Source organism: Monomorium pharaonis, chromosome 9 (assembly GCF_013373865.1).
Source record: "Monomorium pharaonis isolate MP-MQ-018 chromosome 9, ASM1337386v2, whole genome shotgun sequence".
NCBI classification, from domain to species: domain Eukaryota; kingdom Metazoa; phylum Arthropoda; class Insecta; order Hymenoptera; family Formicidae; genus Monomorium; species Monomorium pharaonis.
Window position 1 is genome coordinate 6573319 of NC_050475.1, and position 1079393 is coordinate 7652711.

The 1079393-nt window shown below is 36.1% G+C and overlaps 70 protein-coding genes, 7 long non-coding RNA genes and 1 other non-coding gene across 126 annotated transcripts; 19 read left to right on the forward strand and 59 right to left on the reverse strand.

The window, feature by feature from the left end:
- The first annotated feature begins 213 nt into the window (after positions 1-213).
- Positions 214-569401, forward strand: LOC105830687 (agrin). Of its 4 annotated transcripts, XM_036292157.1 has the most exons (27): positions 214-1345; positions 39845-39880; positions 83804-83836; positions 411873-412079; positions 522091-522327; positions 531255-531470; positions 532348-532589; positions 533908-534094; positions 538651-538745; positions 543626-543755; positions 544430-544663; positions 545303-545599; positions 545822-545971; positions 547042-547302; positions 548661-548807; positions 549057-549293; positions 556006-556200; positions 556841-557014; positions 557368-557707; positions 557996-558223; positions 558587-559221; positions 559488-559899; positions 560113-560366; positions 560669-560765; positions 560956-561063; positions 561644-561821; positions 562280-569401. In XM_036292157.1, the coding sequence occupies exons 1-27, from the start codon at positions 757-759 to the stop codon at positions 562535-562537; spliced, it is 6177 nt and encodes a 2058-aa protein (XP_036148050.1). In that variant the 5' UTR covers positions 214-756; the 3' UTR covers positions 562538-569401. The 4 variants fall into 4 exon arrangements, with proteins under 4 accessions (XP_036148050.1, XP_036148052.1, XP_036148051.1 ...); XM_036292159.1 differs by lacking the exons at positions 214-1345; positions 39845-39880; positions 83804-83836; positions 411873-412079 and adding exons at positions 485086-486423; positions 516534-516860; XM_036292158.1 differs by lacking the exons at positions 214-1345; positions 39845-39880; positions 83804-83836; positions 411873-412079 and adding exons at positions 485086-486423; positions 516554-516860.
- On the forward strand, positions 25222-35736 carry LOC118647379. Its single transcript, XR_004964660.1, has 2 exons — positions 25222-27254; positions 32473-35736. It is a non-coding gene; the product is annotated as an uncharacterized LOC118647379 (long non-coding RNA).
- On the reverse strand, positions 140596-147037 carry LOC114254672. 2 transcript variants are annotated; one of them, XM_036292174.1, is made up of 2 exons: positions 143720-147037; positions 140596-143564 (listed from the first exon to the last, which is right to left on the reverse strand). In XM_036292174.1, exon 1 carries the CDS (start codon positions 147002-147004, stop codon positions 145877-145879), a length of 1128 nt encoding a protein of 375 aa, XP_036148067.1. In that variant the 5' UTR covers positions 147005-147037; the 3' UTR covers positions 140596-143564; positions 143720-145876. The 2 variants fall into 2 exon arrangements, with proteins under 2 accessions (XP_036148067.1, XP_036148068.1); XM_036292175.1 differs by having other exon boundaries at positions 140596-143102; positions 143478-147037.
- On the reverse strand, positions 152241-154302 carry LOC105834686 (putative gustatory receptor 28b). The gene is made up of 2 exons (XM_028191456.2): positions 152856-154302; positions 152241-152719 (listed from the first exon to the last, which is right to left on the reverse strand). The coding sequence occupies exons 1-2, from the start codon at positions 153903-153905 to the stop codon at positions 152588-152590; spliced, it is 1182 nt and encodes a 393-aa protein (XP_028047257.1). The 5' UTR covers positions 153906-154302; the 3' UTR covers positions 152241-152587.
- On the reverse strand, positions 157534-159536 carry LOC105834685. Its single transcript, XM_028191453.2, has 2 exons — positions 158474-159536; positions 157534-158331 (listed from the first exon to the last, which is right to left on the reverse strand). The coding sequence occupies exons 1-2, from the start codon at positions 159503-159505 to the stop codon at positions 158206-158208; spliced, it is 1158 nt and encodes a 385-aa protein (XP_028047254.2). The 5' UTR covers positions 159506-159536; the 3' UTR covers positions 157534-158205.
- On the reverse strand, positions 159828-162523 carry LOC105834684 (putative gustatory receptor 28a). Its single transcript, XM_012677357.3, has 3 exons — positions 161445-162523; positions 161228-161314; positions 159828-161141 (listed from the first exon to the last, which is right to left on the reverse strand). Exons 1-3 carry the CDS (start codon positions 162492-162494, stop codon positions 161016-161018), a joined length of 1263 nt encoding a protein of 420 aa, XP_012532811.1. The 5' UTR covers positions 162495-162523; the 3' UTR covers positions 159828-161015.
- Positions 162129-164732, reverse strand: LOC114254671. Its single transcript, XM_036292182.1, has one exon. It carries the CDS (start codon positions 164712-164714, stop codon positions 163698-163700), a length of 1017 nt encoding a protein of 338 aa, XP_036148075.1. The 5' UTR covers positions 164715-164732; the 3' UTR covers positions 162129-163697.
- LOC118647367 lies at positions 165064-167348 on the forward strand. Its single transcript, XM_036292162.1, has 2 exons — positions 165064-166851; positions 167216-167348. The coding sequence occupies exons 1-2, from the start codon at positions 165101-165103 to the stop codon at positions 167217-167219; spliced, it is 1755 nt and encodes a 584-aa protein (XP_036148055.1). The 5' UTR covers positions 165064-165100; the 3' UTR covers positions 167220-167348.
- LOC105834688 lies at positions 168671-172926 on the reverse strand. Its single transcript, XM_036292161.1, has 6 exons — positions 172811-172926; positions 171699-172711; positions 171486-171572; positions 169330-170430; positions 169107-169193; positions 168671-169020 (listed from the first exon to the last, which is right to left on the reverse strand). Exons 2-6 carry the CDS (start codon positions 172689-172691, stop codon positions 168934-168936), a joined length of 2355 nt encoding a protein of 784 aa, XP_036148054.1. The 5' UTR covers positions 172692-172711; positions 172811-172926; the 3' UTR covers positions 168671-168933.
- Positions 176453-180667, reverse strand: LOC105827834 (putative gustatory receptor 28b). The gene is made up of 2 exons (XM_028188868.2): positions 178146-180667; positions 176453-178017 (listed from the first exon to the last, which is right to left on the reverse strand). Exons 1-2 carry the CDS (start codon positions 179172-179174, stop codon positions 177919-177921), a joined length of 1128 nt encoding a protein of 375 aa, XP_028044669.2. The 5' UTR covers positions 179175-180667; the 3' UTR covers positions 176453-177918.
- On the reverse strand, positions 180722-184718 carry LOC105834681. The gene is made up of 2 exons (XM_028191545.2): positions 182801-184718; positions 180722-182541 (listed from the first exon to the last, which is right to left on the reverse strand). The coding sequence occupies exons 1-2, from the start codon at positions 183758-183760 to the stop codon at positions 182380-182382; spliced, it is 1122 nt and encodes a 373-aa protein (XP_028047346.1). The 5' UTR covers positions 183761-184718; the 3' UTR covers positions 180722-182379.
- On the reverse strand, positions 185857-187313 carry LOC114253738 (gustatory receptor 23a). Of its 2 annotated transcripts, XM_028191544.2 has the most exons (4): positions 186748-187313; positions 186285-186657; positions 186048-186134; positions 185857-185984 (listed from the first exon to the last, which is right to left on the reverse strand). In XM_028191544.2, the coding sequence occupies exons 1-4, from the start codon at positions 187290-187292 to the stop codon at positions 185880-185882; spliced, it is 1110 nt and encodes a 369-aa protein (XP_028047345.2). In that variant the 5' UTR covers positions 187293-187313; the 3' UTR covers positions 185857-185879. The 2 variants fall into 2 exon arrangements, with proteins under 2 accessions (XP_028047345.2, XP_028047344.2); XM_028191543.2 differs by having other exon boundaries at positions 186285-187313.
- Positions 188163-193704, reverse strand: LOC105834680. Its single transcript, XM_036292173.1, has one exon. The coding sequence runs from the start codon at positions 193103-193105 to the stop codon at positions 191951-191953; it is 1155 nt and encodes a 384-aa protein (XP_036148066.1). The 5' UTR covers positions 193106-193704; the 3' UTR covers positions 188163-191950.
- LOC105834677 (putative gustatory receptor 28a) lies at positions 196231-198860 on the reverse strand. The gene is made up of 3 exons (XM_012677351.3): positions 196726-198860; positions 196441-196527; positions 196231-196370 (listed from the first exon to the last, which is right to left on the reverse strand). Exons 1-3 carry the CDS (start codon positions 197725-197727, stop codon positions 196269-196271), a joined length of 1191 nt encoding a protein of 396 aa, XP_012532805.3. The 5' UTR covers positions 197728-198860; the 3' UTR covers positions 196231-196268.
- LOC105836034 (putative gustatory receptor 28b) lies at positions 199347-204214 on the reverse strand. Of its 2 annotated transcripts, XM_012679794.3 has the most exons (3): positions 200280-204214; positions 199683-199769; positions 199501-199618 (listed from the first exon to the last, which is right to left on the reverse strand). In XM_012679794.3, the coding sequence occupies exons 1-3, from the start codon at positions 201276-201278 to the stop codon at positions 199514-199516; spliced, it is 1191 nt and encodes a 396-aa protein (XP_012535248.3). In that variant the 5' UTR covers positions 201279-204214; the 3' UTR covers positions 199501-199513. The 2 variants fall into 2 exon arrangements, with proteins under 2 accessions (XP_028047455.2, XP_012535248.3); XM_028191654.2 differs by having other exon boundaries at positions 199347-199769.
- On the reverse strand, positions 204291-209301 carry LOC118647370 (putative gustatory receptor 28b). Its single transcript, XM_036292168.1, has 2 exons — positions 205127-209301; positions 204291-204633 (listed from the first exon to the last, which is right to left on the reverse strand). Exons 1-2 carry the CDS (start codon positions 206132-206134, stop codon positions 204370-204372), a joined length of 1272 nt encoding a protein of 423 aa, XP_036148061.1. The 5' UTR covers positions 206135-209301; the 3' UTR covers positions 204291-204369.
- On the reverse strand, positions 209421-213422 carry LOC105836018. 2 transcript variants are annotated; one of them, XM_012679770.3, is made up of 3 exons: positions 212320-213422; positions 211736-211822; positions 209421-211672 (listed from the first exon to the last, which is right to left on the reverse strand). In XM_012679770.3, the coding sequence occupies exons 1-3, from the start codon at positions 213310-213312 to the stop codon at positions 211568-211570; spliced, it is 1185 nt and encodes a 394-aa protein (XP_012535224.3). In that variant the 5' UTR covers positions 213313-213422; the 3' UTR covers positions 209421-211567. The 2 variants fall into 2 exon arrangements, with proteins under 2 accessions (XP_012535224.3, XP_036148062.1); XM_036292169.1 differs by having other exon boundaries at positions 209421-211822; positions 212320-213420.
- On the reverse strand, positions 218582-220052 carry LOC105836010. 2 transcript variants are annotated; one of them, XM_012679756.3, is made up of 3 exons: positions 219023-220052; positions 218765-218851; positions 218582-218700 (listed from the first exon to the last, which is right to left on the reverse strand). In XM_012679756.3, the coding sequence occupies exons 1-3, from the start codon at positions 220019-220021 to the stop codon at positions 218596-218598; spliced, it is 1191 nt and encodes a 396-aa protein (XP_012535210.3). In that variant the 5' UTR covers positions 220022-220052; the 3' UTR covers positions 218582-218595. The 2 variants fall into 2 exon arrangements, with proteins under 2 accessions (XP_012535210.3, XP_028047454.2); XM_028191653.2 differs by having other exon boundaries at positions 218595-218851.
- On the reverse strand, positions 252579-253695 carry LOC105832291. The gene has a single exon (XM_028191183.2). It carries the CDS (start codon positions 253667-253669, stop codon positions 252605-252607), a length of 1065 nt encoding a protein of 354 aa, XP_028046984.1. The 5' UTR covers positions 253670-253695; the 3' UTR covers positions 252579-252604.
- On the reverse strand, positions 259993-261889 carry LOC105832280. Its single transcript, XM_028191184.1, has 2 exons — positions 260375-261889; positions 259993-260199 (listed from the first exon to the last, which is right to left on the reverse strand). Exons 1-2 carry the CDS (start codon positions 261401-261403, stop codon positions 260032-260034), a joined length of 1197 nt encoding a protein of 398 aa, XP_028046985.1. The 5' UTR covers positions 261404-261889; the 3' UTR covers positions 259993-260031.
- LOC114254596 lies at positions 262407-264264 on the reverse strand. The gene has a single exon (XM_028191177.2). The coding sequence runs from the start codon at positions 263721-263723 to the stop codon at positions 262692-262694; it is 1032 nt and encodes a 343-aa protein (XP_028046978.2). The 5' UTR covers positions 263724-264264; the 3' UTR covers positions 262407-262691.
- On the reverse strand, positions 264420-266312 carry LOC118647377. The gene has a single exon (XM_036292181.1). It carries the CDS (start codon positions 265706-265708, stop codon positions 264680-264682), a length of 1029 nt encoding a protein of 342 aa, XP_036148074.1. The 5' UTR covers positions 265709-266312; the 3' UTR covers positions 264420-264679.
- Positions 266400-270473, reverse strand: LOC105830571. Its single transcript, XM_028191181.2, has one exon. It carries the CDS (start codon positions 267841-267843, stop codon positions 266821-266823), a length of 1023 nt encoding a protein of 340 aa, XP_028046982.2. The 5' UTR covers positions 267844-270473; the 3' UTR covers positions 266400-266820.
- On the reverse strand, positions 268640-273471 carry LOC105830573. 2 transcript variants are annotated; one of them, XR_004964658.1, is made up of 4 exons: positions 271754-273471; positions 271524-271610; positions 269251-271455; positions 268640-269191 (listed from the first exon to the last, which is right to left on the reverse strand). XR_004964658.1 is itself a non-coding variant. In XM_028191178.2 (3 exons), exons 1-3 carry the CDS (start codon positions 272774-272776, stop codon positions 271360-271362), a joined length of 1206 nt encoding a protein of 401 aa, XP_028046979.1. In that variant the 5' UTR covers positions 272777-273471; the 3' UTR covers positions 268640-271359. The 2 variants fall into 2 exon arrangements, 1 of the variants encoding a protein (XP_028046979.1); XM_028191178.2 differs by having other exon boundaries at positions 268640-271455.
- Positions 276068-281675, reverse strand: LOC105830575 (putative gustatory receptor 28a). The gene is made up of 3 exons (XM_028191185.2): positions 279870-281675; positions 279621-279707; positions 276068-279552 (listed from the first exon to the last, which is right to left on the reverse strand). The coding sequence occupies exons 1-3, from the start codon at positions 280932-280934 to the stop codon at positions 279454-279456; spliced, it is 1251 nt and encodes a 416-aa protein (XP_028046986.1). The 5' UTR covers positions 280935-281675; the 3' UTR covers positions 276068-279453.
- On the reverse strand, positions 284442-287223 carry LOC118647375. The gene is made up of 2 exons (XM_036292179.1): positions 284752-287223; positions 284442-284649 (listed from the first exon to the last, which is right to left on the reverse strand). Exon 1 carries the CDS (start codon positions 286154-286156, stop codon positions 285083-285085), a length of 1074 nt encoding a protein of 357 aa, XP_036148072.1. The 5' UTR covers positions 286157-287223; the 3' UTR covers positions 284442-284649; positions 284752-285082.
- On the reverse strand, positions 295337-296906 carry LOC118647369. Its single transcript, XM_036292167.1, has 3 exons — positions 295779-296906; positions 295550-295636; positions 295337-295468 (listed from the first exon to the last, which is right to left on the reverse strand). The coding sequence occupies exons 1-3, from the start codon at positions 296871-296873 to the stop codon at positions 295367-295369; spliced, it is 1284 nt and encodes a 427-aa protein (XP_036148060.1). The 5' UTR covers positions 296874-296906; the 3' UTR covers positions 295337-295366.
- On the reverse strand, positions 298055-299549 carry LOC114254854. The gene is made up of 3 exons (XM_036292171.1): positions 298489-299549; positions 298255-298341; positions 298055-298185 (listed from the first exon to the last, which is right to left on the reverse strand). Exons 1-3 carry the CDS (start codon positions 299509-299511, stop codon positions 298081-298083), a joined length of 1215 nt encoding a protein of 404 aa, XP_036148064.1. The 5' UTR covers positions 299512-299549; the 3' UTR covers positions 298055-298080.
- Positions 303194-305163, reverse strand: LOC105829730 (putative gustatory receptor 28a). Its single transcript, XM_036292170.1, has 3 exons — positions 304076-305163; positions 303632-303718; positions 303194-303567 (listed from the first exon to the last, which is right to left on the reverse strand). Exons 1-3 carry the CDS (start codon positions 305123-305125, stop codon positions 303457-303459), a joined length of 1248 nt encoding a protein of 415 aa, XP_036148063.1. The 5' UTR covers positions 305126-305163; the 3' UTR covers positions 303194-303456.
- LOC105829726 (putative gustatory receptor 28b) lies at positions 305665-308237 on the reverse strand. The gene is made up of 2 exons (XM_012668777.3): positions 305979-308237; positions 305665-305815 (listed from the first exon to the last, which is right to left on the reverse strand). Exons 1-2 carry the CDS (start codon positions 306978-306980, stop codon positions 305699-305701), a joined length of 1119 nt encoding a protein of 372 aa, XP_012524231.3. The 5' UTR covers positions 306981-308237; the 3' UTR covers positions 305665-305698.
- On the reverse strand, positions 315105-317778 carry LOC105829728 (putative gustatory receptor 28a). Its single transcript, XM_012668780.3, has 3 exons — positions 315736-317778; positions 315413-315499; positions 315105-315342 (listed from the first exon to the last, which is right to left on the reverse strand). Exons 1-3 carry the CDS (start codon positions 316786-316788, stop codon positions 315238-315240), a joined length of 1245 nt encoding a protein of 414 aa, XP_012524234.1. The 5' UTR covers positions 316789-317778; the 3' UTR covers positions 315105-315237.
- On the reverse strand, positions 318351-319942 carry LOC105829729 (putative gustatory receptor 28b). The gene is made up of 3 exons (XM_012668781.2): positions 318848-319942; positions 318563-318649; positions 318351-318491 (listed from the first exon to the last, which is right to left on the reverse strand). The coding sequence occupies exons 1-3, from the start codon at positions 319907-319909 to the stop codon at positions 318387-318389; spliced, it is 1254 nt and encodes a 417-aa protein (XP_012524235.2). The 5' UTR covers positions 319910-319942; the 3' UTR covers positions 318351-318386.
- On the reverse strand, positions 320000-323917 carry LOC105829732 (putative gustatory receptor 28b). The gene is made up of 3 exons (XM_012668783.3): positions 321487-323917; positions 321228-321314; positions 320000-321151 (listed from the first exon to the last, which is right to left on the reverse strand). Exons 1-3 carry the CDS (start codon positions 322543-322545, stop codon positions 321047-321049), a joined length of 1251 nt encoding a protein of 416 aa, XP_012524237.1. The 5' UTR covers positions 322546-323917; the 3' UTR covers positions 320000-321046.
- Positions 323951-327009, reverse strand: LOC105835780 (putative gustatory receptor 28b). Of its 2 annotated transcripts, none has more exons than XM_028192052.2 (3): positions 324441-327009; positions 324138-324224; positions 323951-324071 (listed from the first exon to the last, which is right to left on the reverse strand). In XM_028192052.2, exons 1-3 carry the CDS (start codon positions 325494-325496, stop codon positions 323967-323969), a joined length of 1248 nt encoding a protein of 415 aa, XP_028047853.2. In that variant the 5' UTR covers positions 325497-327009; the 3' UTR covers positions 323951-323966. The 2 variants fall into 2 exon arrangements, with proteins under 2 accessions (XP_028047853.2, XP_028047888.2); XM_028192087.2 differs by having other exon boundaries at positions 323951-324083.
- On the reverse strand, positions 327610-329678 carry LOC105835787. Its single transcript, XM_028191971.2, has one exon. The coding sequence runs from the start codon at positions 328695-328697 to the stop codon at positions 327618-327620; it is 1080 nt and encodes a 359-aa protein (XP_028047772.2). The 5' UTR covers positions 328698-329678; the 3' UTR covers positions 327610-327617.
- Positions 329766-331711, reverse strand: LOC114254838. Its single transcript, XM_036292178.1, has one exon. It carries the CDS (start codon positions 331247-331249, stop codon positions 330173-330175), a length of 1077 nt encoding a protein of 358 aa, XP_036148071.1. The 5' UTR covers positions 331250-331711; the 3' UTR covers positions 329766-330172.
- On the reverse strand, positions 332504-336165 carry LOC105835796. The gene has a single exon (XM_028192143.2). The coding sequence runs from the start codon at positions 334320-334322 to the stop codon at positions 333255-333257; it is 1068 nt and encodes a 355-aa protein (XP_028047944.1). The 5' UTR covers positions 334323-336165; the 3' UTR covers positions 332504-333254.
- On the reverse strand, positions 350836-352535 carry LOC105828881. The gene has a single exon (XM_036292176.1). The coding sequence runs from the start codon at positions 351954-351956 to the stop codon at positions 350877-350879; it is 1080 nt and encodes a 359-aa protein (XP_036148069.1). The 5' UTR covers positions 351957-352535; the 3' UTR covers positions 350836-350876.
- LOC114254089 (putative gustatory receptor 28a) lies at positions 352677-356224 on the reverse strand. Its single transcript, XM_036292166.1, has 2 exons — positions 354676-356224; positions 352677-354525 (listed from the first exon to the last, which is right to left on the reverse strand). Exons 1-2 carry the CDS (start codon positions 355741-355743, stop codon positions 354298-354300), a joined length of 1296 nt encoding a protein of 431 aa, XP_036148059.1. The 5' UTR covers positions 355744-356224; the 3' UTR covers positions 352677-354297.
- On the reverse strand, positions 367152-369896 carry LOC105830684. The gene has a single exon (XM_036292180.1). The coding sequence runs from the start codon at positions 369870-369872 to the stop codon at positions 368808-368810; it is 1065 nt and encodes a 354-aa protein (XP_036148073.1). The 5' UTR covers positions 369873-369896; the 3' UTR covers positions 367152-368807.
- Positions 374239-375790, reverse strand: LOC105830686 (putative gustatory receptor 28a). Its single transcript, XM_012670182.3, has 3 exons — positions 374688-375790; positions 374434-374520; positions 374239-374358 (listed from the first exon to the last, which is right to left on the reverse strand). Exons 1-3 carry the CDS (start codon positions 375765-375767, stop codon positions 374260-374262), a joined length of 1266 nt encoding a protein of 421 aa, XP_012525636.1. The 5' UTR covers positions 375768-375790; the 3' UTR covers positions 374239-374259.
- LOC105830685 lies at positions 374258-386670 on the forward strand. Of its 2 annotated transcripts, XM_028193234.2 has the most exons (4): positions 374258-379780; positions 379910-379996; positions 380058-380169; positions 385295-386670. In XM_028193234.2, the coding sequence occupies exons 1-3, from the start codon at positions 378749-378751 to the stop codon at positions 380148-380150; spliced, it is 1212 nt and encodes a 403-aa protein (XP_028049035.2). In that variant the 5' UTR covers positions 374258-378748; the 3' UTR covers positions 380151-380169; positions 385295-386670. The 2 variants fall into 2 exon arrangements, with proteins under 2 accessions (XP_028049035.2, XP_028049036.2); XM_028193235.2 differs by lacking the exon at positions 380058-380169.
- Positions 436854-441284, reverse strand: LOC105830054 (ornithine decarboxylase 2). Its single transcript, XM_028193399.2, has 7 exons — positions 439581-441284; positions 439434-439510; positions 439054-439226; positions 438613-438913; positions 438309-438551; positions 438012-438220; positions 436854-437879 (listed from the first exon to the last, which is right to left on the reverse strand). Exons 1-7 carry the CDS (start codon positions 439762-439764, stop codon positions 437846-437848), a joined length of 1221 nt encoding a protein of 406 aa, XP_028049200.1. The 5' UTR covers positions 439765-441284; the 3' UTR covers positions 436854-437845.
- On the reverse strand, positions 442170-447267 carry LOC105830052 (ornithine decarboxylase). 4 transcript variants are annotated; one of them, XM_036292164.1, is made up of 7 exons: positions 444966-447267; positions 444164-444398; positions 444009-444085; positions 443763-443935; positions 443381-443684; positions 442328-442845; positions 442170-442217 (listed from the first exon to the last, which is right to left on the reverse strand). In XM_036292164.1, the coding sequence occupies exons 2-7, from the start codon at positions 444345-444347 to the stop codon at positions 442184-442186; spliced, it is 1290 nt and encodes a 429-aa protein (XP_036148057.1). In that variant the 5' UTR covers positions 444348-444398; positions 444966-447267; the 3' UTR covers positions 442170-442183. The 4 variants fall into 4 exon arrangements, with proteins under 4 accessions (XP_036148057.1, XP_012524638.1, XP_036148058.1 ...); XM_012669184.3 differs by having other exon boundaries at positions 442328-442536; positions 442606-442845; positions 444009-444398; XM_036292165.1 differs by lacking the exon at positions 444966-447267 and having other exon boundaries at positions 442328-442536; positions 442606-442845; positions 444164-444347.
- Positions 524454-529479, forward strand: LOC118647378. Its single transcript, XR_004964659.1, has 2 exons — positions 524454-527617; positions 527717-529479. It is a non-coding gene; the product is annotated as an uncharacterized LOC118647378 (long non-coding RNA).
- A 343-nt stretch (positions 569402-569744) lies between the features above and the next one.
- LOC105830688 (actin-binding Rho-activating protein) lies at positions 569745-580118 on the reverse strand. Of its 2 annotated transcripts, none has more exons than XM_012670187.3 (4): positions 579954-580118; positions 571119-571249; positions 570681-570930; positions 569745-570506 (listed from the first exon to the last, which is right to left on the reverse strand). In XM_012670187.3, the coding sequence occupies exons 1-4, from the start codon at positions 579978-579980 to the stop codon at positions 570399-570401; spliced, it is 516 nt and encodes a 171-aa protein (XP_012525641.1). In that variant the 5' UTR covers positions 579981-580118; the 3' UTR covers positions 569745-570398. The 2 variants fall into 2 exon arrangements, with proteins under 2 accessions (XP_012525641.1, XP_012525642.1); XM_012670188.3 differs by lacking the exon at positions 579954-580118 and adding an exon at positions 572502-572722.
- Positions 578914-579041, reverse strand: LOC114255239. Its single transcript, XR_003626552.2, has one exon. It is a non-coding gene; the product is annotated as a U5 spliceosomal RNA (small nuclear RNA).
- Positions 580119-581466: 1348 nt separating the features above from the next.
- LOC105833857 (elongation factor 1-alpha) lies at positions 581467-589464 on the forward strand. 4 transcript variants are annotated; one of them, XM_028194521.2, is made up of 4 exons: positions 581467-581656; positions 585458-586303; positions 586666-587159; positions 588411-589464. In XM_028194521.2, the coding sequence occupies exons 2-4, from the start codon at positions 585481-585483 to the stop codon at positions 588477-588479; spliced, it is 1386 nt and encodes a 461-aa protein (XP_028050322.1). In that variant the 5' UTR covers positions 581467-581656; positions 585458-585480; the 3' UTR covers positions 588480-589464. The 4 variants fall into 4 exon arrangements, with proteins under 4 accessions (XP_028050322.1, XP_012531343.1, XP_012531345.1 ...); XM_012675889.3 differs by having other exon boundaries at positions 581469-581656; positions 585461-586303; XM_012675891.3 differs by lacking the exon at positions 581467-581656 and adding an exon at positions 581692-582133.
- A 1017-nt stretch (positions 589465-590481) lies between these two features.
- LOC105833853 (transcription factor cwo) lies at positions 590482-644069 on the reverse strand. 2 transcript variants are annotated; one of them, XM_012675885.3, is made up of 5 exons: positions 643948-644069; positions 614709-614838; positions 593503-593686; positions 592750-592986; positions 590494-592123 (listed from the first exon to the last, which is right to left on the reverse strand). In XM_012675885.3, the coding sequence occupies exons 1-5, from the start codon at positions 644010-644012 to the stop codon at positions 591510-591512; spliced, it is 1230 nt and encodes a 409-aa protein (XP_012531339.1). In that variant the 5' UTR covers positions 644013-644069; the 3' UTR covers positions 590494-591509. The 2 variants fall into 2 exon arrangements, with proteins under 2 accessions (XP_012531340.1, XP_012531339.1); XM_012675886.3 differs by lacking the exons at positions 614709-614838; positions 643948-644069 and adding an exon at positions 596526-597552 and having other exon boundaries at positions 590482-592123.
- Positions 618767-636605, forward strand: LOC105833854. 2 transcript variants are annotated; one of them, XR_004964735.1, is made up of 9 exons: positions 618767-625120; positions 625273-625451; positions 627782-627918; positions 627997-628129; positions 628954-629115; positions 629345-629461; positions 629545-629706; positions 629812-635026; positions 635161-636605. XR_004964735.1 is itself a non-coding variant. In XM_012675888.3 (8 exons), the coding sequence occupies exons 1-8, from the start codon at positions 624952-624954 to the stop codon at positions 630097-630099; spliced, it is 1347 nt and encodes a 448-aa protein (XP_012531342.2). In that variant the 5' UTR covers positions 618767-624951; the 3' UTR covers positions 630100-636605. The 2 variants fall into 2 exon arrangements, 1 of the variants encoding a protein (XP_012531342.2); XM_012675888.3 differs by having other exon boundaries at positions 629812-636605.
- Positions 644070-645585: 1516 nt separating the features above from the next.
- Positions 645586-659153, forward strand: LOC105833856. 2 transcript variants are annotated; one of them, XR_004964736.1, is made up of 4 exons: positions 645586-645721; positions 653892-654033; positions 654479-658900; positions 659016-659153. It is a non-coding gene; the product is annotated as an uncharacterized LOC105833856 (long non-coding RNA). The 2 variants fall into 2 exon arrangements; XR_001138839.3 differs by having other exon boundaries at positions 654479-657574; positions 658652-659153.
- A 123-nt stretch (positions 659154-659276) lies between these two features.
- On the forward strand, positions 659277-663796 carry LOC118647285. The gene is made up of 2 exons (XR_004964587.1): positions 659277-660880; positions 660946-663796. It is a non-coding gene; the product is annotated as an uncharacterized LOC118647285 (long non-coding RNA).
- Positions 663797-664255: 459 nt separating this feature from the next.
- Positions 664256-671112, reverse strand: LOC105829150 (calcium homeostasis endoplasmic reticulum protein). Of its 2 annotated transcripts, XM_012667812.3 has the most exons (8): positions 670883-671112; positions 669101-669271; positions 667775-668435; positions 667615-667686; positions 666961-667360; positions 666490-666893; positions 666041-666406; positions 664256-665368 (listed from the first exon to the last, which is right to left on the reverse strand). In XM_012667812.3, the coding sequence occupies exons 1-8, from the start codon at positions 670899-670901 to the stop codon at positions 665074-665076; spliced, it is 2388 nt and encodes a 795-aa protein (XP_012523266.1). In that variant the 5' UTR covers positions 670902-671112; the 3' UTR covers positions 664256-665073. The 2 variants fall into 2 exon arrangements, with proteins under 2 accessions (XP_012523266.1, XP_028045533.1); XM_028189732.2 differs by lacking the exon at positions 670883-671112 and having other exon boundaries at positions 667775-668373; positions 669101-669225.
- Positions 671113-673479: 2367 nt separating this feature from the next.
- LOC105829151 (eukaryotic translation initiation factor 3 subunit G) lies at positions 673480-677605 on the forward strand. 2 transcript variants are annotated; one of them, XM_012667813.3, is made up of 4 exons: positions 673480-673626; positions 675320-675390; positions 675947-676399; positions 676912-677605. In XM_012667813.3, the coding sequence occupies exons 2-4, from the start codon at positions 675369-675371 to the stop codon at positions 677322-677324; spliced, it is 888 nt and encodes a 295-aa protein (XP_012523267.1). In that variant the 5' UTR covers positions 673480-673626; positions 675320-675368; the 3' UTR covers positions 677325-677605. The 2 variants fall into 2 exon arrangements, with proteins under 2 accessions (XP_012523267.1, XP_012523268.1); XM_012667814.3 differs by lacking the exon at positions 675320-675390 and having other exon boundaries at positions 673483-673626.
- Positions 677606-678169: 564 nt separating this feature from the next.
- On the reverse strand, positions 678170-715920 carry LOC105830147. 2 transcript variants are annotated; one of them, XM_036291764.1, is made up of 5 exons: positions 715267-715920; positions 714148-715186; positions 706259-706468; positions 703496-703776; positions 678170-679275 (listed from the first exon to the last, which is right to left on the reverse strand). In XM_036291764.1, the coding sequence occupies exons 2-5, from the start codon at positions 715064-715066 to the stop codon at positions 679033-679035; spliced, it is 1653 nt and encodes a 550-aa protein (XP_036147657.1). In that variant the 5' UTR covers positions 715067-715186; positions 715267-715920; the 3' UTR covers positions 678170-679032. The 2 variants fall into 2 exon arrangements, with proteins under 2 accessions (XP_036147657.1, XP_036147656.1); XM_036291763.1 differs by having other exon boundaries at positions 714148-715920.
- Positions 715921-759785: 43865 nt separating this feature from the next.
- Positions 759786-765741, reverse strand: LOC105829131 (the record flags this gene model as incomplete). The annotated part of the gene is made up of 5 exons (XM_028193116.2): positions 759786-761729; positions 762680-762788; positions 763070-763244; positions 763619-764017; positions 764945-765741. Coding segments are annotated over 5 exons (1557 nt in total), but the record flags the coding sequence as incomplete, so codon positions are not given.
- Positions 765742-767510: 1769 nt separating this feature from the next.
- LOC114255198 lies at positions 767511-769542 on the reverse strand. The gene is made up of 2 exons (XR_004964552.1): positions 768950-769542; positions 767511-767760 (listed from the first exon to the last, which is right to left on the reverse strand). It is a non-coding gene; the product is annotated as an uncharacterized LOC114255198 (long non-coding RNA).
- Positions 769543-771264: 1722 nt separating this feature from the next.
- On the forward strand, positions 771265-775316 carry LOC105838007 (transmembrane protein 115). The gene is made up of 4 exons (XM_012683258.3): positions 771265-771814; positions 772469-772724; positions 772801-772977; positions 773079-775316. The coding sequence occupies exons 1-4, from the start codon at positions 771364-771366 to the stop codon at positions 773284-773286; spliced, it is 1092 nt and encodes a 363-aa protein (XP_012538712.1). The 5' UTR covers positions 771265-771363; the 3' UTR covers positions 773287-775316.
- On the reverse strand, positions 774640-781077 carry LOC105838005 (E3 ubiquitin-protein ligase Hakai). Its single transcript, XM_012683256.3, has 5 exons — positions 780930-781077; positions 780357-780466; positions 779302-779616; positions 778280-778468; positions 774640-777642 (listed from the first exon to the last, which is right to left on the reverse strand). Exons 2-5 carry the CDS (start codon positions 780462-780464, stop codon positions 776890-776892), a joined length of 1365 nt encoding a protein of 454 aa, XP_012538710.1. The 5' UTR covers positions 780465-780466; positions 780930-781077; the 3' UTR covers positions 774640-776889.
- LOC105838006 lies at positions 780473-782084 on the forward strand. 4 transcript variants are annotated; one of them, XM_036291767.1, is made up of 3 exons: positions 780473-780937; positions 781279-781467; positions 781665-782084. In XM_036291767.1, the coding sequence occupies exons 2-3, from the start codon at positions 781326-781328 to the stop codon at positions 781970-781972; spliced, it is 450 nt and encodes a 149-aa protein (XP_036147660.1). In that variant the 5' UTR covers positions 780473-780937; positions 781279-781325; the 3' UTR covers positions 781973-782084. The 4 variants fall into 4 exon arrangements, with proteins under 4 accessions (XP_036147660.1, XP_028048982.1, XP_036147659.1 ...); XM_028193181.2 differs by having other exon boundaries at positions 780919-781039; XM_036291766.1 differs by lacking the exon at positions 780473-780937 and adding an exon at positions 781071-781161.
- A 1191-nt stretch (positions 782085-783275) lies between these two features.
- LOC105837997 (CTL-like protein 1) lies at positions 783276-790245 on the forward strand. 2 transcript variants are annotated; one of them, XM_012683240.3, is made up of 12 exons: positions 783276-783521; positions 784315-784460; positions 784539-784930; positions 785328-785417; positions 785618-785757; positions 785872-786058; positions 786137-786268; positions 786393-786537; positions 786611-786751; positions 786830-786989; positions 787172-787393; positions 787490-790245. In XM_012683240.3, the coding sequence occupies exons 1-12, from the start codon at positions 783408-783410 to the stop codon at positions 787643-787645; spliced, it is 2025 nt and encodes a 674-aa protein (XP_012538694.2). In that variant the 5' UTR covers positions 783276-783407; the 3' UTR covers positions 787646-790245. The 2 variants fall into 2 exon arrangements, with proteins under 2 accessions (XP_012538694.2, XP_036147518.1); XM_036291625.1 differs by lacking the exon at positions 783276-783521 and having other exon boundaries at positions 784323-784460; positions 784556-784930.
- A 172-nt stretch (positions 790246-790417) lies between these two features.
- Positions 790418-793520, reverse strand: LOC105837996 (ribosome biogenesis protein BRX1 homolog). The gene is made up of 4 exons (XM_028193448.2): positions 793388-793520; positions 792119-792395; positions 790830-791185; positions 790418-790723 (listed from the first exon to the last, which is right to left on the reverse strand). Exons 1-4 carry the CDS (start codon positions 793481-793483, stop codon positions 790418-790420), a joined length of 1035 nt encoding a protein of 344 aa, XP_028049249.1. The 5' UTR covers positions 793484-793520.
- A 4655-nt stretch (positions 793521-798175) lies between these two features.
- On the reverse strand, positions 798176-801510 carry LOC105838004. Its single transcript, XM_012683254.3, has 6 exons — positions 800700-801510; positions 800047-800327; positions 799662-799836; positions 799114-799572; positions 798429-798529; positions 798176-798323 (listed from the first exon to the last, which is right to left on the reverse strand). The coding sequence occupies exons 2-5, from the start codon at positions 800288-800290 to the stop codon at positions 798451-798453; spliced, it is 957 nt and encodes a 318-aa protein (XP_012538708.2). The 5' UTR covers positions 800291-800327; positions 800700-801510; the 3' UTR covers positions 798176-798323; positions 798429-798450.
- Positions 801511-801763: 253 nt separating this feature from the next.
- On the forward strand, positions 801764-804735 carry LOC105838008 (enoyl-[acyl-carrier-protein] reductase, mitochondrial). Of its 2 annotated transcripts, XM_012683260.3 has the most exons (6): positions 802055-802189; positions 802401-802470; positions 803247-803483; positions 803562-803783; positions 803945-804175; positions 804264-804735. In XM_012683260.3, the coding sequence occupies exons 1-6, from the start codon at positions 802185-802187 to the stop codon at positions 804492-804494; spliced, it is 996 nt and encodes a 331-aa protein (XP_012538714.1). In that variant the 5' UTR covers positions 802055-802184; the 3' UTR covers positions 804495-804735. The 2 variants fall into 2 exon arrangements, with proteins under 2 accessions (XP_012538713.2, XP_012538714.1); XM_012683259.3 differs by lacking the exon at positions 802401-802470 and having other exon boundaries at positions 801764-802189.
- LOC105838009 (protein OSCP1) lies at positions 804641-807097 on the reverse strand. Its single transcript, XM_012683261.3, is given in 5 exon segments — positions 804641-805143; positions 805211-805488; positions 805564-805883; positions 806241-806375; positions 806378-807097. Coding segments are annotated over 5 exon segments (1197 nt in total). The 5' UTR covers positions 806469-807097; the 3' UTR covers positions 804641-804770.
- Positions 807098-807320: 223 nt separating this feature from the next.
- LOC105838002 (SET and MYND domain-containing protein 4) lies at positions 807321-811721 on the forward strand. Of its 5 annotated transcripts, none has more exons than XM_036291626.1 (6): positions 807321-808255; positions 808413-809552; positions 809666-809964; positions 810856-811014; positions 811079-811222; positions 811300-811721. In XM_036291626.1, the coding sequence occupies exons 2-6, from the start codon at positions 808481-808483 to the stop codon at positions 811552-811554; spliced, it is 1929 nt and encodes a 642-aa protein (XP_036147519.1). In that variant the 5' UTR covers positions 807321-808255; positions 808413-808480; the 3' UTR covers positions 811555-811721. The 5 variants fall into 5 exon arrangements, with proteins under 5 accessions (XP_036147519.1, XP_012538700.2, XP_012538701.2 ...); XM_012683246.3 differs by having other exon boundaries at positions 807321-807593; XM_012683247.3 differs by having other exon boundaries at positions 807321-807589.
- A 183-nt stretch (positions 811722-811904) lies between these two features.
- On the reverse strand, positions 811905-823925 carry LOC105838003 (protein 5NUC). 3 transcript variants are annotated; one of them, XM_028193450.2, is made up of 9 exons: positions 823843-823925; positions 816935-817286; positions 816308-816539; positions 815193-815792; positions 814020-814184; positions 813806-813910; positions 813557-813727; positions 812975-813164; positions 811905-812316 (listed from the first exon to the last, which is right to left on the reverse strand). In XM_028193450.2, exons 2-9 carry the CDS (start codon positions 817069-817071, stop codon positions 812108-812110), a joined length of 1809 nt encoding a protein of 602 aa, XP_028049251.2. In that variant the 5' UTR covers positions 817072-817286; positions 823843-823925; the 3' UTR covers positions 811905-812107. The 3 variants fall into 3 exon arrangements, with proteins under 3 accessions (XP_028049251.2, XP_028049250.2, XP_012538707.2); XM_028193449.2 differs by having other exon boundaries at positions 823760-823870; XM_012683253.3 differs by lacking the exon at positions 823843-823925 and adding an exon at positions 819345-819597.
- LOC105833424 (apyrase) lies at positions 819621-831442 on the forward strand. 4 transcript variants are annotated; one of them, XM_028193451.2, is made up of 12 exons: positions 819621-819728; positions 825900-826040; positions 826548-826773; positions 828372-828488; positions 828558-828638; positions 828807-829008; positions 829774-829879; positions 830085-830179; positions 830262-830416; positions 830496-830675; positions 830875-830966; positions 831104-831442. In XM_028193451.2, the coding sequence occupies exons 1-12, from the start codon at positions 819634-819636 to the stop codon at positions 831333-831335; spliced, it is 1722 nt and encodes a 573-aa protein (XP_028049252.1). In that variant the 5' UTR covers positions 819621-819633; the 3' UTR covers positions 831336-831442. The 4 variants fall into 4 exon arrangements, with proteins under 4 accessions (XP_028049252.1, XP_012530612.1, XP_012530610.1 ...); XM_012675158.3 differs by lacking the exon at positions 819621-819728 and adding an exon at positions 823934-824052 and having other exon boundaries at positions 825903-826040; positions 831104-831335; XM_012675156.3 differs by lacking the exon at positions 819621-819728 and adding an exon at positions 823935-824137 and having other exon boundaries at positions 831104-831335.
- Positions 831443-836929: 5487 nt separating this feature from the next.
- On the forward strand, positions 836930-857200 carry LOC105833421. The gene is made up of 3 exons (XM_012675154.3): positions 836930-837569; positions 848738-848843; positions 853101-857200. The coding sequence occupies exons 1-3, from the start codon at positions 837528-837530 to the stop codon at positions 853826-853828; spliced, it is 876 nt and encodes a 291-aa protein (XP_012530608.1). The 5' UTR covers positions 836930-837527; the 3' UTR covers positions 853829-857200.
- Positions 857201-869028: 11828 nt separating this feature from the next.
- LOC105833417 lies at positions 869029-891612 on the reverse strand. 2 transcript variants are annotated; one of them, XM_012675148.3, is made up of 8 exons: positions 890783-891610; positions 880272-880496; positions 879106-879683; positions 872593-872773; positions 871981-872115; positions 871000-871492; positions 870287-870533; positions 869029-869715 (listed from the first exon to the last, which is right to left on the reverse strand). In XM_012675148.3, the coding sequence occupies exons 2-8, from the start codon at positions 880492-880494 to the stop codon at positions 869347-869349; spliced, it is 2226 nt and encodes a 741-aa protein (XP_012530602.1). In that variant the 5' UTR covers positions 880495-880496; positions 890783-891610; the 3' UTR covers positions 869029-869346. The 2 variants fall into 2 exon arrangements, with proteins under 2 accessions (XP_012530602.1, XP_012530603.1); XM_012675149.3 differs by having other exon boundaries at positions 869505-869715; positions 870301-870533; positions 890783-891612.
- Positions 891613-891933: 321 nt separating this feature from the next.
- On the reverse strand, positions 891934-897565 carry LOC105833418 (probable C-mannosyltransferase DPY19L1). 3 transcript variants are annotated; one of them, XM_028193110.2, is made up of 9 exons: positions 897463-897565; positions 897244-897356; positions 895313-895450; positions 895161-895229; positions 894767-895090; positions 893840-894659; positions 893590-893752; positions 893351-893479; positions 891934-893287 (listed from the first exon to the last, which is right to left on the reverse strand). In XM_028193110.2, exons 1-9 carry the CDS (start codon positions 897563-897565, stop codon positions 893068-893070), a joined length of 2079 nt encoding a protein of 692 aa, XP_028048911.1. In that variant the 3' UTR covers positions 891934-893067. The 3 variants fall into 3 exon arrangements, with proteins under 3 accessions (XP_028048911.1, XP_036148198.1, XP_012530605.1); XM_036292305.1 differs by having other exon boundaries at positions 897232-897356; positions 897463-897498; XM_012675151.3 differs by lacking the exon at positions 897463-897565 and having other exon boundaries at positions 897232-897378.
- A 320-nt stretch (positions 897566-897885) lies between these two features.
- On the forward strand, positions 897886-915188 carry LOC105833416 (brefeldin A-inhibited guanine nucleotide-exchange protein 3). 2 transcript variants are annotated; one of them, XM_012675147.3, is made up of 22 exons: positions 897886-898113; positions 898522-898655; positions 899578-899712; positions 899868-900033; positions 900318-900447; positions 900546-900815; positions 901467-901700; positions 901810-902037; positions 902390-902763; positions 903083-903267; positions 903330-903492; positions 903630-903938; positions 904023-904245; positions 904326-904499; positions 904675-905083; positions 905842-906054; positions 906138-907020; positions 907131-907263; positions 909130-909358; positions 911710-911939; positions 912138-913701; positions 914049-915188. In XM_012675147.3, the coding sequence occupies exons 1-22, from the start codon at positions 898029-898031 to the stop codon at positions 914190-914192; spliced, it is 6615 nt and encodes a 2204-aa protein (XP_012530601.2). In that variant the 5' UTR covers positions 897886-898028; the 3' UTR covers positions 914193-915188. The 2 variants fall into 2 exon arrangements, with proteins under 2 accessions (XP_012530601.2, XP_012530600.2); XM_012675146.3 differs by having other exon boundaries at positions 897892-898113; positions 900531-900815.
- A 3174-nt stretch (positions 915189-918362) lies between these two features.
- On the reverse strand, positions 918363-950991 carry LOC105833419 (protein lozenge). The gene is made up of 6 exons (XM_012675152.3): positions 949854-950991; positions 948782-949012; positions 943319-943432; positions 937570-937881; positions 920204-920374; positions 918363-919766 (listed from the first exon to the last, which is right to left on the reverse strand). Exons 1-6 carry the CDS (start codon positions 950107-950109, stop codon positions 919288-919290), a joined length of 1563 nt encoding a protein of 520 aa, XP_012530606.1. The 5' UTR covers positions 950110-950991; the 3' UTR covers positions 918363-919287.
- A 7712-nt stretch (positions 950992-958703) lies between these two features.
- Positions 958704-1053991, forward strand: LOC105830001 (runt-related transcription factor 1). 7 transcript variants are annotated; one of them, XM_036292469.1, is made up of 8 exons: positions 958944-959628; positions 959695-959790; positions 1037915-1038686; positions 1038847-1039077; positions 1043405-1043530; positions 1048258-1048452; positions 1051629-1051922; positions 1052303-1053991. In XM_036292469.1, the coding sequence occupies exons 3-8, from the start codon at positions 1038374-1038376 to the stop codon at positions 1052647-1052649; spliced, it is 1506 nt and encodes a 501-aa protein (XP_036148362.1). In that variant the 5' UTR covers positions 958944-959628; positions 959695-959790; positions 1037915-1038373; the 3' UTR covers positions 1052650-1053991. The 7 variants fall into 7 exon arrangements, with proteins under 7 accessions (XP_036148363.1, XP_036148362.1, XP_012524558.1 ...); XM_036292470.1 differs by lacking the exons at positions 958944-959628; positions 959695-959790 and adding an exon at positions 958704-958867; XM_012669104.3 differs by lacking the exons at positions 958944-959628; positions 959695-959790 and adding an exon at positions 1032405-1033324.
- LOC118647457 lies at positions 967785-973082 on the reverse strand. The gene is made up of 2 exons (XR_004964730.1): positions 970909-973082; positions 967785-968082 (listed from the first exon to the last, which is right to left on the reverse strand). It is a non-coding gene; the product is annotated as an uncharacterized LOC118647457 (long non-coding RNA).
- LOC105834864 (segmentation protein Runt) lies at positions 992793-996940 on the reverse strand. The gene is made up of 4 exons (XM_012677669.3): positions 996283-996940; positions 996078-996191; positions 994383-994490; positions 992793-993967 (listed from the first exon to the last, which is right to left on the reverse strand). Exons 1-4 carry the CDS (start codon positions 996605-996607, stop codon positions 993510-993512), a joined length of 1005 nt encoding a protein of 334 aa, XP_012533123.1. The 5' UTR covers positions 996608-996940; the 3' UTR covers positions 992793-993509.
- On the reverse strand, positions 1012448-1013398 carry LOC105840421. Its single transcript, XM_012687347.2, has one exon. It carries the CDS (start codon positions 1013396-1013398, stop codon positions 1012448-1012450), a length of 951 nt encoding a protein of 316 aa, XP_012542801.2.
- Positions 1053992-1069480: 15489 nt separating the features above from the next.
- LOC114254366 lies at positions 1069481-1076176 on the reverse strand. The gene is made up of 2 exons (XR_003625731.2): positions 1072717-1076176; positions 1069481-1072648 (listed from the first exon to the last, which is right to left on the reverse strand). It is a non-coding gene; the product is annotated as an uncharacterized LOC114254366 (long non-coding RNA).
- Between the last annotated feature and the right edge of the window lie 3217 nt (positions 1076177-1079393).

Sequence of the window (1079393 nt, forward strand, 5' to 3'; positions counted from 1 at the left end):
CCAACAGCAACGGCCTCAAGCTCGACCTGACGGAGAACACGCCAGGTAGCTCGTTGTCCCGGCTGCCGAATTTGGTCGAGCATGCGGAGACCTGTCAGGCGCTGTCCGCGGGAAACCGGTGAGAATTTGAGCAGCAAACTGCCTAACGTGGTCGAGGGCTCGATGGACTATGGTAACGAGCGAAGGGTCCTCCCGTTACCTGGAGTACAAGAGATCAAGTCCTATCAGGACCCCCAGTCATCCGCCTCGGTGGCACCGGCTTACGAAGGGGCCTACCACGATCAGTCGAGGGGATACCGGAACTATGATCGTAAGGGCGGCGTCGGCTTCGATCGAGAGAACCTCGAGAGATACGATAATAGGATTTACCCGGAAGACGGGTTAAGATACGGCGCCGATCGCCGCGTGGATCAGCGCACCTACCAGGAATCAGACCTGGACGCGCCTTACGATCGAAACGACGCGCAAAAGCTTAGCAGGGCTTATCCGGATCTCCAGGATCCCAGCAGGCGGTACTCGCGCGACTTGACTGATTACGAGTATGCGTCGCGCTACGCCGAGGAGACGCTAAAACTGGAACCGAAGAAGGACCACCTTCACCATCACCATCCGGGCAAGATCTATGAGCCGGCTGCCTCCAAGGGTTACGAGTCGGGCGTGAAGACTCACGATTCCGCTTACGATCTGGGTACCTGCGCCGGACAGCAGGAGCCACCAGCCAGACAGTATGAGAGCAAGTATCACTCGGTCAGCAAGATGTATGGCACATTACCCAGGTATGAGAGCAGCAAGTCCTATGAGCCGACCTATGAGTCTAGGCCCACCTATGAGCCCAAGTACGACGAGCAGTCGTACGAGTGCGGCGCTAAGGGCTACGAGTCCAAGTACGAGCTGACGAGCTCGAAGAGCTACGAGAGGGCCAAGTATGAGAGTACCTCGACGTCCAGATACCAAGACAAGTCGTACGATCAGACCTTAAAAATCGGCGAGCTGGGCTCGTCTTCCTCCGGCGCGTATGTCAGAAAGCATCAGGATCAGGAAGAGACTGGCGCGGAGAAGATGAACGGATACAGGAAGAATAATTTTGAGGCTTACGGGGTTTATTCGGATCCCGAGGACGATCATGGTTTCCTGGCGGACAAGAAGGGGCCTCAGTATACTTACAAGGGCGTCGTGGTGAACGTTAGCGGGGAGTCCGCGGTGGTCGATCAGAAACGTTCCAAGGACAGCAGGCAGACCGAGGTAATAAGAAGTCCTTGGTGCAGGCCAACGATACTGCTGCTCCTGTTGGTACTCCTGGTCGTCATCTTCGTCTTCGTCGCTGGAATACTGTTGTACTTTAATTGTGAGTTTCCACCACTGTATTTGATGTGTCACACAATTTTTACGACAAGTCTCGCGTTTTACTTTCACGTATGCTTTTTACAAGAACGCTTGCCCCGCTTTTCGTTTAAAAATAATTCGTGTACGTTCTCTGCATGAAATGTGTATTTCAACGTAAAAATGCATTCTACATCGTAGAAACTTTACGCAATAGAAATTTCACTGTAACTTTTGGCATGCCGAATTAATCGCATGCAACAAAATTCGTCGGGGTTTTGGCGCCAACGAAACACGAGAGTTTATTCGAAAGTTGTTACGTCTAATATTTATTTATATTATACATTTTAAAACTTGTATCTTTATTATAATTTATTACGGACAATAATGTAGCTTTTCGTACAACAAATTTGCCAATTCCTTGAATTCAGTTTAAAGCTCGTTACTCTAAATTAAATTTCACGTCGTGGAATAAGAGGAAGAAGACATTATACATTCAGACATAAAACAATTGAACTTTAAGTACAACTTTCAGAAGTAGTTTCTGATATCGGTCGCTTATCGCGGTGAAAAGGTTAAACAGCAAATTTATTATTGTCTGACACGTAACACGTCGAATAATTGTGTCCGTCGATTCAAATTCAATTAAATTCACTTTCCTGACGACAACTAATTAAAAGTGATGCCTAACGAACGCTCGATAACGATTCGTGATGGAACATTCGAGAACGAAGAGAGTCGCTGCCAATAAACTTTCCGCGCTATTTCTTTTTTCGTTTACCGTCCGTTAATAAAACGTGCCATTTATCCTTGTATATAGTGCTCTATGCTCTAAACGCAATGCACTTTCTGCCGGCAACAGATACCTGAGCAAACACCTAGACGATTCTTCTTCTTCAAGAATTGGAGACGAGAGTCTTATATTTATCATCATTTCTTGAATTTCTCATATCTTCATTATCTTCGAGTTCGCTCGGTTGGAGATTACGAGGGAGTCCTTTAAAACTTAATACTTTTTTAACTCATGAATGTTTCGACGCGTTTTCTTCAATCTGTAAGATTCACGATGATAATATTAAGAATAATGTCAGGGGGACAACGCGAGGAGAAATAACTGACAACGTATACCACCATATGTGCTCGCGAAAGCTGTATTTATTTCTCTCGAGACATTCTATATTGCACCCAATGTATTTTATCGTCGCGCTACAGCGTTCGTGAGCCGACTCGGCGATAACGGCGGGTGATTTAGCTAATGAGCATCCGATACCAATTATTTACGGTCGTTCTCGCGTTTGCAATAGTAATAGCCGCAGTACGACAATAGGCGACGACCAGCACGGCAACGAAGACGACGGGGACAACAGCGAAAGACGACGGGGAACGGTGACACGTGCCGGCGATACGTTAAGCCGGAACGGTTAGTGTCTCCACGGCAGTTTTATGTGTCGAATTTGACATGCTGGGCACGTAGGGACTTGCCACTAGCGAAACTGTTCGGTCGGAATTACAATGCGACCAGCGGATGGAGGGCGGACCTGGTGGGTTTAAGGAAAATAGGTAGAAAAGAATGACGGACCGCGCCGGACAGACCAATCCGTTTTCGCTTCGTGCGCGATCGTGTTTGTTGAGGACGAATGGCAACATGGAAGATACGCGAAGTCGCATTACCCAGGGAAGCTACCAATTTTCCTGTGATCTAACGTAAAGAAAGGCTGAAGGCTCGTGTCTTAGATTTGGTTGTTTACGGGACGTACTTGTAGCGAATTTGATTCGGGATCACACTTTGTGAAGTCTTTCGTGTAAAAAAAGAAAAAAACTTTATTCCGTAACAGGAAAAAGTTACGAAAGATTGATACGAGGATTGGACGTAACGTTTTTTTACTTTACCGAGTAGCGAGTAACTAATTGAACAACAACCTCGTTGATTCACGCTCGTTGATGCACGTGCGCGTGCGGCCGCGAGTTATTAATTTCAACGGCAAGCTCGCAAATGGATCCTGTTAAAAAAATTTTGAACGGCAAATGTATGGAACGCGGTTGTTAACGTAGCATTGGACCACGGGATTCTTTCGTGTGGAAACATCCGCGAACCGGAGAAAAAAAGCGCTTAGGATATTCCGCGCTTTATGAAATATTGCGATAAATGCCGTTATGAAAACATGTGCAGAAGTACTTTTCTGCTTACGCGGTTACGGTCAAGTTCTATATCAAAACTATATCCTTCCTCGCAGATAAGCTTGTTACAGGATACAGCACGGGGGTCGTAACAGTTTATAGCCTCCGCTATGGCAGTCGGCTGCCTTGTGGTTTGCATAGATGGTTTTATTTCCAATTATTCCGGTGAATTGTAAACTTTGCGAAGTGAATATTTTTTTAATTAACATTGTACAATGGTTGCGTTTTGGCGCTCGCGACGCTTGTAATTATTTGTCCTTGTTTAATAGCTGATAAATAACAAGAATGAAATGGTGCTCACAGCGCTGGTGAGCGCCAAACCAAACGCGGCCAATGTGATATCGATTCCATGCAATATAAAACGCGTGAAATATGGATGAAATAATTATATGCAGAAGTGTTCCATGTAACTTGATCATTTATAATTTTAGATTATCTCTGTTGTTTTTAACGAAATACAAAAAATATCAGAAGGGAACTTTATTCGTTTTGAAGAGGCAAATATAAAAGCGGCATTTTTTTCATGCTTATTATTTTACGAGATTTCGAGATTATATCATTTTTTTTTAAATTGGATGGCATATTTCCATTAACATAGTAACGTAGTCCATAAAAAATAAATTCAGCCATATGTTGATTTTAAGGTTTAAAAGTGATTCTTTTATGTTGTACGTTTATGTATTCAATAATATAATTATATATTCTATATATGGCTTAATTTTTTTTTTTTCATGAACTATATTACTACATTAATGAAAATGTTATTTTATTAACGATTATTATTAATGGTCATTATTTAAAAAGTGATGAACTCAAAATACAGGAAATATTTTATATACTTTTTATTTAATAATTATATGTATGTATACTTTCAATATTATATTTTATTTAAAGTTGTAAGGTATGCTAACAATGAACAAAAAAGAAGAAACATATTTCCGAGCATATTTAATGGTCAAGGAAAAGAAATTACTGCTGGGTTAAAGTCTCTGTATGTTTTCATTTCATATAAATTTAATTTGTATAACCCGAATTTATCATGTTTTTTTGTAAAAATAATGTCATAATGCAGTAGATTAACACATGTAATATATCGATCTCGAAAAAATTATATTTTGTATGTTGAGTCTATCATTGCAGTTAATAAGTTTCGAAGTAACTTTGCCATAAAGAATTATCGCTCACCTGTTTATGGCGCGCGAATCACATGTTACATATATAGGGAAAGATCCACTACATCCTTTAACGACGTCCTAAAAGAGTGTATCATTCGCGATAGAAATTTATTTTCCTTTAACGTGTGCGCGCGTTTATTGGAAACGAAAAGAAAAACGAAGAAAACAAATGTACGAATAAGAAACAAAATAGGATAGGAAGGCAAATAGATTACTATACAAAACCAATTTCAAGTGGCGGATCCAAAAAGCAACCATAAAATAATAAATTTAAAAGAGTTCTATGTATTACATAAACTAAATTCTTTTTTTGAAATTAATTATTAATTATTAATCTAGTAAAAATTTCGTGTAAAACTGCGTTTGACAATGTTTTATTAGTGCAATTTTAAATTATTAAGTTAACTTTTCTACATAGTTTTGATATTTATTCCGCGTAAACTAAAATATTGAAATCATTATTTTCAATTACAAAATATAATATAATTAAACAACAGTAATGTACTTTAGTTTCTACTTTAAGAAGAGATTTGCAACGGTATTTTTATCTTTCGGAAGTGTTCATATAAATTTCACGTGGCAAATTCTTCGCGGGTCATTGTATCATACAAGTATAATTTTCGTTCGCCTCTCCGCGTAGTTTTCTTTATCCACCTCAGCGCTTCTTTTTCCGTTTACAAGATACCATAGCACGAGCTTCCATCGCGCTCGCGAAGAATATAAACCGTCTCGTTGCAACCGTCTCGTTCGGGCCGGGCCAAGTCATCCGCGAGTAACGAGCAACGAGTTTTCACGCACGCCTCCATTTTCGTATTTATAATCGAGCGGAAGAGCAAGTCCGCGTGCATTATGATACGGGAAAAGGGAAAACTAAGCTCGCCGCTTATCCCGCGTCAGTTTCTCTCTCCCGCGGCGGATATCGAGCGGTAATATTCGATACGGCCGCTGTGCGCGTTTTTACGCGGTTTGCGCGGGAATGGCTGTCTGAGAATAGCCGCCGTCGTTGTGTTTTATGTTACTGGACTTTTACGCCGGCGGTGTATTCTCTACCGTCGCGCGCCCATTCGTTTTCCCGTCTCTCCCAAGAAATCCATTAGCGGATATAGAGACGGAAGCAGCCTCTTTTAGCGAATGCTAGCCGAGATTTTCGCGCGACGCGCGCTCGCGTTATTGCGTTGTCGCGTGCATTTCGTTACAGTGATAACTTGTGGCGTTCCAGACAGCGGTATACACGCGGGACACGTGGGACGATGCAATAAAATTCGCGAAGCACGCGGAAACGCGCTGAAATCCCGAATGGTCGTGGTGCCCCGCACGGTTTGTAAGCAATTCGAGAGAGAGAGAGAGAGGGGGGAACGTGGGTGCGTTCTTTTTCGCAAATCATGTCGTGACTTGCCGTCGCCGTCGCGACGCAAGCCGCACTTTTTCTACCCTGTGTCGATGTCTGGCTTTCCCGCGCGCGACAGCGACAGGATCGACACGACAGTATCGACCGGTGGTGGCTCGGATCAAAGAATCGTTTTATGGGGCGTCCATTCTGTAGTCGGACGTCCTTCAGAGAAGTCGCTTTTTTTATCGATAAAAAATTTTTAATTGACGACATATACACCGCAACATTTTTGTATTGAGCGTTGAATGAATCTGGGACAACTGACGCTCCACATTGGACTTAGAAAGTATCCGTTTATTTACGTTGTGCATGCTGGAATTTCGCATGTAAAGTTAAAAATATATTAACTCTATAATAACTAATTACGGAAATTTATTATGCTGCAATTTTAAGCGTATTCATAAATTGGTCGCAAAATTCGTAGCTTACGATTACGTTCGTAAGAAATTGAGTTACAGTTTTACTGAAACCGCAATTAAAAACAGGTTATGGTGGCAATGAAACTATTATATATGATCTCTATGTAATCTGTTGTATTCTTCAATGTGTAATATATTTGTTTTGGTTTATTATTTATAATAATAACACTAGAAATGTTTCGCGAAAGCTTTCAGCTAGCCATAAGATGTACGAAAGACCGTAGATCAAGAGTAAACAGAAAATTCAATAATTTCCAAACTAATAAGAAAATTACGTTCAAATTTTTCAGAGATATTTAAACTTAACAGTACAATCCGACAAATGTCTAAATTTTTGGTAACACTTTGAAACGTGACGCGTACATTTAACGTGTTTTCCAATTGAAGTTGGAATTTAATTTTCGATTAAATTTCAGAAGTGAACTGAAAATCGGTATGCTTGATGCTTATTGATAAGACATCGCTTGATACCCGCGTATGTGCGAGGGTAGATTCAGTTGCCCGCAGACACCCAGAGTACTGGGCAGGAGTGCCGCATGTCCGCGTTTCTCTTTCTCCCCGTGTTCGTGAGTGACTGCGTTTGACAGTGGTCGACCGGGGCGTTCGAGCGGTTCGGGTTTATTTTCGGGTCAAGTTTTCGCCCGGCCGCTTCGCAATCAGCCGGCGCATTGTCCGGCGCGGACAATACAACCACGGCGACGGAATCCCGACGCGCGTAGGAATCCCAGAGTTATCGTCCGTCCGACGCGACGGACGCGGCTTGTCGGGGCGACGTGTTTTCGCAGGAATTTTCGGAAATTCAATTCGCATGCCGACGCGGTCTGTAACACCGTCTCTGCGACGATTCCGATTTCATTGAGTCCCGCGTTAAGTGGCAGACTGTAGTAACGCGGTGGCGGTTACGTAACGTCTATCCAATTGTTGCGGAGAGGCAGAGCCAGCGAAATATCAAGTAACAAACGGGACCGGGATTACTTAAATGTTTCCCGTACAAAAGACTAACCCCCCCTCCCCCCTCGTCCCCTTCTCCCCCCCCCCCAAAGTCATCGTGAAATCCGTGTCTGGTGGACGCGAATATTCCGGAACACTCTATGTGTAGCCACGAACGTGCAGTACGACGGCTTTGGCGTAGGATCGGGCTTTAGTATGTAAGGCACGTGTCCGCATCTGCCTTTATGAGAGCTTCCCGCGATTCTACCATTTCGTCCTCATTCTAGAGCAAGCTTGCCGCTCGCGGAGGACGGGCAACGGGGGTTGCGGGATTAAGGGCGTCGCCGATCATATTAAGGCCCGGAGATATCTCGCCCGTTCCTTATCCGCCGTCGTACGACCCCCATAAACCCATGGCCGGGGTTTGTTCCACATAAATTATAGAGACTGCGCCGGCTTCCGGATATATCGCCGGCGATGTGTACCATCCACGTTGATGTAAATGCCTCGGGTCCGTCAACACGCTCCTAATAAGACGGAGCAGAATTCCTCCAGGACAATCCAGTCGAATTCATTGTCGAATCGCGTCGTGTCAGTCATGATTTCGACAGTCTTGAATTGACAATTGCGAATGTGGTGTGCTTGGAAAAACTTCAACCGTCACATTTCTTCCTTTTTCTAAATTGCGCCTTTTTCCCCGGGAAAGGAGATGGTGACAAGTTGCATCTAGAAGTTTAGATGCACAAAACCGAGAGTCTGAGAAAAAACGAAAATAGTTCTGTCAACTATAACTTGATTATTTGTTACTTGCCGTATGAAGTAAATAAAAAAAGTATTATTAATGATAGTGAAATAATGACTGGACTGCATTATATAGACTTCATAGAAATATTATATGATAATTGCAATATAAATCTGAAAATCAGTGTATTTTTACTGATTTTATTGATTTTCACTGATTGCAATTTAAAGAGTAATCCTAAGTAAGAACGAAGGAACGGAAGTTGAATTTTGAAGCCGGCTCAATTTTTTCCCTTGCCTATATATCGTGTTACTATTTTTCTGTAGTTATCCGACGGATGGTTGCTACATTTTTCTCAGTTTTCGTATAATTTATTTTGTTGTTCCTATTGCAACTTTATAATGCATAGCTACGGCGCTAATTGTTCTCGAATTTCTAGTTGCTGGCGTGACTTTTTTCTCCGAGTATACCACGTCTGCGGATGCACTGTTTCAGACAACCGCGCCGGATAAATTTGGCATCCTGACGAGCGGAATGTTTAACTGGGAAGTTAACACAGTGCGCTTCTCGTTTCTTATCGCGTGCGCTTCAGCGTACGAATCAGATTGCGGTGTCTGCAATTCGCCTTCTCTCTCTCTATCTCTCTCTTTCTCTCTCCTTCCTGTTCTCTCGCCATCGCTTCTCAACATTGTTAACCCGATACATACTTCCACGTCTCGCGGCCACACGTGTAAACCACCCCTCGTTCTATCCGAGATAATCGCGTTACACGACACATTCGCATGCGGTTGCACGAACGCCCAAAGTTCCGGGGATCCCGGCGTGGCGCAGCTGTGCTTGATCGCCGCACGAAAGATAGGCGGATTCGTTTGCGGATCCATCGACTCGCTTGTTCTTCACTCGCGCCGGACAGCGAATTGTCCGGAGGTGCTTGAACGCTCTACGCCCTACGATCCTCGGCTCGCGCGTCTCGCGAAGGGTAGGTCGGGGTATCGGGAGATTGCCATCGCGCCCCCTGCGACGACAAGGGGCATGAAACGGGTGGAAAAAGGCGAAATTGGATCTTTGGGTAATAGCTAAATCGCGAACGGAGTTGCCTTGCGGCACCTTGGACGAGATTGCGGGCTACCTTTTGCGACACGAACACGGATAGGGCTGCTGCGATATTCCGTATCAATATTTGGTATCGACATCAGCATGAAAAAGGAAAAAAAGAGAAAGAACCAGCTACAGAGCGCGGCTGATATTGGAAATGGAAGTATCGATACAGTGCCAAAACTTATTAATAAGTTCGAAAGTTAACATTTTAATCGAAATTTTTTACAACTTGGGATATAGCGTTATAAACAACATTATAAAATATACATTTTCGAGGAAATAATATACGTGAGAATCTTTGGTGATATTTAATTAAAACATACCTCGCGATAACGCGGGTGTACCTTTGAAAAAAAAAAAAAAAAAAAAAATTGCTTCGATATCCTCCGCATCGCGATACGCTTTATCGCGCTTTCGGAATGACGCGCTTGTAAAATCAGCGAAATTGCGTTGCGGCTGTAAAATTCGTTAGGTTACGCGCGATAACCGTCGGAAATTACGAGGCGAAACTTGCACCCTTTTAACTGATACAAACCAAATTCACCGGCGAGATAAATTCTCAGGCTGTAAAAGCGCTGTGAGCTACGGGAGTTCGTATGCCGGAGGATTTGAAACGATTTACCATCCCGTAAAGAGCTCGCGCGTTTGTTTCATGTGCGATTTCAAATTACATTATTACGAGAGGGAGAGAGAGAGAGAGAGAGAGAGAGAGAAGGAGGGGGGGGGGGGAGGACGGGAGAATGTCGTCCACAAGAGAACGTAGCGAAATAGAAAGTTTAGCATTACGCGAAACGTCGTATTCGTCACAACGAAACATCTTGCTTCGTGTGCCGCATTAAATTACAGGAGCACCCAAGGTAGACTAAATTTTATGTGAATTATCTCTGTGTAAATTCTGCTGAGAACAACGATGACGTGAGATGTAGAAATTTTCTTCCTGCTAAATGACTTGACGTGTGTACATTGAAAATTTAAGCGAGTTATTAAATTAATTATTAAATTAACAGAAGACAATACCGTAAATTAAAAAAAAAATCGATATTATATGTGTGATAAGGGAAAAATTTTAGTTTGTCTTTATTGCATGAAATGAGACGGTCGTCGAATTCATAGGGAAAGATTGTTGAAATTGCATTGGATTCTGAATTGCACCATCTTACCTAAAAATTCAATCGCTGTAAGTACTTGTGATTTCCATGAGATTATTTGAAAACTGGTACCGACCCAATATTTTATTACGTTGGAGATATCGAGCACAGGAATTTGTTATTTACCTTAACAATGAAAATTAATATTGAAACTATTTATTTACACATATTTGGTATTTGGATTACAGAAAACTACCTCAAGATAAATGTTCTGTTTGATTGTAATGATTACGATACTATTAGAATTTAGATTAATAGAATTAAAGTTTTCTTTTCGCTTTTGATTGTAGATTAAATAAACAAAAGTTTTGCCCTAGTTTTTTAACTCGCACTACTTTTTACATAAAAGTTTACTCAGAAATTATGAAGAACATTTTTTAGTTTTTTACGTTATGATAAAATACAATAATTTTCTTTTCATATACAATTCTTTCATAATTGTGTGCATTATTGTAATTTTTAAAAAGTGTTCCGTCGAACAGGGAAATACTTAGAGAATTCGGGACAGATCCCAATTCTTCAGGTATAACGTTTCTGTCGACCCTTTTCCACAAAAAAGAATTTAGAGCGGGGGTAACGGACGGAGCGGGGGAATAGGACGAAACATGCCTATCCCTCGGTTTTCGTTGACTCACTTGTGCGACACACTTCGAAGAGTGAGGTATTCGAGTCAGTGCGAGCGTGCGATACCGAATCACGTAAGCGGGGCCCCCGGCATTCGAAATATCTCTGCACGAGAGATATTCGCGTTAGACGTAACGCGAATCCACCAACGTCTCCCATAACGAAGGCGAGACGTTTGCGTTAACCGTAACGCAGGTGGACCACCAGCGTCTCCCATAACGAGGGCGAGACGACTTGCGTTAACCGTAACGCAGGTGGACATTACGCATATACGTTGAACGCAACGTAACTCTACCAGCGTCTCCTCGACGAGAGCGAGACGCTTGCGTTAACCGTAACGCAGGTAGCCATATCCGAAACATCGCTTCATAAGTCATACAAATTAAATATTTTTCATGTAATCTATTCGTAAGGGGTTTTTATGCCTCCGGGCTTTTCCCCTTTGAGCAATAAAGGTCATCCGTCACGCTCAAATTGTGAACTCATTAATTTCTACACCCACCAAACCTAACCACGGAAGCTTCTCCATGTTGGAGCCGTTTCCGACCGTACAGTTTGGTGCCTCCTGTGAGGTCTGAATTCGCGATCGCGAGTGCATAGCAATAATTCGGCGCTTCATCATCACGCCACTTCGAAGAGCCACCCGTCGCCACACTCGTCTCCGAGGATCCCGACACCCAGCTCCACGCCAGCTGCGAGGGTCATCAAACATCTGAATCTAAGTATTCTTTAACATAATTATCAATATCATTATTGCATGTGGATCGTTGACGACATTGTTTAGCACACCATCTTATTCGACAAAAATCACGCGAGTCAATGTAGACTACGTCAATTCCCATCTGCGTGCGGAATAGGTAAGAGTGCGTTCCTAATTTCGGATATACGCGATATAAAGAACGTTAGAGATCATATCGAGCCCATGTTCGTTCTAATGTCGTCGTAAGATAAATTGAATTCTGCATAATTCATCCCAAACATCTGGTTGCAATAAATTCGTGTAACGTTTATGAAGGACACGTATGGGTAGCATTCATTTACCGGAGAGACAAGGGTTAAGACGATCGGTCACGCTTAGACAAATAAAACACGAGAATTCAAGTTCGAAGTTGCTTGAAATTGCGTTTTTCTCTTCAACAAAAAAGAGGGTTTTGAAAGGTATGTTTTTACTTTCTAAACTAGACAGTCTTGAGATGACACATGTTCTCACCCGTTTCCGGCGTGTTTAAGAAATACGATTCTAACACAAAGGAGAAATTATGACCATGTCGAATTGCCTGGCGACAGACACCTCCAATTAGGCCTTTGTTAGCTCGCGTATTGTCTACCTGAGAAGTTTTGACGCATCTCTCTCTTTTCGACCCTCGCGCGCAGGCACGTGCATGTTCGAACATGATTTATTGCAACCGGCTGCGATCCGTAACCTTTCAAGCCCTTCCACTATTTATTCTATTGGCCTACGTCAATCCACAATTTTGTCGGCCAATGGAATACATGAAAATTAGGATGTAGAGTGGGAACAGCGGTCACGACGAAAATTCGGCGACTTCTCTGGCGTTAGTCTTTCGGCTACATTTTACGTGTTCGGACGTATCGTTAGTCTTCGGCTATATTTTACGTGTTCGGACGCATCAGTAAAATCGAGCTTTTCGGCTTCTCCAGCACATTGATCGTTTCGTTTGAAGTTCTAGAGTATACAATCGTGAACGTTAAACAAGTGTGTCTCGCGAGCTCGCATTCGCGATTTCGTCTCGATTCGACAATCGGGAGTGAAGTGCGGATCCATACGACAATTATTCTTTGTGATCTCGAATCCGACGAACTATTCCGAGGGAGGAATCGACTGCCTGCCGCAAGTACATCACGTAGCATCCTATCGGCCGGGGCCTCAGGGGCCGTCGGTTTGACTCTGCTAGTTCAGATTTCCGGCGTGAGTGATTCCTCATCTCGTTACCGGACGAGATCTATTCGTGAACTATAATTACACGTGAAGTCGAACTCTTGTCTTGTCGCCCGGACGCGATTTATTTTCCGTGGACGTTTGTAATTTTATAAAGACATATCGAGTCGAACTTAAGTGTACAAATGCCAGATCGAGTAAATATGGATCGCGCACGACACATTAATTCGAAACGGTCCGCGTTGAAGGCTCAGCTAACAAGCCTTGAAAGACTAGTCGAGGGAGGTAACGTGAGTGAATCGAACTTGAAGAGACGATTGCAACGCGTAACGGACCTCCTCCACGCGTACGAGGAGTTACATCATGAGTTGGAAGCAATAGAGCCGGGCGAACACGCGAACGAGATCGACGACATTCAAAATCGATATTACGCAGTCGCAAGCGCTATAGATGATAGGACCGCGCCGGCAACGAGCACGAGCAACTTGCATATAGCTTCCACTCCCGTGGACAATAATATAAAACGCGTTAAACTTCCCGTCGCGGAATTACCCAAATTCGACGGCAACCTCGAGAAATGGTTGTCGTTCAAAAACACTTTTCTGACGATGATTGATTCGCGCGACGATATTGCCGATTTGCAGAAGTTTCTGTATTTGAAAGACTCGCTGCGCGGTTCGGCCTTAGACAAAATCTCCATCTTCGATGCAAGCGATGAAGGCTATAAGGCCGCATGGCAATTGCTTATCGAGTCGTATGAAAAGAAGCGGATTCTGATGACGAAACATCTAGACGCGATTATCGACACATTGTTTAACGCGTGCAAGAAGAATTCATCGAATGCGAACGAGTCAGTACAGAGTAAGGTCACCGCACAGGACCTGACTAAACTGGCAGACACCGTACGACAACACATCGCGACGCTTAAGTCATTAGATATCGAATCTAATCCGCACATAATCGTCCGACTAATGGAACGGGCGCTTCCACCGAACGTTCGCGCGGAGTGGGATAAAACTTTAAATTTACAAGACATCCCAACGCTCGAACAATTATACGAATTTATATCCGAAACCGTGTTCCGCGTTGACGCTCTCGAGACAGACGTCTCAGGTAACGAAAAGAACAATAAACGATCATATCCGAAAGGGGGCTCACCCGCTACTAAGACCCGCAGAGACGAAAGGGGGGCGCGCGCCTTTGTCACGGCTCCCGTCGGTAAATGCTTCGCGTGTAAAAAGGGGGCCCATCCGTTATTTCGATGCACCGAATTCGAAAAATTACCGCTGTCACGCAGATGGGAAATTGTAAAACGCACCAGGGTGTGTAAGAATTGTCTTAAATCCCACAACGGGGAGTGCAAGAGCTCGCACTGCAGGCTCTGTGACAAATATCACAACACGCGGCTCCATAACCCAGCGAACAAGGCGTCATCGTCGACGCCAGGGACTGGGAGATCCGATTCCACGGTCTCCGCATCATCAGAAAACTTGAAATCCGATTGACTAGGAATCACCGCGGTCTTTAACGCAATCTCACGCAATCCGCCATCACAACTCATGATGAGCGCGGTCGTACGAGTAAAGACATCCCGCGGCAACGTCGTACAAGGTCGAGCCTTGTTAGACACGTGCGCGACGGCACACTTTGTCACGAAAGAATTCCTTCGAACATTGAGAATACCGACATCTCCTTGCGATGTTCCAATCGGCGCGATCAACGGACTGAATACCGTGTCGAGCGGTATCGCGAAGTTCACCATTCAGTCGATACATAGTGAATTCCGCAAAACTCTTTCTTTCCTCGTGATACCGCAGATCGCCGAAAGTGTTCCGAGCGTCGCCTTCCCACGCGAAACTATTAACATTCCAACGAATCTCAGATTAGCCGACCCGCGATTTCATGTACCGCGACCAGTCGATATGATAATCGGTTCCGGCGCCACCCTGTCGCTTTTGTCGATCGGACAGATCAACTTGTCTCGAAACAATTGCGATTTGTTCCTACAAAAGACGCAACTCGGATGGGTGGTCGTTGGTGCGGCATCTCCGACCGACGGCAACGGAGTCGTCTCGTGCCAGTTGACGGAATTGACGAGTCAAATCGCTAAGTTCTGGCTCCTGGAGGATACGACCTCCACTAAATCTGAATCTACCGACTCCTTTGAATGTGAGTCGCATTATACGCAAAACACGGTACGTGACGCTTCGGGAAGATACGTCGTGCGATTACCTTTCCGACTAATGGAGAGAGATTTCGGTAACTCTCGATCTATCGCGTTACGTCGTTTTTATACGTTGCAACGAAAATTTACGAAAAATCCGGAACTTGAACAAGAATACAAGCGCGTGATGAACGAATACGTAGAACTCGGCCACATGTCGCTCATTCCTGACGAAACGGAGGGCGGCGGCGGCGGCTGTTATCTCCCTCACCACGCGGTTTGTAAGATCTCGAGTGCGACAACCAAGGTACGTGTAGTTTTCGACGCGTCGGCAAAAAGTAATAAGGGCATATCGTTAAATGACGCGCTGATGGTCGGCCCCACCATTCAAGACAAACTTTTTGAACACTTGGTACGGTTTCGAATTCATAAATATGTAATTACCGCCGATATCGAGAAGATGTACCGTCAAATCTGGGTACATCCGGACGACCGCAAATATCAAAAAATTTTCTGGTATCACGAAAATAGCATACGCTCTTTTCAATTAAACACAGTAACGTTCGGCGTGTCCTCGGCCCCGTTTCTCGCAATACGAACTATACAACGCCTCGCGGACGATGAACGGGAAGATTTTCCGATCGGGGCGGCGGTACTAAAACGAGATTTGTACGTAGACGATCTAATAACCGGGGCGGACGACTACGAAGAAATCATTCGAATTCGTGACGAAACTACGAACATCTTGCGGAAGGGTGGTTTTAACATAAGACAGTGGGCGTCGAATCATCCGCGATCCCTTCAAGGTCTAGACGAAAGGGCCGTCCAGGTAAAATTTTTAACAAACGAAGATCCAATACTAAAGACATTAGGTATTACGTGGAACGCGCAACGTGACGAATTATTGTATGTCGTAAATCCGATAAAGTCTGTGAGTCACGTCTCCAAACGACATATTTTATCAGAAATCGCGAAAATTTTCGATCCGCTCGGACTTATCGGACCAATAATACTCGCGTCCAAAATTTTAATGCAAGAATGCTGGAAGGCGAAAGTCTCATGGGACGAATCCGTGCCGAGCGCGTTACACTCGTCGTGGTCATCGTTCGCGGAACAGATCGAACTAATAGATCATTTGATAGTGCCCCGCCGTCTGATAATTGATGAACCCATCGAGATTCAAATTCACGGATTCTGCGACGCTAGTAGAGTCGGTTACGGAGCTTGCGTTTATATACGTTCTCGTGACAAGCACAATCGCATACTTGTAAGATTATGCTGCGCAAAGACACGCGTCGCCCCACTCAAAGATATCACGATTCCTCGGTTAGAACTATGCGGAGCATTAACGCTAGCGCGGCTATATAAGGAAGTGTCGAATGTTTATACCTTCCCGTCAGATAAGATCGTATTCTGGAGCGACTCCATGATCGTGTTACATTGGCTAAAAAAGTCGTCAAATCTCTTGAAAACGTTTGAAGCGAATCGCGTTGGAGAAATCCAAGAAATAACGAAAGAGTTCGAATGGCGACACGTAAGATCGGAACACAATCCGGCCGACGCGTTATCCCGAGGTCAATTACCCAAGGAATTTTTGCGAAACGAATCGTGGTTCGACGGTCCAGTATGGCTTAGACAGCCCGAAACGGCTTGGCCAATTTCCATTGAAATTCCAATTAAAGAGCTACCCGGACTAAAGAAAACATTATGTCTATTATCGCCCGTTGAATCAAACGACATTTTTTCGCGATATTCATCATATACGCGATTGATTCGTGTTATCGCGTACTGTTTACGACTGCTGCCTTCGAATAAAAACAAAGGTACGCTTACAATTCAAGAATTAACCAAAGCCGAAATTCGAATCCTAAAAATTATCCAAGGAACTCAATTCAAGGATGACATTGATCGCATATCAAAATCCGAAAGGGTAAAGGGCACGAGATTAGCGGCGCTGAATCCTATCATCGATGAATCAGGCTTGCTTCGCGTCGGCGGCAGGCTGCGAAATGCGGAGATCCCTCATTCGCAAAGACATCCGATTCTTCTACCCTCCCATAATCATGTCACGGATTTAATTATAAAGGAGACCCATAACAAAAATTTTCATTCGGGTATACAGACGACGCTGTATACCATTCGTCACCGATTCTGGCTGCTTGACGGAAAGAATCAGGTACGCCGTATCGTGAGACGATGCACGAGATGCATTCGATTCCGTGCGAATCCCGTAGAATATAGGATGGCAGATCTGCCAAAATGCCGATTTCAGGAGGCAGCGGCTTTTTATCACAGCGGGATTGATTTCTTCGGCCCTATATTCATAAAAGAAAAGAAACAGCGAAATCGTGGCCGCATCAAGGTGTACGGTTGCGTATTCGTTTGTATGTCGACGAAGGCCGTGCATATCGAAATCGTAAGCGACTTATCAACGGAAGCGTTTCTCGCGGCACTCAAAAGATTCGTAGGACGTAGAGCCATTCCCGCAAATATCTATTCAGATAACGGGACAAATTTCGTAGGCGCAAAAAATCAACTTCGCGAGTGGTACGCGCTATACGAATCCGAGGAATTTAGATCCCGAGTTAACGACTTTGCCACAAGTAAAAAAATTGCATGGCATTTTAATCCGCCCCTCTCACCTCACTTCGGAGGGATATGGGAGGCGGCAGTCAAATCCTTCAAGCACCATTTCAAAAGGGTTGCAGGAGATTTGATGTTCACCTACGAGGAACTAAACACGTTGGCCATTGAAATCGAGGCCATACTTAATTCGCGACCTTTGTGTCCAATTTCGTCAGATCCGAACGATCCACTTGCATTAACACCGGCACATCTGTTGGTAGGACGACCTATTACGATGCTGCCGGAAGATAATTATTCTCATGTTCCAGATAATAGATTATCATCTTGGCGCCTAATATCGAAGGCCCGTCAAGATTTCTGGCGGAGATGGCACGTGGAATATCTAAACGAACTGCAGAAACGGCAGAAATGGACCGGAACGAACGACGGTCTGCAAAAGGACGATATCGTCATTTTAATCGACAAAAACCAACCTTGCACGCGGTGGCAGCTGGGACGGATCGTGGAGACTCATCCAGGAGACGACGGTGTGGTCAGAGTGGCGACCATCAAAACAACTCAAGGAACATTCAAACGAAATGCGAAAACCCTTTGTCCACTCACAAGCGCAGCTCATTCATCGACGAGCGTAGATTAAGGCGTATTATACTTATGTTATTCTCGAGCGAAAACCGCACGTCCGTAACCCATTATCTATTGTAATCTCGTTAACAGAATCAAACGAATTCGATTTTCATTGTCAATTGTTGGTCACTTCTCTCCCAACGGGGGGGAGGATGTTCCGTCGAACAGGGAAATACTTAGAGAATTCGGGACAGATCCCAATTCTTCAGGTATAACGTTTCTGTCGACCCTTTTCCACAAAAAAGAATTTAGAGCGGGGGTAACGGACGGAGCGGGGGAATAGGACGAAACATGCCTATCCCTCGGTTTTCGTTGACTCACTTGTGCGACACACTTCGAAGAGTGAGGTATTCGAGTCAGTGCGAGCGTGCGATACCGAATCACGTAAGCGGGGCCCCCGGCATTCGAAATATCTCTGCACGAGAGATATTCGCGTTAGACGTAACGCGAATCCACCAACGTCTCCCATAACGAAGGCGAGACGTTTGCGTTAACCGTAACGCAGGTGGACCACCAGCGTCTCCCATAACGAGGGCGAGACGACTTGCGTTAACCGTAACGCAGGTGGACATTACGCATATACGTTGAACGCAACGTAACTCTACCAGCGTCTCCTCGACGAGAGCGAGACGCTTGCGTTAACCGTAACGCAGGTAGCCATATCCGAAACATCGCTTCATAAGTCATACAAATTAAATATTTTTCATGTAATCTATTCGTAAGGGGTTTTTATGCCTCCGGGCTTTTCCCCTTTGAGCAATAAAGGTCATCCGTCACGCTCAAATTGTGAACTCATTAATTTCTACACCCACCAAACCTAACCACGGAAGCTTCTCCATGTTGGAGCCGTTTCCGACCGTACAAAAAGTAAGACCTAAGTTGTGCGACTTTTGCTATTGTGATATAACTTTTGTTACAATGGGAAAAAGAGAATACGGAAAGTGCCAGAATCTATAAATCGTTTTCTTAAAGAGTATAGAAACTAAAAATAAGATTGAATAAAGTAGTAAGAAAATAAAACATTTCCGTAAAAATTTGTCGTATTATCAGAATGAAGTTTTACGTTAATGTTAAAAAGTTTTACGGGATGAGTTAGTGTAGACTTTGTGATATAGAACACTGTACTTTTAGCAATCTATCATATGATTTAGGAGACTCTTTCTAAATTGCACCATTTGCTCGTTTATTATTTCTTATTTAAAATTTTTATTTAATTAAAATAATTTTTTATAATCTAAAAAACTATAATGTAAGAAATTATGAAAAATTTTCGTAAGAAATGGAAAATATTGTTTTTATTATGTACTTAACATAAACTAATTAAAAATCTTCTTTGTAATTTTTAAATTATAAATCTTTATGTTGAGAGGTTTTGTAAGAAAGAGTTCATGCAAGAGAGGTACGATTTTAATAACCTTTTGTGTCTTAACTATTTCTGAACGATTGTCGCCTCGCGCGATGTTGTGTCGAGTATACTCGTGATATACACGCGAGAGTTCCCGGCGACGGCGCGGCGTTTCCTCGTCCGCGCATGCAAATCCGATTCGAAAACTTCCACGAAGAAAGAAACTAATCGAAGTATCAAGTTGATTTAAGCATGGGGGAGCGGCCGTGCCATCGAGTCCTCTCCGGAATCGAAGGCTTTAACCGAGGCAAGTTCGATCCCACGTAGATTCGTCCGAGTCTTCCGGGTACTCGCCTCGAATTAACTCTCCGTCGGGATTGTCGAACGAGCAACTTCGCGGATCCCCCTTTTCCCTTTCCCCTCTTCCTTCCTCCCCTTAGTCGCCTCGGAAATTGGTGACCGGCACAATGGCGCGCCTCTGCATTTCCGGCGTTCGTTTCTACGCCGGGAGGAGAAAGTCCCCTTTCTCTCTTTCTTTCCCTTTTCCGTTCTCTTCAGTTTTCGCTCGCGGCGATTCTGAGATTTCCGAGAGGACGAAGATGAACAGCGCGGCGCGGGCCGACCGATGTCGTGGGTGGGAAGGTCGCGCCAATCGCTCGCGATTGGGATTGTTCGCGAGTTACCGAGTTGGAGTCAAGATTAATGTTAACTTCGCCGTCGAGTTAATAAGTCCGGCACCTATAAATCCAACCAACTCCTTGTCCCCCCCTCCTCTTCACCCTCCCTCCCCTCTCCCTTTCCATCTGTCTTTCTATATCGCGTTCCCTCTCCGTGTTTCTCTCTATCTCTTCTCCTCTTTCCATGTCCTGGCTTTACCTACCCGACGCTCCATTACGGACGTTTCCTCTCCGTCCTACGGTTTCCACACCCTGTACCCTCCTCGAGCTTTCTGAAACTCGAAAACTTTCGCGGCGAGAAAAAGCATCCGCGTATCGGCGGCCTTCGGCAAGAAGCTCTCCCGCGCTTCCGAGAGTCCTTTCCAGGATCGTTCCCTGCAGGAATCCGCGCGCTTTTTGCCGCGATTACTTACGCCAAATAGTTTTCCTATTATGCTATTCTCGCGTCGGCATTTACTCGGCGCCGTGCTTTATTTGCCTTGAGAGGGCCGGGAGGGTGTCACGAAACAGCTAATATGGATTATTTCACTTCCGCTGTCTGAACTTGTAATTCGGGGCATTAGCTCCGAGGGGAAAACTATGTAGCGTCTGTATAAACGGAGCACGCGAACAGATTCGGTGATAGATGAATGTGTTAAACGCAAGAATATCTACTCGGAGAAAAAAAAAACGGCGTACTAGGTGAGGTCTCGATAGATTTTCAATAGATATTGTAACCAACGTTTTTCTATTGACTGACATGCTAATGTATTGTGTATAACTAAAAAGGCAACATGATCAGGCGTTGCTTAGAAAAAAAACTGGCTGAATTCGAGAAAATGAACGAAGAAAGGTTTCATATCCATGCAACAACGAAACATGAATATCGGAGGAGAATAAATATTTGAAATAGCATAAAAAAAGCCATTTGACGTGACGTAGAAGAGAGTGCTGTCAATTTCCTGCAAAAGATCGCTCGCTAAATTTCAAGCTCAAAGACAAATCACGCTGTGGACGTGGTTTCCTGATATTGACGGTGGCAACGTTGCGTATTTTAGTGAATACGAACACACGAATCTCGACTGAAGTTACTGATTGGATTAAACGTTGACAGATTGACCGACTTTCGACGTTTAAAATAATGTTGGCCGCATCTATTGAAAAACCCATCAAAACTCTCATATTTATTCCGTGACTCAATATAACTGTGCAGTAGCGCACCCTTTGTGAGAATTGTTGATCGTTATGTACGAGTATTGTAACCCGGGCTCTGACTCTTATGAAATAAAAAAAAAACGCACGAGATGAAGAAAGGGAAAATTTAATTTTACCGCGAAACAAGAGCGAACTTGGCTGACGGAAGCCGCGTGCGGAATAACCGGCGACACACCGGCGGTGGTCAACTTTCCGCGACTTTGCGACAAGCGGAAAGAGCCGGTCGCTAAGGACGCGGCTCCTTGAGAAGCCTTGTCGGTAGAGCTGACGTTTAATTTAATAAAACCGTCGCGGCCTTTCTTTCTCGCGCGCGATTTCGCGCGGAAAGGGTGGCGCGTTTCCGCGCCATTTCCCCTTCCCGAGGGTGCCCCGGCCGTCGGTTGCCCGACGGGATGCCGGCACGTAAAATTCCTTCGGAAAAACTGCGCCAGCCAGCCGAGGTGCACCTTGTTAAGAACGTCAAAGTTACGGTCGAGAGTTTGCCGGAACTTTGTAATTTCCAGCGCGCGCCCGCTGATTGACGCTCGCCTTCCGACGCGCGTTTTTACAAGCTTTCATCGAGCGGCGTGTGTGTGTGTGTGTGTGTGTGCGCGCGCGTGTATACGTTGGATCTTCGTAAGAAATGTCATCTGTGTCGATATACTCAGTACGGTAGATTGTATGTAGCTATGTGCAATGTTAATTAATTGATAATAAACTCTGTATAGTGTCGATTACGATTATCGAGGTCATTAGAGGGTTCCGTTATGTCGGGAGGGTGGAAGCTATATGCGCATTAAATTTGCACAATTGACATTAATTATGGTTATTATGCTACGGTGATATATATCATGGTTCGTGATTTTGCATAAACCATTCATAAATTTTTGAACAACAAAACACTGAGGATAATATAAATTTTTCTCTAGAGTTATGAGAGGCATATATTATACAATTATAAAAGCAATTGTCAAGATGTAGAATCTGAAAACTTAATTTATATAATGATAATTTTTTTATGAAAAATCAATGGGAAGTGAAAATTTTGTATCCGGACAAAAATTGGTTTCGTAATTATAGTAATTGAAATTTGTACATTAAATCATTTTCAATGTATTACAATTTTTTATTACCTTTGGATTGCATTATTAAATTTCATAACTGTTATTGAATTGGACTTCTGTTTTGTAGACTTTGTAAAATACAGATTTGTTGCGTAGAATTATTTTCAATCCGTTCGCTTAAGGCGTGTCAGCAATTGCCATGAATTAATTATTATTAATTATTCCGATATTAATTAGTATTAATGCTGCCCGTGCTGAATACATTTTGACTGGCCGTGTTCTCCGTCTCCCGATTTTTAATTATTATGATTTTGCAATGAAAATCAGACGTTGCTCCAAGAGTTTATTCTTAATACTGATGTACGCGATTATGCGACCATTAAGTTTCAGCTGCCTGCCGCCTGTCGCCGGTAGAAGTAGATCGATCACTTGCTCGCGTGACATTAATCCATTATTACAGCAGAAATTCACGACTGCTCGGATGAAGACGGTGCTATCGAGTAACGTCGAAAGAAATTAATGTTGTAAGTCGGACTATATTTTCACCATTGTCAATTACGTTCTTACATTAATATTCCGTATGCAAGCGGTATATAAAAATGTTTTTCTGCTTAACGGCGTCGTCTCTTTGCTCGCTTGATGTATCGTCCCGCTTCTCGTTTTATCGACGATTCTTCTCGTTGTGTAATTACCCGCTAACCAATTTCACGGTATCGTAAGTACAAACTTATTGTCTAACTTTGTCGTGAACGTTACCGGGACGACGATCTTTTCGTCTCGTCGAATTTCTCATCCGTTGAAATCGTCAAACTTAAGGTGGTATGATCGATAGAATCTCAACAAGAAGTGTCTTATATTATTGAAAACGTAACAATTGTTGAAATTTTAGCATTTGTATTTCGATTAATTAAGATTATTATTTGTTTAAGCTACATAAAATGAAATGTTTTCGGTAATCGTCAATAAGATTTTTACATATCGTTTATGCATATTCTTAATTTTTTGCCAATACAATGAATCGGACGTGACTGAACAAATTAAAAATTAAAAAATTGTTACGAAAATACCTCGTAATAATGTTTAAAATTATTTCTTTTACGTTGCCGATTTTTTGGTTACATTTTTTAAAAATTATTTTTAATTTATCAGCATATATGCACTGAGAAAAAAAATGCTAGATTTAAATAAATATTTCTTTGACTAGTGCTAATAACATATTTATAGAAAATCAGTAATATTTATTTCACGCAAGTAAAATTTTCTAAATTATGGAAATTGTACTAATTTATATACTATTACTTGTTTTAAATAAATATTATTGATTTTCTATAAAATATGTTATTAGCACTATTCAAAGAAATATTCATTTGAATTTAGTATTTTTTTCTCTCAGTGTACAAAAAAAAAAACTATGGAGTTAAATTGAATTTTTGCAATAGCATTGTTAAGGATGTTCTATGTAACTAGATCTACACGCTGCGAGTTACCCTATGCGAAACAGGCTCCGTCGGTACTTTCGAGCGCATCGAGCGCTTTCGCGTAACTTCGATTATCGATCGCCCGTGCAGGGGCGCTAGTTAGATTATGGCGGCGATCCCGCGATAACGGCGATCGTGTCGTACGTAACATTTAGCCGGGGTTCTTCGTGTATGAGTAGTGCTTTCGGGCGATACAACCACGGAGTAAGAGAAAAGGGTGGCGATCTTCGTGAAACAAAAGTGGTTCGGTTTTTAGACGCCTAATTGCGAGGGAATCCGCTGAAAGGATTGGATTCGAATTCATGGTCACCGTTTGTAAAGAGAGAGAGAGAGAAGGAGAGAGGAAAAGTAAGTGACTTGCATTTTTAGAAAAATGACATCTCTCTCTCTCTCTCTCTCTCTCTCTCTCTCTCTCTCTTCACAAATAGCGACCATGGATTTGAATCTACTTTTTTCAGCGGATTCCCTCGTAATTAGGAGTCTAAAAACGGGGTCACTTTTGCTATTCGCACGGACGCACGTTATGAAGACCGTCCTCTACTCTTACTCCGTGGATACAACATAATACGAACTTGAGAGGAATGCAGTTTTTCTCGGTTACGTAATCGCGAAGCAATCCTACCGCGAGTGCTACGAAGCGGGAACAAGGCCCTATGTGCAGAATACGCAACAAGCATACAAAAAGGTTTGCTTATAACTTTTATATATATTGAAACATTTTAAAAGTAACGTAACACGACGTATCAGTCATTCGATGCATCTGTCATAAGATACCATAAAACTCAAATTCGAACTTTTATTTTCTTCGAAACTCCACGGTCAGTTTAGAATTATAGTTTGAAATTTTAATATACTAATTTTGCTTTAAATAACATTCTACATAATTTTTTGACACACAGAAAAAAAAGTACTTTTAAATTGAAACTTATATATTCAAATTAAGGCGATCATTGTTTCATATAGCAACAATATATAATTCTCTTGGAAGAATTTCTTGAATTTTAAAATATATATTTTAAATTAATTATAGTTTTATTTCAATAGTGTAAGTGTTATGTTCAAGAATATAATATAATTATTTTGATAATTTTATTTTAAGAAAATTATAATCTTTAATTTGAACAGTATTTTTTATTCAACATTTTTTCCTCTTTCCATTCAAGAAAATTATTCTTAAATAATGAGAATATCATTTTCTTGGTTAAGCTATAAAAATTTTAAAATAAATCTTCATTTAAGTAAATCTTTTTGATTTAACGCAATATGATCTCATTTTCGTTTGGAACTATAGATATTGTCACAACAAGAATATTCTTTTTTTTCTGTGTAGATTGAAGCATTTTAGTTTTTTAAGATCTTGCGGTCGAACTTTTTTTGTCTTGAAGAGGGATCGCATTATGCTTGCGCGGAGATGTGTTATCGGATTTTAAATCTGTCCGGGTGGAAGTTTTGCGCGAAAACGAAGAGACATGACAATTTGTCGATATGTACGAAGAGATTTCTGAAATGGAAAACTATTGAGTTACAAAACTGTCGCGGCAATTTCTGCCGTTATACAGTCGTCTGTCACAGCGCCGTCGTGTTTTGCGCAATAAATTCTAAATTTTTTGTTTCGATCTCACCTGGACTATTCGGTGTTCGGTTCATTTGGTAATGCTTGCGAATTGACGGCTAATCCGAAAATATTGATGTTTTGTCGATAACGACTGATAACTCGAGAGGTAACACGCGTCAGTCATACGTTTACATACGTTTTATTATATATTTGTTACGAAGTAACAAATAATCCGAATAGCTCGGATGACAATGTCGATGGGATATCGCTGTGACTTTCCTTCGATTACAATGCTTATTTCCCGCCGTCGACTGACGGCTTCAGTTATTAACAGCTGACCACGGTTAACATCGTCGCCGTCAATTGTCATCGTATCCGATGGGAGTGACAGTTGACAGCTTAATGGAATTTCCGAGTAGGCCCGCAATCACGCGGCCGAATTTGCGTCTCCCTTTCAGCGTCTCCCGGCGAAGTCTTGCATTATTGCTGTATCATTATACCATTGATCCGTTACGAGATTACCCGGTCGAGCGAAAGGGCATTTTCATACGAGTCTCAAAGGAAGAAGGAAAAACGCTGATGGAGGTCCGATATTACAACGTTAAAGGCAGAAGGGCGAGGGGGGAGGAGGGGAAAGCTAATTGTCACGCACCTAACACTGAGGGGGTCACGTAAGGGTTCATTAGCCGCTTTACACAAGATTGTAATATCATCTGATAAGGGGGGTTTATTCGAAACTTTCGATGGACAAAGAAAAAGTTTTTGACCCCTCTAAACGGGGGAGTCACCCGAGGAAGCAAATAATAACGCGAGTAATAAGACGAAAGGCGAGATGACTGTTCAGTTGATAATTATATCCCGAAGCTATTCCGTGCTATCGTCGGAGTACATCGCCTTTAACTCGTTATACTCGTACATTCTCGTCGCTCTTATTTCGCGATTAAAGGAAGAAAAAATATTTTTATATCGACACGGAGACTACGTGCCCCTCCGTTCGTCAAATGATATCGCGTTATTAATCCGTTCGCGCCGATCACACGTCGGCGGTCGTCGGAATCGTTTTTCCGCATCGTGCGTGCGTGCGAGCGTGAGTGCGCGCGCGCGCTAACACACTTTCGACCACTTTGTTACGCTTTATATCACTTAACGCATCGCGGCCCTCCCGTTCGCTCTCGCACCGCATGGATTTCCACCAGGGAACGAAAAATCGACACGTCCGGTGTAAGTATATCGCACACGTGGGCGCAGTTACGAAAGACGTGAGCGCGAGACTTACCCCCCTTCCTCTCCCCCCTCCGGAAGGGAAACTTTCTTCATTTTTCGTCCGAAACCTCGATCGAGCTCGGGGAGAAGTTTCTCTTCCCTTCTCCCCCTGCCCCCTGAAATATCGCGGGAATCAATCGCCGGCGCGAGTGGCCGCGATCGCGGCCCTATTTTCCACGCTTTTCCCGGCACTCCGGAGAAAAGTAATGGGTTAGTTTAGCCAAGTCGTCAAGCGTGCTGCCGTTTACGCCCGTTGCAGTAACGTTGGGAGTGGCTTTTGATCTTCTCGGCTGAGCGAAGCGTTTTCCGCTTTAATCTTCTTAAGCTTTCCCCGCGCGCATTGAATGTAATCTAATTTGTCCTTGGCAAATAGCTTAATTAATAATCGAGAAAAGGTTGAGGTAGGAGACCCCTATTAAGTTGGACCCCCCACCATCGCAAATCAAGTTCGCACTAAGTCAAAAATTTAGTGCTATTTAGGTGCTAATTTAGTACCCTAGTCCGAATTTTGGTGCTCAAATTGTTTAGCAGGAATTTTTTTTAAAAAAGGGGGGGTGTAACTTAATGGCAAGCTGGCCCCCCCTATATCAAAAAATAAATATAGCGTGGTCGTATAAAAAAAACAACTACACAGAAAATTTAGTGCTAATTTGGTGCTCCAAAATAGCGCATAATTTTTCGCTAGAATGTCATTATTAAAAAATACTAATAAATAATTTATCCGGCAAACGCGCGCGCCGCGCTCTAAAGTCCGTTTTCCCATCAAAAAATTTGGTGCTCGCAAGATTATTATACTAAAACATTCCTCAGACATCGTACTATTAAAAAACACAAAGATCCGATTTTAGTGCTAACTGCATAATGCCGAAATTAATTTGTTTATCCCGCAAGCGCGCTCGGCGCGCTATAAAGTCCGTTTCCCCATCGTCAAAAAATTTGGTGCTCGCAAGATTATTAGACTAAAATATTCCTCAGACATCGTACTATCAAAAAACACAAAGATACAATTTTGGTGCTAACTGCATAATGCCGAAATTAATTTGTTTATCCCGCAAGCGCGCTCGGCGCGCTATAAAGTCCGTTTCCCCATCGTCAAAAAATTTGGTGCTCGCAAGATTATTAGACTAAAACATTCCTCAGACATCGTACTATTAAAAAACACAAAGATCCGATTTTAGTGCTAACTGCATAATGCCGAAATTAATTTGTTTATCCCGCAAGCGCGCTCGGCGCGCTATAAAGTCCGTTTCCCCATCGTCAAAAAATTTGGTGCTTGCCAGATTATTAGACTAAAACATTCCTCAGACATCGTACTATCAAAAAACACAAAGATCCGATTTTGGTGCTAACTGCATAATGTCAAAATTAATTTGTTTATCCCGCGAGCGCGCTCGACGCGCTCTAAAGTTCGTTCCCCCATCGTCAAAAAATTTGGTGCTCGCAAGATTATTATACTAAAACATTCCTCAGACATCGTACTATCAAAAAACACAAAGATCCGATTTTGGTGCTAACTGCATAATGTCAAAATTAATTTGACATTAGCACCAAAATCGGATCATTGTGTTTTTTGATAGTACGATGTCTGAGGAATATTTTAGTCTAATAATCTGGCGAGCACCAAATTTTTTGACGATGGGGAAACGGACTTTATAGCGCGCCGAGCGCGCTTGCGGGATAAACAAATTAATTTCGGCATTATGCAGTTAGCACTAAAATCGGATCTTTGTGTTTTTTAATAGTACGATGTCTGAGGAATGTTTTAGTATAATAATCTTGCGAGCACCAAATTTTTTGACGATGGGGAAACGGACTTTATAGCGCGCCGAGCGCGCTCGCGGGATAAACAAATTAATTTTGACATTATGCAGTTAGCACCAAAATCGGATCTTTGTGTTTTTTGATAGTACGATGTCTGAGGAATGTTTTAGTATAATAATCTTGCGAGCACCAAATTTTTTGACGATGGGGGAACGAACTTTAGAGCGCGTCGAGCGCGCTCGCGGGATAAACAAATTAATTTTGACATTATGCAGTTAGCACCAAAATCGGATCTTTGTGTTTTTTGATAGTACGATGTCTGAGGAATGTTTTAGTCTAATAATCTGGCGAGCACCAAATTTTTTGACGATGGGGAAACGGACTTTATAGCGCGCCGAGCGCGCTTGCGGGATAAACAAATTAATTTCGGCATTATGCAGTTAGCACTAAAATTGGATCTTTGTGTTTTTTAATAGTACGATGTCTGAGGAATGTTTTAGTATAATAATCTTGCGAGCACCAAATTTTTTGACGATGGGGAAACGGACTTTATAGCGCGCCGAGCGCGCTCGCGGGATAAACAAATTAATTTTGACATTATGCAGTTAGCACCAAAATCGGATCTTTGTGTTTTTTGATAGTACGATGTCTGAGGAATGTTTTAGTCTAATAATCTGGCAAGCACCAAATTTTTTGACGATGGGGAAACGGACTTTATAGCGCGCCGAGCGCGCTTGCGGGATAAACAAATTAATTTCGGCATTATGCAGTTAGCACCAAAATCGGATCTTTGTGTTTTTTGATAGTACGATGTCTGAGGAATGTTTTAGTCTAATAATCTGGCGAGCACCAAATTTTTTGACGATGGGGAAACGGACTTTATAGCGCGCCGAGCGCGCTTGCGGGATAAACAAATTAATTTCGGCATTATGCAGTTAGCACTAAAATTGGATCTTTGTGTTTTTTAATAGTACGATGTCTGAGGAATGTTTTAGTATAATAATCTTGCGAGCACCAAATTTTTTGACGATGGGGAAACGGACTTTATAGCGCGCCGAGCGCGCTCGCGGGATAAACAAATTAATTTTGACATTATGCAGTTAGCACCAAAATCGGATCTTTGTGTTTTTTGATAGTACGATGTCTGAGGAATGTTTTAGTCTAATAATCTGGCAAGCACCAAATTTTTTGACGATGGGGAAACGGACTTTATAGCGCGCCGAGCGCGCTCGCGGGATAAACAAATTAATTTTGACATTATGCAGTTAGCACCAAAATCGGATCTTTGTGTTTTTTGATAGTACGATGTCTGAGGAATGTTTTAGTCTAATAATCTTGCGAGCACCAAATTTTTTGACGATGGGGAAACGGACTTTATAGCGCGCCGAGCGCGCTTGCGGGATAAACAAATTAATTTCGGCATTATGCAGTTAGCACCAAAATCGGATCTTTGTGTTTTTTGATAGTACGATGTCTGAGGAATATTTTAGTCTAATAATCTGGCGAGCACCAAATTTTTTGACGATGGGGAAACGGACTTTATAGCGCGCCGAGCGCGCTTGCGGGATAAACAAATTAATTTCGGCATTATGCAGTTAGCACTAAAATCGGATCTTTGTGTTTTTTAATAGTACGATGTCTGAGGAATGTTTTAGTATAATAATCTTGCGAGCACCAAATTTTTTGACGATGGGGAAACGGACTTTATAGCGCGCCGAGCGCGCTCGCGGGATAAACAAATTAATTTTGACATTATGCAGTTAGCACCAAAATCGGATCTTTGTGTTTTTTGATAGTACGATGTCTGAGGAATGTTTTAGTCTAATAATCTTGCGAGCACCAAATTTTTTGACGATGGGGAAACGGACTTTATAGCGCGCCGAGCGCGCTTGCGGGATAAACAAATTAATTTCGGCATTATGCAGTTAGCACCAAAATCGGATCTTTGTGTTTTTTGATAGTACGATGTCTGAGGAATATTTTAGTCTAATAATCTGGCGAGCACCAAATTTTTTGACGATGGGGAAACGGACTTTATAGCGCGCCGAGCGCGCTTGCGGGATAAACAAATTAATTTCGGCATTATGCAGTTAGCACTAAAATCGGATCTTTGTGTTTTTTAATAGTACGATGTCTGAGGAATGTTTTAGTATAATAATCTTGCGAGCACCAAATTTTTTGACGATGGGGGAACGAACTTTAGAGCGCGTCGAGCGCGCTCGCGGGATAAACAAATTAATTTTGACATTATGCAGTTAGCACCAAAATCGGATCTTTGTGTTTTTTGATAGTACGATGTCTGAGGAATGTTTTAGTCTAATAATCTGGCGAGCACCAAATTTTTTGACGATGGGGAAACGGACTTTATAGCGCGCCGAGCGCGCTTGCGGGATAAACAAATTAATTTCGGCATTATGCAGTTAGCACTAAAATTGGATCTTTGTGTTTTTTAATAGTACGATGTCTGAGGAATGTTTTAGTATAATAATCTTGCGAGCACCAAATTTTTTGACGATGGGGAAACGGACTTTATAGCGCGCCGAGCGCGCTCGCGGGATAAACAAATTAATTTTGACATTATGCAGTTAGCACCAAAATCGGATCTTTGTGTTTTTTGATAGTACGATGTCTGAGGAATGTTTTAGTCTAATAATCTGGCAAGCACCAAATTTTTTGACGATGGGGAAACGGACTTTATAGCGCGCCGAGCGCGCTCGCGGGATAAACAAATTAATTTTGACATTATGCAGTTAGCACCAAAATCGGATCTTTGTGTTTTTTGATAGTACGATGTCTGAGGAATGTTTTAGTCTAATAATCTTGCGAGCACCAAATTTTTTGACGATGGGGAAACGGACTTTATAGCGCGCCGAGCGCGCTTGCGGGATAAACAAATTAATTTCGGCATTATGCAGTTAGCACCAAAATCGGATCTTTGTGTTTTTTGATAGTACGATGTCTGAGGAATATTTTAGTCTAATAATCTGGCGAGCACCAAATTTTTTGACGATGGGGAAACGGACTTTATAGCGCGCCGAGCGCGCTTGCGGGATAAACAAATTAATTTCGGCATTATGCAGTTAGCACCAAAATCGGATCTTTGTGTTTTTTGATAGTACGATGTCTGAGGAATATTTTAGTCTAATAATCTGGCGAGCACCAAATTTTTTGACGATGGGGAAACGGACTTTATAGCGCGCCGAGCGCGCTTGCGGGATAAACAAATTAATTTCGGCATTATGCAGTTAGCACCAAAATCGGATCTTTGTGTTTTTTGATAGTACGATGTCTGAGGAATATTTTAGTCTAATAATCTGGCGAGCACCAAATTTTTTGACGATGGGGAAACGGACTTTATAGCGCGCCGAGCGCGCTTGCGGGATAAACAAATTAATTTCGGCATTATGCAGTTAGCACTAAAATCGGATCTTTGTGTTTTTTAATAGTACGATGTCTGAGGAATGTTTTAGTATAATAATCTTGCGAGCACCAAATTTTTTGATGGGAAAACGGACTTTAGAGCGCGGCGCGCGCGTTTGCCGGATAAATTATTTATTAGTATTTTTTAATAATGACATTCTAGCGAAAAATTATGCGCTATTTTGGAGCACCAAATTAGCACTAAATTTTCTGTGTAGTTGTTTTTTTTATACGACCACGCTATATTTATTTTTTGATATGGGGGGGTCCAGCTTGCCATTAAGTTACACCCCCCCTTTTTTAAAAAAAATTCCTGCTAAACAATTTGAGCACCAAAATTCGGACTAGGGTACTAAATTAGCACCTAAATAGCACTAAATTTTTGACTTAGTGCGAACTTGATTTGCGATGGTGGGGGGTCCAACTTAATAGGGGTAGGTAGGAGAATGAATTTTCGAGTTGTATCTCTCTTGAAACGCGTTTCTCTTACGTGCGTAAACGAAAAAAGCCACCGTTGCGTCTAATTACACTGTGCATCAAAAAAAAAATTATTAGAACGAATTAAATAAATCATGAAAAAAATGAATGCATATTCATCGTTGCAAATTAGATTGTTTTAAGTGTCAAATTTATAAAACCAAAAATTTGCATCATATGCATTACTTTTTGTTGATTATACCTTAGTAAAATATTCCGGGAAACACGACGGAATCACTTTCGAGCCGCTCTGATGTGAGTCTCTCTTACTTCTTATTTTTACAATTTTTGATAAATTTTTCTCCCAAAACGAGGTGAGGGGGAATTTGAGAAATTTGGGTGATTCCATCAAGCAATAGTTCGGAAAATTTTATTGGGCATTTGCCTTGATTTCAACATTCTATATTCCGTTTCTGTGACGCTATATTTTTTACCGAAGAACTAGAAAGAGTTAAAAATTTTTAATTTCGTTTAAATGAGATTCAGATAGAGCAAAATCGATGTAGTCTGATACTTTGGGCTCCTTCATTTATCACCCTCAACCTTCAGAATTGAAATTGCGCATCAATAATTGTTTTATGTTAGCAATTAGCGCGACACGTAAGCTTTGCATTCATATATAGCAGCGCGCAAAATAACCAACTTTTGATTCTAATTGAAACTGTTTGACTTTTACATTGAAATCTCATCTGTTCCAGCAAACGCGATAAGCAGATTCGCAATCCTGTAATCCGCGCAACATCGAGCGCAAACAGTTTGATAGATTCGCAGAATATACAAACACACACGGTTGATCCACCACGGTAGATATTACCGAAGCCGATTAGACTTCCTCCGCGTTGATTTCGCACGCTGAATATCCTCTCATTCATTCTTAATAGAGTTTAATTCATATACTAGAAGTTATTAAATGATAATAGGTAAGAATTCAAGACTTATTTGATCAAATGTCACATGAAATAATTATAAGCTCAAGCAAGAATTTAGACTATAAGTAATAATACGATAAGAATTTTAAATGTATATTTTCTAAATCAAAGTCAATGTTTTAATATTGAAGGAGTAGTGCACATATCGCTGAATGATGTAGTTATGAGTATAGCACTGAAATCAGGTCATATTTATTATCGTTCAGTGAATAATACAATAATTTTGATTTAGAGAGTAATGCAAATAAAATAAAATTTTGATCTCCATGAATGAAAATCGAAATGTTTGTACTATATATTTAAAATACTTGTCACATTATTTAATTATAGCATTAAAATCTTGTTTGGCTCGTAGTCCATTATTGTTTTATGTGACAAATAACGAACACAATAGAACGAGCGAGAATAATAACGGAGAATAAAACAAGATTACGGCAGGAAATAAATTTCAAACAATACACGGGACGTGTCCGATGAACTCGTGTCGCAACTTTCGATTCTTTCCACCTTATGCCGTAGGATATTTTCAACCGGCGCGAATTTAAGATCTCACGGGAGATTTACAATGATCCCCGTAACTAAACTCCCATCAGGTGCCCTGTAGACGCGCGGTAGTTATCGACAATATCGGATATTCCGATGAAGATTCCGATGTTACATGGATAAGCTTACCGAATTGATCAGCCAACTGTGATCCAATTGATCATGGACCCACAGTGGACACGTCCAGTTCGTCCTCCATAACCGAGTGAGACCTACACACACCCGAGACCGACACGTATCCATTGATCTAGATTCGAAACACAAATTCTCAATGGAACCAAGCATTGTAATGCCGCGAATTTTCGCAACAATGTGCTCGTAGTTCGGGTGTGCGGATTTATGAAAAAAAAAAAAAAAAAAAAAAAGTTGAAAGTTTCGCGATCAACGCTGACGCTAATAGGCACGCTAATAAATAAAACTAACGTCTCGTCGCAGTGTAAACGTCACCTCGCGCGCGGCGAACGAAAATATTTTTATCCGTGTACGCAGAATGCAATTTACATTTACATCGCGCGACGCTTCACAATTTTTATGGAGCGGCATGCATTTTGCTGGTACGCGCGATAAAGCGATACTCTTGTTTACGCAAAATAAAGTGCACTTACAGAAAATACAGCGCGTTCTTATCACGAAAGTATTTCCGGAGAAAGAGAAAGAGAAAGAGGAAGAGAGAGGGAGAGAGAGAGAGAGAAACCAAGCATCCCTATTTATTATTTATCGTTGTTTATTCTGGGACAGAAATGTGTGTTTTGATCGATACACTTTTATGACGCAGTCACAACCGATTTGTTGTTCTCCGGTATAATAATATACACGCGGAAACTTGCGTTCTACGAAAGAGGAACAAATCAATATAATATGTCATTTACCTTGCTGCGTAAATATCTTAAATCTAGCGAATGTAGGCTCCTCCCAGCAATGGCGCACAACTAGTTTTAATAATGCAAACCGCGTATTCTTTGTATAACTTCAATTTACTCGAACAGCCGCATATCGCGTTATTAGAGTTACCCTTTACGAGCTTTTCTGCGGCTCGGCGTTTGGAGAAATATGACAAAGCAAGCAGACAAAATCTTGTGCTTCGTTTATAACATTACGGCTCTTATGTATTCCGTGTAATGTATCCTCTTCAGTACGTGCGCTACATAGGAACCTCGTCTGCTTGGCAGGTATGTGGCGTTCCATGTACATATACGTATACGTTCTCGGATGAGGAAACAGAAAGTCGGGAGTACTTCGCCCGGCGTTTCCCTTCCGCCGAGAATCTTGCGGGAGCGCGCGTCGCTGTCGAATGCAAAAAAAGAGGCGAATGAAGAATAGCGTCTGCGTGCACCACGCGTGAAATTGTTCCGTGATAAAATAGTCCCCTCTCCCCTCCCCCTCTCTGCCTCCTCTCTCTCTCTCTCCACCTTCGCCTCTCCTCACGTACATTCGACATTATGTTTATGAACCGCGCATAAAGTGCGCGTGATAAAGTGTACGAATTACTGGCAGTTGCGCCCAAACACGCTCAATCGTTCTAAAATGCGTGATATTACGCGCCCGTCGAATATTTATGCACCTTTAAATTTAACCGCATTTACAACGCCGCCATTTGTCGAGAATTTATCGCGCGCGTTAAGGTATTCCCGTTTCCGTTGTTTTTGGATTGTAAATGCTTCATTCCCGGTTTGGCCTCTCGTGTAACAGCAGTGCCAACGGAAGTCGAGCCACCGTTACAATGCCGCGAGACTGAAAATGTACACAAATCGCATTAAAAAAAAAACACGTTTCTTAATTTTACTCGGATATAAAAAAATAAAATATATATAGGAATTTTGATATTAACATACTATTTTTTGTATTGTATTTCTTACTCTCTAAATCGCAATCAATGGTTATTCACTGATTCGCAGTGGCATACTTATAACTGTAATAATCAGTGAACATTCACTGTGTGCTTCAATGATTTTCACTTTAGAATTAGTGTATTATCACTGAAAGATCAGTGTATTTATTTCCCTGACTGATAATCAGTGAATGATTATAAGTATATCACTGAAAGTTGATGCATTTTAACTGATTTTTTTGAGTTTTCACTGTTGTGATTTAGAGAGCAACATTTATAAACGGTGAGATAAACATAAAAAAATTAGAAAGTGCCTTTTGTGTCGAATGATTTAGAAGGCTTACAGTGGTATCGACGATTTTCCTCTCTGTGTGAAGAAATAAAAAAGAATTCTACCTCTATCAGACACACATCATACATACACACATGCATATCTACGTACGTATTTAGAAGCGTACGTAATAGAAGCAGAATTTTTTTTCAATTGCTTTATAATATGTACAACGATTTTCCATTTTTTTCCACGATAACTTGTTGGCGGGGTCTTTTATCTTTCACCGGCGTTCTCTATCCGCAATCTCCCTGTCCTGCAATTCTCCGAGGCACAAATGCACTTTGCCGAGCCCTCGAGTGCACATAAAATCGATCTATGCGATCTTGCGGATATGGTGTCGCCTTCCGTCTCTGTGAAGTTTCCACGCGTAAATCCGTACAGCCTGGTCGTTTAACGAGTTTATTCAACCGCGTTGTGTCCTATTGTTTCGATGGTTATCCGCCGCAGAGTCGATATCCGGATGGGCCTTCGTATGCCTATCCCTTTGTGGTATCCCATCGATATCTATCTTGCGTGAAATAATTTCCAAATGTCCTGCGACCGGGTTCATTGTAGAAACACAGCGTCACTCGTATATATTACAAGTATATGCGTAAGGACTACAGTTGCCAAAATTGCTCTGTTTTCTCTAAATGTACATAATCATACATAATTATATCTCATCTTTACGTTCTGTAATTACAGCCACGTCCGAATCGAATAGCGCAACGCGGAGTTTACAACCGCGAGTTTGCATCGTAATTTGAAATTGAATATGTATTCATAGATAGATTATTAATAGAAATTGGAACACAATACGTGTGGAATGTAATATTTCGCTGCGACTAATGGACGAGCAATAAAAACGACGAATACCGTGTGTACCGATGATATAATCTTACTCGCGAACGATCGTGTTTCATGCTCTCATCAGTCATCAGTCTTATGCGAGCGAGCGGCTCTTATGTTAATTGCACGTTCTTACGAATGCGCATGCAGCGCGAATGTGCGTCTCGCGAGCCAATTAGCGCCCCGAGTTTATCCCCAGTGGCGTGTGGCGACATGTGTCTCTCCGGCGGTGCGTCAAAACGTTACATCCCCCCCCCCCGCATCACCCGGCGACACCCCTCGCGCGCACCGCCCTCGTCGTACATAAACCCCCCGCTCGCCCAGAAAGGGAGAATATCGGCGCGATATCGAGCGCGCGCAAATTCTCATACAGTCGACCTGCATACATATCGATGCTTTGGCGGCGCCGCGTGGCTGGAACTGCGCCGCCAAAGCATCGGCGTTGGTTAGATAGGTGGTGCATATATCCACCAGGTACACATACGCGCGAGCGATCCTAAGCGATCGCAGTCCCGGGCGACACGCGGTGTGCCCGCGCTCTCTTCCGATTTCCGGGAATTTATGGGCCACCCGATTCCGCGCGCTTAACATGCCGATCTGTATGCGCGCATCGCACGTTGTCTCGATACACATGTTACGCCGGCTGATTTGCGACGGAAACGTTTGCGTTCCTTATACTCGCCCGCACTTGTCTTTCGTAGGTAATTCGGCGAGCAGGTTACTCTCGTCAATCGCTGTTAACTAGAGTTTCGTTGTCCGATTTCATGAGGTTCTGTGCAACCGAGCCAATTGCAAACAATTTGGCAATGATTTATCTGTAAAATAGTTTTTTCACGTCTTACGCGCAATCTTCTTCGTGCATCCGCGTTACAAATAATTTAATTATGATATACGTGTCATAAGCTTGGTAATTATGTACCGTAATTTAAATTTCAAAGGAAGAGAGAGTCGGCCGAATTTGTCAAAGAATAAGCACCTGGAATTTAATGTAGGACTGCTGTACTTTCCTCTGTTCGCGAATATGCATTTGCTTGCCGCGGAATTTTGTTTAGAGCGGCAGGGGTGATGAAAGCGAAGGATTAATATTCTACCTCGAGAAATTCCAGTTATTTTCTCCGTTACTCCCGTCCCGACAACGACACGCACAATACGTCACTGATATCGCGCTGCTCCCGGATGATGGACGTTCGCTGTTTGGCAATCCGTTTTCCGCGCATCTCTCGAATTTCATATGGAAACTTGTAATTATTTTCGATATCATAGAGGCCGCATAGAACTTCTCCATTAGAACGGCTCCGGATAGGATAATTAAAAAGTTTCGCGAGAAGCTTCCGAAGCGTTCGTTTACAAAATCGCAATGGGCTGTGTTCGAATTTTCCTCGCTCGTCGCATTTATACCTGAGTGCTGTATCGTTTTTTATTTATTGAATAAAAAAATATTATATGAATACTTTGGGAAGAATTGAAATGAAAGGAAGAGAAAGAGTTATAATAAGTATAAATAATTGAAAGTAGAACAAGCTTAGAAATGAAAAATATTCACATATATGTACTCTTTAAATTTCTTAGAGTGAAAATACTGCCACTCCAATTTTTTGAGTGATTTTTCATTCAATTTCGAGTGATTTTTCACTCTTTAAAAATGAAAATACTGCCACTGCTACTCTTTAAGAGTAAAAAATCACTCAAAATTGAGTGAAAAATTACTCAAAAAATTGGAGTGGCAGTATTTTCATTCTAAGAAATTTAGAGAGTATATTTATGTAAACACACATATATAATGTATATTTGCCACATTATGTTGTAATTTTTGTTACGAAAATCGATATTCCGGTATTATCTGTTGTCTATAAATGTAACAATGCGAGAGATAATACTATATTCCTGTCAAACGCTTCCATTCCCGGAATATCGGTGTTGCGTTTGTATCTTCCGTAAGCGCGGGCTGTATAGACGCTTTGTGCGTTTATATTTCCACGTCTCGTGGGACTCGTTATGCGACAAGAGCTGCGCGTCCTGGACAACTAGTAAGAATGGCCACTTAATTAAGGTGGACTTTAATTAAATTAAAGTCTTTAATTAAGTTGCATCAGTTAAATAGAATAAATCTTATCGCGACGTAAGCACTAATATAAATTACTTAATTTTATGTACAAAAAGACAGAAAGAGAGAGAGAGAGAGAGAGAGAGAGAGAGAGAGAGAGAGAGAGAGAGAGAGAGAGAGAGAGAGAGAGAGAGAGAGAGAGGGAGGGTGAGAGCGGCAATCTCTTTCACAGCTTGCGCGCAATGCTAATTGTGTCGTTGTAATTAGTTAGCATTTTAAACGGTTAGATAGAAAGCTTCTGTCTTTTGTTTCGTGACGAGAAGTGCGCGAGATAGAATTAATGTGCTCTTATATTTTATAAATTTACTGGCAATACAGTTTTGTTCTTCGTGCATGATCACGCAAAATATCTCATAGTTTTTTTATTGTAATGGGTTAGCGAATTAGCAGATTATTTTTTGTAGGTCACATTTTTTTCCGCGAAAACATTAAGTGTAAAGGCGGATGTTATTTGTTTGTGATAAAAAACTTTCATAGATCACGGGAATGAGAATTGTAAAAAGGTGACAAACCTTTTTGCTTTGTAATCTTTTGTCTTTACTAATTACAAGTTCTAAATTAGAATCGTAATTAATTAATGCGAGGCAGGAAATGCAGTCTAAACGTTGCGCCGCTAAAATTAGAACGGTGAAATGTTCGTGTCGTAATTGCGGTGACGGTAGAAGTGTCATAAAGATAGCGTGCTTTGTGAGTAATTGACTGCGTGTGTACATACATGTATCTCGTAACTAATTTCACTAATACTAACCCCCGTTTTCTCTTTTCAGACATGTCCTACAAGCCGCGCCATCCCATTATCGAGGGTAAGTATTTTCACTCATAATACACGTAATACTAATGGTATGCCAATCTAAATCGCGGGAAGCGCTTCCTCATTCATTCGAGGCTCGACAGCCCCGCTGCAAACGCTATGACAATATTGATTTTCCAAACGAAAGATCACAGAGACAATTCCGTACTTATCTGGTCTTTCGGGCAGTTTGCCAGCACCTCGTTAATACTGGCATTAAGCAATTACGATATGTCACATTTTAAAATCACGCAGCACCGCGCTATCCGGTGAAAATTCACGTATCGCTGAGAATTATTCGCTCCTCGAAACCGATGTCGCGTATCACGTTTATAATTACATTTGGCCTGTGCAATCTCGATTTGCGTATCGCGGAAAAATACTGCGGTACATACGCCGCGAAAAAAAAAAAGAACTGGGCGAACGCAAAATCGTTGACTTCCATTTTCCCGTCGATGATATGCGTGCGCGGGCCAGAATTCACCAATATGCTTTTACAAAATCAGGGCGAATCTCCCTGGACGAAATTGCAGATTTAGATAGGACCAGGCTTGACACACGACGTTCGGCGACGTGTTATGCCGAAGAATCACCCGACGGGAATGCGGGTCTGCGAGTGCTCTGTTGCCTTTCAAACGACCGGCGGCATGGCTCAATTACACGAAACGCGCGTACCGTGAAATTGCATTATAGCCGCCAAAACGATCACGGTAACGCACGTATATTTCGCGTCCGCGTTACCCCGCGAACGACCCTTAAAGATACATTTTTATCGCCGCACGCGGCACGCCCGCTCTCTCTTTTAACGACGTTTAATTCACCTCGTTACCCTGCGCGAGTAATTATAAAATCTCATCATCATCCGTCGGGATTCGATCGAGGGTGAGGGGGGGAGAGGCGACGAAGCGCGGCGACGGTTTTTAAGCGCGTGCTGAAAATTCCCCGGATATGAATGTCACCGCCATATTTGCTGAACGTCGCCGTAATATTCTCAGCTCTGCAGATCATACAAAAAGGGGAAAAAAAAACCGGCGAGGTTGTGAAACAAACGGAAGGCGTTTCTTTACGTGTTTTTCACCGCGAGAGCCGCTCTCGAGAGCTGTGTGCGTTTTTAGATCTCTAGAAAGGGCCCCCCTCCGGCTTTTTCGTAATTTCCGCCGGCGCTCTCGACTCTCGCTTGGGCGGAAAATTATAGAGGCACCGTCCGCAAAATGAGGACGGTATCGTGAACGAGATATCAGAATTCTCGATGGCGACTATCCGGGATTGCTTCTTCTCTTTCGCATTTCATGCGCGCGCGCGCGCGCTCTCGCACGATATACCGGGCACACACCGCGCGCATATATTTAGGTAAAACACAAGCGCAAACAATCCGTAGCAAAACGCATAACACACTGGAAAATTTCTCGCTCGCTGTTACCGCCGGCGGTGCGGCCGTTTCCCCGCGGCGACGTACGTGCATCGCATATACGCAGATATTGACGCAGGTCTACTTGGTATTTCCGAGTGGCTCGCTTCCCCCCGCGCCTTATTTTTCGTTACCGCCGAAGTAATCCCCAGTGGGAGCGCAACCCGCTCGCAGGCATCTTCAGGCACTCCAAACACGAAATTGCCCATCAGGCTCGGGGTATCGGGGTATTCCCCCTCCCTGCGAGTACTTACATTCGAATACGATGCCTCCCTCCTTCCTTTTGCCCCTCCCCCCCCCCTTGGAATCTTGTCGCGCATCTTGTCTTCACCCTCGGATCCTTGCATTTCGGACGATCCTCGTTACCGTGGTTACTCTCTCGTTACCCTGTCCTACTCCCGTTACCGCGTCTACTCTCATTACCGTCGACCGACTCTCGTCAGCGAGATCCGTGACTTCGCTTGCGCCGGAAACTGTCGCCGCTATACTTCTCTCGCTTTTCCCGCATTCTTTGATCAATCCGGAACTCGGCGGAATCTTCGAATCCTTTCTCGACAAACACGGCGTACCAAGCCTTTCGAGGGGTATAGGTAAATTTTGTCCCGTCCCGGGAACGTGCGCTTGAGCTTCTCGTCATTTACGATTACGTCGCACGCAATCGGCACTTCTCGCCCCGCGAAATGCATGTAACACACCCTCCGCGGCGAAGAAGCCGTCTAATTGATCGTTTCGATTTGAACCTATTGAGGGATTCGCTCGATTTTCCTTTCCAATTTCCCGAACACCGTGATAATTAACTCGCAGATTCAATTTCAATTAGAGCGAGGTTCACTTTACGCAATTTAAATAATCAGCTTTCACTCCTTAATTACATTCTTGCAGCTTCACATTCGTCGGGAGCTCTCTTCCTCTTCGCTTTCTTGCTCTTCTAATTAATCTATACGTCTCTCTTTTTAATGCGTTTAATATTTAAAATACTTTTTTTATATTAAAATTAAGAAATGCGGTAAATAAATAACACGAACAATATTCTTCTATATGTCTAATAAATTCCTATTCAAATGGAATTTTTTTTATCTATACTCATCGCTGTACAATAATTTCGATCAGCTTAATAAAGGTTGTCCGCAGGAACAGTGCTTGAGACAGTTTGATCTTATATCATTTGATAATTAACATCGATTTTGCTATCGTTCGCAAGACTCGGTTGAATGGACTGCCGCTAGATATGTAATGGAATTAGCCGCAATTCCGCGACAAAGATATATTCATTTGCAAACTCACGTTATTCAGAATTATCATATTCGATATTCGACTGATGGAACTATACCATCAGTGTATATGTACTGTGCGCGTCCTTGTATTTCATGAATTTTGAGGATTAAGCGTGATCTACTTGTACAGTATCTCATAAAAGATAGCTGTGTGTAGTAGAAATAAAGCGCAAATTTGGCTACTTGCTGTATGGTATTGATTATATGTCATCATATACCACGTTATGTGCCTGTGCAGTAAACACCGTGTTTATATTAATATTGAAATTGCCTGTAACTTTCACATCCTCTATGGCCGCGTTATATTGCACTCGACGCGTTTATCAGCGACGTGGCTAGTTACATAGTTCGTAACTATTAAAAAAATTTTATTTGAGCGAGATTGCTCAAAATGAATGATCTTTTGTTGTTTGACAGTCAGTTCATTATTCCTGTATTTCTCATGAATTGAAATGCGTCAATATGTAGATACAAAATAAAATATATCTTATATTTTCTCAGAAATTGTCAGGGCAACCAAAATTTCTTCAAGGATTGGAGCTTTTTAAAGAAAATAAAAATTTTACAAATTTTTATAAATTAATATTAAAATTTTGAATAATTTTTACTCTATAATTAATTTTTTAATAATTTTCAAAACTTTATACAGAATGATAAATAAATATTTATAAAAAGCATTGTTCCGAATAGAAAGCAATAGAAAATCTACTTTTTTTTAACATAAGAAATAATTTAAGATTTTGTTATTGTTTTTAACAATTTTTAGGAAAACATTTCAACGCTTTGTATACGTTATTGCATTTGCATCTCAGCATTGAAAAACCTATGTTTTAAAAATATTTTCTCGAAAGTATGCATTTTCCCAGGTACTAAACTCAAATTAACACTAAATTAATAACAATGTTTCTCGTCATATTCATTCGGTAATGGCGTGGTCGTTTGGGCAATTAATTCGATAGAGTGTATTTAATAGCTATTTCGCGAATTCTACATATTCCCTCGAATATCGAAAATACGTATATATGTAACAGAACGCAGGGGAAATACGTTACATATTACAATATATGTATGTAACGCAAAGTTCTGCGTAAACAGACGAGCGTGTTGTGTAGTTACGTATTCGCATATCGTTAGTTACATAGTTACGTGTAAATAATGCAGGAATGACTGGTCTTTTATGACTGGTTCGTTGTACTGCATAAAGGATTTGCATCCTATGCGAATAAATCTAAGGCTGCATAGAAAGACCGTTAATAGTTTAATATTAAGGGAATAATTAAAGTGCGAAAAGATTTACCCATATTTGGGAATTTATTGAAGAAAACTGCTGCATATTTTTTTACACTATTACATCTACTTGTATATAATATATTTAGTAAATATTTACAAATTTTTACGGTTACTAGTTTTTATGTTGTCTAAATTGAAAAATAAATTTTTAGGGCAAATGACACCTGTGATTTTTCACAAACTACTGACGTTATCGATTTCAATTTTCGCATGTATGTAACATCTGTGTTTATCGTATGAATTAAGTTTATAGTTATATCTATAAACATAGTATTTTTTTATTTTTAATTTAATATATTTTGTTAAAAAATTAATATTTGTTTTTTTACACGCGCCAATTTAATAATTACCTTTTTAGTTTTTGTGTATGCGATAAACAGACATGTGTAACATACGCAAAAGTGAAGTCAATAATTTCAGTATCGAAAGAAATTTCTGTCGAGAGAAATTATATCAGCCGGCTTTATAAAGTTCTTTTTTAAATAATTAATTTTTGATAATTAAAACTAATAAACATTTAACAATAAATAAATTTGTAGAAAAATTTATTGCTTTCCAAACTTGCTTTTAGATATTCATTAAAAATGTAAATGTGTAAAAGCACAGAAGACTATGTGCAGCATTTTTTTTAATTTTTAAAAATACGGAAACAATTTCAAATCTACAATCATTGTTAACAATTGACAGATTCTATATTATTACTTATATGAAACTGATTGTCGAATTGATTTTTGACTAATTTTTTTTGTGTAAATCATTTTTCTAGGCTAGAGTATCCTCTTATAAACAAAATATTTTAGTTTGATTAAAATGGATACAGTTTAATGACGCGAAACTTTGTTTATTTACTCCCGAGGACTCAGTTGGAGTCGCAGCTTCTTGTGCGCGGAAGAAACACACGTGATACAAACGCGGACGTTCACCCTTGTCTCTCCTCCGTCCCTTCCCCCCCCCCCATCCCTCCGGAATGCGTAGCAATGTCAAATATGCCGTGTGCACGTGCTTGAGAACCGCTGCCCCGTAAACCCAGTCCGCAGCGCGGGCGGATCGATATGATTCGAAACCGAAACCGCCGTGGTCTCCGCAGGGACGGAGGTGAGGACCTGATGGCTTTCATTCGCTAAAAGGCTACCGAAACGCCATTGTGCCATCTCTCGAGAGTGCAGCCGGGGAGAAGCGATACGCGGGACGGCTCTGCGTTTCGGCCGTTTCGATTTACCGTTCGGTGACGGGACGGGATGGGACGACGCCTCTGTGTACACATTCGAGCAGTGCAACGTCCAAGTGCCCCCGGTGCAAATCGATTATTTAACGGTTGAGCCCGGCGAAAACGCCGCGTATATATATAATACATATATATACACGTGCACGTACACACGTCTGCGAAAGAGCGTACGTGTAAAAAAAAAGGGGGCCCCGGGATCCGGCATAAATCGTTTGTCATCAATTATTGACGGAGCGCTTGTTTATCATATCCACTCCATCCGCAATCTCGTTAATTCATCATCAATTTCATCGACACCGTGGATACCGCGCGGCCGTATACTTTTCACAAAGAGATGATTTATCGCCATTTAACTGCAATTACACGATATGCTGAGGTACCCCGTCTATCGGCGGTAGGGGTGGACTATCGATTACTCAATTATCTGAAAGCAACCCCGCGAGGGGGTAGGGCGACCGTACCACGCGGAAAATAAGCGTGGCCGGCGGGAGGGGACGGGGAATTACCGCGCGCAGGAAGGATCGCAAGACCGCGCGCGTACGAAACTTTCGATCCGAAGGTCAATGCCGCAAGGGGGAGTGTTCTTCCGATGCTTTCACTGCTTTTCCCCGCTTTTAGCATTCCGCTTTGTTTTCCGCGGAAAACTTGGAGGCTCACTCTCCGTTGCCGAGTATTCGGCACGCGCAGCAGTCGCGGGTATGCCGCCTTTTATCGAGTACGCGGCGGCGTCTCACCTACCCATGAGAGCGGTGATAAGGTTACGCTAAGAAATTGCTTCTCGCAGGCGGATGAGAGCGAACTTTCCTTCGGCGAAAGCCGCGTCTCTCCCTCTCTGTCTCTCTTTCTCTCTCTCTCTCTCTCTCCGTCTTATCCCCTCTTACGTCTACTAAATCCAACTCGCCCTCGCCCTCTCGTACCCGTTACTCGGCGATTTCCTCTTGTTGCGCTCTTCAAACGCGCCTCTTTCCCGCCCGGCTTCACTGCGTTTTACTACGTCGATCAGCGCGAGGAGAAGAGAAGAGTCGAGGATTTACGCGAAGTCGATGGCGGGAAGGAGTTTTACGCAATCGTTACTTTGTCACGGGAGAAATAACGACCCGCGTGATACGCGGTCTTTCGGTATCGAGTAGAGGATTTTTGTATCGCTATTTACCTCGCGTTTTCAGATTTTATCAAACCTCGCTTTCTCCGGATTTTATCAGAGGAAACTGCCGATAGCGAAATGTCGAAGACTGAATCGCCCGTCTTGTTACGGTAACTGTGGGAAAATTCTGTTTTATTGGAGACTCTTTTATTGATACCGTAACGAGCATTATTACGATTATACAATTATTAGGATCATAGTGATCGCGAGGATTAAAGGATTTGCATAATAATGGATATTATATTCCATTGAAATGTTCTACTTATCCATTACCATTATCCACTATGTGGACCTAGATTCATTATTATGTAGCATAATTTTATTAGCAGATGCTAAATTAAAATTTGAGAAAAGAAATGAATTGAATTACAAAATAAAATCCGTTATAAATGAATAGATAATTCCTGTTAATTACTATTGATTACCGATAGATACGAACGGGACTATAAGATACTCTGGCGTGAAAACACACAGCAATTACAGACTCCAATTTCCAATAAACTTTCAGTATTTGCTTTGGAATTAGTATACCTTGATCAGAATTAATCCGTATGCGATGAACAAACTCGTTAAAGCGTCTCAGTTTGCTGGAGTACCCACTCTTGGAGTGCACTCGATATCGCATCCGATATGCATAACAGCCCCGCATTGCGTAATGCAATTACATGCGTAGTTATTGCCTGTAACAACACTTTGTTCTATTTATGAATCGGTAGTGGAGATGTCATTGCAGGATTAAAATCACTATTGTTTTAATGCGGCTACAATGAAATTCAATCAAGTTATTTATTCATGACTATTATTATGTTATGAATTAATAAATGCTTTTTTCAATGTTTAATTTATTTAACGTAATATTTTATTGATATCCGAATGGACTTTGCCAAATTATGAATAATAATTATAATCTTGCATGGAGCATACAAATATTTTTAAAAATTTAGAATGTATCAAAATTATTAGAAAAAATCAATTATATATTTTATATGTTTATTAAAGTAAATTTACTTTAAAATAAAATAATAGAAATTATTATCAATATTGTAATCTTTATAGGAATTCGTGTAACCACACTAAAAAAATGTTAGGTTAACTTATAAGATGCACAATCGTTTAGTAATTATATTGTTTAAAATATGTAGTTGCTATAAACAAATATAATGGTAATAACAAAATATTTGACAATAATTATAATTATTTTGTTATTTATATTTATTTTAAATTATTTTACTATAGTTTTGAATAATTTTAACTGGATTATTATAACCAAGTCTTTTCTTTAGTAAAAATTGAAAAGTTTTAGTGAGAAGCAAGTAAAAATTGAAGAATTACATTAATGTAGGGAAAGATAATATGGGCGAATAAAAATGTTAAGTTTTCAACTTAAAATATTGATTATTAACAAAATTGTTACAAAAAATGTATATCAGTCACAATAATCTTTTCCTTTATTAATCAGACTTTCTCTTTTTTTTAACGATATTTACAGCATTTTATGATATCAATCATTCGATCTAATTTTAATTTTTTCTTGAATTTATGAGAAAAATATATTATAGCAAAAGAAAATTATTTGAAAATTTGAGAAATTTTAACAATTAATTTTGTTATATTGCGCCTTTATAAGTATCTATACCTAATTGCGGCTAATTAAGATTATTTTTTCAACCAATGGTTGATGGGTCTCGTTGAATTAAGTTCTGTTTCATCTACGCAGAATTCTTTGCTGGCCGATTTTCTCTTTAGTTTATTCTGCGATAAGCGGCAGGTGCGCAGTAACATAAACATTTTATTACATTATTGTGCCGTTGTGTGTTCAAGCCGGCGAGCACGAAGCTAATTGACTTTCGCCGATAACAGTTTCCCGCAATAGTTTCTCGATACGGAGAGCTACAACAGAAACGTTCGCGGGATTCGAAGAGATTTCGTTAATTGATCGATATTTATTTAAAGGATCTCACACAGTTAAAACCGTATATGTAATAACAAAAATTTATAATACATCTACAACCAAAAAAATCACAAGAGTTAAATATGACTATAAAAAATGATTTGTTCTTTTTTTTTTATATTAACAAGTAACAAATATATAGAAGATTTTTGTTATTATTTATGTTATAAATTATTGGTCAAGTCGACAAAAAAGAGTATTTGATTCAAATAGCGCAGAAGTTTAATATAATACATCATAATATTACATCATTACAATTACATCATTACATTATAATACATCATATTTATACATTTCAAAAAAATTCTTATATAAAAATGATATTGACATTTATTAAACATTTATTAAATGATTTTGAGTTGAAGAAAGAATATATAATATTGTTAGAGTATATAGTATAGAATATATAGTATATTATAGTTAGAATATATAATAAATAGTAAGAACATATAATATATAGGATATAATATTGTACATGTTATTGTGTGATAATATTATACGAGTCTCACATATTTGACTTTTCGGTCCATTTGCAGGCAGAGTAGGATCGCCTTGATGATGCAAGTTATAAAATTAAAAAGTATTAAGGAAAGAAAAGTTTTCATCACCGTCGGTTTAACAACGTCGCTAGACTGAAGGCATTCTTATTATCTGTACGTGAATTAAAATGGTAATGAGTTAGTAATGAAACAAGAGTCTTATCAAGACTTAGAAATAACATTAGCTTGTACCTATTCTTTATTACTTTTTAATATAAACAAATACTACAAGTCATTCTAATATATATTCTCTCTCAATGTTTCGAGATACATGTATAAAAGTATGTACATTTTTTACTTTTTTGTTTCACGTCTAAAAATAAGGAAAATTCTTTTAGATTTTAATTATTACAAATAACATTAATGCATTTTAGTACATTGAAATAAATAATGTTTTCTTTCAGTTTAGTTCTTTAGTTTTTAATGCGCGCGGAAACAAATTGGATTAATTTATCGATGTTGTCAATGAAATTGGCTTAAGAAAAATAGAAAGATAGACCACACTTGCGATTTCCGGTGACGCGTGACGTTGCGAATCAAGTATATGATATGTTCTGGGCTTAGATCTATAACGAAGAGCAAAAATAATGCAACGGGCAGTCGACTGTATTTGAAAGCGCGATAATCGACGATTCCGTGTTTCTGGCTCGTTGCATCGGATATCAGTTGGTGCGAAAATGTCGGTGCGCTAGCACAGTAACTAAAAAAGGGAGGCAGGACCGCCTATAGCCATGCGCGACCGAAAATCGAAGGCATAAATTAATCAACCGGGCGAATCTCATGGATCGACGGTATCGACATTTCTCCCCATTCTTCTCTAGTTTTTTGTACATGGAGGAGGAGGGAAATAGGTTTTGTTGAGATAGACGTGAAAAGTAAGAATTGCTTACTATTACAAAATGAGACTTATAATTCATGTTTTTTTATTTACTATTAAACGTTAATATGTTTTTATTTTTTATTTTTTTAGTAATGTTTTATAATTTTAACTAACATTTTTTATTACAAATTTTGATGTTTTTTTTTTTTTATTGGGCTGAATTATATATAGTTTATCAATGTATACTATATTAATATATATTAATAATTTGTAAAATTTTAAATTTAGTATTATTGAACACTTATGAAACGTTGATATTTTTTAAATTATTAACTTTGACATTTTTGTAAATGCTATTATTATAAGTTTTATTATTATAAGTATATATAATATATAAACATTCACATTGAGTGTAGGACATATGTTTTAATTCTGGTACGCTAAGTTTTTGTGATGCTTTATTTATTTTATTTTAAGTTTGCTTTATATTGTAATATTTTCCAAAATTTTGTTTTCAGAATTAAATTTATCAATAGTATTTGATTAATAAGAAATACAGTCAACATGTACACATATCTTTAAACTATTTAATTGTAAGTTAAACTTCCAAGAGTTATGCGATGGTCACTTTGATGTCTGAACTTTGACATAACTACTTAACTCTTAACTTTGAGTATTAAGTAATTAATTTACATGTTTCAGTACATGCAATAAATAAGCGTATCGGATGAATAATTAACTCGGATATATCAATTTCTCCGGCTTAATTAACTGCTGTGTTGGTTAAATTTATAACATATGTTTATAAACTGGCTAATGAAAAGAAATCTCTAATTTATAAGTGCAGAAACTTTACTCGAAAATTAAAATATTGTTTTCTCCTGAGCATACATATAATTTATGCTTTATTTTGAAGTAAATATTGATAAATCTATGAGGATTCATTTGATTACTCGAGTTTTCGAAACATGCTTTATCGTGACGGTAACCACACACAAGGCACCGTAGTCGGTAGCTTTTACCGCGGTCGTTCGTTAAAATCGTTGCGCGTTGAATCCGTCGATAAATCCGGCCGTAACGGCGCGACCTTAAATTAGCGGATTAAAGTCGCATTAACTAAATGCCAGATTGACGCGGTTTCTCCGGTTTCTCGTGTACCTGCAGTGTACGCCGCCCCGTTACCGTCGCGTTTGTAGGTCAGTGTGTGTGTAATGTGTGTGTGGGTGTGTATGTACTCTTGGCAGGAGCCTGTAACTTCTGCAGCAGAGTGCTGTGACTGAGACATGGTACCCCCGGGATCGCCCGGCCGAGATTTACGAACCCCTGCTCTGTATCGCTACCGTTGCCGATTTATACACGCGCTGCGCTTCTCCGCCGACTTCATACGAGTCCCTCCTTTGAAAACGAACGGCAGAAACCGTCGTTCAGAAACGGTTTTTCATCCGAAAGAGGAACGAGGTAGAGCTTTGCGACGCACTTCGGCAAAACATGGCGCGCTTTACATGATCTTTTAACTCCGAGTCCCCTGTGTCCGAGCAATCAGTTTTCTTTTTCATAAAAGAGGAAGAATATACTGTGAACTGCGCTGGCCGTACTAGTATGAACTTTTGAAAGTAACTTTGGTCGATCTTTTCTTCAATGGAATTTAAAGTGAGGAATAATTACAGAATTACGTATTTAATAATGAAAGTTACAAAGTTTGGAGTAATTGTTCCTTAAAAATGCAAATAACATGAATTTGCCGAGATAATTACAATGATCTTTACTTTGAATTTTAATTTTGCTATAGAGATAAATTATAAATGTTGACAAATTTACGTTTTATTGCTTGGAATTCGGTATATATACAGGTGTCTCAAAACTTCACCGAATATCAAATACGAATTTAAAAAATGGTTTTAAAAAATATTTTAACACGATAATTCTTTCTAGTATGAAAATGTCAAGATTATAATAGTTTTTAAATTATTAGCGAGCAAAGTTCACGAATTATAAATTAGAGATTTCTTTTTATTTAAAGCTGACATTTTGCGCACTCAGGCATGGTGTTGTAACGAATGATAAAAGTGTTACTACGAACTGAGTCCTTTGAACAATGATTTTCATATGCAATAATATTTTTATTAAGAAATTATTTCTGCTTTGAAACCACTCTTTGTACATTACATACGCATAATTAATATCGGATTATATCACAAAATATCAATAGCCAATAGCAGGATATGGCATGTGTCAAAATAAATTTATAATTATGTTTACACTTTGTGTACATATATATATATATTGCAAGATGATTTTTTGCAATTTTTTTGATGTGATAATCTGTTAAGAAGTCCTGTTACTATTTCAATTCACGTACGACAATATAAAGCTAACGGAGCAGTATTAAGGCTGATACGCGCTCTGAATACATCCCATGGATTGTCACATTGAATCCTCTATGTGTCCATAATGCTGGTACTATAGCTTGCATCGACGAACTCCTTTGTGCCCGTGCGATATCGAGTTCAAGCACAACGTACTTTCTAGCAAAGAGAAATACTACGATAGCAAGTATTCGTACGCATTTGCAGGTCTTTCGACGGTCTTCGAAAGAAATAGACAGACACACACACACAGAGAGAGAGAGAGAGAGAGAGAGAGAGAGAGAGAGAGAGAGAGAAGGGGGGGGGGGATTGTAAACTGTATATAAAATAAAACTTTCATGGATTTATCACATCGCTACTCTGTATTTGTAAAGATTTATAAATACGCGAAACATTTAAAATTTAACATTCAAAAACACATATCAAGAAAATATTTATTAATATAAATTGATAAAATAGTCAGAATTATTAAATTAATTTACCGGAAAGGGCAGTGATCTCTTTAAATTTTTGTCAATGGAAAGTATGTCAAAGTATTTGATGTGTAAGAATAATCTGTAAATAATTGAAATGACTGATATGCGATTGGATCGATGTGCGATTTTCTTCTTGATTCTCGTCTCGTCCATTCGCAATATGACCAGTTCTCCTATTTATGGAAAACCAGACGGAGGGAATTATTACGGTTTTGGATTTTGAATAGCGCGTTCCGATATTGTACAGCAATATCGTTGCGAGAGTATTCCTCGAGGCGGAGCGGGATGTATCGAGTTGATTGTATGCGTTTCTAGGAGAACGGTCCTTAGGAGACGAACCAGTCGGATAACCGATTGCGGCAATAATGCGCGGCATTGTGGATCGTTCTGGTCGCGTCCCTTTCGTCGGACCTACCACGCTGCCGAGTCCAAGATACACGGCCGATTGCGAGTCAATACCAGGATGAGCGGAATCCTGATACGACCTCATATACCTGCCTATCTGACTGCACGTTCCAGCAACAATGGTGCATTACGTCCGTTTAATCGATGATAAATCACTGGCCGATATCCGTGACCGATAGCCGCCCTGCCTTTCGAAGCCAACTCTGGCGAAAAATATTTATCGGACGCAAAATGATTTATCCTATGCTTCGTTGCTGGCGGTTCGTTATTAATTTTCGATCCCATGATCTCTTTCTCTCTCTTTCTCGATAATCATATAGCCGTCAGTTTCCTGCCTCGATAACATATGATCTTTTTAAGCATCAGATACTTTCACAATCATTATATTCTAGCTTTATATCTCGTCAATTTCATATTCAGCATTTTAACGATGTACAATTTGTTTTCATAACTTATATATCTCACAACAGATGTGCGAAAGTGACCGATTTAAGAGTTGGTTTTGCGAAAACTTCGATCGCAACAAATTTATAACAAGAAAGCTATCATACAATGTGGGAATAAAAGCGCTGATCATATTCTACACAAAATAATTGTACACGATCAGAATATTCTACACAAATATGTTGTACACAAAAAAATTGCATGTGGAAAAACTGTGAACAAGAATTATCCTTGAATTAATAATTGTACACGGATATATTATGCGTAGAAAATCCGTGTACAATTTTTAATTTAAGGATAATTCTTGTGCACAGTTTTTCCACGTACAATTTTTTATGTACAATATATTTGTGTAGAATATTTTGCTCGTGTACAATTATTTTGTGTAGAATATGATCAGTGGCGGAATAAATACGACAAATTGTTCAAAGTTTTGCGCTAAAAGATAATTGACAGCAACTCCATTAAAGAATGCATTGCTGCGGCAGAGCCCAATGTCTCCGAGACACCCTGTGTACAACATACTGTCCCAAATAGCCTTCGTCGTCTCCCTCTCATCTTCCTCCACCCCTCAGAGGGAGACTCCATAAAGACTGATTTACGCGCTGGATTTATGAAGATCGTTCGGTTTTCTGGGCAGTATTTCACCGATGGCGGGTTCTTTTTTTTAACGCGCGAAACCTTCAATATCTCTATCTCTTGCTCTCTCTCTTTCTCGAATCATCGCGACCGATCACCACGTTGCCGCCGAAATCGCCGCAACGATCGATGTGCCGCGATTGCGACAACCGTTCTACAGCCATATGTTTGATGCCACGCCGGCTGTTATGTCTGATGGGTATAATTAATCGCGTAAATTCAATTGGACTTGCGTTATCGATAAAGCTGTTTCGCACGGATGAAAATCAATTGACAATTCTTCTTACGTTGACTGAAAGGAATTCCTGCGATCTGTCGCGCTTCGAAATCAAGCTGCCAGTTTTTCACGAGAAAAGAAAAAAGAGAAAAAGTAACTGCTTTATATTTTCTGTTTTTCTTTTTGCTCACTTTCAAGCATGATTTTCCGTATTACCATCACGGTCTCTTTCCACGTTTTCTTAGGAACGTGTCCTATAACAAATCCATTTTGCTCTCATTTCTTCTTTTCTCTCTCGTTCATTCTTCCTTTGTCTCCCTATTTTTCGATTACGTGGGGGTCCGTAACGATATTTTGCCGATCGATGCATCGCAGCGCGATTGTAACAATGCGCTGCTGCGACCGCACGTACGCCGGCCGTTACGTCTGATAATCGCATAATTCAAACGAGGGAGAAGCAGAAGGGGGGAGGAGGAGAGAGAGGTAGATTTTCCCGGTACGCGATAGTCGCTTTCTCGCTCGGAAAAAAAGCGTCGAAAAAACCAAATGCGATTGGATAAAGTGGATGGCGGACTGCAAATTTTCTATTGTCTCACCGGTGTCGTTGCGAACCGAGCGTTCTGCATCGGATCCCGGCGAGTGATTAGCGAAAACGTCAGCTCAGCAAGTCACCCGAATTTCAATCCGTGTAAAAATACCTAACGGTCCATTGTTCCTCCCATTGTGTTATTGGCTGTGTGAACGAAAAAGGGGAAGGAGGCGGTGAGAGAGCACTATTGAAACTGCAAAAAAAATTGTAATTTATAATTAAAAATGAACAAGAATAAATATAATTCACGATTGATCGTACAGTAAAGTTAAAACATATTCAAAATATTTAAATTTTTATAATATTAGACAAATATTATAATATGTATTCATCATTTTATATTTAATAAATCCAAATCAATTGTTTATCAATTTCAATCTTCTCTAATTTAAAAAATGGCCATATTTACTAAATTCCTTTGCTTATTCAGTACTTTATGAAATATGTAAGTAAATTGCAATAAATAATCGATATTATTATTACAGTATGGCAAATATCTAAAATATTAATATGATTGGAAATTTTCGCCGACTCTATTAAATCTGCATTGAACCAAAATTTGCTAAAAATTCTGTTACCAAATTTCACATTGTGTTCAATCTAGTTTCTCGCTCGGTCTTTGATATTTTGCGTTCCTTTTTGAATGGAATGAACGCCTCGATTTAGTCTCCGAAATTAATACGCAGAGATATCGACGTTTGAAGCGGCGTTAGTGGTGAAGGTAGACGCGGGTCAGCCCTAAGTGGAACGTATTGAGCGTTAAGTAGCAGTGGAATGCCTCGCGGTGAGGTCAGACCGACCGCATAGTGGTCGACCCATTCTCTTTCCATGGTCTTACTACGGGCTATAACTTACTTAGCACTGAATTGTTCTTCAGTGCACTCTACTCCAATGTGCCGAAAGAGACGCGACAATACAAAAAGAGGCCTAGTGTCACAACAAATTTGTTATAAATATTAAATTTATAATATCTGTACTTATAGAAGCAATAATTTTTTGTTCAGAAATTTTGTGCAACTTTGCTACGAGTAATCTTAATATTTACCATTTATCATAAAATTATTAATAAGAAATTATTTAAGTGCAACGCATTATTGCTGACATAGACGTGACTATTTACAAAATAATTTTGCAATAATTTATCTGTTTATATATCTTTATCAGTGAAATTATTTCAACATTACGTTTCAGTAAATATAATGGAAGGACAATTTTGTTAATAAAAATATATACATAACATCAATAGAATTTTTTATGTAACATGAATAATGTATTGATTACCGGACAACCGACCGAAAAAAGAAATCCACATTTCAGGTCTTTATCCTACACACTCATCATTTTATCTCGCCGATTTGGGACACGCCGCGCGCCGGTCTCTACTGGCGGAAAATATATGACGGAAATTACGTTGGATAGCTCATTTGCGGTGCGATCCATGCTTTAAAAAGCTTGCGAATGGTGGCTAGTCAAGGGGGATGAAAAGACGTAAAGAGAACCGCGATAGGGAGACAGTGACGAGGTTGGGTATCGTACTTACAGCACACATTTTACGAGGATTAGTTAAAATATTTCAAGCCTTTGCATGCGCCGATGCAGACGCGGGGAAAGCTGGAGGCACACGTCGGGATGGTGACGCGGGAAGGGAGGAGGCGCAAGAAGGGTAGCCTTTACAGAACCGTAGGATTTAACTTCGGCAAGAGAAGGGGCAGAGGTCGGACGTGGCCGGAGGTGAATGTCTGGATGCGAGCATTGGTCATGTAAAAGGGTTGCTACTGAGGTATTCGGAACGGGGGTTGAAACGAACCTCGAAAGGACTGAACCGCTGGTGGCCAGTCTGCGGAGGTAACGCGGGGGGGGGGGGGGGAGGGGGTAGTCGGGAACGCGCGGCAACGGTAAAGTTTGAAAGGGAGTGGATCGCGCGCGCCATTGGACAAAAACAGAGTGTCGCGACAGAGTGCTCAACTCGGACAAAGGAGCACCGTGGCGAATCCGGAGACAAAAGGTTAATCTTCGTTTTTTGCGGAATTTAGCACTACCCTAGGTAGTCCCTCTCGTAGCTGTAGCTTCCTCCGATTTCGCCTCTTACGCCAGGCAGGAGCACAGCTACTCGTGGAACAATGGATTTATCCCGGTTTGGCATTACGTTTGCGTTAGTTGCAGAATTGTTACCCTTTAACGCGTTATTTTCGAATGAGTGACCAAAGCAGGAATTTACAATTCGTGATTTACGTCTAAAAATATAACATGATCCAAATCACTGAATGAGAAATAATATTTGTGACTATATTGTACATTTTGTACTATTTTTACATTATGGCATTTACGTCATATTTTATATATTATTATATTGAAATTTGTAAAAAAAGTTAGAATTATTATTTAAGATAATAAATGACTGAAAGTAAGAATGATTAATTTTTTGAAAACAATGGAATAATTTTATTATATGAATATATAAATTCACATATATTTTAAGCTTTTATTAATAATTCTTCGAAAAATTCTTATATTATATTTGCGATTTTAATATTTCTGTTACGACTACTACATTCTTTGAGTATTCTGGCAAAGATATAAGAGGAATTCTACATTAATCTCGCAGGAAATTTTGCCTTAAATCTTCTTTCCTTCCACATTTTTTGCATTTGTTTCTTTTTTAAAAAAATGTTTTAAATTACCTTTTGCATCATTGTTACTTTAAAGTGGATATCTTAGATTATTATCTTTGAGAAAATCTCTGTTTTATGCATTTCAATTATATATATATTTACACCGATTTTGTTAATTTGGACGATGAAGATAACATGATACACTAAAATAGATCGAAAAGAAAACTTTACAAATCAACAACATCGGTACAATTCACTTACGAATACGGTTACGGTACAGAAAAGGTTATAATAGAGAGCGAGCAGCAGTGAGAAGCACGTATGCGCGTCCACATCGCGCACGAATTGTCTTTGATGTACCGCCTCATGAGGGAATCGAGCCGAATACGAATCGTACGCATTCTATTCGCATTCGCTTTGGCGTGTACATCTACTAAATGATAACAACGAACGTTCGTGTTCCCTGTTCATTCGGTGCTTGTTCGCTAAGTGCATTTCCAGCTTTATGGCGCAATTATAGTTACGCGCTGTTCCCACGTATCGAATGCCTTGTAAATAATAACTATTTGCCGGGCAATCTCGGTTATTTTATGAATTAATAATTTTTCAACTATTGCGAAAATACAAAAATGGTACAAGATTTTTTCACTCGGTTTAGTCCGTCTTATTTATTCTTGAGCGATGTTATACCTGATGTCAGATACTTTATTATATTACTTTACGATTACCTGCATATGTATCTATGAATTTTATTAATTTTTTAAATATAATATATTAGTGCTCTTTCTTAATTTCTTTTAATTCTGTCTTTTTAAAGAATCATGTGGAATCATGTAAAAAACATATATAAAATGTATGTCAAAGTTACTAAAAATGTCTACGACGATATATATTTAATACGTGATAGCACTTCTGTATCTTAAAAAATTTTTCCTTCATAAATTTTGGAAAAAAAAAGTTTTAAAGCTTGCCACAAGATAAGTATCTTGCATTATCACGCTTTACGCGAAGACAAAGAAATGATAAATTATTTTTTACAACAACCAGGTGTAAACCTTCGTCAGATAAGCGAGTGCTTTTAAAGTTGTAATCTATTCATCATTATAGCGTGTATACGAAGGACACAAATGCACCGTGTTTCAAACATTGCCTAAACCTGTCAGCTCTACAAGGATAGGATCGTGCAGTTGCAGATGAATTGGAATCCGTCAAAGGATAACGGAAGTGATATTAAAAAAAGTATCGTATGTACGTGGCGATGTCATGCTCGAGCTTCTTTAATTTTCATATGTAGGATTTCTTTTCAGTGCAAGTCATAGAGGGACATTTCCAAACGAGATTCTCCACCATCCGATGGTTAACTGACCACGAGAGAGAAAGAGAGAGAGAGAGAGAGAGAGAGAGAGAGAGAGAGAGAGCGTGCGCGCGCACACATTATACGCGCGGTAAGAGAATAACTTGTTTTTGTTCGCGTTTATCCCCCGGTACCTCTTGTTTGCCGCATGCATATGATGCATTATGCATGCTAGATTTTAAAGTAGACATTGCTTTGCTTTATGACGACGACACAGTGTAGCGCCGTAATCAGATAGCGCGCGTGAATACGATTAGCTCGTTCTCGACAATGGAACTGTGGCTGTAGTGACTCGGTACCTGATGGAAATTAGGCCACTTTAAGCACGAGCAAAAATATTGTTACTTCAGATCTTATTCCGGGATCTCTAATCACCGTTCAATCTGAGACTCCGCTATTGCGAAGCGCATCTGAAAAGTAGATCTATTCTCCGCGCTGCGTTCAAACATATCCTAGGTTTCCATAAATTTGACTTGTGGTTTTTGTGCACAAGCAGCCTGAAGGTTTTCCATCGTATCGAATAACAGACGTGCCGCCTCTAAGTTTAGACGAACTCGTATGATTTTATCAGAATTGCGGAAACCCGTACTTTTCCTGTACACATTGAGCGGATCGGTTGGGGAAGAATTCGTGCACTCACGGAAGAAAGGCGACGGTACAAAGGCTCCCACGTTATCGGCCATTTGCATATCAATTATCATTTAGCGGCGCGGGTAGTAGCATTTGGTCAAACTACACTAATACCGAAGTTAAGCAAGTCGGCGAAGTTGCCCGCGGCTCCTTGTGCGGCACGCGCCAGGCGCTTGCCTCCCGCTCCTACATATATTAGACTTTATAATGTTGCGCGGCAGGTCTTACGTATGTTAATGCACGTTAAGCCTGATACGGCATAGCCGCAAGTCGGCTGCATTCACCGCTGGTAATTTGCATAGATCAACGAACGTCCCTCATAGCGCCCGTCTCGCCGTGAAGCCGCGATGATACGTCGCGCTTGATCGGGCGCACAAGCGCGGGCTCTTTACAAATCTCTCCTTTTTTCTTCTTTTTTTTTTCTTTAAGATTGGATGTGACGATTTATTTAACGCGTCATACACGTGCATTGTGCTACTGGTGATACTGCCAAGAAACGCCAATTCACGCGAAACAGCTTCTGCATGGAAGTTGAATTAATCAGCGCGGCACGTTGTAGCGAGGCGCACAGACACGCGATGCATACGGTATTCCATCAATGTAACCGGCTCCCTTAATCTCCTTTGTGCAAGAAGCGTTTAGATACGGCGCGGCGCTCCGCTACGGAATATTATCAGGATTTGTCATTACGGGTTTCACGCCTTCGCGTCTCGTATTATTACTCGACGCCGAAAGAATTTTCTGTAGCACTTTGCGCTGTAGAAATTTCTCCAAGTTCTTCTTAGATTCAACGTAGATCAGGGTTTCGAATTAGAATAGATTAGAATATATAAATCTGATTCAAATAGATGTGTCGTGTGTGACAAATTAAAAATCTATTTTTATATACTTTTTCATCTTACTATTTTTATTTTTTTTTTTATCAGAATTACTCTTGTCAGAAATAATTTGTTTTGTTTGGGGGAAAATGAACTCATCTATTATATCTATAATAATATATTTATGATGTGCATGAAAAAATAAAACATTCAAAACTCAGACGATAAGAAGGGACGATCTGCTTAGATTTTCCAGGCACGCTTGTGTTTATAAAACAGTATATAACATTTCTGGCTCTTTATAGATTTTTTCCAACAGGAATCATTTTTTTTTTTTTTTAAGCAAAGATTGGGAAATTGAATTGAATTAGATTTCAAGGCAGTTTTCAATATAAGATTGTATCATTATACGTACATTAGGTAACGCCATTTATTTGTATTATCCTCGCGGAGAGAGGAAGTCGCTTTATCTTATCTCGTAGACGAGATCAAACTTCGTATCCTGATACTGGTGCGCGAGTTCGACTTACCCTTCGACGGTTCCTGATTACCATTAGCATCCGGCGGAGGGTCCGAGGTCGAAAGCTCGTTGTCTTGTAACGAGCTGTATCTCCGGTCCTAATGGGTCCAGATGTAGTTACGTCCGTGGCTGGCTTAAACTACTTCCGGACAGCTTTATCTGCCGGCTCGCCGCGACACGAAACGGCCGACCAATCGCGGTTCCTTCCACTAGGATTAGCAATGTTGTACGACGGGACGGCTGGGTTAACCCTAATTACACTCCGCGTAATCTGTTATGGTGAGCACAAATTTATTACAATTCGCGCAGAGTGCACTCCCGGCGATGAGTCTTTCCCAAAGCGCTATCGCCGTCTGCAATAATTATCGCTTATTAATATACATATTTTAATAATCTGCTTCCAGCGAGCTGTATTAACTTTAATTGCATTTCGTGTGCGAGCATTATTTGTAAAATATAAATTATCGAGCGTATATTATGCCCGATATGAAATCTAATTCCGTTGAGGTATAACGTCGACTCGTATTCGATTCGCTGCGCTTTACAGTTCTGCGTATCGCGCTTGGGGCATCTTAAGCTAATTATTGCGCATTAACCCGTTTTAATAACCAGGTTTAGTGGTTAACCCCGATTACCGTTGCTCGTAATGCGATATGGCGGATAGTATATTTTGATATTGCCGCTTCCCGATTAAATCCTTTCGTTTTACGGCTTTTCTGCAGCTCGCGTTTCGGGAAATGTTGCATCGATCGTCGTTGCTCGTCTTGAAACGCAAATTATTAATGTTGTTGAAATGTCGGGACGATCGAGCGTGGTTTTCGGCGGAAAATTCTTCGCGTCGCGATATATTAGATATGCTCGAGCTATACGCGAATGCATATATACAGTATATGTACTTATACCGCTATACATATATGTATATACTATATGCATATACATCGGAAAGACGAGGTCGGTAAGGCAGACATGCCACCGTACGGCGCGAGTTAATTAATCATGCGCGAGAAGACCAATAATCGCGGTGGAATCCGAGCTCGTCGTCAGAGGATCATCTCGTATATCCTCCAATTCTCTCCGCGCTCTCTTGATATATCTTGCAAGAAGGTTCCGCGAGGAGCAGGAGGCGGAGGCAAAGGAGGAACGGGGGAGGATTAATTAACGGAGGCGGCGGCGATATCATTGTAATTGACGTACGTTGGAACGTTGCTCCTTCGCGGCCGACCTGGCGGCTTATTTTAAATGCAACGTGAAAACCAGCTTAATTGTCCCGTTAAGGAAACGAATAAAAGAAAACGGCGGGCTCCTCGTATTTTGCTTTCATCAGGGCTTTGGATCCCTTTGAACCGTAATTATCTCGATCCGCGCCACAGTTTTCCAACGCCTTGAGCATTGCTTAACGATCGATTTATCGAGTTCAATTCGCATAAAAAAGGTTAAATAAACGATAGCAAATCGATATCGTGGTTACGTTCAACGGGAGTATTTACTTCGACGAAATTGTTGACCGTGAACGAGCCATAAAATTAATAGCCGTGAAATTATCGACACTAAAATGACTTTATATTACTTAATTCATTTATCTTGTAGTTTTGTATGTATGTATGTATGTATGTGTAGAACACACGAAATGTGAGTGTAATCGATGTGAGGCTTTTAAAGTCGTTACGCGGTATAATTCCATTTTACATTCTCTGCAGTTGTATAAATATATTTCATTCTTATGGAAAGAGAAATATGTATAAACTGAATAGTACTTTGTCGCTCAGAAATTGCGCGTAGCTGAAGAACCGAGTGCAAAGCGCAAATAATAACAGCACTGACAATAACAATATTCATAATAATAATTTCGAGTGAAGAGTCTGCAGACGCGTGATGCGCTGTCAGTAGTTTCGCACATATGCAATTTCGCACGTAACCGTGAATTTCACGACGGTAATGTATGTATGTGCGCGGGGCGCGGTGTAACCGCGCGCGAATAATGTATTCTTTAATTAACTGGAGTGCCTCCTGGCTCTTATTCAATTTATTTAGACTTACGTACAACCTTAACGATTCGCGCGGGAGATAGCGCGGGAGGATATAATTACCTCGAGTGGCGTTGCTCCTTCGCGCGACCGGTCCCACGGCTTATTTTAAACGCGACATAAAATCCGTTTTATTGCCGAGGAGATAGAGACGCCGCCCGTCTAGTTCTTTCATTTTCCCGGGAGCCCTTCGCGGCATTCGAGCGTGACGGTTTTGATCCGGCTAGACGAGATTTAGCATCTTAATGGCGGCTATCTCGTTTGTCGTCCTCGACGCTACTGCAGCCTCTAAATATTAATTAAGCTGCGAAGAGAAAAATGTGTGGATAGATAAATAAATACATATATTCGCGTATACTATGTATGTATATATACATGTATATTAATATAAAGCGATTATAAAATGCGTACAGCGGAGATTCACTGATGTTTAAAATCTCTGGCGATTTTATAGCGATTTAAAAAAAGCACCCGTTATTTATTAACACGTTTCAGAAATATTTTACGAGCTTAACGCCGTTGACATCATACATTAATCCAGGAGAGAATTAAACTGACCTCCAAAACTCACAATTTTTATACAACGTTTTACACATTTTTATATTTCAAGATTGTTTTGAAAAAGGAGAACATAATACACGAAGAAGAGAGAGATGATGAGATATTCTCATATTTTATATCGTGACACGGTGTTTTTACGCGCGAAAGAGTGAAATGTGAAATTTAAATTAATTCGCATGAATGAGAAGGTAAGAGATGCGAAAACAGAATTTAAACTTACACCGTTGTTCCGAGTACGGATAGTGAGACCTTCTCATTCAAATGCGACTGACACGCAGTGGAATCTACGAAAAAAAAAGGAATATCCGATAATGTTAAATTGGCAAACTTCTTACGGTACTTTTCTTACTCGCCAACTTTTAAATAAAATACGTCTCGATTCGCCGATCTGAAACGAGGCGGCACCCGATCGAAGGCGAGTGCATCGAGAAACGCGCCGATGGCTCTTTTCCCTTTCTCCCCTCCCCCCTTTTTTCTCATTCTCTCTCTCTCTCTCTCTCCGTTCCTTTTTTTCAAGCCGCCCCATTAGATCCCGTGCGCGGATAGAACGAATGGCGGTGATTTTCTATTGGTCGGGAAAGTAGTGACTGCGTTACTGGTCGTGCCGGTACACTCGAGACCGTTGGAGTAGGTACAAGTAACGCCCGAAGTTAGAAATTAGTAGTGTTGCCGGGCGTTTAAAAGATAAAAGCAAACTTTTCCCATTAATGCCCGCAGGGAGGAACGAGGGCGGCGAATGTGCGGGGACGGACAGGTAAGGGGAGTGAGGGTCGAGGCGGAACAGGGTGCGAGAAAGGGGTCGGAGGAAAAAGGAAGGGGGGGAGGGAGGGAGGGAGTGCAGGGACGACCGACCGCTATCCGACTCAATTGCAACCCTTCAACGTTACCGTCCCTCCCTCCCCTTCCGTTTTCTCGTTGCCTCGCACAACTCGCCGCCACACTACCATCACCGTCGTCGCATCCGCCGCCAACCCGGCGGCTCTCTGTAATTATTTAAAAACTTTTCGGCCCGCGCGCGACCTGGGGCTTCCACTTGCGCGCTCCACCACACGCGGATCAGGTATCATTGTACACGTCCGAGCGTGACGAATTATTTCGCAACTTCCGCGCGTGTAATGCGACCCCTCTGCTACGGGAATGGCCTCCCGGCCGCCCGGTGTTTTGATGCCGGGCGCAATCCCCCCGTCCTCCTCCCTTCCCTCCCCTTCCCGGGAGTCATGCAAGATGGGCGCGATTATTATTTAACGCTCCGTGTCGTTCGCCGGAATTTTAGATAATTATGGTTACGGCGTTGCAGTTTTGTTATATAATGTAGAGAGCTGGGTCACGGGATACGTAAAGGCGAAAAGTTTTTAAGAGATTTCGAGATAAGAGACTTTCTGTCTTTCGAGATAGCAGCTTTACTTTACATTTTATGTTAAATATTAATGCAGAGAGAGACAGAGAGAGAGAGAGAGAGAGAGAGAGAGAGAGAGAGAGAGATATTCGAACGTATGCACGCATAAGAGACTGAGATATTAAAAATTGCTTTATTATGAATTAAAATTTATTCTTATAATTGGCGCAAAATTTAGATATCATTTTTGTAGAGAAGTTAATTTGTGTGTGTGAGTAAACAATTAACAATTTCAGGAATATATATTACTTAGGTTGAACCATCCAAAGGTATATATCACTTAAGTTGAATTTGATCAAAAGTTTTATCCCGGATTTCTGATTTTTTTTAAAGAAAAATATCACTTAGGTTGAATTTCAATCAAAAATATTATCTTGAATTTTGTAATTTTTTTCTTTCAATGAAATATTAATGCGTAGATAATATTTTGATTTTACTTTTTTTATTTACAAATATTGATTATGAGCTGAGACATATTTCGAAGGTAAAATAATAATTTTTAAACATTGAAAATATGAAAAGAAATCGATATTTTCAAAAACGTTCTTTTACATAATAATTATCAAATTTGTAGGTCGAGAATCAGTTTGATCCCCAACGAGCGTTAATTGTCTCGGTGTCAAGTAGACCGCTTCAAAATTATTTCCGATTTGAAAGATATTCGAGAAGCGCATTTGGGTTCAACGGAACGTGAAACACAATCGCGATCGACACAATTATTAATAATCTTCGTGGCGATATGACAGCTGCTCGCTCGCTTGCCGGGGCATTGCGAAGAATTGCAGTTACACACATCCGTCCATTACGTTCCGCGATTCGTTGATCGAACACATCGGCACAATAATTCGCAACTGGAGTCGCGGTTCTCGGCAACTGCCCTGTAATGGCACTGGCCGTCGCCTTTCCTGTCGCGCCCCTCACCCTTCCGTCCACGCTTCGGCGGCGCGGGGCAGCCACCCGTGCACATCCGTTTCCGGCTATTTTTGGCAATTTCCATCCATTCACGCGGCCGAATAATACCCCGACCGGAGCGCGCGGCCATTTGAAAGGGAAATCGCGTTTTCCCTAGGAAAAAGTATTCCGCTCGCGCGCGCGCGCGCGCGCGCGCCGAAATCAGGAAAATGATGATTCCATTTCATCCCGCGCGCTGCACGCCGTGTAATTGCACTCGTAATGTCGCATATATTTCCCGCTCACGCCGAGATTACACATAAAAATTAAACGTCACGCGAAAGTTTTTTTCCCCCCTCTTCGCCGATTATTCTGGAATATATCCGTTTATTTCCGCTGTAAAGCCTCTAGATATAAGAATGCTGTTATACAGACTGTCGTAAGTCGAAATGAGAGACGTGCGCGAAGAGACCATTTGAGATGTTTAAAGAAAAAATTGTCTCTCCGTGTCTCGCGCTCGTAAATACATCCCCGCAATTTCGCTAAAGGCGAACGTACGAGTTGAAATCGCCACGAATAAATCAGACGTAAAGGGAACGGCTAGGGGAAAGCTCGTGAATGATATACAGGTTTCTATTTTACCTGAGATGTATATACATACATATATATATGTATCCGTAATGTTTTCTGTATGAGACGACTTACGGGGCGAGCGGTATTCAGTATTTTCCCATTTTCGTCGCGCATGCATTTTATACGTCGATACCGGCGAGCGACGGCGGCGGCGGCAGCGAAAGGTCGGGGTGCGACGGGGTGTATGACGGGGAGGGAGGGAGGGGGCTTACGCCGGTTTTACACGAGAACCGACACTTTCGCAGCAAGTCAAGCGGTGCGTTATATTTCTCAACACGCGGGGAGAAGGGCTGGAAAAGATAAGCGAGTGACTTGCCACTTGACTCGGCCTCCCGCCTTCTCCCCCCCCCCCCCAAGGTGCGGCGCGCGGCTTTGTGTATTCGTGGCGTTGCGAGAGCTTTTCAACATTTCGAAGTAATTATTCTTTGTGGCGGTGGATAAAGTCGTTTCTTCTCGCGGCTTCGCCGCCGTCCCGCCGTCCGTTTCCTTTCATTTCGAATTGCTTTTTCGTCGCAACTCCTGCTTACCGCGCCGGTAATATCCTCCCACGGGCGGACAAAAGTAAGGAGAAAGAGTGCCATTAAATTGTCCGACGGTATTAAAGTTATACGTTTACCTTCCGCACGGACGTACACGCGCTTTTGTATGTACACACCATTCGCCTTCGATCCCCCGGCAGTTTTCACCAGTGCCGCGTCGAAAGAAAAATTAAAGTTAATGCAAGTGCACGATCGCGACCGGAAGGAGAAATCGATAAATGTCAAGAATTAAATTTTGTTTATAATTTTTCCCATGAATAAGCATTTAAACAGAGAAAATGTAATTAGCAAAATGCATTCAATATTAGATTACAAAATAATAGGAAATCAGGATGAAGAGGAAGACGAAATTAAGTTATAAAATTGAATTCTCTGGCATTCTTTGAAATTATTTTTGGTCACGAAAAATAATGTATTAAAAAGATATTAAATGTAATTAAAGGGTTTTAGTATTTAAAAACTGAATGTTTGAAGATCACAAGTTTCTTATTTCTTAAAAATTTAATTTTTTACTCGTTTAATTTTTATGGAGTCTTTTTGGATAATATTCTAGCTTTGTAAAAAAATATTATCTCTACACGGAGATAATTTTTTCATAAAATTTACCCTCAAAATCTGGTAATTGTGGAATAATGTGTGACCTCGAGGAATTTTACTATACTGCTTAGTAAAATTTACTTAAAACATAGTAAAATCTACTATACTTTCAGTAAAATTTACTAAAAATATACTAAATTTTACTAAAAAGTGTAATAAAATTTCTCGAGATTATACATTATCCCACAATTATCAAATTTTGAGAGTAAATTTTAAGAGAAAATTTTTTCCGTGTATTAGATTTATTTTAGTATAACGTGTAGTTGTACGCGAGCTCTAAATATCGTGAACAAGTTCCTCGTTCTGTGTGATTTGATGCAGATAATTGTTTCCCTTCTTGGAATCTTCCTTAAATTTTCTCTGATCACGACTTTGATAGCAGCGAGTATCGCCCCAATTCCTGGAGGAAATGGACATAAATCGGGATTTCGGGCAGCGTGCAGATAAAATCAGGGAGAATCTTGCAACGTAATTACTTGCTGGCTCACACGCAGTGTATTCTTTTTTACTGTCTAAAGTCAGACAATACAATGCAATATACTATATTTTGTTCATCGCGAATACTAATTGTATTTTTACTTTCAAATGTTTTTAAGAGATCTCAATGAGTTAATGATAGCATATCTGTATAGGAACTGAGTATAGACCTTAAAATAATTAAGTGATATTTTTTTTACGTTTTTTGGTAGCTATTATAAATATAATAGTAACAAGAATGATTATGGTTTATAATTGTACCGAAAGAATAGTTTTGTTAAAATATTTAACTGAATGTTCATTTGAAAATAATTTTTTGTTGAATTATGAAATAATTATGTAGTACTCTTAAGTTGATTGCTACACTATTAAAATATTATTTTGCAACATTTTTAATGATTGATAGTCATTCTTTATAATTATATAACCGTTTCAAAGAATTATTTTTGGATGTGCATTTAAATTTTTAGATATTTTATATAATAAAAAATTGTTCTTTCCGTACGTAAATATACAAAATACTGCTTTTATCAATGCATTTTTCTTATCTAGTTTGTCGAAATGAGACGGTATATGAAAAAGCTCGTCTTTCCTTTCTGTTACTTTATGAAGCAATTCGTGAAATAGACACATTGTGCTACGCGTCGTGCACGCCATCGTGTAACAATACGTCGCGTTTTCTCTTATAAATCGTATTTGGGTAGTATACGGCGTAGCACACAAGCATAATTCCAGCAGATATATGTACAATCGACGAGAGGAGTAAAGCGGTTGCTACTGTAACTTATATGTAAAATTTTACATACGTGCGTATAGAAAGTTGGCAAAAAATTCTTACGGCGAATGGCTCGTAAAAGTTCCTTTACGATAAGGGCGCAAAAGCACGTTCAATATACCGATGCAAAAGAAGAAGGCGGTGGCGACGGTGGCAGCGATGGAGGAGGAAAAGGACGGGGAAGAAGAGGATGTGTGGCGGGACGGTGTGTATGCAAAGTTCAAACGTGATGGAGGATATAAGTTGCCGAACCGCGGATCTAGAAGAACTAATATATCCCAGTCAGACAGAAATAAAATTATTCGTTCGGAAGAACATTATCGATATTCTGAGAGGCAGCGAACATAAAACCGACTTTCTCTCTCTCTCTCTTTCTCAGCTGAGAAGTGGAATCGCGCGATATTCAAATGAATCAATATATTGCTTGTTTTTCTTTTCTGAAATTAATTTTGCTTTCTTCCTCTCTTTCTCCCTTTTTCTGACCATGATTCTCCATAATGTCATTTCTTTTCCCGTCATCGCAGAGCACTCAAATTCTCTCGCGTATCTATTCATCCCGGTCTCGGATATTAAAAAAATAATTTTACTCCTCTACTGTCTTCTTGATAAAGTCTACTCTGTTCCATCCGTTCCTTGTGAATTCTTGTTACATCGAACTCAATCAGAATTAGATCGATGCGTAATTTAACATAGAACTTGCCAATGTGCAATTGAAGAAGTAATTATTCTCCTCTTTCTGTGTATAACGATCTTTCTTTCGAAAGGTAAGATGATTTTTATAATAGCGAAAGTCATGTGTGTGTGTAAAGTTAGAAGAGCAACTGCCTTTTCTAAATTTTTATTTTGCATTTAAATTATATTAAAAATATGTTTTTATTTAAGCTAAAAAAAATTGACTTTCGGATTAATTATCTGGTCCGTAATGACTTATTACGTATGATTTATAATTATTCATAACAGATCTTTTGTAACAAATTGAAATCTTCAATTTTAATTATTTTCTTTTATAAAAGGAAATTTTCCTTTGTTAAGATTTCTGCTAATCTCAAGAAGTCGTATGTCAGCCATTGCGTTTCTTTTTCATGCAACGAAATTCAATTGACCGAAGGGATGTAACATTAAATAAAGAGAAAAATGTACGAACGGGGAGGTATCCAGCTGCTGATACGTCATGCTAAATTATTTCCCTCCATCCGTTCCCGAGTGACTGAAAATAGCGCGGAATGAAGGCGACATCCGTGCTCGCAGTCGGGAACAAAGGTTGTTCCGTGGATAGTCGGGCGTGCCGGCGCCTGTCTCGGCGAGAAAGACAATTTCAGGTTAGGAAGCACTTCATCACTAATGCATAAAGACGCGGGGGTGGGTTTTGGTAGCCGGGTGGCAGAAGCGAGGGCGCCTGGTGTGGGTCTTAACCAGCGGCGGCCATGTTTGTATAATATATTCGACTGCAATAATGGAGTCACTTCGGAAGTAGCATTAGCTGCTTGCACCACCACGTGCCGGCTTCGTAGATTGCAGGAACGATTGTTTGCACTCGCTAAATATAATAAAGGCAGGGGTTTTCTCAGACTTATAGCTGGCTCGCGTGTCTGTTGACCTTGTATCATCGGACGGGAAGTGACGCTGCTCATTGTAAACGCAGTTTCATTCTTCGTAGCTGCACGCAGATGCTCTCAGAAATTCCGCGAACGAGGTAATTTTACCTTGGAGTAACTTGGCTTAACTTTTGCAGACGTATTTAAATAGCTTCTTTTCTGATTCCAATGATCTCGTTGAGATACTTCAATGGTCGTAATATAAATCTTCACAAACTTTTGTATGTATAAATGTGTTTTGATTTTAAACTAAGATGCGAATAAATATAATCTTCTATGTAAGGACATATGTGCAAACGTTATATGTCTATAAAATAAATCGGTCTTAAAATGATATATTTTTTCGCCTGTTTGATTAAACGATCGAACAACCCTATTCGTACTGAAATTTTAATCGTTCTAAACACTGCCGCGAGCTTCTAAAGTCTCAAGTCCTGAACGACAAGCACAAATTTTCAAAATTCCGTCTGCTTCGCGTCGCCGTATCACGTACTCTCTTCCGGATGTATTTTTATGATGTGCTTCCGCATGCGAGCGTATAGAAGCGCGGGGCCACGAATTTACGATATGGATACTTGAATCCGCAATACAAGTTTCTTCTCTCGGTTGTGCACCTTGGCGTAATTCCGCGGGTACAACACGGTTCGCTTCCTGCGACTTTTTCAACACGTAGTAAAGCGAAACCGGACGTTCGCCCGAAGGAAGTGCATTATTCCGTCGACCTTTCCGCCATATAAAGATGCTCGTTGGGGACACAATGGCGCCGTGCCAAGCCCGTACCTCGGCGCACCATCTTTTTCACGGAGGAACTTCATTCTTGTTGTTATCTATTGACGCATACGCCCGGCGGCGAGTTATGAAAGCGCTCCTCTCGCTTTACGCCACTCATATGTTGTTTAAGATGCATCCGTACGGCGTCTCGTCGCTTCACGGCAGACAGGCTCTGTCGTGTTTCTGCATAATGCATGACTTCTCGCGTCCTTAATGATTCTTAAGTGACGACTAAGTGACGAGTCAGAGCAACGTAATTACGAAATTACTGTTACAATAGACGTTGCAATAGACGTAGAATTTACAGAGAACTAAAGTAATTTTTATATTTTATAATTTGAGTCCTTTCTATGCAAATACAAATTGTAAACGTGACTTCTTAAGAAAAAGAGGTTTAATTAAAAAGAGCAGTTTGTGGATTTATGGATGAACGTTGTACGCGAGTGGAAAATTATAGAGTTTTTTATAACGTTGGTAGAACTCGACCAAGAAGCTTCACTTTGTATCCACCGTATTCCACCGTTCACGTCTCTTTTGCTTCAATTTTTTTCCTTACCATTTTCCATCGAGCTTTTTATCAATTAATTATTAGCCTTCCCGAAGCTCGCGCCTGCTTTTCGCCCTTATTCTGCTCTCTGATCAACTTCTCTTTTTCTCACTTTTTTTCTTCTACGTGCTCTCCTGTACCTCACCTGTATTCTCGCTGCCGCTTTTCCGTTTAACGGTCTTTTGTCTAGGCAATCGGCCAGGCCGCGTTTGCTTTATTCTCCCGGATATTTGTCTTTTTTTCCCCGTCTTCCTCTTTCGCTTCGAATGTCCCTTGCCGCCCCTTTATGCCGGTCGGTCTAGTAAACGGCGAATAATCGTCGACCGATCCTTTTGTTTCGCAACGAACAATGCAGTCTTTCGCTTCTCTTTCTCCTCGACCTGCGTCCGCTTGTGTCTGACCGCAGATTGAACGTTACTACTTGATAATTTTGTCGCGAGGCTCTCTTTCTCAATCTGATCGCTTTCTCAGTCAATCTCTCGGTTTTTTTATTCCCCCTCTCCATTCTCTTTCTTCCCCCTTTCTCTTTTTCTTTCGAACTTTTCTTATATATATATTTTTCAAATGTCTTTTTGCCGAGTTAACTGCGGAGCTTAGCGTCAACGTAGACGTAAGCATCTCCGTGAAACTCTGAGATATGTCTGATCTCGTCGGTGGAGAACGTTCTACTTCTCCCATCGATTCCGCCAACTGGAAAACGATGGAACCACCCTCAGCACAGTCAGACCTCGGGACTAATTGAGCAAAAGAAGCATGACGGCAGCACTTTTCGTGCGTCGCTCCGTTACGGAATGCCGGCAATTTTTGCGTCGAATATACCGTATTTAGAAACAATCAATTACGATTAACTCGCGATACGAAGAAATGCCGAAATAAAATAAATTACGTTATTGTAAGAGAAAGGAAAGTCTGTCACGAGATTTCACGTGATAGAAACAATTGCGTCTTATTAGTGTCACGTGGATGGTCTTTTGAAATTTTTACGATTAAATTACTATCGATATTATTACGTAATTATTGGTTTCCGCTTTTCTGTGTGACAATTCATAATAATTGCGATACATTTATATTATGCATAACAAGAGAATATTTCATATAATAATTTAATCGCGTAAAATAATTACTTCAGAGAACTACGCTTTTTTAAATTGTAATAAATGCACGTTTTGCAGCTACATATCTAGAGACAGAGTGATGCTCTGTGGCATGCTATCGCGCGAGACACATTTTACATCCCGTCAATTTAATATCTTGCGTTTCTCTCTCTCTCTTTTTTCTATATATATATATATATATATATATACACAATATATAGAACGCAAAGTCGAGTGATGCGTTTTAATAAAGTGACTTTCTTATTCGCCAAGATTGCGATGCGATTGCGTTTGCCCGGTTCGTTTTGTTCCAGCGAAACAAGCGTACCGTGTATCTTTCTTGTCGATTTCAACGTGTTGAATCTTTGACCCCGTTCATATCGTATACGACGGGGTCGACGGCGAAGAATGAGAACCGCGTGTCTTATTATATTTGACCAGCGCAAATACCGGCGCTCAACCATGATCTTAATTCGGACTCCTGACGTTATACACGGCGGGCTTTATGAATATTCCCCTTCAGGACGAGAGATGCATGGCCGACGACGACGCTGTGACTCGTTCAACGAGCGAGACCGGGGTTAATTACATTTATTGAACGCAAGCAAATTCCGCGATTTGCCCAGGCTACTAAATCCGGCGAACTGCGACGGTCATTGCTCCGCAGTGGTGTTCTTACAAACAGATCTTTATTACGCTCCTGTCTGTAGTCAATTTTGTGCAGCAGATCTTGCGACTTGTTTCCCTTCTTACGACACTAAGAAACGTCAGTTTTTCATAGCGTTTTTTTTCTAAGATATATATGATACATATATGAACAGATAATATATCTGTTATTTATTATTGGATTATGATACACGAAATAAGATTAAAGCAAGAGCAACGAAACACATTTATGTGTTTATTAATACTTTTTAAAGGGCGCAAATTGAATTGGTATTAAAGTCATATCGCATATATAAATTTAACAGCTATGGCCCACCGATTTTAATCTTAAAAATCGATAATTGCGCAGATATAGATGCATCGCCATATTTCGTTTTGTAAATATCCCATTTACGAAGCCCGTTTTACGTATCGCAGGCAGCTTTATTGGATCTCGACTGAAATCGCGCTAACGAAAATTTCGCTTGCTAACTGTCCCTTCCCTCCCTTTACCTCTCATCTTTACCACGTTTGGCCTAACACATATCTAAGCGTCCATTTCGAGCAATTCTCATCTACGTCCTTATCGGTTTCCAATATCACTCCAATAATTCCCAGTTTTCCTCCCTCTAATGGCCATTTTCAGACTGGTGTGAAAGAAAAAGCGCGCCATTCCTCTCTCCTCCCGCGAGAAGCTTCGTGTCTTTACGTAGTCTCATGCACCACCACATGGTACTATAGGTCATCATTCAAGACTGATAAGATTAAAGCTCGGACGGACGAAGGAGTCATATTACCGCGAAATGGGATCGTAGTCATAGGTACTCCTGGAATTTTTCTTAAGAATGTGCCAGCAGCGAGAAAATTTTTCTTAAGAATCTTTCTGAAAAGGAAATTTCTTTCTTGCGGTGAATATTTAGTTTTTATTTCCACAGAAATTAGTTAATTCTGATTAATATTATTAAAATATATAAAAGCTTACATAAAAAAGTGTCTGAATTGCTTGAAAAATCTGTAAAGAGTAATAGATAGCGATAGACATACTTATATAATACAAATAATTTTTCGTACGAATTAGCCGAATTACTGCAATGGCGAGAATCGATTCGAAATGTTCGGGCGATGGTCAGCCATTTGACTCGAGCCCTCTGTTTCCATCCCTGTTCCTCCAACCTTTCTCTATTCCTCTTGCGCTTGCATGTTTCTGCTATGCCGTACGATGTTGTACCACATGCCTCTACGGATGTCTGCGACCGGTTGCGAGGGTTGTTTCTACCCCGAGATTAGGGGCTTTAAATCAACGGAAACGTCGGACTGCGCTGTGTCAGTGGGCGCTGTAGGGGGGAGGTGGGGGAATGATCAACAGAGACAATAATCAAGTCGCCTAACGGCTCGTAGAACCGAACAAGTCTGCGGAAATCGTGATCACTACGGTAAATACACAATTTTCTCACACAATAATGCAAGAATGTTGTAAAATATAATAAAATTTTATTATTTTTTTTTTATTCTATTAAATGTGAGTAATCTTGGAAATTATTATTTATTTTTATTTAATATATGTTTAATTTTCCAATGAGTTTATATAACGGTTTGTAATACTTTGTTAATCAAAAAATTACAATTAGAGAATTTTAATAACGAGAATATTTTATTTGTAATTGTGAGATAATATTATATTGAGAAAAAGATACATAAAAATTTATTTGCGGAATATAAATTTATTTCATTGAAATAAATCTTCATTTAAATACGGCGAAATAAAATTTTATTCCTGGCAAATACGATCAGTCAATAAGAAAAATGAAATACATTTTACAGAAATGTATATTTCGTCATCACAATTAAATTTTTTATAATTAATAAATATCGAAGAAAATGTCACATTCACTTACCAATCATCTTTCTTTCCTCGACGTAACGTCAGATTTAGGTCATCGCGAAAGTGCATAATCTGTCTGATGTATAATAGCTTAACCTTTCTTCCTATATAATATGAGAAAGAACGCGCAGAACATATACGGACGCAGAAGCGCGCTATCCACGTATGCCGAACAAATGATCAGCCATTCCCGTTTCCGGTATTCGCCATAGAGAATTATGGAAGCGTCTGGCTCGGAGCGGAGGTGAATTTTTAGTATCACGCTTGTCTTAGATATGAGAAGGCAGGAAAATAGATATTATTTAGCTAAAGTATATTGCGTAAAAAAAATGAATATTGCAGTCTATAATATATTTTGCAATAGTGAGAAGTAAGAGCACTCGAAATCTAAGTGTTCTATAAAGTGTTTTAAAATAGAACATTAAAGTGTTTTATCGGATCAAATATATGAAAATAAAACAGGATAAATGTTTATACTGTTTTATACATCGGATTAAAACATTATAATGTTTTATTGTAAAACGTTTAATACGTTTTACATAAATAATATGTTTACGTATGTTTTTAAGCATTATATACACAGAATAGAAAACACTAAAACCGTGTTAAAGTAAAACACTTATAGATAGAAATATCCATTGCTATGTGGCGTTTTCTTGTGAACAAAATGCACTTTTTGTTTAAATAAAAGGAGCTCATTGAGAGCGCGGAAAGAAGTCGGATTTCGCTATCGACATATAATATTAAACTGAAATATGTCAGTCTCTATAAAAGAAATCGAGAAAAATGAGATGAGCGGAATTATGAAAATTTTTATTCCAAGTATAAAATATTCTGGAATCAAAGGCATTTTTGCATTTTTTAAGAACACATTGTGTTTAAACACTTTAAATGCATTAAGACCACGTCAAAATAAAACACGTCAGTGTTTTTATATTTAATACGTTTCTAAACGCTTGAAAGATGACTACAAGGATTTAAACATTTTAAGCGTTTTAAAATAAAACATTTAGATTTGCAGTGAGATTACAGCTACACTAATTAAATAATTGGAACGCTAGAATTAAAGATGACTTTTCGTCTGATTTTTGTTGGAAATAGGTATCTCAAACTTGCTTATCTGTAAACTATTAATACTTGACGGTTGCAATGAATAATTCAAGTGCCAAAAAATAACGATATTTGCGGCGATCTCGAAGTTTACATAATTGATCCGTGAGCTACTTCGTTAGACACAATTTATCAAGTCACTTTGTTATATTATCACGCCTGTCACGTTTATCTGGATTTTCTTAACAAGCGTTCATTGCACGTTTCATTGCACTTGTCTCTTCGTGTATTTATTGTGCTTATCTTATCGCTTAAAAAAAAAATAGATTTTTCCATTATAATATTGATTATTAATTACATTACGAAACTTTCGGGGGAGTTTTCCTCGGAAGTGAGTTCCTCGCGCGGGATTGAGATGAAATATTCCGTCTAAAGTACACAGCGCCGCTCCGCTGATCCGATGGCTGTGAAAATTTTCTTTTCCTCGGCGCGTCGCGTCGTCGTCATCGTCGTCGGCGTCGGCGTCGGTGTTCTCTCCGCTGTAAGGATTTATAAGATCACATTAAAGGAACGGACGAAAGATTTGCATGGACAGATAGTTTTCGGCGCAGAGTCGTTTGAGCAAAGGGATGGTCTCGGCGTCGCGGGGATCGAAGGGAGAGGCCGAATGGGAAAGGAATGAGGCAGGGAATAATTTCTGGGAGGATAACATTCCTTCTATCCTCGCGTCGCGAGAGACACCCATCTGTTCTACGGTCCATATCCCACGAACGATGAGATCCCGCCATGAGAAGGATAGAGCTTTTTCTCTCCATCTACCCTTCCCTCCCCCCTCTCTCCCCCTTCTCACACTCTCCCTTTTGCTGCAATTTTTTACCTCTTTAAACGCTCTTACTATTCCGATGACATTCAAAAGCGACAATAGCACCTTCGGAATACAGTTGTGTGTATCGCTTTTCCGCACCGTTGAAGTAGTAAAGGCGAGAAAGAGGAAAGATAGGAAAAGAGGGCAGAATCGAAGTATATGCATCAAGGATCACCGAAAGCGACGGTGGGAATTCCACCGGAACTTCGGAGTTACGGGAAATGCGTCCCTGCACCGTTGAAGGTGGTTCATCTTGTTGTGTCCAATCGGAATGAACTTTTAAACGATTATTCTTACTTTAATTTTCATTTTTATTTTGAATTCATATTTGAAAATGTTTAGGGTCGGATAGATCGTAATATTACTCACGGGGAAAAAGACGAACGCTCGTTCGTGACTTAATATTCATCTCATTTACGCACGACGTTGCGATGTGCTATTTATTCTACTTCGGTAGCGTTGATGGACGGTCGCGTGCATCTAAGAAAGCCGGCTTGGTTGCAAGCCGTGATTTATCTCGATGACGAATATGATCCCACCGACAATAAAGATCTGTTGAATATACGTGCTTACCACCAATCTCGCCCTTCTCGGGAATTGTGCCGCCATAAACCTTCATCGACGACTAAATGAGTTCTAACGGGGAGAATTGCGGTTTGGGGGGTGTCGATATGTTCTCCTCGAAGGTGGCTACAGCTGTATGTTCTCGTTTATTCTGCAAGCACATAATAAGAAACTGCAAATTACAAGTATTACTTTGAAGGACTTTTCTTATGTAAAGTAATAAATGACTGGTAATTAAATGAAAGATAGAAAGATTTTTATAAGTTTTTTATTTATTTATTTGGTTTGAATAACCATGTAATTGAAATTTTTTTGAGCTTGCAATTGAATTTTTTTTTATTGAGACTAATAATATCGAAGATATAATGATATGACAAAAGTGATACAAAATCTACATAGAGATAAAAGAATACTTATATTGTATGTTAATAAATTTTTAATCTTATAATCAGTTTATAGCAAACTATTAAATTGAAAAAAGAATTTAAAAAATTAGCATTTGAAGAAAAACGTTAGTTTCTCTGTTTTAATGTCACAATCAGTTTTGTCATACATTTAATTGAACATTCTTTCTTTTATTAAAAAAAAGAAGAGAAATAGAAAAAATTTTTTTTCAAACGCCAGTATATTTTTTAATTTTATTTAATTATTTGATTTTTTAACTTATAATCTTGTTAACTTTGAAGAGATATACTATCGACGTATTTCAATAATATATGTATTAAGATTTAAAACATGAAGTATCTTGAAAAGGCATGTCGCGTAAAAAATTTCAAGTTTTACGCGAGTAAATTTTTAATATTTGGAACTGGATCACATGAGAAATTGATGTACGTGTAAAACGCAAGCACATCGTTATGCGGAAAGGAAGACGAGAATTCAAAATAGAAGAAATCTTTTTTTGAAAAAAGGATTTTCCTGTATATCTTTTACATGTTCAAGTGCCGTGCCATGTACCACCGATATGAAATGATAAACGGCTTCGTGAGGTATCTGTTTTGTTATAAACTATCGGCGGAAATGCATTAAAGATAGAAAATTCGAGAGAAGGGTATCTCGGATGTGATTTTGTATTCTCTGTCTCTGCGGACCGTGTGCCTCCTCGGTTTCTGGAGACGGATTAAAATTCAATTGAGAAAAGGTAGAATCTAAGGTTCTCTCAATCCCGGGAACACAATGGACGTCGAAGACGCTCAATGTTTTACGATGCATAGACGATATTACAGCGATTTCTTTATGCATAGTATATTCGGGCGCGTCGTTGAAGCGGGTATACGGATTTGGTTACGGGCGAATCCCAGATATTGGGTGGTGCGCGAAAATCCAAGAGCGCAAAACCTGATAAATATATCTCCCAGAGTTACGAATTGACATAAGTCTCCATTGTTTACCGTCTTGCGGGACGAGCTGAAGGAAAAATTATATCCGTGATTTGTGTGATTAAAGTTTTAAGATTAAGTTTTGGAGAAGTAGAAAGCACCGCAGAGAGATATTCGCCGGCGTAAATGACATTATTAATACATTGTTGTTTCCTGAAGACGAAATAAGTCGGCAGCTCAGTTTCTCGTAAATTACACTGAAGCACTATCTACCTTGTTGTTGCTTTAATTATATATCGCTTTAATTATATATCGCGTGCTGTGTGAAAGAAGACGTACAGAGTGCGGATTTAACGGTGGCTCCGTTAATTTTAGATAATTGCACGTTATTTAAATTCCCCGTATACATGTTATTTAAATTTCCTTTATATACAAAGGCGCTTCCTTATTCTGCAATTTGCCTGTTGTTTTATCGCAAGCACAGTACTAAGAATACCACGCACGATTCTCGTTGTGATTCTCGTTAGGTTTCTCGTCCCTGCCTTCAGCCAGCGACCACTTTTGAAATTGGCTCTCTTTTTTGTCGCTGCTGGTCTCGAGCTTCGACTTCGTCCTTCTCCCTTCTCCCTTTCCTCCGGCGGTCACCCGTTTTCTTTCGTCGCTAAAACCCGGCTTTTACTTACTGCTCGAACGAGGAATTCATCCATTCGTTCTCGAAGGGTTGGCGCCCCCCACTGTTGGAGGGACGATCGCGCTAAGTGGCAGATTCAGGCTGATCGAAAGCGGCCGAGATAAAAAGGGAGGGAAAAAAAAAACGTCCCCGGCGGAGAGGGAAGTCGAAGAGTAGACTTAAGCTTGTCGAGAGGGTTACGGCCAGGGGTGAAAAGAAAAGTACGCGGAACGCGTCGATACAAAGTGCTGTTTACGCCATCTCTCACCCTCTCTCCTTCAATCACCAGTCCCTTTACTTAATTCCGTGCCCTTCGCGCGCTACCTTTAACGTATCTCCATTTTTTATCCGCACATTTTTCAACCGCTCGCGCATTTTCTTCGCGTTTCCGAGCGGTTTTTCTTCTAGCGCGCGGCGGTTAAGTGTTGTACGAGACTCTTGATTATTTAAGGCACGCGAGACGCTTATCGCGATGAGACAAGTTATACGCGTTCACTCCTGCATAATTTTTGCGACTCTTTTATTTATAGATCGGAAGTGTGTGTAAGGAGACCCCGAGGGGAATGCGTACGACACTACTTTGCGTTTAAAGATTAACACCGGTTTTATCTTTCTTCTTTGCCTGAATGCCGGAAGATATTTTCATTTCACCCTCGCCGGACCCGTCAGCGTGAAAAATGCCGGCGGCGCTTAACCCGATTTTTTTTCCCTTCAGGCTGCGCAAGACACGGCCGTACAACAACCACCCTCCCGCAATTTGCATTTTTTCCTGTCCGTTTCGTACACGCGCCCGCGTGGCCCTCGATCTGGTTGACAAAGTGGAGAGCTGATGGGTGGATCGTCGTGCGGATAAAGGTGTCTTCGCAGTGACCCGGAAGGATCGCCGCGCGGTAAATCTCTCGCGACAAGCGAGAGATCCATTGATCCCACGATCGAACGTGGAATCCACCCTTTTGTGTTCCCGTGCGTTCGCCGCCCCCCGCCTCCCCCGGTGAGGAGGTAAATAATGTAGAAGGACTCGTCGGGACGTTAGACAACAAATAAATCAGCCCCGTCCCGGCTGCTACCGCTCCGGTAGCTGCGGATCGTCGCGGTAATCTTCGTGATGGCCGAAGCGCTCTTTGTCGGTGTCCTCCCGAGAATCGTTCCGATCGGAGACAGAGAAGCGCCGGTCATCTTTTATTTTTCCACCGGCGCTATCGATCACGCTCAAGTGGTTGCCCCGCATTACACATCCATTCTTGATAAAGGTGGATCGACACACGGATCGAGACTGATCTATCTTGATGACGATCGTAAATTTGTCAAGGGAGACGCGAGAGGGAATACACGAGACAATCCTAAGTACACAAAGATAGCTTAAATTCGAAAGGGAAAGAGAAGAAGAAGAATTTCTAAGAAAAATCGATCGGAATTTATTTGGAAGGCTAAAAGCCGGTTGTTCCAATTTCTTGGTAAACTTGCCTACCAGGTGAACGTGTGTCTATCTCTTTTTTTTTCTTTTTAAATAAATAAAGATAGGTAATAGATAATATAATACCTTGGATAAAACTTTTTAATAAATTGGAACAATCGGCCTTAAGAATTTAACCAGACAATATAGATTTCCGTTTTTACATTTTATCGTTGGGAAAATAAAACGCACAGAAAAATTTTTTATTCATCTAAAATTTAATATAAAAGCGGTTTATTAATTGATGTCTTTATTCTGTAGAAATGGTATTATAATAATCAGCTTAATGTGCTTTTTCTTTTTAATATTTCTTGATTTTTTTCCATTATAAAAAATGTTGATTACAGCTATACGTAATATTCTTAGATATGAATAAATTATATAATAATCAATAGTATACAATATGTACTTATAACAACAATATACATATAATAATAGTATGTAATAACAAAAATTTTTTAAACTGGGAGTGTAAAAATTACTCTAAGTTATAATTTACACTTAAAATATAATAAAGTAACTATTTCCGGTTAAACATTTTTTTATATTACGAGAAAGAAGTGATAGTGTCTCTCGTGCATTCTTTGGAAGTGTACATGTATTCGCTGCAGTATATTTTTGTTACTTTTTTCTCGAGCGAAATAGCGTCGTACAGGTAAATGTAATTTCTCTTTCCCCGTCCGCTATTTTTCCCGGCAGGCAACGTGAATGAACAGTAAACAGTAGCCATTCCGTCGATGACCCACGATTTCGCGTGCAAGAAAAGAACCAACCGATGGTGATACTTTCTCGAAGAAGCGGCTACAACCGGCCATGTTTCTAGATACTTCCCATCGTCATCGTCTTGTGTAGCGAATTTTCCTTCCGGATTTTCTATTCCAGTGCTGATCCGCTCGGGCATTTTTCCTTCGGAAGTGTCCATAAAGGCAGTCGCTATCAAAAAGCTCGCTACCACGGAAGAGAGTTCCGCCTTTCCTCGCATGAATAAAACAACCGGATTTAATATATATTTCGCGGTCACATGGACGCCGCGGAGCTTAGAACGACTTCCGGTACGTTTCACTGACTCGAGAGGCCGTACAGGCGGAAGTTGAGTGCCACTGCAAAGATCTACGAATCTTAGACCATACGAGCTGCTGCAGACGACGGTGCATCCCTTATCGCGACGAAGGAAAACGTCGCGAATTCCCAAGATCCATTACCATGTAAATATCACATCGAGTTGCGTCTCTCGTAATTTTACGGCCAGTCACATGCATTACGTCAGCCGTATTTTAATTTGCTGTACTTCCCCTTATGTGTTTTTTCTCTTCAATAATAATAATATTTATGACATTAATGTGTTAAAACAATCAGACCTTAGACTTTAGGTATTATATTTATCGTATAAATTTTATCGTAGAAATTTTTCAAGTCGATTGACTGTAGGATAGAAAAGTTCTCGAGAAATCTCTTCTGCATTCCAATTGATACATTTGAAAATTTGTTATACTAAGAAGAATTGCCATACGATAAATGTAATAATCTTTTAAACGCGATTTGTCGTAACATCTGTAAAAAAAGTCAAAACATCAAGACACTAATTTAAAATTTTCAAATCTTTTTTTGTTTTGAATCTTTTGCATCTCTTCAGTAAACAAGAAAGGATGAAATCTACGATTCGCTATTTTATATCTGCAGCTTTTACGACAGCAGCTATATCTATTTTGCATCTCGCGAATTGCGAATCAAAATATTCATGTATATCTCTATACGGAGAAAGAGGGAGAGAGAGAAACACGCTTGCGCAAGGCCCTTCGCCCATGTTCTTATTTTCCTAGGTCTTATTTATACTAGCTTTGAGCCTGCATTTCCGGAGGATCACATGTAACAGCAAACATTCTGTGTATTTGCAGTACTCAGTGTACTTGGATAGATTACTTACGTGTGGATTACACGCGGTTAGTTTATGCGAAATAATATGTGCGCAACACGAAGGATCGCGTGTCTGTAACTAAATTCTAACATCTCGGTCGTTGAAGCTGCGCTTAATTCCGAAGTATAACGGAAGGAAAGAGTTAAATCGGTTTAGATCGCATTAAACCGAGCATCGCCTGATGAAAAATAAATAGGGCTATTCGCGGGCCACGAGCCTTTCTTAAAACGCTATCGCGTGGATGACGTCAATCATGTTAACAACATTAATTTTTAAGTGCGAACAACTTTGGGTATCTGTTAGATATCTAAAATCTTTCTTACACAATCAGCTAAAGCAGACTGTTGCCGTAAGATTTACCTTAAAATAAGCTCCAATCAATATCTAATCTTCTACTATGTGACAAATTTGAACTCTTTTTAGATCGCACACCGAATCAAACGAGTCTCATAGACTTTTTTTGTAGCTGAAAACAAATCTGTATAATCGTTCCAATATGTCACATTTTTTAGAAAATTAGACTTAAAAGTAGCGAAAAATGGCATTTTTAGATATTTGTAGCTAAAATAACTCTACAATATGACATGACTTTTATTTGAGAATTTGTTTTCTCCGGGAAAAATCCGTAAGAAACATTTCATCTACTTTGTGATATAGTATTATTATTATACGATTTTTTATGATTTAATTTATATTATTTTTTACAAGAAATCTTATGCTATTTTTTATGCATAAGAAATTACGAGACACGGAATCGATCTGAACACGGACAGTCTGAAAAGTTTTGATCCAGTCTATTTGTATTTTTGACATTTTCATTTAACATTTTAATAGAATTTGGGATTTGCCTTTCTGATTTTGCCATAGCTTGCGTAACTCAAGATCGATATCTGTACCACGTTGTTATTTGTCGATACACGCGTACTAATAACATCTATGTTGTTTGTTTCAGGTAAGGATCTAAATTTCGCCAGTAATAACGCGGGTGAGTGTTACATCTAACAATATACAGTTATTACCGCATGCGCCAGTTCTCGATTACCAATTGTTCGCCGTGTTGACGAGAGTGCGCTAGAGTTTCCGCGCAACTACATACTCGTAATCGACATTAACGACCCGTACGCTCTGCGCTTTCGAATTTTGTGAGTTTCGTTATGTTACTGACGATACGCAGGCAGAAACAATTATTCCCGAATAATGCAGATTAACTCGGTCGTAAATTCGATTCGGTTTTACAGTTCGGTGTCATGGTGCCTCGTTATCGCTTGCAAGTTCCTATATATGCTTGCAATTTGTAAATTAATAATGACAAAAGATTGCCAGAGTTTAGTTTGGTTCTAATAATTTTCGGAAAACAATCTGCACGTACGCGCAGATTCGTCGATGTTTCCAATAGCATCGTGATCGATATTGCGAAAATTCGATATTATCTATGCTAAAAGTACCATTCACGCGAGAGGAATTGTCCTGCACGTTCGTGTAGGAATCTCTCTCTCTTCATCATTCCAAACTTGCTGCAATTTTCGACGCCGGGCGTCAAGCGCGGCAGGCAGCTCTTCTTTTCTCAACCTCGCCGTAAAGAAAATACCGATTCACCTAAATCCCGTAATTCGTAAAACCTGTAATTCGCCAAAGATTCGCCGCACTGTAAGTTGAGATTCGACGGAGGGAGAACTATTCTTCCGCAAAGCGACCGTCCGTCGATGACGAGGGGTTGGTCCTTCACGCGGGGGACGAGACGTAGGAGTCTATCTGGAATCAGAAGAAAGAAAGAGAGAGAGAGAGAGAGAGAGATCGGAGAACTCGCTGAGGGCACCGCCGAGATAAGGATGGCAAATTGCAGGCAATCTAGCTGATTAGGCTCCGGGATAGTAATCCCGGTGATCCCGATGGCGGGGCGCGCGCGGGGAGGAGGGCGTCTATACCGTTCTATTCGACTGCGACTGCCTTCGCCGTAGTTCCGGCCGAAGAAAGGGTTCGAAAATGGACTGTCGCGTGGGAGGGGGGAGGAAACGTCGAGCGAGGAACAGCGACGTCCGTTACACCCGCACCGCACGCGCCGGGAGATTAGGATTCTGCCGGGAAAACTCGGGCGGAGAGGGGGAGGGGAAGGGAGATTTCTTTTCCATGCGCCAGATCGACGATACGTGTACTCGTACGTTACCGTCGCCGCATTCTCTTCGTTCCTCCTCCTCGTCTTTCTTCTTCTCGCGACGTCTCGCTCTTCGTTCCCATCGTTGGAGCGGAAACGATAGAGCCGTGAACTTCTTTTGCGGCCGCGAAATTGCGATATTGTTGCCCCCCTCCTCCTCGCGGGAGTATTCACAGCGGACCGTCATCTTCCGCTCGTCACTCCTTCCAACATTTTCCAAACAGACGAGAGATTTCATTCGGATAGGGGAAAAAAGACGAGAGAAAAAGAAGGAGACTCGAAATATATTTTTAACGATTCCACGTTGATACGGTAATCCACGTGTGTAGCGGTAAGAGAAATCGAAACTCGCGCGCGCACTCGTCTCCAGGACGGATTTACATGGCGAAAGAACGACAGGCTGATGGAGAAGCGGGCCCACAAATAAATAAATAAATAAATATATATATATATATGAAATCCGGCGCGCGCGCACCCACGGCCGGGGATGTATTGACCGCGGCGAGCGACGTTCGCTCCGCGAGAAAAGTCGTGCGCGTGTCGTATCAATTTTGCCGGCGCCGTCGTCGCCGAGTTGCCATCCGCTTTTTGCTCGCCGGCAATGCATTTAAATTATTTATAATGGGGCTGCTTTTTCAATCTACGTCAGCGAACGGCCGTGTGGACAGGAGAAGAATGGTAGGAGGAAATATATACGGACCGCGGCGCGAATTAACGTCGTCCACTGGCCGATCGACGCTGCTTGCGACTTACGTCCGTTACCAGTGAATAAGAAACGTTAAAGTAACATTTTGAAATATTTCATGTGCATTTTTTAAAATAATATTGTGTAAATATTTCAACAGGGTTATTCGATACGCAATTCTTTTCGAAACATTGTTGAAATTTGTTTCGAAAACATTTCCAATTTATGATCAAAGTTTGTTAACACTGATGTTGTGTACGTCAAATACGATATATTTGAAAACGTGTGTTATTGAATATCATTACGAAAACATGGTATAAATAATTTTATACTTACTGCGGTTTTGTCATATAGATTAACTTTAATCTCGATTAGGTTTTGATTAATTCTTATGATTAGAAAAAGAAAATTGATTCAGAAAGTTGAATCAAGATCAAAGTTTATCTACATTGATTGAAATGAACATTAGTTGCGAGATTGCACGCGATTGACGTAAAAGTTGGCTTTACATTTATTAGCGACTGACATATTCGTCGCGTAATGTCCCCTCAGTGTACATCAATTGAAATGATGTATGTCTCGATGAAACAAAAAAGTGAAAATAGATTTAGAGATTATTCCGCAAATCACACAAAAAGCTATTATATTTTGCACGTGTAATTTCTGCGACTATTGAACTTGGCCGTTCGAGGAAAGAGACTATGTAACCCTTTATTATTATTCTTTTTTTTTTCCGATAGAATTTCATAATCCGCTTAGCGAGATAATAGAAGATATTTTAATTTCCATTTTTTCTTTTCTTCCCTCAGAGAGATTGTTATCTTTCTTTTTACTTTATTGTACACGGGTGCTAAATAAAGGAGCACTAAATTTTATTTTTAAATAACATTTTATATTTACTTGCGCGTCTCACGGAAGCCGGAGAGACTCTTATTTATTTAAAATATAAAAAACAAGATAATAACGTAAATAATCAGACCTTATATCGCAACAAAATACGTCTCGACGTATAGGAGGTGTTTTCTTCTAGTTATTACTCCCTGCAATCCAGAAAGTCAACGATAGCTCTTTTTTTCTCTTTTTCTCTCTCTCTCTCTTTCTTTCTTGTTCCCTTGCACAATGTGAAAAGAGATTATAAAATCTACGCGCGAACACGAAGGTGGTAATAGAATTTTGGAAAAAGAGAAAACCGAGCCCGGCAGGAGATGCCGCCTCAGCCATGTCCGACGTGGGATTATCGGGGTCGACAAAGGGGTTTTAAGGGGATGACGTGGGATTGGATCGCAAGAGGCGCGCCGCGAGGCTCTCGAGAGCCGCTTTGTGTCTCTGCTATAATTATTATTTGCGGGACCGTCGATCTTCAATGGCCCTGCAAAATTGCGTCCTGTAAGAAACACGTGTAAGTGCCAGGTGCTACGACTCGCAGCCTACGAGTTTAATCTAACGAGTTTCATAACTTGTGTGTACTGGTTTAGGTGTTACAGTGAATTTGAAGAAAATTACGTAGATACTTCTCAAACACGTGCATTTGTGTACGTTAGGATATTTGCAACCTTTTAATACAAATTGATAGGTGAACCAAAAATACAAATTTAACAACATAACGAAGTATAAAAATAATACCTTTGTGCTTTAATTTTATTATATTTTGCAAAACTGAAGTGCTGCATTCGTTCTTTTAGCAATTCTATTTAATTTGCTAAAAGTTCTCTAAAAACGCGAGTCCCACGCGGGACTCTTCAATTAATGCAATCAGAATTAATTAGCCGCTGCTCAATTTATTTTTTTTTTGTCGATTTCTAACGACCACCCGACCATGCGCACCGACCCCGGAAAAAAAGGCACTCGCTGGCAATTTCTCGTTTTTGGTGGTCGGTTTAATTAGAAAGCAACGGGCGTTAAAGCAAATGAACGCGTAGCAACTGTGCAGTCTTTTCCTTTTTCCGACCATTTGCAAACACGTCCTTGCACATACGCGAAATTTCACCGCAAAGCCTTTGAAAAATCAATTGCAGATGTCACGAGACGGCGACCGGTGTAGTTGACGAAGTGTTTTTTCGGTCTTTAACCACCCCACGCGTTCCCGTTTCAACTTAATTTTAAATTTTACCAACTCACGATCTCTCATGTTCACTCAAATGCCCGCCCGCGTGGTGATAAACGCTCAAGTAGTGACGGCCGCGTAGAGCCAGCCGCAGAAATATTTGCTGCGTTCGGGCACAGACGTCTTTGCTTACCCCTTGCATTTGACGTTTCTGTGTTACCGCTGATTGTGAGATACGCTTCATCCACACGTTTTCCGAAAAGTGCGAGTTAAACGAGAATTATTGCGACACGCTCGTTTCCTATCGCGTTAGCGTCCACACACGAGTATCCACGCGTATCGCAATTGTGCAAAATTACTTGACGATAAATTAAACTGAAACATGCGAGATGAAAAGAGCGTTTCGCGACATTTTGCAAAGGTGAAAAAAAAAGTAGAAAGGGGAGGAAGCGGAGAAAGGGGAGGAAAGAGAGAAACGAAAGTTGATCGTGCGCAGATAGAGCGTGTTATAGTTTGGCCGGAAGCAGGCGAGTGTGCTATTGGCTGCGTCGTATCGTGTAACACGATCGCAAAGGGTCCGTTTCCTCCCTCGCATGCCGGTGACATCGAGCGGATTTGTAGGGAATTGCGGAAAGTGCAGAGCGCGGAAAAAAAACGGCAGATAAAACACGATCCGAGCCACCTGGCGACACAGAGAAAGAGAAGGGAGAAAAGGGGGCGAAAGGGAACCGGGAAAGGGCGGAAGGGCGACGAGAACAGGGAGACGGAGAACGGTGGCGGGGGAGGGGGGAAGGGCGAGAAGGGTCGGCAACGAGCGTATCGGTCGAATTATCGAGTGGTACGGTTTTATGCAGATTCGCCAGAAACGTCGGGGCAGTTTCGGAATTAATGGCGGCCGGACAAATGTTTCGCGGTTTTTCTGCTGAATTATCGTGCCCCTGGGCGCAACGTAACGCCGCGCGCGGTTCATCCGTGTGAGTCCGCGGTGATGTGACCGTGCGTGGCCGCACGTGTACGGTACGTCGCGACAGGATACGCGTACATGCGCCCTCGGCGGAATCGGCTTCGGATAATGTATACATTACATGCACGGTCGCTACGACGCACTCGGTTACAAATGCCGGTATAATGCGACGGAATACGTCCGGTTTTTACCCAGAGCTCTCGGTGCGCCCGAAAAGTTCGCGCGCAGCACGGTACGACGTATCGGAAACTTTGAGCGACAAACGGTTGTCCATTTAATTCTGTCGATTACCGACAGTATAGCTTATTCGCGAAGGGAAAAATTGCGTAGAATCAATGAGGTTGTGTCCGACGACACAATAATGTATATTTTTTCTAGTTTTAATTTTTCTATATATATTTTTCGTACCTTTTATTTGTTCTCGTATATTTATTATTACGCTCTAAAAATTAATGATATTTTTATGAACGTTACGTAGTGAGAATTATGTAAAAAAAACGAATGATGTTAAATCCACATCCATTGTTGTCAAAATCATATTACTTTTTAAAGTATATATACACAGCAAGAGATATTTTGTATTTATGTTAAAATTTCGATTTTTGTTAAAATTTTTGTGTTGAATTTTTTACATACCTAAGTTAATATAACTTTTATAAATTGTGTTTTTTTAATACTGATTGTAAAAATTAAAGAGTAATTAGTATTGAAAAACACAATTTATGGATAAATAACACGTAAAAAAATAATATTTTAAAACATTTCAAGATAATTAAGTAAAATTACATTTTATGTTAATTTTTTTACATAATATTTATGCTACTACTTAACATTTGTCTTGTATTTAATAAACAAAAATTTGAATGGACTGTTTTGAACATCTGTTAAATTTAACACAAATTTTTTAACTCTGTACAATTTTACATATCTGATTGCATGTTTTTTACTTTTGTACGAAAAACGTTCAGGATTTATTGCATATACTTTTATAAGCTTTTATGGATGCCGAACATTTTATTTTTTTCTAGTTAGATGTTCATGCTAAGTATGCTACACGATGAAGATTATTATTTAACATACATTCTACTAAAATAACACATGGCATAATTAGAACGCTTATAATAATGTTAGCATGTTTTTTCGTCATCTTTTTATTTTTATTATTTATTAAACGTAAAGTAAGAATAAAATGACAAAAAAGTGTTTCAATATCTTTATAAGGATGTGAATACTGATTTATATATATACATATATATGTGTATATATGGATTACATATATACGATAGGTTAAAGTTTCTGACAAATTTATTGAATATTGAAGTGAGCTTCATGAAATAGTACTTGGAACAAAACCGTTTCGATAAAAAAATGATTTATTTTCAATTCAAAAATCACCAGGTCACGTTGAAAATGTAATGTTCAATTATAGCGAGAAACGGTTAAATCGGTTCACTCGAATGCAGCGCACACATATGCAGCGCGGTCCAAATAGAAACAAAATATCGCGATTAAAATATCGTGAGCATATAGCGAGCGAATTTCATCGAGAGATAACATCGTTTGCTTTCACCGATCAAGTCACTTAAATTAATTTCCGACCTCTTTTATCCTGAAACTGCGCTAGTGAATCGCGCGTATTACAGAATACACGGTGGCGTTCCAATAGCGCCAAAAATCGCCTATGTATGAGCATTACCGGTAATGTATTACTCATGTACGCAGTGGATATTTCGCGCAAAACCACCAAAGAAGATAACCACGAGAGATGCACACATGCTATCGTCCTACGCACATGAATAGATATTGATAATGGATTATGATGCTGATAATATATACATATATGTGTATATGTATATATATATATATTTATATATATATGTATGTATGTATATAGCAGGTGTCACTGTACATGCGCTTCTCTGTGTGATTGATTTTTTGATACATCATCCTCTTATTCTCGCAACAAAATTTGTCTCAAGCTATAGTGCAATTTTTTTTTCAAGCATCAACGTAGTAAACATATTTTCGTTATAATTATACTTGATTTTAAATTTAATCAACAGCTCATAGGAGAAATACTTTATTGGCATATATCCTGGAAAAATTAAAGCCGATAATCCTGCGTGATACGATCAGCTTATAACTCGGGAATTACTGTAAACCTGAATAATGTTTTTTTGATGAGACTTCAATTAATTTGCGGAACACGGTTAAAAGCATCGTACGGTGGACCGTGGTACATCTTTTAATTAAGGAACAAATCGCTTCACGATTTCCGACGTAGCCGCGAGAATATCGTAGCTGGAACTTGCCGATGTGTATGTATTTGTCAATTGGTTTGCCGCGTGCTTCGACGATTTGCAATGCGCGCTCGCGCGGTTAATCGAGATGGCTCGTTGGAACGGAACTTAATTCGCGCTAATCGCTCGAGCTCGAATTAATTCTGGTTTCCTTCTCGTGCTTCTCCTCTCTCTTCCCTCTTATTCTGCTTTAAGCGTTTAATTCAATGCGTCGCCAACAATCAAGCTCGAGTGTTCTACCGGAAGTTTCCGCATTCCTTCTATCTTAGCCATTATCTTGTCTTTTCTCTCTTCTTATATGTATATTTTTTGTCTCTCTCTCACACACACACACACACACACACACACACACTTTATTTGCATTCTATCCTTTTCTTTTTTACTTATCTTACTTCTCTATGCTCCCCGTTTCTAATTTCCTTTGCATCGCTTTGTTCCTTCTCATCGTCTTGTCGTGTAACTTTGAGTTTCGTGTTCCCGAGCGAGGGTGAAGATAAGGAGGAGGACAGATGCGGCTGCTGAGGCTACCGATGGTGGGAACGTGGTTAAACCACGTCCGGAATTACCGTCACGACTAGTCTTAGACTTCCTCTTACGCGCGTATCCTGCATCGTATACACAGATTTAACGCATACCTTGCCGAATTGTGAGGCAAGGAGCTCTGGTGTCTGATATACAATGCCTTTATTTTATTTTAGTTCGAGCAGTATATCGCGCGTTGCTTTCAAGTCGATAGTACATTGAAAAAAGAGTTTGACAATAGCTGTCAAGCATTGAATAAAATAATACCAATTAAATACTCGGTTAATAATATAAATATTTTTCCAATATTGTATAATAATATAACCAACCGTTTGGCAATACTTATTCAACATTTTGAAACGTAAAATTATTGGTTATCGTAACTAGATGTTTAATCGATATTATTTCACTTAACACATTTGCCATTATTAAATTTTGTCTTTTCTTCAGTAAAGAATCAGCGACACCACGTCGAACAATAAACGAATAATGCATCCTCACATCAAGTGGATTCGATCCTATCCGGGAAACTTTACATAGGCGCTCTGAAAACCGATTATATCGCGGTATATACCGCTGGATCTAGTATTTTCAATATTGACGTCAATTAACCGATTGAGAGGGGAAGAGAGAGAAAGAGAGAGAGAGGGGAGGGGGCGTGATTGATCGCCGTATCGCCTGGCGGCTCTCCAAGCCCAAGTCACGCATCACCTCCGATGGTCGGCGACACGCGACGCGGGAACCTTAAATGAAACCTTTTACGCGGCGTGACCGATCCCGTCACTGGCCACGTTGTCACGAGCGATCGGCGTGTACATACTCTGGATAAACGCGGCCAGATCGATGTGATCGCATCGCTACCGCGTCGCGAGACGCTCGAGTGACGCGCGTGCCGTCCCATAAGCCTTCACGCGAGCGTGTAATACCGCGGCCTACGCGGGGATCTGCTTACCACTCGACATCCGTTCCGATATTGACATCAATTATGTCCCGCCGGGGGATGGCGCGAACACGCGCGTCGGTTCGAAGCACCTCGTGCGTCGCACGGATGCGCGGTGGTTAACTTCGATGCTCCTCACGAAGATCGCAAAAGTATATAACGCGAGATCCGTTTGAACAACTTTTTATAGTCAGTTTATAGGTTGCTACGATACCGCCGACAGTCACACCGGATTTGTATAATTTCTCTCCTGCGGGTATCGCCCATCGGGATTAATCACCCCCCCGCTGTTCCTATGGAAACACCGGATCGGCATTGACGGGAATACCCGTTGACAGTTCCATACATTTTTTTTCCTCTCCTTTCCCCGACAAACGACGAGTATTTAGGGATTACGCGTTGCAATATGTTTATTTGAAGCGCGCGAGCCGCCGCCGGTAGAACTGAAAAACGCAACGATATTTATTCTGAAAAGCGGGTTATCGGCAATCGTAGATTTATACGCCCGTGCATGCGACGGACCGATAACCGTTCTTCCACTAGCTAAAAATCTCTCTCTTTTTTTCTCCTTTCCTTGTTCCTCTTAGAGTCCCTTGATGGTGCAACATTTATATAGAAAAAAAGCATTGTTCATCCTTGTGGCAAACTGTTGCCGTGTTATTTTTCATTCAGATGAATGCCAGTTGCGCCGATGAGAGTCGAAGGCTCGCGCTTGATATATTTTTCAGTCTTGGGCAATTTATAAAAGTTCACCGTGTTTTTCATGCGAGCGCTACAAATCATCATTGTCAAAATTGTATGTGTATATGTGAAATTGCGATAAATCATAATACCTGCGTGCGCGTAATGGAATAAAAATCGCAGCTGCATTGTCGTCGTTCATTTTGCTGGCCGATGACTAACGGCTGTCCAGTATTACAATTATCTCGAAGAGTAGATAGAGCGCGTATTATACGACGAAATAACGTTTTCATTCTCTATTCGGCTCGCTAATAAATTGTCAATACTGCATTGCCGGGAGATAGAGCAGTAAAAATTTTATAGAGAATTTTACAAGAGTGTGCTTATAAAAGAGACGTAAAACATAAAAAGAGATTTACAATCGCGCTCGGAGATGAAAAGATGAAGAAGACTCGGATATCTTGAAATTCATCGTTTTAAAAATTCAAGCAGGGACACGCGTCTTTGATTCTCAATAGCAGCCGGAACGGACGATGAAACGCATCGTTAGCGACGATTTTTGCTGACGACCGGAAATCCGGTTCGGCCAGTTTCACGCGGTTTATTTGAAATGATGATTACCAAGGATTCGTCAGCGCGGCGATTTTTCAAACCAGCGAGAGAAGAAAACATACGCCGCATCGACAGACGCGCGGCAGAAGTTGTCGGGGTATCGACCAGATTTAGAACTTTGTGAGACGGCGAGAGAAAGAAAGAGAGAAAGATCGATGTGTGTGCCCCCGGAAACGGGATGCCCGATCACTCCCTCCCCCTATATCCGGCGTCAATCTCAATCTTGCGAATTTTGTTCGCGTCGTGCGATAGATTCGTAACTTCTCGACTCTGCTTCTCACACAGCGATGGGATCGAACTCACTCGAAAGTATTAAGAAAATTGGAGTGTCGAATGCGCGCGACGATCGATATTATCCCGCCGATGCACTCGGGGGGGGGGGGGGAGCGTGTAACAATTTCGATTTTTCTCCATTCACGCCCTGAGATCGTGTCGTATCTGGACGGGGATGTTTGAGATTCACCGACGGACCGACGGTACACCTTCCTCCCCCTTTCCCTCCCTGCGGTTTTCTCCATCAAATCGGATTCAATCTTTCCCCGACAGAGATCAAATGTGAAAAGATTGCGAGTAAACGGCTCCCCGCAAATTTATTTATGTATACAATACATAACGAATCCGCATTGTTGACTGTGTTTCACTTCGAGTTTACGACGCGAGTCGGACGCGATGCTCGACGATCGCATTAAATAAATGGAATATCGAACGCGGCGGTCGATATTATTCCGCCGAATGTATTGGAAAGGTGTAACGATTCCAATTGACTCTGACGTCGGCATTGTCGAATCACGGGAGGAGATCCCTTCGATCTTCCAGCTTTCGAGAATCACGTGCGCTGTTTATTCGGTTCAACTTGGCTATTGATGATGGCGGATAACTATTTCTGAAATTCAATTTGGTAGAATTTATTAAGACCGAAAGACGTAAAATTAAAAATGCTAGTAATGTCTTACAACGATTTAACTGTACTGTACTTTTCTGAAAAGAATAGCGTTAACAGTATTACTTCAAAAACGTTCGAAATCAGTGATATTATCGCGATCATATCAGACATTTTCAGCAGGGAGGAAGTCGTAGTGAAAGTTTCCGCTTAATTTGCAGCAATTTGAGAAACATGAAACGAAACCCTCCGCGGGTATATTAAATTTGAGGCTCTGTTGTGTTTCTGAACCGGGTCATCGATAACTGCGAAATGGCTCGCTTCGCGAAGGAGAGAGAGAGAGAGAGAGAGGCATTTTAAACTTTCGATCTTCCAGCCAGCCAGCCAGCCAGCGCGGGGTCCGCCTCTTTCCGTAATACTACGATATCATGAGGGAGCAATTATACCGTAGCCGGGGCGATCTAGAGCGCTGCGAATTAATTGCGCTTGTCGGGTCTTTTTTATTGCCCCCGTCTCACTGTCATTTGTCCCTCATCGGACGATCTAAATAAGGGTCGCTAACATTAACCGGGCCTGATAACCGAATATCGACCACGGTTTAACGAGTTCCCGGAGAACACGCGCACCTATGACGTGTCGCCGTCGCTTTATCTACTTGCTTCAGGCAAGATCGACGATGCTCGATGTGGTAGCTACATGTGTACCGCGCCTTGTAACGCACGGTTTGAATTAAACTACCACTACCCGCGCGAGAGCCAGTAACATCTCATTCCTTGTAATGCGCACATACAGCGACGCAATTACGTGGCCCCCGCCAGTAGAATTTAAGGGCGCGTCTGTTGTTACCGCATTATTTCACACAATTCCCCTGGTGAGCGCTCACTCGCGCCCGCGATCACGTAACAGCTTGCGTAATTACGCGTATTTATATTAAACCATCGATTTATTTCGCAATATGCTATTGATTATCGCGAAGCTTAGCAATGCGGAGGGGTGCAACAAAAGAGAATTAACTGTAATCTGAATTGTAATAACGCGAAATGCGTTAAAGCTTTGTATTTCGCGATTTTAATGACATTGTGCTAGAGACATCGTCGATCGATGTGAAATAATAATAGCGGAGTCGCTTTCGGGGGAGGGGGGGGGAGGAAGGCGGAGGGTAAGCTCGACACGTTCCAGTCCTCTGGAGCTTACGCGGGATTTGTTTCACGAAACTCAGCCATCCGCATTGACGCAATCGTACACACGCGTGTCCAAAACAATTCGCTCGCTCCCTCGAGTATTTACGGCGTATCACGTCTTGGGGCGCAACGCGCCCTAGAGTTTGCTTTTGCGCACACAAGTTCCCTCCTCAGGCCTGCGGTCTTATTGCGAGCCTAGCGATACACCCGATCGTACGTTACAAACTTTACTCGTAACTAATGCCGCGCTTTGCCACACGGTTTGTTCAACAAGAGTCTAAGACCCGGAGGCCGCACCCGCCGAGAGAACAGCTCGAAATTTCAGTTCTCGTTATTAGCTTACGAACGGTACCGGTTATAAATGGCGCGTATAAGGATAATTGACGGAATCTCGTAAACGGGATGTAGTAATACCGAACTTTTGAAAGAAACTTCAGCTGTTAAATTTGTAGTGTCGAATTTTATTCATTCGTATCAAAGTTACTATTGTACCTACTCGGTATGTGCTAAAAACTAAACAATGAAATTGAGAAATTTGATTAAAATTTAATTTATAATTTACTAGATGCGTACGAGAATATGTTTACTTTTAAACTTTGCAATTTAAGCGCAGTTAATTAGATGAGATTATTCAACTTATAGGTTTTGTGTTAAAATAATAAATTTTTGCACATAAAAATTAAAAAAAAAACAAAATGTTATTAAATTTGGTTTAAATTTGATTCTTTAATATTTAATGGTGAAATATTTCAGTTTTTTCACATTTTTTAAATAGTTTTATTGCGTACAGTATACAAGCGACGCAATAATTTAATTGAACAATTTGTGTCAGAAATAAAGTTCAGAGATAAAAAGTGAAGGAAGAGAAATTGGACTATAATTATCTTACAATGCTGTAAGAAACCATTCATTTTTCAGTTAGTCGCAATTTAATAACTGTCGTAAGAAATTATTTCACAATTTTTCATCTGCAATGACTTTGTGTGACCACGTAGTTAAAAGTCGCTAACGTTTCTGCGAAGAATAAGTCGATCGCTTCTGTTCTTCCTTTGTCAGATAATTCTTCCGTAACTCTTTCGATGACGTGCGAGCTTTCTCGCGTCAGCGGGAGTTAATTGCGGGAATAAGGCGCATGACACAACGTCCCACGAACACAATCGCGTCCACGTAATCGCCGTTTTCCGAATCCAGCTCTCCCCCGCGACTTGGTTGCGCAAGCCTGCCGGTTAATTTTCCGCTAAGTAAACGCACACACAGGTCGAGCGAGACCCGGGAACAAAATCGATAGTCTATTATTCGGGCTTAAGTCGCGCGATTTATGTGTACACTCCATCTTCGTGCTTGCCTCTCGAGATTCTAGTGCGCCGCTAGGTGAACACATTTCGATCTTCCGGGTCGACACTTGGGTAAGACTCCTTCGCAAGAAGTGCCAGCGGAGATACATATCGCTGCATTACACACCGACGCGTACTAGGAGAAATTATCCTGAAATGATGAACTTGTATTTCGCTGAAATCGTATACGCACTTCCTATCACTAATTATAAGTAACGATTTCGTGTGTCTGACTATGCTTTCCAAGCGTTCGATAAGAATATTTAATACGTCGCGCAGAAATATTTAATACTTTGTTGTCTGTATCTGCCAAAATAATTTGAACATTACAAAAACTGGATTTATAATAAACTGTGATTTTTCCTTAGTTTTATGTTGCGCTAGCTTGACGTAACAAGCAATCAATATTTACAGAGTGATAATTGGAAGATTGCTGAAATAAAATAGCTATTATCTTGTGATATCAAATAATCAATGTTAAAAAGTATTTCATAATTTTTGAAAAAACGTTTCAATTATTATGCAAATTTAGGATTTATTTTTAAAATATATCACTAATGTATACAACCAACCGATTACTTTTTAATCTGATCTTAATTTTTATGAGTTTATATATGTACTTTTATATGGTAGTAAAAACGACAGGTTTTTTCTATAATATGTCAACTTATTTTATTTTCTCTTTTCTTATTAATAACAGCTATTTAAGTTTAGCAACTTCTGGATTATTATCCTATATATTATTAATATCGTATGGCGTATAAAAAACAAAGATTTTATTTGACAGTTAAAAATACTTAGAGTATACTTTTTTTAATACAAGTATACAGCTAAGATAAAATTACTAATCATAAAACATGTACGCTTCCATATTTAGTTAATAACTTAAGGATGCATGTGAAATTTGGCTTGGACCGTTTTGGAAAGCAAGCGGCTCGTGCGACAGGCATTGTTTCCGGTTAAAAGATCGGCTTCCAACTGGCGGCTGTAATGTTGTCTTGCAACACCGTCTGCTGAGAATCTGAAGATTTGATGGATAAGGCTCGAGAGCATCCGATCTTGGAACAAAGAAAAGTTTGCGTCGAGTTAGCGAGGTTATCCGACCGCGTTAACCCTTTCTCTGCTCGCCAAGCTTTCCTCGGCGGAAGGGTTGGTTGCCGCGGGAAAAGGGATCGGGCATGGGATAGCTTTTATTTCCAAGGAACCTTGTCCAACAAGCCGTCTGCCACAATGGCGCGAAAGTTTCCATTGTGTCGCGCGCACATGCACGCCTACTCGACAATCAGCGAGAAGCTTCACTTTTTGCCGGCTCGCCTTTGGTCGCCATTGTTCAATGATTGATGATACCGCAGCGACGCTTTAAGTGGAACAGAAGAAAGATTGGCGCGACGAAAGTTTAGCCGGAAATTATGTGCACGGTAGTTTAAACGCAGGCGACATTTTTCTAATAAGTCGTTGGCTTTAAAGTTAAATGTTAGCCGGACGCAGTAACCGTCAATCTTGCAGGTGAAGCTCCACTCATTTAATTCTAGTTTAAATAATCTCTAAGTACGCTATTAATCTATCTGTACCTACGTTTATATATTATTTAATTTTTTTAAATTTTACATAAAAAGAGTTATAATTTAATTATATATTAAAACATTTTTTTATTCGAATTGTCAATTTAAAAACTGTTGAAAAATAATATTAACTATTTCATTGCGACAATTTTTATTTTTAAAGAAGTATCACTATATTTTATCAGTCATATATATACGTCATCAATTAAAACATATGTTTGTAGATGTTATGGTTATTAACGCCACCAATAAAAGTGAAACTTCTCGCATATCGCGCGTCCCGGCGAGCTTTGGGGGTTGCGTTGAGCGCGTCTTCCGTTATTATCGAGCACTAAACGTTCTCAGCGGTGGCACGAATCTCGTGATCTGGGATTCGGGGGACTCGTATCGCACGCGCCGTGCTTGCGGAAGCATCCCTCATTTTCGATCCCTCACGCGCGTCCATCCTCCGCCGGCGCACATAACTCGGCGTGAATAACGGCACGATGACGCCGCCCGGCGACGAAATGACCGTGGCGGCTTGTGTGACGTAATAAAACCGCCGTTAAAACTTAACCGGTAAAATCGGCCGTCTCCTGAATACGGCGAGTCTCGTTCCCCCATTCCGTCGTCGTCACGCGGCGCTTCCCCGTTCCGGATTATTCGGTATTACGGGAATATCATCGAGGAAAGCAATCAGCTTTCGCGAGATTAGCCACTGAATGCAATGCTGCTGTGCGTTACCACGTCCTTTGTTTCGTTCACAATGTGCTTTCTCTCCCTCCCACCTCTCTCTCTCTCTCTCTCTTTTTCTCGCTTCCTACCTTTCTCTGTCTTCTTAGTTGGCGATTTTAGTAACGTTTGCGCAAAGTTTTCCTGTGCCACTTGTCGAATTACGAATCCTTTCGTTTCGTCGACTTAGCCAACGATGTCTCAACAAAATTTCGTCATAGAATAATTTTTTATTCTAACGAAATCCTCATTGAATCTCTTATTAAAGATTTTTTTTCCTCCCTAATAAGGCAGTAATACTTTTTTTCTGCACTGGCTGGGCGATTATCTATGTGAGCTCGCACTGGGGAAATTTTATCATGGAAGCTTAAGTGAAGGAGCCAGATGAGGACGGTCGGTGCAGAGCGCAATGTCGCCGGTTAAAACGAGCTGGATGGGCGTCAGCTAGAAGCAGATAACGGAATGGCACACGAGACTCGAGAGTCGGGAGGGGGCGGAAAGAGAGGGGGAAAGGGATGGGGTCGTGGTTCCGCGATTATGAAAAGTTGCCGTCATTTCAGAACGCGCGCACCGAGTCCTTCAACTTTTTTACGAGTTATCGAACTCTCAAACGTGGAACCGTGGGTCGACATAATAGGAGTCGGAGCTAGTTAGTGCTCGTTGAGAGGACTTTATTGCCTTCGACGGCGCATTTCAGCGATTATTCGACGTCTCACAATCGGCCGTTCGGTAATGCACTGTTAAAACGCACCGTCGGAATTGCGGAAACGGCGCTGGGAGGAGAGTGGAGGGGGGAGAGAGGGAATCTCTGAGAAACCGATAGTTTTTAAATTATTAATACAATCGTGGAAAATTTATATCACTTGACAAAGGATTTCACAGTTTCAGTTTCTACGGACTAACTCGTATAATAAACATCGCATTTTAGGGGTTAAGTGAGGTAAACCAATAATTAATCAGCCTTATTTTTCGCACATCGCTTATTACCTCGTGGTAACCTCACTATCTATTTCTCGGCCTGTATCCGCGACAAGGGACGTATCGACTGGTCAGCGAGTGGATTACATCCAATTAGAATCAGTCTCGACCCAGTTACCGCAGAAGAATCGTATTGACATAATACGTTTACGTCCTTGCGCACATACGTAGCTAATATACCAGCCTCCGGCCCTTGAAAGTAGGATTCAATTACGTTACCGGATGTAATAAGAATGCATATAGTGTAACTGACATATTTTAGATTATATGCGTACGGAAAACGTCGCGAGACCGCGGGGAATACCCTGGAACTTAATATTACGTCGTGATCGCGGCGAGTAATGCTAATTATATTGCTGCGCAGAGACTGGAAATTTGTTTCACGGGAAACGACGGCGAATAAAGTCTAGATAAAATTAATAAAGTGATAATTCAATGACAATTTATCATAATATTAAAAAAACAAAACTTATTAAAATGAAGTACATCTAGAAGACGTTTTGTTAAAAAAAATTTTTTTTAAGTGCTTAATCCGTAAGCACTCGCGTAAGGATTAAATTCACCCAGAGACAATTTTTAAATTCTAATTAATTATATATGTTCTTTTTAATATTGATTTTTTAAATTTATAGTGTTAAAAAATTATTATTTTACTTTTAAAACATTTCTCTTAGTTTCTAATTAGTTATGAAGAGAAATAAAAAAATAATTAAGCACAAAGAACATTATTTTGTGGCTCTGTACGTGGTACTTTGTAATATTTAATGTAAATTGTTATTTCCATTCAAACCGATTATCTGTCGTTTTTGAAATACAGTTTTAATTAATTAAAATTGGAATACGTAATATTGACCGAATGACCTTTTGTGTATCTTTGTATATTATTAACATCATTGGACCGAGTTTTTTTATATATTATTGCCTAAAAATGGAAACATTTTAAGAAGTTGCGCGTCCGTTTATTTTAAAACTATTATTAATTATATCGAGAGACCGAACGGTGCTTTTAATTGACACGATTATTGTAATTTGCGATATATTTTGGAATTATAATACAACAGACAAAATGTGTTTTGGTACGATTAGCAGATGTCATAGATACTATCGAGACGTCTGCCGCTTCGCACAGCCCGATAATCGTTTCCGCGTGAGTGCGAATTTCCCGGGGAGGGGGAGGGTTGTTCAGACACCGTTGATCCTCCCAGTTGTCTCACAGCCGCTTTGTCTCCAGCCGCGCATTTGGGCGGTATGTCAGGAACGGTAAGCAGCAGCGATAGTTTGCTTTAGTTCGCTAAGCCGGAGACATCTCAGGGACCGCGCGAACTCCGTCGTGCTCCAACTTAGTCGGCCCTAAAACCGCACGCGTATATGCGCTCGCTTTACTCGTCAGATGTTAAGTAGACGTCGCGACGTCGCGACGCCGCGGCGTCGTCATAGGTGCGTAAGTAATTCTAAAGAAACTGTTCCGCGCACTCCTACCTACCAGGAGCCTCGTAATTAGGCTCATAATCCTACAAAGAGAAATAATTACACGAAAATTCAACGTACTGAGACGGTTAAATCCGCTCAACGTAGCTGTCGTATCAGTAATTACCCGTTCGTGAGTTATTTAACGCACGTTTGGAACACGAATCGCGATATCTTTCAGATGGCGACAAAGAAATTTGTATTTTTGTAAGAAATAATCCAAGAATTAATCTTCGCCAATGCTAGTAACTTTAATGTGATTATCTTGTTGTTTCGTCGCGATATCGAGCTTAAAAGTGATCGATCCGAAAAGAAATCAACTTTGACACATAATGGCGGCAGTTAGGAAACTCAATTTTCATATTAACTTAACGAAATGTACAAATTGAAATTCTGACGGCAGTTTAACTAGATTCTACTTTTCGAATAAGCAGATACTTCACTTCTTTGTTGTTATTACAAGACTAATTATATTTCTTCTCTTTCTCGTAAAAAATTCCATCAGCATTAACCTCGTTTTTGCGATAAATTTGCATCCGCAAATCGAATAGGTGCGTATTCGGTTGCGCGATTAATCGTTCAGTCGCCTTTATTATTAGGGACTCGACGGCGTTTCCTTAATGTAACCGGCTACGAGTCGATTACCGCGATCTACTACGCGCCGCACGCCGCGTGTAATTAAGTCTCCACAAATCTCGTGGTAGCGTGCAGCGTTCAGGTGGTATCGTCGCCACCGCTGTCGGGACACCCGGTGTACTCAAGCGGGGTAATTGAATAGGGTTTTCGAGCTCCTGACCCTGGAGGAATGGCCTGCACATGGATGTATTGTTCGGGTGCAGCCACAGGAACGCCGTAGTTGTCGATATATATATCGTATACTCGCGGATAGCCAATTGTGGACTTGGCTTAATTAAGGTATTCGTGGTTATAATGAAATTCGATTGTCAGCGAGCGGTTTAAAATCTCGAATTACAACTTGAACTTCTCCCCTAGTTAAGCTGTTAAAAATTTTATGACATCGTTTACGCCATTTTGATTTTGAGAAGACAATATCAAGGGTGACGGAATTCTTTATCGTCGAATCATAAAACTTACGATTAAACGCAGTTAAATTATAATTATTTTAAAAACTGACATGTATTATGTCTTTCTGAATATTATTTTTAACTTATTTTAATTTCTAAACGGTCGCCATTTTGTCAATTTTTAGTTTTTAATATTGATTTTAATTTAGTTGGTGCATAGACTTATACAAACTAGGAAAATTTTTTGTATTTATATTTCAGATTGATTAATGACAAAAGAAATTTATTTTAGACTATCTACTATACGTCAATACTAACTGGATAGTTACAATAATAAAAATATCACGTCTTACAAAAGTAAATAAATTTCTACAAAAGACTGCATTTTAATTGATTTAATGTTTTTTCTAATTTTTTTTTAACAGACCTCTTTTCTCTCTTAATTAAAATTTCGTCGAATCCTTATAAAATACGAGCTATTAATGTTCCCTTATCGCAATGCCTGCTATATTTTCCCCATCGATCTGCAGCGCGTTCGGTGAAAGTGCGCTATTTTCTCGAGCACGATGTATGTAGCGGCTAACAGATTGTGGGTAGCTCAACGCTGATCTAAACGACCACACAGCAGGGCTACCGTACACGCGGGCTTTGGATGTCGATTTGTTTTCCGTATCTACCGCGGGGAGGCAAAACACAGCCGCGGGCCTTAATTAAGACGGACGAGCTTATGTTATCGTCGGGCCATTTACTTGAACGGGCAAAATATCGCGCTTTCAATACGCCGCCGTAGCGGCCGTGATTTATGATTATACAGTTTTTACATTATCGCGCGCGCGCGCGCGCGCATCCCCGGTTGAATTCCTCGCGAATTCACCCGGCCGTACTAACAATCGCGAACGATGCCGCTTTTAATTAAGGCCTTGTTTGGACGCGACAATGCAAATGTGCCGGGCGGGCGAAAAAATAGCGGGAGTACGAATAATCGATGGTCCGCTGTCACGGGGAAGAAGGACAGCGCCCGTAACCGCGCGAGATGTATAACCGTGACAATTCCTCAGCAACACGCTTTTATATTGCGAAATACCGTCCTGTTTCTGCTAATAAAATCGGAGTGGAAAAAATACTCGAGAAAATTGTCCGCGAGTGTGGCGAAGTATGCAAAAAAAGGCTCGACAGTGCTGCAGCTCGTGTCTCCGTAAAGATAACTAAGAGCTCTTGATGTTATGACACTTCGGGCGACGGCGCAACCCCCCCCCCTCCTCTCCCTCCGCCCGCGACGTAGAGCCGATTAAACCCTTTCAGCGCAACTCCCATTTTGACGCCGAAGGACAAGTAACGCCGGTAATGCACCGTCACTTAGGCGGGCCATCAGAGCGCCCGTCGTCGTCGTAATCGCAACATATTTCAGGCGCCGCCTTCCGCGTCCCGCCCGATACGATTGCGCATTGTTCGAGTTCGTGCGGGCGACGCTTTGAACTGACAAGTGCACAACCGCGACAATCGTCACCGACAATCGCGCCCGGCCGATGTGTGGGTAGACAGTTATGAGCGCGCCTTAATTAGGGGTAGTACCGCTTACCACACAAAGCCGTTCCGGTTCCGACGTATCCAAGCGAACGCGTTGCGCGACGATGATGCCACCAGCGGCCGGTGAATCCGTTCGACTCTCGGCGGAAGGATTGCGGAATTCGAGACTGTCCCATCCTCCGCCCCACGGCTGATTGATACTCTTCCTTCGTTGATCAACACGCGCGATCGAAGTATTGAAATATTAGTTAATTCGGTTAATGAGATTAAAACTATGTAATAATTATTTTTTTGACTATTGTTAATGTAATCAAGATTAAATTATAATAATTTGGTAGTAACGATAAATTTTCGATCATATTAACCAGGCGTTTGATTGAAATTATTTCACCAAAGTTTGGTAACCGGGGTTCATTATTCCCAGCAAACACCAGCTAACAGTTATATAACTGTAAATTATAATTTTCTACTTAACACTATAATTGTTATATAACTTATAACAGTGAAATAATATATAGCAGTTATATCGAGCAGGAAATTATAATTTACAGTTATATAATTGTCAGTTGGTGTTTGCTGGGTTGTAACCAAACTTTATTCAGAATATTTCGCGAGGGAAGAAGAAAGAGAGAGAGAGAGAGAGAAGAGAGATGTCTTTGCGGAGCAGTCTCGAGATAAATGCGCGTGTTTCTAGCGGACGTGAGGGAAATGATCGAATGAGCCACTCGGCCGATCGATAATTGCCGTGTAATAAAGGCTGACGGTAAGCGCGCCGTAAATCGGCAATAAACGATATTGAGCGCGATAAATTGGATGTTACCTTTGTAGTATCTCTTATTCGGAATGTATTGCTTTTTACCCCGTCGGCGAACGGAATAAATGTACGTATCTCGTGCGGACGTGGGACGGGCTTTCGCGCTTTCTAATACGCTTTCAAACGCGCGCGCGCTGTAACGCCCAGGCATTTCGTAATAAATGCACATATTTCGTGTGGACGTGAGAGACAGAGAGAGAGAGAGAGAGAGAGAGAAAAAGAGATAATCTATATGTCGGGAGGAGGAAGGGAGTACGAACGCACGGCAGCAACGTGCATCTTTCCAGAGGATTGCGATAGCCGACCGACTGATAAATGATTTCGAGTGCGAAGGATCGAATGTGTTATATATTGCCGAGGGGGATATATCGCCCTGTAAAGTTATATTTTATAGCGACTATAACTCGCGAATTAGCCGAGCGGTCGATAAAAAGAGATATTTCGTCGCTACTCCGTCGCTACGCACTGGAGGGGGTAGGAAGGGGGAATTATCTTCTATCAGAGAGGAAGGCTGAAATGAAGGCGATTGTGTATACCGAGAAGAGCGGAGGGTAAATTAAATGAAAACATCAAAAGTCTGTGAAAGTAGTACGGGAATTGATGAAGAATTAATGGGAAGTAGTAGAATGCAGTAGCAGAGGCGGAAATACGTTGACGAACGTCATCGTCGCTCCCCGCACCCGGTTGGCTCCTTCGCGATCCTCTCATATCACTTTATAGTCCCGAGACGCCATTAAATCGTTACTCGGAACATATCCGGGGGATTTATACCGCGCCTGAACGATCCCCCATCGGCGGGCCCGCACTCGACCGGACTCTCGTTACAATCCCACCTCCTCCCCTCCCCCTCCCTCCCCCCTATCATATACGTCCGCGCCATTTATCCCGCGTCTCTACCTGCGCGTCGCTCGCACAAAAAGCGAAGTGGCGGCGTTCAAGCTAGTCAAAAAGCTCGCGCCGGCGAACGGACGGACGGACGGACATTCTCCCTCTACCCCCTCTTGTTTTATTGTGTCGTTGCGCACGGCGCGATAAATTCTCGCGGATTTACAGTCCCGTGGAAAAGCGCGAAACGCCCGCCCGCGAATATTATTCACGGCACGCGGCCGTTATTCCGCCGTGTAACGTTGCTCGTTTGCGGTATCGTTTTCGACGAGAGAATTCAACGGCCGAAATCGAGCCATCGTCGGGGAAATCGCCGTCGATCGCCGCGGTGTTATTGCGTAATTCGTTAATATCTCCGTGTGAAGTCCGGCGGAATACGCGGAACCGACGCGGCCGTCGTTTATCGCGTTTTTTTCTTTCGTTTCCTCTTTTCAGGCTATCCGCGCGCGCGCGCGGGATAGCCGATGAGCGAATGGCGATTTCATTCTACGCGATGCGGCATTCTCCCCCGCGATGAATCGCCACGGGGAGTCCGATATGGATTGTATTGTCGTATGTCGATCAAAGGCACGTAGAATTTTTCTGCAAATCTATTTTGAATACGTCGCTTCGACGGCTGCACACGTTTTTTTAATATTACAAATAGCCGAGTGGTCACCAGCAACTGTTTCTATATATCTTTTAAATTTTATTAATATATATCCTATTTCTTATACATGAAAGATTCTGAAAATTCAAACTTTATTTTGATGATGAAATATTTAGTATTCTATAACTCAATTCCTTTGTAATAAATTCGCTCGATTCTTTTAGTGAACGAAAAATGTTAGTACTTATGGTGTTAAATTTAATCCAGCTTCTAAACTTATTTATTTATTTTTATGTCTTAGAGATTGTTCTTTTATATTCACATAACGTGTAACTAATTTGTTCGAATATTCTAATAAAATGAGATTTATTTGCATTATTATCGTAACAGATGCTCGTTGATATTATCAATATTATTAAATTTTTTATCAATTTATTGTTTCGATATTATTATATTCTGTTCAATTTAAGAATTATACTTTAAGACTGAAAGTAACGACGTATAATTTGAAGAGAAAATATATAGTATTATAAAAATTATTATTCAATCAAATCAAATTAATGTATCCTTTTGACGGAAAGATAGTTTCGCTAAAAATCACATTGTGACACAATCATGCAGAACAAAAAGTTATCACGACATCAAAATAACGTTAAAATAATTCTAAAATTCAAGATTAAAAATTACTTTTTGGTCAATTTCGATTCATTTTTGTGTCATTTTGACATTATCGCGACTTGATGTTCTACTTGATGTAATAATCTTGTGATTTCTTGAGAACTCTTGCATCGTCTACACCATTAGCGAACGTATATTAAAGATATCACGAGATAAATATTTTTCACGATGCATCGGGATAGAAAAAAATATTTGGCAACTTTCGCGCATAACCGCAGAGCGTTCGATCGCGTGAAAATTGATCGCGGGATTGATGACAGGATGACGATAGGAAAACGATGTTTTTCGTCGGACTTTGAGAAAAGTTTCTTTTGCCATTGCGAATATTCTCCGAGTAGACGATCCGCGTGTTACGAAATCTACATAGAAATGATGCGTCGATCTCGGATGCTGGGATTTGCTTGGGAGAGGCGCTTTGGTTCCCGTTCATGTAAAGTCGCGAACTTTGCGTATAAGCTCGCGTATAAAACAGTTTGAAAGAAAGAGAGAGAGAGAGAAAGAGGCGGAGAACAGGAGATTTAGTTCGCGGCGAAAATGGTCGCAGCGACGTTTCGCGATAAGCGCGTGATAAACACGACTCTCGCGTGTGCCAGCCAGCCGACGGCGTCGCGTCCCGGTGAGACGGACGGACGATTACGGGAGGACTCTGATACGCCGCCGCAATCTACTTAATAAATTATTTCAAACCTCCGCTCTTCTAAACGCGTGATTTTCACGATGTGAAAGATATACTGCGCGGCCGAAGAGAAACGCGCGCGCTGCGCATTTTTCCGTGGCGGACGCAGTCAACAGCGAAACGCGAAGAGCCGGGCACGCGGCAGTAATCTTCCCGCCGACCGATCCTTCCCCACCTCACATCGTTGCCAGCCCGGGGAGGGTGAAAAGCGGAAGGAGGGATGAAAGGCGCGGTAAGGGGCGAAGAGGCGGGACGAGGGAACGGGTTAACACCACGGGATTCCCGGAAGAATTCCGAAGTCGCGAAAATCCCGGGGACCTTCGAGGAATGCATCTCCGTCGCTACGTCGGGAACGTGACCTCACGACGTCGCCGTAGAATTTGTAACGGCAATGGTCGCCCGCCAGACGTTTCCGTTTTGCCGCTCCGCCAGCCGGCGCGAACGGCAAACATGGCTCTCCTTCGGAAAACACGCGCGCACGCGGCGACTTAGCGACGCGAGTCTCTCGGGATTTCCGAATGATTTAGCTTTGTGCCCCCTACGTCTCGCGAAATCCAAATCCGCCCCGCGTTGTCGCGCTCGCCATTTTACCGCGGATCACGCGAACTCGCTCGGTTCGTCTGGCGAATTTCAAATGGTCTCGTCTGGACCAGCGGGAAGCTGCGCGATCACGATTGTGCCCGTTTCTGATATCAAAACACAATCCGTAAATCGACTACTCACTCGGTTTCGTGATACAACGAGAGAACTTTAGATTAGTCCTGCGTAGTGAACTGCGAAAAGGGTTGTTTCATTTCCTCCCTATTTTATTTTTGCGAGCCACTTTCGCTCGTGTGTTCTTACACATTTGATTTGTCTCCCTCGTCTGTCGTTGACCTTTTTATTCGAATCGTACGATTAGCTGCCGAGGGGGCGGGGGGAACATTCGTTATTAGCTGAAAGGGTACGTTGGTATTTTCCGCATGATAATCCTGTATCTCAGGGGACATTATCCGTGTGTACCGAAAAGGGGGCGACCGAGTGCCGTACGATCCGCCTGGATCTGACGTTCGGCTAAATCGAACTTGCGGAACGCATTTGCATAGAACAAGTAGCCGCTCTACTACCTTCTCTCCTCCCGCCTCCTACTTGATTCACCGTCGTGAGGAGGTTTATAGCGTACGTACAAAGCGCAGACCAACTACTAGAATGTAATTCAGAGATACCAGCGAATTTTTGCCTCTTGAGCTTTTCAAAGGAATGAATTTCATCAAGTAGTCGCGGGGGGAGTGTATCTTTCGGAAATATATTCCATCAGTGCCTACAATCATATGATAAAACAAACGTGTAAACAGGTTAGTGTAATATTAATTGAGTATAGTACAGAAAGTTTACTGAAAAAAAGTGTGTTCGATGTTTATGATTATGGTTCTATTATAGTTACAAAGTCAGTTATAATAACTTTATGTTTATAGTTATACCAACTATGAAAAAACTTCTATAAATTATAATTATTTTAAATATTAATGTAATAAAATAGCAAGAGAGAGAGAGAGAGAGAGAGAGAGAGAGAGAGAGAGAGAGATATTAAAAATAAAATGGACATTTCTATGTAGTACATGCAATTATAATTATAATGAATATATTCTTTTACAATTTTTTCATTGTAATAATAACTTACATTTAAACAACTATAAATATATAGCATCGATAATGACTATGATTTACGAGTTAAATTATGATAATTGCAACACCGTTTTTTCTTTCATTGCATAATTTAGCGTCATATAATACACAGGGATAAAAATGTGAATAGAGTCGTAGTGCCGTTTATCACGATTTTCGTAACGCTGCGGCGTCGTAGCTCTCAATCTACGGCGCATAATTAATTGCATTTTATGGAATGCGGGAAACAGTCGTTGCATCAGATGGTCGGCGAAACTGCGTCACAGTCGGGATGACTATTCTGTTTAGTTGAAAACGAGATTCCACGGCGGATGGATAGTGGAATGATTTCTGTTAATCACAGTTGCGGTCTACTCGGCGTTGATTGTGGCAACACACGCCGCCGGCTGACCGAGCGTTGTATACGCGCGCACGTGCCTGTATATACGTATACGTCTCTCTGTTGTATTATTCTCGGATAAACTCGTCCTGAGCCATACGGTCGCGTCTTGAGAGCGAGCCAAGCGGGGCCGGCCGAGTCCGACGGAATCGCGCTCGCGCGAATCGAACTTGCAAATCGAATTTGCATGGAACAAGTAGTTACGATTCCCGGCCACGACTCCGTCGGTCCAGGCGACCGGATCCTCCCCCTCTCCATTCCCCGTCGCATTTTCGTTCCTCTCGCTCGCATCGTGCATTTCCGCTGCGCGACGTTTCGTGTTTTCCCGCTGGGACCCGTTGCGATGAGATTGCGGGGAGTTCTCTGCCAGACGCACGCATACGCACGCATGCAGTTACCGCAGAGTTCCACGATTGTACTTTCGGAATTGTTCCGCCGCCCCCTCCGCCCTACCCCTTTCTCTCTTTCTCCTCCCCGTGTTAGAGGAACACGTGATTGCGACGCGGCCGCCAAACGGCCGCGTCAACATGTGTATCCTGCGAATTATATGACGAATTGCGCTCGGACAACTCGCCGACGGGAAACTCTCGTCCCCGTGTGTCTTGGGGACGTTCGAAATTATGACTTGCCCGACGACGTAAATTGTACCGCGCTGTTATGACACTTAGATATCCCTCAATCGAGAATCCGTTGTTCCGGCATTATTTCTCACTGGTGATTTATTGCAGTGCAAAAGTACATTCAGCGTTTATGAAAACGTGTACGGTTTATCTTTTTATTAGTTTGACAGAATCCAATATCACATTTTGCTGGATATTATATTTTAATCCGAGAATAGTCACCTGGGTATTTTTTACATTGGCGGAAAAATAGAGTTCACGGCAAATTTTTTCACTGATTTAAAATGCATATCTCTTTTTCATTCGAAGATTCCGTTGTAATTTTTACAGTAGAAATAAGTGAGAAGTTATGATTCATATATTCATAATACTGATCTATTGAAATTAACTGAGGTTTAAAATTAGTGGAAAATTGTTAGAAAACACTCCAGGTACTAATTTACGTTATAAAAGCAATCTAGGATGGTAAGAGTTTAATATTAATTCGAAATAATAATATGAGTTTAAATGAAGGAGTTAAAAAGTATAACAAGCTATTGTAATATTTTCATACAATATAAAAAGTTTATATTATTTTTCCGTAAATGTTTATTTTTATTTTTGTTGAAAATTATACCTTATATAATTTTTATATTTATATAATACTAAATTTTTCGCCCGCGTTATAATATAATAAAAAATGAACTATTTTTAATGATCTTGCAAGAGCAAATATTATACATAGTATTATAAAATAGCGACTTTTTTTATAAAATGGATGTTATAATAATGGATATTATAATTATATTATATTTCGTTTGTTTTCTTACAACTATTCTTTTTGAATCTTTGTTTAATATAAAATTTCAACAAAAATCCGCAATATAAAAAATAACTTTTTTATATTTTAGAAAAATATTAATTAAATTTATATACATAAAGTAGTCCTTGGGTATTCATAAATTATAGAACGATTACTAATCTAAATTATAAAACCTGTTATAGTTAAACAGTGATTTCTAATCGCGAAAATCACTTCAGACATTTCTTGTTTACGAAAAAAGAAACGGAATGACTATTTCTGGGTTGAAGATTTAGTTTAAAAAAATGAGGACAAAATTACGTTATTTCTTATTGTCGACTGTTTTCAAATGCTAATTTTCAATAACGCAATATTCGGCGGGAAGGAATGGTCCCTCGGGAGGAGAATCCTACGTCGATAAGCGATACAAAAGACATATTTTTGCCGGATCGATAGCGCACGCGGTATGAATGATAAATGCTTATCCTCCCGGGGGACGGCGGGGACTCCTCTCAGCCGAAAAGTTTAGGGCCAATTTTATCCCCATTCGGTGCACACGGTTCCGTCACGTTTCGCACGGCGGCGTGGCCCGCCCGCGTAAAAGGGCGGCGTTAAAAATTCATTATCTCGCCCGCATGCACCGGAGCTCGGAGTCAACGAGCGCGGGCGCGAGAAATTTTTTTTCACGAGGCGGAGAATGCGCATAATTTTACAGCCGCGCCGCCGCTTGGACTCGCGCGCGCTGGTAATAAGGGATATAAGGAATGCCGCGTCGTCCCGCCACCCTCGCGGCGAGTGTTCTCCGCTTCTGATTCGCGGGAAAACGATTTAATTCGCGATGCGGAGTTTTAAACATATCACGGGCACGGGATTACCTTCGCCTCGGAAAAAGCGGATGAAGCGCGTGTACGGCCCACGGACGTCGGGGGAAAAGAAAACTTTCGCGCCACCTGGGCTTCCACCTGAACTTGCAACTGCGTCACGATTTGCGCGATTTGCGAGGAGGTAGCGGGGCAATATCGACAACAAGCGAATCAAATAAAGCTCGGTCCGGTTTTAATTTATCCCAAAATCTACTCCGTGAGTCGGTTTGATTCGCCTCGAATTCTAAAACACGCCGTTCCGATTTCCCAACGAGAGAAATTTCCTCGCGCGGGAAAGGAAAAAGGACCGAGCAAGAAAATGGTCGCGAATGTAATTAGTTGGGATTGACCCTTTGAACCTCTCACGGTGAGGCTAATGGTTTTGTCGTGCGTCGTCTCGTCGGAAAGTCATCCTACGGGAGTGAGGGTGGTCTCCCTCGGTTGGCCGAGGGAAAGACGTGGAGTGAAAAAGGCCCGGGTGGCTCGCGAGGCATCTCGCATGACGCAACTCTGCGGCTTCGGCGGGAGAAGGGCCCTCAAAGGCTCGTCTCTCTCTCTCTCTCTCTCGCTCATTCGGCGCGCGGGTTGTCCGAGATGAAGAGTGCGGTCGGCCGAGTCAGCGACGAGCTTCTTGTCTCTTCGTCGCTCAAGTGCACTTCCGGCCGCGCCTCGCGGCATGCAAATATTGACTGCCGCCCTTCCCACATCTCCCCTCGTGCGTCCATTTTCTCTCTTTTTCTTTCTCGTAGCTCGTCGGATTCTTTTCCGAGTTCTGTTCGCCCGCGCGCTTTTTTTTAGCTTTATTATTTTTGCCAGCGCTTCATGGACGACGATGTAATGACGATGGCGACGATGACGACGACGATTTCAAGGGTGAAAATCTTGAAATTGTATATCAGAAATGCAACCACGACTGCCAGTTTTGTGCGAAAAATATCATTTTCATTGGGAGAACGGTATTTAGCTGCGTTTATGTAACGCGCAATATGTTCGTTTCAGAAGGTATTTATGAAATAAATAGATTGCTTTCCGCTTTCTCTTTTCGCAGAATTTTTAATGTATTTATTTCTCTTCGAATAATCTTCGTGATATTAAATTTGAATCTTATGATATGTACGAGAAGATTTATTGTTCTTTGCGAGATAGAAATCCTCGCTGTACATCTCCCGTTGTACCTACAACTCGGCAAGTAATTATTTCTGATGCTCTTGTTTTGCTCCATATAATGGAGCATAGCTGGAATTATCGTTAATTATGGTTTTAGAGCCTACAAAGCTTTGTTAGACTTACGGATTAAATTACGTAATTTACGAAAATTAATGATTTGATTAAGAATTCTCTGTTTAATCGTTACTTAATAATGCTCTTTTCGTTAGACCGTTGGAAAGATGATTATAATGATTATATGCTTTACGATCTTTATGCATTATGTTATTAAAAAAATTGTATTCTCAATTTATGAAAAATGTTTTCCTATTTTTATAATAGTCTTTTTTAAAATACACTGTTTTCCGCCAAAGATTAAAAAATAAATTAATAAAAATTAATAGAAATTATAAACGTTGATCTTTAAAAATGCAGACTTTATTTGAGAGGCGGGGATTAGCTCTTCATCACTTTTCGTTATCCCTTCTTATCCATTATTTAAATGTTACAATGTTTAAAGCTCTTAGCACCAGACCATGCTGCATTAGCTGTGTTTAAATTCGCCAAATAAAGTGATCTGCAGAATGTCATTATTCAGAAGTTCATTAAAAAGAATATACTTTTAATTTCAAAGGATGTTATCGTCTCATTTCGAGAATGCAATTTGTTCGGTGTACTGTTAGGATGAAAAAGCTTAGAATGAAAGAACACGATAGAATGTCTACCTTTATGGGGGCATATAAATGTGAGTTTTTTGCAACATAGGGAGTTGTGTTGCAACGAGATACTACAATTTCACCGTAATAGAACGTATTTCAAGGCTCGGGCTTCTCGGGGGAAAAGCCTTCCTGGCGCTCCTAGCGAATGCACTCGGCCGCAGCGTCATCGCGGCAGGAATTTACGTCGCCGATCCGTTGAAGAGCGATCTCACCACCTGATCCGATCCTGATACGTCAACGTGTCGCGCGCGCACGAAGACAGCCCATAAACCCGGCCCACCTCTCCGACGCTTCTCGAATTCGCGTCCCCCTCGTGTCGCTACGTTAGAGCTACCTTTGTGCGAGCCACCGGAGGGACCGTGGCATGTGCCAAGGAATAAATAGAGGGTCCTGTGCCGAGAGAGCGGCACAATGGGATAGAGAGACCGCGTAACGAGGGGAAAATCGTGCGGAGGGTGGATTGGAGGATCCCTCGTCACTTGGAAGGAACGTTGTTATCGCCTCCGCGCTCTTGCTCGCGCGTGTTTCCTCGCGCAACCAGTCCTCTCCGTCAGTCCTTTGCGGCGACGACGGGGCTGAGAAAAATAACGTATAAACCGCGCGCCCGCGCGTATCCAATCTGCCAGGAAATCCGCGCGTGTACTCGCCGGGAGGAAAGCGAACGAGGAAGAAAAGACGAGATCGATGTGATGTGTGTGTGTGCGCGTCGCGTTCGCGAGGAAAGGCTTGGCACGGGGACGCAATGGAAAAACGAGCTCCTGGCGCCTCGACAACGCGCGATTCAAGTTGACCATTTCTTACCGCGTTATTATCGTCGCGAACAACTCGGAACGTTACGGCGGATCTTCCGGTTGGTACGTTCGATACGAGTTTAACGATCACTCGTTACAAAGACTAGCTGCAACGAGAGAAAGACGGGGGAGAGTACCGCGCGTGTTCTGCGAGCTTCCAGGTTTTGGTTTAAATAAACGCGAGCAGCACGGTTAACGCATGTAGTGGTAACGTAATGTGAAAATTAAGCCGAAATAATTGACATTTTCAAATGCTGCAAGGTGAGCTTGTGTAAAATTGCTGTACGGATATGACCCAGGTTGAAGACAATGTCCTGTATTAATTTCTCAAAGCCAGGTACACGAACTTCTCTCGTTATACCGGAAGGGTAAGACGCGACGTTATCTATGTCGATTAATTTCTACGGTCTCTCTACGCGTGTTTCCTTATTAAAGGCACCATTAAGCCGGCAAACAGATTTAATCAAGCCGAGCATGAGAATCGAGCGCAAAGCGGACACGCGTAAATTTCCGATGGCCGTCGCCGTCGTCGTTGTCGTTGGGCGAGTTTCGTCCGTGTTAGAACTGCCATTCCCTCGGACACGGAAGTATCGCCCGCGCGAAAGTACGGGAGCTCTTCCCGCAACAATCTTCCCGTCGTCGCGGAGGAGTACGGGGTAGGACTGTTATCTCGCCTCTTAATCCGGTCGGCAACTCTCCGCGAGAGAGCGGTCATTGTAGCGCTTTAGGGCGAGCGGTGTCGTCACCGGAAACGGCAACTTTAATGTATTCGAGAAGGGTCAAACTTCGGTTGCTACTTCGCCAACCGCGCACTCTCTGTTTCTCTGTCTCTCTTTCGCCCTTCTCTCTCTCTCTCTCTCTCTCTTTCTCTTTCCGCCTACAAAGACTTCGTGTCCCTTCATTACGTCAGCGGCCCGACCCAATTTCGCGGCGTCTGAACTTTCGTCTCCGAATCCTGAAACTTCGGCCGAGAGGAGGAAGTTTCGAGAGGAGACGAAACACTTGCAGCTCTCGAAAATAGCGAGCACTTAGACGCGTGTCTAAAGTGAAGAAGACCTCGCCGATGTCTGTCTACAATTACCTGACAAGTACGTTATTTTCTTTGTTTATTTTTATTTCTATATTATGTATATAATACATATTTTAAAATTTAATCAAAATATAACAGATTTTAAAAAAATAAATAAATATGCGCGCGCGTACACAAATAAAAAAATCTGAAAATCAAGTAAAAAGAAGCGAGCAACAAAATGAAATATTGCGAAAAATTCAATCTAGATGTAAGGGAATGAATATTAACAGCCACGGGACTCTCGTAAAAGGTATTATGTCTTTTCGTGTGCACAAAATGAAGAAAATTAAGAATTATCTGACAAGGAAATGTAATTTTTAATTTACATTTCCTTACATTTTAAATCGTAACCGAAACGTTGGTTCTTCGACTGCGCGGTATCTCGGATATAAGTTCAGACTCGGAGTGCTAACTTTTGCAGTCGTGGGTTCGCAGGTTTACAAGAGGTTCGCCTCAGGCTTGAAAGTATTATCTCGAACTTCAAAAGGATATTCGAGTTGGTAGGAAAGTACTGAAAAGTTGTGGAAAATGTAATATGTATTATTATGTCTAACAGCTTACGATACTTTTAAATCTAAGACTACTCTCAATTATTTCAAAATGATAATATTCTTAAAATAACATATAATAACATATGTATACATATCTTTAATAACTCAAAACATACTTTACTTTTTTACATAAAATTTACTCTTGACGTATTATCTGCGATACCAATGAATTTAATAGACTAGATGGCTTTTTGCGAATTGTGAAATTTGCTACCGTTTTGTTTAAAATATTCTACTGTCAAGATTAGTGGAAAATAGAGCAAATTGTGTGGTGATGTGTACACAGAATTATTTAAATTATTTTAAAAGCAATTTATGTGTCACATAACGGTAATTATAAATGATGTCTTTACATTCCGTGGCAACCGTGAAATCGAGTTAATATACATAAACATATGCACACATACAAGAGTGCGCATATCTCTGGTAAGGGAATACGAGGATAACGCGACAGCGCCTAATTCAAACGACCGCCGTGGGCGCATGTGTGTAATACCGTCCCGGAAGAGTCTAAGTGGCAAGTTCCGAGGGGCCGGGCCCTCGTGAATTTAATTTATAATTTTGCCACGAAATTTCGCGCTGGCGAGCAATAAAAAGCGCATTAGAGGATCCCGTCGCGCGACCACCCGGACTGGAAAGTGGATTACCGGTTAGGCTATGCGGCCGAGGGAAGGGGATGAGTTAATTAAAGGCCGTTCGAACTTTGGTCTTAACCCGGGACGCATCCGCGAGGATAGTTTCCCCGAGCATTATCACCTCGGTCTTAAACTTGGGACACTTAATAGCATCGTCGTAATATCATAAATGCACTTTTGCTAGCCTTTGGCAGAGACGCGCGATTTACTAAGACGCTTTGCCCTTGTGTGAACACTTAAGTGTAGATTGCCCGATTAATTGTCGTACGATTCAATTTTCGTGCTGAAGAATTTGAAATGAAGCATGACAATTAATCGAGCATTTTGAGTTTTATTCGCCACTTGAATTTTATTCGCCACGAATGTGGTGAATATAATATGAAGATGTATAATATAAAAATGAATCTAATTTTAATCTAATTTTGAATGATTACGCGAAAAGTACGTTACTATGCTAAATAGCTTTGGTACCAAAAAAGAGCTGCAGCTCTTGACTCTTAGAGAAAGTCGTAGTTGTATCATAAGGAAAGTTGCGCGCTCTTCCGGACTTCTTCCGGAAGGAAAACTCGCGCCGAGATTAAAATGTGCATCAAAGTTCAGGAGGAAGATTAAAGCACTTCCTAAACTCGACCGAGTAATTTTGTCCAATGAGCTCGCGTCGTGTAAAATTATACGAATCTTCTAATAACATCACCTTACGCCTGCAAGTCAGCATCTGAAATGCTAATTTAGCGTATAAATAATACAAGTATATATTAAAATAACATTGTATAATAAGATGATTTGTAATAATAATGGAAAGCAGATACTTCGAGATCTTAATTGATTTGAATTAAATTTAATTATTGTTTGCGACTTCATCACACACTCCTCAAGTTTGATTATTTATGCCTGTTTATATAAATCTGTGCATTCAGGAAGACAGATTTCGTGCCTATATTATAATTCTCCTTGTACTCAAAAATAGCAAATTAAAGTTTCCTTTCGTAAGATGATTAATGTCTCTCGACGATACAGCGTTCTATATATTAAAATATACGGCGAAGCCTTCCGACGACATTGAAGCTCCACCAATTAATAGCCTCTTATCCGTTCAACGACCGAGTCGTTCGCCAACGAGAACATTCTGATATTCAGTAGGGAATATCTTATAGCGATAAAAAATTCTTGCTCGTCTCTCGCTATCGTGAAACAATTCCTGAAATATAGTGTAAGACTATTGTAATGTAATACTAAACCTTTCTGAATTATTAAATTTTTTTGCATTAAATTAAATCACGACGATACGATTTGTTTTCTTTAATATCTCTCTTGATATAAAATTGAACAAATTTATTTATTTATTCCATTTATTATTTATTTTATTTTTAAATAGATTAAATATTAATTTTTTAAATTTATATTTATTATAAATTAAGTTTAAACATATTTTCTTTAATTGTTAATATAAATGTACGTAAGCCATTTACCAAGTAAATGTAAAGTGGAGGATGAAAATATATGTGCACTCGATATCACAGCTATTTTACAGAACTTTCACGGACGATGAAAGGGCATTGTTATCTTTCATGCTTTCGCGCCCGAACACGTGGTTGTAAGTGTCGCTATCTCGCTTTCTCTCGCAACACTGTAACTCCCACAAGAATCAGGGTCGTTGTAGATTACAATTACCCGAAAATGGCCCAGGCGGCGAGGAGCAAGGGTAGCGAGACTGTAGGAACTCCGTTGCAGTTACGAGCGCGCCAGCCGAGCGACCTTCCGGAAGTGGTACCAACAACGATCCGGGGTAATGGTCGGCCACCTACTAAATTCTAATAAATATCAACGGGTTTACAGGAAGCCGTAGGGTTCCTTCGCGAACATTCTAAAGTGTTATTAATCGTCGCGCGGCCTGGGAACGAAGCACTTTCGATTTTGAGAGCCGTTCCTTCTAGGGTCCGAGGAGCCTAACGCCGAAGCTAACTCGCGTCGTTAATATCGCGTTTGCCGATATGAAGAAAGAGTCAGCCCTCGACTTTTCGTCGACTACTGAATACGGCGGTTGCAGCGGCGATAAGTACCGAAATTTCTTAAACGTTTCGTTTCAGTAACTTATCATAACGTTCGCTGTACAAATACGCGAGATACTCATTTATTTAAGCTACGGCCCTTGCGTAAACATTATATCCGGAGACGACTATGCGCTGCGCTTTCTCCACTATTGAGAGTGGTCCATTTTCCTTTTAATAACCTCGGTTTTCGTGCAATAATTATAAGACTGCACTGAGATGTACAACCTTTCTCCGACCTCGCCGGGAGATCCCCTTATTACGAAAGTACGGAGCGAACACGGCGCGGCGCGCTGCGCCGGAATTACTACGAATGAAGTCCTTAATCTTAATAAACTTCAAGGCACCCGCCTTCCGCCTTCAGCCTTCGCCTCTCTTTTGCGCCCTCTGCAGTTTATCCCTTGTCAGTTGCCTTAGAATTCTCTTGCGAGAGTTCTGCGGTGATGGCGGAGCCCTAGGTACCTGAGAGGGGTAGAGCACCGCGGACACGAAACGGCGATATGAACATTCCGAGCGGGGAATATCCTCGCGCCGTTAATCTGTTCGGGACCGAGGATGAAGAAGGTGAGGCTGAGGGTAGAGCGACGTTATATTTTCCCGTCCCAGACGCGAATCTTCGGTGCGCGTGAACGCGCACGTGCACCGGTGGGCAAAATTCTTCGTCTTAATAAACGTCAACGCTCCTCTACTTCCGGTACCTGCACCCTTCGCTCCTATGTTCCAGTCGTGGGAACTTCGTAGTCGCGGAATGTCATATGCATATAGAGTTGATGCTACTAAGGAAATGCTACGTCGTTCGTAAGTGATACTTGAAATTGGGTTCCATCTGCGATTAAAGAGGAACAATTCAGTTTCAGTAAAAGGTTTAGATTGTTGAACACTTAGCAGTTATTGAAATTTTTACATGTATTTGGATTTTATAAAATTACTATCGGTTTTAACTGTTTTCTTAATAATCATTAATAAGATTTTATTGTTTATGAGTATTCTTAACTTTGTTGTTAGAAATGTCGAACGGGGCTGTACAATTAAACAGATAACCTGCGACATTTTAATGCTTATTGCGTGTTAACGCAAATTTAAATTTTATTACGTACACCTGAAATTTTATACTGGTTAAGTTTTGAATTTTAAAAAAATATGATCTTTATAATTCATTTTTTTGATAGTGCTTTTATTTTATGCATTATTATTTAAAATTATAAATAAAATAAAAAGAGCTTCTTATTCTTTAAGAATAAAGATATCTGTTTAAAAAATAATAATGTGCTTTGAAAGCAATTTGTATTTCTGCATCTTTTGTGATTGTATACTACAATAAAAGAAAACGGCAGAAGAAACGAAATTTGTTGTAAAAGAAAAGAAAAGAATACGGTTACATTATTTTGACTTCATAATTTTGAAATTGATTAAATAATTTATTCTTGAGATTCTGAAGGTGTACCTGTGAATTTAACTTCTCTCTAAGAAACTTGATTTTGAGAAAAGGCATTTTACGTACAGATTTTAATGCTTTGGTAAAACTTTTTACACTTAAATCGCGCAGTTATTTTATGGCTATACAAAAATAATTCTTATATTTTAAGGAAAGAATTTTTTTATTTTTTATTCTATTTTAGCCTCCTTGATCGCAAACAGTCTTCACTCGGATCGTTCGAGTTGAGTGAGTCAAATACTTATAACTTCATCAATTTTTCACAAAAGAACATATATTCAAGACTTAAAACTTGAAGAATATGCATAAAGAGGAAAAGTTTCGAAGTTTTACATGAAGAAAGATCCTTAATTACTTTTCGGAATAAAAAAGTGCACTGATTTCAAGTGGAAAATGTACGATGGCGAAACGTTTTTATCTCGGAAACGAGGGGAAGAAATATCGATTGTCGGTGTCGCGAAAATTTCCAAATAAAATTTACAACCGGTTGAATTGCTGTGACGCACTACCAAAACATAATTAGATGTTTCTACTACCCGGTCGACGCAGCTTTCCGCAAATACACCGCCGTTCTAATTAGTACTCTAAATGCCGGGCGCGATAACCTCCCGAGGATCGCCCCGGACGTAACAACGTTACGTGCATTCCGCGTACTCGGATATCGTGGATGCGAACTAGCTTCCGTACGTCGGCTCCTGTACTAAATATCATCCATCGCCCTCGAAGTCCTTCAAACTCCGTCACAGTATCCTCCTCCCCCCCCCTCTCTTCCTGTACCATTCCCGGACCATATCCGGAGCGCGTCCGGACGCGTAATCCAATCCGATTGCTACATGCACGCCGGGAACTCTTGACGGAGTTCTGAAGCGGCCGACAATACCCGACGTTTCATCTTTCAAGAGTCCTTACCGGTTGCCGCTGCATTAATCTCCGAAATATTCGCGGATGGAATTTGACGTTTGCGGATATACCGCGTTCCACAGGCGTCGCCGCGCCCTTTTTGAATCGGCACATGGTGTTCCCGTTTCGCGATTTAACGATTAATTGAGCGAGAAAGCGCAGCGCTTTTAGGCTTGTTTTTATAATTAACGGATTTCTCGATTTACGAAATGCTGTTTGCTATCGAATTTCCGTTTAACTTTTCGTTCTGAGCCACTTCAGAATTTATCCGCTTACGACGAGGGCTGTTTGAAACGTAAGATACTTCTCCCAACGTCCCGCAGCTCCCGTAATTATATTCCGAGATCAACACTAATTAGCGCTTAGGCTGCAAATTTCGAAACGTACATTATATTCTCAGTGGGAAGTTTCGAGGTTTAATTTGAAGTTTATTACAGCCTCACTGCATTTACGCAAAATCGGTCGTTTGCCCCCCTAACCTCCCCGCGCCGGCGGTGTGTCCGCGAATTATTATTGTGAAGACTCGCGGAATTTTTTTCCCGCCAAATCGTCTTCCGGCATTTCGGTAATATCAGATACCAAGGATACCTTGGCTCAACTTTCGAAAATTGTTGAGAAAATGTCTGCGCTCTAGTACCAGGCTCTGTGCCAGCACCAGGATGGTCACTGAGCGCCACTGTTTGCCGCCGGTGGTATGTTCCTCCTCCGCAAGGTTCTCGGGTAATACTCGGGGCCACTCGAAGGTAACTCACCATTGGACTCTCGGATTCCAGCGTTCTGGAACGTAGCTCGCGCACTGCGTCCACGTCGCTCTCCGCGCTCTCGGCATTGTTTCCAAAATTGTCGAACCACGCGGCCATGTTTAACGTTCGAATAGTAGGTCCTTGCCCCTACGAATAGACGCATTAACCAAATGACTTATATGTTTCCCGTGAATTGAGACACAAGGACTGGTAACTCTTGCATTCCTATCTGGCGTGATATCAGATATACCTATCTTATTCGGAAATTGATCTGTCCGATTATCCGAAATCAGGTTCTTGTTGAAAATAGTTACTTTTCCAACTGTGTCTAATCGCTGCATATTTAGTGTTGTGCTTATAATTTAAAATTATCTAAACAAAGCTAAAGTACAAAGCATACACAACAATTGAAGATAGAAAAACAATATTTTATTTATATTTTTATTAATAAATCTTTATCTTTAAGATAAAAATAGCGATAACATACATTATAATAATCTAGATAAAAATAAAATACAACCATTTTATTATATAAATAATTTTAAGCAAACACTGTGCATATTTGATATTAAATATGCATTGCCAAACTAATTGATGTTCATTCAATGATCGAATAACTTTTCAAGTAAATATGCAGAATGCTGTTTGCAAAATGACAGGAATGGTTGGCTCGGGGCGAAAAAAACGACGGTGACACGCCATTCAATTTCTCATCGCAGTCGAAGACATCCGCACCATCTGGACTTTGGGTCCGTGCAAAGCTGAAAGTATTATCGCCGAATAATATGCCAGGTGTTCGTCGGTTCGCGGTTTGTAATCCCAAAAGGGACAACTCATCGGGACGGCCATGCCTCTGTTCCTCTTTCTCTCGCTGTCTTTAACGTCGCTCCATCTCGCTAATCCCCAGTTCGCTTACGTTAATTGAAAACTTTGCCGCTCCGTCCCCCGAGTTGAGATATTAACATTCATCGTAGCGACGACGCGGAGCGTCGCCTAACGCTCCATCCATTAGGAATTACACCCATTCGCCCCCCCCCCCCCCGTACTCGGCCCTACATCTCCCGCCTGCGATTCCAACTCGTCATTTTGCCCGCGCTACTGCGATTGTCACGCGGCTCATCTAACACGCGTTGTAACGCGGCTCAATTTTAACCGATTTTCAGATACAGAGGGGAGTTTCGGTTCTAAAAGACGAGGACAGAATTCGCACGCGTTGCATGTTTCTTGAAACGTATCCCTCGAAACGCGGGCGCGTAATCGTTTCTGGACTATCACCTCTTTTGTTTGCGTTACGAAGCAACCGTGAGATTTAGATTCGCGGTTTCTCGCTCGCCTCGGTGATTAACCCGGCGGTGTTCGGAACCGACGTGCGAGTTTATCAACGCTCGTTAGATCGAGACGTCGGCGTGAATGTGGAACAGCGTGACGCTATGCCCTTTTCCAAACCTAGAAAAATTGGGGGGAAAAATTTTTTGAATATCCGTTACACAAAAATTAAATAAATGAACATTTTATATCTAAAAATGGGAGAAGAGTCCCGACACTTTTCAAAGTGTTTTAACTTGTACCAACTTCCTTTGCCCAGCTGGCCTAAAAGACTGTTTGTCCCTGGAGTACCTCGATAATTACATGTCAGATTCGACAGGTAGTTATAACGCGCTATGCTAAGCTCTGAACCGTGGGAACGCGCGTCAAAGCGGAAGCTTGATGCGCATCATACACAGCACCGTCTCCGTGGTTACCTCGAAAACCATGTAATATAACGAATTTTCTAAAAAAAAAATCCAACACATTACAGAAATCAATTTTCTCTGTCGTGCTAGCCAAAAATTAAGCGACAAAAATTATGGATTGTACGACGACGATTAATACCGTGCTGCTTGCAGCTAAATTGTCTTCCTTTAGAACGAGAACGCCGCAGTGACGTCGTAGTTCTGCGTGAAAATGTCGTGCCTCGTTCGTCAGTAGCGAGCTGAAATATTTGGCCGTAGTTTTCCTGCCGCGCGCACAGGAAAGCCTGTTTGCGCGAAGATATGTGTCGGCCTGGGAAAGCGGGAATGAAAAGCAGGCAATGGAAAGGGGGGTGGCTCGGAGTGACTCTGCTTAGGAAGAATTGGGGCAGGTCATTCCCCGTGCATTCTCGGGGCTCCCTCCTATTACGCCCGCAAGATTAACTTTTAAAGTGCTTTAAAGAGCAAGCTCCGACAGGCCGGGGGTTTATTACTCAATTTGGATGATGGACGAACCGAGCGGAAAAGAGAAAAAGCCGCGGGCTTAGCCGTCACGTGCGCGCGAGGCGTATTCCCGTCCCGGATAAGAATCCTCGCGGATTAAGCGGACGTTGTCTCGGCGGGAAGGGGAGAGAAGGAGATATTTAGAGAACACGGTATATTTGAAAAATATTGAAACCGATGTATAATACATATATGTTCTTCTCTTTATTATTTTCTTTTGCTAAGAACACACCGTACAGAGAAAAAATTTATTTATCTTGTTCATTGATCAAGTTTTGACAGTAAACGCTGAGTACAGAACCAGCAGTTTTACCTTTGTAGATCTTATATATACGTACGATGTGAAAACAGAATAAATTTACGTATTTATAATTAACTAGCTAAGAAATTTTTTGCATTGTAAATACTGATGAATATTTATGTAACGGAAAGGAAAGAATTCTATGTTATCTAAGAGATTGACACATATTTAATTTGTTCTTTATTGCTGTTATTACGGCGCTTGAGAATTGTAAAAGCTTTTCTGCAAAGTAAACTAAATATTTAATTGACGGAAGAAGAAAGAGAGAGAGAAAGAGAGAAAGTAATTTTATGGAATGTCAAACAGTAGCATTTCTCTTCAAGTTGTGTTACGGATTTAACAGTAATTAGTCATCCAATTAACGGAGTAGTAACGAAGTAGAAATTTATTCTGCATTCTGGTTTAGTTTCTTGACATATCCCTTGACTCTTACTAGCATAACCGTATGTATCTATGTTTAAACGCTGGAATTAAATGCACATCAAACAGTATTTCTATATTTTATACAAAATAAATTTTTAATTGAAATTTGATTTAATACATTTGTTACAAGATGCTTTTATTTTGATTATTTTTTGTCGAGCATTCTGTAAAATATGTAATATTATAATATCATCAAGTGTATGAGAGATAGAGAGACAGAAAGAGGAGAGAAAGGGAGAGAGAGAGAGAGAGAGAAATCGCGTATACAAGTGTACAGTTAATGCAGACACGACCGCGCCTGCTGCTTTAAATTAATGGAAACTACTTTCGGAGATAAATTAATATCTGCTCGGCTACGCGCTGTATTTTATGACGTAAATAACCGTCGGCGTTGGATCGGTGTCCCGTGCGACTGCCGCCGAGTAATTTATTAATTTCAAAATTTAATCTGTCGACATTTCTCATGAGTAACTCAGTCAATAACGACATTAATCTACAAGCGGCATTACAAATAAAGGAAAAACATCACGCTATATAGGCAAATCCGTAAAACGATTCTAATTTAAATATGCCTTCGGTCTTTTTCACCTACGGCTAGATTGGCCGTTATTTATTATTATTATTTGAGTAAAATTCTTTCCGAATATGAGTGTATGTGTGTGGAAATGCAATTGTGAAATTAAATGTATTTAAAGCGTCGGTAGCTTTGACAAATTTCGCTTAATAAAAATCTTTTTCTTCGCACAAATATTCGCGATATTATGGAAGGCATTTTTTTGCGCTAGCTCAAGTTTGGAAACTTAAAATAAAACGGATTTTGCATTTTATTGGCAACAAAATAATTTTTTTCTCAGCAATAAGTCCTAGTAATATTAAACAAATTTTATAATTTTAAATATAACATTATAGGACAGGAAAAATTTGAAATCAAATTTGCAATAAATCTTTAACGATTATACTTTACATTGAATACAAAATCAATAATTGTGTATTTTCTTGTAAATGAATGATTCCACTCTCGATGGAACAATTTGACATTTAAGTTGACTAGCAGCGCAACGAAATGTGGACTCGTTTGATCCACTGTTCTTTATTCGTTTCCGTCGTTCAATGAAAATGGCGGCACGATTATCGAGAAGTGTTACGGTCTGCACTCAGCAGTAATTGCCATCCATTACGGCTCGATTCATGCACAAGAGAAGCGCTCTCTCAAGTGGAATCTCTTTGTCTTTGTCCTGATGCACGGAGTGCATCTTTCCTGTCACGATACTAATTGCCAAATGCAATGTCCGGCGTCTTAATTAGCCAGCACAACTTAATTATGTCAGCATATTAGAGAAAGAGAGAGAATAATGTTCTTTATTAATTACGCGCTGCTGCATATGGTTTTTAAGATTAACGTTAAAAACTTTAAGTCTAATAAATAATTTTTACATCAAAGTAAAAGATAAAAATATTCTTGTGATGTTTTAGTTTGTACATATTGATTATGGATCAAATTTAAAACATTTTATATGAAATAAAAGCACGAGACTGGTTCACCTAAAATAATACATTGTTCAGAATTTATCTTTTTCATTAAAGAACACTTTAGATCGAATACCAAGAAATTATTTCTATAGGTCAGTATATTTCGTCAGACAGTTTTAATTAAATTAAATTTGATCAAAGTAGTACATTGTTTTACATGCTCACTTTTAATAGTCTAGTATTTGCAATTAAAAAAATCTTTTAAGTTGATTATTTTTGGCGTAGTTTGTACGATCTTTTGCGGAAATATTTCTTTATCAATAATTGCTAATTTATGTTTTGCATCGAATTGTTTACCTTTCAATTAGCATGCCAATCAGTTGGAGATAACTGACGTTTATTCTTAATCGATCAACACGAATTATAAAAGAAGACGCGCAGAATGCTTATTCTAATCGAGAGAAGAGAGGAGACGAGCAGAGAATAGAGGAGATAGCTAGGAGAGAAATGAGAGAGAGAGATGCCTAGAGAGAGAGAGAGAGAGAGAGAGAGCGAGAGAGAGAGAGAGAGAATCTTCTAATTACGTTTCCACTCAATGTCAATTAGAATATCAAAGATCTAGGTCATAACCTATCTATAGGAACGTCCCTCCTAGCAGAGGGTCCACTTTATGTCGTCCATATTCCGTATAATCTGATTTCCATGCCACTTGCTTTATAGTTCCGGTGCGTCTTCGAAAGGAAGATAAAAGTGGTCATTAAAAAAGAGGGATACGTTAGAAGTTGGAAAGGTTATAAAATAATGTAAAATATTAATGACAATAATATCTTTATTAAGTGATCTAGACTACTATAATTTAACAAGAATGTAAAGATACATGGAATAAGATATGTATATTAAATAAATATAAAAATAACATTGTTCTAGTCAATGTGTTCTAAATTGAAAAAATTTAAAGAAAAAAAATAAAATATAAAATTATAAACGTGTATTTATGCATATTTAACAAATGTGAGAGAAACGAAAAACAAAAATAAAGAGATCTAATAATCTCTCTTAATAATCCGATTACTTGATTAAAATAAAGTACAATATGCGACGGGCAGTACGAAAGAAAAAGGGAAAGAGAGGAACGTATGGTCTTATCTAACTGCGAAAAAAAAAAGCGAAATGTGGAACACATTGTCAGCAGAACGTTGTGATAAAGAAGGGAGGTAAGCTCGCGTTCGAAACGTACAGCGGGCTTGGTCGAGTAAGCGAATTTTCGTGGTCAACTCTTGAAAGGATAACCAAGGCGTAAATATCCCCGAGGGAATCGGGGGCATGAGTTAATCGATCTAAAATTTGCGGAAATTCGAAATGCAGATCGCATCGCGGGCCGACCTCGCTGAAGTATCGCCTGTTGTTCGTACGCCAGTCAGCAATTTGATATCTCGCGCGTCATTAATTACTGGGCGAGCGTCGCCTCTGAAAGGCCCCCTCGTCTTTGCCCTGGCGTAAATGCCATCAGCGTTTTCGTCGTGATTTTGTTGCCGTGTCAATGGCCGCTCGGCTTTGAGCCGAAGGTTGTTAGCAACGTAGGAACTAGATGTAATCTAATGACTGCTATATAAAGGCTATATAATAAGATTCGCCTTCTAATACCGTCTCGTCAATAACGTGCGAGAGCTGAGAAGCTATTATCTGTCATAATCCAAAGTGCCTGCTTGAATATCGTATTAGAGGTAAAGGAATTTACCGTGCGCCGCGGACCCGATCAATAATCACTTCATTCTCTCGCGTTGTAGAAATTTCAAGTCGAATGTATGCCGAGGGTAGTGCCGCAGATGAATTTAATCAGCGTCTATTATTTCCCAGGTTTTCGTTATTGATGATTTCCGTCCGCGCCAGCGTCCATCTTCCCATTAAATTTGCGATTTTCCTCCGAGCAATTCTTGCGGCGGAGATAATTTCATAAATTATTCGACTATGTCCCGCTTATGATTCGGTCGCTTTGACGTGCACCACAGTTCTAATTGGAGCAATTTCGCGCTCACAAGTTAGAGATAGCTGGTTGATCTTTGGGAAAGACAGTCGGAGTGAGGATGAAAGGGGCGGCGGGATGGGGGTGCTAAATGCAAGGGACCAAATCTAATGAGCATCACGCGACGGATGCGGAGCGTAACTTTTCGCTGCGTGAATCGATATATGGCGAATCGACTGGACAAAGCGCTTTCGGTACCTCCACAAAGGTGAAGGCCATTATCAGTTAAGCGAGTTATCAGTGCTCCGAATGCACGGACGTACGCATTGCCAGATTCCCGTTCCGCGGCACGGCGTCAGTTCCATGCCACGTTGGATTGTTAATCGCGCATTAACATTAGTCACTTGCATTTCGCCGCTGAGCTACGGCGAGCTTACGGTTCCGCTTGTGCTTCTACGCCGGAGCGGCGGAAAAAGGACTACATCAAGCGTATCCGCCGGCTTTAAAGACCGCGCGAATCGATTTTTGCGGTATGAGTTTAATGTGCCGCGACCATGATGTTACTGATGAATTCGAATTTCCTCATGAATTGGAAATCTTGTTTGAAACGAGAAAGTGAGTGGTTTCAGTGGTATATGCTCCAATCCCCTTGGAATTACTGCTATAAATAGACGCTGACCCGATTTAACACGAACCATTTATTCATTTTGTTATAAATGACCGAAATTTGTGTAGCAAAAGATTCAGTATTTTATCTATTAAAAAAAAAGTCGAGGATCAGAGATAGTTTGCTGTACGCTTGTGACATTTTCAGAACTCGTTGAGAACGTTCGCCGAGACAATTTAATCGGTGACGAAATAAAGATGAGAGCAATAAGACGCGAAATAAAGACCTGTCGCTATCGAACATCCTCGGCGAACAATGCTGCCGATCGACCTCAATTGTCGGCCAATCCGACCAATCTCCCCGTCCGGCGTCGAGGGATGGACCTGGAAATCACGTGTAATCCGAATCAAGATATCGATGATCCCGTATGAGACAAAACGGCATGGATCATCTATTCGACGAGGTTGAAAATAAGGGTTAAAGTTCTCCCCGGGGAAAACCAGATTTCCCTCATCACGTAGTCGCGATCTTTGACAACTATTCGGGAAAAAACGAAAGTATCTCTCTCGATAGGTAGAGAGCACGAATGAGAAAAGACAGCGGGGTGAAGAAGTGATCGGAAAGATTCAGAGAGCTTGAAAAGCTGCCAAGTTTACGTGAAGAGAGAAGCTATAGTCTTTTACATCTCGTCGCGACGGGAACGGTCAGCCATGCTACCAGAATGGAGGATTCTTCATCCGTATCTCACTCTTTTTATCTTAATCGTCGTGTTCTCATCTGCGCGAAGATGTTGAAGGCGTCGAAAAGATAGCCGACAAGGAGGACGGAGAATTGAGAAGGGAGAGGATAGGCGGGCAAGAGTTAGTTTGGCTCTTGTACAAGGTGCTTGGCATTCCGAGTCGGATCCGCTGAAATTTAATTTCTAGATTCGCCCTCGTCGAAACCGGCCGGCGTCTGTTGGCGCAGAAGCGCCGGGGGTGAGTCGCGCCCGGGATGGAGTCCCAGAAATGAAGCGGCCAGATTGCAAGGTACTGCAAGCGTAACGCGGCGTTCTCGACCGGCGCCAACGCGCCACGCCGCCGGCGTAAAATCACTTTTCCCGTTGCGATTGTTCAATTCATTTCGTTAATAAGGCCATTTTCACACGGGTTAGTTCTCACCGCCGGCTCCCGCTACATTAGGTTAGTTATTATCAAGCTGCCACTGGAATCTCTGGAGTGGAGTAGGAGCAATTCATCCATTCGTCGAGAGATTTTTATAGATCGCGCGATGGCACGTCTCTATGAACGACAAGAATTATTTTCAACGAAATACTTGAAGACCTTGAGGTGTGCTCTTTTTCTTTCTCTTCTCTCGATAACGGCAATAACAATCAAATACTACTAGTACATTTGCTGATGCAAGATCTAATAATTACCGAATTAATAACAATCGAGACGTAGCTAAGTTTCCAAATTCAACTTCCACGAATAGGAATAAACTTCGCAATCGAAGCCGAAACTTGCCGGCGTGAAATATGCAAGACAGCTCGCTGTACGGAACTGGCAGCGCTAATATTAACGGGCAGAACGGAATACTGCTGGGTGCTGTTTAACTATGAATGGGAAGGAGAGGGACGTCCGAGTCCCTCGACGCCTAATGTCAGGACGGGATCGTGTGCGCGGCTTGACACTAATTAGATGGACGCTCAATCGACTATGACGCCCGTCGAATGGACGTTATGAGCGCACGTCACGAAATAATAAAGCAGGAACTGCGTATTCTGTCAGTCCGGCGACGCAGGGACCGCACCGCCGAGTGCACTTCGGTAAAGTGCATCAGGAATAGCGAGCCTGCTATTGTCACATTACAATGGAGCGTAATCACCGTCGGGGGAATCCGTCACGTGATATATCGTGAGGTTGGCAAATCATCGCCATTGGCGATCGCATAATAGCGGTATCGATCTTCTTAAATGTAATGCGACGTTATCGAAGATATCATCGCCATTGATGATACTATCGCATTGTCCCTTTCTGCGAGGAGCATTAAATCCATCCGTCAGCCTTTCTCGATTCGGGATTTCATTAGGCTTACATAGGCACTTCCTGCGCCTCCGATCCGAATCCATTTCGACAACGGCAACGGCACGCGAAAATAATAAGCCGAGAATCACACGCTCCGAATCAATCCCTCGGCCCGCGTATTCGTCTCGATGCAATTGCACTCGAGCATTGTGCGACGGCGGCGGCACTCCGTCATCGGCGGCCTGCCGCTGACGTTTAATGGCCACGGTGGCGGCCCGAGGTAAAAGGGGAACGTTATGAGAGGGAAGGCACGTCCACGAGGGAGGAAGAAATCGTATGCGTGAGATACCGCGCGAAAGGAAGACGGAAAGTGTAAGTGAAGAAGGTGGGAAGTTTGTGTAAGAGGCTATAGGAAGGAGAGTAAAAAGGTAGGAGGGGCAGGGGGGAAGAAAAGTCTATTTATTATTTTACGAAAAATCCTGTCTGAGAAGCCATAACGAGGTGGAATTTACAGAGTATAGAGAAATAATTTTAAAGAATCGCCATATATACAGCAGATAGCAGATAATAATAATTAATCGTGAAATTGCAACTTAATATGTGACAATTACATTATTTCTTTTATTTAAAGTTAAAAGAGCAATTAAATATACCAAGCAAATATTATTTATTAAACAGAAGAAAAATGATTTAATTATCACGGATTAAAAGTTACCAAAGAAATGTTCTTTACAGAGAAATTTTGCATTTTTTAACATTAAAACTTGGTTCTAGATTTTACATAACTGTTTCTTTTTATTTTAATTAATTTTTATTTAATTTTATTAATAAAATCTATTTTGGAGTATATGAACATTTCCACTAAACTGACTAGAAAGAAAATTTCATGTAAAGCGTGTACATTATCACACAGATAATATAGTTATATGATTTAAAAGGGCTGCAATTAAGATAGCACGGATGCTCTTTATCCCGGTGAATTTTGCTCATCAAAGTGGCAGTGTAGGATTAATGAGTAAAGTACATAGAGGAAAAACGAAAGGATAATGACGAAAGGCCGAGCCAGAAAAGGAGACAAAGTGGATAAAGGAGACGAGGTGTGATTGGGTACACGCATATGTGTGTGTGTGTGTGTGTGTACGTGTGTGCGTGCGTACGTGTACTAGGAATCGGAAGAGCGAGAGTGGAGTACGTGTGTCAGCGGCCAACGTCAGAGGGTGAGAGTGACAGAGAGGACGAGCGGATGGGGTGTGGGGATGCGGCCCGTCGAATTCCATTCTCGCGTCGTCGCGAGAGGCGATCGAGTTCACATCGCGCCGTGCTCTCGTATGCGAGCCGCGTGACCGGATGTCACGCGCAGGAATCGCTTTCCCCGCGATTCCGGTTGTCAGGACGCGTCATCGTCCGGGTTGATGTCGGGAGGAGGTGAGGAGGGACGAATATGCGCGTCCTTGTCCATATCCGTATCGTGTTGCGAAGCCGGTTGCACACGATTGTGTTTCGACGATTGTCTCTTGTAAGAGAGAACGAGCGACAAACGGGAGGGGAAAGAGAAAGCGAGACGGGGGATCGATTGTTCCGATTACCCATGGCAACGCACTTCGTCGTCTCCGACTAATTGATCCTGTCGACTGGAGTGACGCTGTTGACAGATGGAAAATCCTTCTCTTTGTTTCACATTTGTGTAATTTAATCCACGAATGATTTAAACGAGCTAATTTTTTTCGGAATATATATACGCGGAAGCAAGAATAATTTTTGTTGTAAGTTTTTTTTTTTTAAATCTGGCTTATAATATGTTTGTGCTCTGTAGTACGCAAGATAGCACGCATACAATCGCAATTTAATTGAATTAAAACAACATATATATAATTACATAAAAACAGAAATGTTTTATAGCGCTTACAGTTAAGTATTTCAGTAGATTATTGAATATTTATGCATCATTTGGCATACATTATCTTTCTGTATGTTAATCAATTTTATAACTACCGTTTGGGTTTACTGCAACGTTCGATTTTGATCTGCGGCAGAGTTCAATGAATATTTATTTGTCCAACATTATTTAAACAAATAATTTTATTTGTATCATAACGGGAAAAGTTTCGCATATAAAAGCAGGCGTGTACAGTCGCATTTGCGAGCATTATTCATTGATATCGTAAAATTGCGATTCACGGTTCACCTTTTACCTCGCAAAATATTTAATAACTTACATTATTTGCATTAATAAGCGCTTTAAGTATACCGACAATATTTATATGAATAATATTGACAAATATTTAATTTATTGAATATACGATTAATATTTATATCGCGATTGCAACTGTCATCTGTAAACACATTTGATATCATTATCCGTACGTCCGTGCATATTGTTATTAATAATTATTATAATAATGACATTCAATTAATATTAAGGTATTAATTGTGCACGGCTGATATCTATGTCACGTTAGCTGGCTGGGTCGAGGCGCCTCGTCGCGGAGCGTCCGCGCCCCCGGGCCGCATTCACGATCATAAGTGTCATCAGTAAACGTCCCGACCATCGTATTAGCCCCCATCAGCGCCATCGATCGTTGTCAAAAGCTGAAAAAGTACCGGGGAGAAAACAAGCGATCGGGTTGAATCGCCCCCAGTGTTCGCGGCTCTCGAGTTAATCGAGGGTGTCCATCAGAGCGCCCGCGTTTTCCACTGTCGGCGACACCCGCCCGACGTCGTCGTCGTCGTGATATCTCGCAATTAACCTCCCCCTCCCCCCACCTCCGACGCATATATACATATATGGTATGTATATGTATGTACATTCACGGGAGGACCTCTCCTCTCGGTATCGATGGCGATTGACACCTGTCCAACACTTCGTTCGCAGGTAGCCACTCGGCGGACCGGGGGTTTGCGAGGGCGGCTTTTGCGCGATCGCGGCTTCGTGTTAATAACCAGGCTCCGGGAATAAATCACGCGCGCCGGCAATGACCCTCTCCAGCGTGCAGTTCTCTCGATACAAGAGATGTAGCACCGTCGACGCGACGGGTGGAAAAAAAAAGCGTTATTGACAGTGCGAGCGAGCCGGTCTATCGCGTCGAATTAGCGTTTCTGTGCATCCCCCACGGCGCAAGAACTAGATTCATATTTTTTCCATCCGCCCGCTGGCGCCGGAGATCGATCGACATAGGACAAAGAGAGAGAGAGAAAGAGAGAGAGCTCCGGGGCTGATCGAAACGCCAATTAATCTGTAATAGATTGCTCGGTACCAGCGCGACGCTGCGACAGAGGCTGCCTTTATCAAATAACCGTGTCCTGCCTCTTACATCACTGGTGGTTTACGGACAATAGATGTCTACCTGAAAGGAAAAACACGGCGGATTGAAACAATATAATTATTTCAGAGATGTATTTCGTTCAATTAATCGAAATTGTTTAATGGAAAACTGTGTGTGCTTTTACAGCCGCACGACGGCGAGATGAGAGATATATATATATAAGCCTGAGACGAAAGTAAAAAAAAAAACAAAGTAGCACAAATTAATTCTGCACAAGTAATTCCGTTGCAACATCCAGTTATCTCCGGACCGCTATCCCATTTCAATGGCATAAACGTCACTCTGAATGAAATACGAAACGCAACGGCTTGCTACGCTTTCACGGGAAAATCGCTCTCGAGGGCTAGCGTGTCCGACAGTAAAATGACTGGACTACTTAAAATACTCACCTCCGTTTATTGCCGCTGTCGGGCGAAGCGATTTGTTACTTCCTCCACTTGTAATTACTTTTACACTTCCTGAAAACCGAGTAACGAGGTAATACGGTAGCTTTGCCTTCCGCGCGCTTCCGGGAAAATCGTAGGACCCGCGTATCTTGCAGAATGCTCCGTTGCGCACATACTTTAGCTCTTAATTTCAATTATTCCTTTCTCGTATCTTTGATTAAATATCAAGCGATAAAGCATGCGACTGATGAAATCGATATAGCGATTATTAAAGCTGTCTGCATATCTGCGACGCGATGAAAAATTTTAATTAGATTTTTAATTTGTTATGAACTGATATAATGACACTCGTCGATCTTACCTATAAAGTTTTGTAATTAATGGTCTGAATAGTTTACATATGCCTCTATGAAGTATTGTGTGCTCTTCAAGCTTATCCTCATAATCTCCTTTTTCAATCTGGATAAAAACGGCTTGCAATTATTAACCAGACCTTAATTAATGAAATATTCTTGATAAATTCGCACCTGCAATAAAACATACATTAAACGTGTTTTTTTTTCTCTTTACTTTCTTTTTCATTTTGATTTGATTTGTTGTATAATAGAAGCAAGAATCTTGGAACAATTTTTAAACCAAAAAAATTATATTGCTTATAATTAAAACCTTCGAAATATAATTTGTGCTTTACGTATGAAATCTTTTTTTTACTGTAACAATAAATTTCTGAAAAAAAAAACTGATTTTTTGATCTTAAGAATTATAAGAGTCGAGAGAAATGAAGAAACCTTTGATTCTCCTGGGTGAAGCGATCGAACAGCAATAATTGCCGTCGATTTCCAACGTCGTATGCAATTTCACGCCAATGATACAATTCCGTCTTTCATGTTCGCATTGATGATTGGCACTTATACGAGTGGAACTAGAAAGGGGTAGAAAGGTGACAAGTATCAATGGTACTATATTCCTGCAGCATGTGCCTAACAATAGGTTTTTGTCCCGGTTTTCTCAATACGTCTCTATCTCGTGTGTCTTCAATGCTTGACGGATAGCCGACCATTTTGCAGTGAACTCTCTTTTTCTCTGTCCTCCTCTTTTCTCTTTCTCTCTCTCGCTTTTCCTGTATGCGCTTTCTTCTACGCGTGTTTTCTTTTTTCGTTGAGCTTCCGTCTTTTTCAATTTTTATCTCTCTCTTGGATTCGTCTCTTTCACCCCCTTTTTCTTTTGCGAATACCGGGATCCTTTATATTTTTCGCGAACTACTTTCCTTCTACTTTATTAATATCGGCATCCGCGTATATACCTCCGTGTGCATCGTGGGCAAGGGGCGGATTGAGCTATACAAACGAGTAATGGTGGTGAAAATGAAAAAAAGTTTTCGTATTTAAGGAAATAAAGGCGCATCGTTCTTTTAAGGTTTCTCATTTCTTTGTTGAACAACGGAAAATACTGCGTTTTATCCGTCATATTGTTTGAAAGAGGAAGGATATTCCTTCAACGAACGTATAACATTTTAGCGTTCAAGCGTTTGTTGCGATCTATCGCGTATATTCTCATTTTTCATCGTCGATTTGTTCCAATGTTTGATGATTGATGATAATTGAAAGTAGAACAAGATAAAACCTTCTCTCTTCATATTTTATATTGAATTTATTTAAATACCGTGTGATGCTGATAATTTTAATAAATACACTGATTTCATCATCTGTAACGTTGCGGGTATGTAATAAATGTGGGTCGTATATATCCGTACGAATTTTCCTAATATCGACGAAACAAAGTTTCAGTCGGAACTTATAGCATACTAAACATCATCTGTACGAAATTTACTGACACGCGGTCTAGTTTTAAGACACGTTAAAGCGTCATAGTTGCTGAAACGTGCCGCAGTGCTGAAAATTTTAACAGGTCGTGCGGGTGACCTACTTGGAAATAATAGGGAATCGCGAGGATCGAGGAAGAGAAGGAGGCCGCCGCCAACGACGACGACGATCAGGTGAACGCGCCTGGCAAATTGCTTAGGTAAATTTCCAATTTTCCGCCATTGGCAACGGTGACGCTCAATCTCCGCGCGCCGGCCAGAGTACACACTTCGATGTAACCGAATCGAGATTTCATAAAGTCCGTCCTGGGCGCGACGGTTAATTGCCAATTGATCTGAGGGTGTCCCAATTTTCATGATGTTGTTGATCACTCGTTATTGGCCGGTTAGGCTACCTAGAAACTATACGCCCTCGTCAACGAGCGCTAATCGAATGACGTATTTAACGGTATGTACCAACTTTAGGAGTCTCACCAATTACGAAGCCGTTCGATTACGTCGAACTAATATGCATTAAAGATCAATAGTGGCTCGACGAAAACGTTAGAAACATTAGAAACCAATCAAAAGCTAATAATTGCGCTGATTGCACTTGCACAAATCTCAATTTTCTTATTCCAAAATTATTTTTTGCAAAATAAAAAAATAATAGAGTAATACTTTATTTATGTTTACTGCAGCACATAATATCAATTCTATTTATTTATTTTATACTAATGTTTATTTTATATTATTCTTTTGACAACAGTAATCTTTATATGAGAGTCTTTAAATTAATAAGAATTTACGTAATTTTTTCAGTTTAATATTAATTTGGACGTACGCAAATAACTGCGAAATATTAATGAAGCTAAAACTCGTTAAAGAATTTTTTTGGAATAAAATAATAACGGTAAAAGAATTCTTTTTTATTTAATGGCTTTTTTTATAAAATAGAATTTTATTTAATTAATATATATATAGAGAGATTAAATTATCTATTATTTTATTTAAAAAGTAACATTTTTAGAAATAAAATGAATAGTGAATAATAACGATAAAAGTGTCTTTTTATTTAATAGGTTTTTTAATGACGTACAGTTTTATTTATTATAGTTATATATATATATATAATAATTAAATAAAGTTTCTAATACTCCATAGTTTTACTTAAAACAATAGCAATTTATTCATGCGCATTGCAATCTTTCTAATGTGTGCAATTTTCCTAACCGCGTCGTATAAATGCGTGGCGAGTAGCAACCATCCATTCGTATAGAATGCTACAGCCGATAAATCTTTTTCGCACGAAGAAATTTCATTTCTGCTGCAACTACGAGGCAACCTTTACGACCTACAATCGCGATTATATCAGCTACACGCGATATCTTCCGACGAAAGAAAGATTTACGTACCACCCACACAACATGGATTAGTTAGCAGTGATAACATTTTTTCATAAGATGAAACGTTTTAAGAGGGACAAATTTCTATTTAAAGTTAATTATGAATTAAATTAATTTATTAGTAGCGAAACAAATAAAGACTAAAAAAAATGACATCTAAATAATTAATTTACATTTAAAAGATAATTAATTTAAACTTATAATTCTAAAGTGATTATTCGTGCATGCATATAGTTTAGATTCTAAAACAGCAAGTACAGTTTTGATTAAAAATATTATTTTTCATAATTCCGTGATAATCCAGTTTTATATTTCCAAAAGCAGAGATTATTTTTCATGAGATAAATGTCGATTAAATATTTCTAAAATATTTAAGGAGAGAGAGAGAGATCATAATTTTTTTTAATTAAATTTAAGAAGCATTTTAAAAAAATGAACAATTTTATATTAAGTGTTTATAAAGCAAGAAGAAATAAAAAGAAATAAAATATTTAGTGGAGACATTCTTGTAAAGAGGTTGAAATATATGCTTTACTTCTTATTATAAAATAATAAGATTTGCATTGAAGGTTTATTTTAGTAATTGCTTTAAAAATATTAGAAGATTCTTTTGCGCGAAAAAAATATTCGAAATTGCGGAGGCGCGCTTTCACGTGACACTTTTTCAACGGCGGTATCGAAGGGCAGTATGCGTGGTACTGCATTGGGATTTCAAAGGAACCGCTTCGTTCGTTATGCAGAAAATAACGAGAATGATTCGATCAATGAAATCGTTTCTTTCACGAATGCGCCTAATTGATTGGTAACGTCCACGCTATCGTTTGCTCTTTGATTTACGACTCTCGTTGACCCCGTTTGAGAAAACCAGGAAACAAATCGTTTGAGCCTGACGTTACACCGGGAGCAATCTTCGCACGTGTAATTGTTATTCCGTAACGAATGGCAATTAATATGTCAAACTTGTGATATCTATTCAATAGATCTCGATGGAGAATTTTAATTGATTTCGATTAAAGTATAATAGAATAAGATATCTATAATGCTAATTTATTTTAATTTTTCAATTTTATTTTAAACTTTTTTTTAACATCTCTCTCTTATGTCTTTAACAGGATTTTGGTAGTCTAATTTTAGTATTTATAGCTATAACAATTAGTGATATATTTGTCTTTTAGGATAATACATTGATTGTGTGAGTGAATTCTTTTCTTAAACGGAAACATTGAAGTCATTGGTAATAGTCACTGATAATCACATGTTGTGATGAGTATAGTAAATCAATAAGATTACTTTGGTTCAGATTTAGATAGTAAAAACAATCATTCGCGTCTTGATGAATAAAAAAATCGTTACTTACGTACATGTATATGTATAATACAGATATATTTAGAATAAATACGATAAATGGAAAGTATATGAATTTATAAATAAGAAATTTATATTTAAGAAGTAATTATAATATGAAATTGCCGTCTTTAGATACAGTAATTATTCGAGCTTTAATTTTCTAAAATGATATTATGAATGTAAGAGTTATCTTAACTATAGCTCAGACTAATTAAAATATGAAAATTATCAATCTTTCTAAATTTTATGTTGATTAATTTAATTATCATGAAGCTTCCAACGTTTCTGCTTCACTGTAATAATATTTTAAATACTACACACTTACGTATTTAATCATAAAATTGTAACAGGATTTAACTAGATTTTTAAATCCAAAAAAGACAATATTTTTCTATTAAATTGAAACATGTTTATAAATGTTGGAAAATTTTTACAGCGATAACGAGCGGGGAATTAAAAATACAACCTTAATCGCGAGATAGTCGCGAGATAGAAATTCGCGGATGATAATATCCGCGCTCGTTGGGATCCCGTTTCACTATTGTCATCATTTTCCTCGACCTCGGTTTTTATCCCCCCATTTAATAACAGCTACGTCGCCTTCGTCCTCGTTGCGCGAATACCGATTCGTCGGTACCTCTCGAAGCGCACAAAAGACCTTCGCATCTGCGATGTGCGACAGAACTCGGCTTCCTGTTTTTCCGGAAAACGCCGGTTTGCATGAGAAGTGACATAAAAAATCTACTCTTAACATCCAAGCGTATAAAATTCGCATCTGGTAACCGCGGCGTTTTTTCAAATCTAAAACGCCAGTTATGAATACCCGCGCGATTTTAGTAACTACAACATAATACGTTTACCATACCGACATATACTGACAAATAATTCCTAATAAATGAGGATTCAATTATATAATATTTTCTTTTTTTCTTTTTTTATTTGAAAGTTACGAAAAATATATAAGAAATTTTTGTATCGAAAAGCGCTATGTAAAACTGTCGAACGTTGAATAATAAATCAATCAGTGAATGAATAATTCAGAAGACTGAAATAAATGATCAGAATAATTGTTAAACAATTTAACATTTGAATGGTAATTAAAAGTAATATTATTGCGATATTTGATGTTAATAGTAGCTTTCAATGCTTCCGTTTTTGCTTTTGCATAAGAATGAAATATTTCACTGTTATCATACTCGAATGTTTCAAATTCCATACGAAATCCCATTAACGTGACACGAAATGTAACTGGACAACTAACTCTTAGTTAGTGTTATAATTTTAAATGGTATTTTAATAGTCAATCCGAATCGGCTGTTTGTTATTGGCGAAAGGTGTACCGATTATGTCGCGTATTGTTTGGCAATGTTGATCAACCAAATCACTGCAACAGTCATTACGCTTGCATTTTCAGCAATCAACGATGATACATGCCGACAAAGATGAATGCCATTTCTCACTGCTATGAATCGTACATTTAATCTGAAACATTCGGTTAATAATAGTAATTATGTGCTTAAGATAAGTAATCTTTCTGGTCTAGTGTTATATATTTGTACCAGTGTCTTAAAAAAATTATTTTTTATAAATATTAAACTATTTAGTTTAATTAGACTTGTTTTAAAGGAAATTCTTTAAGCTTTAATAATTGAAAAAAAAAATACATATATGTTGTAATGCAAATACGATCAAAATATAAAATAGTAGTACATAGTAAAATTGAAAAGAGTTCTTGTAGGTCTAACAATAGAAGATTTAACATAATAGTATTACTTTTGAATAGCGATTATTTAAATACAGTTAATAATATAAATTTCTGATATTTATACTATGTATAATGTAAATGCGCGTAATTTTTGAGTCTTTCGTATTTTAATGATGAAAAAAGTAATTGATCAAAAAACGCTATTGATTAACAATTATAGATGTAAGAACAAAATGTCTCTAATAAATTATTTTGTTACAACTTAATAATATTTTATTTCTTTTGTTTTACCAGTTCAAATTTTTATATTCTGATCTCATTTTTTGTATTCAGCAAATTCCCAAACTTTTAGAAATAACTAAATAATATGTATTCTATCTAAAAAAAGAGCCGCAAAGATTAAAGTGAAAAGTAGACGCTGCAAAAACTGTTTCTTTTTTCTCGTTTGACACGCGCGTGGCTTATTCAAAAAGTCTTTTCTACAAACGCAGTCCCGCGAGTAGGTAAAGGTACAGTGTCGGGGTGCGAATTCTCGCAGGTGTAACGCGTCGTTTGATTCGTCCGATTCGCGACGGGCCGTTTCGAAGTGGAAACAGTCATAAACCCACTTGGCCGGCCGGCCGGGCCGGCGCGCCGAGGAGAAACGCTAAAGCCCGCTTGCCACTTCCCCATGAATATTAAGCGATCGGGCTGGACTTTCGTTACGACCTCCTCGTCGGCCGAGTTAACGCGGAAAATTGAGTTTGCCGCGGGTTTTCGTTCCGCTCCCAGTTCGGCTAGTATACCCTTCGTGCGGTTCACTTTCCCTGCCGCGTCGTCCATCCGGTCTAACGCCTCATGTTGCCGGGATTTAATGTCCTCGCCGTCCCGCCATTGGGACTTGTAGCGGGCGCAGTTTTTACGTTGACGGATTATTCCCGGGTTACTTGTGTCGAGTTCACTGCTATTCCGCGGTTCTGACGCGACCTCGCTCACGATCGGACGTAGACGTAGACATAAAACGTTTATTGCGTCCCGGGAGATTAATCCCTTTCGAGCACGATGTGGGGATTAATTAAATAATAACGGTACAGAGATAATAGCGAGTAACGAAAGATTGGGAAAGGCAAATTAAAAATTTAGCAGCTAGATTTGGTTAATTAAGGAAATGGAATTCTTGTAATAATAACAAGAAGAAATATAAATCATATTTGAGCTATACTGCGAATTTAAATAATTATATAACGACATGTAGTATATTTGGATTTCACATATGTCATATTTTAATTAATAATCTATGTAATAGAAATTTTGCTGAAATTATATTAAGTAATGTAACGAGATCTCCTCCGATATTAGCTAGCACTTTAATTATGACGGCGCACACGTTTCGTTTCAAGATTGCGTTACTTCATTTCACACTTGATGTCACCTGCAATGAGTATTAGGTCGGTTTGCTAATGGCTTTAGGGCTACGGGATTTGTCTATAAGAGGTAGAGCGTGAAAATTCGAGTCTAAAGGAACAGAGAGTGGTAATATGCTAAGTGACATCAGAACTATAGCGACGTGGAGTGGGCGAGTGAAAGGGTAAGATAGAGGTGAAGTTCCTTCCGTCTTCATCCCCGTCTTTTATATGAGCCTATCGCACGGCACAGATCTCTATTCAAAGAAATATCAGGGTGCTGAGTTGGCCTATCCAGCCTTTCGACCGTCGGAGCTGCTCTGCATTAAACGCGTCCGTCGGCTGTAATGAAATTCATTCGCCCTCGATATCGTATCATCGACACTCGTAATGTGGAACAATCTTGTCTTATATCACACAAATATTTTCTTATTGAACAGAGAAAGAATTTTTTTTTCCTAGCAAACTTGGTGAAATGAGCAACCATCAAATTATAATGGCTAATAAGTTTTTGATGGATAATAATATAAGAAATTTATTTTAATTTTAATATAAGAAACATTTATTTTCTATTGTCTTATTGACATATATTATTGACATATATATGCTTTTTAATGCTTTCATACATCTTTTATATCCTCATTTAACTAATTTGTATATGTAACGTTGTAAACTGTAAATTGTTTTGTAATAATTTGTTAATGGTTGATTACTCACCATAGCAAAAAGCGGCATATTTGTAGTGTAGAAACTCTTCGTGGAGAATATATTTTGGCGAGTAAGCAGTATTTATAAAGAAAACAGCTGCAACATGAGACAAAAAAATTAATATAAATGTAAAAAGTGAATAATTAACTGTATTAATAAGAAATGAACTGCCTTAAACGTACAAAACGTCGTTATATATATATCGATAACATTACATTTTTTAAGCATTATACAAATTAAATTTTTATTACCTTATTTTTAATTGGCTTGTTACTAATAAAATAATGAAACCGACACTGTCTTCGTCATGGATCATACATTATAGATTAATGATATATTTTGAAAACAGTTCAGAAGAGATTGTTGATAGTTTAAACCAAATGCATCGATCATTCACAAACGTAACAGCCATTATAAAAACTCAAATATATAGAAAATATTAAGCTTAATAATGCGTAAGCCTTTGATCCTGAATCATGCAGAGATATTACACATTATTATTAATATATAATATAATATATAATATAAAACATACATTAAATTAAAAGCAGATAATACATGACAATCATAAAAATGTAATATGGTTTAGAAATTTTGAAGAATAAAATGTTAATCTTCTGAATACTCCAAGAAAACCAAAAGGTGAAACAGGAAAAAGATAGATAAAAGATTTTTATATAAGAGATTAAAAATCCGTGACATAGAATAGTCGTCATCTTTTTCGTCTTTTTTGCTCTTTATTTGTTTTTGGAATTATGGTGAACTCAACATGACCAAAATTGTTGTGGAAAAATTACTTGAAAATTGTTGTTTCCACAACTAATTATATAAATACCACTTTAATTTTAATGTGAGCGATCGCAAATATATTTGTCATTCACTTCAGCACTTTAACATTATTGTATAGTTGTCCTCTAAATAAATGGCGTGAATTGTAACGAACAATATTTTAGCACGTTTGGATCATTTCAACACTCGCATGCGCGTCATCTACCGACACGCATATGGTAATTTTTGTAGAATTGATTGAGGTTTTGTCGCTTTCTCGAATCTTGACTAACCTGACAATTTGCAAGAACTTACTTAAGGAATCGCACATCGACGCACGGGTAACGAAAAATACATGCAACACGAGCGTAACGGTCTTAACAAAAGGTCGATTTTATGTCTTTGTTACATACAATGTATTATCTTTAAATAGTTGTACAATAGGTCGTTTTTGCAGTTTTTTGCTTTGTTACCTCCAAAATATCTGGAAAAACTTACATAGACTTTTTTGATCTATTCCTGATGAGTTTAAAGTTAGAACTGACAGTTACTGTTATAGATTATAAGACATGACTCAGGAATCGTTTGTTGGCTATGAAGTAACCATGGAGTTCTTTAAGTAGCACGTATCATCCTTGGGAAATAATGGAATATAATTGTAATTACTTTGTATATATATCATTCATTATCACATTTACACATATAAAATTAAAAGCATTGAATATGTAGTACTTGCGTAAATTACTAAGTTCTAAAAGATTTTTTTGTATAATATTAAATGTTAAATTTTGAGACATAAAAATTCAACATTTTTAAGTAATTATTTTGAGTACAAAGTTAATAAAAAGGTATTGTAATGCGTTGAGTTGTAGATATATTATGTTACTGACTATATTAATTACTATTATTTTTATATATTGACTATACATATATATAATTTAGGAGACAGTAGAATTAAATAATCTGAATAATATATTATCTAAATTAGTAGTTGTGATGCAATCTTCCAACACATTTAAATTAATAGATATATTAAGTTGTTTACAATATATTGGCATATATGTATATAATGAGTATTTATATAAAATTGTGTGTGTGTGTGTGTGTGTGTGTGTGTGTGTGTGTGTGTGTGTGTGTGTGTGTGTGTGTTTATGTGTGCGCGCACAGTGTATTTATTTAATATCGGATATCTTTTCACATAATTCCGATAAAAAACTTCTAATATGTAAAAACTTTTTTTATCAGTTATGAAATTTTGTATTAGATTTGTTATGCTGATCTTTTTTTATTGTGCAACATTTTCGGTTTTTTCATTACATGAATTTGTTGCAATCAAAAACTGTATCAAAATTAAAACATATGTAGTGATGATACCCGTTATCTGAAAAAATAAAATATATACCATAATTTAATTTTAAGATCTACATTTAAATTGATTTATATTAAGAGAAATAATTACTTACATTAGTAAGGAGAGTCGCATTTATAGGATGACCTTTTGCTGAAAATGTATTGTCGTGATGCAGTATTTGTAAGGAAAACACATACAACTGCAACGTCAGATAGGAAAAAATATGTAAAAATAAGTTTACGAAAAATAGTAATAAATTACATAGATTCAAGAAATAAATTACATAGATTCAGTTAGATTTAAAAATAGTATCAATATATGGAATATGAAAGAATAAATAAATAGAAGTAAAATTTTTTAATACCTCATTTTTTATTTTTTTATTGGTAGTGATATTAAGCACATCATGAACTGTAGTGCTAATTTTAATGGATTGATTTTTGCCGGTTTCACAGGTCCATGTTATCAATGCGAGTTTTATAAGAAAATATACAATATAAGGTACCACATAATCTCTATATTTCCGGTTAGTCCAACCGATAGATAATCCGTTTTGCCACTGCACTATATTGAAATATATTTCAAAAGTAATGTGGATGAAAATGAAGGTTATGGTTGCGAGAAGCTGCGGGCTGAAAATTATATTTAATTTTTTCACTATATCGCTTATCATTAAATGTTGCTTCTTCAGAGTCTTGAGTTTTATTAGCAAAAGAGAGTTTTTTTGCTCATGATTGACCCATTTAATTAAAGACGATTTATTGTTTATGAATAAGTTTGCTAAATCGTCATTAATTCTTTTGAAACAAGCCTTTAATACACAAACACAATTTATGTATAGCATATCCATCTGAAACATTAGCAGACAGATATATAATAAATACACCTTGAGTAAAAAATACATTGGCAGACAACAATAACAGATCAGTGTATAAACGAGTAAAAAGATGAATCCGAAAATGTCCTTAAAATGGATTAGCATAGACTGCTTCCGATACATTTCCGAAGGAAGTTGTGAAGAGATCTTTAGTATCATCTGAAGCAAACGTATTCTTGGACCACATGAAACGAACGTAAAGACCATTATGAAATTGCCGAGTATGTTGGTGCAGATTACTTCAATAATTTTGCGTTCGTTTGGGATATTATACCATTCAGAAATGTTTATTATTATTATCAGCGCACAAAAGCAAGAAACACACTTAATTATAATCGAAAGAAAGTAGCATGGCTTAGAAGTTCTGAAGCCCGAAGCGTTGACATTGTACGGGAATATCCCGAGAATTCGGCAGAAGGTGAAACAAGGATACATCAAGGATTGAAAATCCGTGGCATGGAATAGCTTCTTTCCTTTCCCGTTCTTAACTAGTTCTTGGAATTTCGATAGTGAACTGAACATGATCAGCGAAATGATCATGAATGAACTACATTAATAGTCGTCAATCACATTATCACTTGTATAAATATTCCATTTTTAGTGATCACTTGAATTTTAATGTGAACATAATTGTGAAAGCTTTTTTTTGTAAGTGTTGCTTTTACTTTTATTTCTTCGCAACGAATTTGAAAACTGACATGGAATATCTGATAAATTTAAGTATAAAACTACAAGTTACTGTTATGGATTATAAGACTTGACTCACTAGCTATTTGTTAGCATGAAATGACGATGGAGTTTTCGATGAAATATGCTATGTTCATTATACTGCAGCACTTAAATTACCATTAATATATATCTTACGAACTTAATTTTCATTAAGATGATTGTGAGTTACAAATTATATTTCAAGAAATTAAAATAATAAATTAATTGATTTTTATGTAATACTGTTCATTATAGTTCATCTAATAGTGTGTATATTTTATTAAATAGTTAATTACTTTTTGTTTAATTAATATTATATAATGAACGTAGCTATATACAGTACAAAATTATTGCAAATGAGTTACAACGAGTTACAATGAGTTACAGTGTTATTATTTATACTAGAATAATTATTTAATAATTTAAATAATTATCTAAATTAAAGTAAATTAATGTAATAGTTGACAACTTTATTAATTTTAATATTTTCTCAGGCTCTAGAGACAAAAATTATCTTAAGATAATTATTCCTTCACATTTTAAAGATAATAAAGTAAAGTACAATAATGAAAGAAGTCAATATTATTATTATACAGATATACATACGCTACAATATTTTTGTATACGTTAAAAGTACAAATACATATAGAATATTTAATGTTTACGCAGTGATGAAAAGAAAATAGCTCTAACGTTTGAAATTGAATTTTATTTACCAGTTTTATGTATATTTGTACTTTTTTATATGATTGCTTCTGTAACATTGTTTGAAGCCTTTTCCTCACAAGAATGCGTCATGATTAAGAATTGTATTAAAATTAAAAGATATGTAACGACAGTTCCTATCATCTAAAAGCAAAACTATAAGATAAATGTTGTAATTAATTTAAGACATTTAAACAATTGTGATAAATCATTGCTCACCGTTGTGATAAGCGTCGCATCGAGAGTGAGACCTTTCACGGAAAATGTATTGTCACAATGCATTATTTGTAAAGAAAACAGTTGCAACTGCAATATTAAATAAAAGAAAAATTAAATGCATTTGAAAAAAGTAAATTATATACTTACATATTTTATATATAAAAAGTTTTATTATATAGCATACAAAATATTAAAAAAGATAAATATGAATTCAATATTTGTTTACCTCACGCGCAATTTTTTTGTCGTTAGTACTATTAAGCATATCATGTACCGTAGTGCTGATCTTTACCGCTTGTTTCTTGCCAGTCTCACAGACCCATGCTATTATTGCTATTTTTATACAATATTGTATAGTGTCTATTATTACAAAAGTGTGATCAAATTTCTTAGTCCAATTAATAGACAACCCATTTTTCCATTCTATATTATAATACAGTTCAAATGTAATGCTAACGAAAGATAACAATACTGTTGCAAGGATCTGTGGACTAAAAATTATATTTAATTTTTGCACTGTATCGCTAACTATCAAATGTTGCGTCTTGAGAGCTTTGAGCTTCATTAAAAGATGGTTTCTCTGTTCATGGTTGACCCATTTGACTAACTGCGATTCATTATTTATGAATAAGTTTGTCAGATCGTCATTCATTATTTTGAAACAAACTTTTAGCACATAAACGCAATTTATGTACAGCATCTCAATCTGAAATATCAGCAAGGCGGTATACAATAACAACGCACTGATTACGATAGGAAGTTGTATTTGAATATCATTGTATAATATTTCCGCAGATAAGAAGAAGAAACCACAAATGTCCTTTGTGTGGATTAGTATAGATGGCATCTTATACATTTCTGAAGGCAGTCTTGAAGAAATTTTTATTATAGTCTGTAGCAAATGCATTCGTGGCTTGTTTAAAATAACCGTGGTAATCATTACAAAACTGCTAGTTATGAAAAAAAAGTTTGTTGCAATAATGTCTTCTTCATTGTTGGTATCGAACCATTTAGAAGAGTTCATTATATATATCATTATTAACACACCAAAGCAAAACATACACGCCACTATATTCGATAAAATGTAGCAAGGTTTGGAAATTTCGAAAGATAAATCGTTGATCTTAAATGGAAGTATTCCGAGAATGCGGCCAAGCGTAAAACAAGGATACATTAAAGAGTGAAAATCCGTAGCATGAAATAACCACCATCTCTTTTTTATATTGTTGCCCTTAATTTGTTCTTGAAATTTTGATAATAGATTGTACATGATCAAATAAGTTTTATTGGAAAAACAGTTTCAAAATTGTTAGTTCTATTATCGATGATGACATCCCACAATGTTTTACTTTTAAGAATGAACACTTTAGTTTTAACGTGAGTTTGATTGGGAAAACTTTTTTTTAAAGTCTTTACCTTAATTTTTTCATAATGAAGATAACGTGGATAATCCGCATGACTTTAAGTTTAGAACTGCAAGTTAGTTCTACGTATTGCAGAATATGACTCACACGCGAATCACTTGTTGGCATGAAGTAACCATGGAATCCCTTAATTAGCGTATTTTCTTTGTAAGACAATACATAAAATGGAATGTAATTTTATTATGACCGATTAATCTACACATTTAGATCACTTATTAGAAATATGTTTGATGAAAGCATGAAAAATCAAATACATATTATCAACAATAATTGTTATTTTTTTTTAAGATTTATTATTGTTTGTACAGTTTTACTAAGATATAAAACATTTTTTAATTACCAATTTTAAATTAAACTTTGTTCTTATTGTATAAAATGAACGTGTAATATGGAAATAGATGTTTATATTACACCTTTGCCTCTACGTATTTTTTGTAATAAAAAGGCAATAAGAGATTTAATGGTTAAAAAACAATTTCTCTTTCAAATTATATAATTTTTTTGGTTTGCTTATGCTGGTTGTGTACCATTAATTATTGTTGTTTTATCACAAGAATGCGCCATGATTAAAAATTGTATTAAAATTAAAAGATATGTAGTGACAGTACCTATCACCTAAAAGCAAAATTATAAATTAAATGTTGAAATTTAATTTAATTTAAAGATATTTAAACAAGTGTTGATAAATCATTGCTCACCTTTGTGATAAGTGTGGCATCGAGAATGAGACCTTTCGCAGAGAACGTATTGTCACAATGCATTGTTTGCAAAGAAAACAGTTGCAACTGCAATTTAAAAGAAATAAAATGAAAATATGAAATAACTTTGCGAAAAGTAAATTGTGTCATTATATTTTTTGTATATAAAATATTCTATTTTTTTGCATACAAAACATTAAAAAATAAAATCTTAATTGTTTTAGTACCTCACGTGCGATTTTCTTATCGTTAATGCTATTAAGTACTTCATGAATTGTAGTGGTAATTTTAACAGCTTGTTTTTTACCAGTCTCACAAGCCCATGCTATCAATGCTATTTTTGTAAAATAATGCACAATGTCTAATATTATGTAAAAGTGCCCAACTTTTAGTGTCCGCTTAATAGACAACTCATTTTTCCACTGTATATTGAAATACAGTTCAAAAGTAATGCTGATGAAAGATAAACCTATTGTTGCGAGGAGATGTGGACTAAAAATTATATTTAATTTCTGCACTGTATCACTAACCATCAAATGTTGCTTTTTGAGAGCGTTGAGCTTTATTAAAAGAAGATTTTTTTGTTCATGGTTGAGCCATTTGATTAAATGCGATTCATTGTTTATCAGTAAGTTTGCTAAGTCCAGATTGATTTTTTGGAAACAAATTTTTAATACACACACGCAATTTATGTACATCATATCGATATGAAACACTAAAAGAGTGACGTACAGTAACAACACATTAAGTAAAAAAGAGAATTGCAATTTATAAAAACCGTATAATATATGCACAAGTACATAAGAGCAACCAAAAATATCTTTGGTGTGGATTAGTACAGACGACAGCTGATATAATTCTGGAGGTAGTTTTGAAGAAATTTTTATTATGGTTTGTAGCAAATGTATTCGTGGCCTGTTTAAAATAAACGTGGCGAGCACTATAAAACCTTTAGTTATGTAAATAATGTTAATTCCAATAATATCACGATCATTGTCGAACAGTTTATTCATTATAAATATCGTTATTAGCGCACCAAAACTGAAAACACACATTACTATATTCGATAAAATATAGCAAGGTTTAGACATGACAAAGGATAAATCGTTAATTTTATACGGAAATGTTCCGAGAATACGACCAAAAATAAAACAGGGATACATTAAAGATTGAAAATCCGTAGCATGAAACAGCCACCATCTTTTTCCTTTTCTCCTGTCCCTAACTTGTTCTTGAAGTTTTGATAATGAATTTAACATGATCAATTAAGTTTTATGGAAGATTAACGTGAAAATTGTTAGTTCTATTATTGAGTAAGACACACAATGTTCCACTATCAAGAATGAACACTTTAGTTTTAACGTTAGTATGTATTGGAAAATTTCTTATTTAAATAGCCTTTACTTTTATTTTTTTATTATAAAGATAACATAGACAATCTGCAATGAGTTTAAGTTTAGAACTACAAGTTGACTTTACATATTGCAGGACATCAGGGTATGACTCACACACGAATCATTTGTTGGCATGAAGTAACCATGGAGTTCTTTCAATAGCTTATTACCTTTGTAAGATAATGCGAAAAATAATGAAATAAGGTAGATAAATGATTAGCAAATACTGTGATATGTATACGTGTTACATTTAATTAATTTAATTGATAGAAGTAGAATTCACAATCTCTATACATGACAACCAAAATTATAGCAGGTACAAAAATTAGTGATACATTTTGGTGGTGACATTAAAAATAAATAATTTTTTGGGGTGTGAAAAATCAAGTATATGTTATCTATATTAATTGTTAGTTTTTTAAAAGTTTATTATCGTTTCAATTTTACTAAGATGTACGACGTTTTCAAATTACCATTTTGAGATTAAAATTTGTTTTGTTTCTCAATACATACTATGTTGAAATTGTTTATTAAAAATTGTAATTAAATTATAATTTAATCTAATGTTGCTACGTTTTTATAAATAATATGTAATATAGTAAATATTTTACAATTTTGAATTTAAAATTTAATGCACTACACTTTGATGAATATAATTGTTAAGTTTTAATTTAAAATATTGATTATTAACAAAGGTATTATACAAAATATAAATGGGTTGTTACATTACACTTTCTACTTTACATAATTTTTATGATAAAAAAGAAATACAAAATTTAATGCTTAAAATTTAATTTTTTGGGGATTATGTATTTTTTATAAGATTACTTATACTGATTTAGGTTGCTTGTGTACCATTTGCTCTTTATTTTTATCACAAGAATGTGTCATAATCAAAAATTGTATTAAAATTAAAAAATGTGTAGCGACAGTACCGACCATCTGAAAGCAAAATTATAAAATATATAGTGTAATTTAATTTAAAGGTATATAAACAATTGTTGATAAATTATTGTTCACCTTTGTGATAAGCGTCGCATCGAGAGTGAGACCTTTCGCAGAAAATGTATTGTCACAATGCATTATTTGTAAAGAAAACAACTGCAACTGCAATGTTAAATAGAAGAGAAATTACAAATGCATTTGGAAAAAATAAATTATATAATTATATATTTTATATATTAGAAGTTATATAGCATATAAAATAATAAAAAGGATAAGTGTTAATTTAATAATTCTTTACCTCACGTGAAATTTTATTGTCGTCAATACTATTAAGCATATCATGAACCGTAGTGTTGATCTTTATAGCTTGTGTTTTGCCAGTTTCGCAAGCCCATGCTATCATTGCTAATTTTATACAATAATGCACAACGTCTATCATTATCCAAGTGTGATCAAACTCTTTAGTCCAATTAATATACAATCCATTTTTCCACTGTATATTGTAGTACAGTTCAAATGTAATGCTGATGAAACATAAGCCTAATGTTGCGAGGAGCTGTGGACTAAAAGTTATATTTAACTTCTGCACTGTATTACTGATCATCAAATGTTGTTTCTTTATGGTCTTAAGCTCTAACAAAAGATGGTTTCTCTGCTCATGATTGATCCATTTAACTAAATGCGATTCATCGTTGTTTACTAATAAATTTGCCAAATCGTCATTTATTTTTTTGAAACAAACTTTTAGCACGTAAACGCAATTTATGTACAGCATATCCATTTGAAACACTAGAAGATTGATGTACAATAACATCACACTATGTAAAAAAGGAATTTGCATTATATAAAGACCATATAATGTATGCATGATCAAGTAGGAGAATCCAAAAATGTCTTTGGCGTGAATCAATACAGATGACATTTGATACAATCCTGAAGATAGGTTTGAAGAAATTTTTATTATAGTTTGTAAAACGCGCATTCGTTGCTTGTTTGAGATGATCGTGGTAATTATTATAAAATTTCTAGTTATATTATAAAAGTTATTTGCAATAATATCTTCTTCATTGTTGCCGTTGTCGTACTTTTTATAAAAATTCATTATAACTATTAGTATTAACAAACCAAAACAGAAGACACACATCACTATATTTGATAGAATGTAGAAAGGTTTAGAAATGACGAAGGATAAACCGTTAATTGTATACGGAAATGTTCCGAGAATACGTCCAAAGATAAAACAGGGATACATCAAAGATGGAAAATCGGTGGCATGGAACAGCCACCATCTCTTTCTTTCCCTTTTGCTCTTAACTTGTCCTTGAAATTTTGATAACGGATTGAACATGATCAATTAAATTTTCTGGAAGAACAACTTGAAAATTATTAGTCCTATTATCGATTATGTGATATCGCACAATTATGATATTCCACTATTAAGGATGAGCACTGTAGTTATAACGTGAGTGTTGGGAAAACATTTTTTTAAATAGTTTTTACCTTAATTTTCCCACAATGAAAATAACGTGAATAGTTCGCAATGAATTTAAGTTTAGAACTGCAAGTTATGATACGTATCATAGTAACTCACGAATTATTTGTTGGCATGAAGTAACCATGGTGTTCTTCGAATAGTATATATTGCTCTTGCGGAACAGCGCATAAAATAATCAAATGTAATTTCTATAATTATTATAACTGACTAATCTGCATATTTAGATTATTTACAAGAAAAAATATTAAATTAAACTTTGTTACTCAATATATAAAATACATTAAAGTTTTATTTTTTATTGAATTATGATTATAAATATTATAATATTTGATATAAAAGTTTACATAATTTTATAAATACATGCGAATTACTTTTAATAAAGTAAAAACTTAATTTCTAGCGAGATGATTATAAACAATTGGGGGAGGGGGGATTATTGACACATATCAAGAATTAATTTCTATTTTTTCCGTACAATATTGAATATTACTGTATTACATAATATTATATACTACTAAACAATAGTATGGGTTTTGCTAAACGTTGATAACGAATGACATATACAGAACGAATGCAAAATTAACAATGATAGAGTTATTATACAATTTTTTTAAGGAAAATATATTATATACGTAACTTTCACTATTGTGCCACATTCGAAACATCCTTATAGACTCGCGTAATGTGTATATTAGTTTCACCAATGACCAAATATCTGTTATTCGATTTCGCGTAAGTGTCCGTAAAAAAAAATTTGTTATGATGGCAAATATTTAAATTGCTTGATAATGAAATAAATACTATTATGAACTATTATCGAAAAAAGACGCGCAATATCTATTATATTTGATTATAATATTTAAATCTGGTTTGTAACGTTAAATATATCGCTCAAGATGTACATTTATTACCGATTTGTATTTACTAAAGAATGCCAGACTTCAGGTTAAACTCTATTACAACTAAAAAATCTTTTATCCTTTTTAATATAAAATACGGCAATTATGCGATGTAAATAGATTCTTACTTACACATCTTTTATATGAAAAAAGAAATTATTAAATTTCACATTATATTGATAAAGTATTAATACGAATATTTATATTCTCGTATTGATTTTTTTAAATTTTGAAACAAGAAAATTGAAAGTTTTAATTATGTGACAATCTTAATGAATGTAAAGCAATATTTTATAAAAACATATTTATATTTTTGTTTAGTATATTAACCAAGTAACTATGTCAATTTATTTATTTTCAATTTTATGCTGACATATAAATTGTTGGATAATATTATGATGATAAAAAGAAAAGAAGATTTAGTGTTTAAAAATTAATTTGTTTTATGGATTATGTATTTTTTGAGTATGAGATTGTGCTGATTTAAAATTCTTGTGTAACATTGATTGCAATTTTTTCGTCACAAGAATGCGACATGACAAAAAATTGTATTAAAATTAAAAGATATGTAATAGCAGTACCTATTACCTAAAAAAAACCAGAATTATAAAGTAATGAAAGGCAGTAATTTAATTTAATTTAATGCTTTCAATTGTGGCAAATGGTTGCTCACCGTTGTGATAAGCGTCGCATCGAGAGTGAGACCTTTTGCAGAGAATATATTATAACAATGCATTGTTTGCAAAGAAAACAATTGCAACTGCAATATTAAAAAGAAAATTACAAATATATAAATCCGCTAAAAGTAAATTGTGTTGTTATATTTTGTATATAAAAATTTTTTATTAATATACGCGACATATTGGAAAATAATAAATAGAAATTAAACTTTTTTAGTACCTCAAGTGTGACTTCCTTGTCGTTAGTGCTATTAAGCACGTCATGAATTGTAGTACTGATTTTTATAGCTTGATTCTTGCCACTTTCGCAGGCCCATGCTATCAATGCTATTCTTATAAAATGATACATAGTGTTCAATATTACGTAAGTTCGTCCAACTGGCAAAGTCCAATTGATAGACAACCCATTTTTCCACTGTACATTTTGGTACAGTTCAAAAGTAATGCTGATAAAAGATAAGCTTACTGTTGCGAGGAGATGTGGACTGAAAATTACATTTAATTTCTGCACTGTATCACTGACTCTTAAATGTTGCTTTTTTAGAGCCTTGAGCTCTATTAAAAGAGGATTTCTCTGTTTATGATTGAGCCATTTAATTAAATGCGATTCATCGTTTATGAATAAGTTTGCCAAACCTTCATTAATTCTTTTAAAACACATTTTTAATATACAAATGCAATTTATGTACAACATATCCATTTGAAACACTAACAAAACGGTGTATAACAGCAATGGTCTGATCAAGAGAGAGATTTCCATTTTATGGTAACCGTACATTTCATGCACAAATAAGTAGGAGAAACCAAATATGTCTTTCGTGTGGATTAATACAGATAGCATGTGATACAATTTTGGAGGCAGTCTTGAAGAAATTTTCATTATGGCCTGTAGCAAATGCATTCGCGGCCTGTTTAAAACGAATGTAATGATCACTATGAAAGTGCCAGTTATGTGGAATAAGTTACTTGCAATATCGTTATGTTCATGTTGACCATCGAACCATTTATAAAAGTTCATCATATATATCATTGTCAGCGCACTAAAGCAAAAGACACACATCACTACACGTGATAGAATGTAAAAAGGTTTTGAAATAACAAAGGATAAACCGTTAATTCTATACGGAAATATTCCGAGAACACGGCAAAAGATAAAACAGGGATACATTAAAGATTGAAAATCCATAGCATGGTACAGCCACCATTTCTTTCTTGTTTTTCTACCGTTAACTTGTCCTTGAAATTTTACTAACGAATTGAACATGATCAGTTAAATTTTGTGGGAAAACGGCTTGAAAATTGTTAATTTAATTATCAATTAGGATGTCTTTTTAAGATGTTCCATTATCAGTAATGAGCACTTTAATTTTAACATAAACATAATTGAGAAAACTTTTTTTTGTAGCTTCGATCTTAATTTTTTTACTATGAGAATAGCAATGTACAACTCGCATTGAGTTTAAGTTTAGAACTGCGAGTTATTGCGGGACGACTTGCGAATTGTTGGCCTGAAGTAACCATGGAGTTCTTTGAATAGCGTGTTACCTTTGTGAGATAGTGTATACATTAATAGAATGTAATTTCTGTAATTATGAATGTTTAATTTGCACATCTAGATTATTAGGAAAATATTAGAACCAAACAGGAAATACAGGAAATCGACAACATGCTATCTATATTAATTATTAACTTCTTAAAAATCCATTTGTTTAATTTGGGATATGCAACATTTACAATTTAACATTTGAGATTAAACTTTTCTTTATTATTCAATATATACGCAATGAAATTTTTTAAATTAAATTATAATAGTATTATGTCTAATATAAAAGTTTATATTTTTTGTTTTATTAAAAATAATTGCATATATTTATTTTATAAACTCAATTTATAACGAAGTGATGCCTTTTTTTAAATCATAGACTAACGAAAAATTAATTTCAATTTTTGTATAATATTGAATATTATTACATATATGTATAATGTTATATACTATTAAGTAGTTGTATGCGTTTTGCTATTACAAATATTAGCAAACTTATGCTAACAAATGTACGCAAACTTTTTCAAGTATTAACGTGTATATTTTTTTCATAAAAGAAAAAAGGATAAAGAAATAAATCAGATTATAATGATTAAACGTTAATATTTATATTTTTTTAATTTTGAAACAAGAAAATGGAAAAATTAATTATGTAATAAACTTAAGGAATTTATAGCAATACTTATGAAAATTTATTTATTTTTGTTTATACTAACACGTTGTATACTAACATAAGTAACTATATCTACTAAACTTATATATTTTTAATTGATACATTTACGTACACATATAAATTATTGTATGATATTACGCATAAAAAGAAAAGATTTAGCGTTTAAAAATCAATTTGTTTTATGGATTATGTATTTTGTATTACATTGTTTATGCTGATTTAGGATGTTGTACTATTGATTGCAATTTTTTTATCACAAGAATGTGTTATGACCAAAAATTGTATCAAAATTAAAAGATATGTAGTAATAGTACCCATCACCTAAAAAGCAATATTATAAATTAGTAAATGCTGTAACTTAATTTAATACATTTAATTGTGACAAATAATTGCTCACCGTTGTGATAAGCGTTGCATCGAGAATGAGACCTTTCGCATAGAATGTATTGCAACAATGCATTGTTTGTAAAGAAAACAGCTGCAACTATAATGTTAAATAAGAAAATAAAGAAAAATTGCAAATAAATTTGAGGAAATTGAATTGTGTTTATATATTTTGTATAAAAAAATTCTGTTAGAATACGACATATTAAGAAATGTAAATAGAAATTAAATTTCTTTTATACCTCAAATGCAATTTCCTCGTCGTTAGTGATATTAAGTATGTCATGAACTGTAGTGCTAATTTTTACAGCTTCATTTTTACTAGTCTCGCAGGCCCATGCTATCAACACTATTTTTATAAAATGATACCCAACATAGAACATTGCATAAGTGTGATCAATTTTCTTAGCCCAATTGATAGACAACCCATTATTCCATTCTATTAAATTGAAGTACACTTCAAAAGTAATCTCGAAGAAAGATGCGACTATGGTTGCGAGAAGCTGTGGACTGAAAAGTATATTTAACTTCTGCACTGTATCACTAATTATCAAATGTCGTTTCTTCAAAGCCTTGAGCTCCATTAACAAAAGAGGATGGTTGATCCATTTGACTAAATATAATTTGTTTATAAATAAGTTTGTTAAATCGTCATTGATTTTCTTGAAGCAACCTTTTAATACACAAACGCAGTTTATGTACAGCATATCCATCTGAAATACTAGTAGAACGCTGTACAAAAACAACACATTGAATAAAACAGGGATTTGCACTTTTAAATAACATAATGCTTGCGCGAATAACAAGAAGAAACCAATAATGTCCTTTGTGTGGATTAGTACAGACTGTTTTTGATACAATTCTGAAGGTAGTCTTGAAGAAATTTTCATTATGGTCTGTAGCAAACACATTCGTGGACTGCTTAAAACGAATGTGACGATTATTATGAAACTGCTGGTTATGTAAAAGGCATTATTTTCAATAGCTCTGCGTACGTTATACTCATTAAACCATTGATCACTGTTTATTGTATAAAGTATCATCAATGCACTAAAGCAGAAGACACACATAATTATATTCGATAGAATGTAGTAAGGTTTAGAAATAACGAAGAATAAACCGTTAATCTTATACGGAAATGTCCCCAGAATACGGCAAATAGTGAAACAGGGATACATTAATGATTGAAAATTTGTGGCGTGGAATAGCCACCATTTTTCTATTTTTTTCCTGCCGTTAGTTTGTCGTTGAAATTTCAATAATGGACTGAACATGATCCGTTAAGTTTCATGGAAGATTTGTTTGAAAATTGTTAATCTTATTTCATTATGATCCATTAGAATACTTCGTTATTAATAATAAGCACTTTGACATAAGCATAATTGAGAAAATCTTTTTTTTTTTTTTAAGTAGTTTTTATCTTACTTTTTTCACAATGAAAATAGCATGGACATTCCGCAAGAAGTTTGACTTTAGAACTGTAAGTTGTTGCTATGTCTTGAAGAATTACTCGTGAATCATTTGTTGGCATAAAGTAACCATGGAATTCTTTGAATAGCACTTTGTCCTTGGGATAATGCATAAAATAACAGAATGTAATTTTTGCATTTATTACGATTCATTAAGCTACATATCTAGATCGCTCATTAGGAGAATCATATTTGAACAAAATAGGAAGTACATTATTGAATAAACATTATCTACATTATTAGTTTCTTAAAGACCCAGTAATATCGATTATCGAATTTGAAGCCGGATTATACAACATTTTAAAATTACATAACATTTTTAGATTAAACTTAGTTTTATTATTTGGTACATAGAGGAATGTTACAATACTGTCATGTTCTTTTGTTTTTTGTTAACATTTTCTGAATAAAAACTAAAAATGAAACTTTAAAAACAAATATAAATTGAAAAGTGTCTTCTATTAGATGGCATAGCAGTTTTACAAACAATTCTTATATTGTTTTATATTTTGTAATAATTAATGTTTCCATAACATAATCAAAATTAACGTTTGAAAAATTGGGTCCCAAAACTAGCATAGTAGGCTACCATTTTTTTTTGTTTAACGAATAATTTGTATGAAGTTAAATGCATGTTAAGATTAATGTATATAAGGATTCATATACATATAAGTTAATGTGTACAAGTAATTCTAGAAATCTTTCACTTTAATGTAAAACATTTTTGTCATTTATACAAATTGTAATTATACCTTATGCTTTTTCGCAAGACTTATATTCCGCAATGCATATATTACGTACATTTAGTTTGACGTCATGTTAAAAGTATGGCACAAAATATGAATTTAATATCATTACCGAGTGCTAATGAATGCCTGATTTTAGACAAGCCTTTATTATATAGTAGTTAGAACATTTTTCCTTTCTTCCAAAATAAAAATGTAACAATTATGTGGTAAATAGAACTTTACTAATAACTTGTATATCCCGACTTTCCACGAAGAAAGAAATATGTAAATTCGAAATTATATTGATTAAGTATTAATATTTATATTTATATTGTTTTAATTTTGAAATAAAAAATAAAACATATAATTAAATGACGAACTTAATGACGAATGAATTTAAGCAAAAATTTTATAAAAACGTATGTTTGCCGTCTTGTTGAATATAAAGAATTGTATTAATTAATTTATTTTTATCTTTGTTTGACATATAAAAGAAATAAATGAAACATTACATGATTAGATTACTCATTCATAATGATAAAAAAGAAAGAAGTTTAAATAAATTTTTATATCAGTTGTATATTTTTTTACGAGCCTGCATATGTTGATTTAAATTGCTTGTATAAGGTTGATTCAGTCTTTTCGTCACATGAGTGCGACGCGATCAAGAATTGGATCAAAATTAAAACATATGTAGCGATAGTACTTGTCATCTGAAAAACAATAAGGTTTTGAAGTAAATCTTATCATATAATATAATTTAAAGTTATTAAATTGTGGCATATAATTATTTATTTACCGTTGTAATAAGCGTTGCATCAAGATTAAGTCCTTTTGGAGAGAATATATTGTTATGGTGCATTATTTGCAAAGAAAACAACTGCAACTGCAATATTGAATAAAAAAAATTACAAATAGATTTGGGAAAAGTAAATTATGTAGTTTTATGTTACATTGTTAATTAAAAATGGTATCGGGATATAGGATATTAAAACAGATAAACAGAATTTAATTACCTCGTGTTTAATTTGCTTGTCGTCAGTGTTGTTAAGAATCTCATGAACGGTAGTGCTAATCTTTATAGCTTGATTCTTACTAGATTCGCAGGTCCATGCTATCAATGCTATTTTTATAAGATAATATGCAATATAAGGTATTCTAATGATATGATAAATTTGCTTAGTCCAACTTATAAACAATCCGTTTTCCCATTGCACCATATTGAAATATATTTCAAAAGTAATCATGATGAAAATTACGGCTATGGTCGCGAGGAGCTGCGGACTGAAAATTATATTTAGCATTTTCACAGCATTGCTAACCATCAAATGTTGCTTCTTCAGAGTTTTGAGCTCCACCAGCAAAAGTGAGTTTCTGTATTCATGGTTGATCCATCTAATTAAATTAGATTTATCGTTTATGAATAAATGTGCCAGATTGTCGTTGATTCTCTTGAAACAAGCTTTTAATATACAGGCGCAATTTATGTACAGCATATCCATCTGAAACACTAGCAGACTGATGTACAATGAATTCACCTTGACCAAGACAGAGAGTTGCATGTTGTTATAAAAGATGAATGTTTGCACGAGCAAGAAGAAAAACCCAAAAATGTCCTTGGCATGGATCAGCATAGACTGCTTCCGATAAATCTGCGAAGGAAGTCTTGAAGAGACTTTTAGTATGGTCTGAAGCAAACGCATTCGTGGACCGCTTAAAACGAACGTGACAACCATTATGATACTGCCAAACATATAGAAGGAATTAAGTTGAATAGTTTCGTGTAAATTTTGAATACTGAACCATCCAGATACGTCCATTATTATTATTATTGCGCAAAAGCAGAAAATACACATAACTATAGTTGATAGAAGGTAGGACGATTTGGAAGTCTCAAAGGATGAAGCGTTGATCTTGTACGGGAATATTCCAAGAATGCGACAAAAAATAAAACAAGGATACATCAAGGATTGAAAATCGGTAGCATGGAATAACCACCATCTCTTTCTTTCTTTCCTGTCCTTAATTTCTCGTTGGAATTTCGGTAACAAACTGAGCATGGTCATCTAAGTTTTATAGACGAGCTGCTTGAAAATTGTTATTTCATCATTAATTATACGAATCTTCTATTCTCGATAAGAGAGCATTAGTTTTAATGTAAGCATGATTAGGAAAACGTCCTTTTTAAGTGTAGCTTTTACCTTGATTTTGCTGCTACAAATAGGGAAATTAATGTAGACACTTCGCGATGAGTTTAAGTTTAAAACTGCAAGTTGCTGCTGTGAATTATAAGATATGACTTACGAACTATTTGTTACCATGAAGTAACCATGGAGCTTTGTGAAATTCCTTTGCAGTATAAGTATTAAATAATAGAATATAATTTCTTTAATCAGTATGACTCATTATGTTATACTTCTAGATCATTAGGAGAAGCATATTTGAACAGTACAGGAAATATCGAATACACCTTATATCTATATTAATTATCAAGGTTGGGAAAATTACTTTGTAGAAGTAACTAGTTTCAGTTACAATTTTTCTTTTTTAAAAAGTCACTAGTTACTGTTACTAGTTACTGATTTTTAAAAGTAATTTGTTACAATTACACTTACAGTTACTCAAAAAGTAACAAGACTCACATTTTTGTTAATAATTTTATTCTTTGATTTTATAAGACAGTGAGAGTTGACTGTTTTTTGTGATTGACCATTATTTTAGACACTATTGTACTCCGGCAACATGTTCATAGATGTGTTAATACATTACAATCTTGAATGCTCTTAATTCCATCTTGTAAATCTTGAATTATATTATTTTTTAATATTTTGTTTTTAATTTTTATAAATACATTTTTTATTATGATACTTTAAATAATACTTACAGTATCTTTTTTAATCAGATTGTTTAATGTTGATTTCAGGCTGTCCATCACAAGAATGCACCGTAATTAAGAATTGAATTAAAATTAAGAGATATGTGGTAATAATACTCATCATCTATAAAAATAAAAATTAAATTAATATTATAATTTAATTTTAAAACATTTAAATCTTAATTTATATTAACATAAATAATTGATTGCTTACGCCTGTGAGGAGTGTCGCATCCACAATAAAACCTTTTGCGGAAAACGTGTTATTGTGATGCAGTATTTGCAAAGAAAATGTTTGCAACTACAATGTCAGATTAATATTTTAAATAAGTTTGCAAATTAATTTGAAAAATAAAACTGTAAATTGGTTATATTTTGTGCATAAAAAATTATATTAATGATATAAAGAAATTAATTTTTTTATTTGTACCTCATTTTTTAGTTGCTTGTCGCTGGTGCTATTAAGAAAATCATGAATAGTTGTATTAATCTTTTTGACTTGATTTTTGCCAGTTTCGCAGGCCCACACTATTAACGTTATCGTTATAATATGATACATTATATACGACATACCAAGTATATTACGAATTTGCTTAGTGAAATTGATAGACAGCCCGTTATGCCATTGCACCATATTTATGTATAATTCGAAAGTAATTTCGATGAAAACTATGGCAAAAGTTGCAAGGAGTTGTGGACTGAAAATTATGTTTAACATTTGCACTACGTTGCTAACTAGCAGATGCTGTTTTTCAAAAGTTTTAAGTTCTGCCAATGGGTTTCTTTGTTGACCATAGATTAGTCTAGGAACATGCGACTTATCATTTATAATGAGCTCTTGTAGATTTGTCAAATTGTCATCGATTCTTTTGAAAAAAGCTTTTAATATACAAACACAATTCACATACAGCATATTCATTTGAAATATTTGTACGCTGATGTAATGTTCCATCACTTCTGTTATTAAAAACATACCGATATTTTTAGAAACGTTTTGATAGAAACTACTTTTTAACAACGCCACATTTTGGACCATTAAAAAAAGAAAACCGAATATATCTTTGATGTGTATTAACTTGGATAGTTTTTCGAATGATTTTTGAGGCAATTTTGTAGAGACTTGTAATATTTTTTGTAATAAGCGCATTCGTGGACCACTCAAAATAAATGAAACGATTACTATAAAACTTCCGAGTATAGAATAACAGTTGTCCTGAATTTTTGCAGCTGTACTATTCCTGTTTTTCGATAACATGTTAATTTCATAAATTCTTATTATTTGATAAACACAGGTGACACAGCTAATGACAGTAAATACTACATAACGCGATCTTGATGCTTCGAAGATCGCAGCGTTGATCTTGTACGGAAATATTCCAAGAATACAGCAGATGGTGAAGCAAGGGTACATAAAGGGGTTATATACACTTAGAAACTTTCAAAAAATCGATTTTTGGGTTTTTACATTTTCTTTAAGTATAACATCTTGAAAATATTCCCTGAAAGTTTCAAGTTAATCTGAATAAAATTGACGAAGTTATACGCGTTCAAAGGATGCTCCGTTCGACCGTTAGCAGGTATAGCGTAGCGCGGGATAGAGATCCTTTCACACGCGCACATGTACACTGTTCTTACTTGTGTGAATCTCTTCTAAAAACCTGTTTCTTTGTATTGTTATTTCCCCTTCTTCGTGTCCTTATGCTATAACCTTAGTATAACGGTTGGCATCGAGCTGTACGGTCGAACGTTCATATATAAAATCGTGCTTAAAACCGTATCTCCGTTTTGGAATTCACTATGGATAAATCTAAGGGTTCCAGAGAGTTACGAAAGACAGAAAATGTTCGAAAATCGAGAACAAAAAAAAGAAAACAATATTTTAATCCAAAAACTGTTGAGACCGACGAAAGTAGTTTTAGTACCTTTGCGAAAAAAATAAAGATTCAAGAAGATATTATTGTGCCACAAGATAATTCTATAGAATATAGAATTTTGAACTTTATCACTGTATTTGCTGCAATTTCAAATTTTGTTAAATGCAAAGTATGTAATGGTGATATTAAATTTCAAGCAGCAAATATGCGTGGACTTGGTTTTAATATTATAGTGATATGCGAAACGTGTGCGCCTCAATCAATTCCTTCGTGCCCTTATATTGGACGCTCATATGAAATAAACAGGCGTTTTATTTTTACTATGAGAGTGCTAGGACTTGGTCTAAAAAGTTGTCAAAAGTTTTGCGGACTAATGGACATGCCACATTTTATTTTTCAAACGTCTTATGACATTACTATAAATAATATACTCAACTGTGTTAAAGAAGTTTCCGATAAACTTTTTAAAAATGCTGTGAATGAAGAGAAAAAAGAAGCATGTAAAGAAAGAAACATAGAAGAAACGAACGAATTAACTGTATCAGGTGACGGGACTTGGAAAAAACGTGGTTTTACATCACTGTATGGAGTTTCATCGATTATCGGGTATTATAGTGGAAAAATACTTGATATTCTCGTAAAAAGTTCATATTGTAAAGCCTGCGAGTATTGGAACAAGAAACAAGATACAGATGAATACGCAGAATGGTTTGAAACACATAGTAACAACTGTTTAGCAAATCACGAAGGATCATCTGGGAAGATGGAAGTTGACGCTATCGTTGAAATGTTTAAACGTTCACAGAATAAGTATGGTGTTAAATACATTAATTATATTGGTGATGGCGACTCGAAGACTTATAATGATATTATAAAATCTAGTCCTTACGGTGATGATACTTCCATTATAAAGAAGGAATGTATAGGCCATGTACAAAAAAGAATGGGGCATCGATTACGTGAATGTAAAAAGAAAAATAAAAACCTCGGAGGAAAAAATAAACTGACTGGCAAAATGATCGATAAGTTAACAGTTTACTATGGTTTAGCGATACGACGAAATTGTGATTCAACAAATAAAATGAGAGATGCGATATGGGCCACATATTATCACTACAGTTCAACAGATGAACATCCGCAACACAGCAAATGCCCGACCGGAGTTGACTCGTGGTGCGCGTGGCAGTGCGCTTCCGCAAAGGGTGAACTTGCCTCTTTCAAACACGATTACAACGCTTTACCTAAAGATGTTTTGGATGCTATAGAACCAATATACAAGGATCTTAGTAAACAAGAATTACTAGAAAGATGCGTCGGCGGTTTTAATCAAAATAACAATGAAAGTTATAATCAACTAATATGGAAAATCAGTCCAAAAATTATACCTAGTGGATTAAAACCTATCGAACTTGCGGCATACACCTCTGCCTGCATATTTAATGAAGGTTCCAAAACATTATTGCAAATGTTTGAAGCCATGGGAGTTCACAGTGGCCCAAATGCGCATCAATATGTTATTACAGAAGATGCAAATCGAATGAGAATAGCAGACGACCGTGCGCTGCAGAGTACTCGAGAAGCAAGAATGCTTCGTCGCCAGCAGCAACTTGATATTTTGGAGGCTTCAACTTCGGGCGAAAACTTATTATATGGGCCTGGAATAGATGACTTTGTGTAAGTTAAAAAATTAATATTTTATTTAAGTGTATACTTGTCTTGAAACTTTAAATGCGTTTTTCTCAAAACCGTATTTTCAAAATCGGTGACCAAGATAACTCGAAAACTACTGCATCGATTTGTTTCAAATTTTACAGGCTTATTTTAGATATAAAAAACTAGTCCTTGAACGAAGGATTTTTTTTTCCGATGCGAAGTTTTTTTTTTATTGGCGAAAGAATGAGTGATTTTTTCATCGAAAATCGAACTTTAACTTTAAAGGTCCGCCATTTTGTTCCAAATCAATATTTTAAAAAATCCTTCGTTCAAGGACTAAATAATTTAATATATTAAATAAATATATTTGATTTTTTTATTTCAGATGATCCAAATCCGAACTACAGTGGTCACCGCAAAACCAATTTTTAAAACGGAGGTTGAGAAAAATAATAATATCTCTTTTATTTATTAATATTTTTTAATAAAAAAAATATGTAAAACTTTTAAAAATATATCCTTTTAAATGTACAAAAAGTTTTTGTTGTAAGTCTTACAGTTAAAAAAAAAAAAATTCCTAAAAATTACGTTTTTTTCGGCTTTCCAAGTGTATATAACCCCTTAAAGATTGAAAGTCTGTAGCGTGTAACAGCTGCCATCTTTTCCACATTTTGTTCTTGACTCGGCTTTGAAATTTCCACAAAGAATTGAACATGATCAACGTAATGACACTTACGAACTACACTTTAAGTTATAGACACAGTGTAATAATTATTCATTATATATATTATTGATATTTTGGCATTAATACAATGGTTTTAAATGTTCGTGTGCTGAATATAATTTTTAAAACTATTTTTACGAAGAAGAAACCAATTTTTATTCTTTATTGTTGGTTTACATCTGAGGAGTTTAAGTTTAAAACTACGAGTAGTTATTATATGAAATGACAGCTCAAGAATTATTTATTCCTGAAATAAAAATGGCGCTCTTCTTAGACTTATTAGACTTATTACCCTTGATACAGTGCAGATAATGAAATGTAACCGCTATGACATATGACACGTCTAGCATGTAGGTCATACGGATAAATTATGTGAACTATGTATAAAACGCGCGGATAAATGTTATCAGCACAGAACTTAAAACATTGTCAATAATGATTGTCCAATTGTTATAAAAGAAGAATGTACGTTATGCCACTTTGAAATTTTATATTTAATTTGTTTTCTTGACATATTATTTTATATGATAATATTTAATATTAGCCGTAACAATATTTAAATGATAATATGTAATAATATATTTTTTACTTAAGTAAGCCGCCGATAATTATTTTTTACAAAGTAAACTTTTACAAGTGACTGTTATTTCTTCAATTATTTTTTCTTTATTATATTTATTTATTCGTTAAAATATAAAATTTGTTTATGAATTATATTTATGAAAAATAAAGTTTTTAATATTATTAAACAATAAATGATAGAAAAAATAATGTGAATTGAGCTGTAATGCAAGAACAACGTTATTTTCTAAATTAGAATTAATCTAATATTTAGAATTACTTGATATTTTTTTGATTGATATAAAATTAACAAGTGTGATGTATTAATGAGAATTTTATTATGAAGTGGTTGACTCTTTTGTTCTTCATTGACAATAAGAACAAATATGGTATTAAAAGATTGGATGATAAAAATATGATTTGACAATTTACATTTTTAGTTTTCGTATTTTTGTTTAAATTTATTATTATTTTTTCCTATTTTGACTGTTATATACATATTAAATTAATGTTTTTTTTTTCAATGAGTCACATTTTTATTAATTTTATTTTTTGTCGGATTGTATCGCTATATTAATTATTTAACTTTTAAAAATGTGATAATAGCAGAGTGATTATAATTATTGCATACTAAGTTTCGTGCTAACTTACATAATCCTTTTTGTAGTTCTTTGGTTTCAAACATGTTAATCTTCATTTATCTTATTTTTTATATATACATATATGCTTATATACAAAAATTTATTATTATATTCCTTTAATTTATACTTACATCTTTTCAAATTTTACATCATCTTTTCAAATTAGATTGTTTAATGTTAAGTTCCAGTTTTTGCGTCGCAAGTATGGGCCGTTATTAAGAATTGAATTAAAATTAAGAGGTACGTGGTAATTGTACCCACCATCTAAATAAAAGTAAAAAATAAATATAGTTTAATATTAAGATATTTAAATCTCAATTTATATTAATATTAAATAATTGATTGCTTACCGCAGTGAGGAGAGTCGCATCCACAGTAAGACCTTTCGCAGAAAATGTGTTATCGCGATGCAGTATTTGTAAAGAAAACGTCTGCAACTACAACGTAAAGTAGATAATATGTTAAAATAAATTACAAATCGATTTTAGAACTGTAACTGTAAATCTGTTACATTTTATACATAAGAAATTATTTTAATAATATGGGAATTAAATTTTTTTATTATAATATTACCTCATTTTTTAGATACTTGTCATTAGCGCTATTAAGAAAATCATGAACGGTGGTGGTAATCTTTATAGCTTGATTTTTACCGGTTTCGCAAGCCCATACTATTAACATTATTTTTATACTATGATACATAATGTAAGACACAAAGAATGGTTTATGAATCTGCTCCATCAGATTAATGGACAGTCCGTTTTGCCATTGCACCGTATGCAGATATATTTCGAAAGTAATCTCGATGAAAACTATAATAAAAGTTGCGAGGAGCTGTGGTGTAAAAATTATATTTAACATTTGCACTGCGTTGCTAACCAACAGATATTGTTTTTCAAAAGTTTTAAGTTCTTCCAATATGTTTCTTTGTTGATGATAGATCAATCTAGGAAATCGCGACTTATCATTTACTATGAGATAAATCTCTCGTAGATGGATCAGATTGTCATCAATTCTTTTAAAGCAAGCTTTTAGTATACAAACACAATTCATATATAACATATCCATTGGAAATAATTGTAAGCTAATGTAATGATCCATTATTCCTAATGTTAAAAACACACTGAGATTTTGATTGACATCTTGATAGAAATGTAGAAATGATAGCAACGTTGGGCCGATTAACCAGAGAAAACCAAATATGTCTTTGGTGTGTATTAACTTGGATAGTTTATCATACGATTTCGGAGGTAATTTTGTAGAAATTTCTAATATGGTCTTTAGTAAGCGCATTCGTGGACCACTCAAAATAAACGAGACGATTAGCACGAAACTTCCAAGCATAGTATAACAGTTGTCTTGAATTTTTGCGGCTGTACTATCCCTTTTTTCTCCTAATATGTTGATTTCATAAAATCTTGCTAGTTGATAAACGCAGGTGATGCAGCTGATGATAGCCAGTACTACGTAACGCGATCTTGATGCCTCGAAACTTGAAGTGCTTATCTTGTACGGGAATATTCCAAGAATACGGCAAATGGTGAAGCAAGGATACATTAGAGATTGAAAGTCCGTAGCGTGAAACAGTTGCCATCTTTCCCACATTTTGCTCTTGACTCGTCTTTGAAAGTTCCACGACGGATTAAACATGATCAATGTAATGTCACGTGCAAACTATAATTCAAATAGATATTTGTTATATAAACAATGGTATAATAATTACTTATTAAATTATCGATACAGTTTGACATTAATAAAAATGATTAATTAAATAATTTTTTTAAATGTGAGCTTTAAGACTACCTTTTGTTCAATAAATTAATACGTATTCTTTACTAGTGGTTTATATTTGAAGAGTTTAAGCTTATAATTAGGAGTAGTTGTTGTATGAAATAATGAGACAGGAATGAGTTGTTATTCCTGAAATAAAAATGACGCTCTTCGACTTATTACTTATTACTCCTGAGAGTATAGCATATAATGTAATGAAGTATAATCGCTGTGACATACGATACATTATTCAGCAAATTACAAAAGAAATAATGTTGAGTCGAATTATAACGCAATAACTGTGTTATCTTCTAAATTAAAATTAAGCTAATTAATATTTAAATTAGAAATGCTTAGTGTATTTCTTCGATTGATATAAAATTAAAATGTACTTAATATATGAATAAGAAATTATTTTAAGGCGGTTGATTTTTTGTTAGTAAAATCATATAAAGTACTAAAAAATCGGATGTTATATTTTCTTTCACCTTCTCTCATTATTGTAATAAACTTATTTATCATCTTACCTTTTTCAACAAAAATTTAATTAAACTTTTATTGATAAATGAAACTTGAATAACAATCGTGTTGTTTGCATTTGCATTTATATAAATTATTTTAAATGCAAATGTCATTTTTTATTTAAAAAAATAATATTTCGGGAAGAGAATCCTAACAAAGTAGAAAAAACGGATGACGGAATTTTAGTTAGAAACTGTTTAATATGTGAAAACTAAAGTTTTTAATATTTACAAACGTACATTTTCTTGTTTGATTAGATACTTTCTTTTAATTAACTCATTTTTGTAACATTAATTGCAGTCTTTCCATCACAAGAATGCGAAACACCCAAGAATTGTATTAAGATTAATAGGTACGTAGTGATAGTATTTATCATCTAAAAGTAAAATAATTATACAATATATTTAATTAAGTAAAACAAATTATCATTTACTTACCGTAGTAAGAAGTGTCGCGTCTATGGGAAGAGCTTTTGCAGAAAATGTATTTTTGCGATGCAATATTTGCAAGGAAAATAGCTGCAACTACAAGACAGATAAAAGAAAGGTTACTTTTTTCATTTGAAAATTTATTTAAAAATATGCTAGATTTAATATAAAAATTAAATTGTGCATTTTTAAAGATCTACGGATTATAACTTTAAAAATTACCTCGTGTTTTATTTGCTTATTATTAGTGACATTAAGCACATCATGAACAGTGGTACTAATTCTTGTGGCTTGATTTTTGCCAGTTTCGCAAGCCCATACTATTAACGATATTCTTGTAAGATAAAACGATAAATGCGTTACAAAAAATTCTCCATTAATCTGCTTGTCGAAAATAATGGATATCCCGTCTTGCCATTGCACTATATGGAAATACAAGAAGAAAGTGATCTGTTTAAAGACTACGCATATGGTAACGAGAACCTGCAAGCTAAAGTTTATGTTCAGCATTTGTACTACATTGCTGACCATCAGATGTTGTTTCTTCAGAGCTTTGAGTTCCATCAGTAGATTTCTTTGCTCATGGTAGACGCGTCTAGAGATATCGTTCACCATAAACTTCTGCAGATTCTCTAGATTATTATTGATATCTTCGAAACAGGCCTTTAAGACACAAGCACAATTCATGTGCAGCATGTCCATCTGAAACACTATTGTGGCGATATAGAATCTTAGTGGCTCGAGTGAAGCATCAATGACCATGTCATTATTGTGAATTACCGTCACCAATAGCCACAATATAAAGAAAATTGTGATGATATCTTTTGTATGGATTAGTTTAGAGAGCTTTTGATAAGATTCTGGGGACAATTTTGAAGAAATTTCTTGTATATTCTGGAGCAAACGCATTCTTGGACCGCTTAAAACATGCCAAACAATGACTACAAATACTCCAAGTATAAAATGAAAGTTATATGTGATAATCCTGGGCACTTCAAGCTTGACTTCTCCGGAGAAATTGAGTATATAGAACATCAGCATTTCGTAAAAGCAGATAGCGCAGATAACGATAGTGAACAAAACGTATCGTGATTTTGAAGTTTCGAAAGTTGAACCCTTGATCTTGTATGGAAATACTCCGAGAATTTTGCAGATAGTGAAGTTGACATACATTAGTGATTGAAAGTCCGTGGCGTGGAATAGCCTTTTTTTCATCACTTGATTGTTTGGAGTTTCTACAATAGATAAACACGATAACAGAATTTTATTGGAAGATAACAACTTTATTTGTTAATAATAGATGTGTATATATGGTACTAATGTTCATTAATCACTTTGTCATTATTGATGCACTTTAACATTAATTCACGTGTTATCATTAAAACTGTTTTTTATAATAATGTTTTTAATTTTGTCTTTACATTACAAATATGTAAATTAACATGCAATGCGCATTATATGTTTACACCTGGCGAATTTTTAAGTACGTTGCAAAACATAGTTGTTGCACTGAGTTACGGAACACGACTCAGAAATAATTTGTTATCTACGAAGTGAAATGGCTTTCTTCGATCAACGCGCATTATCGTTATGGCGCACGCGCATATAGACTAATAAAGTAATTGTGTACGAGTCATCATTCGGTATATTAGAATTGCCACTAATATAAAAGCATGAAAGGCATCTATTAGAATCTTTACATATTAGTAGCTTCAAAATTTTTTTAAACTTTTGTTTGTAATTATTCAATACAAACAATACAAACAATTATTAAATTTATATTAATTTCACTTTGTAACAGAAATATATATCTCTAAATTAAAAAATTCTTATTATCTTATTAAATATTTACTATTTTATTGCATTGTAACCTTAAAGTGAAGACAATTAAATAGATACAATGGATACTATACTTAATTTAAGTACATTTTTAATTTATTTGTTAAGTCTCATGTGATACAAAATAATTTAATGTCGCAATAAGAAAGATATGGCTGAAAAAGTTATATAAATTAGATTATAATATAATTACATTATAATTGAATAAAAGTCGTAGAGTTATTATTAACACTAATATGTTTGATCACACTAGTTGCTATTTATTTCTATAATTTAAATATTTGTTAAGATACTTTAACAATCAAAACTTACTAAAATCTGATTTTATTATTAAATCTTTATTTTGAGATAATGAAATAATAGTATTGATGAAATAAAAGTTTAATTGAATTTATATTTATTGTATTAATAAATTATTATCATTTTATTAAATTATTACATACGTACACGTTGTCATAAACGACATTTGAAATACAATTACACATACAACGAAAATATATAAATTAAGAAATTTTTATTATTATATATTTATTATTTTCTTATGTTATAATTTTAACGTAAGTACAATAGAAAGATAGATTGTATGATATATTTGATTTAAACATATTTCTATGTATTTATTACATGATACTTAATAAGATAATAAAATCTTTAAATTTCATTGATTGCTAATAGATATTTGATACAGGGTTTTCATATACTTTTGTATATACATCGGCAAAAAAAACGAGCCACTTAATTTTTCTCAAATTCTCGAATATCTTTCAACAGTAATAACACCGCAAAAAGTTATTGGATTAAGATTAACAAAAACTGAAATTAAAGCTTAAACTTTTCTCTTAAAAATCAATAAAACTAAAATTGAGTTATAACAAACGTTTTACAAAATGGCGGACGTCAAATATAGTGTTTGAAAAATGGGAAGTTTTTTTTTAATCGTTGCATAGCTGAAGGGAATTAATTTAAAAAGTGATACTTTTTATCAATTTATTTATTGATGCATTTAATCATTTAATGTAAAGTTGTATTTGTGATATTAATTATTAAAATGTACGTAATGTGTTTTTATCTAAATTTGTCATGTATATTCAGATGTATATCTCTGCAGAAGTAGAAAAATCAAATAAGTGAATTTTAATTAGAAATTGTTTAATATGTTAACTAAAGTTTTCAATATTTACAAACGTATATTTTTTTGTTTAATTACATACTATTTTTTAATTAAATTTCTTTTGTAACATTGATTGCAATCTTTTCATCGCAAGAATGCGAAATACCCAAGAATTGTATTAAGATTAATAGGTACGTAATTATAGTATGTATCATCTAAAATTAAAGTTATAAATTATACAGTATGTTTAATTAAGTAAAATGAATTATCATTTACTTACCGCAGTAAGAAGTGTCGCGTCCACAATAAGGCTTTTCGTGGAAAAGATATTATTGCAGTGCAGTATTTGCAGAGAAAATAGTTGCAACTACAACGACAAAAAAGAAAAAAATTATTTTTTTGTAAAAATATTTATAAATTTACAAAATTTAATATAAAGATTGCAGCTAAATGTTTTTAAAGATTTACAGATTGACATTTTTTTACTTACCTCATATTTTGTTTGCTCATTCTTAGTGATGTTAAGCACATCATGAACAGTGGTACTGATTTCTGTGGCTTGATTTTTGCCAGTTTCACAAGCCCATACTATTAGTGATATTCTTGTAACATAAAATGTTAATTGCGATACAAAATAATCACTATTAATCTGCGTGTCAAAAGTAATGGATATTCCATTTTGCCATTGCACTACATGGAAATACAAGAAGAAAGTGATCTGTTTAAAGGTTATGCATATGGTAACGAGAAGCTGCAAACTAAAGTTTATGTTTAGCATTTGTACTACATTGTTGACCATCAGATGTTGTTTCTTCAGAGCCCTGAGTTCTGACAGTGAATTTCTTTGTTCATGATAGACACGTCTAGAGATATCGTTCACCATGAACTTTTGCAGATCCTCCAGTTTATTTTTGATATCTTTGAAACAGGCCTTTAAGACACAAACACAATTTATATAAAGCATATCCATTTGAAATACTATTGTGGCGATATAGAATCTTAGCGGCTCGAGTGAAGTATCAATGACCATCTCACTTTTGTAAACTACCATTATTATTAGCCACAACAAAAAAAAGATTGTGACGATGTCTTTTGCATGGATTAATTTAGAGAGCTTTTGATATGACTTTGGGGGCAATCTTGAAGAAATTTCTTGTATATTCTGGAGCAAACGCATTCTTGGACCGCTTGAAACATACAAAACAATCATTGCAAATGCTCCAAGTACAAAGTGAAAGTTGTATGAAATAATTCTAGGCACTTCAAGCTTGACTCTTCCGGAGAAGTTGAGTATATAGAACATCATCAGTTCATAAAAACAGGCAGCACAGGTAACGACAGTGAATAGAACGTATCGTAATTTTGAAGTCTCGAAAGTTGAACCCTTGATCTTGTATGGAAATACTCCGAGAATTTTGCAGATAGTAAAGTTGACGTACATCAATGATTGAAAGTCCGTGGCGTGGAATAGCCTTTTTTTTTTATTACTTGACTGCTTGGAGTTTCTACAATAAGTAAACATGATAACAGAATTTTATTGGAAAACAACAACTTTACTTGTTATTAATACATGTATATGTATAGTTCTAATGTTTATTAATCATTTTATCATTATTGATGCACTTAACATTAATACACATGTTATCGTAAACAAATTATCGTTTTTTTTGTAATAATCTCTTTAATTTCGTCTTCTCATCACAAATATGTAAATTGACATGCACTGCGATATATTTACAACTGGTAAATTTTTACGGGCATTGCAAAACATAGTTGTTGCATTGAGTTGCGGAACGCGACTCAGAAATAATTTGTTATCTATGAAGTGAAATGGCTTTCTTCGATCAGCACGTATTATCGTTATGGCGCATATAGACTAATAAAGTAATTGTCAGTGTAGGAGTCATCATTTGCTATATTAGAACTGCCAGTAATATAAAAATAGAAAGCATGAAAAGCATCTATTAGAATTTTTATATATTAATAGCTTTAAATTTTTTTTTATTTTTGTTTGTAATCTAATACAAATAATATAAACAATTATTAAATTCATACTAATTTTATTTTTGTAACAAAAATATTTATCTCTAAATTAAAAAATTATTATTATCTTACTACATATTTACTATTTTATTGCATTGTAACCTTGAAGTGAAGACAATTAAATAGGTACAATGGATACTATACTTAATTTAAGTATATTTAAAATTTATTTGTTAAGTGTCTAGTTAAGTTAATCTAATGTGATAAAAAATAATTTAATGTCGCAATAAGAAAGATATGACTGAAAAAGTTATATAAATTATATTATGACATAGTTACCTTATAATTAAGTAACAATAAAAGTCGTAGAGTTATTAAATTAACACTAATGTGTTTATTAACACAAGTTGCAATTTATTTTTATAATTTAAATTTAAATATTTGTCAAGGTACTTTAACAATCAAACACTACTAAAATCTGAATTTATTATTAAATTTTTACTTCGAGATAATGTAATAATAGTATTGATGAAATAAAAGTTTAACTGAATTTATATTTATTGTATTATTAAATTATTATCATACAGTTACGTATGTACATGTTATTATAAACGACATTTGAAATACAATTACACATACAACGGAAATATATAAATTAAGAAATTTTATTATTATATATTTATTATTTTATTATGTTATACTTTTAACGTAAGTACAATAGAAAGACAGATTGTATGATATATTTAATTTAAACACATTTCTTATTTATTTATTACATGATACTTAATAATATAATAAAATAAAATCTTAAAATTTCGTTGATTGCTAATGTATATGTGATACAAGGTTTTCATATACTTTTGTATATACACCGGCATAAAAAACAAGCCACTTAATTTTTTTCAAATTTTTTAATATCTTTCAACAGCAATAACTCCGCAAAAAGTTATTGGATTGAGATTAACCAAAGCTGAAATTAAAGCTTAAACCTTTCTCTTAAAACCAATAGAACTAAAATTGAGTTACAACAAACGTTTTACAAAATGGCGGACGTCAAATATAGTGTTTAAAAAATGGGAAATTTTTTTTAATCGTTGCATAGTTGAAGGAAATTAATTTGAAAAGTGATACTTTTTACCAATTTATTTATCAAATTTTTAACGATGCATTTAATTATTTAACGTAAAGTTGTATTTGTGATAAATTTGTCATGTATGTTTAGATGTATATCTCTGCAGAAGTAGAAAAATCAAATAAATGAATTTTAATTAGAAACTGTTTAATATGTTAACTAAAGTTTTCAATATTTACACACGTATATTTATTTGTTTAATTACATATTATTTTTTAATTAAATTTCTTTTGTAACATTGATTGCAGTCTTTTCATCGCAAGAATGCGAAATACCCAAGAATTGTATTAAGATTAATAGATACGTAATGATAGTATTTATCATCTAAAATTAAAGTTATAAATTATACAGTATGTTTAATTAAATAAAATGAATTATTATTTACTTACCGCAGTAAGAAGTGTTGCGTCCACAATAAGGCTTTTCGTAGAAAAGATATTATTGCAGTGAAGTATTTGCAGAGAAAATAGTTGCAACTACAACGACAGATAAAAGGAAAAATTATTTTTTTGTAAAAATATTAATTTATAAATTTACTAAATTTAATATAAAGATTGCAGCTAAATGTTTTTAAAGATTTACGGATTGACATTTTTTTACTTACCTCATATTTTGTTTGCTCATTGTTAGTGATGTTAAGCACATCATGAACAGTGGTACTGATTTCTGTGGCTTGATTTTTGCCAGTTTCACAGGCCCATACTATTAGTGACATTCTTGTAATATAAAACATTACCTGCGATACAAAATAATCACTATTAACCTGCGTGTCAAAAGTAAAGGATATTCCATTTTGCCATTGCACTACATGGAAATATAAGAAGAAAGTGATCTGTTTGAAGGTTATGCACATGGTAGCGAGAAGCTGCAAGCTAAAGTTTATGTTCAGCATTTGTACTACATTGCTGACCATCAAATGTTGTTTCTTCAGAGCCTTGAGTTCTGTCAGTGGATTTCTTTGTTCATGATAGACACTAGAGATATCGTTCACCATGAACTTTTGCAGATCTTCCAGATTATTTTTGATATCTTTGAAACAGGCCTTTAAGACACAAACACAATTTATATACAGCATATCCATTTGAAATACTATTATGGCGATATATAATCTTAGCGGCTCGAGTGAAGTATCAATGACCATCTCTCTTTTGTAAACTATCACCACCATTAGTGGCCACAACAAAAAAAACATTGTGACGATGTCTTTTGCATGGATTAATTTAGAAAGCTTTTGATATGACTTTGGGGGTAATTTTGAAGAAATTTCTTGCATATTCTGGAGTAAACGCATTCTTGGACCGCTTGAAACATACAAAACAATCATTGCAAATGCTCCAAGTACAAAGTGAAAGTTGTATGAAATAATTCTAGGCACTTCAAGCTTGACTCTTCCGGAGAGGTTGAGTATATAGAACATCATCAGTTCATAAAAACAGGCAGCACAGGTAACGATAGTGAATAGAACGTATTGTAATTTTGAAGTATCGAAAGTTGAACCCTTGATCTTGTATGGAAATACTCCGAGAATTTCGCAGATAGTAAAGTTGACATACATCAGTGATTGAAAGTCCGTGGCGTGGAATAGCCGTTTTTTATCACTTGACTGCTTGCAGTTTCTACAATAAGTAAACATGATAATAGAATTTTATTGGAAAACAACAACTTTACTTGTTATTAATGGATGTATATGTATAGTTCTAATGTTTGTTAATCATTTTATCATTATTGATGCACTTAACATTAATACACATGTTATCGTAAACAAATTATCGTTTTTTTGTAATAATCTCTTTAATTTCGTCTTCTCATCACAAATATGTAAATTGACATGCACTGTGATATATTTACAACTGGCAAATTTTTAAGGGCATTGCGAAACAGTTGTTGCATTGAGTTGCGAAACACGACTCAGAAATAATTTGTTATCTATGAAGTGAAATGGCTTTCTTCAATCAGCATGTATTATGGTTGAGGCGTACGCGTATATAAACTAATAAAGTAATTGTTAGCGTACGAGCCAATATTCGGTACATTAGAATTGCTAGTGATATAAAAATAGCGTAAAATATTTATTAGAATTTACATCTATTTTAGTAGTTAAAAAATATTTTTTGTTATTTAAATTGTTGTTTATAATTGTTTGATACGAACAATACAAACAATTATTATAATAAAAAATTACATAGTTACAGAACAGTATATAATACCTATGTTATCATAAACGGCTTTTGAATATTAATTACATTTTTGTAACGGAAATATGTATCTATAAATTAAGAAATTCTATTATCTTATTATGTGTATAATATTTGTTTTTTATTAAATTATAATCTTAATGTAAGTGCAGTAGAAAGTGTATGATATATTTAATAAAGTTAATATTTAAATATATTAAGTAGTGCAGCATAGCAAACTACTTTATTATTTTATATTGTCGATCTGTTTGGCTTTTCGTCCGTCTGCAAGATTTCTTAAATAATATTTCTTAGAAAAGACTTAATTTTTTCAAACTTTGTTTTTCTTAGTAAATATTTAAAAATCTTAGTTCCACTGAGGCAAAACATAAGTAAATTCAATTGACTCTTAAAATCAAAATTCAAGCTTAACTATTTTTTTTACGAAGTTTTCCCACTTACGATTATTCGCTGCACTACTTACTTGCATTCTTTGCAAAGAGTTTATTAAGTACTTCATCATTATAGATGCACTTTGATATTAATATAAGTTTTATTAAAAGTATTCCTTTTAATAAATGTAATTTCTTGATTTCGAACCTTCTACTACAAGTATGTAACTCGATATACACTAGTCGTTTATATACTTCTGACGAATTGAAAAAAACAATAGATAATTGTTGCGTCAAACAAGGCATGATGAAGAACCCCTTTTTATTCCAATAACGAAATAATGATATCTTTCATTTGTTATTTTTCTATAGAATATCAGAATATGTAAAGTATTGAAGTAATTGTGTTGACATACGGCTCATTCAACACTTATTCAGCACATTTAAACTAAAAATAATATTTTTACAAACCAGAAAATAATTGCATTATAAAAATTAAAGTATCCACTCTTTTTATCAGTATTGACATATAACAATTTTGTTTTTTAATATTTATTATTGTAAGTTTTAATATAAAACTTATATATAATTGGTCAAAAATATATTATTATTTATATTTTCCTATTTTTTAATTTCTAATTATAAATTATATAAAATTTGAAGTAATTTAGACTTTATTTTTACATAAATATATTGCAGTCTAAAATATTGCTAAATTACACTGTATTTTTTGTAAAGATGTAATTTCCATGTAAAGGTACTAATATCAGAATTGGAGTATATATAAATTAATAAAATGAATTATGTTACTATTTCAATTAGAATTAATCTAACTAATTATCTAAATTAGAACTGAATTGAAATTTCTCCTTGAATCTAAATAATTTATTCATTTGAACAAAAAATTATCTCAAGATACTCATTCTTTTAGCGATATTAAACTAAATGTATTTTACACACAATAAAAATAAAAATATGACAAAAAGTCTATTCATTATAATAATGAGTTAATGATATTATTAAAAAATATCAATTTATCAAATTATAAATAAAACGTGAATAATTAACACGTTATTTTTATTTATAAACAAACTATTTTAACTACTTAGCGGTGATACATTGTAATACATAAAATAATAAATTAAATTTAACTTATATGTAATATCTTATACAAAAGTATTGCCATTATGTGATACATGTCTAAAAAAAATTAAAATAGGAAAAATATTCAGGAAAGTGTCACATAAACTAAGTTATGATGCAAACACAACGCTACTATTTATTATTTACATTAGAATTAAGTAATAGAAGTCCGAGAGTTACTAATTAAAATATTGATAAAAGTGTTTAAAACTTACCATATATCATTATTTACAAATTATTCTTGCAACTTATAGCGTTTTTGACCGGGTTAGGTTAATCGCTCCGGGAGCGATTAATGACGTCATAAGACCAATTACAGCCATTCGTATGAAGAATGGAATAACTGATTGGCCAGTTTTAGAGAAAAAGAACCTGAGACGGGTTAATCCAGCTTTAATTGAAAACGTCATTAGATTGTACTTTAGCTACCAATAACAAAATTCATTAACAAATTTTTACTTTGATATGATATGAATAAAATAAAAATTTAATTAAATTTACATTTATAATTGTATATGCTTAAATTATTATTATGCAGTTACAAAACGACGTACTGTCATAAATAACATGTAAAATATTAATTATATACATATTTGTTATCAAAAGTATATAAATTAAAAAATTTTATTACTTTATTAAAATTTGTAATTTTACATTTTGCCTGCGATGTAAGAACAATCAAACAACTAAGATTGTATAATACATTTTATTTATACACATTAATTAATTATTTATTTATTATGTTTAATATGATATGTTTAATAAAATAAAATTTTACATTTTTATTTACATACCATTGTGATTATTAACATATATGTGCTATAAGATTTTTTACCTTTGTATGTGCGTAATATATGTGTATTTGTATGTTTCCATAAAAATAGAAAAGTTGAACGATTCTATTTACAATGCCAAAAAAGTAGTATTAAACTTATAAGAGTTAATAGAAAATTAAAAAATTGATTTACATACAATTATAGCAATATTTCTAAACGCATTTCTTTGGTTATATGTCTTCTATAATTAAATCGCTTGTGTATAATTTGTACTCGTCTTTTGTACTTCTTTTTCATCACAAGAATGCGATACAATCAAGAATTGTATTAAAATTAATAGATATGTGATAATGCTATTTGCCATCTAAAAAGCAGTTTATGTAAATAATATAAACGTTATTAATTAAGATACATATTTGATCACTCACCACAGTGAGCAATGTTGCATCCACAGTGAGACCTTTTACGGAGAATATACTTCTGCAATGAAATATTTGCAAGGAAAATAGATGCAGCTATAATGAAAAATTTATTATTATTATATGTAGACAAATATTTAGTATATTATTGAAAAGTAATAAGAGAATATTAAATTTTTGAAATTATTATTATTAAAAAATAATAAATACTAATAAACTTAAATTGATTAAATTATATATGTATGTATATGTGCGCGCGCGTTTGTATGTGTGTACATATAAAGTCGCATAATGGGCGTAATTTTATAAAAAAATTTTCATAAAAATTTTTTTTAATTACATTTTTATTTATTACCTCATTGTTGATTTGCATATTGTTGGCGTTATTAAGCATATCATGAACGGTAGTACAGATTTTTGTTGTTTGATTTTTGCAAGTTTCACAAGTCCACACTATCAATATCATATTTGTGAAGTAATACAACATAAATGATATAAAATACCCATTATAAATTTTATTTAAATTGAAGGATATTCCATCTTGCCATTGTATTAATTGGAAATATACATCGAATATGATAAACATGAAGTATGACATTACGGTACCGAGAAGTTGCGGACTGAAAATTACATTTAACATCTGTATTGCGTTACTGATCATTAGATGTTCTTTCTTTAGAGCCTTGAGTTTTATCAGCAATAATGGATATCTCTGCTTGTGACAGATCCATTTGGGGATATTATTCATCATGAGATCTCGCAGATTTTCCAGATTGTCATTGATTTCTTTAAAACAAGCTTTTAACACGCAAACACAATTTATATATAGCATATCCATCTGAAACGCTAATATAGTGATATACGTTCTGAACGGTTCATATGGAATTTTGTAAATATTATGATAAATATTTTGATGTATGGTATATATTAACCCTATCCCTAATACAAAGGAAAAACCAAAGATGTCCTTTGCATGTATTAATTTAGATAGTTTCCGATATGACTGTTGAGATAATTTCGAAGAAATATTTAATATAGTCTGGAGTAAATACATTCGTGGACCATTCAAGATATACGAGATGACTATTACGAATATTCCATATATTAAACTGAAAGTATACGAAATAATCTTGGTTTCCTCCAGCTTAAATTCAGGAAGATTGTATTCATACAATAACGTCAGCCCATAAACACAGAACACGAACAAAATAATAGTCCACAATATAAAAAGCGGTTTAGAAGTTTCGAAAGACAAAGTCTTAATCTTGTATGGAAATATTCCAATAATCTTGCTTGTGATAAAATTAGGATACATCAAGGATTCAAAATCTGTAGCATGAAACAACCTCCATTTTTTCACTCTTTCTTTGGTTTTTGAGTTAACTTTTAAATTTCTGCGACAAATTAAATGTAATTAATATATTGAAATAAGAAAATAGCAATTTAATATATTTAGTTACTACTTAGTTATATTTATTAAGTAGTGCAGCGTAGCTATTTTACAATTTTATAGTATTGAGCTGGCCGTCCATTTGTCTATTCATTTATCTACAAAATTTCTTTAAACGACTTAACTTTTTTAAACTTTATTTTTGCTATTAGGTATCCAAAGACTTAGTTTTATGAAGGCAAAATATGAATCGAATCGGCTGATTATAAAACTCAAAATTCAAGATTAACAAAAAAAATTTTTAACAATTTTGCCAATTATAATGGGTTTTTGCTACACTACTTAATTACATCTGTTGCAAAAAATTTATTCAGTACTTCATTATTATCGATGCACTTTGATGTTAATACAAATTTTATTACAAATCTTCCTTTTCCAAATATGTAGTCTTTAATTTCGAATCACTATAAGTATGTAAATCGACTTGCACTGGTCGTAGTCTGTCTGCATACTTCTGGCGAACTAATTTAGAAAATAATAGTTATTGCATCGAATAGCAAGTCATGATTAAGAGGCCATTTGTTAGCAATACAATAATGACATCTTTTATTTGTTATCTTGTTGGACATAAGAATATATAAAATAATAAAGTCATTGCTGATACATGGCCCATCATTCAGCACATTTAAATTAAAAATAATATATATGTATATAAAGTGATTGCATAAAATAAAAATTAAAACATTCTTTTGATCATAATATCGACGTGTATTTATCTTGATTTTTAATATTTATTATTATAATTTTTAGTGTGAAACTTTATAAATCTTTGATTAAAAATATATTACTGTACAAGCTATATTTTTTAAAATCTTAATTTGTAATTGTAATAATTACAAATTGTATAAAATTTAAATAAATTAGATTACTTGTACATATAAGTATATTGCACTCTAAAATATTAAATTATCTGCATCTTTTTAAATGCACTATATTGCAATAAAAGAAGTACCTAATAAACTAATATTAATAAATCGAATTGTCATGCAAAAACAATGCTATTATTTCGATTAGAACTAATTATCAAATTATCTAAATTATAATTAAATTGAATTTTTTTGTACTTTAAGAAATTAGTATGATACATTATTTCAACATGATATTATCCCAAAACGCTTGTTTTTGTAGAGACAATAAACTAAATGTACTTTAGAGACAATAGAAATAAAAAAATGTGACGGAAAGCATAAACTTGTTCATTATAATAATGAAGTAACGATATTGTGTGTATGTGGTTTTTTTGTGAAAATATAATCAATTTATATATGTATATTTGTAATAAATTATTTGAACTACTAACAATGACAAACTAAAATATATAAATTTCTAATAAATTAAGTTCTACTTGCTCATAAAATATTTTATACTGAAGTATTGTCATATTTTATTGTGCGTGCGTGCGTGCGTGCGTACGTGCGTGTGTGCGTGCGTGTGTGTGTGTGTGTGTGTACATTGCACTTGTTTTGAGAAAAATTGGCAATAAAAAGGAAATGTCTAAGACTGTCATAAACGTAGTTATGATGCAAAAAAACAGTACTATTATTTATTATACTAATAAACTATTTAAAAGCTACATATGTAACTTAGTTACAAACTTTTTGCAACTTAGATTGTCGAGACTTTAGCGATCAAAGACTGATTTTATTATTAACTTTTGTTTCAATATGATATTGATAAGATAATAATTTAATTGAATTTATATTCATAATTATGTTATTAAATTATTGTCACATAGTTACAGAATGATATATACGTAACAAACCACATTTATTGAAATATTAATTGTATACATCTTTGTACATCAGAAATATATAAATTAAGAAATTTTGTTATTTTAATATTTGCTATTTTACTTATATTTTAATTTTAACATATAAAGAATTGAATAGATAGATTGTGTATATTTAATTTAAACACATTTTTATTTATTTATTATGTCTAATATGACACATTTAACAAAATAAAATTGTATGTATCTCCTTTTTTAATTAAATTGTGTATAATGAATTGTATTTTTTTCGTCACAAGAGTGTGATATAATTAAAAATTGTATTAAAATTAATAGATATGTGATAACGATACTCGCCATCTAAAATCAAAAAATGAAATATGTAAATAATACATTATTTGAGGCACATTTTTGATTGCTTACCGTAGTAATCAGTGTCGCATCTACAGCGAAACCTTTTGCAGAGAATATATTTTTACAATGAAATATTTGTAAGGAAAATAGATGCAACTATAACAACAAAAAATATTTTTATTATTAAAAAATAATAAATACGCAAAGATGAAAAACTTAAGTATAAATTGATTAGATTTAACATGTAAAAGTCACACAGCATGTATGGGACATTTGGAACAAAACAGTTATATTTTTCTTCATTACCTCATTTTTGATTTGCACATCGTTAGTGCTGTTAAGCACATCATGAATGGTAGTGCGTATTTTTATTGCTTGATTTTTTCCAGTTTCACAAACCCACACTATCAATGTTATTCTGATAAAGTTATACAGTATTATCATTATGAAATATGTATTATAAATATTATCCAGATTGAACGTTAGTCTGCCTTGCCATTGTACTACATAGAAATACACGTGGAAGATGATCTTCTTTAAGGATAAGATTATGATAGCGAGAAGTTGCGGACTGAAAATTACATTTAGCATCTGCACTGTATCGCTAATTACTAGATATTGTTTCTTCAAACTCTTGAGTTTCTTTAGCAAGAATGGATATCTCTGCTGATGATAGAGGCTGGGGATATTATTCATTACAAGTAAATTCTTCAGATTGTTATTGATTTCTTTGAAACAGGCTTTTAAAACACAAACGCAATTTACATACAGCATATCCATTTGAAACGCAAGAAAAGTTGTGTATCCTCTCAACATCTCGAGTGGAATACCGAAAATCATATCAGAATTTTTCATATACGTTATTCCCATGCAAAGTACAAAGAAGAAACCGAAGATGTCCTTAGCATGTATTAATTTAGATATTTTTTGATAATACTGCTGGGGCAGTTTTGAAGAAATATCTGATATGGTTTGGAGTAGGCGCATTCTTGATCCACTCGAAATATATGTGGCCACTGTTATGAACAATCCGTATATAAAAGAGAAATTCAACGTAATAGTCTTGGGTACGTCAATTTTGATTCTTCCAGAAAAATTGAGTTTATATAATAATGTTAGCTGATGGACACAGACCGCGCAAAAAACGATAGTCCATAGAATATAATGCGGTTTAGAAGCCTCGAAAATTGAAATCTTAATCTTATACGGAAATATTCCAAGAATCTTGCTTAAGATAAAGTTAGGATACATTAAGGATTGAAAATCTGTTGCGTTGAATAGCCGCCATCTTCTCCCTTTTCTAGTTCTGAACATGACCTTTGAATTTCTGCGACAAATATAATTAATGAAAATAGTGAGAGAACAAAAAAATGTAGATATTATATAGATAACTTGCCTTTTAAATTTATTATGTATTTTATCATTATTGATGCACTTTGGCTTTACGATTTATTGCAAACATTTTCTTTTTAAATGTGTAGTTTTTACTTTGAATTTTTTATAAATATATGAATACTTCACATACACTTATCGTAATCTGTATATGTACTACGAATTAAATTTAAAGCTGCTAGCAGTTTATTTTAAAATAGCAGATAGTTGCTGCGATGAATAGCAAGATATGACTGAGAGGCCTTTTGTGAGAACTGCAAAGTAATTTAAATTATATCTTTTAATTATCGTTTATTATTTTCTAGGATAAAATGACATTTAGAGTAATGAAGTAATTGTTGACATACGGTTTATTATTTAGTACATTAAGTTGAAAGTAATGGAAGATATGTATAAGGAAGCATTAGGAAGTATCGATTGCATAAAATAAAAAGTCACATATTTGCTGTTTTTATTATAATTTTGACATCTGTGACTATTTTGATATTTATTGTTATAATTTTTAAAACTATTTATATATATTTTGAATTAAGAATATACTATCGATCATATTTATTTTTTAATTTTAGTTTGTAATGATCCGATAATAGATTCAATAATGTGATTTATAGTAAATAAAACTTTATTAGTTTTTAGTAGTTCTTGATACGTATATGTAAATATATAGATTAAAATTATATATTTTTTAAGAAATACTAATTGTAATAAAAGGAGTACATGAAAATGATGATCTTGGTCAAAACTTTATTTATTTCTTATACTTATTTATTTCTTATAGAGATTGTTGAGCAGATTATTTGATTTACTTAATTAGTTTTATTCTAAAAACGTAGACATTATATGCTAGTAACATTACGCGGTAAAATAAAGATTGAAAAGTGGTCTGAGCTATCTTTCTTCTTTTCTTTCTCTTTATATCTTAATGTTGGTACTTCGAGTTAAATATAAATAATGGAATGCCTTTATAGAGCAATTATCGAGAGAGAACATTTTATATTATAAACAATCTAAAAATTCTTAATTTGTTATTAATGCACATGAACATTAATGAAAGTATGATTATAAAACTTCTTTTTGAATGTAATTTTTTAATATTTACTTAACATCGCTTTTTTCAAGATAAATAAGTAAATCTTATACTGTTTTACATTTAATCAGTATAAAATTAAAACTATAATTGCAATATCGAGTAATGAGGTAACTTAAAAATCGTATGTTAATAGCCAAGTAACCATAACGTTCATTGATCATCTGCATTATACATTTGTCATTCTGAAAGTGCAAGGCATAAAGTAATATTTTATTGTTATGACATAGTAGAAATACAGCAACATTATATGCACACATAATACAGAAATTATTATTTACGCAATTATTTATGTATTAATATTGCTTAAAATCAGTTAATATAATGACTGAGTCCGTAATGCATATACATATTTTTACTCTATACTCAATGTTCAAAAATTACTTCAAAATTTAATGTTATATTTTAATATACATTATTATGTAATTTTTAATATGAAACTGTCATTACATTTTTAGTTTGTTTAAAGACAAGTTGGCATGAATATTTATTTTTTGTTACATGTGCGTCGAAAGTGCTCCCTTTTTATAACTTTTTGTGGATAAAGACGCCAATTTCAACACTTTTATATTATTGCAACGTTTTTGTCTTCTAATAGATGGCGTGAATCGTGGCAAAAAGCATTCTAGCGCGACTTTATCAGCACGTTTGATCGTTTCAGCACTCATATAAATGTTATCTTGCGACATATGCATATGATAACTTTCGTAGAATTCACTGACGCTTTCGCGAACCTAATTTTATTATATTTTAATTACGATGGAACAGAAAGCTTCTAATATTTTAAATTATATTTCTTCTTTTTTATTACACATCTTCCTAGTTAGGTTATTTTTGTAATATTGCCTGCAGTCTTTTCATCACAAGTATGTGATATAGCCATAAATTGAGCAAAGATTAATATGTATGTTGTAACGCTACCAGTCATCTAAAAATAAATAAAACAGTAAACAATAGATATTTTATTAAAGTAAATCTATTACTTACAGTAGTAAGAAGCGTCGCATCTATAGAAAAACCTTTTGTGGAAAATGTTTTTTTGCGATGCAATATTTGTAGGGAAAATAGCTGCAACTGCAATGTTAGATCGCAAAATAAAGAACTTGAATATGTAATTAATAAAGCAAATAAATTTAGTATACATAAAATTGCAAAAAATATACAAGTTAGATTACATTTTTCTTCTACCTCTTTTTTTATTCGTTTATCGCTGGTATGGTTAAGTACATCATGAACGGTGGTACCGATCTCAAATGCTTGATTCTTTCTGGATTCACAGACCCATACTATTAATATTAACTTTGAAAGTTCATATGTTACATCAATTAAAAATAACACGTCCAGAATAATGGAGAGTCCATTTTGCCATCGTATTACATGAGAATACATTTGAAAGATGATTCCAGTGAAAGTCAAGGTTGTAGTTGCAATAAGCTGCAGACTGAAGATTGCGTTTAGCATTTGTACTGCATCGCTGATTATTAAATGCTGTCTTCTTAAGATCTTAAGTTCTAATAATAAGAATTGATTTTTCTGCGTATGGTTAATTAATTTGGGGGCGTATTGTTCACTCTTTGCTACGATCTTTTGTATGTGTACCAAATTGTCGTTAATTCTTTTAAAACAAATTTTTAATACGCAAACACAATTTACGTATTGCATATCCATATGAAATCTAAGTAAGGCAATGTACATTGATACCATGGACATAATGACGGGATATTGATATTTTAAATAAAATGCCCATTCCTCTATGATTACGAAGAAAGTAATAAATACATCTTTGGCGTGAATCCATTTGGATAGTTCTTGATACGATTTTGGAGGTAGTCTCAAAGAGATCATGGCTTGTAATACGCGCATTCTTGAACCGCTTAAGATATACGTAATGATTGCTGTAAAACCACCAAATAAAAAAAAACACATATTTTCAAGACTATCAGTTATCTCTCCAAAGTTGATTGTTTTACTGATAATAATTTTATGAAGAATTAGCAGTTCGCTAATGCAGAAGACGCAGATGAGGAAGGTCGACAGAATGTAGCCCAATTTAGAAGTCTTAATGATTGAACCATTGATCTTGTACGGAAATGTTCCAAGAATTCGGCAGACGGTAAAGCAGGGATACAACAAAGACTGAAAGTCTGTGGCGTGAAATAGCTGCCATCTTTTCCACATTTTAGTATTTTTTGTTTGCTTTTGGAACGATGAGTTGAATTATCGAAGTATTATAGAGAATAGTTTAACTCACAAATGACAAGATTATTAATTACATTATCTATACACTTGAGCTTACAATGTTCTACTGGAATTGTCGTACAATTATTCAATTTACTTACTATTATTTAATTTACTTTTTGATTCACTTTTTAATAAGTACGTATCAATAAAAATCTTAATTTGCATCTATCCTGTTAATTACACCTAGCAATTTTCAATTTAAAACTACAAGCAATTGCTATGTCAAGTAGTGAAGAAGGACTGAAAGGTTCGTATGTTAGGTGTGTAAAGTAACCATGGCATTCTGCGATCCACAAATATCATTCTAAAAAAACTGCGTATAAAGTAATGATGTATAGTCTTTGTAGCATGTAGCTTATTAAATCAAACGTACAATATACAATAGCAACAATTATTATATGCTTTGTGTCTATATGTTTGTATTAGATTTTTAAAATGATTTATTCTTAAAGATTATTTCTAATTCTATATTTTATAGGAAATTTCTGATATTTTTATACTTATTGTTTCTAGAGTTTTGTTTTTATATTATATGATAATTATAATTTTTATATATTTTATACTTTCAATTTATTATAAAATATCGACGTACATTTTTTCTGTCAAAAAAACAAATTGTTCTTAATGTTTTTCAGCTTCAATTTGTATAAGTAGACTTGTGTTATAAATTGTTTTTATGTTTGTTTAAATAATAATCCAAACTTAATTTGTGAATGTAATATTGTATTGAAAATTTATATTTCTTGTTGTTTAGAAAAATAATTTTGTGCAAATTACTTTTGGTTAATTAGTCTGATCGAACTTAAGCATTTATCAAAAAGTTTTATATTAATAAAATGAAAATATAATTGCTCTTATATGTATGTATATATGTATATAAACAAATAGAAAGCATTACATAATTATATTTTAAACACAACGATAGAGAAGAGCATTTTTAAGTTAAAAAGATATTCTTTTTCTATTATATCTCTTTTAATACTCTATTCGAGTAATATTGCTTGCAATCTTTTCATCGCAAAAATGCGATATAACCATAAATTGAGCCAAGATTATTATGTACGTTGTAATGTTACCCATCATCTAAAAAAAACAAGAGTAAATAATATATATTTTATTAAAGCAAATGATCTATTACTTACTGCAGTAAGAAGTGTCGCGTCTACGGAAAGACCTTTCGTAGAAAACGTATTTTTGCGATGCAATATTTGTAAGGAAAATAGCTGCAACTGCAATTGTAAATGATAAAGCACTAGGCAATATTATTATATAAAAGTAAATTTAATATATACATATATATATATTGTATTAGTAAGAATATATAATTTTTCATAAAATATAGACAAATTAAATTAATTTTAGTTACCTCTTCTTTGATTTGTTTATCACTGGTACAATTAAGTACGTCATGAACTGTGGTACCGATCACAAATGCTTGATTCTTGTTGGATTCACAAGACCATACTATTAATGCTAACTTAAAAAATTCATATACTACAGCCGTTAAAAAGAAGACGTCATAAGTTTCATCTAGAATAATGGACAGTCCATCTTGCCATTGCAATACATGAGAATATATATGAAACGTGATTTCAGTAAAAGTCAAAGTTGTAGTGGCAAGAAGCTGTAGACTGAAGATTACATTCAGCATTTGCACTGTATCACTGACTATTAAATGCTGCTTTTTCAAGGACTTAAGTTCTATTAGTAAGAATTGATTTTTCTGTGTATGGTAGATCAATCTGGAGGCATATTGCTTATCATTTACTACGATTCTTTGCACATGCACCAAATTGTCATTAATTTTTTTGAAACAAGTTTTTAATACCCAAATACAATTCATATATTGCATATCCATATAAAATGTAAGTAGAGAAATGTATATTGAGAATATGAACATACTGACACCGGGAGATGGATTTTTTAAATAAAATAGACTTTCCTGTATGATTATAAAGAAAGTAATTAAAATATCTTTTACATGGATCCATCTGGCCAACATCTGATATGATTCGGAAGATAGTCTCAAAGAGATCATGGCTTGTAACACGCGCTTTCTTGGACCACTTAAGATGTATGTAATAATTACTGTGAAACCACCGAATACAATGAAAAAGGTACACGCAAGACGAGCGGTTACGTCTCCAAAGCTGACTGTTTTACTGATGAAAATTCCATGAAGCATTAATAATTCGCTAATGCAGAAAACGCAAATAAGAAAGGTCGACAGAATGTAGTACAGTTTAGAAGTCTCAATGGTCGAAGTGTTAATCTTATACGGAAATGCTCCGAGAATTCGACATACGATGAAGCAAGGATACATGAGAGACTGAAAGTCTGTGGCGTGAAATAGCTGCCATTTTGACATTTTATCTTTTATTTGCTTTTTGAATGATGAGCTGAACATTATTGGAGTTATGAAGAACAGTTTAAATCACAAATGACAGTCTAAATATTAATTAATAATTACATTATCTATTCACAGTATTCAATCTTGTTTCAATCTTGTTTCATTAAGTGTTTACTAGAAATACAATTATTCAATTCACTTTTCAACAATCAATGCGTATCAATGTATCAATTCCAGTGTGTATCAACTACTTAATTTCTACTTGTTCTGTTAATTTTATAACAATTTTTACTTTAAAACTGCCAGCAATTGCTACTTCAAGTGACAAGAAAGAACTGAAAGAATTAAATGTTAGTCGCAAAGTAACCATGGCACTCTTCGATCGACAAATGTTGTTCTGAAAGAAAACCGCATATAAAATAATGATATATAATTTCTGTAACATGCAGCTCATTAAATCATACGTGTACAAAAGAAACAAATATTGCATTATGCATATATAAATTTTTAATCATTTATTAATAATGACTGTTTAATTCCATATTCTATAGAAGATGTCTAGTATCTTTACATTTATTTTTTCTAAAGATATTTTATTTTCTGTTATTATATTTTATATATTTAATTGTAATTTTTATACTGTTAATTGTGTATGTGTGTGTGTGTGTGTGTACGTATAAATATCTAAATGCTTTTAAACAAATATAAAGCATCACGTAATCATATTTTAAACACAACAATAGAAAATAAAATTTTTAATAGTTGAAGAAATATTTCTGTTACGTATTTTCTAATAAGGTTATTTGGGTAATATTGCCTGTAAGTTTTTTATCACAAGAATGTGATGTAACCATAAATTGAGCTAAAATTAATACATATGTCGTAATGCTGCCCGTCATCTAAAAGCAAAAAAAGAATAAACAATAGATATATAGTTGTGAAAGCAAATGGTCTATTACGCACCGTAGTAAGAAGTGTCGCGTCTATGGCAAGACCTTTCGTAGAAAATGTATTTTTGCGATGCAATATTTGCAAGGAAAATAGATGCAGCTGCAATATCAGATGGCAAAGTAAAAAACTGGGAAACATAATTATGAAACAAAAAGATTCAATACGCATAAAATTGCGTTAGAACGGAACATTTGTCAAATAACATATAAATAAATCTGATTATATTTTTACCTCTTTTTTTATTTGTTTATCGTTAGTCTGGTTAAGTACACTATGAACGGTTATGCCGATCTGAAATGCTTGATTTTTGCTGCTTTCGTAAGCCCATACTATCAATATTAACTTTAGAAGTGAATACGCTATAGCCATTAGAAAAAATACGTCAATCTTTTCCGTAATAATGGACAATCCATCTTGCCATCGCATTATATGAGAATACGTTTCAAAGGTGATATCAGTAAAAGTCAAGGTTGTAGTTGCAAGGAGCTGTAGACTAAAGATTACGTTCAGCGTTTGCATTGTGTTACTAACTAATAAATGCTGCTTTCTCAGAGTTTTAAGTTCTATCAACAAGAATTGATTTTTTTGTGTATGGCAGATCAATCTGGGAGAATATGACTCATTATTTACTACGATCTTTTGCATGCGCAGCAAATTGTCGTCAATTCTTTTGAAACAGATTTTTAATACACAAATACAATTTACATACTGCATATCCATATGAAACACAAATAAGGAAATGTACATGGCTAACACAGCGATGAAGAGATCTTGATTTTTTGAATAAAATGCACTTTCTTGCATGAATAAATAGAAAGAACATAAGATGTCTTTCATGTGGATCCAACTGGACAGTTTCTGATACGATTTTGAAGGTAGTCTCAAAGAGATCATGGCTTGTAATACACGCATTCTTGAACCGTTTAAGATATACGTAGTGATTACCATAAAACCGCCGAGTGCAAAGAAACATGTACCTTCAAGATTACTGGTTACCTCTCCAAAGTCGATTGTTTTAATAATAATAAATTTATAAAAAATTAGCAGTTCGCTAATGCAAAAGACGCAAATAATGAAGGTTGACAAAATGTAACGTAGTCTAGAAGCTTCTATCATCGAAGCATTGATCTTGTACGGAAATGTTCCGAGAATTCGGCAAATGATGAAACAAGGACACATCAAAGACTGAAAATCTGTAGCGTGAAATATCTGCCACCTTTTCCAAAATTTAATTTTTGTTTGCCTCTGGCAAGATGACCTGACCATCATCGAAGTATATATTATGCAGAATAATTTAAGTCACAAGTGACAATTTAGAAATTATTGATTACATTCTTTAAACACTTTATAGTATTTATATAATATAATAATTCTACGATAAATTATGTAATCAGTTTTTCAACGACAAGTGCACTTTATGAGTTACAACTAAAAACTGCAAACAATTGCTACTTTAAGTAGTGAAAGAGAACTGAAAGGATAATGTGTTAGGTGTAAAGTAACCATGACATTCTTCGATCGACAAATATTAATCTGAAAAAAACCATGTATAGAAGGAGCTCATTAATACTGATATAAGTCTTTTAAAGTGACATTTTCAAAAACTAAACACTGTATTAATGTTAATTACTTAATAAGAACATGATCTGCATAGATAATTAAAAAATATAATTTTAGTTTATATTTCATTTATAGCTTTTTTCTGTATTACATCTACAAGAAACGAATTTAACTTAATATATAGTTCTAATGTATATTTTAAAATAACAGAAACTTTACAATTTTGTACAAACAAATTGAAAATAGAAACAAAAGTTTTATGGAGTATTTTTTAGTAATAAGAAAAAATAAAAATAATAATGAAAAAAAATGTCTGAAAAGTATACCTCCTGTAGCAATCAATCCTTTTTTTTGCAACGCAGAACATGTAAACATTTATAATAAATCCAAGGCAACATTTTTTCACACCAAACACAATTTATTACAAATATGTATATTATAACACAGTAAGTGTAAAAATTTGATAATTAAAGTAAATCATACATAAAATATTATTTGAATATTATTTGAAATTTTCTATCATTATAAAGTGATATAAAATTTTTTAAATATTATAATACATATGATATACATATATCAAGCATAAAATACAGAGCAGCTATAATACATTCCATTTATAATAATAGAAATTTATAATAATAGAAAAGAATATTTTTACTACGTGAAAATATTAACTTTTTTATTAATAATTTTTACATATTTCTACTTATTAAGCTATTTCATAAATACTAATAGCTTTTTTATCGCAAGAATGGGATGTAACCAAGAATTGTATTAAGATTAACAGGTATGTAGTGATGCTGCCTACCATCTAAAAAAAAAATTGTAAGAATGAACAATAACGTATTAAATAATTTTGAAATAAATAATTAGCTACTTACCGCAGTGAGAAGCATCGCATCTATAGTGAGACCTTTTGCGGCAAACACATTTTCTCGGTGCAGTATTTGCATAGAAAATAGTTCCAACTGTAACATCGTAATAAGTTAATAAATAAAATAATATGTAAATGTATGGAAAAGAGAACAATGTATGATAAATAATTTGTATACATAATTATTAATCCGACTATTTAATACATAAAATGCATTAGTATGCAAGATTTTTAAAAATGTACAAATAAAATAATAATTACAAAATATACAAATTAATTTACATTTTAATACCTCGTCTTTGATTTGCTTATCGTTGGTACTATTAAGCAAATCGTGAACTGTGATGCCAATCTTAGCAGCTTGATCTTTACCGCTATCGCAAGCCCACACTATCAACACTATTTTTATAGTATAATATACAATGCACATGATGAACACCCAATTCCATAACTCTTGTTTCTCTTTCGACATGATTAAGACTATGTAAAAGTACAGATTGAAAGTAATCTCAGCGAAACTTAAGACTATGGTAGCGACGAGCTGCAAACTGAAAATTGTATTCAGCATCTGCACTGTGTCACTAACCATCAGATGTTGCTTCTTCAAGGCTTTAAGTTTCATCAGCAAGAATGGGTTTTTTTGTTCGTGGTATGTTCGCCTGAGTAGATGCGGCTTGTCATTTATTACGAGTTCTTGCACCTTTACTAAATTGTTGTTAATTTTTTTGAAACAAATTTTTAATACACAAACACAATTTATATACAACATGTCCATTTGAAATAGCAACATGCCGGTATATGTTAAATATATTGTTGATAAGATTAAATTGAGAGGCATCATAATGCAGCATATCAATCCCATGCCGACAAGGAAAAGAAAACCGAAAATATCCTTGACGTGAATTAACTTGGACAACTTTTTATACGATTCTAATGGCAATTTTGATGAGATTTCTAATACGGTCTGCAGTAAGAGCAGTCGCGGACCCCTCAAGACATACGTGACAATCACTACAAAAGTACTGAGCACAAAAAAACTGTGACGTTCGAGAGATCTAGGTACGGTTAAGGGGTGTATTGTTCCAGAAACATCCAACTGATAAATAGTAATTATTCCGCAGATACAGAAAACGCAGAATACAATGGTCGACAGAATATAACATAATTTTGAAGCCTCAAAAGTCGAATTGTTGATTCTGTACGGAAATATTCCTAGAATACGGCAGAAGGTGAAGCAAGGATACATCAAAGATTGAAAGTCCGTAGCGTAGAAGAGCCGACATCCTTTTCGCATATTGCTTTTGGCTTGTTTCTGGAATTTTAGTGATGAAACTAAGTCTGCGATCAGAGCGAAATTTTGCGGAAGAAGAACAATTTAAATATGCACAGTCTCTAAAAATTATTTATTACCTTATCAATACACTACATTAAATTTTATGAACGTAATTCCGAAAACTCTGTTTATAACTGTTATTCCTTTTTTTTTTCGATTTATATCTGACACATTTAACTTGAAAACTGCGAGTAGCTGTTGCAAGTATAGCGAGGAATGCCTTAGAGATCATATGTTAGTCATGTAGTAACCATGGCGCTCTTCGATCTGTACTTGTCACTCGCGAAGTGAACTGCATAAAGAAATTATATTTTTTTGCGTACCGACTATACATCAATTATTGTGGACATATTCAAAACAGGAGACATTATACTATCTATATATTAGAATTAATAATTCTTAAGCATTAATGATTATCCGATTCTGTATTACATATTTTTTGTGCATACAGGATGTTTAAGAATATTCTATGTATTATCATAATTCTTATTGAAAAACAATTCAATAATTTTTAGCTGAATCAAAAGTATGTTAGCATTGGTAATTATCTTCAAACTTAATATGGATAAACTTAAATAGAGAATCATGCGAGCGTATAATTATAAATTATTCATATAAATGTATTAAAATATGATATGATGAACTCTATTATCGTTTGAGAGACACGTTATGTGCTTCGGAAAATTTAGTCACATTATCATTGATGAATGAAATTTAAATGTGTATCTTTCACTAAGATCTTGTATAGAGCTGTGTTGTCATAAAAAATATAAAAGTTTTAATTAAAAAAAAAAAATTGTTATTATTTATATTTTTTTAACAATGTCAATCATACAATACAAAAGAAATGCAAGCACTGGACAGAAGCAACACGTATTTTGAATATATCATATTTCTGATTTTATAATATTTGTATCAACTGCATTGGTTAATATAATTTTAATGTAAAAATAACTAAAATATTTGATATTTAAGATATTTTTATGAATTAAAAGCTGTATACATCTTTTTTAAGTGTTTATCGCATTATATACCACACTGATAGAAAAATATATAATATTTACGACTATAATTGCATAGTAAAATAATTATAAAGTTAGAAATGTTATTTTTATAGTAATTATTACTATAATATTGGTAATAATAACTTTAATTTATATTGTTGAATAACTATAAAATATAGTTGAGGTGCCAGTGGACCATAAATTTATAGTTGGTTTAAACTATATTATAGTTCTCATAACCATAATATTAGTTTATGTAACTTATGATATGGTTGCTATAAATCAAAATTAAAATTTTTTTACACTTTTATAAAAATTTTATACACTAGTTGTAGCATAAAATGATCATTATAAGCATTTACCATAAATATATAGTTATTATTACCAATATTATAGTAATAATTACTATAAAAATGATATTTCTAACTATAATTATTTTACTATGCAATTATAGCCGTAAATATCATATATTTTTCTATCAGTGCAGCAATACATTTAAATACATAAAATATTCAAGATATATTTAATATTTAAGTTTATACACTTTTTTTCCTCTTTCTCTCTTTTTTTCATTCTCTTATTTTTCTTGAAAATTTACTGTTAAAATTTAACTTATATACATATATGTTAGTGTTACAGCATGCACAATAAATTACATACATACATAAAACATACATATGTAAAGAACTGCTTACATACATAAGAAAGTAATTTCTTTTTTATTATCTTCTTCTTTTATGGAATTACGTTATTTGTGTGATATTGATTTTCGACTTTCCATCGCAAGAATGTGATATGATAAAAAATTGTAGTAAAATGAACATATATGTTGTTATGGTACCTATCATCTGAAAGTACGATAAAAAAATTAACAAGATGCATTTTATTAATTAAAGCAAGCAAATTACTCACTTTAGCGAAAAACGCTGCGTTCACATTAAAACCTTTGGCCGAAAAAGTATTATCGAGATGTAATATTTGCAAAGAAAAGAACTGCAACTGTAATATTAGATTGCAAAACTGTTAAATATGGATCTGAAAGATACGTATTTAAGTATACTTAAATACGTATCTTTCAGATCCATATTTAACAAATAATTTTAATGTAAAAAAATTAAATTAGCTTATTTAATAATGTATTATAAAAAAATATACAAATTAAATTTTTTTTGTTATATATACGTCGAAAATGGTTCCTTTGATGTCACTTTTTTGTAAGTAGGGTCGCCAATTTTAGCACTTTTAACATTGTTGTACGGATCTTGTCCTCTAATAAATGACGTGGATCATGGCGAAAATTATTTCAACACGACTTTTTCAGCACGTTTAATTACTTCAACATTCGTACGTCATTTCGCGACACGCATATGATAACTTGCGCAAAATTGACCGATGTTTTGTTGCTTTCGCGAACCTAATCTTGGCTAACCTGTCAAATAGCGACACTCAAGGGACCACACATTGACTCACGGATAACAAGAAATACGGTATGCAACATACTACTATTACCTCATCTTTGATTTGTTCATCTTTGGTATTGTTAAGTACGTCATGAATCGTAGTGCCGATATTTTGAGCCTGATTCTTGCCAGTCTCGCAGATCCACACAAATAGTGTCATTTTTATAATCTGATACACAATGTATGTAAAAAGTATAAAATTACCGTCTTTATTAATGACCAATCCATCATGCCATCGCAATAGATGGAAATGCAGTCCAAAAATAATTGTAATAAAAGTGTAGGTTATTGTAAGAAGAAGATGCAGACTGAAGATTACATTTAGCATTTTTACTGTTTTGCTAATTATCAGATGTTGCTCTTTCATAGTTTTAAGCTTTATTATCAGGAAGGGATTTTTCTGTTTGTAGTAAATTGTTTTAGGGACATGTAGTTTATTGTTTACTATGAGTTTCTTTATACATAAAAGATTGATGTCAATTTCCTTAAAACAAGCTTTTAATATACAAACGCAATTTACGTACAACATGTCGATCTGAAAGACGAATAGAATTTTATGTGCTGCAAATATAATGCGCAACATTTGGAGTTTCTGCACGTAAATATATGTAAAAATTATGCTTGTAAGATATAGGAAACCAAAAATGTCTTTAGTATGAATTAGTCTGGATAGTTCCTGGTACGATTGCGGAGATATTTTTACGGAAATTTTCATTATAGTCTGAAGTAAGCGCATTCGAGGACTGCTGAAGATGAACGTGACGATTATCATAGAATTAGTTAATATAATAAAGCAGTTATTCTCTAAAGACGAAGTTACGATCTCAATCTTGATCTTTGTAAAAACGTTGAATTCGTAGAGGTTTACTAGTTCAACAACACATAAAGTACTGATAATTGCAACTGATATAACATAATATAGTTTTGAAACCGCGAAGATTGAATTATTAATCTTATATGGAAATGCTCCAAGAACGCGGCATATGGTAAAGCAAGGGTACATCAATGTTTGAAAATCCGTAGCGTGGAAGAGCCATTTTTTTCCCATTTTGCTTTTAGTTTTTTGAAATTTTTATAGCGTTCTGAATGCGATTAATCAAATATTATTTATGGACGAAGAATTATTTAAATTATATATCTATTATTTTTAGAATTATTAATGTCATCAATGTACCCTTTGGATTAATATTAGTATGATTACGAAAGATTTTTAAGTTTAGGCTTTTTTTTCACTGTCAAACGCGTTAATTGAAACAATTTTTCTTTTTATCCACACCTGACAAGTTCCTGTTTAATACTGAAAGCAATTACTGCAACGAGTATAACATTACTCGATCATATGTTAGTCGTAACGTAACCATGACGTTCTTCGATCTGTCATCTATGAAACAGTGTTCAATGTAATAATGTATAATCACCTCATGTACTAACAATATATTAAATTAGCCAAAATTGCGGGCACATATTTTATATAGATTAGTGATTCTTAAAGATTAATTAACAACTTTCTAATTCAGTATTGTACATTTTTAATGTGTAACACAAAGTATTGTGCATTACGAAAACATAAAATTGAAAAGTGCACTCAGTAGGTTTAAAAATTTGTGCTAATACACCTAATACACGCTATATATTTAAAAAAATATATAAATTACACGTATAACTATATCTCATCTTTGATTTTTTATCTCTAGTATTATTGAGTAAATCATAAATGGTGGTATAGATTTCTTGAGCTTGATTTTTATCAGTTTCACAGACCTACACCAGTAATGCTATCAATAAAACGTGATATATCATAATTATAAAAAGTACTTCAAAAAGATTTTTATAGAAAACAATGTATATCTTATTTTGCCAACATACAAATAGAAGTACAGTGCAAATGTGATGTTAAAAAAGATTATTAGTAGCAAGAATTTGCAAATTAAAGATTACGTTTAGCATTTGTACTGTCACTAATCATTAAATGCTATTCCCTCAGTTTTGAATTTTGTTAGAAACAAATTGATTTTTCTGTACGTTAGGGATAAACTTAGAAACGTGGTTTTGTATTATTTATTAAGAGCTTTTGCATGTACCCTAGATTATAATTGATATTCTTGAAACAGGTTTTTAATACATAAATACAATTTACATACAGTATATTTATTTGAAACATTAGCAAAACGCTGTATAATACACTGGACACTATGATGAAGCAAATCAAATAATCAAATACATATTTTTTAGAAAAATATATACATATTCCAAAGAGGATAATGATACCTAAAATGTTTTTCATGTGGGTCAATTTGGATATGTTTTGATATCGGGGGTAATTTTGAAAAAATCATTAAAGAAGTTTGTAGCAAATGCGCATGCGCGCCGCGGTATCAATATAAAATTGCTTAACACAGATTTTTCAAGAGTTCCTAGTGAAGCTTCCCAAGTTGATTTTATAAGTTAAATTGTGAATGATTATTTCGTTAAAAATGCAACAAATGCAGATAACAATGGATGACAAGACATAGCGCGGTTTAAAAATCTCGAAAGTCGAAGCGTTGAGTTTGTATAGAAGTGGTCCAAGAATTCGGCAAAAGATGAAGCAGGGATGCATTAAAGGTTGGAAGTCCGTGGCCTGCAACAGCTATCTTTTCCACACTTTGCACTTGCTGTATCTTTGGATTTTTAACTGAACATAATTAACAGAAAGGAAGATGTTAAAAATGGGCCGATTTGACCCTCGATCGTGTAAATAAAACGAATAATGTTTTTTTTTTTATAAATTCTGATCTTTTAAATACGAAAAAAATATTGTGAAGTTTGTGAGCGTTGGGGAACACCGTGAAAATTGAACAAGAAGAAGAATGTGGTAAATTGTAGAAAGGATGATGTTTTGAGCCATTACAAAACCAATATGAGTTTTTTTTTTAAGGTTGAAGAAAAGGAAGGTAGAAGAAGGTATATTTTGTGTGCGTTTGTAAGTGAAAATGTAAGCAATTAAACTTCTGATTGTGTATATAAGTGTAAGTATGTAATTACACGTTACGCAGTACGTATATGTCATATTGACAGCTGTCAAAAAATTAATTTATTATCTCAGGGTCTTAAAAAAGGATGTCTATTAGATTTTACTAAAAGTCATCATAAAGACGTTCTTTTGGCAATGTCTTAAAAACGTCTCTTTTCAGACGTGTTTTCGATGTTTTTTTAGACATGTGTGTTGTCTGGGTAGATTTTTTGATTTATTTAACATAACTTATGTTATTTTGTACACTTGCTATGATTTTGTAAACCGTATGTGAGTATGCTTTGTCCACTTCATCTTCCCAAAATTATCTTCTTTTTTCTTTCGCTTTTTTTAATATCGTTCTGTGCCGAATCCGGAAGGAGGATGCGACAAGATATTGGTTCCATTTTTTTGTTTTTCAGTTTATTGTATTTTTATTTTTATATATTTTTATTTTTTTGGTACGTTTTATTTTTCTCTTCTTTTCACACTTTAATTAAGTAGAAAATAAAAAATAAGATTAAAAGAAAATAACTTATCTTATATACACAAATCAGAGTTCTTATTCTTCAAGTTATTTGCAGATTTTTGCAAGTACCTCCGTCCCCACACTTAATTGCTTACATTTTCCTTTACAAACACACAAAACATACCTCCTTTTAACATTTTCTTTTTAACCTTTCAAAAAAACTCATACGGATGGGTTTTGTAATGGCTCAATACATCATTCAAATTTCTACAATTTATTATATTCTTGTTCAATTTTCACGGCAATTTTCAACGTCCACAAACTGAACTTTTTTTGTATTTAGGACATCAAATTCTGTAAAAAAAACACTTTTCTTTTTACTTACACGTTTGGGGAAAAAATTGTCCCATTTTTAACATTTATTTTTATAAAAAATAATAATTCACATGTAAATCAAAATCTATTATTTAAACCTAGATATTACAAAACATATTAGAATTAATATATATGTGATTACCAGAACATTTTTTATAAATTTAATCTCGACGTACCAAGTATATTCTATTAAAATATATATATGTACATAAAATGCGCGCGCGCGTATGTGTGTGTGTGTGTGTGTGTAAATACCTGTACATGTACGTAAGAAAGTAATTTTTTTTTATTATCTATTTTCTTTCATGAAATTACAATGCTTATGTAATATTGATTTTCGACTTTCCATCGCAAGAATGTGATATGATAAAAAATTGTAGTAAAATGAACATATATGTTGTTATGGTACCTATCATCTGAAAGCAAGATAAAAAAATTAACAAGATATGTTTTATTAATTAAAGCAAGCAAGTTACTTACACTAGCGAAAAACGTTGCGTCCACGTTAAAACCTTTGGCGGAAAAGGTATTATCGAGATGCAATACTTGCAAGGAAAACAACTGCAACTGTAACATTAGATTGCAGAACTATTAAGTGTGGATATGAGGGGTATGTATTTATACTGAAATAATTTTAATGTGCAAATATTACATTAGTATATAATATAACGTATTATAAGAAAAATATACAAATTAAACTACTTTTTTGTTATATATGCGTCGAAAGTGGTTTTGTTCGTATTACTTTTTTATAAGTAAAGTCGCCAATTTCAGAATTTTAACATTTTTGCATAGTTCTTATTCTTAAATTGATAGTGTGAATTGTTACGGAAAATATTCCAGCACGACTTTTTCAGCATGTTTAGTCATTTCAAAATTTATATGCGCGCGCGTCATCTCGGGACACCCATATGATAACTCGCGCAAAATTGACCGATGTTTCGTTGCTTTCGTAAACTTAACCTAATCTTGGCCAACCTGTCAAATAGCGACACTCAATCGGATCACACATCGACGCACGGATAACAAGAAATACGGTATGCAATATTACTATTATTACCTCATCTTTGATTTGTTGATCTTTGGTATTGTTAAGTACGTCATGAATCGTAGTGCCGATATTTTGAGCCTGATTCTTGCCAGTCTCGCAGATCCACACAAATAGTGTCATTTTTATAATCTCATACACAATGGATGTAAAAAATGTAAAATAACCGTTTTTATCAATGACCACTATGCCGAACTCATCATGCCATCGCAATAGATGCAAATATAGTCCCAAAATAATTGCAATAAAAGTGAATGTTATTGTAAGAAGAAGATGCAGACTGAAGATTACATTTAGCACTTTTACTGTGTTGCTAATTATCAGATGTTGCTTTTTTATAGTTTTAAGCTTTATTATCAGGAAGGGATTTTTCTGTTTGTAGTAAATTGTTTTAGGAACATGTAGTTTATCGTTTACTATGAGTTTCTTTATGCATAAAAGATTGATGTCAATTTCCTTAAAACAAGCTTTTAATATACAGACGCAATTTACGTATAACATGTCGATCTGACAGATAAATAGAGTCTTGTATATTGCAAATATCATGTGCAACATTGCGATTCTCTGCACGTAAATATATGTCAAAAGTATGCTTGTAAGATATAGGGAACCAAAAATGTCCTTAGTATGAATTAATCTGGATAACTTCTGGTACGATTGCGGAGATATTTTTACGGAAATTTCCATTATAGTCTGAAGTAAGCGCATTCGGGGTCTGCTGAAGACGAACGTGACGATTATCATAGAAGTAGTTAATATAATAAAGCAGTTATTCTCAAAAGAAGAAGTTACGATCTCAAACTTGATCTTTGTAAAAACATTGAAATCGTAGAAGTTTTCTAGTTCAACAATACATAAAGTACTGATAATTGCAACTGATAAAATATAATATAGTTTTGAAACCGCGAAGATTGAATTATTAATCTTATATGGAAATGCTCCAAGAACGCGGCACATGGTAAAGCAAGGGTACATCAATGTTTGAAAATCCGTAGCGTGGAACAGCCATTTTTTTCCCATTTTGCCTTTGGTTTTTTGAAATTTTATAGGGATCTGAATGCAATTAATTAAATATTATGTATAGACGAAGAATTATTTAAATTATATATCTATAATTTTATAATTATTAATTATTAATGTTATGAATGCACTCTTTGGATTAATATTAGTATGATTACGAAAGATTTTAAGTTTAGGCTTATTTCTTTCACTGCCAAACGCGTTAATTCAAACAATTTTCCTTTTTATCCACACCTAACAAGTTCCAGTTTAATACTGCGAGCAATTACTGCAACAAGTGTAACATTACTCGATCGTATGTTAGTCGTAACGTAACCATGACGCTATTCGATCTGTCATCTGTGAAATACAGTGCTCAATGTAATAATGTATAATCACTTCATGTACTAACAATATATTAAATTAGCCAAAATTGCGGACACATATTTTATATATATTAGTGATTCTTAAAGATTAGTTAACAACTCTCTAATTCAGTATCGTACATTTTCAATGTGCAATACGAAGTATTGTGCATTACGAAAACATAAAATTGAAAAGTGCATTCAGTAAGTTTAAAAATTAGTGCTAATACACCTACACGTTATATATTTAAAAAAGTATATAAATTACACGTATAACTATATCTCATGTTTGATTTTTTTATTCCTAGTATTATTGAGTAGATCATAAATGGTGGTATAGATTTCTTGAGCTTGATTTTCATCCGTTTCACAGGCCTACACAAGTAATACTATCACTATAACGTGATATATCATCATTATTAAAAATACCTCAAAAAGATTCTTATAGAAAACAATGTATATTCTATGTTGCCAACGTACAACATAGAAGTACAGTGCAAATGTGATGTTGGAAAAGATTATTAGTAGCAAGAATTTACAAACTAAAGATTACGTTCAGCATTTGTAATGTCACTCATCATTAAATGCTATTGACTCAGTTTTGAGTTTTGTTAGAAACAAATTGATTTTTTTGTACGTTAGAGATAAACACGGAAACACATGGTTTTGTATTATTTATTAAGAGCTTTTGCATGTACCTTAGGTTATAATTAATATTCTTGAAACAGGTCTTTAATATATAAGTACAATTTACGTACAGCATATTTATTTGAAACATTAGCAAAACGCTGTATAATACACTGGACACTACGATGAAGCAAATCAAATAATCAAAGGCATATATTTTATAAAAATATATACATATTCGCACAAAGAGGATAATGGTACCTAAAATGTTTTTCATGTGGGTCAATTTGGATATGTTTTGATATTGGGGATAATTTCGAAGAATTTTTTAAAAGAGTCTGTAGCAAATGCGCATTCGCGCCGCGGTATCAATAAAAAACTACTGAATATATAAACATAGATTATCTCAAGAGTTCTAGTTAAGCTTCCCAAGTTGATTTTATAAGTTAAATTGTGAATGATTATTTCGTTAAAAATGGAACGAAGATAACAATGGACAAGACATAGCGCGGTTTAAAAATCTCGAAAGTTGAAGCGTTGAGTTTGTAGAAACAGTCCGAGAATTCGGCAAAAGATGAAGCAAGGATGCATTAAAAGTTGGAAGTCCGTGGCTGCAACAACTATCTTTTCCACACTTTGCACTTGTTGTATGGATTTTAACTGAACAAAATTAACAGAAAGGAAGATGTTAAAAATGGTTTTGCCTTGGAAGGTGTAAATGAAAAGAATAGTATTTTTTATAGATTTTGACTTCCTAAATACGAAAAAAATATTGAGAAGTATGTGAGCGTTCGGGAACACCGTGAAAATTGAACAAGAAAAAGAAAGTGGTAAATTGTAGAAAGGATGGTGTATTGAGCTGAGCCATTACAAAACCCATATAAGTTTTTTTTAAGGTTGAAGAGAAGGAAGGAAGAAGAAGGTATATTTTGTGTGCGTTTGTAAGTGATAATGTAAGCAATTAAACTTCTGATTGTGTATATAAGTGTAAATATATAATTACACGTTACCTAGTACGTATATGTCATATTGACAGCTGTCAGAAAATTAACCTATTATCTCAGAGTCTTAAAAAAGGATGTCTATTAGATTTTACTAAAAGTCCTGTTAAAGACGTTTTTTCAGTAACGTCTTAAAGACATCTCTTTTAAGATGTCTTCTTGATGTCTTTAAGAAATTACCAAAAGTTGTTTTAAAGACGTCTTTTTGGCAGTGTCTTAAAAACGTCTCTTTTCAGACATCTTTTCGATGTCTTTTAGACATGTGTGTTGTCTATGTAGGTTCTTTGATTTATTTAATATAACTTATGTCATTTTGTAAACTTGCTATGATTTTGTAAACCGTATGTGAGTATGCTTTGTCCATTTTATCTTCCCAAAATTATCTTCTTTTATCTTTTGCTTCTTTTAATCTCGTTCTGAGTCGAACCTGGAACGAGGATGCGACAAGATATTGGTTCCATTTTTCTTTTTCGTTTTTTAATGTTTTGTATTTTTATTTTTATATATTTTTTTTTTGTTTATTCTATTTTTCTCTTCTTTTTCACATTTTAATTAAGTAGAAAATAAAAAATAAAATTAAAAGAAAATAACATCTTGTATACACAAATCAAAAGTTCTTATTCTTCAAGTTATTTGCAGATTTTTGCAAGTTCCTCCGTTCCCACACTTAATTGCTTACATTTTCCCTTACGAACACACACAAACATACCTTTTTTTAACTTTTTTCATTTTAATCTCCTCAAAAAACTCATACAGATGGGTTTTGTAATGGCTTAATCCATCATTCAAATTTCTACAATTTACCATATTCTTGTTCAATTTTCACGTTTCCCAACGCCCTTAATTTTGTTTTGTATTTAGGAGGTCAAAATCTGTAAAAAACACTACTTTTTTTTACTTACACCTTTGGGAGCAAAAATCGGCCGATTTTTAACATCGTCCTTTATAGAAAATGATAATTCACATGTAAATCAAAATCTATTATTTAAACCTAGATATTACAAACATATTAGAATTAATATATGTGTGATTACAAGAACATTTTTTATAAATTTAATCTTGACGTTTTTTGGTCATACCAAGCATATTCCGTTAATAATATTGCGTACATAAAACGCACGCGCGCGCGCGCGTGTGTGTGTGTGTAAATACCTGTTCATATACGTAAGAAAGTCATTTTTTCTTGATTTTCTATTTTCTTTCATGGAATAACGTTACTTATGTAATATTGATTTTCGACTTTCCATCGCAAGAATGTGATATGATAAAAAATTGTAGTAAAATAAATATATATGTTGTTATGGTACCTATCATCTGAAAGCAAGATAAAAAAATTAATAAGATATGTTTTATTAATTAAAGTAAGCAAATTACTTACACTTGCGAAAAACGTTGCGTCCACGTTAAAACCTTTGGCGGAAAAGGTATTATCGAGATGCAATATTTGCAAGGAAAACAATTGCAACTGTAATATTAGATTGCAGAATTATTAAGTATGGATATGAGGGGTATGAATTTATACTAAAATAATTTTAATGTACAAATATCACATTAATATATAATATAATGTATTATAAGAGGAAATATACAAATTAAATTACTTTTTTGTCATACCAGTGCGTCAAAAGTGGTTTCGTTCGTATTACTTTTTTATAAGTAAAGTCGCCAATTTATACATTTTAACATTTTTGCATAGTTCCTATTTTTTTATTAATAGCGTGAATCGTTACGGAAAACGTTCCAGCACGACTTTTTCAGCATGTTTAATCATTTCAATATTCGCGTCATCTCGCGACACACATATCGTGACTTTCGCAGAGTTGACCGACGCGCGACGTTTCGTTACTTTTGCGACTTAATTTTAACTAACCTATACATTTGCAACTCAAGACACTCAAGAAGCCACACATTGACGGACGGGTGACAAAAAATATGGTTATATTGGCGTAACGATTTTGTTACATATTGAACTATTATTACCTCATTTTTTATTTGTTTATTTTTGGTGTTGTTAAGTACATCATGAATCGTCATGCATATATTTTGAGCTTGATTCTTGCCAGTCTCGCACATCCACACAAGTAATGCCATTTTTATAATATGATACATCATGAATGTTAAAAATATAAGATAATCATCTTTATTCATGACCAATCCATTATTTCATTGCACTATATAGAAATACAGTCCAAAAATAATTGCAATAAAAGTTTTAATTATTGTAAGAAGAAGTTGTGGACTGAAGATTACGTTTAGCATTTTTACTGTGTTGCTAATCATAAGATGTTGCTCTTTTATAGTTTTAAGTTTTATTATTAGGAATTGTTTTTTTTGTTCGTAGTAAATTGTTTTAGGGGCACGTAGTTCATCGTTTACTATGTATTTCTTTATGCATAGTAGATTGTTGTCAATTTCTTTAAAACAAGCCTTTAAAATACAAACGCAGTTTATGTACAACATATCCATTTGAGAGACTAATAGAATCTTGTATATTGCAAATATCATGTGCAATATTTCGGTTTTTTGCATGTAAGTATATATAAAAAGTATGCTTATAAGATATAGGAAACCAAAAATATCCTTAGTATGAATTAATCTGAATAGTTCCTAGTACGATTGCGGCGATATTCTTACTGATATTTCCAATATAGTCTGAAGTAAGCGCATTCGGGGACTGCTTAAGACGAACGTGATGATTATCGTAGAGCTGGTTAATATAATAAAGCAATTATTGTCTAAAGACGAAGTTACGACTTCAAACTTGATCTTTGTAAAAATATTGAAATCATAGAAGTTTACCACTTCAAGAACACATAAAGTACTGATAATTGCAGTTGATAAAATGTAATATAGTTTTGAAGCTGCGAAGATTGAATTACTGATCTTATATGGAAATGCTCCAAGAATGCGGCATATGATAAAACATGGGTACATCAACGTTTGAAAGTCCGTAGCGTGGAAGAGCCGGTTTTGTCTCATTTTGTCTTTGATTTTTTGAAATTTTTATAAGGTTATAGATCTCTGAATGCGATTATTGAAGTACCATGTATGGACGAAAAATTATTTAAATTATATAAATATTATCATGTGATTAAATTATTAATCGGTAATGTTGAGAATGCATTCTTTGATTTAATATGATTATAAAAGATTTTTAAGTTTATCTTTTTCACTGTCAAACGCGTAAATTGAAATAAACTTTTTTATCCACACCTGACAAGTTCCAGTTTAATACTGCAAGCAATTATTGCGACGAGTGTAACATTACTCGATCATATGTTAGTCATAACGTAACCATGACGCTCTTCGACTTGTCATCTATGAAATACCACTTTAAAATTTATTGTTAAAATTTATATACATGTATATTAGTGTTACAGCATGCATAAAACATATGTATATAAAGAACTGCTTTCGTAAGGAAGTAATTTTTTTCTGATTATATATCTTCTTTTATGGAATTAAGTTATTTGTGTAATATTGATTTTCGAATTTCCATCGCAAGAATGTGATATGATGAAAAATTGTAGTAAAATGAACATATATGTTGTTATGGTACCTATCATCTGAAAGCAAGATAAAAAATTAAAAAGATACGTTTTATTAATTAAAGCAAGCAAATTACTCACTCTAGCGAAAAACGCTGCGTCCACATTAAAACCTTTGGCGGAAAAGGTATTATCAAGATGCAATATTTGCAAGGAAAACAACTGCAACTGTAATATTAGATTACAAAATTGTTAAGTACAGATCTCAGAGCAGAGATACGTATTTATTCTTAAATAATTTTAATTTGTAAAAATTACATTAGTTTATAATATAATGTATTATAAGAAAAATTTACAAATTAAATTACTTTTTTGTTATATGTGCGTTCATTTCGTGTCACTTTTTTGTAAGTAAATTCGACAATTTCAGCACTAACATTATTCCACGGTGTTTTTGTTTTCTAATAGATGACATGAATCACGACGAAAAAATATTCCAGCACGACTTTATCAGCACGTTTCATCATTTCAACATTCGTACGCGCGACATGCATATAATTCTCGTAGAATTGACCGATGTTTCGTTACTTTTGTGAACCTAATTTTCGCTAACTTGTCAATTTGTGACTCAAGACACTGAAGGGATCAAATAAACGCACGGATAACAAAAAATACGATATGCAACACAGTCTTAACGGTCTTATTATATAATGTATTATTATTACCTCATCTTTTATTTGTTTATTTTTGGTATTGTTAAGTACGTCATGAATTGTAGTGCTGATATTTTGAGCCTGATTCTTGCCAGTTTCGCAGATCCACACAAGTAGTATCATTTTTGTAATATGATATACAATGGATATTACAAATATACAATCTTTATTAATTTCCAACCCATTATGCCATCGCAATAGATGGAAATACAATCCAAAAATAATTGTAATAAAAGTGAATGTTATCGTAAGAATAAGATGCAGGCTGAAGATTACATTTAGCATTTTTACTGTGTTGCTAATTATCAGATGTTGCTCTTTCATAGTTTTAAGTTTTATTATCAGGAATGGATTTTTCTGTTTATAGTAAATTGTTCTAGGAGCATGTAGGTTACCGTCTATTACAAGTTTCTTTATGCATAGAAGATTGTTGTCAATTTCCTTAAAACAATATTTTAATATACAAACGCAATTTATGTACAACATATCTATCTGAGAGACTAATAACACTTTGTGTACTGCAAATATCAAGTGCAATATTTGGATTCCGTGCGCGTTAATATATAGAGAAAGCACGCTTATAAGATATAAGAAACCGAAGATGTCCTTGGTATGAATAAATCTGGATAGTTTCTGGTACGATTGTGGAGATAGTCTTACGGAAATTTCCATTATAGTCTGGAGTAAGCGCATTCGGTAATTGCTGAAGACGAACGTGACGATTATCATGAAATTGGTTAATATAATAAAGCAGTTATCGTGTAAAGACAGAGTTACGACCTCAAACTTGATCTTTGTAAAAACGTTGACATCATAAAAGTTTTCCAATTCGAGAACATATATAGTACTGATAATTGCAATTGATAAATAATAATATAATTTTGAAGCCACGAAGATTGAATTGCTAATCTTATATGGAAATACTCCAAGAATGCGGCATATAGTAAAGCAAGGATACATTAATGTTTGAAAGTCTGTAGCGTGGAAGAGCCATTTTTTTCTCATTTTGCCTTTAATTTTTTGAAATTTGTTTGGGGTTCTGAATATGATGAAACAAATATTATGTATGAAGAGTTATTTAAATTATATAAATATTATTCTTAGAATAATTAATTATTAATGTTATGAAAGCACTATTTTGATTAATATTGAACTAACATGATTACAAAAATTTTTTAATTTGAGTTTCTTTTTTCACTGCCAAACGCGTTAATTAAAATAAACTTTTTTTATCCACACCTGACAAGTTTCAGTTTAATACTGCGAGCAATTATTGCGACGAGTGTAACATTACTCGATCGTATGTTAGTCATAACGTAACCATGACGCTCTTCGACTTGTCATCTGTGAAATATAATGCTCAATGTAATAATTACTGCATGTACTAACAGTACATTAAATTACCCAAAATTAAGGGCACATATTTTAAGTAGATTAGTAATTCTTAGAAATTTATTAATAACTTTCTTTTTTAATTCAATATTGTACATTTTCAATGTGCTTATAGAGTGTTTGTAAAATATCTATTTTTTTATCACGACATTGAAATTTAATATTCTTTGTTTATTCGTTAAGAAAAAACATACACGTTGGCAAACTTGTACATGTGTATATGTGTTACCACAAATTTTAATAAAAAAACATTTACTGCTTTTATTTAATTCAATAATAAGCAATATTGGTCTTTTTTATGTGATATATTGATAATATGTTCAATTCAAGTAATTATACCATATATTTTTCTAAATTGATTTCAGAATTCATTATAATAACAAAATGTTCTCATAAATTTATTAGAATTTTGTGATAAATTAAATTTTTTTATCAAATAACATATCAGAGTACCATTAAATTCTATTGCACATTTTAAGAAATATTGATATAATTAATGAAATATCAAAAACTTGATGTAATGTTAATGAATCAAGTTATATGATAACGTAAAAACGATACCATTACCATGATTAGAATTAATCTAATTATTTCGAGAATAAACTAATATATTTTTTAACTAATAAGATTAATAGGTATGATAAAATTAATAGGTATAATTTATTAAATAGCTGTATAGTATCTGTCCTGTTATATTTGAGGAATATAAAATAATATATCGATATATACATTATGCAAATATTATTACAATATTTACATTGCGACTACATTGCATCTTTAGGAAAATTAAACAAATTATTATTAGTAAATAAAGTTTAAATAATAAATACAGTGCAACCTGTCTTTAGAAATTAAATATTAAATCCATTTTAAGCGTAATTATGGTTTTATTCTCGAAAGCTGATATTTTCCAGACAGAAAATAAATTAAATTAATTAAAAAATAAAATTATTTATGTGTGCAATTATTAAAAGAAATTATTCAGAAATATATTTTTTATAAATAATAAGTATGTTTAAATTATAAAATATTTTATATTGTTTCTTATTCATGGATTTTTTAAGCGATAGAAATCAATTTTTCCAATTGAAATTAATGCAGTTTTTTATACTAGTCGAAATTTAGAGTTGAAAAAAACATTTTTTCTGAGATAATATTATTATTGACATTATTTATTAGGGGAGAGTTTTTTTTAAATGTTTCAATTTATTTTTAATTTGTCTTTTATTTATCCGACCAGATATAACAAGCCTGTTAGACCGCATGATCAATTTGTACCCGCGCCTTGTTTAGTAATTAACGAGGGAAACTTGCGAACCAGAAAATTCTGATTTTAATGAAACTTGGCATAAATGTAGAGGAGGTAAATACATGAATTTAGAATTTTTTTGTTGGTGCTTAAAAACGGTTTAAAAGGGTGAAACCCTTAGATAGAGACATTTTTTCTTTTTCTCGATATATTTCGTTAATCAAACGATATAAAAAAATATTTTATACAAAAGTTTTACAATATAAACACCTCTATTTAACTATATTATTTATTTAAAAAAAGAAAATTTTTTTTAAACAATTTTTTTTAGAAAATGAATAGCATAGTTAAAGTATTTATGCTGTAAAATTTTTTTATAAAACATTTTTTGATATTTTGTTTAATTTACGAGATATATTGAAAAAGGCAAAAACTCGTCAACTTTTGAACGGTGGTTTCAACCCTTTAAACTGTTTTGAACACTAACAAAAAGTTTCTAAATTTATGTATTTATTTTTTTACATTTTATGCTAAGTTTCATTAAAATCAGAATTTTGGGTTCGCGGAGGTTCCCTTGTAAGATGGTAAGTCTACTACTTAGGATGGTACATTAGTTAGAAAAATTGTTCTATATTCTTTAGTTAGTCTTTCCAAGATAGGCGTCGAGAGCGCACGATAACTTATTTGTTTATTATAAACTCGTGCGCGTATGTATTTAATTCAATATTTTTGTTCACTGTTTCAAATATATATGTATATATTATACAAGCAGTCATACAGAAGTGTCTTTTTACGTTATACAAGCCCAACAAAGCCATTTTCGTAAAACCTTTAGTTTATTTATAGTCTTTGTTTTTTTATAGTTAACTTCTTAATTATTTTAATTAGCGCACTTGGTTTTATAATTTCTTAGTTTAAATTTATATAATTGAATTACAACTTTATTCTATCTGTAATTGCTCGACTTTTATAATTATTATAAAGTATTCTATCTTATATTCTTATGTACTTTTTGAATTACTTTTATATTTTATTCAAATACAGTACTTGTAAATTAATTAAGGTAATTATCGATATACTAATTCTTGGCAATACATTTTTATTCTGAATATTCATGCAAAAAAACGTTTATTCAATCAAAGCAAGAAATTCACAAGATATTAAATTTATTTTTGTAAAGATATGCATTAACACAAGATTTTGGAATAAAAAATGTTCTGCTTTTTAAAATAATGATAACAAAACTTTTAGAAACACTTATGGTTATATAAAATTTTTGTTTTGTTTATATTTACAGAATATATTATTTGTAGCGTAGTATTGAAGTTTAAAATATTTTACACACACACACACACACACACACAACTTCTATATGAACATAAATAAATTACAATTTTTTTTCTGATAATTTTTTTCACATAATTATCACGAATTATTTAAGTATTCCTTCACAAGAATGAGATATAATTAAGAATTGCAGTTTAATTAACATATATGTGGTTATGGTACCCACCATCTAAAATATAAGTTAAAAATTAACAAGATATACGTTATTAATGAAGAAAGTGATTAATTACTTACTCTAGCAAAAAATACTGCATCTACATTAAAAACTTTAGCGGAAAATGTATTGTTGAGATGCAATGTTTGCAAGGAAAACAACTGCAACTGTATTAGATTGCAAATTATTATAACAATATTAGATTGCAAAACTATTATGATCTGGGAGATGTGTATTTATACTTAAATGAATGTAAAAATTTTATTATAACACATAATATAAGGTATTACAAAAAACATGTAAAAATTAAATTATTTTTATTACCTCATTCTTTATTTCTTCATTTTTGGTATTGTTAAGTACGTCATGAATTGTAGTGCCTATATTTCGAGCTTGATTCTTGCCAGTCTCGCAGGCCCATACAAGTAATACAATTTTTATAATATGATGCACCACAAGTGTTGAAAATATTAAATAACTGTCTTTATTGGGATTAATGACCAACCCATTATGCCATTGTACTAGATGAAAATACAGTCCAAAAATAATTGCAATAAAAGTTAATATTACTGTGAGAAGAAGTTGCAAACTGAAGATCACGTTTAGCATTTTTACTGTGTTGCTAATCATCAGATGTTGCTCTTTTACAGTTTTAAGCTTTATTATCAGAAATGGATTTTTTTGTTTGTTGTAAATTGTTTTAGGAGCACGTAGTTTATCATTTACTACGAGTTTCTTTATGCATAGAAGATTATTGTCAATTTCCTTGAAACAAGCTTTTAATATACAAACGCAATTTATGTACAACATAGTCATCTGAAAGACTAATAGACTCGAGTGTATTCCAAATATTAAGCGCAAAATTTCAAATCCATACTTGTGGATGTGTATAAAAGTTATAATGATAACACACAAGAATCCAAAAATGTCCTTGGCATGAATTAATTTGGATAGTTTGTGGTATGATTTCGGAGATATTTTTATAGATATTTCCATTATAGTCTGGAGTAAACGCATTCGGGGATTGCTTAAGACGATCGTGACGATTATTATAGAAATAATCAATATAATGTAGCAGTTAGTCTCGAAAGACAAGGTAATGACCTCAAATTTGGTCTTGGTAAAAACATTTAAATGATAGAAATTATTCAGTTCGAGCATGCATAAAACGCTGATAAGTACTGTTGATAAAATATAATACAGTTTTGAAGCCACGAAGATTGAATTATTAATTTTATATGGAAATATTCCAAGAATGCGGCATATCATAAAACAAGGATACATCAAAGTTTGAAAGTCTGTAGCGTGAAAGATCCATCCTTTTTTCATCTCGCTTTTAATTTTTGGAAATTTTTACGATATTTAGAATTATCGAAGTGCCACTTATTGACGAACATATATCGAACTTATATAATATATATTATATTAATTATATTAAAAGTTACTAATCACATTATAAACGCACACTTTAAATTAATATTAGCGTGATGGTAAAAATATTTTTGAAGTTTATATTAATTTTTTTACTGCTAAAGATTAGTTTAATTGAACTTTTTTATCCATATCTGACGAGTTCCATTTTAGTACTGCGACAAAGAGTAAAACATTACTCGATTTTATGTTAGGCGTAAAGTCATCATGGCGTTCTTCGATCTTCGTGAAATACAGCGCTTAATATATAATTAATTAATGTATAATTGCTGTTATGTACTAAGAATACAATAAATTGCTTAAAGTAAGAGATATCGATTGCAGAATCTAACGATAAATAAATTAGTAATTTTTAATAATTAATTTACAAAAATAAAAGCAATTGAATTATTAATAAATAGCATATAAACTGTAAACAGTATGAGTTGTCCTTGGAAGTGAAATATGAAATTAATTTTAAGTATCATCCGTGAAAGGTGTATTATTACAAATAATTTATATTTATAGAATATACAATATACAATGTATTTATTTTATTTTTTAAATTTGAAACATATACATTATATATGTATAGTACACATGAACTATTCTGATAATAATCTATCAAGCGTATGTTAAAAATTACATACGTACGTAACATATTTGTACATATATATAAATAACTGTTTCCATACGTGAGAAAGTAATTTTTTTTTATCTATCTTCTTTTGTGGAATTACTTCATTTGTGTAATATTGATTTTCGACTTTTCATCGCAAGAATGTGATATGATGAAAAATTGTAGTAAAATGAACATATATGTTGTTATGGTACCTATCATCTGAAAGCAAGATAAAAAAATTTACAAGAAACATTTTATTAATTAAAGCAAGGAAATTACTCACTCTAGCGAAAAACGCTGCGTCCACATTAAAACCTTTAGCGGAAAATGTATTATCGAGATGCAGTATTTGCAAGGAAAACAACTGCAACTGTAACATTAAATTGCAAAACTGTTAAGTATGGAAAATACATATTTATATTTAAATGAATTTAATGTAATAAATGAATGAAACGTATTAATATTTAATGTGTAAAAATTACATTAGCATGTAATATAATATATTAAAAGAAAAATATATAATTTAATTTATTTTTATTACCTCATTTTTTATTTGTTTATTTTTGGTATTGTTAAGTACGTCATGAATTGTAGTACCGATATTTCGAGCTTGATTCTTGCCAGTTTCGCAAGCCCACATAAGTAACGCCATTTTTGTAACATGATGCACTATGAATGTTAAATATATGAAATAACCGTCTTTATTAATGACAAACCCATTATGCCATTGCACTAAATGGAAATACAGTCCAAAAATAGTTGCACCAAAAGTTATTGTTATTGTAAGAAGAAGTTGTGGACTGAAGATCACGTTTAGCTTTTTTACTGTGTTGCTAATCATCAGATGTTGCTCTTTCATAGTTTTAAGCTTTATTATCAGGAATGGATTTTTCTGTTTGTAGTAAATTGTTTTAGGAGCATATAGTTTATCGTTTACTACGAGTTTTTTAATATATAGAAGACTGTTTTCAATTTCCTTAAAACAAGTTTTTAATATACAAACGCAGTTTATGTACAACATATTTATCTGAAAGACTAATAGAACCGAGTATATTCCAAATATTAGTTGCAATGTTTCAAATCCATATTTGTGGATGTATATAAAAATTATAATAGTAACAAACAAGAATCCAAAGATGTCTTTGGCATGAATTAATTTGGATAGTTCCTGGTACGATTGCGGAGATATTTTCACAGAGATATCCATTATAGTCTGGAGTAAACGCATTCGGGAACTGCTTAAGACGAACGTGATGATTATTATAGAAATAATCAATATAATGTAGCAGTTATTCTCCAAAGACAAGGTAATGACCTCAAACTCGGCCTTTGTAAAAACATTTAAATGATAGAAATTTTCCAGTTCGAGCATGCATAAAACGCTGATAAGTACTGTTGATAAAATGTAGTACAGTTTTGAAATCACGAAGATTGAATTATTAATTTTATATGGAAATATTCCAAGAATGCGGCATATCATAAAACAAGGATACATCAAAGTTTGAAAGTCTGTAGCGTGAAAGATCCATCCTTTTTTCATCTCGCTTTTAATTTTTGGAAATTTTTACGATATTTAGAATTATCGAAATGCCACTTATTGACGAACATATATCGAAATTATATAATATAATATTATATTATATTAAAAGTTACTAATCACATTATAAATGCACACTTTAAATTAATATTAGAGTGATTGTAAAAATATCTTTGAAGTTTATATTAATTTTTTTACTGCTAAAGGTTAGTTTAATTGAACTTTTTTATCCATATCTGACGAGTTCCATTTTAGCACTGCGACAAAGAGTAAAACATTACTCGATGTTAGGCGTAAAGTAACCATGGTGTTCTTCGATCTTCGTGGAATACAATGCTTAATGTATAATTAATTAATGTGTAATTGCTGTTATGTACTAACAATACAATAAATTGCTTAAAATAAAAGATATCTATTGCAGAATCTAATAATATATAAATTAGTAATTTTTAATAATTTATTTACAAAAATAAAAGCAATTGAATTATTGATAAATAGAATACAAATTGCTAACGGTATGAGTCGTCCTTGATAATTAAATATAAAATTTATTTTAAATTAAAATTTTTATGTATAAGTATTATTTGTGAAAGACATGTTATAAAATAATTTATATTTACAGAAAATACAACATACAATGTATTTACAACGCAACTTTGTCTTTTAAATTTGAAACATCTTATGTATGTACGTACATAAACTATTTTTTATTAATATAGATTACTTTATTTTTTTTTGATTATTTCTTACATATAACTGGATTATTTAGATAGTATAGCATTTTCATCGCAAGAATGTGATGTAATCAAAAATTGTATTAATATTAACATATATGTTGTGATGTTACCCACTATCTAAAATAAAATAAGAAAAAATTTATTAATTACTAAAAAATTAATTAATTGATTACTTACTTTTGCAAAAAGCGACGCATCTACAGTAAGACCTTTCACCGAAAATGTATTCCCGCAATGTAATGTTTGTAAAGAAAACAACTCCAACTGCAATTTGAAATCGTAAAATAATTTAATATAGGAACGAAAACGTAAAACTGGAAAATACACTAAGTAGATTTAATGTTTAAAACTTTGTGCTAATATACCTACAGGCGAATAAATATTTTTAGAAAAATATATAAATTAAATAACTACCTCATCTTTGATTTTTTTATCTCTAGTATTATTGAGTAGATCATGAATGGTGGTATAAATTTCTTGAGCCTGATTCTTCACGGTCTCACAGGCCTCCACAAGTAATGCTATCAGTATAACGTGATATATCATAGTTGTTAAAAATACGTCAAAAAGATGCTTATCAAAAACAATGTGTACCCCATCTTGCCAGCGCACAGCATAGAAGTATAGTTCAAATGTGATGTTGGAAAAGATTAAAACTATAGTAGCAAGTATTTGCAAACTAAAGACCACGTTTAGCATTTGTACTGTGTCACTAATCATTAAATGTTGTTTCATCAAAGTTTTGAGTTTTGTTAGAAAAAAATGATTTTCCTGCATGTTAGAGATAAATATGGAAACACGTGATTTTGTATAATTTACCAAGAACCTTTCCATGTGCCCTAAATTGTAATTAATATTCTTGAAACAGGCCTTTAATATATAAATACAATTTACGTACAGCATATTCATTTGAAATATCAGTAAAACGCTGTATCATGTGAATATTACGACAAAGCAATTCAAATATTCAAATACATGTGTCTTAGAAAAATATACACATATTTGTACGAAAAGGATAACGGTACCTAAAATGTCTTTCATGTGGATCAATTTGGATAACTTTTGATATGATTTTGGAGGTAATTTCGAAGAGATCTTTAATATAGTCTGTAACAAACGCATTCGTGGTTCGCTCAAAATATGCGTTATAATCATTATAAAACTGCTAAATATATAAACACAGATGGTCTCAAGAGTTCTAATTAAGCTTCCCAAGTTGATTTTATAAATTAAATCGTGAATGATTATTCCGTTAAAAATGCAACAAATGCAGATAACGATGGACGACAAGATGTAACGCAGTTTTGAAATTTCGAAAGTCGAAGCGTTGAGTTTGTATGGAAACAGTCCAAGAATTTGGCAAAAGATGAAGCAGGGATGCATTAAAGATTGGAAGTCTGTGGCATGGAATAGCCATCTTCTCAACATTTTTCACTTGTTGTATCCTTGAATTTTTTAGCAGAACATAATTTGCGGAAATTTATAGAGAATGATAACTCACTTGTAAATCAAAATCTATTACCTAGATATTACAAAACATTAGAATTAATACATATGCGATTACGAGAACATCTTTTGTAAATTTAATCTTGAAGTTCTGTTAGCCGTACCAACCGTGAACAACTGATCTTTTCTCTTTATATTTTGCACTCGATGAGTTTAATTTTAAAACTACTAGCACATATTGCCTCAAGCAAAAAGACTGAAGAAGCCATTTGTTAGTCATGAGGTAACCATAGCATTTTACGATCAGTTCGATTTATTACTTTTTAATGTATAAAAGGACAAAGCTCTTAAAAGCATTTAATGTATAATTATTGTAACATATCACTTAACAAATTAAGTAAACATACGAAAGCAAATATTATTTAAGTTTTACTTATTCTTGCCTTACTTCTTGTGATCCAAAAATGAAGGAACTTTATTAATTAATTGATCTAAATGGAGAAGTAAACTTTGTTGATTTAAAATGCAAAGTACATTAGTAAATATTAAAAGTCTTAGTAATGGAGAAAACTTTACAAAATTTGATAATAGTAATGATAACAATGATACTTTTATCTATATCTGTTATTAAATTAATATTAAACATTGTATAACAATGTACGATATATCAATATAGACAAGATATTAATAATCTATTTTTTATCTGAAATAAGCTACATTTTTATTAAATCCATTAATTTTAATATAGATATATAAAAGCTGTTTTGAAAATTATTAGTCTAAGTTGATTAAAACAATATTTTTCTTAGTTTTCACAAGTTATTACAATTTACAAACAATATACGTATATATAAGTAAAATATAGTAAAAATTTAATTAATATTAATAGAAATCTAGAAGTAGTTTGTAATTTAATACTATTGTGTTTTATCCGGAATTTGTAATAGGATCCGGTCAAGAATAAGACACCGTACATTTATTCTTAAACGTTTATTGAATCGGAGAAGAGCGTGCGTTCTCGGAGACGGATCGGCACGGACTGCCTGCGTGAGCTCTCCGGCGTGAATTTGCAAGATCCGAGTAATCGTAACATAGCCGCCACATCTTCTTAGTCCTTTCTGAAAACGCGCGCTCAATTCGAAAACGTATACTACTTAGATAATACATAACAAATACATATAAAATAAATCTGGGTTAAATGGCCATATGCGATAGACGGTCCATTGCGTACACGCTAGTTGGTAGTGTCGATTGGTCAGTTGTGAATTAGATGTACGATGAGTAAACGTATTTATTTGCGATTTACAAACACATTGTTGTCACTGTAAGCATATAAATATTTTATGTTTTTACTAACCTACAAAATTTTTCACACATCGGAAAAATATATTCCGAATATGATCTTTTTGTGGATATAACATTGTAACCGCGCTTAAATGACTGAAGGTACATATTGTATCTGCGTTCCTAACTTCAAAGTTCGTATTTTTTGCCGAGGTTTAGTTTCATGTGGTATATGAATTTGCATATAAACTTTACAGACGGCATAAAAGGTTATTTTTTTATCAGAGTTAGATGGACATCCTACCTAGTGAGGGGTGGCAAGCAGTAGACATCGAATCGACATCTTTCAGACGCGTTAAAAGTATAAAAGATATATAAAGATGTACAAAGGGGTATAAATTTGATTTTTATAAATTTATTATCATATAACTTTATTGTTATTAAATTTTAATAACTTTAATTTAAATTGAATAATTAATGTAAACTTTAATCTAATGGTTACTCTTTATTTCTATTTCGAGTAAAAAAAAATTTAATTTTGATGTAATTATTTTGTTGTACACAACATCATAAAAAATATTTATTAATTATATAAATTATATGCAAATCGTAATGTCAGAAATTAACGATTTATAGTTGAATATTCTTCTTACGGTTGAAGAATTGTCGACTGTAATTTGTTCATTTCTTACGATTTATGCAAAATGAAAAGTTTTCTTAAGAACTAAACTTTAAAGAAATAGTTGCTTTTATTAATAATCAATAAAAATATATAAAATAATAATAACATAAAGAAAAATTTTTTTGAATTAATAGGCATGTTCAACTAACTATTGACATATGACCATCTAACCTGTACACTAGGGGACAGATAGTCATTTGCAACTTTTTTTGTCGATATTAGCATTCCATGAATCATTTGTCATAAATATTATTTTGTATCTTAAATATTATATTCTACTGAGTATGCTAACACCTTGTAAATTATTTATTGCAGTAATACAGATGTGTTACTTTTTAATTTAACTTAAATTTAACTTTTTAATTTAATTTAAAAAATTATGGCCATTTTACTCAGAATTATCCTATATTTGTAAGTTTATAAAAAAACTTTATACATTTAATAAAAAAAATATTTATTTTTTTCAGTTAATATCTTATTTTATGTACATTACTGTATTACGTATTATTGATTATTGTATTATTAAATTTTCCATCGCAAGAATGTGAAGTAATCAGGAATTGTATCAATATCAATATGTATGTTGTAATACTGCCCACCATCTAAAAATGAAATTAAAAATGTGAAAATGTGTGTATGGGAGGGAAGGCATGTGCGTGTATTATTAATTAAAATAAATAATTGATTACTTACTGTTGCGAGAAACGTCGCGTCTACTGTAAGACCTTTTGTTGAAAATGAATTTTTACAATGCAGTATTTGTAAAGAAAACTGGTGTAACTGTAATGTCAGATTGCAAAATAATTAAATATTAGAACGAAAGCATAAAATTAGAAAACACATTTACATCTCAACAGAGTTAATAATATTTAAAAGAAAAATTTTGTATTAACATGCATTATATGAAAAAAAATATATATATAACTTAAATTTTAACTTTATTACCTCGCTTTTAATTTCTTTATCGCTCGTGTTGTTAAGTAAGTCGTGAATAATGGTACAAATTCTTTGGGACTGATTCTTGTTGGTCTCGCAGACCCACACAAGTGGTATTATTAGAAAACTGTTATAAAACATGACCACAAAAATTTCATCAAAAAATTTTTTATCAAAAATAAAGCGTATTCCATTTTGCCAACGTACAACATATAAATACAATTCAAAAGTGACATTAGAAAAGGCTATAACTGCAGTAGCAAGAATTTGCAAACTGAAGTGTATGTTCAGCTTTTGCGCTGTGTCGCTAATCATCAGATGCTTTTTCTTAAGAGTTTTGAGTACTATTAACAAAAATTGATCTCTTTGTACGTGATCTCTCATCGTAGAAACATATGACATTGTATCGTTTACCATAAGTCTTTGCATATGAATCAGATTGTCATTAATATACTTGAAGGAGGTTTTTAATATGTAAACACAATTTATATATAGCATATTCATGTAAAATATCCAAAGAACGAAGTACATTGAGACTATCATGACCATGGTATTTAGATAGTAAAACAATTTTGATTTACGAAAAGATATGCACATTCCTATAAGCATTAATATGACACCCAGAATGTCCTTGATGTTGATTATTCTAGACAGTTTTTGATATGACTTCAAAGGTAATTTCGAAGAAATCTTCAAAATAGCCTGTAGCAAATGCATTCGCGGTTTGCTCAAAATATGCATGACGATTATTATGAAATTGCAGGTTATATAAAAAAAGACACTTTCAACAGTCCTGTTTATACTTAGCAAGTTGATTTTAGAAAGTATTTCATAAATGCTTAATCCGTTACAAATGGTCCAAATGCAGATTATTATGGATGACAAGATATAATACCATTTTGAAGCCTCAAAATTTGAAGAACTAAGCTTATATGGAAACATTCCGAGTATTCGGCAAATGGTGAAGCAGGGATACATCAAGGATTGGAAATCCGTTGTGTAGAACAATTTCCAGCTTTTCAACATTGTTCTTAGTATATTTTTCGATTTTCGAACTGAATTTAATTAGCAAAAATTAATGAGAAAATAATCTATATTATATATATTGCTGAAATCTTATTGATACACTTTAATTATATGAGTGTATAAACTGACATAAACTCTCTCTCTCTTTATTTCTTTCTCTCTCTCTCTCTCTCTCTCTCTCTCTCTCTCTCTCTCTATCCTTTTCTTTTCTCCACGTTCTGCACTCAACCAATTTAATTTTAAAACTAAGAGCAAATGTTGCATCAAGTAAAAAATAAAGAGGTCATTTGTTAGTAGTAAAGTAACCATGGCATTCTTCGATCGGCATTTATCATTCTTTAATGCATAAAAGGATAAATGGCTTAAAAAAGTGCAAAGTATGACTGTTGTAACATTTGACTCTGCTATAAATTTTGTATGTGTATGAAATATGCACATAAAATATGAACTGAAATTTAGGAAGTATTATTTTCTTTTATTATAAACTTTATTGATTTAAAGTCCAAAATACATTAGTAAATATTGGGTGTTTTAATGACGGAGAGAGCTTTTTATATTTTAATACAAATATTAAAAATTCCATTTTTTATAAGTGTGTTATCAAACTATCAATACAAGAAGAAAATTTTATATAAAAAATTGTGAATAGTAGCCTATAAGAAGAAATTTCAGAAAATTATACCAGTGTATAAGTAATGTAAATATTATAGCAATTTGATGAAAAATGCAATAATAATTTTAATAATTTTCTTTTTGGTTTACGCTTACTGTTTACTATAATTTTTGATATAAAATTTTCTTTGTGTTGATACATTAGTATAGACAAGCCGTCAAAACATTATTTAAATAAAAACAATTTCTTTCTTAGGAAATAATTTATTACAATTTATAAACGACGTACGAGTACAAATTTATTTAATATTAACGAAACTTAAAAAAACATTGTATTTTAATACATTTATATATGTATATATTTGATTCTACATAAATATAGAAGAATTTATCTTTTTTTTATTAATATTATGTTATTGAATTATTTATGTATTATTGATTACTTTGTCACAAGAATGTAATGTTATCATAAATTGCATCAAAATCAACATGTATGTTGTGATACTGCCCATCATCTAAAATAAAAAATATAAAAGTATATATATTCTGTTAAGTATATTTATTAATTAATATAAGTAATTGATTCCTTACTGCTGCGAGGAGAGTTGCATCCACAGTGAGACCTTTTGTCGAAAATGTGTTTTTACAGTGCATTACTTGTAAAGAAAATAGATGTAACTACAATGTCAAATCGTAAAATGATTACACATCAGTGCATAAAATTAAGAATTTTAATTACACCTTATATTAAAAACCGAAATTAATTAAAAAATTGTATTAATATATACGATACATTTTGAGCAAAATATATAAATTTTGTATCTTTATTATTTACCTCATCTCTAATTTCTTTATTGGTAGTGTGATTAAGAAGGTCGTGAATGGTAGTACTGATTTTTTGGGCCTGATTCTTGCTAGTCTCGCAGGCCCACACCAGCAATATTATTAATATACCATGATGTGATATAACCATAAAAATTACAGTTAAAAATTTCTTGTCAACAATAATGCGTATTCCATTTTGCCAGCGCACAATATAGAAGTACAATTCAAAAGTAGTATTAGAAAAGATTAACACTATAGTAGCAAGAATTTGCGGACTGAAGATTACATTCAGTATTTGCATTGTGTCGCTAACCATTAGATGCCACTGTTTCATGGTTTTGAGTTTTATTAATAAAAATTGATTATTTTGTATGTGGTTGATCAATGTGGAGGCACATGATTCTATATCGTTTACCACGAGCCTTTGTGTATGCGTCAGATTGTCATTAATATTTTTGAAACAGGCTTTTAATACATAAACACAATTTACATATAGTGTATTCAGTTGAAATATCAATAGAGTGTAATAAGCTATGAGTACTATACTTAAGGGAGTTTGATGGTACAAAAATTTTGATTTAGGAAAAGATACGCCCATTTGTACAATCGTGATAATGGTACTCAACATATCTTTGATGTGAATTAATTTAGACAATTTATGATATGACTTTACGGGTAATTTTGAGGAAATCTTCAAAATAGTTTGTAACAAGCGCATTCGAGGACCGCTCAAAATATGTGTAATGATCAATACAAGATAACTAAATGTGTAAAAACAGACAATTTCAAGAATCCTGTTTATGCCTATTATTTTTATTTTAGAAATTAGATCGTGAATGATTATTCCGTTACAAATGCACAAAATGCAGATAAAGACAGATGACAGGATGTAATGCCGTTTTGAAATTTCAAAAATCGAAGAATTGAGCTTGTACGGAAATATTCCAAGAATTCGACAAAAAGTAAAGCAGGGATACATTAAAGATTGGAAGTTTGTAGCGTCAAACAGCCATCTTTTCCACATTTTGCACTTTTGCTATCTTTGAATCTTTGAACCAAACGTAAGAAATAAAAATTAATGAAATTATATTAATCTGTATTATATTCTGTTGTCGAAATGTCGTTAATACACTTTACTTTCACGAGTAAACTAATATATACTCTTATATTCTTTCTACACTCGATAAGATTAATTTTAAAACTACCAACACAAATGTTGCGCCAAGCAAAAACTGAAGAAATTATTTTATTGTTAGTCGTAAGGTAACCATGGCATTCTTCGATCGGTATTTATCATTCATTTATGCATATGAGAGGATTAATTGTGTAAAGGAATGCAAATTATGATTTGCAACATATGAGTCAGGTATAAATTAGGATGACCATGTATGAATACGAAGTACATTTTAAGAAGTATTGTATTTAGCTTTATTTGTGGTTATAATAATAAAAAAGTAAGAGGGTTTTATCAATTAAATTTGAAAAAATTAAAAATTAAAATAAACTAATAAATTCTATTAACTCGAAATGCAAAATACATTCGTAAATAAATATTAAAAATTTTAGTGATAACAAAAGTTAAACACAATTTAATAAAAATCATACTTTTATCCATATCTGTGTTACAAAACTAATATTAAATTAACATCGTAGACTGACGTTTAATACACGTCGTTTGATAAATTTTTATGAAATGGTGCATTATTTATTTGTGATGTAGTGTCTGAAAAGTTCCATTCTTCAAACTTTTCCAGATCAAGTTTCAATTAAAAGTAATGCATTGTTTACGTTTGACAATTATTTCAAGTAAACGGTTTAACAGTTACCACAAAAATAGAAAGCAACGGATTCCGATCATTGCAATGGCATAATTATACGAATTATATGAAACTTGATCTGAAAGGGTTTGAAGAGTGAAACTTTTCAAATGTCACTTTTACAAATAAATTGTGCTACTATTTTGTTAAAATTTACCCAACTTATCACATCCACGTATCATTATAGATAGAAAGACTTAAAATACTAAAAATATATTTTTTGTTATTAAGATGCTATTTAATATTCATCTGAAATAACTCTATTGTATCTGAAATAACTCTTTGTACCAATTTGCTGATACTTTTTTTAATTTTTAGGAGTAAGAAAATGTTTAGAAAATTATAATAATATATGGGATATCCAAAACAAAAATTTTTTATAATTTATAAACAATATAGATGTAAGTAAATTAAAAATTTCTATATTTACGCAACTTAGACAAATATTTTGTTTTAATACATTTATGTGAAAGATTCTTTATAAATATATGAAAAGTCATTTTTCTCAATTAACATAGTTTCTCTTACATATATTACTGAATTACTTATGTATTGTTTATTATAGACTTTTTATAGACTTTTCATCGCATGAATGTGCCGTAATCAAGAATTGTATCAGTATTAACATATACGTTGAGATGCTACCCGCCATCTGAAAATGAAATAAAAATAGCAATATATGTTCTTAAATAAAGTAAATAATTTATTACTTACTACTGTAAAAAGTCTCATATCTACAGTAAAACCTTTCACCGAATAAGTATTTTTGCAGTGCAGTATTTGTAAAGAAAACAACTTCAACTGCAATTTTAGATTGTAAAATAATTAAACAGGGTTAAAAATATAAAATTAAAAAACACATTTTAAGTAAGGTTAATGCTAAAGAAAATTTGTTTACATATATTTTTAGAATACATGGTGTAAATAAAATGACATTTATAACTACCTCATCTTTGATTTCCACGTCGCTAGTGTTATTAAGTAGGTCGTGAATGATGATACGGATCTTTTGGATATGATTTTTGCCAGTTTCACAAGTCCACACAAGCAATGTTAGCCGTGTAACATGATATGCTATAGTCAATAAAAATATGTCAAAAAGATCCTTATTAAAAACAATGCGTATTCCATCTTGCCAACGCACAGCATATCCGTACAGTTCAAAAATTATATTAGAAAAGATTAAGACAATAGCAGCAAGAATTTGCGGACTGAAGTTTGTATTGAGCATTTGCATTGTTTTACTAATAATCAGATGTTGTTTCTTCAACTCTTTGAATCTTAACAAAGAATGATTTCTATGCATGTGGCAGATCAAACTGAGCTTTATATCACTTATAAGTTTTGGCATATGCGTCAACTTGTAATTTATATTTTGGAAACACGCATTTAATACACAAACACAATTCACGTATAACATAAATATTTGAAATTCCAACAGAGTTGTATACATTCCAAATACCAGGATCAGAATATTGAAATAATTTAGTTCCATCGCTAATACTTTATAATAATATATGTTTCCTTGCACAATTAGCCAGATGAAACCGAAGATATCCTTGGCATGGATTAATTTGGATAGTTTCTGATATGAATCCGAAGGCAGTTTTGAAGATATTTCTAGAGTGGATTGTAACAAGCGCATTCGTGGACCACTCATGATATGCGTAATGACCGCTATTAGGCCGTTGAACGTAAAGAAACATACACCTTCAAGATTCTTAGTTACATCTCCAAAAGTAATTGTTTTAGAGATAGTACCGTGAATGATTATCAAGTCGAAAACACAGAAAACGCAGAGAATTATGGTTGATAGAACGTAATGCGATTTTGAAATTGTGAAGGTCGAAGCGTTGATCTTATATGGAAATATTCCACAAATGCGACATAAAATAAAGCAGGGATACATTAAGGATTGAAAGTCTGTGGCATGGAATAGTCTCCATTTGTTCTGTATTTTGTTGCTGGCATGCTTTTGAATTTTTGAACTAAACATAACTATAGTAATTCATAGGAATGTTACTATTCTTGTAATCGAGAAACTGAATATCATTAAACAATATATGTAGGATTAATAGAGATATAATTGCTTTTTTTTTGATACAATATTTTTTTCTTTCCAAGTATAATACTTTTTAAGTATAAAGTTGTCTGTTTTAAGTATAATTTTTGTGATACAAATTTCTTATATATGCACTCGACGAGTGTCAGTTCAAAACTGCCAGCAAATATGTGAAGCCAAATGTTGAAGAAACTGTTTGTTAGTCACATGTAACCATGGTGTTTTTCGATCGGCAATTCTTATTTTTTGAAGGCATGAAAAAATATGAAATTGTTTTTTTATCTCATTAAATTATAAGTACATGAAATAAGAAATTGCATATAAATTGTGTGTAATATTCACATAAATAACAAGTACTTAATCTAAAGTATTTAATAAAAATGATCTGTCCGATAAATTTAATTTTTTTTTGCTTTTCTTCGCGCGCTCTCTCTCTTTCTCTCTCTCTCTCTCTCTCTCTCCCTTCCTCTCTCCCTCCTTTTCTCCTTCTCTATCTCTATTTAAATGTATATCTATCTATCTGTCTAACTGTTTATCTATCTACCTTTATATGTTCTACTCGGTAAGATTGATTTTAAAACTACGAGCACAAGTGTTGCTAGCAAATGCTAAAAATTTGTTACTCATGAAGTAACCATGGCAATCTTCGATCAGTATTTATCATTTTTTAATGCATGCAAAAGAATAAATTGCATAAAGGAATGCAAAACATTATTGTCGTAACATATGACTCAGCTATGAATTACGAATGCCTATATGAAATATGAAGTAGATTTTAAGAAGTATCAAACTTATTCTCATTTTCTTTAATTTGATAAAAAGAAAGGGCGTTTTATCAGTTTAATTTGAAAAAAGATTCAACTTTGTTGTTTCAAGATACACATTCGTAATTCCAAAATTTAACATTTATAAATAAATATTCAACGTTTTAAAGACAATGAATGTTTTATTTAATTTTAAATTTAATAATAATAACAACAACTTTATACATATTTGTGTTATTAAACTAATATTGAACATCGGAATTCAAGCTTTCTTTTAATAAGTTAAGATTTAAATTTTATGAAACTATTATAAAATCTTTTAGCAGAAGTGCGCGCGCGCACGCACACACACACACATATATATATTTGAGAGATTTTATATAAATATATAAAAAGCCGTTTATTTTTTTTAATTAATACATTTTTTTTTTGCACACATACACACACTCAATTACTTATGTATTACTAATTACAGATTTTCCATCACAAGTATGTGAGGTAATCATGAATTGTATCAATAGTAACATATACGTCGTGATGCTACTCACCACCTAAAAATGAAATAAAAAATGAAAACGACACACACACACACACACAATGCTATTAATTAGAATAATAAAAGAAATAAAATTGATTACTTACTGTTGTGAGGAGCGTTGCATCTACAGTAAGTCCTTTCGTTAAAAATACATTTTTACAATGTAATATTTGTAACGAAAACAGGTGTAACTGCAATGTCAGATTACAATATAAGTAAATATAAGAATAAAGGGATAAAATTTAAAAAAACGCATTTACAATCAAGAAAGTTAATAATTTATTTTAATATTAAAAAAAATGTTTTATTAATACATGATAATTTGAATACGCGCACACACACACATACACACACACACACACACACACACACACACACACACACGAGACGAAATTTCAAAATTATTACCTCGTCTTTGATTTCCTTATTGCTCGTGTTGTTAAGTAAGTCGTGAATGGTGGTACGAATTTCTTGATTCTGATTTTTACTGGTTTCACAAACCCACACAAGTAGCATTATTAATAAACTGTAATGTACTATGAAAACTAAAAATACATCAAGAAGTCCTTTCTCAAAAATAAAGTGTATCCCATTTTGCCAGCGTACAACACAGAAATACAATTCAAAAGTTATATTAGAAAATGCAATAACTATAGTAGCAAGAATTTGCAGACCAAAATTTGCATTCAACATTTGTACTGTGTTGCTAATCATCAGATGATGCTTCTTGAGAGTCTTGAGTTCTATTAGCAAAAATTGATCTCTCCGTACGCGACCCAACATAGAAACACTTGATTTTGTATCTTTTACTATTAGCTTTTGCATATGATTTAAATTGTCATTAATATTCGTGAAACAGGTTTTTAATACATAAATACAGTTTACGTATAACGTATTTATATAAAATATCAACAGGGTGAAGTAGAACGAGACTATAAGGACCACGGCACTTACATGGCGAAAAAATCTTGATTTTGCTTTAAAAGAAGATATGCTTATTTCTATAAGCATGAAAATAGCACCCAAAATGTCCTTGATATAGATTATTCTGGACAGCTTTTGATATGACTTTGAAGGTAATTTCGAAGAAATCTTCAAAATAGTCTGTAGCAAGTGCATTCGCGGTCTGCTTAAAATATGCATGACGATCATTACGACATTGCAGGTTGTATAATAAAAGACACCTTCAACAGTCCTGTTTATACTTAGAAAGTTAGTTTTAGAAATTATTTCATGAATGCTCATTCCGTTACAAATGGTCCAAATGCAGATTACGACGGATGACAAGATATAATACCATTTTGAAGCTTCAAAATTTGAAGAATTAAGCTTATATGGAAGCACTCCAAGAATTCGGCAAATGGTGAAGCAAGGATACATCAAAGATTGGAAATCCGTTGCGTAAAACAAATTCCTGCTTTTCAGCATTGTGTTTATAATATATTGTTGTGTAGTATGTAAGATAGGTTTAAGAACGTGGTAAAGCTACCATTGTTAGTCGTCCCTGAGAGGCGATAGATTTTCGTTTGTTTTCGGTGCCGAACGAGCGCGTCCGTGCACGCAGTCTACCACGATCCTGCGGCCAGGAAACTTGTCCTGACGCAGCGATATCATTTTTTTTATTAAACATTCATAACCAAGTGCGTGTTTTATTTGTGCCAGCCATCCGACTATCCTATCCCTTACAACTTTCAGAAGTGGGATTAAGTTCGTTAGATCCATTAATTAATTGACTCGAGTGGCTTGGTGGCTCAGTAGCGATTTATATCCGTGTGATATTAACGAGGAAGAAGCGTGCCGAATACCGAAGATACCGAGACGCGGACAACCGTGCTAAGTAACGACAAAACCGAGAGGAGTTCGGGAAAGGTCGAGAGCAGGAACCGCAAGAGGACAAGTCTGAGGAACGGCGAAGAAAAAATCGTAATTGAGGGTCAAGGACATCGGTTACGAGGAAGACGAGCGAAGCGAAGGATATAAGTGAGACGTATTCGTCGCGTACGATTCTGCTGCGTGTGAATTCGAGTGGCTCGAGACTCGAAGGAAGAGATACGCATAAGTGTGAATTAGAAGGCTGTGCGAATAAGTTCGGCAGTACAAAAGTTCGAGAAGCATCGAAGAAATTTGGCGGCAAGGCTGCAAGTGTGTGCGTCGTAGAAGGTTAGCGACAAGAAACGGCGCGACGGTCGGTAACAACGCAGGTTTCAGCGAGTGAGTGGCGCTGATAAGAATACGGTCAATAACGCGGTCGATAATTTGATTTCGATTTTGAACGCGGTCAATAACCAGGTCGATAATTTGAGTTCCGCTGGGGCAGCAGCTACGCAGGATAAGAAGGAACAGATGTGTGATCGACGATACCGAGATGAAGGACCCGAATGTGTTCACGGTAGCGGCGTTGAAGAATAAGCTGCAGCAAATGAATTTGAGCACTGCCGGCAACAAGGCTGAGTTAATTTCGAGACTGAATCAAGCAGATCCTTCCGGTCAATGGATGGACGACATTGATACCGATGTGAGGACGACGGCAACAGATTCCGGAGAGGCGGCGCACGTAACGACAGGCCGAGATACCGAACCGGATGAGCAGATGTTTGAGCCTCAATCTGAGATACCGAGAAATAGAAACCGAGAAGCACGAGAAGCTGAGTTGGCGAGAAGAGAACGAGATTTGATGTTACGTGAATTAGAATTTATGCGACGAGAAAATGAGCATTTGCGTGCTACGTTGCAAACGACGCCAGGTAACGGTATAAATTTGATGACATCTAAGGTTAGCTTGTCAAATTTGAAAGAAATGTTACCGCCATTTGATGGAAAAAAAGGCCTTTTTCAGTGTTGGAAGGAACAGCTGATGTTAGTGAAGCAAATGTATCAGCTAGACGATAACATGACCAAATTGCTATTAGGAGCAAAATTAACAGGTGATGCAGCCGAATGGTTTCACTCAATGCCTGCACATCTTTCCATGTCAGTCGACGAATTACTGGTGCGCATGGAAGCCATGTATGATCAACGAGAAAAGAAGTTGACATTGAGGAAGGAATTCGAGGCGCGGACGTGGCAGTCAAGCGAGACGTTCGCTGATTATTTCCATAAGAAGATTATTTTGGCAAATAAGGTACCGATAAGTGAAGACGAGATAGTGGACTACTTGATAGAAGGTATCCCAGTCAAATCAATCAAGTATCATGCAATGATGCAACGGTTTCTTAACAAAGAATCTTTACTGCGAGCAATGGAAAATATTTCATTGAGCTCCGATCACAAGACTCCGCATAAAATGGAGAAGACGTCCACTAATAAACATACGGTCAAGGCGGCGAGTTCGAGCAAGAAGAACGACGGTGACGCAGAAGGAAAAGCAGATCCGAAGTGCTACAATTGTAATCAAGCAGGACACATAGCAGTCAAGTGCCCGATGCCGAAACGAGAGAAGGGAGCGTGTTTCAAGTGCTTTCAAACGGGACACAAGGCAAAGGAATGTCCCTCGAAGGAGCAGGCGAAAAGCGGAAAGAACAAGGACGAGGCCGAGGAGAAGACGGATGTCAACAGCGTGTCCAGTGGAGAAGTTGGAGATTTCCATAGGAAAGTAGACTATCAGATAAGTGACGAAGCCAATAATTGTGTAGTTAATTTAAAGCTTGACACTTTGTTAGATACGGGTAGTCCCGTCAGTTTCGCGAAAGATGATTTCATACCGCCGAGTTTAGTTATACCGGTAGCGCCGGAAGATAATAGATACCGCGGAATAAACGATAGTGCGCTAGAAGTAAAGGGACGTGTTACCGCTCAAATCACGCTTGACGATAGAGTACAGAAAAACGTATCGTTGTTAATAGTACCAGCGCGATCAATGAAAGCGTCTGTAGTAATCGGTCGAGATGTTTTGAAATTATTCTTTGAGAAGGGGGATTCGTCTGATAAAGCATTGGAAGATCAAGTGATAAAAGAAATATTAAGTATTCGCGTAAATGAACCACGTAAAGATTCGTGTGAAGCATTAAATATAAATCAAGACGTAAGCATAGAGGCGCAAAAAGCGATAAAGAAATTATTTATCGAAGAGTATGTTAAACCGAAAAGGCCAGAACAACCTGTTGTCGATGCGGAAATTAAGTTGAGACTAAAAGATGACAAACCGTTTCACTTTTCTCTTAATAGACCGTCATATGCGGAACGAAAAGAACTTCGCGTTCTACTAGATTCTTTGCTCGCGAAAGGAATTATACGGCCGAGCGAATCGGAGTACGCTTCACCTATCGTGTTAGTACGTAAGAAAACGGGAGATTTGCGATTGTGTATCGATTATCGTGAATTAAATAAAGCGTTAATAAAGGATAATTACCCGTTACCGAATATAGAAGATCTTATTGATTCATTGTGTGGCAAAAAATACTTCACGAAGCTAGATTTAAGAAACGGATTTTACCACATACGAATGTCGGAAGAATCCATTAAGTATACCGCATTTTCGACGCCTTTTGGCCAATTTGAGTTCATGTGTATGCCTTTCGGGCTAAAAGTAGCTCCGTCTCGATTTCAGAGGTACATCAATCAGGTATTATCGGAACTCATACGAGAGTTAAAAGTAGTTGTCTATATGGACGACATTTTAGTGATATCAGAGACAATAGAACAACATATCGAAATATTGCGACGAGTGTTTGGATTATTTATAGCAAACAGGCTTGAGCTTAGGATTGATAAGTGCGCTTTTCTGCAAACGAAAGTAGAATTCGTGGGTTATTTGGTTACCGAAGCGGGCATCAGTCCGACGAAGGAAGGTGTAAGATCTGTACAAAGGATACCGGTACCACGTAACATTAAAGAAGTGCATAGCTTCGTAGCATTGTGTTCGTATTTTCGTAAATTTATACCGGCTTTTTTAGTAATTGCAAAACCGTTATATGACTTGTTGCGTAAGAACGCATCTTTTGCTTTTGAAGTACGCGAATTGCAAGCCTTTGAAGAATTAAAAAATAAGTTGACACAGGCCCCTGTTCTAGCTATATATAACCCAAATAGCGAAACAGAATTACATTGTGACGCAAGTATTGCTGGTTTTGGAGCAGTATTGGCGCAACGTGGTAGTGACAAACAATTCCACCCGATATTTTTCTTTTCGAGACGAACGACAGAAGTAGAAAGCCGTTATCATAGCTTTGAGCTAGAAATGTTGGCAATTATATATGCGTTACGGCGTTTTAAGGTTTATTTAAGCGGAATTAAGTTTAAAATAGTCACGGACTGTAATGCTCTGACTTTAGCCATTAAGAAAAAGGATATATCACCGCGAATAAGTAGGTGGATATTGGAACTACTTAATTACGATTATGTTACCGAGCATAGACCGGGAACGAAGATGGGTCACGTAGACGCATTAAGTAGATTACCGAGCGAAATATTAGTCATCGAGGACAATTCGTTTGAGTTAAATCTTGCACTTAGTCAAAACCGCGATAACAAAACGCGAGAATTAAAGGAAATATTACAAAAATCCGAAGATCCTTATTTTGAATTAAGAAACGGAATTGTATTTAGAAAGGACAATGGTGAGTTACTATTTTACGTACCGAGCGTTATGGAAGCGCATGTTTTGCACAGGTATCACGACCAGATGGGCCATTTGGCAGTAGAAAAAACATTCGATAATGTAAGAAAAAGTTACTGGTTTCCGAAAATGAGGCAAAAAATTAAGGACCACATCGCGAACTGTTTGAAATGTATCGCTTTTTCACCGTTCGAAGGGAAAAAAGAAGGATATTTGCATTGTATTCCTAAGGGGGAGATGCCGTTTGAAATTTATCACATAGACCATTATGGTCCTATAGACAAGGATCGGTTAGCGAAACGATACCTTTTAGTTGTCATTGACGCCTTCACGAAATTTGTGAAATTATACCCGACTAAGACTACAGCAACGCAAGAAGTTATCAGTCATTTGTTAGTTCATTTTAGTAACTTTAGTAGACCACGTGTTATCATATCTGATAGGGGTACGGCATTTTCATCGAGTGAATTCGAATCGTTTTGTAATGATAGTAATATACAGCATGTTAGAATTGCGACTCATTCACCCAAGGCGAATGGCCAAGTAGAACGTGTTAATAGAGTATTAGGACCTATGATAAGTAAGCTCATAAATAACGACGAAAAAGTTTATTGGTACAAGATAATATCCGATATCGAATTTGCGATTAATAATACTGTGCATAAGGCTACCAACGAGACTCCAAGTAAACTCATGTTTGGCGTTGAACAGCGAGGAAAAGTTGTAGACGCTATTCGTGAATATTTAGATGTTACCGTTAATGCTACCGAAAATAACAGAGATTTAAGGCAATTGCGAGCGAGAGCGGCAGACAGAATAAAACAAAGTCAAAAGTATAATAAGGAGTACTTCGATAAAAAGCGTAAACCTGCACATAATTATAACATTGGCGATTATGTCATGATTAAGAATATAGAAACGGCCAAGGGGGCTTCCCATAAAATTATTCCTAAATTTAAGGGCCCGTATGAGGTAGCGCGAGTTCTTAAAAACAATCGATACGTTATAAAGGACATAAGTGGTCATCAGATGTCACAGAAACCTTACGAAGGTACGTGGGAGGCAGTAAATATGAGGCCTTGGATTAAAGGAGTTAACTTCGAGGGCGAAGTAGGGTCAGGAAAGGCCGAATGTAGTATGTAAGATAGGTTTAAGAACGTGGTAAAGCTACCATTGTTAGTCGTCCCTGAGAGGCGATAGATTTTCGTTTGTTTTCGGTGCCGAACGAGCGCGTCCGTGCACGCAGTCTACCACGATCCTGCGGCCAGGAAACTTGTCCTGACGCAGCGATATCATTTTTTTTATTAAACATTCATAACCAAGTGCGTGTTTTATTTGTGCCAGCCATCCGACTATCCTATCCCTTACAACTTAATCTTCGAACTGAACGTAATTAGCAAAAATTTATGAGAATATAACTATTATTATAATATATTATTATTATATATTGCTGCAATCTTTTTAGTACACTTTAATAATTATATGAGTGTGTAAATTGATATAGACCCACTCTCTCTCTTTTTTTCTCTTTTTCCACGTTCTGTATCCACTGAATTTAATTTTAAAACTAAAAGCAAATGTTGCATCAAACAAAAAATGAAGAAGCCATTTGTTAGTAGTAAAGTAACCATGGCATTCTTCGATCGGCACTTAACATTCTTTAATGCATAAAGGAAATTGCAGAAAGGAATGCGAAGTATAATTGTTGTAACATATGACTCTGCTATTAATTTTATGTATATAAAATATAAACGTGAAATATGAATCAGAAGTTAGGAAATATTATTTACTTTTATTATAAACTTTATTGATTTAAAACGCAAAATACGTTAGTAAATATTATATATTTTACTGACGGAGAAAGATTACATTTATAAGTACTTTGTCTTTGATTTTCTTATTGCTAATAATATGTAGTTGTTCGTGAATGATAGTATGGATATTTTGGACCTGACTTTTGGACCAGTTTAGTAAGTCCACACAGGCAATGTTAGCCATCATGTAATATGGTATACTATAGTCAATAAAAATATGTCAAAAAGATGTTTATTAAAAATAATGCGTATTCCATCTTGCTAATGCACACCATAGAAAATTTAATAATGATAACTACAATTTTATACGTATCTGTGTTACTAAACTAATATCGAACATCGCGTAGAATATATTTAGATTTAGAATATTATTACAGGTAAAAAATTCCAGATGCTGGTTATATAATTTTTTATAAAATAAATTTTACTTTTCTTACTGATATTTCTTTTAATTTTTTTTTATTTTTAAATGTAAAAGAAGGGAATTAAATTGTTATACGACATTTATGTAAAACAAATTATTTTTTATCGACACACGATATTTATTTTTGTGCTAGATTGCTTGATGGAAATACTCTATTTTGATTAGTGTATTTCTGAAGATGAATGAAAGTGAACCAGAACGGAGTATTTTCATTCTGCATACAATTCTGTACAAGAACAAATATCGTGTGCCGCTAGTTTCAACAATTATTGTATTACGATTTACAAACGGTAAGGATGTAAATAAGTTACATTTGTTAAAAAATTATATATTAATGCAAACTGATATAAATATTTCGTTTTATACATTTATATGTAATGTATAGACATACATAATAGATTTGATACAAAATATAAAAAGCCGTATGTTATTTTTAATTTTTTAAACATTCTTTTACAGACGCACATATATAAACACGCAATTATTTATGTATTACTAATTATAGATTTTCCATCGCAAGAATGTGAAGTAATCATGAATTGTATCAATATCAACATATACGTCATGATGCTACCCACCATCTATAAATAAAATGACAAAAATAAAAATACACACAGAAACATGTTATTAATTAGAAGAATAAAATAAATGAATTCGATTACTTACTGTCGTGAGAAGCGTTACATCTACATTGAGTCCTTTCATAGAAAATGTATTTTTACAATGCAATATTTGTAAAGAAAACAAGTGCAACTGCAATGTTAGATTGCGGAATAATTAAATAAAAGAACAAAAGCATATAATTAGAACATTTTTACAATTAATAGAATCAATATTTATTTAAATATTTAAAAGGAAAAATTTGTACTAATACACTATATATTTGACACACACACACACACACACACACACACACACACACACACACACACACACACACACACATGAAATTACAAATGTATTACCTCGTCTTTGATTTTCTTGTCGCTTGTGTTGTTAAATAAGTCGTGAATGGTAGTACAAATTTCTTGGGCTTGATTCTTGCTGGTCTCGCAAACCCACACAAGTAGTATTATTAGTAAACCATGATGAACTATGACCGCAATAAATGCGTCAAGAAGTTCCTTATCAAAAATAAAGTGTATCCCATTTTGCCAGCGTACAACATAGAAATACAGCTCAAAAGTGATATTAGTAAAAGCCAAAAGTGTAGTAGCAAGTATTTGCAGACTAAAATTTGCATTCAGCATTTGCATTGTGCCACTAACCATCAAATGCTGCTTTTCGAGAGTCTTGAGTTTTATTAGTAAAAATTGATTTTTTTGTACGTAACCCATCGTAGAAACACATAACTTTATATCTTTTACTATTAACGTTTGCATATGTTTCAAATTGTCATTAATATTTTTGTAACAGGTTTTTAATACATAAACACAATTTACGTATAATGTATTTATATAAAATATCAGAAGAACGAAGTATAATGAGACTATCATGGTCACACCACTTAGATGGCTAAAAAATTTTGATTTTGATTTATTAAAAGATATGAGTATTTCTATAAGCATGAAAATGGCACCCAGAATATCCTTGATGTAGATTATTTTGGATAGCTTTTGATATGACTTTGAAGGTAATTTCGAAGAAATCTTCAAAATAGTCTGTAGCAAGTGCATGCGCGGTCTGCTCAAAATATGCATGACGACCATTATGACATTGCAGGTTGTATAAAAAGAGACACTTTCCACAGTTCTGTTCATACTTAGAATGTTGGTTTTAGAAATTATTTCATGAATGCTCATTCCGTTACAAATGGTCCAAATGCAGATTACGATAGATGACAGAATATAATACCATTTTGAAGCTTCAAAATTTGAAGAATTTAGCTTATATGGAAGCACTCCAAGAATTCGGCAAATGGTGAAACAGGGATACATCAAAGATTGGAAATCCGTTGCGTAAAACAATTTCTTACTTTTCAGCATTGTGTTTTTAATATATCGTTGAATCTTCGAACTGAACTTAATTAGCCAAAATTTATGAGAATATAATTATTATTACAATATATTATAATATTATTATATATTGCTGCAATCTTTTTAGTACACTTTAATAATTATATGAGTGTGTAAATTGATATAGACCCACTCTCTCTCTCTTTTTCTCTTTTTCCACGTTCTGTATTCACTGAATTTAATTTTAAAACTAAAAGCAAATGTTGCATCAAACAAAAAATGAAGAAGCCATTTGTTAGTAGTAAAGTAACCATGGCATTCTTCGATCGGCACTTAACATTCTTTAATGCATAAAGGAAATTGCAGAAAGGAATGCGAAGTATAATTGTTGTAACATATGACTCTGCTATTAATTTTATGTTTATAAAATATAAACGTGAAATATGAATCAGAAGTTAGGAAATATTATTTACTTTTATTATAAACTTTATTGATTTAAATCGCAAAATACGTTAATAAATATTATATATTTTAATGACGGAGAAAGATTACATTTATAACTACTTTGTCTTTGATTTCCTTATTGCTAATAATATGTAGTAGTTCGTAAATGATAGTATGGATATTTTGGACCTGACTTTTGGACCAGTTTAGTAAGTCCACACAGGCAATGTTAGCCATCATGTAACATGGTACACTATAGTCAATAAAAATATGTTAAAAAGATAATTATTAAAAATAATGTGTATTCTATCTTATCAATGCACACCATAGCAAATTTAATAATAATAACTACAATTTTATACGTATCTGTGTTACTAAACTAATATCGAACATCGCGTAGAATATATTTAGATTTAGAATATTATTAAAGGTAAAAAATTCCAGATGCTAATAATATATTTTTTTATAAAATAAATTCTGTATTTTTTACTGATACTTCTTAATTTTTTTTTAATTTTTAAATGTAAAAGCAGAAAATTAAATTGTTATGCGACGTTTATGTAAAACAATTTTTTGTACCGACATACGATACTTATTATTATGCTAAATTGTTTGTTGGATGGAAATACTTTATTCTGATTAGTGTATTTCTGAAGATGAATGAAAGTGAACCAGAACGGAGTATTTCCAATCTGCGTACAATTCTGTACAAGAACAAATATCGTGTGCCGCTGGTATCAGCAATTATTGTATTACGATTTACAAACGGTAAGGATGTAAATAAGTTAAATTTGTTAAAAAATTATATATTAATGCAAACTGATATAAATATTTTGTTTTATACATTTATATGTAATGTATAGACATACATAATAGATTTGATACAAAATATAAAAAGCCGTATGTTATTTTTAATTTTTTAAATATTTTTTTACAGACGCACATATATGTATAAACGCGCAATTATTTATGTACTACTAATTATAGATTTTGCATCGCAAGAATGTGAAGTAATCATGAATTGTATCAATATCAACATATACGTCGTGATGCTACCCACCATCTACGAACAAAATAAAAAAAATAAAAATACACTCAAACATGTTATTAATTAGAAGAATAAAATGAATGAAGTCGATTACTTACTGTCGTGAGGAGCGTCGCATCTACATTGAGCCCTTTCATTGAAAATGTATTTTTACAATGCAATATTTGTAAAGAAAACAAGTGCAACTGCAATGTCAGATTGAAAATAATTAAATATAAGAACAAAAGCGTAAAATTGGAAGATCCTTTTACGATTAATAGAATTAATATTTATTTAAATATTTAAAAGAAAAATTTTGTATTAATACACAATATATTTGAACACACACACATACATACACACACTCACACACACATATGAAATTACAAATGTATTACCTCGCTTTTGATTTCCTTGTCGCTTGTGTTGTTAAATAAGTCGTGAATGGTGGTACAAATTTTTTGGGCCTGATTCTTGCTGGTCTCGCAGACCCACACAAGTAGCATTATTAGCAAACCATAGTGAACTATCATCACAATAAATATGTCAAGAAGTTCCTTATCAAAAATAAAGCGTATCCCATTTTGCCAGCGTACAACATAGAAATACATCTCAAAAGTGATAATAGAAAATGCAATAACTATAGTAGCAAGAATTTGCAGACTAAAATTTTTGTTTAGCATTTGCATTGTGCCACTAACTATCAAATGCTGCTTTTTGAGAATCTTGAGCTCTATTAGCAAAAATTGATTTTTCCGTACGTAACCCATCGTAGAAACACATGACTTTATATCTTTTACTATTAACGTTTGCATATGTTTCAAATTGTCATTAATATTTTTGAAACAGGTTTTTAATACATAAACACAATTTACGTATAATGTATTTATATAAAATAATAGAACGACGAAGTATAATGAGACTATCATGACCACACCACTTAGATGCCGATAAAATTTTGATTTTCCTTTATTAAAAGATACGAGTATTTCTATAAGCATGAAAATGGCACCCAGAATATCCTTGATGTAGATTATTTTGGACAGTTTTTGATATGACTTTAAAGATAATATCGAAGAAATTTTCAAAATAGTCTGTAACAGGTGCATTCGCGGTCTGCTTAAAATATGCGTGACGATCATTATGACATTGCAGATTGTATAAAAAAAGACACCTTCAATAGTCCTGTTCATACTTAGAAAGTTGATTTTGGAAATTATTTCATGAATGCTCATTCCGTTACAAATGGTCCAAATTGAGATTACGACGGATGATAAGATATAATACCATTTTGAAGCCTCAAAATTTGAAGAACTAAGCTTATACGGAAACATTCCGAGTATTCGGCAAATGGTGAAGCAGGGATACATCAAAGATTGGAAATCCGTTGCGTAAAACAATTTCTTACTTTTCAGCATTGTGTTTTTAATATATCGTTGAATCTTTGAACTGAACGTAATTAGCCAAAATTTATGAGAATATAACTATTATTACTATATATTATAATATTATTATATATTGTTGCAATCTTTTTAGTACACTTTAATAATTATATGAGTGTGTAAATTGATATAGACCCACTCTCTCTTTCTTTTTCTCTTTTTCCACGTTCTGTATCCACTGAATTTAATTTTAAAACTAAAAGCAAATGTTGCATCAAACAAAAAATGAAGAAGCCATTTGTTAGTAGTAAAGTAACCATGGCATTCTTCGATCGGCACTTAACATTCTTTAATGCATAAAGGAAATTGCAGAAAGGAATGTCAAGTATAATTGTTGTAACATATGACTCTGCTATTAATTTTATGTATATAAAATATAAACGTGAAATATGAATCAGAAGTTAGGAAATATTATTTACTTTTATTATAAACTTTATTGATTTAAATCGCAAAATACGTTAATAAATATTATATATTTTAATGACGGAGAAAGATTACATTTATAACTACTTTGTCTTTGATTTCCTTATTGCTAATAATATGTAGTAGTTCGTAAATGATAGTATGGATATTTTGGACCTGACTTTTGGACCAGTTTAGTAAGTCCACACAGGCAATGTTAGCCATCATGTAATGTGGTATACTATAGTCAATAAAAATATGTCAAAAAGATCTTTATTAAAAATAATGCGTATTCCAACTTGCCAATGCACATCATAGAAAATTTAATAATGATAACTACAATTTTATATGTAACTGTGTTACTAAACTAATATCAAACATGGCGTAGAATATATTTAGAATATTATTACAGGCAAAAAATTCCAAATGCTGGTAATATATTTTTTTATAAAATAAATTATATATTTCTTACTGATACCTCTTTTAATTTTTTTTGAATTGTTAAATGTAGAAGCAGCAAATTAAATTGTTATGCGACATTTATGTAAAACAAATTTTCTTTTACCGATACACATATATAAACGCGCAATTATTTATGTATTATTAATTATAGATTTTGCATCGCAAGAATGTGAAGTAATCACAAATTGTATCAATATCAACATATACGTTGTGATGCTACCCACCATCTACAAATAAAATAGAAAAAATAAAAATACACACACTAATATGTTATTAATTAGAAGAATAAAATGAATGAAGTCGATTACTTACTGTTGTGAGAAGCGTCGCATCTACATTGAGCCCTTTCATTGAAAATGTATTTTTACAATGCAATATTTGTAAAGAAAACAAGTGCAACTGCAATGTCAGATTGGAAATAATTAAAAATGAGAACAAAAGCGTAAAATTGGAAGACACTTTTACGATTAATAGAATTAATATTTATTTAAATATTTAAAAGAAAAATTTTGTACTGATACACAATATATTTGAACACACACACACACACACACACACACACACACACACACACACACACACACACACACACACACACACACATGAAATTACAAATGTATTACCTCGCTTTTGATTTCCTTGTCGCTTGTGTTGTTAAATAAGTCGTGAATAGTGGTACAAATTTCTTGGGCCTGATTTTTGCCGGTCTCGCAGACCCACACAAGTAGCGTTATTAGCAAACCATAATGAACTATGATCACAGTAAATGCGTCAAGAAGTTCGTTATCAAAAATAAAGCGTATTCCATTTTGCCAGCGTACAACATAGAAATACAGCTCAAAAGTAATATGAGTAAAAGTCAAAACTGTAATAGCAAGAATTTGCAGACTAAAGTTTGCATTCAGCATTTGCATTGTGCCACTAATCATCAGATGCTGCTTTTTGAGAGTCTTGAGCTCTATTAGCAAAAATTGACTTTTCCGTACGTAACCCATCGTAGAAACACATGGCTTTATATCTTTTACTATTAATGTTTGCATATGATTTAAATTGTCATTAATATTTTTGAAACAGGTTTTTAATACATAAACACAATTTACGTATAATGTATTTATATAAAATATTAGAAGGACGAAATATATTGAGACTATCATGACCACACCACTTACATGGCGAAAAACTTTTGATCTTAATTTAAAAGATACGAGTATTTCTATAAGCATGTAAATGACACCCAGAATGTCCTTGATGTTGATTATTCTAGACAGTTTTTGATATGACTTCAAAGGTAATTTCGAAGAAATCTTCAAAATAGTTTGTAGCAAGTGCATTTGCGGTCTGCTCAAAATATGCATGACGATCATTACGACATTGCTGGTTGTATAAAAAAAGATACTTTCAATAGTCCTGTTTATACCTAGCAAGTTGATTTTAAAAAGTATTTCATAAATGCTTAATCCGTTACAAATGGTCCAAATGCAGATCACGACGGATGACAAAATATAATACCATTTTGAAGCTTCAAAATTGGAAGAATTAAGCTTATATGGAAGCACTCCGAGAATTCGACAAATAGTGAAGCAGGGATACATCAAGGATTGGAAATCCGTTGCGTAGAACAATTTCAAACTTTTCAACATTTTGTATTTAGTATATTGTTCGATTTTCGAACTGAACGTAATTAGCAAAATTCATGAAAGAATAATAATTTACATTATAATATATTGCTGAAATCTTATTGATGAACTTTAGTTATATGAGTGTGTAAATTGATACAGATTTTTTCTTCCTTTTTTTCTTTTCTTCTACGTTCTGCACTCTATGAATTTAAATTTAAAACTAAAAGCGAATTTTGCATCAAACAAAAACTGAAGAAGTCATTTGTTAGTAGTAAAGTAACCATGGCATTCTTCGATCGGCATTTATCATTCTTTCATGCATATGAGAGAATTAATTGCATAAAAGGATGCAAATCATAATGTTGCAACATACGAGTCAGCTATGAATTAGGATGTGCTTAAATGAAATACGATGTAGATTTCAAGAAGTATTGGATTTAGTTTCATTTGTGCTTATTATTGTAAAAAATGAAAAGATTTATCAATTGAATCGATGAAAGACTACACTCTATTGATTAAAAATATAAAAAATACATTTGTAAATATTAAAAAGCTCAGTGATAATTAATGTTTGACATAATTTGATAATGATAATTACACTTTTATCCATATGTGTGTTATTAAACTAATATTAAACATTATAGACTGCTATTTAATATACGTGGATCGTTTGATAAGTTCGATAAATTTTTATGAAGTAAAGCCACTATATATTTGTTGATGTAATGTCTGAAAAGAACTATTCTTCAAATTTTCTTTAAAAAAAATTTCATCTGAAAGTGTTTATGTTCGATAATTATTTGAGCGAGTAGTTTAGCAGCTGCCGGAAAAATAAAATTTTTCTTTATCGAGGCAGATTTTTAAGTATGAAAACAGGAAGAAATCATACGAGGCTAAATTTAGAGATTAGGAAGGATGAGGAATCAATTTAAAGCCTAATTCGCCATATAATTTTGCCATTGCAATAATCGGAAATCGTTTTTTTTTTATTTGTGATAATTGTTAAACCACTTATTTAAAATGGTTGCCGAACATAAACATCACATCACTTTTAGATAAAACTTGATCTGGAAGATTCAAAGTGTCCAGATATCACTTTTACAAATAAATCGTACTGTTATTCTATTAAAATTTATCAAACTTAACAGATCCCCTCGTGTCATTATAGATAAAGATTTAAAATACTAATAATACGCCGAGAGAAATATTTTTGTTAAATCAACAAGACAGAAGCTACTGTAGTAAATAATTTGCTGATGTGACAGCAAATAACCGTGATACATATATATATATATATATATATATGTATATATATATATATATATATATTATATAATATATATATAATATATATATTATATATATTATACATATATACATGTATATACATATACAATATATACATATATGAAAGTTTTTTTATATATAAATATATGTATATATAAAAACATTTATTTTTTCTCAGTTAACATAGTTTCTTTTATATATATTACTGAATAACTTACGTATTATTCATTATAAATTTTTTATAAATTTTCCATCGCAAGAATGTGCCGTAATCAAGAATTGTACAAGTATTAACATATACGTTGTGATGCTACCCGCCATCTAAAAACAAATAAAAAAATAAGAACAATATATATGTTATTAAATAAAGTATATAATTTATTACTTACTATTGTAAGAAGTGTCGCATCTACAGTAAAACCTTTTACTGAAAATATATTTTTGCAATGCAGTATTTGTAAAGAAAACAACTTCAACTGCAATTTTAGATTGTATAATAATTAAACAGGATCAAAAATATAAAACTAAAAAACACATCTTAAGTATGTTTAATGTTTAAAAAAATCCCGTTTACATACATTTTTAAAATATATAAATAAAATTATATTTATAACTACCTCATCTTTGATTTCCACATCGCTAGTGTTATTAAATAGATCGTGAATGATAGTACGGATCTTTTGAATCTGATTTTTGCCAGTTTCACAAGTCCACACAAGCAATGTTAGCCGTGTAACATGATATGCTATAGTCAATAAAAATATGTCAAAAAGATCCTTATTAAAAACAATGCGTATTCCATCTTGCCAACGCACAGCATACCCGTACAGTTCAAAAATTATATTAGAAAAGATTATGACAATAGTAGCAAGAATTTGCAGACTGAAGTTTATATTCAACATTTGTACTGTTTTACTAATAATCAGATGTTGTTTTTGCAATCCGTTGATTAACAAAGATTGATTTTTATGTATGTGGAAAATCAAGCTAGACCTTATATCTTTTATATGTCTTGACATGTGCACCAACTTATAATTTATATTTTGTAAACAGGCGTTTAATACACAAACACAATTTACGTATAACATAAGTATTTGAAATTCCAACATATTTATGTACATTCCAAATATCATCATTAGAATATTGAAATAATTTAGTTCCATCATCATTACTTTATAGTAATACATGTTTACTTGTACAATTAGCCAAAGGAAACCGAATATATCTTTGACATGTATTAATTTGGATAGTTTCTGATATGAATCCGAAGGCAGTTTTGATGAAATTTCTAGAATAGATTGTAACAAGCGCATTCGTGGACCGCTCAAGATGTGTGTAACGATGGCTGTAAGGCCATTCAATAAAGAAACATACAGCTTCAAGATTTTTAGTTACATCTCCAAAAATAATTGTTTTAGAAATAGTACCGTGAATGAGTATGAAGTCGAAAATACAAAAAATGCAGATAATCATGATTGATAGAATGTAATACGGTTTGGAAGTCGTAAAAGTCGAAGCATTTATCTTATACGGACATATCCCAAGAATACGACACAAAATGAAGCAGGGATATATCAAGGATTGAAAGTCTGTGGCATGAAATAGTCTCCATCTTCCCCATATGTTGTTTCTGGTACGTCTTCGAATTTTTAAACTGAACATAATTAATAGAAATTCATAGGAATGTAAGTATTTTTGTAATCAAGAGACTTAAAAAATATATTATTAATCAATATACTTTAAAATTAAGAGATATAATTGCTTTCTTTTTATAATATAATATTTAAAGTTGGTTATATTAATTATAAACTGTGACGTGGACTTCTTGTCTTATAAACACTCGATGAGTTTCTGTTTAAAACTGCCAGCAAACACCATGTGAAAGCATCGGTAAAGTCAAATGCTGAAGAAGCTGATTGTTAGTCTTGTAGTAACCATGGTAACTTTGGATCGGCAATTTTTATTTTTTTGAAGGCATAAAAATATATAATTGTTTTTCCAACTCATAAAATTATAAGTACAGGCGTCAATAATGCCTTTCTATATGAAATAAGCCACATTCAGGGCTAGTCATATCTTTATTGTTTTATCCCTTTGGACTTTGGACCAACAGTCATGATGCACAAATAGCTTGATTTAACGTGCTTAGTTATTACTTGCCCCGAATGCGGCTTATTTCATATAAGAAAGCATTATTGACGCTTTCTGTGCATACATAAAATAAGAGGCGGCATATAAATTGTGTAATATTTACATAAATAACTCTAAAGGATTTAATAAGAATGACGGCCCGATTTATAAACGATTTTATAAACGACATACGAGTGAAATATACTACAACTTATTTATATTAATGATTTTTATTGTTAGAAAAATATTGTATTTTCATAGGTATATGTATATATTATACCTTATTACTACATATATTATATGTATATATATATATTTATCAGAAATTAATTTATTATAGTTTATAAACAGTATAAATGTGAATAAGTTAAATATGTTAAAAAATTATCTGTTAATACAAACTAAGATAAATATTCCATTTCATTACATTCATACATATATATGTATACGTACATCAGAGGTTTTATATAAAATGTATGAAGTCATTTACTTTTTTAAATTAACGTTTTTCTTTTACACATACACACACAATTACTTATGTATTACTAATTATCGATTTTCCATTCAGGAATGTGAAGTAACCGTGAATTGTATCAGTACCAACATATACATCGCGATGCTGCCCACTATCTGTAAATATAATTAAAAATAGATATTGTGCAAAGGTAAAATTATTTAGTATGAGATATCTAAAACAAAAATTTTTTTAGAAAATAATTTATTATAATTTATAAACGAAATATATGTAAATAAGTTAAAATATATATTTATGCAAACTTAGATAAATATTCCGTTTTAATAAATTTTTATGTATGTGAAAGATTCTTTATCTATATATATAAAACTATTTATTTTTTCTCAATCAACATAATTTCTTTTACTGAATTACTTATGTATTATTTATTATAGATTTTTTATAGACTTTCCATCGCAAGAATGTGCCGTAATCAAGAATTGTATTAGTATTAACATATATGTTGTAATGCTACCCGTCATCTGAAAATGAAATAAAAAATAGAAACAATATATATGTTCTTAAATAAAGTAAATAATTTATTACTTACTGCTGCAAGAAGCGTTGCATCTACAGTAAGACCTTTTATTGAAAATGTATTTTTGCAATGTAGTATTTGTAAAGAAAACAACTTTAACTGCAATTTTAAATCGTGAATAATCATAACAATTATATACAAGAACGATATACAAAAACGTAAAACTAAAAAACATACTTTAATCAATTTTATTTTTAAAAAATCTCTCTAATATGCAATACATTTGAAGGAAAATGTATTACTTTTTATGTATGTACCTCGTCTTTGATTTCTTCATTGCTAGTATTATTAAGTAAGTCATGAATGATGGTACGGATCTCTTGAGCTTGATTCTTACAAGTCTCGCAAATCCACACAAGTATTATTAACCGTACAACATTATACGTTAATGACATTGAAAATATGTCTAAAAGATGCTTATTAAAGACAATGGTTATCCCATCTTGCCAACGCACAGCATACAAGTACAGTTCAAAGGTGATATTAGCAAAGACCATGACTACAGTGGCAAGAATTTGCAAACTAAAGATTATGTTTAGCATTTGCATTATTTTGCTAGTCTTCAAATGCTGTTTCATCAAAGATTTGAGTTTTATTAATAAAGATTGATTTTTACGAGCGTGGCAAATCAAACTGGGACTTATACAATTTATGAACTTTTGCATATGCGCCAACATAGAATTTATACTTTTGAAACAGGTTTTTAACACACAAACACAATTCACGTATAACATAAGTATTTCAAATTCGAATAGAGTTATATACATTCCAAATACTATATATAGAATATAAAAATAGTTTAGTTCCGTCGCTAAAATTTTATAATAATATATGTTTCCTTGCACAATTAGCCAGATGAAAACGAAAATGTCCTTGGCATGGATTAATCTGGATAGTTTCTGATATGATTTTGAAGACAGTTTTGAAGAGATTTCTAGAGTGGATTGTAACAAACGCATTCGTGGACTGCTCAAGATATATGTGATAATCGCAATGAGACCGGTGAACGTACAATAACATACACTCTCAAGATTCTTGATTATATTTTCATATGTAACTTTCGCAGAACTAATAGCATAAATGAGTACTAAGTCGTAAATACAAAAACCGCAAATAATTATGGTTGATAGAATATAATACGGTTTTGAAATCGTGAAAGTCATAGCGTTGATCTTATATGGACATATCCCAAGAATGCGACATAAAATAAAACAGGGATACATTAAGGATTGAAAGTCCGTGGCATGAAATAGTCTGCATCTTTTCCGCATTTTGTTTTTGCCATGTTGTTGAATTTTTGAATTGAACATAATTAACAGAAATTTAGGCTGAAGAAACTGTTTTTGAAATCTAAATATTATTAATTAATGCACTGTAGGATTAACAGAAATATAATTGCATTTTTTCTGAGTATAATATTTAAATCCATTTCTTTATATCAAGTGTATAAACTGTGGTATTAATTTTTTTTATCTTACACACTCGATGAGTTTCAATTTAAAACTGCCAGCAAATATTACGTGAAGCCGAATGCTGGAAAAGCCTGCTTGTTAGTCATAAGGTAACCATGGTGTTCTTCGATCGGTGATTCTCATCAAAGACATGAAAAAAATATTTTTAAAGCTCATTATAAGTGTATATACATGTAAAATAAGATTTTGCATGTAGACTGTATAATTTCTATATAAATCAATAACTCTAAAGGATTTAATAAGAATAAATATATTATTCTAAATTTAATTTTCTCTCTTTTTCTTTTTCTGTCGCTCTCTTTTTTCTCTTGTCTGTGAAAAATTAGTTTGTAATATAGTAAAGTTTTAACTTTTGATTTAAGTAAATAAAAAAGTTTAAATTTTATTTAATTGAATGTTAACATGTACGTACAACAAGCTTTTTATGTTACTTATGTACATATACTCATATATTGTATATAAAATTTGCTGAAATTCATGAATCAAGACACTATAACAAGAAAATTCTCGAGAAATTAAGTAAAATAGTTTTTTTACAAATTTTTACTTTAAGTAAGTTACAAGGCCGTTCTAAATTGGCAATCACCTTAATATAAAGGTAGAATGTAATTGACATTACTCATCGAATTATGTATCCACTCATAAAATGGTAATATTGTGAGCAGTATCCCTGTGGATTGCTCGCTTAAAAAAATACATTTATAATGACTACCTATTTCCTAATGACTGTCAATTTTCAAAGTCCACGTTTACATTTCGCAAATAACTTACTTGATATTTCTTTCATATCACTTAATGTACTATTCTTGTATATGTGTTTCTTACATGTAGAAAATTAGAAATATTTATATATTTTCTATATATTATATATGTAATAAATTTTGTGTATTAGAATATATATGAACAATATTTAGCTTGTTAAAACAACCTTATATAATTTAAATAATCACAATTTTGTGTATATTTAGACTGGATCGATCAATATAAAACATTATTTAATATGTTATTACAGATACGGCTTAACATATTAATAATACACATTTTAACATAACTTTAGATAAATTACACTTTGTTCTGAGGTATCACTTTGTGTTAATATTTTTATTAATTTTAAAAACTTTTATTGAAGAGTAATTTAGAAAATTTTATAGTATATTTAAGCATTATATATAGGATATTTGAAGCATTATCTATTAAACAAATTAATTTATTACATTTTATATAAGTCATATATGTAAACAAAAAATATGTTAAAACTTTTTACATCTTAATACTAATGCGAATACAAAGAAAAAGATTCCATTTCACTACATGTGTGTGTTTTCTCGATATAAGTATAAGAAAAGTATTCTTTTTTATTAGTATATCTTCTTTTATACAACACCGAATTATTTATGTAAAATTGATTACAAATTTTTCATCGCAAGTATGTGATATGATTAGAAATTGTATTAAAATTAACATATATTTCGCGATGCCACCCACCATCTAAACAATAATTGAAAACGTTAATAATACATTTGTTAGTAATTAAAAAATTATATAATAATAACAACTTATTACTTACTGCTTTGAGAAGCGTCGCGTCTACAGCGAGACCTTTTACCAAAAATGTAGTTTTACGATGTTGAATTTGTAAACGAAATAATTGTAACTGCAACATTAGATCGCATTAATAATTAATTGCAGAAAAATAGTATTGATAAAATATAATTTTAATTTAATAGACTTAACGTTTCTTAAAAAATCGTATAAGCACAAATATTTTTAAAAACATTACCTCGTTTTTTATTTGCTCATCTTTTGTGTTATTAAGTACGTCCGAAATAGTATTGCCGATTTCTTGGGCTTGATTCTTGCCCGTTTCACAGACCCAAACAAGTAGCATTGTTTTTATAGTATAATGTATTACGATCGTCAAAAGTATATGAATAAATTGCTTGTTAAAACTAATTTGTATATCACCTTGCCAGTGCACTGCATAGAAGTACAATTTAAAAGTGATTTGAGAAAAGGAAATGATCACAGTAGCATAAAGTTGCAGACTGAAGATTATGTTCAGCATTTGAACAGTTTTGCTAATCGTTAGATGCTGCCTCATTAAAATTTTGAGTTTTATCAGAAATAATTGATTTCTCTGCATGTGGTTAATTAAACTGTATGGGACATATGGCTTCCTATCGTTTATCATAAATGTTTGCATATGTATTAAATCGTCATTGATTTGTTTAAAACAGGCTTTTAATATACAAATACAATTTGTATATAACATATTCACATGAAACTCTAATAGAACCGAATACATTATGAATGTCATCTTTACAATGTTCCAACAATTCATTTCAAATACTTTTACTTTAAAAAAGTATATATATCCTTGCATGATTATTACAACAGTGCCTAAGATGTCTTTTCCATGAATTAATTTGGACAAATTTTGATATGATTCCGAGGATAGTTCTGAAGAGATTTCCCAAATGGTTTGTAGTAAGCGCATTTGTGGATTGCTTAAGATGTATGTGATGATCGCTATCAAACTATTAAACGTAAAGTAACAGATAGCATCCAGATTAGAGGTTACGTCTCCAAAGGTATCTATTTTAGAAAGAATAATATTGCGAATAAGTAGCACATAGAAAAGACAATAAGCACAGATAATCACGGTCGAGAGGATGTAATGCGGTTTTGAAATCTTGAAAGCCGAAGCACGAAGGTCGAAGTTAATCTTGTACGGAAATATTCCGAGAATACGACAAAAAGTAAAGCAGGGATACATTAAGGATTGGAAGTTCATGGCGTGGAACGGCCGCCATCTTTTCTGCATTTTGGCATGTCTTTGTATCAATTATAAGTTAAATTCTCCGTTTTATATATGTACACTTGATGAGTTTCAATTTAAAACTGCCAGTAAATGCGTGAGGCACAGAAACAAAACTAAAGAAACATTTTGTTAGTGATGAAGTAACCATGGCGTTCTTGCATTGGCATTTCTCATGGGATGGATTGCATAAAAAAATGACATGAAATTGTTGTAACATACTTATTGTTGCTGACTAGATGTTGTATCTTTAGAACCGGGAGTTCCATTATCGAAAATGGATTTTTCCCTGCTCAATCAATTTAACTTTACATTATTTGCATGTGTTTTTTTAACGTTATTTCTTCTCTGAAGTATGTTTTATAGTATATTACATCTTAATTTTTAATATTCTTTTTGATAATTTACAATTAAATAAAAGTTAGATATTCTATATATCTTTTAAGTGAAAGATAAGAATAGAAGTTTTATTAAATTATAAAACAATTTGAGTAATAAAATATGTTATTTTGTAAATTTAATTGAAATTTCTAAGTCTGTATTATTTTACATTTCAAGTGCACAATGTAGAGTTAAACACATTCATTCACCGTGTGTTGTCATATGTATAATCACCAGATAGTTGCTGACTTTTTTCATTACTAGATTTTTAATGTACAAACATAGTTCATATAAAATATATCCATTTAAAATATCAACAGATTGTGTATATTTTAGACATGATATCTATTTGCAGCGCAATTAATTTTTACAACTTAATATTAATTATAGAAATGATTAACCTTTCTTTGACTATAAATCTTTTTTTACATATTTGAATTACTTGTAATAGTGTTTACAACTTTTTTATCGCAGGAATGCGATATAATCAAAAATTGTACCAAAATTAGCGTGTATGTCGTGATATTACCAAACAGCTAAAAACAAAATAAAAAATATAAATAATATTACATTTTTAAAAATTAAAACAGATAAATAATTATGTACCGATGTAAGAAGTGTCGCATCCATAGTGAGTCCTTTCACCGAAAATGTATTTTTACGATGCAAAATTTGTAAAGAAAACTGCTGCAGCTGCAAGATTAGATCATCTGTTAATTAAATGCAAAAAGGAATATATATGTAAATTTAAAACAATTTTTAACAATTATATTTTAATAAAGTTGTTTATAAAAAAATTACGTTAGGTTTTTTCCAAAAAATATTAATACAATTTACTTTATTACCTCGTATTTAATTTGTTTATCATTGGTACTGTTGAGTATGTCATGAATTGTAGTACCAATTTCTCGGGCCTGATTCTTGCTAGTTTCACAGGCCCACACAGTTATTATTAATTTTATAATGTAAAATGTTAATGATACTGTAAATATATCAAAATTTATATCATTCCAAATAAGTTTGTTATCTTGCCAATTCACCATATAGAAATATGTTTCAAAAGTAAGATTAACAAAGGCTATGCTAAAAATAGTAAGAATTTGCAAACTGAAGATTAGGTTCAGCATTTGTACTGTGTTGCTAGTTATTAGATGTTGTTTTTGCAGAATTTTCAATTTTATCAGTACAAACTCATTACTCTGCGTATAGCAAATCAATCTTGGCATGCGTGGCTTTATATCGTTTACCACGAGTCTTTGCATGTTTACCAAATTATCGTTGATCCTTTTGAAACAGGCCTTTAATATGCATACACAATTTATATGCAACATACTTATTTCATACTCTATGAGAATCTGATATAGTGTAAATACCAAAGCCGCAATAAGTGCACAGTTTACTTCAGACATAATATTTTGGTAAAAATATACACTTGCTTCTATGACCAAGAAGATAGTACCAAAAATGTCTTTGACATGGATCAGTCTGGATAATTTTTTATATGACTGCGGAGGTACTTTTGAAGAAATATCCAAAAGTGTCTGCAGCAAGCGCATTCGCGGACCGCTCAAGACATGCGTAATGATTAACAGGAAATTGGAGAACACATAGTAACCGATAAATTGAATAGTTTTGGTTATGGATCCCAAAATTATTTTATAACCATTGTAAACAATTATTAGATTATAAATTAAGCAAGCACAAATAATCACGGTTGACACAATGTAGCGTGGTTTTGAAGCCTCGAAAGTCGAATAGTTAAACTTATATGGAAATATTGCAAGAATTCGACAACAGACGAAACAGGGATACATTAAAGATTGGAAATCCGTGGCGTGACACAGCCACCATCTTTTCCACATTTTGTCTTTGGCGTGTCGTTGACTTTTGGAGTTGAACATGATTAACAGAAATTTATGGAAGAATAATAATGTACGTTATAAATATCTACTGCTCGTTATTAATCCATTTTACTATTAATATAAATGTGACTACAAGAACGTAATTTTTTCTGGATATATTCTTCTATTTTGTAACAAGTATGGAAACTGATATGAACTTCACGTATTTTATCGGCACTCATTGGGTTTAATTTTAAAACTGCAGGCGAATACTGTATCTAGCAAAAATATGACAGGAAGTTATTTGTTTGTTGTAAAGTAACCATGGCGTTCTTTAATCGAAACTGTTTACTCTTGGAATGTATTACATGAAGAAATAATGTCTAATTAATGTAAAATATGATTCAGCAATTTATGATATGTGTATATAAAATAAGAAATTGACTGCACAGTATCTGCATGAATCAGTAATTCTGAGAGATCCATTAATAACACTTATTCAATTCCGAACTTAATATTCTTTTTTTTGTCCATTTTTACGCATGCAAGATGTTCAGTTGAAAATTTAATATGTTTAATTCTTTTTCTAATCTACAAGTTGATTTTATAAATATGAAAATATTATGAATTACATTAAATTATCATGTGTATTAATAAATTGTAAGAGAAAAGTAATAAGACAATTGTTCAAATTTTGTATTTTGTATAGATTGTATAGATTGTTTTAAATATATCGACAGTTTGAACAAAGTATAAGAAATGTAATATAAGTTAAAGTTAAATAATAAAAATAGGAAAAATAAAATCGAAAAATCGATTCAAATTAGACGGGATAACTTTTCGAGATTTAACATAACACAATGTACAATATATGATTTAAATTTTATTAAACAATTGTAAATTGCATGATTATGAATATTTTTTGATTATTAAAATATATATTAAATAAAACTCTATATATTTTAAACTTGATGTATATACGTACAATTTTATATAATTAGAATAAAATTATAAAAATACTTTGTTTCTTTTATTTCGTACAATCTTTTACATATATATAATATATGTGAATGATTTATATAGTATGGATTACAAAATTTTTGTCGCAAGAATGTAACGTGATTAAAAATTGTATCAAAATTAACAAATATGTTGTGATGCTACCCACCATCTAAAAAAAGTAAAAAAAATATATATACGATATATGCTTTAGTAATTAAAAAAAATGATTGGTTACTTACTGCTGTGAGAAGCGTCATATCTATAGTGAGGCCTTTCGCTGAAAATGTATTCTTGTGATGCAGAATTTGTAAAGAAAACAGTTGTAACTACAATATCAGATCGCAAAATAATTAAATACGAGAAAAAAATATTGAAAAATTACAATTATAAATTAATTACTGATTTACAATTATAATTTAATAGATTTAATGTTAAAAAATGTGTTAACATATAGTACGTTTCAAAAAAATATATAAATATATAAAATTACAATTTTACTACCTCGTACTTCAGTTTCTTATCACTGGTGCTGTTATGTAAATCGTGAATAGTGGTACGGATTTTTTGGGCTTCATTCTTTCCGGTCTCGCAGATCCATACAAGTAGCGTTAATTTTATAATATAAAAAGTCATGGATGTTATAAGCACATCAAGAAACTGCCAATTTAAACTAATAAGTATTCCATTATTCCAGCGCACTATGTACGAATATAGTTCGAAGGTGATTTCAGTAAAAGACATAACTATAGCAGCAACAAGTTGTATGCTAAAAATTATGTTCAAAATTTGCACTGTTTTGCAAATTAGCAAATGCTGTTTTCTAAGGTCTTTAAGTTGTATTAGCACAAATTGATTTCTCTGCATATGCCACATTAATTTAGGAACGCATGGTTTTATATCGGTCTTCACAAATTTTTTAATGTACACTAGAGTGTCATTAATTTTTTTGAAACAAGCCTTTAATATACAAACACAATTTATGTATAGCATATTCATTTGAAACATCAGCAGTTCCAAGTACATTGTGACTAATTGAATTAAGATATTCTGACAAGTCAATTCAAACAGCGGTGTTTTAGAAAAGAACATGTATAATTGTACGATTTGCAAGATAGTACCAAAAACATCTTTGCCGTGAATCAATCTAGATAACTTTTGATACGATTTCGACGGTAGTCTTAAAGAGATTTCGAAAATAGTCTGTAACAAATGCGTTCGCGGACCACTGAGAACATGCGTGGTAATTTGTATAAAACCGGCGCATGTATAGAAACATAAGGCTTCAAAATTTCTGGTTTCATCTCCAAAGTCAATAGCTTTAGATATAGCAATATGGTAAATGAATGCCAGCTCTAAAATGCAACAGACACAGGTAACCACAGTTGACAGGAAATAACGCAATCTTGAATATTCAAAAGTCGAAAGGTTGATTTTGTATGGAAATAATCCGAGAATACGGCAAAAAGTGAAGCAGGGAAGCATTAAAGATTGGAAGTCCGTGGCATTGAACAGTCGCCATCTTTTCTGCATTTTGCTATCTTTAAACCGAACATTATTAATAGAAGTAACAGTCTATAACATAATTTATAACATAATCTATATTCAAAATAATATTAATAACTTAATTGTAATTTTTTATAATTGCTTTTTTCTCAATATAATAAAGTTCTTTTTTTTATAACAAATTTAGGAACTGGCATAGACTCTTTATTCTATGTGCACTCAATGAGTTTATGTTTAAAACTATAAGTAAATGCTGCGTAAAGCCGGAGAAACTATTTGTTAGTCTTGAAGTAACCATAGCATTCTTCGATCAATTCTTATTACTTGGAATAAATTGATCATTGGAAAAATGATGTGTAATTCTTATAACATATGACTTGAGAAATTTTGTGAGCCGTAAAAAAATTATTATAAAAAAATATTGCAAGCTCAACAAATATTTTACGCAATAATTAAAATTAATTTGTATAATTAATGTTATATTTATATAAAAATACATATATATATTTTTATATATATAAATTATTAATTCTTATAATAAAAAAACAATTTAACAAATATTTTTTAGTATAAAAAAGATAAATTATGTATTTAAAAATATAAAGCGACATTTTTCAGAAATATATTTATTATACATATATCTTACATTATGATGCATTTAAATAAATAAAATATTGATATATATATTAAATAAATAATATATATTTAATATTTAATATTTAATAAATAATAACTATTAAAATATTTAATTAGTATAACTATTAATATATATTATGTGCAGTTGCACGTACAAAATGAGTGTTGCTTTACACTAGTTTACAAATGTGTCTTTGTATAAAACATTGCGAAATGTTGTACGTTATTAGCCATGACAAAAAATTTTTTTATCTCTAAAAGCTTATTTTTAATAAATATACATTTTTAAATTATGGATTATGTAGCATTGATTGCTGTTTTCCTGTCGCAAGAATGCGACATACTTAAGAATTGTATCAAGATTACTAAGTATGTAGTGATATTGCTCACTATCTGAAAAAAAGAACAAAAAGTATTGGCAATAGATATTTTGTTGACTAAATCAAATAATTGATTACTTACTGCTGCAAGAAGCGTCGCGTCAATATTCATACCTTTCGCCGAGAAAATAATTTTACGGTGCAATATTTGTAAAGAAAACAGTTGTAACTGTAACCAAATAAATTAAATGTAGACATAAAAAGTAGAAATAATAAATTCAATTAATTCAGTGGATTTAATATTTAAAAATATTGTGTTAGCGTGCAGAACGTTTTGAGAAATATATACACATACAAAATTATAATTTTACTACCTCGTATTTGATTTTCTTATCATTGGTACTGTTAAATAAGTCATAAATGGTGGTACTGATCTCTTGGGCTTGATTCTTACCCGTTTCGCAAGCCCATATAAGTAGTATTATTATGACAAAGTTATATATGAGGGATGCTGATAACACATCGAGAAAGTGTTTATCCAAACTAATAAATATTCCGTTTTGCCAATGTATTACACGGAAATATAGTGCAAAAGTAATAGCAGAAAGAGTCATCACTAGAGTAGCAAGGAGTTGCAGACTGAAGATTATATTCAACTTTTGCACTGCATTACCAATTATTAGATGTCTCTTCCTAAGGTTTTTCAGTTCCATTAGCAAAAGTTGTTTTTTCTGCACACGATAAATAAACATGGGGATACATATTTTTGTATTGTTTAACTTGAGTCTTTGCATGTGCATCAGATTGTCATTAATATTTTTTAAACAGGCTTTTAATATACAGACGCAATTTATGTACAACATATTTGTCTGATAAACCAGCAGAGCAAAGTATGTTCTTACCACAGCAATTAGGAAAAAGTTTAATTGTAACTTCTGTATTTTCGAAAAATTTGTATATATTTGTACAAATTTAAGGGTAATACCCAATATATCTTTAACATGGATAAATCTTGATAGCTTTTGATATGACTCTTGAGGTACTTTCGAAGAGATCTCTAATATAGTCTGTAGTAAGCGCATTCGTGGAACACTCAAAATATTCGTGCTAATCACTATTGAACTGCAGGTAACGTAGTAAATAAGAAAGTGAAGATTTATGGTTACTTCTCCAAGGTACATTTTTGATATAATATCGTAAATAAATGACAAGTTTATAACACAGCATACGCAGATCACGACGGTTGACAAGATGTGGCGCGGTTTCGAAATCTCAAAAGTTGAAGTATTGAACTTGTACGGAAATATTCCGAAAATGCGACAACAGATGAAGCAAGGATACATTAAAGATTGAAAATCCGTGGCGTAACATAACCACCATTTTTTCTGCATTTTGATGTTTCACGTATAATTTTTCGTTGAATTTTTTGAACTAAATATAATTAGCAATTTAGTAGAGAATAATATATATCAAGATACAGTTTATGTTATCAGTAATAGACACTTTTGTAATGTGCAGATTTTTTTCTTAAAAATTTTTTTTTATGATTGTTAAATCCGTTTTTTTAACAACGCGAGTTATATATTTCTACTATCCATACTTGATGAAGTTGAACTTAAAACTGCGAGCAAATATTATATTAAGTAGATAGTAGAGAAACGAAGTTAAAAAAATCATTTGTTAGTCGTAGAGTAACAAATGGTGTTTTTCAATTCAACATCTGTCATTCTTAAGATAACGAATGCTATTCAATTGTAACATATGACAAATGTACATATGCATACAAGAATAAAGCTGATTATGCAGCATTTATTAACTATTAGAATAATTATATGAAAGATTCACTAAGATTGATTGTTTGATTCCGAATTTTATGTACTCTATATCTTCCTTTGTATATATAAAATGTATATATAGTATTTTACAATAATTTTAAGATTTGATATGTTTAATGTTAGTTTTATTTATGTATGTAAAAGTGTTTTTGTCGCAAGAATGTGACATACTCAAGAATTGTATCAAGATTACTAAGTATGTAGTGATATTGCTCACTATCTGAAAAAAAGAATAAAAAGTATTGGCAACAGATATTTTGTTGACTAAATCAAATAATTGATTACTTACTGCTGCAATAAGCGTCGCGTCAATATTCAAACCTTTCGCCGAAAAAATAATTTTACGGTGCAATATTTGTAAAGAAAACAGTCGTAACTGTAACCAAATGAATTAAATGTTATAGACAAAAAATAGAAATAAGAAATAAAACCCAATTACTTTAGTGGATTTAATATTAAAAAATATTGTGTTAACGTGCAGAACGTTTTGAGAAATATATACACATACAAAATTATAATTTTACTACCTCGTATTTGATTTTCTCATCATTGGTGCTGTTAAATAAGTCGTGAATGGTGGTACTGATCTTTTGAGCTTGATCTTTACCCGTCTCGCAGACCCACGCAAGTAGCATTGTTATGACAGTGTTATATATGAAAGCTGACAGTACATCGAGAAATTGCCTATCCAAACTAATGAATATTCCATTTTGCCAGTGTACCACACGGAAATACAGTACAAAAGTGATATTTATAAAAGTCATAACTAGAGTAGCAAGGAGTTGCAGACTAAAGACTATATTCAATTTTTGTACTGCATTACCAATCATTAGATGTCTTTTCTTAAGGTTTTTCAGTTCCATTAGCAAAAGTTGATTTCTCTGCACATGATAGATAAACATGGGCATGTATGATTTTGTATCGTTTAACATGAGTCTTTGCATGTGCATCAGTTTGTCATTATTATTTTTTAAACAGGCTTTTAATATACAGACGTAATTTATATACAACATATTTGTCTGATAAACCACTAGGACAAAGTATGTTCTTACAGCAATCACGAAAATGTTTAATGGTAACTTCCGCAGTTTCGAAAAATTCATATATAGGTGTACAAATTGAAAGATAATACCGAATATATCTTTGACGTGGATAAATCTTGATAGCTTCTGGTATGACTTTTGAGGTACTTTTGAGGAGATCTCTAATATAGTTTGTAGTAAATGCATTTGTGGAACACTCAAGATATTCATGATAAGCGGTATTAAATTGTAGATAACGTGGTAAGTAAGAAAGTGAAAGTTTAATATGGTTACTTCTCCAAGGTACATTTTTGATATAATATCGTAAATAAATGACAAGTTTATAACACAGCATACGCAGATCACGACGGTTGACAAGATGTGGCGCGATTTCGAAATCTCAAAAGTTGAAGCGTTGAACTTGTACGGAAATATTCCGAAAATGCGACAGCAGATGAAGCAAGGATACATTAAAGATTGAAAATCCGTGGCATAACATAACCACCATTTTTTCTGCATTTTTTTGTTGTTTCACGTATAAATTTTTGTTGAATTTTTGAATTAAATATAATTAGCAATTTATTGGAGGACAATATATATTAAAATACAGTTTATGTTATTAATAATATACACTTCTGTAATATGCAGATTTTATTCCAAAAATTTTTTTATATGTAATTATTAAATTCGTTTTTTCAACAACAATGCTAGTTGATATATTTCTACTATCTATACTCGATGAAGTTGGGCTTAAAACTACGAGCAAATGTTATATCAAGCAGAGAAACGAAGTTAAAGAAATCATTTATTAGTCGTGGACAATGGTGTTCTTCGATTGGCACATCTATTATTCTTAAGATAACGAGTGCTATATAATTGTAAAATATGACACAAAAGTATATGTGCATACAAGAAATAAAGCAGATCGATTATACAGTATCTACATGAATTAACTATTAGAATAACTATAAAAGATGCATTAAGATTGATTGTTTGATCGAATTTTATCTACTCTATATCTTTCTTTGTATGTACATATAAAATGTATGTACAATATTTTACAACAATTTTAAGGTTTAATATGTTTAATGTTAGTTTTATGTATGTATGTAAAAATGTTTCGGTGCGATAAAATTTAATGATAAAATATCGTGTAATAATGTTTTATTAACAATTGCAAGAAAGAACTCTTGCAATATTTAAAAATATATATTTATATAAAAATGTTTTTTTTTTTTAATTAAATATAACATTATTCTACATTGTTCATTGTTATTTTTTTGTCGCAGGAATGCGACATGACTAAGAATTGTACCAAGATTATTAGATACGTGGTAATGTTACCCACCATCTAAAAATAAAATAAAAACATACAAAATATTTTATTAAATTTAATATAAATAATTGGTTACTTACTGCTGCTAGAAGCGTTGCATCAATATTGAGACCTTTCGTCGAAAAAGTATTTTTACGATGTAGTATTTGTAAAGAAAACAAGCGTAACTGTAACATTGCAAAATAACTAAATGTAAGTACGAAAAAATTAGAAGAATGCATTTCAGAAGTTTTAATGTTTAAAAATATTGTGTTAACATGCAGAAAATTGAGAGAAAAATACATAAACAAAATGACTAATTTACTACCTCGTGTTTAATTTTCTCATCATTGGTACTGTTAAGTAAATCGTGAATGATAATACCAATCTCTTTGGCCTGATTTTTACTCGTTTCACAGGCCCATACAAGCAGTAATATTAGTATAATGTTATATGCCACAGTAGATAAAAGCAAATCAAGAAAGTTCTCATTAAATCTAATATATATCCCATCTTTCCAGTTAACTATATACATATATAACATAAAAATGATACCAAAAAAGATAATGGCTATTGTAGCTAGAAGTTGCAGACTGAAGATTTTATTGAGCATTTGAACTGCGTTGCTAACTGCTAGATGCTTCTTCTTTAGCATTTTCAGTTTTATAGGCAAAAATTGATTTCTCTGCATGTGGTAGGTAAATGATTTTCTATCGTTCATTACAAGTTTTTGCATGTGTGTCAATGTGTCATTAACACTTTTAAAACAGGCCTTTAATACGCAAACACAATTTATGTACAACATATTTGTCTGAAATACCATGAGGTTGAAATATGTTACGATCATCGCTAACAGGACGACAGAATAGGTGATTTGTGATTCCAGTATTTTAGAAAAAAATAAATATAAGTGCCAATGTTTAAATATAATACCCAATAAATCCTTAATATGGATCAATCTAGACAGCTTTTGGTACGATTTCTGGGGTATTATCACAGAAATCTCTAATATTGTCTGCAGTAAGCGCATTCGCGGTCGACTCAAGATATGCGTGATAATCACTATCAAATTGTTAAAAATATGAAAAATAAAAAAGTTAAGATTCTTGATTATTTCTTCAAGATATGTTTTGGAAATAATATTATTAACGAGTGATAAGTTTATAACGCAGCAAATGTAGATCACAATGGTTGATAGGACATAGTGCGATTTGGAAATCTCAAAAGTCGAAGCGTTGAGCTTATTCGGAAATATTCCGAGAATGCGACAATAGATAAAACAAGGATACATTAAAGAATGAAAGTTTGTTGCATGACACAACCACCATTTGTTCTGCATTTTTTTTCTTGGCGTATCGTTGACTTTTTGAACTGATTGTAATTAGCAAAATTTTATGAGAATAACATTTTATCTCAAGGTCTGCAACCTACATTATTAGTAATATACATTTATGTATTAATACATATTTTATTCTAAAAGTTTTTTTTTGTGAATACAATATTTAAGTTTACCTTTTTATAACAATTATCTGAGTTAATATGTTTTTATGTAGCATGTACACTCGATGAATTTAAGTGTGAAACTACGACTGCGTCATGAAAAGAAACGAATATGTTACTTGTTTGTCATGAAGTAACCTTGGAGTTTTTCGATCGACACTTATTACTCTTATGATTATAATAAATGCTAATTGTGACGTGACATATAATGTAATAATTTATATATGAAACAGAAAATGCAGGTTTTGCAACATTCATAATGATCAATTAATAATGTGCATTTTCTATTAAATTAAATATTATTTATATGTATTTTGTGAAACAACTTTTTGTTGTAGAAATATTTGTATATTGCATTGTATATCGTAACAATGTGTAACATAAAACAACGTTGTAAGAGTTACAATTAAATTTATATAACGTTAAATAATAGAGAAAGTATTTGAATAATTGATATAATTAAATACTGTTAAAGAAATTTCAAAATTTATTCAAAAATTAAAGGCATGCTTTTCAAAACTGTTTACAATGATTTAATGATATTTAAGTCCTGCAATTTTATTGGCTGAGAAAAACAGTAAAGTTTCGAAAATAAAGGACAATTTTGGATTAATATAAGAAGCAAATTCATCACATTTTTTAATACACATACATATATTTTTTAGCTTTTGTATAATAACTTGATGCTTAATAATAATTTTATGTTAATTTTCCAATTATTATCTGCATTGGTTTGCTTTGATTGTTAAGATTAACCGGTAAATAAATATTCGAACAAACTAACGAATAAAATTTCGAATTAATTTATTATTCAGAGGCTCATCCTGCCTTGATATGCGAACCATCCAAACAGAGTTGTGTCAGGATAATCCTACAATACATTTAAATATTATATAATTATTAATATACATACATTTGTATATACCTACAAGTTTTTGTTGTACGTTTTTAAATATGTAAAAGTGCCTTTGTACGAATATAAGATATCGTAATAAATAACATGGTTACATATTATTATCAATGGGATAAAAGGGAGTTTTATTATTTAAAAATGTATTTTTGTATATAAATATTTACCTTATTTAATTAGATTATGTAACATTAATTGTTGTTTTTTTATCACAAGAATGTGATATGTTTAAGAATTGTACTAGTATTACTAGAAACGTTGAAATATTACTTGCCATCTGAAAATAAAAAAAAAGCCAAATATTTTATTAATTAAAACAAACAATTGATTACTTACTGTTGCAAGAAGTGCTGCATCAATATTAAAACCTTTCATTGAAAAAGTATTTTTACGATGTAATATTTGTAAAGAAAACAGCTGCAACTGTAACATCGTAAAACAGAATAACGGAAAGATATTAAACACTTTTATACTTCAAGTGATTTCATATTTTAAAATATTGTGTTAGAATACAGAACATTTTGAGAAAAACATATAGATGAAATAACAACTTTATTACTTCGTATTTGATTTCCTTGTCATTGACGCTGTTGAGCAAATCGTGAATGGTGGTACGGATTCTTTGGGCCTGATTCTTACCCGTTTCGCAGGCCCACACAAGTAGCATTATTATTATTATATTACATGTTATGGATATTGAAAATACATCAAGATTCTGCATATCAAAATCAATCAATATTCCATCTTGCCAGTACACTATGTTAAAATAAAATCCAAAAGTTGTAGCAGAAGAGATGTTGACTACTGTAGCAAAGAGTTGTGGGCTGAAGATTATATTCAACATTTGGACTACGTCGCTAACCATCAAATGTTTTTCCTTTAAGACTTTTAATTGTATCAACAAAAATTGATTTTTTTTAACGTGGTAAACAAATCTGGGAATACATAATTCTTTGTCATTTACCACGAGCTTTTTTATATGTACTAGAGCGTCATTAATACTTTCAAAACAGGCCTTCAATACGCAAACACAATTTATGTATAGCATATTTATCTGAAGTATTATTAGGCTGAAGTATGTTGTGATTATCAACATAGTATAGTTAATCTGCTGACTTTTATGATAATATATATACATTTCTATAATTTTAAAAATAATACACAATGTGTCCTTAATGTGAATCAATCTTGATAGCTTTTGATATGACTTCTGATGTATTATTACAGAGATTTTTAATATTTTTTGTAACAAGTACATCCTCGGACAACTTAAGATCTGTGTGATAATCACTATGAAAGTACAAAGCATACAGTAAATCATTAAATGAATAGTCATGAACATTCCAATGTTTGATTTTGAAATTACATAATGAATGTTTATTCCATAAAAGATACAGCAAACGCAGATTACGGCGATTGCAAGGTAGTGCGATTTCGGAACTTGAGAATTTGAAACGTTGAGTTTGTACGGAAATATTCCGAGAATACGACAACAAATGAAACAAGGATACATTAAAGATTGAAAATTCGTAGCGTGGCACCACCATTTTTTCTGCATTTTTGGTGTATTTCTAGGTTTTTTGACTAAACGTAATTAATAAAAATTTATGAGAGAATAACAACATATATCATGATCTTTAACCTATAATATTAACATATGATTAAGCATTAAGAAAGATAAGATCTAAAAATTTCTTATCTAAATGAATGTAATCTTCAAGTTTATCTCTTTGTCACAAGTAAGTTTAATATGTCTTTATATTCTATCAACACTCGATGACTTTAAGTTTAAAACTGCAAAATGTTTAGGTAGAAATCTACATTTGAAGAACTTATTTGTTACCTATGAAGTAACCATGACATTTTTTGATTGGCATTTATCACTTTCGAGATGAAAATTGGTTTTAAAATGTTATTGCATTTATAAGAAATGACCGAATTAATTATACAAACATGAATTAAAATGATTAAAAAGACTTTGCAATATCTGAACAAATTAATTTACTTTTAGACATTTATTAATAGTATTAACCAGAGTAATGGATATTAATTTTTGATTAAAGCAAATATTTACTTAAATTTGATATTAAGAGAAATTTGATCGATAAAAGTATCGATTGTAAAAGTAAGGAACTTTTTTGGTTCTTAGTGTCTAGTAATAGTTTTTGTGTGAATTAATTACACGTTGCATATTTTTCGGATTTAAAACATAATTTTAAATTAAAGCTGGATACATAATATCAATAATTGAAAAGCAATTCAAATATACTGATGCTAATAAGTATCTTAGAATACCTTATTATATTTATTTATATCACATACACACACACACACACACACACACACACACACACACACAAATTATAAACTACAATAATAATAATAATAATAAAGGAAAGAATATTTTTTAAGCGTTTTTTTATCCATGTATTTTTTTAAATTTAATTATGTAACATTGATTGCCGTTTTTCTGTCACAAGAATGCGATATATGTAAGAATTGTACCAATATTACTAGGTATGTAGTAATTTTACCCACTATCTAGAATTAAAATAAAAAATGAGCAGTAAACATTTTATTAATTAAATTGAAAATAAAGAATTACTCACCGTTACAAGAAGCTCCGCATTCACATTGAGACCTTTTATCGAAAATATATTTTTGCGATGCAGTATTTGTAAAGAAAATAGATGCAACTGCAATATGAAATTACTAACAATTAATTTAAAGTAGAAATGAAAAACAATTGATAAATACTATTTAATGGATTTAATGTTTAAAATGACATAAGCGTACAAGTTATTTTTAAGTTAATATAGAGATAAATGGACATATATACCTCATTTTTTATTTGCTTATTATTTGTCCTATTAAGTAGATCATGAACGGTAGCACTAATCTCTTGGGCTTGATTCTTGCCAGTCTCACAGGTCCATACAAGTAACGTTATGATTATAATGTCATAACCAAGAGACAGTATACACACTTCAACAAGGTCGCTTTCCAAACTAATCAATATTGTTCCATTTTGCCAATGTACTGCAAAGAGATACAATGAAAAACTCATATCCAAAGTTATCATAACTATTGTAATAAGTAGTTGCAAACTGAAGATTGTGTTGAGTCTTTGCACCGTGTCGCTAACCATCAGATGTCTCTTTTTTAGAATCTTTAGTTCTATTAGCAAAAATTGATTTTTCTGTATGTAACAGATGGACAAGGCGCCACATAATTTTATATCATTTATCATATGCCTGTGCATTTGTATTAAATTGTCATTAATACTTTTGAAACAGGCTTTTAATACACAAACACAATTTACATATAACATATTTAGCTGGAATGTTAACATCGAGAGATACGACGCGAATATGATAACCAGAGAAACATAACTCGTTTGATAGACTTTTATTCTATCAATGAATGACCCTATTAGCACCGTTACGAAGATAATACCCAAGATGTCTTTAGCGTGGATTAATCTGGACAGCTTTTGATATGACTCCGAAGATAATTTTGATGAAATCTCCATTATATTTTGTAGTAAACACATTCGTGGACTGCTTAAGACGTGCGTAATAACTGTTATAAGACTATGAAACGTTGAGTACATTACGAGATCAATATTTTCTTCGTTTCCAAAGTTTAATTTAGAAGTGATAATATCATGAATGAGTATCAAGACAAAAACGCAACAAATGCAGACAATCACACTCGATATAATGTAATGCCTTTTTGAATATTCGAAGGTCGCTGCGTTGATCTTGTATGGAAATATACCAAAAATACGGCAAATGGTGAAGCATGGATACATTAAAGATTGAAATTCCGTAGCACGAAATAAGCACCATTTTTTTCGCATTTTACTCTTGATATTGTTGAATTTTCAAATTAAGCACAATTAACATAAACTTATGAATGGAAAAATAGCAATCTGTATCTTAATCTACAGCCTATTTTATTAATTATATGCACTTTAGTATTAATATAGATATGATTTCCAAATTTGTTTTATATGTAATCTTCAAGTGTAATCTTCTTTGTAACAAGTATGTAAACTGATGTGTCTCTACGTGTTATCTATTCTCAATGAATTTAAGTTTAAAACTGCGTACAATGCTGCATCATGTAGACGAAACTAAGAAAGATTATTTGTTAGTCATAAAGTAACCATGGCATTTTTCGATCGAAATTATTCTTGGGAAAATGGCAACGAAATGCTACGTAATTGTTCTAATATGTGACTCATTAAATTACATGCATGCATGAAATTAGAAACATGGAACACCACAATATTTAAGTGAATCAATTACTCCACATAAAATATTGAGCAATATTGATCAATCAATAGTGGCCATGTTCTATTATAATGTTAATTGTTATTTGAAAAGCAATAGCATCTTTATATACAAAATTCTTCTCTATCTAACGAATGCACTAACAAATTGAATAATGTGAAAGATACAAGAGCAGCAATTAGCTTTTTGAAAAATTAGGTGCAGTATCTACAAAAATAATTTGAATAAATTTACTGTGAACACTTTTGAAAAAATTTTTATAAATTTCCTAAAAATTAAATTTAAGAACGAAAAATTTTATTGAAAGTATTTTAAATAATTGCCATAAAAAGTAAAATTCGTAAAGTTTAATAATTTTTTTTTAAGTATAAATATATTTTAAGAAAGTTATACATACACATATATGTACACATATTCTTATAACGTTAAAGGAAAAAGAATACTCTGATTATATAATAATATGCTTTTGGTATTAATCATATATCTTTTTTAAATAAAATATTTGTGTATTTGTATTATTTGCTACTATTGCAACTCCATTGTAAAAATGCATGGCAATAAAGAATTATATTAAAAATAGTAGATATGTAGTTATATTAGTCAATATAAAATTAGAGTCTATTATGAAAGTAAACAGTAACATTTAATTAATTAAGATTTAAATAATCACTTACCACAACGAGAAGAGTAACATCCACAGTGAGACTTTTTGCGGAGAACGTATTTTCCTAGTCAAGTATTTGCAAAGAAAACTTTTGCAATTGCAAAATGTGAGATTATAATATATAGTTATTATAAAACAGGATTGTAAAACCATTACTAAAACTATCAGATTTTATATATAAAAAATTGCATTAATACGTGAATTAGCTTTAGATACAGAAACAAAGATTTACTTCTTTAATTATCTCATCATCTCTTTATTTTAAATATTATTGAGTAAATCGTGAATGGTAATACCAATCTTTATGGTTATGCCTTTACCGGTCTTAAAGGCTTATACAATCAATAGCATTTTTATGGTGTGAATATTAATATTGCAGACACATCATAAAGCAGATTGCTCATATTGTTTGTCAATATATAAATTTTCCAATGTGTTATGAAGTACAATGTAAATTTTAAATTGGAAAACTCATAACTACAATAATTAGAATCTGCAGAGGAAAATTCGTGTTTAGCATTTGCACTGTGTTTTTAATCTCCAAGTGTTGCTTTTTAAAACTTTAAGTTTTACTTAAAAAAATGTATTTTTATGCTTATCATAGATAGGCCTTAAAAGATGCGGCTTATCATTTATTATATGCTTCCATAAATTTTTCAGATTTTTTTTGGAACAGGCCTTTTTAAGATCGCGCGCGCGCGCATGTGTGTGTGTGTGCGCGCGTGCGCGCCCGCGCCCGCGCGCGAGCATATTGTTATAAAATAATAAAATGAAATAATGTATAACACACCTTCCGAGATGGAATTTAATGTATTACTTGCATTTATTGTAGTAGAAGAAATAAATATAGTAAATTCTATAAAAATGTATTAAAATTTGTTTAATCTTTAAATTATTTTTATTTTACTGAGAAGAATATTTGGAAAAATATATACACGTATTATTTATACAAAAAGTAAAATATTTCTAGAATATATATTACATACAACTTACAACAGAAAAAGTAATCTAATACGTATAAATCAAATGTGTTTTTATTATTGAAAAAATATGAGAACATTGAACCTATTTAACAAATACAATGTAATATTTTTAGTAATATACTTATTACATTTTAAATGGATTTAATATTTAGCATTTAAATAAATAAAATGTATGAATATATTTAAATAGAATAACAATATTTAAATAACATAACATTAACATTTACACGTACAAATTTTCCTTATATTCTTTCGCACATGTAAAAGTATTGCTGTACAAAACATTGCGCCATTATATGTTGTTCACAATAATATGAAAGTGAATTATCAATATCTATAATAAAAATACGTTTTTATATAATTATATAATTTATGTAACTACATATATTATGTAATATGATTGATTGCCGCTTTTTCGTAACAGGAATGCGTTATATGTAAGAATTGTGTCAATATTACAATGTATGTAGTGATTTTATCCACTATCTAAAATTAAAATTAAAAATGAGCTATAAACATTTTATTAATTAAATTAAAAATAAAGAATTACTCACTACTACAAGAAGCTCTGCATTCACATTGAAACCTTTTGTCGAAAATATATTTTTGCGATGCAGTATTTGTAAAGAAAATAGATGCAACTGCAATATAAAATTACTAACAATTAATTTAAAGTAGAAATGAAATAATAGAATTGATAAATACTATATAATAGATTTAATGTTTAAAATGACATTAGCATACAAATTATTTTCAAGTTAATATAGAGATAAATGGACATCTTTACCTCATTTTTTATTTGCTTATTATTCGTCCTATTAAGTAGATCATGAACGGTGGTACTAATCTTTTGGGCTTGATTTTTCCCAGTCTCACAGGTCCATACAAGTAACGTTATTATTACAATGTCATAACTAAGAGACATTATATACACGTCAAGAAGGTCGCTATCCAAACTAATAAATATTGTCCCATTTTGCCAGTGTACCATAAAGAGATGCATTGAAACGCTGATATCCAAAGTGAACTGGACTATTGTAGCAAGCAGTTGCAAACTGCAAATTGTGTTGAGTTTTTGCATCGTGTCGCTGACCATTAGATGTCTCTTCTTTAGAATTTTCAGTTCTATTAGCAAAAATTGATTTCTTTGTATGTAACAGATGGACAAGCCGGGGCCATATAGTTTTATATCATTTATCATATGTCTATGCATTTGTGTCAAATTGTCATTAATACTTTTGAAACAGGCCTTTAATACACAAACACAATTTACATATAACATATTTAGCTGGAATATTAGCATGGAGAGATACCACAAGAATACGGTCATTAGAGCAGTGTAATAACTCATTTCATATACTTTCATTTTATTAAAGTATACGCATATTAGCGCGATTATGAAGACAATACCCAAGATGTCTTTGGCGTGGATTAATTTAGACAGTTTTTGATATGACTTTGAGGATACTTTTGAAGAAATCTCCATTATAGTTTGTAGTAAACACATTCGTGGACTGCTTAAAATGTGCGTAATAACTATTATAAAACTACTAAACATTGAGTACATTATGATTTCAAGATTTGTTTCGTTTCCAAAGTTCAATTTAGAAGTAATAAAATCATGAATGAGTATCAAGACATAAACGCAATAAATGCAGACAATTACACTCGACACTATGTAATGCTTTTTTGAAGATTCAAAGGTCGCTGTGTTGATCTTGTATGGAAATATACCAAAAATACGGCAAAACGTGAAACATGGATACATTAAGGATTGGAATTCTGTAGCACGAAATAAGCACCACCTTTTTTGCATTTTACTCTCGATGTATCGTTGAATTTGTAAATTAACCACAATTAGCATAACCTTACGAAAGAATAGCAATCTGTATCTTAATTTATAGTCTATGTTACTAATTATATGCACTTTAGTATTAATATAGATATGATTTTAAAATTTTTTATTTTATATGTAATTTTTGTAATAAGTATGTAAACTAATGTGTCTATACGTGTTATCTGCACTCGATGAATTTAAGTTCAAAACTACGTACAATGCTGCATCAAGTAGACAAAATTAAAACAGGTTATTTGTTAGTCTTAAAGTAACCATGGCATTTTTCGATCGAAATTATTCTTGAGAAAATGGCAACGAAATGCTATGTAATTGTTCTAATATGTAATAATTGTTTTTATATGACTCATTAAATTATATGCATGCATATGAAATTAGAAACATAGAGCACTACAATATCTATTAGTCCACATGAGATATTTATCAATAAATCACTATTGATCAATCAATAGTGGCATTATTGTTCTATTATAATGTTAATTTTTACTTGAAAAGCAATCGCATCTTTATTATATACAAAATTTTTCTCAATCTAACGAATATACTAAGAAATTAAATTATGTGAAAGATGTAAGAGCAGCAATTAACTTTTTGAAAAGTTAAATTACCACCAAAAGAAATTGAATAATTTTACTCTTAATATTTTTGAAGAAATTTTTACAAATTTCTTAAAAATTAAGTTTAAAAAAAAACTTATTCAAAGTATTCTAAATAATTGTCATAAAAAATAAAATTCATGAAGGTTAAAAAAAATTTTTTCGAAGTATAAGTATATTTCAAGAAAGTTGTACATACATATATATGTACACATATTATTCTAACAATGTTAAAGGAAAAAGAGTACTCTAATTACTCTTAATAATATACTTTTGGTATCAATCACATACCTTTTTTAAATAAGATGTTTGTGTATTTGTGTTATTTGCTACTATTGCAACTCTATTGTAAAAATACGTGGCAATAAAAAATTATATTAAACATAGTAGATATGTAATTATATTAGTCAATATCAAATTAGAGTCTATTATGAAAGTAAACAGTAACATTTAATTAATTAAGATTTAAATAATCACTTACCACAACGGGAAGAGTAACATTCACAGTGAGACCTTTTAAAGGTCTTTTAAAGTCAGTTTAAAACTGCAAATAATTGCTGTCTGTATGTGTATGCACCAAATAACACTTGAAAAGTTTCCCGACTTAATTGTTATTCTTAAAGTAACCATGGTGAGACATCAAGTAATTATGGTGAGAACATCTTTGATTGGTAATTATTATCTTGAAAGTGTAGAATATAACGGAATGAAGCGTAATGCCATGTTTTATAACTGATTACATCAAATGTGTATACGTCTAATAGGAAATATTACATAAATCTAGCTTTCTCAAAGTAACCTTAATAATTTTTTTATTTTAAACAGTAGATTTTAATTAATTATACATATTATATTGTAATATAATATTACTATACCGCAACTTTTTAAGATCTTGTGTGTTAATTTTGTGTGTGTGTGTGTTGTTGGAATTTTTTTCTGGTCATATATTACTTAAATAAATTTCAAGAAAATTTTATTCAATTATAATACTTAATTATGGCTGTCTAAATATTTGAATGCAAATTTATCTCTAATAAAACGTCTAATTTATTTCTCATAATTGATTTAGGTTATAAAATCTAGTTTATATGATTACGTTGTAACTTATTTTTTTATTAAAGATAAGTTTGATTTTTTTAACGTAATAAAGAAATTAAACATTTATTATGAAGTATTAAATAAAATAAAATAATGTATAACACACTTTTGAGATGGGATTTAATGTATTACTTACATTTATTGTGGTAGAAGAAATAACTATAGTAATTTCCATAAAAATTGTTAGGATTTGTCCTAATGTAAATTGCATAAAAATTTGTAGGATTGTAAGGATTATTCTTTAAATTATTTTAATTTTAATGAGAAGAATATTTGGAAAAATATATACGCGTATTTTTCTATTATACAAAAAATAAAATATTTCTAGAATATTACATACAACTTACAACACAAAAAGTAATCTGATATATAGAAACCAAATGTGTTTTTAATATTGAAAAAATATGAGAATTTGAACGTATTTATTAAATACAAAGTAATATTTTTTAGAAATATATATATTACATCTTAAATGGATTTAACATTTAGCATTTAAATAAATAATATGTATGAAAATATTTAAATAGGATGACAATATTAACTCTTAAAGAGCACCTTGGGTTAAAATGACCCGAGCAAAAGTTTGTAGTGATTTCTTGACAGGATAATCTTTGAAATTAGGACTTGTGGCGCTATTTCTTATTTATTTAAATGTTTCACTTTACAATCGAGCATCGACCGTTTGGCCTAAGGCCCCAGTGTGCTACTAACAGCTGTTGAAAGTAGACGCTTAATATCGTTCGAGTCAATTTGACCCAGTGTGCCCATATCGCAATTGATTCTATTTTAAAGTGCAGGATTTCAAGATTATTATCCAGTTAAATGTCTAGGTAAAAATATCAAAAAATTAAGAAGTTATGCAATTTTAAGTGAAAAAAGAAAATTTTTTAATTTTCCATATTGCAATTTTTTCTATAATACAAAAATTGTTTTTGATATTTATAATGATTGAATTTTGTTTTTAAATTATTGTTATATGTTATTCACAATGATATAAAAGAAAATTATTGATATCCAAAAATACGTTTTTATTTGTGTAACAAGATTATGTAATATGATTGATTGCCGCTTTTTCGTCACAGGAATGCGATATATGTAAGAATTGTACCAAGATTACCAAGTACGTCGTAATATTACCTATTATCTAAAAATAAAGTAAAAAATATGTACAACAGATATTTTATTAATTAAAATAAATAACTGATTACTTACTACTGCAAGAAGCTTTGTATCCACAGTGAGACCTTTTGCCGAAAATATATTTCTGCGATGTAGTATTTGTAAAGAAAATAACTGCAACTGCAATGTTAGACCGCAAAACAATTAAAAGTAGAAATGAGAAAAACAAATAAATAGATGATAAATACAATTCTGTTACTTATTTACAAGTAGATTTAAAATCTAAGAATTCGTGTTAAAATATATAGAAGTGTTGAAACAGAGATAATATTATATATTTACCTCGTTTTTTATCTGCTCATTATTCGTACTATTAAGTAGATCATGAACGGTAGTGCTGATCTCTTGAGCTTTATTCTTGCCGGTCTCACAGGCCCACACAAGTAGCGATATTTTTATAACGTAATATGATATTGACGTTGAAAGCGCAACGAGAAAATGCGCATCAAAATTAATGAATATCCCATCATTCCAGTGTATTGCAAAGCAATACACTTCAAAAGTAATGGTACAAAATGACATGACTATTGTAGCAAGGATTTGTAAACTGAAAATTATATTCAGCTTTTGCACCGTGTTACTGATCACCAGATGCTGCTTTTTCAAAGTTTTTAGTCTATTTAGTGAAAATTGATTCCTTTGTATTTTGTAGAACAAACCGGGATCACATAATTTTGTATCACTTATTATGAGCCTCTGCATGTGTGCTAGATTGTTATTAATACTTTGAAAACATGCCTTTAATATACAAACACAATTTATATACAACATATGCATTTGAAATTGCAGTAGAGTCATGTACACTATGACTACTATGGCCACGATAAGCATATAGTTTTCAAATTTAAACATTCTATTTTTTACAAAATATATGCACATTTGCATGATTAAGAAGATAAGACCTATGATATCTTTTGTATGGATTAATATGGAGAGCTTTTGATACGATTTTGATGATAGTCTTGAAGAGATCTCCATTATAGTCTGCAGCAAACACATTCGCGGGCCGCTTAATATGTGCGTTATTATCATTATGAAACAGCAGATTGTACAGTAACCAATAATTTCAAAATTTCTTACATTTCCAAAGTTGAGTTTAGAAATGATGATACCATGCATGACGAAAAAGCCAAGAATGCAATTAACGCAAATAACCACAGTCGACATGATGTAGTACGGTTTTGAATATTCGAAGGTCGAAGTGTTGAACTTGTATGGAAATACACCAAGAATACGACAAACGGTGAAGCAAGGGTACATTAATGATTGGAAGTCCGTAGCGTGGTATAGTCGCCATTTTTTTAGCATTTTGTTTTTGATGTGTTGGTAAATTTTCGAATTGAACATGATTGATAGAAATTTGTGAAAGAAAAACAATTTATATCATGATCTCTAATTTACAGTATTAATTATATACATTTTAGTATTAATGCATATGTGATTCCAAAGTTTTTCTTCTAAGTATAATTTTCAAGTATCTTTATAATGAATATATGAACTGATATATCTCTACGCGCTACTTATACTCGATGAACTCAATTTTTTAACTGCGTGCACGCGTTGCGTCAAGTAGATAAAGCTAAAGAAACTATTTGTTAATCATGAAGTAACCATGACGCTCTTCGATCGGCATTTATTACTCTTGGGATAAATTGCAACGAATGCTGTGTAATTTTTGTAATTAATATAGGGTGTTTAAAAAAGCATTTATGTGGCAGATAATATTCACTATATGAAAAGAAAAATCGTAGCAGACGTAATTCGAAAATTCAAGTATTTCTTAATTATAAACAAATTTATATCATAAACTTAGTATCGTGACTGATTTATTTGTTTCCCTATGCAAAGTAAAAATTTACCTTAGTGTTCACCATGTTCTGAGAATGTCTTTACTTAATTTTTATATATATTTTATTAGAATTAAAACCTAATACGCAGATTGAAATTTGAAAAAATGTCAAGAATAGCAAAAGAAAATCCAGTATAAGAAAGATATTTGATAGGAGTCAATGCTTCTCTTGTTTAGAGAATGTTTTATGTTCAGTTATCAGTCTATCCATAACAAATTCTACAAGTGCAACACATAGAAGCCAATAAGTCATACAATAAATGGATTACTAAAAAATATTATGTTATATATTAAGATGTATTTTGTGCATAAGTATTATTGTTTACTTAAATATATAACGTAAACGTAACAATTAGGTTTCTAATTGAACATTAACAAATGCATAGAATAATATCATCATATAAGTTTACATATATTCAAATACAAATATAAAACAATTTTACATCGATAAAAAATAATCCGTCACGTAATATCCAAATATTCTTAATAATACACTTATTTAAATATGCATATTCTTTTAATTAGTTTACTTCTGTCATATTGTTTCTTGTCTTTTCTCTACAAGAATCAGACAAATGCACGAATTGAAATAATATTATTACATAAGTAGCGATGCTACCAACTATCTAAAAAAAAAAATTAAAAAATTAACAATGTCTGCACTATTATATGTTTATTAATAAGTTATTATAATTATTAATAAATAAAGCAATTAATTACTTACTCTAGCGATAAGCTTTGCATCCACAGTAAGACTTTTTGCACTAAATGTATTATTGCAATGAAGTACTTGCAAGGAAAACAATTGTAACTGTAACCGCAAAAGCATTAAATTTATGATGAAAAATATAATTATAAATCTGATAAGTTTGATAACGTAAAATTATTTTGATACATGAGATATATTAATTTAATTTAAAATAAATAAGAAAAAAAATTAATATAATATTACACTACCTCATCTTTGATGTGCTTATCGGTGATCTTGTTAAACATGTCATGAATGGAAGTGCTAATTTGCAAGGCTTGATTTTTGCCCATTTCGCACGTCAACGCTATTAATAGTATTTTTATAACGTAATATGTTATATAAAAAAGAAAAGGTATGTGATTTAATACACTTTCTAAAGTGTTTGTTGCCGACAAATATGGCCATGTTAATATGTAGAAATACAGAGCGAAAGTGATATTAGAGAAGATCATGACAATTGTAGCAAGAAGCTGCGTACTAAAGGTCATGTTTAGCATCTGTACTGTATCGCTGATCATCAAATGTTGTTTCTGCAAAGCTTTGAGCTCCATGACCAGGAATGAAGTTTTCTGCTTATGATAGATCAATGTTGAAACATAGGATTCATTGTTCGCAATGCGTTCTTGCATGTTTGTTAGATTATTATTGATTTCTTTAAAACATTCCTTTAATATACAAACGCAATTGATATACAACATATTCATTTGAGATATTGCTACGTGGATATACATTATATATAAAACAATTAAAAGATGAATATAATTTATATCAAAAAAAAATATTAATATGAGGCATGGTAAAAGAAAACTGATGATATCTTTAGCATGGATCACTCTAGATAATTTTTGATACGATTCCGAAGATAATCTTGAAGAAATTTTTAATATAGTCCGGAGCAAGCGTACTCGTGGTCTGTTTAGAATGAACGCAGTAGTTATTATAAAACTGCTAAACAGAACTACGCAGCTAGTCATAAGAATAGAGGGATATTTTACTATGTAAATTGTTCGCAAAAAGCAAGTTCTGCACCATATCAATACGTACAGTATGTACAATATTATCAATGTGCATGTATTACAAATGCAGATAACGACTATTGACAGAATGTAGTATGGTTTCGAAATTTCGAAAGTCGAAGTGTTGATTTTATATGGAAATATTCCAAGAATACGACAGAAAGTGAAGCAAGGATACATCAGAGTTTGAAAGTCTTTGGCGCGGAATAATCGCCATTTTTCTTTCTTCTGTTCTTGTCTACGTTTTTCTTGAAAATTCGATGATAAATTCAACATAATCAGCGATTTGTCACGAAAAACAGTATAGGTTACATCATATAGGACATTTTATAAATTACCAAATACGTTATTAATGCGTTTTGATATAAATCTGAGTTTAATCGAGGGAGAACTTTTTTAAATGTAATTTTTTTGCCACTTTCGTCTTTTCACCACTTTCGTCTTTTCACTTTACGTAAACTGATATAGAATCTTCGTCGTTGATGTATACTCGACGAATTTAATTTCGAAACTGCGAATAATTGTATCCTGTAATGAGTCAAAACTAAAAGGAGACTTTGTTAGGCATGATGTAACCATGACATCTTTTAATCGACAATTGTCATCTCTATATGAAAAAAGAGTGTGCAACTATTACGACATTTAATTCATCAGATTCTTTATGCACACATAAAACAAGAAAGACTATATTCTGCCCTATAGTACTTTTGTAGATCGCTAACTTTCAAAAAAGTATTTATAGTGATTACTTATTTCCTAATGACTATTTGTTTTCAAAGCTTATGTTTACATTTGCGTAAGATGTTTGACATTTTTATAACGATTTCGATATATTCTAGATTGTCGTATATAAATACATTTTTATATGTAACGTATGTGTATAATACTTTTTTATTTTTTTTATGTAAAAAATTATGATTACATTTATATGTTTATAGAATTTGTAATCCTTAAAACACAATAGGTCTTTGCAACTGATAGATTTTCTAGTACAACGATGTATTACAAAATAGACACATATAACATTAACAGACACAGTATACAGAATATATACATATATTTGTGCATACTGTCAAAAAATATGTAAATGAGTATCATACACAGATATACATATCAGTATCATATGTATATATATATATATATATTCTGGATACAGATATAAAATATTAATTATTATGTTCTGCGCATAATAAAAAATAATAATAACACAAAATATAAATGTTTAATAATACAATAACATAAAATATTCTATAATTACAATGCGACATTTATAAAAACACTCCAAATTTTTTTAATATCTATAAATTTATATTGCTTAATCTCTTTTAACTTTTTCTTTTAAAAATTGCTTTCCGTCATATTATTTGCCGCTTTTCCTACACAAGACGAAGACATGCGCATGAATTGAAATAGTATTAATACGTAAGTGGCAATGCAACCTATTATCTAAAAGTAGAATTTAAAAAATAAGCAAAATATATATTTTATTTATTATTAATATAATTAACAAATTATATTTAAATTAATTAAAGCGTAATAACCACTTACCCTAGTGAGAAACTTCACGTCCACATTAAAACCTTTTGCGCTAAATGTATTATTGCAATGAAGTATTTGCAAGGAAAATAGTTGTAACTGCAATTGCGAAATTTAAGAAATTAAAATATATAACTATAAATATAAATTTAGGTCTATATTTTAATTGCACTTATAAAGTTTATCATATTCTATCTTTATTGTTTATTAGACATAAAATAAAGATAGAACGATAAAATGCGCGCTAACAGCTTTAGAAGCGCGTTCTAAATACACATTTTGATAACAAAAATTATTTTGACATACGAGACACATTTAACAAATTTAAATGTTTAATTTTTTATTATACTACCTCCTCTTTGACTTGGTCATCGGTGACGCTATTAAACATATCATGAATAGAAGTGTTAATTTGCAGAGCTTCATTCTTGCCAGTCTCGCAGGCCCACACTATCAATACTATTTTTATAAAATTAAAGGTTATTGTTGAGAGTTGAAACATGTAATACAATATTCTCAATTCTATAAAAGTGTTTGTGAATAAGTTGTAATTCGGTTTCCATTCTAATATGTAGTAATATACATTGATCGTAACATCGACGAAAGTCAGGATTACTGTACCAAGAAGTTGCAAACTGTAGATCAAATTTAGCATCTGGACTGTATTGCTGATTATCAGATGTTCTTTTTTTAAGGCCTTAAGTTTTATTATCAAAAATGGATATTTATGATCATAGTAGATTAATCCAGAGCCATTTAGATTATAGTTTGTCGTAAGTTCATTCATGTTCACTAGATTGTCGTTGATTCTTTTAAAACAGGCTTTTAATACATAAACGCAATTCATGTATACCATATCCATTTGAAATATAACTAGAGTGACGTATACTACAAAGAAGCAATGCATTCCATATATCACGACACACGTTAACAAGAGCCAAATTAAATAAAAAGATCCAATGATATCCTTAGCGTGGATTAGTTTAGATAGTTTTTGATAGGATTCTTGAGGCAATCTTGAAGAAATATTTAATATAATCTGTAGCAATCGCATTTGCGGACTGCATAGAATAAATGTGACAGTCATTATGAAACAACCAAACCCAATCACGCAGTCCACTTTAAGACTCCCGGGTAAAGTTATCATATCAATTTTTTTAAAAATTGGAAAACCATAAAATACTATTAATGCGTAAATATCACAAACGCAGATAACGACAGCCAACAAAATGTAACGTGGTTTCGAAATCTCAAAGGTAGAAGCGTTGATCTTGTATGGAAATATACCGATAATATTGCAAATTGTGAAGCAAGGATACATCAAGGATAAAAAATCCTTGGCATGGAACAATCGCCATCCTTTTCTTTTTCGTTTGATTTTTGATTCTTCGTGGAAATTTGATGATAAATTGAACATGATCAATATGTTACGGAAGAAAAACAAAAAAAATTAAATCAGTAACATTTGAATTATTACGAAATTGATGAATATAATTTCGACAACTTCTTTTTTAAGTGTAGTCATTCATTGCATTTGTTTTTACACGCACAACACTGTATAGCCTACTCGTCGTCAATGTATATCCGACGAATTTAAGTATAAAACTACGAATAATTGCTATTTTCAGTAAGAGGACTAAATGGATATTTTGTTGGGTGTAATGTAACCATGGCATTATTCGACCGGCAATGTCATTTCCATATGAAAATATAATAAGTGACAATATGACTTACCAAACCATATATGTGGATATGAAAACAGTGAATGATACTCGTAATTCCTGCGATCTGTTAACTTGCAAAAATTTATATATAATAATTACGTTATTTTTATTTTTTACCTTTAAAATAATTTAAAAAACAATATTATTTTAGAAAAGATATTACATTTGTAACATTTCAAATAACGCATTCAAATAAATGAAATATTAATATTTATTTATAGTATGATTAATTTATATAATATGACTATTATATGTCCAAAGCTTCTACACCGTTAAGTATATCTAAAAACAAAAGTGGTATGCCAGTACTGATTATTTTCTTTAGTATATTATATATTTTAAGAAAGTCTTATTTAATTGTAATAATATAATATGTAACCACGTTTTAATCAAGTTATAATTAAATATTTAATTACAAACGTATCTTCAATAAAATGTCTAATTTGTTTTTGGCAATTGACACAAGTTATTAAATGTACTTTTATATTGTATTATATTGTAACTTTTTATTAAAGATAAGTTTAATTTTGTGAACATAATCAATAAAGTAGACATGGATTAATTAATTAATAAAGTATTAAATAAAATAAAACAATGTATAATATAGTTTCCGAAACGGGACTTAATATATTACTTACATTTAATGTAATAAGAGAAATAAATAGTAAATTCCGTAAATGTATAAAAATTTATATAATATTTAAATTATTTTAATTTTAATTGGAAGAATATTTGAAAAAGTATAGTAATATATACAGATATTTCTATACAAATGTAAAATATATCTAGAATACATATATATAGAATATACGTTACATATAACCAAAAAAAGTAATATGATATGTAGAAACCAAAATAAAAATATAGTAGTATTATTATTAAAGTTAATAGTTATATTAAAGTAACATAACTGTTAACATACATTTATTTGCACAGTTACAAGTTTTATCCTTGTTTTTTTCATGGATTTAATTTAGGTCACATTGTTTACCGCCTTTTCTTCACAAAAATAAGACATTTGCACAAATTGAAATAATATTATTACGTACGTGGCGATGCTGCCTACTATCTAAAAAGAAAAAAAGCAATGTATGTTTTGTTAATTATTTATTTTATTGATAAAGTATAACTATGAACAAATATATGACTAATTACTCACTCCAGCCAGAAGCTTTGCATCTACAGTAAAACTTTTCGCGCTAAATATATTATTGCAATGAAGTACTTGCAAGGAAAACAGTTGCAACTGTAATTGTAAAAACATTAAATTTATGTTTAAAAGATATAATTATAAATCTAATAAGTTTGAAAAAATTATTTTGTAAAATTATTTTGATACACGAGACATATTGATTCAATTTAAAAGAAATAAAATTTATTATGCTACCTCATTTTTTATTTGCTTATCGGTGGTGCTGTTGAACACATTGTGAATGGAAGTGTTGATTTGCAAGGCCTCATTTTTACCTGTCTCGCAGGCCCACACTATTAGTACTATTACTATAACGTAATATAATATGAGAAAGAGATAGCTTTCATATGGTACATTTTCTGAAGTGTTCGTTGTCCAGAAATGCTGCGATTCCAATATGTAGAAAATGTAGAAATATAAACAGAAAGTGATACCGGAAAAAGTCACGACAATTGTAGCAATAAGCTGTATACTGAAGATCATGTTTAGCATCTGTATTGTATCGCTGATCTCCAAGTGCTGTTTTTGCAGAGCCTTGAGTTTCATGATCAGGAATTGAGTTTTCTGTTTATGATACATTAGTGCAGAAACATGAGATTTATTATTCACAATGCGTTCTTGCATGTTTGCTAGATTGTCATTGATTTCCTTAAAACATGTCTTTAATATACAAACGCAATTCATATACAACATATTTATCTGAAATGTCAGTAGGTAGATATACATTATATATGAAAACATTAGAACGTAATTTATGTTCTTATTATTTTTATTCAATTTATATATCAATATGAGCCACAGTAAAAGAAAACTGATAATATCTTTAGCATGGACCATTCTAGATAACTTTTGATACGATTTCGAGGATAATCTTGAAGAGACTTTTAATAGAGTCTGGAGCAAGCGTATTCGCGGACCATTTAGAATTAACGTTGTGGTTATTAGAATACTGCTAAACGTAAGTATGCAGCCATTCATAAGTATTATGGGATATTTTATCACATTAAATTGTTTAATGAAGCATGTTCTGCACCATAAAAGTTCATACAACATTATCAATGTGAATGTATTACAACTAAAAGTAGCAACAATTGACAGAATGTAGTATGGTTTCGAAGTTTCGAAAGTCGAAGCGTTGATTTTATATGGAAATATTCCAAGAATGCGACAGAAAGTGAAGCAAGGATACATCAGAGTTTGAAAGTCTTTGGCGTTGAATAAACGCCATTTTTCTTTCTTCTGTTTTTGTCTTCCATGGAAATTGGATGACAAATTTAACATAATCAGCGATTTGTCGCAAAAAACAATATAGGTTACATCATATAAAACATTCTATAAATTACTAAATAATTAATTATTATTTATTTTGTTTTTATATAAGTCTGAGAATAATCGAGAAAGAACTTTCATTTTAAATGTAATTTTTTTGCCACCTTTGTCTTTTCACTTTACGTAAACTGATATAGAATCCTCATTGTATTGATGTATTCTCGACGAATTTAATTTCAAAACTGCTAATAATTGTTGTCTCTTGCAATGACTCAAAGCTAAAGGGAAACTTTGTTAGGTATGGTGTAACCATGGCATCTTTTAATCGGTAATTTTTACCTCTATGAAAGAAGACTGTGCAACTGCTACGATATTCAATTTATCAAATCCTTTATGCCTACATGAAATAGAAAAAGACGGTATCCTGCCTCATAGTACTTTAATAGATTAGCTTTCCATAAATTATTTGTAATGATTACTTATTTTTTAATGGCTGTTTGTTTTTAAAGCTATAAACAAGTAAAATATTACAATTATATTTTCGATTGAATAATAACGAATACATAGAATAAGATTTTTAAAATATTCTAAAATATCATTACACGTATATGTGCACATATATTCAAATACAATTATTAAATAACTCTGCATTGATAAAAAGTAATTTATATGTAATATTCGAGTAATTTTAATACATTTGTTTTATTAGATCAGGTGTTAGATTTTTGTTATATTATTTGCCGCTTTTTCTTCACAAAAGTAAGACATATGCACGAATTGAAATAATATTATTACGTACGTGGCGATGCTGTCTACCATCTAAAAAGAAAAAAAGGTGACAATGTATATTCTATTATTAATAAATTATAACTGTGAACAAACATATGACTAATTACTCACTTTAGTCAGAAGCTTTGTATCCAGAGTAAGACTTTTCGCGCTAAATGTATTATTGCAATAAAATACTTGCAAAGAAAACAATTGTAACTGTAATCGTAAAAACGTTAATTTTATGATTAAAAGATATAATTATAAATCTAATAAATTTGATGTAAAATTATTTTGATACTCGAGACATATTGATTCAACTTAAAAGAAATAAAATTTAATTAATATCTTATTATGATACCTCATTTTTTATTTGCTTATCGGTGATGCTGTTGAACACATCGTGAATGGAAGCGTTGATTTGCAAGGCTTCATTTTTGCCGGTCTCGCAGGCCCACACTATTAATACTATTACTATAACGTAATATAATATGAGAAAGAGAAAGCTCTTATATGACTTTTTGAAGTGTCTGTTGTCCAGAAATGCTGCGATTCCAATATGTAGAGAATGTAGAAATACAAACAGAAAGTGATACCGGAAAAAGTCACGACAATTGTAGCAACAAGCTGTATACTGAAGATCATGTTTAGCATGTGTATTGTATCGCTGATCTCCAGGTGCTGTTTTTGCAGAGCCTTGAGTTTTATAATCAGGAATAGAGTTTTCTGTTTATGATACATTAGTGCAGAAACATGAGATTCATTAATCGCAATGCATTCTTGCATGTTTGCTAGATTGTCATTGATTTCCTTAAAACATGTCTTTAATATACAAACGCAATTCATATACAACATATTTATCTGAAATGTCACTAGGTAGATATAGATTACATATGAAAAAATTAGAACGTAATTTATGTTATTTATATCCAAATTATATATCAATATGAGCCACGCGAAAACTGATAATATCTTTAGCATGGATCATTTTAGATAACTTTTGATACGATTTCAAGGGTAATCTTGAAGATATCTTCAATATAGCGTGGAGCAAGCATATTCACGGACTAATTAGAATGAACGTGGTGGTTATTAAAATACTGTTATACGTAAATATGCAACAATTCATAAGCATTGTGGGATATTTCATTACATAAAATGGTTCAATAAAGCAAGTTCTGCCCCATATGAATACATACAACGTTATTAATGTGACTGTATTACAAACATAGCGACAAATGACAGAATGTAGCACGGTTTCGAAGTTTCGAAAGTCGGATCGTTGATTTTATATGGAAATATTCCAAGAATGCAACAGAAAGTCAAGCAAGGATACATCAGAGTTTGAAAATTTTTGGCACGGAATAATCGCCATTTTTCTTTCTCTTGTTTTCTTGTGGGCTTTCCTTGGACATTTAATGATAAATTTAACATAATGAGCGATTTGTCACGAAAAGCAATGGACTACATACTATATCATAGAGAGCAGCCCATAACTTATTAAACATATTATTAATGCATTTTAATATAAATCTGATTGTATTTGAGAGAGAACTTCTTCTTTAAATGTAACTTTGTCACTTTTACCTTCTCACTTTGCATAAACTAATATAAAAATTCTCGTTGTCGATGTACACTCGAGGAATTTAGTTTTAAAACTACAAGTAAGTAGTTTTATATAGTTTTTAATTGTTTTTTCCTATAATGGATTCGAAATTAAAAGGAGGCGTTGCTAGGTATGATGTAATGTCATTTTTTAATCGACAATTGTTATTTCTATGTAAAAGAAGAATGTACAGTTGCTGTGGCATACGTTTCTTTTATGCACTCATCGGATCCTTTATGCATACATGAAACAAAAATATCTTGCATATTACTCTTGTGGATCGCTAGCTTTCAAAAAGCGATTTATAACGATTATCTATTTCCTAATGGCTATTTGTTTTCAAAGTTCACGTTTACATTTTGCATATAATGTTTAACATCGTTATTACGCAATTTTAATCTAGTATTCTTGATTGTTGTATATTAAGTGCTTATATTTCTATATATAAAATATATGTATATTTTAAATTGTTACATATGATATAATTTTTGTACTTTACGGGTACTTTAAATATAATAATAAATAATAAATGTATTAAATAGGACAATAATTAATACAATAAATATAATGTACGTATACTCCAGTTCTGACGTATTCGGAGTTTCGATCCTCGTGATGAGGACGTGTTCACGCCGTGCTGCTGTGATATTTGCGTTGTCTTTCCTGCCTTCTGAAGTAGCGCAGATTGTGATCACATTAACGCCTTCTCGAACATTGACTCGCCGTTGATTGATTATGAATTTGCTTCTTTCTCAATAATTCCGGACGTAAAATCTTGCATTTGGAGCGGACTTGGACTCGAGGAATTAGCAGATTAATTTCCAGCTGTTATCCGGCTTGAAAGGCCATAATGTTTTGTGACGTTTATTTTATTAATTTACATTAATTCTGGACAAGCCCAACACTAAATTAAAACTTATTATTGAATGCTACGTATCTTCACATTTTATTATATATATGTGTATCTTGACAATATGTTGTCTTGTCCGTGGCTTGAGGTTGACTTGTACGAAATTCTTCGCGGACTATTGCGAGCGACAATAGCGCCAATAATCGGTACTATTTAAAATCATTTGGTCGATAATCCGAATATGTACATTATATCAGTATGTTTTTTCTTGAGTACCATAACACTTATAATTTTATAAATTTATTTTATTTTTAATTTAATTAATACTCAATTGATAACACATGCAAAATAGGAATTATAAATGAGACTTATATGTTAATTGCTACAGCACACAACTCTGTTCTTCTTTATGTCTTATATTATACTATCTTCTACGAGTCCTACATAAAGAAACCATTTAGTCAAACAATGGTTTTAAGAAATTAATTTATTTTACATATTATTATATATTTCATGTATTTTGCTGTATGTATATTTGAACAAATAATACAATTATATTTCCAATGGAATAATAATGTGTACATAAAATAAGATTTCCATGGAAAAATGGTTTATATATAATTATAATATTTATGATTCCATATATGACTTAATATATTTAATTCCATATTTAATTATATATGTGTACAATACACAATCAAATATAGAGTTACAATTTATATATATTATATATATCTGATCATATATAGACAACATAATTCATATATGATTTACATGTATATGTAGTTATAACTATATAATCAAGCATTATTATATTATTAGATATAATTATATATAGACCATTTTTCATAGTTTTCTAAAATTATTATACTATATGTATACACTATATATACATACAAATACATTTAAATTCAAATACTAAATAACTCTGTGCTGATAAAAAACAATTCATTACGTAATATTTAAGTAATTTTAATATGTTTCTTTAATGAAGGTTTTTTTGTCATTGGATTGTTTTATCATATTATTTACCGCTTTACCTTCGCAAAAATAAGACATATTGACGAATTGAAATAATATTATTACGTATGTGGCGATGCTGCCTACTATCTAAAAAAAAGGTTTTATTAATTATTAACAATGTTCTATTATTTATTTATTTTATTAATAAATTATAACTATAAACAAACATATGACTCACTACTCACTCTAGCCAGAAGCTTTGCATCTACAGTAAAACCTTTCGCGCTAAATGTATGATTGCAATGAAGCACTTGCAAAGAAAACAGTTTTAACTGTAAATACGAAAACACTAAATTTATTATTAAAAGATATAATTAGAAATCTGATAAATTTGATGTAAAATTATTTTGATACGCGTGACACATTGATTCAATTTAAAAGAAATAAAATTTATTATGCTACCTCATTTTTTATTTGCTTATCGGTGGTGCTGTTGAACACATTGTGAATGGAAGTGTTGATTTGCATGGCCTCATTTTTACCTGTCTCGCAGGCCCACACTATTAGTACTATTACTATAACGTAATATAATATGAGAAAGAGAAAGCTTTCATATGGTGCACTTTTTGAAGTGTCTGTTGTCAAGAAATGCTGCGATTCCAATATGTAGAGAATGTAGAAATACAAACAGAAAGTGATACCGGAAAAAGTCACGACAATTGTAGCAATAAGCTGTATACTGAAGATCATGTTTAACATGTGTATTGTATCGCTGATCTCCAGGTGCTGTTTTTGCAGAGCCTTGAATTTTATAATCAGGAATAGATTTTTCTGTTTATGATACATTAGTGCAGAAACATGAGATTCATTATTCGCAATGCATTCTTGCATGTTGGCTAGATTGTCATTGATTTCCTTAAAACATGCCTTTAATATACAAACGCAATTCATATACAACATATTTATCTGAAATGTCACTAGGTAGATATAGATTGCATATGAAAAAATTGGAACGTAATTTATGTTATTTATATCCAAATTATATATCAATATGAGCCACGCTAAAAGAAAACTGAAAATATCTTTAGCATGGATCATTTTAGATAACTTCTGATACGATTTCGAAGGTAATCTTGAAGATATCTTCAATATAGCCTGGAGCAAGCGTATTCGCGGACCATTTAGAATGAATGTTGTGGTTATTAGAATACTGCTAAACGTAAGTAGGCAGCTATTCATAAGTATTATGGGATATTTTATCACATAAAATTGTTTAATGAAGCATGTTCTGCACCATAAAAGTTTATACAACATTATCAATGTGCATGTATTACAAATGCAGATAACGACTATTGACAGAATGTAGTATGGTTTCGAAATTTCGAAAGTCGAAGTGTTGATTTTATATGGAAATATTCCAAGAATACGACAGAAAGTGAAGCAAGGATACATCAGAGTTTGAAAGTCTTTGGCGTTGTATAAACGCCATTTTTCTTTCTTCTGTTTTTGTCTGCATTTTCCATGGAAATTGGATGACAAATTTAACATAATCAGCGATTTGTCGCGAAAAACAATATAGGTTACATCATATAGAACATTCTATCAATTACTAAATAATTAATTATTATTTATTTTATTTTTATGTAAGTCTGAGTGTAATCGAGAAAGAACTTTCATTTTAAATGTAATTTTTTTGCCACTTTTGTTTTTTCACTTTACGTAAACTGATAAAAAATCCTCATCGTATTCATGTATACTCGACGAATTTAATTTCAGAACTGCTAATAATTGTTGTCTCTTGCAATGACTCAAAGCTAAAGGGAGACTTTGTTAGGTATGGTGTAACCATGGCATTTTTTAATCGGTAATTTTCATCTCTATATGAAAGAAGACTGTGCAACTGCTACGATATTCAATTTATCTAATCCTTTATGCCTACATGAAATAGAAAAAGACGGTATCCTGCCTCATAGTACGTTAATAGATTAGCTTTCCATAAATTATTTGTAATGATTACTTATTTTCTAATGGCTGTTTGTTTTTAAAACTATAAACAAGTAAAATATTACAATTATATTTTTGATTGAATAATAACGAATACATAGAATAAGATTTTTAAAATATTCTAAAATATCATTACGCGTATATGTGCACATATATTCAAATACAATTATTAAATAACTCTGCATCGATAAAAAGTAATTTATATGTAATATTCGAGTAATTTTAATACATTTGTTTTATTAGATCAGGTGTTAGATTTTCGTTATATTATTTGCCGCTTTTTCTTCACAAAAGTAAGACATATGCACGAATTGAAATAATATTATTACGTACGTGGCGATGCTGCCTACCATCTAAAAAGAAAAAAAGGTGACAATGTATATTCTATTATTAATAAATTATAACTGTGAACAAACATATGACTAATTACTCACTTTAGTCAGAAGCTTTGTATCCAGAGTAAGACTTTTCGCGTCAAATGTATTATTGCAATGAAATACTTGCAAAGAAAACAGTTGTAACTGTAATCGTAAAAATGTTAATTTTATGATTAAAAGATATAATTATAAATCTAATAAATTCGATGTAAAATTATTTTGATACTCGAGACATATTGATTCAATTTAAAAGAAATAAAATTTAATTAATATTTTATTACGATACCTCATTTTTCATTTGCTTATCGGTGGTGCTGTTGAACACATCGTGAATGGAAGTGTTGATTTGCAAGGCTTCATTTTTGCCTGTCTCGCAGGCCCACACTATTAATACCATTACTATAACGTAATATAATATGAGAAAGAGAAAGCTCTCATATGATACACTTTTTGAAGTGTCTGTTGTCAAGAAATGCTGCGATTCCAATATGTAGAGAATGTAGAAATACAAACAGAAAGTGATACCGGAAAAAGTCACGACAATTGTAGCAACAAGCTGTATACTGAAGATCATGTTTAGCATGTGTATTGTATCGCTGATTTCCAGGTGCTGTTTTTGCAGAGCCTTGAGTTTCATGGTTAGGAATTGAGTTTTCTGTTTATGATACATTAGTGCAGAAACATGAGATTTATTATTCGCAATGCATTCTTGCATGTTGGCTAGATTGTCATTGATTTCCTTAAAACATTCCTTTAATATACAAACGCAATTCATATACAACATATTTATTTGAAATGTCACTAGGTAGATATAGATTACGTATGAAAAAATTAGAACGTAATTTATGTTATTTATATCCAAATTATATATCAATATGAGCCACGCTAAAAGAAAACTGATAATATCTTTAGCATGGATTATTTTAGATAACTTCTGATACGATTTCGAGGGTAATCTTGAAGATATCTTCAATATAGCCTGGAGCAAGCGTATTCGCGAATCATTTAGAATGAACGTAGTGGTTATTAGAATACTGCTAAACATAAATATGCAACAATTCATAAGCATTGCGGGATATTTTATTACATAAAATGGTTCAATAAAGCATGTTCTGCACCATATGAATATATACAACATTATCAATGTGAATGTATTACAAACAGAGATAGTGACAATTGACAGAATGTAGCATGGTTTTGAAATTTCGAAAGTCGTGTTATCAAAAGAAATGTTGATTTTATACGGAAATATTCCAAGAATGCGACAGAAAAAGAAGCAAGGATACATCAAAGTTTGAAAATTTTTGGCGCGGAATAATTGCCATGTTTCTTCCTTTTGTTTTTTTCTGGGTTTTCCTTGGAAATTTGATGATAAAAACATAATCAGTGATTTGTCACGAGAACCAGTAGACTACATTAGACATTACAGAGAGCAGTCTATAACTTATTAAACATATTATTAATGCATTTTGATATAAATCTGACAGTAATCGAGAAAAAACTTGTTTAAATGTAACCTTGTCACTTTTGCCTTCTTACTTTGCATAAACTGATGTAGAGTTATCGTTGTCGATGTACACTCGACGAATTTAATTTTAAAACTGCGAGTAATTGCTTTTTCCTATAATGATTCAAAACTAAAGAAAACTTTGTTAAGTGTGATGTAATAGCATCTTTCAATCGAGTTGTTATCTCTATATAAAAGTAAACAATATTCGAATAGTCATTTGTTTTTAAAGTTTACGTTTTCGCATAATGTTTAAAATTGTCATTACGCAATTTCAATCTAGTACTTTTAATTGTTGTGTATAGATATTTCTATATATAATATATATATATATATACATTTAAAAATTGTTACATGTGTATGTTATATCAATATAAATGTTTTCTTGAGTTTCTATAATTTTACAAATTAATTTTATTTTAATTAATACTCAATTGATAATACATACATTATAGATATTTGGGATTAAAGTTGTATGTTATCAACCGCTACCGCGATCCGCAGATGACTTTTTAAATATCTTTTTCATTACGCTTACTTCTTTTTCATTTCTTTTAATATAATATGTATTTTGTTTGTATAGAACTGTTATTTTTGACGTAGTTCTTTCAAAAAGAATAAATTAGTTGCAATTACACGCAAATTTTGAAAGAGAATTAGGTCTTAAAAATAAATATCTTTTTTCTATGCTTGTATAAACTATGTTGTAAATTGCAGCGCGTACCATAATCATGCATAACATTGCTTCAAAAATTTATTCTTAAACATGCGCCGATAAATTATGATAAAAGTTAATGATCAAAAAAGAACAAGATTGATTTAATTAGATCGTTGAAAGATAAATAAAATTCGATTATCGAAGAATGCTTTGAAATAAGAAAACTTTTATTCATATACTATAAATTATTAACATACATTTATCTACAAGGTTTTGTTATATCTTATTGTGTGTGTGTGTGTGTGTGTGTGTGTGTGTGTCGATCTACAAGTATAAAAAATTTTGCGTGATAATAACTCATTAACAATGATAAAAAGTTTAATTATTCAAATGTACTTTTTATGATTAATTATTATATCTTTTTTAATTAAATAGTGTAACATTGATTGCTGTCTTTTCGTCGCAAGAATGTGAAATGTTTAAGAATTGTATCAAAATTATTAAATACGTAGCAACGTTACTCACTATCTGAAAGAAAAATAAGGAATATAAGTAATATATATTATATTAGTTGACAACAAATAACTGATTACATACTGTTGCGAGAAACATCGCATCCACAGTGAAAACTTTCGCCGAAAATGTATTTTTGCGATGTAATATTTGTAAGGAAAATAGATACAACTGCAATGTCAGATTGTAAAAGAATTAATAGCAGAGATAAACAATTAAAATGTTGAATACAATTTAGTCAGTGTTTAAAATAATTGTATTATATGTGCTTTAACGTATATTACATTTTAAAAAATGTATATAAAGTTACATTTTTACCTCATTTTTTATTTGCTTATCATTGGTGCTGCTAAACAGATCGTGAATAGTGGTACCGATTTCTTGCGCCTGATTTTTACCGGTTTCACAAGCCCACGCAAGTAACATTATTTTTAAAATATTATATCCCGTGGACATTAAAAGGACATCGAGAATTTGTTTATCTAAACTAAAAAATACTCCATTTTGCCAGCGCACTATATAGAAATACAGTTCAAAAGTGATTTCAATAAAGATTATGACTACAGTAGCAAATAGTTGTAGACTGAAGACTATATTCATCGCTTGCACTGCGTCACTAATCATCAAGTGCCTCTTCTTTAGAATTTTCAGTTTTATTAAGAAAAATTGATTTCTTTGTGTGCAACAGATAAACTTGATGTATGGTTTTATATCGTTTTTTATGAGCATTTGTATGTGCATCAAATTCTCATTAATACTTTTAAAACAAGCCTTTATTATACAAACACAATTTATGTACAGCATATTTACTTGAAATTGCAACAAAGCGAAGTATATTGCGTACACTGTTACCAAGACAACCATACAATTTGTTTCAAATATTATATTTTTAGAATAATATATGGATAATTGCACAATTAATAAGATAGTACCAAAGATGTCTTTGATATGGATCAATTTAGACAACTTTTGATACGAATTTGGAGATAATTTTGAAGAGATCTCCAAAATAGTCTGTAACAATCGCATTCGTGGACCGCTCCATATGTGTGTGGTGATTGCAATAAAACCGCTGAGCGTGTGGTAATTAATAGCGCGAATATTTTTGGTTAGATCTCCAAAGTTATATTTAGAAATTATAATATCATAAATGAATACTAAGTTAAGAAACACACCAATACAGATAATCATGGTTGACAATATGTAGTACGGTTTTGAAACTATAAAGATTGAAGCATTGAGCTTGTACGGAAATATTCCGATAATATAGCAAAAGAAGAAACAGGGGTACATCAAGGATTGAAAATCCGTAGCATGGAATAGCCACCATTTTTTTCGCATTTTACTTTTGTCCGTGTTGTTGAAATGAGATCAGCAGTAATTTATAGAAAAATTAAATTATTATTAATTGACACTTTAGGCAATCTATATGTAATTACAACAATTTGTTATTTAACTTATAATCTTTTAATCTGTTTCTTAGTAACAATTATGTAACTTGATACAATTTCTCCACGTTCTACACTCGATGAGTTTAATTTTGAAACTACGAGCAAATATTGTGCTAAGTAGAAATGTATAACTGAAGAAGTCATTTGTTAGTCGTGAAATAACCATAGCAGTTTTTGATTGGCATTCACTATTATTGAAATGGATTGTATAGAGTATAGAGAAATGATGTATTATTGTTGTGACATATAACTCACTAATTTACATATGTATACATGAAATAGAAAGCATAAGAAAGCATATTGTGCAACATTTACATTATTGATCTGTCTGATTTTGAAATAAAATAATATGTATATATCACATCTTTGAATATTAGATATAAAATATTAATTACGTAATTATGTAAAGATGTTAAAAAAGTCCGATTTTTGGCCCTTTTCCGGAACCTTTAATAATAGCAAAAAATTGTTGTTTGGGTTCCACTTGAAAAAAAAAAAGCAGCTTCACATCCCAGAAGTGCAAAGAAAATGAAACTCCTAATCAGATTGTGTAACATTGTCTACTATCTTTCCACAAAAATAGGATGTGTTTAAAAATTTTATTAAGAGTAATATGTATGTAGTGATGTTACCTACTATCTGAAAAAGAATAAAACAGATTAACATTTCACAAATATTTAACAAAAACTTATGCCTGATTACTTACTGCAGCAAATGTTGCATCTATAGTAAGACCCTTTGTGGAGAATATATTTTTACGATGCATTATTTGAAGAGAAAACAACTGCAACTGTAACATTATATTGCAAAAAAATGTTTAAATAGAAGAAAGAAATATGATTATTAAATTGATAAATTAAAAAATACATTAGCACACATTGGGATACATTAGCACATTAGGATATGTTAAATAGATATACAAATTACATTTTAAATATTTTAAATACCTCGTATTTTATTTGCTTATTCTTAGTGCAGTTAAGTACATCATGAATGGTAGTGCTGATTTCTAAAGCCTGATTTTTGCCGGTCTCGCAGGCCCATATTATCAATGTCGTCTTTGTGGCAAAGAGTGCTATACTCATGACGAAGTATGCGAAATAGAATTGCTTTTCCATGATAAGTTAATACACATCTTTCTGTTGTACCATATAACAATACACGTGATCTTAATTAAACTCATTGTTGTGGTAGCTAAGAGCTGCAAATTAAAGATTATTCAGCATCTGCACTGTATCGCTGACTATTAAATGCCACTTCTTCAGGGTCTTGAGTTCTATCAGCAAAAATGGATTTCTCTGCTGGTAGATTAGATTGAAGAAATGAAGTTCATTATTCACGACGGGTAGATTTGCCAATTTGTTATTTATTCTTTTGAAACAGGCTTTTAATATACAAACACAATTTACGTACATCGTGTCTATTTGAAATAAAAAGTGGTTGAGGTAAATTATGTAAAACCTTAAAAATGAAATATAGAGACTTATTTTATTATAATATATTACAAAGAATCCAATTATTAAAAAGAAACCGATATCTTTTGTGTGGATTAGCCGGGATAGCTTTTGAAACGATTTTGAAGGTAGAATTGATGAGATGTTCAATATGGTCTGGAGCAAACGCATTTGTGGACCACTCAAAATATACGTGAAGATTGCTATAACATTGCCGAGCGCGTTATAGAAGCTACGCTCGAGAGAGGGTACAATTTTCATGTCGATTCTTCCAGAAATGTTGAGATCATACAGCATTATCAGCACGCAAGTACAACAAGCACAGATAATGACAGTCCAGAGAATAAAGAGCGGTTTGTAAATCTCGAAGTTTGAAGGATTGATCTTGTACTTGATAGTGAAACAGCGATACATCAAAGATTGAAAATCTGTGGCGTAAAACAATCGCCATGTTTTACTCTTGACTCGATTTTGAAACTTTGATGAAAGATTGAATATCATCTTCCAATTATAAAAGAAATTCTCAATCAAACCCATTTGTGTAAATCTAGACATCCAGTTTAAAAATTAATACCGTTATAAATACAGCCTAGCTATAATACAAATGTAATATGTGAGTTTCTTTTCTAAATGTTTAATTCCATCTTTCTGCAACGAATTCTTTTTGTATTATGTATTCCGTTATTTGCTTCTTAGTTGGTTTACCTGCGAGTTTAAGTTTAAAACTGTAAATAGACGCTGCGTCGAGTAGCAAGACTTAAGACTCGGGGATTATTTGTTAACCATAAAGTAACCATGACGCTCTTTGATTTCCATTCTTAGAATGCAGCGTATATTATCGTTATATAATGGAATAATATGTAATTATTGTGACATATGAGTAATAGGTGTCAACTCTTGTACGCATACACAAAAGAAGAAATTCACAGTGTCTCTATAGAGCAGTGACTTATAAAGATTAATAACGATTAATTTCAGGATAAGATGTTCTTTACATTACAGTTTTGATATTTAGTTTTATTATAACTTTCACTACAAAAAACATTTATTGTGTTGTTATTATACATCAGTCAGAGAATATTGTCGTCGATATTTATTTTATGAGCTTTATGTAGTAGACTGTAATTAAAAATTAAAAATTCTTTCCTTAAGCTTATTAAAGTGTGAAAAATTAAACTTGATTCTTTCTTACAATAATGTATACTAAAATATTAAATGCATTGGGTACTTGAAGAAATGACATTAATGTAGCACACGTGTAACAAATGTAATTTTCATACATTAGAATTAGAATGCAAGGACACATGCTATTACATTGATTAGGATTAATCTAAGTACTTATCTCGATTAAAACTGATCGATTATATTTTTCTCGATAAAATTTTTAACGGATTATAATCTATGAATCTACATGTAGGATGGATAATATTTTTTATTTTAACAATAAAAAAATGCAGAGGCAAAAAATATGAACGTTATTACGATAATTCATTGATCACATTACAATGCAATAAAATTTTATTTAATTATTGTTAATAAATAAAGCTGAAAATGTAAAGAAATATTTATACACACAAATATAAAATATATATATTATACATTCGACAGCTTTTATATTTCAAGATAGTTTAGTGTAATATATTAATAATTAATTTGGTAATATATATTAAGAATTAATAGATATTAATTTAGAAGAAAAAAATATACACGGAGAGAATTTTCTCTTAAAATTTACCCTGAAAATCTAGTAATTGTAAGATAATGTGTGATCTCGAGAAATTTTACTATACTTTTTAGTAAAATTTGCTAAAAGTATAGTGAGATTTACTATACCTTTAGTAAATTTTACTAAAAGTATAGTAAATTATACTATAAAAAATATAGTAAAATTCTTCGAGGTTACACATCATCCTACAATTACCAGATTTTGAGGGTAAATTTTAAGAGAAAATTCTCCCCGTGTATATATTACTAAATTGCTTTGAGTTGTTGCAGAATAATGCATGATATAATATTTGAGAAAGGCTTTAAAATATTAATTATAAAATTTCTAGTAAAATAAAATTCAAATTGTATTAATTTATTAATATAAATATTTAATTTAGATTGATGGGACTTTGTTGCAATATGAATTAGTTTATTGTTTATTATTTAATGAATCTAAAGCGATATTTCTAGTAAACATATTTATTGATACAAGATAATAGCATAAGCAACTTAAAGATTTTGCAATTAAATATTAATGTAATTATTTACATATACATAAGGTTTTGTTTGTATATATGTGTAACATACACATACATATAATACAACAATATAAGAATATATTTAGTATTTTGTATATAATATATTGTATGTTTTACTTGATTATGAATCTTCTTCTAATTATATATAATTTCTGTAACATTGTTTGTAATCTTTTTATTACAAACTTCTTGGGCTACTAAGAATTGTATTAAAATTAATAGATATGTAGTGATGTTACCCACTATCTGAAATTGAAATTATACAAGTAATCAGTACATATTATTTATTAAAACATAATCTCACACTCACCGCAACGAGAAGCGTTGCGTCTACTATAAGACCCTTGGCGGAGAATGTATTTTCACGATGCAGTACTTGCAAGGAAAACATCTGCAGCTGCAATAGCAGATTAAAAATCGTTAAATATTGGAAAAATATAGTTATGAATCTGATGAATAAATATTTAAATTAACATATAAATCAATCAATATTTATATTTTCTATATTATTATAATATAATATAAAAAAAATTATAATTTCTATATTATTATTAATAAAGACATTAAATTATGTGTTATTTGAGATGTGTAATAAGATGTCTTACTATTATTAAAATGTAAAGTTAAGAAACAATTATTAATCGCACTAAATTTAATATAAAAGAATTCTTATTAACACATAAGAGATATTTATCATAAGAGATATATTAAAAATGTGAAAGTTAAATTTTATTTTTTTTTTAAATTTAGCTACCTCGTCTTTGATTTGCTTATCGATGGTGTCATTAAGTATTTCATGAATAGTGATACCAATTTTCATAGCCTGATCTTTGGCTGTATCACAAGCCCACCCAATCAACATTATTTTGATACAATAATATGTTATAAATATTATCAATAACACATTATGGAAATTCTGATCTACATTGAACATTGACATTTCTTGACTTTTCCATTCCAATATATAGAAGTATAGTCGAAAAGTAATTTCAGCAAAAGTCATAACTACACTAGCGAGAACCTGTAGACTGAAAATTGCGTTTAACATTTGCACTGTGTCGCTGATCATCAGATGTTGCTTTTTCAACATCTTGAGCTCCATCAATACGAATGGATTTCTATTATGCTGCCTCAGAAAATGCGATTCATTATTCACTATGAGCTCTCGCACATTTATCAAATTATCGTTGATTTTTTTAAAACAAGCCTTTAATATGCAAACGCAATTCATGTGCAGCATATCCATTTGAAATGTTATCAGAAGTATATATAGCACTAAAAGATTACGCAAATGACAGACACCCGTTATGGAATAATAACATGTCGCTTGACCGACTAGAAAAAAGAAACCGAAAATATCTTTAGCGTGGATCAGTATAGACATCTTGAAGTATGAATCAGGGGGCAGTTTTGAAGAGATCTCCATTATGATCTGGAGCAAGTGCATCCGACGACCGTTTAAGGCATACGCAACAACCGTACTAAAACCGCCGAGTATATAAAAACAGTTACGTTCGAGAGTCTTAGGTACATTTTCGTCATGCTTGTTAATAACGTCAACCTCATATAACGTTATCAGTTCACAAATAAAGAGAATGCAAATAATAATGATCGGTAGAATATAAGATCGTTTCGGAGTTTGAAAAGTTGAAGCGTTGATCCTATATGGAAATAATCCGAGAATGCGACAAAAAGTAAAGCAGGGATACATTAGCGATTGAAAGTCCGTGGCATGGAACAGCTGCCATTTTTTCCACATTTCACACTTGGTGCGTCTTTGGAGTTTCAATAATAAATTAATCATAATCGGTGCAATTACAACACTTTATGATGTCGTATAATAAACTGAATTACACTGTTCAAAAATTAATTCTTACACTTTAGCATTGGATACATATAAGCTATATTGAGATTCTTTCTGCATGTAGCCTTCAAGTTTGTTTTATATGGACTTTTGATCTACACTTGGTGAATTTCAGTTTAAAACTGCAAGCGGTTGCTGAATTGAAATAATATTTAAAAGGTCAATTGTTAGTCATAAAGTAACCATGGTGCTCTTCGATCGGTAATTATCGCACCTTTGAGGTGTATAGAGTATTTTTTCTTCTTACAATCAGTTAATTTTCTTACAATTATTAAAAAATAGTTGCTAATAAATGTAGCATAAGATTTAAAATATAGCATATTAATTATAAACGTAATTAATTATAAAATTAAATTAAATTTCTTCTATTAGATTGCTACTTCTGTAATATTCATAGCTCTTCCATCGCAAGAATGTGATGTAACAAAGAATTGTATTAAGATTAATAAATACGTAGTGATGGTGCCTATCATCTAAAAGAAAAAATTATAAAACTGAATAATATGCATTTAATTATTTTGAAGCAAATAATTGGCCACTTACCGCAGTAAGAAGCCACGCATCTATAGTGAGACCTTTTGCGGAAAATACATTTTCTCGATGCAGTATTTGGACAGAAAATAGTTCCAACTATAACATTGTCATAAATTGACATATAAAATAATACGTGAATGTATACAGAAAAGAGCATTGGGACAATGTCAATAATTATTATACATAATTATTATTTGGCGAATGAAAGCTGTTTAATATATCAAACATATTTGAAACAATATGTAAACTTAATTAATACCTCGTCCTTGATTTGCTTATCACTGATGCTATTAAGCAAATTGTGAACTGTGATGCCAATCTTAGCAGCTTGATCTTTACCGCTGTCGCAAGCCCACACGATCAACACTATTTTTGTGCTATAATATACGATGCACATGATAAACAACAAATTCCACAACTCTTGTTTCTCTTTAGACATGATTAAGACTATGTAGAAGTACAGATTGAAAGTAATTTCGGCGAAACTTAAGACTATGGTAACGATGAGCTGCAAACTGAAAATCGTATTCAGCATCTGCACTGTATCAGTAACCATCAGATGTTGCTTCTTCAAGGTTTTAAGTTTTATCAGCAAGAATGGGTTCTTTTGCACGTGGTATGTTTGCCTGAGTAGCTGGGGCTTGTCATTTATTACGAATTCCTGCACCTTCATCAAATTGTCGTTAATTTGATTGAAACAGACTTTCAATACACAAACGCAATTCATGTACAACATGTCCAATTGCAGCAACAGTATGCCGATATATAATGTATATATTGTTGAGAAGATCAAATTGAGAGGCAACTTGATGAAGCATATCAATGTTATGATGACAAAGAAGAAAAAACTGAAAATATCTTTGACGTGAATTAACTTGGACAATTTTTTATACGACTCCTGTGGTAGTTTTGAAGAAACTTCCAATACGGTTTGCAGTAAGAGCAGTCGTGGACCCCTTAAGACATACGTGACAATCGCTACGAAACTACCGAGCGCGCAATAACTATGATACTGAAGAGATCTAGGTATTCTTATGATGGTTATTGTTATAGAAGTATCGAACTGATAAATAATAATTATTCCGTAAATGCAGAAGACGCAGATAATAATGGTCGATAAAATATAACATGATTTTGAAGCCTCAAAAGTCGAATCGTTGATTCTGTACGGGAATATTCCTAGAATGCGGCAGAAGTTGAAGCAAGGGTACATCAAAGATTGAAAATCCGTAGCGCAGAAGAGCCGACATCTTTTTCGCATATTGCTATTGGTGCGTTTCTGGAATTTTAATGATAAAACTAAGTATTATGCAGCGAATTCTTGCGAAAGAAGAATAATTTAAATATGCGTCGTCTTCGAAAATTATTTATCACTTTATCAACACTATGTTATTAAATTTTGTGAGCGTGATTACAAAAGCTTTGTTTGTAAACGTAACTCTTGTACTCAGTGATAATTGCACGTAACTTCTTTTTTCTTCGACATCTGACTGGTTTAACTTGAAAACGCACTGCGAGTAGTTCGTGCATTGAATATAACTACGAATATGTTAGGCATCATATGTTAGCCATGTAGTAACCATGGCGTTTCTCGATCTGTATTTATCACTCGCGAAATAAAGTGCAATAAAGAAATTATATTTTATTACAACGTATTGATTATACATTAAATTTTGTGAGCATTTGAAAAGAAGTATTGCGCAATATCTATTTATTAATATTAATAATTTTTTAATATTAACAATTTTTAATGATTATCTGGTTTTACATTAAAGACAGTTTTATTGCATATATACGACATTTAAAAATATTCTATGTATTATCGTAATTTTTAAGAAAAAAATATCAATACCAATGCATTTTTAACTTAATCAAAAAAATATTATTATTGGTATTATCTTTAAACGTAATATAAAGCTAATTGCGTGCGTATAATTGCAAATTATTTTTGTATTAAAATGTATTAAAATATAGTATAATATAAACTAAACTATTATTTTTTGTATAATATTATTATTTATGAATGTATTATTAAACCGTGCTATGTAGGTTCATTTTGAGAAATTTTGATATTGCAGTGGAAAATGAAAAATTAACGGAAGTAATGCTAATAGATTATTTCATAATGTGAAAGCAATGATATTATCTTGTTTAGAGTTAATTTAATTAATCTAACTAATTATCTAGATAAAAATAAAATGACATTTCTAACAAATAAAATTAATTAGTGCTCTTTATCTCAAGGACAAGGAAATATCTCAAAATAGACAAATAGTATTTCACCTTTAATAAAAAAATAGAAGATCGAAATGTGAGAATAATATCAATAATTAAAATAAGGACATTATCTTAAGGAGAATTTAATCTTATAATTATTGATAAATAAAATGTGAATGTGAATATCATCAATATTCTATATAACTTGTAAGAACAAGTGACATATAAAAGAGCACACAAAAATGATTCTAAAAAAAATAATAAAAATTTTTGTTTATTATTTATAATTTGTAATGCTATAAATGTTAATTTATGTGACATAAAAGAAAAGCAAATTGCTGTATAAAACAAATATTTTTAGTTTATATTTTTAAAAACGTAATTTTCTTAATTTTCTCACGCATAAATTAATTTATTACATTTAAATTATAAAATGACTGTTAATTATTATTTACAAAAGAAATAATTTTAGCGTTTAACTACGTATTATAACCTTAATTATACATATCCCAGATTTTCAACAAATAAAACGTAAAATATTTGTTAATTAATATTTGAAATATCGTATTACTCTTATACATACATATATTGTAATAAAAAATACATAAAAAATACATGATTCACTGTATGTTAAGAAATATAAATTAGCATCACATTTAGGTTTTTAATTCATATTAATCTTTGCAGTTATTTATGATTATTGTATGTGTATTAAATATTACTTTAATGATATGTAATTCAATTGTATTCTATACGTTTTTGCACATTTTTTAATATAGTAAAAATTGATTTTGATCCTGTGTTAGACAAATTAATATGAAGTATTATTTATGTAAAGATTTTGTAAAGACATATACTTGTATGTGTCAATAATATGTCCATTATTATTTTTAACAATTATAGAAACTATTCCAATTACAATCTTTTTGTCAAATATACATTTTCTTTTTTTGTTTACTTTAATCAATTATCTGTTTTGTTGATAGAATATTAAAAACAATTTCTAGACTTCTAGATAATTCTTTATTTTAAAGAAATGCACAATTAGAATTAAATTAATACACTAAATTTTTTTTAATGTTTAACGAGGAAAAATTTACAATTACTTATGAACTAAAGAACTATTTATTAACTATAGAAAAATATTTACAAAGATAATTTGTTGTGTTTTATCGTGTAACAACGTACAATATCAATCATCTCGAATAAAATTTTAGATATCAATTATGTATGTTTTACTCATATCAAAAGTGAGCTTTATTTTGTATTGATTTTCTGATATTTATATTAATTGCATCAGGTGTAATTGTTTTAATTTTAATGTCAAAGTAGTTTGATTATTTAAGGTGATTAATCAAAAGCTATATCTTTTTTAGAAATTTATTGTTTTTTATACCTGCAATACACCTGCAATGTAAAATATTTAAGATGTATTTAAAATTTTATGTTAGCGGTCTTTCTTTCTCTCTTTCTTTAATATTAATATTCTTTGTTAAATTTTAACTTGTGTATGTGTGTCTTGTCAGAGTACACGTAGTAAAATTACATCTGTATATGTATATATATTACATATATATACATAAATAATTACTTACAAATATAAGAAAGTAATTTCTCTTTAATTATCTACTTTTATGGAATTTTGTTATTTGTGTAATATTTAATTTAGAGTTTTTATCGCAAGAATGTGATATAATAAAGAATTGTAGTAGAATTAACGAATATGTGCTTATAGTACCCATCATCTAAAAAAGCAGAATAAAAGATTTATGATATATTTTATTAATTGAAGCAAACGATTAATTACTCACTCTAGCAAATAACACTGCGTCTATATTAAAGCCTTTGGCGGAAAATGTATTATCACGGTGCAATATTTGCAAGGAAAACAATTGCAACTGTAATGTTATAGATTGCAAAACTATTAAGTACGGAAAGTAGGAGATATAATATAATATAATGTATTAGAAGAAAAATATATAAATTAAATTACTCTTTACTACCTCAGCTTTGATTTGCTCATCTTTAGTATTGTTAAGTATATCATGAATCGTAGTGCCGATATCTCGAGCCTGATTCTTGCCAGTTTCACAGGCCCACACAAGTAGCATCATTTTTATAATCTGATACATCATGGAGGTCAAGAACATAACAGAAAAGGCTTCGTTCAAACTGAATTTAATAACTAATCCATTATCCCACTGCAGCAGTAGATGTGAGTACAGTCCACCACTAGTTGTAACAAAAGTTAATGTTATTGTAATAAGAAGTTGTAAACTGAAGGTTATGTTTAGCATTTGTACTGCGTTGCTGACTAAAAAATGTTGCTTCTTCAGAGCCTTAAGCTTCATTATTATTAGAAATGAACTTCTCTGTTTGTAGTAAATCATTCTAGGAATTTGTAATTCTTCGTTTAATACGAGTTCTTTCATGCTTGAAAGATTATTGTCAATTTCCTTAAAACAAGCCTTTAATAAACAAACACAGTTTATGTATAGCATATTCATGTGAAAGTTGAATAGAACCGAATGTATTGAAAAGGTTAAGTGCAGAATTGGGACTCCTTTGTAGCTATATGTAACAATCATCCCGATAACGTAGAGAAAACCAAAGATATCCTTGGCATGGATTAATCTGGATAGCTCTCGATACGATTGCGGAGAGAGTTTCACAGAGATTTTCATTATAGTTTGGAGTAATTGCATTCGCGAATTGCTCGAGATGAACGTGACGATTATCATAAAAATGTTTAATATAATATAGCAATTATATTCGAAAGACCATGTTGTGCCTTCAAACTCGCCCTTTGTAAAAATTTTGAAATTATAGAAGTATTCCAGTTCGAAAACGTATATAATGCTGATAATTGCAATTGATATGATATAATATGGTTTTGAAACTTCGAAGATCGAATTATTAATCTTGTATGGAAATGTTCCAAAAATGCGGCACATGATAAAACAAGGATACATCAAGGTTTGAAAGTTCGTAGCGTGAAAGAGCCATCTTTCTCTCATTTTTCTTTTGATATTATGAAATTTTTATAACGTTTTGAATACTATTAACGAAGTGATACGTGTGTACAATTTTAACCTAAAAGTTATTAATTATTTTATGAACGCACATTTTTTATTAATGTTGGCGTAATTGTAAACAATTTTTTAAGTTTAGATTTTGAGTTTATTTTTTCACCATCAAACGCGTTAATTAAAATAAACTTGGTTTTTTATCCACACTTGACAAGTTCCAATTTAATACTACGAACAATTACTGCGACAAGAGTGAGACATACTCAGTCGTATGTTAGTCATAAAGTAACCATGACAGTCTTCAACCTATCATTTATGAAACGCAGCGCTTAATGTAATAATGTATAAATATTGTCGTGTATTAATAATACATTACTCAAAATAGAAGACATCAATTACACAAAATTTAAAGTTTACAATAGATTACTTTCTTAAAAATTAGTTAATAACAACTTTCTGATTTAATATTGTATTGTCGTTGTGCATATTGCGAATGTTTGAAAAATATTTTTTTTTTCTATGACTTAGAAATATTATTAGTTTATTCTTTAAATTTATATACACATATACATCCGTATACTCACGCGTGTGCGTGCGCGCGCGCGCGCGCGCGTGTGTGTGTGTGTGTAATTTTAACTCCATTGTTACGGTTTTCTTCTTACACTGTTATAGAATCACAACGATACATTATAATAATGCAAAGGACCAAATACAAGTAAAGTCATATAATCATTTTATTATCTCAAATAATTTGATCCTTGTTAGACACAATTTTTTTCGGTTATTCTGGCAAAAAAGACATTGATTCCAATAATAGGTAGAGCATCGACGATCCGGAAGGATTATTAGAGCCCGAGAAAATAAATTAAAAATCGCGCTCCAGGATTTTAGTTTTAATTAATTTTAATTTTCTAATTTTATATATTAAATTATAACATATTATAACCAAAGATAATTTTAAATTAGTGGCGACACACTGAGAATGACTCAATAATGTGGTTTGTGTTATTTTTTTACTTCTCTGTGAATACGAAATAATGAATTACTCTCTAAATTACAATCAGTGAAGTTAGTGAAAATACACTGATTTTTAATGATAGATTTATAACTTATCCATTAGGGAAATAAATAAATACACTGAGCTTTCAATGATAATATACTAATGTTGAAATCGAAATCACTAAAAGACAGTGAATACATTAATTATTATAATTATAAGTCTATGCAAATCAATGATACCATGATTATCATTTAGAGAATAGACTGTTTTAATATGACGTTAAATCTTAAATGTTACTGTACACTATCTTTAAAATGCAAAATATGCATTTACATTGTTGAAATTTTAGTGATTTTAATAATTTTATGATTTAGTAAAAACTAAATTAAAAATTAAAAATGTAAAAATAACAAAGACAAATATTGTATATCTTGTTGATAATATATGAACTTTGACAATAAACAGAATTCTTATAAATTATACATGTCACTGTTTATAGTATATGTTAAAGTCTTATTTTAAATTCTATTACACCAAATTTTCATTAATTGCCTATATCGATGAAACGAAAGATTAATTACTTATTTATATTTTTTTTGTTGAACTAAACTTTGGTTTTGTCATCATCAAATGTCACATGATATTTTGTGTAAGAACTAAAATATTTATTTAATATTTTCATACATATACTAGTAAGTAAATTCAGAATTATACTAATTTATTTATGTTAATAGTAATATGTGTTAATTTTAATGAAATAACAGTTAAATTATTTAATGAGAATGCAAAATGACATTTTTTATACATTTATTATTCTTGAACTATATACATAAGCAAGGAATTAATAACCCATAAAAATTAGACTTATTTTTTGAACTTAATTTTATTGCATTATTTATGAATATTATATATGCATTATTTTTCTGTACACATATATATATATATATATACATATTTTTATTAATGTTAAAAAAAGAGAGTACTTTAACTATTTAATAATATACTTCTGGTATTAATCACATGCCTTTTTAATAATGTATTTATGTATTTGTGTTATTTGCTACTTTTGCAACTCCGTTGCAAAAATACGTGGCAATAAAGAATTGTATTAAAATTAATAGATATGTAGTTATGTTAGTTACTATCTAAAATTAGAGTATATTATGAAAGTAAACAATAATATTTAATTAATTAAAAAGCAAATAATCGCTTACCGCAACGAGAAGAGTAACATCCACAACGAGACCTTTTGCGGAAAATGTATTTTCATGGTGAAGTACTTGCAAAGAAAACATCTGCAGCTGCAAAATGTAGATTATAATACAGTTAAGTACAGGATTGTAAAACCATTATTGACATTATTAGATTTTATATATAAGAAATTACATTAATAAACGGATTAGCTTTAGATAAATACAGGATTAAACGTTTATTTTTTTAATTACCTCGTCTTTAATCTCTTTATCTGAAATATTGTTAAGCAGATCGTGAATGGTAATGCCAATCTTCATGGCGATATCTTTACCGGTCTCACAGGCCCATACAATTAATAGCATTTTTATAGAATAATATATCATAGCCACTATTGCAGACGCATCATAAACCAGGTCGCTCATATCGTTCGTTAACATACCAATTTTCCAATGCGTTATGAGGAAATACAATGTAAATGTAAGATTGGAAAAAGTTATAATTATGGTAGTAAGGATTTGCAGACTAAAAATCATGTTTAGCATCTGCACTGTATCGCTAATCGCCAGATGTTGTTTCTTTAAAACCTTGAGCTCCATTAGAAGAAATAAATTTTTTTGCTTATGATGATTCCGTCTCAAAACATGCGGCTCATTGTTCACGATATGCTCCCGCAGATTTATTAAGTTATCGTTAATTCTTTTAAAACAGGTTTTTAATACACAAACACAATTCATATATAACATATCCATTTGAAATATCAGCAAAATAAAGTACAGTCGAACAACTTTGTGCCAATCATCGAAATCCATCTTAGTATAATAAAATGCTGTTATCATAATTAGAAAGAGAAAGCCCAAAATGTCTTTCGTATGGATCAGTTTAGACAACTTTTTATATGAATCAAGAGGCAATTTTGAAGAGACATTCATTATCATCTGGAGCAAGTGCATTCGTGGACTGCTTAAAGTATACGTAATAATCGCAATAAAAGTAGCTAATATGTAAAAGCAGTTACGTTCAAGAGTCTTAGGTGTGTTTGGGAATTTGATTGTTCCAGTAATATTAATCTGGTAGAGTTGTACTAACTGGGCAATGCAAACAATACAAAAAATGATAGTTGATAGAATATAACGCTGTTTGGAAATCTCGAAGATGGAACCATTGATTTTGTACGGGAATACTCCGAGAATGCTGCATAAAGCGAAGCATGGATACATAACCGATTGAAAATCCGTAGCATGTAACAGCTGCCATTTCTTCCACATTTTGCACTTGGCGTATCTTCGTAATTTCAGTGATGGATTGATTATTATTGCCGTAATAGTAATACAGCCGTCTATACAACAGCTTAGATTTATTGCTGCCTAGAAATTATTAATTGTTATACTTTAACATAAACTTAAAGTTCACAAAAGATTTCTTTTAACTGCAAGTTTGTTTACAATGATATGGACTCTTCATTGATCTATAATTCTACACCCAACGAGTTTCAATTTAAAACTGCAAATGATTGCTGTTTGTATGTGTATGCATCAAATAACACTTGAGGAGTTTCCAACTCAATTGTTATTTTTAAAGTAACCATGGTGTTCTTCGATCGGTAATTATCATCTTTGAAGTGTAAAGTATAATGAAATGAAATGTAATGCTATGTTTTACAACTCATTAAATCATGTATACGTCAAATAGAAAATATTACATAAATCTAACTTTCTTAGAATAATCCTATTAATAATCTTTTGTTTTAAGTAGTAAATTTTTATTAATTATACATATTATATTGTAATATAATATTATTATACCGCAACTTTTTGAGATATTTTGTGTGTATGTGTGTGTGTGCGCGCGCATATATATAAGCAAGAAAGAATAAAACGTATTAAAGATTTATTTATATTATATAATTTAATACTATGTTATATATATACATATATACATACATATACATATATACATATGTATTATACTAAACTTGTAGTCATACACATGTATGTCTATACATATATTCTTAATGATAAAAAACAGTACTTTAACTATTTAATAATATATTTATTTATTTATTAATATACTTTTTTAAATTAGTTTGTGAGAGTAACATTACTTGCTTTCTTTTCACTACAAGAACGTGAGGCAATCAAAAATTGTATTAAGATTAGTAAATATGTAGTTATATTACCCACAATCTAAAATCAGAATTATAAAAATAAACAATATTTCTTTAATTAATTAAGAAGCTAATAATTGTTGACTTACCGCTGTAAGAAGAGTAGCATCCATAATAAGACCCTTCGCGGAGAATGCATTTTCGCGGTGCAATATTTGCAATGAAAACAACTGTAACTGCAAAACGCAAGATTATAATATAGTTAAATACTTGTAATTTTAATATGTTATAGTTATATAATAAATTAAATATAATAAATATAATAAATATAATTTTTATTATATTTAAATACTACTTGTAATTGTAAAACATTAACTTTTAAAACAACAACTAGATTTTACATATAAAAAGGTATTAATAAATAAAATATCTTTAGACAATTATATAAATAAAATTTCATTTTTTTAATTACTTCGTCCATGATTTGTTCATCCGAAGTGTTGTTAAGCAGATCGTGAACGGTAGTACCGATCTTCATGGCCTGGTCTTTACCTGTATCGCAGGCCCAAACTAGTAATATTATTTTTATAGAATAATATATCATAGTTATTATTATATATATCTCATATATTTGTCCACTTATATTTATTGTTATCATGCCAATTTTTAAATACAATATGTAGAAATATAATTGGAAAGTGAGTTCAGCAAATGTCATAACTATTGTAGCAAGAAGCTGCAAACTGAAAATGTTGTTTAACATTTGCACCGTATCGCTGATCTCCAAATGTTGCTTCTTCAAAGTCTTGAGCTCCATTAGTAGGAATGGATTTTTATTCTCGTGATAGATCCGCCTCAGGAGATGTGGTTCATCGTTCACCACGAGCTCCCGCAGATTTATTAAATTGTCATCGATTCTTTTAAAACATGCCTTTAATATACAAACACAATTCATATACAGCATATCCATATGAAACACCAAAAAATTAAGGTACGGTACAAAAGCTTTATGCCAAGTATCGAAATCCAATGTGATATAATAAAATATCGAATTTATCAATAAATAGATGAAACCGAAGGTATCTTTAGCATGAATCAGTCTAGATAACTTTCGGTATGAATTGGGAGACAGTTTCGAAGAGACATTCATTATAGTCTGAAGCAAGTGCATTCGAGAACGGCACGAAATATATGTAACAACCGCAATAAAATTACCGAGTATGTAAAAGCAGTTACGCTCGAGAGTCTTAGGTGTATTTTTGAATCTAATCGTTCCAGCAATGTCAATCTCATAGAGCACTGCAAACTCGTAAATGCAGAGAATAACAAGAATGACGGTTGATACAATGTAACGCAGTTTGGAGATCTCGAAAGTTGTACCATTGATTTTATATGGAAATAATCCGAAAATGCTGGAGAAGATGAAGGATGGATACATCAATGATTGAAAATCCGTAGCTTGAAACAATTGCCACTTATTCCACGTTCTATACTTGACGCATCCTTTGGATTTTGTTGAACTCATTATTAACGGAGTACAATGATCTGTATCACAGATTACACTCCAAAATTAAGTAATGTTTAATGCTGTAGTATTAGCCTAAGTATTATAAGACTTTTATTCTAAATATTGATTTTAAATTCTAGTAAATGTGAAATTGACTTTTCGTTGATGTGCATTCAGACAGTTTCAATTTAAAACTGCAAATGGATACTGCCTTGAAACACTAGTGTTATTTGTTAGTGGTAAGTAACCATGGTGTTCTTCGATCGACATTTATGTCTTAGTAATGTTTGTATGTACGATTAAAAACTCATTTTAATAAATTTGCAATAAAAAATTTATAGAGCTTTAACCATTATTAATAATTCTTAAAATTTAATCTGAAAAGGATGTTTAAATTAAGTGATGTTAATAAAAATATCTGCACTACTTTGAGTGCACAAAGAAATATAGTGTAATTGCTGTAACTCATTAAATTATATGTGCATATATGAAAAAAAGCATTGTTTACACAATATATACATGGTAAAAAATTTTTGTAAAATTACACTAATTTAAATGAGTAATTTTAAGACCCGTTACAATAGGCATAAATTCTTGCGTGTTTATAATTTTGTATATAAATTTTGCAATAATTCCTTAATTTGCTTTTACACTTGTGTATATATTGTAAAATTATTTACAAATTAAATTATTTTTACTTGTGCTGCAAAATTATAAACATGCAAATTTGCACCTATTATAGTAGGTTTCAAAATTACTCACTGTAATAGGTGCATGTAATTTTACACAAATTTTTTACAGTATAGATCGATATACTTCTAATAATAATTATAATCTGACTTTAAATGCAATTTTTTATTCTACGTACACGGATTCGGTATGTCCATATTTTTTACTTTTTAAGATATCTAAAATAATGGTATATCTTAATCGTTATATTAAATATACAAAAAATATAACAATTTTCTGTGTTTTTAACAAATAAAATAACTACATTATTTATATACTTCTTATATTTATATTCAATTTCTATATATAATGTTTAATATTTTTATATATATGTATAATTTCTGCACAAATGTTATTACATATAAATTTATTTTTAGAATGTTAATTGGGCTACATATGATTTAAGAAATATTAGTATTATTTTAAAAAATGTATTAATAATAAATGTAATATTATAAAAGAAACAAAGTTATAATGGAATTCCATTATATAAATTAAAATTAGTCGGTTTTTTACGTTGAATAAAATTATTGACATCTATGTCATAGGCTATAAATAAACCTAAGAAAATCAACTTTTGCATTTTAATAATGACAAAAAGATAGATTTATGACAAACACGAACTTTTTTATTGTGAAAATACATCAATCAAATTCCAAAAGTAATAAAAAGGATATATACATATAAAATTCAATACACGCTGTATAATGTATATGTATATGTATTTTCAACATTTTTTATTAATATAATAACTGCTAATTGCATATAGTATACAACAAACGTTAAAACAATGCTATTAACTGATATTATTCTACTAAAATATTTTAATAACAAATATTTTATCATTAAAATAAATATTTACTTATTCGATTATATGTCCTCTTACTTTATTGAATTATTTGTGTAACATTTGCAATTTTTCTATTGCAAAAATTTGACATGGTTAAAAATTGCACCAAGATTATTAAATAAGTGGTGATGTTGCCCACAATCTAAAATAAAATCCAAAAAATTAATAAAAATCACTTCTAATTACACATAAACGCAATATTTCACAACTTACTGCAGTAAGAAGCGTCGCATCCACAATAAGACCCTTTGCAAAAAATTTATTTTTATGATGCAAAATTTGCATGGAAAACAACTGCAACTATTAAGTCAGATTATAAATTAATTACTAACAGAATTAAAAAGATATTATCACAAATTTAATATATTTAATCTACAAAAATAAAAAAAATTATGTTACTAGTATATATTTATTAAACGTGTGTGTGTGTGTGTGTGTGTGTGTGTTTGTGTGTGTGTTTAGATTAAGTTATATTATGTGTAGATTAAGTTATATTACCTCGGCTTTGATCTCATTATTGACTGTGCTGTTAAGCACATCATGAACAGTAGTGCCAATCTGTACAGCTTGATTCTTACCGGTCTCACAAGCCCATATTATCAACGTGATTTTTATAAAGTAATATGTTATGGATATCGTCAAGTATGTGCTATAGAAATTATCAGCCATTTTGAACATGGTTGTGCCGTCGTGCCAATACAATATATGAAAATAAAGTTGGAAAGTGATTTCTCCAAAAGTTATAGTTATGGTAGCGAGAAGCTGCAAACTGAAAATCATGTTTAGCATTTGCACTGTATTACTAATTATTATATATTGCTTCTTCAAGGCCTTTAGTTTGATCAGTAAGAATGAACTCTTTTGTTTGTATATTCGGCCGAGATGATACACCTTCTCATTTTTCATCATGTGCTCCCGCATGTCTTCCAGATCATCGTTGATTTTCTTGAAACAAGCCTTTAGTACACAAACACAATTCATATACAACATATCCATCTGAAATATTAGTAGATTAATGTATAGAATGAATATCTTAATTGCAACATGGATATTCATTTTCAAATATATCGGCACTTCTACAAGAAGACAGATGGAACCTAAAAGGTCCTTGGTATGAATTAGTCTGGATAGCTTCTGATGTGACTTTGAAGGTAATTTTAAGGAAATCTTCATTATTGCTTGGAGCAAACTCATCCGCGGATCGCTCAATATGTACGTAACAATCGCTATAAAGCTACTGAGTATAAAAAACAAATCACGCTCCAGAATTCTGGGTACGCCTTTAAAATATATCTTCCAACAACTTTCACAAATATTAAATATATAGAGATTGGTCAATAAGCCAATAAAGACAATACAGACAACGACGGTCGAAAGAATATAACGTGGTTTAGAAATCTCGAAGGTCGAATCTTTGATCTTATACGGAAATGTTCCAAGGATCTGGCAAAAGGTGAAAGACGGATTCATCAACGATTCGAAATCCGTGGCTTGGAACAATCGCCATTTCTTTCGCATTTTGCTATTTCCTCGTCTTTGTAACTTCGACGAGTTGAACATAATTAATGAAATATCATGAAAGAAGAGCGTAAGAGTTATTAATCACTTTACAAATACACTGTATTTTTAAATAATATATGAGAACTTGAGTAGAATTGCAAGAATTTTATTCTTCATGTAACATTAAAATTAGTTTTTTTTACAAAAATTGTAGTCTCTTTATTGTCGATCTATGCGCACTGAATTTAAATTTAATACTGCAAAAAGTTTCCACATCAAATGGTGAAAAGTCACATGTCAAAAGTCACTTGTTACAATTGTGGAATAACTACAACGCTCTGCGAACAACATTTGTCATCATAAGGACGCACAACAAAAATAAGAATACATAACTTACATAATTGCTGTATATGTATAATGTGCACGCATAAAGCGAAAGATATTGATTGCATGTGTCCACGTGGATCAATGGACCTTTTGCAAAATTAATTAAAGATTGTTCTTTAAACTTTACAACTTTACATTTATGAATAATTTTTGTTAAAGACATGTTTGATGTCTTTATATCAGAACTCTCCAGAACTTAATTTTTTTATTCTTAAACATAAACGGATTTTATATTATTAAATAAATGAGACACATCTGTAACACGAACATGTAACTTAAGATGCAAAAGTATTAAAATGTTTTTTTTTACACAAAAGGTCATTATTGATATTTGTTTCGAAGCTTAATTTATGCAGAGTAATTATGAAATATTTTTGTGTGTTTAGTAAAGTATAATAAATTAAAATTTGTGTATAAAGAGTGTATCCACAAATATTAAAGTATCCTACGCATGTTTCTTTTTAAAACCTTATATTATTATGAAAAATACACAACAATGTGTCATGTACAATTAAATTATAACATAAGGATAATGTTATCTGAATTAGAACCGAGAAGAATTATCCTCATTCAGCTGATAAAATTTCTAGGTACAATGCTATTCATTAATTATATATATGTAATTTAATGCGTTATATAATGTATATAATTATATTTTAAACTTTTTTTGCAAATGTAACTATTACATGTGTACGTAAAACATTATTAATAATGCGCTGAAATAACATTGTGTGGTTATTCCACTAAAATATTTTAATAGAACATATTTTATCATTAAAATAAAAATTTATTCATTAGATTACATATTCATTATTGAGATATTTGTGTAGCATTTGCAAATTTATTATTGCAAAATCTTGTCATGGTTAAAAATTGTACCAAAATGATTAAGTAAGTGGTGATGTTGCCCACAATCTAAAACAAAATTGGAAGATAAGTAAAAAAAAAAAAAACACTTTTAATACATAAAGACAAATATTCGACAACTTACTGCAGTAAGAAGAGTCGCATCCACAGCAAGACCCTTTGCAGAAAATTTATTTTTATGATGCAAAATTTGCATGGAAAACAACTGCAACTATTAAGTCAGATTATAAATTAATTACTAACAGAATTAAAAAGATATAATCACAAATTTAATAGATTTAATGTACAAAAATGAAAAAAAAATTATATTAGTAGTATATATTTATTAAACGTGTGTGTGCGTGTGTTTGTGTGTGTGTAAATTAAGTTATATTTTGTATTACCTCGGCTTTGATTTCATTATTAACTGTGCTGTTAAGCACATCATGAACATTGGTGCCGATCTGCACAGCTTGATCCTTACCGGTCTCACAAGCCCACACTATTAATGTTATTTTCATAAAGTAATATATTATGGATGTCGTTAAGTATACGCTATACAGATAATCGTCCATATTGATCACAGATGTGCCGTCATGCCAAAAAAGTATATGAAAGTAGAGCTCGAAAGTGATCTCTCCAAAAGTTAAAACTATGGTAGCAAGAAGCTGCAAACTGAAAATCATGTTTAGCATCTGCACTGCGTTACTAATCATCAAATATTGCTTTCTCAAAGCCTTTAGTTCGATTAGTAAGAATAAACTCTTTTGTTTGTATGTTCGGCCAAGATGGTACACCTTATCTTCCATTATGTCCTTCCGTATGTGCTCTAGATTATCATTGATTCTCTTGAAACAAGCCTTTAGTACACAAACACAATTCATATACAACATATCCAGCTGAAATATTAGTAGGTTAATATATATTAAGAAAATCTTGAGTGCAAAAGGGATATTCATTTTTAAATATATCGGCACTTCTACAATAAGACAGATGGAAACTAAAATGTCCTTGATATGAATTATTTTAGATAGCTTTTGATATGATTCCGAAGGCAATTTCGAAGAGATTTTCATTATAGTTTGGAGCAGACGCATTCGCGGATTATTCAAAATGTATGTAGCAGTCACTATAAAAGTACTAAGTATGTAAAAAAAGTTTCGCTCAAGAATCCTGGGTACGGCTTTATAATATATCTTGCAACTACTCCCACAAATATTGAATATATAGAGATTGTTCAATAACCCAATAAAGCAAATACAGACAACGACGGTTGAAAGAATATAACGTGGTTTGGAAATCATGATGGTCGAATCTTTGATCTTATATGGAAATAATCCAAGAATCTGGCAAAAGGTGAAAGACGGATTCATCAACGATTCGAAATCCGTGGCATGGAACAATCGCCATCTTTTTCGCAGTTTATAATTGCCTTGTCTTTGTAACTTCGACCAGTTAAACATAATTTATGAAATATCATGAAAGAACAGCGTAAGAGTTATTAATCACTTTACAAATGCACTGTATTGTTAAATAAAATATCAGAACTTGAGTAGAATTGCAAAAATTTTTTTTTTACGTGACATTAAAATTTATATTAAAGATTATATTAGTCACTTTATTGTTGATCTATTCGCACTGAATTTGAATTTAATACTGCGAAAAGTTTCCGCGTGAAATGGTGAAAAGTTACACGTCAAATGTCATTTATTATAGCTGTGAGATAACTATGACGCTCTTCGAACAACATTTGTCATTAAGACGCCATTAGGACGCACAGCAAAAAAAAAAGAAATTTAACATAATTGCTGTATATGAATAATGTGCACACATAAAGCTAAAAGATATTGATTGTAGTGTGTCCACGTGGATCAATGGATTTTTCGCAAAATTAATGAAAGATTGTTTTTAAACTTTACATTTATAAATAATTTTTGTTAAAGGCATGTTTGACGTTTTTATATCAAAACTTTTTAGAACTTAATTTTTTTATTCTTACATAAACAAATTATAAATTATTAAATAAATGACACATCTGTAACATGAACATTACTCAAGATGCAAAAAAAGTATTAAAATATATTTTTTATTAATACACAAAATGTCTTTATTGATATTTGTTTCAGAGCTAATTCATACAGTGTAATTATGAAATATTTTCGTGTGTTTATTAAAGTATAATAAATTAAAATTTGTATATGAATATTGTATCCCACAAATATTAAATTATTCTACGCACATTTTTTTTTAAAACTTATGTTATTATGAAAAGTACACAATAATGTGTCATTATGTACAATTAAATTATAACATAAGGACAATACTGTTATTTGAATTTGAACCAATATCCTCATTTAGCTGATAAAATTTTTTTGCACAATTCTATTCATTAATCCCTCGATTTACGTTTTTATCATTGGTCCCATCGATACAGAATTTGTCATTCAACGATGTGTAGACTATCAAGATAGTATAAGCGCAATTTGTAACTTATCTTCTCATAGATGAGAAAAACGCAACAAAAATGAATTTTTATGTAAACTGAAGTTCAGGTTACTGATGTCATTAATGAATAATTTATATAATTATTAAATCATGTATTATCTGAACATAAAATGAAGCTAATAATAAAATAGATATACTCATACACACATACACACACGTACGCGCGCGCGCACGTGTGTGTATGTGTATTATACATAATATTTAATACATTGTATTATGTATATTATATCATCAAAATTTTTTTGTACTTGTAACTATTACATGTGTACGTAAAACATTATAATAATGCTATTAAATAATATTGCATTATTCTACTTAAATTTTTTAATAGAAAATTTTATCATTAAAATAAAAATTTATACATCTGATTACATATTCTTTATTGAGATATTTGTGTAGCATTTACAAACTCACTACTGCAAAAACTTGACATGGTTAAAAATTGCACCAAGATGATTAAATAAGTGGTGATGTTACCCACAATCTAAAACAAAATCTGGAAGATAAATAAAAATTTTTAATACATAAAAGCAAATATTCGACAACTTACTGTAGTGAGAAGCGTCGCATCCATAGTGAGACTCTTTGCAGAAAATTTATTTTCATGGTGCAAAATTTGCATAGAAAACAACTGCAACTATTAAGTCAAATTATAAATTACTTACTAACAGAATTAAAAAGATATTATCACAAATTTAATATATTTAATCTACAAAAATAAAAAAAATTATGTTACTAGTATATATTTATTAAACGTGTGTGTGTGTGTGTGTGTGTGTGTGTGTGTGTGTGTGTGTGTGTGTGTGTGTGTGTTTTTGTGTGTGTGTGTAGATTAAGTTATATTATGTATTACCTCGGCTTTGATCTCATTGTTAACTGTGCTATTAAGTACATCATGAACAGTTGTGCCGATCTGCACAGCTTGATCTTTACCGGTCTCACAGGCCCACACTATCAACGTTATTTTTATAAAATAATATGTTATGGATGTTGTTAAGTATATGGTATACAGATAATCGTCTATATTGATCATAGATGTGCCGTCATGCCAAAACAATATATGAAAGTAGAGCTCGAAAGTGATCTCTCCAAAAGTTAAAATTATGGTAGCGAGAAGCTGCAAACTGAAAATCATGTTTAGCATCTGAACTGTATTACTAATTATTATATATTGCTTCTTCAAGGCCTTTAGTTCGATCAATAAGAATGAACTCTTTTGTTTGTATATTCGGCCGAGATGATACACCTCCTCATTTTTCATCATGTGCTTCCGCATGTCCTCCAGATCATCGTTGATTCTCTTGAAACAAGCCTTTAGTACACAAACACAATTCATATACAACATATCCATCTGAAATATTAGTAGGTTAATATATAATAAGAAAATCTTCCTTGGAAAAGGGATATCCATTGTGAAATATATCGGCACTTCTACAATAAGACAGATGGAAACTAAAATGTCCTTCATATGAATTAGTTTAGATAGCTTCTGATAAGATTTCGAAGGCAATTTCGAAGAGATTTTCATTATAGTTTGGAGCAGACGCATTCGCGGACCATTCAAAATGTACGTTACAATCACTATAAAGGTACTGAGTATGTAAAAAAAGTTTCGCTCAAGAATCCTGGGTACACCTTTAAAGTATATCTTGCAACTACTCCCACAAATATTGAATATATAGAGATTGTTCAATAATCCAATAAAGCAAATACAGACAACGACGGTCGAAAGAATGTAACGTGGTTTAGAAATTTCGAAGGTCGAATCTTTGATCTTATACGGAAATAACCCAAAAATCTGGCAAAAGGTAAAAGACGGATTCATCAACGATTCGAAATCCGTGGCATGGAATAACCGCCATCTCTTCCGCAGTTTGCCTCGTTTTTGTAACTTCGACGAAGTGAACATAATTAATAAAATATTATGAAAGAACAACGCAAGAGTTATTAATCACTTTAAAAATATGTATTATTAAATAAAGTATAACTTGAGTAGAGTTGCAGAAATTTCCTTATGTGATTAAGAATTTTTTTTTTTTATAAAGATTATAATTTCTTTATGGTCGATCTATACGCACTGAATTTAAATTTAATACTGCGAAAAGTTTTCGCATCAAATGGTGAAAAGTCATTTTTCAAATGGTTACTTATTGCAGTTATGGAGCAACTATGACGCTTTTCGAACATTTGTCATCATTAGGTCGCACAACAGAAGTAAAAATTATACATGATTTCTTTATATGAATTATGTACATACATCAAGCAAAAGATATTGATTGCATAGTGTCTACGTGAATGAATGAAAGACCTCAACCTTTACGTTTTTACCATCGGTTATCCTATTCATAGGGTAAACTCGGATAAGATGGCCATAGTTTTTTTTAATACAAAGAACATACTTTTGTTTTTATTATATTTTAATAGCGTTTGGTATATTACTTCACTGAAGCTTTAAGTGTGTAAAACATTAAAGAGAAAATTCTTAATAAAAATTTTTTATAATCAAAATATTGAAACATCAACATTGGCTATCTTTCACAACTTTTAAGGAAAAGATGGGCATAGTATTATAAAACAGTTGGCTATACATTTTTTATGTACTTAACATTTTTAGAATAATAAAAAAAACTTATAATTTTACATATTTACATTTATTGGCACTTATTTAATTTTATTTTTTAACATTTTTAATATTAAATGTTCACACACACAGATTTAGGATCAATTTAACTCATTGTCACTACTAAAAAGAAACATATGATATGTCAAATTAAAATATTAGGTGCATAACTTAATTCTCGTCTTTTTTAATAAAATATATACATTAAACACTCCGAAATGTCATGGGTTATCTTGCCCAAACTGTGAAAGAAAGATAATCATAGTATTTAGTTAAAAAATAGAAAAGAAAATAAGAAATATAATTACACATTACAAGTTATATACTTTTGTTACGTGAGTAACGTTCATTACGACAGCACAACTGTAATTTATTCGATATTGTGGCAATTTCTAATGAACACGTGAAAAACTTGGCAGGCAATCAAAAGTAAAAACGTGATATGACATTCACAATATTGTTATTTTGAATAGTATACGCACATAAACTACAGTAAATATTGCTTATCTTTGAAAATAATTACCAGAACACATTATTTAACAATTATTGGAGAAATTATAGCCATTGGCCATCTTTTCCGTATGGCCATCATACTTTAACTTACCCTATAGAACAAGATAACATGTGCATTATGTAGAATTCATCTTCATAGATCAAAAGAAACACAATAGAAATGAAATTTCATGTAAACTAAAGTCCAGACATTAATGAATAATATTGCATTTAAATTAAGTATTGTCTAAAGAAAATATAAGGCCAAAAACATGTACACACATGCGCGCACACACACACATACACACACACACACACACACACACACACAAAATTTGATACATTGTTTTATGTATACATATAATTATATCATCAAAATTGTTTTGTAAATGTAATTATTACATGTATACGTAAAACATTATAATACTGTTAAATAACATTGCGTGGTTATTCCACTAAAATATTTTAAAAAATATTTTACCATTAAAATAAATATTCACTCATTGGATTATATATTTTTTTACTTTATTGAGATATTTGTGTAGCATTTGCAATTTCTCTACTGCAAAAACTTGACATGGTTAAAAATTGCACCAAGATTATTAAGTAAGTAGTGATGTTACCCACAATCTAAAACAAAATCCGGAGCATGAATAAAAAATACTTTTAATATATAAAGACAAATGTTTGACAACTTACTGCAGTGAGAAGCGTCGCATCGACAGTGAGACCCTTTACAGAGAATTTATTTTCATGATGCAAAATTTGCATAGAAAACATCTGTAACTGTAGAATTTAAAAAAATAAATATGTACCACATTAGCGGTACATTATATGTATATATATATATGTATATATATATGTATATATATATGTGTATATATATATATATATATATATATATATATAATGTACAAATTAAGTTATATTTTGTATTACCTCGCCTTTGATTTCATTATTGAATGTGATATTAAGCACATCATGAACAGTGGTGCTGATTTGCATAGCTTGATCTTTGCCAGTCTCACAAGCCCATACTATTAACGTTAGTTTTATAAAATAATATGTTATGGATATTGTCAAGAATGTGCCATAGAGATGCTTGTCCATATTGACCATAGAAGTGCCGTCGTGCCAAAACAATATATGAAAGTAGAGTTCGAAAGTAATCTCGCAAAAAGTCACACTTATAGTAGCAAGAAGGTGCAAACTAAAAACGATGTTTAGCATCTGCACTGTGTTACTTGTCGTTAGATATTGCTTTTGTAAAGCCTTTAGTTCAATCAGTAAAAATAAACTCTTTTGTTTGTATGTTTGACCAAGATGATACACCTCATCTTCCATTATGTCCTCACGCATGTGCTCCAAATTATCATTGATTCTCTTAAAACAAGCCTTTAGCACACAAACACAATTCATATACAACATATCCATTTCAAATATCAGCAGATTAATGTATATTACAAAAATCTTGATTGGAACATGAATATCCATTTTTAAATATATCAACGCTTCTACAACTAGGAAGGACGAACCTAAAATGTCCTTGGTGTGAATTAGTCTAGATAGCTTTTGATATGATTCCGAAGGCAATTTCGAAGAGATTTTCATTATAGTTTGAAGCAAACGCATTCGCGGACCATTCAAAATGTACGTTACAGTCACTATAAAGGTACTGAGTATGTAAAAAAAGTTTCTCTCAAGAATCCTAGGTACGCCTCTATAGTACAGCTCCGAGCAAATTTCACAAAAATTGACTATATAAAAAATGCTTAATAAACCAATGAAACAAATACAGATAATGGCGGTCGAAAAAATGTAACGTGGTTTGGAAATCTTGATGGTCGAATCTTTGATCTTATACGGAAATATTCCAAGGATCTGGCAAAAGATGAAAGACGGATGCATTAACGATTCGAAATCTGTAGCATGTAACAACCACCATTTTTTCTGTATTTTGGTACTGTTTCGTCCTCGTAATTTGAACGAGTTGAACATGATTAGTGGAATGTCTTGGAAGAACAGCCTAAAAATTATTAATCACTTTACAAATACACTGTATTGTTAAATGAAATATGAGAACTTGAGTAGAATTGCAAAAACTTTATTCCTTATGTGGTTTCACAATTTGTCTTTTTACAAAAATTATAGTCTTTTCATTGTCGATCTATACGGACTGAATTCAAATTTAATACTGCGAAAAGTTTCTGTGTCCAATGGTAAGAAGTTACTTATTAAATAGTCATAGTTATAGTTGTGGTGTAACCATGACACTTTTCGATCAACATTTGTTACCATTAGGATGTATAACATAAAAAGAAATTATATGTAATTGTTGTATATACATGCACGAAGCCAAAGACATTGATTGCATAGTGTCCATTATTTTTAAACTTTACATATGTATATATTTATATCAGAATTCTCCAAAATTTAATTTTGTTGGTTTTACATAAGCAAATTTTGTATTAAATTAATGACATATATGTAACACAAGCATGTAATTCATGAAAAAGTATAAAATCTATTTTTTATTCGCACAGAATTGTTACTGATAATTATTACCAAGCTTAGTTTATACAGTGTAATTATAAATTACAAACATTTCCCGTATTTATTAAAATATAATATATTAAAGTTCTAGGCGCGTTCTTGCACAAATATTGTACCATAAATATTAAATTATGTTATACACATTTTTTTTTATTATGAATACTGTTATTATTATGAAAGACATGTATAACAAGTGTGTCATTATGAGCGACTAAATTATAATGTAAGGACAATGCTATTATTTGAATTAGAAATGCAATACATTCATTTGACTGATAAAACTCTTTGGTACCTAAATATTGTCTGTAATCCAAGAGCAGTAAAAAAATATGTGTATAATTTAATGTACTGTACTATGTACATAATTATAACACCAAATTTTTTTTGTAAATGTAACTATTGCGTGTCTACATAAATTATTATAATGCTATTATAAAACTAAAATTATGTTGCTGTTCTACTAAAATGTTATAATAAAAAACATTTTATTATTAAAATAAATATTTACTCATTCAATTATATATTTTTTATTTTATTGGGTTATTTGTGTAACATTTACAATTTTTCTATTGCAAAAATTTGGTATGGTTAAAAATTGCATCAAGATTATTAAGTAAGTACTGACGTTACCCACAATCTAAAATAAAATCCAAAAATGAATGCAAATCACTTTTAATATATAAAATGTTCAATAACTTACTGCAGTGAGAAGTGTTGCATCCATAGTGAAACCCTTCGCAGAGAACTTATTTTCACGATGTAAAATTTGCATGGAAAATAATTTCAACTATAAAGTTATAAATTAATTAATAACAGAATTGAAAGATAATCACAAATTTATTAGATTTAATGTACCAAGATCACATTAGTACCATACATGTTGCACGTATTTATTATACATATTAATAAAAATGTACAAATTAAGTTATATTTTGTATTACCTCGTCTTTGATTTCATTATTGTCTGTGCTATTAAGCACATCATGAACAGTGGTGCTAATCTGCATAGCTTGATCCTTGCCGGTCTCACAAGCCCACACTATTAATGATAGTTTTATAAAATAATACGTTATGTATATCGTTAAAAATGTGCTATAGATAGACTCGTCTATATTGATCAAGACTGTGCCGTCGTTCCAATACAATATATGAAAGTAGATCCCGAAGGTGAGCTCTTCAAAAATTAAAACTATATTAGCGAGGAGCTGCAAACTGAAAATCATGTTCAGCATCTGCACTGTGTTAGTAATCGTCAAATGTTCCATTTTCAAGGTCTTTAATTCGATTAACAGGAATGAACTTCTGTGTTTATACATTCCACCGAGATGATACACCTCATCTTCCATCATGAGCTCCCGCATGTGGTTTAGATTATCGTCGAGTCTCTTAAAACAAGCGTTTAGTACACAAACACAATTTACATACAACATATCCATCTGAAACATTAGTAGATGAACATATATTGTAAGAATCTTGAATATAACATGGACATTCATGGTCAAAAATAGCGGTGCTCCCATAATTAGACAGATAGAACCTAAGATGTCCTTGGCGTGGATTAGTTTAGATAGTTTTTGATATGATTCCGAAGGCAATTTCGAGGAGATTTCCATTATGGTTTGGAGCAAACGCATTCGTGGACCGTTCAAAATGTACGTGACAACTGCTATGATACCACTGAATATGTAGAAGCAATTACGCTCAAGAATCCTCGGTACGCCTTTAAACTTCCAACAATTTATGCCACAAATGTTGATTATATAGAGAATCCATAATAAGAAAATGAAATAAACACCAGTGACAATGGTCGAAAAAATATAACGTGATTTGGAAATCGCAAAGCCTGAAGCGTTAATCGTATAGGGAAATATTCCAAGGATTCGACAAAAAGTGAAAGACGGATACATCAATGATTCGAAATTCGTGGCATGAAACAATCGCCATTTTTTCCGCATTTTGCCATAGAATCGTCTTTGTAATTTCGACAGGTTGAACATAATTAATGAAGTTTGAAAGAACAGTCTAAATATTACATTAATCACTTCACAAATGCACTTTATTTTTAAGTAAAACTTGAGCAAAATTGCGAAATCTTTATTTTTTGTTTAGCTTTAAAGTTTATTTTCTTGAAAAGAATATAAATTCTTCATTGTCGATTTATTCGCACTGAATTTAAATTCAATACTGCGAGGAATTTTTGTGCCAAATAGTGAGTAGTCACTTGGTCAAGTGATCACAGTGTTACACTTGTGGAGTAACCATGGCGCTCTTCGATCAACATTTGTCGGCATTAGGACATAGAAAAGAAATAAAAAGAAATTATAATTGCTGTATATGAATTGTGTGTGTATACAAAACAAAAAACATTGACTGCATAGTGTCTACGTGGTCAGTCGTTTTTACGCAAAATTAATTAATAAAGACTGATTGTTTTAAACTTTACATTTATATTTTGCCAAAGGAATGTTTGATGTTTTTATATTATAACTCACTCTCTCCCTCCCTCCCCGTTGTCTCCCTCTTCTCTTTCTCTCTTTCTCCGTGAGATATAATCTTATTGATTTTAAACAAATAGATAAATTTAAGTAAAGGTATTAAGTAAATGACATGTAAGATGAATATAGTATAATTCAAGATGTGAATATATTAAAATCTGTTTTCTATTTATACAAAATGTTATTATCGATGTTTATTTTCACTTAATTTATACAGTGTAATAAATAAACTACAAATAGTTTCGCGAGTTTATTAAAATATAATAAATTAATTAAAGTTTGTACGTCTGTTTGCTCGCATAAATATTGTACACATAGATGTTAAATTATACATGTTTTAAAAAAACTTAAGTTGTTATAAAAGACATGTATAACAAATGTATCAGTATAAGTGATTAGATTATAATATAAGGACAACGCTATTATTTAAATTAGAATTAATTTATACACGCATTTAATTGTATTCTTGGTATAAAATTCTTAAATAATTCAGGTACATTACAGCTACAAATTATCCTAAGTGGTCAATCTTTATTACTGCTTTATCATTATATTGCTCGCATTGTGATTTAACATTTATTGCATTATTCAAAAATGAAGCTTGAAGGATAAATGCATTTTCAAGATAGTGTTTTAAAACTTTTTTAAAATTAATATACCATTAAACATATATGTACAATTTTATATATATAGTAAAAATATTTTATGCAATTATTTATTAAAATATTTTTTGATAAGAAATAATTATTTATTTCTTTTCTTATTTTCTTTAGCCATAAAATAATTAAGTTTTATTAAAAAATAAATAAGCATTATATCTATCATTTTAATCATGTCTATTAAGTTTTTTTGTCTTGATTATAAATCAATAATCAAATCACTTTCTGCTTCGCTAGTGAGAACAACTTATCTTGTAGAACTGATACTGAACTAAATAATACGTGTTATTTGTAAACTGATTTTTTACACCTCATGTGACATAAGGTTTTAAAATTTTATACATAGATTTATGTGTACAAGTATTATTACAAGTAAAACAATTCTTCTTGCAATAATATTCTACTCATAATTTAAAAAGTGAGAATACTTAAATTTTAGTACTTTTTATATAGTATTTTTCAAGTTTGATTATGTATATCTTTACATTAACTAGATTATATGTATAAAATCGGTTACTGAGTTTTCGTTGCAAGAATTTAATATGAATACAAACTGTATCAAGATTAATAGGTACGTGATAATAAGACCCGCCATCTAAAAAAAATCACAAAACAAATTTAAGAATACCCATATTTATTCAACGAAAGCAAATGATTGATTACTCACCTTAGTGAGAAGCGAAAAGTCCACAGTAAGCCCCTTTGCGGAGAATACATTTTCACAATGCAGTAATTGTAAGGAAAATAGGTGCAACTGCAACATAGGATTGAAAAAATTGGATAATTAGATAAATATGATATAATTAGATAAACATGATATAATTAGATAAATTAAGTTATAAACTTTTCTAATCTACCTCATATTTTATTTGCTTATCGCTGGCACTGTTAAACGTGTCTTGAACTCTAATGCTGATCTCGGCAGCTTGATTCTTGCCTGTTTCGCAAGCCCATACTATCAGTACTATTTTTATAAGGCAATATGCTATTGTTGAAATGAAGTACTTGTAATAAACTTGATTTTCCTTATAGCTCATAGATCTCACTTGTATTCGCACTAAGTAAAAATATAGATTTAAAGTGATTTGAATGAAGATCTTAACTATTGTAGAGAGAAGTTGCAAACTAAAGATTATTTTCAACTTCTGTACTGTGCCGCTGAGTGCCAGATGTTGTTTTTTCAAAGCGTTGAGCTGCATCAATACAAGTGGATTTTTATGCTCGTAGTAAGTTCTCCTCAAAAAAGATGGTTCACGGTTTGTCATAAGTCTTCGCAGATTCGTCAGATTGTCGTTGATTTGCTTGAAACAAGCTTTTAGTACACAAACGCAATTCATGTATAGCATATCCATTTGGAACACCAACAGAACGATGTATAGTATAAAAATCTTGCGCAAGATGCCGAATTGCATCCTGCAGTAATATATTACAGCTTGCACGACTATTAAGAAGAATCCAAAAATATCCTTTGCATGGATCATTCTAGATAGATTCTGATATGATTCCTCGGGCAATCTCAAAGAGATCTTCATTATGGTTTGAATTAAACGCATTCGTGATTCAGTTAAAATGAATGTAACGACTGCTATGAAACCGCCGAAAATATAGAAACAGTTACGCTCAAGTGACATGGGAAAACTTTTAAATTTAACTTTGTTAGAAAAATTGTCATAGAGAATTGTCAGGTTATAAACGCATGAAACACACGTAATAACGCACGACAAAATATAGCATGGTTTAGAAATCTTGAACGTTGAATCGTCAATCTTGTATGGAAATATTCCTAGAATGCGACAAAAAGTGAAGCAGGGATACATTAGCGATTTAAAATTCGTTGCATGGAAAAGCCACCGTATTTTCCATTTTTCTCTGTCTTTGAGTTTTTGAAATTTTGATGACAAATTGAACATATTCATTGAAGTGTTATAAGAGCGTAACTATAGAAGAATAACACAGATTTATATGTATTACAATAAAAAAACTATTATTTGCACGTTATCTATGCACTTTATCGTTAATGTTTACAAGAAATCTTCATTTAACTATAACTTTTATGTTAACGTAAGGAGTGCAAGGATTGATATAAACTTCCCGTAATCTGTCCACACCTGACGAGTTTGATTTTAAAACTACTGACGATTATTGCGTCGAGTAGCGAAACAGGAATATGTCAGTCATGAGATAACCATAGTCTTTCTCTTATCACATCTGGAACACGCATAAAGTAATGATGTGTAGTTGCTGTGTCATTCAATCCACTATTCTCCATCTAGATCACGTACAAATCGAATAAGTATTATCAAGATTTACGCAATATGCCATCGTAATATAAATACATATAAATTTAAATAAATAGCAATAAAAGAGGAATAGAGAAAGAGAGAGAAAGAGAGAGAGAATATGTTATACATTAAATTAAAAACAGAAAGGCATAAACTTTTGCTTTAAACCAAATTAACAGCTCATTCTGTTAGTTTTATGTATTTGACAATTTTTTAAATGATAATGTAACTGATAAAATTAGTAAAATGTTTAAATAATTTATGTATTTAATTATTATATTATTCTTGTTATAAATTATGCTTTCTGTAAAATTTTCTTTCCATTTGCTATTTTTTACCAATACACGTATAGCTTCTGTTACTCTATCATTTTGTGAGTTTACATAAAATTTGATGTTATAAATAAATTAAAATGTTATTAATATTTTTACTTTCTGGTATTTTACTTCTTACTGTTAAATAAAACAAACTGATGTACACACAATAATTCTATAATTATTCCTTAACTGTAATATTAATTATCATACATTAGATACTTCTTATTTCGTATGCATTTTTTAATTATTATTATTTTCTTAAATCATAAATTTTCAATATAATATTTTGTAGGAGAAACATTTGTTTTTTTTACATATATATAAATCAACAAATCAATATATTTTATTGGATAAAATCAACCAGTTTTCTTTGCTTTTAGATATAAATATTATACATTTCTATATTACAGAATTTTTAAACATGAGAGAAAACATAATGTGAAATAAGGTAAAAATAATGAATTTTTAGGTTTGTCGTTGTTGATCTTTATTCTATTGTTTTTTAATTGTAACATGACAATTAAATTTGGATGATAGATTTGTGTTTAGCGATAAGAATTGATAAACTATTTACATTCATGTAAAATGTTGTACAATTATAATACAATGTAGTTAATATGTACATAAGATAACATTTTCAAATTTCTTTATACATGTATGAGTATATAAATATTTCTATAAACATAAAACATCCCAGAGAGATAAAACATACTATCTTTAATAATATTCTACTTACAATAATAAAAATTAAAATATTTAATATTTGAAATATCTTTTCTATGTTCAAACAGATATCTCTTTATCAACTAGATTTACTAGATTATATTTTAATTAATTATAATTCAATTTTTGAATGCAAGAATAAAATAGAAATTGTATCAAAACTAATAGGTACGTGGTAATGCTACCTACCATCTAAAAAACAAAATCATCAAATAAAATTAAATATATTTACATTTATATAAGAAAAAAAAGATTGATCACTCACCACAGTAAGAAATGAAGCGTCCATAGTAAAACCCTTTGCAGTGAATGTGTTTTCACGATACATTAATTGCAGAGAAAACAGCTGCAACTGCAACATATTAGATTAAAAATTGTTTGGTTTAAAATTGAAAATATTTACAAATCTAATAAATTAATCCTATCTAAAAAAGGAGATGTTAAATCGAATCGAATTTATTGTTGCCGCTTTTCCGAGATGCTGATTGGCTATCTCGCTATCTCGTTGTTAAGTGCGTCGTGACTTTCTTCACTTCGTGTCATTTCCAGCTGTCAAACTACTTCGTGTCATTTTCAGCTGTCAAACTGTCACTTTTGATAGCTGATTGAAATAATTACAAGAAATCAGGGAAAAAGAAAAAAGAGCCAAATAAAAAATATACGAGAGGAAGAGAAAGAGAGAGAGAGAGAAAGAGAGAAAGGGGGGGGGAGAAGTAAGAATCCTTTCTAAAAAAGGGCATGGCATCAATACTCGCATCTCTCGAAGTATTGTTGTCGCTTTTCCGCGATGCCGATTAAACGTGTGTCAATAGTTTTTAAAAAAGTTATGGTGTTGTAATTAATAAAAACATTTTTTTTTTAATTATTTTGCCCGGAAAACTTGAATTTTGAAAGCTGGACGTGAAGTGCTAATTGAATATCGACAGATTTATTTATTTTAGCGCAGTTTTCATATAGTTCCGGACGCGTCCAATAATTTTCTAAAGAGTTCCAGTTATATAATTAATTAAAACATTTTTTAAACAATTATTTTGTCCGAAAAACTTGACTTTTGAGGGCTAAAGGTGAGATGCTGTTTAAATATCGACAGTTCTATTTATTTTAACGGAATTCTTATATAGTTCCGGACGCGTACAATAAATTTCTAAAGAGTTCCGGTAATATAATTAATTAAAACATTTTTTAAACAATTATTTTGCCCGAAAAACTTGAATTTTTGGGCTAGACGTGAAATGCAAATCGAATATTGACAATTATGTCTATTTCAACGCAGTTTTCATATAGTTCTGTACGCGTATAATGGTTTTTTAAAGAGTTACGGCGTTATAATTAATTAAAACATTTTTTAAACAATTCTTTTGCCCGAAAAACTTGAATTTCTAAGGCTACACGTCAAGTGCTATTTGAATATTGACAGATCTATTTATTTTAACAAAATTCTCATATAGTTCGGGACGCGTACAATATGTTTCTGTAAAGTTCCGGTGATATAATTAATTAAAACATTTTTTAAACAATTATTTTGTTTGAAAAACTTGAATTTCTAAGGCTACACGACAAGTGCTAATCGAATATCGACAGATCTATTTATTTGAACGTAATTCTTATATAGTTCGGGACGCTTACAATATGTTTCTATAAAGTTCAGGTGATATAATTAATTAAAACATTTTTTAAACAATTATTTTGCCCGAAAAACTTGAATTTCTAAGGCTACACGACAAGTGCTAATCGAATATCAACAGATCTATTTATTTGAACTTAATTCTCATATAGTTCGGGAAGCGTGCAATATGTTTCTACAAAGTTCAGGTGATATAATTAATTAAAACATTTTTTAAACAATTATTTTGCCCAAAAAACTTGAATTTCTAAGGTTACACGACAAGTGCTAATCGAATATCGACAAATCTATTTATTTGAACGTAATTCTCATATAGATCGGGACGCGTACAATATGTTTCTACAAAGTTCAGGTGATATAATTCATTAAAACATTTTTTAAACAATTATTTTGCCCAAAAAACTTGAATTTCTAAGGCTACACGACAAGTGCTAATCGAATATCGACAGATCTATGTATTTTAACGTAATTCTCATATAGTTCGGGACGCTTACAATATGTTTCTATAAAGTTCAGGTGATATAATTAATTAAAACATTTTTTAAACAATTATTTTGCCCAAAAAACTTGAATTTCTAAGGCTACACGACAAGTGCTAATCGAATATCGACAGATCTATTTATTTGAACGTAATTCTCATATAGTTTGGGACGCGTACAATATGTTTCTGTAAAGTTCCGGTGATATAATTAATTAGAACATTATTTAAACAATTATTTTGCTTGAAAAACTTGAATTTCTAAGGCTACACGACAAGTGCTAATCGAATATCGACAGATCTAATTATTTTAACGTAATTCTCATATAGTTCGGGACGCGTACAATATGTTGTCTATAAAGTTCCGGTGATATAATTAATTAGAACATTTTTTAAACAATTATTTGCTTGAAAAACTTGAATTTCTAAGGCTACAACAACGACAAGTGGCTAATCGAATATCGACAAGATCTTATTATTGTAACGTAATTCTCGATAAGTTCGGGACGCGTACAATATGTTTCTGTAAGTTCCGGGGATATAATTAATGAGAACTTTTTAAACAATATTTTGCTTGAACAACTTGAATTTCTAAAGCGACACGACAAGTGCTAATCGAATATAGACAGATCTAATTATTTTAACTGTAATTCTCATATAGTTCGGAACGCTTACAATATGTTTCTATAAAAGTTTCGGTGGATATAATTAAATTAAAACATTTTTAACAATTATTTTTGCTTGAAAAACTTGAATTTCTAAGGCTACACGACAAGTGCTAATCGATATCGACAGAGTAGTTAATTGACTATTCCGCATATGGTTGGGACGCGTACAATATGTTTAATATTTGAACGTAATTCTCATATAGTTTGGGACGCGTACAATATGTTTCTGTAAAGTTCGGTGATATAACTTAATTAGAACATTATGTAAACAATTATTTGCTTGAAAACTTGAATTTCTAAGGCTACACGACAAGTTGCTAATCGAATATCGACAGATCTAATTATTTTAACGTAATTCTCATATAGTTCGGGACGCGTACAATATGTTTCTATAAAGTTCCGGTGATATAATAATTAGAACATTTTTTAAACAATTATTTTGCTTGAAAAACTTGAATTTCTAAGGCTACACGACAAGTGCTAATCGAATATCGACAGATCTTATTATTTTAACGTAATTCTCATATAGTTCGGGACGCGTACAATATGTTTCTGTAAAGTTCCGGTGATATAATTAATTAGAACATTTTTTAAACAATTATTTTGCTTGAAAAACTTGAATTTCTAAAGCTACACGACAAGTGCTAATCGAATATCGACAGATCTAATTATTTTAACGTAATTCTCATATAGTTCGGGACGCTTACAATATGTTTCTATAAAGTTCAGGTGATATAATTAATTAAAACATTTTTAAACAATTATTTTGCTTGAAAAACTTGAATTTCTAAGGCTACACGACAAGTGCTAATCGAATATCGACAGATCTATTTATTTGAACGTAATTCTCATATAGTTTGGGACGCGTACAATATGTTTCTGTAAAGTTCCGGTGATATAATTAATTAGAACATTATTTAAACAATTATTTTGCTTGAAAAACTTGAATTTCTAAGGCTACACGACAAGTGCTAATCGAATATCGACAGATCTAATTATTTTAACGTAATTCTCATATAGTTCGGGACGCGTACAATATGTTTCTGTAAAGTTCCGGTGATATAATTAATTAGAACATTTTTTAAACAATTATTTTGCCCAAAAAACTTGAATTTTTGAGGCTACACGACAAGTGCTAATCGAATATCGACAGATCTAATTATTTTAACGTAATTCTCATATAGTTCGGGACGCTTACAATATGTTTCTATAAAGTTCAGGTGATATAATTAATTAAAACATTTTTTAAACAATTATTTTGCCCAAAAAACTTGAATTTTTGAGGCTACACGACAAGTGCTAATCGAATATCGACAGATCTATGTATTTTAACGTAATTCTCATATAGTTCGGGACGCGTACAATATGTTTCTATAAAGTTCAAGTGATATAATTAATTAAAACATTTTTTAAACAATTATTTTGCTTGAAAAACTTGAATTTCTAAGGCTACACGACAAGTGCTAATCGAATATCGACAGATCTAATTATTTTAACGTAATTCTCATATAGTTCGGGACGCGTACAATATGTTTGTATAAAATTCAGGTGATATAATTAATTAGAACATTTTTTAAACAATTATTTTGCCCGAAAAACTTGAATTTCTAAGGCTACACGTCAAGTGCTATTTGAATATCGACAGATCTATTTATTTTAACGTAATTCTCATATAGTTCGGGACGCGTACAATATGTTTCTATAAAGTTCCGGTGATATAATTAATTAGAACATTTTTTAAACAATTATTTTGCTTGAAAAACTTGAATTTCTAAGGCTACACGACAAGTGCTAATCGAATATCGACAGATCTTATTATTTTAACGTAATTCTCATATAGTTCGGGACGCGTACAATATGTTTCTGTAAAGTTCCGGTGATATAATTAATTAGAACATTTTTTAAACAATTATTTTGCTTGAAAAACTTGAATTTCTAAGGCTACACGACAAGTGCTAATCGAATATCGACAGATCTAATTATTTTAACGTAATTCTCATATAGTTCGGGACGCGTACAATATGTTTCTATAAAGTTCCGGTGATATAATTAATTAGAACATTTTTTAAACAATTATTATGCTTGAAAAACTTGAATTTCTAAGGCTACACGACAAGTGCTAATTGAATATCGACAGATCTAATTATTTTAACGTAATTCTCATATAGTTCAGGACGCGTACAATATGTTTCTATAAAGTTCCGGTGATATAATTAATTAGAACATTTTTTAAACAATTATTATGCTTGAAAAACTTGAATTTCTAAGGCTACACGACAAGTGCTAATCGAATATCGACAGATCTAATTATTTTAACGTAATTTTCATATAGTTCGGGACGCGTACAATATGTTTCTATAAAGTTCCGGTGATATAATTAATTAGAACATTTTTTAAACAATTATTATGCTTGAAAAACTTGAATTTCTAAGGCTACACGACAAGTGCTAATCGAATATCGACAGATCTAATTATTTTAACGTAATTTTCATATAGTTCGGGACGCGTACAATATGTTTCTGTAAAGTTCCGGTGATATAATTAATTAGAACATTTTTTAAACAATTATTTTGCCCAAAAAACTTGAATTTTTGAGGCTACACGACAAGTGCTAATCGAATATCGACAGATATATGTATTTTAACGTAATTCTCGTATAGTTCGGGACGCGTACAATATGTTTCTATAAAGTTCAGGTGATATAATTAATTAAAACATTTTTTAAACAATTATTTTTCCCGAAAAACTTGAATTTCTAAGGCTACACGTCAAGTGCTATTTGAATATCGACAGATCTATTTATTTGAACGTAATTCTCATATAGTTCGGGACGCGTACAATATGTTTCTGTAAAGTTCCGGTGATATAATTAATTAGAACATTTTTTAAACAATTATTTTGCCCAAAAAACTTGAATTTTTGAGGCTACACGACAAGTGCTAATCGAATATCGACAGATCTAATTATTTTAACGTAATTCTCATATAGTTCGGGACGCTTACAATATGTTTCTATAAAGTTCAGGTGATATAATTAATTAAAACATTTTTTAAACAATTATTTTGCCCAAAAAACTTGAATTTTTGAGGCTACACGACAAGTGCTAATCGAATATCGACAGATCTATGTATTTTAACGTAATTCTCATATAGTTCGGGACGCGTACAATATGTTTCTATAAAGTTCAAGTGATATAATTAATTAAAACATTTTTTAAACAATTATTTTGCTTGAAAAACTTGAATTTCTAAGGCTACACGACAAGTGCTAATCGAATATCGACAGATCTAATTATTTTAACGTAATTCTCATATAGTTCGGGACGCGTACAATATGTTTGTATAAAATTCAGGTGATATAATTAATTAGAACATTTTTTAAACAATTATTTTGCCCGAAAAACTTGAATTTCTAAGGCTACACGTCAAGTGCTATTTGAATATCGACAGATCTATTTATTTTAACGTAATTCTCATATAGTTCGGGACGCGTACAATATGTTTCTATAAAGTTCCGGTGATATAATTAATTAGAACATTTTTTAAACAATTATTTTGCTTGAAAAACTTGAATTTCTAAGGCTACACGACAAGTGCTAATCGAATATCGACAGATCTTATTATTTTAACGTAATTCTCATATAGTTCGGGACGCGTACAATATGTTTCTGTAAAGTTCCGGTGATATAATTAATTAGAACATTTTTTAAACAATTATTTTGCTTGAAAAACTTGAATTTCTAAGGCTACACGACAAGTGCTAATCGAATATCGACAGATCTAATTATTTTAACGTAATTCTCATATAGTTCGGGACGCGTACAATATGTTTCTATAAAGTTCCGGTGATATAATTAATTAGAACATTTTTTAAACAATTATTATGCTTGAAAAACTTGAATTTCTAAGGCTACACGACAAGTGCTAATTGAATATCGACAGATCTAATTATTTTAACGTAATTCTCATATAGTTCAGGACGCGTACAATATGTTTCTATAAAGTTCCGGTGATATAATTAATTAGAACATTTTTTAAACAATTATTATGCTTGAAAAACTTGAATTTCTAAGGCTACACGACAAGTGCTAATCGAATATCGACAGATCTAATTATTTTAACGTAATTTTCATATAGTTCGGGACGCGTACAATATGTTTCTATAAAGTTCCGGTGATATAATTAATTAGAACATTTTTTAAACAATTATTATGCTTGAAAAACTTGAATTTCTAAGGCTACACGACAAGTGCTAATCGAATATCGACAGATCTAATTATTTTAACGTAATTTTCATATAGTTCGGGACGCGTACAATATGTTTCTGTAAAGTTCCGGTAATATAATTAATTAGAAGATTTTTTAAACAATTGTTTTGCCCAAAAAACTTGAATTTTTGAGGCTACACGACAAGTGCTAATCGAATATCGACAGATCTATGTATTTTAACGTAATTCTCATATAGTTCGGGACGCGTACAATATGTTTCTATAAAGTTCAGGTGATATAATTAATTAAAACATTTTTTAAACAATTATTTTGCCCGAAAAACTTGAATTTCTAAGGCTACACGTCAAGTGCTATTTGAATATCGACAAATCTATTTATTTGAACGTAATTCTCATATAGTTCGGGACGCGTACAATATGTTTCTGTAAAGTTCCGGTGATATAATTAATTAGAACATTTTTTAAACAATTATTATGCTTGAAAAACTTGAATTTTTGAGGCTACACGACAAGTGCTAATCGAATATCGACAGATCTAATTATTTTAACGTAATTCTCATATAGTTCGGGACGCGTACAATATGTTTGTATAAAATTCAGGTGATATAATTAATTAGAACATTTTTTAAACAATTATTTTGCCTGAAAAACTTGAACTTCTAAGGCTACACGTCAAGTGCTATTTGAATATCGACAGATCTATTTATTTTAACGTAATTCTCATATAGTTCGGGACGCGTACAATATGTTTCTGTAAAGTTCCGGTGATATAATTAATTAGAACATTTTTTAAACAATTATTTTGCTTGAAAAACTTGAATTTCTAAGGCTACACGACAAGTGCTAATCGAATATCGACAGATCTAATTATTTTAACGCAATTCTCATATAGTTCCGGACGCGTACAATAAGTTTCTAAAGAGTTCCGTTAATATAATTAATTAAAACATTTTTTAAACAATTATTTCACCCGAAAAACTTGAATTTTGAGAGCTAGACGTGAAATGCTAATCGAATATCAACAGTTCTATTTATTTAAACGCATTTTTTATATAGTTTTGGACGCGTACAATAGTTTTTTAAAAAGATACGGTGTTTTAATTAATTAAAACATTGTTTAAACAGTTATTTTTCCCGGAAAACTTGATTTTTGAGGACTAGACGTGAAATGCTAATCGAATATCGACAGTTTTATTTATTTTAACGCAGTTCTCATATAGTTTCAGACGCGTACAATAATTTTCTAAAGAGTTTTGGTAATATAATTAATTGAAACATTTTTTAAACAATTATTTTGCCCGAAAAACTTGAATTTTGAGGGCTAGACGTGAAATGCAAATCGAATATCAACAGTTCTATTTATTTTAACGTAATTCTCACATAGTTCCGGACGCGTACAATAATTTGCTATAGAATTCAGGTGATATAATTAATTAAAACATTTTTTAAACAATTATATTTTCCGGAAAACTTGAATTTTGAGGGTTGACGGGAAATGCTAATCGAATATCGAGAATTTTATTTATTTTAACACAGTTTTCCTATAGTTCCGGACGCGTACAATAATTTTCTAAAGAGTTCGCCAGAAAGTGAAAGTTTTGAAAATTGATTGAAAATTAACAGGTAACATTACATATAATATATTATAATTTTTAATTTATTTAAAGGGGATTAAGTATGGAGATAAAGTATGTAAGAGTGATATTAAGAAACATGAAAATATAATATAATCACTAATTTGTGTTTAGTGAGTGAGAGAAGGGGGAGGGAGGAGAGTGGGAGAGCGTGAGAGATAAAGAAGAGGATTAAATAAGAAAGTAAAGTGTAAGAGTAATATTGAACAATATGAAAATAATATAATTAATATCATTAATATTATAATTAATAATTTAGAGAGTGGGAGAAAGAGCGTGAGATAGAGAAGAGCATTAAATATGATAAAGTGTGTGAGAGTAATATTACAGAAGAAAAAAAAGTGCAATGTTCAATATAAAAATGCTAAGTGGCGCGCGCGAAGCGCGCGCAATGTTGTGGTCTAGTGTAGTAAAAATGACATTTGTATACACTAAAAACATAATTAGAAAAATATATAAAATAAATTAGACTATAATAATTTTTTAAATTTACCTCACGTTTGATTTGATTGTCGCTGGTACTGTTAAGCACGGTGTGAACCGTAGTATTGATTTCTGTAGCTTGATTCTTGCCGGTTTCGCAAGCCCATATTATCAATATCAATTTTACAGCATAATATATTGCAATCGTTATCAACAACAAATCATAAACGAAGTTGCTCACACCGTGCGCTAACATCCCGACAATCGAACGTGTTGTATAGAAATACAACATGAAAGTTATTTCGGAGAAAGTCATAACTGTAGTAATGACGAGATGCAGACTAAAAATCATGTTTAGCATTTGCACTGTATTACTGATCGCTAAATGCTGCCTCTTTAAAGCCTTGAGTTCCGTCAGCAAGAATATATTTTTTTGCTTGTGATAGGTTCTCTTCAAGATATATGGTTTATCGTTCGCTACTAGTTTTTGCAAATTCGTCAAAATGTCATTGATTTGCTTGAAGCAAGCTTTTAATACGCAAACGCAGTTCATGTATAGCATATCCATTTGGAACGCCATCAAGGCGATGTATAATATATTAATCTTAAGCAACAGACTAAATTTATAACTGAGAAGAATCAACGCTTGCACGAGTAATAAGAGAAGTCCAAAAATGTCCTTGATATGGATTAGTTTAGATAAATTCCGATATGATTCCGGGGACAATCTCAAAGAGAGTTCCAGTAGAGTTTGAATTAAATGCATTCGTGGTTTACATAAAATAAACATGAAGATTGCCATAAAACTACCAATTATATGGAAGCATATAACTTGAAATTTTCTAGGTAGGTGTTCATATATAATATCCTTTGAAACATAAACGTTATAGAGATTAATTAATTGGCCAATGCAAAAAACGCAAGTAATAATAGTCGATAAAACGTAGCATGGTTTGTAAATCTTGATAGTTGAAGAGTTGATCTTGTATGGAAATATTCCCAGAATACGGCAAAAAGTGAAGCAAGGATACATCAGTGACTCAAAATCCGTAGCACAGAACAGCTGCCATGTATTCCATTTTTCTTTGAATCCTTTAAACTTCGACGATTTGAACATGTTTATCGAAGTATTATAAGAACAATAATTGCAAATATAATTATAATCAAAATGATATCAATTACGTTATATGCACTTTAATGTGTTTCTACCATGAATGTGTAAACCAACCAGTAAACTTCTCACAGCCTATCTAACGACTGACGCATTTAATTTTAATACTACTAATAATTTCTGCATCATTTAGTGAAACAGGACTCAGGAATATGTTATCTTGAAATAACCATGGCTCTCCGCTTATCACCTTTGAAATAACATACATAAAATATTAATATATAGTTGTATCATAATTTTCTATCTTGCGCATCTAGATTATGTACAAAGCAAATGAACATTATCAAGATATTTCGTAATCTTTCATAAAATTTATATATAAATATATAAAACTTACAAAGTACATATTGCATTATTATAAGGTTGGAAACAAAAAGACAAATTTTCACCAATATTCATTTGAAACACCAAGAAAACAATGTATAATGTGAAAATCTTTTGTAAAACGTCATATTGTACTCTGAATAAATTGATGACTCTTACAAGATTATACAAAGAAGTCAAAAATATCTTTGACGTGAATAAATTTAGATAGATTCCGGTATAATGTTGGAGCTAATCTTAAAGAGAGCTCCAGTATAGTTTTAATTAAACGCATTTGCTTAAAATGAATGTGAAGATTGCCGCAAAACTGCTGAAAATGTTGAAACAATTTGAAATTAATGGATATATTTATGTATATACTATATCTTTTGAAACATTAATTTCATAAAAATTGATTCGCAAATACAAAAGACGTAAATAATGATAAAATATGGTTTGTGAATCTTGATGGTTGAAACATGCATCTTATATGGATTGCCCAGAAAGTGAAATAAGAATACATTAGTGATACAAAATCCGTAGCATGGAATGCCATACATTCTATTTTCTTTTACCTCTGACTTTTGGGACTTTGATGATGATTTGAATATGTTTATGAAGTATTATAAAAAAAACCAATAATCTCAATTGTAATTATAATTAAAACGATATTAATAATGTTTTCAATGGACTTTAGAATTAATGTGTTTATAATAATTTTTATTCTAATTTTTTAATGCTTCTATCACGAATGGATAAATTGACATAATCTTTGGATCTATCTAATGACTGGCGAGTTTAATTTCAATATTTCAAACAATTTTCTGCATCGTTTAGCGAAACAGGACTCAGAAATATTTTAGTCATGAAGTAATGGCTCCCTGCTTAATCGCCTTCGAAACATATATAAAGTATTAATATATAGTTAATATTAAATTACTGCGTTGTATATTCATTATCTTTTGCATCTATATTACAAAGTTTATAAATGTTATCAAGATATTTTGTAATTTTTTGTTGAATTTATATATAAATAAATAAAAATAATATTGCACTGTTATAAGTTAAAAATTAAAAAAGGTTTTTATTTTAAATAAAGTGATCAGCATTATAATGTATTTCATAAGTTTTTTATAATAAATATGGCTTGATAAAATATAATAAGTACTTTCATTTTATATATTTAATGTTGCTGTTAAACTCATTATAAGGTTTTATTTTAAATTTACTATGCTTATTAACAATAATACCTCCCAACGCAATATTTAAATGTATTCAAAATCAATAGTTATTTTAAAGATTAAGATATATTAGTCTTGATTTTGGAGTTATGTTTATATTATCCGGGTTGTTATTTGCCATAGTATTTTGTGAACCAGTACTACATATAAGCATTGTAATTGTTTAATTAAATTAATTGGTTTTTATATTTGCTTATTATTTTCTTTTAAAATACCTTCTTTTTATTCAATTTGACATCTTAATTAATTATAATACATTTAAATTCATCATAGATTTTTCACCGCAAGAATGTGATATCAACAAGAATTGTATCAAAATTAATAGGTACGTGATAATACTACCCACCATCTAAAAAACAAGATCACAAAATAAAGATGATTATATTTATGTAACAAAAACAAATAATCGATTACTTACAGCAGTGAGAAGCCTAGCATCTATAGTAAACCATTTTATAGAGAATATATTTTTACGATGCATTAATTGCAGGGAAAATAATTGCAACTGTAACGTTAGATAAAAAAATGTATCAATATAAAATTGAAGATAGTTATAAGTTCAACAATATATAAAAAATTGCATTAATATAACAGAATATAATCAAAGAAATATATAAGATATGCAAATCAAGTTATGTATTTTCTTATCTACCTCGAATTTTATTTGTTCATTGTTGGTGTTATTAAGCACGTTGTGAATTGTGGTATTGATTTCGGTAGCTTGATTCTTGCTGGTTTCGCAAGCCCATACTATCAGTACCGTTTTTATAACATAATATGCCATAATCGCTATTAAATGTAGATCATAAACGTCATCGCTGAAAATGTTTATTAACATGCCAATTTCCCAATGCATTACGTAGCAGTATAGTATGAAAGTGACTTCGATGAAAGTCATAACTATACTAGTTAGGAGTTGCAAACTAAAAATCATGTTTAGCACCAGCACTGTGTCGCTGATCATCAAGTGTTGCTTTTTCAAAGCTTTGAGTTCTATTAGCAGAAATGGATTTTTTTGTTTGTGATAAGTTCCTCTCAGAATATATGGCTCATAGTTCACAAATTTTCTCAGATTTGCTAGATTGTCGTTGATTTGCTTGAAACAAGCTTTTAATACACAAACACAATTCATGTATAACATATCCATTTGAAAAATTAATAGATCGATATATAGTGCGCAAATCTTTCGTAGAGTTTCCGATGGTGATCTGGAGAAAAGTATTGACTCTTCCACAACTATAATGAGGAATCCCAAAATGTCCTTGGTATGAATTAGTCTAGATAAATTTTGATATGATTCGGAAGGTAATCTCAAAGAGAGCTCCATTATAGTTTGAATTAAACGCATTCGTGGTTTATGTAAAATAAATGTGACAACTACTATAAAACTGCCGCAAATGTGGAAGCAATTATAATGAAGATTTGTAGGTATGCTTTCTATCAAATTACGATTATATACATTAAGGTCATAAAGAAATATTAGTTCATAAATGCAGAAACTACAAATAAAGATGATCGATAGAAAATAGTATAGTTTGTAAATCTTGATGGTTGAAGCCTTAATCTTGTATGGAAATACTCCCAGAATACGGCAAAGAGTGAAGCAAGGATACATTAGTGATTCAAAATTCGTAGCACGGAATAGTTGCCATATATTTTTTTTTATTTTACTCTTGAATCTTTGAAACTTTGGCGATGATTTGAACATGTTAACCAAAATATTAAAAAAGAACAATAATTTTTATTGTTAATTATTATCAAAGAAATATTAATAACGTCAATCGACTTTAATGTTTACGACATGTGTATTTTCTCTTCTTAGTATACTTTCTAATATTTTCACAGCAAAAGTGTAAAACGTTATAAATTTCTTCTACTGTCCACTCCTAGCGAGTTTAATTTTAAAACTACTAACAATTTTTGCATTGTATAACAAAATAAGACTCAGAAATATATTAGTCATGAAGTAAGTGGCTTTTTTCTTATCACTTCAAAACGTACATAGAATAATTTTCTGTAATTGCTATATAATTAACTATCTTACACATCTTCAATATAACAATAAGCACTATCAAGATACCTTTTATTATAAATTCATATATAATTAAATAAAAAATTATAATAAATATACATTTAATTGACATGAAGTCGGGAAAAGCAAACTTTTACTTTAAGTGAAATTAATAGTCCTTTTCTTAAATATTTGGTAATTTAGTAATTCGGTAATTTAGTAGTAAATTATATAGTAACGTTGCACTATATAGATTTTATATAGTGCAACGGTACTATTTTTTAAACAATTAAATATTTGGATTTTCCATATTTAATATATAATTCAAATACTTAATTACTTTTAAATACTTGCTTTCATTGTAAAGTCTTTTTTCAAATTTATTTGTCATTTGTTAGTAATGCATTTCCCAAACAGCACATTATCCGAGTGTATTCAAAACAGAGGTAAAAATTTTAAAGATGTTATTAACTTCATATATATTTATAAAAATCAGTAAAAAGGTCTAATATTGTGCTGTTACAAAAAAACAAAAAGACAAATTTTTATATTTAATAAAATAATCACTTTCTTAGCCATTACAATGTATTTGATTTTTGCAATACGGTTTGATTAAATACATAAGTATTTGCATTTCATATTTAATACTGCTGTGAGAGTTATTATATAAAATCTTTTTTTAGATTATTATGCTCATTAATAATCCTTCCCTCATGATGTGTAAATGTAGTTAAAATCGGTTTAAACATAAGATATCTTAAAGATTTAATGTCTTTAATCTTGATTTCAGATGTTTATGTTATCCGGGTTACTATTTGCTATAGCATTTTGCGATATATACTACATATAATATTTTAATTAAATTAATAGCTTTTTATATTTTTATTAGTTATTATTTTATTTTAAAATATTTTCATTATTTAATCAGTATCTTCATATTAAATAGATTACATCTGAATTGATAATAGTTTGCAAGAATACAACATGGACAAGAATTGCATCAAGATTACTAGATATGTAGTAATGACATCTACCATCTAAAAAAACACGATCACAAAATAAAATTAATTACTGTATATCACTAATAAAATTAATTAATATCTGTGTAACAAAAACAAATAATCGATGACTTACAGTAGCGAGAAGTGTAGCATCCACAATAATTGCTTTTGCTGAGAATATATTCTTACAATGCATTAATTGCAAGGAAAATAGTTGCAACTGTAACGTCAGATTAAAAAATTCATCAATTTAAAATTGTAAATAGTTATATGACTGATATTTTAAAAATTATATTAATATACATAATCTAAAAGATATTTATAAAATACAAATATATGTATAAGATATAAGATGAGATATACAAACTAAGTTATATATTTTAAAACTACCTCGTATTTTATTTCCTCATTCCTGCTGCTATTAAGCACGTTATGAACGGTGATGTTGATCTCTGCAGCTTGATTTTTGCCGCTCTCGCAAGTCCATACTATCATTATCAGTTTTATAGAATGATATATTATAATGATTATACAAGTCGTATCATAATTCTGATCATCAAGATTATCTGTTACCATGCCAATTTTCCAGTGTCTTAAGTAGAAGTATAGTATAAAAGTGACGTGCACGAAAGCCATAGTTATAGTAGTAAGAAGTTGCAAACTAAAAATCATGTTTAGCATCTGCACTGTATCGCTGATCACCAAATGTTGCTTCTTCAAAGCTTTGATTTCCATTAGCAGGAATAGATTTCTTTCCTTGTGATACGTTCTCCTCAGAACATATGGTTTATCATTCACTACAAATTTTTGCAGATTTGCCAGATTGTCGTTGACTTGCTTGAAACAAGCTTTTAATACACAAACACAATTCATATATAGCATGTCCATTTGAAACGTAAACAAGTTGATATATAATACGTTAATGTATATCAAAGGATAACGTGACTTGATGGCCATCATCAATACTATGCCGACTGCAATAAAGAATCCCAAAATATCTTTGACATGGATTAGTCTAGATAGATTCTGATATGATTTCAAGGGTAATCTTAAAGAAAGTTCCAGTAAAGTTTGAATTAAACGCATTCGTGACTTACTTAAAATAAATGTGACGACTACTATAAAACTGCTTAAAATGTAGAAGCAATCACTCCAAAGTTCCATGGGAGTATTATCATGTGTATTCATTTTAAGTCCACTTATGACATAACCCGCTATTAGTTCACAAATGCAGAAACTGCAAGTAAAGGCAATTGACCGAAAAGGGCCTTGTTTATAAGTTTTGATGGTTGAAGCTTTGATCTTGCATGGAAATATCCCCAGAATGCGACAAAAAGTGAAGCAAGGATACATTAGTGATTCAAAATCCGTGGCATGAAATAGCTGCCATATGTTTTCTTTTCTTTTATGTTTGACTCTTTGAAACTTCGATGATGATTTGAACATATTTACCAAAGTATTACAAGAGCACAATAATTTTTATTGTAGATTATAATAATAATTAATTTATCAATACATTTCAGTGTTAATGTATTTAAAAGATTTTTCCTTCTTAATATAATTTTTATATTTTCACAGCAAATACGTAAAATGACATAAACTTATCGTACTGTCTACTCCTGGTTTAACTTTAAAACTACTAACACAATTTTTGCATTGTACATTAAAATGAAGCTAAAGAATATGTTAGTCCACATATCATGAAATAACTACAGCTTTCTTCTTCGAAACATACATTGAATAGTTATGTGTAATTGCTGTATAATTTGCTATCTTGCGTATCACGAATATGTACAAAACGAATAAGCATTATCCGCTAAGATATCTTTTATATCTTTTATATTAGGTTCATGTATAATTAAATATAAAATTACAATTAATATGTATCTATCCAATGTGCAGTCAAGAAAAACAAACTTTTACTTTAAATTACATTAATAATTATTTTAATTAATATTTGATAAACTTTATATAGTACGACTATAGTACGACAGTACAATTATTTGAAGCAGTTATACAAAGCAATTGAATTTTTAATATTTATTGCTGTTGTGTTCATTGTCAAGTCTTTTTTTTAGATTTACTATATTTATTACACCTCACATATAACAATATTTGAGTGTATTCAAAATCGGGGTGGAAATAATTTTAAAAATATTTTTTTAATTTTTTGGTAAGACGATGGTTAACCACAAAGTGTTCGGCATTCTTCAGTCACTAAGCTATATTCTTTTTTTCTAATAGTTACAGCAATGGCCGACTAAAGTTGATAATAGGAACAAAAGTTATAAGATAGAATATCATCGTCAAACAAGGTATAGTGAATATTTCTAACTAAATGTTTAGAAATATGTAAACTTTTGACTATAATCGGATTAAAAGATTTAAAACAAAGATATCTAAAGATATCTTCATAACATCTTTAAGATGTCTTATGCTTTAGTTTTGAACGCGCATATTGTCTCGGTTGCTGCCTTAGTAATAATTCGAATCTAAGATTATATTTATTACTAATTGTAAGATCCATTGTAAATCGAACAGGTAATCTTATCTTTATCTTTATATTGTATATGCTAAAGTTAATAAATGACATGCTGCTCAGCAGTTAGTAGTAAATTAAAATTTCTTATTCAAGAAAGAATTAAATATATATATATATATATATATTATATTTTGATACATTAAAGATTAATTTTACATAGAACTTATTAATATTTGAATCTATGTACAAAGTGTCCCAAAATTAAATGCCAAAACTTCAGAAGTATGTAGAAAATTGACTAAGAAAAAAATTTTTTGGACATTTTTTGCTTTTGCTTTATTTTGGAAAAAATCATAAAAGAGAACGAAGTTTTTATTTTTTAAATATTTTTTTATTATTTATTTACATAGAATTTGTACTACAATTATAATCTCTGGTTAACAATTATTTCTCCTATAAATGTAGTGCACATATTTTTATGGAAATAAGTTGTTATTTATGAAATAACCGAAGACACTAATTGCTAAAATTTATGATACAATTATGAAACATATGTGTAATGAATTTTATACCCTTTGAAACTATAGTGTTTGGCAATATGAAAAGATAGTGTTACATATAATGCTTGGATTGCTGCAAGAAGCCAACATTCTCAACAATACTTTTTCTAAAGAAGTAACAATATAAATAAATAAATATATGGAATAGCAAATAACTGAAAAAGTAAAAGTATTTCTGTTTTTCTTTTTTTCCGATTCTCTCCAGAACGAAATAAAAACGAGGAAATTACTAAAAGACATTTTTGTAGTTTACTCCTTACCCCTTTATTTTCGAAATTTTGACATTTAACTTTGTGGCACCTTACTACATTGTGTACTAATTATAACAAAAAATAATTAAACATTTAAATATTGTTATATATATTGTTAGATTTTGTCATATTTAAAGAATCCAACATTATAATTTACATGAAATCAAATATTATGTATGTTAATTATTTTAATATTGATTAAATAACCTCTAAATAAATTATTCTAAATAAATAAAACACATCACAATTGTAACTGACTAATTAACATGTATGTGAGATTCAAATATCTGTGTCTATATTGCATGCGCGCGCGCAATATGTACATACATAATATAACACATGTATAGAATAAAGAAAAAGTATGGAAAGTAATTATGAGAATAATATCTACTCTTATAATGATACAAATAAATACATTTAATATTTAAAATATTTTTTTCTCTACTTAACATCTGTGTATTAACTAGATTATATCTGTATTTAGTATACCTTTTTCACCACAAGAGTTTGTCATGAATAAAAATTGTATCAAGATAAATAAATATCTGGTAATTCCACCCACCATCTGAAAAACAAGAACACAAAATGAAGTGAAACATAATTACATTTAACGTAACGAATAATCGCTTATTTACATCAGTAAGAAGAGTAGCATCCACAATAAGCCCTTTTGCAGAAAATACATTTTTATGATGCATTAATTGTAAGGAAAATAGCTGCAACTGCAATGTCAGGACAAAAATTGTATCAATGATAAAAGTTTATATAATTAAGAGTTTGATAACTCAATATATTAAAATTTGGATTAGTATATGTAAAACATAATCAAAAAATGTATAAGATATGCAAACTAAGTATATTTTTTAATCTACCTCGCATTTTATATGCTTATCGCTGGTGTTGTTTAGCAAGTTATGAACAGTGGTGTTGATTTCTGTGGCTTGAGTCTTGCCAGTTTCACAAGCCCATACTATCATTATCATTTTTATAGAATAATATATCATAAGTAGTAGCAAGAATAGGTCATAAATCTGATTGTTTAAATAGTTTACTAATACGTCAATTTTCCACTGTATTATATAGAAATATAATACGAAAGTGACTTCGACAAAAGTTATAGTTATAGTAGCAAGAAGTTGCAAACTAAAAATCATGTTTAGCATTTGCACTGTGTCGCTGATCATCAAATGTTGCTTTTCCAAAGCTTTGAGTTTCATTAGGAGAAATAAATTTTTTTCCTTACAATAAGTTCGCTTACGAATATATGGCTTATCGTTTACCACACATTTTCCTAGATTCGCCACATTATCGTTGATTTGTTTGAAACAAGCTTTTAATACACAAACACAATTTACGTACAGCATATCCATTTGAAACACCAATAAAACGATGTATAGTGCGAAAATCTCTTGTAAAATGTCATATTGTACTCTGAAATAAAGTATCGATTCTTCCAAAAATATGCTGAGAACTATAATGAAAAATCCAAATATATCTTTAGCATGAATTAATCTGGATAGGTCCTGATATGATTCCGGAGGTAATTTCAAAGAGAGTTCTAATATAGTTTGAATTAAACGCATTCGTGGTTTACATAAAATGAACGTAAAGATTGTTATAAAACCACCGAAAATGAAGAAGCAGTTATTTTGAAACTTCTTAGGTTCATTCAGATACATTATATTTTTAGAAACATTGATTTTATAGAGACTGATTAATTCACAAACGCAAAAGACACAAATAATGATAGTCGATAAAATATAGTATGGTTTATAAATCTTGATGGTTGAAACGTTGATCTTGTATGGAAATATTCCCAAAATACGGCAAAAAGTGAAGCAAGGATACATCAGTGATTCAAAATTCGTGGCACGGAATAATTGCCATATATTCCATTTGCTTTTTCCTTTGAATCTTTGGTATTTTGATGATTTGAACATGTTTATCGTTGCATTATAAGAGAACGGCAATCTTGGTAGTAATTATAATCAAGCAAATAGTAATTACATTATCAATACACTTCAATGTATTTACAATAATTTCTTTTTTAAGGATAATTTTTTCGTATTTCTATTGCGGATACGTAAAACCAACGTAACTTCTCGCAGTTTATCCACGACTGACGAGTTTAATTTTAATACTTCCACATTGTTTAGTGAAACAACCACTAAGAAATATGTTACTCATGAAATAACCATGGCTTTTCACTTAATCACTTTCGAAACATGTATAAAATATTAATATATAATTACTATGTTATATAATTCACTATCTTGTGCATCTAGATTATGTACAAAGCGAACAATTGTTATCAAGATATTTTTTATGAATTTATATATAAGTCAGTAAAAAGTTATAATATTGTACTGTAACAAAATTAGAAATTTTTTATTTTAATAAACAAGTTTATATTTTAAATAAAATGACTAGTTTTCTGTCATTATAATGTATTTGATATTTTTTAAAAATAGGATTTGATAAAATACATAAGTAAATACAGAAAATACTTTATTTTATTTAATATTGCTATTAGGTTATACAATCTTTTTTAGATTTACTATGCTCTTTAATAATGCATCTCTCGATTCAAACATGAGGTATCTTAAAGATTAAGGTGTCTTCAGGCTTTTAGACATTCATGTTATCGGAGTTACTATTTGCCACAGTAATTTGCGAATAAGTACTACACATTATGCTTGAATAAAATTAATTGCTTTTTATTTTATTGATTATTATTAAATATTTAAATATTTTTTTTATTTAGTTAGTATTTTTATATTAACGGGATTACATCTTAACTGATAATAGCTTGCAAGAATTCAACATGGATAAAAATTGCATCAATATTAATAGATACATGGTAATGGCACCCAACATCTAAAAAATAAGATCACAAAATTACAACAACTACGTTTATGTAACAAAAATAAAAGATCAATTACTTACAGAAGTAAGAAGCTTAGCATCTACAATAATTCCTTTCGCTGAAAATGTATTCTTACAATGCATTAATTGCAGGGCAAATAATTGCAACTGTAAAGTTAGATCGAAAAATGTATTAATTTATAAATGCAAGTACAATAGTTATAAGTCTGATAATATGATAAAAATTATACTAATATACGTAGGACGTAATCTAAAAGATATATAAGATATAAATATATAAGATATATAAGGTATACAAAGTTACTAATTTTTAATCTACCTCGTCTTTTATTTCCTTATCGTTGATGTTGTTAAGCACATTATGAACGGTGATATTAATTTCTGTAGCCTGATTTTTGCTGCTTTCGCAAGCCCATACTATCATTATTATTTTCATAGAATTATACGTTATATTAATTATCAAACCTATTTCGTAATTATGGTCGTTTAAATAGTTTACTAATACGCCGCCCATTTTCCAATATCTTATGTAGAGGTATAGTGAAAAAGTAATTTCCACGAAGATCAAAGTTATACTAGCAAGATGTTGCAAACTAAAAACCACATTTAACATTTGCACTGTATCGCTGATTACTAAATGTTGCTTCATTAAAGCTTTGACTTGCATTAGTGATAATAAATTTCTTTGCTTGTTATACATTCTTCTCAGAATATATAGCTTATTATTCACTTTTGGCAGATTCACCAGATTATCGTTGATTTGTTTAAAGCAGGCCTTTAACACACAAATACAATTTATGTATAAGCTGTCCATTTGAAGCATCAACAATCTGATATATACTGCGTAAGTAGCTTTCAAAACATTAGGATATTTAGTGACAACCATCACCCAAAGGACAGCCATAATGAAAAATCCCAAAATATCTTTGGCATGGATTAGCCTAGATTGATTTTGATATGATTCTAAAGGTAATCTTAAAGAGAGCTCCAATATATTTTGAATTAAACGCATTCGTGGCTTACTTAAAATAAATGTGACAATTACGGTAAAACTGCCACAAATATTGTAGCAAATTTCCCAAAATTCCACGGGAGTATTATTAGTTATATTTGTTTTAGTCCCACTCATGCCACAACGATAAAGCTTTATTAATCCACAAATGCAGAAAGTACAGAAAAATATGATTGATAGAAAACAATCTTGTTTATAGGTCTTGATTGTTGAACCTTTGATCTTGTATGGAAATATCCCCAAAATCCAGCAAAAAGTGAAGCAAGGATACATCAATGATTCAAAATTTGTAGCATGAAATAACTGCCATATGTTTCCTTTTCTTTTACTTTTGAATCGTTGGAACTTCGATGATGATTTGAACATGTTCATTGAAGTATTATAAAAGACAATCTTTGTTGTAAAATAAAGTCAAAGAAATATTAATTATGTCAATAAATTTCAGTGTTAATATTTTTATACTGTGTTTTCTCTTCCTATTAACTTTTATAAATATAACTTTTTGTATAGTCTACTCCTTGGTAAGTTTAATGTTAAAACTACTAATACATTGTTGCATTGGATAGCAAAATAGGACTAAGGAATATATTAGTTTATGAAGTAACTATGGTTTTTTTATTCAAAACACACGTGTACCTTGAACAATTTTATGTAATTGCAGTATAATTTTCTATCTTACATGTCGATTACGTACAAAACGGATAAGCATTATCGGATAAGATATATCTTTTATATCTTTTATATTAGGTTTATGTAATTAAGTTTAAAATTACAATAAATATGTTGTCTATAGTTGATATGCAGTCAAGAAAAAAAAAAACTTTTACTTTAATTACTATTAAAGTATCTATCAAAATAGTTATTATTTAGTTACCAAAAAAATCTAACTAAGTTACAGTAATAGATAGAGAAAAGTAACGAAACTAAGTCATTAGTTTGTAACTGTAAGTTCGTAACAACTCGTTACAAGTAACCCGTTACTTCCCAACTCTCCTATTGATGGCCATAGTATTTTGTGAACATGTACTACACATAATGTTTTAATTAAATTAATTGTTTTTTGTGTTATTGATTATTATAATATTTATAAATATTTTTTTATTATTCAATTAGTATTTTTACATTATTGAATTACATTTGAATTAATAATAATTTGCAAGAATAAGACATAGACGAAAATTGTATCAATATTAATAGATAGATGGTAATGGCATCCAACATCTAAAAATTTAAATCACAAAATTACAACACTACTTATGTAACAAAAATAAAAGATCGATTACTTACAGAAATAAGAAGCTTAGCATCTACAATAAGTCCTTTCGCTGAGAATGTATTCTTACAATGCATTAATTGCAGGGCAAATAATTGCAACTGTAAAGTTAGATCGAAAATTTTATTAATGTATAAATGCAAGTACAATAGTTGTGAGTCTGATAATATGGTAAATGTTAAATTAATATACGTAGGACGTAATCTAAAAGACATATAAGATACAAATATATAAGATGTATGAAAGGTATACAAAGTTACATATTTTTAATCTACCTCGTATTTTATTTCCTCATCGTTGATGTTGTTAAGCACATTATGAACGGTGATGTTAATTTCTGCAGCCTGATTTTTGCTGCTTTCACAAGCCCATACTATAAATATTATTGTCATAGAATTATACGTTATATTAAATATCATAACCATATTATAATTATGGTCGTTTAAATAGTTTACTAATATGTCGCCCATTTTCCAATACTTTACGTAAAAGTATAGAACAAAAGTAATCTCCACGAAGATCAAAATTATACTAGAAAGAAGTTGCAAACTAAAAACCACGTTTAACATCTGCACTGTATCGCTGATTACTAAATGTTGCTTCATCAAAGCTTTGACTTGCATTAGTGAGAATGGATTTGTTTGTTTGTGTGACATTCTTCTCAGAATATATGGCTTATTATTCACTACAAATTTTGGCAGATTCACCAGATTATCGTTGATTTGTTTAAAACAGGCTTTTAACACACAAACACAATTTATGTATAACATGTTCATTTGTAACATCAACAATCTGACATATAGTGCGTAAATAGATTTCAGAACATTAGGTGCTTTAGTGAAAATCATCAATATAATGACAGTTATAATGAAGACTCCTAAAATATCTTTGGCATGGATTAATCTAGATAGATTCTGATATGATTCCAACGGTAATCTTAAAGAGAGCTTCAATATACTTTGAATTAAACACATTCGTGGCTTACTTGAAATAAACGTGACAATTACTGTAAAACTGCCACAAATATTGAAGCAAATTTCCCAAAATTCCATGGCAGTATTATTAGTTATATTTGTTTTAGGCCCACTTATGCCACAAAGCTTTATTAGTCCACAAATGCAGAAAGTACAGAAAAATATAATTGATAGAAAACAGTTTAGTTTATAAGTCTTGATGATTGAACCTTTGATCTTGTGTGGAAATATCCCCAGAATCCGGCAAAAAGTGAAGCAAGGATACATCAATGATTCAAAATTTGTAGCATGGAATAACTGCCATATGTTTCCTTTTCTTTTACTTTTGAATCGTTGGAATTTCGATGATGATTTGAACATGTTTATTGAAGTATTATAAAAAGACAATAATCTTTGTTGTAAAATATAGTCAAAGAAATATTAATTATGTCAATCACTTCAGTGTTAATATTTTTATACTGTTTTCTCTTCCTATTAACTGTTATAAATTTAACTTCTTGTATAGGTCACTCCTTGGCAAATTTAATTTTAAAATACTAATACAATTGTTGCATTGGATAGCAAAATAGGACTAAGGAATATATTAGTTTATGAAGTAACTATGGTTTTTTTATTTAAAACACACGTGTACCTTGAACAATTTTATGTAATTGCAGTATAATTTTCTATCTTACATGTCGATTACGTACAAAACGGATAAGCATTATCGGATAAGATATATCTTTTATATCTTTCATATTAGGTTTATGTAATTAAGTTTAAAATTACAATAAATATGTATCTAGTTGATATGCAATCAAGAAAAATAAACTTTTACTTTAATAACTATTAAATTATCTATCAAAATAGTTATTAATTACAAAAAAATCTAAGTTAAGTTACAATTATAGATGGAGAAAAGCTATAAGTATAACAAAGCTAAATCATTACTTACTGTAACTGTAACTGTAACATTGTAACAACTCATTATAAGTAACTCGTTATTTCTCAACTCTGTTATTGACCATAGTATTTTGTGAACATGTATTGTACTACACATAATGTTTTAATTAAATTAATTGTTTTTTGTGTTATTATAATATTTACAAATATTTTTTTATTACTAAATTAGTATTTTTACATTATTGAATTACATTTGAATTAATAATAACTTGCAAGAATTTGACATAGACGAGAATTGTATCAATATTAATAGATACGTAGTAATGGCACCCACTATCTAAAAAACAAGATTACAAAGTAACAATAATTACAGTTACGTAACAAAAATAAGAGATCGATTACTTACAGTAGTGAGAAAGGTAGCATCTATAATAAGTCCTTTTGCTGAGAATATATTCTTACAATGCATTAATTGCAAGGAAAATAAATGTAACTGTAACGTCAGATCGAAAAATTTATCAATTTAGACATGCAAGTAGATCAAAGTCTGATAATATGTTATGAAAAATAACATCGATACACGTAGGACATAATCCAAGAGGTATATAAGATACAAATATATAACAATATAAGGTACACAAAGTCACATATTTTTAATCTACCTCATATTTTATTTCTTCATCATTGATGCTATTAAGTACGTTGTGAACCGTGACGTTGATCTCTGTAGCCTGATTTTTGCCGCTTTCGCAAGCCCATACTATCATTATCAGTTTTATAGAATAATATCCTATAATCGTTACCAAAAGCATATTATAATATTGGTCGTTGAAGTCCGATAGATTGCCAATTTTCCAATGTCTTACGTAGAAGTATAGTACAAAAGTAATTTGCACGAAAGTCAAAATTATAGTAGCATAAAGTTGCAAACTAAAAACCATGCTTAGCAAGTGCACTGTATCGCTGATCACCAAATGTTGCTTCTTGAAAGCTTTAACTTGCATTAGTGGGAATGGATTTCTTTGCTTGTAATAGGTTCTTCTCGAAATATATGGCTTATCTTTCACTACAAATTTTTGCAGGTTTGCCAGATTGTCATTGATTTGTTTAAAGCAGACTTTTAATACACAAACACAATTTATATATAACATGTCCATTTGAAACACCAACCAATTAACATATATTCTGCAAATCAATTCCAAAATGTGCGTTTTATAACGTGCCTTAATGGCACTCATCACCGTGATGACAACTAAAAAGGAGAATCCCAAAATATCTTTGGCATGGATTAGTCTAGATAAATTTTGATATGATTCCAAAGGTAATCTTAAAGAGAGCTCCATTATTCTTTGAATTAAACGTATTCGTGGCTTAATTAAAATGAATGTGATGACTACTATAAATATGCCACAAATAACGATAAAATTACTATAAACTTTTTTGGCAGTGTTATTCGTTGTATTCGTTTGAGGTGTACTCGTGCCATAAAGCATTATTAGTCCACAAATGCAGAAACTGCAGAAAAATATAATTGATAGAAAACAGTCTTGTTTATAAGTCTTGATGGTTGAAGCTTTAATCTTATGTGGAAATACTCCCAGAATGCGGCAAAAAGTGAAGCAAGGGTACATCAATGATTCAAAGTTTGTAGCATGGAACAACTGCCATATATTTCCTTTTCTTTTACTTTTGAATCGTTGGAACTTTGATGATGATTTGAACATGTTTATTGAAGTATTATAAAAAGACAATAATCTTTGTTGTAAAATAGTCAAAGAAATATTAATTATGTCAATCACTTCAGTGTTAATATTTTTATACTGTTTTCTCTTCCTATTAACGTTTATAAATATAACTTCTTATATAGTTTACTCCTTGGCAAGTTTTATTTTAAAACTTCTAATACAATTGTTGCATTGGATAGCAAAATAAGACTAAGGAATATATTAGTTTATGAAGTAACTATGGTTTTTCTGTTCAAAACACACGTGTACCTTGAACAATTTTATGTAATTGCAGTATAATTTTCTATCTTATACATGTCAATTACGTACAAAACGGATAAGCATTATCGGATAAGATATCTTTTATATCTTTCATATTAGGTTTATGTAATTAAGTTTAAAATTACAATAAATATGTTGTCTATAGTTGATATGCAGTCAAGAAAAACAAACTTTTACTTTACTTACTATTAAAGTATCTATCAAAATGATTATTATTTAATTACCAAAAAATCTAACTAAGTTACAGTAATAGATGGAGAAAAGTAACGAAACTAAGTCATTAGTTACTGTAACTGTAAGTTTGTAACAACTTGTTACAAGTAACCCGTTACTTCGCAACCCTGCTATTGATGGCCATAGTATTTTGTGAACATGTACTACACATAATGTTTTAATTAAATTAATTGGTTTTTGTGTTATTATAATATTTACAAATATTTTTTTATTACTAAATTAGTATTTTTACATTATTGAATTACATTTGAATTAATAATAACTTGCAAGAATTTGACATAGACGAGAATTGTATCAATATTAATAGATACGTAGTAATGGCACCCACTATCTAAAAAACAAGATTACAAAGTAACAATAATTACAGTTACGTAACAAAAATAAGAGATCGATTACTTACAGTAGTGAGAAATGTAGCATCTATAATAAGTCCTTTTGCTGAAAATATATTCTTACAATGCATTAGTTGCAAGGAAAATAAATGTAACTGTAACGTCAGATCGAAAAATTTATCAACTTAGATATGCAAGTAGATCAAAGTCTGATAATATGTTATGAAAAATAACATCAATACACGTAGGACATAATCCAAAAGATATATAAGATACAAATATATAAGTATATAAGATACACAAAGTTACATATTTTTAATCTACCTCATATTTTATTTCTTCATCATTGATGCTATTAAGTACGTTGTGAACCGTGACGTTGATCTCTGTAGCCTGATTTTTGCCGCTTTCGCAAGCCCATACTATCATTATCAGTTTTATAGAATAATATCCTATAATCGTTACCAAACGCATATTATAATATTGGTCGTCGAAATTCGTTACATTACCAATTTTCCAATGTCTTACGTAAAAGTATAATTCAAAAGTAATTTGCACGAAAGTCAAAATTATAGTAGCATAAAGTTGCAAACTAAAAACCATGCTTAGCATGTGCACTGTATCGCTGATCACCAAATGTTGCTTCTTGAAAGCTTTAACTTGCATTAGTGGGAATGGATTTCTTTGCTTGTAATAGGTTCTTCTCGAAATATATGGCTTATCTTTCACTACAAATTTTCGCAGGTTTTCCAGATTGTCATTGATTTGTTTAAAACAGGCTTTCAATACACAAACACAATTCATATATAACATGTCCATTTGAAACATTAACAAATTAATATATATTCTGCAAATCGATTCCAAAATGTGCCTTACATAACGTGCCTTAATGGCATTCCTCATCGTGAAGACAACTAAAAGGGAGAATCCCAAAATATCTTTGACATGAATTAGTCTAGATAGATTTTTATATGATTCCAAAGGTAATCTTAAAGAGAGCTCCATTATACTTTGAATTAAACGTATTCGCGGCTTAATTAAAATGAATGTGACGACTGCTATAAAACTGCCACAAATAAAAAAGAAATGATCATAAACTTTTTTGGCAGTGTTATTCGTTGTATTTGTTTGAGGTGTACTCGTGCCATAAAGCATTATTAGTCCACAAATGCAGAAACTGCAGAAAAATATAATTGATAGAAAACAGTCTTGTTTATAAGTCTTGATGGTTGAAGCTTTAATCTTATGTGGAAATACTCCCAGAATGCGGCAAAAAGTGAAGCAAGGGTACATCAATGATTCAAAATTTGTAGCATGGAATAACTGCCATATATTTCCTTTTCTTTCACTTTTGAATCGTTGGAATTTCGATGATGATTTGAACATGTTTATTGAAATATTATAAAAAGACAATAATCTTTGTTGTAAAATATAGTCAAAGAAATATTAATTATGTCAATCACTTCAGTGTTAATATTTTTATACTGTTTTTTTTTTCTATTAACTGTTATAAATTTAACTTTTTGTATAGTTCACTCCTTGGTAAATAAATTTAATTTTAAAATTACTAATACAATTGTTGCATTGGCTAGCAAAATAGGACTAAGGAATATATTAGTTTATGAAGTAACTATGGTTTTTCTGTTCAAAACACACGTGTATCTTAAACAATTTTATGTAATTGCAGTATAATTTACTATCCTATACATGTCGATTATGTACAAAATGGATAAGCATTATCGGATAAGATATCTTTTATATCTTTCATATTAGGTTTATGTAATTAAGTTTAAAATTACAATAAATATGTATCTAGTTGATATGCAATCAAGAAAAATAAACTTTTACTTTAATAACTATTAAATTATCTATCAAAATAGTTATTAATTACAAAAAAATCTAAGTTAAGTTACAATTATAGATGGAGAAAAGCTATAAGTATAACAAAGCTAAATCATTACTTACTGTAACTGTAACTGTAACATTGTAACAACTCATTATAAGTAACCCGTTATTTCCCAACTCTGTTATTGGCCATAGTATTTTGTGAACATGTATTGTACTACACATAATGTTTTAATTAAATTAATTGTTTTTTGTGTTATTATAATATTTACAAATATTTTTTTATTACTAAATTAGTATTTTTACATTATTGAATTACATTTGAATTAATAATAACTTGCAAGAATTTGACATAGACGAGAATTGTATCAATATTAATAGATATGTAGTAATGGCACCCACTATCTAAAAAACAAGATTACAAAGTAACAATATTTACAGTTACGTAACAAAAATAAGAGATCGATTACTTACAGTAGTGAGAAACGTAGCATCTATAATAAGTCCTTTTGCTGAGAATATATTCTTACAATGCATTAATTGCAAGGAAAATAAATGTAACTGTAACGTCAGATCGAAAAATTTATCAATTTAGACATGCAAGATCAAAGTCTGATAATATGTTATGAAAAATAACATCGATACACGTAGGACATAATCCAAGAGGTATATAAGATATAAATATATAACTATATAAGGTACACAAAGTCACATATTTTTAATCTACCTCATATTTTATTTCTTCATCATTGATGCTATTAAGCACGTTGTGAACCGTGACGTTGATCTCTGTAGCCTGATTTTTGCCGCTTTCGCAAGCCCATACTATCATTATCAGTTTTATAGAATAATATCCTATAATCGTTACCAAAAGCATATTATAATATTGGTCGTTGAAGTTCGTTACCTTGCCAATTTTCCAATATCTTACGTAGAAGTATAGTACAAAAGTAATTTGCACGAAAGTCAAAATTATAGTAGCATGAAGTTGCAAACTAAAAACCACGCTTAGCAAGTGCACTGTATCGCTGATCACCAAATGTTGCTTCTTGAAAGCTTTAACTTGCATTAGTGGGAATGGATTTCTTTGCTTGTAATAGGTTCTTCTCGAAATATATGGCTTATTTTTTACTACAAATTTTCGCAGGTTTGCCAGATTGTCATTGATTTGTTTAAAACAGGCTTTTAATACACAAACACAATTCATATATAACATGTCCATTTGAAACACCAACAAATTAATATATATTCTGCAAATCGATTCCAAAATGTGCCTTATATAACGTGCCTTAATGGCACTCATCACCGTGAAGACAACTAAAAGGGAGAATCCCAAAATATCTTTGGCATGGATTAGTCTAGATAGATTTTGATATGATTCCAAAGGTAATCTTAAAGAGAGCTCCATTATGCTTTGAATTAAACGTATTCGTGGTTTAATTGAAATAAATGTGATGACTACTATAAATGTGCCACAAATAACAATAAAATTATCATAAACTTTTTTGGCAGTGTTATTCGTTGTATTTGTTTCAGATGTACTCGTGCCATAAAGCATTATTAGTCCACAAATGCAGAAACTGCAGAAAAATATAATTGATAGAAAACAGTCTTGTTTATAGGTCTTGATGGTTGAAGCTTTAATCTTATGTGGAAATACTCCCAGAATGCGGCAAAAAGTGAAGCAAGGGTACATCAATGATTCAAAGTTTGTAGCATGGAACAACTGCCATATATTTCCTTTTCTTTTACTTTTGCATCGTTGGAATTTCGATGATGATTTGAACATGTTTGTTGAAGTATTATAAAAAGACAATAATCTTTGTTGTAAAATATAGTCAAAGAAATATTAATTATGTCAATATATTTCAGTGTTAATATTTTTATACTGTTTTCTTTTCCTACTAAATTTTATAAATATAACTTTTTGTATAGTCTACTCTTTGGCAAGTTTAATTTAAAAATTACTAATACAATTGTTGCATTGGACAGCAAAATAAGACTAAGGAATATATTAGTTTATGAAGTAACTATGGTTTTTCTGTAAAACATACGTGTACCTAAAACAATTTTATGTAATTGCAGTATAATTTACTATCCTATATATGTCGATTATGTACAAAACGGATAAGCATTATCAGATAAGATATCTTTTACCTCTTTTATAGGTTTATGTAATAAAGTTTAAAATTACAATAAATATGTATCTGGTTAATATGCATTCACAAGAAAACCAAACTTTATTTTAATTTACATTACTTTAGTATTAATAGTTGAAGCATTTATCTTATATGAAAATATTCCCAAAATATATACGGCAAAGTCATGAAATAACCACTTAATCAACTTCGAAACATATATATATATATATATATATATAATTATTGCGTTATAATTCACTATCTTGTACATCTAGATTATGTAACAAAGCGAATAAACCACGTTAACCAGATTTTTCTTATAAATTCATATATAAGTCAATGAAAAGTTATAATTTGAAAAGTTATAATATTGTGCTATAAAAGCAATATCAGAAATACAAAGATAAATTTTTAGTTTAAATGAAATGTTTAGTTTTCTGTCATTGTGATGTATTTGATATTTAAAAAAAAAAGTAGTATATAAGAGGATCTAAGAACATTCTAGAGCGACTATTGCTGGCCGTTCCTGCGGGTTAGATTGTCTTTTGTTTTTGGAGGACCGGACGAATGCGCCTGTACAGTCCATAGAAGGTTGTAACTCGACGCAGCATTTTTCTTAAACATACATAGTTACTACCAGTGTGAATGTGCTGAAAATCGAGTATCCACATCCAAACGACCCTCCTCCTTCTTACAAATATGACTTCATAAAATACATAAGTACTTTATTTTATTTAATATTGCTATTAGGTTATAAAGTTTTTTTTTTAAGAATTACTGTGCGCCTTAAGAATGCATCTCTCGGTTTAAACATAAAGTATCTTAAAGATTAAAATGTTTTTAGTCTTTTAGACGTTTATATTATCCGGGTTACTATTTGCCATAGTATTTTGTGAACATGACTACATCTAATGTTTTCATTAAATTAATTATTTTTCTATGTTATGGATTATTATTATATTTTTAAATATTTTTTCATAATTTAATTAGTATCTTTATATTAACTGGATTACATCTTAATTAATAATTGCTTGCAAGAATTTAACATGGATAAGAATTGCATTAATATTAATAGATACGTGGTAATGGCACCCACCATCTAAAAAACAAGATTACAAAGTAACAATAGTTACATTTACGTAACAAAAATAAACGATCTTGTACTTACAGTAGTGAGAAGCGTAGCATCTACAATAATTCCTTTTGCTGAAAATATATTCTTACAATGCATTAATTGCAGGGCAAATAGATGCAACTGTAATATCAGATCAAAAAATTCATGAATTTAGAATTGCAAGAAATTATAGGTCTGATAATATGTTAAAAATGACATTAATATACGTAGGACATAATCTAAAAGATATACATATAAGTACAAATGTTTAAGATATGTAAGATATATAAGGTATATACATATTTTTAATCTACCTCGTATTTTATTTCCTCATTGTTGATATTATTAAGTACGTTATGAACGGTGATGTTGATTTCCATGGCTTGATTTTTGCCGCTCTCGCAAGCCCATATTATCATTATCATTTTTACGGAATAATATATTATAAGTATTATCAAAATTAAATCATAATTCTGATCGTTTAAATTGTTTACTAACATGCCAATTTTCCAATGCCTTACGTAGAAGTATAGTACAAAAGTGATCTGCACGAAAGTCAAGATTATACTAGCAAGAAGTTGCAAACTAAAAATCACGCTTAGCATCTGCACTGTATCGCTGATCACTAAATGTTGCTTCTTCAATGCTTTGACTTCCATTAGTGGGAATGGATTTTTCTGCTTATGATACGTTCTTCTCAGAATATATGACTCATCATTCACTACAAATTCCCGTAGGTTCGCCAGATCGTCATTGATTTGTTTGAAACATGCTTTTAATACACAAACACAATTCATATACAGCATGTCCATTTGAAACATCACTAAACAGACATATAGTGTGTAAATAGATCCCAAAACATAAGGTGCCTCAATGACAAACATTAACAAAACGACAGCTAGAAGGAGAAATCCCAAAATATCTTTGGCATGGATTAATCTAGATAGATTCTGATATGATTCCAACGGTAATCTTAAAGAGAGCTTCAGTATACGTTGAATTAAACGCATTCGTGGCTTAATTAAAATGAATGTGACGACTACTATAAAATTGCTAAAAATGTTGAAGCAATTATCCCAAAGTTCCATAGGAGTGTTATTAGTTATATTCTTTACAGGTGCATTCGCGTCAAAAAGCATCATCAGTTTACAAATGCAGAAACTGCAGATAAAGATAATTGACAGAAAACAATCTTGTCTGTAAGTCTTGATGGTTGAAGCTTTGATCTTGTATGGAAATAATCCCAAAATGCGGCAAAATGTAAAGCAAGGGTACATCAGTGATTCAAAGTCTGTGGCATGGAATAGCTGCCATATGTTTCCTTTTCTATTACTTTTGAATTCTTGGAACTTTAATGATGATTTGAACATATTTATTGAAGTATTATAAAAGGACAGTAATCTTCATTGTAGATTATAAACAATGAAATATTAATTACTTCAATACACTTTAGTGTGTTAATATTTCTATAAGATTTCTTTTTCTTAGTACAATTTTTTATATTTTTACAGCGAATGTGTAAAATGATATACACTTCTTGTATTATCTACTCCTGGCGAGTTTAATTTTAAAACTACTAATACATTTTTTTTTTTTTCTAAAACATACGGGTACATAGAATAATTGTATGTAATTGCTGTATAATTTACTATCTTATACATCTCAATTATGTACAAAACAACTAACCATTATCAAATAAGATATCTTTTATTAGATTCATGTGTAATTAAGTACAAATTATAATAGATATATATTGCTAACTGATATAAAGTCAAGAAAAATAAAGTTTTTTCAAATAAAATTAATAATTATTTTAATCAATATTTGATCAACTTTGCATAGTACGACCGTATATTTATTTTTTTTTAATTAATGTAATTGAATTATCCATATTTATTACTGCTATTGCTATTGTTCTTTGTTAAGTCATTTTGCAAATTTACTATGCTCATTAGCAATGTATTTCTCATAAAACACATTGTTCAAGAGTATTTAAATTCAGGATAGAAAATATTTTTAAAATATTTATTACATTTTTTGGTACAACAACGATTAGCCACAAAGTGTTACTAGTGTTTAATAGAGTCACAAAGCTCTGCATTCTTCTTTTAATAATCTTAGCAACGGTTAAATAAAGTTTGATAATATAATAGAAAATAAAGTTTGATAATATAATAGAAAATAAAGTTGTAAAATTAGAATATCATTATCAAACGATGTACAGTGAGTATTTCATACCTGACAACGTTTGAAAATATGTAAACATTTTACAGCTTTTAATTATAATCGACGATCATGTCGATAGGATTAAAACTGTTTTAATGACATCTTCAAGATACTTGCGTTTTAAGATAGGACCACAGACTTTTGCATAATGCATAATGCAATACGCATGGAAGAAACAATCAGAATCGTCTATTTTTGTTAGATAGAAATAAAGGGTCCGATTTGTTAATTTTCTTGTGCGTTATATTTATTATGCGTTATGAAAAAAATCTGTGCAATCCTTATGTTTTAATTTTGGACATGCATGTTGCCTCTACTGCTATTTAGTTACTGTCTTAGTAAATTTTGTATATACTACATGTAATGTTTTAATTAAATTAAATGGTTTTGATTTTTATTACGTACCCTTTTTAGTTCTCAGTGAAACAAGTCGGTGCAAATATAAGACTATACTATTATATTGCGTTAATTTATTGCATTATTTATACATATGTAATTATGTATGAAAGTGATTAAAAATTAAAACTTTGTGATGTATTTAGTACGACTAAAGTGATATTTTACACACACACACAAATATGTATATATACGTACTTATAATGATAATAAAAATAATAAAATTAAAAATATTTAATATTTATTATTTTTTCTACTTGATATCTTCTTAATTAAATTTATAATATTAATTGTAGATTACTTGCTAATTTTCCACCGCAAGAATTCAACATAAACATAAATTGTATCAAGATTAATAAATAGGTGGTAATGCTGCTCATCATCTAAAAAAAAACAAAATCACTAAATAAATCTAAATATATTTACATTTATGTAACAAAAGCAAATGATCGATCACTTACAGCAGTGAGAAGTGTAGCATCTAGAATAACCCCTTTTGCGGAGAATATATTTTTACGGTGCATTAATTGCAGGGAAAATAGCCGTAACTGCAACATCGAATAATAAAATATATAATTTAGAATAGTTATATAATTAAGAATAGTTACAACTCTAATAATATATTAATAATTATATTAATATGTGTGCAAGACATTATTAGAAAAATGTGTAAACAATGTTATACATTTTATAATTTACCTCATATTTTATTTGCTTATTGCTGCAGCAATTATACACATCGAAAACGGTGGTGATTATCTCAGCACCTTGATTCTTGCCAGTTTCACAAGCCCATACTATCAATACTATTTTTGTAAAGTAAAATATTACAGATGCGATGAAGTATTCATAGTAAACTTGTCTTTCCTGATTGCTTATAAACTTTTCTTCTATTGGCATTAAGTAAAAGTACAGATTGAAAGTGATTTCAGCAAAGGTCATAACTATCGTAGAAATAAGTTGCAAACTGAAAATCATTTTCAGCATCTGTACTGCGTCGCTGATTGCTAGATGCTGTTTTTTCAGAGCCTTGAGTTCCATCATTAGAAACGGATTTTCTTGCTCGTGATAGATCCCCTTTAGAATGTATACCTCATTGTTCACAAATTTTTGCAGATCTGCCAAATTATCGTTGACTTGCTTGAAACAAGCTTTTAATATGCAAACACAATTCACGTATAGCATATCCATTTGAAACACCAGTAGAATGATGTATAATATGAATATCTTGCGCAAGATGCCAAATTTCATTTTGTAATAATATATCGATGATTGTATCACCAAAAAGAAGAATCCAAAAATGTCCTTGGTATGGATCAATTTAGACAGATTACGATATGATTCTGGGGGTAACCTCAAAGAGAGCTTCAGTATGGTCCGAATTAAATGTATTCGTTGTCCACTTAAAGCGAATGTAGCGATTGCTATGAAACCACCGATAATGTAAAAGCAGTTGCGTTCAAATGTCCTGGGCATGCTTTTGAATGCAATATTTTTAGATATATTAATGGCATACAGATTTATTAGTTCATAAGCGCAAAAACTGCAGATAAAGATAGACGATAGACAAAAACTTGGCTTGCAAATCTGAACGGTTGAAGCCTTAAATTTGTATGGAAATATACCCAGAATGCGGCAAAAAATAATACAAGGATACATCAACGATTCAAAATCTGTAGCGCGGAATAACTGCAATATTTTCAATTTTCTCTTCCTTTTAAATCTTTCGAACTTCAATGATAAATTGAACATATTTGCCGAAGCTTTATAAGAAAATATTAATTTTAATTGTAGATTATAATTAAAGAGATATTATTTATGTTACAAACACACTTTAGCATCAATATGTTTATAAGGATGTTTCTTCTACTTGTAAGTATAATTTCTTGTGTTTCTATGATAAATGTGTAAATCAACATAGACTTCTTGTAATCTGCCTACAACTGATGAATTTAATTTTAAAACTACTAATATATAGTTTTGCAACGTATAGCGAAATAGAACTCGGAAATACATTAGTCATAAAGTAACAATAGCTTTCTGCTTATCATTTTCGAAATGTGCATAAAGTAATTAAGTATAATTGCTGTTATATATAATCCATTGTATTGCACATCTTAATTATGCACAAACAAATAAATATTATCAAGATATTTTGAAATTTTTTATTAAATTTATATGTAGATAAATAAAAAGGTATAATAGAAATATACTTTTTATGCTGATATATAAAATTAGGGAAACAAAATTTTTACTTTAAATAAAATAGACAGTTTTCTTAATCAACATGGTGTATTTAATATTCTTTTTATAGTATGACTAGTAACATTGTAAAGCAATTAATTAAGTAATTTCTATATATAATATCGCTGTTAAACTCATTACAATATCGTCTTTCCGATCTGCTTATTAGCAATGCATTTGCTATTTGCTACTTTGTTGTATTTTATGAACATATGTTATATAATTAAATTAAATTAAATTAAATACTTTTTATATTTTATTACTAATTTAATTTTTATTATTAAATAATATGTATGTATATATATATATATATATATATATATATATATGTTTCTAGAATATTAATAAATATATATTTTATATATATGTATTTATGCATTGAGTAAAAGTACAGGTCAAAAATTACTTTATTGAAGGCTATAACTATAGTAGAAAAGTTGCAAACTGCAGATTTGCAGTATCTGAAAGTTAATTGCTAGATGCTACTTTTGTAGAGACTTAATCTTTATCAGTAGGAATTGATTTCTCTGCTTGTGATGATTTCCCCTTAAAAGATATGATTCAATGTTCGTCATGAGTTTTCTCAGATTCATCAGATCGTGATTAACATATAAAATAATCTAATATTTTCAATAACATACATATAATATATTTAGATTAAACTAAACTATGCAATTTGTAAGGCAAAATCATGCAAGTTTTATTTCCGCATTTGAAAATTAAATAGTTACGGGTTTTTTTTCTGTGTAAGTGAATGTTTTAATATTGTGCAATATTTAGTTTCCGAGAAATAAGGGGGTACCATTTTCTTTAAGATGTTTATTCTAATATTGACTTCTATTTTCGATATCAATTTCATATTCGATATGAGATATTTTTGTGTTAACTAGATTATATCATGACATTAATTCTAGATTTTCCTGCGCAAATATTGAACATCAATAAGAATTGTACCAAAATTAATAAATACATGGTAATGCTACCCATCATCTAAAAAAAATATTACGATAAAATAAAACTAAATATATCTATATTTACTTCAAAATCAAATGATTGGTCACTCACCGCAGTGAAAAACGTAGCATTCACAGTAAGGCCTTTTGCGGAAAATATATTTCTATAATGCATTAATTGTAGGGAAAATAACTGCAACTGTAACGTTACAAATCAAAAAGTTTTTTAATACATCAGAATTAAAAGATTCAATTATGAATTAGATAAATTAACACATTAAAAATTGCATTAATATACGTGTACATTGAACATAATTAGAAAAATATGTAAAATACGCAAACTAAATTATAATTTTTAAAATCTACCTCGTATTTTATTTGCTTATCGCTGGCACTATTAAGCACTTCATGAACGGTAGTAATGATCTCTGCGGCTTGATTCTTGCCAGTTTCACAACTCCATACCATCAACAATACTTTTGTAAAGTAATATATTATAACTGCGATAAGATACCCGTAATAAAATTCTATTTTTTGAACATTTATACCCACTTGTATCTGCATTAAGTAATAGTAAAGGTTAAAAATAATTTGAGTGAAGGTGATAATCATGGTAGAAAAAAGTTGCAAATTGAAAACTATTTTCAGCATTTGCACTGTGTCACTAATTATCATATGTTGCTTTTTCACAGCATTGAGCTTTATCAATAGAAGTAGGTTTCTCTGATGAGTTTCTTTCAGAACATATGGCTCACGTTTTGCCATGATTTTTTGCAGATTCGCTAGATTGTCGTTAATTTGCTTAAAACAAGCTTTTAATACGCAAACACAATTCATGTATAGCATATCCACTTCAAACACTAACAGAGATATGTATATTGCAAAAATCTGGCGCAAGATGCCAAATTGCACCTTAGGAAAATACATCCATCCTTGCATGATTAGAAAGAAGAATCCAAAAATATCTTTTGCATGGATTAGTCTAGATAGATTTTGATATGATTTCGGTGGCAGTATCAAAGAGAGCTGCAGTATAGTTTGAAGTAAACGCATTCGTGGTCCACTCTGTATGAATGTGACAATTGTTATGAAACCGCCGAAAATGTAGAAGCAGTTACGTTCGAGTTTCCTGGGTATGTTTTTAAATAAAATGTTATCAGTAACATTAATATCATAGAGAATTAGTACTTCGAAAACGCAAAAGGCACAAATAATAATGGTCGAAAGGATATAACAGAATTTGCATGTCTTGATAATTGAAGCGTTGATTTTGTACGGATGTATTCCCAAAAAGCGAGAAAAAGTGAAGCAAGGATACATCAGTGATTCAAAATCTGTGGCACGAAAAAGCTGCCATATTTTCTCTTTTCTTATACCTTTGATTTCTTTAAACGTCGATGACGAATTGAACATATTTGCCGAAGTGGTATAAGAAACAATAATCATATATAATTGCAAATTATTATTAAAGGAATTTTAATATTATTAATGTGATTAATATCAATACTAATATTTTCCAGTGTTTATAACAATTTTTTTCAGTTATAATTCTTTTGATTTCTACAGCGAATAAATTGATAAACTTCTCGCAATCTATCAATATTCGACAAGTTTACTTTGAAAACTAGTACAACTGACTCGTAAAACTAATATTTAAAAACTATTAAACAGTTACATCTCTTACAGCATAACAAGAGTCAGGAATATGTAAATTATTTAAAATAACTATAGGTTTTTATTATCATCTTCGGAACACGCAAAAAATTATCATGAAATTACTTAAAATAGTAGTTTCATGTCCATAATTTTACTATCTAAAATCTAGATTATACATACGAAACAAATTACCATTATCAAGATTTCACAACTTTAATTAGAATAAAAAGTTACAAGTTTAGATTATAACAAAGATTATAAGCACAATGCGCTGTTGTAATGTTAGAAACGTAAAGACAAACTTTTAATTTAAATAAAATGAATAATTTCTTTATCACTATAATGTATTTAATAAATTTATTTATATTATGATTTGAGCATTTAAGTAATTATATTTTGTGTATTTAATATTGCTGTTAGATTTATTAAAAGATCTCCTTTTCTGCTATATGCTCACTGACAATTTTTATCGACAGTTGCTGCCTCATGATATTTTTTGAACATATGTGATAGTTATGTTTTTAGCAGTATTAATATTGTAATCCTTAATTTCTGAAAAATAAAGGTGCTTCTTTTAAGTTTACTTCAATATTAGCAATTTCTTTATTCGATATCAGATATCTGTTCATTAACTATTCTATCATGACGTTAGTTCTAAATTTTCCTTCACAAGAATTGAACATAAATAGGAATTGTACCAAAAGTAATAAGTACGTAGTAATACCACCCACCTAAAAACTTAATACGACAAAGTAAAACTAAATATATCTACTTACAAAAACAAATAATTAGTTACTTACCGCAGTAAGAAAGGTAGCAGCCAATAAGTCCTTTTGCGGAAAACATATCTTTACCATGCATTAATTACAGGGAAAATAGCTGCAAACCCATACTATCAACAATATTTTTACAATGTAATATATTACAAATGCAATATGAAATTCATAATAAGCTTCCATTTTTTGTCACCCACTTGTATGTGCATTAAGAAATAATGTTAAAAGTAATTTAAGTGAAGGTAAAAGTTATTGTAGAAAGAAGTTGCAAAGTGAAGATTATTTTCAGCATCTGTACTGCGTCACTGATTATCATATGTTGCTTTTTTAGAGCTTTGAGCTTTATTAATATAATAATGATGAGTTCTCTTCAAATGATATGGTTCACGGTCCGCTACGAATTTTCGCAGATTCACCAGATTATCGTTGATTTGCTTGAAACAGGCTTTTAATACACAAACACAATTCACGTATAAAGACGCCAAATAGGTTAGAGACAAAATACATCGACCCTTGCACGATCAGAAAGAAAAATCCAAAAATATAGATAGATTCTGATAAATATAGTTAAAAGAAAAATATAGATAAAGAGATCTTTCAAGTTTCCTGGGTATGTTTTTAAATGTTTTCAGTTACATTAATGTTATAGAGAAATGGTAGTTCGAAAACGCAAGAAATACAAATAATAATGGTTAATACGATATAACATGTTTGCATGTCATGATAGTTGTAGCGTTGATTTTGTATGGATGTATTCCCAAAAACCGAAAAAAAAGTAAAGCAAGAATATATAGGCGATTCAAAATCCATGGCACAGAAGATGCCATATATTCTCTTTTCTTTTATCTTTGATTCTTTGAAATTTTGATAACGATTCGAATATGTTCGTCAAAATATTATGAGAACAATAATCTGAATTTTAAAATTATATAATCAGGTAGACGTGAATTAAAAATGTTATTAATATACTTTAGCAATGTATTGACAAAAATTTGTCTTCTTAAGTGCAATTTTTTATGTTTTCACGGTGAATGCAAGTTAACGTTAATTTCTCGCAATCTGTCTATAGTTGATAAATTTAATTTTTAAAATATTAACATTTATTGCGTTGTGAAATAAGACTTACAACTTTGTTAGGTGTAAAGTAACTAACTACGACTTTTCTCTTATTACCTCTAGAATATCCAAGAAGTAAAGCAAGAAGATATATAATTTTCATATCTATAGTTTTACTTCGATCATCTACGAAACAAATAAATATTATCAAGATCTTTGCACTATTTAAATTCGTATGTACATATAGGTAAATAAAAAATTATAATAGATATTGCGCTATTGTTATAAAGTTAAAGACAAAAAAGAAATTTTTCTTTAAATAAAATAAACAAGCTTTTAATTAATTTTGTAAAAATCTTTCATAACGTAACTGATAAAAAACGACTTGATAGTAATTAAGTAATTGCATTTTTGCTATTTAGTGTTGCTATTGACTTTACTTGTTAAAGTAACATTTACTTCCAAACTGCTGTAATTAAGTAATTAATTTAAGAATTTTTATAATAAAAATTACGACAGAGTGGTAATAAAGATAAGAGATATATTTAAAATAAAAAGATAAGAGATAGATTTTCCAAACATATAATTGAAGGAAAAAGGAAACATTAATATTACTTGGGGAATTACTCGTCCACATGAATGTTGTCGATATTATCTCTTTCATGTTTGCGTACATAATTTGATGGGTTGTCAGAACAATTACACATCATTATTTTACACATTACGTTATTGTATCCCAGAGGTATAGTTGTCGATCGAAGAGCGCCATGGTTACTTGACTCCTAACAAAGTGTCTTTTAAGACTTATTTCTTTCAAGACGGCACTTGTCTCCAGTTTGAAAATTAAATTTGCTGGGTAAGAATAACACTAGTCATCCAATTTACGTCTGCAACTGACAAGAGATTGTGAGGTGTTTATATTTTCAAAACATTTTGATCATGTTCGATTTCTCAAAATACCAAGAAGTCGAATTGAAAAGATGGAGGCCTTTTAAAGCCACGGACTTTCAATCCTTGATGTATCCCTGCTTCATCTGTTCTCACATTCTTGGAATATTCCCATACAAGATCAATGCTTCAACCTTCGAAATGTCCAAATTGCGCTATATTCTGTCAACCGTTGTTATTTGTGTTGTCTGCGCTTGTGGTCTTATGGTGTTCAGTGATATAAATATTTCTGGAGAGACCGATTTTAATCATATGTCCATGACTTTTGAGAATACTTGTTTCTATATACTCCACAGTTTTATAATAATTATCACATGCATCTTAAGCGGTCCACGAATGCGTTTACTCCAGACTATAATGGATGTCTCTTCAAAACTGCCTTTGGATACATATAAGAAACTGTCAAAACTAATTCACGCGAAAGACATCTTCGGTTTTTTCTTTCATCTCGTAATATTGATGTTATTTTACAACAAGTTTATATTTAATCTTGTCGAGGAGTTATACACAATATACGTTAGCTTAGTGGTATTTCAAATGGATATGCTATACTTGAATTGTGTTTGTATATTAACAGCTTGTTTCAAAAATATCAACAACAATCTAGTGAATCTTCAGGAGGCCGTGGTGAAGGATGTGCCGCATCTATTCAGTCAGACATATCAAAGAAATCTGTTTTTATTAATGGAAATCAAAATTCTGAAAAAACAACACCTAATAATTAGTGACACAGTGCAGATGTTGAATTTGGCATTCAGTATGCAGCTCTTCGCTACTATGGTCATAACTTTTTTCGAAATAACTTTCACTTTGTATTTTTACATATCGGAGTGGCCAGACTTCATAAAAGGCCTGAAAGATTTTCAGAATTGGTCTTTCTTGTTGTATGTAATAATATATCAAATTCTAAAAATATTTCTAATAGTGTGGGCCTGCGAGATCGGCAAAAATCGAGCTCTTGAAATTGGTACTAATATTCACGTTGTGTCTAATAGTATTAATGATGAAAAAGTGAAAAACGAGGTAATGCTACTCTATATATTTTTATATTTTCAGAATATTAATGCGACTTGTTTTATATATATTGAATTTTAAAGTAATTATTTGACTTTATATCTAAGTCAGTAGGTTCTGTATTATCTAACATTGCAGCTGCAGCTATTTTCTTTGCAAATATTGCATTGCAAAAATATATTTTCAACAAAAGGTTTTAATATAAATGCGACCCTTGTCACTACGGTGAGTAGAATTGATTGCTTTTATTAATTAAATTTATATTACTTTGTGGTTTTGTTTTTAGATCATAGGTAACATTACTACGTATGTCTTGATTTTAATACAGTTTCTGTTGATGTTCAATGACTGCAATGGAAAGTCTACAAACTATACATAAATAAATTAATTAAAGAAAGGTACAATCAAACAATAAATTATTTTCAGATAAATTTTTTTCTTACAACTTGTCTGTAAAATATTTAATATTATGCAGAATATTTAGTCTAAAAAACTAAGTATTTAATTCACAATACCAATTTAATGCGCTTTGCAACGAGTCTCTTTTTGTCTGACATTATATGACTTTATAATATGTTTCAAGATAATTTGCACATAATAAAAGTGTATCAGAAAATATAATCTAATAAGATAAAACACATTGTTAATATTAGATAAATATTAATTGCTGTACACATTCAATTAATGAATATATGAAATACATATAACGCATAAAAAAATTTTCCCTTATTTTAATTGAAGATGCTGATATGAAATAATTTATCGTTTTTATTGTGCATCTGTAGCATAAGAAACAAAAAATCCAGAAACGTGTAAATGTATCATTTACATTTGAATTTATGTGCGTTTGTTTTCATGAAGAATTCTTAAATAGTTATTTTTATTGATATTATAAAATTAAATTTAGAAATTTGCTTCTTTGTTCTGCTTCTCGTCTTCTATGAGTCTTTTATTGTCATACTAGAACATTACAGGCGCGCGCTGCGCGCGCGCTATTTGACTTTTCACTTTAAAAATAATAATAATTGCAATTTGATTTTCTCTATCTTTCATTTACATTAATCAAACGTCTTCTGCAATTTTAAATAAAAAAATTTAAAGTTTAATTATACATACATACATACCTACATACCTACCTACATACATACATACCAACATACATACCTACTTGCATACTTACTGCTATCTAGCTACCTAGATACCTAGCTACATATTTATCTAGTTACGTTCGCTCGTTTGCTCCCTTCCTTGCACCCTTTTTCACTCACTCACTCACACACTCAGTCACTCACTGGCTCACTCCTCGCTCACTCGCTCACTCCTCGCTCACTCTTCGCTCACTCGCCAGCTCGCTCACGCGCTCAGTCCTCGTTCACTCCTCGCTCACTCCTCGCTCACTTGCCAGTTCGCTCACTCACTCACTCCTCGCTCACTCCTCGCTCACTCCCGGCTCACTCCCGGCTTACTCCCGGTTCACTCCCGGCTCACTCCCGGCTCACTCCCGGCTCACTCCCGGCTCACTCCCGACTCACTCCCGGCTCACTCCCGACTCACTCCCGGCTCACTCCCGGCTCACTCCCGGCTTACTCCCGGTTCACTCGCGGCTCACTCCTCGCTCACTCCTCGCTCACTCACTCGCTCACTCACTCGCTCACTCCTGGTTCACTCCTGGCTCACTCCTGGTTCACTCCTGGCTCACTCCCGGCTGACTCCCGGCTCACTCCCGGCTCACTCTTCGCTCACTCACTCGCTCACTCACTCGCTCACTCCTGGCTCACTCCCGGCTCACTCCTCGCTCACTCCTCGCTCACTCCCGGCTCACTCTTCGCTCACTCCCGGCTTACTCCCGGTTCACTCCCGGCTCACTCCCGGCTCACTCCCGGCTCACTCCTCGCTCACTCCTCGCTCACTCCTCGCTCACTCACTCGCTCACTCCTGGTTCACTCCTGGCTCACTCCCGGCTCACTCCCGGCTCACTCCCGGCTCACTCCTTGCTCACTCCCGGCTCACTCCTCGCTCACTCCCGGCTCACTCTTCGCTCACTCACTCGCTCACTCCTGGTTCACTCCCGGCTCACTCCTGGCTCACTCCCGGCTCACTCCCGGCTCACTCCCGGCTCACTCCTTGCTCACTCCCGGCTCACTCCCGGCTCACTCCCGGCTCACTCTTCGCTCACTCACTCGCTCACTTCTGGTTTACTCCTGGCTCACTCCTGGCTCACTCCCCGCTTACTCCCGGTTCACTCCCGGCTCACTCCTGGCTCACTCGTGGCTCACTCCCGGCTTACTCCCGGTTCACTCCCGGCTCACTCCCGGCTCACTCTCGACTCACTCCCGGCTCACTCCCGGCTTACTCCCGGTTCATTCCCGGCTCACTCCCGGTTCACTCCCGGCTCACTCCTCGCTCACTCCTCGCTCACTCACTCGCTCACTCCCGGCTCACTCCCGGCTCACTCCCGGCTCACTCCTCGCTCACTCACTCGCTCACTCCTGGTTCACTCCTCGCTCACTCCCGGCTCACTCCTCGCTCACTCCTCGCTCACTCACTCGCTCACTCACTCGCTCACTTCCGGCTCACTCCCGGCTCACTCCCGGCTCACTCCCGGCTCACTCCTCGCTCACTCACTCGCTCACTCCCGGCTCATTCCTCGCTCACTCCTGACTCACTCCCGGCTCACTCCCGGCTCACTCCTTGCTCACTCCCGGCTCACTCCTCGCTCACTCCCGGCTCACTCTTCGCTCACTCACTCGCTCACTCCTGGTTCACTCCTGGCTCACTCCTGGCTCACTCCCGGCTCACTCCTGGTTCACTCCCGGCTCACTCCTCGCTCACTCCCGGCTCATTCTTCGCTCACTCACTCGCTCACTCCTGGTTCACTCCTGGCTCACTCCTGGCTCACTCCCGGCTTACTCCCGGCTCACTCCCGGCTCACTCCTCGCTTACTCCCGGCTCACTCCTCGCTCACTCCCGGCTCACTCTTCGCTCACTCACTCGCTCACTCCTGGTTCACTCCTGGCTCACTCCTGGCTCACTCCCGGCTCACTCCTGGCTCACTCCTGGCTCACTCTTGGCTCACTCCCGGCTCACTCCCGGCTCACTCCTCGCTCACTCCCGGCTTAGTCCCGGCTCACTCCTGGCTCACTCTTCGCTCACTCCTCGCTCACTCCCGGCTCACTTCCGGCTCACTCCTGGCTCACTCCTCGCTCACTTCCGGCTTACTCCCGGCTCACTCACTTATTTACTCACTCACGCACGCACCCCATCCAAGTCGCTAACCCATGTGCACACTGCAAACGAAGTAAAGTTCACATGTGTTTGCAGGTTTTCAATACAATGTCTGGTAACGGAATTAACACTTACTCATTTTACAAGTACACCCATAAAAAAAGTAAACAAAGACATTGCTTCGCTGTGGTCACACACAAACGCACACACACACACATTTAAATTTTTGTCTACAAATTATGGATTTCCTTACCGACATTTAAAAAAATTTTTTTTGAGTCGCCAAAAATCCTTGCATATGTTTTTTTTCACTAAATGAAATTTCCAAAATTTGAACTAAATTGGAGATTGGTCCGTTTCAGAAGCTAAATTATTTGTACATATTTTTATGTCTGAGTTTGTCAGGTATTTAAAAAATTATGATAAACATTTATAAAAATATATAAAATAAATATTTATACCATTATTATCAAAGAATATAAAAAATATTTCAAGTTTATATACCATTAGACACCACAGACGCGTGCTTCGCGCGCGCTACTTAACTTTTTATTTTTTACCTTTTAAAAATAAATTACAACAATAAATGTATAGATAATATTTATACAAATTTGACAGCTGTCAAAATTCAATTGCAATGACAGCTACTCTTGCAACACGAAGTAAGCGCAGCGAGAGAACCAATTGGCATCGCGGAAAAGCGACAACAATGATGTTCGAGAAATGCGAGCAATCGACTTTACATGCCTTTTTTTAGATAGGATTTGAATCATTTAAAAATATATTCTGAAATACACTGCATATTCACTACATATTCACTGTATATTCATTGCATTAGGAATAATTGACTAGCAATAGGTTCACTATTCATTTTTTTCGTAGCTATCTGTTTCTTTTTTCTTGATTTTTTACTTTCTTTTTTTAAATGCTCGCTTGATCGAAATGTAGTACGAATGCGAATGACATTTTCTTTTTTCTTTTTCCTTGTCTTTATTTTGTTTAGTTCAACAAAGACAAATTGAATACATATCTGTCGATATGTATTCCATATTATCTTTTTAAAATGATATATGTATAATATGCATAAATCGAGAAACGTATGACGTATACAAAAATGTATTCTTTTATTCAATACAAAAAATTGTAAGAATAAAAACAATTCAAAATTGTTTTACAGAAAGGTGAACATTATTTTTACAGAACATTAAAGTATTTTTCATTGCATATAAACATTGGCTATGATCTCTTTCGTATCTTCTTCGATGTCATTTTAATCTCATGAATCGTGTATCAGCGAATAGGGAAAATGATTGATTAAATCGATTAAATAAAATTTCATGTATAAATAGCTTAGTCTTACTTCATATGTGACGAGAAATGTCAACTACTTTTCGCATTTGAGAAATTTTAGGAGAGCGATAAATCTTTTATTTCGAATTTGTCATGACAGACGCACGTGCGCACGCGCGCGCGCAGCACACACACACACACACACACACACACATATTTGTATTCTTAATACTATACTCGGTTCGAGTAGTTTATATAAGGACGTCACTCACAAATTTTGAGGGTTCCATGTATATTTTGTACTTCCAAATGGACGCTCGTAAACACCGCAGTGTGTCACTCTTCATGTGCGCTCGTATAACAGAAAAATAACACTGTGTATAAAAGCCGAAGTCCTTTCCTGCAAAAGCAACGAAAGATAGTGATTCTCTCTGTGATACGAAATGAGATGAAATAATCCTAAGGCGCATTACACATACATACATTTGATATCGTGAAGAATTTTTATTTCGCATTCTTGTGATTTTTTATTATGAGAATTTTGTCATGATCATCCATATCTTGGCTTTTTTCCTTATTATTTAATTTGGATTTCAATTTCTAAATTACAATCAGTGAAAATACACTGGTTTTCAGTGATATACTTATAACTTGCCATTCAGTGAAATAAATACACTGATCTTTCAGTGATTATACACTAATTTTGAAATAAACTTACTAAAAGACAATAGATGTATACCACTGCAAATTAGTACACTAATTGCAATTTAGAGAGTAAAAAAGGAAAATAAGCGCGACTTTTTAGTCATTTAGATTGTTATTTCCAAAATTCAACACAAAATATACAAAATGAATGTCGTGAATTCTATAACCACACATTCTAGTTCATAATCGCCTTTTTTTCTCTATGTACTTTAATATTTTTATCTGACGCAATATGATAGGAATGCTTTAAGGGGAAAAAACAAAGAGAGCTTAATGATTTACTTGCGTTTTCTGTATTTTTAGGGACGATGCAATATTTTTGACCGGTACGACGTGATTTGCATGACGTAGCAAGCGTCACAAGCGTATTAAGAAGTTGCAACTCGAGATATTGGCGTGTTATTGGGGGCGACAACACGGAGGAGCCGTTTATTCTGCATTTAGAAATAAAAGAGGGAAAAAGAAAGAGAGAACCGGGCGCTCGCGTAACGCGAAAGTAACGTTGAATATAAAAGCGGCAGTGATCTTGCCAGAAGATATATACACGAATGGAGGACGAAGATTTCGCGTGACTGGCAGCCGAGAGAAAAGCAGGTAGGAGGGAAGTTCTGGGCGGAACGCGCGGCATCCCTTCGTGTCTTCTCAGTCGAAACGTCCTACGTGACGTCCTCGTTAAAATATAATCGCCAGCGCCGTCGTGTCTATAGAACTACAGGTCGCACCGATTTCGCGCGACAGGTCGATTCGGAACGGAATGAAACCTGCTCCTCGAGTTACACAGCTGAACGGATGGGCGCCATTCGGATTTAGCATTGTAACGCGAGACGGAGAATACGCTCGAGTTTTAGTATTGTAATAGTCGAGGCCATTAGATTCGGGACTTAAGAATGGGCGTCCTGTCAGTTTATTTCCGTCATAAACCGAAGTATCGGTATTTTTACAACAAAGTATTTATTAGTAGAATAAACCGCGCTATAAACTTGATATCCGGTTCTCAGTAAACCCAACTCATTTTCAATAAATGTAACAACGTGATATTGAAAAGTGGAGGAAAAAGGAAGAAAAGGGTGAACGGGATAGTAGAGGATAAAATCTTTTTTGTATAATTAACTCCGATTAGACCTTAACAAAAAATTTTATTAAAGCCTTACAAAAAGTTAAAGGTTAATTTAATTTTTGCCAATATAAAACCGTCTTCGTATTTGTAGAAGAGTCTACAATTGAAGTGCAAGTGACTTCTGATGCAATGTTTGTTAAACAGTAGAAGATTATATGCTGGAATATATACCACTTTGATTTTGGATAGTATTTCTTAAATAAAAGCTAAGACACAAAACTTCAGAAATATAAATGTAAACGAAAAAGTGTATTTCATCAGATAATACAGCCGTTTTTATAATACTGTTTTATGTCTTTTCATAGTTTTACTGTTTTTGCGATATTTTTCCCTAACAATATTAATTATAGCAATAATGAAATCAAGCGCTTCAAGAATTTCAGGCGAATTCGATGTAAGAAAAAATGTCTGTACAATATTGCGACGAAGAAATAAGGTAAAAACAGAAGCAGGAAAAAGAAGGCGAAGGAAAAGGGACACCCATAAATATAGTTTAGACAGACGGACAGATAGAGTTGAGTCTGCAGTATTTCTAAATGTAGAGATAGGTAAAACAAAAAAATAATTTGAAAAATGTACAGGCACTGACATTGCACTACTAAAGGCCGTTGCACGTACATTTCTGTAATTGTACCGTAAGAATCTGAGCAATCCGATTGGTTAACTCGGTCGATTACGGCTGATTTGAGCAATATGATTGGCCGAAATCTTACGGTTACGATTTCGGAAATGTACGTGTAAAGCCCAGTCTACAATGAGTCGTTGGTCGTAAGAAATTTAACCAATTATGTTCTTCTCTAAGATCAACTGTGATTGGTTAGATTTCTTACGACCAACGACTAACGACTTATTGTAGACCGGGCCTAATGGTTTTAAATGGATGCAAAGTATAACAATTGTTTCCTTGCACACACTGTAAACAAAATATTCAATTGATTAAATTGTTTATTTATTCAAACTGTGAAATTATACATAAATGTAAATGTATATAAAATATTGTAACCGAGAATTCCGATTGGTTAATTTGGCTCCGAACAGTCGCATAGAATTCAGGATTCAGGCGGCGAGTGTGATTGAGTGAGAAGACAAGCGGTATTAAATTTCACGTTATTTTATGTATAGATCAAAGTGCGGTCCCGTAAACTAGTTATTTATGGTGTCCCTAAGATAGTATGTAAGTACGTACCAGCCAGAATGTCCCTCGGAGTCCAGCGCGGCGATCAACCACACACACACGCACACACACGAAGTGTGTGAAGTGGTGACGGGGAGAAGCGAAAAAATTTCGGAACACTGCGCTACCATCATTACCGACGGCTACTTGCGACGCGCACGCACTTTTACGATCTCTCACGCAACACGCATCCAGGCAGAAATGGTGTCTCTCGGCTTAAAGATTGGGGATCGCGTCGGTGTTGCATCCTTCACCAGGATGGACTTTGTCGCCCGCTCGAGAAAGATAGAGCTATGAAGAGTGAGAAGACGCGATACCGATATTCGCCGGCGTCCAATGTGTCTGTTTCACTCGATACTAAAGTTTTGTTTTTTATTCCTGCACTGCAGTACTAGTGCAATAGGTTAGAATGAGAAAAAAATATATTTGCCTTATTCTAACTTATCGCAGCAGTGCAGGAATAAAAAACAAACCTTAAATGACGTCTCGCTCGTGCGGCGTTTGGTAAAAAGATGCAACACCGGCGCGATCCTCAATTTTTACGCGCCGAGGGACGCCATTTCTTACGCGAGAGACATCGTACAAGTGTGCGCGCGCGCGCGCGCATCGCAAATATGTAGCTGTCGGTAATGTCGGTAACGCAGTGTTCGGTATCGCTAATGCGGAACGGCCTTAAGGCCCGGCGCTAGTGGCGCTGCGGTCTGCGATGCGCGGCGTCGCTCGCGCGGTGCGGTTGGTTGGCGACTTCCGGTTTCCCGGACGCGGTTAACGTCGTATTATTCGCGTTAACGTCGATTATCCCGGGCGATCCGCATCCCCGCGGATGGATGATCGTGTGCGGTACGTCGGCTTCCCGTCAAGCCGATACGCGGGCCGGGAATCGAGTGTGTTGTGTCGCTGTGTTCGGTGCACGGCACGAGATCGCGCGGGAAAGGTTTAGACGCTCGGTACGCGCACCAAATAGGCCTGGCTCGTTACACCAGGAGGAAGGACCAGCCCGGTATACGCCGAGATATGTGACTCCACGGTGGAAAACTCCTATATCCTCGAGTCGATGGCGAGGGGGAGCAAAGATGCGGAGCGGGGGCCACACGAGGTAGGACAGGAGAATAATAACCTCGGCAAGCAATGTTTACGTTCAGAAAACACGAGTTAATCAGTGAGCGGCCGGTGATTATTGGCCCTCACTGTTAGATCTCTAAATTTAGGCCAATTATGTTAGGGAATTGCTAATTGTTGCGTAACGATTGTGTTTTTCTGAACGTAACCGTTGTACATCTGAAACGCGCGAACGGCTCGTTGCAATGTGAACACAAAAACGTACTCTTGCGTATTTTGCGGGAGAAAAGAGAACAGACGCGGTGTCCTCTTTTCGATCTTCCGGTGTGCTTTAGTTATTCCAGATTTTGCCTCATCTATCTGCACTGTCTATCGGGGGGGGGGGGGGGGATCATTTATCACCACATTACAAGCTAGAACAGAAAAATTGGCTTTCGCGTAAAGAGATATATAAAGGAGAGCGAGAGAAAGGGAGACAGATCGAAAATTGTGGAGGAGCGATGGCGGTCGCGCGAAAAGAGAGAAATGGGCGAAAAAAGCTCATTTCTGCGGGGGGTTTATCGGTCGGTGACGTCCCCCTCTCCCCCACCTCCACCGCTATATTGCGAAGGGAAGCATATGTTCCGGCCAGTCTGTCCCCCTTCTTTGCACCAATGTGGACGCGGACGTTTTCCCATTCTCCCGTTTCCGACACCGGTTGTAACGGCTGCGTTTTATAAAGTACGTGACTCCTCGGCGAAGATGTGCATTCGCGTCTCCCATTCCCTATTCCCCTCCCCCTCCCCCCTTCGATCCATTTTCTCTCGAGCTATTGTCTTTGCGCCATCCGCGCCTCTCTCGTATCCCGATCGCGATCGCGATGCGTTTCAATTCCCGCTCGATGTCGCGCGGTTTCGCGCGGTTTCGCGCGGTGTTTGGAAAATTCGTTCACTTTGCCCCTCGACAACGTAGAACGCACGGATAACCACCAATAAATAAATAGATTAAGTTGGGAGGGAGCAGTAATATTTGCGGAGACAGTCCGTGCGCTGTCTCTCTCTCTCTCTTTCTCTGTTCGTAGCTTAAAAAAATCTGTGTTGTTCGCAGTACATTACGCGCGAATGTACGTAGATGCGTCTCCCGATCAAAGGAGATTTCCACGGGTTTAACTGATTTCGCCGGGAGCTGCAAAGTAGCGGCGCGATTAATCTTTGAGAGGCGCAAAATTGATTCGCGTCCCGACAACTCTGCCGCTTAATAATCCGGCAGAGCCGCAAATCGGATTCGGAAGGGCTTATTGCGGTCGTAATAATAAGTAAGGGAAAGGATCTACCGCGCTACCTTTTATGCCGCGATGTTTTACCGTGACTCCGAAGAAAGATGAGCCAAGATAAGATTATAGAACGGATAAATGAAGGTAGATGAAGACGCGCAATTTAAAAGAGTAGTGACTAATTCGCGGAGCAGATAGAAAAAGGTAAAGCCGGGCGGCAAGAAAAATGAAATGGATAAGAACAAGATAAGGAGAACCGTTGTGAAATAAGAACAGAGATAAAGAAGGAATAGTAGCCGAAAAATTAAAGGGTCTCTTCTTTTGTTATACCACGTGCAAAATCCGTAAAGGATTTCAGAATAAACGATTCGCAAATTAAACACAAAATAATATATGTATTCCGATCCCGTAGAAAATTGTTATCTGTATAAAGAGAATTTTCTCATAAATTTATCCGGACAATTGTGGGACAATATTGTATTTCGAAGAATTTTACGTGATTTTCTCTGATTTATTAATATCTACTACATACATTTTAAGCTTATCACCATACACTGAAAAAAAACATACGAAATTGAAATAAATATTTCGTAAAAAAAATATATAATATTTATTTCAAATAAGATAATGTTTTCTATAATTTAGAAAGTGTATCATACATTTTCTAAATTATAGAAAATATTATCTTATTTGAAATAAATATTATTTATTTTTTACAAAACTGCTGTATGGTACTATTTCAAAAAATATTTATTTCAATTTGATAAATTTTTTTTTTTCAGTGTACCTGGTAAAATTTATAGCGAATTTTGCAGTGAAGTATAACGAAAAATTTTGCCTGTACTGGCATATCTATGATAAACGTTGTAAATAAGCCGAGGCTGGATTAACCTCTTTACTTTTTGCATTACAAGATTGGAAACGCATCACGGGGTCAACATCGGTTAAACGTCTCGCGAGAGCGAGCGGGTTCGTCGGGAACGGCCGCATTCACTGGGACTTGTCCTCATGTAATTTCCAAGATGTTGTTCAATAAAACAGCTCGATGTCTCGTTGGCAAAGAGCATCCGACAGGCCGACCGACCGACCAATCGACCGACCGAATGTGAGTCTCGTGCTTTTAACGTTATTGGAGAGCCGCGTGAATTTTCCCGAACGTTGGATATGTTCTCGGAATTGCGGTGTGAAAGAGAACCGATTTTTGGTATAATGGCAAAGCTCAGGAATATTTTATTAATTCCGGGGGGAAGGAGGGAAGAAAGAAAGTTGTATTCGTCCTCTCATTTTTCATTGTATATATACGAGTTACTTTTATTCGAGCAGGAAACGATGTGGGCCGCACCAACCATTAGCCTGGACGCGAGCTTTTTGTTGCTCACCGTCGCGACAGAACGGATAATGGATACTTAAACGCCCTGTTACGCACCCTCCGACGACCGAGCACCCCTCTTGGATCCTTTTCGTGCTTAGCAATCCCAAATGAGGGTGGTAGCAATAGTATTCGTCCCGTCTTCGTGATCCTACACGCATCGCGAAAGTCGACGACGAGGAAAGGAATTAGAGGGGAAAAAAGAAAAATGTCAAAACCGCACTAACAGAAAAAAGTGGTTGCAATTATCATAATTTAACTGTATTTTACAATTATTTTTCATCAACTATATATTTACAGTTATTTTAACCATACGAGTTATAATTATTAGGTATGTTTACTATAATTATAATTGCATTTACATATCTTGATATATCTTACTATATTGATATTTGATATTGCCATAATTTATACTAAATTTTGTTAATAAGATTTTTTATTGTTACAGCAGTATAATATTACAGCAATAATAACTACAAAAAAAATTAAAAAATGGAACTTCTAATCATAATTATTTTATTAGGCAATTACGGTCACAAATATAAAACACTTTTTCTCATCTTTTATAGTATTCTGTTTTATTCGGTATATTATTGTATAAATAGTGCCATAATAATTAACTTCAAATTTCAACCTTAAATTTTGTGTTGGATTTAGTGCCGATTGTAATCTTGCTTTTTATCTCGATCAACGATTTACAGTGGCAACGACGTAAAATGTATAACGCAGAGAAAAAGCGTTTGCTAGCGTGATAAAGAAACGTTTCAATTAGCAATAACGCGTGGTTGTGTGTATGTTCGTTATATCATATCGACGGATTTTTATGACAGATCGTAGTGCTCGTTAAATTGCTCTTTTGTAGCACGTTTTATTTAGCAGAGCACGTAAGCTGTAAAGAATCGGCTTTATGGCTTTTTATAGGGGCAACCTTTATTCTCAGTTGCTCACGCTTATTTGAATTTATAGGGATAAAATTAGGATGACTTACCTGTGAATTACATACATGCATACGGTATTATTTAAAGAAAATTTTTCTTGTAAGATAATTTCAAGAAGTGCTACTATTTACTCGAAATTGATTTCTGCGATATTAAAAAACCAGTTGATTTTTATTTATCAAAGAAACAGAAAATATTTTTAAAAATAATTAATTATATATACACGCGACAGTTTTCAATTAAAAATTAATAAGTGAATTAAGTAAAAAACGATTACGCGCTGTAACATCTGCGGTTTGAAACATTTACATAATTTACATTAATGCAAAATTTATAGACGAATAAACGATAATTCACGTCGCACATGAAACATTAATTGGTAGCGTGCGGTGTACACGAATAATCTTTAAATAATCTCGAGTTTGTTGCTATTCCGAGCGCGACGTATAACAGTATTCTTAAAATCGATATTGTCGGATCGTATAACGTTTGACATTCGGAATATTTGCGGATATAGGGCCACAGTGGGAAGAGAACCGGATGCAATTAGAAATGTGACGATCGACGGCGAGCGAAATAAATATATCATCGTCGAAACGAACACGTGCCGTGCCGCGCAGTTGGGGGCTGAAATAGAAATCTCCATCCCCCGTGCGCGCGCGCGCGCGCACGCCGGCAGTTTATCCTATCCATTTTCGTGAAATTTTGCTGGCAGAATATACGAATTATAAGTTAGACTTCGTTAAAATTTCACGGTATGTCAGACTCGTGGCCCGCTTACAATACAACCAGAACGCGAAGGAGAGAGGAAGTCGCGCGCGCCACCGAGTGTACGAGTCTTCCCTGAAAAATAGATAAGATTCAGAACAGGTCACGGACCATCGTCGCTCCTCGCAAGAGTCTTCTTTTCCCTCGAGAACACGTAAACGCGCTCTCTAAATGCAAGCTGAAGTAGCTGCGACTTCGATCGCAACTGTCCCTCTAATGCGATTTTCGAATCGGTGAAGTATTGTAAATTGCACTTAAAACTTCTCGCAAGTGTTTTGCTACATTTGCATTTGTTCGCAATTTTTTTGCATAAATGCCATGAAATATAAACAGTTTTCTTTTAGTTTCCAGTATTTTTATTATAAATTTCTTATTTCTGATATAAAAAAAAATATCACTTTATTGGAACGAATAATGTACACACAATAAAAATAAAACAATACATCGAATAAATCAAGGAATAAATATTCTTGTTTTAAGAATATCTTATTTTCAAAATATTAAAAATTGAAACGAAAATATATAGTATTAAATAGATATAATTTGATTACATAAAGAAATTTTGTATAGTCTCCTTATAAAAAGAAGATATTCTTATTAATCAATAATTATTATTATGAAAGGAAAAAATCAGACAGAAAATAACAATGCATCTTCAAGTCTAGAATTAAAATATTTTTTATATTATTATTATTACAACAATCATATAAGTTTATCGTCGTTTTTATATAAGTAAGAAATTGTATTCAATGATTGTTAAATGGAATATATTAATTTTAATTTGATACTAGTTTGATACTAAATTTGATACTATTTTTTTATATAGAGAAATCTTATAATAAAAAAAGATTAACCTAATAATTACGCATGCAATACATGTATAATTAGTAAATAATATCTCATTATGTGGCAGTATATCTATTATTAATAAAGCAAATAATTGTTAATTTGATATTGTGATACAATTTTATAACATAAAGCTGGACGTGAATTATATGAAAGGAACAAGAAAATTGGGAAAGGAAATAACATTCTAACGCTGTACGTGGCAATATCAATTTATAAACATTAATGTGAAAAACAAAATATAGAAAGAAATTGAAAAATGTGTGAGCAACGGAGACGGGTAAAGAGATATGGGGAAGGAATCATAATAGAAAGGCAGAAATCATACAATGTACGTGCAGTAGGTTACCCTGATGGTACCCGATGGGGTGAGACACAATAGGGTCCGTACGTAATAAAGCACTTGGTTTTTGGTTCGGCCATGGCTTCAGAGGTGAGCGAAGGTGAACGGGACGCTTAATTACCCCGGCAAATTAAGTGGAAACAGCCTGATTAGTGGTCCCTGTCTAGCTACTGATGGTATTCCCGGATTCACAAGTGGCATTTCCCGTCCTTCCACGTGTGCACGATCCTTTATAAATTCTGCGGCTGCGAGAGAAGCGGCGGGGAAGGAAGATAGCGAGAGAACAGAAGAGCGAGAGAGAGAGGGGGGGGGGGACGGGGAAGAAGAGGGAAACAGAGGGTGAGCACTACAGCCGTACAATTTCGTGACTGATGCACTCCTCTCGCGTATATATCGCGATATGAATTCCAGCTCGATGCCTCGGCTCAATTTCGGCGAATCTTCTGTGCGAACGCGCGTGTGCGCGGCCGTGCGTTTTGTTTGATCGTTTGATGTTTCGCGGTGACTGCCACGTGTCAATTAATAGCTCTCGCAATCAGGTAATGGAAGTTATTTAAGCAATTAACAAAGTCGAGCGCACACTCTCGACGTTTATGGTACTCAGATAGAATAGTATATTTTTAATCTGCACGGAGAGAATTTTCTCTTAAAAATTACCCGGAAAATCGTGGTAATTGTGAGACAACGTAAACCTTGAAGAATTTACCATATTTTTAACAAAATTTACTGAAATTTAGTAAAATTTGAATAAAATTGGGCAAAGTTTTAATAAATTTTGTTAGAAGTATAGTAAAATTTACAAAATTTTATCAAAAGTATAGTAAAATTCTTCAAGATTTACGTTGTCCCACAATTACCACGATTTTCAGGATAATTTTTAAAAGAAAATTCTTTCTGTGTGGAGTTACTTGTTACGGCGTCGAGCCTCCAGCTTCGCGCGTTTCAAAGTTATTATTAAGGAACACAAAAATATTCTGTATTCTAACGGCGAAGAAGTTATTCATTGTTTTAGGTAACACGTTGCTTCTATTGATCTCCATCAGTTATTTTTAATACACTTTTGTAAAGGACTCGCATAACACACCTATTATACAATTAGTTAATCTACGATGAGATGACTAGAAAACCTCCACAAATTAGCGAAGTTGTTACACATTAGCGTGCCGCATTAATATTCTACGGTTCGTTAATGCCGTTGTGTCGATTATTACCGAGTTAGGTATCCAATTGGATGTTCCAGAATAGCGTAATTACAGTAACCCGTCGGCTGTCAGCTATTACATAATCCGCGGATGGGCATCCTAGACAAGCTAATTAATTAGGCGTCTCGCGTCCGGATTATAATTCTCAGCGGGCTGCTGGTTATGGGTCCGACCACGCGTTGACATTGACTACTTTTCTTGCCGCGCGTCGGCCGAACATGCACGATATCGTTGATCCATCGCCTAATACCGAGCTGTATCGACATATCAATGTACAAGCCGCCTCAAAATTAATGACATAACAAACTAGCGTCCTTTACTCAATTTGTCAAGTGACCGTTTGCTAATAAATATTCAAATATAAGTAATACGAAGACCAAGAAATTAAGGAGTAAGACGAAATGTAATAGATTTAACAAAAAGTCGGAAATTGAAAGCGATATATACGCTTATAAAAGTCCTATAACACCTGTCAAAGGTTGATTTAAATTATTCTGATGGCAGCGAATAATATTAACGATAGCACTGACGCGCGAAATAGTTGCACTCCTAATGCGGAAGAGACGAGCTTCCATTCGCGAGCAGTGCAGCCAAATTAAGTACGCAACTACTCTCGCGGGAGTCCCATTTCCTTAGGATGGATCAAAGCAAGAGGGGCTTGAAATATCGAAATAAATTGCTCCTTTTCTTCCGTAAGGTGCGCGCATCGTGCCGCGGAAACATTTTTCTCGTCGGAAATAAAGCGAGTCGAAAGTTCACGGTGTTGTGACGTTTCTTGTTTCCCGGGGAAATCTTGGGGCCATGATTGGAAAGCTTTCATCGTTCTTGTTTCTTACCGCTTTTTGTACGGCTTCTCTTATTATACCATTGCGTGCATTTCAAATACGACGAGCAACGACATAATCTTCTTCCGGGAAATAATCCACTTCAAGGTACTCTAAACTTTTGAATAATGTGTAGAGGAAATAATTTTGTATCATGCTTTCTGCTATTTCGATTGATTATATATATTTACTCAAATATTTTCATATATAATTCTTAATTTATTAGCTCAAGTTATAAAGTAAGTTCTTTATTTGATACCGCAGTAATAATAAGTTTAATAGAACATGAAAAATGTTTTTATATATTTTTCTTTATAATCATAGACATTAAAAATAAGAAAAGCATTATTTTTTGGATCTTGGTGCTTAATAATATTTTTATATTATTAAATACATTTTTTAGTTCTATAAACTGCATTCACATAATTGTTGGACCTAAAACGCAATTATAAACTAAAACTGGACTATCTTAAATTAATTTCATCGTCAAATTTAATAATGATACTACAAATATCTGTAAAATTATACCGTAAGGATCTTATTGCGAAAAATATAGCTGCAGCCAAGGATGGTATTTTCAAAATACTTACAGCACCATTATTAAATTTGATGATCAAATTAATTTAAGATATTTCTAGTTTCAATTTATGATTATATTTTGAGTCCAACAATCATATCGTCGCGTAGTTAATAAATCTGGAAAATATATTTAATAATTGGTAATGAAAATATTATTAATATTCGACCAAAAGAGTAGCTTTTTTTTTATTTCTTGTTGTATTTACGTATTAATCTAATATTTAATTACATATAAATTAGTCTTCCCCCTTCTTTAATTTTCACTTTACTTTAAATTGTTTAAAAAAGAATCGCTGGTAGAATTCACGGTGCGCGATTCGAAATGGCGAAACGGCAATGCAATGGGCAATTTGAGGGCGAGAAAAGTCGCCCGACAATTAACCGTAAAGCCGCGTACGCGGAATTAGCATTATAATTGCAGGGGATGGAGAGGTTGCGGTTAAATCGCTCGCACCCTCCACGCTAGCGAGCCGCCACCATGTCGCGCCGCCATCGTAAAACGCAGCCTGACGTACATACGCGACGACCGATCGACCTGAGCCGACCTACCCTAACCTACGAAGGCTTGACCTAACCACCGGCGCTTCGGGAGTGTGAGAAGCTCGATGACCGAACGGATGGCCGATGCTTTGGGGGCTTCCACGTGTCGATTCTCGCGGGCTCGTGATTTTTGCACGATTCATCAGCTTAACCGCCCGGCGCCGTTTCTACTCTTCCCCATTCTCTTCTGAAACGCGTTAAAGCTTTAAGCCCGCTCATCAGTGGCGAACGTGGCATTTAAACCCGCTCAATCTAGTGCTAGTTTCAACGTCGTGGGCGAAGTGTTACCTTATTTGTCTCTCGACACACTGTCAAAATCTGGCAGCCAGCGAAATTGTCTAGCCACACAAAACGTACGGCATTTGTCGCTATTTAATGCGACAATTATATTTTCTGACAAGCACATTGTGCAAATAATGACGTCATATAAATTGAGCTTAGATGATGAGTTCTCATCGCAACAGTCGGAATAACATTTCAAAAAAGTAGTCAAAAGTTAAACAAATCCAAGTTTGAAATATAAATATTTGACAATTATTTTTAAACGTTTTCAATTTTTTATTTAAAATTTTATTATGATAAATGTGCAGTATTTTATATTGCAATATTTTTAGTATAATTCAGGAATAAAATAAGCTTTTTTGTATTTTTATGAATTAATTATATTTCTAAATGTTTTATGCACAATACAGTTAAAATATATTTTAATTATTGACAGTTATTAATATTTCATGAAAATTTAATTACTTTCATATTTATTTTTGTAAATATTGTATACCTACATAATTGCAGACTTTTATGCAAGATTTTGTCATATAACTTAATAAATGTTCTAATAGAGTTGTTTATTCTTACTTAATTTTGATTAATCTTGATTGAGAAACTTACTATATTTTCGTTGCTAAATGTATCATTATATCATTTCTTGTATTATAAATATATATTATTAAACTTCTTCCCGCTCATAACATTGCGACAGTCAGAAACAATAAGAGCTAATCAGGAATAAGGTATTCCTTAATGATACAACCTGACTTGAGAACCGATCGAATTGGTAATTAGTCGCGCCGTCAAGTTCCTATAATGTTCCTTCCGTATCGCGTTATACCGGATTGGACCGAGGTGTCGTCGTCGTATCATGACGTGTCACATGGTTAGCGACAGCCGGGTCAAACTAGACAACCTGGTGCACGTAGATTAGCGTCGTAACATCACCGTTGCCGACTAATCCAATAGATTTGTATGTATATCCGATGCGCTCGCATAAAGGAGAGAGAGGGGGGGGAGAGAGAGAGAGAAAAATCTATTATCTATTATTAGATACAAAATCATTTTCTCGAGTTTTTTGTTATATTGATGTTAAATTTGTCAAAGAATTAATAGTTACTGGCAACTAACATTTATTTTACATTTGATTAATTGCAAGTTTGTAAGATAACAGATTATTTATATTATAGTTAAATAATATATATATATAGTTAAATAATTCTCTTAACATGCTTTTCTGCTCTCGTTCCCACCGCTCTTTCTTTTTGCCGCTTTAAAGTACACATTGTGTGAAAAAAAGGGAAGTAGCGAAGGAACGCTGACGTTCAGATTTCTGATACGACTACCCTCTTCTTGCCGCGCTATCGTTAAATCTTTCCTACCGTTTGAAATCCTCATTTATTCCCGTCAGCCATGTCGGCCATAAAACAAAAGATTTGTACTGCTACTCATAACACTGACATTAAACTCCGCCCAGTCGTGAATCGATATAACTTTATGATAGCCTGGACGAGAGGGTAATACCGTAGCATAAAATCACGTTCTTAGAAAGTAGCTAATCTGTTCATCGGTTCATACATTTTTAGCGAGCAAAATAAATTTATCGAGTCGTTAAACAGTTTCCTTTATTCCAACGTTGTTTCGTACTCTCCTTATTGGCGATAAAGGGAATTATTACAACTGACGATTTACAAGTTTCTGAATTTCAAGCCGAGAGCAGAAATCTCATTCAGTTCTGTCAGAATCTGCTTTGTCCGCTTTATTATCGAATTTATTGGCATTTTTTGAAAGGCTGAAATTTTTTTCAATACTCGTGTTATACCGAAGAATGTCACATTTAAATGAAAAAATACGAAACGCTGCAGGAATTTCGGAATGATACGAGTGAAAAAGTCGGCTAACAAATTTCGGCATCTCCTCTCTCAGTGGTGGAATTTTTCTCTCATCGAGCATTACTTGATCGAGCTCTTTGACATGGAAAGGAGAACGGTAGGGGTCGAAAAGATGCTGAAATTAGGATCTAGGTTAGCGTGGGGTTCCCGGCCGTGGGTGTTCCTGGCATCGGATCGAAGGGGCCGAGAAAAGTCAGAAGGGATAATTAGTTGGTAAGCTTTTTTTTTTGTCGGGGAAGAAATAAAATACGCGGACTCTTTTCGCGCGTGATCGCTTATTTACCGCAGCGAACCCTTCGTGACTGTATATATATTCAGACAACTTCAGTGTTCGACTGCCGTTAATTGGGTTATATTCTCCTTTCATCCCCACTCCCGCGACCGCATCGCAGGTACCCACTACCTACCCATTTCCCGTTCGGGGTTGAGTGAGTTGACCGCGTAATTATATCTTCTTCACTTCGAATCACGGGGAGGATGACCGGTCTGGATGAATCGATTGCGTCAACAAAGGAGAGGCTAGAAATCATATAGCCCGTGTTTTGCGACATGGCTGACTTGCTGAACACTTTCTTTTTTAGAAGCTAATTCTAATCCTTTTTAAAAAAATGATCTTAATTTTATGTAATGGGAAACGTATTGGGGAAAGTGATTATTCTTTGTAACTAGGATTTATATCACCGTCAGCGTTTTTATTTCTCTGAGCTATAATTTACAACGCACAAGACAATACGACAAAAGTTATAAATTCGCACGCTTGCGATTTGTGTACATTTAATAATCCATGAATTTATAGGTTTCTGTAAATATAATAAATTAAAATACAACATTTTGTTTCGTATAAATGTTTACATGTAATTCAATATCTATTTTCTATTTAGAAAGAAATGGAAACGTTAGGAAAAGTTTTTGTGAATGAAGCGAAGTCAACCTCGCGTGAAATGTGATTAAATTAAGCAAAGCAAATGAATAGGGCAAGTGTGTATTTAATTAACTTATCATAACTTGGCGTTATTTAATAATAATGACAATTGTTGTTGCATTATCGACAGTTGAAATGAACAGCGTGCAGAGTGGACTAATTAGTGGCGTATACATAAATTATTTCGGCAATTATCAATTAATCGTTTGCATATAATGATGACAATTAATTAATTATTAATGATAGCAGATGGCTCGTTTCGTGGTAATTAAACGCTACGATACCTCTCGTTGCATTTATTTACTTACGTACTTGTTTATTCCGTGCTATTCTGTGTTTCCATTAATTTATGTAAATCGCAATTGAGTATCCTTCGCTGATAAGTTCTCGATAAATAACGAAACAGAAAGAAGCCATTATCTCATTTTACCGCTTATAAGTTTTCGACGGTGTACTTCATTCATATTCAAGCGATATTTTCTCCGTCTCCTTTATTGGGTGCTCTATTTACGGGGAAAAATATCGAAAAACATAGAGAAATTTACTTTGCGCGTAATTATCAAAATATAGGTGGAAGCATAGTTTCGGCAAAAGAATTTATAATTAAATTTCACGACACTAACATTAATTAAATGGAAAATGCCGACACTTTTACGCAGGCACGCGAACTATTCTTGTAGTTTTAATTTAGAAATATAACTGTAGACCTTTTTTTTATTAAAGGCGCGTACGGCAAAGTTATCCAAAAGGACTTATAAACAATTTCGCTTTACAATATGATATGGGATTTTATGTAATTGCAGATTGTAACATAAACATCCATCTGCTATGTTTTTCATATTATGCACATAATGCGCGACGCACGCGTTAATTCATTAATGTAACGCATTAATCTTATAATTACTGTAATTACATGATTACTATAATTACATTTACTTGCAATCAGGAAGTTCATGATTGCGTATCTGGCTTTTCGACGATCAAATAATAATTCCCGAACATATATAACAAACCGGAGATTGAAGAGAAGTATAATATTCTCTATGAATTTAACTGTCGTTCATTTAATTAAAAAATTTTTTTCTTCCATCAATATACCGATGGAATTCATATCGATCGTCCATTTGAAATTTATCCGGCGTGTTATGTATTATAGATACGCATTTTCCACGAATCCTCGTTCTCTTAAAAAGCTTACGTAAAATCCTCGGGTTACATCACGGAGGAAGGAAGCGGCCAATTAAAAGGCTGATTATACGAAGTACCCGTAGGTGCTTTGGCACTATCGGTTCTTTCCGGCAGCTTCCAATTTCGTAACATCGACCGCCTAGCATCGCACGGCTCACCTGACGCGTCCCGATATATCCCGCGTCACGACGTCAAAATGTAATTTACAGCCGACCCTTTGCAGGCCGCGGAGATAGCCCCGGCCCTTCCGTCCGTCTCCGCTTGCGCCGCTCCGTTTGACAACGCGCGCCCCGCGAGAAGTCGGACACGAAATCGATAGACTCTCGCGTATTTATATCCCCCCCCTCCTCCCTCCCCTCTAGCTCTTCCCTCACCCCTCGATAACACGCCAGCGTGACTGACCGCCCGGGCTTTTCACAGAGCCCTCCCGAGCTTTTTGTTGCTCCGACACCGCTGGGGCGACTTGTTGACGGATTACACGCGAAAGGTATTAATAACGTTCGTCTCTTCCCAGAGGATTTCACTTCTCCCTTCTACGTCCCCTCCCCCCTTCCCTCCCTGCGAACTCGTTTCGCATACGAAAGTCGCGTAGGAAAAGGGCCGCTTTTCTTTCCTCGGCAATGCCGACGGTTGCCGTCCGCGTCTCGCTTCCTTTTCCCTTCATTTCTCCTCCCGTCGATTTTCCGTCGAAAAATCCGAGATTTCGAATCCGGACGGGTGGCGAGTCATCGTTTAAAATGAAACCGTTCCGAGAGAAATTCGCCGTATTATTCGATACAGCCCTCCTCGCTTTACACGCGGCACGGCTTTCAATATTTCGCGGCGGATATTTTATTGCGCATCGATGGCGCTGGATATTTGTTGGATATATTAAATGCGTCATCTGCGTGTGTATATGCGGGACGTCTCGAGAGTATCGGAAAGGAACGAGCGGCAGTTCTCTCGACGTTGGGATAGAGGGAAAGTCGTTACCGCTCTCTAAATTATTAACAGGAATGAACGGGGAAATTCCGGTGAGATTCGCGATTGATTTGCGATTGTTGACAACGGCTGCGTAGCGTAAGCGCTTTTATTCAATTGCGATTGTTATCGAGTGACAATCGAGAGCGGAAATCCCTGCTTAAAGGGTGCCTCGAAAAGTGTTCCTCGACCCCGCCGCTATCTCTTCGCGCCTTATCGCGATTTCCGGGCAGGAGAACACGTACTTAACCACACAGTTAAAGCGATTGTAAACGGCCGTGTTTCGGGCTGGCCGTATCGTATAGATAATGGCTAAAGTTAAGGGGCGTCGATTGTCGAACGATCTCATTTCCGCGAATATCTCCAGCCCATCGCAATTCTACATGCTGTTTCGGCGTTAGGGGAACCGACGTCGATCAACTTGTAGATTGTGAAGAATCTTATTGAGAGAAAAAAAGTATTAATAATTTAAAAAAAAAATCGAATTTTACACTTTTAAGCTACTTAAATATTTAAATTGTTTTTGTCGGATTTAACGAATTGTGAATCTAATTAAGAAATTATGGTAATTAATTTTTTAACGTTACTGCGCTTTTTATTACGCAATATTCCTTTTTATTAAGTTATCTTATTTGAGTTACCAAAAAAAAAAAACATTAAATTGTTTTAACCGCTTTAAAGTTTATTTGATGAGATTAATTTTCTCTTACAGCTTGACGCGAATAGCCGATTGAATTGCCGAATGACTGTTAGATTTTAGATACACAAACTCGCGAAATAACTTTTCGCATGAACTGCTGTCGCGCGCCACACACAAAAGCGCGCAGGATAATGAGCAAATAATTATTGCCCTTTCATTACTCACCGCGCTTTTATTTCAGTAACGTGTCCGCGATTATGATGAAACTCGCAATTCCGGACGAATAAAGTTTACTGACAAATTCCAAGCGGACGAATTACTATCGCGAGCGAAATTCACGGGTTTTATCCCGCCTGCCACAATCTGGACAACATAACGCTACGTTTGATACAACGACATTATTGTAAATAACACGTCACAATAAATGCCACAATTGCTCGCAGCTCGTAGCCATGAATTATGCGCGATTGTACGACGATACAGAATTAAAGGAAGTGTATTATTATCGTTACGCCAATAGAATGCGCAGCGTTTGGCGCACAATGGCGTAATGTGTATGGTATAACATATATAAATGAGCAGCATATAATAGTGGATGATTATTGAGATAACATTACGAAGATTCATAATCTAACGAAAGGTTTTTATTTTACTGAGAAATATTATCATAATTAATAAAATGTTACTTTTAAAACAAACTGCTCTAATTATATTTCCTCTATTTTGTTCTTAAAAAATCGAAAAAAATTTCTTGTGGATAATTTCAAAATAATAAATCGCTAGCATCAATGACGGACGTCATTGATTCAATGTTTTGAATTTACTTTGAATGTAATTGAACAGGAAACTCTTAAAAATCGCAAAAAATAATTATATTTCGAAATCTTTCAAAATTATGAAAACCACGAAGTGTTTAATTATTTCGAAAGATTATTATTCTTTTAAAAGGATTGGAATTAGAGTTTATAAACAATATGTTATATATTTTAATTTATTTATATTTTAATATATATATATATTTTTTTATATACGTTAAGGTCTTTAAATATATTCTTTTACATTACATGACATATAAAATTGTGTTCTGAATTCTAACGTGAAATATACTTTCTAACGTGGACTTGGAAGAAGATTTTCTAAACTAAAACGATTCAAGACTTTCTCAAATATTTTTCCAAGACTTTTAAGATTTTTAAGAGTTCAATTTCAAATAATAATCGAAAAAATTTAAAGCATTTCTTCTATACTTAAAATAATGTGCTCGTCACTATACGATGCAGAGAAGCGTCGAAATTCACATCTGAGGTTTTTGCCTCCGGCAGGTCAGAGCCGACCAACGTAAATAACCACGATGACAATGTACGCCGCGATTCATCGCATAGATTAGAACGGAATCGGGCACACACCAGCTCGGCTGGAAATTGCGACGCGAGGAGCGGTCTTAAAGTGACGCGCGCCCAAGCTGTTGACCCTTACCACTGCAAATCCTACACCGGGCTGGCGCTTACTACGGGCAAACTACTTAACGCATGGACCTGTTTGCCGTAACGCGACGGGGATGCTGTTTCGCGCTCCTACTGTTATAAACTGCGTGAAATACGACGCGCGCCGGGTACGATTGCGGGATCGGTGTACGAGGCAAGAAAAGAGCTAATCGCGTTTTCGAGATATCTACGGCCAAAAGAAACCAGATCTTGCGGTGGTCGAGTGAAAATATGGAGCTGCAAAAAAAAGCATGAAAGAAGAAAGTACGCTGTAGGCTCAAGACTTACATTCTAGGAAGATTCTAAATTTTAATAGGGTTTAATATGCAGACTCTTTCCTCTCTCGTCAGTGTTTACGTTATATTTAACGGATTTCTTTTTATTTGAATTTAAACTAACCCTTTAAAATGAATTCTTTACAAAACTGGCAACTCGAACAATTTTCTGCTAATATTGCAAATTGGATTGGCGTTATTAAAAACCTAAAAGTAATAGCGAAAATAGAAATTACGAGTCGTAAGGAAGTAGCCTAGAACACTAGAAGGAAAAAAAAATATATGCAATAATTTTCTTTAAGAACAGAAATAATTTTTCTAGATTAGAATATCACGCCGCGGATTAATGTATCATAAAAATATTTAAAAAGCTAAGCATTTCCATTCCGTGATACAGAAATGGGATATATCTGGTGAACTACAATACGTCCCATTCCGTTACTCACTACAAATGCGGCTTGAAGCAATGTCGTGCCTCACACGGAGCTCATCCTCGCGCGTGTATTTAAGACTTCGCGTCTCGGCGTGACGAGAGCGAATTCACAGACTGATCGCGGTTAATTAATCGTATCGCGAGCGCGCTGATCAGATTCGTGAAATTAATCGTGGCGGCGATCTGATATAACACGACGCCGATAAGCCGAGCGTCGACCCGGGGTCTCGCGTCTCGACGATAACGGGGGGAGAATCCCTCCCTTTACTTACCCGCGGTTCGTATTGTTACCACCGGCCCGGAGAACGCGGGCGCGAACAGCGCGGTTAATTAATTATACCGACGATCCGATCGCGCGCGGTAAACGAAGCGAGACATTAATCATAGGTCGCGGCCGGACGTCGCAATGTGTTCATATCGCTAGGGCGCGCGAGGGTGGGGAGGGGAGACAGGCATTTCGCGGCGCATTCGCGGAAAAGAGTTTGTATTCGCGCCGCGCAATTAAGGTCTTCCCTCTCTCCCCTCCCCTGCCCTCTTCGCTTACCCCCGATCCGTCTTCGTCGTTCCTGTGGAACTGGCACAGCCGGGATTAATTACTCGCAACTGGCATTTTATCCCAGAGGCGACGTGACGCGCGCGCTGACTTTCTTCTCACGGTCTCCTTCCCTTCCCATCATTTCGCATTAATTGACTAGAAAAACAAAGACGTCTCGTTTGCGTTGTCACGCGGAACGAACGTACGGCGTTGATACGTTGCTTGCGGAAGCGTACCGGCAATATTAATGTATATTGCAAAATCGAATAATTTAGAAATTGAAGATGTTATTAATACGTAACGCAGAATGAAGTTTTAAGGATTTAAACATTTATACGTTCAAATTGTTTATACTTCGGATTTTAATATAATCCAAGTATTTGAATTAATAAACAATTTTAAATTGAAGATTTATTTATATACCATTATCTTTTTCTCGTTTAAGAATTTTGAAGCCAAAGATTATATTTCGGTTTTATTCTTTTCGTTATTGCGCTGCTGAATAATTTATACATCGTTTTAATATGGGGCTTTAAATGATATAATTTGATAAATTGAAAATATCAAGATTATAACATGTGAATATTCAAGTTTGCGATATAAATATTTAACTGAGAAGAATTTAAGTAACTGTCGAAATTGTATAGTATTGTGTATATTATGAATATTATATTTTTGCGTGCGAAATAATCCAAATATCTGTCGTATGATTGTTTATACTTACCGGCTTTTATAATGATCTAAATATCTTTATTTTTCATTTATTCAATACATTATTCACGCGATAACAGGATACGAGCTTTTATATCTCGAAATGATGAAATTTAAAGTAGTAATTATTGTAGACAACATTAATTCTGTCTGTCGGTTTGCAGATAATAATTGAAAAGTCATACAAATTGACGTGCATAGAAATTTTTCTTTATCTTTCATTTTTATCGGACGATGACGGTATTTAAAATTCATACTTGAGACCGTGCGGTCGGGTCAAACTAATCCACATTATACTCGTGGCTTTACGACGTGGCACACTGCAAAACACATCCGCTCTAAATTCCGCGAAACTATAATGGAAAAAAATGACTTTTTTTCCACTTTAGATAAGTGTGAAATTAAAACGGAATTATATATGCAGGACATTGTCTTTAATGTCCTTCATAAATAGAACGGACTAATGTCCGCCCTAACGGCTGCCCTCCCCTCAGTTGCAATAAACATCTCTATTGCTAACCGTTGGTGCCAACACGGGCACTGATCGACGAGGCAACCACCGCGGCAAATGCACGGCATGCGACCGCGACGAATTTGAGTTGTCTCCCGCGGATGACAACGCAAACGTGTGCTTCTTTTCTCACACGCTCATGTAAAGGCGAATAATGCCCGCAAGAGGAGCACACACCCGCGTCACCATCCTCGGGAAGCAACCCAAATTCGCAATCACATGCCGCATACCCACCGCGACGGCCACCGCGCCGATCGACACCCACAACTAGCACCAACAATTAGCAACAAAAACACTCATCACAACTGCGAAGAGAACGGCCGTCAAAGCAGACAAGCTAACAGACTGTTGTAACAGTGAACGACAAAGCTATCGCTACCGCTCGCGCCATATTGCGTTGCCAGCATAGTTTTGTTTATTTCGTCCGCTTTAATATACATGACGGACCACATCCTTTATAATGTCCGGACCACATCCTTTATAATGTCCGGTTTAACGTCTATTCTATAATAATTATTTTCAGTCCTATTTATATAAAAGACATTGTCATACATAGATAAAATGTCACATTAAGAATTGCGCCAGTCACGCTTAAGTAAAATGGACACGTAAGAAATCCGTTCTAATATTGTATATTCCGTTATAAAATATACATGTCCTTTATATATAAAGAGGATATGCTTTGCAGTGCACGTTTTTTATTTACAAAATTTATACGTACGGTTTTACTACGGATGTCTTTCCGAATGATTGAATTTCCAATGAAGCAATACGATAAATTGCGTGATGGACACGACAGTTTTTCGTGTTATGACTAACGACAAATTGTCACTCGATGAATCACACACAGATCTACGTGCAGATTACATGCAATGCATGGTGACTTTGAAACGTTCAAAATATTCAGAAACGTTGCAAAAAGAATCGATTTTCACATTGTGAAAAGAATCAGAATTAAAATGTATAAATAAACTTATCTTCCATGATTTTTTACATATTTATTTTATTTGAGAAATAATATTATAAGAAAGAAAGCAGTTTTTTTATAATTCTGATAATTATTTAATTTTTCATGTTCAACATTAAGTTAAATCGTTGTTTTAAAATAGATCAAAAATTAACTTTAAAGTTTTATTATTTATTTATATTTATTTTCTGTTTAAATTTCTCCGCAAATGGCGTTCACTAAAAACCGTAATTATCCATGCTGTGGTAAAGCAAACATTGATTGCTGATCGTTTCTCGCACTGTGGATAAATTTGTTGGGAAATTCTGCTTTAACATGGGCTGTTCGCCGAGCGATAAACAGGCCGACCTAACAATCGCACAATAAACTTTATTGACATACATTTTGATAAGGAAAGAAAAAAATGCAGCTATCCACGACGATTTTATGTATGTAATTAAGACAAAATTGATTTATAATATAAAATAGTATAGTAAAGTATTCCACACAACTTAAATAATATATATTTCTCTTAAAAAGATATTATGGTCAAGTCAAATATCTAAAATATTTTTAAATATTTATTTATTTATAATCTCTTAAACAATAAATTAAGAAATAGATTAGTTTCTTAAGCGCCTGCTAAAGCAATTACTGAAATAATTAGGAAAACCATTTATTTTGTTGTATGTCTCATAATTAAATATACAAATTTCTCTTTTAACGTAGTTGTGAAATGTTTGCAATGTTTGCATGTTCGAAAATGAAATTTGCGCCATTCCGCACCGGAAATTCATGAAATCCGGGACTCGCGATGCAAACGGACCGGAAGATATTTTTATTGAAAATTCGTGCGAGGCTAACCCGTTCAAGTCGCGGATAGCGAGCCTGTCACATTTTCCACATTGCGGGAAAATAACCGTGTCCTGTGTCATATCCGGACCCGCGCCCTCTCGGTTTTGTTTATAGTGCCCCAGCCCTCGGAGCGAGAGATCGTATAAATGGCATTGTCGCCGACCGCGAAAAATCACGCCGACGCAACGGTGAAACGGCACGGCTCGCTGTAAACAATAGTCGACGGAAGCGGCGGCGCAATCGGACCGGATATAATTTCGTTCGAAACGCATCAAGAGTCAGTCGCGTTGCACGGCGCCGACTGCGAAACGCGCACCGGTCCGTTCGCAACAAGCAATTGTAAAAATGCGAAGTCAGTAAAGTTGAAAATTCTGCCCCGCGATGTATCCATTAAAAGCAACCCCGTGGATTCGTTCCCCGTTAAACGGTAGAGAAAGTAACCATTCACTATTTTCTTGTGATAATAATTTATCGATTTATTTTGTAAACATCTTTGACGTAATAAATAAAAGTGAGAGAGAATATGTTATTTTTAAATATAAGATTTTAAAGATAAACTTAATAGCAAGAATTTAATTAGACGCCTATTTTTTAATTTTTCGTACGACACTATATATTCTCGAGATTTTTTTATTTGACAAAAGAACAATATTGAAGATCAGAGTGATTATTACAAAAAATTAGCAAACATAGTAAAATTATAGTGTTCTATTATTATGATTAAATAATTAAAATTTCAACATTATTCTTTTATTATAGTTTACAAGTTACTTAATTTTTTATTCATTGCGATTTAAATTAAATTTTTTTTGTATTCTAATAAAACATTTTTGAACTCATGTTTGACAACATTTTGAAAATATATTTATTTTGGAAATTTAGTTAAAAATTGAAATTAATTTTTATTAATCTCTGAAGTAAAATTTTGAAAATAACGTCTGTTATTTAATATTATATTATATTTACATCATCCGTAACTACATATTTTTACTACATCTTTTATGCTCTATCCTGTTTTATCTAATCCATAAATAAGAATTGAAACTTTATTACGATCAACTACATTTTATTAATTTTCAGCGTTAAATATTTTTCTGTCTCGATTAAGAATTTATATTATAAATCTCAATTCTTATTAAGATAAGTGAAGTGTTTGAAGGAAAAGAATTCGAAAATCTATTCGAGAAGAGAACGAGCAGAAAAGATACGTACGTTACAGCTCGAGGGTTGAAATGCTCTTCCGAGGAACGTTTCGAAGGGCGTTCTCTCCCGGGCGAAGGTGTGCAAATAGAAAAAGCAGCCCTAATGAGCGACGATTTCCCACGGGGAAACTCGCGGGTCGTCCGTCGGTGATTTTCGCGCAGAACCGGAAGCGGTTCCCGCGTCCATTTTAAAACGGCGGCAAGAAGGATCGGGTCGGATCGACTGCGAAAAACGGGCTCTTTATCGCTTTCTTTCGGCCGTGGCACATGGACGACGTCGTTCGGCGACCGTTTCACGCTGGATGGCTGAAAAATGGAGGAGTACGGCGGCGAAAGACGCGCGGAAGAAAGCCGTCTCCTGCCCGTTCCCGCGCGCGGCCATCGTGAAGAGGAAACTATCGAACCGGGGGAGGGGGGGGGGCGAGTTTGGCGATTTTTTTTCGCCCGGGATCAACTTGTCTTCTCGTATTAATGACTGCGCTGCACGGATTATCCGTGCGGCTCCATCTTTCTTCGAGCGAACTTTTCTTTGTAAAAATTAATTGCGCTTACACGAGTCGTCGGAGGGACGCGGTTCCGGAGGAGGGCGCGGCTGCAAAAGAAAGATAAGCGTCAAAACGAGCCGAACGACGAGCTAAACTGAATTTAATGCAACGCGCCTCTTCCTTCGGCGCGCACGCGCGCGTTTTTCCTCTTTAAAACGACGCGCGTTATGTATTATTGATAAAATAATGATTGAACGTCGTTATACATATATATCAACGCGTCACCTTTGGCAGAGGGGCGCGGTAAAAAATCACGGGGAGGACGAGACCTCTTCAAGAGACTCAAAGGAGGAGGAGGAGGCGGAGGAAATTTATTCATTCCCGCGGGACCTGCGGCTGCTAATTATTTTTGCCGAGTAATTCCGCCGTAATTGGCGGTTTCCCCATCGGACGGTACGTTCGTGACGGCTCTGCTGGGAGACAAAATTCCAACTTTTGTTGCGTGTCAGGGCAAAGAGCCGACCGCTCGCGCAATGCTCGGAACTCGTTCGGGTAATAGACACAGTTCTACTGTACGTTCCGTACGTGCGATCGCGATAAACAGGAATCGCCCGGCCGTACAACACTTTCTACACACGCGTCAACTGGGATTTTATCCCCCTCGTTCGCAGTCGTTTCTCGCAGATCGGCCGCGGGTTTTCCACTTCCTTCGTAGCTTGTTCGTGGATGACGGAAGGAGGTCGGTACTTCAACGGAATTAATAATTAATTAACAACGCGGCGTAATACGACGTGACGGTATCAACCCGTCGCGTCGCCTGCAGTTTATTCAAGGGGCGTCTTTGTGACCGGAGGTTGTTGTCTATTGTTAACTTTCAACCGCGAAACGAGGTCCATTTAATGGCGGGACTCCGAGGGACCAAGGGTGCGAATCATTTTTAACCGGGAATGAAAAGTAGATTGATTACCATAATAGCGTCGTTTAACGCCCTCACCGAGGCTTTTGTGACGAAAGAGGATTTTAATTTTTTTTTTTGGCAAAATTTGGCATCGTAATTTGTAACGGAAGGATTATCTCGAAGGTATTGTTATACGTTTTAAAAGTAACTTTTACACCTTTAACCATATTTACGTCTTGACTGACAACATCTTAAAAATAATATCGAATTAATATCAAGATAGTGAATATGAAATAATATGGGATATTTTAGTTAGCAAAATGTCTGACGATCTGCTATCACTTATTAATTTTCAATCTAAATATCTTGACAATTAAGCTCTGAAACTAAATTTCCACTTAACTCTAGCACACTACTTCTTAACCGTCGAACTCTCTGTCAACTGTCTTATCTGAAAATTAATCTAAAACAATTGTTCTCAAACATGTATTACCAGCGGTAGAAACAGTTCGCTGATAGTAAGAACAACAATGGAATAAAATATTAGCGTAATACAGAGTTCGAGAACGGTTGGTCGTCGATTGAGCTGGCTTTGAAACGCTTTTAAGCAACGCCGGACGTGCCCGGCGAGTTGAGAATTAAAACGGCATGCTTTCTCCCTTTCAGAACCCTGCGAGAAGACCTATTGCGCCTGGGGCGCGACGTGCGTCGTCGAGAACGGCAAGGCTCTGTGTCAATGCCCCGCGGATTGTCCCTTGACTCCCAATCCCGTCTGCGGCTCCGACGACATGACCTACACGACCTATTGTCACCTGCAGCAGACCAACTGCCAAAACAGGAGGAACGTCAGGGTGAAGCATCAGGGCGCGTGCGGTGAGTGCTTTATTATTATTCTATCCCTACAGCGCGTGCGTGCCCGTGTCTGGAAAAATGATATCGCTTTGAAGATGCGAAAGGGCTATCAAATATACAGATTCCGTCTACGTAATTTTTCCCTCTTATATTCTTTTTCACAATTCTACGTCAAATTTTGCTGAACGATTAATATTGAACCACTTCAAAAATAAAACAGATTTTAGTATAATCTTTTTTAAAATTTAATTATAAGAAATTATATTAAAACATTTTTAAACTGAAATTAATATAACGTAATTTTCTAGAATATTTAAAGTGAAAATTTAATTCAATAACATATCTTCTTTATCGATCTTTTAAAATAAGAAATTCTACCTCTCTTTCTCGTATTGTCGCTCAACTTTTATTCTGCATTATTTATTCGGCGTTCGTACATTACGGTTATCTTATCTTGCTACTTTTTAGCGATGATATTATATTCGCAGCAAAAATATAAAATGTGAAATTTGTTTGCGCTATCCTATCTAACCACAATGATAATATTTTTCTCGATTTTTTCGAGCGTCTTGGCATTATTATTCACTTCGATATTGCTTGCGACGAGAACGAAAGCAGCTTTTGACGCGTGACGTTCGATATGCACGACAATCGAAAGGGATTCCCAGGGATATAAACGAAGTTATTTTAAATTTGACACATGTCGTTCCTCGTAAAAATTCAATTCTATCGATTGGTTATCCGTACTTTTTTTGCAGAATTGTTATTCGTATTCCACTCCAAGTGAAATAATAATTTCTCGATGATTGATAGCGCTAATAAATTTTAGCGTTAACGTGAAAGGAAATCCGATTAAATATTCAACGTTATCGGTTTCTTCGCCGAGCGACGGGCGAGATCCTTGACGGAACGAAGCGAAAGGAGTATAGCGAGGGAAGATTAACATTGTCGATTTCGCGTCACGCGATAAGCTCTAGAAATGAGCTCGCTTATCGCGAGCACCATTACGCGTTGCATTACTCATCCAGAGTTAAGCGGTGACAAAGCCAAGCCGAAACTTTCTAGTCTCCGAACCACCGTCACCGGATCCATAGGTCGCCGTGGGCCCGGCAGCCTTTTAAACTTTAATTCGCCCAACATGCTCGCCCAAGTGCTTCCCGATCCTCGGAGATCCTTCTCCTAGTATCCGGCAAAATATCTCGGAAGAGCGCGACGTAGTCGGCAAAAAAATCAGTCGGAAAGCCAGCGAAAGAGAGAGAGAGAGACGCGCACACGCACATGCAATACACACGCACGCATACACACACACACACACACAGAGGCACACGTGTCAGTGAAAGCCGCAGGAGACAGGATACCTCGTATAATACCTCGAAACGTACTTTATCACTCGCCTCTCTCTTTTTGCCCGTCCATCCCGCGGGATCCCGGGGAGCCGCCATGAATTAACCAGCATCCGATCCGATACGCGATTTTTGCTCGAAGTCCTGCGCGGCTCCGCGCGCTGATTCTCGAGACGATCTTTTATTCAGGACGGAGGCTGCACACGGCGCGCGCCCGACGGATATACGTTGTACATATCCGTCTCCGGTATATCGCGGGCGCTCCTTCCTGAGCGTCAACGCGGCCAGAGAAACACACACGAGCGATACGCAAATGGAATGCTTTACTCCTCCACGGGGGATGGGGGGGGGGCGGGAGGGGTACGTTATATCGCGGCAAACATGTGCCATGGAAATTACGGCGATAACGCGCGAGACCGCGCGTCTCTCCGCCGGCGCCGAATGCAAATTCTTCCAGCGCGCGGGCGAGAGCGAGTAGAGCGAGGCGCGTAATACGATCCCGCGGGACGCGCGCGGCTGCATCATCCTCCGGGGCTGCTGCTGCTGCTGTCGCTTTGATCTCCGAATTCGTCGTCAAGAGCCGCTCGTCATCGGCTGCGGTCCGATGAAGCGCTAAACTCTCGATTATCATATATCGATCGGTCGTCTCGGACGTCTGAGAGACGCGTTCGATCGACGAGCGGCGCGTGTAATACGGCGAGAGGATTACGCGGCGCCGAGAACGGAGAGCTTGGGGAAACGGATGTCCGGATAATTTTTTTTTTTTTTTTTTTTTTTTTTTTAGAGCCACAATTTCTCAAACTTTATGATGTTGATTAATGTCCCGCGTCGCTCCGACACAGCGACGTGAATCCCCTTTGAGAACGTCATACAAAGGCCCCATTTTCCGCGTCATTGTCTTCGTCCTGGCGGACGGGACGGGCGCGCCGCTTGCACCGCCGCTTCAAGTTTCTCTCGCGCAGGAGGTGATTCAGCCGTTTCGTGAGTTCTACTTAACGTCCTCGCGCAGCCTTACACGGGACTTACCCCCTCCTCCCCCCCTCACTCCTCTCATTTTGCTCCAATTAATCGCGCCCACGTTTGAAAGACCGGACAATGCGCGGACGCGCGCAAGGTCATGAAAGCTCAAGTGCTCATCCGGCGTCAAAAGGACTTCGCGAAGCTGCAAGGTCGTGAAACCTTCCTTCCGTCCGAGTGGCGCACAATGCGGGGGCTTTTCCCCCTTCCCCTTACCCTCCACCTAACGTTGAACGTCTTAAGATTCCACTTCGTTACTCCGAAGTTCCTCCGAAATGTGCAGACGTGTACACACCACGAAGTCGAATCGCTAAGTTCGACGGAATGGTGATCTGGACGGTTCTTTACATTTAAAATTAAATCCGGAATTAGATTTCCCCTTTTTTTTCTGTCGCGATCTTCTGAAACATTTTTGTCACGAATACAAAAGAATTTAAAAATAATTGGAACTTTATTGGTACTTGTAATTCAAAGACATTCCATCTTTTTTTTTGTAAACGATTACTTGAGTTCTCTTACACCCCAGTTTAAAGTAATTGTTATTAATTACATTATTGCAAGTTATAGTACATATTATTATTAACTACATTATTGTATATTACAGTATATTATTGATTGTGGCCTATAATTTATTAATATTGAAGAACATTACGTAGAGATAGATTTAGTGAACATTATTTGAAAAAAATGAAAGAAGATAATGGTGAAAGCACATTAAGCAGTTTATTATATGATAGTCTTTCGCTAATAAAATGCTTTTATGCTAGATGGGGTTTTGTCTGCAATGGATTGTATATTTAAAATTTGTAAAAAATTATTAGAAAGAAACGAAATATATAATATAATATTCAACATTTTCAACTATTTGAAATAAGACTAATTGTAAATCATATCATATATTATTTAAAAAATATAAAAATGTTATTAAAAACGTTTTATTTTTACTATATTTATTATATATGTTTATTAAATATATTATACACACACACACAAATGTAAAAATTATATGGAGTATTTTGTTCAATGAAAATAAAAATAACTATTTGTAGGAACATGATATAAACTTTTTGTATTGCATAAAGATATTGTAGCTTGTAATATTTTTTTAACTCAAACCTCATTTAAACTTATTATGTTGAATTTATAATACAAATCTATCTTGAATTTTCATATTAAACGATTACTTTATGCAGAGTAATGAAAGGTACATATAGATTTTAGAACAGTAAAAAATTGCGTAAACTTTGGACGATGGAGCGTAAAAAGCACTTTACATGATTGTTCTCGAGTTAAAATAATCATTGGAGCGGGTTAAATTAAGCCATGAAACGCTCAAAATTATCATATTTATTACATTATGTTCTTTTAATATCACTATTATATGATATTTTTAATCAGGATAAATCTTTAGATCTCCGCATGATATTCCGGTCTTCATTAATATTAAAACGGCGTTTGCCCTAAATTTAAAATATGAGGGTGAATTTTTCTTACGAGCGACCCACATCAGCTAACTATTATTTCGTCGGATGAATACACTTGTGATCACGCGATACAGTAGAGTAGTAGACAATCCGCAAAGCATCCGGAAACAAATGAGGAAAGAGAAGAACGGATGATGACGTAATGATGATGGTATAAACAGCCGCGCGTGCAAGGAAGGAGAACAGAGATTTCGTCTCAAAAATAAGGCAAAAATAAAATCGCGAGGCGATAGTCTACCATCTCTCGTGGATCCACGTTAACGCACGTATTCTTCACCCACGCTCTCCTCTTCGCCACCGCCCTTGTCGCGTCATTCCACTCCGCGTGTTTGCTCTCACTTCCTCCATCTCTGATCTCCTCCGCTCCTATTTCACATGACGCGACATATATAGAGCGTTTCTTATTCGTGCCGCCAGCCAGCCAGCCAGCCAACCAGCCCCAGCCAGCTCTCGCGCCGGCAGTCATCCTACAAGCAACCCGGCGCGTAAATTATTATGCGAACAAACAATGCGAAACGAGCGTTCCAACGTCCCATAAAACAGCGCGAATCCCAAGCGATTTTCGTGCGCGCCGCGACTCGGCCTCAGTCTTGCGAATGACTTCCCTTACCTCCCCTCTATCCTTTCTTCTCCCCCTCATTTACAATCCTTCGCTCGTAACAAGATTATATACGCAAATTTCTCAAGATCATACAATTCTACCGGCGATGCCGATTCCATCTTTTAATCGTTCCATACTGAAAAAAATGTTTGTTAATAATAATCAAGATTTGGTGAAGTAATTTTAATTATTAAACGCGTTTGGTTAATATCACCAAATATTTAATAATATATAGTAAATATATTAATTGTAATCAAATTATTATTAAAGGGTAACCAATTGATTGTTAAAGGGTTATCAAACCCTTGCTAAATGTTGATTACATTAACTTGATTACACACTAAGAAAAAAAAGTAATTGGTTCAACAAAATTTTTTAGTTGCGGGCTGCCAACAAAAGATATATTCAATACAACAATATATGGTATTGCAAAATAAATACATAATCCAATCAACGTTATTGCACTTGCATTAACAGCAAATATTATTGTATTAAGTATATCTTTTGTTGGCAGCCCGCAACTAAACGTTTTGTCGAATCAATTACTTTTTTTCTCAGTGCATAAACATTGAATTAAAATTATTTTGCCAAAGCTTATTATTAGTCTATCATCAATTTATTCTCAAACTTTTTTTTTATTGCATGGATGATTTGCTCCAGATTAATCTTTAGACTTTCAATTATACCCGTTTAAATTTGTAAAAGTTCGTGCTAATTACAAAAATAGTACGAACAAGGTAATTTTATGACAATTTCATACAATTTTAAATTTATATTTTGGAAACTTAGACCAGTCATCGTTACATATATAATTTAATTGTCTTAGAAAATCAGTAAAAAACATTATAAATACGTAAGATCTGTTTTAGTCTATAAATTATTCTAAAATACCATTAGTTCTAAAATACGTTAGTATTATATTAAAGTGAATAATTAATATTAATTATAAATTGACCAGTGAAAATGTCAAAAACGAAAGAAGCGCTTGATATCAGTCAAAAAGGTTTTAATGGCGTTTAGTAATAATTTTTGCGTCAATTCTAAAATTTCCAGCTCATATAAAAATATCTCAATATTTTTATATATTATCAAGACTTATAGATAACGCACTATCAAAGAGATGAATGCCCGTGATTTCAGAATTATAGATCAGGCTTCTTTTTCGCTCACACTCCATTTGTATTCCCGATATTTCTCCATCGCTGCTCCGAAACGATAAAAATCCTGTGTACCCGCCATTAATCAGCTCATCCGATCATAGACACTTCGAGGAGTCTGACAAAGGGGTGGGTGAGCCATACAGATGAAGGAGCGCGGAGGCAGAATGAATGATAAGCGTCGTCTTAAGCGAGCTTCCGATCCCCTCGTACTTTTGCCAACTGAAGGAACAGGAAACTCCATCTTTCTGTCTTTCTCCCTCTCGCTCTCTCTTTCTCTCGCTTATAGAGCTTTATCTGCTTACCTCAGACGCCGTGTACCCCTCGTTGCTTAGTCTATATTCACGATGGCAGATGTATAATTTAGCCGGTGCGGGATCCAACCTCCAAAGAGATCAGAGGGCGACGCTCTATATAATTCAATCCGCACGGAAATAGAGATAGCGCCGGTTCGCTGTGTAAAATCTGCAAGTAAATTACGCATCCTCGATAGCCGGATGCCGAGTGTCGCAGTTTAATACGCGTTCCTTCATGCAACCTTCCGTTATTATACATACCTTTGCGAAAGTTTCCTAAAGCCGTTCAAGTTGCAGCCCACCCGCTGTAGGACGTTGCAAAAATTTTAGCACGACGTTTCACGTCGGAGTGTAAAAGTCGTCGCCATTTATGAAGTTCAATGTTTCATCCAGTCGGCGTGGAAGACAGCGGCTGTAATTCAGTCGCTACGAAACCCACGGACTAAACTCCCATTCTAGTAGGCTGGATGGAAACAAAGAGATCGAAAACCTGTCCATCGTATTTCAATCAAACGCTGAGATATGCGACGTTTTGGGATTGAATGCGAATTACAGAGCTTCCAGTCTTGATATTCGTTTAGCGTTAGATAAGAAATGCGAGAAAAACTGCGTTATTAAATTATAATTTTAGTGCGTTAAATTAGAATTGCATTAAAGAAAAAAAAATCAAATTACACGTGTTTCCTGCGACTCGCAAATAATAGAATCTTTGTTGCCGCGAAAAAAATTTAGTTTATAGTTTGTTCTAAAATCACATTTAGCGAATTAAATATCACAAGAGCTGCATATAAATAGATAAATCTCTTTATAGCTTTAATATACAAATGAGATTTAAGTATAAATTTTTTGTACAAGTTTTTATCAAGATGTATAATATATATTAAATATTTAATGTGTGAGTAAAAATAATAATGACAGATTGAAGAAAAAGAATGATGTAAGAGAACATTATAAGATAACCCATATTATTTTTTTATTCCTGACATATATCTATTATTTCATACTATAATGTGATATAAATATCTTGTCCCATTCTAAAAATAAGATTTTACGGTAATGTGGAATACATATACGTTTCCTAAAACGGTCAACGTAGAGATTTTACGACAGACTTTTGTGGCATTCAATATGAAAGCTGTCGAGAAATGTTACATTGTTAATTTTTTGAACAAGAGGGAAAGGAGAAATATCCTTAAATTATTTCTAATGAAAAATTATTTTTAAAAACGTGCAAAATATGACAATCATATTTTATCGTGTTTAAAATGGTTTTTTCTCAAAGAGAAATTTTAAAATTTTATTCTTTTAATTATCTTCAATTTTTTAATCTTAAAAAAATCTTTAAAATGTGTTCTGTAATGACATCTATAAAATTAACAAAATATTATAAATATTTATTTAAAGATCAAGCAAATAACTGTTGAGATTAAGAGATACAAGATTTAAAAAAAAACAAAAATTGTCATAATAAATATCTATATGAAATAATTGATTAAGGTTATTATAAAATTTATAAAAACATTGACAAATACTCTTCATAAAAGTAATGCGTTTTTTAAATCCCATTTTCTAAATTGATAAACGCCGTTAAAAGAGATTGTTGTGCATACGTATCATTTACATTATATTTATGATATTTTTGATATTAATATTTATTACTTCTTTATATAGATATATATATATATATATATATATATATATATATATATATATACTACCGTTCAAATAAAGTGTTGGCCTATTTCGTCTTTTTTAATTAAATGATTGGAATGTTAAAGAAGAAATCATTTGATATAAAAAAAATTTTAGATGTTGAATTTAATAATAATCTTGATATTTAAAAATATTGCATTTTACATAAGTAAGAGAAAAGAATTTGAATAAAATTAGGCATAAAAAAATACATACTAAACTCAGAATGGCAAGTACTTCGGAGCCGTATAACTGTAGATATTAAATAAAAATTTGAGAAACGTTATTTATACACAACAAATTATAACTAAAAAGACAGTTTAACATTTTTTAACAATATACAAACTATATACAAAAGTTACTTATTTCTTGCTGCTTCAAATTTTTTTAATCTGCATCTGTTTTATATAAGTCTGTATTATACATATTTGGTGGATTCCGCTGTTCTTTATTCATAAGTTAAAGAAATATTACACTGAAAGAAACAGTCCGTGACCAGGAAAGAAAAAGTTGTTGTCCGGGGAGAACCAAAGGTGTTAGTCGCGTAGAAGTATCTTATAAAACAATTCCAGAGCAATTCATCATTTGCTTTCTCGCAGCCGCAAACACATTTAAATTCGCGAAATATGCTACATTCGCTTGAATAAAATTGCATCTTAAATTAACTTTTCTCCGTCCATAATCACGTCCATAAATTTAGTAGATTTTTTTCAAAAAGTTTTGTCAGCAAAATAAACTTATTGCATCACGGCGCATTGAATTGTAAAAAGAATACATTGTTTCATAGCACGGACGAGCGTCCAAACAAATAAAAAATGTAATAAATTAAAGTGGAATTAAAATAAATGAATAAAGACGTGATATTTTTTTATGTATTTCCCAGAATTTAATAATTTGAGCAACTGCCCCGCGTGATGAACATTTTATTCTTTTGCCGAACGTTAACAATAATGCTGCCAAAATAAACTCACACTTGGACTCTACCGCAATTTTACTACAATTTAATATTTTACTACAATTGTGCTCGTACAGTCTCGCGAGACATAAAACGCGAGCGCGCGTCACATCTCTTGACAGTGGTAATAAAATTAAGGTGCATTAAAAGAGAGAGTGTAAAAAACAATGAAAACTTGTACCTCCGCGGTACTATTTCCTCAATTATCGTTGAATTCGCCGCTTCCATTCTCTTAATGGTATTGAAGAGAGTGAAACTAAAATGACGAGGAATTAAATTAATTTTATCGACTAGGCCTCTTCCTACACGCGGAAATCTCACCATCTAATTCCTGCTCTCCCAACTCATGTCACATCACTGAAAACTCATTTCTATCGTTTCCTGGTTCTCGTCGCTCCGAGGCTTACGAAGAGCATACCAAGGAGTTTGCTTAACATACTCGAAACATCCTTTACATTCCTCGCCAATTGTTATTAAAATTTATTTTATTTATATTATTTTGGGTGAAATTAAAATGGCATCTCAAATTAACTCCCTTAAGTTGGATGGGGTGTGACAAATGGCATCGTCTTAATTTCTTATGGATATACTAATCTCTCACTGTATTTGATCTATCGATTGAATAGTGGAACATTTGTAAGTAGACAATTTCCCGCGAGATTCTTAGTGAGAGTCTTGCGTTTATCGCCATCGTGGAATTGCAAACTAAAATTCGCCCGTGTCCAGCCAGTAGAACAATTGTTCAATTAATACACGTTCATTCCAATATACGTAATTGCTTCTTGTCGGGCCGATAGGGCTCTCATAAAAGTTACCGGTCGCGCGCAGTTATTCAAATTAGATCTTAATCCTATCGCCACATAACTCTCGACTGGCTTTCGATATCCAGTGGCAGAAAGTAATCCGAGAGTTACTGAAGTGCTACTTATTGGCGACGGGCGAATTTTTGTGACGGCTCCGCTTGAATCATAATCCACGTCAAAGAGGAGAAAAGAGAGAAAGAGAGAAAGATAATTAAATTAATCATTATCTACATCGTCGGCTTCACTTCATTACGCCCTTCGGCTCTCGGAGTTGCTCGACTCGGACGATGAAGTTTTATCAAACTTTCGCCGATGATGAACGACCAATGTACTCGTCCCGGGTCGACCCGGCGATGGTGTCAAGCGATCAAAGTCGAACGCGCGCAATACCGCGCGTTTTTCTGCGCGCCGCGGACACGGCGGGATCGAGCGGATCGCAAAAAGGGCGCTTTTTACGGCCTTTAAAATGAAGCCCTGTCCGCCGGACGCGCATCTGGGTCAACGGAGTGCAGTTTTTGCCGGAGCGCCGACCGTGCGCGTCGGTGCTAAACGATTCTCGCGGATCCCGCATGGTAAACGTTTTGCGATAATCACGTCAGAATCGAAAAAAGGAAATCGACTCTGCCGTCATATCGATCATTACGTCAAATAAATCCTTTTCAGTCCTCTCAGGCGTAATCGAATCGGACTCACAATCAGTGCAAATTCATCGATAAATTTATTGTGTTATCGGAAACTCATATATGCGATAGGTTTATTCAAAGACACGAATATCACATCATGAATATCAGTGGTTTGACGTTTTCTTTAATATTTATTAGTCATAAAGAAATTTGATTGTGATGACGAAATATATACATTTTTATGAAATAATCTAATTGTTCTTATTAATTAATTTATTCTCTAAGAATAAAATTTCCGAAATAAAATAAGTGATATCCTACAAAAAATTGAATATTTGTTTCAAACAAATTGTTTATTTAAATAAGACGAAGTAAAAATTTTGTTTCTGACAAATAAATTATTTGTTTTTACACACGTTGGATGCTATCTTTTTAAATAAGTTATGTTTTACAGAAATATATATTTCGTCATTGCAACCAAATTTTTTATAGCCAATAAATATCGAAGAAAACGTCACCAAGAGTATTTACTTCTCAATATTTCGACTTTTTTTTTTTTATTTACAATTCCACCAACCAAGAATATCAGCTATGATAAAATTTTATTATGCTATAAATTATGACAGTTTCAAATATTATGATGAAATGATATGATGAAAAAATGTCAAGGGTAAAAATAAAACAAACATTTTTATACAGTAAATACAATCACAATTACAGCGAACATGATTATTCGTATGTGTGTGAGTCTTTCTCTGATTGTAGCGATTGAACTGAGCTCACTTTATATAAAGATCAATAATTACGTTTCCATAAATCTCTCTTCTCTTTTGTTTAATGCAATTGAAACACCGTGAGTATCGTCCTTGTATTTCGAACAGAATTTCTCATCTCCGATTGTTACCTCGAGCACTCTCTCTCAAATATATACGCACGGGGCGCCGTTTGTGTATTTTTCACCAGCTTTTTAACGCATTCCACCTCGTCGCGCGATTTTCCCGCGATTCCCAGGAAAACCGAACGGTTGAGCGGAAAAGAAAGGAGGAGCGAAACACAAACGACGCGGACGAAATAAATAAATCCACGTGCAATTTCGTCGTCGCCGACGCCGCTTTGGCTCCTCCGTCGGGGTGTCTAATGTTCCCCGCGTCGCTCACCACGGAGAGACGAAAGTGCTTTAGCTGCAGCAAGGCAAGCAGCGACTTCCTGATTCTTCGCATACATCTTCATTCCGTGAAATGGCTCCTTCACTCCCCCGTCGTCAGCAAACTCGCCCTCTTCCCCCCCCCCCCCTTCCGGTACACCCGCTATTCCAATTCTCCCGAGACGCGTACGATTCGACAAACTGCCGTTCGTAGAATCCTTTAGAGAGTTAGTAATGATTTCTAAACCTGCTTACCGGTTTTCCGACCAACCAGGCGGAGACGTTCATTCGAGTGACATCGATACCGCATCGAATATTGAAGAACTCGGGTGCAAGGGCGCGCATAAAACGCGGAAAAGTCGCCTTTTTATCCATTTCTCAAGCACAGAATCTTCTTTAATAGAAACTCCTTACTCTTTTCTCGCTAACTAGAAATTTATATAAATATTTAATAATAGTGCGATCAGAGATTTCATCAGTGTAAATAATAATTCTCTCAGCGAAATGGAAGATGACGTTGCGAAAGTAACGTGACAATATAGCGGCATGTGTGCCGCTCGAAAGTTCTGTTTTAAAACGGGAAGGAGAGCCAGCTGTGCGCAAAGTTCCCGATTCCGCAATACTCAACAAACGATTTTGAACTCTCTTCGTGTAAACGAGACGATCGTTAATTTCGGCTCCATTGTTCGGCTCTGCGCGCACTGTTGTGAACGTCGCGTTCCGAGCGCGAGAAAAATACGCGGGTCATTTTACAAGGCCGCAGAATTTCATGCATGAATTTCGTCACAAGCGCGGGTGTCGCGCTCGCACGCCACCGGTCGGTACCGATACGCTCGTTAATAAAGTGTAATTGCCATTTTCGATCTGGTGGCTCCGTTCAAATTGATTTATCCGTGGCGAAAAGGAACGGCCGCTCACGGCCGTGTGTGCGTGCGTGCGTGCGTGCGGGGGCAAAAAAAAAAAAAGAAAATTATAGAGCCGGTGCACGCAGCTCGATACATCCGTCGGCGCGCGAAGCACTTAAGATAATGAAACGCTGAAATTTCATCGGGCGACAATTTGTTATTTTTGGTCGAATACTACGCTAACTAACGACTGGCGATATGATAGTTGCGCCGTTACGTAACCACCCACGTCGTTCGTCGTTCGATTATGATGACAATTAATTCTAACGGTTACAAGTGTAATAGAATACCGCTTAGCGCTTACAGCGCGTTTTCAATTTGTCTCCCTTGCCCGGGAATTGTGTTTTATTACCAGTTTAAAGTAAATTGAGCGCTGCCGATAGTTGTACTTACCCTTTGGTTTAATGTTTTTATATAGAAAGAGTAAATTCAAAAAATAATTCTATGAAAATATAAAGCGCTTTCTTTCTTCCAACTTGATAACACAAAAGATAAAGATACTTATATGTTTTTAATACACATGAAAGAGTTGCCGAATGCACATCATTATATAATCTCGCGTTTCTGCACGTCCGGTGTGGGGTAATTCTTATCGCGAGACGCGCAATACTGTTGATCAAATTCCGAAATTACAATGGATTACATCAGGTACCTAATGGCCCCAATTCCGTTTTTAAATCTATCTAATGGTGATTAAACAACGTATTAATTGAATCTATAATACTATTTCACGGTAGTTATTATCTTATTATTATTTACTAATTATTGCTGCAATAATTACCATAGATTTTGTTTGTTCAAACCGATTGTTACATCATCGTGTTTGTCATAATCGGCTAACAGATTGCGCAATTAAGATTATAATTAATATCTGAAAGAGCGACTGTCGTAATGACGGCCCCGACTCGTCATGCGATAATTAATTTGCTTTACGCTTCATTAGCGGTTTCGTCGGAAGATATATTATTGAGCAATGACGATAATAGATATGCTTAATCGCGATAATTCATGTGTAAATTTGATGCCTCGCTCTGTTATCGTATTACCTGCCACCTTTTATTGACAGGTTTTAGCTAATGTAATGGAAAAAATTTCAGCGGTGCAATATTCTAAATTATATCCTTTTTAAATACAAATCACATTTTTTACACTTAAAACTATCATCGCCGCGTTTTTCAAAACTGACGTACACATGTAAAATACATAATGTTTTCTGCACATCGTAACACAAGGACCAGGTATTAAATAATGCGTCCGACAGTTAAGATGAGGAAAGTTCGTCGCAGCGGATTCCGTATATTTTTCATGCAATTCCGAACGTCGTGCGCTGAACGCGACAGTGCAGCAATTTTGTATCCATTCGCAATAATTTACCAAGAGCATATAGCTGTATCGCCGCGGACGCATGTGGCAGCCGGGCGTCGTCATCCTCATCCCTTAATCCAAGGGCGGCTCTCAATTTACCTCGCCTCAATTTCGCCTCGCCACCCCTTCCCCCTCTCTTCCTCGCCCTCGCCGAGTCTCTTCAATTATTACAGCCCGCGAGGCTGGAGGCATTTTCAGGGCGTTTTGACGATAACTGATGGGACAGGTGGCTCGCACACGAGATGTCTGCGAGAGGCTGCTGCTGCACACCGACATGCCGCAGCAACATTGTTTTCCAACCCTCGGCGCTCCCCCTCCCCTCCCCGCGCCTCGTACACACCGCCGTCACCGTAGTTTTCCCACCCTGTCGTTTTCTTCGCGCTGCCTGCATTCGAGCGCAGCGACAGCGGCACGCTTCGCTCGCGCACGAAATTTAATTCCATTGCCGTTCCCGTTACTGCGCGCTACCGCGATTTATGATCACGCACGCCCTCCTGTATACATATAAAATCTAAAATTGATACTTTATTATTCCTAGGTTGATATCGCATATATTGATGCGATGAAAGCGTTTTTAATGTTTTTATAATAGAAAGAGAAAATTTAAAATAATTATATAAAAATATAAAGCGCTTTCTTTCTTCCAACTTGATAACACAAAAGATAAAGATACTTATATATTTTTAATGCACATGAAAGAGTTGCCGAATGCACATCATTATATGTATAAGTTACTTTTCATATTTTTCACTTAGTAATAATTTATACGCAAATAGACATTGAAAATTGTAGCTTGATGTTTTAAGTAATTATCACTATAATATTTAACCTTTTTTAAATAACAAATTATGTATAGCTTATATACTTTTTTAATAAAATGCTGCAACTTCTCGCTTAAATTGTTTCTGTAGGATAGATCTTGTAAATAATATCATCTAAATCTTTGAAATATCAAATTTATGAATTAAAATAACAAGAAATATAAAGAATTATTAATTTTTTAAGTAATTAATGATTCTTTCTCTTTACTTTAATTCATAAATTTTTTATAAAGTAATAATCTTATTTTATCAATATTTAAGAGAAATAAAATATTTAATAAATAATAAAACAGTAAGAACATTGAAATAAAACTGATTTGAATATATTTTTGCAATTCACATTTTTATATTAATTATTTTTATTTTATTGTATTGTTATCATTTATCAGTCTTACAGTATTATTTATTGTATTATAATATTATTTATTGTATTAAAATTTGATACAATTTAGAAAACCTGATAGATTTTATAAAAATATCGATTTAATCTTTATAATCATAAATATGTATGTACATACAATAAATATAAAGTATTCTACAATAAACTTTGTTTTATGAAAATATAAAAATTTTATATAAAATTTCATGATTACGTTATTAGCAGCTACATAAATTGATTAAAAAATTAATCTGTCGGTGATTTTTTAAAGTGTTATTAACACGCAAAAGACAAGATAGACCCTGTTAAAAATTTCTGATTATATTACTCATTTCTCATTTATTTCATATTTTCTGTCACTAAATGTTGTTTAGATTTAATAAAAGTATGAAATATTGCTGAGGAACGATTTATATAATTGATTCAGCATCTCTCTTTTATATATTCCTCAATTAAAAAATGTATATCTTCACTAATAAAAGAAGATTCTAATAAAAGAATCACGTAGTAAAAACTTAACTGCATTGGCTTTTTCCTCTCTTTGCAAGATATTTCTTCACTTTAGTATGCATTAATGCGGTCCATTAAACATTAATTTTCCTTTATAGTCGAGGCCTAGCTTACGGCATCTTTCTCAGGCCAATTCTAGAGCGGCGAATGTCTCACCTTCTCTTTCTCTTTATCTTCCTCTTTTCCCCGCGCTTGCAATTATTCCGCCATGCCCATGAAAATTTATCTTATAGGATACCGTTTCCGTTTCGCGTGCCAGGAACGTTGTTTTCCGTTCCCTTCCCAGGCGCGACAGCGTTTTCGTCTTCTTCGCTCCAGCCCCGTCGCAGTGGGAACACGTTGCTCCTTGCGAAATTTAATTCCGGGCACCCATCGCGATCCCACTTCCGCGATGCCGGGGACGGGCACGATTTATAACGACATTGAGCCGACGCGTATATTCCGGTATTCCTAGCGGGCGTAAAGTGAACGCAATTATACACGTGATAAATGAGGGAACCAGTGCATTCTCCGGTATTATTGCTCCTCTCCCGACGGCGACCAATGTTAGAATGCGGCGCGTCTCCCAAATGAGAGACTCGCTTTGCCAAAAAAAAAAAAGAAAAGACCATTTGTTTTTAATTAAGATTGGGTTTTAAGACAAAACAAAAGGGAACAATTTATCGTATACCTTCGAAACCGGCAAAGCGAAACCTTCAGGCGCCGAATTTATCCGACGTGCCTTGATTTGTCGAGAGGATGCGGACACAGGTACAAATTAGACAGGAATAAAATTTGATGCTCTTATGCTCTCACCGCGAAATACAACTTTTCGTAATACATTGCATACGTCGGACGGACGCAAAGTGGATTTGCGAATTTCGGTTTCCAAATTTTCCTGGCGACGGTAAGCCCGCGGTGAAATTACTCGTGTCACTCCACAGCCAAGATGCAACCTTTACCCCGCCCTTTACCCCTGCGTTTTACGTTTAAGGGCATTATTTATGCGATGCGCATTGTAACAATGGTCATCCGGCCAATGTGGCGAGCAACAATTCCGCCCTCTCCTCCCCGGGGAACCTTCGCGTGCTCCTGCAGGAACACACGGACGCACGCCAGAAAGATTGCTTCACATCTCCCGGCTGCTCGTGTCTGTTAATACTTTTCTCCCTTTATCCTCTTCATCCGGTTTTTACCGCGCGCGCGGGATCACGCTGCTCTTTGCAAAATTTAATTCAAACGTTAGGAGGATATTTACACGGGAACTTACTTTACGCTTTTAATCCTCGCGACGAACAAAACGCAAGAGCGCAGCCAGCTTGTCATCTCTCCTGTGTTTTATTCATGAGCGCGATAATATTCGCTTTGCTTATATCACGGTCGCCTCCTTTAATTAATGCATTCGTAAACTTACGACGTATCGATTGTCGATTACATTGTTATCATTCAACGAAAGAGATTTAGATTTTAGTCGCGTGCGAAGATATTTTACGCGATTTTGCGCGAATTAATCCTCGCTTGTCTCAATTTCTATGCGCAACACTTGAAGCTACGCAACAGCCAGAGGGATTTTATTTTAGCACAAGCGGGTTCGCTTTTTCTCTCTCCCTCTTCCTCTCTTACACTCCACTTGCTCTGTTGCGTAATCACGCTTGCGCAGCGTTAATTCACAATGCGCTTGAAATATTTATACAAGGAAGCGGGCCATCGCTTTCCGCCACTTGTCTCCGCGCTTCGCCATTTTTCTTATTCCGTTCGCGTGCTTATTTCCCTTACCTCTCTCTTTCTCTTTCTCTCTCTCTCTTTCTCTCTCTCTTCCTCTTTTCCGCGCGCGCACGCGGCGGAAACGCGTTGCCCGTGCGAAATTTAATTCCGGCACTCCGGTTCCAGCGCCCGGCTACGTTTCTCGCCCTACGATTTATAACGACACCGAACCAGCGGCGCGCTGCGCCGCGTATTCGCATAGCAAGTTTCGGTATTGTTGCGGATACAGCGTGTAATATCACCGTGAAATATCGCCCCGATCCACGGGGCACTCTATAATATCACCTTCCACCGCAATTACGACGGGATACTTCTGAATGACCGGACGCGGCGTTCCTGCAGTTTGTTTGCGCCGTACGGGGATCTGAGATTAGATTATACCAATTATACGGACGTGTTCTGTGCACGAACGAATAAGGGGATAAAGCGAGGCTGCGTATAAATGTGGCTGAGAACTAGGACTAGACAACTAATCCGGCTGCGCATCCGCGAGCGTACGTAATGTAAAATGTGTCGGATTTTAAGCGGGATAGAAAGATTTAACATTGCGAAAATTCGATATTACACGGCTCATAAGTTGATTGCAAAATCCTATATATATATATTAATAATAAAACAACTTTTACGAAAAAATTAACGAAACTAATAGCAGGTTGGCTCATCGCACGATGTAAATTGTGGTTTAATTCGCAAAGATTGCTCTAGTTGATTATGATACTTAATTAAGTCAACCGGCATTAATTAGAATTTTAGAGATATTATAAAATCTAATAAAATGCCTCAAAAAATGCAAAAAATTAAAGACGTGAAATGCTATTTATTGTTATAAAATACGAATAAAAATAATGATATAAAGTTACCTGTAGTTAGTTCTATAAAAAATTTAATGCTTCCTATTTTAAACATCTTTACTTATTCTCAAAATGTCCCTGCAAAACTACAGATTTCTACTGTGCGATAAGTCAAGCTGCAATGTTATATATACGTTTATATTTTATAATTTTGCAAATAGCTTATTATTATTAATGTATCTATAGTAAAAATTCCTTCTCCATGTACACACGAAACAATTTTATATTTAATTTATTTTTATGCTTATATCAACGTTGAATTAAAGTTTATCAATTTTTCGTCCACTCCAAACTTATCCTCCTCAGTAGAAATTATTTTAGAAATAGTCTCTAACCGCGTTGTATATACACATTCCTTTACTGTGACCACCGTGATGGTCGCGGCAAAGAAGAAAAAAAGAGAAATAGTGAAACGACACAAGGAGAGATCCCATTTGTTTCAATACCGAGGAGCCACCGCATCGTTCTTTTACCGCAGTCTCGCTTTAACGAAATTTCTGTTTATGGCTTCATCCGCTCGCGCGAATAGACAGACAACGGAAGAGAGACAACAAAATTCACTTTCACGCAAACGGTGCCTCACGAACACGCTCTTTTGTGGTTTGTACACACGCGAGCGCGCCGGAACGTAATCGAGTGGAATTGCGTCCGCTAGTGTCGAGCCAAAAGTCGCTCCCCAAAAGACTCGTTCATAGTTCTTCGAGGCTGGCTGTCGAAGCCGAGGCATCGACTGTCATGTGGTAAAAGGGGGAATGAGAGTATTTCGTTCACATCTCGGTATAAAGCTTCATGTATATCCACCGCACGGCAGAGCTTTGAATTTTAACAATAAAATATATGATCCCGAATAAGACTGAACACTAAATAAGGCTCACTTTAAATACGTCATTTAAAAATGCATTTTACACCTGGAGTATATGCTTAAAAAATGTATCACCTAAAAAATGTATTTTAAAAAAGGAAGAAATTAGAACTGGCAGCAATGCATAATATGGTTAGTGCAACAAAAACTTGTAATAAAGTGGCTGCAAATGAGCCATTTTTATAAAAATTTTTCGCTGCAAGTATATTGTATTTTATCGTAACATATTATAATATTATTTAAGTTTTCAATTATAAAAAAATAAATATATATATAATTTTTTTGTTATTTAATTACTAGTTAATGCTAAGCACACTCATATTAAATAACACTAAAACATTTTCTGTCGGAATATAATTTTGATACACTGGACAATAATTTAGTTACGATGAATGAAATGTTTAGTGACTGCAAACCAAAAAGTTGCTTTCTCAACGATATATTTACTTGGCACATATAAAAATATAGTAATGCTAACTTTGTTCAAATATTTTATTTCGTTCCAAATGTTATTTTATTAAACAAATATTTTAGTAAATAAAAAAAACATTTTTGATAAATTATAAATTTATCAAAGAAATATCAACACATAGGGTACAACAGAAATCTTTGCTAGAGCTGGAGAAATATCCACAAAATATCTGCATTGATCATTCCGGGCGAGAAGATGCACTAGATACAAGAAAATAAATTATACGCGCCTCGGAAATTTCGACAAATTCCGTGCTAGTCGTCTTAATCCATTCTCGGGCGGAAGTTTCAATAAGAGGCGTGAGTTATGCGTCCTCCCCGTAAAGATCTGTGTCCCTCTACATTTTCCCTCCATCTCGCTCTTTCCGCCACCGTCTTCGCCGCCTTTCCGTCCTTTGCGACATTCGCCCTTTTCCTCTTTCCACCGCGCCATTCCGCGTCCGCCCAGACGCGTCCTCGGACGCTAATCCTGAAAAAGGGCGCGAATCGGGCTTCTTACCAGGAACGATCTGCACGACGAGGACGCCGGATATATGCGCGCAAGGATAACGCACTCCCTCGTTAGCAATAATCGTAGCTTCTGTACAGATTTATAGAAGAGCTTAGTAATTTAATCTCGCATTATGGAACGGAGAAGGGAGAGCATTTTTTTTTCGAACCTAAACACTCGAACATGCACTTTTGCGTTTATTGCCCGACGGGGGATGTATCTTTTTTAAGCGGTTCCGGCGAATTAAGTTCGCGATATATTATCCCGCGGTTTTAATTTCGCTCCCTCGGGGCCCCACAGACGCGGTTACTCAATTATTTTCCCATTCAGACGTTTCGAACTAGGCGAAATATTCGCGGCAAGCCGAAGCGGAAAAATAAAAGGCGTCCTTTCTCTCTTTTTTTTTTTTATCTTGGAATTGTTTATACGGATAATATTCCATTTTCACGTTGTTCCTGGATGCGTCCGCGGAGGAAAGGCGAGCGCGCGCAGCGAGAAAACTGCAGTCGGAAACGCCCGTTAGTTTAACGACAGCCGGAAAATCGAGTTCAGCTGGCTTTGTCTCCCGCTCGCTGTTATAAACTTCCAAGTCTTCGCATCCGCGCGCTCGCGCTCTCTCTCTCTCTCTCCCCTTCCTCTCTCGAACCAGCTTGCACTTCGTGTACATAGCATTCTGCTGTCTCCTGTGATATTTTCCGGACAAATATATAGAATATACTCGGCGTAAGGGGACTGTAGATCGCGCGTCCGAGCAAAATTGGCAGCGGGGCGAAGGGGGGGGAGGGGTTAAAATCAACGTAAAATCTCGACGGAATTACGAGAAGGAGGGAGATACGATTTCCTCCGCGCTCATTTTCATTCGTATCGACATTCGCCGTTTCGCGATAGAGCGTTGTATTGATAACCGAGAGATATTACCGATGACCGTGGGTCTCGTTCAAGCCGCTTAGAGATGGCTATTACAAGTATCCTACTTATCGGATGGTGTTCTTTGACACGCGGTGGAAATGCGAGTAGAAAAAAGAAGCGCCCGCTCCGCCGCGCGCGCGCGCGGCAGCTCAAATTCGCGCTGGAAAAATAGCGAGAATTTCAACAGCGCTTGCCAGCGGCGAATAACACGTTCGATTCGAGACGTTGTTGTATTTCCCTCAAACGTTTGCTCGCGCGTTCACTCAAGTGGCCTCTCCTCCTCGTGCATTTGGCTGAAATATCCGCTCGATGTCGAGTATACTATTTGGATATGAAAATTCCGAGGCAAGAAACGGGGGTGGAGGGAGGGAGTCACGGCTCCTTGTAACGAGTCTCCGGAGTGAGGCCGTCTCGTGGACAACAACCCTCTTTACAGGCAGACGGAAAAAGGAGGGGATGGAACCCCTGGAATTCTCGGTGGGTCACGTCGTGCCGGTCGATCCGGGAGAAACGATCCTTTTCCGAAAGTAGAATGCTACTACAATTGTTCGTGGCGACGGGGGTGAAGAGAGAGGGGATTGCTCGGGGTAAATAGCAATTAGGTACGCCGATTCCTTTGATCTACCCCGACGCGCAACGTCAACCCCTCTTTAAAGCATCTCGAGATGAAAAATGCGAGTATGCACAGCCGTCTGCGAGAGCGTTACGCAAGAGGAAAATGCTAGATTTAATAATTTTGATTCAATTTGTAATATTTTATGCACACATATACATACACTTTTTATTATCCTGAATTCATTTCTTTAAATTATGCTCACGCGTTCTAGAAAAAAACAATCTGTACGTAGTACGTATATGTAAAATTGTGTGAACAATGACGCTTTTTGTCAAATTTTAAAATAATGGCACATGCAGATAATTAGCGCTTGATCATCAATCTTTACGCAATTTTTCTATATGTATTGTAAATACATAGTTTAAACTTAATATTATACAAGAATCTACACAATTTTTTTGTTGAGAAGTCTATAGTTATAATGAAAAGCTCGTCGATAAAATTTATTAATGAATTATCGTGTGCTAATAGACGCAACTGTATTTCACGATTTTAAAATACAGTCGCGTGTTGTATGTTAACGTTAATTCACGGTAAGCACAGCGGAATTAAGCTGATTGAATTTTCATAAAGGATGTTGACGCATGCGCCCGCTCATAAAGTCCGCGATGTGTTTTTAAGCATAAATTGTATTCGTGCCATGCGCTACGTTATATTTTACCAAAACCGCGTTGTTCGCCGTGAATTAATTAAATGATCGTTACAACGTGTGTTTCGGGAAATAATGGTATATATTACGCATTGAAGTAATAATACTTCAAAGGGCCCAAAAGCTTCCAAATAATGTGGCAGGTCTCGACCCGTTAATTGAAATTACAAATAAATAACGAAATACACGTTGTTTTATCTGCCAAGCTTTGTGACGCGGGCAAGCAATATCACAAAGTCACGGGCTTTTCACATTTTGCGCGCGATATCCGGTTGGGACACCTAACAATTAATTATAAATAATTTATCGAGATGTATGTGTAACACGCGGAAAATAATTGCGAAGTTAAAGTAATGGAAATGCCGGGGCTTGACGAAGCTCACATCAATGTGTAGCGTACAACGCCAGCCGATTTTACAACGAAACGTAATAATTTTTTTTTTATTAATAAGATCATCTTACGCCAGATTGAGTCGTATTTGTTTAATATTAAAGTGATGATTCCAGATGATACAATAACGTACATTAACATTTAATTATATCGATTTACAATTAGGACTTATATATAAACATCTTTAAATGTTTTTTCAACAATTGATTTATTGAACATGTATTTCATTTCAAATTTTAATATTTATTGTTTACATTAACAATGTTTTAAAATGTTTGTTTACTAAATTACACGAATTAATGAAAATTATTTTAACATCAAATGACTCATACTTGAGATCGTCACTTTTATATGTTTTCTATTTATCTTTTTATCTTAAAATTATATGTTAAATATCAAATTATCAAAATGGAAGAAAACGCTTAACGATACAGACATAATGTATTCTGTTTTATTCACCGTTATCATAAAGTAAAGTAATTCTTATCTAATCATCTGTGACTATCCATGCGTCTTAATGAATTCATTGCTTTCGTTTCCGGCTAATAATGCTGGAAAGCATGTGCGTCGGAACGAGGCACATGAACCTCGCAACAGAACCATGCCCGTGCGTGCATGCCTGGTTATTGATTCAACGCGGTCGCAATTCAGAGTTATTAAAGCAGCGTCATTCACAGTGTGACGCGCATGAAATTGGTCCTCTTGCCGAAAATACAGCGCTCGACCGAAAAACGAGAGAGAGGGAGAGAGAGAAAGAGGCAGGGAGAAAAAGACCGATCACATTGTGATGGCCTTTGCGACCCCGATTCTTAATCCGTCGCGAATCCACGTGTATTTGCAGTGGGTTGACAAGCGATTCGCCATTTTCTCCGTGAAAACTGTGGCGAAGCCAATCAAGCTGCACGCCAAAGAGAACAAGGAAGAGGGAAAGGGTAGAATGTTTCGAGTGCTCGAGCGGTTAACTCGGTTGGATCTATGAGTGCAAATCCAGGAAACTCAACTCGCGATAGATCGCCGCTCGTAATCCAGTCTTATCTTTTATATTCGCTCTCGTATCAACGCCGGGCGATATTTTTCCCCCTTGAAGCTCTGTCGCGTGTAATCCAATAAGCGATCTTCGCGGTAGATGCATTTGTATAGCCAAAGAATTTCCGATATGAAATCAATATTATTCATAAAGATTACAAATTTTTATACACAAAAACATTAATGTCGAAGCAAAACGAATATATTTTATTTAACATTATTGTTTCACATATAAGTAAAAAATTATATTCTTGCTTTATAAAACGATAATAATATTCGCATTTGATTGCTTACATGCTCTTTATATCGTATTATTTGTTAGTTTTTATTAATATTTTTTCCTTCAAAAATTATTGTTAAATAATGAGAATATATTTTTCTTAATAAACAATACAAAATTCTGTCACGTAAGCAAATTATGTTTGTTCAACGCGATATGCAATTTTATTTCAATATTTAACGTTTCAAAAATAGAATTAAAAAATAAAGGTATTCTCAAAACAAGAATGTTTCTTTTTTCTGAACACATTACGGAATTATTTAAGTTTACAGAAGCATCTTAGAATTGTTGTCAAGTCTCTATTCGCGTTTTCTGATCGATTTTGCGTTGTTCTTTTAGCGAAAACATGAAATACATTCATCTCGTAGTTAAATAGAATACATGTCCGTCTCGCACAGCCTAACAATTTTTTCAGTAGTTACATAAAGTGTTCTGCATCAATCAAATGCGAGGCAGAACGAACGGATAAAAAAAGAAGAGCCGCGAGTGGCTGATGGTGGCGGGTATCGGAGCATTTGTCAACCACTGGAATATTAGCGGACGTAACGATATCGCTACCGAGAAGCCGGTATACTTATTAATGCGCGCCTCTATGCATGGCGTCGTGCCAACTAGTTACAGACCGACCCGTAGGGTAGAGGTGAAATCCAAGCGCGTACTCGGCACACGGAAACCGGGCTATGCATACTTAGTGCCCGGTGAGTCTCTCCTGACGGTTTCGGACACAGGGGCGAGGGACATCGGAAATGGATAAAAGAAGGGAAAAAAGGAATCGAGTTGAAACGAGAGGAGAAATGGACATCGTGGAATCAATGCCCAGAAAGTGACAACGAGGTCGATCTTATTTTGCCCATTCGGTAAATTGTCTATTTCGTGTACATTATGACCGATAACAATTATTCTAAGAAACATCTGGTCTTGAGTTTTCTCAGAGTCATTGACGGTGACTATGACTATAATAAATATCTACACACGAAAAACTATTCTCGTGCTAAAAAAAGTGATTTTTAGTTTTCTCTTTTTGTGTAACGGTTATCTGTGCAAAGAATATATCTTATTATTTTCTCTTAGAGAACTTTAAAATATACTCATCATTTATTTGAAATATTTACTTAAAATAAACTTTTGTTATATACGGAATGCGCTATAAACAGAAAAGATATACTTGAATTATGCATTTATTACTTATTTCAAATATTTTACAAATTTATATATTTAGTATCTATATATTTAGTATTATAAATTTATTAAATGCATTATATTTATTAAAAATATATTTTTAATCCCAGTAATTTAATACTTTGATCAAGAATATTAATTTAAAACAAAAATTTAATTATTCTGATTTTCTTTCAATAAAATTTTATAATATTCTTTAAAATAAAATACAATCTTTTTTTTAATACATGATAATGAATTTGTAATGAAAATAATTTCAGATTATTATGAAGAAAATATTCTTTGTTAAAAGAAAAGATAATTCTGCTTTTTTTAGCCGGAGAAAGTAAAGAAGCGCATACACGATCTTGCATTATCTTAAATTGTAAAAAATTTAATAATTTTAAATTTATTAAAACCGTCATCTATTACGTAAAAATTTACGTTATTATTAGGATAAAGAATTACGATCATCTGTCTCGTGGAGGATTAATGGACACAATCGCCTCGTTGTACGGTATCTGCAAATGATAAACGCGGTAGTCGTTTGTGCCACTCAGCTCTAAGCGGCTGTTACGGGGATTTGCGATAAAGATGAAAGATAGCGGAGCCAGAATCGATGTCAATGGGCCGAGCGTGGATGAGTTTTCTCAGCCGCGATGAAATATGGAACGGTTCTTCCACCCGTTTTGTTCGGTGTGCTCATTAAAAGGGGCGCAATTCGGAATGAAGCTGGTGTACTTTTTATAGTTCGCCCCGGCCGCGGTTCTTATCTATGCCGCCGCGGTTTATTGTTGGAAATAAAGATTAGCCGGATAATTATAATGTAATGTGACCCGGTCGTGCACGTAATCGCGGGATTACTTACATCACTCGCCGCTTGTAAGTTATCCGCGTATCCGCCGGCCATACATTCGCCGAAAGCTTATCACCGTTCCTTACTAATTGCATCTGAATTGTGTACGTTTAATCAATCACATCGCTCATAAAGCTTATGGTCACCATGAAAATAGGGATAGAACAAAAAATCGCAAAAATCATAATAAAAGAGAAAAATTCTTGGTATCTACAAAAACTCGAAACAAAATACGTCCGGATATTAATGTATGTTAAATTAATATGTTAAATGCCATAATTGATAAACATTATTTATCAGAATATGTCAAATTTTTTTTATACTACTTGATATATTGCATTGTCTTTACTGTCATCAATTTTCTTTTATTTTTTGAAATGAAATACGCTTCTATGTCTGATGGATTTGGACTAGAAAACTTTCCCTAGAAAAATTAATATGTTATATTATTAAATTATGAAAGAGAAAATTTTAAATATCTATATTATACATATTTATTGGAAATATTATTTTTAAGTTTTTTTTTTTTTTTAATACAAACATAAGGAACACTAACCATTGGCTTCTCTTAATAAATGGTCTCACAGTTGGAATCGGGAATCCATTGAATGTATTGGAAAGAGCTAACGTATAAGCTCCCATATTTCTCCAAACTAACCAATCGCCTATATAAAATTCAGGCAATAGCACGTCCTTAACTACTAAATCATTCGAGTCGGCGGTCGGTCCCCATATGTTTGAGAGGAATTTCTCGTCGCTCGTCGGCTGCGGTAATAAAGTGACAGTTATATCACGTGATTGGGAAGAAAAAAAGTACCGTTTTGTGATGTTGAAACGAATTATATGCGATTACCTCAAAAGCCGATTCTGGGACTCTGGCCTCCACGCCTATCAGTTCATCGAGGAACGCATTGTACACGCCGCAGTTCATGTAATACATCCTCCTTAACTTGCCGTCGTTGGAAACGGCGAGCCTCTTGGAATGCAGATACGAGGCTAAGGTGAAGTTCGAACCTACGTAGTAACGTCCGGGCTCGGCGATGACCCTTATACCAGGATCGAGATTCTCGATCGCGCCGTTAATAAGGTCGGCCAGCTGTAGAAGTTACGTAACAACGATGATAATGATATCTACGTGAACGAACGAGGGTACGTACCTCATCGAACTCCTCCCCGGAGACGCTCAGGAATCCGCCGCCTATGTCAATCAACTCTACGTTGTTGTATCCAATTGACTTAGCGATTGCGATTAGCCGCTTGCATATTTCGATTCCGCGGCAATAGGCGTCCATTTCTAAGCACGGGGTGCCAACGTGAAAGCTGAAGCCGTGTAAGTTTAAGCCGAGATTTCTCGCGTGCTGTATCAAGCACACAGCTTCCTCGTACGGATCACAGCCGAATTTCGCTCCCAACGACACCGGCGAGTTCTTCGCGTCGCAGCGTATGCGTATCACGACCCTGCGCAACCGTTATTAATTATAAATCGGTGAAAAATAAAACAAAAAAGTTAAATGTAATGTATTAATCCCCCAAATACTAAACAGCATATCTGAACGAACGAAGAAAGAATTTATTTTATTATTTCTAGTCTCACTAACTTAGCTTCCGGGAAGAATTCCTTAATTTTCGTCAACTCAAGTTCGCTGTCCACCGTCATTCGTTCGACTCCCACTTTTTTGGAGTATTTTATATGAGACGGCAATTTATTTGGATGCGCGAAAATAATCCGCTCACCTTGCACATCGTACTGCATTACTTGCGCTATTTCTTGCTATCAGAAACATTGTTATTGTTAATTATCTTGCAAGTTTTAGATGGTTCATTAATTTATGCGGAGCTTATGTAGGTATAGAGAGTGTCTCTATATACCCACATTCTTTTTATTCAGAATAGACAAAACATATGGGTGAAAATTAGTAGTCAAGTGTTTTATAGGAGCATCTTGTTATTAATAGCGAAGATTTACGTACATATATACCTTTGACGCACAATCAAAACAAGCATTTAAAGCCGCCAGAACTTTAATTATTGTTGAATTTGAATTGCACTTAATCGCTGAAATTTAAAGAAAATGTGAATGTACTAACTTTTATTACAATATTTAAAAAATACTACGAAAATATACCATAGTGTGGAGTAACTTTAGGCATTTTACTAATCCATGCTTGATGTCTTTCAATAACGTCACCGATATCCGCGACATAGAAGGGATCTTCCGGTTTTTCATTTTTAATTATATTTTTGATGATATCCAAATCATCTACGCTATCATCAATAATCTGTACTTCTCCAAAATCGAAGTACGGCATGATAAAATTAAGTGTAAACACAACACAGATTTAGAATTTTCCTGCGGAAAACGATATGTATTTATTATTTCTTATTAATAGATATATTATTCGTTTTTTTATATACTGAGAGAAAAGTATTTCTGACTATAATTCATACTGAATGGATTTTCAAGTTTATTGTAAATTAAATCAAGTCTTAACTCCATATTTCCCAAACCGACTGAAATGCATGTATTTTTTTATTACTTATAATAATAATTTCCTAATTAATAAAGGTCAATATTTTGAATAAGCTATTAAAAAGTTCAATTTGAAATTAAACTTTATGGAATCTCTAATTATTACGGCAAAATCATTGAACAATATTGAAAAAATCACATTTAAAGTTTGACAACAGATTTCCATTGTGACAATTGATACATACTTACACTGTTTAAAGCTGTCTGCGTCGTAATTTTGATCAGTCCTGATTCTTCTTTGATATTTCACAAAACACAAAGTGAAATTGTAATAGGTACATTTTCAAAATTTCTAAAACTACAATATTTTAGAACAAAACAATTTGACCGATTTAATTATTTTTCCATAAGAAACGTGCAAAATTTTGTTTTCAGAACAAAATTTTATTCTGTCAGGTTGAATACTTTTACGTTACTTTTCAATAAAATTTGTATAAACGTCATGAATGTTTTAAGACAATTAAATTTTGTCCACTTTTTTGTTTATATCCTATAAGAAAATAAAAATAGAAATAAATATTAATCCAAGTACATAATTTTTTTTAACAAAAGCATCATAAAATCACGGAGCAACTAATTTCTGTTGTAACCTTAATTTAGTAGATTTTTAATTAAAATTAATAAAAAGTTATTTTCCAATGAAAATCTTAACAAAAAATTAAATTATTCGCGAACTTAATATACAAAATGATGAGAATGCGGAAAACGGAATCGTCAACTTCGTAGTTTATAAATCCACAATATATTTAAAACGAATATTAACAATTAAAATTGACGCACTGTTTTTGACGTATATACTTACGTTATTACGCTATAAATTTTGTATACTTTAATGTTCCGCGCTGAAGAAGATAATTAATGAATGGATGCACAACCGAAAAGATGCACACGATGGAAATGACGACTGATTAACTGCCATCGGAGACGCGACGTTTCGATCTTATATTATCATACTTTTCGGAAGGTTCAAGAGTTCGTGCGAATGTAACGTCAAAGCTTGACGCGTTTGACAGTCACAAAACAGCTGTTTTCTTTAAACTCATGGGCACATATTATTGACCATCGCACGTGTTAGTGACATAACTTTCTTTGTTGTACATATTTATTTTTTATGTTATATTTCTAAGAAAAGACTTTTGGAGAAAAAAAGAATCAAACAATTTCTCTATTTGATGAGAATTGTATAAATCATGCTAATTAGCAGTTAGTTTTAGAAAGCTGATGTTCTAAAAATATTAGAATTTTTAATAAATCGATCAACTTTTTAACAATTTAAGCACTTTTTTCTTTTTACTCTCGTCTAAATTTTAAGAAACTTTAAATTTATTTCTGAACAAAATTTATAATAAATGATTTTTATATAATTAGATAGTAACAAGTAATTTATTTATATAAATTTATTATACTTAATATATAAAGCTGTTACTATTATTATTATTATTATTATTATGTTAATTGGATATATAAAATTAATTTTGGTTTTTATCTACATTTGCGTCATAAAAAGTGTTATTCTGAAGGCCAATGATTATGAAGGCAAATATATAATATTATTTACATTTTCCATGTACGCAATTGGTTTCTTGTTTCAATAACGGTATATGACACAAAATAATTGTTGCATACTCGAATTCCCCAAAACGTTTTATTATGTTTGTTTTTGTCTAACACAACGAATTAAAATTATTAATAAACAAATAAAAAAACATTTTAAAAATGTATAAATTATATATTACAAGAAACATTGTTTTAGCATTAAGATCCATTATGATCATTATTGACTTATCTCGACTTGAATTATTATACACATATTATACGGTTTATATGTATGTATATAATAAAATTATTAAGTTTAAACAATTATAGTAAAATAATATATAGTAATAAATTGTTGATTAAAGAATAATAAATTTGAGTAGTTGATAAAGCATTTAATTATTATATAATCTTTTGTTACCAAATTAGTTGATGAAAAATATGAAAGATATTGTTATTATATAATTTCTAATTGTTTATTTGATTCTATTCTAAACTTTGATTAGCAATACATATATTGAATTCATATGCTGATCACATTGCAGATTACATCTTAATTACAGAGAGAGAGAGAGAGAGAGAGAGAGAGAGAGAGAGAGAGAGAGAGAGAGAGAGAGAGAGAGAGAGAGAGTTTGATAGAGTTTTAAGATTAAAACAGGCTTCTACGTTGAGTCAATTTGATTTTTAAAATTCTTCCTGAAAATATTAAGAATTTAGTTTTTATATAGCAAATATAGATATTTTATAAAAGAATAATAATATTGTTAAGCACTCTATGCATATCTTATATTCTTATTAATATTAACCATTGACTCTTTCTAATGAATGGAAACACAGTTGGGATCGGAAACCCGTTGAATGTACAGGATATGGCTATAGTATAAGAACCCATATTCTTCCAAATCAACCAATCACCTATATGACACTCAGGCAACATCACATCTTTGAGAATTAAATCATATGAGTCGGCAGTCGGTCCCCATATACTTGAAAGAAATTTCTCTTTGCTTGCTGGCTGCGATGATAAGTTAATAATTGCTTCTTGAATTGCTTCCATATATGTGTACGCAAAATATAAGATTACCTCGGAAAGTAATTGTGGCGCCCTAGCTTGAATGCCTAACAATTCGTCCAAGAAGGAATTGAATACTCCACAATTCATGTAATACATTCTCATAATTTCTCCCTCATTCAGAGTGATTCTCTTGGAATGCAAATACGAAGCTAACGTGAAGCTGGAACTTACGTAGTACGTTCCCGGCTCGCTGATAACTCTTATATTAGGATCGAGATCCTGTATCGCATTATTGATAACATTGGCGACCTGAAGAAATTATCAAAAATATATAGCAACTGAAGAAAATATTTTTATGCATTGTTACAAGTTTCACGCGGATCTAAAAGAATCTGGAAGATCTTATTTTATTTGTCTTTTGAAATATCTATATAATAATATATGGCTTTATGCCTAAGTTTTTTAATTTAACATTTTAATGAAAGAAAGATAACAATTAATAGAAAGTTAATCCTGTATACTATGTGAAAAAAAGAGTTTTGAAATAATAATCAAATTTTGATAAAATAATTTAAATTAAATGTTATACTGATATAATCAAATATTTAATAATATTTAGTAATTAGATTAATAATAACTAAACATAACAATAGCAACAAAGCGAGTACTAAATATTATTAAATATTTAATATTTCACTTGGTTACTATTATAATGTTTGGTCACAATTAATACAATTACTTTAATTATATGAATCAAACATTAATTAAAATTATTTTATTAAATCTTAATAACTAGGCTTTATTTAGATTTGATGATTATTATCATTCTCTTTTATGTATATACCTCGTCAATATTTGATCCGTTTTGGCCTTCAAATCCACCACCGATGTCGATCAACTGCACGTTGTCGCATCCAATTGCCTTGGAGGCAGTAATTAATTGTTTACACAATGCTATCCCTTTGGCATAAGCCTCGTAATCTTTGCAGAGACAACCGACGTGGAAGCTGAAGCCGTGTAAATTCAAACCGAGATCTTTCGTGAGCTGTATCAAGCGCGTGGTTTCCTCGTCCGATTGAGAACCAAATTTTAAACCCAGTGATTTTGTCCCAATATACTTAGCGTCGCAGCGTATACGTATGACGATCCTATCACATGAAGGCATTTGATAGATTTGTAAATGGATGAAATCGCGCGGTTAAATCCAATTGTATTACTCCACTGACTTAGCTTCAGGGAAGATATCTTTGATCTTAAACAGTTCACTTTCACTATCGACCGTCATCTGCTTGACGCCCACTTTCCTAGCGTAATCTATGTGAGATGGATACTTAGTCGGGTGCGCAAAAATAATCCGGTCGCCGTGCACCCCGTGTTGCATTACCTGTTGTATTTCTTGCTGTATCGGGGAGAAGTGCAATTATTTTTAAATATTTTCTGTTAAACAGTTAAAGGAAGATTTAAGGATTTACTTTAGATGCACAATCGAAACAGGCATTTAAAGCTGCCAGAACTTTAATTACCGTGGAATCTGGATTTGCTTTAATTGCTATGAGAATGAAAATAGAATTAATGGTAAAATCTTTAATAAATACATTAAATTTAGAATGTAAAAGTATACAGATACCAAAATGCGGGATAACTCTTGGCAATTTGGCGAGCCATTCTTGATGTTTTTTTATAACATTACCAATGTCCGCAATGTAAAAGGCATTTTCTTCGGATTGCGTAACAGTTATAGTTTTTATGATATCCATATCATCTATTGCATCGTCAAAGATTTTAATTTCATCAAAATTAAATTGCGCCATATTAAAACTAAAATTGTGTATTACAATAGAATCCTCTATATAAATAATTTCCTGAAAACATTTAACATTTTATTATTTCTTTTCACAGAATACAAATTATATTAATACAATAATATTACTTGTGCGTCTTCTTCATTTAAATTTCAAGATTTGAATATAAACTTTGATTTCGAAGATAAATTACTTAAAAAAAAATATTTTCGATATTTCCTAAGTACTATTTAATAATCTCTTTTTAATTACTCTGTAAATATTCTCTTTGTTGTAAAAAATTCAAAGCTCGATGATGTGTCGTATGATAAACGAAGAAACTTTGAAAACGTTAATTTACAATGAAAACCAAACATTAAAAAACATTACATGATTATCTTAATAATCACAAAATAAAAAATTAAATGTTTATTGTATTGCATGTATAATTAGAGCACAACAGACAATTAAAAGAATAAGAAAAAATCTAGAAAACAAAATTATAATTGTGAATAATTAGAAAAATGAATAAAACCGCAAAAATATTTATATCTTTGATAGACCCAACCATGAATAATAATAGATAATAATAATTAAAAGTAAAAATGTATAGTGTAATTAAGTAAATAAAATATAAAATTGACTTACTAATTTGCTTGCCTAAATTTGTATTTAGACGGAATTGTTAAAAATGCTGTATGTTATACACGCAGAATGACATTCAAAACGTGAAATAATCCATGTTACAAGTGGAGCTTCTTATATATGTTTCCCACTTATGGTCTAACTAACGCTACACAAAGATTGTGCAACTAGTAAAATTTTAGTAACATATACCTACGAGACAAAAATATGTTAAAACAGAAAAATAAGTCAATTTTACAGACTGTTTTAATGCTTCTTATGTATCTATTTTGCGCTTCTTACTCTTAGGAAAGTGTATTCTACCTGCAATTGCAGTAATTAGCATTTCCATTCATTTGACTGAACTCAATATGCGCATAGCTATATATAGTTTTTGAGATAATGCTTCAAAGTAATTTACTTGGAAATAGTTACATTTGTTAGTATAATGTCACTTGTCTGTATAAATTTTTATAATTGTTAATATCAACATTATGGTGCCAAATAAATACGTGACGTTAGATACAATTAGTACACACATTTTACATTCGGAAGACAATGGATAACATTAGCTTAAAATTATTATTGTTGATTAATTTATTTAAATTTTATCTAAAAAAATCTAATGTGAATTCACGTACATTTTATCGTATTTTTTCTTTGCTTTACGAATAATATTATAATATTTTTCACGTAACGACTATGTTTATAGTTTATATAGTCAAGTTGAAACGACATTTTAAACAATAGAACACTCATTTCTGTATTTCAGAGAAGCAAAATAAGAATTCATTATCTCCTTTCGACGAATTGACTTTTGGAGCTTTGTTTACTTACCACCCTATTAAACTCCTTTCTTGTGCCCCATTGAAGCTCTTGTATCTGCCATCGAAATAGTTGTTGCTGGTGGCGGACTTTCGAGCCAGTTTTTTTAGATACAGAAAAGAAAGGGTTGCGAAGTGGTGTCTTATCTGCAGTGACCCGATTTTTTTTAATTTCCACTTTATCCCCGGTAGATAGCAGAGAGTCAACAGCGCTATTTTATGTCAAGCTAATTACAAGTCCGAGGTCTGAAGAGGAAGTAGCATATAGATAGATGATAAGCGAGTACCTTTGCATCTTGCAGCACGTAAAGCTTGCGATGTTCTTTGTTTATGGAAGCTTTGTTTCTGTCGCAGGCGACGCGACAAAGAAATTATTGAGTTCATAAAATATAATAAAACTGCCAGTAAAATTATCCGTAAGGAATAATTCATTCACATACTATGAATATGACAAACTATATTCAACTGATGCTTTGCTGTCGTGATTTTAGATCGGATTTAATCATGATTATTTATAAATTAGAAAATTAGAAAATTTCTTAATTAAAATTTATTTAATTAAGATTAAATTAAAAGTCATTTAAAATTAACAAGAAATCTTTTAATTTTATAGTGACTTTTTAAATAAAAAATTGTTTCTTATGGATTTTATATCTTTGCCATAATACTACTTTTTAATAAAGCGTTTTAGAACTTATGTTTATATAACATTTTTTCTACTCATAGAACATTGTTAAAGTACTAAAAGTCCGAGGATTCTGTACATCCAAGGATATTAATAGAGAAGAAATAACGCGCAAAAGAAGAAATAAGCTAAAAATTGCGCATATCAGTAGAATCGTGCGGCTACCATAAATTTTTTTATTTCAAGTACATTTTTCTTTCGCATGAAAATTAGAATTCCATTCCCATCATCATTATAAAATCCCTTTTCCATGTTTCTCTCTCTCTCTCTCTCTCTCTCTCTCTCTCTCTCTCTCTCTCTCTCTCTCTCTCTCTCTCTCTCTCTCTCTCTCTCTCTCTAAGTTTGTTCAATAACAATTCTATTCTCTTTAACCTTGTTATCGAGTTTTACAATAAAATTCCGCGTACATATGCGCGCAGCTCCGACAATGGAAATGTATTTTCACTCTTCCGCGGGTCATTCTGTTACATTCGTATATGACCGTCATTTTCATAAAGGATGAACGATACTGCGGATTCCTAAGCTCTTGCTGCATTCATATATTTACCAACCAACTGGTCGGCCAACTCGTTCTAAAATGACGTTTAGCCTGGGGTCAGTCGTTCTTTGCAATGGTTTCTAAGGGGAGAAAACGAGGAGTCAAATAGGGCGGAAAATAGCCATCCCCTGCTAGAATAGTTTCGAGGAAAACGGGGGACAATGATGGGTTTATATGTGCGAAACTATCGACATGTAATTGGAAAGTTGGTTGTAAAATGGGAATTTGGAGGAAAAACTAGTAACTATAAAAAATTGAAAATAAAATAGAGCAAGTACCTAATATTTATAAATTAGAAACACTAAGAAAATTAAGAGAATTAATTTATAAAAGTAATCTTTAAATTAATACTGTACAAAATTAAAATTTAAACTATATGTACGTATTATAATAATGTACCTTCGATAATAATAAATATTAATCACACAGAAATTATTTTTTATTGGTTTTACACGCGTAGAAATAAATATAGGGGAAAAAAGCAAAAGATAATATAAAAGCTGGTGATAATACACAAATGACGAATGCAGCAATAAAGGCAGTAAAAATTTTTCTCTACGATAACAAACCGACGCCGATCCCACTTTCTGCAAACTTCAACGTCCAGTTTCACACTTCGGGAGAGAAAAATATTGGCGAGCGGAAAATAGCAGATGAAAAATCTACTGCTTGCCAACGATCTCTACTCGTGCGTTACTTATCGAAGCATGTTCATTATTTAGACCGAACGCGCATAAAACAAGTCGACTAGCACGTCGGCCTCGCGATCGTTGACGCAGACCGAGAATTAGACCCCGAAGAGAGAGAGAGGGTCGATGCACGTCCCGGGGAACGCTAGGTCGACGGAGTGGCGGATTTCCTGCACTCGGACGTGTATAGGCGATGTCGTTTGGACTCCCCATTTCTTTCTGGCTCCGTACGCGAATGGCCCATGGAATTTGAATTTTACAATAGTACGAAGGTATTCGGTTGACCCGCGCGCACTTTTCCGACGGCTTAAAAAGCGTATGAAAAGAAAGGGGAAAAGATTTCAACTCGAGTTCCAGCTTGTTAAGGCAGGATCTCGCCTGGGATCGAGATAAAACGAATCCCTCCGTTTTTTTTTTTTTTTCGTGTCCTTAAACCTTAAGCGATTTTGCTCGGTATCTTTCACCGTTTTCGAGATTACGGGAAGGCATGTATCTCCCCTTCGCGAGCGGAAGAGTAACGACACTTGAAGTAATTTGTCGAAATTGCTAAATGCGCGCTCTCTCTCTCTCTCACTCTTTCTTTCTCTCTCGTTTTCGAGGGATGTGTTTAGAGATCGAAATTTTCGTCTTCTTCGCGCATTAATCAACGTCACGTACGCGTGCGCGTTATCTGATAACACTTGTCGTGCGTGGGCACGACGACTATGAAACCGCTTCTTTGACATTCGTCGGTATGTCACGCGTAATATCCGGGCGGACGGCCGATGATGGATTTGACGCTCTCGCAGATTGCCGCGCGTCGCGCCGCGCGCCGGACAATGTCCGTGTATTTTTTTATATGACGAAAAACATCGCGATATATATTACGCTCGTCGGGGCCGCCTATACACATACGCTCTTGCGATACGTAAAATTGCACGGGTTGTTGGCAGCTGTCGCCATCGGCCAGCCCCACGACCCGCCGTCGTCCCGTGTTTTTGACGTGCCGATTCGGCCGATTCGCCCGGCGCCGATACTCGCCGATTGATTATTTATCGATCCGCTGTCGCGAGCATCAATTCGTGCGGGAATATTTGCCACGTTTATCCGTCCCCGTCCCGAAGAATTCAAATCACGCGCACGCGTTTCGCCTCCCGACCCGGGAGATATCGATATATCGAATTTAAACAGCTGACCGTTACGGTAAAACGTGAAATTAAGTTGCGAGAGGAAGAAAGGGGAGAAAAGGGGAGAGGGGGTAACAAAGCCTTCTCTCCCTCCCTCCCGGAGTAGAAAAAAAACAGTTATGGACTGAAAATCGTTACGACCGAGAGGATTGATACTTTTAAGTTGCTCGTGTGCGTGCGCGAGCGACTATTGTTGTCGAAGAAAGTTGGACGATAAATCAGAGGAACGGTCGTGTAGCGCGCCGTTAATAGCGCACCGGCGGCGCCAGCAAGCAGTCCCAGCAGCCAGGCAGCCAGCAGCTGCCGATCACGTTCGGGAGAGAGACGCGGTAATCGCAGTTTCCGCGCAAGTTCGCGGTAGTATTTCCGCGCGGCGGCCGCCCCCGCGAAATAATGAAGATCCCTCTCTCTAGCGAAAACGTCTTGCGCGCTCCACGTCTCCCGCATGAATATCCCCTTCGGGTCTCCCCTCTCCGGACCCCGCCATTAAAAAGGCTTACTTACTTCCGGCTTAGGCAGAACAAGCTAACAAGAGCGGAACTTCCGCGGAGAAAACGGCCTCCCTTTCTCCCCCTCCCCCTCCCTCCGTTCTACTCGTGATACGCTTTACGTTTCGAGGTATAAAACTCCCGGCTGTTAAGCCGAGTTCAGAACTTGTCGAGATGCCGGCAGGAGTCGCGGGAATGGTACACGTGATCGGGGTGTGCGACGGACACCGCCGTTCGTGTAGCAGCGACAGCTTGGCAGCAGCCACCGCAGCAGCCGGCGCATGCTTGCGCAACCCTTAGTTGCCGCTAAATTAACCGCCTCTACCCATCTCCTCCCTCGCGGTTGGATATCGTGTTTCTCGTCTTGTTAACCCCGCGTCGCACTCTCCCCCCCCCCTCCCCCGAAAAAGAAGGGCACAACGAGCTTAATTCTCTCGCGTCTGAAGATTAAATTCACGCTGCGCGCTATCGCACGTATAATCGAGTATCTTTTTACTTTTTTACACTTCGTTGTTTCCTTCATGAAGAACTTTGTCTCCAATTGAACTTCGTTAAGTCCACAATTGAGGGTCTCTCAGAAGAATCGAATGAGTTCAAAAAGTTAAATCGTCAGGACGAAAAAAAATTTTACTTCTTCAAGTCATTTATTGTATAGATATGTGTGATAATTTTTCTTTGAACAAAAAAATAGATACACGAAATGAAATTTTAGATGTTGATTGATATTTATGAGGGTTTATTTAACAATAATTAAAGTAACGGCTTAAAAATAATTTAATTGCTTTAAAAGTTACATGAAAAAAACTCAGAAGTTACGTTAAAGTTAAATTAGGTTACAACTGGCAAATTTTATCCCAATAGTTAAACGATTAACTATTCGGTCTCGAACCTTTTTCGAGTAATAACGATAGCGCAAGACAAAATTAGTCGTAATTAGAAGTATATGAAAGTACAAAAGGTACCGCCGTGACAGTCAGATTTCTCAACCGTTCAAAATCCGTGCGATATTACACGCCGCGCGGTCGATCCGTACGTAAACGGCGTGAGCGGCATGCCACGATGTATTCGCGGACTAATTCAACATTGTTCCCGCCATAAATCGCGTGACTCCCGACGACTTCTTGGATCGGCGTAATAGGTATGTCGCTCACGTACACCCCCCCCGAATGCACAACACCGGTCGGCGCTACCTGCGCGGCGCGGTGGCAACGGGGGTGGAAGGGGGGAGGGTGAAGGAGGGCGAAATGGAGAGCGCAATAATCGACGCCGCTTCGAACACGAAACCGTGGTAGGTAAGTAACATCGATCCGAGATTATGCTCGCCTTCGAGGGTGCAAGAAACCCTCTCCCCTCCTTCTAATCACGCGAGTCAGCGAGCAACCGCCGCGAAATCCCTTTCAACGCCGACGACTCGCAGCGCGAATCCGGCATCCGTGATTGTATATTTTTTACGCGCGTGTGGTGGTGAAGAGGGCGCAGCCTCCCTCCGTAACGTAACGTACAGCCCGCTTGTTCGCGCTGCCATATTTACAATCAAATATTTGATTGGAGCCACCGAACGAACACGCAAACACCACCGCGCGTCGGCTGTGAATTAAAATAGAGGAAGACTATACGCGATACTTGTAACTTCAGATTCGGCGCGGATCAAGTTATATCGGGCCGGCCGGTGATTGAATTTTTCACTTGTTTTACGTTTTTTTCCCTTCTCTCCCCTTTTTTTTTTATTTAGCGTATATTGATTGCGCATTTTTCGAGCATTGTTATATTAAAGTATCATTTTACTCGCGTACAAAACACTACTCCACGTAAAAAACACTTTTAACTCTATTTTCCAGTTTGCACGATGGTTTTATATTACACGCTCAAGTGTTCTAGATAAACTAGATGTAATTCTTGAAAAATATTTTATTTACTCGAACTGTCCATCGGATAGAATTATATCGGGAATGCCTTCAGGCCGTCGACAAAAATTCGAACATCGCGAACAATGTTCGATTCGGTCAGACAAAGCCAACGTTTTAGCTTATTCACCTCGGCGGACATTCTCGCGACGCTAGTCGAAACGCAAGTTCCGTTCGCTCGCTTACAAATACATACACACACACACACACACACACACACACACGCACGCACGCGTACGTGCACAACGGACTGCGTCCAGAAGGACAAGGATTTCGATTTCGCGGCGGTGAGCCGCGGCTGAGCATGCGAATTCGTGAACATCGTGCGGGAAAACCCCCATCGTCACGGTGGAAAGCCCGTGCGCGAAAACGGCAGCAGGGGATGCGGTGCACTGGGACATGAATTCGAAGAATGAGCGAGACGCGCGGGGAAGAGGATGGAGGAGGAGGAGGAGGTGGAGGAACAAGCGAGTGTAGTATGGGAGGGTAGTAGAGCGTGGCGCGTAGAGGGAATGGAAGGTAGAAGGTGTTCCACGATAGCCGCGTTATCCACGTTTGGAGGGTCATGAAAACGGGTGAGGTGGCCGAAAACGGGACGAAAGAGAGCAAGAGGTGGGAGGTGGGGGACGAGAACATTCGATGGTTAGTGTACGTCGACCGTATCCCACGGAACGTCCGCACTATTCTGCAGAAAATCGGTTCGCGCGCGCATGGATGGGGGGTGGGGCTATGCGGGTGATCGCCGAAGCGGAAGGCTGATCACGTAGACGGAATTCCGTGGCGCTCCCTTACCGCGCGTCGAACTGAATTAAACCAATCTCTCGCGAATGGGGGAGGGGGGCGGTGGAGAGGAGAAGGGGACGGAGCCGGGCGGGCGCGGATTTAAATAATTGAAATAAACTGCGACTCGGCACGCCGTTACCCTGCGGAAAAACGTGTACCCCCCCTCCCGTCCCCTCCCGTTTCGTTTCTTCCCCCGTATTTTCGAATCCCGACCCCAACGATCGCTCGTCCCACAACCGCTATCACAAAGTCGAAACTTCTTCGTAATCGCATTCGGGATCGACCTGCTATCGTCGCCTTTGCTTGCCTTCGTGTTTTGTAATTTAACGCAGGAGAGGGGTGACTTATGTTTGATACATCGCTTGTAATATATGATAACAATAAGAAATGAAGGAGAGAAGGAAATAATTACTTACAGATATTTTTAACATTAGAGGTACCGAACGATCGTTTCTATTTTTTAAATTGATGCCCTATTTTTTATGCCAAAGAAAGAACTCTAAAATTTTATCTTTCATCGGTTATTTCCTTTATCCTAATAAAACATTTCATTTTTTATTACTTTTTGTATTTTTACATTATAATTTATTCGCTTGATTCTCTTAATAAGTAAAAAATTCTGGTACTTTTAACGTTGAGTTTAAAGACCTTTGTGTTTTAAAATGGTAAAAATGGTCATTAATTATAGATCGAACAAATTATAGATCAGCGATAAAGAGAGGCGAAGAAATTTTCACCGTGAAAAATATATTTCGTAACGATTATATTTGGGCATAGAGGTGGTTTTTTATTTTTAAACGGTATTAATAAAACGCGCTGAACCGCGCCGGGAAAGTTTATAGCGCGTGATTCGTTAGCGAGTTATCTATCCGAGATTATACACCGTCCGGCTGGACGTCAGAGATATTTATGCTGATATACGGATTTACGATTGGAGCCCCTGGAAGCCGTATCTCGTTCAATTTTAGCAGGACCGTTCCGATTGATGAGATGTATCGCCGTGAATCTCTAAAAGATTTCGATTTCTCTTTATTACGCTCTGTGTAGAGTATCGAATTCGCGTGCAGTGATCCATTCGGTTAATATTCGGAGAAGTACAACGGTTAGTGAAACGAGAATATATATATATCGGATTATTTTACAATTTCATTCTCGCTCATAGGCTCCTAACTTAAAATAATTCAATGATCATTTCCATACCATTTTCTGCTTCGCGTTTTCGCAAACTGGGCTTTTAATCTTCAATATCGAATAAATGTCGACTTTTTTCAGTCTCACGAGAGATGTTATTCTTGCGGAATATAACACCGGAGACGTTGAAAAGATTTATGTCGAACTTTGCTTTCTTCATTCGCGAAAGCAGCTCGGGATTCGAAAAATAAAAAAACATCCAACATATTCCCTTCATCTATCCGCCCGTTTATTTTACAGTTTATATCTTGTATCTGATTAATAGGATCTCGCAGACGCAAGAAACGCGTATAAAACTACGTCTACGTTTCCCTTCTGCTCGCTCATTCGCTTTTTCAGGCCGGCGAACCGTTTTCCCCGAGCGATCATTACACTATTGGAGTTACGACCCGTTTATTCACCGTAAAGACGGAAGGAAGAAGAGGTTCGCCTCGCGGGGAGGAAGAAATAAAGGCCGCCGACTTTCGCTCGTCCTGTTTTTCCTTTCACTCGCGAAAGATAAGACGGGAATAAGGCAGGAAATGCCTTATCCCACTTTAATTTTATTTTGTCAATCGTCTCTCGAAATGGCCAGGGCCTCTCTACCCGGTGGACATAAAAACGATTCGCGACGGCGAGACTCGTGGAATATAATTCAATTTCAAATTGGTGCTCTCAAGTCGCCGAGAACACCGTCGACGAAACTTCGGCAATGAAACCTACTACCATAATAAAAGCTTAGAGCGGGGATCGACTAGTTTATCGCGCTCGATATAGCCACGGATTTACACGGTGCTTTCTTTGTCGCGCAATAAAATAATAATTAGCGGAGCAATTCTACGATAATAACCATTTAGATTTTGCGTATGAGACTTTTAGAAAAGTTTCTATTGAATTTTATAGACTATTTTATACGAATATAACCATTTTGAAATGCAACATTAACCAAAAATATCAAATCGTTCAAATCGTACCTTATCAATATTTTATATTTCTACTTAATACAAGCAACATATTTTTATGGATAAATGAGAAATGAGTAATATAAATAAAAATGGAATATTTTGTTTTGTTTTGCGTGTTAATGGCACCTAAAAAATCAAATATAACTGATGTAGAAATTTATCGTAAAATATTTTACATTTATTGTGTATACGTATTTGCAATTATTAATTAATTTGATATTTTTATAAGATCTATCAAACTTCCTAAATTATCACAAATTTTATTACAATAAACAATATTAAAGTAAAATTGATAAGCCATAGTAATAAAACTAATAATAACTCATCTGAATAAAAATATGCCAATTATATAAATAAATTCAAGTCAATTTTATTTTGATTATTTTTTTATTATAGTTATTCATTAATAACTAAATATTTGATCCTTTTTTATAAGTATAAATGAAAATATTAATAATTTCATATATCTTTAATTATTTTAATTTATATATGAATTTTCAAAGCGACTTTTTCAAAGCGATACGAGATTTAAGAGACTTGGTCACTTAAATTATCATACAAATGTTATGAAAATGAAAAATATAGCAAAAGATAATTTAAGTAATACGCATTCGGCAACTTTTTTATATATTTTATTTCGCGGTATGTATTTATTTTAAAAAGATCTTCATTAATTTTTCTTTTAATCTTATCACTGCTTCGTTGTTTGAAACCAGTGATTCAAAGTAAATGAATTATTGGTGCTTCTTGTTACGTAATTCACATTTTGGTTATCGTTCGTTCTATCGATTACTATTATCTCAGTCTTCTTTTTGTTCAGCTTCAGATCTGTTTCTATTCTCTAGCACTATAATTTTAGGCACGATATATAAGTTAATTCTTCTTTGGTTCACAATTAATGTGGTATTATAAATAGTTGATTTTACGTTCTTAATATCCTTAAATTAATATTCTTAAAAATAATTAATTTAATAGCTTACCAAATGCTATGCTAAAACCCGATCAAACTAAACGAAATGGTCATTTTCGTGGAGATTAAAATTAAAAAATCTGTTCAAAGCTCGACGCAAATTTAGCAGCTGCAGGTCACGCGATTTCACCGACCGTTATCTCGAATGTAATGTGCAAAAATCATGCGGGTTATACGGGGAAGGACGGGATTTCACGAATTTTGCGGGATAATCCATGAAGCTGGAATGAGAAAGGAGCAACGCTTTTTACTCCGCGAGGGAAAGAGCGCCAAGGAGGGGGGAGGGGAGGGAGAGACGGCATCCCGAATCTCTCGTCGACGAGCGTTATCGCGAACTCGTTAAAATCCCTCCGGACGGGATTCTCTCCGTTAAAATCCCTCCGTAAGAATTCCACCCTTACATTCGTCCGAAGATTCATTCCTCATTCTTCCACGGCGGCGCCGTGCACCCCCGTGGACGGCAACGTCCGAAAAAGCTGCCACCGTAACGCCGTTTTGACCCCTCTCGGCCAGGAAAGTTATAAGCTGGCGGATTATAATGGCGGGACGATAAGAGAAGGGAGGACAGTGAGAAAAAGGCGGCCGGGCGACCGACGGGGAATCGCTATTAACCCCGTCGCCGTCTTTCCTGGAATCCCCCGGGATCCGGTGATTGCACTACGAGAACGGCGCCAGGAAGTTCGGAAGTGTGTGAAAAGAGCAGATTGATAGACGGGCGCAAAAAAAGGGGAAGGCAAAAAGGCGCAAAAATAGTAATTAATCTTACAGCTGAACGTGATGTTTAACCCTTTGCGCCCCGTCTGAAATCGAAGAAAGTTGCGGCTCGAGTGAAAACTTCTCCCGCTTGTGGAACAATAATTTTACAATTTTTTTTTTTTTGCAATTTGAAACGAACGTCGGAAGAAAGAAGAATTAAACTGCGCTGTAATGCAGGCGTAATTATAAAAATAAGTAATTTTTTTAAAACAACGAGAAGATTGAAAAATGAAACAACTTACGCAATACACTCAGAAAAATACAGACGTTACAAAATACGGAGGGAAAAAATGGGTAAGTCGCAAAATTAATAATCGACCTGGACGAGTAAAATATTCCGGCACATATTCGGGGTTTCGTCTTTATATACTTAATAAGAACGTACGGATTTTCATTTTAATTCGCACGCGAGTTAATTAAATCGGAGGGGAAGACCGAAGCCCAGAAGTACCTATCGGTTTATCGTGCAGCCGCGGCAATGAAAACGTTTTGCACGCAGAAATTGTACATAGCCAATTGCGCGAAGCATAGGTATCGATTTCCGTAAATTAGAGACGCACGTAAACATTTTACGGGGGCGCCGGCGATCAGGCGGCATGGCGGCTCTCGATTTCGTTTATGCCTTCATCGTCCGGAATTGCGGATTCCCTCGCCGCGTAATTGCGAGGCGAAATGATTTTCGATCGCGTCCCCCCCCCCCCCCTCCCCTTTCAATTCTGTCCGATCATTAATTAACGTGCACGGTGTTTGTTTCTAGCTCTCTGCGCATAGGAGTGCGCGCAATTATGTGGCGAAATGTTATTAACGCAGGGCGTTAAGTGTAGTTCCGGACCGCACGATTTCCAGCTTCGTTTCCTTGTTCTTTTGGAATCAAACGAATGTAAAATCACACCTCGGATAAAGAAAGTAAGGGAAGAGGGAAAAATGACGAATATCTCAGATTGGACGCTCAATAACATCGAGATTTTGTAGATTGTAGAAATTGATTCGGCAGATTAGATTTTTATCGACACATAACCAATCAGGTTCGATTGTCATATTAACCGAGCGAAGTGCAATTGTTGCCTCTATTGAGCAGACTCAGACGTGGTTTTTTACACCTTGATTCGCGTATTCGGCTATTGATCCATCTCAGTTATCTATCTCCTGATAGAACGCGCTTTGTAACGCGGATGAAGAGACGATTAAATCAACGTATCGGCGACATCGCCGTAATTGTGCGATGTAAATGAGCGTTTCCAGTTTCGTATAAACTTAACGGAGTTTGTCTCTCGCGAGTTTAATTGATAATTTAACCGGTACGCAGGCGTCGTATTAAATTATTACGCTATAAATATGGCCGTGGTATCGACGTCGGGGTAATTGAATTACGACTTATCGATTCACTCGGAGAGTCGACGGAATTTCCTAACCGTGTCTGTCTGACTTGAACGGAACGTTTCTATTTGCGGTGCAATCGATCGGATGATTTGAATATAGCGTTGGTCAAACAAGTCGGAATGTTCCCTCGGGAATTGAGCAGCAAAGCGTGTCTATCGTTATCAAGACGGGCAAATTCATTTAGCAAGCCGATCGCAAGAACGTAGAAAAGTAATACCCTACGGAAGATAGTTTGCATTTCTGTGAAAGTTAGAATCTATTGAAGCCTACTTTCATTTCGCTAATGTAAACCGCAAACTATTTTACTTGTGCACTACAAAATTAATTCTATATAAAGTATTCCAGGATTACTGATATGTCTCTTAATGACAAATTCCCAAGAGTACGTTGGAACGATAATCCTCATATATCAAAATATCGAGGCTACAATAGTTCTTAAATGAAAAAAGTTTAAAGTTGGCAAATCCAACATTCTTGTGCCTTGCAAAAGAAAATTGTGTGAATTTTATATATATATAAATATAATATATATAAAATCCTTACTTTTGAATCTATTTTTAATAGATTTTTATATTAAAAAAACTACGAACCATGCTTTTTTACTTCTTTGATTACCTAAACATAAATTATCTAAACAAACTATATTTTTATCAGTCTTAATAAAATGCAATGTTCAGTCTCCAAGAAATGAAGAATCTCTTTAGAAAATTTATGTTGAATCTATTATTTTTCTCTCTACCTTTATATATGACAAATATTATTAAATACTAAAAAATTAAATTATTTAATTTTTTACTAATTCTTAAATAGCATTTAGTTATTTTTAACTTCCAGAGATATATTGATTATTTTAACATATATAATTAGAAGAAATGACTAATCAATCTACTTTTGTGATTAAACTGTTTAATGCTCTTTATTAACGAATAAATTTAACCAATAAATAACTAAATCAAATTTATTATTTCTTTAATTAAATTATAGATATATATTTAGATTAAATTAACGATATTTTTTAGCAGCAATAGCGACCTGTAGCAATAATTCAAATTGGGTATAATTTAATTACGAAATTTAGGTAAAGTATTGAATATTTTATTTTAATGTTTTATATCAGAATAATCAACTAAAAAGATTTAATTCAAAGAAAAACCATTTTTATTTTTAAAAAGTAAGCTAATTTGCTAATTTTATCTTGCGGACGATAAATTATATTAAATATAATAATTAAAGGAAAACGATAATATTATTTTTTTCTTTCATATTTTCTATCTTGAATTAAAAACTATAATCCAGTTTAATAACTAAAATTATTTTATATGTATATACCTTTCATGTATAATCTTTTAATCGCGCATTTCTGAATGCAAGAAAAGCGAATGAAAATATCGAGATACCCCGAAATCATTCCCGAAGACAATATCTCGTCGTGCGCGTCGTCCTGTCTGAATCTTCAAACACTCAAGCGGGAAAGAGGAGGCAAGAGGAGGAAAGCGAGATCGTTCTCGCATGAGCGATTTTCTATTTTACATTTCGCTCGACCGAGTCCGTCCGGAGAAACGCCACGCGACGTCGTCGGGCGCCGTCGTTGTAACTTCGCGGAACAACAAAATTGCTCGGTCCGCCCATCCTTCGGGGGATGGTACCCCCGGACCACCCCTCCCGGGACGACCGACATCCCGCACCGCCTGATCGCGACCGAGAAAAGTTGTTTCAAGTTGCTCGGCACCACCTTGGCGCGCTTTTCCAGCCGCAAATCCGATTCCGCGAGCGCGGCGAAGTTTTCGAGGTTGGCCCCTCGCCCCGCTCCACCCCCCTCGCGAGCCGCCCTTCCGCGCTCGCCGCGAAACACAGTGACGGTGGCGGTCGTGCCGGGGAGAAAATTATTTATAAACGTCAAAACAGCCGGGCCGACCCCATTTGCGAGAAGTTGTTGCGGCGTGGAGGGAATTCCACTCGCCGCAACTCCTACGGCCACGCGGACATCCTTCGCGGAATTTCCGCACGAGACTTTCGCCCCTCGACCCTTCGTTCCTCTCCGTTCGGCGAACATGATTAGTCGCCCCGGCGACGGTAATTTACGAGCACGGAAGCACAACGGGAGAGAAAAGTAAGTCCGCGAACGCGACGATTGTCGCGGAATATTGAAGCTGCCCGGAGCAATTCGCGCGATTAACGTCGCGACGGTCCTCGAATTTTAAATTGCACGACATGTCTACTACTGTAAATATAATCGTAATTTACGATTCCCCATTGCGTACGCGCGCGAGTGTATACGCGCGATGGCGTGTAAGCGCAAAATTTATATACCATGTAAACCGAATTACGCTTGCTCAAGAGCGTAAAACGGGAAAGCGTAAAGAATAACGAACTCCCGTTGGAAAAACATTCCCGTGCTGCATTATTCACGGGGAAACGGGCATGTCACGCCGTCGTTTTTCATAAATTCAGTTATGTTTTGTTTTTTGTTTTTTTTACAAACTGTCCGTCGTAAACAATAAAATTTATTTAACTGCGATTTTTGAAAGATAACGCGAAATCTGCGCCAGAGTAAAATACACTCCTCTTTCTTCCTTCTTCTATTCTCCCTTCTCCCCCCCCCCCTCCTCCGACCGCTGTCACAGTTTATTTATATTGCAAACGTAAACGCGAGACAAATACAAAATTTGTTGCGCCGTTGCGTCACGACGACGTTGCGGACGTTTTATCTGCGATAAAAACGGTATCGAGGGGTATCACTCTATCTGTCACACGTGCGAGCGCGCCCGGCATTATATCGTAAGTCTCCCGGCACACACAGCGGGATCATACACAGGAATTACACATATATTTCTTCGCGGCCCGTAAAACCTACGTACTACTCTTAAATCATAAACTCGCCGCGACGTCTGCGAAGGTACTTTGTCCGATGGACCGTACATCGCGGACACGCGCGTGCGGAGTGTTGCGAAACACCATCGCCGACAAAATGGTGGTGCGATCTTGGGATCTGGGAAAATTTTCCACGTGCATCGTACTTGAGCGAAAGTTAATTATTCGTCACGCGACCTCTCCCTATTATTTCTTATTAAGTAAAATATTAAGTATGCACACGTAATTAGAAGTTTAAACGAGAAACTTACATGCAAAAGCGTTCGTCATTTTTTTACCTGCCGATGTATTTAAATTTTCGAAGTGCCAGTAAAGAATCACGTGTATTGCAATCGAAATGTCGAAGAGAAAACAATTTAATTCTACACTAAAAAGGAATAATTATTAAAGAAGATAAGGCGACAATTTTTGATGCATGTTTCTCTTTGCACTTAAATTGCTATAATTTATTGAGCGATATAATTAATGAGTGATATAATTAATATTTCTCTACACTGAGAGAAAAAATGCTGGATTCAAAGAAATATTTATTTAAATTTAGCACTTTTTTTTCTCAGTGTAGTATTGCGATTTTATAACATTATATAACAAGTATATCTTTGTTTCAAAATTCTACGCAGTCTATACTAACGTAATCTAAATATTTAACCAGGACTAAAAGGAGATGAAGGGTACGTTCGGTTAGCGTTTCCCTTCATTCAACCCCGAGGCCTCTTACATAGCAGATTTATGACAGCTCGACTAGGCTATAAATACATTTTCCCTTATAGACCATGAACAGGTGTTTCGCGAATCATAAGCGTGCGTCGCCCCGTAAATCCGCGTACGCTCGCGCGTACATTTTCGCGCGGCCGTAACACGCCCGCGTACGCAGGCTCGCGTATATGTTCCTTTGTCCCCGTAAATCATAAATTTATGCTCTCGTCGACTGCAAACATATTGCATTTCGCGGCCCCGAGAACGGACGTCCCGTAAATTGCCACGCTTCCACACGCAACCGCCCGTATACATTCGGCATTCTATACCACTTAACTCCATAACACCGCGCGGAAATCTTCCTCCAAACGTGGTTAATTAATAAACGCATGCAACATAAGAACCGTCGAAATAAAAATTCTACATTGAAATGGTAAGTAATCAAACTTTTTGATCAATTAAAATGATATTCGGCGATTAATACGACATTGTGGTCTTAAACTTTAGGCTCTTTTCAAGTAAATACTACAGTAAATATAGTAAACTCTAGAAGACGATTGTGAGTGGGATCGTGTCAAGAATTAATAAATTGAATACTGAAAGCAAAGATAACAAAGAATACAGTTAACAATTAAAAGAGTACCAGTGTATTTTTTGGCTAATTATGTAGCAGCTTTTACGTGGATCCATAATTCGAGCGTGTTCTAAAATCCATCTCGGAGTCGTTTACTCCCCCGACAAATTTTCAGCACAGCGGTCGGGCACAGGACCAATCCAAAAAGTTTCGCGACTAAAGTTGGCCGGGACCGCCGTTTCCGGTCCGATGGCACGCCGCGGGCCATTGGCCGCGCCGCATTCGTGAACAATGAGCCCCGTGACATTTCATGCCACGGCTCTTTACTTCCGGTTTTACGAAGCTCCTCCGATGCTCTCCGGAGGGCAATTGTCGTCGCTCGTCGGGAAAAACCGAAGGACACCCGCCGTATTTGCAGCTGTACTATAAATCACCCTCTTTGACCCGCTTGTGATCCCTCCACATCACGATTATAGAATTATTCTCACGATTTGTGTTATATTTTTTTTTTTATTTTTATAAAGGATTTTATAAAGGGTCCGTGTAATTTATTTCGAAATATAAAATTTTCTTTGTTAGAAGTTTTCACGGCGATCAAGGAAAATAGAACGTAATAACGACTGCGACTTAACGGGGAGTAATATGTTTTACATTACGATAATGCGCTCGTATCACGATCCGCGAACCGCGTATTATGCAAAACGGATGAATACGTCGAACTCTGGCAGCCCGTCTGTCACGGGAATTTAATATCGAGTAAGGTGTCCCCCCAATTGTAACTTACCGAGGAAAAGAACGAAAAGCGCGAGAAGATCGTGGAAACAAACTCTTTGCGGGGAATTTGCAATTCACCGAGCATAAGAGGGCGGAGAAAAGCGGGGACATCGAAGCGGAGAGGCGGAGGACCAAAGTTCGAGCGGGACTGGCAGCTGACGTTGCCAGATATTAAAAATGATTCTCGTCGCACTTGATTTTCGTACTCAATTGCGGGGCGCACGACGTACGATTTAATCACACCCGCTTTGCATAATTAATCAAATAAAAAGATTAAAGAGTATCGATTTCTGATCCGTATAAGAATTAAAGTAAATGTCCCAGTAACCAGAAGTGTGACGTTGCAAAGCCAAGGTTGTGGAATTTTTATAAGGATTCCCGAGATAAAATGATCTAATTATATAATATCAACTAAATTATGGAATATATATGTATAAAACGTCATTATTAACATACAAAAATATGACAAATTTTTATATTGTAAAGTATTTCTGAAAGAACCATATCCGAATAACTTGAGCCTGGTCTTTTATGCCCTAAATATACTTATTCTAGCTTAATGTATTGTTTATAAATTCGAAAGATATCTCAATAAATACATAGTGTTTTTTTAAACAATTTTAAGAACATTAAAATATAAATTCTTAGTTTCGTAACACACTTTGTTAATGTTAATTTTTATAATACTTCAAATAACCTAAATTACGCATAAAAATATCTTAATAAAAAATATCTAAATAAAAGATTACAAATAAAATTAAAATAATATTATTTATGAAAAACACAAAATTAAATTTCCAGGGTATACATATTCAGTTACTGAGACATCTACCTTAAAGGTGCCAGAGTTTCAAAAAGAAAGGAACAATGGCCCGTATTCTCAAATCACTTTTATCGATAAATCGTGAGTTGAGAATATAAGCTAATGGATGTGAATTTAAAATCCTCGGGTTTCTAGGAAAGGCTTAACAAAGTGCGACTCAGGAAACACCGATCTCAGATAAAAGAACGAAATACAACCGAATTTTTCTCAGCTCGGATCGCGTGTACCAACGCCGGACGTGTCGGCCAACAGCGTGCCGTTGCCATTATCGAGATCATTATCGACATTAGGCGTCAGCAACACGTGGCATTATTACCGCTGTGTAACGCAATGTAATCGCTGTAATGTAGTCTGTGTGCGAGAAAAATAGCGCAAACGCGTCGCAACTGTATGAGTATGCAAAACATGAAGGACACGCGGTTCTTTCTTTTTCGTATAACGTTCGTACACTTGAGCATACCTTAAAGCACAAGAAAATGCATGTTACATAGCGCGCACGTAGTCCATTCCCCCCCCCCTCCCCTCCCGGTGTTACCAACAACAAGCTGCACGCGGTCGTTCGGTGTGCACGATGAATATATTACAAGAAGAAAAGAATGTTTAGTGAATATTTTGAATAACAAAGAAAAATATTTTAAAAAGAGCACTGAATAATCAACTTGAAATTATACAACTTTATGACATGAATGTAATAACATGTATATGTTTTGTCTCTTATGAGAATCTTATAAATATTTTATGCAAATAAAGTTGTCACGTTATTACTAAATCTATACCGAGAAAAAAGTACTTAACTCTGTGATTACAATTAAAACATTAAAATAATTAAAAGCTTATGTACAATTGTAATTAACATAAAATTTAAGTTACAGTGATAATTAGTTAGTAGGTAAAAATAGTTATAATTTTTATAATCTAACTAAATTATAATTACAACTGTTTTTATTAGTAAAAGACGTATATGTTTTATACTATAGTTAACATTATAGCAGAATAACTAAAATAACTAAAAATAGAGCTTTTAATCACAATTATTTTGATATTTAATTATGGTCATGAATACCAAAATTTTCTCTCATTTTAACATGTGCATTTTTTTGTGCAATTAAATATTATCTTTATCGTGTGTATATAAGCGCTAAATATCGCTGTTTCATGCTCCAGCACCGATACGGCAACGTTTCGATGTGCTCGTATTATACTATAGCATCGCCGAGCGTTATCATCGTCATTATCGTCATCGCAGGGTTAAAGCCGTGGCGCTATCATTATACTCACGCGATACTCAATTTACGCGCCAATCGGCCAGTTTCTCTCCTCCTCTCTGTACGAGACTCTTGCGAGCCGGGTTCGGAATTAAAAGGACGCTGCGCGAGGCAAACCGCCACAGGTATCACGTTACCCGCATGAATATGTATGCCACCGTATGAATGTACATAAGGGAACCCCCGCGTGTCCTTGCTGAGTTACGTATTCACGAATTTATAATTCGCGACGGGACATTGTCGCTGGACGATGGTCGGTCCTTCGGTAGCGGATACTTACAGCGTCGTACACTTGTTTCGAACGTTACGCGGAAAGAACGGTTTTGCTAAAGTATTTGAAAACTTAGCTAAATACACCGATTTGAAAATAATTACGTTGGACCATAAAATAATTATATACAATCATGTTGATGGTTCGGCAAAAACATTTTATCAGTTAGATGAATAATCCAATATAATTATTCTGACGTAGTTATTTTCAAATCTCTATCCAGATAAATTTTTGGATGCCTTAGTATTGCAAGAATAAAAAAGAAATTTTTTTTTTTTTTATGAATAATGTAAACGACATGTGATTTTGTTAATGTAATTTATTCAACAGTATAATTATCATTTTCTGTAACAGTACATTTTTTTCTTTTTTCGACTAAACTAAACTACTAAACGATTCCGGACAATGGGAATGAGATGATGTGTGAATAAGACGAACATCACTAACTTTTACAAAACTTTTTCCTCGTAAGAGACGCTCTGCAATGATCAGAAAAGATCATAGTCCAGTGGAGCGAATATGATGGATGAGGGAATATTTCCTAATCTTTTTTTCCTTTTCTTGTTGCTTTCGTCATAATGCAGTCGAGCAATGCTATGTTACAAAATCAAAGATGAGTTTCTTTGAGAAAGAAATTAAAAAGTTAATAAATAAGTGGATGAACATGTTCGTCAAAATGATAATAATTATATTATTGTATAAATGATAAATTATATTAATAAAATTACATACCTTTTCTATTATTGGTGAAAACATTATTTTACGGTTCCCCCAATATACAATATATTTGAAAAATAACTTTCCATTAAAAACAGTTTTCGTATAGAAATTTACGAAATTAACGAAATTGAATATTAAGACATGATCATATTTCCACATTAGATATACAAAAGGACGGTAACATTCCGGTTGTAACGTGTTATTTTTATCACGGAACCTGTTATCATTTTTGAAATTAATGGATGTATTGTGTAGCCTTCAATTGTATTGCGCAAAGTGTAAAAGTCTTAATATAAATATGTATCAACATGTTATCCATAATGTAAAAGATTGTATATTTTATGAAAAAGCGAATTTTTTTTCTATCAGTGCACGTTTATTATCTGATACAGACTCGTGAATTTGCGATTTAACAAGAAATATAACACAAGGGTCTTAAAAGAAATGCAATACGTTTAATACAAGCGTGAGAGCGCGATATATTCGCATTTGCGATCCAACTCGCACAACAGCTGTGGCCGCGCTCTTGTCAGATACAATTTGAGTAACGAAATGTAAAACCAAAAAGTGAAAAAGCTACAAAAAAAAGTCAATTGTCGCGCGTGTGTCTCCGCGTCCGCATGGATACATAAATCGACTGGCAAACGTCCAAACGTTTCGTCAGAAATCGTCGCACGCATTTGCGCGTGTCAAATGCTATTTACAACACACGTTACTCGTTGAACGTGACGAAATTAGCGCACAGTGTAGCGACAATCGAGTCAACGGATATAAATTTCGCCCGGCGCAAAATGTCGCCGAGTATTACGGATGACAATCGCGGCGATTTTAGCACACGTAGCGTACACATACACCTGCGCAAACCGAATCTCGATATCAAATCACACGTATTACGTCGTGGCAGATTATTATTCGTTCGATCACCAAAAGCTTGTGAAAAAAAAAAAAAGCAGAATATAGATGTGCATATGTATGTATCGCATTTCGACGGAGTGACTTGTGACGAATATGAAAAAAAGGGCCGTATCAAATATCAGTGTTTTTAATATGTGCAGCGGTACGCGTCGTTAAATATCAGATAGGACAAATAATTTCGTGTCCGATAACGCTCCGCTTCGACTCTCTCTCACACAAATCCCCATAAACATATTTTCGACCGTATTTTGCGCTTTTCAAATCAGCGAGCATTTCGAGCCAACACTGTTTGCGCGCAAATAATATATTTTTCATGTACCCGACAACGTTTCTCTATACGGAATGGGAAAATATATTTTTCCGGAATTTTATTCTTACAGAAATAAGAGCCGGTTTTATCTCCCCGATTGCAAAATAGGGGCAAGCAAATGAGAGAAATTTTCTCGCGTTAAGGTCCGTGATTGCTTCCGGGTGTTAGAACGTGGTATTCAGGGAACATGTTAGTTACAGTTTATATACGCAAATATATCGATTGGCGAACGGACGTCTCTCCCGCTTATCGAATGATACAGTGATACCGCTACGCAATTCCGTGATGTCGTAAATATTGATACGTGTTTGAAAAAGAAAATTCCATTTACATGAGGAGTCCATTTATTCCACCGCACCGTGCTCGCGTATACATCTATGCACGGCCGGTCTAATGGCCAATTTGAATAAATACGATATTAATCCCCTCCCCTTCTCTGCCCTCCCTCCCCTCCCCTCATCGTACCGACCGATGTCGACGCCGTGTAACTGGTCGTCCGCGTGCGGTCACTCGAATCAGGAAGAGGGGAAGAAAAATGGTTGACACGAGCCATTAGCGTTCGCATCGAATCACTTGCACGCTGCGATATATTGTCAACTGGCCAACGTACGGGGAGGATAAGGCCGGAGAAGTGAAAATACACACGCGATACTGATTACATGTGAATTTCAACTGCGCGAATCTTGTCATCGAAAAGTGTTCCGCGCACCGCGCGATTTATATATTTTAGATATTAGCTGGCGTTTCTTTCAACATTTCATACGCGAGTGTCATCGCCGCGGAATCATATGCCCATACTCTCTTTTTCTCTCGTCATCTTTTAATGTCTAATTAATTTAAACCGCAAAATTAAAGCAGCGAAATGAATTTCACACAACAACCGAGTTGTGGATGAAGATATTTAATATCAGAGATTAAAACATTTTGATAAAAATTAATTTCTCCGAGACTTAAAAGGACGCATTGTATTTCGCTGTTTATTCATTTAATTTCATTTGTTTCTCATAATTTGTTTGTTCTAGAAGACTGCACTTGTGTGCAAAATGAGAAGCAACGCGTTTTGGTTTAAAAAAAACAACCATTTTTATTCTCTAGACAAACATTTTGTTAATTTATCCATTTATGTATCTCTTTATTTTATTTTTTTTTCTATTATTTTTTATACTAGACTAGAGAATTGCAATTACATATACAAAAAAATTAGTCTCAAATCTGCAATTATTGTCTCGTGTAAGCAAGAATACACAATTGACTGACATAACTTGCTGTCATGAAGAAATTTTGCATAGTTTTGTCGAGAAAATATATTCATCTTTATTCAGAAATAATTTTCAACAGTGGGGAAGAAAAAATATCGGACAATTGGAAATATCTTCAAACAAAAATTAAATTTTTTACTAATATCATTATCAAAACTATCATATCATCACTCTTTAGATGATTATTATAATATTAAATATAATATTTTGCTGAAATTGAAGATTGCCAAACTCCTGAAAGATTTTATTTCTTAGTTACATACGAAACAATGAGGCTTATTGAATCGCTGTTAATGTTTTTTCTACCGTATGAAAAATCTAACAAAACTGAGTATACCGCTTTTCCTTCCATTACGCGACACAAGAGACATTAAACTGCGACGCGTGGACTGTCGAGTGTGTATCGTGTAGCTCGCGGATATATCGGCGCGGCATATCGAGCGCGTACACCGCGGACACACCGAGGACCGGGTAATTAAATTCAGCCGGGGCCATCCTCTTATGTATAACCGCGGATAGCGCAAATAGATACGGGCCGCATATGTCCGGCAAATAGAATCGCGCGCGCGCGGGATGTTCAATCGAAACAGGACGCGCTCAATGTCCCGAAAGGCTATCTGTCTCGAATATACCTGCAACCCGGCCCGGACCGGCCGCCGCCGCCGCGCCTGCATCCTCTCCAATGCGCGCACGTAAGCAGCAGCGGCGGGCGGCTGCGTCGGCGTCGCGTCGCGTTGCGTAATGCAGCGGCGGGCGCGCGATGAGAGGCCATATTAAACCGGTAATGGTGCTATTCAGTCGCGCGATAACGCGTCCCGTTGTTATCTCGCCAGTTATCGGCTTCCGCGACCCGCCGCCGCGCGCCGCCGACCCGAGCGAGCATGGGTCTGCGACGCGCGAACAATTTCTTTTACCTCCGTATTGTTTCCACATTGTCGCTGCTTCCACACCGATTGGCGCGGCAACGGATCCAACCGAGAGATACGCGTCACCCTCTCGCACGTGTGAAAAAAAAATTTCGTTCCTATCTAAAATCCTTTATATGAGACGAGAAAAAGTATAAAAAAAATTATGTACGAATTTATTTGTGTACATAATTAGAACATAATTAATTATATTTCTGCGTAACGAGCAAGGCTGGAGCGAGGAAAATTGAATAATGGTCAGCTGATATTTAAACACCACCCCATTATGATTACGCCGATGAATTTTGCTTTGTACAAAGGTTTCGTAATTAACTTTGCGATGAAATGTAATGGGATATTACAATTAAACGGGGCAAAGAGGAAATTGGGAAAATAAGCAAATTGTAAGAAACGTCTCTGCCGTTTATTATTGCATTTTTGAATTTACCGTGTCGCCGAATGAACGTAAATATTACAGTAGCGTGAAAACGTTAAAGTTTCGATTCGGTTATAATGGACAAATTCGTTACGATGATAAATGGCTCGCTGTTCCGCCGCGCTAATATCAAGCTTAGAGCCATCATATGAAGTGACATTAAGTGATATAGCAGCGTGAGTGCAGAAGTGAAGGAGCATGTGTATCATGCTGTTAATCTCTGTTAGGGTAATCAACTACAACTTGAGAGTAGTGTCCTGATGTGCTGCTAAAGCCAGACTATCTTCTCACGAAATGTGACCCCCCGGCATATCTATCAACAAAATAAGTCGCCTGAAAGCTCGACAGAAACAACATCGTTACAAATTATATGAGAAACGATCGTTTCCTATCGGATTCTTTTTTTTAATATCTGAAATTCTTTTCCTCCCGCGCAGTGTGTTCGTATTTCGCGCAAACTGGAGATAAAAATTTATTTCCATCGGTATGATCAGCGCTATTTACCTTCGTGACGAGTCACATCGCATATGCCCGCAGGATTTTTTCGCTCACCCCTCCGAATCGCGGAGGGACGCGAAAACGATTTCACATCACGATCGTACCGCCTTCCATCCCTCCCGCGTCGCTCGCCGTGCAAGGATCTAACCCGGGAACCCCCGTAACGTTCGCGGAAAAGCGAACGCAGCGGGGCAGGATGCGATCCAGGATGCACTTCCGGCGGCACTGATTCCACCAGCAAACCAATACCCCGTCCCACCCCCGGCTCGCAGCGCCAAGCCCCTGCTCGCTACATGGGAACGGAACTCGCGATCAAATGTCGATGCTGGAGTCTCTCACCGAAGCAATTCCCCCGCCTTCGCTTCCTGCGAGCTGCATCCGACGTACATGCACGCGGTTAAGATTATTTGCGCATCTCGCGTAAACGTGATCTCAATTATGCTCGATAAGATGACATATCTGTTCAACTCGATTAGATTTTCCGGTTTTTAAAACTTTGCGTCGGATATTAGCATGATTGCGGAGCACATTTCGCTAAACGGGCGATGAATATTTTTAATATATTTTTCAATGCTTTTTTGTATTATACATTTACAGGATAACAGCAGATAATATAAAATAGCCGTTGTTAAATTAATATTGCAGCAATACAAGTGCAAAAGAAAATGGCTAAATTGTCATCTAAACCCCATCAGTATTTTATTTTCCTACTTAAGCAACGTATGATAAAGATGTAATTAATTGATATATAATATTACGATATAATATAATGATAAAATATAACTTAAGTAATATGTAATTGGTAATTTTCCTATGCACGGAGAGAATTTTCTCTCAAAATTTACCCTCAAAATCTGGTAATTATGGGATAGTGTGTGGACCTCGATGAATTTTACTAAAAAGTATAATACTTCTAGTAAAATTTACTAAAAGTATAAAAATTCTTTGATGTCACCTATTATCCCACAATTACCAGATTTTAAGGGTAAATTTTAAGAGAAAATTCTCTCCGTATATTAAGACTTTAATGTTCATTACAGCATGTTTTGCAACGAATATAACAACTTCCAGCGATTGTCACCTGCTATAGTGCCTTCTTTAAAAAATAAGCCTCTATTACATATTAAAATAGCTTGTTATTTGCTCTTACTTTTCCCAACTTAGTTTTTTTATTTTATTATTACACTGTTCAGAATAATTTTGACGTCTCGTTTTATCATGAAATTTCCCCGATATACCGCGAACAGTAATTTTCATTTGCCGATTAGCCCGCACAATCGCCTCTGTTCGTGTCTCCGTCGAAATACGCTCGCACGAACGTTTTCAGACGTGTGCGCGGGGGCCAATCGGTCGTGTCATCGAATCGACCGTGCGGCGGAATACACGGGAATAAATCTGCGTCGGCCGGACCTCGCAGGATATCCGCGTTGGAGACTTCCGCGCTGCTTCCGGCCGCATGTCGTTACAGTCTTCTCGTAGAACGTAAACGGTCCATTTTGGTTAATCAGACCGGCACCGCTCTCGACCGCTGGTGACCGCGTTTCTGAAGCTACGCGAGGGACGAGGATAATTTCGCGAAATTTGGTTAGCCAAGCTATTTGCAACGTACAAATACAAATGCATAAATAACGAGAAATGTAAAAGAAATGTAGACTGTGCTATTTATTCTAATTTCTAAATTCGATAAAAAATATTCTTCAAACGGACAAGAAGGTACAAAAACAGAAAGACGAAAGAGTATAATGGATCGAATTAGTTATATATGTATGTAACAGAGATAGATGCATACAAAAATGTACGTACTCGTTTCATACAATTTCGTTTTACTGAAAATTATTAACGTACCTTTGGCTTTTTAATTCTATTCCCCCCCCCCTCTTTTTTTTTGTAGAAAAACGTTCGTGAAAAATGTGTAGCATTACGCGAAATAGTACGATAGTGCATTTTTTTCCAGCCACGTAAAAGAGTACCATAAGACCTGGACCTAACAAAACGCAGCGTAATTTATGAAAGGCCGCCGCGGTATTTTCTGCATTTGCATTACGTACACGCCTGCCTGCCTGCCTGCCTGCCTGGCCTGCCTGGCTGCCTGCCTGCCCCTCCTCGTAGAACGTGATATAAGGCAGTACGCCGGGATTTGCTGTCCGCGACAGCACATCCCGCCTGTCCCCGTCCCGAGATTTTAAGTTCGGGCTTTAACCACCGGTGTAAACGTTCCAGGGGCAGATTAAGGGAGATTCCGCGACGCAGGGACGTGAACGCGCTGGGTTAACGGCTGTACAGGGTTTAGCCGACCGCGGACGCTCGTAGTATTACTCTTCCCTCCCTCCCCCTCCTCCTCCTCCCCCGTCCTGTCGTCCTCTTCTCGAGTCCGATCTCCCTGATCTCTCCCGCACTCGTGCTTCCAATAATCTTGTTCGCGGGAGGACCCGGAGCCAGTCAGATATCGAAGAGCCGATGATGTTCCATCGACCGGCGAAACGACGTTACTCAGCGAACTTCGTTACTCGGTTCGGCGCTGCGATAGTGCGCTGATGTAACGACATCGCGCTTTATATTTCGCCCTCGTTCGTTTGCTTCGTCTAGCGAAGCGTGCGGAGAGCCCTGCCAAATCTCTTAATCGAATCGCGGGGGCGAACCTTGCATTACGAATCGTCATCCAGAGAGAGAGAGAGAGAGATTCTTATAACCGTCAGTTATGAAAGCAATAATTTTTTGATAGTTTAAACAGCGATTTTTTTATCAAATTCGAGCGGCACATTTGAGCTCAAATTCCTCTCAATATAAAAAAATTAAATTGTACAAATCGATATCCAACATCGGAATAATGGATTTTGTTTATTAACTACCGGAAATGTATTGTAAATATTTTCAAATAAAACTTTATTCCGCGGTAAAACGTAAAAATATATATAAGCTTCCCTTCTCCCTCTCTCTCTTTCTCTCTCTCTGTCTGTCTTTCTTTCTCTGTCCCGCAGAGATACTTTATTACACTACAATCAAAGGCTACAATATTGTTGTTGCTAATTACACGGCCGAACGACAATTGACCGAACCGGTACGCAATGGTGACCACTGCGTGAGCGTTCCATTATGAACGCTCAGCCGGGTGGTTTGCATTATTAAACTATTCGCAATTAACTCGTTCCCCTCCAGCATTCACTTTGTCCCGCGAAAATTTCATTTCGCCGCGGAGAGAATTGCAAAGGGGGTTGTAGGGCGCGCGGGGGCGCGCGGGCGCGCGCGCGCGCTCGGTGCAAACTATCCGTCTGCATTTAGCTCGGTTAACGGGGCGTGGGGCATGCCTTATTTAAAGTACACCATATATGTCATAAAGCCGTTACAAGCCGATTAACTTGTCTGAGTTGATTAGAGTGCGGCGCTGGTTTTATACCTCGGGCCTCGCGCGCCTGCCGCGCCGCCCGGTGCCGCGGTGCACGCGTATGTTAACCGCAATTACATAACGCCGCGTTTTGTACATCCGTTACATAACCCACATAATAAAACCGCGCCTCCCGAGAGGGAAAATTTAAATAAAGACAATTACATTCGCGTACCCACGTGTCCAAGAATACACTGAGAGATGCCGACGGTAATCACGGAATTTTTCAAAATATAAATGTTGTTACCCTTAAAAGGAATTTATTATTTTGTTTAGAGAAATACATTTATAGATGCGATTTATTAACTTTATTAAGTTTTTATGTATTTTAATTAATTAGAAATGAGAATTAAACTCCTAATTAAAAGATCCGTCTCTCTAAATCGGAATCGGTATAATGTCCGTTTTTAATGATTATATTAATCAATGATATGTGCATTTTCAGTGATAATATAATAATCCCAATCAGTGAGTGTATCTTTTTCTTGGCATCATTAAAAAATAATGAAGTCCCAATTATAACTGCAATTCAGTTAGATTTTACTGTTTAAAATTTAAAGAGTAGTCAGTGATCGTAAAATAATACGTTGAATGTTGAAAATTTAATTCACTTGTTTCTTCATTTATTCTGAAATGAATTTTTTTTCTATTAGATCCGCATTTGATAAAATATAAATTAGATTTTTTTTACATATTTTTACATATCACTTTTTACGTGTTTCGTGCATTTTTCGTGTTTACATGTATCATGACATTGGTGACCGGTATGGCATTTAATAGTGTTTCAGTGGAATTTAAATTAATTAAAATTTTAAAATTGTCTTTATTTTCTGTTTTAATTACACTTTAAAAAGGTACGGTGTTAATAATCTCGTATCTACACATTCTTTTCCTTACTCGTTCGTTAACCGCGATAAATGACAGCAAAATGAATAAACATCAACCTATGAAACGATGCGGTATGAAAGAATAATCAATAGTCATAACAAAAAAAAAAAAAAAGAGATAGGAACAGCAAGCCGACGGGTACCACAGAGGAGACTGACGAGCCGATGGCATGTGCACCGTGCGGGAAGGAGTGACGAGAGTCGACGATCGAAATGGCACGTCGCGAAAAAGTAACGGCAAAGGGGCAAACTGCGTTGGTCGCGACGCGATTTCGACACTCCGATTGGTTTGGCATCAGTTCGCAGACAGTTTCGAGTACCACGTCCCCTTCTCCGCCCCATACTTGATTGGCACTCGACATTGGGCAAGTTTTCGCGATTTTCGAGCGGGTCCCCGAAACGGGAAACCCGACGAAGGGTTTCGACTTTCACGAGATAGGAAGGAGGGTGGAGGGTACAGAGAGATGGTACCCCGGTTTCGACGAGGATACCGGAGATTCGCGGAACAGGCCACTAAATTTCCCGTTCAATTTGGATATACACGATTCCGCGTCCGCATCCCGGTTTCTATTGCCCATCTGGCGCGGCGAAACGCGTTTACGTCGACGCGGTCACCCGGTATACGTCAGGCAAAGTGCGAATAAACCATATGTGTGCAAGTTTTACGTTAGGTATTTTGATACTCGAAAACGCTAAAGGGAAGGTACTACATCGAAAGAATTTTTCGTTATATTTTATAATTTCTTCTAACGCAAAGTTTACTATAAATATATCAAACGTGGTAACAAATGAGTGCTTTTATTATCGACAATCTATCAAATATTATAAGTAGCAATAGGAATTTTTTAAAATGTACGAAAGACATTTTATAAACTACAGGCTTAGTAAAAATTACTATGCAGCATTTAAAATGTTCTCAGGCAAAATTTTTTTGTATGATATATTTCTATGATCGTATACACATAAATTTTTATGATTTTGTAGGACTACGTTTTTATAACTTTTTGAAAAACGTTTATCGTAATAGGATCGAAATGGGATCTCAAAACCATTACTTCTATATTATGTACGTGCCATTTTTTCTATTAATAAATGTGTTATATGTTATATATTTTTGATATAAGCAACGCACCGATCAATTATACTGCATAAAGAATATTGTATACATTTATCATTATATTTGGCACCATATTTATTCTATTTAAAGTAATAAAAAATCATGAACTGTTTAAAACATATTTCAAAATTACTTAAATTTAACTGCTATAAAATTAATAAAAATAATTGAGCATATTTTATATTTTACTATATATATAAAATATAAAATTTACTATATATATAAAGTATAAAATATAAAATATTTGCTGCAGATATTAATAATTAAAGTTACCATAATTTTTTTTTTAATGTGAAAAAATTCTCCGTGTAAGTTATTAGTATTAACACTGGGCGATAAAAACATTTTAAATAATTCTAATCAGAATAAGTCTTCTATAGTTTTCGATGCGTCGAATTTAAATCTGTAAGTAAAGATGTTACATTACATTAAAATTTTGAAGAAAATATGATAAAAACGCGTTTTTTGCAGTTTTAATATCATTTTTCCAAAACAACGTAACAGAACATTTTTATTTATAAATTCGGGTGAATTTAGCATAAAAATTACAACAAACACTTACTCTAATTAAAGTTATATAACTACATTTCTCTTTGTCGACCAGTGTAATTATACGCTGTATTTTACTTCAAATTTTGCATTTTGCAAATCTAGTCGGAGTCCATTTTAAAAAAACAACTCGACAAAAAAAGCCCGGCGTAAAACTTTTTTGAATGAAACCACTCAACACTCTCGATCTCTCTTTTAATCGGAACATCATAAAAAAATCATACGCAACACACTCTTCCTGTACTGTTGCGTTATCGAGCTGTTGAAAGTAAACAGTTCTTTAACTGTAAACAAACCGTCATCCGTACGCATGACATATTTGTATGACGTGTAATTTGCCGGATGATACCATGTAAATATTTCAAACAGCATTATTGCATATTGCACACTTTCCGCGAATGGCGGCGGATGGCCATGCGGCTCGCTGTATTTTTGATATTTGCGGTTGTTTGCGCGACTCTCGTTAAATAATAAAAAAGAGAAAGAGAGAGAGAGAGAGATCAAATGTCGGGCGAAGGGACGCTTTGATTTGAGGAAATCGGATTGTTGCACGAAAACAACTTAAACGGAGCCTGCTGGACGTGCGAATATCGAATCGATCGGTACATACGAATAATCAAGCGCGGACGGTGTACATTTAAATACATAAAACTGTTGCATATAATATATCTAATATATTGTCGTGGCCTTTAGCATAAACACGTACAATGTGTGGAAGGAAGTTTTATACAAATGACAAATCTATCGAAATCGTGTGTTTGAAAATTGAATCGATTATTCGTACCTGCAATGTAAATTAAAATTGAAAATGTGTTAATATTTATACTATAAATGAACTGTATACATGTGAAAGTTATGTCACTAACATTATTTTTAACAATGTATAGTTTTATAGTTTATTCATTTTATTTGTTGCTACAAATTAAATTATTTGAAAACACAGTGACAAAACTCTTATTTTTTCTATAAATATACACAGTGATTGCTCTGTAGATAAACGAATAAATTTAAATTGCAATAAAACTTTTTACACAACTTATTTGAAATAATGGAACTTTCATAAAAACAAAATTCAGTTTTTTGTCATTATTTCTTACATTAGAGATTTCGTTAGAGATTTCTACTTATTATTAAACTAATTTTTTATGCAGATGCAAAAGCATCACTTTTTTTGTATTACTTTTAAATGCAACAACAATCAATCTGTAACTTTTTAATAATATCTTATTATTTTATATGTATGTAATACATTCTTAAAACTGCGATGTTAAAGAAAACACAATTAAAAGCGTGAAATGCAATCTTACGTAACTTCGAATGTTTATTCGGTTAATAACTTCTAATGCGCTCTCTCTCTCTCCCTCTCTCTCTCTCTCTCTCTCTCTTTCTGCTCGTCTGAGTTTCGCGAATTTTTTTGTTTGTCGCTGTCCCTTTCGCAGGCTGTGCATGCGTCGAGTGGGCAAACAGCGTTCGTACCCGCCAATCGGAAGAATCGCTCGGTCACAGTGGCCGTATTTGAAGCCTGAAAGAATAACTGACAAAGGTGAAATTCCTGGTAAACAGAGTGGACGCGTGACAGTACAACCGCGACTCACTTGATACGCCGTTGATCCGGCGACAAACAGAAGACAGCCAGTGGCCGCTAAAACAAACAACCGGGTGTACGGTTGACGGGTGTACAGAGGTCTCGGTAAATTCGTCCGTGCCTATCGGATTACCCCCGTTCACGAACTCCCCTATATAATTAGATGCCGCGCCGCAGAAACGTTCCGCTTCTTGATCGCTTTGGTAACAATTACGAAGAGGGAGGGCGAGGGAGGAATAGTTTCCGCAAGAAGATCACGGACATAATGAAATCAAAACCGTAATTCCATTTTCATGGAACAGGGAGAACTGAATCGCTCGTTGGAAAGTAGAATATTCTCGAAAATGTGTCTTGACGTTTGGTGTTATTCAAGATGCATATCACCATTAAGAGAGATATGATGCAAATTGAAATTTTTCGAATTTTGTTTTACGGATTATCATGTTTTAAATACATCAATCAAAAAGAGTAGGAAAAATAAAAACAAGAAAATAATACAAGCCTACTTTTTCTAATTTTTATGTACTTTTTTAAATTTTTATGTAGTGTATAACACTACATAAAATTAAATATCTACACTACTTTTAGAAAAATTATGTTTAATACTCTCCCGTAAATAATTGATTTTAAAATACGTATATTTTTCTTTTCTCTTACATGAACGTTTATTTTTTATTTCTGTCACCTTTCTTGAGACGAAGAATTAAACATAAGCTAGCGTGTTAATTACACGCTACACATGTGCGAGATATTTCTTAATTGAATATACTAGTCCCTTAGTCCCTTAGCGGATAATCTAACGGCCATGTAATGGTACGGTATGTGATATATTAGAGAGAACAATCGCCGGATACATCCTCGATTGTTACAGAGACCATTAGCGTAATAATTGGCAGATCAGTGATTGATGATTATGGGTTTGCGGTTGAAAATGGACCAATCACGAAATGACACAGGAATATCCTGACCGAAACAACAAACACATTTTAGTTCGATGTTCGAGACAAATTCGTCGATCGGTGCAGAAGAGATCGCTGCATGTGTCGCAACAAAAATTTCTTCTTTTCTACATAGATTTATTATTATTATTATTATTATTATCAAGATAAATTATCCGGTGTTATAAGGGCGTCAATGGTTGTTTGGGGCGAATGTTTATAGGGACAAACACACGATCAGATGGAGGGAAAACCTGCCGCAGATTGCGCGATCCACAGCCATCTTTTCTTCAGGCGTAAATTGCGTGATAGCCGCGTTGCGATGTAACCACCTGTTGCGGGATGACAAAGCTTCCGGTAGGTACATTAGGCGACGTCTAATAACACTAATTCATCCGCGCAACCGAATGCCATAAACGCTAATGAGGGTGATCGCGCCGATGTGCGTGCAGCCATGAAACTGCAGCAGGAAGCGACTCGCATCTGGTGCATCGACGATACTGAAATCATTCACCCTCTTTCGGGACGAAAACGCGAATGATGCAATATCTATGGGACAAGGGAGAGAAGAACGAGCAATAATCGATAAAATGTATGATTTCAATTCGTAAAAAAATTGCACTGAAATTACATAGAAACTGACATTTTGTGATGCGATGAACACTTAATATTAATGGATATATATCTATAACGAAAAGAATGAGGGATTAGTTAAAAAGATAAAAATATAAGTATTTTTTTTATATTAAGATGAACGTAAAATTATATATTTGTCTCTTATTTTTTATATATATAATTATGACATGTGTATAACAATAGAACTATATGTATTGAAGTAATTTACTTTATGTAAATGACATCGCTATATATAGCACGTTTAAGACGTGATAACGGAACTTAATTAAGACAAAAATTACGATGTAAAAAGATGTAGGTACATTGTTGGTCATTTGACGTTAGTAGGTAAAAAAATACGTATTTTTGACTTCATTAATACGTCAAACATAAATCGTGTTTTCTGTATCTTGAAGACATCTTTTAGACATTTCTAAAAACATTTTAATGTTTAATGTGACGATTTTGAACATAAATATGGTGTTATCTGAGAATAGATTTGATTGCAACCCGTAAATTGGCTCGTCTCGGAAATGACGCATCAAACAATCCTTTTGCGTTCGTGTAATTGAAGACACCTTCGCGTAGATACACAAGAGAGAGAGAGAGAGAGGGAAAACGTTTCCTGGGCGAGCGATTATTTGCGCGACGACTGTCGTCTCTTCGGGTCGTGAAACGTCACGTTACTAATTTGCGGCAGTCCCACGCTAATTGTATGTATGAGAAAATAATGGCATGGGGAAAAAGAGGTGAGGAAGGGGGGGCGAGAGACAACAACCAGATGCGAGGGATGATCTCCGGTCCCTTGTTCGACTTTGGATGACTAACGATAAGTGCAGACATGAAAATGAGGTGGTCGCCGCTCCGGAAGGAGTATCGGTCTGCCCTTTTTTTGTCCCGCGACGACCACCCACGCACTTTTATCTGCGAAACGCTGTTATTGCTAATGCGTTATTCATCCGCGGAAGTGACTGCGCAGGCCACGTGCTTCCCGCTGTTTCGTATAATAATAATAGTCGTGGGCGCTACGCGACATATTACAGTTATTAAACCGTTTATGAATTATTCACTTTAAAAATATCAAATACTTCTACTTATTCAAAATTAAGTAATTTAAGTAATTTTATTCGAAAGCTATTTCAATGATTCAGTCTCTTAATTGGCACGCCTTTCTCTATTGATTTTAAACGAGAGTTTTAAGAGACGAACAAGCGAATTCTTATCTCGTGACAAATTTGTGAAAAAAAAAACAAGGTACGAATAAACAATCCGTTTGCATGAGTGAACAATTGTAAATCGATACGCGAATCGATCTCCCTTCGTTTGATAATACCGTGGCTGCAGCTCGTCGACGACATAATGCAGATTGACGCGTTGGCATTACGCTCGAAATCCGACCGTTAATAACGGACCAGTCCAGTTCACCTCCATTCACGGCGCATGTAAAACATAATCGACAGCAATAACGTGAGTAATATTGAGCATCGAAATTAGGTCTCGAGTGTTGGCCCACAGACTCCAGGTGTACACAACACGGGCCTGAATGACAAATGGAGATACAATTTCGAGGCGCAAGCTGCAAGCGGATTCTTGGTTTGCAAGCGTAGGAAAAACTCAGATTTCGCTCTTCCCGCATCTACATATTTACATATTATATAGCAGCGCGTCGAAAACCTGCGCCACGACAAATACGCTCGCGCATATGGGGTATATAATATAATACTATCTTTATCTAGATATTCATATTTTGCCGCGGACTCGAAATTATCGGGGATCCGAAATATTAAACTCAATAAATGTTTAATATTGGAATATCATGATGATCGCAGGGGGATATGTCCCTCATATTCTAAACGCATTAACGACTAATTAACAGAGGGATGATACTCGTACATTCGAGTTATTTCATTTGCGTGTTTAATATATCTATTTATCTTACACGCATATATATAATAATTCTTATCACATGTGAATAAAATATTCTATATTATAAATAATATTATGTATACATAAAAAATATTTTTTTATATTAAGTAAACATATTTATTAATTTTCTATATTCCAAAAAATATTAGCAAGTATAAAATAATTTCTTTTAATCAGGGAAATGATATTAAAATAAATATTAATAAAAATTTTTTTTTGTAGATAATAATTCTTACGTAGATAAGCGAGCTTCTTCCAAATGGTTCTCGCTAGTTTTTCATTCTTGAAAGTAGAATATCGATCGCAAGTAGAACGTATACGAGCTGTGAATTTTGCGGCGGACTTCTTGCTCACGCAGGATTATAATGTATAATTCAGGCGGAGAGGTGCAGTTCGGCACGTTCGCGTTCAAAAGTTGCTACGCGGCGAGCTAATATCGAGTTTCGAACTATCCGCGGTCCTCCCTCTGCCCCCCCATTCTTCCTTCACCCTTAACCGCCGCGCAGCGCTCTTATTAAATTTGTTTCAATTCGCCCGCCTTATTACATTTCTACGGGCGCGACTCGCTGATCGATAGCCCGCGCTTCGCTGACTGATATGCGCGCCAACGGAAATGGATTTTCGCATTTCCGAAATTTTCCGCATAAATCCGTAACCGTGAGTCACGTTGATTCGACGCGAGAGGGGAAACGCGGAAAATTTAAAGCGCAATCCCTCCAATCGCGACTTGCGGCGACAAAACGAGACTTGACGACGCCGAGAAGTTGCAACTTCTTCGGAAACGCGAATAGACGACGAAAATGATAACACGGCGGACAGAGATCTCGTTTCCCCTCGGCCGTATTCCCGAACGTTTACTCCCGGATTATCATTTTAATTCTTTCGCGCGGAATCGCGTGAAGAGCACAACTGGCGGATCGACCGACCGATCCTTCTCACCACTAATTTGCCATGGCGTGAATTCAAGGATACTTCGCATCCAGTACGGGGGCAACAATCCCAGCCGAACTCGTAATCCCCTTCGAGGACCGTGATTTCGACAAGGAGAAAAACTTTTCTTACAGACTTTCAACAAGTTTACTTTCTACCTCTTTGAAATTGTTGCTGTTGTTTTTCTCTGCCCTTCGCCTTTTCTGCTTTACTGATTATATTTACCGCGAAACTGTAATTAATATTTGGCGACATCTCGATGCCTTAAAAAGCAAAGCTAGTTACCATTGAAACTCTAAAGTTTGTAAATTAATTTAATTGGGTAAACTTTGGGTATAATGGCCATAGTTTTTTTAATGCAAAAAACATATCTTTATTTTTATTATTTTTTAATAGGGTATATTACTTTACTAAAGCGTGTAACGCTATCGATATTAAAAAAGAAAATACTTAATAAAAATTTTATATTAAAATATTAATAACATAAACATTGGCCATCTTTTGCAATTTTTAAAGAAAAGATGGTCATAATATTATAGGACAGTTGACCGTACATATTTTAAATACTTAATATTTATAAAATAATTTTTAAAAATTTATAATTTTATCTAGTTTTATTGCCATATAATATTACATATTTTGTTATTTTTAAACATTCTTAATAATAAATGTTTATATGAGTTTAACGTCTCTTTAACTCATTGTCAGTAACTAAAAAAATATCTATGATATATCAATTTTAAAATATTAAATACGCAGCTTAATTCTTAGTTGTTTAATTATATATATATATATATATATATATATATATATATATATAAACTTACCCCGAAAAAAATCATGAGTCATCTTATCTAAACTTTGAGAGAAAGATAGTATAAATAAAAAAATAGGAAAGGAAATAAAAGAGACAATCACACGTCACAATTTACATATTTTTGTTATGTTTCAATTTACATATCTTTGTTATGTATTTGACGTTAATTATGACAGTTTAGCTGTAATTTATTCAACATTGTAACCATTTTTAATGAACACGTGAAAAACTTTCAGGCACTCAAAAGTAACAACGTATAATATTGTTATTTCGAATAGTATACGTACATAAACTTTGGAAAATATCGATTAACTTTCAAAATAATTACAAGAACATATTATTTAGCAATTATTGGAGAAATTATGGCCATTGACAATCTTCTCCGTATGGCCATTATATTTTAATTTACCCCAATTTTACGATTTAATTTTACATCATGTTTCATCGCTTTACGTTGTGTCACGCAATAATTAAGAATGTTTCATCTGATCTTCTCTCTGAGAGGAAATTAACCGCGCGATTTTCATGAAATTGTAAATATGAGGAAGGGACGGGGGAAAGTATCATTTTCAACTCGTACAACCATCATTAATTCAGCCAGCTCTTCCATTTCGGTCATCCTCGGCCGAACCCGAGTACTCGGGACTCTTGTAAATAAGAGAGAACATATGGCTCGTTAAGATGAGCCTGGTAGAATTACTTCTTGCTCGGAGCGACGAAAGGTCAAGTAGTCGCGTCCCACACTAAGACGACCAGCCTTAACGAAGACACAAATGGATACGCCGAGTACACACTCTCTTACTCGACGTAAGAGGATTTTAAAGTTAAAAACGTACTTTGTATCCAAAAAACCGACTATCACATCGTTAAATATATAATATCGCATTTAGCGATTAAAATTGCTGTGATAAAATAACAAAACTTAAAATGTATGATTTCAAGATTTTTTTGACGTCAAATCGAATCGAATTTTATTTCTTTGTTCGAATTTGAATTAAACTAACAAAATCAAATTGTTGAAACACAATTTTTAACTAACATTATAATTATTATTAATTAAAACTTCTTTAGTAGTCAACGAACTGGTCAATTTATTATTATTCAAATAGCACATAATTATTATTATTTAGAATTTTATAATAATAAAATATATATAATAAAATATATATAGATAAGAGCATTTCTATGTAAGAAAAATAATATTGATTCATATCGAGTCGAATCTTAGCCTGATTTGAATAGTTCGTACATTTCTAATACAATTCATCTGACACGTAGTATATATAATTGACGTATGTTATGTTACGTATAATACATTTACTCTCTTTAATATCGAATAATCTATCAGCTCAAGAAGAACTCGATGCACAAATCAATGGCCTACCTTCTTCAGGGCTGAGATACTCTATCCATTATTTTTTTTAAAGACTCACATCGAGCTCCACTTCGGCGGCTGAGAATTGATACGTCGCGTTCGCTCATGCGAGAGATGACAATGTGATATTCCGCATGTCAGCGATCCGACTGTGTGATCCGTCACGCGTATGTATTTGCGAAGCGAGAGGTCCTTCCTCGCCTCATAAATCGAGATGAAAGGAAACCGGGTCGCTGTTGTACCGCATGAACACTATCCCGAGGAACGGGCGACGAGAGAAAGGGTGGAGAACAGACTCTAGAGTGACAACGACGTGGGAAGACGGAGAGTGAAACGCGGATCTCCGAATGCATCCTGTTACTCTTTTCAACCGACGGGCTTTTTCTGAAAAATTTCCACCCGCCGCGGAAACCATTTTCGGGGGAGACAGAAACGGCTTTGAGTATCGTCCGTAGAGGCGAAGCGTTTGACAGAAAAATTTGGCAGCTCCATCAATTCAGAATGATTCTAGAATCTTGCACAAATATGTAAGAAAGATAATAGAATCAATTATTAGCGTAACTACATTGAGAGGAAAAAATGCTGGTTTCAAATAAATATTTCTTTGAATAGTGCTAATAATATATTTTATAGAAAATCAATAATATTTATGTAAAACAAGTAATACTTTCTATAATTTAGAAAATATTACACGTTTGAAATAAATATTATTGATTTCCTATAAAATATGTTATTATTTAAAGAAACGTTTATTTAAATCCAGCATTTTTTCTCTCAGTATCTTTTTTTTTCTTTTAATTTAACGGCGGACTGACGAAGATTGCGTTTTCTATATCCTATTGTGTTTTCTATATCACATTGCATAATTATATTTAGGATTGGAAAGTAACGCATTACTTGAAAAATTATTACCATTACAGTTACTTTTTTTTTAGTAACTTGTAATGCACGCAGTATTTATCTTTTTTTAATAACTATACGGCAATAATGTACTTATATTTTTTAAATAACATTAACAAATTTATACATGTAACAGTTTTCACTTTTTAAAGTTGTTTGTTGTATATGTGTTGTTGTATGTGTTTAATTTTTAAACTCCAATTGGTTTGTTATGTTTAAAATTATTTTATATGTAATTTTAAGATGCCATAAACCAATTATATTATCACAAGTATTTTAGCAACCATTTTGAAATAACAATAATTGTGTTAAAATTTCTAAACACAAAATTAAATGTGAAGATATTAATTTTGCTGAATTTATAACCTTAAAAACAAAAATTTTTTAATTTGCATTTTAAACATTAAAAAATTTTTTTTTTTAAATTTCTAATACGAATTTTACGAATTTAAGATATAAAATAATATTGTTTTTATTAACATTTTAACAAAAGCATGTTAACATTTTACTTCAAAAAATTAAATTTTATGTTTAATTAAATTTTGTTTTGAGTTACCACTATATCACTAAAAAAGTAGCGAATTGTTTAAACAATAACGGTAACGGTTTACTTTTTAGAATTAGTAACTTATTAGTAACGAATTTAAAAAAAACTTTTGCAATCCTTATCATATATATATATATGATACAGAGATTTTTAGAAATCTACATTTTTAATAGCTGACCAAATGAAACGTGGTGATTGCTCTTGCTTAATATCTGGTAAATTTTGACATAATTATGGCACATTCTTTTTCCGTCGTCACTTTTATGCGAAATACGAACTACTGAAAAACACATTACATTAAATCGCATTATCAAGTTTGAAGGAGAAAAAAACGTTTTATTGTTGCCATAATTATGCTGGGAAATGCATATATTTATGAGAGAAACAGAGTGAGGCAGATATTTTCGTCGAATATTCTATTTTCATTAACGGACAAATGTTTGATGATAATTCGGCGACGCATTCGTAATAACGTGGCAAACACCGCAAAAAGACTCACCCGGGGCGGTGCGGGAATAAATTTTTTATCGCTTTATGACTTTGCATGTATACCAAATGCCCAGATGCGCTCCTTTTGTTAGAATTATTTGACATAATTTACTAGCTCGCGAGTTTTAATGGAAACGTAAAATGGCATAATACAATCTACAAACGTAACGCATATAACACACGGGTTTTAATAAGCTGCGCGAATGCAAACCTGAGCAAATTCATATGTAATAATCTTTCCCAAAAATAAAATAAGATCATCCGTCGCGATATGGAAAGATAAAAATAACAAGTACGAGGCAGAGATAGAAATTCAAGGGTCAGAGGGGAAGAGGAAGGAGTCGTCCTTCCCTCCCCGCGGCCCCTTTCTCTCCCTCCCTCGCGGAGAGTCAGTGGAATATCGTAGATACACCTCTATTCTGTTTTCCCCCGGAAAATCAATATCGGAGGTCGGCAGCGCCTCTCGGGGGTGAGGTGGCTCTCGCCGGAGACAAATCTCAGTGTCCGGAAAATCCCCGCCGACTGGCCGCGGAGCATCCCCCGCGAAAATTCGCACTACCCCGGGTCTCGCGCCGCGCGTTTTCCCGTCGCGTATTCCCGTCGTCCCGTGAGCGACGAGCACGGGGCCCGCCGAGAGGAGGAGAGGCCCGCGGTCCCCGGCCGAGGGTGCCGCCGCCGATAAGGGGTGAAGGTGTCGCGAGCCGAGTCCGGTGCAGCAGAGAGGAAGGGAGCTAACCTCCCTGACGGGAGGACCTCGTGTCGAGGACGCTTGGAGGCGCGTTTCGCGTGTGTATGTGACCATCCCCCGCTTGCGCCTGCTCGCGACACGATTCGAGGGCGGCCGGAGGCGCCACGATCGTAAATACCGACGCGCGCCACTTTCGACTTCGCGCCACCCTCGAATCCCTCGTCGCTGACGCTCGCTTTTGCGACCCGCTGCTGCATCCCGGTAGAGCTTGTAGAAAAATCCCCCCCCCCCCGCCTTCCGTGCCTCCCCCTCGTATAAATAAATGGATGGTTGTGTAGCAAAATCGACGCTGGGGAACGCAAACATCCGTGCCCGTTCGTTCTTCGCGGCGACGACGGGCTAATTTTCACCTAGATTTATTCGCACGACCTGACCTACAGTGCTCTGACCTGAAAGTAAACCTTCAACGGAACGTTCGCACCCTGTAGACTTATGATACTTTTTGAGCCACCGTAAGTCGCATCGTTTGCTTCCTTTTTTTTTATTTTTTATTTTTTATTGAAGATGATTTTGAAGCCACCTGCGCTTACACGCGTTACGTCAAACGGTTTGAATCAGATCAGGATACATGAAAAAGAGATCTAACTCAGTTTAACAACCGTATGCACCGCAATCTGTTATTTACGAATTGAATGTATAGGTCGCGGCACGGTGTAAACTAACTCAATCCGCAATATTGGCGCAATATTGACCCAACATATTTTTAATGTATGCTAATATATGTTGAATTAATATCTTACTAATGAACTGTGCTTCCAGCCACAGGACTTGATTCAAGCCAGAATCGTTTAATAATTGTTTGAACGTCGCTTAAATGTGTAAGTTAATTAGTAAAATAAATCGCGATGTAAATTAGTCCAGTAGGTTCTAAGCCTCACGCTAATGAAAGGACCGCAGTGAAAAAACCCAACGTGCGGTCGGACCGGTTGACGGCCGATCGCTCGGGCACGGATGTTTGCGCTCTGCGCCCTTCGCCTTTTGCACGATTTTGCCCGAACATATCATAGTCGTCGTGTCACGCGCTGGCTAATACACCACCGGCGCGCGGTTTGCGGCATATAATTCACGTCACGTGCCCGCCGCGAAGCTCGTTTCTGCATGACGAGACAACGCGGTCCAACGTTAGACGTCCGTGACTCCGCCGTGTACCTCTCTCTCAGTCTCCCTGGGCGCGCCACCCAGAAAATATTAACTTTAAATTATGTTTCTGTTGACTGAGCAACGTGACCTGCTCGAGAATTTTCGTGTGCTCCCCTTTCCCCCCCTCGCGTACACTCCTGGCTCGCCAGGTCTGACATACGCGCGAGGTTTTCCCCTTTGCGGCTCCGATTACTTTGGCTTCTTTGCTCTACCTCCTTTGCGTGCATTTAGATTCAGGTTACTATGTTCTATACAAAGCAAATATCGCAGTAAAAACTACAACGAAATTTTCTCTGAAAACATTGGCATCATCTAATACGAAAATTATGGTTATTTTTATTTAAAGACATTTTATATATTTGAGAGAAAAAAAATTATAAGGATATTAAAATGACTCGGTTATTATAATTTTATAATTAAACGTTCTGAAATAAACAAATCTTAAATCATAAAAACGAGAAAAACTTTGTTATCTAAATGCTTTTGCATGAGTTGTATATTCTACTGCATTTTCTCGTAATAAAAATTATAATATTAATACAATTTTTAAACATAATAAAAAAATTGGTTATAACGTAAACATTGCACATGCAAATTTTTTACATGTCCGTAACGTGGTAATAAAAAGTAACATGTGTATTACTTTTTTATAATATGCAATATAATTTTTATTACCATGATGATAAAAATACATTATTAATTGTTGATTTTTTGTAATAAAAAAATATTATAATACCAGTATATTCCAGCTTTACGATAAAATGTTATAAAAAAAGAATATCTCTTTACATAATTTACACTACAATATTTTCTTCATAATACGTGTTTTGATACAAAACACGGAGCAATCTTTTACGTAAAAAATATAGTTCAGAAATTTATTAATCAATATTTTTCATAATTCTTTTACACATGTTGTCAAAGAAATTATGAAAATATCAAATGTAGATCTTTAAGATTTAAGATTTAATAAGACGAGTTTAAAAAAACACGTTGCATCTTTAATGATGAACGTTGTCTTTTACGCTCACTGATTATTTTTCAAAAACGTGCAATCGAATCTGTAGAGGTAACCGAATTGCGCGAATTTGCATTTTTAACGATGATAATAATCGTGTGTTGATATTTCATAAAATATGAAAATCGTAGCCGTAACAATGTCAATAATTTACGACGTCCGTATCCGTTGATTTATGCAGAACTTGTTTAATTGACAAAATAATTGTGGCTATTAGCGACAATGATAAATAATACACGCTTCGAAGGAAGTTGTCATTGAATTGGAAACAATTGTATTTACCGTTTATGCGAAATATTTCAAAACTTTACCTCAACTTCCGGAATAATTTTAAACGTATTAAAACAAGTTATTTTTTGCATTGATTTATCGTTAAATTTTAGTATTGTACCAAACGTACATATAATGCAATTATCAATATGTGCCAACAAAATTCTGCGATTTTATCGGGATGTTTTATAACCAAATAAATATTTTATTTGTGGCGCAAAGTGTGTCACAAAGAAAATAACTATTCTTCCATTATTAAAACGTCTGAAGACATGATTAACAGTAATACTTTTTTTTAAATAAACAGAATTTTTTCGTGCCCCGTATAAACGGAACGTTCGACAATAAATTTTTCAATAATTTAATAAAAGCTTCAAGCAAACCCGGCATTTCATTTCGTTGACTGAATTTACTCGCTCATAAGCAGGATATCAGCTGTCACGTAGCAATTCGGATTTTCTACGTTTAAATGCTTAATATTATTTTCAGATATAATCCTTTTCATATCAGTCTGCGAAAAGCCATCCACCGCTGGCAGAACGCTGATAGCTGGTAATCTAAATTTTCGTTTACAACAGTTTAATTTTTGACCTCCCACAAAATTTTCAATAATTTTATTTCAGATAATACAGTCTTCTTTTAATCGAATGTAATTATTAATGAAAAACACTAGATATTTTATATTATTGTAAGTTGTTTCTTTATTATTATTTTTCTTAACAAATTCTGAACTTTTTTAGAAATGTTTTTTTTTTTTAATTTTCAAGTTCTAATTATCGTCAAATTAAATGTCAAATTTTCCTGCATAATTTTTGCAATACATTTATCATATCCAATTATATGAGCTTCTTCTTGAATATTAATAGAGATAGGCAAATTCTCGTTAATGGATCTCAGCGGGGCATAATCCCCATTATTTTACAAGCGTGCTGCTTTCGGAATAAGTCCGACGTAGGCGCGCGCGCGCGTGGGCGCATTTTCCGATCGTTAAGACAAATAAAAATTTCGAGCGATCGATAAGCGGAGCAGAGCAAATATTAATTACGGATGATAATGAAATATCGACGACATAAAACTGGACCGTGCGCGCGCGGTCGCTGCGAAAGAAAATTGCTATTGATCGATACCGCCGGATGTAACGCGCTTTAACCTTAATTAAATAATTGAACAAATCTCCAGAGTAGATCATAGTTTCATTAAGTTTGCAGAATAATTCAATTATACGGTATACCGTACGTATTCACGTAATGAGAGGCAGGGGAATAAAAGTTACATGAGATTTTAAACGAGGGAAATAAAAGCACACGGATAAACGGGCGTCGCATAAAATCGCATCACAAGTAAAAAAAAAACGCGGAGGAATAAAAAAAATAATGAAAGCGCATAAATCCGCGTATACGCTCTGTCTTTTTTGCTTTAACCTCCAAATCGTTAGAAAAACATTTCGTAATATTTGTTTGACGTACGCGGCGGCATATTGAAATAATTTTTGCGACGCTTTAATCGATGTTTGTATATAATTTCGGAAAATCTACTTTCGGACTTTTATTTGCCCAGATTAACGCGCTTTCTCATGCAAAGCCGACGTATCGATCCTCTTTCCGGGTCGCGAAAAATTTCGTTCGCGATTCCAATTCAGCAAGGAAAATCCTAATGCGCAAAAGCGATTTGCCACCGTCTCGTCCTCGACAAGCAGGCAGACAGGTAGGCAGGCAGTGCGGGCAGTGGCAGGCAGGCAGTTGGCTTTCGTGAACACGTGCGAGTGGTCAAAGCTTTGAGGTCTGTTTGAAAGCACGTAGGAAAGCTCTTACCCAAATACGCGGCGTTCCTAATGAGCCGGCCGGTTGGAAGCTCGCGCGTGATACGCGCCTCGCACTAGCACGGCGATAGAGAGAGAGAGAGAGAGAGGGTGAAGATCTTTATCGCGAAATAATTCACGCGTTTTCACGCTTGACGTAATCACGCGGAAATCCCGGCGAGCGAGTTACGAACTGGGGGGATATTTAACGGGGCACGGTTTAGCCACGAAATATTTTTTGCTCGAACATGCCAAATTCGGAATTTAAAGTAATATCAAAGAAGCCAAGTACTTCGTATCGCGCACGTAATATTATAAAATATCAAAGTAATCAGAATTATTAAAGTGTGCTCCGCGAAGTTGAACTTAATCGTCATTTAATATAATAATGAACGAAGGATGAATCTCTCCTCGACTAACTGATTTATGCGCACTTAACTTATAATTAATTTATATTTATGAGATATACCGTCGCTCGATGGAATGTTTGCTTCGATATTGCTGCATTATATATTTCTGTCGTTATTAATTTATGAAAACGTTATTACAACATTGTTAGTTAATTTAACAATCAATACCTAGGCTACTAATGGCACGTCGCAATCGCGTCACCGTTAAAAAAAAAAACGCGAGCAACCGCGTGTGCGTTTCTTATTACAAGCGCATCGCACTCTTGCGTGTCGTAACGTATACATATATGCGGAGCGTGCGCTTCTAATCGATCGCGGTGTGCATCGCATACGCGGTTCGCGCGCGATTTCTCCGCGCGCTAGCGATCGGAGAGCTAGAAACTGGGAAACCAGCGGGCGGAATCATCCCCCGAGGTCCCCCGTGCTTGTATATACATAAGCCGTAAATAAACGAGCACACCCGGTATAACCGGGTGAACGTTTATAGCGCCCGCATACACGGTGTATATGGAGCCTTTATGCACACACACCCCCGGCCTAGACCCAAACTGCTTTAAAGTTGCACGAGGCGAGATCTAAGAGTACGAGCTGCACCTCCGCTTCGCCGATCTCTCTCTCTCTCTCTCCGGTATTATATTTCGTGCACTGCGGGAGATTGAGTGGAAGAGCGGGCATGAGAGAGAAAGAGGGAAAAAGGTTTATGTAGCGTTCTGAGAGATAATACATATAGAAATAATCGTAGAGGGTAATGAATTTTTCAAAATGATACGTTAAGGAGAAACTTGGAAACGGATGCTAAATAATTAAAAATAAATTACTTATTTTGAAATCAATTATTTTTCACTTGAGAGTCAGCTATATTGCACAGAAATATAGCAATCAGTAGCCGGGATAAAATTATGTGGCAATTAAATGATAATTATTAGTTAATTAAAAGAAATTGGAGGAATACAATAAACGATTCCAAAGTTTTTGCAAAGTTACGTTACGCGCGCGCGCACGAAACTTGGCTTGGGATACCGTTTTAAATTGCAGAATCAATTACTGCAATAACGATAAACGTAAACGTTTATATTTAAGTCGTTATAACAATGAATATTAAGTGTATCACAATAAAGTAAAATTACGCGTTAATTAGATAATTATAATTAATTATCATTAAAACAAAACTAGCGGCAATACTATATCCAATTAAGAAACAAACGAATACCCGATACAGATGAGTTATCGAGCTTAATTTGTAACGTTACTTGAGAACGATCGGGCTGACAGTTATTATATGAGAATGCAACTATATATTTATTCAATGCCAATGAGTTAAATAAAATTACATTACAATGGATAGTTATCGTTAATTAAACGCGGTTTCACGGAACAGTACGTTAACGTGGGCCACGCGATATCATTGTTCATAAAGCGGCATTAATAACGTAATTACCGCGAGTCGGCCGACGACACAGAAGCGCCGCCCTCCCCAACTTCTCGCGCGTCGCGATGATAAATCGCGCGATAGCATTTTAATTTCCCCGGCACCTTAGGGGTCGAGTCGCAGTTAAGTGATTAAATAATTAAACGATCGAACGCGCGGGATTAAGGCAACGCAGACGGGACATTCGCGCGATTCTTAGCCCCATAAAGGAGATTTCAGGCGCCTCGGAATGGGATCGTTAAGCGCCGCGCGCGCACGAGTCCGACGATATAAATAACAAAAGAAGAATAAAGGAGGGGAAGAAAGAGTGAGAAGAGTGAGGCGCGAGGATTCCATAAGGATTTTATACGGGACACGCGCATCCCACACGGATTTTCACGAAGACGCGCACTAAGAGCAAACCTCGCGCCGCAAGTCTTCATTTCGCGTTTCGTGGCTGCGCGTTTCGAAGCGCAAAGCTCGACAGCCCGCCGCCGTTTCGCCTCGTTTCGTTTTATGTTTACGCCGGCGAATGTCGACGCCCGAGCCTTTCCCCGGCGACGCCGAGCGCTTTTTCCTCCCATTGACAGTTCTGATTATCGGTCTAATAATGAAATGTTATTCAAAAGCAACGTTCTTTCAAGGGAATCACGTGCCAGCTTTAATTACGACGATGGATTGATAAAATAGCGTTTTCCCCACGGCGGCGTCGTCTCACGAGAACAGAAACACGCTGTAGTCGACATTCTGGGTCTTTAAATTACAGTCCGTGAAAAATCATTGAAAGTAAACTGATTTTTAGTAGTTACTTCTAACTTATCGATCAGTGAAATGCATACACTAATATTTCAGGTTACACAGTTATTCGAAGTAAAAAGACGGGGAATACTCATTAATTACAGGTATAAGTGTACCATTATAAATCAGTGATAATACACTGATTGCAATTTAGAGGCTATGGTCCAATTTGCTGTATTGCATTGTTACGTTATCGTTCACATTTGATTACGAGCTCTGCTTTCGCATTGTAGCAGAATTTTTGACAATCGAAATTAAAGTACAAGTAGTAAATACAATTCTTTGTGAAACTTTAAAGAATCACGGTACATAAAATACAAAAATTATACATTTTCTATATATTTTAATAATTATTTATAAAATCAATGTACATATTTTTTTTTGTTTTATACATACGTACGCAATAACAATTTAAAAGATGTGTACGCGATAATTTATATGACCCGATGAAAGGGCATGTGTATTGTAATGCTTAGGATGCTTAGCTTTAGAAATTGCAGAATCACGATCGTTGATAGTAGTGCGTAACAATTTGATACTCCGCGCATATAATCGGAACACGGCGGCGGCAACCGAGCTTTTCTTCGCCGACATTTCGCGCAAACGAGCGCAAACACGAAACGAATTCCACCGCGCAGCGGAAACAAACGGCGCTTTATGGCGGAATCCCGGTATTCGCCTTGCCCGCGAATAATTTAATTCGCTCGACGCTCAATAAAGGCTTTGTGCGCTCGGCGCTATTGTTTTCTTCGTTTGGCTGATTTCGGGGCGAAAACCGTGGGTCCTATCCCTCCCCCCGACCTCTCGCTCGCACACACGCGCGTGTATATTATTAATCCCCCCCCTCCCCTCTCTTCTTCCGCCACCCGTTTATTACCCACGCCAATATTTGACCCCGGAGTAATATTCATTTTACACATGGTCCGCTAAATAGTTACATGAATTACATAGCGGAGCTTAGATATTTATGAATTGTAAACACGATCGTACTACGCGATTAAACTACCCTTTGGTTACCGGCGCCGGTGGTGAGGTACAGGATGTTAAATTAAAAATGAAAATTTCGGTATATCAATGTACCTATAATTTGGAGATACATAAATTATAGATACATCGCTCTCCTCTCTTTATTATAAAAGCGTAATTTGACGCAAACGCTGCCGCGATAACTTTTTAGGATATAATTAATTTAATTACGAATACACATAACACACATCTCTAGGATAATTGAGCTTTTTCTTTAATTACTTGAACCACATCTTTAATTAAATGTATTTTTACAAATCGATTTGTGTTCTCTTATTTTATTGTAAAAATTTACAATTATGAATGATTCCAAAACACAATATGAAGAAAGACGTTGTCTTCTCCCGTTTTTCACGCAATGTATGACGTTCGAAGATTTACAATTATAGCTAAAGAAGTTCCGCATTAGTTTCTGATCCGCTCTTGCCAGCGAGCGAATAAACGCAGCATTTTGTCGCAGGATGCTTTTATCGACCCCGACGGTGGAGCGAGGAGAGAGAGAGAAAGAGAGAGTCGCGTAAAGCGAAAGATCGAGGGCGAAGTCAAAGTAGAAAAAAAAAAGTGAGACCGCGCGTTCAGGAAGAAACGCGAAAGTAATCATCAGCCGCGTGCCTCGTGTCGCGACTTCCGGGGAGTTAAAATTAAGGAAACTCACGCGACCGCGCGCGTATGGCACGATATTACGCGCTTTCAAGTATTATCGAATTAAATTGAACGCCCACCCGCGAGATTGCGACCGATCGCATGCGCGGCAAGCCGCGGTGCTTAATTGCGCGATGTCAAATTGGGCCACGGAATCGATGTCGCGTGTATCTCGACTACTTTTCTTAGGCGCTTTCCATTATTCCTCGCTGCAAAATTGTTTAATCTAATACGCAAATCAGATTGCGTATAATTTCTATGCGTCCATGATAGAGCTATTACTTTTGACAACATTCGAATTAACTTTGAATATTTAAAGCTTTGAAGTTGACTACGTTCAAATTCTTTCGAAATTGCTTAAAATAATCCTGGCTCGTGATTATTACGGTTTAATATGATTATAATGTTAATAAGTTGCATAATTGATATAATTGTGATAAATTAATTAAATTAATTTGCAAGTTATCTTTAGGATTATTATACTGCACTGTGGAACGTGGCGAAACATTTTAAATGTGCAGAACGTTATAAATGTTCTATCGCATTTTCTCTCACGTACAAGCTTTATACTAAACTAAGCTTGACTGAATAAAAGTCCGATTAAACGCCAACTTTTTTACTTGGGACTATAAATATATTCTAGCAATTAAATTTTACATTAAAAATTTTTTAAGTACGATCTATTTAATGGTAAAACTGAAGGGAAAATGGGGCTCTAATCTAATTTATTGAAACTTCACTTCGTCGAACTCTATCATTTTCAATTATCTTTCGTAGATATCGAAAGAATAATAACGCGGTGTTCCGCATATCTCGGTATATACAAAATAGCGATATAAATCTTGTATTGTACATAAGTTAACGAAAGGAGTAAATAAATTAATGATTACCCGGGAGACACAGCAACGAGCAGCAACAAAAATTAAGATAATGCACGCGAGCATCACGACGAACTGAGATCGGAGCACTTTCTCGCGATTCCCGTAGGTATATATTATTGAATTAAGTCCAGCCCGTCTCTCATCGCCAAGGGGGTTGGTTATCCCGCGGTAGTGAGGATCGCGTGCCACTCGAATTGCGGAATCGAGCAGCGACAAATTGCAATTGCAGGCGCGTTTAAAAGCACGTGAAAGCGCAAAAAAACGATATACTACGACACGTTCTACAGATGCATAACGGTCTTGCTGATGCGCGCGAGAGAGAGAGAGAGAGAGAGAGAGAGAACAATTAATAGGATTATCAATCCGGGCCAAAATAATCGGAAGGCGGAAAGTGCTCTGGCTCTCTCTCGAAGTATCGATCGACCTTTTACGCTGCGTAATTATTACCAGATATTAAATAATTCCCAGATCATGGGGCTGCAATGACAGCACGGTGCATTATTAACTACTCACTCTCGTAAATGCATTTCCGGGCGCAATAATGAACGCGAGGACGATGATAATAACTATATTATATGTATATATAAATTATATATATATATACATATATATGTATATATACATGTAGAACAATGATTGTGTGTCACAAGACAATTAAATTGGATGCTAGGTAATAATATCTATCCATACGTGAATAGTGATAGCATGCAGATTTTTATGCAATTCTAATCTCTAACGTGGTTGTAGATAAAATGCATAAATTCGATTAGAAAACATTGACAAAAAATAAGATATCTGCTTACGTTCTTTAATCTTTTTTTTAATATTTGTGTATAAAATAATGTGTATAAAAATAATATATATAAATTCTTACAAAATTCAAACAAGTTTAAAAAATTGAAAATTTTTTAAAGCAAACTTCTCGTTACAATCTATAAGTTTATTTTTACAATAGCAGATTTCTACAATAATTAATATAAACAATTGAAACAAAAATGTTACGTATAAAAACAACTTTTTATTTTAAACAATACTGCTACAATACTAAATTTCACGATTTGAAAGTGAAGTGGAAGCAATCTCGTTATCAAGAGACATACGTCACTCAGAATCCCAAATCGTACTTTATTATGAGATTCCAGTGTATTTATATTTATAGCTTCTGTATGTCATTCTTGTTTTTATCAAAATAAAATTGTTCACGATGTGACATTTTTAATAAAAAAATAATTTGGAGTCATAACCCAAATTTTAGAAAAATGAAGGATATATTTTGTTTGAAGGAAATACTTTATATAAATATATGTATATTTAAAATAGTAATATTAATTAAAAGAGAGAATTTAGGCCAGAATAAATCAAGTGTCTCGTCGGTCTAGCTTCTAATGAATATATAAATGATAAGAAAAGGACTACTGGTTGTGATTGATTATGACGAGAAAATAAATTGAGTTACCAATAAATGTTGTATACAGAGACTCTTTTGCGTCACCATGTCAAGAAATAAATAACTCAAGAAATACTGAATTAACTCGGATTATTCGGAGAGATACCAGCGAAAAATTGATAAAGGTGAAGAGTTAACTAAATCGAGATTTTCGTGTCTGCGATGTGATAAAAGTTTAACGTTCAATCATCACATTTGTGTTGTCCACACATAGAATGTCCTAAGATAGTCGTGAGTTATATTTAATATTACATCGAGCTATTAATGCAACTAAAATTGCAAAATATGAGAGACGTGCGAATCAATATTTTTTGACACCGAATCGAATTCAATTTTCTGGTTTAAATTTGAACCGAATCAAATCGAATGAATAAAATTTCACCCGAATTAAATCGTCAAAGCGGCTTTTAATTAATATCATAATTATTGTTAGGTTAAATTTTAATGTATAGCTATAATAAGAATATAATAAGAAGGATATTAGAAAAATAATATTAATTAAATTAAATTAAATTCTCCATATAATAACGTACACTGAGAAAACTGTCTGATAAAATTATTCTTTTGAAAAGTAACAAACGGATACTTAAATCGGACAAAAATCCGACTATGTTTTATTAGAAATAAAAACATTGGGATGTTAGAAAAAAAACGAATTATTTAAAAAGTCCATTTAAAAAGTGATAGGTATTTATTTTCGGACATTCCGATAATTTCGTTCCCATTGAACCGTAGTCGGATTTCTATCTGATCTAAATCTCCGTTTGTTACTTTTTGATTCGCTAATCCAATTATTATTCTCTGGAAATTTTTCTCAGTGTAGATACGTTACGAGTGGCTATAATCCCCACAAGAGCCATAATATTACCTTCTTTACTTAAATGCGGAAATACTTTTACAACTTTTAACAACGGCGGATAACAACAACGCGTACAATCAAAAATTGGTTAAGGAATTCTAGGGGATACGCTTATTCCGGGAGATGACACCCCGGGATCTTTGCCACGGAAATTTCCTTCGCCGCAACGCAGTCGCGCAAGTAATCTCGTTAGAAGGTTTTTACATGGCTCGCGGGGACTGCTACAAAGTAAGTTAGAGAAGTTTGCGGGTGGGTTCGAGGATAGTTTTTGGAGTGTTGCGGAAGTAGGTTTTGTATCCGTGCTTTAATGGCGCCACGTCGAATTTGTAGCATCATAGCCGCGAGGTCTCGCTTTTCTCTCCCTCTCTCTTTCTCCTACTTTTTCTTTTCTTCCTCTTTTTTTCTTCCTGGGCATGTATGTGTTTTCACACCGCGAAAACGCCATTGAAAAGTGCGGAGTACTACTCACGTGAAAATTCCCTAGAACCCCTTTAACGGTATCGTGACGCATTTAGAATGTACCAGCGTATGGAAGCTCATTAATCTTCCTGTATATGCATATACACGGTATATCATTATGGAGAGAGTACTGGTGAAAAATAATCTTGCGTGGGAAGAGAGACTTTATACGAGAAGGGAGGGAAGGAGGCAGGGCGCGCTCTCTCGCATGACATATTGAGTAAATGTCCCGCTCGCGACGTGAATTCTCGAGACATGCGCGCGAATTACCCCCAACGGGTGATCAAATAGTAACCGAGTGAAAGGGAGGTAATGTAATATTGGGAATACTTGGGGACGAAAACGTCGCCGAAAACGCAACGTAAGCACGGTGCACGGTGCAAATCTGCTGTCTGCTCTCGGTGAGCACCGGCTGAGAAAAAGTCAATTACGTCCTTTTATTCGACGCTAATTGGCAGGAGCTGGCAATCGAGCGAATAACCGTGCTACGAAGGCAAGCACGGGAAAGAGAAAGAAAGGCAAGAGGTAGAGTGATCATCGAAATTCATTATTCTACAGCGCACAAACCAAGTCAAGAAATAAATAAATACAAAAGAAATAAAAATAATTTGTTTTAAATTATGATTTTTTTAGTATTTAAGAAACATCATTTTATGTTTCTTTACTTTTCATGTTTCTTTTTTCAAACTTTATAAATAAATACATTAATCCATCTCTAGTAAAGCAATTATTTTTTGCAAAAAAAAATAGTCATAAAAAAGATAGTATTAGATGTTGAATCGTATTGAATATAACGTTTAAATATTTACATAATACAAAAACGGATTTAACGCACAAATAGTAATATAAAACGCTTGTTTGCAAACTGCTCTTTATCGCGGAGAATCAATGTTCGCGTAGCGAGGAAAAAAAAGGGAATCTCTGCGAAAAATCTGCCTCTCTATAATGCAATCAGCATTTTTATTCCTCTGCGAGCGAGCGCAGGAAAGAAAAAACGGTCGAGCGAGAATTTTTCCTTTGTCGGACGTTTTCGTTTCGTCGTTAAATGCAAATTTAATTAGAAACTTGTCAAACGGCACGCTTAAGCGAACGAATGAATCGGAGTAGTATAACTGCTCAACAAAAATATTTGTACGCTTAATCATCGATTGTAATTATGCAATCGTTGTATGCATATCAATTTTCAATTCCTTCTTCCGTCAACACCCGCAGTGTCGTGGCTATCGATGAAACTTTCAGTCGCGTTTGCATCCCTATCCCATGTGCGATTTTTATTAAAAATTTCTTTCGCATTGTGCTTTCTCAACAAATAGATCGAGTCTGCGCTAAAAACAAATAATTATAGAAAAATTGAATAAAAAATTGTTCAGCATTACGCGAAACTTTTATTTGAATTAAGAGATAATGTATTTCTGCTTGGAAATATATGCTTTTATTTAAAAAAGTAATATGCAACATTAGAATAAATATGAAAATAAGTAAATAATAATAGTATTTTCTAAATAAGTGTGTACCTGCATAATAGTCATTTTACTTGTTATTTTTGAGTCACGCAGAGAAATTTTTTTTATAATACTGCGTACATTTAAAAGTTGCGATTTTTTTCTGAAAAATGTTTTTTTTTTTTTTATAACTTTAGAAAAAAATTAAGAATCGGAAAAAAGAGAATGTGTAGTCCGAATGCTAAATATGCTAAATATTATTTAAAATATTAAATTTAAAATTTCAACTACCGCTTTGAAAAATGTTTTGAGAAAAAATTCAAATTTAACAATACTTTAACAATACTTCTTAATACAATTTTGTATCTAATTTTTTTTAAACGAATATACACTCCGCACAACAGATGATATCACGGTAAAGTCATGTTGACGTGCGAATGTCTGCTTTGTCATAGAGTGATATCGTCATAACATCACTGTGATAAAGCGGACATTCGCACATCACCGCCGTGATATCATCTGTGACCTTTTGCTACAAGGGATATTCTCACAACAAATACATCATACGTCTACCTCTTTAAACGTAAAAAGTTTTACATGGTTGAAAAATATCCTATTTTTTGCTAGGGTCTTAATAATTGATCTCTCAACAGCCAAAGTCCCCTTTCTAATTACACTTCAGAAGCAAGCCCTATCCGTTCCCTCAATTTTATACACCGCAAGATTCTACTTCTTATTTAGATTCAAGGGTTCAGAGTCTCTTGAAAGTTTTCCTAATTTATCCCGCATAAAAACAACGATGAAGCTCCTCCTTAACCGCGCGGTCACCCTCCTTAATCCGCCACAAGAAACCTGGCACAGGTCGAATCGGGGCGCGACGTCGAATTAATCGCCGGTTAAGAAATTTCACGGTGGATCAATGAACATTAGCATCCTCACTTCCTCCCCCTCCTCCCCCGGAGATTAATGAAATAATTATTCAGCGCTCTTTCCTCGCCGGAGGACAATCCTGCGCTCCCCGGTATCATCGATAAGCTCATTGTATCAATCATTCCCATCGGACCGGATCTTTCGGTCGCGAAAACGGGACGAGAGGGAGGCGGCTCGGTATGCGTCGCCGATTTTCAGGATCGCGTTCCATAGTCGCGATGTTTATTTAATACGATCGCATGATGCCCCGTCCCCGGTTTTCCATCCATCACGTTGGCCGCCCTCGTCGTTTCTTTCGGTATTATTATTAGGGCGCAGATACCGCGGCGGGATAAGATGGTAACGCGACCTCCCCCAGCAGACCGGTTATTACATCATTATGCGTGATGTATCGCGATCGGACCGCGACGTTATTAATCAAAGCCACGGTAGATAAATTCCGATGCGATCGGCGCGCATGCATACGTATCGCGATTAGCGGCTAAAAAATATGGCGGCTGAATCTCGTTAGATTTACCTTGCGCTGAAAGGCGCGCCTCCCGGTTTTCTCCCCGTTTGTAAAATAACACGGGGTAAATTCGTGAAAATCTCACCTCGGCACAGCCTCCTCGCGGCGAGAGGTTCCGCAGCGGCGAAGCTCCTACTGTTTTGTGTATCAACGCGCTCTCGACGAGAGCCCCTCAAATATTTTCGGTGAGACGGGACGTCCCCCGGACGGTACGGTTCGGGCTTATCGCCTGTATAAAATAGGGCTTTTAAATATTCATCGCCGCGCCGACGACGACGACGACGACGTCTCGAGGCTCCCGCCGTGGGCGCAGCCCTGCTGCACCTAATCACGCTTTCCGTCCCGGCTGGCCTGTACAACCGGGCGCGGAGCTGTGTTTTTTTCCTCTCTTTTTCCCTTTTTTTTTCCTGCCCCTTCCTGGAAACTCGTATCGACTTGTTTCTAAACGACACGCCACACAGCCAGCGTCCCGCGTGTGCTTTCATAAATTACACATTCGCCGCCTGGCCTAACAACTCGCGTATGTAATTTCTGTCATTACATACCGGCACAAGCCGAGAGCGGCTCTCCCGCGTGCTCTCTCGCCCGTTAATATCGATTTTATGATAAACGGTTAACTCTCCCGTCGTTAAGAATGATTACAGTAGCTGTCTCTTCGCTGCGGAGGCCGCACGTCGACGTTTGATCCGCCGTCGAGTTGATCGTTTCGAGGAGGAGAGGCGCAATTGATCGAACACACACACACACATAAATCCTACGTCTATTAGAGATGTAAAAGGTCTGCCGTTTCTCGCCCAACGTACTCGTAACGTCTGGGTGGAGGTTCGTCTCTTTGTGCCAATTTCTCTTCTTTCGAGAAGCTCGTCCGCTTTCCACCTTTCCCCGAGAGTGTCTTTGTAATCAAAACGAAGTAGCTACATTCCACGCTCGCAGCCAGACTAAACCTCGCCCCTCTTTCTCTCCCCACCGTGCCCTTCGATCCGACGAAGCCCCTGCGTAATCATTTTCTCTCTTCTCTCGGTGTTCTGCATTCATCGAAAATATCTGACTGTCAAAAGGTTCCGCAAAGCCAATTTCTATGATAAATGTTACCAGAAAAATGTTGCTTGCGTGGCGCTTGCCGCTCCGCACAAAGAGAGAGAGAGAGAGAGAGAGAGAGAGAGAGATGCGCTTTTGACCGAATTCACCCTTGTATCCTTTCCCTTTAAATTTATATCTCGATTCCCTTCTGTAACATCTTGGCAATAATTCAATTTTTTAAAAATTGCTATACCTTCTTTACACTTTGTAAGCTCGCGTCAAAATAGTTCGTAGTTTTATTACTTTTGAGTATCCGTGTAAAACTTGGGTATTTCTCTTATTGATTTGAAAGTCAATTTTTTATTAACTCTTGATCATTGCGTAAAATCGCGTTTATACTTGTTTGTGAATTTTTATGAAGAAATAGAACTACAAATTAAATTAAATTTTTTATATACACTCTAATAAAACTCTAATGTTTCAATAAATATTTGTTCAAAGATTTATACGAATACACTTGTTTATTTATGTTATCCAAAAACTGTAGCAAAATATGGCTAATAAGTCATTAAAATTTTCGTTATATTATTCTTTGTAATTGGTTTTACGGCTAAAATTCAGGCATTTATGACCTGAAAATTTTGTTGGCTAGAAAAAAAGAAATGAATTTAAGAAACTTACAATTTTTTTAACTTCGAGAATTTTAGTTGGTATAGTATAGCGAAAAATTGCGTTAAACTGCTGAATTCCGAGAAATTTTAGGTCTTAAACTTCTCAATTTTTAGATTTACGAAAACACGAGCTACGTGCGAACAAGTTGGTATCGAAACAACGTTACGGATGAAATCACGTTGAATTGGCCGTGATAATTAAAAATACCAGTGCGCTTTTTCTCGAGCTTAATATTCTTAAATGCTAATGTTGTATATTAAAAGGAATACTTAATCCACCTTTTTTCCCCCCTTCCGCCTCTTCTTTCCCGATCTTTGTACATCCGTCCTTCTCCTTTTCTTTCCGGCTGTTCGAAAGCTTACCCAGCAATCAAAGAGAGTAGTTACATCTCGTGTGCAATCAGTCTACTTTGTTTCCGAAGTTCCACTCACTTGCCCTCCAATCTGTTAAAAAACTTTTGCACGACTCCCTTCGATCACTGTTCGAACGCGTTCCTAAGTGTAGTTAGATTGCCAATCCGGCCCATGTCGGCGAATAAGTCTCCGCCCGCGTGTCTGTCCAAACCACTGTCCTGTCAATTCCGCGGGATAAAGTTTTTATTGCTTCTTTTTCCTTTTGTCTTTTTAAACCGAACGCGAGATCGCGTAAACGGATATCGTACGTCATCATCGCAGCGTGTATCGAACGAACGAGCTCGTTTCCTCTGCGATTTGTCGATTCACACGTATCGCTGGCGTTTGTCTCGTTTAAACTGCGTCTCGCTGCGTCAACATCATCCCATGGTTAAAGCGGAATGTAACAGCACTGCCGGCGCATTCCAGCGCGATCCCTTTCTTGAAACTCATTCTCGCGTAATAGCGGAATGCCTCCGGCGTATCTTCGAGCTTACCATTCATTTACCTCGCAAAGGCGAAACGGAAATTGAAAATTTGTTGGGACTCCTTTGTAATCTGCGCGCCGCCGCTCGTTCTTCCCCCCCTCTCCCCCTCCGCCTCCTCATTTTACGTTTAATACCGGCTTTAATTAGCCGTCGAATTTCCACCTCGTTTTTCCTTCACTGCATTTTAATCATCGTACGTGCGTTAAAAACACGGGGCCGCCCGTTAGGTCTTGATATTCCCTCCCAGGGGTCTCTCGCTTCAAACGCCGGCTCGTAAAATAACGGCCGCGAGAGTTACGCCGCCGGAGCTTCTCGCATTGTTGTTACTCGGAAGTCGTGTAACTGCATAACGTGTCTCGTTCAACGAAACAACTACGGTGATTACGTTTATTACGGCGACGTACGCGCGCGAGGCGCCAAGGAACGCGGCCGTATCTTTTAACGAAAGTGTATGGGGAGGAGGAAACAGAAGGGACGGAGAAAGAGAGAATTTCAACAATGGTTATGCGTATTGCGGAGGTTCATAAGAATAATCTGTGAGACATATAAAGAGAAGAGGGATGAGGGATGCGCGCGGATCCGTCTCCCGTTTCTTCCCGTCTCTTCGTTTCCAGAGCGCAGACGAGGCTCCTGGCAGACGAGACGACCTCTCGGTCTCTTTCTCTCTCCCCGTTGTAACGAATACTAAGTACGCGGGTGAAAAATGTTCCTCCGGCTCCCCCAGCGGCTCCCCCGCGCCATTTTCCCGGGTCGCCGGCCCCGCGCGGCTCCGGACGAATCACTGTCCGACGCAACAAACGAGCCGCGCATTATTTTTACGAGAGTCCCGGTATTTCCCCGGAGGTGTCGGAGGACCCTCCTCAGTCTCTCGCGTTTCACCCCCACGGCCTTTCCATCTCACGCCGTCGTCCCGACCCCTCTGCGTCTCCTTTCTTTTTCCCTCTCTGTGCGACCGCCGTGGCACAAAAGGTGAGGCAAGATGACCGTGAGAATTCGTTAGCTAAACTGAAACGTGAGATAAAACAGTCTGCGTTAGCCCAAAAATATCGCGGGGAGAAGAGTGGAAGAAAAAAAAAGAAATAGGGCGGAATCGAACGCGTACGATTTATGTTTGATACGTGCACCTGAAAGTGCACGTATCAAATAGCGATCAAACAGAATGGCATTAAAGCGCCGTCAAAAGTGTCGGTTCGGGCCACGATTTTGCTACGAAAATGAAATTTCAACGCACATTCCGTTCCAACATTTTTGTCGACTTTGCTCCCTTTTTTCGTTTTTTTTTCGGGTTTTTTTTTTTCGCGTGACTCTCTCGCAGCCAGACCGCGATTCGAACGGGGAACGTTAATTTGAGTATATAACCGTCCCTAACTCATTCATTTAAATTTTCGTGCCTGAGTTTCGCAACTACAATCCCCGGGTATTGTTACTGCGTAACCATACGACTGCGCGCCGGGCGGAGCGGAAGGGTTAATTACGTAATTGGAAGTGCTGCACTCCGGCCCGGCTACCCCGTCGGGGTAATGTAGCCGAGCGTAAAATTCGACCGCGACGTAACACGGAAAACTCTTCAGAGCGCGTTAAAAGTGGGAGTCGAGTGAGGAAGAGAAAGAGAGAGAGAGAGAGACGAGCGGGCGCGCGATAAATCGAGGAAGCGGCGATAAACCTCGGGAAAACGGTCGGGAGTTAACCAGCGGACTTAAGTGATACGATTTAAAACGATCGCGACGGTAATGGAACGGACGAGTTCCCTTTTAACAACGAGATGCGCGTTACGCGCGGGGTACAACGAGGTTCCGCGCCGACTCCCGGAGGGAGTTGGCCGAGAGTTAACGACCTCGAAATACACTTCCGGAAAAGGACGCGTTTCGTCTACGGGAGGGAGAGAGGAAGGGACAGAATCGCTCCTCCTCTTTCTTCTCCACCGCGAGGTGACGGAGGAGGTGGAGAAGACCTGGCGCGATGTAACGAGGGCAACAACAAGCCGTGGCGCGTGTTCCATTAACGGGCGACCACCTGCGCGAGGGCGAATAAACGCAGTCACCGGTGTAACCGCGACACTCTCTCTCTCTCTCTCTCTTTCTCTCGCATGCGCGACCTGGATGCTCTTATTCCAGTAATATACGATACCAGTGGAATAAGCAAAACATCATCCGCCTTTGACTTGCGTAATTCAATCGGGGCTCGCAGTCGCAAAACGAAAAGAAGGCAAACACGAAATTGCACTCGTGAGGAAGTTTTCGAGAGATCGACTCTCAATTCGGATGTTCACCACGGAATAACTCGGAGCGAGAGACGTATCTTTTATATATATATCGCGTAAAAAGTTAGGCCATTGTAAAAATCTTAGAAAATTAAACCTTCTTGTATTTTCTCGCTTACATGTGCAATGCTTTTTCTGTTATTTGTTATTATTAAATCTCTCGTGGTTAAACGTCTATTAAATTAAGAGGTAATAAATAGAACTCTCTTTTTTTTAACGATAATCCAGGTTCCCAAACTTTTATGAATCATGACCCATTTTTTAAAACGGCAAACATCCACAACTCTAACTTTAGCGATTATAAAAAAGCGGAAGTAAATGAATTATTTATACTACTTTAATTTTTTTAATTTTTTAATTTTTTATTGAATATACTCCTATAAATTTATTTTTTTTAATATGAAATATATTACAACTCAAATAATACAATTTGAGAAATGTACACGTTTTTATTGATAATGTTTTTGACGTCGCATTAAATCAAATTATTTTCATATAGAAGGAATATAATAATTGTTTAAGAATTATTTCGAAATTCGAATTTTATCATACTGAAAAAATTTTTACGACCCATATTTTGACAATCTTTGATCTAGAAAACTATAAAATTTTTCCTTAAGTTTTTCTATTAAATTATTTCAAATTTAGTAAGTAAGTACCTATATTTTTTAAAAATCCACTTATAGTTTCTTGGTATTTCGACAAAATAATTTTGATAAAAATAATCTTTAGATTAACCAAATGAAAATTGCCTTTTCCTCGACTAAGTTTTAATTCCTAAACTTTTAAAGCAAGTTATTCTATTGTTTTGACTAATTTTTTCAACGTAAAGAAACAATTACAAAAATAAAAAATGAAAAGAAATTATTTATTATTTAACATTAATTAAATCCTTTAATTTTAATCTTATCAATATAATTTTTGTGAGTCAATAATTTTAATATCTTTTGACTTATTATTCATTATGGTATGAAATACTCTGAAATCAATAACATAAAACTTAAAATGTTCATATTTTTTTATTCAAAAAAGATCCTAAAATGGGTATATTTTTCGTGATTTAATTACTTAATGCGAGTTTAATGTTCAAAAAAGTCATCAGAGATAGCTTAATTATACGTGTAATTTTGCGCAAGTGTATAACTGAAGCCGAACAATTATATTAGATAACGGTGATAATAAAATTCAAAGGGAGATAGAGATATACATGCACGAGATATGAGTGAAAGCGGCACTTCATAGTGAAACGCGCTGCCGTTTACTGTTCCACTTCTGTTTAACGGATGCTCGCTCGTACATGACTTTAATTTCTGACGCGGGGCAGGAAAAGGGGGGCAATGTACGTCCGTCGCGAAAAAAAAAGGGTAGCGGAAATCGATACTTCGTGTAATGCATTCAAACAGCTACGTGACGTAAAATATCGCGGATAAATACAACGCGCGTCGTTTCGAATTTCCTGTAATTAAAAAATCGCGCGATCTCCCGCGTCCCGGGTGTTCCCTCCGCGCGCGTCGGATTTTCTGCAATTAAACGTCACGTAAATAAACGTTGAATTTCGCACAAGTAAATAAAATCGCACACGGGGATATTAATCAAAACGTATTAAAAGAGTAAGCTGTCTCCGTAATATGTAATATACGTCGTTACGCGCGCGTAAACATACCATCCCTATGCTAAATATCCTTCAAATATTAATATTGCAAATTACTGCCTTGTCTATGCGCATAAACACAAGTGCGCGTAAAAGTAGAAATATGCAGAATTAACGGTGCAATTAACAATCGAAAATCGCTTGTGAGTCACTGAATTCGCAATAATTTAATCATTTAATCAACGCATACGCGAATTAGCGCGAGCTAAGTGAACGGCAATTAAAATAAAATCACGACTGATAGCTGGCGGTTACGTTTAATTAATTATCCTCCGAAAGCGCTTCTCCTAAACTCTTGAAATCAGATCCCGCCGCGGCAAAGCTCGTCTTCCCGTGAAGAGAAGGGAGACGCGGGAGACGGAGAATAAAGCGGACGGGCCGCCTCATTGCAGCCGCCGCGATCGCGATCTAAAAATCACGAACGGGATACGGGACGGCAATCCATGCTCGTGCACGGATCAGATAACGCATTAATCGCGGCTTATCGCCGCATCGAGCGTGTATGTACGTCAAGCGTGCCCGGCAGGCCGCCGCGCGCCCGAGAGTTTACCCTCTCCGTTCGCAACACTCCCGGCGGCGTTTACCCTCCTCCGGATAACACGCGTGTCACCCGCCCGAGAGGGTCATCGTTACGTTGATTAGATATACACAGATAACGGCGCGATAGACACGCACACACACACACACGTCTCTGTCCTTAGAATAAGAGCGGAGCGAGCGGGCGAGATAAGTGGAACTATCCACGGTGTGGTCAGACCGCGGCAGATAAGCGGTTCGGATACGAAGTCAGTCGAGATTAGTAGACGCGCCGGGCGAGCACGTTTACCGGCCCACACTAAAAATCGGGTAACGTCAGGGTAACGTGTGACGATTCGGCCGCTAATTGCGCGGTGTCTCGCGTGCACGCACCCCTTTTAATAGCCGAACGCAATTGCGCCTCGGCAGACGTAATTGTATCCATGTTTAGAGGAACTGGGGCTAGTCGGTCAGTTTTTCAATTCTGAATTCTTGCAAATAGAACCGTGAGAGTTTATTAAAAAAAAACAAATCTTATATCAAAGTTAAATGCATCAGGCTATTTTATAATATTTTAATAATAAGCGAAAACTAATATAACAAATTAATATTTCTCATAAAATTCATCACTATCGAGACTGATTAACTTCCATTTTTTTCGTTTGTGATACGCGAATTACAAAATAAAAATAAATTGTAGAAATATGTTAAAAATAAAATCTACATTGAAAAAATAAAATAATATTGTTTTGCTGAATATTTAAATTAAACGTTTAATATAACCAAATATTTATTAATATTCAGTAACTATTTAATAATTGATTGGTTACTGTTAATTACTAAAAATTAAATTGTATTAATCAAACATTCAATTGAAATTATTTCATTAATTAGTAGTGACAATAAAAAATTTTATTGTAACTACTATTTTTTTTTAATGTATATTTGTTATTTGATATCAAATATTTAAACAATTATATAGTGATTGAGGAACAAAACTATAAATTAGAAAATAAAACTATCCGTATAATTTTTATTAATAAATAACATTTCGTAGTTCTTGAATATGCATCTGCGTCGAAATATAATACTTCAAACTAAGCAGCATTGCTGCATGTATAAATGCATTTATAGCACTCTCCAGTGTTTTGTTTTGAAAGTAGATATAGATATACTCTCGAATAGTGCGTGTAATTCCTTTCCCGAGTGCTCTCTGTTGGAGATATCTATTCGCAAAGGTTTATATGTTGTTACAGCTCATCGTTGAATTCTGATCTTTGAATATCGTATCAATTTACTCCTGGTACGGAAACTAAATCTCCCAGGAGGATTAATTTGACATAGCGCGCTCCGCTGATCTCGACGATCAAGTCTTAAGATGATTGAAAGGAAACGTTGTTAATCCACATGTGTGATTGGCGCAGAACGAATGCCTTTACGTTTTATTTACAGATGATTTGACTTAGCAAAAAGAGTTGTCGCGGGCGACAAGTAATTCGTGAAAGGAAGATTCTGACCTACAAATGAATAGCGAGAACGGGGGAAAAGCAGCTGGTATAACAAGCGTCCTGTAATTAAGCCCGTGATAATTGAGCTTTAATGTTCCCTCGCATTCTCCCGCAGCCGTTCCCTCTTTTCTCAACGATGTTCAACTGACCCAAGACAAATCGAACACCGGGAACGTTGGTTCAGACGAACTAAGTCCGTTGTCTTTCCCACGTAAGGCGGATATCGATTAGCACTTTGATCCTTGTTAACGATTTCGAAATGTTTGGATAATTGAGCTAATACGCGGAGAAAAAAAAATTGTCAAATCTTTCAACTGAATTAAATTTATTTAATTCAAGCATATATATATATATATATATATATATATATATATACTTTATTCAAATATACAAATACTTGAATTAAAGTTTAAATATTTCAATTAAATACATAAATAGCTCAACTAAAGAAATGTAATTTAGTTGAAAAAATTTTGTCAAGTTAACATTTTTTCTCAGTGTATGATAGATAAAAAAACCTGTATGTAATAACATCTATTACAATTAGCAATACAAACGAACGATACGACGAATAATGATAGTTTTGTGAGGAAAAGTAAAATATAATGAAACGATTAAATTTCCTACAAAAACCAAACAATTTTGTTTCGGCAAGAATTAAACGGAAAACGGGAAATATAAATAAATAATAAATATAAAATTTCTGAACCAAACAAGTTCAGAGGTTTTCTTTAAATAAATACCTCGAAATATTATTTTTAAATTTTTGTATTAATATAATTTAAATAAACCATAGTTATATTAATGAACGTCGAAAATGAAAAGTATTTTGTTTCCTGAAAATATAAACTTTTTAGATTTGTTGGAGGAAACCCTTTAATTATGCTCCCTTAAATAAAGTTGCTAATGCTGCATCGGATTTATACAGTCTTTGCTATTAGCTTACCTCTACATACATTTGTGTATTCATAAATACAGAAGGAGAGAGATATTTAGTTTTATTTACAATGCATAATCTCGTGTTTTTTGGTCTCGTATTTCATTTCGGGATAGCGTTTCGAGGTTGCATTTCGATTTCGCAAACATCGCATGTTGTTTCAGGTATCATAAAAGCTCGAACGAAAACAGTCCATCGTCGGTCGTCGTCGTCGTCGTCGTCGTCGTCGTGTTTCTCGTCCTTGCTGCGAGTACGCGAGAGAGCAAACAGACGCGCGCCCATATAATTTCGGTGTTATATCTTATCAAAGGTACCACCGACGTGTGACGTCCCTTTGATCTTTTCGCTCGGTAAGCGCAGTTCGATCCGATCTTCGTCTATCTCTCCGCGTCGGTGGAATTACATTAAATCCGCGTACAATCGTGTCTGAGGATTTTGCTGAAAATCCGCTAATGACGAAAGTCAGGATTTTCCGACTGGTATTTATTTAAGCCGCGCGCGCGAGAAGCTTTTCGGTTTAATTTGCAATTGCCGTCGAGCGTCGAAAGCGAGTTCCCCGGCGGCAGAGGACACTTTCACTCGGAGAGAGAGAGCAACGGAGATCCTGGACCGCGGCTATTTTCGTTAAAATCACAGCTTGAACGTACAACGGGTTCTGTAAACAGGCGATGGCGAAACCCAGTAGCGTTCGATGGCGAGCCGTCCGGCAACTGGTACGGACAAGTGTCTGCCAGAGCGCGCAAGTGGAAATTAATGGGTCCTGTTTCAGATCGGCCGTTTCAGTCCGGCTCCAATCGGCAGTCCTGTTCGAGGCCGGTCCTTATGTTGCCGCTGGCCCTCGTCGTTCACCTCGACATCCGTTCCTCCAATTCCGTCAATAGCCCCCGGGTCCGGTCCTCAAAGTTTGCCTAATGAGGCTCATTCAGCACGGCCGGACTCGGTACACGCAGCCAGAGCATCAATCCCATTATCAGCTGCCCTACCCGGTCAGCAAGCCCCAAAACTACCGCTGTCTTCCACCACCTGATCTATTCTGTGCCGTCGTACGTTTCGTTAATGAGCCACTAATTGGCAATCGCGTCAAATTGCACCCTAGACGACCCCGACGGGATTCCTATCACCATGCTGTTACACGCTGCGCGCCCTTTTAGACGGTACGAGCGCTCTTGCGTGAAACGAGCGATGTCGCTTTGACGGTCGCGAGCGTTTACGAACCCGACGTGACGTTTACTGTTCTCGAAATCGACTCACGCGAAAAAGCACTTGATGCCTTCGAAATGCGTCTTTGAAGAGGACGCTGTTTCTTAGGAAGCAACAGCGACTCGTGAAATTAATCAAACGCGCTTCCAAGACTATTAGAAATTCTTTGCAAGTTTATACATTTTAGAAATATATTATTAGCACTGACAATATCCAATTTGTGAAATTTTTTAGAGATCTGCTCTTTTCTCTCTTGTCCTTCTGTTGTTGAACGTTTGCAACATTTACGAATATTTTTTAAAATAATTTAAAAGGAGAAATTAATTATTTGCAGTTAGCACAACAGGTTTTATTGCATCTTATTTAATATCTTCTTGTGAATTAAGAAATAATCGGACGTTTCTGTCATTTTTAAACAATTTTATGCATTCTATCTTTAGATTGTTATTGAAAAATATTAAATCTTTGTTTATGTTAATCTAATATATAATATTAAATATTATAATATAATTAATTAATCAATCATAATAATTTTCAATATAAATAGTATTAATAATAATATAATAATATAACAGTTAAAACAAATATGCTATATTAGATTTTTAGTGCATATGATTATCGATTAGGAGGAGAATAATTACGCACTTTATTAAGCCAGAAGTGCTCGAAAAATCGATACTCTGAACTAGAACCGTTGAAACTGAAGTGATCACGAACGGAAAAAAAACGCAGCCTCCGTACAGGAGTAACGCCACGCAGGTGGTCTGCGGTAATAAATCACCCGGTAAGCGGTAACGGCGAGCTGCGACGGTCAGGTGCACCGGCAAAAACTAACTAGAATGGATTATTAATTACGATATTACGTCGACGCGCCGTCCGAAGGGACCGAAAGGATCAAGGGAAGGATCATGGGGATCGAGAAAGACAGACAGATAGAGAGAGCGAGAGAGAGAGAGAGAGAGTGAGTGTGTGTATGTGTGTCGCGCGCGCAAGGGAACGAGAGAACACTTCTTCCACGGTATGCGTGCGCATTGTCCCGGCAATTTGGTGACTCTCATCCAAATTAGGCAATTGTTGGGCACGACGAAATGCACTTTTCCCTCGTTTAATTGGCCGTTCAATTCCATTCAATCGCTCCGTAGCGCGACTAAACAACGCTCGTTCGGCCAGCCGCAGAGCTCGATTGAAACCCCGCGGATTTTCAGGTCGCCCCGCCCGTCAGGCACGGCCGGATAATTATTTCATCGCCGATGAACGGGAACGGGAACGAAAAAAGATCATTAATGGCACTTGCCTATCGGGTGTATTAATTTCCGTCATTAATTAGCGGCGATTGCGAAACGCTTGAATTTCGTTAAAATGTAGATCGACGCGCGTTAGGACGATTCATAGAAAACATAATTATTCGAATTCCAAAGCTCCACAATTAAATATTAATTTCTTCAGGACGATTTGGCTGAACCGACGAGAGGATTATTTTTTATTAAGTGTAGAATATTACTTTCATAACAATTATTAAATATATCTTTTAGTTCTATCAATTGTTTGTAAGTTTCGAGTTTTTATTATTATTATTATTATTATTATTATTATTATTATTATTATTATTATTAATTGCCAAGAGATTATAAGAGTAAAAACGAAATATAAAATATATTTTTGCGTCCTCGATTTCAATGTAACGAGAATCAATAACACGACGTCATTTATAGAAAGTCTCTCGCAAAAGTGGAATTTGTTATTGAAATTACACTATCGCGATTGCATATCGCAGCACTGCAAAATAAAGTAATTTCAGACGCGTTATTTAAACGCGAGACTCTAGGCATTGCAAACCGAAACAAATTCATCTAGGCGTTTCGTTCGAGCGATGCCCGGAGATGCTCTCTTTACGGGATCGACACTTTAAACGGGAAAACTGCAAACAATACAGGCGGGAGGAATAAAGCGCTTCACGTTCAATTAATTCAACCCATACGTTTGTATCCGATAACCGGTGTATTTTAATCGAGTGCGGCGTGTACTCGTAACAATTATCATCGACGCTATTTCGATATCGCGAGTATGCGCTTTTCGCCAATTATCCGTACGAAATACGATAGCCGGGCAAAACGGAAGGGGGGGGGAGAGAGAACGAATTGGTACTGATTATATGAAAAATCAGTCGCACACTCCGCGTTCCGTCGAATAAAAATACTGGGCGTCTCTCGATTGTTCGCGGGGCTTTAATGAACATTTGACCATCATTAAGGGCATCCGGGACTTACCGTCATGGTCTGGTAAAAACTTCAACTTCCGGCCAAACTTCCACGCGAAGGGAGGCGGAGAGGAAGGGGGGGGATCCGCTCAGTTTCCAAACTCCTGTAACTTCAACATCCATTTCTCAGTTGAGTCACCTCATTAACTTCACCTTGCAATTTAAATCCAGATCTAATTTTGCCGCGCCCGTCCCAATATCTGTCCCGGAAGCGACGCGCGGTCATTAGAATATTTGCAAGTTTCTTCTCCACTCTTTCTCCGTCTCCTTATATCTTCGTCATTATTTTTAATTCTTTTCGATGGTTCACCTGGGACATCGTGCGGAATCTTTTCCAATTCTCTTCCTTCGGGGGGGGGGGGGGGGGGGAGATGGAAAAAAAATCCGCTCGGTATTCCAAAAAGCGCTTCATCTTAAAATCCTTCGGGAGGGGGAGGAGGGAAAAATTTTATGACCAGACGAAACTTTTGCATAAACGCCGCTTATGAAATATCGGAGTTTTGTTTCTCTTCCGTCCCCTGATCTCGACCGTTCCGCGCGCCTGAGCCAACCCTACGCTTGTAAGCAGGTCATTTAGAAATTTCTACGGTAAATGTTTACCTTAAGCGCTTCTAGTTATTAGACTTAATGTTCACCGCTTCAAATGGCTATAACAATATTGCTTTAAACGGGCTATGCCCGTTAGCTCGAGTTCATACACGCTTCTCACTTATTACAGTTGTTTGCTGTCTGTATATACGTTTTATGTATTTTTAGAGCGCTCGTTCCAGGTAATGAACGCTTCTACTGCCGCCACAATGAACTGTCGTCCCATTAGTTTATATTCTACGGTACTATGTAAAATATTTCAACTCTACCCGCCTCCGCACGCTACACACGCTAGGGGGGGAAAGTTCATCCCGAAGTTAGAAAGCCGCAAAATCGGAGGGAAGGACGACAGACGGACGGACGGACGGACGGACGGATGGTGCAGCACGCGCGCGAGATACACGAGATACCGCTAATTGCGTTTGTCATACCGATAATTAATAATGCACCGCTCAGCGCGACGACTGACCGGCGAATTAAATGCATTAACGACGATAATCGGGTTGCGGTGAATGCCAAATCGAAAATACACCGACCGGGGAGTTATTGAATGCAAACGAGGCCGCGATCAATCATCCGGCTCAGCTACTGGCTTTCGACGCCCGTAATGACGTTCCGGCGCTTTGCATCGCTATCACTGATTAGGGAGAAAGAAGGAGGAGAGAGGGAGGGGAGGGGGGAGTCAAAACGCAAACGAATTCTCGGCCGCGGGAACAAAATCGAGGAGAATTAAATAGATGATGAAACACTCGATTGTTCAATTTACACAGTAAATCGCATATCGAAAAAGAGCCACTGTTGTGAACTGTAAATTTGCTCTACTTAAAAATACACTGGCAAGATACTTATAAAAGATAAATTTGTTTCACCGAAATAAATCTTTATTTAAATACAAATGCAAAATAAATCAATTAATAAGAAAAATGAAATATATTTCACAGAAATGTGTACCTTGTCATAGCAGTCTAAATTTTTATAACCCACAAATACCGAAGGAAATATTGCAAGTAACATTTGCTTGCTAATATTTTAACCTCCCTCAGTGTGCTACATTTGCCATACGATAAACGTTTCGAACATGTTGATCAAATGTGGGATAGAGAAGTTCTCGAGTCTCTAGAAATCTTCTATTCCTGCGGGCATTTAACACGCTTGAACCATTTGACAAATGTAATACCCTAAATGTAGTAACCTACGCAAGCTATTAGCTATTTCCTTGGATCGTCATGTGCTAATCGCAAAAATTATAACAAAAAATATGACAAAACGCACGACTGTTTACCGCTAATCTTTGATCATAGCCGGCTGAAATTTGAAGCAAAAAAAAATACAAAAAGGATAACAGGATAACAATAGTAAGAATAGAAAAATGGACGATAGTCGGACGACAGTGGACGAGGGTAGTAGAAATCATTAGATCCTCATTAGCATTCCGCGCAGCGCTTTCATCACCGCACGCATCCTTCGAACGCTTAGGCGGCTTGAATTTCCAATTACCGTTCCTAATTGACACCACCAATGCTTGCAGATATAGTGTTAGAAACACACCGCTTCTATTTCTGCATTCGCTTTGCTGCGCGCTGCGTGCAAGCCGCGTTTATGCGAGACCATTGTAATGGATGACTAGATAATCCCGGGTTTCTTCAGCTACGAACGTCCAGGTTTCGCGATCGGCGACGGCGGTAGCTTCGATTTTTGTACCCCCTCTCTTTCGTTCCGAGTGCACGGGGAACGGGAACGAAGGGTGTAATCCGAAGGAGCGGAATGAATAATCGCGCGTCGCGAACAGCGGCGAAGACACCGGGGATGATGACGGACCGTCGCCGGATGGCGGACTTGATTTGCGGAAGAAGCGGTCCACGGCAACGATCGCGTGCAACGTTAGCGTACGCCCTGCTGCTGATGGTGTGCGCTACGTTAACGGTATCTCACTGCTGCTACGTCTTCCCGAAAGGTATTCCGAGATGGACCGCAAACGATCATCCCTTTCATCTTCTGTTCTCGACGCCGACGACAGCGTTGGGATGTCACGTGTGATTCTAGGGCGTTAAATTACGAAAGTATCGAAACTTCCAAGAAGTTTTGATATACGCGTTATTTTGTAAATTAACACTTAATTAACATTGACGCATTGTTTTCGAGCCCTTATACCCCTGAAAAAAAAATTTACTAAATTGAAATGAATATTTTTTCAAATGGTACCAAGCAGAAGTTTTGTAAAAAATAAATAATATTTATATCAAATAAGATAATGTTTTCTATAATATAGAAAATGTATTATATATTTTCTAAATTATAAAAAATATTATCTTATTTGAAATAAATATTATTTATTTTTTACAAAACTTCTGCATGGTACTATTTGAAAAAATATTTCAATTTAGTAATTTTTTTTTTAATGTAGTCAGTGTTTTCCATTATTTATATAAAATTTTAAATTATTTAAAGGCCAGTTGTACTTCTTTGTAAACTTATCTATCAGGTAAGCATGTATCTAGCTTTATTTTTTTTTTTTTTTCTTAAATAAATAAAGATGGACAGATATTTACCTGATAAATTTACCAAAAAGTTGAAACAACCGGTCTTAAATGAAAAAATGTAATTTTATCTTATCTATATTATTAAAATATAGGTACATTATTTCTATTTTTGTTTTAGATAAAAGAGATGTTATCTTTTTTACATTATCACATAACTGCAAATATATAAAAATAATTAAGTGACTCTTACATATACTTTAACATCTTTAGAAAGGATTCGTATTATCTTTAATTTAAAAAAAACATATAAATGTCATGACTAATATAACCGGCAAAAGGATGAAATATATATTTTTCAGATTTTAAATTGCCTAAGAAAGTTAGACCATTTTTTAATACCAGGAAGACTAATGCCTTTTTCAAGGACAGAATTTTCAAGCTTGTGAATCGATGAGAGGTCATAGACGAGGCAGAGACTATATTGATGACTAAAATAAGAGGGCTTTTCGTGAAAAAGATTTTTTCTTTTTGTATAAAATACAGAAAGACTTTCTGACCAACCTCATAGTGTATTGCACTAGGAAAAAATATAAAAAATTTAGTAGAAACTATTTTGAGGTTTTTTTTAACAGCAATCATATATTTTGTTTCGCGTATCAAAAAATTTAGTTGTTTCTGTGAAATATTTACATATAAATAAAAAATATTTGTTCCTACTAACTAAATACTTTATTAATTGATTAATATTTTAATCAAATTATTTGTCGTTATAACAATATATTTTTTTTAATATGCATTTACATTTCAAACAATACTCTTTTTATTAGTATAGCATCACAAAAGTTTAACATTAATTACGAGAAACATTTTTTATATATTTCATGATATTCTTTATAATATTTAACAGATATGATAGCAGTCGTAATATTTAGTACAAATATAATATAGTTTTTTGCATTCTAACTCAAAACTGCTGAAAAAAAAATTTTTTTAATTATTACAATAAAAACGACGACTAATTAAAAATAGGGGGAACAAAAAATGTTTAGCTGCAAAAAAATATTCACTGTGTACGCGAGAGATACCGTGGATTATTCATGAATTGTCAAGACGTCCTGAATGAAAGCCATACACGAACGTTGTTTATCCAGGTGTTCTTAATATTTCGAAGAAAAGAAATGCGCAACATGCTGAAATGTGCATTAAGTGTTAACGAGCAAGCGAGGTCGCTACAATTCTTTTCAGATGCTTTGAGCTGAAACGTGACTATACATGTGAATATTTGCAACGCATGTTGGTGCAATTTTCTATTATATTTAATTTTTCTCGATTGCGTTCCGAAATAAAAGAACGAGTTTATATAGATACGTGTGACACAGAGCTTAGAAACATTAATCGATAATTTATGACAAACTTTATTAAATTGTATATAAATGACTTTTGCTTAATCGCATTATTACGTTATATATTTAATAAAGTTTAAACGATGATTTATATATTATTTAATAAAGTTTAATACGTTCGACTATTCCATGAACCACATATAGTAAACTTTTGCGTAACGAGAGTGATTTTATATTATCAACGTTATAATTATTTTGAAAAGTTATAATTAAAATGACAGTAGAGAATTTGAAACGTTCCATATTTTGGGAACAAAATTTTATTTTTAATTTCAAGCGTTCCACATATTTTATGTATAATATGTTATAAAATTGTGTGTGTGTGTGTACATTTGTGCTTTAAAAATTTTTTCATTATTACGCTGGAATATAAATTTATAAATCGAATTCTATGTTGAATTTCAACACGACAGTTTCAAAAATGAGCTTTGAAATAAACCGTTTAACATTTCTGATTATGTGTCGATACAAAACGTTCAGCGTTCTCTCTGAAATTACATAAAAATATTCTACTCCCTATCGTCGACAAGAACATCCGGAAACACGCCACAAAAGTTTTCGCGTGTCCCTGTCACGCTGTACCAATGATTCATGCAGTAACCGAGTGTAAACCATCACGTCCACTTTCCTTGAGAAATATTTCTCGCCGGTTACGACATCCCATCTATGGAAATATTCAGTTGCGGGCCGCAAATTTCTCTCATGCACGCGCGGTAAAATTTTAACGGAGCACAAATAACCCTTCTTCCGCCTCTGCGTACACACACGCACGCACACGCATGCACGCGTACAACGCAACGTACATGCACCGGCTCTTTCCGAGTCGGCCCTTAGGGATTAATGATCTGGCACGCGGAGCCACGCGATGCTCGTCTGGGAGCAAGCGCTTGCTCTTTTTTTTCTGCTGCCGCGCCGACGCCCGCCAAAAAAAAAAAAAACGGCGTAAATTCCGTCGCGAATGAATCCCAGCGGGCGATAGTTTATTTATCGCGAATCGCGCGGATTTAATTTCACGGCCCGTAACATACGGTACGTATGCGCGCATCCCGGCGTGTTTACGGCCCGCAATTACATTTCGACGTCGGCGAGGAGGGAGGTTGGTAGTGGTAAAAGTGGTGGTGGTGGTGGTGGACTCGCGTACGGTAAAAATATCATTGATTAAACTTCGCGGAATTACAGCGGAAAATTTTTTGCGCGCTACGTATACGCGCCGCTGCCGCTGGAAAACGAGTTGTCGCGTTTTATGGATCATTCGAATGGGGGAAGCCGCGCCAACGGACCTGATTATCATTAAAGACGGGTTGTAAATAAATGATTAAAAATAATTAGGGATCAGGTGCGTAGCGCAGGACAAGCGACGTAAAACACGGTATGCCGTACGCAGTCGCGAAACTAATTATCCGGATGTTTTATGCTACTAATTCATTAAAGTGTTATAATTTTTTTGCGAAAAAACTCGATTGGAAGTAGAAACACTGCTGCATTCTCATAAAACAATTGACTCCCAATATCCTGTATATTACGGCAATTAACTTTCAGACTGTACATAAAAAAAAATATTTTATTTATTTTATTTAACATTATTCCGCCATAATTTTATCATGTTTTCACACATATTTTCAGAGTTGAGTAAAAAAATGTTTTGTTTTTATAAATTAAAATGTATCCAACAAAACTATTTAGTTAGTATGAATAAATATTTTGTTATTTACATGTGTATTTTATTATCTTTTGTTTTTTTTTAATAAGAAATATTGATTTTTTTGTTTTAAACAAAATATTAACTAGTAAAGATAAAGATAAAAAATAAAGTTGATTCGGCGCTTTGAAGCAATTTTATTTAAGTACATTTTTTTATCTGAGTTTGTTAATACATTACTCACCAACCGAGTCTTTTCAGTTTGAACACAATTTTGAACACAATTGAAAACTTTTGATGAAAATATATCACTGACAAAGGTTTTTTTATTTCCAACGAAATTTAAAAAAAAAAATACTTTGATAAATTTGTAACATAAAATAAACAATATCATGTGTGTTTGAATTAGTTTCATAACTAAATACAATATTTTACAGATCGGTACAGAGAATTATAAATCACATATACACACACACGGAATATATAAGAAAGAAAATAAAGAAAAAACTAATATATTATAAGTATACTATATTATAAAGCCTGTTCTAAATGATACATATAAATCATATCAAAATTTAGAAGGTGAAATTCTATTTATAATTTTATAGTGTGTAATATGACATTTAAAGAATCAAAATATATATAGAATTTATATATCATTATATTGAAATATGTATATATGCGTCAAAACACGCGAAAAATTAAATTATAAAATTTTATCTTGAATTTTATCTGGCGCGAATTATAGACCGCTTAAAATAAGAATCCAGAATCGGGAGAATGTATAAATAAGTGAATATTTTGGAATAGAATTTGAGGATTGAAATACTTACCACTTGCTCTGGTATGTTTTAAAGTGAATTAAATTTCGAGAAAACACACACGCATACAATTTGTAAATAGACATGAGGTGAACGTTCGCAACTCCACGGGATGCAGCGGCATTCCGGCGGGACGCAGCCTTGCCAGAACGAAGGATTACATGCTGCTTGGCATTTCCGTCGTAAACTGGATGCGCCAATTCCAATCCGCAAACACGAGAACGTTAAATTCTATGTATCACGGTGCAATTGTCCTCGACAAACATGCGCCGCTCGATGAAACGCCGCGTTGATCCCGTCCATCACATCGGCCTTCATCTCGTTACTTCGAAATCGAAGCTGTTTACTAGCTTCCGTCACGGGATTGACCGTAACACCAAACTGCTCTCATCAACAGGATTATCGGCACCATTACCAATTCGTTTCCGGTATAACACGCATTATCAGCTGGACCAAACGAGATATATGATCTGTACGATGCAGATCTCGTATCTGTTTTCAATTCGACCAAATGTATGATAACTGCTAGTTATTGTCTAATTTACTATTCAATGCGCGAATTTATTTATAAAAATTGAGAAAAATATTATAAATAATAACAGTTTTTGAAAGAAATATATTATTTTATAAGTTATTTTCTAAGATATATAATATCAATTATGTAAATAAATATACTCGTATACATTTGATAATATATGTACATTTTGAAATTAATTGAATAATTAATTATTAAATTAATATCATATTATTAAAATATATATTATTCTTCAAACGTTATCAAATAATTGCGTAATTATCGCGAACATTAACTAATGTCGGACCCCGATGCTTTCTTTTACAGAGATCAAGGATCCCTGTGACAAGCTGAACTGCTCGCAAGGCTCGCAATGTGTGCGAAGCAGGGACGGCAAGGAGGCGTCCTGCCAATGCTTGCAATTCTGCCCAAATTTGGGGGATCACGAAGGATCGGGACCTGTCTGCGGCTCGGACGGAATCGACTATCCGACGCTGTGCGACCTAAATCGTGCCGCTTGTGAGAATCACACTAACATCACCGTGGCATTTCGTGGCAAATGCGGTAAGTTCTATAGCGAATGTACAATTCGAGTAACGTCTCAAGTAAGCGGTTTCAGCATCTTAAGAATTAATTTGATATCAAAGTTTATTTACTGTATAAAAAAAATTAGTACCTCAATTTATTTAACTAATTTAAATTAGATTATATAGATTAATTAAAAAGAGTATATTATAAATCTTATTCTTTCTCTTTGAATAAACTTATAAATCAGAATTATGATATTAATATGTTTTTGCAAAGTAGATAAATTTATTAATATTAATATATTTTAAGATTATCAAATTTATAAACTAAGTGAAACATGATACACGAAATTTTTTTAAATATATAAATACAAATTAGATATTAATGCGATTTTACTTTATTTTGTAAAGAATTACACAGCGTTATATCCATATTATACCACAAGCTTTCGTGATATTTTTTTTACAGATTATTGTTTCCCATTTGTTCGCACTTTATTATTCATTGTCAACAAGTTTACACGTCTCAAACAATTTGCTGGCGCGAACAAATCTGCTCAAAGCGCCGTTATTTTGGCAGACAATATTTCGTTACAATTATTTGCGGTTCGGTTAAAGCGATTTGTTCAAGGGGCAAAGAAACACCCTTACGATCAACCATCCCTAACCGTTTCTTAATCATATACATCTACATCACTCTATTTATTCGCGCACCCTCGCAGGATCAGGATTTCCTATACAGGATGTCCCACAAATTCTTTGTTCTGTTACAGAATTGTTTGAAACAATTAGATTTTATTAATATTCTAATTATAATTTTTGATGCGTTCAAAAATGATTCTGAGTGAATTGTATAAAATTGTGTAAAAAGAAGAAACTATCTTTATCTTCTTAATATTTAATACTTATATTAAGATATCACCAATGTAAAGTTTTTCTCACGAGATTAATAAGAAAAGTAAAATTACGCCATATTAGGTCGTACACTTAAAATTTATTCTACTATAATTTTAAATATCAAGTTCTTATAAATATTGGAAGGAAGTCGATACAACAAAGCGCTATTTCTCCTTGCAGGAGTTACGTGTAATCTAAGGCATCCTATAGTATATCCATCCCTTAATGCCTTATATCCCACACAGCTGTCACCGTTCGTGTCCACAGATAGTCGTACACACACACACACACACACACACACACCGACGAATGAGAGAGCTCCCCTCATCTAACCCCTCACTCCCGAGCTCCCCTTTCCCTTACCACGAAAGCAGTACAAACTTGGCAGGCGTTTAATCAACCGAGTAGTAAAGACAAATGTTTGATCAGACAGGTAGCTACCGGGAGTAGGCCGTGTTTGCTTAGGATTAGGTAAGTCCATCCTCACCGTTTCCCCTCCGTTCCTTCACACCGGGTCTTCTTCGTGGCACTGTACTACCCAGCACGGCAGACGGTATAACGCAGTTACGGTAATCGCAGCCGCCGGTTAACGAGCTAGTTAAATGTGTCACCGAACGATTCCAATCTGCACTCCTTAGCAATAATCGTTAAGGACATATGTAAAGGACTATGTAAATAGTAAATTTCGGGCGATTTGATAATAATGGAGAAATTCAGAATAGAGTTGGTGCGAGTTTACGATGTATCCTCTTTGACTGTATGTACAATATTAATTAAAAGTGCAGCGTGAAATTTCAAAACCGCAGGCTTCTTAATTTTTTTTTCTAATCAACGACAAAAGTTTTTCGACGTGAGTGCTTGAATATTAGCTTTAAAATTAACTGAAAAAAAAAACAAAATAACGAAAAATTTGACTCATAATATAATTTATACAGCGAAACAACTATATTTTGTTATATGTTTTAATAATTTAGTAAATAACTTTTAAACGAGTGACTGGATTCAAATAATTTTGCAGGAATATTAATAAAAGTTTTAATAATGTCTGTAAAAAAACTGTTTAATTTAATTAAATTTGATTTTACATAATAATCAAGAGTAAATAAAAAATTGAGTAATTTTAAATTAATAAGAGAATTGTGCTGAAAGTTTACACAGAGAGATAGGCAAATAATAATATCTATAAAATTTTTATATTTTTGATAATACTTTAAGTTCTAACACACACATATTCTTAAAAAAAAAATTAATTTTTTCTAAAAATTATAGATCTAAAAATTATAAATAATCAAAAAATTATTTATTATATTTTCCAAATCTATGTGCAATCTTGTGTAAATAATTCAATTTTATTTAAACGACGAAAGGATATCCAGATGACGAAAATAAGTGGCTAGTACAATTATTTTTTCTTTTGATTAAAATTTATTTTTGTATGTCAAGAAATATCTCTACTATATTTATAAGTTACCTAGTTATATCTACTATTTTTAAACTTTTTGTTACATTTAAACACCGTATAATAATTGTTTTTGTGCAAACTTAGTTCTTTTTTTATTTTTGTGTAACTCTTTCTAGACAATGTTTTAAAGACCACATAATATAAATTAATTCTAATGTAATTAACGATTCAACATTGCGCGAGTATGAATTGCGATTTTAACTCGCTAAAGTTACGGTTGAACTTTGAAAGGGCTCATAAAATGCACGAGATTTTATGATGAGAGTATTAGAGCGTAGTTGAAAGTGCAGATATCTCGTGCCCGTGTCCGCAGTGGAGCGTCGTAAATTCTACGAGCGTGTAAAGAGCGATACTTGAAAATAATAATCTTTGTAGTCACGTACGCGCGAGATAAATCCGCGGCTCTTATTCTACGATGCGATCGTGGAGCTTAATAACGCCTCGCGACGAATACACGGTAAAAGGAAGTGTAATAGAGATGTAAAGACGACATGCGACGACGAAGAGATCGAAAGGAGCGGATTGCGCGTGCGTACCGGAAGTCTACAAGGATGAATGTCCTCTCTTCGTTCCATTGTTTCTGCCGTCGTATTATACTAGGAACAATGAAACGCAATATCCGGCCAGGAATGGTCGAAGGCGAATGACGAGGTGAACGAAGGAGGAAAGAGGCGAGGTGAGAGAGCGAGAGACAACTTCGGAGTTTCTTCAGTCGATTCTCTCTCTCTCTCTCTCTCTCTCTCTCTCTCTCTCGTCAGGCGGAAAGCCTAGTACAACAATGGGGTTGCCCTTTTATCAATCGGCGCCAGTTGCGACCCTTTTAAACGACGAATCAATAATAAATTCTCCGCGTAAAGTGCCACCTCACCTCGCGGAATCCTCGATCCATTCGCGAATTTCTCGCGATTCTCTCTCTCTCTCTCTTTCTCTCTCTCTCTCTCTCTCTCTTTCTCTCTCTCTCTCTCTCTCTCTTTCTCGCTCCTCGACGTCTCGTCGTCTTGGATGAGGGGGTGGCTCGAGGCATGAATCTGAAGTGACGGTACGATAAATCAAATTAACTCCCAAAAGTTTCGAGACTTCGACTTTCCCTCCCCCTCGTTCGCCGGCGCAGCTACTATTTCGCGGTCGTGATTGGATGGTGAAACGGAACGTGAAAAAAGAGTAGACGAGGTCTCGTGTCCTTCTCCCCCCTCCTCCCGTTCCGTGTCTGAAACCCCGCGTGTGGGATGGTAGAAACCTGGCTCGAGAGCGCTCCCGTCGTAATTATCGATTCCTTACATAAGCTACTTTTATTAGCATCGTAAATATAACATGAAGGGGAACAGTATATCGTGCTTGAAGCGTTTCTTGAAAGTTCCGGCTTGAAGAAAAAGGGGGGAAAAAGTGGAAAAGGGAGGAAACTAAAGTAAAATGGTATCAACTCTAAAGAGGAGAATCGCAGATGTCTGTCGGATCAGCAGCTGTGAATAAATCAAAGGATCTTTTTACGTAAACGAAATCTACCGTTAGTTCTACCGTTTATTGATTTATTTCGATTATTCTGTTTTTTTTAAATTTTTTTTTTTAACAGTCGAACGTAACCACAATAGTTTTCAGTGCCGTCTCTCTCGTATATCATACTTCCGTCATCGGTAATGGCAACGTATTGATCAAATTTTTTATTTCGCCTTCCCCTGGAAATATTTGCCCAACTCACTTGTTCCTTCGTTCGTCTCCAAGAACGAATTCTCTTACAACGTACGTGAAAGGAGAGAGGCAGTTCTATCATCTCTATCCGCCTCGCTACGCTCTCCTCTCCTTCCGCTTTCGTGAAACGCCGCCGCCGCCGCCGCCGCGACCCGCAAGCAAGTCACTCCCGTCACGCGTATCCAGCCCCGGGAAAAAGGAAGACGTGCGTTATTTTCTTCACGCTCGAACGTGCCGAAATAAGGGTCGACCGGGAAAAGGTAGAGCCGGCCATGAAGGAACGTCGGATTCCCGAGGCGTGGCACCTCCAGAATGGATTCAACTAAATTCTCACACTCGCCGAGCCGAGCTGAGCCGTGCCGAGACGCGCTGCTCGCCCCTGCCTTGTACGAGGGCGAAAAGACGGCGAGGGGATGGAATGGCGAAGAAGAAGAAGAAGAAAGGAAGGAAGGAGGGAGGCAAGAAACGCCGCGCGTGGTGTAAACCCGAGACGAACCAACGAGCAAATGTGTTTATCCACGCGACCTCCCCGCAAACGGGACCCGAACGAACGGAAATTTCGGCGGTGTCGGGTTCGGAGGAAACGATTCCCGGCCTTATACGTCGGTCGGACGCGTCGTCGTCGTCGCCGGCGAGAGAAAGGGAGGAGCGAGATCCATCCGCGCCGGAAAGCGATTCCCCTTCGCGGCGAGAGCGCTCGCTGGCAAGAACCGGCCGGGCGGGTGAGTAACGGGCGCGATCGATTATCGATGATCGTGTAAGTGTCGATAGCGGGGAGATTGCGCCGCAAGCTGGATAGAGGCGGCGGCGGCGGCGCAAGAACGGACGTCGTTAAAAACAGGCGATGACAAACAGGCTGCTGGTACTCGGCGGAGGATACGCGCGAGTTCGATTACGGGCGGGGATGGGAGAGAAGGAGCAAGTGTTGCGCTCACATCATTCAAGGAACCGCTAACGAGTCTCCTTGTCGGTCCCGCGAAATGTGATCGCTGCGAATTAGGTATCGATCATGTTTGTTGTATTACAACTGTCGATGTAACGGAGTAATAGTTGGAAATTGCGAGGGTAAACGCGGAAAGAAAAAGTCAAGATACTGTGAAGACAGCTGATGATTAGAAGAGATGAGGACGTGAGTGTAAACGTCGTCGTAATCAAGGGGAACACGCTTACAGCTGAAGAATTAGAAGATAATTGCGCACGAGAATATTCAATGTTCAAAGATCGCGCTACTTTGAAATTCAAAGATTAATCTTGTCAACCGCAGCATCATCTTGTGGAGCAGGTATCGGGACAGTCGCTACTCTCTTTTTTTCTCTCTCTCTCTCTCTCTTTCTCTCTTTGGTCGTCTTGATGCGCTCGTAAAAAACTTATCTTTACACAGGCAGACGGCAATTTGTCCTGCTCACTCCACCACGCTCGAATTCACCCCCGAAATTTTACGTCGTCCGCAACCCCGTAAATTGCGTCGTCTACTCCTCTCCGCTCATGTTTACGCGTCCTAAGTGGCGCAAAGAGAAAGAGAGAGAGAGAGACGTTCATGGAAAAACTTATTCGGAGACGAGGAACGAACGTGGATAGGATAGGTTGAAACGGAGGCTGCGCGCGAGATGGAACGTAGGTACATCAAGCCGGAAGCACCGCGGTGGTGCCGTTAACATAAATCCAGTCATTGCTCCCCAGACATAATACCCTTGTACCTTACTCCCGCGTAATGTCAAACCGCGTCTTGTCGTATCCTCGTCGCTTCCTATAGTTTCCGGAGTTGCGCACCGGCGAAAAGAAAAGCTTCCGCGATGCTTTCCGCATCGCACGCGATCGAGAACACGCACGGGGAAAACGGGAGTTTAGACTTGACGAGATTTTAGCTTTTTTTTACACCTTGTACGTTATAGCTTACGCGCCGTTTAACGCGTCTCATTCCACTGGATTTATCTCGTCTCATTTATTTTTATATATACATATTTTTTTATAATATGTCCTTTGCGCGCGTTGATGAGACTTTTAGAGTTCTACCTTTTCTTTGCTCACAATCATTTTTTTTATTATTTTAAGGATTTTCTTGACTTTAAGGGTCGATTGTTCCAACTTCTTGGTAAACTTATCTATCAGGTAAATATATGTTTTGTTTTTATTTATTTAAGAAAAGAAATGAAGATAGACACATGCTTATCTGATAGGTAAGTTTACCGAGAAGTTCGAACAATTGATCCTTAAGTTGGAGAAAAACGTGAAAATATAGAATTCTAAAGAACAGAGAAGGCAGTTTTAGAAAATGGTATAAGAAGCAAATTTCTTCATCTAACATCACTTACATAATTAAAAAATATCTAAAGATATACATAACATTCCATTGGACGATTATCCATTGCAACATTGCATGACTTTACTACAAATAAGTATAAAATCTTTATTAAATACAAATAGTGTGTGTATATCTACAAAGGAGAAAAATATATAAAGAATCTTTCTCTTGAAATCTCATCGCGACTCGATACGCGGATATTTCCGGAGAGAGGCAGACTTGCAAACTAGCAAAATTGTAAAGCTACAGACGAAATGGATGACGCTGACTTTCTCTGTCCGTGAATGAAGGCGACGAGCAATTTACAAAGCTTTTACCTAGTACCGAGCGATTTTCAGATATTCCAACTTGCGGTACTTGTAGAATGCGTGAGAGGTATCTGCACGTGAAAGGAAGGCGTCTAAAAAGGATCGATATTTGCAGTTGCTTTAGCGGAAGTAACTAGGATGCACTCTCGCCGTGTGTACATAAGTCAGTTGCCTCGTGAACGTCTCCCGTATCCGAAAATTACCTCAAAAACTGGTCCTTGATTCATCGAATCGATAACTCGAGCATCTTCCAAAAGACGTTTTTAACTTTGTCAAAATTACTATCCGTATCCTAATAGAAATTATTGAACCTCATATAGCCGTTTAGTTCTGAGATTAAAAAGCATGTGTCTCATGTAGTTACTATTAGTATATATCGCTTTTAATAATTATATTTTTTTTAGTAATTTAACATTATCTTTTTATTATACTTATTTGGTATACAGAGGACATTTGATATACACTATTAGAACTGAAAAATCTGTAACACATTATAGATTTTAATCACTAAATTAGATTTTTTTATAAAAAAAAGAATTTAAAAGAAGTCTGTGATTATTTATTTTGAAGCAGTAATCTGACAACAGTTACATCGTAAAAATTGATCAATAAAAGTCTTTAAATCTAATCAATACCAACCATCTGTAAGATTTTGAATCGGATCAGACTAAATTTATTTCTACTCGGCGAAACAAATTGATATTTCGTGCCTGTCGCGTTGCTTTTCTCCGTTAAATAAAATAATAATTCGCCAATAATACGAGGAATGCGCGAGCAACCTCATCAGTCACCCGCGTCGCAATATATAACCGCATCGCGCTGCTCATCTTTGCACACGTTCCACGGGAGATTCCAGCCGTCGAATGGCAGGTCCGTCGTCCATACTGAAAAGGTCTTCCAACGGCTTTCACGTCGTGGCCCCGGTCCGATAATACAAAGAAATCCGCATCAGGGTAATGTCGCGTGAAGTTAACGCGCCGGCGTAACCATCCCCGTAACCCTCGCACCCCCCCACCCCACCCCCGGGGGATCAGATCGTGGCCGGTGTTTCGATGAAGGCTGCTGCAGGTGGACGGCGGGAAAGAAGCAGGGTGAGAAATCCCATTAAGGAGCACGGAGATCTTGAAAGGACGCGATGACATCGTTCTATCTCGTCCGATGCAAGCGATGGAACCGATATAGGGTCCCCCCCCCCCGTTCCCATTCCCCGCGCGGAAATGGAATTACGAAGCGATGAAAAGGGTGGCGAGGAATGTCCTCGTCGTCCATTAATCGCTAATCATCCCGTGACGTCTGAATGAGGCGGAACGATATGGATGAACGAGAACCGACAGATAGAAGCACCAGTAGGGAGTTTCTACCTCAATTTCGAGAATATCCCGTTTCCCGAATCGAGCGCAAAACGGCACAATATATGTCGGTCATCTGGCAATTGCAACGATACTTTTCCCCGAGATCGATTAGTGCTGAACTCAAACTAACTGACGCACCGGAGCGACGACGAAGGAGAACGGTCGAGCCCGGGGGTTTGAGTTACGTAGTAAGGGTCGAGTTTAGTCGCTCCACTGGACTGTAACTCGAGCTAACGCCGAGAAACACCACCATCGTCGGGGGGGAGGGAGGGGGGGGAGGAGAGAACTTGCCTCGTCAGCCGCCGAGGTATAAGGCCCGAGACTCAGCTCTACCGCCTGTAGACAGGAAACGGAATCCAACTTCCTTCCTTCCTTGGTCGGAGGGTCGAAGATTAATCTCGGTGCGGCCGTATCTCCTCCAACTGGACCAAACTCGGTCCTTGCGACCTTCCATCATTATCCGTTCGCCTAGCGTTACGCGGACCTTCTCTCTCTCTCTCGACTCTCGTATGTAAATGACGACTCATAAAAAGGAATTACAAGAAGGTTATTTAAATTCATTCGATTTCGCCTGGATTAGTAGTAATTCCTGAAATGAGATGGAAGAGTCGATCAAATGCAAATGAAACCTTTAGCACGTGGATCAATTCTTATAATTACTCACGTCTCATTCAAAGTGAATCCTGTAATTGAGAGATAATTAAGGATCCTTTTTGCCAAGAATGGATATAAGTGCAGAGAAGAGGGCTGAGGAAGAATAATTTTCCTCTTTACGGAAAATTAAATGTTCCTTATCTAATATTTTTTATTTGGAAGTTAAGAGGAATCTCTTTGTATAGCAAATGTTCCGCATAATGCGCACATTATTCATCACACGTGACTGTGTGTGTTTGGATTCCTGTTATTCTCAATTTATTTTATTGTATGACTGTTAATTACTATTAATCAATTTTCCAGACCCGTGCGCAACCATCGAGTGCTTGGAACCGGAAATCTGTCAGCTGAACGGTTCGAGACAGCCGTCCTGTCGCTGCGGGGAACAATGTGGCGTCGAACTTTCGCCGGTTTGCGGAAGCGACGGGAAAACGTATTCGAACGAGTGCAACCTTCGACAGGAAGCCTGCCGATCGAGAGTGCCGCTCAAGAAGATGTACAACGGCGCCTGTAGCTCCGGTAATATAAAAACCGTTAATGCTTTTTTTTCACCCGGAATGTGAAATAAAACGGCAATGAGATACATCGAAAAATCGTATAAATTGTGTCATGTCGCACGCGACTGTCGCATAACTTTGAAAGCGAATGCACTATGCGTTTATTAATTCAACGCGCATACTAATGTAATAAAATAATGAAAGTCAATAGATTTTTTACAGAATTAATAGTAGAATTAATAATGAAATATGAAAAAAAATATGGAAAATATTAATACATTGATATTTCATAAGTGGCAAATATCGCAGTATTGCAAATAAATATTCCCTTGTTGGTAGATTTTTAAGTTTATTCTTTTTTTTTCTTAATCAATGACAAAAAGAGTTTGATTGTAAATATCGAATTTTAGTTCTTTCAAAGAAAATTTTGGTTTACAATGGCTCAGATAGCGCGTGAATGACCTATTTTGATGCAGTTTTAAATGAATAAATGGATCCAAATAAACATTTCCACGAATATTTATTAGAGTTTTATTAGCATATGTATAAACATTTTTTATTTTTTTGTATTGCTACTTCCTCATTAAATTTGTAAGTAAATATTACAAAACGCGATTTTACGTAACCAACTAACAAATTAAATAACTAAACCCCAATAAAACAATTGTGTTCAAATTTTACACAATCCTCAAACATAATAATTGAATAGTCTGTGAAGTTTTTATTTCTAATAATGTTTCGAGATGTGTATATACATAAATATATTTATTTATTTCTAATTTTCACTTTTTTTTCATTTATATACAACACTGTTCGTATCTTAAAAAAATCTGCGTGTTTTGAAATATTCTGTAGATAAAAATAATCGCGACGAAATGTACGATTGTTCTATTTCGCAGAACAAAATCCCTGCGAAGCGGCGAAATGCAGCTTTTACGAGCAGTGCACGATCAATCGGCAAGGGATCGCTACATGCGAATGTCGTCCCGAGTGCGAGCCGGTAATGAGACCCGTGTGCGCCCGCGGCGGAACAACCTACACGTCCATGTGCGAGCTGAAGAGGCAGGCGTGCCTGACGAGGTCCAACATCGAGGTCGCCTACGTCGGCATATGCGGCTCCAAGGGACCCTGCTCCGAGAAGGTCAGTCTCAGCGTCTCGTACACAGAAACGCGAGGCACGCTCGCGGTTTCCGCTTCCGTTTCCGCGCCCGGCGCGACGCGAGCAAGTTTTTTTTTTTGTCGGATCCTCGCAATTTCGACGATGTGAATTATTATCCCCGTTCAGGCAACAATTTAAGCTCGACGATCAGCGTTCTAGCATCTCGCGAATATTTCATCGAACAGTATTTCCATTAAATTTGATAAATTGGCTAAATGGATATGACAATGTAGAGCCAACGTGGCTGAGATATAAAATCCACAACGGGATGTAAAACATGTAAAATCTTGATGATGTTTATTTCGATCGATACCAAGCGCAGAAAAATCGCAAATAAAATCTGTAAAAAGCAGAAAAGGATTTTTCGATAATTAAATAATTACGTTATCGCGTATATTGTCAGTTTTGTAAAAGAAATAATACGTTGCTATTTAAAGCGACACACGATTTAGCTAGATTTAAACTACGAACGTCATCGGTCCACAAAACAGGGTTCGTAATCGATGCCGGGCTCGGTCGCGAAATGGAAATTGCTGGATGTATTCACCGCAGAAATTGGAAGGGATCAAGAGTCCGATGGAGTGTGGAGGGAATTTCCTCTCTTTCACTATTTCTCCCTCTCGATACTTTCTCGATTTTCCCGCAAAATTCGAAAGCCCAAGGTGAGATCTTCACCATTTCGACGAGCTCCTTCGCCAAAAGCAATTGTCGCTAATTGGATGACGCTGTGCCGAGTATCTCTGTGGGAAAGCTAGTACGTAGGTAGCTAGCTAGCACGAAAGGGAATGACGAGGAGAGGAGATCGAGCCCGATGAATTTCAGGAAGACATTCGTGTATTGAGTTTCTCGTCCCATGTATTTCTCATGAACGACTTTATGGATCCGCGATATTCTCGATACAGCCGATTGACTTTCCGCTTCAGTTTAATTCATTTATTGTTTACATTTCAAATACACTTTCGTTTGTCTTAATTTAAGGCAGTTTCAAAAAAATTATATTATAGATATATTATAAAATTGTATAATAATTATATAAAAAGATATTATATCAAAATCATATAATATTCAATTTATGTAATGTATCTAATAATATAATAAAAGTGCTATATAATTAGATATATTAAAAGGACAGCATACAACTATCTAAGATATATAGATAAATGTGTTTAATGTACAATAATTATTGCTATCAGTTTATTATCACAGATTAGCAACGTAGAAAATCGTGATACTTAACTAGAAAGCCAAGATGAACGGTGATAGCTCTTGGTAATCTCGTGCGTAATTATTCGGTTCGCAGGTGTGTCAATGGGGCGCAATTTGCGCGGAGATCGGTGGCAGTGCTGTGTGCGAATGTCCGACTTGTCCAGCAGAATTTCAACCCGTATGCGGCGATGATGGCATCAGCTATAGCAACGAGTGCAAGCTCCGCTTGGAGGCATGTCAGTATCGACGTGAGATACGCGTTCTGTATCAAGGATTGTGCAGTGAGTATAATCGAAAACAAATTTAAACAGAAGGTCGCGCGGGTCGCATCTGCAAATATGCAAATGTGATCGGCAATCGCGAACCGATGAGATGTTTGACTGTCTAAAATAATAAATGTACAGAAAATAATATAGATTCGAATTTTATTAATCAACGTTAAATGTTTCGTAAACTTTTAATATAAATGAAAATTTTTTTCTTTTTTCCACGCTTTAAAAAGAGAGCTTCTGGCATCTTGTAATATAAAAGAACGTTTTAATAATATAGGGATAAAGCGATGGAAAGCGTTAAATTGCAATGTAGCTCGTAGAACTAAAAAGAGCCCGAACTGATAACGTTAACTTTTAAATGGGCAAATTTTTCCCATTCAATCTGAATGTATTCAAATACCAATTTTCATTTCCTAACAGCTTTCTTTGTCTTGCTTAATAATTTTGTATCCATTCAATCGCTCGTTCTTTTGTCGCGCAGAAAATATATTGCCGGCAAGTTAATCTCTTTAAATAGGGTCCCGCGGGGTGAGTCCCGGAGAGCTTGCGCGCGCTCCAATTAATCACATAAAATTGTGAAAATTCCCAATCCGGGCGGGTCGTCCCGCATTAAACGCTCTTATCGGTGCTAATATCGAGCGCGGAAAATAATTTCTGCGCTCGCGGCCGGGCGTTAAGAGAACAAATCTGCGATTTTAATATGCCGGAGTGGTCGGACAGCACGGGGGTTAATATACGGTCGCGTAACCGCCCCGGCAGCGGCGGGTAACTTAAAACTTGCTACGACTAATTTGAATATCCGGCCCGGGCAAATTGAATTTATAACGGATTTCTGAACGATCTTAAGTAGCGCGGCGGCATGAAACTTGATTAACGTCGATGGCCTCGCGTGCTCCCCTAGAATTAAACATCGATCGGCCGTCCGCCCGCACTTTTGCCTCCTCATGTCCGATAAAGCTCTGCGGCCGTAAAAATCGCCGCTGATTTCAAGGGGACGAATTATACCACGCCGAGTTATCTCGCCGACTGTAACAATCCTTTTACAATAAGGTCGATTTTAATTGCCCCCTAACGCACCGGAATAAAACGTGTGGTTTTACGTGCTGGCGTCAGCGTTCCCCCCCCCCCCCTCCCCCGCGTATCATTACGCGTGACAAGTGCCGCGTTTGATAATAAAGCTGTGTGACTGCTTCGCGTCAGATATTTTCAGCGATACCGCGCCCATGCGGCGGAGCCGTTTCTTTCCTTTTCTTCCCGTTTCCTCCCTCGCAATAGGAATTCCGGACGATATCGTAAACAACTTCATGCATACTTCACTCGACGATGCATCATCGCGGCTGCACGCGAGCTCGCGCTATTAATCTTCATTTTATTATTTTCTACGATGCCTTTAATAACGACGCCGTGCCCCCTCTCCGCCGATCCACGGGGGATGGCCGGGAAAAAGGGGTGAGCGAGATTTCATCGACCGTGTACTTTACGACGTTGGCCCTTACCCTGCAATTTCATTCTTATTAATTCACCCCGTCTCTCTCTTCCACTCTGCCACTCCCTCCCCTTTCTCAGTTCCTTATATCACCTTCGATATTCCAGAACGAGCCACTATCAGGACCGTGGTCTCAAAAGGATGCGAATTCCTAGGTGATTTTCCGTTCTAATGCGTCTTTTTGTAGCATTCGACGAATAATCGGCTTTCTGTGTCTATATTCGATAAATTTCATCGTAAAACATACGATTCTGATACAATCATGTAATTAAACAACCCCTTCTACTTGTTAAACGAAACCTTGATATTATATTTTTATGGGCAAAAAGTCAAAGCTTCACTGTAGTTATATTTAAAAAGAGGATAATATAGTTTATTAAGTTATAAAGACGTATATAAAATATGGTTTTTTCTACCATGAGCTGATAACAGTTACAATTAAATTATTATAATTAGTACGTGCTAAATGTTAAATATTATGCTATTAAATATTTATAATGGCATTATACTCTCGAGTGAATATTTTGTATTACTTTTCTTCTGCAGAAACGAGAGTATCATCGCAATTAAACGGGGAAAAAATCATTCGCCTACTTCCTGTCCCCAGTTTAATCCTTCCGCGTCTCATCTTTATGGAAATCGTTCGCGAATGAAGAGCTTTTCAGCGCGAAACAAACGCGTACGAGTCGGTGTATTGATCTCAAGGAACGGTTGCACGATGACACCTCGACATTGTTCATTTTCAACGCAAATCATCCGTACTCGCACAAGCGATTGCTTGATAGTTCTATAATTGCAAATAAATAATATGTAGAGTGTCTTAAAATGACTGGAATGTGTTTCAAAGATAAGTGCAAATGTTGCATGAAAATAAATGAAGTTTTTATTTTAGCTTTTATTTGAGAAATATTCGAAAACAAAATGATATGTCAATATTGGTAATCTTCCTCTATTTATGCACATTGTATAAATATAATAAATAATATAATATAAACAATATATAAAGAATATAAAATGAATAAATGTTGCTATCATAGTATACGCAAAAATTAACGCAACAATTGCTGAATCAACCCGCAAACTTTTCGAACGTATTCGTGCTTGCGTCTTGCGGTGCAAGAATAAACCGTAACATTTCTGATTTGCATCTTTATTAAAAAGTTCCACTTAAAAAGTTCAACGTACAACGCGGACAAGCGCATTCCACTATCAGACGGCAGATTTATCAAAAGCCCGCGCCCCCGGTCGGGGATGCGTTCAAACAGCGATTCCATCAAATCAGTCAACCTCTCTCCTGTCAACCCTTCTCCCCCTCCCCTTCCTCTTCTCTCGATTGCCGGCTCTAAGGCTTGGGGAATATAAAATCGCGTACTCGCGAGAGAGTTAGTCTAAACACAAACAGTAATTTCCATCACAAAAATCTGATGAAATGGGATGCCGGAACGAGATGGTGGGTGAAAGTGATCTTCTCTAGGAAAGAGAGTATCTACGAGGCGATGGAAACCTATGCCCTCCCCAAGGTTTACCGAACTTTCCTCATAACACACGTACCTTCGACGAACGTGCCGAAAAAGATTGCTTTGCTTTTAATATTGAGCCAACACACGGCACTCACGAAATTTTAAAGCGTAAAGGTAGAACGGAAGAATGGAGGCTATTAGAATTAATTAAGAACGAATAATTAAATTTTATAAAGAGTTTGCAGTATCAACATTTGTTGTGTACACATAACGAAACATTATGTGAAGTTCCTAATTAAACTCGATCCATGAATCGATTATGAAATACCAAAAAGTTAAGTTATTCGAATTCTAAAAAGAATGTATATATATTGTTATACATACTTATATATTTTTAAATATATTTCATATTTATCGCTATTATTTTATACGTAATGCATATTTATATCAAGAAACGCGGCAGCGGATAATAATTTTCGTTGCAATATATACAAAATATATATTTTTTACTACATTGTATCATTTTCACAAAATTGTGCGAATATTGCTAAATATTAAACTTCTTGACTCTCTATAATCGGTCCTATCGTTTCCTCCGGGCTCATAGGACTGAATATACACATCGACGTCCTGGAGATTGAATATACACAGAAATTTCATATTACGTCCTATAATATTTATCCATAATAAGTTTGCAGTGATAACAGAATTGCGTTAACAGAGCTGGCGAAAATTTTGAGAAGAAAGGAGAAAAGTGCGCGACGTACTGCGAATCGTACGGGAGAAGGGGGGAGGGAGGGGGCGATTTCCATTACCAATCTCGGACTGGGATTAGAAATCGAGCGGAGCGTGCCGTAGAATTCGGTCGCGGGCATCACTCGGTGGGGTTTTGCGCCTTTGGCTGGGTGCAATCGTATGAGTTGTTACCCCGCGGCATGCACGCTGCATATGCATGCGCCACCACGCGCGTCGTTTTCTTTCCCCTCAGCCACCGCACCCTCTAGTCACGCTTCGCGCGACGATTCGCGGTGTGTTTGAGATTTTTCAAGGAAGCCAGAAGAGGAAGTCACCCTCCCCAAGCCGCGAGTGTCATCGACACGTCGACAACGACGGGGGTGAAGCTCTCTTTCTCTCTCGTGTTTGCTCTCCGCCTGCTTCTCCCCCCCTCTCTAGCCGTCCTTCCTCGCACCCGCCGTGGATTTCAATGAATTCCAAAGACAGCTTCGCGACTGGCGAGATCAACACCGCTCTCTATCATTCCTCTCCTTACTCTTCCCATCCTCCCCCGACTTTCGTCGACTCGCATTTCGGTATTATCCTTTGTCTCGACCACTTGTCCCGCCTCTCGGCCCCCGCTCCTTCCATCCGCCGCCATGAGAATTCCATTCGAAACGGATGCCGTTATGCAAATACGCGCGCGAATCTTTATTAATGTTATCCTGAGGCGGTCAGAGGCCGGTCCGCTTCCGCCGGGGATGGGCGGGCGCGTGATTAGTGGCCCCCGGCGAGTGTCACGATACCGAAGAAATGTGTGTTATAGAATCTACACCCGTATAAATCCACACGCGGCCGCCGTACAGGACGGCACAGATTTTCAATTTTCACCGATCTGTTCACAGATGGCTGCGAGAACAAGGTGTGCGAATTCTACGCCGAGTGCGAAAGCGATAACGGAGAATCCAAATGCGTCTGTCCGTCGAAGTGCGAAACTTTGGTGAGTCCGCATGATTAATGAAGTATACATAAGTGTTTAATAGCAATAGTTAATTTTACTTTTCTTTAACGGTGTCTTTGTTAAAAATGCCTACATTTCTATTCTCTTCATACCATTTTACATAATATTTTATGTGTATTCAAATTTGCCAACGAAAAAATATTTCTCCTCCTAATGACTCTTAACGCCATCAAACGCATTACAAATACTCTAATGAATAATGCGACCGTGAATATACCAGGGGAGCGCATGTGACGCACATTATAGAATATTAAATCAAGTGTTCGGATCATTCAGAATTGTCATTTGCATTCGCGCCATTTCGATCACCGAAATTTTATAAATGTCGCGCCTGTCTTGTTTGCGCCTTCGCGAAAATATATCGAGAGACTGACAGCCTCTTACAAAATTCCAAATTCAATAAATTGCTGTATTATTTATTACGTATATTTGCCGCATAGTTATGGTGATTCTTTTAACTAAGTTTTTAAACTAGTTTTTGTTGTGACTGAAAAATAAAAGAATCTTCTGAATGCGTTTATTTTATAATTATTGTAATAATTGTAATAAAAATCTATATTTTATGTTAAAATTAATTTATGCAAAATTAACGAAATTATGATTTTAAAAAAGTATTAATCGTATTACTAAATTGAATCATATTTCTAAAAAATATATAAATACATACCATATGTGTAATGTAACAAATCTACAATCGTAAAGCGATATTCAAATTTGCCAACGGAAAAATATTTTCCCTTCTAATGACTCTTCGTGACGATCTCTCTTTCCTCTTCTTCTGCATTTCAATATAATCAATTTTGCGTCTATATAATTAGCCAAAGGTCGACATGAATTTTCCCGCGAAGAATGGAAATACGTACACGGGGCACGATCACGCGCTGCAATCTCACCGTCGTCATTTCGAGATGCTCGTGGCGATTCGCCACGCCATCCGCTTGCTCGTTAGCGTAACTGACGTAAAATATTCATTCGCGAATGATGAATGTCCCGCTCGCGCCTGCACTCCGTGTATGCATTTTCTCGGCCAGCGGCGATATTTCGCGTTTCTCCCCCAAGACCGTGTTCGATGTTGCGCGCCACGAGAGTAGAAAGCCGCTTCGTTAGGGTAGCGAGTGTGGGGAGGGAGCGAGAAGAGGGAGAAAAGACATGATCGAGATGCATTTGCATGTGCTATTTTCAGGACTTTCCATCAACCGGCGTTTCGCGGCGACGCGCGCCGTCGCGTCGGTTTATTATACGCTTCCCCCGCGGACGTGAATGACGTTTTCATGTTTCATTAGACGTCCGACAATAGTCAATGGTTCTCTCTCGCAAAAAAAAAAAACGTTGAAAATTTTAGCGGTGTTTCAAGTCACCGCGACACGAGGAGCAAGCGCGCGTGAGGAAAGAAATTTAATTAACGTTTTGTTCCCGTCATTCGCGCGGCTCCGCCAGGTGTGTCCGATGCATTCTGTCTCTTGACACAAACCTCCCCCCGCACACACACACACACACACACACATATACTCACACAATGTATGTATTTAGAGAAGAAATACTACGTAAATTATAGCGCGCACGAAAAATTATTGTTATGGCATTTATTTTCGCGACATGTATACTGTAAAATATAACAAATCGTTGTTTTGACGTTTAATTCCACAATATGTAAACTAAAAAAAATATGTAAAATTACAATTTTAGAATCCACTGTTAAAGGTGTAGATGTACATTTACACGTGCAAGTGAAAATACAATTTATTAATAAAATTGTTCTTTAGCAATTTTACAATAATGTGACTACAATTTTAATTCTTTAAACAGTGAATAAGATCAATTGCTACGAAAATTTATACTTGATCCATATAAAAATAAATTTCGCGTACGAAGCGACAAAATAGTGTAGTAAGGAATAATCAAACTTTTAGCGGATCGGCTTATTTCCTCGGGACTTTTGAGATGGTTCTGCCATGCTTACATTATTTCCGCTAATAAACCGTTTGATAGTAACGATTTGATGCGCGCTGATACATTAAAATCCGGTTCGTTTCCACGGAACTTCAATCTCCGCGGATTTATTTGCCTATCCCGGATCGATTTCCGATAAATAATTTTTCGTATCCGGTTGCACGCGCAGATATTACAGTTTCTCTCTCTCTCTCTCTCTCCTCTCTCTCCCTGGCTCTCGCGTTTCCCCCTCACGGTGATCGTGCATTCAGAATGGGAAGCATGTTGGTTCATCAAGATAGTGGCTCCGCGGAAAATTCAGCCGATCTCGAGCGGTGATAGGCGGAACGGCTTGGATTTCACGATTCGCAGAGCGTCCTGCTGACGAGACGGCGAACAATTCCGAATTCCTGCGATGTCGTTCCGTGGCCGTTCGTGAGGAGATCCGGCGAGGAATAAGGAATGCATTCAACGTCGGGGGGAGGGGAAAAAAGAGTCGAGAAAGGGATTAGATTGGCAGGCTTCGTGCCGGAGGACCGGACGACTCCCGCAAGGTACTCTTCCGGGAGAGAAAGTCCACTCGCCACTCGGTCACGGATGCTTATTGAGAAGTATCAGTGAGTCGACGACGTGATCTCTCTGTCCGCAAAGGGAATTCCGAAACGTGTCTCCGTGGAGAACGACGCGGGGCCAATTACGCGGCCGACTGGCTGTTAAATTATTTAATTATTGGAATTATGATATTGAACCTCTTACGCGCGCATTAGAATCCTTTTCGTCGCGCTATTATTGGCATACTGCTTCGTTTTAATTTGGATTGCATTTTTTGAACAAAAACTAAAAATGTATAAAACTTTAGAAATATAAAACACTGTGATTATATTTGGTTACTAACTTAATAGATTTTCCACTGCTGTGTTTTTTTATTTTATTTTATGTAATTTTTATTATCTTGTACTGCTCTTATCAACAGTTATACCAATTTATGCTACATCCCGATTTTTATTTTAAAATCGCTTAAAATTATAAAAAGAATAAGAAAGCGAAAAATACAAATAAAATAATTTTAAGACGTTGCAAACATAAAATAACCTGATATTATCAATAATATTTATAAAAAAAGAAAATCTCGTAAATTTTAATCTTATATACTTTTGAAGAATTCGATTTTTTCCAAGTTTTATGTAGGAAAAGTTATGAATAAAATTTTTTTTGTTTATTCTTTAATTATTTAAGCGGATTCAACGTCGGGGGAATCAATTTTTATCAGTATTAATAGAGCTCGATGTTTAATTTTCGAGAAATAAAATTGGATGTTGTTTCAAAAGAAGACCAATGTCGATATTGGCTGTTTTTGACTATTTAAAATTCACTGAATTTTTCCAATCTTTTTGCGCAGAGTATACAAACCGATAGAGATTTAACAAAAAATCTGCACAGATAAGTATCGATTTGCATGACACACTTGGACGTTATCGCAATGCGATTCAATTCCCATTTCAGAATTAAGAGAGTTGAAGACATTCTGCACATCATGAATTTAAGCAGATCATTTTATTTCTAATTCGAGGCGGAATAATTGTAGAGAACAACGTGCATCAGGCGCATATACTATAATCCTCTTAATGAAACACGAACCACGGGCCCGCGTATGCACGCGGATTAACCTCAGAAAATGAGCTGACTGACGTCAATTAAACTTAACAGGGAACCAACTAAATCGCGCACGGACGTCTCTCTTTCCCTCTGTCCGTCTCTTTCTCTCCCTTTTGAAAGGGGTGAGCTTGGGCTGAGGTAGCGGAAGCTTCACCAACCCGCATACCGGATGTAGTTGCATTTTGAACGGCCGTAATAATAATCATCGTCTTTCTCGTCACAAAACCGCGAAAGCGCGGCCATCCACGCGTATATCTCTCCCACGAATTTCAATGAGATAAAAAATACTTCTCCTTTAATGTCTACTTCCACAGTTATGTTAAATATTTTGAATGAAAAAAAGGACACACTTTACTCGATAAATAAATTATTTCCGTGACGGCCCATTAATTTTTTGCCAGTTTATTGCAGTTAATTATGCTTAAAATATTATTATAAATTTATTGTTTAATATTATCATACAATTAATAAGAAATAATAGATAATTATGTTTTGCATTTTATGTATAAATAAGAAGGATCCAAATTAATTGCACGTTAACACGCATTAAAGTCACATTATTTGCGCTTTCGCAAAAAAGTCTAGTTTACTACTTAAATTTCAATCAAGGAACGAATTATTGCTGATCGAACTGTTTTTACTCGAACACCCTGTATATTCGCAACCTGACCAATATATAACCGTACCACCGACCAACGAAGAGAGCTGGCAAGTGCATGAAACGCGCACGGTAATAAGCAAACAAGAGGAGCCGCGAATATGACGGTCGGGCTAATTAAGTTTCGCTCTTTCCTGTACTATTGTTGCACGGCCTTTATTCCTCCGCTTCCCAGCCTCGCTCTACTGTCCGTCAAACGTACCCCTGCATCCCTCAGCACCCATGTATCGCGCAACAAGTGAGGGACACGCATTTCCGTGCGCGCGCGCGTTCTTCCTCTTTTAACTTCTACTTTGAAATTTCCTTTGTATTTTTTATTTTATTTTATTCTCTTTGTTGCTCCTTTACGGTCTTGTTTTGTTTCAAGGATTTTCCTTTAAAGGCAAATTCTCGTTTCTGATATGAAAGAGAAGGATAGAAGTAGAAAATACACCAAGCGAATTGCCACATTTTTATTTATACGAAGCTATATGTATGTATATACTTCTTCTAACATCCTTTCCGCGATGAATACTGTAAGAATTTTATTTTCAAGATCCAACTATCTTAATCTCACATTGCCATAAATAATTACATTTATTATTGCGATTAAAATCAAACTTGTAATTATGTGCAGGTGAAGGAACCGCCGGGCGCGGAAAAAGTTTGCGGATCTGACGGAGTGACGTACGATAACGAATGCGCCTTGAAAAGGGCGTCGTGCACGAGCCAGACCCTCATCAACGTTTCCTACGTGGGTGCCTGTGGTAAGCAGCATATATTATGTGCCTTGTAAACGTAAGCTAACGCGATAATGTCTAGACGGTACCTTAACCAAATAGAACGATCTTCTTTCCCTTTTGATTGCAAAAGATATTTATGAAAATATTATACATAATATATAATACTTGTAATATAAATTATAAAGTGTCTAATACTTTATAAATAACGGAAATATTATATTAATAATATTGTGTTGAAGTTTTTTAACAAAAGTAAAACCTACTAATAAGATTCATGGACTTGTATGTTTTTCGAATAGTACACGGACAAATGGTTTTGCTAAAGTATCTGAAAGTACAACTATATGTACATTTAGATGTAAGTTTGGAAATAATTTTCTTGGACTATTAAAATAAATGTGAAGGACTAATTAAGCAACGCTGTGAAATGTTTTGATATTTTAGCTACCAGCTTGAGCATACAAATAATTATTTTGAACTAACAAGATTAATTTCCAGATAAACTTTAAATGTGTTTTAGCAAAACCTTTGTGCTTTTTCCGTGCATTCCTTCGGTATCTTAGCGTTTACTGATTGCATACACAATACGTATATAAATTTCTTTTAATTATCCGTCCAGTCGTTTTGGAAGCGCAAATTTTATAGTGACACACCAATCTTCTAAGAGCTGCTAGTTAAGAAGAGAACGTGTTTTCCAGAATTGTGCGTGAGGGTGAAATGCGATCACGGGGCGCACTGCGTGGCGGGTGTGTGCGTGTGTCCGAAGGTCTGCCCGGAGAGCAGCGGCGAGCTTGTTTGCGGTAGCGACGCGAAAACTTATCAGTCCGAGTGCGAGCTGCAGCGGGCGGCCTGCGGCAGGGACCCCAAGTTGCCGGCATTGCACGTCATATTTTATGGAGACTGCAGCGAGAGATTGGCCGCGGCGGCGTTGAGTACGTTATCAAAATTACACATACACGTCCCTTATGTCGCGCGAGTTTCATTTGGAACCAGCGTAATGCACGATATGTAACCGTTTGGAATTTCAATGGCGAAGATGCCAGCGTCTCGAAAAAACCCGCGATCAAGCCCCACACAATTTTACAATTTAACTTTAAGATTATGCGGGATCAGTCGCAGCGATGTTGCCGTCACGTTTAACGTTCAACACTTGGAGATACTTGGTGCGCTTGAGCATCTCGAGGCAACGTAATGAAAAGCCATTGTGGCTTGACAACGAGTTTGGGCGTCTGACGTAACGCGATCCGGAACTCCTTTGAGCGCAACGCTCGAGGCGCGAGACGCTTATGAAGTTCCAAAGACGTTTAGACATCTCGCACATGCCTGCAATCTTTAGAAGTTGCTCCCGTACATACACAAGACGACGACGTAATTGAACATACATAACTCGCTCGGGATCTAATCGGGGTCTCGCGATCGGCAAGCGAGACGCTTATTATTAGGGCGTCAGAATCCCCTAACGCTGATCCATGAGTTACGTTAACCGCATGCCATTAACAGTTCGCTTGCCTAACGCGCTCTAACGATAGAACCGCTGATCTAACCGACGCTTTCTAAACCGCTTCTAACAGCGACGAAGTCGACGCCCGCGCTGACTCGCGTGGTCACCACCATCACAGACGTGACTAGCACGCAAGAACGCGAGGCGTGCAAGGACATTCACTGCGACTTCGAGGCTACCTGCGAGCTCGGCCCGGACAAATTTCCCAGGTGCAGCTGCAGGTTCGACTGCGCCTCCATCTCGGCGGAGAACATGCGACCCGTCTGCGGCAGCGACCTCAGGATCTACTCCTCCCTCTGCGCCATGAAGATGGAGGCCTGCCAGAGGCAGCAGGAGCTCAGGCTGCGACCCCTCGACCTCTGTCAAGGTTCGGAAATACTCGAGACGATCAGTCGATCGAACGGATACGCGACAAACGGACGAAGCTGTCTTATAACAATTCACTCCCTACGCTTTTCTTACGCTTTGTACTCTCTAACGGATTTTAACTTGAATTTTTTCAACGTTGAAATCGCTTCGACTTTGTAAATTATTGTAGTGATGTAGAATAGCGAAAAATTCTTCTTCTCATATGACGATGTTCGCGCAGGTATGGAAGTCAAGCCTTGTAACGGTGATCCTCCATTGACGGACTCCGAAGGCAAAGAGTACGACTGCGGTAGTGGACCAGAACGCAAAGACTGTCCTAGTAATAGTTATTGCCATCAGACAACGCGATTCGCTCGTTGCTGCAAGAAAGGTCAGAGAAAGAAAGACTTTTGGTCCAATATCTACTTAACATTTTATTCAGATAAATAAGAAAACTTGCCAATACTGGCACCTAATTATTTCTCAGAAATTCAAAGTTGCACTGCATTAAAACAGTTAAAAAAACACGATCTATTTAGATTATTAAAAATAATTAAAGAAATTATAACTTATAATTCATTTGTGACTATATAAAATCTGCTAAAAACAAATTTTTCAAAAAACGAGAATAAAGTTTACATGATTTTTTTGCAAGTTGCACAGTTATAGTAAATATATTCTTTTATACGTGTTTATAACTTCTTAAAACTAATTTGGTTAATATTTTTCTCCTTTGTGTTTTTCTCATAATGCAGTATTTGTTACTGAGAATAGATCCTAATTGTGTAGTATGTTCTTTTTATAACAAATAAATTTTATTTCTAATAAATTGTTCTATATCGCTATTTTTTAAATAAATTATTTTTATTTTTTAATTTTTTTTTATTTTTTTTAATTTTTTTTTAATTCTAATCTCTTCGTTTTGTAAACATTGTTATTTACATAGAAATATGTTATATATGACAAAACTGTCTTAGTTCATCAATTTATTGTATAATTAACTCCTTTGCTATACAGATCTGAGTTTTGTCTGAATAATTGTTGCCTACTAAGTTAATTTTAGAGCAATTTTTCAGACTTTTCTTTTTTGTTAAATTATAAGAATATTAATATATATTACAAAATGTGAAATTAATTTAATTGATTAATATAAAATTATAAAAACTGCTGCACCACCTGGTAGAAGGCATACACTTCCTATTTTACACTTATGTCTTTAAAGATTTATTTGTAGCTTTTATTTAAAAAATATTGTTTAAAAACAAACTGATATGCCAGTATTGGTCTTCCTCTATCTATAGTTATTTATGCACACAGTGTATTAAATTATTACGATTGCATTCAATGCAGTTCATAAACGTTATCTCACGATTCCCTCGACCGCAAGGAAGTTGTGCCACAGGATCAACGTGTCTCTATAAGTTTTCGCGACGCTTACAATTGCGTGCCTTTGTTTTTCAGTTCACGGTATCCAGGTGACAAAATGCGAAGACTCGTGGCACGGCTGCTGCCCGGATGGAAAGACCATCGCGCTCGGTCCGGACGGGGCGGGCTGTCCGAGCTTGTGCGGCTGCAACCGGCTCGGCAGCGTGTCCGATACTTGCAACCCGGAAACCGGTCAATGCGAGTGCAAGCCGGGTGTGGGCGGTCTCAAGTGCGACAGGTGTATGCCGGGTTACTGGGGGCTGCCGAAGATAAGCGAGGGTCATCAGGGATGCATACGTAAGATTGGGATCAGTTTATACACTATACACGATTCTCCGTTCGTGTAATCGCAGACAGTGTAATTCACAGAATGTGTCGTCACAAGCGTTTATGTAAAATATATGTTTATCGTAGAATATATTCTTCTTGCGTTGAGAGAAAAATTTAGAAAAATTTAATTTTATAATTTTTTTACTAATGTTAACAAAAGAAATACACTAGAATAAAAATAGTTATTTCCTATAAATTTTTGGACAAATATGATTCCAGTTTTCAAATTGCTCCAGCATGTACGTGTGTGAAATTAGCATCTCAAAGTTTAGCATCTCATAAAAATACTGCAGAATTACTTGCATCCAGCATAGTTCTACAGTTCTTGATAGGTTTCAACAATAGTTCCGTTGAATTACGTATTTTATTTAAATTTTTATAAATGAGATGCTAACTTCCAAAATCACATAATAGCATCTCACCGTATTTCAAATATACGGCCACAGAGAAGACTAAATCTATAGAGTTCTATTATTTAGAGACGTCCTATCAATAGTTCTGATGAATAAATTAATAAAAAAAAATTTTTTGTTACAAAACATACGTATATATGCGTATGCGTCTGCGCACGTGGATTTGGTGTAACTGGCATCTCAAATAGACAAAATTAATTAATTAAAAAAATTTAGAAAGTATTTTTCAACAACTATCTTGATGGAAAACTTGTATTTATAGATCTAGACATGAGATGCTGGTCGAATATCGACAGTTCTATTTATTTTAACGCAGTTCTCATATAGTTCCGGACGCGTACAATAATTTTCTAAAAAGTTCCGGTGATATAATTAATTAGAACATTTTTTAAACAATTATTTTGCCCGGAAAACTTGAAATTTGAGGGCTAGACGTGAGATGCTGTTCAAATATCGACAGTTCTATTTATTTTAACGCAGTTCTCATATAGATACGGACGTGTACAATAATTTTCTAAAGCGTTTCGGTGATATAAATAATTAAAACATTTTTTAAACATTTATTTTGCCCTCAAAATTTGAACAGACGTTTTTTGTTGGATTGTTTGTTGAGAAAAATGTTTTGGTTATACCAACAAGAAGTCCATACAAGATGCATTCATCAGAATTTCTGATTATTTTGAGATTATCTCTAGAATGTGATAGATAAAATAAATGTCTGATTTAATATTCTTCTATTTATATAATTTGAAAATCTATTAGAACCAATTTATACAATATTTTTATTTTTTTGTATGTATGTGTGATTAAACTGATGTATTTTATTGAAACTTAATGTGTTTTATATTCTTTATACACTTTATTAATTGTTTGTGGGAAATTAATACAAGTTTCTTTTCTTTTTGAATGTAGCATGTGGCTGCTCACTATTTGGTTCCGTTAGAGAAGACTGCGAGCAGATGACAGGACGTTGCGTCTGCAAGCCTGACATCCAGGGTCAAAAGTGCACAATCTGCAACGACCATAACAAGATACTCACAACTACTGGCTGTTACTCAGGTATCACACATAATAATCGTCTGAATTTATCATACAATACAAAAAAACGCCGTTTAAAATTTATAACTTGTTCTAACTTGCCCCAACAACAGTTCCCTAACTTTCCCGCGTCAAACGCTCTTTATCTCTTGAGTGATCAATGCCAAGATGGCGTTTTAAGGTCCGCGTTCGCGGGGTAGACCTCCATGTCTATGTCGACGACGGCGTAATTCCGTTAACGTCCGCGCTATAATCCGCTTTGCTCCGCAGCGGACATGATACCGCCCGTGCCGACGAGCTGCAACGAGCTGGAGTGCTACTCGGGCGGCCACTGCACGGAGATCGGCGGCGTGCACTGCGTCTGTCCGTCCGCGTGCCCGGCGGACGTCCCGTCCGTACCGGTGTGCGGCAGCGACGGGCAGACTTATGACAACGAGTGCGAACTGCGGTTGTACGCGTGCGGCCACCAGGCCGACGTGGTCACGCAGGCCTTCGGCCACTGCAGAGGTGGGTTCACTGAACGTACTCCGCCGAACAGGTCGCTTTTCGTCCTTCGCTACTGAGTGACAAAAAGAATACATACACGTACACACAGCCCCGGGCAGAAAGCACATCCGAAAAATCGCGAACGGCCGCGGCTTTCAAACGGGATTGTATACTCTCCCCTTAGAAAGGAAATTGCAGGCGACTGCGGTCGCCAGTCAACTCCGTAGTTAGATAGGCGAAAACGGTACTCGTAACTTCTCTTCGGTAGTCGAGAAGAGTATGCCTAATTATGTAGCGATGTTAACAGAGAGAAACGCGTCGGCGATAGGATATTCGAGAACTGAATTTGAAGCACGTACAAATAGAAAAGAAAGAAACAGTCTGTCGAGTTAAAGTTAGTCTTTGACGATATGAAATTGCATCGTATTGTTGTAAGTTGAGTTGCTCGAGCAACCTGAATCTGCGACTTTCATTGTTTTGTAGATATCTGGAGAATTTAGATAAGAGTTAGGACCAACAATGGCAATCATATCGCTCAGGAGTGAGAAATGTAAAAAAAATTGTATACAATAGGAAGAACTTATAGATACACGTGAAATTAACGCCAAGAACAAGAGTCCCTCAATAACGATCTAGTAGAATCGTGGCCTAACAGAGCAGTCGGACGGCCGCGCGATAACTCTGTGACATCGGTTTATAACAATTTAGATTGTTCAAATAGAGGACGTTGTTAGAAGAGAGATCGAGAGCAAAATATAAACGAGACAACGGCGTCAGTAAACTCTCCCTTCGCGGAAGAGCCCGATTAAAATAAAAACACCCCAGCTTACCCTAGAACAATAACTAACCACAATAGTCCACTTTGTATATCCAAACGTTATAATAAACTCATCAAGTTTCTACTGACATGTATATATATGTTTGTAACCCCCGCACCCGTCACCCACCGCATCGAAACGACCGCACCTACTACTTTGCTTGCTTTCTTAACCAACCGCACGTCCTCGTCGTTCTCGTGAATAACACTTGTGATTAATACGAATCGCGACGAATGCAACGTAACAAAGCCAAATTGAACGTTAAATCAAGGAAGAAAGGAAGCAAAGTAAGTAAATAGACTTACGTTCAAGTTTGGTACGAATTTGCAAGATAATTTACTTACGGAAGCGTCATGATCAAAGTATTTGCAATTAGATAATTACTGCAATCACCACCCAACTTATCGCATTAATATTTTCGACTGAAAATACAAGAATGAAATAAAATATCTAAAGCAATGAAATTAACGGAGATGATATACAAACTTTCATTATATTAATAACTTTATAGAGCTTTTAATCTTGTAACACAAATAAATAAAGAAGCACGAATTACAATCCAACTTAATGCCTTAATATCATTTTATATATAAATCTTAAATACATTTTCAATTTTGTAAACTTCGTGTCGAATACTGTCAGTCTTGAAATGCAATTATAAGTTGGAAATGATGTCACGAATTAAATTGATCGTTAACTTAATAATGATACTGTAAACACCTTAAAACACTAAAATAATTTATTGCAAAAATATTACTTCAACCGGGGATATTTTTCAGAATATGTTCGACGCATAGTTCATAAAATAAAAAATGTACTTAAAGTTTATACATAAAAAAATACTAAACAGAGAAATGGGAGAGCAATTAAGATCCAATTTATATCGTAGTCGGCGCTTCTTTATTTATCTATTTAATTATTTTAATTTCTAATTATTATTTTAATTAATTTCTTAAAATGGCACGTTTAGGTTTAAATATGTACAGGTAATTATATTCGCGTTTTTCAAGATTTTTCTAAATTGCTCGGTGATTCATTGCGATTGCCTAAAAGTGATACGGAGGCGTAGCCTCCGAATGTAGGTGTGCGACTAAATTCGCCCGGTCGGATTCGTGTTAAAGCATCCCCGGAGGTGTACCGACCGTCGCGTTCGCACGTAAAGAAAGTTGGCGAACGTTAACTCGCGAAACTGAAGCGAGCGCCGAAGGTGGTTTTAACTAAATCACCGCGGACTTCCAGCGGTGATCTCGTCTTAAGTGGCGCCCGTGGGACGTGTCTCCAGAAGAGAAGAACCGACATCCAGAACGGTAACTAGCGGCGATCCGGTGGTCCAGTCGCGAGCATTAAATCCGCGTGACTCGCATAACTCTCTTTTCCCTCCCTCCACCCTCCCCCATTCCTCCACAAAGAGATACGGCCGACAAAGTTTTAGCCGAAATTGTCGGTCGTGAGAGTTTTACTCGATATTTCCCGACATTATTTTCTTCGCGGGAGGAAATTCGGAAGTCCCCAAGGAAAGAACGATTTTGCTGAAGTATCTAAAAACTTAGCTGAATACAGATCTGAAAATAACTTTCTTCAATCATCAAAATAACTATGATAAAAGCTGCGCGTCTGCTTCTGTGATTCAGGTTCAAATTCACTCTCTCAGAACATTATCAGATTTTCATTTGATACCCTATCTCTCAGGAGACAATGGCAAATCGTCAAGAATATCATTGATATCACAAGACAGTCACTAATTGTAGTATGCAAAATCCTGTATTAAATGTTTCCACGATTTTAATTGCCGAAGATAAAATCAAAATTAAGCTTTCAAAGAAGCAACTTAATTGCTTGTATTTTTTAATAAAAGCAATTAAGTGACAGGTTCCAAGTCATCTATCACACGGCGATGAAGAAGAATTCTAGTCAACTTAAGTTCTTTCCGTGACGATGTAAAAGATGTTACAAAAGAAGATTCTTTTGAAGTTAGTTAAAAGAAACGACGAGGAATGACCGAATGACCGTCGGGCAAGATTTACAACGGACAATAGTTTGCGTCTGGCCTTTTCGCTTGCAGCAGAAAGACCCTCTTCTATTCGCTTCAATCTCTTCGTTCTCCGAACAATTGAAATTATGTTGTCCTGAAAACTCGAAGCTCACCCGCGTGATTACTCCGATACCGCGGTAATCGATCGTCTCCGCCTGCGGAGCCCGACGATAGATGTAACGAGCATTCGCATCATTAACGGGAGAGTTTCTCAACTAATTACAAACAACTCTGGGCAGAGAGAGAGAGAGAGAGAGAGGAGAGACACCCGCGCGATCGCGATCTAATTTCGCGGACCGTTGATTATTCCGGCATTAAATTCGGTGCCCGACTCAATCAGACCCGGTGAATCTAGCTCGCGCCGCGATAAACTGCGCAAAAAGTACGGAAGAAAGAGAGAATCTCCTCCCTCCCCCTTCCTCCTTCTCTTTTCCTGTTTCCTCTCACTTCTCAAGATATTCCGAACCTCTGACAAAGTTCGCGGAGCGAAACGTCGGAATCTATTAAAGTCTCCTCTCTCGCTCGCCTCGCAAGCCCCTACCCCTATTTTCGATTGCTCAGCCTCCCTCCCGTCCTCCCTGGCCCTTGCCACCTCTACTCCCTCCCTACCTCCTCTCCGTCTTCACTTTCAGTCCCGGTCTGGGTTTCCTTGCTGAAAGTCAATCTCTTAAAAAGTTCCTCTTCGGGGCTCGTCCTCCAAAATCAAACATAAATCAGATTACGCCGTCTTCGCGGATTCCCCCTCCCGCCGATTCACCTCCTATCATCATCCCCTCGAGTTCGCTCCAGCGGTCTCATCGGGTGTACGCCGACTTCACCGCCGGGTGGTCACAGGGTTCCTTACCGTTCGACGTACTTCTCCTTGTTCGCCTCGTCTTCGCCCGTCAACAGGCAGACTTGAAGTCGACAACTAGTAACAGGGGAGGAGTAAAGGGGGGGGGGGGGAATTGGATGACACGCTGATGTGGACGCCGGCAGTTTGGATCCTGGTAAATAATGCATGCCGTAATTTCTCGCGACGGCCGACTCTTTGAGCTTCCCCGGCGCGCAAAAAAAAAGAAGAAAATCCATCACGCCGATGGGAAATCCCTCCGAAGGATCTTGTAGACCGACGGCGGATGACGTGGGCTACCGGATATCCAGCGATACGCTTGACACAAGCGGCGAGTTATGATGATCACGTCACTCTATCGGCGGGGAAAGCGGGGAATATCGAGGTCGCGCGCGCACACCTCTCGGATAACCGAGAGGATGAAGGCGGGCAGATCGCGCGGATGCGATCGACGTTTACTTTTTCATGTGAAAATGTTCGCGTCGCCATCCAAGGAACATCCTGGAATAAATTGCCGCCGAGGAAAGCAATAAATCGACATAACAACGTAGGGAGTTAGTGTAATCTGCCGTATCGCGGAAACCCGAGTCGGTCCGTGCTCAATAAGTCGCGTAATCCAGCACTTGTAATATCAAGCACGTCATTTAACATTGCGAGTTCCATCTCTATCCGGCGGGGAAATTAAAATACGACATTTATCTCGCAAAGAAAAACGGATTTAGATCTAGAAAAGATTTGCAGATTAGATCGTTAGAAAATATTATTTCACCGTTACATGTTCCGTTAAAAAGAAAATTCGTTAATTAAATTCCTTTTCCAATCATTCGATTAGACACATCTCGTCAGATGTCTAGATGAACACATCCTAAGTTTGATAAAAATCCCCATCAGCGGAAAGCGAAAGAGATTCCGTCAATCGTAAAATGTTAGATCGTATTTCCGCGTCGTATCCTGTCTCTCTCGAGGGTCCGGTCGGCGGGAGAGGGTGGGGTCCTCTCTCCTTAAATAGCCGCAAGCGATTTCTGCAGCGACGACAGCGTGCAGAAAACGAGAAAAGCTCCATTCTCGCGGCGGAAGTAAATAAACGAATCGATTATACGGAGACAAATAAGCGAATTGTTAGATGCGCGAGAGACGCGGGTTCAAGGGAAAGAGGGGGAGAAACAGAGGGAGGGTTGTTGAGAAAAAAAAATAGCGGAAGTCCTCGGCGGGCAATACCAGGAAACAACGTGGCAATTGGAAAGTGATTAAAATCCCATTAAGGCTGCTGCGACTCCTGTTAACAGTTTCGCGTTACGCCGCGCCGATAGAATTAGCTTTTCGATTTTCATTATTTAGAGAAACGCCGCTGCTGTCGCGCTCTTCCTCGAGCGTCCGAGCGTCCAGAGTGACGCGAATCCTCTCCACGCAAATGGAAATAAGATATAATGGAGAAATGAGATAACTTTATAGAACGCGCTGTGGAGTTTTCTATAAATGCCCTGTGGACATTGACGCGCGCTATCACGGTATAATTTGATCATGTTAGGTAACTTGATTCTAATCTGAAGCATTCGAATCTGATCTGAAAATAAAATTGATCGAAAATCTAAAGTAAAAACGCGCGACACTTGTTTATGAAGATGTGTAAACAATTACGATGTCTTACACTTTGATACTTTAGCGTTAATTGAAATGGATTTTCTTTCAAACAAAACTCTCCGTCGGATAACACGATTATAATTCCAGCGAAGTTTCATGTAATATTCTTTTCTCCCATTTCCTATAAGAGGAAGAAAAGCAAAGATCTGTCAGATTAAAGCTAGAAAATAAGAAATTGCATTTATTCGTACTCATCCTGGTTTGAAGAATAGTATTTTTCAAGCGAATCATTCACGGAAATAAAAAGGGGGAAAAAAGAAAAAGGTATAAGGAGCAATATGGGTAGCGAGTTTAGGAAACGGCTCTTGAAACGGCTCTCAAGTCTTTCTTAGAGCTTTCGGATGTAGCTTTCATGATTGCAACTTAAATCATTATAGGAGACTCGACGACTTCTCCAGCAACTTCTATCGCAAAGATTTTTTATAACCACAAACAGAAATGTAGATTTACCTATGAGAATAACTCGTGCTCGAGTAAGAATTGTTAATCTGATCAAACTAAAATCTCGTTCTTCTTCTACTTTCTTTGCGTTTAAACATTTTTTTTGTTTGCGAAGTTTTTATATATTGATATTGATACTATAATATTTAATTTCCAATATTATTAATAATAAAATATATCCTACAATTCTATTATATATTATATATTCTATTATATATTGTATACTTTTGTTTATCTATGAGAACAAAATATTAAAAAAATTAATTATTTTTATAAATTTCTCCGTCTAAAGAGACCAGAGCTTTATCTCAAAATTAATTAACAGAGATCCAAGCAGAGAAAAAAACTTTTCTCTGTTATAGTTTCATAAATTTATTGTATATTTATGGAGGTATCACCATCGTTATAACTTTTAATGAGGAAAATTAATTATTTCTTCATTTTTTATATAATGGAATTTCATACGCCATACATGCACAGACACGCACACATATGACACGCAGTGACAAAACGCGAATCCTGTTTGGTGAATAATATTGCCACGCTGCTCAAAATCAACTTTTACAAGAACTGATGATATGTAATTATAATTAGGGCTTGTGATTGACTTGATATTTTGTTTATTTTATTATATTATTTATATATCTTATATTTTTGCAATCTCCAGAATTTGTTAACGTAATTTTGTTCTTGTAATAATAGTACACATACGTAATAAATAAAATAAATAATAATTTATAAAATAATTAATAATGATCAAAATATACAATAATATTTAATAATAATTCTTTTTTTATTAATTTCAATTATTGTTATGAATGAAAAAACCGCGTTTGATAAAGAGAAACTCTTATAAAATTATTATTAAAAATACATTTTTGGTTACAAGTCTTGAGATAAATGAAATCTCGACGGAAAACGCGAGAAAGGAAAAATAATGACAGAACCGGAATTCACGAACATTTTCAGACGATCCCATGGTTAATACGGACTTCCCCGTTAAGAGATACACAGCAGTACAATACACTCAGCCAGCGGCCGCCATTTCTCCATTGTCCAAATCCACGCGGCATCTTCTGGTACCAGAACCGGACCCACGATATTATTACACTCACCGAGCTCATCAAGAAACCATCACCATCGACAGAGATAACTTAAAACACGGTAAAAAAGAAAAGTCCCTTTCCAAGAAGTCTACGTGACCAACTCACGTATCTCTTTCGAGAAGATGAGAAAAAAGCAAAAATTTGTTTCATTTTCTTCAAGAAAACGCTGTTAGTTTTCTGAGTCTATAATTCTTATCAGAGATTTTGAAACATTTCAAGATATGAAACTGATCATTACTAAATCATTGTACTAGGACAAATTGATAATTAACTAAATAAATTTATAATGTAATGTGTCGTGTATTACTTCATTAACCGTATTCATTTGTTGATTCATTGTCAGTTGTGGATTAACACGACCAAAATGTTAATGCTTTAAAATTGCTTGCAATGCTTGAAATGTGGCGTGATAATGTACTTGACAACACGAAAGTGACAGAAATATTTATTTAATTCTATACGTTCACGTTAAACGAGCGTTCAACGAATTAAATCAATGAATTCTGCAAACTAATATACGGATATATTTGTTGAATTGATGTCGAAACTATACTTATCTTTCTCATTGTCAGATGGTTTTAAGAAATAATTGCCTCGAAAGTTTTTTATCGTTAAAGTTTGCTTTTTCTTAGTGAAAACACGAATAATTGATTTAAATACCTTAATGACGATGGTAATGGAAAATTTAACTTTGACAGGAGGGGCCGTAGTGTATCGACCGACGCCAGCGACTATTCGAGTGGTCACCGCTTTACTGGGTGATCTCTGCACCGACGACAAGGATTGCACTATACCGAACAGCGAATGCTCAAAGGGCGGCTGCATCTGTTCCGAGGGCTACGCGGAAACCAGTGATCGGCAGGAGTGCTTCGGTAAAATAAAAAAAATGTTTTACCGGACTTAAAATCAAAAAATTAACGTATCTAAAACTTTGCGCTTCTGATTTTTTCACTTAAAAAATATCTTACCGACTAAATCTCGTTGTATTATATAGCAATGTTTATTTATTAAGTTTGTTTAACATTGATCAGATGAATGTTAATAAATAATAATGGAAAAAATTAATTATTATTGACGGATTTAATTAAGAAAATTGACTTTTCTGTCTCTTAATTCATCCAAACCTTTTGATGTTAGTCGTTCAAGAAACTCGACTCCTATTCATATATAAATTCTCAACGTTATTATAATTAGATGATTAATTTTTACTTAATTTGTTTGTCAGCCAATTACGTTCCAGTGACGCCAACCCAGGAATTTCGCGCGTGTCTCTCTTATCCCTGCCACATGACCTCGACCTGCATCGACTTGCCCAGTGCAACATTCGTCTGTATCTGCCGACCAAATTACACCGGGCTGCTATGCGACGTGGAGATCAAGAAGCGAGATTACGAGATACCCTCTTTTGACGGCAAAAGCTACGTCAGGATGAAGCGGCTGAAAGCGTATCACAAATTCAGCATTGAAGTCGAGTTCAAGACCTATGCGGACAATGGAATCATATTATACAATCAACAGAAAAATGACGGTACCGGCGATTTTGTTTCGCTGGCCATTGTTGACGGGTTAGTATATTTTATTTCAAAAACTACCTTTTCTGAAGAGGCAATAGGCAAACATACACAACGAGATTTAATTTTTTTTATCTTACGTAATTTAATTTCAAGATAAAATATAATTACGGCATACTTAAAACATCAAAGTGATTGAGTTAGAGTACGTAACTGCTTTTACATAATTATTTGCCAACGACAAAGAATACAAAAACGAAGAAAAGATGTAAACGCTACGCTAATAAAATTAATGACCGGTGTATCTAATTTGTAGAGCTCATGATTGATTGTGTGCTTTAGATACGTACAGTTCAGATATAATCTTGGAAATGGACCCGTGGTGCTCACGTCACCGGAAAGGGTGACCATGAAGACGTTCCACAGAGTGGCGGCTAAAAGATATCATAAGGACGGAGTGTTGATTTTTAACGACGGTGAAGACGTGGCCGGACAAAGTCAGGGAATGCTGAAGTCTTTGGACTTGAATCAAGATACCTTCATTGGAAACATGCCAACTAATTACTCCAAGTAATATTTGTAAACGTTGTACCAAATAAAATAGAAGAAGACTTTTTCATATAAATACTACTAATTTTATCAAGTTTATTTGATTTTTAAAATATATATTTTTTTTATCTTAGATTTTACATTTTTAGTAACTATTTTAATATCTAAAAAATTGATGAACTTATAAGTGTTTGATGTCAAAATTAAATAAACCAAGCAAAGTTTGATGTTATTAAGTTTATATTTTGAAAAAAAATTTTGATAGTCTATCACTTTGATAGAGAAAACTTTCTTAATCAGCATTTTCATAGTGAAGGTTTAAGAAATTTTAAGGAAACGTTAAAAATTGAACTGAAAAAAATAAGATGACAAATTTTTTAACAGGGTTTACGACAACATCGGTACCAGCCACGGTCTTCTCGGCTGCATACGCAAACTGAAAATCAATCGGAATAACATAGATCTCCATGTGGGGCCTGACAACAGCGACGTACTCGAGAGCTATCGCGTGAAGGAATGCGGCGACAACGCGTGCGCCAATCTACCCTGTCAGAACGGCGCGACGTGTCAGCCAATCTTCGAGGAGGATCTATGCAATGGCCGGGATTGCAGGAGATTACAGAAGAGAGGCAAGAGCAGAGATGGCAACAATAGAGGTGGGACCGGTCACAAGATTGTCGGAATGAACATAGTCAGATGCAGAGGTTCCCACTGTACGTCGACCAGACGAGAACCAACCGATCGGAGGAGAACTAAGAAGAACACGAGGAAAGGCGATTATGAATCCGAGCTGCAGTATGAGAAGAATTACGACCACGCCAATTATGCAGTAGAGAAGTTCGAACAATTGGACTACAAATGCATATGCCCACCGCAATTCACCGGCAGGAACTGCGAGGAATCGCTGGACCCGTGCATGAATGAGCCCTGCCAGAATGGTGCCACCTGCGACATCCTGCCGCAGGGAGGATATGTGTGCAAGTGCCCGCCCGGTAGAACTGGAGAACATTGCGAAATCAGTAAGTACAACAGCAAGAATCTTGGAAGAAGTTGTTCACTGACTTTTTTTTCTTTTTTCTTTCTTTTTTTCTTTCTTTTTCTTCTCTCTCTCTCTCTCTCTCTCTCTCTCTCTCTCTCTCTCTCTCTCTCTCTCTCTCTTTATTATTAATTAATGTATTAATTTTTACGAACAACACTGATCGTTTAATTTATTTTCATTAAAGAAAATGTTGATGTTTTACTTTTAATTTTTTAAATTATTTCAAATCCTATTTGTTTTTTTCAGTGGACGCCGAATTGACGGAATTGTTGATTCCGGAAATGAATGGGAACGGATATTTGGAGCTGCCTTGCTTGGAGGGTGTCGCGAAAGCATTCTCCATCGAATTATGGTTTCTCACGCGCGCGAACGACGGTCTTTTGCTCTACAATGGCCAGTTGAATAACGGCAGGGGTGATTTCATCAGTCTGAATCTGGTGCACGGTAGGCTGGAGTTCAGATTCAATCTCGGTAGCGGTATTGCGAATATCACGTCCCCGGACCCGGTCACGCGAGATATGTGGCACTGCGTGAGGATTAACAGACTCGGCAGAGAGGGTGCTCTTCAGCTAGATGACGGAACCGTTGCTAGAGGATTGTCCGGAAGTCCTCTTACAGAATTGAATTTGGAAATGCCGCTTTACGTTGGTGGTGTCAAGTGAGTTTTATTATATTTATTATATTTTTCTTTATTTCAATTATTGTCTTGAAATTTTTGCTTATGAGCTCTAAACTTTCCAGACTTTTGCGGTCATATTATGTTGTACTTAGTATAGTATAAAAACATCTGTTATACGATTGTGTAAGACATAAGCTTACATCTTCGATGTACTGCTGAACAACGAATCTAATCACGATTGTTTGCTTCTAGGCATTGGCGAGAAGTTCATCGCCTGTCCGGAGCCTGGACCGGATTAGTAGGTGCTGTGCAGAGATTAATGGTAAACGGTAAAACATATCAGAACCTCGCCGTGAATGTTACTCAACATAACACGGAGATTTACGATGGTCTACCGTGTCCCAGCAATGAGAACCCTTGCCACAACGGCGGAGTCTGCCTACCGCTCCTGAACAGTTATCTCTGCAAATGCGCTAGTGGTTATAACGGCTTACATTGCGAATTCTGTAAGTTTTTTCCTCCGCAATTTTATTATTTTCTAGCACATAAATTTTGTTTAAATATTATTTATTTCCTTTTATTTTAATTCTGCTAACTATTAATAATGATTATTTTAATCTATTTTAAAAAATCCACATTTAGTACATATAATATAAAATAAATCTTTTAATAATCTTGTGTACTTAAATATTTTATTTTCCTTTTTATCTTAACAAATATATATTTTACCTTACTAATAATCAATTATATCATTATGTTGTAATTATAGAAAAAAATTGTTAAATAATCATACAAACATTTCTTTCAGTTATGGGCTACGATGTGTCCGGCACCGAAATATCGGAGCGACCCGTGCGCTTTGAGGGCGACAATTTCCTGCAATTTAAGCATCGCTATGGAAGAAGGTAAGTAACACGCGGCTAGAATGTAGGATCGACGATCGAAACTTTAGATCGCATCGGCACATCCTCCTAGGATGTTCGATTAGGTGCACTTTGAGATTTAGTAACCTCGATCGCTCGACGACTAGACTAATTAGCGTTCCCGACTAACGACTACCGTCACTAACCTTTTGATTATGTAACCACCAACTAGTACTAACTCGACTAACACTACCCTCGGCGAGTACTTTGAGGAGTCCTACTCCGACTACGACTTGGAGGAGGATGTCGACTACGAGTACGACAGTTACGATTATACGGAGTAAGTTTTCTAAGAAAAAAAAATCGACACAATGGCTGTGGTGTACTCGTTTGAGGGATAGATTGATCTTTCCTGCTAGCGCATTGTAGTGTCATATGACACTCTCCGATAATCATACCCCTGGCAGTCCCCCGTATATTCCGGAGCCAATTATTTGATTGCGAACTAAGGAATGTAATTAACGTAGAATCGACGTAATATGTAATTACATGGATTACAATTAGATGGATAGCTCTTACAATAACTTATCAACGACATGCTTTTTGCGTATTAAGTATTTGACAGTTAAAACCATTATTTTAGTAATATCGCAATCTTATTCCTTATCTGCTTTGTTATTTAAGTTGAAAGCAAGAAGAGCTAGCAAAGTTAGATAAAAAGACTTAAAAAGAATTTTATTTTTACAATCTTTTAAATTTTTATCAATTTTTTAACTTTCCATTGAGCGTACCTTAGCGTAGAAGTACCTTAGTGTAGAAGTGTATAGATTCGCAGTGTATGAATTATGGGCATGTGCTTAGCTTTGAAATTGATTAATTTTCTTTTTAATAATTTTCTAATTACGAACACGTTCGTTCAGACGCAGAGCACAGCAATCGAACAAGTTTGAGCTGCGGCTAAGGACAATACATCCCGATGGTCTTATTGCATGGGTGGGAAGAGGCAAGATGGAGCATCTCTTTTTGTCTCTGCATGACGGTCATGTGGTGCTCACTTATAAGAGCAAAATTGATGAAGAGATATCTGTGAAGAGCAAGGTAAGCGCTATTACATTGATTTAATAGATATCACACTTTCTTATATCTACTTTGCGAATTTTAATTAATCTTCTCTTTTCTTTTTATTTGTACCACATTTTATTTATTTCTACAAATTACTTCACACAGTATTTCATTGTCTGCTTGATTCCAATTACAGAAACTAAAGAATTATTGAAAGAATTTTATTGCGTGTGTATAAAATTTTACATTAATATAAAATAAAATTGTTATTTCTCATGAAATGTCTGTCTGATTCAAATTGTCTGTTTCTAGAATCGCAAACACAAAAAATGCGTCTCTCATTACTATGCGTGATCAAACAAAGCTTGATGATTTTTTTTTAATTAATAATTGTATTTTCTCTACGACACGCTAAAAATCTTTCAAAGGTGTTTCTTTCAATATGTCTCCAAAATGTCCACAACGCTCACGTACTATTATTGTCATGATTGTAGGAGAGAGTGGACGACGGTGTTTTCCATCACATCCGAGCGTCCCGACGACGAAAGGCGTGTACGATTCAGATCGACGAGAACGCGCCCGTCAAGATCTCGATAGATACGACGTTACTGACGACCAACGGAAAAATCTTCGTCGGCGGCAAGCCTAGCCACCGCGGCATCAAAGGCTGCGTGACGGACTTTATCATCGACAAGCGACGGCTGCAGCTCGCCAGACGGAAGATTGATTTCTGCCACGACAACGACGTATGATAACGAATCCCGAGTCCGACGATCGTCAACGCGACGTCGATATCAAAGAACCTCATCAATCCGCCGATGACGCAGCCTTCGTCGTCGTTGTCGACGACGAGTTGATCGCGCGATACAAACGCGAGCCTAAATCGCACGCGGCGGACCAAGATCGACGATTGCCTAGACATCGAAAACGACAACGTATCCTGACGATCGTCAACTCCACCCTCACGCCGTTGGAGACTCGACAGACGTCTCTGGTGTTCCTAGCGAATTAACAAACTGAACACAAAAGTGCAACGAAGTTCGCCGTCGAAATAAAATGTGAAAGAATCGTGTCTAACTCGACTAAGCGACGTGTGATTCCTGTCAAAGTTGTGCGAAGAGATGATCCTCGTTTACGCGAGTCCTTGACCATAGCGCGCGTCTCATGGAAAGGCGTATCCCCATCATCAGTATCATATTCCCCCAAAAAATGAAATTCTCATAGGACTGCAGATAAAATTATCGAAAATTCTACACGAAAAAAAAAAAATTCGATCCTGCGCGTGTTCCTTATAAAATGACTGTCACAATAGGACCAGAACTGTCCTTCCATTTTTTAAGATCATTCATGGAAGAATCATTTATTTGGGAGAACGAGAATTAAAATTCGACATGGACCAGGATTTTTGGTCTTAGATAGCGTCTCTATGAAACAGCAAAGATAATAAATTTATTACATAATCGATGGCATCGTTTATTTAAAACTTGAACGTTTGAATGAGATGGGAGCGAGAACGAGAACCAAAATACTTTCACTTTAGAACGCAGGGTCGTCCGCCTAAGAAGACGATTACGCTGCTGAGGATCGTACTTGGCGAGTACTGCTTTCTCATAGGGCCATCCAATAAATAAGTAATAAGGGATAAAGAAAAAAGTGCTCAGTCGTAACAGCAGCGGCCGACCACGTCGTCAAGCTGTAAGAAGAGAACCGCAAGGGTCGATCGCGATTTTTTCACGTTTATATTGTTCAGATACCAGAGATACCCATCGTGTCGAGATCATCATCGCGCGTGAAAGAAGAGACACGGAGAAGGAGGAGGAGGAGGAGGATGAAGAGAAGCGGAAGCGAATTAAGTGCTACGTTTTCATCGAAAGACAATAATATATTTTTAAGGCGACACGAGATTAATATACATACATTGATACATATATGTACGTATGAATCTATCTGTATACGCATGTGGCGAACGCGCTCGCGCGTGTACGTGCGAGCGGCGTTTAGCGAATTTAGAGAAAGAGCGTGGTCCGCTCAAAGCGGAAACCTCGTCGTAGAATCTGTAACTTATAAGTTGTACTGATGCACGTAAACGTTTTACGATGCCAAGACTGATTAAAGCGCACGCAGGCGGCGAGAAACGACTAGAAGGAAAAAGCGACATGAAAAAACGAAAAGCGAAGGGGAAAGAAACAAAAAAAAAGAAACGATAAATCGGTGTTATGTTTGAGTGTTCGGTAGAGAGATTTAAATGACCGTGGATTTCCCGGAATAGAGGAAATATGTATTTTAAAGGACTTGTTGATTTATTGCCAGTATATAGTAGACAAACTCACGCGACACGACACTGTTGTTTTTAGATAGGGGAGGCTTTTTACAAATTGCGCAAGAGAATAAATATATTATATATATAAATATATATATTATACGTACTACTTATATACAGAGGGTTCTACATTCCATTGCAATGGACGCAAATCGGGGTCAAGTTTTACGTAGATAGACGCAGTTGACAATGGCCACAATAAGCGCGATCCGTGACCGTTCAAATCTCTCGCGAATTGTAGATCTGAAAATATGATTTCAACAAAATGTATTCTATTTTGTAAGCAGTCGTTTAAATTTGTTTAAACAGCTTGACGTTTATTCATTTCTCTTGTGGCTTTAATTTCCATTATTAAACATCTGGCATTTATATAAGCATCGGAACAACTTATTATTTATACTATTTAAGTAACTATTATATTGTCGAAAGTGTTCGACTTGAATTATTACGATTTATATATCCTAGGTTACGTAATTATTATTAATTGAATACAGTCAATTGGCTGACAAGTCGAATATTAGTTCCGTTAAGCTTGATTACAAGATTTTATCGCTATTTTAATGCGAATGGCTACTTCAAGGGAATTTATTGTAATTGGTCTTATCACGCTGATAATCGGAATTTGAACGCGAATGGACTTCTCGCGGCAATTAACGTCTTGCACAATTAACGTCTGCGTTACGATGCAACACAAGATTTTTCGCGCAGCAGCAACGATCCAGGCGGATCAATCAATCCTCGATGAATTAACTCGCATTCGGAAATGCCGACGCGAAAAGAAGAGTTCTGCGCGAGTGACCTGTAAATAATTCCAGACGCGCTGCTAAATAACGAATTGAAGTATTCGTTTTAGAGTGTACGATACTATAACCGGACCTAAAGATCATCGTAACGACCTAATTACCGTAACCAATTCACGGATTAGCCTTCGAACGATGCTCGCGATGTGCATCATTTATTTTTCGCGTGACTCAATTAAAAGAGCGCATTATATGCACGCATATATAATATATAAATAAATAAATATATATATATATATATACATATACAAATATACAAATACAATATATAGACAACCATACGCACGTATGTCGAGCTAATGATGTGAACGTGTTCTTCCCTTCGGACGAAATAGCTAAACGCCCTGCAAGTTAATCAACATGGAACTTGTTCTTACCTGTACCCTCGCAATCATTGTTGATAATTTAAACACCATCAAACGTTTCCATCCCTGTCTCTTTCCGCGAACGAAACTAAAATGCGTACGGTCTATTGTGCAAATGATTATCATAATAATAAACGAAATTATTAAAAAACTATCGCTAAGAAAAATAGCTTAAAAAGATATTTTTATTTTGTTTGAAAGATTCGTAGAAGAGGTGAAAATGCTAAGTGCTCTTCGTTTTTCGGCGGAATCGTCAATTCTCGATCTCGCGAACGGGCGGAGCAGGACAGGTTGGAAACGTTCGGCGGTTGTTTACGTGATTATATCACCGAGCGGAAACGCTTCCTTCCGGTCACGTAAACGTCGTTGGAATAAGATCGGTGTCGGAGCGACGCAAAGGGTTCCTCGAGAAATATCTCGTGATGTACAACGGCACGTTCAACGACGGGCATGTTTCTACACGAAACCCCCTTGATAACGCATGACGCATGAGAGACACCGTCGAATTTCGCTGTTTTCCTACCACCAAGAGAAACTGTAATTCACTTTAGTTGCTGCGAGCGTCTTGACCTTGTTCGCTTGTCAACGTTGCGCTAATCCCGCGGACACAGAAACAGATCGATTAGTACAAATGTGGATTTTCCGTGCAAGAAAACGTGTAGCGAATTTACATCAATATCCAATGCGAAAAGAATGATGTTAATTAACCGCGCTCAAGCTTGAGAACGCAGTAGAAAATGCAGCGTATAGTCAGACCCAAAGTACATCCATGAAATCGAGGATAACACGCATTAAAAAGATTTTAAAAAAGCAATATATAATTTTTAAAAACGCAAAAAATGTTGCAAAGAAAAAAAAAGGCTAATTTATGAAAATGTCGGGATAATATTGCACTGTTGGCAATCGAACTTAATGCAACTCGACTTAAGAAACTATATAATAGTGATCGCAGTGTAATTTACGACTATTAGCGAATGCTGCAGTAATTACACAGAAAGAAACAACGCTTGCTTCTGTAAGGAGCATCAATGGGCGATCGATAAAACTACGCAACGTCCATGACCACAACGCATCGATCATCGTTGTAAATTGTTCGTTGTTAACATCACCGGAGACAATGTATAGAAGGCTTGATTCAAACTAAGGGTTCAGTGACTCTTTGCAATTAGCTTGGTGTTAACGAATAGATGCATGTCAAATCTCTCAATCGTGAAAACATAATCTGAAAGGCATGATTACTTACGTATAATTTAGATTAAAAAAGAAACGCGTACTTTGCGTAGATGATTTGGCTTTTTTATATGTAATGTATATAATAATATAAGATTCATATCGTAATATAAGACTGCATTCTTTTAAATGTAAGACTGCATTTTCTCAATTGTATAATATGAATTGTGTAATTTTTTCTTAATTTTATATCATAATTATTATATATAATATTATACATTTAAGCTTATGTTTATTAAATTACAGACATATGCAGATGATGGTAAAGTTTTGAATTCGCAAATTTGTGTACAAGTTGAATAATTGTATGTAACATTTATAAAATAAGCAAAGTATCGCCAATACTGACATAGGTCTTTTAGTTGGGGCGATACCCTCTATTTCTCATAAACTAAACATTACACTTTATTAATTCTGATGAAAAACATGATCTGCTTAATTAAAGAAGTAAAAATCCATAATTCACGTATTTGTGGGTCGCTTTTCTTATTTTTATGATTTTTTTTGTAAATTGCATAATTTAAACAATAGCGAGTATATCGTTAATAATATTAGATATTACTTCACATACATGTTTACAGTACCTTAAAAATTTTATTGATATTTTTCTCTTTCATAATGTGTATGTGATTTTAAATATAAAATTAAAATGCAAATTAAACTGATATACTTATCCGAATATAAAATGGACTATAAAGTAATAGAAATTATAAAATAGAAAAAAAGGGCACAGCATTGTGAGATGTGTCTATTTATTACGTCAATAACCTAATCTAATTTTTATACATTTTTATATATTTTATATATTATTTTTATATATTTTATATATTGTCGCGCTACATGTTGCAGCTTGCAAAACAATATGTCTGTATAAATTATTTAAAAAAATTTTATATTGAAATAAAAAGTTTCTAAGCATGTCCACATATATATTAACTTTTAAATATTTTATACAGATAATTTATGTAAAAGAAGAAATGAAAAATGCAGCATTAACATGTCAGTATTGACGACTTCTTTGAACTAATGCGTTGCTTAATTTAAAAATATAGAATTATTTATAATTGAATATAAGTAATATAATAAAAAGGTACATATATAATGATATATAGAATTGTATAAGTTAGCGTGAAATTATTTTCTTATGGGTATGTTAAACGCAAAAGTAGCCTTTCAGGAACGTTTTCAACGTTCGTAATATCTCAATTCAATTAAATCCGTCCCTAATAGTGTGAATCAAGCCCTATTGATTTCGGCCCATATTGACATCCAACATTTACCGTTAAACATATCTATATCAGAATAGTAACGAGGCTGATGAAAGGCCGACTTTCTTCATGGTAATAAAAAAAAAAGTAGTACAGCCGTATTTGACGCTAAATGTGAAGGATCAATGTGTGGCCTGAAATATACGCTTACGCATGAAATTGCGGCGAACATCGTCGGGTTTCTTCGACCCGCACTGGAACATTCTTTGTACGCATATGTTGTGGTATTTCATGAAAATCCTTACTTTGTGAGGAGCCAGAAACTGATGTAAAACGCAAAAGACATATCTAACATATATGTTAAAGAACGCCTAGGAATCGCAACAAAGAAGATATATATAACAATAAGATACGTAAAAGCGTTAAGAATTTTAATGCGATTTACATCACGGCTTTTCACGGTGTAATTAAAATCGTGAAATACGACACTCTTACGACATATCGATCAATCGCGATCGCTGTCCAATTGAACCATATCCGCGAGCAACGCGAATATCAATCGCGCGCAATCTCCGTACACATATCCCTCCCTTTTCGACACGCGAACTTTTGTCTTTTGGAAGGTTTTTTATCCTCCCCGTTTTATCTTATTGTCGACATATCGAACTTACACCCCGGTAACGAGAACCGGGAGACTCAACGGAGAGAGAAGCAATTATTGAACATCTTTATCCTATCGCAATTTTTGCTCACATTTATAATCGGAGACGAGATGAGAGAGAAAAACTGAAGGAAGACTATATGTATATGCGCTTCTCGAGACTCTATGCAAACTTGTTGCGAATTACATATCTATTATAGATATTTTTGATATTCTCGAAGACACATTTCTCCATTTACTTTATACATTTTTTTTTCTGTCGGATCTATTTAGTTTTCCAATTAAATAAATTATAATACGAAGAAGCGTTGAAATTTATATGCGTGACGAGCATATTTATTTGTATTGAGACTTTTATTTAATAAAACGAAATTACCACTTCGATCGAGTCGGAGGAAGACGTGGAGAGGAAGAAAGGAGACATGTAGGCTTCCGTTGCAATATACGACTAACGCTACTGCCAGTTTAGAGATAGAAACCCTACAATCGATGTTTTACTCGGAAGGCGTGAACGTACATGTTTTGATGATCGATATATTCGTGAAATCATCGAGTGCTGTATCGAACTTATTGCCTTTGAAAGTGCGAGAGGATCGGCCTTCTGTTTCTCACCGCTCGTTCGGCGCCAGAAATGACAATTTGCCAGTACGATGAAATGTGAATATTCACGATTCACGAGATTTATCAAGCCGGATAGCCGGAGAATGCACGGCGAAATTCAATCAGTAGCGCTGAACACGCGGTGAAGATATGAGGCTCCGGTCTGTCCTGCAACACGTTGAAGAAGCTTATCGGAGCTTCCGCTTGGATGGACATTAAATATCCCATTTCAGCGTCGCCGCCCATCTTTTCCGCGCGAGAGATATACGCGGCAGGACGCCCCTCTTTATTAATTAATTTTTCTTTTTTACTTTGATATCGTCTTTACTGAGATCACCTGGCGTTCGCTGACCTAAAGTAATCGAGCTACACTGTGTAACAAAGTGCGCGTTGTAAAGTGACTGTATATACAAATATAAATTATGCGATTAATTTTCTTGTGCACATTTTTTCCTTTCCTCCCTTCTAAAATCAGCTGTTATTTAAAAACTCATTTGAAATGAAAATATGCATTGTACAATTTTATTTTTCAGAAGACTCTCCAATCTCTTTTCGCAATAAGAACTTGGTGAAATTTTGAGAATAAGTTTAATATGTAGTTCTGAACTTTTTTGACCATATTATTTTCTTTAAATAACTTTTTAAAATAGCATCTTTTTATGAGATGGATTTGTGGGATATTTAAAGATTTTTAAATTATTTACTCGCAAATAAAATGTTAGACATACAAAAATTAATTTAACACAAAGGAATAGAGAACTTATAAAAGTTTAAAATTAACAAAAAAGTTTTTATTAGTTTATATAAGTATAATTAAATTAAATTATTTACATTTTCTCTTTAAGTGTCATTCTAGTAAAACGTGGCAATATCGCTTGTAGTAAAAGTACGTGAAACTTCAAATTGTTTATTATTTATTATTTGATAATTAAGCCAATACTCAAAAAGGTCTTGTGTTAAAAAAATATAATGTTAAAAAATATAAAAAATTATGTTATTTTTCTTCATCTTTCCAAACTGAAAAATGTCCTCCTTTCCTAAGAAAATCTTACATTTAGATAAATATACTGCTGCAAAATTATCGCAATATATTTAAAAACAAAATATACAGAATATTAATTATTTATTTTGCGTCAAAAATATTTACATAGCCGACAGTCTCAATGAAATATTCTATAAAAATTTTATGTTAATAACGCTAATTGTTTCACCGTCTCATTAATTAATCTCACTTGAGTCAATCGCGAAAATATTTACATCGATTTGCACTCACTCATTCTTAAAATACAAAATTAAGAAGTCAAATACAAATTATACATACTGGTCTCATTCACATTATTGAGATATGATTAAATACTAGATGTCTCGATTGTAATAACCACGAATGTCATTTTGATGATCGGTAACATTAATAAAAACAATATTTGCATTAACTATTCAATAGATCATTTTGAATTTCCTCAAGTCGTTGGTTATATTCCTTACGAATTTCTTCGATAGGTTTGATTAAAAATATAGGTACGTCATCGTCTCTCCTCTGAAAAAATAAAATTTATGTTACGTGCACAAAATAATAACAACAATATCAAGATCACAGTAAATTAACTATTATTTTCTGACAAATTTAATTTCTACATATATGATAATAGAAAATATTGGTAACTATTAAACTAAGAAAATCATTTAAATAATAAAATTATCACCCAATTACCTGAAACAGAGTTTCGCCTTCAAATTCTAAATATTTTTGCTTCCTCGCTCTTAACAGCAGTCCTACGCATTTGCTGCTAATATTAGTATAAATATTAAAGATGTCGCCGAACGTGATGCCAATTACGTCTGGTTGATCTCGACAAGGTGTGCCTTCGTGACTAATAATTTCACAAAGCTCCACAATTTCCTTCAAAATATGAGCATTTGCTTTGCGACCACGTAGATCGGATAAGGAACCTGCTTCTGGTCTGAATAAAGCAAATTATAATATTATTAACAGATTATTATTAATTGATTAATGAAGTAATTAACTAATTATAATTCAATATAACTAATATAAATTAAAATAGCTTTATATTATTATAAATTCGTTATATATATCGTTAAAAATATAAAATTTCCAAACTTGCTGGATATTAAACTTTATTTCACGTACCTGCCATATTCCTCTTTCGAGAATTTTGGCTTTTCGATATTCAGACCAGAACTGAATGGGTTTTTGCTCTGCTTTTCTTGATGCTTGTTGGCATACTGATTGAACATAGCAACCTTAGCTCCCAAAGATTCCTTCACAAAAGCAGAAACACCTTAATTATTAATTTATTATTCAAAATCGATTAAGACATAATAGGTTACAAAATACTTTATTTTATAAAATGCAAATGACTTGTACTAAGAGAATATTTTACAAAAAAGGCTAATGTGTGTGTGTGTCGGTAGAAACGGGTATTTAATATCGCGCCTTACGACCACTTACATAAGCGAAGAAATAAAACACATATTTTAGACAATTTTAGACTCAATATGTTATAACGAAGATTGCACGAGTTATTTGGTACCTAACAGGATAGGAATTTCTGGGAACCTGCCAAACTGAGCCTAAAAATTGACCCTGACCATAAATGACGTCTCAATGGCATCTTGACAAATTTTCATAGTTTCATATATATAGTTACATTCATATAGTTCATTTGCGCGTTCATACATTTAGAGATTCCAGAAGGTAAAAGATTTTATTTAAATTGTCATCTTTTTAAAAATAAAATTGTTTTCATACACACACACACACACACACACACACACACACACACTTAATAAGATATATAACTAACAAGTCAAATTAATATATTTAAATAAGTTTATTAAAAATGTGTCGCTTGTTATTTATTAATATTAAAATATATTCTTTTAAACTATTAACTATAATTTTTTATAATTATAATACACTTTTATTTTATTATATTAATAATTATTATTGTACAACTATATTTTATTTAAATTAAAAGTTCTAAATTTAAACCCTGGCTGAGATAATATTTTATGCGATAAGTTCTTTACAACTTTTTCAGATACTTATAGCATTATATTAAATTTGATAAAATTAATTTAAATGTTGTTTCAAACTTCAATTCACGATTGCATTTTAAAGTTCGACAATTATATCAGCATACAATTAATTATAAAACTAAAAAATATATTTAATAATTGATATAAAAATATTACGAGTATCAAACACCATCCGTTTCGAAAGAAGACTGACGCTTTCTTTTTCTTTCGTACATTTTATTAAATTATATGCTTATAAATAATAAAGAGATAGTTCAGTAAAAATGTACTATGTACATAATATCTCTAATATTTTTTATTTCAATTTTGTATTATTTATAAAAGGTATAATACATTTTTATAATTCTCTGTATTCGAAAATTTCTCTTTCAAGAAAACTCTATATTTACATCATTTCAAAATGCTATTGCGCTAATCCATTTTCCATACGACTGAATAATATGGCCAAAGAACATGTTTCGATAATACTCACATACATCACTGAAGACATTATAGTGTCGCAATTAATCCAACAGAGTCGCAAGAGAAAACGCTCGACGTGTAATAAAGGAAGTGAATGTTTCACAAGTAGTATAGAAATTCTATACAAGTAGTATAGAAACTATCTTGAACCGACACCTTATTCCCACTTCCGGTACTCCGGTACTCCAAGTTCACTCGACACTGACGGCGCGAATACCACGGCGTCGCGACGCCGCGCGTCTCTTTTTATAAGAAACCGACGGCGTCCCAAGGGCTCCCTCCCTGTGGTATTTCGGCACGGGTCGAAATATTTGCCACGTTTCCCAGACTTTTGATTGGCTGCCAAGCGACCTTCTGCCCGCACCGGAAATGATAATTCATCAATCGCGTGCGTATATTCATTCATGTTTCATCCTGCCTTCGGGAATCAGTTCGCAAACAGATCGCATCTCACTCATCCCCCGTTTGTTTAGAATAACAACTTACTCGACGCAAAAAATGATATGCTAAAGTTTCTGGGAATGTCACTCTGTATCCGTCGTCATAAATTCCAAATTAATTGGAAATTACAATTTTAAAGTTTAAACTACAGACTGTTGAAAACTACAGAAAATAAGCTTTTTAAATTCATACTTAATTTTTGTTTCGGGAAAAATAAATTTTTTACATTTTATTCTAAATTGCAACTTTATCTTAATATTTAAATACTCAAATTTCTTTTGAATGACATCGAGTGAACATGACATAAAAACACAATTCAAGTAGAAATTTAATCCAAATTTGTTAATTAAATTTAACTAATATAATTCATTATGTTAATATAATTCAATTCACTAATATAACAGGTACAGTTCGAAATGCGCTTTAAACATATAAAATTTGACAAACTTCGTTAATTTTATACCAATAAAAACAATTTAATATGCATTTAAGATTTGCAGATACGTATAATTTTCTTACAAATTGAATTATCAATCTTAAACTCTCTCTTATAGAGTAAAAAAGCTTTCATTAATATTGTAACAACTATAAAAAAAACTTTAATGTTATATATATAAATATAATTAAATATTGTACTTTTGTCATATACATAAAGATATATAAAATTTTCACAATTTAGTAATTACTGTTTTTTTTTTAATTTTATAAAACAGTATACAAATATTTAATATAAGTCTTTAATACTATAAGTTCTTTTAATCAAGTTTTTAGTTCTCATTTAAAAAAAAAATCTTGAAATTAATCCACCTTTTAATTTATTGAAATAGTTTAGCCTTTCAAATAGAAACCTAGCATTAGGATCGCAAGTAAATTTATGAAACGGTCGATGTTGCAAGAGGGACATAAATCGATTGGCATTCCAATTATATTGGATCGCGTGCACGTCTCTCGGAATTAGCATGAAACTTGAATACACGTATCTAGCGGACAACGAGTACAGCGTGTACTCAACAGCACCGAATTTAATCTCCTAAATTAACTTTTGACCGACGACAATTTGTCACTGACAGGCGGACGATATACGAGCTGAATCGCGCGAGCTCGAAGGGACGTAAATCGCAAGGGCGCGACATAGTCCATGTTGATAAAATGCCTTACAAATATCCCACTTGTTCTTAATTTGTCGACTAGGGATCGGACAGATTTGTGGATTCTCTATAGTGCGTGACATTTATATGGCTTCATTTAATCGCAGAGCTATATGATTATCACAGCAAATTAAGTTTATATTTAGCTATTAGCAGTGTACATCGCAATAAAATTTTCCAATTATTATGTTATATAATTAGCATTTAATTAAATAATACAGAAAGAGAGAACGCATCAAAAAGTTATAATTGGTTTACAGTTTGAAAAATATATAATTTAAGAATAAAAATTAGATGTATATACATATAATGGTGATAATGCTACATATATTTTTCTTTTCTTCTCCTTTAATGAATTAAATTAAATTATTTATATCAAATATTTAATGTATATGAGGATTTCTAGAAGCCTTTTTACTTCGATATAAAACTTCGATGTTTTATATCGATTTATATGAACACTTTTTGCAAGGAATATCACAGAGCACAAACTATATATATTTATAAATTAGATTACTAACTGAATAATAGATTTAATACTTTTATTTTAGTAACTGTATAATTTTTGCTATTCTATAGCCCATCTATTGCTAAATGTACTAATTTACGCTACATCTAGATTTTATGTTTAAATAATATTATGAGAAAAATTTTTTTAATATAAATGAAACTTTTAGAAGTTTCATTTAGAATGTTACAAATATATAAAATATTCTAATGTTATCAGTTATATATTTGTTATTATTTAAACTATGCAATTTTGCATAAACAAATCGTGTACGTGTACTCTCGGTTTTGAAAAATGTATTTTTTAACTATTTAAGCAGATCATGTTTTTATCAATATTGATAAAATGTAAATAGTATGTTTAGATTCCAAGAAGGGGATCGCTTTAAACCTGTGTCGGTATATATTGACAATTTTCCTTTACTTAGAATGTGGATCTAACTTGCGTGAATATTCATTTCGCGAGAAATGCCACGCAAACATGACCGCGATGGCCATCCATAAAAGGAGCTCCAAAAAGCTGACGCTTATGACGTCGCATTTTCAGCACTCTTGAAACACGCTCCGGAATTAGATTCATTTCTACTCTCATCAACAAACACGCGCGCGAATACGTCATTATACCCGTCACAGTACATGTCCAAGAATGCAGATACGTACTTCTAATGGAATTTATTCCTCAAGAAACGCATACACTTATACAGAATCCATATTCTTAATAACAATTATTTGTAATAACAATATATTATATTTTAATGACATTTGAAGCTAATTTATTCTTTAAATATTTTGCAAGTATTAATATATATTAAATTTTAAGGAAATATCTTTAGATAAATTAGTTTTAAAAATTGCAAAGTTATAATAAACTTTTATATTTTTAAGCAATTGTGCTGAAATTATTAATGTTTCCTCATATTAAAAAAATATACTTATTTTTAGATTCGCGTTTCCTTCTTCGATCGTAGTCTCTTTAATTACATCAAACTTTTTCCTCGAATTGCTTGTTTCTCGATTCATACACTTATAACTTCGTTTGTGTAAATTTCATAAGAATATGGTAGAGATATATTTTTACTATCTACATTATAAATCAAATATTTAATATTAGTTTTAAATAAAGTTTTAAATAAGAAAATTTCTTTAGAGAAATCAGTTCTCTCTATTCTTGTTTACTTGCGAATCAAGATCGAATGGGAGAAGTCGATTTTAGAACGATATCTTTGACTGAAATCATTGGGATAAACTTAGTAATTCGGAGTTATAAATATACTATTTAAAATTCCAGAGTATCCGTATAACGATCGTCGGCACGTGCGTAGGATTCTATAAATTATCCCACCGATGACCCTCCTCGTGGCAACGACCCGTCCGACGAATTCTAGCGTTCTCCTTGTCACTCGGAAAAAAAGCTCGCATGAGGAATGCAATAAATCACAATCAGCAGAAGCAACACAAGTGTGGTCCCCTGACCTGGGACAACACACTAGGAGATCAGAGGTTGATCATGTGCGTGCTATAAATAATCCATGGGAAATGAGGGGACATTCATCTGCCGTCCCACCCAAAAGCTGAAGCTAGGATAACGATATCTAAATAAAGCGGTAAAGTATCTTAACATCAAAGAAATAAAACTTTGAGAATCTTGCTCGACTTAAACTAGGTCTTCCTAATTGCTGCAAAACTCTAAAAGTTACAACTTACAGTTTATTACTTCCTCTTTTAACCAATTTGTGAAGTCGTTTTCTCATGGAGAGCATGATAGAGATATTTAAAGTTGGACATGGTGTTGTTCTTAGGACATAATCAATATTCAGAGCTTTTGGTATGAAAGCGATATTGCATCCAACTGATGAGATATGTACGATGTTCGTTTTTGGCACGCCACATCAGATTTCAAAGTAATTAGGTGAAACGGTGTTGACGGACTTATGTAACTAAAGTCAAATTAAAGTTGTAAAATCGCTCGAATGACATACCAAACTCATTTCCTGCATTTAGCTTAGCGTGGTATAGAAACGCAGTAATCCGAAATTAACAAAGTTGTCTCGCGCAATCGTATCTGTAAATTAACTTAAATATCCAATTAAAACCGAATGATTAATTTAAGAGAAATTACATGTTAAAATCAGACCACAGGTACGTACACCATTATAAAGGTATCTTAGCGCATGAATTGATAGAAATTAGGAAATATACGTCTAAAATTACTGTATTATACTTTAGTTTTTTAATTTACATGATCAAATCTCTACAAAAATCATATATGATTTTTAAAAACGGTGATATTATCACAATTCTCAATATTTGTAAATCTGAATTTGGCCATTAATGCCTATACTGTGTCATTTTTGGGGGTCCAACTTCTCAGATATGCGAAAATATTATCACAAAATATGAAACAATATTATGAGAACTGCTCTTTGTCTAATAGAAGCTTTTAATTTATGTTTGTTTTTCAAGTTTTATTTATAGATGTGTACTTTATAATGTGTATTTTTTTTTAATATAATAAATTCAATTCTATGTGTTAAAGTATTTGCGATACTTTAACACATAGAAGTATATGTCGAAAGATCACGCATAACTCGCACGTGCGTCATGAACACACGCGTTACTGACCAATGTCAACGATATCGTGGGCGTCAAATAAGACATCGATATCTTTCCTCCGTCACACACTCGAAATGTTTGGCACTCGAGTCTGTCTCTTGTATTAGGTGGGATTCACGTGACTAACAAGACTTGTTCATTTTCACATCCTTATCTCTACATCCATTTCTACTTTCGTTCTATTTTTTTTCTCTAGAATTTATAGGATCTGGATTTTCTTAAAAAAACTATAGAGTTCTCGAACGTGACAGGAGAAAATTTTTTGTGTGCAAAACTTTTTCATTATATACTTAAGAAGATAGAAAATGTACATTAATTTAATAATAAATAAAAATAATTACTATATATATATTTATATATGCATAAGACTTGCAAGTCAGTACATAAAGAAAGTGGGTTACCTTAACGATCGATCTGGATAAAATAGAACATGCCATTAAAACATACACGCTCAGCTGAAAGCGGAATACCAGTGACATATTAATCGAAAGTCTGTTTACGTTCCGTAATAATCTTTGTTAGTAATCTTAATTTAGAATGCATATATTACGCGTCAATTGTCCCGTTTCGGAATTTCGCATTCTGTTTACGATCTCCGCAATCGACCGAAATGTCAGCGATACATTTGAATATTTTAGAATAACGTAATGAATAACGATCGAATCATATCACGACGTACGCGGAAATCGCGACGCGAATGTCTCCCTTTCTCTCTTTTCCACTTTTTCAGTTATTTCTGGCCGACGCGGTCGTTATTTTCAGCCGCGTTCGTCACGAATCCGGAACTCTCGCAGCGACTGATCGCTGCTTTTAAATCCATTTCATGAATATTATCTTTAACGATCATCTGAAGAATTATCCGCAGTTGAAGAGAAATGGATTCAATACTTTTTTGGAATTAAACACGTGCATAAAATTTAAAAAAAGCATTAAATAATTTGTTATTTATATTCCTATGTAAACGAAATAATAGAAAAAATTATCTCTAAAAGAATTTGAAGTGACATGATTAAATAAGACATGATCAGCCAGTAGCTTTAGCCAATTATAATTTCTTCAATAACACATACAAAAAGAAATAATGTTATATTAACGGCATAAATAATTTAATTAAAAATAATCTTATTAATTTGTTAATGACATTAATAAGACAAATACGTCATACTTTTGTTCTATTACAATGTTATTTGTTTTATTAATTCTTAATCAAAGTAAAAAGTAAGAAACTAAATAGCGCGTGTCTATAATGTCTAGTATTTCATAAATAGCTTACGACAAATAGACATACATCTGCTCTGTAGTAATTTTCTTTACCTTCTACGACCTACGTAATTATTCTCATTAATGATTTATAGATTACTGATAGCATATACACACACACATCTTTGAGTTCTTGTATTATTTTTTTATATAATATTTAAGGAAATGTTAGAACAGCTTACATTAATAATAAATATTAAAGAATCTATACGTAAAATTTTTTAAATATTATTACATCAAAGAGAAACGGTATTGGGAAAGAGAAATAGAAATAAAATAAATACAGCATCTATTTTTCTTTATTACAAAAGTTGGAAAGGATACGGGAAGCGGGAAGGAAAGAATAAATTTTCAAACTTAACTTTGGAAGAATTAAAATAGGAAATTCTTCAAAATTTAGAAAAATATTTGGATGATTAAATAGAAAAATTTTTATGTTTACATTTAATTTACGTCTCAACTTTCATTGGGCACGCAAAAATTTGTCTATCTTATTGTCTGATTCATTAATTGTTCCCCTCTACGGAAATCTTTAATAAAAGACGAAAGATTTATACGTGAATTGAAGGGAACCGAACCAGAGTGCCGAGATCTGCTTGGCCATCAATATTTACAGCATTTTATGAGCATTTGACTTACGAGAACTCGAGTCCTCTAGTAATTACTGTAGGCATTAGCCAAAATAAAAAGAAAAAGAAGTAGAGGACTCTTTAAAGTTTCGAAAAAATTCCATAGAAAATCTATCGGACACGATGTATTCGTGTTTGTATATTAAAAATAAAGTTTCATAATATTAGTCAAGCTTAAATGACAGTTACTAAACTTTGATAAAATGATTTCGATTGAATGTTCAATTAATGTAACTAATATTGAATAATATTCAGTAATATTCAGTAACCGTTTAATGACCGTTTAATAATCGACTGGTTGCTATTAGTATAATTATTATGTATTTGCCTGATATTTGATTATATTAATAACTCAGTTAATTAAAATCACGAAATATTATAATTCGAGCCGCTATTGCGCTTTATGCACAATCTCTTCAAGATTAAATTCGGTGTATAATAAAACAGAAAAAAAGAGTATGGATTCGGAAATGGATAAGTAAGAGATTAGCTCAGGGTGGAATCGGACAATCTTTTAGCGATCACTAGACACCGCGATTTTAAAATTGTAGACGCTAACGAATAGAAAACGCTAAAACACTAACAACATGTAAGTAGTTTAATACTAGCAAATTTTACCGATAAAAAATTTGCTCTGGAAGAGCGACAAGCTAGCGATAAAAGACATCAACGACAAGCGTCGAAAATCGCTCCGTATAAATAACGTTTTAAGGGAAACTAACAAAGAAAAATAATACACGCGAGTAATGCACGCGATTAGATCAAAAGAAACAGCTTTATTATAAATATAAACTTAAGTTTAATTGCGTGATAAAATATGAACGGTGTATAAAGATGTCAGCGTAGACGATCTTTATCACTGACCTCTTCTGAATCACTGTAATACTCCATCTTCGAGATATAGAGCAACCGTTAAACGCCAATATTCATCAAAACTAGATTACGTAATTCAATTAGCGGGATCTGAAATTATATTACTAAGCACACAAATTTAATGTTCTCGACAACCTTTGGAGGCAGCACTGACTTCTCTCATGAGAGACTTTCGAGATGACTGTTCAAATCTATTTATGATCATTAGGGAACACGTGACGCAGCCGACATCTTCTTCAAGAAATTGAACTGAAAATTTTCCATTAGAACAACAGTAGATATACTTAAAATTTTTGTAAATGAAAAACATAATAAAATTCTTATACAATTAAACTATTCATATCCATTGCGATAATTCGATTATATTTGCATATTATATATATTAATTTAATAAACCGAATAGGCTTTTAATTTAATTTTTTTTTACTTTTATTGAGAAAGACAAGGACATATTAAAATAAAGTAAATAGAAACTAAAACTTTTTATTTCAATCACTTACAAAGTAAAAGATTTCTCATGTAGAATATTTGTGAATTTACAGAAACAATTTTTTTAACTCAAATATTGAGCCTTATTTTATAAATATATATATATATATATATATATATATATATAATTTTCTATAATTGATATTATTTATTATAATATTTTATAACAAACCAGAATAATAAACACTTAATAAACTTCACAACAAATTTTTATTAAATCGACTTATATCCTTCGTCACACAGATTTTTGTTGCACTAAAGACAGATATATGTTACTCAGTTCTAATTTCCCTCCTATTTCCTATAACACCTTTTTTAAACATATCTCTAGGTGTAAAGCGCTTTTTTATTTAAAAGTAAATCTTCATCAGCTCAGGTATTGAATTTATACATTCGATAAAAAGAAACAAAAAAAGTATTCTATACATTTGTGAAATATATGATTAAATCGGAGAGAAAAAACATTTCTCAGGAGCACATGGTTACATGGGAGTACTCTTGAATTTTCCCACCAACTCGCAGTCCTCGACATCCCGGCGCGTCCAATAAGCGTGCGGTAGAAAAATGCGCGAGCGGAAGGGATCAATAAAAAGGTGACGCGCAAGATAACGACGCCCTTATCAGTCCAATTCACCCGATTATGCCTCGTTCGACAAGCTTTGAGCTTTCTTCGCGGATTAACCGCGCGCTAGAAAAAAAAAAATTACGTCTTCGGAGAAAAACGGCGCCGACGCGGGATGCAAGTACGCGCGCGCGTGTCCAAGCGGAACGCGCCACGAAGCCGCTCGCTCGCTCGCTCGCTCGCTCGCTCGCGGCGAGCGCGGCCGGCGCGGCGATGCGAGAGAGCGATCGCCACGACGACGACGATGACGTTCTTTTGTCCCCGTCGAAGAGGAAAATAGACGCTCGCCGGCCGGTTGCCGGGGATCCCAATCGAGGAGGGTCGCGAAAGCGGAGAGGCCGTGCGCGGGCGCAAGCGCCCCGCAAGTTTCAGATGGCACCGTTGTCGTCGGTTCACCCCGCCAACCCCTTTACCCACCCGCGAGGGCTCGCGGGTTGTCGAGCTTTCTCTCCCTCCTCCGCGCCGCGTTCTACCCTCCTTCTCGCTCTCTCGCCACGAGCTTGCGTGCGCGGCAAGACGTGAGAGGCAGGGCTCCGCGGTGATTTTTCGGAGCGGTGAATCCGTCGACGATCCGAATCCACGGGTAAGTAGAAATCATTTCATCCCGCGCGTTCCGGAACGATCCCATCGTCCTCGGGGGAACTCGCGGTCGCACAGTCCGCGGCCTCCTGACGGAGCGGGGAGGAGTTTCGATCGGGTGTCTCTCGCTGCTCGCAAGCTCGAGCCGGCGAGCTTCGTTCGCCAGCCAGCCAGCCAGCCAGCTACCTAGCCAACGGGAGTATCGATTTGAGCCGGCGCGCCGCTTCTCTCGGGGCGAATCCGCCCTCGTCCGGACTCGTCGCGAGCGTCCGCGAGCCGTCGTCGTTCCCGAGGGTGCCTGTCGCAAGGTAAAGGGTTTTTCCTCCGCGCGAATCCGCGAACCTAGTGGTGCGTGCCCGACGACAACGAGGTTGAGAGCCGGTCATTACGGTTGGCGACCGGCCGCGAACTTCTTCCGGGTGAGCCGTGACACTCCCCCGCGGAGCTTTTGGTGCAGGTCGGGGTGCGTCGTGGGCGATCGGTAAGTGATTTCCCTCCACCTCGTGCGGACGGTGATTCGCAGAAGACTTTTACCTCGTTGCGCGATATGTCGTAATGTCGTCTCAATATACCACAAAGAGAAGCGTATTATACCGCAGATCCGCGATGTGTTTTATCTCGAGATGTATCAGGGGAGGTCCGATCGCACGAGCGAAGAGGAATAGCGAGAGGGGTAGCTGGCATTGGTAATTTCCTCGGTGATAAAAAGCTTTGGTGGTGAACGCCGCGTTCGAGGCACGATGTTTCGAAGCGAGTAATCGCCGCCTGAGAAATGGCCGCCTTCGTGGGGCTGCGACTATTATTAGAAAAGGCAGGCCGATACGCGTTACGGCGAGACCGTGAGTTGCGGGAGCGAGCGAAATGAGGATTGTTGCGGCTAATTGCACGATACTGATTTTCCGAAGGTTCGGTCGATCAATTCGGCCTGCTATAATTCGACTTTCTTCTAGTGCCGTGCCGTTTCCGGTATAAACAAGGGTTTATAAGATTCATCGCGAGTCCTAGATAAGTGATTCTTAATAATTTAGTTGAAATCTGTTTTCTATCTTTCTAAATTTTTAATCTCCGCTCCTGTTGTGAAAGGAAAATCTAGTTGTGATTAATATTAGCTATCTAATTTCGATCTAATTGATAACTACATAATTTAATCAAATCGAACTCTAAATTTTACAAATGGATTAATGTTTCTTTCATCAAAATGAGTTTTTCGAAAATTTAATCACGAGTTATTTTCAAGAAACCATTAAATAATTATATGTCTAATTAAATTCACGATTTTCTAAGAAATAAAGCAATTATTTTCAAATATTTTCTATGGAAACTAAAAGGAGAGATTTTCTCTATCTGACGTTAGTCTGATAATTCGTGGCATTTTGCTTAATTCGCTTTGGCGTTTGTCATTCGGGCGGAAGCGTAATTTTTCATACATCCTGTGCACTGCACTCCCATACGTAGATCGAGATTGCTAGGACAACGTATACCCTTTATTGATCTAAAAGGCGGACTCGCGGGACGGGAATTACCTAGGCCGCGCTGTACGATCCGGTTTGAGCTCATTGGAATGCGGTCGGCCACCCTAAATTCAGCCCCCCTTAAATTGGTGTAATCGAGCCGAAATTGTTTTTCCGCGGGCGGATTGTGCGATCGCTTCTCTCGGCGGAGATCCGGGGAATAACCGCGCACGCTCGATCCGATACCACTCATATTTATACACGTAGAGAGAGAGAGAGAGAGAGAGAGAGAGAGAGAGAGAGAGAGAGAGAGAGAGAGAAAGAGAGAGAGGGGAGTTCACAAGCCCTGCGTGGGTCTCCTTGAAATGAATCAATACCCTTTGTAGCTTGTGAGAGGACCTCCGTCCTCGCGCGTCAATATTTATCGTCTCTTTAATATCCGATCAACGCACTACACGTGAGAGTTCTCCGATATCTTATTAAACGTTTGTGTCAGCAGCTATAATTAATTTCTATTGGTACTATGTTAAAACATTAAAATTACGATCTCTCTCTCACACAGAAAATTGTATATTTAATTATGATTAAAGGGAGAGATGCTTTTGGTACGTTGTATTTTAATATCAAGTCGTCCAGTGAAATAAAAACGTACTTTTTATTGCTAACGTCGGAAAATTGTTTCTTTATCAATTTAATTAAATATAAAATATAATTATTTTATTCATTATTGTCACTTTTAATTCAGTTTTTTAATTGCACTTCAACGTAATCATAATACGTCTGACATAAATAAAACATTATTTATCGAACGACTGTACAAGATATAATCACATTACGGATGTCATACTCCGACAAGCATATTGTACAGGTACTGCATAATAATAACATCATAAATTGAGGAAAATATCGCAACAATTGTATTAAAATAATGCAGTCATAACGCATGGTTTTACCAGAATAAACTTTCTAAATTATATTCTAAATAATATTTATCAAAAAAATTCACACACACATACACAATCCAAATTTGAAGTATAAAGTTATCGATATTTTACAAAAGATTTATTGTTACGTCTGTTTTTTGTAAATATACCTATATAATTACATTTATAAAATTTTATTATAGTGAACAGTCAAAACTGACGCACTAATTTTTTAAACAAAAATTAAAAATAAAACTTAGAAACATAAATACAGATTAAAAAGAGTCTTCTATCAGATACTACAGCAATTTTTATAACATTGTTTTAAAGTTTGCAGTAATTATGTTTTCTTTAACATAAATTATTTTTATAAAATATACACAAGTTAATGAGAACTAATTATGAGAAAAATTATAAGAATTATATGTATAAAAATCTTTCACTTCAATGTAAAACATTTCTTTACTCAAATATTACTGAAACCAATTTTAGATGTAAAATTATAAAAAATATAAGAAGAGAAAAATATAAATAAAATATAAGACATTACAAGTATATAAAACTATTTAATATAAGTTACACAATTTGCAAAAGAAAATTGTATAAATTTTATACTTATTTTTATACTACGAAGAAGTCGGTTTTACCGTAGTTTACATAGAAAAAAATCATAAATGAGTACGAGTAGTAGGATATACTTCTTTAATTATCTAAACAAACTATGTTGTTATCAATATTAATAAAATGCAATGTTTAGTTTTCCAACAAATAAGGGGATGTCTTTTTAAAAGATCTATATCAGTACTACTTGATGACTTTCCTGTATAATTTAATAAACATTATTAATAAAATTACACTATTGAGATATGACAGTTATAATATCAGTAATGTTATCCCTATAATTATCAATAATACTATTAATTATTAATGATATATATAACATTATTATTGTACGTAAAGCTATTATCGCTTCTTCAATTCTAATGTCAAAGTTATTATTATCTACATGCTAACAACGCAAATAAATAACCGATAATAAAATATGAACTACTTACTATCTATTTACATACGTGGATTACTATAAAACTCACAAGTAGCTTTTAGAACGTTCTATAGCTGAATTATGCGTGAGAGCTCAATACTAGCTTAAAACGCTTTTTCTCGAATCTAAGCACGACCAATTTAATCGTAATATTCGTCTATAGATCCAGTCTATAGACGAATATTACGTCATAGTCTATCCTATAGAGAGAGAGAGAGAGAGAGAGAGAGAGAGAGAGAGAGAGAGAGCGAGTGACATATTTTGTTCTGTATCAAGTCACGTTCCATATTAAATTACGACTATTAAAGTAGCATTAAAAAAATTTGTACACCATCTACCGAGACGCACGATCGATAACTTACTTCTAAATTCTTGACAACTTGTGTCAGCAGGTAGCTAGAGCCTCGACATCATGGGTAAGGAAAAGATCCACATTAACATCGTGGTGATTGGCCATGTGGACTCCGGGAAGTCTACGACGACCGGCCACCTGATCTACAAATGCGGCGGCATCGACAAGCGGACGATCGAGAAGTTCGAGAAGGAGGCGCAGGAAATGGGCAAGGGCTCGTTCAAGTATGCCTGGGTGCTGGACAAGCTCAAGGCGGAGCGCGAGCGCGGCATCACCATCGACATCGCCCTGTGGAAATTCGAAACGGCCAAGTACTACGTCACCATCATCGACGCGCCCGGTCATCGTGACTTCATCAAGAACATGATCACCGGCACCAGCCAGGCTGACTGCGCGGTGCTGATCGTCGCTGCCGGTATCGGCGAGTTCGAGGCCGGTATCTCGAAAAACGGTCAAACCCGCGAGCACGCCCTGCTCGCCTTCACGCTGGGCGTGAAGCAGCTGATCGTCGGCGTCAACAAGATGGACATGACCGATCCGCCGTACTCGGAGACGCGCTTCGAGGAGATCAAGAAGGAAGTGTCGTCCTACATCAAGAAGATCGGTTACAACACCGCCTCGGTCGCCTTCGTGCCGATCTCCGGTTGGCACGGCGACAACATGCTCGAGCCGTCCCCGAAGACCCCCTGGTACAAGGGTTGGAAGGTGGAGCGCAAGGACGGCAATGCCGACGGCAAGACGCTCATCGAGGCGCTCGATGCCATCCTGCCGCCTTCCAGGCCCACCGACAAGGCCCTGCGGCTGCCGCTTCAGGATGTCTACAAGATCGGCGGTATTGGAACGGTGCCTGTCGGCCGCGTGGAGACCGGTATCCTGAAACCAGGTGATTATAAGATCAATTCAGATAAAATAACTTCGCACGGTTACAAGAGTCGGAAGGTAGTAAATAATAAGTGAAATCTCAATTCCCAAAGTGGCTCTTCCATTTATCTTTACTTGTAAATCTAACTTTCAACTTTTCAGTCAATCTTTCATAAGGGCAATTTATATACGAGGGCTCAATGTGGATTCTGTCGACTATAAGTTAATGGCCCTCGTGCAAAAAATCATCTGTGCATCGCCCCGATAAATTATCCTTAATATATATTTTTACTTGCTTTAAACAACTACCATTAGCATCCATTCAATTATTTCGATCGTGACATCTCAGGCTAATGTGGATTCTTATAAATTTATAATTTCAAGGTATGCTGGTAACTTTCGCGCCGGCGGCTCTCACCACCGAGGTGAAATCCGTCGAGATGCACCATGAGGCGCTGACGGAGGCCCTGCCCGGCGACAACGTCGGCTTCAACGTGAAGAACATCTCCGTGAAGGAGCTGAGGCGCGGCTACGTCGCCGGCGACTCCAAGAATCAACCGCCACGCGGCGCCGCCGACTTCACCGCCCAGGTGATCGTCCTGAATCACCCGGGGCAGATCAGCAACGGCTACACGCCCGTGCTCGACTGCCACACCGCTCACATCGCCTGCAAGTTCGCCGAAATCAAGGAGAAGTGTGACCGCCGTACCGGCAAGACCACCGAGGAGAATCCGAAGAGCATAAAGAGCGGCGACGCCGCCATCGTGATGCTGCAGCCGACCAAGCCGATGTGCGTCGAGGCTTTCCAGGAGTTCCCGCCCCTGGGTCGCTTCGCGGTCCGCGACATGCGTCAAACCGTCGCCGTGGGTGTTATCAAGGTACGGGGGTCTTACCTCGAAAACAACTTCAAACATAATGTAAAGTGACTTCTATTTGAATTTATGTTCTTCAAAAGATGTAATATTACGAGAGTCAATCGGAAAGTAAAGACTGTGCAATAGATCTGAAACAAAGAGTTATAATTGTAAAAAATTGATTTGGTACTTATACAGAAGAACTACTTATTTTTCTACTAGTATAATCTTCTCTATTTAAATTCAAATACTTATTATAATGTAACGTTAGTTCTTCTATTCTATTCATTATATTTATTTCTTGATAAAGTCTGTAACTATTCAGCTTCTTTCAGTTCATTAGCTTACTATACTTTGAAAATGTGCTGCGTTTCTAAATTTTTTTAATGCAGCTAAAAGATTTTTTTCAGTTATTAAATAATTTTGTTTTCCAAACTTAACTTTATAAATGTATCATTAAGATGATTTGCCATAGCATTATAGTTTTGACCGAAATAGTATTTTAAAATTAATTGCGCAAATAGTTATTATTATTTTACAAAAAGTCAATACTTTAACATCCATTTTTATAAATGTTAATACATAATTGGAGATTATAACATTTTTATGCAAGATTTCGTCATATAATTTAATAAATAATCCTATCGGGATAAATATTCAGGCATTAAGAAGCGTTATAAGTGCTAAAGTAGAGAATATAATGTGTTTGTAGTCTACAAAAATAAAGATAAGAGTTTGTTTACGGATTATTATTACATAATTTTTGTAAACTAAGTATTTGTTATCTAATGAACAGAAAAAAGTGACAATTCCTCTCGAGAGATTCAGTTTCTGCGCGTCGAAATATATAAAATATGTATATAAGTTTTACAAAATCATATTGAATATTTACCAAATTCTCGAATTATTAATTTTCGAAAAACTGTCTTTATTTATTTTTTAATAATTCTGATTGATAAGTGTTCAAGCATATACGTGAAAATTTTACTTTGTGCAAATTATTATGTTTTATTTTTATACTTTAATATTTATGCAATATTTTAATTAAATAGAAAACAAATTTGGTTTTTTTTATCTTCTTGTATACCTCAAAATAATTTAAACTCCGTAAGAAAGATAATATTAAAGATTATTTTAGGAAAATGTCATTTGTAGAATAAAATGAAAGAATAACATTTATCTTATTCTTAGTTAATGTAGAAACTAAAAAAAAAAGATAAAAACATCGCAAACAGATATGTGTCTCACTTAACAATTTGTAATTCCTTTCCGCAGAGCGTCACCTTCAAAGACACCCAGGGCAAGGTAACAAAGGCCGCGGAGAAAGCCCAAAAGAAAAAGTAACCATCAAGCTTCCTCGGAAGCTCGCAGTCCGCCGGCAGATACCCTGTGCCGGCAGCAGGCGTCCCCGTGCAGCTGCTGGGACTCACCGTCAGGACGCAGCATGCTGCCGCGGTGGTCGCCCCGCTCGACTCGTACTCGTCGACTAATACCAAAGTTCATAAGATGTTGTGCTTACCCCCGTTACATTATCCGGTAGTGTTGAACCCGCGCATCTATCCGAACCTGCACATTCAGTTCACCCATGCCCCGCGCACGCCTCACATATGCTAGGAAGAGCGTTGCCCCGCGTCTTACCGCGTTTATCATTAATTACTCGATATTGAACGATATGTGTCCGGTAATTTACCAGGTACTCAGTTTCCTTGGACTCTGTGTAGTTAGGTTTTTCAATTGAATGATATGAAACACACCGAGCATCAGTAACAACCACGGGATGTCGCGGAGACAGCCGCGCTCGGGATCCTCCCCGCTCCCCGCGGGGGTGGAAACGAGGGCGAGACAGCGGGCGCGTTGCCTCTTCGCCGTCGGGTGCCCCGCCTCTCGGCGAGAGACGGAGCAACGACGAGTCACTTTAGCGCCGCGCCGCGTGTTCGGCGACGTCGAGGCGAACACCACTGGCTCGCGTACCCAGCAAGACTTCTCTCTCGATTCTTTTCGAAGGGTTCATTAAGGCTGATTTGTTCCGAGACTTGGTTGCCTCGCTCTCTGTGCGATTAGTTTTATTATACTTATAAGATATTTATCTATAGTTATATAGGGATCATTAGACTATGCTCCCTCCCTTGTCGTCAGCGAGTCGCCGGCTGCCTCCCTTCTCGAGGAGAACGATCACGTCCCCCTTAAAGAGGATGAGGCATCCGCGTCGCGAATCGCTCATGTTGATCTCGGCGCTGTCCCTCCCGCTGACCATAGACGCGTTCTATGACATTGTTTTGACCCTTAGCCAGTATTACGTTGATGTAATAAAAAAAAATCTTTAATTGCACATCTTCAGGTCTCTTTACTCTCTCTCCCCGATCATTTACGTTCCTTCCTGCCATTTCACGATAAATGGAAAATTATTATTAGACTGCCCGCAACTGCGCAGTCAATATTACGAGTAGCGTAATATATCTTCTTTCGTACAACTCCGGTTGATCCAAATGTGAATGCAGGCGAAGAGAGATCGCGTAGGTAGGCGTGACGTAAGACGGTTTGGTTGACGTAAAAGAAGAGGGACGGATTTTCTAAGGTAAATATAATTTATTTCGCATAAATTATTCTCCTCTCTTTGTTAAAGTTACAGCTAGACGTGGTATGTACAAATATATTTACTGCAGAGTGATCTTACAAGAGTTTTTTTCTTTTAATGTAATGCAGGTCTTGGTCAGTCTTTAATTGCTGAGGCCCGTTTATGGCGGGGCGTCGAGCAGACTCAATCCTCTCGTGATCGAACATGATATATTAACAGGATTATATTCGCAGAAAAGAAAAGAAACGAAACACTTTCTCCGTACATAATCGGGAAATCACATAAGTGGAATTCATAAATCAATATATACATACATACGTGCATACCTATATGTATATATGTCATACATTACATATATAATGTAAATAACAAACAGATAATTACAAACAACTAAAAAAAAAATTATTTAAAAAAAATTCTTTGTGTGTGTGAAGCATAATTTATAAAATAAACTCAAAACAATTTATTAAATAAAAAGAATTTCTTTAGTATTAAAAAAATTTCAGATACATAAAATTTTTTAATTAATTTTTATGTTTCGTAACATAATTTTTAGAACAAAAGTATGATAAAAAAGAATTAATTCCATAATCCAATTTGTTTTCTTTGTTGGGTATATATGTATGAAGTATGTATGTGTATACGTAGGCACTTTTACTCTAACTAACTTATAACGCAAATAACGGAAAATCATCGACTTACACGGATCAATTCGTCAGGATCTTGAAGCAAGATCATCGCTCCTGCATGAATCAAATCTGATTAGATTAATAACATTTGTCATGCGTTTGCTAACAAAACTAACAAAAATAAATCTTTTTCATAGACATAGTATATCTATGATCTGTTCCTTTTTTTACTATGTCCATGATCTTACATGGTACATAAGAAATGAAATTGTTTCCAGATCCCAGCTTTTTATTGAGACGCAACGTGTTCCTCCGCTGAATACTCAATATATGCTCAACGTATAACTGATTAACGATTATTTGATAACCGATTCACCTACATTCATACTGATTTTTTTTCACTAAGGAAATAATAGCAACGCGAAAAATTCGTCGGACAGATGGAAAATAATAGACGTCGAGGAAAGAGAAAAGACGGAGTCAAAAGGGAACGAGATGAAATGTCCATTTAGGAAAAAGGAAGATGGAGGAAAACAGGTGTCCGAATTATACACATAAACGACGAAGAAAGACACACCAAAGCCAGAACGACTTGGAGCTTCCTATTCTTTAATATTCTACCTATGTACAACCCTTAACACGCTTTCTCTCGAACCTCGTAAATGCTAAAGCGACCCACAGCCTCAATAAATGTACAAACATCCTCGACTTCGGCGTCTCCTATGTATCTATGCACACATCTGAAAGCGGCCTATACACGATATTTAATTGTCATCACAAATATACCTTAAAACACTAACATGAACAATAATGAGAGAATTTGTAACATGACGATAATTTATTTTATTTATTGAGAATTAATGATGGTATTAATTGTACTAATAAAATCATATATAGGCCACTTTATGCCGTCCACCGCGTGAATCGCGATTAACAAAATAGGAGAATTATAAGCTGTTCTTGATTCTCAGAAGCGCCAACGTGGACATGACAGTATTAGTCAAAAATTCACAGAATTTTTATATTAGTGTATTAGGGCGCTGATCCAAAGATCAGTCTTTGGACCGACGGCAATCGAAAATTGATGGATCAGAGAACATTTCCTTCGTTCACAATGGACACGAACGACCGAATGACAAATCATTCGTTTCCACTGTTCTCGCCTCACCCTTATGTCTGAGGCTGGTGAGTAGGACTGTGCTGTTGCGACCACGTTGGCGGCGACGACTGATTGAAGTTGACCGATATCGTGACCGGATGTAGGACAGTGTCAGGTCCAGTGTCCGGAATGAAGCTCAGATAGGGTCTGATTAAAGACGCTTCAACTGTCAGCGGTACGTAAAAGGAGCCGGCATCATGCAGAGCGAAGATTGGCACCCCATGAGACGATAAGGACGGTGGCTTATCCAGCCCGTTGCCGTTTGACACTGGTGGCGAGCACGATTTCACCCTCTCCGCCGAAAACCTTTGCTTGATCGAGCTCTTGAACTTGTAATTAGTCGGTCGGTCCCGACAGGAGATAGTTCCAGCCCCGGGCGGTGTGCTGTGTGAGTGGGTGCTGTGGTTGCTGTCATCACTTACGATCGTCGGCGGCGGCACGATTGCCGGTCGCAGCAGCGGACGCTCCGGATCGCCAAACGAGCTCACGCCCGAGCTCGAACCATGGTCCGAATGGCCACCGTTGGGCTGGCATATCGTCGGAATACTCGTGTGCGAGTAACCGGCGCCGTTCATCGTGCCATTCATCACTGGCAGCTCGGGATGCGGGAAGCCTAATCGATCACCTGGAAGAAATTTGAGTATGATTAATCACTAGAACTCCTTTTAGAGTAATATTAGGAACATTAAAATCTCCTTGGCGAATAACTAAGACTCTACCAATCATATTTTGAAAATTAAATATCAAGAGATATAGACACTAAAACCAACAATGTATTACATCTATAAAAAGTTTTAACGTATTAGTAATAAGTTTGAGTGTCTTACATAATTATTTTGATGATCTAGCAAAATTATTTTCATGTCTACATATATATAAATTTTTATAGATACTTTAGCAAAACTATTTTTTCCATATATTTTTCGTTCTCAACAGGGTTTAGCAAGTTAATATTTTTTTTAACTCAAGTTAATGTTAATAGTTTATAAAATTAATAATTTAATAAATAATATGTAAAATTAAAGTTGTATAAATAAAAACTAATTCAATTAAAGTTAAAATTGCATTAAGATTAAATTACTTAAGTTAAATTAAAAGTTAACATTGTGGAAACATTTATTTATATTAAATTAAAATGTAAATGTGCAATATAACTAATAACAACTATCGTTGCAAAGTATACTGTTTTCATAACAAAAGCTTATTTTCATAGAGAGGTTTATAATCTTTCGGAAGCCGAATAATACGTACTGGTGGCTACGATTTTGTCGCAATGCTGCTGCAAATGGTTGATGAGCTGTACGCAGAGGGAATCCCTCGCGAAAAAGCCCTCGACCTCGATAAGGAAATGCATGGTTTCGCTCAGGCACTCCTGAAATCCCAGCTTGTAATGCTCCGCCGCGGTGGAGGCCACGGTCGAATGAGACACGCTGTCCACACTGTCCTCGGGATGCGTGTGTACCGGCGTCACGGGCGAATGCTTGGTATCTAAGTACGAAAGAACATTATCAATTGTGATAAGCAATATCACGAATATGACTTGTCGTTTTAAGGAGAGTCAACAAAAGAACACACGTTTCTCTTATTCACGGTCTGCTCACGGAGCGACACTACTGACTGCTGTTATTAATTTTTATAGTTTTTGCCGCTATAATGTAATAAAAATAACAATGTGTTACACTGACAAAAAAACTAGTTGCAATCACCATGATTTAAGTATAGTGTAGTATGATTATCATATAATTTATAATCAGTTTTGGTGTCGATCATATTTAAAACATATGGAGCATTACACATTGTATGTCATTATTATTAGCATTATAGCAGTGATAAAAATGGAGCTCCTAAACTTGATTATTTTAATGCTCAATTACAATCACAAATACTCTTCTCTCTATGCCAACTCACGGAAATACAATGTCGTGTACAATGTTGCGTAATATATTTTCGCTCTCGAAATAATTTTGTTTGGGAGAATCAACGAACGGATCGATTAAAGCTCACCTTGCCGGAGGCCTTGAAGATGCTTCATGTGGCGGATCGCCATCTCGATGATCTCCGTTTTCTCAACTCTGCCCCGACCCTTTTTCAAGTATTCTGCCGGTATGAGTCTACTGAGATCAGCCAGGCAATTATTCATGCGGTCTCTCCTGCGCTTCTCGATGATCCTGTGTGACATTGGATCTTGCTGCAACAAAAAACAAATGCGACCCAATTATCTAATTGAATAGTAATAACATATAATAATAACTAAAATATTTTAAAACTGTGTCGTGTACAATTAATATAATATTAAATATAAATAAATCAATTTGATCTTTTTAAACTCGCAATTTTTTCTCTATAGTTTTCAAACTGTCGAATAATTTTTTCTTTTATAATGTTATGCTCTTTTACATTTTTTGTACTCCGATTAAATTCTAACAAGATTCTTTTATTTCGTAATATAGATCTAAGCAATTCTCTTTTATAATTAATCCAAAATTCAAACAGATAACTAACGGTGATCGTAATTCGCGATTAATGGAAATTAAATATTTTGAGGTCATTCCAAAAGTGATCTCGAACAAAGCGGAATAACGCCATGATCTCGGAGACGAAAGGTCGAAGAGTCGATTGTTAAATGTTTTAAGAGATAGACGCATTATAATTAAATTTCGCAATAAAGAATTAATCTCATACGGAATATAATCGGATATTAATTCTTAAATAATAATTTTAAAAAAATATATAAATATATACAACTGCGAAAAAGTTAAAAAAATGTATGTAAAATCACATCAAAAATATTATTTACACCCTAAGATGTTGTTATGACCATTGTCGGTCTCTTCCCTCTCTCTTTTCTCAATTTAATTGTTACACACATCGCGGTTTCTAAGCCCATTTAATGTTTTAAATACTACAAAGTGTTTTGAGAAATAATAACTACATATACGAAGTATTTTTATTTTAAGATTCACGTAAGACAATACACATTGATTTTTTTTTATTTCGCAGTAGTAACAATCGAGAATATGGTCAGACATGAGACGCTCGGTTTATTGTATGCGCTTTAAACCCAAATGAATCTCTCGCTAATTAAAACGAGAAACATTTAAAGTATCAAGCTTCGTAAACAGATAAATTTTTTGCGAGGATTTGTTGTCCCAATTAAAATTGTAGTCCAAAAATAAAATGTGATTACTCGCGTGACGAACAATCTTTATTGACCACTCACCGAGCATCTCGAAGCAACGGAGCATTCGTCGCGTACGAGAAAAAGAAGGAGAGAGCGAGAGAGAGAGAGAGAGATCGTAATTACGCTATCGCGCGCGAAATAAAACACGTTATCGTCTTTAAAGGTCACGTTGCAATCCGCCGCTGGAGCGCAATTATCTGTACGTGCCGCGTGTCACGATCTCGAGGCACGTATCGCGGTTAGTTAGGTAACCGCTTAAATTCGCCGAAATGTTCGTCTATCGCGCGAATATGCGGAAAGATAACGTCGGGCGATCGGGCACAAAGCCGACGTGATGTAATGGAAAAATTTCGCGTACGGCGATGAAATTGCGCGCGGCGATGAACAGTTTCGCGAATGCGGTCTCGATTCTCAAGATTACGCTGGACGGCTAAAAGATTAGGCGAACCGAGCGCCGGAACGTCACGAGTGAATAAACACTCGCGGCCCCAGAAACCGGATCTTTCGGCACGGCGAACGAAACCCTCGGGTAATTTGCAATTTATTTCACAGTCTCGCGGGACACTCGAACTTCCACGCTTCGGCTGTTTATTTTGAAAACAATGCAGGGTAATCTTTCTGAAAAAAAAAAAAAAAAAAAAATTTTTTTTTTTTTCACTTTTTAATTACTATCCGCCATGCGCGCCAAGTCACAGTCGGATCTTATGTAACTACACTCTTGCCTCGTCAAGCTCGAGTCCCCCGCTTTGAAAACAAACAACATGCCTTACTCCACCAGATAATCGTAGTTTGCTCTCTTTCGAGATAATCAATGCGACGCGAACCACAAACATTTTTGCACAAACCGTCGCGCGTCGGTCCGAATAGTTTCAAACGAATTTTTTCCAGGGTAACGTTACGATCCACCCCACAATTTCGTTTAAAATAGTAAACGGACAAAAAAGTGACGTGACACAATAATCGACGTTCGTGCTCGAGCTTTACGAGCGCGCGGCATTCGAATTTTAACAATGTGTCATGTTACCCCCCCGTTCACCGGCTAACGCGGCACTTTTGCATGGAATTCATTCGTGATGTGAAATTACGCAAGGGATTGGCGCGCAAATTGTCGCGTTCTGTCGCGGAAACGGAAACACGGAAAATAAAGCGAAAAGACCCGAAAGATCAAAATAGAAGGCTAAAATAGCAGCTTTTCAGAATTATGTGCGAGATATTCCAAGTCGACCTTGGCCGACTTTCGAAGCTAATTTCTTTCCGAGCGAAAGATTTAATTAGACGCTTTTAAAAAGTCACGCACTTAAATAACCGATAGAGTGAATTCATTTGCGCGACTCTCGAGTGCTTTTATTATTTATAAGTGATTATAAACGAGACATGCATAATTGAGTATAAAAACTAAGCAGACTTCCTTATTATAGTAACACTCGAGACTTTAAAATTAAAATGTTTGATTGACCTTACTGCAATCCGCTAATTCCTACAAGATTTCTAATTCGTCCGTTTTTGAACAGACATACTTGAACCCATCAGATTTCTAATTAATGCAACAAGATTAATTCATTCTTTTTCCAAAGTGAATATTAAAAGACATCCTTATTTTTAAAAATATTTCGTTGCGCAGTATTTTTAATTAATGAACTTAGAACTTGCGTTTACGCGGGTCAGTTTGATCTAACGGATTGCAAACTTTACGAAAGAGTTAGCTCCAAGTTGGATGGGAGGCGGGCATTCCAATGTCTCATCGCGTTACTACGAGACTTGCGTATCCATTTTTTCCCGATCGGGAGAAAGAACGGGATATCGATCTCGTTCTCTCAATCGGAGAGATTGGCGGAAGCGTATTCACCTCTTTATTCAAACAACGTCTCTTCCTCGGCGGCGGTGAATGCACCGACGCGTCGACATGGCTGTTCGCCGGGTAGTACTGCATGTTCAGGATGTTATCCATACTATGCGTGACCATCCTGCCGTCGAGCGACGAGACACGGAAGGGAGAGAGATACCGTCTGCTATCTCTGAAGCTTCCTCCGCGAGGGATATTTTCAGAAATGGAAATATCGATCCGCTCGGAGGATCAATATCGCCCTTGCCGTTTTCCCTTTAAAATGTTCCCCTGTGCGCGGCGCGCACGTGTATACCATTCGACAATGAACTTCCACGTCGGTAAACCGTCCAAGTCAATTGCGCCGCCTGGACTTCACTCTCGAAAACAATTTTCCCCCGCGAAGGAAAACCTCGACACCGAATTGTATGTTTCTTCTCCGGTCAGTTCCCACAAACCGTTCGCGGTTACGTCGAGTTTCACCGGGACACTCTTAAAATTTGCAGCAACAGCTGTTACACATGCGGTCCAAGTGGATTTCACAACGGAGAATGTTCGATTATACAGCTTTGATTTGTATCCTTTGTTACTATCAATTGTGTGTTACCGCTGGTATAACGTATTGTTATTTTCATAAGATTGATTACTCAAATTTAAAGTATAGTCCGACACGTTCGACAATAATATCACGATATATCTTTCCTCTTTCATTTAAGTGGAACAACTTTTCATTTTCGTATCATATAGTTGTATTTTCATACTCGATGTATTATCTCAAACTCAGATTTTCACTTGACACCCTCGGGGAGACGATTACTCTCTTGCCGCTCGTTATCGAGCTAGCAGTGCTCCGCGTACTCGCAAATCGCAGGCGCGCCGACGACTACGAGCCGCGGAGCGACGACACTCGCATTTCTTCGGTGCCGTCGATGGAGGGAGACGTCACGCCGCGCCGCGCCGTGCCGTGCGGCGCCGACGGCGATGAAGAGGCATCACGTGTCGGAAACGCGATGCATTACGCCCAACACGTGAGGTAACATGCGCCTCCGTCGCGCCGCGCGTCACGCCGAGGCTCTGGCTTGGTGAGCTTGGTCTCGCTCGCGTTTCCAGTTGCTCTTTTGACTACTGCGGGTCAACCCTGCAGGGGAACCACCGCCGTTATCCCGATTCCGCGGTAATTCCCAATTTTCCTTCACACTTCCCTTATAAAAAATGTACTCGGTTATCTTTCGGGCGATAGACGAGTCGATAAACATTTTATAAATATTTATATGGCTCATCCAGGAAACAAAATTCAAACTTTTACGATACGCAATTCGATAATATTAATGAGTGAATTAAAAAATATTCTTCTCGAAATAAATTAATAATAATTAATAATATTAACATAATTAAATTATATATTATATTTGTGAGAAAAATATTTTACATATATAGGTATAAAACACATTTCGCTCACGTCAATTATTTGTATATTATTTTTATGTATTCACCGTTTCACATATCACAAAAAAAAGTAATTTTTTAATTTATTAGAGCAGGAAATAATTAGTTAATTAATCACAGATGTTTTATATACATTTGAGAGAATTTCTTCTAAAAATTATATTGTTGCATATATGTATATCGACACACACACATACACACACACATACACACACACACACATACACAGCTATATAAACACATTAATTGAATCAATTAATCTTAATCTATCTATATTCGCGTTTATAGAATTGTACATTCATTGGTTACTTGTCGTATCATCACATATTATGTATGTCTATTCAACAAAGGATCGGATATATTAATTAATATTACAAGATAAATTAGAAAAGACTCGCGTAATTAAATACCGAAATAAATAATTGAATACTTAAAAGAAAAAGGACATTTAATAAATTATATATTTCAGCTTGTATCCAGAATAATATAGAAAGAAAATAATTAATATTTTCAAATAGTTACTTATAAATTTATGTAAAATGTATGTAAAGCAAACAAACATCAAAGCAAAATCGTAGTTATTTTTCTTTTGTAAATATATAAATCAAGCAAAAATTAAATAGCTTTTATAGATACAATTCAATGTTTTTAACGTAGCTCTTATATGTGTCTTTATTTATGTATTGTTACTAGCATAAATAGAGATACATAGACTGAATATAATCTAATTACAATCGTAGAAGGTTCTGAGAAAAAAGTATCCATTATAATCGTACATTTTCAATTACATTCCTAATTTAAGTATAATAATTTAATAAATAATTTAGTACATTACATTCAAGAATTAAACTGCTTTTAAAAAATAGATAATAATTAATTTTATAGCCAAATTTTTTCTTATATTCACCATTATTAACTTTAGACCATATACAACCAAAAAAAGAAGGCAACAAAATGATCATTTGAATATTTTTCTTTACTTAAACTCCTGTGCCACTTGTGCCGGGCCTGAACAGAGGAATTCCCTTAATAAACAAAACAGTCTTCTTGTAACATTTTACTTTCACCAAATCATCTAATACAATTTCCCGCACTCCTGCCGCAAAATAAATGAATCATTCTAACCTTATCACATATGCAAAAACAACATAGTAAAATGTTAATTTTTTATCATTCTTGCTAATCAAAACGCCGAGTCATTTCGGTTACAAAGTCTAATGTGATATAATAAATGTGGCTAAATACACATATTTGCAATTGTTTATCCACATGATTTTAATAATAAAATAATTTTAATTCAAAATTATTGCAATGTCTCTCTAAAATTAACTACCCTAAAATATCAATATGATCTACCGTTATTATCGATTCTCATTTGCATCACAATTAGAAACTAAACAAGTAATAGCAAATTCAAATATATACGAGTAACTAAACGAGGATCGTGCACACAAGAGAACTATAAATAATTTAAAAACTGTTGTTATTTTTACGAAGTAATTTCTTTTCTTTCAATGTATCGTACAAACCTTGATTAACATAATCATTAATACTAATCATGTCTTATGTAAACTGTGAGATTATAATTGAGATATAATTCAATAAACTGTAACTTAATAATATCTTCAATTATCAAATTTTCACATTAAATTGCAATTCTACAAGCGCAAACATCCGCGAGACCAAGATAAGACCCGTGATACGCTGAGGCGTGTCGAGAGAACGGCGGGTAGTTATGTGCACATTGACCGACGATCGGCTCGAAACAGTGAGAAAAAGTCGAAGAGAAGAAATCCGACAACAACGACGATGACGATGACGATGACGACGACGACGACAACGACGACGACGAAGGAAAAAAAGCGGCACGAGAACCGCTTTAACGGGGTCGAGTTATCGGCGTGCCGGATATAACCGGTACTCGGTGATCTCTGCGCGCACTCGGCATGAAAGCTCGCATTATGACCAAGAGTTTATCGGCGTGCGCGGTGACCGCGGTGGTCTAGCCAGTGTTTTTCAAACGATAACCGGGCACCACCGGATCCCAGCATCTCGGCGACAACAACCGCGCGCGGCCGGAGCGGCCTCTTATCGTCATCGGTTCGTCTCATGCGCACAAATCTACTTCTGTTGCGACGATCGCCGATACGTCGGTGAGTCTACGCGACGTTAAGTCCGTTTTGGACGAATAATCCCGTAATTCAGAATAGTGTTTTATTTGTAATTCTATGTAATATTAAAAAACATTTCAGAATTAAAATAAATAAATATATATATATATATATATATATATATATATATTAAAATATTACATATATTACACAGAGAATTTTCTCTTAAAAATTACCCTGAAAATCGTGGTAATTGTGAGATAATGTGAACCTAAGATTTTAATAAAATTTAACAAAGTTTTAGTAAATTAGGGTAATTTTTAAAAGAAAATTCTCTCCATGTATCGCATAAAAAATTGTAAATAAAAGTAAAATTATAGATCTTGTAAAGTGAGTCAAAATAAAAACAAAATTCTAATTTTACGTTCCGTGTAACAAAGAGAAGAAACAATGAAAGTATCGTTCATATGTGTTAAAATGCATGCATCAAAACACACATATAAAATTATAAATAAAATTTTATTCTGAGATCCGATTATGTAACTCGGCGTTACTGAAGCAAAATAAATTCGGGGTGCTAAAAATATAACGGTTTTTTTATGAGCGCTGTTTATATATATGTCATTAAAGTAAAAATAAACTTTTAAAATAAATTAGATTATATACAATTAGTGTATAATTTGTATTCAGAGTTGAAATTTTAAGTATTAAAAAATTTTTATTTTATTATGACATAAGCAACAGATTAAAAAAACTGGAATTTAATAAACCTTACCTTAAAAGTCATGTTATATATTTTATTTTAGTAAAGTTGCATTCAAAGCAGCTAATAATGCCTCGACACTTTTAAAATCTCAAAATACATGTCACGAATAGAATTATATCATATAAAATAAATAGTCTTCCAGCTTAAAAAAAAAAACAGCTGATAGCAAGTTTTAAAAAGATTAAATTATACGTCTATTAAAAAAACATTTCATAAAAAGCATGTTATCAAACGTATTTAGAAACGTATTTTTTTCAAAACAGACTGTTGAAAATTCAACGGGCAATTTATATGTATATTATTAAATAAAATTATACATTATTAAATAAAATTTAATTGCTGGTATTAAAATACACGCACGCGTGCATGCGCACACGCGTGAGCGATGTATCACGAGACGAGAGGAAAATCCGGCCCGCTTATGCAAATCGGCGCTGCTGCGGCCGTCTATATTTAGACGTGAAAATAAATTACTCGAGGCATCGTGCCGAAGCAACTGCGGATCGACGACACGCGAAGTTAACAGGGGAAAAAAAAGAAGCGCGAGAAGAGCTCCTCGAGCGAAACCTTCGTAACTTCGCGCTCGGTGACACCGCTGCCGCCGCGCGCCGATGCGCCGCCGGTTACCGGCGCTTTCCTGTTACTTCCAACTCGCTATTTACTTACATCTTACAAGAAAACTCCGCACTTCTTCCGGCTCGTCGAAATTACTACGGGGAGCGTGCACGGATTTACGATTGCCGTGTATAATTTGTGTCGCGCCCCAGATTGCGAGTGGCGTTTCCCGTTCCTCTGAACCGCCGTTCGGATATTTTTGCCCGTCCGTTTGCGAATGCAGCCTTGAGGCCACAAACATCGACCGGCGTTAAATGATATCTCCATAAATTAAGATTCATTCGGCGAGCGACGACCAATGTCGAAACCTCGACGATTGAGAGCTCCCGTAGCCTTGGTGCTGCGAGATGTACTTTGCTCACGCAACCACTCACGACCCGTAACATAAAAACTTTTTTTATTAAAATTCATTAAAAATGTATATGAGAGAGCAAAAGATGATGATTTATGTTTCACCAATTTTGACACTTTTTATTGTGCAAGCTTTATTTTGGCGTCTAAATGGCAAAAACAATTCTAAAATATTATTTCAAGTATTAAATTTTGATACATATATTTTTGTAGATTTAAATTGTTACTTTTATACACTTTTGTTAAGACTTAACAAATGCATTCTTGTCAACGGTACTCATGATCTACCTCTCTGATCAATATACATAAAAAGAGAGTATAAGTAGAAATTAAATTCTTATATTTTTATATTTTTTAACATCTTGTTACATTATATACAGTTATTTTATATACAACTGACAAAATTAACAAATCAAAGTAATATAAGAACCTTGACCTTTACTTTCGCACCTCCTCTTCATTTTATATTTAAAATATTTTACTTTATATTATCTTTTTCTATTAGGTATTAATCAAAAATACAATTCTTTCCTTATTATCCATTTGTTAATTATACAGATAATTAAGAAAATATTATTCTCTTTAGAAGTTTACATTTTTTTGCATCTTTTAAGTTTGTGTGATGTTAAGAATAAATCTGTATATAGATAAAAATAATGTTCTCATAATGTATAAAGTATAAAAATAAAATTTAAAGTTAATTTTCTCGAAACACTTTTTTTACAACCGACGGAGAGAAAGAAACACCACCTACGCTGTTCCTAAAGACGTGGGCAACTACCAGCATCTTTCGTTCTTATTTTCGAGTCAATCGAGGTTCGTTTTCGAACAAGATATTAAGTAAGAATAACAAGCGCTGCAATTGCACGAGGCGTGATTCAATTAGCGCTTCAATTTAACGTAACACGCGACACCAGCGATTTCCTTATCGCTTATAAATTATCGCTGGTGTTACTAATAATACAATAACTGCACACGTAGTCCTCACTAATTACGATCTAATTAACGCTCAAATTTTTTTTATTAGACATATCTCCGCTAACACGTCTCTTTTCGATTTCAGACCGATCGATTAGCGAGTGACAATAAATGACTCACGGCGTTAATATCACTTTATCGCGATCGGAACCTTCCTCTCGCTCGTGACGTGGCTTAACGAACGAAAAGAAACGATGGCTCATCGAGCTTTAAGCCTTCGTACGTTCGGCTGACGTTGCTCGCCAGGCCGAGTGGAACAAACCTTTCACGCGTCGAGAGATCGCGTAGGGGAACATTAGCGAGAAAGTAGCGTACGACCGCGCTAATCGCGGACGAAGCGTCGGCGGATAAACACGTCCTGTTTTCCACCAAACAGTGACGCACTCGGAAACACCCTATTTTTGTCGGCGTCGCGTGTCACACGAATCACGCTCCGAATCGCGCGAACATAAATATAGATGGGCGAGCGAGAGAGGAGAATTTTCGAAGTCGGAGTTTCCGCGACGAGTGTCCAAACCTCGGGGAAGCCGGCCCCGGGTAACGAGCTCTCATTTGTCGTCATTTTGGTCGCCAAAACATCGTCAGGGATGTCATTTTGTCAGCTTGTTACCGGCATACTTCCCCCTTCCCGAGGGTGGTCCCGCTCGACCCTCTCGAGCGATTTAATGCCCAATCGGCACCCCATGTAGATAAACGCGACGTGTACAATAATGTTCATTAATAATTTCCACGATAATAATATTACATACTCGTCTCAGCTTCGTCTTTGCACTGTAGCCTAACTTTAAACTCGTAGTCTTTCTTTCTTTTCTATATAAAAATTAAAAACAAGATAAAAAATAAGTTGAACCGAGCTTAAAGTTAAGCTACATCCAGTTGCAAAAGAATCCGATCGGGGGAGAAGGGAGAGGTTCAGACTTTCCGAAGCAAATAAAAGCAAGTGAAAGAGCGGGCGTCTCTCCAGTTTTCATAAATTCTTTCGTTAAAAAAAAAAACGCACGACAGAGAATCTGATGAGCCACATGTCGTGTCCTAATTTACAATAAAAATGGTTGTTTTCGTCATTCAAACACGGCCGCGGGACACTCTCGGTAAATCGGTTTATGTGACATTTGACAAGAGTTATTTGGATACGCGAGACGGCTATTATTGGGGCCGTGATGTTCACGTGATGTTTTCAAGAAGTTTCAAACCCCACGTAAGAGATACGAGTAGGCTTCTCCTCCCGCTGCATTCCATTTCGTCCGCGAGGAAAACATTTCCGCTGGCAAGACTCCGAACTGGCAGTACTCCGCGATTAAATCATAATTAATTAATCCAATTAAAGACCGATTCGCTTGGAATTTATAATTAGTCGGCCAAGTTGCTCGGTTGCAGCTACTTAAGTATGCGATTGAATCTATTTCAATGCAAAAGTGAACTTGATAGGCTACGGAATGACTAAAATATAAGACATTTGATCTTGGTGCAAACTCATTATAGAACCTGCGGTGCAAACGATTTCTTTGATTAGATTTAAGATTTAACTCGGACATCAATGACAGAAATGACAATGACTCTCCGGCGTACAATCGCTAAGGCAGTTTATATTGCGGTTTTTTTTTTATAGAATTAATTACATAATAAATTAAAGAAGTCAACATAATTCTGGTATTCTTTTCCTCTGCTTCGAAAGTGTTTTATAATGGCAAACAAAAGAAGAGAGAGTTTGAGCTGCTCTTTTCTTACTAAAAACTCTAATCGCGCGGGCTTTAATTAATTAAATCGTTACGTTATTTTTCAATTTTCTTAATTAAATCAACTTGAAACATACGGGAAGTGACGTTCGAGAGTCACGCCTTATCGTCCCTTCCGACTTTGATCGGTACGCTAATTTGACACGATGTGCAACGTAGGCTGTAACACTTGTTTACGCATACGTACATATTTAACGCTACTATCGCGTCGGTTCATAGTACGATTGCAACCCCCGATCGGGGGCTATCGAGAAAGCCCCGTTATCGACGCCATTAATGGCCATCGCGCGAAGTCCAATGCGCGATATTAAACGGCGACGGGCTAATTACGATTCGCGGAAATCTCGGAATAATCGCGGCGGGACGCTAACGTCAAAAGCCCGACGATAAGCCGCATCGTCGTCGCCCGACTTTAACCGAGCCTCCCACGTGACGTAAAGATCATAAGATCGTGACCCCTCGAGAATCGTCTGATCATCACGCTGATTAGGCTTCATTAAAATCACTTTTATACAAACGCGCAAAAAAAATACTGAATACAGTGGGATTGGTTTTAAGAGGCTGACGAAAGCTTTTTTTTTTTTTTATTTCCGAAATTATGCTTTAAGCCACTATTGAAACTTATAACAAGCAATGCACACCAAAAAATTTTTCGCTGATATAAACAAATTTCTTGATGTCACAACCAAAATGTATCGCTATTTTTGTATCTGTTAGAATTTTGGCTGTCACGTACAGAATTTGTAAATTCAGCTTTGGTCAGTTAGATTGATTAAGCAATACATATCACAGTATTTGCAAATTATTTATCTACCACAGCTAATTTTTACACTCATATAATTTTTGTTGAAATTGCAAGATTATTTTTTTAATGTACGCAATACAAAAAAACGAAAGTTAGAATAGACGAGGCCAAGTGGACACAATTGACTCCGATTACCTTGACCAATAAATCATTGATTTTAAAAAAACTTATATTAATATATAAATAAAATTATTGACTTCTTTTTTTGCTTGGCACGGGAAAAGAAAGATTAGAAGTTAACAACGAGCAATTATACAGCTCGAAAGCAATTGTATTTACACAATTGAATTAATTGCTGATTAGGTTAATCCGCACTTTAAACAGATATTATGTACGCAATCCTTGAATAGAATTTTCATAATTATTTAAACGACCTAATTATTTTCTATTTGATTAACTTTATTCGTTTACAATTTCCAAGTTAATTAAAATTTGATCAAAGTCAAATTCTCTAACCTAATAAATATGGAATAATAATTTAATTTATTTAAAGGCGCGTTTTTTAAAGGCGGAAGCCAAACACTCGTCCGAATCTGGAATTTGTCCATCAAATTAATAAGTCACTCGTCAAAAAATACGTATTTGTTTTCTGTAAATATAACTGTCTCTCTCACATTCAATTCGTCGACATAAATAAATAAAATCTGCAAAATTAATACTTCTGATTGACACAGAGTTCAATCGATGGATGTTCAGATAGAGTCACAGCAAAGCAAAGATAGATAGCGGATATCTCATCAATCCGATCCATGATTTATATACATTGACTTCATCATATATTCCTGAAACTGATGCGAAATCAATTTTCAAGAGTCAAGAAATATTTTACATATTTATATAATTCTAATTACTTTAAAGGTCACCAATACTGACATACCACCTTTTAAATATTTCTTTAACAAAAGCTAAAAATAAATTTTTAAAAATAAATGTAAACTACAAATTGTTATAATTGTTATTTGTAATAATTAATGTTGTAATTTTCATAACTAACATAACGTCTGAGAAATTAGATCCTAAAAATGAGATATTAAATTAAACACCAATGTCTGAATTCATAGTCCTGTAATAGAGAAATTAACAGTAAAAAAATGAATAAATCAAGTAATAAAATATACTTTTTTTCTATGAAACGACAAAGTTTAAATAAATAATTAGAATTAAACATTCTAAAAACAAAAATAGTGTAAGAACAAAAAATAAAAATAGACAATTTATTTAAAATTAAATTATGTTATAAAAATAGCAGACCATATTTATCAATGACAGAAAAACGCAATTTATGTTTTACGACAATTTTATTATATAAAATATTACGAAAAATATGAAAGAGAAAAGTATAAACTGTGTTAGGAAACTACAACATTTATAAAATACTGTAACATTATCAATAATATACTAATTTTATTGTTTAAATAACTTGCAAAAGAAAATCACGTAAATTCTATTCTTATTTTTGAAGAATTTATTTTTAGTAATTTTCCTAGAAAAAAGATGCTATCATAAACTTACGTAAACTAAGTGTTTATTTAATTATCTAAGCAGATTATGTTTTTACTAGTATCAATACAATGCAATATTTAGTTTTCCAGTAATAAAGGAGTAATAATTTAGGAAACCTATGCTAGTATTTGCTGTCTTCTAAAATTCTCTGCTACAACATATTTTTATTTGCACAGTAATAATTTCCCATATCTAAAATCTAAAATTTTATCTAGCAATTATATCTAACTTTTAATGACTGACATAAATGGTAATAGTTGCATTAATTCTGTTAAATAAAAACAGCTGATTGATCAAAAGTTCCTGCAAGCAAAAGTCAAACAGCTCGTAACACGTGCACAAGTACGGGAAGATAGATAGATAGATAGAGAGAGAGAGAGAGAGAAAGAGAGAGAGGAAAAGCAGAAAAAAACAGCGCGATAAATGCATATCATGACACGCGTTGAGTCACGCGGTAATTCCGTTCGCACGGTGTCTAGTGGCACGTGAAACTCTCGGCCTTTATTTTGGAGCTTATTACGAGTAATTACAAAGCAAAATCAGAAGTCATTTGCCGCGAGACGATAATCTCGCGGTCGGAAATATCGCGCGGACATATTTTACATATCGCATAACTCAAAGTACGCAAGTCGACAAGCTTGACGCTTTAAAAGCGCGGTTTCCGCCCGCAATTGCAAAGCCATCGACTGTACACGTCACACCTGTTTACTTATCGCGCAAAGTATTTTTCCGCTCGCCGTCAGATACGCTCAGCTACTTTAGATACTTCCGCCGAATACGTCGCTTTTTATATTCATATTAATATTAATGCGGAGGGAATATAGTCTCACTGAAACGTCTAAAAATTCTGCTGAATAACAGATCTGAAAATAATTTTTTTCTGCTTAGATCATGTTTTCTGCCAAATCGTATTTTTCGTTGAACCATCCTGCATGATTATTTTAATAGCCTAAGAAAAGAAATTATTAAAACTGAGACTAACGAATAGCAGAATATTTCAGTGCTCAATAATATTTCTTACATTTATCGCAACGGCCGATGGATGTTGAGAAATGTATTAAAAGGCCAACGCGCGTATAAATACAAAAAAGACACCTGCTACGGAGGTCCAGGTTCAAACTCTGGCTGAGATAATATTTTTCACAACAGGTTCTTTTTGTGTGCATTAGAGAATGCAATGCTGCAACAGTGTATTAGAGAATATATGTATTAAAGAAGAAGGAAAGAAGAGGGAATTTTATTGACATTACTACCATAACAAACGTTTGTTGGTATTAATATAATATTATTATGTAATATTATTATGTAGTATTATTAAATTATCAAATACTATGATGGTTCAATTAAAAAATTTCAAGGCAAAAATGTTTGAAGAACTGGAAAAAATATATAAAACGGTTATAAGACCATGGTCGATTATTGAAAAAAAAAAAAATTATTTTCAATTATCTGTAGCCAGCTAGATTTTTAGATGCTCCAGTACGAAATCATTCTTTCCACACACACGCGCGTGGAATATTTTCGTCCTTTCGCGCCCGAGCTACTTTACGTGACGTACAGATGTTATCTAGTACGTTGCTATGTTACGTTACTATGTTACTTATCACGTGTAATTACACGAGATTAGAAATCGAGCGATGCCGCGCGCACGGAGAAAACCTTAATACCGCGCCAACTAGACGAGAAAAGTCACATGCCGTTATACTTTCATAATTCAATGTAAAACCCCGCGTCATCTCGCGTTTCGCTTTTAATTGCCGCCCCGAAGGTGTAAATACGTCGCGATGTACCGAGACTGTCTCCGCCAACGGATCGCTCGATATAGCCCGAGGATTAAATATACGGCCCGCGACAAATTTAACTTGGAAAACCTAACTGTTACACGACAAACGTGTACACACGTACTCTAATTTTGGCATGCTTGCCATTTGGATCAACGACTTCTCTCGCTGCGGCACTTGGCTGCTATAAAAAAAAAAAAAGAAACATATATCCGCGATTAAAAGCGACACATTGGCCGCTTGCTCGCACAAGCGTACATCCTCAAGTTCTAAGGTCGAACGTCTCGTGTTAGAAAGACAGAAAAGAGAGAAGACTGCGATAGAGCGTTTGCCTTCGAGAGAAAGAGATTGACTTACATTTTTCTGAAAATATTCATATTTTACGAATTATCCTATTCGCTATCGACTTTATTTCCTTATTTTTATAAAACCAAAACGAAACCAGCGAATTCGCTATATGCTTTTATATCAATGTTTTATTACGTGGTTTACCATATCCCTTATTCCTTGCTAAATGCTCGCCGCGTTCCATTCGCAAGTTCCACAGTTTCTGAAAATAGGATCTCGGAAATCGAGAGGCACACGCCGCGCCGTGCTCATTAAACGAGATGCGCCCAGGCTATTCCTTGCACGTGACGTCGTAGCGAGCATTATTTGGGTCGCGTGCGACGATCGCGGCTCGATCGCTTTTCCACGAGTAGTTTTCCGGTCACGTCATTCGTTACCAGGAGCGTCGTCGGCCACGTGATACCGTGAACTCGGATATTTTATATGGAAATAAGCGAAGGCGGAGGACGCGCGCATAAACGCCTCGGGCGTTTTAAACGAATCGGAACCAACGGAAGCGGAAACTCGCCTTAGCTCAGAATACGCGCAAAAGCGTCCTCTTTTTATTAAACTTAAATTATTCTCTGCATATTAAAAATAAATAAAAATAAGAAATACGTTGCTTTACGTAAAGCGTCTGCTACAACTTTTATTTTAGTTATTCATCTCCATAATTATAGATTTAAGGTTCGAAGATAAATTGAATTGCTACTACAAAGGTCTGTAATAATAAATAATAATAGAAGAGGAAATAGAATTCTATTCGATTGAACGATCATTAAAAAATAATGACTTAGAATTATATTTACAAATATTATATATAAGAACTTCCGTATATTATTGATATTCAATATATTTATATAAAGATGTTTCAATCTATCTATAAACTTTATTTTATTTAAATACTATTATATAACAGTTCAGAATAATCAAAATTCTTTTAGTATTTTCTAAAAATTTATATACATAAAAATCTTTTCTTACTGATTGTTATATTACATATTGCAATTATACGAGCAATATTTTTCTCAAAACAATAGCCCTAAAAAACTTATCTATCAAGTTGTTTCAAATTTATTATATTCGCATATTTTTAGATAGGTGCTTTATCTTATTTACGGTAGAATTTAGTTCTTATCAACGAGATAACGATTGTCTATTTCAATAGTATTTTGAAAATTTTATTATTCCAACAATTTCTAAAATAAATTTTAAAATATTTCTTCGCGTAAAACAGATATAAAAAAAAGAAAAACTTGTTTTTTCAATTTTGATTCAAATTCGGAATTTTTTAAACGTTTTCAAAATCAATAACTTTAATATTTTTCAATGTTTGTGCACAAAAAGTCATATAAAAATTAATGATGTACATTTTTAATATATTAAAAGTTTTAATATAGTAATATAAATTTTTAATTTTTACACAACGCTGTTTCACTACGCGATGTTCATCCGGAAACCTTTCACGATCATAAAATCAATGGTCGCACAAGGCAAGACCAGAATTCAGAAAAAAGTTCGCATTTTCTTCCAAATTTTTAAAAAGAAAATCCTAAAATCGATTTATTTCCCAACTTATCACTAATCTAATTCTCTAAATCGTTTTATTTTGTCAAACATGTAATGTTGGCGAGGCATTTTAAAGTATATCGTTTATTTATTACTAAAAAATAAAAATATTCGTTCTTCCCGGATATCCCACGAATGCTATATCAGCTCGTGACGCAACGGGACGATATCAGGTAGCAACCGCCTTTCGAAACTCATCGCCGTGCGAAGCGGCATGCGCTCGACGACCGGCGGTTCCAGAAAGCGATGAGGAGAAGTCCGTGACTTGAATTATCTCGTTCGCCACGTGCAGCTTACAAGAAAAAGAGCGAAAAAGGTAGAGAAACCTGAAGCAAAACGGCTCACGAAGAATCCTATAACACTGACGCCAAGAAATTTCTTAAAATACACTCTTAATTAAAACGTAAATGTAAAACGCGCAGAATGCAACTAAATAATTGAGCGCGTGTAAATGTGTACGCGTGCGATACCAAATTTAACAAATTTTTATCTACTTATTTTTAATCGTTTGAAAATCGAGTACAAATATATTGTGTCGTAATTAAATGCGTGTGCAATGTAGAAAAAAATCGGAGTACAGGTTTGAATTGGTCTGAAAAGTTGTTTTCTGCGTTTCTGACGAGGCAGCGAAATTTCCTCGCATTGTCATCAAGCAGGTGTAATCATTTCGTCAATTTGATTCAGTGTCATGACCGAGAACGTTGATCATTCTCGCGAAAGAAGTGTCCAATGGCGGCGAAGGAATTCAGCTTTAACAAGGTAATAACGATCTCAATTGTATATCAATCATAAATTACAGGTCAAATTTGCAAAGTTAAATATTTTTACAAATATGTTTAAATAAAATTGCACAAGATTTTTTTATATTCTTCAATTTTTTATAATTATAATATAAAATTACTTTCTGAATCATTGCTAATGTTTAGGGGAAAAAACGGCAAATAATTAATTTCTTATAAATTTTTCTTATAAGCCTAATTGTAACTCCTTAATAATTTTTTGAAACCATGACACTTTTAGTAAACTATACATATTAAACACAAAACAAAATAACATGCAGTAAAAATATACATTAATATGTATTTAATTATGTTGATTCATAATTAGGACTTATTTACAAACATTTTTAAATCTTTCCAAATTCACAATTGTTTTATTAAATATATAATAATTTCCCTTCAAAACTGTAATGTTTACTGCTTACATTGACATTAATAACTTTTTTAAATGTTTGTCAGTTAAATTTACATAATAAAAAAAAATTGTTTCAACCTTAAATAAATTGGGACCGTTACTTTGTCATAAGACGCGCCAAACGTTTCGTTTCGTGCATACTTTTGTGTGCGTGCACACGAAAGCCCCAGCCTTTCGTTCTCTCGTCACGTTGTAAAGCATCATCACGTACTTATCCTAGGAATTTATTTTGTGACTCAATTGGGTTAGCTGTATTTTTTTATTATTTCAAGAGGGTGCATAAAATAAATCTGATTAGATAGTTATATCTTTCATTTCTGGGGATTTCCCTTTCTCTGATAGAAAATACCGTCTTAAAAACTTGATTAGATATCGCTTTAGAAGTTTTCCAGAAAAAAACAATACATTTCCAACCTCACGAATCGTATAAAGTACCGAAATTGCAGTGGTAGTTCCTCAGACTTCATTGAGAAGCGTGCGCGATATTCGACAAGCTGTAAGCACAGCCATTGTACCACTGTAGCTTAGTGTAAAGAAAAAGAAATAAAATTCTTTTTTCTTACCCAATCATGAATATTACAATGTAAAAAAAGAATAATTTAAGACTAGAGTTGAATGCGAGAACATCTCCGATATATTCACGCGAAAATAGCATCGACAATCCAACGCAGACGGATGTTATTAGACAGACGCTGTTTTACATAATTTGCCGATGCAAAACGAATTAGGTACGCATAACTAGCAACGCAATTCATCTTTCAACTCATCTCGATGCGTGACAAATGAGAGGAAGAGAGAGAGAGAGAGAATTACACAATTCGCGGATTCATCAGATTGCGCAAGGACTAATAAAAGAGAGCGCGAAGATTTCCTACTCGTCTTCATGCGATAACGCCGTTACATCTCGGCGAACGCGAGAACTCTTTCCTTACATCACAGCCATTCGCGCGGACATAAATTTTAAAATCAATAATTTGCATACGGTTGAAATAAATCACTATTCTATTCGAATTATTTTTGGAATAAAGATAAAGCTTTTGGAGAGAGAGAGAGAGAGAAAGAAAATTGGTTTACGAGTTGTTGGGCAGAATAACAACGTAAATCACTTCTCAGTCCGCAGACGCGAATTCCGTTACCATTGCTTTCTCCTAACTGTCGTGAATTATGTGTCGACATAGAAAAAGGAAGAGACAGAGAAATAGAGGAACAGACGTTCCTTTCTAATTCAGATCCGTATAATCGTCACAACATCTCGAGAAGACACCTAGTCACGCTTCCGAGCTACTTCCTAACCAGAATGTCTCTTGATTTGGTAAGAGCCCGGTGATTGCAACACGAAACAAAAAAAGAGGAGAAATTTCCCGAAACGGATTCACAACCGGATGTAAAATCGCTCAGCCAATTGAAAGACATTATTTAAAAAAGGATTTGGTAGTAATAATCAAGTTTTGATGAAATAATTTCAATTAAATGTTTGATTAATACACCAAATATTTAGCAATTACATTAATAGTAATCAAGCCTAATAATAGAACCAAATATTTATATTAACTGAATAATTAAAATTATTTCATCAAAGCTCAGTAATTATACTTGATTATTATTAAAAGCGTACAAGACGTTTCCGAACTTGTTGAAACCAAAATAATTACCTTTTAATATTGTAAATTAAATTACAATAAGTTTACGTGTCACTAATAATAACACAATCAATTGTCCATTGGCCATTATTACTTGGAACCTTGGCACAAAAACAACATTTAGCGCAAAGTGACCAATATAAGTATATTGGAAACGGCAGAATCATTGCGTCAGCTAATAGTCCATGCTTATCACAACTAATACATATATATATATAAAGCGTGAGCTATATAAATACGCGATGTTGATAATACAAATACTTAACAGGTTCCTAGAAATAATTGTGTAACAAATATATTATCAGAACTTTAACATGTTTTTTTTATGCAAACAAATTAAATAAAATGCAAGAGAGTTTAAAAGGATACAATAACAAACGTGATTAAAGAAAGTGTGATTAAAGTCACGCGTTCGTGTTCAAATATTTAAATTGTTTAAAACGTGCGCCAACGTGCGTCGACAAATTTCTGATAAGGATTTGGCGCACTCGACATTTCCGATGTCCGATTTCGTGCGATCGCCGTGTCACAATCATCGTTTTCGGGACGTGGCGTGATGTGACTAACGCACGTCGTCGCGTCACGTTGCATCATCGCTGATTCGACAACACGGAAAACCTTTCTCCACAACGCGATGGCCTAAATACCCCGCGCGATTTTTCGTATACGCCGATTTTGGAGCCGTCTTCTGGCCATCATAAGAAACTCAATGAAAAGAAAGCAAACCCAGCAATAAAAGTGCAAAGGGACGAAATTGAAAATTGAAATTAAAAAAAAAACAACTTTTCCTCTCTTTATTTAATTTCAATTTTTGCTTAAAATGTTTTCAAAACTCATTGTTCAGATCTAATATAAAGAAAAACTAAGCACATCTGCCATATTGCCATATAATTTCCATAATTATAGAAAATTAATTAAAAATTTATCATTAAAAACAATTAAATATTATTAGAAAATAAAAAATAAAAAGAAGAGGAAGATACAAAGATATCTTCTAAGTTAAAATACAATTTTTGAAACATTAAATATAATTTCCTATACTTTTCCGAATACGTATATGTAATTAAGAAATCAGATTTTAAAAAATTTCCTCAGTTAATTAAGATGAACAAATATAACAAATATATAACTATTCCATCTTCATTCACGTGCAATATTTGCCTGTGACTAGTGTTTCATCGATGCATATAATTCTATCGGCGCTTGAAGTATTTGTACACTTTCGTTTAAGCAAATATTGTGACACACGATAAAAATAGCCAAGAGATATCTGTGACAGACACAAAAGAAACGAAGCGTGATGCGCGTTGCTTAATATTTCGCCGATTGGGACGAAAGTGCTTATTATAAAGCCGATCGAATAGAAATGAGAGCTTATGACTCACCCTGGAGACCTTCTTCTTGGTGTAAACCTCGTCATCCTCCGAGGCCGTCGCGAAGTTCAGGTTGGTCTCGCAATATCCCGCTCCTATGCCCATTCTGTATATCTCATCCTTGCAAGATCTACCATCCAGACTGAAAAAAAAGAACGAAAAATATACCGATTAGTCATCTACAGTACTGCTGACCTAACAGCGCAAAAAAAGATAAATTTGTTAGAAGTAAACTACACGTTTGTATTTTTACATTCTTTTCCCAATTTTGCATACATACACATACATAAATATAAAAAAATAATTATATAATTGGTAAATCATCATCACGGTATTTTATATTATATTTACTTAATATAACATTTAGTGAATACATAAGAAATAAAATAAACGCGAAACAAATAATGTAGATAGAAATGGTAGATTTAACAGATATTCTTGTACGTACTAACAACATTTTAAGTAATCGGATACAATTTAGTGTTGGTTTTTTTATCAATCTATGCATATACATTCTCCCGTTTAATTTCGAATAATTATCATCTCCCCGCTAAGTCAGATTCACAATGTCAATTATAAAATTACATCCCTCCATTTCACGTTCGTATTTAAATAGAAAAGCTATTTGTCATCTCAAAGGGGAGAATTTCGACGCATCGGTTACGTGCATCACGACCATGCTATCAAGAAGCTAAATGCATCCGCTTCTCGCGAAGTAAGCTTACGCAACCGCTCTCGGCACGAATGTTTCAGTCAATAACCCTATGCACGTCCCTTGCCCCGTTATAGATTTTCCGCCGTAAATAGAGTGAACGGGAAAAGCACGAGGCTCCGGCGCATTATTGATAAGCCCGGCAATGTCGTTGCTTATGAAACTTGCAGGCGACACCGTTTCCCCAGCCCATTGTGCGCCACGACGGTATAACGCCGCCGAGGGGGCTGTCGGCATTCGAGTCCCTTTTGTAACGGCGTAAATTTTTAACGGGTTTAAAGAGTTCCCCCGTCGCAGCAGCGCGTTCTTCGCATGCATGTGACACAGATACGTCGTAATTCCGCAACAGACGGAGCCAGAAGGCCGCCGCCCGGCGGCAACCGGTATAATTCGCTAATAAGCGTAATCGGAAATCGAGTCTCGTCCAACGCTTAATAATTGATCGGGAAGGTAGATATAACAAACGAATACTTTTGAAAGTAAATCGGTCAAGTACCCATTCCTGCCGCATTATTGCATTCTAGAATGTAGATTCTTCGTTGTGACGCTATACAGGCTGTAGATTTGCATTTTTAACGTGTCAATAAACGCTTACGCTCGGTAATAGATTTCTCGTTAGTTATTTTAAGAGGTAATGTGGAAATGGCTGTTATCTCTCCCCTTTATATCACCTCATAGACTTTAAATAATATATTACTCAATGAAGGTTTAACGCGATTAAGTAAAGAAAATTGATAAATAAAAAAATGGTCGAATGTTTCTCAAAAGATTAGGATAAAAAACATCGATTGCTTCTGAAATACAAGTCTAGTCTTCTCAAAGATCGTATTCTTTAATTAGACACCTCTTATGTTGAAACCCTAACTATTACGATATAAGAATAATGCTCAAGAAAGATTTCGGTTTAGAACCTAAATTTTTATTTTTCAAAAATAATGACATTTGATTAACTTTGTTCTGAATAAATTATTACTTAATAGATGTTTAATATGACTAAGTAAAAAAAAATTAATAAATTTAAAAATAGTAAAATCTTTCTCGAAAGACGGCAACTGCTTGCGAGAAACAGGTCTCCTATTCTTGAATTTTTAAAGATCATATTTTAATTATACATGCTACGTCTTATATTGAAAGACAAACAATTTAAAAAATGTTGAAAGAATCCGGTCTACGACAACCTAAATTTTCATTTTTCAAAAATGACATTTTATCGACTTAACTCTGAATAATATTACTTAATAAATGTTTAATGCAGTTAAATAAAAAGATTGATTAATCTAAAAATTATAAAACCTTTCTTGAGAGGCAGCAATTGATTCTGAAAAACAGATCTATTCTTGTATTCTTTAAGAATCGTATTCTTTATTTAAACCGAATGTCTCATATTAAAAAACAAACAAACAACAACATCGAAAAACGTTTACAAGAGAATCGGTTTAGGGGACAGCCTAAATTCTTATTTCTCAAAAAAAAAAAAAAATAATAATAATCGCATTCCACAAGAGTCTCCCACATAATCTTGCAACAGCGACGGAGACATTGATATTATGTTTACCGAATGCGTTCGCTCATACGAGAGTTCAAGGACGAAGTTGTCGATATCCCGCGAAACCAGAACGGATGGTCCTCCATCGTAAAAAAACAACGCAGCAAGGTCGGACCTCTCGCGAAATTTTTTTACCGCTCGTGAAAACTGAAAATTCCTTGGGGGTGGGGGGGGGGAGTCAAGAGATGAAACAAATTAGTTGCGGCGTTAAATTGCGAGAAAATAATCCGCTACGCGAGCACCGAGAGATCTGGATCTGGGTCAACAATCGGCAAACGCAAAGGAGAAAGAGAGGAGAAAGAAACAAGGGATATAGACTACAGAGGTGGACTTGCGTACACGGTTTCCCGTGCGATTGCCACGTGAACTGCGGCACGCCCGCGACACAGCGTTTCCATCTTCGTATCGCGCGCTCCTCTCACAACGACGCGGCGGATTATAGGCGAGCGCCTCGTGTACGCGCACGTGGTTGACATTTTCCGGCATGTGACTAGGGCCGTCGCTCCCCCTCTGTCGTCCCCACCCCATCCCCGTCCCCGTTCCCGCCGTGTCGCAACCGTTTCGTACCGATCTCCTTCGCCACGCGTCGCCCGGCGTCGGCGGACACACCATGTGCACCTGCGGCTGCAACGCGCTACGCATCCTCGTGAAACGCTTCGCTGCAGCGCGCCCAGCGCGCATACCGGCGCGGCGCACGTGTGCCCCGAATAGGATTGCACTATTATGCAAACGTTATAATAGTAATCGCGACATTTGATATCGAAGCAAGTATCGATGCAACCGCACACCTGGCAGGTCACGAGAGAAGGGTGCACCAGTTTCCAATATTTTTTCACATTCTGCATTGAGAAAAAAATGTTAATTCGACTAAATTTTTCAACTCGATTAAATTTCTTTAGTTCAAGTGTTTATTTATTTAGCTTAAATACATAAAGTATTTGAATTTTAAATCAAATTTCTATATATAATATTTGACTGAAGTACATAAATATTTGAATTTAAACAAATTTAATTAAGTTGAATAATTTAATCAAATGAACAACTTATTTTTCTCAGTGTGGGATGATTCTTTTTCATCACAATTCTTAGACTTTTAGCGTAATTAGAAAGGTAAGCACTTTAGAATTTTCCAAATATTTAAAGAAAATTTCGCCACAAAATAATTAAGTTTTTAAATAAGCATTAGAGTAAAAGACAATTATATAAATAATTCAAGTAATTAAAAAAAGAATTTAAAATAATTACCGCTTTCAATAATATTAGACAATTAATCGTTCGAATTTTCAAGAAACGAGACAGAATGTTATATTCTCTTATATTCTTTGATAACGTTTTGAACTTTTTTAATCAATATTGATGAGTATCAATTTATATGATTTCAATACTTTATCTTAATTGTTTTAAGTTCTTTTAATGGAAAAATTCTTGAAAAATTTTGTAAATTATAAACCTAATAAAATACCAAAATAATCATTCTGGAGTAAATTAGTACATTGAAAATTAGTTTTTAAAATAAAAAGTAAAAAAATTAGCAAACAATAATTTTAATTCGAATAATTTGAAACAAATAAGACGATTATCTAATAGTATTGATAATGCTAATAATTCGAAAAGCAAAACAACACGTTATATCTGTAATACTTTACGATAACGTATAATCAATAATATCAATATCAACAGATATCAAGAACTTCATAATATTAATTTAAAATATCTAACAGTAAATCTAACATTGTGTTGAGGAGAAAGTATCTGTATGTCAATACTGTCAACGCTTTTTCTTACGTGGCATGCCTATACACGGTGCATATGGTGGTAGACTGAAACGTCGTGGTTGGAAACGACGTTTCGTAACGTCGCGATTCCGTGCTACTTCATTAATAGCGGCAATTATATCCGTCGGCTGCCGGAGAGAATATCCGGAATTCTCTGACCGTGCGCGGTGACGAACGACGACGTCGACAATGACGCAACAACTTGGAGATGCACGTGGAGATGACTTCGATCCGGCGCGGGCTGCCCTTTTCGTTTCCCGGTGGGGATTGCGTGCGTAATGCCCGACGTACATAACGTCGAGGATATTAAGGATTCTCCTTGCCTCCCCCGAGATCTCCCTTCGTTCTTTCCTTCCTTTTCCGAGCACGTCGAATTAGAGAAATTGGTTGTTGAATACAAACTACATAGGATCGTATGATTAATCTTGGCACGTTTCACTCTTCTGGCGTATGTTCTGACGTACCCAGCACCTGGAGATTTATTGCGATTCTGGGAAAAACCACAGCTCGCCCATTGGTCTTCAATCAATCTTAAGCAAAGCTGCAAAAGCAATCGATAAACCGCCAAGTGTTGGCTCTTAACGTTGGTCTGTGGAACCGCATATATTTTTTTTCATTTTCATATTTAGTATCGTCGAATGTTATTTATGATCACTTATTTAATTTCGAAATCAATTTCAAGATGTCTTTCGAGCGACAATGTTTTCGCATTTTGTGTGTATGTGTGTGTGTGTGTGTGTGCGCGCGTAGAGTATATACGTCAAATATAGACAGCGATGACATCACCGAGTAAAAGAGTTAACAACGTCCTATTGTTTATTATCTCGTAAATTTCAGTCGAGCAAATCACTCGGAAGTTTATTATTCAATTCTGAAGATTTTATTTCCAAAGTAAAATTATCCACCATAAAAATCTAAGGATCTCTCTACTCGTGATTGAATATTCAGCTTCGAGACACCTTCCAATAAAATTCGCGTAATAAACATTCGTGTCTTAAAGTATCAAAAATTATTCAGCAAAGAGTAAAGCAGAGAAGCAAGTATAAAGGCCACACGATTTTTTTGTGTGAATACATACATATTTTTCTAATTATCGCGAGAAAAAAATAGTTCACTATAAAAAAAATATCACTATAATTTACAGTCATTTTTAGGCCCAAAGATATTGTTATAGTTATTCAATATAAATTATAGTTTGTTTAAACTATATTAAAGTTTACATAATCATAATATTGGTCTATGCAACTTATGATGTGGTTGTCATAAGTAAAAGGAGAATTTAATTATGGTAAGTTGTACTATAAAACAATCACTATGACTGGTATTTATAGTTGAATCTTACTTCAAGATCTCAAGGTCTCAAGTAATGTCTTAAGATGCTAATAAGACTCTATAATTGAATGTCGAAGACGATACTTAAAATGGTCTTAAATACAAGATTCGACCATGAATACCGATCTATAGGCATCGCCACAACCATTAATAATTACTATAAAAATGACATTCCTGACTGTAACTATTTTACTTATACAACTACAGTCACAAAAATATCACACATTTTTCTCAGTGCATTCTTTCATTTCACCTCTTTATTTCCTACATACTTTTTTTTTCTACGCCTACGGTTTTCATTTTTCTCATGGTGCGTGCAAGTAAGATCTGAGCGCGTAGCGCTCAACTGCCGTGCTCGAGATCCACGCGAGGCGTCCTTCATCGACCTTACTGCCCACCACGCCGTCCGCTCGCGCTCGTGCGTTCACTTTCACGTTCGGCTGCGCGCGCGCACGTGCGTGAGGCGATTCACTTGACCGGCGATCCCATCTCGCGAGCAGTCACGCCACGAGCGCAGAGGCTCGCGTCGAAAATCTCCGCTGAGATTTTGCGCGAGACGTAAAAATGAGCAGCCAGTCAAATACCCGCCGGATCGACGACGATCGAAAATCCACGGTCTCTTTTCCTCCCTCAATAAAATGTAAGAAATAAAGGAATCAATTGTTTAGAAAATAATTTCAGATCCGCCTGAATCTTCTCGGAAAACTCGCGCTTATTCCCTTCTTCCACGCGGATGGAAGGCGCGACCGGGTTTCAGCGGCTCGCGTCATCGCGCGTCTTGACGTCACCGACTCCCGACGTCGTCGAGAAGACGCCGTGAATTCACCGAAATCGAACCCTCTCGCCCGCGAAGATTCTCGTTTTAACTCCGCCGAGTGTGGAATTGGAGCGCGGATGCGCGTGTAAACGCGCGCGTGGGGTACAAAGTCCGGGGCTGCCGGGTCTAGGTCTCCCAAAGAGGTGAACTAGAATCCCAGACGCGCCGCGCGCGGAGTCGTATTACGAACGCATCTCGCGTGTCCTTCGACGACCTTTTTGCAACGCCATAGCCGGCGTGTACGCATCGATGCGTTACCATTCACTTTCACGTCGTCGCGGAGCACGAAACGCACGTGCGCTCTCGCGAGGGCGTGGGCACGCAGGTAGATATGCCATCTCCCCTCCCCCCCCCCCCTCTCCCTCTCTCTTTCTCTTTGTCGTTTTCTCTCCTCTTGCCTGCATTCCTACGCACAGGCATAAACAAACGTCGACAGTGGTAAAACGCAGGAACGCATTCGCCACGCCGCTGCCGGTTAATCGCCGCTGCTGTTATACGTTTATCATCTTAATAACACATTCTCCTCTACGCTCCTCTACGCTAATAGTTTAGCACCGTGAGTCGCTAACCATACGTTATTTATATGGCTCGTATCGCGCTACCTGTGTTGCGTCGGACGAAGTGCAGGATGATTCCCGAGATTGCGAGATTTTAGGATTTCACGTGCAAAAGGGACGATCCTTTTGATGATAAATTTGGACGACACAGAAAGCGCAAAATACTCTAGCATAAATTTCTGGTAAACACAATCGTTACGAAATTAATTTACTTAATTATAAATTGTGGAAAATTATTATTCAAAAAATTTGTCCGAGAGGGTTTGTTTCGTGCGTGAAATCGCGGTTAACCTTCGTATCCTCTGTTTTTAACAGATTCGCGCGGTTCCGTCATCCTTGATGGGGCCATGTTATTCAGGAAATGATGGACCGTGGTGTACGTGTGAGAGCGAACGACGCAGATGGCCGGCGACGACACATGAATAATGAGAACGTTGTGCACGCACGTCGTCACGGCGATTACGCGTCGTCGTCGTCGTCGTCGTCGGCGGAACCATCTGAAAACGCGGGCATTCGTTCTCTCCTTGTCGCTCAGGTGTGTGGGAGACACACAAATCCGATGGACCGATCGATCGTGTATAGCCGGCGGCAAATAAAATACGTTCCTGCAAATGGAAAGTGATGATGCGTAAATACGCGCCGCCGCGTGCACGCGCACGTGCGCGTAACGAGCGGACGGCAAACGGAAAAGACGCACTTATCACTTGTCACACTTTATTCGCGATTGAGTGTACAGTGACGGGCTCGAGGCACTTCGAATCACTTCGATATATGAAGCGAATTTCTCTCTCTCTCGTAACGAAAGATGCCTCTTTCGACTTAAGACATTTTGATCTATTTTTTTCTTCGAAGATCTATTTTTTTTTCTTTTTTTTTTAACACCATTGCATTGTGTCAATCTACTCTTCTTTAAGCGTGACGACGTATGTTGTAAGTGATATGAGTTTATCACATTTTTAATCATTTCAAATATATAAAAAAATTATTTAAGAAGAAAGTACTTTTGGAAAAACGTTTCTTTCACATTTTATATTATGATTTCAATTTATTCTATATTTTACAAACAGACATAAAGGCCAATTTTACTTTTGAGAGTTTTATGAAATATTCAAGCTTTCTCAAAAAATATTCAAGACGTTTGTTTAAAAATATTCTAAAAATGTTCGAGTTTTTAAAAAATAACTTAAAATTGTTTGAATAAAAATTCAAACAGAACGATTTTATAACTAATCAAGTCACCAGTAAATATCTCATAAAACGTTCGGAATAAACTTCTCTCAAAATTCCAAAAATCATAAGAGACCGTCCAGTTCGTTACTAGGAAACAGTTGTGCGATTTCCAATGTCAGAGCTACCCCGATAGTTCAAAATCTGAATTCGAGACTTTCTTAGAACTCACAAGAATTAATCGAACTTCCATCCTTCGATAGTCGCGCACGGAAATCAATTAGCTTTTAACCGCTTACAATATAACGCTGTTTATCGGCAAGTTTTGCAAGGTTTAGTCTGTCCAAACACATCTTGTGTATAGATTCAGCGAGCAGACTAAACCGCCGTGAAACACAATATGGCGATTGATGGCCTGGCTGATAGGTATATAACGCCTCATCTCCGATGACGCAAGAATGTGAATGATGATTTATACCTCGCAGCACCTACGAACGACGACGGATCGCCGGGGGTTCCGGCGGGGGTTCCCGGTTGACCCGCGCGCGCGCGCGCGCGAGTGTGCCTCGTCCTCGCTGGCGAATGGCGACGCACGACAATCGCGTTCGCTCCATGCATGTTTTGCAATCGGTAACGCGCGCCTCTCCGTCCTCGATGCTCAATTGACACGGTTGACAGCTGCGGAACAGATGCGCCCCAGTGCATTCGGGCACCAGCCTTCTCTCTCTCCCGTCCGCGTCTCTCGCCGCCACCCGAATCTTCCGAGTAAAATAGAGCGATCCCGATCTACTAAGTTATTTTCGGCCGGGCCGGCCCCCGAAGGTCGTCGCCTTGAATGGCCACTACCTTCGAATCGGCGTAATCCGCGAAATCGTGGCCTACGGCCATCTACGGGGCGAGGCATCATCACCTCGAGCCTCGGCGAGACGAGGGTAATCTCGCGCTGCTGTCACGTCGAGACGAAACGACACGTCATCCGCGTCCTTCGTAATCATGTAAATGATTCCCGCGAAACATGAGAATATATATTTTCGGACTGTCTAGTCTCCTTCTCTCTCTCTCTCTCTCTCCCTCTCCATTCCATCTGAATGTTCCGTGAATTAAAGGCAATCCGAGTCTTGTGTGGATCTGACAGCACGGTAATTTGCAACCTGTTGCTGATCGATGGCCGAACGCGTAATGCCACGTAATGAGCCTTCATTTTGCACTATTGTGCGGATCACTATTAAATCGCGAATAGTACATCATAATAATAGATATTAATTCAACGTGCAAAGAGAATGAAATGCTTCGCGGTCCATTCGCAGTTGCAATCACGAGCAAATTATTAATCTCAATTAAATGTTCTTCGCTGATGGCTCTTTAAAGAGGCTTGTAAAGGTGCAACGTGGACTTTTATGAAATAAAAATCTATCGCGCAAGAGGAATGGAAAAAGTGAAATTTGATCCGCTCGGGGTTCATTTCTCTCATCGCGATATCGTCGCGATATCATCACGTTGAACGCTCATTAAAGAATTAAGAATCCATCCTTTCTTTCGAACTTTCTAGCGGATACGCGTGCGTTGCGTGCGCGCCAATCTTTCGGACGCGTTTGTTACTCTCGTTGCAAAACGTCGAATCGCCGCGCATTGCTGTCCGCCAGCCGAGCGGGCAGGCAGACAGGTATTTCGAAAAGTCGAGAAAAGGCAGGTTACTCGTATCGGCATCGATCAACGCGCGGCGCGTGTTCTCGCATATGTTCACGCTCTTTCGCGTTACGCAAGTCACGCGTGGCCAAAAGTCCTCGCGAAATCCCGCGTACGTCCACCCGACCACGCGCGGCGCGCGTGTAGTTGCGAAAGGTCAAGGATACACGGTGACACAATAATAACGTTCGCAATCGTCCTTTACAATGTGCTGAAAAAATGTACCCCATTGTGCGAAGGCGCGCGGCTTCGAAATATAAATATAAAAAGACACACTGCAAAACATATCCTCTTTATATATAAAGGACATGTATATTTTGTAACGGAATATACCATATTAGAACGGATTTTTTACGTGTCCATTTTATTTAAGCGTGACTGGCGCAATTCTTAATGTGACATGTTATTTATATAGATCAATATCCTTTATATAAATAGGACTGGAAATAATCATTATAAAACAGACGTTAAACCGGACATTATAAAGGATGTGGTCCGCCATATATATTAAAGCGGACGAAATAAACAAAACGCAACGCAATATGGCGCGAGCGGTAGCGATAGCCGTATCGTTCACTCACAACAGTGTTAACTTGTTACTCTAACGGCCGTCCTCTTCCCAATTATAATAAATATTTTTATTACTAATTGTTGGTGTTAATAATGGGTGTCGATCGACGCGGTAACCATCGCGGTAAATGTACGGCGTGTGATTGCGACGAATTTGAGTTGCCTCAGGCGGATGATAACACAAATGTGTGCTCTTTTTGCGGGCATTATTCGCCTTTACATGAGCGTGTGGAAATAATTAAAGAAGCTCATACGCACGAAAGTAAGTTTTGTTACAAATAAATTATTTGATAATTTATTATTATTATTATTATAGATTATATTACGTTACGTGCATGTTATACTTTTTTTCTCTCAGTGTATACTTTATTATATTGTGAAGGGAAATTAATAAAATCTACTGGTTCATTGCAGTTACAATGCCTACAATAGTGGCAATAGAAAATTTGACTGACTCAGTACGCAATGAAGTGATCGAAGTAATGGAAGTAATCAATCCCAATGAAGATCCAGACTCTCAACAAACTCTGCAATCTGCCAACAATGTAGAGCAACAGGATAATGATATAATTGTAGCTGAGGAAAATAATTGGGTAATAATGGGTTACGAGTGTTTGCTTTGTGGATTAATTTGCAATAAAAAAACACGTTTAATACATCACGTAAATGTAACGCATACAAACAGATCAAAACACACAGTAATTTGTCATTGTCGTAAATGCAATTTTTATTTTTCAATATTAACAGAATTTAAGACTCATAAATGTGTTGCCCCGAGGTTTGCATGTGATTTGCCAGTTGTAGAATTACAACAAAATGAAACTAATGTCAATACTGATGTAATAGTAGAAAAACATGAAAAAGAATTGAATCTTGCCGATAAAATTTTAGATTGTACTCCTGGAAGCAAAACATAAAGTTCCTAAAATAGCAATAAACGTAATGACAAATTTTCTTGGCTGCATTGGTCATGAAAACGATGTTTCTCAGTCAGTCTCAGATAGATTACGTAAACGTCAATTGATAAAAAATGGTGTGTATCTTGTTCCTCAACAAGTAGATCTTCCTGATGGCAGTAGTGGATATGTAGTGTCAATTATTGATATAATTCAGAATTTAGCAAAATTTAATGAAATTTTATCCTTCTTCAAAAATAATGCCCCATTGTCAGATCATCACATAACTGATATAATGCAGGGTCAAAGATTCAGGAATCATCCTGGACAGATTGCACACGAAAAAAACAACATTGCTTTGTTATTATACAATGATGATATTGAATTATGTAATCCAATTGGCATGCACAGAGGTACTAACAAAATATGTTTATTTTACGTGACAATTCTGAACATACCTGTCCAATTACGATCACGTTTAGCAGCTACATTTTGCATTGCTGTATGTAAAAGTAAATCATTGAAATCTTTTAAGACACATGAGATTCTTCTTAATAATTTCATTAACGATTTAAAGATGCTTGCTTCTACAGGAATTATAATTTCTTCTGATCCACAAGGAGAAAAATTTTATGGCTATTTATTTGCATATCATGCTGATGCACTAGCAGCACATCAATTATGTGGTTTTAAGGAATGTTTTTCTCCTCGCGTTAAGCAACAATGTAGAATCTGTACTGCGTCATTTACATTATTTCCTAAAATGTCATATCATTCTCAATGTCCTTTGCGAGATGAAATACAACATTATCGAACTGTCGATGAAATGAAAAAAATGATGAAGGAAAATAAGGCATTGTATTCCAAAAAGTCTCAAAAGAATGGAATTAAGCGAGATACCATATTTCGGCACATTCCTTTCTTCAATATATTCAAAGATGTTCTGTATGATCCTATGCACGTATTATTGGAGGGTATTGTTCCAAAAGAATTAAGCTTGTTCCTGAAAACTATTGTTTTGCAACGTTTAATTACTCGTGATCGCCTGAATACTCTGATTAGCAAATTTAAATTTCACAAAAGCATTCCAAGTGGTGAAAGGCCTCGCATTATTCCTCCAGATTTTTCTATATCGGGAACCAGTAAAGCAAACTTCACACTAATGTATCATTTGCCGATTCTTCTGCATCATGATATTCCTACTGATAATCAGCACTGGCAGTGTTTTCTTTTGCTTGTCGGACTTGTTAAATTGATATGGTCACCTGCATTGACAGTTGAATCTTTAACTGCAATAGAGGCTTTAGTTCATGAACACCAAAATTTGTATGTGAAATTATATCCAGGTAATTTCTTTCCCAAGTTGCACATGTTAGTTCACTTAGCTGCACAGATGCACACTCATGGGCCAGGTAGATTCCAATCATGTATACGTGCTGAAAGCAAACATTTTGTTGTCAAGCAAAAGCGTTTTTTTTCCTACAAAAATATTTGCTATTCTGTGATGGATCATTTTCAAATAGAATGTGCTTATCAAATGTTTCATAGTAATGGCTCTGTTAAACATTCTTTTTTATCTCCATCAGCGGACATAAAAGTTAAAAATGCTATTATAAAAGAGCATGAAAGTACTATCTTTGAAATGTTACCTGATTCTGATAATGTCTCTGATGCAATCGAATTGTCATACTTAAAATATCATGGTGTACAATACAAGAACAATGTCATTTTGATAGTTGGAGAGATTGATGATCATCCTTTGTTCGGTAGAGTTTGTCGCATATTTCTCTTTGAAAATGTGTTCTATGTGCTTGTGGAAACTCTTCTTACAACATACCAACAAAACACATGCAGTTATGTTGTATCTTGTAAAAATGAACTTAAAATGTACAGCATTTGCAAACTCGAGTATCCATGGACTGTCCCAGAATATGTTATAAATGGCAAGATTCACATTCTTTTGCCTTCGGGGTGGTTTACTGGTCTTGTAAATTAATTCCATTATTTTATTATTTTAAATATTGCAGCTTGATAATAATAAAACCCAGTTATTACCTAGCTTTAGTTCATATGTAATGCCTTTTTTGGAAGGGCAAGCTATGAGTCCCAAAAAAAAAAAAAAATTATGCTCTCAGTTAAAAGACGAAATAATAGACCATTTGGAGTAAGTATATACATTTGATGTCTTTATTTATTTATAGTAAAACAAAAATATAAAGTCTTGTGTACCTTATTTAATCAGCAGGCACAACTTGATTCCTCACAACATAAATCATATGAAAAAACGTTGGCAATATCGTGATCTAGGAGAAGCTCTTGTAACAAACTTTCCTTCAATCCATATAGAACAGTCACCCAAATTTAAAACTAAATGTGTAAGTAGATACAGTAGATTTTTAAATCGATGTATTTATATAACAATTTTCAACTTTGTTATGATCTTTGAAGTCTGAACTGCTAGTTGTCTAAGAATGGTATTCAGAGTCGAGTCTTATTTAAAGATCGTCTCAAGCCATATCTTAAGAGGCTAATACGGCTCTGTGATTGGCTGATGGCATCTTAAGACAGTACTTAAGATGATGTTAAATATAAGATCCGACTATGAATACCAGTCTAGGTTATTGTGTAATGGAGATGAAACGCGCTCCCAATGTTAAAGTGGCAGAAATTGGAAACATTAAACAAAATCTCGATGGTAAAAGATGAAGAAAGAGAGAGACGGACTGAGTCATTCTGTTTTATCAACTTTTTGCAAATTATCGAATATGCATTTAAAAAATTGACGCAAATAAAGGCTGAATTAGTTTTATAAATATATATATTTATGCAGGTAATTCTGCTAATATATCTCCATAATAAAATTAGAATTAATGCAATTAAGCGATTTTGTTTTTTAAAATTAATTTATAATTTTATTATGGGAATATATTAGCAGGATTACTTGCATAAATATGTATGTCTATGAAATTAATTCAACTTTTATTTGCGTTAATTTTTTTAATGCATATTCGGTAATTTGCAGTTTATAAAATAGTGACGAATGACTCAATCTGTCTCTCTCTTTCCTCATCTTTTACCATCGGGCTTCTGTTACTTTAACATTAGGGGTGCGTTTCATCTCCATTACACAAAAACTCTTTGCTTGGATATGCAATTAGCAGTCCAGACTTCTATAGTCAAAAGTTATGATGTGAAACAGGGACATTTCGTACATCAAATTGCTGATATTAGACGTCACAGAAACAACCGTCGAGAATGTATGCAGCAGATGCATAATCCTTTGCAGTTGCAAAAAAAAACAAACAAAAAGGGTAAACTTATACAAGTAATAACTCCAGAAGAGGCTTACAAGAAACTTCAGGTAACATGCATTCTAAGAATCTCGTAATATTAAAATGTGCAAGAGAGAGAATCGAACAATACTTAAAATGAAAGTTAAGATGGTTTAATGAGATGATAAGATATAGGCTCATTCTAATTTTCTTGCCTTACAAATTCAATATTAAATTAATATAACTCAACATATTAAAAAACAATTTTTTGCATTCTTATGTAAAATTACATTTATTTGTTTTATTGTCCCTTTTTAGGATTCAGCAGAAGATGAATTGTCGACAACCACAATTGTTGAATTACTTCAGCAATCATTTCAAGTTCGACCTCACGTTGGAAATGTGTGGCCTTACTATCTTTCACGAAAAGAATGTGTAAGTATATACTTAAAAAAAATACTATGAATACTAGAAAAATACTAAAATTGTATGCATACAAATTGTGGTATATATTATAGTTTGTCCAAGAAGCTGAATTAAGGATGAAAACATCTATTGAAAGTGTTATTAATACTATAAACACAATGTATAAAAAGACAGCGGAGAAAGGAATTAACAACATTCTGCAGCTACAAAAATTTGTAACTTTACGAGGGACAAAAGACTTTTTTCTTGAACAGGTAAAATCTTGTATAATAAATTATTAAAATCGTTTTTCTTTTATTTTATTATATATGCTTAATAGATGTCTGTAATTCTTTGTATGTTTTGTATAATTTATGCAGAAAGTTCCAACGTTTGATGATCTACTATTACCTTCTCCTGGACCAAAAGTTTTTTACAATGATGCTACTGCCTGGCTTGTGATCAGTGAGATTGATCAACTAAAAATTGATGTTACATCTGCGGAAGAAGCAGCCGCTTTAGGATTTGCCATTTACTTTATGAAGGATCTGACTTATCCATCATCTTTTAGCCAATTGCTTGGTTTAATTGATGCTTTGTGCCTCGGTAACAACAACGAATTTTTATGCAAGCGAGCTAAAGAAATTTTGTCTCATTGTACTTTGTAAAAATGTTAAGAATTTCTTTTATTATTATTTACATTTTTATCTTTGTTTGGGATTTTGTACTTGTTCCTTCTTTTTTCTCTTATATATATTATATATCAAACAAACTAATATAATACATTTATTATGGATAAAGGTTTTATTTTTTTGTATACAAACTATATAGTTTGTTCATTCATATTTTCTGGTCACATATATATATAATGTTTTATATATATATATATATAAGTATATATATATATGTATATATGTATATATTTTATAAGTATATATGTAATAATGTATAATGTATATTTGAATGTAATAAAATATTGTCTTCCAGATGATATGTTCTTTTCTGTATCCGGAAAAGAATACTAAATTTCCGTTCTATTTATAAAGGACATTAGTCCGTTCTATTTATAAAGGACACTAGTCCGTTTTATTTATAAAGGACATTATTATAGACAATGTCCTACGTATATAATTCCGTTTTAATTTCACGCTTATTTAAAGTGGAAAAAAAGTCACTTTTTTCCGTTATAGTTTCGCGGAATTTAGAGTGGATATGTTTTGCAGTGCACGTACCAAGCTTTCTTGCACGTGTGATTACATAAAGTACATGGAGAAAATATTGTGGCAAAAAGTGTACAGCGAAGTTTCTGTTACATCGGTCTCTGTACTGGTATTGCATGACAAATACTACGATCTAGTTATCATTCGAAAATTATTCAAAAATAGTATGTAAATTTGACGTTTCCTATAAAAATTACATCGCGAAAAATATTAATATAACCAATTTTTATTAAAATAAGACGTTTTATAGTCTGATTGTGAATGCTGCCTTTATATAAGTAAGTTGAATACGTTTTATACGTATTTCTATACTTATAATAAAGAATTATAATATAACATTTTGTAACTTTTTGCACATAGTGAAAAAACTGATGTATTTTAAGCGCTTTTACATATATTATTTTGTAATTTAAATTGTAATTTTTATTTGTGTGATTGCTAAAAATATGCATGCGATTGATGGTCGACTTTTATATGGTAATAAATACCACAGCGTCGTTATGTTTAAGCCGTGAAACAAAGCTTTGTTGTAAAAAAAAAATTATAATTTACAGTACAATATCTTCTCCGTAGAAATTATATTTCGGGTTCATTGCAAGTTTATAGTCTTTCTTTCTCCTTTTGTAATAAAAAGTAACATCTGCCCCTGTTGAAATAAAAAATTTAACGTAAGACAATATATGTAACTTTCAACCGTAGATGAGACGGATATAGAATTATCGGATGAAAAGGAAAGACGAATCCATCACAATCGTTCTCGCCTCGCGATGTTGTTTTGTTCAAAGTGCAGTCGCACTCTAACGGAGACAGAAAATAATATAGAGCACGTCTTGCGATTCATTTTTTCTGTTTTCTTTGCCCCAATTAATTTCACTATTTATGTTATTTCATTATTTTGTGCATAAAAATATTAAAGCAAAACAATTATCAAAAAAATGAATATTGAAACATGCTAAAATAAGTATTAAAAATTTCGTGAAATATTTCTTTTTCAGACGCAAACATCCTCCCCCTTCTAATACTTTTATACACGTAATGTGTACGTGTGTTGTATTCAGAAGAAACTATTTGCCAAAAAATATATGTATGAATCCATTAAAGAAAAAAAAAGTAATTGTATTTTTTCAGTGCCTGGCTTACGAAAAAAGTCAACAAGAAATTAGATTATACATTGCTATGCAATTCAAGTCTTGTCCGTAACATTTCTTTCCATCTTCAATGGAACGGGTATTAGCGCCCGTCCCAGTTACACGACGCACCCTGTATACTCGTGTATACCGGGTTGTTGTGCAAAAATACTAACCCGTATCCAGGCCGAGCGCGTGTCATGCAACGTGACTTCTGGCTCGCCGCGCTGCTTCGTGCGAACGAGCGTATTATATTATTATTATGTACACTTTCCGCGCACCGACGCGATGGTCGCTCGATTCGCGAATTATCGAAGACATCGAACAACACGAAAACATATATTGATAATATAATCAGATAATAGGACAGTCAATTGTGTAAATATAATAATCGATCTGTAATTATTAATATACAGAATATCTAAACCGAATCGAGCCCAGCACTAAATAGCACAAATTTCGAAATTTACCACTTAAAAATACTTTATTCCTAGAATATAACTTAAAAAATGTATCATAAGAGATATGTAAAGATCTGGGGTATTATTAGGACTGGCAGCAATGCATCTGTTTAGTGCAACAAAAGCTGATAGTGGAGTGGCTGTATGAACCGTTTTGTTTTTGTTTCAATATAATCGATAGTTTTCAACTACCAGGAAACTACGCAAAAAAAAACTCCGTAATCCATGGATTCAAATCACAAATTGATTTCAAAACACATATGAACAAAGCCCAAAAATTTTCAGGTCCGTCCTTTATTTTTTTCTAAAAAAATATGGTTATCGTAATTATAAAAAAAATATAAATCTACTCTCTTCAAACATTTCTGTTCTTTTGCTGGTAGATAATATAATCCTGATAGCGCGGACCCGGTACAAATTGGTTTCCGCAGTCCCACGGGAAACGAGGGCTCACGCATATTTCATAACTCTAGAAATAGTACGACCGAGACGGCACACAGCTAAATCCAGCCGCGCTGGTTTCACGATTTCGTCGAAACAAACCTTGACTACGTCATATAAGAAAAAAAAAAATTGAGAAAGCCGTGCGGCGGCGAGGGTGCTCGAAAGGTTGGTTGCACCTTAACTGAGTCTACCCAACAGTTATAGGCTTTCAACTATTTATTCCGCTGAAAATAATTTTAGAATATTATTCGAGAATGCAGCAAAATAAAACAACTTTTTTTTCTGGGAGATTGAAATCAGCGGCACGGATTGCGAGATGCTGGCAGGATGAACGATCGTGATGAGCAAAGAATATAATCCCGAGAATGAAAGGCGACGGGTTCAGAGTTTTTCGCAATGAATCATCTGCCTCCAGTAATAAGATCGCCGTACTATTTTCCACGAGCACTCGGCGCGTGCGTCCATCACTCGTGCAATACACATACAAGCATAAAACACACACACACACACACACACACACACACACACACACACACACACACACATATCATACAACGTACACCGTGCAACGAGGACAGCGGAGTGCCAAGGTGACTCTCACTTTTTCTCGAACGACACTGAATCTCTCGACAGCGATAGGATTATCGACCTCCAACCAGCACCAGAGGAATTGCTAATCGATAACTTTTTCGAAAGGAAAAGGAGAAACGAGGTGATGGAGACAAAAATAACCATCCGTCAATTTCTGTTTACTTCAGATTATAAAAGCACACGTTAAAAAGTGATAAATATTTATCATAAAAATGTTTAGAGGAAAGTCGCGAGTACTGACATAAACCTCCTAAAATGGCATCCACTTATTTCTTGGAAACTAAACATTGTATTGTATTAAATGCTGATAAAAAACATGGTCCGTTTAGATAATTAAAAAAATAAAAATAATTCATGGCTCTTTTTCTATACAAAATCTACTAAAAGAAAAATGTAACCTAATTTTGCCTTTACATGCCTATAATCGCGCTTGCGTTACAATCGTATTGCGTTTTTCGAAATAGCTTAAAGTATTTAAATAGTCGACAAAGAAATGTTTTACATCGAAGTGAAAGGCTTCTAGGAATCCTCATGTACATAAACTTTTTAAATATTCTAGTCTGTACAAATCACTCATGTTAAAGAAAAAGAAAAAAATGTAGCCAATTATGTCAATTTTAGAACCCAATTTTTCAGACGTTCACATTATGTTGCAAAAACTTTAATTATTATAAAATATATAACAGTATTATAAAAATTACTATACCACTTTCTAGTTTACATTTATGTTTTTAAAGTTTTATTTTTAGCTTTTATTTAAGAAGTGCTATATCCAAAAACAAAGTGAAAGGCAACTCAATATCGATAACCTTCCTTAGTAATTATTAAATTTATTCACACACAGACACACACACACACACACACACAAATATATTACAAAAATATATTACAACACGCATATCTATTTTCTCTAGCACATATTTATAATAAAAAGTAGAAAGAAATTCTATTTACAAATTCTCCAAATTAAAATGCTTCAAATAAAATCACACGAATGGAAAAAAATTTAAGTTCAAAGCTAAAAATACTTCAAATTAAGCTTCAGTAAATAAAGAACAAATCCTATATTCGTCTTCATATCTACATCACTGTACTCCATTTGAGCGTCTTTGTTCAGTTTCTAGCCTGTGAATCAAAAATGCTAAACATCAGCAATCAACATGATACGATACAAACGATGAGACGCGTTTTGTTGCGCCAGTACTTTGTCCTGCCTTATCGCGACACGATTTTATCGTCGAAATTTTCCACCGCATGCATACACACATGTACGAGGCACTCGAGAAGGCCCTCCTCGAACCATATCGCGCCACGGCCACGCGAGCAGGTTTGGCGTTGCCGTGTCGAAAGATGCGCGCACACACGAATTTTCGATTTGCAGTCACCTGCGACACGAAACATGAAAGGAGAGAGCGCGATCGATTAACCTCGCCGCGCCGAAAGTCAATTCACGTGCGGACAGGCGCATCGCAGCGAGAGAGAGAGGAGAGGGTGAGAGGGAGAGAGAGAGAAAGAGAGAGAGAGGGATGCAGCCACGGGAGACGATAATAAATAGCCGATGACAGGCAGCCGATACGGAATATGTATAAATATCGCGTCCGCCACGCTATCGGAGTTATTGGTACTCATATTGAATTCCATTGATGTCACCGCTTCTATTTCGGAAAGCCTCGTGTCGTTAGGCCACCGTGTACGCTCCACAGACTCTTCCCCCGGTATTAATATACATTATATGACTGCGAGGAGCCTAAGGTCTGTGTACTCTATACGAAAATCCCCTACTGTTGTTGATTGCGCAGTTTCATTTTATTTACATGAAATTGAAGTCCCATTATGTTATGCTGATAAGAGCTGACAATGATGACGCAGTTTTTTTTTCTTCACAGATAATTTCCACGTGCTACCGAGATAGGAAAAAAAACGGAAGCTGTATTTAAAAAGGGGGGAAAAAACGGAAGCTGTAGGCGGCATTTAAAAAAAGCTTGATTTATAATATTTTAAATATCAAGCTTTACATTTCCTTTCTGTTAGTTTATACAATTTTATTTGCAGCATTTTAATATCGAGAATTTGTAAATCAAGAAATTATTTTTATTTCTTTTTATTAAAAAAAAAAAAAAAACAGTTTTTCTGATTAAATAACATCTTCAAATTCCGCATATTAAATAGAAATTGTGACAAAAAATGTACATCAAAATTATTTTTCTCGGACAGAGACTTTTAATTAAGATTTAATTGTTTTCCTAATCGCCCTTCGAGAGATTCATCCCTGAAAAAATCCGTAGTGTAGTAATTTCGATCTCTAATGTATAAAAATAAATAAAAAGAGTGAGAGAGAAAAAGAGAGTGAGAGAAAGGGGTAAAAATGCTTGCATTCATCGCTCATCAGCAATCTCTCGCGTTCTTCTTCGCAAAACTACATGTACCGAATGGCGACGACGGAAAATTTCGAACCTTCCCACTCTCCCAGGGAGGAGCTATCGACACAAATACAGCGAAGGAAAAATACCGAAAGTGCAGCTCGTAACGTTCGTTTGGATGTCGTTACACACACACCACACACACACACACACACACATACGCACATATCGCTGCACGCATCGTCTCACTACGCGTCAAGGGCGGGGAGAAAAGTCGCTGTCGAAGGAGACCGGAGATTCGCGGGGGCAGGCATTCGCTTTCAATTTCTATCTCCCGCGTTTAAAAGCGCTTAGGACAGCCGTGATTTATGTATTTCTCAATTACACGGATACCAGAGGGGATGGTCTCGTCCGCCCGTCGTTACCCTCCTCCGTTCGAGAAGCGATCGTGGGACGAGAAAAATATTTCTAGGGCACACGCGCGCGCGCGCGTATTATGTGCGTGCGTGCGTGCGTGCGTGTGTGTGTGTGTGTGGGTGTGTGTGAAAAGAGAAAGGTACAAATCGGGCAGAGTAATCGCGATAAATTGTACCGAGATTTATTTTCCAGCGATTAATATTCGTCAGTCTGACAATCCGACAGCAATTACCGGAACGACCGTCTCAGGGAATTATGAATATTTCGTTGCGTTTTCGATCTACCATTCGTTATGTTGGATTTTTCTTCGCTTCTCGCGCTTCTGCTTGATTCAATGTCAATTTTCTGATCGCGACAGAACGCCGCCCCGCGAACTTCCACTCGTCACGATTATACCGATTGACCCTTGGAGCGGCTGCCGGCCGAGACGTTTCAATTCTACAAAAGATAACGCACACGTCACACGCGCCCGGGATGCAACTGCGTCAAACGCGAAACACAATACCGTTCGCAAGAAGCGGAATTTACATTCTAAGCAAAAAAAAAAAAAAAAAGACGGAAGAAACAGCGCCCGTGCGCGCGCGCGCGCGAACGCGCCGCCGAGGTCTCGCGCGCTCCGGAAAACGCCTTTTTGCCGCGTAATTGTCGCAATTTGTCGCGCTCGGGATAGAAAATGAGTCGACGGGAGGTAACCTCGTGTGTAACGCAGGTACTAAAAGAGATTTCACACGTCCCGCGCACGTGGCGCTTCCTCGCCGCGCGAACACACACCTCTAATTATGCCACGCTCCTTGAATATGCATAATTGAAACGCTCGCGACGACACGTTCGCGCGTGACGTTTCACCGCGTGCGTTATTATATTCCCTTGAGCTCCCGCACAGACACACACGCACACACACACGCGCGCGCGAATATGTATCATTAATTTGCGCGGATTAATTCTTCTGGCAAATGGTTTGTTTGTTGGTTTGCTGGAATCGATCCCCTCGAAGGAGTATAGAACGAGATATGATAAGCGTTTCACGTGACACTAATTAATCTCTCCTTGATAATCCAGTCTACTGAATTTTTGTTTATTTCTCTCAAGTTGAATATTCGTAAAGATTACGATCTTTACTTGATACATGCTTATGCTCAAATCAAATATTGATAAGATCGCACACCTGATATTGTCCTCGGTAGATTTGAACCCGGACCTTTTGCGCCGCGATCGCGGCTTGTTTATTTATTTCTATGAATTTCATTTTAAGCAGCGCGAACTTCAAGGGAACACATTTGTATTTTTCCGATATAAATAAATATTTATTGTATCCAGGCGATGACATTTCCTGGAAACATATTAACGGATTCCCGACCGTTGCCAGCATTAAGAAACGAGAGAATCGCTAATTAATCCGTGTAATATTTAACTCAAGGACGAGTCGTTTATATACTTAAAAGGCTTCTCACCTTCAAAAAATCGAAAATATTCCATATAGAAAACGCGGTCACCGCGCGGCGGCGACGCACGTGCTTACGAAGGCCGTCGCGAGCCGACGTCAATGAGAGAGAGAAACACTTCTATTGACAGTGTATATAACGCGGTAGATAACACCGCCGAAATACCTAGGCCTTCGGTCTTTAATCGCCCCGCGATCCCGTTCGGATCGCTCGCGGTTGGTTTCCATGACGCAGGCACTCCGTTCCGCGCTTACGTCATTCGCTGCTCCTCATCGCGACGTACGTACGTAACGTCGCGTGCAAGCACGACGACCGTTGTGTATAGGTAGGTGGTTGTCAGTCGATATCGCGATCGGATGAAATTAGCCCGAAAATCTGGCGCCCTATCGAAACCTATATCGGCCCCTCGAAATCTAACGGGAGAGCCCAGCTCGAAGATCGCGAGAGGCTGACAAGAGTAGATCGCGACGCGACAACGGGACGATATTTTTGTCTAGACCGATATAAGATCGAATCTCCTTGAGAAATCTTCGACGTCACGTCAAAATAAAATACAAGATTAAAAGCCGACGGTTTAACCGGCGCTCTCGTCCCGATTCGCGCGATCTTCATATCTCGGCGCTCCCGTTGAACGTCGCGCGAATTCTATTAAATTATACGGTCGAGCGTAATTTGAAATTTAGATGGGGAAGAAAATTTATTTATCGTCTGTCTGCACTGCTTCTTAATTTCTTATTGCGCTTGTCAATTTGCACAGCTTGGAAGCTATTAATTATCCTCGCATATAAACACAAGCTTTTCCCAGTTTGATCCCTGACACCTGTACGCAACGTTCCGCCGTGGCACCTCGTATTGTCCCAAGTGTGTGCGACTAACCGTGCAGGTGGTCGGACGTGCAATCGTCTGTTGCACACAAACTTTATACTCGTCGTACGTGTATACGGGGACGACGCGCAAATAAATCCGTGTAGATCGATCGGCGGTGTCAACGACCGGCGCGATAACTTGTAAGATGGGCTATTTTATAGATTTCTTGAAAGAAACGACCATCTTATGACCGACTTAACTCACTCGGCTTGTAACTTGTACGTAAAAAGTAAGAGTAGTGAAAGAGTAGAGTCGCTGCATCAATATAAGAAAAATAACAACTTAATAATAAATTACATTTTCAAGAAAAAGAAATTTATTTTAATCAAATCTGTATGAAAGAATTCGGTTAAAAAAAAATATTAATTAATTTGCAATTTATTATTTTAAAGTCGCATTATTTAAATTAATTTCTTAAGCAATCATTTATTAATTGTTCAGTAATAAATTTATTTTTGAAATTGGTTCTTAATTATGTTCTAACTTGGCACGGTCTCATTAATGTATTAAAATCAGAAAGAAATATTAATGCCAAATCAACAATGTTATTCTCATATATACGCAAGAATTTAAATTCTTGAACGAAATATTATATTCTTCTTTGAAGAATTTGATAGTCTTAAATTCGACAAAACAAAATTTCTCTATGTAAGCAAGTTACGATCCGTTTAAGATTACCAAATTCTTTAAAAAAGAATTTTATATTCAATTCAAAAATTTTAATTCTTGCATGTACATGAGAATAACTGATAGCATTGCTTGACTTGACACTAATGTTTTATATAAATTTACATTAACGCACTAAAAGTTGTTAACGTGACTAAATTCCTTAAGTTTCATCAAGATTTGATTGTGAATATTAAGCGACTGTGAATATTAAGTGAATATTAGAAGCGACGTCGGAAACATTAATTAAAAATTGTCACCTGCGTGTCTCTTAATTATTAGACACAATTATTAACGTTATAATTTTATATTTTGCATCAGTATTTTATATTAATATTTTCAACGTCGTTTCTAAGAAAAGCACTCCACTGCGTAAACTCGAATGAGACTCGCGCAATACGCGCAGTATTCCGTACGCAACATCAATGGTTTCCTCTCGCGCTCTCGATCGCACGTACGCCAATCGAACTCGTAACTCATGTACATTCAATTAACGCCCGCCGATAGAACGAGCCACTGGTTTCTATCTTATCTCGGGCACGGCCATGAATCTTTCGCGGTGGTTCGTTTTCAACAAACAAATAAAGCAATAATACCCATACAAGTTTAATTATCAAGAAGAGATCAATGGAAAGGAGAGGGGAGGGGGAGGGATTTGGCGACGGAGGTGACGGGAAGGAGGGAAGGGAGAGATGGCGCGAATCACACATATCAAAGGCACCTGTGTACTCATGCGATAACGACGCGATATACCGTAGCTCTCTGTAATCACGCGATCTGCTGATTCCCGCGATAACGCGTGGGACTTGAAAGCTTTCGAAACATGAATGAAGTCCATTCCATATATCTTCGTTTATCCAAATGACCATCAAGCTGTAAACCTGATAAGACAGGTTCGGTATCGTTACACAATTGCCGTACAGCTCTTCTACCGTATATTTGCGCGACGACGATATATAACGATCTTATCGAGTTACAGTTACAGCTGCTGCAAGCTTATTCTGTGACTCTTAACGACAGTTATCGTCGAGTTAACGTTGTTAACTGTACACAGATGTATAGTAATATACAGAAAAGCTGCGCGCAACGACATTACCACGATAACAAAGCTGTTGTTACGAGTTACAGAATAAGCCTGCAGAATAAAATTCAGTCGTCGTGACGATGACGATACAAATTCCGAAGATGATTTTTCGTTACCTAAAACGTTGTCGTCCCCGGAAGTTGGGACAATACATTTCTCCGTGCGTTTAAATTATAAAAGAATTTATGAGATGACTGCCAGAGAAAGACATATTGTGTAAACAGTGACGAAACACAATATTGTGTCTTACGCCATTGATCTGGACCTCGCACGTAAAGAAATCGTGTTATTGAGATACAGTGGCTTGAAAATAAAGAAAATAATCCCAATACATATCAAGTTTCATAACGCATGTGCATAACTTCAGAAACAATTTCAGGAAAAATTTCTATAACAGAAATAATAACACAAAAAGCTCGCACATACTATCGATTCGGATCAGTCGAATCATCGAGATATAATTTTTTTAATATTGTAAGAGGTAAAAAATTTATCCAAATATTTATCATCACTTTTTATTAATTAATTTTATTATTTATTTTATAATTTTAATAGAAAAATAATTTACCTAATAAATTTATAAAATAATAGCTCAAGAAATGAGAATAATTTTGGGTCGAAATGGATGTCGATCGCTCAATATTTTCGCGTGTATATGAATTATTAAATACATATTTTAAAGGGCTTACCTAGTATGACCACGTGAAAATGAGGGCAATTTTCGACGATTAAAAAAAAACTATTATATCAAATATATTAAAAGTTTAGGGTTATATTTAGCAGCAATTAAAAAAGTTGCAAAAATTTTTTTACGAAAAAATATTAACATATATTCGAGATATGAGTCATTTCTCAATGGCCTGCCGCAGTCATAACTCGCGAACAAATTAATGAATCCATTTCAAATTTAATAGTTACTGTATGTAGTAATACATACTCAGTACATGTTTTGTCGTACAATGAACTAGGATCTTTTCAATTCGTTAACAAATGTCAATTTACAATACAAAAAACGATCATTTTTTGCAAAATTCGAACTCTTTTCTTTAACGCCGTCATTTTTTTATTTTTTAATATTTTTTCACAATCCTAGTTCATATCTAGTTGTACAGGAAAACTTATTTAGTTTAACGCCTACTTTGTTTTTTTTATTTCCAGCACTCTGACGTCACTTATCGTTGCAGCAGTTGGTTTATTTTTTTATAGAGCTCCAAAAAATGAATCATATTTCGAATATATGTCAATATTTTTTCGTGAAAAAATATTTGTAACTTTTTTAAATGCTGCTGAATATAACTCCAAACTTTCAATGTGTTTAATTGAATAGTTTTTCTAATCTCCAAAAATCGCCCTCATTTTCATGTAGGTCACACTAGGTAAGCCCCTTAATTCTATAAACTTATATGTAAATTAATCAATGTCTAGTCTTTTTCGCCTATTATATATACATATTAATACATAACAAAACATATTGATAAGCCGCTCTATAGCGTATATGAACTTTTTATGTTATTTTCGTGCATTAAATTCATTTCATGCGTGTGAATTGTTTAGATGAAAGTTTGGACGAAGGAGGATGCAAAATATAAAAATATAATAATTATAGGCAGCCGTATATTTCAATGTGTCATATTATGCAACCAGCCTGCTGGTGAATACCTATATAAGCACGATGTATGTAAACATTTTCTTTTTACGTAATATAATCCACTTCAATGCATCGAGAACAGACGCGTGACGAAAAGAAGAGAGGAGGGCGGGGGGGGGGGGGGGAGAAAAACAACCGGGTGCGGATTTTAAATTTCAGAAGAACCACCGCTTCCTGCGGTGAGATTTAAGCTCCGATTAAACATTATAATTTAACTCGTCGCGGCGACCGGAAAACAAATCCGGGACAATTAACGCGGACTCTGGGAATTTCCAGAAAAAAAACTCTGAAAAATTCACCCATTTACATCTCCGCGTCACCTCACGCGACGCAAAAAACCACTGACCGACACGCGCATCTCGGTCTCTTTTTTTTTTCCTTCGCTCGTCATTACGCGCGATATGCGTCGCGGTCTCCACGTGTCGGCTTCTTTTTCCTCGTGTTTTCTCCCGTGAAATACTTGGCCGCTGCGCGTTGTATCCGTCGTCGTCGCCTGTCGCGCCGCGCGAATACGCGCAGATTGCGAAACGAGGTCTACCGGGAGTCTAACGACGGCGGTTCGCCTCTTTTCGTTGGCCGCAGACCGTCTCCTCACATCCCCGCGCGGTGCAAAAGGTGTAATGACTCGTATACTTCACTCTCCGCTGATTTCTGTGACACGTGACGCCGGGAGATGACGCCAGAACGTCGCCGATCGCCGCACGACCGTCGCGCGACTCCGTGACTCTGCCGTTTATTGCGAGAGAGAAGAGATATTTCTCCTCCACCCCCCCCCCTCCAGATCTGTATATTACATTGGATTCGTCGTCGTAAATAAAACGCCCGAACGCGATCAGCCTTTAAATCGAACAACCGGGACACGTCGTCGACGACCGCACGCAAGCGTTATTAATATTTATTCCGCCGGCACACGTTATTTACTTATTCTTCGCTCTTGCTCGCGATATACCGCCGTATGTATTTATTATTCGCTATTGTTTATTCTTCTGAAGGTATATACACAGAAGGACCTTACTTCCTTACTTGCGGGATCGTCAAACTAATCGTTTCGCTCCGAAACACACAATTTTAATCAGCCTATACACAGAGAAAAAGATTTCTTTAGATTTACGGAACAGAACGGTTTATTAAATTTAAAGAAATCTTTCTTATAAACTAAAATGCGAAAAGAAAAACTTGCAGTTGCAGATGAATTAATAACGTTTGATAAATATCATTGAATAATGATTACAATTTTACTTTAGAAGGGTAGGTAATGTTTGTGGAAGTTAAAGTTCTGCAGAAACTCTCAAGGGAAGAAATGAGGTCAAGACTTGGATCTTTTTTTTTTAAGTCTTATTTTAGAAGGTATAATTAAAGAAACTAATAATAGCGTAATAATAACTGAAGAGTTTCCTCAAAGCAAAAGTTAACTATTCAAGAAACAAAAAAACTTAACTTTAAACTGTACAAAGTATAAACAATAAAGTAAAAATGATGAATTCTTCTCTAAATAATAGAGGCTTAATTAATATTTTTAGAACCTATTTGACAAAAAAAAAACCCATTCGGAATTGTTTAGTATATGAGTATTTTATATGTATTTTATATGTACCTCTCTGTTTATACATAATATTTTTCCTTTTTGTAAAATAAAGTTAAAGCAATTATTTTTCCACTTTTCATTTACAATATTTTATAAGTTGCTCTTAACGAAAATTTCCTTTGATATTTCTCTTTGTATAAATATACAACTTTTCTCCAGGCATAAGTATATACATAAATATAAAGTTTTAAGCTTCAGGATTAAGAAAACTCAAAATCTCTAAACTTGCTTGGTTTTCGCAGGAAAGCCTTCAATGAAAGTTAACTATAGGTACTAATGCTAACAATAATATTTATAACAACTACATTAAATTAAGTAAATAATAATTAAAATTATCAGAGGTGAGGCTACAGTTTACGCTCGGCTGTGGAGATAAGATTTTGGGACGGCAGAAGTTCGCGTCCCCGTTGACCGGGTGACGTAACACGAGGCGCCAGTGGCGCGGATTTGTCACGGGAACTCGAACGATTCCCTCTTTCTTCCACAAACGAGATCTTTCGGGTGACCGGGAAGGGAAACGCGACGCTTTACTCGATTCCGATTGTTTTGCGATCACGCGCAGAAAAGAAGAAGGAAAAAAACGCACACGTGGGCGCGCACTCACCTCTCGTATTTCACCTGCATCGAGTGCGCGGAGGTGTCCTCCCAATAATTCTGCGTCTCCATCATCTTGCCGCATAGAACACGGCGGCGGTGGTGGTGGCCGCTTCCGGAAAGCTTCGACGAAAGATCGCTCTTCCTCTTCTTCTTCTTCTCCTCTCCTCACCTCGCTACACCACGCACTCGTCGCGCTGCCGGCACGGCGTTTATTATCTCGTCCTCGCTCCCCGCGAGAATCGGTCCGACTCGCAGGCGCGCGCGCGCGCGCGAGAGCGCGCGAGAGAGTCACGTGACACGGGGACTCGCGAGAGATGTGCACGAGGGCTGTCCTCTCCCTCCCCTTTCTCCCTCGCCCGTTCCGCGGGAGATCGCGAGATTCGCCGCCGGTCGAGAGCCGCGGGATCCTCCGGATCGATCGATCGCGCCGAGATGCCGCGTGGGAAGAACAGCCGCCGGGAGGTACGCACTCGCGAACGAATGCACGGCACGGCCACAGCACGACGGAGGAAGAGCACACCGCGACGAGGACGGACGCGCGGGATTAGGTTAGTTTCGCGTCCGCGGGCTCACTGACACAACTCGCGACGGAGAGAGGCAGCCGCCGGCGACGCACACACGGGAAACACTCGCCCACGACACGACACTCCGTGAGTCCGCTCGGTCTCGCGACCGCGCGCGCGATATCCCGTACTGGCGCCCTCTTTCTCCCCCTCCCCTCTCCCCGCCCCTCCCTACTCGCCTCTCTCTCTCGCTCTCTCTCTCTCTCTCTCTCTCTCCTCCCGTGCTAGGCGCGCGCGTGCCCGGTCACAATTCGCGTTTCATTTTTTCCTTTCCACCTTAGAGCGATTCACCTTCCTCTCCCTCGTTATTTATGTAATAATAACTAGTATAATAATCGCGACGTCCTTCGGAGGAATCACGTTTCTCGGCCGTGTCGTCGTCGCTTCTTCGCTTCTCCGTTTGCCCGCCTCGCCTCGTGCTCCCCCACGACGATGATGTATGTTGCGCGACTCGACTCCCCGAGCTGTGCAAAGTTTTGAAACGGCGATCCGTTTCTCTCTCGGGGAAGAGCGTCCGCGCTTATCGTTCCGTTCCTCCCGGTTCTCGAGTCGCCGGGGGAGATAACGCTTCTCTCCCTCTCTCCTTTTTCTTTTTATTTTATTTCAGGGAGACGACGACGTGTGTGGCTCGTTCGAAAAAATCCACGGCCGCTCGAACGTGACGCTCCCGATAAGGCCGTTGACTCGCGCGAAATTCCGCGGCAGCCTCGAGAATTCTCGCGCGCGGGCGGGCGAGCGATCGCGAGGCCACGGGATGATCGCTCCGCCGTCCGGAAGAGGATTCCCGCACGTCGGAAATTCGCTCGTGAACCTTCACACGACTCCGAACGGTCGCCGACACCACACGCGCGGCGATCGATCGAACGTGATCCTCGGCTCTTCTCCTCTCTCTCTCTCTCTCTCTCTCTTTCTTTCTCGGTGCCTTCGATCCCGCGCAGGTGTGCAATGACATTCGCGGATGCACTTGACGACGGCGATACGATCGCGCGGATAGTGTGTACACGGCGTGTCGTCACCTCGGCAGGGATACGTGTAATCGCGCGGCCCTGCCCGACGACGCTCTCTCGCTCTCGCGATGAATCGCGCGGCCTGGTAGGAGTAAATCCGGTGCCCGCCGCCTCAGGTGCGGCTCCAGCGCTCACGTACTCGGGCGTGCTGCCATCATCCGCGGGTCCCTACGGGAGATGTACCACTGACAATGAGTTATAATGCGTAATGGTGAGTATTTTTTTTTTTTAGAGAAAGTGATAATATAGCCTCTGTACAATAACTTTCTTAATCCATTATTACCTTAGCGACAGTTGAATATTTAAATTTAATTTAATTGAAATGATTTTAATTAAATATTATTACCTCATCGATAATTATTTTTAGTTAAAAGTTCGACGGTTATAACATTTGTCAAAGCTATGAAAGTATTTACATTATTGTTAGGGTAGGATGGCCATAGTTTTTTAAAATACAAAAAACTTTTATTTTTATTATTTTTTTAACAGCGTTTGGTAGATTACTTTACTGAAGCTTGAAGTACATAAAGCTATTGACATTTAAGAGAAAATACTTAATAAAAATTTTTTATTATCAAAATATTAAAACATGAACATTGGCCATCATTCACAACTTTTAGGGAAAATATGGCCATAGTATTATAGAACATATTGGCTATACATTTTTTATGTACTTAATTATGAAAATAATTACGAGAACGCATTATTTAGCAATTATTAGAGAGATTATAGCTGTTGGCCATCATACCCTAACTTACCTTATAAAAATGTGACGGCACTACGTAACAAGAGAAACAGGAGTCGTAATGTGGCCTTCCCGCAGAAATGGATTTTAAAAAATTGCTTTTGTTTGAAAAGCGGACACAGTTTGTTTTGTTGAAGAATAACGTTTATTCAAGATAAAGAGAAAATATATTCCAGAATATATACAAATGTTTGTGTATGTGTAAGAATTAAAAATGCAGTATAATTTATAATTTCCCCGAGTTCAATCTCTGCTGTGAGTGTACGAAAGGGAATATTATATTTAAACTTTGTGTTTGTTCGCGAATCTACACAAGAATCAACGTTGGTGCGTTTAATGTCTAAATGTGAATCGTGTGAAAGATTACATCGGTATTATTTAATCCTTGGCGAGAACGACTTTGAAAAATCTGATAAAACATTCTATTGGTCATACTGGGATTTCTTATATCCTCAAATAACAGATGTAATATTTATCGATTCTAAAGAGGAAATTTGATTAATGTTGACAAAATCTAATGGAATTAATATTAGTAAAGTATATTTCTTTGCAAAGTAAGCATTAGTACAATCATGTTTTACCCACTGTCTGAACAGAATTTTACAATCTGCTTTTTAAGAAAAATTTTTCAACAAATTAAATTTTTTAGTAAAAAAATACTCATAAATCACTTATTAACGAGAATTTCACGAATAGCAAACAGAAAGAATGATTGAGAAACCAAAAATGCTTCTTCGCTATTTTCACAATTTTTTTGTTATTCTTTATGAAATACAATTCTATTTCAGATTGCAAATTATTCTAACGTCGGAGAAAAGTAATATAATGTTACACGTTACGTGAAACGATATCGGGAAATTATTAGATATACGATATGGACAATATTACTCATCGGCACATGAATACGCGATGACGGCGCGTACGTGGAGCCGCGATAAGGTCGAAGCGTTCTTGACACATCACGTGTTGCGATAATTGTACGATACAGTATCTGAAAATAGTTTCGACGATGTGCACACACGCGCGCACACACGCGCGCGTGCAATCGCCAAAACAAAAACAAACACCGAGAAACACGCTGCTGCATCGTATCGCGATGCATTGTATCGCATTGCGATAGCTATCATTCTCGCAACAGCTAGTCTTACGTCGAGATCTTGGCAGAATATCTCCGTGCGAATGTTTAGTCGCGATTATCGCCGAGCTGGAATTTTTCGCCACAGATTTATTCAGCACGTGTACGAAGAATTTCGTTTATCATTTATTGATCGATGAATTGAAAAAAAATAAATGAATGGATAACAGCGGGGGACGAGTGATATTTTCATTCTTGCAAAATTAATTTGATACCACGAAGTATTATCCAGGTATTTAATCTGAGGTTTATTCAGAATGATTCAGAATGATTCGAATCTAAGTATAAATAGCACTAATGATGATGTGATAATTGATAGTGAGGCCTCTTGAATTGTTGATTGGAAAAGAACTTGTTCTACTTAAATTATGCGTTAGAAATAATATCTTTATCGCGGAGCGAATAATTTTCATAGATCCCCGTAAATGAGTTTCCATTGCTGATCATTAATTGCCGGAGTATCACGATATCATTACTCATCGCTGCAGCGTTCGCTATTAAGTACACGCGTGAGGCGCGAAATTCGCATTGGATTTATCTTTCAAGTACATCTACGAAGAACGCACGGCAGATACTATTCTATTGCGAAGATTAATGGTTGTGCAAAATTTTTCATTGTGTTGCTCCTTATGAAGAGAATTTTATTGCACGTAAAAAAAATCCAAGACGTACTATTAACTTTCCAACATTCACGTAAATGTTCATATATTAAAACTTAAATTATATTCATACATATATCGATATTATTAATTTATTTATTATCTATTACAATATTAATACTATTCATAAAAATTATAATATTATTTAATGTTTAATAATTACCCAATATACATATCTCATACATAAAATGTTATGTTTTATAATTTTATTGGAATAATTTGCGATCAAATTAATATATATATAGAAGAAAAAAAAGTTAAAGTCTTTCTTTAAAAAAAAATGTATATGATTAATAAGAATAATAGTGAAGAAGTGATAAATTTAAATTTTGACATCCTACGTGACATTCCTAAAACTGCCTTTTTTCGTTTAATCGCATAATATCGAATCTCTTAGAGATTGATGCGTAAAACATATTTCGTAATATGAGTGACATTGAAAATTGATCGGTGCATCTCAAGTCACGAATTCCATCATTGGAACGAACATCCACAGATGAATGAACATTCAAAACAATCTAATTTTAGAATCTAACATTAGAACGAATGTAATACAGAACGTCACAATTCCAATACATGCTTTTCTATAGAAGTAAAACAAAGACTGTTAATTAAAAAATTCTTCATTCACAAAATCGGATGAGATAATCCAATCCTTTATGAAAATGTGAACAAATGTCAGTTTAAGGCCAACAAAGTGGGTTCGAGCGCAATTCTGTCCTAAAGGAAACATGTAATCCGCGAAAGGAAAAAACACGTTGACGATTGACAGTTACAAATAGCGAATGCATGTTACGTACCACTTCCAAGTAACGTGCAAGCGAGCTTTCCAGTGGACTATCAAGCCTTAACTGCAGACATCGCCGCGTCTCGTAACCGCCGACCGATGATGCAAATACACCGGGCGACGTAAGGTGCAGCTCGCGTGCGAGGAAAAAGGGGGAAAAAAAGACGAGAAAGAGAAAGAAAAAAAATATCAGCTTTCCAGGTGAAAGTCTCGTCGTCGAGGGGGAGAGGGCGAAGTGGGGACTCGCGACGCTACTGACCAAGACACAGAGCACAATTCTCGCGCGTTTCGCGTGATGATTGGAGAGGGGGTAGGAGGGGCGCGGACCGTAGGGGGTAGGAGAGGGTACAAGGAAGGTGAGCCGCGAGCGGCCGTTGGGCCGGCAAGAGTGAGGGAATCGTGTGCGACAGTCACCACGCTATGCGACACGTGCGCGTGACGTCACGGGGCCGGTCACGCGAGCACCGTGTGCTCCCGATCACGTGTCCTGTCACGCGCTCGCCGCTCAATCCCTACTTTTCTCTCCCCTCTCTCTCCTCTCTCTCCTCTCTCTCTCTCTTTCTGTCTCCTTTGCGCCGGCTACTCCATCGCACAGCCGTTGGTTCTCCTTTCTCATTGCGCGGCTACTCTCTTCTAGCGTGTATATACGAACTCGTTCTCTCTCTCTCTCTCTCTCTCTCTCTCTCTCTCTCTCTCTCTCTCTCTCTCTCTCTCTCTCTCTCTCTCTCTCTCTCTCTCTCTCTCTCTCTCTCTCTCTCTCTCTCTCTTTCTCTCTCTCTCTCTTTCTCTCTCTCTTTTTCGCGTGCTCGCTCGCTCGCTCGCTCGAGTGCGCGCGAACTGATTATGTTCCAAACGCGTATCCCTTTCAACCCTTTCGTTCCCACCCAGTCATTTCGAGATGGCATTTTGCGATTATCTTTTGACTTCACGAATATCAGACGGTGTTCAGCGATGATCTCTCAGCATTAAAAATTTCTTTAATCGAGCTTTGTGTCTTTTTCATACAGTAGAACATAAAAGCACGATCTACTTAAAAACTTAAAAAAAATAAAAAAACAATAATTTATATACTCGACTTATCTTTATATAAAATCTGGTTTAAAAAGCAAATTATAAAGAAAATAAAATTTGCATGATTTCTTTGGCAAATTGCATAATAAAAGATAATATATTATTGATAAATTACATTTTACGTGTTTGTAACATGTTAAAAGTGTTTATATTTTTTCTTTCTTACTCTTCTTAAATGCGATTTTAAATGTAAAACGGGATGCGACGCAAACATAATCGATAACACCCTATAAGATAAAAACTAAACAAGAAAAAGCATAGCATTGAAAATTTATTTGTAAGATGTTATTTTATTTTACTAAAATACATTTTTATTAAAATACAACGAAATAATACTTAGTAAATAAATCAAACAATAAGAAAAAATGCGTTATATTTCGTCACGATCAAATTTCTTTTATAATTAATAAATATCAAAGAAATATTACCATAATATTTGCTTGCTAATATTTTGATCTTTTCTCAGTGTATCGTTCTACATATTGCGTCTTGCAAAATAACATAAGATATTTACATAAATCGACAAAAAATATTTTACATTGGAAATAAGAAGCTTCTATGAGTCCTCGTATATATTAACTTGTAAGTACCTTGTACAGATGATTCATTTGGAAAAAAAAAAAAAAAAAAATGTAGCATTATTGCTACTACGTCGATTTTGAATCTCATTGTTATTGAAACTCAGACTATTTTTGCCCAAAATTTAATTGCAAAGTTTTCATTTAAGACGTATAGTCCAAAAACAAAATGATATATCGACGATACCTTTTTCTACTAAATTTTTCTAAGAATATTCAACGTAGAAATAAATAATTTATCGAGTTATTTTTAGCTTTTTGACACATGATGTAAGTTTGTTTTGCTCGTATGCAAATTTCGATTAGCGCTATTGATAATCTCACAATTAAGGCTGTTTGTCTGTAACATATTTACATTTTTGTAAACACTTTTCTACCTCTTTTCAATTTGTAAATATATATGCATTGTTCGAACTTTGCATGTTCCCTGTACCTCACGTATTCGTTATCGTTAATGCCAATTTCGAATTTCCTTTTCCCCAACTTGTTTGCTCATTTAAATTTTCGGCAATTCCTGATACTACGTCCCGTTCGGGACGGAAATCTATAAGGGCAGCAAAAGAAGAAGAAATTTTCGGCGGATCGCAAGGATATAATCCGGAGTGAGATTATTGCTCTGACATTTAATGCACCTTCCCCTTCCCCTCTCCTTTCCTCCCCTGTTAAATGTCAGCGATAATCTCATTCTGGATTATGTCCTTGCGATCTATAAAAAATATTTCTACGAATAAACAAGGGACGGGAAGAGGGAATTTGAAAGGGGGAGTGGACCTTCTCATTGTCAGCCCACGCTTCCACGTCACGAGGAGGGCGAGAATCGTGACGTCGAACCGCAAGCATCTTCTAACGTAACGCACGTCTTGTGAAAGAACGATTGATCGCAGGAGCTCCGAGTATTATAAATATAACGCGCTCTCTCTCTCTTTACATAAGTTTGTGCGCGCAGCACGTGCACGTTCCGCCCACACGCGAGCAACAACTATTTCTGGCGTGAGAAGTTCTATTAGGTCGCGAATAAAGGGTCGCGGCGTTTACCGTTTCCTTCCCCCGACGTCCCCTCCGGACGAAGGCACGCGCGGCTCCGTGGGACTTTCAGGTTCAAGAATATACCGGGTAGGCCGGGAGTGCGCGTCTCGGGCCTCCTACGCAGGGAAGTACACTCGGGGAAATATTCGTGAGAGGATAAAAGGGAACGTTGACGAACGGTGACGAGCGCGATTGCGATGCGAATGTTCTAATTTGCCAAGGACGAATGAGCGAGCGTCGACGATGATCGACGGAAGGCTCAGCCTCTCCGCGACAGATGTATTTGTATTCGTTGGCATTGATATTTTTCACATTTCGATCGGTTTTTCTATCGTTTAGCATTGACGTTTCCCATCAAGTTAACCCAGCTAGATGGAAGTACTCTGTTCTGATTGGTACATTTTCCATCCATCTTCAGAAATGCAACGAAAATATTCTGCGTTCTGATTGGTACACATTTTTTTTATCCATCTTCACAAATGCAGAATATTTCCATCCAGCAGGCAATCCAGCGCGAAAACAAGCATCGTGTGCCGCTGGCCTCCGTTAATATCCGAGAGATTCAAAATTGCGATTGAATAGCACGACAGGATTTTGCAGTTTACGGCGAAACGAGCGAGTCTCTCCGTTCAATAGGCTCTCGGCTGTGCAATTTAACGTCCGCTCGCGCTTCTCGAACGAGCGGCGCCCGACACGTTAACGTAGACGCTCGAGGGAATCGACGCCGGGAGGGAATGTCACCGTCCTGATTTAATGGCACGTCGATATTTATTGCCGCGCATTCCTGGCTGCTTTCAAGCTAAAAAGTCACGTAGACGGCGACGGCGACGCGGCGACGCTTTTAAAACGGTCGTCGTTTAGCAGCGGCGCATAATTTCATTCCGGTCGGCGCATAGAGAGGGCCTCGCATCGGGAGCGCCGCGCGGCGAAGGAATTTAAATTGGCTCGTCTCACGGGCAGGCAGGCCGAGCGGGCAGGCAGGCGAGCAAGGCAGGCAGGATCCGGAACTACAGGTTCAACAGCTGCTCGTGAGCGTGTCAACGTTGGGGAAAACGCGATGCGATGCGAGAGCGCGCGGAGTCCGGGCGTGGATCGTCTTGTTTAAAAACGAGAAAATAGTTGCGCGAAGCGCGCCACGCATAGGCCAGGGGGAATCCTTGTGAGCGGCGGTAAACAGGATGCCGTGTTATAAATATACATATAGCAAGGCTTATTCATAAAATTATTCATTCCTTTATTATATTATTTACTCTCTAATTTTATAGAATGGAAATACTGGCGCTACAATTTCTCGAGTGATTTTCCACTCTAATAAGAGTTGACATTCACTTTCATAGAGTGAATAAAATATGAAATTTAGAGAGTACAAACATTTTGACATTTACGCTTTTTTATATAGCTTTATATTTATATTATTAAATTGCAAAAACGATTATTAAAAATTATATATTTTTAATTATTCTTTTTTCAAAAAAGATACATTATTTTCAAGCACCTTATTAGTTTAACTTTTTAAAAATCTTTTGTACACCTTCTCGTTAAATATTAAAACTTTAAGTAAAAATTTCTTAAACTTGAATTATCTTTTTCATTTATATACATTGTAAAGTCGCAATCTTTCAAGTTTAACTTCTTTTCAATTGTTCAAAAATATTATTTCTTATAAGCTTTCAACCAAAACCTGTGTGAATTTTTTCACAATTTTTCGTACATTTTAATATCAAAATCTGCTTGAACGCATTTAATAACGCTATAAATATATATGTCATACGGGGATTAATTTATAAACGCGAATATTTACGAGGGAGAGAAATGAAAAATTCTTCGCAATTCCTAAAATTACAGGAATATTTGAACGACGCTTGTGAATGTCGTCTTTTTTTCCTCGAAAAGGTTCGTTCTATAAGCGGACCGGAAAGGTTGACTATTCGTCAGCGGATTGAATTAAAAGGTGGACGCGTGTAATACGTGGCGCGTAATAGGCGAGGCCGGATCAAGAATAACCCGTAGTTGCCACAGATCGCGTTTATTTTCACGCGTGTCGTGCACCAGGATAAGTCCGGCTATTTTTGCGCCGGTCGCGCGCGCCTTACGTTCGTGTTACGTTTGCATACGTCAAGTTCGTACCTACCCACCTACTTTGTCACAGCCCCGCGACCAAGAAAGAGAGAGAAAGAGAGAGAGATCGCCCCTTTTCACTTATATCAAATTCCCGTGCTAAATTCGTCGCCTGGTTCTCAAATTTTCTGTCGATTCGACACACGCGAGAGCGCGAAGAAGAGAGGAAGGGAGAGAAGGGGGAAGGGACCACGAAGGATGCGTATAATTCATTCGCGATCTCACAATCAATTCAACGCTCTAATTTTTACGCTATTTCTAGGTGGAGAAAAGAAAAGAATGAATCCGCAATATATCGTGCTGCGGAAGATTCGCTGCACTTTCACAACGAGGACTTTGCATCCGAACGCCAAGGGTGACGATGCGTCTTGAATCTAGAGCGAACGACACTAATAATGTGTATGGTAAGCTGCTTTACTTTTTAACAGCATGAAAGAAATTTAGCTTAAAATGTAAAATTTTTTTTAATTAACTGTTTGAAATAAGTTACGATTTTTGGTAATAAATTAAAATTCAACGATAAAATTCTTTTTGTTATGTCTCGACATAATTTTGCTTGATTAATAAGACTCGTATTTCCTTTTAGACAATTATATCTTTCAAGAGCTTTACACAAATGTAAAACTCTCTCGTTGTAAATCAGAGTTAACTGATCGGAGAGAAATCGAGTGTCCCTTTTCGTTCTCCTCACTTAGGACGAATTTTACTTTCACTTTATCGTCTCTCTGCTAAAACTTTTTTAAAATAATAACAACGAGAGATACTTTACGAATATTTTACGAATAACGCAAGTAAATCATATCGCTATTAAGTGCCTTTGGTCTAAAGTCTTATAATTTTTTTTTTCAGGGTGTGGAAAAAGTGACGTAACAGTTTCCCTGGGCGAGATAGATGCGTGACGTAACGCAACGCCGCGACTCTTCCGCGAGCGATTATTCATCGCGTCACCTTTAAATGACGATCTGACAACGGTGGTAGTTTAGTTTACATAATCACCGGCGAAATGCTGGCGCTTTCTAGTCCGGCGCGTGTTGCCCCGCGGCGGCCGCCGCTTTTACGCGACGACCGGCGCTTTCGAAACGGAAATGGAAAAGCTGCGCGCACGTGCCATTTAAATTGCCGCGGCCGGGTTCTCTCTTTATCGACTTACCTTTAATTACCGTCGAGCTTTAATCTCTCGCTGGCGCGTGCGGAGACTGCAGCCTGCTTTTAATCGCGCGGGAATTCACACGAAAAATTCCGCCGATCGGCTTTCTCGATGCGCGAAACAAGTTTCCTCAATTAATCTCAAAGTGACACTATATAATTTTCTGAAAAAAAAACTCTTCCCGATGCGCGATACTCTCTTATTTTAAATATCCAATTAAATTTGAACTTTAATAAAAAAAAAAGGGGTGTAAATATTTATATATTTCCATTAACGATAATAAAAAACGCCGCATATATATATATTCATAGTTAACATAACTTTTATAAATAAAAGCAGATTATTATTTACAGTCCCTCTGTGCACGGCGATAATAATAGCGGTAACATGAAAAATGTCACGTAATTCATTATTGATAACGGTTACATGAGAGGATAATATATTTTGTTACGCTTCTCTCAGGAAGGAAAGGGTTGGATATATTTGCTCGAGGGCAAAAGCGTGCCGCTCGCGGCTAAATACAGCGCGAACAGGCATTCTTCTCCTCTCCCCCCCCCGTCCCCTCACCCCGTCGTCCGACGCGCGGAATCCGTGTCGACCTCTTCTCGGTCGGACAAGGTGTGCGCTTTGCAATTCCGAGCGCTCGTGTTCGCTCGACGATTCGCGCGACAGGTACGGGAACACACCGTCGTCGTTGCGTATCGCCTCGCGTCCTCGTTAAATACCTGCGTTGCATTCCGACGCGGAGACAGAAAGCGGGGAAAAAAATGCGAGAGAAAGAGAAGCTGGTGGCGAGGAGTTGAAGAGGGGGGACGGGGGGTGGAAGAAATATTATTTTGCGATCCAGGACAGTTTTCCACGCGGACAAACGGCTCCAAAGAGAGCTTTCTTTTTCTCAATTTTAATAATAATAATGTCTCAAAGAGAGATTATTATTGCACGTAATGACGCGCGTAAGTCTGGATTTTGCGATTGAAAGAATAAAATAATCGTGAAATATTCGGAGGAGACGTAATTCTAATTCCGTAAAAATTAAAAGCTTGAGTAAACTTGTTAGCTTACAATTATTTTTTTTATATTTATATTTTAAAAAATGTTTTGTCGCGCGCAAAAATGTGATTATTCCAAAAAGCAATCCTACTCTCTAAATTACAATCAGTGAAAAGTTATTGAAATCAGTAAAATACACTGAGTTCAGTGGTATAATTTGTGAATCAGTAAAATAAATACATTGATTTTTCGGTGATTGTATGTACTAATTCTGAAGTAAAAATGACTAAAAATCAGTGGATACTTACTAATTATTACAGTTATGAGTGTACCACTGCAAATCAGTGAAAATACACTGGTTGCAATTTAGAGAGTAGACATAAAATCTCCATCGCTCTTTTACGCAAAAGAAAAAAATCTAGACAAATTTATTGGCTCGTATAATAACGGATTGTCACAAGAAATTAAATGAGTTGTTTGTTAAATTACAATCAGTGCAAACTCAGTCAAAATACACTGATTTTCAGTGATGTATTCATAACTTGTCAATCGGTGAAATAAATACACTGATCTTTCAACGATTAACACATTAATTCCGAAATAAAAATTGCTAAAAGACAACGAATACTCGTTAATTATCACAGTTATAAATATACCACTGCAAATTAGTGGCAATACACTGATTGCAATTTAGAGCTTGAGACGTTTCGCGACGGTCCGGCTTCGTAATCGCGCGCGCGCGCGCGTCCGCATGATGCTGCGGAAAACCTCGGCGGAGAGCCCGGACTATTTTCCATGTACTTTCCCGTATTATGCAAGTCCCGTCGCGCTCGAGCGCGGCGGGACGGGGCGTCGTCGGTCTCATGCAATGCCGCGATTTGCGCAATAAACCGCACCGGCGACGATGTCATCGGGCGGCATACCGTGCTGTATCGGCCGCCGCGCCGCGCGCCGTGCCGTGCCGATTGCCGCGCGCCGCGCCGTGCACATTGCGTGCACGTGTCGGGAAGGGTGAACGCGTGGTCGCGCGCGTGACTCCGCGCGGCCGAGGCGTGCCCTTCTCCCGATCACGTGGAATGTAACGCGGTCTGGTCCGAGCACATTCTCGCCATCCTCGTCTCCCTCTCGCCGTCCGCTCTTTTGCGCTCGCGGAGCGCTTCTCGATTCCCTCGACCGCGGAGGCGGAAAATTCAACCGGTCCTGATGAAATTCCTTCCCGATGATCACAAACCATCCTCCCCCCCCCTTCTCTCTCTCTCTCTCTCTCTCTCTTTTTCTCGTTGTATTTTTAGTATTTCTGATGAAAGGTGGATGAAAAAATATCTGTAACGTTTTTTGAAAAATTTTCATTTAAAAGGGAAATATTCTATGCACATCGTTCAAAATACTCTTTCATTCGGCTGCCTGTCCTCATTCATCATTCACGAATATCGTTATTATTTATGTCATTTATAATATATTAATATACTGTTTCTTGAGTAGGGCAATACATCACTCAATTCTTTTCTCTACATTTTAGAGAACTGAAAGTTTTCCAATAATTATTAATAATTTATCTTTCCGGCATTACCTTCTTTCTAAACAGAAATCAGAAATTTTGCGAAGCAACTTGAACTTTTTCCCAGAAAGATACTCGAGGTGCAAGGAACGAGTACAACAAACGGGTCGTAAAAGTCAGGTCGCACAATTAACAACAATTATCGCAATTAGCGATGATAATAGCTACGATAGCCTCTGGCTGGCAATTAAATGCAAGATATGCGCCACAAAACGGAATAACCGTTAGTTAATTTGTAAATATAATGCAGGTAACAATAAAAAAACAATACGTGTTTAAAGAGAATTTCTTTTTTGTCTTCTGAAATTTAAAGAAGTATCTTTCTTGCTTTCTTCCATTTTTAATATCGTTATAAAATATTTTAATCTATTGTCTCATCAATTATTTTTGGTTTTATATATAAAATTATATTGACTATAGATGTAAATAATAAGTTAATAAAATTTACTTGCAAGATAGATTTTAGGCATATAAATAAGAGTTTGCAAGCTCTTTTAAAAGTTATTATATATAATTATTAATATAATTAAATTACTATTACTTTTTAAGCAGATTTTCGAAAAGGTGTGGTATATATCAAATTTAATTGCTATAAAATAATTCAATAATTGTTACAAAGATATTAAATGAAAACTAAGCAGTCGTAAGACTTCAGGAGTAGGAAAACATTTAAAATATATGACGATATGCGACAAGCATTAACGATGCGGGTTAACTATCTAATTGTACAGTCGCATTCGATATTTTAATGGCAAATAAGAACATGCATAAAATCTTATTAACGGTTATCAAATCATTTCATTAGATTAATTTTACATAGTTGAAGCCAAGAGTCAATTTCTTGTAGAATTTAATTATATATATGTATATATTAAAATTTTAAAAAGTGTTATATTCTCTTAAAGTTATTTTAAGAAAGATATTTACAAAAAGTTACTTTTATAATAATATAAGTAACTTTTTGCTAACATTATATAATCGATACATATTTATTATGTAATTTTTTTTACTACCATTTACTTTCTAAATTTTTTAGATTCTCTGTTTAGGCAAACGCTATCGACTTATATGTTCACCTGCTAAATCTGTGCGTGAAATCTTTTTTCCTGCATAACTCAAGTTTCTTTTTATTACTATTACTATATCTTCGAACAAATTTATAAAATCCTTAAAGGGATTTTACTTACTTCTCTTTATTTACATTTCATAATAATCTTTCAACTTTCTTTTATTTAAAATGTATCAGAACACGCGTTCGATTTATATAAATTAAGCGGAACATCACTCGCCAAACAAAACTCACGCGTAATAACATTTAATGTTTCAGTGAATGTTAAATGGATTAGCATGATAAAAAATAAGTGGAACGTTCGTTCCATTGATAGAGTATCGCGTGCTCTCGGCATGGCCAGTCCGTAAAAGGAATCGAGTGACAGAGCCGTGACCACCAGTTAAAACTGTCACCAGACTTGCACTTCCGCCCTAAATACGCGTCTGGAGTACGAGATCCGGTTCTTACGTACGTGACTGCCACGTACGAGGTCGCCCGTGGTAGAATGCGATTTAGTTTTCGAAAGTAGGTACCGGTCGTCGTGAGTAGGTGATATCTACTGGCGCGTGTTCGCTTATCTGACAAACGGCGGCAGCTGCCACTCAATGTCAAGCTAAAAAAATATTTCTTTTAATTCCAGCAATAAAACAGCGAGTCGAAATCGTACGCCGTTAAGAGGGTAATACACCTGGATGAAAATAAGAATCATTTTCTGTATTTTTTTTTTTTTTTTTAAGAAAAATGTGAAGTCTTTTAGAATGAGATTTTTATTAAAAAAATATATATCTTAAAAATATCTTGTTCAATATTTTTTCCGTAATTTATGTTAAAATATATTTTTATTTGATAAAACTGTATATATATATATATATATATATATATATATATATATATATATATAGAAAGTAAAGATATTCTAAAACAAGAATATTCTTTCTTTCTGTGTACACTTTCCCCAAAAAATTCAGAAATTACTCTTACTTTCGTTGTACGTAGTACGCTGCAAAACCCTTTAAAATTTTTCTTAACATCCCCGCAGCAACACCTTGAAATATGAAAAGAATATATATTACAAAATGAATATTAATATTTGCGATAAAGCAATTCTCGCGATAGAAATTAAGCGTTAAAATTCAGTGGGCGTTTTTAAACGTGAAGGTTTTTCATCTAAAAAGAGCGCTTTATCTTTGCAATGTTTAAGAAAGATTTTTGCGTATCATTTTATTTAGAGGAGCTAACACGTGTTAGCTGCTGTTGTTTATATGGCGTTGTTGTGCAGGCCACATTCGCCTTGGAGGTCGCAAGGATTAGCTCTCCGTGAGAAACTGTATTCCGCGCGACCATAAATAGCCGATGATAAAACAGCACCGCCGCTGCCACGGTATCATAACACGCACCATAAAATTAGATATCTGCTTCATTAATGATGCGCGCCAAAAGGTCAGAGGGAGCCAGTTTGAACCCCCTTCAGAAATGTCAATTTGCGTTGTACCCGGCGACACACCGTGCAACCTCGCGTGGACCGCGACTCTCTTTTTCTTCCCCCGTAAGGCGGACATAATTATTCATCATTTTTCTCATTTTAACGTTGAAGCATAAAAATTCTCGAACAAAAATATAACAGGCGCGCGAGAGACAACGACGTTCTCTTCTCGACAAGCCGAAAGAAAGGGTTTGACAAGAGCACTCTCGCGGGGAAGAAAGTGTCGTGGCCTCCTTGGAAAAATATCTCGAAAATTATCGGACTTGATTACTTCTCTTTCCCCCCCCCCCCGCTATTTCTCTCGGGGGCGGTATCTCCTCGGGCGTGGGATATTTTTCTGGCAACGCTGCAATTTTTATCCCGCGCTTCTGTGAACGACGGCGGCTCGAGCGACCACGAAGAAGCCACGAAGCCGCGACGTTCCAGGAATACATGTGCCTGTGGCCGCCTCCATCGGCGCGCATCCGCTCGCCAAACTGCGCGCCGACGTAATCGGCTTCTTCTTCTCCTTCTTATCGGAGTATTTTTTTTTCTCGTGTCACGTTTGCACCCGAACGTGCCGTGCGGACTTGCACGCACGCACGCACGCACGCACGCATCAACCGGCGGCGCGCCGTTTCTCACGAACGGCAGAGCCGGACCCTCGGCGCGACCACGATAACGCGGCCGCGATAACGCGAATCGACGGAAACGTGAGTTTCCGATACAGATCGCACACGTTTGCCGGTCTCGTGTTTCGGCGCGGCGCGGTATTCGGGACCCTAGAAGAATTCCCCGCGGTGGTTGGGGTCACGCGCGACTCGAAACGTGACCGCTTCCGCGGCCAGGGCTTCTTTCCCTTTCGGTCAATTGTATCAATCACGTTGGAAATCAGCCGGTGCAGTGTTCGCTCACGTACGCACGCAAGTACGTTGACACGCACGCCGACGGGGGAAACGTTGATACGTCTATGAAGGGCACGTACGGATCGGAACAATTGAGATGTCTCCCGCAAATTCTTAATCCGGAAATTGTTGTTAACTGTATGTTGTATATTACTGATTGTTTTATAATTTACTAATATTTAAGAATACTTGTATTGTTATAGAATCAGTTAATTATTTAAAAAAAGGGAGGAATCGAGGAAATTAAATACATCGAAAAAACACATTGAGCAGTTTACGACAGTTTAAAAAAAATGAAGATATCAATAATAAAATGCTATAAACTGTCAATTTCCAAATCACACATTAAATCTTTGATTATGCAAGATTAGACATCAAAAAGGCAATCCCTTCCACATCGTTGTCCTAAAAGCAGAATCTTTTACATGATTATTAAAATTTACTTAAATATACTGTTACATTATTAATATGAAATCTTCTTAATTTCTTTCACTGAATTTTTAGCATTGTCAGGAATGGAAAAAGACACTGAAGATTAAGTTGTGAAATACGATAGAGCATATCGTTATATGTTTTAAAAGCTACTCTCTTGAACGAGCTATCTGTAAAGAAACAGAACACCCGATCTTGTGACTTGAATGGTATTCCAATATTGCATGGTTAGCATATCAAGTTGTGTAATTCATAAACAGATAAAATCTACTTTCAGTTAATATCAAATAACTTTAATAGATTTAATTTCAACGAATAGCATTTGATATCCAAAACTGCAAAAGTTGCAACGCGTGGAATGAACTTTTGATCAATTCACCAAGCATGAAATTCGACTTCAAATTAAAAGTCACATTTTTTGTTACTATTCAAATTGATTCAAGTGTAACAACCACTGTGCAAATACGTTTCACGGTATAATAAAAAATTAAAAAAATGTTATATAAACACAAGAATGGCGTTTTGCGATAAAACTGCAACATTCATACGGAAAAAAAACAAATACGCTCTATTATTCCTTTTTTAAAATATATTTCAGATTTCTATTATAAACTTTTGAATAAAACTTTTGTTATTTTTTTTTTTTTTACTTTTTGTATCTCTGTAGAATGTACTGACTGATTTTAGTCATTAAAACCTGAATATCTTCTTGTCTGTAATATAATATTTATAGATATACAGGATGCACCAAAGGTCAGATCGCATAAATATAACAGACGTAACTCATAAGCACCATCTCTCTGACGTTGTTAATTCAGATGTCACGATACAGTCTGAAAAGAAAGCTAATTAATAATGTATATCGTGACTGCCTGCGGGGCTTGATTCTTTTTTTTTCTTACATACACTCACGCGAGCGCGTGCACGATTTTCATACGCACGCACATTTCTCCGATAAACTTTCATTATCTTTTCCACCAGCGTTACAATTATTTTTCTATCCGCTCGCGAAAAAGTGATATATCGCCTCGCTTGTCGTTCGTCCGGCGTGTGCGAGAGAGATCTATTTTTGCTCTCGCGCGATAAAGTCCGCGCGGGGCAGCAGGTTAAAGATTCTTGCGTAAACTTCTGCGTCCGCGATCGCGAGGATATTATCTCGCGCGACGGCGAAAAGAATTCGCGGGTGTTGTGACAGCGCGCAGCGCGACGGCCGATCATCGTCGTCCGGCTTTGTTTACGTCTCGTCGCGGGACGTGACGGCCCGTCCGTCGTTATCGTCGCGTACCCGGGGGAAAACCGGTTCGCCGTTGGATTTAATCGGTTTCGGTATCAGCTCTGCCGCTGGGGGAGTTCAAAAAGGCGACTCGCGATTAACTTGTACCGGGTCACTCGCCGAGTAGCCGTTCGTAGCCAGTTAAACCGAGGCCCCTCGCGCCGTTTTTTCTGACATTCTTTAGAACTCGCGCGCGCGCGCGCGCACGTGACGCGCGATAAGGAGACGCCCGTGTCACGGGCCAACGGGCCTGTTGAAGAACGCTCTATTACGCCGCGCGATATTCTCGTCTCAATTGGAACAGTTTTGTCTCGCGCGCCTCCGCCTCACCCTTTTATTCTTCCTCGCGGGAGAGGACAAACAGTCGCATTAGGATTTGATTGCTGCGATGTCTAAAAATTTTACAGACACGAGAGATACTGGTTTTTGTAAATTTTAATACTCTGTACAGACGATTGGACAAAAGTATCCAGCGCATTTCTTTTCTTGGAGTATTACAGACACTAAATACTTAGGCTTGATGTGTTGAGAGTCTCAGTTCGTACATACATGTCCTCTCTTCAAGATATTTTGGAAAATTGGCTTAGGACATAAATGACCTATCCTATATAGGAGATTGCTGTACTTATAAACTTTTAATATTTTTATTTTTAACTAATTTTCTCTATATATATAAAGAATTTTTAGAAAGTAAAAAAATTAAAATTTAAATAATTTTGAACTGAAATGCGCGAAACATCGATATCATATTGCATCAAATGTATAAATATTAAAAAAATTTTCTTGTAGTAATTATTTTAAAGTTTTATAACGCTATAGTAATAAAATGGATTATTTAAAATGTAAATGATATATATGCCTTCATTTTATATTCATTTATATCAATATATCCATTCATACATATTAAAATATACATTGTCAGATTATAATTATATAACTCAACTTTGAATAATTATCTGAACTATTTTTTCTTTTACTGGCAACTTGAAATGTCAATTTTAGACATAAAAGTATTTGTTCTCAAGTCACTTTTGTTTCAAAATTATGAATTTTTACATGGAAGCATGCATTTTTCTGATTTTTCTTTTTTATCAATTATAATTAGTTATAATATGTATATACAATTTTTTAAAATTATATGTATATACAACAATCATACTAATACTATTTGAAGGTGTTAAAACGTAAGAATCAGAGATCTTTTTTATACTTGTAAAAGCGATGAAAATTAATTTTATGCGAATCCAGTCGTACATAGAAAGTGTCTAAAATTAACGAACAGAATGTTAACAGATCAGATTACCAACATAAAGAAAAGATAAAAAGAACAAGAGATAATATTACGAAAATGTAAAAGAAGAAAAGTAAAATTTTACTCTGACCGATACTTTAGGTCAGAATTCAGGATAGAATTCTATTTATAATTTTATATAATCTCAATATAATACAATATTTTAAACTTTTAAAGAGATTTAAAATATATATTAAAATACATGTACGCACACATCAATGCCCAGCATATAAAATTATAGAGAATTTTGTCACAAAGTGACAATTCTATCTAAAGCGAATTATAAGTTATAAAGTAAATTTAAGATAAAGTAATATGTGATAAAATTAAGTATAAAATTATTTTATAAAATGTACACATACTCAACTTATTATTAAAAATAAATCACGAGGGGTGATAGGTTCCAACAAAGTTTTGATTTTAGGACTAATTAGTTTCAAACGCTCTTTCTTCTCTTTCTTGATAATATTTAATATCAGGAAAAGGAAAAAACAGGAAATAGTAACGATAGCAATGGTTCGTCTTCACTTTCATAATAAATGTACAGTTTTTATTCTTGAGCTATCGTTCAATGTATCCAATATAATCATTTGTTAACTTACTAAATATAAGTATTCTTATTTTTCACGTTATTTTCCGCCCATGCTATTTTACGGCACAAAACGAATTGTACTTCTGCTGTGTGAGAGAGTATCATTTTATCATCCCAATAACGGGTGAAAATAGAACAAAATTTATTATATATGAAATATAATTAATATATTAAATAAAACCAAAGATTTTTTTCGATGGATGTGATGATAACGCGCTTGGCTCGTTTTAAATACCGAGATTATATAATTATAGATCCAATTAATCTTTTTCATCAAATTATGTAACAAGTTTAATTATTTGTTTCATGATTTCTGTTCATACATTAAGCTTGAAACAAATTCTATTTGTTACGTCCATAATTTTATTTATGTTAAAAATGTACAATTGAGCCCCACAATACTCACTAATTGATCGCCTAACTGTAAGATTGTGATGAAGATAGCTCTCAATAAAAATAATCAGTGCGGTTTCAATATAAAACAATCAGCATTAACCTGTGATAGTTTGTAAAATTGGTGATGTGTAATAGGGATTCAGAATTAATGAGAGGACAACTGCTTGAGAGTCAAAAAATTATGTCGATCTTGGAAATCAGCCCTCATAGGCGGTAGCATAAATTTTTTTGGAATTATAAATGGATTTCCAATGTAGAACTAGAACGTTCTTAATATCTTTTGCCAGATATCTGTTCCATTCACAAAGTATCGTAAACATGCGGAAGTTTCGTTATAACAATAACGTTCAGTCGCGTTCCCCCCTCTCTTCAGCGCGTTCCTCTGCTCTAGCTTTCATTCTGGTAATGAACGCTTGACCCTTGTTTTTTCGGAAAGTCTCATATGGATCATTCAAATTGATACCGACCCCTTTGTATTGATCGTTTTTATCACGAATCTCTCCCCCTGAAATGGGTGCCTCAATGCCCTGCTCGTTTGCACCAAGACCAGCACCGCTCCATCCCATTTTCTTGAGTAATTGATGCCCTTTATTGCTCTCGTCCAGACTAATTTCTTGTGGAGCTTTACTATAAGTGGAGCCACTACAAGTAATACAAAAACAAGTTTCCTATAATAACACAATCAGTAGAAAATAGACAGAAGATAAAGATGTACAAGAAAAACATTTAAAGATATCTATTCAGTATTGTTTAAAAGAGAAAAATGAATATAAAAGCTAAAATTATAGAAGTTAGTGAGATGACGCATAGGTTTATGTATGAGCAATCAACTTGTAGTTAGCGGATTAATTTTATAAGAAAAAAAATATAAAAATAATTCTTAAAAGTAATTAATTCAACTGACAAATTTATTAATTAATAACTGAAATAATGTTTCAACCTTAACTTTAGGTCGTTTTCAAGTACACTAGAAAATGGATGTATTAATTAGAAACATTGTAATCGAGATGTCATGTAGCTCCATGTAAAAGCGACAAACTTGTAAGTGACAGATCGCAAATTAAATATAAAACCCACATTGCGTACAGAGATTTTTAATCTCTTCTAAAAGTTTTTACTATCTAAGAAAAACATAACAAGTCTGTAGGCATGCAATACATGGATTTCCGTCCCTTCGTTATTATTCAACAAAACCAAACATTGAATTTTATTATCAGATATTACATTTTATGACTAAGTTTGAGTAATTTTCAAAATGTTTTCAAAATTCAATATATATTTTATTCTATATCTATTATAGAAGTTGATACTTACAGAAAACTAGGAGGAGTTGGACTTCTATCCTGTCTATCCATTCTCCTATCAGGACTGCGATCTTTATTACTATTCCTTCTCCTTCGGCTCCTATTAACATGATTGCTGTTGCGACTGTTGCGTCTATGATTAGTTGTGGGCGATCTCGATCTACTTCTGCCTCGTGAGCGCGAACGTGATCTACTGCGTGACTTGCTCCGATAGCGTTTCTTTGGCGGACTAGGACTTTTAGATCTTGGTCGTAAAATCGGTGATGGAGATTTCGATTTCTGTCTAATGCCAGTGGCTATGTCCTCTTCTTTACGTTTGCGAGCGGCATTTTTCGCTTTGTAATACTCATATAATCCTAATTTTTCCCATCCATCACTATAAATATACAAAAAAATATTTATCCAAAAATATAGTAATGCATATAATTTAAAATCTTTTAATATTTAAAAAATATTTACCTATCTCTAGGAGAATCATGATTTGGTGGTGCATAAAATGCTTCTACAGCTGCAACTAAACGATCACTCGGAGGGGCTGGGGGTGGAAGTCTTATCGCGTCTGGATCTAATGGCTTATATTCACCATCTTCTAGCTTTATCAGTGGTACCATCAAACCAGCTGGAAGCTCGAAATAAGGCATACTAGGCATCAAGTCTTCCACAGAAGGTTCATGAATAACGGGTGGCGGTCCGAAACCCGGTGGTGGTTTCGAAAAGTCTGGCAAAGGAACATTGCTAAATGGCGGCGGTTCGTTCGAGGGTGGGACACCCCATCCTGGTGGTGGTTGACTGAAATTCACATCTGTACCCATTGTGTTTGGTGGACCAGAATGACTAGGTGGTATTGACATATTTTGCTGACTCTGCACAAATAAAAATTTTCGCAAACATTCCCCAAAAATAATCAATTTAAAAAGAAGAAAATATTACCATTTGAGGTGGTGGGGGTGGCGGTGGAGCTTTCAATTGCTGATCTATCGCCATCTTTTGTTGTTCAATATTCTGGATCTGTCTTAAAGCGTGAGTGACAAACGCTTGATGTTGCGCTTGATAATTATCGAACGTCTGTTTTGTCGACGCTGTAATAGGAGTAATCGCGGTAGCATATTGCGCTACCAAATTAGCTTGGTATTCCGACCAAGACGCGCTCGGTTGTTTCAACTTATCTATGATGCCTTCGTCAAAGTAATTATTCTTTGATTCCCACAAACTTAATAATTTATTCAGTTTATTAAGTTGTTCTTCGGAGGCCGCTAGTGAAGTATTACAGAACATGGGGACAACAACACTTTCCATTGCTTTGCGGAGATCCATAGATTTTTTTCTTGCACTGAGAAAGTATCCAATTATATATCTCGGACATAGTGATATTTTAAAGCATTTCATTTAATAACATAAATTTGTAAGTTTTATGATAAATATGTTATAAAAGATTCAAATAAAAAAACTTTAGCACAGTCATAACAACTATATTGGAATTATTTCAAGAATTAATTATAATTATAAATATCTAGAAAGAATAATAATCTTCAATATGATTAGATTGCGGTTTGTGTCACATATAACACATGCGTTTATACTAACCAGTGATGTAAGACATCATTCACCAAATAAATAATGTGTAACTTATGGCTGAAGGTTGTCCCCTGAATTACTCTGAAAAAAAAAAAAAAATTAAAATAAGAATAAAATAAAAAATATGTACTTTTCACATGTAAACATAAAATATATAATTAAAACACACCTTTTCAGCAAATGATCCGCAACAACTTGATTACTCTGTGATGTAAGTGAATTCTGAAGTATCCAGGCTTTCCCTGCACTTATGCTATCCTTTGTGCAGCTATCGATGATCGGTTGTAGCACTGTGTCAAATGCAGCCAAGTCTGTGTTCGTGCTTTGCGCACTGTTTTGCAGTGCCTGTTCCTGCGCCTGCCTCACAGCGTCCTCCACTCTCCCCTGCTGTTGAGCCATCAACGCAGCATGCTGCGCAGCCAGGTTCTGTTCTGATTGTCTCACTTGTTCCTGCAACGTCGTCTGCTGCGACTGTAGATTCGCCAGCTCATTCTGCAGCCACGCGGGTGGAGCCGCGATGTTAACCGCCTGCGCGACACCGGCGATCGGCGGATTCACACCTCCCATGGCGCCGGAAACCGGTCCAATTGGCGGTCCTGCATTTCCTGGTCCTCCAATCTGTCCAGGCAAAACGGGACCGCCTTGGCTTCCCACCTGGGGCCCGATCCCGACTACCGGATTTATTCCATTGTTTTGCGTACTCAGACCGGACGCAAGATTGACGTTAGTCAGTGGCTGCGAGACGGCGTTTGCGGCTGTTTGCTGCTGCTGCGAAACGTTTAAACGTGGGTCTGCATTTTGCATTGGATTTATTCCTTTTTGCTTTAAAACTGTAAACGAATGACGGTGAATTATTGTGAGATGTCGAGTCCTTGTCAATCGATATTTGAAAAATTTTTATACAAATAGTTCGATTGTTTTTTTTTGTCTGCGAAGTCTTATCTTCTATATCGGTGCATATAAGAAAATTCTTGGGCATTTACATAAGAGAAGTATAGTATTGGAAAACTTGGCAAATCTTTTGGGAGCACTATATTCATTTTTTCTGTTTCTCTTTTTTTCGCATTTCTACAGTACTAAGATATATTACAGGGCACGCTATTTTAGATGGTGGGTTTGTATTTTCCCACACACACACACACACACAGATTGAAGCAATGCATTGACAATGTACTTCACGTTAGACAAACTCCAGCAAGAATCTTAAAAGACTATGTCTTCTCAAAAATCGCCATTGTCAAGGAATGCGCAAGATGTCGTTAGGTTAAAAGCGTGTCTGCTTAACAAATAGAGAGCAATCCCAAAATCTCTTGAGAGGAAGACTGTTCCTATTCGACGAATAATACGTATGTTTTGTATGTTTCGCAATGATGGAGAATCAGACTCTGTATTCGCTTTTCAAAGTCATTCCTTTGCTGGTTGAATAAAGCATGGCTTGCTTTTTTTTTATGCTTCTTATAATTGCAGTAGCTGTTAATGGGAGTATCCCACTTACTGGCTTGCTCTGTAGTCACTTTGTACTGATAGTAGTTGAAATGCTCCCCCCCAAACAGGAAACTGAACTTCGGGTTGTCCTTCTGCTTGTTCTTTGTCATCTGCTCGAATTCTGGTCCATTGCGAGCGACAAACTGCGCCAGTTTGTCTATGATGTTCCGTAATTCTGTGTCTGAATGTTATAAGCAAAAACAAGAGTCAGATCCAAACTAATATTGAATAAAATACAATATTTATAATTTAATAGCTATTCTAATTAAATGGTTACTTTACACCTTTCGTTATGAGAAGTCATTGTGGAAAACTGTAGTTAAAATTAAGATCAAGCAAAAAAATAACAAATAAAATACTTATGTATACAATAATTATGTTAGAGTTGGATAGTAGCTAGTTAAAATTTAAAAGTTAAATAATAAATAATTAAAATAATTTTTAACTTCAATTAGTTATTACTTTCAAAATACATAAACTTTAAATTAATTTTTCTTCTAAGTTAAAAATCTATTTGTGTTAAATAAAATTATAAAATACATTTTCATACAAAAAACAATTTCTTTGTCATTTCATATAAACTTAATTTACAAATAAAATATTAAATTTGATACTTCATAGTCTAATTATTTCAATAATTCTACTTAAAAAAATTACAACTTTCTGATTTAATATAAAAATACTTTTCAGAATTAACTATTAGTTTAATTAAATATAAATCTTAATATAACTTTTAATTACACTTGTTTTTTTGTTTATGTAACTTTTAATGCAATTAAGTTAATTTTACAAGTTACTAACTTTAACTTGAGTTTGAAAAAAATAACTTACCCAACCCTGAGTTATACATATACAGGTTTCAGAAATAGGTGGACAAACTTTTTGTTTAAAGACAAAGTTTTTAGTGATAATTATATCAATGAAATAGCAAATAAAAACCAAATGTATGTCAACACAGTCTCATTTTAAATCTCTTGAATTTATATTTATGAGGATATCTTAATAATCATTTTTTTATTTATAATGCTTCTGTTGCTGCTGGAAATTCAAAAGCATTTTTCTGCTTTACGTGATAAAATATGACATACGCTCCAATTTTGGAGTCTTCAACAATGCAAGGGACATCAATGTGAGATATGCATTGACACGAAAGGAAGTCATTTCTAGCAATTTCTTTAATGAAATGTTTTTATCAAAGTATGTTGTAAATCATAAAAGTGTTTATAATTTGAAAAAGAAAGTGTTTCCAAATCCTTATATATATTTTTCATTCTTACATTGAGTAAAATATGCTTTTTAAATATTTTTGTTCACCTATTTTCAAAACACGTACGTACAATATAATATTATATACTGTGAAAACAAAAAATGTATTTTAATAAAAGCACACATTACAACAAAGTTCTTACAAATCTTTAAAACTGACGTGACAAACGTTAACTCAAAGACTTACTCTTAAAAAAAAGTTTTTATGAACGCTTTTATTTTTTGCGTTTGAAGTAAATGTACGAATAGATATATGTATGTAGATCTTCGCAAGTAACCTTGTGAGTGAATATCCAGACATTAGCAATTTGAAAGAATTTATTACTATGTTCTCGTAGAAAACCGCTCGATATAGGCCGAATAAAACGGCAAGATGCAAGCAAAGGATTCGTATTACATTTTTTTGTGAGAGAACGCGAGTTAATTAATACATGATCGCTCGACCGAGCGAGAGGGAGATGGTGCGAGGAGGGGAAAGAAACGTGTGCGAGAGAGCGCGCCTGTGCGGCCGGATCGGCGTGCTCACCTGCGGGTGCCTGGTCCATTTCGACTCGAGCGCTCGATCGTTGACGACTTCGTCAATGTTACGTCGTTAAAATGTTACGTGCACGTACTGTCCGTTTGCTCGATTGCCGTCGTATCGTGCATGAAAACGGAGCACCGTTTCGTGATGCATCATTCACTCACGACGGACCGGATAATGCGCTAGACGCCGCCATTACGACCTCGCGGAGACCAGTGCTGCCAATCCGTTGGGCGTCGCGTTCTCCAAGCAGAGTTGTCAAGTTGAAAAATTTTCCCCTAATTTTTCTCCAAGGCTGGGTCTACAATAAGGGTGCATTTTTAAATTCGCAACGGATGCACTGGAGTGTCATCCTATCTTTGTTCATCTTTCCGTAAGTAACAAAAATGGAATGACATTCTGGTGTATCTGGCTGCATCCGTTGCGAATTTAAGAACGCACCCTATGAGGTAAAGATGGAGCGTATCACGCGTATCTCGAAAATCTGACCAATCGCGAACGTTCCGCTGTTTCGGTTGCAGTTCCGCCGAATCCAACCTAGTGGTTCTCGCACACTAGAAGCGATAAGCGACGAGCGATGAGCGATATCCAATAAGAGTTCTGCTTTTTCCAACATGGCGATGAAATGTTCGAAAATGTAGAGTTCTCATTGGATATCGCTCATCGCTCGTCGCTTATCGCGTCTAGTGTGCGAGAGCCATAAAGGGCCATCTACAATGGAGAGTCGTAGGCCGTAGCAGTAGTCATAGGCCGGTATTCATAGTCAAATCTTATTTCAAGATCGTCTCAAGCAATGTCTTAAGATGCTAATACGGCTCTGTGATTGGTTGATGGCATCTTAAGACAGTACTTAAGATGATCTTAAATATAAGATCCGACTATGAATACCGGCCATAGAAAATGTCTCCACTTCGTATTGCTTTAAGGGCCATCTACAATGGAGTGTTTTAGTCGTAACAACGCTAATGCCTAGTCTACAATGAGTCGTTGGTCGTTGGTCGTAAGAAATTTAACCAATCACAGTTGATCTTAGAGAAGAATAACCGAACATAATTGGTTAAATTTCTTACGACCAACGACCAACGACTCATTGTAAACTGGGCATAAATCTACGATCATGCTGTCAATAATATAAACGACGTTAGCAATAATATACAAGCCGGCTATCATAGAGAGGTGACTAAAAACTAACCCCGAACACCAGGGCCCCGATTTTTAAATTTATTTGCAAGAGAAACGTATGCGCAAATACCGGTTCTAACAGAAAAGTTGCAAGTTTATTGGTTAAAAGTCATACGATAGCCAATAAATTTCCAACTTTTCTGTAAGAACAGAATTTGCGAATACGTTTCTCTTGCAAATGACTTCAAGAATCGGGCCCCTGCACGCTCATCGTAAGCACCCACTGAATTGGCTCAATGTCTGTTTTAGGCCGTAATCAGTAAAACAGTACGTAATGAAAATATTGTCTACGACTACTGCTACGGCCTACAACTCTCCATTGTAGATGGCCCTTAACGGCTCCGGCACACCAGCGCGATTTCTGTCGCACGCAGCGCGCGATGTCCAATGAGCGACCGCCTTTCCACTCATCTCTGTACGTTCATTGGATATCACGCGTCGCGCGCGACAGAAATCGCGCTAGTGTGCAGCCAGCCTAATGGCTTTGGCAGACCAGCGCGACATCCAATGAGCGTACAGAGATGAGCGGAAAGGCGGTCGCTCATTGGACATCGCGCTGGTCTGCTGAAGCCATAACGCGTATCGCGTAACCAATGAATTTACAACGATTGACATTTCGGTTGAAACATTTTAAAAGAATGAACGATATGATTGGTTACGCGATACGCATTACGGGAAAAATACGTGCCATGGGAGACCCCATTTGAATCTCATGTTGGGACTCTAGGGAGCGCCCCGATTGACCACGTTGCAATTGACCACAACCATTTACAGCAATGAATGCTTAGAGTTTTTCCGTTGGACCGCCAATTAGAAAAGCGGTGGTCAATTGGGACGTGGTCAATTGGGGCGCTCCCGGACTCTAGCAGTCCAGCCCAATATTTAGAGTTTTATATATCTGTCTTTTATTTCTTTTTTTCTTTCTCATTTTTTTCTTTTTGAAGTAATTATTTTGTATATATAATGTAAATATAATTTATATAAATATATATAAATGTGTATATAAATTTTTACGTTTTATGTGTTACAAAAATATCTTATCGTCTGTGTATGGTTGATTTTACGTCTTATAATTATTGATTTTTTTGTTATAATATAAGAGACTTTAGAAATTTACTGTTTTATATATTATTTGTATTCCATAAGAAAATTAAAATTGTAGGTTGTTTTATACTTTTATTCCTGGATTGAAAAAAAGCTTTTTTAATATACAAGCAAACATTTTAAATAACAAATCTTATTAATAATTATAAATAAAAGTGATTTAAATTAAAAATGTAATAGTACATAATTTCTATAAAATAAATATTTGCAACATACAAATTTTGCGCGCGTAAATATAGCCTAGTAAAAAATAATTTTAGGTTACTTCAGTGCTATATGTTGGCGACCATATTGTTAAATAATGTGGCCACCCTGTGTTCTTGGACGCGAATTACTCCATTTTGCTTTTCCACGTGGATTCATTGGGATGTATAGACTTTTTATCGACAGTTTGCTCTTTATTTTGTACATTTCAATGTGACTTGTGTGAATTATCTGTCTACTGTCTTCTAATTTTTACGGTAAGACATTCGATAATGAGTTTTATTCCTTTGATATTTTTTTAATCTTTTGTATTTTCTAAATATTGAGTTTACACATTTACAGAGTTAACTATGCTGATATAATGATATAACGCATATTTCTTTTATCTTGACCCATTCGACTAGATTTTACGCGGTCTCTTTTAGTAAAAATCTTTGATAATTTAAGTGAACGTGTAGTTTTTAAAAATCCGTAATCATCTCTACAGAGTAGTATAGGTTAGACTGTTCACATTTTACATGAGCAGTTCAGGTCTTTATTCTGTACCTAGAGCCAATGATTTAATTACTAACAATGTCCCAAATATTGGTAATCCATTCTTAAATGGTTTTCTGGATATATGAATTATATAGAATTGCATTTAATTGTACTTAAATTCTTAAGTTGTCTACTTATGGAAATGAGTAATTTTAAATAAAAATTAACAGAAAGTATTACCGAAACTGTTTTATTTAATAATATAAACTTTAAAATAAGTGGAAGAAGCAAAATATTGAAACACAAAAATATCAAGAACTTCTTGGGTCTGTTTGCGTCACTTTTCATGACATGCTTCTATTCACCTCAATGTACTTCAATATGTTGATTTTGATGACGCCAACCTATTAGAGTGCATTGGAGTGAGTAGGAGCATGTCAGGGCATGACGACGCGAACAATGTTCAATTTTTAAAACATTAAGTGTTAACACATTATGTTTTAATATAAATTACAATTCAATGTTATACATGATTGCTAAAGATGGCTTAAAATGGAACCAAATGTCACACATTTTGATTTTGTTTTAAGCAATCTTAAGTAGTCATACAATAATCTTGAAGTTATTAACTTTGAGATAATTTGAGAACATTAAACCAAAATAAATTCCAAATTGATCCAAAATAATAAGACATTTCACTTTCTTTCCTGCCAATGTACTTTAACTTCAATCTAGATATTTAATTTACTTTTTATTCTTTTTAATTCTTACATAGAATTAGAAAAAGATGAGAAGTATGTTAAAGTAAAATGAAAATTAGTTGATATTAGTATGAATGTACATTAAAGAATCTTTAATTGGTATGTTGGTTCTTTGTGGTCAGTAATGTCTTGCTTGAAATTAATTAAAAAATAAGTTTTATTTTTTTTTGTAGTACATATAACGTATTTGATATAGAATAAGGAATGTAAGCAATTTTAGAAAAGTCTTGACCTACACATGTGCACCTTTTACCCATTTTAATAGATTCATTGTTAATCTATAAAGACAAAATTTTATAACGTAAGCAATAGTAGTCTATTATCAACATTTTTGTTACAATATTAATCATTTCTGTCATATATATAATATTAACACAACATTTTATCAATTTTAAAGAATATTGTTATACTATATTTTAATCAATACATGTTAAATCATAATTTAATAGTCTTAGCTTGTCAATAAATGCATAAACAACAATAGGCTATTATAATTTTGTGTTTCTCATATATGCAATATTATTAATTATATTTAATATTTTATTTTTTAATTAAAAAAAGAATCGTCACCGAGTTTTTTAGTCAATTGATATTAAATTATAATTTAAGAGATTTACCCTGTAAAGAAATATGTTAAATATATTAATACTGTTTTTAATAGGTTAAAAAGAGGTGGAGTATACCGTATAATTTTGTATCTAATTTGTTTCAGCATTTACATTTTCTGGCTCTAATAGTGTTTCATTTATTATAAAAATAAGATGACTGACGATTCTTTAACGGGTTAAGTATGATGGTGTTTATGTTAATGCAAAAATGTGTAAAACATCAATTATGTGTTACATAATATTTGATTTTAAAATATTAAAATTTTCAAGATAAATGTATGTTGGTATGTATTTTTCAGACTATTTTTAGACGTGTTATAATTCACCATCAGATTTTAGGATACATTTATATTTATTTATTTTTATATATTCTGATTTTTATATTCTGATATATATTCTTTTTTTGTTATTCTTTAAATGTCTTATATTTATAATATTTTATATTACATACAATAATGGAACCTTTATCTTAAAAATTTGATTCTAAATTCTAGCAAGAATTGCAATTTATCTAAAATAGGGATTTTAACTGACTTTATAAAATAATATACAGACAAATAAACAGAATGGAATAAATTCAAATACGATACTTTCATAGAAAATAATTTATAAAAAGTAATTGCCCCTTGATATTTTAAAACTTGATGTTTACACATATTGTATATGCATTTACATGTTTTAAAACTAGTATTTGTGCATTTGTATGTATTATAATGTTATATAACTTGCAGAGATGCCTGTTGCACAAAATGAAGTCAAATCCAGCTGGGCTGATGAAGTCGAAGAAGAGGGAGGAGCGCTACCCGCGCCCACGGAAGTCTACGAAAACGGCATGAAAATTCTCACAGAGTACAAGTACAATCAGGACAACAAAAAAGTTAAGGTTGTACGTGTCTACAAGATCGAGCGGCGTATAGTGTCCAAAACGATTGCCGAACGTAAGAATTGGGCGAAGTTCGGCGATTCCGCTGATGACAGGCCTGGACCTAATCCAGCCACCACTGTCGGCGGTGAAGACGTCTTTATGCAGTTTATATCTAGTAAAGAAGAGGAGAACAAAGTAGAAGAAGATTCTCTAGATAAATTAAAAAGTATGGGCGATAAGGGAGTCGTCAAATGTCGTAACTGTAACGGCGATCACTGGACATCTAAATGTCCATATAAAGATACTGTTCTCGCTGGTGGTAAGTTATATATATTACAGAAGTTAGAATTCATATAAATAAAGCTTGATACACATTTGGCCCTAGCCAAATGTTATGCATCGGACTTTATAAGTGAGCCTACTGTTACGTGTTTTTTTCTTTACGCTTTGTGCGTGCGTGCTTATTTATTATATTATATAAATAGAAAATATTGTATAAAATTTTTTAATTAAAATTTAAAATTTCTTGTTAAATAAGAGAAGAAATAAAGTATCTATTACGGTTGAAGCTGGATCTTGGTTTCTTTCAGAAAAACAAAATCCAGTCTCAATTATGCTACGCATTTTTTTTATTTATTTGTATGATTACATTTATGTGTAGTTAAGGGGATCCTAAAGTTATTGTTCAAATTATTAATTGTTTAATAAATTAAATTTACAAACTAAATGCATGGAGCCACATGTTACCACACAATAAATAAATATCAAATGACGCTTTTTTTTTTTTTTTTTTTTTTAATAAAAATTAAATGTTAAAATATTCTCTTTCAGGGAAAGTACCAGACGACAAGAAACCTCTCGTCAATACAGGAGTACCCGGTGCAATGGCTGAACTTAAGCCACAGGGTGGCAAGTACGTACCACCTGGTATGCGCGAGGGTGGCAACAAACGTGGCGACTCGATGCAAATGCAGAGACGCGACGACACGACCGCCATACGTATTTCCAATCTCTCACAGAGCACTACAGATGCAGATCTGGACGAGCTTGTGAAACCATTCGGTTCTGTAGTGAAGCAGTTTCTTGCCAAAGAGAAACTCTCCAATCTCTGCAAGGGTTTCGCATATGTACATTTTAAACATAGAGCCGACGCCGCAAGAGCAATTGCTACTCTGGATGGTTACGGTTACGATCATCTAATTCTGAGCGTCGAATGGTCGAAACCACAAGTTCAGAATAATTAAAACTAAATGCAAACGACGAGTGAGGCAGCATGGACAGAAATATGAATTTAGTTCAACTGAAAGAAATCCTCTATGGAAATCCTACGACATACGAACTGTATTTGTGCGTAAATCTATATTCTTATGATATCAAATGTAGAAAGACAATAGTGGTCTGTATTCTCATTTAATTATAAATGTCAGATTTTTAATTAGATTTACGTTATATATTTATTTAATATGTTTAATTATGTATAATAAAAATTCCTACCAGAAATATACCTGCAAATACAGACCGCGAATTCTCTATCGTTATTTTATATTTTAAAATTTATGTACATTAAGTAAGCGTATAAATATGTAAATGTATAATACATATATTTACTTATTTATATAAAAATATATTAAATACGTATTATATATTTATCACATCGTAAGTATATAGTATGTATTTAGTATATAATGTATATCTTATAATAAATTTATAGTAAAAAAGAGATAGTAAACGGGAAGCTTATTCTTCATAATTTTACATTCTATTATACTGTAAAATCTTTTCTGATGATATTGCACCTTCCAGTCTATTGATTCAAAACTACTCTGTTTACTCGTATAAAAATAATTATATCAATAGATGAATTATCTATCTTTATATTCTGAGAATCGATTGAAAAATATATAAATTCTTACACGACGAACTGATTTTCTTAACTTCTATAGTCTTAATTACTTGCAAAACAATTTTAGAGAAGAAAAAATGTGAAGAAAACTTATTATGTATTAAAATCTATTAAGTCTATCGGGATGAAACAAAGTTGGATGAGTTAGATCTGGAACTTCGTTTATATTAACATTAAAAGTATAAATCGCTTAGCATAGACAGTTTTATTTCAATATATTACATAGATTATATTGAATCACAATGAATGTAATTACATTTGAATCTGGCCACGTGTGGCCGCATTATGAGTGGAGTTAGGTACATATTTCCAGAATCGTAACGTTATGTCTAATACAACCTTACACAATGGCTTATAGAAGACTCCTTGAAAGGTACATCCATCGCGCTAATTACAATATAATACATCATTCTTCATTCTTATCCTTCATTCGTCATTCGTATTTTCTTTTTACTATCAGCGACGACACGTGTTGCTGTTATCGAATAATAGGCCACGACTCGTGTAATTCTGAGAGAAAAAAATATTGAGGACAAATCGATGACCGCTAAACAATTGAAGATTGTCGTTGAAAATTGTGAATGGTATGAAACATCACATGCAACTTGTGTTTAACACATTATTCTGCTCGTATAATAAATATAGAACACCCTGTAATAACCGCAATTATTTGCGAATATGTATAGTCATCAGTAAAAATCAGTCAGTAAATGCATGATTAAAATTAATATTTTTTGGATTTACATGTAAAGTACATCACGTTGCATGTAAAGTAGTTTGAAGTATTTCGAGAAAAAAATGCATATTTTCTATATGTAGTAAATTGATAATAAAATTGATGTATTAGAATAATGTATAAATGGGAAACTTAGGTAAAAACTGAATTAATTTCCGCAATTCTTCCAAGTGCCCGTCAATCTGTGTTTCGTTTAAATCTGTTTTCCTTTTTGGTCCGACCGGTAGCCTACTTGGTCACACAGATTAAGAAAATTGTCATCACTTGTCGTCGGAAGGTAAACGAGGGATGCTAGGTCCAGCGGTGAGCTTTATCACGTGACATTGATCTCCTCATCCTCTTCGTTCTCCGTTTGTTCCTCGGGCCTTTGCGGACTCGTGAGCGGGCTTACATCACTCAGGTCCATCCTCGGTCGATCCCCGTCGGCGTCGCTCAGATCCGGATTCGGATTGTTCTTGTTTGGTAACGTTTGCTCGCGCGAGCCGCCGGTCGCAAGCAGCTCCCGCTCCTTACTATTTCGCCACTTCATGCGTCGATTTTGAAACCAAATCTTTACCTGCAAATGTATTAATCCATTACCAACATGCCATAAAAGATATGACTTATTCATAATTTATTGAATAATATATCAATCGCAAATGTTTATTCTAAATAAGAATGAAAAGTTTAAGTTGTACTTCATCATTTATATGTTTACATTTAGTGACAAAAATATGAAATAAATAAGAAATTTGCATTGTAGACTTTAGTCTTGTTTTTTAAAAAATTGATTTTTAACAGATTATCTTGGTTTTTGCTTGCTAATAAGAAATATGTTAATTTATATTATATATATATATATATATATATATATATATATGTATTTGCCATTATTATAAAGATTAAACAATTTTATAGTCTATAAAGTTTCCCAAACGTACCATCACAAATTTTATTACAATGATATTAACGTAAGTTTGATTAATAATAGTAAAATAGTAATATGAATAATATGAGTAATTTTTATTGCACACACAAAATATGAATAAATAGTAAAATAAAGTAATAATTAATATGAGTAAAAATTATGTCCACATTAAAAGTAAAAAAGTAAATTTTATGTCGATGTCCTTATCTCTTTCCATCATTATTGTTAGTTATTATTATATAAATATTTGATTGATTATTCTCTCTCGATAAAATATTAAAAAATCTCAGTTAATGATTCTTTGCAACTTTACATTTTGAATTATTTTAATTCATAAATTCGATACTTTCAAAGGCGATATGGTTTAAGAGACCTGTAAATCTGATTCATACGATCGGTTCGCATTTAATCGACACGCTCACATTCCGCAAATCCAAAAAGGTTTATTTTACGAAATAACATACGCATCTTGTACAGTGCGTATCAGAGCGTATGTAATCAGTGTATGTAATCGATGAAGAGAGAAACTGTTATTTTCCCGCGTTAAGGAGCCGATGAACAGGCCAACGTCAAATGCACACTCGAGCACCCCCGAAAGTCTCTCGCCCAACCTTGTTTCTCTCGTCCATTATGCCGTCCTGTAGTTGCCCCATTAGCCACTTTATTATACGTGTTGTACTTTGAGCGAATCATTGACCCCAGTTGCGCGGATTGATCTACCTAAGTTGCTTTCCGAATTTTCATTTGTTCGCCACCGCCGCCGCCGTGATGATGGCGTGCGCTTGACACCATCACGGACCCACTACCTTCGGGGGGTCCGCGCTCGCTCACACGAATACAACACTTCGCGCTATCCCTGATTGATACCGCGAGACGTGGATGTTCGATAATTCGCAGACGTTTCATCGGAAACGAAAACCACTTCCGTCCAAAAGTTTGTTTTTAGAGGCGATTGCAAATCCGTTCGTTTCGATTGCGTTTTTCATTTTTTGCTCTCATTTTTTCTCTGAAGTCCCGATACGGAATCATTAAAAAGCGCGATAATATTTTGTACCGAGAATGTAAGGAGAAATTATATTGTTGATGGGAAAGTTGACAAAATTCACTTAAAGTTACTATTTAACATATTTCATGTTATTTCTCTTCTCATTTAGTACTAATTTGTACACATTATGTAATCAAGAAATAATGAATAACATAATAAATAGACTAAATAATTATAATTATTGTAATAATTATTATAAAATGATGAATAAATATATGTAAACATGCATGAATTGTCAAATTGTAGTAATAATCTTGTGGTGCATAATGCAGAAAACTTGATTAATTTTACAACAATATCGACTTAATTTTTATAATAATTGTAATGTATATATGTATATAAAATAAATGTAAAAGTTTTGCTAAACATGTTCAATCATAAATTTTATTTTATAAAAATAGATTAAAACTGCATCGTTAAATTATTATCAGTTACATAAAATTGGTAAAAAAAAATTATATTAATCAAACCTGATAATAACAACATAAGATAATTTGGGAATTTTTGTCTATATTGTTCATAATTAATTTCATATTTTTATCGTAAGATAATTGTTTCAATAATTCCGTTTTAAGCAAGGATAATTAATATATTTCTGTTGTAGTTTTTTAAATGTATAATAAACATTCATCATTTTTATCTTTACACAAAACAAAAACTTCAATATACACAAAATAAAAGTAACAAACTGATCGAAAAAAACTGATTATTTATTATTATTTAAATATAATCAATTAAAAAGAAATTAAAATTAAGGCGTGAATTTATTATTGCAAATCCAAAGTTATGACTGTATGAACTATAGGTTTAATTAGTCAAACAGGTCATTTTTTTTTGTCAGCATTAATAAAATACAACAGTTTTGTTTTCGAAAAATAAGAGGATGTTGCTTCAGGAAGTTGCTTAAATCAGTATTGATAACTTTCTTCTACGCTGTGCTTTGATGTATAAACGCACGTGTGCATTTTAAAATAAATTATTTCGTGTGTGTGTGTGTGTGTGTGATCCAATTCTTTAAAAAGTTTTTTCGCGTTACACGCATAAATAATCTTTTATCCTGAGTTCCGATGCAAATTACAGATCGTCTAAAGTGGGCGCGAAATAAAATCATTATATGAAAAATCAAGAATAACTGAATAATACACTTAAAAATCGCAGAGATTGCGCGTCACGTGCTACAAGTAATTTCATTAAATATAATATGCATTTCTCTCTAATTATTTCTGCAAATTAATTAAAATTGTGATTTATATAAATCGAGGTATTAAAAAAAAAACCGCGAAAAAACTTGATGAAAAAATATTTCGTCCCGCGAAGCATTGTGGAACGACAGAGCGGCGATCAGACAGGGCGGGACGTATCGCTCTTTGGCCGTGCATAATTTAACGGTCCTCTCGTAACTCGGTGAAAAAAAAAAATTTTATAATTTTTTCCCCCCCTGGAGTGTTTCACGCGCCGGTGGACGATGGGCCGGGATGACGCGGGCAAAATTTTCGACACTTTCGCAACGTATATCTTATTCGGCGCACGCAACGCATTCGGCCGGGCGCGGTGCGTGCATTTGACACCGCGCGCCATCATTAATACCGGCCCTCGACCTAGAGAGATTGAAATTTAATGTAATTTATTATTTTTTAATATATCCCATGAAAACGTTTTACGCGGATATTTTCGATGCACGCATCCCTCCCTCCCCCCCTCCCCCCCCGTCCCGTCCCCGGTGTCCCGGTCACTCGAGGGAGGAGGCAGGCGTGTGCGCTTGACACCGCGCGAGCTAAAACGGGTTTTGACGCGTTAATGTGTTTTTCCGCTTTATAGCGAGATCGCCGGGGATCGGCCGCGCATTGAGAAAGGAGCCACGGCCATGAGCGCATATGCAGCGCTCGTCGAGCAGACTTGTTTACACGAACGCCATTCAAAGCGCGGACGGCCGCGATCATAATCGTGCATCGTTAATCGCCGAGCCTCTGTAATAAAGGCAGCTTTCATTCCGCCGCTTGAAATAGCACGATTCATCCGCGTTTAATTATCATTATTAATTAGGTACATACGTACACGTATCCCGTGGACGTTCGAGCCGCCACCGCGATAAAGAGCTTCTAATAAAGAGTAATTATTGTAATATCTGCAAATTATAGAGGACTCCTGTAACATATTCGAGTGGAAAATATCTGGACGTGACGAAAAAAAATTTTATTGATATTGTTATAACGAGACTCTCTTTAATCCGTTATTATTTATTTCTATAAAATCCTGTTAAATACTGTGCGAGTTTTGAAATGAAGGATTGAAGAGAAACATGATTTATTATCAAAAGTTAAAAGAGTATGGTTACTGAAACATTAAATAAACGCGGTTTTTCCATTAAAACATTAAGAAGGTAAAAGAAAACGGTATAAAGTAATTGCTTTTGAAGTTACGAAGAAGTTTTTTTTTAAGATCGCGATATCAATCTCTTACGGATTATAAGCCCGTCATATTCATTATTCGCGAATTATTATCGCGAGGGCTGCTCGTTAAGTGCCAAAACAAGTAATAAAATCATTAATGTAAACGTATTCGCGTACCCGCGATCCGTCCCGGCATCATTAGAGACCTCAACGCGACACTAATAATTCTATCAATTACATGATTTGTTTTATCGGTGTAACGCGCTGACTCGCCGCTCGTCCAATTGCGTGTCAATAATATTTGTAGCATTTATACCTAACGCTTGTAATATTGCAGAATACGCGTTTAACCAGAAGTCAATCACAGTTCACACGCACGTAGTGCCGAAATCAATTCATCGCGAATTACGGCGAATTTGATTGTAGTTGTTGATAGAAATACGGCTGATAGAAATCCGTTACGAAATTTCGTAATAAATATTAAATTTCACAGGCGGCAAAAGATAAAGAAATCTTAATGCTAGCATTACAATCTGTAGCGTAAAAAATCATAAACAATTTATACACTCGAATAACTCGTTATTATTTCAGTCTTGCGAAAATTTTTTATCGCAGGATATTTTGATAATACTCAAATTAAATTAAAATTTATTTAAATTAGAATATTTAAATATAAAATCTTATTTTAACTTCTACAATCATAAATATTAATAATAAAATTATAACCAATTTCATTGGTTATAATTTTATTATTAATATTTATGATAGCATTGACACAAATCACATTGAATTTGATTATAGTTGCTGACAGAAATTCCACTATCGATGAAATTTCGTAACAAATATCAAATGTCATATTAGATAGATATATTACCATAAATTTATTAATTTATTAATTTTATGCTCCTGTGTGTGAATTTATTAATTTGAAATATTAATATTTATATGTTGAACTCATTATTAACGTCGTAAATTTCTAATCTTAAAAAACGTTAGATATCTCGAGACTCTCAAATTTAAAAAGTGAAATAAATTAATTAAAACTCAGTTTTTAAATGCATTATTATTATTCTTTTATATATTATTATTCTTTTATATTAACAGAAAAAATAATTCCAACTATAATTTAATTATAATTTGCAGTGCCAATTATATATTTATACTTGTTTTAATCATGCAAATTCCATTCCTGTTTTTTATTACTATGTAAATAGCGAATGCAAAAAAGTAGTTATTTTCACTATATTTATGATTGCATTTATTAATTAAATAAAAACACTTATTCAAAATTCAAGATAAATTAAGACCAACAAAGATAAACAAAAAAAAAACATAATTTCTTAAAACATAGATTTATTTCCATTAATTCAATAAATCTGCTTATCATCCATTTTGATATTTTACATTACTAATATTTCAAATTACCGAGTGTATAATTTGTGATAACATTTTTTGCAGTTGACGGACCTATAAACGTAAGATTGTTATTATTAACATTATAGCAGTAATAACTACAAAATAAATCTTCCCTAATAATAATTCTTTTACTACGCAATCGTAGTCGCAAATAGAATTTTCAAATAATCATAAAATATCGTATAATAATGAAATTGTTTGTTTTTTTCGTTTCCGCGTAGCTTCTCTTGCTCCCAAATCTCTATGAAAAAAATCGATAAAGCTAATATTTTTAAGATTAGAAATTTGCAGCGTTAATAATGAATTATTCAATATATAAATAACATACATTTTTTAAGTAATAAATTCACATACCGATGCACATAAAATTACTAAATTAAGAAATTCATTGGTAATATGTCTATCTATTACCTCTAATATGACATTTTATATTTTACGTTACGAAATTTCATCGATAGTGGAATTCTGTCAGCAACTATAAGTATCAAATTCATGTTAAATTGTAATTTTGTTATTAATAATTGTTTAATTTAATTAATTTATGATTGCAGAGGCTAAAATAAGAGATGCAAACTTTTGACATTGAACATATCAGCAAAAAGCGTCGACAGACGTATCCGAGGCATTTAGGGTCCTTCTCGGGTTCCGCTGTGTCGTTAAACGCCGTAGATAAATTAACAAACGGCAACCCGGGTACGCAGCGACGGGCTAATTATGCGTCGAAGCGTTATATACCGCGCTCGGGTGGGACTCCAAAAGGTGAGAAAGTTATATTCCCCGCGACGAATTAATTCACCTATACTCGCCCTGCTCGAAATTTTCATACGGCGGGATGTATGCGCTTGACACCATGTAGACCCTAACGATCTGACGCGCTAATACACTCTTTAGCTCTAGGGTGTTACCCACACGAGAGACCGTGCGCCGTTTACTGACCGTTCACAGATTCCCTCCGGGAATCGGGGGCGCGTAGGTGCGCGTGTGCGTGCGGGGTGCACGTGTGTACGTTAGGTGTACACGTTCACGTAAGCGACGCGTGTAGAGTTTTGGAATATTTAATCCCCTCCTGTCTAAAGGCGGTAATTAATGTATTTTGCCAAATACACTTTGAAACGCCTTCCCCCACCGTTGCGATTGCGCGATTAAATTATCCTTAAACGATGCAACGCACCTTGCTCTCCGCGCAGGGGTAATTTCACGTGAAAAAGGGGAATTTAGAATCGTCCGAAGTTTAAGGGAAACAACGGACAAGCGGCGTATTTCTCGCGGACGTTGAAATTAAAGCGCGTAATTCCTTCTCTTAATTAATTCACTTCTGGAATCGCAAATATAAAATCAAATGTACTCTTGCAACCAAGTGTTGAAATAAAATTGTGAAATTCACTCGTTTCTCGAGAGAGGGCTGAACGAAGGGTTCCTCAATCGAATCAACGTGAGGGTGCGCGAAATTTTCATCGCGTCATCTACGGCGCTTCTAAATTCGTCGGGCAAAGAAACGCGTGATGGAATCTCGACCCAAAGTCGCGAGTTTTTCTTAGCTACTCTGCGGCGGCGGCACGAGGAGAGAGAGCTTAAGCATGCGGGAATGAAATCGGACAGGGCGACGGAATCGGTAAAGCGACGAGCAATTCAACTTCGCCGAAAAGCGCGCGTCGGCGGCGGCGGCGGCGGCGGCGGAGGAGGAGGAGGGCAGCGGTGGTAGTAGTTCTCTCAGGACGGAGGTGCTTTGTTACTTTTGTTAGTTCCCGGCCTGCCTGCCGCTGACGGGACAATCAATCACCGCCGTCTCTCGGTAAACGCAAAACGAAAAGAAAGAGAGAGAGAGAGAGAGAAAGAGGGTAGCGGGACGGGAGGACGGGAGGACCGAGGGTGCGAGAGAAGATCGGAAGTGAAGCCCCGCGGTTTCCTCCCCTTCCCTCACGGGGGGGTGTGTGTGTGCGAGTTGCCAGTTTTATGCCGCTCGTCTGGGGAATTCGAACGACGAAATTGGCGATTGAAACGATTCCTCCGAATCCCCCCTCTCTCTTCCCTTTATTTAAAACATCCAAAAGAGATGCAAGATTTAAAATAAAAGGTAAATATTCTAATTATTACCTAGACATATTCAATCCTGATGTAATGGAAAGATCAGCTTAAGGTTGTAAGATTATCGCGAAAATTTTGATGGAACATGTAGATCGAAAGAAAAATTAGTAAATTATTAGTAATATGTTAGAAAGAATGAGTGTCAAAGCCTTCTCTTAGACTCTAAAGAGTGATCCCCAAAATAGCTTCTTTTTGGAGCCCGCGATTTTAGAACTGAATTTTGTGCCAAATAATACTTTATGACGAGGTATCAATCACAAAAAAATTTTTAAGTGAACCAACAATTGGTTCCAGAGATATGAGGAGTCAAAGTTAATTAACGGGTCAGTTCATACCCTTTGAAATACGAATTCTTCGTCATAAGGTAACATTTAGCACACAATATAGTTTCAAAATCGCGGCCCCCAAACGAGATTAACAAATCACTGATTTTGGGGTCACTCTTTTATTTAGTTACTTTCATCAGCGAATTTCATTATAATCTTCCATTATGTTTCAATCATATTGAACATTTGCATTCCGCGGTGCTTTCATCTCTAAGTATACCTTATAAATTTCTTAAATTTAATTCACACACACACATATACGTAGAACAAATTTATATTTATTTATTTTCTTTCTCTTATAATTCTTTATTTTGTTCCTATATATAAGAGCTGAGTTTGACATCTCTGTTCTGCATAATAATGCGACTCGCGTGCAATGATTTGTGTTCAGCCTGTGACTATTATTGAAAATTTAGAAATTTCAATTTCTTTTCTGCTTGTATTCTGTTCTTTCTTTCAAGACTCATCGACGTATAGCTGTCAAACTCGCCGTATATATTTCGCGTATATATTTTGAAAAGATTTGCCCACCCCTCAACTTGAGTTTCAAGCACGCTTCCTCGGAAAATCCAACTGCGAGCGAGCAGCGCGTGTCGATTTCAATATCTTCTCCCTGAGTTGTAAGAAGAGCGATATAGCTGTAATCCGTAATATACAGTTGTACAAAACTTCATTGAGAATATTCTCAAATTGATAATAATATAGAAGAAGAAAGAGATATAAACATAAAAAATAAAAATAGATTTAAATAAATGTTATTTCAAATTTTATACGTTCAATCGTATGCGAAACGTATTATTATTGAAACATTCACTAATATAATGAGCTGATTAGTTAATATTTATATAATATCGTAAAGCGAGAATTTATTTATTTAACAAACGTAATAAAATTAGTAAAAACTATCCACAGATAAAAATACCAAAAAACACCGTGGTATCACGCATCCTATTTATAAAAAAAAAAATTTCACCCTCGGACATGAATATGAAAAGGAAAGCTCATTAATTAAAGCTCATTAATTGAAGAGCAAATAAATCTTGATCATCCCGCCGTAATAATATAAAAATCTTTTAATTGGAGTTAGATCCAAAAGAATTGAATGATGCGTCCGGGAGAATCGATCGTTCATCCCCGATTATCCCTTAAACAGCAACCGATCGGTCCACCTTGGGATCGTTCAAATATCGTTATAGTCGCGACGATCAAGCATAACGACGACATCCGAAAGGCGTTATATAGAGTGTGCGAGTGGGTAATCGTTAAACGATTGGCTACGGCCTCTCTCGCTCTCTCTCCCTTGTCTTCCATCCTTTCTCCATCCCTCCTGAAGGAACCCCGGGCTGGAAATCCTCCTCCGTTTAACTCCCTGCCCCATTCCTTGCACCCACGCGCCCGCCCTTACTTCCGCCTACCCTTCGTGCACCCCCGCGTGCCTCAACCCCCCGTTCCCTCCCCCCTCCCTACGTTCGTCCCACCTCCTGGTCGCTCTTTCAACTCAACCCCCTGTGCCATCCACGCTGTGCCTAGTGCGGTGGTGGCGCCATCTGGTGCAGTTTAATAAAAGACGATCGATTATGACGTCGGCCTCAGAACTACCCCTCAGCTCACTCACTCTTGCCGACTCCCTCCCCCCTTTCCCCCGTCCACCCTTCGCCGGTCTGGCCACGAATGCTCACCCCCAATTTCTCTCTCTCTCTCTCTCTCTCTTTCTCTCTCTTTTTTCTCTCACTCTTTCTCATTCACTCATCGACTACTTCAACTCTCTTTTTAGGGTTCCCTCTCATGCGTTCGTCGATTCTGTGTCCTGAAATAGCGCAAAAAGAACAGAATAGAAAAAGAAAAGAAATTCCAGAATTCATGAAGGAGGAGAGGGAGATTATACATCATACGAGGGGACACACCGAAAGATTTTTTTCTCTGCGCGATCTTTATGTATGTACATAACATAGCAGGATTAATCGTCTTTTTTTCTTATCCTAATATTAAGACTAAATTTTTTGTAATTGCGCATTTCGCGATGATAAAATTCACGCTAGAAGTGTTTTTATCTTACAAAGAAAATGATTACTCATTGACTTCTCGCTGAGAAAAGTCCACAAAACTCACAGATCATTGTCATATATTTATCAATTTAATTCTCATTCCATTCGCCGATCGTTTTTCGAGGGAAACGGAGACTATAAAAAAAATTCTCTCTCTTTCTCTCTCTTCGAATTTTCCCCATCGCATCCGCGTTGACTCTGCGTGAAAAGGACGAGGTAAGAGAGGAGCGAGGGTCCGGAGGGTCGAGAGTGCAGAATGGGAGGGAAGGTGGAGGCGAAAGGGACGACAGGGAGCCGAGTAGGGGTTGCCATCCGTACAGGGGTACACTGCGAGGTGAGGTCAGCCAGACCGGAGGAGGGAGAGTGGGCAAACCGTGGAGGGGGAGGGGGTGGATCAAACGTAAAAAGTACGGCACAAAGCTGCCGGTGTGGCGCGATCCTGCGGGCGAAGGGCAGACGGCTGCCTGATGTATGGAAAGGAAGTCGCGCGATAATAGAGGGGAAAAAGGGCCTTTGCGGATTTATCGGCGCCGCGCCGCGCCGCGCCGCCCCGGTGACGATTTAATCGATTGTTTTTCCTCGAAGCGGATAAAGGCGTAATTGCGAACACCGGCGGATCTCGTTTAATTCTTTGAAGCCCGGCGATATGAAAAATCACCTATACCACCCTCTTTGCTCACGAGTTAACTGACTATTCGATTATTTCACTTGGAGTCTTAATGGCATTTATGCTTATATAACATGAATTTTCGCATCAACGAGGGAAATAAAACATATCTCTTTCCTATTATTTATGTGCAATACCAACGTTTACGTAATGCCAGTTATTAATTCTAAATAAATATAAAATCTCTGCGATTCAAGGAGATAATTCGGTACGCTGGAAATCTCTTCGTTGCGCGAGTTTGCGAGATTGAATTAAAGTTTTGAGGCCAATGAGTGTGTAAGATTGTATTTGATTTAATTTAATTAAGATAATGAAGAGACATGAGAACAAATGTCTCTTAACAGCTTTTAATGAAAATTGTTTATTTCGACGTGCACAGTTTTTTTCCAGTTAATTTTCTTGCCTCGGCACTAAATAAATTATATGAAAAATCTTTAATTAAAAAAAAATGTATTTGATCCTGGGTCATCTTTACGAGATTAATTACGGGTAATAAAAGCAGGCAGTTTAGCGTTATGCGAGGGGGAAACGCCTCGAATGTTTCCGTAAAAGAGTGCGGATATCAGGGGTGGTACGAGATCGTAAAAGTAAAAAGAGCAGCGCAAGCTGCCGCGTCGCGATTCAGCCGGAGATGAGCTGGCAATTGCTGATGTAAAGTGAAAAACGTCATGTGTTCTCGCGTCTTGAGATGTCGTATATGAAACCCCTTTTCCGGTTCGAAGAAAAATATCGTCGTCATCGTCACAGACAGATGCCCGTGATAATCGGAACCTAATCACCCGACTAAGAAAAAAAAGGAAGAAGTTAGGACACGTCATCCCAAATGGAATTGAAATTAATCTCTAATGCTTTTTCAAACAATCGTGAATATTTATTCGCAATTATTGTGCGTATCCTTTTTCACAGGATTTTTTATACTTGTTTTCATAGATTGCGACGTAAATTGCGTTGCGCTGATAAATACTTTTCTCGATACAAATATTGTAATGAAGGCAATAGAATAGCAATGCAGGGGACAGATTTCCACGCGTCCTCGTAGAGAATCCCATATTTATCCTCATACACCCATTCGATTTTATGAATACGATCCCATGCGGTAAACGAGAGGGGCGAACACATCCTGGAATCGACGTCAGTCCGCGATAAGAGGATGGACGGACGAGGGAGGTTTACAATCCAGATATACAATTTGCGAATTTACAATCCGTCTGCGTGCAGGTCGTATAACCGGGCTACAGCTGCGAGAGTGGAATACGATCCGACACACGAATCGGAAGTGATATTTCCGGGAGAAATGTCGCGAGAGCGAGAGGAACTCGCCGAGGGGAGAGGAGCGCGGTGGATGTCGCGCTCCGAGGTTCTCTCGTTGCAAAATATATTATTTCTAAATGTCGAAAAGAGTACATTTATGCATGTGTCACATTTCAAAGCATTATCGAAAATATCAAAATTTTATAGATTGTTCTATTGTTTGCGTTTGAGTATCTGTATAAATTTGAACACAATTATTAAGTATTGATTTTAAAGGTGTTTATTTTTTTTTGTTTGCTTCCAGTTCTTATGTAAAATCGTTTTTCGCAGTACTTATTATATTTGATGAGAAAGAAGTTTATATATGATACATAATAATATATAATAATAATATAAATCTAAATATTCGAAATAAATATTTGATGTACATCGTTCATTATCTTTGTCATCTTTGGTGTGTTCGATTACAAGATTAAAATGAGTCACAAAAATATTAATCATTTGGTCTACAATAAAACGTCAACGATTAAAATGTGTTGATTTATATTTGTTTAATCGTCTCACATTTCGAAATATCTAAGATCTTCAATCAATTTAATAAAAATTCGATACGCTCCAGTCATGTGTAAATAATCAAAGTATGTTTAAATCCATTCAATCAATACCATCCAATCCATTTAAATCAGGAAAATACTCAAATTTCTACAAATAAATATAAAAGACTTCTATTAAAAGCCAAAATCTTTTACAAGCAAACGTAAAGGATGCTTTGAAAGAAATGTTTCGAAAGTTCAATTAATTCACTTTAGTCTTCAATCTGCTTAAATCTCAAGTCGAAAATTTTTCACTTAATTGGTTAAAAGCCTTAGCTTAAGAAGTTACAACCGACAAACGACAAGTTGCCGTAAAATTCGAGCCCGCTCATCTTATCACTTTTTATATTGGATGAACCGAAGCGGTTCCGAGGTAGCCCGGTGTATTAAAATCGACTTTTATTAATAAATTTAATGTTTACGACATACATTAAGCTCATTTGCCCCCCACGGGCGGAAAGACGGGGACGAAGAGCACCCGCTATCGCCGTCGCGGGGTCATCGATGCCGTTCTCGATTCCCCGGCCTTCGATTTTACCGGCGCGCTCGCCGTGAGTGATTAAAGTTGATTCTCAAAGGCGAGATCTATATGCATACCGTGGTATTGTATATTCATGGTTTCTTAGCTCCCACGTCCGCCTCCGGCGCGAGCGAGAGCGCGGAGCGGATGGGAGTGGCGGGGCGCAGCTCTCTCTCAAAGTAAAATCCATAATGCATGAAGGTCCACGGGCTAAGCCGAAGAGCTTAAAGCCGTAAGATATTGCGCGGCGTTATATTCATGTTATGCTCTGCGAGAGGCAGGCCTTTGTTTTTAATATCCGCGGCAGATTGTAGCCGGAGCGATTAGGGTAACGTCGTTCTCCGCTCTCTAGACTTTGATCCACCCGCGATCAAGACGAATGAGCTTCCGCCAGACTGACATACGAACGACTCGAAGGAACCGCCATAAAAAAATGCGCGGGCGACGGAATACGAGAACCTGTTATCGCGCAATGGAATAAACGCCAGGCCTGCAGGATTCGTGTTCATTTTCTCTCTACCAATGTAGACTAATTTTAATCTCCGCATTTAACTTATTCTTTAACTTTTTCTAATTCCCACATTACATTGAAAAAAAAGTGTTTGATATTTGTGATTATAATTGCATGATAAAATAGGAATGATTGAGAACTTCACTTTTGTGAAGAGGAAGATTACAAGTATAGATACAAGTCTTTTAAAGTAGCTCTCATTATTTCTTGAAAACTAAACGTTGCGTTGTAGTAATACTGATAAAAATATTATCTATTTAGATAATTAAAGAAATAAAAACTCACATTCATCTTTTTCTATTTAAAATCTGTTAATAACAAATTTTTTAATAACGAGAATGAAATGTGCATGATTTTCTTTTGCAAATTGCACAGCTTAAACAATAGTAAATATATTATTAATAATATTTATACATTTTTTGTACTTGTTTTATACCATAATACGAAATGACATAAAATCATTGTAGACGAAACTGTAAACCGATGCATTTCTCTGTTACTGAAAATAGATGATAGATCTATTCTTTTCGTAATAATTTTATTTCAAAGAAATTGTATATTTCTTAAAATTGTTTAGTATTACTTTTTAATCATTATGTTGTTTTTATTTTTAAAATATTCAATTCTAAATCTTTTCATTTTATAAGCTTTGTTGTTTAGTACACAAAAATATATTTATTTAGTTAAATATTAAATAAATACTTTCTACTTTCGTGCTTAATTTTAAATCTTGCCATTTATTCTAAAAATTTTCAGTTTCCCCAAATTATCCGGAATCAAATATTTAAACTCAACACGTGATTTGTAAGACATCATACATTTAATTATATCTTAATTATATGTTAATTTTTACTTCTCTTTTATGTACATACATTTAAAACATTGTATATTTAAATTATATTAAAACTTTTAATTTTACCTTTTAATTTTATACAATAAGAAAAGAAACTAATAATTCGATACATTATAGAGAAATAAATTTAAGCAACAAAGAACCTCCGTATATCAAAACAAGTATTCCTTTTAATATACCGATACGGCTGTGTTATGAGACTCTTTGCAAAAAGTTATATCGAAAAGCTTGAATGGCCGAGAACGACGCTATGAAGATGATCGCCGATCGTCGGTGAGTTTCGCGTTATCGCGTAGTCCAGTGTGTACCTTGCAACTGGATACACGAGGAACAGAGGTTCTCCTCGCGACGGACATCAAACGTACATATCTCCGTCTCGAAGCTCTTCGACGTTTGTGCAAATACAGGTCGGCTATGGCTCTCTCGTCGGGTCAGCTCGCCCGCTGGCGGTGAGCCGCGGTGGCGGCGGCGGCGACGGCGGCGGATTGCTCTCGTAAAAGCTTGCCAAGGCAAACTTGAATCAACGGCGGACCTAATGGCTACAAATTGATTTGACCGACGGAATCCGGGAAACTCGATATCCTCCTCTCGAAACGCCAAACCTAATGGCCGATCTATCTAACGTGTCAACGTCAGTGCCGTGGGAAAGGGCGATCTGCGAGAAACCGGCGTGGAAATTGAATTGAGGAGAGCGCTTATACACCTCTTTCGCCTCCCGTCGCGATAATAATTAAACGTTGCTCAAATTCATCGCGTTTGCAATTCCCCTCCCCTCCACCCCTCCCTGCCCTTTGTTCCTCCGTCTCTCGATCGAGTTAATTCTCCGTGAAACGCTTTTTCCCCCGCCATTGTGAATGTAAGTGCTTAACGTTATTTTACATAACTTTTGCGTCCATTTGGCAGACGCGTTAACTGTCCATCGCGCTCCAAATCGCTCGAGAGGGTAAATTGCATTGCCAATTTGGAAAGAATCGCTTCCTCCTTCGCACGCAAAAAAAAAAAAAAATTCTCCACAACGCCGCTTTATACGCGGAACCGTCGGTATTTTCTTTCGGGGATATTAAATAGGCTGCCAGCAGCATAAGGGTGGAATCATTTTTCCCCTCATTCTTTAATATAATTCGCGGATCTCTCGGAGCGGGACATTCACCCTACGACGGCCAAGACGAAGAAATGAAGAGGCTAAGGATAAGGATCTCGTCGGGAGATTTAATTCAATGCTTGAGAATATCTCGGCGTAAATAGCGGCATTGTGCGTCCCTTGATTAGATAGGCGTTGCTAAACTCGCAAAGTTTTAGAAAGACCTCAAGTAAGACACAGATGGAACTTAACGCGATGGCGTTAATCGCCTCTCTTTCGAGATCGAGATACTAATCGACGGTATCGCATGCGCGGAATAAATGCTATTAATTTCGATTTCTTTTTGCGCGGAATATCGCAATTAATAATTTCCTTATAATCATAGAAAACGACATGTCTTAATTTTGCTGCAGTCAGAGAGATACTCATTACTGTAACAAAATTTTGAATATAATCTATTTTACTAAAGACGGCAGTGGTTAGATTGATCGGAACGAGTCGAGATTAGCAACAATTTTAGATCGACATGTCTCGAACGGTCGTTTAGAGATTGCGTTTAAGACATTACAAATATATTTAATATTTGCAAGTATCCCATGGCATATAGTCTATCTCGACTGAAATTGTGATTTAATATTTATTTTTTCACTTTTTTGTAAGCATTATATATATTAAACAAGAAAGAGAGATGAATAGCGGTAGAATTCCGCCTGATATTACTTGGAAAGCAGTTGTTGAAGCAGTGAAAATATATAACTTACCAATCCGACAAGGGGAGTTTCAGAATTCAATATAAATTATAGTCACTAAGATTCCCGAATGTGGGATTAATTGTCGGCGTGAACTGGCGCGTTAACCGTTTCCGCAGCCTTATTTAAAATTAAGTAACGATAATATATTCAATGCCTTTTTAATACGTAAGAGATATGAATATATAGCATTTAAACATTTCCTGCTCACTGCTCTTCTCTAAAAATTACGATTCAAAAATTGTGACAGGCCGACTCCAGTCTCCTCTCCCCAATATGACGTGGCAGCTTAAAGAACTCGGCAATTTTTGCTGGTACACGAATAACCGACGAGACGGCCGATTCGGGCGACGTCGGGTAAGTTCCGTGAAATCGGTGCCGGGCGCCGCAACTAGGATCCGTGGCTTTTATATCGCGAATTAAGCTCGCGGCGTGATTCTGACAGCTCTGGCAACTTGTAAGAAGAAGAAGGGAAACCGCCGCCCCGTTGCCCGTCGGTTCTGATTATTAAAAAGATAACAAGCCCCCGGGGGCTCTCTTTAATTTTTCCGTCGTTTCCGACATAACGGAGACGTCCCGGGCATAAAAGTGGCCGGCCTCCTCATAATTCCAGATAATTTAAGGTCGACGGCGTTGATGAGTTCTACCTACGGGCGACGCGAGAGCGATTTCTGACAAGACGCTGCGCTGCTGTCTCAATATCCCCCAAGGCGGAAATGAAAAGCTGCGTCTCTTAATTTAAAATATCACGAATTCTTCTAACTTGTGTGTCCGTCCACTTAATTAAATGTGCGTGTTTAGAGAATTATATATTTTTAAGGTATCTTAAATAGCTCGAGAAGAGCGAGATGTACGAAAAGCTCGAAGCGAACGAATCAGATTGAAATTTGCAAAGTCTACTATAAATGTGAAATTCAAAGTAGACTTTACGAATCACGTACAAGTATTTCGTACAACTATTTCGTATCTCTTTAGTACACAGAAAAAAATAGTATCAAACTAAAACTAATTTGCTTGTATATGAAACAATGATAAAGTTGTTTGTATAATTTCATCTTTTTTAAAGAATTTAATAAACTCAAGTTTTAGTAAAAAATTATATTTTTTACTAAAACTTGTTGTACTAAAACTTGTTATACAATAATCATCCGAAGAGCACTATGTATATAACTTTGATGATAATAATATTTTTAAAAAATTCTAATTCTTGGTTTAAAAATCATTATTTCTTTTATCCGATATTTTTTATCAATTTATAAAAATTATTATTGAATAATAAGAATATGTCTTTCTTGATGAAAGAAAATTTCTTCATGTAAAAGCAAATTATGTTTGTTTAACGCTATATAATCCCATTTCAATATTCAGTATTATTCGAAAATAAAGATATTCTTAAAACAAAAAAAAAATGTTTTGTGTAATTTTTTAAGTTATGATTTTGCTGTACAATTGTTAAGAAAAATTGCAGAAATGAAAAAAGTATAGAAATAAAATATATAATATTTTACACCTACATATAAAATATATAAAGAACATACGACATGTAATATTAATCTTCTGTATATAAAACAAAAGTGAGTCTTCGTGGCTTCTGAGATCTCGGGCTCCCGTGATAAATCAACATCTTCATCTCGTTAAAGGCGCTGAGAGGGATAAGGGTGTAGGCACAGCCAAGAAAGGGGTTGGCTCTCGCTCACCATCACTAATTACTTTAGTTATCCCCCTTTAACCCTCGACGTTCCTCTTAAACCCACCCTTGTCATAAACTGTAGTGAAGCCTCGAACCTGTGTGAAACGGCACCTCGTCCTCTCTCATCCATCCCTTCCCCCCTCCCCCTCCAGCCGCTTCCCTCCACCCGCTGTATCCTACCGCCCCTCAAAGTACCAGATTACCCTTGGAAAAGCTTTATTATTATCATCCACCCGTGGCACCGCAAGTCCTTAATTAAATTCGAGAAAAGATTCATGGGTCCAGTACGGAGGATTCGAAGTGCAATAATTCGAGGTCATTTTCAAAACCTAACTGGCATGCACTTTGGAAAACATATTATCCCCGGAAACTATGAAAAAACGTAACGTTTAACAAAAACCAGTCGCCAGAAAAACAAAAGAAAAATTTATTGCGCCGTTAATTAAAAAATCTGGAACTTTGGGAAAATTATAATTGATATTGATAAAGATATTTCTTGGAACTTACGGAGCTTTGCAAATAATCTGTCTTGCAAAGGACGCGATACGGGGCGAACGGTGACGATAACAATGCCACTTCGACACGCATCCGACACGTCGATAGCTCGATAACTTAGATGGCAATACCGAGACGGAAGTTCCGATAGCGGTATTATCGCTCTCGCACTCGGTACATTAAGGGAGACGTGAAATTCGGCATCTGCTACCAACACTTCGCCGCTATTAAGAGACATCGGAGAGAGAGAGAGAGAGAGAGAGAGAGAGGGAAGGAGAAGGAGAGTACGGGCAAGAAAGCGAAGACAGAGCGAAGGGCAGAGAGAAAGAACTATCATTGGACAATAATCGCTTTTATGGGTGTTCGTGTGGCGAACCGTGATATTAGATAGCCAACCGGAACGAGTGCGCAGAATCGCAGTTCTCAAATCGCAGGAACTCTCTCTCGGGCCCGGAAACACCCTCTAATAAAGTTGGGAAAAGTTTCCCCCTCCTCCCCCCCCCTCGCGCGCGCGATAAAAAGTAATGTTAGAGATATTGCGGGTGCGTTCAGTTGGAGTTCAATTGCTTTTAACGACGGGGATCACGTTCGATATGTACTTACGAAGCTGAATCGCATCGCGGCGACGAAGTATCATTTCATTGGAATCGAGCAATCGAAATTGCCGTTTCGTTTCCCGGTACCACTTTTGACGAGATTATTTGTTCCGGAATCGAAGGGCCGTAATCTCGTTTTGCGACGCTTCGCGTTTGGCGTACGACGTAAAAAGAAAATCCTTCGAAATTAATTATGTTCGTACGGAGCGGAAGGAAAGACGAGAGTGGAAGAGAGAAAGAAAAACATTACTGATGCACCGTAAATGTAAGAGTCCTTGAAAGAAAAAAGAAAATGGATGTTTCAGCGTCCGCGACACATGCAGCACGTTAAAACGTTATCGTATATGATTTAATAATCCGGCGCAACAAATTCTCGCATCCGTAGATATTATTCGTCGCGAATACCCGCTGGATTCTTATCACGTTGTTCGCGATCACTCAACGACGGCGAGGGAGAAGCGGCGGCCGGAAGGAGGGCGCAAAATCAGCTTTTGTATGCGGATTGCGGAACCGCAAGAAACGTCAATTCACTCTCTTCTTGGCTCTTCCTCCTCCCCTCCCCCCCCCCCCCGGGCTTTCCGTGTACATACGCCGCCGGTCTCCATGTGTATGTATGCGCGCTTGATCCTTAGATTTTCTCGTAAAACCAGCGACAGAGTGAGCCTCGACCAATGGCGGTGGAAGCATGGCGCTCGAGGTGTGAATTATACATGAGGATATATCCCTACACAGTCCTCTCCGCCGTGTATCCCTTCCTCGCGCACCGCGCCCCGTTGTCTTTCTTGCCCTCTCGCTCTCTCTCTCTCGCAGATATTCACCGCGACCACCATTCATCCGACTAGAAACCACTCTTGTTTGTCCGACCTTCTCACGCCCGCCGGTAACATCTCGATCTCAAAACGATAATTATATTTGTAACTTAAAAATATTTCAATTTGAACAACGAGTCAATTTTATTCGGGAAATTTATTCCGTCTGGATTTCCTTGAAATTCTCATTTTAGACGATTTTTAATATGTTATGATAGATTTATAATCTGAAATTTCTGTCGGGATTCAAAATAGAATTCTGTTTAATTTTATGTGTTATTTTATGTATAATTGAAGAAAAATATTTGAAGAAGTAGAATACGCGCGCGTATGTAAAATGTATGTACATTAAAATGTACACGAAACATAAGGGATGCTCGCCAATGCTGATATACTAATTTGTTTTTTAATAGTATTTCTTAAGCAAAAACTAAAAGAGTATAATTTTGGAAACATAAATGTAAAACCTAGAAAGTGTCTTCTATCAGGTGGTGTAACAGTTTTTATAATGCTGTTTCATATTTTATTATAATTAATGCAACGTAATAAAAAAATTAACTGATTCTGAGAAATTGGGCTCCAAAACTGATTTACAAGTTAATGCATACGAGAATTCCTAGAAGCTTTCCACTTCGATGTACATAAAACATTTTTTCATCGATAATACAAATATTTTATACCGTTCTGCAAGATGCAACATGTAGCGTGAATGAATATATAAATTAGATTTTTGATTCTTTAGTTATCTAAGCAGATCATGTTTTTATTAGTATCAATACGGTGCAACGTTTAGAAATAAAGGAATGCCGTTTCAGATCTGTACCAGTATTGGCGATCTTCCTCCACATATAAAAATACACGGTATGTAAAGTTACAAATAAAATATGAAATAAAATCTTATCTGTCCCGAAATCTGACATGAATTATGTGTATACCGTCTAAAATAGATTTGGACTGCGTTCGGAAATGTCACCCGAGTGCTCTTGAGTATCATTCTATCCTTGTCTCACATTCAACGAACAACAATGATAGAATGATATCCGAGAGCATTCAGGTGATGTTTCCGAACGCAGCCCTACAAGTAATATCCGTTAAAATTAAAATAGCTTTACAATTCTTTTATAATAATTATATAAATAAACTTCTTTATAATAAATTTTTATCATTTTTTCCATCATTCGTTCAATTAAATATTGCTTCCTGTTTATTCAATCTTGCTCCATGTTAGTAATATTAGATAATTATATAATTTATAAATCACCAATTATAAAATTAAAAAAATTTAAATAATTGACTAGTTTATTATCAATGTTATCATTCGCATTTTATTAATTTTTTAAAATCAAACCTGTTAAATATACTTTTTCACTTTTTACAAATATCTATGACATTGCTTTTATCATGATTTTTCCATCGTTTCTCTTTTTCCTCCGTTTATACAAACATTATTTTCCGTTTATACAAAAGGTACATAATTTATAAAATTTTAAAAACACAAGTGGCTCAAAAAATAGTCTTCAAGTTATAAATCTATATTCTTATAATATCTACATTCTTAACTTTATTCTTTTGTACGAAATTATTCCATCTTTCCCTTCGATCAAAAATAGGAACAATCTGAGAATTAAGCAATAATTCCCCCCCCCCCTTCCCTTAGTGCATATTCCAGGGCAAACTTAATTACCTTGGCTAGAGCTGCGTACCTTCGAGTATCGACTTGCAAGCGTGCGTTTTACATATAGATATGTGCATCGCGGGCAGATCACGGCGCGGTATCGACGTATCGCGTTGACGTACACGAAGAAAGAGCGAGCGCGGCTTGCTGTGTGTACGTGTGTACGTGCAACAGAGGTAGGGAGCTACATAATATCCTGACGGTACGGGGTTAATCGGGCGATGCCAGTTCATTAGTCGCGCACATAGGTGTACGCGACGTACAGCGCGCGCCCGCCGCTGCTACATGTGAGACCGCTCGGCGTGACGCTAATGGAACTAAACGATATCCGGAAATGGCGCGTCGTGAGTTAGTTTCATTCGATTTCATGAGCGTGGCCCGGGTCGTTTTCAGCGAACGCGCGAATGTCCGTGGATGTTGCCGGCAGCCGAGCGCCGGCCATCGAGGTTTTTATTCCAATTCCCGCGCGTCGCCCAAATCGTCCGTATTTGAATAAACGAATGAACGAACGGTAAGCGTTTATTGACGTTCCGCGGGGGCAAGCTCCAAAAGATAATAGGAAACAGGAGCGAGCAGAAAAATACACTTTCATGAAACTTACCTAAAGCTAAATAGAATGTTGTAAAATAGAACGTCTCTGAGAAATAAAATAGAGGGTACCTTTATTTTTTTTTTAGTTTATTTAAGACATTCCAGAGCGCGAAAAATTTGGGGGGGAAATTGTTTTAGACAAAACTACTGTATACATTTTTCTATGTTTTTTTGTTTATATTTAGTAAATATTTACAATTTTGATACTAAACGTTTATTAATTTTTTATTGTGTAAATTTAAAAATAAATTATACATTTTTCCAGTTGCCTGACATTTTAACATGGCTAAATGTTTATTAGTTTTTATGTTACGTCAATTTAATGAAAACAAACATTTTTCAAGTTAGCTGACACGATTTTTCAGAAACTATTAAAGCTATCGACTATATTTGTAAAACACATGTCTGTTTATTGCTTGTAAACTTTGATAATTACGATCTAGCAATTAATTATTTTTTCATAAATGTTAAAATTAGTCAATTTTGTTAAAAATTGATGATTTTTAAAACCGTGCCATATTAATAATTCCCCATGTTTTTCTTTAATCCTAATTCAGGTAATAAACATAAACTTTACATGTGTAAGTATACGAAGTCGATAATTAGTTTCCGAAAAAATTATGTCAACCACCTTGCAAAATGTTTTAAAATTTACGTAACATAAAAGATAATAAACATTTAGCCATACTAAAATTTATAGATATCTGTTCAATATGCAGCTGTATATTAGTGTAGAAGAATTCAGTAGTTTCTTTTAAAAAATACACTCTGGATTATAATACTCCCTTAAAAAGCAATCATAATTATTACTTTGTAATAGCAACAGATACGTAATGCCATATATAATGTCCAATCTATATTTTCTACAATGCTGAATTAACGCAAAATTAAATATTTGTCGTACAACTACGAGATCAACTTTAGCAGCGAAAGACGCAAGCGACGTTTCCACCGACGGCTCTTTCACGATTAGAATAATTAATCGCGAAGTCAATTACGCAGAGAGTTAATTACGCGAAACGGCGTATTATTATTATTATTATACCGAGACTTAATGTGCTAACGGCTGCCCGATCGTTCTTGAAATCGGCGCGTCCCGGTCGCGCAATTAGGCGAGAGAGACCGGCACATCGCACACGTCGCTCACTCCGTATCGTGCTCACACGGTAACCTACTCGGTAGACGATTTTGCATCCGACAAAACCGAGCATTAGTCTCTATCAACCTGTCCCGAATGGAGCGGCGGCGGTGGCGGCGGGACTGAATTCGCTTCAGCGCCGAGAGACTCGCACTTCGTTAGAGCGACAATTAGTGCCCTAATAACGTCATTAAGCACAGTATATATATGTATATATATATATATATATATATATATATATACGTATTCGCGCCGTGGCACCACCTTCCCGTCTTGCACGCGCCTAACTGCCCGATTATGCCCAGTTATCAGTGGGATTATCTCTCGCGCCGGAAGAGAGATCTTGAGAGAGCGAGAGGATCTCTATCTCTTTCAAGAGAGCTCTTCCTCGTCGACCTAATTATCTGGAAGTCGCGCGATATCTTGCGTAATCGTATTTAAGACTGAACTCACGGAGATCGTGATAAAAGATTGGGACAAATGCAATTGTATCTATTAATATGATAAATAAATTGTGCCGCATAAAAAAAAATCTCGAAAGGGTAATTGGAAATGAATACAATTGAATTTAAAATTGATCCTCGCGGAATTTCTTTAACTGCAAAATAAATTATATATAAAATATGAAACGATGACGTAAGAGAAGGGACCGATAATAGACGCAGTTACCTTAACGGCGGTTCATTGTCTATTAATGCTGAAATAGCTTCTTTTCGTTAGAGCTACGTTAGCGAATTTCCCGGTTTAATTACCCCCGGTTTAGATTAGCACGTTTGCGCTCGAACTATATACTATTGCGCCGAGGAGATCATTAAGCACCGGGATTAAACACCGTGTGCCGTCTCTAATGCTCACGGCGCAGCCTCTCGATTGTAATACAACGCGAGCACATCCGCCTATCATCGCGCATGCAAATCTGCCTGCATATGACATGCCTGATGCGATTATCGAGAGCGAGGATTCTGGATCACAAGGAATCGAATTATGCGCTTCGATGCGCGCTATAATTGATATGCAATTGATTTCCGCGCGCAGAGGGCGGCGCGAGAAGAAGATAAATAATCGCGCTTCACCCCTCCCTTCCCTCGCAAAATTATAAACCTGTCGAAGTTGCAAACGTAAAAATAAATTAAATCGCGGTTTCACGATTAAACCGCGAATACCGCGAAATACAAATGTGAATAAGCGACTTATGTGGGTGCAATCGTACATTTTAATTGTTATTCTCGAGTACTCGATCGTCCGAATTATACTCGACGAATATTGAAAATTGATTCGGCTTCTCGAGTGTTCCGATATAAAAAGAATTGCTTTTTTTCTACACGATGGAGTTATCCACTTACCTGTGAATCCTTGAGACCCAGCTTCTCAGCGAGTTTTTTGCGATCCGGCTTGCTGATGTACTTTTGTATCTGGAACCTCTTCTCGAGTCCACGTCGCTGAAGATCCGAGAAAACCGCTCTCCTCATCATCCCCCGGCGTGGCTTTCCGCGCGCGTTCGTCGCCCACGGAAAGACCAGGCCAGTCCCGGAAAAGTCGCCGATGCTGCCCTGGATGGTCCCCGGGAACACGGCACCGCCACCGGGCGTGCCAGGATGATGGGTTCCGGTCCCGGAGCCACCGACTGTTAACATGAAGCACACAACACGTTGATATGCAATTTTATTGAATTTATTGTAGCACTACTTTGATTTTGTATTTGTATTTGTATATTATAATCAGTTCGTTTGAGAAAAAAAAAACATCGCAATATGGATAAAGAAAATTTAGAGATAAATTACAAAGAAAGAAATATTTATATTTAATAGAATTATGTACAATATGGTTTAATAAAGAAAAGCTTTAAAGGAAAAGTCACTAATTCTTGTAGCGTTCTTGTTTGATACAACTCTTAATTCTCAGAAAAGTTCTATTACAATTTTGAAAAGTTCAAGATAAAGTTGCGAGCGAAAACTATTCTGATGTTGCTTGATGAACATGTTGTAATAGAAACATGAAAATATCGTATAGATTTTTTATTTCGTTTATTACATATACTATTGGCATTTCCTAGAAATTATCAAACAATTTCTTTGAAAATTAAAGTTGATATAATAATTTTATAATCAAATGTTGAATCTATTATATCGCAGAAAAATTAAATAATTAAAAATCAAGGAGATTGTTGAGCATATATTGTATTTAGACAATTTTAACTTTGAATCTATATATAACATTGTAAAAAACCATTGTTGTACTATAAATTTTGGTAAAAATTGTATTTTTGCTAATTTTCCCTCATATTAATTTTACTATTTTGAATTTTTTTGAAATTTAATTTTTAGTGACTTGTTAAAATTTCTAAGTTTAAATAAAAAATTATCAAATGTTCAAAAATTAGATTGTTTGTGGACCTCAACCATTAATTTTTGGATCAATTTAATTTCTATAATCCATCCAACTTCCTTTTATGTTAATTACAATACTTTATTAATTTTAATTTTCTTTTTTTTTTTGAAGGTTAAAAGTTATAATAATATATTTCATTTTATTGGAATAAAACTTTTAAACATATATCTTTATGGAGCAAAATATATTAAAGTAGTTCTTCTTTTTACCATTTTAATTTTTAATTTTAAAAAATTTTGAATAATAAAACACTGTGAAAATTCAGTATAAAAAAACTACGAGTTTTATTGTATTCCTTGAATTTAAAAAACTTATTTTTCAAATTTACGTTTAAAACAGTGTAATTTTCAAATTTTGAATAATAGAACACTGTGAAAATTCAGTATAAAAAAACTACGAGTTTTATTGTATTCCTTGAATTTAAAAAACTTATTTTTCAAATTTACGTTTAAAACAGTGTAATTTTCAAAAAAAAAATTGAAAAAAAATACTACGAATGGAGAATCCTATTTGACAATTGCCAATTTTAAAGATTTTTACAAACATAGTAATTAACCTACAAAATAAAAATCAAGTTTCTCTTTTTATTTCGGGTCTTCCGAATATTTTTTAAGCTTATCAAAAAAATTGAAAATTAGCTTATTAACAAGTTTTGAAGCGTATCGAGCAAGAAGGTGAGGCGAGGGAGTGCGAAACACGCGTAAAAACAAAAAAAATACATTCGGTTCAAACTTCGCGTTGCCCGCGCGCGGAGCGGGACGCACAATTCGCTCGATAGCGATTGTATCAAAGTCATCTAATAACAGATCGGGCAATTGAATCTCCAGATCGTGTCTGCGCGATATTGCCAAGCTGAGCATGATGGTATTATCTGCACCGATGATATTTGCACGCACTTGTTGCATGCGTGCATTTTGCCTTGTGGCGGAGCATGTACATAATATGGTAGTGCTTTCACTGCACTTCATATGCACTCCATGTCCCATACGAGCCTACCTATAACAAGATATTCGATAAACCCCCGGCGTGTGTGCGCGGCCCCCGCGCACGTGGCCGCGCGCGCGCTCGCTCTGCCTGGCGCCATATGCGGAAGTTTCGGTTTTAAACGTTCGCCGGGCCCGTGTGCCTCCGCGTCTACCGTCCGTCCACACTTGTTTATTAACGGCACACGTGGGGTAACGCGACTACAAAGTAATAAATACCAATGCGAAACTCGCGAATATCAATATACGCGTTGCGCGTGACATTTATGCGCGCGCGCGCGTGTGCGTGCGTGTATGTTGCGTGTCGATTTGAAAATATTTTAGTTGTTCAAAAATAATACATGCAACAATTGTAATGTACTAAAAAACATTTTTTTCTTTTTCTACAAAAAAAAAAGGAGAAAGAGACTTCCAGTAAGAGTTCACTATGCTGAGAGCTAATGACATCTTTTATTCCTCTACTCAACTCTACTGTATCAGTAGACTAATAAAAAATGGCGTCGCGCCAAAATCGTATTTAAAAGTAAAGTTATGAAAGTTCAATGAATCAAAATATTCAAACTAAATTTTGTTTTTGGAGCTTAAACGTTTTAAATCATTAAAATTGTGTAATATCACACTCGCGATATGTACCTCTTCTCCAAAAAGTTGGACGTGAAAGGGGTAAGCTGAGCTCGTGCTACCCCGTGCTGTCTGCGCGCCGTGGTAGTTCGTGTAATTATGCAAGTTTCTTACCTGTCAAGTATGGACCCCTGTAGAACAGTTGTTGCAGCGTGTGATGAGCGTTCGGTGGTAGGTGTCGTTGAGGAGGTTGATGGCTCGGCCTGTGATAAGGATGATAAGCCGCCGGCCTCGCGATCGGCTTGGCGATATTGTAGCCGGCCGAGTTTTGCAGATTCTGCAAAAAGGCCGGTATCGCTTCCGGCGGGAGTCCTTGAAAGTTATCTGCACATACAGAATGTTTTTATGCATTAACATAATATTCAATTCTATTTCTCTTTAAAATAAGATCCGGTACTACCTCTCTTTTCTTGCTTCGTTCGCTTTTCGGTCTGGAATCATTGCAAGTTCTACAATATTTACATAGTAGAAAACATTTTGTGTTTATGTTAAACCAAGTCCAGTAAATTAATTTTGTTTTAATACATCAAAATATTAATTTAATATAATGCAATTATATTATTTGAATATTTTATGTCAAATTAATATTTAACACTGCTTAGTCTTAAAGTAATGCATGTGTAAAAGCAATTTGGAAATAAATAATATGAAAAATAATGTAGTTTTAAAATATAATTCTAAGATAAATAAATAAATAAAATATACGTATCGACATATTATAAATTAATTTTATTGAAGAAATATGTTTCCATACTTTGTTTCCATCATATTGTTTTGAAATGTTACATTTTTTGTATTCTTACATCATATTTGTGTTACTTTCTAACATATTCATTTTTGTTGCATTAACAAAATTTGAGTGAATTATTTGAGACATACAATGTATGTTAAATTAACACCAAGTTTCCAACTGTATAGCTTGTATTTTGAAAACGGTGTGTGCCAAACATGCGCAGTCATTAGTATTATGTTATCTATTAAGCTGTCCGACAAAATTTGGCTATCATAATTAATAAAAAAAAGATTTTATGGATTTGTCGTTCTTGATCACTTTTTTAAAAATTACGACGTGATAATCAAATTATGACTTACGGATTTGTGTTCAGCAGGCAAAAATACGTCGGAAATGACTGTTCACACTCGTGTCGCAAAACGGCGTTGGACAGTATTATCGGAATAGTCCGATAAATTATGTACGCATAATGACGACGCGGCTTCATCGACGGCGCTTCGTAAAAATATTCATACTAACTGACGCGAGGACGCGAGGGCGGCGTTTTTCAGAGGAAAGTTTCGTCGCTTCCGCAGATATGGAGACGTAAACCGCCGAGCGATTAAATATGGAACGCGGCCCCGGCTGTGTTTCACGGTGAAATGTGCCCGGGGGGGGGTGGCGGATTTACGTGCGAGCGAATACCTAAGTCGCCGTTATTCCTTCGTGTTGCATAATTCGGGCCGACACCCCCGAGACTAAAACCCTCCTTAACTGCTTCAGGCAGAGCACCCGATCTCTTGTCGGCGCACGCTTCAACACCTCCGGCTGGGGTAAATAGCCAGACCGTTCGTACGACCGACTTGCCTCGGATACCTCTCTTATATTCTCGTAAAATACAATGCAACCATGTAAACGTATTATTCGTTTATGCGCGTTCCTTCGCACACGACTTTTTTGCCGAGTCATGTTTTTTATAACGAAAATGATAGAATCAAGGAGGAAGCTTTACTGCACTGTCGTCAGAGCATGTGATTGTAAAATTTATATAAATATCTTGTTTTAGAAATATACATTTCTATTATATGAAAACGTTACTATTGAGACTGTTTGCTGAAATAACTTTTATTTCATCTGTAACGTAGTCGGCACAAATTATGTCATTTCTTTCGATTGTTTTATTACTAATGAATAGAATTGAGCAGTAGTAGTATTATTATAAATAGCGAAGTCAAAAAGAATCTTGTTTGCTCGTATATCACGGAGTAATAATTCTATTAAAAAATAAGAGCAAAAATTTAAATTAATTTTCAAGTCACTAAATAGCAAAATTCTCTTATTTAATTTCAAGCAACCTTATTTTGGAAAAATGGTAATTTCGTTAATATATTTAACGTAAAAATAAGAACAAATTTAACAATCATCATTTTCGCTAAAAAAACATTTTTTGATACAAAAAAATTTCATCAAATAAAACGATTACACTTTATACTATAATTATTAATATGCCAACATTAATTTCATAATTTAAAAACGTTTTTTTCTTTTTTAAAAATAATATTTCTCTCTCTCTTTTTCTCTCTCCGTCTTTCTTTTTCCATTTATATATGTGTATATATATATATATATATAATTAATAAAATTATAATCTTATTATTAAATTGTAACAATTCCTCCAATATCACACAGCGATGCCTTTGTGCAAAAAGATCCCCCGGCAAAAAGATCACTGGCAACGAAAGTTAACTACATGCCCTGACGCGTACCATCTCGAGGAGAAGAGTATGAACATGAAAGAAAATTCGGCTTTCCAGCTCTGCTCCCCCGATGAGACTTCACCCTCCACCAGGGCGAATTCGTCCATCTATCCACATTAATAATGCGCCTGAGAGGGCCAGTCGTTTCTACTGTGCGATTTCCAACATGTTTTTTTGCAACGTTGTCCCGTCACGCCCAGAGAGGGGAAGAGAAAGAGAAAGAAAGAAAGAGAGAGAGAGAGAGAAGAGAGAACAGTCTCGCTAAAAAAGTGACGTGTTTGAAAATAATAAAATAATAAAGAGGCTCTAGGCCAAAGTGGAAAGAAAGAGGAAGAAAAAACAAGAGGAAGGAAAAGAGAGATAAAGAAAGTTAGCGAGGAGAGAGAGAAAAAGAGAGAGAGAGAGAGAGAAAGAGAGAGAGAGAGAGAGAACTCGCCTTGCGTTCGCAACCAGACAATGCCCTGACAATAGCCCATACACGGCGTCCCATTGTGCCCATCGCGCTGTACCCCATAAAATACTCATCGCCTTTTATCGTTGTTTTCGTAGTCGGCCAATGAGAGAAGCGCGCTGCTTAGCCGCGACGGTCTAATAACCGGGCTTAGCCTCCAACGGAAACACTGAATGGGAATAGTTTTTTAAGCCGCCCCACCTACCTACGACACAGTCAGTCTCAGTCCCTTCGGTCTTCCTCTGCCGCCCTTTCTCTCTTTTTCGCGTCATGTGAGATTAAACCTCCTGTCTGCGGTCTCGAGAAACTCCGGGACGGCCCTTCGCGTGTTGTTACAGTTGTGGGGCCCCCCTTCTCCCCCCCCCCTCCCCGCCTTCGTTCTTTTTTTTTTATGCGCAGAGGCTTAAACAGCCCCCTCGCGGGCCTTAGGTTACGAGGTTACAACATATATCGCTGGTTATTCTTTCGGCTTACGGTCAGGGATGCATTATTAACTAGATACCGCGCTGCAGGTCCCTGCCTCGCGTAAATAAGGGAGGGATTGCTCGTTTACGGTGCGGGAAATGATGTATGTATGCCCCCTCCTCCCCTTTCCTCTTCCCCCCTCCCCGCCATTCCTCCGCGGAGGAGCATGTTTGTCTTAGGATAGACCTGGCGAAGCGATTTTTCGGGAGGATCCCGGATTCCGAGTGGTTGATCGGCCGTGAGGGGAATAACGCGGAATTGACGCGACGTGATTTGATAATATGGAGAGAAACGCTCGCTCTCTCCCAGCCCAATTTTCACGAATCACTTACGTGTAATAATGAAAACGCGTCCCGATCGATTCCCACGTTTACAATGACGTTTACGACACGTCGACGTGCTACGTTTGGAAATTCTCAGAACCTTCCGCCGTTAAACGGCTGAATCATATATGTATATTCATTACACGTCACCTCGCGATCCCTTTGCGATCTTCACGATGACGCAAAAGCGCGATGACGCGAATAACGGATTTCGATCTTTTCCCTCCTCTCTCCGCAAACGGTAAACGTTATTTAATCGGTACAGACTTTGACAACGTCGACGTAGCCTGTCGATGATTTTACCGTCAACGTTTCCCGTCGACCTTCGCGAAAATAGCAACCCCACAAGTGAACCCGTTCGCCACCCGTCTGACTTTTAGTATCCTGGCCTCAGGAATCGCGTACGGTTGATTTTTCCTCCTCCGGACTTCCTTGCGTACGTTTTTTAACTCTCTTATTTAACGAATAAAATGCGACGTTTTTCCACGGGGGAGATACGCGTATATTAAAACCAGGCCCGTCGTGCTCGACACACAGTCGATATCGAAAAATATCAATAATCGTTGCGATACGCAACAAAAAACATGGGCCGCGAGTGGCGGCTCGCGTGGGAATGGGCGGCGGAGAGAGCGGCAGGTGGACGCGAGGGGGTGGGAGGGGGAAGGGACGGAGGGAAAGAGGGAGGGAGGGAGAACAGTAAATCGCGGGACGATTGGTGAAAATGCTATTCGAAATTCAACGTCGCTCGCCCGTCAGACACCGACCCCCCGCGCCAACCTCCCCGCGCTGGATCATCCGTCGCAGTTTCAACCCGCCCTGTACCCCCTCGCGGCCCCCTCACCCAAATTCTCGTCCCGCCGCGAGCGGCCCTCGCCGCGTCTCTCGTCGATGAATTTCGAGTTTGTTGCCAATCACTTTTTCGCGCAATTATTTCACAACATTTCGACATGACGTACAAGCCCGCGGGGGGGTTGGTTACCATCGGGGGTACGATGGGGAGCAGGGGCAGAGGCGAGGATGTATACGAGGAGGAGGAAGGGGTGGCGGGAGAGAGGGGGAGGACAGTGGGAGGACGGCGATACCGCGCTCCCGGTGGATGCTGGAGGGTCTATTCGCGATGAGAGATCGGCAGGAGGGAGGGAGGGAGGGCGAGAGAAAGAGGGGTGCGGTCTCGGTCGGCACGGGGAACGAAGGGGGATGTAACACATGCACGTGGCACGGCCAATGCATCCGCTATCCGACAAACGCATGAAACTCCCTCTCTCTTCCTCCCTCCCTCCCGTAGCGTATCTCGAACGTACCAAATTTCCCCATTGCCACCCCTGCTCTCTCTCTCTCTCTCTCTCTCGCTCGGGTCTTCTCTCCCTTCCTCCTCCTTCTCCTCCCCCACATGATGTCCCCTTTACCACCCCTCGCGTATCCTTCCGCCGGCAGATGCGTGCAATTCGCCCGAATGTTAAATGCAACATTCGACTCTCTCCACCTTCGTGGAGCTCCGCACGCGCTCTCCTCCCCCCTCTTTTACCTCGCTCTCTCTCTCTCTCTCTCTCTCTCTTTCCTCTCTTGTGCACAGTTTATGCATCTAGTACGTCTACGTGCATTTATCGCGCGCGCACACGGTCTTTATCGACTCGTGTCAATCATAAGCGCAGAAGAGACGGGAGGGAAGGGGAGGGTGGGATGGCTCGGCTACCGTGGAGGAAAGAGTGACAATGAGGACACGCCGGCCGAAGATTGGCGTGTATGCGTGTGCGAGGGTCCGACGGACCCTCGCGAATGTGCGGGGGCGACCTGCGAATGACGGGACGGCATTGTAACCTTCGCGCGGAACGACCTCAAATTTGTAACAGTTCTTCTCATAATCAAGCTGACGGAAGAAGATCGGTTCTTTTGGAAAAAAAAAATAATAAACGGTTATTTAATCATCGGCTCAAGAATCGGTTATGAACTGGATTGAAAAGTATCGTGATGAATAATGAGAATTTGCAGAGACAACTTGTAAGAGAATTACACTTGCATAGAAGCGAAAGTAACGTTATCGTGGCGTTATGATTTATCACGATTACAATTATATCTATTGATTAATTCTAATTTCTACCCTATAAACGCATAATATTTTATTTAATATTTTAAGTATATTCTTAGAATATTAAATGTACACTTAATATTCTAAGAATACACTTAAAATATTACTTAATATCAAATAATATTATGCGCTTATAGGGTAATAGTCTGTAATGTTTAAATAAGACGTTTCTGTAACTTGCTGAATATGGAAATACGAAGACGCGCAATGCCTTGTTTTACAAACAATATTTTTTGCTTCTTGTTGTAAATGTCAAATTTTCGCAGCGTTACTACAAAATGCACGAAGAGCATACAATTGTACTACCGGACGCTTTACCTATCCGTCACCTCTCGCATTAATTTGCAACGGTAAATATTCCATATTACGAAATCACGTCCCGAACGGAGGAGAGGCGCGACAAGCGACGCGGCAATACATCATTGAATCCTGCCGCTTGTCTAATATTATAGGCACCAATCGTAAGGGCTTAATATTGGGGTGAAGGTAAGTGGCGGGCCAGCTGACGCCCTGTGCGCTCCACCCCGCACGCACGCTGCGCGACTCGTCTTGAGGGTGTGCGGATGAGATTTAGGGACCGGCGACAGAAGTCTGTTCGCGACACTGATTTGTGGTGAGCTTTGTTTCAACACTCTCCGATCACCGCATGAAACTCTTCCCGCAACGATGTCTTTCCGGCGACCGCGGGCGAACGATTTCCGCGTAATCGGCAATCGTAAACGGTCGTCGACCCTAAGATGTATATATTATTAGACATTTTCATGTAATCTCTATTTACTATTCAAAAAATAATAAAAGAATAGAGATATAAGACGAGTTTTTCAATTCATCGATTGATTAATCGCATTATGCGCAAATACTATTTTGCTCTGTAAAAACTGCGTTCGCGCGTAATGTGATTGATCAATTGATAAATTAAAAAACTCGTCTACACTTGGACATTCTTTCAAGGTTACATCCACATACATACGATATCTCTTCTTCGTTACTTGTAACTTGTAATAACGCGTGGATTAAAAATCTTGTTTCGAGTAATACGTTGAAAATTGTGAAATGTTGAACAGATAATTTGACTTACAATGCATCAAATATCAAATTAGATGTCAGTATTTTATTGATAAACTATCCACGAAATCTTCTTTTCTCTCTTGCAACTTTCTTATTGTTTAAAAATCCTGTCATCTGTCATTGTATTTTTTTTTATTCTCTTTCATAAACTATAATAATCCTAAACATTGAATATTATGTTTATCATATGAATAGATAAATTAATATCAGGATTACTATTATTTATCACTAAATTATATTATCGTTTACCTCTTTTATTATACTTTTATATTTATTTTTTAAATAGTTTCCTATTTCTATTATTATTATATTTTCCCTCTTTTTTCGAGCTATAAAAATATTGCTAATCTTGTGCTTTTTAAACCATTTAAATTTGCCTTCTGTTATTAAATGTCGATTCAATTATTAAATGAATATAATCACGAATAAATATTACAGAATTTCTTGCCTCGCAATCGATTTTTAAAAATATCTATTATCGGTTTTTTTTATTTTTTTTCCTTTTGTCACAAAAGTTGCATGACTTTCTAGCTTACAATGTTTGATTAATGCATCAACTAATACTATAATATTTGTCATTATTCAATGCATATTATATCTTATTAAGACTTTTTTATTCGTTAAAATTTTTTACACCCCATCTTTATCTTCTTTTTCTTTAATTAATAAATTACAAGAATCTTATCAACCTCGCGCCTTGTTTTAAAATGTAAATTCGCTCCGATCAATCCCCTAACAGATCAACTTGATTATGTCAGGTAAATGTCTATCAATGAATTGCATAAAATTTCTTTTGCCTTGCAATCAATTTTCCTTCATTTTCCAAAGTATTTTCTATTGTTTTATTTCTCTACTTTCATAGACTATTTCGTAATTTCCGAATATTATGTTTATGATTGTGCAATGATTGATCAACTAATGTCACTGTTATTTGAATTATACCGATATTTGCCGATTCTTAACAATATTTTTTCATGTTAAAAAAAAATTCTTTTATCCTTTTCTTTCCCCTCTTTCTCAAACTATAAGAATTTCGCCAACTTGCGCCGTTTAAAAAACGATTAAACCCTTCCTTATCAATTCCTCGGGGATGCCAGAATAGTTATCGAATACGTCAGGTAAATGTTGATCAATGAATTACCGGGATGCGGCCTCCTGTCATGATTACCGCCGAGTATGGCGCTAACGCTGAACTTGAGCTGCGGCTTCTCCTTCTCCTGGATGGTCCTGCACGCCGGTCCGGAGCACTGCTCGTCGCCGCAGGAACAGGCGGTGGTTCTCTCGCCTAATCTGTCGACGGCACGCTCGACCGCTGTTGCCGCCGCCGTCACCGCCGCCTCCCTCTCCCCCGATGCGATCGTCATCTCATCGGACGTGTGCATGACGTTTCTGCATCCAAGGTCGTACCGTCTGTCTATCTCGATCGCGGAGACGCGCTCTCCCAGCACCATCTCGTCCCTGTCCACCGGCTGAAGACCACCGTCCAGTTCCGTGCCTGGGATCGGGTCCTCGTCCACGTTCGAGTTGCAGGACTCGACGCCGGAATTGGATCGATTGTCGATCCTCTCGTTGCAGAGCCTCTCCATCGCGCACAGCCGGTCCACCATCACCGGGCCGTCCATCCTCTCGTTCTCCATGTCGACGTATACGCCTTGACTACGGTCCAGGATCTCCTTCTCACGTTGAAGGAGCTGCATCCGATCGTGCTGCCGTGCCTCGCCGGATCTACCGCTGGATCTTTGCTGCTGCTGCTGTTGATGCTGCTGATCCCTGCCGCCGCAATCAATCATTATGCGATCGCGTCCACCGATCGCGGATCGTTGGTCCAGGTGATCCTGGACGAGATCGCTGGGGGATGCCCGGTCCCGAACGAGTCTGAGACTTGCCTCGCATTCCCTCTCGCGCTGCCGCGCTACGAGACTCGCCGCCCAGTTCAAGGTCAGGCTGGTGAGATCCGTCCCCGGCGACGCCTTGCTCTGGAGCAGGTTCTCCATCAGGAAAGGCGAGGTCATGGCACTCTGCTGCAGATTCTTCAGCATCGCCGCTGACGAGGGGAACATATCACGGCTGCTTGGCCCGACCGACCGTTACGATCGTCGTCTCTACGGGACGATTCTTACGAAGGGATCGATTCGATGAAAGGATCGAACGGTCTTCGAGCTGGCCTCGGAGACTTGATACTGATTCAGCGAAGCGATGATTATCTCTTACGTCGAATTTCATACAATAAATTGGACTTATCACTGTTTTGAATACTTACTGATCGCCACGTTTGTCTCGTACAAGATTCGCGAATATTTGAACTCGATCGGAGATAACATTTTCGTGAACGATTCGCATTAACGAAGATCGTCGCGCAGCCCCTTCCAATCGAATGATCTCTCGATCCTCACATACCATTTCCAATCACTGTTCACACATCAGCATACCTCCCTCGATTCCCTCGGACTGATCGCTCGGTAGATCGGTAGCAATTTCCACACGTTTAAATGATCACCCGATGCGATTGTTCGAATGTCACTGTCGGTCGCCCGCGCTGACATCGCACGTTGATGCGCACATTGACGTCGCAAGACTCGAGTATCCGCACGACAGTTCAGGGTATCGGGGGAAAAAAAATACGAAATTTCCACCGGCGTATAAATTTCCAGCGACGTTCCAGGCTCCGTAAGGGGAAAAAGAGTTGGCTCTCCCCGCGAGATCCTCGTCGCGGAAGATCCCGTGACCGTCGCGCGGGATCGCGCGTGTCACATGATCGCGCGCGCAAACTTCACTTCACCTCACCACGTTGAACGACGACAAGGACATGCGATTTCGGCAGCGGGATGTCAACTGGCGTGCCTGCGTGCGTGCCTTCCGAACGCACGGAAGGGGGGTTTAGTGGCGGCGGCGGCAACGTGAGAGCATGCAACCCTCGAATGAAGGCCCACAAAGGCATATAGGTGGCTCACTCGTTTCCCTCCCCTCCCACCCCCCCGCCACCTCCCTCCCCAAACCGCCGGCATCGCCGGCGTTCTCGAAACGCCACCCCGTACGTACGTGCAGGCAGTGGCCTTACCCGAAGAAGGGTACACGCCGAGGGGTGGGTGCTCCGGTGTCCCTTCCCCCCTCCTCCTCCTCCTCCTCCGGCCGTCCCGCTACCCCTTCTTTCCCTCTTAGGTGAGATAATACGGACTATAAGCCGAGCAATTCGGGGTTTGGCTCGCTCGGTAATGCCGTAATAAAATCATACTCCCATCAAACGGCGCTGCGCGCACCCCCTTGAGAAGCAAAGGAAAAGAGAAAGGCGGGAGGATACGGGAGGGAACGGATGGAAGGCACGCCACCCCGGCGGGGAGGGAGGGGAGGAAGGGGCCGTAGGGAGGGGAAGGAGGAGGCAGAAAGAGGAGGGTAAGCGGCTCGCCGCCTCGTCGCTACCAAGGGTAGGAAAAAAGCCTGGAGATTCGCATTCCTTTGGTCTCAACGATTGGATTTTATTTGACGAAGCCGCCCCACGGACCGTCCAATCGTCTCCCTCGCCGGCAAATGCCGGCCACGCCCATCTACCCCGCAGCACCCCCGACGACACCGCTGGCCGCTCTCTCGCTCGCACTCCGTTTCTCTCGCGTTCACCGCCGCTCGCCTTCACCCACCCCTCCCTCTCACCGGCGCTACCCCGTTTGCTCTCTTTCGGTGGGTAGGGATTGCGGAGCGACCCTCTACGCTCTTATCAACTTTATTATCTCGCACTACCACCGACGAGCGCGCGCTCGCGTGTATCGCCCGTCCGTGTTGCATAGACTTCGCGGGGCAGCGCGAAGAGGGTACGATGTAATTTTCTTGTCGGTGTAGGCAATTATATTATCGTCGACGAGAGAAAGGGAGGGAGGAGTTGAGCTTCGCAGCTCCCTTCCAAACCCACAGGTATAGTAATAATGATAACAATAATGATGATAATAATAATAACCGGCGGCGGGAATGAGAAAGACTTGGCGATCGTCCACGATTTCTCTGGATCGCATAATAATCACGCGATAATGACGATATCGATATTATGAAGCCGCGGGCTTATTATAACTATCAACACGCGGCAGAAATTAGGGTGATAATCGACATAGTTTTAACGATGACGATAAACATTTCTTTCTCAAACGTTCAATTTAACTGAAATCACAAAACTTTCTTCTCTACTACTTTACACAGTAAGTGATGTATGTATGGCACGTGACAATCTAGTGGTAAAAGAGAAAGTCCCAAAAATATCTCCTCTTCCATAAATTCTTTAATTCTTTCTGACATAACAAGATGATATCTTTCAGCTAAAAATTTTTTAATTCTCATTAAATACGTAAAATTTTATGTTTATTATAAAGTATTTTTTTTTCTCAAAGATGTATTGTTATATGTAAAAGATTGAAGAATCCATATGAAATGGAAGAGAAGACGCGTCAGGGAAAAATTTCCGATCTATAATAATTAATAGGAATAATTAATAGTTAGGAATAAATTTTCGATTTATAATAATTAATAGAACCTTGTTGTCATCAGCAGGTAAGAAAGAATAGAGATTGTTAGCTTATAGTCGATCAAACTGGCAAGTATTTATTGAGAAATTACAACGTTTCGGCCCTCGCTTTGAGTCTTTATTATTTATACTCGGATCGTTCGCAAACAATGATAGCTTTTAAACATTTGACTCATATTATTTTACTTTATTTGACAGAAATTGATGTAGTGTGGACACAGATAATTAACGTTGTAACTACGAGCATAATTCATTAATTGTACTCTACTTGATAAGGACCCAAAGCGAGGGCCGAAACGTTGTAGTTCCTCAATAAATACTTGCCAGTTTGATCGATTATAATTTATGTATAAATATATTCAGAATGGGAAAGTAACTTTGTTATCGTAACGGTTACTCTTTTTTCGTAACGGCGTTACTCTTTCCAATCTTTTTTAGAATTTAATTAAATAGTTACTTTTTACATTTATGAACGTATTTATAACAATTTTTGTTATGTATATGTATGTTTAATCGTCAGTTTCTAGTTGGTATTCATAATCTATTGTCATATTTAAAGTCACTTTAAATATGGTTTTAAAATGTCAAACATATTGTTGCATACATTTTACAATTTTTGAGTTAGAAATTACCATGTTAAAATGTTTTAACACAAAATTAAGGGTGGTAAAAATTTCACTGCATTTATAAATAATAAAAACAAAAATATTTTAATTTGCATTTCAAGTTTTTAAGTCTTTCTTTTTAAATTTTTTTTATAGTCTCGCGAATTTAAGAAGCAAAATAATATTGTTTTCATTAATATTTGAACAAAAACGTTAGAAGAGTTTAAATTTTATGTTTAATTTAAGTTTGTTTTAGCACTAAAAAGATAACAAACAGTGAAAAATTGTTACCGTTTTTTAAGTAATAAAATGAAACGGTAACAAGTTGTTTTTAATTAAATAAACAAGCCTAAATATATTATATAAATATGCATATGAATATACATGCAAATATTTATGTGTATATTTATATAATATATTTATTTTTAAAAGCAACTCATTATTATGACATTAATTAAAAAACAATGGTAATTTGCTTTTGTTTCCGTTACTTTTTTAGTAGTGTACTAATTGCGATTGTTCATTAAAAGTTAATCACAATCTCAGGGACAGAATTTTAAGAAAGAGGTTTAACGTACTTCACCGAAATCACTAGAGACACCGTTGCGTCCATTAGCGTCTGCAACATTTCGAACGAGAGTGTCACGCGAAGCAATGTCACACGACGAGACACTACGCTGCCGTCATTCCGCGCGCATAATTTCGCCGCCCTCCCTGCCACCGCCTCGAGTCCTGTCGCCCGGGTCAACGAAAGTGACGACGACGTCGCGCGAGAGGGGGTGGGGCAGCCTCGTGCGCATTATCGTGGAAAGTAGCGGCAGAGCATGCTGGCCGGTCCACGTTCCGTGCCGGAAGTGTCCGTAGGGTTAATTAAATTAACGAGCGCGCGACGCCGCGCCGGCCGGTGTGTGTCACGCGGACCGTGCGGACGTGCGTGTGTACGCGCGCGCGCGCGCGTGCTCCCACGCATACACGCGGACGTGGCGTGCGCGCGTTCCTCTGACAGCGGCGTGATAAGTCTCCTCTCTCTCGATGCTCGCCCCAAGAATTCCACATAAAAGCGGCGTACACGGGGCCATACATACATACGTCCCTTTTAAACGCGCGAGGATAAAGGGTCGGGAGGAAGAAGGGCAGGCGAAGGAGAGAACGAAACGGCGGAGGAGAGAGAGAGAGAGAGAGAGAGAGAAGGGCGAGGAGAAGGACGCGCAGCGGCGGCGTGCCCCGCACTTAAGTAGAGCTGCCGTCTATTACCGGCGAGGGGGTCGAACGTAAACGAGGACGGCGAAGGGTAGAAAGAGCGGCGGCGAGAGCGAGAAAGAGAGAATGGGAGAAACAGGGCCGATGAGGTTGGCGCAGAGAGTGAGTGCCGCGGGTTTTTCTTACACGATTTTCCACCCTCTATAACGGGCGCACACGTCCACCACCGCATGCACCCTCCGTACCGCGCCGCCGGCTCCGACTACGTTATGGTAGTGGAGGGTTGGAGGCAGCCAACGCGAAGCGTGCACCGCGCGCCATCCTACCCCCCCATGGAATCCGAGCCCTCCCACCCCCGCCGGCTGGCCCCCGCAGCGGTGGTCGGCGGGGGTGGGATGCTGCGACCACGCCTACGCTTCGGAATCACCTCTACCTCGTCGACGTCACGACTTATCACCCTCTCAGCGGCGGCGGCGGCGGCGGCGGCGACGACGACGACGACGACGGTGGCGGTGGGTTGCGGAGAAGCGGTCGTGAAAGTGGCGGAGGAAGGAGAGGCGAAGGCGGCCGCGACGAAGAAGGAAAAAAAAATAATGAAATGAACATCGGGAGCGAATCGTGGAATTATTATACGAGCATCGGGCGAGTCGGGGGTGGTCGGGGGCGCCGAGTCGGTTAGCTTATATAAATTGGGGGCGGTTCGGTATATAGGCAGTTCCTCGGCGAAGGGAGTAGCAGCGGTCGAGGAAACGGTACGCTTCGTATATATGCGAGGGTTCGGGGATAATTATTCATTCATCCGACGTGATGGACCTATGAGCGGCCGCAACGATGGCGATTTCGTTTTTAAAAATCTCGGTGATGAATAATCGCGGCTCCCGACGCTCTTCCATCCTATATAAGTCTTATATTTTCATCTATTTAGCCTTCAATCAGGCATGTTGAATTTTTCAAGAAATTGACCGAAAGAAATTAAAAATCTATGTACACCAGTATTATTATCAAACTAATATCTTGGGACAACTTAATCATTTATTATTAGTTTATATATTACGCGATTGAGTCTGCTACATAAAAATCTAAGATATAATTCCGCTTCTGTGTATTATGATTATTCCTCGCATTATTGACAAAATATAAAAAACAAGCAATGTAAACTGCCTCAATTACCCGATATAAAATGGGGACGGTTTGAATGGTGGTACCTGTTATTCGGCGAAGAGAGGAGAGGCGAGAAATGATTTATTTCGAGCAGGGGGTAAAGTAATTATGGACTCAGTTCTGATGAAGTGACCCGAGTGATAAGGGGAGCTTGATGATCATGATGTTCATAAAGAATTCAATTTTTAATCATGCAATCACATAACAAGAAACCATTTTGTTTTAATATTAAATCTAAATTTTATTAATATATTATATAAAATTTAAAATATATAATTGATAATAATATATTATTCGAACCTTTTCACACATAAAAGTGTGTATATAAAATCCGACCCAATATTAAATAATGTATTATTTAAATATGACAGAATAAAGAGTAATACTTAAATAATACAAACCAAATATGTGTATAATGTCTTGAAAAATAGAAATAAAGTCAATATATTGTTTTAAACATTGTAATTTTACAAAATATATATTTTGCCCTGCAACTAAATTAATTTGCAAAAAATATGTACAAAGTTTTGCGAAATTATAATTACAATATTACAATATATTATACAATATGTGTGTATATATGTACAGTATATATAATATTGCATTATACATATAATTATAGTGTGCAATTGTAATTGTCATCGAGAATTTATTGACATTTTTCAAAAATAAATAAAACAGCAATTTAATATCTATGATAATTATCATAATATGTCTAATTGTAGTGCTATAGCAGTTATAATAAATATGGAATTGCTATTACATTTGTTTTTCGGATAATACATCCTATAACGCCATGAGCGTATTTCCATGAATGCATGATTCCTTACAACTTTATGCGAACGAAATAATTTCAATTCCGATAAGTGTAAACAGGACAAGCAACTACGATCCTCGTCTTCCCTTAGCCGTACTTCCGTTGCGATATTACCCTTATTTGCATCCTTGAACTTTCCTAGCGGCGTACCTAAACTTCTTTGTCGTACTTGCCAAGCTAATGCTAATAAGGATACCGTCTGTTTGAAATTGATATTTAAGCGGTAAGTTGTACGACCGATGAGAACATTAATTGAGACTGATCCTCCCTCGAGAGTAATTAGCTAATAACAATTCTCTATATTACTATGAAGATTATAGAATACTATTATATTTTTACGTTATTTCATAATTTACATCAAATGAACATCCATAAATTAACTACATAATAAAAAATAAATTTCTAATATAAGAAATAAAAGTGTTAATTTAAAAAAGAATATAATTATTAAAAATCTATTTTTATTCTAGAGACATTTTTTAAAGCCAAACTAAAGAAATGTGTATATATAATATGTATCTATTTAAAAAAGTTACAAACTCTTCGATTACAACTTATAATTGTGAACAGATTTAGCGCTTTGGGAATTATTTAAGGGTATTAATTATTGCAGCATAAGGGATTGTAAGAGGGAGGATGAGTAATTGTTGCAGTATAACGTCGGACACTCATCCGCTGCGGAGGATTTCAGGATTACTTCGTAAAAGTGATTCTCGTCCCGATCCGACAGAAATGACAGAAAAGCGAGATCCGTCCCGCGCGGAGACAATAATCTGGATTTCCATTTATCACTCCGTTTACGCGACTCAACAGCTTTCGCTGACGTGCACGAAACAAAGTCACGAAAAGTAAGCGCCGCGCGCCGGATAAGCGGGATAATCGTGGGGTGGCCCGGATAATAATATTATTCTGATAGGGGGCAGTTATGAGCACATGACGCCACACGGACTTATGCGATGTCTCTTATCCCGGTAACAATACACGTACGTATCGGCATACACGGTGTCCCGAAACTATCGCGCTCCTCTTCGAACAGATTCCGTCGAATGGCGTCTTTTTTACGGTTATAAAAAATTTTGTCGACACACTGAAAAATTAACATTTTAAGAAATCCTTTTTTTTTCTTTTTTATGATTAATTCTAAACGAGATACTTGTTGATACAAAACTTAGAGGTAACCAAAGAATAAAAGCTCACTATATATTTCCACCAAAGAGAAAATTAATTTCCTCCCTACTAAAATTATTATATATATTTTTATTAATTTTTCGTTCTTATTTGAACTTGATTATCATATAAATTTCTAGGAAATTATTTGTTTTTTAACCCTAATCCTATATACTATCAAATAATTTGGTATTCTACACAAGGGGTGTAATACACCCCAACCTTTTTAAATGGTTATTATTCGTACATTATCAAACATTTTGATTCAAAACAATTTTTTTAACATTCCTCAAACTTCCACAAATAATGCCCAAAAGTTATTTTGGGGCAATTTAAATTTTACAACAGTGAAAAAAATTCATGAAGCTAAGCAAAAAACTAAGTCTAAAACTAGAGGCAAAAACCAGTGATGTGGTTTATTCTACCCCAGGTGTAGGATTAGAGTTAAAGAAGCTGAATAAAACGTTTATGTCGATCATGTTAACTTTCGTAATTAGATGACTAACAACTTTTTAATATAAACATTGTTTCAAATCTAACTTTGAATATTTACGATCGAGGCAAAGCAAAGTGCAGTGGTCCTGGAATACCTCGTATACGCGTCGTCGTTGTCGTTGCCGGCACGACGAGCCGCGGGCCGAATGCGAGTGCTCGAGTTATATTATTTGCGTGCGCATCGAACGCAACGAATCGTGCGTGAAATCGACTTTATTAGTTGCTTCGCCCCAATAACGCGCGCATTAAATACATATATCGCGTCGACGCTCTTACGTGTCACGCCACGCGCTGCGATCATTTCGATTGCGTTGCTCCGACAGCCCTTACGTTTAATGCGCTTAATAAAGAACAGCATACCCTCGCTTGCAGTGTAAATTGTCGATGTTGAATTATTACTGCAATTAAGATATAAATTTGGTAATTTTATTGTTGCCAAACTTCTTGATAACATAAAAGATTAATAAAATGTGTAAAAATCTACAACTATATTCTCTCTTTCTGTCACTCAATCTTAAACCGTCTCAAAAAATTAATTTAAAAAATGTAACTCTTATTTTTAATTTATCATTTATAAATTATTTTTTTAAAATCTATTAAGAGGATTTAAAAATCATCAGTGGATATCTAAGAATTTTTTAACGTTCAATATTAAGAAGGTTGATAATAATAAAATAATAAAATCTTTTAATAAATTAAATATACATAATTTTTAGGATTATAGGCAAAATTTTTATTAAAAAAGACTTTACAAAGATCTTTCACAGTGCCATTTTTAAGTTACCTATTTTTTAAACTTATATCTATTTTAAAGATTTAATCTAACGATTTCAAGAGAGAAAGAGCAAATATTATTGCATATTTTCATTGTGCTTAAAAAAAAATTGTTAACCTTCCATTCTATCGGTAAGTTCGATGACAATCAAATCTTTCAATAAACGTGTAATTGCCAAGAGCGCAGATAATATTTTTGTTAAAATGGGTAAGGATTCGACGCCGTCAATGCCGCATTCGAATGTATGAACACGCGCGATTTTTCGGATGGTCGCGCAACACAATGCGATCCTCTCGCGGTAACAAGCCGCGGAGGTACAAAGCCGTGAAAACGTCGTCTCCCGCGCGAAAAAGATGTATCGAGTGAGTAAGTTATTACATAGGTAGCTCGGGTATATAAATTGTCACCCAGCACAGTCGCGCGTAGGGGCCGTCGTTCTCGCCACGGGTTCGAGATTGCTTTGTTTGGTATAAAGGGTCGCGCGGGGGTGACGACGACGGCAGGGCGAAGGGGGACGGTAGACGGGTATAGAGGTATAATAAAGGAGAGAGCGCGAGCGTGAATGAGAGAGGGGAAGGGTTGGCAAGGAAAAATCCGATATCTTGGGTGAAATGAGGACTTTGGCGCGATATAGCGATGTATATCGCGTACACCCTCGTTCTCGAATCTGTGCGTCTTGTATTTTATGTAGCACTTCCGCCTTGGACCCCGTTTATACCAAGTTCGCGTTGTCCTCCGAATTAAGTTACATTAAGATTGTTCGGTTTCCCAAGTTATGTCAGGTTTTTCGAAATAAAATGCACAAAAAAGATACATCGTACGTACTTTTACTGTTTCCAGAGATTAAATAGAAAAAGGTAAATTAATTGTTATTTAAGCAGCAAAATAAGAAATGCTGCATTTATATTTTTCCCCCCCCCCAAAAAAAATGATTTCGTAGATGCTTTGCAGAATCTAATCCGCTTGAAAAAAACTTGAAAAATTCTCTTCGGCCACCGAATTTTGAGAGCTAAACCGAGCAACGTATTTTTAACCTGTATTCGCGATTAGAAAGAGAAAGAGAGACTCGAATATTTTATATAACATTTCGAATGCAGTTTGCAACGTCGGTGACGGAACGCAAGAGCCGTTCGTGTTTATTCTCACGTTCGATACATATGTTAGATATATCCGCGGGAGAGAAAAACGCACCGTACTCGGTGGTCACGTACGTCGTTCACGGGAAAATGTAATGGCTGCAAAAAAAAAAAAGGAAAGAGCGAGAGAGCGACCGACCCTTTTTTTTACCGCGTTCGCGGATTGACGGAAAAAGGGTAAGAAAACAATTTTCAGAGCGCTCGTGCCTGGCCTCCGAAACGGCGGTTGTCGCCCGTCGTCGCCCTAGACACGTTCGCGCGTACCGCGCTGCCGCTGTTTTCGCTTTTCGTACTTTAAAAAAAAAAAAAAAAAAAAAGCTTCCCACGCGCGTTCGCCGGCGTAATTCACGCCGTAAATCGACGTTGCGCCGCACACGTTCCGCATCCTCCGTTACAGCGCCGTGCGGGCGCCTCAAAATCCGCGACTCGGTTAGCGGGCGTAACGAAAACAGCGAAAAATATTCCTGTTTCTCTTTTCCTTGAGGCGAACTATTTATTTTCGCGGCTTGTATCGAAAGCCAATCCAAATTGCGAATAAATTACAGTGCCAAACGTGCGCTATTTTCTTTATCGTTTTGTATTCTATATATATATGCGAAAATTTGACAGAGATTTCTCAGAAAGATCAAGCTACTTAATGTACAAAAAGAAAGATTTATTTAGATTTAATAGAATTCATTAAAAAACGAAGAAATATATGCTTTGGAATAGTCGAACAAAACTGTTTATTTGAAGAAATAAATTTGATTATTTATAATAATACCGTTGGATTCGATGAACATTAAAATACTTTTTTCTGTCAATAAAGATAATGTTCCGTACAGCGTGTTGTTTGAATAAAATAAATAAAATAAGAAATCCAAACAAATGGAGGAAATATATTCAAAGAATTCGTTCTCTTTGTGTATACATATTTCTACAAATAATATAATGTGTTTTTGAAAATCGGCAGCATAATAATTTTGCAATTGGGACTCTTTTGCGACAACACATGTATGCAGTATTTCAGAAAGGCAAACGTATCTTCCACACTTGCTTGATCGCACGTCTTCGCACGCGTGCGGCGGAGACGCATGTGGCGGTACATCGCGCCGTCAAGGGAGGGAGGGGGAGAGCGACGTCGTATAAACACGTGCAGTATGATATTTCCACCCCATTGTGACGTAAAGGTTGTAACAAGGTTGCGCGTCGCGGATCGTTTTGCTCGCCGAGAGGAGCCTTTCCAGCTTCCGCTCGTCGGTGTGTGCGCCTCGTGTGACACTCGAATCCTCGGCTCCACGCCTCCGAGGGTAAACGTGCGAACACGGGGAGGAGAGGGAGAGGAGAGACAAGAAGAGAGGCAGGACGACGAGAGGGAGGGTCGAAGGGTTCGTGTTAATTAATATCACGTCACCCGCGCGCGCTGCCCAGCTAAAACCTGTCTCCGCTTCTGCTTCGCCGAAATATTCCTACCTCTCTCTCTCTCTCTCTCTCGCCCTTCTGCCAACCCTTTTCCGTCATCGTCATCCGCCTTCGCCCGTTCTCCTTTATTCCCTCGCGATTATATGTGTTCCAAACGCGAGACTGTATCGACCGTGCAACTTGGAGGATCGTCGCGCGGGTTGCAGGTCGTCCGACACACGAAAATTCGATATTTTACAGACACGCGTGCTTATATTCGAGAAGTCGATATACGAGTAACACATTATTAAGGTTTAATACTTACGATGGCAGAAAAAGTATTTTGTTATTTGTAATTGTAATTGAATTATTGTAGTCAACAAAGATGGAAAGTAACGAGTTATGAGAATAACGCCGTTTCTTTTTTATAACATTTAAAAAATTGTCTTACAATTTTTCATAACGATATCAGCAAATTAGGAGAGTCACTTTTGAGAGACAAGTAACTCGTTACTATTATCATTATAAAAAATGTATTTTTATAATAAAAATTGTTATTATCAAATTATTATAAAAAAATGAAAGAGTTGCACATTACTTTCTATTCCTAAATTTAAATTGATAATTCAAATAATTATAACTAATATTATAGCAATAGTAAACTACAATAATGAAACCATTAACCATAATTATTTCAACATTCAATTATAGGAATTACTTGTCTCTCAGTGTACGCAGCATTTGATCTTTCACAAATGGAGGAAGTATCCTGCTGTGCACATTCAAGAACACCATGAGTATCTGCAGGGTCGCGTCGAGCGCACGATTAGACACAATAAATCAATTCGCGCGCTCACTTTCGATGATCGATTGAGAATGACGATCGGAATAACAGCGAGCCGCGCGCAAATTTGCCTTAATTTTACCTGCGAAACTCATACATAATACGCGTTCGCATATGCATACGTGCAAATATACGTACACGCATGTGGCTGCCGCGGGGCTCAATTTCTACAGCAGTTATTTCAGTATCGCTTTACATACCGCGAAACAATACCCGTGGTACAAGCATCCGTAGAATCCATTCCCGCGGATCCCGGCGAATTTATTTGTAGCGATGAAACGGAAAAAGCAATACCGAAAAAACCCGTATTTTTGCAGGGAATGCAATCCCGATTCGGTTCGCAGAAAAAATCCGCCGCGCGGTAATGGCAAACTTGTTAAATCGCCGATGATTAACCCCGTACACGTTTGGCATATTGAATAAAAGTAAAATCCGATGCGCTTGTCTCATTCCTTATTAAGAAATGTTTTCATTAAAATGTAATTTTGTACATTTCTCCCAATATTTTCAATTTTTTTCACCACGTTATTTAAGCAAAGTAATTTTCGCGTATATTAATTAACATACTCATATATTAATGCACACGCTAAAGACGAAAAAGTGTTCACGAGCTTTCAAACGTTCAAAGAAAATTAAATAACACTATATTATATACGTATATTTATTTATTTATTGTCATTTAATTCTTTTTAAATGCTTTTTAAATTATCAATTTAAATTTAGGAATAGAAAGTAATGTGCAACTCTTTTATTTTTTTATAATAACAATTTGATAATTTAGTATCATTTAATTCTTTTTAAATGCTTGAAAAAAATAAATATATAATCGTTTATTTATAATTTCAAGATTTCAAATGATTTAACAACATAACTCGTAAGGAGCATCTCTCCGTTTTCTCAAGTTCTGTTCACGCGGTGAACATTGTCTGTAGTAGCTTACAATCACTCGGAAACTGACTGACACGTCGAACACGGCTTTATCGGGCGGTCAGGCGGCAGGACGCGATCCGGGGATGAATCCTGCGGTCCATTCACAGCATCCGCGTTGACGCTTTGATCATTTGTTTCATGGCGGGCGATGAAAGCGACCGGTGAAGGCGATGACAGCTAATGCGCCGTGAGGGGTGCTGCGGCAGTGTTTTCACGGCGGTGGTCGAATCGTTTGGATTCACTCCGATCTCTTCCTCTCTTTTCCCTCTCTCTTTCTATCTCTCTCTTTCTCGTTAAAACGAGCCACGACTTTAAATGACATTTCCCTCGGAGCGACAAAAACGGTCCAAGTGTCGAGGTGAAGCGTTGACACGTCGATATAAGCCGGGGCTTATAACGCGGTCGGGGATGGCGCTCGAATAAATTACCGGGCCAGAAGAATCGACAGAATTTTCCGCATCGATGCGGGTATTTGCGCGATAATACAGGTGATGCAGTCGGATTTTCAAAAAGGCAAACTTAATAAGTGAAAGACTGACTTGTTATCTCTGTTACAGACTACCTTCTTGTTATATTTATTTTAATTTTTTAACTTTTACAGTTTACACGTAAAAAAGTACTATTGGCCCACGGATATGTTTGACTTTTTTTTCATCTAGGATAATTCTAGTGTATATGCTACACCTATCGAAAATTTAATTTGTCACGTACTATTTATTATATGTAAGAATAAACTGTACCAATAAAAACTTTATACTATCTATTTTGCTATAAAACATTAAAAATATTTATTTTTTTATATTAAAAAAAGTTTTTTTAACTCTTGTACTTTTTTGTCATATATCCTAAAGATACACGGAGAAAATTTATATAAAAAATTATTATGTTATGGTAGTATAATACAAATCATGAGAAGAAATTTCAGAGAATTGTACTAAGAAGTATAAATACTAAGATAATTTAATGAAAAATATAATAATTTTTATAATTCCTTACTTGATCCGTGCCTACTATTTACCATAGTAATTTTTATTATAAAATTTTCTCCGTGGAATATACAGCACATAAATAATTTACAAATAATGCTTGTAAATAAGACGTAAACTGACATATAATAACTTACAAAATGTGTTTACAAAATTAATTAGAAAACAATAAACGTATATACTAAGTAATAATAATGCAATATTAAAGAAGTTCATATGTACAGAGTGCAGATTTCCTTTTTATAACATTAAACATTAATGTTTTATTTGCGAAGATATAAAATGTATACGAGTAAATTCAGTTGCTACTATTATTTTGTCAAGATTATGACAAGTAAATCTCGAAACATGGGTTTATGCGTATGCGAGCGCCACGTGAACGAGGCTTTTCGGAAGGAACGTATTACTCGCCGAGAGAGTGAGCAGGCATAAAGAAAGAGGGAGGAGGAGAGGGGGAGTGGAAGAGAATGGGAGAGAGAGAGAATCGTAGAATCAAATATCCGCCGTACTTTCACGGTACGCTTCCCTAATTTGTATTGCGTATGGCAGCGATGCCGAGATATTAGGAGCAGTTATCGCAACGTATTGCTCCTAATCGGTCTCCACCCCCGAGGGGTGCCGGCGGCCGCGAGCGAAGGGTAGCAGCTCGCGTCGGACGAAGGCGGAAAATTGGGAAAGAGGGACGCGGCATCGAGAGAGGGCGAGAGACGGAAGACAGTTATATCGGGAGGAGATGGGGAGGGAGGTACATTGGTTCGAGAGGGAGGAAAAAAAGGAGAAAGAGATCGTGGGGCACGGCGTGAGCGAGAGCGAGAGGGCAAGAGTCGAAAGGGAGCGGCGCGAAAGACAGAGAAAGAGAGGAAGGGAAAGAGAACGATCAGGGAACACAGCGTGCACTGGTGCTTTTGACAGGCCGATGAATTGAATAATCGCAAGTCGAGTCGAGTCGAGGGGGTCCCGCCAAATCTCAGTCCCCAATACGTCGGTATATAGATGTAGACGCCCGGCGTATCTCCGACCGAATGCGCGTACGTGCATGTGCGCGTGAAAGTAGTGTGTATATGTTTATATAAAACACATACAAATGCAATATATATATATAGAAAGGTGAGGAGGTTTTTTCGTGTTTGAGCTCCCATTCGTGGATTATCAGCTTCGTGAAAATGAGCACGTCGATACGCTCTTCCCGTTGTTCAAATCATCCGATTTTAATCGAATCTTACTTCGCGTTCCGAGAAAGGGAGGATAAAGGCTGATCGTGCACCAATTATCCGGATTCGTGCGTTTGTCAAAATCGATCGTAAGAGAATCGCAGATCTTCGCAAGAAGTCTTCTTTTGAAAAGAGAACTCTTGTGTCTGTCTTCATTGCACGCCACGGTTCAAAATGCCAATTTATGCATATGAATACTGAAAAGAATGGTTGCAATTACATAATTTAACTGTAATTTATAGTTTAATCAAATTAAGAAATTATTGCAAAATTTATATACAAAATTACATACACATAAAAATTTATTATTACAGTTGGTCTAAAAAAATTATCCACTATTATAATTGTAATTTTACAAAAGTTTTTTACAGTGTAGTATAAGGGAGATTTAGAAAAAAATTTATATTCACTACAATTAACATTCCTTTACTGCATAAAAATATCAATTATATTTTTAATCCATATCTTGATTTAACTATACTTGATTTTAACATTTAAAATTATCACAATTCTTTTTATAGTTTTATGAAGTTTTTTTAAATAGCAGAACTCTAAAAATAAAATTCTTATCACTAAAATTGTAGCAGCCTAACAAGTATAGGAATAAAATTTCCTCGAAATCACGATTATTTCACCGTGCAATTACAGTCACGAGTACCGAGCACTTTTATCTCGGCACACACGCGCAACGCGAGATCGTCGGATTCGCCGGCGCTGTCCGCCCTACGCCGCACGTTCGTGACACCTACGCGATGCGTTTGATATTCGAAGGCAAACACGAACAACCGAATGCCCGAATTAATATTATTAATTCGAGTGGCGGAGGATCCCGCGCGCGCGGCGGGGGAATTACGCGCTTCGACAGTTCGTAAGCCTCGAGCGGCGCCTGGCGCGCACGTGGCCCATTCCGCCTCTGCCCCGGTGCTTCTGTTTTCAACGTGTGCCCAGCGGGAGACGTAAGCCCGTAGCATCCCGGTAACGCGCGATGCTCGATTCCTCATCGGGAATGCACAGAGAAAGAGAGAGAGAGAGAGACACGCGCGAGATCGGCGATGAGAGGGGAAGAGCAGCTCTTTGAAATCCACCTGTCTTGAAGAAATCCTGCGTGCGGCTTACGATTCAATTTTTTTTAATAAAAAATCAATTATCTTATAAAATTGTAATTTACCCTCCTCGGACCAATCTGTTTTTCACTGCTTAATTAAGTCACTAGTAAATAATTGTGTTTTTCAAAAGGATTTTTTGGGCTCTAAAAAATCTGAGAAAATTGGCATAATCTTTTAGAAATATGATTGCATAATTATATAAATTAAGCTTTTCTCTGTACTTTGAAGCAGAATCTATAAAATAAAAGAAACCATCTGGATCGACATTCATGTTGGTCCGCAGCGGGTTAATATCGTACTATATTCCGAGAGGATTTCGAAATGCTCAAGTGACAAAAAGAAATCCTTACATTTCCCTAATTTCATTCAGTAGAATAAAATTTGAGGAAGTAGGATTTTAGCGGAGGCCGTCCCGCAGACCTTATTTCGTTATTTCTTCCGGGAAAGTTGCGCGGGGAAGGTTGACGTTACGTGCCAAGCGGGAAAATTCGATATAAACTGTTTCACCGCTGGGGGGCGAAATTAATGACATTTCGCCGGTTCGTATGAAAAATCGCGTGCGTGGCATCGGCGCGCAGAGCTGCGCCGTTTACGATCGGTATCGGAGGTATAGAGTACAAACACGCGTGTCGTCGTCGTCGTCGTCGTGAAGGCAATACGTTAGGTACAGGAGGCACAAGCCAAGACCGACCTGCCTACGTATCGTAAGGGTTTAGGTATAACCGGCTTCCGCTATGCGCATTCGGGTGTAGTCCGGGATAGGGTACATGTCGGAGAATGAGAATGGGCGGAAACCAGTCAGAGGGGGAGAGAGAGAGAGAGAGAGAGACAGAGAGAGAGAGGAGAGAGAGCACGAGCTAAGCGAGCTAAGCGAGCCGAGAGAGAGTGCCCTGAGAGCCGAGTAGTCGAGTTGTAGTCGAGAGCCGAGAGTCGAGCGTCTGGTGCGTTTGACGTTGATACCGCGATAAGATGAAAGAGCTTGGAAGCTTATATCCGAACCTATATGACTGTATTGTTGCGCACGTCTAAGCATGCACGTAATGCCGTGCCGATACAACGCTTGATACACATCTTAGACGTGCATGCCCCGTGTACGCGGCGCGGCTCGGCTCGGCTCGGCGTTTGCCCGCGTACCGCACGCGCGTTCTACGTATCGGGGAACGTATCAACGGAGGGATGATTGTGGAGAACGGGCGAAGGGGCACTCGCCGCACAAAGAGAAACGATCGGATCGTAAACAGACGCCGGGCGTAATTAGGGAATAATATCGGGAGGCTGAGCGGCATTGCCGGGATTTCGCTGCCGAATTAAATTTTAGAGGAGAATATACACGCGAAGGATAAACTGATCTTTAAAGTCAGCGGAAGTCTCGTCTGCTGGCACATTTCGATCGGTTGTACTCAATGGTTTTTATTATTGCATTGAATATATATATTTTTTTAATAATTTGTTTGGTACTCAAAGATAAAGTTGACAACTTCGATAATAATAGAAAACTCGATAAGTTAATTTCTTAGAAGTTGGGCAGTTTTAAAATTATTTCAAATTAATTAAAAGTATAGCAAGCAAATTGTATTTTTTTTAATTTAATTAAAATTTATAACATATTTTCTCTACGATGCTAAAAATAACAAAGTTTTAATAAAATATTTAAAAATCTCTACATAACTAGATAAATAAATAAAAAAAAATACCGATTAACGCTAAATGTTACTTTTCAAATTGTAAACTATTCGCTTATCGTTGCCACTTCTTTGAATGGCAAGCAGCCATAACGTGCGAACACGTCAGGCCGAAGGTGTCGTAACCTGATGTCCGACTCACCTCTTTCCGCAATTGGTTTCCGGCTGCGTCGCGACGCGTCGTGTCGTTTTCGCTTCTTCGTTTTTCATTCGGGCGAGCCGAAAGGGAAAGAGCGTGGGCGATGCGTTTATTTAAAACTGCAGGTGCCCGATGGAAAAAATGCCTCTCCACTACCTGGGCAACACGTGGGTGCGTGCGTGTATACGTTACGTAGAGGGTGCACACCGACGCCGGCTCTCCTGCGGCTGACGAGCGGCCGAACAACAACAAACGCCAACAGGAAAACGCAGAACCGCGGCCCCGATTGCGGCTTGAAAATCAAACCGGGCCATTGTCCAGGGGACACGTCCTATTAGTTTTCCATTTATCCGTGATTTCCTTCCCGCGCCGCGTCCCCCCCCCCCCTTTTTTTTCACGCGGTGGATTCACAGGCAAGACAATTCGATATACAATTATGCGACGTTCAATCAACTGTCACTCTTAGGATTTTTGCATCTGTATTGCGATATTGTGCCGGAAAGCATATTGTTTCGTGTACCACAGAGAAATTGAATAAACACCAATTCGCAGTGCTCAAGCCAAAATGTAAATTCAATTATTATTTTCACCGCAATAAAAATTTTGTATGTAATTCCTTGTAAGCTCAATGCCCATTTTCCATCAATGTAGATTAATTTTTTTTCCCCTCTTGGTTGAACTTACTCTTTATCTTTTTCTAGTTCCACTCCGGTGGAAATTTTTCACACGTGTGAATTTTGATTCGTATAAAAGATCTGCAAGATTTTCTAACGATCTAAAAAGTTATAAAATTATGTGCAGAATTTTTCATATGGTTTTTCAGAATTTCTGTATAATTTTATAACATTTTAAAAAATCTCTCAGATTTTTTATACGAATCCTAGAGTATTTCAGAATTCATAGATATGAAAAATTTTGAGAAAAATTTTCATCACGGTAAGAAGTAGAAAAAGATAACAAGTAAATTAAAATAAGATAAAAATTACTTTACATCGATGAAAATAAACATTAATCGCGCGAGATGTAAAAACTTTTTAAACCATTTTTTAAATTATACATTTTTTTTAAATCAAAATGTAAGAGTGCTGACAATTCTCTCGTACACACGCGTCTCATTATCGTTCAAATATATAACTATATTAAAAAAAAAATTATTCGTCATGCGTGGCATGTATTCTAAATCTCATGCGACCGTTCGCATTTTACCGAGATTAAAGAACCGAACCTTTTTTTTTTCTTTTTCACGAGCAAAAGATCCATATTGCACAACCGCGTCCATTTAACCGCGGCCGTATGGAAGAGCGAGCGTTTTCTCGCCGACGCGAATAAAAAACGCTCCTTCCGCATGTCCCGTCATTACATGGAAAATCTTGCCGCGTCCGCGATCTGCGCGATATAATCCGCAGAGTGCGTGCTCCACGTCACGCACGGGGGGGCAGAGTGCCATCCACGCGCGATTACACGTACATGTGGCATTGATTGGTCGAGCGGAGTGGCTCTCGAGTGTCTTAAAGGGCGTCCCCGAGGGACGGAGACGCTTCGGCGGGGTGGCGGCGGCGGCGGCGGCGACGGCGGCGGTGGCACAAACCGACGACGACGGTATTATAGTTGCTATCTGTCTTCGCGTATGTATGTCGGTCGGCAGTCAGGAACACTCGTCCAGAAATGTCACCCGCACGCCGCGTCTATAAAGGATTTCTATGGATCGGTCGCGTGCCACCGTGCGAGCTATATACGCCGAGCTTAGCGCGTGCACGTCCACCGATCTCCTTCCTAAGTAGGAGAGGAGAGGAGACATCAGCCCACCGAGCCGATTACATCCCCGGGCGTTGTAAGTCCGCCCCCGTTCGTGTAATTCCGCGCGCTCTATCTCTTTGACAGACAACGGCGGTCTTTCATCTCTGATCGATGATTGCGCGATAGAGACTCCGTCGGTCCAGATCGGGGATTTCCCCTTCCCGCTTTCTCGTACGTGGTTAAAGCGTGAGGCGTCATGATTGTTTTTCATTGGTTCCTACGTTTCAAACGAAATCGACATTTACGAGAACATCGATTTCAGAGAAAGAGAGAGAGAGAGAGAGAGAGAGACTTCGTCTAAAAGTTGTAGAGAGAAACGCACTATGTCCTTTTACTATTCTTGAGAAGAACGGCGAACGTTCCTCTAAACAAAAAACTTTCCGTATTACAGATGTATATAATTCCACGTGGAAAGTTTTCTATTTAGGTGGGAAAAGCTTTTATTTAGAAACATATTCATTATTCTCCTTCTTTCAATTCCCTTTGTCTTCCCCTTTTTTTCCGCCCCAAGAGAAAATTGCATACGCGCAACAAAAATTTGTACTACTGCAAGTTAAAAAGATTGACGAATCAAATTATTCCCCGACTCGACCCAGATCCGCGTGAGTAAATCGCGACGCCGCCAAGTCGTCTATTAAGTAGGAAAATACAAGGGGTGGTTCTCTTCTATAGCGGTATGCGTGAGCGTCGTCGTCGCCTTAATGCTCGAATTATTCGGCTCTTTATTTCCAAATGGCAGTAAAAAGTTTCCGCGACATTAGGCATCTTGTCTCTATTCGGGAGGCTTACATGGTCCAGGCAGCGGGTTATGCAAATTTACGAGGACCGAATGCTTGCCATGAGGATTCCGTTGCAAGAGCAACGAAGCAGAGGATGGAACGAGAAAGAGAAAGAGAGAGAGAGAGAGGGGGGGAGGGGAAAGAAAGGAGGCAAGAGAGCTTTTAATTACCAAATTATGCGGAGGCTGTTTATTGCCGAGTGTGCCGAGCGGAGGTCACCTTAATCGTTCAATCGAGCGGATGACGGATAAAGAGAAAATGCTGCCTACCCCCGAGGAGCGACCGCGCCTTTCATCCGCGAATAATTAATGTACACGCCGGCGTTGTAATTGCTTGTTAATAGGCGCGACGCATCTGCTCTCTCTTTCCTCGATCGCCAGAGTGCATACGTTCAACAAAAAAAAAAAAACCCTCTGTTACCGTGACTTAAATTATATCGAGGGGAGCGCGAAATTTGCGAGAGTGAGATACGTTGGCCGAGGAAAAGTTGGCAAAAACTACGTTTGAAAAACGACGTTGAAATTGGATTACCACGTCCCGACAGTGTAACACCGCGCCGTTGAATGTATATTCAACCTCATATAATTATTTATTCCGGTAATATAATTTCTTATTTTATTTAATTAAATTTGTTATTCATGCAAATTTTAAGCCGAGCATTGAAACGCGATTTGACGCTGAGCAGAAATTAAATTAGTCAATGTGAATGTACACTTGGCTGACGTGAAAGAAAATTAATTTAAATGCGCCCTTAAAGCATTCATAACTTGTTCCTCGCGTAGGGAATGTTTTACGTCCGTCCGATTTACGGCAACGAAATCTCTTTAAATAAAAATTTCCCATCTAATTATCAAGCGTTATTACATTTAATCATCTGGCGCATTTTAAGCCAAACCTGTAACCTTTAATTTACATTTTCTTTTACTCTCAAAATTTCTTTTTATTGCATAAATCGACTTATATATTAATTCATATTCTATTTTTATTTGAATATATATTATTATTTTCTGTCACTGTCATAAAAATGCAGCTGCTATTTAAAATTATATTACACAAGCACAAGTCTGGAACAAATGAAAAACTGAGCATTACACGGGGTTCACGAGAAACGTGATTAAAGGGCGATTGGATGTAGTCAAAGTTTAAATGCGGTCTTAAAGCATTCATAACTTGTTCCTGGAGTAGAGAATATTTTACATCCGTTTGATTTACAACAGAATCTCTTTAGATATAAACTTCCAATCTAATTATCAAGCCTTATTACATTTAATCATCCGGCGCAAATTAGATTATCTGTCCGTAACTTTTAATTCTTTTTAATCTTACAGGTTTTTTTATTTTATCACATTAATCAAAACTTATGTAGCAAAAAGTACTCAAATACTGGCATATCGTTGTGTTTTTGAATAGCATTTCTTAAACAAAAACTAAAAATAAAACTTTTAAAACATAAATGTAAACTAGAAAAGATCTTCTATTATATTAGATCATGTAGCAGTTTTTATAATACTGTTTTTTATTTTGTAATAATTGTTTTTGCAATATAACGAAGAAGAATAAGCGTGAGAAATTAGACTCAAAGCTGGTATAGGAAACTACATTTCCCTTTCTTTAATATGAGTCATTTGTACAAGATGTTTGCAAATTGATATACATGAGAAGCCTTTCACTTTGATAACATTTTTGTCGATGATACAAATATCTTATGTTCCGAAAAACGCAAAATATAGCGTGATTATTATATAAAGATTAGGTTAAATTAGATTAGTTTTTAGTAGATTTTATATTTATGTATATATCGAAAAGAGCTATAAATGTATAAACTGTGGATTTTTATTTCTTTAATTATCTAAGCATTTGCATTTGCAAATATCTAGACATAATTTTATTTTATTAATAGAGTGCGCAATGTTTAGATTAGAGAAATAAGAGGGTGCCAGTTTAAGAGGCTTATACCAGTATTGGCGACTTTCCTCTATTTGTTCATATTTTATCTATTTATTTGCTTGTTATCTTTTGTAACTGTTATATAAAAATGTAGCCACCGTTTAAAATTGTACACATTATACACAAATCTAACAGTAATAAGGCAAATGAAAAATTGAGCAATACATATACGAGAAACGCGATAAAAGGAACATAGTCGAAGTTTATGTCCTACTTCCCTACACCGAGAGAGGCGAAGTCGATCCTCTCGAAGGTGCGTTCGATCGTCGTCCTTCGGTGTACCGCATCCACGCGCACAGACGCACAAACGGAACGGAATGGTCCACGCACACAGAGCCGCGTAAGTGTAGCCGTGGACCTTCCTAGCAGCGGAGCTATGCCGTGCAACGCGAGAGGAGTTGGTTGGTTCCATTTGAGTCAGGGTATCGAGGTGTCAATAGCAGCTGCTATGTTACACACAAGACCCCTGCCTACGGCACCCCCTTGTTGTATTCACTTCACTTCTTCACCCTTATCTACAGCTCGGACTTGGATATTAGAGAGGGATATTCATGTTCAGACGGTAAACGAGCTCTCTACGAAGATCTTTCTAGCCCGATATCTATCATTATAATGGAACATAGTTATGATTATAATGGGGTACGATAATAATGCGATTCAGATTGATTCGCGCATAAATCGGACGAGTAAATCCTCATACAAATTCTTTCTCAATGAGATGATCCGTAAACAATCCAATTAATGAGATAATTAAAAGTGGAAGAGATAAAAGAATTATCAGATACGTAATAAATACTTCATAGTTAGATTTCTATTTATTCTATTTATTCTATTTCTTCTATTTCCATTATTCTACAATTTTTTTTCAAATTTTAGAATGTAAAGCTATGAAAAAAATATTTAGTTACTATCGACCTATAAATATAAGACCTATAAATATAATCGATCGATTGTATCAATTCGCCAATGTGTACGTGGCATATTCCAATATTATTTAAATCGTGCAAAAAAATATATAAAAAATGTTTTTATTTATTCTCATCGTTATATATTTTTTATGCGATTCGTGATTATTGTGTAAATACGCAATCGATCATCAACAATGCGTTTCGATGTAATCCGGTGTGATTCGCGCAAATGGGAAGGAAAAAAAACCGGGCACGTCGTTCGCGCGCCCGTTCGAGCCAGGGTGCAATTAGAGAAGGCAGGCCTCCGGTCCGTACCACCGAGAGAGGGTGCGGTTGAACGGCGACAGTATGCAAGTCACTCCAGCGCGATAAAATGCTCTTCCTCTCGCGGATGCCACGTAGCGATGCGGGTAGTACTCGCTCGCTCGCGCATCCGCTTGCAGAGGACTGCAAGGGGTAGGTAGGTGGAGCAGCACACCCCCGCTGTTTTTAAGCGTCGATGACTAATTGGCGATGTCGCGGCCAGGCGCTGAGACACACCCCGCCCTATCTCTTTCTCTCTCTTCTTTCCTTCTCTCTCTCCCTCTCTCTCTCTCTCTCGATCCTTTCTCAACACAGTCCCTCTTCTCCTCTCTGGTCCGTCCACATTCTCCCTCGCATTTCGTCTCGACCCTCATCCCGAGTCGGTTCTACCGTCTACATACATACGTACATCCCTCTCACGCGACGTATCGAGATACTTTTCTAGTTGCGCGATGGATCATTTTTTTCTATTCTTTTCAATAATCAGAAATTGAAACGATTATTGGTACAATATTAGGAAAATATTGTGGTTTGATCGTAGAAGATAAATCAAAGCTTAAAGTAAACGTGGAAATGTTAAAACGTAAACTGTTTACTATAAAGAAAAAATTAATGTAATATTTTTAATAAAACAGCTGTCAATACAATTAATATATAACGATAAGAACTTGGTAGTTCATTACAAAAAATTTTATCTTATACAATATATTCCGTTATAATATATGTGAATATTATATATATCTTCAATATTAAAGTAATAATAGTTTTATTAAAATTTATTTATATAAATTTTGATATTAATATAAAATTCATGAATTATATTTTGTGGATTTAAAAGCAAGTACAATGTTTTTTAAATAAAATCTCATTTTTGATTTCTCTGGATAGGAAAATTTATTACGCCATGTGTGGCGGTCTTTGAGAATTTATCACGTCACGGGTTCATGAAACTAATCAGCGTTGGATATACCTCGTAATAATTTATGCGTTCAAACTTTATTATGGTAATCCGCGATATGCATTCCAAACATTGTAATTACATTGTGAATTGTGGATTTCTATTACCTTGGCTGAGCCATCGCGCTTCTCAGAGAGAGAAAAGGATGACTTTTCATTAATATGAGATAAAATTATTCATTTATACGAATATTAATAGAAGATTTCTTCGTACGTTTTAATTATAAAATCTTTTATAAAATTTTTACAAAGAGAGCAATTAATTTTTTTCCAAAATGCAACGCTATACAAAATTATTACGTGGCTTTAAAAGCATTTAGAAGAAACATTTTAACAATTAATAAGTATAAACGGATAATAATAACGTGTTTATCATATAAATATAATTTTACGTAAATTTCAACTGTATTTTTATTTCAGATGAGAGTGACTGAAAAATGTTTAAAGCTAAAAGTTGGAAGATCAAAAAGCAGAGATCTGCAAAGAATTTCGAGAAAGAATTAGAATTTATTGAAAGGGTGCTCTTAATTTCATTAAAGATAATTGAAAAAGGGGTGATACTTTTACAACATCCTGTACACATTTACACAAGGTCGACTTCGTTATTGCTTACTCTTCTACTGTGTGAGGGCAGAATGGTACTCTTCTATCTCAATGAACCGGCTGGAAGGAGGAAGCGAAATAGAGGAAGGGACGATACCCCTTCGTTAAAGGCGTTGGTTAACACTTGGCTATAATAACGTAATATAGCAGGTACAGTCCGTCCAAGCAGCTCCAGCCATATATATTTTAAGAATTATAAAAATATTTTAATATTTTTAATTATACGTGTAGACATATCTACTTAACACTTATTGTATTTATTATCTAGTAGAAATTATAGCATGACTTGTAAAATATAAACAAAATTAAGCAATAATTGCAAATTAAAGGGGATAATAAAAATCAATAAATTACTTAATTCAATAACTTAAAAATTCTCTTTGTAAATAATGAGAGTTATAAGTTATAATGTTTAATATAATTTAAATCTTTTGTCATACTATTTTTATTATAACAAACAATGCAAATAATATAAAATGCAGAGATAGTTGCATAAATTATAACAACGTTCGTTGAATAATATATGAATTCATTTAATAGCTAAACTTTTTACTAAACGCTAGAAAATCGCTTGGAAAAATATTACACTAAGAAATTTATTAACGAGCGGGTTCTTTCAAGAGGCGAAGGAACCGCAGATAAAAGAAGACAAACTCTGTGGGTAACACCCCGCATTTGTAGCAAGATTGACGATCATGCGTTTCGGCGCCTCTAATAATAGTCGCAAAATCAAGTCCCCGACAATGAGATCGACTAACGCGGTTTGCCCAGTTTTACCCCATTTTCCTCGAAAAAAAAAACGCGCGCGTCAAAAAAGATCCGATTCTGTTCCCAACTGAACCAACCCCTAACTATTTTTCCCCGTTTTCAGAAACGGCCGAATTATGCCGCCCACTTTCGACAGTTTCTCTCTCTCTCTCTTTCTCTCCCCCCTCCTTTTCCCGCTGCTTTCCCGGCGCCTTTTTCCCTCTCTTTTTTTTCACGAATTTTTCAATGGCAAACTATCGCACGGCTGTTAAGGCATTGTTGCGAAGAACCGGGCGCGCGTCATCAGTCACTCTCTTCTCCTCCGGGGTGACCGGCAATAATACCGGCATAATGGAATCGGCATAATGGCCGATTGCCGGCCGGTCGTGCAATAGCGCGCACTCCTGACACGAGATCGAGGATTTTATTATGACGCATTGCCCCGTCATTACGTATGTCACATAATTCGCTTCCCGCTTTGCCGCTTTCGCGGGGCCATCACCATCCCGTTTCCTTCTCGAACGACAAATTAATGCGTAAATTACGATAACGTGTGACCCATACATGTGTAGAAGAGATGCGTAAAAGATACGTTTCACGAGGTCCTTCTTTTGTAATTGTAATTGATTATTTATTTATTCAAACAAGCACAAGTATAATATCTCATGCACTCGTGCATTCAATTTGTTCATTGTTCTCTTCTGCTTCTCAAATTTTTTGTCAAAATGTTATATTCTCCATTCATGATTCTCCATCTCAGGCATTTTTTTATTTAATTTATATTTCATATTTTTATTTTACAGCTATTCTTAAACTTTTTGTTCGAGTCCCCCTGTAAATTTATTAATTCTTTTTAAAAAAAGATGCAACTTTCCGTGAAAGGGCAGTATTTTCGCATGCACTCGATTCGTAATTCTAGTAAACGTCATTGTTTTTAACGGCATTGTTAGTTCAATGTTTCCGTTTATATTCAATACGCCGTAATTTGACATATATGGCTGGCGTGAACCGCAACCGCAGCGCTGCTAATTGGCCCTGCTCTTACATTATCGCTCACATCATTATTGTCCAATTAAATATTGCTCCCATGTATAATCAATTACGTCGACGCTTATACGTATAATAGCGTTACGCATAATTACAAACGTTGAACCTTAACGTCCTGTCAAGAGCGTCCTGGTTTTTTCTTATTTTTTTTTTTGCGGCGATATACCTTTCGAATGTGAACAGCGGAGAGCAAATCTCGGCGATCTTAAATCTTTACCGCGGGCGCTTAAACCGAATATAATCCCCATAACAGCGTACCCGCGTTTTTGCCGGAGGCGTCGGGGGTTACTAAAAGGCACACTCCAATGTTTGACCAAGCTGTGCAAATATAAACGAACATCGTGTACATCCGGACACAAGAGGAGCACAATTCAGCCCCGCGCGGTCCCAGCCTCACCCTCGGTTGGCAAACATTTTAACAGGATTAGAGCACACTTACGCGGGCTAATCTGGCCAAATAGTCATTTGGGAAACCGCACGCTTTAAGTAGCCGTCATGGAGTTGTTGATCTAAATGTGATCTACGTTCGATCGCATTCGGTGCTTAAGAACGAAGTTTGGAAATCCGCGATCGATTATAGAATTCTGAAGACTCAGACGATAAGCTGTATCTTAAGTAAAATATGATTAAAAAGTACAAATGTTTCAATTTGTTTAAAAAATATATATACAATATTATATAAAGCAAAACTACACAGAAATATTGATGCAATTACTATAATTTAACTATATTTATAGTCGTTTTCTAAATATATTTATAATTGTTTTAATCATTAAAAAATTATAACTTTTAGTTATTTTTACTACTCATACAATAAATAAATGTTTAAAAAATTATTATATTAACAATTGTAATTTACTCTACAAAATATTTATTTATTTTTATTATCTTAATATTTTTTTAATCGTAAACACAAGGTTATTATTAACATTATATCAAAAATTAATTTTTTATCTGCTCTTGATTCTTAGATAGAATAACGTTTTATAATCTTATTTCCAAATAGTATTACAAATTAAATCCATGTTTTTGTTATATACTAATAAAACTCTAAATATTCGTGCGAAAGTTTATTTAAATGTACTTGTTAAAGAGTTGTTATTTACCTAAAACTGAAGCAAAATGTGATTATTTTTACATAAGTCTGCATAAATCAAGCTTTTCATTTTCTTTGCAGTAGATTTTACAGCTAGTCCGATTATTCACGACCAAAATTTTGTTGTTCATCAGAAGAAAAAAGAATAAATCTATTAAGAAGTCTGTTGTTTTTATATTTCGATAACTTTTTGCTGTGAATATTGTAAAACAAAAAGCATTCTTCATTAAATTTAATGTTACACAGTTAAAACTAATAGTAATCTCGTAGAATCCGAATACATGCTAAAATTTCAACAATTGCTATGTTTTCAATAATACAAGTCATTTTCTATTTTAAGATTGCATCTGCCATCATACTTCCTTAAATAATTTGTATCAATTATTTTATCGCTGCGATCGTCCGTCCTTATTTAAATTTCGAAAGAGTTTAAACACTTCCATCATAAAAACCAGATTCGTATCTAGCAAATATCGGCAATTTGAAATTTGGAGCCTCTTGCGTATAATGTACGAGCGTGCGATCATATTACGTACCGCACGTATTGCATAATGCATAATTAATTTACACGCATAATCACGCGAGTTACGTACCCTTCCACTCCGCGATATACGATTATAATTGTGAAAGCCGAGACGTACGTGCGCACGGGGGTGCGCGCGCGATATCCGTTGCTTCGCAATTTTAATTAATGCAGCGCAACGCAACGCGCCCCTATGACAGCTCCTATTAATTTTGTTCATTAATTTCGAAATATGTTTTTCCTCTTTCTCCGTGCCGGCGCGGCGCGCGTATTTATTTTCGTCGCCGAGGGAATTGGTCCTCTTGCCTCGACGTCGAACACGAAAAATAATACGCACGGTCCGCTCTCGACGAGCGCACACGCGCGCAAATCTACATTGTAGCCTCCCCCCCCCCCTCCTACCCCGCCCGATCCGCCCCGCGCTAAACACACGCGCGACAAGCGATACGCGCGCATCGCGTCGGCGTCGGGACGCTGCTGTGACGAAAAACTGTTGTTGTAGATCGCTGCTGTTGCGCGAATGCAAAATATGGAAATGAAACTTCCGCGGAATTGACAAGCCGCAACCTCTTGGACCTCCCCGTCAATGTGCTCCCGCTCCCGCGTGCACCGTTCATTATACATTCAAAATATTGTCTTTGCATATATGCGCTCGCCGTGTAACAGCGTGTCGTACAAGGGGAGGAGAAGAAAAAAGAGAGAGGGGGGGGGGAAGGAAAAAAAAGAGTTGCCGCGCCGCGACTACGTGTTTGCTTAGAGACGCGGTAGTGTCAGCTCTCGTGATATGCCCTTTTGTGACAGACGGCCTTACTGAAGGCGCGATTATATTTGCGTATATGCATACGAAAATATTTGCACTTTCTACGACACCAACCTCCCCTTGCCGGGACGTTTTGTATGTCATTTCATATGATTCTAAGTATGTGGTTTTATCGATTTTCGAATGTATATTGTAATATATATTGGCAGACTTAAGAAAAATTCGTAAAAAATATATTTAATTAAAGAAGCAATTGAGAGATATTAATTATTTCGTAAAATTTATTTGATCTTGTTCTATATTATCTCTAAAAATAAATTTTGTAATGCAAAAAACAATTTAAATAATCTTTAAATACCTTAAGATATTTATGAGGTAGATCATTTAAAATATTAGAATAATTAACATTGAAAAAAAATTTGTCACATAACTAGAGAAAGATTAGGGTTAATAAAATTATATTGTATTTCCTTTTATTATTATCGTTTTTTTTTATTAAGTTTATAAAATTCAAAAAATATTTTTAAAAAACATTATGTATTTGTCAAGATAATATTTTCTGTAATATATTTTGTAAATTTATTTAAAATATATATTTAAAAACAAGTAGTTAAAACATTAAAAACAAATGTTTTAAATTGATTCGGATATTGATCCATTTCATTCAAATGCTTTACAAGTTTTAATTATTTTTTAAATAATTAAAAAATTTTTTGTATGTCAATAATTTTATTTTTTACTTTTTAATTAACAATTATACAATTAGATCATTTCATATCATGACTTCTTATAAAAATTAAATAGTATGTATTCTTTACGTCATTTTGAGAATATGTCGGGTATTAATCGGGGTTAATATTTAACTTTAGTGTAACTTGAAAACTTGAACATGGTTTTCAAATAACGTAATTGAATTTAATGTATGACGTAATGCGAACATGCATTTGACGTGTAAAGTTATATTGCCTGCGTTCAGGGACCACTTACGATCGAGTGTCGCGAATCTGAGTCCTATAATCGCTTCGAAGGTAATTTGATTATACTTTTATTTTACTTATTAGCTAATATATTGTTTTTTATAATACTTCTACAATGCGCAGTCGTAAGAGAGCTAAAGATTCTTTACATATATATTTTAAAACTTTTCTGTGATATTATATGTACAAGATATTGATATTTTTATTGATGTGCAAAAATTTATTGTGTATGAACATATTCCGTCATTATTTTTATATCTTTCACAATTAAATAAATTATTCTGTATTCATCTAAATTTCGTTTCATAGCAAAAAGCTATTTGGCTGTTTCAAATATCAAGATTGTAACATTCAATTATAATACGATTTAATATATGTATTAAAGAAAATTTAATACATGATAAAACATTTAATTATAAGTATAACAAAGAAAAATTCTGATAACGGATTAATATAAAATAACGCTCGTTATACTAATTTAAAAAAGTAATAAAAGAAACGTATTTTCTTAAACATGGAGAAAACTATGCAATTCATATTTGGCCAAGATGGCAAATCAATACAAAATTACATTTCAATTAAATTGTAAAGGAAATTATAAATTATGATTAACAGAAGAATTTATTACCTTGCTTCTATCATGCTTTCAAAAAGAAATAAATTTTCTGTCGATCGTCAGTTTAAAACGTTGTGTCTTTTTGGATCTCAATGTAACAGTGACAAAAATGATATTCGAGTACCTTGACATTGTCATGTAACTTATTATTTTGTGTATCATGAAACCAAATTGGTTAAGATCAATATTATAAGTTAGAAATTATTAAGATATTGTATACAATACGATATTAGAATTATATTCTTTAACAAATTCTATTATCTCTTCAAGATTTACATGTTCGAATTGTTAATTTTTATTTATGCACACACTGTATGTATGTATGAATATTCGCGTTGCATTTTGCGCAAACAAAGGTATTTGTATAAATTGACACAAAACATTTTACATCAAAGTCAAAGGCTTCTGAGAATCCTTATACATTCAATTATAATTTATACTTTATACAAATGACTCAAGTGAAAGGAAAAAAATGTACTATTACTACCTCTTAGAAATCCTATAATCAGAGTTGTGACAATCGGAAAACTTTTCGTTAATTCATTATTTATGATTTATTCGGTATATTTTGGATAACTTCGTACATTTTCGGAAAATAAAAGAGAAGGAAAGAAACAGCTACACTAAGAAAAAAATGTTATTAATTTGACTAAATTTTCCAATTAAATTAAATTTTATCTATTCAAGTATTTATATATAAATAAATATATAAATAAAATATATTTCAATTAACTATATAAATACTTAAATTAAAATTTGTGCATTTAAATTAAATGCACTTAAATTCCACTTGTCTGTTATATTGATTCTGGATGTACCTTATTTAGTCAGACGCTCATTTTTACTTATCTTACAAAAAATATAATTATTGCAAAATAATTCAAAATAATATTATAAAAACTGGTATATCATCTGATGGAAGACACTTTCTGCTGCAGTTTGCATTTAAGTTTCCAAAGTTTTATATTTTTTAGTTTCCGTTTAAGAAATATAAATGCAAAAATAAAGTGGTACGTCGGTATCGGTTTTCCTCTGCAATTGCTACTCTTTTATTATTTATTATCGGGGAAAAGTGACGCGCAAGCTGTCGGGGAGAGATTCGCGCCGTAGCACTGTACTATTACGCAACTGTTCGCGACCGTCTGCAATGTCATAAGAACTTCACGCATTGTCGCGTGATGAATATAATGGCCATTAATGGAATATCATCGCCACTCGCATCTAACTCTCTCATCCCGTCTCCCCCTCTTTCCTTCTTCCGTATTGGATCACACTACTATTGAAACACACACACATACACACACACACAACACACCCGTCGTCTCGCCGCACTCGTAGATATCCATTAATCACGGACATAAGCAGGCGACTAATTGTCGGCTTTTGGAGCGAGAGGAACAGACAGGATGCGGATGCTAGATAGAGAGGCGTAAAATCGCGTCCCTTTATCGGACGGAGGGCGGCGTGCACGCACACCCCTTGCGCCCGGCCAGAACTCTCTCCCTCCGATTGATTCAATCGCGTCGCACGACAGCATCGCACGATCACGCTGCGTGAAAGCGAAATCCCGTGGATCCCGGCGCGATGCCTGCGGATGTGACTCGCCGATTTCTCCTCGATCGTTTGTTATTCCGGTCGCCGTATAAACTTCCCACCGATTTCAATCGTCACCGTTTACTCGCGCATCAGTTGCCTCTAAGTCCCGTTATATAAAAAGCAGTAAATACACCTTTGTAATTATCCTAATTTAACTTTTGGAGTGCCATGTAGCGTATGTTTACTTTTCTTGAGAAATACCGATGAGCGCCGCAACACTGTAAGATGATTATGCGTTTAGCTTCTACCGCAATTCTCAGAACTCGATTAGACTTTACAATTGAAATGTTTTCTTCCAATTTATTGTCGAAAATAACTGTAAAAATGTATACGAATAATAATTTTATCATAATACTTTCCAATGTAGAATACACGCGAATATACTGCTCGGAATTTTTCGCATGATTTTTACGATCTTCAGTATTCAAACTATTTTTTAAAATATCACAAAAGATAGCAGATCAGATTAAGATTAACATGAGTACTCGGTGAACTTTCGTATATAATACATCTGATTTTTATCAAAGCTTGCGAGGGCTCAAATAAAAATCCAAAGAGATATTTCGGGAGACCGGAGTCTCTCGTGTCGATTAAAATGATTAAAGAAAAAAAAATCGCGCGACGGCTCGTGGTGTTTCGCAGGGGAACGGTAACCCTGCGGCAATTCGCAGCATCCACAGCGAGTTGACATAAAGGCGCGACGTATCTATAGACGCGAATCAAAACGACGGCGCGTAAGTTGCTCCAACGATAATCAATCATCGCACGCCTATTCGCGGGACAGAGGAACGATCTGTCATCCACTTTCGTCTCGTTACGTTGGTCCATTCTATCAGAATCGCTTCATGGCCCATAGTCCCAGCTCTATTTAGCCAGATTGCATCATGCGAATCCGTACTTTTTAAATAAACATTGAAACTTTGTCGAATTCCAACAAACACTCGCGTCTACACATCTATACAATGTATACACGGGATATTCGTCAGGTAACGTTCTGGGTTTGGATGATTTATTAGTAGATTTATTAGACGATACTAATAATCTTCTTATATGATATAATTCTTGACTTTTTCACATTAATAATATGCTCAAGCGACTATTTTTCAAAGTTTAGTAAAATAATATTAATATCATTTTTAAATCTAATACAAAAATTCGTAGAAATAAGAAATAAATATTTTTTTTGTATCAGTGAGAACTGATATAAATTTAAGAAGATAATTTAAGAAATCATTGTAAATTAACAAAGATAAATAATTTGAAAAAAATTCTGTTAAAATCTTTGGAATTAAGTGCATTGAAAACGAATTTCGTATTAAACGATAATAATAATCGGAAAATTGAGGAAAAATTTACTTTAAATAAAATAAAAACTTTGCGCATAATTGCAAATATGATCGAAGAGTGAAAGACTTCGGCGTTTAGAATTCGTCATCAGGGAATATCGTTTTAATAGAGCCGCACTATATGCAAAAGACGACTGAACTCGCGTTGCGCGTGTATGCGAATGTATTTGTCGGTCAGGAAACGGCACACAGGAACTGTGCGCCATTATGCGACAAATGCACCGAGCGATTCGCCTGGTTGCACATCCCGACGCGTCCAATAGAGCAGATCGACACTAATGACGTTGATTCGTTCTACTTCGCGCCGCCGGCGTTATAGTTACGCGTTATTATCCGCTCGGATTCTTCCCAGACATCGATCGATCTGCGGACGATCGTTGCCCGGCAGCTGGCGACGAAAATTTCGTAACCATTGAAGGAACGACAAGCGCCAGAAGGTGACGCATTCCGCCCAAATAATCAATTATTTACTGAAGATGCTGACACATTAGGAATATGTTGTATTGCCACAGAAGAAAAGTTTTTCCCGTTCTACTGCGACGAGCCGCAATTACGTAGGACTTTTCCGTAAGCCGAAACTATAAAACGTAGAGCCCGTCGCATAAAATAAACGACGAGACAAATTTCTGCCGGGATAACTTTAAAAAATCTCGAGACGCCGGATATTCTGCTGTTGCAATTATAACAATTATCCATTGTGTGTGGAACAAGTTACTTTCGAATTCATATACATACATGTATACGTGCTGTATGCCCTAAGGTATATTTGTCCCAATTAATTCCGCTTTGTGCACTAATGGCCCATGATGGTGTTACTTTGTAATTTTTTTAAAATATATAATAAACATTCTTTTAATATAGAATATGCTTTATTCAGTCATAGCTGATATTTATTTGTATGATTTCATAATGTATGAATGTAGATTAACAACAAATGCTTGTTAGCATCATTATTATTCTTAAATTGTTTATCAGTTTATATTGTAATGTTATTAGTCTGGTCCATCATAGCTGGTTTTAAAAGACCGAAAAGTATATTCGGCGCACAGTTCAGTGAACTTTGAAAAGTATATAAAATCACATAAATAAATATCATTATAAAGCTGTGAATAAGGCATATTCCATATTAGAATTATAATTTTTACATAATCGGTCTAGATTCCCCATCATTATTCAAATAAAGACTTAATTACACAAAATAAAAACAAGATCAAAAATTCATTTGTATTATTTAAATATAATAAAAAAAATAAAAATATTACTATTAAGTACAAACTTATTACTGCTAGTATTATCAGGTAATGTTCTAAATACTGCTTCTCTACCTCTCTATTATTGCCGCACGTATCTAATATTGCCTTTCTATTTATTTATGTTTATACTATATAATAGTCTTAGTTTAACGTTAAAACAATTTTAATACATCATATCTTTCATATCTTTCAGCTTTCATACCTTTTATTCTAACACTAAAATAAAAGCTACAATTGACAAAAGCGACAGTGAACAGTTACATTACCTTATATGCGCCGAAAGTTTTGATTTTGATTTTGTAATCGCGCATATTAAACTCGCGATTTAATTTCGGAGCAATTCGCGAAAAAAATATTCGCTCGACGGCTGGCGAACGAGAGAGATATAAGAAGGGATACCTCCCTAAATGGTCACGGTATAAGGAGAGCACCATACGAATCTGATTTGGATAATACGGCACGGGGGAGGCGGTCACCGAGATCCCATCCCCCGTTGTCGGGTTAACCCCTGAAAAGTTCGCGCTTAATATTATTAAATTAAAGGACAATGGCTGGCTGCGCCACGCCGCGGCACGCGACATTTAAGCGATTTTAATAACATTTCACGGGGATTTTTTTAATAATATGATAATAAAGCGAAATGGAAGAAAACGCTCGACCGATTATTATCATCCTCTGTCATGGGGAATCTCCATCCACTCGCTCGCGCATCCATCTGCCTCTCCATTTGCCCCCTTCCTACCCCCTCCTCCGTCCCTGTCCTTCTTCTATCCTCCTCGCCCCCGTTTTCTGCATCGACCGAACCTGCCGTTCTGCTTTTCACCCTTACGAATGGCGGAAGTTTCTGTTTCACCTTCGTTTTTAATATCCAATGATGGAGATCTCAAGTCTTGCATCTTTGATTATATTGCGTAGACGTATACTTTAATAATTTATATTCTAAAACTAAATAGTACGACTTTTACCCTTCTTGTCTCCCTTTCTCTCATAATTGAAATTTAATAATAAAATAAAATGACTAAAACTTATCTATTTTATGTGTTTTCTGTTTTTCTTTCAACACACAAATGTACTTATTCAGATGTCAGATCGCAATTTCGACAAGAACGTGACGATACATTCTTCCCGAATTACTCGAGCGCGTTTTCTTCATCTGCTCTCTTTAATCACGGTGTTTCATGGTCTCCCGACGTTTTGTACAGCATAAAAGAATGACACTTTAAGAGAAAGAGAGAGAAAGAGAGAAAGAGAGAGGAAGGACACGGCAACTATTATGGTTTAAAGAATGGGGATATTTTACGCTCGGTAAAGCACAGTCCATCCCGACCCCGAAACCCGCCCCTCCTGACCCCCTGACAATAGGTTTGGTGCCCCAAGTGTCAACTCGCTCTTGTTTCGTATGGGTGGTCTTGTCGTCTCACCCGATACTTTCCATCACTTTTGTCGAGTAGGTTTCAGTCAACCTGAGAAAGGGTTGACTTCGGAGCGTGAGTAGCTGCCATGTATTTTTGTACCATTTTCATCCTACGTTGCCAACCTTTGCTTGTATTATATCGGCAAAACAAATTATATTTACAACAAAATATAAATACAAAACAGGTAAACAACAAAATGATGGTAGATGATATGTGAACAAACGTGAATCTGTTCTTTATTCTAATATTTTATATTTGAAAAAAAAGAAACTTGCACAGATTTAGCATAAAAACGCAATAAATTATATTTATCTCATAAAGGCTATCGTTTCCCGATTATTAGGCAGGGATGCGTGTAGGTGTAGAACATTAAAGCCCGTTATCGTTAGCGGGGGCCGACACGGGCCCCGTCCGTGTGGGCCGTAGAATGCGCGGCGTACAGTGCAGCGAAGCAGATAGAGCTGCAAAATATTAATCTCTCTTGTCGGGGTGAATGTATTTTTCAAAATTTCCGCGCGCCGTTCTATTAATGCTCCAATAGTTAATGCGGGACCATTAGTCAAACGTCGAGGCTCGTCGTGCACACGAAAAGAGAAATTTCGATTTTAAATCGCTACATTTATCATGCAAGCAGGCGCATATGACACCGTTCTGATTTTATTTTACTTCTCTCTTTCGTTCTCTCTCTCTTTCTCTCTGTAACCTTCACCGCTCAACCCCTTTTTTCGCAACGACTGCCTACATGTACCCGTTACCAGTTTACCGGCTATTTTCGCTTACAACAAACTAGTCAGGTAATAATTTCGCATTACCATTATGTTCGCCATGATTATACCCATCCACGAATAAAAGTAAGCTATATTCAAATCATAAAATTAAAATAATTAAATTCAGAAAAGTTAAATATTTAAAATTGCAAAAAGAGATAAGAACACTGAAAACATTGCACACAAAGAATGAAACATACAAATATAAAAATAATTTTTTCTCTTTCTCTCTATTAAAAAAAATGGCTTAAATTAGTTATTTTAACATGTTCGGTATTATATTCATCAACTATTCTTCTCAACTCAAATGTACTTTTACATTTTATTTATGTATAAATATACAAATTTTTCATGCAATTAAAATAAATTAGAAACATTTTAATCTAAGTTACTTTCTGTTACATAAAATATTTTTTATAAGCCATTTTATACAATTAAAATTAAATAAAATATATAATGTACATACTAAAAAAATAAACTATTCCAAAATATTTATTAAAAATAAACACTATAATAAAATTTTTTTTTAAACTCATAATTAATGGCAAATTAAAAAGAATAATAATCATATTTTTTGTTTACAAATATAGTACGGTAAAATAATTTTATAAAGTAAACCTAACTAGACAATTTTAAAAATTGCAAAAAAATCAGAAATAATAGAAACAAGAAAACATTAAAATATATTAAAAATATGAAAAAAGATTATTATAGGAAAAAATAATTGCCAATTTTTTAAAAGTTTAAAAAGTTATAAATTAAATATATGCATTTTAGAACATTTTAATATACACATTTTTTAATTTAGAATATTCTTTAGTATATTCTTTGTATACTTTGATTGCAATCAAATGAATCACAACATGATTTAAAAACATGAGATATAGCAGATATTTTCAGGTCAACGTGAATTTATTGAATCGTTAAAACGTAGGTCATGAACAAGTAAGTGGTACCCCGTTCGAAGTTTGCCAAACTATAAAGAGGGACTGTTTCTTATACATATTTAGGTATATATATTTTGTAAAAGCGTCAAAGTTACCTAATCTAAAACCCATACTTGTCCCATAAAATACGTTTCCATTCATCTATCCTCGTAAACACGCTATCAGAAAATAATAAAAACGCGAAGGGAAATGGGTCTGACTCCGCACCCGAGGCCATTACACTGCCGCTCGGGTCCGCTCGTAAATTTCAGGCCGCGAAGTCGTAGTCGTTTATTTCGGCTTTGGAGAAACGATTGAAATATGATGAGCGAGTATCTGGAGTATCTAGGAGTCTTCTTACTGCATAAGAAGAACACTGTTTCGTATTCGCGGTACGCTAACTAAATTTCACATACTCAAAATTTAGTTTGTTTCGTATTAAAAAAAAGATATCATGTACTTTTTCCAGAGAAATAAATTATGACAGTGTGTAGAGGAATAGAATTGTCGGGTGTGACTTGAATTAAAATAACATTTTTTTAACACTAGAACAACCAAACCCGTCAAAATGACGGGTTTTAGATTTCTAGATTAAATTAAGAACTAAGGTAATTTTTATCGGATTTTTAATTTTTGGATTAATTATTTAAATATTAAAGAAATTAAAATAATAACAATACGCAAAGAAGTTAAAAATAAAAACTAAGAAAGATAGAAATAGATAGCTATGCATTTAATGCTGGTTGTTCTAGCGGTTCTTGGAGAGCAAGCACACGGAAAAAAAATATTAGTTACAAGTAGCAAGAATCTAAATTTCAGTTGGATACAGCTGAAATTCAGCTGCCGCGCACAGATTTTTGCTGCTGCAATCAACTGCAACTAATCTCTTTTTTCACGCAGAATCAATTATCAGAAACATATCCAATAAGCATAAAATCGTTACTACTATATGTTATCACAATATTCAATAATATTTAACGTTTTTTTTATATGTCGTATGTATACAACATCAATTTAAACAAATATTGATCATGACTTGGAGATAATATTTTTAAAACGTTTCAACAATGTTTAAAAAAATTATGTATTAAACAAAATTCTGAAATTTATATAATTTATACAATATTATTTTAAAACGTTCAAAAAATACACATAAAATCAACATTTCTGAATGTTACTTTAATTCTTTTTCACTTATTAGAATGTCCAGTCATTACACTAATAATAACACTGAACAAAGAAGGATTTAGATAAAGATACCTTATGAAGGTATCATCCAAACGTTATGGACGTACTTATGATTTGAAAATCAATTGATCTGTTACGTTATAATTTGCACATATCAAAATTTAGCGGCGCGTGCAAGTGCACCGTGAATATTCATGATTCGTGCGTACGGATCATGAAACGTAACGAAATCAAGAACACCACTCGGGGACGTCACGCATCGGCGTGCGTAAGCTAAACGAACGCAGAAGAGAATTCGGTTCAACCGAAGGAAGAAAGGGGGAAAGGGGGTAGGGCCAAGCTACCCTCCGACGTGGTCCGACGATAGTAACCGTGCGATGTTTAACTGGGCGTAACCCCCAAAGATCATCTTACAAGTGTGTGCGAGCGAGCAAGCACAACAAAACGGGATACGCGGCAAGGAGGAGAGGGAGGAGAAGAGAAGGAGGAGGGGAGGGAGGAGGGGGAGCGAAACGGCGCTGATTTATTTATCGAATCATAAATTAGCGGGGTCACACAATACGACGCGACGCGAGAGTGCGACTATCCTTCTCACCGGGGAGGGATCCGAGGGCGTAAACGGTAACGCGTGTTTGCGTTGCGTGCTCGACCGGAAACGCGATTTATACCATGCAAATTAAACGCGCGCACGCTGCACGCACCCGGGACCCCGTCCTGCGCGCTCCGTCATATTATTATTAGCGTTTTTGTTATTACATCGTATTGGTGTACCAACGGACGGCCCGTGCAAATATCCGAGGCTTGACCGATTTTCATCGACGGGAGAAATCGACCCTCCCCTCTCTCGAATCCCTCGCTTCGAAATTTAATCCTAAAATTCGCAAGAGTGTTTCTCGCATCCGAGAAATTGCACGCGTGACTTGCTTGGCATTTGGTTTACCCGGTGCGTGGATCGTTACGATCCTTAAATTTGTTATTCACGATCGTTAAATTATATAAAAATCACAGTTTCGCATGGGTCTTAGTTTTATACAATTCGATCTCAAACAACCAAATTAATTTCACTGGATTTACAGCTGAAAAAAAAGTTGAACGTTTAAGTAAAATATTTTATTAATTTTATTAGTTTTATTTATATTATGTAACACATTTTTTGACATGTAAAATGGCAATACTTGTGATACACAGAAAAAAATTAGTAACAAATACAATTTTTCTACATTCTAGTCTACATTGTCCCATATATAAGCAAAAATATACAAAATCTTTAAAAAATGTGATAATCTTCAACAGACATAGTGTGCTAACATGAAAAAATTTTGTATAGTTTCACTGAAAGAAATATATTTTTCTTTATTCAGGAATAATTTTTATGAGTGAAGAGGAAAAAAATATCAGACAGAGGATAACAGTAGCTTTAAACCAAGAATTATATTTTTTTAATACTTACAATATTAATACTTATTATGAAAATAATCATTATGCTCTCTTTAAATTATTTTAACAATAATATATAATATTTTACTAAAATTTCAAATAATAAAATTTTTCAAAAAAGACTTTATGAGGCAATGATTCTCGAATTAATACTAATTTTTTTCTGTATAGCTTAGTGCTGAATGCACTTCTCATTGCAACTTCCTCTTACACATGTATATAAATCAACGAATTAAATAAATTAACGTGACCGAAGCGGGCGTGATGCTCCCAAGGCTCGTTATTAATTCGATTTAAATACCGCCGATTCGACAAGCGTCATTTCAGAGATGAGATCCGCTACCCCTTCAGCACTAGCCCGGATGGACAGCAATGTATTCTAAATGCACGCGGGAGATTCTTTACGGTAGCGTCCACGTGTCAGGCAATTAGACACGCGGGATAAGATCGCCGCCGCCCTCCTCCCTCGTGCCACGAGATGGGGCTATTCACTTTTCCAACCGCAAACAGACTGTGCATCTGCCACTTCGCACAGTTTAGCCCAAGCTTTATTTTATCGCCCGATAGTCTCAAAAATAATATGCACCTCGTTTATTTGGAGCTGCGCGATAGTTTCGGAATTTTTCCTTTTATCGCATTTAATAATAAGTTTTATTATTTATTATTTAATTTTTTAGTTAATAAGTTATATTATAACGCTAAAAAAGCATTAGACGTTTTGAAATCTCCGAGCGGGCAAAAATATCGTGGAATGACGCAAACGGGAAAATTGCAAAATGTTGTATATCGATCATTTGTTACAACAACAACATAACTAAAAATTATCACATTTGCGTTGTCCGCAAAAAAATTTTTAATAGCCGTTCAACACTGATTGTGAGTGAAGAACTGACGATAACTATTCCTCTACGGTATGTCTGTAGATTACACGAAAATCACATTTCAAAAGTAATTACTAACATTACAAAATTTTAATAATTTGAAATATCTTTACTTTTTTACTTTTATCGTTCCTGTAGAGCAAATCGCTACGTAGAGGGTAAGAGCCAGATTAGTCTTTCAGAATCAAGTGATCATCAAACGCGAGTGAGACGCGATAAAACATTATCTGAATAGCTTATTACGTCAAATAAGGGCAGCGCATCAAATACGCAGAGACATATCGCTTCCATTCAGTACGGACGTCAATTGCAGTATATCTTCCCGCGGCAAATTTATATCTGTTTCCCTTTTTCTCTCCTTCCTCCTCCAAGTACCGCGTGAATATATATTTGCGTCGTGTCGATTTTATGAGGCCCGAAACATGCCCACTTCCCCGCGCCAATCGAAAACGTATCATGGGAACACACGCGGCGGCCCACTACCTGCCGCGCACAAAAATGGCTAATTCATAACGCGCTATTAATAACGCGCCGCTTTTAACACATCGTCGAAGAAAGAGAGTCCCGTTACCGTGGATATGTTGTGACAGTGTTTGGGGCCCGTTTTGGGGTCCGGTCCGTTTGTGTTTGGCGCCCCTCCCCTAAACGGGGGTTCCCCTCCCCTTCCCCCCTCTCTCCCCGTCACAGAGAGACGCGCCGAAAGACGTACTTTGTCGTACTTTGACAAATGAGACGATATTAATCTCGGACGTTATACGCCACCGTGGATGTGTGGATGTGTGTGGAGCGGAGTGCGCGCTCGTGAATCGTCGCCGCCGCGATTTTACTGTTACGCGCATGTCCAAATGCTGGTAATTAATTATACACTCGCTCGCGACGTAGAGACTGGAACTCATATCACGCATCAACTGTACCGTGTTTTATTCGCGCTACGTACGTTAATTAGGAGCAGTCAGACGCATTGCAATAAATTAAAGTTACTTTTGCATATGGAACGACCAAATTAAAGGAACTTTTACGTATGGAACGAGCGTTGTTACACACGTAACTAAAAGCATATTAAATGGCCTTCGCGTAAAAAAATTGGCTCTTGGGAAACGTGATTTTCATAGGATTGTACGAAAACGATTATATGAAAATTTTATGAAATATATAACAATTTTGTTTTTAAAAACATTTGTTGTGTTAATACGAGCAAATATCAATTTCAAATCATTTCGCGTAATTTTATTATATGAAAAAAGTAAAAATTTAATTTTTACCCTCTAAAAAATAATTCCACCTTTATTTATAAAAAATCCTGACACATATTACAATCGATTATATAATGAAAATGTTATGTAATTTTTTTTCAAGCTGCAGGATGCTAATCAATTGAGAATTCAGAAGCAAAAATCAAATATCAAATTATTAAAATGCAATTTATTGATTGTTTTTGTAGATGCTTACTGATATTATTGTGGAGCTTATTAATGATGCAAGTGAAATTAATGAGGCAGAAATTTAATTAACATCGATCGATCTTATAGTTTTAAAACAGATAAATTTACATGTAACGCTTGAAATTCTCAGTTCTAGTTGTGACTGGTTTTATATATAAGAATAATTTTTAATTTTGCAAAAAATGCCAACTACCTGAGTCATCTCAGGTAATTAAAATGATTTAAAAAAGTATCCATAACTTTTAAAGTAAAAATATAGCAAAATTCAAGACTTGCAGAACTTGGAGATTTTCAAATATGAACTCAAAATCGAAACACAAAGACAGAGAGATAGAGAGAGAGAGAGAGAGAGAGGCAGAGGGAATATATATAAAGATAAGGCCGCCGGGAACGACAAAACGGGACGGAAATACGGGTTCGCGAAAGGCGGGGGCGACATCGGGAATTGAAAAATAGCGCCTTGGGCCGCTGTCGCTCACAGTGATGGCCCCGTGACAGCCAATGTAACGCACGAATTAACGAAATAATTGATTTTCATACCGGTTCGAAATAAGCGCGCCACGCGGCGCACAAAAGACCCGGGCCGAATCGGCGGCCGTCAAACGGAAAGAGATATTTTGCCGATTTCGGTGCACCGGGTGGTGGTGGTGGTAGTGGTGGTGGTGGTGGTGGTGGTGGTGGTGCATCGCCACCGTCGCCGCGGTGGTGGAAAAAAATTGCGGCCAGCGTTTTTAAATTTTCGGTCCCGTCGGCCCATTGGCCCGAGGGCCAATTTAAATACACCAGTTTACATTGGTAAATGGCATAGACTCGCCGGGCGACGCGCGGCGAAAAAAATCGGGAATTATTCCCGCCGAATTGTAGTGTAAATATTCGGTGGCCCCGAGTAATCGTCGACAAGCACTGGTGATGTATCTTAAAAGAAACTGACTGGGAAATTTGAACTTACATGAAAAAAATTCTTTATAATACCGCGCACCCAAAAGATACTAATATTAAATTAAAACTAATATATTTCATATAATAATCATTGTTTCATATATAAGCAAGAAATAATATTTTAATAACAACGATAATGTTGCCTATATATTTTAGTCTTCTTTCAAGAATTTAATAATTTTTATTTTAACAAAATATATTTTTTTATTTCAATATCGTTAGTCATCAAAATGGACAATATTTAATTGTTTTTATAACAATATCATATCAAAAGATTTTAATGCTTGATTTCAAAATATTGTTATTTTTTATTCAATATTTTTTTCTGTCAACATTTTTTTTCTTCACAAAACTATTTAAAATTAAATTTTTTTAATTTAAAATAAAATGTTTTAAGCAAATTATATGTATCTATAGAAAATTCTAAAGCAAATTGTCGACATTTTTTTATTAAAAAATATCTTTACAATAATTTAAGAAATTCCACATTGTTTTACACAATTAAACTACACCAAAATAAAGGCTAATTTCATACTACCTAACAAAAAAGTTTTTGTAACTCAAAAAAAGTTTAAAAATTACAAAGCAAATTTTTAAATTGTACTTTAATTGTTGTAAAAAAATTTGAAATTCTTTAAAGCTAATTTAAAGATATTTACTAATATAAGAATATCGATGATTTGGTTCATTTCAAAATTTAACATTTTAAAAATAAAGATATTCTAGAAATAAGAGTATTCTTTTCTTTGCGCATAAACAAATCTTTACGATATTGAATAAATCATATGGAAATATAAAAGGAACAAATTATTAATTTTCCCTGAAAAGACACGTGAAGGTTTCATTCAGTGCAGTGCGGAGTTCATAAATAAATTTATGAAAAGAGTCGAGTCGCGAAATTCAAGAGAATTTAGGTCGCGCGTCAAACTGCTTCTCATAAATTTTATAGAAGGCAATATTCGATGCACAATTCAATACCCAGTTCCATAGATTCTACGGAAAAAAAAAGAAAAAAGACTGGTAAAAGATCAGGGCGGCGTGGGAAGAAAAGCAGACACTTATACGCGACTTTTCTTCAGACCTAACGCGTTATTGCTTCCATAATTGTACCCATATCGAAAACGCGCAGCGCGCGACGAAGCGCCGGTAGTTCGCCGGTTGAACGACGCGCCGTTGCCGCCGCCGTAAAATCCGTAGTGTCCCGTACCGTTAATGGGAAATGCGAAAAACATTATTCGTAGCCCGGGTAGCGAGTATAATGTAAGCGCGGCGCGCTCTCTACACGCGGACAGGAAGGGCGCCGCGGCAGATGGAAGGAAAAGAGCGCGAGGAGAAAAGGAGAGTGGGACGGAAAACGAGAGAGAAAGAGAAAGAAAGAGAGAGAGAGAGAGAGAGAAAGAGCGCGGAGAGAGAACAGATTTATATTTGAAATTAGATTAAGCTTCTGCGCCTGAAAGCTATATAAACGCCCCCCTGCCTGCGCCTTCCTCTCAGCGCGCACAAATCCACCGCGCCGGAGAGAGACTCAATAAACCAACCACTCACTCTTTCCTCCTCCTCTCTTTCTCTTTCTCCTCCTCCCCCGACCCTCTCCCGTCGTCCGCCGCCTCGTCCTCTCTGTTTTGCAAACCCGCGAACGTACCCCTTCGCCCACCCGCCATCCCTTTCCTTCCGAAACGCGGAGCACCCCGCTCGCTCCCGGCCTTTTTCTTCTTTGCGTCGCGAATCCTTTTCCTGCCTTCCCGCCTCGTTAACCCTCCTCCTCCCACCCCTCCTTCCTCAGTCTCATATGTATCCAGTTTACTCCGCAATCGATCCCCGACGAGTCATTTCGCGCAATTCACCACTGGCAGAGAGAGACTCAATAAATCGAGTGCATTATTCTCCTTTCCTCTTCTGCTGCAGATTTTCTTTCCGACCTCTCCTTGTTTTCCCTCTTGACTCACAACTCGGAGTCTTGCTCTTGCACGTTCGGATTTTACTTTCCTCTCGCGACTTATTACCGAATAAACGGATTGAATATCAAAAGCAATAACGTCGCTGAGTATATTCGGTCACAAGGTTTATTCGCTGCGAAAAAAAGAATGTACAAGATGTTACGACGCCACGTACAAGCGAAAACCTCGATGTGCATCAAGCTCCTTCACGCGTGACATAACTGTCGTTATAAAGAAACAGAAGCGCATGAGGAAACGTCATAACTGTACTTGAGTCTCACACGTGTACGATACCCCCAATATTAGGCAGTCGACGAGCAGTCACAGGGGAGTCTGCAGCACGCCACCTCCCACACCGTAGCCGTATCCTTGCGGACCGAAATTACGAACGTAACATTCTGCGCAATTTGGTGGAAGAGACTTAGTTAACATGGGTAATCTTAATTGGCCGAACATGATAATATTATCTGGCGAATCAAGCGAAAAGAGTGCAAAGAGCACGAGAAAAGCTCAAAGAAAAGCCATCTATCTCTCCTAAGGTCAATTTCTACTAACGTGGATTAATGTTAATCTTGATTTAACGTCCTTCTTACTTTTTTTCTAGTTTTAAGAATTAAGAAAAGGGTAGGAAATAAGTTTAATCGAAATTACATTAGTACACTCAGAAAAAATTCTATAGTTGTAGCAACTGTAAAGTGATAATTATACGAATTTTATCACACATAGTTTAATAAACTATGCTATAGTTATTGTAACTACAGTTTTAGTTACAATAAATATAAAAATAGTTTGTATTATCACAGCGACATTTATTTGTGTAATTATTAATTTATAGTAAAATAAAACCTCAATTATAATTATATAGTTATACAGACTTCATGACATACAAATAAGTTTTAATAATTATATTTTTCCAGTTTACGTACGGTCGATTATGATATTGTAATAACTATACGTAGTACAACAAAATTCATGTAGTGAACCCTAAATATTAGAAATAAGAACAAAAAAAATATTCTTGTCACATTTTTCTGATTTTTTTCTTTTAAGATCACCTCTATCGTCCAATTATAGCAATATTGTTTTAAGATTTTTTTCACATTTAAAAAATCTAATAAAACTCATCAATAAAGCCCGGTGTTATTTAATCACATTGGTACTTTTCCGAATTAAAAAAAAAAATGGAAAAACCTGATTTCTTCAATTTTATTTTTCCAGTAAATTACGAATATTAGTAGCTCATTATTGAGAACGTTTTTTCCTATATTTTTCTGGCTTTCTTTTTCAATTTTATTTTGCTGGAAAATTACTAACACTAATACCAGTGTAAAAGAACACTAATACCAACGTTTGCAATAGATCTCGCCGCCATTCTCCTGATAGGTCAGCGGTTCCAGCGGCTTTCGGCAACAAAAGCAACTGAAGCAAATATTATGGTACTGCGCTCCGGAGGCGATCTTGGAAAGCAATAAATTACACGTAAGAACTTTTAATATTCCTCTCAAAATCCTTTCCTGTTTTCTACTGTGTATTGCGCAACTTATTGCAACACGGTAAAATTATTTTTTAAATATTTCTATCCACTCAATGTAGTGGATCCACAGAATGACATTCAGATATTCTTTGCATATGTGTGTTCGTTTAAATGCACACATTTTTTGCGTTGCAATGTAACTTGACGTAAACGACAACACAATCTCGATTTCTCGATACTATCTCTTTAACAATTGCACCTTACCTGCATTTCAGCCTGATAGACCTTTCTTCCGCATCGCCGACAGTCGAGGCCGCCACCGAGGCACTCGCACGGCAATCTCAGCCGGCAACAGACACCATCGGAGCCGCATTTCGTGCTGTCGTTGACGCCGCAGCATCCGCTACCTACGACAGACAGGCATCTCGGGCTGCGCGACCTGCGACATAGAACGAAATCATTCTTGTAAAATAAACCACAGCGTGGTCAATGACGCGAATTCTCTTTCTTCTATTTTCTTTTTATTTTTGTCGTCGTCCAACAAATTACGATTTAAATCACATAAAAGTATTAATTCGAAAAAAATTTAATTCCAAATTAATCGAAAGTCCATTTCAAGATCAGATTCAGGCAAAAGTGTGCGTCCAAAAGTTCTCAAGCCACACTTATGTGCGTTGTCAATGTGTGCATCATCATCTCTATTCGACTTTCGTCTGATTCTAATCTTAAATTTGACTCCACTGATCGGAAGTGAACTATATAGTGGAAAAATTATTTTTAAATATTTTGTATATACACCAATATTGTTCGCACCTTCTACAGTTATTGGATCTACTGCAGCAGTTTCTGCAGGCACCGAGTGAGCAAGGGGATTGCGATGAACAACGCGGAGCGCAAGGCGATCTTCTGCGCGAGAAATGAGCCGGCGAGTTGTAGATCTTCGGCGACGATGCGCAGATCTTATCAGATTTTCCACAGCAGCAGCCGCCGCCGCAACATCCACCACCGTCGCAACTTCGAACGCCCGTCATATACGAGGGAGGCTCGCATCTGGCCGCCTTCTTGCAGATTCGGGCACAACGGCAACAGGAACGCGAAAACGACGTAACGCACACTGTCTTAGTTCTGTCTGTACTAGGCGCGCATAATTCACTCGGTTCCGGCGCGAGTCCTCGGCAACGGCAACCGTAATCCTGCGAACTCCTCCAGAAGCTGCACCGAAAATATTATATTGTTAGAGATTTGCGAATCGGAGTTCTTTTTATGACGAATCAAATCGAATCGAATTTTATTTCTTTATTCAAATTCGGATTAAATTATCGAACCATTGATACATAACTTTTAATTGGCAGTATTATTATGTTAGATTAAATATTAATGCAAATAATAACAAAAGATTTTTATATGATAAGAAAATAATATTATGATACTATATGATATATAAAGTCATTTTAAATATAAATGTGATTTTATAAGATTGTCAATATCTGTAATTCAAATCTTTTTCGAAATTGTCAAATAGCTCAGATTCCAATTATAGATATTTAAATTCGAATCGAATCATTGATATATCATTTTTAAACAACAGTATTATGTTAGATTGAATATTAACATATTTATAATAATAAAAACTGTTTATATTGTAAGAGAAATAATATTATATGATATAAAGTTATTAATACAAATATGATTTTATAAGACTGTCAATAGCAGCGATTCGTATTCAAACCTCTTTTGAAATCGAACAGCTCGGATTCAAATCATGGATATTCAAATTCGAATCAAATCGTAATCAAATAAGATTCAATTTGTATTTGAATAGTTCGCACATCTCTATGTATTGCCAATCAATCTTGGTTTACTTGAAAGCAACTTTTATTATAATAATGTTCAATGCGCGATGTTCAGTTTGCTCGAATATTTTCGATATGGTCGTTAAAGATTTATGTGTATTGCAAATTTTCTCTTTTTTCAAGAGGGCCACATAAATATTTGCAAGTTTCGATTGACTCGTCATAACTCTTTTCCCTTTTCAACCGACAGTTTATTCGTCTCGCGAAAGGCTCGTAGGAAGATTGCAAACAACGAATGTCAAAATTTCCGACGTTCCAACATGCGCAACGATGCCGTTTCACCCACTTTTCGCGCGCCGGTCCGCCGCAACATCCGCCGCAGCCTCCTCGCATACGATACTCGTCACGGCCAATTGAATCTACGTTCTTGCGGGTGGAGCTTGACAGGTCCTCGTTCCACGCGGTATCATCCTCGTTGCTTCTTGCCTTATTTCCGCCTGCAATGCGATCCGTCGGACATGCGTCATCGCTCTCGACTGCCCGCTTCTCGCCAATACTCTCCGACTGCCGGCCTTTGTTGCTGTCGAGAGCGCAACCCGATACTCCGCAACTTCGGTTCTCCGCGTAATTGTCGACGATCCTTGGTGTACTATCCGAGTATCCGTCATCGCTTCTGCCGGCCAACGAGTCGTCCGCAGCCTGCCAAATGTCATAAAACGTCTCTCGCTCCGTTTTGCTCTCGGTCTCCCTGTCGCTCGCTAAATCGTCGTCATCCTGCATCGTGCTGCGGCAACAGTGATCATCGTCGCCGACGTCGATGACGCTGGTGGCGTCGCTGAAGGAGACCCGTCTGCGAAAGGGTGGCCGCGCGGCGCAGCGATTCGCTGTCGACGGTCGCGACGGGCACAGGCACTTCCGACTCCTCGGCGAAGGACGCGCGACGTCCGCGGTCCTAGAGAACTCGCCGAGGCGAGAGGAGGAAGACTCGCAGGCGGATACGGTCACTCTCGTCGTCACCCGATCCTCGGTGCCCGCGGTACTAGAAACATCTGTGCTCACAATCCTCAATTCTATCTCATTTGGCCGCCCACCACGATTGTGATGCGAGCAGTTACGTATATAGATACTACGCACAGGTGTGAACGACAATCAGGCGCGATCGATTAAAATTATTCCCGCGACGATATGTATAAATGAAGCAGCATCGAAACAGTTAATACACGAACAATGATACTTTCAATATATTCTTTTTATACTCTTTTTATAGTCGTATTCAATGCAAATTATAACGTTCTGTACACATGAGGTTTTATGATACTTCTGAACTCATTTTCATTATTTTTACAAATATAAAAAATTCCGTAGTGACTCTCACTTTTATACTTCAACATCTCTAAGAAGTATTTAAATGGTTATTCATTTTTTAAAAATTGTAATATATAAATATTGTATATTATAAATTACATTTTTAAATGTATACAAATTTTAAAAAATTTATAGAATAAAATTATCTATTGTGTGTACAGGGTTAAGAAAGTACTATTCTCATCTCTGTTAAAAGTTCTACACAGAGAGACTTCTTTAGATTTAACAAAATTTACTATAAATAAAAATATATTTTGGAATACTAACGAACAAAACTGTTTTGAAAAAACAAATGCGATTATTTGATTAGTCGTTAATAATGTTTGATTCAATAAAACTTTTATCAGTCAACAGAGATAACGTTTCGTACAACATTATGTTGTTTAAATAAAATAAATAAAATAAGTAAATCTAAATAAATAAAGAAAAAATATTCAAAGAAATCGTTTTCTATGTGTCTTCGATGTTGTACGGTGTTTTATAATTTATAATCTTATAGTTCAACTAATATATTTAATAAACATACCGATTTTTTAAATACTATTTTGAGATATATATATATATATATATATATATGACTGCACTTAACTTTTTACCTCAATTGATTTCGAGGACTGCTATTCATTCCTTTGGCAAAATTCGTGATTTGCGATTAATCGTGCATCATTCTGCGATTCCCGTCGCTATTGTCCTCCGTACAGAAATTGTATTAAATTTATTCAAAATTCTGATGTGCTTCCGGTCCCCAGTTTCTAAGATACTGAATAATTCTTGTCGATTATCTTGTTTACGTTATTATTCATAAAGATTGAGAGTAATTCTGTAAATAAACAAATTTAAAAACTAGTATGACGCTTTTTATTTGCTTCGTAAATAATTGATAATTTAATAGTCTACAAATAAAAAAGCATATTTAATTTTAATGCATAGATTTCTTTAATAAAATTATGTAGATTACTTTGCTTAAAAAATCATTTTATTTGCTGTTTTTTTCTTTCTTAATACATTTTTTAATAGAATGATTAATATATTTTTCTTTAGTTTCAAAAATTATTTAAAAATTATCACAAATTATCATGTTTCCTTGTATTTTACAGAAATTAGTTTGTGCATAAATTAATTAAAAATTTTAAACATGAAATGCTGATAATTGTATCAAATATTTACAGCAATTGGATTGAAAGTAGCATTATAAAAAAATGAAGTTGCTGCATTATTATCTATATTTATACCTCTGTATTATATCAATAAAATATTTTTTCTTATTTCATACAATTTGAATTGTGTAAATATCTGTAAATTATGAAACGTTTCATGTAATTTTTTTTTTAATTACAACTGTTATTATTTATATTTAATTATTTAATCACAGTAATGAAAACAAATAATCTAACTGATATAAAATTTAATGTCTACAAATTTTGCCCTACTAATCAATTCTTTCTAAATACAACTATAATAATTTAATACAGCACACATAATTTTTACCTGTCGTTTATCGACGCCGCTCTCGGGAAATCTGCTGTTTTTCATAATACTTGTTTTTCTTTTAAGATGATAAATTTTCGTGTATCACGTTACCTCAAACGCAGCAACAATCGCGATCTGATATTGAATTTGATATTGTTTGTGTGAAAATTCTGAGATAGCATCAATTTATGGAGGAAAATTAACGAATCCACGAAGTAACGATAAAGTTAATGTCACGTTGAGAAAACAATGTGCGCATAATATTTTTTGAGAACACCCCGCCGTGAGTCGCCACTCTATGACTGTGGAACAGCTTCCGGCATTTACCTACAAATGATCATATGCATTCACAAAAATTAGACAGTGTTCTAATTAAATTATAAATAATATTAGAAAGTTATGAGAGATAAATTTAACATAAGTTATAGTATGTACAAACTTATAAAAATTATCAATACATAAAGCTTGGAAAATTAATATTCAATTATTTTAAATTATAAATTTCTATGTATTAAATGTAGTGAATGATATTTAAGTAGTTACACAAAGAAAAAAAATAAATAAGATATACAGACACAAATTTATTATATACGTGTCTATATATATATATAATTTTATTTACAAAAAATAATTTTAAAAAATAAACTCTCTCTCTCTGTGTGTGTGTGTGTGTGTGTGTGTGTGTGTGTGTGTGTGTGTGTGTGTGTGTGTGTGTGTGTGTGTGTGTGTGTGTGTGAAGGGGGAGGTATAAAAAATAGCCAAGTAATTAATTTTATATACATTTTCTAAACAGTTGTGAAATGTTAGATACATTTAGAAAACATATACAAAACATATCTGAATCAACATATGCTATCTAGATTTATTAACAACATAATAAAATATGTACTAAAATTTTATATATATATATATATAAAATTCATATTATACATACACCTAGTAACACAAAACATTGGCGCAATATTAGAAAATAATGTAAAAATATTCCCAATATTGTAAAGTATTCACCTTATTTAGCCAATCTGTCTAAGCAGTAATACTGATTCAATATTAATTCAACATTGAACCATTCAATTTTTCATATTGAACATATTAATTGCGTTCTAATTTGGAACCAATATTTCATGACCAATATTGACGTTATATTTGAAAAAACATTGGCCAATGCATTCCCAATATAACCAATGTTTAGCCAATTGTACTGCCATTGTGCTACTAAAGTAATTATGTTATTATAAATATTTTTAGTTCAATATTTTATATGTATGTTACAAATAGACAAACACACACACACATACACATGTATTATTCATCTTGTATCATTATAATCCGTATCGACTAGGTTAAGTTAATTACAAAAAATTTTCAATGTTTTACGTATTAACATTTCTCTGGCGAAAATAAAAATCGGAGTGTAAGTCAAATAGCGTAAGAGGAAAGTAGAGACAGAAACGTAAACAAAACTTAAGAAATAAAAATTGGGACAATAGAATGTAAAAGAAACTGTAAATCTTACTTGTGCTCAGATCTTTATCTTCGCTAGGATTAAAATCCGAAATGACAATCCGGTGAAAAAACTTACTGTCTCTCTCCCGTGATTTCACGAAAATCACGAATTTTGTGTACAATTAATCATCAATAACCACATCCTGGTCCAGCAAATTATCAGCAACTACCATAATCACAATTTTCCAACTTTTGCGCCTTTCGACTTTTGACTTGTACAATTGTACATACGTCTCTCTCTCTCTCTCTCTCTCTCTCTCTCTCTTTCTCTCTCCCCGTTTCTTTCCCTTCTCTTTCTCTTTCTTTCCTTCCCTCGATTTCGATTAGCAGTACATATCGAATGATCGATTTCGCGCGCAAAAGAAGACCACAATTTGTGCTGCGATTCCGAGCACACTCAGGCACACCGCACATCGTGCTCCATCTATCCGTGAGCCGTTGCGCGCTCTGTTACGACCTACGTGACCTACATTTGACTGACTCGACACTGCTCGGCCGATTAGGCAGTATTCGATCCGAGCGTAGGTCACGTAGGTTATAGCAGAGAGAGGAACCTGAAAGCGGTCATCGCGGTGTTTTCATCCATCAGCGTCTCTACATATACATGATATATATTCAAATAATTGATTTGATAAAAATTCACTCACCGAGTAAACTTGCTGTCGCTGCTCCTGCTACATTCCTTTTCCGGAATACCGAGTCGCTCCATGGATGCCGCTTTCTGCTGACATCATCCTGCTATTTCGAATCAAACCGCATATTAATAACGATCGCCCGATACTTTATTCGGCACTCCCGATATTACGGATAATATATCACACACGAGTAAAACGTAAACCGCGCGCGAGAATTTCACTTGGCGCGACCGTTACATTTGAAAAAATACGTGAAAAGGACGGCTCGTCTGTTAGCGCGACGGCATTCTCAAAACCACTCAACACCGTACCTGCGCACAAATGAATACACGAGCACGCACGGAGTCAACAGAACGTCCGACCGACGCTGGAGTGGCGTACATGACTGCTGGCAGACAGACTCGGCGGTACTCGGCGCTAGTCGGCGCCACTCGGCGTTGCTAGGCGACCGACTTGTTGACTCGCCGCGCCTGCGCCGCTACCGCCATGTTGCTCTGTTGCTCCGCGCTCCAGTCACGTACGCCACTCCAGCGCCGGTCGGACGCGCTGTCGACTCCGTGCGTGTCTCTGCGTGTCTCGCGTGTTCAGAATTGAATTGTCCGGTGTTGTGCAGGTACGGTGTTGTGGTGAGAGTGCCGTCGTGCTGCTAGCAAACGATACGCGAGCCGTGAGATCGAAAGCGCGGCGTCGTGCGTTTGCCTTCGATCTCGAGTAAGTGTTCGCGTGTGTGTTCGAGCCAAGTGTTTGCTCGAAGAGGATACGTCCTGTAAAATATCGCGAGTGCTAATTGTGAAGTGCTACTAATCGTCGTGCGAGCATACGAAATTTTCGAAACGAATTTATCTCTGTTCGTTGTGTCTCGGCGCGTAGTTTTTATTCGAACGGTTTTCCTCGGCCTGCATTTCGCGAAGTTACGTGACGTCACGCCACTTTCGTACCATGTTGATTTTCGCTGTCAATTAGACGAGAGCCGTCCTTTTCACGTATTTTTTCAAATGTAACGGTCGCGCCAAGTGAAATTCTCGCGCGCGGTTTACGTTTTGCTTGTGTGTGATATATTGTCCGTAATATCGGGAGTGCCGAATAAAGTATCGGGCGGTCGTTATTAATGTGCGGTTCGAGAATAGCAGAATGATGTCAGCAGAAAGCGGCATCCATGGAACGACTCGGTAATCCGAAAAAGAAATGTAACAGTAGCAGCAGCAGCAGCATCAGCAGCAGAAGCAGGGACAGCAATCGCGGTGAATGAATTTTTATCAAATCAATTAATTGAATTTATATTATGTATATGTGGTATTGGATATTTATAGAACACACGATTATGCACATTTGCATAAAACAGATTTAAAATATAACGCGGTGATCCAAATCGACACAGTAGTAATTCTGTCTTTGTCTCTAACTGAATATCAAATAAAGACAGAAATACTGCTGTGTCGATAATTTGTGTCTCTTGCTGGAAAAGCTTCTAGAGCTTAAAGAAGTCTTTTTTTGGTGTACGTCCGTGCTACATAAGAGCAAACGAGATGATATATTTACCTTTTCTTGATAGCTCATATATATATATAATACAAAATAAATAATTCGAATATATGTATATATAATATATACGTATGTATATATACTGGCGGTTTTCTAGCGGTATTTTAAATTGAATTTAGCTTTTTTTTTCAAGTATTGGCAACACTGAGCCAAGCAGCTTCTCTTTTCAGTGGGGTAAAGGGGGGAGTAGGAAGAGCAAGCGCGAGCTGCGCGAGAGGAAAGAGAGAGGTTAGGTTTGCTTGCGGCGATGGCGGCGATAAAGGGCCTGGGTAGGAACATCCCCTACTTGAGGCAGCAGGCTGCGGCCCTGTTGGGCAACACCAGCACCAGCGTCAAGTCCATCTGCGTGGTGGTGCTATTCTCTTACTGCCTATCCTTTTCCGAGGAGGCGGTGCGCATCCTGAGCGTGACGCCAGGTTACCTGCTGCCGCCGGTTTTCTGGTTCTGGACGGCCTTCACCTTCTGCTTCCTCGAGATACACTTCTGGGAAGTATGCGTGGACATAGTCACGGTCGGCCTGTGCGGCAAGCTGATCGAGCCCCTCTGGGGCGCCTTCGAGATGATGACGTTTTTCGCTGTCGTCAACTTCGGTGTCGCCGTGCTCTCCGCGCTTTTCTATCTGTTTCTCTACATGTGTACCAGCAATCCGGACCTGCTCTTCAACATACATATACACGGTTTGACCGGCTACATCGCAGGTACTCTCTTGTAACTGGTTACATTAAATGTCGAGTTGCTTTGTCGTACATCGTTGCAAGCACAATTACAGAATGTAATTTTAATTGATTGATACACTTTGGTTTTAAACTGCTCTTAAAACAAATTGCCTAAAATAAATTAATATATTAATGTGTTTAAAAAATTTGAAATTTACATGTAAAATATGAATTATTATGTGCATACGATATAAGCTATATAAATGTTTACGAGTCATTTATGTAAATAATAATCTATGAATCAGAAGATTCCAATTTCATCAGGAATAGTGAAAATTATTGTTTTTTTTAATTTTTAATATTGTATATTTTTATTTTATTAATGCTAAAGTTAGATTACTAATTCAATTACTTTTTCCTGTATTGTATTATCCAATTAATAATTTGTATTAATTACATATATGAAAAAGATTTATATGTAAACAAAATATAAACAATATGTAATAATCCATGTAGATTTAATTTTGAAATTTATAGCATATTTTTTACTATTTATGTATTTAAAATGCCCTCAAATTATACCTTTTCTAAGAAGCTTCTCTTGGCAAGAAGATTTTTCTTAAAGAAAAAAATTTCTAGGAAATACATCTAGCATATAGCTTATAAAAAGTCATAAAAGATTGTGTTACTTTGTAGGTGTTGCAGTGGCGGTGAAGCAAATAATGCCTGATCATATCTTAATCAAGACACCCATTGGAAAAATTACAAACAGAAATATACCATTAATGGTATGGATTGTGGGATTGATATTGTGGCTTGTTGGATTACTAGAAGGTACTCATCCCACCATGTTTCTTAGTGGACTTTTGATATCTTGGACATACCTGAGATTTTATCAGAAGCACAACAATGGAACTCGAGGAGATATGGCAGACAATTTCACATTTGCGAGGTGAGATTTTTGTAATTTTGATTAATCCCTGTAAAATATTGGAAGTCTGACTATCTTACTTGAAACTTTTTTGCAGTTTTTTCCCAAATGTTTTACAACCACCGATAGCGGTAGTGAGTAACACCATACATGGATTTTTTGTGCGTATTGGACTGTGCCGGAAGGTAGTTAGAAGATTTGACATGTCCAATACACCACCTGGCTTAGTTATTAATCTTCCTGGTATTGATCCTCACGACAGCGAACGACGTCGGTGAGTAAAGTAGCGAGATAAAAAAAACCACAAAGCTCAATTTTCAACATTTTGTAAATCATACATTATTCTTATCCTTCCGATTGATGTCTACTTTCCAGGCAAATAGCGTTGAAAGCACTGAGCGAGAGATTAAACAAAGATCACGCAAAATCTTGGCAACCAGACAGAGCTAAGAAACACTCCCCAGTACCTCCTGCGGTTTCCATACCAATACCTGAATCCACCACACCAAAACCGCTCGCGTCTCCCCTCATTCCACAAGTCAACGTTAATATACATAATCATCCCTCTAGTAGCAGTACGTGATTATACGAGACAGACTGATCTCAATAGGTTTACAAATTACACTGAAAAGCTTCTAAAGAATAATTATAAGACGCAGGTTTATAATATGGCTATATGCAATAATGAGTATAAATCCTATTTTTTTACTCCTGCAGACAGAACATATTATGAAAAGAACACTACTTTAAGTAGTACCAAAATTATTTTCTTCACAGAGTGTATAATAAAATGTCATTTCATAAAAATTAATATACATAAAATTCAATTTATTAACAATATTTATTTACGTATAATAAATTTTTATTCTTATAATATTCATATATATTGAAACAGAATTTCATGGAAAACTTCTAATTAAATACCTTCTATAGTAATACCTTTGAAATCTGAAACTATAATACTATTTAATATTATTATACATTGCCAGTAATTATCGTCGTTATGCAAAAATGAGTTTTATTTTTTTTTTTATTTCTACACACAAAAGTTTATTTTAATTTTACGCAATATTTAACTTACAAATATTATGGAACACTTTTCTGATTAAAAAGAAATTAATAATTTGCCATATTTCATGGAAATAAAATTAATGCAATATAAAAATTCAGTCATTACTTTAAATTTCTAAAATTTTTGTATAGTACATATTTTTTTGTATTAATTAAAATATTTGTCTTTAGTTACAAAATATTGCAATATTGGGATATCATACTCTTTATTGATTATTATGCCATATTGCCGATTTAAAAAATATGATCTTTGGAAGATTTTTAACAGTATATGTGTGAAAAGAATAAAATTAATGTTTGTATTTTATGCTATTTTCCAAGAAACGAAACAATTCTTTATTATACTAAAGATTATATAAAAATCAATGACATGAGAATTTTAATGTCTACAAAAAAAACTTACAAGTTTGTAGTGCCATATAATTAGAGCACTGTTTCATAAAAAAAGTGATTCAACAGTAACATAATTAGATGCTTTCAGTGCGGAACATACAGCGATATAATTTTGTTAAGAAAAAATTGAAATTGAATAAAATGATTCAATCTTGCTTTAAGATAAATTTTGTACTATTGAAAAAAAACCGCGCGGAAAAAATAGGGAATTATCTTGATGTTAACTTATACATGTGTATGTTGAAATCGGCTAGTTATGAAAATGTGCAGGAAAAATTCTGCACATTTACATTTCAATTAAAACATATAAATATATAAATATATATATATATATACATATATTTTTTCAATAAAATGTTCTAAATTATTATAATCGACATAGAATATAATATTCGTTTCCTATATTATTATTATTCTACCCTTTTTAAAGTTTCCAAGTGTTATACATGAAGATGTGTATAAAAAATTTCAGTTTAAATTACATAATTTTATTTTGTACAGAATCATTTATGTTATGTAAATGCGTATTTAATGTTATAAAATGTATAACATTTTTAGTTCATAGATGCATTCGCTATACATAGATGGGAGTGCATGGGGTGTGGAAGATAGTTTTAATAATAATTATAACAAATACTGAAGTATCTTGTATATAAAATTACACAAATAAATTTGTAAATATAATAAAGATTGATGTAAAATGTAAAGGGAACAAGATATTAAAAAGGGGCAGTGATTATATGTAGCGATATCGCTATGTATAATCATTCCATTATATATAATGGAATGATATTAAGAGCTATTTTTATGTATGGTGTGAATAAAGTTTACAAAGTATATGATATTGTATGTTTTGAGTGATTTTGGCCGTCTATTCAACACAATGTTATTATGACGAATCTTTTATTAAGTACTTTTATTATGAATATTTAGTCAATTAAAATATTTATTATTGTGTCCGAGAAATAGAAGGCCAAAATTAATTGAGTGTGAATGAATACGAGTATTTGTTGAATTCACAGAAAGCATGTTTTAAAAATCTAATGTAATTATTACATGCATATGTACATGTTATATATATATATCATTAATTTTGTACATAAGTTACAATCGTTACGATCTGTACAATATTAAATTCTACCGACAAAATATTTGTATTTGATTTTATTACCAAAACCTTTTTATAATACGATCAAAAAATTTCAGAGGTTCAGGAAATTCTTAATAATCTGTAAATATATTCTAAATAGTAGAATTAAAACGATACATAAACTCTTATCAAGAAATATAATTTCATTATTATAATGTTTTGTGTACCAAATATACAAATATATTATAAACTTTTTTCGATAAGTTTTTTAAAATAGTGCGTACACCTCTATGATGGAACGCAGCAATGCTTAATAGAGCGTAATAAATATTGATGCTTTTAGTTTAATCAGAATGTTGAGAAATCTGATAAAGATAAAAAAATCAGTTTTGTTCCAAAATTAAAATGTCACCAAACATGAAAAAAACTGGAACATATTAATGATTGAATAATATATAAAACAATCAGAACATATATTATAAGCGTCTGATGTTTGAAGCTATATATCATTTATGCACATATGTATGGTATATATGATTGGATTTTGGTACTTATGAAAAAATTACAGATTCTTGAAATATTATACTTTTGACATAATTACAAATTTATCTTTAAACATTTATACAATATATGTTTCATGGTAAGAGACATATTATTTTGCAAAATATTTATAATGTGAAATTATTCAGATAACAACGATATGAATATTGAAATACAAAAATAATTGATATTGTCTAAATGTATATATACATACACACGCTAAAAATAGGCCATTTTATTTCTATATTTTAATATTCACCGTTATCTGAATCATTGTACACTATATACTCAAAAATTATATACATTTTCTAATTTTCAAAATTTTGTTCGTAAAGGATTTATTAAATTAAGAAAGTGAGGAGAAAAAAACCATGAGAACTCAAGGCCATTGCTCATGTGTGAATTATTTTCGTATATCTGTTTTTTTTTCTTGATACGTTAAATAACTCTACTTTTAAATATTTCGGTTTCTTTTCGAGTCATCTTCAGTAGAATAATTATTTCACACTCTTAACTATGTCCATTTTCCCTATGTCCAAAGAGAGAAATCTCTCTTATCAGTCATTTAGCTAATCTTAGACATTCCTGGCAAATAGTATAATGTACTAGTAACGTAACATACCAAGAAGAAATGAAAAGTTTGTTCTTTTTTAATGTACTGGAGCAACAAGTAGAGTGAGACAAATATATGTCTTATTCTAACTTTTGCACCAATAACAGTACAGCGAAAAGGAACAGGTTTAAATATACAAAAATAATTTACACGCATAAACAATGTCGAGCTCTAATCATCTTTTTCCTCCTTACTTTTTGGGATTGAAATAATAATCATTCATTATTAAATCAAGCCCTAATAAATACATTCATATGACAATTAATATATCTTATTTTGTTTTTTCTAATTTACCAAATCCCTTTAGAGGACCGCAGAATCAAAGTAAATAAGAAAATCTTGGTTTTATTTTTTTAAACTTATTTTTTATCTCATTATGAGAAAATATTTTTCTACTTAAAAATATTTACAAAGTGATAATAGTTAAACTTACGTCTTTCACGTTATTACTTTACCAATAAGCTAATAACTCTCGTCTTTTATCTATAAAACTGCTGTTGATGTTGCGACCACTGTGGCTGTGGTGGCGGTGGTGGTTGCTGTTGGGACGGTGGCGGACCGTATTGAGGTTCCTGTATATAACCGGCAGGTGATGGTCGTATGGAAGTCGGCGCCGACGATACGTACTGTTGCTGTTGCGGTGGTGGCGGTGGCGGCACGTAAGACACTTGAGTTGGATGCTGCTGTTGCGGATAGTACTGCTGCGTCGGCTGCGACACCGGCGGTGGCACATTATAACCGCCGTAGTTCACCGGCGGTGGTGGCGGCGGAGGCGGTGGCGGTGGCGTTGGATAATAATGATGACTCTGCTGCGCGTGAAGATCGTGCGTGGTCAGGGACGTCGTGTCCTGGATCGGCACGGTGATAAGATTAGTGCGCATCGGGGCATTATTCGGAGGCGGTGGTGGCGGTGCGGTACTCTGCGCATAACTCTGCATTGACATCATCGCCTGCTGTTGCTGTTGCTGCTGCTGTTGCTGCCTGTGTTGCTGCCGATGTTGCTCCAATGGCTGCTGATTCACCAGCGAGTTCACACGAGGATCATTACCCATGATCGGTTGGACCATGTGAGACTGCACAGATTTAAGCCGCGTGTTCTGCATTTGTACGGAAGATACCTTCGTTAGCTGCGACTCTATCTCTGGTTTGGTGTGCACGTATTGCGGAGGATCGACCTGCATTCCTTGGACCGGTTGAGGTGGCGCCGATATATGCCGATGATTAATATGAGCCTACATGACAGATTAAAATATATTAAATTTTGATTAATTTATAATATCATTATATCTTTGCTATAATATGCAATTTTATAAAAGAATTCTCCGAGAATCTCTGGTTTTTCTAGAAATTTTATTCAAAATTTCTATGTAAGATTAGAGAATTTTTTAAGTTTTGAAATAAACTTATTTTATTATATTTTTTAATGTTCCTAGGTGATCATAAAAAAAGGCATTTATGGGTATTCTCTGGTAAACTGATTTTTTTTTTTTTTTTATTAAAAAATATCTTTGAATTGGCTTCACAGAATTCCAAATTCTTTTACATAAAGTATATATAAAAATAAAGAAAACAAAAGACAATTTTATGTAAATAACAAAAAAATTTTTTGTAAGTTTAAGAAATTTTAACATGCTAACAATTTTTTTGTATTTATTGCTACTCGATTGTCGACATTTTGTATTATCAAAAATTAGAAAAAATGATAAATTTTTGTTAGAAAGAATTTAAATTTAAAAGTAAAACTTTAAATATTTCTCCAAGTTTCAATAAAGTTCCATGAAAATTTATAATTTTTCAAGGATAAAGAAGAAATTCCCTAAAAATTCCATGTTTCCTGGTTTTTCTTGATAGTAAACCTTAACCATTTACCTGTAAATCACGTTGACTGAGATATGTTCTTCTACAACCAGCATTTCCATATCTCGTCCCACCATGTGTACACATAAATACAGTACCCAACCCAGTTTGCTCTACTCTGGACACCTTCTCCATGCAACGAGGACAGACTTTGTCTTCTCTCTTAGCACAAGACAGGCAGAATACATGTTTGCAAGGTATCTAAAAAGTATATTAAGTCCAAATACATTATATCTACAATGCTAAAAATCAGTTTGAGATATCGGACAGAGAGAGAATTGACTAATCGCATTAGTTGAGATCGTCTATAGTTTAAAACATTTATTGATCGAAGAATTAATTTATTATTGTATTGGTTGATTAAATTGTTCAAATGTGATTGGTTAATTTATTCTGTTCGAAATCTCTGGTCAATTTCGGTAAACTCAAGATTTTTAAAGTAATAAACGAGTTCACGCTAGTAAAGCGACTAAATTTGCGAGAAATTATAAATATAATTGGATCTACAAGAATTAATCATATTCAATCATAGGGCGAGTAGGTCTAGCTGTTTTGCTGGCTTGAACTCGCCTAATAATTAAAAGTTCAATGAGACAATATAAGCTAACACTATGTAAGATTTATGATTGATGAATTTGATCCCAGCCTTCACCACATTGAAGAAATACAGAATAAATAGCAACTAGAAAATACATGTATTAAGAAGGCGTTCACAAGATTTTTTCAGGAGCAGAGAGAGGTAAGTGCCTCTTCTTGCCCTATCTATAGACCGCTTTGCCACTCGGACGATCATGTATGCGCTAATTTTCAAGAGGAGGGAATGCTCCTTCTTGTCCCCCGCTATGGACGCCTATGTGTATTAAATCTTATTTCAATAAAATTTAAAATAAGAAACATAAATTCCTTAATCAGGATGAGATGTTACTGTGTGAAAACAGGCAACCCCTTCAGATTCCAAGTTTAATCCCACAGAGATTGATTCCATATAATTTTATAAATTCCTTAGTCTATATTGACTTAACAGGGAAACATACCATACGTCCATAAATGAGAATAGGCTTCAAACACTTGTCACAGCAATGTATCATAGGATTCAGCACTTTCTCTCCTATAAGATTCACTCGGTGGTCCCATCTTAAGCGTAGCATCGGCTCGGGTGGACCACGGTTGATGGTCGTAAATGTTGGTGCCTCCAACTGCGATATATCGGCCTCCAAGTCAAATTGTTGCTCAATCACGGGTTGCTGAGTCACGGAAGGTTCGTGTTCATGTTCCTGTTCACCAGTAATTGCTTCGACAGAATTGTCTTCCACTTGCTGTGGAGTCTCTTCATCATCACTTTCAATAATCTGTAAGCAATTTCAATGTATAAATATTATAAATGGGATTAGTTCAAATAAAAAGTGTATACTATTTAATATATTATCAGAATTGCTTAAGTTAATCTATTTTTTAACTAAATTAAGTTAAAGTTAAGTTAAAGCTTTATTTATAATAAATTAGAAACTCATCATTTATTTAAGTTAGATTGTTAAAACATTAATCATCAAACATTGACATTTTATTTGTAAATTAAATTTACATAAAATAACAAAAAACATTGTTTTTTATGTAGAATATATTTTTTCTAATTTTTTCTTTTGTACAGATAAAATTTTAACTTAAAAAAAAATAAAAAAATTAAAATTAAAGTTTGTGTTTTAAAAATAACTAGTTAATTAAAAAAATTAAAAATTAAATTATTTAAAATTAATTAAGAGTCATTAACTTAACTTTTTAACTTTATTATTAATTTTTAACTTTTTAATTAGTCACTATTTAACCCTGATTATACAGATTTCTTTCAAAAAGTTGACTGTACAAAAAAATATCAATAAGTAAATTCAATTCTATAAATGAAAAAATCAGCTTTGTGACTCAACTGAGACTCAACAATATTTATTATAATTTCTATAGTTTCTGTTTATATAAAATCAATGACTTCTATTACTTCATATAAGTGCGAGTGCTATAATCAGGAGTATGTTGTTGAGAGTTTTTGCACTGATTTTTGAATGCAACATGACATGTTTAAAAACATTATTTTTACCTTAACTTGTTTCTTAGTTCGTCCTCTACTTCGACCTCCCCGTCCGGCGCGTCCACGAGCTCGGCCACGAGCTCTACCTCTTATTCTCTTACCATTACTCTCCTCCATCGCTGTGAAATCAATATATTATTTATTATTCTACTTCCACTTTAATTGGATATATGTTTATCTCAGATAAATTTCTGGGGGGAATATCGTTTAATTTTTCATAAACCATTTATCGTTTAGAAACAGAAAAGAATAAACACCGACAATTTTTTTTTAGCATTTTTTTTATCTGTAGCTAATTGACGAGATGTAATTTGAGCGCAAAATTTGTTAACAATAGTTAGAAGCAAACTTGGAAATTTAAGAGTGATAAAATATACATTCGGTATCTGAATTGGAGTTAATTTTCATATCGCCGGTCTAGCTTCTCCTCGGAGAATTCCTGGCACTCTCGTGGATCAGTAATCGTCAGTAATCGTATCATTCGTATCTCAAATGTAACGTTTAGGTTAAGTTATCCCGGTGCTTCTCAACGAGAATAAAGGCGACGATTTGTGGGAGGGCGAGACGGACGGTGATACTTACAACTAGAGGTTTGAGGATTAAACGGATGTGTTTGTATTTTGTCTAGAGCCGCCAAAAAAAATTGCTTTCACAACATATCGTCGACGTTCCGTATCACGGCAGGTCGGCTGGTCGGTGTTGATAGTTGATTGATACTTGATAGTTGATAGATAGACCGCGGTCTGCCGCTCTTGCGCATGAGCGTTAAACATTATTAAATCATATTTAAAATTCCAATATAACTGGGATCAATGTAATTTCCACGTTCTACGATGATTTTTTAAAGCATTTCTTATAAATCTGAGTAATTTGGTCCAATTTATGTCTATTCACGGAAGTTTTTCAAAATCTAAAAAATTATATTTTATAGGAAGAAAGTTATATTTTTGCATCGAATTGTTTTACTGGCGCTGAAAAATGGATTTATTTACTATCTATAATGCGAAAAGAAAAAAATCATGGATGAAGCCTGGCCAGCCATCAACATCAACGCCAAAACGCGAGATATTTGTGGAAGTAAATTATAGTTATATGTTGTGCATTTGGTGGGATCATAAAGGTATGTGGATATACTACGAGATGCTGATAAAGATTGAAATAAAGCGAAGTTAAATTTTACGAATAGCATAAAATATATATTTAAAATGGGAAGACAGTTAATCTTTCAATGTCTTTATTTTATCGATTTTATTAATTTTTAAATTTAACAAAATATATTTTTATTTCAAGGGAGTTATATTTCATTGTGTGTTGCAGTAATATCGATAAGTTTTAAGAACAAGATTCCCTTTCTACATGGAGCCACGCTGAATCATGAATACTTATTGTTATATAGCTTAACAACAATTAGCTGCTTTGAACGCGCCCATTGCGTTTGCCGCCATTATAACGCGCATATGCGAGAAAGAGAATTAATCCCCTCAATCAACCATAGATTGACGACGATTCAGCCTTCATTGAAACGCTTATGCGACGTGTACGTTGCCGTGGAAACGATACTACGCCGGAACGCGAGCCACAGGACCGTTTGCAGCATTTATGGCGCCCATCACAAGAAGTTGTAGAACCCAAATTTCCAGCCGACACAAAAATAATTTTTACATGTATTTACCCAACAACATAAACGCGACATAAATTTAGCTTCCCAGCAATGAAACTCCAACTAAATTAAAAAAATACTTTGTATTGCCTCATATAAAGAATATCTTCGAAACAAAACAAACTGAACATGTTGATGAAGGTGCAAAAAGATAAAGCAGATTATAATCTAAGAAATAATGTTGTGTATAAAATATGCTGTAGAGACTGCGATGTCTTATATATTGGACAGACAAAAAGAAAACTTAAAACAATTTAAAATTAATGAACATACCAACAATTTTAAACTTATTATAAAGTTATCGAAACACTCTGTAATGTAATTACCAAACATAAAAGATGGATATGAATCATTTGTTTGATTGAGATAATACTAAAAAATTCTTGACTGTGAACCTAATATTATAATTACTACAAGAGATTAATCTCCGAAATGATTCATATAAAAGGACAAACAAATAGTATAAATTAGCAGAATACTGAGTTGCACAATGATTCTTTTATTAATTGTTTTATTATGTAGATAGTATTATTATCATATTATTTGTTATAGATACAAAAAAGATAAATTACATTTGACGCATAGCAAATCATATTTAATTAAACATTTTGTTGTGAGCAATCTAATCGAATCAATCGAAATCGAGTTAATCGGAGTTCGATCGAGCCATTGCATTTGATGTCCATTTCTATCAATTATAGATTAATTTTAATCTTAGATTAACTTATTTTTTAACGTTTCTAAAATATGCAATTATATTAAATTTATTTTTTAATGTTTATTTATTTTGATTAAAAATTAAAGTCTTAAAAATTGCAATGTTATTTTTTTCTGCTAATACAGTCATCGATTATATAATATACAATTAAAGTACAATTCTTGATGTATTTTCGTCATATATATATATGTTTATAGATAAATGAAACTATTGTTATAAGTCTGGAAATTATAATTATTACTTATCAGACTTTTTGCATAAAATGTAATATGTAATTATATATGAGATTGACATAATTGTACAAGAAATTATTTGTAGATTATATTAAAAATATAATAATAATATAAATAAAAACTGAAATAATTTAATTATAATGATAAATATTTTATATTGTTTTAAACATGTTTTTAAAATATTTAAAATACGTTTAAAATGTTAAAAACATGTATTAAGTAAAAAACTATGTTTTGTTTAAAAAAATACATGATTTTTACCAACATATTGTTAGTAATGATTTGGGATCCCCTTTACAGTTACGTTTACAATTACGGCACTGGGCGTTGTGCTCCGATACTGTGAATCAAAAGGGACGCGCGGCGCGGCAACAATAACGACTCCGTAATAGAAAACAAGTGCCTTAGCTGCCTTAGCAGGTGGTGGTGCAGCGACAGCGACGGAGAGGATGTCTTGCTGCGCCGGTAACAAGAACGAGGAGGGCGGTGTCCAGCCGACCCACGTGCGGGGATGCACGGACGTCGTTTGGCTCTGTCTTTTCATAGCGTTCTGGTTTCTTATGGTACACAATATTGACGCTATATACACTTAATGCCACGCATTAGTTTCCTCTTCTATCCTTTTATTCTTTTTTTTTCACGAGTAGGGGACATCTACAGCTCGAGCAGGGTCCGGGATAACTGGGTTTATCAAGAATAGATTCTGCAAAGCGTTTATTATAAATTTAATATAGGATTTGATAGGATCTACAATGTTGTCAGCAGAGTTTGACAAAATAAACAACAGAATCAAACAGATCTTTATATACTTGTTGTACAGACACGTTGACAAAAACAGATTGCAATTTGTCTGCAACAGGTTTCTTGGCTCGACTTTTATCAATCTCTGTCACATGTGATTATATAATTGTGACTGTCATATGTAACTGTCAAAAGTTTCTGCCATCAAAACATTAAACTTATTGTGAACACAATGGAGCGCAGTCTGCTATGATCTTTGCTTGAATTTGCCTGGCAAACTGCTACCATTGACATTTCTCTTACTGGATACAGTTGTTATCAAGATTGAGGATAATTAGCAGTGCTCAGCAGTGTCTTTTTATGACATGTATTAGTTTGGCATAACTTTTTATTTATGATCTTTAGTTTTCATGAATAACTCTTTTTCATTTTTATTTTCATGTAGATTAACTTTAATCTCAGTTTAATTTACTTTATCTTGTAATTTTTAAAACTTGATGAAAAAGACTGAAAAGTAAGTTAAATCGAGATCAAAGTTAATTTACATTGGTGGAAATTGGAGTATAAAATCATTAGTAACAATCTAACTTGCAAATTTATTTATTTGATTTACAGATTTTGATCGCTGCCTTTGCGATAGTCTATGGCAATCCTGTACGCTTGATAAATGGATACGACAGTTTCGGGAACACATGTGGGGTGAAGAAGAATGTGAAATTTGGTAGCATGGAGCTTTCCGGGCAGGATACCAGTGATAAACCGTCAGTCTTACATAGATTTCCAATTAATTTGTCCAAAATGTCTATTCCTGTGAAAATGAATATTATGTTACATTTTAGATTCCTGTTCTTCCTAGATATAAATAACGTCACGCAGTCATTGAAGATTTGTGTGAAGAAATGCCCTGACAGAATTATGAAGGAAATGGAGGACATCTGCCAATTTTACAAGGAGACAGGCTCACAATTGTGCCACGACCGTCCAGGCAGCGATTTTAGCGCGTGCAACAGCGAGAGCAGTAAATTCAAGAACGGCTCTTGCCCTGAGCGACCAGTTTATCCTAGTGTACCTGTTTTAAATCGATGTATCCCGATGGCGATAAAGGAAGTGAGCGAAGTAGTAATCTCAAATTTATATGGCTTTATCAACTCGTGGGATGTTATCGAACAGGTTTTGGGAGATCTATGTAAAACCTGGAGACAAATTCTGGCGTTGTCTTTTCTTGCTTGTGGTAGGAATCCAGCATATTACTACTTGACAATGTATCTAGATAGCCAAATCTGTCAAAAAGTATTGCAAAAGTATGTCACAAATTATATAAGTAAAAATGTAGCAACAGTTGACTATAATTTAGTTTCTCTAATATTGTTAGAAATATATGATAAGAACAGACAACATTATGATAGCAAGGAGTGTTCTATTTCTGCTGCATTTCTGCTGTTCTGTTATGATAGATAAATTGTAATAGCAGTTGGAAATTAAGCTTAAAGAGAATACAATAGATAGGAATCTGCTCGACAGTCATAATTTGCTGACATACTGACTGTTGGTATATTGTTAGCATTTTGCTATCTGGGTATATATACAAGCTGTATTTCGAATATAATTAGTTAATCCTTTTCTTTTAGTTTTATCTCTCTTTACAATAGCCATCTTTCATTTACTGGCAAGTGTTGTAACATGGATTATAATTGTGCTTGTAACAATTGCTTCCACGGGTAAGTTATATTTTTGAAAAATATTAATATAAAGAGGTTGAGTTTTTCAATGAATACATCTAGGTCATACATTGAACACTTAAATAAACAATGTTTGCAGCGATAATGTAGTAAATCAAAATAAGGACAAAAATTATCTTACATTTGATATTAAAAATTTATTAATTTTACTATAAAAAAGTATTAATGGCATTATATAGGTGGTACAATTCTCTTATGGCTGACATATGTCGATATTAAGAAAACCTTGGATAAAACTGATCCAAACCAACTTCTCGAAGAAGCTGTTAGAAATGAAAGAGCATTTCTCGCATTTTCCATTATTGCTACTACTATTACTGTAAGTGTTATTTTATATAAAGAAGAAATATATATATATATATGTGTGTGTGTGTGTGTGTGTGTGTGTGTGTATACATACATATTTTTGTTATTAATTCTTTTTATTTTACAGATTATTTTAGCGTTTCTATCATGTATATTACGTAAACGCATTAGTTTTATGGCTGCATTATTCAAGGAAAGTGCAAAATGTTTGAAAGAATTACCTGGCCTATTTTTTCAACCAGTTCTAACATTTATATCTTTGATGCTATTTTTTTCCTTTTGGGTATTTGTAATTCTTTGTCTTGCAACAGCAAGTAAGTAGTTTTACAGTATTTAATCAAGAAACAAGCTTATTTTATAATCAAAAATAAATTTTTAATGCTTTATTGTAGACTATCCCGAGACAAAATCAGTGCAAATGTACAAAAATACTATATTTGAGCCTGTGAATTTAAGTTCTATTGGTGAAAAGGCTCCATTAATTGAGGAGAAAAAGTTTGATTTTTCTCTTGATTCTTTCAAAAGTAATATATTATTATTGAAGTGTGTGTGTGTGTGTGTGTGTGTGTGTGTGTGTGTGTGCTGAACATTCGTACCTTAGGATAAACAAAAAATCACATAAACGTTATAGATTATTTAACATTTCAGCTTTCACTCTTGTGGAATATGTTGATGCGACTTGGGTGAAATACATGTGGTGGGTGTATCTCATAGGATTGATATGGACATCGGAATTTATTGTTGGATGCCAAGCCATGGTAATATCAGGTTCCGTTGCTCATTGGTACTTTAGGTAATGTTTTACAATAAATTGACGTAGAAGTATGATAGATATTTACTTTAATAATGATTAATTTCTTCATCAGAGGTAAAAATGCCAGCTCATATCCAGTATGTTCATCCATAGGACACTTAATCTGTTATCATATGGGCTCTGTAGCATGTGGATCACTTTTGATAACTATTTTCAAATTACCCAGATTGATTTTAATGTATCTGCATGCCAAGTAAGTTTATTATAAAAATAGATATTGATTCTCATTTTCTGATTAATTATTGCTTACATGTAATTTCTTATTTTGCAGATTTGAAAAAACTAAAGAAACATCTCCATGCGCTCAGTGTGGTTTAAAAGTCTGCATTTGCTGTTTCTACTGTTTGGAGAAATTTATTCGATATATGAATAACAATGCATACACTGTTGTTGCTATAGAAGGAACTCATTTTTGCAATGCGGCCAAAATAGTACGTTCTGATATTAAAGATTTTATATCTATAAAAAAGAGAAAAATAAACTAATATAAGATATAATATTTTATAAAAAAATAATATATCAATATTGATACATTTTATACATTAATACAATTTATTGTATAATATATTTATTTATGGATTTTTTGTATTTATAAATTTGTGCTTTTTTTAAGGCCTTTACAACACTCGCCAGTAATGCTCTTCAAATAGCAGTGATCAATGGTTTTGGCGATTTTATATTGTTCTTAGGAAAATGTTTCGTTACGGCTACGACTGGAAGCATCGCATTACTTTTTATGAGACAAAATCCCGAACTACATTTTTATGCTATTCCGATCTTCATTATTTGCGTTTTCTCATTCTTCATCGCTCATTGTATAATTTCTCTTTACGAAGTAAGTTAAACATACGCACACACATCTATATGCCATACATTTTATACGAAAATAATATGTTAATAAGAGTTTTTATATTTTAATTTGTTATTTTAGACGGTTATCGACACGTTGTTCTTATGTGTATGCGAGGATAAGAATTTAAATGGTGAAAATGGAAAGTGGCGTCAATCTACGTTAGCACAACTTGGATCCTCTAGCAGCAATGCAAACGGACAACAGTCCCACGAAATGACACCGATAAACGAATAAGTATCTAACACTATGGATGTATCTTTTTTTATACTCATTTTTTGTACACGTATTTTTTATGATAGAATACTTGCTTTTGCATTTTATGATCTATATATCTAATAAGACTAAAAGAGTACATTCCTTTCGCATACAATGTTCATATTGTTACACAAATAACTCTACAAAAAACGTCTCGAGAATTATTTTTATAATGGTTAGAGATATATTAGGAACATGTGAAGATATGATCATTCATAATATCATATTTTTAATACATGATGAGATACAAAATAAGAATCATATTATAAAGCATAATATATCTAATATTTTTATCTAATTATGTGTAATTTCAGAATATCATAATTTTTTTCTCTGATGTTTAAGTATGAACGTTCATTTCTTAAGACTACAGGTTTCTTTTTTGTGACTAAATCATTGCCAAAATTTCCTGAATTATTGCTGTATTTTTTTCTATTTCAAGATAATTAGGCAATCTTAATTAAAATGCAAAATTCTCGTTCATATTATCAAAGAGTAAGTTATTTGCAATTTTTGATAACGTGAATGAATTATGCTTTATAAAATAGACTAATGCAGCGTTGCTCACTTTGAGATTTACAATCCGTTTGTACTTAAGTTAATTTTTAATTTAACTGCCAGACTTTAAGGGAATCTTAAAGCCGTCTGTTTTATCGCCATTTTTTTGACAAATAAACTAATTTTTTAATTGGCTTTATAAAATTGCAAAAGTCTTTTACAGAATTAAAGTACGCACAAAAATTTAAAGAAAAATGATTGAATTTATATGAAAAACGAAAAAAACTTTATTTTTAGTATGTAGAACTGTCATTTAATGACAATATTTGCTCAATATACAAAATCTACTATATGTAAATGAAAGCGTATTTCTCCAGGGATAACATATACGAACAATATCGTGCAATTCAAACTAAGATTTAAAAAATATTAGCTAAAAACTAGAAAAAAATTAGCTTCTTTAACTATTTATAGTTAATCCAGATATAGAATGATAAAAACAGCAGTCTGAAAAATTTTTTTATTCTATAAAGTCCAGTATAAAGTTTAATTCATAGACTGATATTAATATGTGTACTTTAATTCTGGAAAAGCATTTCCAAATCTATAAAAGAAATACATACAAAATATTGTTAATGATGTGCACGAATGACTCTACATTATTGACTCAGATCAAATTTGACTTTAGCATCCCTTTAAGATATAGAATATTTTATAATATTCATATTAAAATTATGAAAAAAAGATTAGACGATATTATAGACAATGTTTTATAAGAATTTTTTATTTTGTGGAATATATGTTTCATTCAGTATTGAATATGTGATCGATGAACAAAATATAAATTTATGCACATCTTTTCTAAACTTTATATTTGCATCATCAAAGTGCCATTGCACAAACTGTAAACTCTGTGTCTTAAGGATATTTACTGTAATAAGTACTACTATTAGATTTTAAGAACACATAAAAAAACAAGTGCAAGTCAATTGCTGCTTTCCCTTTACATCAAAGCTCAGATAATTCTCACTTGTGACGTCATAACACAGTTAAATGCACGTTTCTTTTGCATTTTTACAAGTGAGATTCAACTGAGTTTTTTCCTACAATCTGAGCAATTTCAAGACCGTGTGCTTTACCGAGTTTCGCATACTCACTTTAGAAGTAAGGTTATATATTGAGATAATTTTGTCATTAAAATAAGGGTGATCACTTGTATGTTACTTTAAATCACTGAGTAATGACGTCACTATCTGAGTATGAAATACTCACATTACTGAGTGACTCAGTCTCACTTTCAGATAAATGGAAAGCAGCAATAGTTGCAAGGAAAGTACAATTACTTAAAGAATATACATTCTAATGCCGAGTGCAATTATTTATAGCAGTTTGTAACATTTGTGCAATTATCTCAAGAAATTTTTATATGTAAAATATGGATTATTATATTATTGAAATGAATTATTTCTTTGCAAAAATGAAAAATCTATTTTTTAAACTTTACAAAATTTTCATTCTATTAATCATAAATATTTTGAAGTAAAGTAGATAATTACAATTTATTTTACATCTAGATAATAAGAGGCTTTTGTGTTTTGATGTACAAAATATTTTAAGCTACTTTAAAATGTATTAAGCAGGTATACCTGTATGAAAATTATATGTAGATAAGATTTACTATATACTCTACACGTATAAGATTTCTAAAATATATATTTAAAGTGCTTAATTTATAAATTGACACATAAATTTGTGTTAATAAATATGGCATATTAATTACAAAGTACAAAATAGTATAATGAGGTGTATTTTAAATAATCATGATACCATAATAATCACATGTTATTAATAAGATACATTACGTCGCCAATATTGAATAATTGTATTAATATTGAGAAATATTATTTTTCTTTCAATTATATATAAATCAATGTTTGTGATCGAAAAAGTTTATTAAAAAAAAGTAAATCAAAATTCGTTACACACTCACACACACACACTATATCACGCACGCGCAAATAACGTATTACAAAATTATTTTAGTTATCTTCTAAAGAAAATAATATCACATGAAGTAAAAACCGAGAAATTAATTTTTATAATCCTGCTTTTATCTATTATTTTAAAACTTATCGTGTATTAGGTATTTAATTATAGATGTTAATAATACAGTCATAATATAAGAAAACATTCCCATTTATTATGTATGTATCATGTATACACTTTATTAATTATATTACAAAATAATGAAATCTATTTTATCTTCCTTTTTTTCAAAACTTTTGATTTTACGGATTTTACTTTAACATTTTTAGTTCTCACAGGTTTTTTTTTAATTTTTTTCACCTTGTTTTTTAAAGGTTTTTTCGAATTTTTACTATTATCTGTCTTAAATTTTTCTTCCATCTCCGTAGCTTTTTCTAATATATCACCTTTGAATATCTCATCTGTAGGATTCAGCATATAAGATAATTCAGGTTTATTTATCTGTTGTGTCATTTTTTGTTCCATTCTGTTCATATATTTATTAGAAGCTTTTTTCTTTAATGTTTGCCGAAACTGGAATTTTCAAAAAGTCATAGAAAGATATATATTTTACAATAATAAAAATAAGTCAATCATAATTTATTTATTTATTATAAATAAAATATGAATATTGCATTACCTTGGCAGGTGAAATGTAATGTGGATTATCCCACAAAGTATCATTTCCGAAGCTTCCGCTAAATATTTTGACAGGATTCAAGACGAATCTTGGACCAATTTCGGCCAACGCACCGTCCTCTGTTAAAATTTGAAAGTTGCGGAACCATATCCTATTATCCAGAATACTGAATGTATAAACATGATCAAAGAATGGTTGACTCTTAGGATGATGATTCGGTACACTAAAGATCTGCGTCAGTAATTCCTTCAAGAGACCATAATGGGCGTGTGTAGTAAAATTTTCATCGAATGACAGTAACGGCCGAGACCCTCTTAAACAATTTCCCGTCATCTTCAGTTCTCCCATTGTATAAACTACAAATAAAATAAGTTGAGTAATTGTCGCATGTTTTTTTTAAATTAATATTAGATATAATTAAAATTGGGAAAATTACTGCTACTGTAAAGATAACTAGTTACAGGTATAGCTATTTTCGTTCTCAAAACGTAATTAGTTACTATTAAAAATTACTAATTCTGAAAAATAATATGCTAAAAAATTATAGTTTTGCTAAAATATTTTGCTAAAAAAGTAACAAATATCACGTTATTTCTCAGTTAACTTTTTGTGATGTTTATGCATTACTTTTTAAAATAAAATTCTACAAGAATCTTATAATTTTCAAACATAATATAAATATATGTAGTGTATGTTTTATGTTCTTTTTATATTAAATACTGGGTTATAAGTTACATTACTTTGTGTATAAATTATAGTTATTAAAAAAATGTAAAGTCAATACAAACACACATATGTGTATATACATACATATGTACATATTCTGTATGTGCGCGCACGCGTGTGTGTACAATACTGTTTATATATTTTTTAAAATGCGCATGTTATAATAAATTAATGTTTATATATACTTGGAATATCTTATCAAAATTATGGGATCAATTTTGCTTTCAGCTAAAAAATTTACCAAACTTTATGCTAACATTATCATAAATCAATAATCTGAGCTTGTTCGAAATTTTTAATTTTAACGTTTATATAATAACTATTTTCAAAGATGATTTATTACTTTGTTCCATATATCTTGAATCCAGACCATACACTGACAAATAAGTTTGAAATATATAAAATAATTGTAAAACTATACTCGAAATCAGTTAATAGAACTATAACTAAGTAATAGTTATAGATAGAAAGAAATGAAATAATAGTTACTGAAAGAAAGTAACTCTAACTGTAACTTTGTCATTTGTAACGAGTTACTTCCCAATCCTAGATATAATATTTACTGTTTTCTACAAGAAATTTTGCGCTTGGGCCAGTAGGCACATTAGCGAGCCACATGTAAAGGTCTCGTTTCATTCGACCTTCAAACAGGATGGCCTTATTACAATTCTTTATCTCACACATTTCGTTCACTACTTGCAAGTTCTTAGAGCGTTCCATCTTACATTCAGGACGATGATGTGGCATTAATTTTCTTAAGTCTTCCATAAGATGTCGGTGCCTATGATTGATACCTCGAGTAGCGAATACTAATACTCGTTGCCTGTTAATCCATTTCACCTATAGAAAAAAAAATTTCACGTTTCCTTTTTCATTGATAGATAAATTTGTACAAATGATAAATAATACAGTATAATGTCCTTCTCTCCAATTTTCCAACTTTACAAATTTATGTATTTTTTTAGTAAAATTTTTTCTGAGAAAGAAAATAGTATGTTGATAAAGTCTTTTTTTTTTAATTTAATTTAGTTTTTTTTTCTATTGATAAGTGGGAATATTTATGGTTATAAAAATACTGCACAAGTTCATAATGTTTTTTATGAATTATATGATCTTTTTTATTTTGTGTGCATACTTTTTAATATAGCAATGCTAAATTAAGTTTAAAATAAGTTATTTAATTAAACAATTTAATAATCCTTACCTTCTTGTTCAAGACGTTGGACGTTAAATTATATGGCCCAAATTTATACATATAAGTATTTTTATATTGCAATCAATCACAAATTATTCTTTGCTATAACTATAATTATATAACAAAATTTTATTTGTAATTAATTGAATATTTGCTAGTATAAGTTAATAAGATCTTAAATCTTCAATCGCAAACAATTATTTCCATGCTATAATTAAAATTATCACGGAAAATAATTTTTTTCTTAACTAAAGCAGGAAAGATTTGCTAATATGAATTAATAAAAAATACATTTTTAAACAAATTGTTTAATTTTTTAGTTATAAATTTATCATGCTTACCAATATCAAAGAATTTAAAAATTATATTAAAAAAGGGGGCAAATAAGTTTCCTAAGCAAATTTTCTTTCTCAGAAAAAATTCTACATGGAAATATACAAATTTATAAAGTTAGAGAAAAATTGGAGTAAGCGTCATACTACGTTTGCCGTTAATTCAACAGGTATTGAACAGAAAACTGTTAATATATATTATATATATTTTATAAAATGTAGGATTTTTTCATTTTAATTATTGTTTTTTAATTTATTTATTTGCTTTTATTATGTCAAATAATATGTACAAGTTATTTGCTAACCTTTTTAGCAGTAGGTTCATCTGACGTTATCTTCTTTGACTCATCCTCTTTTATCTCATCTTCCTTTTGCTTTCTCTTTAATATTTTCTTCGTCATTGTAAGAAGGAACAAAATTAATGATAGTAAAAATGAAGTAAATGGGACGAGAAATTATTTTACTGATTATATGAGAAAACGGAGCAAAGCTTTAGCTACACGCTACACGTGTTATTTATTGGCCATTTGGCTTGTTCTTTTTTGTTGCACTGCTACACTGGTGCAATAAGCGCCTCTATGTCATGTGCACAACTATGTAGTCAAATATCCACGAATCCCGTAGGTAATGTAGATGAGACTTTTTGAGTCTCTTCCGTGCTATGTTCACGATTATAATTTTATTATATTTGATTATGTTCCATATATGCTATATTCGTAAAGTGTCGGTAGCACACATAAAATATAGACATATATATTATACATGCACAATTACGCACATTTGCATATACATTTTTATTAAAATGCATAAGCAACATGAACTGATCTGTTGCCGGTAATATAGTTTTTCATAATTAATTTCAAACGGATATTTTAATCTAGCCGTTATCTCTATACACTGAAACTGAATGCGAGTATGTACTGTTTGGTATGTGTTGATAGTTCGCTCGTTTTTCCTTATTCATAATATTGTTTTGTCCGATTTTTTTGTCTCTGTTGAATCAATCTGCCCGTTATTGTCCGTAGTGAGTACGAATATTAATATAAGACATGCATGATATTGGAAAACGAATAACAAGCAACATACTTGCCGTTTTAGGTTAGACTATGGGTAGACACTGCTGTGTCTTAGGATGTACCACGGGAGTGAGTTTACCCTCCCATACATTTCCCAAAGATGTTATCATGATGAATAAATGGAGAAAGGCGATTTACTCGGAAAGAATACGAGATTTGACTGACGAGCAATTGAGAAAGTGCGTTGTATGCTACAGACACTTTGCCGACAGTGATTACGAAGCGATGTACAGATTGCGGAGGCTGAAACCTGGTGTTGTACCATCTTTGTATCTGCCAGATAATGGCAATAATAACAATGAAGCAAATAATAGTGATATTAACGTGACAAATAATGATAATACTAATACTGAAGTGATTGTGAGTACAGAAGAATCTAAGAGCAAAACAATAGATGCAAACTTAATTGTTTCTAATTCTAATGTTGAAGAAATAGAAATAATAGAAATAATAGAAGAAAAGAAACCTGTGGTCGAAATGTCGCCGAGTACTCCAGTAAATAAAGAATCTTTAGAATTAGAATCTTCCTCCCCAAAAAACTCGTCCAGTTCGGTAGACATGCATACTTTACTGCAGGGAAAGCACTTTCACAAATTTACGCCGAAAATGTGGAAGCTGTACAAGTTATCATGCATATTGAGAAAAAAGCAGGATGCTGTCATAAAGAGACAATTATCCTTTCGCGAACGTATAAAGCAGGCCAAACAATACAGTAAGAATGCTGCTATAGAAAAACTACTGTCCTCGTTAACACCTGTCCAGCAAACATTTCTTCAAATGCAGATAACAACAAAACATGCCCCCAAGGTATGTAATTAGAAGAGTTTGCAAATATAATGTGGATTAATATATAACATGTAAATTTTACTTGTATATTATTTATAATTATTGAAATCTGTTTGATTAAATCATTACTATTCTAAAAATTAAATTATGTATAAAATCATAAATATAATTAAAATATTTCTTTTAAAATTACTTTATTAAAATAGTTTTTACTGATAAAACTATGGATTACTTTTTGAACTTTATTTTGGAAATTATTAGATTTTTTAAATTATATTTACATTATTATTAATTAATACTATATATGTTTTTTGTAGAATTCTTTTGTATTAATACAAAATATTCCTATTCCTAATCATTGATTAATATATAATATTAAGAAAGATTTATATATATATATATATATATATATATATATTCACATAATCCACAAAATTTATGATAAATTATTATAATTATTATAATTTATTTTAATTTAACCACTTAAATAATTGCAGTATTAATTTTTAAAATTTTAATAGCTATTGTTTTTCTAGGATATATATTATACTAAAATCAAATATTTTGAGGAGTCTGTACAGACATTGCAAACTTAATTTCTATTATTCCATTGAAAATATAATAATTATATCAAATACATTTAATTTATTTCTTTTCTACAGGATAGGTATTTCACCCTAGATGAAAAAATTGCAGCTCTATCCATCATGAAGCAATCCAGCAAATGTTACCAATACTTGACGCAAGTTTTCAATCTACCCAGTTTACAAACACTACGGTCTATACTTCAGAAAATTAATATCCATCCGGGTCCAATTGACTTTATAAATCAACGTCTAAAAAAACAAGTGGGATCAATGAAGGAGAGAGAGAAAGTATGTCTTTTAATGTGGGACGAGATGTCGTTGCAACCGCATGTGGATTATGACCAGAAAAAGAAGCATATTCTTGGTTTTGAAGATTTTGGAATCAAGAGAAGAGCACGATTCACTGATCATGTGTTAGTATTTATGGTGCGCGGTATACAAAGTGGATGGAAGTTTCCACTAGCATATTACTTTTGCGACGGTACGACAAAAACCGATCAACTCATTGAATGGATCAAAAATATTGCCAAAATTATAATCAATACTGGATTATATCTAGTCGCCTTTGTATGCAATGATGGAAAGAGAAATCTTACAGCTATAAATAAAATGAAGCTGGAATCGGCGAGACTGAAATCTAAACGAGGACAAAAATATTGTAAGTGCGTTTTTTTATCAAATAATTATTGCTCTATAAAGATTTACATTATACATATATAGCTATTTACATTATACAATTATTATTTTATTAAATATAGTATAAATTACGCAATTATATACATAATGACTATCATTATTTATATTTATATTTAATTTATATTTTGTATATATTTCATTAATTTTTTATATTATTTATTTGTATTATTTTTTAAATATAGCAATTTATTCGATATCCTGTATTTCTCTAGATGGTTATATAACAATAAAAAAACAAGATATAATTCCATTGTACGATCCACCACATCTCATCAAAAGCGTACGCAACAGTTTATTAAATAACGATCTTGAATTTGATCGTGAGGAAGGAGAAGAACGAAAATTTGCATCGTGGGAAATAATCGAGCAAGCATATCATATGGATTTAACTCACAGTATGTATCGATTAATGCCGAAAATTACTGCAGAGCATATAATAAAAGGTAAAATAAAGAAAAAGAAAGTTAAGAATGCTGCGCAAGTTTTGAGTATGACGATGGGCGGATTTATACACCATCATACCAAACTAGAAGGTATATATTTTATGCGAATATTATATAACATAATTTAATATAGTATTTAAAATAATTTTAAAATACATTATTTAATTTTAAGATTAGAGCCACACAGTGTAATTATATACTTAATTATACAATTTAATATTTTTTGTTCTTTTCCAGGACACGTGAATACATTCTATGGACCATTAAAAATGCCAGAAAAAAAAGGACGCGATACAGCAGAAATAATACTTTTCTTTGACCGATTATTTGATTCTGTGAATGGACACACGTTAAAGCCGGAAAAATCGTTAAGAGTTGCCATTTCGCATAACAGTCCGCATTTTCCATTCTGGGAAAGGGCAATAAAGAGGCTACAAAGAATGCGGTTTGTCGATCGGAGAGAAAAAAATCAATTGAGAGATTCAAACGTTTTGAAAAATTGGATCTCTACTATAAGAGGATTACGCAAATTGACGATGACTTTGAAAACGTACGAATTCAAGTGTTTAAAGCCTCGAATTTTGAACCAGGATTGCCTTCGACATTTCTTTGGGCAGATTAGATCATTCGGCATAAGAAATACCAATCCCACATGTGCAGAATTCGAGAGTTCCTTCAAAACGTTATTAATCAACAATTTAACGTCACCTCGTGTCGTGGAGAATAACAGCGAGAATAAAATAGACGGATCGTTGTTGTTTACATTAAAAGAATTTGTCTATAATGTAAAAACTAAGTGCAATGACAGATTGTTAGATTTGGAGAGGTCTTTGGTAACGCGTGATTATCTTAACATTTGCAACTCTATTGCCACAAAAATCCTTAATAATTCACGTATCAAAGGATGTAATACATGTAAGAATGTTCTGACAGATGTTACAAAATCTGAATTAGTCAGTAATAACGATTTAATTCAGACATTTGAGATCGCCGAGAATCTATTAACACCAAAAATGAGCAGCGTCTGTTATGTACATCATACAGCGTTAATATTGGAAACCGAGTTGTATACGCATATGGATTTATCTTGGTTAAATTGTCCACATCATGATGTTCAGCTCAAAACATTATTCGTATCATATGTAGTTGTGTTTTATATTTACAAGTGGTGTAATAGTATAAATGACATTCTAATGCAGAAAGAGCATGACGATTCATCGTGAAATAGATAGCGAATGTGCCTGTCTAAAGTATAAAATTAAAGTAAATTTTAATATAGATAATAAAATATAAGTTGTATTTTATTTCATGTTTTTGAATATATTGTTAATAAAATATGGTATTTTGTAAAACAATGTGTTTCAAATTTGTGAAAATTGCACATAATTTCTTGTGATTTTTACCTTTAATTCTAGAATTATGTTACAGCTTCTACAGGCGAAGTATGGTGTGGCAATATGATGTTGTAAAGGAGTTTATGCAAAGAATAAATATAATACAATCTATTTATATAATAAAAATGTTATATTTATTACAAATTAAATGCGTTCGCTTGCATAAACTTGCATTTACGATCTTGTGTAAATATACAGTAGTTTATTTAGAAGAATCATCTCTGGCATATATCATTTAATCTGTTTTGAATCAAAAATCCTAAAACAAAATCTTGAATGAAAATAATGTTTAATTCTATATCTAAATAAGCACTTATTTATTATTTATAATAATTTTGATCTATTAAAACATTTCTCTATTTACCTAGCACTTTTTAATAATATAATTACTGATGTATAGCAGTCAAATGATGAAATAACTTTATCATCAGCGTTTCACATGTGCAACGTTTTAAAAAGGTACAGCTGTAAAAAAGTAACAATAGAAGATATATATCTTTTTTAAATACTTTGTCTAAAGCAGAGAATAAAATGTTAGTGTTTATGTCTGCTATGGCATAGACAAAAAGAGAAAAACGTATACGTAAAAACAATAGCTTTTTATAATTTGTGTATATTTTTCTTTGCCATGTTTCACATCTGCGACTGTTATAGTTTACATGTCGGTCTTTATTAGCCTTAATACATTTAAAAAATATCGCTAATACTATAGAATACTGAAATTATTTAATTGCATTAAATTTAAATCTTAAATTTTACAAAAAATATGCAAATATATTTCCTGAAAATATATACTACTAAGATAGAAAAAGCATTTAAAAATAATTTAGCGACTCTAAAAAATGTACAACTGTAAAAACAAAATAATTATATATGTAGTTACCTACAAATAATCAAAAAATAAGATAAAATTCTTAACTTCAATAAATTACTTTTATAGTAACTACCTTTTAACAATACAAGCAACTCAATTATTCTAAAGACAGATTATTTTAATGAAACATTGAAAGTATTTCTATAAGTTAAAAAAATACAATATTTCTTATTACGTTTTAGGTAGTGGTGCTGTAAGGGCATCAATTATCATCTTTTTTCTTGTAGATTTTTCAGGTTCTGGAATATTTTCTAAATGTACGCAAATATAGTTGACAAATGACTGATCAATTGTTTTTGTATTATTTGTAGAATTTTCTTTCGTGCTTTCGAGAGAATTCATATTAGCACTATTTGTGGACTTATTATCAATACTTTGTGATTCGTTTATATCTGTTTTATGTCTTTTTAATCTTGAAGTGTTTATTTCCTCATTACATTTATCATGATTTTGTTCATCATTTTCCATATCTTGAGATTTATCTTGACATGCACTATGTCTTTTCGGAGCTATTTTAATAACATTTTGTTGTGTACACTTCAATCCATCAGTAGACTCATTATTACTTTTCTTTTTATGTATTACCATTTTTTTATTTTTTATGTTTTTTGTTCTTTGAAGATAGCGGCAAGTTCTAAAGAAGAACATTTCTTAAAAATTCTCAGCTTTTGAAAAGCAATTATTTTTAATTATATTTAATCTTATTATTTAATTCCTGCTTACCTTCTCCTTTTAATAAAATTGTCAAGAAAAGATAATTGATTACATAATGCAAATGCTTTGCGTCTTGAAGTATTTGTACTTTTGTAATCATCGTTCATGTTTCTTTTTTCACGGGTGTACTGATCTCTTAGAGAAGTGCATCTTGTTTGACAATATTCAGGTGTGTAGTACTTACCTACAAAAAATATAATAAATATTAATTTAGTTATTCATAGCAATTCATAGAATTAAAATGTACATAAGTATATATTTTCTAATTCATGTATACAATTCAGTATTTATTATTGTTCACTAAATTTTAAGGATAAATAATGCATTATGGATTTCATAAAGAAAACGGAATGTATCTACAGTTATATTATTATTATGAAAAAAATATAGTAACCCATGTCTTTCTGTTGCATAATATTAGAAATTTCGAGCCAAGCATTTTCTTTTTTTTGTTTATTTTTAAAATCTTGATGACTGTTATCATATAAAAATTTTCGTTCCTTATACAATTCTATGAGTACATCGTCACCCTCTTTTTCTTCAACAATAATTTCAGGTGAACACTCCATATTTTCAAAATATACAACTGGATCTGAGTCGTACGTATCAGTTAAGGATGTATAATGATGATCTCCCATGTTTTATTACTTCTATAACTTTTAATATCACTGAAAGCTTGTAGAAAAAACATAGAGAAACATATTTATTAAATAACTGTAATCGAAGAAAATATTTCTAGCGTCATTTTTTTATTTATAGAAAAACTTTAAGCATATCATGAAAATCTTTAAACGTTTAATCTTTAAATACAACAAATTCTTTAAACACAACAAGCTACACAACAAAATAAATAAAAATTGCTAATATTAATATATAAAATTATATTAAAAATTTACTGCATATATAAAAATTTTATAATGTATAAAGGATGTGATAGATAAGTGAGGTTATGTTTCTTAATCAAAGCAAGATTATTTTGTTACACGTTTATGCTTAAAATGTTAAAATATTTAAAATAGCTATAAAATGTAATGTAATATCATTTACCATAAAATATGAATCCTCCTCTCAGCAAAGTAACCGTTCTAATTACAAAAGTTTTGACGCAATAAATTGATACGGCATACGTTTATGTCGATCCTTGTGCGTGACTTACGGCTACGACATGTTGGTTTTTGTACACAACGCGTCGCGGAAGTTTCTTAGCGCGGCAGAGAACAGTGATAGCCAATAAAATTATAGTTTTACCATAAAAACAAAACAATGATTGGCTATCATATTCTGCTTTCTACAATGCTACATTCAGAAAACACAACCGTTGCACAACAGTTGAATAATTCGCTAATATAATTGGTCTAAATTTAGATCTAACAGTAAAGATACCATAATCACTAACCGCTCACTGATTACTTGTGTTTTCTGAACGTAAGGCCGGATCTACAATAGGGTAGTAAGCCTTATGTCATAAGAAATTGACCAATTATAATTGAATATGAGAAGAATAATCAAATATAATTGGTTAATTCCTTATGGCTTAAGGCTTACTACACCTATTGTAGATCCGGCCTAACCAATCACACGACAAACGTTTTCGCATTCTGTGTGAGGAGCTTATGCAGATCCATTTTCAATATATGCAATAAATCTTAAGTCGTAAGAATTTAATTAAATTAATCAACTACAGAATGCTACATATATGTAATTAAAATAAATAATTGATTTAATATTTATTAAATTATAAACATATACAAATGTTTATTCATAAAATATATAATACTGCATTTCTAACTGATCCATACTTTGCCATAAATAAAAACAATTGTTCACTCATGTCTATAATATTGTATAAATTAAATTTACTAAAAATTTATATATTTTTTAAGTTCTAAATTATTAAATATCACATTGTACATTATATTCACAAATTAAAAAAAACAAAATTTCTAGCAAATTAGTTAAATCTCATAATCTCTAAAAATAAATTTTTAATCGGAACAAAATGTGCGCCCATTCATCACAACATTAAAATTATCTGAGACAGATAATTTTTGTTTTACAATTTTCCTGATACTCTGTGAATAAATATTTGATTTTGAGTTGTATTTTTTTACAACTAAAATCCAATTGTAATACAATTAAACACAAATTACAATTCAAAACAGTCGCGGTTGTAGCGATAAATCGCACATCTCTTGATCGAAATGCGAAATCTCGCAGAGCGACTGGAAGTGTCTGGGAGTTTGACGACCAAGGACGACGTTAAAATATAACCTGCACGGCAAGTTTTTGTCACTTGACATTTTCTCAACGAATGTCAAAGAACGTCAAAGTCGTAACACGTCGAAGTAGCTATGTTTGCAAGCCAATTGACTTTGTCGATCTCACGAACAGTTAGAAGTAACTTGACGAGCGTTCGAAAAATGAGCGCTGCGGTTAATACCGGCTGTGTGAAATCTCTGTTATACAAGGAATACGGTGATCCCGTCGAGGTTCTTCAAGTAACGACACAAACAATAGAACAACCAGCAGGCAATGAAGTAATTATTATTATTGCGATTAAAGGACGATAAGTAAAATGAATTGATTTTGGCACTTGGAGAGCGAGCAAAAACGATGTGTTTTTTTGTAGTTTCTGAATTGCTGAATTGAATTTTAATCTTTAAAAAACTTTGTCGGGGAAATATTAAAATTAACATATAAATGTTGTAACCGTATTATTATTGCTGATGAGCTTTACATATTTTACAGGTTAATTGGTTGTTTGAGATCCAGACAATTTTTCTCATTGCGTCTGAAATTTGGACACGTATCAAAAAAAGTACAAATGTTTTGAATTACATAATTGTATAATTGTATTCTGAAATTAAAAGGGTATATTAAAACTTTTAGATTTTTGTAAACTTTAAAAATTCTTTGGAAAATATAATTATTTACCAGTGATCCAATTGATTTAGCTAAACGAGCTGATCCATGGAGAGTTAATTGGTGTTTTTCTATTAATAAAACATGATAATTATCCCTAATATTGTAATTTAAATGGTACTTACTATAATTCATGTTCTGCTTGAGAAAACTCAAGACATTAATATCTAAAGATATTACCATGGCAATTATTTAATCTTGATTATAATACTTAATAGCATTGTTTTATCTTTTAAGGACTTTCTCCTAGAATATTTGGTATTGTAATATTTAGCTACTGACAATTTGTACAAAAATATCTTTAAGAACCAAGATCTGCTTTGACTCAATAAGGCTTTTTTTTATTTATTAATTATATTGTTTACATATTAATTGATTTTTATTTAATATTGCTCATTTTATTATAGTATTATAGCTTTACTTTTTAAAATGATTATATTATCTTTATAGTAAGTTTTTATAGCTTTAATTTTATATGCTGATTTTAATACTTTTCTGATAAATTAAAAATTTTTTTTAAGAATTTAGTAGCTCAAAAACTACAAAAAATATCAATTTTATTTGCCATTTTAGGGATCAAAATAGGTCAATTTTATTTATTATCCTTTGTCTGCTTTCATATTTATATATAAGTTTTTAATTATGTAATTTAATTCAATTTATAACATATAGGTGACAGTGAAATGGCTGCTATCTCCAGTGAATCCAGCCGATATAAATACAATACAAGGAAAATATCCCAGCAGGCCTTCTCTACCAGCAGTACCAGGAAACGAAGGCGTTGGAGAAATAGTAGCAGTTGGATCTAGTGTTCAAGACTTGCGTGTTGGAGACAGGGTGGTACCAAATGGCCCTAATTTTGGAATCTGGAGAACGCAAGCTAATTATAATTTTAAGGATCTTATGAAGGTGTGTACATTATTATGAAATCATCTTTTAATAATAGCATTTGCTGCATGTGTATTATGTCTTAATTTGATTTTATAGATACCAAGTGACGTTGATCTAGTTGTAGCAAGTATGATGAATGTAAATCCATGCACAGCATACAGAATGCTCAAGGACTTTGTTCCATTAAAGCCTGGAGATACTGTGATACAAAATGGTGGCAATTCTGCGGTTGGTCAACTGGTCATTCAGTTATGCAGAATATGGAATTATAAATCTGTCAGTGTTGTTAGAGATAGGCCAAATGTACATGAATTAAAGGTATAATATCAATTGTTTTAGTTTTTTTACAAGGTTTGGGAAATAATGCATTACTTGTAACTGATATTATAGTTATTTTTATAAAATAACATTTCCAACTCTGATTTTTGTCATATTATAAATATAATATTTTTATACATACAATATTATGAATTATTTAGAATCAACTAGCAAGTTTAGGAGCCGATGAAGTGCTAACTGAAGAGGAAGTTCGAAATACACAATTGTTTAAGAATAAAAAATTACCTGCACCAAAATTAGCTCTTAATTGCATTGGTGGACAGAGTGCGCATGAAATAACGAGACATCTCACACATAGTGGTATTATGGTGACTTATGGTAGCATGTCCAGAGAACCGTTGACTGTACCAGTATCCGCACTTATATTTAAAGTATTTTATTACTACATTTATAATTGACAATTGCGAAAACTAATTAAACTAGATTTTATTTAATCTAATTTGTGCAATATATTTTCAGAATATATCATTCAAAGGATTTTGGATGACAGCCTGGACAAAAGCAAATATGGAATCCCAGGAGAGAGTGGAAATGTTTAATAATTTAGCAGGTTTCTTTAAAGATAAGAAATTGCAACCGCCACCATATAAACTAGTACCTTTTTGCGAATATCAAGAAGCTATCGCTAAGGCGCTTAGCTTCGATGGCCGAACGGGCGTGAAGTATATTTTAGATTTAACAAAATTTTAAAATTTTATTTACATATAGAGAATCCGTTTTCTACTTTTTCGTAACTTCTGCCAGTGCATTTGATAGCATTTAAAGTTACTATTTTTAGGATTCTGCACTATGCGCATAGATTGAGACAAACTAAAATATTTTGTAAAGTACAATAGTTTTTCACATGGGAGTATGTTTATTTCTAGTAGAAATATCGGTGTATATAAATATGCAAGAGAATATAGGGAAAATAAATTATATGCTAATAAAATAATTGTTATGTTTTACTTAAGTTAAAATCTCGAGTTATTCGATTTCATCAAGAAGGTCTAGCAAATCCATACTACGTTTCAAATTTTCATGTTCATCTTCGAAAAAATCCGCATATACAGTGTCAAGTTTAGCCTTGTAGTCCTCATTCAATTTTGGCTTTCCGTTTTCTGCGTTGTTTCGTTTTCCGTTGTTTTCTTCGGTATCAATTTCTTTATTTGAATTATTTATATCTTTTTCCTCGTCCATGTTTGACAATAAATTAAGTGTGAACGGTCTTTCATAATTGGTTTCCTCAGTCCCGAGCTGAACAGCCAGCATACCTAATTCTGCTTTCGCGCCGCAGTCTCTTAAGAACTGTTGACTGTCTCGCCTTGTATTTTCTATTATGCCGTATGTTGGCAAATATCTATATAAAAAATAAGTAATTACTTTCCATACTATAATTGACAGTTGCGTATACTTTTTTATCTTACATATTTTTGCCCAATAACGTTTTCCTATCACCAAAGGTATCGAAGGATCCTCCACAGCATGTTTCAGGGCTCGCATCTCTAAGCCTCATGGTAGCTAAGGTGTTCTTATATTCATCATATTTCTCGTCATATTTCTGAGGTATTACATTGAAGCTGGCATCTTCGTTTTGCAGACCACGTCGCAAGAGGATTGAGACTCGCACATTATACGGTTCCAATTCCTTTAGGCAAGATTGCCGTACATTCCAAACCTCGTCGAAAGTCAGACAGCCGTAAAACTGCGCTTCGAAAAATTGGCAAAAGTTTTCGTCGATTTGAACATTATTAAATTGATTATACTGTGTTTTACTTACGTTAACAACCATCTGATGCACCATGCTCACGCACTTTTGCGCATTTACATCGCTGACCATATCGCGCATCCCGTCTATATGATTCAAAGTGATGAGAATGACTTCTCTGGGTCCAGTGGCTACTTTCAATTGATACTTCACCATCATGATCATCAGGTCGAAGAGTTTGTCCATACTACCCTTATCCAACTTCATGATGGATGAATGAGCAACACTCTCCAAAGTAACACGTAATTGTGATACTCCAATCATTGGCGATTCTTCGAAAATTGACGATAGTATTTTAGGATTAAGTAAAGCGATTGTTACGTCGTCCAATACTGCAATTAAACTATATTAAATTAGTCTTGGCGAAGCATATCATTCGTTTAAATATCCAGAAAGACTTTATAACGTTGTCATATATTTTATTTTACTTTGATAATATCAGAAGATTAAACAATTTTTATCTTTTTTAGTCGTAAAATTTTTTTATTAAATAAGATATATATTTTTTTCTATGATTTAGATGAATGATAAAAAAGATGATACTACAATTGTATAAAAGATTACTATATATATGTAATTGTTATAACAGATTATCAGTGCAATTATTAATTACAATAGAAAAATTAGCACATAATATTTACGAAGCAATTGAAATATTCGAAAGTACTATCGAATATATATAGTTTCACCTTGTATCGTTTTGTCGATGTCGATTTTTTGCGCTTTCAGCCTCTGCCGTAAAACGTACAACATTTCACCGCCCATATTTAAATACAGGATGGGTGTCGAATGCAAAGACATTTTTACGAAAGCAATCTTCGACGATTATTGTCAGTGATACATGTATCAAACAAGTACACGTATGCCTTACTAAAGTGAAAGAGTCGATGCGTCGTCTTGACGACGTAGGTGTACATAATATAAGCTACAGCTGACTATAAACCATAGGGAAATTCTTCATATTAATATATGAAGTTGGAAAGAAATCTGATTGAGTCTAAAAGGGAAATAATAACGCTGTCTTGCTTTTCTCTATCGTGCCTGATAAAAAATTGATGGAAAAATGCATTTAGTTTTCTTGTGACAAAAAATATTATTGCAACAAAATTAACAAGTTCTCATTTTATACGATTTTTATCCAGTTAGCAAATGTTGGCAGAATATCAGCAGATTGGTAACAGATGATGAGAAAATGTTAGCAGACTGCGCTCATCTGAGGTCTTATTCTGTTAATATTTTGTTGATATAAACATTCTGTTGACATATTCTATAGCAGCAGACTAGCAATAGAAATCGAGCAGATTTCTCTGCTACAAAATAGTATGTAGTGTTTGCTACATTTCTGTTTTTTTGTAAGTCGAATGTAAAGGGAGAAATAGAAGTGTTAATGAAACTTAACGTAAATTAAAATAATAAAAGAAGCGTTAACGCTTCTAAGTATTGCTTTCACTTTTACATTTGATTTAATTACGCTCTGATTTATTATAATTTATATTAGTTATATTATAGGAGAGAGCAGGGCAATTAATTATTTATGAGTTTTATTTTTAATTATTTAAGTAATTAAGTTTTAATTATTTATAAAAATGATTGCATAAAAAATAGTAATTTTGCAGCAATATATGTATGATTATAGCATTAAATATACATACGTGTTTACAAAGCATTTGTATAATAAAAAGTCATGAATTTAAATTTAATGATAGATTTACAAAGCATTTAAATATTAATAAAGACTTATGAATTTAATAATATATTATTTAAAATATTTAAATAAATTTATATTAATCACAAATTTATATTCATAGTCGATAATGTCATCGCTCTTCAATTATCGCCAGGTCTCTGGGGTAGGGTTCGAGGTTTCTCAATTTCTTTGGTATAAGGTATAAGCAGAGAGGAACTTCTCTGAAATAAAAGTGACGAAGATTTGTCCGAGAGTCCGAGGTTCGAGGACTCCGAGGGAGGCCCCGGCCCCCGCGGCTGACGACTTTTAATGGTATCTCGTCTTCTCGTCAATCGTGGTTACAGCAATCCTGTAGGTTAGAGAGAAAGGAATGGTTGTTTCCATTTTATTTATAATTTGGCCGAATGAGTTTTCTGTTGTTCGCGATAAACTATGATCCTAGTAAGATATTGTTACAGAAATGAAATTACTTTTAAAGGTTCCGATATTCACTGTCAATATTGAAAATCTATTAGTTTACGTCACATACACTGTACAGTGAATATCAGTTGAGTTATCTAGAGTTATCTTTTGCTCAGTACCTAACTATTCGTTGATCATGTTTTGTTTACGAATACCGGCAAACTTTAATAAGATAAAAATACATTGCATTTCGTGATAGCCTCTAATAAATATAATATAAGTAAGTTTAATAAGAAAATATTGGATAAATTAAATAGCTAGAAAGTTTGTAGTATAAGAATAAACTTTTTAATCCAAATATCTGAACATCTCTCTTGAAAACACTAATAATTGAATACACAATGTAAGTCTTAAGGTATAAATATATGAACTATAAATATATGAACATGTCCTAGATTACTTTGTTTTCGAAATACAAGGTGTTAAATTGAATGTAAAAATTTTTTAAGTTTGATTTAAAGATATTTAATTCAAATTTTGTGGGCATATATATGATATTAAAAATAATTTTTCAGTAAAATATTCTTATATTTGTTATGAGCATTATGCATACAGGTAATTATATATATATTAAATTGAAAATAAAGCAGCTTATGACATATTTAGGATTTTTTCTTTCTGAAATAAGTTGAAAATATTGCTTTTAATTTTTTATACTGAAGAATATACTCTGTATAATGCCTTTTATAATGGTAATCATGTCTTTTTTTAGATTCTACACATGTAAATGCAAGAATATTAAAGTGATATGAGATTAAAGTACTTCTAAAAGAAAACAAAATGGATAAAGTACAGGATGTGTTGAATGCTAGATTAATTGCGGCAGGCAAGCATCTTGAACTGTCAGCTCAATATAAAAAACTAAAGACTGATCAGGAACGCGTGGTATTTACTCTGAACATAATGCAGGAATATGACTTAGTTCCTAATGTAACCGGTATGCCAAAAAATGCCAAAGAATCTGAGAAATTACGGGAGCAGGGCAATAAGGTCTTTGTCAAAGGTATCGTCAACAGTAAGACATCCATTGATGTGTTGAAGCTGTATACAAAGAGCATAGCATTTGCGCCTTGCCCATCCGAGCAGCTAGCTCTTGGTTATGCCAATAGATCGGCTGTTTTGTTTCTGTTGGGTTTGCATCCAGAGTGCATTCAGGACATTGACAGAGCATTGGCCCTAAATTATCCCGATAATCTGAAAGCAAAGCTTTATCTGCGTAAAACGGAATGCTTAATGCTTTTGGGAAATTCTTCTGTAGATGACATGTTTAAGGAGGTGCAGTACTGGCTGGACAAGATGTCTCTAAATGACACAAGTCGAGAAAAATTAAGAACAAAACTTGATATTTTACAAGATAAGAGTGTAAAAAAGAAATTATGCACTGACATAAAAGCTCAGTCATTGGTATCTTCTCTACCTACTATTACATCCTGCAATAATGAAGTTCCCTGTGCATCAGACGCAGTAGCCATAGAGTATAATGAACGCTGCGGTAGACACGTTGTTGCTACTCGTGACATTCGTCCAGGGGAAGTAATTGCTGTAGAGAAACCTTATTCATTAATATTACAGCAAGAAAATGGGCAGACGCATTGCTCAAATTGTTTAAGGGTATGTTGGGCAAACATACCTTGTAACTATTGCACTTATGCCATGTATTGCTCAGAAGAATGCAGAAATATTGAATGGAAAAAATGTCATGATGTAGAATGCGCTGTCTTTCCCGATTTAATGGAATATTCCTTCTACAATCTTGATTTGTGCAGCATAAGGCTTGCTGTGCTTGCTTTGAGAGAAGCTGGTGGAATTAAGGAATTAAGGACATTGCTAAAAGAAGTTGATGAACATGATGGTATTTAATATTTTTTAAATAAAAGATTTATTACACACACACATAATTTTATTTAATATTTATATTTTTTTCTTAAGTCATAGAGTAATTTATAATATATTATTATTATTCAGATCCACGGACGAAGGGCTTTTCTCAAGATGGAAAACTATATAGTGATAGATACATTGGTGTGTATAGTCTTGTGACGAATACTGAGAAAAGATCCGTCGCTGATCTCTTTAAGAGATCTTTGGATACTTCCTTTATTTTATATCTTTTAGCTACACGCACTGTGATATTTGGTGCTAAATTATCAGAGGATTTAAGTTCATTGGCGGAAAACAATGACATTACATTCTTTGGCAGTCTTATTTTAAGACATCAACAAACAATCCCCTGCAATATGCACACTGTATATACTCTGATATCGGTTATGTATTTTATTATAATAGAGTCCTTGTATCAGTCATTGATTAATCATTAATAAATAACTGTTTAAGGAGTAGAAGTTTAATTAATGTTAGAGTTCCGGTTATTTTAAAATTTTTGCACATATTTGCATTATAATAAAGAAAACTGTCCAATAGTTTGAAGTTTAAAGGTCTTTATATATTTTTATTATATATATGATTTTTTATTGTGTATATATGTATATATAAAAAAAAATTTTGTTAAATTTTCTTTTTTTATTATTTTTTAAAACTACATTTTTATTAAACGGGCGCGCGCGCGCGTGTGTGTGCGTGTATGTGTGTGTAATTTTCTTGTACTGCAATATCAGCTAATAATTTTTATTTATATATTTATAAATTAATTTAATTTAAAAATAGAGTTAAAAGTATATTAAAACATATTTTATATAATTTACACACACATGCACGCACGCACGCACGCACACACACACACATGTATATAAAATTTCTTAGCTCTCTAGAATTTAATTAACATAAATTTAAACTTTTTTTTTTGAAGTTTCTTAAAAATGTATATTCTATTAGTTTATTTAATATAAATGAATATTATATCGAGAAACACGCTATATTCGATTAGATTTAAAACGTGAAATAAGATTTTAAAATAATAAAGATTACATATTTACATTTTTTAGATCTAATCATTTTTTTACTTAAAAATCAAATTTTTTTCATTGACTGATGCAGTGACTTTATATTTTTATATATCTAATTTATTTTCACTTTTTTTTAGATGTAAATAATTTTTTTATTCAATTTATTTTTTCTATTTACTTATCTACTTTTTATAATTTTATTTTGTTGGTTTATTAATTTAATATATGTATAATATATAATGATATTTTCAGTTTGGTGAAATGAAAGATCTGGAGTATGTAGAACGAGGTATAGCTTCTATGCCATTTTTGAGCTTAATTAATCACAGCTGCGATCCAAATGTATTTAGACACTCGAAACCTGAGCATATAGTATTATATGCCATGTATCCCATTAAAAAAGGCGAACAGGTATCAAAATATTTGTATTGTTTAAATTGACTTATTGTTTGTAGTACATTTTATTTCGTTATAGTTATTAGATAATTATGGCACACATTATGCCATAATGTCGAAAGAAATGAGGCAGCAAAAGCTACTCAAACAGTATTATTTTACTTGTGATTGCATACCTTGTCAGGAAGATTGGCCTCTATATCACGAATTAAAATCATATAAGGTACAATCAAATTTTATCAATAACAAGAAAATTATTATACATTTTGCAATATTAATATAATTTTATTTTGGTTACAGACTTTAGTGAAAAAATCGTCGGATAAGGCTAAGATAAAAAAGGCGTTAAGAAAATTTAATATATTCGTTAATTTAGCGACAGAGGGCAACATTCAAGATAAATCTTATATTATTGAAGACTTACTGAAAATGGTACAAGTACTGCACGATTGCGCGCCAATGCCTTGTGAAGAGATGAATAACGTTATCGAAACTTTAAAACGGATGTATGACTTGAGCGGAAATATATATGAGATACCACAAGTACGAACATAAATGTTATATATTTTTTTTTATAAGACTTTGATAAAACAACGTTATTGTTATCATCTTTATTTATGCATGATAATTGTATAAAAAAAACATTTTATAGACATTTCTTGAAAGTTAATATTTTTTACATATATGTGAGGTTTTTAAATAAAAAATATTTTTTAAAGAGATGTTAGAAAAGTTTTTTATGGATGTATTGTTATATTTATTAACCCTTTCGGTACAAGAGTCGACTATAAGCAATGATTGTGAAATATTTACATATATTTATATATATTAAACATTGATTTTAGTGAAATGTTTGTTGTATCTTGTTGAAGATGATTATATATTCTGTTTTAAGAAAAATACGATTTTTTGAAAGAGATGTTTTATTTCCTTATGTACATTTTCACTCTGTAATTGCGCGTGCGAATAAAGAAAGATATAAAATCAATATAATTTATTAATATAAATAAAATTGAGGTAGTGGTAAAAATTATAAAATACAATACAATTTATTAAAAAATTTGAAAAATACTTATCATTTATAGTTATTAAGTTGAAGCGTTTACGTTTATGTTAACAATAGCCAAGTAATGATTGATAAAACAGTCATTATTCCAACGGATTGATGCGTTGTTCCAAGATTATTATTATTATTATTATTATTACTGAAACTTTCAATTATCGTGTTATCTGTGTACAAAATTCGCCACTCCACGCCTGGGTGCACTGGACTATGTTTTTGAAAGTACTGTTCTAATATGTCCGCTGTAGTGACACCTGTTGAAATTCAACGATTACATTGGAAAGAATACTTGATGGAAAAGATTATAAATATATATAAAAATATAGAAATAGAAGCTTAATACTTTGGTGAAAAAAAGTTTTATAATATTTTGTATTTTAAACATTTTTTTATATTTTAAAAGTTAATGATTTCTAAAAAATACTTTCAATTTCTTCAGATTTTGTTTTTTTTACAGAAATTGTAAAATAAGAAATCTTAAAAGTCTTAGAATAATTCAAAAGTCATATATATAGAATTCTAGAAAAGATCTAAATCTTTTAGCATTTCTAAAAAGTATTCCAATTTGTGTAAAAAATTAAAAAACTTTTCTAAAAAATTATAAAATTATAATAAGGTATATAGGTTGAATAAGACTCACTTAATTTTATTTTTTAATAAATCTATAAGGAGATTTCTCTTGAAGTATAGGCATATTTCAATATTCTTATAGACTTATAAATATATAGTGTATATTTTAATATCCTTATAAATAAAGTTTTTAAAGAATAAAATAAATTAAGTGGGCCTTAGTCCAGGTATTCTAGAAAAATTTTGAAGAATATATAGAAATTGTGAAAAAAATTGTATATAAAAAATTCTGAGAACAATTTTCACCACGAATATCACGGAGTAAAAGTTTAATGAACATACCGAGAGAGGTTGTTTCAAGACCTTCCAGCATGTGAAAACCATCTCCGCCTTTTGAGAGAAAATCATTTATGAGAACATTATAGGTAACATTCTTCTGAAGTTCAGTATACGTTGGTATTTGACAAGCTGCGCATCGTACTTGGACCGAAACTACCCTTGATTTCGGTGGTTGATTTAGATCATAGACCACCTGTAAATCACAAGAATTTATCTTTAATGAAACAGTGCATGTACATGAAATAGAATAATGATCAAAATTTTGACGCTTAAGCAGTCGTCAAGCGGATCATAAGTCATAAGAAAATTAATAATTTTTATGTAAGATTAAACTTTTATATAAGATGTTATATTAGAGACTAATTTCTTCTTCAAGTTGACACAACTGGCAAACTAGCAAACTTGCCAGTTGTGTCAACTTGAAGAAGAAATTAGTCTCATTTATTGCAAATCATCACTGGCGACTTTCAAATTATACCGTTGACTTTGTTGATGTTATATTAGATTGTTTTGAATTTTTATGTAAGATTTTACATAAAATTGATAATTTTTTAAAATAAATCAATTGATTTTTAAACAAATTACCTGTAATCCCGAATATTGTAGAAAAGCGCCGAATAAATTCCCGGTGGAGGTTGAATTGTCAATGTTATGAACGCTCCATTCTAACACGGAAAGAAGTCGTTCCCCCGTCATGGAAGTTTTGACAGCGACGTTACCGAAAGGCAGGACACTTAGGACGTCGCCTCGAGTGACCTGTAAATAATTTTGCAATAAGATTTGCGAAAAAAGTGCAAATTAATAGAAAAATGGTAAAATTTATATTAATTAAACCTGATCGTTTCTGTCTCTAGTGATGGACCCTCTGATGCTGCCGCTATTCTGCAACGCAATAGCTGTATCCGTCCAGCTATCATTATTCAAATATTCTCCGGCGTACTATGAGCAAAAAAGGCAAATCAATCTTCCTTAAGAATATCTCGCAACGTCAACTATTAGAAATTGTTCATTATACGTTAGACATTATATTTAATCAAGGGAATCTTACGTAATCTATTAGAGCGTCGCAGATGAAATTTCCCATGTTGCATTCTTGTCGTCTGCAATTCTTGCTATCCCCGTTTAGGAGTACTCGCGTTTTTCCGACCACTTTTCGTTCTAAATCCTCAATGGGGCCTTTTCTCTCATTTATCACTCTCAGAACATCTTCCGCCTGTAGAAAACGATATTAATGAATCATTAATTTACAGACAATTTACAGATTTTCTGAAGAATCCGTATTAAATGTTTTTGCGTATTTTTGTTGTGCAATCACTCTTTTGCTATTTACAACTATATATATATTTACACAGATGCGCGCGCGCACACACGCACACACACACACACACACAAATATATAAAATGTATTTTCTTTTGCCTTTTTTGAAACTTTATCTTCTCAAATACCGACACTAGCGCTTAATATTATTAGGCTTTCAGTTCGAACAAAAGAGTGATTATTTAAGTTACATTTTATAAATATTTTATAAAATGTTAAAAATTAATAATAATATCTTTTAGATATCTTTTAGAAATTCTATGAAGAATATGTTCAACAAAATATTCTTAGGTATCTTTTAGAAATGTTTTGAGGACATCTTAAATAAGATGTCTTCGATTTCTACAAGATATCGATGTTTATTGGGACATAATTAAAAATCTTGTACATATTGTAATTATAGTATTAGGGTAGGGATGCTTAATATGAAACATTCAATTATTATATAAACGCGAACACTTTTTTTTATAAATGTCACTGTATCATGTTAGTAACTGATAAAGGTTTTCAATTGAAAATGTATTCTTTTCATATTTAATTTACTAATATGAGATTATTTTATATTAAATGCACCTCTAATACTGTCTTATTAGGGCACTTTTTTAAAACAAATAAATATTTTAGGTCTAAAAAATTATTATAACAAATAAAATAAACATTAATTAATACATTTTAGATAAAACTTGAATGTACTAGCTATAAAACTACGTAAAACTTAAATTAATAGTGTATTCAAGAAAATATAAATTCTTTTAAAGAAAAGTGTCTCTTAAAGGCATCTCTACCCTGTAAATAATTTATATTATATTATATATTATATAATATGCCTTGTTTTATTCTCTTATATTTTATTACAGATTAGAGTTTCCTATTTGAATATTTTTTACTTTTTTAAAAATTTACCTGCTCCACGCTGGCGTCCACTAGAATCGGATTTCCTTCTATATGTGTTACCTCTCCTTTAATGTCGAAACTCACGGAGAAGTTACCCAGATATTTGGTATACGCGTATGCCTGTACAACGTAGACTTCTCTTCCGCTCTTCTGCACCACTTTCGTGGGATAAAAACCTTCAGGCAATTCGACGTCCGGTGGTTTACCGCGATAGAGGAAGGTATTCGTGTGACCTCCGATCACCAGATCAATGTCCTCGACTTCCCGTGCGATCTTCTTATCGGTCTCGAAGCCTGAGTGGCCGAGAGCGATAAGAATGTCGACACCCTGCTCCTTTAACTTCTTAACTTCCTCCCGAATGGACTCCACCTCGTCTTTAAAAATCACATTCTCGGTCGTCGACAAGATCTTCGTATCCGGCGTCAGGTAACCGATTACGCCGATCTTTTTACCGCTTACTTCGAGAATCGTGCTATTCTTCAAATTTGTGGCGGCCAGATTTGGCTGCTTGCTGAGATCCAGATTTGTCGTCAAGATAGGATACGAGGCATTTTGTATAAAAGGTATCAAACCGTCGACACCGTCATCGAACTCGTGGTTGCCCAAGCTCTGTCAGAATTCAATGAACAATGCAATAATACGCGAAATTATCGTTATTTGAATATTGATATTGAAAAATACACTTTTCTTTTATAAATAAAAATATTATTTATATATGTATAATTATTTCACAGAATAAATTGTAATATTGAAAGAAGAAATTCTATTTATTATTATAATTGTTATAATTTTATTTATTCCTGGTAAAGAATTAATTATTAAAAAACATATATATATAAATGTATATAAAAGATGTCCATATATGGTATGTTTGATTAGTTCCTTTTTTTTGTGAAATTTCTGTTTGATCAATAAAATTTATATCAATAAAATAAATCATAGTCATATGGAAAAGACAGAAACTAAATTAAAAAGATAATTTTTGCATTGTGCTTCTTTTACAAAAAGTTAAGTTTCAAGAAATGAGAAAGAATTATTTCGATAATCTAACAAGGACATATCTAGCTAAATTTTTAGATACTTTAGCATAATTATTTTTTCCGTGTAGATATAATAATATTTACTATAGCATCTGGCGCCAAGAGGTTCATGAACCAAGTGACCGCCTTCCACTTGTACACGTTGTACCACGCGGTTCCTTGATAGGTATCGCCGGCGTTCAAGAAGATCGTCGAAGGCGACTCCGATTTCGCTTGGCGAATCAAAGTGGCGATTCTGGCGAAACCTCCGTAACATTTCCCGGCTTTGGAGTTTGCTGGTGTGCACGGCGTCGATAATTGCGATGTCTCCTCAAATCTAAAAATATTACACAGGAAACTGTAGAGGTGATATTCTAGAAGAATTTAATTACATAAATTATATGACTCTAGAGAAACAAGGAAATGGTTTGGAAAAATAACACTTATGCGCTTAATATTCTAATTTACACGTGGGTGTGGATAATAATTAACTATCTTTACATTTGCGATTAGCTTGTTGACGATAATTGTCGTTAGCGTGATACGAAATTGAATTATATTATACGAACCGCACGAAGGGCATAATTTAAGTAATGAAATTATTTAAAAAGAAATAATTGATTTCCTTGAAATCCAATCCAATTCGCATGACCGCGTTCGTTTTATGCGATGAGAAAAAGAAATAATAAATTTCAGATAATAAATCTTGTTATGATTGAAAAATAATATTACCTCGAGTGCATGTCATTCGTGTGAACGATTCTAATGGTGAATTCTTCATCCTTCCGTAAAGTGGGATTTGCGAAGGTCTCATTTGCAATTATCAGTAGTATGATAACGCAGTAATTTGCGAGCAAGGTGATCGACATTTTCTGTTGTTATTGGTCCCGACGTTATGTTTCGATTGGGCTCTTCTTGTTCTTATTTCTCTTTATTTTATACCGATAAGGCGCGTCTTATCGATTTTAGCGATTACACTTGTTTAAATTTGTATATTGTCATTTACATTATTGCTTTGGTTTCTTTATTTCTTTATCGTCATTGCGTCAAATTATCAAGATATATTTCCCAATCTGTGTGACATCTAGAAAGACATAAAATGTTTCCAATGTTCATTACATATATTTTATAGTACAAATTGATTTGTTTATGATATAAATGTTAATTTATAACGATAGGATTTTTATGTTTATTTTTACTTTTCTTGCATATTGCATTTGTACAACATGAAAATCTACATTTATTGAATGTTACGACCTATTGCAAAACACGTTAGAACATGCCAAGAATTGTAGCGGCTCGTAAAGTTGTCGTAAAGTCTACGACCCGTCATGCAACAATCAATTCGATTTAATAGTTGGCGTCGTGCCTGACTAATTTACGGAAAGTGATGATGAAAATAGAATTTTCCTTCTCCAAATCTTGTAACATATTTTCTTCTATTGAAAGCTATCTAGGAAATTACATAAAAATTTCTAAATTTTTGTTTTTAACAGGAGAAAAAAGTCTATTTGATTTATTTATTAATAGAGTTATACTTGTTATTATAAGATATATAAATGATGACAATTGTACGTATAACAATATTTTTGTATATAGAACGCAGGGTTGAATAATAGTTAAAGAGTTAAAAGTTAAACAATAAAATTCAAAAGTTAATATTTAGTTAATATTTAGTTAATAAAATTTATTTTAACTTAAATTAATTAATTTTAAATAATTTAATTTTTAATTTCTATTAATTATTTTTAAAATACACAAACTTTAATTTATTAATTCTTTTCTAAATTAAAAATTGATCCATGTACAAAAATAGAAAAGAAAAATATTTCCCCGTAAAATAAACAATATTTCTTTATTACATTATATAAACTAAATTTAGAAATAAAATATTAAGTTTATTTACTGCTCAGTATTATAATTGTTTTAAGTAATCTAACTTTAAAAACCGACTTTCTGATTTAATATAAGAATTTTTAAAATTAACTTTTAATTGAACTTAATTTAATCTTAAAATAACTGAGGAGTTAGTTTTTTGTTTATAATTATAACGTAATTAAATTAATAAGCCATTTTATAAGCCATTAATTTTTACTTAATTTAATTATAAAGAATATTAACTTATCCAATCTTGATAGGATCTTTATAAAAAAAAAGCAATTATTGTTTCTTTTTACAGACATGAAGACGTTACATTTACATTTATTTTGACATGTGTCAGAGTACTTGTTATACAAAAGATCAAATTATATTTAAAGTAGTTTTCTAGTTATCTAGCAATTTTTATAACAATAAAATAAATAAAATATTATAGCTTTATTAGGTTTTGACTACGAATATTATACTTAAACAAAGATTTGTATCTTTTATTTTATTAATCTGACAATTTAAATAGGCGGATGTATATTGTAATGCGTTCAGACGTTTTAAAAGTTAAGGGTATGCAATTGAAAATAATTAAGATTAAAACATTTGTATACTTGTAATTAATTGTTATTTAACATTGTAAAAAAATTTTATCGCACAGATTTTATGCGCTTCTATTCTTGACATTGTTCTATTTTAAGAACCCTCTGTCTTGATTGTTCTAATTAAAAAATATTATATAACATATGAAGAAATGTTTCAGTACCAATAAAATATTTAAATACACCTTTAAGCAGTAAATATAATTCTAATTTGTTTGAATACCAATAATTAATATGGCAATTAGTATCAACATTATGCCATTTTAATTCTAAATTTAAAGATGTTTCATTTAAGAACGATGAAAAGAAATAGCAGAGCAATCCATAATAGATGTAGTTCAGATAAGAGATAAATTCAGGAATGTATCAACAAAAAGTTATTTTCAACGTTTTCTCTGAAATGCGAAGTTATGAAAGATTGTACTAAATCACGTGTGGACATATGTTTACGTAATGTTTTTTATTAGTATATAAACCGAGCACATTTTTAAAAAACGGTCACTGACTCTAAAAATACTTTATACAATATTCCGTGCAATATTTTTAATATGATATATTACAAGCAACTTCAGCTTAAATAACACTGTGTGTTGACCGTAAACAACAATATGCAATTGTATGCTGAATATTAATTACCGTGTGCTAAATAATATTTTGTACACGTGTACACTTACGTGCAATGTAGCGCAATTTTATAAAATGCGATTTTAATGTAAAATTTCCAGTTTTGCGAAACAATTGTTTCAGCGTCGAACAAAGAAATGTCAATTAAAGTTTGCTCAATGTTTTTTTTAACAATGATTCGGTATTTACACAATTGAATTCGAAAGAAAGGAACAACGTGGCCGGGATTAACGCTCGTCGACGACTGTCACTTGAATTGCGAAAGGCGCTGTCAAATACTTGTATAACCGGGAATATACGAGTATTAAACGTTCTTTCACATTATCGCGGCAGTTTTATATGAGCAACGACAGATGCGAACCGATTTTCTCGAGCGACCAGAGACGACTGAATATCGACGTCGTTATGCGGGCCCCACTAGACTTCTTTCTAAGGTTTGCTAGAGTTCCTGTTTGAACTTTGCAGCTCTTATTATATTTATTTAGAAGACTTTTTCAGAAAATTTTTAGTCTACTAGACTGAAAATTGGCTTTTATAGTTGCCACTAAAAAACCATTACCCTTAAAAATGTTAATTCATTATTTTTAGATGTTATAGGTTTTTATTTATGTATATGTTATAGGTATTTATTTATTTATATTTTATATTTTATTAATGCACGCACGCAAAGTAATCTGTATGTGTAAATATTATAAATAGTATAAATATTATAAACTAAGAAATTTTTTTTAAAACGTTTTTAAGTTAGAAAAATTCTAGAATGATAAGAGTTTTGTTTTCAATAGTTTGTTTTATTTCATTTAGTATTAATGATGCATTGATAGTATATTAGTAGCGTCAAAGAATTATCATTTATAATCCGCAATCTTACAGATGTAAATGTGTTTTCTTACGCAAGAGGAAGGAATTATTTCTTCATATTATGTGACATTAAAACGATAATCTTGATTTTTTAAAAACTAATTGCAAACTAACTGCATTTGCAATTGCAAACTAATTGTTGCAACTAAATGTAAAAAAAAAGAAGTATTTAATAACAAATTATGTAATTAATAATGTTTATAAAATGTTAAGTTGTTAAATGATGTCTTATCATAAATATGCTGTTTCAACAACTTGTATTCTCAATAGTGATGTATATTTACGAATAAACCACAGTTGCCTTGAGATTTAAGTCTAGAAATATGCTTATCATTTGTTTGTTTGTTTAACAGAATTGTTTAACAAAAAGTTAATTAAATATTACGGATACAAGAAATTGGCATAAGAAATATTTTGTGTATAATAGTTTTTACATATATGTATATATTAAAAAAAACTATTTCTCTACTCGGTAAAAATATAATATCAATTATATTATATAATATCATAAATATATATAAATATATAATTTTACCTAAAAAAATTTTACCTAAAAAAAATGTAGAGAAATGTAAAAAAATTACTTCTTTGCACTGTTTTTTAATAAAAAATAAAATTTTTTTAAATAATATAAAAATTGTTTTGTATAAAAAAATATATATATGTATATATATAAAATGTGTGTGTGTGTGTGTGTGTGTGTGTGTGTGTGTGTGTGTGTGTGTGTGCAGTAGTAGTAGTAGTAATAATAGTAGTAGTAGTATAAACAAAATACTGTATATATCGCAATTTCAATATTTTTAATAAAGAAAAGCAATTTTATTTTGTTAATTGTATTGTAAACATTTTTTTATATATATGGACAAAGGAAGATTATAAAAAAATATATTTGAGAAAAATATATTTGATTACATAGACATTTTTACCGGAAATTATCAACTCTTTATCTTATTAAATTTTTTATCATTTTTGTTTGATTATTGAGTTGATTTGTAATTTAATTAACGATAAGAAGTGCGAATCTTTAAATCTGATAAATCTTAAAGATAAATAATACTTTTTAATGAGATATCAACTTCTTGAACGTTTTTTATTTGTTATTATCTGCTCTTTAATTTTCTTTACATTCACAAAAGTTTATCGTTGTAGCCTCGAGAATCTTATAATGACGAAACATTTTTTTGGGTTGCATAATTAATACATACCAGTTATATTACTCATTAATATGCCGCGGAGCGTCGCAATGCGCTGTTGTCAAAATGTGTAGAACGAATTTTTCTGCCAGAGAGGCACATTGCTGGCAAAGTTATTCAGCAGCTTCCTTGGCGTCGTATCCTTTCTCATTTATTATGTTTATCGCCATTTATTTTCCCATTTGTTCATGTTACGTTCATGTCTCGTTTGTCAAAAATAAATAATCGCTCGCAATCATAAATTGACATGACGCAAAGCAATTTATTTATTGGCGGATCTCGTACTGTTTTCGTCACGCATTATGATCACGTTTGCGTAATTCAAGCGATTCTAATTTTGCCAGTATGTATCACGTGAGAACGCGAAGAGATAGGCATGATAACTTTGCCACGCACGATATGCATTATATGATATCTCGTTATCAATACAGGAACTACATGACATGAAAGTTAATTCGAGTTAATTAAGCGTCTTGTACTTTTTCTTTTATTTAAATAAAATTTAACTTTGCGGAAACTTTTGCCATTGTCCGTACATTTTTCAATTAAGTATAAATTTGTATAGATAACTGTATTAGTAACACGGCATATTAATTCTTTACGCTAGTTTGTCAAGTGGAATTGTTAGATACTTTTTTAAATTGTATGCATATCTTTAAAATAATAACACAAACTTAAAGCTTTTATGGCCATTGACGTTGCTAACGTTATGTTTTAAATTGTTTTAAAATTTTTTTATTTTTTATCTTTAATGTTTTAAATTATTTTTATTGATTAAAAATCACACTTAATGTTATATAAAGTTAGATCTTTTTGGTAAAAATTAAATTATTTATCAATTTAAAAAAGGTTCCAAAAAATTAATTGAACCATATATTATTTGTATTTATATAATTAATTTTTTTAGTATTATAATTTAAATCAGCATAATTACACATACCAACGAGTATACACTTAATAAATGCACTGTGTATTATCATAACAAAAAAAAACATATTTAAATATTTACACTTATATAAAGTATTATACTTTGAAAACAATAAGTGACGGCAATAATAAATCTTTTGCGTAATATTTATTTCTCTAAAATAATGCAATATATCGTTTAAGTAAAATTACAATTTGTAAACAGCGTCTCTTACTTGAAGAAATAGAAATAAAAAAAACGAGAGTACTATGTTTTTTACAATTTGTAATATTATCTGTGTTGAAGCATTGAAAAGATTTACTTAAACATTTTACAAAGATTAATTAGTATATATTTTTATAAGCATACATAATATACGCATTAAAAAATTTATTTTAATATTAAGGAGAGCAGTTTTTTAATTTTTTAGTTTTTTTTTAAGTAATGGTTATGCAAAAAATATTTTTTTGATAAATAATCTTAAAATACACTCATTATTTATTTAAAACAAGTAAGATTCACTTAAAATTAACTTTTGTATACACACAAGAAAATATATATTTAAATTAAAGGTATTACTTATTTTAAATAACTTATAAGTTTATATTTTCGCAAATTTATCGTAACTGTTCGTCATAAATAACAAATTTATTTAAAATATATTCTAAATTCTAGTAAATTAATACTTTAATTAAGAATTTAAAATAAAATTTTTGAATTACTTATTACCTAGACTTATTTTTAATTTAATTTTATAATATTCTTCGAGAAAGTATAAATTCTTTTTCCAAGTATATTATAATAAATTTTTCTAAAATTTGTGATAAATCTATTTTAAAACTATTATCAAGAAAATATTTTGTATTGAACTGTTACTTATTAAAAGAAAAAAGGTAAATTAAATAATCACTTTTTTGACAATAGAATAAATATTTTTATATATGTATAAAATATTGTGTAAATACCGTCTATTTAAATTTGAATTAATTTTAACAAACCGTATCTTATCGAACTTTTAAATCTATCACATGTAGTAAAATTGCATAGTATAACTATTAAAAAGTTAAGAATTAAAAAATAAATCTAAATAACTTTTAACTTTTGGTTACTTTTAAATGAGTTAATTTGTATGTGACTTTAACTGGCTATAACCATATACTTCTTCGTTATTTTATATAAATTTAATTTAATTTGCAAATAAAATTATTTTTATTTAATGATTGATATTGTAGTTATGTTGTTATTTAGCGTAATCTAATTTTAACAAATTACGATATTTTAATTTAGTAAAATTACTGTTTTTTGAAATTAATTTTTTTATTAATTTCATTTAAAATAAAAATATTAATTTAATTTAACTTAAGTAAATTTTCACACAACTTTTAACTAAATTATTTTTTATTTTATTTAGTTTAAAAAAGTAGCTATAAAATTTACTAATTCGTAAACTTAGTTATCACAAAACATCATTTCGTTATATCAAATGTTACTCAAAAGTCAATACCTCTTTTTAATCAATATCTCATCTGGATATATCAAGATTCAAGATGTATTTTAGATATCGCAATACAAACTGCCGAGACTCACTGAAATAGGTATTCCACAATTCTTCGTGAAGTAGGGGACCGGTGATCAACATTCTTTCATGAAAGAAGAAAAGACACTGCAGTGAATACGAACACGAATACAGTTATCTACGGATACTCGATACGCGAGTTACTAGCTCATCAGCGGACACAAACGTCATTCACGTTTTCTATCAACGTATATTACAACAATTCAATCACGTGCACTTACGTTCGTAATTTTTAATTATCTACAATAAATTGTACTGTCATTTACCTAAGGATAATTAAATATCTTCAGAAAAAAGAATTGTTTGGTAAGCGGTGTATTGTTTACTATGTTAGGTCATTTGCGTTTTATTAATTAACATGTCAATTAATAAACGTTCTCAGTGTTCGCATTAGTTGACTTTGCATTTTTCACTCAGCACAATTATTTTGTCTTTATCGACTCGTGAATCTCTAACACCTATTTTATGTGTCTGCTTGCTTTATAATTAGTGGGAGTAGAAAAGCAAAAAATAAATTGTATTTTTAATGTTACATATTAATGATCACGCGAGTGTACAATATAGACGAGTGACTTAAAAGCATTTTGATATCTGATAAGACTCGTTTTGCGAACTTCTTCTGGGTCTCGTAAAATCGTTCCACGATGAGACGTCGTAAGAAAAAACTTGTACAAATTACAAAATAGATATTATGGCAAATAGGGGTACCCAGGTTTACCGCACACAAAATTATAGCAGAATTTGAAAAATTAGTTAATACACATTATTATGGAGAATTTTTTTGTTGGAAATAAAAATTAAAGTGCTAAATTTTAAAGCTATTGAGTATATATAATAACATGATTTGTGTACTTTATAACTTAAATTTATTGGATAACTTGACATATTTTTTGGTCTACTAAATTAAAATAAAAATTGTATGTGTTTGTAAAAACTATTATTTGCTACTTTAAAAATCAATATACTATTGTAGCAACATGTGATAGTGAATGCTTAAATGCAAAACTACTATTTCTTTAACTTTTTCACGTTGCATAATCCTCCGCGTTATCTATTGCAATTATCTCTCAAGCAGCAGGACGACACTTATAAAAATGTATAATTCCGTGTTGATAAAGAACTGAATGTGTATTCGTAAGAGTGTTGTTAAAAAAAATATTGTAGTTGGTATAAAGTGTTATATGATTTTTTATGTTTGCGTCAATCTTATTTTAAAAATGTGACATTCTGAACTATCAGCATATTTAAGGAAGTTTCTCTGCTCAGACCCGGCACAACAAGTGGCATAGGGATTCAAGTAGAGAAAAATATTCAAATGATCATTTTGTTGCCCTTTTTTTGCTGTATATGGTCTAAAATTAATAATGGTGAATATAAGAAAAAAATTCGGCTATAAAGTATTACCTTCATTACTGAAATAATTTTTTTTTAAATTGAGAATAAACATTCTTTACTATTATACCACTCTTAGATAACTAAATACAACAATTTGAAATTTATGTTATATCACTAGCACACATTTACCACACCTACGTGCTATTACTTCGTTTATTGTAAACTTTTTTCATCTTATCAATTATTTCATTCAAACAAACAAGTGCATCGTTTTAAAAATTTAACTACTTTTCTGGACAGCTAAGATGTATCGTTGTAAAATTTTACTAACATCTGTTCATTACTTTTACGTTTAATACGACAATAAAAACTGAAAAATCCTGAAAATTCATCGATTGACATAAGAGCCCATGTTAATATAATATTTAATATCTAAATAACTAGCTAGTTCATCTTTTTGAAATTTTGATAGTCAATTTATATCACTAATTTGAACTTTTCTACAAAGTTTCATGAAAATCTATTCATTTTGATTTAGCAGCGGAATTCCCTTAAATATTCTATATAAGATATAAAAAATTATTATATACAAAATTTTCGGTAGTTTGTGTTTCAATCTTATTGCATTTTTAATTACATTGCATAATAATTCGTAGATAATATTATTTGATTTTTACTGTTTGTGAAAAAAATCAACAATTATCTATGAATTACTTGATAACATCTTTTCCAGCAGATGCAACATGTACGCGCTATTGTTAGTCTCATTGTTGTTTCAAGTTTGTTTGGGATTCACCGGACGAGGACTTTTTTATCCTGGCAGAACGGATTTGTTCGAGTTATCGATAATTCATTTAAATGATTTTCATGCCAGGTAAGGAAAATTTAATTCTTATTAATTAAGACCTATTTTAATTCTTAAATAATTAAATTTTAATTAATTTCTTTTAGTTCTGATTATTAAATTTATTTTATTTTATTCTTATTTAATAGTTTCGTCCAATTTTATAGCGTAATTAAATATAACGCAAATTACTTTATTGTTAAAGATTAAATAAAAAGATGTTTTCTAATTTTTGAATGTTTTTTAAATCTGTAGTCAAATTTTTATAAAGAAATTACTCGACGTTAAGAAACATCCATTCTTAATAATTGATAAAAAATCTTGACATGCGCGCAATGTCAAAATTGATTGTGATTCAAGATCCAAAGAGAATCTGCACGAGGTCAAGAATTAAATTATTACAATAAATTCGATACGTAACCTTAGCCTACTTTTCTTATCCTTCGTTTGATTTTTACACGCCTTTTAATCGTACTGTCCGTTGGAGCGTCAAAGCGTGACTTGCGAAAAAAGAAAACAGGAATTTTGTTGGAACAGATTTGAACAGACAAACCTATATTCTGGACTCTGCCGAGAGGGTCACGAAGAGGATTGCGTAGGAGGTATTGCTAGAGTCTATACTGCAGTTAATCAGCTGGTAAAGGAACGGCCAAATGCAATTTTTCTGAATGCTGGCGACCACTTTCAGGGAACTCTCTGGTACAATATTCATCGTTGGAACGCTACTGCCTTATTCATGAACATGTTGCCACACGATGCTATGGTAATTACACACAATGAAAGAAACGTAATGTTTTCATTATATAAATGTACACATTGCAGGCCAAAAGTAGAAACGCTTGCGGTTTTTTATATTTACATTTCGTGAAAAATTAAATATTTTAGTAAAAACAAATCGTAGAGAAGCTTTCTCACCCGAGGTTTTAAAAAGCAAATATAGAGCTTTAAGTCTGTATTTTAATTTTGTATCTACAAGATTTTGTTCTTCTACATAAAATATATAATGTAAATACATAAAATAAAATGAAATTTTTCTTAATACTTTTGTTTCACTTTGAAGCGTTGTAGCGTGATAAAACATTATCAGATAAAATTTAAAGTTTAAAGTTTAAAAGTATTTTCAAATAGAGTTTTCTAAGTATTAAACAAAAATGATACTTATTTTTCGCAATAATCGAATCATAAAAAGAGAATTATACAAAATGGGCAAGATGTAGTAAAAAAAAATTGTTAATAACTAAAGAAAAAATTTTTAACATTTTTGGAAAAAATATGTGTGAATCAAAAACATCATAACATACATATTTTTCCTCTCTTTCGTAAATTCTTTAGATTAAAAATAAAAAAAAAAATTAATAAAATATGAGTTTTAAAAAAATTAATATTGTTATCAATCTACTAATTTTTTAAAAGAATTATTTTAATTAGAAAGCCTATTTTTAAATAGTTTTATCTTAAGTTTATTTGATGTTTTATCCTTTTACAGCACTTTAAAATAAAACAAAAATGTTGAAAAATATATTAATATGCTTTTATGTTATTTACAAACAAAATGTTAAGAGAAAATTAAAAGACAAATTTAAGGCTTTATTTTTGCTCTTAAAAATTTGCGTTAAAAAACTTTTCTACTATATTTTTTCATAGAAATATTTAACTTTCTGTGAGATGCAATAATTTACAAGTTTTCTAAATTTTTGCAACGGAACATACAATTTGTTTTGTCGGGGTGGTGAAATTAATCCTTACTCCGTAGTTTCGGCGTTCATATAAAATAGTTTATCCAAGATAGTTACACTCGTTAAATACACTCGTTCGAATACGAGAGCGCGTTCACTTACCGATCAAAATGTTTGGAATAATTAATCGAGTGCGTCGACGTTATGGCCACGTGGTGACGAAGCCTGAGATCACCTTTTTTACGGGTACTGCGCGTTCTCGTTTATTGTTAGTTGCACGTGGAGCTCACCGTACGATAACTTCGATGCTACCTGCCTGAATGTCCCGACGGAATAGGACGATTGTCCTTTATAAACTTTAGGAAGGATCTTTTAGAAAATTCTGGAACGTTCTTGTAGCGTCACCGAAAGATGACGTCACGGAACACGTGTGCATTATACGATGTGCTCATGCATCTATTTGTTTGCGAGAACATTAATAAATATATTTCAATATTATTATATTATTGGAAGTGCGTGATTGTCGACGCAATACAATTTCTATATATGCATAAATTAATGATTAAAGAAAAGACAAATTTGAAATGTCGACAAGATTAGATAAGATTAAATAAATAATTTACTAGTTTCTAAAAATTTCAATTTTCTAAATTTTGTAATATTATATCTTACGATATTTTTACAGACGATTGGCAATCATGAATTCGACAATAAAATTGAAGGCGTTGTTCCCTTTCTTAAAAATGTCAAAGCCCCAGTTGTGGTAACAAATATCGATGACAGCGAGGAGCCATCTATACAGGTTCATAAAATCATTATTTATTTACTTATAAAGATATAAATTAATATAATATAATTGTATATTTTCTAGGGTTTATACAAGAATAGTACAATTATCGAAAGAAACGGCACCAAGATCGGAATCATTGGCGTCATTTTATCGACCACAAACGTGAGTAATCAATTACATTCATCTTATAAACAATTAGAAACACATTTAATTTAATGTAAAAACATATGATTTGTTTCATCATTCCAGAGTTTATGCGTTCACAGAATAAATTTATGTAACTTATAAAATATTATAAAGATAATTTTAACAAAGTATCTTATTCTTTAGTTACTCTCGAGTACGGAGAAATTAAAGTTTTTGGATGAGGTAGAGACAGTTAATGACGAAGCTAAGCGACTGAAGGAAAAGGGAGTCAATATCATTATAGTTTTAAGTCATTGTGGATTGGATGTGGACAGGATCATGGCTGCGAAATGTCCTTTGATCGATGTAATCGTCGGCGGTCACTCGCATACGTTTCTTTATAGTGGTCTGAAAGCAAAATTCTTTTGATCAAATATAAATTAAATTTATATGAAATTCTTTTATTAAAAGTAGATGCACAAGATGCTAATCATTAAGTTATATGTACATATTTATACAATACAAAAATGATATTTATATGATAAAATAATAATAAATATTTTATTTCATATATAAAAGTAAAAAATTATATCTTGTAAATATTATTGTTGTATTATATAAATATATAATCTGGATAAATTTAATCGCTTAGAAGAAAATCATCAATACTGGTATACAGCTTTGTTTTTGAATATCTTGTATTTTAATATTTTTATGCAAGTACATAGAATAATAAGTTAATTTAATTGGTGTAAAAATAACAAATAATTTTTATGAAATATAATATATTATTTGTTATTAATATGCAATGACAACAAATTTTTTAAAAATAACTATGTGTTATTTTTGACACTAATTAATTTTTTATTATTTTATACAAATATATTAAGATACAACTGCAAACCAATAATAAAAAAATATATAATTAATTTATTTATATAGGTTTCTATTTCTTTAATTATCTAAATAGATTATGTTTTATTAGTATTAATACAGTATAATATTTAGTTTCTGGGAAATAAAAAGATGCTGTTTTAGGAGATTATACCAATATTGGATTTTTTCTATTTATCTTATCTAATAGTAATAACAATAATAATATTATTATTTATATAATATAATATAATATAATATTATTTATACAGCGTTAACTTTTTTTTTTATGTCACAGGACCTCCGCCTTCTATCGATACACCAGCAGATGAATATCCCGTAGTCGTGACGCAAAATGAGACAAACAGAACAGTCCTTATCGTTCAGGCAGCTGCTTTCACAAAGTATGCTATTCAGTCAACATAGAGATATAGTAAGAGAATCCGTTAAAGGTCAATTGTAATCTGAAGGTCTGATTAATTAATTTTTATTGCAATGACTTAAGAGATAACTTTTGTAAATTTATTGAGAAAATTCGTATTTAGAGCGTGCCGTATTCATCAATCATATACACGAGATTAAATTTGCGCTTTTTTTTTCTTTTCAAAGATATTTAGGTAATCTGACAGTGTGGTTCGATGACCAGGGTGAGGTCGTCGATTGGGATGGAAACCCACTTCTTTTGGACTACTCTATTGAAGAAGGTAAGTTTTTGACATATTTTTAAGAATTAAGTTTTCATTTTCAATAATATCCAAAATAACTAAATATTAAATATATATTTAGATCCAAAAGTCTTGGAAGCTTTGAAGCCATGGAAGAAGGAAGTGGATGAAATAGCCTTTAAACAGATTGGCAGTACGCGAGTTTTACTTGATAGCAATTGTCGCTACAAGGAATGTAATTTGGGAAACTTTATAACCGACGCTATGGTGGATGCGGTGCGTTGACACTTTTTACAATGTATTCTATAATAAGAATTATAAAATAATCAAACACAAAAGGTTATCTTAATTTTAGGTTGTCGATGATGCCGAAAATAAAACTCATTGGACGTACGCTGCAGTGGCCTGTTTGAATTCAGGAGGAATCCGTACTTCCCTTGAGAAGTCTGATCTTACCTACGGTGATTTGATAATGGTCCAGCCTTTTGAAAACACTTGGGACACTATTGAACTAACGGGAGAATCTATTAAAAAAGTTAGTAATATTTTTTGCTGTGGTTTTTAATGCTTTAAAAAAAGCTTTATACATATATTATATAAGTAATTTCTGGGCTTTAACTTAAAATGTTAATAACTTAAAATCAAGCGTTATAAAATTAACACACAAAACATACAACAGGTTTCTTTTTATAGACACAGAAATAAAAAATAATACATTTTATTTTTTCTTGTAGATTCTAAAAATGAACATTCTAGCCTGGTCCGGATTAAAAATTACTTATAAAAAGAATAATAAAACGCATAGTGTGGTCAACGTCAAAATCAGGTAAAATATTCTATTGCCAAAATTGTAATTTGTTTTTTGCCACAAAGTTGAAGTACAACATAAATTCAACTATTTTATGTTACGGCACTCTATTAAAAGTTAATGATAATTTTAAATTTCTTTTGATGTATCGACAGATGTCAAGCTTGCGAGTATCCGGTGTTTGAAGATTTGGTGCACGATCGGTGGTACAGAATGGTGGTACCAAGTTTTTTGATGAATGGTGGAGATGGCTATAATATTTTTAAAGATGAGAGTCGTAATCATAGAATTGGGACGGTCGATATAGATCATTTTGTAAACTATGTAGCAAAGATGAGTCCTATATTTACTGGAACCGAGAGACGAATAACATTTGTAAAGTCATAAAAATAGTTTAGTAATGTATATAGATACGTTCTTTTAATAATAAAATTATTTTGCAAAAATTTGCAATAAATAATATTGTACTTAAAATAAAGTTATTCTTAATAATTAATAATAAAAATAGGTTTAAATTGTTATATGTATGTATGTATACGTGTGTTATAAATTAAAGAAATATTGCAGTTATTCATATCTAATTGTAAGTTATATTTAAGTTATTTACTTAAATTATATATAATAACATTTTTTTAAATAAATCTTAGTAGTAAGTAGTTAATTTATGTATTTCATTGAAATATACGTGTTGTGTTACTTTATTTATAATTAAATACCCAATAAATTGATTTTACTAAATGGCCAGGGCTATCCGACGTGTGACGTTTTCCCAGAGCAATCAAAATTAATGATAACGTAATTTAAAACTTTAGCATATAAAATATTAATTTTATATACTAATTTATGTTATATATGTATATATATATGTATATATATGTTAAATTTTTTCATTTTCTTACTGGTATATGTTTATAGGTAATTGCACTTTTCTTGATATCTTTATTATTTTTCCGTATAATCATTGCTCAAAATTCAATAAACCGAAGCTAAGATGGATTTATACTTAAAAAGATTTGTAAAGTTCTCGGATGATAGCCATAAGAAAGCAGGAAACGCCGGTCGCTTATCTTGCGGTATCTCGAGATCGAGGCAGATGAAGCATTTAAATAATGTATTGAACAGGTGAAATAGCAGCTGTTCGTCCGTGTTTCTGCCCTCGACCAGAATGCGCAAACCGCTTTGTAACACCGGCAAAGAACGCTCTTTTTAGCAACGAAAGAAAGAAAAAATAGTCTGCAATGATAAAAATAAATTGGATATTATTATATTTATATCATTAGATATCTTCATATTTCTCTAATATTTTATTTTTTATATACGTTATGTGTATTATTTTTTAATAATATAATATCTCATAGCTATTATATTATATTGTAATTATAATGCACGTAATTATAAATATAATTTGTTTTAACTTAATTTTATATTAATTACACTTTATATTCAATATTTATTAATAGTAAAATTAATTAACATTAAATATGATTTTTATATAAGATGGAATGTTTATGAGGAAGATATATCAGAATTGGGCGACATCTTTCAGACAGGTGCAAATTCAAATTCAGAGCGTATCATGCTAAGCATTTAAGTGACAAGGATCAAGCGCAACGCTTTTGGGCAATTAACATTCATTACGTTGTGCAGAGCAATGTGATAATGCTCGTTTCGATCTGCATATCTTTGTGGCGATTTACATAATACGAGACGCACTATGTGCATAAATATGTGTTATCTGATTTTTGTGCCATTGGAGAAGAGATGACAAGGATTTTTGATTATGTCGTGCTATAAAGCTATATATATAAATATATATTGACAATACTGACAATATTGACTGTTTTAAGAAGAATGCTTTGGCTACACATTATCAGTTAAAAAGTTATTGAAAATTAAAAACTGCTGGCTTCTTAATGTTGTTCTTTTTTCTTAATTAACTATAAAAAATGTTGATCGTGCCTATTCTAATTTTAACTCTAAATTTTGAACCACCTGCAAAAAAAGAAAACAAATAATTTAGCTTATAAAGGCTTATACAACATAAATAACTGCAGTTTTAGAAAAACAACTGGACAAATTTTGTAATCAATTTTTAACAAAAAAATTGCTAATAAAATTTGAATAAATGTTTATGCAAAAGTTTATTTGGATCCACTTATTTAAGTACCACTTATTTAATTTGCGATGCTACAGTAATAGAAAATTTATAAATTAATAATTATAAATATAATGTGTGTTATATAAATATTTAGAAACAAGATATATTATATAAAAATCTTAACAAAGTGAGATTATGTGTATATATATTTTTATTTACACCGTTTTTAATTTGTCTATTTATCTTGCAGGCTATCAATGTAAACTTTTGTGGCGACTATATAAATCATTGTCGAAAGAATAAGAAATTGGATCACGTCATTGCATAATCGTGTTAGGAAAATGCGCTGTGATTTGCGAAGTAGAATTAGGAGAGTGAGGAATCTTGATTAGTCCGAATACTTAAGAAGAAATCAAACGTCTCGGGTAATTTTCTCCTTATTTTCGCGCTAATGTTTCTCGTCCGCTCTACCTAACTGCCGGAACACCGAGTATTGCTTTTAACGTCCGCGCTAATCTTCTGAATGTTTGTTAAGAATATACTCGTAAAGGGGCAACATAAAGTAACTTATAATTGAAAACATCTGTGAACATGAAGATCCATTTACACTCTGTCAAATGATATTATGTACCATGAAAAGAGACAGAATACGCGCATCAAGTATGCTCCCATATGCGTGTAACTTTATGTAAAAAGAAGTTTTTGTTTCCGTGCGTTACAAATCTATACTATATTTATTGTCAATATATGCAGAGCCATCTTTATACTAATAGTTATTATATTAAAGAGGATTAAATTATATATAAGGATAACAAGCAATTTGGTATTTATATTCTATTTGTGAAAAAAATTTTATATATTATGTAAATATAGAGCAAAATTTAATTCTATTTATTAATTTTGTATCTACAGAAAAGTTTTAATATAAAATTTTTAATTTGACTGAGAGGCACTCTACAATTGCAATGTTATGTATTTGAATTAAACAATATGTGAGTCATGTATATAAATACCAAAATTAAAAATGACAATTATACATACAATATGAAATTGCAATATCGTATTATTAATAATATATCAACATATATTATAGTACATATTTTATGTAGTAATACATGTCATACATTATAATATTATATTTCTAATGTTACAATATTAATATTATATTATTTATCACAATAGCATCTATTACAATAATTAATAGCTTATTGCAAATTTATTTATACAGATTAGTAGATATATAATTTTTAATAAAGATTTTATCTGCTAAAGTTATTTTGTAATGCAAAATCAAATAGCAATGTAAGAAGAAATAGAAACAGAAAAATAAATGTAAGCTATTTTAAATGCAGCTTGCTTTTTCAAGAATGAGTTTTATGTTATAATTTATCCACATCATTGTTGTACTCAATTGAATGTAAAGAAAACAGTTGTCTATAAATTGGATGCATTTGTTTTAATGCATCATTCACATGCCACTTTCAATGTCCACGAACAAGTATGACAGCTGTACAATCGATAGCAAGGAGAGAGCAGGTGTTTCGTGTTATTATATTATAGAAATTTTGTTTTATTTATTATTAAAAATTTAAACATTACATAATATTATTATCAAAATCAAATTACTATCAAAGAAATGGCGTCTAACTATATTTGTTTATTTTATAAAAATAAATAAATGGTTAATAGCTACTAAACAGAGTTTATATTAATCAAAAATGTTAAAACAAAGAGGAGAGATACTTTTTAAAAATGTGTTATATTTTAGCGACTTAAGATGAATCTATTAAAAAATATAAAAATACAATTTAATATGTGATCAGGGATTGTACATGTGTGTAAATTTCTTTATTATAAAAGAATTTATAAATTAAGAGCATTTATGATATGGTATATATCATATTAATATGTAGCTACGTATGGAGACACAAATTAATGAAATAATTTTCTTTCCAATTACGCACATGAGTCAGGCAATTAAAGAAGATAATCAAACAAAAAAGGAAAAAAAAATTTTAAATTAAAGATATGATTGAATTGTTATAATCGTCTGTTCGTTATAATTTTACATCTTTGCACTCTTTCTCAGTTTATACACGTGTGTGCATTTGGAAAAAAGTAAAGATACAAAATTCAGAGATCGTGGATAAAACAAACAATCCTGTTCCAGTTACTTCTTTCTGGTTTATAAATGAATTTATCGTTATAATAAAAAAATCTCAGGGAATCTTGATGAATCGTGAAGGCGTGTTTCCGTCACGATTGCACGCGTGCGATTTGCCGGATATTTCACGAGCGTCGCGACGACAATGAGGAGGCTGCGAGAAAGCGATGGCGCGGCCCGACGTCTGGCAAGGAAGTCTGGGCAGAGAACGACCAGGAGGCAGCTGGCTACCACAAAGTCGCACGATTGCGAGAGCGACCAAGAGAATAGATGAAAGAAAAAAAGGAAGAGATAAACGAATGCGCGAATGGAGATTGAACGGAGAGATGATACCGAGATCGCAATGTCGTCTTGCAGAATGGATAGAAGATAAATATGAAGATTATGAAATGAAGACTTTTTATTCCGAAGAAATAGAACATGGCCTTTCCATTTTCGGATTTTATCACTTTTTCTTTAAAGTTAAAATTTATATTAAAAAATCTAGGTGTGAGATAGATAAATAGACAGACAGATAGATAGCTAGATAGATAGATAGATAGATAGATAGATAGAGAGAGAGACAGAAAAACAGAGAGAGAGAGGGAGAGGGGAAAAAATGATAAGTTCTTCCTGACCTAGATTTTATAAATGTAAAACTGAAGGAAGCTGCGTTGTATATCATTTAATTTCATTATTAAAAAGTAATGAATTAATAAAGTGCTCATATACACACAAAATTTCTGTCGGAACGATGGGAAAGGATTTTTAAGGTACATTTCAGTTGAATAAAATCCAGCTAATTTATTCTTGATGTGTTTACAATGATATTAAAATAAGCTGTGAGAATAAAATCTTTATTTTAATCACATTTTCCATTTAGAATGACCGAAGCAAACATAAATTGCAAATAATAAAAAAACTAAATACTTTCTACATCTGTTGTAAAATGAATATTAATCACAAAGGATTGCTTGCGGGGAGGATATTTAAACATTTAAATAAATTGACGAATACATACATAATTTCTTACTAGAAGAAAAAACAGTAAACTGAGTAATTATTCTTCCTAGCAGACAGAACTGGCAATTTTCTGTGTGTTTAAACATTAGGATACTCTATCGGTATCGTTTTTGTATCAAATTTATTTGAAGAACAATGTACAGCAGAGAAATAAACTATAAGATTATTCATTTTTACAAGTTTTACACTTTCGGACAAGTCGATTAAATAAGGGAATATTTCCTAGACATTTTCGGCGAGCGTGCGTCTCGGGATGTTAAAAAAAATTGCACAAATTGTCCAAGGGAAGCCCCGTTTGATCGAGCCAGTACGAGGGGAATCGACGTGTGCCTGAAACGCCGCTGGCGAGACGGAGAGAGGGAAAAAGAGAGAGAGAGAGAGAGAGAGAGAAAGGGAAAGAGGGAGAGAGAGAAACAGAGAAAGAAAGCGACCGACGGTCGGCGAGACAGAGCGAGAGAGAGAGAGAGAGAGAGAGAGGAGCGAGAGCGTGCGTGCGAGCGTGCGCCGGGGACGCTGCATGGAGGCGGAATCTGCCTTCTGGTGGCAGGCAGGCAGGCAGGCAGGCAGGAGGGTCTCGACCTGCCGGCGCGGCACTCGGCATTACCTGCCAGCGCGCGGGCACGGCGGCAGCTCGGCACAGCCAGTGTCTCCGAAGTTGCGGACTCCGATGGATCGTCGTCGCGAGTAGTGTACTCTCGCGCGATAGGAGAGGTAGAAAAAAGAGAGAGAGAGAGAGAGGGAGAGAGAGAGAGAGAATTCGTCGCGCGGCGCGGCGCGAGTGCAGTGCGCGCGGCGACAGTTCGCGGAGAGCAATCTGAGCAATTGGCTGCCACCGCGATCGCGTTTACTCGCGCGGCCGCCGACGGCGGCGGCTTCGGGAAGCGGACAGGCAGCGGCGAGAGCCGACGACGGTCCCCCCCCAGGACACGGGCGACACCACGACGATACGATCGATCCGTCAAAAGCCCGTGTGCACGGTGTAGTAGCGGCAGCACGCGCGAGACCGCCCGCCGGCGATGGAGGCGATGTGTTGCTCGTGACGTCACGGAGGAATTCCTCCTTCGGTGCGTGCTCCTACCACTGCTGCTGGAGTAAACGGCCGCCGCGAGCACTTGTCATCGTCGAAAGAGAGAGAGAGAGGAGAGACACGGACTCTCCTGGAGCGGAAAGAGCAAGAAGGAACGTACGCGAAAGAGAGAGAGAGAAAGAGATAGAGTAAGGAGCCGGGGGACAGAGGGGAAGAGGAGGAGCGGCGTGGAGCGAGAACGTGGGCGTTGAGTGATTGTTGTCGGTGCTAGTTTCCATCGGGAGAGTCATGAGAGACACGAGCGATATGATGGAGGACGCCCTGTCGGAGGTACGTACATATGACAACAATGCCCGGTATGTGTAAGTAACCCGCGCCGCCGTATGCAAATTGCGCTTGCGCTTGCGCGCGCCCCGAGTATTCTTTAGATTTGATATGTGTGCGCTTCCGCGCGTCTCTCTCTTTCGCATCGCTTTAAATGCTCGAGCTTCGAGCGCTCCGTCTCGCGGCGGCGCGATTTAAATCGCTCCGGGAGAAAAGGGAGCGATGCTGCTGCTGCTGCTGCTGCTGCCACCGAGTGCCGGATGTTCCTCTCATTCCGGATTCTCTCGTGATCGACCTGAAATCGAGCGATGTAACTTATTTCCGGCTAAATCGCGATCGGAAGTAGATTTTAAATGGATTTTGTTGGAGTCTTTTTGCACACACGGAAAAACATTCTGCTGCTAAAAGAAATGATTACTCAATTTACTTTTTTCCTTATAATAAGTAACGGTTATCTTTAATAAAGAATATTTTCTTGATAATAGTCTTAAAATATATACTTATCGCAAATTAAAAAAAAAACTTATTATCATAAACTTGAGAAAAGAATTTATACTTTTTCGAATAATATTATAAAATTGAATTGAAAGGAAAGGCAAAGTAATAAGTGAATTGAATTTTTATTTTGACCTACGCTGAGAAAAATATGTTGTTAAATTTGACTAAATTTTTCAACTCGATTAAATTTCTTTAGTTCCAGTATTTATTTATTTAACTTAAATACATAAAATATTTGAATTTTTAATTAAATCTTTATATATTTGACTAAAGTACATAAATATATTTGAACTAAATAAATTTAATTAAGTTTAAAAATTTAGTCAAATTAACAACTTATGTTTTTCAGTGTAATATTCTTAATTGAAGTATTAAATTACTAGGGTTTAGAATATATTTTGAATAAATTTGTCACTTGTGATGAACTTATGACAGATTTGCGAATATATAAACTTATAAATTATTTAAAATAAGTGATACATATGTATAATTCAAGTACACATTTTTCTGTATGTACACAGAAGTTTATTTTAAACAAATCTTACTTGTTTCAAGTAAACAATGAGTGTATTCTAAGACACTTAATTGTTTTTTAAAAGACTAAAAGAAGAAACTGCTTTTCTTAGCATGAGAATAAATTTTTCTGTGTGTACAATATTATACTTGGGACACAGTAAAAAAATGTTTTGTGTTTGTATTAAAATCAGTTTTTGTTAAAATTTTTATGTTAAATTTTTAACACAGAATGTCAATTTAATATATAACGTTATTGTGTTACTTGAACTATTTTGTCTCAAATTGATTTAACGCTTTCGTATTGATTGAAATTACATAATTTTGTGTGATTAAATTAACAGAATATACAAGTAACAGAAAAGTAATGTAGTTTTCAAGCCTATATATACTAAGATAAATAAATATAATGTACGTATCATATTATAAATGTTAATTTAACTGAAGAGATGTTTCCACAATCCGTTTTCAAATTGTATTGAAATGACTTAGAAAAGAAATGTTTTTTTAAAGCTTTCAAGAAAAGAAGTTATTTTAAAACATCAAAATGTTTTATTTCTGGTTTTTTAAGCGCTTAAAAATGTTTTAATTTTAAACAATGTTTTACATTTAAACGTTTTATGTTCATTTTTACCAACGTGGATCTCGGTATAATTTACCCTTTATCTTTTTTTAGTTGTTAAGAATTTGAAAAAGATAAAGAAAGTAAGTTGAAAATTAAGATTAAAGTCAATCTATGTTAATGATTATTAGTATTCTAAAAATACCGCTTAAAATAAAAGCATTTTAAAGTTTTTTTAGAAACGTAGATAAAAATAGAACATTTAAAAATTAAACACTCCTTTTTTGCGTGATGTTAACTTTTAAAGTATTGCTTAAATTACTCTCTAACATATTGTAATTATCTTGTGTTACATTAACACACAAATTTAAGTGAACCGTTTGAGACATGCGATATATGCTAAGTTTAATACAAATTTTTCAATTGTGCGATAGTTTAATAAGATATAATCAAGAATGATAGTACTTATCACTGAAAAAAAAATTCTTGGTAAACCTGTGAAATGCATTTAGTAATGATATTGTTGAAATATTTGGTTGTCATAAACAAATGTAGTAATAATAACAAAATTATAATAATATTAACAAAACGTTTGGTAATAATTATAAACATTTTATTATAAGTACATTATTTTGTTATAATTATCTTACGTTTAGTTGAAATTATTTCACTAAAGTTTTGGCTAATTTGGACCAAGGCTGGATTATTATAACCAAATCTTTTTTTCAGTATAGATTTATAAAATAAAAATTGTTTTCAATTTCACATAGGCCATATATATATTCTGTGATTTTGAAAGATATTCTATACAGTACAGATTCTATACGGGCTGATCAGAATATAAATACAACAATAAAACTCAAATAAACAATGGATTTATTAACCAAGCTATGTTCATAGTGCTTGAACAACTTGTAATTACATTATAATATGAACGAAGTTTGATTTACAAACTCTTTTTTATCGCTTTTGAATTATATTCTTAAAAATTTATCAATTTTGTTTAATTTTAATTTCTTTTTTCTCCAATATCAAATTTTCTCCAATGTCAGAATTACAAATTGCAGAAATGTGATTTAATGAAACCAAAGAAAGGATAAATAATTAGAACGCTATATCACAAACTCTTACAAACGACAATGTTGATTACGAGGATTTAATGAGCAAATGCAGAAAAAATGTTGATAAAACATTTGCCCTGCGCGTTAACTGATTTAATCGCGTCGAATTAGGGTGATATTCACCCACTTTGTTGTCTATATCGATTAACTCGAACAAACACGACAGCACATTTACCGCTGCTTTTGTAACGCGCTTTTACAATAAATTTATCTCCGAATTTATATCCCCGCTTTAATCCGAATGTCGATCGTCAATTTCGCGCGTTCATTGAATTCGTAATATATTTTTGCTATTCCTCGCTCGAAGGGCGGGGTATTCTCGGAAAAATTCCAAATTCGCCCGTCCGATAATCGTCCGTATTTACGATCGCACCGCCGCCGTGGCATGCATCGCGCTCTCGGCTGCAGCAAGCGCGACGCGCACGGCTGCCAAAGTGCACCTGCTCGAAATCGATTGCGAACAGGCGAATCGGTTTTTTATTCGTTCTCCATCGCGCGCGGCACGCTCGTTCGTCCGTTCGTTTTCGGCGCGATTGCGAAACGAAGTTCTTCCTTTTTTTTTTTGCCCCTCTCCCTACTCGCGATAGGCGCGCGAGGATCGACGGGCTCGAATAATTCGATCGCGCGCTCTTCCCTCCACCCCCCCGGTTCTCGCTTTTCCCATCCATCCATTAGTGGAGCGACAGTTCGAGTTCTATATGGAGACGCGCGGCGACAAACGCGTCTGAAATTCCGTACGGTGATTTAAATCTCCATTAAAGCGAGGAGCAGCGCTCCCGTTCGCTCTACGCAAATAGTTCTGGTTCTATCCGCGCGATATACGCGATTCATGGCGAGACGCGCGGAGGATCGCCCTTTCCTTCCAGACCCCCGCAGTGTCGGGGGTGTGTGTATGTGTTATTAACGGTAAGAGGGGGCGCGGATCGATTTACGCGCGCATTTCCGTTTGTTATCGGCTTTTCATTCGAGAACTGCATTACGTCAATCCCCGCCTGCGAAGAAGATCGCTATCTTTATCGCGACGTTTTCTTCTTCTCCACCCCACGGTCGTCTTTACACACGTTCTCTTTATTATCGTGTCTATCGCCCCGATATACGAACCGGATAAATGTAATTTCCTGTTTACGAATCCTAGATCCGCTTTGGATTCTGAGCGCCTCTCCCGCCTGGCGTCTACTTACTTATTTATCTCCCGGCTCCAATCTTCTCGCGCGCGCGAGTCATCTCGCCGCGAGTTTTCTCGCTTAAAATTCTATCGGGGGAACGACGACGGGGGCGGGGAGGGGCGAATTAGAATTTCAAATTGAATGCTATTGCGCGAAGGATGCGCCCTTTTCTGCAGTTAACTGCATTCTCGATGTCCGCGTGCTTCTTCGAAGAACTTCGGGCGAAAGAAAAATCTCTTTCGAGAAGCGCGCGATCTTGCATAAAACGCTAGAGCAGTCACTCCCGGGGTTCTTCGCCCCCGTTTCCTTCGCAGTTTCAACACATTGTGTGTACATTGCGCGCGGCCGGAAGAGAATCTCGAATTCGCCCCTCTGGAACTTCGATGTATATTATCTCTCTTTGGAAACTCTTTTCGTCTCTCTTCCCTCGGCATTCGCGGCATTTCTCGTTGAATCTCGTTCGACTTAATTTATGATCTTTTTAATCTTCTTGAAAATGAGAAAGGCAAACCAAAGTAGATTTGTTTTCACAAAGGCAAGACTTCCATATATATATATATTTTACTAATAATAGAGGAGAGAAAGTTACGGACTAGTTGTGGGAATTTCGTATACTTTGTGTCGAATTTTGGGGACGGTCGTCTAAATGACTTCTTTACATATAGTTTAGACGTTATAACATGACCACTGGTCATGAATGGTTTATTGTGTTGTTACAAAGGATGCATTCCAGTATGGCAGGTAGCCGAAAGTTTTATAGGTGCAGTATATTTTTTTATGTTGTTTTGAGAAATTTGTCGGATATTGATCCTTTAACTTTAGTGTAACTTAAAGGGGTTGATTATAGCTTTGAAATGATGTGAAGATCTTATCGGAATTTTATGAGGACACATTATTTCAGTTATGCCCTATAATTTTCTACGTGCTCAGCAACAATTTTATGTTTGTGGAAAATTTGTGCTGACGCAATTCAATGTAAATTTACATTATACTGAAGAGAATCGGAAATAGAATTAAAATGTTTATTACGTGTTATGTTTAGGTATTATTATTTTACGCAAATTATAATCAGTTGAGCACAAGTTACTATCTGAAATTTTTATTGTATTGTTTTCTGAATTTATTTATCAATGTCTATTAAATCTTCTACAGTCATTGTAAATTGTTAAATATTTCAGTAAAATTGTTTTTTTTCCGCGTATCTCTATATTATAATTGATTTTGTCAAAACTACACCTTGTTGCATTTTAACACCTAAAAAGATTAATTCAACTCGCGTATGAATTTTGTGTATATGAGACTTGTGTGCTTAGAAAATAAATTATTTGTTCTGGTTTAATACTGGAGATATGTGTTTTATGTTTTCCTCGAAAAATTTCTCATTCTCTCTCAAGACAACCCGTTTTGATTAACGACGCTTTTGAATTTGGAACATCGGCGGCGTTATTCGTGACTTCACGCTTTTACATCTGTCTATCCGGTAACTAATACAGAGATGACTGCATCGAAGTAGTCAAGCTTGTCTTTTTGCTATGTGCTATACTTACGCGACTTCATGCATTCTGCCTGCGTTCTATTTATATCTGTAAGTCTTGATAAAGACGAGACTGAAGAGAATTCTCATCTGTTTTGCGAGAATATGGCTTTGCGCTTAAATGCAATTGAAAGAACTCCGAGAGATTAATTACAAATTGGTTTTATTCTGACGATTCTTTAGTTATTGATCGTTTCTTTGCGAAGACTTAAGAATGTATGTGGATGCAATGAATTCCCAAGTATTATCAAAAATTTGAGAATTTTAACAGATTTTAATATAGTTTTAAATAGTAATAACTTTTAAACGAATAAATGAACTCTTTTACACGAATATTTTTATTGAAGAATACTTTTGATTGAAGAATATATATATATATAATTGATTTAATTTATAACGCTACTTTTTTGTGAAATTTTAAAGTCTAACCAAAAATTTAATAACCAATAAAAGAATTAAATATTATGCTAAAATGTTGCATAGGTAACAATAATAGACTAATCTATACAATTAAAAAAAACTTTGTTTTGTAATATTTTGGAAATACTTTAAGATGTGACACATATACTGCATACTTAAGAAGCAGTTATAGTCGCGCGGCATTGTAGAACCAAAATTTTCTTCATGAAATTTAATTAATTCCATTTTTTCAAACATTTTTACGCTGTAGTTGTTATCGTTTTTTGATATCTTTGAAGGATATTTTAGTAACTCGATGTGCAGCTTGTTGTAACAAGCTTGTATATAAAATTTTTGCAGGCGGTAGTAATACATTGCCGATTACTCGCTTTATCTGCACATGTAAACTTCATTTGAGACCTTTTTTATTTCTGCCGCTTGTCGCGTACTATTTTGCGATTTAATTATGTAAATTGTTAATCTGTGAGACAAAGTTTTCGAAGGACAATTTAAATGAGAAAAAAACGCATTAACGTAGAAAAAAAGAGAAATTTACATTTATTAATTTTCTAATTAAATTGTTATTTATTATTTTACTTGGATGAAAAGTGCTTGACATAATAGCTTGTTGATACTTGACATAATAGAGATCAATCATCTGCCTTATGATTTTTTTCAATATTTTTAAGAAGATTAAAATAATATTTTCTTTCCATTAGTTTTATTACATAAAATTAAAAGAATTAGAAATAAAACAAATAAATATTGTGATTTAATAATAAAGACTAAAAATGATTGTATAATTGTAAAAAGAATAAAAAAATTTCAAGTTAAATAATTTACATATAGTTTTACTTTGAGTGCTAAATAAATAAATGCTGATTTAATTTTTAAATGTATTTTGTTCAGTTTTGCGACTATTTTTGTCACAAATTGTCGTATTCAATTATTTTGCTGTTGGTTGGGTGTGTCTGCGACATTCGTTAACTAAAATAAACTCGCGATCGATAGCCCAAATATTACAATCGTCACGAAAGCTCTCCGTCGTACGTTCTTGTTTGCGTGTATCACTTGTATTTAAGCATACCCTCGTTTCTCGTTATGATGATGGCACGCACAGCTAATTTAGCTAAAAAGATCTCACACAATTTTGCTTTGAATCGTGAGAAATTTGCATATATTGGCCGAATATACGATTCTCAACTCGGTATCGGCAGCCGGCGACAGCATAACTTACATCACAACTGCACCTTGTGTACTCAAAGTGGTCCATTCACCTTTTCGAGGCGAAAACTCGGAGCTGCGGAGAAGGCGGTCCCGAGATCTATTTTCGCTCCTTCGTGTATTGATTAGAGCGTACACATCGTACGTTCTCGGTCGCCTCGATTATGCGAAATGAATACGAATCGAACGTGAATTTGCATGCGTTTATCGCGTCGACTTAATCGCAGAAATTTAAGTAGAAAAGGAAAAATATGTCGACAATGAGGTATCATTTGCTTTCGCGTTTGCCGCATTTTGATCTTCTACGGATTCGGTTTCGTCGATCTTCCGATTATCTTTCCGACATAGGAAGCATCTTCAACCGTGAAAATTTACAATAATCTCTTATTTCCATATCGAGCTATATCTCGACCAGCTGAGCTTGTTCCTAATTTGGCGAGAACGAACATTGTGGTGGAGATTAGTCGCGCTCGATCGAATGTTTCAAGCACGTTTGAATTCAATATATTTCCACACCAAGGTAATTAGTTGCGAGAGATTGCGAGCGTATCGATTCCGGCTACGGTAACAACTCATTATCTGTTTAATGGAGATAATTAGCACGTGACAAGCAGAACAAAATCTTTCTTGCATTTCTTAATATTTTTTAAACTGTTTCCGATTGCAACTTTAGAATAAACGAAAGTATTATGTACAGCTTTATGTAATACTTTATGTAACATATTGCAAATGGTATTGTTTATACATTTTTTAATACAAACAAAAATACTAGTTATGTTTATTTTTTGTTATATGATTTCTATGTTATGATTTCTTTGTGATCTTATTATTTATTATATTTTACTTTATCATAGTTTACGCGACGTAAAATAAGTGCTTTGATTATAAACCTTTACTTTTTTAGAGCTTTATACAGTTTTAAAAAGAAGAAAATAATAAAAAAAGATATTAAAAATGTATTCAGCTTTTTAAGTACTTTATTTTTTAATAATAAAATATTTTATCTAGCAAAAATAAAAAATACAAAAAACGAAATTGAATTTGGAAAATTATGCTTTTAATATTTTTTACACAATATTATTACTTTTTCTTTTTCCTTTTAAATTGACAGTAGTAGTTTTACAAAATTCATGAGCGCGGGTATTTAATATTTCTTTGCTGCTTTTTTATGACTTTTTCATGTTGTGTTCTTTTAATTTTGTTTTTTTTTTACTGTATTATATCATAAGTTTTTTATTTTATTTTTTTCATTTTGCAGCAAGAAGGAAAAGAAAAAGAGATAAAAGTCTAAAAATAGTATAATAATTTTACTTTATCTTCCAAAAAGTATCAACGTAAGATTTCTGTCGATCACATCTCATAATAAAAATATGAAAGTTTTATGTTAGGAACATATGTATACAATGCATGTAAAATGTGAGATTAATATTGAGAAGAATGAGTTGAAATGTTTCATTTAATAGTCTGAAATACAGTTAATATTCAAATGTATATGTAATATATATTTTTTAATTTAATAAAAATAAAAATAAATAAAAGATTTGTTAATTAAAATATAATATTATGCATATTAAAACTTTTAATATGTAAAATCCTTAAAAATCGCCATAGACAAGCATAAATATTTCTTCGACATTAATAGTTTTATTAGTTTAGTTTTGTATTATTGCACAATAGTTCTACTTGTTACCGTCAGGTTTCAACTCTTGTAAGCTGGTAAACTACAGAGTCTTATTTTAGGTACGTGTTTTACATTATAAGCATTTACCTCACTAAAAGACTATTTAAGTTAAGATCGCGATCGTTATAACAGACATTATGTCGACAGAAGTTGTTCGATCCATATCTTTATTATCGATTACTGCTTTATGTTTCTTTCTCTCTTATTTCGGTGCAATTTCCGTTCTCAAATTCTTGTCATGACTGGCGGCATGGTCATTTTAACCCATTCGCAAACTTTCTCCGCGTTCTCGCTTTCACCGATCCAAGGGAATTCGTATTGGCACAGTGACATTCAAATGGCAAGATTTTTTTTACTATCTATTAGAAACCGTTAAAAAATTTTTTAAAACTTTAGTTATAAATTTTATTTTTAATCGATGTCTTCAAGATCCAAACAGACAGCAGGAACGTCTTTTCCACACATTTTCACACAAAGTACAATGGAATGTACACAATTATTTGTCTAGTTCTTTTGTGAATCTTCTTTTGTCTTTTTTATTTATTGCCAGTCATTGTGTTACTCGTAAAACACACTGTATACGCTTGTTGAGCAGCTCTTTGTGCTCCAGCCTTTGTGCTGAAAGTAATAAATCTTCAAAATTTTGCAAAGGTGAAGCTATTCGTAAAGCTAACTTCTTGATCAATCGATCGATAGCAAAATCATTAAAGAAAAACAATTTCATATGTATGCGTTCAAATCATGAGTGAAAATATTGTTGATTTTCTGCTGTTGACTTGTAATTATTGTTAAAAAATGTACCATGTGTGAAACTGCAAATGTTATATTATTATGCATTATTTATCAGAATATTTATAAGAAACTAGATCTATATAACAAAGAAGTAAAAACAAAGAAAAAAATTGTGCAAGTAGAAACTTGCTCATTGCTTCCTCATAGCTTTTAAGTGTGAAATTAGATTTGCATATTGCTTTCTCATAGTTTTTAAGTATACAGTTTAGAAATTTGCAAATGTTACTTTTTTTTGGCTTCCTCATAGAGGAAGCTTTATATATTGTCAACAAACATTTCTTTATGCAAATTTGTTTCCATTCTACATACAATTTCGTTTGTATTAAAAACTCCTTTTTTTTCAAGTCTCAATAATTAAGACTCTTCTCAAAATGATGTTTTTTGACAATTTAGAATTAATTAATGGCAATTTTTCTAAATCTTTCAAAATTTTCAGTCTTTCTTACCCGTATTTCATATAAATTTCATAAGAAATTTATATGAAATACTTCATAAAGAAATGGTTAATTAGATCTGGAGTTATAGAAATTTCAGTAAATTTGGCACACACACACACCGACATTTTTTAAAATTAGAAATTCAATAATTTACATATATTATATAATATTATATAATATATTAGTAATATTATAAATATGTCTAATTATTTTACAATAGATGAAAAGATAAGATAATATAAGTATATAGATATATATTTGAATTAAAATATTTATTTTATTATTACTATTATTATTAAAACTTTATAAAAATGTATCAAAATACATTGGGGAATAAAGAAAACAATAAACAAAGTCCTGTTTTGTAAGTCTTATTTTGTCTTATAAAAGAACTCTCTGTAATTTAAACCTGATAATTTTGACATCGAAGGGCTTGCCATCGAGAGAAATCGTCGTGATCTCTATGGGCGTTTATATCATCGTGGACGGTAATTGTTTCGGGGAAAGCTTTTCTCGATCGAAGAAATTGCTGCTAACAGCGTTTCTTTACGAATTACTAAATTTAGCGGCAAATTGATGGCTCGCGGAGACTACTTCGAATGTCATTAATGTCGTGCAGCATTGCACAAAAGTTACATAATGGAATTAAGCCGGCATTAATTTGTTATAATAATTCCGTTACAAATTGCAGTTCACAACATTTAATTTCACAACCTTGGATGCTTGTCTGAAATTGACGGCGTTGAATTTCGAAAGCACTTTTGGAAGCTTTTAAATGAAATTTTAATCCGTTACGACTTACTATTATATCCTGTCACATATTTATTTCGATCATATTTATTTTACATTTATAACATTTTGTCATGTTATTTAATATGTGAATATGTAGGTCACATAGGTTTTAATTAAATTTCATGCGCTCATGATTTAATTGCGACATACACGTACAGTTTAATGAGTTGCGAATACGCATGTTTTAATGAATAACAATATATTGGACAATTTGTACATAGCTTTTCACTACATTGCAAATTTTGTTTTATGTAACAGATATAATAATCGCAGATATTCTCTGTGATTAAATTTAATTATTAATTCTCTCTCAGTTGGCGAAATGGTCAAGCGTATAATAAACCAAGATAGATTTTATTAATTTAATTTTTACTTTATATTTAGCTTTAAGCTTGATATTTGTAACATATTTCATTATAATGGATTTTTCTTTTTCTTTATGTTATTTCGTGCAGGACACAATGATGGATTGTGGAGGAGATAGCGGAGAAGATAGCGGAGGATTGGAGGACTTCGTCAACTTAGCCACTGACATCACGGATAATTCACATACAATACGAGGTAATTTATTTCTTATACTTTTACATCTAAATACCGTATTGTCTTCACGCAGACAATTGAACAGTTGTAAAGATAGGTTATCAAAAATTTAAATAATTTTTAAAATTCAATATTTTTGAAAGAACAGGTGTTTTTATTTCTCTCTTTTATGTGAACAACAGCAAAATATAATATGCAGTAAATCTTGTAAAATATTTATAAAATGTGAATATTTTAATGATAACATATGATAATAATTATATTTACGTCAATTTTTCAATGTGATTATTTAGTTATACGATAAAATATATACACTTTTACTATTTGTTTTATATAAAACTTTGTCTTTCACATTTTGGTAGAATTGTTTTTTAAGACATAGAACAAATTGGAGTTGACCTATGAACATAGTAAATTCGTTCTCTCCTCAAGACTTAAACTGAAGTGGAAATATTTTATGACGTCGCGTCGTATGTAAGGGCGTGCTTTCCTAACAAGAGAAAAATTTCCACGCTCTAGAAAATCCTTATTTGCGCCCTATTGAAAAACGTCACCGACAGTTTCTATAATACTTTTGGACCCTTCTTCTTTTTTCTTTAACGATCTTTTTGAGCGTGAGAATAGCCACATTCTAATTTTCTTAACGGTTTGTTAAGCAATAGAGTCATCACGCAAATGTTCCATGAAGATAAGACTATTATAATGAGCTTGTAAATGCGCTTGTAAATAGGTTTTTTATTTTAGCTTTGTCATGATTAAATTAACTATGGTAACATATAAATAATACAGCATTAATATTTAAAAACACTTTAAAAGTAAAGTGTAAAACTTGTAACACAATTATTTTTTTTAAGGAAGTCTTAACATTTTACATTTTTCACTTTTATGAAAAAAAAAACAACAGCTTTATTCTTTATTTATATAACAGCCATCTTAATTAGTTTGAATTGAGAGATTTTCAAGGCGATAAAATGATTCGCCAGAAAGCGCAATGGGAACGCGATATTCGAGTCGCCTCGATTAAAACTTTTAATAAGGTGCAAATGACGTAGATACCTTCTCTGTAATAGCGCAACATTGCGAAACTTTGTACCTGTATTTATTCGTAAAGCGGTACGCGCGAGTGAGCCATTAAAATTTATTAGGTCGACGTCATTAATCACGGAATATAAGTCGGGCATTGCTCGCTAAGAGAATAGCTTTGCATTGCCGCTTATACTGTAGCTCGGCCGATCTTCCCCTGAAATATGAATTCTCTATGCTAATGTCGGCTTTCTGTGTACGTACAGCTACAAGAATTTCTATTCGCCAACAAGAGTTATGGCCTTCCTTCGCCGGAGCAATTTCAGACGATATCACTAAACGAGAGATAGATTATAACGCAACTCCAAAATGCGCTTAAACAAATTTACTTTATGGTCGTCGCGATGACGCCGATTGATCGACCGCGATAACAGTCTATCTATAATTTAAATCGCAATATACGCTACATCATTATTGACGATCGAGAATAACAATTTTATAGCCGCGTTATCGTAAAACACACTGCTTATTCGCCTGGAGAATATTCAAATATTCTATTATTTAAAGATAATTTTGTATGTGAAAGATGATGATAAATATTTTATACAGTTATCAAAGCACATTAAATATATTTTATAAATTACAATAAATAGGATAAATTACATATTTTGTATGAGTGATAAGTTATTACAATAATCGACGTAATTGGCATATAATGTTATAATATAATTTTTCTCAATTGTCATAATAAAGCTAAAATAATCTTGATTGCTAAGAAAAAATCCCTAACAAAAATTTAAAAAAATATGCTATACAATAACTTTAGCAATACACAGAGGATGTTCTGAAGTAATAAACTTTTTAAAAAATTCAATTTGAAGGAATCAAATTAACTAGAAGTTGGCCCTTTTTTTTTCTTTTATTGTTAAACAATTTTATTATCGAGTAACGATTTTAAAAATCAAATAATCTTATTAAAAGAAATAAATTTGGCTTGTAAAATTTTGTTCTCCTTTTGTTGGTGAATAACAATACGAAAAAGAAAAAGGGGGTAAATCCCAATTTTCAGGGATTGTTTTACCTCTTCAAAATAAATTCGGGCAGCGACAGAAAGTAGTTTTTTATATATTGGATATTTTTAAAATGTTGTCAAAATTTTATAATTGTTTTTAATTTTCTGAATTGGGGATTCTTTTTTGTGAGACCTGACAAAAATTTTACTGAATTTTACGTCACCATAACATTGTGTGTGAATATGTGTATATTGATTTCTATTTATAATATATTTTGTATGATTTACATGTAATTTTTGATTAGAAAACGGTTCGTTCATTAGATACTCTTCAGGCCCTTTAAATCGTCACTTAACCTAACTCAACTCAATTCAAACCTTGCTACGTTTCGTAGACTATAGGAGCGGGACATTTAAATGCGGGTATCCCTGTGGGAACGTCCGGCACTGAGAGTCGCATTGATCCTCCTTCCGAAGAGGGAGATAGAAAGAGATGTTCGAAAAAAAAGAAGAATCAACGAACTCGCTCCCGCGACTGGTCCAGACTTTTCTATTATCGTCATGTAAAAAAAAAGGGACAAGTACGAGTCGTAACATACGCTCGTCTGTCTGAAAAAAACGTCGATTGACCGCTCTTCTCGTGACGTCGAGAAAAGATATGGAAATAATTAAGACATTAAATTGATTAGATAATTTATTTTAAAACGTATACTCTCTTCCGATCTTTTTCGATTGTAATTTATTTTAATTTGAATTAATTATAAAAGAATTAATCGTATGTTTTTACCTTTTGCAATTGGATGATCTTTCTTGGCATGCAATTTTCAAGTCTCTCTAAGTATTTCAATTTTTAATTCGGTAATGATGTATTATAAAAATTAATTACGCGCGTATTGCATAATGTACACTTTGAAATTGGACTGAGTTTCTCGAAATATATATTTCTTTATCTGTGTTATCCGTTTAATGAATGATTTCTATCATTGTAAATGCGTTAATTACATCTTAAGGTCTTTAAGATCTCCTATCGGAGTCCTGTATACTCAATCAATAGCCGCTTCCCGATCGGAATCGCTCCCGTTCCCAGGAACAGGTATCTCGAAGTTACCCTCGCCGGAGAAACGACCTTTCCGCTCTCGGCGACGGTGTGTGAACGGCGAGTAGCGCACACACGTATACGCACGTACAGTGCCGATGCATCGAATCACATTGTGACACAGCACACACGGACGGGGGAGATGAGAAAGAGGAGAGCCACTCCGTGTGAAATGCGGCGATTCGCACAGCGGATGCGACGGGGTGTGGGTTTCGGGCGACAGGTAGTTCCCGTGGGACGTTTATGGGGCAGGATTCCCACAGGACCGCAAAACCGGGCCGCGCCGGCCTCATTGCGGCGGGCTACTCATCGAATCGCGGTCCGGTTGTTACAATAATGCACTCTCCCGGTCATTGTCGTCGATTCAACGCCGTGGGCCTTTATCGCGCGCAATGCATCTGCGAAGTCTCGTCTTTTTCGGGAGAATTTCAATACGGGGCATCCGGCGGCTTAACGAGATCCACGGCGGATTACCATTCTCGGAAAGGATCAACTTCTTTATCCGTCTGCGAAATATTTCTGATATGCATTTTTTTCATTTATAACGAATTGCATTCAATTAGAGTTATCTTATGTCGCCGTATTATTTTTACACAGAATATTAATTTAATTAAAACGATGGAGTAAAATAATATTTTATTTCTAGCAAATAAATCAATTAATAAAAAAGTGAGATATATTTTTCACAGAAATATATATTTTGTTTACAATAAAAATTTTTATAATTAACAAATATTGAAAAAAGCGTCACAATAAATATTTGTTTCTCATATTTTGACTTTTTTTTCTCTCACAATCAGTATATTTTACATTTTTTACTTTTTGTTTAATAAACATTTAAATCTTGATGTAATTAATTAAAAAATTGGAAATTACCAAATTCTCGAAGATATAAAGTAAAATACAAAAATCTTAAAAGCAATATAAATATTATTGTTACATTTTGACATATCAGTCATTAATTACGATTTTATCTTTCATACAGATTGGCATAGAGTTGCTTTTGAAATTGGTTTCAGCTAAATAGATACCTTTGTGGAATCGGTTTTTCTTTATTAAAGAAAATCTTCGAGTTTTTCGGGTTTTATTTTTTCGAGTCAATCTTCTCGCATTAACAGATAATCTAGGCCGTTTCCAACCTGCGTAGATGCCGCCGAACGATTACTGACGTTGTTAGGCATGGACGAAGACAATGAGGACCTTCTGTCGTCGGAGGAGGATGAAGGCGTTGAGGTGGACATCGACGAGCTCGAGGAAGACGACGAGGAAACGGATAATACCAAATTGCTGCATCAACTCGCCGCCTCCCTAGCCCAGGAACTCAAATACTCCCAGAAGCAATCCTCGAGCAGCAGAGTGGCGTATCAAGATCAAAGTACAATGCACAACGTGGAGATGCTGCAGGATACGAGTTATCTCGGCCGCGGTTGCCTTCAGGACCAAGTGGACCATCCGAAAACGTCGTCCGTTCGTCAGAATAGTTTCGGTCATGGTCTCTATTTTCACGAAAGTCTCGATGAGCAAAATGCGAATTTTACAAAGTTTACGAATTTCGAGAACTTCCGTCAGGAGCCACACGGTCGAACCTTCGATTCTTCGAGCTTAGATCGTCGCCTGTGGGCGAACGACCCGACGCAGGCTGGAAAGCCCTTCGGCAGCCAGCAGGAGCAAAATCCCGATTCCTGGACGGCAGGATGGGACGCTTGCGCCACCGAGGCTCTTCGGTATCTCGTCGAGGACGAAGGTTTACCGCTTCATCACCCTACGGTTATCGCCATGAAGAATCACTTAGATCTGCAAAGGGAGAGGGCGTTTACTCAATACACCGGGTATACGGACACCAAGTCGCAGGATATGAGCCTGGTTCTAGATTGATGAGGCTCCCAGCATTAAGGTAGAGAGCGATTAAATTTATTATTTGTGCGACGTATCTCGTTGAAGAACTTTCGAGGGAGAAATCTGACTAGGGAACCTCGTGAATCCGGAAATTTAGATTTAAACTTGGCATAAATGTACATGTAGAAAAAAATATTTTTTTTATGCTAAGAAAAGCGGTTTCTCGTTTTTCAGTTTTCTTTTTTTAAGTTACCGGTTATTTTTGTAAAGAATATCTTTTTGATAGTCTTAAAATATAATACATTCATCGTTTACTTGAAACAAGTAAGATTTACTTCAAATAAATTATGTACATACAGAAAAATATACTTGATTTAAATGAATATTACTTACTTTAAATAATTTACAAGTTTACATATTCATGAATCTATTATAAGGTTGTTATAAGTAACAAATCTATGCAAAATATATTCTAAATCCTAGTAATTTAATACTTTAATTAATAATTTTAATTTAAAATAAAAATTTGATTTATTGTTTTGACTTTTTATTAATTGAATTTTATATTATTTTTCAAAAAAGTGCAATTTCTTTTTTCAACAATATGATCATGAATTTTTACTAAAGTTTATGATGAGTATATTTTTAAGATTATTAATCAAGAAAATATTCTTTATTAAAGATAATTGATTAATAAAGATTGCAGCTTATTAGAAGGAAAAAAATAAAATGAAAAATCGCTTTTTTCGCAGTAGAATAAATATTTTTCTGTGTATAGGGAGGATTAATACACATAAACTGCTTGAAATGGTAAAATCTGCATATTCTTTAAAAATAAAAAGTTTTTTACTTTTTTTGATATATTTTGTAAACTACACGAGATATTGAAACTTTTTTATACAAAAATTTTATAAAAATATTCTTATTTACCGACGTTATTTATTTTTCGAAAAAATGTTATTTTTAAACTCTGACTCTCTATATAACAGATTATCTATTGCATAAAAATTCAGATTTTAACGAAACTTGACGTAAATATAGGAGAGGACCTGAATTTAGAAATTTTCAGTACCGATCCAAAAACGGTTTGGAGAGGTGAAATCATGCGAGGTTTCCTTGTGAGATAAATTAATCTTATTATTTAAAGCGAGTATAAGGACGTGGCGTGTTGTGAAATCGTTTGCGCAAGGCACTCTTCGCTTTCTTACATTTTTCTCCTTCGTTTTTTAAGAGTTTTAATTTTCTTCAATGATAAAGATTTATTTCATATCATCAATAATTTGATATTACTATTATCCGTCTGTCTTAATTTTGCTATTTTCCCATATTGCTATAGAAATGATTAATTCGATATCGTTTGATATACTTATTATATTTTGTTGAAACATTGCGCTGGTTGTTAAACATATGTTTCTAACTGAAGCGTCAGTTTGACGTTTGCTCGCAGGCGTTGCGAGTCAATTTTTACCTTTCGACGATTATAATTTCGAATAATGAGTGTTCATACGCTGGATCGATATGAACGCTTGCTTTTTGTAACAAAACGTTGAAAATATTTAAATTCAATGAACGAATCAAGGATTAAGATTTCTCTTTTTCCATTTTTGTTTTCAAAAAGATAATAGTTAATTCGTAATAATATTTCCCCAAGAAGATGACTATGGACATCATTAAAAGAAAATATTAGCAATTAGAATCATCGAACTGTAGAGAAACGTCCGACAAATCGCAACTAGAATTATTCTTAAAACAAATTCCTAGGCTAGCCTATCATGACTAAAAAAGTGATCAAATACGATAAGCGGGATAACGGAGAAAAGAAAACGTTAAATACTTGATACACGAAAAAGGTGAGATAAGCATCGATGATCGCCGACAGAATATTACGGAATAGTGTGTTTTCGGTTGTTATCGACAGTGATTTTTTTTTAAATTACATTTCTAAAGATACTAGAAAAGTAACCATAATTATTCATAAATTATATCTACAATTTTTTTTCTTATGGAACCGATTTTTGGAATTGCTTTGGAATCTTCTGCCGGCGATTATGCGCGAAACGATTTTTCAGTCGAATCGTATACGAAGAGATTGGCTACAGTGTCGACAATAGGAAAGAGAAACGTTTTAGCCCCGAAAATATTGTATATAATTCGGATTAGGCGAAGAGACGACGAGCGCTCAGAGATTTAGATAGGAACTTATTCGGTCGTAGATTAGCGAATCTTTGTTTGTGAAAGAAATTGCAGCAACGAGGTCTCACGCGGAGTCATTCAATTCAGACACCCTGAAATGTGTTTTTCTAACTGAACCGGATGCAAGTAGTAAATTCACTTATTAAATATATTACGAGAAAAATAGTTTTTAATATATCGATTTTTTCTTTTAATTTCCAATATTTGAAAATTTATCTTCAAAGCAGTTCCTATATATCATAATATTTATAATTACTTGTAAGGAAAGAATACTTACATCAAAAAGTCGAGTGCTTATAGATTAATAATGTTAATAATATTATAAGATGGGTGGTTTTGTATTGAGCAATGCGTTTAAGTGTGTGTACGCACGTCAGACATCTCAACGGTCTGCGAAAGCTCATCGTGAGATCTCAGAAATCCATCTTGATCATCACTTAGATCGTACGATCGTCATTCCTCGTGTAGAAGAAATTGATCGGGATCATCGTGCATCGATTACCGCGTCGAACGTTGAATCGATCCTACGTTAATAAAAAAAGAAAAAGTAATAAAAGCAAAATGAAACGAGATAAACGAGAAGTTGATCATCGCCAGTGATTCAGGATCGACGATCGACCTCGATCGTGCGTCACTTGTCGAGGAATCAAAGAGACTTTACGTGATCGATCGCATGCGGAGGGATCGACGTACGACTGTGCGTGTGGTGGATATGGTGCGGAGAAATTTTTAACAAATGTTTTTCTCGCATGATTCCCTCTTTTTCTTTTTCTTTTTTTTACGGGAAGTAGTCGACATTCTTCCCACGCGACCGAATATAGCAAGCTGTACATATGTATAATATCGTTTTAACTTATACACGACTATTGTTACTTTTACAATAAAGCTCTGTAGATAACATTGACCAGTAAATAAACGACCGCTAAATTAATTAAGCCCGTCGTCTCGTTCTCGTCTTCCCAGCCCTCAAACTTAAACTCGGGCCGAAGCGTTCAACGGTCCCGACCGTTCAGTGCGTCGTCGTCGTCGTCGCGAGAAATGTTACTTTTTAGGTACACATCTCCTAGTTCAATCGGATGAATCAAACCAGGGGCACGGCTCGCGAAGTCGAAATTTCACCTAAATCTTTTTGTTATACCGAACATTGTGCGTATGTCGCGTTCACATGATGATGCAAATGTAACATTTTTATAATAAAATGGCAAGTTTTTAATAAGACACTCATCGAGCTAATAAATCAAATTTTTTTTTTTTCGTCATCAGTCAACTGAAGACGTTTCATTTTCAATTTGTTGTAGTACTTTACATGTAAATGTACACGTTTAAAGATGTTGCTTAAAGACGTAATCGGTAACTGTAGAATGTAGGCAAAGAGAAACTCGACTGGTAAAGTTGAAAAAAAAAAAAAAGTTGTTTAGGCGCCCATCGGACGTTCCCAACGTACCAACGGCCCGCGATTATGATATGTGACGGGGACTTGTGGAAGGGAACATACGCGAACGAAGAAAACGGTTGTGGATCCGGCACGCGACTAGCTTGAAAGGAATCGCGCGCGCGTCGCGCCGTGCACCTTTATCGGGGTCGTCCGTCGAGGAGGGATCCCTCTACGCCAATGGGGCATCTGGTGTCGGTTCGTAGCACATGCCATGCATCTGCTCCGTCGAGGTACTTTTGTTGTCTTCGACGTTCGCGTCCAGCGAAAATAAGCCGGGGCGGCAGCGCGCCGACTGCTGTTACCAGGAGGAATCTATGTGCTTCCTTTCTTACCGTCTTTGCAGCCCACGAAACGCGTCCGCCGACCTCCTGGCTGCCTCGCGATTCTAGGATCGCTGCTGGATGTGTTCGGAGGGAGATCGAAAGACTTGGCGCCCGAAGAGACACGATGGGTAGATGGTTCTCTCTAAATTGGAATCAGTGTATTAATCACTTGTGATCATCGCGCGGAAAGAATATGGTGTTGTTGAAGTCCAAGAATTTAGCTATAGACTGAGAATAATTTCGTTGGACCATTAAAGTGACTGGAGGAAGTTTAAGCGTGATGAACAATGATACAAAAATAATTTTGACATTCTAGCAATTAGCTTGAGTATCTTACTTTGATGATCTAACAAAATTAATTTTGAAATCTGTGCTTACACACGCTAAATTTTTAGATTCTCTATACCAAACCGTTTCTTGCGTGCAGTGAAAGATAATGCATGTACCACTGATTAATACAGATTTAACTATAGCTTTAAAATCAGTAAGATTTCACTAATTTTGATTTTGAGAGCAGCTGTACTGACGAATATGTCGTCAAGGGATGTTGTCGAGTAATTTAATTATCCTGCCGAATGAAGATGCCAGTTTGTTTCTGAAAAAGAAATTTTCGAATGTCAGTTTCATATTACAGTTGTAATAAGTATTGAATGTGTGTTCACCGCTCAAGATTACTCCCCTTTCGTCCCCACGGTGGAACATCCTGCTGTTCGAGACGAAGCATGCGGTTTTTTGACTTTTTTTTTTACTATATGAAATCGTTTTTTGGACGCATTGGGCCAGCGCGAGAGAAGACGATGGAAGGAGATGATGTACGCGAGCCTCGCGAAGGGGAAAGAACAGCTGTCCCGGGTGGTAACCGTCAGGTGGTATCCCGTCAGCTCGTCAGCTCGTCAGCTGCGGGGGTGAGAATACGAAAAAAGGGTTGAGAGGACGTTGCGCCCGGGTGGCGGCCGTTGATCGCTGCATTCCGCGGATTATATTGATTGGAAGAAAATCGACGTGTCGATACTGTCGTGTACCCCCGTCACATAACGCTATTAAATAATTAAATAGTTTGGAAGTAAAATCTTTCGTAGAAACGATAAAGTAATTTTTCTAATTGCTGCCATTTTGAGCACATAGTAGTTTTTCAAATGTATAATTAATATTCTTTTTCTAAATATCAATGTTCAAGACTGTAAACAAAGTAAAACCGACAAGCTCGAAAACATTAAATTAATAATATTTAAATATAATCCGAGAAATAAAAATATAAAGTATTTGTTATTGCCAGTTCTACTGATTAATGTTCCAAATACTGTTCATCCTCCCTTTCCGATTACCGATTATTACTGCACGTATTTAATATTACTTCTCTTTTTCAGCCGCGCATAGTCTTAGTTTAATACGAAAACATTTTTAATATATAATATTCTCATATCTTTTTAATGAAAGAACTAATTGAAAATATAAGATATTGAATCTATTACCATTTAATATTTTAAATACGGCTCCCTCCTTCTCCTTCCCATTACCGTACTCACCTCTATGTCTGTACGAGTCTCATTTAATATTAAAACATTTTTTAATACATAACCCTCTCATACTTATAATTATAATACTATAATTGACAAAAGTCGACAGTATTTGAGACACTGGCAATAATTGGAATAGCTACCTTAAATAGGTTCGAGAATAAAGACCGAATAAAACTGCACAGATATTAATAAACGCTTATTTAAGCGTTCTTTTATTGCATTTAAAATGGATAATTAAGTGTTAACAACTCAATCGCGCGAATTCTATTAAAATCTATTACGCTGCAACGTTAATGAAAAGCAATGAATTCTTCGATAATTCATTTACGGCGCGTATCCTTCTTCCCTTTTATTTATTTTGGCGAGGGTAATATTATCCCTTCCTCACAATATCATTAAATTTCTTCTCTCCTCTGCCTATTTTTGCCTCTCCTGTCTTTTTATACTGCCTTGCTTCTTTTTAACGGCGGCGCGACCTCGATAAAGAGAGGATAATTCGCGAAGAAAACACAGGCGAAGCAGAGAATTTATTCATTATCAACTGGTAAGATAACTTTTTCACATCGAAGACACCTGCGAGTTTCGTTTATAGCGGCGAGTTAAGAGGTGAGTTATGCGCGCAAACGCATTCGTTGCGAGCAGTAGTTAACGAAGCGACTTTTAAAGCAAATTGCCATATGCGTGCCGCACGCACGTATACGTCGCGATTTTTCCGTCCGTGAAACTTGATTTTAATAAGGAACGTGACAAGGCTGCGCTCTCACTCATTGATGGCGCAGATAATTTCAAGAGAGACAGATGCGTCGCACGCTTCCTTTTGGCATCCTTTCTGAATACGATCTGCAAATCTGAAGGGTAAACTCATGCATGAAGATGCGGTAATTTACGTTGCTGTTTATCGAGGACTAACAATCGCGTTCAATTTGCGGATTATGTATTGATCAACTATAAATGATAACCCTAAAGTTGCATACGTAATAATATATAAAAGCTTTATAAAATCTGTATATTGTAATAATAAATTGATCTTTTTAATACAATTGAAAGTCCGATAGTTATCAAATTGTTTTTCTTCTCCTCACGTTGAATTTGTTACTATCAATTTGATAACGTTGATTTAATTGCTTAATTAATGATTGACGAGAGAGCGACAGCTTACAGTTTTCCTCGCGTGGCAATTAATCTGCATATGTACAACAATTTTTATGTTTAGCGACGGATCTTCATCAATATCGTGCCGCAAGCCCTCGATTTAGAAACGAAAGGTGTTCAGCACGAGCCACGCCGAGCCGCAATCGTTTCTTCCGGGCAGCTGCCTCTATTTTTCGAAAATAAAGGTGGGCCCTGCCGTCTGTCCGCAAACCCGCCACGTGTAAGGGTCTCTATCTCATCCCGTCCGGCTTTTCTCCAATTTTAATTAACCGTCCTGATTATTAGTCTCAGCGTAGACGGGACGGGGTTCATTAGCCTCGTCGACGGCACAATTCTTCACGATTATACGGAATTAAAATGCGAGTGCAATACGTTCAAGGTGTAATGCAGCGGCGAGGGCCCGGCCCGATCTCCTCCGCACGGTTAGTAGATTCTGCGTTAGCAGATGTATACTTCCGGCAGCTGTAAAAGTGGTGGTTGTACCTCCTTTATAGGTGCACGCGCCCTCGGCGCGCACGCGGCGAGACAATGAACGCCGATTGGCCATTAGGTCCGCATCTGGCGGATTTCGTGAGAGATCAATTTTCTACGCCGAGGTATCAATTCGACGCTCGATTCGATCGGGCGAAATAAATTGAGCGTTTATATGTATAATTCTTTCGCGATGTCTTTTTGAGAATTCAAGTAGGGCCAGTCGAAACATTCGATTCGCAAGATTTGAATCGCAGAACTATTCGAAATTTCAAACATTCGAAAGGTTCGAATGCGAATTACGTACATTGACAAAATCTTACAAAATCATATTTAAAATCATTTTATATTATATAATCAATACTATTTAAATAAAATTTATGTAAAAATTGATTTTATTATCTATAAAAATTAAAATTTTATTTAATTATGTTGTTAATTAAAAGTTACGTTACATTGGCTCGATTTGATTTGGCTAAAATTTGTCACTTTAGTTTAATTCGGATTTGAATAAAGAAACTTGATTTGTTTTTATTTGGCATTAAAAAATTCTGATTTGTACATTGTTTCAATTTTGTCATTTGTAAAATTTAACGCACAGTTCACTGAACAATGATCGTGTAGGTGACAATGGAATTAAGTATCTTACAAGTAGAAAAATAATAAAAACACTGTTTTCAATTAAAATTAAATTAAATAAATGTTTGATTAAAAATTTTATTCTATTTCTAGTAAAAACATTATTTATCAACAATTTCATTTTTATTATTTAAATACTGCTTAAAAGATTTGATTCTTTACGATTGAAACTACTTGTGAGTGTATTTCAAATTTTCGCAGATACTTATTCTGAAATTTGAAAATAACTAGTCAGTATAAATTATTTCGTGACCAAAATATATGAAATATTACTTTTTTTTATAAATATACTCGAATCATCGAAAATAAATCATAATTATTGGGTTGGATTTGGATTTTTAAGTATATATTAAATTTTATCTCATTTCTAATTGTAGGTACTATTGGACCAGTGTCGGTATCTTTTTCATCAGCAGATGGATGCACAAAACAACGGCCGTTTATTACGAACTTTTTTTAATATCTTCCATCTTCTTGATGCACGGCATGCTGCTACCATCTGCGCGGTGATCCACGAGTCTTTTTCCTCTACTTTCTAAGACATTTTTTGCTTCAAACAAACTCCAAGTTGTCACTAATAAATTTTATCATACAAGTCCCATTAAATTGTCACGTTAGTTTTATTATGCAAGACGTATAAATAATTTTATTTCTTCTCATAATTTTATTTCTTCAATGAAAATTAGGATTTATTAATATTTTTATGTATTGATATTATTAGTTGTTTTTTTTACTCTATTAAGAAAATTTGAAATTGGAAACGTGATACTACGAGGAAAGGTTTTCTTGAACTCGAAAGTTCAAAAAATTATTTAACTTTAGCAATGCATAGAGAATGATAGTGATATGAATTTTGATAAATAAACTTTTGTTGCTCGCATTTCAGTTTACCTCAGATAAAATCAACTTTAAACATTTTATAATTTTTTAAACAATTGATAGGTTTTTAATCGATAAATCTAATTAAAAGGAATAAGTTTTTTCTAGAAGATTTTGTTTGATTTCTTTTTGTGGATTAATAACAAAACAAAAATATAAAAATAATTGAACCAATTTTCAGAACTTAATTTTACCCTTTCAAAGTAAATTTGGACAGCAAAAGAAAATATACATATCGAGGGTTTATATTTAGCTTTTTAATCGAGGATCTTTTGTTAGATAAGCTTTGATTTCTCGCTTTGCGAGTGCCGTTCGAAAAATCCAAGTTTTTGGACGAAGGAGAAGACGGCCTGCGGGTTACGCAACGCCGGATCTATCGCGCATCTGCATCTGCGCGTATGCTGATGGTGCGGCTGTGCCGGTTCACGGACGGGCCAATTCAGCCAATTTACTCGATTCCCTCGACGCTGGCACAATGGATCGCCAGCGTGGCCCCTATAGTGTGGCCGTGCTCGCCACGGTGGCCCTGGCGTCTTTCGTCTTTGACGCTCGGGAATGCAGACATCTCGAATTCAATACGCGTCACTTAAGGCGACTGCCCTGTCTGCCCACCCGCGCCTATTATTGTCACAATTCGTCTTTGATGTTGATATTTCCAAAGCATCTCCGTATAGTAAATTAGATTTAGACGATGTTTGTTTTGGCTTTCCTAAGGCCGCCCGTATCCTCGCGTCGGGCGACGAGAAAGATTAATTCCATCAGAGACAGCTGAGATGCTAACGGGCTACCATTTTTATTCATTTATTCTTCGTGACATATATTGATTATTTTTAATATATTTTTTTTGTATTCTTTAATTATTTCGACCTTTGTAATGTACTAAAGCATTCCTCATCGTTATACACACGTGTGTTAATTCTATATTGCAATCTAAAATATAACTTAAAGTTGAAGATATAACAAGAGGGTATAAAACAATAGTCTTGCATTCACGCGGAAATTACGCAGGTTATGTTAACTAGCAAGAGGGATAAAAAGTTTTCAAGTTTTACGTTAGTTGCACACGGTCGCTGATGCAACGCTACGGCAGCCAACATCGGGTTAAATTAATTTTATTGCGGACAATAACGATGAAGAGAAATAAAAGTCCATTTGTCTGTTCATTTTACGGGAAACTGTCGTCGGGAAAACAATTTCCGTATGAATAGTTACACAATCGAGCGCAATAATAATAAAGCTCGCCGGTGAAACGTGACAGCGCCCGCGAGGAGCATCAATCGCGGCTATAATAATTACCGGCGCAAATAAAAACGGCTCGTAAACTCGCGTGCGCATCGATTGGACGTAGGCAGTCGGCCGGGACCCGCGGTGGTTTCGCTCCCGAGCGAAATCCGCGACATCGCAAATTGGCGGCCGCGGAAAATCGGAAACGAAAGTCTCCTCTTCCCCCCGCCGGGAGTCGCCTTGGAGTCGCCCGACCAGGGTGAGAGAACAAAAGAAATGAAGACCCCTCCACCACCCAGCGTTGTTCCTTCACCCCTCCCCCTGCCCCCGTCCCCTTCCATATGGTAGCCACATGTAGGTTCTGGGCACTACCAGAGGGGGGAAAAGTCATCGCGGGGAACCAGCTGATGGTCGACGCCACGTTGGTCGGGGCTTCCTCAGTAACTGTTGGACCGCACGCTGGCCAGGTCTACCGCTGGACTTGCTGGATAAATCCGGGTACCGGACGCAGATTTTTTGCACCGGAAGAACGGAAGCTCGGGCGACCTTGACCCGTGGGCTCACGCGAAAGGAACCAGCGAAGAAGAAACCGAACCCCGAAGGTGAGCAGCGAAGGGAAACGCGATACCGTAGGCCCGTACGCGAGGTGCAAAGGCACGCAAGGGGAATATTTGATTCTCTCCGTTAATTAACTAACGGGACGGTAATTAGGTAACGGGTTTATACGGGTGGTAATAACGGATAATAGATCTCCAACCGCTTCGCCGATTGATTATCGAGATATCGGGGTTTGGATGGAACGAGTAAAGTGATTTTGCCGCTCGCATGAATTATATTCGATTTTACGCGCGAACAAACGAGGGGGAGGGGGTGTAATTTTGTCAATTATTATCCTCGTTGACTCATTATAAACCGCATTTGCTCATTAACGGCGACGATCGTAAATATTGCCGCCGCGCAATTATTCGCACGGTTATTGGTTGCTGTAAACGGTTGGTAATTGACGCTGTAAAATCGGATGAGACAATTGCAAGTTGGGTAAATGATCACGCGTGTAATAATAAGGAAAAGTGACGATCGCGATTTATATAAACCGCGAGTATCATCAAGTTGGCACGGTTCTCCCGTTGAACTCGCAAGTTGTTAAAGTGGCGCAGGGGTGACGCGAAATCTGGCGATGGGGGATGGGCATCCTTAGTAACGGTGTAATGCCGTTCGAGTATTGATTTCAGACACGGGGGGGTTTAGGGTAGCGTTACACATGTCTACGATGCGTTCAACAAACATTGGTCATCGCTCGCCTTCCCTCTCGTGTAAAACCCTCTGGAACTTCCTTCCGCTCGATCGCCAATCCGATTGACAATCAAAGCGGACGCCGTCCGAAATAAACGCACGGCAAAGGAATCCTGTTAAATTATCGATTTCGAAATTAAGATGCCCGGTGTTGATTCCAATTCCTTAACGTAATTTTACAAATTGATTGTTTCTGACTTTCGTTTGACGGTAATGGCGTACAATTTCTGACTTAACTTCGCGGACAGTGACGGCGTTCAGCAGAAAAAGCAGCTCTGCAACTGTTGTAAAACTCTTCAACACGATTGGTTCTTGCCCTTAGTTCCTGTCGGATCTAAATCCATAAACCAATCATACAAAAGAATTTTACAACACTTGCTGCTTTTTTCTGAATTTGCAGCCATTCGCATTTTACACAAGATAGCCGTTCACAGTTGCAGGCTACAAAAAGAACAATCATAATAAAAAAAATTCAGCAACCTCCCCCGACTTCTCGCTCCGGGAATTTCCCGGAATTATAATAATAATAATAATAAATCGACGCGCGCGGGCGATAATTTCCTCGCGCCGTCGGCCACGGAGAATTTCAATGACAGTATCGAATCATCCGATCGCAACTCCGTAGATGATACCGGATGCGGAGGCTGCGTGCCAGACTTCCGAGGCTGCGGTCGACAGCGGCGGCGACGTGTACGAGAAGATTAAGGACCGGCCGGAAAAGGAAGTGGCGTCGGTGACCGCCTGGAGCCGATACCAGCGGCTGGTGGCGGCGATGGAGTCCCGGGGCGGCCAGTTCAACCGGAAGTCCATGATCGAGGCGATCTTCCGCGGCAGCGATCTCGTCTACGTCACGCATTGATCGGATCGTTGCGGTTCGATCGCGGATGAGCGCGAGAGTCTCTCTCTCTCTCTCTCTCGCGCGTTTCTGTACCAAAGTGCCAGCCAGTATCAAATACGCTCAGTGGCGTAGAAATTCCGTAACGCGAACACTGCGTGCGAGCGTCTAGCGAAATTTTTGAGAGCGAAAATATTATATTTACTTTTTTTCATAGGATGAAAAAACAACGTACGATATTATTACTGTAGAGATTTCTATGGGGGACCAATTGGAGATGTGTAAACCAAGATCTTCTTAGTCCGAATCGAATTGAATTATCGAGATATTACTTTTAATTAATAATGTAATTATTCTTAAGTAGAATATTAATGTTAACAATAATAAAAGAATTCTATACTGTAAGAAGAGATATTATTCGCGTTATAAAGTCATTTTAAATGTGATTTTATGAAATTGCCAATGTGATTTGTATTTAAAATTCAATTTGCATTCGAATGGTTTGCGCATCTCTAGAATTAATTATTATCACAAACTCAATCAGAGAATAATGATTATTAATCTAATTATATCGCTCAAAAGTCAATATTCATTAGTTAAACGGTAAATAGCTGATTGAAATCCACTTCGTTTTTCATCTGCAGATGAACCATGACGTTATTGCGTACTATATCAAAGTATTGACAGATGTTTTTTTTTGATATATTGAGATTTGCTTTGCGGCGAGACGTCGATAATAGAATGTAAGAGTGCAGTTTGACGCGGTTAACGCGGCTGTGTATTATAGTTCGACGTCGGGCGCACTATTTTTAGATCCACGCGAAGGGGAATTTAATAGTTCCGGGAGACGAATGCTTCCATAAGTTCATACGTGAAGCAAATGCTGCGTGTTACGAGTGTCGTTGGTAATCTCCAAACAAGCAATATTCCAAGCACCGCACGTGTCCTCATTAACGCCGAAGTCCAAATTGTGTTAACAAGTCATCTATCCGATATACTGTCAGCTACAGAAATTTGATTCTTTCGAGATGAACTTTTTACAAACTTGCTATTTAATTATTTAAAACAGTGACAGGCTCAGAAGATTCGCTACGTGCCCGATAAAAATGTAGATGCTGTTCGTCGAGGAAAAAAAAAAGATTTCTATTGATATTTACACTTATATCGTAATAATTAGCGAATGTGGTGGTTGACGCAAGCGAGCGCGCCGCGTTTCTACGCCACTGAATTAATGCAATCGTAGATAACAATACGATTAACGATGCCAAACCGTGTATTACTAGTCAACGTGTGCATAATAAACTGTGGAGGCATAGGATAGACCGTTTAATTAGGCGATTACGACAACGGCGGCGATTGCGATGTCGCTATCACGCGATAGACGACGGCGGGAGGCGTGTCTGTAATCTACCGCATAAGTTCACGCGACATTGGCTATGCTCAATCTTGCCAGCAACGAGCGACATGTATATAGATAAAGAACAAAGAGGCAGAACCTATAATGATTACAATTGAATGTAAAACGCTTTCGTTGTCGTTAATTCCGGAAGATTAAGATAATTGTGATTGAATGATTGAGAGATAAGTAGTGTTTTTAAACCGTTGTAACCGTGAATTGAAGGAGTCAGTTTAATAAAATGGATTACGTTCGAAATTTCAGCGTCGCACGTCGCATATTATCGATTATCGTAACATTTTCGAAAATTTAGAGGCAAAGATATTAAATATATGACAGGAGAATAAAATTATATATTTAATAAGAGATATATTATAAAAAGAATTATTAAAAATTTATCTTTACATCTTTAAATTTATATTAAGGTTTCATTCTCTTGCGACAAGATATTGTTTATATGACATCAGAGACGAGAAATGACATGCAATAAATTAATTATTACGTACAGTTTTATTTTTAGTTTTCCCTTAATAATATAATAATTTCATAATTTTGAAAACTTGTGAAATATGAGACACATCTGTCTGCTACGTCACGTAAAAACATAGTTGTCAACAAAGATTTGGAGGATTTTATCTCAAATTTTAATTTTATTAATTGTTATTTCTACGGAAAATTCGTTGAAAGGTACCACAGACTCTTTTTACTCCTTAAAAAATTCCTCTAAACGTTTTATTCTAAAAAATTCTCTATGAAAGTAACAAAAATGAATTTTGGGGAAAACTACTCAATCTGGCAACTCTTTAGAAATAATAAAATAGATCTTGAAATTATAAAATTTCTTATATTTTTTAGTTGTCAAAAACCAGAATAAATAATATTGTATCAGTAAAAGTATCTTAGTGGAAAAATAATGAAAATGCGAAACGTGAAACTTTTACTTCAGTAATCTTTAATCTTGTCACAAAGTGATATGCAAAGGCAAAATCACTACAATTTTCCTTATACATAAACCCAGAGGTAAAATATACTTACGATTAATTTATACAATTTGCTCGTTGGTTTCCATGACATTTAAGGGAATAAGTCATGGAGCCACGCGTAATTGCATACATAATCGTTATATTAAATATATTGTGGTACAAATATACAAAATATTTACAAGTAACATTTGTATAATTAACTTCCTGTCCTGGATAAACTCGCTTTACGTATTGTAAAATATTTTACAGCATTTTTACAAGAATAGGCACGATGCTGCGCGAGCGTCTATAATTGCATCTTGTACGTAATTTATTTATCGCAGCTAACAAATTCAGAAATATGACAGTTAAAAAATGCTTATGTAAAGAATATAAGTTTCACATTACAGAAACAAAAGTATGATTTTTCACGCCTCAGAAATACACGCAATATGCGCTAGCTATAAATATTTATAGTATGTTGATCATTTTTTTAATTAAGAATGTATTACACCTATTTTCAAAATAATAAAAGAATTATTTAAAAATTGAAAATTGTTTTATATTACATTTGAAAGCAAAAGATTTGGTATCAATTTTCTACTTAAATCAAAAGTTATTTCAATAAGAAGTAGAAAGGTGCTTAAATAGAAATGTAATTAAAAAGTAAAAAAATCTTAATTCTTTAATATTTTAATTTTAAAAGTACTTCAAAATTATTTTTGTAAAGTTTCATTGCGATACAGAGATTAGTTGTTCTGTAAATAAAATTTATGTATTTACAGAACAAACTCAGAATCATAATAAAACTTTGCATATCATTATAAATACTTAATATATTTTAAAAATTAAGATTTTTGCCATTATTTTTTGAAATAATTCAATTTTTAATAATAAATAAAGTAAATCAAAATATGTCAGATTAAATAAAAATATTATGTTATTTACACAATTTTTATATGTATATCTCTACATATTAACATATTTCCAATTTTAATTTATCTCGCAGAGACTGTACGTGTGATACATTCTTAACAAATAAAGATTGTCATACATTTGAACTTGCTCTAATTTACATGCTCTTTCAAATCGATCAACATAGTTTTTTACGAAAGAATTCTCAATACGAGAATTTCTACATTCCGTGCTCGAAGAATATTTTCTAGTCGTACAACGTAAATCTGCATATAATCGTTCGTTTCTCACAAACATCTCATACAAGGTTGCAATAGATTTCATATGAACTCGGTGACGAAGATCTTCTTGAAGTCCGGAGCCGAGCCACCTATGTGCTTGCATATGTCGCCGTTGTCGAGGTAACTTACGTCGGAGCTCTTCAGGATCTTCTTGAGATTCTCCATCGAGAGATTCGGTAGTTTTTTGTCGACAGTCAGCTTGTCCAGGTCGTTCATCGAATAACCCGGCGAGATTCTCTGTGTTTTCAGATGGTAGGACTGCACGCTGGGCTTCGTGTCGGGCAGCTTCGTATTGCTACCGCACTTCTTGCCCTCCCGATCCGCCGTGCCGTTCTCTATGATACGAGGCGTGAAAGATCGCATGCTGACCTTTACCTCGCCGGTTCGCTTCGAGGGCAGCAGCTCCACCTGTAAAACGGGACGTTCTCACGATGCGGGATTACGTAAGCGTTGCGCGCTTATAACGCCGCGCGAAAAGGCCGATGAAACGTTCCGTCAGCGCGGGCGAGCATTTTTTTTTTCTACTACAGGACGATGCATTTTCTCGCGTCGTGAAAGTGTCTCTAGCGCGCCTCGCATCCTCTTGCGTTTAACATTAAAATCGAGAAACCGATTCTAACCGCTGCCGGTGAATGCTGAATTCATTAATCATTCGTTCTCGCAACGAAATTAATAGGCTACGACGGGCAGACAAATGCCTGATTAATCCTCTAGATGCTGTATTTTTTATTTGCCATTTAAAAAATAATAATAGAATAAGAATATGTCTTCATGAGAAATACTTTGTCTACATTTTTTTAATTTACGCGTGGAAAATGAACGTTGCAAATATCCATCACCGTCGGAGAAGCGAATGGAAATGAGATAATATCGAGCTTAATTAAATTAGCGCAATTTGTTTTTTGGAATAAATTCCGAGGTGCGAAAGCATTGGTATTAAAATTTATATAAACGGCGAGATTTAATTGTATAATGTTACCTTGGTTCCCTTACGTTGAAAATATTCGAAATCATCATTAGCGACCGTGGTGACGGAGCAGCAGCTTCTACTTCTACTCCTGCAGGAGCTCATCGTGTCGAAGTCGCCGTTCTCCAGGTCGCAGCTCTCATCGTCAGAGCTGTCGTATCCGTCGCAGTGACTGTCCCGTCTTTGAAAATGGAGATTCTCTCTCACAAGATCCTCTTTCTTCAAATTGTAGGTCCTCGTGTCGAGCATAGGTCGATATCTACACGAGAGAGAAACGTTACAGTTTTATGTTAATTTATGAAATTTATGAAAAAGTGCATTTTCGAATAGAAATATATACATTACAAATTAAAGTGATACAAATAATGTGTGTTGTAAATATTAATAATAAATATTTGAAAATGTTTTGGAACTTCTTAATGCGCTTTACATTTGAGGATTGTAAAAAAAAAAGAAAGGTCGATCGACGAATGTAGGTCATGTGTGTAATGTGCATCAAAACATGCATTTTGAATAATTTATAGGAAACCTCGCGTCTCTCTCACTTTCCAGTTGCACACACACACACACACACACACACACACACACACACACACACACACACACACACACACACACACTCCGCCGTGCATCGTGACGGCGGCGGCTTAATGGCACGGGTAAGTAAAAGTGAAGGTACGCTAAAAAGATACGCGAGAGCAACCGACACAGCAAGTAAGTGGCACCTGGCATGGTCGAAGCTTTGATTTCTGCGCAGAGCGTTCCTCGAGTAATGCTGCTCCAGCCCGAGATTGTCCTCCAGGCCTAGGATCAGCTTCTCCAGGCCGAGAACGCTCCTGGCGTGCCGCCTGCTCGGCTCCTCGCGAATCCCGTCCAGATTCCTGACCTGGAACTTCCTGTTGCCCGCGGGGTCCTCCAGTTGCACCAGGTTCTCCATGTTCTGCCCGAAGACGTCGGTGCTGCCGATCTTCCTGCGATTACCAACCAGCTCGTGCAGGCTCTCGTTCGGTCGTCTGATGTATCCCGACTGTTGCTGCTGCTGCTGCTCCGCTGGGCTCTTCTTCGGCGATTCGGGAATTTTGTCCTGACGCGGTTCGAAAGTCGAGCTCGTAAAGGACGACAGTTCCGCTGGCAGAGACGCGTAGTTGCCGTCCTCGGTCATGGTTTGCGTTTTCGGATAGTGCTGCTGAATCCCCATAGTAATCGTGCCGGTTTTCACTGCGAGCGATAAGAAACGATTGTCGAGCAAATAGAGATTATGCGCCGGTAGAATTAATAATTGCCGGTCGTAAATTAGATTATTTATCATCTCGCTTAGAGAGCAGCGTTCAGCAATTGCGACTGTATAATTGGCTTGATGAGAGAACGCCGGAGTAATAGAAAGGGGACATTAATTCGGCTTTTCACGTTACGGTAACCTGTAATGTCTGATACATCTGGTGGCAATGGTAGCGGGATGCGGTGGCGGGATAAAGACGAGCGCGCGAGAGACGATTTCGTCTCTCGGACTTTCTAATGTGGCCGCGTCAAGTCGGTGTTCGATGGGTGGATTAACAAAGCCGCAAGGAACGCTCGCAATGAGCAATGTATAGTATATATATATAATATATAGGCCGGGAGAGCGAGAAAGAGAGAAACCACCCGTCAGGAGATTGAAATATTTTCGCATCGTTAAATCTCACTGACATCCGTTCTCGCTCACTCACCTCTGTTCTGATGGCTGTGCAACCGGCCGTAGAGGCTTCCGTTAGTCAGGGGGAACTTTAGCCCGTGATTCAGGTTCAATTGCAGCTTGTATTCGGTGTCTTGTTCGAAGTGTCGGAATTTGCCGTCTATACCGCCTGAAAAGGAAGCCCCGAAATTATTACGTCGACGTCGCTTTAATTTCTATGAGGTAGAAATGTCTTTTTTTCATTGCCATAAATGCAATAATTTGGCGACATATATTTAGATTTTTCAATTGGAATAAAAGTGTGTAATGCGAAAATTGAACAATTCATTTAAAAAATCTAACGGCTCTAAATCGTGGAAGTCCACGTGAAATCGTGTACGCTGTTACGTCGTAAAATGAAAATTGGGGACAAATTACTCAAACGCGCGTCGTTAACGAAAAAATTGGCGGTTGTCGCACTGCTCTGCGGGCAAGTATCACGAGTATTATTACACGATAGCCATTTTATTTTCCCACGCTCAAGGCGGACAAGTCGCAGTTTCTGCTTAATGAAAGAATGGAAATCATTGTCCGTATCCGCGTTGTAAAGTGCAAGAAGAAAAATCCCGCAGGCTCATTTTTGCGACGGGAAAAGAAAAGGACGCACCGTGCGACAGCCTTCTTCCGTGATCCTGCTTCGTGTACACCTTGGCCACGTATCGGCAGAACATCTTGTCGAAGAGAGCCAGAAAAACCGGGAGCAGCGTGTCCTTCACCAGTGGCAGCCATGTCGCGAGATTTTGGGGTGTGCATATGTTCCTCAGGAGGCTCGGTCTAATGGAGATAACCTATGGAAATCGCGTTTAATTGATTTTAAGATTCATCGGTAATGTATTGCTTCAAAAATAAATAATAATAATAACGATAAACAAGCTAAAGCTCAGCTCAACTAATATGCCCAACTTGTTAGCTTTATTATTACTATTATTATGATTTATTATAATAATTGAATAATATGTTATCCAACTTACATAAATACTTCCACAAATTTTGCGGAACATGATACAACGGCATAATACATATAATGTAACATAATGGAGACGTTCGACGTAATTATTGCCATTATAGTGAATAATATCTTTATGATCGATTATGTAGAGTATCCTTTAATAGCACTTATGGATCGCGATCATCAGTCAGAATGTGGCCATTAAGATTGAACGTATAGAAAACGGTATCCCCGTGTGCAATCTGTTGCGCCTAATGCAACGTAATGCAATCTAGGTATTCTAGACCGCGGCGGCGGCGGCGGGTTTTTCTTCGCGCTAATAAATTTCACCGGGAATCGTGTCAAGAAGATTCTATATTCAGAAATTGGGTCCACGCGGCTTTCGCCGTGAGGAATTCGCCGTGGAATACACGTCGAACGCCGTGTGCGGATCGGGTCAATTACGCGCGGCTAATTGTTCGGCGTGTGTCCGCCCGCGTGTTGCTCTCGCGCGTGCATGATATGTATCCAGCGTCTGTCGGGGGAGAAGGGAGAATAGGAAGACACGGAAATGTGCGAGCGGTCTTTTTGCGCAGGTAGAGCCGCGAAAAAGAACTTTCATTTTTAACTGTGGATTCGCGCAAGAATTCGCGGTGAAAACTCCGCGGTCGCGCTTTCAAAAGTACGCGCGCGCGCGCGCGATGTAACTCGCGATGCGATACGATGATGTACGCGAGCAGGTGTACGCAATTTTACGTGCGCTGAACACGCATGGTACATCGTGAATCGCGCTATTTCGTCGATTATTGTAATACAAATGCCGCCCGGAAAGTACGCGAGCGACGGTGGGTGTTTTTGTCGGGTGAACTCTTCCGCAAACTGCACGGACGAACGAGATTTCTACGTCGCAAAATTGAAATCATTAGTTTTACGTTAGAACAGAAATTGATCTTAACAAAAGTTTCTTCGCATTGGTTAAGATGCCATATGTTTAAATCGAAAGTTAATCTTAATTGTGAATTAAATCTTATGCATTTTAATGCAAAGAAATATTTTATTTGTTATATATATAAATCGTCAATTTACGTAATTATTAAAAATGATACGCTTTATAAAAAAAAAATATATATATATATATATGACTCTGCGAGGTAAAATAAATCTTTCTGCGTTTTCTCTAAAATAGTATAAAGAAATTGAGAAGATAATTTATTCGTGTGAATGATTTCAAACGTCTCCCATACTTATTGCTAGTTTATAAACTTTTATCGCGACGAGGTAATTTAAATTATTGTTAATTAACGGATAGACAAGGCCTTCCTTTCAGTCGATGCATTTTTCCGCCGCGATACATGTATGTTCTATCACAAACGGTACAACGTGCGGTAGTATCGCTGCTATAGTTACATGAGTAACGGCCGAGTCTAGTCCGAGGTATGAAATCGAAACTAGTTGTACCTTAATTAGAGAATAGAGCGGCACTATATGCGCTTGTAAGCGTGTATAAGGTGCACGCGCAATTCTCGACCCCGTCTCTTTCTTTCTTTCTCTCAAACGTGTATCGCTCCGGTTGGCGCGATACGCCGCGATGGCTGCCGCAATCATAAATTTTCTGTTATATTGCGCTTCTTTTAATTAATCCTTTTGACGCGTTACAACACGTTTGTAAAAATGTTTTTTCTTCTCTCGTTTTTAAAATACATGTAAATGATAATGGAAAGTTAAGCCTTTTGTTTTTTGTAATACTTCGCATTGTGAAGTCAATGCGAAGTTACGCCGGCATTTTTCTTATCTCATTTAAATTTATCAAATTTATTATTTTATTATTCTTTAAGTTCTTTGATTTTGTATTGAAATTACAATAAATTGTAACAAATAATTTCTAATTTTTCTATTGTCTCAAATACATCGCTCCAGTTGACACGGTAATTGCTGCAATCATAAATTTACTGTTAGGTTGTAAATTTTTTAATTGATACTTTTGACGTGTTATTTGATTAGTGACGTGTATACGATACGCGCGTAAAAATGTTCTTCGCAAAATTACGTCTTATCTTACATATTTTGATACGGTTAAAAAATACATGTAAATGATAATGGAAAGTTAAACTTTTTGTTGTAATATTTCGCATCGTCAAGTTGACGCAAGTTGATTACGCCGTTATCTTTTCTCATTAAAATTTATTAAATATTTTATTTTTTTATTTTTCAAAGACCCGTGCGATTTTAATTTAAACTAATAATCCATAATTTTTCTATCATCTCAAACACATCGCTCCAGTTGGTGTAATAATTACGGTAAATATAAATTGTCTGTTATATTGTGTTTCTTTAAATTAATTCTTTTGGTACATTCGACACGCGTAACAATGTTTTTTCACAAAATTATTAAATTTATATTACGCAAGGGTATTATAATAGAGTATTATGATTTAAAATTTTTTTTAAATAATATTTCTGTTATAATTGATGAAAAGCTATATCGGTATTATCCTTTTAACTCATTAATGTTTTATTAAACACTTTATTTTAATACGGGATTCAATTTTTAATTAAATATTTATTGTTACTTTTTTTTATTAACTCTAATTCAAACAGATATTTTGCTTAATCGCTAATTTTTCCATTATGTTGGCCGCAAATTATCATAATAAACGGAAGACCGCGCCGTGTCTCTCTTCCTTCTCCCATATATGTATATTCTTATAGTTGTTTTTCCACTTATACTCCGTATAATCGAGCCGCGAGTTTCTCCAGTATACTGGGCTTCAGCCGCATCAACTCGCGCTGATCACACGCATTGACGTTTTACTTTAATTGCCGGTGGTAAACGCGAGCGTGACGCCCACGGACACGCTCCTCGCGTTTGTTAAAAGTGCGCTCGGACCGATCGAAGCCCCGATAACAATTGGCCAATAATCAAGAAGTCGTTGCATCGGTTCGAAATTTCTCAAAAAAAAAGAAAAAGAAAAAAAAAGTTACAAATCACAAGGTAAACGTAAGTCACATTTGCATTTAAAATAAGATCAGATATACCGAGGGGAACATAAAGGCTCGTTGATCCCGTCAGTTTTAACGCGTTCGCCGGTGTATTTTCCGTTCCGCTCGTAATCAAAATCCATATCGGTGATTTAGTTTAATCGTTCGACGAAAAAAAAAAAGGAAAGAAAAGGAAAAACACAGCGGGTAACGGCCGTCACGCCGTTTGCGCGTGCGTAAGCGGCGAACGGTGTTTATTTCGACGAACGGTGCTCCGGCCATTATTTTTTCTCCAACGTTTTCACGAACTAATACGTGCCGCGAATCTCGAGCGCGGATTTTACGGCGTGTGTATCTCGAGCGCGCGCGCGCGCGCGCGGTTCGAATTCGTTTCGTAAGCATTTAGATACCGCGTCAATTGTAAGAACGATGATTCATATTAAAGTATCGCCCGTTAATGCGCGGTAGTTAATACAGAGTATACACGCGGTTGAGTTTCACCTCAAGGAAGGAAGGAAAAAAAAAAGTCCGCGACGAAAAAAACGCGCAGGATCCTTCGACACGTTCGCCCCGGCAGCGCGCGAGATTCTCCACGCCCACCTGGCAATAACCTAATTGGCCGCGCGTCGGCGTCTCCTGCGGATGTAAATAGTATGCGTCACGCATGTAATAGCCGCCGTTCATTAATATTAATGAGGGAAGGTCATGGGAGTTTCTCCGCGGGACGACTTTTGCGGAACGCTCGAGTTCGCGCAGCGCCGCGCGAATACTTGATTCGGCTCGGCGATTAAGGTCGCGCGTCGGTCCGAATTAAGACCGAGGCGCTTTCGAATTTCGCCCCGTCCTCCCGCAAGCCGGCGACCCTTGTGCCTCGGTCCCCCTTTTGTTTCTATCGGGCTCACTTTCTCGAGGCGCGCCGTCGTTCACGTGCCCCGAAGGCCACTGTCTCTCCGCTTCCGGATTTTGAAGCGGAGCACTCGCGCGTCCGGCTCGCTCGCACGAAGATCCCCTCGGCGCGTGATGTAATTGTACTGATGTAATTGCTGTGACGGCGCGGCGATCGGACAATTCGACCGGCCTACCGTATCGGATTCTTTGTGAGAGACACGATTTTCAGGGACGTGACTGTAATAATTCGTCTTACAGCGAAAAAAAAAAATAGAACCTGATATTTTTTGCTTTGAGATATGTGATATATTTAGAATACAATAGAGTTTTGGAATTATATTATATTTCTACGTAATTATTAATTTCCTTATCAGAGAAGCATCTGGCCGCTTTCTGCAAAGGCAGAAAGGATTTAAAGTCTCCTTGATCCTTGAGCGCGCGGTGTGGCTAATGAAATTCTACGCTGCCCGAAATTTAATATACGTTAATGGCAGTCTGCTTAGCCCGCAACCCAATTTTGTAATTATATATTCTTTTGTCGTGGTTTATTTTCTTATTAAAGTAGCATCCGATCACTTTTTTACACAAAGGCAAAAAGCATTTATTACAGAATCTGCTTCGTCCTTGGGCGTACGGTGTGACCAATGAGATTCCACGTTGCCCCGAAACATTCGCACATTGTTAACGTGGTAATAATTCCGTTTAACGAAACTTTCAGAGTATCCTCTATTTTTCGCTACTGAGAAGCATAATCGAGGGCGTGCCATAAATTAGGTCGGCGTACTTTTAACTATGTACGCCGTAACATTGTTACGGTCGACTTGATACGCGCAATTTGGAGGATTGCGAAATATCTCTCTTACACCAATCGAGATGCACGCGCAAAAAATGGTTCCCGCGCCGAGCAAAAAAAAAAAAGAAGGCACGTACGGACTAGCCGCGATCGCGGAACATTTAATAAATCACTAGCGTTCTTTCCAGGCCTCTTTGATCAATCTCGCCTCTTTGAATTAACAATTATCGTTGTCGGTTCGTTGCAGTTTCAATTTAAACGTAATAATAATTAAGCCAACTGTATGGAAAATCACGTTGATCTCGATAACATTGGGCTCTTATACTTTTACATGAATTAGAAACGGATTTTGCAATTCAGACCTTTAACATAACGAGATTATGTTAACGATCGGAACGATTTTCCGCAAACAAGTTTCCTGCTTCGTCACATTAACTTTCAACTCGTAGGAAAAACAAGCAGCTACTTTGTTGTTCATATATAGGGTGTTTTTATTGAATAATTGGCAAATTTACAGTAAATTAAAAGAATATTTTAATATTAATAAACTTTAAACTGTAAATTATAAGCATTATGCAAAATTAAACAAAGGATTAAAAAAATATTATAAAGAAAAGTTGCTGAATGCACCTGGTCACCTAAATCATCAGCAATATATGTATTTTAAAATTCTATTTAACAGTTAACATTTAGTAACAAAAATATAAAATAAAAATAATAAATGTAAACAAAAATATAATAAATTTTTAATTAATTTATATAACCGATAAAGTAATCATACAATTTTATACTAATTTTGTATATTTTTATAAGATTAATTATAGAATATTTAACATTTATTGCATATACATATTTGCATATACAATGTTATAGAAATTCAATTAATATCTTCATAAACTCTATTAAGTCGCTCATAAATTGTACTGTAATAAATTAATTAACATGTTTGACAATCGTTAATAATAAAACTAAAAATTGATACAAACGTATAAAAATATATTTGCCAACTACAAAATAAATTCACGCTAGTTTTATCTAAACTTACATTTTTATTATTATGTTTTTATAAAGTACTAAATATTTTACTTTCATTTTTTTCTAATAAATTATTAATAAATTATTTTCTAATAGATTTTCTAATAAATTATAAATTAATATTAATTTATTATTAGTAAAAACTGTGTGTGTTAAACATAATAATAAATATACTTGAAACATCAAGCTAGAATTTCCAAAGTTTATTTTCGTACAAATTCATCAAATTAAAAATATGTATAAATAAAAAAATTTAGTTCAAATGATATTTGCATTTGAAAATTTTCCTTTAAAAAAGATTTTGCGACATTTTACATAATAATTATTTCTTTCAATTTTCAGAAACATTTAATTAATGATGTGCTGTACATGTAACACGCTAAGTTGCAATTATGCTCTCTCTTTCTGTCCCTCTCTAATCCATTACGAATTTAATTTAAGTAAATAAAAATGAAGAAGACAAAAATATAATAAATAAGAATTAAAGATATAATTACCAGGAGAGGTAAGTGCTCGAAGATGTAGCAGACGAAGAGTATGCTGTAAACGGTGGATCTGCCGCTTGCCTCGTCCACCTGTACTTTTTTCTTTCTCAAGCACGCCCTGCTGTTGGTCGAGCCGCTGGTGCACGATCCGCTCGAGGGATCCCAGTGTTGCGGGTGACAGTCGAATGCCCCCGAAGAGTTCTTCGAGCTTGCCTCAGACAGATCCGAGACCGACTTGAGGAGCTCGGAAGTCGATGGACGGCAAAGGTTTCTAAAGACCGCGACCAGCACGCCGAAAAGAGACGTCAGAGCTAGCAGGCCCCTCAAGGAGTTCACGAATACCCCGTATTTGTGGGAGATCTCGTGGGCCAGGAAGACACAGACCTCCGGCTCGAAGTTGAGAACTCCGGTCACGCCGATGCAGGCGCTGATTACGCTCAGGCTCACCAAATGGTACTTGAGGTGATTCTTCGTGAGGTTGATAACGTCATCGCGACTACTGATCGCCGCGAACACCGCGATCGACGTCAAGGTCAGCTCCTGTAGGATACTCGACGAGTTCAGCACCCACACCAACGTCGAGCATAACTCTGCGGCAGAGAATTGTTGTTTAACTCTCGCGATGCGAAGAGGATTCGGGGCGCTCGATCGGGGCGATATTTTCTCGAACGCCCAATCTGTCCCGAATTAATTTGCATGACACAATCGTTGGGAATTGGTTAGCACTTCCATGAATTCCGAAGAGGAGAATGACCTCGCAATAGTATCGTACAGGAATTGTGTGTGACTGAATTAGTCCCGTTGTTCTGAATTTACTCCTTTACCGTTTAGATTAATTTAAAAGAAGGAAGAAAGAGAAAAAAATTCCCAGGAAAGAGATTTTTACATATTAATAAAGTCGAATCCAGCGAGAAACGATAATGAATTCGACATCAATTCGATGTTTCGATGATTTCGATGTCGAATCGATGTACTATTTCTCACTGGGAAATGCTAGAGAGAACATAGTTTTTTTAAATAAAATACGTTTAATCTATTAAGTTTCCAACATTGTGTTAAATAATTATAATAAAATATCATTTTTTATACTAATACTAAGATATGTTGAATTTTGTCGAAGTAATATATTGTATGTACCGAAAGATTAATAAAGTGATACATTATATTTTTATAGTTACCTCCAAAATGATTCGCTGGACGGATCAAAGTGAGAATCGCATATAGCAGCAATCCTAATTGATGTGTGAGACTTTGCGAGAGAATCGCGACTGTCAGCACATCGATCTTTCTTTTCGCGGACGAAGACTGATTCTGGTAGATCAATAGGGACCATGACAGCAGCAGGATGCATATTGGCGAACCTACGCACGTGGCCAGCCATTCGCCCACTTCGCTTCGCATCTCTGCGGAGGTAGAATAAAAGGCGTCAGCGCTTATTCATTTTAATGATTAATTACCGCGATTCATTATACCGTAATGATTACATCCTACGTGCGGATTTTGTAGTATCGCATAAATAAATACGTGGTTGTGCTAAATTCAATTTTCATTGCATTGACACCTATACAACTGGACAAAGACCTAACTTTGCGCAATTTTTATGGAAGACCGGAAAGAAAGAGAGAGAGATAGTTTATTCCGCTGTAAAGATATTCTTTTCTCTGTTTGACATTTAAATTTTATTAAAAAATTATATAAAAGAAAATTGTGTTTGCGAAACGCGTGATTACCAAATGATAGTTGGACTATTAAAACCGGTTCGATTGATAGAGTTGTTTTCTGGACATTAAATATTAATGCTTGACGGAGGATTTTTTTTTTTAATACTTAGTTTTTTATCGCAGTCAGAAAAAGAGCATTTACGGTGAAAAACCGCTACGTTGACTTTGATCAGTTGCCACTTTATTCAAACGCAATATTTAAAAAACAGTTACGTGAAGTACTAGATCTGTATTTTAACTTTACTTGTGCCATTTTGTTTTCTGAAGTTTTCCTATGAGAGCAGCAATGATCACTGTAAACGCTATTTTCAAAAACAATTTGATTTGAGCAAATTTTAAATGATACATATTTTATATCATTTCTTAATAAAATTTAAATGTCAAGCAAGGTATAATCCTTACAACGAAATAAATACAACTATTACTCTTCTTTCTTAAACGTTCGTAGAGTCAGGCCTTTTCATCCATTTATGTATATATGCCCCCTCAAATTCCACGGCACTCCTTTCTGAGCTATAAGGCTAGGTATAATTAAATATTTCTCTTAGTCGGCATCTCTAGCGGGTATTGTTATACGTGCAAGTAACAAAGACAGGACGATTTGTCTGGAATTTCTCTCGCGTATACGTATCCTCCATCGGGGAATGAAGCGGAATTGTTACCGGTGAGAGTAGTGATATCCTAATCTCGATGAAAGCCTGCGTAGCGGCAATTAACTGCGCCGTGTCGAATTATATTTGCGCACGAGGAAGAGCGGCGCGTTATTGTTAATCAATGGCAGTAGCGGTTACAGTTAAATTATTAATCCGACAAACGAGGGCAACGATGAGATATCACGGAGGTTTGCAGTGTCACGAAGGACGGCGGGAGAGATGCGACATTTTCACACGACGTATCTCCTTTCCCTATCCTCATTCCTCGGTGACTCTCTCTTTTTCTCCACCTATATATTTATGCAGAACTGATATTTTATGAGATTACACGCAAAGTATATTATCTTATTTCAATCTGTCATCTTTTTAGCTTCTCATTGTCAGAGAAAAAGCGAATAAAAAGTACGTTTATTACTGAATTATTTTTTTAATGGTAGTCATTGCTATTTTTTTAATCAAATTGTTTTCTTTTTACATAATATAATTTTTAAAATTATTTTGTATTAAAGGTCTAAATATATTTTTGATTAAAAGATAAAAAAAAGACAGATTAAGATAGGACACCACGTATAAAGATATTGATATAACATTATTTTTAGAAAAAGAATAAAAAGTAAGTATAAAACATTTATGATTAAGATTGTGATTTTAAATTTAAAAAAGCCATTATTTATAATAACTTTGAGAGTTCTAGGAAAATATTGCAATTGTAGCAACCGTAACGTAGAGTACGTTCTTTGTGCCGAAGATTCGGGTTCAAATCTAACTAGAAATATCGGAATTTATTTAGCCTCCATCTAAAAGCAATGGTACGTACCGAGAGTATTTTGCCAGGAGCATTTTGCCTCCTCTAAGTAGAAATTGGAAACTGGGTAACTGTCGATCTCGTATAATTATATAAACTGTGAAAAACGCATACCACAGAAATACACCGAGAAGTCACCTTCCGTGGAGAAACTAAAAACCTGTTACCGGAAGAAGATATTTACTTTCCTTCATTTTACGAGTGACAAGCAAGCGCCGTGCTTATTCAGTATGCCGACTGTAATATCATACTTAAGGCTATATGCAAACTGCTCATTAAGGATTAAGAATTGCGAATTGGAGATTAGAATTTGACCAATCAAGTAATTTGGATTTTAATCCGTTTCGTTCTGGTTCGTTGAATTCTAATTTCCGTTTCGCAATCTTCAATTTCCAACGCATAAGTTCGACATTCACAGTCGAGTTTTTTTTACATTTAAGACTGTCTCAATTACTATCTTAAGATCAATTAATTACAAGGCCCTTTTTAGCAATTTAAGATATTACTTAAGACGATCTTGGAACCTTCGAATGTGTGTCGACCGCAGTTTAGATTTCATTATCATTTATAAGGTTTAATGCACGCTACGTGCTCAAAGCTTCTTCTTTCTTGTCGCAAAATAAAATAGATCCGTTCTCTATTCTTTTCTTTATTTCATTTTTTTCTACGAAGCCAGGGCATGTTTTCCCTCTCTCTTTGCTTCTCACACTGTGTACACCATCGAGGCAACTTTCTATTCCCGCACAGTGCCAGCGTTGCGGTCTAATTTATCGTTCGACTCATGCTCGCGCGCTTGGCAGCGAATTTCCTCTCCCTCTGATTCGCGAGATACGAACGGTCCCCTCGTGCGTCGGTCCCCGATGTCGGGCCCTTTCCCATTACCGGAGTTACGCGCGAGATGCGGACGTAGGAAGAGGAAGATACATTTTCGATCGCGTAACGACACACTCATTTCTCGCGGTACCTTTCAAACGCCTTGCGCCGGAATTCTTTTTACACGCTGAAAGAAAAAAGTTGAAGTATCGAAAACCAAATACTTCTTGTGACGTATTCTTCAATATTTATTGAAGATAAAAAAAATTGGTATAAGACAAAATATACATTTCTATGAAATACACTTCATTTTTCTTATTAATTGATTTATTAGAAATAACATTTTAACAGTGTAAGATATACATTAATGCTTTTATAATAAATTAATATCGAAGAAAACGTCACAAGAAATATTTGGTTTTCAATACTTTGATATGTTTCTCTCATGCACCTCAAACGATTACGAATGTCACAATATTACAGTGTATAGTGTTGAAAATGATCCGCGTTTGTATAAAATATTTATATTAGATGTTAATATTAAAATATTAATTATTATATATCATAAAATTTACGATAAATTATTTCATTAGACGTGATAAAAATTGATCATACAATGTTATGCGACCGTAAAAATTTTTTACTTCTTACTTTTTGCTACAATTTTACATCCATATCGGGAGCGAGGAAATACCGTTGGTTTTCAATTGGCAAATATGGCCACAAAGTAATTGTACTTTCACGCGAACGCTTATCGAAAATACATCGAATTTTCTGCTCTCAAGAAATAGTAAATATAATGTATGTATTTTCTATCTTTCGATGTGTATACATTTCCGAATACCTGCGTGTCGCGTGTCTCTTTTTACAACGCGATTTGCGCACACTTTCACGTGCAAACATGAATAATGCTCATTCCGCTTGGCCGACACATTTTTTTGTTTGCCCACGGTCACGTGTTTTCCTCTCGCAAATTGACGATACCGACAGTAGCCTTAACTGCCGTGCAAAAGTATTCTAGAATGTCAATGGGAAAAAAATACATATTCCAGCACTTGAATTTCAAGCACAGAAGGTGCAATGAGAAGTCGTCAGACATAGCAAACAATAATAATCATTTGTACTGTCTTGCAATTATTAAGCTTGACGTTCCTGATCTTTTGCAAAAATGTAAATTATATATATACGTATATATGCATATACGCGTTTAAATTAGAAATAGAAAAAGAAAAGAAGATATCAAATCATAAACCCGGCAAAAATTTTTTTATATAAAAACATATACAAATACATATGATATATGTATATTTGTTTATACTAGTTTTTTATTTTTGTAAAATTTTTATTTGGTATAAAAAATTAAAAGTATACTAAAAAGACAAAAAATAATTTTGCATTGCTTCTTTTAAAAAAGCTAAGTAAAATGAGAAAAAATTGCTTATATATATTCCATAAATCATAAATATATATAATTATTCATGGTCAATTTTTTTCATTTCTGTGTGCTTAACTTTTTGTAAAAGAAACAATGTAAAAATTATCTTTTTAATTATTAGTTTCCGTCTTTTCAGTATGATTATTTTTTATACAGAATTTAAAAAAAAAGAAATAGTATAAATAAATTTGGACATATTTTATATGCATTTATATAAAAATAGTTTCAATTTGTGAGTTAAAATTGTAGGAAAGCAAGCTTTACATAATTTAAATAGACAGTAAGAGTAATTGTTATTTAATTTTTAGATATTTGTTTCATAAAAAATTTTTTTCGTAATTGCTTTAATTAAAGCTTCTGGACACTTTATTTAACAAAATCGATTCTACTTTATGGCAAAATAATTCAATTTTTCAAGATATTGTATTTTGTCAATTTTGCATCTTTAATATTAGAACAGAATTATCGTTATTATGCTAAACCGGTTGCGCAAGTCGAGGAAACCGGGTTAATTTTCCCGCGAGTGATAACAATGTCGCCTCGAAGAAACTGGACCGACAATCTCGCATCGCTATTATACTCAGCTCGTGTAATTGCTCGTCCTTGTTCGTTATTACACTTTTGCGTGGAGAAGACCGGCTCGCCTGATGAGAGAAAAATTTGCAGAGGAAGTTTTTACGTACGACGAACTTCGCGAGAAAGAAGGCAAGGAGGATTACGCGAGAAGGTCTCTCGACTTCCGAGTTTTATGAGCCGCTATAAAGGTCCAACCCAATTAATCGTTCTTTAAACATATGGTAAAATTAGAAGTGTGAATCTCTTTCTCTCGAGGATGGTCAATGCGATTTGCTTGTCGTAACCGTTATTCAGCCAGGCTGAAATTCCACCGTGAACGAGACGACATGTTCGTCGCATTAGTAGAGGAAGTTAAGTCTACTTCCGCAATCCGTACAACTTTTCAAGTGTCTCTTTTGTATTGTAGCCTGAACGCGGACGAAAGACGATTTAAATTAAAACGGTACAAAACAGGTTCTTATACATGTAAATTTAATTATATGTATATAAAATATATCATATTTATTAAAGATGATTGAATTTTATATGTATAAAAAATAAATGAAATCTGAAAAATAAATTATTTAAATCTTTCATATGTCAAAGTTAACGTAATAATTCTCTTCATATAGAGAGAGCGCTTCGTTTGAACTTACACTATTTTATATAAGAAAATTTATATAAGATGATTAAGAATTAACTATGAAAAATTAACTATGACACGTGCAAAATATAAATAATTTATTTTTGAGATTTTACTTACCTTTTTTACATATAAAACGCAATTTCCTTTAATAAATATGATATATTTTGTAATTAAATTTACGTGTTGTTTATATAATTAAATATGTTTAAGAAATAAGAGAGTGCCATTTTTCAATCAAAATGTATTTTGATGATTAATATTTTTATATTAATTATTAAATATAATTTTTACTTCTATAAACTGCATGCCAATATGCTTGTCAGGCATAAACGCAATTGTAAAGTAAAGCTAGAAATAATATTCAAATTAATTTAATTTTTGTCAAATTTAATAACAATAGGCATCTTAATAAAACTTACTGGAAAAAATTTTGTACCAGACATTAAATATTTAACATACTATAATATACTTTTTTGATATAACCAAGTTTTATATGTAATAATTCAAATGCAGTTTTCAATATTTTAATAATAATATTTTAATAATTTTATATAGCTTTATAAACCCATGTAAATAATACTTAATTAATTCATGCTTTTCATGAGAATTATAACTTATTAAGCGTTAAATGATTGAGTTTGCTTTACGCGGTTTTGCTCGAAAACGTTCTACGCAGTGTGGGGTCAAAGGTGGGTATATGCATCAAGGTGCGTCTATCGGAATGCATTCCGCGCATATATGGATATAGGTTTGCAAGGTCTAACTTGTCAGCGGGAGGTGTGTATCTCTTGCGATTAGATTGGAATGTTGAGAGGTGTAGAAGCAACCAAGGTCAGAAAAACAGCTCGTTGAGATAAACCTGAATCGTCGAGGGGAGGGGGGAGGGATGATGCTGCTGGACCGGCGCCCGATTTTGTTTCGATGGAGCCAGGAGTCAGACCAGTTTCGTTGATAATATCACCGCAAAGAAAAATGGGAAGAATGCACAGAATCCTAACTCGGTTCGGAATTCACGGTCATTGCTTAAAACCATTAGGACACTACAAAACTTGCCTTTTTTCTAAGATATTTCTACGATAGTGTAACTTACACGCAAAAAAATGGTTTTACTGAGATACCTGGAAATTTAACTAGATATAAATCTGAAAATAATTTTGTTAGATCCATGCCCTCCCATCAAATCCGTGTAACACAATAGAACTTGAAATTCAATTTAATTTAAAAGTGAGATTTATTGATATACGTAAATTGTTACAATTCGCAATTTTTACTAGAATTATTTAATCAGTAAAAACAGCAATAAATAATATATTGAAAATTGAAACGTTTTTGTCAAATTTAACAACAATAAGCATCTTAATAAAACTTACTGGAAAAAATTTTGAAAGGAAGGATAACGCGGCAGCGTTTGCTGTTGTTAGACGCATTACGTGGATGTGGGACAGCGTATTACGAGTAGACTTAGCTATAGATCGCGGTTACGAACAACTCAGCCACTTTTTGTCTGCGTATTTATCCGAGCGTCATGTCGGCGACGGTAAATAGGGAATGAAACCGACGAAAGTCCAGCAAAGTTTAGAAACCGATTGGTTAAACAGCCGAAGCGTATAGGCGAGCGAGAGATATAACTTTCTACTTGACAGATATTGCTGGTAATTGACGCAAGTAATTTGATTAAGGCGCGCAAATAAAAATGAAGAATTCCCCGAACGCATTGTACTCCATTGTACTTCTTTCTGATTGTTGTCATGTCGCAAGTTTAATAATCTGTTATTAATATAATACAGCTTGATTACTGTACTTTCTACGCTACAATCGATTATGCAACCTTAAACTAAACGCATTTACTTCTACTCGTCTTTTAATCCTGAGGCCTAATCATTCCGTGTCCGGCCGATTTCTACCCATGAAAGTTTCTCAACGTTTCAAAGTCGATTAATAACATCACAATGTCTTTTTTTTTTTCAAAAAGAAGAATGGATATTTATTGTAGAAACTTGAAAGTAGAAAATTTATGAAAGCACATTAAATAAATTCTTAGAAACCTTTTTGAAAAAGCAATTAAACGCAAATTATTCATGATTAGGCCAACAAAGTATTTCCTTTAAATTGTACTGTAATGGTTAATTAGTTTCCATCATTATTATTTTGTTACATTAACTTATATCCTTGAGTTAATTTAGAAGCAAATCCATACATTTTTAAGTATTCAATGATACAACGTTGTCTTGTTCTCTTGACAAAGTTTATTCGAAATTCTTCAAGGAATCCCTCTTTAAAGTGTCAGCAGGTGTTGCAGAGATTATGCGCAATGGTTACTGGGAGCTATTTCCTAGCTCCCAGTGCTGCTGATGCGGAAGAGAACAGAGTGCGGCCGAACGCCGGTGAACGTCGTGATTTCAATGCTCGCAATAGCGCGAGTGGCGCACGAATGGCGATGAACGCCGCGCGTGTGTGAGCGTGTGCGTGTGCATATTACGCGAAACGGACGAACGGACGAAATTACGTTTATGATTATGGCCTTCGTCCAATTAGTACGTACTAGGACGTGCGACGTGCATACAAACGCGGCGGCGCCCACGTGAAAATGATCCCCCTCGTATCATAGTCATTGTCGCGTTCCAGACTCGAGCTCTAAACTCGGTCATGTGAAACTTTTACGATAAGCCACCTACTACTCGCGTCTCCTCCTTTCTCTAGTTCGCTTCTCTCGCGCCCGATCTCTTTCTATATCCCTCTGTCCCTCCACGCGCTCGCTCGCTCGCTCGCTCTCTCGGGAACCGATCTTCCAAAAGAATGCTGGCGAGTGCCTGACGGCCTCCACCTTGGGATTAGGTTTCACGGTTGTCTAACTTAAGTGTCGGGACCACCCTTCGAGCAGGTAACACAAACAAGCAGGAAGGCAAACCCTCCCGCGAAGTACTTTACCTCTCGCCAGAGATTAGAAATTCTATTTGATTCGACGAAACGTGTCTTCTTTTCTCGCTGGTCTCTTTGTATTTGCTTTGCTTTTCTAGACGAGTGCCCGAGCAATTTAACAGGCTCTGTCGAGAGCTTCCTCAAGAGCGAATGATATTTTCACACTTTAAGACGTATGAAATGATGTTTACATTCTTTAGCTTCTATTTTAAAAACTTGAAAACTTTTATATTCTGAATTTAATATTCTGTATTTATTTTCAAAGAGACGGCATCACGTGTTTTTCAGATTAACTTTTGAATTAGAAAATTAAAAAATTAATTTTACAAAATAAATTTTATCAATCTCTTTAGCGCCAACTTGTAGGATACATGTAGGATAAATGTACGCTATGGCAATGCAGAGAAGTTACAAAATCCTACTGAAGCTGAAGCGAATTGGATCTTTCTAATTCGCGTTGTTCACACTCGGTTATTGCATCGCCGTTCAAAGTAGGTTACAAATACGATCGTGCTTTGAGAAAGTATAGTAACTAACACCGCTGATCTGTCGTTTCGCTCGCCATGATTAGGCGCATTCGCCAGAGCAAAATATAAAAAAAATGTAATTTAAACACAGCTGTGTCTGCGTGCGAGATATATTTCCTTAAAAATAAAATTGCTCGCAAAAGTGAATGAGATAATTAAGAAAAATAATTAAGGAAACCTTTTTCTTAAAGATAACATTTGCAAGTTTCATTTTAGAAAATGATATTGAAAATCTATGATAATCGACATTTTTCTATCATTATAAATATTTTATGCACAGACAAGACGATTTTTTAAAATATTCTTTCTCAGTTTGTTCGGATTTGTTTTATTCGAACGATATAATGTTATACAAAACATTATGATATGATTCTTAATAAACAATCAAATAGTCCTATTGGTTTCTTTTATTTTTAATAAATTTTATTAAATCTAAAATCTTTTTCTCCGTGCGTTTCTCCATCCCCACACAGCGCAACGTCTTTCAAAGAGCTTTCTGAAAGATATTTTCATATCTAATAGCTTTCAGAAAGCTTTTTGAAAGACGCGCTGTGTGGGTCGTTTCATTTTTTTTCCCCGGGACAAAAGAAACGTTCCTAGCTACAACTCGTCGGCACGCGCCAAATTCCTAAACCGAACAACCCGGTCAAGCGATCCGCGCGCGGTTTCGAGGCCAAAGAGGAACGGGTTTTCGTGCGCGGGATCGCGAAAGGGTTCCGTTGCCGATATTGCCGCTCGATATAGCATTACGAGTCGTATTTGCAATACGAGCAACGGGCGGGCCCCGATGAAGAGGAACAAGAAGGAATGCGAACGTATACTCCACTCGTATTATTCTCTCCCGCGCGCATACAGTTATTCTCCGTTCTGTTTGCACCGAGACGATCACGTGCGTTCGTACTAACGACCGACGCGACCGATTGAAGATTCGACGTTTAACGAACTCCCGCTAACTCGCGGGACGCAAATTACGCGCGTTGTGCAAGGATCGCGCGGTTACAGCGGATCCCGATGCAAACGCGGGATTACGCGCAAAATTACATAGTGTACATCTGCTGCGCGCGCGCGCGCGCGCGCAAAAATCGCGCGCTACATATTCAAAATCCGTGCACCTCGCGTATACACATAAACATCGATATATAACGACGTTGGAAGGTGGAGCGGATATTACCGTGAAATTGCGGTACTTCCCGGGCGGGCTCGCGGCGATCCTGGCCAGCGGTCTATCCGATTGAGGACTGCATTTACATTGTTACGCTCATTGAGCGAATTAATGCACCGTCCGTAGGCCGAGACGCAAGGACGCGAGGAAGACCACGTCCTTGGCGTTCCGCCGCTGCCGAGTCAAAGAGCCGTATGGGAAGTAAATAAAAAAAAAAAGAGGAAAATATGGCTCAAAGAGCGACTCGTATTCTCATTTCGGAATCTGACATGGGGGAATTGTACAAAATTTTAGAATGTGGGCTAACGGTGCAATCTACGCGCCGGCTTGGTATTTGCATAACTGGAACCGCATGTGGAATTGAGAGGCGATTTCACAGTGGGTCACACAGCGTATGATCTCCCCCCGTACTTTCTCTATTTCGCGCGTATATTTATCTCTAGATTTGCTTACTGCCGGTTGTCAGTGATTACGCGGGACCAGCGTGGAATGTCGCATCGCTAGGACGGGGCTCTGCGCCGGGTCCTCCTTTAATTTGTTCCTCTCCCCCCCCTGGTGACGACGGGCGATCCTGCCGCGACGATCCCTTTCTCTGGCATCAGTCGTCTCGCATTGTGGCACGGAAAATGCCACTCCTTCCTCCCGATTCACCGTGTATACGCGCGATGTTATATTTTCAGATCGACTCCGCGTCCTCCCGCTGCCTTTAACTTTTCTTGACGAGTGCCAGCTGTAAATCGTAAAACTCCCGGAACGCCCGGATGAATTGGGGGGAGGGGGGGGGGGGTTCACCGTTTTAAAGCACGCACGATACGCGCGCACACACACGCACACCGATCACGAGAAATTTGTCCATCTCGAGCTCTGGATCTCCGGGCGCCGAGCAATCGGCAGAACCGCACTGTCACCGAAACGGAGCATCGATATCCAGTGCGAACGAACGACTCAAAACTTGGGGAAAAACAAAAAAAAAACAAAAAAACAAGGCTCGTTCAAATCTGACTTGTCGATCAATGTAGAGTTAAATTATTAATAATTGACACTGCATGTCACTTTTCAAAAACAGTCACCTTGTTATGGCCTGGTCATGATAGACGAATAAACGAAAAGGCGTGTCACGATGTTTACGAAAGTATTTTGGCACGTTGCGTGCGTTTCGATCGCTGTGTTAAAGAAAAAAAAAAAAAAAGTTCGATCGCAGACGGATCGAACGTAACGCGACCGAGCGACCAATATTGCCGCAAAGAAGCCCGGAGCGGGACTGACTGGCGGCGGCCAGGATTCATTTGGGTCAGCAGCACAACGTAGTATACCAAAGGCTGCCTCTCGACTATACTATCTGTTACAGCGATACGGAGTGAAGGTGCTATGCTATGTGCGTTATAACGGAGCTACCTTCGCCGTTCGTGCGGTTCGATCTTTCTTCCGGGCGTCTCGCGCGTTTGAGGTTCCCTCTTTTTTTTTCTTCTTCTTCAGCATCATTCGCACGCGAGAGATATCCGAAAATGCAAACGTTTCAGCCGCGTGTTTTTCAGCTCGTTGACATTTTAAAATATTAACAAAAAGTTTCCGGTATACCTTTCAGCAGAGAAACAAAACGCATGTTAATTTTTTGGCATAATTATTTTTTGTTTTGTCGCATTGTTCTTTTTTTTTTATTAATAATCTCATCATTACAATTACGATAACATTTATGGTCGTATTACGATTGAGTAATTGTGCAATCTTAATAAGCATAATCGATAAAGCGTGGAGAATTATTGTCCAATATGCGTATTACGAAATGCTCGTTAATCGATAAGAAATTTAAATTTGAGAATGTAATTTGTAATGGTTGTATAAATATAAATAGTGCTTGATATTGGCACAGATGTCTTATGTTTATCATGTAGTGGATGAATGTGAACACAATATGCGATTAAATGGAGTATATATTCGCGTCGTCAAATTTCGAGCATATCGACAAGAGGGCGATAATATTAAATATAAGAAAATTATCACAATTATGTACATCACATTGTGAAATGAGGCATTATCTTAATTCTCATTCTTATTAATTTTAAATTTAAACAATATAATTTTAACTTAATTTTAATAATTCACTGTTATATGAAATATAGCAAGTGTAACGTTACTAATATATTCTGTACATTTTGTTAATAGCTGCATATGGAAAGAATGGTTTTTTATTAAAGTAGCTAAGAAAATGTAGTTATAGATCTGAAAATAATTTCATCAGATTTTCGAATATGTAGGTCGCTTAGCATAACAATCCTGCAAAAAAGTTTTTACATTTTATCAATCAGCGTGTGCTTGAGTGTCCTACATAAATTATTTTGATCAACAAAATTGTTTCAGAATTGAACTAAATTTTTAGATTACTTCGGTAAAATCATTCTTTCCGTGTATGTCTTAGCAGAGATTTCTATGTTAAAATAAAGATTGTATTCTTTTTTAAACAGAAAATAACCCGATTTTGTAATGTCGAGAACATTGTTTTAAAAAAATATTTTAATGTCTCTTCACAAATTGTATATAAGGCTATACTTAAATTTTTACAAGTGTTAATGTTTAACTTACCCGTGAATCTTTATGATATAAAAATATATATTTGTATACTATTTTCTTCATATAGATGATAATACTTCAGTTTCAATAAAAATAGGCTTTCGTAGTCTCACGAAGGTATCCCGTATTCTTTATATTCTTTCCTGTTTCGTTTTAAAAAACGTAGAATTCTAAAATTGATAGTGCAATGGCACAGAAGTCTTTGGTTTAAATTCTACGTAATGTGAATAATCCAATTGCAGTACGACATAGTTGCTGTTAACAAACGCTCTTCTGAATGGATACGCATTTCCTTTGAATAAAAGGGGACATAAAGGCGGTTTGTTTGCTGCTTTCGCCGTTCCATTATCAGTTACGTCCCATAAATCAATCATTTGACATCCACGTGGCCTGAAGAAATAAAATTCCATGTTACGCAATTTGTTGTCGCACTTGTGCTCTTCTCATACTTACATATTTGCAAATCCAAGGCACAATGGTTCCTCTAATACGACGTAACTAACTTTCATGTTTCTCAAAGAACCATACACAGAGGCAGCATCTTTTCGACTAAAAATCTCGTAGACTTTCATAGTTCTATCTCTGCAATATATATATCATCAAATATTCATAAATAAATAAATACAATTCTAAGTAGTGTCATAGTAAATTAGTATGAATGCTTTTTTAATTGACAGAGAATTTTTGTTTACCTCATTTCTTTGCTCTCGTAATAAGGATTATTAACGATCGGTCTCCTAGTGGATAGCATTAAGTTCGCCATCAATGACATTTTTCCCGCAAATACGGCGTGTTTCGGCGTATTATTTTTTATCCATTCAAATAACTCTTCTTGTTCAATATTACTATATTCACCTGTGTAAAAATAAAATACATAGTAATTGAAATCCTGTAGAAATTTAATCGATTTCAATTTATTTGATTTATTAATTATATAATCACCTATAAATCCACGTTCCTCTTGAAATCTGTCGATGCCGTGATATGACATGCCTCCCAGTAAAAGGATAACAATGGCAAGCCGCATGAGTTCACCTTTTAAGCCGATTTTTTCGAGATATCGTTTGCTGCACACGGCACCAGCTATTATGCAGAGATGAGGTGTCATAAATAGCTTTAATCTCATAATGAAAACGGCCATAATGATGAAGGCGCCAGTTTGCAGGCCATTATATGCTATATCGGCCTCTATGCAGCATGGATAATGGTTCGTCTTAAAATTTCTGTACCAGTAATACAGTGCAAGCATACCAACGAGTATCGCTGTTGGTAGTAACAAAGTCTTGATAATTGCCTCGTAAGTTTTGTACTGCAGAAAGTCAAATTCTGCGGAACATGTATAAAGCATAGTGTGGAAGTCTCTGTAGCTTGTTAATTTGGATTTCAATATGTTAAACACGTGGGCGTCGTCTTCAGAATATAGAACGTAAGATTTTATCCATTTTGTAAGAGTTATCGTTATAGCAATTTCGAGAATAATTTCTCGCTTAATGTTTTGAAATCGAGACAATTTTATTATAAAATTGGCCACGTTACTGCTGATTATAATACAAGTGTAGAGCGAACAGATTATGAGAGTCCCGTTTGTTATTTTAGTCGCTATTGTGATTGCTAAGGCGTGAACCATACAAAAATTTTTGTAGAATTCGTATGGAACAATTCTCAGCCATTTTAATATGAGAATGGCTATAATCTGCGTAGTGAAAATAAAATGTGAAAATTGCCAGGTGCATAAACTATAAATTGTCAAGATGAATATACTCTGAAAAAGTGAGATAATTATATTTAGAATAAAAATATTACATTTTTAATAAATTAGATTTATACGTTAAACGAATAAAAATAAATAAAAATTATTGTACATCTCACCATAAATAGCCTTTGTTTTGTTTTCTTATCTTCACAGCTAATGACCATAGTAACACTGTACATTTGAATAAGTAACATGGGGTACGCAAAAGTTTCTCGCAACGGCGGTGTCCATTGAACACGAGTGCATTCACTGTGATTAAAAAAGAAGAACAGGATCGTTATAAGTCCACCGTAAACGGAATTGCTCAAGTACGTTGCATAGTAAAAGAGTATGGATCCTGTGATAACTGTCATAAACCAGATTATCTCTAAATAGAAGTATACAGGTACACCTAGGCCTTCACAGCTAGTTACAGGTGACAAACCATCTCCTCTTTCTACCTGAAAGTGATTAACTTGTGAGTATTTTAGAATATTGACATATTTCATAGAAAAATTGTACAAGTCTTACCTGCCAACATTGTTCTTGAGATATGACACCAAGATTCCTTGCAATATGATAAAGGAAACCTGTTATAATCTATACAACAAATAATAATATAATTTTTATCATTTTACCATTCAAATTCGGATAATTCAGAGAGATTTATTGAAAAAAATTACCTCAGGTAAAAGACTATATTTTCTACTGGCATCAATGACGTTATTGTACTCTGACAGATTGTCATGGCTAAGCTGGTTCATCCCGTCAAAAAAATCTTTAGATTCAGCGATGGTCTTATAATAGGAATAATACATCCCCTAAAAAAAGGAAAAAAACAGTTACAGACATTAAGAAGTTTTAATGTGCAACTTGTTTAATACAATTACTCGCCTGATGTGTATTTTATATAATAATATTATTTCTATATTTATATTTACTGATATTCATATAAATTATAAATCAAACTATTAAAAATAATCTCTTATGTTACATTATTGTATATATATATATATTTAACATACAATATTGCCCTGTAATTGTATATAATATTTAATTAAAAGTAAAATGCAAAAAATTTTTAATTACAAAGTAATTTGTATTTGTGTTTTAATTATACGCTTTTAATAATATAGAAAGAACAGCATTCAATATATGATAAATTTAGTAATTATTAAAAATAATTATATTACTCAAATTTTATTTGTGTATATAAATGTACATACAAAAATATAAATTCTGCTAAATATACTTGTTATTTATAATAAAAGTTTACTCATGATATTTTAAATAAGGATATATTCCGATATATGTTCCGATATATATTCCGAAATAAAGAAATTAGTATTAAATGCAATATAAATTTCTATTTACCAATTTTTATATTTAAATAACATATATTTTACAATAAAGAAAACAGTAACTGTGCAACATTAAAAAATAATACGTAAATCAAATGTTTTAAAACATTCATAAAACAAAGAATATAAATATTAAATTTTAATTTGTTTTGCTGTATTAAGTTTATAGTCATCACCATTTTTCAATTATATTTTTAATTTAGATATTTGTTTTTTAGATATTAGTTTATATAAAAGAATTATTTCAAAAGAATTAATTCTGTTAATATTATTGTTCTGATATTAGAAAATATGAGAAAACTGTCATTCAAATTAGAAAATTAAAATTACTGTAACTTATTATTTATTATCTTTAATTATCAACAATTAAAATTCTGTGAGGAATTCTAAAAACAAGTTAAAATCTTCTTAGACAAAAAATTGTACTAAATAATTGTATAAGTTTAGGATTTATATTGAATTAATCATTTTGAACATGAAAATAACACTGAACATTTCCTCAAATTTTACATCTATATTCTTATATCTGTATTCATAGAAATGTGATTTGTTAAATTAATACTTCAATAATTTTAAATTATTATTTGTATATTATCCATGAAAATGTTTTGAGCAATAAAACATTTTAAAAATTGATGAATATTGAAGGAGCATACTAAAAAAAATAATAGTCAATTCTTTTATTAATTATGTTACCATTATTCCATTGACATCATATTATATATCAATTAATATCAATTAATGTAAAATAATAAATTGATTTGCTAGCAGTATTCGAAAAACTGCGAGCACAATTCTTTCTCCATCATTATTACTCCCTATCGTGATTCTAACAAAGAAATTTTTTAGCCAATTTAGGTAGAAGAAATTGATGTCAACTTTACAGTTCTGACTTGACACTATTTCTTCTTGTTCTAAAGATGAAATATAATATGTAAATTATTATTCAGCACTGTAGAAGTAATTTTGAGATTCTTAAATAAATTGTGCCTTTGGAAATTGCTTCAAAAATTGTGACTTGTATATAAAAAAAATAACTGTAAAATTTATCAGCAAGCATTTCAAGAAATAATAAATTCATAACAAGTCCTTGTTTTATCTATGCATTTGTGGAAATTCTCGGTGTTGCCTAGTTGATTTGAAGATAGACAAAGCTTCTATTCGTTCGATAAAGTTTTCCATCGATCGATTTTGCCAAAATGTCACACGTACATACGACTATAAAATGACATATCATCTACCTATTGCCATACCATCTCTGTCCGGAAGGACATTTCTCGCTCGATCTCCGAGAGGTGAGAGAAGTGTCGGTCATTCTCGAACAGCGTGGACACATGCCACCGATGCAAACAACCAAAACCAAGACCTGCGTGGCCATTTGGAACAGAGATTATTTCACTTATAAACGATCTCTCGGTCGCAAATCGCGCTAGAAGCACAACTCTCTTACGGTAGAGCGAATTGTTATTTACCTAGAAGCTTTATCGCCCAATGATAGAAAACGGTGCTGTCATGCACCGGTTTCTCGGCCACTACTCTACGTTTTCTGTCACTCCTCGTTGCCATCTTCGACATTGTGGGTCACGTGACGACCGCTACCATGCTCACGAGAAGGGCGCCAAATTTTAAATTCCTAAAAAAAAATCTTTACTATTCTGTTCACAAAGACGCGGGAATATTTTGACAAAGAAGCGTTTCTATAAAACTGACACTAATATTATTTCAATGCGCAAGAAATTTTCTATAGATGCTTGATTTTTTAACATTATCTCCCAGACTTACCAAAGTTATACAAAAATACAATTGTCATTCGGTACTTTGACTTTTTCCTCCATCCTCATAAAGTGTGCAATTAGATCTGCAATTAAAAATTTCCTTTCTCCCCGTTCGATCATTTCTGCCGGCATCTCTCTTCGTGGGCAATATCTTTTTACGTTCCTGCGAGTAGTGCGCATGTATAAGCGAAGCATGGCCGGTGCATCGGCACTCCCTTGTGTTATCGATCAGTCGCGTGGTAGCGGTTGTAGCCCGCCGTGTCATGGAGGATCTCCTGCTGCAGATCATAAGGGAGTCGAACAATGCGAGGCTACAGAATTTACGAAAGTCGGCGCAGGAGGCGCACGGTGAGCGGCCGTCACGCTTTTTTTTTTTCATTTCGATTTAATTCTTTTGGTTAAAAACGTTATCGTACGAAAGTCGTTTCCTTTTATTCGAGGCTTTCTCATTTCCCGGAGACGTCAAACAGACCTGACACTCGCATCACTCGGGAACAATATATACGACAAATAATTTCACATGTCATATAAAATATATCTCTCCCCTTTAATTCGATTATATTTAAGTTATCTTTGCGCAAAGTTTCAGAAATTATAAGTATTACTCAAAATTATTTTTCAAGCTTACGTCAAATGCGTGTCATGATGGCGCGACATGAATGACGTGATTACGTCGACTCGGTCGTCGGGGAGGGTTATTTGTTGCATTCGGGTTTTGTTGTCCTCGTGTTTTCAGAGCAGTTTTTCTCCCTGCAGATTTTCTGGAGAAGCAGCAAGGCTTGCTGCGAGATCCGCCGCACGAGCTGCGCGCGAAATGTCTACATACGTTTCAGCTAGCACTGGAGAGCAACAGAAGCAAGTTCGTCGCTTTTGGACTTGCGGGATTGCACGTAAGTGAGACAATTAAAAAAAAAAAAAAATCTTTTGTAAAAGAATATTTTTCGCGCCCGAAGGAATAGATTTTGTACGCGTAGAGACGCGACGAATGTGGGGTTTAAATATCTACGGCGAAGACACGTTTTACTTTTTTTTCTTGAAGTTTTATCTCTGGACTACTTTTCCGCGTTACGTCGACCGGCAGTGATGTGTCCGCTTGTGGCAACGTATGTTCAGGAACTGTATGCGATAAAACGCGATAGATACGAACGAACAGCTGCGACAGTACAAGCGAAGTCGCGTCGCTGTGGCAGATGATTTTTAATTAGCTTTGATCGGAACACGAGAAGTTTCTTTTGTAACTTTAAACAATCTAATAATTGTTAGATTTTGCAGAAGCAAAATGCATATCTTTCGCTGTAGAGGAATTTTGTGGTTATAATTTGTAAATCTGGCTTATTCGATTATTTGCTAAATATTTACAAACGATATCGAAATAGTGTGTATGTTTCATGCGTACAAAATTCTTTGTGAAACTTTTATTTAAGAATACTTGAACAATGATTCTACAATTTGATGTTGTAATGGTTTTTACAATAATTATAAAATTAATTTTTGAAATGTATTTCAATAAAAAATGATACTCTCTAATACCAAAATTACGTAAGGATATATTTTAAGCATTAATTTTTTAAATTGCTAATATATTACAATAATTAAATTTGGAATTAATAATTTTCAAAACTAAACTTAGATTCATAATATATTATACATTACATTTTAAAATGAAAATAATATTAGAAATTCTCCGCATGCGTTTCTATATTTGTATCGTAAACGGATTTTAATAATTACATTTTTTTAATTAATAACTACTTTTCACGTTATAAATATGATGGTTGAGTTAAATGTCGCAATTAAAATTAAAATTCGTAGAAAATGTTAAGAGACGACAGATTCCAATCACCGTACGAGCCAGAAGATGATTCGTTATGGCTGCCTGCACAAATGTTGCACGCCATGAGCTCCATCGTCTCGCAGTCCGATGACACACAGACGGATATGCTCAAAGTGAGTTTCACAGTAATTGTAAAAATATTTCAGCTCGAGACTATTACAAAAAAACCAAATAAAATTAAAGAGAAACGCAAAACTTGCGTTCTCTTTTTAGTTTTTGATTCAAGATCACGAATTTAATCGCCTGTAAAATGCCGCTTCTCTCTCAGGTCTTACTGCAAGTCGCTTGCTCTCCTTATTGGACTATGAACGGCCGCTTGATTATCGCTATACTGACTACTTGTTGCGAGGCGTTCGAGAATGGCAATCAGGCTGTGCGTACAGCCGCGCAGGCTGCAACCAGTCAAACGTTGCGATCGTTCTGCCTGTTCTTAGGTATAACATCCTTTTTTTCGGAAGATTTGAACGGAAGGAAAAAACTGCGACAACCCTGACGATGCATTTCGCCTTAGACGATGATAATAGCTCCCAGACATATATACCAAACACAGATGTTTGGTCGATAAATTACGGGATCGCGTGCCAGCGGCATGCGGGTCGAAGACTGCCATCGGCGAAGCATCCCAACGGCCGACACTATATCGTTTATCGTTTTCGGATGCATCGTCAGTCGTAGAATTCCAACATTCATGTTTATGCATTGCTGCATTTATTCGCAGACGAGGAGTGCCAGGAGATGGACGAGAACGCCAAGCGGAACAAGAATGTGCGCGAGCGAGGTGTCTCGTGCTTCAACGAGGCGCTGCCGATCCTGCAGTACATCTGCAGCAAGCTGGACGAGGCACAGAAGTAAGGCTGCACCTTATTAAAAGAAAAGAAATCTGATATCACGCGAGAGAGCCATTATGCCGGGTACTATTAGTGATGTTTAGGAAATCTTGTTCCAGTAACGGCAGAAACGGCAGCACCGTGGTCTTCCTACTGGAATGCTTGCACACGCTCATATCGTCGCTACCGCAGAAGATTCATACTAACGCACACTTTACGACTTTCTTATGGCAGAAGTTCTGCCCCGCCTTGATAGCCTTTCTGGGCACTCCCCGCGTAGATAAGACCTTTACCTCCCGGGAGGGAAAGGAGAACGAGATTGGCAGAGGTTCCGGGTACTTGGCCACGTCGTTGAGTTTCGACAGTCATCAGGCTAAAACTGTTTACAGGTAAAAAGCGTGGCAAGTTTAGAATGTATCGTCGTCACGTATTAATATCATAAACATTATTTTATAATACTTTTTCTTATATTAAATCTTATTGTATAATAATAAAATGGCTGTTGGAATGCTCTGCATGAATAACACGGGAAATAAGAGGAAATATCGTTTCGAAGTGAAAATCTTGATGATAATAATATTTTTATACCAACTTCTAAAGATATTTTCTATATAAACTGCATGACGAAATATTCGTCGAACTTAAAATGCAAGTTTAAGTAAACTTAAGTTAGAAATAATGTCTAAACTAATTTGATTGTGAAATTTAATAACATAAGCTATAAGAATCGTTTAAAAAATTGTGAAAAATTTAATTCAACAAATTGTTATTAAATTTGATGATTAAATTAATTTATAATATTGCAAATTAATTCAGATATCTCTGACTTCAGTTTACGAATGCGTTTTAAGTTTATAAAATTGAAAAATACATTTAATAATTGTTATAAAAGTAAGAATAAAATTATTAATAAATACCAAGGTCTATTTAAATCAAGAATCATGTTGCTTTTTATTTCTTGTGTTTACAAACTTATTATATTGTTAATATTTTTAATAAGTTGTATAATATTATATAGAAAACTGAAATATCGTTTCTAGCATTGGCACGGAATTAGTGAGATTAGTAGGATGCGTCGGCCCGTTGCGGCCAGTTTTGGAATCGGTGTTCCACAGAATGTTGCTATATCCACCGCCGCAGCAGCGTTTAGAACCCTTGAAAGCATTGAAGGAATTGTTGCGCAGTCCCAGTCGCATGGTTGATTTTGCTGGACCGTTGCTCGTGGAAGAAGATCGATCGAGCCATATACAAAGTGACATGGCATTGATGAGACTGTGAGTATTTCTCGCGACGCAGTCTTTGATATCTAATAAATGAAGCTAAAATAAAATTTAATTTGGAATAGGTAGAGCCTTTTAAAAAAATTTTATACACATTTTTTAGAGCCATGGACTCGATAGAAGAATCGACAACGGGTGGACTGGCTATTTTGCACGCGAGTGTCTCTTGCGTAGTCGCAATGCTGTCGGCGCTTCAAGATCTTTGCGAGGGCAAGGCCATTAATCATAATTATACATGCACAATTAATAGTTTGTATGAAAATTTGGAATCCTGTGATTATCGTGGACCTCTGACTTATCAGAGCATGGCACGATTACCAAAAACATATAGGTAGATACAACAATAATAAATTATTTAATACAGTAAAACTGCTATTTAAATAAATATATAAATTGTAATTAACAAACATATAAGTTATCTTAAAAAATCAGTTAATGAGAAACATAAGTTATTAATATTAATTTAAAAATATATGTTATTGGCATTGATAAAATAATATTGTTTCAACAAAACCGTGAAAATTTTTTAGTACATTTTTATAAGTTAATATTGTTAACTTACATTTCTAATTATTCGAATTGTTCTAATATTGTTAAATTATATTTCTAAATTTATGCATATATGTTTCTCTTTTTTATATTATATATATATACATACAATACATTGATAACTTATTTCTTAGAGAACAATTGGAGTTAATGAAAAAAGGTATGGGCTCGGATTCCGACTCATCCGGACATGGGCCATCAGAAGATGGCGATTCAACGGACACTGAAGGTCCGCAAAACGAATCAGATGAGATTCAAGAAAATAGTCTTGACGACAACGATTGCACAACGGAGAATGAATACGAGAAAATGAGATTGAAAAAGTTGCCAAAGTGTCTTCACGTGGGTCGACAAGTGGCCGATGAATGTAACGTGGACGTAGAAAGACACAATGCCAGGCGATTTGTGAAAACGCTTAGATCCGATCTCATACCAAGGGTTCTCACCTTGCGAAGTAATATAGAAGTGGACGAGGCGTTGCAAAATTTTGCATCTGAATACTGTCAAGGTAATATAACCGTTATCGATAAAGTCGATAAAGTAATGAGGACGACTTGCATTAAATGTTAAACCTACCTTTAAAAGAGTAATCTAACTTTAAAAAGTTACGATATTCTAGTTTAATGTAAATAATGGTTTTTAAAATTAACTTTTAATTTAATTTAATTTAATCTTGATAGTATAACTTTTAACGTGAATTAATTAATTTTAAAAACCATTAACTTTAATTCAACTTAATTTTTAAAAGATTTGATTTACCCAACCCTGATACTTCTTTTCTGATAATGACATTTTATTACATATCTTACACATTTGACATATTTTAGGGGTGTTTGTAGCTCAACAAAAAATGCAGGGACAAACTGACACTAGCACAGATTCATGTGCATTAATCACGATTATGAACGCTGATGGAATTTATCTGGCGACGTATGCAGCATTGCTTCTCAATTTGAAACTAATCCAAATAAATTATTATCATGAGGAAGGTCGGCAAATTCCAATCAGCGAGGTAATGGCTAGATATTTCAATTCTTTTCGAATTTGTGGCATTTATCTATCTTAACTTTTAAGGAGCGATTTGTGGAGGAGGTGCATGGATCGGGTGTACTGGTTTATCTCTCAGCGACATGGCTCTCCGAATTGTATCAACAAGTTCTCGCATGCAATTTACTCGAGAAGTGTGGTTACAATCCTAACTCCTCGGAGAACAATGCATTGGCCAACGTTCTCACGGGTGAGCACGGTGTTAAATTAATATTTTAGAAAAAAAATATAAGTATATTAACGAAATTATATCTTTCGTAATATTTAAATTACAATTTTTTCGTAAATTTAACTGATGAAATTTCTCTTTTTTACAATTATTTATAGACGTGGACGGTATACCCGGCAGTCACAGAGGCGGACAATTGCTTTCTGATTACATAAGATTGGAACGGGCCCAGCTTTCTCGAAGTGAGCCAACTCCGGAAGCGGAGGCTGGTGCAAAACTCTCCCGGAGAGTGCTGACTTGCTGCTGGGGCAGTATGATGACGGTTCTCACGACGGGGCTGAATCCTCCTAAGGAGGAAACGAATAAGGGCATACTAAACAGAGACGGTGGTAGAAGAGGAGTCAGAGACACGGTCGTCTTGGCGCTTGAGGGTCTTCACAAGGCTGCCACGTTGAGCAACGTACTCGGTACATATATCTTTACTATTTTAATCAGTTTCTCTTTTCAGATTTTGATATTTATCTTGTCCTATTTTTTTCTGCTTATTTTAGGTTTGCAGAACCGCTGCGGCTCCATCTTTGCCCTTCTCGCAAAGGCCGCTTGCACGGAGCAATCCATTTCGAAGATTACTCGCAAGAAGGACGTTCTTCGACTTAAATTGCAGAATAAAGCGACGAATCTTCATACGTCTCACGCGCTCAGTATGGATGTGCTTCTGGGAAGAGGTTTGGAATTGGGTAGTCACGGTAGCGACTGCTGGCCGCACGTTTTCACGTAAGTGACATTCAGAAGCATAGCAAGGTGTGTCTTCTCTTACGTGTATTAAGATCTCTTACGTGTATTTGAAAAAAAAGGTGTTGCCTGTACGTGAGCAAGCTGGAACATGACTTTTTCGGAAGGAATCAAAATCCATCACTGCCCAAGGCCTCTCAGAAGAAAGAAAAGAAGGATGCTGCAAATGGCGATGCCAAGAATGGCCAAGACAGGCTTCGATTGAATTTCAACATTGTCGATGACGAGGAATCTTGGTACAATTTACTTACATATTATAACATTCTAATTATTTGATACTATTTTTCTCAAAAATGTTCCTCTTCCCCAATTAACTGGTATACTGATTGATTGGCATAAATATTTTACAAGATGCCAGAATTCTGATATCTTGTCTTTATTTTTAACTTTTTCATCATTTCTTTTATACAGCGTGGACGTTTATAGCTTCCTTTCGAGTCCCTACACGCAAAATCCAACCACGGACACGATTCCGGAGATTATTCAAGAATCGAACGCCGACAGCCAGTTCAATGGGATTTTACCAGCGGATTATGCCGCCAAGATTATTTGCGTGCTATCGCAGCAAGTCGATAGACTTTTCGAGGATGCGGCACTCAAATTGAATCTCAGAGCGCTCTGCTCGTTTCTTACGGCCCTCTGTAAAGCCAGCAAGGCGCAATTGTTCAAGACCACCGATGGCTGTAAAGACAATAAGAGGTTTTGGTGGAGACGAAGTAAGCCGAGAGAGAACGAGATGAACGTGCTGCTTTTGGCTCGTTTAGGCGAAGTTATGTTGAAATGTGTAAAGAGCGGCAGACCTTTGATACATATAATGGGGGTAAGAAAGCAGTCTAATGTATAAAATTTAATAATTTACAATTATAATTTGTATAACGGAAGAATAATAATTGAATCGAGAAATAGTAATATTTTCCAATATTTTGAGATAGACAAATGCGTGGTCGCAAGTTTCCATTTTGGAATCATTTTTATTGAAAATTTAAAATGCAAAAGTAAAATAAATATAAAAATAAATGAATAAATTCTAAATAAATACGCGTACTTGTATGACAGCTATGATTTAGCCACGTTTCTATAAATTATGTGAAACTTAATAAATAAGTCTTTTCTTTATTTACATTTATCATTTTCGGATTGCGGAGAAAATTTAAAAAACTGTATACTTGAACTAAAAAATGGCTTTTCCGAAAAATTCCAGTTCCTACTTTTTGTTATAATTTAAAGAAATTAAAAATAGAAAAAGCTTGCGTAATTTGATGTATAAAATTTATTACAAATGTTACTTAAAAATTTCAAGTTGATCGGATAAACTATGTTTGAATTATCTTTATTACCGCTTTATAAACGTTTAAAAGAATTATTTTATTATGTTTATAATTTAATATTTTTAATGTAATTTTGCAATTTACTTTTTTTAAACAAATATGCATATTTTGAAAACAGAAGTATATTTTATATCTCTTTAAATAAAAGTTTTACGTGATATTGAAACCTATACCTTATTTTTCAATTCACTGTCATTAGAATACAACACTTTCTTAAATAATAATTAATAATAATGAAATAATTGTTTAGGTATGGACTATTTTGGGACCACACTTCATGGAGGCGGCTTGTCACGAGGACCGTAGCATTTCGAAGAAGGCCGTGCAATGCATTCACGATTCCATGGCGGCTTTGCTAAACGAACAAATAGAACTTCCACATTTCCATTTTAACGAGGCGCTCTTCAAGCCTTTCGAGAATCTTTTGTGCCTCGAACTCTGCGACAGCGACGTGCAGGATCAAGTAAGCAGTTGTTTATGATTACGTATATAAATTCGGATATAAATTCGGATTATTCAAGTATTGAAATCGTTTTTCCTTTTCAGATTGTCAGTTGCATCTGCGAGTTCGTTGAGACGAACCGTACGGAGATACGTTCGGGTTGGCGTCCGCTTTTCGGCGCCCTCCGAGTGGCGTCGGTCAACAATTCGGACTCGGTGGAATCGGCGCCCTTGTTAGAAGTTTTCAGAGTCTTCCTCTCGACGGACAACACACTGGTCTTTGCTAACGCCGCCCTGGACTGCATCCTGTGCCTGCTGAAACACGTGAGGGGCATCGGCGACAACGAGGCCCAATCCGAGGAGACCGAGGGCGTCGACAGCGCGGAATCGCGAAGGATGCGGCTCTGCGTGGAGAGCCTGAAGTACCTGTTGAGCTGCAGCGACATCCTCTCGTCGATGTATCGAATGCCGGCCTGCCCGATCTTTCATTCCGCGCAGCGGATTCAGGTCTCCACGATACCGCAATACGTGGACCCGATCATTCCGAATCTCGAGCTGACCAGGTTCGACAAGCACATCGAGACGATGCAGGAGATGATCCCGGAGAAGTCGTACGACGCGCTGGCGCCGCTGATCGACAAGGACGCCCATCCTATCGCCACGTTGCAGAGCATGGACAAGCCGAGCGGTATCCTCAGGGTCTGGTACATCCTCATCGAGGGTCTGGCGAGCGCGACTATGATCTGCCCGAAGCGTTATCAGCCGCACACCTTGGAAACTCTGTTCCACCTGCTGCGCGACATCCTGAACGTACCCGGGCCGGCGTTCGGCCTCTACTGCGTTAATCACCTGCTGTTGCCCATGGTGCAAAACTGGCTGAGGAAAACCTCCAAGATCTTCCGCGGATGGGACAACTTCGCGCCCAATTTCAAACAGTGCTGCGGCCTCACGACGGACCTCGTGGTCGATTACTTGACGCATCTGCAAGGTAAAACATTGACGAAACTCTCGATCCAGAGGATAGGGATGAGAGGAAAGTCTACTTACGCGGGAGATCTTTCGCTAATACGTTCGGTTTGCGTAATCATTTTCTTCCAGGTCCAGAGGTCGTCAGAAACGATGCCTATTTACCCGCGACGACGCTGATGTTGAAACAGCTTTTGCTAGTGATGGCGGAATGCGTGGTGCAGCCCACGGAGAGCATAGCTCGTCTCGGCTGCGCTTGCATCAGGTGAGTCAAAAGCGCGGAGGGGGACATTTCCAGCTCGCGACATAAAAGCCGGCCCGAGTAATTTGCTTGTCCGTTTCGTACGCTCTTTATTGCGATTTGCGCGAAGTTTCGTTTAATATTTACGCGGTTTACGCGCGCGGCGGCGGCGGCGGCTGCTGCCCCGCGCATAGAAAATCGATGTTCGATGACATTAACGGCGGGCACCGAGATTGCAGTGAAAGAAGAGAAAACCGGAATGTACGTAATGGCGGTACCAAACGTGGCGGTTCTTTAACGGCCTCTTGAAACTTATTCGTCGGTTATTCCGTAACTCAATTAGGAAAGCTGGATCATAAAATAAATCCCGAAGAATGTGCCTCTTAATACCCTTCTTATATAACACCACGTATCTTGTGATTGCAATAACGCTATTATTATTCGTATCGGCGCGTGGAGATTCTGGTCGCGTCTTGACTTCCAGTTTTTCGGGACGAGTCGATTCGGCAACGGGTGAAATCCGACGGAATGCGTATCTCGCGACGGAGAGAGAGAGAGAGAGAGATAGAGAGATCACGTTGGGCTAGGTGTATCGGTTGTTACGGCGGCGCGGAGCGTGCGTGTAAGACGATAACGAAGCTTGACAAGCTGTCCGGTGGGATAAAGTAGCCACCGACACTCGACACCCTTGCGTCAGCGTCATGCTAACGACTGCACACACGCTGCATCCACCTGGAGAGTCGCATCGGCGCATTTTCTTCCCCGTATTGACGTGCACGGTAGACATGTAGGTACACATCCAGCCGGACCCGAGTACACGTAACACGATCCCGTGAATCGGCGCCGATCGCGAGGTATCGGTGTACGCGTGTTGCGCTTACGCCGGAATTTAAAAAAAGAAAAAAAACGGAGCAGGTCCGCGAATGACGAACCGAACGGTATCCCGAGCCTGAAATCTTAGCGTCGCTCGGTATAGGTGGAGGACAACCCACTTCCACCGAGTTAATCCAGCGGATCGAATGATTCTGCGCCTGTGATCGGCTGCTATATCTGTGAAAGAGCGATTGTTCGAGAGAACCGCGCGGAAGGCCAACTTTATCGTCGACACGAGTAGCTTTGAGAAATCCGATTACCGTACACCGATCGTTGCCCGTGTCCTTGCGAGATGTTTATTACGGAATAATGCGGTGGCAATGCAGATTGTTGGTACGAAAATTCGGTGCGAAAATATTCTTTCGGTTGCAAATTTTTAATTACCAAGAGGAATGTACAGAAAGGATTTACGTCTCCTTTACTTTGCATTATCATTGCTACATTATTTTATTTATATCGGAAATCACGAGTAGAGAAGATACCGGAGCCTGTTGGCAAATTGGAAGTTGGAAATGTGCTTATGTATACACGACAAAAGAAACAATGAAAAAGTTATCGTAAATTATCTTTTTTATAACATAATTATATAAATACTATTCCCAAAATTTTATTTAAATCAAACAAATATTACAATAAAGAAAGCTGATTCAGTAAAGCTGTTCTGTTTTACTGATTATCTTAAATTATTTTCTATTCACTAAACTTTTAATTGTATTTACACAATTAAAAGTCCTTTTCCACAATTAAAGTACAGACGATAACATAATACGTACGTAAGAATTTTATACAAAAAAACGAAAAAAAATTTAATATAATTTACAAATTAAATTTTTTTTTCGTTTTTTATATTCTTACGTGCGTATTATGTTACCGTTTGTACGTTAATTGCGGAAAAGGATTTTTAATTCTGTAAATACAATTAAAAGATTAGTGAATTAAAAATAAGCAAAATGATTGATAAAACAGCTTTAGCATCCCCTTAAGTAATCACAAGGGAATTAAATCTGTGTTCGACAGGCATGTCCTAGTGAGCAGCGGGCCACTCCTGACCCCGGAACAATGGGAGGTCTGCGGTGTCGCGTGCTACCGCGCCTGTTCGAATTCGTTGCAGGAGCTGCACCAGCTGACCATGGCTTTCTCGCCGAGATCGGAATCCTTTTACGGGGACGTCGCCCAGGTGAAGGTCGCGGCGCGCCGAGACGCGACACCGGAAGAGACGGAACGGTTGCGGCAACTCGCCGCTCAGGTAAGTAATCCGAGATTTATTTTCGAGAGGTGACACCCGTCGGAATGAGTACCGACATCCCTTATTGTTTACTATTTGTTCGGTGTGCTTTGTCGATGTGCTCCTCGTAATCTCTCACGAGACGAAACATTTCGAATACTCTGCCCTAACTCGAGAGAGAATTCACTTCTACATTTATCATTCGCATATCACAATGTCAAATTTGTTCTTGGTATACGCATCTTGTGCTAAGTACAATTAATTCTCTGTCTCAAAATAATGTTATTTAAAACGGATTAAAGTCAAAGTTAAATGTGACAATTTGTTGAATACAAGATTTAAAATTACTGTACGTTAAAAATTTACAGTTATTACGAAAACCTTTATTATCGATCGCTGTAATCTATTTGATAACAGATGAATTTGCCATTTTGTCACTTAACAGAAATGATTTTAGCGCGTTGTTCCTTGCGATGAAGTTACGAGTGTCCGATATGAGTGAAAAAAATGATGTGCGTATGTATGTATGTATGTATGTGTGCGTGCGTGCGCGCGCGTGTGTGAGTGTGTATGTGTGAGAAAGAGGGGTAGAGAAAGAAAAGATAAAGATACACAGGGACACAGGTGGTTCCCTCTTGACCTGACTTGCTCCCAGGTGAGCCAGCTGCGTGAGGTATTGACTGCCGTCAAGAGGCAGAGCGCGGCGTCACTGCCGACGACGCCTTTCCAGGATTTGACGACCATTGAGACGACACTGATCGACCAGCACACTACTTCCTACCCCATCGGTTGTAGGCAGCACACGACACCCCCCGATTACACTAACACTACGACGAACACAGGCCCCCAATGGCTCTAGCCGACCACGGTAACTCACGTCATGGATTTTAAGAACGATCAAAAAAACCCGGAGAGAAAGAGGAAAGAGAAAAGATAACGTTGTTATTACCGTATCGAGATATTCACCATTTGACCGGCAGAAAAGCGAATAACGTGGACGGATAGACGTCCGGCGTCCACGTGTCACGAGTGATTCACAGAGTCGTGGAGGCGTGCCATCGCATCGTCGTCGACAGGCCCCCCCCCTCCCTTCCTCCTCCCGGTTTCGTAGCATTCGCGTTCCTCTTTGAATCGAGAGCAATCCCAGAAGCTCTCGCAGCCTAAAGAATATTTTCGTATTTTATACCCGCGTAATATACTTCATATATGTATACACGAGTACTTTATATGCGCGCTGAGCATACGATGACGCAAGCATAATCGATCGCTTTCAATGTCTTCCAAGCTTGTTCGATGTGGCTGACACTATGGCGACGTGACAGAGTAACAAAAAAAAAAAAATGTTTTTTATGTATTTTTGTACCGCTGGATGACTGTGTTCAACAAATATAAAGCTTCTTTATTACCAGATGATTGACTGTTCACTCACCCTTTACCTTGAACGAAAAGTCATTCGTTTGGAATTACGCCTGTCGACGAGGAAACGATTTGGATCACCATGTTCTTTTTTTTTTTTTGACATTTGCACCTGCTGGTAGAAGGCACGGGTTAGGCTGCAGAAGCGCTTTAACGAGATCCTTTTCGAGAGACAAATGTCGTCATATTACAGAAAGAAAGAATTTTCAATATATGTAATGATTGTACTTTTTATCAAATCAAATCTTTACTTTGTTTCGTTAACATCTATTAACTTTGAAAATAATTTTTATAATTCTTTTTCTTTAAATTCCTGGGACATATTCTGATAAGAGAATAGATATGGATAAATTTGTGACTTCTAATTTTTTTTTCATTTTTGCTGAATTTATGAAAAAGGACCTCGTCGCTGATTGAAAGATCAATTTTTTACTTGGCACGATCTTGCGAATCACTATTAAAATCCATGGCATGGGTCCATGGCTAGAATTTCACTATCACGCGTAGGTGTAACGGTACACGACACCGTATTCATAGAAGCTGCAGCTTTCGTAGTTTGCACACATTATCCTGCGATCGGAAGAAATTGCGGAGTCGTGTTAGGCTAAACGTGCCGTTACTATTATTGTAATTAAGATTATTCTCGCGATTATTCTCAGTAAATAATTACCGAAAACAATTTCTCACTCATATTACATAACATAATAAACTTTTAATTGAAACATTTCTCATATAAAATTTTTCAATGCATTACAAGAACTGATAATGATAAATATAATCTTATTTGCAATCGAAACGAAGATTTAATAATTGCTTCTCGTTGTAGTAAAATATAGTATAATTTTCGCAAAAATCACCAGATTCCTCGAACAACTGCGTCATACCATACATTCAGAAATGCCGCTTGAAACGAAAGATTTAGATTTTATAATATAATCACGTGCTTGTGTCTTCAGGTGTTCCTCCTGGAGGAACAAACGCGGCTCGAAGACGCTTCGCGGTCATCTGACGAAAGGTCGTACGTGTTCCTTTTGTATCCTCCTGCTGTAGCCGCTACTCTCAATCCCGATCTTTACATCGTTAGAGTCCAGTTGCGTGCATTGGTAGTCGGACTTTTGGTACATCAGATGCTGCTTCATTGCATCGCGAGTGTGCTTCTTCAAGGTGCCGGCTCCTCAATTTCGAGGTTTGTATACGATACGATTGCCTTTTACGATTAATCTATAATAATGTAGCAAATATTTTTTTAATATTAGTTACTCGAATTTGGATTAAAGTTGTCGATAGTTCAACTCGCGTTAATAACTTTGATTTAAAACTTGGTAGAGATATAAATATAAGATTTCGATAACGATCGACGCTCGATGGAATAATTTTTCTATAGTTTGTCTCACGTGATCCCGCATTCGACGCCATGCAGTTCGCCTAATCCTAACGTAAAACGGGGTTACCTCTCTCATCTGAGTCCGCATCACGTGGAGATTTTCCTTTCTGCCCTGGACTTCTCGTATGTCGCTGCGCTGAAGTTCGATTGCCGACCCGGCCTGAAATTCTTGGTGCAAAAGGTGGCGAATCTCGAGCAACCAGCTAATCTGTATCGCCAAGCGGCCGCCGCCTGGACCATTAAGCTTATCACCCTGTTTGAGCTGTGCTTGCAAGAGGTAGAGGAGCTTCACGCGACTCTGGAGCTGGTGAAGACCATTTTGGGTACGGGGCTGAGCGACAGGGAGTGTGTCTACGACATCAAGCATCGAAAACTCAACAAGTATCTGCGGCAACTCCGTACGACTTTCGACGAGCTTTGCGAGACTTACGTCGAGGTAGTTCTCGACGAGGACGGCAGATACACCAAGGTCGACAGTTTCGCCGAGAGGAAGATATTTTTGCTGGTGGCCCAGCCTGACGATTTTCCCGAGATTACTAGGAAGGAGCCCATTGACGATCGGCTTGTCACCAGTACTCCAGCCTTCGCCGAGTCGGAGAAAGAAGATTCCAATATCCGTCGGGATCATCAGTCGCCGGGCGGCGACGAGGAGGATGATCAGGATGATCCAGATGTGTACAATCCAAATTTGGACGACGAGAGCGGTTTGGAGGAGCTTGGTGCTGAGAGCGAAAACGATCCGAGACCCTTCAGATTATCGGATCTGGCTGCGGAATATTCAACTGATTCCGGTCCACAGTCCGAACCGGAAACTGACGACTCCAGACCGGTGTCGAGACTGGGATCGGTGACGGAGAGGATTGTCTACCTCGATCGATCTGGCGGAACCTCCAGCGAGGGTTACATCGACGCCAAGTACAATGCCGCGACTCCGGCGCCTCCCAAGATGACGTACTCTCGTGACGATTTCTCGTACAATTTGGATTCACATTGGAAAACGGGGTCGATTTCTACGAGAACTTCCATGGCTGATATGAAAATTCGTAATTCGTTTTCCGATGAAGGCTTTTTATATCAAAAATCATACCCGGAAAGGCGCGGTAGTGACGTGGGTCCATTGTCCAGGCGGAAATCCTTGACGTTCATCATGGCGGCAGATCTCGAGAATGAAGACAAGTCCTTACCAGTCGATCCCGTGGATTCCCGATCGAAATCGGTGATGGAACTGTGCCGAACACCCGCTTGGACGATGTCTGCTGATTCCTTCAAGGAGTCCCGCGAACCGGAAGAAAATATTAAAGAAGAGGACAAGAAGAATTCAAAATCTTCACAGATCCTCGACAATATAGATGAATTACTGCGCGATTATGAACGTAGTAAGCGTGGCTTTAGGACAAATCCCTTTTTGCGGGATGAGGAAGAGACGCCTACAGTCGAGAGTCAACCGGTCGTTAATCAGGAAGTACAAATTCAGAGGCGAACCGTTAATAAAGACAGCGAGGCTCATAGGAAAGCTTGGGCAGACACTTTGAGCATTGCATTGGAATGGGCTTTAGCTTTACCAGTGAGTTTTTACTTTCTCTTTGTATATAAAAAATGTTATTTTGTTCGTAACTGCAAACAAATTATCAAATAATATCAAATATTAAATGCTCGTGTATCAAAGATAAATAAAAAAATAGCTAAAATATATAATGTATAGTAATAAAAAATAAGTCATAATAAAGATGTATATTAATAATAATGTATAACAATATTTAAGATAAATTAATTGCTAATATTAAAGAGTTATAAGTAAGCATCTGTTTTCGACGAGTAATTCAATTTTTTAAAATAAAGGAATCGTCGAATTTATAAACGACCGTTATCAATTTCAGTAATTTTTATACGATTTTTTTTCTGTTTGTACAGGACGAACAATTGGCGCCGTTGCTTCCGGTTTTCGTACGTGGCGTGCGAATATTGACCAGGCATGCCGTAGATCAGAGCTTGAAACAACGTCTCTCGGCTCTCTTTCATCGTATCGCTGTGCTTTATGGATTGACAAATAATTGATAGCGAGTTTAGATACGTGCGTTGATCGCAGCCTTAGTTATAAGACTTTTTAAAGGACAAAGAAAGAATAATTTAACATGCTTGACTTACTTTTTTCAAGTTTTTTATCATTAGTATGATAGACGCGCAAAATCGAAAGAAGAAATAGGAAGAAGACGTAGAATCTATCGATATATACTTTATTCGTAACTTTCGATCAAATTAAGACATGCTCCTCGACACAAGTAAATTGAATTCGAAAAAGAAAAGAACACACGATGTTTCCGTTATCATTATTTCTATCTTTTCCGTATACATCGACGCGACGACACGTCGGAGACAAGGATTTTATTTACGATCCATTTCGCATGCACATCTCCCGATTCTCATTTTATGCTCCTTGCGTCTAACTGTAGTTTGCGGTCCGGTCATAGTGCCGGGTGTATCGGATTTTTGCTTCCAGCGCGTAAAGCTTGAAAACACGAGCGACAAATGAAAGGTGTCTCGCGACGGACGCGACACAAGTGATGCGGTGGCGCTCCTCTGTTCACTTATCAAGATCTCTAAGGGGCGGAATATATTATCATTTCTTGCGCAGTTTCCTTTGCTACTATAGACTATTTTTTCTTTAGAACCGAAGAGACAGAGCAAAGGAGATTTTGAAAGGGATTATATATATTCCTTGCAATGAGTATTATATTTTATTACATAACGTAATATTTTTGGCATGAGTCTAATTGAGATAATAGTAATGTAATATAACATTTTATATTACACATTCCGTACGCATAGGTGATGTTATTTGTTAATATAATTTATTTCCCTCGGTTTGTAATTGACTGACCGTAGAGATTATAACTGAAACGTTGATGTATATATCAGATATTATCTGTTTATTATCAGATATCCCTGATGTTTCTCTACGTATGGTATATTCCATAAATGTTGTAAATGTTGTTGAACATCAGATGGTTTAAATGGAAAGATTAATAATTGATAATAAAATGTGCCTATGTATCCCCTGTTTTTCTTCCCCGAAAATGCATCTAGATGTACGAAAAATAGACTGGGAATAACGAGAAATCGTTATAAATCTTAATGCAGCTAAAGCGCGTCCAAAAAAATATGCAGTATATGAGTGTGAAACGTGTATATCTCTAATAAGATGTATGAACGTTAAAATAAATAACTTCTAATATTCGAATATTATTTTAGATTTTAGATTTTAGTTGTGCGTTTTGTCTAGAAATCTAGTTTAGAAACATTAGAGGTGTGCAAATATAAGCATTTGTGAGATCGAATCGAATCGAATTAAATCTCATTGATTCCAATATGAATTAAATTCGAATCAAATTTTCCTGGATTTGCGTTACATGCTAATTTAAACGTGAAAGTTTTCAATAACGTTATAGCTATTTCTTTTTAAACGAGAAAATTAGTCATAAAAGTTAAAAAATAATAATTAAGAATAAAGTGCTAAGAAAAAATTTATAATGAATATTATATGGATAAAAAGTATGAAAGATATTATACTGATTTTACTAATTTATACTGATAAATAAGCATTGAATTCATAATTTGTATATACAATTTATATTATTATTATTATATTACTATCAAAGTAATAATATTTTAATACACTTTATTAGGAAAATATAATGAAGTCATTTTTTCAATTTTATTTAAAATTCTATAACGTCATAATACAAAGCTATGAAATGTTGAAATAAATTTACGATTGTCTCTTGTGTACCTACACAAATTTTTAATTCGTTTATAAGATTTAAAACAATACAAAAGTTTTGAATATTGACACATAATATAAGATTAGTTTAACGGGAAATATAAATGAAACAATCAAAATAAGCGATCAATTCAAATTCGAATCATAAATGATTTGATATTCTTAAACTATTCGCATTTTTTTAATTCAAACTATTCGTACACCTCTAAAATATATTGTTAAACAATTTGTATTTTTATCGTAAGTAGCAAGTACTTTTCATCTTTTATTAATTCATTTATTAAGTTTGTTTCTATTAAGTAGAAATGTAAAGTGCAATAGATGTGTACAGGATTCTTGAACAATTCTAGCAAGCAAGAAACATTGAAGTGACATTTGCGAGAAGAAATATTGATTTTATGTGTCTTTTTTTAACGTTATAAAATAATATTGCATAAACATTTTAAAAAGGATAATTTGATATACATGCACTTTTCGAAATATTGTTGAAGTGTTTTAAAAACATTATCTCCAAGTCAGAGTTAAAATTTGGTTCACATTGATGTTATACGCAATACTTTAAATGCAATATATTTAGAAACACTACGCGATATTAAATATCATTTTAACAGTAAGGTAATGATTTTATGTTTACTATATTTTATCAAGGATTTAAGGACTGTTTCGATCGGGGGTCGCGCGAGTACCGCGCGATTTATTTCCATCGGCCATGCTCGGCTGGTACCAAAGATGTCGACCATTTCCTGCGAGACGAAACGTATTTCAGTTCGTTTTAACGGACGTAGAAAAGGGCGGGAGACTCTCGTCTGCGGTCGACTGCGAGTCGAGTCATCCTCGTAAAGAGAGAAGCTTACGAGCGACGGCCGCCTTGGCTTATTCCGTGGTTTTATTCGTGACGTCCCATTTGCAGGACGCGTCGAGGCTGTAAACATCGGGGCAACGGAGGTGGGAGAGGATGCGAAGAGATCTCTTCGAAGTGTGAAGTCCGTTGAAGTAGGAAGAGTTTTTCGTCCACTTTTCCGCAGCTGTTATTAGCAATTCTGATCGCGGCAACATATTTTCTCTCTCCCCTTTTCTCCCCCCCTCCTCACCCTCTCTCTCTATTAAAAAACAAAACGGAAATGCGCGGCTATTAATTTACACATTCTCTTTAAAGACGTTTAACTTCTTAAATGCAGTGAAGAATTAGCAAAAAATCTGCTTCGTAAATGTAATTACTTATGACGAGTACATTTAATTTTAATGGCATAGTAATGTTTCTGTTTGTCTTAGGCGATCTCTGAATACTTCCGAAGTTATTTGCAGTCTTGTAGTTATTTATAGAAACAAATAATGTGGTTATATATTAGAGAAGGAGACAACGGGAAATTACTTGTAACTGGGAAGTAGACATTTAGTGTCTCCCAGCCTCTTATTACACTTTGATTCCAGTTACTTATAAAGATTGCTTTGTCGTATACATGTCAAACGGCAAAATCGCCAGGACGCTTATTAACTTCTTAGTTACGTAGTAATTTCACTCCAACGTGTGTTTAGACAATCTCTTATTATTTTCTATTATTTCCTATCAAATACGAGAGAGAGAAATAGTGTTATTCTTCGTGGCATCTTGCGGCTGCAATGGATTTAGGATTTATGTATTATTGCGCGCAAATATAATAAATTTTAAGAAAACTGCAAAATAAAACTGGGATATTTAAGGGAAAATTAATCGTTCAAACTTTTTTCACGTATTAACATTACCTTTTTAATTACGTCTTTAGTTATTTCACTCCAATGTGCTTTTTAGATAATCTCTTATTTCTTTCCTATCGGATGCAACATCTTTTCAGCGTGTCGGCTCTAACGGCTATTAGATTTATGTATTATGCGCAAGTCTAATAAGTTCAATGAAAATTGTAGAACAAAGATGGAAAATTTAAGTAAAAATTAATTATTCAATCTTTTCACGCTTAATTAGCTGGAAACGTGTGGAGCTTTAGAAGAATTATTCGGGGAGTTACAATTCAGATATAATTCTGAACCTGCGACTTGGATGCAGATATGAGATTTTTCAATCGGTGAATAAATTAGCTAATGCACAAAATGTGCCGTGGGTTAATTTAGGTGAGGCAAGTTTAAAGATTTAACTGACACACGAAGCAGCATGGGGTGGCTCGCTAATAAAGGGACGCAAGAACGACGAACCGACGATGTCGCGACCAGCCAGACCGCAACTATCCATCCGTTCGTCATTTCCAACGTGCTTTAAATATTAAATAGAGCTTGCTGCGCTCGTAAAAAGGGTTATCCGTTCCCCCCATGACGAAAGAGACAACAGCGTCGCTGTAGTCTGTTCCCATGCGAACGAGGAGATTTTTCTATCGTATTTATGTGCGAGAATAATTTTCCCGTCGGAAAGTGTATTACCCATTCATCGTCACTGAAATTAACTTTTAAATTCGTGAAAGAGTTTAAAAAAGTTTATTTTTTACATGATATATTTTGAATATAAGAGAGGAACAATCTCGTTTAACTGTCTTTAATTCTTTCCCACGTTGAAATCTCTCGACGCGCCAAGAGAAAGGATTTAGAAACCAGCTGTCGGACAAATTTATTTCATTTCTGAAAATATGTGTGTATTTACAACGTTACAGAGTTTGACTAACTTCTCCGTTCAAGAATCAAGCGACATTCACGTGATCCGATATTCTCAACTAGTCTCAAGAAACAATCGAATGAAGATGAAGACTCCGCTTTGTGCGCACATAACGATTCACCAATCATTTTGATTGGTTTCATTGGATTTTAACCAGATTTCTAGTCCTTTAAGAAATTTTCTTTTCTCGGCGAAGAGATTGTTTTACTTGGATTTCACGTTCAACGTTGAATGAGTAAGTTTATATCCGCGATGAAGTATCTTCGCTTTTGTGCGCACAATGACGATTCTTCATTCATTATTAGCTTTGTTCGATGAAATCTTCTATTACTGGTTGATTTTTCATAAATTGAGAAAGTCTTTTTAGTAAAGTTCGTTCCACGCGCTCCCTTTGTCGTTCATTCAATGTGAATGAGTCAATGATTTTCACTTTCATATTTCACGTTATCACCACGAAACACCATGGAGGATACCGTTCTTCAGTTGGGTTTCTTACAGACGCGGTAATTCACGTAACTGCGGACGACCGGAGGAAACACTGTTGCGCATGCGGCAATTGTCTCGTGCACGCCTTTCTTCGGAAAGTACTTGGCGCAACTTCCGCCGTCCTTGTTATATTTCGCACTAATTAGAGCACTAATTAAAATTTGCATCGCCACACACGGAAACTCGCGCGTTGCAATTCAGACAATTTGAATTACATTAACACAGATCTTTCCCCCCCTTTTTTTTTCTTAATACGGCCTCCACACGTCGTTTCTCTGCTCGCTCTCCTCGCCAAGCACTCCGATCTCTCGGATGCTGCTGATGGTAAGATTGCCGCCCGCTATGGTGACCTGCTCGTCGCTCAGATCGCCGTGCAGATGCAGATGGATTTGATTTTGATTGACTGTGCTGTAGAGTTGAGGGTAGAGGACCATCGGTGTCGGACCCGTAATGTAATTTTGACCCGGATTGTTGTAGTAGCCTTGATAATTGGGGTTGTAATTGTGGGAAGCCACTGGGACCGGGGTCGCCGGGCCAGGTGTCCAGGAACTGTAATGGTAACCCGGGCTACCCGCACTACCCGTGCCGGCGCCGCCGGCAAAAATGTCAGGGTCGCTGGGTCTGGTCGGCACCAGGGGCAAGGATGTGGTCGGCGAGGTGCCGTGTCCCGAGTACATGGACACGCAATTCGGCGTGTAGGTGTCCTGCGAAGTTTCCGAAGGGAGCACTGCAAGCAGAAAACAACACGTCGCTCTGATTTGCGAACTGCTCGATCATCAGTGTGGAAACAGCAAGATTTCTACAAAGCTTTGTATTCGCTGTAGATCCTGTAAAGCACTTTTTATTATTCTAAGTTTCTTTTTTACGAATACGATCGTTTTTACTTTGTAAACAATTGTTGGCGAGGCGACATTTACATTCTGCGAGTTTCCACATTTGAAAAATCGATCGTAACACATAGCACATAGTTTCTGAAATAGATACAAATGAAAAACCTTCGAGATAGCGCGTTACGAAACTTTCCCGGAACGAGTTATGCGTCAGAATGTTATTAAACGGTCGTAGGTGTTTCTTAATTAGCCAGTACGTCGGCAAATCACATCGCCGGATCAGTGGCGTAAATCAAGTTTTTTCGATTCTGTTATATGTATTAATTTATCATACCGGTTGGTAATGGCACCGGCTCCGTTGTCGGATGATGCGACAGTGATTCCCCCGGATATGAAAATGCACCGCCGGGTAAAGGAGAGTAGGAACCGCTGCTGCTGACTGGAGGAGCCGGATAAGACGGTGCTGTGGACGGGTAAGTCCACTCTGTGGTACCTATACCCGTGTCTACAACAGAAAATATTATTCCTTTTTACAATCATTTCGTCAATTTTCCATAAGACCCGTGACATAAATACGTTGTAAGATTTATATTTTTTATCCGTCGCACTTTAATTAAATTTATATCATGTAGAATACAAATAGTTTGTGCAACAAGTACGTTTAAAAAAAATTATACTTCTATCAATATATTTTATAACTTTAATTTAAATAAATTTCGCATATTATAATTCATCAATAATCGAAGAACCGATCCATATGGTCTGTGTACTGTAAAACGTGCTTCTTAAGATGCGCAGCAGATCGTATGAGTCGGTAAAGGAGTTTTCGAGTGAGTAACGTAGGCAGATTAATTGATATGAGTCACACAAATTGAAATAAGCACGAGAAAACTTAAACGCTCGAAGTGAACGTATCGTGCATCGTGAACGCGTGTATCTCGTACAATACAGACGAGTCGCATCGAGGCGCGAGATCGAGATCATCAAGTGTTGCGACGATTACGTAACAATCGTGCTGATAAACGTGCAAATGTATGATCGAGTGACTCGCAACTTTCTAATCGTATGATGCTTACTGATCTTTTTCTGCGTAAGTGATTTCCTCGTTGCATCCAAGTATACGATATACTATTGTGTATTTAAAAAAAACATCGCTTCTATGAAAAATCTCAAATCACGCAGTTCTATATTTGTCGGAAATATTAGTAATATTATTTTTTCTATGCATATTAATAGGCATACCATCATAAATACCGGGATTTCTAAAGTATCATGCGTCCCGATTACGTATAGACTCATTCCAACGTGGAGAGAGAGAGAGAGAGAGAGAGAAAGAGAGAAATGATAATGTGATGAATCATATACGATTCGGAGAAATTTTTCGGTGTCATTGTCCCATATGTGTATAAACGATGAAGCATCTCATTTAATTAAAATATACTTATACATATTGTACTTGAAACTATTTTATCTAATATAAAAAAACTTGTAAAATTATAATATGTTTCAAAATACATGCTTTCATCAAAATATTTTTTAGACTGACTTTTATAATACTTAACATTATATAAAATTTAACTTTTGCATATTTGTTTAAGTATTTTTTATATTTTAATATATATTCTTTTATTATTTTATATATATATATATATTATTTTGTAATAAATAATTTTTAATGTTTACATTTTCTTTAATCTTAAAAGGACCATTAGTTGATCCATGTGATCTTTTTTATCCGAGTTTTAGCGTGGAAAACGTATACAATACAAGCGGGAAAAGTTAGTGGAAAATTTGCGAAACTTTTTTGTCGGATAAATGAATACTGATTAAAGATAAAACTCGGTTTTCAAGAGCGTATTTATACCATTCACCTGATTCTGGGAATCCCTTCACTGTAATAAAAATAAGTTGCGCAATACAGCGCAACTCTCTCACAGAAAACTTGACAATCTTCTAAAATGTTTGAAAAAACAATAACATAATTAACATTTTAAACTTCAGATCTTTCCCCGATAATTGCAGATTTATCTCAATTTGCTTTTTTTTCCGTAGAGATCATTATCTAAATTATCTAAATATGATTTCAGTTTAACTTTCGTCAAAGAACTTGTGATACAATATATGTTAATAGCACGTTTTTCCACAATAATTGTGTTTTATCTGTGTCAAACGTTTTATCCACAGCTCCGAGGAAAATTAATGCTAAACACGTCGGAATTACCTCTTTCGCGTGTAAGCCTTCACGTGTGGGGAATACCTCTGGTCTCGTATGGAAAATATATGTAAAATATTATTCTCGCGAATTCGTCACGATCTTTTCCCCCTGTTTAGCAATATTAATTGGAATCCGTTATCAGTTACGTTATATTATATTTGTGCTAGTTGTCGACGGTAGAGCGGGATTTCCACGCTATAATTCTAGACACGCAATCGATTTTTCAAATAGAAATGTACTTCTATGAATTGCAACCGCCGGTACACGCGACAGGTATAAATGATACAATTTCGAGTATCGTTGAAATCTTCCGAGCTCAATCGCGAGGTGAGGTCGGGCTCGGTTCTCGGGTAAAACTGTCGTTACGCCTACTAAGCGGAAGGTCGAGGTCGTTTCGAAATTCTCAAAGAGGACCGCCGTGTAGGACGATCAAGCAGGACGCAGAAGGGGGTGATTACCGAAAATGGCCGTGTATTTGCCGCAATTACCGGAACAACGGTAACAAAACAAAGGCACTAACACAACACTCTACTTGGATTGGTGTCGGGCAGGACCATCTGTTGGATAATAGTCCGTTTCTTCCGAATGATTCTCTATGAGGGGACGAGTGAGAAAAGAAAAACAACGTCCTATTCCATTCAGAATGAAGGATCCCTGCTTCTCGCTTTCTTTCCCCTCTTCTTTTGCTTAACCATGCTTTATTAGCACGGTGACCATACGTCTCCGGTTCTTTTTTTCACGGGCATTTCCGAATTTGTCGCTCCAATTAACGGTATATGATGCATTTAATCGTTTTCTTTTATCATATCTTTGTATTACAATCGCTTTACTTTGATCAACAAAGATTTCAACTCAAAACATATAATAATCGTATTTTCCAATCGCTAGATTTCGCAACTTGGACAGATTATTAATTAAGTGAATGAACAACTGTTATATATTATGGAAAAGTTAATAAAATCTACATTTTTACTCACTAAAAAAGTTAAATGAACAAATTTTATCACTCAATAAAGAATATAAAACTGGTTCTTGTTAAAATCTTTCGAATACGTTAAATTTTTCACATTTCGAGTGTTTATTACTTTAATTTATCATAATGCGATTATGTCCGTTGAACATTTTATATTAAAATAATATACTCAACATTTCTTATTGTTAAAATAACACAATTTATAGATAACTAAACAAATAATATAAAAATAATGTGGTTTTGAAATGTAAATTCCAAGTTAAATGAATGAAATGTACGTGTCAATATTATAAATGCTTAAATTTATTTTTAAATTGTGTCGAAGTGTTATATTTTTGTGTTAATTTTTTATATAATATTTGTGTCATTTTTTGAAACATATTCATTTTATGTTAAAATAACAAAAAAAAAAATGAGTAGGCTGTTTGGGACATGTAATACATTGTATTAAATTTAAAACAAATTTTCCAACTGTACCGTAAATATAAAGGATATAATTACTAAAAGGTCTAAAATTTTCAGAATATATTTTATACAGGAAATATAATATAAATCTAAAGAATAGAATAGTTAAAAATGATTGCTTCGTACTTCCAAGGTTGAACACGAATTACTTATTGTATAGAATTAAACGACAAATAATTAAATGTAAATTAGCTACGTCATTTGCATCTTTAGCGTTTTGCTATGCATAGGGAAATCCATTCATTCATCCATACGCAATGAAGAGCGTAAAATCCGATCTACAATAGTAAGAGCGGGCAAGTTCGTTCGCGGATTTCCCGTCGTTATTTGATTACAATAATTTATTGATAAATCAACACGTCACGCTGCCCTATTTCGCTCTAACGTTGCGTCGTCATCGTCGTCGTTGATTCGACATTTATCGCACAACTGACCACTTGTCGTCACGCTAATGCTCGTCGGTGACCGTTTCTCAGAAGGCGACTTCTCGCTCCTCTCGGTCTAAGATCGTAGCCTCGTCGTCGTCGAGCTGGACCGAAAGAACACACGAGTCCTGAGCGAAGGAGCAGCTCCGAGTTGTTTACTGCTGCCCTATATATCTTCCTCTTTCTTTCTCTTGCCCTTCCCCCTTCTCACACTATCTCTCTCTATCTATCTCTCTCTCTCTCTCTCTCTCTCTTTTACTCCGCGGGTGTGAAACCACAGTGAGGTGGTTTTGGTGCTTAGTCCTCCGACCAGCCATCTACTTAACGAACCATCCATCGACCGCCGTCATTTCGCCGTTTCTCGGTTTCCCTCCCATCTAGCCGCCGCCCCCGCTCTTTCGCCATTTCGATCCCCCCCGTTTCCCCTCCCCCTCACCGGTTGTGGCTACCGCTATCCGGCGGTTCGATCGACCTCATCTTCTCGCTACCGACTTAAGATCGTTCGGTGATTTCTTCTCCGCGCAACCGAGAAAAGAGATCCGGCCCAGGCGATCGTGACTGCCGGCCCGACCTTGATGTTCGCGAGCCGCGCAGCGGTTGCACAGCAGTTACTTGGTTTACCAGTTGCAATTCAAAAAATCTTTTTCCGTCCCGGAAAATTTTCACAAGTTCAGCTGATCGGGATTCGTGCGTATAATTGCGCTCGGATAATTGCGCAATTCGAAATTGTACTGTACTCGGAATCAATCGCGTGAAAACGCGTTGGGTATTTTTTTTTCCTTATTAGCTATAAATAGACGTTTCTCCGTAACCGAGCGAAACTTTTCCTCGAAGCGCGCGCGCGCGCGCGCGCGCGAGAGAGAGAGAGAGAGAGAGAGAGAGAGAGAGAGAGAGAGAGAGAGAGAGAGAGAGAGACGCGGACGGGAGATGGAGAAAGAAGCGCGACGTCGCGAGTTCGACGTGCTTTCATCGAGTCGAGCGGTTCCACCTCGTCGACCTCGTCGTTCGACGCGATCGACGTGGCGTGCGCGGGAACTTCAGAATCTCGAGAGATCATAGCCGTTGAGAGAAGAAGAACTCAAGAAGCTCGTGGGGCTTCGGTTCCCACCGAGATAGATGCTCGCTCGGTCGTGTAATGTAAGTCGATATGCCGCGCCGCCGCCGCCGCCGTCGTCGTCGTCGTCGTCGTCGTCGTCTTGATATAACGACGGGCCGAGCTCCGATTTATACGCGATCGATATGCATACATCGGTCGGATATGTCGGGCATAACGAACGAACGAACGAACGAACGGGAGAAGTCCTATGCGTACGCGAGCGCTCAGGAAATTTGCGCGTATCGCTTACCGTCGACGATTTCTTCTTATACCGAGTATCCTGTCTCAGGGATAGTGTTTCTTCTCGGAGACGACGAGATCTCTTGGATCCAAGAGAAAAAGAGAGAGCGAGAAAGAGAGAGAGAGAGAGAGAGAGAGAGAATGCCCGGTCTGTCCGTTGCAATTTCGATCCCATACGTCTGATCGAGAGATAACAGATAAAGGCCGAAGCTAACGGACTGAGAGTTTTCTACATAAATTCTCATTGAAGAAGAATCATGTGATTGCATTTACAATATTTCTCTCATTGAGCCATACATCAGCAATAAAGATTGTTATCTCGTAAAGGATACATAAAATTTGTGCTGTGTCAGGTACAGCGAATCCATTTGTACTTCGGTAAAAAAAAAAATGGCTGCAGGTGCGTAGGGAAGGAGGGAACGAAGTATCGGAAATCTTTTCCCACCTCGGTGTGACTTGATTGCGCGGCGGCGGCGGCGGTGGTTCCCTCAGCGGATCAACTGCAGAGTCCCGCGGGAGTCAGTAACCTGCGAGGCCTGCGCCGAGAAACCTGCGGAGGATCGACAATGCCCCGTTGCTTCTTCACGCGCTGCTCGACTTCAATGACCATCGCCGGTAATTTCGTTCGTTCGGTTTGCGTTCGTTCTCGCGCCTCTCCCTCATCCCCCCCCCCCCCGTCTTCTTCTACCCAACCCGTTTTTCATTCACATCGCCATTCATCCCCCGTGCATTCCTTTATCTCTCGCAACGCTCCATTCAATTCTCCGGTTCCAAATTTGTAAGAGGAGGAAATCTGTTTAGCGTAACGTCGCGCTGGCCGCCGGCCGCAGAGGGGCCCACGGGGGGGCCCCTGTGTTTCGCACGCACGCATCGCGCCGTAATTTGGCCCGGACAATGCAGAGGGGCCCTAGGTGCCGAGAAGAAGAAGAACTAATCGACGAATTTGCCTCTTCCTCACCGTCTCTCTCCTTCCCGGCTCTCCCTCTGCTCTTCGTTTCCTTCCTCCCCTAACGGCTCCCGAGTCTTTGGTGTTTGTGCCTCTCTCGCGATATGATCTCTCGGTGGATTATCTCTCTCTCGCGCATCCCCCTTCCCTCTCCCTCCTCCTCCTCCTCCTCCTCTTCTTCCTACCGCTCCTCGCGCGTTCCCGCGCAATTTTCAGGATGAATGAAGAACGAAGCATGAATGGCGAGCTCACCATCCGATGCGCCCGGAAATTCCGAGGCCTCAGTTTCAACCGCATAGTATCGTAATAATTACTTGTTAAAATTACATAAAGACCCGAACGCGAGCCACGAAAAAGTTTGCTTACGAGGACGCGTTAATAAAGGTAGAATTATATTATCGCGTCTCTCATTTGATAAAAAATAATACGATTTGATATGATATCTTTTCACGCAAAATTTAAATTTAAATTTTGTTACCTGTATATCTTCACTATATTTTTCATATCTTTAAATAGAACATTTGTAATTAGGATTGTTATAACAAATGCAAAAGTGATTCTTTTATTTCCATGTGAAAACACAGCGTCCCGATGTTAAGCGCCGGTGTGAGATTTCGCGAACGAGTTTCCGGAGTTTACTTGTAATTTTGTGCACTAAACGTTTTCACAGGATCGCCTCAAAAGTGGGCGCTGAAAGGAAGCGACTTTCAATTACGCCTTTTTGGCCTTCTGAAAGGCCGGTTATTTATTGTGTCTTCGAAAAGCGACGGAAAGGATAATTGAGGTAACAGTACGCTTCGTGTATACGCATACGTGTATTCAGCGATCCTTTCTTCACGTAATTTTAGGATCATTTTTTCCCTTGAGACGTTTCGATCGTCTGTCATTCACGTGTTTCTTTTTCTCATCCTCCCTTCCCTTTAATTCGAACGAATATGTCGCTTATATATATATATATATATATATATATATATATATATATATATATATTAAATAAAGCGCGAAAACGCATCGTAACTTTTTCAAAGCTCTATTCTATAATCGCGTTTAGAGCGTTTAAACGGCGATTGCTAAATGGAATGTAGAGCGCGTCGAAACCTCGCGCAAGAAAGTAGTGCAGCTGAGATAGAAGAAGAACCAGTCGAATCGGAGAGACCTTTCATTCAATGACACTGCTACTTCCAAGAATGAACTTCTTGCCCGCTGGAGGCTCTACAATCTTTCGGGCCCGAGCTCGAACTTCATCCGGTATATTCGTTTAAATCCGGTATACTCAAATTCCTTGTACCGAAACACGGTAGGGTCACGGAAGAGGCCTTTCATTAGGATCTCGGCCGACGGAACTCGCGTAGGTGGCCCTTGCCCTTCAGCTACAGAAGCGACGAATTTTCTTTCCCCGTTTCAAAATTTTTCTGATACATATAAAAATCGCCAATACAATATAATTGTCACGTCTCCGTTGTGTGATCATTTTATTATGCAAAATCTCTTTATACGTTGCAAAAATTTTTTATGTTATTAACTTCTCAATTACCATGTTAACTTCCCTGCAAGTGGAGCGAGAGGCCTTAAAACTTTTTCTATATAATAGCTTTTTATGACGCTAAAAATTATATCAAAACATATCAATGCGCATGTACATGTAATGCAATATCGTTTATTTTATTTATATTAATATAGAACATTTTTTAAAATTAAAATAAACAATATACAAAACATTTATTATGGTACCATTCGTTTATGCAGCAAACGACTCGGCTCACTTGGCAATTGAGGATATTATTTGTTGTGCAGCTTATGCAATTTTTCGATAGAGATATTCTATATGTTGCTTCTTGGAAAGCGCACGAAAGTATTGTTTCCTTCATGATGATAATTCTGCGTTTTCACGGCGAATTATTCCACTAGCTGTCAATATAGCGGAATAGCAGCGAAAGCGGTAGCGGATCGTTAATCAATTGATCACGCTCAGGTCGTGTCTTTGATTGGCTATCAATTAATCCAGGGTAAGAAGAAAAAAAAAATACGGCCGAGGAGAGTCTCCGAAGAATTCTTGCCACTCGACTGCGCTGGGTCGGCAACGTTTCGGATGGAGTCGTTGGTGATTGGTCTTCGATTCCGTTATTGTTTATCGGCTAAATTCTGTCACGACAATGCTCGCTCACTTTTTGTCGATGTGGATCGCCCGTCGTCCGTAACCGCTTTTTTTCACGAGCCATCACGCACGTACGAATCCCGTTTTCACGTTTCGACCCATCTAACCCATACGCGAACGTCCGAATCTCTGTTTTAACTCACTGGGTCTCCTACAATTTTATGAAATAAATAATAAAAGCAAAAAAAAAAAATTGCACCTCCTCCTTTTTCCCCACAGATCGAGGTCCGTCAGTTGGCATTCCGGTAGCGGAGAGTTTGATTATTGATGGCCGAGGCGAAAGGTACTGGACGGATATCTGGACGATATTCTCCATCGGCATGTACTGCCGATATTAAAAAATAAATAGGGACAGGTGAGACCTGTAACATTGTGAGGCAAAATGGTACGATCGAGAGGAAGCAGCCGTGCCTTCTCGAGCGTGGATCACGTAACTACCTCCTCCACCTTCTCTCTTGTCTTGTCTCTCATTCCTTTTCTTCTTTCGTTTCTCCGCGAGAGAGGTACTCTCTTCATTCTATTCTTCGCTCTCTCTCTCTCTCTCTCTCACTTCTTCTCTTGTTTCTCTCGCTTCTCTCCTCGCCTCTCCTCTCTTCCGTCGACACGATCGAGTCAGTGTACCGGCGATGCTACGAGCACAAGAATTTCGTACAGGAAAAAAAGACTGGGAGCATGGGCTTCCTCTCCCGATCCTAATTCGTCTACCTCGGTACTTCCGTTCACCCGTTTTAGCTGCTCCTCCTTCCCTTCTCCTCAAAAGAGCCTCCTGTGTTTCTTTCAATTACAGGTAGGTAAACCCCCCCCTTCCTCGCCCCCTCTCACCCTCGATCGTCCGTAGACGCACGAAATTTGCCGGCGATGCACGGCCGGGGATACGCGAATGTATATATTTGTCGGAAATGCCGAATTTTGTAATCCGCCTAATCATTCGCAGTTACGAGATCCTTTACCGAGGTTACGAGCTACGTATCGGGGCCGAGGTAAAACTCAGACGGGGCCAGGTGAACGGCGTTGGGATTTGTGGAATTTCCGGTGTAGACGCGAGATATCGCGTAAAAAAGAAGTCGAGGCTCCAAACATTGCCCCGGCACGCACGGAATCTACTCGCCGACATTGAGATTAAATGCCGAATTTACATTGTGAAATTTACGACGAGATAAGGTATACGCTTAAAAGGAGCGGTCGCAACACGTTCGAGACGCGCGTGACTCAATATATACTCGCCGTGAACTGGCCGCCGGTCAATTTAAACATCCTCCTATGATATGATTCATGAAATCATCAGACTCGTTAAGCCGGGAGAGGAAAGTTTTCCCTGTGGAGCGACCGGAATAAGAATATGCTAATTCGTCGTCTGACATTTTCTGCGAACGGCAACGATTACGGGGAACGTGGTGGAACTTCAAATCCGCCGGCAAAGGACGGCGAATTATTTACGATTTGGAGAAGTAACGGGAAGGAACGCGGCGTGAATCGCGAATGACGTTGAGGTCCTCCTCATATCGTCATAAATTAAAAAACGAGGCGGAAAAATGTGCCATTCTCAATGTGACTCGTTTTATTAATTAACGGAATGCCGTTCACTGTTTTAATGTTAAAACGCGCGACTTTTATCGCGATACTTTCGAGGCGCTTTTTGTCCGTGCGCAACGAGTGTTTCGGTAAAACGACGATCCCCGATCTTCGCGAATCACTTTCTCGCTTCGCTCGTCCGACATGATTCTTTCTACGATTCCAGCCGGCGAATCAGCCTTGGATCGATTTGCCCGAGATCGCTCCTCGATCAGATCAAATCGATTCGAATCAGTATTCTTGATTGAGGGACGTCTCGATTTTTGGCATTGAACACTCGCCCTTGCATAATCCGCATCATCTTTCAATGGTTTCGCGAGCGCGTTCTTCCATTTTGTCTACGGGGACTTCAATGACTGTTTAAAAGAAGAATTTGAATTTTGATGTAATTTTAATTCATTTAAAAAACATGGAAATATTCAGTAGAAGACAATGTTTAAAACTGTTACATCTAATAAAAAAAAAAAGCAAACAATTATTTTAAAAAATGTTACTTAAAGGCTCGCCTACTTAACGCGGATTAATGGCGTATTTTTTTTTTAGATCGGAATACCGGAAGTTAAATTGGCGACGATGAGAAAGGTGCGAGCAGAAGAAACGCGGGATGTAGTAATAGTCTGTCTCCAGTGGTCTGGAACTCGCGTCGATCGCGTGGGAAAACGGTGGGTGCATCGGAGCAAAGGGTTTTGATTCGATTGAGCTTACCCTTTCTACAAGGCAATGCTTTATCGAGGTACGTGTCGCACATTTTTCACGGTGCGCTCTTCAGCTCGCCGTTTTATATTCGCGCGCAAAGATAAGCTTTCATCCATACGTACGTTACACTCATTAACAACAATTAAACACATATAATGACAAATATATATGCACGGAGCGAATTTTCTTTTACCCTCAAAATTTAGTAATTGTAGAAGAATGTGTGTCACACATACTACAATTAGCAGATTTTGAGGGTAAATTTTAAAAGAAAATTCTCTGTGTGTGTGTGTGTATTTAGCGACCAAAAAAAGAAATCTCGATTAACAACGACAGTCTAGCAGCCCGGTAGTTCGTAGGGGCCTCACGGTGTTATTCGGGTGACGGGAAGATGAGGGGACACTTTAGGATTAAAGAGAAAGGACCACCGGCTCGCGCCAATTGTCCGACCTTTCGCCGCAGGTGGGCGAGAACGCGCGCCCGTCGAAGGCCCCCCGGGAGACTTCACGGACATAGAACTAATTAGGAGGCTTCTCTCTAGTCGGACACGCTCGTTGACTTTATCGCCGGCGGGAAGATACGGGGATCCTTTCGACGTAAGAAGGCGAGTCGCTCCGCGCTTCCGCCGATCCACGGCCCAAGTCTTTCGCCCCGGGTCCCCTGTCATGTCCCGAGGAATACGTGGAAATACGAAACGGCACGGCTGCCCTGTTTATTATCGCGGTCGGGCTAAGCGGTCGCCACGGGTTTCCTTAAGCCGTCCGGCAAGTGCGCGCCTGATTGGACGGACACGTAGGATGTTGTACGCCACCAGGATACGCGGTAAACCAGGCAGGCGATAAAGCCAGCCCCACCGGGGGCGCCGCCGCAGAGGACGAAGATTTCCTGAAATTCCGCCCTGCGGAAGGCGGCCGGTAAGATCTCTCGGTAGATTCGAGGGCATCCGGAATCCTCAGCGACTATATAACGTATATGGGATAGGTCTTAACCCTCTTTCTTTCCAGAGATTTCCGTGCAAACGAGACTTCGTAATTCCCCTTCGATGTGAAATTCTCTAACCGTGGAGGCAACAGAGTGTTAACAGGTTTGTTAAAGAAAAATCGTTTGCACTTGACTCCTCGGGCGAATGGAATTGTGAGAAACATCTTTTCTTTTACAGCTGCGTGCGGTCGCAGGCTGAGCGTTTATAAAAATATTATCAAATCATTACGCAGTCTCATTAGCATTAAGTTTTTTTTTTTTTTCTAATGCAAAGTAGCAGTACCGTAACGCAAAGAACGTCAGTCGTGAACGTGGCTCGCGTATACAGGTATACGTGATGCATTCGACGTTTCTAATTGGCCGGAACGCCATTTATAGAACGTATTGCGAGGTAAAATAAGTACTGGGAGACGCAACAACGGTGGAAGTCTACGACGGTGCCGAGGGATTTACGAGTTTAATTAAGTTCTGCGGTCGCGTTTGTCATTTTAGTAGGCATCGAAGGCTCGTTGGCCAAGGTTCGAACTTCGCTTTCTTACGAGAAGTACAAATTGCAAAGAGGAAAAGTTTACGCCTGCCGTTTCTCAAACCGTGCGGCGACGGCAATTCATTTTCTTCTTCTTCTTCTTCTTCCTCGCGAGTCTTTTTTCCACGCGAATCTCTCGCGGGAAACCGGATCGTTATTATTCGATGTGATTAAAGTGTAACTCGCGAGACGTAACGTCTAAAATTACGGTCGGGGGAGGGGGAGACTTTAAAGAAAGACGACGAATATAGACGCGCGCCAAGTGCGCCGTCTTCTTAACGTGTCATAGATCCTTTCACATCCCATAGACGATTTAGCGCGTGTTAATAACCTCGCGATAGAGTATGATAGGGGTCGCCGTGCTGCGAGGGTGAGTCGCGGATAGGAGTGTGTGTGACACTTTCCTAATTGCCTCGCAACTTCCCGCCCTTTCCCCCCGTTTAAGAAAAGCAACCCTTATATCCGCCTGTTTCCTCGCGGGGCTGGTAGACTTCGGATCGGGAAACTTTCGGGGAAACGACACTGGACGTGATCCCTTGCCTTCCACTCTGTGTTACGAAGATAATCGTTTTACACAAGAAGCTTTACATCTTTATAAATTAATTATAATGTGTGTAATACGTTTAAGAAATTTTTGTACACACTGAATATATCATACATTGCATTTCTTTTTTAACAACACGAAGAAAGAAGAGTGGGAAAAAAAATTAATTTTTCCCTTGAACTTTCAATAATTTCGACGGTGAGATAAAATTGTGATTGTACGTCCACTGGACTTGCCCACGGCGGTGTCGGGCGTCGGTTAAAATGAGATATTGGAATTGGACTCGCCGTGTAATGCGTACAAGATTCGTGCCGTTCTCAAGAACATCGAAATAACGTTTAAGTAAGAGTGCCAGCTGCACAACAAGTAGCAGCAAGGAGGCGTAATAATCCCGTACAAGCACGCACTAGGCTTCCATTAAGCCGCGTCGGCACAGCACATTCTAAGTACTAACGAGTAAAGTGCAGCGAAGGCCGGAGTTGGAGAGTTGGGTAAAGCCCGAGAGATCCACGGTAGGACAATCAGGTAGGTGGAAAAAAATCCGCGGAGCAGCCAGAAGGGTAGTCGCATTCTTGGTAGCTGTCTACACGGAGGCACGTGGGAATCGCGAGATCGGGGCCTTCCTCTCCGCCGCCGCTGCCGCTGCTGCTGCTGCTGCTCTCCCGTGTGGCTCGTCGTCTTTTTGGATATATCTTCTAGGTAAAGTACGAGCATCCCGGTAAATAGGTAAAGAGCGCCGAGAGATGCGCCGGTGATGCGGCCTCTTTGTCTCTTTCTCGCCGGGCGGCGAGTAATATGCCGGCGAGGAGGAAAGGGAGGGGTGGAAGGGGAGAGGGGGAGGAGAGGATATGAGAGAGATGATTTCCTTCTTGCTAACTCGCGACAAGCTGCTCCTGGATTCTTCACGCGCACCTCCCGCGAACGAAGCTCGCAACGCGAATTACACGCTTCTTAACCTTAACCACCCGGTAATCGGCCGCACGTAAAAATCGTCAATCCTTGGCCGAAAAATGCACCGGGGATCACGAGAGAAAGTGTGAGAGAGAGAGATATATATATATATTATTTTTATGGAAAATTATTCAAATTTTTTTAAATTTCTTTCTTACAGATTTTTATTTTATTACTTATCTTTTAAACTTGCACAACTCCAGATAAAGAAATGTTCATCTGTTCTTGCTTGGCGGGTTTTTCTAATTTCACTCAACTGTTCGTTTATCCTAGCCGGATAAATAACTTCCTCCTAAACCACCATAACGCGTCTTTAGTTTTCGTCCCTTTCTCCGGCAACGAACCTGTTAGAAGGTTCCATGCCGGACAATCTTTTTCTCTCTTCCCTCTCTCTCTCTCTCTCTACGTAGTCAGAGAGAAGAAAGAGAATGACTTCGCGACGATGAGGACGGGAACGAAGAAGGAAGACGCGAGGACGGGAAACGAGAGTTCGTTTGCAACCTATACGAGTAGACGTGGAGGCAGACAGAAGGAGTCAGCACAGAATATACAATCAGCATGATTGTTTGACACCCCATAATCAGCGTCCTTACCCCTACTATGCCGACAACATCGTGGCTTCGCCGTTCGTCTTACTTCCCTCCCCCCTGTTCCCGCCCGCGCGCGTTTCTCCTTTTCCTGGTGCCCAAACGGGCACTCCTCCTCTCCGTTCCTTTCACGTTGATATCACTTGAGATCCGCTCCGCTCCGCTCCCCTCCTCTCGCTCGCCTCTCATTCCTCTCGCATCATCTCCCGGGATCTCCGTTGCCACTGCGCGCGGGGCCTCATTACCCCGATCATGACTCGAAATGAGACTCGGCGGGGCAAGGGGGGCAACGGACACGGTTATATTATAAGAGACAGAAATAATACTCGCTTCTCTTTTTTCTTCACTTGGGGACCTCCCGACCGACCCGACCGACCGACCGACCGACCGTACGACCGACGTGGCGCGTCTTTACTCTCTCTCAGTAAGGACAATGCCGGCATGGAGTTTGTACTTTGAAATTTACACGTGGAATTGCGAAACTCACGCGCAGAAAGCGATCGTGGAATTTATTTGCAGCCGCCGTGAAAAGTTGTTGCGAAGCGTTTTACTCTCCTCTCGTACTTCTGTATTTTATTTTCTAAGCTACTGAAGCGTAATCTTATCAATTTCACGTAGTTACCCGCGCTCTACAACAATTTTTACTCTTTATACTTATGGAAGAATTTTTAACGATTTCACTTCTTTTTATAAAACTTTCCGGCACGTACGTGAGATTTAGAAAGCAATCACGAGACGACGAAGTCACGGAGAGGAGGAGGAGAGAAGGAGGTTGAGGCGAATAGGTTCGATTCAGTAACGTCGCAAGCGAAGCGAACAGAAGATAAAAGGAAGAATCGCGCGAGCGAAGGGCAAAAACAACATGGATCCAGCTCCGGATCGATCGAGAAGCGACCGATCGATCCCTGGTATTACGCAGACGTGTACGTGAGCCGTACGTGAGTGCACGAGGATGCCGGGTGTGCCGTCGTCGGTGTGCAGAAAGATCCGAATCGAGTGAAAAGAATTACCCGAGGATGGAGGGGCTGCTAAAGACAAAACAGATAGCTCTCTCTCTCTCTCTCTCTCTCTCTCTCTCTCTCTCTCTCTCTCTCACTCTCTCTCTGCTTCTTTCCTCTCGCCTGAATCCGACGAGTGGAAGAAGATTACATCCACTGACGCGGGCGCACTCGGTCATTTTGCACCGCGCACGAGAGAGAGTCCAGCGCGCATCAAAGTTGGGAACTGCTCATTAGAGACGCGAAGACGGCAAGAAGTGTCGAATGAATGAGCGGTAAATGGAATGGAATCCGCCGGGAGATTGCATCCATTCATGCGAGGGAATAGTGGAATAAGGCAAGTGAGATGCATCGTTGGCTAAATCCTTGGATGGCCTTTTAGATTTTAACAGCGGCTTCGAACGAGTCTTTATGCTTTCTTTCGGGGGCGCGCGCAATGCTAAGCTTTGCCTGGCGGATAAACCAGCCAATTACGACGGTCGATCCATAGAAGTGTCTCGAGGGGGGTAACGAGAAATCTCAGTCCGGAAGGTGTGACGGAGGACCCCCGATCTCGCAGGGCGAGAAGAGGCGAGGAAACCGGGGGGAGGCTGGCGAGAGGAGGGAGGGGGGGAGGGGGTTGCGGAGGAGGAGATTAGGGCAAAGAGAAACCGCAACGTAGCTTCAAAGAGGTCTCACCAGCCAGAGGCGCGTCTACTTAACTTTGATCAGGTCGAGACCGCTGATGCGAGACGAGCCGCGCAGAAATAAAGTGCCTTGCCTCGACCTTCCCGCCTTTTTGCATCCTAAATTATCTCGATAGTTCGAAAATATCGAGGCCGCCCGACAGGACAGCGGAGCTCGCGCGGGCGCGCGTCGAATAATGTCTGTGCAGTCGTCGCGCGCAAGAGAGAGAGAGAGAGAAAGAGAGAAATGGCAGAGCTTTTTTGCCACCTCTAGACGTATTTTCTGCCGTAATTGAACGACTTAAGATCCGCTGTCGCTGGTAATTTTCAAATTCTGTTTCTTTTTTATTTTCTTTATCAAAGGAAAATTTTTGTCGAGTGAAAAATTGTCACGGAGGAAAATATCCTCTAGGTCTCTCGGCAGTTTATTCGCGACAGATCGCGACATTCTTCCACGAGGAAGAGGAGGAGGAGGAGGAGGAGGAGGAGGAGGAGGAGGAGGAGGACACTTTTTCCTCGGTGCTACGGCGACGCAACGGTGCATCGAGAGAGATCGGGCAGAGAGGGAGATGGAAACGGCAGGTTGAATGTCGTTATTACGTTGAATTAGAGGGTGCAGAGCCGGAACGAGGTATGAAACTATTACCTCGCGAAACGGCAAAGATCTTTCTCTCTTTCCCTCCTCGACCCAGGCTCTCTCGCTCTCTCTCTCTCTTCCTCCTCTTCCTACCTCTTCACCCTCTCGCGACAAAGGGTTAGGTGGGGTAGAATGCGTTTCTCGAGTCGCTCTTCACGAGGCACGTTGCGCGAAGAGAGCGCGAGATGATGATAGCGACGAATATTCATCGCAAGCCAAAGAAACAAATAAACTAGGAGATATTGTTTCTACTTAACACTAGTAGAACGAGCGCTACGTAAACTTTCACTGGAATATAAACGAGTGTCGATATCTGCGATGACATAAAGGTTACCCCCAAAATTTATCTCTACAAGCCACAAAAATATGTTTAAGCTAACTCTTGTTAACATAACTAATTAAAGACAAGTGTTATCTCATCATAGTTTTTGTGCTGATAATTCTTGTATGATTTTATATGCCTTTTCAAGTGCGCCGAATAAGTTCTTTCTGACTGAATATTATTTCTAAAATTTTTTGTCGTATTTGGAGAGGAGAAACTTGTTAAATTATTAAATGATGTTATTATTGTGATGTTACTTTTTGTCAGCTTATAACTGTGTTTCAAGAATTATTCGACACGCAATTTGATAAATTTGAAAAGATATCACACAAAAAGTCACAGTAAGACTCGTTTTTAATTAATTGTGTTTTTCGATCTATGTTTTTTGATTTCTAATTATTGTCAAATTAAAAACTTTTTATTCTTCTTAAAAAAGAAACACTATGCAGTAAAATTGCAAGACACAAGTGATAATTTTATTTTTTAAAGCATCTTTTAAAAATTCGTACCTGTCTGTATGATAATGAGATTTTATTTTTATATGCCGTTACTATGAGTCTTAAATAGAAATGACATCTCTATTTTTCTACTCAATTGCCAACGCGTAAATGCTAATGAGATTACGTTACAGCCTCGCGTAAAATAAATCGGACTTGGAAACAATCGCAACGTTAAAAAATAAGCAGTAGCAAGATCAGGAACTCACCGCCGTGCTGAGGACTGCGCTTGTAGCAATCCTGATGAACGGAAGAGCCGCCGGTAGCCCCGAGGTGTGTACTGGAAGCCGGTGATGCGGTCGGGTCGGTGTTGTTGGGGTTGGTGCAGGCACCGCTAACCGAATTCGTGGTGACGTTGTTGCCAGTCTGCTGGTCGTGTAAGTGACTGCTGCTGTGATGATGGTGATGCTTATTCCTCCCGAAGGATTCGAGTTCCCGCAGGTGGGATCTGAACGAGGTCGGCGCATCGAGAAAAGGTCTTTGTCCTAGGCCGAGTGCGCGAAATTGCTGATGTTGCTGCCCTAAAAAAAAAAAGTTATTCACGGCACATGTATACACCGTGCAATCGTACTGCTCGTTCGCAATCTTCGGTTATTTAAATTTGCTTTCCGCAATCGCAATCGGCATTAAGATTCGTATCGACAAAAAAGGTGATATTTTTTTTTTTGGTTACAAATCGCTGAACAACTCCAAGAGACAGACTTTCGCTAGACAGACTCGCTACAGACGTCCGGACTTTTACGTTCGGACTTTGACACGATTCGCACACGTGGAATCTCAAAATCGGCGAGATTGACCAGCACGCGTCTACGTCATTAGCCCAATAGAACGGGATAATGAAGAAACTCGACCTCTCTTCCCTTGATAGACTTCAATAGCATTCCTCGCATATCCGGGGCCCCGAACCCGATAGACAGAATCTCGAGCCAAGTATCGCGGCGTATACATAACGCGGGTATTCCGATTCCCTATTACGTCGGATACTAATACACGCTCGATATACGCATATTGTTACATGGCATTGCACATGACTCGGCACGTGTGTAAGCCCGTACGCTTACATAATAATTGGAAATTTGTAGATGAAATACAAGACGAAATGGCACTAATAATAGGTACAACGTGTTAACCTTCGAATCGAAAAGTTACAAGTCCGTGGACATTTCACGAGAAAGACGTCGGACAAGAATTAAGTGTAATATCATATTTCGTATTGATAATACAGAGACGACGGATACTCTGAGATCTATTTATCGATGCAACACTGTCGGTGCAACAGAGGTAGCCGCCTTTCTCGTTTTTTCTCATGCTTCTCTCAATCTCCTCTCCTTTCTCTCTTTCAACGGTCTCAGCGACGGTGAAGAATGGGAGCCTAGGCGCAAATTGTTATTCCTCGAGAGTGGAAGGGGAAGAAAAAGGGAGAAAGGGAGAAAAGGAAGGAGAGATAGCGGGAGAAGAAAGACGGGGAAACGGGAGATGGAGAGGGAGAGAGAAACACCTCCGGCCACGAGGGCGAACGACAAATAAAGTTCGACCACAAACTGCACGAAATTGTCGGCGAGCCCAGATGGTCAGCTTCAGTGCTCTGACCGATGCCTACAAGATTATTCCCTGCTACCGACTACCAGCGATCGGCCCGCGCCAGGAGATGCGCTACAAGCGAAGGGGACCCGTGTATAAGGCCCCGCACGGATCCAACGACTTCTCACGTACTGGACGCCGATAATGCCCCAAACGGAACGTTACGGCGGCGATGAGTCCCGCCGGTGTACCCCATGCTCTCTCGGTTCGAGTGCCTTTGCGAGAGGTCAAACAGGTAGACGCGAACTTTAGCTGCAAGAAGCTTTCCTGCGCGCGCGCGCGCACGACAAATTTCGAAAGGGGAGGCAAAATAATCGTTGTGGAGTTCTCAGACACACTATATATAACGAATTCTTCGCAGAAAGAAACGTGTAATCGTGACGAATGCAATCTGGCAATCGTCCAGTTGTAGAGAAGAATGCATGGAAGAAGATGCTCGCTGGCGAATAGACGCGTGAAAAACATTTAATTAACAATAAACAAGAATGACGGTGATATAACACCTTCATCAATCGTCCCTTTGGCTTGTGCGAAGCAAACGGAGAGAGAGCAAGGGAGAGAGAGGGAGAGAGAGAAAGAGAGAGAGAGAGCAATAATTCCAATCTCCACGGCACGAGTGGTGGACTTATCTAATCAAAGTGTGGCGGCGTTCCGGGAGGACGGAAATAGCGCGGCTTTTTCCTCCTCTCTAATAACGGGGCCTCCCCCTCCGCCCCGCAAGTCTTACGTTCTCCTTGACGCCAGCGCGCCCAATCCGGCGTTTCCTAGATTTTATTCTTCTTTGCTCCCTTTTTCCAGTTCCTAACGCATATCCGCGGTACATCCGCTCTTGATTTCAAATCGTCGCGGCGATATACTGCGAATAATTCCTCTCTCTCCGAAGAGAGTATTGTTTACGATTGTGTACGCCCGAGCGGAAGCCTCGCTAGATCCGCCGCACTTTTCGACGTTTGCTTTATCAGGAGGTGGTCTTTAATCGGACTTTTCGGTCGCCGATAGAGCCTTCCTCTGACCGGCATCAGGATCAAGAGTTGGCCACGAGGCGAATCCAATCGCGAAGTAGTCCCGGGTCCAATTTTAACATTTTGATTGACGGCCACCGAACTGCCGAAATTGCCTCGTATGATTCCTTTCGTCGCTATCGGTTTTCTCGAAAACAATATTTAAGAGAATGTCGATTTGGCGGACGTAGGTACGATTTTGTAGAGGCAAAGCGAAACTAGGATTGATTGACCCAGGCAGCAAGGAAATCGGTTATTTTACGACGCGGAATTCGAGTCCCGCGAGTTTCTCGAAGAGAAACACCGCGCCGCGTCCACGTCGGCTCTTAAAGTAAAAAACAAAAAAAAAAAAAGGAAAACGCGAAAGTGAAAAAGGTTCATCAATCTGGTTCATCAACGCGACGTGCCGGGCGATGCCTCCCTCCCCTCTCCCCCTCCCGCACGGGGTATCAAAAGGGGAAATCATCTCGCGAATCTATGGCATCCTACTAATAGACGACATTTCAAATATGGATCAATTACGGAGTGAAGCAAATTCAATTTCGACCTTTGACTGACAGCACCCATCCATCGATATCGTTTCGCCCGCTTGCGTTTCGATGATTTTGGGCCACGGGTGACGGGCAGCGGCCACTTTGTTTCGCGGACGCCTCTCTCGTTCTCGATTTACTCGTACCCGCGGCTCGATTCGTCCCGCATTACGCTCCTGCTGCCGGCGTTTCGGTTATTGGCAACTGACAAATTATTCCAACGTCGTCATTGACCCGTCTGTCACGGCAAGTCAAAAAAACTACCTCACCTTACGTTCCAATCCTCCCGGAGCAATTTATTTCGCATATTATTGTTAGAAACATATCTCCTCTCTTCTCGACACACAGAACGTATTATAATCATAATGCATATTATAATTTATGGCGTGTGAATTGAATGAGAGAGAGAGAGAGAGAGGGAGGGGGAAAGAGTTTCCTCTACCGGAATCGCCTCTCTTCCTAGGGGACAGGAAAGACTCGTTATTCTAAACTCTTTCGCCGGTGCTGCGAAGCGGGGAATTACGAAAATTGCCCGATTATTGGCCATATTGGTCTATGGCCGGCACACGGAGCGCGGCGGGGCGAGGGGCGCGGAGGGGGATGATTTCCGATAACAAAAAGCTTGCGATTATGCACGCAATAATGAGAGCCCGGCAGGTGTCTGCGGGGCATCGGGCGTCGCGCATTGTTGGCAGCACAATGAAAGCGCTGCCGGTTGTTTTGCACGACGGCTTTCGTACGCTGCATAGATTGTGTCTCCCCGGCCGATGCGTGCCGGCCGATGAGGCACGCCATCGGCGACGGCCAAACCCCGTGTATATATGCAATATGTCGTCATGCGTGTTCTATTCCGCGAAACGCGCTCCGTGCCACGCGACACGCGCGTTCGTCTCCGCGCGTCGTCTCTCTCTCTTTCTCTCTCTCTCTCTCTCTTTCTCTCTCTCTCTCTCTCTCTCTCTCTCGGCTCGGAAAGGGCCAGTAGGTCGGCGACGGCGACGTCCGGTCTGTCTCGAACAAAACCGACAGCGTTTAAACGGCGTAAACGAACCTCGCCCTTAAAACGGATTATCAGAAAAAAAACACCCACTCGATTGGATGTCCAATTATTTCTGTACTTATATAAATATGTTAGTTTTTGATAGATTATTAATATTTATTTTCAGCATTTATTACAGATGAATTATAATCCGGATTTAACTCATTTCTTATCTTCTTTTTTAGTTTCGAGAATTAAATAAAGATGAGTAAGACTATTAAATTTGTATTATTACGTGGATCTTGGAGCATTTTATTATTTCGGTAAACGTTTTCTAAATTTTTTTCCGCCAAATCTACTTTTAACAATGTAATTATTATTAGAATGAATATTAATAATAAATGGTTTCTTTATTGTAAGGTAAAAATAATATTAATTTGTTTATATCATTTTATAGAATTGTATATGTTGAATTCGACATTTTCAAATAGTTTGTCTTTATACTCTTTAAATAGCAATCAGTGTATTATTTACTGATTTACAGTGTTACACTTATAATTGTGATAATTTAATGAGTGTTCATTATCTAGTGTACTAGACTTTGGGATTAGTATATTATCACCGAAAGATTAATGCATTTATTTCACTAATTAATAAGTTATAAGAATAGCACTAAAAGTCAGTATATTTTCATTGATTTCATTGATTAGAGTATAGTAGAGATTCAAATATACATGCTTCACAAGAGTTTTTACTGCAGGCTCAACCGAGAATTAATTAATAATCTGTCGACGATGATATGAGATGATGGACCGAATAAAATCATCTTTGTCGGTGGCGCTAAAGCGCCGATGGACGCCACAAAGATATAGCATGGCCAATGGACGCGACTTGAAACTTTAACTCCTTCGTTAAGTGCACTTTATGCCGGGCTGGAAAATTGACGAGATTCACGCGTTTTTGCACCTGGTCCCCCCCCCCGCCCGACACGCGGCCTGAGTCAAGCAGTAAAAACAACAGTAAAATCAATCGCGCTCTGCCATTTCGAAAAAAAAATAGTGGGGCCGACGGGCTCGCATGCGGCGCCCTGCCTCCATCAATACTTTATACAACAAATGCGAAACGCCCGCAAAAAACTGCCGTTTTCGCGGTTAACTCCGCAACGGCTATTAATCTGATATCGAAATAACGACCATTTTTTTTTGCTCGCCGCGGATGCATCCGAAAATAGGTGTCGGGCTGAATATCGTCGGCCGCTACTGCGAGCGTAGCGCGCGCCGCGAGATATCTCCTTCTGATCCGACGCGACGCGGAGTTTATAAAACTGGAAGGGTCGGTCGTCCCGGCCACCCTCCCTCCCTCTCCCCCCCCCCCCCCTCCGCCCTCGCCGTTCCGACTCTTTTGCTGCACACGTTACTCGCGTGATTCTATCAATTTCGCCCGACCAATAATGAGTCCGCTAGCAGAATGTTTTAGTAATTTTTCGGGGGTGTTTCCGCGGCAAATTAGCGTAAGTGAGTTAGCGTATCCGGGGTTAGCGCACAAACGCGCGCGCGCGCGCGCACACGCACACTGTGAAAGCTGCATTGTCTCACCCAAGCGCGTGGCGCGCGCGTGTGTGTGTGTGTGTGTATAGGTGCGCGCGGATAGCACACGCCGACCCGAAACACGCATCAAGCGCGATACGCACGTCGACCACTGCATCATCGCGCACCATCTGCTCGGTAATGACTCCCCATTACCGCGCACGGGGACTTTCGTTGAATTATCGGTACATTTTCCGAGAATCCCCGACGGGCCGCTCGCGCCGGGGGGGAATGGATCTCGCGGGCGAAACCGTCGGGCATAAAGTGTCGTGTGTTCCACTTACTCGTTTTCGATCGCGGCTCTCGCGGTCCATCGACGGTCACCTTAATCGCCCTCGTGTAGGTCGCCACTTGGGGTGGCGTCGTCGACACGGTGATGGTGATGCTGAAGCTCTTTCCTGTCACAGAGAATAATATTGTTTGCATATTAAACCAGTTTGCGTTATATCATCGCTAATTTACTGGTTTCTATTGTTTCAATTTAGTTAAATTAGACAATCTCTTCATAAAATCGCGACACTAATAAGGACCCACGGAATTTTTATGTATAAAACTCGTATTCTCGTAAAATACTTAATTATTACTTAAAAAAAGTCTCATTCATTAGACTAATTAGACATTCTAGATTTGTATTTACAGTTCATGAACAAAGTAAGTTTCAAATATTCTACAGATGTATTTTCATCGTCCAAACATTACGAAAAGTTTATATAAACTTGGATCGATGGATCTAGAAACGCAAATTAATATAGACAAGTCCTCACTTTTGTCTTTTAATTGATAGATGAAAATACAGATGTATGAAAAAGGTGTAAATACACAAAAAAGTATCAAGTATTCTAAAACGTATTTTCATCGACAAACATTAAAAAAAAAATTATACATATAAGTACGGATCTATAAATGCTTGGTTTTTTAGATAAGAGAATTTTTATTGTAAAACAGAAATGTATACGCGAGTATCTTGAAACTGAAGCGGTTAACAAAAAATGTTTTCATTGTTTAAGAAAATTTACAGAGGGAAGGAATTTTATTAAAATTTAAAAATATTTAGAAAACAAAGCAATTGATTTTATATCAAAACATGCCAGAGTATAAGTATAAAATATCGCATAAACTATCGATTTTCTTACAACTTTCCTTTAGCATTTTTGTATGCAAAAGAATTAGATGAATCGCAATTATGTGAAAAATCATATAATTCTATGAATAAAAAGTAGAACCGTATAAATATCACATAAATTATTTTGCAAATTGACTTTATCATTATTTACTCATCTTCAAACTATATAATTTTTAAACATAAACACAGCAGTTTTTATCAACTGCTTCGATTCAAGGTATTCCGCTGTTTCACAATAAAATTTCTGACACCTAAACAACTAAAAGCGTTTCTAAATCGATGTTTATAAACTTTTTAAAATGTTCTGCTTTCAATATAAATACATTTTAGAATATTTAATATTTTTCTGCGCGTTCACATTTTACATATATGCAGTTTCTGTACATTTATCTTATCAATTAAACGCTAATAAATACATTCGTTTTTATCTCTGATTAAATGCGACAGAGGTGAGGTCTAATTTATAATTTGCGACTTTGCAATTATGCCCGTGTCTATTAGATCTTAACGGAGCTTCGGTATTCTTAAGCACGTTAAAAGATAATAGAGGAGGAGTGGATACTCGGGGGTGGAGCAGTCGTGTACATATATCATCGGTGAAGGTCTGGAAGTTGAAGGCTCGGTATATTAATTCCTTCTCCATAAACGTCCGTCGGAGAGATTGACTACGCGTTCTTAAACGGCCCATCGCGCGTTAATATGCATTCGGTAATTCGCCGCTCTTTCGCAACTCTTCCGTAGGAGAAGCAGCCAGTTGTCCCTTTCGACCGATTGTCCCTCTCAGACGAGGGTTCGTTCTCGCACGGCGTGAAATTTACACCGGGCTTAGCCTTTCTCCCTCTCCGTTATTTACGTTCTCCGGAATTAGAAACGGAGAAGTTCGGGTATATGTTTTAGCGGTACGGGCTGCCGTGCCGGCCGACGTGTAGCAGGCGATAACTTGACGAAAACAATTCGTACGATGCCATGCTATTTCCGCGGGGACCGCTCGCCGAAACTCACGGTGTCAACTTGTCCAATATGACGAAACGAAACACGACCAAGACTGCTGTTTACGCCCAAAAGAGACGATACCTAACGCGCCGCGGACATGCAATCGTTTGTGTTGGCGTAAATGTCAACGATTTGTAATTGTCTCCCCTTGGTACACCCAGTTCCACCTCGCTGTGTCTGTCAACATGATAACCGGCATCAAACACCGCCGGCCCCCGCGCTACCCCTCGGGAACTGCAACTGACTGCAGAGCTACATGGCGTTATATCCCAGTTATATCGCAGCCCTCTCCGCTCTTCCGCGATAGAACCAACCTCCCTCTCCCCCCTCCCCCCCCGTTGCACCCTCCGCCCGGTCCCAGGATACCTCCCGCGGCCGTCATTGCCATCGTCATCGTTCATCTGTCGCGTGCAAAGAGCATCGTTTCGGGATGTCGATTCGAATTTTTGCGTCAAAAGGCGATTCCTCCAGCGTGATATGTTTTTTTTTTTTTTTTTTGCAGAAATAGACAATTGGACAACGAGCGTAATAGATTTTTTCCCCCCAAAATTTCCTTGGGACGGTCTGACTCTTCGCGAGTACTCGATCGAGTATACAAAATTGGAGCCAACTCGGGTTGATTACGAGCTTTTGTAGGATTAATTGAAAAAATTTGCAAGATTTAAGACGTCCAGTTGGAAAATCGTGGAAAATCCGAAGTTACCAAAGTCGGAAGAGGAGGACGGAGAGGAGGAGGAGGGGAGCAGGAAGAGGTGGCGGGTGGAGGTAGGGTCACGCGTTCAGCTAGACCTCCCCTCTCCCCCGGCCGAGTCCATCGCATTTGGGGCTAATAATGCCGCACAGCCGACTCCCCTCTCCAGCGTCCGAACCTGCGGTTAATACTCGATGATGGGAACGGTCATCTGCAGAGACAGGACTCGGCCTGTGCATTCGCGAACGACGGGCGGACGGACGGACGGACGGACGGACGGACGGACGGACGGACGGACGGAAGGACGAACGGACGGGCGGGCGGGCGAACGGACGGACGGACAGACAAAACCGGGCCACGCGTATGTGGCACCTATATAACGTGCAGCAGCATCACCGCTTGACTACTCACGATCTCTCCCGTGTCTCTCTCTCTCTCTCTCTCTCTCCCTCCCGGGGCGCGTGTGCGTACGTGTGTGCGTATGTGTGTCGGTGCGTTGGCAATACACCGACGGTGAGATGAGCGCGCCAACCCAAACCGCCCACACACAACCGCCCGAAACCACTCGAAACCGTCCGTTAATACTCGTGGCGACGGAGCGGAGGGGACGAGGATCGCGTAGGGCTAAGCGAGCAGCAACGTACGGGGTAGAAAGGCTAAAAGGGGGTGGATAGCTGAAGGGGAAGGACGAGGGGGTGAGAGGAGGGGGGGAGGGGGGAGACGCACACGTCGGTGGTAGGGACGGAGCGGAGGTCCCAGAGTCTCCCAACAGGATGTCTCTGCAATTGTCAAATAATTACTATCGGTGGTAATTTCAGCCGTGTCGATATAGACTGCGGTATATTACTAATTATAGGCACGGGCCGCTCTCGACCCCGGGCGATGATGATGGAACGGCCGTCGTCGTTCGTTTCAGCCTCCGGTCGCCCCCCCCCCCGCCCTTTGATTCGGGACGCTACCATAATCCCGTTTTCTTTCCGACGACGGTGCGTTTTTTAGGAGGATCGGCCCCGCTCCTCCGCTGGATAAATACGCAAGGAGCGATAATCCGCCGGGACCTTCTAAGCGCGCGGCTCACGCTCGGTTTCGTCTCCTCTCGAAGCGGCGCGGTTTCGACGTTTCGCCGGGTTATAAACGGTTTTGAATGAAAGGAAAAAACGATCGTCGACCGGCCTGCGGTTATCTCGCGTTATTTCCTCATTAACGCAGGCTGACTTTAATAGTCGGCTGATTAGAGGTAATAAACCGGCGAGGTGTGCGCGATCGGTGGAGCTGTAATCCCTTACGTGACAACGGAAGACACGTGTAAAAGCAATTTCAATCAGATATATGTACGCCGCCGGAGAAAATTGTGCGGTGAGAAAAATCGGAGGTGAGAGAGGGATATATTCCCCAGCCCTCCGGCGGCACTCTCTCGCGAAGTCGCCGGAAAAATAATCTCGTCGCGTTGCCGGCAAACACGCGAGCGAGCGAGCGCGCGCGGGGATCGCTCTTTTTAATCGGGCGGAGGCGGCGGCCGATTTTTCGTGGCCGCTCGCCCGTTTTAAAATCCTCGCTGCAATTTCTTGCGAATCAGTTTGCCGGCCGATGCGATGCAATTCAATCAAATTAATAAGTCGCGGAAACAAAACCTCGATGATACAGGAGGGCCGGTCCGCCCCGATGGTGGTGGTGATGGTGGTGGTGGTGGTGGTGGTGGTGGCCGGTATCAACACACCGAGAGCGGTTTGGTCAATCGCCGAAATTGAGTATTATGGATTATCGGGGAGAGATTGGAACGGTAGGAAAAAAAAAAAAAAACATGTAACAACGAGCCGAAAAACGGACAAAGGGATCGAAGGATTTCGGACGAGGGAAGTGTCTCTTTCGCTAATTGACTCCGGGGACTTCGATGCATCTATGCGTCGAGGAGGAGGAGGAGGAGGAGGAGGAGGAAGAGGAGGACGAAAATCGCTGACCCTGCACTTCATGATCAAATCAAATGAAAGATAGATGACGCGCTACGGGACGAATATCCCGCCGCTGTACGAGCAGTCCGACCCGTTAATTCATAAACGCGCCCTCCGGATCGTGGGGTGCAAAATGCATTTGTAGGCTTTGACAAAGCCGCCTGCTGATCCGTGAATAATTATTATAGGCCGGGGAATCGATATTTCGAAAGTGCAAATGAGGTCGAATGTGCAGCTATGAAGGTTTCGTAAGAAAAATAAGGTAACTCGAGATTTTTCTTCCTATCAAATACATACATAATTTTCATTACGTTTTCATTACATTATAATTACAAAAAAAAAGTTGTAGCAACGTTGTATTTTATCGCGTCAGTTTGACATAACGCTTTATCAGTTAATACTTGCGCAAAAGAGCACACGGCGGGGCTAGAAAATTAAGGTCGAAAATTAAACAAGTAAAGAGCATCGATCGGCAGCGTCGGTTGATTTTGGCAAGTCCCTCTCCGTCTATATCCGTTGGATGATTTCTGATTAACGGCCAGTTGTTTCGAATGCTCGGTTGGGGCTTGCGGCAGACATCGAGTAATGACTCTGCGGGGGAGGGGGGGGGGAGAGGGGTGGCAGGAGAGCGGGAACTCTCGCGAATGGGGACACACGAGGATGGACGCGAGGGTGGCGCACGATGATGATGATTACAATAACCGTGATTTTAGAGGGCTGGAAATCGCGGCACGCGCTTTTGCCCGTCCTGACACACAACGATGCAGCAGATTTCTCTCTCTTATGAACTTCGATATGATCAAAGGTAAATAGCAAATTGTTTCCGTAAGGATAATTGGAATGTCAGTACGGCTCTTTTGCATAGCGCAAAAGCGGAGGTCTTCTGTCTTTAACCGCCGTTAGACGTGCTATAGAGATATTTCTTTTGTTGAATGCGTTTAAGAGTTTAAAGAGAATAACGAAAAATGACGACAGTGTCGAAGGAACTCACCCCTGCCGCTCCTGCCGACGAATCTGAGGTCGTTAAATTTGGCGACTTGATTTTTCATCAACGCGGTGGAGTTTCGCAGTTCGGCGCAACAGTTCTCGTCGTTACCAGCGCGAACTGTCACCAGAGTGCCATCGCCAACTTCGCCGAGGGCAACCACTTTAAATGCCACCGGAAGCGTTTTGTTGGATCGCCAGTGCGTCGGTAGCTGACTGCACAAAAAGTACGGCGATCCTGAAACAAAAGATTATCACATACAGTATACAGAATCGCCGGATCTCTCTAGTTGGTTTGTGTTGGTTTAACAAAGCGTGTAAAATAAAGATAAATATTACAATTAGATAAAATTAAGATAATATAAAGAAAAATATTACAATTAGATAAAATTAAATAAAAATCATAATGAACTTACAAGCTAAGCTATATTTTAATGCTAATCAATTAATTTTTAGTAATAAATAAATTTTTATCCAGTCACATTCTTTTAGTATAAAAAAAAAAACAGGAAGCTTTATCTTAAAACGTGGGAAAATTAATAAAAAGATAATTGATTAATGTGTGGGAATCAAAAGAATTTAACAAGGAAAAGTAAGACAACAACGAGAATATATGGAAGCGTACAACGTATAGACCTAGTAGCAAATAGATTAAGTAATACATTGACTAAATATTGGTTATATTGGAAATGTATTGATCAATGTTTTCTCATTATTTCTCAATGTAACGCCGATATTGGTCGTAAAATATGAATTCCAAATTAGAATTTCGAATTAAAGTCAAATATCAAAAAAAGAATAATCTAACTTGGCCCTAATGTTGAACCAATATTGAATCAATATTGACGCTTATACAATAATCAAATTGGCTATGTAAGATAAAGCGTTTACTTTACAATATTAGATCAATATGTGGGATAACATTACTTGTAATGCAATATTTTTTGCTACTAGAGTAAGAGTGTTTGCTCGATACAATTAAAAAGAAGAGTATATGAAAAAAAAGAAGAAGATCTTGCTTTCGCATCTAATAAATTCTTCTTAATCGACATTGTTAGCGAGAACTGGCGGCAACCAACCTGTCCTGACCAGTTCTCCGGGATGCTCGGCCTGCGCCTCGCCGACGAGCCTTTCGGTCCACCATAGTTCGCCGACGGCGGCACTCTCGCTCATTTCGCCGCCTCCACCTCCGGCGTCGGCGTCGTCTACTTGGTGGTACCTGCTGTTTACACCCTGCAGCGGCGCCAGGGAGGGACCGCACGGGCCGGCGCCTTCGTGAGATCCAACGGTGCCGTAATTCTCCCCGCAGCCCACGGAACCCACCGGTAGATGCATCCCATCGGCCAGTAGCCGCCCCTCGTCGTCGCCCAAGTGCGCAACCCCCGGCCGGGACGTCGTGATTTTCACTTACCCCGCTATACGGAAGACGGAGGCGACTTGATCTCAGGTGCCTCAGCTACCAGGTCGTCTCACGGCTGCACGTAATATCGATCGATCGTTTCCTTCTTCTTCTTCTCGATCGCGTCGATTTTCATGATCGGTCGCGAGATCGTGTCATTACAGGCTTAACACGGCAGAATCGCGTTCCGGTCTTGATCCACGATCGAGAGCGGCGGCTGTCTTCAACCGATTGTGAGCCTCGCGATGTACCGTTGCACTTCTTCTTGCGCGACGCGCGATCGTAGAGACAACCGGCAATTCGAAGTACATCGTCACTGTCTGTCATCAGTTCATTAACATTTAATCTGTTTTAAATAGTCCACCAGCATTTCTCTCGTCACTACATAAACATTTCCTTTTCCTCTTATATTTCTACGTGTCCCTTTAAAAGCACTGTCGTCATCGGCACTAGCCAAGTCATCCGTCGCAATTTCTATTCCTACAGGTTGCCGCCTAATGGGATGACGCAGGCGACGATTCCTCGAATTCGATATAAATATATGTGGCGTTACACTTGGGCAAACGGCGCACTTTCCCTACATAATCAGTTGACATTCCCTTTCGGATCGTGCCGACGATCGGGCGCGATGATGAGCGGCGGTGCAGCGAGCGGTCGGTCGGCGCGTACGTCAGTCGCGGTCGACGGTGCGCGACGTAATGCCGCGCGGTGCGGACCGCGTGTTCCTCCGCGCGCGTAAGCGGCCCGGGACGGCCTAAGCCCCGCGCGGCGATTCTGGACCCCCGCCTCCGCACCCGCTTCTGCCCCCGGACTGACGCCCCTCGGCGGCGGGAACGGGCTCTATACGCTCCCACCACGGTGCGCGCGAACCCACCGCTCGCTCACTCGCTCGCCCGCTCGCTCGTCCGCCCGCCCGCCCGCCCCACGTCGCGCCACTTTTCGCACCGCGACGTACGTATCTCCGCGCGGCGCGGAATCTCTCCGGGAGTGCAAGGAGTGTTGCAAGGAGACGTTCCCTCTTCTCGCGGCGGCGCTTCCGCCCCCGTCGTCGGCGACGAATAGGTGGAACCGTTAGCTCTACGCGGGAGAAATTACGCGACGCTTTGACGTTTGCAAATTTCCCAGATTACGGAGCGGGCGCATACGCGCACGCGGGATGTACGTCGGGATAAACTCGTACGTGGGATTCCCCGTGTGTCAGCGCGAACGTTTACATTTTTCTTGCGCGCGTCGCGATTTCGCGATTGTGCGCATACATATGCGCATATTTAAGCGATATAATTTTTGAGTTCTGAGGATAGACGACGCTAGTTCACCTGACGAATAAAAAAAACTTTGGGATTTTGATATGTCGATTCAAAGTACATCGGCTGTAGAATGTTATCGGTTGTGGAATGTTATCGGTACTTCCCCCTTATATCGTCAGGAAAGAGGTAGTCTAACCGACGGCGATTAATCGCCGCTTAGACTACCTCTTTCCTGACGATATAAGGGGGAAGTACTGATAAAATTCTCAACGTTATCGCGTAATCTCTCGGGATGACCCAGCCTCCTACCGGCCGCGATACGACGAGGCCAGCCTTCGAGCGAGCCTTCCCCTCTCCTTTCCTAGCGAAGTGAGAATGCGCGAATGTAGAGGCCTCGCGGCTGTGATAGCAAGCCAGCGACGAATCTCCCATTAAACTTGTCCACCATGATGTAACTTGAATTAAGAACATTTACAAATAATGTATTTGTATTTAACGTGACTGTATTGAAAGTGTTAGAATTTCATTTCTTACTTTATAAATATATAACATACAGCCTTTTATATATTTTCATTTTTCGCAATTTTTGATATATTATAAAAATTAATTTGCTCGTATGTAATATAAATTACAGACTTGATTAAAAGATTTTCTTAAGAAAAATCCGATTACGATTTGAAGGGGGAAGAAATAATTTGGGGAAGAAATATTTCTTCGGTGCACGGATGTGTCGACGTATTGATCAGTTTCTTTCTGGTTTATATACACAAAATCTCAGCGATACAGCATACTATCAAGCAACGGCAAGGCGTAACAAGTGTCTGTGTGACGTCATTCGGCTTTCTGGAGGCGGAGCCTCACGTTGGGGAAGCAGGTAGAGGGGTCGAACTCTCCCGCGTCATGCACCGCTTGCCCCACCCCCGCGATTTTGTTCCTTTGCGCGCCTCCACCGTTTTCCACCTCCTGCTTCTCTTGACCCCTTTTCCATTCTCGAGGAAGCTTGGATCTCAATGCTTCTTGTCGGAATATTAAAATAATGCTTCAAAGGAACGATATTCTTCAACAATCAAACATGTGCTGTGTGTTAAATAATTTTCATTTATTTTTGAAGAAACTACTGACTTGTCAAGATGGCTCGATTCGATTTTAACAGATTATGTAGTTTCATAATTTATTGATTAAATAGAATGGATGAAGTGTTGTTCAAATAATGGGTATATTTTCTCTTACATTTCGTAATGTCAAACGATGAAAATTTTATTATACGTAATTTTATGCAAACTTCAAAGAAATTGTTAATACAATTTATCTATCATCTATATTAATTATCGGTCAGTACCAAAAATATCAGAAATGCTGTTTATTTGAAAACATATAAATAGAACTCAAGCTCGTTATAACGAGTTTCCAAATTTTCAAATAAACAATATTTGGAAATATATATTTCTATGTAACAGTATATATTTTCAAATAAACAGCATTTGCAAAACATAAATTACGTTTCTTTTCCATCTTTTCCCTTTCTTTACTTTGGGCTATTACACTTTGGATAATATTGATTTGAATGTTTGACAACCGTGACTAATATTTTACACACAACTTATACACAAACTTAACGACAAAATAGTATGCAGTTTTTTTTACAAAAATAGATCACATTCTTTCTTCAATTTTTACTGTTGCGACTCTCAAGAAAACATTTATCTCTTAATACATTCTTGAATTTCTTTTTATTAATATGTATATATTTTTTGCTATTATATATTTATTTTTGCAAATTATGTATTTGCATATTAGGTCAAGAAGAACTTGATAAATAAGTACGAAACATTCTAATTTCTCTTATTTTGATTATGTATGAATACATTGGGTGTGTGAATACATTTCGATATCTTAGCTTGCTCAATTCTATGGTCAGTATTCCAGGCTTATCCCGTATTACTGTTTATTTCATTTTTTAAGATCTTTATATGATCTATTCGAAAGTTTCATCGTATCTCAGGTTCACCAAAAATTCTGAATCGCGGTCACAAGATGCTACTGTTTATTGCGTTGTGGTCTGTGCTGAAGCGTAATCGAGAAGGCAGATGTGGTTTGCCGTGTTCGCAAGAATATAGGTGATTAACCCCTTGGATGTGCTCCTTGTGTATAGGGATAAATTTATCAATCGCTCGCCTATCCGCGTCGCAAAATGTTCGGAATCGCCGCAAAAATCGGCACTACGATCAATCGCGAAACCGCAACCGCTGCGACCGCATTATTTGTATGTTACACAAGTAACAACGTATGAGCACGAATTAAGACATTAACTCGTTCGAATTCTTTCGAACATTAACTCGTTTTTCTTATTAGTCACATTTCGAATAGATCAGAAGCGTCGACTCTAAAATTTACGCATACACCGAGAAAATAGTATAGTTTAACATTTATGACTATAACTAGAATGTTAAAATAATTATAATTAGCATCTTTATTGTCATAATTACTGCTATAGTCATTATTTTATTGCTATAATATTGGTAATAATAATATACAATATGTTACACAACAAAAAGAAGTTTACAATTAATTTAAATATAGTTGCTAAAATAATATTAATTTCATACCAACTATATTACAAAAATAGTATTTATTACTATTTTTTTCAGTGTAACACATTGTATATTATTACGAATAGTTTGTAACTTATAGCAGTAATAAGTATATAAATGGAGCTCCTAATTACAATTATTTTAATACTTAATTATAGTCACATATATCAAACTTTTTCTTTCGACGTGTATGTGAAGAATTAACGAATTGATTTACAGAATTGCTAATTAATCGAATAATGCTTATGTCGAATAATAATCTTGAGTATATTAAATTAAATATATTTTATCTTTAATATTGTACACTAAAAAAATACTATCAAGAAGTAATTAATGTTTAGATTAATTTAGTGAATTTAATTTATGTTCAACTGACATCGAAAAGACTACTCAACTGCAAGACAAGATTACGGTTGCGATGGCTGCATTAGGCTAGTATAAGATACCAGATTAATAACGGGCAGTCAAATAGAAAAATCTTTTGACGCATTTTTATCAATGCGACGTACTGTGCCACTTCCGGCGCCACCGGAAAAGCTCACAAGACCGCCTTATCGTGACTGGTTTCTCAGAAAAGTGTCGGCTTACATAAAATATATTATTCTCTGCGTCCTTTACGATTCCTTTAATAATTACAAAATTAGATTTTTTCCTTGTTCCGTAGAAATATTCAATTTTTGCGAAGTCGTTTAATTATTAACATAAAATTAATTGTTTCGTCTCCCACTAATTTTATCAGTAAATAAATTTTTCTGTCAAATATAATTTTAAATATTTACTTTTTAGGTAATTTATAATATTATAGATTAATAGTAAAGTAATATTACAAAATCTTGAAGGCCATATATTTTAAAATATGTAATTTGCTTCATCTTTATTGTGAGATTTAACGGTGAAAATTCACGTTCTTTCGGTGGATAAAGGCAATGTAACGTTAGGCATAAGTTAATTTGCCTTCTACGCGAAAGCCGAGCTAATGAACTATAAATAAGGGAGGAATACTTGTGCCAAGTGGACAGCCGCACTTACTGACCCTTCGTAATTAAAATCCCGTCCTAAATCAGGACTAGGGATGCGATTAGACGAGGACCGTTCTTGCTCCGTCAGCTTACCACCAAATCCACCGCGGCCCTTACGTATTTGAGCGCTCATCTCCCTCGGTTCTTAAGTATGTACGTATATTTGCAGCGGCTATATTTTTTACAAAAATAAAGCTTTCAAAAGTTAACCTAAAAAATGTTACCAACACGAGAAGAAATTGCAATTTAATACAATTTCCAGTATAAACCACTGCTTTGAAATGCAAGGAAAATGCTGCATTAAAATTATTTCTAGACAATTTGGAGTTATAATGATATAAATGGAGTTATAATGATAAAAGAAGTCGTGATAGAAATAGAAACGAAAAATAAAAATGTGATCTGTTCGTGACCGTATGATTCTTTTCGTTTCCGTTTTCGATATAATTCGTCTTTCGTCAATTCACAAAGCGTGCAGTTAATAATCCTTTTGCGCGGAACACGCGATAAAACAAGGAAGAGTCGAAAAGAAAATTTATCAGCAAGATGGTACAAAGATCGTTATATAAAACATAAAAAAACGCATTCTAATAAAAATGAATGCTAGATGTATGAGGAAAAAAATCCACATTTAATAACAGATTTTTTAGAGATAAATGCGTTGGAAGTTTAGGATTAGCATTTAATCTTAGACATAAAGTCATTCCTTGATTTATTGTATATACGAAATTGTACTCAGACAAAGCTCATAAATGGAAGCTTATTATGTCGATGTAATAATTATTGGCACACAAGGCCGTATACGATAGAACGATAATTGCGAGAATACCAGTTGTTCAAATATACACCATTTCACCGTGAAATGTTAATTGAAATTATGCTTAAAATATTTTTCTTTCATTTTATTCTACCGCGTCGTTTGAAGGATAACTGTGGCGATAAAAATGGAAGAAGAAAGCTATACGATATTAGATTCGACAAATAGAGGTCTCGTATGCACTACGATTAAACGAGTTGAAATACAGCTTTCCCACCACCATTACCTTCCATCCTCACGTCCCTCTCGGTGGTTATATTTTCCCCGACCACCGCGACGTAGATACGTCTACCCTTGTATGTTCCGTTAATAAGCTTAATAAAGCCCCGCTGCGACTGTCTCCCTGTATTGTCCAGTACACTCCAGATTCCAGCGATACAGGGATGGCACTTGAATTTCACTTCGGAAAGCAGCACCTGGCAATATCATATATTATGTTATTTATGTATCTCGATTATTATTCTAAAAATTACATTTTTATAAAATCTTTTATTGGAAAACACAACTTATTAGTTAGGTAAGATTGAGGTCTAGATTATAAAAATTATAAAATATGTTTGACGTTTCGATACATTTGTTAGTTAATTGGCGTATTTTTAAACATAATTAAACCGTTATTAGAGAAGGTGATATGTGTGTGCTTGTATCTGCAATTCTTTATTTTAGTTATTATTTATTTAAAAAAGTCTTTCAGATAATTTTTCTAAATGTGTAAATAATATTCCATTATTTTTGTGACATAAAGCTCAAGAATAGTGCATTTTAGAAAACGATATAATAATCGCGAGTGACACGCTTGCTTGGTTGCCGAAATTTATAGCTTCTACCGCCCTGTACTTACAACAGCAGAGGAATGTAAGCTCGACAAGGTCCGGCTTTGAGAAGGACATCAAAAGGATGATAATACACAGACGTGAGATTTGCTCCACCTCTCTCTCGTGTTCGGATCCTATTTGGTTGCTCGAGCTTTAAAGTACGTAGCTTGGTCGTTCGTTTGGCTTGCATTGCAAAGCGTAAATTGACTGAAGTATTAAACGGAAGTGTTCAAGTAGAAACTGTCCTACAAAAATATTATAACTTGTAGGGATTAAAATGGTAAAATCCTTTAAGGATTTCGTAATTTAATTATTATCTTGTAGAACTACTCTCTTTTACAACAAATTTTAAAATCCACAATATATAATATTATCAAAATAATTTATATAAACTGCATCAATTAAAAAAAAAATTTTTCTATTTCTTTTATCAAAAAATAAATAGCAAAACTAAACAATGCATTTATTTGTCCATTTAAAATACATTAAAATATACTGTATTTATATTTTATCACAACTTATAACATTACTCGTGATCGCAATGTCAGTTTTACTTAAACTTGTTTAGAATAATTAGTTATCGAAATTATCAAAAGTGTTTATGAGAAAGTTTGAAGAGATTGTCTACTGTATTACAGATTTTTGTAAACGTTGAACAATTATTATCATTTGACTAGTTCTTTTTTCTTTTTTTAGATAAAATTATATTAAAATAAATATTAAGACAATTCTATACGCAGTTAAACATTACTTAATTTATATTTAAACTGAAAACATTTTTGTTATTAAACAAATATATTTATTTTACATGAAAATTTTATTATATTTAGTTTAATTTTAAATGTTTGTTTTTTAATCATAGTATTCTTAAGCAGATGCTTGGACATTAACATTTTATTTCAAATAAATCAAGCTAAAGTTAATGGTATATAAAAATAGTTTAAAAATAATTTAATTACATATAAGTTTAATTACTATCAAAGTGAATGATTTTATATATACAAAGTATTATCCAAAAACAAAGTGGTACGTCAGTATTAATAATCTTCTTTTACCACATTCTAACATAATTTAGTAAAAAAATATACTTACCCAATCATGCATTTTTCATACATATATAACATTATGCTAACATAACCTGTCGTTTATACATCATACTACAAACGATGAGTCATGCGATTTTTTTCTTAAGCCAAAATTAACCCTTTAGCTACCACAAGCGCGTTAACGCTCTACATTACTGCGCACGTAATGCCATCTATTCAAAAAGCGCACATGCTCTAGTTTAAACTTCAATTAATTAACATAATTAATTAATTTTCAATCATTATTGAGGTTTTTACCTGCGGCCTAGTGAACACCACCGAGATAATATTATAATATTATACAATATTACATAATGTTATATATTATACAGCATAATATAATATATAATTTTTATACAAAAGTATTCAAAATTCAATAAAAATTACCACAGGTAAGTTACCCACAGGCAAGACGGTAGTGCGCGAGCATGCGTACAGCCATGTTAGTCTCTTTCGTGTCTTTCTTCCGTCAGCGTGAAGTCGTCGTTCGGCGTACTATTCATGGCTATCTCTCTTACTTCAAGTGAACTACTCGCACGTGAATAACTGTCGAAAGCATTCGTGGTAGGTACGCGAATGTTGAGCGAAAACGGACGGTTCTTGCAGCGCTCACTGTTCGTCCCGCGAATCGCGAGCAAACGTGACGACAGAGGTTACTTCGTGAAACTGGCTGAAAGCGCATATTCAAATTCCTGCCCTCTCTCCATCGAATCGGTAATTACGAGTAAGCCGTCGTTGCGCGTACCGCATAATTCGTGAGTTTCGAGTGTCCATCGGGAGTGCGAGACTGATCGTCGGCCGACCGGCCGTTTAATCGTTTAACGCGACACGCGCGATGATTAATTCAATTAACTGGACGTTGGCGAAAATTCGATTTGGTAAAAAATGCACCGCGAATCGCGCACGCGCGGTGTCGCGCTGGTGTAGCAACGCGTCGTTCAAAATCGGACCTCGGATTTCAGAGAAGTGGTCGGATGGTGCGAACACCGGAGGAGTGCCGGGACTGGATTGGAGTGCGACGTTTGGAATTTGTTTATCTTTGGACGATGCCACATAACTAGACGGGAATTTCTGAGCGAGATTGGAGAAAACGAAGGAACTTCTCGGAGCGGCGTAATTGGTGAGTAAGCTTAATTGCTTATTGCATATTCATATTTCTAATTGACCGTTTTAATTTTTTCTTTTTCGAAATGACTCACAATGTACAGGACAGGGTAGATTTTAAGATTTACGTCTCTATGGATTATTTATCGTTTACGTTACGTTTACACGAATTTCTTTTTATTATACGGTTAGGTTAGGTTAAGTTAGGTTAGAATTAACATAAATAATACTTTATACACACGGTTTAGATTGTTTACACGTAATGTAGACTATGTTTTACGCTAAACTCTGGAAAGTTCGTTATTCTTTGTGAATCGTAAAAGTCCGTACAATCGACGATAGGTAAGCGGAAGAAATATAATGATTTAATTCGTCGCGATATTCTTTGCTCGTTTACTGAATGATTGCACGTACGTCGCCGAAAAGTTCGCAAACTTCCTCATTTATGGTAGATAAAAAAGCGATCGGTAAAATAGATCTCCTGAATTTGCGCGCTCGACATCGGTTGTTGTCGGTTATGTTATCTGTTGCGCTTGAGATGCTCGTGTTTTCGTGTCCCATTGCCGATGGCGCCACTTTACCGTGCCACGTATCACGTTTCCCGCGATTTCGCGGGGATAACAGCCCCGCGCAGTCATTTGGGTTTACAAACGAATCCGGTCTGAAATATACCGTGGACTCTCCATTTATTACTTGTGTGTATACATGCTTTTGCGAGTGATAAGCATTTGATGGCTGGATGTTCCAATTTCATGACCGTGTAAACCTGCGTATCAGGTATGTGCCTATCTTTATATTTTTTCTCGAATAAACAAAGACTGACACATATTTGCCCGTGGATAGGTTAGTCGGGAACGATCGGCCCTAAGAAAGAGTAAAAAAGCGGTTCGACCTAAGATAAAAAAGGTATAAAAGGAACAAGACTTACAAGACTTACAGGTAAGCGTTCGAAGATACATAATTAACATAATAGAAAATTGTGTGTGTGATGTGGGATTTAATTTTTATTTATATTTTTTATTGAGAGGTTTTTGAAAAAAATAAAACTTTAACAAGTTAATTTAAATAACATTTATTATAAATTAATATAAATTGATTTGACGTTTTTATTTATATATATTTGACGTTAATGTGACGATAAAAATGAATCAAATATATATTAAATATATGTATAAATTAAAATCCTTTCGTGGATGCTATTTGTGCTAGGTATTTCCAGTAAAAAATTATTTGCAAAGTATTAACATTTGAAGCTATTGCAACTTAATTGATCGTGCTATATAAATTTATGGTTTTGCAAAAATAACTAACGAACAAAATATTGAAACTTTAAATTAACAAGTATTAAATTTTCTAGAAAATTAATTACAGTCAACTTTATATTGTTACTTATTTACATTTTGTACTAATAAAAACGCTTTTATTTTTTAATGTTTTCCTCTATTTTGTTAAACTTTATTGGATTTTTTAAAGCTTAGCTTATTCTATAGTGAAAAGCTATCAGAATATAATGTCGTTTTGATTTAGTTCAATAAATATGTCAACTAGATTTCTGTAATCTCTGTAAAATTACAATTTATACTGCGTAGTGAGTCAGGCTACAGTTTTATATATTAATATTTTATTATATATATAGATTTTTGTGTTTATATATATATATATATATATATATATATATATATATATATGTATATGTATATGTATGTGTATATATATATATATACATACATATATGTATAGAGACAAATACAAAAGAAATTTGTATTCAATTTATTCTTATGCTTATATTAATTATGAACTGGATTAAAATTTACCAGTATTTATTTTTTTACTTCTCTATAAAAACTGATGAGTTTTTGATAGTGTATTGTAAAATTAAATTATTTCTGATGATTTTTATAGTATGCGACTTTTACCACCTCTTAGTCTATACTACTCTATATAATACTCCATATAATACTCTATATAAATAGAGCTGAAATAGAGTTCAAAGCTACATTTAAAATAAATACTGAATGAAATAAGCATAAACAATCACTATAGATTACGTACTCAGGATTATTAATTTTTGATTTGATTTTTAAAAGGGATATAAATGAGAAATAAATACTTGCATCTTTCGAAACCAAAGTATGACCTATTTTTTCTTGTTCTTTAGAATCACACGTTATCGAGTTTCCCTAAAATTATATCTTTATAAAAAAAACTTGTATTATCTGAATTATTCGTGAGAAATGAGTCCTCTTGTAATTCTGTAGGATGCGTTTACGGATTACACTTGACAAAAAAAAATCTATACAAAATATTTATCCGCCTGGCCGCTACAACGACCTTCCCCTCTCTCTCTTTCTTTCTTGCACGCGTGGTATCCTAAATCGCTGAATCTCGCTGCATTATTCCCCTTCCCATCATCCCCCCGCTAAGCGTAAGCCACATTATACGACACCCGAGAAAATCGGGAGCACATCCTGTGCACCAAATGCACCCCGGTCGACAACAATGGGCCGGGTTTTGCACTATTATGTTGCTGGGGGATCGCATTACTGGCCGATACGATCTGGCGCGCTTTCAGCGCAGCTCTCAGATTTTATCGCGTACGCGCATGAATGGCCGGTCTTTTTCCTTTTCGGCGATCGTCGCGCACAACCCTCGCGGAGCTACCGAATTTCGCGTCGGTCCGGCCCCAGAATTACCCAGAGGGTAATTACACAGTTGCGCGTAGGTCCTTTTTTCCCTCCGTTGCACGCTTATCTCCGCGCGCAAAGCCGTCGAGCGAGGTTATCGGATACAGCTGAGGCGATTCGTTCGCCGTGACCACGGTGAGGTCGATTTAAATTATTATTCGTTCCCCTTTGCGGGAAAATTGTTACAAGGTGAACACGGTTGATTTAACTATATAAAATCCTTCGAATCCGTTTCGCTTCTCGCGCGTATCCGCGACGCGGGCGAACTCCCGGATGGACCCACGGTAAAAGCGATACGGCGGACATCCGCTGTATCCGTAAAAGCTGCGTGATGCGATACGATCTCGCGTTCTCCGCAGCGATTTTATCGATTGCCTCGAGTGAACGGCCGATTTTTTTACGCCTGGACTAAGAGAGCCGCCGATTTGTGAGCGCAAATGGGGGCGGGGATGGGAGAGGGGGAAGGGAAGAGAGAGAGAAACTTGCGAGCCTTATCTTTCACTTCTCTTATGCCTCTTCTCGATCTGCCACCCTCGGTTTATGCCTCTACGTTCGTTACTATTAGAAAATTCGTCCTGGTGTTGATTGGAAGTTGCGCGAATCACCGGGGGAAGGGGGGGGGGGGAGGCTAATTTATGCCCAGCTGTACGATTGCGCTGTATTTCCTCGGCGAAGACGCGTCTTCACGAAGCACCGTTGCAAAAACGCGCGGAAACGTATATCGAGGCAGTTTCATTTAGAACGCGCCTTGAAATATCTCTACTCCGATAATAAATATGTGCGAATTAGAATTTCAAGTGTCGCACCACTTGGGGAAAGGGGCGGTCTCGTGTCCCTCGAAAGAAAAAGAATATCGACGACGAGGATCGGCGCGAATGAAGCAGAGCGGCGAAGGCGGAGGCAAAAAACCACACAGGTATATACACCGCGGAGAATATTATTTTTTAACCGAGTGATATATGACCGGAGCGACGATTTACAGAGTTACAACGCCGACTGACGATTGCGCTCTTCGGTTTTTTTTTTTCGACGGTCGTTGAAAGGGGGGAAAAAAAACGAATGGTTCCGAAGACCTCACTTGCACGTTTTTTCTTTTGTCCGTCAGCGCTCGCCACGTCTCTCTCTCTCTCTCTCTCTCTCTCTCTCTCTCTCTCTCTCTCTCTCTCTCTCTCTCTCTCTCTCTCTCTTTCTCTCTCTCTCTCTCTCTCTCTCTCTCTCTCTCTCTCTTTCTCTCTCTCTCTCTCTCTCTCTCTCTCTCTCTACGAGACGGCCACGACGACGACGTTTGAATTTTTTTGTCACACTTGGGGTTCATCGAGTTCCTCTTTATGTACCGTTGAAACTTGATTTTTTTTAGTGTCAAAAAAAAATGAGGGAAAACACTGTTAGGCAGGGAAACGGGGGTCGGGCCAATGGGCCGCAGGTACGTCGATGCAATGGCAGACTGTGTTTTTTAATTTTTAGGGGGTTTTTGGGATTAAAAAGGCAAGAGAGCGTGCGCGCACACTGTGTATACCGAACCCGGCAGAATTTTCCCTTTGTGGGATTTTTATTAGGACTGTAAAATCCCTGTGGCTCGCCGCCGGCCGACAGAGGGACGGAGGGGGGGGGTGAAAAAAAAACAACGGAAAAACTTTCGAGTGAGACGTGTCGAGCAAGTATCGGCCCAGGTTGCAATCCGGCTCTTAATAACGGACGCGTGCTTTTCCATTGAAAAACTCGCGAAAAAAACTCGCTGACAAGCGTGCGCGCGTTAGAGGAGACCCTCCGCAAAAAAAAAGAGCATAACGAGCAATGATGTCGCGAACGGGATCGAGTGTCCCTCCCGTGGACCACGGCTTTAAGACCAATTATCGACGCGGTTGACGCGAGTTCCAGCCCGCAAATTCAGGAGGGGGCAGGAGAGAGATAAAAAAAAAGAGCTTTTGCATAGAATGAGAGTTGAATGCGTAATTTAGTAAATCTCAGCCGGTTTCACGGGTTTCACGAGACGCGTACGCGCGTAAGAGGAGAGAGAGAGAAAGAAAAAAAAAGAACGGGGAATCCCCGGAATTCTGTTCTAAGGTGGAAAACGGTATTGGAGCTCGTGCCGAGTTTCTTCGGGATTTGACTTCGCTAAGACACGCGACCTGGGCTGTACGCCGATCGACGTAATTCCTCGGCATTGACGTTGTCTCGGCTGGTTTGCGCCTCCCGTCTGACAAGCGCAAATCGATCGGGCGCGGGCTTGTTTCAAGGTAGCGTGTAGTTATCCGTGCGTGGCGCGCGCGGCCGCGCGCGTGTTCAGAAACGTACGAGGAGGAACCGGGGTGATCTACTGCTTTTAGGTTGTGTTTACGCGACGATCACCGCCGCCAATATCCTTCTCTCTCTCTCTCTCTCTCTCTCTTTTTTCCCTCTCTCTCTCTATGTATAGCTCTCTCTCTCCTCTGCTTCTATCTTTCTCCTCTCTTTCTCTCTCGCTCTTTCCCTCCGTGGAGTTTCCACGGAGAAAGCTTCGAAATGGACGTGCAACAGCTGTTACCGTCACTCCCGATGGAAACTGGCACGCGTTGCCCGCCTGTATAACGCTCGCAAGCACGTACGACTTATGCCAGTTACGAACGACAGATATTGATTGTTCTTCTGGGCTTTTCGACCAGCTTCGAGTAATTCGTCACGGCCCTTCGTACGCCTCGGTTATCGGACGACGCCAGTATTCTCCCTTTTTGACTGAAAGACTCGCGTCAGATTTTATTCTCCCGACATGCTGCGTCCAGATGCCCGCGTTAGATAAGCGCGCGGAACATTAACTTGTAACCGGTGTTTGTTTAATTGAAATATTCTCCGTGGAACGATCGGTTGCTGGAAATTGTCAGAACGTTCGCCGTCGGAAAGCCATTAATAAAATAAATACAAGCAAATAGAATGGTGGGAACTTTTTTTAAAGTTGGCAATATCAATAATTTAATCGAAAGGCTCCGCTAAACTTGTTCGCCCACAGAATTCTTCCGCAAATGAGTTTCATTCCTAAAGGAAGTCGTTGACGGATCGTAGGTTGCTGTAAGTGGCCGGCGACGTATCGCTTAAAAGGGCCGGATGTTGTCGGCGCGAGATCTTACGTTGACGATTCGCAGACACTCTCCGAGAGAATGTCGTGGAGCCAACTGTTTCGGAGGACGACAGTTGCGACAACAGGGGCACGCGCGTGTAACGCGAGCCGGAAGGGCCCCCTGCGACCTCTTCGCTCGTCTAATCGCTCGAGATCTCCAGCTTGGAGGACCTGCCATTCATCTCAGCGGTCTAATTGCTTAAAAATAATTGTATTGCATTAGCCCGCTTACTTTCTTCGACTCTGAGATTTATACGTGGAAAGTGTTTGTAAATTCTTCAATTCTTCCTCGTAATCTAAAAAAAAATGTTGCATACAGTGAACTTTTCTTGTACAGTATAGGAGACGTTTTCACTCTGACCAATCCCTTGATATCTGACTGAAGCCTAACTTTCCTACCTCCGAATTTAGAAGGCCGTAGAGGGTGGTGCACGATCGCTTTCTTCGCGATTCGATTCGATGGTTTTACGACAGCCAGCTTCGGTATACAGGTATCGAGAGAATAATGCATTGTTGTCCTCGCGGCATGAGTAGCGATCGGGGATGCGCCAACGGCGATGTTTGCAGACAAGACCCAAAACTGGGCCCCTTGACGACGTCGCGACTCTTTATCCCGCTACATTCGTCTCCCTCTCGCTCTCACGAACGTGTGCGTGTCGGTAGCAGCACAACGTCGTTCTTCGTGACATACGGGGTGACAACATAAATATAATGTCACGCTTCCGCGCCCGCCAATGAAGGCCGGCGACATCTCCTCCTCTTTGGGGACTCGCTGAAAGATTTCGGGGGCCCCTATTCAGGGCCGACCATACACGGACGACGATTTTTATGGGCCACATGAAAAATGAGGTTAGCCTACTATTTATCGCCCTCCTTCTCGACGCGTTCCTTTACGGTAAGTATCATGGAGTAGCTGCCCCTCAATATTTTGGCACTCCACGGGGTTGCCATTGCTTTCGTGCAGAATTACGCACTATACGTCGCTATACGAGTTTTGCTCAAAGCCAGTTCTTTGCTTTGCAACTCTAACTTTTGTGTATATGAAAGAGGAGAGAGGGCGGGGGGAGAGGCAACGATTATCAACTGTAAACTGCCGCTCTATTTGCATTTTTATTGGGGTAAAGGATGGAAGAAGGTTTTGTGTGAATATTAGTTTTTTATTAGCGTTTATTTTTACGATGAACTAATTCTAGCAGAATTTCAGCGTTAATCGTGTTTGATGTCGGGGAGGAAAACGGAGATTCTTGTGCGCGCGTTGCAACATATGTCTTTGTTCGATTCCATTGATCACGCGAGTACGCGAAGCACGGGGACGAACCTCGCGAGAACCTTATTCAATAGGCCCGGGGCCCAATTATGCGTCCGAGCTATTTAAAGTCGGGCGAGCGAAAAGCTTTCGGGTCGTTTTTCGAGAGCTTCGTCGATTTCACGTGGAGTTTCAATATTGCTGCACGGTACAATGTGACATCATTTACGTTCGACCCCCGCGGTCCGCCACGGGCAAATGGGGCACTGGGGGGGAAAAACCCCGTGTACCATGACGAGACATCTTCATTATATTGCGGCCACAAAGCCCCTTTAACGTTTCAATATTATAATTCCTTCTGTTCGGCATTTAACCATCATTAATCACAATACATAACAGATCATTAATGAGACGACAGCATTGAAAGGTTCGAAAATATTAAAAATATTTCACGATTGTCATTTTGAGGTGTTACGTGTACGTCATGTCTTAAATCGTGTAAAAATGTTTAAATTCATGGTAGGTTAAATTTAGACGGAGAAAGAGAAATTTACGAATAGTTTTCGTATGCCATCTTAAAAACCTGTGCAATCTGTCGGAAATTGATCCTCCTTTATAGAGAGTAATACGTTTCACTGCCTTTATAAAAAGTTATTTTCCGCGGCGCGCGATTTCTCAAATACTGCGGATGAATCAAGGGTTAAGTGGGAAACGAGAGTAGGGTCGTAGGGCGATCGGCGTGATAGAGCTCACCGGAACGAGCGAGAAAGATACAGGGAGAGAGGGAGAGTTGAAGGCGACACGGAGGGTTCGTGGTGCGGCGCCTTAGTGGCCACGGGTGCGGGTACGAGTCCCTCCGTAACGAGGGCTAGCCTTTATGGCCCGTAAAGATACGTACCGTCCAGTTTACGTTCCCAATCCCCCCTCTCCCCCCCCCCGTCTCTTCTCTCCCCGCGACCGTACGCCATACGCCGTTCCCCACATGGGGAGTCCATTGTCTCGGACAACGTGCCTCGCCATCACCATACGTAGTTACGTCGCGCTCATATACGACACTGGGCACATTCTAGGACCCCTTCGGAGATGGTGAAATCTCCAACGGTGAGGAGCCGCCGCGATCTAACCTTCCGCCAATCGTACCCCGCATTTCCGCTTCCCGACCTCTCTCTTTTCCCAACCCTCCTACCCTCACCGCACAGCGTCGAGCACGAGAACTCTCCCTCGGGGACAGTTTTATAATGCGAGCCGTGATTACGCGTGATTGCTCGGGCAGTTCCTGCGGAAAAGCGCCGGCCGATCGCGGCATTTCTTTTCGATTCCCCTTTTTTAGATAGCTAATAGAGAAAGAAAGAGAAAGAGAAAGGAGAGATGCGACTTTTTATTTATAAATAAGGCGTTTAAAACATTTTTTTTTATGATATTGATTGAAAAATATTGCATTATCCCCGAAAATATGAAAATGCAAACAAATGAATAAATTTTTTGTTTTTTTCTTCAAACTGTTTTACTTGTGTTTATAAATTATAAAAAGTTTATATTATCCAAGTTTACCATATATTTCCAAAATAAGTTATTACGATATTACATTTATAAAATATATTATCAACGTTTTTTAAAATAGTAGCGTTAATCATAAATTTCTGTACGTCAACAATGTATGTCACGTAAATATATTGTTCATCTTATCTCATTCTCTTCACAATCATGTTTATAGATAACATCAAATATCAACAGGTAATAAAAAACTCCTAAGAATATGTAATGGAATAGTATTGAAACCAAACAAATATTACTTTGAAGATTTATAAATTTGATATTTTAGTCATCGCTTATTTTAATTTTAAATTTTAGTGATATTAAAGCGCAAAATAACATTACTAAAATAGAATTTGATGAAATTTATACGTATATGCATGTAACACGTGCATTTTTCTTTATTAAAGCAACGAGTTTCTACAAGTGATAAGCAAGTACCGATACTAAATAATTTTCAGGACACTATCACGTCACGTATGTTTCAGAATTAAGTTAAGATGTATTATTGTGTATCATATATTTCGTCACGCATTGTGTAGAAATTAATCGAATTAACTGTCTTTTTATTCGATCGATATCATAACGATGTTGTCACACAATCCATGATAGTTCGAAATTTCAGCATATCGTTTCTGCGTGACCTCGTTTCCAGATCATCGCTCTTGAAATTATTCCTTGAAAGAGAAGTACGTGTTAGGAGGACAAGTCATTCTTTCTTTTCTTTTTTATATTATATAAAATTTAGGATTGAGAGAGAGAGAGAGAGAGAGAGAGAGAGAGAGAGAGAGAGAGAGAGAGAGAGAGAGAGAAAGCTATACTATTCTTTCTTTTATATCACGTAAATAATCTTGTCGAAATAGAATTTATCACTGATTTGGAGATTGGCTAAAAATATTACCGCTGAATCAATTTAAGCCCTATAGTTATTCGTTCAAGAGTAACTAAGAATTCTCAAGAATTCTAAAGCCTACAATGAATGGCCGCGCAATTAAACTGCCATCCAATCGGCGACACGAAAGCGAGAGCAAATCATCTTGTCGTCGCGATACGTAGGAGACAAACGTAGCCATGCGTTAAGGCGAGAGGATATTAATTGGAGGATATCACGCGCGCGCCGTGTCTTCTGAAATCCCATTCTCGCTCGTGTATATGCTACATCGTGCTTCCTGTTGTGTAGAAACGCATCCCTTTTTTTCCATCCGGCGCCCTACCCGTCTACCGGCTTCGCTCTCTCTCTTTCTCTCTCTCTCTCTCTCTCTCTCTCTCTCTCTCTCTCTTTCTCTCTCTTTCTCTCTCTATATCCCTCCGGCGTGGCGTCAAATACATCCGTGTCGTTGTACGCGCGCACACGCACGTCACGAGCGAAACAATCCATCCCGACACGCACGCACAGCCTCGTCTCTGTCGCCGCGCGCTCCGTGACACACACTCGCGCACGCATGCACGTATACACAATGCGAGCCGGCTTGGGAGAAAGGGGAGCGGGGGGGGGAGGGGGGCCTCGGCGACCGCGTACATACACGAGTGTATTCGGTGTGGACGTGAGGGTGGCAGGGAGGTATTGAAATTAGCCGACCGGTCGGCCGGTGCTCTACGTGTATGCTCCGAGAGCGCGACCGATGGAGTAGGGGTAGAGATTGGTTCGGCGGGGCTTGCATATATTCACACCGAATTAAGTCACCAACACACCCCGGACCGGCCTGGCCACACTCTTTGTGCAGCCACGAGCCCTTTCACGCATACCGCTCGCAACCGTGCGCGCGCTCGGGATCGCACGTGTGTATAAGAGAGCGCGAGCGGGAAGAAGGGATGTTTGAATTTGGATGGCGGTAGAGATGAGAGCGAGCGAGCGAGCGAGCGAACGAGAGAGAGAGAGAGAGAGAGAAAGAGAGAGAGCGAGAGAGAGAGAGAATGAGAGAGGGGAGAAAGAGAGGAGATTGGGAAAGAAGTTAACGCGCGTTGCGTGGTGTATTCTAAAGCGTGCATTAGGTGCGAGATTTTTTGCAAAACGGTAGTCGAAAATGCCGATGCGAGAAACTGCCATCCGCAGGGCCGATGTGTCCTTTTAATTGCATTTTGCATTCACAATATTGAAATGAAATTCATTCACTTTAAAGTCTGTATACTCTGTTACTGTACAAAGCGACTGAACAAATTTATATTTATACATCCTTCCTCGTTACACATGAAACGTACACTTTTTAATGAAGACACGTCAAACTTTATTAATTGTCTTCTTAAGAATGTATCAGCTTATGTATTAGCAAAACTGTGACTTATATTATGGAATACATAACTCAATGAGACAAACTGAGATTTTTTTGTAATTTTAACGTGTATTTGAATTCTATGAGACGCACTATTGATTTTAACTGCATAAATTTAAACTAATGAAGCATTTTGACAATCGTTAATATAATATACTGTTTGTACATATTCTTAGTTTTGCCGTTAAAAATCTGACATGACTGTACAATTGTATAACTATTTCCGATGCTTACCGCACATCGTTACATATTTTAAGACTTATCTATTTATGAAATACAGTAGCAACCATCTTAGTTTTTAAATAATATCTTTGTAACAATTTTTTAATCATTTTTAATGATTAATACAATAAAACTCACTATTATTTAATTTGATAGTTATTACCAAACTCTTTTTAGTGTAGGACGAAAAATAGCAGATAAATTTAAAAAAGCAAAAAATATTTTAATATTACATGTGACTTCTTTTTGTCTTGATTTACTATCTGAAGTTGTCTTGGCGTACTCTTCAGATTTTGAAGATATTTTTCGTTAATCACTCTTCTAAGTTCTTTTAAAAAGTTGTTAAATGATTTTTTTATCAGTTACTCTAGTTTTATTAATTTTCTATTCAAAATCAAACTATAAGTTTTTTATGGGATTGAAATCGGGTGATTGTGTAGACATTAAAAGACCTAGTAGAGGATAAATAAAAATATATCTTCATTCGTCTTCATTAACCTTATGGGGAATATGCAAAGAGGACTTCAGGTAATAATAAAAGCGAATGGTAGTCAACCTACATGTAAAATTGTTCTTTTCATTTTTAAAATTTTCTCTTAAGTTTATTAAGAAATAAATATGATATCTTCTTATTTTAGACTTAAGCAAGGCATTTCTGAAAAAAATTACTTACAAATAAATTTAAGGAAGATAAAGAAAAATTTCTGAACATTAAGATTAAGTTAACAAAGAGTTATTTGAGCAAAAATATTTAAAGCTTTGTTATTGTTTTTTTAAAATTAATTTATCATGTAATAACAATATTAGGGATGATCTTTTTTTGTCGGTTATTGTGAAATCGGAATAACGAATAATTACAATAACTTTAAGAGAGTTTAAGTAAACCGTTATGAAAGAGAGATATATTCATATGCTTAAAACTCTAAGTGAACTTTATTATTTTATCATCAGTTTTCTATATCTATAGCCTATATAATCTTAATGATATTAGTAGATAAAAGTTCCACTTACTCGTTTGTAACGGCAAGCGCAACATGCATTTATGCACTCCACATGACCGTATGTTGTACTTGTATCTCCGATTCACGTTGGAACGCATCGTTGGCTCGCACGTACGATATCTCCGCTTTAAATGGGAGCATTTAGGGCTGATACGGCATGTTTGACTTTGGTCGGCAGTGCGCTGGCCTCGAAGAGGTTAACGTCGGCTATACAGACAGCTGCCGCAGCGCAATGCAACATGCATCACGCCGTGAATCTTAAAATGCGCATTAGGGGAGATTATTTCTCGATTTAAAATCGGGGTTGGCTCTTCGGCTGTTGTACCCTTCAGATTGGTAGGAAATGATTTATTCGGAGAGAGACCTACATGTGAGAATTGTAACACACTTTCAAATTAGATCTCTATCTTTATTTCTTCTACGTGTGGTCTTTTTTAAAAACTTTTTCTCTTTTATTCTTTGGAAAGGAGTAACTCAATTCTTAGAAAACTTTCTTAACATTCACATTCTCCGTCTGAAAGGAGACAAAAATTATTTGATCATAAATTACCTAATTGTAAATTTCTGTGGAACGTATTGAGTTGACTTTTTTATTGGTAGCAATGTTACAGTTGGTGACCTCGATCCCTAAAAAAATGCCCTGCATTGGTTTGGAAGTTTATTTCTTTACTGTACGACGATAAAAAAATGTCTCGATTCAGTAAGAATAGACCTAAAAAAAGTTATAGTGTTTCCTCTAAAAATTGACGTGGCATGTCCAAAGGCATAAACACGTAAAAAGCCTGGTTGTGTAGCTAAAATAGAGACAAAAAAATGGTACATTCTATAAAAATATATGACACAGTTGTGTGAAAAATAGTCGAAGACGAGAGTCCCGGTCGAGAATTGCACGAAACGGGATCTCCACTTCTGGTATACCGTTTTTTGACCTCGTGATCACTGTTAACTTTTAAAAACATTAAAAAGTTAGCAGTTAATTTTTTTATGATATTAATTGTATCTGGGTTGCTTTGTGTTTTTTGCAGAATTTATTTTATGTAAAAAGGGCTTTAAGGAAAAATTAATATTAAAATAATAAAATTAATATAACAGTTCAATCAACCTTTTTGTTATCTGCCGCGGAAGAAATTTTTCTATTATTTATTTTCGTAAACTATTTTTTACATATATTTGATTATTATCTTGTTTTTTGTTCAAATAAAGAAATTTTGTAAAATTGATAATTAATACATTTATCAATTTTATGCATTTTAAAATTTATTCTTATTTTTGACTCTCTGATTGAAGATTTACATATATAGGTGAATAAAAGAAAAAAAAAAAATTTTTTTTAATAGTCTATTTTTGTTGATCCTTCTGTCAGTGATGTTTTTGCGTAAAGTTAAATAAAAGGCAAGAAACAGTAAAAGTTTTTTTTGTTATATGTAGATTGACCCATATAATATAAAAAGTGACACCTTTCTGAAGCGAGTACTTTCTCTGAAATATAAATCGAAAGGGTTACAGATTTCTTGTCCTAATTTTCACGCACATTATCCTCATTTTTAGAAAGGAGTGTGCACGAGATAAACATGGATTTCATGCCTTTCTCTATAATACAGAGCCTATATAATATAAAGTTGTTTCTTTTGACTCATCGAAGAAAGCAAAAAAAAAAAAAAAGAAACGGAAAGGGGCAATAAAAATTGTGCGAGTTCGTCGATATCGATTGGACCGTTGCAATATAACCCTTAACCCTTAAAGTTAAAACCGAGAAAACGGGTTGCCATACGGTAAACGGTCCCGGGAAAGCAACTTCGTTAAATTCATAAAGAATCTCGCTGCGCGGCAGAGTAAGCCAGCGCTCGTAAAATGTACTTTGCTATTTTTACTCGCTGACGTTCATGTAAAAAAAATAATATTTCGGTACGGTACATGAAAACGGTAAAAATTTACACAAAAACAACGCTTGGTAAAAGAGGCCGAAAAAATTAACGGTACCGCGGTCGAAAGCCTTCCTTCACAACGAGGAAACGCTTTTCCTAGGGGACCGTAAATTTTATTTGGCTTTGGGAAAAAAGATTTGCAGCAAATTTTTAGTTGCGGCAAACGAAAATATCATTTGTACTTTGTCGAACTATTTTCTAACTGGATCTATGCTTTCCGTTATTTGCTTTCACAATAGATTTCGCTCACGTTATGATATAGTATCGAAAAACTCTCTTTAGCTGATTGTACAAATATATATACTTTATTGAAATGTTTTTGGCCTATATAATATATTGTTTAATGAGACTTATTATAATATACATCCCTTAGATATTTAAATCTTACTGTCTCGATGAAAAAGTACATGTATATAAATAATATAATTGACTTTTGTTTTTATAAAACTAAAAGCGTCAATAGATATTTTTCCATTTACCAGAAATATTTTTATTTTTTTTTAACAATACTTTTTCACAATTAGTTAGTCTTTTTGTATTTTTGTTTATCTCAATTTTGAAAACTACTCTCTTCTATTAAGATAATTTTACGTCAAGGATGTAATTTAAATGTAAAACATACGTATATATTTTTCTTAAAAGGATATACATACACGCTTACAGATGTATACATGTGTGTGTATATGTGTTTATTTTTTTTTTTGAATAAAGAATTTGGGCAAGAAATAAATTACTCGAAAAGCACAAATACCCTTTTAATGATTATTTATGTAAAAATTCTCAATAGACCGGCCATAAGCGGACTTACAGACATTGTGTAAATTTTTATCAGATCAGTGTAGTTTAAATATTTCGTCAGAGTCCCGCGATCATCGTTCTCCGACTTCTAAATTGGATCGGGGGAGCTGCGAATACCCGTCCGATGGTTTTATTTGAAGTCAGCTTAAATTACGAGACCGATGGACGACGCAGCCGGCGGGCGTGAGCGGCAAGGTGAAAAGCACGGCTCGAAGGAGATTTAATACGATCACCGCGCGAATATCACACCCCGACCGAACCCCACCCCTAGAGAGCGTCCCCGACTTCATCGGCCAGGTGCTCGTTGTCATGCACTCCCGTGTACGATATTGCCGTGGGGGGTGGGTGGTGGCTGTGAGAGGGAAGAGGGAGGGGAGAGGTGGTGGTTGTCGCAGCTCGCGGGCGTTCATTAGCGGCTGCACAGGGTGGATCTCGGAATTCGCGTAGCAAGGCTTTCCGCGGGGAGGCGGCGATGGAAGCGTGGACGAGGAAGGAACGAGAGGTAGCCGGAGGAGGAGGAGGAGGAGGAGGAGGAGGAGGAGGAGGAGGAGGAGGAGGAGGAGGAGGAGGAGGAGGAGGAGGAGGGACGGGGAGGAAGGAGGTAAAGCGCACTCCACTCGCCGGAGAGTTAATCCACGTGTGAAATTCGAGTGACCCCTGACCCCTGACAAAGTGCCTGCCTTTCTCCCCTCTGTCCTCCCCACCATGCCGTTTCTCGCATCTCGCTCGTGCTGCGTGTATCGGGCTTCAGCTACCGTGGTTCCAGCTATCGGGGCGAAGGAATGCCACCGGACGAATGCCGTTTGTCATATATCGAGCGAAAATTTCGCAAACACGTTTTCTCGAAATTCCACTCGAAATCCGTTCGGTGAGACTTAAGCTCAGAATTAATTTGCTGCGATATAAATTGATACTGATATTGGGGAAAAAATGTTTCTAACGTAGTCTAAATATACCTATATTCTTTTCTTGGATGATAGTGAAATACATATAGCTTAAAATTTGTGAATATTCTCGAGCCTTTGTGTCCCACACTAGGTAGCAAAGCATTCTTACGTGAGATACGTCTTATGTCACTGACCACGGACTTGATTACGTCTTTTCGGAGTTTTAACCATTTGACACGCGCTGACGACAATCTTGAGTTGGGTTTGTCTGCCGGAAACTTCGTGATTATTTGTCCCCAACACGATGGCCCTTCTCGAAAACCCTGACGCGCGCGGGAGGGGTCCGGATCTTGCCATGAAATAATGTATTGTTAGCCCTATTGTAACCAATAAGTACTTTTAAGAGAATAGAAGACCGCTTTACAATTTTCAAGGAGAACTGCGGGGTCGGTTTTTTGTCTAAAGAAAAAAAATCGAAGGAAGAAGAAAAATGATCCACAAATTGTCTGTTATATTCTCACTCTACTAACTGTTTTATATTCCTGATTATAATATTAATATTTTCTGGCTAAGGTCTTTCGAACCGTACAACAAATATATTATTTATTATGTCGTTTTGTTTTTTCTTTAGGGTTTTTGTCGTTTTATCATTCAACCACATTGGTATGTTCAAATAAGTAATTCTTGAGAAACCTCCTCCTCCTACCTTCTTCTTCTTCTAAGGATCGCAGGATATTCGGAGAGGTTTTGGAAGGAAACCAGGACACGGATACCGCTGGTAGCCGGCGCGGAGCAGTCGGTTAGGTTATTGGGAAGCCGATATCTGGCCGCAGGGAGGATAGAGGAGGTTGGACGGAGAGCAGACTCGTTCGGTAGATTCGGGGAGGGGAGGGGGGTTGGAGTATTGGCTCCCGAAACTGGGGAATACCGAGGAAACGAGTTGTGTCGTATACCGTGGAAGCTCTCTTTCCGTCTTGCTCTTGCTTCCTCCGCTCCGACCGCTCATTCCCTTTCCCTCTCTTTGTCGTACGTTCGCCGCGTCGGGCGGGGTGGTCCTTGCGTAGGATATGGGGTATTGTATCCACTCCCTTTCTCTTTTTCTCGTGGCATCCCTTCCAGCCATCGCGTCCTGGGCCCATACCCCCCGATCCATATATTTAAAACAAATGCTATCTGATGCGGCGCCGCTTTGTGGAGGCAAGATGAGACCAAGCTCATCCCTCCGCTCTTTGCTCTCATCCTCCCGCGACCTCTCCACCCTTCCGCCTCCCTTTCTGTGTCGTTCTTTTTCCCTTTCACTCGCGCACGCTCTCTTCGCCGCTTTGCTCGCCGCTCTCTTTTGCCGCTAGCTGCCACGGAAGCAGGGGTGCTTCCACGTCGCTTCGAGAAGCTTCCTGTCCACGTTTTTTCCGATAGATACGAGAAACTAGCCTCGGATATGGTGTCCGGTGACGTTTTCCGAGCGTTTATCGAGATCATAGCTGATCTTTTATCTAATACTTTGAGAAACATCAGTCCCTTTTTCCTACCTTAAATTAACAGCTCGAGTGATCAAATCAATTAGTTGGTCTGCCGATTTACGTTAAATTTGTTAACTATTTTTACTTTAATTTTTTTCCGAATTGTAAAATGCCCCCAAAATGGATGTGATATACTTTATTCTGTAGCGTGCAAGACTAACTATCAATTTTTTAAAATTGAGATAATTAAGTTTAAAATTGATATTTTAAATTTCAATCGATCACGACCAGACAGCAAGATATTCGCGGAAAAGTTTGAGGATCGCTGAGAATTCGTGAGAGCGTAGGTGTCGCGAGTCTATCAGCCAATGCGCGGGAGTTCTCCTATCTCCGCCAGTAAATCCGGCCGTAAGTTAAACTATTGGGGAATCGAGGCGATTCTCCCAGCGCCTCCGGTGTACGTACTCTGCTCTTCCAGTAGGGTCGCGGAAGATCCTCCAGAATCAGGTTTACGTATATCTCGTTGCCTATCATCTCCATCACCATAGATTGCCCATAAAGAACCCCAGCAATCCGTGGTTATACGCGACGGGGTTGACTTCATCCTCTGTTGGATCCTCCGATCGAACCTCCCCTTACATTTTTATTTTGTATCCGACTCGTATTCGCGACTCCCCGAATGGGAAAAAAATAGAAATATAATCGAAAAATGAAAGTAACGTGTATGGTAAAAGTAACAAATTTTTGGTAGTCTCTTATTTTTCTTTCGTAGCACGTTTATCACAATCTAAGATTAAACCAAGATGGAAGTAAAGAATTTAGCCTTGAACGATGAATCAACGTCCCTGGAATGTGGACCATTCTGCGTATGGTGAAGTTTAGCCATCTGAGGAGGTCTGCATGAACAAAACCGACCTCTTTAGGTCTCCTTAACACATCAAGCGAACCTGCGTTACGGTACGTGGTGGTGTGTGCTGGACGTGTTGCCATAAACGCGTTATAGCCGGAACGAATCCGTTCTGTTAGCTCTGAAATTTAGGAAAACTGTCTTGTTCACGGTTGTACAACCTCCGTCCGGTTCTCTTTCGTTCTTATTATCTTTGGAATGGGAAAGGTAAATGGACGAAATTTGCGCGGACAATCATGACAGAAAGAAAAAATTAAGCAAAAAATAAAATAAAAATTAAATAAGAGATTGTGGAAGAGAGAGAGAAAGAGAGAGAGAGAGAGAGAGAGAGAGAGAGAGAGAGAGAGAGAGAGAGAGAGAGAGAGAGAGAGAGAGAAAGAAGGAAGAGGGTACCGAAAGAGAGGAGAAAGATTGCTTAATTTATGATAAATTAGGTAAAGATTGAAGTAAAAGGAAAGATTAAAATATTAGATATAAAAAATTTTGTGTAGACTTTTAGACAAGAATTAGATTGATATGAATTTATAATAAATTATATTATATGAAGAGAGTTTTTCGTTATATTTTATCATCAGATTTGCTACAAATTTTATCATGTGAAGCGATAAACTTGGAACACTTGACAATTTATCAAATATTATTAATTACGATAGAAAATTTTGAAATGTACAAAAAATGTTGTATAAATTGCTTAATAAAAATGACCATATAGCATTGTAAAATATTCTAAAGCAAAATTTTTACAATCTGAGATAAAATTTTGTTATATAATATCAATCATATGAAATTTATTTTTATATAATTATGTATTTAATGTTGTATGTTATATAATCTTTGAAATATGTTTATCCTAGTAGAATTTGAAAATCTAGAATCTTTGAATCATGAGCAATGTTGCGCTTAGAGATTATATTTATAACTTAAAATTATAAATAAGAATAAAATAAATTACATGTAAACATATCTCACAAAAGAACACAAGTGTCCCTCTTTGATTTTAACAAGTTTTGGATATGCTGAAATATTGGAATAAAAGAAGATATATATTTTTTTATAAGAGTGTTTTCGCACGTTAAAGAGGTAAAATATCCTTTTGAAAAAATCACTTATTTTTTTCGAACCAATATCGTCGAAAATGTAAGAGATAATTTTTTGGATATATATTTTCTTTGAAAAAAAAAAAAAGTGATTTTTTAAAGGATGTTTCAATGTAAGAGAACGCACTTATAAAAAAATATATATGTCTCTTACTTTTGTGTATGTATTAACATATCTAAAGTTTATTAAAATTGAAAGAGAAAATACTTGGTTGTGTTCCTTTATTAGATAAGATAAGGATTATTTCATTGTAAATTTATAGATAAAAGAAGCAAAATTGTATATTATTTTATCTAAATAATTTTAATGCAATATCTCTATTGAGAGAAACAATTTAGATTATAAAACTAGTGTATTCGTATTATTGTTTACAAATATTTTTTTAAAATAAGAGTTTTTCAAATAATTTAATCTAACAAAAAATATTACTATTTTGATTTAAGTTAATACACAAATAGAAATCAAAGTTTAAAAATATAGAGAATATATAAATCACATTATAATGAAAAGTTTCTTGTAAAAATTTTTGAACATTATTGTTTTGTCATAATTTTTACATTGTGCTATTTTCAAGTTGTTATTTTGTGGTCTGTGTTATCTTTTGTTATCACTTTAAAGAATTTTCTTGTCAGTAACTTGGAGATACAAGCTCTAAAAACAGTACTTCATATTCTTTCATATTAGATAATATTTTTTAATTTAAGCTAAAAATAGAGCTATTTTTATAATATTTCGATAAGATAAAACCATTTCTTTAATTAGATCATTTTACATAGGTAATGGCAAACGCGCTAATAATAATGAGTCTCGTACCTTATAAAGTTCTGTATTTTTTTTATTGATAAATGTGTTGTATATGTATTATCTGTAGTATTATCTATAGTTTATAGTATAAAAAGAGCATTAATTATTATGCTACATAGTATAATTCTTATAACCGACTAAATTAAATTTAAAATATTATAAAATTTATATAAAATATTGTATACGTTTCTTGCCATTTTGGTAATTCTATTTAAAACAATACTGAATCATAAATTGTTCAATATATTTTAAAGTTATTGAAATTTAAAATTAAACAGTTTAGTAAAAATGTTCAAACATATATTATATTTTACTGTGTTAAAACAGTATGTATATATATATATATATATATATATATATATATATATGTTAATTAATATATATATATTAATTGAAATAGATATTGAACCAGAGAAAATTATGTAAAATTCTTTAAAATATAATATTGTCCTATGACCACCACGATTTTCAGGGTAAATTTTATGAGAAAATTCTTTCCGTACATTTAACATTTTTGCGTAATACATATTTAGCACTAATTTATCATATATTTTGTATGATATTTTACATATTACCTCTCTGGTATTTTACATAACGTGATAATATTTTTATGATGACATTTTTATATTACGATGGTAGCTGTGTTTCTGCCGCACACTATCAGTAGGAGTTAAAGTTCTAAGAGAATACAATTGAGGTTTCGGACGATACAGGGATCGGAATGGGCGTGCTGTTGGCTCCATAAACACCCGCAAAACCCAACCTCTGCCGCATCGTGTAACCTCTCTATTGTGGATGACCGATGACCGGTTCAGAATACGCTAACGCAGAGACTGCTTTAAAGAATTAACATTTTGCTAAATTGCATTGAAAGTTTAATAACGCGTGCTCTGATACAAAATACAGTATATTTATAATTATTTATTTCATTTTGTTCTTGTTAGAACATTAATCGAGATAATAATCGGAGAAGGTAAACCAGATGCAAGAGTATTGATATAATAAAATATAGTATATTTTTACACGCGCGCATTAAAAGATTATTTCATCGATTTTTTTTATACAAACAGAAAGCTATGAATTTTAATTAAGTTTGACACAATCTTTGCGAATCGTGGTTGACTCATGGTTTCATGTTACAAGGTTCTGTCATAGAATCTATTATAAATGAACCACAGAAGAATGTGTCGTGGCGGTCAAGGCTAATATGCATGAAAGTGTTTTCAAGTGAAAAGCAACGTTCAGGAAAAGGAAACAAAATATTCGATGAGGTAGATTTTAAACGACCACCCATTTCTAAAGTCAGTGACAGCGGGGAGTATCCATTGGTACATATTTAATGAGGGAAAAAATTTCTTTTATTGTAATAATAAATAGTTTCTCTTTATATGTTACACATTGCTTTCATATTTTTTTTAAGTATACTATTTAATTCTCTTTCTCTCTCTCTCTCCCTCTTTCTCCCCCCCTCTCTCTCTGCGCGCGCGTGTGCGTGTGTGCGTGTGTGTATGTGTTTGAATGTTTTTGACGTAGAAATTATTTTCGACCTTCAGTTTTAGAGATATAACATAAGAGATATAAAAGTAGCAACATGATATGTTACATATTCTTTGTTAAAATATCCTATGTTGTCTATTTGGAAACAATGACTAAAATGCATTAATTAAATTAGATAATAAAAATATAAATTTATTAGATTTTTGTGTTTATAATTTTTCTTTTTAATTATATTTTGAAAATTTGTTATCCCTTTTTTGTATATAAAGAGACGTAAAATATTTATTAATTTTTTTAATTTTACTCGATGAAGAGTTCATGATTCGTTGATGAAAATTTAATCTATTACGTATATCGCGGAAGTATCGTTCTGTCTATTCTTTATTACTGATAAAAAGAGGCAGTGAACGTAGATCACGATTTTGTCTATAAATATGACTACCAGAATAGCTGTAATGGCTCTGGTATGGCATTTTGATGGTGCTACGATGAAGTTAACACGAAAATAGTATTTGTTGTATTAAGACAAGGAAAATTTATTTGTAAAAATCTGAGTAAAATATATTAAAAATATATTTGCAAATTTACACGTGTTTTATAAAACTATAATTTATTTTATTTGTTTCTTTCTTTAATATATATATAAAAGTTTCTAAGATGCTGTTTTATTTTGTTTTACATTTGATGAAGAGTATTTTTAATGATTTGGATTTGGATTTGTCGGGAAAAATTCGGGAAGTACTGCATAAATTCCACGTTGATCCTTGCTAATACAATAATTTATCTGACAATAGCTGCCGCAGGTCAGCCTTTGGCCAGGTGCACTCATTCAAGCGATCTGAGAGTAATTTGTACGGGGGTTTTTGGCAGGAATGTCTCGATCTTTCTCCTACTCTTGGAATATAATATCTGGAAGTTGCATAGGTAGGTTACTAAAGTAGTTTCTCTTGTATCCTGCCCGGTGAATAAAAGTGCGATCACCTTCTTTCCGTTTCGTTGACATTCGCTTTCTTATAGAGGCGTTCTCCGAAACAAATAATTGCGCCTGCAGACATCTCATCAATCTTACCAAATCGAGAAATTTATCAAGAAACATATTTCAATTGTTTTTTAAAAATTAATATACATATACACACATCTCAATATATTTGATCACAAAATCCAAAACTTTAATTATTCTCTGATTTATTTAAATTTAATGTTTTTTTTAACAAAGAAAGAGAAAGAGACTCGCAAAAGCGATTAATCGCGATAAATGGGTTATCCGTGGTATTTAGTGTTTATTGTTTTTACACTTTTCGAATAGAAGCGCGGAATCGCTTAGTTTGCATCGTGAGAGGAAAAGTGCAGCCCCTCCGGGAGCGGACGATCGAGGGAGCAAACGGTGTGAGAATGGAGGGTGGCGACGGTGGCAAATCGCGCCGGGCAGTGTCCATTTATCTCGCGTTTTGTCGAGTGCTAGAATACGTTCTTTATTTACCGGGGCGACTCGCGTTTTCCAGGACGCTGCGTCGAGTGCGCGACGACGAGAAACGTGTTTATTATGCGATCCGCCTCGAAGTTACGCGCTCGGAGGGCGGATCGCCATTGTCGATGAACCCGATGCGGGGAGGCGGGCCCGCCGATGTTTGCGCCCGCGAGCATAAAGCAGATTTCCAGTGATTTACGTCGAGTCACCAAACATACCGCGCGCATCGCCGTGAAAACGCCTTCGGCCGCCGTGTTCCATTCATCCGCGCGGTTTTCATGCCCGGACCGATTTCATTCATACCCAGCCAAGGCTGGGGAGACGCGTCTCTCCGATAAAACCGAGAACTGTCGGCCCTCAAACGTAGCTTCGCGATAGTTGAATATGTTTGCGGGTGTGTGTGTGTGTGTGTGTGTATATGATGTCTGTGTCTTGAATTCAATGAAATATTTCAAAACGGTGATTTCCTTTCCACGAATGTGTCAAAACTAAACGTTACGTCCACGGGAGCCCGGATACCGATTAATCAATTTATTCTATGCACTTACGTGTCCGCTTATTATCGATATTTCCTGCTAAATATATAAAAAATTTTGGTACAAGAGCAATTATACACAGGTGGATATTTCGAAGGTATAATTGACAATGCAGCTTTTGATTTATCTCCCGTCCCGCTTCTGTGGAAAGATGAGCCATGAATCTTTTGATCAATAACACCCACGCATCCCGTGAGATCGTACACCTTACGCGCCGCCCCTTCGATGAATATCCCGGAAGAGACGTTCTTTCTGGCCGTGCGGCCGCGCGCACCAGGATGCTCGGCATTATCCCTGCCGATCCCCGCATTGTCCGCGGGAGGATCGTATAAAGTTTCGGATGATTGTACTTTCGCATCTCTGATGACATCTCCCGCTCGGGAATAGAGACGTCTCAATTACTCGATCTCATCCTCCTTCATTTCTATCCGATGATATTATGCTGACAGACGTGCGAATGAAAGTTGCGTTTAGAAAAAAAAATGTGAGCATTCACGGTGACAGATTGAACGGTGCATCTACGGGATTGCAAAATTCTGACTGGAATTCTGGAATAATTCAGCACCTTAAAACAACAAATTTTGCAACACCTTTTTGTTCGTACGTGTTGTTCCCTTTGAAAAATTATTTCTGACGAATAAAGAAAGGTTTTTGAAGCACGATAGAACTTGGAAAGAAATGCATCGTGAAAAATAAGAACATAAACATATCGGGCATTTGATTAACGACATTACCTTGAAAAGCATAATGAAGTTACCTTGGCACGTGAATGCTTTTCTTGTGGTCAAGGTCATGCAGACGACCATTAAAATTGTGGAAACTTTCACATAAAGCTCCCGCTGACTTTGGTTAACGATTTTTTCCGTACATTATTTGTCGCTCGTGCGGGCGTGCGCAGGCAGCGTCTACCTATTGCGAAAAAAATTTCTATGCTCTACCCTCCTACTATCTTAAGGTCATGTAGGCGATCATTAAAATCGTAGAACTTTCTCATGGAGCTCCCGCTGGGTTTAGTTTATGGGATTTTTTTTCCCGTATACTATCCCTGCTCGTGCAGGCGTGTGTAATCAGCCTATCCCTTGCGAGAAAAACCTCCGTGCCCTACAGCACTGCCACAGCCACGCGCCATTCACAGTGGACAAAAAATTTAAACAATTTGCCGTGCCATTTTACAGGCTTTCTAATGCGGATAACTATGGGCGCATGGCTTGTCGTAAATTTCATTAGCGTCGCGTTAAAGTCGGAGTGAAGGAAAGAAAAAAGAAGCATTCGTCGCGGTGCGTGCGACAGGAAGTAGGCAGGAAGTAGTTAGTCTCAGATTATCCAAAAGCTTCATGAAGTAACTATTGCTTTTGCGAGTTTCTTTTGCATTTTGTCCCTTTTTTTTCTGGTATTAATCAAGAATTACGTTTTTATTCAAAGGAAACTTTTATTCTTCAATCTGCGAGCAAATTTGTCAAAAGCACGGGCTGCCAATTAAAACGTCATTGTCTATATTCACGTTTTCATTTCTTTATTCGCAACATTATTACATCAATACTGACTTAAATACCTTCTTCTTGGTAAAGATCTTCTTCCTTTTCTCTTTTGTTCACTTCTTGGTATAGAGATCGGAGCATACCGAATGAACTGGATCGCGATTCTTTCCGACCACCCTCTTGCTTACCTCACCCTTAGCTCTGCGTTTCGATGTAGCTGTGCGAGGGTTGCCTCAGCTTCTTACAGAAAGAGAGAGGAATGTGATTTGGGATTTCCGCGTTGGCGTGGTTAGATTAAAGGGATCTTGTAGGACATTCGCTTGAGTCGCTAATAAAGTATCCTGTCTACAATCTGTTCCTGGTTGTTTCGTAACATTTTATGTGCGCGTCTGCGCAAATTATTTAATACGGAAGTGACGACGTAAAAGGAGAAGAAACAGATAAATCAAATCGATTATCGATAAGCTTTATTGCAAGAGAATTTAGACAATTTATTAATTCATTTATTAATATTTCATATAATAAAATTAATAGAATATTTTCTATAATATATAGTATTTCAATACTATAATATTTCTTACTATAATATTTTAATGTTTTAATTTTGTAATTTTACTTTTATATAAATATATTAATTCAATATTCAGATTTAATATTGAGAACTCGTTTTAATTTATATTACTCGATGCACGTGGTTCAAGCACTGGTCGAAAGTTAAGCATAAGTAATCTCAAATTCAAGAAGTGATGACTTTTTAGAGACTTTCAAAGTTTATGCTTATTTCATAGTTTAACAAGCAGTTTGAAAAAGTCAATTAATGTTAAATGCAAATTTTAAAAAATAATATGCATTTTTGTTCTGCAAAAAGTATCTTCCTATCAATCTTACGTCTGATCTCTTCTATCGCGTACAATTTTTAATTCAAGTTTATTGTAATTAAAAAAAAATAACACATTAAGAAATAATGATTTATTTAGTAAACACATGTAATCTTTCAGCTAAAATTATTAAAATACTAAAAGAATTTATATTTTACGAGTACAAATATTTATTTTTAAAATTAATAAGATTAGCTTTTCAAGATTAATGATTATTTTACATCGATAGCGGTTTATGATACTTTGTTTTATTGCATTTGTAATATTTGCGTTATTATGTTACTCACAAGCATGTGTTTGTCAATTTTTATTTCGTTTGGCAAAACGTAGGTTTGAGCAATTAACAGACTTTCACAGTTTTTGGGTGATAGGTTGTTGACTTTTTACGAAACAACGATATTGCATTGCAGTTTTGAGACGAACGTGACAGGAGTTTGCAAGAATGGCACGGTATCGGGGGTGAGAAGGAGAAGGGAGCACCACATATGGCCGTCGGGGAGTATTAGATAATGGTGTTAGCTGTCCCCGATGTATTCAGTCACCCTATTTTTGGTGGTAGCCTCGATACAAAGAACTCTGAGTATGCAACTCGCACGTAAGCAGAATGCGCGTGTTGTCGTTGGTCTCGTTGTCGCATGTATGTTTTGTCAATAGTATCAGTTTGCAATGTTAGAAATTGTTAACGCTCCAATGTTTAATAAAGAAAATTCGTTTTAATACATTAATTTTAAATCATTCTAAGGTGTAGAAAATTCTTGTTATAATTATGTATTTATTATAAAAGAAAATTTATTAGAAAGGAGCTTTTTGATATGATAATATTAATTGAAATAATTGATCTATAATGAAATAATTTTATAGAATAATGTTATATATTACGTCCTCTGTTATTATTTTATCTTATAAATTAAAAACATTTCGTAAGAATTAAGATGTCTTCTTATTTTTATTAACGGTTCCAAGATATTCCCAATATCGATACTAAATTCTTGATTAGCTTTTCGAATGAAAATCCGGTATGGATGGATACCCACTAGATATTAACGTCTACAGAATGGATCAGGAGGTTTAGAAAGGAAGGAAGGCGGAGGTGCAGTTGAAAGGCGAAGGGGGAAGTTTGGTTGATTTTGAGGGGTTGCTACGGGGGTTGTCGTGGCGTACCCCTGCGGGCTCCCGCTCTCAGCTCCTAGAGGCCAGGGTGGTTTACCCCCGACGACCGTAATACGCTGTACGAGGGGTGAGAGTGCAGCGAGTGTACGCGAGCTTGTGTGCGTGCACACATGTTAGAAACGCGGTATTACGTACGTGGTGGGTAGCCACGTGTTTCGTGTATAGCCGACGACATTGATCATAAGAGAAAGAAAAGAAGTTTACAATGTGTAAATATTGTGTATGTAAATATGGTATATATACTTTTTATATACGCGCGCGCGTTACAACTTTACGTATACTAATTCTACAAAAAATTATGTAGATTTCAAACAATTTCTGAAAATTCTACAGGATGGATATGTGTGTGGGGGGGGGGGGGTATTTCTTTTCTTTTACCTTTAATTTTAAATAAGCAAGTATTTTTGAATTTTGTTAAGAACACAGAGATTATCATTTGTAAATTAAAAAATATAGGATTAGTTATATTTATTTATTTAAACTATGTTTTTAATTAATATCACGATACTGTTTACTAATGAAATATTAGTTTTGTATTAATGGATATTTATTTTGTTGACACAAAATGATGTCGCAAATGTTTATAACGTTTACTGTCGTAAACTTCACGCGCTATACCACGTATGACATCGAATAAGGCATGCTGTATTCGACGAAAGGGGACCACTGGACCAAGAATAATCGATAAATCTGCTCCAGAAGGGCGAGCCCATCCCCTATAGTCTGCATCTGAACGATCTTTAGGATCAGTAACGACACGCTTGCTCCTTGAAAAAGTGTGCCGCGGTGTGTCCTTTGAAATATGAACAACGTTTGTATAAGCAGGATTTTCCTCTATAATATTTTAACAATTTTTTTACAAAAGCGTACGTAAACAACAAAAGACTTGTCTAATACTTATTTTATAATAATATTAAATGCAATACTCCAAACAAACGAAATTAAATGGTGAAATTTCAAAGTTTTACTTTTATGCTTAAATAATTATTAAAATTATTCAATCACATTTTTTTTTTTCTGAAATTACTACAGAAATCTTTCCGTTTGTGAGACATGACAGATTCGAGTTTAAAACAAATGATCTTTCTCGTTGTTCGTCAGGCTAGTGTCAGGAAAAAGTGTCGAGAAGCACGTAATCTATGTGAGAACCTCTGCGGGGTAAGTCTCACCCTATCCAGTCATGTGTGATGGACCTAAATGGATGAGACGCACCCCTGCAGCGGCTGCTGGCCTATCGGCTGTCCATAATTTTTGCAGCTATTCCAAAGGGTAATATCTGGAGGGTGGGTACACGGGGCTCTCTGCCTCCGAGAGGATAGGTACTAAGTACCTACTTGCTCGGGCATTAAAAATCCCGGGTGCTTTTGCCACGTACGTCTAGACCCCAATCTAGTTCAACCTTCTGCATCCTTTACTCTCTCTCCATCGATAGTCAATATAAGATATAGAATATAGGCGTAAATATATTTTTTGCCAATATGATCAAATTTCTATAAAATCTAGATTAATCCAGATCATATGTCTATAAAATATGCACGTGTAGTTTTATAATAAAATTTGACGTTTTCAATTCCTCGTACGTCCATATCAGAAAATATTTTGACGATAATAATTTTTAGATTATCATAAGGTTGCTTTTCTCTAACAAGAAGGTAGAAATTGTTATTCCAATTCTTTAATATTTCTATATTTTTTCTGCCGGGTACAATTTCTATTTTCAAACAATTTCACGGCCATTTTTGCAAATCTTAGAAATGCTGTTTTTATGTGGTTCCATAGGTCGAAATGTATTCAGTTCCCGATAATATGCATATTTCGCACGCTACAAAAAGAGGCCGACAAGCTTCTACGTCATTTAAAGGAACACGAGAGAGAGAAAGAGAGCAGGAGGCAGAGATGGGATGGAGAGAGAGAGAGAGAGAGAGAGAGACAGAGTAGCCAACTGGAGATATTACGTAGGTTCATTTCGATGTGAATCGATTTGGCAAATTGGTCAATCGTTGAGGGGTCAGAATTTCAGTAGCGGCTGCGATGACGGGGTAGAAATGAGGCTGCTGGTCCGTGGGGGTGGTGTCGGGCTGTACCAGGACGGTGGAAGGAGAGACGGTGTAAGGAAATTGTTCCGACGTGTCCACTTCCTCCCGGACTGATGAGTTCCGTTCTGCCGTTGGATGGAAGCCGGGTGGACCCTCGCAAAAAGAAACCGAGGGTCCGGCCCGAAATGCTTCGAACTTACCTACGAATGTGATCGGAGGACTGATTTCGTGGATTTTGAAACAGGTCAGCGTAACGCGGTAAAATCGTGGGAATTCGTATTCGAGCCGTGTAACTTAATTCCGAACGACTGTAAAAGTCATTCAATGAAAAAGTCGCAACGAGTTGTAAAATGAAAGAACGGTATTCATACGTGTCTCCATTCTAAGAAGCAAGCCATAAACTCGTTGTTTTTTATTTTACGTTTTTTTTTTTCGGCAACCCCTTTGTAACATTTTCCTTTCTCCGCTGCCTTTAACTTACCATAACTTTCTTCGATTTTTTTTTCTCACAAATATTAATTTATGAACATACCGAAATTTAACCGATCGGATACGAAAAATGCACATGTGTTTACGATTCTTTAGCATATGCCATTTCTGACGTAGGTCGAAGGACGTTCCATCATGAATTCGACGAGATTTCATTACTATACTTATTCTCGTAGACCATGTAACTAGAAAGATTCAATCTTTTTAAAAATTTTTTTGTTCGTTGAATAAACACTTTTACTTTAAGATTACCTAAAATTATTTTTACATTAATATGTAGAGTGAGGGAGCTAGTAAGTCAAGCCAGATGTTCGTGCTGATTGTTTAGTAGGTAATTTATTAATTTCTCAACAAACGTTTCGACCTCATTATCGGGTCAATCATTTACAGTGTTATTTTTCTTCACTATTCAAAGATTCTAGATTACCAACGAATTATAAATTTTCGCGAGTCAGCGTATCACAGGAGATCACTTTTACATTTTTGTTTCAAGCTGCATTTAAACACAATTGCATGCCAAATACTTGATTCTAAAACGTTCGGTGAAACGTGGGTATTCAATTTATTCTTTCACAGCGTCAATAAGATCGATCTAAGGTCCACTCCCGCTGCGTTTGCAGTTTCGTTAATGAAAAACATCGAAGAAAAGGAATTTTTGATTGCGCGGATCGTCGAGGGTGGGGGGGGGGGGAGGGGGATGGAGTGAAAAATTTCAACACGCAAAGGAACAAAGCGCCGACCGAGGCCCGCGTACGGGCGGAGCGAAAAAACAAGTTTCCTCTCGGGGGAAACAAATGCGGAAAGATCGATTCGCGTTCCGCGAAACGACGGACAGCGGGCGGCGCGGCGCGCCGATTTAGCGGCGAGAGAGCGCGGCCTGAAAATCGGTGGTTTCCGCGAAACAATTCGCCTTTTCAGCGGTCGAGCCGCGCTGTGCCAATGGACGATCAAATGGCGCGGCGCCTCGGCGGCGAGGCAACAAGCGTGTGTGCGTGCGGAACGCCACTACGTGACGTACACGTGACTCTGGGGCAGGTACTCTTTAATCCGCGACAGCAGCCGCGAGCGGGTCGATAACCGATAACGAGGTCGGGGCATTGCGATGCAAAACAGCTCGTTAAACGTTTTTCCTAAGGTCGCGCCGCAGTGCCGCCGCGCTTTCGCCTTTACCTTCATTTTCTCTCTCCCTACCTCTCTCTCTTTAGCGGCTATGAGCAAAAGACGTTAAGTTCGAAGAAGGGGACGCCTCTCGAAGACGAAGATACTGCGCGTCGTGCCCAGGGAGGAAGGGTCTTCATCGTCGTTGCCAATTCCTCTCGAAAGAGGCTTATTATTTCCGCGATTTCCTCGCCGTATACGTCCCTTCTCCGACTCCCGCGAAACTCCGTGTAATCCTCGACACGTTTCATCGTAAGAACAATTAGCGTATCGCTAAGGAAAGTCATTGAGGATTCTTTGAGTAAATCTTGCGGCATGTCTTTCGTTTACTTTTATTATACTGCGCTACTTCCGCGTGCTTGCTTCCAGCGAACCTTTTCGAGAAGATCTCTCAGCGATATTTGCCCTGAAAGTTCGATCGAAAGTTCATCGTTATCGATGAAGGTACTACAAACAAATCGAAAAAGTGAATTTATCATTTCTACGTTGAAGTTGTTAATAGGCTTACTCTTTTCAAATGTTGCAGCCTTACATTTTTGATTGTTAACACTTTCTGTATTATGATTATATTTCATTTTATAATTTTGAATTAGACCTCTTAAGTGTAAACATACAAATAAATAAAGCAGCCTACTACGATCGAGGCCGGGATGATATTTCTTTCTTAGGTGCTTGTAGCGTCATTATTAAAGTGACGAGCAATTTAATTTGTAATGTTTATTTCGAGCTTCAATCTATGATTGCGTTTCAAGACTAGCTTTTTAAAACAAAATCTTGCACAACATAAGCATTTTCTATTTCATAAAAAAATGGAGTCTAAAGCTTTTCGAATTTAATTAGCGAAATGCATTTGAGAAAATACATAAAGAAATCATAAAATCTTCAATCGTACGCGCTTCTTCATTTATTTATAAATATATTTCATATTTTCGTGGCGAAATACTGGTCTGATTTTTCGTAAACAGCAAACCTTTGTGTGTCGCCGGCCGTAAACGGGGAGACCGGCCTCGGCTCGCTCGCCGATTTGCCTCGACCGATTGCGTTGACACTGCCTCCGCAACCGTGAAGAGACCTTTACGAGCGCGTAATCCGGTGCGTACAACGCGATCTACGTAAACGAAGCGTCCCCGCTCGTCCGCGCTGGCAGCCTCTTTCGCATGCGTAGCGCCTGTGGTCGGTGCGTTGTTGGGCAGGTGAATCGGGGCGAGAGCGACACACAGGCGTGAGAGAGGAGTGGGCGGGGTACTTACTAATTGTCCGAGCCCTTCGTCCCTCGACCTGACCCCCTCATCAACGCTGATTGCCTAACTCTAGGACCCTCAAACCCTCAGGTCCTCACGATTCTAGACCGGCCAAGAGGACCGACGTCCTACGTCGTGTCGACGAAGCGAATCAACCGCTCCTTCCGCGTCCGGCATTATACTTCAATTGCTCGTTTCGAAGTTGATCCTATCCTCTATCTATCCTCTGGTTGACTTGATTTCAATAGCCAAAGTAATTCTATTTACTTCGAGCTTACGTTTATTGCGTATACGTAACTGAAGTTTTATCCCGCAGGCGCATAGGCATCTTAATATTTGAAACAAGACCTCGGCTTCGCGTCTCGCGGAGCGATATCTTTTATTTCGATAGTGTGCACGAGACGCGAACCATTATGCGACAAAACTTTCGCGAAGCGCCCGTTGCCGCAATTAACACGTGGCTATCCGGAAAAAGATATTCATTTTCCCTCCGTTTGTACTAATTGTAAGATCGCGAAGCTGAAGCGCGATAGTTGGGGCACGTTGCAGCACGTGAAATGCCAAACGGCTCGCCTAATAGGAGCGGTTTGTTACGAAATCGCGAGTGGAAGTCTCTATACGAGTCGAAAGTCGATTATTCAGCAACGGGGGGAGGGGGGGAAGGGATCCGCGCACGTTCGCCCCGGTTGATTTTTTCCATCCCACGGCGTGGCACTGACTCAATTATACATGACGATTCTTTGAGCAAACATTAGTTAGCGCCGGCTGGCGCGCGCTCGCGCACTCCGGATTGGCTTGGATCGGCCGGCCTCGGTTGATGTGGTGACCCTTCATGGTTGCTTGGCTCCGTTGTCTACTCGTCAACGAACAGCCGCCCCACGGGTTACCACGGGGTGTCGTGTCGGCGCGGTTCTCATTTTCTCGCCGGGGATTAATCCCATTAAGCTTTGGGCGCGCAAAGCGCGCCGGCGAGAGAGAGAGATAGATCGCCGCGGGGGCCGCGCGCGATCGATCAGTCACTTTGGAAATTTCACCGGATCGAATTCGATCGCGCGATTTTTTTAATCAAGGCGATCTGATCAAGATTTCACATCGTCCGCGCGCCGGACGCGCGCACACGTTACACGTATATATAGGTATCGAATTTTCGCCGCGGCGTTTTCGATCCGAAGGCGTATATCGGAGGCGCCCCCGCGCGCGCGTACACACCTGCAGCCGGGAATGCGAGAATTGAGTTATTCGACGTCACCGAGATTAACTGCGCTCGTACTCTGTGCTCGGCACCGGTTGACAAACACGACCGGAACAATTCAGGGGAAAAAAAAAACTATCCCTTACCCCAGGTCGTGTTTCAGCGTGATGCAGCACACGGTCCCGACGGACATTTCGCGTCGCGCGGACATCTCGTCGGATGAGCCGAGCCGAACGTTATCGAACCGCGGTTGTGTTTCCGCGTTTCGACAATTTTTTTTCACAGGCGGGGCGAGATTAAGCGCGAAAAATCGCGCGAACATCTCGACAAACCGGGGGGCAGGCAGGCCGATCTGCCCCTCCGGGTTCCCCGCCGGGGAAATCCCCGAAGAGCGAAAGAACCACTGACCCACCGGGCCGCCAGATTTATTCCTGAGGGAACCTGAGAACCGCTGATGTGTCCCGAATCTATAGGTACTAATACAGATCTCACGCACTCTCCCCTCGGTATAAACCATTCTCCGCCCTTGTGCACGCCGTATGGGATCCCTTACGCACACACGAAGGAGACCGGGGCGATTGCGCGACGGTGCGGCCATTCAGATTTAAATCGCGACAAAAAAATATGGATTCCCCTTGCAGCGGCACGGAGCAGCGCGCGCGGCGCGTTCCGCTCTCTTTCATACTCTTCCTTTCTATTCGCGACGGCCCCGGATTCTGTTCCGACGACACTTCCTTGACACTTTTGAGAATGGATCTCTACGCGAGCGACGATATCGATCATTCACCGGGATATAATGGTGATCGATCGTTAAACTTAACTTTAAAGGTGCTGAAAAGGTGTGTGATTAAATGTGACAGCTAACGCTTGAGTTTCTTTTTCCTTGGGTGGATCTCGATTTTATTTTCATTCCGTTGCATTTCTCTACCGCCTATTTACATTAAACTCTGGCTTATAAATAATATCAATAGCTCTGTCTTTTTGGTCTTCCTTTCTCTGTCTCTCTCTTTCTTTCTCTCTTTTTCTCTCTCCGCTCCGGCACTCATTCACTTAACATATTTATACATGTACTTTCATGAACACACATAATGTAGATAAATCTTTCATCTCTCTCTCTGCAGTAACTATTTTATTGTCCACGAATTATATACACGGTATATATGCGTATATACACACGGTATATATACAATTTATTTCTATATGTACATTTGTCCAAATTTATAAAATTCGCCGCAAATTTTATAATTTTCATTTAATGAAATTTATAAAATTCATCGCGAATTTGTAAAACTTGAAACACGTATCCGCAATGGTAGACGAAGTGTCATCTTCGAAACACATCTCGGAACCGTTTGAAAGCTGTGTCGTTCACAAGAAGAAAAGAAAACGATTAATTTTATCGGCGAATCACAAACTGTTTAGAATTCGTATTCCTATTCGCATTCTTACGATTCATTCTCTTCTTGAAAAAGTGATGTAACTCGTAAATTTCAAAAAGTTTCTCGTCTACCATCACGGCGATACGTTTTCACTAGCCTTCTTCTAAGATACTTGAGACGTCGTTTCTTGCTATTGATTTGGTCTACGATCTACGATCTCGAGTACGGCCTCCAGACCTTCGCGGTCGGCGGCGACAGCTTCGTCGGCGACGGACTCCTCCTCTGCGTTGGCGATAATCTCTGGGAGATGAGCTCGGTGGGCGCCTTTAGCTCGTTCCTCGTGCCCTCGGTCGGCCTTCGGGCGTTCCGGTCCGGCGACGACGACGACGAGGACGTGCTGGCCGGCAAGGTGTTGTGTCGAAGCGGCACGAAGGCACTTCGAACCTCCTCGGCCGCGGACTCGCTGCCAGACTCGCTCGGGCTGGGCGGCGTTCTGGACGGACTCGGCGCGATCGTCAGGACCGGCGTCATCGCGGCGTTCGTCGTCGGCACGTTCGCCGTCGCGAAATTACTCGCCGTGTAATCGGGATAACTGCCGATGTATTCGAGCGGATACGTCAGAATCGGCGAGAAGGCTCGATTAAATAGGTCGGAGGATGGTACCACTCCTGAGGAAGAAAGAGAATCGGTTAATCTCAGGGCCGTCCGTTTCGCGGGGGCGAGAGAGCGCGATGGTAAGTCGTATTGTTGTTTCAACGACGGGGAGGGACGTGTGCGAGCGGCGCGGCTACGCGAAAGCGGGACGAGGGGGACCGTAGAGGGGTCCGCTGTGGGAAAAGAGAGCTCAGACTCACCCCTCGGGTCCAGCTCACGGAGTATGAATCATCGGCAGGCGTCGCGGACTCGACGAAATCGATAACGCGGATTCTCTCTCGTGCGGAGCGTGGATTCTCGTTTTAAGACCTTTTTTTTCCCCCCGCGTGCTCGCGACACACGTAGGCAGGCGTGTGAAATATTTTTCTCGCTCGATCGATTTTCTTTTTGCACTTATATCTAAACCCGTTGACTGAATTATGACGTTACCATTGGGCAGAACGGGAGACGGCAGGGGCCAGTGTGCAGAAAAGTACGCAGAATCCAGCCAGGGATGGAAGAGATGAAGCCCAGGGTAACCGGTGTTGTAATGATAATCTGTAAAAGAAATCAGAAATGGGGGTTGATTGGGGAAACCACCGCGAGTCCATGAAAATCGGTGCTCTATACCGATAAAACAAATCGGAGATGTTTGATTATATATATATATATATATATTACGTATACTAACGGATCAGATTAGAGCGTTGAAAATAGATTTGATTGCTTCTTTCGGTCTACGCGTTCGACTAACATTTGGAGTTTTTACGATCCGCGAGATTCTCTCGCAGATATACCGCGGCCGTGCGCTATTAAATTCGCGAGAAATAAAGAGACCGTATTAAAGCCATTTACGGGAGAACTTCCTGCTCCGTGGAACGAAAGATGAAATCCTCTGGTGACGCGACTAACGAACTGACAAACGCCAGGAAGAAGGAAATCGGCCACCCAAGATCTATAAAAGCGAGAGGATTAACGGCGTTTCCCCCGGTCCGGGGGATCCGAAAGCTAGTAGTGTACCTCTGTTTATACGAGCGCGGCATAAAATCCGTTATTACGACGTGGCGCGGGTTTTCGTAGCGCGCGGCACACACATGCTACCGCCATATGCGGTGCGATAAACAAACGCGTAAACGCGGCTTCTTTTGCCAGGCACGGTACGTATCCCATATCCCCGTTGGCCTCGTTGCCGCCGGCATCGCCGGTCTCTATTCCCCACCCCCGCGCGCACGTCTCTCCTCTTCTCGCCTCTTTCTCGCCCGGGTGCCGACCAATAAACAGTTTGACTTAGTGGGCCACGACGACCAACCGGCGGCGCGGCGGTTGTTTCGGGTTGAAAATAAAGAGCCGCCGCCGACGACGAAGACCTCGTTCTCGCGGCTTGACACGATGCCAGGTCCTCGCTCTATCTCTCTCTCTCTCTTTCCCGCTCGGTGTTGGATCTACTGCGTCCACTAATACGCGCGCGGCCGGCTGCGTGTGCGTGTGTATATACATGTACGCTGCATGTGCTCTTGCGCGGCGTGCATGTGGCGCGCGCGCGCGCCCGCTCTCTCGGTCGTGCACGTGCGAGCCCGACGCTCGGTGTCGAGGGCTCGGCACCGTTCAGCGGCACCGCCACCACCTCGCGGTTTGAGGTCCACCAGATATACGCCGGATTATTAAACGCCCGCGAGGCTCCGACGCCCGTTTGCGGATTCCGCGGTGGTCACGGAGCTTCCGACGACTTTCGGACCCGTCGCTTGAATACCATCCTCCCTCCTCCCACCCCCACCCTCCCCTTCTAACAATGTTGTATCCGAGTTATCCCTCTCCCTCCCACGACTCTGTCGGCCTACGTTTCGCGATTACCGTATACTCTCGCGACGTTACCCGGCCGGCAGGGAACGGGGTTTAGAATCTGTCTTGAATGCAATCTGCGCGTATTAATACTTTTACGAGCTCCGAGACTTTCCAAGTCAATCTCTAAGTTACTTTATTCTAAACTTGAGGGTTGAAATGTATTATTATGAAATGCCAACTGCGTTGAAAATCTCCTGTGACTTCTGGCTTTGGTCTTTTTTTTTTTATTAACAATAAGTCGCAAGCTACTGACGGTTATTTTCCGTTAAGTCTAATCATACGTCATTGTGTACATCAACTTACTCGACTTGGATCTCGGTTCACGCGGTCCGTCTACTGTAACCTTGATAGCTTTGTTGTACGTGGCTACTTGGTACGGTACTGTGTTGATCTGGATCGTTAGAGTAAATGATTTTCCTGTAAACGAAAGCGAAGTTTCCGTAAAGTTTCGCCGACATTTGAGGAACCTCGTTACACGTGATAATATGGATTTCTTTTTTTATCTCACCTCTTCCGCTACGACCGACGAATCTAAGATCGTTGAACTTGGCGATCTGATTCTTCATGATCGCCGTGCAATTCCTCAGTTCGCCGCAACAGTTTTCGTCATTGCCAGCCTTGATGGTAACTTGTGTGCCGTCCACGATATCGTCGAGAGCTATGACCTTGAATGCCACCGGAAGAGACTTGTTTGACCTCCAGTGAGACGGTAACGAACTGCACATGATTGTAGGGCTTCCTGTCGCTACCAAGTCGCCATGACATCTTCTAAGATTTTCCTTTAGCACTCTAAGGGTGTCCGCCAACCCCAATCCACTATCCCGTAAATGCATTCTTTCAATTCCAGCGGGAGGATGGACGAGAAGAAGTTTGATTTTTTTGTTCAACAATCAATTCAAACTCCCACGCGCAAACACTGTTTTGGTGAACACGATCGATCACTGTTGTTTCCGTTATTCACTTATTATCACATTCGAACAAGTAATAGACACATTATATCTCTTTCCTCAGCTCCTTTTTCTCAGCAAAGAAACTCCATTGTGTGTGCTCCTGATTTGAATTTCTGTTTCGATTGCACCTCCGTACCACGAACTGGTAAAACGTTAAAGCAATCCGACGCGCACTCGATGCCGGCTGAGCGGATTCTAGTTTTTCGCAGCCGTAGCCGCAGCTATTTAGGGGGGATTTTTCTCCCCTCCAATTTTTCCGGAGCCCCACCCAGAGCAAGCGCGTCGACCAATGAGGACGGCGGTCGTGTTGTGGCCTCCGCGGCTCGCCGCCTTCGCCCCTAACCAGGCTTAGGGGGTGCTTTGCGAAAGGGGCTGCCTGCCTGGCTCGCGCGAAGGGAGCTTGGCGCCTCCGCTCTTCCTTAGCGTACCCACTCGACCTCTCTGTCTCTCTCCTTCTCCCCCAATATTCCTCCTTCATCTCGCTCCTTCTCGCACAGTCTCTATCATCTCTCTCTCTCTACTCCGCTTCATCCGTCTCCCTTGCTCGGCTTCTCTGCCTTCACATTCTGTTCTCCTCGTCATCCTGGCCTCGTCACTACCTTTCCACCAACCAAACCACCTACGCCACGCTTTACGTGACGACGTAAATTCTCACGCGCACGTGTTCGAACTACCCCACCACGCACGAGTGATCTGGTCCGGCAGTTGCACGCGTTTCTTGACCTCCAAGGCTAATACGTCTCGTGCATGCAACCAATGACACCTTCACGCTCATTACAATTTATTTATAATTCTCGAAATAGAATGTTATTCTCGAGGAAGATTAAGGAAGAATATCATTTTCTAAATATGACGGAATAATTATACAAAATACAAGAGAGTTTTCGGATTTTTGGCAATTATGATGCAAAGTTTTTTTCTTTTATTATCTCTTTTAAAAATTTCCAGTTTGTTTTGATACATGTGAAAATATATTAAATGTACGTTACATGTAAAAGAAATGTAAACATTTAACATCTTGATAATTTTAAGTTGTTATTTATCTTAAATTCTTAAAGAAATTATTTTATACATATAAACATATTCATAATCATTTATTATATAAATAATACTAAGCTTCTATAAGGATTGGGTCTTATACACACATAAGTAATTTTAAAAAGAGTTTTATAATTTACGATAAGTTAAATTTTATAAATATCATTTTAAGAAAAATATAATGATATATATATGTTATATTTAAAAATAATTTTGTTAAAGTATCCTAAAAATTATGTAGGATACTTATACTGATTGCTAAAATTGTTACAATGTTTTGTAATATTGCTTATTATGCTTGAACCTTCTTCATAATTCTTCATAATTATTTGGATCCAATAAAATTATTTTCTGTTTAGCTAAATTTTTAAACACATTAAGATCGTTCTCTCTCCGTGTACTATGTTTAAATTACCAACTACTATTTTAAATAACTAAATAAAAGTACCTTTTCTACAATATAAATGAAAATTGTTTTTAAGTATAATTGATACATTTATAAAAATTAATGCTCTCTTAATGTGTATATATACATCAAAATTTGTCCAATTTTTGCATGAAGAACCATTCAGTACTGAATAATTCACATTTTATAATATATAAAGTAACTCTATAACCTCGTTTTTTGTGTGTCTTATTATTATATACTTATATTCTGCATATTTAATGGCAAATAAAATAAGTATAAATAATTAATAAATAATTAATTATGAAATAATTTATCAGGCAAAACATCAGATAAGGTGAAAAATTATTATCAGTACAGATACAACTCAATACTTTTGTTTCTCAAAAACTGTGATTTGTTTATTAGATGGATTGTAAGCAATTGCAGTTTATTTACAGTAAAAAGATATTGACATCGTTATTTTTAAGCATGTATCTCTAACTTAAGAGAAACATAAGTATATAAGTAATACTTTTAAACATGTACTGCCAAAAATTGAAGATACAAAAATTTTTCTTTTAAACTGTATCTCCAATTTTGACGATACATCATATTTATAAGGTATTTAAAACCTTTCTCAAACTACTTTGAATAAACAATCTTTATCATTTCAAACAGAGATTAATTGTTTAATTTTGTAGTCAATGTGCATATACAAGATTTATGTCAAACGTTATGCTTGTCCGATTCTAAGAAAGATTTATTTGCATGCAAGGAAAAAACAAGTTTATTGCGACATCATATTTAAAATGTGTACAGAATTTTCTCCGTAGAATATAATTTTACTTTATTTTATAAACTTTATTTTATAAATAACTAAAGTACTAAACAATTTAAAAATAATAAATAATTTTTAGTTTTTAAAATTTTTACATTAAAATTTTTTTATTGAAAATTGAATCTATTAAACAATATATAGAATATATATTTTTTAATAAATTAATAAAAATTTGATAGTATGTTTTATATAATTTGTAAAATTAATCGAAGAAAGGACGGTTTCTCGTATATAGATGAGTATTTGAATAGAGATTTAAAGAAATATTTGTTGAAATTATATAGGCTAAAATTTTTTATGAAAGCAAAGAAATAATGTCAGGTAAAGGAGGCAAATTACAATTGGGTCATGCAACATCAGTAATGTGGATAATGCCGTTAACATTGAATAATAAATAGAACCCTAAAGGGAGAGAAGATTTATTACAGGTCTTCCAATCGTTCTTTTGACCTGCTTTTGCATAACACACACACACACACGCACGCACGCACACGCACACACACACACACACACACACACACACACACACACACACACACACACACACACACACACACACACACACATAATGTACCGGAAAACCGGTACATTATATTAATAAGGTTTTTAAAACCTTTCTGAAACTACTTTGAATAAACAATCTTTACCATTTTAAACAGAGATTAATTGTTTAATTTGTAGTCAATGTGCATATACAAGATTTATGTCAAATGTTATGCTTGTCGGATTCTAAGAAAGATTTATTTGCATGCAAGAAAAAAACAAGTTCATTGCGACATCTAAAAATGTTATTCGACTTAGATAAAAATAAATAATTGTATGCTGAATCATCAAAATAGTTATGTACGATACTCAATCATAATGATATTACGACGAAACGTTTTGACATTTTATAAACCAGTTTAACCAATATTAATTAATAGTTTAACATAATTATTTTTAGATCTACATTTTAACAGACTTTTGTTGTTTTTATTTTATAAACTTAACCGTAGTTCTTTTATTCTAGTCAGTTATTATTACTAATAAATTGCTGAAACTATGAAAGATTCTCGATGTATTTCAAAATAGGTCTTAATAAATTTTGATTTTGTTGCTATAAACATGCGAAAACAAAAATGTGGTAAGACATTGGTAAATTAAACAGCAAAAAAATGCGCAGAAAATAAGCGGAATACATATTTAAAAAAAAAAACATTAACTCATTAAACAGTTTAGCAGAGATTACCGATTATGTAAAAAACATTTTCGTTACAGCTCCCTGCTAAAACAATATCTATATATATTTGCAACAATCAAAAGTATTTTGTTTGTATCATTAAAACTTATTTTCATTAAAATTAAGACCAAACGTTTCAATGTTTAATCTTCAGTATGCGGAGTCGGTATTAAACTTTGGTTAGAGTGTCTAATAAACATGCGCTTTGAACGTGAAGTCTTTTTAAAACGCACAGTATATCGAGGACAACGCATATAATGCAAGCGCGCTAATTTGAAGTCCATTAAAATGGATACATTTTGCGAGAGATAATAAATGAATAGCGTGTTTTATATGTGTTGCATTCGCGCATGTATGCGAAAATGTTTATTTTACGCACTTTACACGATTGTTCGGGCAAAAACCAAAACGTTTATCCTTTTTTTCTGCTTTTGAACTTGTCGTTTTGTAGCTTCTTTAGTACACGGAGAAATAGAAATCAATATTTAGTTAAATATTTAATTAAATAACAATAAATAAAACTAAACCCTTATGTGAACACAATGAAATAGTGAAGTGATCTAACAGAAGTTAATATTTGAAATTGTGTTTATTTATTTCATAGACAATTTCTATCAATATTGTGAACGTAAAAAATAAATTCATCTTTTTAAGGTCGGGGACACCTTCCGTAAAATATAACAGTAAGGTTTCGTGTTGGATTGAACGATCGTAACCGTAGCTGGCTGAATGAAAAGCCCGTAATTGGCACGAAACTGTTACGTCTTGCGGAAAGTGTGTGCCCTTCGTGTAACTCTTTTTTTAAAATGATTTACGGGTTTTTCCTTGAGCTCGTTTCTTAGACTTATTCTTTGTGTTGATTTTTAAGTCACCCACGGACTTCCCGTTGTATTTTCTTACCTTGTGTCGGAATCGTTTGAAAAAGAGTGAACAGCGTGAGCATTGTTATCGGTACTGTTTTACATATAGAATATTGTAAATTCATTTTGAACAATAAATGGTTATACATCCATGGATAGTTTCTAATCTTTTTAAACATTATTAATTGCAGAAATTTGAAATGTACGCGCATCGATATTGAAAAAACTAGTAAATTAGGAATATATAATATTTACATAATATATCTAAATATTAATATATTCCAAGTTTAATTGTAATTATTGTATTAAATCTAATAAAATATTGAAATAAAATATTGCGTTAGAAATACGTAAAAAAATTTAGGAGCATTATATATTGTTAATTTATCAGTTTGTTCAATATTGGCAAGCATGCATTTCGAATTTTTGCAACTTGAAAAGGCGCACGTCATGAAAAGGCGGTAAAGCGTTAACGCAGTATTATTTTATCGCACAATAGTCGACTGTGATGATACAAGTAATTAATAGCGCCACTCTCGACGGGAAAGTCAAATCACGTAACTCGGCGATTCATAAAAACGAGGACTAATTTCTTAAAACATCTCTCTTTCTCTATACGTTAAGCTTCCGTTTCCTTGCCAGCGCTCAGCAAAAGCTCCGGTCTGTTTTAATATCGTCTAGTGCCTGCCGCGTGTCAAAGACTATAGAGACTCGCGTCAAATGTCGTGTAATGCGCCATAGCTCGGATTTTTTGAAAGGTTTCATACGATCAACGTCGACGGGGACTCGTTAATACCCCAAGTCATTACCTCGGGCGAGGTGGTCGATTATCTCGCGACATTTCCAAAATTACTGTTGCGCGACAGATATAATTATCTAAACTTTTCCCCACCAAATTAAATTTAGTCTTAGAAAAATCGAAGAAGATCGAGATTACCGAAGTTATTGTCAGAAGTGAGAATTCGCGGGGATATTTCCTAAAAGGTAACGAGGTTCGGCTCTTAACAGCGGTTCGCGTAACATGCCGGAGTCGCGGAATTCTCGCGGGGGATGGATACCTTTCGCCGGGAGGGTAGGCGAGAGATGCGGGATAGACGTGTACGAGAGATGCAACGACGAAGGCGCGGGGGGAGAGAGGGGGGGTGGGGGTGGGTGGGAGAAGGTTGTGCGGCACGGCGAGAATAGAGCGGGGCAGAGAAGTTAACACGAGAGAGTGCATTGTGTGCGGTGAGCGAGCCGGAAGCGTCGCCATACTGCGTATCGCCCCGCGTCGCTTTTGTTTCCGTTTTCGTTGCCCCCGATCATTTTCTGCCCCTGCGCTCACCCCCGCCCGCCCCGCCGCACCGCCGTTACCGTCCTTTTGTTTCGTCCGGTTCTCTCTTTCGCGAGTCCTCCTCTCGTCAGGAGCGCGCTCGTACGTTAAGTTCGGCGCGCGTCGCGACAAAGGGGAGAGCTGTATGTACGGATCTTACACGGGGCGCGACGCATTCCTCTCGCGCTTTCTCTGTCCTTTCGCACACAAAGTCGGCGCGAGTCGCCGGGGAAAAATCGCCGGTGCACACGAGCCTCGCACACGTACCTCTCCTCTTCGCGCGGTTCGACATTGCAAATCCGATTGGTGGACGGTCACTAGATCTGCAACTTTTGTCTTTCTCTCCCTCTCCTTCTCTATCCCTTTCTCTACGATAAGCTTTAAATTTTACGTATACGCCCCGACAATGTTACGTTTTTCATGGATTTACGTACAACCGTGCCGGGGCTGATGGAAGTTCTCGGGCGCTCCGTCCCGAAAAACGCAAACACGCATTAGGGACGCGTGGATCCCGGATTGCGTCAGGTTAATGGCATTATTCCATATTTTTCCATAAAACGCGGCAAGTAAAAGCCATCCGCGCTCTCGCGTCCCGGATCGGGCGTCCGCATCGCTCTGCGATATACCCCTGTCCTTTGATACCCATTATCACCGTCCGGTTACCTGCCATTAATACGCTATATCGGCGCCTATTAGCCGGCGCACCTAATAACCTACAACCCGACTATAATGCCCTCAACATGAGACAGTCCCGGATTCCAGTATACCCGTGGCGCATCTCGGACTGCGAATACCAGACTCGCTTACCAATAAACGTATCTCCATCTATACGTATCTGGCTCTCTCTGTCGCTCGCTCGTCTCTCTCACCCTCTCTTCGCCGCGTCATTCCGTCCCTCTTCTCCTGTCCTTAATTCGAGTCAAGATTACAAATTGATTCCGTAGCAGTCTGTGTATGAATCAGGCGTCACGTGTTCGGGACGCACCCCTCGGACGCTACGCACCCATACACGCACGCAACTTACTGGCATATACAAACAGACGCATTTGCGTACGTCGCTGAAATCTTCATAGCGCGTAGAAGGGGAGAGAGGCAGAAAGAGAGGCTTGTTGTACATTATCCCGTTTCGCGCGCGTACAGTTACAAGGCGAAATTCAGAGAACGTCACTGCATCTCTCTCTCATAGCGTTTGATAAATTGATTCTCGTACAAAGATCTTTTTTTCCTCGAATAGTTAATGTGGCCGAGCATATTGTCGCGGCTTGAGTTTCCGGCAACGACTCCTCAAATTTGCGTTTAATATTTAAAAATACGTCGCTATAAAATTCTAGACGACATCGAATAGAATCCAGTATGTAAAGTCCTATACATCCCGATAGATGGAGATAGGATTTTTATTTCAATCTGCCTGGATTTGCGTGGATTTCCATCAGTTTGATTTCGTATGGGTATAGAGTATTTTTCTCGTGGCAGCTTTAAAATTTTGGATATACCCACTTTTGTCCCAATTTGGCCTTGCATTCAGTTTATACTCTCATCAATTAGCAATATCTTTTAAAATATTTAAAAAATAGTATATTATCAATGTGCACTACCACTCAGAAATTTGTCAAAAGTAAAAGTTTTTACTTCTCATGTTTCTGTCAATAATAAATTTTTATAAAATATAATAAATAACTTTTCATAAAACAAACTTTGGAGTTATGATGTATTCGTTTATCTTTTCTATCGTTGAATTATTAAAAAATATCGTGATTATTGCCAGAAAATAATTATAATAATTATAAGTAAATTTCTCAAATCGATCATTATTATATTAGTTGAAGGAAAGTCAATACCATGTTTATTATTTTATTATTTTATAATTATAATTTTTACACTTTGCATTTACAGTTTTAATCAAAAACTTGTATTTAATTCAGTGTTTGATTTTCGCGAAAGTATATATTCTTCACATATCGTTCATTCTGATTGTTAGTCATAATATTAAGTGTTCATAATATTACAACTTACATAATATTTATTGAATAAACGTTTACTGGTCTAATGCGAAAATTGAAATCGATTTTTCTTTGAATCGATATACGTTTATTTGAAACATTGGCACGTTTATCACTTTTGTTTATAATTATTTTTCAGCAATTTGCGATCTTGTTAAACCTTACGTCGAAAATAACAAAATGTATCATAACTCTATGTTTTATGTGTAAAAAATGGATGGAAAGATTTAACAAAAATATAAGGCATAATGAACCTATAATGTATATTATTTCAAAGAAAAAAAAAAAACTATTTAATAAGTAATATTGACGAAAGATTATATTGAAAAATTGGTAAACTCAAGTCAAGGATAATATTTCTGTACTAGGCCTTGTTTTAGAAATCCTGTATAATAACGCACGCCTGCACTCGTGTTACATGATCGATGCCTCGGGGCATTATTACTTGTAGCCCCTTATCTAGTATTGTTACGAACCCTATGCGGAATGGATGTAGGGCGAAAGCAGTAGATTGAAAGAAGAGAGAGAGAGAGAGAGAGAGAGAGAGAGAGAGAGAGAGAGAGAGAGAGAGAGAGAGAGAGAGAGAGAGAGAGAGAAAGGGAGAGAAGAGAGTGAGAGTGGGGAGGGGAGGGGCAAGAAAGGGAGAGAGCGCGTAATATGTGTGGAAAATCGGCACTACGTGACAAATCTTGATTGAACAATTTTAGTATGACGCACGTGGAACTGATGAAGCTTAGAAATCCGATAGCCGTCGTCGCGAGTTGAGATGTTAACTATATTATCTGCTTGTCACTGTCGTTATTGAAGCTTGATTTACATTACGTTTGATTTAATGAGATACGCGAGAATCGCGCCAAGTTATTAAAAGTAATTATTAATAAGTAGATCGTTGTGTAATTGCAAAGATTTAATACGTTTTATCGTAATTTTCTTTTATTGCGGTTTTCTGAAGATAAATAACGGTATATATATATATATATATATACACGTCTGCTATAATATAGTAGTAATTACGAGAATTATCAGAGATCTCATAATCAAGTAAGACCGAAGACAATGTAATCCGGGACGGCTCATCGCGTCGGGATAGAGAGAACGGAGTTAGATTCTCTCTCGGTATTGCCTCATTAATGCTCGTGCCCTTCTCGAGCCTTGGGCGATGCGATAACCCTTCGACGGTCCTCCGTCCCTTTAAGTTCTAGCGCTAACTCCTAAGTAAGGTCACCCAGCAATTTCCGGTAGCCATCTTCGCCACGACCCGTCGTGTATCTCAGCTGTGGTAGTCGGCGAGAATTCGCGAGGGACATAGACGCACGTGTGACAGGGGTGGAGGCGAGAGATTTCGAAAACGCGGGGATCGGAGAACGGCTTGCTTGAATTAGGGACGATGTGTCTGAGCAGGTTGTTTGGTACCATCTAGTTAGATTAGAGGCGGCCGGAGTATGGGGAATTTGTCGACGGGATTGCGACGAAATTGCGACGGGATAAAACATATATAACGCATTCTCCATATTTCTTATTTTTCTTGATTTCTTAATTTTCTAACGTGATCGCGTTGTCAATCATTGTTTTTCGCATATTTTTTTATCATGTTGTCAGTGAGAATGCTATACTCTATTCCATTTGTCTGCACGTTTACCATTGCAAAAATACATGGTGTGTGTTTCTCGAAAGTTTGTAGCATATTCTTTAAAAACATAGAAACGCTTGAAAAATATGAATCCAATCTTGCGCGACGATATGCGACATTCGTTTTTGAAAGAGAGAGAGAGAGAGAGAGAGAAACGGAATATGGGTGATCTAAAATTTCATGATTTGTCCGGACCAACGAGTTGTTTTTACAAAAAGTAATGACGGTAGCAACGATAATAATCCGTTTAATTGGTGCCCCGACCAAATCCAGGCACAATGGGATTAATTTGAACCGGCAGCGCTGTTCGCAGCACCGGTTCTCCCTCCACCGCGCATGATTTATTTTATTAGAGTAGCTGCGCTTCGGTCCAACAAGCTGGCCATCATTAGAATCGTAAAATGCGGCGCGGACTGGCGTTCGCGTAAAACACTAATGAGACGCGACTTAGCGGTTATGGATTTAAAGCGATTTCACCCGAAGGAGATCTGACTCGATAACATTTTATCCTCCCGATGTAAATACATGCAAATATACGTAAGTAATAACGAGTTTAAGATGTAAGCTTTACATAATAAATCCGCGTAAAGGTACAACGTTCTCTCTCTCTCTCTCTCTCTCTCTCTCTCCGCTTATTCTGTGGTACAATTACATTTATTTCCGAAGGACACGGAAAGACGCCCAAAGGATATGTCGATCCCTCCCGAACGTGAAAGGACATCCGGCCGAATGATCGCCGCGAATAGTTTAGGGCGGGATTCTCACTCGAGACTTTTGGGCGGACGGGGGTGTTAATTCCATTTTAACGCTCGTTCTCTCCCCTCGCCGCTCGCCGGATCGAAACTACCCTCTAAGACCGTTGCATATTTCATGGCGCTTCGGGGAAACCCGAAGTCTGAAGACTCGGCCCGATTTATAATTCACCTTCGTTCTCGACTAATATCGATTGGCGAGAGTGGCTTTGACGAACTTACTTGGGTTTCTTAGGGAGGGATATATGCACCCTTTATTTGCTCCTTGTCTTCGTCCCGCATATCCAATTCGGTTTGAAATGATTCTCGAAAAGTGAATGGCCAAATGTTTGCTGAAGTAGTTATTCCCACAGAATTTCTTGTACGGGCTGCAAGGAGATTTAATTCCTTTTTACCCCGAAGATCCGATTTGACAGGGTCAGATGAAATATTTAGTTTCGAATTAAACTCTTTTCTTGAATCGAAGCGAAACGCAGCGCGGACGCGAAGAGGATGACAAAACCGATCGGGTGGGATTACATCGCAGACACCATTGTGGTGAATGCCTCCACCGATTTCAAGTGGATCTACCATGGACTTTCGAAGAAGCGCAAACATTTGCCGAATCTCTTTCAACTGTTCTCGATGAACGCCTCTTCTAAGATGAAAAACGGTCCGTCGTAACGATGGGGCGCGCGGTGTATCATGGTACCCCACAGACAAACGTGTCATGTGTGCAAACATGATCGGAGGGGTCCGCTTGATCCCCTTGCAGTACAGCGTGCAACAAAAAAAAAAGGAGAAAAAGAAAATAATTCCCATGACACATCCCAAGACCGCTTTTGTGTCATTCTGATGTGTTAATCGTATAGGTCGTGTTTAGCTGCAATTCGCTCGGTCGTGGTGAATTCTTCGAAATGAAAATATGAATAGAAAACGAGAGAAGAGGAGCAGATGTACGTCGACTTTGGATACGCGCGTCACTAAATGTGCGTACACTACTAAATGCGCATGGATTTTTTTCGCGCGATCATCGACTACGATAGCCATTCGATCAATCTGATCATGCATCGTATTCTACGAGATAAATGTGATATTTCATCCAGACAGCATGCATCTGTTACTTGAAAAAATTGACTAATCTTTGCCGTATCCAACGAAAAAAATCTGTATTACGTCGGAATTATGAAGCACTGGAATTTCTGGATTGAATTTTGTGTGTATTGGACGAAAACGATAGGAACGATATTTTCGTTTAATACAATCTGGCGCAGGAATTCTTTAGATTTAATTTATTATGTTGCTGGGTGTAAGCGATAATTCTAACTTAATCAACTGCAATTTTCCGTATCTGCAATATCTGATAAAAAATATATGTATATAACATATAAAAGCAACGTCGGAAAAAAATTGTGTCAGGAAAAAGGCATTGACAGATTTTTGCGATTCAGCTAAAAGCTCGATGATTGTTTTGCAAGTGTAAACGGCATTGAAATAAACATCGGAAAAATCCATATGGTGTTTTTTTATAAAGTTGATGCCGGTAATTAAATCAGATTATGATGTATGTAACTTAAAAAACATATGTCGAATTACTGTATAATAGCTGTTTTCCAAACATTGATATATTATGATTATGTCAAAATTTTGTGTATTTTATATTTGTATTATATTTCTTCACTTTAAATTTTATAGTCTCCTGAGGACAAATTTTTATTGAAAATTTAATCTTTTCGAATTTAATAATATATATTAACATTGATACAATTATTTTTTCATTGAAATTTAAACAATTTGTTTTAAAACAGCCTAAATTAAACTAGGCAGTTTAATTTTAGCGTGTTAGGATAGGTGTGTCCGTGCAGGAGTGTGATCCGCGAAATTACGAGGCAGACGATTTGCGAGTATAGAAAAGAACTTTATTCGAATTCGCGGTACATCTGACGCGACGTGTAGGTCCGAATCGTTCGGTCTCCGCTAGACGACCCGCCGTGAACCTTTTTGTTTTTTCGTCCTCTCCGCACTTATCCCTACCTGGGATTCCGTCCTTGATTTCTTATTATGGTTCGTTGCCCGATTTCAACTAACGTTGTTCTTCGTTTACGCGGCTTTGTCAATCTTTCGCGCGCTTAAAATCGGGCAACGACCTGCCGGTTTGCGGGCGTGTGGCGACGCGATCGCCACAGTACCCCCCTGCCAGTGCTGTAGCACGATAAAGTCTTCCGTGCGTCTATGCTAGTATATTTCGCATTCTGAGTTTCCCGCGTCAATTACAAAATACTCGGAGACTAATACAATATAATAAATAATGTACTATGAATATAAATGCAGTACGGGCGGTCGTGTGACTAATATAATATATCTAATAACAATTAATAAGAATGAATGTAAGTAAATAAGAATAAGTGATGGCTCGAATTGCCTATATATAATATATCCGGTTTTCCTTCGTCTGGTAAATTAAGATATCACACTAAGCAAAAGTCGTAATTTACAATCATTTTCCTACAGAGCGGACGATTCGTTTTTATAATTTTACAACCATTTATAAAGATTTTACTACATTTTACGCGTACATCGTTTCCTTAACTCGCGCCTACTTGCAGCCGATCTGGGAAGTGCACTCTCCTGCCCGATCTCGTTCTGACCGTCGCTCGCCTCTGTAACGATCGCTCGGTCTCAGCCGCTCTCTCGTCCTTGGCTCCTTCATCGCTCCTTGGCCTAGCTTCTCCTGCTTGATCTGTTTTGTTTTCTAGAAATAAATAGGCTGGCTTTAATCGGTCAATCGTGACTGTGGTTGATTTATCACCAACGCGTATGACAAAATCCTTGTCATTCCTTTTTATGACTTCGAACGGGCCGTCGTACGGTGGCTGCAGGATGTTTTTCGGCCCATCATGCCGGACAAAGACCTGCTCTGCTGTTCCCAGGTCCTTGAACACGAACGGGCGCCTCTCCCCGTGGCACGCCCCGCGGACCGGGCGTAACTCGTCGAACCGACGACGCAATTCCCTGATGAAATTCGCGTCGTCGATCGGTTCTTCAGCTGCTCGTTGACACAGGAACTGCCCCGGGAGCCGGAGCGTTTCCCCGTATACAAGCTCAGCCGCCGTCGCCCTCAAGTCATCCTTCCAGGCAGCCCTAATGCCCAGAAGTACCGTCGGCAGTACTTGCGTCCATCGGCTGCTTCCCTGGCACCTGATCGCTGCCTTCAGCTGTCGATGGAATCGCTCCACCATCCCGTTTGCCTGGGGGTGGTACGCTGCCGTCCTCAGCTGCACTGTTCCTAATAACTGGCTCAGCTGACGGAAAAGCTGTGACTCGAACTGTCGGCCTTGGTCCGTCGTGACCCGCAAAGGGGCCCCGAATCGGCATATCCAGCCCTCGTAGAACGCTCTAGCCACCGTCTCTGCCTCCTGATTCTCGAGTGGAAAGGCTTCCGGCCACCGTGTAAAACGATCTACGCAGGTCAAACAATATCGCTTTCCTTCTGAAATCGGCAATACAATTATGTCAATGTGCACGTGTTCGAAACGTCGGGATGGCGCGTTAAACGTCCCGAGTGGCGCCGTCACGTGTCTCGAAATCTTCGCGCGCTGACACGGCACGCATGTCCGGGCCCATTCTCGACAATCTTTTTTAATCGACGGCCAAACATATCTTTCCGACATGGCCTTGACCGTCGCTTTTATTCCCGTGTGCGCCAACCCGTGGACGCTGCGAAACGCTTTCTCGCGAAAAGGTTTGGTCAGGAATGGTCGTGGCGTTTGAGTCGTTACATCGCAAAATATTGCAACTCCTGTTCCTGGGATGTTGACTCTCTCTAATTTTAGACCCGTGTGTTGCTGTAAAAAATTTTCCAATTCCTCGTCCGAATTTTGAGAATCCGCCAACTCCGCGTAATCTATTGAGTCTTGAACTTCGTCGATTCTTGAGAGTGTGTCGGCCACTACATTCTCTGATCCCGCTATATGTCGGATGTCCGTAGTATATTGTCCGATTAGATCCAGGTATCGGAACTGTCGCGGCGAGCATTTATCCGTCTTTTGTTTGAACGCGAAAGTTAACGGCTTGTGATCGGTGAAAATTGTAAATGTTCGCGCCTCCAGCATATGCTTAAAATATTTCACGGCTGAATACACGGCCAACAACTCTCTGTCAAACGCGCTGTATTTCGTTTCCGTTGAGCTTAATTTTTTTGAAAAGAACCCGAGCGGTTCCCAGCCGCCGCGGCCGCGCTGCTGGAGAACGGCTCCTATGCTACGATCCGACGCGTCCGTGAATACCGCCAGTTCCGCGCCGATTCTCGGATGTGCTAATAATACTGCCTGTGCCACGCACTCCTTTGATTCCTCGAACGCTCGTCTTGATTGCTCGTCCCAGGATATCAATTCCTTGCCTTTTATATTTTCGCGGAGGCAATCGTTCAACGGAGCCTGAATCTCGGCGGATCGAGGCAGAAATCGCCTGTAAAAATTGATTATTCCCAGATATCTCCTGAGTTCTTTCGCTGTCCTTGGCAATGGAAATTCGTTGATCGCTCTTACACGCTCTGGCAACGGACGAGTGCCCTTCTCTGACACCGCATGACCGAGAAATTCGACTTCTGACCTGCCGAACACGCATTTCGCGGGATTCACGACGACTCCGTATTTTCGCAACCGTTCAAACAATATCTTTAAATGCGTCAGGTGCTCTTCCTCCGTAGTCGACGCGACTAAAATGTCGTCGATATACGTAAAACAAAAATCTAAGCCTTGAAGGATCTCGTCCATAAACCGCTGGAACGTTTGCGCGGCGTTTCTCAACCCGAACGACATGTATGGGAACTCAAACAGCCCAAACGGTGTCGTGATTGCCGTTTTATGTATGTCTGCTTCGGCGACCGGGATCTGGTGATATGCTCGCACGAGATCTATTGTTGTAAATATTTTCCGGCCTTGTAGCGCCTGTGCGAAATCATGTATATGCCGCACGGGATAACGGTCGGGTACCGTGCGCGCGTTCAGCGCTCGATAATCGCCGCACGGACGCCACTCTTCACCTTTTTTTTGTACGAGGTGTAATGGAGATGACCAATTACTTTTTGATGGTCGCGCGACTCCTAACTCTACTAGCTTCTGAAACTCTCTCTTTGCGACCACCAAACGTTCCGGTGCAAGCCTTCGCGGTCTGCACACAACGGGTGGCCCCTGCGTCGTTTCTATAAAATGTTTCGTGTCGTGCTTCGTTTCACTCGGCCGGCCGCCCGGTCGCGTCAATTCGGGATATCGCGCTAATAATTCGTGGTAGTATGTAACTCCGGTCACTGTCTTAACGCTCGGCATCGCGCATCGCGAACACTGTCCACGCACCGTCATGCTTGTTACTCCGTCTACCACGCGGCTGTTTCGAAGGTCTACCAACAAGCCATAAAATGATAAAAAATCGGCGCCAATTATCGGTCGCGACACGTCTGCAACGACAAATCTCCACGTGAACGTCCGTCGCAACCCGAGGTTCAATGTTAAAGTCTCCGTCCCGTATGTATAAATCGGCGTTCCGTTAGCGGCGGAGAGTTCATATTCCGATCGCGGTCGTGGTCCGCGCACCATCCGGCGCGGATACACGCATAAGTCCGCTCCAGTATCCACCAGAAATCTCACCTTCGTGTCCTGGTCGGTCACAAACAGGCGACGCGTTAACTGGCCCTCCTCGGTTGTCGCCTCTACCGATCGGCCGCCGCGTTTCCCCGTGCCGACGACTCAGCGCACGGCGGATCACAACGTCTAGCATCCGGCCCGAATCTCCAATGGTACCAACACAGATTATTGCTGGCATGACCTCGACCTCGCGAACGCGACCGCGAACGCTGCCGTCCCCGAAACTCGCCACGGCCTCGCTCCGGCTGCCCGATAGCCTCGATGGACCTCCGAAGGGCCGCTATCTGTTCCGTCATCTCTTGCTGCAGCGACAACCTCATCTGTGTTAGTTGGAGGTTGATCTTTGCCTGAAACGCGGCCGCGCCATCCGTCTCAATCACACGCGTCACCGACGGCGTTGCAGCCTCCGCTATCTGGAGGGCCGGGGCGCGGACCGCTCCCGCAATCGCATCCGCGATGTCCGCGAGCTGGTCCAGGGTGTCGGTCGCTCTTGCCACCAAATGTGGCTGCAAATACGAAGGCAATCGGCTAAGCCATACGGTTCGCAGCACGCTGTCCCCGACCGCGGCTCCCGCGAGACTTCGGAGGTGCCGTAAAAATTGCGACGGTTTACGGTCACCGATCTCCTCGTGCTCCAACAGCCTGCGTGTCTTGTGTTCTTGTGACAGGCTTAAACGCTTGGTCAATTCGCGCTTCAAAGTGTCGTACGCGCCTTCCCCGGGCGGGTTCATTATTACGTCGCGTACCTCAGCCATATAAGTTGGTCCTAATGCGGTAAGCGCATAACCGAACTTCGTCGCGTCAGTGGTTATTCCGGCAGCATGGAAGCTCCGGTCTAATATGCTGAACCAGAGTTCAGGGTCGTTTGGAGTGAACTCCGGCATTCGCATCCCGACTCTGTTCACCTCCGCTCCGTGAATTAAAGGCACCGACTGACCGGCCATGGTCGATGCTACCGCTACCTGCTGTGGCTCGAGCGGCTGGACCAACATTTCGTTGTCGCGCATCAAAGGCATCTCTTCTTAACGTTCTTGTAACACTCGTCACAAACACCTTGTCCACGGAAATAAAAAACAGAACGCGGAGAAAAAGCAAATGAGCGTTTATTTCTCGCGCCGACGGATCACGTCGGGGTCACCACTTTAGCGTGTTAGGATAGGTGTGTCCGTGCAGGAGTGTGATCCGCGAAATTACGAGGCAGACGATTTGCGAGTATAGAAAAGAACTTTATTCGAATTCGCGGTACATCTGACGCGACGTGTAGGTCCGAATCGTTCGGTCTCCGCTAGACGACCCGCCGTGAACCTTTTTGTTTTTTCGTCCTCTCCGCACTTATCCCTACCTGGGATTCCGTCCTTGATTTCTTATTATGGTTCGTTGCCCGATTTCAACTAACGTTGTTCTTCGTTTACGCGGCTTTGTCAATCTTTCGCGCGCTTAAAATCGGGCAACGACCTGCCGGTTTGCGGGCGTGTGGCGACGCGATCGCCACATAATATTCATCAAAAATACGATTTTTTAAAGACACCAGTACATATATATACTGGTACTTTTAAACTCCAAACGGATTATATACATAATGTGAGATAAAAACAATTATAAAATATAAAAAATTAATTTTGTAATATATATATATAAATATATATATATATATATATATATATATATATATATATATATATATATACTACGAAATCAGAATCATCGTAATCATGAAAGATTCCACATGATGCGCAAAATTTTTTCAGTATGGCAATTACTCAAATATAACTGATAGTATAAATGTTTGATGATATTTATATTATACATAATGTATAGTATACGCGCGTAATTTTTACGTTTCTCAATTCAATGATTGAAAAAGAAATCAATGGAGAAATACTTTTAATCGATACTTACAGATATGAAAAAAAATCCACACAACAATTTCTTTATATCTACGGCAAACAATAAATTGCATCTTTAATAAACAATTTAATTACAATTTAATTTCTTAGATTTTCCATTATATCTATCATTTTGAATTTTTATATTTGAACTTTATTTTTGTATTCAGTGACTCTACAAACCTTTAAAAATAACAAGATAATATATTTCATTTTTCAAAAACATGAAATGGTTAATACATCTCAGTAGGGAAACATTAATAAAGAGAAAAGTAAGAATGCTCTAGTACACGAAGAAAGATTTATGGTAAAAATTACTATGGTAAATAGAAAGTGCAGAGGTCAAAGAAGAAATTACGAAAACTATGTTTTTCATTAAATTACAATAGTATTTACACCACTTATGGCATAATTTTTTGAAAGATTTACTATAAAATTTTCTCCGTGTAGTGACTGAAAAGGGTATTGGGCCATTGTAAATATCCACCGTTAAGATGAACATATAGTATATTGTAAGATAAGATTTATTACTGTAAAGGGGCGCTTCAAATAGCTTTTGAAAAGAACTTAGTGTAACAAATATTGCTTACAAAGTTTAACCCTAACTCGCCACATTTACTGCCTGCCAAACAAGAACGTGACTGACATAACTTTTAAAAATAGTTATTTGAAACTGGAAAAATATATACATTTATTCTATGAAAACTATGTTGCAGTCGTATTATCATATACTGTCAGCGGAAAATCTAAGTATTGTAATCAGGGACTCGAACCAAACTAGAACCAATAACCGTTTTTTAACCTTTTTTTCAGACCGAAACTGTAAACCGTATTGAAATTCTGTTAAATTTAAAATCCAGAAATCATAACCGTACTTTTAAATTATTTTCGATTTTCGGTTCTTTTCAGTATCTTTTCCATTCTTGCAGTTTATTTTCTACAAGCTTATACGATTTATTTAAACTTTTTGTTCTTTTCTTGGCTGGTCATTTTAATAACATTTCGAAAATGAACCAATGTCATAATTACATTACGCATGTTTCAAATGTAACACGTACCCCGAATGAAACAATTGGCACAGAAGTTTTGCTTCGCTTTTGTGCTACGGTGGCATTTATGGCTAAGGTCTATTTGATGCTACAAATGTTTCAAAGCATTTTTGGTCAATTCGTGAAATTCTTTGTTTTGATTGATCAATAAGATGCTTCGGAGCGTCGTAGCGTCAAATAAACTGCAACTTATCACACACAGTGAAACGTAGTGAATGAATAAAAATATTAATTTATTAATATTACGTAAGAATTATATTATGTATAATTATAATATTATAATATTATAATATTATAATATTATGTAAGAAATTATACAATATTATATAAGAAATTCTGACTAAAAATACTAATCAAGAATTTTTTTACTGTAAAAAAATTATATTAAACGGAGCATTTATACAATACACACATACACACAATATTCATAACAGAGAGAAAAAACGTACATATGCGTATTTATATATTTTAAATATAAACTATTAATCACATTATTGAACACAATTACATTAATTTTGTTTGCTGCGTTTTTCTTATACTGTCTAATTATTCCTGTTTTTTTTTCGAGTTTTTCTTGATCATCTTTTGTTTTGTTTTTTATGGCGCAATGACTTTGGAATAATTTAACTCAATCTTTGTCTCCTCTACTCAATTATTTAAATTACTATTAAATATTATTAAATACTATTAATTACTATTTATTATTATTATTTATTACGTGATATTAAAATTAAGAATAAGGAACCGAAAAAAAATTTGTAGTTTAAACGATTTTGGTTTTCTTTATTTGTCAAGAAACCGAAACTAAAATCGGTACAGTTTTTAAATGTTTTATTAAACCATAACTGAAACCGAATCATAATTTTGTTTCGATTCGGGTCCCTCATTGTAATTTATGTGTGTTTAATAGCACATAAAGTTATTGTGTTTAGTATTTCAAGGCAATATTCAAGCCGCTCATTTTCCAGATGCTTTAGTGACCATAATTTATTGAACTTTGAATTTTTTGCCACATATATCTTATTCATCGATGAATAAGGCGGATTTGACAGTTTGTATATTGTATCTAATTTATGAATTTTGGTTATAACAATTGAAATGATGAACTAATATGAGTCATTATTATAAATGAAATTTATTAAATTGAAATTCACAGAAGTCATGCAAATGTATCGTTTAAGAAACTTTTTCATGTATGTCCTTAAATATTGCGTTTTATAGTACATCTATAAATTACATAATCGTTAATGTTTGTAAATGGCTATCTCTTTTCAAGCACAATTTTTTTTAGTATGTCAAACTTTCTACTCTGCTATCTATTTTGGTATCATTTTCTAATCTTATCTTTCATTCCAATTTTTTTTCATTACTTTGTTATTAATTGTTATTCTTTTTATAACAAGGAATATATAACACGATATATTGATTGCTCTGTTGTTTCTTAATATACGTGTAAAAAGACGCCTTTATTAACAAAGAAGACTCAACATTATTCTCGAATGTTTCTTCCTTGACGTAGATGATATAAGGAAAAGCACGAAAGAAAAGAAGCTTCCATGACGATGCACTTCTGCGGCGCGCTCGAGAGGGGAGTCTCGTCGTCGTCTTTTGTGTGAATCGCTCACCTGATTTAACGCGGACACAGCGGTACCGAGAGGAGTGATACATGACAGATGTTTTGGGGATTTTTTTTCGGTTCCGCAAGACCGCACCGGGCCGGTGGGACTTTGAAGTAGCCGTTCCCGTTGCGGCGCCCTTCGTGTCACGGCTGTCGAACGCTCTTCTTCGTAGACCTCTTCAGGCTCTCCGATCGGTCAACCGAGGCATACCTAAGTCTCTCTCTTACCCTCGACTCTCCGATCTTTCGGCTACTGCGAAAAAAAAACCAGTCGCGTGGCTCGTAATCCGAAGGCGATCTGGTGCTTAACGCCAGATGGAACATTTTACCATGAATAGCTATAATCATTCTTTAATGCTACCTTCCTTCTTTCATTGACATCTCAATTATTTATATACGCACGTTTTTCAAAGGTTTATGTTAAATCTATGTACTGAGAAAAAAATTGTTAATTTTATTAAATCTTTTAACTAAATTATAATTATTTAATTCAAGTATAGATAATTTTTAGTTGAACGACTTGAACTTAAATAACTTGAATTAAAGTTCAAGTATTGAATTAAATACATGAATAGTTGAACTAAAGAAATTTAATTGTAGATTTAGTTGAAAAAATTTTGTCAAGTCAACAACTTTTTTTTTCAGTATTATAATTTTTTTCATTGACAAGTTTTTTTCAATGCTGATTAATTACTATTAGCCAATTAGAGAGATTATTTTAATATAATAGAAATAGAATAAGGGGGTTTTTTGCACTTTATGTTTCGTAACCCGCTTTCGCGAATATATAATACATCGGCATTCGTATGCGACACTGGCGGTAGCAGCGGCGTGTGCAAACCAGTAATTCCATTGCGTATGAATCGCAAAAGCCGGACTCGGCCGGGAGCCGTTGCAACTGCATCATTTCCCTCCCTCCCTCCCTCCCTCCCTCACCTCCTATCTCGGTCGCGCGAAAGTTATCGAGTAATCAGTCGCGTATTGTTTTACGAGCCGCTGAATCGGAACGCCGATTGGACTGGCGATCACATGTGCGACACCGATGATGGCTGCCGACTAATTTGGCGGCCAGAGAGGTAAAAAAAGAGAGAGAGAGAGAGAATAAAAGAGAAGAAGCCACACGCGAGACATTTTTACCCCCGTGGCGACTCTCTATTTCAAGTGGCTGGCTATCGGCCAAATCGGCGGGACTCTCTCTCTCTCTCTCTCTCTCTCTCTCTCTCTCTTTTTCTCTCTCTCTTTTGGTCACGATTTTACGCCGCGAATAAAATTGTTCGGCTCGATTTTTCGTTTGAAAAATGTTTCTAACGTGTACGCGACGCGGAGATGACGCACTCGGCCGTTTTCGGAACGACACTACGGCGGCCGAAGACCTTCAACAGGTGGTGTTTAAGTTTCCTGAATTTAATAAGCTACTCTCGCAAGGGCGCCTCTCTTCCCTCTCTCTTATGAAAATAGCGATATTGAAAGCGGTAGCTGCGGGCGTTTTCCGCTGCCAATTATTATGCTCATCCGGAATATGTTTAATCGAACCGTCCGTCTGTTTTTTTAATAGCGGACTCCAACTTTAATTGGACATTTTTACAGCTACATTTATTCCATAACCAATAACCGGTTAATTAGTACTAGCGATAAAATTTATCTTTCACGTTGATTATTTTAACGTACGGCTAATGGCGTAGTTAACGTCTGCAGAACGGTTTAGTATTTCTAGGACACTTGCTCCTGTGCAAGTAGGGCGTCGCGCGAGGTAATGCGAACGTAGTGATCTATATAACATTTTCAGATGGTTTCGAGGATATTTGTCGGATTGTCGGGGAGAAAACCACCCGTCGTGCCGTTGATTAGCGGTCGAATCAGTCGTAATTGTCCGTAACCGAAATAGAATTATCGATCGATCCTCTTGTCCGGCTGTCGTGTGCGGCTCGCAAGTCGCGACTCATCGAGTCTACAGATTAATAAAAAAGTCATAGCGCTTTAGCGCACGGTTTACCATCAAAACATGCGGATACGTGTAAAAGCCAATACACAAAGAACATTAAAATGTTATTAATAAAATGAATTTGATTTCTGCAAATGCGTTTTTGATAAGAGCAAACGTCATTTTTTTTTGTCGTCAAATTATCAGGCAGAGTGCTTTCGTTTTTGTCTTGCGTAATTCAAATGACGAGCTATTGTGAACTTCTAACGAGAGGATTTAATCTTAATATTTAATGTCATTTTTATCCGCCATTAAAGAAGAGTTATTATCTCCGCATTTTTGTGTTGAAAATTCGCCCGTTCGCAATTTCTGGTTTCCCTCGCAAGGAACAATTGATTCATTCATCGGTCCATCAGTATCAGTTGCGTGGAACTTTATAATCACCCTGTACAGAATCGCGGAGTGGTATTGCGTGGGATGCCCGAGGGGAGGAAGAGGAAGAGGAAGAGAGCTTGGTCGAGGGATCGGTCGGGCTCGCGGAATGGAAGAAGGGCGCGGGGGATAGGCGAGGAGGGGGAGGGAGGGTGGACTGAACTGACCGGGGGCGGTGGGGACGCGGACATATATACCTACCCGTGTTAGCAACCCCATTGATCTGGCGGTGGACGCGGCAAAAACGAGCTCGAATAGAGGAGGAAGGGTCGGGGGGAGGGGGGGGTTTAGCGGGTAGGAGGAAGTGAGGCTCGGAGGATGAGACGGGGGTGGTGTGTGGAGTGGGTGGCGGTCGAGTGGGTGGCGGTTGAAAATTTGCGGAGTGCCGAGCTGCACTGCTAGTATCGCGCGCTTTCTCTCCTCTCTCTTTCCGCGCCTCCGCTCTTTATATTTCTCTCTATCGCTCTTTGCGGGATGAAGCTTTCGTTGCTCGTAGCTCGCGCTCGGTGTGACGCGCTCGGTGTGCGGCGTCGTCGTCGTCGTCGTCGTCGTCGTTGTCGGCGTGTGCGCACCCGCGCGCGCGTTACGCGAGAGAGAAACCGTGGCACTCTGGAGCGTGCGGAACGTCCGCACGCGCGCGTATGTACGTACATAGATATATATATATATATCTGTGAGAGAGCGTGTCTCTTGCTATCTCATCGATGCCGCGCGGCGCGGTGGCGAACGGTGGAAAACGCGGCCTACCCATCCGTCCTGTCGAGATTCGGTCGGTTTGTTGGCCTCGCGATATATGAACGGATTCGGTCAGGCACTGCACTCCTGCTGCGCGTAGACTACCGTGCCTACCGGACCGACCGACCGACCGACCGACCGACCGCCTGCTCTTTCACGTACTCTGTCGCGATCAACCCCTCGCTTTAACCCTCGCTCTCCTCGCGCTCCCTCCTCTTCCGCGCGCGCTCTTTCTCCGGTGCCCACCGTATCAGCCACCAGGAATGGCTATCTATTTCACTGGGTTAGCGTTACGTCGTGGATTACAGAGGGTGTACACGCCGGAAGGCGGGGGGGAAGCGTCTCCGAAAGCTCGGTCCAGCGACCTTGCCCCGGTAAATATGTAAAAAGCGTTGAAATTCGGCTTGCCGCCGAGCGTGCTCTCGACCGAGGGCTTCGATACGCGTTTAAAATGATTCGGCCCGTACACGCGCGCCTCTTTGAATCTAGTACATTTCAAGTGGTGAAATCGGAGCCGCCGCCAAGCGTGCTCGACGGAGGTTTTGATAGGTTAAAATTATTTTCCTGCACAACAACGGTGTTCGATGCGTGAAGCCGCCGTTTATCGCCGCTTATCGAGAGATAGCGCGTGAAAGCGCGCCGCGGTAAAGATCCGAGCTGTTGCTGACTCAGTGTTATTTTCAATATAAATTCACCATTATTTACATACCGTATTTTAATGCCAAGAGGCGGGGATCAAAATAAATCATTCCTAACCCGTATCACGGAGCGGCGATATTATTATTTTCACCGGTTTGTAATTTTACCCGCGTAAGCGTTACCAACTTGAAGCACTTGTTGCCAGGAAGAAATAACAATTCGCTTCTACGCGAGAGAGGCGTCGAGAGAGAGAGAGAGAGGTAATGTTAATTACCGGCGCTTCCGCAAGGATACGCGAGGGGCAAGTCTAACGGCAATGGGGCGAAGCCCCCGGTTTCCTTTCGGAATATTTCATTCTCTGCCTCGCCGAGAAATTCGAAAATGCGAAATAAAAAAAGAAACTCAAACACACGGACTCATTTATATCTGTGCTCTCGGTGCTACACGCAGCGTATTCTGGTTAATGAGAGATTGAGTAGTGAGAGATTCGATTAAACAGCCGATTTAAACGGTCGCGATAAAAACCAGTTTGAAGCCTCTAACTCTATCGATAAACTTTGCGGCCGAGTGGAGCGATAATAACGATAGGTACATATATTCGACAAACGATATGCAATCACTGATTAAAAAAAAAATTATCCTTCCACGAGCTTTGCTGTAATTATAACTCTATCGCACGGGACGATCGATCGAATTACAGTTTAATAGGGAATTATTAATTCCGCGCGATTTCAGCTGCAAAATTTCAAATGGCACGTAAACGCCGAAGGGAGGTAGGTGCGGAAGAAGGGTAGGAGGGGAAGGGGGAAAACCTGTGTGTTTCGTGAAAGAAAATCCATCGTTTCGGAAAATCGATGCTAGTTTGCAAAAGGTCAGCAGCGGAAAAGATAGATGGATAAAAAGAGAAAGAGAGAGAGAGAGAGAGTCAAAATCGTTATTTATTAGACGCTCTGGGATAGCATCCTCTAAAACATGCAGACATAATTACAAAGAAAGAAAGAAAGAAAAACATAACTGTTTATTATGCACCAGAAATACATAATCTACATAAAACGAGAGAGAGAGAGAGAGAGAGAGAGAGGGGAGGGGGAGGGGGAGGGGAGAGTGACAGGAAGGGGGAGAAAAGAGAGGAAGAAAGAGAGACAGAAAGAAGAAAAGAGAGAGAGAGAGAAGGGAGTCGACCAGTCGTATTATAAAAATCCACAAAATAACCGACGCGGTAGCCATTAGCGATGCTCTTTTAACCCTCGCCATTCAGCTTCGCCCTCGTGATGCGTGTAAATTTTCCAGCGGCGGTCGCTCTCTGGCTACATTTTTCGTCGAGTGCCACTGTGTGTGCCGCTCGCGCGCGGACCCACGCCATACCGCGCCGCGCCAACCACCCACCCTTCCTCCCCCCCTCCCTCCCGACGTCCCCTCGCCACGCCGCCTCGTCCATACCCCATCCCAACCGAACGCGGCCACCCCAACGAGAGAACCCCCCTCGAATCACCCTCCCGGTGGTAATCCGACTGGCTAGCCACTCGCGCCAACAAATACCCTCACCGTCAGCCACCCACTGCCACCACCACTGCCACTTCGCTCCTTCCGCGCGCACCCTCCCTCCCCCGCGGCACTCACCGCTCGGAGCGCGCTCGGCTTCGCTCACACCCCTCCCCCCCGCGCGCTGCCCTCATCTTGCCTCGGCATCCCCGCACACACCATCGTCCTCCCGCCTCGCCGCGCGCCCGCGTCCAACACCGTTGAGAACTCATCCCACCGTGACCCAACCCGCGGTACACTCTCTGGTGAACCACCCCCGACACCCCGAACACCGCGAAATGCGCGGTCCTGGCCTCGTACACGGGCCACCACACGTCGACGGGAAAATTTTTCACGGCTACTTCCGGCTTTCGAGAGAGGAGTGAGCGAGCGAGTGAGCGAGCGAGCGAGCGAGCGAGCACCCCCTGGAGCGGATCGACCGGGATTCCGCGGATCCAACGATCGCCCGCCCCGACACACGTTGGCCACCGACGGCGCATGATTTTCGTCTCTCGTTGTCAGATGCTGTATACGAGTGAATCGCGCGAGGCAGGGCGGGTTTCCTGTTCCCCCCTTTTTTTTTTGCTCCCGAATATGCGGTCGGCGGCGCTTGGTCGGTATTTAGTTTTCCGGCCGGTAATTTATCGTTTATTCTGCGGCCGGGATTTTCGTAGCGTTTATTCGTCGGAGATATTGTCCGTATAAAAATAGGTCAGCGCGTAAGTCAGGCGTAAATGGAATCTTGAGGCTTGTGAATTCGGTCGGAGATTTGCGTACAGGATTCGTGCAAGACGTCAGTCGTCACTCGTCAGACAGGGAAAGAGAGGAAAAGGCTTTGTTCCGAATTATTCCAAGATTATAAATTTATCCCACTGCAACCGTTAGGCAAATTTACTTTAAGTAAAGTCAAAGTTTTCAAAATTACCTTGCAAATGTTTGCAAAGTTTTCAACATTACCTTGCTAAAAGTTTACTGAAGAAATTTTTAGGTAATTTAAAATATGCAAAAGGTTAATCTAAAGTAATTCAAGTCTTTTCTCCAAGGGTAGTTATACGCAGGCGATAGAACAATAGAAATGAAAATTAAAATCGAAATTGGAATTGATCTCTTGGAAAGTATGATATTTCAAGCCGATATCCTTCACATTTTTCATCAAATTCCAAGAAGCACACGGAAAAAAAAGCGAGTTTCAAATTAACTCTTATATATTTATATATTTCATATATACGAAACAATATATAAAATCTTCTTAGAAGAATTTGAAAATCTTGAATTTCAACAATATTATAGCCTTATTTCAATACTATAATTGTTATTTCAAGAATATAATATAATTATTTTGATAATTTTATTCTAAGAACATTATAATCTTTGATTTAAATATACGGTATATTCTATCCAACATTTTTTCGTTCTCATTCAAGAAAATTATTCTTAAGTGACAAGAATATCATTTTCTTTAAAGATTAAACTATGTAAAATCCTAAAATAAATCTTTATTCAAGCAAATCTTTTTGATTCAACGCGATATAACCTTATTTCAAGATTTTCATTTTGAAACTAAAGGCATTGTCGAAATAACAATATCCTTTTTTTTTCTGCGCGCCAGACGAACGAAACGACACGAATTTTTAAGCCTGTGATTCTAGCGTTGATTTTTCACCTCTTAATTTCTAATGGGTTTACGCACAATCTCCCGACGAATCCGTATGCAATTTTTACCTCCATATTAATTCAATTACAAGAATAAATGTAGCTAAACGTTCCGCTTATAAAACGATAGGGCAGACACTACTGACTACGGCCCCACGAGGGACGATGAAACGTAGCGATCGGCATTTTCCAGCGTCCGGCGATGTGTGTTCCTGGCTGAGTACACGTACACAACGTGCACTGTAACGAGGTCCAGAGCGCGATGCCTGTCATGGCCCTCCAGCATCCCCGTTTCCCCGTGTGGTGTCCCTGCCCCCCCCCCTCCCCCCTTGGTCCACCGCTCTCGTATATAGTTCCATCGCGGCCGCGCCGGGCGAAACCCCGTTCGGTTCGGTTTTTAGTTAATGCCTCCGGACCCCGTCGCCTAGCCCGGTCACGCCGATGGACTTTAACCCATTAAGGTTTATGCCCTGTATCGGGGCTCGTGCGCAAAAAAATTTCCCGCCCATGAAATTTCGGCTGAGCGAGAGGTTCCGAAATCAAAGGGAAAACCGTGGCCAACGATGGCCACGGGGAATCGACGTCCATTAGAGCCCGCGCGGGGGATAAAATGCATCGGATCGCGCAACGGCGGCGCGACCATATCGGCGCGGGTGTGCGAGCGTGAGGACGAAAGCGTGCGCGAGGACGAGGCGGGTTAGCGCGAGACGGGCCGGGTGAATAACGGGTGAAAACGCTGGAAATAAATGAGCCGATGAATCGGCCACGACGTCACACACTCGCGGACGTGATAATTGGCCTTTTGCTTTTGTTTTCGATCCCCCCCCGGGTCGGGACGGACGGACGGGCGAAATTAAAGTTTCATCTTTCTAAAGCGTACAGGATCGACGAGGGGGGGAGAGGGTGGGAGAATTAGAGACGAATAGCAAGTGACAGAGCGACTCGTTTACCGACGATAACACATTGCGGCGGCGAGTCGGTCCAGCGGCGCCTGTATCACGGTTTACGTTTTGGTGGTCTTTACGGGCTCCATATCACACGGTTGTTTGTCTTCTCCTATCTAACCCCCTGCGCGCGCGCGCGTTTTCTCTCTCGAGCACGAGCGAGCGTGGGAGAGAGGGGAGGGGAAGGAGAATTAAAGTTAAACGAAGGGCCGTTTCGCGCGTTACAAAGAGGACAAAAGGAAACGATACACTCGCGAAGGTACGGTTGGTTGATCCGGGGTTGAAAAAAGCCGTCGACAGATATCGAGGTATCTGTAAAAGCTCCAATTACGAATATTGTATTTCGCGATCTCGCCGTCGCGAGTCCTCGCTCGAAGATATTTACACTTCTTTCGCTCTCTCGTAGAGTTTGAAAAACTGTCGAATTTCGTTGCGCTTCAGGTTGGTGGGCGGGTGGAGGGGGGGAGGGAGGATTGTCGATTGCCGACAGATCGACCGATAATCCCCTGCGTTCGGATAAAACCATCATAGATTGATTTCACTTCGTGTTCGGCGAACGGAAGTTTACGTCGGGGTAAGTGTAGGAAAATAATGGCTAGTAATTAATGTCCGTGGCCTTTACGCGCGCGCCCTTTCGTTCTCACGGAGAGCAACGGTTACACACTGGAAGGGAACAAACTGCAGCCAGGTATTCGCCGCGCTCGGCCAACCGGTTAACCGGCAATTAGCCGATCTCGCTCGTAAATGTAAATTAACGCCGAGCGGTCGAATCGACAACCGAAAAAACAGTAAATTATCGCGAGGTGAGAGCAGGTGAGCGGATGCTCGCTGACCGGAGGCGCGTAGGGAAGAAATTTCGTCTACTTTCTGACGCTCGTGTGCGCGCGCGCGGCGGAAATGGCCGATTATCGGATACGATACTAGCTTGGCTTAGATTTCAGGGTTATTAAGCTGCGATATTTCATACAAGGTGGGGGGGGCGATCGATTAATTTACTCGATTCCAGTTAGATTCGATATCGCCCAGCGTGGGTATCTCATTTTAACGAGAAATCCTTGATTTGCAAATATATCGCAGAGCTCTATTTTGGAAAAGTGAGAATTATTTATAATAATATAATGGATTATTGAAATATGAGAGGAGCTCAATGTGTGCGGAAATAAATCAGTGAGCGAGTTTTTAATGCAAGATCCGATTTACCATCCAATTCCATTCACTCATCATTACTGTATAATGACGAATTAATCGATTTCCCTGCATTTTTAATGAAATAATTTTACACCCGCGTCTCTCTCATTAGGACCAGAAATCAGCTCGCAAAATGCGCACTATATTGTGCGTGCGGATTCAACCAACGTGAAAATTTTTCGTCCGCGTTTGCTTCTGGTCGGGCTGCTCTTTCTCTCGCTTCATTTAATCGCGGAGCCTTCTACATGTAGCCGAGTTGTTGTCGAGCTGACGGCACAGATTTCGAGTCGCTGATAGGAAGCTTCCGGACTTCCGGTGCTGACCCCGACTCCCGTAGCCATCTCCGGAGACTCTCCTCCGTCGGAAAATCGTTAGCGCTTCCGATCGTCGGCATTTTTCTTTTCGAATGTATATCTAACCGCCGTAGTCCTCGTTATCTTCCACGTCTCTCTGGTGATACACTCGCGCGTTTTATCGTCCAATAGATGTCGGACGACACTTATCGCGCTGGTGTTAAATCGTGCACGCACCACATAACACGCACGTAATAACGATGCCGTTTTATTATTATTAGGAATCTGAGAATACATACTTCCCTGTAAATAAATGGATCTCTCGCGTACAGAATGTAAGAGATGCTATAATACTATATAGGGCGTTGTCTATTGCATTAAACAATGCTATCTTAACACAAAGATTAATGAGTCATAATGAGAGACAAAGATAATTCTAGTGGCATCCAGTGTCTAGACCGTCTGCGTATTCGTCGGCCTTATGTCGTTTCCCCGACCCGGTTAGTAATTCCGAGTATCGCTGCAATTCTACGGCAGCTGTATGGTGGGATGCCTTTCTTAATTAGCACGCGTCTTAAAGGCCGGTTACAAGGTACAAAGGGAATCGAAATTCACGGGGTCAGGATGTGGGGTCACGCGAATCCGAACAGGTGCGTCGAGAGTCCGGGATCAATTAGGGCTTGATCGATCGATTCACCGACTCGGTGGTTCGACTCCACTGCGGTCATAGCGGGGGAGAGAGAGAGAGAGAGCGAGAGCGAGAGAGAGAGAGAGAGAGAGAACGAGAGAGCGAGAGAGAGAGAGTACGGCCAATTTCCACTTTCCAGAAAAACCTACTTCTCGTAATCAAACGTGTCGAGCAGCTTGTGAAAATCCAAAAATGTCGGTAACCGCGCGAATAAAATTCTTGAACGCATAAAAAAAAGTAGTGGAGGAAAGTTCTTTATTTTTTTACAGATACGTTTTTAAACTCTGTGTGCATTATGTCGATTTAAAATATTCTTAAATATAATGACATATTTATTTCTCTCATTATTTATTTCTATATCTTTATTTCTTTATAACAGATACAATATTTAATTAATTGTTTTTTTAGGATGATGTATTTGTTAATAGAAAAAGAATTAATCTAGCCCAATAATTTTACAATTGTCTGAGATTTTTAAATTATAATATACAGGTAATGGAAATGAAAGAAAAGTATTATTAAAATTTTTGTTTCGATATAGAAAAAAAAAACCTAAAAATAATATACCTACGATGATATGAGACATATAAAACATTTTGCACATTTGCAAAAAACTAAAGTGGATTGACAGAATCACTTGAGGATTGATGCTGATTTATATATACATATAAAACATATTTAAAGCTGTGTATGACACAATTGAAATCTAGATAACGAACCAACGAATAGTCATAACAGATCTTAGTACTCAATAATATATTTTATATACGATTTTATATACATTTTCTACTTCTTCAAAAGTGCGGGCCGTTATTTTTTATCTTGAAACGCTACCCGATAATATTCAAAATGAAAAGTCCTAAAGATTTTAAACACTGTGCTGTCTGGGTATTTTTCGATAAACTAAGTTTTTTTAATACTTAGTACATAAATTAGAACAAGATATTAATCTTTATTTTGATATCAGATACTATTAGTAATTAAAGTGTTACATCGAGCGTCATCATCACGCGCAAACTGTCCCTGTCAATCGATACGCTGATACCAATGAAAATTATGCTCTCTCTCGAAAAATATGACACTCGTCGATCTGCCGGGACGTTTTTCATCGTTGTGGAAAAAACGGACACGAAGTTTCCGTGCCTTCGTTTTCTGTCACCTCGCGACTTTGCCGCTAACGGCGGTCGAAAAAGGTAACGAGCAATAAAACCTCCGGCGAGTGACGAAGAGATAAAATGAGAGAGAGGAAGAGAGAGAGAGAGAGAGAGAGCCAAAAAGAGAATGAGAAAGAAGGAAAGTTTGAGAGAAAGGAAAAGATAACACGATGGCGAAGGATAAAGAGAGAAAGAGAGAGGGAGAGAAAACTCGCCTGACGTCACACTGGTAACGGCGCTTTATCGAACTCTCATTACCACCGGGAGGAGGCGACGGGAGGAGGGTGCAGAAAGGGGTAGGTTTGGTGGAGAGTGTGTTTTTCGGCCTCGTGTGGTCGGCCGCCACTCCCTCGTTGCACGCTAGCGTTTCCCCTCTATCTCATACACCTCTCTTTCTCTCTCTCGTGTCCTTCCGCCCTTCGATTCCCTCTACAGCGTTGCCTAACCCTTTTGACTCCCCCCGCCCGCCCTCCCCCCCTCGCCAGCCTCGCCTGCCACCCTACCCCTCCCTCCGCGGGTCCCGCACCCTTTCCTCCCGTAAACCGCCCTGTACCACCCTACGACCGCTGGACGCAATAATAAACAACCGCCGGTCGCTATGGCGACGCGTCCATCGCGCGCGAACAAAACACTGGACTCTCTCCCTCGCCTTGTCACTCTCTCTTTCCCTCGCTTTTCCTCGCACCCTTTCGCGCTCCTCTCTTTCGGCTACCCTGCCGACGCGGTCCCGTTAATCGTCCTCTCTTTCTCCACGCACGGTAGTCGCTCGGGTTTGTCGCTCGCGCTGTTACACGCGTGCTGGGGCCGTACGACAAAGTCGTACGTATACGGGTGACGTTAAAGCGGGACCATTGGCTCGATCCAGATTGCATCGGATGTACTCTTGGTCGGATTGTTGAGGTTTTGGGGTGTACCCGACCGCCACGGATGCGCGCCCCGCCCGATAATCCGTGGAGAAGTAAACCTTTCGCTGTCATTTAAATTTGGCTGGTTTGCCCATCGATACCCTAGATTATCTCTCATGATTATTTGGGTGTTACGTGTTCGCGGATACGAATGTATAGATATCTCAATCTTCCGTTTTCACTAGTAACATTTATTATATGCACCACCGTTTATCAGCACATCTCATTTGCGCTTCAAAAACGTACAAGCTTGAGAGAGAGAGAGAGAGAGAGAGAGAGAGAGAGAGAGAGAGAGAGTTTAGTTTAAATAAATAGAAAGATAAAAATGAAAAATTACACGTGTCGATGGATTTCTTTATTAAATCTTTTTGAATAAAAATTGGTTTTCATGTGACTTTTAAAATTAATTACAAAGCTTTTCACGATAGATAATAATTCTTTTTCTTTTTCCGTGATATTTTACAATTTTACTTTGTTTGATTTTATGGCAAATATCACCGGTATCTCGTCAATTAATGTTTCGAGAGATATACTTATGCGAACTCAATGGATCATGTGTCCGTCTGTTTATTAAAGTGATGCGAGAGACCACCTCTTTCCGTAATGGCGCGTGTCGGATGCAGCCTTGTACGAGTGCACGTAACCCGTAGGATGGATGGAAAAGTGCCTCCGTGTCGCCATCTCTGTACCTAGCTTTGAACGAAAGCGTCATTTCCCGGGTTCTATACCGGGAATGTGCATTGGGATATGAAAAAAATTATGCGTCAATATAAAAGTAAATAAAAAATTACATAATATCGTGTATCATTAAACATGCATATTAATATAACACCATGTTAATCATCACAAGGTGTTAATTGGGGATTGGGAAACCCAATACACGTTTTTTAGCACGTTCAACATATAAAGATATAAAAAATATATTGCGTAGATATTTTTACAAGATCGCTTATATGCCGTGACGTTGAAAAAATATATACGATATTTGCCAGTGTAAAATTTCTTTAGTTTGTATAAATCTCTTGCTTTTACATCGGTTCTTTTTTTTTACGATACAGCTTCCTAGGTAAAAGTTTTATTCGTTAAACGCATCGCAACATTGCATTCGCGTTCGTAAAGAATTGCATATTTGGTCTAACGAAGAATAACACCCTTTCCCTCTTCTCTCTCTGCCGAGCTTTTAGTAACTACTTTTAGTTGTTCGGGAAGCCGTCTTCTTCTACCGTACGTGCACCACCTACCCCTACAATTCTCTCGCTCACTCTTCAAGAGTCTGCAACCATCCCCGCTGAAACCGCAAGCCCCCTTCACCCGCCCTTCGCTCTCACACCACGCAGCTACTAACCATTCAGGAAATGTTTATTCTGGCCTTTTACGGAGTGTTCCAAAGGATTTTTGGATTTTGTTCGTCCCCGCAATTTGGAAGTCAATGACTTCTTCTCCCTCCTTCTCCTACGACTTCCTTGATATCGAATTCGTTCACCTTTTACAGATCATCTCAACTCTTTTTGTTTTTTTCTTTGTAATGTTATGAAGATCAAGTTTTTTGAAAAATGTGTGATGCGATAAAAATGAGAATCACTTAAATTAGAATTTGCCTAAAATTTTTCCCAGACCAAAGTCAAAGTATCTTTCATTTTCGGGAACAAAGGAAATCCACGTAAAATTTTGCGTTTCACGGAGAAATTTGTGCCGTTTACCTATTCCTTCCCATGCTCGCGTGATTATGAAAATGTAGTAGCGATATGTATAGCAGTATACCTACGAACGCGAGCTAAAAGCCGTCTGGTGTCTTCGAGAATGGGAGTTCTCCGGCGATCTTAGCTCTTACAGGGAGAAGAGAACGTGGATGCCGCCAGTGGGCTGGTCAGGCCACAGCACCGCCCCTTGACTCTCGACTTACTTTTGCCATCTTGCCTCCGATTCTGCGGTTAGCCCCACTTCGACCAGAAACCAGGGAAGCCGGCTTGTATCCGTCGGTCGCAAATCGAATCCACGGAAACATAATGCATGATCGGCGTTTATGTCAGGAGACATTACTTTTTTTTCTGAGCCAAATTTCTAGGTCAGAAAGGTTCCGTTCATTTTTCAACAATACCATAGAGCATTGTGTGTCAGTGTTATAAAATTACTTTTTCGTTTAAGTCGTGTAAATATTTTACGTTCATTTATTTTTGCTTTAAACAGTCTCGAAAAGGATTTTCAATACAACTGACAATATGTATTACGTATGTAACGAGATAATTGCGCCTAGCGATGCACTATGATTATTTAGGTAGAATTGAAACCAAGGCCCCGCTTTGATTCGCTGACACGGAATGCTATGTAATGATATTTTTCCTTCCACCCAATGACCAGGAATCGATGTGGGTATGTCGTGTGTATTCGCGTTTATTCAACGACGTTGTTTCACAAGCTTTCGATCAATGATGCATTTTCATTACGCGATTCGAGCTTTCTGCCGAGTATTACGCAATAATAGGGATGTTTTTAGCCTCGCACGTAAATTATGTATTCAGCTGTAGCCCGTGCAATGAGTAAATTATTTCCTTCAAAATTTGCATTAATTTATATGCACGAGGTTGCATAAATAAGTTGCATAAAACTTGAATATTATAAAAATATGTCTAACATTTCTATTTTGCGCCTGCATAAATATAATTTTCCGTGAAATTAACAGATATTTTGATTACTTATGCTAATCATGAAATTATTCGGAATAGCGTTATAATCGCAGAGTCTAATTTAAAAAAAAAAAAGAAAACAAAAGTAGAAAGCGACAATTAATTTCGTTTTAAATAATTTTCCGCATTAAATTGGATCATAGAATTAAAAAAAAAAAGAAGGAAAAATGTTGGACGGTCCGGCGTGTCTGATCTATCAGCCCGCTTGAATGCTGGCGACGAAAAGAGAATCAAGGGTAACGAGGGCGCGGAAAATCAGCCGTCCGGCCGTACCCCGTCATTCGGCCGGTGCACAGCGCGCGGCGGCGGCGGCGGCGGTGTTCCACGCCGCGCGCGGCCATAATAATAATTTTTACAAGCCCGCGTGTAATCAAGGCTGCGCGTTACACATGTTCTGTCCGTGGGCGCCCCCTACTCACGGCACGTACGATCCCCCTCGCCGGCACCGTAGGGGTGGCTACGGCACGTAGTAGGGGCGACCATTCGCGAGAGGGGTCGAAGAGGAGAAATGGGGAGGGGAACGAGTTAGAGGGAGGGGGGGGGTGCCGGTGGGGTGCTTCGTGGATGGCGAGGAGAGGAGATCAACGTGGAAACGGGACGGAATACATTCGGGGTGGATGCGGCGTGTTAGTGGGGAGAGGGGGGATTCGGCAGGGGCGACGCGGGGTGAGTTTCGGGAAGGGGGTGGCGTAGTATTCACGCGGCACGATCGCTGGTGCTGCTGCTGCTGCTGCTGCTGTTGTTGCTGCTTCTGCTAGCACCCCGGTTCCGCCGTTCTTCGTGTATTGTTGTCCAATCGAGCGTACCGACGAACCGGTTTTCGAGCCGGACCACACACGCGCCAATATCGCTCGTATGGCACGAGCCTTCTTTTTTTTTTTTGGAGGCGGGTGGGCGGTCATTGAACAACGGGATGTTATTGGTCGATCGCCGTGACACATGCACGCGTGCATCGGGATCGGGGACCTGGTGACGCTGCTGTTTTATCGCGGCGATTTTATCGACGATTCGCGGTATCCGCACGCGGATATCCCAAGTTATCGAATTGCCAGTGACAATGGCCCTAGATCCTTAGCCGGTGTATTTGTTTTTGTCGCAGAACCTTTTGTGGCGAATGTGCGAGCTTGATTCTTCAAACGTTGCTCCGCATTACGTGTGGTGCGTGGCATTTTGTTTGGTGATTTCGTTTTGCTTGTCATTGTTGGTTATTTTTATGGTGCTCCAGTGAAGGATGAACTGTTAACAATTGTTCTATGATTGTTACCGATCGATTGTGATCCGATCGAGTCCTGTAGTTCTTTGCAATATGTTCACGCGATAATTGCTCGTTTTCGCTACCACGTGTTCGTGCCTGGGTCCGAAGATCGGCGTGGACGAGTCAGTGTTATCATCGATTGATTGTGGTCTCCTGTAAAACCCATCAAGCTTTGATGGGGTTGTCACGTGTCGGTGGGACGTTTGTGAGCTCGAGAGTCATCGAGGAGCGAAGAGTGTCGTGTTGGAATTGACTAGTCAGGATATGCGGTGAATGATGGTTCTTTCAATCGATTTCAACCCATGGCACTGTGCCGAAAGATTGTATTCGATTTACGAGGAGAAGGGACTTTACATTTCACAATGTAAAAGATTTGCGTGAGTACGGCCTTAGAGGGTTACTTCAATTTTTTTGCGTTTTGGTAATAATAACAAAAACTTGACGGCACTGGAATATGACTATTAAAGGCTATTTTATATATTTTATGATGTTCCGATTAGGCAATTATGTGCTAATGTGTCCCTTAACAAATTTTCATTCAGTTAAATTATCACCAAATCAGGTACGATTGCGAAATTGTAAACACTATTGCGTAGGCAAATAGGGACATTCATATTTTATTTCCTAAACACATTAGACATTAGTAATTCGCGGGAGCAATTATGCCGATAGCGCGGCTCATTAATTAACGTCCTTCAATGCGTCGCCATATCGGGTTGTGTCCTACAGTGATGCGCGATTACTAGTAGATAATCTAGAAATAGAAACACGTGAACGATGATTTATCATCTCTTTTAGTAGTACATCAGCCAAATATCGGAGCATTGTACAGCAGTCGGATTAACTCGATCAATCGTGAGAATAGCTTTGCTATGAATAAACAAAAACAAAAAGTAAAGAATTCTTTAAGTAAAGTAGCTATGATAAGATATTTCAATGACACTTGTATAAAACTACACCGCTACGTCTTTTATCGTAACGACGCTGAGAATCGCGGTTGTCTTAGATTGCCTCCACCGAGCTCAGAGCTTGACTGTAAAACAAGAACCAGGTTCGTAGATCCGGGGGCGCGAAATCGGCAAAGAACTCGGGTACTCGATGGAATAGCGAAGTAGGTACCTGGTTTGCCGTGCCCGGCAGTTGATCGGAGCGTGACGAGCGGTAATTGAATGTAGGTATGGCATTTGCATTGACAAGCTCCAACAGAGATAATTCGAATCTCGTCGAACGCAACGGTCCACACGGGCGTTAGGTCGTTTGTCAATACGACGGCGGCCGTCCAGTTTCCACGTTTCCAGCGGTATCGCTGTTTGTCACCGTCTCGTCGGTGATCGTTCGCCACTGAATACACCCCCGGTGCATACTTCTGTAGCGCGAGCGCTACGTTCGTTTCGTTCCGCGAGCCGTGGCGTATAGCGTTAAACGTCAAACACGCGGCCAACCGTCCGAAGAGCATTACGGCTGATTGTCATCCGTAAATTGTTGCCTGTCCTTTCTTTGCAAAAGAAAAAAAAAGAAAAAAGAAACATTTGCGGCAAGATTCTTAGGTTTCTGAATTCAGCTTTAATCTGAATACGCGGAGTTTGAATTTAATCAGCCGCATCTTGCAGAAATTTTTATAATAGCGTGACATTAAATAAAAAACTAAACACAAGTTTTATAGAAATTCATGATCTGCTCAGCGATTATGAATTTCTGTAAAAATAAAAACTTAAAAGATGCCTTTTTTAATGTGATTAAAATTCCATTTATTAGGATATTTAAATTTGCACGGGAGCGCTAAATTGATGCTAAAAAAAAAAAGAAGAAAGAATTTGTGGATTTTCTATAAGTGGATCCGTACATATCCGTAGAACCTCGAGTATTTGCCTGTCGGCAGGTCCGCGACCGGTTGGATATCGTCAGGATATATTCGCGCAGGAAATGGGTAGTTCCATTGTTTGCACATTCGTACAAACAGTGCAACTGCGAGGATGCGCTCGGGACCTCTGTTTGATTTTCGAAAGTGAAGCTTCATTGTACGAGATACTGTTGTACGAATGTTCCGTTGCATATGAAACAACGATGCGTTTCGAGGGAGCGGGAGGAGGGGGGCGGGGAAGGGGAAGCGCGGATCTCGATTGAAAGGAACGATCGATCTGGGAAAGAGGCGCGCGCCGATTATCGAAATTACGCGAATGACATTTTCACGGACTTTTACGTGCACGTCGACGCTGGTTACCGGGACGAATTTCGCACGCACGCAAATTCAAACATTCGGATTTTTGACGCGATTAATTCCGCGGCAACTTTTGCTCGGGGGAAACCTAATTGGAAGTACCGAGGTGTTGCAACGCAGATCGCGCGCGAATTACGCACGCGAAAGAAGAGGGAAAAAAAAAATGTATACGCGCGCGCATACGGAACCGTAACGGAGGAAAACCGATCAAATCAGGATTCGATAGATCGATCGAAGGCTCTGCCGGCTCCCCACCGATGTCCAGCACGCGAGCCGTACCGCAAAAGGGTCGAGGTGAAAGAGAGCATGCGAGAGAGCGAGAGTGCCGAGAGAAAGAGAATCGCCGTCGCGAGAGGGAGAGGTCGGGTCCGGTGGGAGATAAAGCGATAAAGAGCGGCGTGCGCGCGAGAGAAAGAGGTTACGCTAGGCGGAATGAGGGACGGAAAGAGAGAGGGCGAGGAAGAGAGCGAGAGAGCGAGGGAGGGAAGGAGAGAGATAGAGAGATAGAGAGAGCGCGAGAGCGCGCCAAATAGGGAAGGAAGGTTGGAAGGAGTGGGGTGGCAGAGGGGTGTGAGAGAGGAACCTGGTAAGGGGAAAGGGATGCTGCGTGTGTTGGCATGGACCAGTGCGTCAACGGCTGTTGCCTCACACGAACCGCCGAAATTATAGTTAGTGACCCCCAACGGATACTTCGAAATATACTCTCGAACTACCGTGTACGCTATATCGAGGCGGAACTGCCACTTTCGTAATACACGCGGGGGCGACGAAGATGATTCGAGGGTGCCGCTAACGAACCGCCAAAGGGGTCCCTTCGGGATCGCCTAAGGGGGGGACCGTCGTAGATCCTTCCGTCGAGCACGGCCGGGCGATCTTGTCACGAGAGACGCGGTGCTTCGAGAGGCTAAGATTATTCTACTGGTTGCCGACTCAGATTGTTTCAGTGAAGTGTTTGATAAGGCTGACGAGTATACTCGGTCTCCTCGTTTCGATAGGATTATATTTGTACGTCAAAGTGCGTGATTATGCGACAGTTTCAGTGTTTCGGATAACGGCGAGGGTGACGTCGTGTATTTATGATCGGTAACTGCAGTCGCTCGGTTAGGTGGCTCGTTGAGAGTTCGAGACGCGAGTAAGTGGAGCTTTTTTGAAACGGATTAATTTTTTTTTTGTTATTAACGCGACTACTTCTAATAGTGTGTATACTTTTAAGAGTATTTTTCGGCCTCGATAGCAGCGAACAGTTTGATTACGTCAAACGCTTTTATAAAACATTTAAATTAGTTACAATTATTTAGTCATAACATATATTACATCTCGTCGTATCTTTTTAAAAGAAAAGCTTTTTTATTACAATATTATTTTCCCACATTAAAAAATTCCTTTCTCGAGAATGCTCGAGGGGACGATATCGCGGTACAATTTTCCTTCTTTTTCTCTCTCACAAGATTTCACAAAGGTGGATAATAATACGTGATCGGTATAATCTCTCCGGAAGATGGTAAACGCAACGAGTACCGTAAGAGATTTGAATGCGAAGTTAAGCGAGAATCTTAGTCGTCGCGACGTCGTTGAATGTTCTTACGAAAGAATTGTAAGGAAATCAAGCAGCAATGCCACCATTACTTTGCTCTTGATCGTGGAAACATTCTGCACGATTGGGTTACACGCCCCGTTAACTTTTGGCCTTGCCTCTAGTAAAACGCCGAAAAAGCCGCAGCAGCCGCTTCTCTCGTCGCGACATTTTACGAATAACATATAACAATTTGAATATCCCATACCCGTACTTACGAATTGGAGTAATTAATTGTCACTTGTATGTCACATAGAATTAATGTAGTGAAATCATTTCGAACGCCGTTTTACAAGGCTCTCGAACGCGCGGCCGAATGTAATCGATCTCGAATTACCGATCGGCATGCTCGTCGTGTGATAGACCGCGTTCACAGTCGCTGATACGGGCGATCACAGCTATCTCCGCCTTATTAATTTACCATAGACCGATTCGATAATTTCGAAATCACGAGACCGTCATTGGCAGGAAGCAACGTGGTAAACGTAGCCACGTGCAGTTTGACACGCGGTCGTACGTGCGTAGGGGTTGGGCATTCGTGGGGGGGTGCCTACCGGCGGGCGTTCTTTTTCCCCTATTTTTTCCGTCCCCACCACCGGTGCCAGTCTGCCCCTCCTGGAACCACCTGGATCTGGCGTGTCAGCCCCGGTGACGTGCGCAAAAATTACTGAATGAACGGTGACGTCACGAGCCAGCCGCGTGAAAAGTGTGCGAGTCGTTCCTGTTCGTGTCAACCCCGTTTTTCACCCCCTTCCGTTTCTCTTCGCGCGTTTCACCTGCCGGTTTGATCAGCCCACCGTCCGTTTTTCTGACGCGACGCGTCCCCGAGGTGTGTCACGTTGCCGCGTGGACAATTTGCTTAATCCCGGTTAATAAGACAACGGCAACGTAAGAGATTTCATCGAATGGATTAAGGACGCTAAAGCGACGTTGATCACCGACGGCCGCGAGGAAAACTTTCCTTGCCGAATCAGTCTATCAGTTTCTTGATAGTTTAATTTCTCGACTACATCCAATGCGTTAAAATTTTAGATTAATTAGAAATGAATAAATAACTTATAGAATTTATAACTTTTTATAATTGGGAAAAGAAAAGGATAAAAGAAACTCGCAATAATTTGTAGCACAAGCATTACTGCCGTTACATATAGATTGTTTTGTTTCGTTTCGTTTCAGATATTTGTGACGTAGCTGTGCGTTAGAAGATAAAATTTCCGAAGGATAAAATTGGCTCGTTTCAGCGAGAAGCTCAAAACCTTCCGCGAAAGTTGATGTTATGTAGAAATGTAGTAACCTCCGTTAGTCCGCCACGAAAGACTAAAGGAATAAATAATCTGCTGCCGGATTTATACAACAATGCCCATTTACATCAAGCAATTTGAAGAGAGTTATGAATCGTGCACCACATCACCAGCATTATAAAAGAAGCTTGCTGAAATTAATTACGTCTCGACGAAGATAAGCTACGCTTTGCCTTTCACCTTGGAAAAGAGTGGACTGAACTTTCGTAAAGAATGTCAGGCCGTCGAGCCTGATTCGAGACGGCGATGCGGCCTTGAAGAATGCTCGCGCGACTCTCCTGGTTCATCGGCTGAACCGAATGGAAGGATGTTTCATTCGGTGCTCTGACTGCCTATGGATATATTCGGCCGTTGCAACGGCGGCGGCAGCGGAAGCACGGTAGCCGGAAACGGTGCTGGCTCGGTAAGGACGTCCAGCAACGAGTCCGCGGGTGGCGGGGGTGCGTCGAGCGGTAACAGCGAGAGCGGCAGCAGCGCGAGCGGCAGGATGCAGTTGACAGGAGCCTCGGCACCCGGCGCGGCCGCCTCGCCGGAGTCGGGCGTCTCACCGTTGACCGATGCTTACACCAAGATGACTAGCGACATCCTCGCTGAGAGGACCCTGGGTGACTTCGTCAGCGAGCATCCTGGCGAGCTAGTTAGAACAGGTAATTGAACGACAATAATGCTTTCGCAAATAGAGAGATCAGCAAGGATTATAGGAGATGACGGGGAGATCTTGTAGATCATCAATGTGTACATTTGTGTATAAATAATGCCAGCCAATTCGCAGTTAACGGGATCAATTTGTGAACGTTCTTGTTGTAGGCTCGCCGCATTTAGTTTGTACCGTTCTGCCCGCACACTGGAGGTCCAATAAGACTCTTCCGGTGGCTTTCAAAGTTGTAGCTCTCGGCGAGGTAGGCGACGGCACCTTGGTGACTGTACGCGCTGGCAATGACGAGAACTGCTGCGCCGAGCTTAGAAACTCGACGGCTCTGATGAAGAATCAAGTCGCCAAGTTTAATGACCTAAGGTTCGTCGGCAGAAGCGGAAGAGGTGAGTCTTTTTTCTTATTTCTTTCTTATTATTTAAAATTCGCCACAGTGATTGAAAATCCGTAGCGTTTGAATGAACAGCTCGTCGCAACGAATAATTCATCGAAGCGTGGAGTGACACCTTCTTGTCCTACTTTCCTCTTCATTCATAAAACTCGAAAGTTTCTTGGTGCGCACTCGGGGCGTGTCGCCCTTCGTCTTTTATGCCGGAAGAAAATGCCAGAGGGGTGAAGGACCGATGCGGTGGAAACCCCTTCAAAGAATTCGGTGCACACCGCGTAGTAAGGGTAGGTCGTGGACGTCTTGAGACAACCCTCGTTTTTCCTTGGCTCCTCGAGGAAAAGTCTTACGTCTCCGTTCTGTTGGGAGGGGTTGGGCGACTCCGCGTGTCGAGAAAATCTTGGGGTGGGTAATGGCTTTTATTTGTCCGCACCACCATGCGACCTTCTCACTTTGCCGCACCCAGCCTCATCGAGGAAAGGGCGAAACGAGAGAGGGACTGAGCGTCGTTCGAAGAAGCCGCCGACGTCGACTAGACGCACAGGGGCGGGTGATATTAATTGAGGTTTCAGTTGAGTTTTAATTAACGTTATTAGAGCCGGTATTTCGTCTAACTGCGTCTTTTGAACTTGAAGCCCTTGATTAAAGTAACTGCGTGTGCATCCCCGACCTAGTTCTAACAATTTCGACAAAGTTATTTGGTTAACTGAACAACTTGACTTATGAAATGCAATTTATTATTATTTTTTAATATATTAAAATTAGTATGAACGTAGAAAATACAGAAAAATATCTTGATATAATTATTGAAAATTATAAATTCTTAATATAATTATTAAAAATATGCGATTGCTAATAGTAATTATTAGTTAGTATGCTGTTGTTGTGATATATTTTTGCTAGTATTGGTACGGGAAGGCTAATCGCTTGAAAATCAGGAAACTCGCAGATTCTCTAGCTGAGAAGCGGGGAGAACTCTCTCTCAAGTTCACGGGAACGCGTCAGTCATTTGTCTGGGATTAGCTCTCAATTGTTTTCGCCGAGCACGGAATTAACATAAGCTAGGATGAAGAATGTAAGAGAAGTGTCTCTCTCTCGTCAGGATTCCTAACGGCTCCCCGGCTCCTTGAATATTCCCTGAAAACCAATGTGCGCCGAACTCTCGGGAATTCTTAATGATCCTCTTGTTTGTCGAGCTTGGAAATATTCCCGTGTATGAATTTGTGAGGATTCTGTCTTTTCCAGATTCACGAAAGAAAATCCGTAGAAATTCCACTTAGGTACATCTTTTGCATCAAGTACGCGTGTTATTAATATGTTCATAGTATTGCCAGAGATTCTCGTATTTAGCACGTAAAAAGCTCGAAGGTAAGCGCACTTTGTGCAATATTCGGAAGTAGGAGTATCGTTGCTGCCGTTACATTTTGATATGTTGCTATTGCGATAAATTTAAGGAATCGTTAAACGCTACGCCGATCAGACATCATGCTTTTGTCTTCGCCTAAAACCGCTTTTAGCCCGGACAAGATTGAGCGTACTGCCACGATAGTCGAGAGCTTTGCAATATCGATGATAAGCCGTAACCCCCTTCCCGCACGTTCGACCGTAATGCCTGCTCCATCACTGCAAAGTCTACCCTGAAGGTACCGGATTGTTTCCACCCCTTCGGCCCTAAGCCCTTTAACGAGATAGATCATTTGCGCGCTTATAGTTCCAACCCGTAGCAGGCAAGGTATCCTTCGACTTTGCTGCCGCGAATAAACTTCGTCACGGGAACGTCGCCAATCTAACCAAGTTGCTTTAATTCCACAACACACTTTCTCTTAAACCTATTAATCATCTTACTTGTGACGTGTAACGTGGGCAAAGAGGAGGAAATAATAATTGAAGCGATTAAAAAACTGTGTGTCTGCGGTAGAAATTTACTTTTTATAAACAGATACGTAGACGTGTAAAAAAAAAGTATTTTATAATCATTCGAAGAGTGCGCGCGGCAACATTCAAACACAACACCCGCGTGGATAATTTATTGGCCGTCCGGGTGCAATGATAAAAATGTATAGGATACATCGAATTGGTAAAACGCATTTATTCGCGAAATGTTGATTTGTCGACCGCAGCGCGAGACTCGTTTCACTCCCGAAAAGAAAAACGGCATTCACTCGCGGTGACGGCGGCAGTTTCAGACCGTAATCAATTCGTTATCAGACTGCAATTGCGCATTTGCGTTTCGTTTCGGGAAAATTGAAATTAATTAATTGGCCCGGCAGTACACCGACAGCATACAATTCCGAGACACATACACACATACATACATACACATACACACCCATATACACATACGTGCTTGCAGAGGACTATATGCTAACGAGCATAATCAGCGAATGGCCGAGAATGAGGTTCTCTATGTAGCATTTATTCTAAATTCGACAACAAGTATTAAAACCTTACGCATAATATTCTAGAAATTATTAGCGTATGTAATTATTTTATTTTATCGTTGCTCACACAAGTCTTCGAAATTGAATCTGTTTAGTAGACCTCCGGCGCACCGTTGCGCTTAACGTAAGAATTCGCGGGAGAGATTGCAACAGCGTTCGGTTAGATAGCAATAAGCCGAGCGCTTAAAAGGTACGTGAGGACGGGCGTTCGAGCTCGGGCGGTCGCGGGTGACCTTTAATGGCCGCGCCACGGCGACTGGCACCGAGGGTGATACCCGTGTACCTACGTGTACCTACCTAACTAAAGGGACCATCGACTCTCCTCGTGGCAGCAGAAGTGAAAAGGCTGGTTGGCGGGATGAGGGCGCGCACGGGCGAGCGAGAATGGCGTGACTCGCGGCCAAAACTCACGGTCGAGGGGAATCCCCCCGGCTAGAAAACGAAAAGCTCGCGTGGCGAACCGCCGTGTGGCCACGCTCGACACTCGCCATTATTTCTCCGATGCCCTACCTTCCGCCGCCGCCGTCCGCTCTTTTTTCCACTCCCCCCCGCCATCGATCATCTTACGTCACGGGCGCGGCGGCGGGACGACTTTGCCGTCTCTATCGATGCCGCCGCCGCCGCCGCCGCCGCCGATGAGTTCAAGTCGACGGTGAACTCTGACCCCGATCGATTATCGCATTCGCAACGTACGGAAACGGTGTGTCTAATGGATCTGATAGCAAAATATGGTAATGGCTGCTCGAAAGGGTAACGCGACCGTTGTAATGCATTAGCGGAGAAGGAGGACTCGTTTAGGAGCAGATATAAATAACATAATGTGTTATTCTTCATTTTGTAAACCGGCGGCGGATAAAAGCACGTTACCTTTACAGCATTATCGTATCTAATTTCAAGAAAACATGTTTTCCGGGATCACATTAATCGCGCGAAGGGCTTTATGTGGGTTAGTAAGATGATCATTACGTTTCCGTCGTCTAATACAAATATATCTAGTGGCGATGGGTTTGCAAATGCTCGCGCCCTCGTGAATCGTGAGCACGACAGAGAATCAGAAATGTGCGCGTGTTTTTTTTTTACCGAGTGCACGGCGACGGAAAAAAAGGGGGAAAGGGTTAAAATTTGCGGTGAACCTCTCGCGCGCGTAATTTTTGGCGCGCGTCGCAATTTTCATCGCGCTTTATCGCGCCGCTTTTCACGCGCACGTTTGAATCGATCGTATACCGCGATCGTGCACGAGCGAGTTTTCGCGGCGGAGAGTTTCGGCGCTTAATGTTCGCGGGATGAAATTGCGGTGTACCGTTGCACGCACGTTTTCCACGCCGACCGACCGACCGACCGACCGACCGACCGGGTCCGCCCCGCTTTTTCCACACGACATTATTTCGCGCCCGACCGAGGCTTTTTAACATCGCGCGACTTCCACCCTCGTTGTCGCCGTCGCCGTCGCCTGATTCTCTCCCCTCCCCCCCTGCCCTGAACGACCACCCTCAGGTTCCCTTAACTCGGCCGCGTTGGCTGGCCACTGTCACCGTCGACGACGCCCTCGATACATTACCGACGTATAATTCGGTTACCGCGGAGTTTCGCCCGGCTAACCGCGTTTGCGAAACTTTCGACGTCGCCGGGTGAATAGGCGCGTCCACGAATCGACGTGTCGCGTGACGGAAACCGACGACGCTAAAAACTACCCCTCCCCCTCTCTCCCTACTGTCTGCGACGTACGTATGCGCCTTTCACAGGCTAATTTTCCGCAGCGAAATTGGAGTTTTGCATGCTTTCACACCAGGTGATACCGGGGATAAAGTTGTTTAACGTTAGGGTAAATCGCAGAGAGATCTGATCGATCGCACGTGACCACGTCGCAACGTATTCTCTCTGTTTCAGGCAAGAGCTTCACCTTGACGATAACGGTGTCGACGACTCCGCCTCAAGTCGCCACTTACACCAAGGCGATCAAGGTGACAGTAGACGGGCCGCGCGAGCCGCGATCCAAGACCAGTGAGTATCACTGTAAGCATTCTGCTGTTTTCTCATATACATTTATTACATTTTATTCCTGTTAATAGAAGAAGTAACGTCCCGGCAAACACCAACTGTAAAAGTCACATAACTGTTACATAAATGTTATAAGTTATATAACAGTTACATTTAGTTGAGTAAGAAATTTATAACTAATAGTTATATAACAGTCATATAACTTTTAGTTGATATTTGCCGTCTTATCGAGTACGTGCTGTACGTTTCTCCGCTACGCGCGTCTCGCGATGATTTCGTCAGGATCGCGCTTCGCAATTCGAAGGAATACACGCGGAATACAACGCGAGAACGAGCTTTGCCGAACGGCAAACGGGACGCTCCCTCTCGATCTCTCTCGCGATCGTAACGCCTAACGAACGAGCGGCGGCGTGGCACCGGAGGCAGTAAAAGCCGCAAGTTCGAAATGGCCCCAGCGTGCGGCTTCGCGCTGGTCGTCGGGCCGTTAGCCCCGCCAGGGCTAAGTTTCGCGCAATTGTCATTATTTATAACCGCACCGGGGCACCGGGGTACCCGCCATAACATTGACAAAGAGCCGCGGGCGTTGCCCGCGGAGGTGTGTATCGCGGCGCTTTTGGCCGAAGCGCGCCGGGCGACACGCCTACAAACTTTGCGGATATCCGGTCGCGCGCGAGAACTCCTCCGCGCGCGAGAGCTACCGCTGAGACATACAATTACCGGGGAATTCTCCCCGTTATTTCGCCGCGTCGAGCCTGCCTCCCTCCCGCGGAGGCTCCCTCCTCGGGCGGCGAAAGGGAGAGGAGAAAGGGACATTTCTCATTCTCCGTGTGTTTCCCACCGCGTAACCTGCACCGCGTATAACGCATTGTGCGCTTTGTGCTTTCGAGCTTTCGCCAATTTGTAGAGTCGCGCCACGCACGGAAAAATTTCCTTTGAAGGAGTGGTTCAGGTTGAATATTCGGACGAAAAAAGGAAAAGGAAGAAAAACATTTTGGCTCGGATATTATTCTTTGCGATAAATTATTTATAATTTTTCGGGATGGGTTTATGTTACAGATGCCTCTATAAGCGTCAATATTATTAAATTGTTTTTTAATTTAATTTGTGAAATGGCGCCTCATGTAGTGACTGTGTTTTTGCAAGACAAAAAGTGTGCACACATATTTCATACAGGAGAGTGTAAAATTCACAGAAATTATTCATCGCAAGGCCGATATGTTTGATTGGGCTTGACCATTCCCACGTAATAGACACGAAAAAAAAATTTCTGGAAGGTAACGCTTGTGTTTCGATTATAAAATGTTTGCTTTATCGTCTCAGATATTAGAGCGCTAATACCCTACGTAATGTTGTCCCTGAAGACGCACCAAAAATATCCAATAGCTTTAATATATCGAGGCGGTCGCTCTGGGTAGTGGCACGGCATAAGTTTGGTACCTTGGGAAATTGCGACCACATCCGCCGGCTTGGCCGCATCTGCGGACCACCCACGAAACTTCCGTCATAAATCCAAAATATGAAAACGCGAAATTTCGGTGTACCGCTCGGAGACGCGCATCCAAGCAAAACACTACGTAACGTTTCGGAGAAGTAATTTCTCTTGCGTTATTAATGCTACTGGCTGCTCGTTACTTTACTTCCAGAATTAAAAACGAGATAATTTAAGGCGAGATACGGGGCGATTATTGGAGATTGTACTTTTTAACGCATTGGTAATTAATTTTAATTCAAGAGTAATCAAAGTCATTCCGTTCTTCGGGAATACGTTTCGCGGAGCGTCACGTTTTTGACACCGAGCAGCGGATATGAATTTTTAGAGATCGTTAAGATAGCGTAAGGATGTCGGAAATAGACATTTCTCATGGCGGCGCTTTGAATCGTTTATGAAAACAAACCGTTTACTGAATCGGGGACAGTTTCAAGGATGGCGGCGCGACATGAAAGAGCTTCGGCTTTCCGGGTGGTCCTAGTGTGCTTTTTTTCGAGGCCACGATCCACGTGTTTCAGCTCGCTTTGAATAAGCTTTAAGGACTTTTAATTATTATATTTTAGTACACGACAAGTTTATTTTTACACAATTGATGTATCATATAATTTTAAAAATGTGAAAAAATATATACAAAAAAAACATTAAAAATGTTCTCTTTTACTACTTTTTAATTGGGAAAGAGAGAGAAAAAAATAACATTTGAATTCTCTGTTATATTTTTATTGGTAATCTCGATATGTTTTTTCATGGCCAAAACAATTGCAATTTTACGTGTGAGCAATTTATTTTCACAATATGTTGAAGTATAATAATTTGGGAGAGATACAAAGAATAACATTTAAATCATTTCTGTTTATATTTTAATTGGTAATCTTGATGTATTTTTACACAACTTTATGACAAAAATAATCGCAATTTTACGTGTAAGTAATTCATTTTTCCACAGTACATTAAAGTAGAATAATTCGAACAAGAACATTTAAATACTTTCGATTTAAATTACGATTGGTAATCTCGATGTGTCTCTCGTGATTGAAAATAATCGCAATTTTTACGCGTGAAGAGATATGCATTCAGAGAAACCTCATAAATTGTGCATTCGTGCATTCGACGATCAAACGCGAGAATGAACGAATGAACCTTATCTAAGACAATATCGAGCGAATGCCTCCGAAGGGTTGTAATTAATTAAACAAGCAATTCATTACACATTCTACCCTCGTCTGGTAGCCGAAGGTGGCCGTTGCCGCGGAAAGGCTGCGGGGCCAAGGAAATTGATTGAGGGTGGTTTAACCTGGGCTTTCAACGGTGCCTCGCGGAGGACTCGTCCGTTCGAAACCGGGATTCGACGGGGTTCGCGAGGTGCATCTTCGACGAATGATTCGTTACGATACTCGGCGACGGCGGGAAAGATCGGAAATGGGTGTCGCGAGAGAAGCTGATTTCGGAACGTGGGTTGAGCAGGGCGGGGGGAGGGGGAGGGGGGAGAAGAGAGGCGGGAATTGGCGACGGGACGAAATGAGGATCTGTCGTTGCCAGCTGCTAACTCTCGAGAAATTCCCTGGCAGTCACGGCGCGCAAAGAGGGTGTCCAATGAAATCGATAGCCGCGACTTGCCGGGGACTTACGACTTCGTCCAATCGCCCAAACATTTTCCATTCCGCGGACGTATAAATCGGAGAGTGTTATCAAACATCGATGCGATAGACCGGTAAAATTGGCGTAATCTGTAAAGCCTCATCCGATCAGATTACGCATTAGAGATTGAGTAATTGAAGAGTAGAATTCGACCTGTCGGATTGGTTTTAATTTTAATCCGTTTCGCTTCCGATCGGTTGAACTCTAAATCTCCGACTCCGGAACCTTCGATCGGCAATCCAATGCGAGCCTAAATGCTTTGAAGATACATCGGAGGATCAATCTTGTAAAAATGCGCGCTCGCGGAGAGTAATATTCGGGGTTACGTTACGTGAAGGATTGACCACTGATTATTCCCTCCTTCGTTTAAACGGGAAAGCAACGAGGGGTTTGGAAGAGCGAACGATCGCACGTACGTCTGTTCGGAGGGTCGCACGAGTGCTCGACGCCTAATGAAATACTGCGAAGAACGGCGATGCGCCGTATTCAAAGGGTTAGGGTGGCGTGATAAATGCGCGGGTCGAGCGGCATAATTTATTAAATCTATCAAGCCGCCTGCAGGAGCGCGCGTAGGAGACTACCGGTATCTCTCAAAACAGATCCTCGTTTCGTAGCCGTTCGCCGATCGCGTTCCGGTCGCGTGCAGGCGTGCGGTCGTTCCTCATGCCACGTTAAGGTAGTCGCGTTGTGAAAGTGGAATTCACGTAAACTTACGACGCGACAAATTATTGACTCCCGGAGAGAAAATAAAAGGGAGCCCACGTGAGGAACCTGGGAGACCTTGCGCACCATCCATAGAATTTTCTCTCGGGCTTCTGCCGGGCTCCTGCGACGTGCACGAATCGCCGGTCGTTTAACAGGATCTCGTTAGTCTCGGTACCCGTCGGTATTCCGCCGTCGCGCCCCCATTGTGTCCCCGGATCGAGCGTACCCTATTCAGCAAACCGGCGGGAATTTCGGGTTGCCGAGTTAGAATTAGGGCTTCGATTGGATTATCAGGACGGCGGGAGTCCGCCACCACCCTTCCGCCCGGCGACCCTTCGTGTGTCGGTCTCTCTGGCCTCCGGTGCCTTCCACCGTTGAATCGTTGCCTTTAGGGGAAGAGAACGAACCTGCATGGCACGGCGCACGGCTGTCCTGTGCTCGGCGACCTCTAGCCCAGGGACAGCCGGATAGGACGTCCGCCTGTTGGGACGTCTTTAATTGGGTTGGCGACACCGTCGCAGGGAAATAAAATGTATCGATGCTTCTCTCGTGTCTCCCTCGTTCGTTTGCCCCTCCCCCCCCCCCCCCGGCTTCCGAAGGGACGGCCACCGGCATTTACCCGTATCGTTCCGTTTGTCGTTTCGCTAAATGAAAGAAGCACCTCGCGCCAATTGTCAGACTAGGAAAATGTACAAAGTATGTTTAACAAAAAAGTTGCGCCCATTTTTTTTAAGTTAACTTTCACAAGAATTTATTCCTGTACTGCATTCGTATGCGCCGAACAAAGTTTTCGTAAAGTCAGTGCTGAAGTTTTCGAGTGCAATGAAGAGGAGACGACGAGTAGTAGATAGAATTATGCAATTGATACATGTACCGGAGGTCCAGTGGACAGGCGCACGGTTGATCGCAGTGCTGTCTCTTTTAGGGCAGCAACAACAGTTTCATGCCTTCGCGTTCGCCTCGCAGCGAGGCGGTCCGTTCTTCGCCTCGCCCTTGGTGGATCCGTTGCAGCCTCTGCCAAATCCGTTGCAACCATTACCGAATCCGCTCCAGCCGAGGGATCCGTTGTCTTCTTTCAGACACGCGATGCCTGGCAATTGTCAGAGTAAGTAATCGATCGCGTCTGCGCATGATCATGATCTCGCCTTCGCACGGCTTAGCCTTGAACTCCTCGTCAATCGCTTACTGTATGCGTATGCATGTGTCGTTTTTTCTGCCGTCGACTTATGTGTATAAGCATTTCTTTTCTGTTAAAGATTTTTCGAATACGGAGGGGAAGGTGATATTATGGCCACTCGTAATATTTTTTTTTTTATTAGGACCTTTAATGATTATTTATAGAATTATTCGTTTAGTAGTCCACGGTTATAAAGTGGCGCCAATATGTCAATACGTCAATAGCTGACACTTGTTGTAAGGCATTTTTATTTAATTTTGAAAATTTTTTAAGAAATATTTTAGCGTTGAATTACACGTACTTTCTCGTTCTTTTTAAACCTGGGCGTGTTAACATAAATATGCACACTTGAGTCGTTTCGTTATTTAACATTTTATTTAACTGTATACATTTCGAGTTACACAAACAATAGCATGGGATTTTGTGTAACCTCCTATACTCTTTAAATTACAATCAGTATAATTTTATTGATTTGCAGTGGTATACTTATAACTGTGATGATTAGTGAGTATCCACTGACTTTTAGTGATTTTTATTTCAGAATTAGTGAATTACTGAAAGATCAGTGTATTCATTTCACTGATTGACAAATTATAAGTATCAAATCTGTGTATTTCCACTGATTGTAATTTAGAGAGTAAGTGTGCGCCTCAAGTCCTAATATGGCTTTTTTTTCAAAATTATAAGTTAATTGTAGTTCTATTCCTAATCTATAGTTTACATGTATTATAAATTTTTTTAATACTGCAGTCTATACACTGAAAAAATTATGCACGCATTGTGTGCGTATATTTGCATATATATTCTGATAAAATACATAATTTTATAATAAAATAGTGTGTATTTTTAAACAAAATCAATTTTTTTAATCTAGGGGATCACATTATTTCTATTTCTTTTCAATTATGCAGTGTCATTTTGATAAATAACATTTTAAGTAGATATTTTGTAGTTTTGAGTCTAGAATCAATTGAACAACATATTGGCAAGTGGAAATGTCAGGTTTCTAATTTAAAATATTGATTATTGACTATGTTATTCGACAAAATGTAAGTCGAAGGCCATAACACCACCTTTTTTCCTGCCATTTTTTTTAAGTATAACTTGTATGATTTAAAAAAACATTTGCAAATGCGTAGTAAATAGTATATAAATGTAAGAAGTAAGAAAGTGGAAGAAATTGAATCGTATATAAGAAAGTATTTTTTTTTAAATTTTATTTTTTGGCAGCTTAGAGCGGCGTTATGAAATTTAGATAATTTTTGTCATCGAGTAGGCGGCTTCTGTCGAGTTTGGGAATATTTTCAACCAGACTGCTACTGGTTTGAGTACAGAAGCAGGGCTTTTGGGTAGGCTCGGCAGCAAGCTTCTCGGCTTCAGAGGCGGAAACCGCAAGCCCGTTCAAAGCTAGATTAAATATTATATTAAAGGGGTTGCCACGGAAGCGCGTCCCAGTCGGTTGGCTCCCTGTTTTGGGGGCGCAGCCTCACCTTCTCTTCGCGTGTATAACGCGTAGACTCGCGAGCTTGCGCGTAAAACGCATCGGCAAAGTAATGCCGTAATGGGAGAACGTTGACTTCGATTAATACCAGAAAGGAAGCTGTCAGCTCCCGTTGATTAAAATTTCGTGCAGCTGATCGCCTCGATCAAATCTGACCGCCGAATGCGCGCGGGCGGTACAACGTATACATTATCTGTACGATAAAATTTTTAATACTCTTCTCGGGCGCGCGTACGTCGATAAAAAACGGTTCTGGCAGTGCGCAAGAAGAGAGAGGGAGAGAAAGAGAAAAAAAGCTTAAACAATAATTTGAGATCAGCCGTTTTAATGAGTTACCTCAGACACGAGGGCTGACTGTTCCGTTACTAGCAAATTTCCCGATAAAATACGAAGCACGCCGAATATTTCCTTTATTAACTTTTTTCCCTCATCGGGCATCTGGTCGTCCGATATAATATGCGTACGCGGCCATATTATTCTCACGCTATACGCCCGGCGGGAGTCGATTTCGAGGGGACACTTGCGTACGCGGGACTACTTCTCTCTAATAAAATTGTGAAAGCTTAGAGTGTAGCACGTCGCGTTGCAATATAATTATCTATTTTCGATATAATTAATATAACTAAAAAAAAAGGAGGGGGGGGGGCTGGAGTTTCGTCGAAAAAGATAAATCGGCGAAGCGAATGCGTAAACCCTTCTACAAATGGCGCGGTGTATTTGAAGCATGCAGCGAATCTTGGAATACTTTGGGGGCAGTCTGGCGCGCAACTTTCGGCGATTTTCCGTAAAAAGGGTGGCTCCTCTTCGGACCGCAAGGAATCCGGTAATGCCGAAGGACGTGAAAGCACCGGGTGGATAGGAGTATTTAGGGTTAGGCTCTTTCGTGACGACGGTCCGGTGGCGCTCGCCGCCGAGGCGGGCTCGGTTATTTGAGTTGGCCCCAGCTACGCGGGGGATGACCAACCCTTTGATCTCGATGTACTCTTCCGTTCCCCTCGCTTCCCCCCCCCCCCTCGTCTCGCGCCGTTCCCGTCCGTGTCCCTCTCGCGAGCGCTCGTGCTCGTCCTTTCTGCATTCAACCCCCGTGACTCATTGGAAAATCTATCGGGGATGCTGCCTATACCCCGCAAAAATATATCCGCCGCCAAGGGGCGCACAGAAACGCCGCCGCCGCCGCTGCTGCCGCATCTCGCCAAGTGATTCGAATTGGCATATAATCCGGCGAAAATTTTCCCCTTCTAGCTTTTCAGCCCTCTGTTGTTTTACTCGATTGTGTTGTGTGTCGCGATTATTATTTATCTTTTCCCGTCGACGTTTCACCGCCGGGAAAAACGGACCCATCAGCTATCGATGTTTTTTACATTAGCACGCTTTTCTTATACGTATTTGTAACTATATATGCTGCTTGTCTCGTCGTTTCATTGATTTTCCACACGGATGGGCACGTCTCGACGACGTTTACGCTTCCGCGATTTAATTTTTTTATCACGAGGATCACGCTCTTGGCTTTCTCTGTGTGCGCGCGTGTGTGATTGGCGATTCTCCCGCTCTCTTCGTGTTCCTGGCGAGGACGTGCAACAACAACAGGATGGTTTCTCCCCAGATATGTCCCAGTTCGGCCTGACGGCGAGCAACTCTTGGGGATACGGTAGCACGGCCGGGTACGCCGGCTACCTTCCGGGTCCCCTGTCGTCGTGCGCCGCACAGGCCTCGTTTCCACCGCCACCGCCACCCCCACCGCCACCACCGCCGTCGTCCACGTTGGCGTCCTTCGCCGGCACGGCCTCCATGACCACACCGACGGCACCGGACTCGACGGCGGGCTCGACTGTCACCTCCGGCACCGGTAATACCGGCACCACGCCGCAGCAGGACGCTTTTTCCGCGGTCTCCTCTCGTAAGTTTAGCTCGCTGCACGTGGAACTTTGCCATGATTTCGAGTGAACAACAACCATGAGGTGTATCGCTTAAACTGTCCATTTGCTCTGCAGCGGCTTTGACCTTGGCTCCTCGCAATTGGTTGCGATAATTTTACAATTGAAAATCGAATCCACGCGATCGCAACGGGATTACGCACGGACTGTACGAGATGTAACTTGTCAAATCTTTACCTTTAACTTTTACGTGAAAAAAGTAAATCGGTAGCACTACGGATCGCGGCTACGCCTCACGGTTGAAAAGCTAATTATTCGTAGTTCTCGAGAGGCTAGATCGGTCGACCTGTTTGTCCTTGGCGAACTGAAACAGCGTAGCTTCTCCTTCCTTCGAATGTCACAGTCGTACCGGACACCACGACACCGGGCCAGTCCGATCCGTTGGATCCGCTGAGCAGCCTCATGTCCGGTGGCGCGTCCACCCAGAGATATCAGGACTACGTGTCGCCGAGATCACTGTCCACCGACTCGAGCACAACCGAGAGCCCGGTGCACGAGGAGCAGGGCTTCGGGCAGAATTACGGCAATTACTTTCCGACGCCCGGCGTGCTGCCCAGCATCCTTTACTCCCAGCTCTATGGGAATCAGTTCCAGAATCCCGAGAGCGCCGAACAGAGGGCCGTCGCGGACAGTTGCAGCGTGAGGCAAGAGGAGGTCAGACCGGACAACAACGTCTGGAGGCCGTACTGAGAGGCGGAACCAAGTGATTTCCTATCAAACAATTCGACTGTCGAGAAATTGGGCAGCTCCTGGAAGACAGAGGTGGAGGGAAGTAACGCTTAGCGGATCGCTCTTGAGGCTGTTGCGACCGAGAGATCGGTCAATAATTATAACGTGATGTCGTGATTCTTTGAGGACTCTCTCGAAGTGTGAGGACGATTCTCGATGGCGAATTAGCACTAGTGGGCATTAAAAAATAATTAAAAAAAAAACTCCATCTCCGGAGAGAACTCGGGCCGAATCCGTTCGCCGAGGGACGTTTTCTTTTCCGGAGAAAGCTTCGGGAATATTAAAATTGTTTTATCGGTTGTGTGTCTCGTGACGCCAATGAATCTTAGGGGTGCAAATGAGCGAAGGGAGATTTGTAATTAGGTGAGAACGTATTGTGCGTACGAGAAAGAGAGAGAGAGAGAGAGAGAAAGAGAGCGAGCACGGGTGTGAGAGTGGTGGGTGACGATTAACAATAATTGACAATTCGCATGATGTATATACGTGTACATAAAGCTAGAACATTGTCGTTTCATCGAATCATTATTCGCCGTCGTTTCGAGCGATGCGATTTAGTTTCATCGATTACGTTTTCATAGTATATATAATTGCGAACGACTGCTGCGGGATCGTGCAATATCGTCGAGACTGACGAATATCGGCGATTAGCTTCCTTTTTTCTTTCCCTGTAAATACATGTATCTTCCACGTTGCGCGCGTTTAGTTTTCCGTTCGACCCTCGTTTTCCTCCAAAGAAAAAAAAAAAGAAACGAAGAAAGACCCCCACCTTTTGGACTGAAGAAATCCGGCTCCACGCTTTCGGCGAGATGTTTGCAGCGACCCTGAGAGTTATCTTGAGAAATCGATTGATCCGCGAAAGGCTATCACGTGCGGTCACGTTCGGGGTCAAATGCCGACCGATAAAGACCGAATGGGTTTCGATTCGCGTGAGGGGGATGAAAAAGTTTTTCCTGTCGCGCGAAAATGTCGCCGCGGGGGAGCGCGCGAGCGGCGAGGGGGTGCTCGCCAGGTATTCAACGAACGTACGTACGAACGAAAACGTGCCGGCATCGAAGATCTTACATCGAAATTTCTGCCAGAGAAACGAAGGGTCCCCCATCGAGGAGCAACGATTCTCGTGAGGGACAGTTTCTTTCGCGGGAAAAGCACCGCGCCGCGCCGGCAAAGAAGCTTACCCGTTTTTTGTAAACCGGCGACGGGCACTCTGCGTTTTCCGAAAATGATTTCCGATATACATATCTACCGACCTATTGTTATCGTAGTTTTTGACCGAGTCGAAGTAAAAGTGTATTTCAAAATATAATCACACATGGCTTTTCTCTGTGACCCCCCCCCCCTCCTGCGCCACGTCCACCGTTCCCGGCCTATCATCCCTTCAGAATTTTCATATAATTTAGAAGACGTCTTCTTCTTTTATGTCGATTTTATGTAACTTTTGTTCCTCTGGCGTAACATTCACGGTTCAATTTTTCTTTTTCTTTTTAGTGTCTCTTATTTTTTGGACGGTATCCTTCCTCTCGAGGTCGTCTTCGCTCAGATTATCATCATCATCTCAGAGGACTGGTGGCAGATCTACATAACAGGTAGGTAGGGAAACGAATCTCTACAGGGTCTCGGTAACGCCAAGGGTTCTAAAGGATTCTCACTGACGGAAGTGCGTATATGCAAATTTGCAAAAGATTTAATTAAACCTGGGTCTCGGGAGGGGAATTTGCGTCTGCCTCGTAGCTCCAGCCAAGTCGTATGTACGTATATGATGAAGGCGTGTTTCATATTTAGTACACCGAGTCAAGTTTATTTCTGTAAATGATGTATCTCGGTGCTACAGCGATATATTTTTGAAGACGCAGCATACGACCCCTTCCCTTCCCTCCCCTCTTTACTCTCATTTTGTTATTTTCAACCATTATTGTTACAATATAATTACAATATAATTTTACTTTAATGCAGATATATACCGTTAATCATAATATTTTTGAACGGAGAATGGAGAGTACTCGCCATTTGCCGTGAATTACGATCTCGCGGAACAATTCTATCTCGTCGCAACCCTTAATAATTAATACCAAACAACATTCGTAATTGCGTCTGAATTTCCTAAGCGCGAAAGTTGGCTTTAAATTGGTCAAAGGATACGCTCCGGCGAAGTTTGATGCGGATTATGAAGCGGTCAGCATAAAGCAACGTACTTTTCTCATTCGATAACCGAGCCACCGCGCTCGGGCTAGTGTTTATCGCTGTTGCACACAGCGGGGACGACGAGTAACCTGATGGACATATGGCGGTGCGCGCCGGGAGGACCCGGGGGGGGGGGGGTGGGAGGAGGGGCGGGTACGACTCGTCGTTTATACGTGGTGCCGGCATAATGGAGTAGAGTGGAGTAGAGCACGGATAATGGAGTATGAAGAATAGCATGCGGTGAATGTCGGGATAGTCCCTCTCACCCTTCCGCTTCCCGCGGCGACTCTTCGCCTCTCCACCCCCCCCCCTTTGTCCATCCCTCTTCCACCCTTTCCCCTTCCGTCGCGAGAACTCGCGTCCGCCGAGAGCGTCCACTCGCCGAGCGAGGGGGTAGCAAACGGGACACGACTCGTTGACTCGAGCAGTTGGCCATACCGATTTATCGTCCCGCAGCCACCGCCGCGCTGCCGATTCCGCGCTAAATCCACGATTCCCCCCCATCGGTGTGGCTGGACGCTCATCCTTTTCCGGGCGATTTTTTTCTTCGTCCTCTACCTCACGGGCATTGGGGATACATCGCTTGTTGTACAAAGAAAAACCAGGGGCGAAGAAGAGTGAATATCGAATGTCGAAACTCTTTTGTTGCAACTTGCGCATGCAACTCCACGCGTAATTCCGGAGTAATGAAGAACAATAATTACTCGTTGTAATGCAATTTATGACGCGGTCGAACTAGCTTCTCTACGTGAAACGAGTTAAACGGCTGGAGAGGCTTTAAAAGAATGGCTCACATGTAAATTTTGCAGTACGCAACAGTTCATAAGGAATCTTTTTGCATTTTTTTAGTAATATTCAATTTTGATATTTATATAATTTTAATTTTTGAAATTACATTATTAATCGTGCGTGCTATTCTGTTTGAGCTTGTTTAACCTAAAATGTGTGTATTTTCTTATTAATATCTTATTTAAAAACTGTCATTTTGATAATTTTATTAGCACAAGATCTATTTTCTGTAATTTTTGGAATTTTTTTATTTCTTAGAGATTTGAAATTATATTGATTACAAAACGATATGCTAGTAACAGAAAAAAAATAGTATCTTAAAATATATATTCCATTTTACAATTATTGCATTATATACATGTAAACAAGAATATACACAGTCGTCTTTAAAAGAATTAATAACTTTAAAGAGGCACAATTTTTTTTACACGAAAATGTTTTTTGAAATATAGTTTTGTCAAGAAAAATATTCATCTGTATTCAATAATAATTTTTATAAGCTAAAAGGAAAAATATTAAATGAGAAATAACAATGTCTTTAAACCAAGAATTAGAATTTATTATATGATAGAATATAAGGTCTGTTTTTTGTAATTTTTAAAATATTTTAAAATTTTTTGATCATATTGATCCTCAAATGATTTGATAAATTCAAATAACCTTTATTTACATAAAATTTTGTAAATTTCAATATAAAATTTTTTTAATTACACGGTTATTATTAACTTGTATAACTGAGTCACATATTTAATCAATGTATTTAGTTATTACGTTAATAAGACGATTGGTACACCACTGTGCCACTGATTTTCTATTGAAAGAAACTGGAGATGAAAAGGCACGAACAAAAAGTGCCCCAGAGCCCCACATACCAGTCGAACCAAACGCGTACACACATACGCGTACCTCCCACATCTTTTCTACGCATAGAGCGCACGTGGCGTTCCCCGTAAACGCTCTCTCTGGTCAGCAGCAGCAGCGGCGGTCGCGGCGGTACGGGGGTGGTTTTGGAGGTGGCAGCGAGGGAATCGCGGTGACGAGGCGGCAGGGGAGAATGGTCGTTACACGCACCGGTCACTGCCACCCCCCTGGCTATCGTCGACACGACGCGCCCTCCCCCCCCCTTCCCCATGCAAAATCACCCTTTGTCGCGCACGATGGGAAATTACTTTTTGTTCGTCGATTATGGGGTGAATTTTCGGACGACAAGACCCGATCATTTCGGACGAGATACGTAACTCCGATTCGAGACGTCTCTGGGAAAGGGTGCCGTACGGACATGAGCGAGTCACGTTCCCTTAATTGTTACAAGTTGTTTGGTTCAGTAGCAATTAAGCAAATAATTCATCGGTCAAAGTTTCTAAAATAAATTGACCGGAATTCTTACGAGATGAGTCATTAAGAAAGATTGTTGTATTTTTTTAAACGTTCAATTTTTCTTCACTATTGTCGAATTTGCTAATAAAATCAGTGCGATTAACGTTTGGAATACCTTCAATTTTTATTTAACACAGGTAAGCGCGATTCTCCTATTTCAAGATCGCGTAAAACTCTTAGCAGACAGCATCGTATTAAATTCCGCGCCGATTCGTGCATTGCATGACGATGCCGGGAAATAAGAGAGAGACTTGACGAAGTGTGCCCGCGGGGCCACCAGCCCTTGATTACCAAGATCTTCATCTACATGCTAAACATCGCTCCACGGCACCGTCTTGAATACTCTTGTACTTACGTATGTATCTAGATCCATGACCCGCGGATCCCCCTCCCTCCCCCGTCTCCGTTTGCCTGCAGCACCCGAGGTATCCCACCCTCCCCGATCTCCCTGACACCCCATGAAACGCATTGCCGTACCATCTGTATGATGTTTGCTTAGATTAAATTAACCGACCGTGAAGCCGTCCTTTGTTCTTCGTGCGGCGGCGCGGCGAAAATGCCGACACGCCGAAAGGAACGGGAAAAGAGAGAACGTCAGGGGAGAAAAAAAAAAGCTTTACTCGTACGGAGATCCTGGGATTTTTCGCATGTTTGAATTGCGAACTGAAATCAGATCTGCTACACTCTTTTAACGGTTATACAAAATATTCAACGTTAAAGTACCATGAGCAATTGGGAGAAATAAATAATTTTTTTTTGTATTTTACGAGCAGAGAAAGGGAGAAGAATTGGAATAAGATAAAAAAAAATTTAATTTACTAAGAAGATTCTTTAAAGAAGGCGCCATCTTTCTTAGTGGTGACTAAGCGTACTGGTGACTTCTTAAAAGACGCTTGCCGGCGGTGCAACTTCTTTAAGAAAGTATCCTTATTCTTTCTTTCTTACCGACTCGTTTTGCCCCGGGGTTTAATAGTTGTTCACCCCCTAATCTTACGTCGATTCAGCAGCAAATGTACAAGTTAAAAAAGTCAATTCTTCGAAGTTACGGCCTTCAGATTGTCTTTCTTAATTTCTGAACTTTTTTCTTCATTAAGAAAACCAAGGTACCGCGAGAAAAAACATTTCTGACAATTTCTGAAAAATTATTAGAAGATTGACCTTTGAAAGACGTTAAATTAATGAATTAGTTAACAAATTATGTTTTGTTAGTAGTTATTTACTTCTTGCGTTTTTAAACTCCTTTTTTTACCGACCTTTCCGCGAGCTGCCTTACCACGAGGGTGACGTTTTCTTAGAGCTGAAGAAGGGTGCGAAAAGGAGGAGGGTGAGTCTTCTTAAATGTCTTTACCATCTTCCTCGTACGAGGGCGACACTGGTATCGCCTTAGGAAAAAAGATTGATAAAACAATCTGTTTATCTTAATCTCATTATACGTACTTCGCGTTTCCTCAAAGTTAGATTTTAATTTCTTTTGTAACTAATAATTAGTTTGTAAAGCTCGATTTGCGGTGAGTTGCAGCGAGAACTTTTTCTTATAATGAGCACTGATAATCTCAAATTAACTTATTTAACACAGATTGAAAAATAAAAGTTTATAATTATTTTTTATTTCACCTGCGAACAGTATTCCTACACTTTTACTTCTCGCCATTTAAATCTGAATAAATATACCGAGGAAGTTTCTTTATGAAAAGATCTTTGTAATCCCCAAGGAAATGTCTTAAAATATTTGCCATTTATTTAAGGTAAATAAAAAGCCTTCAATATTATGTTTCTTGCAGATAAACAAATATGAGGTATTTTTTACACTACTTTTTATAAATATAATTTTTAAGTTAAATATAAATATTTTAATATATTAATTTTTACGTGTATGTATTAGTATTTCGGAATGCGATAGCAATATTTCTGAACAATATTTGATCTGCCGAGTTCTCGTGTGAATCATAAGTATCGGGGCATCGGGTCATCGTCAAGTTGGTCGGTTAGCCATTTCTCGGCGTTCGATTCCCAAGTCTGAAGAACCTGGTCAAACGCGCCAGAGAAATATGCGAGAGCCTGACCTGAAGCAGTAGAGAGAGATCTCGGAGTATCTTGGCCGGGTCTCGCCGGTAGCTAGGCAACCCACCCCCAGGGCCCACCGTCTCCTCCTTCTCCTCATCTCTGTTCTCGCTCTCTACCCCTTACCACCTTTTCCTCCACGAGACTGTACCTCCTCCTCCCTATCCTCCTCCTCCTTTTCCTCCTCCTCCTTCTCCTTCTCCTCTTCCTCCTATTTCTCTCTTCCTTCTCCTCTTTCTCTCCTCCAACTACCTCTGCCACTACCACCTCGACCACCGACCCTCTTTCAAAATCCCTCCCTCCCCTTTTGCTTTCTCGACCATCCATCCACCACCCCCCAACGGTCGCGCACTCACCTCCCTCACCGCGGGTGCGCGGGTTCCCCCAGTCGCTGCCACAACGGCCACGCTGGGGTACCTCAGAACCCCAGGCTGCAACCTGCCAGGTTGCCCACCTCCACGAGGTGCCAAGACTCGTGAGAACTCTCACGGAAAAATTCTAGTCGATCGTCGTAACATGACGACGGCTATTCAGAACGGGCATCCCCGGAGAGATGAAACAGAAACGCGACATGATTTCTACGTGAATGCGTTCTATACTGTCATGACAAATGTTGCTCTCTTCTCAAGATGAAAATAAAGTCAGAATAAAAATATTTATTAGATTTTCTTATAAACTCGTATTAAATTGATTTTATGTTGTTCGACATAAATATATAAAATACGTATTAAAATTAGCGATGTATTATGTAATGCAAGTTGACACTTAATATGAACATTTATTTCTTTAGGCTATATAGAATAGGTAAAATATTGTCAATGAAAAACAAAGTGCATCATTTATTTATGGATCATAAGATTTACATGGGCAACAAGATTTTTCCGAAGCGCAGTCCGTTTAATAAGTTCTCTTCTTCATTTATACGTTTGCGCTTATCGCGCTTAATTCAAATTCTTCGGAGAATCGCTGTGCATGCCGGCCTGCTGTTAAAAATCTTTTCTCGACTCCATTTTGTTTTGCGGTTGGAATGCGCGGTGCGTGCATGAACGAGGCGGTTCTGCGCATCGTCTTGCGGTTGGTTTGTGGTTCTGGGGGTGGCTAGGCCCGATCATTGGCCGCGGGGGTGTCAGGGGTGGTTTTTGGGGGTGTGGTGGCACCTTGCGGTTTGCGGGCTGATCTGCCACCAGAAGGGGGCGGCCCTCTTATCGACCTTCCATTGGTTCTCCTTAGGATGGTGAGGAATTGACTTTGGAGTGAAGGATTCAATCAACATACCGACCGATGCCCTACAGTCTATGAATATAGATTTTCTTCTAATTATTGATTAATATACTATTGGTTACTGTGGAGGGGAAAAAAAGACTATATGTAATTACTTTATAATTAAAATACGTCAGTACTCGTAAAACAGTATTTTCTTAACATTTTTATTCGAAATGTTACATAATACAATAATAAGATAATATAGGCCAATCAATGTAAAAACAATTAATTAAAGAGACAACTTTAATTAATAAAAATTTGAAACATTTAGAGAACATTTTATGGCTACTTCTCTTGGATAAGTTCTGGATGTATACTGAAGGTATGGTAAATACGAGTCTTTAACAATCCCGTTGCCGCAATCTCTCGCGTGTTGTTGTGAAGTACAATGATTGGCTGAGTGATACGCCCCGTACGTATAAACCGTAGGTCTAACATGAGTAGCAAGCGGGTAGAAATTAAACGATCTTTTCAAATTCGTAGGCTTGTATATTACTTGGCTCACTCAGCCAGCATTGAAACAACCCTCGCCTGGGGAAGCTACTCCCGACGTTTAATTACGCGTCCCTCCGTGAAGCGACGAAGGCTCCCTTTCATTAAGGCAATAATTTTAATAATTTTTATCTTTCTGTATAATCTGCCTAATTAAAATTACGCTTTGATCGCGCCGCAGTGCTCGCCCCCACTTAATACCGTTTCCCCAACGGCATTTTGCACCGTCTGCCGTCTTAATGTATGGTATCATTCAGCGAATCCTTATCTTACCTCTTATTTTATCATAATACCAAATCTGTGAAGTATTATATTTTATTATACATATATATATATATATATATATATATATAATTATAGACAGTGTGTATATATATACACACACACGTCGTCTATAATTACTGTTTGATTATAATACTTTTTGGACTGTAAAGAATTAAGAAAAATAAAATTGAAGCGAGATATCTTTCCAAGATGAAACTAGAAATCCACGGAAAGCGAAAAGAACATCGTATCGAATCGAGGTATCTCTTAGAGGACTACGAGATTTACGTTATCAGTACATGTTCCTTTAACGCTTTTCGTTTCAGCCAACACTTTTGAAAACTTTCCAGCCCGCTCGTCCCTTCTCATTCATCTCACTTTTCTCAGCTCTTTTCGCTAGCCGGCCATCCACGCAAGAAGATCCAAAGGGAGGTTGTTTAGGTAGATACGGAAAAGTGGTGAGAAAGAGAGAAAGAGAGGGAGAGAGAAGAAGAGAGAGAGAGAGACAGAGAGAGAGAGAGAAGGAAGGTAAATGGGAGAAAGGGAAAGAAAGATAGATCTACTCGCAGAGGAAAAGGAGGCACGTATTCAAATGTTGATGAAATTGACCAGACGCGCTTTGATCTGGCCTCTTCAAATATTCGTCAAGAGATTGGAGTGAACATCTGAGGAAAGCGAGAATTATTTTCACCGGTTGGAAAAAGAGAAAATCTGACGGGCACGCGTCACTGCGCATGCATCCGAATTATTCGCTCGTGATCGTTGATTACTACACGCGTGAATTTTTACGCCGTGACGAAAGAATTTAAGCATAACGTATACTTTGGGAGAAAATTAAGTATTCCCGCGATTTAATGATTGATATATCTACACAGGGAGAAAGATTTTTTTAGATTTAATAAACAATTTTGTTCGACTATTCCAAAGCCTACATTTCTTTGGTTTCAATAAATTTTCTTTAGATTTAATAAAATTTATTAAAACCGAAGAAATATATTATATGTTTTGGAATAGTCGAATAAAATTGTTTATTAAATCTAAAGAAATCTTTCTCTGTGTAAAATGAAATTACGTAAGTATTATTTCTTTTTTTTTTTTTTGTTTTTGTTAAAATAAGAAAGTTACGCGTGTACACTGAAAAAAAATGTTGTTAATTTGAGTAAATTTTTTTACTTGATCAAATTTCTTTGTTTCAAGCATTTGTGCATTTAACTTAAATACAGAAACTTCAATTTAAATATTTATATATTTAATTAAAGTACATAAATAATTGAATTAAAGAAATTTATTCAAGTTGACAAATCAACAACTTTTTTCTGAGTGTACATGCGCACACGCACGCACACACACACACACACACACACACACACACACACACACACACACACACACACACACACACAACGAAGTATTTCCCGTTGTAATAAACGATCTGTCGTTTTTCCAAGCAACGGAAGTCGCAGACTTTGTACAAGTTTGCACGTGTCAGTCTGTAGCATTTGTTCCTCGTTCGACCGAACCGGGCCGCGCATTAGTGTGCTTTATGTGAGGAACGGCTGCCGCGAAACGAACGTAGGGCATGCACCCTCTGTCGGATTTAATATTTAAAAGCGCATCTGAAATATGTCGATTCTGGCACCATAAACACGAGGGCACCGACTCCACGCCTCTTAGTCGCTCGGAGTGTCTCGCATGATTTATTCGTCGCGTTACTACCTGGACCGTGAGGTTTACCCGAGACGGAATTTGCATTCTCACGTATATCCTCAGTCGGTGAACTATTTAAACAGGCAGCCCGGCAGACTTTGAAAGCTCATTTCGAAAGTTGCAGCAAATTATTCCAACTTAAAAATACAACGATTTTCTTTCAGTCAAAATTTTTCTCTAATTAGATTCTCGGTTCCTCTTTCGATTTCAGTCCGGCTTTGAAAGCAATTTTCTTTTTAACGTTGAACGACCTACAACCACAAACGAAAGAATTCAAGTTTCGTGTTACCGATCCCTTAACGCTTTCATCAGACATCTCATCAGAGTCTTACCTAATTAGAAACTCATTCTACCGGCATTACGGTCGCAAAGGGTACCCAGAAATTCCTCGGTAGACTGCGGGGTCCAATAAGAACTCCCTCATCTTCTTCGAAAGTTATGCGCAACGTTTGGCCTACCCTACAACACTGTAAATCCCCGCGTAATGTACACACATGAGACGCGGGGGCCACCCCTGGGTGGCATCGTAGCCTTTACATCGCAGCCCTCTCCACGGTGGCACCATCGACCCCCTTAAACGCGAATTTGATATTCGTAAATCTGCCGGCCGGTCTCCATAAATCAAAACTACCCTCCCTTGGTCTGGTCCGCGGAGAGAGATCCACGCAGTGGCGAGAGGGAAGGAGCCAGAAGTACCCTCTTGGTAAAGTCTGCAACATCCGCTCGACATCTTTCGTTCTCTTAAAAATTGATTTCTTCCGCGGCGCTTTGATGCCGCGCGGGAATTCTTTTAGGCGACTTAGCGTGCACTTTATTCGATGTCGATGAACTTGAGTTCCATCACCTTCATATTTTAATCCTTAAAGCGTCGGCGCTACGATGAAGATGTTGCTGTTAACCTCTTCACAGTCATCTCAATTAGCGTTTATTATTTTACATGATACGTTTGTAACTTTCACAGTATATGGATATAATTATTTTATCGTTTTCCTATCCGAAGCATCACATTTGTCAGTAGCGGTACAAGATAGAACGAGTTATTAAATAACGCGGCGTGCAAGTCGAAGTGCGTCGCGAGAAGGGGTAAGCTCCGACGGGCGGGGAGGGGGAGGTTTTTCGACGAAATACCTCGCGCGATACCGCGCATTCTTGCCGTGGGAGTCACCGCCGCGCCCTTAATTAAAAATCCAACGAACCCCCAAAAATGAGCCCCCGCGGTAGCGTGCTAAAGAGAGACGCGCTCAGAGAGAAAGGGAGCACTCTCACTCTTTCTCTCTTCCTCCCCGCGAAAGAGAGAAGGAGACAAGGGGGTGCCAGAGGGCCACGGTTAAGGGTGGGTAGGTTGTACGTCGAGGCAGACCGCATTCTTTCGTTTAATTCCCGCGAATTTATAGGAGCGAGAGACGACAAACCGTGCCGCAATACCCGTTGCGCGGCCTTTTCCGTGTTCCTCCTCGTTGCGGACTCACCCTTAAAAAGTATTGCCATCCCACGTGGCCGTAATTGGATCCGATGCTGTCGTAGGAGGACCACGCGCCTTTATTGCCCGTCCCCTCATCCGTATCTCCGTGAAATCCTGCGTTTTAACAATATTTTACTTAAACCTTCAGTAGAGAGAGAGAGAGATGCATTTACCGTTAGCTGGAGCGCGAGTATACGTGTCACACAAACGGGAAACTGTCCGTGAACAATTGCCGTTACATGAAAGATCGATCGCGCATTCGTACTCAGGCGTATACAGCGAGAAATCGGTGGTAGCGGGTAACCGTGTTTCGCGATGATGCTCGATAATCGAGAGAGAAATCTATATCGCACGTCGTCGTTTAGTTTTGAGGGAAACCGAGACCGAGGCTCGTGAACCGAGGGTAACCGAAGGAAAGGCGGCCGAGGAGGGAGCCAGCTGAAATAATTAAACCGACGCAAGTTTTTACGACAAGGTGTTCATTACCGTGGGTAATTAAGACGCCCCTTAACTAGACCCGCTAACCACCCCCCAGGGGTGGTAAACCAACTTCTCGGTCGGCATCGCGTGGGGGACGTTACCGCCTTGGAGAAAGTGGAAAGTCGTCTCGGCGGCAGGAGCGACTCAACGAGGAAAAGTTTTCCCGTTTTTATAAGCGGCCGGACTATTATCGGCGATTATGTTAACGTCGGCTTTCCCGCCATTGTCGTCGTCGACGTCGTCGGGAGCTACGGCGAATCGTTTTAATGAAACGCCTCTCCATACATTTTTAAATCTTTCCGTTGTCAAAGTGGTTGATCCTTCTCTCTCTCTCTCTCTCTCTCTCTCTCTCTCTCTCTCTTTCTCCCTCGTCATTAGCGTGTATATTTTTCGAAAGTTTTTTAACGATTAATCCGATCGGGTTACGTCGTGAAAACGACGTAATTATTTAAAACTTATTTGATTTGCTTTGAAAACCGAATTCACAAGTTTTCCGCGGACGGCTGCGAGAACTGAATAGAGCCGTTGCTGTTTTGAAAGACAAGCAAGCCTCAAGTACGTCGAGTCGGGTATTAGCGAGGATCCAAATATCGGCTAAGTCCTTTCTAAGCTGTGCTCTGGCTAGGGAATTAGCTTGGCCCTGCGCCCGCATTAATAAGTGACCGTCCTGGGCAAACAATGCCAGTGATCCCTTGATTTCAAGGCTAGCGGGATCTTCTCTGTTAGTGCTAAAACTTTATGGGAGATCATAATGCTTTTAAGACATTTCTGCATGTTTTCTTCACATCTGTCAGTTTATCCGCAATTTCGACGATCTTATTTTTTATTAATATCGTTGCAATATACAATTGAAAATATTTAATTAATTTATCAAATTCAATAAATTTATACATTTTTTTATTACGTTTTTAATGAATTACGTTTCTATTATTTTTATGTAAGCAATATCGAAAACATCTATATCAGAGGCGGCTAATTTCCCGCGTGCTTTACATTGCCGGGACTTAATCGGGGAATCGATCCTAATCTCACCCGAGACACTGGAATACTTGTGGGCGAAGGTAAGGCAGTCAGGGTCAACAAATCTTCGACCGGCAAACCTCAGACAGATCTTGATATATATATCGAAAACAGCGGCGTGTATCCAGACCTTGCAGACGGAGGATGGAGAGCGCGGGATAGTCAGAGTCTGCTGGGGTGCAGGGTATAGGTGGTAGGTACGAGATAGGACCACGCGCTTGAGGGGGGCATAACTCATCCCCCGGAGCCAGTGTCGGTGATGTACGGCGGTTGTGGGACAGTCCAGAGGATGAGGTCTATCGGTAGGAGACGATGGCGAGGGCGGTTCAGCCCTTAATAAGGCAGAGTGCACGCGAGCCGAGTGCAAAAGAGAGTGGGCAGAGATGGGATCGAGTGCTAGCCTAGCCTGCAGGCTTGAACGCGAGAATTCCCCAGGCCTTGGTCGTTATTTGAAACCGAAAATTACTCGTAAAATAAATTACTTGAAATAAAAAGAGATGGAAAGTTAATAAGAGAGAGAGAGAGAGAGAGAGAGCTATTAGACAATAATTTTGAATATTATTTTTTATGCAACGAAACTGAACAAATTGATAAATTACAGATTTGTATAATAAAGAATTGTATCTTATCGAGAAACACGTAAGTGGTGAAGATATTTTGTTAAAGTAAATCTGACAAGTTTATAATATCGATAAATAAAGAGAAAGAGAACGTTTTTTTTATGAATAAGTTTTATTTTTTAATAAAATATACATAATAACATTGTTACTACTGGGGAAGAACAGTTTTGTGTTGAAGTATTTTAAAATTTATTTAGATACAAATTTGAAAATAATTTTGCTGGACTCTCAAAATAATTATGTTAAACGCTCAAACTGGTTGCTGGAATGCCAAAACTTTTTACAGTATTATCACTATACTAGTATCCTACATATTTTGATGGTCTAACAAAATTGTTCTCAAATACTTCAACAGAACCGTTCTTTCTGTGCACAAATAATACGTTGATAAAAAGAGCAGTGGCATGAATAATTTGTTTATGATTAGTATATGTTTAATTAGTACAAATTTTAGTTTAAATTATCACAAAATAAATAAGTGATTGCTGAATGCATATTAGTCGCCTAAATCATTCCTCATCAAAATTTTTAATTCATGAAATAATAGCATTTAATGATAAAATAATATAAAATGAATGAAAAATGATAATAATATAGAGAAAAATTGAACTGATTTTATCTTGTACATGGTAAAAACACTTAAAAAATAAAGTACAATTAGTGTTAATTTTGATCAATTTATTGTACATAATCGCCAAAAATGTAAAACCATGCAATTTTATGTTGACTTTTATTTTTACATAAAAGAAGGTTTATTTGAGAATATTTTACATTTGTTGTACATACTTATACACATATTTGATATTATAAAATTATTATAAAGATGAAATGAAAGTGATGTGGTAATCGTGGTATAAGAATTGCGTGACTATCTGTGCCAAAGATCCGGGTTCACTTACATTCTTTTAAATCGACCTAGAACAATACTAGATTTTTTATTGTACTAGATATCTATTACTAGATTACCATTTTAATTGATTATCAGATTCTGGTTGAACCTATCAGATTTTCAATTAATTCAACAAGACTTTTTTTAGTGCAAGATAGTCATCATAAAGTATAAGCATCAAATCACGAGAGATCACGATCTTTTGTTTTAAATAACTTGAGAGAAAGAAGAAGATTAAATTAACATTTTTATATTAGAATACATTTATATCTAATTATATTATACCAATCTATATTATACCAATAAATTTAAAGTTTTCTTCTTAATCATACTACCACTTTACAATAAATTACGATAATTTATATTAATTTATATTAAACACATAATAAATTATATTAATGTAAAACTGATAATAATAAAACTAATAATTGATATAAAATGTAAAAACATGTCATTTTCAAAAATTAAAGTCAGTAAAGTATTTGATCTTTTGATAAATTATTAAGAAACTAAGTATTAGTTAATGATTACTTATATTTTTCTTATATTTTAATTTATAAATTCGACATTTTTAAACATACGACTTGGAAGATCAAATACGATTTACGCAATTGATTGCCTAAATTATGCTTTTGCAGCACATTACTAAAAGATTTATAATAAATCACAGAAAATGTAAGAAAAAAAAAGAAAATATCTTAAGTAATACACTTTACAACTTATCGTTTGATGATCAAGAATAAAAAGAATAATTTATTCCTATTGGAATATAAATTGTAAAATAGGTGTATAATTTCATTGAATTGGTAATCTTTACTGATATCTGTGCTTGAGCAAACGAGGCAAACTCTTAAAACAACAAAATACGCGTGAATCATGGATGCGAAACAAACCGGAGCGTAGAATACACCTACCGATCGTCGTCGAAGAGTACAAAGGGGAGGGGAAGGTGTCCGCACAGCGAAGCGTAGAATACAGAAGCGTCGACCACCACCGCCACCACCTCACGAAAGGGGAAATTCCATGTGGCAGAGTTATGGCCCTTGGAGGTGCCGCTGGAGAGCCTGTCTCCAAGCTGGCTCTCGAAGAGCCCTCTCTTTTTTGCATCCGGCGCCCGGTGACAAAAAAAAAGGAAGAAAGGGACAGAGGAGAAGAACGGCCGAAGAAGAGGAGAACGCCCGCACCATCGGCTTCTGCAGTCTCGTTTAAAAGTGATAAATGCACAGTTGGGAATATGACTGAGAAAAATAACGCCGAGGGCTCGGCGGCGGAGGAGAGCGGGTTGCCGAAGGGGGCTGGAGAGAAACGGGACGGGGAGGGGGTCGCCGATTGGGGCTCGAGAAATCGAAAAACTAATATCCGCCCCCGGAGGCCGTTTGTTTCGTATTGTTTCGGACGCCAGACTCCCAGGCGGTTGTCTTTGGCGTGATTGAGTATCGCCATTCTTCATGAATTTCGCGCTTTCTTTTTATCGCGTCTCGAGCTTCCCCGATGACGACCGGTGTAACGAAGGGCAGAGACGCGAAGGGAGCTGATTGAAGTGCTAACACTATGGTCGTAGTTTATATGCGAGATTTTCAAGTTAATGCCAAACGATTTCTTATAGCATGCGATAACTTGCAATGATTAATTGTGATTTCGAAAAGATAGACCAGATCAAAGTTTCCTAAATTATGTGAGCCGTGAGTCCATTTTTGAAACAACAGTCTGTGACCTATCTAGCTTTAGGAATTATGAAAAGGGAGGAAAGGGGAATAAATTAATTATTTATTTGCATTACTTTAATTCTTTTACTTTTTAATTTTTTATTAAATACAATTTTATAAATCTATTTCTTAAAATATGAAATATACAATTAAAAAACTCAAAAAATTGATTATCTTCTATTTTTACATTAAAAAAGTCTTGTTGTATTAATTGGAAATATGTTAAACCAATAGTTCAGTTTAAAAACAAAAAAACGAATCAGAAATCTTGTAGAAATTACTAGATTATAATAAAATCTATCAAACGTTCTAATTGTAAAATTTCGAGTTCTGTATAACCAGAAATTAACGCATTCATATTTTTTGTTTATATAATTAAACCATTTTTCTCAGATCATTGATAATATTCTTGATATCGCTACATCGAAGCGAATTATCTTTATGCACAGCAGACGAACAACTATTTAGCATTTTATTTCACAAATTTTTTAATTCTTATTAGTCGAAAAAAGTTTCGCAACCTAAAAATTAGCTTGCAATTAGTAAGCTGCGATTTTGGAAATCCTTGAACTAGATGAGTGACAATTTGTTACAATGTAAGATAGAATTAATATCCATGTAATAGGTAATCTGCGAATTACTCTGACAAACATAAGGGATGCTGAAGTTTGGCCCTTCCTACTTAGTTGGTCAACAAACTCAAGGGCACCGCGCTTTAAGGGAGGTTAATACGAATACCCTGAAGGGTGTAAATACGGGACCATCCAATATCTCTAGCTCTCGTAAGCCCCGCCATCCTTAATTATCGTACACCGCGATGAGCCGCAATGAAGCCGATTAGGAGAGCTATAATATGTGAACAATATAATTTCACCGCCAGGTTTTCAGGGAATGTCGGGCAAACACACACACACACACGCACACAATAAGAAAAATTCAAGAGAGAAATGTGTGTCGTGTTTTGCTTAAAATTGGCGCGATACATTCCGTAGAAGAGACAGCGCAAAGCAGAGACGCCCGTTGCACGGCGCCGCGGCAATTTGTTCTGCAAGGCAGGTAATGACCATTTAAATGCATGGAATTAATGTAATGTGGAGGAAACGTTCTCGTCGCGTCTACGGAGGTAGCCGCCACGGCTGAATAAAATTCGCGGCGTTGTACCCACGTGCCTCGTTTCGCCCTACCGCCGACCGCTCCGTTACGACTAACTAGAAAGTCATCCCGGGATTCAACCGCGAGAGCTTAACCGAAAAAAATAACCGCCCAATCGACACTTTCGCAGATTTTTGCGGACCGACGAATCCGCAAAGCGATTTGCGATATTTTCGGGTGTGCGCAATGCGGTCGCTTATTTAAATGGCGACAAATTCCCCTTTTTTTTTCCTTTTTCCTCGGTGAAATTGATTCGTTATTCGAATTTCTCGAAATCGCAGGAAACTCCTGTCTGTTATTCGACAATCTTCCTATCCGCTTCTTCACGACTGTGACTTTTTAATTCGACGGTTTCTTTCGGGTTTGATTGGCCAGACCTCGCCGCAATCGCGTGGGGGCTGCGCGAAATGAAACGACGGGCGGCGCGCTGCGTAATCAAATTTAGTGATTTTTAATTCCCAGGATCGGGCGCTTCGAGCCAATACAAGGGGCGGCCCACCCTAAATCGCTAATAAGGCTTCGCAAGCCTCCGTACATCCCGCCGACAGGGATTTTCCTACTCGGTTCTCATCCCGAATGCTGCACGCGGCCATGCGATTAATTCAGACGAATTCCGATAAAGAGTTATCGCGGGGAAAGCGAATTTTGGCGACTTAATTCCGTCACGTTTCCTTTCGCGTTAGCACGTAAAAAAAAAGTCTTTGAACAAATACACGTATGCCTTTGGACAATTTTCTACAAAGTTGTATAAACAATTTTGTACCTCTTTTTAAAATTGTATTCGCATTATTAAGCAATTATATTGAAACTTTGCCGCTTTTGCGCCAATTTCAAACAAATCTCTGCTGTATAAATGTTCCGAGAAAATTGGTTTACATCAGCCGTAATTCGCAGCCGCAGCAGCTCGACGCAATTAATTTTCTTGCTGCAGCTGCATCCGTAGACTTTCTGCGCTTTAGATACGTTCTTGCTGCAAGAAACAATCTGCTTACTCGGTAGTCGAGCAGTTTCTCGCATGCACATCGCCGATCGATCCCGCTCCTAATTTATACCGTGCAAAATATTACTCCCAGCTGTCAATTGATTAGGTTATGCAATGTGACGTAATTACAGCAAGCGCAAACGTGTATTTTTGTTTACAGAGGAAACCCGGGGTTTTGTTTAACGTGAAGTGAAATTTCTAGAAAAGAGAGATATTTGTGCTAATTACAAAAATTAATTAATAATTAATAATTATAATTACAAAATTATGCATATAATTGGATATTACAGTCATCTTTTATACACTTTTGTCTTTGACATGAAAAGTATTGACTTGCGCAGACGTGCGGATTATTTAACGTCTGGCTTTTTCGAAAGATCTGAGAACCGCTGGGTATTGATGCTCGATCAGGCAGCCCCTGGAGGTTTAATTAAATACAATCCCCCACCCCCCTCCCCTACGTGGCTCGGCTTCTACCGCCTGTAAAACGAGCAATATTTTTCACGAAAACCGCCTCAACGGATGAACTCATATCTGGCCTCAGTGTCAGAAGTTAGAGGGAGGTGAATATTGTTAAATAATACAATTTAAATTTAAATCAAATTGTCATACTTTCTGTTCTAATGCTTGAATTACGTTTCTTCTTTTCACATCTTCCTTTAACATCGAATACGGATAACCGAACAGAGATAACTGGCAATTAACGTACTGGTTCTTCAATATTTATTATTGAGTAATCAGAAACGATCAGTAATCTCCGTTTATTTTTAAGCTGATTGCCAGAGGTTTATCATTCGTACAGCTATAGCGATTGCTATATACTATATATATATATGCATATATATGGAGGAAAGGGCGTTATCCTACATTAGGTTGATCGCGTCAGCGTACGATCCTATCGTACCGATCGGCGCGTGACGTTGGCAGTAATGCTGCTGGGGATATGACAGGCGCGCATGGCACGGGGTGTTGCAACACCCCCCGCGTCAAGAATTCATGCAGGCCCGATGGGGGACCATAATTAACCGAATACCGATACTCACCCGCTTACCCGACTCCATCTGCGACATACGCGACGCATATATAGCCCACCCAACGCGTAATTCTACGCACACCTGTCCGTGCGTAGAGTACATTATGTGTCATACGCATTTTCCATTAAAAAAAAAAAGGGGCAGACCCCTTTATGAAATTTCCATTCACCTATAATTTTATAATATATTCGACGCAGTATTGGGAAAATATTTGCAAACGAATAGAACGTACGTAGGAGCTTGGTTGATGAAACTTTCTTTGAATATCGCAAAAAGTAGAAAGATAAAAGCAGCGAAGAATATCTCTCTGTGTGTGTTAGACGTGTACATATATAGATTATAAACTTGGATATGTCGTTCCGAGTTGTTGTCGAATCGACTTACGAGTTCGTCTATCCTTAATGTATAACGTAACATAATCTTGCGCAGTGCAGTTTCTACACAAGTGTTCAAAATTCGATCTCGTTTCTGCTTGCACCTTCGTCTGAAATTAATTCGACGTTGAAAATCGCGGGTAGCGTCAACGTTACCTCGAACCGAGCTTTTTCTCACGGTCAGTGACGAGTGACGGCGGCGGCGGCGACGGCGGCAAGGGCGGAAGAAGATCGGACGTAGAAGACCGATTAAAAATTCCATCTATCCGGTACCGCGGAGCGGCAGCGCGACGCACTCTTATCTACGTCCGTCGGTGTAACATCTGTGCGCGCCGCCTGTGCAAAAAGGAGGCGACGAAGCGAGGAAGGAGGGAGGAAGATCTTGCCGAGTGTCTCTCCGTCGTGCTTGCTCCTTGCCCACGGTTGCGAAGGAGCGAGGAGGCGCTGCGTCTCTCCTCCCCACCCCACGCGAAAACCCCGCTTTTCCTGTGTCGTCGTCTCTACCCACCCCGCTGAGGCAAGCGTCCCCGCTAACCCCTCGCCTACCGCCACGGAGAGAGAGAGAACCCCCGCCCCTTTACGGGTCTGCTGGCGGTGGCGGCGGTGTCGTATCTTGGCCTCCGTGGCGCGCCGCTCTATCGACGTACAGCCACCCTCGGCTCACCTCCTCACCTTCTCCACTCCGTTTCCTATTCTCTCTCTCTCTTTCCGACTTGGCCTCACGCTACCGCGGTCTCCCTCCCGCCGACTGCTCTCGCGCTCTCCGTCCTCTTCCTACCTGGACGTGCTTCCCGCGTCCGTCTATCTATCCGGATTTCTCTCCGACACATTCGCCTCACCGACCTCCGTAACTTGCGATTGCCGAGATAGCGAGAATATAGATGCACAGAGCCGGAGGACTACACCTCGGATGTCTGCCTGTCTTCTGCCTACGAGGCCTACGAACGAGCGGGATCAACGCGTTATTGAGATGTCTGTCGGCGAAACTAGGGCCTCTCCGTGTCTCATCATTTCGCTGGTGTTAGACGCGGATTAAACCAACCGTAACGGATCTAACAGTTTAGCGAGAGAGAAAGTCTTCGCGAAGAATAACGATCTGTAATCCAATCCAATCGTGAAAACGGGCGTCTCTTGCCGAATTCATTATAATAGCAAAACGGTAAAGGTTAAATTTATCACTAATTTAAAATCCATCCATATATTATCGATATAACAGAATTCTCTCTCAGTGCTTTAATACCTTACAATCTGGAATGTCATCATTAAGACAATATTATTACTTTATCTCATTTGTGGTAATGAAATTTATCTATTAGCTTTACTTCGTATTGGACTAAACCGTTGAGAAGAAGTAACACTTACACGCACGATATTAACACAGTACAAAAATATTACATATAACGAAATCAATAATAATATTTGTGAGACATTTATATCGAGCAACGCGTTGGCGATTAAGTTGATGGCGCGAGATTTCGCCGAATAGAGAAACGCGGATCCGCAAAATACTGAAAGATCAGGACCGGTCAGGTAGTACTCGCGGTGTACTTGGGGAATACGCGTGGCCCTAAATCAGGGTTGATATCCTCGAAACAATTCGACCCTCCGAGGATGGTGTCCGGCAAGCAGGCACTGGCCCGGGCGGGTAGCACGGAAGAAGATTTAATTAAGCCGGGACCGATTTATCTCTCTGACAGCTAACCCCGTCCTTTCTAGACCTCCTCCCTCCTCTTTCTCTCCTCCTTCGGATTTTCGGTCCCTCAAACCTCGCGACACTAGATTCTAGACTCGCTGAAAGGGCAAAACCCTTTTGCGTGAAAACTACGGGAGTAGGTGTCCCGTCGGCATCCACTTTCTATCGATACTACCGTACCAGTCTGAAAACGATTCATGAATTGAATCTAATGAATCCTTAATAATTTTATAATCGCTAAGATAGAAAAAAATGTTAACGAGTCTCTCTCTTGATAATATTAGCATCTGTTTTTCTTAAATGTTTTACTTCTTTCAGAATGTGTTTTTTTTTTTGCAATTATCGTCTTCAATCTGGAAATCAAAACTATCCCTTCAAATCGGAATACATTTACATATTTTCTACTAATTTGAAAAATGCGATTTATTGAAATTGCAAGGGCAAGGCAAGAACGCGACAGCGCGGGTGAATGCACTTTGCTTCGAATTATCGGCGAGCCTTTCGCGCCAACCGATGGATGCACTTTGTAACGAGATAAAGACGCGACTCGAGGAAAGAAAGGTGAACGTACTTTGTTGACGACGATCGATGATCTCTACTTGCTGTTAGCTGCACGTATGGTCCTCTGGCTCTCACCTCTCGGTCTTCCTCTTTCTCTTCTCTCTCTCTCTCTCTCTCTCTCTCTCTCTCTCTCTCTCTCTCTCTCTCTCTCTCTCTCTCTCTGTCTCTCGCTCTCCCTCGAGGGACTGGTGGCACCCTCCTGCAATTATTAATTAACGCTCCCCTCTCAAGGCATTAACGCGGCTAAGAGCAACCCCTCTTACGTCTCCGCCAACCCGTACGATCTCCTCCAACCCCTTGCCACTGACTCAAAGCACCATGAAGTAACGATACACCTTGGCTAGGGAGACGACTCGATGTAGAAGGAAGGAGGAAGTCGGAGGAGGTCCGACCTGGCGACCTCATCGACTTTGCTCCACAAAGAGAAAGACCCTTGTTATGGGGTGAGCGTTCGGATACGCATGGCGTGAAAACGGCGTTCAATGGGAAGGGTTAACTGGTTCGCGGGAAAAGCCTCTATATTTTCCCGTCTTCGTTCACTCGCCTTTTCTCTTTTCAGCGTGTACACGCAGATAATATGTCTCTAATTGCTCTTACTTATATTACCGTTGATTATCGTCACACTACAAGATACACATTTGTAGGAAGTTACAAAATTGGTTAACTTTTTTTTTAAATATTTAAGAGAACGGTACAAGTATAACAAGTTATGAATGTAACAAATTAATGTGCTAGGAAAACTACAAAGAATGAACAATTGCGAGTCTCAGATTAACTCGACAATTTAGAAAAATCGACTTTTTTTAGAAAAATCGTCTGGAACAGTTGTAACATAAATCCAGCCCGCTCATAAGTATCAGTTCGTTACCGCGGTTCGGTAGTCGGAAGGAGGCCGTGGTGAGCGGACAAAGGGCGCGTGAATCCAGCATAACGCGATTCCTGGCGACAGAGGACAAGATTCTCGACGTGCACACGGAGCCGGAGGGTGCTGGTGGTCCGCGCGAAGCGGGATAAGGATTTATAGTTTAATATCTCGGGCGGCCGGGGTCGTCGTCACATTTTCAACCCCCGGGAGAAACTATACACACGAATCCACCACGCCACCATCCGCCACTGCCCCCTTCTCTCACATCCCCCCTTACGCCGCTACTCTATCTCCACGGAGATCGTCCTAGGTTTCGCTGTAGCTGGTTTTCGCTTTTGTGTCTCTCCGCTAGTTCGGGCGGCGGGAGATCCGCCGGGCAAGGATTCCAAGGAAGATTTGTTTCGGTTTGATGGGGCCGTTTAGACGTGTAGATGCGCTCGTTAGATTGGAAATGCGTGCCCAGGATCGATGTTAAACCCCGTGTAAGAGAAAACGGGAACGTGGACGGGGGCGGATGAGGGCGAATGGATAAAAAAGGAGGGTGGTAGCGGTTTATTGGAAACCTGGAGCTATAAAGCTTGCGCTAGATCGAACAATCGGAGGACGCGTAGAGCGTACTCGCGAAATTGTCTAAAAAATTTTTCTCCTTTCTTGACAGCGACAAATTCATTAGAGACGTTATATATATATATATATATATATATATATATATATATATATATATATTTTATATAACGTCCATTTAACTCTTTTATTTCTCGAATGTAAAATAGGCATGCATTTGACTGTTGTATTATTCATAATTTTGTGGCGTGCCTGTAATTAATTATTTTATATGATAGAATTAAAAATATTTTATAACAAATTTGAATCTGAAACAAAATACTGTTGCGGGAACTGCTGCAACGATTTAGTCGAAACGAAAGGACATCCCGCGTTTCCTTCTGGACCTTTTTTGGCTGAAATCTACGGCGCCATGCACCCTTTCGTTCCTTCTCTCTTCATTGGCCAAATCTCTCGCAGCACACGCACGTCATTAGAGCACGTTCGGACTATCGATATCTAGCCTATGCCGGACGCTAGTGCGTGAATCGTGTTAAGCGAATAAAAAGCCTATTGCTCTCTTATATAACGACAACGATATAATGGTGCCTGGTGGTCGGTGGATAATTGAATATAGTTTTAGTTTCGTGTCGGTTGTCGAATAACAAATTATCTAGTGAAAAAAAGATAAATTTGCAATTTTGTTAAACATCTTTAATGCTGCTTTTAATTTTATTCTTTTACCAAATCTCACGGTAATGTATATTAATAGTATTTTATTAATTAAATGGTATATAAATGGAATATTTATTATGATAAAATTACAATATGCATATTTTTTTAGATATAAAATTATTTAAGATTTTCTTGATGTTAATAATTCGGGAAAGTCACCAATACTAATGGAGATCTTTTAAACTGCAGTTCTATTTCTCAGAAATTAAATATCATACTTATGAATACTAATAAAAATGTTTTAATTAATTAAAGAAATTAAAGAAAATCTATGGTTCATATATTTATGGCTTTTTGTATAAAATCTACTAAAAACCAATTGAATTTAATTTTTATATATGTATACTGTCACACTGTGTAGTGTAATCGATAAGAGAATTTTACATCGAAGTAAAAATTCTGGGAATTCACATATACATGAACTTGTGTAAATGTTGTAACAAGTATAAATAATTTATATTACTGGAAAAGAAAAAATATATAGTTTGCTGTGCCAGTTTTGCAGCTCAATTTCTCAGAATTTTTTTGTTATGTTGGGAACACATTAATTATTCCAAAATATTAAAAAGTAATATAATATAAAACAATAGTAGAAAAATCGCTACATTATCTGATGGAAATTACTTTCTAGTTTATATTAATGGTGTCTTAATTTAATTTTTAACTTTTAAACTGTTTAAAAAATACTATTAAAAATACAATTAAAAAATAAAATAATATACTAATACCGGTGCCTTTCTTTAATAATATTTAATAGAACTTTATTGTAAAATAAGTTATTACAATATAATAATAATAATAATAATAATAATACAATAATAGTAATGTTAGAAAACATCATAGTAATGTTTTTTAATGCTTTGCATAATTTATAAACTTTTCGGAAAGAATCGGGAAGATCCTATGCTGAAATAAAGCTTTTGATACGCGTAAGTCTCTTTGCTGCCGTTTTTCACCCTTCGTATGGTTGAAACATTTAGACGCCGGATGCGAGACGCCTGCCGGTGGCATGAACCCGCCGGAAGTTCCTAAGACTCGCGAGAGTGCTGCAGGTCGCCGGGTATGGGCTTCGGTAGGGTAGCCACCTACGGATATTAAAGGAAATGGCGGTATGATTAGTCGAATACGTGCACTGGTTTCGTTTTAGGCAAGCACGTATTCAAAGTTTCCGATCGGTTTTGACGAGATTTGCGCTAATATATATAAATCGATATGCTTATTTCTTTATGCGAGCGTAATGTTTCTGCTTATCGTAATGTTATATGAATTTGATATTAAAAAGAGCAATTTAATCTTTTAAATAAATATTATTGATAAAATTTTGTACAAAATTGAACAAAAACTTTACATAAATATTATATCCAATCTTATAACGTACGTGAATAGATAAAGAAGGAACCAGTATGGCTGAATGACCGAAAAATCGGTGACATCGTAATTCTGGACAGTGTCGGAACCACAAATGACCAACCAGCTGCGTAACTGCTTGGGTTCTCGTGTTTTTGGGGGTTGTTTGCTTGATTTAGGAGCTAAAGACCCCGTGTCCCGTCACGCGGGTAACCTTTTTTCGCGCACATCAATATTGCTCGTTATGCCTACCAACGTGTGTTTTTTAACCGATAAACAATTTATTTCTTTTAACATTTTATATTTAATTTTATTAATCCAAACTCTTTAAAACTCTGTCTTCTACAATATTATCGAAATTTTTTATGAATGAATTTATGGCAATAAAAAACACATGTGCTTATTCTACACAGAATTATTTTTAATCGGGTGGAATTTATGAATTTCGTTGCTTTGAGAATTTGAACTCGTTGTAAAACGTCAAATATAACGATCAGATATTCCTGGTCAAAACGGTCTGAAAATCAAGATGTTACAAACGCAATTAAAGTCCGAGTTTTCCAGAGTCCAGAGAGCCAGCCGGTTCGTCGTACAAACATCCTGGTTATTTACATACGGGCGCATCTCTCTCTTCCGCGCCCTGGTTTGTCTTATAATATTAATAAGGGTAGTTTCCGCCCTGGCGTGCCGCGGAATAGGGGCGGGGGAGGGTCTGGCAAGAGCTATGCTTGCAATGTCCGGCAAGGGTGGTATGTTGTAGATAGTCCTCGACGCAGCCCCCTGAGGGATGAAGTCTGGACCTTGTTAGAACGAGAATGCTAATTTATTAGGGAGCGCTGGTGGGATGGGAATACCAACTGGAGTCCGCGATTTCACGATTTTTCGTCGCGTGCAATTACCTCAATTATAATTCGGATTTATTTAGTTGATAGTTTCTTTATGTACCAGCATAATTGTGGTAAAAAAACTGTGTTAAGAATAAATTTCGAATATTAAAGTTACACACAAAGTTTAATCAGAAAGTTTTAAATACAAAGTACAGTTGAATACTGTAAATAAAAACAAGCGCGAGAAATTTTATTCTATAGTTATGTTACGCACGTTAGGAAAG

Excerpts from the sequence above, each read along its gene's own strand:
- LOC105830687 (XM_036292157.1), top strand. The coding sequence starts at position 757 with ATGTATGGCACATTACCCAGGTATGAGAGCAGCAAGTCCTATGAGCCG. Across the intron at positions 532,590-533,907 it reads AGGGACCCTGCTCCGAGAAG|GTGTGTCAATGGGGCGCAAT; the intron begins GTCAGTCTCAGC and ends TTCGGTTCGCAG. Across the intron at positions 548,808-549,056 it reads AACTACTGGCTGTTACTCAG|CGGACATGATACCGCCCGTG; the intron begins GTATCACACATA and ends TTTGCTCCGCAG.
- LOC114254672 (XM_036292174.1), bottom strand. The coding sequence starts at position 147,004 with ATGATCATTTCGCTGATCATGTTCAGTTCACTATCGAAATTCCAAGAA.
- LOC105834686 (XM_028191456.2), bottom strand. The coding sequence starts at position 153,905 with ATGTTCAATCCGTTATCAAAATTTCAAGGACAAGTTAAGAGCAAAAGG. Across the intron at positions 152,720-152,855 it reads ACAATAAAATTTCACGTGAG|TTGCAGTTGTTTTCTTTACA; the intron begins GTAAAGAATTAT and ends TTAACATTGCAG.
- LOC105834685 (XM_028191453.2), bottom strand. The coding sequence starts at position 159,505 with ATGTTCAGTCCATTATTGAAATTTCAACGACAAACTAACGGCAGGAAA. Across the intron at positions 158,332-158,473 it reads ACGAGGAAATTGCATTTGAG|TTGCAGCTGTTTTCTTTACA; the intron begins GTATAAAAGAAA and ends TTAACATTATAG.
- LOC105834684 (XM_012677357.3), bottom strand. The coding sequence starts at position 162,494 with ATGACCATGCTCAGTTTGTTACCGAAATTCCAACGAGAAATTAAGGAC. Across the intron at positions 161,315-161,444 it reads ACAAGCAAATTAAACACGAG|TTGCAGTTGTTTTCTTTGCA; the intron begins GTAATTAAATTC and ends TCAATATTGCAG. Across the intron at positions 161,142-161,227 it reads ATGCAACGCTTATTACAACG|ATGACAAGTACTATCGCTAC; the intron begins GTAAATAAATAA and ends ATTGTTTTTCAG.
- LOC114254671 (XM_036292182.1), bottom strand. The coding sequence starts at position 164,714 with ATGTACCCTTGCTTCACCATCTGCTGTATTCTTGGAATATTTCCGTAC.
- LOC118647367 (XM_036292162.1), top strand. The coding sequence starts at position 165,101 with ATGGATAAATCTAAGGGTTCCAGAGAGTTACGAAAGACAGAAAATGTT.
- LOC105834688 (XM_036292161.1), bottom strand. The coding sequence starts at position 172,691 with ATGAAAAAAAGGCTATTCCACGCCACGGACTTTCAATCACTAATGTAT. Across the intron at positions 170,431-171,485 it reads ACGCGACACTTCTTACTACG|TTTGCACGTGACATTACATT; the intron begins GTAAGTAAATGA and ends TTTGAATTATAG. Across the intron at positions 169,194-169,329 it reads ACAAGTATCTAAAAAATGAG|TTGCAGACGTTTTCTTTACA; the intron begins GTAATATTATAA and ends TTTACGTTGTAG.
- LOC105827834 (XM_028188868.2), bottom strand. The coding sequence starts at position 179,174 with ATGTTTACTTATTGTAGAAACTGCAAGCAGTCAAGTGATAAAAAACGG. Across the intron at positions 178,018-178,145 it reads ATGAGCAAACAAAATATGAG|TTGCAACTATTTTCTCTGCA; the intron begins GTAAGTAAAAAA and ends CTGTCGTTGTAG.
- LOC105834681 (XM_028191545.2), bottom strand. The coding sequence starts at position 183,760 with ATGTATCCTAATTTTATCACAAGCAAGATTATTGGAATATTTCCATAC. Across the intron at positions 182,542-182,800 it reads ATATGCAAATCAACAATGAG|CTGCATCTATTTTCCTTGCA; the intron begins GTAATAAATAAA and ends TTTTCATTATAG.
- LOC114253738 (XM_028191543.2), bottom strand. The coding sequence starts at position 187,292 with ATGTTCAGAACTAGAAAAGGGAGAAGATGGCGGCTATTCAACGCAACA. Across the intron at positions 186,135-186,284 it reads ATGTGCAAATCAAAAATGAG|TTGCATCTATTTTCCTTACA; the intron begins GTAATGAAGAAA and ends TTGTTGTTATAG. Across the intron at positions 185,985-186,047 it reads ATGCGACACTGATTACTACG|ATGGCGAGTATCGTTATCAC; the intron begins GTAAGCAATCAA and ends TTTTGATTTTAG.
- LOC105834680 (XM_036292173.1), bottom strand. The coding sequence starts at position 193,105 with ATGTTCAGCTCATCATTCAAAAAGCAAATAAAAGATAAAATGTCAAAA.
- LOC105834677 (XM_012677351.3), bottom strand. The coding sequence starts at position 197,727 with ATGCGAAAAGGATGTCGGCTCTTCTACGCTACGGACTTTCAATCTTTG. Across the intron at positions 196,528-196,725 it reads ATAAGCAAATCAAAGACGAG|TTGGAACTATTTTCTATGCA; the intron begins GTATTAAAATGT and ends ACGATGTTACAG. Across the intron at positions 196,371-196,440 it reads ATGCGATGCTTCTCACTGCG|ATGGTAGGCAGCATCACTAC; the intron begins GTAAGTAGCTAA and ends TTTTTTTTTTAG.
- LOC105836034 (XM_028191654.2), bottom strand. The coding sequence starts at position 201,278 with ATGGGAAAAAAATGGCTCTTCCACGCTACGGATTTTCAAACATTGATG. Across the intron at positions 199,770-200,279 it reads ATGAACAAATCAAAGATGAG|TTGCAGTTCTTTTCTTTGCA; the intron begins GTAATAGTAGTA and ends CTAATATTACAG.
- LOC118647370 (XM_036292168.1), bottom strand. The coding sequence starts at position 206,134 with ATGGGAAAAAAATGGCTGTTCCACGCTACGGATTTTCAAACATTGATG. Across the intron at positions 204,634-205,126 it reads ATCAACAAATCAAAGATGAG|TTGCAGTTGTTTTCCTTGCA; the intron begins GTAATAATAGTA and ends CTAATGTTACAG.
- LOC105836018 (XM_036292169.1), bottom strand. The coding sequence starts at position 213,312 with ATGAGAAAAAAATGGCTCTTCCACGCTACAGACTTTCAAACATTAATG. Across the intron at positions 211,823-212,319 it reads ATAAACAAATAAAAGATGAG|TTGCAGTTGTTTTCCTTGCA; the intron begins GTAATAATAATA and ends CTAATATTACAG.
- LOC105836010 (XM_028191653.2), bottom strand. The coding sequence starts at position 220,021 with ATGAAAAAAGGATGGATCTTTCACGCTACAGACTTTCAAACTTTGATG. Across the intron at positions 218,852-219,022 it reads ATAAACAAATAAAAAATGAG|TTGCAGTTGTTTTCCTTGCA; the intron begins GTAATAAAAATA and ends TTAATGTTACAG.
- LOC105832291 (XM_028191183.2), bottom strand. The coding sequence starts at position 253,669 with ATGTTCAATTCAAAAATTCAACAACATGGCAAAAACAAAATGCGGAAA.
- LOC105832280 (XM_028191184.1), bottom strand. The coding sequence starts at position 261,403 with ATGCAGAAAAGATGGCGACTGTTCAATGCCACGGACTTCCAATCTTTA. Across the intron at positions 260,200-260,374 it reads ATAAGAAACTGAAGTACGAG|TTACAACTGTTTTCTTTACA; the intron begins GTAGTAAAATTG and ends CTGATATTGTAG.
- LOC114254596 (XM_028191177.2), bottom strand. The coding sequence starts at position 263,723 with ATGCAGAAAAAATGGTGGTTATGTTACGCCACGGATTTTCAATCTTTA.
- LOC118647377 (XM_036292181.1), bottom strand. The coding sequence starts at position 265,708 with ATGCAGAAAAAATGGTGGTTATGTTATGCCACGGATTTTCAATCTTTA.
- LOC105830571 (XM_028191181.2), bottom strand. The coding sequence starts at position 267,843 with ATGCAGAACAAATGGTGGTTGTGTCATGCAACAAACTTTCATTCTTTA.
- LOC105830573 (XM_028191178.2), bottom strand. The coding sequence starts at position 272,776 with ATGCGAAAAAAATGGTGCTTATTTCGTGCTACGGAATTTCAATCTTTA. Across the intron at positions 271,611-271,753 it reads ATAAGCAAATAAAAAATGAG|TTGCATCTATTTTCTTTACA; the intron begins GTATATATGTCC and ends TTCATATTGCAG. Across the intron at positions 271,456-271,523 it reads ATGCGGAGCTTCTTGTAACG|ATAGTGGGTAAAATTACTAC; the intron begins GTGAGTAATTCT and ends TTTTAATTCTAG.
- LOC105830575 (XM_028191185.2), bottom strand. The coding sequence starts at position 280,934 with ATGTTCAATTCGAAAATTTACCAACACATCAAAAACAAAATGCTAAAA. Across the intron at positions 279,708-279,869 it reads ATGAGCAGATAAAAAACGAG|TTGCAGTTATTTTCTTTACA; the intron begins GTAAATATATAA and ends CTAACATTGCAG. Across the intron at positions 279,553-279,620 it reads ATACAAAGCTTCTTGCAGTA|ATAATAGGTAATATTACGAC; the intron begins GTAAGTAATCAG and ends CTTTATTTTTAG.
- LOC118647375 (XM_036292179.1), bottom strand. The coding sequence starts at position 286,156 with ATGTTCAATTTATCATCAAATTTCCACGAAGAATCAAAAATCAAACGA.
- LOC118647369 (XM_036292167.1), bottom strand. The coding sequence starts at position 296,873 with ATGTTTTTATCATCAAATTTCCAAGGAAAACCCAGAAAAAAACAAAAG. Across the intron at positions 295,637-295,778 it reads ATAAGCAAATGAAAAATGAG|TTACAACTGTTTTCTTTGCA; the intron begins GTATCGTAATAA and ends TTACGATTACAG. Across the intron at positions 295,469-295,549 it reads ATACAAAGCTTCTGACTAAA|ATGGTAGGCAGCATCGCCAC; the intron begins GTGAGTAATTAG and ends TTTTCTTTTTAG.
- LOC114254854 (XM_036292171.1), bottom strand. The coding sequence starts at position 299,511 with ATGCGAAAAAAATGGTGGCTATTCCATGCTACGGATTTTCAATCCTTG. Across the intron at positions 298,342-298,488 it reads ATAAGCAAATAAAAAATGAG|TTGTATCTATTTTCCTTACA; the intron begins GTAAAAATGTAA and ends CTGACATTGCAG. Across the intron at positions 298,186-298,254 it reads ATGCGATGTTTCTCGCAACA|ATAGTGAGTAACGTTGCTAC; the intron begins GTATGTAATCAG and ends TTTTTCTTTCAG.
- LOC105829730 (XM_036292170.1), bottom strand. The coding sequence starts at position 305,125 with ATGATTAATTTATTATTGAAACTCCAAAGACGCACCAAGTGTGAAATG. Across the intron at positions 303,719-304,075 it reads ATAAGCAAATCAAAGACGAG|CTGCAGATGTTTTCCTTGCA; the intron begins GTAGCTAAATTT and ends CTGCTATTGCAG. Across the intron at positions 303,568-303,631 it reads ACGCAACGCTTCTCGTTGCG|ATAGTGGGTAACATCACTAC; the intron begins GTGAGTGTGAGA and ends TTTCAATTTCAG.
- LOC105829726 (XM_012668777.3), bottom strand. The coding sequence starts at position 306,980 with ATGCGAAAAAGATGTCGGCTCTTCTGCGCTACGGATTTTCAATCTTTG. Across the intron at positions 305,816-305,978 it reads ATAAGCAAATCAAGGACGAG|TTGGAACTATTTTCTGTCCA; the intron begins GTATTAATTAAG and ends ACAATGTTATAG.
- LOC105829728 (XM_012668780.3), bottom strand. The coding sequence starts at position 316,788 with ATGAGTTCAACAAAATCCAAAGGATGCGTCAAGTATAGAACGTGGAAT. Across the intron at positions 315,500-315,735 it reads ATGAACAAATCATGGACGAA|TTACAGTTGTTTTCATTGCA; the intron begins GTAATTAAAAAA and ends TGCGTTTTGCAG. Across the intron at positions 315,343-315,412 it reads ATGCTACTCTTCTTACAGCG|ATTGTGGGTAATATAACTAC; the intron begins GTAAGTCAACAA and ends TTCTGATTTTAG.
- LOC105829729 (XM_012668781.2), bottom strand. The coding sequence starts at position 319,909 with ATGTTCAACTCGTCGAAGTTACAAAGACGAGGAAATAGCAAAATGCGA. Across the intron at positions 318,650-318,847 it reads ATAATGAGATCAAAGCCGAG|TTGCAGTTGTTTTCCATGCA; the intron begins GTAATATAACTT and ends CTGACTTAATAG. Across the intron at positions 318,492-318,562 it reads ATGCGACGCTTCTTACTGCA|ATTGTGGGCAACATCACCAC; the intron begins GTAAGTTGTGAA and ends ATTTTATTTTAG.
- LOC105829732 (XM_012668783.3), bottom strand. The coding sequence starts at position 322,545 with ATGTTTAACTGGTCGAAGTTACAAAGACAAGGCAATTATAAACTGCGA. Across the intron at positions 321,315-321,486 it reads ATAATGAAATCAAAGCCGAG|TTGCAGTTGTTTTCCATGCA; the intron begins GTAATACAAAAT and ends CTGACTTAATAG. Across the intron at positions 321,152-321,227 it reads ATGCGACTCTTCTTACTGCA|ATTGTGGGCAACATCACCAC; the intron begins GTAAGTTGTCGA and ends ATTTTGTTTTAG.
- LOC105835780 (XM_028192052.2), bottom strand. The coding sequence starts at position 325,496 with ATGTTCACTTCGTCGAAGTTACAAAAACGAGGCAAACTGCGGAAGAGA. Across the intron at positions 324,225-324,440 it reads ACAATGAGATCAAAGCCGAG|TTGCAGTTGTTTTCTATGCA; the intron begins GTAATACATAAT and ends TTGACTTAATAG. Across the intron at positions 324,072-324,137 it reads ATGCGACGCTTCTCACTACA|ATTGTGGGTAACATCACCAC; the intron begins GTAAGTTGTCGA and ends ATTTTGTTTTAG.
- LOC105835787 (XM_028191971.2), bottom strand. The coding sequence starts at position 328,697 with ATGTTCAACTCGTTCAAATTACGAGGACGAAACAGTACCAAAATACAG.
- LOC114254838 (XM_036292178.1), bottom strand. The coding sequence starts at position 331,249 with ATGTTCAACCTGTCGAAATTACAAAGACGATTCTATGGCAAAATGCGG.
- LOC105835796 (XM_028192143.2), bottom strand. The coding sequence starts at position 334,322 with ATGAATATGTTCAATTTGTCATCAAAATTTCAAAAACTCAAAGACAGA.
- LOC105828881 (XM_036292176.1), bottom strand. The coding sequence starts at position 351,956 with ATGTTCAAATCATCATCGAAGTTTCAAAGAGTCAAACATAAAAGAAAA.
- LOC114254089 (XM_036292166.1), bottom strand. The coding sequence starts at position 355,743 with ATGTTCAAATCATCAAAATACCAAAGATTCAAAGGAAAAAGCAAATGG. Across the intron at positions 354,526-354,675 it reads ATAAGCATATAAAATGCGAG|TTGCAGCTATTTTCCTTACA; the intron begins GTAGATTAAAAA and ends CTGACATTGCAG.
- LOC105830684 (XM_036292180.1), bottom strand. The coding sequence starts at position 369,872 with ATGTTCAAATCATCATTAAAGTTCCAAGAATTCAAAAGTAATAGAAAA.
- LOC105830686 (XM_012670182.3), bottom strand. The coding sequence starts at position 375,767 with ATGATTATTGTTTCTTATACCACTTCGGCAAATATGTTCAATTCGTCA. Across the intron at positions 374,521-374,687 it reads ATAAGCAAATAAAATACGAG|TTGCAGTTATTTTCCCTACA; the intron begins GTAGATTTTAAA and ends GTAACGTTACAG. Across the intron at positions 374,359-374,433 it reads ATGCTACGTTTTTCACTGCG|ATGATGGGTAGCATTACCAT; the intron begins GTGAGTGACCAA and ends TATTTTTTTTAG.
- LOC105830685 (XM_028193234.2), top strand. The coding sequence starts at position 378,749 with ATGTTCGATTTCTCAAAATACCAAGAAGTCGAATTGAAAAGATGGAGG. Across the intron at positions 379,781-379,909 it reads ATGAAAAAGTGAAAAACGAG|CTGCAGCTATTTTCTTTGCA; the intron begins GTAATGCTACTC and ends CTAACATTGCAG. Across the intron at positions 379,997-380,057 it reads ATGCGACCCTTGTCACTACG|ATCATAGGTAACATTACTAC; the intron begins GTGAGTAGAATT and ends TTTTGTTTTTAG.
- LOC105830054 (XM_028193399.2), bottom strand. The coding sequence starts at position 439,764 with ATGCCGTACTTCGATTTTGGAGAAGTACAGATTATTGATGATAGCGTA. Across the intron at positions 438,552-438,612 it reads CCGGGGAGGAGTTCGATGAG|CTGGCCGACCTTATTAACGG; the intron begins GTACGTACCCTC and ends TAACTTCTACAG. Across the intron at positions 438,221-438,308 it reads TCCCAGAATCGGCTTTTGAG|CCGACGAGCGACGAGAAATT; the intron begins GTAATCGCATAT and ends TTATTACCGCAG.
- LOC105830052 (XM_036292163.1), bottom strand. The coding sequence starts at position 444,347 with ATGGCGCAATTTAATTTTGATGAAATTAAAATCTTTGACGATGCAATA. Across the intron at positions 443,685-443,762 it reads GATATCTTCCCTGAAGCTAA|GATCGTCATACGTATACGCT; the intron begins GTCAGTGGAGTA and ends TTCATGTGATAG. Across the intron at positions 442,218-442,327 it reads TTCATTAGAAAGAGTCAATG|GAAGAATTTTAAAAATCAAA; the intron begins GTTAATATTAAT and ends TAATATTTTCAG.
- LOC105830688 (XM_012670187.3), bottom strand. The coding sequence starts at position 579,980 with ATGGAGTATTACAGTGATTCAGAAGAG. Across the intron at positions 571,250-579,953 it reads ATTACAGTGATTCAGAAGAG|GAATCTTTGGGAGCTAAGGT; the intron begins GTCAGTGATAAA and ends GCTTTTGTGAAG. Across the intron at positions 570,507-570,680 it reads AAGGCGAAACTCTGTTTCAG|AGGAGAGACGATGACGTACC; the intron begins GTAATTGGGTGA and ends TTATTTTTTCAG.
- LOC105833857 (XM_028194521.2), top strand. The coding sequence starts at position 585,481 with ATGGGTAAGGAAAAGATCCACATTAACATCGTGGTGATTGGCCATGTG. Across the intron at positions 586,304-586,665 it reads GACCGGTATCCTGAAACCAG|GTATGCTGGTAACTTTCGCG; the intron begins GTGATTATAAGA and ends TATAATTTCAAG. Across the intron at positions 587,160-588,410 it reads TCGCCGTGGGTGTTATCAAG|AGCGTCACCTTCAAAGACAC; the intron begins GTACGGGGGTCT and ends TCCTTTCCGCAG.
- LOC105833854 (XM_012675888.3), top strand. The coding sequence starts at position 624,952 with ATGGGTGTCGATCGACGCGGTAACCATCGCGGTAAATGTACGGCGTGT. Across the intron at positions 628,130-628,953 it reads CCAAATTTAAAACTAAATGT|GGACATTTCGTACATCAAAT; the intron begins GTAAGTAGATAC and ends GATGTGAAACAG. Across the intron at positions 629,462-629,544 it reads ATCTTTCACGAAAAGAATGT|TTTGTCCAAGAAGCTGAATT; the intron begins GTAAGTATATAC and ends TATATATTATAG.
- LOC105833853 (XM_012675885.3), bottom strand. The coding sequence starts at position 644,012 with ATGATGGAGACGCAGAATTATTGGGAGGACACCTCCGCGCACTCGATG. Across the intron at positions 614,839-643,947 it reads ATGCAGGTGAAATACGAGAG|TCTGGATGGTAGATCTTGCA; the intron begins GTGAGTGCGCGC and ends CTTTTTTTTCAG. Across the intron at positions 592,987-593,502 it reads TCTTCAAGGCCTCCGGCAAG|ATACCAAGCATTCGCCCGTG; the intron begins GTGAGCTTTAAT and ends TTTCGTACTTAG.
- LOC105829150 (XM_012667812.3), bottom strand. Across the intron at positions 667,687-667,774 it reads GCGGATCATTTGCTGAAAAG|AGTAATTCAGGGGACAACCT; the intron begins GTGTGTTTTAAT and ends TTTTTTTTTCAG. Across the intron at positions 667,361-667,614 it reads AATGATGTCTTACATCACTG|TGCAAGAAAAAAATCTATGG; the intron begins GTTAGTATAAAC and ends ATACTTTCTCAG.
- LOC105829151 (XM_012667813.3), top strand. The coding sequence starts at position 675,369 with ATGACTGACGATTCTTTAACGG. Across the intron at positions 675,391-675,946 it reads GACTGACGATTCTTTAACGG|AGATGCCTGTTGCACAAAAT; the intron begins GTTAAGTATGAT and ends TATAACTTGCAG. Across the intron at positions 676,400-676,911 it reads AGATACTGTTCTCGCTGGTG|GGAAAGTACCAGACGACAAG; the intron begins GTAAGTTATATA and ends ATTCTCTTTCAG.
- LOC105830147 (XM_036291764.1), bottom strand. The coding sequence starts at position 715,066 with ATGTTCCCCTCGTCAGCGGCGATGCTGAAGAATCTGCAGCAGAGTGCC. Across the intron at positions 706,469-714,147 it reads TGACAGGAGGCCGCATCCCG|ATAACTTTCAAGGACTCCCG; the intron begins GTAATTCATTGA and ends CTGTATGTGCAG. Across the intron at positions 703,777-706,258 it reads CAGGGGTCCATACTTGACAG|TCGGTGGCTCCGGGACCGGA; the intron begins GTAAGAAACTTG and ends TCATGTTAACAG.
- LOC105838007 (XM_012683258.3), top strand. The coding sequence starts at position 771,364 with ATGGCGGCGATAAAGGGCCTGGGTAGGAACATCCCCTACTTGAGGCAG. Across the intron at positions 771,815-772,468 it reads TTTGACCGGCTACATCGCAG|GTGTTGCAGTGGCGGTGAAG; the intron begins GTACTCTCTTGT and ends GTTACTTTGTAG. Across the intron at positions 772,725-772,800 it reads GACAATTTCACATTTGCGAG|TTTTTTCCCAAATGTTTTAC; the intron begins GTGAGATTTTTG and ends ACTTTTTTGCAG.
- LOC105838005 (XM_012683256.3), bottom strand. The coding sequence starts at position 780,464 with ATGGAGGAGAGTAATGGTAAGAGAATAAGAGGTAGAGCTCGTGGCCGA. Across the intron at positions 778,469-779,301 it reads TTCTCATTTATGGACGTATG|ATACCTTGCAAACATGTATT; the intron begins GTATGTTTCCCT and ends TATACTTTTTAG. Across the intron at positions 777,643-778,279 it reads TCAGTCAACGTGATTTACAG|GCTCATATTAATCATCGGCA; the intron begins GTAAATGGTTAA and ends TCTGTCATGTAG.
- LOC105838006 (XM_036291767.1), top strand. The coding sequence starts at position 781,326 with ATGGATTTATTTACTATCTATAATGCGAAAAGAAAAAAATCATGGATG. Across the intron at positions 781,468-781,664 it reads CATTTGGTGGGATCATAAAG|TAATATCGATAAGTTTTAAG; the intron begins GTATGTGGATAT and ends TGTGTGTTGCAG.
- LOC105837997 (XM_012683240.3), top strand. The coding sequence starts at position 783,408 with ATGTCTTGCTGCGCCGGTAACAAGAACGAGGAGGGCGGTGTCCAGCCG. Across the intron at positions 785,758-785,871 it reads TTATTGCTACTACTATTACT|ATTATTTTAGCGTTTCTATC; the intron begins GTAAGTGTTATT and ends TTTATTTTACAG. Across the intron at positions 786,269-786,392 it reads TTCTCTTGATTCTTTCAAAA|CTTTCACTCTTGTGGAATAT; the intron begins GTAATATATTAT and ends TTAACATTTCAG.
- LOC105837996 (XM_028193448.2), bottom strand. The coding sequence starts at position 793,483 with ATGACGAAGAAAATATTAAAGAGAAAGCAAAAGGAAGATGAGATAAAA. Across the intron at positions 791,186-792,118 it reads AAAATTTCTTGTAGAAAACA|TTTATACAATGGGAGAACTG; the intron begins GTAAATATTATA and ends TTTTATTTGTAG. Across the intron at positions 790,724-790,829 it reads ATTACATTTCACCTGCCAAG|TTTCGGCAAACATTAAAGAA; the intron begins GTAATGCAATAT and ends TGAAAATTCCAG.
- LOC105838004 (XM_012683254.3), bottom strand. The coding sequence starts at position 800,290 with ATGGGAGATCATCATTATACATCCTTAACTGATACGTACGACTCAGAT. Across the intron at positions 799,837-800,046 it reads TATGCAACAGAAAGACATGG|GTAAGTACTACACACCTGAA; the intron begins GTTACTATATTT and ends TATTTTTTGTAG. Across the intron at positions 799,573-799,661 it reads AATTTTATTAAAAGGAGAAG|AACTTGCCGCTATCTTCAAA; the intron begins GTAAGCAGGAAT and ends GTTCTTCTTTAG.
- LOC105838008 (XM_012683259.3), top strand. The coding sequence starts at position 802,004 with ATGTTTGCAAGCCAATTGACTTTGTCGATCTCACGAACAGTTAGAAGT. Across the intron at positions 802,190-803,246 it reads AACAACCAGCAGGCAATGAA|GTGACAGTGAAATGGCTGCT; the intron begins GTAATTATTATT and ends TATAACATATAG. Across the intron at positions 803,484-803,561 it reads ATTTTAAGGATCTTATGAAG|ATACCAAGTGACGTTGATCT; the intron begins GTGTGTACATTA and ends TTGATTTTATAG.
- LOC105838002 (XM_036291626.1), top strand. The coding sequence starts at position 808,481 with ATGGATAAAGTACAGGATGTGTTGAATGCTAGATTAATTGCGGCAGGC. Across the intron at positions 809,553-809,665 it reads AGAAGTTGATGAACATGATG|ATCCACGGACGAAGGGCTTT; the intron begins GTATTTAATATT and ends ATTATTATTCAG. Across the intron at positions 811,223-811,299 it reads ACGAATTAAAATCATATAAG|ACTTTAGTGAAAAAATCGTC; the intron begins GTACAATCAAAT and ends TTTTGGTTACAG.
- LOC105838003 (XM_028193450.2), bottom strand. The coding sequence starts at position 817,071 with ATGTCGATCACCTTGCTCGCAAATTACTGCGTTATCATACTACTGATA. Across the intron at positions 813,911-814,019 it reads GCGACGCTCTAATAGATTAC|TACGCCGGAGAATATTTGAA; the intron begins GTAAGATTCCCT and ends TTTTGCTCATAG. Across the intron at positions 813,165-813,556 it reads TACAATATTCGGGATTACAG|GTGGTCTATGATCTAAATCA; the intron begins GTAATTTGTTTA and ends TGTGATTTACAG.
- LOC105833424 (XM_028193451.2), top strand. The coding sequence starts at position 819,634 with ATGAGCAACGACAGATGCGAACCGATTTTCTCGAGCGACCAGAGACGA. Across the intron at positions 828,489-828,557 it reads GCGAGGAGCCATCTATACAG|GGTTTATACAAGAATAGTAC; the intron begins GTTCATAAAATC and ends TATATTTTCTAG. Across the intron at positions 830,180-830,261 it reads GGACTACTCTATTGAAGAAG|ATCCAAAAGTCTTGGAAGCT; the intron begins GTAAGTTTTTGA and ends ATATATATTTAG.
- LOC105833421 (XM_012675154.3), top strand. The coding sequence starts at position 837,528 with ATGAGAGACACGAGCGATATGATGGAGGACGCCCTGTCGGAG. Across the intron at positions 837,570-848,737 it reads TGGAGGACGCCCTGTCGGAG|GACACAATGATGGATTGTGG; the intron begins GTACGTACATAT and ends TATTTCGTGCAG. Across the intron at positions 848,844-853,100 it reads TAATTCACATACAATACGAG|ATGCCGCCGAACGATTACTG; the intron begins GTAATTTATTTC and ends CAACCTGCGTAG.
- LOC105833417 (XM_012675148.3), bottom strand. The coding sequence starts at position 880,494 with ATGCGAAGCGAAGTGGGCGAATGGCTGGCCACGTGCGTAGGTTCGCCA. Across the intron at positions 870,534-870,999 it reads CAAAGCTTCGACCATGCCAG|ATATCGACCTATGCTCGACA; the intron begins GTGCCACTTACT and ends TCTCTCGTGTAG. Across the intron at positions 869,716-870,286 it reads TTCAACGTAAGGGAACCAAG|GTGGAGCTGCTGCCCTCGAA; the intron begins GTAACATTATAC and ends CCCGTTTTACAG.
- LOC105833418 (XM_028193110.2), bottom strand. The coding sequence starts at position 897,565 with ATGTCGAAGATGGCAACGAGGAGTGACAGAAAACGTAGAGTAGTGGCC. Across the intron at positions 895,230-895,312 it reads AATATAGTCTTTTACCTGAG|ATTATAACAGGTTTCCTTTA; the intron begins GTAATTTTTTTC and ends TTTGTTGTATAG. Across the intron at positions 894,660-894,766 it reads CAAAACAAAGGCTATTTATG|AGTATATTCATCTTGACAAT; the intron begins GTGAGATGTACA and ends TCACTTTTTCAG.
- LOC105833416 (XM_012675146.3), top strand. The coding sequence starts at position 898,029 with ATGGAGGATCTCCTGCTGCAGATCATAAGGGAGTCGAACAATGCGAGG. Across the intron at positions 904,500-904,674 it reads GTCGATGACGAGGAATCTTG|CGTGGACGTTTATAGCTTCC; the intron begins GTACAATTTACT and ends TCTTTTATACAG. Across the intron at positions 911,940-912,137 it reads GCCGGCTCCTCAATTTCGAG|TTTGTCTCACGTGATCCCGC; the intron begins GTTTGTATACGA and ends ATTTTTCTATAG.
- LOC105833419 (XM_012675152.3), bottom strand. The coding sequence starts at position 950,109 with ATGCATCTACCGGTGGGTTCCGTGGGCTGCGGGGAGAATTACGGCACC. Across the intron at positions 943,433-948,781 it reads CGTCGGCAGGAGCGGCAGGG|GAAAGAGCTTCAGCATCACC; the intron begins GTGAGTTCCTTC and ends TCTCTGTGACAG. Across the intron at positions 937,882-943,318 it reads AGAGCCGCGATCGAAAACGA|GGCAGCAACATCAGCAATTT; the intron begins GTAAGTGGAACA and ends TTTTTTTTTTAG.
- LOC105834864 (XM_012677669.3), bottom strand. The coding sequence starts at position 996,607 with ATGCATTTACGGGATAGTGGATTGGGGTTGGCGGACACCCTTAGAGTG. Across the intron at positions 994,491-996,077 it reads TGAACCGAGATCCAAGTCGA|ATTATCATTACAACACCGGT; the intron begins GTAAGTTGATGT and ends TTTCTTTTACAG. Across the intron at positions 993,968-994,382 it reads GTCTCCCGTTCTGCCCAATG|GAGTGGTACCATCCTCCGAC; the intron begins GTAACGTCATAA and ends TTTCTTCCTCAG.
- LOC105840421 (XM_012687347.2), bottom strand. The coding sequence starts at position 1,013,398 with ATGCCTTTGATGCGCGACAACGAAATGTTGGTCCAGCCGCTCGAGCCA.
- LOC105830001 (XM_036292470.1), top strand. The coding sequence starts at position 1,038,374 with ATGGATATATTCGGCCGTTGCAACGGCGGCGGCAGCGGAAGCACGGTA. Across the intron at positions 1,038,687-1,038,846 it reads TGGCGAGCTAGTTAGAACAG|GCTCGCCGCATTTAGTTTGT; the intron begins GTAATTGAACGA and ends TTCTTGTTGTAG. Across the intron at positions 1,051,923-1,052,302 it reads TTTTTCCGCGGTCTCCTCTC|TCGTACCGGACACCACGACA; the intron begins GTAAGTTTAGCT and ends CGAATGTCACAG.